Source organism: Microtus oregoni, unplaced genomic scaffold (assembly GCF_018167655.1).
Source record: "Microtus oregoni isolate MIOR12 unplaced genomic scaffold, Mior012 000052F_ref0000163, whole genome shotgun sequence".
Taxonomy (NCBI): domain Eukaryota; kingdom Metazoa; phylum Chordata; class Mammalia; order Rodentia; family Cricetidae; genus Microtus; species Microtus oregoni.
In genome coordinates, this window is record NW_024543828.1 from 7,858,696 (window position 1) to 9,012,128 (window position 1,153,433).

Here is a 1,153,433-nt window from a genome sequence, read left to right on the forward strand (position 1 = left end):
TCATTGCATCTGCCCTGGAGAGGAGGGGCATAGCGTCTTCCTAACTTCCCTTCTTCCCAGCATTCTGTTCTGTTTACTTCACCGACCTATGTTCTAACCTATCAGGCCAAGCAGTTTCTTTATTAATTAAGCAATGAAATCAACAGATTGATATATGACACTCCCACATCATTTCAAGACCTTTTTTTCAGGGATTAGAAGTAATGTTAAATACTGAACTTTCAAAAACATTGATTCTGCCACAGAGTATTGATGTGATTTATGTAAATAAAAATCATCTCTTTCTAAATATTTTGGTTTTTGATTCTTTGAAATTTTCATACATTATACACAATATCTTAATCATATCTACCCCATACCCCGAAAGCTCCCCTAGGTCCCCCAACACATCTCCAACGTAGCTTCATGTCTTTTCTGTTTTTATAACTCACTGAGTCCCATTAGTGCTGCCTATGTGTGTATGGGCATGGAGTCATTCTCTGGGGCATGGGCAGAGAACAGATTTGAAAAGGAAAAGTGACAGATTTCAACATTAGATGTAATAGGAAGGACTCTATCTCTATTTCAACAGCAGTCTCATCTCTTGGGAGCACAACTCTAAGCAAAGTCATCTTAGCAAAGGCATGAGCACAAAAGCTGTGCTGCATCCCAAGTCAGCCACTGATGCCACACAGCTGGGAGACTACCTTGATGGTCTACTCCCTGGAGCTTATATACTGCATAAGTGATAGTGACAGAAATGCAATTTGTACCAGAAATAGATCCTGGAGAAAATGGAAATATAAGCTGCACAAAGACGTAGCTTCTGTTTGTTGAGCTTACCATTATATTACTTTAATGTAGAATACGTGACTGGCAGGCACATGATGCTTGTGGGAGTCTTCCAAATGCCCAAGAAATGTTTTGTTATCCAGGTTCTGAACAACTCGAAAAACATGTAAAATCAGGGTGGATGGTAGTTAAAACAATACTTTATAACTTTTTAATAGGATGGTAGATTAGAAATCTCACCATTAAGTTGAGGCGGGACCAGGCCCCTTCCCCTCTGCATTAAGGTTGAGCATGACATCCCACCATAGGGAATGGGCTCCAAGAAGGCCAGGCTTTGTTAACTCCCCATGGAACATCTTACACTTTGGGAGGAGTGAATGGGGGTGGACTGGGAGGTGAGCAGAGATGGGAGGAAGGGTGGAAGGAAGAACTGGGGTTGGAATGTAAAATGAAATTTTTTAAAAAATTAAAAATGAAACCTCATCACTAAAACTGTAAAAGAAAACAGTTGAGAATACTTGTTATTCTCTAAGAGACAAATTCTGTAAATGGTCTTATTAAGCCAGGGGAGCTTGCTGCAGGAAAGCTAGTGGGAGAGCTGAGAATCAGAGCCCAGTTTCTAATCCTGGAACCCAGCTGCAAGGCCCCTAGAATCAGTACAACAACACAGCATAATTAAGTTGTACTCCGATAGCAGCAGCAGCAACTTCAAGGGACGTGCTGTTACTGGGGAAGTTAGGACTCCCTTTTGTCTTGTTAAATAAATAAAAATGAAGTCATTGGGAAGCTGAAGGACACTTTTATCAGAAGCAAAATAGAGGAGAGGAAGAGAAAATGACAGGGCACTTCTGAGCAACCAAGCGGCAGACAGATAGTCACGTGGCAGAAAGATGGGAGAGGTAGCATCAAAAAAAAGTGAGTGACATAATTTAGAGTGTCTGGAAAAGAATGACCAGGCCTGACTCAGTTTTCTTAAAGAAAATAAGATGACAACGATGATGACAACAATGAAGAATCTTGAGCAAAAGAATATGTTTTGGGGTAGATATCACCATACTTAATTTCAAGTTATACCACAGAGCCATAGTAATGAAAATAGCATGGCTCTGGGATGAAAACAGACATAGATATAATGTCATACAACTATAGTCACCTGATTATTGACAAAGATGACAAAAATACACATTGGAAAAGAGACAGTATCTTCATCAAATAGTTCTGAGTAAATTTGATAGATGCGTGCAGAAAAATTAAGGTTGAAACTCTGTTCTCAGCCTTAACAAACATCAATCCCAGACTAATCAATGACCAAAGCACAATGCCTTAAGCTGAAAAATTGCTGAAGGGAAAAGCAGGGAATGTATTTCAAGATCTAGACACAGTTAAGGATTTAATGAATAGGCTTCCAATAGTTTATGAAGTAAGGCCCGTAATTGTCAAATGGGATCTCATCAAAACAAAGACCTTTGAACAGCGATGGAAACTGTCGTTCAAATGAAGCTGCAGCATTCAGAGTGGAAGAAAATCTTTTATAGCTACATGTCTGAGGGAGAATTGGAATACAGAACATAAACAAAACTCAAGAAACTAAATAACAAGAAAACATCAATCAAATTAAAATTGGCCTCTGGGCTGGAGCAATGGCTCAGTTGTTAGGAACACTTATTGTTTTTTCAGAGGATCTATGTTAAGCTTTCAGTATCTACATGGTAGCTTACAGCCATCTTTAACTTCAGTTCCTGGAGATCTGTCCTCCAATTCTGACCTCCATTAATGCCAGGCATGAACGTGGTGCATATACATACATATTCACAGGCAAAACTCTCATACACATAAAATACAATTAATATTTTTTAAAGTTAAAAATGGGCTGTGGAACTGAGCAGGGGATTTTCAAAAGAGTATTCAACATCATTAGCCATCAGGAAATGCAGATCCTACTTTGAGATTTGATCTCATGGCAGACAGAATGACTATCATCAAAAATCCAGATGATGTAAGCTAGCCAGGACGTGGAGAAAGGGGAAAATTTATCCATCGTTGGTAAGAGGATGAATTGTTGTAGCTACCATGCCAGTAATTGCAGTGGTTTCTAAAAATGTTAAAAATTGAACTTCCGTATAATCCAGCAAAGCACTTCTCGGCCTATACCTAATGGACTCCATAGCCTATTACTGAAATATTTGCAAATCCACATTTATTAACACTCCACTGCCAATAGCTAAAAAATGTATCAGCCTAGATGCCCATCAGCTGATGAATGGATAATGAAACGTGGTACATAGACACAATGGAATATTACTCAGATTTGAAGAAAAATGAAACTAAAAATTTACAGGAGCCTGAATGTAACTGGAAAATACCATACCGAGTGAGTTAGGCCCAGAAAGACAATCGCTACATGCTCTCTCATATGGTGATTCTAGGTTTGACTCTTAACTGGTGTGCTTTATTAGGGGTGCCGGTAGAGCCAGGAGACTAGAAAGGGCCCATGATATCTAGGAATGGAGGATTCCCGTAAGGACAGAGGAATTAGTAGAATACATGTAATGTAAAAGTTGAAAGCAGAGGACTGAGTGTTAAAGACGTGAGAGTGGAAGCGGAGAAATGAGGGAGAGAATATAGGGCTGAGCGAAGCGAAATTAAGGATTGTGAAAAACTGTAGTTAAAAAAGTACAGTTGCTATTTATTTATTTGTTTATATAGGAAGTAATGTGGATGGGGGTACTCTGTATTGGTGAACAATACCTCCAGAAGACATGAGTTATTAAATGAAAATCTCAGTACTAGGTGTGAGACACATCCATATTTATTATGGACTAGGGAGGCAACAGAGATCCCCAAAAGAATATAGGCCATTGCTACTGCTTCTGGTTGCCCACTAGAACAAGATGGCAAGAGCCTATTGCTGCAGATCCCCAATATGGGTACTTAGAACTAAATTGGGGTACTCCGTAAGAGCACTCTGCTTTTAGCTCTGAGCCATCTCTCCAATGCCTCATTAGCTAATATAATATTCAATGGGTATAAAAGTTGCTTCATCCTGAGTAAATATTAAAGTCAAGTCACATCCATATGTGTCTAGAAGTCCTGATCGGTAGACTCCCCAAGTTTTGGTTAACAAGAAACTAACCAATCAGAGGCTAGAAGTGGTGTGAGTCCTCAAGATTCAGATAACGTAAGATTTGATCAGATTTTTTTCTTTCTTTTTCTTTCTTTCTTAAAAAATATCAATCCAAGTCCCACTCCCTCCCTTCCTTCTACTCCCCTCCCTCTCTCTCCATAGACCCCCCACCCCTCCAACCCTAAAGGAGTGCCATGCTCCCAAGGCCCTCCCTACTACATCTTGGTTGAGCAAGGTTTGCATCCAAAGAGAATAGGATCCCATGAAGCCGGTATATGCAGTAGAGACACATCCCGGTGTCACTATCAGTGGCCCCTCAGTCTGCCCCAGCTGTCAATCCCCTTCAGAGGGGCTTGGTTGTTCCCATGCTCGTTCACTCCCAGTCCAGTTGGAGTTGGTGAGCTCCCATTAGCTCAAGCAAACTGTCTCCTTGGTCAGATTTTTCTACCAAATTAAAGTATCTCCAAACACTGTTTACTTAGGACTCTCTAGCACTGCCTCTAACACCAGCTCTAGGAGATCTAACATCCTCTTTGGCCTCCATAGGCCCCCACATACTTGTAGCAAGCGTGCGCACACACACACACACACACACACACTCACACACACACACACACACACACACACACACAGAGAGAGAGAGAGAGAGAGAGAGAGAGAGAGAAACAGAGAAATAAATCTTAAAAAATACATAAACTTGAAACATAGTACAATGAATACTCACTAATTAAAAAGTACAGCAAAACCAAACAAATAGGCCTTGATAGATGATTCAGTAGATGAAGGCACTTACCAAACAAACCTGATGACCTGAATTCCTGGAATATATAGTGAGAGAGAACTGACTCCTACAAGACCAGCTCTCTGATGTCAACACACATTGTAGCATATGTGCCTCTGTAGTCTTTCCGTAATCTCTGTCTTTCTCTCTCTCTCTCTCTCTCTCTCTCTCTCTCTCTCTCTCTCTCTCTCTCACACACATATATACACACAAATAATAAAGTAGAATAAACAAATATGCAAGAAAAACTTAAAAACCAGACTTCTGAAGGTTTTACTTGTGGTCTGTTTTCATCTTAGATAATTTATGTGATATATTTCTGTGGAAAATGAGATAAATACAAGATCTAGAGAAGCCTGTTGAGAATTCACATTCCTCTAAAAGAATAAACCAAGGTTTAAATAGTATTGGGAACACAGTAGGCTTGAACCAAAGCAGTTGTCATTCTAGCAGAATCAAGAGCTATAATATATTGGTCACAAGTGATAAAAGGGCAAGAAGGCCTCTTTAGCAGGGTATTTCTATTATGGAGGATATATTACTAGATTTAGGGGTGGTGATGCTTGTGAAACTGGCTTCTTTCTCAAATAAGAAGACCTTCATGGAGTTCACTGGGTGTAAACAGGACACAGGGCAGCAAAGCTCAAGAGTGCTAAGGAGGCCAGTTGGGAAGAATGTAAACTTTCAGAAGGAATTTCTATCTGAATTAAGAGATTAGCACACATCACATTTGGTTTTCTGTACTCACAACTGTACAGCACTTTCATGCTAACCTGGGTAGATACCGCTTATTTATTCCTAGTAGATCCAAACACAGCCAGAGAGTAAGAGGGAATCATTTTACCCAAGTGTTAAGTGGTCACTAATGTCTCTGTAACCAACCTTAATAAGAAACCTCAAAGGAGATGCTAATGGACAGACTTCTACAGAGAGGTAAATCTAGTTCTCTATATTCAGAGTCTTCTTGTATAAGAAAGTAACAACTGGTTTTGAAACAGAAATTGAACTGTGATCCTGCATTTGATTTAATTAATTATGTATTTTTGTAGTTTTAAATAACTATCCACTTCTTAGTGACATCTGCATAATCATTTTTTTAAGATGAACTTTTTAAAAAATCTGATGCTTCAGTAATCTATTCTGTGCTCTAATTTCTACACACCAACCCAGAGCTGAGGAAGGTTACTGGGAGGTACCTGTAATACTAAGCAATAAGATGGTGTGCATGAAGTCTGATTTGTTCACTCACTTATTTATATAATTATCTTATGATAATAGCCTTGAAAACACATTTTATACTATGGGAGTGAAAACTACTATCATTGCTGAGCCCTTGAAAAGTAATTGTAGGAATAAATTGTAGCTAATGCACAACTATTAGCCCTTAAAAGGAAAAAACGACATGAAGCCAGAATGAGGACCAAATTAGTGATAAGTGGTAGTTATAAAAATGATGCCTGGAACACCAATCAGTTGAGAATAACCCAGAGACCTGAAAGACCAGATAAACTGTACTGGAGGAGGTTCAGTACGCTAACATCTTTCTTAAATCACACATGGGTTTGGAAAAGCTTAAAAGGCCCCACGAGGAGCTAGAAGTGGGGCCATACCGCAAAATTAATGCCCCTCACCAGAATAACGCCTCTCAGATAAAGAAGAAGACAGGGATAGCTAGGTGGGTTCTCCACCCTGCCTGGTTGATTACATGTGTGTTGCTAAGTTTAATGGACATTTTCAGTCTTTGTCTCTCATGTGCCATCTGTGCCAGAAGCCACATCCTCATGAAGCACTCTTTATGCTAGGATGCCCATTCCTGAATGAGTCTCCTCACTCTCCTGAGTTTACTCTCTCTTACCTGATTTTAACTATTGGAGTTGACTAGAGGCCTATCTTGGTTCTTCTTTTGTGTTCATGATCCATTCTGTCTTGGTGAATTCTTTTGCTCTCTGGCTTCAGTTTTCACCAGTGTGCTGAACTGACAACAGGCAGATATCTATTTCTAGGGGTTCTCTTTCCTTCCTTGAGTTACAGATCTATTTATCAAACTGCCTACTTTCATGTCTCAAATTCATTTTAGTTCAATGACTCAAACTAAACTCAACATACTTTGACCACATTGCAAATGTGATCTTTCTCGCATTTGCCATCTTACTATCTATCCATGGCACCTCCACATTCCATGATCACTATGTCATTCTAGTTACGATGATGATACTAATTTCAACTCACTTTTCTCATTCTCTCTTACTATCCCCTAGTCCAGGCATCTTGATGGATAATCCCACCTATTCTGCCTTCCTAGATCCCATTTTGTATATAATAGCCAGATCTCTCTCATGAAAATGTAATTATAATGTTTTCAGGAAATTGGGTGGATTTGGAAAGTATGATATTAAGTGAGATAACTCAAACATAGAAAGAAAACCCTGGATGTTCTCTTGTATATGTGGTTCCTAGCCTGTAATATATACATGTATATGTATAAATGGGTGCAATTGTGGGTAAAATTTAAGAAACCTAGAAAGAAGATCAAGAGAAGATAAAAAATAGGTGATTAGGAAGAATGAGAGTGGGCAAAAGGACGTGTGACATGAAAAAGGAAAAGAGATGAAGTAGGGAGAGGTTACAAGGGTAATAGGTGTAGCAGGAGGGTAGGAAAGATGACTGAAAGGAGAATTAAGTAAAAACATAGTTTTTTTTGATTGTAGTAAGGAGGCCGCTAGTTTGTTCCCGGCCGCTTAGCCCCGAAATAATCACACAAAACTGTATTAATTAAATCACTGCTTACCCCATTGGCTCTGCTTCTTATTGGCTAACTCTTACATATTAATTTAACCCATTTCTATTAATTTGTGTATCGTCACATGGCTGTGGTTTATCAGCTAATGTTCCAGCATCTGTCTCCAGTGGGGCTACATGGCATCTCTCTGACTCCTTCCTTCTTTCTCCCAGCATACAGCCTAGCTTTTCCCACCTAGTTCTGTTCTGCCCTATCAACAGGCCAAGGCAATTTCTTTATTCATTAACCAATAAAAGCAACACATAGACAGAAGGACCTCCCACATAATTTGACACTATAGTGAAGCTGTGTGCAATGGTGCACACCTTTAATCCTAGCACTAGGGATGGAGGCAGGCAAATCTCTGTAAGTTCAAGACCACCCAGGTCTACATAGTAAGTTCCAGAACATCCAAAGCTATATAGTAAGACCTTCCCAAAACAAAAGAGTAAAAATTATAGAATGGAGTCTAATTCTTTGTGGGCAGATTAAAAAACCTTAAAAATAAAAATAGTCAAATTGAGTCACTCTATTGCTTAAAATCTACTAATACTTCTTTCTACTACTATCCATAAAAATGTACAAACTGGACATTAGGTCCAGGCCACTAAGGTTATTATTTCTTTTTAGACCATTCTTCCTTTTGCTTATTACCCTCAGCTTTTTTCCCAATTCTTTAAACTTGTCTCAAGCTTTTCTTTCTTGTAGACTTCCCTCATCTTTCAGCTTGTTTTTCTCACTCAACAACTTGTCTCATGCTCTGGTTTGTATGTGGTTTCTTTCCCCAGAGGTTCTTGTACCTGAATTTTGGTCACCAACAAAATACTATGGAGATAGTATGGCCTTCTGTAGATTATCAGATTTCAGAGCACAACCCTTGGAAGAGATAAATTTCGTTATCTCAGACCCACATTTTTCTCTGTGAGAGAAGAATGTTAGAAAAGAGTAGAGCTGTCCCTTCCCTCGTCTCTTGTTTCTTTGTTCACTCTTCTGTCCCTTAACCTACATGACTGTTTCCTTGTCTACTTCTCTGTCATAAAGTGATGTAGCTGAAAGCCTTTGTCAAACCATGCAACTTGAACTTTACAGCCTTCAGAATCATGAGCCAAATAATTGCCATTTATTTATAAAGCACTTAGTCTCAAGTGTTTGATATATAGACACACAGAATTAAGATGTCCAGGTAACTTCGCATCCTTCAGAGCTCAGGCCAAATGTGATATCCTTGGAAACCTCTATGATCCTTCAGCTTGAACCAAACTCCCTATTATTTTCTCTCTTAGGAAACTACACACCTGCACCATTGCCTAGAGATCAAGAAAGCAAGCAGTTACAGTAAGTATGTGGATATATTATTCATTCCTCTTTGCTAGATTGTACGTAACATGTGGCCTGATTCAATGGGTTAATTACTTTATTTCATTGCTATGATCAGATATTTGTTAAAAAATAAATAAAGAAATAGAAAAAAGCAACTTAAAGGATAAAGGGCTTATTTTGACTGCTACTTTGAGAAACCAGTGCAACATGAGGAAGAAGACCAGGAGCAGAAATGTAAGGTGGGTGGCCACTTTGTATCTGTAATCAGGAAGCAAAGAGAAACAAATGCTGATTCTTTGCTTACTTTCAACTTCCTTTTATGTTCTGTACCACAGCTCATAGAGTGGTACCATCCACATATAAGGTGGGTCCTCTCACTTCAATTAATCTGCTCTACAAACTCCCCCAGATGCTCCCAGAAGTTTATCTTCTTGGCAACTCTAGATCCCATTCTTATGTAGAAAATGAGGTCCTCATGGTGATGGGCTTTTTGTCTCTTACGTCACACAAGCATAATTCAGTGTTTGAAACAAACCAGTGACTCTCAAAGCAACTCCAGGCAGGTGGATTCTGGGTCCTGCTTGATAACTCAATGAATTAAAATTTTGGACAACAAGAGCATGAGTTTAGAAAGGAGTCTTCTAGAGCTATAGATTGGACCTTAAGGAAAAAAAAGAGGCTGGAAAGAAGGCAGAAAGGAAGAAAGAAAAAGAAAAGAAGAGCATCTGTGTAACAGGAATGGGTCCCAAATTCAGGGTCCACTGAGATGTTACTGTGAGGCGGCATATTCAGTAATAGAGCTTGACAGGCAGCTCTATGCCAAAAAGGTAGAGAACGTTCAGAGAAAAAGCAGGAAATCACAGTGTGTCAGAAAGTATGCTAAAGCTATTGGCCATTATCTGTAAAATAGATAAATAGAGAAAAATGAAAAGTTCTGCTCTCCGTGTAGGAACTCACTGGAGTGGGCAGGCTTAGACATGTTGCATGCCAGCAGCTCTATAACCAGCTGCATCAGAGGAAGGGCTTCTGAGAAGTGTAAGTACATTATCTCATTAAGGAGATAATTATTCTTCCCATCTCCTTAATATGTCTTCAGTAGAATCAGATTTCCTGTAGGGCAATCTCCTGACCAGGTGATTGACAGGCCAGGAATTAGATTAACTCTTAAGGGGGGGGGGAGAGAAGAATATTCTATTCTTTGATGCAGATCAGAATGCAATGTCTGCACCCAGGGCTAAAGGTAAAATTAAGAATCCATTCTTTTGACCAGAAGGAAGTAACTTTCCGTTAAAGGGCCTGATAGCTCCATCCATTCATGTGCTATTTAAAACCCCAAAGACAGGCAGCTGTGATGTTTCTCTTTCTAATGTTCCTGGGAAAATAGGAGGTGGTGGACAAAATTGCATTTGAGTCAGGGGTTCTTTCTCAATGGTTAACAACCCCTTCAAATCTGTCCAGTAAAATCAGCATTAACCATGAGTGGCTTTTTATTCATCAGTGCAGTTCTAAAATGCAGCATATGGCTTGGCACAAAAATATAAACTCAGTCCACGCCAGTTAAGTAAATAAATGAATGAATCACCTTGTTTTGTTATTTGTTGTTTTAAATTAAAAGTTATTCCAGATTTTTGAGGACTAAGTCCGTATCCTTCTTGCTCACCATTATATCTTATATTTAGCTCAGTGCATAGTGAGTCTGGTCCAGAAACAGGCACTAGCTTCTCATGAGAGACAGGAGACAGTTTGTCTGAGCCTGTTACTGTTACTGAAAACCAAACTGATAAGAGTATACTTATCTGGAGAAGTCACAGTTTGCAAGGTGGGTCTGTTCTGAAGAGATCCCTGAGGCAATCCTCTAAAGCTTTTTTTTTTCTCAGAGAACCCAGATCAGAAGCACTGAGTCAGGACCTTCCCCTACCAGTGCCTTCAGAATAGATGGTATCGGTAGTGATACAGGCCCCAGGTCTAGGAGTGGTTGCCTACACAAAGCAGACTCTGGATGTGTTCTTTTTGTTTTGTTTTGATGTTTCTTTTGTCTCATTAGTTTTTGTTTGCTTTGATTTTCAATTTTTGGGTTTTTTAAGGAGGCGCCATGAAGGTGGGTTGAATAGGGAGGTGAGGAGCATATGGGGGGAGTTTCTAAAGGAGAAAGAATATGATCAAAATATGGCATGTGAAAAATTGTAGTTAGAAATATGACTGCAGCGGCAGGGGGAGAAAACAAGGGAAACCATGCAAGATGGTGTTTAGGAGCAGAAGAAGTGGGGGAAGAAGAAAACATGACTGACAGGGGATAAGGTTCTAGAGAATTCGGGAAAGCTTTTTTCTTATCACCATTCCCCTTTTAATTCCTTTTAAAGTTATAATAGAGTGGGTGTATAAAGGAAGACTAAAAACAAAGAATAATCTCAGCGTTGCAGAAAGGAACACAAGAACAAAGCGAAAGTACCTCAACAAAGCAGTTCTTATAATAAAAAGTGTGCTCCATGACCCAAACCAGTCTAGCAAGCATACTGGGACAGTATGGCTTCTGTTTTTTTTTTTCTTTTTTATCTCTAACGTAGGTGGTAACTGTCCCACATCCCATTGTTGGAGTTTGGCTAATCAGAGCAAAGGGGAAAAATTCAGGAAACATGAATTCTTTCTGGGTTAACTACCTTTAATAAAAACAAACAAACAAAGAACTTTTTCTCATAAGAATTGGATAATTTTTCCCAGGACCATGCATGTATTAAAGTGGTAGAATTATCTTGAGCTACAATAGAAAAATTCACTCCCTGGCTGTTATGAGACATACAACTAAGAAGCCTTGGTATCTTCATGTGGAAATTAAGGAGTATGTATAAAATTTCCATTAAGGATGCTTTTTAGTTTTTCATCTGTCACTGACAACTTTTTTTTTTTTTCCGGAGACACAGCTGAGGCCTGTTTTAGAGCTTGGCTGTTGCCTCTGTACTGCCAGCCTTCACCAGATGTCTTAGGGTTTCCTCTGTGTGAGCAGAAGGCATGACCATGACAACTCTTATAAAGGAAAACAGTTTAATAGGGTAGCTTACAGTTTTAGAGGTTTAATCCATTATCATCATGGCAACACATGGTGGCATGCAGACAGACATGGTGCTGAAAAGTAGTTCAGAATTTTGTGTCTTGACTCAGAGGCAAGAGGAAGTGATCTGTCTCACTGGGCAGGACTTGAACGTGTACAAGACCTCAAAGTCCACCTTTACAGTGACACACTTCCTCCAACAAGACCACTCCTCCTAACAGTGCCACTCCCTTTAGGGGCCATTTTCTTTCAAACCACCGTATTCCACTCCACACCCCCCAAAGGCTTGTAGACATATCCTAATACAAAAAAAAAATGCATTTAGTCCAACTTCAAAAGTCTCCATAGTCTATAACAGTCTCAAAGTTATTTAAAAGTATAAAGTTCAAAGCCTTCTGAAACTTACGCAATCTCTTAACTGTAATCTCCTTTAAAATCAAAATCACAAAGCAGATGATATACTTGCATCATATAATAACACAAAATATTCATTACCATATGTAACATAAAGAAGGGAGCACAGTGAAGAAATACTGGACTAAAACAAGACTGGAAATCATCTGGGCAAACTCCGAACTCTGCATCTCCATGTCTGATGTCAAAGCGCTTTTCAGATCTCCAGCTCCTTTCAGCTTTGCTGACAGCAACACTCTTCTCTCTCTTGGGCTGGCTCCACTCCCTGTTAGCAGCTCTCCTCAGCAGGTATCCCATGGCTCTGGCCTCTCCAACGTTTTGGGATCTCCACTCCCTTTGTTCCCATTTTTAATCCATTTGTCTCCTTGAACACAGGATTTAGCCCCATTCTACTTCCTGGTGCTTCTTCTCAGCTTGCTCCTTTTCATTATAAATCTTCATAATTATGAATAATAACCACTCAAAAGATTCGATACTAGGCTGTTTTGAGATTTCTTCCGTCAAAGGAATTAATCCCAGTTTCTTCACTCTGGCCTCAGGCAGACCCTTTGGACAAAGGCAAAAAGCAGCCACTTTGTTAAACAAAATATCACAAGACAAATCTCTAGCGAACATACTAAAATTATTCTCCTCCAAAATCTCTTGAGCATACTCCCAAGAGTTCAAATTATTCTCAGCAGCATTATCTTCCATGCACCTACTAATATGACCCATGAAGCGGTGCTTAAAGCATTCTACCGCTTTCCTCTCCCAAAATACCAAAGTCCAAATTCTTCTAACAAAAACATGGTCAGGCCTATCACAGCAATAGTACCTAGTACCAACTTCTGTCTTAACTAGGGTATCTAATTGCTGTGAAGAAACACTATGACCATGGCAACTCTTATAAAGGAAAACATTTAATTGGGTGGCTTATAGTTTCAGAGGTTTAGTCCATTATCATCATGGTGGGACATTGTGGTGTACAGGTAGACATGGTGCTGGAAAAAGAGCTTGCTATGCAATTAGCAGGAAAAGGTAAGTCTCTCTGAGCATTGCATGAGCACATATGAGACCTCAAACACGCCCCCACACTTTCTCCAACAAGACCACACCTACTCCATCAAGGACACACCTCCTAATTGTGCCACTCCCTTTGGAGGGCATTTTTTTCAAACCACCACATCAGGATACCAGCTTCAGTGTCCTCCAGGACTCCTCTGCCCCATTTTCTCTATGACAAGAGGCCTGTTTCCTGCTGCTACAGCCCCTCATACTAAGCACTTGCCTTTATCTCTGCAACAAGCTGATATAAGTTCCCATATTTGTCTTTGGGGGACATTTATGCCTCCTTCTTAGGGATGGAAGGAAAGTGGTTGGGGCACAAAGGTGCTGGTTTCTAAAAGATGACTGCCTAGTTTCATGGTGAATTGCTGTCCTGTATTGGGCATAGCCTTTATAATATAAATGGTTTATTTGTGTGACCTAATTTGGTCCTTCCTGCAACCCTATATCGATGGATCTATTTATGTTCATTTTATATCTGAAAAACAAAATACCAAAGATTTTCCCTTAGAAAGTGATCATAAGGGAATTCCAACACTGATTCTTTTCCTCCTGTACTAACTTCATCCCCCTTAATATTTATGTTGGACTTGACAAATAACAAGTCTCTCTAAGGCTAATCTAAGAAAGGAAAATGACAAAAGTGCCAGTTCATAGTGTTGCTATGAGACTCCCAAGGCATAATATGCATAGCTAATATATTGTGAATGTTCCATGCACTGTAGTAATGGTTGTAGTAGATGTGGTTGGTATTGATGCTATATTCTTACCACACTAAGCTGCTCAATTGAGCTCTTGCAACCAGAGATTCAAAAGAGAAAAGAAAAGGTCTCTTCTAGCAGGGGAGCATTGTGACATTTTGTCTCCTTATAGTCGCTACATACATTCTATTCTTTCTTCTCCAGGAGAAACAGTGCCAGCATGTGTCAAAGCTCTCCCCAGGTGACAATAATTGATTAGATGATGATATACATAATATAAAAGTGAAATTCTTATACCTAACCAGTCAATGCTTTTAAATAAAACTGAAAAGAAATTAAATGAAAGAAGATATCTTTACGATTGTTTAAATCTCTGCCTCTTGCACCTGTGGAAGAGATTTCGTAGCACTCACATGTTGAAATCTAATATGCAAACTCTAATCGCTTAGAACTGATTACTTTAATGAATTTTAAAGGTAGAGCTTTAATTAAAACCAGTCTCTATGGACTGAAAGCATGCTATTTTGTAAGCTCTGTAAATATTGTCTTTTAAACTAATAAGTTCAGTTACCAGAAATACTACTGTGTATAAACAGTTGGCTGTTTTCCCCTGTGCTGTGGAAACATAACAAGATATTGAAGACAGGCAAGCTGTATTTCAAAGCTTGGCATCTGGCTTTCAAAATCATAGTGACTTAAATTTGTAAGACATTTTTCTTCTCTGGAACACCAAGAATTATTGAGGCATGATCTCATCCTGTCTCTATACATCCCCCTATGAGGTTGGACTGAAGGAGCCAGTGTCACTATAGTGGTATCTCCAGATCTTTGTGACTCACATGAAACCCTCCATTAGATCCCATTATCACCCTCTACAAGACTGACAAGTCTGAGGCCAGGGAGAGACACACCATAATTTCTTCCTCCTCACCATGACCATCTCACTTTCACCTTTTCAGAAGAGGAATAACACATATCATTACAGTGATGATTGTGAGGCACCAAATCTTGGCTAAGGGTCGGCATGTATTACTTCATCTAATATTCAAATAACATTGAGGAAACAGACTCTAATGTTACTCGCCAAAAATCTTGTTCAAGTTTGGCTTCTGTTGCTGTGATGCACACCATGGCTAAAAGCAACTTAGAGGAAGAAAGGGATTGTTTGGCTTATACTTTAAGGGCACAGTCAATTATGAAGTATGCTCAGGTCACTTCTCTGCTCTTATATAGTCCAGGACCAAAATCCAGGAAATGGTATCACCCACACTAGGCTGGGTCTTCCCACATCAATTAAGGAAGGCAAGACTATCCCCACAGACATGTCTATAGGCCAATTTGCTCTAGATAATCCTTTATTTGGAAACTCTTCCCAGGAGACTTTAGATTGTGGCAAGTTGAAAATTAAAACCAACATGACAAGCTTTGCACCAGTTACTTTTATGCAATTTACATGTCTAGTAATTCTGTGATAAAGGTGTCACTATTGATGAGAAAACCCAGGATTGAAAAAAACTGAGTTGTTTTTTTCAAGGTCTTGAGCCTGGTAACTGGCAACACCAAACTGTTTATCACCAGATCTGTTTTCTTTCTTTTAAATCCAATCCTACAAAGAACAGAAATCTGTTTGAAGGCACATGGGAACTGATGTAATGTTTTATTCATCTTAATCTGTTCAACTTTTAAGTAACAGAGTCATTGTTATGGGTTGGGAGGCAGTGTGCATGGCATGGATCACCTGTCATTCACCTCCAATTATGTGACTCAGCTACTGAATACTTTACTGTGACAAAGCTGCTCTTTCTGTCAGTTAAAGTTCTGTCTTTATTCAGATAAATTCTAATTTGGTAGATTGAATCTCCATCCTAGGTTATTTGGAGGATGTATTAGTCATGCTGTGGTCAGTTTCAGGATCCCACTTGTTGAGAATTCTAACTTGGTGATTTTTCTTCCTACGTAAATGCCAAAGAATGGGGACCCTTGGGTTGAAGGGTATGGAAGACACTCTTATCACATTCATACCAACATTCATGTTTTATTCTTCTAAGACACAAACCTCAACTATAGTTACAAGATTCCTGCATGTTAAGATTATAGCTATGCAGCCATGCCACAAAATAGACATAAAAATTTATGTGCACTGAACATATTTAGACCATTGTATTCTCAGTTGATTCTCTCTTCATGGTTCTTTATATGAAAGCAATGGAGAAAATGCTGGAAACATAGTGAAATCTTGGTCCTAGATCACAGTGTGAGAGGCACTCAACCATGAAAGCTTGCACTGGAATGTGTTATAAGTTAGAATCACTGTAAGAAACACTAATTAGATTCATAATGTTGTTTTTACACATTTCTATGTATGTAAATGTATAACAATAACAATTAAAGAAATAGAAAATAACAGATGATAAATGAACATAGAAAGAGGGTCTAGAGGTAGTTGAAGGTGAACAGTGGGAGGGGATACAGGATATGATAACCAAAGAATATTGTTATGAAAGTAAGCTATAATGGTTGAAGTTTTTGTACAATTAATAAGTCCTATTAAAAGTTTTGTAAAAGCCTTTTTCTGTGAATCAGGTGATATTTGGATCATAGAACATAGTTTTATTTAATTAATTCCTGCACCTAAGATTCAGAGTACATTGCAAAAGAAGGGGATTCTAAAAGTCAGAGGACCAAGAATTCTGCTTTGAGAATGTGTCATCTAGAAACTGCATGGATGCTGCAACATGATGTTGCAATAATACGTCTACCTAGATGAGATCCAAGCTATGATAATGACAATAGAAATGCTAATGAGGAAGGGAGAAACAGTGGGTGGTTCCTCCCCTAGACCACAAGACATCTAATAACTGGAGAGAGAGAGAGAGAGAGAGAGAGAGAGAGAGAGAGAGAGAGAGAATTAGTCTTCCCCAGGGATGAACTCCTAATTAGTTGTGCAATACAAAGGATCATCCCTGAAATCATGTACATAAAACAATGAAAATAGAGGGTTGTATTTATATATTTATGCATTTATATATGTAACAATAGTAAATTTATTTAAAAGGAAGTAGGAGGAATCAGAGGATTTGGAGGGAGGAAAGTGTAGAAGTTACCATAATTTTAAAGTTTTAAAGTTCTGTGGAACAGATGATACTTGAGTCATAGAGCATAGTTTTATTTAATTAATATAGAAGAAAATAGTTTCTGAAAGCCCATAAAGTCAAGAGAGGGGGTTGAAGAAGAAAATAAAATCAGAATCAACAATGAGAAAAATGAGATATGTGATGGAAAGAAAAACTTGATCTTCTGATATGTTTCCGTTTATCCCTTTCCTCTTCTACCTGGAAAGTAAGCAACAGAAAGTTACTAGGTGTGATCTTTTTCGTTCTGTGGACAGCTGATAAAAGTTGCGTATGCCAATGGCGATTGCATCCCATGCATATGCATATGTACTGATGAACAGCAGTGTCACTCCAACTGCTGGAACATCTCAGAGATATGTTTTAAATACATTCTAATATGTCATTACCTCTACAGAAGGAAGGAGAATAGTCATCCTTATGCAACCCACCTCTTGTGTCTATCTTGGGATGAACCTTTCCTTTTAAATGTCAGCATCCACTATGACCCACAAGGGTTAATTTAAGCAGAACTAACCATTGGGAGAAAGGGAATATTTGTAATTTATACAAGAAAATCCAATCAAGATGGGACAGGAATGCACAGTTTTTTTTTTTAATATTTGGATCAAGTGACACTGAGCTCAACAGGCAAGGTGGATAGACCTACTCAGCATTCCACAGCACATTAGATCCAGAGTGAGAACTGTACCACAGCCAACTGCTCACAACCCTTTGAAAGCAAACTTGGGTTTTTATCACCTCATAAAGACAAAAAGTTATTTTAATGCAATACATCATTTTCTGTACCGCACTTAGAGACATTTTTCCCCAAATGCAAGAAACCATGGAAATACAGCGAAGTGAGTAATCTCTTTGTGTATATATTTATTTGAAGATATCAAAATGTTGTAAATGAAGTGTTTCTTTTTGAAGTATTAATTTGAAGGTTTGTCTGAAATCATGCCAATTTTTCCTCTGCTGTGTTAAGTACAAAATTTGTTCCTTAATGACTGACTAATAGCTGTGTATCTGTTTATCATTATTCAGTCATTAAACATTTATAGAACACTTATTAGGGGCACCATGCTAGATTTTGCTTGGGGGAATCTTTGGTCAGAGTAGTTTTGCTTTTGCAACTGATTCTGGAGCTCCAAGGACCTAGCTCTGCATTCCTGCATAGAGCCTTTCACCAGTATTTGCCAGAGCATGCCATTCCATCTTCCCCTGGTTGGCACCATTTACTTTGATCAGGATCCTTTTTCAACTTTGTAGTTTCGTTCTTCATTGTTACTTAGCCTCCTTTGAATCAATCAGTTTGTTTTTTTCCCACTGTTAACATTAAACTTTTAATTAGGAAGCACTGCATATTCTTTGTAGATGAGTAACGGGGGACGTAATTTATCGAACGTTTTCTATTGTAAATAGAGTCTAGATTTTTCAGTGTATGTATGTCATATGAAAGCAGAAAGTAAGCTATTTGAGAGGAAGAGGTGGGTCAATGTGAAAGGAGGAAGGGTAATGTAATGAGGAAAATGTGAACAATGTACAAACTTCTAGTTTTTCACTGCAATAATTGTTTCAATATTTCTATCTATCTATCTATCTATCATCTATTATTTATTTATTTACAATTTTCTCTTACTATCCCCAAGGAATAATCTTCTAAAACTTACTTTACACCAAAAAGATATATACTTTATAATTGTTCTTAATCCCTATATATGTGGCATTTTATCTGGTTTTTCCACATAATACTTGCTCTTAGACTGCTTCATTTTTAACTACATAAACTGCAGGTAGTGCTAGACTTGTCATGACCTCAGGTCATACAGATGCTAACCATTTTCAGGGCTGTGACTAAAACCTGTATTTCTTGACCTAGTGCCTCTGAAACATTTGAGTCACCACTAAGGGTTAACTAGATTGTGCCAGCCTTTACTTTCCTGCCAGCAGTGATCTGGATGGTGTCTGGAAGGAGAATCTGGTCTGCAATGGAGCCCTGGCTTATCTTGGCATTTTAATTTATTTCCAAGTGGAAATCACATTATTTGAAATACAAATATAATTTAATGACTAAAAAATGTAGCTGTCTCCAGTCTCACTGCCCATTAGGTAGAGAAAATGCCTTTAGAATAGTTTATAAGACGACACACAGATAAGTGTGAAGCTAAGAGAGAAAGGATGTAAGAGACAGACTGGTCTAATAGAAAAGAGCAATAGGAGCAATAGACCATGGTTCTAATTCTACTCTTCTACTACCTGTAAATGACTTTGAGCTGTTCTGCACAGTTGGACCTCAGTGTACACAGAAAGGCAGTTAGAAAGCGACCTCTATGATTTCATCTAATGTTCCAAATTAAAGCATTGGAATTTGCAATTAATTTCTACCTATTATTTTCATGCAATGGGTTTTATTGGGATGGTAGTGATTTGGGTAGGCTAATTATACCTAGGGTTGTCAGAGACCTACAGAATAAATATTATCTGTCCCCTATAAAAAAAGCTTGAGTCAGCTTGCAGTGACTTAATTGTCCTGAAAGCCTTCTGAATAGGACTGTCTTAATGTACCTCATAGACTATGTTAATTACGTAAACTGCTATCTTATAGTATATGCCACTTAGAAACATTTTAACAGTGAAAATTAAACTATGATGCAGTGCTGTTTTAATATAAATTTTATCGTGCATTCCAAAATCAGTGATGGTAAAACTCATAAATACCTACCTTGGAATTAACAGTGTTCATGCATTTTGTCATGAAAGTTTTAAATTTGAATACAGTATTTCACTAAGAAAAAAACAACCTTAAGATAATCTAGATGTTATAATTGTAGCTACCCCTATAAGGAAAAGAGCCAGAAAAGAAAGCTGAATTTCCCCAAATCGAGACAACATGCATTTAGAATCAAAAAAAGGAAAAGAAAAAATGAAAAAAAAAAGCTTTAGAAAAGGGGATGGGCTTGCAGAATAAGCAACAGCATAAAATCATTCAAAAATATATCTCCATTAGTAAACAACCACTGGTCATTAATATCACTTAATATTAATGGTCTCAATTCACCTATGAAAAGGCACGTATAAAAAGAGATTGGATACGAAAACAGCATGCAACATTCTGCTGTTTGCAAGAAACACATCTCAACCACAAAGACAGGCATCTACTCAGAGTAAAGGGTTGGGAAAAGGTTTTTCAAGCAAATGGTCCTAAGAAACAAGCATGTGTGGCCATACTAAGTTCTAACAAAACAGAATTCAAACTAAAATCAATTAGAAGAGATCGAGATGGACACTTTATACTCATAACAGGAACAATTCATCAGGATGAAGTCTCAATCCTGAATATCTATGCCCCTAATATAAAAGCACCCACGTATGTAAAAGAAATATTACTAAAACTCAAGGCAGACAGCAAACCACACACACTAATAGTAGGAGACTTCAACACTCCTCTATCACCAATGGACAGTTCAATCAGACAGAAACCTAAGAGAGAATTAAGAGAATTGTTGGAGGCAATGAAACAAATGGACTTAAGAGACATCTAAAGAACACTCCACCCAAATAGGAAAGAATATACCTTCTTCTCTGCACCTCATGGAACCTTCTCGAAAATTGACCACATACTCGGAAACAAAGGAAACCTCCACAGATACAAAAAATATCAGTGTCCACCTGTGTCATATCAGATCACCATGGATTAAAGTTAGGAGGCAACAACAATGCTACCCCCAGAAAGCCGGCAAACTCATGGAAACTGAACAGTCAACTACTGAACCACACCTGGGTCAAGGAAGAAATTAAGAAAGAAATTAAAATCTTCCTTGAATTTAATGAAAATAAAGAGACAACATACTCAAACCTATGGGACATGATGAAAGCAGTGCTAAGAGGAAAGTTCATAGCACTAAGTGCCCACTTAAAGAAAACGGAGAAAGCATACACTGGGGACTTAACAGCACACCTGAGAGCTCTAGACAAAAAAGAAGCAGACACGCCCAAGAGGATTAGAAGACAGGAAATAATCAAACTGAGGGCAGGAATCAACAAAATAGAAACACAGAAAACAGTCCAAAGAATCAATGAAACAAAAAGTTGGTTATTGGAGAAAATCAACAAGATAGACAAACCCCTATCCAAACTAATTAATCGACAGAGAGAGAACATGCAAATAAATAAGATCAGAAATGAAAAGGGGGACATAACCACAGACACAGAGGAAATTCAGAGAATCATTAGATCTTACTACAAAAGCCTGTATGCCACAAAACTGGAAAATGCAAAAGAAATGGACATTTTTTAGATAAGTACCATATACCAAAGATAAACCAAGACCAGGCGAATGATCTAAATAGAACTGTTAGTCATGAAGAATTAGAAACTGTTATCAAAAACCTCCCTTCCAAAAAAAGCCCAGGACCAGATGGTTTCAATGCGGAATTCTACCAGAACTTCCAAGAAGAGCTAATACCTATGCTCCTTAATGTATTTCACAATATAGAGACAGAAGAGTCATTGCCAAATTCCTTTAATGAAGCTACAGTTACCCTGATACCAAAACCACACAAAGACCCAACCAAGAAAGAGAATTACAGGCCTATATCACTCATGAACATCGACGCAAAATTTCTCAATAAAATACTGGCAAACCGAATCCAAGAACACATTAGAAAAATTATCCATTATGATCAAGTAGGTATCATCCCAGAGATGCAGGGCTGGTTCAATATATGCAAATCTATCAATGTAATCCACCATATAAATAAACTGAAAGAAAAAACCATATGATCATTTCATTAGATGCTGAAAAAGCATTCGACAAAATTCAACATCGCTTTATGATAAAGGTTTTGGAGAGATTAGGGATATAAGGGTCATACCTAAATATAATAAAAGCTATTTACAGCAAGCCGAGAGCTAACATTAAATTAAATGGAGAAAAACTCAAAGCCATCCCACTAAAATCTGGAACTCGACAAGGCTGTCCATTCTCTCCATACCTCTTCAACATAGTGCTTGAAGTTCTAGCAATAGCAATAAGACAACATATGGGGATCAGGGAATTCGTATTGGAAAGGAAGAAGTTAAACTTTCGTTATTTGCAGATGATATGATAGTATACATAAGCGACCCCAAAAACTCTACCAAAGAACTCCTACAACTGATAAACACCTTTGGCAATGTGGCAGGATACAAGATCAACTCACAAAAATCAGTTGCCTTCCTATACACTAAGGATAAGGAAGCAGAGAGGGAAATAAGAGAAGCATCACCTTTCACGATAGCCACAAATAGCATAAAATATCTTGGGGTAACTTTGACCAAGGAAGGGAAAGATCTATTTTACAAGAACTTTAAGTCTTTGAAGAAAGAAATTGAAGAGGACACCAGAAAATGGAAGGATCCCCCTTGCTCTTGGATTGGGAGGATCAACATAGTAAAAATGGCAATTCTACCAAAAGCAATATATAGATTCAATGCAATCCCCATCAAAATACCATCAAAATTTTTCACAGATCTGGAGAAGACAATAATCAACTTTATATGGAAAAACAAAAAACCCAAGATAGCCAAAACAATATTATACAATGAAGGATCGTCTGGAGGCATTACCATCCCTGACATCAAACTCTATTACAGAGTTACAGTATTGAAAAGAGCTTGGTATTGGCATAAAAACAGAGAAGTCGACCAATGGAATCAAATAGAAGACCCTGACTTTCACCCACAAACCTATGAACACCTGATTTTCGATAAAGGAGCTAACAGTATACAATGGAAAAAAGAGAGCATCTTCATCAAATTGTGCTGGCAAAACTGGATGTCAACCTGTAGAAGAATAAAAATAGATCCATATATATCACCATGCACAAAACTCAAGTCCAAATGGATAGAAGACCTCAATATCAGTCCAAACACAGTGAACCTGATAGAAGAGAAAGTGGGAAGTACTCTACAGCACATGGACACCGGAGACCACTTCCTACGTATAACCCCAGCAGCACAGACACTAAGGGCATCATTGAATAAATGGGACCTCCTGAGACTGAGAAGCTTCTGTAAAGCAAAGGACACTGTCACTAAGACAAAAAGGCAACCCATTGACTGGGAGAAGATCTTCACCAACCCCTCAACTGACAAAGGTCTGATCTCCAAAATACATAAATAATTCAAGAAACTAGACCATAAAAGACTAATCAACCCAATTATAAAATGGGCCCTGAGCTAAACAGAGAATTCTCAACAGAAGAAGTTCAAATGGTCAAAAGACACTTAAGATCATGCTCAACTTCCTTAGCGATCAGGGAAATGCAAATCAAGACAACTTTAAGATACCATCTTACACCTATCAGAATGGCTAAAATAAAAAACACCAATGATAGCTTTTGCTGGAGAGGTTTTGGAGAAAGGGGTACACTCATCCATTGCTGGTGGGAATGCAAACTTGTGCAACCACTTTGGAAAGCAGTGTGGCGGTTTCTCAGGAAATTCAGGATCAACCTACCCCTGGACCCAGCAATACCACACTTGGGAATATACCCAAGATATGCCCTATCATACAACAAAAGTATATGCTCAACTATGTTCATAGCAGCATTGTTTGTAATAGCCAGAACCTGGAAACAACCTAAATGCCCTTCAATGGAAGAATGGATGAAGAAAGTATGGAATATATACATATTAGAGTACTACTCAGCAGTAAAAAACAATGACTTCTTGAATTTTGCATACAAATGTTTGGAAATAGAATGAGAAAGGGATACTTTATGTAGCTTTAGCTGTCCTGAAACTCACTGTGTAGACCAAGTTGATCTCAAACTCAGAGATCTGCCTGTCTCTGCCTTCCTGAGACTTGGGATTAAAGGTGTGCACCACCGTGCCAAGTTTAAGAAGTAATTTCATAGTTACAAGTACTTACATTTAAAAACAAAGATATCTCAAGTATTTCAATTTTATACTTCAAATTCTTAACAGAACTAGAATAAGCCAAACTCAAAATTAGCATAATATACAAAAGAACAACAAAACAAAGAATTGCTTTTTTAAAACAATAAACAGGAACAATAAATTCCTAGTCAAACTAAGCATAATAAAGACAGGGAACATTCAAATTAAAATTAGAAAACAATAAAAGAATATTATAACCGATACCACTGAAATACAGAGGAAAATTGGGGAATATTTTAGAAACATATATGAATACTGTAAAAAGCAAAAAAGAAATAAATTTCTAGATTTGTATGATCTACAAAAATTAAGCTATGTTTATTAACAGACTAATAATGAGATTGAAGAAATAATTTTCTCTTAACAAATATAAGCCTAAGAAGAGATATATTAATGGAATTCCGCCAAGCGTTTTAAGAGCACCAAAGCTTTTCAAATTGCTCCATAAAATAGAAGCAAAAGGAATAATTCAAAACTAATTGCACAAAGCTATCTAGAATTACCCTGATACTATATATAACTTAACCAAAATTAATAAAATTTTTGCAATCAAGTTTAATAGCCAAATTAACAAAAAATAAACCTCTCCAGGCAGTAGTGACACATACCTTTAATCACAGCACTTGGGAGGCAGAGGCAGACTGATCCCTGTGAGTACAAGGCCAGCCTGGTCTATAGAATGAGTTCCAGGATAGGGTCCAAACAAGCTATACAGAGAATTCCAGGGATTCAAGAATGATTCAACATAGATAAATTAATAAACATAACTACATGATTCATCTCCGTGATTCATAAAAGGATTTTGACAATGTTCAACATCCTAGGCTAGAGAGATGGTTCAGTATATATAAACACTAGCTGTACAAGCATGAGGACCAGAGTTCAGATTTTACCACCCACATAAAAATCTAGGTCTGGCTATACATGTGATTATCACTCCTGCACTGTGGATTGTGGAAACAGGAAGATTAGGGATGCTAGCTAGCAGCCTAGATCCATGTTCAATAAGAAACCTATCTCAAGGGAATAAACCAAGAGTGATGCTCCAGGAAGTTTAGCATGCACATCTGGCCTCTACTTGTACCCACCACATACACATACATGCACATATACTATACACAAGTACATCATCCCTATACACGTATATACATGTGTACAAAATACACCACCTCCAGAATTCAACATCCCTGTATGATAAAATGTCTTCAGAAACTTATAATAGAAGAAACATACCTCACATAAGAAAGACTATAGCCCACGTTATCTAGAAACCATGAATGACACAACCATGTTCACATCCTCCTCAATTATCTTATGTAGTACTTTAAATCTTATCCAGAGCTTTAAGGCAAGTGAAGAAAACAGGTGTAATACAAACAGGGAAGAAAGAAGTCCAACTATATTTCTTTATAAAAAATAAAATTTTCTAAATAAAAACCCTTTAAAATTCCAGCAGAAAAATTGTAGATATGATATGACAAACACATTCAGCAAAGAAGCCATTCCCAAAATTACCCTATAAAAATCAGGAAAAGCTCTATTTACAAATAATGAACATGAGAGAGTATAAGGAAAGAGAAATGGCCACATGTGGCAAAAGGAATCTTAGGCAGAAACATTTGTTGGAGGCATCAAAATATTAGATCTCAAAGTATTTCATGAAGTCACAGTAACAAAAATATCATGGGATATGTATAAAACAGACATGCTACCAATAGGATACAATCATAATAGTGAGGGAGCTGGCCCTCCATTTTACCAGCTGCAGCACTCAGGGATGTGGGCCCTGCACCTCCTCTGCGCAGCACAGTGGAATTGATACTGCTGACTGGCACCCGTGGGCTAAGAAAGTGAGCATGGGTGATGTGGCCCGTCCTTCATTTGCTATATTGTGGTATGGACAGGTGGACAGGCACCCTCTCCCATCTCACTCTTGACCACCTATAGTGGGTGGGGAACTAGCCCTGAAGTCATAAGAGCAGAAGAGCTGGTCCTGAGCCTGACCAGCTGCAGCACAAGGGAGAGTGGCCCCTGCCTGTACCTAGCCTGGGCAATACAGTAGACCTGGCCCTGATGGTATAGGTGTGGGAGACCCTGAGGACATGAAAGCAGGAGAACCAGCTCCGCACCTTTTGCATCGCTGCATAGGGTGAGCTAGCTAGGGCAGTGCCAGAAATCTAGGGAGAACTGACAGGCTGGCCAACCCTACAACTACCCAGGCCCAGAACCAGGGCAATGAGATGACCTACCCCAAAATCCACCCCATCTATGATCTGCTAGAGCACTGGTAGGGGCATGTCCTACAGACACAAAGCTGCAGGATCTCCATGACAAAGGGCTACAGCAGGATATCCAAGAGGAGTCCCAGTGAGAGCCCAGCATCAAAAGTGTATCAGAAACCAGAGGCCTCAAACTATTCTTTGCAGTGAACACTTGCAAGTAACGTTATAGCGAAAAGTCGCTGTGTGACTCACTGTGTCATACATTATAGCTTCCATGACGAGATTTTTCTTTTTTTTTCTTACATTTTATTTTATTTGGGAGGGATGTTACAAGGGCAGAGGGCAGATATGAAAGGATGACGCATGAATGGGATCAAGATGCATGATGTGAAAAATACAAAGAATAAATAAATAAGCAAGTTCTTTTTTTGAAAAAAAAAGAAATAAAATCAAGGACCCAGAAATGAATCTATACATATGGCTATCTGATTTTTAGTCCAGTTTCTTTTTTAATTAATTACTTTTTAAAAATATTTTCTCATGTTACATGCCATCTCAGTTCCCACTCCCTCCGTCCTCCCATTCCCTCTACCTTCCTCTTCAGCTCATCCCCCATTCACTCCTCAGACATGGTATCTGAACTCGACTTCCCCTGTAGTCAGATTCATGAGTAAATGTCACCATAGAATTTTCATCCAGCAACTGTTGGAGGCAGAGGCAGAGATGACAGTGAAGCACTGGACTGAACTCCAAAGTCCAGTCAAAGAGAAAGAGAAGCAATACTATTAGCAAATGGGTCAAGACCATGATGGGGATACCCACTGAAATGGCTATCTCATTTTTGAAAAAATTAATTTTAAATAGTGGTATAGAATTTCCTTAAGCATCTTTCAGTCATTTTAGATTCCTCTGTAGAGAGTTCTCAGTTTAGGACTTTCAGTCGTTTTAGATTCCTCTGTTGAGAGTTCTCAGTTTAGGTCTACACTCCATTTTTTAATGGGTGATTTGTTCTTTTGATGACCAATTTCTGAAGTTCTTTGTATATTTTGAAGATGAGCCCTCTGTTCAATGTGGGGTTGGTGAAGCTCTTTTTCCATTCTGTAGGCTGTTTTTTTGTCTTGTTGACTGTGTCCTTTGCTTTACAGAAGCTTTTCAGTTTCAGGAGGTGCCATTTATTAATTGCTTCTCTCAGTGTCTGTGCTACTGGGGTTATGGTCATTAGAGAATGTAAACTAAAGCAACTCTAAGATTCCATCTTACACCTGTAAGAATGGCCAAGATCAAACACACTGACGACAGTTTATGCTGGAGAAGTTGTGGGAAAAGGGAACACTTCTGCTTTGCTGTCGGTAGTGGAAGTTGGTACGGCCCTTTTGGATATCAGTATGGCAATTTCTCAGAAAATTAGGAAACAACATTCCTCAAGACCCAGCAATAATACTTTTGGTATATACCCAAAGGATGCTCAATCGTATCACAAGGACACATGCCCAACTATGTTCATAGCAGCATTGTTTGTCATATTCAGAATCTGTAAACAACCTAAATGTTCCTTGATTGAAGAATGAATAAGGAAAATATGGTATATTTACACAGTGGAGTACTAAACAGCAGAAAAAAAATAATGACATCTTGAAATTTGCTGGCAAATGGATGGATCTAAAAAACAGCATACCGAGTGAGGTAACCTAAACACAGAAAGACAAATATTATATGCATTGCCTCATAAGTGGATTTTAGTCATAAAGCAAAGAAAACCAGTCTACAATTCACAATCCCAGAGAATCTATACAACAATGAGGACCCTAAGAGAGAGATACATGGATCTAATCTACATAGGAAGTAGAAAAAGACAAGATCTCCTGAGTAAACTGGGAGAATGGGGACCATGGGAGAGGGTTGAAGGGGAGGGAAGAAAAAGGGAGAGTAGCAGAGAAAATGTGTTGCCCAAAAAAAATCAATTATAAAAGAACTAGTTAAAAACAAAACAAAAGTATTAGAGAAAAGACGGTTTATGAAACATGGTGCTGGGAAAATTGAATACCCACATGTAGAAGAGTGAACTAAATCCCCGTGTCTCACCTTAAACAAAAATCAGTTCAAGATTAATCAAAGATCTGAAATATTAAAACCACTATAAGAAAATAAAACAAAAACACTTAAAGTTCTAAATGTAGGCAACAATGTTCTGAGTAGATCTCAGTGCTAGTTAGGTTTTGTCAAGTTGGCAAAACCTAACATCAGCCGAGGAAACAGAACTTCCACCAAACTGGCCTGTAGGCAAGTCCATGGACCATTTTCTTGTTTCGTGATGGACTGTGGGAGCGCTCAGCTCAGTATGGGGAGTTGGTCCTAGACTGTCTAAGGAAGCAAGCTGAGTAAGCCACAGGGAACATACCTGTAAGCAGCACTTTGCCATAGCCTCTGCTTCATTTCTTGCCCCTGGCTCCTGCCTTGAGCTCCTGCCCTGACTTCTTTTCATGATGGACAGTAAGCCATAAAATGAAATAAATCCTTCCCTCCAAAAGCTGTGTTTGCTTAGGGTTTTATAATAGCAGCAGAGAAGCTTGATTTTCCCTCACAATACAATTAAGCATATTTGATCTGTTATTTAGTAGCAGTTTGAAAACCGTTAGCCCTCATTACACTGGTGATCCAAATGATTGCTATCCAAAGTATTGCTACCTGTGAACACTTAAGGTGCTAAAAAACATGTCACCCAAACTCAGAGTTTGTACACTGAGCTTAGCAGTTAAATTTCATATAAAACAATGATCACAAATACAACTAGGTAGTATTGTAGAAACAGACCTCTCCGCCACTGATGCCTAGGTTTCTAGGCAACAAAAGTTACAGCAGGGTTCTACATCTTTACTCAGAATCTCTAGTAGCATCTGTAGACTTGAAAGGGCTATTTATATTGACTGGTTGAGTACTAATACCTTATTAAGAACTGGAGAAAACTTGGTATAGGTAAGGAATTGGACATGTTGCTCTCAGGTCATCATTTTGGTAATTTGCTTTGTTTGCTATTTCTTCGATTGCTGTCTGCAATATCTCAAGTGATTAAGATACTAAAAACACGTTCCCTGATTTTTTTCTATAAACACCAAAACAGTGGTACTCTGGAAAGCATATCAGTATAATTCTTTCTATTTCAGATTACAATAAAATATACAAACTCAAAAATATTTTGTTTTAAGTATTAATATTATCCATTATTTATAAAAAATGCCTTTTACTAAAAGCCATGATTATTTGGGAAGTTCATTAACTTAATAAAGGGAATTTCATTATATTAGTTACTTTTTGCTGCTCTTTTTAAATAAAATGACAGAATCAACTTAAGAAAGTGTATATTTTGGCTTATAGTTCCAGGAGGATAGAATCCATAGTGGTAGGAAAGGCATGGAAGCCAAGCAGGAAGCTGGTTGATCCCATTTCATCCACATACAGGAAGCAGAGAACTCAAGAACAATGGCAATGGGTTTTTGATCCTACTGCACGTACCTGCTTTGTGGGAGCCTAGGCAGTTTGGATGCTCACCTTACTAGACCTGGACGGAGATGGGTGGTCTTTGGACTTCCCACAGGGCAGGGTACCCTGATTGCTCTTTGGGCTGAAGAGGGAGTGGAACTTGATAGGTTGAGGGGGAAGGAAATGGGAGGCGGTGGCGGGGAGAAGGTAGAAATCTTTAATAAATAAATAAATTAAAAAAATATATCTCCATAAAGCAAGGGAAATATTGGCAAAGACTGAGAAGATCTAATTTATTTTGATTTGTTTATTTATTTATCTTTTTATTAAAAAAATATTTTACATGCCAACCACAGTTTTCCCTCCCTCCTATTTTCCTGCTCCCCATTTGTTCCCTATCCTGCCCTCCATCCAAACCTTAGATGGGGTAAGGCCTCACATTGGGCATCAACGAATTCCAGCATAGTAAGTTGATGCAAGCCCAAGCTCATTCCCCCCTGCATCACGGCTGAGCAAGGTATCCCACCATAGGGAATGGGTTTCAAAAAGCCAACTCATGCACCCAGGATACGTCCTGGTCCCACTTTCAGGGGCCCCACAAACAGATCAAACCATTAACTGTCACCCACATTCAGAGGGTCTAGTTTGGTCCAACGCAGGCTCCTCAGCTGTCAGTCCAGATTCCGTGAGCTCCAGGCTTGGATCAGCTGTCTCTGCAGGTTTCCTCACCATGATCTTGACCCTCTAACCTTGCTACTATGATACCTAATCCATCTCTTAACTGATACCTTTGTCAGGTATGGGGTTGGTGAAGATCTTCTCCTGTTCTGTAGGCTGGCATTTGAACCTATTGATAGTGTCTTTTGTTATACAGAAGCTTTTCAGTTTCAGCAGTTCCCATTTATAAATTGTCAATCTCAGTATCTGTTGTACTACTGGTGTTATATTCAGGAAGTGTTCTCCTGTGTCAATGCATTCAAGGCTACTTCCTTCTTAATTTCTCTTCTATCAGTTTCAGTGTAAATGGGTTTATGTTGAGGTCTTTGATCCACTCAGACTTGAGTTTTGTGCAGGACAATATCTATGGATCTATTTACCTTATTTTACATGTTACCCTTTATGTATGCCAGCACTATTTGTTGAAGATGTTTTCTTCCTTCTATTGTATATTTTTGGCTTCTTTGTCAAAAATCAGGTGTTCATAGGTATGTGAATTTATGTCCCGATTTTTCATTAGATTCCATTGATCCACATGTCTGTTTTTATTCCAATGCCAAACTGTTTTCATTGCCATAACTCTATAGTAGAACTTAAAGTCAAGGTTGGTGATACCTCCAGAAGTTCCTTTATTTGACATGATTGTTTTAGCTATCCTGGGCTTTTTATTTTTCTGTATGAAGTTGAGTATTGTTCTTTTGAGGTCTGTGAAGAATTGTGTTGGGAGTTTGATAGGGATTGCATTGAATCTGTAGATTGCTGTTTGTAAAATTGCCATTTTTACCATGTTAATCCATGAGCATGGGAGATTTTTCCATTTTCTGATTTTTTTACCAAATTACTTTCTTCAAAGTTTTAAAATTCTTGTCATATAGGTCTTTCACTTCTTTTGTTAGAGTTACCCCAAGGTATTTTATATAATTTGTGGCTATTGTGAAAAGTGATATTTCTCTGATTGATTTCTTTCTCAGACCCTTTATCATTTGTATATAGGAGGGCTATTGATTTTTTTTTTTGAGTTGATCTTGTATCCTGTCACTTCACTGAAGGTATTTATCAACTGTAGGAGTTCCCTGGTAGAGTTTTTGCAGTCACTTATATATACTATCATAACATCTTCAAATAACAAAAGTGTGACTTCTTCCTTTTCAATTTGAATCCTCTTGATTTTCTTTTGTTGTCTTATTGCTGTAGGTAGAACTTCAAGCACTATGTTGAGTAGATATGGATAGAGTGGGCAGCCTTGTCTTGTTCCTGATTTTAGTGAAATAGCTTTCAGTTTCTCTCCATTTAATTTGATGTCAGTTGTTGGCTTGCTGTATATTGCTTTTATTAAGCTTAGATAAGTTCCTAGTATCCCTGATCTCTCCATGACCTTTATCATGAAGGGATGTTGGATTTTGTCGAAGGCTTTTTCAGCATCTAAGGAGATGATCATATGTTTTTTTCTTTCAATTTATTTATATGGTGGATTACATGACAGATTTTTGTATGTTGAACCATCCCTGCATCTCTGGGATGAAGCCTACTTGATCATGGTGGTAGATATTTTTGATGTGTTTTGGTTTGTCCATATTTTATTGAGTATTTTTGCATCAATGTTCATAAGGAAGACTGATCTGCAATTCTCTTTCTTGGTTGTATCTTTGTTTGGTTTAAGTACCAGGGTAGCTGTGGCCTTATAAAAAGAATTTGGCAATATTCTTTCTGTTTCTATTGTATGGAACAATTTGAGGAGGGTTAGTATTAGCTCTTCTTTAAAATTATGGTAGAATTCTGCACTGAAACTATCTGGCTCTAGGCTTTTATTCTTGGTTGGGAGGCTTGTAATGACTGTTTCTATTTCTTTAAGGGTTATAAGTCTATTTAAATAATTTATATGGTTTTTATCTGGTCTTGATTTAATTTTGGTATGTTGTGCTTATCAAAAAGCTGTTCATTTCTTCTAGATTTTTCAATTTTGTGGAGTACAGAATTTTGAAGTATGATTTATTGCTTGTCTGGATTTTATCATTGTGTGTTGTTAATATCTTCATTTTCATTTCTGATTTTGTTAATATAGATAGTCTTTATCTGACTTTTGGTTAGATTAGATAAGGGTTTGTGTATCTTGTTGAATTTCTCGAAGGACCAACTCTTTTTTTCATTGATTATTTTTGCCGTTCTCTTTGTTTCAAATTTATTGATTTCAGCCCTGCGTTTCATTATTTCCTACCATCTACTCTTGCCTGACTGTGTTTCTTTTTGTTCTAGAACTTTCAGGTGCGCTGTAAAGTCACTGTGTGAGTTTTCTCCAAATTCTTTATGTTGGGACTCAGTGCTATGAACTTTCCTCTAAGCACTGCTTTCATTATGACCCGTAATTTTGGGTGTGTTGTACATTCATTTCCGTGGAATTCTAGGAAGTCTTTAATTTCTTTATTTCTTCCTTGACTGAGTGATGGTTCAGTTGAGAGTTGTTCAGTTTCCGTGAGTTTGTAGGATTTCTGTAGCTTGTGTTGCTGAACTCTTACTTTAACTCATGGTGGTCTGATAAGATACAAGGAGTTATTCCAATTTTCTGTATCTGTTGAGATTTGCTTTATGAGTGAGTATGTGGTCAGTTTTAGAGAAGGTCCCATGAGGTGCTGAGAAGAAGATATTTTTTTTTGTTTTGATGGAATGTTCTATATATGTCTATTGAGTCCATTTGAGTCATAACACCTGCTGATTCCATTGTTTGTAGCTTAAGTTTCTGTCTGGCAGACCAATTCATTGGTGAGAGTGGGGTGTTGAAACAACCCAATATTAATGTGTGGGGTTTGATGTGTGATTTAAGCATTAGAAACATTTTTTTTTACAAATGGGGGTGCCCTTGTATTTGGAGCATAATTGTTCAGAATTGAAATTTTATATTGATGGATTTTTCCTTTGACGAATATGTAATGTCCTTCTCCATTTCTTTTGCTTTAGCTTGAAGCCATTTTGTTAGATATTCGGACAGCTACAGCAGCTTGCTTCTTATGTCCACTTGATTGGAAAATATTTCCCAACCATTTACTCTGGGGTAATGTATGTCTTTGAAGTTGAGGTTATTTCTTATGTGCAACAAAAAATAGATCCTGTTTTCATATTTATTCTGTGAGTCTTTGTCTTTTTATTGGTGAATTGAGTCCACTGATATTAAGAAATGTTATTGACCAGTGATTGTTAATTCCTGTTATTTTTTGTTTGTTTTGATGATGGTGGTAGTGTATGTGTTTCCCTTCTCTGGTTTTTGCTGTTGTGAGATTATCTTTTGCCTTTGTTTTTATGGATGTAACTGAGTTCCTTGGGTTGGAGTTTTCCTTCGAGTACTTTCTGTAGTGCTGGATAAGCTCGTTTTCTCCCTCTATGTTGATTGAAAGTTTTTCTGGCAACAGTAATCCAGACTGGCATCCGAGGTCCCTTCGTGTCTGTCAAACATCTGTCCTTTACCTTGTCACCACACTCCCATTCTCCCAATTTTCTCAGGATATCCTCTCTATTTCCCCTTCCAAGGGGGATCTATCTATGTTTCTCTTAGGGTTCTCCTTGTTACTTAGCTTTTCTGGGGTCATGGATTATAGGCTCCTCATCCTTTGTTTTACAACTAGTATTTACCTATGGAGTGGGTACATACCATGCTCATCTTTCCCCAGAAAGATTTGGTTACCTCACTCAGGGTATTTTTTTCTAGTTCCATCCATTTGCAGTTGCATGAATTCTTACACTGGCATTTGCTCATCTTTTCTTCCAGTTGGTGTGCTGTGCCTGTGCCTATTCTTCCAATTGCTGTGGTTTGTACCTTTTCCTATTTTTCCAACTGGTATGGTTTGTACCTGGGCTTTGTGCCTGTGGTTTGTATCTGCTAGAGTTTCAGGGGAGGGCTTGCCATTGGGAGGATGGATGTTCAGGTGTGTGGGGTTGAGCCACAGAGTATGTCTTGGAGGGATAGAGTCCAGTCGGTAGCTGGGAGTGGGAGAATATCCTGGAAGCAGGTCTCTCACCTGCTTGGAGGCTGATGGGAACTCTATGTATGTTTATACAAAAGAACTAATGTTGCTCTCTGTTTTGGGCAAAGAAACTGTTTTATACACTGGAAAATAGTGACTGATGAGGACTTAGCATTCATATATCGCCTCCCAAGGCCCTGGAAACTAAAGAGGAGAGATAAAAAAGAATTTAAGAGCTAGAGGTTGGGGAAGTACGTCAATAAGTGCTACTATCCCGATATACAATTGATATTGCAACAGTGAACACACATCATCCATGTGTACCGGCACAGGAATGGACTTTCCAAGTTTCTGTCATAAACACAAAGGGTGTCCATTTTCTTTTCCCAGTCCCCAGACTCAAATAATCATACAGAAACTATATTACTTACATAACTGTTTGGCTAATGTCTTAGGCTTCTTACTGGCTAGGTCTAACTAAATTAAGCCATTTCTATTAATCTGTCTATTGCCATGAGGCTGTGGCTTACTGGTGCAGCATGTTACTCCTGTGGCAGCTGCATTGCATCTCTTTGACTCTGCCTACTCTTTCTCTCTCTATCTCTGGATTTCTCACCTGGCTTTACTCTGCTAAGTCATTGGCCAAAATAGCTTTACTCATCTATAAATAAAAGCAACTATATATACAGAAGGACATCCCACATCATCTCACATTTCCTGTCTAAGTAAAAAGGAAGGTTTTCATTTTAACGTAGTAAAATTACATGTAACAAAACAGGTATCAATCAAGAATTACAGTTACAATATTTGGTCCATTTTTTTTCTGGCAAAATTAAAGAAAATATTCTATCATCTACCATATCTTTGTGAGTCTAAAATCTCATATCTAATTTATTGTTTATCATAACTAAGGAAAGCTATAATTATAACTATCTAGTCTTCAATTCCATCAAATTCCACAGAAGGATATGATATTACCTAAGTAAACAGGAAGTGCATTGTAAGCAACCTCCAAAACTCTAGAATTGACAGAGACACCTGGTGGCCTGAAGAGTCACCCAACACTGTTTTGTAATGTTGGGGCATTCATATCCATCCTACACACCCATAGTATCTGGCAGACTTTTCCAAAAAGCAGGAAATTGAAGATCTGTTCTGCCTTAAACTGAGAGTTCATCAGTTGCTTTCTTCTGCATTCTTCAGAATGTCTGGTGTTTTTGTGGTAGAGCAGGAACCCTGAAGAACCATTTCACCTTTTGGCAAGTTTAGCAGTCTCTTTTCTGTGGGTTCTGCATGTTCAGTTCATACAATATACCACCAAGTAGTGCAAACAAGAGCTTTTTCTTGCCCCAAAAGCTAGCAAACTCCATAAGAAGCCTCTTCAATGCCCATCATCCTTTTGTGCTGCCGGAAAGCAAATATGTCTCACTGTTAAAAAAATATAAGTTCTTAATCCATTTCAAATGTTATATTCTATAGATCTTTGAAGTGTTGAAGATTATCTAATGTTTGCTGGAGGAGGAAGTATCATTTTCTCTAATGGTGTAGCCACTTGAAAAATTGGTATAAAGAAGGAAGAGGTTATGGAAAAAAGATGTGGGACACTAGAGTGCAATGGGAATATATATATATATATATATATATATATATATATATATATATATATATAATTTCTCACAAAATTAAAATCAAACAAACAAACAAAATGAGAAAAATGCCAAATAAAAACAAAACAAAATAAAAAGTTCAAAAAAACATAACCAAGTTCATTTTATATTAGCCACCTACTCCACAGCCTGGGGTCTTCCCTGGAGTGTGGTGATACTGCATTTGAGAAAACTGATTTTCCTTTTGCTAGCAGGCACAAATTGCAGATATCTTCTTGGTTAGGTGTGTGATTCTGTGTCCACTTCTCACTCTCATTTCTGGAACCATGTCTGACTTGAACCTATATAGGTTGGTGAATACAGAAAAATAAAATGTGGAAATTTCTTTTGCAGTTCTTCCAACTTTCCTGTAAGTTAAAAATTATATCAAATTTACATGTGTTTCTATCAGTGCTTGTCAGTGTTTCAAGCAAGCAGAGCACCATTTTCTTCTTTAAAGCAGTCCTATGCAAGGTACTATCTACAACTGAAGAACTGAAGACAAAGGCAATGTAATTTGTCCCTAGATCTAGAAAATGACAGAGCTGTCTAGCTAGCATCCTAGTCCATCAACCCAACCATCATAAATTCCCTAATGCTAAGCTCTAAGTATCATTCACTTTTATACTTACCTTTCACTACCATATCTACAATGATAGAAAGTGCCTTTAAAAAGAATACATGTTAATTTTTTAATTAAAGAACTGGTTTTTAATAAATGTTTACTATTACTCTGCTAGGCTTGATTAAGACCTATTTCATTAAATCATTTAAATCACTTTTACTATCACAACAATCTTCTCAGATAGGCATAATAACTCCTATCTTACAAGCAAAAAAATGAGTTCTTATTGTGTTGAATGGTGTCTTTTGATCACTCAACTGAAACAGGGAAGGAGAGCCAGGATTTGATTGCAGGTCAGCCTAATTCTGGACCTGTACATTTTCTCATCTGTCTATTATTGTGATGCTATTCATACATTCTGGGTATTATAGCTGCTCAGTTCTGGAATTATCACTGCCTCCTAACTGGTTCTTTGTAATCTATCACATTCTTCAGATTTACCTCATATATATAATCAGTGGGATGTATGTTAGCATTTTTGTGGTTATGCTACTGCCTGAAAGCTCCATAGTTTCCTGCCCTAACCCCTTCAATTATCAATTCCAATATCATAGTTACTGATCTATGGCTATGACCTTGTTCTAAAGTGTCCTTTTCACAGAGTATTTAGAATGCATTTGTGTGAGTGTTTGGTGGGTGGATAGTTGTGGAGGCTGGAAAACACATATGCACATTATTTATATCTGAGGCTTTCAAATTTAACAAACCTCCATATTATATATATTCTCTTCATTGGATCTCTCTCTCTCTCTCATATACATATATATATATATATATATATATATATATATATATACATATACATATATATCACTGTGTAGACTAAGCATGCTTGGAACTCACAGAGATCCATGTAGTTCCCTAGGACTAGGATTAAAAGTATATTCTACAACACCTGACCTTGAACTTTAAAAAGTATTTTTATTCATCCTTTGAGAATTTCATACCATGGTCCTACTATCTTTCTGCCTCCCTTTCTTTGAAGTTCCTTGAGACCCAGGTGGAGGGGTATGGTAAATCTATCCCATCAGTGCTGATCAATCCATGGTCTCTCAGTTTTCTGCATGCTGACCAGTTGAGTGTCTCCATGATCATTTCTACCTACTTCAAGAAGAGGCTTTTCTGATAAAGGCTGAGAGATGCACTGATCTATGGGTTTTTAATGGTTGGGCCAAATAGTACATTTTAAATTTCATAGTGAAATCTGAGATGTCAACACAATTGAATGCCAGGAAAAAAAAACAAATGTAATAAACAAGTGTGGCATTTACTCTGCCAGACTTGAGCAAGCTGTCCTTATTAGGTTCCATAAATCACTGCCAAGTTGAGGGTGAACTGAGTTAAATGAGATATCATATATACACAATGTATAGAGACTGCTAACATAGACCTCTCTATCTGGATACTCCAAAATAATAAATAGTAATAGTTTGCTTCCAATTTTTCATTAATTATGTTTCAGATACTTTTAGCTTTATGATAGTATAGTAAAATTTGTCTTGAGAATTGGAATGATTATACCTCTGGAAATAGACCCTATATGAACATTGGTTCATATCATCTTGTGTATTCACTATGAAAACTCATCTCCTTGAGAAGATTTTACTATGGCTGCAGGCATGTGCCACTGACAGTTTATTAAACACTAATTTAATTTAATTTAGCTTAACAAATCAAAATTGTGTCATGTAAACATAACATGGCAAATATGCATCCATTGGCTATTTTGAATTAACTTCACCTAATTTTCAAGTTCTTGCAATAATTAAGACTTCAAACCTGTTCTGTCAGCAATTTTCAGATAAACAATATATTGATTTTAGTCAGTATAATGTCCAAAATGACCTAAAATTATCCTTCTGTCTAAAATGACCTAAAACCATCCTTCTGTCTAGCTGGAATTTTGTATACTGGTCTCCACCTAAAAATTGGCGGAGAGTGGCATTTTATCCATTTAGTTGAACAGGAACTCCTGGCAAACAGCATTTTACATTCAGCTTCTATGACAACTTTATTTTAGACTCCAAACATCAGAGAGGTCTCTTAGTATTTGCCCTCCTTTCCTTTCACTGCAAATGCCCATCAGGTTCATCTATGCTGTTAAAAAGAGCAAGGTTTCCTTCTTTTTAAAAGTTGATCAATATTCCATTGTGACTATATATCACATTTTTCTTTATCCATTTTGTCTGATGATAGGCACTCTTGGTTTCATAGTTTGAGTTTTGTTAATAACTCTGTAAAGAAATGTTGAGTTCTTCAACATATGGATTTTTTATTTTAAATATATGCCCAGTAATAGGATTGCTAGATTATATGCTGGTTTAATTTTAATTATTTTTGAGGAACATCCACATGGTTTTCTATAGTATACATACCAATTGAACAGTACACAAACCCCTACTTTCTGTTATGTTTTAATATGTTGTGGCTTGTAAATAGGGAGTTCAAAAGAGGACTAGAATCATTACATGCAGATTCTTTCTAGTACTTGTTTATGTGACCAAATTTTCTCAGCTCTTATTTGTCTAAGAAAACGTAGCAGTATACTGTATCTCATCCTGTCAAAAATAGTGTTTATTCTGTTGAAAGTACTGTTCACCCTGACATATTGTCAGTGCAAAAAAACCACAGCTCTTACCTCAAAGAGAGTAAGAAATATTTTACTCTGGACCCAGATTTGAGTGACCATCACCCAGGAACATGGACTACTTTAGGTTCCATGTTCCAACATGGAAGCAGTTCAATGGAATTTTCACAGTACCAGAACAAAGAGAGTTATAAATAAAGGCATTTAAAAAGTACTTTGGTGGAAACTAATTGGGCAGTTATAACAGGCAGAGAAATCTCAACTATAGACCTCGGACACTATCTGATCGCATCCTTAGGCCTTCAACTGGTGGATCTGAGGGTTTTGTTAAGATGGTCTAAGAATTTTTATCTGTTCATCAGGATGTTGTATCTATTACAGAGGTGGTCTAGGAATGGTTTATTAATGTCTAAAAGATAACCCAGATGAAACTATAGTCAGGCTATCAGCAACTTTCCAATATTCCAAGCTCTCTATAGTCATTGAAGTTTTTATCAGCCCATCAGCCTTTGTAGGCAACTTCTTTCTAGGAATCCTCTTCTTTACAATATAGGAAATGGAAACCTACCCTCACCAATACATTAAGAAATTAATTTGTTGTGTAATATCTGGCACTTCTCTTGGTTGTGTGTCTGCCAGCAACTAATGGTAACCCTGCATCATTCTTACCCAGCATAGATATGCATTTCACTTTCAGGTCTCAGCCACTGTAACCCCGACCAGCACCTTGCGACCACACCTTGAAGGGGTCTTGCCAATGTCAATGCACCCCTATTGAATGAGTAAACGAATTAAGAGAAAGGAAGAAATTAATTTGCAACATTTTACTTTCAGGTCTCATAAGTTTTTAAAAGGTTTGTTTAAAGTTAGGTTTTAGTGTTTTCAGTCGGGGATGGGGTATGCGCACCTGAGTGCAGGTTTCCTTGGAGTTCAGGAGATCCCCTGTAGTTAGAGTTACAAATAATTCTGAGCTTTATGACATGCCTACTGGGAACCAAAGTCAGGTCTTCTACAAGAGCAATATCTGTTCTTAACCATTGAAACACCTGTCCTGCCCAGGTCTTAAAACTTTTATGTAAACTTTTTTTTAAATTTATTTATTTATTAAAGATTTCTGGCTCTTCCCCACGACCGCCTCCCAATTCCCTCCCCCTCCCCCAATTAAGTGCCCCCCCTCAGCCCGAAAAGCAATCAGGGTTCCCTGTCCTGTGGAAAGTCCAAGGAACCCCCACCTCCATCCAGGTCTAGTAAGTTGAGCATCCAAACTGCCTAGGCTCCCACAAATCCAGTGCGTGCAGTAGGATCAGAAACCCATTGCCATTGTTCTTGAGTTCTCAGTAGTCCTCATTGTCCGCTATGTTCAGAGAGTTCGGTTTTATCCCAGGCTTTTCCAGACCCAGGCCAGCTGGTCTTGGTGAGTTCCCAGTAGAACATCCCCATTGTCTCAGTGTGTGGGTGCACCCCTCGCAGTCCTGTAAACGTTTTTACTCATTTATATTGATTTCAGTTTTATAGTGGTGAATAATAAATAATTTAATCTAGAAAAAAGGTCATAACACAGACACTTGCATTCATACAAAAATGTAATTATATTTTACATCTATATTTGGGTATAGGTAAATATTCTATAATATGCTTCAATATAGAAAAATTTGAGGAGCAACTAAGATGGTGGTAGGAAGTTAACAAAATGCAAGGAACTATATGTTTGGAGTAAATGAGAATACTTAAGAAATGTTTTGCCACTTTTACAATATGTGGGAAATTTTTTCTATCCATGTAAACAGATGACAAAATGTCAACTTGAAAATGTGCAAAGTAGCACATTTTCTATAAAATTTCCTTTAGGGAATGAGAATGACAGTACTTGAAGATGACCGAAGTGAAGAGATGACAGCCTCTCTCTTCTTAGAAATTATTTCAAGTCAACCAGTGGCAAAAGAAACCAGGATTAAATATACTTTCCATCAAACAGGAAGACATCTGCTACCTAGAATGAAAATATATGAAGAAGTGCTGCCAATTGCAGTTCCTACAGGTGTGCGTGTAGGTACGGGAAAACACCAAGCAGGACATCTTGGCAGTAAATGGGAAATAAAGCTGGCAGGAAAGCTCATTCCACATGTCTGATCAAAGGAAACCACAACAGAAATCAGATAATAACATGAAATCATTGCTACTTGAAAACTTTTAAAAAGTGCTCTGAATTGTTATATAAATTCATCAAATCCCATGAGAACTCTGCAAGAGTGTTTCTTGGTTCATACTAGATTTATACATTATCTTGTGGAACACAAATGCTATGTTTTTGTTTTTTTTCTGATTTTTTTTGTTTTTGGTTTCTGTATTTCTATTTACAAGCATATCATTTTGTTTAGATTGTCTTTCAAGTTTTTCCACAACATTTTACAATACTTTTTTTATAATACTTTTTTAAAAATCAGTGCTGGACACTGAATCCAAGGCCTTAGCTATAGCCCCAGACCTAGGCATGGTTTTTTGTGTATTGAATCCAAGGCCTTAGCTATAGCCCCAGACCTAGGAATGGTTTTTTGTGTATAATTTATTCACTAGTATATTCCTTGTTTTTTAACGGACTCGTGGATACACCTATTTTTTTTGTGTGTGGAAATACACAAATTCTCAAATCTTATTGGACAATGATGTTCCTTTTGGCAATTCATATTCAGATGTTTTTGGCCAGATAACCATTATTAGTAACCCATTATTAATAAAGCAATGAAAATGTGTTTCCACTCTTTTTTTTTTGGTTTTTCGAGACAGGGTTTCTCTGTAGCTTTGGTACCTGTCCCGGAACTAGCTCTTGTAGATCAGGCTGGTCTCGAACTCACAGAGATCCGCCTGCCTCTGCCTCCCGAGTGCTGGGATTAAAGGCATGTGCCACCACCGCCCGGCCCACTCTTTTCTTTTTTCGGACAAAGTTTCAACATATAGTTTGGGCAGACCTGAAATTCACTCTGTACATCAGAATAGGCTTAAACTCACAGAAATCCTCCTGTATCTGCCTTCCAAGACCTCAGATTAAAGGCACAAAGGTCATACCTGCCCCTTTTTTGATTTTGGTTAGTTTAAGTTAGCATAAATTTCATTATAACATTTTTGCATATATTTTGTTCTTATTCATCCTTCTACCCTACTTTCCTCCTCATTCCTTGTGGCCTTGTTCTTCAGTATTCATCCGTTCTCCTAAGAGCCCTCTTCTGCTTTCATGTTATCAACATTTAGTTTTCCTTCTAATTTTCTAGTGCATGCATGCACATCTATGTGTTCATGTTTGTGCATGGCCATTTGGAGGCTAGAGGAAGGTGATGTCAGATGTCTCCCACCCACCCACTGTATGTTTTGAGACAGTCTCACTTAGCCTGGAACTCATCAATTTGGCTAAACTGGCTGAGTAACAAGCCTCAATGATTTTGTGTCCTTACCCCTCTAGTGTTGTGATTATAGGCATAGGCCACAGAAAACAACTTTTCAGTGCTTACTGGGAATCTGACAAGTCCTTTTCCCATTGAGCTGTCTTCCCAACACTTGTTATTCTTCTTCCCCTTTCTCCCTTCCTTAAGCTCTATTCCTTCTTTCTCATGGTCTCCTTCCTCATTTCATAACTTATAGTCTCTTCCCATACACATATTAAAAAATAAAATGTAGTATCTCCATGAGAGAAGATATGAGCCATTTGATTTTTAAATTCTAAAATATTTATTCTTCTACAATTTTGTGCATGTATATATATATGTTGTTTATCAAAGCTTCTTCCATTATTCTCTCTTATATCACACTGAATCCCTTCCTCCCAAGTTTCCCTCTAACTTTCATACCTTTTAGAGGGATTCATTGAATTTACTTAGGGTTGCATGTGTGAACATGGGTTGAAGGTTATTTGCTTGAGTGGAGGCTATGCCACCAAAAAACTTCTACTGTCTATAGCTTCTCTTGGTGTTGTGTAACTAAATCATGTGTAAGATAACTCATGAAACAATAATTTCACCAAATTCCTGGCATCCAGATTAGCCTCTTCAGGAGGTAAGTGTTCAGCTTTTAGGGATTGAAACTTTATCTCACATAAAAAAAATGCAGGATTGGTTGAGTGTATAGAGGCAGAAAGACCGAGAAGCAAATTGGAGCCACATGTGACTAACATAGCAATTAATTTATGGAGACAAGATTTGTTGTAGCAATGAAAAACACAGATTAACATTCCTCCAGTCTCAGAAGCAAACCATGAAATAAAGAATACTTCTAAGAATAATATTGGAAGGTGTTATCAAGAACAGTCACAGACTGCTGAGATATACATAAAGCAGGGCACAACAGCTGTTGGTTTATCAAAGGTACCAACAGACCTACCTTTAAAACGGTTAACTAACAAACCTGCGTGGGTGGAACAATGACCTTTGACATCAGAAAAAATTCAGGCATTAGAACAGCTGGTACAGGAGCAACTAAATTCTCAACATAGTAAAGAATTGACCAGTCCTTGGAATTCTCCTACTTTTGTTATTAAAAAGAAATCCGGAAAGTGGAGAATGGTAACAGATCTGAGAGATATCAATAAGGTGATTCAGCCATTGGGATCTTTACAGCCTGGAATTCCATTGCCTTCTTTATTACCTAAATGATGGTCTACTATAGTGATTGATTTAAAAGACTGCTTCTTTTACTATACCTTTAGAAAAGTAGAAGCATACATGTAGTATAACAAAAATAAATTTAAATTTGTATCAATATACAAAGATCTATATCAAGGTAAAATATTTGAGAATAGTAGTTGCTTTTTAGTTTAAAAGTAGATTCAGTAATTGACCCTTTTATGCTATCATTTCCATATCCCCCTTGGGGAGCTGAAAACCTGCTAGCTCAGAGAGGTTGAGATGCAACTAGCTGACCTTCCTTCTTTGCCAGCATCTCCAAAAGAGAGCTTCCTTCTGCTCTACCAAACCATAAAGGACTGCTACACTCAAAGTCCCTCCCTGCCACTTCCCATGAGTCTCTCTATACATCTTCCAGATGCCCTCTAACTTTCTACGATTAATTTCTGTCAACTAGTTGCTAGCTCTGCCTCCTGACTTACGGTTGATTTTATTTGATTAATGCAAATGCAAACTTGTGGTTCACAATCTTATCATATATCTTGCAACAAACTCACTTTAATAACTCCCATTCTATCACACCACCTCAGCTCCATGTTCTTATTTTTGTTAATAACTCCCTGAGTCCAATTAGTGCTGCCCATATGCATGTGGGGGTGTGCATAACCACTGGGACACAATAATTTACTAGAGGTCACATGCCCCCAAAAGAGTGACTTTCCCCCCCTCAGAAGCCATCAACTTCTATTAGCTCCTCTGGTAAGTGTGGGATCTTAGGAGCCTCTCCCTTAAATATGCTGGAATTTTTGACTTATGTCATCTTTTACAGGTATTAACAGCTACTATGAGTACCTACATACAGAAGCTTTATCATGTCCAGAAGTTAGCATTTTGCTGCTCTCCTCTCCAATCTCTAATACTTATGATCTTTCTGCCTCCCCTTTTGTGAACATTCCTGAACTTTGGATGGAGATAGGTTAATGTGGAAGATTTGTCCACAGCTGAGCACTCAGAATTACTTATATTCACCATTTTGATAAATTATAAGCCTTTGCCTAAACCACTAGCCACTGTAATATGAAACTTCTCTGATCAAAGTTGAGAGCAGCACCAATGTGTGCGTATGGACATAAATATTTAGAATGAGGTTTTACATCATGAGCATTTAACAAATAACAATGATAAGTTTTCCCCCTGCAGGTCTGTGGCCTCTGTATCCATAGACTTATGGGACTGACCTCATATCCAATCAGAAAGTGGTTGGTTGTCTCCATAACTGTCTTGCCATTATTATACTAGTAAGTACATCTTTTTAGAGGTCAGTGTAATGCTATGAAGGGTTTAATGCTAGGCGTGATCATTGACCTCTTCCAACAGCCTGCATATGTAAGCTATGTATTATGTAAGACAACCAGCCGGGAGAAATACAGAATCAATGGAGAAAAGAACAGTCATAAAGTAGAAATAAGTAAGCACAAAAAGAAAGAAATTAATGGACTAGAACATATTCTAACCACAGTCAGTATTTCTTCTAGGTTGAAATAAATGTGGTTTCTCCCTTCCCCTTTACAATCTCTTGTAGAAGTCTTTGCAGGGAGTTGTAGGTGGTTCCTGCTTATGTCACTAATTCCAAGAAGGTAAAAGCAAGCATGTCTCTCTGGTCAGAAGGGTTTCTGCATCAGGTTCCACTTGCCATCACAATTCTCAGTTCTGAGAGCCTTAGCTTGCCAGTTACAACATGGACCCTGCTGTCTTGCCACATGTAATTCTCTGTGACTGAGGGAATACGGGGTATCGAGACATTCAGTCCATTCACGTTTACCTTGGTTACTATGTGATCTCTTCTTATTTATGTCCATTAGTGATGCTAGAGCAAGTTCCTTAGCCCACTTTGAGTGTTTCTGGGCTACTGCTTACCCAAGCAGTGGTAGGGATGGTTCTTTCTCAGGGCATTCACTCCAGGTCATTGATGGAGAATCTCAGATTCTTCTGCATTACCTTCTCTATCCATCACAACAGCCTACACTACCTGCACTAGGGACCTGTCTCTACATGATGTGTGAAGACCTAGTTGCATATCTACATTTTGCTGTTTTTCCAGTGTTTACATCCCTAGATACAACCACTGACCTTCCTTGGACCCGAACTATTCATTTCTGCTGACTGGCAGTTGCTTTTGGCTCTTTATTTGCAGAGAGGATAACATTAGGACATGTTTTTTTTTCTTCCTGTTTTTTTTTCTCTCAGTTATAGGTTTTTATTTTTCTTTTCTTTACCTTTTATTAATTTTGACTATGTCTTCCACTGGGTCACACAGAGACAGCTTCTAGTTTGCAATCTTATCTGTTAATCCTTCTGTTCTGATTTTTTATCTTCATCAGCAGAGAGTGCTAATTAATAGGGAATAAATGCAAAAAATTATTAGCCATCTTTATAACTTTTACTTCACTTTCTAACATTTAATTATAAAGCATACTTTTTGTTGCATTTTTATAAATAACTCTTACTAGGTTAAAGAAAGTCTATTTTGATAAGAACATTCAGACCACACATTTATGGAGAGTTTAAATGAGTGACTTCTTTGTACTTAAGGAGTAGAATCATTTTCTTGTTTCTTCATTAATTTCTGGAATGAATCCAGTTAAGTCCTGAGACATTTTTCAAATCCCCTAAATTGATGTAGCTTATAAATATCTCATTTGGAACTTTTGAATTTATGTCCCCAAGTTTAATTTTCCTATAATTTTGCTTTTTTTTTAACCATGACTTTTTGTTTCTTTATTTCAAGATTGAGGTTTTCTAAGATCATAAAGAAAATGATAACTTTGCTCCTTCTTTTTATTTTTTTTAGTTGTACTCTACTTTTTTGCTCTGAGAAATTTTCAAAAAATTGATGCTCTGCTTATTTTTGAATACTAATTAAATTTCACATTGCTTTTGTGTCTGTATATGCATCTTTATCAAGTCAAGTAACTTTTAAAGAAATTATTCATTTTGTCTGCATTTCAGATTATCAGTCTATAAAGTTTGTAATATTTTATTATGTTTGCATTTCTATGGTATTGGTAGTAATATTCTTCTTCATTCTAGCACCTACTTATTTTTATCAGTGAGCCATTCTCTTTGATTTTTTGTGAAAATTTTATTTTCATATTGTGATCATAGCATTCTTTTATGTTGATTGGCTTTTTCCAGTTATTTTTCTTATCTCAAGTCTTATATTTATTTTTAAATTTCAAACTTTTTGGCTAACATATGTGCTTAAAATGATAAAAAAATTTCCTCTAAATATTCCCTAATAGTAGTATATTATTTGCATTTTAATAAATAAATCTTGCCTGAAGACCAGTAGCAAAGCTATAGCCACTAGAGGTCAGGTAATGGTGATACACACTTTTAATCCCAGGATTTTGGAGACAGGATCTCTGCGAGTTCAAGGCTACCCTGGGACACACAAGATCAATACAGAAACAAATCTAGGTGGTGGTGTGTCACTCCTTTAATTCCAGTCCTAGAGAATCATACACCTTTAATCACAGCACTAGAAAGACTATCAAATGAGAGGAGAGATGTACTTAGTCTGGTTAGTTTGCAGTCACCCAGTCACTCTTCTCTAGTGGCTTGGCTGCTTTCCTTTTCTGGTTTTCGGGTTGAACCCCAATTTCTGGCTCTGAATTTTTATTATTTGTGCTAAATTCCCCTTTTACTGTATTGTACAATTTTTAACATATAGCTCTTTCATAGTTGCTTATTGAAAATGTATAATACTTGAAAGTTCCACCCCAACCCTATACCATTTATAATCAACCACGAATTGATGTCCTTAACTCTGAGGACAAACTTTGTTGGTAGAGGGGAGGTCGTCTTCTAGAATTACTTTCAGCTCTCATGGGGGTGATGGTCTTTCTATGGGATCCTGTAAAAGTAAAATGATGGTTAAGTTTCAAGATTACTATCTGGTATAATTGCTAATAGTCTCTGAGTATTTGGTAGAGTTTTTCAGAGGTTCCTATTTGTAGTTCTGGCCAAAATGTTGTAAAAAGGTACACCATTTCAGCTAACCAAGTTTGAACCTCTTGACCAGCTGGTACCTAAAACTGGTCTTACAGTAGTGCTATCAGAATGATGACGTCTTAACAATCAAGTGGAGTCATTGTCGTGGGGGCCCCATCTTCCTCCTGGAAACTTCAAATATTATTGCAGGAAAATTCATTGTTTAATGTGGAAAACTGAAACATTATTTATATAGATAGACACATATTCAACGAAAGGTACAATAGAGACAAAAATAGGTATGGAGAAAAGTAAAATTTTTATTAATTTCTTTCTGTCCCATCAGAGGGTTCCTGACATGGGACAGAAACTCTGAATTTTTCTTTTAACAACATGCTTGGATTTACAGAATGATAGAGCCATTGTCCAACTCCAAAGCCAGCTTTGATTTTTAAGTGAGTCATGACTATTATTCTACTGGGCATGTGAGTGAGTGTGTGTGTGTGTGTGTATTTATGTTCAGTGATTTTTGCTCTCAAATGACCTGTCCTCATAAGTCATAATTCTTTTTGCTTGGTGATCCTATCTGGATAGTTATCTTTTCCTCTTTAGGCATCTAGATGTCCAGGGTCTCTTGAATTTTATGAGATTTTCCTGCAAAGACAAGAACAGAACCCTCCCACAACCCTTATGAGGTTTCCTTACTACCTGCATGGTTGTCACCTTGGTGTATGAGCCACCATTTTACTTTCTCAAGAGGCTTGCTTCTCTTTTTCAAACCAGACCTTTATTAATTTTGACAGTAGCTATAGCTTTTCTTCTCTTGCAGAAACAAGAGTGAAACCCTGTCCTCAACACAGCACATCTCCTTGTTTCTATTGTGAGGTCAACAATCATTGAAATACACCAGCTAAGTTAGTTCAGAAGATTTTTTTATTATCTAATGTCTCTCTGCTGTTGTTGTTTCTTTCTCATTAGCATTATGAAAATTCAGGGTTAATAAAGCATTATGTAATCTATTTCTGGGGGATTTTCCATCCCTTTCTTTTTGTTTAACATATCCTTTATAGTTCGATTTGATCTTTCTATAACTGCTTGACCTGTAGGATTGTTTGGTATACCTGTAATATGCTTTATATTGCAATAAGCAAAAAACTATTTCATTTTCTTAGAGACATATACTGTACCATTATCTGCCTTTCTTTGTGAAGATCCCCATGATGGCAATAACTTCTAATAAATGCAAGATTATTGAATCAGCCTTCTCTGAGTTCAAAGCAGTTTCCCACTGAAAACCTGAGTAAGTGTCAATGGTGATGTATACATATTTTTATTTTCCAAAATCTGCAACTTGAAACACATCCATCTTCCAGATTTCATTCCTTTGAGTACCCTTCAGGTTACTTCCTGCAGGTAGTAGTGTTTGGTTATAAAAAGAGCAAATAGGAAATCTCTTCATAATCTCCTTAGCTTTTTGCTGTGTAATAGAAAACTGTTTCTTTAAACCTTTGCTATTGACATGATGTTTCTTACGAAATTCTGAGGCCTTTAGCACACTTCCAATCAATCAGTCAATTTCTGCATTACCTTGTGACAGAGGACCTGGCAGACCCCTATGGGAGCAGATGTGTGTTATGTATGCGGGACAAAGTATATTCCTGATTATATTTGAACCTGAATGAATGATGAAGTCAATTCTGCATCATCGGTTATGAATTCAGCGTTTCAATATGTAAGACAATTCTTTCTGCATATTGTGAATTATAAGTATATGGGAAATTCTTTAAAACCCATCAATACCATAAGACTAGCACATAATTCTGCCTTTTGGACAGAATTATAGGGTTTTGTTCCGCCTTACTTAAAACTTCTGATTTGAAACCTGCCATACCTCCTAAGTATTCCAGAAGATTGAGACCTCCTGTTATTGCCATTACCAGAGGAGACATTATTTGTAGGAATTCCTTATCTACAATACCTTCTCAGATATCCTATTATACCACAATTTAAACATTTGGCATTTGATGTCTCCTTATACATTTGGAAATTCCTTCTCCTACAAAAGCCTTAGCATTATAGTCAAATACCTATAATGTAATAAACATTCATTGTATGAAGCATCCATTCATCCATTGGTGCTGATATAAACCTTTAAAGGCCCAAGTATTTTTTTGCATTCTAAGTTGGCATTTTCAAAAGCCAGAGATTCAATAAGTACTCATCTAGCTTCTGGGTCTGTTACTCCTTTTTGTACAGCCTTAGCTAATATTTGTAAAAAGTCAATAAAGTGTTCTCTTTGGTCCTTTTTAACCCTAATATATGATTCAATTTGTTTTCTTAGATCTTGAATCCTTCTCCAAGCATTTAAGGCTGTTGTGTGGCACAGGAACACTATGTGTTCATCATGAAGGGTTTGATTCTGTGGCTCAGCACAAGTGGCCTCACAAAGAATTTGATCTTGGGAAGTCTAAAAATCCTTTTGCACTTCCCTGCTGTTCTAAAATTTTTGCCTGTTCTTGCCAATAGCATTTCCACCATATTTGCAGCCCATCTTCCAGTACCGCTGAAAGTAATTGAAGCCAATCATGTAGGGTTGCCTTATTGCTGGAAACCCATCTCTTTACTATCTCCCTAACAAATGGTAAATGCAAGCCATAAGATACTGCTGCTTACTTAATTTCTTTTAGATAGTTAATACCTATAAGTATTTATTTACATTCTTTGGATCCTTTTGGGCATTTAGAACTTGATGCTTTTTACAGAGGAGATACAGGATAAAAAGATAAAACTCTGGGCAAGCCATCTCTGACTCTGACACATACTGGCATTGTTAAACCCTGTTCTTTTACCTTGTCTCCCTGTTCGTCAGCTCTGATAATTTCCTCAGTCGTTTCAAATATTTTCACTACTCTCTTTTGTAAAACCTGAATTCCTTGGCCTGTATATAATTCTAGTGATTTAATTGAGATACATAGTCTCTGGTCCTCATTCTGCACAGGTGATTCCAAAGTATGAAATTTTTTCTTTAAAGATAGCGTCTTATCCTTGAACATTATTTGGATAGCATGCAGATTGCCTTCCTGGAAAGATACTCTATCTGCTAACCTATTATAATGTTTTAACAGATTTTGATTGTCAAACTCAACAGTATAAATTCTTTCAGATAATTTTTCAGTACCCTGTGACATAAATTGAATTTTGTCCATCAAATTGATGTTATCTTTTTCAATAGTTTTAATTTTTCAACTAACTTTTGATTTTTGATAATATTAATCCTGCCAGCTAGCTGTTTATTACTAGTCTGTAAAGACTGTGTCATTTCTAAAAGTGCCTCATTCTTGGCTCTGTTATCATAGCATTTTTAAGGATATAATAATATGCAGAAGAAAACTGAGTCCCAATAAATGAAAGTATTAGAAAAACCATAAAAGCCTTGCAGAATACCATCTATAGTATAAGCACAAAGGTTATTAAATTGTTGTATGGTAATATTGTCTGCAATTACATAATTTTCAAGTTTATTGATTTATTGATTAATCAAACCTTAGTTATGGGATTTTGGTTGTAAATGTAATAATCTTTATCGACCAGCAGGTGTCATGGTTGCAACCATGTGGTGGTGAGATGTGATTAACAGCGTCCCACACAGTCCTGCACTGTTTTGTTTCCTCACATTGGTGCCTCGTTAAATACTGACAAATAGGCTTTATTCTTTTCTTAAGAGCAATTAAATCAATTCTGTACACAGAGATTTTTTTTTTTTGGAGATCAGGGAAAACAAACTTGAAGCTGTGCATGCACCGCACAAGTTACTGTGTGGCAAGGAAATTGGCAGAGGTGGAGGGAAGTGTGTGTGAGCCTGGGAAATTTTCAAGTCACCATGCTTATCTCTGCTGTGGTGGAGTTTTTTGGAAAAAAAATGCTTAGTAGGTAAAATCATGTCAGGAAGGCAGGAGTGGGAGACCTTCTGGGCCACAAATCTTTTGGGCCGTTTAAGCCAGTCCACCCAGTAGGTGTCGAGTTGGGATTCACATTGGGTGCCTGATAATGATGGAAGTTACAAAATAATCCCACACTAGCTCAGAATTAAGTATAATAAAGGGTTATTTATTTAGGAGTAGACTCATAGGTCACAGTCCTCTGCATGAACAGGGAAGAGGAACTGTGTCCAGAAGCCAAAAGAGAGAGCTAGCACATGCTTTATACTGGTATTTATAGTATTAGAGGCCATGCCCAAGTGGGCTGATATTTTAAAGGCTACTGGCTGAAGGATTTCCTACAGCAACTAAGCCATCTTGCTGGCTCTTGAAATTATTTAATTGGATCATTGATGATCTATTCACATCTTTAAATTAGTCTTCATTTATAAATTATTTGGGAAATCTAACTTTTACTTTATTTTTTAAAATATATTTCTTTTTTATTGATTTTTATTGAACTTTACATTTTTTTCTGCTTCCCTCCCTGTCTCTCCCCTCCCCTTCAACCCTCTCCCAAGATCCCTATGTTCCCAATTTACTCAGGAGATCTTATCTTCTTCTACCTCCCATGTAGATTAGATCTAAGTATGTCTTTCTTAGGGTCCTCATTGTTGTCTAGGTTCTCTGGGATTGTTATTTGTGTGCTGGTTTTCTTTGCTTTATGTTTAAAAGACCACTGATGGCAATAAATGTGCTTAAGGAAAAACAACTATATATTTTGGGGTGACAAGGCTGGAACTTAGTAAATTGTCCTTTGTAGCATATGACATGTGCACATGAAAAGAAAGTAAATTCTGTCATAGCCAGTTAGAAAACATGTATTATTCAATCTTTTGTAGATTTGCTCTTTTGTTTTTGTGAACCATTGATTTCTGCCTTCCTTCCTTGCTTCTTTTCTCCCCCCTCCTTCCTTGCTTCCTTTCTTTCTTTTACATTCTGCCCAGACCAGTTTCCTGTCTCTCCTCCCCTTCCAGTCCTTTTCCACACCTCCCCTCAGCCTCCATCCTTGCAGCTACTTCTCCTCCATTTCTTTCCAAAAAAGGGCAGGTCTCGAAAGGATGCCAAGTTGTAGTAAGACAAAGCATCTTCCCTTGTATTAAGGCCACACAAGGCAATCCACTTGGGAAGTAGGGTCCCAAAAGCCAGCAAAAGTGTCGAAGATAGCCCGTGCTCCCACTGTTAAGAGTCCCAAAAGAACACCAAGCTACACAATTGTAACATATATACAGAATGCTTAGGACCCATATAGGGTCCCTGGTCATCAATTCAGTCTCTATTCAGGAACCCTGAAAGCTCCTATGAGCCCAGGTTAGTTGTTTCTGTGGCTTTTCTTGTGATATTCTTAGTCCTTCTTGTACCTGTAATCCTTCCTCCCTTTCTATAGCAGGATTCCCCCAAGCTCCACCTAATATTTGACTGTGCTCCACCTAATGTTTGACTGTGAATCTCTGTTTCCATTAGTTACTGGATGAAGCCTCCCTGGTGATTATTGGGCTAGGCACCAATCTATGCATAATATAGAATATGGGGTCAAGTGGGGGTATGGGGGGAGGGAACTGAACAAATTGCAAATGGGGGGGGGGCATTTGAGGGTCATGTAGAAACATGATACATAGGAAACTTCCAGGAATATACAAGGATGACCCCAACTAAGTCTCCAAGCAATAGGGTATATGTAACCTGAACAGACCATTTCCTGTGATTAGGCAAGGCTTCCAGTGGAAGGATTCCATTAACCCAGGCACATAAACTTCAATTTACAATCTGTCCTGTCTATGGAATGTGCTGGGATAGGAGTGGCACAGAGATTGTAGGAGTGACTAAGCAATGATTGGTCCAGCCTGAGACCCATGCCGTGAGAGTGAGCCCACTGCTGACACTGCCTAGAGGCTGGATGGTCCTGAGACCTAGGGTAGAAGCAAATACCATTGAATAAAAAATATCAATATAATAATGCCTAAAAATATTCTGTTGTACTCATAGTTTTTTGTTTCGTTTTGTTTTTCATGATAGGGTTTCTCTGTGTAGCCCTGGCTGTCCTGGAACTCACTCTGCAGACCAGGCTGGCCTTGAACTCACAAAGATCCTCCTGTTTCTGCTTCCTGAGTGTTGGGATTAAAGGCCTGTGCTGCCACTGCCCAGCTGAACCATCCATTTCTTAGCAAAGTTAAATCTACTCTATCACTTTATCAAATTTTATAATAGTGCCAATATCTTTACTATATATTAACATATATTATAAGATAATAACTGTGTTTATTTGGGTTTTATTTTTTCCTTTCTTTTATTTTGAAAGATTTTATTATTTTTACTTTATGTGTGTGAGCGTTTTACCTGCCTATATGTAAATGTACCACATTCTCCTACTGGGGTTAAGAAAACACTTTGAATCCCCTGAAAACAGAGTTACAGATGGTGGTGAGCTGCCATGTGAGTGCTAAGAAACAAACCTGCGTCTTCTGCAAGAGCAATACATGTTGCTAACTGCTAAGCTATCTCTCCGGTGTTCTCTCTTTTCCTATTCTAAGACAGAGTCTCACTATATAGTAGCCCAGTATGACTTCAAACTCATGATCCTTGTGTATCTAACTCCAGAGTGCTGCAATTGCAGATATGTGTCATCATACCCATCTGAAGTTTTCCTTCGATTATTAGTCAGTGTGTCTCTTTCCTAATAGTATGTTCTATTTTGTCTAATATTAATATTATAAATTTAACTTCATTTTGATTAATATTTAACTGGTATAATTTTCTCCATACCTTTTTTTCCTATGTCACTGCTTTTAAGTGTACTTTTTCAAAAGTCTGTAACTGGATAATTTTTAATATTTGAGCCTCATACTTTAGACTCACTCATTTAGTAGATATAGTCTATTTTATTCATCATTTAAGTGCTTGACTTAGTTCTTTGTTTTAATTTTCATTTTCCTTCATTAATGTGTTTGTTACCTTTTATTATTGTGATAAAATGCTATAAGTAAATGCAACTTATAGAAGGAAGAGGTTCCTGGGGATGAGGGGGAGCTTTTGGTTCCAGGTAGGTAAGAGTTTATCATGTTAATGAAGCATGGTAGCAAGTGGCAGACATGGTGGCAGAAGCCAAAACCTGAGAGCTCACACGTTAAAGCACATGCATGAAGCAAAGAGAGGGAACTTGGAGTGGCACAAGGCTTTAATCTCACAGACGACCCCAGTGATGTATTTCCTTCAGCAACTCTACACCAGCCTAACCTGCCCAAATAGAGACAACAACTGGGAACCAAATGTTCAAATGCCCAGTGCATGAGTGACATGTGTCATTCGAACCACCACAATTATGCGTTCAGTATTATTTTCATTACTGACACCTAAGATTCTTCATTCCACTCTTTTCTAAACTCAGTTTGCTATGTATTTTGTTTCTCTTCTTTTCATGGATAGCTTAAGGTGTTACTCTTTCTACTTCTCATAAACTCAGATTAATATGAAATTCTATCCTCCTCAACAATGTATGTTGCTTTTCCTCTTACATGTTACTGTTATTTAAACATTTAGGTTCAACTTATATTTAGGACTTTTACTATCATTTTATAATTGGTGCTTATTGGAGATTTGATGGAGTAAAGTGGTTATGAGCAAAGGTTCTTTAGTCAGCCTCTGTACTAACTAGCTATGAATCTACAGGGGAGTTGCCTTACTTTTTCCCGTCTTAGTTCTCTCATCTATAAAGTCAATTTATATCAGTAACAGTCTCAGGGATTGGGTTAAAGTCTTATGAGAGTGTCTGGATGGTGGTAAATTCTTTATAAGTCTAATATACCACTAGTGGAAATATATTTAGATTTATTGAAGTATTTAGGAGGCTATTTGCTTACAGTGCTTTTTGTATCTAATAGTTTCTAGCCCCTACATTCTTCTTAAGCTGACAAATCACTTAGTAATTATGTTAGTCTGTGAGTAATAGACTCAGGATTTATATGTCTATAAAGTTCTTTCTTTTATGCTCCCTGTAGGATGATAGTTTAGTGGTATACAGCTTGCTTGATTGTTATTTTTCCCTTTAAACTATGAATACATTATTTCACTGTTTTCTGCTACCACTTTTTGGTGATATACTATCAACAACCAACATGATTTTGTTTTGTTTGTGGCTGCTAAAGGGTCAGGAAATTGCACTACTTTTAAATTCTCACAAAAAATAATCTGTTATACATTTCTAAAACCACTGATTGTCATCTATCCTCTACATGTTTCTGGACTTCTTGTTTATATTTTCTATCTCTTTGTTCTGCATTTGCTGTGATATTCTCAGACTTTCCTTCTAGTTTATTCAGATTTATTCATCTATATTTAATATGTGTTAGTAAACTGATATTAATTTATTTAAATCATCACATTTCTCAATTTCTGAGTTCTTTTTGTTTTTGTTTCCTTAAGATAGGATCACACAATCTAAATCACACTGGCATGAAATTGGAAATCTTCCTCACCCAGCTTCCTAAATTCTGGGATTAAATGATATAACAGCACATCCAGCAACATTATCTGTAGTAGGATACTTGGGTTTTTCAATATATATTTAGGAATAGTATAGCTTGGTTATATGACGTCTCTCTTTTTCATGTTTTGAGAAACCCCTGGGCTGACTTCCAAAGCAGCTGCAATAGTTTGCACTCCCACCAACAGTGTTTGAGTTCTCTATTGCTGTATTAATGCCAATATTTATTATCCTTTATATTCCCAACGATGGCTATTCTGACTGAGGTTTAAAAGCAGTTTTAATTTGCACTCTTCTGATGGCTAAGGATGTTGAGCCATTTTGAACATGTTTCCTATTCATTTTCACAGATACTGCCTGTACTGACTAGGGAACAAAATGGGTAGGCACCAATGCAAGAATACATTTAACAACCTAAAGAGCAATATAACACTGCCAGAACCTAATGGTTCTACAAGAACAATACCTGAAAACCCTAATGCAGAAGAAAATGAGCTTAAAAATAATTTCATGAAGATGATAAATAACTTTAAAAAAGAAATAAAAAGTTCTCTAAGAAACTGAGGAAACGACTAAGAAAAAATTGGAGGAAATCAATCAATCTACTAAAGAAATCCCTCCCCCCAAAGAAAAAGCAATCAAACAAGTGACAGAAACAATTCAAGTCTTGAAAATTGAAAGAGTCATAAAGAATACACAAGCTAAAAGAAATCTGGAAACAGAAAATATGGGTAAATAAACATGAACTACAGATGCAAGCATAACCAACAGAATGCAAGAGAGAGACGACAGAATCTCAGGCATTGAAGATGATAGAGGAAATAGATTCATTGGTCAAAGAAAACGTTAAAGTCAACAAAATCATAACACAAGATCTCCAGAAAATCTGAAACAGCATGAAACACAAAATCTAAGAATAATATGGATAGAAGAAGGAGAATAATTCCAGCCCAAAGGTGATGGAAGAGGGTCATCTTTCTATCTGTTGTTTCATTGGTTAAGTAATAAAGAACCTGCTTGGCTTCTGATAGGACATAAAATTGGTAGGCGGAGTAGACAGAACAGAGGCTGGGAAAAAGAAACTGAGTCAAGGAGTCTCCATGATTCTCCCACTCCAGACAGCCGCAGGTTAAGATCTTCCCTGGTAAGCCTCCTCGTGGGCTACACAGATTATTAGAAATGGGTTAGATCAATATGTAAGAGCTAGCCAATAAGAGGCTGGAACTAATGGGCCAGGCAGTGTTTAAAAGAATACAGTTTCCATGTAATTATTTCGAGGCATAAGCTAGCCATGCGGGCAGCTGGGTGCCAGGGATGCAGCCCCACCGCTCCAAATACTACACAAAGGCACAGAAAATATATTCAACAATCATAGAGAAAAAAGTTTTTCCAACCTATAGAAGGAAATGCCTATGATAGTACAAGAAGCTTACAGAACACCAAATAGACTGGACCAAAAAAAAGAAAAGAAAAAGAAAAAATTTGCCTAGTCATATAATAATCAAAATACTAAATATATCGAATAAAGAAAGAATATTAAGTGCTGCAAATGGAAAAGGTCAAGTAACATATAATGGCAGACCGATTAGAAAAACACCCAATTCCTTAATGAAGACATTGAAAGTTAGAAAGCCCTAGATAGAGATTATGTAGGCACCAAGAGACCATGGATACCAACCCAGACTATTATGCCCAGCAAAATTTTCAGTCACCATAGAAGGAAAAAAATAAGACACTCCACAATAAAGACATACTTAAACAATATCTATTCTAAAATTCAGCCCTACAAAAAGCCCTAGAAGGAAAACTCCAACCAAAAAAGTTATCTGCACCCATGAAAACACAAGATAGATAATTCTGCACCAGTAAATCCTAAAGAAGGGAAACACACATGCTACCACCAAAAAATAACATGAATTCATAATCACTTGTCACAAATATCCCTTAATATTAATGGACTCAATTCTCCTATAAAAAGAAACAGGCTAACAGAATGGACATGAAAACAGGATCCATCCTTCTGCATACACCTCAACTACTGTAGTTTTTGTGGACTTGTTGCTACTGCCTGTTGTGTGATCCCTGTTTCCTGGGGGTGGGGGAAGAAGAGAAGATGCAGAGGCAATGATTTAGACTCTGAGAGATTCTAATACAGAATCTCCTTATTGTAAAAACGTTTGGGGTTTTTTATGAGGTTAGGAAAATTAAGCTGCCACTAGAATGTTTCTGGTTTGTCCTTTTGAAACTGATGGTCACTGCTGGTGTGTTGTGATTACTAGGAATGTGTGTCATTAGTTACTGTGTTTTTTGTATGCTGACAGGTTGCCTTGGCCAATTTTGCTTACTCATTGTGAGTTTGCATGCACTTGCTTGTGCTTGTGTTATTGCTTGTGCTTGTGCCTTGCTGGTGTGGGAAGTCCTTCTGTATATGTGTTGCTTTTATTGGTTAATGAATAAAGAAGCTGCTTTTGACCAATGGCTTGGCAGAGTGGAGCTAGGTGGGGAAAACTAAACCAAATGCTGGGAGAAAGTGAAGTGAGGAGATGCCAAGTAGCCACCACTGAGCACAGATGAACTGGAAACTTGTTGGTAACCCACAGCCACGTGGTGATATACAGATTAATAGAAATGAATTAAATTAAGATATAAGAGCTAGCCAATAAGAAGCTAGAGCTAATAGGCCAAGCAGTAATTTAATTAATACAGTTTCTGTGTGATTATTTTTGGGTTGAGCAGCCAGGAGCAAACAAGCAGTCTCCTACAACACCCTGCCTCATCTTACCCTTTCTATTTTATTTTTATTGGGTGACCTAGTGGGAGTTATAGATTTTTATGACCTCAGGGACCCCCAACATTTTGGGCTGTACCTATCTTAGGTTGGTTGATACCTGTCTTTAACTACCAGTTCTTAATGGGTTGGGTCCCCAGAAGGTTCCAAAAAGTCAGAAGCAAGGGGGGACTTTTATGAGAGCAAGGGCTTTAAATTGCCTCCTGAATTTACATTAGGCAAGCATTGAGGTTTTGGTCTAGTGCACACCATAGCCATTAATACCTGGAGTGTTGCCTTGTTCACTCGCTGTTGTCAGGATCTCGGTGTAAGAAACACTTAAGGAGAAATATTCGAACCACAACCACCCTCCCATAAGACACCATGCAACAAGATTAGAGGGGTCCAGCAGGGATTTTATGTGATCCTATACTTGGCCTAAGAATGTGGTAGACAAAGTTGCATGTGATGTGGGAGTGTCATATATCCATTGCTTTCATTGGTTAATTAATAAATAAACTGCTTGGCCTGATAGGTTAGAACATAGGTGGGTGGAGTAAAGAGAACAGAATGCTGGGAGGAAGAGACAGTGAGGTAAGATGCCTCAGACAGACGCCATGCTGCTCCTCTCCAGGGCAGACGCGATGAAGCAAACTGCCAGGTCAGACAAGCTGAATCTTTCCCAGTAAGACTGGTGCTACACAGATTACTAAATATGGGTTAGGCAAGATAAGTCACCACCTAGTGGTGTTACACACATTAATAGAAATGGCCAAGCAGTATTTATATGAATACAGTTTGTGTGTTGTTATTTTGGGGCATAAGCTTACCAGGCAGCCGGGAGCTGGGAGGCCGGAAGCGACCCGAAGCTCCTTACTACATGCATGGGTTCTGATTGGGTCATTTCCAATACCTTAAGACTACCAATAACTCCCCTAGTTGTCCTGATCCAGGATTTGGTTAGGTATAGGCCCTTTCCTTACTATTAGCTCCCATTATTATTAACCCCAATTTTACTTTTATCGGCATCTGTAAAGGCTATAGTGGCCAAGGGGATATTATTTTTGTTGTTGTTTCATAATTTTTTATCTTCAATTCGAAAAGGGGAGGGCAGAAATTCATCTGTCCACAGGAAATGATTATCCAGCCTGTCCATACTGGACCTAGCAATTGCTTTAAAACAGACTTTCTCTCTAAGTGGTTTGTAGTTTTTTTCTAGCTTTGCTTTTGACAATGTCTCTACAGTTTATATCTATAATTGTAACTACTGGGTCAGGGAGTGCACCAAGTACCATGAGCAGCTGCTGACTGCCATGAAGGGCAGGAAACAGATTATTTTTATAATCTGTCCTAGGAAGCTGGCTGAGCACATAGAGCATGAGCAACAGAAACTCCCTGCTGCCCTCCTGTGCACTCTCTCTTGCTTCCCACTCTCTCTCTCACTCCCTGCTCTCACACCTGGATTCTGGATTCCATTCCTGTTCCCCCTTGTGATCTGTGAGTGTCCCTTTAAATAAAGAACCCTTTATTATACCCTATTCAGAGCTAGTGTGGGATTATGTAGGAGGGAGACAGCTGCTTGTTGATCTCAGCTGCCTGGCTAGCTTAGACCTGAAATAATCACATAGAAACTGTATTATTTGCAATACTGTTTGGCCAATAGCTTAAGTGTATTTCTGGCTAATTCATATTCTAAGCTAACCCATCTCTATTAATCTGTGTATTGCCACATGGCAGTGGCTTACCCGGTAATTTTCCCAGCATCTGTTTCAGGCGGAGGATCCATGGTTTCTCCCTGACTTTGCCCCTCTTTTTCCCAGCATACAGCCTATCTTTTCCCACCTAGTTCTGTTCTGCCCTTTCCCTAGGCTCAAAGCAGTTCTTTATTCATTAACCAATAAAAGCAACAAATAGACAGAGGAACCTCCCACACTAGGATTACTTCATCTTTTGCTTTCCCCTTCATCTGGTGATTTCCCATTCACCTGACACATTCCCCTTCAACTTCACACTGATCTCCCTCATGAACATTGATGGAAAAATACTCAATAAAATACTGGCAAACCAAATCCAAGAATACATCAAAAATTTATCCACCATGATCAAGTAGGCTTCATCCCAGAGATGCAGGGTTGGGTCAACATACGAAAATCTGTCAATGTATTCCACCATATAAACATATTGAAAGAAAAAAAAAACCACATGATCATCTCATTAGGTACTGAAAAAGCCTCTGATAAAATTCAACACCCCTTCATGATAAAGATCTTGGAGAGATCAAGGATACAAGGACAATATCTAAACATAATAAAAGCAATTTAGAGCAAACCATCAGCCAACATTAAATTAAATGAAGAGAAACTCAAAGATATTCCACTAAAATCAGGAACAAGACAAGGCTGTCCACTCTCTTCATATCTATTCAATATAATAATCAAAGTTATAGCTAGAGCAATAAGACAGCAAAAGGAGAACAAGGGTATACAAATAGAAAAGGAAGAAGTCAAACTTTTGCTATATGTAGATGATAAATCAGTATACATAATTGATCCCAAAAATTCTACCAGGGAACTCCTACAACTGATAAACACCTTCAGTAATATGGTAGGACACAAGATTAACTCAAGAAAAAGTAGCCTTGCTCTCGGCGCCAGGAGACCCAGCGTTGGGGTGAGTTTCTGGCCCCACAGCGCCAGCCTGGGAAGGGGAGTTCAGAGGTTCCTTGGCCCCCTATCCTTCTTGAGCTCTCTGCAGGGCCTCCACTCGCTGCATACCTCCTCTTTCTTCCTAGCCCACCCAGCTTCCATCCAGAACCCTCCCCACTTTGCCCCACCGCCCTCTTTCTACACATAACAGCACCCAGCCCAGCCTGTCTGGACACGGGGTCCGAATCCTCGGGGCACCCAAGCGGGCAGGAGTCTCTTTGTTTCTATGGCCTGCCTGCACCAAGCAGGGTAGGCGCTTTGTTTGCGACCTGCTCACCAGCACGGAGGCCTGATCTCTCGGCGCCAGGAGACCCAGCATTGGGCACGGAGGCCTGATCTCTCGGCACCAGGAGACCCAGCATTGGGGAGACCCAGCATTGGGGAGAGACAACGTTGGGGAGAGCCAGCATTGGGTAGGCAAGGAGACCTGATCCGGTAAAGAAGATCCATAAGGGAGCATTTGGAAGAAGAGATGGGAAGACGCCAAGGCAAGAATTCGCCCAACAAGCTGAAAAGCAACATGAAGCCACCAGAAACCAGCGACCTCACAACGGGAGGACATGAACACCTTAATCAAGAAGAAGTAGAAAAGATTGACTTCATGAAAGTGATTGATGCCCTTAAACAGCATGTAAAAAACACCCTTATAGAAATGGATGAGAAATATAACAGAAAGTTTGAAGAATTGAATAAATCAGTGAATGATACCCTAGAAAACCAAGGAAAAACAATCAAACAGATAATGGAAACGGTGCAAGTCTTGAAAACTGAAATGGAGGCAAAGAAGAAAACACAAACAGAGGGCCAGCTGGACATGGAAAATTTAAGTAAACAAACAGAGTCTACAGAAACAAGCATAACCAACAGAATACAAGAGTTAGAAGAAAGAATCTCAGATTCTGAAGATAACATAGAGAAAATAAATACTCTGATCAAAGAAAACAGCAAGTCCAACAAACCCTCATCACAAAATATTCAGGAAATATGGGACACAATAAAAAGACCAAACCTAAGAATAATAGGAGTAGAAGAAGGAGAAGAAGTGCAGCTCAATGGTCCAGAAAATATATTTAATAAAATTATTGAAGAAAACTTTCCCAACCTAAAGAAAGATATACCTATGAAGGTTCAAGAAGCATACAGAACACCGAATAGGCTCGATAAAAAAAGAACATCCCCTCGCCATATAATTATCAAAAGAGAAAGCATACATAATAAGGAAAGAATATTAAGAGCTGCAAAGGAAAAGGCCAAATAACTTATAAAGGTAAACCTATCAGACTTACACCTGACTTCTCCATGGAAACCATGAAAGCCAGAAGGTCCTGGATAGATGTACTTCAGAAACTAAGAGACCATGGATACAAGCCCAGATTACTATACCCAGCCAAGCTTTTGTTCACTAAAAATGGAGAAAATAAAATTTTCCAGGATAAAAACAAATTTAAACAATACACAGCCACAAATCCAGCCTTACAGAAAGTAATAGAAGGAAAATCACTAACCAAGGAGTCCAACAATGACCACAATAACTCAGACATCTAGAGACCCTTCAATAACACAAATCAAAGAAGGGAAACATACAAACTCTACGACTAAAAAATGACCGGAGTTAACAACCACTGGTCATTAATATCACTTAATGTCAATGGACTCAACTCACCTATTAAAAGGCACAGGCTAAGAGATTGGATACGAAAACAGGATCCAACATTCTGCTGTTTACAAGAAACACACCTCAACCACAAAGACAGGCACCTACTCAGAGTAAAGGGCTGGGAAAAGGCTTATCAAGCAAATGGTCCTAAGAAACAAGCAGGTGTGGCCATACTAATCTCTAACAAAGTTGACTTCAAACTTAAATCAATCAGAAGAGATGGAGAGGGGCATTTTATACTCATAACAGGAACAGTTCAGCAGGATGAAGTCTCAATCCTGAACATCTATGCCCCTAATATAAAAGCACACAGGTACATAAAAGAAACATTGCTAAAACTCAAGGCAGCCATCAAACCACACACACTAATAGTAGGAGACTTCAACACTCCTCTCTCACCAATGGACAGGTCAATCAGACAGAAACCTAACAGAGAAATAAGAGAATTAATGGAGGTAATGAATCAAATGGACTTAACAGACATCTATAGAACATTCCACCCAAATAGGAAAGAATATACCTTCTTCTCTGCAGCTCATGGAACCTTCTCAAAAATCGAACACATAGTCGGTAACAAAGCAAACATCCACAGTTACAAAAAAATATTAGTAACCACCTGTGTCTTATCAGATCACCACGGATTAAAGTTAGAATTCAACAACAATGCTACCCTCAGAACGCCTACTAATTCATGGAAACTGAACAGTCAACTACTGAACCATACCTGGATTAAGGAAGAAATTAAGAAAGAAATTAAAGTCTTCCTGGAATTCAATGAAAATAAAGAAACAACATACTTAAACTTATGGGACACTATGAAAGCAGTCCTAAGAGGAAAGTTCGTAGCACTAAGTGCCCACTTAAAGAAAACAGAGAAAGCTCACATTGGAGACTTAACAGCCCACCTGAAAGCTCTAGAAAAAAAAAAGAAGCAGACTCACCTAGGAAGAGTAGAAGACTGGAAATAATCAAACTGAGGGCTGAAATCAACAAAATAGAAACACAGTAAACAATCCAAAGAATCAATGAAACAAAAAGCTGGTTCCTGGAGAAAATCAACAAGATTGACAAACCCCTATCCAAACTAATCAAACGGCAGAGAGAGAATTTGCAAATTAATAAGATCAGAAATGAAAAGGGGGACATAACCACAGACACAGAGGCAATTCAGAGAGTCATTAGATCTTACTACAAAAGCCTATATGCCACAAAACTGGAAAATGTAAAGGAAATGGACACTTTTTTAGGTAAATACTTTATACCAAAGTTAAACCAGGACCAGGTGAACAATCTAAACAGACCTGTTAGTCGCGAAGAATTAGAAGAGGTTATCAAAAACCTCCCTACCAAAAAAAGCCCAGGACCAAATGGTTTCAATGCGGAATTCTGTGGAACTTCCAAGAAGACCTAATACCTATACTCCTTAATGTATTTCACAATATAGAAACAGAAGAGGCATTGCCAAATTCCTTTTATGAGGCTACAGTTACTCTGATACCAAAACCGTACAAAGACTCAACCAAGAAAGAAAATTATAGACCAATCTCACTCATGAACATCGATGCAAAAATCCTCAACAAAATACTGGCAAACCGAATCCAAGAACACATTAGGAAAATTATCCATTATGATCATGTAGGCTTCATCCCAGGGATGCAGGGCTGGTTCAACATACGAAAATCTATCAATGTAATCCAGCATATAAATAAACTGAAAGAAAAAAGACCATATGATCATTTCACTAGATGCTGAAAAAGCATTTGACAAAATTCAACACCCCTTTATGATAAAAGTATTGGAGAGATTAGGGATACAAGGGTCATACCTAAATATAATAAAAGCGATATACAGCAAGCCAACAGCTAACATTAAATTAAATGGAGAGAAACTTAAAGCCATCCCACTAAACTCAGGAACACGACAAGGCTGTCCACTCTCGCCATACCTCTTCAATATAGTACTTGAAGTTCTAGCAATAGCAATAAGACAACATAAGGGGATCAAAGGGATTCGAATTGGAAAGGAAGAAGTTAAACTTTCGTTATTTGCAGATGATATGATAGTGTACATAAGCGACCCCCAAAACTCCACCAAAGAACTTTTACAGCTGATAAACACCTTTAGTAATGTGGCAGGATACAAGATCAACTCCAAAAAATCAGTTACCCTCTTATACACAAAGGATATGGAAGCAGAGAGGGAAATCAGAGAAGCTTCACCTTTCACGATAGCCACAAACAGCATAAAATATCTTTGGGTAACTCTAACTAAGGAAGTGAAAGATCTATTCGACAAGAACTTTAAGGCATTGAAGAAAGAAACTGAGGAGCATACCAGAAAATGGAAGGACCTCCCTTGCTCTTGGATTGGGAGGATCAACATAGTAAAAATGGCAATTCAACCAAAGGCAATTTATAGATTCAATGCAATCCCCATCAGGTTCCCATCAAAATTCTTCACAGATCTTGAGAAGACAATAATCAACTTTATATGGAAAAACAAAAATCCCAGGATAGCCAAACCAATCCTATACAATAAAGGATCGTCTGGAGGCATTACCATCCCTGACTTCAAACTCTATTACAGAGCTACAGTGATGAAAACAGTGTGGTACTGGCATAAAAACAGAGAAGTCGACCAATGGAATCGTATAGAAGACCCGAATTTTAACCCACAAAGCTTTGAACACCTCATTTTTGATAAAGGAGCCAAAAGTATACAATGGAAGAAAGAAAGCATCTTTAACAAATGGTGCTGGCATAACTGGATGTCAACCTGTAGAAGAATGAAAATAGACCCATATCTCTCACCATGCACAAAACTCAAGTCCAAATTGATTAAAGACCTCACTATCAGTCAGAACACATTGAACCTGATAGAAGAGAAAGTGGGAAGTACCCTACAGGAGATGGGCACAGGAGATCGCTTCCTATGTGTAACCCCAACAGCACAGACATTAAGGGCAACATTGAATAAATGGGACCTACTAAAACTGAGAAGCTTCTGTAAAGCAAAGGACACTGTCACCAAGACAAAAAGGCAACCAACTGACTGGGAGAAGATCTTCACCAACCCCGCAACAGACAAAGGTCTGATCTCCAAAATATATAGAGAACTCAGGAAACTAGACTTTAAAATGTTAATTAACCCAATTAAAAAATGGGGCACTGAACTGAACAGAGAATTCTCAGCAGAGGAAGTTCAAATGGCCAAAAGACACTTAAGGTCATGCTCAACTTCCTTAGCGATCAGGGAAATGCAAATCAAAACAACTTTGAGATATCACCTTACACCTGTCAGAATGGCTAAAATAAAAAACTCCAATGATAGCCTTTGCTGGAGAGGCTGTGGAGGACGGGGAACCCTCATCCATTGCTGGTGGGAATGCAATCTTGTGCAACCACTTTGGAAATCGGTGTTTCGGTTTCTCAGGAAATTCGGGATCAACTTACCCCTGGACCCAGCAATACCACTCCTGGGAATATACCCAAGAGATGCCCTATCACATAACAAGAGCATTTGTTCAACTATGTTCATAGCAGTATTATTTGTAATAGCCAGAACCTGGAAACAACCTGGATGCCCTTCAATGGAAGAATGGATGAAGAAAGTGTGGAATATCTACACATTAGATTACTATGCTGCGGTAAAAAACAATGACTTCTCAAATTTTGCATGCAAATGGATGGAAATAGAAAACACTATCCTGAGTGAGGTATCCCAGACCCAAAAAGATGAATATGGGATGTATTCACTCATAATTGTTTTCTAGCCATAAACAAGGGTCACGGAGTCTACAATTGGTGATCCCAAAGAAGCTAAGTAAGAAGGTGAACCAAAGGAAAAGCATATAGTTGTCCTCTTGGCTATGGGAAGTAGACAAAACTGCCAGGGAGAAAACTGAGATCTTGGGGGTGGGGTGGGATGGGGGTAAGGGGAGATGGGGAGAGAAAAGTTAGAAGGGGAGAATGGGGGGAACTTGGGGTAAAAGGAGGATTGGGATAAAGGAAGGTTGGATAGGGGAGCATGGAAGCACAATTCTTAGTTAAGGGAGCCACCTTAGGCTTGGCAAGAGACTTGAACCTAGAGTGGCTCCCAGATGCCCAAGCCGAGGTCCCCAGTTAGTGCCTTGGGCAGCTGAGGATAGGGAACCTGAAATGACCCTATCCTATAGCAATACTGATGAATATCTTGCATATCATCATAGAACCTTCATCTGGTGATGGATGGAGACAGAGACAGAGACCCACACTGGAGCACTGGACTGAGCTCCCAAGGTCCCAATGAGGAGCAGAAGGAGGGAGAACATGAGCAAAGATGTCAGGACCACGAGGGGAGCACCCACCCACTGAGACAGTGGAGCTGATCTATTGGGAGCTCACCAAGGCCAGCTGGGCTTGACTGAAAAAGCATGGGATAAAACTGGACTCTCTGAGCATGGCGAACAATGAGGGCTGATGAGAACCCAAGGACAATGGCACGGGGTTGTGAACCTACGTAATGTGCTGGCTTGTGGGAGCCTAGCCAGTTTGGATGTTCACCTTCCTAGAAATGGACAGAGGTGGGAGGACCTAGGACTTACCACAGGGCAGGGAACCCTGACTGCTCTTTGGGCCGGAGAGAGAGGGGGAGAGGAGTGGGGGGAGGGGGAGAAGGGTGGGAGGAGGGGGAGAAGGGTGGGAGGAGGTGGAGGGAAATGGGAGGCTGGGAGGAGGAGGAAATTTGTTTTTTTTCCTATTCTCAATAAAAAAAATTTAAAAAAAAAGAAAAAGTAGCCTTCCTATCCACAAATGATAAATGGGCAGAGAAAGAAATCAGAGAGTCATCACACTTCACAACACTCACAAATATAAAATATCTTGGATAATGCTAACCAAGTAAGTAAAAGAGATATATCACAAGAATTTTAAGTTTGAAAGGCCCCTGACAGGGCCACAAGGAAATATCCATGGTGCATGGGCTAGCTATTTGAAGCCCATTCTGTATGGTGGGATGCCTTGCTCAACCTTGATGTAGGTGGGAGGGGCTTGCTCCTACCTCAACTTAATGTGGTAGGCTTTGTTGACTCTTGGTGGAAGCCCTTATCCTATGGGAAGAATGGATAAGTGGTGTGGTGGGGGAAAGGCAAGAGGTACAGAGGAGGGGTGGGAAGGAGAACTATGGCTATAATATAAATGAAATTAAAAAAAAACAAAACAGAATAGAATAACAAAGTTAACAGTGGAAAAAGAAAAAATAACACAATAGTATTTTTAGAGTGTTTGTTTCATATGATTTGCCTGGGCATTTTAAACCTTACTATTACTTTGTTTGTATATTATTTTTTCAAATTTTATGTTTTTGTTACCTCTGTGTGCCACTGTCTGTGTGCATATGCTTCTCATGCCTTTCTTCCTTTTAGAATTTACTCTTTCATTTCAGTTCCATAGCTTTCTTTCTTTATTTTTTTATTGAAAAGAAAAAAATTCCACCTCCTCCCAGCCTCCTATTTCCCTCCCTCTCCTCTGGCCCCTCTCCCCCTCCCCCCATTTTTCTCCTCCTCCCTCTCCAGTCCGAAGAGCAGTCAGGGTTCCCTGCCCTGTGGGAAGTCCAAGGTCCTCCCCACTCCATCCAGGTCTAGGAAGGTGAGCATCCAAACAGACTAGGTTCCCACAAAGCCAGTACATGCAGTAGAATCAAAACCCAGTGCAATTGTCCTTGGCTTCTCAGTCAGCCCTCCTTGTCAGTCATGTTTAGAGAGTCTGGTTTGATCACATGCTACATAGTCCCAGTCCAGCTTGCCTTGGCGAGTTCCCATTAGATCAGCCCCACCGTCACAGTGGGTGCGCGCACCCCTCGCAGTCCTGACTTTCTTGCTCATGTTCTCTCTCCTTCTGCTTCCCATTTGGACCTTGGGAGCTCAGTCCAGTGCTCCAATGTGGGTCTCTGTTTCTATCTCCATTCATCACCAGATGAAGGTTCTATGGTGATATGCAAGATATTCATCAGTGTGGCTATAGGATAGGGCCAGTTCAGGCGCCCTCTCCTCAGCTGCTCTAGGAACAAGCTGGGGACATCTCCTTGGACACCTGGGAACCCCTCTACCATCCAGTCTCTTGTCAACCCTAAAATGGCTCCCTTAATTAAGATATATACTTCCCTGCTCCCATATCCACTCTTCCTCCATCCAAACCGTCCCATTCCTCCCAAGGTCTCCCCATCCTCCCCTTCTCACTTCTCTCTCCCCCTCTTCCCTTACCCCCACCCTACCCCCACCCCCAAGCTCTCAATTTTTGCCTGGCAATCTTGTCTACTTCCAATATCCAGGAGGATAACTATATGTGTTACTTTGGGTTCACCTTCCTATTTAACTTCTCTAGGATCACGAATTATAGGCTCAATGTCCTTTATTTATGGCTAGAATCCACTACTGAGTGAGTACATACCATATTCATCTTTTTGGGTCTGGGTTACCTCACTCAGGATAGTGTTTTCTATTTCCATCCATTTGCATGCAAAATTCAAGATGTCATTGTTTTTTACCGCCGCGTAGTACTCTAATGTGTATTTATTCCACACTTTCTTTATCCATTCTTCCATTGAAGGGCATCTAGGTTGTATCCAGGTTCTGGCTATTATAAATAATGCTACTATGAACATAGTTGAACAACTGCTTTTGTAATATAATAGGGAATCTCTTGGGTATATTCCCAGGCGTGGTATTGCTGGATTCTTGGGTAGGTTGATCCCAAATTTCCTGAGAAACCACCACACTGATTTCCAAAGTGGTTGCACAAGTTTGCATTCCCACAGCAATGGATGAGTGTACCCCTTACTCCACATCCTCTCCAGCAAAGGCTATCATTGGTGTTTTTGATTTTAGCCATTCTGACAGGTGTAAGATGGTATCTCAAAGTTGTTTTGATTTGCATTTCCCTGATCGCTAAGGAAGTTGAGCATGACCTTAAGTGTCTTTTGGCCATTTGAACTTCTTCTGTTGAGAATTCTCTGTTCAGTTCAGTACCCCATTTTTTAATTGGGTTAATTAACATTTTAAAGTCTAGTTCCTTGAGTTCTTTATATATTTTGGAGATCAGACCTTTGTCTGTTCTTAACAAACAAAGGAAACAATTAAAATTAATATGTAGGCACAGAAGACCAAGGATAGCCTAAATAACCCCGGATAAAAAGAATGCTGTGGGGGCAGTCATCATCCCTGATTTCAAGCTGTACTGCAGAGCTATAGTAAGAAAAACAGCATGGCACTGCCAGAGAAGCAAATATGTAGATCAACAGAATAGAACCCATAACCCAGACATAAGACCTTGCAGCTACATATACCTGATTTTTCACAAAGATGCCAAAATAGAAAATAGGTGTTGGGGGTCAGACTGATAGCACAGGAAATAAGAAAATCAATCAACAAATGTAATCTCAAGAAACTAAAAATTTCCCGTACAGCTAAAGGAGCTGTGAAGCAAATGAGCAGTAAGATCACAGAATGAAGGAAAATCATATCATTGGCTGTTGTTCATATGACAAAGAGTTAGTGTCATGAATATACAAGTAACTAAAAGATAAGAACATTAAGAAAAGAAGCAAGGTTCTGGAAAGATGACTCAGTGGTTGAGAGTACTTACTGCACTTCTAGAGGACCTGGGTTCAACTCCCAGCACCTAAATGGCAGCTTACACTGTTTATCACTCCAGTTTTAGGAGACCTGGCACCCTTACATAGACATACATGTAGGCAAAACACCAAAGCACATAAAAGCAAACAAATCTTTAAAAACATAATTCAATTGAAATGAGCTGTTATTTTATTTTAAAAAATCATTCAAAGAGGCATAAATAAAATTTAAATATTAAACTATATCTAGTTGGGGAAATCCCAATTTTCTCCTCATGTAATTTTTGTTTTCTTATAAATTTTAATGTCATCTAATCTTTAAAAGGAGCTACTGTCAGGATTCCAGATCCTTACTTTGCATGTGAAATCCTATAGGACAATTGGCAATTTTATTGATGTTCCTACATAATTTGCTTTCTTAAAAAATACTTTTACATTTGCTTCATCACTTTAGGTTTTTTTGAGCACACAGTATAGTATTGTTCATTTGTATCTTACAACCTCTACCAATGCACATTTGGGAACCATTCTGTGTGTGTGTTCCATATATATATATATATATATATATATATCCAAGATAGTAAATATATAAAGTAGCTCATGAAGGCATGTGTATATATGAATCACACCATTAAAAGTATACAATAAACTATAAGCATTTGGAAGCAAGTTATAAGTAACTGGCCATTCATGTCCTATACTGGTCTTACTGGCCTCTTGGTGGTGCACATGGAAGTAGGACAAAGAAGTGGACTGTTCATAGTTTCAGCCATGCAAGAACCACAGTGGCCAAATGGGAGGTGAGACCAGATTATAAAACTTCAAAGCCCACCCTCTTTGACCTACTCCCTCCAGCAAAACTCCACCTCTAAAGGTTTTATATATAATCTTCTCCAGAATGCTACCAACTATGAACTGAATGCTCAAACACATGCACTAATGGGGGAATTTCTCATTCAAATCACCACACATCCATGTCTAATTTGCCTTTTGGAACTTTTGCTTTTTCTTTGCATTTTTGGTGTGAGATGATACATCACTAATTTCAGCAGTTTTAATCAAACAATAATATAAGTGATGGCATTTCCATTTGAATTTTGAAATATCACTAAGAATTCATATCATGCATATGCATTATTCAGATACTGCTAGGAAACATAATTTATGTTTTACTTGTACTGTCTGCTTTGGGAAAATCACTAATTTACATCTTGAAATTACTATTATGTTAAAATGTTCCTGAACAGAAATCAGATATGCCAACTAATACATTTTTTAAAGTCACCCACTCTTCTCTCTTTTTAATGATTATGGACAGCACTACCCACTGGTCAGTCACTGGCTTTGAAAGAGAAAACAGAACCAGACCGCAAACATTTGAGAACAGATTTGAGTGGAAAAACAAGAACTGACAAGTGAGTTAATTCTGACACAGCAGCAACTCTGAGTTCAAGTTACTGTAATTCCATAAGGGTGAGAAAACCTTGGAAAAGTTGTTTAATGTCTCTTGGTCTCCATTTCCCCCTCTAGAAAAGTGGGACTAATGCCAGAACCTTTGTCAGAGGATTGATATGCAGATTCAGAGGCTACATGTAAAGCACTTTGCCAGCATATAGTAAGAATTCAATAAGTATTAGTATTAGCTGACAAACTGGAAATTTGGTAATTAAATGTCTAGATAGAATAGACTCAACACTTGATTAGGTATTGTAATGATTGGACTGGACAACACTTGTTGCGCTTGCAAAGGATCCAGGTTCAGTTCCTAGCACCTACATGGTAGCTCACAACCATGTATAACTTCAGTTCCAGGGGAATCAATGTCTTCTTTAGATCTCCTCCAGCACAAAGCATACAAATGGTATACAATATATATACATTGTGTATATATATATAATAAATATAAATATATATATATTATATATTTGTAGACAAAACACTTGTTCATGTAAAATAAATGCAACTAAAAAGGTGCCTTAATAAATCTAATGACAGTAATGTGACTTGGAAAGTACCAATGTTTCTTTACTTGCATAGATACTGTGTATCCATGTTAAGTAATAACACATTGCATTATGAGTTTGATTCAGTTGTCCAATAATCTTATGGAATAAGTATTAGAATCTCCAATTCATTTACAACATAACACAATGGTTAGGAAGTCTTGTTGAGTCAGAATTTCATGTTTTGGTTTGCTTATTTTTGAGACAGGGTCTTTCTTTATAGCCCTACCTATCCTGGAACAAAGTATATAGACCATACTGGCCTCAAGCTCACAGAGATTTGTCTGCCTCTGCTTACCAAGAGCTGGGATTAAAGGTATAAGCCATCACACACAGCAGAATTCCATGTTTTAATATGAAAGAAGAGGAATTTAAAAATGAATAGCTTCTCTTCCTCCCTCCCTCCCTCCCTCCCTTCCTTCCTTCCTTCCTTCCTTTTTTGCAGGCAGGTTGAGATAGAGTTGCAGTATATAGTCCCGGAATGTCCAAAACTTGCTATATAGGCCAGACTGAACTCCAACTAAAAGAGATCCACTGGCCCCTGACTCCTCAGTGCTGAGAGAAAGTATGTCAATGCCTGGCTAACTCTCTTCTCTTTGTCTCAATAAAGATGATTATTATATGGCAAGGGGATGCTTTGTGGGAGCCTAGGCAGTTTGGATGCTCACCTTACTAGACCTGGATGGAGGTGGGTAGTCCTTGGACTTCCCACAGGGCAGGGAACACTGATTGCTCTTTGTGCTTACGAGGGAGGGGGGACTTGGTTGGGGGAGGGGGAGGGAAATGGGAGGCAGTGGCGGGGAAGAGACAGAAATCTTTAATAAATAAATAAATAATAAATAAAATAAAAAAAGATGAACATCTCTAAAATGAGTATGATCACAGTCTATGCTATGGTTCTCTTGGTACTCTAAGAAACAGTGAGTCCTGGGTGAATATCAATTGTCTAAATTGGTAATTATGTAGCAACAAGAGTGTACCCGCCTGAGAAACACATGTCAGCAAAAATATAAGGCTTGAAGTGACAGATGAGGTGATAATGGTGCTGTGGACTACAGTTCTGGTATTTTGTGAGTTTTTATTTATCCTATTGTGTTTTTCTGGTGGTTAATAATTTAGAGAAAATATGGTACACTAATCTGACAAACACTGTTGAGAAGTATACTACATAAGAATGTGAGTCTGGCTAAACCAAAGATAAACTTTGTAGTTGGCCCTCCTCTTTGGAGGGATGGAAAAATGGTATCTCAAGAAAAATGTTTCTGTAAGACAGCAAGGAGCTTCACAAAATAACAAGACTGGGATAGTATTGGATACTTCAGGTAAAAGTCTCTAAATTCACAGCTAAAACATCTTGATTTCTTTTTGTAACCCAAGAGAATATTTAGGTTCCATGGCTCCAATACCAAACCAACTTCAGATTTTTTAATTTGGACAAAATGATTAGATATTTTTGAAAACTTTATAAATGAAAATTCAGAATTTGAAAATGTTATGAGAGACATGTTATCAAAAATAGGACAGATTGTGGGAAGCATCACCACTTTCTGACTGCTGTAACAGTCACGCCTTATTTGTTTCTGAAGAATCTGCAAGAAACTTTAATACCAAATAAAAGTGCACCATATATTTAATCTTCATTTTTTCAATGGAAAGTTCTCCAGAGCAAATTAATCAAAAATATAACTTCGTATGACTAATAGTAATTTCAGGCGAAGCAGAAAAGGCATATTAAGTCATTTACATAAATTCAGTTATGTCATTAATGTGATTACCAGTATTTTAGTTGCTACAACTGTCATGCCAAAGGTTCTTCTGTTCAAAATATACTGATATTGGGACTGGAGAGGTAGCTCAATGGTTAAGAGCTCTGGCTGCTTCTCTAGAGGGCCCAGGTTTAATTCCCTACCCCACATGGCCACTCACAACAATGTATAAATGCAACTCAGGATTCGGTGCCCTCTTCTCGTCTCTGTGGTTACTATATGCACATGGTACACAGACATATATGCAGGCAAAACACTTATACACACAAAAATAAATCAATCTTCTTTAAAAAGATAAACCAAAATAAAATTGAAACCAAAAACTCCAAATACAACTAAAAGCTGCATTAAAATGGCAAGCTTTTCAAACACATGGCAATACAGTGAAGTCGAAGAAACATCTTTGTGTCAAAACCCAAGAACAACCTCAAAATCAGTGTGTTAAATGGTTACACTTATATAGCACTTCATGGAGCTACAAGAGAAAGGTATGGGAGTTTGTATTATAGTATATATACTGTCTACTCCAGAAGAGCATATAAAGATCCAAGACATGCAGAATGCTGTAAATATGTTCTGTGTATAAGGCCACATGCCACAAGAAATATGTAATAGGTAATAAGAAAACTGCTCACCAGTCAAGGTAGATTACCATCTTCTTTGCACAGTACATACTAAAAGCCAAGTCTAACTCAAAATGGCATCCAGGGGGCTAGAGAAATGTTGAGTCATTAAAGTGCTTACCATGGAAGCATCCACACACTGTATTCAGATTTACAGCATCCCTGTGAAATCCCAGGCATGGTGGCATGCACCTGTAATCCCAATGCTGGATGAGTAGAGACTAAAGAATGCCTGGAGTTCATTTATACATCAATAGGCAAGCTTTAGGTTTAGTGAGAACTATTGTCTCAAAACAATGATGTGGAAGCTACTAAAGAAGGCACCTGGCATTGACTTCTGGTCTTCAATGGATACACAAAACAGCACAAACACATGCACAGCTCTCCCTACCCTTTCCTTCCTCTCTCTGAGTTCACAGGTATCATTCTTCCCTGTGGAACACTTATCTTGTGCTTGTAACTGATCTAGTATGAGAATTCCTTTCCCCTCTCCTAGGTGATGGGGAACTTGGAGGATCCTGAGGCTGATATGAATCCCACATATCTTTCAGGAACACAAAGGTTTTGCTACCTGAGACAATGCATTTCATCTTATTTTACAGGAACAAAAGCCTTTGCTCCTATACCCTTCCAGGAACTTTCAAGAACTGGGCAAATTAGTGGGTTTTGGTTCTGGTAAGTCTGGAGGATGACTTTTACCCTTTCCTGTGATGTGGGAGTGTCATATATCAATCTGTTGATTTCATTGGCTAAGTAATAAACAAACTGCTTGGGCTCATAGCTTAGAACATAGGTGGGTGGAGTAAACAGAACAGAATGCTGGGAGGAAGAGGAAGTGAGCTCAGACTCCACAGCTCTCCTCTCGGGAGCAGACTCCTCAGAGAGATGCCATCCTCTCCTCTCCTGGGCAGACACACGCGATGAAGCTCCAACCCAGGATGGACGTAGGCTAGAATCTTCCCGGTAAGACCGGTGCTCACAGATTATTAGAGATGGGTTGATCGGGATATCAGAATTAGCCAGTAAGGGCTAGAGCTAAAAGGGCCAAGCAGTGTCTAAAAGAATACAGTTTGTGTGATGTTATTTCAGGTAAAGCTAGCCGTGCGGGCGGCTGGGGTGCTGGGGACGCAGCCCCGCCACCCGTATTACTACATTCCTGTCCATGCCTCTGTCACACAAGGAAGTTCTCTACAGTTCTTTGCTTTTCCTTTACTCTTTCTAGTGAGTTTTGTGATCATCAGTTCTAATCCACACAAGATCATTAAGAATTAATTGAAATAATGCTGATGATGTTTTTTAAAAGATGTATTTATTTTTATTTTATGTCTATGGGTATTTTGCCTGCATGCATATCTGTGCACCATATGTGTGCCTGGTGTTCATGGAGGACAGAGGGGCATTAGATTCTTTGTAAGTGGAATTTCAGACTTTTCTGAGACCCCATGTGGATGCTGAGGATCAAGCCTGAGCAGCCTGAATGAGCAGCCAATGCTCTGAACTACTGATCCAGTTCTTCAGCTACCGACAATTTCTTTTTAACTACACATGTGACACTTTCATTTCCTCCTCTGCCTTAACAAACATGAAATAGATCTGTCTCCTTTGAGGGTTTGCCTATTCTGGAATCAATTTAACTAGGTTGTTTTATGTCATCAGATCTCTGATAGGTTTAAGAAATGTTTTATAAATGGCATACCCCTTTTTCTTTGTTAGAGTAGAACTGACATTTTATTACTTCCTTTTACACCATTATCAAAAACCTCTAATCAATTCCTTCTTTGTTTGTTTATTTAATTTTTTACACCCCAATCAAAGTTTCACCTCTCTCCCCTCTTCCCGGTTCCTACCCCTTCCATGGATACCCCATCCATCCCTCCTCCACTATTTCTCTCCAGATAGAGTCAGGCTTCCCATGAATAGCAGCCTGCCATGGCATATCAAATTGCAGTGAGACTAGGCAGCTCCTTGTCTGTTAAGGCTGGATGAGGCAATCCTGTAGAAGTAATGGGTCCCCAAAATATGGAGCACAATCACAGAGAGCCCCTGCTCTCAATTAGGACTATCACAGGAAGACCAAGTTACACATTTGTAACATATGCAGAGACCTAAGTCAGTCAATGCAGCCTCTCTGATTGTTGGTTCAGTCTCTGTGAACCTCTATGAGCCCAGGTTAGCTGGTTCTGTGGGACTCCTTGTGATGCCCTTGATCCCTCCGGCTCTGACAATCCTTCATCCTCCTCTTCCATATGATTCCTGGAGCTCTGCCTAATGGTTCATTATGGGTCTCTGCATCTGTTTCCATCAATTGCTGTGTGAAGTCTCTCTGATGAGTTAGGCTAGGCATCAGTCTGTGAGCACAGCAGATTATCAATAGAAATCATGTCACTGACTTTTTTTTTACCATTTGTGCTTGATTATAGGTCTCTGAGTGTCCCACCTCTGGGTCCTGGGCCTCAGAGGTGAATTTTGTCTCAGGGTATGGGTCTCTATCTGTACCAGTCATTGGGTGCTGACAGCCACAGTTTCTCTGCCACCTTTACTGCAGTATATCTTGTAGGCAGGACAAACTGTAGGTCAATGTTTTTGTGGTGGGGTTCATGTCCCAGGCCCTCCCCTGGAAATCTTGCCTAGATACAGGAATGGCTGTTTCAGGCTCCACATTCTATATTACTAGGAGTTACCCTCAGATATTACTGGGAGTGTCCATTGCTCTAGGTTTCTAGCTCATCTCGGAGATGCCCCGGATTCCCATTGTCTCTCCCAGCTCTCTCTTCCTCCATCTTCCCTCAACCTGATCCCCCCTCTTCCCATCACCATTTCCCCTTCAAGGCCTTTCCCCACTCCACTGAGATGTCCATTCTATGTCCCCTTCACAGTGAGATTCATGCATCCCCTCGTGAACCCTCCATGTTGCTTAGCTTTTTTGGGTGAATGGATTGTAGCATGGTTTTACTTTACTTTACAGCTAACATTAACTTATGAGTGAGTATATACCATGTTTTCTTTATTGGTTTGGGTTATTTCACTTAAGATAATCTCTTCAAGTTCTATCCATTTGTCTGCAAATTTCCTGATGTCATTGTTTATAATGGTGAGTAATACTCCATTGTGTAAGCGTACCATATTTTCTTTAACCATTTTTGGTTGAGGGACACATAGGTTGTTTCCAGGTTCTGGCTATTTACAAGTAAAGCTGCTCTAAACGTAGCTGTGGAAGTGGTGGATTGTCCTTTGGGTATATGCCCGAGAGAAGTTTAGCTGGGTCTTGAAGTAGATTGATTCTCAATTTTCTGAGAAACTGCCATACTGATTTCCAAAGTGGCTGTACAAATTTGCACTCCCACCTGCAGTAGAGGCGTATTCCCCTTGTTCCACATCCTTTTCAGCATGAGCTGTCGGCAGTGTTTTTGATGGTAGCCATTGTGACAGGTTTAAGATGAAATCTCAGAGTAGCTTTTATTTGCATTTCCCTGGTGGCTAAAGATGAGGAACATTTCTGTAAGTGATTCTCATCCGTTTGAGATTTCTCTGTTGAGAATTCTCTGCTTATATCTGTACTCCATTTTTAATTGGATTGTTTGATTTGTTGATACCTAGTTTCTTGAGTTCTTTATATTTTGGGGATATTAATCCTCTGTCAGATGTGGGTTAGGTGAAGATATTTTCCCAGTCTGTGGGCTGTCATTTTGTCTTTTTGACAGTATCCTTTGCCTTACATATTTTTTTTTCAGTTTCATCAGGTCCCATTTGTTAATTGTCAAGAAGTTGTTTCCTGTTCCCATGTGTTCAAGGCTACTTCCCATTTTCTTTTCTATCAGGTTCAGTGTAACTGGATTTATGTTGAAATCTTTTATCCATTTGGACTTGAGTTTTATGCAGGGTGATAGATGTGGATCTTTTTATGTTCTTTTACATGCCAACATCCAGTTAGACCAGCACCATTTGTTGAAAATGCTTATTTACATTGTATAATTTTGGCTTCTTTGTCAAAAATCAGGTGTCCATAGGTGTATGGATTTATGTCTGGGTATTTGATTTGATTCCATTGATTAACCTGTGTGTTTTTATGCTAATACCATGTGGTTTTTATTACTATAGTTCTGAGATAGAACTTGAAATCAGAGATGATGATACCTCTGGAGGTTCTTTTATGTTACAGGATTGTTTAGCTATTCTGGCTTTTTTTATATGAAGTTGAATATTGTTCTCTCAAAGTCTGAAAAGAATTGTGATGGAATTTTGATGGAGATTACAATGAATATGTAGATTTCTTTTGGCAATATGGCCATTTTTACTATATTAATTCTGCTGATCCAAAAGCATGGGAGATCTTTCCATATTCTGATATCTTTTCAATTTCTTTTTCAAAGACTTAAAGTTTTGTTGTGCAGGTCTTTCACTTGCTTGGTTAGTGTTACACCAGGATAATTTTTATTATTTATATTATTTGTGACTCTGGTGAATGATCTTGTTTCTTTTATTTCTTTCTCAGCCTGTTTATTGTTTGTTTATAGAAGGGCTATTTTTTTTAGTTAATCTGATATCCTGTCACATTACTGAAGGTTTTTATCAGCTGTAGGAGTTCCCTGGTAGAAGTTTTTGGTTCACTGATATATATTATCATGTCATTGGTAAATAGAGATACTTTGACTTCTTCCTTTCCAAATACATCCCCTTGATCTCCTTAAGTTCCCTTATTGTTTTCCTAGAACTTTGAGTACTATATTGAATAGAAATGGACAGAGTGGATAGCCTTGTCTTGTTCCTGATTTTAGTGGAATTGCTGTTCAATTATGTTCACAGCAGCATTATTTATAATATCCAGAACCTGGAAACAACCTAGATGCCCCTCAATGGAAGAATGGATAATGAAAGTGTGGAATATATACACATTAGAGTACTACTCAGTGGTAAAAAAAACAATGACATCTTGAATTTTGCATGCAAATGGATGGTAATAGAAAACACAACCCTGAGTGAGCTAACCCAAACCCAAAAAGATGAATATGGTATGTACTTACTCATTAGTGGACTCTAGCCATAAACCAAGACATTAAGCCTATAGTTCACAAGCCTAGAGAAGCCAAATAACAACGTGAACCCAAAGAAAAACATATATAGATCTTCCTGGAAATTGGAAGCAAACAAGATTGTTGGGCAAAAGTTGGGAGCATGGGGGTTGGGGTAGGGGTGAAAGTGAGGTTGGTGGAAGGGGAGAGGGGGAGAGGGAAAGGAGAAGGGAAAGACTGGTGAGAGCTTGGGGGAGTAGGAGGGTGGAGATGGAGGAAGGGCGGATATAGGAGCAGGGAAGAAGATACCTATATTAAGGGATCAATTTTAGGGTTGGCAAGAGACTTGGCTCTAGGGGGGGGGGATCCCAGGTGTTTACGGGGATGTCCCCAGCTAGGTCCTTGGGCAGCAGAGTAGAGGGTGCCTGAACTGTCCTTGCCCCACTATCACACTGATGATTATCTCGAGTTTCTCTCCATTTAGTTTGATGTTGGCTGTCATCTTGCTGTATATTGTATTTATTATGTTTAAATATGTTCTTTGTATCCCTAATTTCTGTAAGACCTTCATCATGGATGGATGTTGGATTTTGTCAAAGACTTTTCCAGCATCTAATGAGATGATCATGTGTTCTTTTTTACTTTAATTTGTTTATGTGGTAGATTATATTGACACATTTTCATATGTTCAACCATCCCTCCATTTCTAGGATATAGTGCACTTGATCATGGTGGATGGTCTTTTTGATGTGTTCTTGGATTTATTTTATGAATATTTTATTGAGTACTTTTTGCATCTATGTTCATAAGAGTAATTGGTCTGTAATTCTCTTTCCTTTTTTAGTTTGTGTGGTTTGGGTATCAGGGTGACTGTGACCTCATAAAATGAAGTTGGAGATGTTCCTTCTATTTCTATTTTGTGAGTTTAGTTAGGTGTGAAGAGACACCATGAGCACAGCAACTCTTAGAAATAAATCATTTAATTAGGTGTTTCTTGCTTAGAGTTTCAGAAGTTCAGTCCATTATTATAATGAAGGGGCACATGGCAGCATGCGGGCAGATGTCATGCTGAATCTGAGAGAGCTCACAAGAATCCAACATCTTGCAGGCAACAGGAAGTCTACTGACTGTCATACTGTGTGAAGCTTGAGAAAAACGGAGACCTCAAAGTCTGCCCCTCACTGTGACACAATTCTTCCAACAAGGATTCACCTCCTAATAGTGTCACTCCCTTTAGAGGCCATTTTCTTTCACACCACCACATTCTACTCTCTGGCCCCAAAGGCTTGTAGCCATATCATAATGCAAAAATGCTTTCAGTCTAACTCCAAAATTCCCCATAGTCTGTAACAGTCCCAAATTTTATACAAAGACCAAAATCTCTTCTGGGAGTCATGACAATCTCTTAAGTGTAATAACCTGTAAAAATCAAGTCAAAAAGCAAATCACATGCTTTCAACATATAATGGCACGGGACATAAATCACCATTTCAAAATGCAAGGAAGGGAGCATATTGAGGAAATGCTGGAGCAAAGCTAGACTGAAAACCATCTCCATCTCCATGTCTGATTTCAAACTGCCCTCTACATCTCCAATTCCATTCAGCTTCGTTGACTGCAGCACACTGCTTTCTCTTGGGCTGGTTCCACTCCCTGTTAGCAGCTCTCTTTGGCAGGAATCCCATAACTCTGGCAACTCTAACATCTTGGGGGTATCCCAGGCAATCCAGGCTTCAATTTCACAGCTTCCTATAATGGTCTCTCGACTAGGGCTCCATGCAGGGATAGCCCTGACACATGCCTGGCCTCAGTGGCTTTCCTTGATGTGGAGGCAAATTCTATAACCCCTTTCTTCTATCCTTAACTCTGTAGCCAAGATCACATGGACAAAGTTGCCATCTTCTGTTACTTACAAATGCTGGAACAGGGTTTCTGTGTTAAATTACATCTTTATCAGCTTTTTCTTTTCTTTTGCTGCCTAAGCTTAGCTGCCCTTGAACTTTTAGTTCTGGCTGGCCTCAAACTCAGAGAGTCTCTGCCTTCCCTGTGTTTGGAATTAAAGGCGTATACCACTACACCTGCCTCTAAACTTTTCTTCAATTCCTTTCCACAAGCTTTAAACATTAGCTTGGTAGAATCATGCCCTGAGGTTACCACTCCCATTATTCTATTTATTAATCTGTTTATCTTCTTGAATAAAAAATTTAGCTCCACTCCACTTCCTGGTGCTCTTTTTCTCTTCAAAATTTCCTTTTTGCAATGTACCCCAATAAGCTTATACCTTTTTATTATGTATCTTCATTGGAGTTAACACTAATATCCACATCACAGAGTCTATACTGGACTGTTTTGAGATTTCTTCTGCCGATGAAATTAATCCAAAACTCTTCACTTTAGCCTCAGGCAGACTCTTTGGACAAGAACAAAAGGCAACCACTTCCTTCACCAAAATATCACAAGAATGATCTCTAGGCAGCATGCTAAAATTCTCCTCTGAAAACTTTTAAACCAGCTCCTAACATTTCAAATAGTTAGCAAATCATATAACTGTCCTCCATGCTCCTACTAATATACCCCATTAAGCAGTGCTTAAAACATTCCACTACTTTTCTAAGACCAAGTACCAAAGTGCACATTACTCCAAACAAAAGTATGGTCAGGCCTATCATAGCAATACCCAATCCCTAGTACCAAGTTCTGCCTTAGTTAGGGTTTACTATTGCTATAAAGAGCCACATGAACACAGCAGCTCTTAGAAATAAAAATACCTAATTGAGTGTTTCTTGCTTACAGTGTCAGAAGTTCAGTCCATTATGATAATGAAGGGGAGCATGGCAACATGCAGGCTGACATTGTGCTGGAGCTGAGAGCACCTGCAAGAGTATTGATCTTGCAGGAAACAGGAAGTGGACTAATTATCACAATGGGTAAAGCTTGAGAAAAAGAGATCTCAAGGCCTGCCCCACAGTTACACATTTCCTCCAATAAGACCACACTTCGTAATATTGCCATTTCCTTTGGGGGCTGTTTTCTTCCAAACCAACGCAGTGGGATAATTTGAGAAGTATTGGTATTAGCTCTCTTTTGAATGTCTGATAGAATTCTGCACTGAAACCATCTGGCTCTGCCCTTTTGTTGGGGTGAGAGATTTTTAATGACTAGATAGTTATAGTTACAGTTTTCCTTAGCTAAGATAGAAGATAAATTAGGTACAGGACTTAGAACTCACCAAGGTAAGATAAATAATAGAATATTTTCTCTAAAACTGTCAAATACAAATTGGCTAAACATTATAACAGTATTTTTTTCCTGGTAACTGTTCTTATTGTTTATAGTTTTATTATGTTAGAGTTAAAACCTTTTCTTTTTATTTAGGCAAAAAGGGTGAAATGTGGAATAGTCTTTTTGCACACAGTGAGAATTTATCACTAGAATTTGGTTAATAAAAAGCTGAACAGCCAATAGCTAGGCAGGATTTTCGTGGCAGACAAAACACTGGGAAGAAGGGCAGAGACATGGAGAGTTGCCAACCAAACGGAAAGGAAGCAGCACATACAGAGTACATGCGAGCAGCGTGTAAGGAGTTCAGAGTAAAGGTAACAAAGCCACAAGACAGAAAGCAGATTGATAAAAATGGGTTAATTTAAGTTCTAAGAGCTAGTTAGTAACAAGCCTATGCTATTAGCGGAGATTTTATAATTAATAAGAAGCCACCATGTGGTTATTTGTGAGCTGATAAGTGGGACAGAAAAATCCACCTACACAAAGAAGCAGAAGTGAAAACAGAGATGTTTGTATAGTCCGTGAACATCATGGAGGCAGACCTTCTGGATCCAGACTTTCGCGAATCACCTCAATTTTTTTCAAGAGAATAAGGAGTATGTAGGATTGAGAAACCTGATGACAACCCCTAATTTGCATTAACTGTGGTAGTTTTATCATAAAGTTTCTTATGTGGAGGTAGGGCAAAGCTCTTAGCACAGGTCAAATCATATGTGCAACAGGGGAGGCTTCTAGCAGTGATCTATGCCAAAGGATCAGCTTAAGATAAATCAGGTATCTGCCTTAGAGACAGATCTCAGGTAAGGTCAATCCTCTGGGCCCAGAGACCTTCTCCAGATAAAAGGCAGATAGACAGGTTTTGCTGGAGAGGGAGGGAGGCCTGTGTCTTTGGAAAAAGCTGCCAGGCCATGATAGACTGGAACCTTTGACCCGCCGGCAAGGCTTCCCAATATTCCATCTCTTGAATTCCCTCAGTTTGGGTTTTCTTTATTGTTTCCATTTCAATTTTAATGTCATGACAGTTTCCTTCACCTGTTTGTCTGGTTTTTTTCTTGGCTTTCTTGGCTTTCTTGGCGTTCTTTAAGAAATTTGTTGATTTCCTCTAATTTTTTGTTGTCTTTTCCTCAATTTCAAGAGAATTTTTTGTTTCCTCTTTAAAGATAGTTCTTTCTTTCCCTTTTTGGTTTTCTGAAACAGGTTCTCTGTAGTTTTGATGTCTCTCCTGGAACTAACTACGTAGATAGACCAGGCTGGCCTTGAACTCAGAGATCTGCCTGTCTCTGCCTCAAGAGTGCGGGAACGAAAGGCCTGCACCACCACCGATTGGCTCATAAAGTTGTTTCTGAAGTTGTTTTCTTGTGCTTCAACTGAATTGGGCCACTTTATAAACGAGTTATAACAAAAGAGAGAAAAACAGAGGGAACAGAGAAAAGCCTACACAATTATCTAGAGAGCAGCTCACAGGAAGAAAGAGGTACCTCCCATTCCACTGTAAAGACACAACTCTCTGCTCGCTTGTATGCCTCCTACCCATGTCAGACTTCTGCTTCCTCTTCCCTTCCCCATCATCTTTCTTCTTTCTCCTTATCTTCTCTCCCTTTTGGAAGACTAACAAAGATGGTAGAACTGATATTACCAGCATTTGGATTAATGATGGCTAACAGAGTATGTCTGAGGAGGATGGTAGGGGGGCAGATGACTCAGCATTTAAGAGATTGGCTGCTTTTCCAGAGGATCTGGGTTCAGTTTACAGTGCTCACATGGCAGCTCACAACTACTTGTAACTCCAGTTCCAGGGGAATCCTATGTCTTCCTTTAGCCTCGGCATACAACAGGGATGTATGAGGTGCACAGATAGACATGCAGGCAAAACTCCCATGCACATAAAAATAGAAGTAGAAATAAGATAAATTATAATAGCTCACACTGCATAAACAGTGGCATTGAACTAGAGGAACACTAAGAACTTTCTAGAGAGTAAGATGTGACAAAAGTAAGGTAAACAGGGTGGATACTAGAATGACTAGCCATCCCTATTTGCCTCTGACAGTCACTGTTTTTTTTTTGTTGTTGTTGTTTTGTTTTTGTTTTTCTTTTTCGAGACGTGGTTTCTCTGTGGCTTTGGAACCTATCCTGGAACTAGCTCTGTAGACCACGCTGGTCTCGAACTCCCAGAGATCGGCCTGCCTCTGCCTCCCGAGTGCTGGGATTAAAGGCCTGCGCCACCATCGCCCAGCCCAGTCACTGTTTTTGTACCCAGTTCCTGTATCTCTACCAGACACGTACTTGAGTAGATCAGAGTGACTGGTCACTCTACTGTTTCCTTATACTCAACCATGTCCTGGTAATTCAGCTTAGAGGGAATAATAGATAATTATCCTTTGCCAAAGACTCAGTAATAACCCTTACCAAGTAGCCCTGCCTGTAGATGTACTGCTATGTGACTGCTAGACTTTAGAAGCACTGTACACACTACACATAGTGCACAGATGGAATGTCCTCTGTGCTCGTACACAATTCCTCACAGACTCATCACAAATCCTCCCTTTCTCTCTTACTATACAGTATAAATTTAAAAAATATTTAGTTTATTGATTTCTATGTATGTGTATATATTGCTTTCTATTCAGGCTGTGTGTGGCCCATGGTACAATATAGGAACTGCTTGAGTGTTAATAATAGACTCATGGGGTTCTCCCAAATTTATTAAATTAGTATCTGTTTTATTATAGGAATGAAAGTTTGAGTTGTATCAGCATCAGTATCACCTGAGAAGTTGTAAGTCATGTAAAGGTTTAGACTTCACCATACCAAACCCCAAACACAAGAATTGAGGCCCAGCATTCTGTTTTAACTAGCCCATCCACCTGGAGATTCTGATGTCAATATAGCCATGATATTATATGTGTTCTCAATTCAGAATATTTAGCCTATGGAAAATATGGCTATTTATTTGTTGACTCTACTTCTAATTACCTGGATATAATATCAAAGTCTTTGTCTAAGCAGAATCCTACCTAGTCAGTCACTACCAGATCGGAGAGACCCTTTGTAAGTCTTGGAAAAGCAGGTATAGGATGTCTTCCACAAGAACCTCTTCAGATATTGACAAAGGAGAGATACTCTCGTGGAGGTGACACAAATTCTGTGGAGTTTTTATGAAAATATGGGAGGAGCTACAATGATAATTATGTCCTTTTATGGTAGTCGTATATAGCAATTTTATGGTAAACTTATATTGTCAAGTGCAGTGATCAAAAACCACACTTGACCCCCCTTGTTTAATATGATATATAGCCGCCCCCACTTTAAATGTTCTTGCATTCTGTATGTTTCAGTTACTTATTCATGGACAACAAGTCTGAAGACATTAAGTGAAAAATTACAGAAAAAATTTTGAAGTTTCCACTGCAACATAGTGCTGTAATTGTTCTATTTAGTATTAGTGCTGTTTATCATACTGTGCCTAACTAATGAATTGAATTTTATTATAAGCACATTTATACAGGAACAAATATAGTCCTGAGCAGAGTTCAGTTCTGCTTGTGATTTTAAGCATCCACTGGGGGTATTAGAAGGTATTCCCCATGGATAGGTGGGAAATATTATCAGCCTCTCAGAACCTGCAGAAAGCACAGAGCATAGGATAGGGCTAGGCATGAAGAAAGTAATGAAAGTGATCATTGAGTGGAATTATTGCCAGAGCCAAAGGGTACCCTATTTCCTCCAAAAAGTGCAGGCTCTCTGACTTGGTCCAAAATTGAATCTAGACTCAATTCAAGCTGGACTATAGAGAAGGATTTCTGGTTGTTAGATAAAAGCCTTTTCCACCTCCTCACTTCCAGGCTATTACATATTACTTCTCTCTTTAGAAGGGCAAGGTCATGTCATTCTCCCCTGACTTCCACCCTAGCACTATCTTCCCTTCTCATGCACAGCCCTGGCAATGGTCGGTCTGCTTCTTTTACTCTCTGCTCTAAACTCTTTCGGATGCCTCTGATATCTTCTCTCTTATCCACAATAAAAACCTTCCTCCTTAGTCACAGGGCAGCCATTTTCATGGTTTTTTAACCATACCCCTTGCATACAATTATAGCCATTCTGTCTTCTAGACACTCTTGGTTTGGTAAAAACTCCAGCAAAACTCTTATGATAACTGTGGTACTCAAGACACTGTAAAAAACGTGCTTACACAGAAGAGAAGAAATGTTCTGTGAGAATTTCAGAAGAAAGAGACATGACAATTAGTGAACCCCCGTTTGGTTTTATAAAAGTAACCATCCCTAGGTTGTGTCCTAGAGAACAGTATGCAGAGGAGGTTTGGGTAGAAGAGTTTGAATAAGGTATGGGGGTGGAGATGCTTGTCTGACATTGCTGGAATATGGGCTTAACAGAGAAAGGAAGAGAAACAAAGATTGAGTAGGCTCAAATATTAGCATATTCTACAAGCTGTGCTAATGAGTTTGTTGAGCAGACAATAGGCAATCCTCAAAAGTGGTTTAACCAGAATCTTGCATGCACATCGAGTATGTTTTAGACATAGTGTTTGGTAAAACAATGGCTTGCAAATACGGAAGGACATGAATACTACTTGGGATCCTATTCTATTATTCCAGTAAAGAGGTAAGGAAGTCCTGATCTAGGTAGGGAGGAGAGGGGCAGAAAGGAAAGTAGGGGTATAGTGCATGTTGCAGAGATGAAACCAGTAATATTCAGTAGTAAGGGCTGAGGAGGGCTCAAATATCTGGCTTGCCCACTATCACATGAAATTGCTATAAATCCTGTTAGTATTTTGGGGTACAAATACTACTGATTGAAAGTGACTAAACATGCATCTCACTTTAAGGTCAATTTTAAAAAAAGCAGATTATGTTTGTTGCCGTGATAGAGCTAGGAGAAAGAAGAGTGCAGCGAGCATGAGGACCAATGGTGTTAGAAAAGAATGCAATCAGGCATCTCTTCCCTCTCTTGCCTCTACTTTTCCTTTGTTAGCTTCCATCTTTCCCAGGGGAGGCTGATATTTTTCAGCTATTGAGGAACAGTGCAGCCTCTGCCCCTAGCTTACTTCTAATGTAAAAACAATCCCACACAAGGATGTGAACTAACTGGGCTTATAGATTACACATACTATGTACTTGAGCTTACCCTATCATAGCAGCAGCAAAGATAACAGCTTGGGTGTTTGAACTGCATGTCTCTAGAGTCATATTATCATGCCAAAGAGGACCAGGTCTCAAAAATTAGGTGGGGACCAAATGCATAACACTGGAGGAGACTTGTGGGATCATAGCCATCATTAAAATGTGAGACCCACAACAGATGAATGTGAAGAAGGTGCTAAAGTGAGCTGAAGGTTTATCTCATATCATGTTTCCAACCAGAGCAAATACTTGGCTGGCTGTGATGGAACATACCTACAATTCCAGACACTGGGGATTCTGAGGCAGGTTTACATAATACAACTGTCTCAATTAATTAGTTGTAGTTAATTAAGAAAGTGTAAGGGTGTAGCTAATGATATAGTTCTTGTTTGCTATGTGAAAGTCTCTGGGCTCCATGTTCAAAATCCTGGAGCAAAGGAAAAACAACCCACAGTAGGATACCTGATATGTTGTGGAACATAGCTGCCTAGTTGGGGCTGTGTTGTTCTTGAGCTCATGTAGGCATAGTTAGACTGTATTTTGGATAACTTTTCAGGTTGAGCAAGCACAGTAATAATATCATGGTGATAACATTTGGAAGCATGTTAATGACACTATGAAAACATCATTTCTCACTCAACTTATCCTTTTTGCTGTCTCCATCATTCATATATTGTGTCTCCCTAGATCCTTATAATGACTATGAGAGGCCTTGAGGACCACTAAGAAGGACAGTGTTGGACAAATGCAAAGACACAGGTTTATGTCCCACTGCTATCATGCATGAGCAAGTCATTGTACTGCTCTGAGGTAATCTGTCTGTAAAACAGAAAGAACCATAACAATTCCACAAATTTCCAGGACAGACTCAACCAGAAAAAAAAAGACACCAAAATGCCTGCCATCTTGTAGATGTTCAATAAACATAGTCTTATGATTTTCTTTCAGCTCTATTACCTTGGGCAAGTTACTAACCCTCTCTGTGCCTCAGATTCCTTTTCTGTGGGAAAGGAGGGACTATTAACGGGGTGCTTAACTGGCTGGTTTGTGACATTGGCTATGTCTTGGTTTGTGAAGGACACGGAAGAGTGCTTTGCCCAGGGATTGTGCTTGGCCAGCTAAGTTTGATGAATCAGGCACAGATGAGCTTGAATAACAGCTTTACCATGTATTAACTCTCATAAGCTTGGAGAAATCACAGAAACATTTTCAGCCTCATGGAGGTGGCTACGGCAGCAGCTCCTACAAAGGACGGGAAGATAAAATGAGGTCATACATGAAGCTTCTAGCCCTTTGTGTGCCATCAGTTTGTAAGTGATTTTATTTTGATTTTATTTTCTCCTTTTATTTAAATGTAGTAGTAATTTTGGAAAAGCCTGAGTGTCACACTTGAAAAGACGGACTTTTAAAAATATGTGTTTATTTGTCCTTTATATGCATGATTGGTTTTGCCTGAAAATTGTAGCTGTACCACATATGCACTTGCTACTCAGAGAAGCCAGAAGGGAGTGTCAGATCCCCTGGACCTGGACTTACTGACAGCTTTGAGTTGCCTTATGGGTGCTATGAACTAAGTCAGGGTCTTCTACAAGAATGGCAAGTGCTCCTAACTGCTGAGCCATTTCTCTAGTTCTGAAAAGTTAGACTTCTGCTTAAGAAATAATACCTATAGTGTGTTGAACAGTGGAATTCCTCTGTAAAAGAAGATTTGTTCACATCCCAATTGTTATGAATGAGATATTGTTTAGGAAATGGATACTTGTAGATGTAATAAAGTTAATGATCTTGAGAGCAGATCATTGTGGGTTATCATCTGGATGTTCCTTAAACTGCAGGATGGGGGTGTGAAGGAGAAGGGAGGAGAGGAAACAGAAAGGAAAAGAAAAAGGAAACGGGAAAGGTGAGAGAGATGAGGGAGCTGACATAGAGAACCACAGAGAAAAGCGAAAATGGCTGCATACATGGGAATAGTACATTTATAGGTGACATACACAAGGGTTGTTAGCAATCACACACACACACACACACACACACACACAATAAGCTGAGGGGGAGGTAATAGAAATGGTACTAATGTGTGATCTCTGTTATAACAGTTCATGGAAGTGGATACAGTCCCTCGTAGAGCAGGTCTTAGCAGAGAAGCTAAATTTGTAGTTTGGGAGTTCCCCTTGAGGCTTGACACAGCAACTCCAGCCCACCGCATTTCTCTTAAAATTGGAAACTGGTATACAACTATGGATTTCTAAAAGTCTGGAAAGAAAAAGGCACTGAAGTCATTTCAGGTAGAAAAGCTTTTCCCAAAGCAGAGTAGGAGCTACCTCCCGCTTTGAGCAGAGATCTGACCTCTAAGTACCCTAAGGGACTTTGAATAATCTATGGGGTTGGCTCTAAGAACCCACTTGGGAAAATGGGGCCAGACAATCTAACCTCTGTCTTAGAGAAACTGGGAAGAAACAGACTCCATCTGAAAAGAGAAAAGATCATTTCACCCTCTTGGCTATTTTGCCATTCCAATACTTTTGAAAATTTATTTCCACTTAGGAAAAGAAAACAGAACTCTGACTTATTGATTGGCAAGACTCTGCAGGTGCTTAACACACAATTTTGCATTTTCCATCATAACCACCCTAAGAGGAAGACAAGAGCTATTGTTACTCTCATTTTGCTAATTAGGTAACAAAGCCTCACAGCCAGCCAGTGATGAAGTTAGATTTTAAGCTCATCTCTGAAAAAGGCGAAATGCATACACAAGTACACTTATTATTTATCTTGAGAAATAGGACTTTTGTCCAAATTCGAAGGGCACTGTGCTGGACAGTTTTATATCAACTTGATAGAAGCTAAAGTCATCTGAGAGGAGGGAACCTCAATCAAGAAAATGCCTCCATAAGATTGGACTGAATGCAAGAATGTAGGACATTTTCTTAATCAGGGATTGATTGGTGTGGAAGCGCACAGCCTAATGTTAGTGATGTTAACTCTGGGCTGGTGCTCCTGGGTTTTATAAGAAAACAGGGTGAGGAAGCCATGGGAGCAAGCCAGTAAATATCATCCCTCTACATTAGCTCCTGCCTTAATGTCCCTGACCTCTTTGAGTTCCTGTCCTGACTTCCTTCTTTGCTGAACAGTTATGTTGAAGTGAAAGACAAATTCTTTCCTCTCCATCCTGCTTTTGGGTCATGGGGTTTCATCACAGCAATAGAAATCCTAAGACAAGTTGGTGCCATGAGTGGGGTTTTACTATGACAGACCTGATCATGTTTTCCAGAAGATTGCAGAGGAATTTTGAAACTTTAGTCTAGAAAAGCCCCTGAGTGTTGAGAGCTCAGTGGGATATTCTACGGGAGTTTGGAAGATAAGAATGTTGAAAGCAATGCAGAGGATGAAGGCCAGATTTGTAAAGTTTCAGAGGGAGGTTTAAAGACCCTATCAGATTCATTTGCTATTTTAAAGTAAGATTCTTTTGTTGTGGTTAGCTGGGGCTGAAGAGTCAGCAGTGATTAACAGGATACAACACCACTGAAGTGAAATATTCATGTTACTGGGGTGATTGATGCTGGTTAGTTAGCTGGCACTAATAAATTAGCAATTATTAAGAAGAAACCAGCATCGAGGTGAAATATTCTGGGAAGTATTTCCTCAGGGTCAGCATGCAAAAGCTGTATTCCAGAAGTGGCCAGGGTTGTGCTTGGCAACTGAACTTGTTAGTGTATGAGTCACCTAGGTGGTACTGATTTGGAAGGCATGAAGGAGTCATGGAGAGCAGCTGAGATTTGGCATTGTGTGCCAGGATGGAGTCCCCGAGGACCAGAAAAATTGATTGCTGAAACTGCAGCCCATTTGCAGCAAACCCTCCCCACCTAAGTACTTTTGGAGATGCCAGTGCCATGGGTTGACCACCAAGAACAGAAGCAGCAGTGGAATGCAGGCCCCTGGAGTCTAGAAGACAAACTATCTGCGTTGCAGAGGGTGGAGCCAGAGAAGTGACCCAAGTTCCTAGGATGAGCCCAGAAGATTGTGAATGAACCTCAAATCTTGGACATTGGGTTATATAGTGTTGGAGTTAGGTTTTGCTTTGCTTTGATTGTGACTGTGCCCTGGTACTTCCCTTTTGAAGTAAGGATATACTAAATTTACTTTTTATTGTATATGAGCCCACAGACAAAAGACTGAATTTTAAAAGAGATGTTGGGTTTCAGAAGAGGCTTTGAATTTTTAAAAAAGAAGTATTTGAATTTGTAAAGACTGTGGGACATTTTAAGTTTGTAAAATGTTTTATTTTGTGATAATTATATTAATGTGTCATCTTGGGGATGAGCAGGAAAGGAAAGGATGTGGCTTGAGAGGGATGTGTTTGTGTGTTAAGTTGAGAGGAGCTCAATTGTACTGCATAGTTTTATGCCAAATTGACTCAAACTAAACTCATTTAAGAGGAGGGAACCACAATTAAGAAAATGCCTCCATAAGATCTATCTGTAGGTAAGTCTGTAAGGCATTTTCTCAATTAGTGATTGATGGTGGAGAGCCCAGTCCATGATGGGTAATGCCTTCTCTGGGCTGGTGGTCATGGGTCCTATAATAAAGCAAGCTGAGAAAGCCATTGGGAGCAAGCCAGTAAGCAGCACCCCTCCATGACCTTTGTATCAGCTCCTGCCTCCAGGCTCTTACTCTGCTTGAGTTCATGTTCTGACTTTTTTGATGAAAAGTGATGTTTAAGTGTAAGCCTTTACTCCCAAAGATTTTGGCCATAGTATTTTATCACAGCTCTAGAAACCCTAAGACATACACTATGACTTTAGAAACTGAAGAACTCTTGCTGGACTTCTCTAAATGTCATCCTTCTTAACAATCTTTTTAAAAGCCAAAAGCTCCCTTATGTAGTTCTGGATTGCCTGAAACTAACTATGTAAATCAGACTGACCTTGAACTCATGGAGATCTACTTGCCTCTGTTCCTGAGTACTGGAATTATATGCATGTGCCTGATGCAAGGCTTCTGCTTTGTGACTGCTTATTCCTATTTAATACTCCTTTACTAAACTGTGAATAATCAAACAGTGGTGTTGTGTGTCCTTTCTGTGTTCATATCACTAGGGAACAAGTTGGTAATACACTGTAGTATGAGGTTGCTTGTTTGTTCCTAGATGCTCAGCCCAGAAATAACCACTCAGAAATTATATTAATTACAAAACTGCTTAGCCTATTAGCTTATGCATATTTCTAGATAACTCATATATCTTGAATTAACCCATTTCTATTAATCTGTGTATTGCCATGTGGCTGTGGCTTACTGGCAAGGTTCCAACATGTCTGTTCCCGGTGCCTACATGGCCTCTCTCTGACTCTGCCTTCTTTCTCCCAGCATTCAGTTTAGTTTTCCCCATCTAGCTCTGTTCTGTCCTGCTATAGGTTCAAAGTGGTTTCTTTATTCATTAACCAATAAAAGCAATACATATACAAAAAGACTTCCCACAGCAATAGACAGAGGAATGAGGGGAGGGAGGGATGAATAGGTGAATAGATACGGGAGTATGCAAGGGACAATAGATGCTGACAGGGTCTTTCCAAGTTTAATATACCAGTATTTTTCGATCAGTTGAAGCTTGTGCTATATTAAGAAAAACCGTATTGCAAAAACAGAGTTGAAACACTTGATCTGTTCAAAACATTATCATACAAATTTAATGAGCATGCACAGTGCAACATAAGTTTAATTTACTGGGATCTAATGGATTATTATTAATAAAGGCTCAGAATAGAGCCTGGTACATAACAAGTGTTCTAGGTTGGCTATCATTGTATAGTCATTTAAAGATTATGCCTATAATTTAGTTGTGTGTGTGTGTGTGTGTGTGTGTGTGTGTGTGTGTGTATGCATACCATGGTGCATGTGTGGAAGACAGAAAATAGCTGGAAGGAATAAGTTCTATTTCCCTCGCATGTGGGTTCTAGGAATTGAACACAGGTCATCAGTCTTGGTGGTACGTGTCCCTACTCACAGAATCATTTTTGGTCCTACAATTTAATTTTAAAGATTTCTACAACTATGTGCTTCAGACTCAGGAAATGACTTCCCTCACAACCTCCACAGCACAAAATTATTTCCAGTTGGATGAATATAAGAATGAGTGTTTTCTTTGCAGAGTGTTGCTCATTTAAGTTTCTTGCCCTTTTTCTTGAAAGATGTTACTGTAATGATATATTGAGACAAGCTGGTTTAGATGATGAGGTGTAAGCTTACAAGGAGCTAGCATCGATAGAAAGAGCACTGGGCTTTCAGTCTCTTACCTTTGTCCCTGAAATAGTATTTGGTCACAAGCCAACTCTTCTCTTTTTAGAATTCAGTCTTCTATAAAATATGAAAGAAAAATTAGATGAGGTGAACACCCTCCCCCCATTTAAGCCTCACAAGTTTTGGAACCTCCCAGGCACTGATTGGGAAGGATCTTCAGAATGAGGAAACTAGTAATATCCTGAGATTCCTGGGCCACATGGGACATGGACATCCTCTCTTTGTCTTCCATGACAAAGTCAGGGAAGCAGGCTATCAGACAATTTCAAGTAACATCAAGGAGTGAAAGGAGACAGGGAAAGAGTGTCTTAGTTCTCTGAGTGCTTTCTACTTGTGTTATAGCAGGGCATAGATTCCTTTTAGAAAAGGCCATGGCTTTCTGTTATCACTTTGGAGTTTACTCTCACTTTCGATGCTTTATCATGGACATGGTGGGAATGCTGTATATTTTCAAACATATTATTATTGTTATCATTCTTCAAGTAAGAAAACCAAAGCTCAAAATCGTTGTCCCCAGTAGATGGACAGATAGCTCCACCTTCATTTCTGCTTGAGTCCCCTTCTGCTTTTCTTTTTTTTCCCTTCTGCTTTTCTATTTCCTTATTGAATTGTCACGTCCTAGATTATCTTCATCACTTCCTTCCGCCGTATGCTTATGTTTTATTCAGGGGTTTATTTTCCTTAAGTTCTCTCCCTTAACTTTCATTCAGCTATTTCTTTGAGTCTTCTTTAAATTCCTTGAATTCTGTAATGAGTTTGTGATTGCGCTTTTAAATTCTATGTAGTGGTTCATGTAGGTAATTTTTAAAGAAACTTCTAAATTGTATTTGGAACAGAAAAATAAAGGCTGCTACAGAGACAAGGCCTGGTTCCATGATGGAAAGTTTATATAAACTATACAGAAGAAATCAGCAATGACTGGTCTCTGCAACTAACACAGGGAATTCCTTAGCTGATTTTTTTTTCAACATCTAGATTGAACTCAACATGACATTATTTGCTGTCTGTCTTTTACATTTAAATTATCTTAGAAAGGTAAAATCCTGGCTAATTATTTTCTGGAGCCAATATACTAACTATATTAGCTGTGAGTGCTGGAGATAATGACTCTTTTAAGATCAATTACTAAAGAAAATGTTGAGAAAACAATTAAAAACTTTCTCTGTTTCCATATTGAAAGTATAATAGCAAGTTAGCCAACAAGCCAATACTGAAAATCAGAATTTAATGTTTTCTTTCTTTAGAGATTATGCCTTGGAACAGTGTCCTTGTAGAAGCACTTGGATTTAGAGAGTGGTGGGTGCTTCTCTAACAATTTAGGTGTATAGATTAAACCCATTAAATACTGTCATTATTAGTGTGGTAACAAAACAACACCAGGACAAAAGCAAACAAAAAGCTTACAAGTCTCCAAGATGTGTGGCTAGAAAAAGTGGTAACCTTGTAACAGCCTAGTGGTTTTTCCATTTCATGGTGAACTACTACAATCTCTCATATACAGACTAGGTAGATATTGTTTTCAGGTTGCACTGTATATGTTTATTTTGAGGTGGTGAGACCTTGAGAAATTACATGATTGTATAAAGATGGAATTAATCTAATGCTGGATTCTTCTAATCAAAGTGAACTACAAGGAGGGGGAATATTAATATACATCTGTGATTTCAGCACTCTGAAAGAGCTAGGAGGATCAGGAGTTTAATGTCATCGTTGGCTACTCGTGTAGGTAACTCTCACTGGCAAACATTTCTGCAGGAGTGGTAGGTTGGGATATAGGCATCGTGAATCCTGACGGAAGTCTAGAGGTTGATTGCTGATCAGGCAGGAGTGATCAACAAGAGCCAGGACATTGGATCTGGGATCCAGGCTAGGCATGATAGGTTAGGAAGAACGCATGTATAAAGGGTTCAGGGAGCTTCACCAGAGTAGAATCTGGAGAAGTCTGTGTAGAGGTTGAATATGGTATGTGTGGGAGCTCTTAGTTTCTTTTTTTTTAATATTTATTTATTTATTATATATACAATCTTCTGTCTGTGTGGATGCCTGCAGGCCAGAAGAGGGCACCAGACCTCAATACAGATGGTTGTAAACCACCATGTGGTTGCTGGGAATTGAACTCAGGACCTTTGGAAGAGCAGACAATGCTCTTAACCTCTGACCCATCTCTCCAGCCCTCTTAGTTTCTTTTAAAGCTCTTTAAAGACTGTCTTATATTATATCTTTCCATATTATTTTATATAAATGTCTTTTATTATATATTGATTTATTAATATAATTGCATCACTTTCCCCATTCCATTTTCTTCCATCCAAACCCTCCCAATATCCCTACTATCCAATCCCTCCCATATCTTCCAGTCCCTCTTAAATTTATGGCCTCTTTCTTTGATTGTTACACACACACACACACACACACACACACACACACACACGCAAAACACATATACACTGACACACACATGTGTAAATATATAGGTATAATCCATCAAGTTCATTTCATATGCAACGACTGTTTATGATTTTAAGGATGACCACTTACTGGATCACTGATTAGGGGCTCATTTCTCAGAGAGTCCAATTCTCCCTCTCTCAGAAGCCATTGGCTGCCTGTGATTTTTTTGTCAAGGAGTGGGACCCTGAGAGGTTTCTCTCTTCCACATTGCATGTCTATTGACATTATCATTGTTCAGGTCCCCTTTAGTCAGCCACATTGTTGTGGCATCATGAGTGCAGCTTTCTTGTCATTTCATGGAGATACATTCTTACAACAGCCTTCCTGATCTTCTGACTCTTCTAATTACTCTGCCCTATCTTCTGTGACGTTCTTTGAGTCTTAGGTGTGGAAGTTGTGTCGGAGATGCATCTATCGAGGCTAGGCCCTCCATAGTCCAGATCTCTGTATTATTACCAGTTGTAGTTTTCTCTAATAGTCTTCATTGTGAATAAAGAGACGCTTCTTTGACAAGAAGGGAGAGCTACACTTACCTCTGGGTGTAAGGATATGCTTTAGAATGCAGTTAGGAATTACAGTGATCTAATAAAATGCTAGTTGGTAGTAGGTTCTCTTTTAGATCCATGCCAATCACTTTTCCAGGTAGTTGGCTACAATTTGAGTACCATATTGATTTCCTTCCTATCAAGTAGTTCTTAAGTCCAACTAGATACCTATTGGTTACCACAAAGGTATGTGTGCCACTATTGGGCCTTTAGGGATATTTTGCCATACTGGCCATCACAGCTGGGTAGGACTAACAATTGCTTCCTTTCCTTCGCAACTTACTGTATTTTCTGGTACTATGAAAGCTGGTTTGGAGGAAGAAGGCTTTCAGGTTATTTCTAGCACAAATCATCTGAGTCCTGTGTCCTAAATGTGTAGTGTCTTCAGTGATAAGGACTTGCTTTCTACCTCAGAGCGGCAACCAAGGGCAACAGCAATAGCTAATATCGGTTTAGTAGTCACTTGAATTACCTTTATGATGCACTCAAATGGAGGTTATTCATGCTTGATAATTGAAGTTTTGTTACATATTCCATGACTCTTATGGGGGACATTGTCAACCCATATTATAACTTTAATTTTGTTGTGTGTATGTTATGTAAAATTTCAGGTAAATATAAAGTAATATAACTAATTCATTGAGGCTTTATCAAATATTATTGTGATTTTTCTTCTGTCCTCCATAATTGGTGAGTGATATATATATATTTTTTCTCAATTTTCATAACTATCCCCATTCCCACTCCCTCCCCTCCTCCCACCTCAGCCTTCCCCACACCTCAAGCCCCCATCTACTCCTCAGAAAAGGTAAGGTTTCCCATGAAAGTCAACAAAGTCTGACATTTCACATTGAGGCAAGACCAAGGCCCTCTCCCCTATACCTAGGCTGAGTAAGATATTCCTCCAAAAAGAATGTGCTCCTATATGCCAGTTCAAGTGCTAAAGATAAATTCTGCTCCCATTGCCAGTGGCCCTGCAGACTGCCTGAGACTCACAACTGTTCCCCACATTCAGTGGGCCTAGTTTGGTCCTATGCAGGCTTCTCCGCTATCAGTCAAGAGTCAGTGACTTCTCACTAGCTCAGGTCAGCTGTTTCTGTGGGTATCACCATCATGGTCTTGACCCCTTTGTTCATATTATTGCTCCTCCTTCTCTTGGACTGGCCTCTGGTAGCTCAGACCAGTGTTTCACTGTAGATCTCTGTTTCTACTTCCATCAGTTGCTGGTTGAAGGTTCTATGATGAAAATTAAAGTAGTCATCAATCTGATTACAGGGGAAGGCCAGTTCAGACATCTTCTCCAATTTTGCTTAGTCTTAGCTGGGGTCATCCTTGTGGATTCCTGGGAATTTCCGTAGTGACATGGTTCTTGCTAGCCCTTTAATTGCTCCCTCAATCACAGAATGGATATATTTTTATTTTATGTGTATGACTGATTTGCCTGCATGTATGCCTGTGGGCTACATGCATGCAGTGCCTGCAGAGACCAGAAGAGGGTGTTAGATCCTTCGATACTGGAGTTACAACTCGTTGTTAGCCACCATGTTGGTGTTGGAACTGTGTCTGGGTCATGTGCGTGAGCAACAAGTGCAAGAGCTGAGCCATCTTTGTGGCACATCCATTTACTTCTGTTTCTTTTAAAACCCACTCAGTCCACTTAGTGCTGACAAGGTGTATGTGTTCTTGGGGCCATCCACTGGAAGGTGGGCATCGTCATGGGCCATATCCACAGATGCTTGTCTCTCAGTTCCTTAGCAGCCACCAGTAACCAGTAGTTCTTCAGCTATGGGCATGAACCTTGTCAGTCACTCTCCCACCCACTGTTGCTGTAGTAATTCTGGAATTTTTATTGGAATGATTGGGAGAGAGGTCTCTTCCCACTAGATATAATAATTAAATTATCAGGGCCAAGGCGAGCCTAGTAGAGGAATCTGTTGTATGGAATTCTGTTAAAGTGTTGGTTTTCTCATTTACAACCACAAGACCTACAAATACATTTTACGATCCAAAGTCCTTACTTCTTGTCCATCAACCATTAATTCTCAACAATCTGTTGGTCTCTTTAAGAAGATACCCTAAGCATAGTCAGGTTCTGGCCTAGAGGACTTCAAATGCTCCAACACTGGCTTGCTTTCTCTCCTCCTCCTCCTCTTCCTCCTTGTTCTCTTTATTCTTCATTGTATTTGTTCAACAAAACCACCACTTTCCTCTTTTCTGGATCCCCTTAACCTGATGCCCTTATCTCTAGTATTGCCAATTCTGTTGCTGACCCAGGCTTCTGGAATGAAGGTGCATTGCTTCCCTTGCAAATTTCATTTTCCCAGATGACAAACTCTTTGCCTATTCAGGGCACTTCCCTTGATTAAATTATTTTGGACTAAATATAATATGACTTATAAAAGGCTAGAGTCCATGATTTACTGTACTGGGCACTTTTGAATATATATATATATATATATATATATATATATATATATATATATATGAAGCAAATGAGAAAAAGTTATCTAGATAGCTTTGTATAGGAACATTAGTGTTTAAATAACTGTAAAAATACCTATTTCCTATGTTTAGTTATGATAAACATTATTGTATTTTTCTTTATGTTCTTTGTATGTCCTTTCTCTGTGTCAATCCATGTACTAGGTTCTCTAGTCACTGAAAAGGGAAAAGAGAGAAAGAGGAACAAATAAGTCAGTCCCTGTCATGGCCACCCTCGTCCCGCAAGGAATGACGCGACCACCGGAGCTCTTCTCACTGCAGTTTATTCCAGGACTTTTTACACTTCTCTCTCTCTTCCCCTCTCTCTTTGACCTCTCTCCTCAGGCAAACCTCTCCCTCCTGGCAAACCTCTCCCAGCCCTTAAGTAGGCATGGGCTGCCAACCCCGAACTGCCAAGTGGGCACTGCCCATAGGCCCACGCATATGCAAGCAGCTGATGTTCATTGCGTGATCAGGCATAGGTCAGGCCTTAGCCATCTCAGGAGTTGATTATACATCTCCATCAGTTGTGATTCCTCGCAGCTCGCTACAGTTCCCCCTTTTGTTTTGCAAAGCCACAGGTAAGAGTAGAGGTCTGATCTCTGTTAAAAATGAAACATGTACAAGTGTTTGTCCAGGTGTCATCCACTCAGAGAACACTAGACCTGTCCGGTGCCTTTTTACAGAGGTGGGAGTTAGACACCAACCCACATGCAATCAGACTTGCTCTTACATCTCTAGCCAAACTTGGGGAGACTGTCCTGCTTCAATGGCCGTGAAGGCCTGAATGATCATAACTGCATTGCGATGCTGTGAAACCCTTATGTGGCAAATGCACCATAGGCATACCAGGGAGGCAAGCACCATTAAGCTCGCCAGGGCTCTTATTCCGCCCCCCTACTCCTTCAGATGACCCATGGAGTGATCCAGGAAGATAGTCCTTCTGCCAGGCTGGTATCCATGCGTGTGGAATCTGCAGTCACAATCGTCACTCGCAGCTTTTCCAGTTGTTGTTCGAATTCACCAGACCAATTACCTAAAAGATAGCTAGACAAATCTTTAGATTAGTTGCATGAGTCATATTGAACACTGGTCACACACCTTAGCCATCTCAGGAGTTGATTGTACATCTCCATCAGTTGTGATTCCACGCAGCTCGCTACAAGTCCCAGATACACACAAGTGAAATTATTTGCTGAATGACTTATTATGTCATTTCTCTGGCCTTAGCCTTCTTATTTCATTTCCTATGTTCATCATATGTCATTGTAAAGAACAAATGAATTCATGCTTGGAAAGTAAAACTCACGTCTCTCCAGGGGAAAGGAGGAAATGGTAGTGACCCTGTGGTCTTTCTTGGGACTCTCAGATTGATCCCATCTTCTTGTCTTTGACTCTGCCTTTGTCACTCTTCTAGGGGTATAAACTCATTTCTCAAAGGGCAGTGATAAGAAACTCCTCAAGAAAGCTCACAGGAAACCCAGATACAAGACAAAGGCAACAGGAACAGCAGTGAAGAATGGAGGACCATGTCACCCTAGATTGCTTGGCCTAGAAATTGTAATTCTGTTCAGAAAGCACCGAGAATCTACCAGAGGGTAAACTAATCTCATTTTCTTTATCTGCTTTCTAAGTTATTTTGTCCTAATTTGCATCTCTGTGGTTAAGCTGTTGTGGCCAGAACCCTACGAATGAGTGCTGCCGTTTCCATTTTTCGTATTCATCCTAACACCTGTTATAGTTTGAATATGAAATCCTCGTCCTCCTGGCTTATGTTAGTGAGTTCTTGATGCTATTTCAGGAGGCTCCCGAAACTTCATGAGTAACTAGGGCACTAGGTGACAGGTATTTAAGGCTATCTTAATCTGTTTCCCTATTTCTGTCTCCTGCTTTGAAGTGAGAAGCTCTCCTCTGCCACATGCTCCTGATATCAGGGTGTTCTGCGCAGCTGAATATGGGTAAGCAGCCATAGACTAAACTAAACCATCTGAAACTGGGAGCCAATATAAACCTTTCTTCTCATAAGTTGTTGCTAAGGAGTATTTGTTCACAGAGATGACAAAAGTAATCAATAAATAAGCCTTTGAAGACCACTGTTGACTTTTCTACTGATTTCTTTGTGTGTGTGTGTGCGTGCATGTGCAAGTGCCCATGAAAACCAGAAAGAAGAAAGTATTAGATTCCCTGGAGCTAGAGACACAGGTCACTGTGAGCTGCCCAATGTGGGAACTGGGAAGCAAACTCCAGTCTTCTTGAAGAGTAAGAATCACTCTTAATGGAGAAACCTTCACTCCAGCCTCCCACCCCATGCTGACTTTTCTGTGATTCGCTGTAATAACTGACCCGTTAAACCCTTTCTTCTGTTCCTACATTTACCAGTCAAGTTCCATATTATTGTCAGCAGTATGTTTCAAAAATGCAAATCTTAACATTCAAACCTCTAGCTTAGAACACTTAAACGACTTGCAATTGCTTCAGGGGATAATGCCCTCATTATATAATGTGACCCATACGGCTGTGTATAGTCTGTTCCCTTTCTGTCCTCATAACATTATGTCAGGCTGTGTTCTTAGCTCTATGCATTATGATCATGTTGATTTTTTCTTAATATCTTTCCCCAATTCGGAGCCTTCTTTTTAACTTGAAAACCTTTTCTCCCAGCCTTCATTCCTCTGCTATCACATTTCTGTAACTTCTAGTCTTGATTTCCTTTCCAATCATCTCCTTTTGGAAACCTGCCTTGTAGGAATGACCAGAGTGGGGAGGCTTCTCTCTCTCATACCTTCTCTGCAGCCCCCTTTGAGCCCTTTTAAGGATTTAAAAAGTGGAATCAAATGAATGTTCATTTAGCTGATGCTTCCTACCCACAACCCCACAAGACAGTTAATTTTTCCCTTGTCTGATTTTTGGGATCTTGACTGTGGCCTAGTAGGGACTTGACACAGAGCTGGGGAGCACTGAGTTAAGTCTTATTATGTGACTAAATCATATGAGTTCTATTCCCTTTGCTTCTGTAACTCTGAAGCCGAGGGAGAGTGCCATGGAATCCACTGAATCCAAAGAATACATTCTTTGCCTCAGGGCTTCAGCCTCTATCCTACAGCTGCCTTTTGCCCGGCGCACTGTTCTCATTGGAGTCAGCTCTTTCATGCCACAAGCATACTTCTGCTTTTGCTGTTTGCTCCACCCCGAATGCCCCTTTCTGATATTGCCTTCCATTTGTACTCGTTTTTAAAGACATACATTAACTGATAACCTCTGAATTTCCTCTTCTCTACTGTTCCTTGCTTCTGTTTTCAACTCCACTGGCGCTTTATCAGTACTTTTTTAATTTTCTCAGTGCTTTCAGTTCCATATTGTGGCTATGGTAAACATGCTATCTTCGCAGCCAGCTTGTGTCAGGGTAGTGTTTACAAAAGGCTATCGTTATAGCTCTATGGTGCCCCGAAAGGTGCTTGCTGCTTCCAAGTGGCACAGTGAATATCTGTAGAATATATTCCTTCTCTAACAAGGCTCCTTTAGCTGCATTGGTTTCCCAGGGCTTCCATAGCAAACAACATGTGTAGGAACTCAATGGCTTCCTATTTTTGACTGCTGATATTGCCAGTTGTTTGCTATGGGAGGTCACTCGCATCCTCTCAGACTCAGTTTCCCTAACTTAGGGTTTAAGTCGATCAGACATTAATCACTTGGTGAGCCAATGATAGTGAGAGAAACGACACAGGGTCCCACATCTGTCAGGGCTGCTCCTATCGTGGGTTTTTTTTTTTTGTGTGCCAGCTAACATTTGTCTGCACCCACACCAATGTACTGAGATCTTAGGTTTCTTGACTGTTGCAGCTCATAACCAATGACTGTCCATAAAGTGATCCAGGGAATGCAGACTCTGGGGATTGTTTGAGGGTAAATGCAATATGATTTCTCTTCTTAAAAGCAACAATAAGGCTCAGTGGTTAAGAGCAGGTACTGCAGAGATTCTGGTTTGGTTCCTATAATCCATGTCAGTGGGCTCATAACTGCCAGTAACTCTAGCTCTGGGGGATCCGATGCTCTCTTCTGGCATCTGAGGGCAGTGCATGCATATATACAAACCCATGCTCTCTCACACATGCATGCACGTACATGAAAAATAGAAAAGAATCTTGATACTGGAGAGATACTACAGTGGTTAAGAGCACTGGTTGTTCTTCCACAGGACCTGAGCTCAATTCCTAGAACCCAAAGAACAGCTCCCAACTGTCTGTGATTCTAGTTTTGGAGTATCTGATACCCTCTTCTAGCCTCTGTAGGTACCAGGCACACACATGGTAGAGAGACATACAAGTAGGCAAAACACCCACATACATAAAATAAAAAACATGAATAAAAATTTAAAAGTCTTTTAAGCCAGGCAGTGGTGGCGCACGCCTTTAATCCCAGCACTCGGGAGGCAGAGGCAGGCGGATCTCTGTGAGTTCGAGACCAGCCTGGTCTACAAGAGCTAGTTCCAGGACAGGCTCCAAAACCACAGAGAAACCCTGTCTCGAAAAACAAAACAAAAAAAAAAACAAAAAAAAATTAAAAGTCTTTTAAAATAAATAAGCATAAAAATCTATTACAGAAAAATTCTAGTACATGCAAAATTAAAAAGTAAATGCAAAATACCTTGTGTTTATTACTTAGATGCAGCAATCATCAACTCAAGGGTCATTTCTGTTTTCATCTGTACATTTTACCCATTCCCATCAGTCTCAATAATTATACATTTTTGCTTTTTTTACCACCAGGTATGTGTTTTAAACGGTGAAATAATTTTAACCCAGTAGTTATAGTATATCTAAAAATGAATAGTCCTTTCACTATTAAATAAACAGTATTAGCCAAATTGTTTCAAATCTATGTTCTTACATTCAGTGTGGTTGATCCATGATCCAAACAGGGCCCACACACTGTGTCTGATGTATCACTCAAGTCCTTTGCAATTAAGGATTTCTCCCTTCCTGTTCTGCTTCCTTAACATTTATTTGTTAAAGACACTGGGCTCTTTAACTCATTCATCATGGAAGCTGGAGAGAATTGTGAGATTTCTATGGGGCGAATGGGAATGAATGACTGAGCAAAGGAACACAGCCTCATCATCCTAGTAGAGTGCTAATGGGATCTGCTTCCCAGCTCTTCTTGCTCATTGTTCATCTCTGAAAGAGTCCCTTTGCACTGATCCCTCAGTCTCCTGGTCTGCAAAGTGGAACTGTGAGCAGCTGCCTTCTGCTCTAGTTCTCCAGGGAGGTTGTGACAAAGGCTGGGATTTGGAAAAAATAAAGACTAAAACAGCTTTCGGCAATTGATGCTATAAATAACATAGGAGGGATTCTATTATTAAATGTCCTTTGTTCCTAGAAACTTCAGACAGAATGGGAAGGTTGAGAAGTAGAACCGTTTTGCTTTGTTCTTGCCATATTGCTTCCACGAAGGTGGCAATGGGAGCAGTTAGGGCCAGGAGCATGCCCTGGCCTGGGAAGCCCTGGGACCTGGGATCCCTTTAAACAAATCAGCCCAGCTCTGGCTGGAGCAGGCCTGTAATATATCCTATTCCAGCCAGGCAAAAATAGAATATCCAGGAGAACGCGAGGACTGAGACAACTGTTCCTGTTTTGAAAGCCTCGAAAGGATGTGGCTGCAGGTGGGGTTGACTGCCTGTCCCGCAGAGTGAAGTGAAGACAGGAAACTGTAGGTTCCATGGTAGGAAACTGAGATTTGGACTGTACTCCACAGGGTGCCCGTAGTCCTAGTGCCTGGTGAAGACTCCGGTAAAAATGGAGACCATTCTGCTGGAGAAGTTATACATGCTTGTGATTCAGTTAATTTTTGCTCCATATAGATCAGAAAAGTTCTAACAAGTGGCCAGGAACTGCTACAGAGGAGCTAACAGTTCAAATTTTAACCTTCTCAGGTTTGGAGAGAATTTCATCATGAACATCACAGCCTTTCCCTGTTGCTCCGGGTTGTGCAAGAAACCAGGAAACACAGAGGGAAACTGCCTGTGGGACCTCTTTTGCCTATTCAGAAAAAGGGCTCCACAGGATACTGTATTCAGTGTTTGTCCCTTTATTAACACCGCCACCACCTCCACACATCCCTCCTTTTCAAATGGTAGCACTAGCTGAGGCAAGTGCTTCTCTTCTAGAATACACTGGGCACACACGCAGGGTGTGTGCCGTGCAAACTACAAAAACAACAGAAACCAGGAGTTTGCAAAATGAGCAAATCACTAGGAATTTAAAAAAAAAATTAAAAGTAACGAGAACCTAGACATTCCCATATGTGAAGTGGGAAGTTTGAAAGTTTCAGCCTTCTCTGACCTTTCTGTGTACCCAAAAGAGGAGTTTATTTTGGAAATGGAATAAATATGATTTTTTTTCCCTCATCAACTCCAAAGTGGTTGAACCGATTTAGCTCAAACTATAAAAAGATTAAGACCAAATGTGCCCTGGGACAAGATTTCCCAGTGGAACTGAATGGAAGCAACTTGAGGGGCAGGATCGTGAAAACAAACCTTGAGATCACATCTTTTGACTGATCCTTTAGCTCTTCAGAGCCTTGAGGTAGGATTTGGGCCATGGGGTTGTCAGTCAACTAGGCAACACATTCAAAATGATACACTCGGTTTATGAAGAGATTACTGCAAACATCTATGAATTTGACGTTAGTTTCTAAACATTTCTATGCTCTTTTATTACAAGTTGTCTACTCTTTTAAAAAAAGATTGATTTTTAAGTGTGTGTGTGTGTGTGTGTGTGTGTGTGTGTGTGTGTGTATGCCATTTGAAGCCCTTTAAGGCCTGAGGAATTGGATATCCCTGGAGCTGAAGATACAGGTGGTTAGCAAAGCACCTCACAGGGAGGCTGAGAGGAGAAGTTGAGTCCTCTGCAAGAGAAGAACATGCTATGCTGTTAAATGCCAAGCCATCTCTGCAGCCCTTATATTTTGTATAAAACTATCAGTACAGTGAATATTTTTATAATTGCATAGCTAATGCTTTTACTTTTGTAAATGATCAATTAAAGAGAGAAGGGGTCTCAAGTTATTAAGAGCACATACTTTGGAGACAGACATAGATTAATGCACTAGCTCTCTTCTATTAATAAGTGCTTGAGCCTGGTGTGAAGTTTCAGCTAAACCCCAGCTCTTTCTCCTGTAAAATGGAAATGAACCTACCATTGTGAAAATGTCGAGGAAAAAGGAGCAGAGCAGTGTTTAATACATAATGAATGCCCCAAACTAGGGATTGTAGTTGTAGTAAAATTTACAAAACTGAAGATGGCCTGAAGATTTATATTCTTTTCTACAAAATGTTCCAGATCAACTTTTTTAAAAGTGAAATGATGCTGTGGTAAACAGTAAGAATGCCATTTTCTGTGGTGCACACGTGGAGAGAAACGGAAGTTTTACAGAAGTCACCCTTATTGCAAACACTGCACACTTATCTATTCTTGATTCAGTTTCATTGAAATCTGTTCCAGTCATTTTATTTATTTTCATTTTTTAAGTGTGGATGGCAGCCTACTAAATAGATTGTATTACTGTCTAATGGGTCACAGCCCACACTTTGTAAACCACTTACCTAGATGAATCTGAGAAGGCAATTAGCACTCTCGGGAGCCCAGAGAGCTGTCTGCTTCTGAATTAACACCTGTGGCCAAAGTCTGAAGCCAAAAGAAAATCTTCTCTGAATCTCCTTCCCCACTAAAATGACCCCTAGAACAACGTATGGCAGCTGCAAAGTGACTAGACCCAAATTCTCCTCATACTTCATCCCTGGCTTGGCACAGGGATGATGCCAGTCTTAAATCTGGTCAAAATGTGGTTATAATCTTCAGAACCTGCTCTCTCTCTCTCTCTCTCTCTCTCTCTCTGTGTGTGTGTGTGTGTGTGTAGTATGTTGTTTATAGGAGCCAGAAAAGAAAGTGAAAGGCCTGCCAGTTTTCCATTTTTTTCCTCTCATGTCATCTATGTATCATGTTTCAGCCATAACGGAGGGGAATGCCCACTACCCGGGGTGGTAACACTTTCCTTTCCAAATGATCCTCCTCCTCCTCTGGAGATAGTGAGATAGTGAGACAGGGTCAAAGCACCAAAAACTGCGAGCTTTGCTCCACCTCCCCGCTTTGGTGCCTTTGCCTTGACAGAGACTTGGTCCAGTAAGATGATCTGCCCACAGCTGGTCTCCTACACTTAGAACAAATTGGAAGCAGAAGAACTTGGGGAAGGAATTTAGTTTCACTAAAAATAGCTGCAATATAGACCCTGTGACTTACCACTCCTCAGAACAGTCGGATGTGAACCGAACAGGGTCCACTGGCCCCTGAAATTCTTCTCTGCTTGTTTTTCCTGCCTGAAGCTCTTAAAGTCAAAGGGAAATTTAAGAGTTGATGGTCCTTTGGCCCTGATGCAGACTCTTGAAAACCTCAGAAACGAATGGTGATGATATGACCAAGAATCTTTCTGGCCTCAGGAGTGCATGACTCTTGGCACTAATAAAAACCAGGCCCTTTAAGCGTTTGGTTCATGGTGGGATCTGGCTTGCTTCTCACTACCAGGTCCATTTCATCTCCACTTCTAAGGTAGGTGAACCCGAACTCACTGGGGGAAATGCTTTGGGATTTGGGATCCTGTTGGATAACACAGGCCCAAGTTTCCTCTGCCTGGGGCAGGGTGAAAAATGTCAGGGCAGGATATAGCCTACAAATCAAAAGTCTGTGCTACTAAAACACTAATAAAGCCATGATAGTATGTGGGAATTAATTAGTTTCCTTTCACCTTTCCACTACAAAGCCAAATGATTAGTCAGCAAGAAAACAGACTGTTCAGTTAAAATCTATCTCAATTTCTTTACCAAGGTTTACTTTATTTTGACAAGGTACCTTCTTATTGCTTTTCCCACTAATGTGTGGTTTTGAATTTATCTCAGGGCATCACTTATCCCTATTTGCCTTTTCTGCTATGTAGCAGGAAAGAACAATCTAGAGTTGACTAGAAATCCCTGTACTTCAGGCAATCTCTAGGAAAGTGGGATTCCAACTCAGATTGACAAAAGATTTGATGGTATTCTATTTCCCTTCTAAAATATTTCTGTTATGACTGATTTCTGGGTTTTAACCAGCTCCTAGCCATGAGCCATGAAGATGGAATGAGAACTGAAGGGGAGCTGTGTTGTAGGAAGGCTGCTTGTTTGTTTCTGGCTGCTCAGCCCCGAAATAACCACACAGAAGCTGTATTAATTAAATCACTGCTTGGCATATTAGTTCTAGCTTCTTATTGGCTAGCTCTTACATCTTAATTTAACCCATTTCTATTAATCTCTGTATTGCCACGTGACTGTGACTTACTGGCAAGGTTTCATCTGGTGCCTGTCTCTGACGGGGCTCTGTGGTTTCTCCCTGACTCTGCCTTATTTCTCCCAGTATTCAGTTTAGTTCTCCCCGCCTAGCTCTATTCTGCCATGTTATAGGTGCAAAGCAATTTCTTTATTCATTAACCAATAAAAGCAACACATATACAGAAGGACTTTTCAAACCAGAACTGGGAAGGTTTGGTTGAGAAGTTGGGAGCCACTAAGAGGAAAAGAAGCAGCTTAGCTTTTGAAAAACTCAGAGTTGGCTTTCAAACACTGTGCTAAGCAAACTCCTAGGCCAGCATCCCCACTTGTCAATAATGGTGTTTTCATAGAAATGAAGATGCCTTCTAAGAGATACACTTTCTTTAAATGAAAATGGCACTCTTAAAATATCACAATGCTTGTGGAAACAAGCCTCCTGATGCAGAATCATCTTTGTATACTTTTCAAAAATGAATTAGACCAATACTTGAACATTATATATTCCTCTCCACTTCTATTCTTTTTGTCTTCTATGCTTAAGATACATGTATCCAAATAAAAACATGAAAATTTGGAGTTATAAAAATCACCTTTAAAATTATGCAGTCCAATCCTCATTAAATCATGGGTTGCAGCATATTACTATTTGGTCTACCTACATTATTGCTTTATCTTTCCCTGCTACCTCAAAATGACAACTCGCACTTAAAGTTCTTCTCAGTATCACATCCTACTAACACTTTTTCCTTTCATTCAGCATCTTCTTGAGGCTCATTCACTGTGTTATGAGACTAGGTGAAACTTTGAACATCCACAGTAGTTTTTCCATGGTACATTTAGTGCAGCCATATGGCTTCACGAACACTAGGTGCTCAAACATGTAGCATTTTACTGAAAATTGTCAAGGGTTTTGATTTAACCTAGGTATGCATTTTAGGAAAATGATATGGAGAACATAATTTCTTTTTCTTTTGCTGAACAAAGAGATTTACTGGAGGTTGCTTCTAAATAGTGCACTTACCTAGTACTTTGAACAAGTGATTGCCATAATCCAAACTCTATGTACAAAAACAACCTTCCAGGAATGTATTCATCAGTAAAGAAGTGGTTTCCAAACCCAGTCATGAGCCACTGCGAGACTGGCTGCCCAGAAATCACTCTGAAAGATTCTTTAAAACTTAAATTTGGGCTATATTACTGGAAATTCTGATTTAGAAGGGGTTAGTGCTCCAGAAGCAGGACTTTCCTCACCTCTCTGCATACTCAAGTCTATGTACTTTCCTAAGGTCTACACAGCAATTCTGTGTGTAAGAATGATGTAGAGGGCTTTTTCAACATGCAAACTCTTGGCTCTCAATTATTGGAGTTCTAATTCAGTAAATGCGGGGTTTTTAAATACCTCAGGGAACCTGATATGGAACCCATGTTCAAAAACACTGACTCTAACTCAAATACTACCCTTTTACCAAATCAGAAAGACAAATATTGCACATTCTTCTTAGTTTTGGTTCCTAAATTAATTCAGCTATATAACATAACATATATGATATGGAAATAGAAGGAAAGCTTATGAGGGAAAAAAAAGAACCATGAGAAAAGGAGAGGGAAAATGAGAGGGTGGGAAATGAATGCAGTCGCAATATTAGATATATTTCAATGAAAATATCTTTATGAAATTTATCACTATGTAATATGAATAAACTAAAAATAATAGAAATTCAATGTGAAAAATACAAGTTTTAAATCAGACATGAAACAAACAAACAAAAACACAAAACAAAAAAACTCAAATAAATGAAAAAGGGGGCTCTTTCAAGATCCAAATCTCCATAGAAAGAGATACTGGAGCCTATTTTCCTCTGGAAACACCTTAAGCATGTGTGCCCATCACGGGCAAGATAACACTTAAGTCTCTATTCAGGGCACAGGATATGACCTAGAGGGTGAAGTATTTGTTGTGAAAGCATGAAGAAGATCTGGGTTTCCATTCCCAGAACCTATACATGTCATATTCTGGGTGTGGTGGTCCATGCCTATAATTCCAGTTCTAGGAGGTAAGGCAAGTGGATCCCAGGGGCTCACTGGTTAGCAAATCCAGTCAATTTGTTAGCCCCACACTTAATGAGAGACGTTTCTCAAAAAAGTAAGGTAAAGAACAAAATAAAAAGATACCTGGCCTCCATGTGTTGAAGCATTCACCTGCATTCACATGCGCACATGCATTCATATGTCATAAAGAGAAAGTAATGATAAATAAAAATTAAGTATTAGATCTTTCTGTTATAGATGAACGCAAGAATAAAAGATCATACAATGAAGTTTTATTTTTTCTAGGATGTAAGACTATGAGTCAGATCCTTTATTTCTCAAATCTGAGATTTATGTAGGGGTGGGACTTAGAAACCTTCTTAGGTTACACAATTTAAGATAGCAATAAATGGATTCCAGGGAGTCTCTTGGCTTCAGTAGGATGGGAAACACCTGGCATTTCTAAATACAGTTCTTCTGCCATAAGGGAGGAATGAACACAATGCCAGAGGGTACAAAGGAGGAACAAGAGGAGTTAGGCAGTGGAGTTGTGAATGGACTTGGAATAGGCTTCCTTTTCTTTAATACAGAAAAGTAACTAAATCTGCTATAAAATTGTCCATTGTTGAAATGTGGCTATTATTTAATTTCCAATTCTCTCTCTCTCTCTTTCTCTCTCTCTCTCTCTCTCTCTCTCTCTCTCTCACACACACACACACACACACACACACAAACGTATTAAGATACAATTATAAAATACATAACTATATTACTAGACTAATATGTATGCATCTATATTTCTATTCTCATAGAATTGTATTAAACATATATAGTTTACATATGTGGACAAATGCCTATGCCTTCCCTTTAAATTGTAATTCATACAGAAATTACATTATCAGTCACACTTTTCTGTATTATACTTGTGTAGCCTTTTATTAATAATGTGACTTTACATTCTCTAGGGCTTTGTTTTGTTAATCCAGAAAATGAGAGTGACAATAGTACCTACCTCATAGGGTAACGGAAATGTGAAGCAAAGCCAGGCAGCCACTTGTAATCTCAGAACTTGGACAGCTGATGCAAGAGGACTGTAATTTCAAGGACAGATATAGTTCTAGACTAGGCTAGGCTACCTGAAGTTCTCAGTATTTACATAAATCAGTATTTGTTGTTATTCTGCCATTATTCCCATTTAACAAAACCCACAAATCAACTACAATTGTTTAATTTGATTCTTTATTGCAATATAAATGGAAATAAGTTATCCAAAAAAATCTTTTACTACTAAAAAGCAAACAAATAAACCTTGACTATATACATTTGCATATTGCCATTTTTCTTGCTTTGTAATAGATTCCCAAGAATAAAATAACATTGCTTTTAGTTTCATTCAGGGGTACCTCATTCCTTTCTAAAAAGTATGCAATATATTCACAGTTACACTAGCAATGGGAGTACACTTCATTCTGCAATATCACCGTGGTGATCTTTCAGCAGGTTCTTTTGTATTTTATTATTTTTTTTATGTGTTCATGCCTTAGTGTATGTGTATGCACCATGTGTGTGTATAGATTCCCAAACTCATAAAAGGGACTATTCCCTAAAACCAGAGGCATAGACAGTCATGAGTTACTATGTGGGTGCTGGCAACTGAACCTGGGCCCTCTACATTCTGAAAAAGCAGGAAGCACTTTTAACTACTGAGCTTTCTCTCCACCCCCTTTACTAGTTCTATGGGTAAGATGATTTACTGTTCCTGGTTTCACTGGCTTCAAATCAGTGTGAATTCTTTAGGGGAGAAAAATGTTGCCTATTTAAATTCCACAGCTCTGGGAAGTGGTTCTTCTATCCCTTTTCCTCTGATCCACCTTTACCACAACACCCTCCTTCTCCTCCTTTCAGTTTCTGTTTCTTGTATTTTTGGCTGTGAGCTTAGACTTGACTTTATCACTATAAACTCTTCGTATATTCCCCAGGTATAGCTGTGTTTCCAATGTCTTGTTAATTTGTTTGAATTATGCTGAGTTTCACCTAAATTCTGAGAACTGTATGTTGTAAAATGACTTTTATATAACTTCAAAACTTTTATTTTTGTTTTATTTTTATTTTTTGTTTCATGACTTTAGGGCCTGTCCTGGAACTAGCTCTTATAGACCAGGCTGGCTTGACCTCACAGAGATCCTCCTGCCTTTGGCAGGGATTAAAGGAATGTGTCACCAGTGCCTAGCTATTATTTCAAAATTTAAGGAATTGGTTAAGAGGCTCTTTCCACGAATTGGTTAAGAAGATCTTTACACTGCACGATTATGTATATCATTTCCTAGACTATCTTAGAGAACTTTTTCTATTCTTCAAATTTGTCTTTACTGGAATATATTTTAGGCAAATAGAGGTCTGATTTGTTTCAAATTAATAGCTAATTGCACCCGTACTGCAATTCCAATCTATCTTTGGCCAACTGAAATGAAATTTTATCATGCTTTAAATTTCTTGAATTATTATATTTGTATAATTCTGCATTATTGATTTTATTCTTAATCATGCTATTAATTTGATTACAGTGACTTTAGTGTGTATGTGTATATATACTATATATACATATGTATGTATATATCTATATATATAATATTCCTTTATTTCCCCTCCCTTCTTCTCTCTCTTTTATTTTTTCATACTTATTCTAGGGCATTTATTCTTACATATAAGCATTAAAAATTTATTATATGAATATCCTGTTTTTCTACTGAAAGATCACATTGGGGATTTAAGTTGTAATTTGAAGATATAATATTGACATTGAGAAAATTGAAGTTTTTGATCAACTATTATGATTCATTCACTCATTTTGTCAGGATTTGTTTCATATCGTTCACACTAGTGTTGCAGTTTTCTTCATACTGGCTTGATGTTTTTCTAATTAAATTTATCTCAGTATTATGTGTGGTATTTTTATTACTGTGAATATAATTTTATTTCAGTGTTTATTACTTGAATAGAAAAACACTATTGTGTAAGTGTGTATGTGTGTGTGTGTGTGAACCAACTTGATATTCAGAGCAACAAAAGTCTCTGAATAAGTTGCATAGGTTCTGTTGAAGTATTTTCTTTCTCTAGCTCTACAAATGTAACATTAACAGTTAAAGATATCAGGATAGTTTGTAATGTTTACATTAGTTCCCTTTGGTGTTTTTTATTAGTTAGAAACTCCAAGTCAATGATGAATAATAACAGGGATATGAGGCATTATTGCCAGGTTCTGAGTTTTATTTGATTGAGTCAGTGCTTTGCCATTTGTGATTATTTTTGGCATCCATTTTTGGTAAACTGTACTGTTTCAAGATACTTCCTTCTAATCGTATTTAATTTTAAATGTATTTTTTAGGAGTGCAGCTAAATATTATCAAGTGAGTTTTCACACAATATTACTAACATCATTTATATAATTTTCCTCTTTAATTTATTGATGGCATAGATTATCCTGAGGGATTTGCTGATACTGATAATGAACATAATTCACATTTCCATATTTAGTAGTATACATAGAATAGTGATTTCTGTGAAGCATTACCTGCTAGGTCCTCAGTGGTCCATGGTGTTTTAATTGTGTGTGTGTATATATATATATATATATATATATATATATATATATATATATGTGTGTGTGTGTGTGTGTGTGTGTGTGTGTGTGTGTATGTATATATACAATTGTATATATATAATGTAATACATATCCATATAAATTCACACATACATATAATTTATTTACTATTTATCTTCTAGTTAGTCAGGGTTTTCTTGTTCTATTGTGATCCTAGGTAAGTGACTCTAATTGTAGGTCTGTCTGGCTCTGTTGCTTCAGGTCATGGTAGTTAGTACCACTTTTTCCTAAGAGAACTCTCATCTTCTACCAATCAAATCAAAAAGACTCATGTAGCTAGTCTCAGGGTGACTGTAGGGATGCAAGAAGAAAGAGAAAAGTGGACAAGACCTCTTGGGGCCTCCCATCGGGAAGAGTCACATTTCCACCTCCTTTTATTACTCATGTCAAACCGCTTAGCTAACCCCAAAAGTAAGGTACAGGAAATGAATACCTTGAAAATGTTTCCTGAATGAAGGGAAGGGTGAAATATATCCTATATTGGTCATATTTTTTATTGAAAGACTCCTGGGTTGTATTTTTTAGTGTTTCATTAAAAATGTCAACATATATATCCCAAAATAAGAGTACCTATAGATTTATCTGTTTATAGCCTTTTGTGTGTTTAGAGATTAAATTTACACTAGTATAACTTAAAAAAGAATTAAAGGAATTGACTGCTTTTTTCCTTTTAAAATTTTATCATCATCATCATCATCATCATCATCATCAGTTATATCCCAACCACAGCTACCCATCTGTCCCGTCCCCCAGTCTCTATTCCTTATCTCCACTCTCCTTCAGATCCATGCCTCCTCTGTCTCCCCTCAGAAAAGGGCAGGCCTCCAAGAGACATCAGCCAAGTATGGCATAATATGCCACAATAATACCAGGCACATACCATCACATCTTGGCTGGAAGAGGCAATCTAGTAGGAGAAAAAGGATCTCATAATTAGGCAAAAGAGTCAGCAACCGTCCCCACTCACACTGTTAGGAATCCCACAAGAAAACTAAGCTTCTCAGCCATGACATTAAATTAATTAAAGGACTTGCCTAATTTTTTTTGCGGCTTTAGAGAATTTAAATGATTTTGAAACATTGTTTCCCCAAAATATTTATAGTTATTTAAAAACCCATGAATTCCCTTCCTGTCATGACTTGCTCAATGATAAATATTTATTCAATATTTAATTCTCTTATTTGATAAATGATGAATTGAAAAATTCTGCTTCCTAATGAGTTGATTGAGTTTATTAAGAAAGCATTTCATTTCAGAATTCTGGCTGTGCTGCTGAAGAATTTATTGTAGAATTCTTTACATCTGTTTTTACTTCTGATTATGTCCCCTTTCACATTTCAAGACTTGGAAAGATTTGTTTTCTTTCTTTTTTTCCTTAATCAGACTTCAATGAGGGTTTTCTGTTCATCACTTTTTCTCAAAAAACAACCTTTAACTATATTATTAATTCTAGAACTTTTGTTGTTTCCTTTCCTACTTCCTTCTCATTATATTTGGGATAAGACAAGTATTAAGCTAATCTCTATTCTCTTATTTGTTTGTCAATGCTCTAAGTATACATAGTTTTTTCCCTTAGGACTGTTATCACTGTGCCATGTGTATTTTTGAATAAAATGATTGATTTTCATTACTTTTCAGATTGTTTGAAATTTCTCTTTGAATTCACTGGTATTCTAAGTATATTTCTTAAGTATTATATGCTTACTTTTGCATCATTTAAATTATTTATGTTATATAGCTGTTGTGCTCAAAGAGCTAATTTTCCTTTTTTATTTTACTGTATCCTCTTTTTTCATCCCTTTCATAGTATCCTTTCGGATTTGTCTTTGAAGTCTCATATTCTGAGTTCCCCCTCAGAATTTCCATTTTAGTATTTTAACTTTGTGCTTGTTTATTCCTGCTGTGAGTTATCTTCCTGGCCACTGTTTTGACTCTCAGCTACACTCTCCTCTTCTACAGTTCATCTACTAAACTGTTGATTTAGTAAATCAAATCTTGAAGTACCACAAAGTCTATTTAATGTGGCCATTCAACCTCTCTCAGCATTCCTCTTTTTTTTCCTTCATTATTGGCAATGGTTGTAGTTTACAAGTTATTACTTATTCCTCCTTTTACAAAAAAATAGTTAAAAATTATTTTTGATAGCTTACTGAAGATAGCTTATGGTAAAGGGAGTAGCCACGGGAAAGGAGACTTATTTCTAGGTTTATAGTGTCTCCACCTGCTCTTTTGTTTCATTTCTTCATATCCTCTTGAAGTCTTAGGGCAGCAGGAACATGGTTCTGATATTTTCACAGTCACCAATCTCTTCCATTTTGCAAGGTCTTTATAGTTCTGGAATAGTGATTTACTTTGCACTTAACAGAGTAAGAAAGACAACAGTTCCTTTTGTTAAGACTTTCACAACATGCAGGACACAACTCCTATTTAGTGGTGTTCTATAATCTTCAATAAATAGTTTGGACTGTGCCGTAAAAAACACTGCAAACTTAAGTTTTCATGCCTGGACTCTAGTTATCCTACTTCACAAGGAGTTGCATTATAATAAGACAAGGCTGGTGGTGAGGTTTAGCATAGATAATTGTAATAGTTTTGGCGCTGTTGTAAAGATAATCACTAAAATATGATGATGTTGAGCCACCAAGTTGGTCCTAACAATTAAATTCACTTGGTGTCTACCATTATGACCTAATTTTGATCCAAACCAATATAGTAGGAGAGAACAAATTCCCACAAGTTGTCTTCTGACCTCTACATGAATGCTGTGGCATGAATATCTGTGACTGTGCACATGTGTGAACATGTGCACCCACATACATGGGTACACACACTCACAGAAATGCATACATATATACACTAAATGTATGATAAAATTAAAATATATTACAATGTTAAAGAATATTATTTATTTTGAATTTAATATGTTTTAATATAACTTTAGAACTGGAGACATGCGGAGAGTGAAAATACAGACAATTCATGCTACGAAGAGATCAGACAAATATCTCTAATCACCGCAACTTGAATCCCTGCAGCAGGCAAGAAAATAAACAGTTGCTAGAATTCTGTAAAGTTTCCAATTGTTGCTCCATAAGGATAATAGGAAGCAGAAACTAACTCAGATATTGCTATCCATTTGTACTGTCTGACCATCATATCATCGTAAGAATAGTGAGTCTGTTTTACTCTGGAGTCTTTGATAGAGTTGAAGGATAGTTATAGTTTCCCTTAGTTATGATAAAAGATAAATTAGATCTAATATTGTAACTATAATTCTTTCTTGGTAACTGTTTTGTTATATGTAATTTTACTATGTTAAAATTAAAACCTTCCTTTTTATTTGAACAGAAAAGGTGAAATGGTGTGGGAAGTCCTTCTGTATATGTGTTGCTTTTATTGGTTAATGCATAAAGCTGCTTTCACCCAATGGCTTAATAAAGTCATGCGGGAAATCCAAACAGAGATGTACAAAGAGTATGTGGAGTCAGAAAGAAGCCATGTAGCCACCACAGGAGACAGACACCTCCTCCAGAGCCTGCCAAACTGTGACTGTAGTCCACGACCTTGTGGCAATGTACAGATTAATGGAGACATGTTTCTTTAGGATATAAGATATAGCTATAAATACACTTAAATGATTGGCCTAACAGTATTGTAAATAATATAGCTTCAGTGTGATTATTTTGGGAGTCTGGGCAGCCAGGAAACAAACAAGCAATCTCCCCCAGTAGATAGGTAAGTTCACAGTTATGTGTAATTGATAGTCACTCAGACTGTGTACTACTAGGCATACATCCACTCTACCAGTACAGTATCCCAGAAAGGAAAACAAAGAAGAGAGAATAGAGTTGCATGGGTGTTTAAAGAAGCCACTGGAAGGGACTCTCTGTCCTTCAAAACCATGTCATAACTGGCAAACTTTAATGTGGGATGTAGGAATATCATTTCCAGTAACAATAAATTTTGAACACCACTCATTATGGACAGAATCTTCCAGGATCTTTTAACCCATGTCAATCAGAGCCTTCTTGAAAATGTCAGCATAGGTTTTTGAAACAAAATATTCTGAGGTTAAGTCCTGATGTTGCTATTCAATATTGATGATAACATGAGCAGATATCTTGTCCAGTCTTCTTCCTTCTCCCTTCTCCCTTCTCTCTTCTCTCTTCTCCCTTCTCCCTTCTCCCCTCTCCCCTCTCCCCTCTCCCCTCTCCCCTCTCCCCTCTCCTCTCTCTCTCTCTCTCTCTCTCTCTCTCTCTCTCTCTCTCTCTCATCATTTTATATAGCCCTGACTTGCCTGGAACTTCCTATACAGGTCAACCTGGCCTGTACTTTATATTCCACAGGTCTAAAAGCAAAGAACTAACTAACCAGTACACAAGAATTCTTAGTTTAAACAAAGTTTTTCTATCTAAAAGTTGATTGCTTTGTGTAGGTTCTTGCAGTAGTGGCACACTGGCTGCCGCACAGAACAGCAAGGTGACCGTTTCAAGTGAGGGGAGCACGGACATAAGTACCTTATCATTAAGGAGTCACGATGTCATTTTTTTTCATTTTTGTTCATATTTCAATATTGGTTCATAGTTCTTCTTTCCCTAAAATTTTGTAGCTACATTTAGCACCATTTGAATAAAAACAGATCTTTAGGATAGGCATATAATCAGGTGCCTAACCTTCATACTGTAGAAAATGCTTCAAGGTACTATCTAAGATGAGCAAGGGATCTTAATCCAACTGCTCACTTAAACCAGGCATGTCCAATGTATGGCCCAAAGGACACATATATTCCCTGATAGCTATGGCCCAACAAATTTGTAGATGACAATGCCATATCACAATGTTGAAAGGTTTGACACCTCTAATAAGCTGTAAGAAAAAAGGGAAGATTTCTAGCAAAGGTTTGGGCTATATAAGACAGGGCTTGAGAGAAACAGGGAGAAATGTCAGAGGCTGAATTCCATGGAAGTATGTGACAAGCCACCATGAAGCTTGTAGTGGGAAGTTTTCCTTAAGAATCAAGAACTGGGGAAGGAAAGGGCAGAAGGCATGACTGAGCAGAATGAGTTGACCTTTGAAAGAGGACAACCACAGTCTTAGCTAAAGCCAGCATGAAGCAATGGAGTATGTACGAGTGATCTCAGGCCAGGTCTCATTTATGCAATGTGAGGTGTTGCAGGAAGGCCATGGCATCTGATGAAGCAGTTTTGCAACTGAGGCAACCCTGATGGAAGTGACAGCTGGAGGATGCCCCCTGACCACAATCCACATGCCTGTTCAGCACTCCTTTTCTGGAAGTGGAATGTGGGAAGAAACAGCTCTGTGTCAACCATAGAGGGTGAAGTCTGGCATAGACAGAGAATGAAATAGCTAGTAAGTCCTATTCTAGTTCCTGAATTTCCCTTTGTGTAACTTTCAGAGTTACTGATATTCCATAAACTGCAAAAATCTGTCAAGTTCTGGAGAAGAAGGAGTAATGAATTTTGGAAGTGAAAAGACAAACTTGAGCCCTTGTCCTGGCTTCCTACTAATTATATTTGTGTAAGTTGCTTCACCTTTCAGAATTTGTTTCCTAAACTGAAAAATGGAGCTGATAATAGTACCACAATATTGCTGTGAGAGTAAGATGGCATAATATAAATATTTAGGATAGGCAAAAAACTTAGTGATTCTGTAAGTGACATTATGAAGCTGGTATATTTGTTATGTTTTTTATGTGATAGGTGTTTTGTTAAGACTTGGTTGGAATGGAATCTGGTCATCTGTTGTGAATAGTTACATAGAGTACTTATCATCTGTGGGCATCTTTGTTAAAGAAGTGAAGACACAGTCAAATGCAAATCTGCTAACAACTAAATATTACACCAAAGAATTTCTCAAGAAAAGAAAAATATTTCACAATTGTCAGAATGATTGCTAGAGTAAAGTCAATCGGATAAACTTTGGAAAATGGACCTGGGCCAAAGCATTTTGTATGTTGTGTGCTAAGCAATGACGGCGAAGTCTGTTGTTTGACTGTATCTTTTTGAAGATTGCTTTAATTTTTTGTGTATAACAGTTTTACCTGTATGTGGTGCCCATAGAGGTCAAAGGGGAATGTGTGATACCCTATTATTGGGGATAGGATGGTTGTGATCTGCCATGTGAGTTCTGGGGATCAAACCCAGGTCCCCTGAAAGAATCGCTGATGTTCTTAACCTCTAAGCTTTTGCTCCAGGCACCCCTGAATACTGAGAAAGTTGATTGAGACAGACTTTAGAATGTAGATCATGTTGTGAGAGAAAGGCCAATATTGATGATTAACTCCTCCTTGCCATAGGCAATTCTGAGAACTGTGGAATGATAGGCAGTCTTGATAGACAGCCTAGACTTCCCAGTGGTATCTATTGTCTTGAAATAAGGAGTGATGGGCAGCCCATGCTGCCCAGTAATATGCATTGTTCGGAATTGTGATCGAATTCTTCAGTAAGTCCTATTCAATATTTTCCCCTTCCCTGGACAACCAAGTGACAAAACATTTAAAGATGTCAATTTCTCACAAGCATTCTGGTATCACATTGTAGTGGTCCAAATGCTCAGTTTTATAGAAGAAAGAAAATCACCTATCTGCTTGCTGTGGGTTGTGAAAGTCTCAATGTCAAGCAGCTAATGGATAAATTATTGACATCTCGCTGTCTTACAACTGTCATTCACTTCTAAAATCCATTTTGTTCTGTAGGAGATAGTCAAACAGGAAACAGAAAATCACGGGTCCAATATAAATCTAGGATTTTCATTTTCTTTATCAAGTGTTTGTGTAACAGAGCACCCCAGAACTGAATGTCTTAAAACAATAACCGTTTGGATCACAATCATGTGGATTAAAAAAAAAGAAAAGAAAAGAAAGTGGTCCTCTCAGATGCAATAGAGGTCCTTCAATTCAAAAAATGGCAGCCTTCACGGTGGAAAAAATAAATAAATAAATAAATAAATAAATAAGTACCATATACATATATGTAGAGAATGCTTAAAACTTCTCAAATTACAACAAAACTTATGCTTGAGAATTAACAAAAAACAAACAAACAAAAAAAAAGAAAAGACATGCTGTCCCTCTGACAACAACCCACAGTCTTTCTAAAATAAAGCCTCTTTTCTTAATTATTCCTGAAAAAAAAAAGAATCTGGATAGAGTGCAGAAAGAGATGGCTCTTTTTGCCTCATGAAATTTTGTAGATTCTAACTTTGGCAGCAGCTGAGATGGTCTGACTTGGGTCATATAGCTAGAATTTTGGTAATTGATATCACCTGTGTTCCTTATGCTCGATCACACGACATCTTCTAATGATTAGCTTCTGGTATCCTGGTTTGCTCTCTGTTGATGTGATAAAACACTTACCAAAACCAACTTGGGAGAGGGTTTATTTGGCTTACGAGGCAGGAAATCAAGGCATGATTCTGGAGACATGACCTGAAGCAGATACTTGAAAGAAATGCTGCTTACTGATTTGATTTCCTTGTCTTTCTCCTTCCTTCCTTCCTTCCATCCTTCCTCCCTTCCTTCTTGCTTGCTTTCCTTTCCCTTCCTGCTCTTTCCTTGCCTGGCGTCCCTGATCCGAATAATCACACAGAAACTGTATTAAGTACAACACTGTTCTGCCAATGACTTAGGCATATTTCTAGAAAGAGCAGTCTCTGTCTAAACCTCCCTCCCTCCCTCCCTCCCTTCCTCCCTTCTTTTCTCCCTCCTTCTCTCTCCTTTTCTCTTTCTTTCTTTCTTTCTTTCTCTTTCCTTCCCCCCTCTCTCTTTCTTACTTTCTTTTCCAAGACAAGCTTTCTCTGTGTAATAAGATTGGTGCTTGGCTGTACTGGAGTTTTCTATGTAGTTCATACTGGTCTTCAACTCACAGAGGTCTGCTTGCCTCTGCCTCTCTAGTGCTTCAGCTACCTTTCTTTTTTTATTGATTTTTTATTGAGCTCTACATTTTTCTCTGCTCTCCTCCCTGCCTCTCCCCTCCCCCTTCAACCCTCCCTCAAAGTCCTCCTGCTCCCAATTTACTCAGGAGATTTTATCTTTTTCTACTTCCCACGTAGATTAGATCTATGTAAGTCTCTTAGTGTCTTTATTGTTGTCTAAGTTCTCTTGGATTGTGATTTGCAGGCTGGTTTTCTTTGCTTTATGTTTAAAAACCAACTATGAGTACATGTGATAATTGTCTTTCTGTTTACCTCACTCAAAATGATGTTTTATAGCTCCATCCACTGGCCTGCAAAATTCAAGATGTCGTTATTTTTTTTCTGCTGTGTAGTATTCCATTTTGTAAATGTACCACATTTTCTTTATCCATTCTTCAGTCGAGGGGCATTTAGGTGGTTTCCAGGTTCTAGATATGACAAGCATTGCTGCTATGAACATAGCCTAGAATGTGTCCTTGTGGTAGGATTGAGCATCCTTTGGATATATACCCAAAATTGGTCTTCCTGGGTCTTGAGAAAGGTTTATCCCCTCTGCCTAGAGAGGACACCAAATGCAATAGGCCCTTCTACATTAATTGGCAACCAATAAAATGTTCCACAGAAATGAACACAAGCCAATCTGATCAATGCAGTTCCTGAGTAGAGATTCTTAGGTATTGTCTACATTTGTGTCATGTTGATAAAAAGTAATTGTGACATTGGGCTTCACATCATGGATTCAGGATGTCCAATGTCTTACATGCTGTCTGGATTTTCCCCAAAAGAAAATTCTTCCAGATGTTCTAAAAGCTTTACCAGGAACTGACACAGCATAACTTCTATCACATTCTATTGCTAAAAGCACAGGATATCTTGGAGTCAACAGACATTACCTGTGTATTGTGAAATGACATGAACTCACAGGTGTGCAAGAACTTGTGTGTTTCTATTACAATTACTAATACCACATGGAGTATTACCCTAAAACTTAGCATTTATATTAATCAGATATGCATTACTACAAAGAAATGCCTGAGGCATCTAACTTTATAAAGCCAAAAGGATTATTGAGCTCAGTTTTGGAAAATTGCAAGTTTAAAGCAACAAGATGCAGAACCTCTGGAAAGGTGTTCCATGGCTGAGAGGGAATGACAGTGGAAGGAGTGTGTATCAAGACAAGCAGTTACATCATGCGTGCTGTAGGGGAAACGAGAGGTGTATGCTGTATTGCACATATAGAAGCCCTTCCTGGGTGAATAGAAAGTCAGATAAGCAGACATTGCTGTCTCACAACCCCTTTCGTAGTGGGTCACACATGTATCTACAATATCCTCCTTCTCAATGGCTCTTCACCATTTAACGATATCACCCTAAAGACCAAGGATTTAGTTATAATTGACACTTGGGGGATACTCAGACTACACCTAAAGCACTGAAGTGGTGAAAATAATGACAATAAAACTACTTAACTACTTAATTTTGAACACAGTTCTTTGGGCCTGGAATTTGAACAGGATCCCATTGGCTATTTCTCCATTGAAAGGGGACTCTCACGAGAATGCAGCCAGATGTCAGAGGAGGCTGATGTCATCTGATAATTTGGACTGGTTATCTAAGATGCAGTTCTTGCTTGATTTGACAGCAATGTGGGCTGTTGTCAGGGAGATTAACATAAACCATTGGCCAGAGAACCTGGTGGTAAAAACATCAGGATGCTTTTGTCAGGGTGGGAATGCTTCCTACACAATGGTGGGCTTTCCGCAGAATGCATGTGAAATAGGCCACCAGGTGGGCCAGGCAGCTCTGTCTGATAATTTCCAATTTAGTCTAAAAGTAACAAACCATCACTTCAGCATATGCTGTAGGTTCAATGCATTAGAAACCCTATGAGGGTTCTCAGTACTTAGGATGGAGTCATAACAGGATTGTGAATTTGGGGCCAGCCTGTGACTCACAATGATACCTTGTCTCAAAACAAAATAAGACAGATTAAATCTCTTGGTGGTGGTGGGGACCACTTTCTGCTCATCCTAGCACACATACGAGAGCCTCTTTCAGCGGGTCATTTTGCATACCAAGTATCTTGGGAGTTGGACACTGGAGGCTGGAGTATGCCTTCATCAGAACCAGTGCAAACAACATTCTCATATTAAACATGTCAGAGGGCTTAAAAGAAGGGGCAGACCCAATTCCTACAAAAGAGCCTGGGTATAACCTCCCTGGCAGAGTCTTCAGGAAGTTTATTTAGATAACATTGCTTGTCTGTGCACTCGAAGAGTCATAATTCCTAGTATCTGGCACTAAAGTTCTTATGATGATCATTGATTTGTTTCAACATGGGTACACATAACTAGTGTTTTTGCATGGGTTGTCTATTATCTTTGTGTTCTGATTCTTTCCTTTGCAGGATGACTTACAGGGAGGGAACACATTTTTACTTACTTGTGTCCGTGGACAGGCACCTTTCATTCATTCTCCCAAGCAGACACTGCTCTTCCTCAGCTCAGGGTTATCAGATAAGCTAGGTTTCACCCCGTGTTTACTGTTTTATTGTCCCTTAAGGAATAGAGTGATATCTGGCTTCCAACTGGATGTTATTCCTGCTGATTATAATGCTGGGGGCAGAGCTTATCTGCAAAGACAGAGAACCCTCTAAAATCATCATGTGGAGTTTACCAGGGTATATAGACGAAGCAAATTGTATAGGTACACAGGAGGACTGTGTGTGTGTGCATGCGTGCTTGTGTGTTTTATATATATATATATATATATATGTGTGTGTGTGTGTGTGTGTGTGTGTGTGTGTGTGTGTAGGTATGTATATTTAGGGATGTTGAGAAAAACTTAGAAGTTTGTGATTTAAAGATATGTCCAGTTAAAGTGCTTCTCCCCTTTTAAGGGATGTGCTGTAAGATGGCATGATAAAGAATAATCCTGGTGTTAGAGATAAACAATTTGGATTCCTACCCAGGTTCTACCAATAACCATTTGTGTGACCTTTTTGAAAATGGCTTAGTGTGAGCTAGTTGGAATTGGTTGTTTATGTCAGTAACCTTAGCATCAGGGAGTTCAAGGCCAACCTGAGCTCCATAGTGAGACCTGATTTTTTAAAACACTGTACTTAATCACTCCAAGGCCTTGTTTCCTCATTTGTAAAATGGAAATAATAATACCAAAACTTACTAGGGATGTTGGGATGATAAGATATTGATTTAACGATTTAGCACTACGACTTGGCACAGGTTAGGCTCTAAATGCATGATAAAAATTATTTGGCATAGGTCATATAGGAACTTGTTTTTTTTTCCCCTCTAAAAACACATAAAGTTCCAACTCTTTTAAATTTCTGTCTTCTATAGAGAAATTCCTTGTTTATCAGAATACTGATAATAATTAATGGTCTAACCTTGGATTGGATAATTACGTTGTGTCATCAAGCTCTAGATTATTAGATATTATTTGCAAGAAAACCAGGCCTACAGTTCCTTCCAGACTGAACATGGAGGCTGCAAATTGAGTTTAGAGGATTACTGACCTTTAGACCCTGGCTGGCAGCAGGGGCAGCCCACACTCCCGGTCTTGAAAGCCACAGCAGGCTCTTATAATTGAGTTACTGCCTGGGATTCAGTAGGACTAATCCATCTATATGATTTCTTCGCCTGGTTTAATATCATTAAACAAAACCAAATTAAGGAGAGGGTGGGAGTGGAGTGGGATGAGGTGAATGGCTTTTCTGCTTAGGACTCTCTAGCACATCTCCATGGCCAGGATGAAGTTTATGGCTGGATGAACGGGCTGACGGCTCTGTGGACTAAATCATGCTATTAACAGTCATCCCACTCCCTAACAGCACACATTTGTCCCCACTAACAGAAAGGAGAGTAGGGGGAAAGGTTTCCTAATGGTCAGGAACTGATTGCTGACGTCCATATTTCTGCTTTCCTATTCACCGACTCCTTTCCCTTATGGCCCATGTACAACGATTTCTGTTTTTTGAGCAGGTTTTCTTGCGGTTCTAACTCTCAGGGATCTTCCATGGGTTGTCACAAGCATAATCGGGAGACAAGCTGAACCTAGTTATACTTCTGCAGCTCTAGAGGCTAGTCTCACCTCACTCCACATGAGGTTGGATAACCTGAGCAGTGGGGACTGTGCGGCCAGTTTGCCAACAAGGGCAGACAGCCCTAGGAGGAGGGGCTAGCGTGTGGGGGGTGGGAGTGGGAAGCAATCACCAGGTCAGTTTCACTCTCTGCCCTATAGATACCCAGATCACAGCGCCCTTCTCTCCTTTCTAGGAGAATCGGTCTGTCTCAACTTGGACAGCTGGCCAGAGGTGAAGAACCACAGACTCCAAGACTTGAGATTTCAGCGCAGTTGCCAACAGCGGAGTCCACAAAGTGTAGGTAGTGACCAGCGCAACCAGGAAGGCAGGCACTAGAAGTCTAGGGTGTAACAAGAGTGGAGGCTGGGGACTCCTGGCTTGGGAGAACCCCCTGTGGTAGTACAGGAGAGCCCTGCCTGTCCAAACGGAAAGGGGACACACCGCTAAAACGGGCGCTTGCTCGCCGGACTCCTTTGGGCTGCCAGGCTTTTGCTAGGCGGCAGCTGACGTTGGCGCGCCCCTGCCGAGCTCTGCTTTTACTACAGCCGGCAGGCGGCTTTGTGGGGCCCCGCCCTCGCCGCCCCCTCCCTCCCCCCGCGTGCCCACACCTTGTCGTTTATATAGAATGCACCCCAGTGCTGATTTGTGGCTCTCTGGGATCGGAGAGTTCTTTGCCGGGAGAGCGGCAGCGAGGGAGCAGGCGAGCTCCAAGGGGGTGTGGGTGTAGAGAGAGAACAGGTAAGGGTCGTCGGTTCCCGCTTATCTGCCAGCCAGCAACTGGAGCCCCTCTTTTAGCCAAAAGACAGGAACCTGAAAATGGATTAGAGAGAGGCGATCCTCCCTTTCCGAATCCCCGCAGGTGAGAAGCTGAGCGGCTCTGCGGTGTAACAGGCTCACATGTTGCTCATCACATGTTCAAACATTTCCCTTTCGGGGAGACTCGTTAATTTTAAGTGAATATTTTCGTCTTTGTTTTGATTTTTTTTTAAACCTTCCTCGGGGGTTTTATTTTGATTTAGTTGGCGGCCCGCAGCAGATTGGGAGAGGCGGGGAAAAGCAGCCCGTCAGAGCTTGGGCAGCCCACCCAGGCAACTCCCTGCGTGGCCAGTGCCCGCGGAGCGAGCGACCCGCACGGAGCCCGCGCAGGCCAGCGGCGAAGCCGGGGAGTCCCGGGCGCGCCTCCCGGGTGCCCCAAGCTAGCAGAGCGCAGCTGTCCGCGGACTGGCAGGAGCGGTGGGGCGCTGAAGCAGCGGCCGCACCGCTTTGTCTCTGCACTTCTGGAGCGCGGCGAGCGGCTCCTCCCGCGGCCAGTCGCTCGGGCTCGGGCGGCGGCTCCTCCTTCACCCCTCTCTTTTCCTCCCCACTCTCTCGCAGGCGGCAGCAGCGACAGCAGTGGGGAAGAGCGGATTCTGCCCGGAGCCACACTGAGAGCTCGCGGTCGCGACTTGCCGCCCTAAGCGCTCTCCCAAGTCCAGCCCGCTCGGCGAGGACTTCCTTCTTCTGGACGAACCTTGTCAAGCAAGCTGGGATCTATGAGTGGAAAGGTGACCAAGCCCAAAGAGGAGAAAGATGCTTCTAAGGGTAAGCCCACTGGCCAGTCCTCCCTTCCTTTGCTCGGTTGCCCTCGCCCCCCTTGTGTGCGCGCCGCCCGGTGGCTCCTAGTCTCCCTGCCAGACCCTAAGCTGCCCATGACCTCTGCGACCCGGGACAAAAACCCAGGAGGTCAGTGCCTCTGAGAGAGTGTGGGTTTGCAACACTTTCCCTCCTTCTTAGCGGAATTGTGGCCCCTCGAGTGCATCAAATCTCCTCCACTGCCACTCTGAACGCATGGTGGCGGCGCTGCGGGTAGAGGAAGCTGCTGCAGCCTGGAGCGCCAGGAACCGTGCTGCCTGCTACATACTGAATGCCTGCCTGTATGTGTGCGTGTGTGTGTGCGTGTGTGTGTGTGTGTGTGTCGGTGTGTCTGTGTATGTCTGTCTGTGCGTGTGTGTATATCTGAGTGTGTGTGTCTAAGTGTGTGTGTGTGTGTGTGTGTGTGTGTGTGTGTAGACACTCCAGAGAGTGTGTGTGCATATGTGTGCTGCGCGGGTGCAACATGGTGACATACTCAGGAATTTGTCCCACTCTCAAGGTCCAAGCTCAGACCCATGTTCAACCCCCCTCTCCCTTCCCCCAATGCAAACAAAGAGCCTGGCCCATATGCAGAACCCCTCCCCCATGCTTCTTTTCACCTCACACCCCTTACTCCCCAACTTCCTACCCATCCCATTCAAAGGAGAAAGCAGAAAAGGAATGTGCACCTTTTGACATGCCGCGTGCAAAAGTGAGCAATCTGGATACCCTGGCGCCGCCCGCGTTGCGCCTCAGTAGCGCAGCCTTGCCAAGCCCCGGGAGAACAAAGGCTCTTGTCCCCTTGCCACTAGTGCCTGGTGGTAGTGGGCCTCTGCAGGAAGGCACAGTCCCTTTTCTCAGCTGCTAGGGATACAACTACTTGGCCCAAGGCGCCTCTGGTCCCATGTCCCCTAGAGTGTACTTTTCGGCCTGGGGCCTCCCGCAGGCAGGATGGGGACGTGCAGCAGAGTAGGCTAAGGCTGGGACGAACTCAAGAAAAGGAAGGGGTGTCCTCCGCTATACCAGCTCCTAGTAATGGTCTCCTTGCTGAGGACCCAGCAAACTGGAGGAAGCAGCCTTGAGGACTAGGGCACAGAAACAGGCACAGGGAGGAGGTGTGGGCGAGCCCTAAGCTCAGATGCAAGTGTCTGGAGAGTCACAGTAGGCGCTGGGGTGGGCTAGGTACTAAGGACCACATGCACCCTCAAAGGCAAAGACTCACTGCTGTTGAGGTGGATTTTCAGCACCTGGGAGTGGGGAGAACTCCAGCTCTTGTTGATGGGAGGGCGGGAGGGGGGAGTTTAATTCTTCCCTGAACCCTAGGGTTCTTTGCCTCCCAGGCTTTCCCCATCCCCCTTTCTCTTCTCTTCAGGTTCTCTCAGAGCTTACTTTTTCAGGAGATTCTAGGGTAGCGCCAGCCCACCCCTTGGGAAATTCGTCAAAGTCTTCTTCAGTTCAGGGCCTTTATCCTTATTTCTAAGTGGAGCTGCTTCTATTCCCACTAGGCAAAGCAGTTGACTAAAGGCTCCGGAAGTTTGTGGTCGGTTAAATCTGTTGTCGGAAGGGTCAGAGGTGTCAACTTAAGGTATGGGGACCCACTCAAACGACATGGTGGTCGTTTAGGACACACATACTAACTGTAACACTAAGTTCTGAGACTAGAAGTGCAGTTTCCACGTTTCCGGCGCTCTCTTAATCGTGAGAGTTCGCAAAGATACCTTCATGATAAGGAAAAGCGACTGAAGGGTCCTGGACATTTATTTTTGACATGCTGGAGATTATATATGAGGGTCTTAAGGTGAGGATAGCACTTTATGGTTGAGCAACAGCCCAATACCTTCCCCTCAGGTGTCATTTTCCACCTAGAGCTGAGAGAGGGAAAGGCAACCTCAAGGCTTTTGCAGTCTGATTGCTCCAGGTACCTCACTCCCGTCTGAAACTGGGACTACTTCAACTTTTTTGTTGGAACTTCGTTTCCTTATTTCTAGCAGGGTTTGTTTCCCGCTACATTTGAAGGATCCTGAGCCAAATTCATTCACAGAAAACGACTTGCTGTTTTAGGTATATAATTTGCAGTTGTTCAGAATGGATAAGCACGTCTCGAAAGAGGAGCACAGGTCTCTGTAACTCAGTAATGAAATCTTCTTGCCAGGCGTATGTCATGACATTTCCTTATGTTGCCTCATCACATTTGAAAACACAGGCCTCTCTGTAGGGATCCTATAATTAGCCATTAGAATTGTGGTTGGAATTAGAAAAATTAATTTAATTGGGAAAATTGATAGAAGGGAATTTACTTTCCTGCGGAAGTGGGGATTTTCTTCTGGTTAAAATCAAGATTGCCATTTCAGCCACGCTGTTAGTTGTTGACTTCAGAGAGTGTTTTAAATAGTGGATGTCAAGTATTTGTTAGTTCCCTCCCCCTCCTTTCAAGTATTTTATATGACAAAGATAATTTTGGAGATGAATAATATCAGATCTACTCATTGTTTTAACCAATAAAATTTATTTACACAGTGAAGAGATTTGGTTATTTTCAAATTTCCTATATATAAGTCACATTTGTCATTTTCAAATCTCAGGTGTTCATTAGCATAATCTTTGTAACATAGTAAGATATGGGATCAAACATTTAATAGATATTTTAAAAATACATTTAATTTTGAATGATGCTGCGACAAATGATTGAATCAAGTCAAATAATTTAGTAGCAGCTTGAATGAACTTGGTAATATGTTTTGCAGCCTACTGCTCATTTAAATTCATCCTCCCACCCTATCATTTGGGGCTCATGCCCACAGCCTATCATCACTACATTGAAGATTATTATAGAGCACCACATTTCTAGACTTTCTCAATCACACATAGTGAGTGATCAGTAGCTTATTTTGTACGACTGAATGAAATGGGGTTTGGGCTGGGTGTAGTGATTGTCACTTGTAAGCTCACTATTCCAGAGATCGAGGCAGGTTTAACGCCAGTCTGTCTTACAAATTGAAACTATGTCTAAAAAACAAACAAAAAACTTAAAAATTAAAAACAAAAAGCACTCCCCTTCATGAAAGACAAAGCCTCACCCCAAGCAAAGAAAAAGAAGCATAGTATTTAGAGCATATAAATTATCGAATGTCTTTTTTTTTTTTGTAATGTCCTTCAACTCTTTGGGCCAAGGCTTGTGAATTTTGGTAATACTTTTAAAAATTGTAACCAGATAGGCTAGACTTTTCTTTCTGGGAGAGGGCAGGGTAGAGTACTTGATTCTATTTGAAATTTATTAAAAGGACCTCTTGAATAGCTAGTAACCTTTTGTACTAATGTATGCTTTTCATATACTTTAAAGTTTATCTAGGTGTATCGTTTAGGTCATGTAGTTCTTGAACAAGATGATGTATTTCCTTCACAAGGAAATAAAATGTCTAACATTTATTTATCCAAACAGATATTTGCATGGTTTTTGATCACCCTTTTCTGTCATATCACATCAGCTCTATCAATACTCTGGTATTAGAAAAGTACTCAGAGCTGTGTCCAATTTATGGCAGCTGTTCTGTGGCACTGAACAACTTGTAGCAGACAATAGATACCAAATGACTTCAAGAATCACGTAAAAGTACTAGGTGATACTTTATTCCAAATCGCTCATTTGAGTCATTGCAACATATTTGGACTTAGATGTGTTGATTTAACCACACTTTTCTTTGTGCTTAGTCCTACAGCTGCAGGCAAGTTTGAAAGTCACACAGACTGTGGGTTCTCTGGTGAGAGCATTTGCATCACTTGAGTTCATGGTGGCCACTATGTGACAGAGGCCAATTCCATGCTATCCACTTGCATAGCTGTTGTTATACACTAGATTGTGAGACGTATGGCCCCATCTCATTTTCCTTTCCTTGCTGGACAGTTCTAGTAGTCTTTCTACCATACCCAAAGAAGCAGAGGACTTTGTGGTTAGTCAATCAGCATAACATGGCTTGAATTCTGAATTCCATCACCAAAGGTCATCTTGGCCACTGACACCTACTGTCAGCCTTACTCTTGGGCCAAGCAAAGTAGGTGTTTAGAGCAGGTGCTCACTGGCAAGAAGTCCTGACTTAGATGACCTCTTATTTAAAAAACAGTGATCATAATCTATTGCTCATGTAGAGATTAGTTTAATTGTTTTTTCCATCATTCTATCATAGACCCAAGGTTTGTAGACAGTTACCATGAGCCCCTTAGTCTCTTCTGTGGTGAATGTGGTGATTGCAGCTTCAGGAAGATGGTATGCCAGGATTGGTCTCTAATCAAAAGTGTTTGACTGCTTTGGGGGTACAGGGTAGACATGAGCAGACACAGTTGCCAGATTTTCTTCTTTCTTATTTCTGGATATGTACAGCTTCTTTATTTACATACACAGAAGCTAGAAGGGGAAGCAAGTTAAAGCAGAGGATAAAGATGCTGTAACTTCTCCCTGTCTTACTACCGTTTTCATGAAGTCCCTTTAGAATAGCAGCCAAGTCATTAAGAGGGGCCAGGCTGCATCCTAGGGCTAGTGATAAGGGTGAATCTGGAGTGGAAATAGATATTGGGTTAAGTCATAAGTGAAGCAGGGTATGGGCTGTGACAAGAAAGAAGTCGCTGAGGACCGTGCTTATGTCAGGGATATAGATTTGTAGTAGTTGTGAAGATAGGTTAAGGGGAGAGGACATTGGAATCTGAGTTTGGATGGTAAGTCAGAAGGCTCATTTTGAAGCCGTGAGTAGGAAGCTGAAACTGTTAAGATTTCAGGTTTCTCTGCAGCTGTGCTGTTTTATGTCCAAATCAACTCCTCATTCTGGGAATTACAATCAACATAGAACAACCAGAATGTGTTGCAGCTCCTCAAATATAGCCAATAAAAAGGCTTTTTAGTGTCTACTCCATTATGGCTTATATTTTTGGAGTTGAGAAATTTGAAAGGAATGGACAATAATTGCCAAGATTAAACAATTCAAAGCAGAAGAAACACATGGATTAAAGACTGATGGGTAAAGCAGAACCTACATGTCTGCTACTGTGCCCAGCTAAACATTACCTTTTAGGTGTGATGATAAGGCACATAATATAATCTTAACAATTAGTACAGAACACAGATATCTAGGTAACTCATTTTGTATAGTCATTGTTGCACACTGTTCTATTCAGAAGACACAGTTGTCACTACAGCTTATCAGTGCAGGCTGAGGAGTAGGTTTCAGTAGGTTACATTGTTCTGTGTAGCGTCATTCATGTTTAACTTGAAAAATAGGTTATTTATTTATGGTATACAAGGCAAGGAAATTTGGTTATATCTTATATTTGTCATTTTTCCCTTCTCTTTTGTTCTTTATGAGATAAGTTTGAAAATTAATCTTGAATATTCTGTGAAATCCAGGCTGGCCTAGAATTGATGATGCTTCTGCCTCTACTTTCTAAGTGTTGTGACTAAATGTGTATGCTACCATGCCTGACTGGATGTCATATCTCGATGAAACAATTTTAGGGTGCATTCAAGTTTATATGTAGGCAAATTCACATTTTTTTAAATTATAGTAGTCCCTTATAGTACTATTCCAGTACTTACCTTTAATTTCTTTTGAGTGGATGGCCATTTATTTTTCCCAGAGAAATGTTTTCTACATTATTTACCTTGAAAATGAGGGGGTTATTTTTTTTTCTAAAGAGATATATTCCTGATCTTGAGGTATGGTCAAAAATAAGGAACTATTTTGTTAAGAAATCTTAGTTTCAATAAACATTAAGCATAAATTATAATTACTGAATGTTGAGATTACTGTAAGGGGAGGTCTCATGCCTTCCCTTGACTCTGTCTCTGTTACATTCATTTAAGCTTTCAACTTCAAATGGAAATGGTATTAGTGTCCCTGACGAATGACCTTTGGCAAAGGCTAAGGCTAGAGGCTAATGTTTTCCTTGTTGGTTCTCTTAAATCTGGCAGTACCCTTGACTTTTTGCTGAAGTATGGTTTTATTGACATTGTAGAGAGTGCAATAGGTCTGGTCTGAGTTGGGGTACTTGCTTGGCCTGTCTGCCGAGACATCAGATTTGGTTTAAAAGGATTTCTAATTATGAATGTCTGTTCTTTATGTATCCTGTCAGCAGAACCTGGGAGGAAAGAAAGAAAGAAAAAAGGAAGAAAGGAAGAGAGAGAGAGAAAGAGAGAGAGAGAGAGAGAGAGAGAAAAGAAGGAAGGAAGTAATGAAGGAAGGAAGGAAGAAGGAAAGGAAGGAAGGAAAGAAGGAAGGAAAAAAGGAAGAAAGGAAGAAACTGATGAAAGTTAGAGCTGATTAGAAGCCAAATTATGAAATAGTCAATGAAAATATAGTATGAACCCAACATCCTTTTTGGTTCTTCAGGTTTACTGTAGTAACATGCACATCTCTGAAGGATGCATGTTGATGAATTTTGAGAAATATTCACATCCATATAATCAGCACTAGTGTGATATCTGGAATGTTGTCAACCTACCCTATTCTTTCATGACTCTTTCAAGTCAAAGAATAACTGCTGTGTTGACTTCTCTTACTATCAGTACACATTTGTCAGATACCAAAGTGCGTTGTAGTGTTTGGTATATGACAAGCCACCACCTCACCTTTCAGCGTACTTCCTCCTTGTTGATACTACTCCTTGTCTTGTTCTCTTGTTTCTTGTTTCTTTGAAGACCTTACTCTGCCTCGCCCTAGGGCACTTAATAGTTTTATACTTGGTAAGACAATAAAAAGTAGTTATTGGATTACCTAGACAAGGCAGAGAAATCCTTCAGGCAGCATGTTCTAGTTCAACTACTGAAAAACACTAAACATCACAATCATTATTATTGTAGCACCTACATTATTGAGTACTTGCTACTTATTAGGCATATTTTATTTTTATTTATCTCATTAAGTCTTTTTATACATTGTGGCACTGATTATCTATCTATCTATCTATCTATCTATCTATCTATCTATCTATCATCTAACTACCTATCTGTTGATCGATTGAACTATACATTTAAAATTATTTTTATTTATATGTATGTTATATATGTGTGTGTTGAGTGTGTATATATGTATGTGAGTACATTTGCCCACATGGCCAGAAGAGGATGTCAGATGCCTTGAAACTAGAATTATAGGCAATTGTGAGCTGCCCAATGTAAATACTTGGAATCAAACACTAGTCTTCTGGAACAGTAGCAAGCACTCAGCCTCTAAGCTAGTGGTTCGCAACATGTGGGTCGGAACCCCCTTGGAGGTCAAATGACCATTTCACAGGGTTTGAATATTAGATATTTACATTACAGTTATAACAGTAGCAAAATTATAGTTATGAAATAGCAACAAAAATAATTTTATGGTTGGGAGTCAGCACAACATGAGGAGCTGTACTAAAGGGTTACAGAATTAGGAAGGTTGAGAACCATTGCTCTAAGTCATCTATCCAGTTCATTTTTAGCTTTTATGGTAGCCAAATAAATAGTGATTGGTATGCACTATATGACTGTTGAATGATGTGCCGTATAAGTCCACCAAAGGTCATTGGTTCTTCCATGTATAGTGCTACATCCTTGTAATCCTAGCACTCGGAACATAAAGTCAGAGTGTAAGGCCCTCGAGTCACACCTTTCTATCTGGGATGTAATGCTCACACAGAGGTTCTGGAATTTAATGCCAATTGAGGTTATACAGTGAAGTCATGTTTCAAGTAAACCAAATGGTAAAACAAAAGCACGATTATACGATGTTCTGTTATTTTATATTATGTTATGCTATGTCAAATTCTTGCTTTGTTGTCTTGTCAGAAGGCAGTACACTGGAGAAAGACTCTGTCGTTGCCTGTTGGTGGTTTAATATGATACACACCTGAACATATTTATATTGTAACTCAGGACCACCAGAGTCAAAGCTTTAACTTAAATGAAACACTTATCAGTGGTCGGTTAGTTTTTAATGCCTCTATACGTAGAAGGTACAATTTTCATTGAGCATCCTAAAACCAGATGCCAGGGTTTTCACATGAAATACTTGACAAAATCTTTATAATAATTTATGCAAGATAGAATATACATAGTTTCCTCACTTTTGAAAGATGGAAAAACTGAGGTAGAAGCAATCTGTGTGATGTCACTCATCAAGATGTCAGAATGATTGTCCAAAGACTGGGAACGGTTACTAAAGGGGTTCTTACTCTATACCTTTCATGTTCTATAATGCTTACCTATGAAAATGACCATGCTGTTGCCAGTCTAGTCTGATGTCATTGTCAGCCTGTACTGACTCTGTGGTTCTACTGACAAGGTCTAAGCCAGAACGCAGGTCTCTCAGGAAAACCATTCTGACTTTTATGATGTCCACACACATTAATTTAAATGTACTTGGAACTGGTTCATTACTATGAAATAAGTTCAACTTCCACTTTATAAAAGGTTTTATGTGTATGCTTTTAAAATAAAAAAGATAACGGAATGAGGATTTGAGCCAGGTTTGTCTGAGGACGCATTTACTTGCTCAGCACTATGTTATATGCTGTATCCCTAGACAGCACATCTACATCCTTTCAAGTCCTGATCTCCACAAATGTAAGTTTAGGCATATCCATCATCATAGATGTAATTAGGGGGAATGTGTTCAGACATGCATGGTTGTTATACTATTGTGGGTCTACAATGGAGCACATCTGATCTTTGTTGTTGTTGCTGCTGCTATGTAGTGTACTGTGGTGGGCCTTGGACTGCAGCAGTTGAAGAAACCAGTTGCTACGATAAAAGCTGTGCTTTCTTTCCCTACCGCCCTTGGATATTCTAAGTTCTCACTTTGCAAAGTATGTTTCACATCACTTGCCCATTTCCCTGAGCCCTTGTGGTAGAGAATTGGCCTTTTGACTATGGCTATCAACAGTTAAGCAGTTGTTAGTTTGAATACAATAGCACAATTTTCCAGCGCTGTATCTGGGAAATTTTTACCCATGTACTTGAGCACACACTTCTTAATTCAGTGTTGAATAAAACTACACTTGTTTTATTTTATTTTTCATTACACGGTATATGATTTCAGTCTGCTGATCATCAGAATCATATGTTTCATTTCCCTAGTAGGTCTTCTTCAATTCTCCCTCCCTCTCTATTTTTTCTCCTTCCTGCTCTTGTCAACAGATGTCACTGGATATATTAACTGAATGTGCTTCCTTTGTGTGCACTAGGCTAATTGAAAGAGTCTCATTTCTGGCTTTTCTCACTTGATAGCTATATTAACGGCAGTGAGTGAAATCGCCCCCACTTCCTTGAAATGGAGTTGTATTGAATAAACTTTTCACTACTTATTATATAACTAATTTTAAATGGAAGAATTAAAATGTGAGCTTTAGTTTTCATACTATTTGTGCTGCATTCAGTTAGATAATATTTCCAAAAATATACCTTGTTAACAGAGACACCCGCTTTGAACAAGCATATTAATTATAGTCCTCAAAGTTGGGAATCATGTAATGTTTTCCTCTGCGCTGCAGCAACCTATGTTTAACAGCCATAATTAACAGTGACAGGTCTATTGAGTGGTTATAGGTAAGTTTAATAACAAACACGAGACCCAGCTCTTCTGAAATCCCTCCAGATAGTGTAGGTAGCATTTCAACTGCTCTGAAACTGAGGATTAGTAAACAGCTCGAGTTCTTAAAATATTTATCTTGCTGATAAAAGTAGAAGTAAACAACCCAAAGAAGGCAGGCTGAATGCAGTTCTTGAATATGCCCATAGATATTTTCAGAATCGTTTTTTTTTTTTTTCAAACCAGACTTTGAAAGCATTGAGAATTGACCTGCTTATTTCTCCTTTGATTCTCTGTGTGTATGCTTGCCTCTCCCCTTGGGGGGTTTATCAAATGTTAAGTCTTCCAAGAGCTCTAGGATCTGCACTGGTTTTCAGAGCTCACAGAACAATGCGAGCCATTCTCTTGGAAACAGGGCAAGGCACACCTTCCATGCTCTCTTTCCAGGGAGCACTTGTTTTCCAAGTTGCTGGGAACTGGGCGGTCAGGCAGCCCTGCTGTAAGGTCTGGTCAAGCAATGTCCCGCAGTCGCCATGTATCTGGCAGGCAGTTTTATTACAAACCTCAGCGTGCTCATTAACCTCGTGATGTGGCAGGTGCCTAAAAAAGAAACACGGAAAAGTTGTGTCACCAAAGGTGAAACTTGGAGAGGAGCTGCATGGTGCCCAGCATGACAAAGCTCCTTCCAGGCAGCAGCAGACAGCAGGGGCAGCAGAGGGTTTTGACCCCTTGCTCTTCATGCCTATGATGTGACCCGTGACCCGCTGGAGTGGAAGGGTCACAAAGAGCAGTTGCTGCAGGTTCAGGCCAGGAAGCCTTTGTTTTGAACTTAGAAATCTCTGCCTGTAGCAGCGAATACTCTGGATTCCAGTGCGCTCCAGCTGACGGGAGACCTGGGACAGGCGTTAACATTTGCAGCCCCAGCCCTGGGGTGGACTGGAGGAGTTGCCTTTCTCCCTGTCTCCACCCCGGTACTTAGCTCTCTGACACACTTGCTGGGCACCTCAAAGACCAGAGACAAAAGGCCAAAACAGCAGAGAGAGCCTGGAAGTTATGGCTTGGCCAATGCTATAGCTTTTGCATTCTGTATTCTGCTTAATGCTAGCTGTTCCAAAACTGAACATGCATCTTGAGCAAAATGCTCCCAGCTCTTTTGAATTTATTTGTGATTTTATGTTGCTTATGTTTCATTGCGTTGCTTTGTTGAGATTACAAAATAACGCATGTTCGCTGAGGACAATTTGGACTATCATAAATACACAAAGAAAATATCAATCAAGGTTTCATTTGCAGATTGACTTTTAAAAATATTTTCTTTCCAGTCTTTTTTTGTGCATGTTGAACACACTCATAGACATTGATAATTTTAACTGTGTGTAGAATCACACACTATTAACCATTAACCTCCTAATTTTTCTTCCATTATATGTTTGTGTCATTAAACAGCCTGTGCCCTCAACCTTAATAAGCCAATTAAAAGACTCAATAGTAGAAAGTGGAACAAGGAGATTGATTATTTAATATGGCCACATAGTGAAAAGGGCAAAAAGATTTAGGCTCTTCAAATCTGCCTTGAGTTTAAACAGAAGGCCAAGGACTTTCACATCTAAGAGGCCTGGTCAAGGTGTAGCCCTGACTACCAAGGACCATTTGTATCTGGGCTTCAGTCTCCTCTTATAAGGTGGTCTGTCTGACAGGTTATTAGGACTGTGGCTGGTGTCTTTTCCTTCTGCCAGCATGAGTTTCTTGGGGCAGTGTTCGTTTCTTTGGGGTCTATTGTTTTAATAGTAAAACAGTCAGATTGGGAGGCACATATATCTCTTTAGGATATCTTCATTTCTGCCAGGCCCCATACATTAGGATGATATTTTGTCTTGAATCTGTCATCATTTGTAGTGTGTATTGGGTGAGGACTTGATTATGATAAAAGAGACAGATGGTAATTTTGTGACTGTGAATCAAAGGTTTTTTTCCTACACCTCCTTGAGATCCTCCTCATTGGACTCCTTATAAGTTATATACTGCATAAATTATAGTACATAAATGCACACATAAAACTACAAGTTCAAAATTAAAGACACATGGACACCTAGTCATATGCCTAAATACACAACAGAAATAATCCTAGAATAATCCTTTAGGAATATACACAAAGGAATGGAAATATAGCTCATTGGTTGAGTGTTTCTCTAGTGTGTACCATGTTCTGGATCCCATCCCCATCTGGCCCCTCTCCCAAAGGAACCTTTAGGTCAATGTTTCTCAGCCTGTGAGTTGCAACCCCTTTGTAGGTTTGAACTACCCTTTAGCAGGGGTTGCCTAAGACAATTGGAAACATATATATTTACATTATGATTCATAACATAAGCAAAATTACAATTATGAAGTAGCAAAGAAAATAATTTTATTGTTGGGGGTCACCACAATATAAGGAACTGTATTAAAAGTTAGAGCTTTAAGAAGATTGAGAACCACTGCTTTAGGTAGTTCATTTAGATATTCATAGTTTCTACTCATATTCTCAATTTTCAATGGATACATACATAAATATATAATTAATGTTGTAACGTAACATGAATAAAATATTGCTATTGATTAACTTCAAACTGGCATTTCTGCTCCAGTTCCTTGCCCTGTATTATCCGTATTCTTTCTATATTGTATGGCCCTTCAAATGCAAGCTTAACTTTTCTTCTTCAGGAAGTCTTTCATTCTCCAGAGAGTCTTTTCTCATGGAACAGGAGCTGCTTGCTCCCTGAACTAGTCTGTAGATTACCATTTGACAGTATGTGTGAATGACTCCAGATATCTAGCTCATGCTTCTATCTTTTTGACCCTATTAACTTGAGATCTCCTCACAAAACAAGTGTTCAATAAATGTGTCACCTAGTAACAATGTTCAACACCCTCCCTAGATTTCTGTAAATGGCATTGAAACTACACACTCAGGTTTGAAAAGATGATTCATCCATTAAGAGAAGGCTGTTCTTCTAGAGGATTCAGGTTCAATTCCCAGCACCCACATAACGATTCACACATGTCTGGAACTCCAGTTCCAGAACTTCTGACACCCTGACACAGACATACATGCAGGCAGAACACCAGTGAACCTATACAAAAATAAGTTACATATGACAAATAAAAGCCACTATCCACCCAAAGCCATGAGAAAGGCAGCAATCACCCGGGTAAAATATCACTAACACTTTTTGTGACAACTGCTACTTTACATCTTCTGTATAAAAATGGATGTCTCATTGAAAACATGGATTTTAGAGACTTCAGCTCGTATTTAAATTTCTCTATTATTTGTTTTCTAAACTCCAATTACTATGAGCTATAAATACTTATAATTATCTTACATGATTATTTTAAGAATATGTTATCAGGGACCCTTGCTATAAGGCCTAGATTTATGTTCAACTATTCACCAGAATAAAAATAAAATAACATAAAATTTATAAAATATGGAAAAATCACCAGAGATTTACATACATTTTGGGCCCAAACTAGGGTGAGAACCATTCCATATGTCTCTTACTTCCCTATCTATTAACAAAGCCAGGTATTGTGTATAAATATATTTAACTCTGAGACGCAGGAGGTTTAACTGGGGGATGAGTTAAACAAATTGCAATTCTGGTGTTTGTAGTTCTTATTACACTCTTTTGAATTCTTGAGTCAGGGTTTCTAGTATGTCAAGGCTGTCTCTACTCTCAGTGTAGAGTAGAAACATGGAATTTCATGGAATCCCTGCTACACATTGAGTGAACTAACACATGGAAGGGACCAAAGAGAAAAATAGTTTATTGAATTTCGTCATTAGTAATATTGGTAATGTTACTAAAATAATAGTGACTTTCATATTTATTACTCAAGTCAGAGGATTTTTATTAAAGGGCTTGTGGACAATAGAAAAAAAAATGTAAATTTGTATGTGTACCTGACAGTCAACTACCAATCTAAAGGATTTCTAATTCACTAGTTTATGTTTTAATTTATTAATTGATTGATTTACTTAATAATATTTATAGAGCCTTCAGTGTGCCAGGTGCTTCTTTAGACACTTAGAAGACAACAGTAAACACAACATATAATGGTTCCTTGCTTTCACAGAGTTCATAAATTACAAGCTTAAGTTTGGGATACAGGCTGTCTATGTAGGAGGCCTTTTGTTCCCTTTCGATTGTACCTGTCAAGCAGATTTCATTATTGTTGATTTTTGAGACAGTGTCTCACTCTGTAACACTGCCTGATCTGGAACTCTCTCCATAGAACTCACAGAGGTCTGACGGACTCTGCCACTCAGTGCTTATACTTACTGGGGCTCTGGCTAGGGTAAACTATTAAAGATGTCAGATGATATGTATGCAAGACACAGAGTGTTGATCTGCAGTTCAGGAACCACTAAAGCTGTGGTTCTGCAACCTACATGGACATGAGCATTATCTCTTATCACATGTATGCTCTTCCATGAGAATCTGATTCAGCAGACCTGAGTGGAAGCTTTATACACATATACATGTAAATCTCAATCTCTCTCTCTCTCTCTCTCTCTCTCTCTCTCTCTCTCTCTGTGTGTGTGTGTGTGTGTGTGTGTGTGTGTGTGTGTGTGCATGTATGGTTGTATGTTTGTGGATGTTTATGTACATGATATGTATGTATCTGGGTATCTGGTTGCTTTTTTTTAGTTTTTTGAGACAGGGTTTCTCCGTAGCTTGTCCTGGTGCCCTGGAACTGGCCTCAAACTCACAGAGATCCACCTGTCTCTGCCTCTCTAGTGCTGGAATTAAAGGCGTGTGCCACCTACCACTGTCTAGCTATCTGGGTGAGTCTTAATTTCAGGTAAGTTTGGAAAAAGTTGTCCCAGAAACAATCACAGGGCTCCCATAAACGGCATGAAAATGTGCACTTTTCTGGTGAACAGAGTCCTTAGTCTTGTACAGATTTTTGGAGGTTAGACACTCCAGTAATTACCAACTGTTTGGTGAAGTAGTGCCCTGTGATCTAGGCACAGTGTTATTGTCAGTTGTGAGTGCTTCAGGTCCTCAGTTCGCTCCCATGCTCACAGGTAGAATAGAATGTTTAGATGTTTTTATCTCTTTCGCTGTTTTTCCTGTTCCTCCCCTTTCTCAGACCATTTTTCTATTATTGGCCTGTTCTTTAATAAAACGTGGTGATAGAAAAAAAATTAGAAAACCTGGTTTCTTCCAAAGGACTGGGATAAAGTTTTGAAGAGGATGTTAAGAGCTGGCAAATCCCTGGACAAAGTTAGGATGGAAAATGCCAATGTCCATGTCTAGACCGTTCTGTTAACTTGATAAGGGGTGAGAGATATTCCTCTGCCAGTCTAGAACAGGAAGAGGTGGGATGAACGAGGGAATGGCTCTTCTTAAGTATTGCTGTCCTGTTCATAGTTGGTAGCTCTAAGGAGGCTGGACTGCAAGTGTGAGGAGCAGGCTCGGCCTAGGTTCACCTCTACTCTTCTCAATGTATGGTTATCAAGCAGTGTGTGCTGCAATTGGTTCATGAGCAATCAATTGCATTGACCTATTACAGCTAGTTACTTTGAGTTATAAATGGTGTCTATTTCTCTGAATCAGAAATTCAGACTGCATAGGATGACCTGGTTTATATCACATGAGAGACTTTGGGACTTTGACAGATTTCATCATTTCATAAAACACCCAGCTTCCTCCTTCTACTTCACTGGACATAAAAGCAACTTTTGAATTTATGACACAAAGAGCATACTTTGAAAGGGCACAATGCACAAAAAGGAGAAAAAGGAAGTGAGGCAGTCCACCTCCTCTTCTGAGGCCATTGTCTCCAGACATGCGACAAAGTAATACGTTGAACAATCTTGTATTGATTTTAGTGCAGATTTAGGATGTGAAAAACCTAGTGAGTCATAGGTGACTTGCTTAGTTTACCTGGATGGAAGAGATGAGTATGGCTTCTCTCCTGAGAGTAAGACTTTGTCTAGGATACATTTTTCTGAAGCAAATTATATAACCACAAAACTTAGTTTACAGAAACTCTACCAGGGACTGGATATCAATGCTGAATGGGCAGACAGTTGTAATATTGGAAGAGTTTGATGAAGTTTTTCTTTTAATAGCATTATCTCTAGTATACCAAGATGTTTCTTGAGGGATCAAGAGCAGCTTGATTAAAAATAAAGAAACAAAAGCCAAACTTAGTGATCTCTTATTGAAGTCTTTAGCAATTCTAGCTATTACTCAAATAGCTAAAAAAAAATACTGTTACTCAAAGTGCCTATTTTTCTGCTAGCTTGCTTCTGAGGTCTTTAAATTTTTTATTACTTATGATTTTAATTTCTCTTTCTCCCTCTTCCACTATTCCCTTTCTCTCCCTCTGTGTGTGTATGACTGAGTCTTAGTGCATAGCCAAGCTTGAGCTCAATCATTATCCTCTTACTTCAGCCAATGCTGAGATTACAAGCATCTACTAGCATGTCTGACTGCCCAGATTCTGAGTCATAGATTTAATGGCTAGAAGGAACACTGTATGTCATTCATTCAGTCCAACCTTCTCATTCTTGAGAAAACTCAAGCTTCAGAGAAGCAGTGACATATCCGAGGTTAGGAAACAAGGTAGTGGCCAAAGCCCAGTCCGACCATTTCCACATTAACACACGTAGAGTTTGAAAATCTGTGGTCCCCTTTACTGATGATAGCAAAATCCAGGTATGGAATAAATATTTGCGTCTTTTTTCTGATTATTTTATCAAATGAAAAATTGTGATGTAGAGCCAGAAGTCCTTTCCGATATCGTCAAATCCAGATTCCTTTGTCTCATTTTGCTATTTCCAGATTTAAATGAGGTTGTTTATATCCTTATTTCTATGATCCAAAAGATTTCTCTCTTGACCTTCCTTCCATTGACTCTGTGACATGCCATGGTTGAAACCAGGTCCTTTGAGGGTGGCTGTTATTAAAAAGCTTTCCTTGGAGTGTTTACAGTAACTTCTGTGACCTAAATAGGAAGGCTTGCATTGTTTTCCTGCATAAAAACAAGAACAGTTTCTAAAAGTATGTTTATCTCTTTTCATACCGTTATATTTATTGGTGACAAAAGAACCAAAACATTTTTTTTGTTTTTTTGTTTTGTTTTTTTTTTTTTATCTCTGTGTTAGGTGAGCACATGCTATTTCAACAAAACTTACACATTTGGGACTTTGTGTCCCGCAACCATATTTTCTTAGACAAGAGTTTTACAACAGTTCTACAAAGTGACATTATAAGAGAATATCTCTTTAAAATTTTATTTTATTTTTTTTTATTGCGAAAAGAAGAAAAAAACATAAACAAAAAACAAGTTTCCACCTCCTCCCAGCCTCCCATTTCCCTTCCCCTCCTCCCACACTTCTCCCCCTCCTCCCACCCTTCTCCCCCTCCTCCCACCCTTCTCCTCCTCCCCCCACTCCTCTCCCCCTCCCTCTCCAGTCCACAGAGCAGTCCGGGTTCCCTGCCCTGTGTTAAGTCCTAGGTCCTCTCCGTCCATATCTAGGAAGGTGAACATCCAAACTGGCTAGGCTCCCACAAAGCCAGCACATTAAGTAGGATCAAAAACCCTGCCATTGTCCTTGGTGTCTCATCAGCCCACATTGTTCGCCATGTTCAGAGAGTCCGGTTTTATCCCATGCTTTTTCGGTCACAGTCCAGCTGGCCTTGGGGAGCTCCCCATAGATCAGCTCCTCTGTCTCAGTGGGTGGATGCACGCCTCGTGGTCCCGAATTCTTTGCTCATGTTCTCCCTCCTTCTGCTCCTCCTTGGGACCTTGGGAGCTCAGTCCAGTGATCCTGTGTGGGTCACTGTCTCGATCTCTATCCATCACCAGATGAAGATTCTATGATGATATGCAAGATATTGGTCAGTATTGCTCTAGGATAGGGTCATTTCAGGTTCCCAATCCTCAGATGCCCAAGGAACTAACTGGGAACCTCATCTTGGGCACTAGGGAAGCCCCTCTAGGATCAAGTCGCTTGCCCACCCTAAAGTGGCTCCCTTAACTAAGAATTGTGGTTCCGTGCTCCCCTATCCACCTTTCCTTTATCCCAATTCTCCCGTTACCAGGTCCCCCCTCCTTCCCTTCTACCTTTTCTCTCCCCATCTCCCCTTACCCCCATCCCACCCCCCCCAAGATTCCATTTTCTCCCCGGAAATTTGGTCTACTTCCCTTAGCGAAGAGGACAACTATATGTTTTTCCTTCGGTTCACCTTCTTCCTTAGCTTCTTTAGGTTCACCTATTGTAGACTCCGTGGTCCTTATTTATGGCTAGAAACCAATTATGAGTGAGTACATCCCATATTCATCTTTTTGGGTCTGGGACACCTCACTCAGGATAGTGTTTTCTATTTCCATACATTTGCATGCAAAATTCGAGAAGTCATTGTTTTTTACCGCAGCGTAGTACTCTAGCGTGTATATATTCCATACTTTCTTCATCCATTCTTCCATTGAAGGGCATCTAGGTTGTTTCCAGGTTCTGGCTATTACAAATAATACTGCTATGAACATAGTTGAACAAATGCTTTTGTCATTTGATAGAGCATCTCTTGGGTATATTCCCAAGAGTGGTATTGCTGGGTCCAGGGGTAAGTTGATCCCGAATTTCCTGAGAAACCGAAACACTGACTTTCACAGTGGTTGCACAAGATTGCATTCCCACCAGCAATGGATGAGGGTACCCGTTCTTCCACAGCCTCTCCAGCAAAGGTTATCCTTGGTGTTTTTGAGTTTAGCCATTCTGACAGGTGTAAGATGATATCTCAAAGTTGTTTTGATTTGCATTTCTCTGATTGCTAAGGAAGTTGAGCACGACCTTAAGTGTCTTTTGGCCATTTGAACTTCTTCTGTTGAGAATTCTCTGTTCAGTTCAGTGCCCCATTTTTTAATTGGGTTAATTAGCATTTTAAAGTCTAGTTTCTTGAGTTCTCTATATATTTTGGAGATCAGACCTTTGTCTGTTGCGGGGTTGGTGAAGATCTTCACCCAGTCAGTAGGTTGCCTTTGTGTCTTAGTGACAGTGTCCTTTGTTTTACAGAATCTTCTCAGTTTAAGTAGGTCCCATTTATTCAATGTTGCCCTTAATGTCTGTGCTGCTGGGGTTATACATAGGAAGCGATCTCCTGTGCCCATCTGTTGTAGGGTATTTCCCACTTTCTTTTCTATCAGGTTCAGTGTGTTCGGACTGATATTGAGGTCTTTAATCCATTTGGACTTGAGTTTTGTGCACGGTGAGAGATATGGGTCTATTTTCATTCTTCTACAGGTTGACATCCAGTTGTGCCAGCACCATTTGTTGAAGATGCTTTCTTTCTTCCATTGTATACTTTTAGCTCCTTTATCAAAAATGAGGTGTTCATAGGTTTGTGGGTTAATGTCAGGGTCTTCTATTCGATTCCATTGGTCGACTTCTCTGTTTTTATGCCAGTACCACACTGTTTTCATTACTGTAGCTCTGTAATAGAGTTTCAAGTCAGGGATGGTAATGCCTCCAGAAGATCCTTTATTGTATAGGATTGTTTTGGCTATCCTGGGTTTTTTGTTTTTCCATATAAAGTTGATTATTGTCCTCTCAAGATCTGTGAAGAATTTTGATGGGATCTTGATGGGGATTGCATTGAATCTATAAATTGCCTTTGGTAGAATTGCCATTTTTACTATGTTGATCCTCCCAATCCAAGAGCAAGGGAGGTCCATCCATTTTTTGGTATCCTCTTCAATTTCTTTCTTCAATGCCTTAAAGTTCTTGTCAAATAGATCTTTCACCTCCTTGGTTAGATTTACCCCCAGATATTTTATGCTGTTTGTGGCTATCATGAATGGTGAAGCTTCTCTGATTTCCCTCTCTGCTTCCCTATCCTTTGTGTATAAGAGGGCAACTGATTTTTTGGAGTTGATCTTGTAACCTGCCACATTACTAAAGCTGTTTATCAGCTGTATAAGTTCTTTGGTGGAGTTTTGGGGGTCGCGTATGTACACTATCATATCATCTGCAAATAACGAAAGTTTAACTTCTTCCTTTCCAATTCGAATCCCCTTGATCCCATTATGTTGTCTTATTGCTATTGCTAGAACTTCAAGCACTATATTGAAAATGTATGGTGAGAGTGGACAGCCTTGCCGTGTTCCTGAGTTAAGCCGGATGGCTTTGAGTTTCTCTCCGTTTAATTTGATGTTAGCTGTCGGCTTGCTGTATATAGCTTTTATTATATTTAGGTATGACCCTTGTATCCCTAATCTATCCAAGACTTTTAACATAAATGGATGTTGAATTTTGTCAAATGCTTTTTCAGCATCTAATGAAATGATCATATGGTTTTTTTCTTTCAGTTTATTTATATGCTGGATTACATTGATAGATTTTCGTATGTTGAACCAGCCCTGCATCTCAGGAATGAAACCTACTTGATCATAATGGATAATTTTTCGGATGTGTTCTTGGATTCGATTTGCCAGTATTTTGTTGAGGATTTTTGCGTCGATATTCATGAGTGAGATTGGCCTGTAGTTCTCTTTCCTGGTTGAGTCTTTGAGTGGTTTTGGTATCAGAGTAATTGTGGCTTCATAAAAGGAATTTGGTAATGACCCTTCTGATTCTATATTGTGGAATACATTAAGGAGTATAGGTATTAGGTCTTCTTTGAAGTTCTGGTAGAATTCTGCATTGAAACCATCTGGTCCTGGGCTTTTTTTGGTAGGGAGGTTTTTGATAACAGCATCTAATTCTTCGCGACTTACAGGTCTGTTTAGATTGTTCACCTGGTCCTGGTTTAGTTTTGGTAAATGGTATTTATCTAAAAAAGCGTCCATTTCTTTTACATTTTCCAGTTTTGTGGCATATAGGCTTTTGTAGTAAGATCTAATGACTCTCTGAATTGCCTCTGTGTCTGTGGTTATGTCCCCCTTTTCATTTCTGATCTTATTAATTTGCGTGTTCTCTCTCTTTCATTTGATTAGTTTGGATAGGGGTTTATCTATCTTGTTGATTTTCTCCAGGAACCAGCTTTTTGTTTCATTGATTCTTTGGATTGTTTTCTGTGTTTCTATTTTGTTGATTTCAGCCCTCAATTTGATTATTTCCAGTCTTCTACTCCTCCTAGGTGAGTCTGCTTCTTTTTTTTCTAGAGCTTTCAAGTGGGCTGTTAAGTCTCCAATATGTGCTTTCTCTGTTTTCTTTAGGTGGGCACTTAGTGCTATGAACTTTCCTCTCAGGACTGCTTTCACAGTGTCCCATAAGTTCGAGTATGTTGTTTCTTTATTTTCATTGAATTCAAGGAAGACTTTAATTTCTTTCTTTATTTCTTCCTTAATCCAGGTATGGTTCAGTAGATGTCTGTTCAGTTTCCATGAGTTTGTAGGCTTTCTGGGGGTAGCATTGTTGTTGAATTCTAACTTTAATCCATGGTGATCTTATAAGACACAGGTGGTTACTAATATTTTTTTGTAACTGTGTAAGTTCGCTTTGTTACCAAGTATGTGGTCAATTTTCGAGACGGTTCCATGAGCTGCAGAGAAGAAGGTATATTCTTTCCTCTTTGGGTGGAATAATCTATAGATGTCTGTTAAGTCCATTTGCTTCATTACCTCCATTAATTCTCTAATTTCTCTGTTAGGTTTCTGTCTGATTGACCTGTCCATTGGTGAGAGAGGAGTGTTGAAGTCTCCTACTATTAGTGTGTGCAGTTTGATGGCTGCCTTGAGTTTTAGTAATGTTTCTTTTACGTACGTGGGTGCTTTTATATTAGGGGCATAGATATTCAGGATTGAGACTTCTTCCTGATGAATTGTTCCTGTTATGAGTATAAAATGTCCCTCTCCATCTCTTCTGATTGATTTAAGTTTGAAGTCAACTTTTTTAGAAATTAGTATGGCCACACCTGCTTGTTTCTTAGGTCCATTTGCTTGATAAGCCTTTTCCCAGCCCTTTACTCTGAGTAGGTGCCTGTCTTTGTGGTTGAGGTGTGTTTCTTGTAGACAGCAGAATGTTGGATCCTGTTTTCTTATCCAATCTCTTAGCCTGTGCCTTTTTATAGGTGAGTTGAGCCCATTGATATTAAGTGATATTAATGACCAGTGGTTGTTAACTCTGGTCATTTTTTTTTAGTAGTAGAGTTTGTGTGTTTCCCTTCTATGAGTTGTGCTGGTGAAGGGTCTCTAGATGTCTGAGTTATTGTGGTCATTGTTGGACTCCTTGGTTAGTGATTTTCCTTCTATTACTTTCTGTAAGGCTGGATTTGTGGCTACGTATTGTTTAAATTTGTTTTTATCCTGGAAAATTTTGTTTTCTCCATTTATAGTGAATGAAAGTTTGGCTGGATATAGTAGTCTGGGATTGCATCCGTGGTCTCTTAGTTTTTGGAGAACATCTATCCAGGACCTTCTGGCTTTCATGGTTTCCATAGAGAAGTCAGGTGTAAGTCTGATAGGTTTACCTTTATAAGTAACTTGGCCTTTTTCCTTTGCGGCTCTTAATATTCTTTCTTTATGCTGTATATTTTGTGTTTTGATTATTATATGGCGAGGGGATGTTTTCTTTTGATCCAGCCTATTCAGTGTTCTGTATGCTTCTTGAACCTTCATAGGTACATCTGTCTTCAGTTTGGGAAAGTTTTCTTCTATAATTTTATTAAGTATATTTTCTGTACCGTTGAGCTGCACTTCTTCTCCTTCTTCTACTCCAATTATTCTTAGGTTTGGTCTTTTTATTGTGTCCCATATTTCCTGATTGTTTTGTGATGAGAGTTTGTTGGACTTGCTGTTTTCTTTGATCAGAGTGTTTATTTTCTCTATGTTATCCTCAGAATCTGAGATTCTTTCTTCTATCTCTTGTATTCTGCTGGTTATACTTGATTCTGTAGTCTCTATTCGTTTACCTAGATTTTCCATGTCCAGTCGGCCCTCTGTTTGTGTTTTCTTCTTTGCCTCCATTTCAGTTTTCAAGTCATGAACTGTTTCCTTTATCTGCTTGATTGTTTTTCCTTGGTTTCCTAGGGTATCATTCACTGATTTACTCAATTCCTCGAACTTTGTATTATACTTCTCATCCATTTCTATAAGGGCGTTTTTTATATGCTGTTTAAGGGTGTCAATCACTTTCATGAAGTCAGTTTTTTCTACTTCTTCTTGATTAAGGTGTTCATATCCTCCTGTTGTGGGGTCACTGGCTTCTGGTGGTTTCGTGTTGTTTTTCAGATTGTTGGGAGAATTCCTGCATTGGCGTCTGCCCATCTCTTCCCCCCAATACTCCCCTTTGGATCTTCTTTTATAGGATCAGGTCTTCTTGCCCACTGATGTACCTTCCCAGTGATGTTACTCCCCAGAGATGTTTCTCCACAATGATGTTTCACTCGGTGCCCAGAACGAAACTCCATGCTGCTTGGTTAGCTCGTGAACAAAGGGCCCACCCAGCTCGCTGCGGGCAGGCTATGGGAACAAAGGATCTACCGGCCACCCCTATGTCCTCCCGGTTCAGATTCGTTCCCAGCGCCCTAGCAGGCTGGGCAGGGAGGCGCTATGCCCCAAAGGAGGGAGGGAGACAGGGGGTGTGGGGATCTGGATGTAAGCTGAGTGGGATAGGAAGAGAGAGGGGGTTTGGGCAGTATAGCCCCTGTAGGATGGCCAGGAAGTGTGGGCGGGCTGAGGTATGATCCCAGCTGCCGCAGCACTCACTCACCACAATGATGTTTCACTCGGTGCCCAGAACGAAACTCTGCGCTGCTTGGTTAGCTCGCGAACAAAGGGCCCACCCTGCTCGCTGCGGGCAGGCTATGGGAACAAAGGAGCTACCGGCCACCCCTATGTCCTCCTGGTTCAGATTCGGTCCCAGCGCCCTAGTAGGCTGGGCAGGGAGGCGCTATGCCCCAAAAAAGGCTTTTATTTTATTATTAATTGAGATAAAATATACTTTAAAATTTACCACCTCAAGTGTGTGAAGATTGGTAGCATCGAATGTATAACCCACATCTATAGCTTTCTTATGTGAATTTGAAACTCTAAGTCCATTAAATAACTTCCCATTGCTCCTTTCCCATTCTCTGACAATAGTCGCTCTAATTTACACTTTTATGAGTTTAATTTCATTAGATACCTCATGTAGATAGAACCACATAGTGTTTGCTGTTTAGTGACTGGTTGATTTTACTTACCATAATATCCTTGAGGGTTATTGCTGTTGTAGCATGCGTCATACTCTCTACCCCTTTGAAGGCTTAGCAAAAATTCATTGACCACATTTTGCTTATGTTCCCATCCATGGATGGGAACTAAGGAATGAAAATGTTACTTTGGCTTATGTTTTTAGGGAGACAGTTCATTGTGAAGGAAAAACCATAACAGTAGGACTGTGAGGTGACTGGTCATGTGTATCCAAGTCAGAAAACAGAAGGCTAAGTGTTGGCAGTCAGCCTACTTTCTGCTTTTTAATCATCCTGGGATCTCAGGCTATGTAGTGGTGTTGAGTTCATGCATGGTAGATTTTTTCCTCAGTTAAGTTTCTCTGGAAACACTCTTTGTTTTCATGACTAGACTTGTGTCCTCTAGGTAATCCTGAATCTAGTCAGGTTGACAATAAAGATCACCGCATGTGGTGAAGAAAATGAAACAAGATCCCCAAAGGTCAATCCCAGTGACTTTCAGCTTTGAGAATTTGAGAGCAGAGACTGGTACAATTCTCAATCCCCTTAAGAAGTCAATGTGTTTGTTTAAAACGTGTACTTCCTGTATGGTTACTTCTGTTACCCTTCATGTCTGCATTTGGGCTGGCCATGCTTTCCCATGTCTTTTGGACTATAGTACAAAATTGTTAGACACAGAACCTTTGTTACTATTCTCTTGATTCCCAATACCTGTGACAGAAACTTCCCTATAAAGAAAATAAATTAAATGATTGCATGAATAGAAATTTGATTCCTTCTGTCATTTAGGAAAAGCTTCCACCCTAGTTTTGGAATAACTACATTTTAATTTGTTTATTATCTGTTTCTTCCTTGTGTAAAACAAGGCTTATGTCCAGGAGCACGAATTAGATTCAAGTATGGGGCAAAAATTTTCCTTAAATCTTTTTGAGAGTAGCAACATTTGTTGAATGCTTGGCATCAATGGAGGAATGACTCAAACCTGTGGTTTAGTTTTGATTTGGGAAAACTCCTCCCACGGTGTCCTCAGGAATTTTCTTTCCTTCCAGCTACCACTGAGGATATGTGCAAAGGTATTACATGTGATTTTGGGGAGTGCAGCTAGAACTGTGAGTGGCATGTTTGTATTAGGCTCCTAACCCTGTTTTTCATCCCCCCCCCCCGCCCCGTCAACTTCTGAACCTACTCTAGCATCTTTATAACTTTTTAGAAATAGAAATCTCCCAAAGTAGATTCTGGTTTTTGATAAAGGTTCTGCTTGGAACACACAGATACATTTATTTTCCGGTGAAAGACAGCCATTTAAAGACACATGCCTGTGAACCTTGACTCCACTTGCTCAAAGAGCCTTGATGACATGGAAAGTTCGGCGCCATGCGCTAAGAAAGCAGGAATGTGGAAGAGAGTTTTCGCTCATCATCCTTGGGAACTGACAGTAGGGTAAATGGCAAGGAAGCTCAGCTCCAGCTGAGAGCCAGAGCACAATGCTCTAGATGCTCCAGAACTGATAGCAAAGGAAGCTTAATGTCATTGGTGAGGTAGTAGTAGGACCCAAAATCTGTCAAAGGTTTTTCAATTAATGTGGAGGAAGAAGCATGTTTTGAAAAGTGGGAACATTACTCATAAAGGCCGAAGGATGAGCAAGAACATGGCTGACTTAGAAAATGGAATAAAGTCCTTTATTACTAGAGGAGAGACTGATGCTACCTACATGGACAACCCCTGCAAATATTGAATTATAGCATTACAACTTCAAGGAACAGTGACATTGATGACACAATTTTCAAAGAGGATGTATAAAATGCCATTTTCCATGCATTCACAGGGAGGTTTTTTGAAAGGAAAAAAGTATATGAAGACACGAATAGACCCAATGTTAATACACCTTTTTAAATGCTGATTTCAAACAAAACCTCAGGCTATCTTTTTTAAAAAATGAACAAAACTCATTAGATACCAACCAGAAGTGTTGATGTACACATTTAATCCTGGCACTCAGCACAGAGGCAGATTCCTGTGGGTTTTAGGTCAGCCTGATCTATATAACAAGTTCCATGCTAACCAAGGTTGCATTAGAGAGCGTATCTCAAAATAACAAAATGTCAAAAAAAGAAAACAAACAAAACAATAAACAAACAAACAAACTTCATTAGATATCAAGTAGAAGCCTCAATTTATTTTATTTTATTTTATTTTTGCTGGAGCAAGTTTGGAGGCTTCAAGGTTTTGTCAGTTGTATGCTCCGTGATCAGAAGGCCATAGATGTATTGCAGCTGTGCTCTTTTCTTTATTGGAATCAGAATTAAAGTTCTTTAACTTGAAAAATGAACTACTTCACAACATGTAAGGTGCTAGAGACCAGAAGGCATCCTGATCCACATTATTCACACAAAGTGTAGTTAGATGGCTGCTACTAGTAGGTCATAAATTTTTATTAGGTCAACAAGACCATCGTTATTTAGCATACAGTATTATTCTTGACACTTTGTAGATAGGTAGTCAGTAGGCAGAACACAACTCATTTCTGACTTCAAGTTAATATTGCCTCTGAGTCTTGGCTTCAGTATCTACACGAGAGGCAAGCCCTCTATCAAGATATTTCCCCAAATATTTCCACAAGAAAATTTCCAGATAGTTCAGTTCATGTAATTTATCCTTTAGAAATAATCTGTTTATTTATTTATTTAGGTATTATAAATGTGTGAATGTTTTGCCTGCATCTATATATGTATACCACATGCATGTTTTAGTGCCCACAAAGGTCAGAAGAGAGCACAAACTCCCATGAATCTGAGCTTGAGGATATGGGTGCTGGGAACTGGTCCTGAGTCCTCTACAAGAGCATTTGGCCCTCACCTTTGGACCATCTCTCCACGACGCTCGTGCCATTTATGTATGATTATGTACTGGGTGTCGGATGTGTGCAAGGCTTGACTCTTGGCACAAAGTGACGGCACTATGTATGACGCCTGCCCTCTCGAGGTTCCCACTGTAGTAAAATGGGAGACACGGAGTAGTCAGGATAAGGTGTGGCCAATGATGTCATAGTAGACTTCTTGGGAGTGCTGCAAGCTCAGAGACTAGCACTTGATTCAGTCTTGATAAGTCAGGGAAAATTCTCCAAGGAAGGAATCTACTAGGATCTGAAAAGTGTGTTAGGAACTGGTCTGACAAAGAGGAGGCAAAGAGATTTGCAAGCAGAGGACAGCGCACATCAAAAGACTAAGAAGATGAAGAATGGGCCAGCGGAAAGAAGATGAAGAGAGACTGCAAATAGAATACAAACATATATAGCCATGTGTCATGCTTTCTAGATGCCGAGATATGAGGCTTTCTAGGAAGAGTAGGTACACAAAGGTCTGAGACCTTGTCTATGAGGGTGAGGAGTTGCATTTGAGAGATTTAACTCAGGTCATCAGGTATGGCAGAAAGCACCTTTACCCACTGAGCTCTCTCTCTCTCTCTCTCTCTCTCTCTCTCTCTCTCTCTCTCTCTCTCTCTGTGTGTGTGTGTGTGTATGTGCATGTGTGTGTGCATGTGTCTCAGACCCTGAAATAAGGGTGATATTATTAGGGGAAAGACAACTTTTAACCATTTAGACCTTTCCCTCTAAGAATTCACAGGCAACTGTTGAGGAGAAGGTCTGGTATGGCAGAGACAAACCCATTAAGAGCTTTGGAGAAAATCAGTATCTTTATTTGTACTCTGTTGAGAATGGAGGATAGGCATGCCCCAATAGGCTACCAGTGGTCAGAGGCTACCTTGGCTCACAGAAAGAACCCCCTGTGCACAGGTTTGTGTATATTTCGTTCTTTTGTTTTCAAGCATCAAATTCCAAAGTGAAAAACACCTATTGAGAAGAAACCATGCAGGGTGGTGGTGGCGCACACCTTTAATCCCAGAACTTGGGAGGCAGAGGCAGGCAGACCTCTGTGAGTTTGAGGTTGTCCTTGTATGCAGAGCTAGTTCCAGGACTGCTAAGGCTGTTACACAAAGAAACCCCGTCTCAAAAAAAAAATGGACAAACAAGAGGGAGAGGGGGGTAACCATTTCTAGTTAAAGGAGAGATGGACATGGATTGGTATTGTCCTCAGTGAAAGTGAATTTACAAACCAGTACTGGAAAGAAAGGCATAGTCATTTGGAAGCCTCCATCAGAGAATAGATGTCTGAACAGTAGTCTGGAACACTGGCATTATGTTATGGCTTAAAAGGGGATAGCTACTTTTATTATGTACAAGTACAAAAAAGAACCAAGACTTCCATTTAAGTAAATTTATCAATTTAATCATTTATCATAGTGAAGAAATGCATCTTTTTTTCTGGTTGTTTTTTCCTTTTTATTTTATTTTTTTAAAAAATATCAATCTTTTTCCATTTTACACACCAATCCAAGTTTCCACTCCTTCTGCTCTTCCCATTCTTCCACCTTCCCCTCATCCCACTCCCCATCCACTCCTCACAGAGGGTAAGGCACATTGCTTCGTGGAAGGTCCAAGGCCCTCCTCACTGTATCTAGGCTGAGCAAGTTATCCATACAAAGAGAATGGGTTCCCAAAAGGCCAGTACAAGCAGTAGGAAAAAAATCCTGGTGCCATTGCCAGTGGCCCCGCAGTCTGCCCCAGCCATATAACTGTCACCCACATTCAGAGGGCCTACTTTAGTCCTATGTTGGTTTCTTCCATGTCCGGCTGGAGTTGGTGAGCTCCCATGAGCTCAGGCAGACTGTTTCAGTGGGTGAACTCATCATGGTCTTGGTGACCATGATGGCCTTGGTGACCATGAGCTCAGGTAGACTGTTTCAGTGGATGAAATCATCATGGTCTTGGTCATTATAGGGCTAGGAAGAAATCTGACACTAGAGAAATCCTGGTGGCTCTTGAAGGTAATTTTTGCATCAGTAACCTTCAAAAGTAGTATGAAATACTCAGCATACAATTTCCCTATAAGTAGTTAAAGGTTGTGACCCTGTGGTATTTATGAATTCCTTATTATTGGCTCTGCTTTAATGAGTTTTTTTCCAGTACAAGACAAAGATAATACAGGTATTGCCTAGGGCTGGTTTCAACTGTGCATGTGATAGAACCAAATGGTTTTCATTTGAGGTGATCAGAATGAGTGTTTTCCTAATAAAGAGTCCTAGCGCATGCATTAATTCTTCTCTCTGAAGAACACCGTCATATATCAGGAATGTGTTAGCAAGTGAAGAAATGGAAAAGATTGTTCACTCTGAAATAACACCTAGAAATTATATGGGATATTTTATTTTGACTTTGAAAACTAGGCTTTCTCACTCAACTTTCCGTCACCAGCTGCTCGTTGTCTACTGTCTTGGTTTAGGTTTCTGTTGCTGTGGTAAAACACTATGATCAATTTATCTTGAGGGAGGACATTTCGTCTTATAGCTCTATAGTCCATCATCTGGTGAAGTCAGGGCAGGAACTCATGGCAATAAGCTGCAGGCAGGAACTCTTTGTTGTACTGGACATGAGAAGTGTGCTGCTCACTGGCTTGTTCTCTTGCTTAGTTTGGTTTCTTACATCCAGTACCACCAGCCCATGGGTGAGATTGCCTACATTTGGCTGGGCCCTCCCACCATAGCCACTAATTAAGAAAATGTACCATAGGCTTGCCCCCAAGCAAATCTTGTATGTCACTTTTCTTAATTGATTTTCCTTATTCTCAAATGGCTCTAGTGTATGTCACATTGACATGAGCTAGGCAGCACACATGCCTTTTATATGGCAGTTATTGTTCTAGATGTAACAATATAGTAGTAGGTACAAATACTTTAATTTGAGTGTGTATGTGCTTCCGTTCCCCTAGATGCACACTGTAAATTCTTACACTTTTGATTTTGGTAATCAGGGATGGATTCACTGAGAAGACAACATATGAGTAAACCCCTAAGAAGTAGCTATGATGTTATGTGTGAAGAATGGGTTGCCATATTTTTCATGTTGCCTACAGAAAAGGAAAAAAAAGCATCACCCAGAAGCCAGGTGTTTAGAATCTTTTTTATTAAGAGGAGTGAAATCCCTTCTTTTAAATACATTTCTGTAGAATTTCTGCAAGGCAGAGTTTCAAATGTAGTCTCCACTACATTTAGTTACCACATTAACACTCTTAAAAGTGTACTAACAGCTTTTTTTTTGCATTGCAGTCTTGGAAATTTCTGTATATGCATGGAGATAACATTTACAAGTACTAAATTGCTATGTATCTATGGCTATACCTGCATTCTCACAGAAACTACTTGCTGATTTACAAGTGTAAGCTTGCTGGATTTTCATTTCTAGGAAAGAAAGCATGAAATACTCTGACTTCTGAAGAATAGCCTCTCTCTGGTGCATGCTTTAGCTTGAACTGTTCTGAAACATTTGACTCTTGAAAATAGGAGGGATTATCAGCTAGAACGATCACTCTCTCCTGAGTGCCTGCAATGTACAGGTGATAACAGTTGTTCCACTTGCCTTGTGTACGGGATGAGTCAGAGTGATGGAGAGGAGTGACTCCTGCTCAGTATTTGTTGAGAGTTAAGAGTAAGGAATATTAGATACTCCCCTTCTCCTTTAACAATGTTCTGCTCAACTCCCGTCTCTTCCAAATAGGCAAGTGGGCTAATGCCCACTGCTTGGGAGGAGTACAGTTGATCTGGTAGTGGGAATATCCCAAGCCCATAGTGAAACGTGATTGCTCCAAGCTGCTTTGGAAAAGGTCTGGACATGTTATATTTAAATCTTTGTGTCTGTCTATAAAGAGCAAGGGCATAGACAAATAACTGTTATATGTGGGAAGGGGCCACAAGTTTGATTCCTTTCCTTGATATTCAGTAAAGTATTTGTCTGTTACGGGATCTGGGTAGGAAGAGTCTGAGGTAGAAGTGTTCTTATGAAAAGAGAGCAAGAACTTGGCACGTTGGCACACTTCTGTTTTATGGATCTTTATAATCAGAGTAATAATACTAAGTACTTATTAAGATTGAAGAATATATATGGGATCACCATACTTTGTTTAAATGAATATATTTAATATTTTGGAAGACCTTTATTGGTCAAAGGCTGTTCAGTCATCCAAAGAAAATTGTTTTTAAAATTTTTATTTTTATCATGACATACTCCCAAATTAGCACTAGACATGTTTGATATGTTTGATTGCACCATATAAGTGCCTGGTGCCCTCAAAGGGTCTTGGATCTCCTGGAGCTGGAATTGCAGATGGTTGTGAGTCTAACCCAGGTCCTCTGTTCCAGATAAGTTGTCATTTTTCTCACACCCTAAGGAACATGTGAACCATTTAATATTGACAAATAAAAGATAATTTATGGTGATAGTGGCAGTTTCAAGTCAGCAGGAGTCCCTTCATTTCTGCTGCCTCGCTGTCATTAAATGATGAATATTGTATAGCTCTGTAGTTCTATATGAACTAGAGGAAATTCTAATTTTAGAAGAAGCACCCTGATGATGCTTCAGTTTACTTAACAAAAAAGATCAACAATCCTGCTGAATTTTAAATGATGGAGGGTTTTTTTGGAATAAAATTTTAAATTATTTAGAAAATTCCCAGCAGCCCTAATACTTGAACTTTTTTTAACCCTTTTGAAATTTAAATCAAAACAATCCTTAGACAACTCACTGTAGTCCTTTTCCAGTGAGAACATTCCAAACCTTATATTGAAGAAGTGTTTGAGGTGGTGCATTGGATAAATACATATAGTATGTACCTCAGCTTTGCTAATCAAAATGGGAATAATAGTAGTAATAACTCATCATTGTTGCTGTATAGATTAAATTATTTAACATATGCGATATTTACAATAGTAAGCACTGTAGAAATGTTTGCTATTATTATTGGTATTTTTATTACACTCATTATGGAGATTATAAGGAAATGGTGGTCATGAAGGAGATGGGATCAACAGAAAAGCAAAAAAAAAATACTTTCCTCATAAGAGAGGCACTCATGACAATTGTTTCTTTAAAAATTATCTGAAAAAATTTTACATGTATGGGTGCTTTGTTTGTGTGTCTACATGCACCATGTGCATGCAATGTCCTTGGAGGTTGGAAGAGGTTGCCAGATCCTTTGGAACAGGAGTTGTGAGCCTCCATGTAGGTGCTGGAAACTGAAACTAGGTCCTCTGAAAGAACAGACACTGAGTGCTCTTAACTGCTTAGCCACCACTCCAAGACCGGTGATAATTATCTTTCTGAGTCAGATTTATCTTAAGGTTATATCCAGATCCATATACTTTCCTAATAATGCAATTTTTTCTTCTTTTGAATGTTTGTTTTTGATAGTTTCTCATGTAATCCAGGCTGCTCTTAAATTTATCATATAGCTAGCCAAGGATGACTTTGAACTTCTGATCCTTCTCTTACTTATATCTCTCACTCAAATGCCAGGATTGCAAGGGTGCATCACAGTGTCCTGCTTTACATTGTTTTATTCCTTTTATTGTTTATTTTTGTTTGCATGTATGTGTTTCACCTAAATGTATGTATTGTGCCATGTGTGTGTCTGGTACCTACAGAAGCTAGAAGGCATCAGATCCCCTGGGACTGGTTATAGATAGTTGGGAGATGGCATGTGGATGCTGGAAAATGAGCCTGAGTTCTCCTCAAGAGCAGAAGAACTCTTAACTATTGAGTCACTTCTCCTGTGCCATTCTATCATTCTTAATAGGCGAGTAGTGCTCCATTGTGCATATATACCATTCTTACCTTATCCCTTCATCTATTAATATTCCCACAGCTTTTTCAAGTTGCTTCCATACAGTTTTTTATAGTGACCATAATTACATTCCATTAACAGCATTTAAGAGTATAGCTGTAATTTAGTATATATAAATTATATATTATATATAAATATATATTCTGCTTAGAGCTGCTTTCACTGTATGCTATATGTTCTGGAAAAGTGTATTTTCATTTACTTCTAGGTTTTATTTTGTAATTCATCCTGATTTCTTGGATGACACACTGATTGTTCAAAGTACATTTTAATCTTGATTTTAAAAGATTTCTGTATTTTTCTTGCTGTTTATTTCTCACTTTAGTCACTATAAACTGATAAAATATAAGATATAATTGCAACTTTCTTATATTCATTTTTACTTGCTTTATGCCCTACTTTAATTCTCTCTCTCTGTGTATATGTGTGTGTGTGTGTATGTGTGTGTGTGTATGTGTGTGTGAGTATGTGTGTGTATGTGTGTATGTGTGTGTGTATGTGTGTGTGTGTGTGTGTGTGTGTTTGTGTGTGCACATGACATAGACACTGATGACATGGTGCATTGAAGTCAAGTTACCCATTATTGTTGGGGATCTGCCTTCTGGTGCTATTGTTTCTTCATGAGATTAGGAATGCTGATATTTGGTACACACACACACACACACACACATATGTTTTTCCCTTTTGAAAGACTATTCCTTTACTAATATCCACTGATGAACTTTGGTTTGAAGTATCTTTGATGTGGTTGTACTATTTGCTTTTCTTTCTTTCTTTTTTTTTAAAGCCTGTTTGCTTGGATATCTTTTTCCATTCTTTTACAATCAGACTGTATTTGTTTTTGACAGTGAGTGCATTTCTTTCATCCAGCAAACAGTTGGCTGTTTTTAAAATTTAAACTGCTGTTCTGTATTTTTTAGGTGGAAAATTGAGACCCTTATCATTCAGAATTATTGCTATGTAGGATGTATTAATTCTTGTCATTTTGTTTGTCTGTGATACTTGAGTCTTTTAGAATCATCATTTGCATCATTGTCACCATTCCAGTGACAGTCTATCTTTCCCATATTCTCTTTATAACCCTATGTGTTTTTTTTTGTTTGTAGAGTTCATTAAATATCTTGTGCAGTACTCAGTTAATGACCATGAACCCCTCTAGTTCATATTTACCATGGGTGCTCTTTAATCTCCCTTTGATTTTGAAGGATAACTTCACTGGATACAGTAATTTAGGGTATCAGCTCTTTCTTTTTGTTAGAACTCCCCTGTCTTTTAGAGGTGTGTGTGTGTGTGTGTGTGTGTGTGTGTGCGCGCGCGTGTGTGTGTGTGTGTGTGCATGCACACACATGTGTTTGCATGTATCTGTGAAAGTTGCTGTTATTCTGATAGGTTAGTTTTTCTGTGTGACCTGGCACTTCTCTCTTTCATCTTTCCCCATTTTATTGTTGATTTTATGTATTTTTAAACTATCATGCGATATGGAGTAGTTCTTTTCTGTTCAAATCTGCTAGCTAGCACTCTACAAGTCTCCTGTGCCTCTTTCTCAAGATTTAAGAAAAATTTTGGCATTATTTCATTAAGCATTTTCTTAGGCCATTTGTTTTTACCTTGTCTTCTATGCTCATGGCTTATAACCTTGGCTTTTTCGTGATATCTTAAAGGTCTTGTTATCGCATTGGTTTTAAATTGTTTTATTGAGCTATAATTTTCTCCACTGCCCTCCCTTCCTCTCCTCTTCCCTTCTTGCTATTCTATTGTTAATACCTTATTTTTCTTCATCACATGAGTGTTCAATTCATTACCCTGCCTCCCCACCCCGATCCTTCACTGTTCTACCTTCCATTTTATTCAGTGAGGCTTTCAATTGTTATTTTATTTGACTTTGGGGCTTTGTATTTCTAAAGCTTCAATTTGATTCTTTTTGAATCTTTGGTTTGTTATTGAATACTTTTTTTTCATATCCTTCGTTGTCTTCCTGTTTTATTCAGCTGCTTATTTGTATTTTTTGAATTCATCATCTAGAAGTTTTTACTTTTTGTATTTTTTTCAGTTAAAGTTGTCAGTGCTATTCAGGTTGGATAAGGTTTTGACAGAGGTGTAGTTTCTCACAGATATGGTTCAGTAGGTAAACACATATCAGCATGTTCTCACCACCAGACTTGATCCTCAGAACCTCTCAGAGATGAATACCAGTCTATAAACAAAAGTTAGGGAAATGCAATAATAATCAAATAGAACAATTGCTCCTACAATAACATTAGAAGAAAAAATGATTAAAGAGGTTACTGCTTGAATTCAGAAGATAATATTTAATAAGGATATGAATGGAAAAATAAGAAACACAATACTAGGAAAAATAGAAAAAATAAAAGAAAAAATAAATAGAAGGGAAGAATGAGAAGAGATGAGACAGAGAAATCTAGATAAGAAAATGATCAAAAGGAAAAATATAAATTAACCAGTAAACACTACACTAACAACATTTAAAATAAAAAATATTTGAAGAACAGTTATATGAAAGAAGAAACATAAAGCAGATTTCGTTGAACACAACGATAGTTTAAAAATAGAAGGATAATGTATAAAAGAGGGCAAAAATTCAAATATTAAAATCTGGAGCTGGCAGCTGATACCTGAACAGCCGCAAGCCTGAGGCCAGCCTGGTTTCTATGACAAGCGGCCATTTTGAAGAAGAAATAGTACAAGACAAATGCAGTTAAAGACACTAGATAGTAGACGTAAAGAAGAGGTGAAGGAACGATGAGAGAAGGAAAATTCTGCGTACAAAGGAGTAACATGCATATGTACATACTTAAAGCTGCTAATTTGAGTAAAAATATCATACAGAAATTTAAGAAAAATTGCAAAAATACCATACTAGAAAATAAAAAAAAAACAAAGATAACAAAAAGGAGAAACTAATAAAATAGAGTTTTAGAAAATAAGAACACAGGTTTCTAGTCATCTAAAGTCAGTCATGTGCATAGCAGTGCAAAATTAGGCCTGGTTCTCCACTCTATGCCCACTTAGGCTTGACACCACCTAGGGAGAACAGAGTCTGAATGCTGTTTGACTTCCTTTTTCCCCTGTGTTTGCCTAGCAACCAGAAAATATGGCTCGTGGCCCCAGCTTGCTGTGATTACTCCGGGATGCCCCACTTATTTTAATGAATGTGGTAGAATCAACAAGATTTCTGCAGGGTGATCCTAGTCACCTGTGCCTTTAAATGTCTGACTGTGGATGGGGAACTCTCAGGCAGCAATCTGGCTGTTTTTCATCTCATTTGCTCCACCATTTGGGTCTCCAGAATTTTGTATCTTATTTCCTTTACATAAGGAATTAAAGGATGTACCCACACAGAGGTCTGATAGTTTCTCTAATCTGCACCCCTGAACAGAGAGTACTCTGCTACTCTTCTCTGTGATTCTGAATGGTTACTCATTTCCTGAAATTCTCAGCGTCTCTGACTCCAAGTATTTTCCAGATTTCTGGACCAGCACTGGACTGGGAGCTCCTGGATATAGTATGGGAATAAGTTCTGTAGCCACAGACCCAGAACAGCTTCCTGTTGCTGCACTACTAAGGTTCCAGAAAGTAGAGAGTACTTTCCCATGTACAAAACGGCATGATGATTCTGGGATCCCTGTCAGTATAGATTGCAATTTTATCAGTGTTGAGATCAGTGCTTTCTGATGCTTTCTTTTCTTTTCTTTTTGCCTCATACTTTGGAATAATGTATCATAGAAAAATTATCACAGAGTTAAATGTTTTAAACAGTAAAATTATTGTTAAAAAGTCACTTGTATATATGATCCATATGCATGTGTCAATTTTTTATCTTGTTACTAACTTTTGATCTCACACAGTTCTTTTACTTTTAGAATTATGGAGCAAATACAAAGCCAACAGGTCAACCAAAAAATTACAAATAATAATTTAAGCGTTAGACAAGTGAACAAATCCACTTCCGGACATGGTAGAGGTTTGGGCATTATATGCCTAAGAAGTGAAGAGAAGAGATAGGCTGATACAAAGTAAACATTTTCATATGTTTTGGGAGAATTAGTAGAGATTTTTCTAGAAATTAATGCTCTGTCCATTTTTGTTCCTTAACGTCTCTTTCTAATCATTATGACATTATCAACTGTCATGAGTCTGTAATAGGTACCACTTAGCATGCATATGAAATTGTCATGAAGTTAGATGTCTGTTGATGGATTGTTACTCTGACAGCTGCCAGATATACAACCAGTTTTGGATAGTCTATCTGAAGAGGGAGGGGCTTTGTGGCCTCCTAGTGTCTTGGCCTCAAGGGAAAAAATAAGATTAGTGCAACATAGAAATCCAACTAGGTAATGGAGGAAACACAAAGGTAAAGCAGTATAAAATCATCGAGTTGCAATTTATACATTAATTTTTAAAAAGAAAGATTTTGTTAGCTAGTTTGGATAGTTGATTTCCTTTCATTGAGTCAAAGTATTTGTGGAACATGATATACAAATAATCTAGAACATAGATGGATATAGCCCAATCCCTTATTCTTCCATGAAATCAGAGGATGAGGTAGGTGGTTAATGAGAATGAAGCCGTGACAAAGAATTAAGGAAATTGACTATGATTATAGACTTCACACCCAAATTATGATTATATAGCCACGATGACGTATCCTATAGCTGGAGATCTGCACGAAACACACTGTCATGATTTTTACAGGCACAATTCTTATCATGTTGTTTTTAAAACCCTTAACTGTATGGCTGTTGTTTGGGGGTATCCTATCTCTGGTAGTTACCTTCTGGAGGTACCCCTTTCATTCCCCTAAATTTTTCATGGAAACTTTCAAACTTCACAATGATGTAAAAGTTCTTTATCTTATATGGTGGTTTACAGAGTGGGCTCTAAGTTTATGATTGGGAAAACTAAGTTAATATGATAAAACCCATAGACTTGCCAGCATTGTTTATGGTACTATAAACAGCAACAGTTGGGAGATAATGGGCAGGAAAATAATATTCTTCTGATATCATATAGGAAGTAATAGATTTCATATCCTCTACTTCCACTTCTATCATCTTACACTCAAGTTATCTTGGAGAATAAGCCACCATTGTATCTACAGTTGAAGAGGCTATAATGAGGAAGCTTTTTATAAGAATTGTCCTGGGTAGAGTTTGCCAAGCTCTTATTTCTAATTAGTCCTTGAAGATATTAAGTATTAAATAATCTCTCTTTACAACTCCAGATCCTGGAACTTCTGATGTTATTTCCAATGTCCCTCCTTAGATTTTAGTTTTCTGAACAAGAAAAAAAAAAGAAGAAAAATCAGGCATGCCTACTAAATGAGAAAGAGCCCGTTATTTTCCTGCCCATTATCTCCCTGTCCTTTGTAAAATCTCTTTGTGCCCCAAAGTGTCTCCAAAAGGCAGCAGGTTTTCCTGTCTTATCAAGACTTCAGACCCTCAACTGCCTCTGATTACTTTATATGAATTCTCCTCTTCCCAAGTTGGCCTTCAAACAGCAGGCAATCTGAATCTTTAATTCTGGGAACAGAACTGAAGCCTGGAGAGGGGAAAGGACTTGCTCAAAGGTTTGAGGATATCAAAATCTAGATTCTGGAAATTGCTTTTTATCCAACATGTTTCATGCTCTTTAAAACACCTTGATGAATAGCTGGGGCAAGTTGTTTTTGTTTCCCTGTATAGAAGATACAGTTGAGAACCAAGGAAATGAAACTACTGGTTCAGGGCACACAAAAATAGTGGCACATCTGTGAGTACAAGCCAGGTCTCTGGAATTTTGGTAGGACATCATACTATTCTGGCCCCAGGGAATCCCAATGAACAAGGCTTGGTCACTGATCCTGGAAAGACAAGAGTCATTGAGTGGTAAGGGAGTGAATGGGAATTGATTATTAACATGACCACCCTGGGAGATACAAAGGCTTAATGATCTGAAAAATGTGTCTTTGAATAGCTCACAGCACTCACTGTATGTTTTAAAGGGAAGATAAACAAAGGTAAGGATTGGGGGTTTCCATGGTAGCAGACAAGGTTATTTGGTCTGTCTGTAGTCTGGTGGGGCATTACCTCACACCATTATCTCAGGATCTGTCATGCAGAGCTATGCAAATGCAATGAGGGGCTTTCTTGCTTAGGATATCATTTTGGCCCATTGACCTAAGATTTTCATTGATTATACCTGTTGATACTTATATCTAAGGTGGCTGTAGGAGAGGCAGACTACGGAGAACTCAAAAGAAAGGAAAATGGACCAAATAGACTCAAAGTGAAGGTTAAGCAGGTCAGTGACTGGGCCTTTGTTCAAATACTCACCGTCAGGCATCATCCATTTCTATGGGAGTGGGACAGAAGGTAGGGCTCTGCTATGCTGAGTCTCACAAATCTACCTCCTGTATCATTTTTGTCATCAACATTCACTGACACTGCCTTTTGGTGATGAAGTTATAAAATCTGTAGCTATTTTGTTCTTCTATGTCATAATCGGTCTAAGGATTTGGGCCAGCCACAATTGATCTTGTTTTGGAATCTACCTGCATACTTAGCTTGAAATATATGCTTGATGAATGTTTGTTGATAATCTGGTTTGGAAGTCATCTAAGTGATAGAATATTTTTTTTTTTTGGTTTTTCGAGACAGGGTTTCTCTGTAGCTTTGGTGCCGGTCCCGGAACTAGCTCTTTTAGACCAGGCTGGCCTCGAACTCACAGAGATCCGCCTGCCTCTGCCTCCCGAGTGCTGGGATTAAAGGCGTGCGCCACCACCGCCTGGCTAGAATATTTTTGATATACATTTGGAAGTTAAAGTCTGTTTTGGTTCTTGACTCCAAGTTAAAAAATATTTTCGGTAATAAAAATTTGCAGGTCTTCTAGTGTAATCAGGTGTTATGTAAAATTTGTAGCTTGATTTGAAAAATTTCTGTGCCTGCCAGCAGATTCTAACTGGTGGAACACAAACATAAAGATTAATGTGAGGTTTCACAGTTCTGGCATAGGGTTTGTGGAATGATATCTAAATTGTCTCCAGAGATTTGTGGTGCCTGCCAATCACAAAAAACTTGGCCTTCGTTTTCCTTTGAAGATTTTTGTCTTTAGAACTTTGTATAGTCTTTCCTTGGGTAACAGTGCACTGCTGAAAGCAGACCCTTACAAACTAAGGATGGATCAAATACCAAGTGTGTGCTGAGAGCCAGGGAAGCGGAAGTCAGATTGCCTAAGGGTCGAAAATGGAGAGAGGGTGAGAGGAAGGAAGAAACAGAAGTGTAAGCAATGTGAGAAGGAGTCTGGACACAAGCCTGATGCTTGAACCAGGAAATAAGCCTGGTGTTGGCTTGACTGATGGTCATCTCCCCAGATGACATACTGTCCAGAAAGAGTTAAAGGGTCCCTCCATTAGGCAAGCCTCCTATACTGCTGCAGCATTAGCCTGAGAGCTATCAGGTTCATCTCAGGCATTTTTGCTCAACTTGAATTTCACTAATATTAATGAGCCAAGAGTCATTTCAAACTTTTCCAAGTGTCTGTAAAACCATGAGCGACTGTCATCGGATGGCAGAGAATTTAATATAAATGAAACAGAAACACAGACATATTTGAGTTTTAATGTTTGAGTCATATATTGAGGAAGGTACTCTAAAACAGTGACATTTATTGAGGACCCACTCGGGGAAAACATTCAAGAAAAGCTTGGATTTGGAATCTTTTTCAGAAAGGAAGAGGCAAACTTTTGCATTGGAGTGAGTTGAGAGTTTATGAAAGAATCTTCTGGAACAAAGCACAGTTTTCACCTGTGGAAAGTTTGCGGCAGCTACGTGTCAAAGCAATGTCATAGTCACACTTTGGCGATGATAATCCAATGATTTCCTGTGGGAACTTTATTTCTCTCCCCTCCCTTAAGTGCCTGCTTTATTATCTTTCAAACATAAATCAAACTTGTACCTTCTTCAGTGGGCTTATGTGAAGATTAAAGAAGATAATTTATATAAAGTGCTCAACGCAGTGCCTGTCATATGGTAAGTGCTTGATACATTTTGCCTATTAATATTCTTTATTTGTAATCAGAATACTGCCTACTTGTCTGCTTAATTACAACATTGGCTTCAAACTTCATATTTTGATAAATTTTTCTTTACTAAGAGCACCTCCAAGTTAACAAAGCGAGTGTCCTTTTACTGTTAGATACATCTTCTGAAAGGAATTGAAGGAATTAATCACAACATGGACTTTTAAAGTTGCTGCGAAATATTTCAGCTATGCAAACAGCATCAACAGTTATCAAGTAAGAACTCATGGATCCCTGAGCTCGTAGAGCTCACGGAATCTAGACAGACAGCTGGAGAGCCTGCACTGCACTGAACTAGGCTCTCTGCATGTGGGAGACAATTGTATATCTTAGTTTGTTTGTAGGACCCCTGGCAGTGGAGCCAGGTTCTATCCCTGCTGAATTAGCTGGCTTTTTGGAGCCCACTCCCTATGGTGGGATGCCTTGCCCAGCCTTGATGCAGGAGCTTGGTCCTGTTTCAGCTTGATGTGCCAGACTTTGTTGACTCCCCCTGCAAGCCTTACCCTTTCTGAGGAGTGGATGGGGGTGAGTTGGGGGGATGGTGGAGAGGAGTGCGAGAAAGGGAGGGAAGGAAAACTTTATTAAAAATAATAAACAATGAACTCATGGACTACCTTACCACTTAGTATAATCTAACATTTATGGATGCAGTCACTTATTTATGGCTTACTGCCTTCGTGCCTGGGGGTTAAATAGGATTATGAATTTGGTGCAAGTCACAACCATGCTTCATTATTGCTGTTACATTTGAAACTATCCAGAAAGAACATAATCCTCCCAGGATTTCTGGAAGGGATTCCCTCCTGGATGGAATGTCCAAGGATGCCCAAGCCATGTAGAGAAAATTGGCTATTTTCCTATAACCTATGCACATCCTAGCTTGTACTTTAAATGATGTCTGAATTGGTTTACTCATCCAAGAAGTTGTTAAAACCCATTGCTTATGGAAAAATGACAAGGGAAAAAGTTGTTTGTATTTAATATAAATCCCATGTTTATATTTTTAAAGATTTTTCATTTGTGGTTGGTTGAATCTGTAGATGTAGAAGCTTTGGCTATGAAGAACTGATGGCGTATCATTTATTTTATATTATTTCAGCTTCATGTAAAAGACCTCTGATTGCATTAACTCTTCTGCAGCTGCTTCCCCCTTAAGCATTATCTAATATAGATGCTAATTTAGACTTACATAGTATGGAAGGAAAATTTGCTCTTTATTATCAATAACACAGTTCCTTTCTTATTGTAAAAGCAAAATGGATTATATTTCAGATAGCAGATTTAAAACTGAATTTTGGTAACAAAATGATTTTGAAGTTTTTACTTATAATTAAAGATTCATCAAAAATATTCTGTACCTTTTCTTTGATGGTCTCCATTTGATATAAAGAAAGTCATCTTCGATGAGGAATTATCCTGATCTAAAAACATAGTAACAGTAGATACTTTTCTAAGGAACTTGACATCACTAGACCTGGGAAGCTGGCTAAATTTCTAGTATCAGGCATGATTTCCCTCCTGTTGAGTGGACCTTACGTCCAATTAGACAGTTGTTGACTGCATATCTTGTCATGGTTTATATGTGCTGCAACTAAGCAGGACTGTTTGTGTCTCTACCCCTCCCCACCCCCGTCGATGGCTCGAACGACATTTTCTGGTGTAGAGATCAACAGGTTGTAGGGATCCCTGTCCCAACAGATGCCTCTATATCACCACTCGGGGCATCAGAGGCCAAGGAATTTGTCAAGAAATGTTTGAGGATGGTTAAGAGCCAGAATATCTGGAAGTCTATAATGAAACAGCCATTTTTAGAAATGGATGCATAAGCAAGACCAGACTAATGGCAATATCAACAGGAATGTTAGTATTGATATGGGAAAATTTCATAATACCCCTCTCCTAGACAAAGAACTAATAACTGCGGAGAGACGAATTAACCAAGTCTTGGGATGCATCCCCTTACTAGTTATCCAATGATGAATGGTCAGTCCTAAAACCATATATACACAAAACAAAGACAAACTAAGCATATTTCATATATATGCATATATATGTTGCAATAATAATCAAAGAAGAACCGCATATCAACTTGAAAGTGGGGGAAATAGGAGGCGTAGGGGTTTGAGGAAAGGAAACTGGGAGGGGCTAAGGGAAGAAAAGGATGGGGGAAAGTGATGTAATTCTATTTCAATTCAATTCAAAACATATTAGAAAATGAAAATAAAAATATTGTGTACTAAACCTGCAACTTACTTACTAGACCTTTGTTGGGTGATTTTAGTGTTAGAATTTTCAAAATTCAGTATAAGTAACAGCTGTTTGGATTAAGAAACTTGGCATCTTGCCCATCAAGCATGAAATTGTCATTAAATGTAGTTCATTTCACAGAAGGTATCATATGAAGCATCTGTGAACTCATACTCTTATGTGTATGAATTTAAGTGTTTAATTATATTCTAATTTTTCACTCTCAAATCCTGTCTTATATTTGTGCAGTATGACATTTCTTCCTCTTTTGTATTTATTTTATACTTTTAAAATTCAAATGCACAGTTTCTCTTCCCTCCACTCTTCCCATTCCTCAGATCCATTGCTCCTCCATTTCCCTGCAGAAAGGAGCATCCTCCAAGCGTTAACAACCAAACACAGGATAACGAGATGCAATAAGACTGGGTGCAAACCCTCATATTATGGCTGTATGAGGCAACTCAGTAGGAGGAAAGGGATTCTACAGGCAAAAGAATCAGAAATACATCTTCTCCCATTGTTAGGAGCCCCACAGAAACACCAAGCTAAACAACCACAACATATATGCAGACCTAGTGGAGACCCGTGCAGGCTCTGTGATTCCCGCCTCAGTCTCCATGAGTCCTTATGAGCCTTGTGTAGTTGATTCTGTGTGCTGTGTATGTGTGTAGAGGACAACTTATAGGAATTGGTTCTTTCCATTATATCAGTTCCTGGAATTGAACTGAAGTAATCGAGTCAAGCTTGTCAGCAAGCTCCTCTACTCAATGTAGCTATGTCATTGGCATGCTTCTTGTGGAAGCCCAAGGATGTGAATTCGGTTCACCTCGACCAAAGGTCAGAGAGTTCAGGCCTATTCTTGCTCCTTCAGGATTATGACAGGAGGTTTCACCGAGGCTGTGGCTACTAACAGGATATTTTGACCTAGGCTATAGCTACTTGATGCTTTGGGTATTGAGGTTCCTTGTATTGTGGTAAAGAAGTCTTTTGTCTTCTCCCTCCTCTTTGGATTGGGATATATAAAGCCTATGAGAAAGAATCACAGGGCGAATTTCAGTACTTAATGGATGCCCTCCCAACTCTACCCTGTGTCTCTGGATTTTCTTTTGTATCTCTGTTTTTTCTACCTGCCATTTCTTCATCCTCATGCTTCTCTCCAAATACAGATGAATAAGCCTGGTGGGACCTGGCTGATGTTGTTGCCCAGATGTGGGATATGACAGCTATATGGAATTTTTGATAGTCTTGTGCTTCTCTTTTAGAACCAGTGTGTGGCTTAACAGCTCAGATTCTTGTTCTTAGATGTTCCGCTTGCATTGCAGAGACATTGGTGGTCAGAATCATTCACAGTAGCATTACATAACATGTGTGAGGGATTGAGGTCAGTTGAGGTTTGGACACCTGACCAGGTATTTGTTATATTGTTGTTGTTGGGTATAATTCATCTGGCATGTTATTATTACCATAGTTCTGCGTGAGATGACTTAATTTGCAGATGTTGACATCATGTGTTCCTCAGACGCTGATAATAGAAAGTTACTCAGGGAGAAGTTAGAAAATTGACATCAACTGAACTGAAGGTTGCTAATGCAATGGTGACATGTTAGTTTGGCATGTGTGTGTATGTGTGTGTGTGTGTGTGTGTGTGTGTGTGTGTATGTGTGTGTGTGTGTGTGTAGACATGTGATTTATACATTGGCTTGCATACTTTTATCTCTGTAAGTAAGTTATGTTTGAATTGATGTTTGCCTCTTACCTTCTCATAAACATTTATCAAATGTTATTATATGCTAGCTACTAACTGGCTAATGCAATGTATGTAGAAGTTATGTCATCTTAAAAGAATCCACACTCTAGTAAGGGAGACAACAGTTATGAAGTACTTCAGTGACTTTCTATATTGTGTATTAAAGGAATATTAAGAAAACAAGTATTATTTTATATAGGATAGTTGCTCAAGGGAGACAGTTCAGAGGACTTGAGTCTTGGTGCGTGAATCCAAATTTTCCACATTGAAATGTAAAAGAATATCATTTGTAAATGTTCGGGAGCAGAAAGAGAATGGTGAACATGTGTAGGGGTAAGAGGGAGGCCGGGAATATTAACGGAATCTGGGTGTACTGATTACTTTTCTGTCACTGTGTCCAGATCACCCAAGAAAAATTCAGGAAGGAAAAGTTTCCTTTGGACCACTGCTTCAGAGGGCTTCAGTCTAACATTATGGCAGGGAAGGCAGAGCACAGTGGCTAGGTCTGCAGGGACAGGAACACAGGGAATGGAGGCCCTTTATGTCACAGTGGAGCCAGAAGCACAGACTAAGGCATGAAAGACTTACCCTATTTACCCACTTGTGACAACTGAGCTCTACCTCCTATGGTTTCCAAAGGATTCCCGAATAACACCACCAGCTGAATAGCAAACATTCAATTAGCCTTTGTGGGACATTTCACGTTCAAAACCATAACACTGGGTCAGATCCGGAAGGGCTGCAGATCTCATGGCAAGAATCTTGGCCGTTATTTCTTTGGTAATGGGAAATAGGTTCAGAAATTTGCGTAGGAGGAGTTGAAAATCAGCCTCATGGGTTTTATGAAGGATTCTCCTCTCTAAAATAGTGAGCTGAAAGCAGAGCGTTGGGTCCTCTTATGATCTGGTGTAGTCCAATGAACCTGTTGAAGCAAAGCATTGTGGCTGAGGCCTAAGACCCTATTGTCAATTTCCCATTTAATCGAATCCTCGAAGACTGAGTCAAGAACGGAGAGTTCATATCTACAACTGGACACCTTGTCTAAAGCCAAAATATTCCTGGGACTGAATCAGGAAGCTAAAAGGGTGTGGATTAAGTCCTAGTTCTACTATGTAGTAGCTATGTGATCTTGACAATGATATAATTTTTCTGAGTTGCAGTTTGTTACCCATGAGATGGGAATGACAATGGGCTACTGTGGGGACCAAATAATCATAATAGTAACCCCAAGCCCACTATGTGTGCATAGGGTGTCAGCAAATGTCATATTCCTTCCCACTTTTCTCATATTGACAATCCTGTCCTTCAGATTGTACCTGGAATTATGTACTTTGTTCTTGGATTTTCCTAGTGGCTTCTGCCTATACTTTCAAGTGACTTTGTCTTTACTAGTTCTTTTAGCTTTAAACTCATGTCTGTGTGACAAAAGCCATAACATAAGATCCTAGAACTTTTTTCTCACTCTAATTTATTGTATGCTATAAAACTCAAAGGTGTTTACCTGTAAATTCTAGTGTTCTTTGTTTGACCTATGATGGGATATGGTAATATCCTCAGCTTGGAAAATTTTTGATGACTCCATTTATCCTTCAGAATGCTGAATTCATTTAGCAGTTAATATCCCATTGGATCAAATGATAGTGACTTTCCAAAAGATGCCCTAATTTATTTTTTATGTCTGTGCTGTAGGTTTTGTTTTATCTTAACATTCACTTTCTTACAAGTGACTGCTAACACTTGGGCCAAGCAAGGCACTTCGAACTGTTCAGCCACAGTCTCTGCCTCCCCAGTGCTTGCTTTGCGACAAGGCAGAAAGGCTTGTCAGTTACCATGTGAGTGGATATGCAGTTCTATGAGCAATAAACATGAACAAATAAAACAGCAAATAGCCTGTGGTAGGGGAGCATAAAGGGATACTTTCTTCACTAAGGGATCTGAGAAACAATTTAGGAGGAGGTGGCTTTCGGCATGAACCTTGAAAGATCAACAAGAAATCTAATGGTTCTGGTAATGATTTAAAAAAGGGCATCTTTCCAGACTGACTGCACTGTGATAAGGCATATGGTGCATAGGTGAGGGAAAACAAGTTTTTCACTGTGGCCAGAGGGTAGGTGTATTTGGTGACGATGCTGAGCCAAGTAACAAGAATCCTGTTCTTTCTGGACTCCAGGTTTAGTAGAGTGAACTTGACTAGAGAAGAGCTATGCATTGTTTATATAACATGATACTGTTATTTATATGCTTATATGTTATTTATATTTATATGTTATAATATGTTCTTTATTACATGTTCATTATATGAAACTTGGAAAATAAAGATATACAAAAAAGGGTAGCATAATTCACCAAAGAGGGATAAAACAATCACATTTTGGGTGAATTTCTTTTTAGTGTTTCTTCAGTGGAGAATCATGCATTCTTCTTTTCTTCCATATCTTTGTGAATGTAGTTTGATGTGACTTAATGGCCCTTAAAGCAGCATTAACAATGAATACATAATGTTCTATCATGAATATGTTTTGTCTAATTGTCCTTATATAGTTGATTTCTTTATAAATTTATTTTATATACATAAACCTGTTAAAACATTTGAATTGTCACTGAAGGTTTTTGAGGAAGAGGTGTGACCTTCTCATATAGTTTTAGAAAGATTATACTTATGTCATTTTGGAAAAAAAAAGTTGATGAAAAAGACAAAATATTTAAGATAAGGAAAATGAGAATATTCAGGTAGTACAGATGAGAAAAGATGAGAACTCAAGAGAAAGGGCTCGTAAGGGCAACACTCGGAGACAGAAAAGTGAATGGTTGCCACGATGCACTGTTAGACCAAGTTTAGCAGGAGAAGCACCATTTGGATAAACGATAGTTCCTTCCACCCGCCTTTGCCAAAGGTTTGATGCAGTCCCTGGGAGTGAATCCTGATTTGTAATAAGCTCCCCAGGTTAGCTTCATGCTTAATAAAATTTACAAAATAAGAAGATCTATCTTTGAATAAGAATGGCCACCAGAGGTTCATAATTTTTATACTTGGTCTTCAGTTGGTGGAACCGTTTGAGAAGAATTAGGAGGTATTATTTTGTTGGAGGAGGTGTGCATCTCTGGTTTTCAAATTTCAAAAGCCCACTTCATTCCCAGCTCTTTTTCTGCCTCACGTTGTGGGTCAGAAGGAATCTCTCAGCTACTGCCCCATTCCCACACCTGCCTGCTGCCCTGCTCCCTGAAATGACAACCATCAGCCCACCCTTTAAAACTGTAATCCCTAAGTAAACTCTTTTAAGTTGCCTTGGTCATAGTGTTTTATAAGCTAATCGGAAAGAGTTAAATGGAACATTCTGATAAATCATAGTTATGCATATATTTTCACACACATCTTGTTACCTTTCCAATGTGCTGTTGGTCAGAATCAAGACGTACTCAATGGCAGAGAATTGCACAGAGGTGCTAATGCTGGGAAAGGGTTGTTTGGTGCCAGTTTAGAATTGCTCAATTATAGAATGTAGGGGTAAATATGAAATGGTGAGATCATTTTTACATATGATTTTTAAGACATTGTGTGTGAAGATATATTTATCAATAGTTAACCTAATGATTTTGTGAATAGGCTCACTTCTTGACAACATTCTCTCTAAAGCTCTATGTCTAATTTTATATTCACAGTCTTGAATTCTGTCCCTAAAAGGGGATTCACAGATAGTTTGTATTTGTTCAAAACTTAGCAAATGTTGATCTTTCTTGATAGATCTTTGTTGATAGCTTCTGGATGAGGAGCTCAATGGATAGTCAATCAGTTCCAGTAGTCAAGAAACCTCTTATAGTCACGGGGAATGATTCCAAGAAGAACAGCCCCTGGACCCAATTTCCAGTGATTTCTTTGCTTTCATTGGTGAATTGTCTGTTGTCTAAGATTTACCCTAGTCAATAACAAGGCTGTGGCTTGCCTATCCATGGCCTGGCCGTTGCTTTGAAAAGATGGTTTAACAACAGTCGTAATAATGGTAGAGGAATCGCTAAGACAGTGTTTTAAGTACATTTGGAAGAGTGGAGAGAATAAATTTCAGAACACAGTTTTTTTTTTGTCTGGCCTGGTGTTCATCTGGAGTTCACGCTTAGCAAATACGACATGTTGTACCTTCAGGGCAAGCACTTGCTATGTTCTTCTCTAGCCACTGGATGTTCACCAGGGGCACACATATCCTATTATTAAGCCACCACAAGACAAAAACATTTTGAACTTCCTTTTTGTCCATAGGATATTACTAGTTCCTATTCTACTAAAGTGAATCAGCGAGTCCACAGCTTCAGACTGCTGATGGCAAATCATAGGGCCCTCCTTAGAAGTCAAAAAGTTAAGCAAGTCCTCAGCATGAGGATCTCAAGTGCAGGGCTAAGCTGGACGACATACTGAGACCCTGTCTCAAATGATAAAATTAAAATTTAGATTGCTTGGTCATTTCCTACCTGAGTATCAGAAGATTTCTTTGTCTGTGGGAGCTTGAGGGATTTTCCTTCTGGTAGTAACTTACTTACCATTGTGGGCACAGGAGAGCTCTTATAGGAAGATAGCTGGACTAGACTATATCATATCTTCTGCCTTGGGTCCTATGTTAAAACCTAAGCATGTGGTGCTGGGATACTCTTGATGCTCTACATAATGAACATTTAGTAGGTATAAACTCTAGCATATAAGCTACAAAATGTGTGATGATGCTTTGCTTCTCTGTCCTAATCTAGAATATAAATGCCATAAGGATATTTACCTCACAGTGTTGCTGGCTTACATTCGATATTTCATAATAAGAAGGCTTTCATGAGTAATTGGCACAGTGGATTAATGCTGTTGCTCTCAGACAAATGAAAAGAAAAGTATATTGTGATTCTTTGTGGTTCAATGCTTTCTACATCAAATGGCATTGCTTTTATTTTTCCTTACAAGACTGCAGATCTGTCCGAGGCCTGGCTTCCTGACTATACTTTTCTTATCCTTTTTGTTTTCATCGACTGTACATTTTGTCTCGAAGCCTTTGGTTTGTGAAAGGCAATTGAGCTTTTTGTTATTTCCAGTGTTCAGTGCCCATTGTCATTTTAGTATTGGGAACATCTTAAATTAAAACATAGTGGTTGTTTAGGCTCACTCCTCCCAATTGATATTCCCAGAAGAGCTCTTGTTCATAATTGTTTGGTTTGAGAATCATGTTATATCCCTGTCTATCCCTTTGAGATAACAGATATGTTGTCTAGGGTACAACTACATTGCTCATTTCAGCTTGATAAATGCATCATTTCATTGGTGATCTTCAAATGATGAGTTATGGTCTGCTTTGTGTTCAGCACAAAATGTTCTTAGTAGAACAGCCTCATAGTGTCTCTAAACAGGGCTATTTTTTTTTGTTCTCCTTTCTGGTTCTTACACATGTGCTTGTTTTCTGTGTCACCAGAGCCCCATCTTTCTAGACTATCTAAGAAGTTCCACTACCAAAAATGGGAAGTTGCTTATAAGGAAAATGCTAGGTATGTTAGAATATGTTAGAATATGGAATGAGAAGATCTCTTTCTGTTTGTCATTTTCTCAATATGGCATCTGTGATAGTTTCCTAGAACTGTAGTATCAAATGCTCATACATTTTGTTCCTTGGAACAACAGAAGTGTGTTCTCTGTACTTCTGAAGACTGGAAGTCTGAGCTTAAGATACTAGTAGAGTTAGGTTGTTTCGCAAGACCCTAGAGTATTTCCTTGGCGCGTTTAGCTTCTGGTAGTGGGGAGCAGTCCTTGGTGTTGCATTCTGTTTTCTCTGTCCCACCAGTGCCTTCTATCTGTGAGCATGTATCTCCCCTTCTAGGTTTCCACATTTAAGTTGAAGACATTTAAGTCTTTAAACTCTAACCCTGTCTGATCTAGTATCACCTCATCTCAACTTGATGACTCACCGGGAAATGCTGTTTTCAAAGAAAGTCCCATTCCTTGGTTCATAGGGAAGAGCTTTGAACCTTTCTCTCTTGAAGTCACAATTTAGTACATAGTAGCTCTTTTCCTATATATTTATCCTACTTCTGATACTGAGGAAAATGAAGTCTCTCCATTTTATGTGGTAGAATAGGAATAATTTGATTCATATGTCTTAAGTACCATATAACAAAAGAAATGGAAGAAAGAAGAGAGGAAATTGTGTCCTATTCATCTTAATTTCATTCACTGAGGCAAGATGCTTGGAGAGTCAAACATTTGATAAGAGACAGAGCGAGTTGATGCTCAGATTTCTTAACTCTAAGTTGAGGACCTTTAAAATGTCTTCATAAGCATGTTAGAAGTTGTGACTGAAGAGTCTCTTGTAGCAACAGACACTAAAAAATTCTGATAAAAACAAAAATAGATGGAAAAATTGAATCCATGTTGGAACTGCCCATAATTGACATTCTTCGCTGTCTATAGAGAGTAAATTAACAGTCCAAACCCTTGCCAGGTGCCAAATCTCTCTTCCATTCATTTCAGTTGAATCTGATCAATATTTGAATGAGTTGTTTACCTGGTATAGGTGCTGGGGACTCACAGATTAAAAGGGTAAGACCTAACCCTGCCTCTACTGAGCTCACAGTCCAGTGAGCTCTTCAATACTCCTGGATTAGTTTACCAGAGGTCTGAGATAGAAGGAACAGTAGGGAGACCGAGTTCAACTTCAGTTCAGAGTGAACATGGGGGAAGTTGAAGGACTGAGACTTAAATGAGAAGGAAGAAGGAGCCATACAGCAAAACGGAGTACAAGAGGATGGGAGTCCACATCCATTTCTCAACAATATGAGGCTCATATGTGAGAACCTGCTGGTGAGCGAGTAACAGAAGGATGGAGATAAATTCAATTTTTTATACGAGAAATCAAAACTATTAAAACGATCTTTCAGAGATTTAATTCTTCCTCCCACGGCAGTGGGAAGTCAGTTCAGCTTGTCTAAGCCAGGAATGATCAATCATTCAGGCTAGGGACCCCCAGTTTCCAAAACAGAAGAAGCAGAACCTAGTTTACAAAATGTCCATTCTGCGTCAAGCCATTATTCCAGAGATGCCTTCCCACCCAGGACATTGCTTCACAATTAGCCCCAGCATGTCGCCCATGCCCTAGAGGTGGATTGTTCCCATTGGTTCATCAGTTTTCAGGTTTTAGAGTATGGTTAAGGACTTCTGTGTGTGTGGCCTGTGTGCTGAACCCCACAGGAACTCTTCAGCTCAGTACACACTGACCTTGTTTTTTTAATTTAATCACCCTGCAATTGCTCCAGGGCTTCTTCCATCTTTTGTACTTGTTCATTCTGAACTTACTCATTCTCTGGGTCTGTTTTGACCTTGATGCCTATGATTTAAGTAATGATTTCCTCCTGCTGAAGTGATCCTAGTACACAAATGTGCTAGTTAACTCCAACTCTACCCATGGTGCAATTTGCTCTTGTCTGGCCAATGGAGGACTTTATCTCTACTTTTCTCCAGATTTTTAAAATTTTTCACTATTAGTCTCCAAAAATGTGTTTTTAATGCTCATGCCCAATGGCCACCCATGAAGTTTTAATAACAAAGTCATATTGGATATTTTTTTATCATATATATAGCTATGCTTTATAAAAAATAGAAATACGAAACTTCTTTTTATAGCAAACAATATCACATTTTTAAGTGAAAAACAAAATTACAATTTAATTAAAAAGTTAACACTTGTTAATGATCTTTTCATTTATGGAGTAACTAATTTACTCATAAACTATAAAATAATTATATAGATTACCAACTTATAAACATATGCCATTTTGAAGACAACACTATCCATTTTTTTCTATGCTTAAGTCTGGTCAATGACTCTCAATTAGTTCAAGCTGGCTTCCAACTCCTGATTTTCCCCGACTCAACTCTACTATGTGCAGGTTTAACACTGTGATCAAAGTTTTGCTTTAGAAACTATCTAGAGTGTGTGTGTGTGTTCCTGAGAGCGTGTGTGTGCACCATGTGAATAGACAACCCCTCAGAAGTCAGAAGACTGGGTTAGAAGGCTAGAAGTTGAGAGACAGGCAGTTATTCACCGTCATGTGAGTGCTGGGAAGCAAACTTAGATCCTCTGCAGGAGCAGCAAGCGCTCTAAACCACCAAATAATCGCTTTAGCCCCATGATCAAATTTCAAAATGTAATTTAAAACTTCTATTTTAATGAAAAATAAATATTATCTTCTTTCAAATGCGGTTACTCAACTATATTTAACTTGTTCTGAATGACTTCAAATTTAACAACTGTTAGGTAAATTTTACAAGAATTTCTCTTTCCATTTGATAAAATTAATGCTGCATTGAATAATAGTTTTATAATTAAAAATTAAACCAAGTATCAAATGTCAACAACACTTAATAACCACTGACTGTCAGGAGATAAGCAGTCACTACTTTGTTATAGATCCTCTAGATAAATGAACATTAATGGAGAAATTGGCCTACTGCACAGGCTAGATGAGTGAGGAACTCAAAAAGGAAAGAAAAAATGTATTATTCGGAGCCACCATGTCCAAAGAAAGCCTCTTTTACCCAAACCTCTGGAAGTCAGTATGGATAGTTAAAGGTGATCACTGACTAAACAACAGAATATTTGAAAAATTGGAGGGGCTTTTCCTCTAAAATGTACTAGTTACCACTTTGCTTTTTGGAAGCAAATGCTATTGTGGAATACAGCTCATCTGTTTGAGGAAGACTCAAAAATCTTCCTAATTCCAATTAGTTAGTAGGTTTGAGGATCGCTTCACCATGCGCCAAATGGTGTGAGACCAATCTTTCCAATTCCTGATCTGACCTTTCAGAGTCTTTCTGACCTTTTCTTTTAACAGGTTTAGTAACTATCATTTTGGGCTATATTTAGGGACCTGCTGGTACTATGTCAGATTATAGTTATAGTTATAGGATGTTCAAATAGATCTGCTCTCTGAGGAGATGCCTTAATGGTTAAGATATCTGGCTTCTCTTGCAGTGGACAGAGATTCAGTTCCTAGCACTCACATGGCAGCTACCAACCACCTGTTTCAGGGAATCTGATACCCTCTTCTAGCTTCCGTTGGCATTGCTTGCATGTCTTACAAGTAAAACACCGATACACATAAAATAAAATGAAATAAATCTCGACACATATCACTAGCCAACTCTGGGACTTGTGTAAAGTAAGATAAAGGAAGTTACCAGTAAAGATCTGGAATTCTTTCTTTTGAATACAAATTGTGTACCTTTGTGTATATGCGTGTGTGCTTGTGAGAAGCACAGGCATGCACCTCCTGGAGACTTGTTTTGTTCCTTTTCCTATTATCACCTGGTTTGTGGATGGATGAAGTACTTAGAGGGGACTTTTGCTGGGTAAGTCAGTGACTGATTCGTATTAGCTGTAAAGACTTTATAAAACTATACACATGAAGTTACTTCTCCTGATGAGCTGTTAATGTGCCCTTAGTGGGGATACACCTTTGAATAAAGGAGAATAGATTTTCAAGTCATATAAAAAGTAACCTGTGAAGGTACCTGCACTGCTTTCAGCATTGTGGACATGCATTTGGTCCAATAATCTAACCCTCAGTGTTTTTAAGGAGTTAGTGTTAATTAGCATTTGGTTGGGAAAATGTAATTACTTGAATGGGGATTTTGACCCAGATACTTGGCTGTTATTCTTAGCACACTCTAAACTTAAACACAGTTTTCTTTCATCACACACCCTAGACAGATACATTGAGTGGGAATCCGTTACAAATGGGAGAACTTTCAATCCTCAGCATCTGTGAAGATTAAGTCCCTGTGTCTGTTACACAAACTTTTCTTACTGTAATATGGGGTGTATGTGCCCTTTTGCTCTCAATTCCTTATTTCTATTGTAATTTTACAGGCTTAATCTCATGTACTCAGAGTACTTTCTATTGTGTAGACAGGTCTAGAAATGGAAAGTCTTTAAAATGGTGCAATGAGTGATGTGTTAAGTATTACAATTTCCAAAAAGGTGGTGCAAGCATTCTGAAAGATAGAGGGAGAGGAAAAGTTGAAAAAAGGCAGAGAAAAAAGTTCCTGAAGGGAAATAATAGGGCTTTGTAAATACATTACCAAATCATCCAAACTGACAGCCAAAAAGGTCAAGGCCATTTTAACTTCGCGGGGGACCAAGTCCAAGTTGCATTTGAAAAGTGATGCTGTTTTGAGTACCTCAAAATTGTACTTAAGATTTGATACTGGTGACAAAAATGAATCAATGCAAGACTCTGTGTCGCCTACCTGCCTGTCTGACAAATTACTTCGTTATGGGCAGGGAGCTCAGGATCCTAGTACACCCTTCCCATGATTATCCTCATAAGCCAGATACCCAGACTTCTGGGAGTACAGGACCTATTATGCATGCATGTCTCATGTTTGGAGCCTCTTCTTTAAAGTGAAATCTGCTCAAATGCAGATTTCTGAATGTGTGTTGTTAAACTTTCCTGACCTTTGACAGACACGCAATGTTTACATATTCATGTTTTTAACAAAGCCTTTTGGAGATTTATTATAATATTTTATGTCTTTATAAGGTAGTGGCCATTAACATTAGCGAGCCCACTTATACTGCAGCCTTCTGGCTCTGCAACTTTGGAAAGTATCTTTAGGGTAATGGGTTTCAGAGTTGTTCTTTCATTTTCCTCATTTGAAAAACTAGACGTTGTGATTTACTAAATAGTCAACACATAAACATACTCTCTTACCAAGGAAATATTATCCTTATTAATGAGAAATTTCAGCATGAATTATAGTGTAGAAATATAAGAAAACCAATTTCTGGGTAGCATTTGAATTTCTATTGTAAATAAATAGGTGGTATTCTAGATGGGACTGGCCATGTGGATGTGGGGTGAGAGAAGAAGAAAAAGCACAAAAAACATACACCACACTAACAAACCATAAAAAGACAAAATCAGAAACTATACGATATAAGCAAAAGAACAGTAAAATGCTTGACTCAGGTTTTATTGTAATACAATAAATACTGACAAATATAATCCACAGCAATCAAAGCTTGCCATAGTATTCGGAGGTATTTCCTTCTACCACTTCTAGCTTATTTTTAAGACCAGACCCTCAGATCAAACGATTGAGTGTCAATTCTGTGGAAGCTTTAACGCCATTCTAGCATTGGTGGAATTCTCCCCTTAACTTGTTGGCCCTTATTGAGGTTCTTCTCAGTAAGCAAGAAAATGTCAAGATTTTTCAGGGTTTGAGAAGGAAGCTCTTTATGTAGCCCTGACTGCCCTCAAACTCAAGAATACTCAACAAACTCAATACTCAAATTCAACAAACAAGGCCTTAGCCTTCTGAGAGCTGGAGTTCCAGGCATGTACCATCATGGTTGGATTGGAACCAGATATTGTATGTAGTACCAATCTGAGCTGCCCTTCCATAAAATAAGTTCTCATTTCCTCCATACCTGGCTGGGCTGCGGTAGAATTTCATCAAGATAAAAGTCAAGACTGTCCAGATCAGGACTGGACTGCAATCAGTCCCTTTGATACATAGTGTTGATCCAGACTTTCTTAGCTCATAGGCTTCCAGTAGAAATAGTTTGACTGTGGTGGTGAGATTAGTGGTACCTACTGAGAACAGAAAGGGAAGTTTGAGAGGGAGCACTGCATTCTGCATGACCCACCCATCTATCCTTTGGGCCGAATAGTTTTCAATTTGGTAGTGGATGGTTTCTAGAGCTGATCATTGGAAAGTATGGAATTAAATGGGAACTAATAGATTTGGAGCTTGCAGTTATGTAACTGGGAATCAAAGCAAGTTTGGACTTTGAACCTGATATGCACGAGAAGGTTGGGTAGATTCATACAGTCAGCCAATCTTAAGAGATACTATACTTGGAAGTTTCTTTGAAATAGTGTTTTTGTATGTGTGTGTTGAGACAAGGTCTCACTATATTGCCTAGGCTAACCTCTAACTCACAACAATTCTACTGCCTTAGCCTTCTGAGAGCTGGAACGCTAAGCATGTACAGTCATGTTTGACATGGAACCAGATACAGCATGTCATGCTTATCAGAGCCCACTGCCTGAAGACCTTGCATGAATGAGTTAGCGGTTTACATCCACTTCGGATGGAAACAGCATTCAACACCTCGACACTCATTAGGTTAGCTTGCTTTCAAGCATAGGAAACAGTTGGTTTAAGCATGTGCAAATTGGAGAGAAAGGGATTCTCTTTCTTTAGCTGAGCCTTCACTTCTGCAGAGGACTTATCTTGTGGAAAAGTCTCCTCTCATCTCAGGAAGCCAACAATAACGAAGTATATATCCTTTTGCCCTGTGTTAAAGTTCCATTCATTTGAATGTTTCGATTCCAAAATTAGTGCATATTTTAAAGGGAGCACGGGTGTAATGCCTAATTTTACAACTGTTATTATTTTGTAAGCACTTCACTTTCAGCCAGGAACATGTTATGGCTGATGTGTGGAAACCTGTTCATTTTCACAAAGCATGGCACACTTGGAAGTGTGTTAGGTACTGCAGATTGCCATGGAAGCATTGGGGATTTTCCAAACTACTGGGTCTATTAATAGAGACAAGAGTCATGTGGAAACAATAACCCAGATTACCAAATAAATATCTAGACTCCAATGTGTTAGCATGGCTCCGGGTAAGCCATTTCCCATAGGCACTGCAATCCCATGGGTTTATCAAGTTCGAAGACAGTATTTACATTGTTAAGCCCTAGGGCTGAGTGCAAAGCTCAGTGTTAGAGTGCTTTCTTAGCCTATGCAAGACTCTGGGTTCAGTTACCAGTACTGGGGGGGGGGCAACAAAAAGTACACTGCTAAGCCCTGTCTTAGTGTGCTGTTACATTTGTGGATGGCCTTAGATGATTCTGTAAGTATCCATTTTTCTTTTGATTTAAAGCTCTACCAAAACTTTCACCTACAGTTCGTGTTATGTGTGGATAATGACACCACCACTACCATGGAAGGAAATCATATTTGGCGAGTGTTCGTTATGCTCTTTTTCTATACCGAATGCCTTTATCCTTTATAGAAACCGTTGAGACTGGCATTATCTCTGCTGTTTCAAAGGTGGGGAGGAGACCAAGGCTCAAAATTATAACACCAGTCACACGATTGAAAGTGTATAGGCAGTCCTTGTTCTTAACCATTCTGCACCTGAAAGCCTAAAGCTATTTATTCCCTTAAACTATTAAGAAATAAAAATATGCTTTTTAGTAGCAAGTTTTTAAGAGCTGTGTGCTTAATTGAGGTATTCTTGGAAAGCATTTTGATAGTCTCTGAAATTTTACACTTTGTCTATTGGATTGTCTGTGATGCCATTTCTGTTTTCATATGGTGATATTTTTATCATTTTTCCCTTTCACTTGTCACTTGTGTCCACAGAACCTGTAACTGATTATCTGTGCTATTTTTCACTTGACAACTAAAATATTGACAATAAACATTTCAGTCACTGCTTGCAGCTCCGAACAAATGTGACGAAACACGTTTATTGTAACTGGGTTTTGGAAGCAGATGCGCTTCAAAAGAACCAGTGTTTCCAGCAGTGGTTTAGGTCTCACAGAGGACACAGGGTTGGCTCGCTTTGCCTCAGGGCTCCTCTGTAGAGCATTTACTTTTAATCTTGAAACGTCTCTGGTTAGCCTTGAACCCCAGTCCTGAGACTAATTGGTATGTGCATTAAAGCCATGGCTTTTTGTCTACAGGCTATCATGTTGACTGTGTTGCATTATCAGACACTTGCTTTAATATGATTACTATAGCTACTATTTGGCTTCTAGGAACCAGAAAACTGTGTAGGATTGGATAGCCATCTTTATAGTTGTGATGGTTAGTCTTTATGGTACACTAAAGTAGATTGAGAAAGACCTAGGGAGTTATTAAAATCCATCTCTGGATATGTTTTTGCGGGTAATAAATCCAGACAATAAATCATTAAATCCCCTATCAATGGAGTAATTTATCGTTGGAGTCATAACATGACAGGATGATTGGCACACAGTAATAAGAGCAGATGGAGCCTAGCTGAAGGAAGTCATTCACCAAGGACATGGCCTTAGAGGCTGTACCTTGCCTTGGCCTCATTCTGTACTCCCTTTCTCTGCTTCACATCGGCTCTGTAGTTATCAGCATGGGGACAAATATTTGGACTGAGCCCTCTGAATCCATGAGTCCAAATAAATCCTTCTTTTCTTAAGTCTTTTCTGTCACCTAGTTGGTCACAGCAACACAAAAGTAACATGTAAGATTGTTTAATACGGATAAAGAGAAATGAAGAGTTAGAGATGAATAAGTTACCAATAGAAGGGTGAAAGACAATAACAAAGATGCACATGCCACTGGGCACTGGCCTTAGTCTAGAGTTTCCAAGGCTTCCAAAAGAAATGTGACCTTTCTGCTGAGATGGAAGGGTGTGGAGAGGTTCATCTATGGCAAGAAGAGAGACAATCAGTGTGAGGAGTAGGGCCAACATGCTTGAGGGCCTATACGTAGCAGACATAAAATCTTTGTGTTAGTAGAACAGACTCCAGGAAGCCTGAAGCAGTAGGAACAAAGGTGCTGTCACAAAATCATGCTGGATTTTCATCCTTTTCTAAGAGGAAAAAAAAGTCATTAAAGGTTTTAAGCCTGGTATTACATGATCCAATTTACATTCGTATTTTGTGAAGGTCAATGTAGTTACAATTCATTGCATGAATAACGATTGAACATTTACTACACTCTAGACAGTGTCCTAGGCTCTGAGAGTAAGCCAGGGACTAATTGACAAGAAAAGTCTTGTCCTTGTGGAATTTGCATTCAAGGAAGCACAGAGACAGTAAAGTAGGAAGGGTGTGACTATGGCGTGCATGAGCCGTAAGGAATGCTGTGACAGGCAGCAGAGGTCCAGGGTGATGTATAGGTAAAGGGCACTAATTTATAGGGAGTGAAGACTTACAGGAGATGGTATTTTAACAGAGGCCTAATGGTAGTGGAAGAGGGAGCCACGCAGGAACAGATTCTTTTAGACAGAGACATGAGCAGGTTCAAAGACCCCAAGGAAGGAGGTAATTGGCATATTTAAGGCTCACTGAAAAAGTTAAGTGTCTGGGGTACTGTGAGTATCAGAGTGATGGGAGCTGAAATCCCTGACATCGTAGGAATCAGACTCTGAAAAGCCCTGGAAGTCAATGCAGAACTTTTAGTTTTCATGCTGAGTTGGATGAGAAGCCACTAGAGATGAGGTAGTATGCATGAATTTTAATTAAAGTTTTCTGATCGCTCCTTTTTTTCATACACTGTGCATATACTCAGGCATATACATGCTGCCAGGTTATGCGGCTGAAGTAGACTGGAAGACAAATGTAGAAACAGAGATGAAAAGAACCAGGGAATTAGTGTGTACTGTATATAAGATCAAAATGGCTCAAGGCAGAACACATTTGAAGCAGGGAGAGGGTAGAAGCAAGGAAACCCGTTAGTTGGTTGTTATATGAGGCCCTTTTAAAGTTACCTTTGTGTAAAAGTGACAAAAATACCTGAGAGAGAAAAACTAATGGAGGGAAGACTTATTTCGGCTCATGTTTTCAGAAGGTCCTGTCTGTGAAATCTGGGCCATGCACTCGGGCAGAACATGGTAGCAGGTGACTGAAGAGAGCTGGTTACTTTATGACTAACCAGGAAGCTGGGCTAGGATGATAGAGGGAGACAAGAATAAATAGGAGGGAGCAAGAGAGAAAAAGAGGGAGGAAGGAATGGAGTCCAGGTCAAGATGTGCCCATCTTTAGTTAGGCCTCACTTTCTAAAGTAGACAGATGTAACTAAAAGAGTAAGGTCTAAACTTCCATCTGCAGTCTGTGTTACACATAGAAGTTCCAGACTTTAGTAATAATCTTTTTTTGTACCATTTCAAGCTCTTCATATCTTTCTAATAAAGACATTGATTTGAGGTAGGACTGGTTTAGAAAGACAAACTATCCTGGTAAATCACAACACCATGCTACTCCATTCAGACAACCAAGAGTTATCTTTGACTCCCTGGTCCTCACGGAAAAATTCTACAGTTGGCTCACAGTCTACTTAGCAGCTAGTGCTGCAGGTGAGCTTCTTGTCTTTGTCAAGCAACTTAGGGAGCAAAGGGTTTGGCTCTTGCATACATCTATGTAACAGCTCAACATCAAAGGAAGTCAAGATAGGAACTCAATCAGGGCTCGAACCTGGAGGCAGGAGCTGATAAAGAGGCCATGAAGGATGATGCTGCTTACTGGCTTCTCGCTATGGCTTGCTCAGCCTGCTTTCTTAAAGAACCCAGGACCACCAGCCCAGGGATGGCATCACCCACCATGGTCTGGGCCCTCCTCCATTGATTACTAATTGAGAAAATGCCTTCAGTCTGATCTTATGGAAGCCTTTTCTCAATTGAGGCTCCCTCCTCCCCTATGATTCTAGCATGTCTCAAGTTGGCATACAAGTTGTGTTCTTACAACCCTGCAACTGTAAATCAGAATTCCGGTACCAAGCCTTGAATGTCTTTTGAGAACTTGTGGAAACTTCTTTGGCCTGTGTCTAAAAGCATTTTGGGGTTCTCTTCTCTCTATATCATGTCTGCTCCTCTGGTCTACTTGTTTGCTGCTGTTCCACTCTTCTCAAATAGCCACTTGTAGTGCTATGGAAAGACTGGCACGGTTTCTGTACTAATAAGCATCCAGGAAATCAAATTCTAGCCTTGTTGCTGGGACTCTGAATATGCTGTCTAACCTCCTGGAGACAGTTGCTGTCTGGTCACTATCATAATAAGGATGTTTTGGTTACTGGAGTATTGTGAACAGTCATGGGATAACATAAGTGATTGGTTTGTCTCATTTTCTGCCACTCATTCATTCTTCGTGCATTGATGAATGAATGCATATTCTGTATCAGGATCAGTCCTGGGAATTATAGATTGTGAAGACAAGAGTTGACATAGAAGGCCTGCTGGCTCTCCTTTGAAAGGCTAGCTTTCATGATTGTTCATTGGCTGCACCTGAGAATTTGTTTATCAGAAGATTCTCAACTGTTTTCTAAATGACAAAGTGTCTAAATTGGACAATGTGGCTCATTCTCTCATTTGGGGTGTCTAGAGCTTTGGTATGTTTGACAGAAAGTATTCACATGACCAACTTCTGACTGCCAAATCCTTGAGCACTGTGTTTAATGAGCGTTTCTGGTAGATGAAATTTCACATTTCAGTTTGCTGTAAGGATTAAGGGTGTTTTGCATGGCTTCAATGAGAGAGGACCCTTGTAAGCTTCAACCGGTTTCTTCTATAATTTGCTTTATGTGTGCTTTCCCCTGTGGTGATTTTCTTTTGTCTGTTTTCATTGGGCTAAATTGTAGATGTGATTGTGACAATTTCCTGAATCCTAGGAATCCTAGCGAATTCCCCAAACTGGGAGTGCTCTTGAGCTTTCTGACATGTGGATATAAATGTAAATGTAAACATTGCCTGTTCCTTCCTGAAGTTCACACTTTAGTTAGAAATCCTACCATATAAGCCTGCAGTTACAATATAGTGAGTAAAGTTTAGTGACCTCCGGTAGTACAGTGTAGGAACATTTACCCCAGCTCTAGTGGGGAGAGACAGGAAGAGCTTTGTGAAGGGTTGGTCATTTCCATTTAATCACAACCAATCAGAAGTTGTTTAAGGACTTTATACTCAATTGTTGTATATATAGTCTTGATAGTGAAACACAAAATACCTCTTTTTAAGACAGCCTTTGCTGTTAATAAATTGACTTATGTGCAAATCATCATACTGCTTGATAACCGTGAGTATGTGAGGAAGCTTTGCCTTTGTGCAATGTCAGGTAAAGCAGTTGTATTGGCAGTGCTTTCAACTAAGACAGGAAAACCACTAAGACGTAGTAGCATATGCAAAGCAACAATGCTAAGAGAAACTGTGATATAGCCTGTGACAATGAAGCGAGTCAGTGCAGTGAAAGAGTTGCAGGTGAAGGGGATGTAAGAAGGAAGTAAGTTTCAATAGATAGTAAATGCAAGATTGAAGAAAGATAAATGGATGAGGTGAGCTGTATTGAGAAATAGGAGAAAAGTTGTCTTGAGAAGTAGGATGGTTTCTCAGCAGGATTTGAACAACCACATGAGGCAGAGATGGAACATGTAGTGGCACCCGTCAGGATGGTTTGTCGGCATGTGTTCTGTCATGCTACCCAAGATTATTACTTCTCTGGGTGGACAAATTAGAAGGAAAATTGCACAAAAATGGTTAAGTATACAGACAAAAAATACTTATACACTCATACTTAAATGTATAAGTTGGAAGGTAAGAGGGCTCGGATACACACCGTAGAGACTTCAGAGCTCCACTCTATGTTCTATACAAATATTACACAAGTAGGAACAAAAGGCTAATAAAACTAGTAATAGAGATATGTTTTAAGAATTGGACTGTTCTGGATGAGTGTAAACTCCAAGGGAGAGTGTGCATATGTGATGGAGGAAGGTCACTGGCTAATAAAGAAACTGCTTTGGCCCATTTTGATAGGTGATCCCTTAGGTGGGTGGAGTAGGCAGAACAGAATGCTGGGAGAAAGAAGCTGAGTCAGAGAGTTGCCATGATTCTCCCACTCCAGACAGACGCAGGTTATAATCTTTCCTGGTAAGCCAGCTCCTGGTGCTACACAGAATATTAGAAATGGGTTAGATCAATATGTAAGAGCTAGCCAATAAGAGGCTGGAACTAATGGGCCAGGCAGTGTTTAAAAGAATACAGTTTCCATGTAATTATTTTGGGGCATAAGCCATGCGGGCGGCCAGATGCCGGGGACGCAACCCTGCCGCTCCCACAACACATATGCCACTTGATTTTGCAAGTCATCGGTAGGTACATAAGCTAAGTGGGTTGAGCACACGGGAAGATCTTTGCTGTAGTCATTGAACACCATCTGACATTCTTATTCCTTTGGCTGGTTGCAAACTGGAATTTTGTTAAGCTAATAGATTCCAAAAGCTTTATACCTATCTGTCAGGATGTTAGGTCCTACAGAGAGGGGGAAGGAATGATTACTTAGTAGACTAAAGATTGCCCATGTTCAATTGTAACCTGTCTTCGGAACTACATCATTCCATCCTCTCCAAACCACTGAGGTTCTAGCTAGTCAATCCAGATTTTCAGAAACATCTTACTTCCAGGAATCTTCATTCATAGTACCCAGGTGCCAAAGCCACTAGTGTATGTAAGATAGTGTCCACGAGGCCTTAGGGACCAACAAGGAGATAGAGTGAACTAACTTTTAGTACGACCTGAGATGGAAAGTCTGTCTTTGTTCCTTGAAAATGTATACAGTAGCCGCTGGATCAGTCCTTTCACAAGGAGCCCCTTCAGTCGCTGTAATTTCTTTGCTCCACTCTCCTATTAATATTTGGGTTTTGTTCATAGTCTTTTAAAAACTACCTGCAACTTGAAAAGTCTTCTGCTAGAGCAGACTTGTACAAGCCCGGAAAACTGCATACACGGGCCATAGAGCCCTGCCTCTGGAAATCGGCTCTGGCTATTGACCAGCAGTGTTTCCCAAAGCGTAACTCATAGAAGATGCAAGTTCTGCAGCATGTTGAACAACAAAGGGTTACATGGCCAAACACTGGGAACTGACAGCTCTCTTAAAGGTTTGTAATCTCCATTAGTCTCTAAGAAAGCTAAGGACATTTCCCGAGAGAACGCCTTTGTGTGATCTAGCATTATGAATATGTTTTTGTCTGCAGGCTTATTTCTTTTTGCCAAAAGTGTATGGCTTCTTCTCTAATGAGCAATTGCCATTTATTTAGAAATTTGTGCATCTCACAATTGTTGAATTTTTACTCTGCTAATAGGAGATCTTACTGTGTTAGTCACATCAAATATCATGAATTCCTGTATTTGATTAAAATTAACACATTGAAATATTTTGCTTAAACTGACTGTCATTCTTATGTTAAGTAGCAACATGAGGGAATTAAATAACAACATTTCATTTTCCTTTGGAAAAATTCCCATAATTAAGATTAGGATCTGAAAAGGAAAACATACATTTCTAGAGTCCTCTTGCTTTCATTTTAATTAAAAAAGGACAGCATAAATTTCAAACTAATCATGTTATTTACTCAGAATATGATGATAAAATTTGTTCACAAATATGTACAGTTCATTCATAAGAATTAGTGATATATGTATATTTAACTGCTTCTTTTGTAAATATGAAAAGAGAAAAGTACTAAGAAAGCATTTGATGAAGCCATCTTAAGAAGTAAATAGCAGATTAACAGCATACTCCCCCCCTCCAAAAAAAAAAAAACGAAACAAAAACAGCTAACACTTTGATTTTGAAAGAGGCATGGAACCAACCACTCATGCATTTAGTAAGGCAAATAGTGTTTTTAAGCTTTTATGAGTTAAACAGAGTGATATAATGTGGGGAGTTGCTTACATGGTGCTTAGAGGAAGATGAGTTTCATTAAATGTTTATGTTTCTAAAGAAAAAAGGGTAATATGTAATACACAATGAATTGTATTTGTATTTCCTATCTTCAAGTAGGAGCAATGCCAGAACGCAGAAATAGTGGGTGGATGAGTAATTAGCCAAAAATCTAAAATGAAACTCTGGAGAATAGGCTGATAAAGTCTATAGATGACTTTTAAAAATAAAATTTGCAACTCTGTGCCTAACTTAAAAAGTAGGAGGAAACAGAATCATTAAATTAGGGATGAGATGGAAAGTCTGACAACTAATATAAAAGATTCAGTAATTTGATGAGAAACAGTACTTTCCACTGTATGCTAATAATCAGATAAATCAGAATAAAAATGGTTTTCCTGCAAAATTACAAAATATGAAAACTTGTGCGAGATTAAGTAGGAAACATGAATAAATCAGAACCAGAGAAAAAATATAAACAGTCATCGAATTATTACCAGGTAACCAACACAACCCATGGATCTTTAGCTCCAGTAGATTAACATAGACAAATGAAGGTCAGAGCAGTGTTAAGAATCATTTTCTCCTTTGTACTATTGTTGACTAGTTGGCTGTGCCTACTGCCGCCATGGCCTCCTCTCCTTCCTTTCCCTCATCTTCTAGCTGCTCTCCATTGTTCTCCTTTTCTGTTCTCTTCCACACACTCATGCACAACCGTGTGTATATATGTTCTAATCCATTTACACATTATATATGCCTATTAGTAAAATAACATAACAACTGATACATAGACTTAAGAAAGTAACTTGAATTACACAGCAGATAAATGAAGGAGCTAGGAATTGAGTCAAGAGCTATGTACACAGTTCAGTCTTTTCATATTCTCTATTTTCTATAATAATAAAAACTCTCATAAATTATTTTTAGTTGTTTAGCTGATACTAGTTTATCTAATTTCAGATTTACACTTTGAGGAGACTTATGTCAGTAATTAAACTGGAAAAAGGATAAAGGACGAAACTTATAGGCTAACCTTACTTTTGGATGTTCATTATTTGTGGAAAAATTATGAATGAGAAATAATACCACTTAAATTTTTTATCTATATTATTCATGGTGTTACATGTCTTTTAATCTAAGGGCTTGAGAACTGGAAGAGAAAAGATCATGAGTTGAGGGCTTGTCTGATCTATATAGTGAGGTCCATTCTAGCTTGGGGAGGTCCCATCAGAAAAGAATTGAACTCAGGAGTATAAGATATGATGCTAAATTGACAATAAATATTCTAATAATATATGAAAAGATAATCAAACAATATTTTGGGGCAGTGGAAATAGCTACGAACTCTGAAGACCTGACTCCAATAAGCAAGATCCACAAAAAAGTTATACCTATAATCCCATTGCGGAACAGATCAAGACAGGAGAATATCTGGGATTTGCATGGCAGCTAGTCTAACTGAATCAGTGAACTTACCCTGCATCCATCTATCTATCTATCTATCTATCTATCTATCTATCTATCTATCTATCTTTCTATCAAGAAAGTGATTGAGTAAGGCACTCAACATCAACCCTGACTTCTATACATATGTGTGTATGTACCTCCCATGTGAGCACGCATACTCACTTGTCTCAATGGTTATTGAAATAGTTTTTGGGGTATCAACTATTTTTAAAGAATTTTCTGAAAACCTGTAAGATAATATGAACTCTATTTTTTTTAAATATAAAATCCAATACTTTATTTCATGGAAAAGAGTGCATTCTCCTAAAAATAAGAAACATTAAAGTGATGAAGACAGGACTAAGATACTATCATTGCAAAAGTAATTTTAGGAACATGAGCCATTGGCATTAGTAAGGAAAAAGAAATTAGATGAACGCCATCTGCAAACAAAGTCAAAACAATCTTCAGTAGATCTAGTAGATATTGTATATAAGGCACTGTGAAAGGTACTGACTCTACACCTTAGAAAGACTGTGTGTATCTAAGGCATACACACTCACCGTAAGATGGTATGAATAAATGAGCTCAGCAACATCATAAAATCCAAGAGAAATTATGCATGTTTTAAATTACAAACAACTGATAAATATAATGAGGAGGAAAATTTATTTGCACTGAAGAGAGAATACATTAAATACTTGGATATTAATTTAATTGGGTAAGTGAGATTTATTTGAATAAAATTATACAGTCCTTATGGGAGGAGTAAAAGACAATAAATAAATGGAGAAATACCTTGCTTCAACTGCAAAGACAAAACATGGGAACAATTAAAATATTTGCTGAGTTAATGTATAGATTCAGTACGTGGCAACTAAAGACCCAGTACAATAAAATGTAACACATTGCTATAAAATACATCAAAAAATAGGCAGGGAGGAGAACAGAGAAGAATATATAGCACAATAATAAAAATAATAATAAATAGAGGCAATATGAAAAAAAGAAAAATAGGCAGGCAAAAATTGCTAGTTTTCCAAGTGATTACTGGAAGTCCTACTGTCATACAATTGTTTCCCCTTGAGTACTTGCGTTTCTGTATCCACCCTGTTGCAAGCACTGTACTCACATAATAAAAAAGTACTCCACAAATATTTGGTTGCAAGGGATCCTCATTGCAGGGTTTTAAAAATGCCCTAGGAACAAACTAGTAGTTTTCTGAAAAGTCTTAAATAATTTATGAAATAGAAGTTCAGAGACTGATTCTCATTTTTAAGTAAGGCAGGCATGGTCATAGTTTGAAGAGAAAGGTGATCTTGATCAAGACGTCTACCTATATATGACATCTTTTAAGGAGAAGAATATTCAACCTGGATGTCCCAGTGTGGGGACGATTTGGAGAGTGCCACCGTACCATGATAGTGGCATCCCTCAATCACTATCTTATTAAAGAAGTATGAGAAGCTTAAGTGAGTATAGTAGCCTGTGATCTCCTTATTTTCTACCACAGCTTTGGGTATGGTCCCTCTCACTTTTCAGAATAACGAATTCTTTCATCTTTTGGAATCATCTCTGGGATGAAATCTTTCTTAGATTCTGATATCAGAATTGCCTTTCAATACTATTCGCTTATGCAATAGTTTACTTAGTCTATGTGGCTTACCTACAGCCATTTAGACCCAATAAATCTAGATGTATAATTAATGATAAACATATTTCATGGTATTACAAATCTTACATGTTTTGTTATACTACTTTAAATATACATCTTATAACTTACAAATGTATATAGGGGAGAGTAGAAAAGATGGATTCAGTTAATTACACACACATATATATATATGTATAGTATATATGATTATAATAGAAATTTACACATTGTCTATATCACATGCACATTTTATTTTGCCAGAGAATCAAGATTGGGAAGAATGACTACATAACATTAGACAGAGTGCCTTCCCAAAGGAGCTCCTTTTTACTTAATCTTTTCTAGCATGAGGGACTGAACACAGGGCCTTCTACTTCCGAGATGAATGTTCTAACAGCGGGCTAAATTCTCAATTAAATTAAGTGCAATGTTTTGGCTAATTATAATGTTGCCTTGCCCAAACAGCTAAGGTAGGTGCCAGGATGGATTGTTGAGTGTCTGGTAAACACTTGAAATGAAATGTTCTCTGGCCATTGTTATTATTGTTATAAGTAGCTGTTATAAAACATTTATTAGCCGGGCGGTAGTGGCACACGCCTTTAATCCCAGCACTCGGGAGGCAGAGGCAGGTGGATCTCTGTGAGTTCGAGGCCAGCCTGGTCTACAAGAGCTAGTTCCAGGACAGGAACCAAAAGCTACGGAGAAACCCTGTCTCAAAAAATCAAAAAAAAAAATAAAACATTTATTAATTTCCATGTTTGTTAGCTGCACTGAACACTTTTCTATTCCCTGGTGACTGACTAATAGAACACCTCACAAAGGAAAAAAACTAGCCATTAATATATAAATGCAATATTTTAATTCTTATAATAACACTATTTTCTCTTCTTCATCCTTATCTTCCTTTCTTCTTATCATCCTACTCTTCTTCTTCCTTATGTCTCTCTCATTTTGTTTGAAACAGGCTCTTAATACATAGCCCACACTTGTTTTGTATGTGTCATCCTCCTGCCTCAATCTCCTAAGTGATGGGATTATAGTGTGGACCACCATACTCAGCAGACAAGACAGGAACCCTTCTTATCAGCATTTCGTAAGTGAGAAACTTTAGTTAAATTATTCAAGGTCATACAGCTAATGAACAACAAAGTGGAAATTTTACTGTATGGCTTGACTGTGCCAAAACCCAAGCTTCTAACAGTTAGTACATCCACTAGAAAGGACCTTTCTACAACTTAAAGATGGCATGGATCAGGTGAGGAAGGACATTGGTGCGGAATAGTACATACTCCAGACAGGTTAGCTCAAGCTGAGGTTTACATCAAGACTTTAGAGAATATTTATAGTAGGTGATTTGGAGAGTCAGGTGGGATTGGCAACAGAGAATTGAGTAGAGATTTGGGTTATATTTAGGGCAAAGACTACAATTCACAAGCCTTCTGATATCAGGAAAAATTAATACAGTAGCATATACTTGGAAGACTTGGGTAACACACTGACTCTTGGATACAGAAAAATAAATGCCTTTTATGGTGTTTGGCGTGTCTCACTCTGAAGATGGTGAATAATGCTGGCTTATGAGAACTGGTTCCCAGGACCCAAAAAGTTCTAGTCTTTTTTTAAAATATATAACCTAATCGCAGTTTCTCTTTCCTCCTCTGCACCATTCCCTCTCCCACCTCCCCTCTGTCAGCATATCCACTCCCCATTCCTCCTCTATTTCTGTTCAGAAAAGGGCAGGCCTCCCATGGATATCAACAAAACCTGGTGTATCAAGTTACAGTGAGTCTAAGTCTCTCCCCTTGCATTAAGGCTTGACAAAGAAACCCAATATGAGGAATAGGGTCCCAAAATCCAAAATCCAAGGGAAAAACAAACATAGACAGCCCCTGCTGCCACTGTTAGGAGTCCTATAAGTACTATGCTACACAACTGTCACAGATGTGCAGAGGACCTAGGTCAGTCCCACGATGCCTCTCTGGCTGTTGTTCGAACTCTATGAACCCCTATGAGCTCAGGGTAGTTGGTTCTGTAGGACATTTCTAGGCTTGATTCTGGGACTCTTAGAAATGGATAGAACTGGAGCTGGAAGTCTAGGTTAAGGAACTTCAGACATAGATGCTGAAGTAGGTTCAGGATACACAGTTCACAATTATCTCTAAAGCACAATGAGTCCTAAAAGAAGCATCAATCCCTGTACCAAAGTAAAACTTGATTCCAAGATGGACAAACATTCCCCTGTTATATTTCCACCAAATTTCATGTTGAAACACTATATTGTATAAATCTGGCTACAATCAGAATACATATGCAATACTTTTAAAGCCATTTTGACTCCTGATGTTCCAGGGCTTGATGGGATCATGATTAATATATATATAAAATCATATATGTATGTATGTTCCAGGCTCCCACTTTATTGGCACAAGTAGCTATAGGTGTCTCCTTTACTTCTGAAAGGAAGTATCTGAAATTTGAAAGTCCTCTTGAGCACAGCTTCCCAATGATATACTAAAAATGAGTTAAGGTAGTGTGCTGGCTAGATTTCTATCAACTTGACACAAGCTAAAGTCATCTGAGAAGAGGGAACCTCAATTAAGAAACTGCCTCCATAAGGTCAGGCTGTAGGCAAACTTGTAGGATATTTTCTTACCTGACGATTGATGTGGGAAGGTTCAGCCCACCATGGATGGCACCATCCCTGGACTGGTGGTCCTGGGTTCTCTAAGAAAGAAGTTTGAGCAAGCCATGAGGAACAAGTTAGTAAGCAGCACCCCTCCATGGCCTCTACATCAGCTCCTGCCTCCAAGTTCCTGCTCTATTTGAGTTCCTGTCCTGACTTTCTCCAATGGGGAGCAATAATTTGGAAGTGTAATCCAAATAAACCCTTTCCTCATCAATTTGCTTTTGGTTGTGGTGTTTCACAGCAATAGTAACCCTTAGCTAAGCAGATGTGTTTGGCATCTTGTTCCCTCAGTCTTCATGGCTTCCAGGAGTACTGATACTGAGTTTTCCACAACTGGTTCTTCGTTCACAGCATACCATTTGAGACCAGCATTCTGTGCTAAGCATCAAAAATAAGTGAAAAGTTGAGAGATACCATTTGAACCCCATTTCTGTTGGGCCTGCTCACCTGCACCTTACAATGTTTTCTTCCATTTGTACAGCACAGGCATTTGGGGTTTCAATTTTTTTCCTATCCCAGACCTTTGAAAGACAAGAGCTACTATCATGGACACAGGTATTTAGCATACTTCTTTAAGATCTTTTATTTTGTTTGTATGGGTATTTTGCCTGCATGTATATCTATGTACCATATGCTTGCCTGGTGCTACAGAGGCTAGAAGAGGGGTCTGTGTTTGTTAAGAGTTGTGATCCACCCTCACGTGTATGATGGCAATTGAACCATCGTCCTCTGGAAGAACCACTGAGCTATCTTTCCAGCATCTAACATAGTTTGGATTTTTAGGACTGGAAGGGTGGACTCCAGATCTTTCCAGGGTAGCATATCATGCTCAGGTGACTTTGAAATTTCAACTTAGGGAAGTAGAAATTCTCCTATATCTTGAGAATTACTACTTGTAGTTAGGAAAGAATAGGTCAGATGTCAATGTCATTTACAAATTATACAAAAAGAAGCTGAGGGTTTGTGTCATCCCAGGTCCTCACAGTCAAAGAGTGCAGGTGCCAGTAGTAATACCTGGGTCTTCTGACTCCAAGTCCAGTGCTATTTTTGTGGCACTGCATCCCATCTGCTATTGAGATTAATACCAAAGAAATAGTCAGGTTGATAGTCAACACATGAACATGCTGATATATAGGGAGGGAGGCAGTACTCAAAACATGGTGGGCATGTGGTATGGTGGGCATGTGGTATGGTGGGCATGTGGTATGGTGGGCATGAGGTATGGTGGGCATGTGGTATGGTGGACATGTGGTATGGTGGGCATGAGGTATGGTGGGCATGTGGTATGGTGGGCTTATATTTGGCTGGAGCTGATTATGGAAAACTGGAATGAAGGAGGTAGGAACCCAACAGTCTGGGTTATGGCTCAGCCAGAAGACCCTGGTTAAGTTGTGCTTAAGAGCTGGTAATAGAGTGGAGCATGATTTGGGAATAGCCTTTAGGGCTCAGGGACTAGTAAAAGACATTTCCTAGTAAGTAGTAGGGTAAGTTGGCCTTTCCTGCTGACTGTCCTTGAACTTCACCTATCTAGTAGAGGAAAGCTCCCTCAAGTGGTCAATGAATGACTGCCTGTGACTTAAAATAAGTATCCGGGTATAACTGTTGAGGGTCTACTGGTATATTTTTATATGGCATAAAAAAGTATTTAGTACTTTTTTAAGACCACACCCTGTGTCTATGGTAATAGAATCCATAGATGAATGAGCCTGGGTCCAGAAAAGTTGTTGTCTTGGGTTTCATTTAAATAATACTAATCCAGTATGATTAATATTTTGATAGGGGTATAAATTGAGTACAAAGTGGGGGTTTACATACAGATACAAAATCTCTTGGCTTACTCCTTTGGAAGGGCAAAAGTTCTTGGAAAGTTTCCCAGAGGAGAGATTCTTAGCTGAAGATATTTATCCAAGTAGAAAAACAGGAGGACATTCCAAGACAGAGGTTCTTAAATTTTTATGAGACAGACACAGATGGTAAACATTGTGCATTTTGTGTGTTTATAGTCTCTTTTCCAATGGCTTAAATCTATCTCACCACAGGCACACCACGGGCTCTGTAGAAATAGACTTCATTTTGTCCCTATCATGACTGATTGCTTACATATAAGAAGTATACCCTGTTGTTGAAGATAAATGTATGCTTGCCTTTCCCACTCAACTATGAGGAAACAGAGACTCATAGGAGTGAAGTAATTTGCTTGAGGCCAACCAGTTGTCAAATCACCTCATGGGAACAGGTGAGGAATCATCAGTTGATACAATCATTTGTAGCAGGTACCTAGGGGTATGCACGCCATCTGACATGTAGGTAATTTGGAATAAGTATGCATGGATTGTGCCAGGAGAACCAGGACATATCCTAGCACCCTGCACTTATCACCTGCTATTCATTCCTAACACACTACCCAATTCCAAGTTATTGGCTCTATGGTAACCTGTGTGCCTGGCAGCCATGCATCTTCAATCATATAACCTCTCCTAAGGTCTGGCCTAGCACAGAGCCTGAACCCAGCCTACATTTGCTTAATCAGTTTACCTAGCATTCAGTTAAGGGCCAAGGAATGATGTAGTAAATGTAGGAACTCTTCCAGAATATATAAATTGGCATTTCCTAAAACGCAAAAAAAAAATTGTTTCATTCTTCACTAATTATTTTTTAAATGAATGGCAAGTGGAATGCTACAAAATCCATAATTTTACAAGTGGAAAGAAATCACAGAGCATAATTTTATTGCCAAAAAATGCTGGTACTGAAGACAATTGCTTCTTTTTTTTCTGAATCAGATTGAAGACATTTGTGAAATAATCAGTACTAAATATGGATATCCCCACAGGGAGGCTGTTTCTAGGCAGACTTAAAAATATTCCTGAAGTAAGATATGTAGCAATTTTTATTTTTGATGACACCTCCCCTTCATTCCAGTATGGATTTAACTGATGGGACCTTTTTCCATGTCATGACTATTTTGTTCTTATAATGGACAAAACATCTTATTTTTGCCTTGTAGACAGCAGCACAAAGCCTGGACCATGTGCTTCGGGTAATTGGATTCCTGTTTTGGAGTCTGATAAAATGAATGTTTGCTGTCTATTCAGCTTGGATGGGGTTAACAACAGCATCTATTCCCAGAGGAAGTATGTCAAAGAGCTCCCATTTGGTTGCTTGGGCAGTTTATGCTCAACTGTGGCCCATACTCTCTCTGCTCTTCTCTTTCCATCTATGCTTATTCCTGTATCCTATGTGACTTTTTCTGGCTTGATTATGGTCTAATAGCCTTTATTGAGTACCAACTGTAGACAGGGCATCTGTGGTGCTCTGAATGAGCACCTCCCCATAGGCTCATATGTTTGAATGCTTTGTTCCCCATTGGTGGAGCTGTTTGAGAAGGATTAGGTGTGCCTTTGCGAGAGGAAGTGTGTCACTGAGCATGGGCTTTGAGGTTTCAAAAGTCCACCCATTCCCATTTAACACTCATTAACTTCTACTTGTGGGTCAGATGTAAGTTCCCAGACACTTCTCTAGTGCAGTATCTATCTGCCTGCTGCCATACTCCCCGCACAATGATGGCTATGGCTCTAACTTTCTGGTACCATGAGCCCCCAAATTAAATGTTGTCTTTCATAAGTTGCCTTGGTCTTAGTGGTTTTTTCAAAGGACAATAGAAAAGGTCCTAAGACAAATAGACTTCCAAATTATCCTTAGAAAAGCCAACAGAGAACGTTCCCTTGTTTCATTTTCCTGATGAAGAAAGCAAGACTCCAAGATAAAAGGTCCTGTCCAGATGACTCACAGCAGGAACTACAGGGCTTTGATTGGATTCAGAATGCTTAACACTAGAGCCTTTGTGATTTTGCTTTTAGAAATTATTTTATACGTATGAATGTTTTGCTTTATGTGTCTTTGCACCATCCGCATACAGTGCCCATGGAGCCCAGAAGAGGATAGGATATATCCTTTGTAATTGGAGTTACAAATAATTGAAAGCTACCATGTAGGTGCTCAGAGTTGAACCTCGGTTCACTGGAATAAGAGCTTCTGCTCTTACTTTTCCCTTTTATTGAAAAATGGATATTTTCCCTCACATAATATATCCTGATATGGTTTTTTCCCCACTCTACTCCTTCCCCTATTTCTGCTACCATCCAGATCCACTCTTTTTATGTCTCTCATTATTAAACAAACAGGCCCCTAAGGGATAAAAATAAAAAAAATAAAAAGACAAATAAAGCAAGTTGTAAAAATATAATATAATAAGGTAAAACAAAAACAAATACACAAGAATTGGGCAAAACAAACAAACAGAAAGAAAAGGGACCAAGAGAAGGCACAGAAGCAGAAACCCACTCATTTGCACATGAAAGCCACAATATATATGCAAAGGACCAGGTGCAGACCCATGCAGGCCCTGCATTTATGCCATGGGATGATGAAGATAGCTCTAAACATGACAATTCCTAATACACAGAGAGACTGATAGAAAATTCTTAGACACATATAATCATGATTTGCCAGTGAAGGTATCAGATATAATTTAAAGATATATGGATTTCACATCTGTACACAGTGAGCCAACAGGGCTGTGGGAAGATTCTATAGTATCCACAGGATGAGATATTGTGGTTCCTTGGGAGTATGTGATTGATTAGTTTGAGTAACTCTTCAAGGTGGCATGGAATAGAAACATATTGTAAATATATAAGTAAAAAGCATTCCTGGTCATCTCAACAAGGAGGCTAGAGATCCTATGTTCTGGAATAAAGGGACAGGGACTATGTGATCAGGACATTTGAGACCCTTCTGATTTTTCTACCTGTCAAAACAGCACAAAATGGTAGGCCATGATTTAGACAGTAGATCACATTTAGTCAACACAAACTGCATGTTGAGAACTTGTCTCACTGTTGGAGATAAAGTGAGTGAGAGGCTGCCATTCTAATAGGGAAAACACACCATGAAATATTCAGGATCAGGTTGTGATCTGCCCCCCTAAAAAGACAAAAGAAGAGGTTTGTCTTATAGCTAGGGAAGGTCACTTGCAGGTGAATATGCTTAAGTTGTGATCTCAGTATTGTATGGGACCCTGTGAATTCAGGAGCAGTTCTGGATTGGTCATGCAGGGCCTACTCAGTGATAAGAACTCTGGGATTTGAAAAAAAAAAACAATGAAATATTTTAAAAGATTTTTGAAGAGGGAGATAAAGATAATGTGAATTTTGCTTTATTAAAAGACTGAATGCTTATCTTGTCTGAGAACAAGCGTTAGAAAAACACAGAGATGTTACCCAACCTCCTAGTGCTTGGATAAAGGGAGTGAGAAGTGGTTGATTTAGGGAAGCAGTTCTCAGCCAGGGTTAACTCCTCCTCCAGGGACAGCTGGTAATGTTTGGAAACTTTTGATTTCTAAAACATGAGGATACTGCTTGCCTCTCACAGGTTAGACGCACGCATGGGGCTAAACGTCACAGTGCACACAATAGACTTACATACCAAACAGTTACCTGCCTTAAAATATTAATAGAGTTAAACACAACATTAGAGTAAATTCTTTAAATTCTTGAAGATATTTCTAAAAAGATTTCAAAATTTGCTAATGGGTTGAATACTGATGTGAGAAGGAGAAAGGAAGCAAGGATGATGTCACTGATTTTTGTCTGAGGCACTGAGTAAATGACATTTCCCTTTGCTAACAACAGGAAGCCTGAGGGGAGAAGGTTTGGATGGAAGTAATCAGTTTAGCTTTGAATAGGACAAATTCGAGAAGCCTGCTATGTGGCTAAAGATTCTTTAGAGAAGCTGAGCAGTAGCCAGGGAGGGAGAGGGAGAGTCATCACTGGTCACAGTCCTGTTCAGAAAGGGTTTCAGTATCAGATTCCACAGGAAAGCTGGGCGAGATGAGAACTGAAAATTGCTTTTAGAGAAGCAGCAATGGGGAAGTGAATGGTGAACTTTGCACACACAACCCCAATGAAGTGGTATTGGTGAAAATCTGCTTGGATAAAGTTCTGCCTTCCGGTGAGATTTTAACCAGCGGCTTCATTTCTTTGTGGGTCTAAAAGATCATTGAGAGACTTGCAATTGGAGCTAATGATATTTGCTTCCAAAATAATCCACTGCCATGATTGCTATCTCCTGCTTGAGCTAATGGAATTGAGGTTTTTCATAACCCCTATCTTGTTTTTTGACACTTGGATGTCATAGGGACTTGATGGCCCTGAAAAGATATCCCCTTCCAGTGTTAGTAATTTTCTAGAGATTAAAAACAAAGTGCCTTATTTTACTTCTAGCCCAACCACATCCTTTATCGAGCTCATAGAGTCTCACCTACGTTCTCCCACCTCAGTCACCCCAGGGTTAACTTAGGGTGACAGCCCTTGGAACCAAGTGTCTGAACTGATTAAAACCACACAGCCCTCCCCCTGCTTACCTTACCTCATCTGGTTTATGGAGACCCCAGTCAAGACCCATGACTACATTTGCCTCCTGCCATTTACCTCCTGACTAGTCCAGGTTCTTCTTCACCTAGAACTATATGGTATGGAGAACACCCTGATGTTAGGGGATTGTTAGTATACAAACCCTTTCTATCTTGATTCTCACTTCCATGTCTATGTTTTCTTGCTGTTAAGTGGGATCTAACATGCTGACTCCCTTCTTCATGATCACAAAAGTGGGGCCACTTCCTGAATCCAAATTTCCCAACATAGACCCGTGCTTTTCCTCTCCTTCCTTCTCTTTCCTTCCCTCTCCTCTCCTTTCTTCTCCCTCTTTCTCTCCATCTCTGTCCCCACTTCTTTCCCTTTCTCAACCTTTCCTACTTATTTTCCACTGCGTGTGGAGATGTTAGTCTCAAAATGCCCCAAACATGTACATCTATTTTGATTATTTCATGGAAGATGAGAATTGGTAACACATTCTCTGACAGGCTCTATCTATTGATGAGGAAGAGATGAAAATGTAATCAATTACAGTGATGTCAGAATCGTTGCATTGGAGACCCTTAGGGGACATAAAAACAACAATAAATGATTATGTGCTGCTCCCAACACCATTCTTTCCTATAAAAAATGCTCCTATCACAGGCAGAGAGTCATCCTTCCTTGTCAGGAGAGTGCCACCTGAAATTATTAGTGAGTAAGGTTATAATTGTACGTTTGTGGATTTAAAATGAGTAATACACTTGTCATTTCCCCTGCCTCCTCTGCCTTCATTAGTCATCCGGGTTTCAGTTGTGAATCTGACTGTCAGTTCAGAACTGACTTCAGGCTGAGGCTAGGAAAGCAGGGGTTTAGGTCTTTGCAATGACCTATAATATACAGGAACATGCAGCTTCCCATGGCATATCCCAAGTTAAAGGAGATCAGTGGGGGTTTTAAATTCTTTTCTTTGCTTGGTACCTGATATTTCTGGTTGGTGACTAAGAAAGGATGTATCTTGGGAACTCAAGAGGAATAATAGGTTTTCAGGGACTATAGTGTTATTGAACTTGGGATCACAACCTATTCCCCAAGGCAGGTCCAGCTATCCATCCTCAAAAGTCCAATTAAAAGAGGCAAATTAAAAATAGAAAGCAGGAAAAAAGAGTTTTATTCAATGTGACTACATCAGGAAGAGAGGCAGTGAGATTCAGCAACACCGCTATGCCAGTTAGTCTCTGGGTTCTGAAGCGAGATCAAAGTTTAAGTAAAGGGCCAAAGACATACACATCTAAGCAGTCCTGGTCTAGATGTGCTGCCACCATTGACCCCCCCATTATTTGGGTTTCAGTTGCATCCTGTAAGGTGGTCTGAAATGGAAACAGAGTCCTGCTCTGGATGGCATCGCTTTCTTTTCCCAGAATGATATTCCTGAAGAAATTCCTTTCGTTTTTTTCAGTTCATTGTTTCAATACTCCAGTAGTCTGATGCAGTGACAAAACTGTATCTTTAGAATAATATAGTGTATGGACTGAAGAGGTGGTTCAGTCATGAAGGGCTTTATTGCTCTGGCAGAGGGCCCATGCTCTATTCCAACCCCTACATGGTAGCTCACAATCATCCATAATTCTAGTTACAAGGGCCTGAAGCACTATTTTGACTTCCTTGTGCATCAGGCACAAACATGGTGCATATACATACCTGCAGGCAAATTATCTGTATACATTAAATTTCTTAAAAATAAAAATTATAATATTGTGAGTACTTAGTAAATATGAACTCTGGAACCAGACTAGATTTCAATCCCAAATCTTCCTTTTTATTGGTTTTTGGATCTTGGTCAGCTTATTTAAAATCTTTGAAATTCTGGTTCCTCATTTGTAAATATAGGAGCACTTATATCTACTTGCTAGAGCTAATGTTTAGATAAAATGAGTTTGAATGCATGAGGTAGTGATTTGGAAGATGAGAGACGAAACTGCCTAAATTTAAACCTGGTTTCATGGTTTGCTAGTTGAGAGGCCCTTGGCAAGTAAGTGCCTTTAACATTTTGTGCCTCATCTACTAGGTAGGAATTAAGATAATAGGATCGTTGTCTAGAGTAAATTAATGGACCAATGTCAGCCAACTGAAAGGACACATGTTATGTGGAAAAACTATTTATTGACTTATTTGTTGGAGAGTTTGTTTACATGCCTTCACTTATTGCTACTGATTATTTAGAGCAGTAAGCAAAGGTAATATGGAGAGTAATAGTTATAAAGACCATGTGCTTCAGAATTCAGCAGAACAAGTTAGCTGTTAGAGATGGGGTTTCTGGAAGGCATCAAAAAGTGTGTATCCCTTTAGTGTGCCATGTAGCACAGTGTAAAGTAGTCATCTGTGGGCCTCCAGGAACTGAGTTTGAATCCCTGTTCAGATCCCTGTAAAGGGAATGATCTTCAGCATCGCATATCACTTTTCTCTGCCTTTTTTTCTACAATGGCAATATGGAGTTGAAAGTGTATCTTTAGGATGTGCATTTAGCCTCACAGTTTCAGAGACGTCACTGCATGGTTTGCTGAGTCCATTGCTTCTGTGATGAAATAAGGTAGCATGCCCTAGCAGACGGGTGGAACAGAGAGATCTCTTCACCTCATGTTGGCCAGAAAGCAAAGAAGAAGAAACCTGAAATTAAGTCTCCAGGAATGCAACACTTACTGATATACTTCCTTCACTGAGGTCCCATCTTGTAGTTTTAGCATCTCTTTAACTATTAAGTTATAAATCTATAATGATCAGTTTATATAAAAATCTAAATTGATCAGTTCATCAAGTCAGAGTCCTCATGGTCCAGTCTTCTCTCAATTATTTCACCAATGCTCTAGGGACAACAAGTCTTCAACACCAAAGCCTTTGCTTCAACAGTAACACCAAAACAAAACGAAAAAGAGCTGGGATTTGTAATCAGTGAGTGAAATGTTCTTTATCCCTTGCTACTTACTCATCTAGTTGTCATGAATACAATGAGTAAGTGTAATAGTCTTTGGGGGAGTGCAAGTTACCAGTGAGTATGAAATACAGCCAAAAGTTTGAATGATCTAAAGAGAGGTGTAGACACTGGCAAAAGCAGAAAGGGGAGAAATTTTCAGGCATTTCTGCTGGTGAAGTGCAGGCAGGTTGGGATCCTTGGACGGATTCATAAAACAGGAGATTAGGCTGAATGTATGAAGTGAAGAGTGCTAGATACCAAGATAAGAATATGTTGATAGTCATTATAGCGCCAGTCATTGAGTAGGGCAGGTAAAATGATTCCAGAAATATTATGTCGGTTTGACTCAATGTCCAAAACTGTTAAAGCAGAGATGATTTGCTGATCCTTCTTTGTGTTTTTGCCCCCCCCAAAGGTATATACATTTCTATAAATGTATAGTCTATTGCTTATCTCTGATCATTCAGGATCCATGTTATTGTTACTTCATGCAGAGAGCCCTGTTGCCATTTGTTCCCCATTTCCCCATTTTGGTACTTGCAGAAAACTGTGTAACCTCCAGAGACTATTATTTATATTGTTCATGCTAAATCTCCATTCTTCCATTATCTTGGGGAGTCCCTAGTTGAAGGGAACTGTCTCATTCATTAGAACATCTTATCTCCTACTCCAGTCAAAATTACTTTCTTGTACCAAGGAGTTGATCCAAACTGCATAGACCAATGAGAAAGCAGGAATGCTTTATTAGGCAAATGAATGGGGAACAAGAATAGAAAACTCATTGTCTGGGTCCTAAGCAGTAAGGAGGTATTTATGGTGTGTGTGTGTGTGTGTGTGTGTGTGTGTGTGTGTGTTGGTTGGTTGGTTTTAGCTCTGTGTGTGTTGGATTTAGCTCACAGGATTATATACCTTTCTGGATAGCAGCAGGCTTTTTGAGAAAGGGAAGAAGCACCTGCATTTCAAATCATCCACATCCCTGTAGGTTGTGAAGTATTTCTCATAACAGCATCCCATATTCAAGTAAAAATTTAAGCTAAAAACAATAGATAAAAGAATGGATGCATGAATGGATAGATGGACAGACGGGAATATAACAGATAATATGAGAGACATGATGAATGCATACTCCTTCTAAACCATAATCTCTTCTTTCATACCATAGAAAAAAGGGTTTAAATGGTATTTCTCGACCACTATTACTGTAGACTTCTTAATTTTCTTCCAGCATTGGATTACCCTATGCATTTTAAGACAAACATCATATGTGGCTTTTAGACATGAAGCAAAGAAAACCAGCCTACAATTCACAATCCCAGAGAACCTAGACAATAATGAGGGACCCTAAGAGAGACATACATGGATCACATGGGAAATAGAAAAAGACAAGATCTCCAGAGTAAATTGGAAGCATGGGGATCATGGGAGAGGTCAGAAGGGGAGGGAAGAGAAAGAGGAGGGAGCAGAAAAATGTATAGCTCAATAAAATCAATAAAAAAAGATGTTTAACATATCCCTGACCTCTACTAATTAGATACTAGTAGTATCCATTTCCCATTTGTGACAATCAAATGTGTCTCCAGATATTACTAAGTCCTACTAGAATCAGGTGCAAAATCACCTCCAGTAGAGAACATCTTCAGTTTTCTTTTAGTGGTAGTTGTTATTGTCATTACAATTCCCTTCAGAAATTCCTACAGTTTAGCAATTTCACAGCTCACATGGTGACTATTATTCTTAATATCTAAGCTGGTAGAAAATTTCTCTGATTTGCTTATTTCCTTTTTCATTTATGTTCCCGAGGGACGTCTATTCATTAGCAATAAGGTGGTTGCCATGGAAGAGACAGGAACATGTTCACTGTGAACTGTCTTCCCACCTGCTGTATGTTCTTTGGTTTAGCTATTTTGCCTCACTAGCATTCCCTCCTATGGCCTTTTCTCTCTTCTTGGTTAATGAGCCAGAATACAAAATGTAATTTTTCCTTTTTCCCTTTTCTTTTTTTTTTCACCAACTAGGAGCAACAAGGTTCAACTTCCAGAACAACTTGTAATATTGCTTTCATGAAAGTCAGTGTCTAGGCTAGCAATGGGAAGAGACACTTTTATATTAATATTTATAGCTTCTTGCAAAATTTATGAAGATGGCAAGAGTGTTTATAGAGAGAATTCAACTACCAGAGTGGACACTGCTACAATTGGATTGTTGTACTCTGTTGTATATTAATTACCTCAAACAAGTTGGTCTTTTGGGACAAATTACAAATATTGGTTTGTTCATTTTTATGGAGGAAAAACATTGATGGGAAAGCAATATTTTAAAAGTGAGAAAAGTAAATTAGGATATTAATCATAATACCATAATATGAGTTTTTCACTGTCTTGGAAATTGTGTATTTTAAAGAAAAATTAGTAATGATCACTCATTCTATATTCAATATCAAGATTTCAAAGTGGTCCACAATCAGTCTGGTTGGTTTTGTTAATCTGCAACTAGTTGATATTCAATAATAAAGTTTTGTGGAGTTATATTAGCACAACTGATAAAGTGTATTTGGTCATCTATTATTGAATGAATGTAACTCTTGTGGTTTTGTTTAAAAATGAGAGAAATATAATGTGTCCATGACATATCACACCATACTCAAGCTTGAATATTCATCTAAAAGTGCTAATTAAACTCCTGTTATGTGTCAGTCATGGGCTGTATGATTGCAAACTAAGCACTGTGGAAAGTCAAAGAGTTGCTATTCCTACTTGAGGAAACAAACAGCAAAATGTCAAAACAAAGAAATAAATACTTGTAGAAAACCGGTAGGGAGCACTATAAAGAAAACAAACATTTGAGAGGAGAATTCTTATCAGAAAAGCTATTCAATTCAAAATGACAGAAAGCTTTCAAAATAATAGGCTGACTGTGTAAGAAATCTAGAGGTGAGTGGTTCAGAGTAGAGAGTGTGCTATATACTATATACAATGTTACCAGGACACAAACACTCTCTTTGAGTGGTGGGGAAGCCCTTTTGTATATGTGTTGTTTTTACTGGTTAATGAATAAAGAATCTGCTTTCAGCCAATGGCTTAACAGCCTGGAAGATACACACACACACAGACACACAGACACACAGACACACACAGACACACACACACACACACACACACACACATATATATATATATATATATATATATATATATATATATAGAGAGAGAGAGAGAGAGAGAGAGAGAGAGAGAAGAGATTGTAGATGGAGTCAAGGAGATGCCATGAAGCTGCCAAAAGAGAAAGGAAAGATGCAAGCTGCCAGCCGGAACCTTGCCAGTAGGCCACAAGCCTCATGGTGAAATATAAAATAATGGAAATGGGTTAATTCTAGATGTAAGAGCTAGCTAGCAATATGCTTAAGTAATTGGCCAAGCAGTGATTTAATTAATACAGTTTCCTGAGTGGCCACCCACAACACTTGAGCTCCCCCAGAATTAAGCTTGCTTTGAGACCTTAAATTTGATTCTTGGTCTAACTTGTATGGTGGCTTTCTAATCAGGGAGGAGGTGGAAGAGGACAAAGTGTCTTTCTTATAGTTATAACATTTCCATTGGAAAACAATGTTTAGAACCTCACCCGGTGACTTTCACTTACTCCTTGCATACAAAGAGGGCTTGAACAGGTCTTTTATCTAGCCTCATAGTCACATTGAATAACATGGCATCTTTGCTGCTAAGAAAATTGAAGGCTATTGGGCAAATCTGAATTAGACTGAAGGGATTTGAGGAGGATGAATGAATGAAAATTTCTTGAGTGGTGGAAGGCTGTGAGAAAGAGGTTTGGTGGACATCAAAGGTTTACTTTGGGATACACTGCCTTTCAGACGGTTGGTAGACTTCCTGTGGAATTTGCAGGAAGATGTATGACTACTTGAGTTTCCATGTCCACAGAAGGAGTAGCTAGGAGAACTAATGCGAACATGTAATGTGTAATACACATTCTGTTAACTCAGATTAATTTTATAAATAAGAAAGATGCCTTCTTTCCTTCCTTTCTTCTCCCCATCCTCCCTTCTTCCCTGGCCCTTTCTAGAACTATCTAATGAGTATAAAGTACTATTCTAAATAATGCACATATATGAAGGTAGAGAAAAAACCAAAATATCTTTATCTCTATGATAAAGATATGATAAAGGTTGAGAGGAGCTGGGTATGTGAACTCAAACTCTAGAAACCTTTCTATGTAAATGTCTATTCTACCCATTATACCACACATCCTTGTTTGCAGGAGATTTTTATTGGGTCTGAGTTCCTATCTTCTGACTCTGAATTGGGAATTTCATCAGTAAATGACCATTTGGTCATCAGAAATGCCCTTACTTCTTTCTTTTCATAGGATTTAATTGTCAGGGTTAGGATTAGAGTTCCTATATCTACCTATCTCCTTTTGTTATGTGACCATTTGTCCCTGATTCATCTATTTTGTATATCTAGATTTTAGATCATCATGTTTTCCAAAGAAGAACTATTTTTCTTTTTTGCTTAGTTTGTTTACTCCAAAAAAATAATTCTGACCTGCTATGGGAAACTATTTTCTACAGAAGGCATTTTTCCGATGAATGCGAATTTTTTCTCATTTCCTTCAATAAGCTAGTTTCTAGTTCACCAGGACTTGGGGCTTTGGAAAGAGATCTCAGTTCTCTACCCTTCTCTAAGTCACTCATGATTAAGGCACTTGATGGCTTGTCATCAGAGTTGCAAGGACATTAATTATTTAAATTAAGCGGGTGTTGAGAAACTCCAGAGTCCGTTTTGTGTTGCCTAGAGACACCAAATAATCTTAGAGTAGTACAGCCGGAAGAACTCTTAGTCATCTGTAGTTCAGTCTCCCTAATTTTCTGGAAGAGGAAATGGAGATTCAGATGAGCAAAGGCAGTTGGCCAAGTCAAGCAGTTAGTGGCCTTGTATCTGCCTCCCACTCCACTGCTCTTTCTAGTCTGTTATGCTGTCACATACACACTATGTGAAACACATTATTGCCAAGTGTGAAGAATTGTGAATGGGTCTTTACTAAAGAGGAAGGAAATGATTCATTAAAATTTAAGCTTGCATTCTGAATAATAGACCAAATATAATCAACCACCACCAGGGTTAAAAGAGTAATGTTTACTATTGAATGGCGTAGCCTTTTGAGTTCTTGAAAAGAATACCAATGACTTTACCAAGGTTGGAGTATAATATAGCCAAAGGAGTGCAGTGGTCCAGGGTGTGAGATGACCTGTTTCTAAGTTGTGACTTTACAGTCTACTCACTTTGTGAATCTTTAATTAAAATTTCTCAGAGCTGTCAGAGATCCTGACTGGTATGGATTCATATACTGGAGGGAAGAGAGAAGCCTGGTAGAGGGGGACATAGTGGCTTATTTTGGAGCTATAGAATATGGCTGAATTTCACTGAGTTTCTATAAGTGACCCCCAGTCACTAATTTTGATATTTGGGCAGCAGTGTTGATAGACACAGTTCTTAGATAAAATTATCTGCACTCAGCATTAGATATCAATGTCTCTATGATTTTTTATTCAGTATTGTTACTATTATAAACACTTTTATTTTAATTTTATTTTCTGTACCAAACCTAAATAAAAAGAGAAACACAAGTGATTAATACATGACGTTCATGTTGTATTTATCACACTTGAGGTGTTGCTTTAGAGTTTGGGGATTCCTTCTACCTGACTGATACAAAGACAGGTGAGGGGGACTAGCAGAGTTCATTGGAGGGAACAGGCTGCAATACTGACAACTACCCCTTTCCTGGCACTCAGTATGGGTTAGCAGTGAGTAGGTACTATATTTCCATTTCCTCACTGCATTGGTGCAGTTGACTTATTGAACTGGTACTTTTGTTGCTTCCCTTTACCGTGGAGAAACTGAGGCTGAGTAATAGGAAGCTACAAACTGAGGGTCACACAGCTACTATATTGTAGATCTCAGATTTAAATTCAGTTTTGACTAGCTGCAGGGGAGAGAGAGAGAGAGAGAGAGAGAGAGAGAGAGAGAGAGAGAGAGGTATATACATGTGTACTTATGTGCACGATGCTCCTGTACACCCATGGAAGTCTATCAAATTTGATATTGGATATCTTCCTTGATTGCTCTTTATTTATTGAGACAGGGTCTCTTGGTGAATCTTGAGCTTGCCAATTCCTGCTGGTCTATCTAGGCAGCTTGCCAGCAGGATCCTCTGTCTCTGCCTTCTGTGTATTAGAATTATAGGAGGCCACCAAGCCTGCCCTGCCTTTATGTGTGTTCTGAGGATTCAAACTCCATTCCTCGTGCTTGGTGTGGCAAGATTTTAAGATGAGAATTGCTAAGGGCTACACATGTGGGTTTTTAAAACAAATAATCATTGAATTGCACTCGTTATAGTGAATTGTGTAGTATGAGAACTGTATCTTGAGCTGTGATTATAAGGCAGGGTAACTAAATGCTTAATACCAATAGAGAGCTTAGTACATGTGGAATGGTCTTGAGTTTTGTAAATAACTAGCTTATTTAATGTTACAACAGCCATGTGAATTAAAGCAGAACACAGGCCACAATTTACAGTTGAGACATTGAAGGCTCCAAGAAGTGAAGAAATTTGGATAATGAGAGCCAAGACTCAATTCTAATGTCTATTTGACTCTAAGGCCTGTGGGTTTTCTGTCTTCCTACAACAAGGAAATAAGCCATTTTCTCTTTCGTGTAAAAAAGAAAATAAAACAAACAGAAAAAAAACAAGCAAAAACAAAAAAACACAGGACCTCAGTTTTTGTTGATCTTAGAATTTATTTTTGTGTCTCCTCCTAAATGGTTTTAGAATAAAACTTTTCAATGTCTCTGACACATTGCAACCTGCTTACCTTTTTTTTCTAAGTATCATCTGAGAAGGAAGGTGTTCTTCACACATTAATTTGATGATTAAATTTTAATATGTCATGTAAAACCTCTAGATTGAGGAATGCTTCGTGTGTAAGGAGTTTAGAATGGGGAATGTATGAGCCATTTGTTGTGTTCATTTTGGCAATGCTGAAGTGTTTTATTTTAAATGTACTGTTCATTTTGGGTGTTCTGTTTTGTTTCTCTTATGTAAACTTCTCCCATTTATGACAAGCAGCAGTGTGCTTTTTTCCCTCTAGAAATAGATAGCATTCATAAACTGAAACAGTTTCATTGGGGACATTTTCTGTGGTGGTGCAACAGAATTTTCTTGGCAGAAATGCTGGAATCCTATAAAATAGAGTTAATATTGATATACTTTAATCAAAAATTTTGTTTAGAAGTAATAAAGCCATTCAGGGTTACGCAGCCCCAGTTCTATCCTTCTCATTGCTGCTGAAAACATCCTTGATATTTGGAGTCTGAAGACATGTATTTACAGCCTCAGATGGTCCTTCCCTCAGAAAATTCCTGAGGGTTGGAAGGCACCAAGGATATCCAAACCTTGTATCATTGGGGCACTGGGCAGAGATGAGCAGTCTTTGCTCTTATCTAATTACTCAATCATGATCTACCTTCTAGTCCCCATAGCAAACATTTGCCAGATATTCTGCAATTGTCCCCTTTCTCCTCAAGGTGACCAGAATGTGTGGTGCAGCTCTCTCCTGTTGTGCTGCTTTGCTCAGGATGTCTCCACCAGATGGGGTGCATTTGCCCTCTCCCCTCCCCTAGCTTTGCTTTTATTCCCTCTACTCTTTCCTCCCCTCCTCTCTCCTCCCCTCCCGTTGCCTCCCTTCCTCTAATTCCCTCTTCTGCTATCTAACCTCCTCTCTTCACCTCCCCTCTCCTCCTTTTCCTCTCCCATTCCTCCCCTTACCTCTTCAACTCAGTTATCACTGGACAAGGGTCTAAGTATGAAGAGAATGGAAATTACAAAGTTTATGGTGGTTCTGATACCGTTTCATCTCATTTCTTCCTTGCATTCATCATATGTCTTTCTTTTAGAAAACTCACTTATCTTATTTAAAACTGCTTGCTTTTTGTGTGTATGATTGCAACTATTTGCTTTTTTTTTACTTGCATATATTTGTATGTATGTATGTGGAGGTGAGTGTTCCTGTTTAGGCCAAAGGGATAAATCTAGTGTCTTCCTTACTATCTGCCCATTCTAATATGTGAGAGAGAATCTATCTCTGAGCCTAGAGTTGGTGACAAATTTGAGTAGACTGGTTGACCAGGATGCTTAAGAGGGCCTTTGTTTCTGGATTTCCACCTCAGTTTATACAGGATTTGTGGATCTAAACTCATGTCTTTATGCTCATTCAACCAAACCACCACTGAAGCCTGCCAAAGTCCTCTCTTTTAAAAAAGATCATTATATATCATTGTTAGTGAAGTCCATTTGCAGATGCACAGAATGAAATCTTAAAATATACACTGAAATGCATTAACCCTGGTTATCAGTAGTTGTTAGATTCATAACACTTTTTAGTTGATATGATTTATTTGCACGTATATTTTGATTATTTCTAGGATAAGTTGGTACAAGTTTTGTTAAGAAAAGAAATATAATAAAAGAAAATTCTGCTCATGATCTGATTTGGCATAATGTGAAACATCACATCTATAATATGCCTTTCTTTGTGTTCCTGCCTTTGAGGCAAGCAGATGTAGCATTCTTCTATGGGAGCTGCACAGGTATTACTGCTTTAACAGACCTTTACTTAGAACATTTGCCCAACTGCCTGTAGCTGACAACGGCAGGTAATCAGGGGGCTATAGACCTGGGATCTTTGAACCACAGGATTTATTTTTGTGCATGAATTCCTAGGCATACAATGCACATATGAAGTGAAAACATCAGCAAAACCAGGCCTTCCTCAGGTCTACAAATCTTCATGGATGTAGGAACGGGGATTCTTTGTGGTTTTCTTTTGAGTCTTCTTATGGAGTCTAAGCGGCCTTTGGAGTTGAGATCCATCTGCTGCTGCCTCCTAATTGCTGGGATTACGGATGTGGGTCACTATATCTGCCTTAAAATACACTATTTTATGGCAAAATCAGTGTTCCATCATAAGAAAAGAATTTGTGGTAAAATGAGAACTAACGTTCTTACAGGTTGTTCACTTCCATTATTTCTTTTGGTCTTCAGCCCTGACAGGTAGAATAGAGGTTATGAATTCATTTCGAAGATGGCAAAGCCCAAGTCTTATGTGGGTAGGAAGGAAGTAACAGAGCCAAGACCTGAATCCAGATTCTTCGGCGTCTGCCACTTCTCCACTGAGTATTCAGCAATTAAGGGAGGTATTACAAGGTGCCCATTGATATGATCACTATTGCTACTTCTGCTTCTCATTATCTTCCTCCTCCTTATATTAGTTTTGCTATCATTATCTTTTCTTCAATATTCAATATAAAAATATTCAATGTCAGTTAATGTTTTTATATTCAAACGGATTCCTTATCTATTTATGAGTAAGTCTTCATGATCCATGTTCACTGGACTCTTCAGAAGGTGAGCCATTGCTACCAAAAGCACACAGCCATCCCCTTCTAATTTCTCCCCTACATTTCTTACTCCTTCCATCTTCCTCCTGTTCTTTAGTTACATCTATAAATATTTATTTTAAGCTCTCCTTCCAAAGATACACCGGAGATTCAGGCTTAGCCTTGGCAGATGGCCTGAGAGGGCAACTTTCATAACCCAATCCTTTTTTCAGCAGCAAAGGAGAAATATTTCAGGGTCAGCATATTTTATTAGTGACCTAAGGCCTTTTTATTACTTTCCATATGTAAGGCCTAGGTATTTTCCCTTGTCTTTTAAAGAGTATTTTTAATAGATTTTTTTTGTTTGCAATAAATAGCTAATTGCTCTAGTTTTGGGGAACCTCATTGTACAGAAACAAGTTACAATATGCTTCTCCCCTCATTTTATGGCTTTCCATGTTAACTTACTCTGTAGATATTACCAGGGGCTGCAAGTCATTTATTATGGTACCTAGCATGTGCCTCTATCATAATTTTTTTAATCATGTCAATTTACTTTTCCACAGCCCACCTGTCCATTTTACTGAGTACCTTCAGGGAGGGACTATGTCTTAATCGCTTTTATATCCTCAGGGATTCATTCATACTAAAGGCAGAATATCAGCAGAAAACATAGCATTGTCTCTGTGCAAAGGATAATTAGAAGCTGCTGAAACCTGGCCTTTTTTAGTTGCTTGTTCATTTGTTCTTCAAGAGTAGTAGTGGCCACACAGATGCTGCGCTGGGACTGTCCCTCATGCTTTCCTCCCTCTCACTCCTTGGAGTTATCTTGGTTTCCTCCTTAGTTTTAGTGATGTTTCTTGCATAATTCAGTACAGTCTATTTGTCAGAACAGAGTTGAAAACTCATCTATAGAGAATGGTCAAATCCCAGCTGAACTATATGTATACTATCTTAGGCATATTTTCATCACTACATTTGTAATCCTAACTAATGCCTAAATGTCTCCTTCTTTACCTGTTTGGGATAGGAGGGAGACCTGTGAGAGGGAGAGAGGAAGAACTCGAGAGAGAACACAGGGAGGAAATATGAGAAAAGTTATCACTCATTTCTCATTGCATTTAGGATGATATTTAAAGTCCTGTATAGATTGTGATGTGAGAACATACAAGACATGGAGTGACTATTTCCATTGGGGGACACGTGGGAATGAAAGTATGCTTCTAGAGGCTTGAGCCCTACACTGCCTTATCTTCCCCACTGTCATTTATGGCTCCAGGTATTATTTTTCCAATTACTTCATTATTATTTTACTTTTAGTGTGTTCCTCCTGCCTGTAATTCCTCCTTGCTCTTTAGCTGTCTAAATGAGACTCCAGTCACTACCTTGACCAAAGCAACTCAGGGAGGACTGTTCATCACTGAAGGAATCCTGGAGGCAGAAGCTGATGCAGAGACCATGGATGCTTATTGACTTGCTTCTCCTGGTTTGCTCAGCCTGCTTTTTTTTTTAAAGAACATAGACCACCCACTCAGGGGTGGCACCATCCACAATGGACTGTATCCTCCCACATCAATCATTTAATAAGGCAGTGTCCTACAGGTTTCCCTACAGTCCCATCTTATGTAGGCATTTTCTTAATTGAGGTCCCCTACTCTCAGATGACTTTGTGTCAAGTTGAAATCTACTAGCCAGCACACTGCAGCTTCAGGGAGCTCTCTCTCTCCCCTTTGTCTTCAGCTCTGACTGCACTGTCTGTATGGCCAGGTTAACTGTCAACTTTTCTATTGCCTCACTGAATTATTTCCTTTACTGAAATGGTAATCCCTCAAACTCAATGATCAAATGTGACTCATGAGCAGGAGCACAATAATAATCTCAGTAATTTGTTTTAGGCATTGTCATGTACGGCCCTGCCCTCAGTCTTTTTTATCTGTTTTATCATGTACTTACTTATTTATACGTGTATATGTGTGTGAGGACCAGTGTGCATGCAAATGCTGGTGTGTAGATGTGGAAGCCAAAACTCAACCTTGGGTATTTTCCTTTGACTCTGTTCAACTTTTGGGAAGAGATTTATTTATTTTGATCTTATATGTATTAGTGATTGCATCCATGTATCTATGTATACCATGTGTATGCCTGATGTATTTAGAGGTTAGAAGGTATTGAATCTCCTAGGAGTGGACTAAAATGCAACTGTGAAATGACATGTAAGTGCTGTGAATCGAACCTGGGTCCTCTGTAAGAGCAAGTGCTAATGTAACTGCTGAACAATTTTCCAAGTACCTCAATCTTATTATATTTATTTATTCATATAGTGCTCTGTATGTGTGTGAGAGAGAAAGAGAGGGGGAAGGGAGAGGGAGAGACATGTCATACTGCTTATAGAAGTCAGAGGACAATTTGTGGGAACTGGTTTTCTCCTTCCACTCTGTGGGTCTCAGGGATTGAACTCATGCTATCAGTCCTGGTGGCAGGCTCATATACCTTTTCTCTGGCCCTCTACTGTGGTTTTTGAGACAAAGCCTCTATTTGAACCTAGAGCTCTCTGATCATGTGAAACTTGCTAGATCACGAGCCCCAAGGATCCTTCTTTCTCTGCTCCCACCTCTCATAGTGGTGGGGCAACAGTTATGAGTCACGCACTGGTACACAGAGGGTATGCTTAGCTTTTTTGATGTTGATTCTTGGGATGTGCACATCAGATCCCATGTTTGTGTGCCAGGTACATTGCTGGCTGAGCTATCTTCTCAGCCTGGCCATTTCATTAGGTAACACAAGGAGTAGTTATCAAGAGCAGCTGTTCGATTTCATAGAAGAAAAAACCGTTTTCTAGGGTTGCTGTCACTTCTGTTAAGTGTCTCAGTAAGGGTATGACAGAACATAGGTTGAATGGATGTTAGGGTTCCACCAATTTTCCATATTATAGAAAAAATATTAAAATGCAAACAAACAAGTCGACTTTCCAGAATCATGTACTTTATAAGTACAGAAACAGGGACTTTGAAATCGGAACTTCCGTCTCTACACATATTTTTATTTTCCTCTTCTGTGGTGTGGTGTTAGTGTATGTTGGGACCTCAACTTGCTGTTTGGTGATGATAATTATCATGTTATAAAACAGCGGGGGAGGAAGAGATGTGCATGCATAAACAACCCAAGTAGCTGTAATACTACAATGTATTATAAATGTCATAGATATTTTGAGAAAACTCACGACTGCTTCATCTCTCTGTTTAAGGAGGAGATAATGTAGGAGAGAGGAGGCAGACAAAGCCAGGTGCTAAGGAGAGGCTCCAGTCATCCTGAACAGTCATTCTCCTGCACTGACCCAAATTCTCAGAGAGCCTTAGTGATCTTTTCACCACTACTGGGACAACTGTTCAAGAAAAGCAGATAGTTGCATAATATGGAAGATGGCTTGAGGCTTTGTACTATGCTTATGTTTCTCAAAGGCACAGGAAAGGAAATTATGTAATGATAATGACCATCAAAATTACCTCAATTTGGAAGCTCTATCTTAAATACATTTGTATTAGCAAGTATGTCAACACCATTATTAACAGATATAATTTGCGAGAGGGTTCACAAAAACAACCCTCTGTGTATCAGTGCGTGACTCATGCACAGGCACGGTTCTTATGACGGTAGGTAACAAGTCAACTCTTCTTGAGAGGGCAGTCTAAGCAAAATCCTGCTCTTGTCAGTTGAACAGTGCTGTAGCAGGTGCGTGGTCTGCTGAAGCAGTAAACTTGATTTCCAATCTGTATTTCCCTTCTTATACCACAAGGCTGGGGCATTAATTGATTTCATCTGTGGCAGACATATTTGTTCTGAAAAGTTTATACTTCCATACATTCTCATTTACAGTCCCCAAGTTTTCAATTTTCTTAAAAGAAAGTAATACCAAGCCCTTCAAATGTTCTTTTTCAGAATTGCAAGCCCTTTCTCATGTAAAAATGTGATACCTCATTTGATTATAAGCAGACCTAATAGCGTGCGTTCTAAACAAGGACTGCAGTTGAAGTAGCAGGAAAAGAAATCACATGGGATTTTAGATATCTGTAGCTGAGTATTCAATAGCTTGGGCTTCAAGGATGATTGCAAAAATACATTTGTTGATTTCCAACCAAATCACAGTATTAATAATCTCTGTAGCAATGACACAGTATTGACTTCCTGTCACTCCGGCTCTGTGGAGAGTACAGGTTTTGATACAAAAAGCAGTTGGTCAGCAGGTCAGCATTGTGCCCTGTGTACAGTGCATGCGATACTGAGCAGCGAATTATTCCCAGGCTTGGTGGGACCGTGCAGGTGTCAGTAGACATGAATACATTTGTGTCCTGAATGAATACAGAGAAACGAGCTCCTCATTGGACTTGACTCTTCTGTTTCTTGTCTAGTGGTAATCCATAGCAACCAACCTTCCTCACTCATGGTATGTGGAAGAAGAGCCAAGGAGGAGTGGTGGCTTCACACTGGAGCCAAGCAAAATGGCTCATGTGAAAGTTGCGGGCCCTCCTTTTGTTTTCAGCACACAAGAAATCCCACGCCCTAAGCCAGGCTTTAGGAATGCTGTGATGATTTCTTCAGGGCAATGCTTGTCTATTTCTACACAGTGATACTTGCAATGAACCTCTTATGGACCTCTTCACCGCAGTCATGGAATCCTGTTCTTCTGGGTATTTGTATTTTGCAAAAGGCAATGACCTTATGTTCCTCTTCCCTGTGTTGTAGTTCTTCTTAAGAAGCCTCAGTTTTTAACAGTAAGAACCCAGGATTGGGGTAATGGTGTGCTTTCTTCTATGCTGACAATGTTTGGGTCTTCTCATAAAGTACCTTGTGCTTCTAGTTCATATTCTTGTTCTTCCTTTGTTCGCTGTTTTCTGTCTCTTGACCTTCCTCTTTTTCCATGTATCTGCCCCTGTTTCCTTCCCTGACCACTATCCCTTCTTATGTTTAGTTTTGACCCAGCCAAGGCTGTGGAGCCCAAAAGGAACATTGTGTTCTCTGCTTATACTTCAAGCAAAGCAGCTGCAATTGACCATATTGAGCTACCTAACTGGTCTATTCTCTGCACTTCTTTGCTATCCTACTAATGTCCGTGGTACATAATCCATTGCACATGGGGAATCAGTGTTCTGTGAACTGTAGGTCACTCCCAATCTTTGTTATGCCATGTTGTGATGTGAAATAACTTTGCCATCAAAGAAATTATGTATTCTTGTTGAAAATATGTGGTGTGTGTGTGTGTGTGTGTGTGGACTATGCACACTTTTTTTATTGAAGAGCAGAATGATAGATAGGGCCATTGAAATGCATTGTGTGAGTGGGGCCCAGCCACGTTTACCCATGTCTCTCAATTGCTATCAGTATTTCAAATGATCTTTCTAGGCTTTAGAACTTAATGATCTTGGACCTAGTTCTTTTTGTGACCAAAGGCTTTGTAGTAGCCAGTTTACTACCTCTTCAGTTTGTTTTGTTTTGCTTTGCTTTCTTCTAAGTAGGAATTTGCAAACTTCTCTAAGAAATCTCATGATCAATCTAGTATTTCCGACAGGTCGATTGGCACTGCTGTGCTTGAAGTATAAGTGGAGAATCCAGAGGTCCTCTTATTGTTCCACATCCTCAACTGGGCACAGAGCTGGCAGAAATGGCTTGAGGACAGAAAAGCGAAGTGCCTTTGGCTGATAGCCAGTGACTGATGTTGAAAGAACCAAAGGACAAGTCTTGCTTCTCTATTAGTGTCAGTAGCACAGCTTTAGGATGTAGACTACTTGTTTCCGAAACTGAATAATATTATCCCTGCAGTCCAGCACCCCAGGTAGAACCTGCTGCTGCAGGTAGCGGCTTGTCAGGGATTGTTGTCGTTAATAAAGATTTAAGTAACACATGTTCTTATCTTGAAATCTCCTTGTTCCTTCTCACTTGTATTCTAAAAAGCAAAGCTAGGTCAGCTAGACCTAGTGAATACCTTTGTGCTTAATCCAGTTGGTCATCGCATTCCAAGGCCAAGGCAGAGATGGTCTGTGCTAACAGGCAGGCAGTGGTCAGAGCAAAGAAATCGGGAGGCTGAGATGAGTTAGCCAGGTATAGTCATGAAAGATACTCCCTAAAGACTGGGGTGCAGGGGTTACTGTTTTTCAGGGTACTCTGGGGAAGGATCCTCACAGATGGAGATTAGAGGCTTCCCGGTGCTGATCTCCTCAGACTCTCTTGCTTTCTCCACATCTTCAGAGATGTGGAGATGGTGGGTTTCCTTTAATAACCTTCCATTAATAACCTTAATGCTCTTGTTGCTGCCTTAGGATAAACCCAACCCTCTTCCCCATGGAATAGCAGGGCAGCACAGCACCAGCTGCCTCAAAAAGTGTTAAATGCTTTAATTTTTGATTAAGCATATATATAATGAGCATATTTAACACATGCATGGAAAGATAAGAAACAATTAAAACAAAACAAAAATGAATCTCCCTTATAATTTGACAGAGTATGATCTGAATTTAGAGTCTATTATTGGCAACCCCATTGAACTCTTTTAATAAAATTCTAAAAATGACAACTGGCAGGGTAGTGTTGAATTACAATTGTTCCAGAAGATAGTTTTCTTGATTTTCAACTGAAATATCTTAGGATATCTTATTGTAGACTTATGATATTTTACAAATATTTTTAAAATGATAGCTTTTATCCGGTTGGAGAAGTCATCACTTAGTTTAAGTATGAATGAATGTTCGCTTTTACCAAATTCATTTTCTGTCTTTTGATATTATCATTTAGCATAATTCTTTTCTGTCTCTTTATCTTTGAATCCTTCAAAATAATGTAGTATTTTAGACTCACAGATTTTGAGCACTTAAGCAAATAAATTCCTGGAACAAAGTCAACTTAGTCATGATTTTATTCTTTTTATACATGGCTAGATTTCCTTTGCTAATATTTTGCTTAGCATTTTGCATTTATGCACACCAGTCATATTAGCATGAAGTTTTCATTTGTCATTTTCATATTTTTTGGTGCTAGGGTGAGAGTAGTCTCATAAACTGAGCTGAAAATGTTTTTCTTGTCTTCTCAAATAATTTACATAGAACTAAATTATCCGTGTCTTTAATAAGCAGAATAATTTATTTAGCATTTGTTTAATGAGAAAATTTTTTTAAAGTAATACTTATTAGACCATAATTGAGTCAATTTTGAAATATAGTTTCTGGTAATCTTAATATTTCTTGCAAATTTCTTTATACCATGTTGTGTATAACATTGTCAAACATTATTCCCTGCTGCATCTAGAGATATGATCCTTCCAATTATCAGTATTATTACTAGTGTCCCTGTTTCTAGTATTAAACTCCTATTTTATTTCAGACTCTGCATAATCACTAAAATAGCATGATGAAAACATGGAACTAATAGTATAATTACTTTTTACACTTATAGGTGATTGCAATATTTTCGATACCTTTTGTGATTTTTCTGTAGCCTAGCTTTCTGTTTTTCAAAACTGTCTTCCTACTTATTACTTTGAGCTCTACTTATAATGGACTGATTACTTCCCCTGATCAATCGATTAATCTACCTGTCTGTCTGCCTGTCTGTCCATCTATCTATCTATCTATCTATCTATCTATCCATCCATCTACCCACCAAACCAGCCATCCATCTATTTCATAATTTATTGTTTTGTTTATGTTATTTCTACCATTTTCACGATTGTGATGCTGCACTGCTGTTGCTGCCACTGCCAACGCCGCCAGCACCGCTGCTGCTGCTGATTATACCACTATGACAAGGCGCAAAGCAGAAACTATGTAAGGGATGAATGGTTTGTTTGGTCTCATGATGCTGAGGAGTGCAATTAATCCTGGCAGGGAAGGCATGGTGGCCAGAGCATATCTGGCCTAGTTGTGGGAACATGTGTTGACAACTTGTTCATGTGGCTTACACTAGGAGAGAAGTCCTGAACCAGAAATGGGAACAATAATCAAAGGCCCTTCCTCAGTGAGCTAAATCTGTTAATTAGTCTCCATATTCCAAAAGTTCTACAACCTCTCAACACGGCACCACCAGCTGGTGCACAAGGTATTCAAATGGAGGAGTACTTTTCTTGAGGAAATTTTTGCAATATTATTTTTAATGTTTCTTTTTCTTTGACTTATTTTTTTTAATTTATTTATTTATTAAGGATTTCTGCCTCGTCCCCACAACCGCTTCCCATTTCCCTCCCCCTCCCCCGATCAAGTCCCCCCCCTCATCTGCTCGAAGAGCAATCAGGGTTCCCTGACCTGTGGGAAGCCCAAGGACTGCCCACCTCTATCCAGGTCTCGTAAGGTGAGCATTCAAACTGCCTAGGCTCCCACAAAGCCAGTACGTGCAGTAGGATCAAAAACCCACTGCAATTGTTCTTGAATTCTCAGTATTCCTCATTGTCCGCTATGTTCAGCTAGTCCGGATTTATCTCATGCTTTTTCAGACCTAGGCCAGCTGGCCTTGGTGAGATCCCAATAGAACATCCCCATTGTCTTAGTGTGTGGGTGCACCCCTCGTGGTCCTGAGTTCCTTCAAATTCTTCCACATCTATGAATTTCATTTCTCACCAGGCACAATAAAAGATTTTTGCTTCTATTCCTTATTCTCCCAAACTTCTCCACAGGAAGTGGCTTTTAAGACTGTTTAATGGCTTGCTTATATGTTTGTAAACTCTGGCTGGCTATTAGTCTGTGGACGGAAGACTCTATACTATCTGTTCCTGTACTGTAAACACCAAGAAAGACTTTATTTATGACCTGGTACTTTCAGTGGTGCTGAATTAAACTCAGTATACTTAATTAACAGCTATGATTTTTTTAACATTGTGATGATGTCTTACCTCCTCATCAACCAACTGGATAAAGTTTGAACTTCACTATTTGCCCTTCATTCATGTGCTGTAACTGTTTTGATCTTTACTAAATGTGCTAAGTTTCCTGGGTAAATGGAGGAGGTGTCATTTGGGGGATTAACCTAATCCCACAGTTTTTCCTACTCTAGCAAATAATTTATACTGATAGACCATAAATAAAGAACATACTGAGTATCAGAGTTGGTATGGAAAAGGAGAGCTTAAGAAATTTACCTACGGTTATTCAAATAACTAATATCATAGTTGAGATTCAAAGGTTCAAAGAATTATGTTCATGTCTCAGCTAAGCTACCTCTTTTTTCACTGCCTCCTCTCAAAATCTCAGCTGTTTATTGAATTGTTATTTAAGTAGTCTGTGCCTGTTGCTGCACTACCCTATGATCAAGTTTTAAGATATCCTAATGGTCAAAAGAGACATCTTGTTTGTTGTGTTTGGAATCTCTGTATCTTGCCCCAATGTGAAGAAAGGAAGCTTCTCTTGAGAGAAATTTTCTATTGGATGCAAGCCAAAAGGCACCAGAGAGGGACTGTATGAAGAATAAATGTTATCTAAATTGTTTATCAGGCATACTAATCTTTCCATCATTCACATCCTAATTTTAGACTGAAGTTCTACCCCTAGCATTAAATACAATGGCCTCATTCAAGTAATTTCATCTTTCTTAGACTCCATATTTTCATCTGCTGATATAGATTAAAAAGCTCCACTCTGGTTTGTTACGAGAATCTAGGGTGTTAATGTCTACCAACGCACTTGGTTATGGTGTAGGCAGTTTGTGATTGAAGAACTATGAAATAATAAGTCCAGGTGTAGGAGCTGTTACCAACTTATGCTCTTTTGTCTCTTCTCTAGGCCCAGTGTTCTGAGAACTACGTAAAATGCACATCTGGATTTCATGGAAAGCTAATAGGCCAGAGTCAATCATGTCCCCACCATTCAACAGGATTAGCTATTCTGCCCTAGGAGAGTAGTTTTTAAATAGTAGATAATTTTTCCAAGGAGTGTTTTATGCTATACCTTCTAATAATATCTTCAATAACCGCAAGCCTATAAGTTTAGAGTATTTTTGGGATTTCTGGTGAAAGGTTAGGAATTATTTTCCTTTTTTTCGAGTCAGTTCCAGCTTCCAGTTGCTTCTTCACTGTCTGCTGGCTCCCCTAATAACAGCAGATGTTTAAAAGCCCAAGTGGGCAGATTCCAATCAGGGTAGTAATGTGAAATTACCAAGAACCAGATTTGATGGCAATACATCATATAGCTGTGAAAGGTAGGGTGTGACTGTGCCTAAAGTCTACTTTGAAGCAGGCCTTATACTTGGTGTGGAAGGTTGACTGGCTTAATTTTATATCTCTTTTTCCATGCGGATGAGATTCCTTACCATTGGATTGGGTCAGCAGTGTTCCACAGGTATTTATGGCAAGGCACAGTGCTTATTCTGGGAAGAGGGCTGCTTCCCTTTTATAAGCCTCGCTTCTGTTTGTTGTCCCATATTTGTGGTTGATCCCCTCTTTGTTTTTGTGGGAACTTTCTATGTGGGAAGATTTGATGTATACTTGACAGCAGCGAAAATTAATGTAGACAGATTGTAATAATATATACAGCTTTAATTGGGAAATAGACTTACAGAACCACAGGTTTCCGAGGAGAACAGGAAAGCAGAAGGGGCAGCGGGCTCACACTAGCTAGATTTATATGTAAACATTAGCCCGAGGTGAACACGCCCCCTAAGGGGGTTGGGCTATCCCTACATCTCCCCTTTTTGTCTAATAAGACAGAACTAAACCAAATACAACTACATACAATAATAACAGTTAATAAATATAATAAACAATATTGAGAACAAAAGTTTTGCTAAACATTCTATCTCAAGGAATCTAAATAATGTAGAGAGTAACTACAATTATATAATCTTTAATTCCGTCAAAGATCTGAGAAGGTAATAAATATTACTTAATAAACTAGAGATAACCAAAATGTCTAACAAATGACAGAGACAACTGATTACCTGGGCAATCACCCAAAGTCTTGTTTGTAATGTTGAGTCAACCAACTTTGGCTAAGGCCTAATATAACTGACATACCATTATTAAAGGCAAGGAACTTTCTTAGAACTATCCTACCCTGTCTTGGCATGATAAGACAATCCTATTTTTTCCACTTATGGATATTCTGTATCTTTGTCAGTAGTTGAGGTATGTGTTTTTCTTAACCCAAAGGCCAGTTCTGCCAAGAAGACAAGCTCCCAGTGGAGTGTCTTTGGTGTTCAACGTTCTCTCGGGAGTAGAGTGGTGTCACCAGGAGTGATTGTGTCTCGTTGGCACAGAGTTTTAGGTTAGATTAAGAAGATTTTAGGTTAGATTAAAGGCCATTTTTTACAGCTCTTTGAAGAGGCTGAAGATTATACTATCTACCACCAGATTTATATGTAAACATTAGCCCGAGGCGAACATGCCCCCTAAGGGGGTTGGGCTATCCCTACAACTTGACAAAGTGTACCAGTAAAATGTATTGTAAGATGAGTAACTCACCTTAGATGAGGAAACCAAAAGGACCTTATTATTTTCCAGCAGATATTGTCATTGAGTATTAGAAAAATGTGCACATAGCTCTAAGTAAGCTAAACGTAAACATGCAACCCCAAAGATTGTTTCCTTTTCTGGGCCTCTTGGGTGTCTGAGAACAGGATGGGAAACTAATCAAGGAACTTCCTCTTCTCCATGGCTAACAATTATGATTGCAGTTTCAGTGAACAAACACTAGATTTTGGGTGCATATGTATCATGTTATGGTACCATTTCCTGTTACCTTCTGTCCAGTGATTCAGATGTCCGTGTTGTTTGAAGTTCAATGCAGTGAAAATCCCTAGCTCCGGATCAAGATCTTCATTAGTCATAGAAAAAAAAAAAACAACAAAAAAAAAACGGATGTCAGAATTGATGCCCACACAGTAAGGATAGTAATTTGTACTTCCTGGATTCTACCTTCCATCTGATGCCCAAGCTGCTTTCTAAAAAAAAGAACAACAGTAGAATAGTATAGATGAGTTCATACAATTTAAGATTGGAAAAGGGGGCCCCTTATGTCAGATTTTGACTAAAGGCATCTCAGTATTGAAGTACTGAGTAATCAAATTCTTTCAGGGATCAAAGATCACTGGGTAGGGAGGGAGGCAGAATGTGGGGCTATATACGTAATGAATCATGTGGGTTTCATTTCCTGATGTTTCCCAGACCATGGAAGAGAAGAAAAAGTAAGTCTGGTCTATGTACCTCACCACTTCCTGGGCCATTCTCCTATTTCAGGAAAGCTCTCAACACCTTTTGTCTATGTATTGCAACAAACAGATTTCCAAATGTTCTCTAGTTTCCCACACCTCCATTTTCTGGTTTTTTTCTTTTCCTGCTTTTTACCATAAAGCAGTGCAAAATATGTATTTCTAAGCCCCAATTCCATCAGCTTAGTCTTATACTCAGAATCCATCAGACTATCCCTTGCTCAACAGCTTGTCAAAGGGCAGCTGTTCCAATAGCTCTGTAGTTGATTATGTCCCTGTCTTTCTTGAGATCATTCCCCAACCAAACTGACTGAAAATAAACTGAGCTTTTCGGTCTTAACCAGATTCTGCATATTGTGACTTTTTTCCTGTCATTCCTTGTTATCTCTTCTGTTTTATCCAACTTTCCTTGATGCCCTAATCCAAGTTAGGCAGAGTGTTTACCTCTGAACTCACATACCATGATGACTAAATGTCCGTGAGGCTTTTTACTCAAAGTAAAAAGTGCATGACTTCCTACCTCCTCCAGTAGACAGTGGGTACCTTGAAGGTCAGGTACAGTGCCAAATTCATCGTCTGCCTCAGGACCCTGATATAACCATGAGTAGATAGTGGAGCAGTTCCTCTCTGACTGTCTGAAGAAAGCTTGCACAAGCGTCGAGATTTTAGGGAAGGCGATGGTGAGGCATTGTTGCTTTGCTTCAGACATTAGGACTCTGGCCTCCTGCTAAGAGAGGGTATTTGCAATGTTTGCTGTCCAGTGTTCTAGCTAGCTCCAGGATTCAATGTCGCGAGTTGCCAAGAAAGGTTTGTGTATCTGGAATTACTGCTTTAAGCTCAAATTGTTTCCCTGCATCATGGACTTATATTTTCAGCATCTTTCTGATTGTGGCCTAGGATTCTATGGCCATGAGGACTGTGTTGGAAACAGCTTACCTTAGTTACTAGGCCAAGGTTGTAATAAGAACTTAATGAATATTTGCTTTTAATGTTTATACCAGTCTCTGGTACCTGCTAGGTAAGTGTTCTGCTATTGACTTATACCTCAGTCTTTGCTGTTCTACTTTTGCTATATTTATTGATAATAACTTTCAAATAAATAATATATCAGTTAAAATTCTAGTTGTGACACTACTAGTGTCTTTGTGATGTCTATTTCTTCATCTATAATGGTCTTTACTGAGCATGTCCATTGTAATTGCATTATTAATACTACACAAATTACTTCATGTTAAGATAACTACTATAATCAGGGTGACACTGGTTCAGCATGATAGTTACTCTTATTGTTCATGACCCATGGTTCAACACTGTAGTTACTCTTGTTAATGATAGCAGTATTAAATGCCTTGTTATAATACTGGAAGTGAATAATCTCATTCAATGGCCAGTTTTAACCACCTAATATACCTGAGGGATAAAAACATCGTAATTAAAATAACAAAGAAAAATATTTGGAATATATGTCATTAGCCCTTATTGAGACTTCCCCTGCCTTAGGCAACTTGAAAAACTCTACAAGTATCATTTCAGTAACTTCTTTAAAATACCTAGAATATGCATATGCTTACTCCTTTTGGTTTATAAAGAAAACAAGGATACAACATTGAGGAAATTGTGGAATGGTTTCTGAGGATACAAGTTCAAAAGAATTGAGTAACAAAGAATGCAGTGTCAGAGGCAAAGTTAAGCCCGGTAGTTTGCTTCTAAAATCTGTTAGTTACACAAGATCTCAATAAAAACAGAAGCTTAATGGTAGGAAGGTCTAGAAGACATGAACGGGACATTTAAAACCTTGTTTACACACCTTCTTAAGAGTTCTACTATGCTTTATCTGCATGTGTGCACAAAGGCATCTGGATCTTTAAAAGTCTTCTAACCGTAATGCTATATTTGATTCAATTAAGTTATTTGGATGAGCTCAAATGATCTTACTGTTTATATAGTTCAGAGACTTTCAACTTTGATCTACTTTTTGAAAGAAATTAAATTGTGCTGCCAGAGTTCATGAGCCACCTGCTGTCCTATATGCCAAGACTCCCCTGAGAGCTTCTGCCACCTGTCCTCAGCTGCTTCCTCTGGCTCCCCCTTTCTTAAACACACACACACACACAAACACACACACACACACACACAGACTTCTTTGAGGGATTTTTTTTATCATATTGCGGGTTTTTCAGGCTACTATAGCAAATACCATGAACTTTGTGAACAGCTTGCAAGCTGCAGATATTTGTTGATGATAAGTTTTCAGCTAGGAAGTTCAAGATCAGGATTTTGGCATACTTGGTATCTATTGAATGTCTACTTCCTGATACATAAATTGTGCCTTCCCACTTATTGTCACATAAACTGTGAAGGAGTACTCTGTGGGCTCTTTTAGAAGGACATTATTCCTAATAATCAAAGGTCATTGTGAACCACTAGCTTCCCAAAAGCCCTACCTGCAAACATTTTTGGAAGTTAGGATTTCAGTACATGAATTTTGAGGAGTACAAACATTCACACCTACCTGTTAACCCCCTTAGAAATATGTTTCACAAACTTTTTTTTTCACTGTAGAAAACTGTAGTTGTGAAAAATCATGCCAGCTCTTTAGTCTTCTACTTTTATCCCAAGATTGGAAACTCTAAAAGTGGTGAGATTTTTAGGAATTTTGGTGTTTGGTCTACATCTACGCATGTATTTCATTTTAGGAAAAATTGGGTGTGTTTTTTGGGGGTGAAGTTTCTGAATGATTGTAGCAGACTGTGATGAAGCTGCTTAGGCCTGTGCAGGCTTTCTCTTTGCATTAAAAGCCTTCACTATAAAATTTACCTTCATTCCAAATGATGTGCACAGATAAAGAAACATTGCGAGAAAGCATTCCCTATGTTCTCCCCTTTTCACTCAGCTGACCACTTAGAATGGCATCACTCATGCTGGATATTTGATAAGAAATACACAAACTGAGATTCTTCTTTATCTTTTTCATTCTGAAGTCTAGAAATGAGCTCAAATCAGTAGGGAGACCTTCTTTGTCATGAGTTGCAGTAGTATAAATCTTCGGAGACTGCCACCAACACTTAAGTCAGAACAGACCTTCCAAGGGTTTTCAGACTTCTCAGAAAGCCAGGGTTACCCAGTTCATTTTGAAAAACTGCCATTTTGGAAGAAAAGCATACTTCAGTTCAGAATCTAAATGATTGTGTGGAGATGAGGCAATCCTGCAAATTGGTGACATGTGACTAAACAAAATATTCCAAAGACTTCTTGCTGCCCCCTCACATTTCCTTGATTTTAAAGAGCAGATCACAGACAATTCCTCATGTTCCTTTGATTTGAAAGAGCAGATCACAGACCATTATACATTCCAACTCAAGGAGGGACACAATCAAGAGTCATTTGATCATGTCTCTTCTTAAATCGATTGATATAAAGAACAAGCACGGTATAATTTCCTTGGCTGTGAATAGCAACACACTTTTGTCCTTCATATAAACAATCTAGCTGGTTTATGGCATTGGGACAGTTTGAGCTGTGCAAGCACACACACACTGCTGTGTTAATGACAGTGTTTTGGAAACCCAGATGAAACCTTGAGCTTCCCTGGAATAGAGTGTTAGAGTCAAGCATTACTGAGTTAATCCATAACCCAGTGCCTGTTTTCACAACTGAAGTAACTCCATCATACAAGGATGAGATTGCCCAAGACAACTATCAAAGCATGCTTCTAATGGATAGTATAGCAAAAGAATTTGGGTGCACAGTACCAATTGAAGAAAATATCATGAAGGCTCATCATTTGACCTAGCTAAACATTTATTTAAAATAATTTTATTTAAAGTAATCCAGCAAGTTAGATTAATACAAAACCAACAACCAGTTATTGCAAAGAGAACATTCGACAGGGGCACTTGACTTCTAAATCTGTTCATAGCTTTTGTGTTCTCTATTCTGTAAAATGAAATATTTGAACTTTTAATCCTGACATCTTGTGATGATGATTAAAGTATGATTAAAGAATGTGTTTTTTAAGTGATACATTTATTTAAAAGGACAAGGCTTCCTTTAAAAATTTTATCTATGTGTGCAGTGTCTGCACATTGGACAGATAAAACCAAAAGAGGAGTTTTTTACACCTTTAATGAAGTTACTGTTGTGCAATGCCTGTGACTTAAATTTGTTTTTCAATTGAGGTGAAATTTATATAATATAGAACTCACTTAAGCATAGCATATAGCCCATACACTATGTTATTTATCCACCAACTCTAATTTAGTTATTTCATATCTATTTTCAACAGGGAAGGAAGCCCATACTCATTTGCACAGTCTTTCTCCACTCCTTCCCTTATCCAAATTATATATCCTTCATTTTTCAGTCTAAGAGACTGGATTTGACAGCAATAGAAAAGTGCCTATTTGTGCTTCCTGGGGGGTTCTGGGACCTCTAAAACAAGCATATCAGCCTCCCAAAATTATTTTGGCTCCTTTGAGCTACTTAGTGCTAGATTCTCTAGGTGTTGTTACTTCAAACAAGTACAAGGTCATTGCTTAATAGAAATTATTAAAATCCAGGTGTGATGGTGCATGCCTTTAATCCCATAACTCAGGATATATATATATATATATATATATATATATATATATATATATGTATATATACATATATATACTGATCTCTATGAGTTCAAACCCAGTTTCAAAAGAAAGATTACTTAAAAACATTAGAGAAAGTTTTCCTACAGTCAAAGAAAAAATAAAATCCATTTAAATTCCAAGTCTAGGGTGAATGATCATTTGGTGTCAGACCTCTGATCATTTTCCTATGCATTTTAACACACATGAAATATATTTACCAAAACAGGGTTATGTGGTACATCATTATAAACCGTGTGTGGTTAAATTAGCAAAGCAACTAGTTTGGTAACACTTTGGAAGTTGAAACAAGAGAAGGCTAAATTAAAGGCAAGCCTGGACTATATAGTAAGAAAGTTTTTCAATGAAATAAAGAAAGAAAAGAATCCAAGAGAATTTTATAAAGTACAAAGCAAGACACTTGTTTACTCATGTCTTGAGTTTGGTAGAATTCTCATGTACATTAAGAATTAGTACAAATTAGATTGTGGGGCCAAGTGTCCAAATAAATTAATCATTTAAAGACACTAAAAGTATTAGAGAACAAATTTGCTGAACTTCATTTTGTTTGCACTGAGAAACAAGTGACAACTTGTGCTATATATTTTTTATTTTCAAGACAATCTTATTTTACATACAAATCCCAGTTCCCTCTCAGGCTGGTCTTCCTACTCCTCCCACCTTCTCCCTACCCCACCCCCATCCACTCCTCAGAGAAGTTGAGGCCTCCTATGGGAATTCAGCAAAGTCTATCACATCATTTGAGGCAGGACCAAGTCCTCCCCTGTTCCCAGGTATCTAGGCTGAGCAAGATATCCCTTCATAGGGAATGGGCTCCAAAGAGGTAGTTCATACATAAGGGATAAATACTGGCTCTACTGCCAGTGGCCCCACAAACTGGACATGTCACACAACTGTCACCTACATTCAGAGGGCCTAGTTCAGTATTCAGTTCCCCAGCTGTCAGTCCAGAGTCAGTGAGCTCCCACGAGCTCGTGTCAGCTGTTTCTGTGGGTATTCCCATCATGGTCTGTTGATAGGGGTTACTGTCCTGCCTGGTCCTGTAGTCATTCAGTCTCAAAGAAATACACAGAGGTCTACATTAATTATAAACTGATTGGCCTAGTAGCTCAGGCTTCTTATTAATTCTTACATCTTACATTAACTCATTATTCTTGTCTATGATAGCCACATGGCTTGGTAATTGTTTTGGTGAAGCAGTCACATCGTGTGCCCTTTGCATCTGGGTGATGACTGCAGACTGAGTTTTTCCTCTTCTCGGAATTCTCCTGTTCTCATTGCCACACCTTTACTTCCTGCCTGGTTGCCCTGCCTATACTTCCCGCCTGGCTACTGGCCAATCAGCATTTTATTAAACAGGTACAAGAAACAAATCGTTACAGGGTAAAACCATTGTCCCACAGTACTTCCCCCTTTTTTTCAAACTAAGAACTCTGAATCGAATCTCCCTTGGTTAGCTTTCTTTCTGACCATTATACATACGACTTGCAACCAACACTCTAAAACAAGAAAAGCATTCATAACCCATTTTTTGGGAATGCAAGCATAGTTTTCTAGGCTACTTCCTACTGATTGGGGAGGCACTGATAATCTCACAGAAACCTAAAGAAAATTTTGAATTATGGTTAAGTCCTGAATGGAATATTCTGTGAGGCTTGATCACTTTAGCCAGCAGTATTGAAACTGTTTTGGATATAAAACTCAGACATCCGGGCCATCCACTCCTAACAGAAATTTCTCAGGAGGTCTTCCTTGGTCAAATCTGATTTTTCTTAACGCACAATGAATCCACAGCCTTTCATTTCCTGTGGAAACAAAAACAAAACCTCTTCTCCAAAGTAACATATCTTTTGACTTCAATTTTGAAGTCAAGGCAGTCATAAAATATTTGTTTAATTAATCTGGCAGTATTTATATTCAAATGTATTTTAGTAGCTGTTGCTCCTTCCTCAGCTGTCAAGCAATTTAAAGACAACATAATAACATACAGTATCCATACCCTCTGTGTATTCTTCCTTTAATATTTTATTTCCTTCCATTGCCACTAATGTTGTCACCGTAAAATACTTTTGGTCATTTAATGATGGTAATGATGAGGAGTAAAGACTCTCTAAGTAGTAGTGGAGGCTATATTTCATTATCTTCTTTTATCTCCCCCCTCTTCCATCATCATTATCATTATCATCATCATCATCATCAAATGACCAAAATATTCAAGTAATCCAAATGATATTAACGGGAATTCAATACAATTACTCTGAATTTTATATGAAGTTTATTAAGTTTAACAAAGATAAACATCTTCTTAGCTAGGTTTTAACTAAAGATTTTATGATTCATATACAACAGTATTTTAATATTTTTTATCTTTAATTAGTGTATTGTGGGAGTATTTGTGTGTATATGTGTGTGTATGTTTGCGCGCACATGCATGCACATGTGAATGTAAATACCTATAGATATCAGAGGTGTTGAAACCCTGGAGATGAAATTAAATGTGTTGAGAAACATCTGATATGGATTCTGAGAACTAAGCTAGGGTCCTCTGGAAGAGCAGTATGTGCTCTTAACCACCGAGCCATCTCAACATTCTTAAGCATTTTTGCATAGTCTTTCAGTTCCTACCACTTTACACTTTAAAATTAGTATGCTCACACATCTTTCTTTGCTAATTGCAGCTTCCCTTATATCTTCTTTGTGCTCAGTCAGTATGTTAAATTTGTTGATTTAGGTGAAAGTCTGAATGGAATTCTGTCCCCTATCCCTTGGATGTATAGAAATTCTAAACAGGGTAGGTAGTGGAAGAGCAGGGGAGATAGCTCAGCCAACCAAGTGTTTTCTGTATAAGCATGACAATCTGAGTTGGATCCCTAGAATCTGTTTTATTTTTTTAAGTTTTACTATTATAATTTTTTCATTGAAAAAATTTCCGACTCCTCCCCGCCTCCCATTTCCCTCCCCCTCCCCCACTCCTCTCCTCCTCCCTCTCCAGTCCAAGGAGCAGTCAGGGTTCCCTGCCCTGTGGTAAGTCCAAGGTCCTCCCCCTCCATTTTACATTTTTATTTATTTTACATATCAACCAGAGAGTTCCCTCCTTCTTCTCATCCTCCCATTTCCCCCAAATTCCCACTCCTATTCCCCATCCACTCATCAGAGAAGGTAAGGCCTCACATAGGGAGTCAACAAAGTCTGGCATATCAAGTTGGCGTCACCTGTTTATACTTCTACCACTGGGTACGCATAGACAGATGGATTTATGAATCTTGCTATGCGATCACTCTAGCTTAACTGGAAAATTCCCAAGAGAAAAATAGATGGATGACACCTGAGGAATGGCACATGGGGTTGGAGTCTGACCTACACAGCATGCATTTCCTCTCACGTGTTTGTATTTACATGCATGCAAAAGTGGAGTAAAATCTAAAAGTGGCTGTAGGGAAACTGCTCTTTCTTTACAAGGGTTTCCAGAGACATTTCTTCTCAGCCAGTGGTGCCTAATCTGATGACTAAACTCATAGAACTTTGTTTCTGCCTCATCCATCTCCATATCTAGTTATATCTTCTGTTTTTTTTTTCTGGTTCCATGTGTACTCCACTATTTAGTTCAACCTACCCTGTCCCTGTTTCCTTCTACTTAGTGTGAAATCTCTTCCTGGCTTCTACTTTACCAGAATGGGCATGACATACTTAAAAGTACCATAGTTTATGCCCATATTTTACCTACCTCTCCCATAACCATTCATAACCAAGTATCTTATTTCATTGTCATTAAACCCATAAATGCAGTGCATGGTGGAAAAAGGTTCTTCCTTTCAGAGATGATCAAAATTGGAGAATTCTGTAGATTGTATCCATCCTAAGCAGGAAATTAGCTGTGCTTGAATTCAGCTCCTACATTTTGCTTGCTGTGAGTTTTGTCCACTCTTCTATTTAATGTATTTTTTACCAGTGCAGAAGAAATTCATATGATTGATTAGAATAGGCACAATTTGTGCATATTTCTGCTGATTTTATTGTAGTTAGTTACTGCTTTAAAGGCCAAGAATGATCCTTTAGCCAAATTTGCTCTAGTATGAAGTTTCCTTGAAATCATAGCCAGTATATTTATGGGTAAATCTGATCATCTTCCAATGATAGCTCCTTATTAGTAGTAGTTTAGGGTTCTAATTGCCTGAGAAGATTGATTTGCCATTTTGAAAAACCATTTGAACTGAAAAACAAATTCTTTGAACTTTGTTCAATAATCTCATCAAAGAAAATAGAAGCATAACATGTAGATATAAAACTGCAAATTAAATTTTCCTTTCTAATTCCAATGTATTTGATCTATATTCATTATGGAACTGGGACAGTAGCTGTTTCTTGATTCTACAATAACATTTTGTTTTAGACCATTTCCCAAAGTCTTTATAAAATCATTGGGGAAAAGAACTGAACATGTTAAGTATGAAGAGATAATAGTCATTCTTTGGTATTAAATTAGTATATTATATAGATAGTGTCATTGTCTCTCTACCCTTATTTATTGAGAGTCATGTGTAGTAGCCCTGTCTCTGAAAATGGTACATGATGAGGATGGTAGACAGAAACAAATGATCCACAGTTTTGTGAAGTTCCAGCGTGGAAATAGATAATCCTCCTTCCCTTCTCCTTCTCCTCTTCCACCTCCTCCTTTCCTTCTCCTTTTCATTTTCCTTCTCCTCCTCCTCCTTCTTCTCCCCCCTCTCCCTCCTTAATTTACTCTTATTTAACCACCCATTATAATCACTATGGAAACTAAATACATAAACTGCAAACGAATCAACAAAACTGAGTGTCATGGTTATGATGCACTAAAGAAACTGATCAAGGAGACAGTGGAAAAGGAGGGAATAAGATGGACTTTGGTGAGAAAGGCTTTGGTCTGAATTTAGATCCCCTCACTTGTTAAACATGTGCCCTTGGACATACTATCCACTTTCTTCCAAAGCACCCTTAATTTCTCCATTTCAAATAGGAAATGCCTGCCTTCCCAGGGTCATTGGACAAGTGTCAAGGAGACAGTGCACAGTGGCCAGTATATTGGTGACAAATACTTTTAGTATATGAATGCTTCCTAATAGTAAATCTGAAGTGCCAATCATGCCTTTTATTTGAAAGAAACTGATGCATTATTTAGAGGCACATCCACAAACTACTCTCAAAAGTTTCTCCTCCTATTTTAGTTAGAACATATGTTAATATGTCAAGTGCAACACGTGAGCATGATAGGTTCTGATTATAACAGGAAAATTAAAGTTTCCCTCTCTGCATCATTTATTTGTTGGGAGATTTTGAGCTCCTCCAAATCTTAATAAAATACATAAAATGTAGTTTTGACCTTTAGCACCCCACTGTGCTGTGGAACATGAGGACACATACACCTCTTTCTGTTTTTTTTTAATGTCTTGTCCAATTTTCCTTCATCTCCTTCACCCCCTCCCTTACAAACAGTTAGTAATTATTAATTTACCTTTAGGCCAGCTTCTGTCCCACCCAGCCCCACAGTTGTGCAGTCCGAAAGAAATACACAGAGGTCCACATTAATTATAAACTAGTTGGCCTATTAGCTCATGCTTTTTATAACTTTTATAACTTATATTAGCATATAATTCTTGTCTATATTAGCCATGTGGTTGGGTGCACTTCATTAGCAAGGTATTCTCATCTTGCTTCTGTGGATCTTTGCATCTGTATCCATCAGTAGCTGGATTAAACATCTCTAATAACAGCTATGCTAGGCTCTGGTTATAGCAGAATATCATTAGGAATCATTTCGTTGGATTTATTTTCCCATGCCAGTCATGTTTGATTCTATCCTAGGTCTCTAGGCTATCGAGCCTCTGGTTCCTGGCCCTCCAGACAGTGTCAGGTCTGGGGTCCCTCATATGGTGATGTGAGTCTCAAGTTGGAGCAGTCATTGTTTGGCCACTCCCACAAGTTCTGGACCATTTTTACCCCAGCTAATCTTGAAGTCAGGAAAAATTATAGATTGTAGGTTTTGTGGCTTGGTTGGTGTCCCCATCATTTCGCTGGAAGCCTTGCCTGGTTACAGAAGATGGCCTATTCAGATTCAATATACCCCACTACTAGGAATTTTCACTAGGGTCACCCTTTGTAGATTCTTGGGAGTTTTCATCACACACACACAAACCTTTCCAAAGAGATTTTTCTGTAAATGAATCAGTAATAAGCACGCATTTCATAATCATTAGTAATATTCCAGAGGTTGTTTTCAAATGGAGATATGTTTTGTTAAGCTTCAACCAGCATTTATTCTCTATTTCTGATGGGTTTGGTAAGAATGTTAAGTGAAACCATCAAGAAAGCACTTGGAATTAATGCATTTTAACGAAAGCTTTGCTCCAAATGTCACTCATTCTGTCTTTTTTGCATTACAAAAAATTGATACCAAATGCAGTTCAGATGTACTGATATAAGAAAAAGCGACCTGTTGTCCAGCTAGGCTTACCTCTTCAAATCTGAACATCTCATGACATATTTTCTTCTTGCCTGTAACGTCTGTGCTAAATACTGCTTTTTCTGTGTACTATAGTGGTAGGCTAGCTGAAATACATGTGACACTAATGGGCAAACCCCTGAGAACAATTTGTCGAAAATGCCAGCAGACTCTTAACCTTCAAAGAAGTGAGTTATTTAATAAAATTCCAGGAAGATCAGAAGATGATTGAGAAAAGAAATAGAACTTTTCCCCCTTCCTCGATTTCCAGGTGACAGTCCCTTAAATGATTCTCTTTTTGTCTTTACAGTGTTCAGTTCTGCATAGACCTGGAAGGAGGGGGGAGGGCCTTGGACTTCCCACAAGGCAGAGAACCCTGACTGCTCTTTGGACTGGAGAGGGAGGGGGAGGGAAGGGAGAGGGGGAGTGAGAGGGAAACGGGAGGAGGTGGAAATTTTTAATAAATAAATAAAGAAAGAAAGATTCTGATTGCTGAGTGCAGTATCTTAGTTATAACTTTATTTAATGTTGATATTTTACCAGATGATGATATGACAGAGGAGAAAACATTAGGTCATTAAAATATAAGAGAATACATTAATGTTGAGTACATTAAAGCCAATTTATCTTTGTACATGCTAAAGGTACTGTGTGGTCCTTCCCTCTTTTGAATCTTGGTTTTTAGATCTGGTGAATATAAAAGCTATATACAGGGAAAGCAAATAGTTAAGAGCCCAGATGAGTGCATTTTGTATTTCCATTCCAGTGTATTTATTCCAATGATTGCAATGACTGTATTTGTCCATGTGATAATTAGGCCACATTCAGGTCAGAAATTTCCATTTTGTACTTTTTGAGTTTTTGAATTCAGAATTTACTAATGGCCCACAGAGTGCTTTGGCGAGTGGTGACCAGAGAAACCATTTATGTGATGTTTTTGCTAATGGCTAACTTAAATATAGGGAAGCCCATCTGCATGGATGGAGCTCTAAATGGCGAGCAGGGGGCACTAGGAAAATAATCAGTAATGTAGGTTGCTTCTTAGATTCAAGCCATATAAAAGAAAATATTTGGATAAGTACACACACATATAAACAATTTGCCACTGATGTGATATTGATAATCTCATATACAAGTGCATTTAGGTTTGAAAATAAATTACAGACTCAAAACTCATGGCAAACCGAAAAACAGGCAGGAAGGGAGGCATATGTAGTCTGTGGACAAATTGAAAGCCTTTGATTTCTCCTTTACTTCTTTAGATTTCCTTTCCTTCTCTGATTATGTGAAGCATTCATCCCATATGACCCAGAAGGGGAAAAGTGGTTTTCAAAACTTTGAGGTGTGGATAAAGCTAGTATTCCTTTCTTATAATAGGCTCTTGGACAGTTTGAAAGAGGACTTCATGGGAACAGTCACATTTACTGAAGTAACCATGCCCTGATCATAGTGTTTTAGGGGTTTTTACTGTGTCTTCTACCCATAAGGAAGTTCCTACCAGGGCAGAAAGCAGTAGCCAATGTGTATTTAGACAGAAGTAGAAATAACCCTGATGAAGTCAGTATTATTATTTTTCAATATTATCACTAATAAATGTGAGTCAGAAAATTGGAGCAAAGTAGAACAGAGGGATGAAAAGAGAGCTAGTCTGAAACAGGATGGGCTAGGGAGATGCTGAATTCTTAGGTCCAAATCCTGAATGGATTATTTACTTAGTCATGATCTTTGCATGGTTCAATGCTGTCAAGAAGGATTGGTAGTAAAGAGATCTATGTATTTGGCAGAAAGCTGCTGAATTTCACTATGTCACCACATGGTAAGTCCTGTAAAGAAAAAAAAACTACTTGTTATTAGAGACCTGACTCAAACTGGGACATTACTGGTAGAATTTCATGTTCCTAGGAAGTGAAACATGAGTTGATAAATGAAGTTGAAATATAAAAGAGGAACTTTTTAGCTAGCAGTGTGCAAGAGGAGCAATAATGAAAGAATAACTAGCTAAAAACTCCTAAGGCATGAGAAGAGAATACAACCCATTTTTTAATGGACTACTCAGCAACCAGCACAAGAGAGAACACATCAATAGCTGGGAGTGAGGCAAAAAGAAAGTAGTTGAGCCTTTCAAACCTACTTTGCCTTGATGAAGGACCTGATCAGAATGTAAGGCCAATGGGAAGCCATTGCCAGGTTTGCTGAAGGCGTCATTTTCAGTAAACGACACTGTTAATTATAAGCTGGAGAATAGATGGAACTCTGGAGGCCCAGAGACTGGGTGGCTGTTGGCAGTAATCTAGAATATACACGGTGGTGACTTGATCTAGGGCAGAATGGCAGTAAGGAGCAGGGAAAGAGATCAACTTTTTTTTTGACCCAGGGCCTAATCAGCTTTATTACTTTCCACATTTGGCTGAGCATATTTTATGAATCAACATTGACAGCAAATGTGCTCATTTTTGCTGCTACGTCTATCCTAACTTTATGTTGCAACTTTTTAACAAACATATTTTGTCCACATTTGCTTGATGCAAAGAAGATAAATCTACCTTGGAATCATTCAAATTCTTGAAAACTGTATTTAGTGCAATGTGTTGTGTTTGGTAGTCTATGTGAGTTCCTCATTTATGATTAAAAACTGGCTTTGAATTGAGTGGAAAAATACTGACATGACACTACATTCCTCTCATCCTAGAATACTAACCAAAATGACCAAAAGAAGACTTCCCAGCAGTCAACAGTAATTACACACAAATACACTTATTTAGGAAACTGATAACAGTAACAAGAAATTTCGTGCCAGCTACCAGAAAAGACAGTCCAAGGACTACATTTTGTTCTGAGTTATGAACACTTCCAAGCATAATTAAAAATAAAGTGCCTTTCAGAGTTTGAGCATCTTCCTCTAAATCTTTGAAACTTGGCAAGAATTTCGTGCCTCTCATCACACTAAAGCCTGTAATAATTTCACACAATGTCCAAGTGGAATAGGGAAGAAATAGCTGGGTGAGTGAAGATGTGAATTCAGTGTGCCCAGACAGCATTCCCAGTTAATAGGAGAATAGCACTGCCGCTAGACACTGACTTTTCTCCAAATGCTCAGTTTTGTTTGATTTCTATTATTTGAAGAATAAGTTCTTCAGGCAAAATTTTGGGTTTGATGTCTTCATGGAAAACGTGGAAGCCTTCCTCTTTCTCTTTGGTTAAGTAAGGACCCTTTCCCCCTGTTTTAAAATAAGTTTTGCATATATATACACACATATACATACACTTGTCCTTGCCTACGCATTCCACAGTATGAGTATGAATATGGTGATCAGAAGACATGTAGGTCCGGGGAACCTGTCTTAGGTCCTCAGGAATGCAAGTGCATTTACATGCTGAGCCATCTTGATGGCACCTAGACTTATCTTCCCTCTTTTTCCTTATTTCTTTAGATTGTAAAATTTATTTATATTTTTCATTCTTTGGTAAATCCAAACAAACAGGGAAATATGATTGCATATACCCCACTTACCTCCCAACTGACCCCATATCCATTCCAACATTATTTTCAACTATACGCCTTTTTTTAATATTTTGAATGATCCACTCAGTACAATTAGTGCTGCCTATATGTTCATGTGTGTGGGGCCATCCACTAGGAAAACTACCAGGGCCCAAACCCTCAATGAATAGTGATTCTCCCTAAAAAAAATATCAGTTGTTTTTTTATTTTGGTTTTCCTAATAAGGAGCCTGAAATTAGTACACAAGATTCTAGAATACAAGAAAGAGATAACTACTTTCTAACCTTAACACATGGGACTAGAGTGAGCAGAATAAAGGTGGTTGGACTAACATTTATTATTTATTATAATCTTCATGTTTGCAAGATGGCTCAGCGAGTAAAGATGCTTGCTGCCAAGCCTGATGACCTGAATTCAATTTCCAGGACCTACATCATAAAAGGAGAGAACTGACTCGAGTATTTAGGTGTCTTCTTAGACTTACCCCACCCCCACAGACACACACACACAGACACACACACACACAAGCGTGTACACACTTAAAATTTGAATCTTTCAGTATGTTATCTATCTTAAGCTAATATTCTCATTTATGCTTCATAACAGGGATTATGAGTTTATCATTCTCATTACACAAGTTGAGTCAGAGAAAACTCAAGCAACTTGTCCAAAATTGTGTTGTTAGCTATTTGACTCTAAAACATGTAGCCTCGTCTGGTGCTGGGCAGGATCAACTATATATTCTTGAGTTTTGTTTTATGAAAAACAGAGAAAGAACTCAAGTTCCAAACCTCCTGATGAAAGAGAGGGAGTAATGCAAGACAAACAAAAGAGGTTAAAATAATCCCCAAACTAGAACAAACAAAGCAAAAACAATAACAAGTTTTAAGCCTACTGATTTTGAGTTGATAAAGATGGGTTAACAAGAGTATTGTTGAAAGAGTAAAATTAATGCTTTTAAGATGAAAACATTGGGTAGATTTATTTGGTTTATAAAATAGAATATGTTGATTGCAACAAAGAATTCATGAGTTGCAGCAAACAATAGGACTAAAGTTACTGACAAACAATTATAAATAGAGGTTACCATTGGCTACATAAAACAATAGTATTACTTTCAGAGTGTTAAAAGAAGATGGGGTTGAAATTCTACCTGAGAAAGCATGGAGAATGGTGAGAGGGAATAAGATTTAAAATCTTCTATACCCTTGCATTGTATAGGAGCTTGATAGTGGTGTTGATATACAGTTAGAAGAATGAAATTAAAGCTATACAAATCAACTCAAGGTTATTTCAAAAACTGTATGTAAGAAGAAAAATTAAAAAAAAAGTGCTATGGGGAAATACACAGATGAAACTTTCATGACCTTAATCTGGTCAGTGATTTTAATTGTTTTTTATTTATATCACCCCCAAAGAACAAGAGTTATCAGGAAAACTAAATGAAGGAGAACATGCAAAATCCACCTGTATAAAAAATTCAAATGTATCTTTAAAGTGGCAGCAATACTGATTTTAACTGTTCTGTAAAATTAAAAATGACTGTTTAAACTACATTCATTTGTAAAACACATTTGAAATACATATGTTAACACAAATGTCAAATTTCCTTTTAATGTTCTCTCTCTCTCTTAAATTTTTAATTTGATATCTGTGCACCATGTACATGACTGGTGCCTGCAACAGCCAGAAGAAGCCATCAGATTTTCAGAACCACAGGTAGTTGTGAGCTGATATGTGGGTGCTGGGAATCAAACCCAGGTCTTATAGAAGAGCAGCCAGTACTTTTAACTGCCAAACAATCTCTCGAGCTCCCATTTTTTTTTCTTTTTGAGACAGGTTTACACTGTATAGTGTAGGCAGATATGGAGCATACTAGCCTCAAAATTGCCATAACCTGCCTAAATCTCTTGATTTTAGTTACAGCTACTCAGGATACTGAGGCAGGATAATTGTTTTAGCACAGTTTTAGACAAAACTGAGCAATGTGGCAAGCTCCTAGTTTAAGGATAAACTTCCTAAATTTCTATAATATGATTTATAGACTGTACCAGTTCACTACTGTAAAAAATTCAACCTCTGATCAGTCTTTTTCTAGGACTAAAAATCGGTTTTGGAACAACAAATTATGTCATCGACTCAAGGAATTACTACTTGTGAATGTTTTTGTCTATTTGGAAAAAGAACTTGTATGATTGTAGATATTATTTGAAAATGGTTATGAAACCATTTTTTAAGTTAGGAACTTCATTTCACAGTACATAAATCTCAAATATGCAGATGCATATGTTAGCAAGTTGGAAAATTTTTCTAAGTACTGAATTCCTGATAGAAACCTACATCTAAAATAGGGACTATGGCAAAGAAGATGCTGTGTCCGTAAGAAGAGCTATTCAAAGATGAAAAATTTAATGAAAAAATAAGAACAAAGTAACTAGAAATGAAGAACAAATAGCAAAGACATATTCCTAACAAATGGGATAAATAGTATTAGGAAGAACCACTTTAACAGGAAAAAAACAGCAAAAACCAAGATAATTGCTTTATGTATGTATAAGTAATACATTCTCTAAATGTAGAGAATTCTAAAGAAAAAACCTTTTTTTCCAAAAATAAATATACATTAAATGAAAACCACTGACACATCCTAAAGCGTTTAAGAAAGAACGTCCTTTGCATTTAGAAGAACCAGAAGAGGAAAATTAACTTTTAAAAAAAGCATATTAAAAAATGTTTCCGAAGTACAGTTTGAGAAAACAAGTTTATACAAACTAAGAGACACACTTCTTTAAAAACAGCCATTGCCCTAGTTTGTTTACCGATGCAACAAAATTGATAGAAAATTGTTGTGCTCAGGGTGTCATGTATAATATCATAATTCAGTTTCCTTAGGTATTTATTTTATTGTGGATCTACACTAGAATTAGAGAGTTGCAAGGTAATTACTGCATTGGAAAGGGGAAAATCCTACTCACATTATCAGTAAAATGGGAAGAAATGTTCCTTATTGTAGAAATGTCCCGATATATATGTATATGTGTACTTACAGGAATTAATTGAGATATATAACATGAAAATATTTGAAGTAAATGGGAAATGCTATTGAAGATCATGGGTATAGACAAAGAAGAGATAAGACATTTTAACTGTTTAGAAGACTAAATATTTTAACAAGGTTAAATTCTTCATAGAACAATTTGAAATTCTTCTAAAATTTACTTAAGAAGAGAAAGGAGGAATGTTAGCTAAGGTTATTTAGAAGAAAACAAGTGAGATTAAAATAAAATTTTTTGTCAAAGTTATGAATTATAATTTATCCATATTAACAGAAGTTATGATTTCAGTATTTGGAGAAACATATATGCCAATGTAACCAAAAGTACCAATGCACCAAAGGGACTGCTTGAAACAAGCTTCCAGGGGCAAAAGGACATGGTAAGCTACCTGTAGTGACACAAGACTTTCAACCTACAATTCAAGGGGCTGGAAAAGGAGAATAACCTTGAGTTTGTAAATACCTAGCTTAGGCTACAGAGTAAATTCCAGGTCAGTTTGGGCTATGGAAAGATGTTTTGTCTCCAAAAGTAGAAGTTCTTGGTGGATAACATTGAAAATATTGCAAATTAATTAAAAAAGAATGTCCACAGACAATTAGATGTACAAGTAGAAAAAAAAACAAAATATTTCAACCCACTCCACACACAAATTTGATAAGGATTTAAAAACTAGACATGAAAAATTAAAAAATATTGCTTCACAGTGTTTTAAATATTTTAGTGAATGGAGGATGAAGATTGTTTAAAACTCCAAGAGTAGACTGTGAAAATAACTTGACAAATTTCAATTCATTAAAAATAAAAATCAAAGCTGTTATTTGTTATAATAAATCACAAAAAAGTAGAAAATAATGACCCTTGGGCTGATAGAATGTATTTTTAGCTTCTATAAATAATGAAAAATTGATATGTAGAAGCTATAAAGTACTTGAATAGCCATTACAGAAAAGGCAAACAGTTCATTAAAACACATGCAAAGAATGTGGCCAGAAAATTTATTTTTTTATAATAAATATATAAGATCCCTCTTTTATTTATTTACCATTAGAACAACCTTGCATTTGAATATAGGGACACACAAATAAACATTTATTGCATATAAAAATGAATGTACAGGGGCATGGAAATGGGTAGAGAATGAAAAATTATTTGGCCATTTAATTGAATGAGCTATATGTCCACAAAGATGGAAGAAGAACAGAAGTAAAACAAAGCAATCTAGGTAAGGGGATGTATAGTCCATTTGTGTAAGGGAAAATTGCCCATGCCTATTGGAGCCCTTGGAACTTTGTATACTGAGCCATGTGAGGAGACACTTGGCAAAATCCAGTCCTATGACTGACAAGGAAGAAATAATGAAGTAGAAAGACCCTTCTGGACCTTTCCAGACTGTGTTAAACTGAGAATAGTCTTCTTCTACCTTTGAAGGAAAGACCAGCAAAGTGCTCCCTATAATTGCGGTGGTGACTCAGGTACACTATATGATGGCTTTCTGCTGAGCAGAGCGAGGGGTCAAGATGACTCAGGATTCTAGATTAAAAGCTTCAAATTGCAAGCTGAAGAATAATAGCTTAAATTGTGTATTTTTTTCCAAAAAAATCTTTTTTATTCATCACTGAAGAGATTTTGAAAGAAAATAGCCTGGTGGTTACTTTTTAAAATCATTTACCTTTGAGTTGCTTTTTGTTAAAGAATCGAAAAGGATTGCTCAAAGTTCAGCAGAGAAATTTCTCAAAGTTCAGCAGAGAATTCAAGCCTTTGACCACACTACTAATAAAAGTGATATCCAAAGGTCTTTTCTTTCTCCATTCTCCCTTACTTTCAAACATGAAAGATGAAGTTGGTTCTGAGGAGTAGCTTTTTGCTTGATTAATCCCCTTGAACTCCTATAACTTTCTAAAGAGAAGAAAATAAAGGCCAATAGAGATTATCCTAAGCAGCCACCCATGCTTCTATCACCACAGTTTAGATGGTGGGTCTGTGGGTCCTGGTATTTGATCTGAAATTCTCTCTGCACATACAAAAGAGCATGCATGAATTATATATTCTTTTGGAAGTTGTCTTCAGTTCATTCTGGAAGCTTGTAAATGTTCTATGTAATGGTTGATGTTGCTGTGAGCTTGTAAGAAGTTCTGATATTGCAGTGATTCCCTTTTGTTATTGCAACAAAATATCTACGAAAGAGCAACTTTCAAAAGGAAAGTCTTTATTGTGTCTTCTGATTTCAGAGTCTGTAATTCAGAATGGGCTGGCTCAATTGAATTTAGGAGTCTAGCGTGGGAAAATCGCCATAGTGGAGAGAACAATAGCAGTTAGGAGGCAGAGAAAGAGAGAGAAAAGGGAAGTGGAAAGGGAGAGAAAGGAAGAGATGGAGGGAGGGGCAAAGGCCAGAGAAGTGATAATTCTCTTCAGAGAGAGGCAACAGTTATTAAGTTCCACCAGCTCCACTTCCTTTAATAATATTTTTACTTATTTATCTGTATGTGCATGCACGCGTGTATGCATACATACATACATGTGCTCATGCATGTCATGTGTGCAAGAGCTCACTGAGGCCAGAAGTAGGCTTTGGGCTCCTTGGACCTGGAATTGCAGGTGATTGTTTGCTATGTGATATAGGTGTTGGGATCTGAATTCATGTCCTCAGAACAGTAAGGTCGGTTTACCACTGAGCCATCACTTCTAGTACCATCCCCGGCACCATCTGCCCCTGCCTAATTCATCTATAAATTCTAGAATGGATTTGTTTATTAATACTGTTGAAACTTTTATGATTCAATCATTTCTTAAAAGCCTGTAAGATAAACACCAGGACTTTAATACATGAGTCTTCTTGGGATACTGTTAGAATCAAACTAGAAGAGATGTAATTTTTGATAGCTTGCTTTCCCCCATCTTATTTTGATGTACTTCTCACATCTGTGTAGGGAAATTTTTAATATCATTAACTAATTGGTAAACTAAACATCTGGATAGGAGATTGGACCCAGTCAACTCTCGAAAATAAGGGAAAAATTCCTCATCTATGTAACTGTGGAGGCTTAAAGTCAGTATTTGTTAGATATACGGGTCAATGAGTGGTAGGAGAGGAAAGATGAATGGAAGAGAACAATCTGCCTGAATGAAAGCTATTATGAAGATGCTTATTCATTTTACTTGAGAATTGCTTCACATCAACTACTCAGACTGTAGGTCACAGATACTAAGTCCTGCTAGGAAGTAGAGGAATAAATTCGCATCAAAGATATACCACTCTTTACTAAAGTTTTGTTCAAAGCTTTCAAGATGACATGTGTATTTTTGATTTTATAGCATTAATATTCACCCAGAATACAGCAATATTGGAATTATAAATACCCTATTTTGACATCTTAAGTTACATTTTTAGTAGAATGTCACTCTTAGAGGAATGTCCACCAACCATAGCTATGTACTTCATTGTGTGCAATAGAGCAAATCAGAATAATTAACACCCAAATCTAAAAGATGAAGCTCCTAAACACTTTATCCTTCCCCTTGTTAGGTATGATTTTCTCTTCACAAAGTGACTACTATAACCTGGAACACTGAAGAATTTATTGATGATATATCATAGACATGAAATAATGTAGTATGTATCTTTTGTCTATTTCAAAGTCATTTCATGTAGTAGTGAGCATTGGTACTCCATCATTCTTCTTGTCAAATAATAGTACATGATATAAATACACTAATATTTGTTTATCAACTCATCAGTTTATGACTATTTGAATTGTTTCTTTGTCACAGCTTTTATGAATGATTTTGCTGCATAGGTTTTATGAAGTTGAATGACTTGAATGCACTTGATTAGCAATATACTTGGTATAATTGTTAGGGCATATGTGAAATTGTTTTTGGATGTGTCTATAATACGATATACTCATACCAGTAGAGTGTAGAAGTTTCAGTTGTTTTGCATCCTTTTTAATGCTTTTCTTTCATTTTAGCTACTCATACATTCATGTATGCATTCATGTATACATACATACTTACACACATGCATATATACATTCTTATGTCTGTACATCCTATACATATAATACTGACAAACAACTTCAAGACTAACTTCTGTAAATTAACTAATCTTAGATTATTTAAATGAACAGTTTAATTGGAACAAATATATCCCTATCTTTTCCAAAAATTCCTGTGGGCCATCAAAAGTGAGCTCAGAGGTGACTGCTACAGTAAAGCCTCCCTAACTGAGCCATCCTTGTTTAGCATGTTTACATGTGTGGCTTTGCCCTGGTGGCCTGTTTCTTTTAAGGCCCTTCAACACAGGTCAAGTTGGACCTAGTGAGCATACCTGACTTCAAGTTCTCATGTTTAAGAGTCCCTTCTAGGCACTTCCTTCACTCATCTTTTCTTCCTTGCCTTATTAATTTTCAGAGATTCAAATGAAACTTTAAAAGGGGGTAAAACTGTGTGTAGATCTTAAATTTAAAGACAAAAAGCCAGTCTCCTGCCATTGAAATTTTGCTTCCTCACTTAGGGCTATGATAATTTAAGCCAAAGAAAGAAAACATAAAATGACTTTTCAGCAGATCGTTTTTAATGACATACATATAATATCTTGTTCTGTCCTATACTCTGATCATGATTAAGAATTTCAAATAGCTTGCAAAGAATTAAGAAAATTTACACCCACATTATTACTCATAACCACTTAGAGTAGAGAAAGAAATCTTTTAAAAAGATGTTTATTGCTTTCATACCAAATGAGAATCTGAATTAAAATGATTCCCAGAACGATCTTCCATGTTGAAAGTACATTTAGCAGTTTTCAAAATCTCTTGTAATAACAACAATGCTCTGTAATTTCATGGAATTTGTTTTTTTTTCAAAGACGATTAAGAGAAATGCTATAAACACGAACTTGCTAATCTTCATCACGTGACAGCTGCCTTGAAACAATCTTGTTTTTGAGTCTCACATGGAGTTGTTAACACTCCAGTTGCTGTTCAGGTAGCAAAGTTTCACTTTGTGGTTTTCTACTAACGTACTCCACCTTAGTTCTTTGGTGATGGTTTTGATCTTTGGTGTCTAGCTTGTGAAATATGATCACACATTTTTTCATAGAAAAATCATTTGCAGAAAGCAGTTTGTGCTAGACCATCCTTATTTGGTTCTAATTCTGAGACTCACTTAAAGATAAGATTGTGGACCAGGGATACAAATAGTGTACTCTACTAGTTTTTCAAAGTCCAATACTCTTCATTTATTCATTATTAAAAAGAAATTTAAATTAATTGATTTCTCATCTTTATATATGGATTTTATTATTTTTAACTTAAGGGAATATTTTTTATAAATAATCATTATTACCAGTGCTAAGTTCTTTATACCAAAACAGTATTAACTACATTGGAAAGTGTTCTAAAGCCTAAGTTAGATGGAAATACACCAAACAAACTGATCCTTGGAGTTCTTTAGATCTCATAATTTTCTGATATCTGAATCAACAAACCAAGTATGTGAGACACTTAGTATAATATCTGCTTGTATCATGGAAGCCAATCTTAGGACTGAACTCATGACAGAACTAGAAATTTCAAGTGGTTAGTGACTTACATGCTACTTAGTTACATCTTATACATGACTTACTAATTTCAGAGTTTTTGAATTATTGACAAAAGGTCAAAGTGACTTAGTGCTATTTGACATCTGTACATTTCTACACATGATATGAATTGGGGCTCTAGAATTTGGTCAAGATACACCATCCATCACCTCCCAAAAAACAAACTGAAGGAATAGTATACATTTCATTTAAAGTACCATGAACTTCCTTTGAGACTGTTGCCACTAATTCACTTGACTTCATGACACTCATATTGCTTTTGTACATTTCTCTATTTTTTCAGATTTTTTTTTACCTATTTACCTATTTATTCACCCATTTCTGCCTTAGTATTTATTTCTGTAACCTCTGATACTTTTGAGCCCTGTGCTAATTCATAGGAAGACTCCATTATTTACTGTTGGTGATTGAGACATGTGGTGAGCTACACTTCTTGGTACCTTCCTAGACATGGACGGAGGGGGCGGACCTAGGACTTTCTACAGGCAGGGAACCCTGACTGCTCTTTGGACTGGAGAGGGAGGGGGAGAGGAGTGGGGGGAGGGGGAGAAGGGTGAGAGGAGGGGGAGAAGGGTGGGAGGAGGGGGAGGGAAATGGGAGGCTGGGAGGAGGTGGATACTTTTTTTTTTCTTTTCTCAATAAAATAAAATTTAAAAAAAAAGTCTTGAAAGATTACTGCTTCTGAAAGACCCTTAGTTAAAATCTGAGAAAGAAAATCAATTGCTGTATTAGAGATGGTTGCTAGGTGGAAGGACTTGCAAAGTGTAAATCTTATCCTTATTTCTTTTATTGTGCCATCTTTCTCTGTATCACATATCTCTTCCCTGTTAGATGTAGTGCATTTACACCATCATGTTAGTTCAGGTGGCTTGCTCAGTGCCAGTCACAATTTTGAATTTGTCTAGGCATATATTCTTTGAATAACTGAAGTGAAGCACACTTATAACTTTTAAGGAAATGGTTTAAAAAAGGAGAAAATTATGAGAGTTGTTCTAGACCTTTGTTGACATATAAGCATAGAGTTTTAATTGATGGGGCAAGTAATGTTTCCTGTTTCTCCCAAATGAGGACAATTTTATCCAAAAGGGAGTCTAGGTTCTTTTACTGACTGCATATCATGTAAATGGACAGATCCTAGAAGTCAGAAGAAATGGCTAGGGATTCTAAAATGCATTGTCATCTGTGCCAGATGTGGCTGAAGTCATCCAGTCAGCAAGATAGAAATAACATCTGCACAGGCAGACCACTTAGCAGACTCAGGCGACTTTCCTCTGTAGTCCATCTGCCTTTGTAACTCTTGGATATTGCTTGCTGAAAACTGCCAAGAACTGCAGGAACTACTCTGCCCTATTCAGAGAAGACCAGAAATGGTTGAACAGTATATAAATCAAGATTTGAACATTGCCAATTAATGTCAGTAGAACTAAGTCTATGGTTTTTCAGAGATAACTTGGAAGAGAACAGCAGAAAAATACAACATCGATGTTACGTTTATTTTAGCAAGGGACAGTTTGATTCAACAATAGGTAATTTATAAGTATGAAAACACACTTAATATTTTTGAGTTGAAATAAGAAAGCCATATGATCAATAATACAGCCAAAGAAAATATGGAGTGTAAACACCTGAAAGGAATGCTTAATGTTAAGTACAAGGGAAATAGAAACTCATTTTTGACATGGTGAAACATATTTGACATAAATCAAAACTAAACATCAAAGTAAATTGGGAAGTACAAATGACACTACTCATAAATCACAAATAAGACAAGGGTTCTCCACATTATGAACATGCATTAGCATTGTTTTGTAGACACTAATTAATACTATATGTCTATGACAATAAATGAGTTTTATAAATAGGAAATACGACAAAACTTACAATCATATGACATATTTATAAAGTCAAAATCATAATAAAAAAGAATCTAGTAGGATAGTTCAATACAAAAGAAACGGAAAATCAATTGGTTTTATGTATGCCCACATAAATTGCTTAGAAACAGGATGAAGCAACATTAGCAAATAAGGTGATAGCTTAAGAAAAGTGCAACAGAATAGAATTAATTGAAATATATAATATCTTTGAAAAGTTTTGGTTGATTTCATAGCATAAAATAAGATTTTGATTAAATGAGAGACATCTCCATATTCCTGCATGGCAGGAACTGTTACTTGACACACTCTTTTTAATTTTTAAAACTCTAAATAATATTTATATAATTCATGTGGAAGAACCAGTATGCTAGAATTGCTTGAAATTAAGGTAGAAAAAAAGAATGAGGAAAATACTCCCATGTTAGATATAAATTAAATATAAGCAAATGAATACAAACACGGGCAAGGAAATCAATACAAACATGGGCAAGAAAATCAATGGCAGCAAACGAAGAATACAGATCTAAGTATATATGGACACCTGCTGTATGAAAAAAAGGTGTTGCTGAAGTCAGTAGGTAAAGTGTGGCTTTTTCAGGATATGGTGTTAAAAGGAAATAAAAATAGGCCTGCTTATTTGCAACATAAAGTAAATTCTGTATACACTAAAGCCACAACGTAAGAGGGAAGCTATCTAAGTATTAGGAAATAACACAAAAGGATATTTGTATGACTGATTATTATTCTTTAAGCATGGCATAGATTCATATATTTAAAGAAAAAAGCCTCTGTAAATTCATGAAACCAATGGAGAGAATACTTTTGCATGTATTTCACTGTTTAAAAAGTTGATGTAGCTATTATATAAAATATTTCTACTAGTAGATAAGCAGAATTCTCTAAGAGATGAATGAACACAGAATATGAAGAGAAAACTTGTTTATTGTTTTAAATTATCTGTTTTTATTCTTTCAGAATTACAAACATTTCCCCTTCAGATTCACTTTGTCATCCTTCAAGATATCCCCATTTCAACTTCATTTTGCTTCTTTGTATTTTAATAAACCAATAGGTCCATTTTGTGCTGCATAGCTATGTACATGTGAAGAGAGAAATCTGTAAAAGCATTTTTATTATTAAAGAACTAGAAGGAACTTAAATAACCATCCATAAAAAAAACACAATGATGCCAAGTTTCTAAGTTTGAATCATTATGGAGTAACTACAAATCAAGTAAGACAACATCACATTGTCCCCAATAAAAGTAGAATAAGAGTATTTATATTTGTCAAGACTATAGAGTAAAGGTACTGACTTGTACTGTTAGTGGGAGTACAAATAACTAAATATTTTGGGAAATTATTGTTGCAGTATTTTTAATATTCTCATTACATACATTGTTTCAGTAATCCACTTCCAGAAAACATTGAATACAAAAAAATACTATTCCAAATAGATATATCCATAGAAAAAAATCTCTCAAAACATTTATTTAGAATATGAAATTGGGAGGAAATACAATGACCATCCACAAGAGAATAGCTTAATAAAATGATGATTATCCAATTTGTATTAATATGCAACTAGCAAAAATATTGTTGTTTAATCTATTTAAAGTCTTTAAAGTATGCCCACAATACTATGCAACAAGTAGATCGTACAATAATTTAGTAAAATTATAATGCACTAATCAAAATCCAGGATTAATTGAAAACGCACCCAACTCTGTGAAGTAGAAATATAATATTATACAGTGATGTCTTAAATGATGAATGACTTCACTTTCATATTGTATCAGTTCCTAAAATATTTAAAAGGCCGTGTTCCGAAGATTTCACACAATTCAGCTGAGATGAACACTGCCCAGAAGAGGATAAATTACAATGTTTCGTCTGTCTTTTAAAATAATACTTAAGTTAACAGAAGAAACAGGATTATTATGTGTACTTTAGTATTAAAATCAAATATTCCATAAACGAATGTTAATAGATAGGTAATGTTCACTGTGGTAATTATCACACGGTATTTATCCATTTCATTACAGCTGTGAGAATGTACTATCATCATATATAATGGGGAAATGTCTTCTTGAATCTGCGTGTGGCCACTACCAATGATGTGCTTCTATTTCTATGTACTCTACTCAAAGACAGTATGAGACTAGCATAGTGCACATATTTTTGGTGTAATTCCTAGATGAAACCATGTATTTCTCATGGGTTTGCCATCATGTCCTCCAAACCCATGTTTGGCATGACTATGTACCCTGTTAGTGTGAGCCAAAAAGAACACCCATCCGTTGCTAAAAATAAAAAACACTGTTTTATGGCTGGCATAATTTAGAATTTGAAGTAAATAATAGATACAAATAACGATACCTCTTTTATTGCTCTGTGGGTTTTATTTCAATTAGGTATAATCTTTTCATTAATAGACAAAATGCCCAGTATTGTTAATATTAAAATATGATATTCTGATAGACAGATTAGCAGTTTCACTCATGCGCTCCTGTTCTTATAGTCAGTTAAGCAACAAAAAGAGAATGATGTGTGTGTTGTTCATGTTTATGTAGATTCATGTAAATGTAGATGCCAGAGCCCAACTGGGTATTGTGCCATAGAATTTATATGCTTTGTTTATTTATTTGTTTATTTTTCTTTATTGGTTTTTATTGAGCTCTACATTTTTCTCTGCTCCCCTCCCTGTCTCTTCCCTCTCATTCAACCCTTCTCAAGGTCCCCATGCTTCCAATTTACTCAGGAGATCATGTCTTTTTCTACTTCCCATGTAGATTAAATCCATGTATGTCTCTCTTAGGGTCCTCATTGTTGTGTAAGTTCTCTGCGATTGTGAGTTATAGGCTGTTTTTCTTTGCTTTATGTTTAAAAACGACTTATGAGTTAATACATATGATATTTGTCTTTCTGGGTCTCAGTTACCTCACTCAAAATGATATTTTCCAGCTCTATCCATTTGCCTGTAAATTTCAATATGTCATTATTTTTTCTGCTATGTAGTACTCCGTTGTGTAAATGTACCACATTTTCCTTATCCATTCTTCTGTCAAGAGGCATTTAGGTTGTTTTCAGCTTTTGGCTATGACAAACAATGCTTCTGTGAACATAGTTGAGCACAGTTCCTTGTGGCATAATTGAGTGTCCTCTGGACATACACCAAAAAGTGTTTTTTCTGGGTCTTGAGGAAGGTTGTTTCCTAATTTTCTGAGAAATTGCCATACTGATATCCAACAGCTGTACCAGCCTACATTCCCACCAGCAATACAGGAGTGTTCCCTTTACTTCACAACCTCTTCAGCATAAGTTGTCACGAATGGTTTTGATCTTGGCTATTCTTACAGTTGTAAGATGAAATCTCAGAGTTGTTTTGATTTGCATTTCTCTGATGACCTAGGATGTTGAACATTTTCTCAAATGTCTTTTAGCCATTTTAGATTCCTCTGTTGAAAGTTCTCTGTTAGGTCTATACTCCAGTTTATATTGGATTATTTGGGTTTTTTTTTTTTTGATGACTAATTTCTTGAGTTATTTGTATATTCTGGAGATCAGACCTCTATCTGATGTGGGGTTGGTGAAGATCTTTTACCATTCTGTAGGTTGTCATTTTGTCTTGTTGACCATGTCCTTTGCTTTACAGAAGCTTTTCAGTTTTCTGAGGTCCAGTTTATTAATTGTTTCTCTCAGTGTCTGTGCTACTGGGGTTATATTTAGGAAGTAGTCTCTTGTGTCCAATGTGTTCAAGTGTACTTCCCAGTATCTCTTCTATGAGGTTCATTGTGGCTGGATTTATGTTGAGGTCTTTGATCCATTTGGAATTTAGTTTTGTGCATGACAATAGATATGGATCTATTTTCATTCTTCTACATGTTGATATCCACTTATGCCAGCACCATTTGTTAAATATGCTTTCTTTTTTCCATTTGATAATTTTTTGCTTCTTTGTCAAAAATCACATGATCGAAGGTGTGTGGATTAATATCCAGGTCTTCAATTTTGTTCCATTGCTCCTCCTGTCTGGTTTTTTTTTTCTGATGATATGGTAGTTTATATAAGTGACCCCGAAAATTCTACCAAATAACTTCTACAATTCATAAACACTTTCAGTAATGTAGCAGGATAAAAGATTAACTCAAAAAGATCAGTAACCCTCTTTTACACAGCTGATAAATGGGCTGAAAAAGAAATCAGAGAAACATCAGCCTTCAAAATAGCCACAAATAGTATAAAATATCTCGGAGTAAATCTAACCAAACAAGGGGAATACTTGTATGATAAGAACATTAAATCTTCGAAGAAAGAATTTAAAGAAGACACCAGAAAGTGGAAAGATCTCCCATGCTCTTGGGTAGGTAGAATTAACATAGTAAAAATGGCAATCTTACCAAAAGCAATCTACAGATTCAATGCAATGCCTATCAAAATACCAGCAAAATTCTTCATAGACCTTGAAGGAACAGTACTCAACTTCATACGGAAAAGTAAAAAAAATCCCAGGGTAGCCAAAACAATCCTGTACAATAAAAGAACTTCTGTAGGCATCACAATCTTTGACTTCAAACTCTAGTACAGAGTTACAGTATTTATTTATTTTTACAACAAGGTCTGTTTTTGGCCTAGAACTCACCAAGCAGGGTAGGCTGTGTGGCCAGTAAGGTTCAAAGATCTGCCTGTCTTTTTTTCCCTGGACTGGAATTGCAAGTGTTGATCTCAATGACTGGCCTTTTAAATGTGGACTCTAGGGAATGAACTCAGGTCCCTGTGCTTTCGAGGAAAGAACTTCATTGACTAAGCAATCTTCCTGTCCCCAACTTCGGACTTCTTAAGAGACTTATTATCTATTTTTGTGCTTGGGAGTTGCTGTCTGCATGTATAAAAGTGATGAATGTGTGTGCAAGTACGCATGGTGGTCAGAAGAAGGCATCTGATCCCCTGAACACAGTGATAAAGACATTGAGGAGGTTCCTTGTGGGTGCTAGTATCTGAAGGTAGGTCCTCTCTGAGAACAGAACATGCTCTGAACCACTGATCCATCTCTCCTTTCCGATAAAAAGGTATTTGTTTTTATTCTATGTGTATTAGTGCTTTGGCTACACGTATATCTCTGTGTCATGTATGCCTGGTGTCTGCAGAAGTCAGAAGAGGACTTCAAATCCCCTGGAACTGGAGTTACAGATGGTTGTCATTTGCCACATGAGTACCAGTAGCCAATTCCAGTCCCTTTGTTTAGATGAGCAAGAATCTTAACTGCTGAACCATCTCTCTAGTTCCTGAATTTTCCATAAGAGATGAGGTACCACGTTCTTTCAACAAAGTGTATGGTTTGGAGAACAAATTCTATTAGTGGGTTTTCCAAATTGTTCTACCCAGAGTCCCCAATGCCTGTAATATATTCAAATGCCTGCATTTTCATTACATCAAAATTCAATTTGGTGTGGTTAATGTAATTTAAAAATAGCTATTGTGATTACTTGAAGATAGTTAGAATCATATTTATAATTAGATCAGAATCTGCTTTACCCAAGTAGTGAGATAAACTTTATGAAACTATGTAGGTGTTTGTGGAACTGGCAGGTTAACGCTAGAGCAGGTAGAGTGCTGAGTATACATGATATGCTCAATGAATACTAGTTAAGTGCCTGATTGTCTGTAGTAAAGAAAAAGAACTCTTTTAGATCTATTTTTAGGAGCCTATAGAAAGAGTCTATCCTGTGGGTGAGAGTTCTGGGAGAAATTCTAATTATAGCATGGCTAGCCACACAGGAATGCACTGCATAATCATATCTTTGGACAACAAAAGGCAGCATTTACAATGATGTTCACATAAGATCATATCTTCCAGCTTCATCCGAGCTTTCATAGTCTAAGTACACTCTCTATGATGTTTGCACACTGATGAAATTCCTAGGGATTGAGTGGCACAACTCTATAAGCATCAGTGCCTCTTTATATGTGTTATAATCCTAGCTAATCCTCTCAAGAGTGCTATCCTATTCATTAAATGCGCTGTCATAGAAAATGGATTTGTCATTTCTATTATACATAATAGGAAATTAAAAAGAACCTTTTGCGGTGTTAGCATGCACATTTTCTTGATCAACTAAAGGTTGTCTGCACATATGTTTGTTAGGTAGTTCTAAATTCCCCTCCACCAATCCAAGGACATTGGTTCTTAAGTGTCTTTTGATGTTTTCAATCTCCTATAGATGCTATTTCTAGTTATATTGGATTTTCCCTGCCCACTCTCATAAACTCATTCCTTATGCAACCAAATTCCTCTTTTTGTGATTCTCTTCATTGACTCGTAAAACTACAGATGATCTCCTACTTCTCTGACATATTGCTGCTACCCTCATGCAATCAGGCAATGAGGTGGGCAGGCTCTAAGAGTCAGAAGAAAGCAACTTGCTCAAATTCCCTCACCTCACTCATCTGTAAAAAGTGAATATATGGCATCACTCACCTTACAAAGCTATGTGGTGATGAAAGAGAATAGGTAACTTGAAATATTTCACACAGCCACTGCAAACTTTTCTCAGATGCTACCTCGTTGACCTCTTTTTGTTCATTCAAATACATTTAAGGGTCTGGAGAGAAAGCACTCTTTTTGTCTGGGTACACTTTTTGTCTGGATGCTCTCTACAGGTGCCAGGGTACTTAATTCACTCACGACATCCTCAGAGTGTTTTTGTTGTGTGGTGATCATTGTCCTAGAGACCTATGATAAACGGATCAACATCCTTGCCATCACTGAACCCCCGTTCCATAAGTAGAAATTCCTAGGGCAGCCAGGAATGTTTTCAGCTTTCTTTGCTAGCTCCCTACCCTTCTATAATTCTTTCACAAACTACCTCGTTTCTGACGACTCTCTCCCATTCCCCCACAGTTCTGGCTACATGTCTTCTCTCAGTTCCTGGGCTTGGATTAGCAGCATGTGCTTCTGCATCCAGCTGCCTTTCTCACTCAACTTATTTCCTTTGATGGAAAACATAGAAGCAAAGCAGGCCTTGGACTTTAACTTCTCCTTTCCAGTTGCTTCTAGTGTGCTGATCTTCCCATTAACAAACATGACTTCATATTTCATCTTTTCAAGAGGATCAGGAGCACATTGTTTTTAGAAAGTCCTACCTTATTCTGAACATTGCTGTCTCTTACACCGTGGCTCTAGCACTACTTGAAAAAAGGAAGGAGATTTGGCGTAAACAACTGAACTTGCACTGAAACTTTGCCATTTACTATGTGTGTATTCCCTGGAAGTCTATAATCAGCTCATCATCCTTTTGTACTTCACTTAAAGTAGGGATTGTGGTTTCCAATCTGCAAGGTTGTCATGGGCCTTCAATCAAAGAAGGTCGATAAAGTACTTTGCTCAAGCCCAGCACAAATAAGTGCTCTATAAATATAAGCTGTTATTGGTATGAGTCACACAGCAATGGATGCCTGGATTCAAATATCCCTTCCATGCTTCTAACTGATTAACTTGCAGAGAGTTACTTACCTTCACTGAGTATTGGCTTCCTGTTTTGTAAGAAGAAATTTAATATCTATTCATCCACATAATTTTCATAAGGATTAAATGAGATTAAATATTTAATGATACTGCAGAGCACAGTTTTTCCACTGTTTCATCTGCTGTTCACTACTAAACACATTTAAGCCCATATGATCAGCCTCAGGTTTGGGGGAATCATAGTGAAGTATGAGGTATGTTGATCCTTTGCCCTTGTGGAAGCAGAAAAGCAAACAAGTTAAATGATTACAAGTGAAGAAAAAAATTACTAGAGGGGAACAACCAGTACTATTACATAGAATTCTAGTTGTATAATTTAAATCAGAGGATCCCTGAAGACTTCTGTTTAGAGATGTCCACTGCAGTCACGATGCTAAAGAGCAGTGGAAACAAATATTTAGATCCAGGGGATCACATATAAAGAAGCTTTCCTTCCCTTTCTGTCTCCCTTTCCTTCTCTCTTTCTCCTTCTTCCCTCCCACCTTCCTTCCTGCTAGTCTGTCTGTCTGTCTTATTTTGCAGTGCTAAATATTGAATCCAGGTCTTTTTAGATGCTAGGTAAACACTCTACTCTGTGATGAATCCCCAGTCTTCTTTTTTACTTACTTATTTGTAGTAATACGGGCGGCTGGCCTGCTTTTCGTCCCGCCGGGCTCCTGCACAGCTAGCTTTACACCAGAAATAACAACACACAAACTGTATTCATTTAAACACTGCTTGGCCCTTTAGCTCTAGCCCTTGCAGGCTAATTCTCACATCCCGATCAACCCATCTCTAATAATCTGTGAGCACCGGTCTTACCAGGAAAGGTTCAGCATGGCGGCTTGCTTCATCGTGTGCGTCTGCCTGGGAGAGCGGGGCATGGCATCTCTCTGCGGCGTCTTCTCCCGAGAGGAGAGCTGTGGAGTCTGAGCTCACTTCCTCTTCCTCCCAGCGTTCTGTTCTGTTTACTCCTCCCACCTATCTTCTAACCAATGAGGGCTAAGCAGTTTCTTTTTATTTAACCAAAGACCTTCCTCCATCATTTCCCCTTTTTCGGTTTAAACAAAAAAAAAAGGCTTTAACTTTAACATAGCAAAATTACATATAACGAAATGGTTATCAAGTAAAAGTTACAATAATCTTTATCATAACTAAGGAAAACTATAACTATAACTAACTATTCTTAACTCCATCAAAGACTCCAGAAAGATACAATACTACCTAAGCAAACAAGAAAAAAGCAACTTTTAAAACTCTAGAAATGACAGAGACATCTCGCTGCCTGGACAGTCACCCAAAGTTCCTCTGTACCTTTGGGGCATCCATCTTCAGCCTTCAGGCCCATGGTATCCAGCAGACATTTCTACAAAGCAGGAAATTTCAGAGGCAGTCACTATCTGCTTGTCCTGAAGAATGTCTTATAGACTCTTTCATGAATCAGGAACCCCGAAAGACTATCTCACCTTTAGGCAAGTTTAGCAGTCCTCTCTCTGTGGGTTCTCTGTGTCCAGTTTATGCAATAGTCCAGGCAAGAACAGTTTCTTGCCCAAATGGCTATCAAACTCCATAAGGATCCTCTTCGATGCCCATCTTCTTCTTGAAGTAGATTGGTGCTGCCAGGAGCAGAGTGTCGCATTGTCATGAAAAGTCCTAACTTATTAAAACATTAAATAGCATATTTTGTAGTCCTTGAAAGATATGAAGAATGCCTATCTAACCGAAATATATATCTAGAAAATCTAACTAACATAACTATAAACTTGACTATTATTAATGATTATCCATTAACAACATATATGCATTACATTTTAAGTGAACTACACAATCACAAATCCTTAATCAAGATCAGAAACACATATACATATAACAAAATTGACCTTAAATTTATATAACTAAAGCAAAATCCATATCAATGCAAATTATTCATACCTATATCATATCTCCCTTTAAATGTAAAAGGATGTTTATAAACCATATTTGGGAACATGGGCGTAGTTTTTTCTCTCCAGACTGCTTCCTGCTGAATGGGGGCATCGTTAATTAGGTCTTTCATGGTATAACCTGTGTGCTAGTTTCATCTCAGTTGGCAGTTGAGCGAAGCAATTTTTTGAAGGCATGCACAGGAACCATTCAGGAGGACGTGGTCTATCATACCACATTGGGATGGAAGCAATCAACAGACTCTCACCCTCTGTGAAAACAAAATAAGAAACTCCTTTCCAAAGTATCATATCCTTAGATCCAAATTCAAAATATCTATGTTGGATTAGTTCAGCAGCATTTATAAATAAATATCGTTTAGCAGCTATTGCTCCTTCCTCAGCATTCAAATAATTCAAAGAGAGCATAATAGCATACAGTATCAAAATTCTCTGTGTATTTTCCATCTTTGTGCAGCTTGGTTTTAACCTCTATTTTGTTTATTTTTACTTTTAACTCTTTGCTTTTTGAGACAGGTTCTCTGTATCTTTGACCTGAAGTAACTCTGCAGACCAGGCTGTCTTTGAACTCCAAAGATCCGCCTATCTCTGCCTCCCAGGCATTCGGGATTAAAGGTGTACACTACTACACCTTGAACTCACAGAGATCTGTTTGCCTCTGCCTTCTAGGCACTGGGATTAAAGGCGTGTGCTAACACACCTTGAAGTCACAGAGGTCAATCTCCCTCTGCCTTCCAATTTTTACTTTTAAGAACTTTTAACTTTTAGCTTGCATATATTTTTAACACAATGTAAACCATTTAGAAATTTTCTTTGTCTTTGAATCTCTCTTTTTCTGACCACATGAGTCTTTAATTTACCAAGCAATCTCAGTAGGACTAAAGCCGTGGCTTTGCCAGCTAGATCCAGTCCATTCCTTAGCTTTCCAGCTTCATGGCTGAGGTACTGGCTGTAGCCATGTTTACTGCCACAACTCTATGGCATTTCAAGGTCTCTGACAGCAAGCGAGCTTCAGCAGCCTGTGCTTGCAAACCACAAGAACGGCCTGCGTAAAAGAGTCAGAGTTTGCCCTGGCAGGACAGCCCAGAAAGCCGGCATTTTTAAACAGCACATCTTTTTTCCTGCTATGGCTGAAAAGCGAAAAGCATGTGTTCAGCTTTTCGTCAACACCATTTAAGTGTTTCGTGGCAGGACCTCTTAATGAGCTGCAGGATTTTGCAGCTAAAGCTGAGTCAGGAAGCCTCTATTAAATTGCAGCTATCAAGAAAACATGCTCTTCTCTTTCCCAAGCTTTCTCAGGCTTTCAGTGGATTCAGTTGCCCACATGTCTGGGCGCCAATCTGTAGTAATATGAGCGGCGGGGCTTCATCCCCAGCACCCTGGCTGCCTGGCTAGCTTATGCCCCGAAATAACAACACACAAATTGTATTCATTTAAACACTGCTTGGCCCATTTCTATCTAGCCTCTTCTAGGCTAACTCTCGCACATGGACTAGCCCATTTCTAATATTCTATGTAGAACAGCTAGGTGCGCTTACCGGGAAGATTCTAGCCCACGTCCATCCTGGGTCAGAGCTTCATCGCGTGTGTCTGCCCAGGAGCCGGGAGCATGGCATCTCTCTGAGGCATCTGCTCCCAAGAGGAGAGCTGTGGAGTCTCAGCTCACTTCCTCTTCCTCCCAGGGTTCTGTTCTGTTTACTCCTCCCACCTATCTTCTAACCAATGAGAGCCTAGCAGTTTCTTTTTATTTAACCAATGACCTTCCTCCATCACTTATTTTAAGATTAGTTTTTAGTATTTTTAATTATGTGTACAAGTGTTGTCTTCATGTGGGTACATATACATGAGCATAGGTACCCAAGGAGGCTAGAAGTCTTAGATCTTTTGAAGCTGGAGATATATAAGGATATGAGCTGATGTGGATACTGGGAACAAAACACAGGTCCTTTGGAGGAACAGGAATTACTCTTAACCACTGAACAATCTCTCCAGAACCTTATCTATTTATTTTTGAGACAAGGTATTTCAAAATTTCACAGACTGGCCTTGAACTTATCTATTAGTTAACTCGATGACCAAAAGCAACGTAAGAGAGAGTATATTTTGGTTTATAGTCCTTGGACAGAAAGGAGTTCAGAGTGGTGTGGCAAGACTCTTGGAGACAAGCAGCAGGTATGGTGGCTGGAGCAGGAAGTTTGCTGAGAGATCACATCTTGATCCCCAAACACAAAGCAGAGACATCGAGCTGGAAGTGGGTAAGATTATGTTCCCCAAAAGCTTGCCTCCAGTGACATATTTCCTCCATCAAGGCTGTGACCGTCCTCTGAAAGCTTTACTAACTGGAAACCAAGTGTTCATATACCTGAGGCTAAGGTTTTTTTTTCTCTTTTTTCTCATTCAAACCACCACATCTAGTCTGTCCTCCAACTTGAAATCCTTCTTCCTCAGCTTCCCAGGTAGCTGGGATTATAGCTCCCCCCTGTCCTGGTTTAGAAAAGTCTTGAAGTTTAGGAAATCTGACAGTCTAATTATTTTGCATGAATCTATGTAGTCTTTCTTTTTAAGAAGTAGAAACCAAGCTGTGGAATTCTCAACTAGACAGTTCAATGGTGTAAGACCAGAAAAGGTGCATGGTGACTTTTCAAAATTATTCTCATTATTTTTCTCAGTCGTATGGAGTCTCAGCAGGAAATGAGTGGCACATGAAAATGAGTGATTAGAGAATAACATAAAAGGGTCTACTTATAAAGCTCATGTAAGAGTTTAGAGTTAAGAGAAGATAGTGCAACAAGGTAGGAAAATGCACACTGTGCTGGATGGTTTTGTCAACTTGGACATTTCTGTTTTTTTGTTTGTTTGTTTGTTTGTTTTTGTTTTTTTTGAGACATGAGCTTTGGAGCCTGTCCTGGAACTGTCTCTTGTAGACCAGGCTGTCCTCAGACTCACAGAGAACCACCTACGTCTGCCCTTCGAGTGTGGGGATTAAAGGCATGAGCCACCACTGCCTAGCTAAACCTGGACATTTCTAAGAAGAGTAAATCTTCAGTGAGAAAATGTCTCCAGAAAATTGCCATGCAGCCATATTGGTAGGGAATTTTCTTGATTAATGATTGATACGGTAGAACCCATTCCACAGGGGGTAGTGCCATGCTTGAACATATGGTTCTGGATGGTATAAGGAAGTGGGCTGAACAACCATGAGGAGCAAGCCAGTATGCTGCATTCCTCTATGGTCTGCTTTGGAAGCATTCCATCTCCAAGTGCCTGCCATGACTTATTTTCTGTGAGGAACTGTAAATTCTAATGTGAAATAAACCTTTTCTTCTTCAAAGTGGTTTTTGGTTGAGGCCTTTGTTACAACAATAGACAAAGAACTAGAACATATTCTAAGGGGAACAACAAGGAGTCCTTCCCACCCCTTGGACTTATGAGAGGGTGTCAGGGAGCACTTACAGATTGGATAGCAGCTGTATGGATCAACCCTGCTCACAGCAATGGTTTATAACAGAGGACTGCAGCTTAGCCCCAGCACCTAGGAAATGAGTAGTGAGAACGTTTTCATCCTCCTTCCCTCTTTTCTTCTGTTCCTCCCTCCCCTTGACAACACTCTACTTATTGGCCAAACCCGACTTGAAGACAGAATCAAATCAGTCTTCTGGGGGCAAGTACATGTGGAGAGGCTAGATTGTAATCGAGGGATGAATCAAGGATTCATTCAGCACAGTGCTACCATATAACTGCCCTAGACTCATGCCTTCCCAAAGCACATCATGTCCTAATCCCTGAAGCATGCATGCTTTCTTACAGTGTGAAATAGAATTTTGTAGTTTTGGATAAGGATATTGTGATTGGTAGATCATTTTGTGTCATACAGGTTTATGCACTACAATTAGAAGAATCTTTTCACGGTGAAAGTAGAGAAGCTGATGTGATTATAGAAGGAGAAATGAGAGTGATGGCATGACTTGAGCCAGGATAAGCCACAGGTTTCAAGAAACTGTGCCATGCACCGCGCCCCCAAGTCTGCGCTCTGTGCGCTGGCACCCAGTTACCGAGCTTCGGGCAAGGGGCTGGAGGTTAAAATACACAGACACACACAGACAGAGAGACAGCGAAACGGGTCATCCTTGAATTCCCCAAGAATGCCCCCTTTATTGTGTTCAGGGGCAGATTATATGGAGATAGCCACGCCCCAGCCAAACCCACCTGAAACCACTCTCCTGCCATCAGGAACTCCTGAAGGTCTCGTGCTCAGAGCAGCTGTAGGCACCCAGATCAGGGGATTGCAAGAAATTTAGGATCTGGGGTCTCGCTGCTCCCAACAAAACTGAACAGGACAAATGAATGGACTCTACTCAAGATTCAAGAAAAAATACATCCATATTGATACTTTGATTCTACTCAGAAAGACATAATTTTGACTTTTGACTTCTGGAACTATATGCACGTTCACACAAGCGTGTGTGTGTGTGTGTGTGTGTGTGTGTGTGTGTTTGTGTGTGTGTGTGTGTGCTGGTTGTTTGTAACACAAACTGTGATTTTTCTATAAAAAACAATAGAAAAAGAATGTGATATCTTCCTATTTCTATACTGTTTTCAGTTATAGAGAGCAGGCTAAAGAACATTGTCTATTTAATGGTCAAACTCACCCCAGTGAGGCAGAAATTATTTCCTTTGTGTATGTATAGGGGAAATGAGAGGAAGAGATTTAAAAGCCCTGGTCGTAGCTGGAAGATTCAAAAGAGCACCCCAGCTTCCTTGGCTCTTCATGTAGTTTCTGTTAATACTATGTTTCCTACTGCAGACCAGTCTAACAGTAACAGGATAAGTGGGTAGTGATGTGAAAAGTGACATAAATGGTGGCAGCACTTTATCTTTGGAGCTTAATACATTATAATGTTGACTTTGAGGCTACCCTCAGTTTCAGGACAGAGATTCTCACCTAAAACTTGCTCACTACCAGGCAGTGTTCGGGGTGCCGTGGAGCCTTGAGGCTTTGGAGAATAGAGGTGAAATGATTAGTTCCTTAAACCATAAAACTGATTGATCATGTAGCATATACATGGAACATTTGACTCGTACGTGATACTTTCTTTGAAAAACACACTAAAGGATTATGAGGCTATAAAGGTGATTGAAAATAATGGTAAACCTCCTCCAGTAAGTACTACCCCAGCAATGATGGTCAATCAAACCTTATGTGTCTTAGGGAAAAGAGATGTGGACAGAACTGACATTTTGGAGACTCCCAGCAGTCTAGCCTTTACACTTCCAAGCAGAGGGTGGCTGTGAGAAGCAACAGACTGCCATGGGCTTGAAAGTATCTGGGTTGATTTAATTTCTAACACAATGTGGAAAAATAGGAACTCTGTCACCCAGGAGCTCCAACACATTTATGATAACACTGTGTTGTCGTCTCACTGGCAAAGGTTAAAATCAATAGACTTCTTAAATCCTGCCCAATTCCAAGTGTGCTATGATTTCATAGATCACTAATCACTTCTCTGCGATTCTTAAGTATTTTTGATGTAAAAATGACTATTTAAGTTTACTTCCTGGTCCCTTGGCCAACTAAGGATACTTCACGTTGGTACTGTCTTAAATATATCATCAGGAATTATGGCACATTGAGCTGTTTCTTTGCTGGATGCTAAGAAATATGCTTGGGTTTCCACAGAATCCTCTTGGGAATGGTTGAGAAAGGAATCACTGTTTTTCTGTTTGTTTCTTTAGAAAATGTTCTTTTGGTGTGAAGTGAGCACATTAAAGACCCGTGTCCTGGAAATTCCCTGCTATCCTCCTACTTCTACCATCTCTGAACTGTTCTTTGGCATTAGGCCATGAACTACTAATAAAGTATTCTCTATGATTCCTCATTGGGGAATCACATTTATGATAGGGATAGTATTGGATTGTATTGCATTTCCCAGTTTTTCTATACACGTTATAAAAGCCCATGGGAGTGGCTACAGAGATGGCTCAGTCTTTAAGCACATTTTCTGTTCTTGCAAAAGACCCAGGTTCAGTTCAAATTACCCACATGATGACTCATAACAGTTTGTAATTCCAGTTCCAGGGGATCTCATACTTTCTTCTGGTCTCTTCACGCTTCCGTATGCATGTGATATGATACACACACACACACACACACACACACACACACACACACACACGCATACTCACATGCCATGCACACGGATGCTTTCTCTGTCAGTATTACAGGCTTTCCTTCCTTTCCCCATACCTAGCCACCCCCATTCATTCCTTATGTTGGTCTAGATGCCACTTCCTGCTGAAATTACTCTGTCTTTTTCTGAATTCTTTTCTTGGTGGGCAACTTATTTTACTGGCTATTGATTAGTTGGGGGAACATTCTTCTTGCTAGACTATTATCTTTAGGACATGGGATTAGTTTTATCCCTATATTTCTAGCAACTGCTACAGTGCCTGGCACAGAGTCAGTTTTGGTAAATGCATTTTTGCTGCAATGAATATAATGTGTGCTCTTTCAGCATTTGAAAGGCAATTGGAAAATATCTAGAATGCTGGCAGAAGTTATTTTTGGAGAAGGACAAACTTGGTTGTTTAGTGAGTGTAGAAAGAGGGTTCAGGCACACACTTTGTACATGAACGTCACTTTTCTCTGTTTTTTATTTTCTCTGCAGATGTATTATAGATTACAGTAAGACACGGGCTAATGGAGAAAAATCAGTTCATTTCAAATTAATTTTCAGTTTTGACATTTTCTCTTTGCTTGAAAATGGCCATTATTAGTTGGTAGTCTGAATGTTTGCAAAACCATTACTGCCTTTAGCAATTTGTAACAGTTTCTGGAGCTCTGACCTGTGCAGGGGTTGTTTGGAAAGCAGAGGAGTTACTTAAGTATGACAGGTGCGGAAGCACAGAGGTGGAGGTCATGAAAGAGCACATGCATTCACATTGCATATTTCCCCCAAGGACATCTTAACTCTTTTTCCTTTAAGAAACAATCCATGAAAAACTAGGAATAGTTTTGATCCTGGATCCAAAATTTTCTCATCGTTCTATGTCCCAATAGGTCACCTGGGGGCAAGTCAGATTATCATTTCGACCTTTCTCACCTTTAGAATAGACAGCTTCATGGCCACTTGATGGAATTTTTCTCACCTAAATACCTGATTTATCCAGGTTCGTTCAATTCAAATGTCAGGGAAGGCTTGGCCTTGACGTGATGAGTAAGTGTGAATTTCTAGCTCTTTCTTCTCAAAATTTGTGATCAAATTTCCTCCTTTAACACTACTTATTTATACAGTATCCTTATATAAATAAGACATAGAAGGAAAAGTGTCAAAAGTACTTTACATTTCCAAATAAAATTTATGTATTTAATAAAGCAAGAGCTAACAGGAACCCAATTTTGCTTTGATATAATCCAAATGCAAATGGAGAGTTTTTCCCCCATACCGCTGAGGAGAAAAAGAAGATCTACAAACATAAATTAGCTGCTGAATATGCTCCACATAGCTTTTAGAGTATCAGCAGACTCTGGTCCTCTAATTATTTTATCACATCAGGAAAGAAGAGCTGGCGAATAAGCCCGTCTTCCTGCTACCACAAAACTTAAAGAACTAAACACCAACTGAAGTCCTGCTTGGTACCGTTGAAATGTTGCTGATGTTTTGGCTCAGAATGTGCAGGGTTATAAACTTGCAACAGAAAGGTGGAAGAGAACTGAATAAAGAAGCATCCATCCTTATGAGTTATCCTGGATGCTCTGTCACTGAGGCCTAGCATAGTAGAAAGCAGTGGGCACCGAATACATACATGAGCTCCCTCTGGCCTGTACTGGCATTACAGAGATCCTTAGGCTATTAAGTGTTAAGTGACTTGGCTTGTTCCTGTATTCCAACTGATTCATCCCAGTGTCTAAGCAAAGTTGTCTTTGGTCCACAGTACTAAGGATTCTGTCATTTTTATGGACTGCCATATCCTCATTAACTACCAGTCTCAAACTACCACCTTGGGTAAAAACATATTTTATACTCATTTGGGGCTTAAGTATAATATACATGTTCTGAGAGGCTTCCATATAGTTCCAATGCTAGATTTCAAACTGTACTTCAAGGAGTCCTGGAGGTATAATCTGGAAGAGTCTCAAGGGCTACATAAGTAGGAAATTAGAGATGAATTCTTTGGCACCCATGAAAGAAGTTCCATTTTAGTGTGCATTTCCAATTTGGCATCAGCAGAATATTTTATTTAGAGAAAAGGAGTCTATGACCAAAACAATTATTGGGGTAAGCATCTGCTTAGCTATGTTGCATACGCTTGGAGGGTAGAAGCCTAATCTGTTTTATTTATACTGTTTCATACCTGTTGTCATTCATAGATAGATTTTCTCACTGCCAAAGTAGAATGCAACCTCATAAAGATCACTACATCTCGTGTTTATGAAGAGATATCTGGCTAATTGCCCCTGGGCATAACTGCATTTTTCATAAATTTATTACTCCTTAACTTTTTGAAGTTCAATTTTTTGAGGGTATGACCAAAGTTGTAGACCCAAATACCTTGAAATGTATCTGTAAGCAGAATAGCTTATACATTCTTTCAAGGACTTCTGATGTCACTAAGACCCAGCTATGGCTTCTTAAGACAAGTTTCTCTAACTGGATCTATTTTCTGATGTAACGTGTATTATTGGAGATGAATCACTAAAGGAATCATGTATTTTTCCCTAATACTTGGGACTGTCAATATTATAGTTGAAATTTTTATAATTGAAGCAATACCTGAATATTTTATACAGACATATATTGGTTGTCATGAGGGGCAAGAAATGACAGTAGGGAAAAAAGCCCATTGGTTTCAACTGCCATCAGCCACAATTACCTTTTGATATCACTGCTTCCACCATGTCCACAGATCCTTGGGCAATCATTTTATTTCTTTGCATCTCACTTTGTATCTTTAAAACAAGAATTCTGTTATCGTATACTTTACCAAGACCTCACTGAGTTATTTTGAGGAATTAGTGGAATATTATGCAAATCATTTAGCAATATAGAGAAGATAAAAGCCTTGGTGAAGATGTCAATTTTCTAAAATGTGTGGCATATAGAAGGCCTGACATCCGTAGAAAATTGAATACTTTCTTGGGCTCTTTACAATTTGGGGATTGATTCCCTGGTGCTTTAGTCTGTCTTCTATGTTTAGTAGAATTAAACAGAAACTGTTGTAATCTTTCTTAGTTTTTCACTTCAAATGAATTTCATGGGTAAAATCTTGGGCAATGACTGTGTTTCTTCCCCAAAGGTCACCTTTAAAACTTTTTAAAAATATATTTGGATTCTTTGAAGAGTTTTACATCTTCACTACAAAGTGGCTCTGCATGTCCCTTAGGAAGGTGACCAGCCTTTGTCCAAAATTTCTGACAAGATGTAATCTGTAGTCACATAGCCTTGAGAAATACGTATTGAATTATGACCAGATGACTTTAGTTTGTGGTATGATTCGATTTAAGGCTTTTTACATAAGCCCATCAAGTACTGTTCAGAAAGTGAATCTTTGAAATCTGTATCTTTTACTATGTTTATTGAGAGTCCTTCTTCCCTATACTCAGGATGTCCCTTTGAATCTGGGTTGACTTTAAGCCTATGAACTGATAGGATTGAAACTGTGTGTCTTTCCATACTAGATTGTAGAAAAACTTGCAACCACAGTTTGAGTTTCTGGGAATGAATATTTTAGTAGGAGGTGAAATTCGCATAGGAAGGGTAACTACATTGTGCAGAGGAAACAATTACTAAAGGACATGTGGCTAAAACTACGCCTGCTCCTAACCGTTCCTAATGTTGCCCCACGAGGAACCACATTCACTGCGTGTATGAGCAGCAACATTTAGTGCTAATTAAAAATATCTTAGACATCCAATTGGAGTGACCCATTATAGGCTTCTAGATTCCATCTGATTATATAATCACAATATAAACATTGTTGCTTAGCCCGCTTAACCCACAAAAACTAGAGCACATTGTTTGGAGTTACTGTTTTGAGGGCATGATTTTACACAACAATGGATAAGTAAAACATGTCTCAATTTTACAAGAACACAAGCACATATAAGTGCTGATATAATGAGGATAGCTCTTTACAGGCAAGGCTTATAGTAGGACTGCTAGGGACCATGGGAATCCCTTCTAATGGGACTCACTTGGATTGCCAGTGACTCAAATTACCAAGACATATCTCCTAGGTCAATAATATTATTTATTATTCAGTGAAGTTAACCGAAATAAGAATACAGATTACACTCCCACTGGACTCCTTGGCTTCCAAATTCATAGTTTCTTTCTTATTTTTTCATGTAATTTTTGTTTTATTTGAGACAAGGTGTCATTCTGTAATCTAGTAGTCTAGATTGGCATGAAACTCACTGTACAGTCCCAACTGGCCTCAAACTCATAGGCAATCTTCTTGTCTAAGCTTAGTTAGTGCTGGAATAACAGGGATGAACCACCACATCTGATTGTGTTATTCTTAATTCTGTGGAGGAGTCTATCCAGACTACGCAGCAGATTGATTCCACGCAAAGGTCAAAACTAGAGCTGCTGTTGGCCACTTGCTTTTATAAATAAAGTTTTCTTAAAAATAAGTTAATTTGTTCATATGAAGGCCTGTAGCAGTTTGAATAAGAAACTCCCCCATACGCTCAGGTGTTCGAATAATTGGTCCTCAACTTATGGAGCTATTTCAAGAGGCTTCTGCAGTCCTATTGCAGAAAAGACATCACTGGTTGCTAGCCATGCTCACAGCTTTGTCTCCTACTTTGCTTTCTTTGCCTGTTATGTGTAATTGAGATGTAATCTCCCAGCTTCCTATGCTGGCTGCTTGTTTCCATGCTTCCCTGCTGGAATGACTCTGCTTCTGAATCCATAAGCAAAAAGAAATTCTTCCAGAAGTTGCTTTGAGTCACACTGTTTTATCACAAAAACAAAAAGTAACTAATTTATGGCCTATTGAGGCTTGTATATTATAAGAACAGAGGTGTATAGTTGTAACAAAGTTTGTACGATAGACAGAGCCAAAAAATTTCCTTCTGACATTCATTGAAAATGTTTCCCCAACCTGACCCAATCATGTACCTAATTCATTGATAATATTAAAATTTATACGATGCTATGCTTAAACCAAATATAAGAACTTCTTGATAAAGTTTTAATTTCATATTTCCTGGAGATCACCAAATAGACAGACTCAGAATTATTTAGCTCATTTAAGGGCCTATTGTGAACCAACTACCAAGATATGTGCTTTCTTTTACACTATACAGTAGTGTATTAAATAATCTTTTGAAATATTTCTGTTTCTAATTTCTAGAAGGAAATGTGAGATTTTTTAGAGAAAAAATGATGTTTTTAAGGTATCTGATATGACTGAGCTAGGATGTGAATACAATCTATAATTTTCAAGTGCTTGTTTCTTTTTTCTTCCATCAATGCTCCTCAAACTTGTGGTTTTTTTTTATCAAAGGTATATAAGTGTGTGTGTGTGTGTGTGTGTGTGCTTCTCTGTGTGTGTGTCTGTGTGCTTCTATGTGTGTGTCTGTTCTTTAGCAGACTATTTTATGTAAAGACATAACTGAGGTTTCTAATATGAATAAAACTAATTAAAGCACAGTGGTTATTTTTTTTAATCAGAGTGGACTGTAGTAATAGCACCTTTCTATCAAGCTTATTTTCCTTTTCTCTTTCTCCTCTTGACAACCTTGAACTAAACATAGAATGGACCTTCTAAGGTTTTAATTTAGTAATGTATATTTGAACCAACCATCATTTGTATTTTCTCATAATATGGGTACCTGATTTCTCTTCGGCACTGAAAAGTCAAAGTTTATCTATTAGTATAAAATGTGAATGTTTTCATTATCCCCAAATTACACATTTTCTTTTCAGACCCATGATTACCTGTTTGACTAGTTGTGTGATGTTTTTATATGTTATTTTTGCTAATATAATGTAATTTTACTGAAATATGAATTATAGAATTAGAACAATTTTCCAGGGGTTAAGAGCTCTTGTTGCTTTTGCAGAAAAATGGGGTTCAGTTCCAAGCACCCACATGGTGTTTCACAACCTGTATCTCCAATTCCATCGACTCCAAATCATTTTCTTGCCTCTGCAGGCACACCTATGTTACACATACATACATACATTCAGACAAAATGATAATATACATAGAATAAATAAATATAAAATGAATTACATATAAAAATACTCAAGCTACATTTTTAATGTTAAGTATATTAGCAATACAATTATGTGACGCTGATTAAATGGACTACATAGTCATTGTGTTTGGTACTTTGTATTGAGATGTTCATATTAGCTCATTTTCCCTATAGGCAAATAAAATAGAGCAATCTGCCCTTAAGTATTGGTGGTTATGACTGAATAGAGAGTTTTTACTTGATGCTACTTGACTTGGGTGTTTCAGTATCATTTACAGCACATGTGTAGAAGCCACTAGTTTATGAGGAATATTAGTATGAACTATATTGTGCAACTTCATGGTGTTTCACATATTTGAGAAACAGGAAAATGTTGGGCTAGAGGAACATGTGTATATTGGCACGCAAATTTCCTTACTAAGATTCTTGGCTTTATCTATCTATCTATCTATCTATCTATCTATCTATCATTCATTCTTTGTCTACCACCTGCTTTCTTGTACCTCTTTTTAAATAGTGACATTAAAGAAACAGGTAAAAATAAAGGCCCTTGGCCTTTTATTTAGCATGTTTACAGATGTATTTATACTCACCAATATTGAATGAAAAAACTGACTTCAAGGAAAACTGTGTTTTCAATAAACAAAGCACTGGTGTTAATTGATGTTGAAAATGCCATTGTCAGCATGTATATCAAGTTACAAATTAAATCCATGAAGTCAGTGAAAACTATAATGAGATTATTTTTAGGGATAAAATGGTTTGAGACATTTAAAGACTTAGAATTGAGTCTTTTAGAGTCAGGAAAGATAATATATAACATATATTTCTTTGAACTAAAAGTATACTACAGAATTTATTAACCATGTAGTCAAATTCTAAACATTTATATTTTTCAGAAATGTAGAGAAAAGGAGCTTTATCCCATTACTGGAAAGTCTTGTACATTTATGGTACCCTGAAATTCAAGGAGATCAGTGTTTCATTATGTAAACAGCTCTGTGTCACTTAGATTGCAAGTGACAGTATGTTTTATAAGGTCTACAGGAGCTTACATAAGAACAAATATTTTCCCAAACAATCAGATGCCACTTTGAATAAGGGGCACCATAGAGGAGATGCAGTGGATATGTGTAATGTGTGCTAAATTTGTGATTGCCTTGGGCACTACAAAAGCCACACTGGGTAATTTCACTTGACAGCCAAAAAAGAGGAGCTAAAGAAATGTGGCAGTTTCACCTCCTGTGTCTATTCACAAACTCCCATGGTGACCTCATTAATCTTGGGAGGAGAAACACTCAAAGACTAGCTGCATAATGCCAAAATGACTGCTTGCAAAAATCAAGACCTAGTCCATCTGCCACTGGTTTTCACTACACTGGTGTTTGGTAACTTTGTAACAGGCTATGCCAAGGTATACTAAGTTATGGCTCAGGGAGAAGGCTGAGTGTATGTTGGAGAGTGACATAGCCAATGGCCCCCATGCCTGCTGCTCCTATCAGCTGTTTGAGCACAGGCTCCAGCTCTCTCACTTTATTCAGGGCTCCCCATTGCTGGCAGGAATGCTAAGGAGGCACATGGAGGCAGACACTAGGCCTCTCCCCCCAAAGCAAAGGACTAGGGAGCAGTCATTTACATTCTGGGTAAATACACCAGAGCTGTTAATCTCTGGCCTCCCACTGAGTACTTTAGACAGCCAGTAGGCCTGCTGAGCTTTCTTTGCTCCCTCTACATTGTGTTTTCTTCAGTTGGCCAACTGTTTGAGAAGGACGCTTAGCAACTTTAGAGTTGAGTTCGACAAACGTTTTCTGTATGACTCGCTTTGTGTCAGGCAATGCTCTGGTCACTCTGAAATTTTTATCTAATTTAATTCTGAAAAAATTGGGCACTATTGATATATTTCCACGTTAAATTATGAAATCAAAATCCTTTCTAATATCCTATACTGTGGATAGCTTAAGTTTATGGAGAAATCATTAACGTTTTTACAAATAGCATTTTATTGTATAATATGACATAAAGAATTAGGGGATTGTCTTTTAAAAGGCATGTATCATTGTTGAAATCTTAATTGGGCATTGAAAATTATAATAAGACTGTTTCACTGATGAAATGGCATAAGAACAAGGCATTTGGAACAATGAGAATTTGAATTTAATTAGCAGAATTAAGCATATACATGCCAAGATTAATCCAGAATGTTTTAGCAGGCATTACAAGAGTGCCCTGAATTACAGAGATGTAACTAGAACTTGGTATGTGCATTGTTGCAGTTGTCATGTGGAAATAGAACAGTTCAAGATGTAAAAGTGGCTAACACTGTCACACATGTAAGAAAGTTCTAGAATGGTTAAGCCTAGAACTAGCCATAGGAGTTGGTAGTTGGGAGATCAATGTCATTATCTTGTCATTATGCCCTCATGTAAAACTAAAAGAACCAGAAGTCAATATATCAAATTTAATATGAAAAGGAGGTGCAGAAGGAGAGAAGACTAAACAAATAGTCTGTCCTTTCAAAGGTTTTGCTAGGGAGAAGTAAGAGTTTGGTTTATACAGAGAAGACATTCTCGGCGAATGAATACCTGCTATACATTAAAAAACAATTAAGTATATTTGTCATTTGAGAGGAAAACAGAGAATGACTTGAGCTGTAGGATGACATTTGAGAACCAGGGGCCACATACAACATGAATAACTATTTATAAGTATTTATAATTAGATGGAGAATTACTAAAGGGATAAAGGATGAAAGTCTTAGTTGTTTTGGTGAATTAGGCATGCTAGCCAAATATTAAAATTGGAATGGGTAGTTGTTGAGCAGGGGCTTCAGGCAATGCACAAATCTTTCTTAACAAAGTCATTGATAATAGAGATTGACCTGATGAAAAGTATAAAGGAGTGTTACAGAAACTTCAGAAAAGTGTACAGATCATAGATTTTTTTCAGTTATTTCTTTTATTTTGGAGATTATAATATACTTACATCATTTACCCCTTCCATTTCTCCCTCCAAACTATATCGTATACCCATGGCTTTCTTCCAAAATAAAGGCTTTTTCATTAATTGTTGTTGCATGCATATGTGTTAATGTAGGTACATATATATTTCTAAATATAGCCTTCTCGGTCTGTATAATGATATTTGTATATATGTTTTAAGGCTAACCAATGGATATTGGGTGTGTTCTGGCCTAGAGATGTCACGGATCTGGGATGAGAACCTATAACTAGCACTTTACTAAACCAAAAAAATCCCCACTACATTCCATATATTTGTTCTTATACCCACAGATAAATGTAGTCTGTACCCCTCATCAAGCAAACTTCCCTTTGCAACAGATGAAGACCATTACAGAAAACCACAGCCAATCAAAATGCAGAGTTGTGGAGCCTAGCCAAATGGATACATCTACAGATGGACTCTCACACCTAAGGCTTAAGGAGTATGGCAGAAAAGGGGCCAGAAACATTGTAAAAGCCAGAAGACCATAGAGTTCAGTGTGAGATCGTGGTCATATTTTACTTAATTTTTTCATTTTGCATACTATCCCCAATTCCTCCCTATCCCCACCTCCCACCATCCCACCATCATCTACTGCTCAGAGTGGGCAAGGTGTCCTTTGGGGAGTAAACAAAGTCTGGTATACCAAGTCAAGGCAGGACCAAGTCCCTTCACCCTGCATCAAGGCTGAGCAAGGCATTCCACTATAGGGAATTGGCTCCCGGAATGGGCTCCAAAAGTCTAATTCATGCACCCTGGATGTCCTGGTCCCACTGCCAGCCCCCCTCCCCCCACAACAGATCAAGCCACATTACTGTCACCCACATTCAGAGGGGCTTAGTATGGTCCCAGAGATAATGGGTATTTAATGATGCTAGACTTCCTAACTGGTGTGATTTTCCCTTGCTGTGTGCCTTTGAAAGGATGAACTACAGGATTAAATCAGGATTTGTGGTTTGGGGTAGGACATTGATAAAGGATACTGGGGGAGCTGAGTGAAGGGAAAGCAGTTTGCGTTGGTAGTCATTGTATACATGCAGGTAGGGAAGAAAGTGAAGATAGAGAGTGTATGGTAGTCTGGGAGGAAATGAAGACATTAGTGGATTGTTGTATTCTCTAAGGATACTGTGAAGGTGACTGGATAACACAGTAAATGATGAGCCAAAGTCATCCTGGATAGGACATGACTGTTGAAGTTATTAGGTTGTTTTTAGAAGTATACATCAGGAACACAGTTTAGGAGACCAGAAGTTTTGACATAAAGATTCTACAATTATGATAATGAGAGCCAGATAACCAGTATTTTAACATTGAAATATGAGGCATGAACGGAAAATTAACTGCTTTTATCTGAGATCCTACATGGAAGACAGACAGTGTCATCGAAGGAGAGATAAGTTGCATGAAAGGTAAAGAGTCAGAAAATCATTCTTTCAAAATTCGAAAAGCACAAGAATCATTAAAGATCCCAAACATAGCATACAAAATCTGTATGGACAAAAATGGCATTGAGAGTTTGAAGCAGAAAAGGAATAAAGGTGAGACTTCAGATAAGAAAGGGACTTGTAGTTTGAACAGATACAGTTGAGCAGAAGAGTTCAAGATAGAATGACAGGTGTGGGAAGGAAGAATATTCAGATTTCCTGGCAGAGAGGAAGCTTTATGGAGCTCCCTTTCACTACTGTGAATGATTTGAAACCAAGTTACTTGCAAGAAAGTAGTAATAAATGTGTGAGGTTCAATAAAGAAGAACCCCATCTTTTGGCAAGTAGTGCTTGCCCGTTTGACCATTTTCTTGAATAGAAATATCAAATAATAAACTTTTTTACAGTATTTTAAATGTACTCCATGGAAATTTAATGTCCCAAATTATATTTGGAGAACAATGTGTAGATTTCACTAATTCTTGCTTTCCTGTTGCTTGGTAGCTTGGCCTTATCTATCTTGACTGTCTTCTTTGTGTTCTTCATCAACACAGCCAGTCCCTTGGGGGAAAATTAAAATTTTGTTCCTGTAGACCAAATCCAGACATGCTTTAAATCAAGAAATGTAGTTAGAAAAGTTTTATAAGTTTTATCATGATGCTTAACTAGTATGTGGGCAGGACTAAATTTGACTTTTTATTATGGGTTATGTACAAGGTGTTGGAACTGGAAATTCTCTTGCCTTAGTTTTGGTATTGGGATGACAGCCACATGATACCATATGCAGTGTAGAAAAATCACTTTTCATTTCCCTATTTGTACATAGTCATAGTCTTATTTTACATATATTATTCGATAATTACATATCTATGTTCATATATGTTTTAGCAAAAGTGAGACCATAGCCACACATTGTCAACTTTTCCTCATTGCATCATGAGTATGATCACATCATGATAATCAGTGTAGTGTTCCACTGAATAACCATGCCCATTGAACTTATTTCATCATTCTATTTATCTGTGTTATTTTCCTTTTTTGAGCTATGATTCAGGCTACAATGAAGACCCTAAGGAAGAAATTAATTAAGATATTAATTATTTAAGTTCTTATAAATGTGATGAACAGTTCAAGATAGTTTATCTTACTTCCACTCTTTCTTTGTTTTCGTTTTTTTCTATTTCTGCCTTCCTAAAAAGGCACTCTGTTTGCTGATGTTTTATGAAATATAATAGATAACATGTTTATAATTGCAATTACTATGCTGTGGATGTTTCTGATATAAGACCGACCATGTGTAGGTCAATAAATTCACAGGACAGCGTACCTACTAGTTTTGTATCACCTAACAGCTAAGAATTCATTTGAACTATTAAGTAGTGAAAGAATATTTTAGATTTTTTAAATAATGATCCCCTGTAATAATGAAAATGATATGAAATTTAATTTTTGCAATCCATTAATAGTGCTTGTAGTGTAGCCAAAGCCTCTTGTTTATACAACATCAGGAACTGCTCTGCCACTGGTGGAGCAAAATGGATTAGTTCCCTTGGAGACCACATGGTCCACAATACCTGAGTTCCTTTCAGGAATTTTGTAAGAATGTATTGATGTGTTCTTATTTAAACCATAGGGGTTTAGGGAGTTATTATAGATAATGTCATCATCCATTCTACTTGATTTAAAAATAATTAGCTTATAGTGTTCTATTTGAATTGTGAATCTGAGCAGCAGTGGTAATCTTTATTCTATAAAATAAGGTTGCTAACAGGGACAACGGTATACATAAGCTGTGAGTGATTTAAGGTACTTGGATTCTACTTGCCTAGGAACTAATAATCAGCATCATAGAAAACTTCAAGCTCTTTACCTAGTATTCCAATGAAAGGATGCACTCACTGTTCATTTCAAATTTGAAAAACAAGCATGTTTCTTTTGAAAAAGCCCATAAAAGTAAAAATTGGTCTCCGTTTGAATTTCTGACCTTAATGGGGACATTTTCTAGTACATCCAGTGGTTGACTGTGGTTTATTATGTTCCCTTCCTCTACACAGTCACTTTGGCATTATTTAAGTTACAAATGTTCATGTAAGAAATTTCAGAACAAAAATGATGAGAACTGATTTAGATAAACAGTATATGAGGAAAAAAGGCATTTGATATAAAGAACAACAGTTTTTCTTAAAAAAGAAGACATAAAAATGAGATAAATATTTAAATTTAAGTAGATAAATAGTTTTCAAATATGTTGTTCATTGTATGCATTTAGTATATAAATATAAATGTTTTGGGAATCCAATTGTTGCCATGATCAAACTTTGGGGTTTGTATTGTTTTATGTAACTTGCTTGGTTCCTTTGGTACTTCCCTTTACTACCTTCCCCACCACCCTTACTGGGTTTATAAGAATCTAGTCCTTTCTTTTCTATAAAAGACTTTCCTTTACTTCATTTCTTGTGTCCCACACTTTATGTGGGTTGTCCTTCTTTGTTCTGCAAATATGTGCTGTTCTTATTGGTTGATAAGTAAAGTTGTTTTAGCCTATGAGAGGACAGAATATAACTAGGTGGAAAATCCAATCATAGATACAGAGAGAAAGAAGGTAGGGTCGAGAGATATGCAAGCAGTCACTGGAGGACTAAGATGCCAGAGCCATGGGCTCTGTGGCAATACACAAATTAATATATATGGGTTAATTTATACATAAGAGCTAGTTAGTAATAAGCCTGAGCCTTTGGCCAAATAATTATAATTAATATTAAGTCTCTGAATGATTATTTTATAAGTAGCTGTGGGACTGGGTGGGATACAGAAAAACCTCCTACCACATATCCTTACCCAGAAAGTGCCTTGCCATGCTTCATTGACAATCCTTTCCATATTCCCCACACTTTTGACATTCCCTTTTAAAGATTTCTCCAGAAAAATTTATCAGGGTTCTCTGATATTTGGAAGAACACAAAACAGAGCATTTAATGTGAGCACATGAAGCCAGGCATTTGTGTTATTTCCCAATATCCAAGGTGAAAGAACATCAAGTTGACACGATGACTGAAGTATTTGCCATTTTATGCTGTCTGAAATGTTTTCTTTGAACCATGAACTAGTTACACTACCTTTTTATTTTCTGAATACACCAGTGGCTAGAACTCTTTCCATAGTTTTTTTTTCTTCTCTTTCCATTGTTCGTATTTGTTAATGGGTGTAGGAATGTTGAAAGAGCTTGTACTGTTTACCAAAGCAATTATTGTGAATTTGCAGACATCTCTTCATGCTTAGTATGTGACTAGATTGTCTAATGTCCTATGTGTACTTGGACAGAATGTGTACTTTTTAATTATTGAGTGCAGAGTTTTATATGGTTCAATTACATCAAGCTTGTTAATTATGTATTTCAAATCACTTATTACTATTCATTTTTTGGCTGATTGAGCTGTCATTTTCTGAGTGATGTGTGCTAAAACTCCTATTGCAACTGTAAATTTATGTTTTTTCACTTAAATGTGTAAAATTTTTGTCATTTATTTTAAGGCTACATATACTTTATTTGTATATTATACTTAGTATTATACAAGTCCTATTATTACCAGTAAATTAATAAAAATAAAACTTAGAAATCCTCTTAGATACATAATACTTAAGAGATAAAGAAGTGAATATATATATATATATATATATATATATACATATATATAATTGTTTTTTGAGACAGTATTTCTCTTTAGCTTTGGGGCCTGTCCTGGAACTAACTCATGTAGACCAGGCTGGCCTTAAACTCACAGAGATCCACCTCTTTCTGCCTCCCTAGCGCTGGGGTTAAAGGCATGTGCCACCACTGCCCAGCCAGAAAAAATTGAATGACGATTGATTTTCTTCATCTAGTCCAGTGGTTCTCAACCTTCCTACTGCTGGGATGCTTTAATACAGTTCTTCATGTTATGGTGACCCCAAGCATAAAATTATTTTTGTTACTGCTTTATAACTGTAATTTTGCTACTGTTCTGAACCATAATGTAAATACCTGTGTTTTCTGATGGTTTTAGGTGACCCCTGTGAAATTTGATTCCATAGGGGTTGAAACCCATAGGTTGAGAATCATTGACCTATACAATTTAAAGTATCACAGTGAATACACTGTGTTGCCTTCACCCACACATTGTATAATATTTAAATCTGAGTAACTATCATATTCATCACCTCAAGCATTTATGATTTCTATGGTAATAGTATTAAAATCCTATTCTGGGTATGATGAAATATATATTCATTAGCTATAGTTACCATGTGATTGGATGCCAGAATTTATTCTGGCTATATTTAACTTGGTATTCGCCAATTTCTAAAAATTTCCCTTCTCTTTCTCCACCTCTTGCACTAGAGCAAAACAAACAGTATATAATCACATTAACGTAGAATACATATATCTTGGCAGTACTATGACCCAAGTTCAACAGAATTTCTCTCTGGCCTGGAGCTTGCCAAGTAGGTGAGGCTTGCAGTTCTGCAAGCTCCAAAGATAAACTAGTCTCTATATCCAAACACATCATGATATCTGACTTTTATAATGTACTTTATACTTCCTATAAACTTATGAGAAAATATAATTGACTTGTTATTAAATTGGAAGGAACAAAATCTCCAAATGATAGAGTGATTTCATGTGCCCATACTATTAGTCAGATTTTCATGTGCTTCATTTGACTGTTTTTCTTTCGTCTGGACTGTATCTCCAGGGTTCAATGTGGTAGTTTCAAATGAAGGCAACAATTACTGAATTTTTTTTGTTTCCCATGCATACAAATATATATACACCATATTTGCTTAGATACAAATCTCTTCCATGATTTTTGTTTGACTTTTGGGATACCCTTTCATCAATGTGATTAAGCATTTTTTCAGCACAAAGATTTGATGTTTTGGCTTTTAATCCTTGTCTTATAATTGTCCCTCTCCCTACTAATGTATATGATGCCCAAGTCATCTCTTCCCTTTATATTCCTTTCATTTAATCTACAAGTTCTTAAGATCTTTAGAATTTAGAATTTGGAGTAGTATTTTCTGTAGTGTTCTTTTTAGTTCTTTGTTTGATGTGTCTCTGTAGACCGACCTTTTTCTTGCTTTTTCTACTATTTCAAAAAATTGAGCCTTCTTATCTTATTATTACAAAGAAGAGGCTCTCAATGTCTGATTCCATGCAGAGGAGTTCTCAGTAAGTATTTCTCATTGAGTGTCTAAAGAATGTGTTGGATTATGCCTCTTTATGAACCAAAAGAGAGACTAATGTAGTGTTGGAGCCTAGGTCCAAAGTAATATTGGCTTTAGATCCAAGTGTTCTCCAGTTTAGCTTATAATAGTTTACATTATGCCTGCCCTCATTTTCTACCTGTGTGCTCTTGGAGAAAGAGGTTATATTTTTCAAAATCTTCCCTGGATATGTATTTTCCTTTTATAAGAACTGAACACAGTTACATTTTATAAGTTAAAAATAATTTTAATTCCATTTACCTAAAATGAATTGATTATGAGAATCTACGGTGACACAATAGATCTCTGCTTGCTAGACATAGGATGATTGGATGAGGAAGTAGTAATTTGATTTACTAAATAACATTGAGTTTTTCTTTGCAATGATGAAAACATTCTACAGTTGGTTGTAGTGTTGTTTGAATATTTGGTGAATATGATAAAATTACTTTAATTTTGAATTTGTAAAATAAATTGTAAGGTATATTAATTTTATCTCAAAGTTGTTTAATAGTTATGAAAAACATAGCATATGAAATTCCTGAAATGATCAAGAATGGAGTTATATTGATAATGAAGCCTTTCTAGCTGCTAGAGGTTGGCTTATAACAATTTGACCTTTGAAAATCCATAATGACATAGTTTTAAATTTTTTTTATTAAAGTGAAAGTAGATTTTTTTCATACAGTGTGTTCTGATTATGGTTTCCCCCCCAGAACTCCTCTTAATATGATCACTTCCCCTCCAATACAAATATACTTTCTTTTTTTCTTTCACATAGTTTTAAGCCTGAACAATGTCTCCCCAACTACATTGCAGTTCTCTTGTAGTAGGATTCTAACTCATTAGAGATTTGGAGAGTTATGTTGGGCAAATGCCAAAAGGAAATTCAATGTAAGAATAATTTACTATCTTGTGTTCTATAGAAGGTGGACCAGGCGGCCATTTAACATCCATAGATGAAGGGTTGAGACACGGTTAGATGTTTCAAAGGACTTCAGTCACTTAAGCGTAGGGATTTATATCAGTGGTTTTCATCCTTCCTAATACCCTCTACCGCAGTTCTGCTTGTTGTAGTGAACGCCAACCATAAAATTAGTTTTGTTGCTACTTCATAACTGTAATTTTGCTACTGTTATAAATTGGATGTGAACATCTGTGCTTTCCAATGGTCTTAGGTGACCCCTGTGAAATGTTTGTGTGACCTCCCCACACCTGTGCCACAACTCACAGATTGAGAAACTGCTAACTTAGGTAATATAGACATATTTGATAGAGTCTAGAAAGTCTAAGAGTTAGAGACATGACTTGGGCCTCTATTTTGCAAGAGGTCATCCTATCTATCTTCACAGCTGGCCATTCTCGCCTGTTACACTCTCTTGAGCCATGTCATCTAGGATGCTGAACAGATGTGATGCATCTCTTAAGGATTTAGACCTAGGCATCTCTTTAGGAACATATTTACTTGTAGTAGTATTGATTAGCACAAGATATTTGATGCAATCTGGAAAGCATTAATAGCATATATTGCTGATGTTCAATGTTATGGAAGTTGTTTAATATCAAATGGAACATAGAAGCCATGGTGACACACTTTTTCAAGAAGCCACATCCATTTGTTTCTAATATGATCCATTCTGAAATAATGGTACCTGAAGTACAGTTACCTGATTTATATTTACTTGACACCTTCTGTATGCTCAGGGAACGTGAAATGTGAATATATGTGATATAACTTGGAGGACATCTCAACGTCACTTGTCTCATTTGAAGGCTTAGTTTGTGTGTTAAATAAGATGGTATAAGACCTGGTACTCCATGGTTTCTTAATGAAGTTTGCTTCCTTTTCTCTGGACTCTGCTCATACCTAATCCTTTATTCATTCAACCAATGGAGCATTAGCATCGGTATGTGCATAAATGTGTCTGATATATATATATATATATATATATATATATATATGTGTGTGTGTGTGTGTGTGTGTGTGTGTGTATGTGTCTGGCTATATAATTTTTATAATGTTGATGAATATTTAAGATTATATTATTATTATATTATATAAATGATTATATATATAATATAAATAATATATTAAATTATTTGAAAAGAATAGCAAGACTCTTTAGCACAAGAGTCCATTTCTGGTTTGAAGGACATGAGTATTTTTGGAAAGATATAAAAACAAATATGGCTCTGAAAGGAATTTCTGCATTTGCATCTTTCAAAACACAGAAGCTCAAATTACGAAAGAGCATGTTTGTGTGGTAGAAAGCAGTAGCACCTTGAGTGGCCCATTTCTTCATGAAGTTCCATGCATTAAGCTCATTGGGGATGGGCTGGGAAAGGAACTGGGGGAGGGGTGGAAGTACAACCTAGATAGGACATCAGCAGGGAGGCCACGTGATTGGCCCTGAGGCACCTCACAGACTGTCATCTCAAGTACTGTTGTAGAGCCAAATGCTGAAGCTAATAAAATATGTTCTAGTTATGCATGGGAGACCTCCCAGAGCCAGCTGCCGTCCTCTACCCCCTTTCCTTTATTTCGTCAAGGTAGCGCTAAAATAGAAAGACTAGAGAAGAGTCAAAGACTGGGTCGATTCTATCACTAAACTCTACATGTTAACTTTGTTTTCACTGCGAAAAGCAGAGAATGCCTTCCCGCTCTGCATCGACATAGACATAGTAGTTTCAGTTTGGGAGAAAAACAAGACTGTCGATAGCTTTCATTTTCCCCCGACCTTGGGAAGACAGCTTCAACTTTCTGAGTAGCAATGTTTTTTAGTTGCAAAAAAGAAGAATAGAGGTGATATTTTTTTCTTTTTTCCCCTCATATTATTATTATCCAAATACACTTAATATCAGGAAGATAATATACCTGGCTTCATCCATTCGCATAATTCTCATATAAGTGGAACTAGAATGCTTGTGCCAGCTCAAGGAGGAACAAAACTATACAAGTAAAAAATTTTACACATTATAAGATCAAAGATTACGAAAAGGACAGTGTGTAAGGAGTACAGGTACTTATGTTTAGTGATGAAACGATGCTGTTTCTCTGAGGTCAACTTGGTAAACCTTGAAAATTGTGAAGCCTTTGATCTAGCAATTTCCCTGGAAGTAATTTATTTGAAATAAAGAATCAAAGATGTGCATCAAGCCATTTCTTAAAACAAGGGACATTCATTGTGAGTTTCTTTCTTCTTGTAAAATATTAGAAAATTCTCTCTAGTAATAGGAATTAAAAAGCATATTTACAGAAAGTTCATTAATGTAGGGAAATGTTCCCAGTAGTGGACATTCTTGTTTATGTTTCTTTTAGCATACTGTATCAATAACAATACAATAACAATATCATTGAGTAAACAAAACAAAAAAAATGAGTTTGTCATCTAATATATGCTCTAATGAAATATCAAGCAGTGTTAAAAAGAAAACCCACAAATTCCCAGTACTTCTTAATTAATTCTATTACAACTTTGATGCAAATACCAAGTTTAAAAAACATTATATGTTGCTTATCAATAAGTCAAGCTTTCTAGCAAGATTGACTTTAAAGACATAATAAAAATGATATGCATTTTATTTTTGTTTTCCCCCAAATTCATGTGTTGGACCTATATCACTTTAGTTTCAGGCTATTAGGAATTGGACTATGAGCAGTGATTATGTTTAGATGAGCTCATGGAGACAGAACCCAGTCATTGAATCTGTGCCCTTACAAGAAGAAAGGGAGACAGCAAAACTTCTTTCTTCTGCCAGGTGAAGACTCTACCAGAAGGCAGCCATCCGCAATGAGATTTTGTCTAAGACACCCTATTATAGCATTCTGATGGCAGACACAGAAAAATAATGACAACAAAAGTGAGCAGACTGCTTTCTACTGTAGGGTTGCAATAGTCCCTTGAGGAGTTGAATCATGACATCTCTAACTACCAGAACTAGTTCAATAAATGTAAATTTATGTGTTGGTTCCAAGAGGAAAGACTGGCTTAGTTGTAACGATTTGTTACTCATTCTCTCTATTAGGTCCCTGGTACTGTGAGAGATACTTTTTATCTCAACTCACTTCATCCTTAGGGTAACACTTGGTATCATTTCATTTTTGTCCTTTCCTTTCTGTTACTGGATATCAAACCCAGAGCCTCCAGCATGCTAGTCAAATGCTTTTCAATAGAGTTACATTCCTAATTCTTCCTAAATTTTGTTTGAGACAGTCTTTCTAAATTGCCTGTAGTGACCTGGAACTCACACTCCTCCTTCCTCAGCTTCAGGAGTAGCTGGGGATGCAAGTATATTTCACAAAGCTTGGCTTCATTCAATCTTTATTATATGTTATGGCTTAGGAACTAAACAAAGCAAATTCTCACTTTGGAGCATGACATAGCTTTATGATATTAAATGCCTTCTTTTATCACCATTTTTACAAGGTATAATGAGGGAATATTTTCTAAGGTGTTCTCATGTTTGATTATGAAATAATTTTAGGCTATGGGAAGCTAACAAAGTTAGTCTTGTCTGTTGTAGTTCCCAATCTTTTCTTCTTTATCTTTAATCTTAAATTATTATTGCTTAGGTATGTTTCAGAATGTTTTTCCATGTGAGCTAGTATCTCTCTCTCTTTTCCTCCCTTACCTTCCACCATTCCTTCTTTCCTCCCTCCCTCCCCCTCTCTCTCTTCTTTCTCTCTCTACCTTAGTGCACATTAAGCAAGTGCCTATCTATTAGCCAGACTCTCAGACCTTTACAAAATTTTGTAATGGTTAAGTTAAAATGACAGAAGTGATATGTTCTGATTTTACATATGCTCCTGATTTTGCAATGTTTCATAAGTGGTGATATTAATTTTGATGACGTTATATGATGTTAGCAGTTTACTATGTTAAGAGCTGATGGTTTTCTCTTTCTATTCGTACTATCTCTTCTAGTTTTCTATTAGTATGCTAAAACATTCTGACCAAAACTAATATGGAGAGGAATGGGTTTATTTGGCTTACCATTCCAATTCATAATCACTAATTGAGGGAGCTAGGGGCAGAAACTTGGAGGCAAGAATCATGGAAGGATATGACTTTTGGACTAGCTTGGTCTGTGGATCATTTCATGGGTTAGTTTTGAACATGTTGGAATTACCTTCCAAGGGATTGGCACTGTCCACAGTGGATAGATCCTCTTGTATCAATTAATATTCAAGACAATCTGTCTCAGACATGCCCACAGGATTCACCAATAGGTGCAATTCCCTGGTTGAGGCTTCTCCCCTCAGAAGGCACCATGTCATGTTTAGTTGACAGCACAGCTAGCCAGGGCAAGAAATAAGCTGATCTCATGTTAATAACAAGTTTCTTTACTAGTATGCTTGCTTTCTAAATTATGAGTCAGTCTTTCCCTTGCATTTATGTCTGTGTACCACGTGTATGCTGTGGTACCTGAAGAGCTCAGAAAAGGGCATCACATCTCCTGGAGCAGGAATTACAGATGGTTCTGAATTATCCTGCTGGTGCTGGGAGCTGAATTCCCATTTTCTTCAAGAACAACAAGTGTTCTTAATCACTGAGAATCTCTCCAGCATTTATCTTTTATTTTTATGCTGTTACTTGAAGCATTTTACTGTAGAAAGTAAAATCTAACTAAAACAAGGTCTGTTACAGCTCCAAATGAAGTTCTTGTTTCCTGTAGTTAAATATGTGCAAAATAAGACAAAAAAACTACAAGAAAATTTATTGCAAGGCAAAGTTCTCTACTTATCATTTAAATTCTAGATGCCTAATAATTAAATATATACAAGAGTAATAAATTTGACTACATGAAACCAAAGACTACTGTGCTCTAAAATCACCTTAAGAACAACCAATGGACTGGAAAAATATTTGTAATATAGCAAAAAAGGTTAATATCCCTGGTACACAACTCCCTGTAAAATTCAATGATTTATTTAATAATTTAATGATTAAAAACATGACAAAAACTGGGAAAATGATTTGTGAAAAGTTTAAACTCAATCATGATTAGAGTATAAATTAATATGCTAAGATGCCATTGATTTCTTATTAAACTGTTAAGAATTTAAAGTCTGTTGATATATTATGTGTACAAATAGGTATTCTCATTATTGTTTAAAGATGAAAAAAAGTAAATTTTTCAAGAAAAAGTCTGGCTATGTTGTCTATGTTTCCCAAACTTGTGTTGATCTTGTGATTCTCTTGTCTTATTCTTCACGTATCTGAAACTATAAGCACACATCATAAAGCATGAATAACAAATGCTTTTTCCAGAACCTATTCAGAGATTATACAGCAATTGAAATATAAATATTTCTCTTTTCTGGGGACATTTGGGAAAAAGTTCACTTTATGGTTTTCCTGAGGGTTACTGAGAACACATTTATATTACTTTAAAATAGGTACTTGAAATATGTCTCCAAATTTTTCCTCCTTCCTCTTTCCCTCCTTTTCTTTCTTTCTTCTTTCTTTCTTTCTTTCTTTCCTTTTCTTTCTTTCTTTTTCTTTCTTTCTCTCTATTTTCTTTCTTTCTCCTTCCCTGCCCCCTCTCTTTCTTTATTACTTTCTTTGGAAAAAGAAAATGGAACTATATACTGTTGTGGAATATTATTTTAAGAAGTGTTATATTTATTTATGCGGTGGAATATTTGTTTAATGATGGAAAAAATGTGTTTCATTCTTTTACATTGCATTTTTTAACTCTCTAAAGCTGTGTTATTGTTCCTGCCTTGAACACTTGATTGATCTAATAAAGAGCTTAATGACCAACAGCTAGGCAGGAGAAAGAATAGGTGGGGCTGGAAGGAAGTGAGAATAAATAGGAGGAGAAATCTAGGGAAGGAAGAGAGGGGCAAGAAAAAGAGGAGAGGAGGATGCCAGGGGCCATTTCCACAGCCACATAGACATGGAGCAAGTAGGAAAAAAAGATGTATAGAATAAATAAAGGTAAAAAACCCAGAGGCAAAATGTAGTTAAAGAGAAAGGGGATAATTTAAGTTAGGAAAGTTGATTGGAGACTAGCCAAGTTAAGGTTGGGAATTCATAAGTAAGAATAAGTCTCTGTTTATATATTTGGAAGTTGGGTGATGTGCCCCCTAAGAGTAAAAAAAAATAACTAGAGTATGCTTATAAAGATAAGAACAGAAAAGCCCTTCAGAGAAGACCATTTACGAATGATTTAGGGGGGATAAATTTGCTACAAAGATGGCCAGGATTATGTGCAGGTCATAGAGTTGGTCTAGATTTGCAGACAAGAGTATTGACTAGAATTGTCTAAATATCTTGCAAGGTGGGTGTATCACAAGAAACATGCACTATATCTGTGAATGTGACAAAAGCTACTTCTTTAAAAGATTGAGAGAGTTTTCATTTTAGATTAATTGTGTTGTTTTTAATTGTGTATCTCTCTGTATTTTTGAGTATTGGTATGTGCATCTGATTTAGGTGTCAGTGGAGTGTAAAAGCATTAGATTCCTTTGGAGTTGGAGTTACAGGAAGCTATGAGCTGCCAAATTTGTGTGCTGGTTCCTCTGCAAGGGTAATACATGCTCTTAACTACTGAGCCATTTCTATAGTTATAAGATCTTCCAGTTTGGTTGTTTGAATGTAATTTCTCTTCTAAGTACCAAAGCTGAGGGAAACCATGAACTCTGCTTTGTATTAATTAAATTTATTTTGACAAGTTACACGCTTTTGTATGATTCATTCTGATTACCCTTCTCCCATCTTCTCTTAGCCCCATCTCTATGGACTCTAGCACTTCAGCCTTCCCTACAAATTCTCTTTACACATTTGTTTTGTTTGGTGATCCACTGACTATAATCAGGGTTGTCTATGTGATCACAGATTAGGATCTGTTCACTGGAACAAAACTGAAGACAACCAATTTTTCTCTTCAGAATCTCTGTAGCCAATAGTCCTGAAGGGAGGGGGAGGGCCTTATGGCCTCTCTGCCATCCATTACTAACCTTGTCATGGCCAGTATTAATCAATAATACTCTATTTTTATTACCACTAGTAATATTTCTTCTAGGATCCTTAGGTGACAGCAATTCATTAGCGTTTACAACTTTCTCATGTTAGTGTGGTGTGGTCAGACTATCCTTTTTTCCTGGTGGTTTAGCGCTACGTACAATTGGGCCTGCCCTAGACTTGGAGTCTTGATTTCAGTGGAAGTTTGGGATTTATAAAATGCCCAAAGACACACAGTTGATGAGATGTTAGGGACTAGAATCCAGTCTATGTGTTCCTAAAGAAGGAAAACTTTTGCCAAAGGTTCAATTTACTTATAAATATAAGATACTGTTTCCTTTGGGGGAACATCCTTTCTCCTTACCTAAAGTTCCTTGCAGGTTGCAAGATAGGGTAGGTCCTATTGTAAATCAAACCCAAGTCTTTCTAAATCTAAAGCTTTTGTTATTTGTCTTTATTAAAACAAAACCCAATTTGTATTTTCCATTCTTTTAAACTAAGAAACCTGGATGCTTTAGAAAATATCTAAGCATAATCTTATCCTTTATAGACCACAATTTTGGATCAAGTTGCCTAATTATTTTTCATATGGCCACTAATCATTTTATAATACATACATTTATATTTAATATTTTATAACCCGATTAGTTCAATTTGTACTGCTAATGCATGCATAGCTAAAGGGTGCCATGCACAGTAACATGGCCACGTATCTAGCATAAGCCACACCACTGAAAAATATTGAGGTTTTTTTTTTTCTCCCAGTGGCCATCAGGGGCCAATAGCTCCTCAGGTAGGGGTGACGTCTTGTGAATCTCCTCCATGTCTATGCTGGAGTATTGACTGGCTTGATATTTTGCAGGTCCCATGCCAGCCACCACAGTTGCTATGAGTTATATAAAAAGAACACATAAAGTTGGGAGGGAGATATAGCAGAGAAGTCTGGTTGTATTTGGAGAAGCTTGAGATGAATATGATCTAAACACATTGTATTCATCTATTAAATAAATAAATAAATATAAAAAGCTCACTTTACAGGTAATACACATAACAGTTTTTACAAAAAAGAAAAAGGCTGAAATTTTTCAAATGTTAGCTAAAACCTTTGTGCTCAGAACTTTATTGGTTTTATAGGTTTTAAAAGCCTTTTGATAGGAATTCATGAAAAATGTTTTAATAATTTAAGACTGGTGGTTGTTTTGACTTATTTGGAGTCTCTAGCTTTTAATAGAGATAGTTTTAATGTGACAGGATTTTTAACATGATTTGATATTGGATAATTTTGACTCTTTTATGCATGTTTCATATGTTAATTCTATTATTAGATAGGTCATTTAACCTTTCTCAGATGGGTTTTTTCCCACTGAGCAGTAGATCATGAATATTTTCCCATGTCATTATACTTTTACATCATTTTTTATGTCTACACAGAGTTCACTGTGTGACTCAACTGTCAAATTTAATCAGTCTCCTATTATGGTTAGATGTCTGTGCTGTTTCCCATAGCTATGACGTTTTTCCTTGTAGCTCTGTCTCGGTTAGACCTCTAATTATGCAGACTATTTTCAGATGGGATCTGCCTACTTTTGGTGTTTGTGACAATATCAGAAAACTTGTTGCAGCTCAAAAAGGACTAAATATGAAAATAAATTACAATAGTTCCTATTTGTCTGGCATCTCAATTTACCTAAAGTTTTCTATGGAAGTACTTTAGGGTTGGAAAATTTTAATGTGCGTATCATGAGCTGTCGACTCTGTGATCCAGTCCAAAAAGATAATTGTGAAAAGATTGGACATATCAATGTTTCCTCTTGTTGTTCTGAACAGGATTTATTTGTAGTAAAATAAAGTCCAAGGGCATCAAACAAGTGGCTTAAGGAAAGTCTGTATTGATCAATTCTCTTCCAGAGTAGCCAGCTTTCACTTTGTTTAGTAAATAATAAATCCTTTATTGTAAGAGTGCAAGTACTATTTCTTTTCATTGGTAGGGATGTTTAAAACATGGCATTCGATCTGGAGAGACTGTTCAGTAGTTAAAATCACTTGCTGCTCATGCACAGGACTGAATTTGCTCCAAATCCATATGACCACAACTCCATGAGATCAGAAACTTTTTCTTGGCTTCTGCAAGCACCCACACTCACATAACACACACAGACAGACAGACACAAACACACACACACAAATAAAAAAATAAATTAAATCCTTTTTTTAAATTTAAAATGTTATGTGTTTTCCAACATTCCTTGCAGGCTGAACACAGATTGGATTCCTGTGTGTATGGTGATAGTAGATAGTCAGTGAGGCATATTAAAGAGAGAATGTATGCACCCCAGACTTTAAGTTCTAACATTTGTACAGATCATCATTAACTTCCATTCCTCTTAGTGATCACTGGAATATTTGTATAAACTGATGAACAGCCTGAGAAGGAAATGTAGACATTCCAAATCTCCAATAGGAAAGATCCCAGCAAATGTGTTCTTAATACGGCATCACTTCTTCAAGTCTGTTTCTTCTGGATACTTCTGAAAGCGCAGAGCCATTTTGAATGAAAACATTAACATTCAGAATCTGGATCATTTCTAACAAATAGTAACTAATTTTCTTATTTTTATACCCGTGTGCTTCCTAACCTTTTAATGTACATTCCTGCTGTGTGTCATATAGCTAAGGCATCTGCAATAAATAATAACTTATCATTGTACAGCATAGATCCATTTACTTACTCATCCATTCTGAAAATAGTTAGAAGGCACTTTTTATGTTTCTTCTCTCCTGTAATGAGGAACTGGAAACCTGGTTTACTGCTTTAATTGCCAAGGAAGTGTACTACAGAAAATAAGGCCATTTGAGGCTCATTAGCATATGGATAGTTGAACCAGACGGTAGATGATATTCATAGCAGGAGAGAGGAAAACTGTAGAAGAAAAAGGGGGTAATGATGCAGTCTTTGGAAAGCCCAGATTTCCACTAATGATAGTTATGTAAAAGAGCTCTCCAAAGAAACTCCAAGACAAAGGACTGTGAGTTAGGTGGAAAGAGATTCTGCTAGTTGTTGCTCACTAGGAAGTAGAAGCAGAGAGAGCTGTTATTGCACTTTATACTCAAGCTATTGTTTTGATATGTGGCTATTTAAATTGCTATAATGAAACATCTTTCATCTTTTCTAAAGTATAATAGGTTACGAATGAAATAATGCAGCGTGTATTTTTATTCACTGGTCAATATTTAAAAATTAATTATCAGGATATTTGGTTTATCACCAAATTACTTAACATATATTTTATCGCCTAACACTGAATAATTGTTCTTTGGGTAAATGTTCACGATACAGAAATCACAGGGAAGTTCTTATAAGATTTTAGGAATTCATTAATATTCTTTGATGCATGTCACTGCTAGTGCCATCAGTTAATTTAGTACTATTAAGATTTTTCGACATCATTTAGAGCAGAAAATTTTATTCATTCTTCAAGCCAAGAAGAAGTCATTTTTGCCAGTGACAAAATTATTCAATTTAATGAACACCAGCTACATCTTCACTTTTCCTGAATGTTCTCCAGTTTGGTATGTAGGTTTTTACATTTAAGCTCTGGAACTGCATATATGGACCTACTTGCTAGACTTATACTTTCCATTTTGGTTTTAATACTTATTTCAAGTTCCAGTATCTGGGCAGGGTATTTAGAATAAGCCCGATGATCATTACTGGGTTAGGACCAGAGTTTAGGGCCTAACACTGTAGGGGACAGAAAAGGATGGTGATCCAAGATAAGGCAAATACTTAAATCATTACATATATAGAAAAGAAGATAATGATTTACCTCCTTCTATATATGCTGTTGTTTTTGCAGATGAGACACACATTCCTGGTGTATCTCAGACGATTCTTAATGAGACCCTTGCTGCTTTTTCTCCATATATCCAGTTCCTTAACTACATGCTAACGGGATTCACATCTCTTGGACTGTTAAGTTAATGAGGCGTTTACTTCAGATACAGCTTCATATTCTCAATATGTTCCATTGCTCTCTCCCAAGTTTTTTTGTGATTTTATTCATTTCAAATATTTGCTGCTCAACCAATTGTAAAGCAGTATTTGAAATTTGACCTGAAGTATTGGCAAGATTATGAATAACATTTTTGTGTCCATTTTCTTTATGTTAATTTTTCATGTTTTCTTTCTCTAATTCCTTCTTTCAATATGTTGCTCACAAGTTCATGTGGTAAGGAAATTGAATCTAGCACATTTCTATTTCTAAAATAATTTCAACTAGAGACGACATTGCTTCTTAAACTCTCCAGCTAAGTTTGTTGATGTGTCAATCTTCACATAATCCTTCTGTTGGGTAGATAATGTGCCCATATCTCTTCTTTGGGAAGCTGTACATGTTCCTGATGCTAAAATGTTTAATAGTATTGCTAGCTTACTCGGGAGCAAATTCAGTTTCAAGTGCATGATATTGGCAGAGGAGACTGGGTCTATGGTTTCATTTCCATTCATTCATTGTTTGATCTTGAGTAAGGCTTTTTTTTTTCAGATTCTTCATGAGTGAATCAGGCTTGTGTATCATAGAGTGGGTCTGTCCATGGTTTTATTTTCATTCACTCGTTATTTGAATTTGAATCAGGTTTATGCATCAGTTTCCTCCTGAGTGAAAGTAGACAAATTGTATAGATGGCCACAAAGTGCTACTTTGGCTATAATTCTCATGATTAGTAATGGAATTAGGCTTCATTGCCAACATTGAACAAAATCATAAAGCATCTGTGCATATAGGCAGAAAGGCAGTGGTTATGGCTCTGCAGCTAGCTGACTTGGATTTGAATTTTATCTTTGTCATGCACAAGCAGTGTAGCATTAGGTGAGTACTTTGGCTTTCCTGTGCCTCAGTTTTCTCATTTGTCAAATAAGCTTAGTAATAGTGTTTAGACAACCAGGGAAAGTAGTCAATGAGTTGATGTAGAGTGATAGACACAATAGTTGATTGTAAACAGGGTACAGGTTTTAATAACCAAAGTATATAAATTTGAAGTTCTGTTTGTCTCAGTCTGTCCTCTTCTTTTTTTTCTTTTTTTATCTTTTTTTCATTTTTTTAAATTATTTTTTAAAAAAAGCATAAACAAAAAACAAGTTTCCACCTCCTCCCAGCCTCCCATTTCCCTCCCCCTCCTCCCACCCTTCTCCCCCTACCCCCATTCCTCTCCCCCTCCACCTCCAGTCCACAGAGCAGTCCCGGTTCCCTGCCCTGTGGTAAGTCCTAGGTCCTCCCCACTCCGTCCATATCTAGGAAGGTGAACAACCAAACTGGCTAAGCTCCCACAAAGCCAGCACATTAAGTAGGATCAAAACCCCGTGCCATTGTCCTTGGCGTCTCATCAGCCCTCATTGTTCGCCATGTTCAGAGAGTCCGGTTTTATCCCATGCTTTTTCGGTCACAGTCCAGCTGGCCTTGGTAAGCTCCCAGTAGATCAGCTCCACTGTCTCAATGGGTGGGTGCACGCCTCGTGGTCCCGACTTCTTTACTCATGTTCTCCCTCCTTCTGCTCCTCATTGGGACCTTGGGAGCTCAGTCCAGTGCTCCTGTGTGGGTCTCTGTCTCTATCTCTATCCATCACCAGATGAAGGTTCTATGATGATATGCAAGATATTCGTCAGTATTGCTCTAGGATAGGGTCATTTCAGGTTCCCAATCCTCAGCTGCCCAAGGAACTTTTCTGTCTCTTCCCCGCCTCTGCCTCCCATTTCCCTCCACCTCCCCCAATCAAGTCCCCCTCCCTCCTCAACCCAAAGAGCAATCAGGGTTCCCTGCCCTGTGGGAAGTCCAAGGACCACCCACCTTCATCCAGGTCTAGTAAGGTGAGCATCTAAACTGCCTAGGCTCCCACAAAGCCAGTTACATGCATTAGGGTCAAAAACCCATTGCCATTGTTCTTGAGTTCTCGGTAGTCCTCATTGTCTGCTATGTTCAGAGAGTCCGGTTTTATCCCAGGCTTTTTCAGATCCAGGCCAGCTGGCCTTGGTGAGTTCCCAATAGAACATCCCCATTGTCTCAGTGTGTGGGTGCACCCCTCGCGGTTCTGAGTTCCTTGCTCATGCTCTCTCTCCTTCTGCTCCTGATTTGGACCTTGAGATTTCTGTCTGGTGCTCCAATGTGGGTCTCTGTCTCTGTCTCCTTTCATCGCCTGATGAAGGTTAATATTCAGGAGGATGCCTATATGTTTTTCTTTGGGTTCTCCTTATTTAGCTTCTCTAGATCACTAATTATAGGCTCAATGTCCTTTGTTTATGGCTAGAAACCAAATATGAGTGAGGACATCCCATGTTCCTCTTTTTGGGTCTGGCTTACCCTAATCAGGATAGTGTTTTCTATTTCCATGCATTTGCATGCAAAATTCAAGAAGTCCTTGTTTTTTACTGCTGAGTAGTACTCTTTCTTTGATAATGGATAACAGGCATGCTCTGCTTTAGCACTTTGTCAAATCTCTCAAGATATCCAGTTAGAAAAGAATATTTTAAGCTTTATAACCACATGGTTTCTGTTTCAGGTGATGATAAACACCCATACAAAGATTATTTTAAAGGACTGGAGAAATAGTTTATTAGGTGAGAATGTGTACTGTTCTTTCAGAGGGCTAGGGTTCTATTCCCAGCACACACATGGGAGCTCACAACTGGCTGGATGCCTCTTCTGTACTCCTTGGGTATCAGGAGTACATATGGTACACTTATGCGCATGTAGATAAAACACACAGACACATAAAAATAAATAAATAGTAATCATTTTACAGATAAAATGTTGAATAAACAACTTCTTTCAGATATAGATAAGTTGTAAACCACATTCGGTAGCCCTTCATTTATAGATAACCATCATCCTGAAGTTTGGAGATAGGATATGTCCTTTTCAATTGCCACTGGCCAGAGGATAGGTTTGTTCTTCCCTTGAAGATAAGCTGGAAAAAGCAAATAGTCTTAGAATTCAATTGCTCCACGTATGTTCTGCTCTAGTCCCTACTTGTCTACAGTAACCTAAGGCAGGTGCTGGAAATTCTTTTCACTTCTTGTCTTTTTGTTTACAACATTTCTCATTCCTTAGGTTGTAAGGACAAAGGTCTTATGGGAAAGTTGCATAAAGAGCACTTTCCTATTTTCTATGTAATTGACAAAAGTGTGGAAATGCTTGGCTCTTTAGTTTTTTTGAATCAACTTCCAACAAGATAGGGTCATCTGAAAAAAAGGAGCATCAATTGAGAAAATCCCTCTATTAGATTGACATGTAGGTAAGTTTACAGGTATTTCCTTGATTCATATTTGGTTGGGGAAGACCCAGCTCTCTGTGGGAGATGCCATTCCTGGGCAGGTGGTCTTTGGTTGTATAATAAGAAAGCAAACAGAGCAAATCCAGAGGGGCAAGCCAGTAACCTGTGTTCCTTCCTGGCCCTTTCTTTGGTTCTTGCTCTAGGTCCCTCCCTGCCTTGGTGTTCTTTCATGATGGACTGTGTTCAAGATATATAAGTTAAATAAACTCCTTCTAACACAGTGGTGCTTGTAGTCAGCGTGTTTTATCACATGCTGAAAGTCCATGCTATTTACCAAAATATTGCTTGGGCAGAGGCATTATGGAAAACCACTCACTGAGACATCAACCCTCAGTTCCCTTTGCTTTCTTTCCTGGCACTCTTCTCTATCATCCTTTCTCTTGGTGTCTCCCTAAATTCTTGAGAGTCTGTGAATCTTAGTAATTTGGCTGTCTGAAGACCAAATGAATAAACAAAAACCATGGGATACTAGTTCCTACCTGTTAATCTGTGAAGCACTGAGTTCCTTTCCCACAACATACTTGTTCTGACTTACAAACAACCTAAACTTCCTCTTCCACATAGACCGGCCCCAGTGGAGGATATTGATGACATCTGCCCTTCCTGTATAAGTTGTCTTTAGGAGGTAGGTTCTCAACATTGGCATGTCCCTATTGGAAATCTTTGCGAAGAGAATGATGCATGATTAATAAAAACTCAGGGTCAGAAATTGGGTTCAACCTGAAGATCCAAAAACAAAACAGCCAGCCACTGGCTCTTATCTCAAACTCAGTCTGAAAATGGTGATTTTGCCTCCTGGAATCTCAGAAGGATATTAAGTGCCTGATAACTATTTCCTCCCATTTATAATCCTCTCTAGGGCTGGGATTAAAGGAGTGTACCAGCATATGAGCAGCAATAAAGTAATGTATATGAAATCACTTGCTTGCTTACGCTCGGTTTGAATTCTCTACTTTGTTCAGAAGCCCCTGCCTAGGGAATATTATTGCCTGCAGTAGACCCGGTCTTCCCATATCAACTATCTTTATTAAGACCATCCCCATAGATATATCCATGGGCTAACCCAATGTAGACAATCCCTCACTGAGACTCTGTTTTATGTGGTTTTAGGTTGTATCAAGTTGACAATTAAAACTATCATACTTTTTATGACTAGTCTTTTTCATGTAGCTTTATATCATCAAATTTAGTCATATTGGAGTCTAGAACAGGATTTCCATATTTTAAAATCCCAAACAATTTCATTCCTTTTACATAATATTTTTCATACATTTTCATTAATTAAATTTATTTTTTGACAATTTACATATGTACATAATGTTTATTCATGATGCTCACCTCACAAACTTGTGGAAAACAGAAGGTGTATCTTACTGATTTTTGTCTATTTCTCATGTTTCAACCTAAGGCCTGATATATACTTTTATTGTTTATTTACTGGATATATATAGTTGGTAATTCTACCTCAACTTCTCTGGTCTACCCTATTTGACCATGTATGGCAATTTTTCTATGGAACCAAAGGTCTTAAAGTCAATTAAATTTGCGATAATTGCTTGGTCAACCCTGTTTTTTAGTTGTTCAGGAAACAATCTGAATTTTTGTACTATGATATTTTCCTATGGCTTTCTGCTTTTAATGGTACAAAGTACATTGGGAAGCACGCATAGCGCTGACATTCATTCCAGGTCTCGAAAGATTTTTGACAGTTATCAGTCAGCAGTTACATGAGAGGCACATTAGCAGTTGTTTCCCATTTTATAGTTAATTGCAGGAACAAAGTGGGAACTGATACAAAATCTGGTTTCTAAAAAAAATCATTCTGTCCCTAATGAAGTCCGCATGGCAAAGGCAGCATGAAAGAAACCATTGGTCATCAGTGGTCACAAGCCAATACACAAATGAAGGACATGATTTTTTCCCACTTCCAGTTAAGAATTTGGGTAGTGTGATATTACAAGCTGGAAGGAATCCAGTGAGACTAATTTTAAAGATATAAAATCAAATGAGGTTTTTCTCAAGAATTAAAAAGGAATAGGTAAAAAAAATGCTTCAGATTATTTGAGAAGTCCAGATTGATAGAGATGGAAATACTTAATGCTCTTGGTTTTGTTGTTGTTGTTTTCTCTTGTATCTCAAATAAATGGCTATGGGTGTTTTCGGACGCTCTGTAATTGTTCTTGTCTTTAAGATGTTTTTGTGTATGTGTGAGTGTAAATGGAGACTGAGCTTTCATTTCCCGGCTGCCCAGACCCGAATAATCAAACAGAAACTATATTAATTACCATACTGTTTGGCCAATTGCTTAGGTGCATTCCTAATTAGGTCTTATGTCTTAAATTAACTCATTGCTATTATCTATGCATTAATCTATGCATCACTACAAGGCTGTGACTTACTGGTCATCTTCTGGCATCTTTCTCTTTCAGCAGCTACATGGTGTCTCCTTAACTCTGCCTACTCGCTCTCTTTCTCTATCTCTATTCATATTTCCTACTTGGCTTTATGCTGCTAAGCCATTAGCCAAAATGGCTTTATCTGACAACCAACAAAAGCAACACATATACAGAAGGATAAATGGTACTTGAGAGCATAGATTTCAGCATAAATATATTACATACTTTAATATATTTCTGCTTTATTTTGACATTGCTCAGTTAGTCCATTCAGTTTCTGGATTATGTGTACAATGTAACCTCAACAATGAAGCAATTTTTATTGTCAAATTACTATGCTAATTCAGATTGGCTTTTTTATAGAAAGAGTGCATTTTCATAATTCCCTGTGACTAGCACGCCACCACTGACTTCTTCAGAATAAGGCCAAAAGCATTGTCATAGTTTGTAATCTGAATGAAATAAGACACTAAGTCATCAATACTTCTTTCATAAGTACACTCTTCTCTATATCCTGTTCCAGTCCTTTGTTGTTTGGTACTCTAGAGAGACTATCCTCCTGGGAGGATGCAGATAATGTTCTACACTAAAATGCAGACTGCTTAGAAGTTTTACCTCACTCATTCATTGGGAAAACGAACGTGTGAACATGGTAGAAGAAGGAGAAAATCTATAAATGATGGCTAGCTATCCAAGGATACTCACCCTTTGACAAGTAACATACTCCAAAGTCAAAAATTCCCCTTCTTGGTTACTAATGGACTGATAAAATATTAAGCAGTTATCACAAATTTGACTGACTTTAAGACCTCTGTGTCCGTAGAAAAATTGGCGTTACCTAAGAGGACAATGCGTGTAACCCACTGCAACTTGATAGTATTCAGATATTTTGTTTTCACATTTTGTATACCTCTGCCCCATGATGTCTCAAAAATCTGTCCAATATGTCCAATATTTAAGTGACTGTAATCTCCCTACACAGTCACACAGGTTGTTTTCATGGAAAATGGAGTCTGACCCTGAGGTTTATTCACAGGTAGGTGTGTTGCTTCAAAGAACTGCAGGATGGTAGAATTTCTGCCTTGTCTGACATTGCTTTCAGGGTAAGCAGGTAGGCTGAATACTTAATAAACCTTTATTTAAAACCTGTAATTGAGAATGCTTTTCTCATATTGACTCCCTAGTGCTGTATAAAGGTACTTTATTACAGCGACAAAATATTTTAAACATCATCAATGTTTATCTTGTGGCCTTAGTTTCGAAGATTTCTTTGTAAGTTCTCAAAATACATAAACTGTGTCATCTGTTACTTATTTATTACCATATCCTCTAAAGTACCCAAATATCTTATTACTAAATGGCTACCCAATGACTCTCAGGATAAACTATCACAAGTCAAATACTGGTTTGCTTCCCATTGCTAGTTTGTCTTTGGACACCAAATCAATATCACAATGCCTCAGTTATCCCCTAAGTAAAACAGGTTGTGAATATTCTATGAGTCAAGTACTTAAACATACCTGGCCTACTCACAAGCCCTTTATAAATTCTAAGCATTGGTACTGCCATTGTTGACTGAACCACTGACTGAGTCATCTACTCTTAGGAGCAACTGGAGGTATTAATTGTGGAGACTGAGTAGGTCAGAAAGCACAGGGAGTTCTACTACTGGCTGCTTTTTGGTTTTTCAAGACAAGGTTTCTTTGTGTAACAGCCCTGGCTGTTTTGGAATTCACTGGCTGTTTTGGACTAGGCTGGCCCTGAACTCACAGAGATCCACCTGCCTCCCAAGTGCTGGTTTAAAGGCATGTTCCGTCACCAACTGGCTGAACAATGGGTTTACATAGAGGCAAAGTTTGAGTGTGGGAGAGAGTGGATGGGTGGGCAGTGTCTTTAGAGTTTCTCCAAACCACATTAGAAATAATGGCTTAGCACAATACTCTGTCAACTGGACCTTTCTATGAGGACAGAAATTCTCTTTTAAATTATTTTTTTCATTTACTGAAAATAGATTCATTTCTCATATAATATCTATTAATTATAGTTTCCCTTACTTCTAATCCTTCCAGTCACTCCCCAAGTTCCCTCCCCTCCTGATCTACTCCTTTTCAAGGACAGACATTTTTTTTTGTTTATAGTCTTTCAAATGGTATTTATAGTCACATGAGCACCTATGGACTTATACCCTGGCTCCCCAAATAATAAAATGAAGTTATTATTACATTTAATTTGAACAAACATACAGTTACATTCAAATAACAACACTTGTAAGCCAACATAAACATAGCACAACCACATTACAAAAAAAAACCAAAAACAAAAACAAAACACTCAAAGACAGAAAAGCTGTGTGGCTAGTATTGGTGCCAGAGATTTAGGAGGCCTCTTCTAAGTGGGAATTCATATGTCCCTCTTTCAACTCTGTCATTTTTACTTCCCTCTTTATGTCTCCTTTTTCCACTCACCTTTCTTGCCTTTTATCTCTTTCCTCCTTTTTCATTCCTCTTTATTTCTAATAATCAGAATCCTGAGCCAAATCTGTTCTCATATGTATGTACTTAAAGTATGTTCATATCAATTAAAGACAGTAAAATATCCTTGAATATGAATATTAAGACACATTTTATGTATACATTAATTCCTTAGGAATGAAAGGTGATTTGAGGAAGTTACAAGCACTGGCTGAAACTAGCCTTCTTCCAGTACTATATTCGTACAAAGAGTGATTCCCTCGATCTAGTGTCGACTCCATTCATCTTTTAACTAGTAGACAATGTACAAGATCATTGCAGAATTTGGGGGCTCTTGGCAAAAGCTGCCACTACTTTTCACGACTTAACACAATGGTATTTCATACAGTGAAGGGTTTGAGACTGAACTTCACTAACTACTTAGAAGGAAAAGAGGTGGGTGCTGGACCATGGGAACTGAGAAACACTCATTTTGTTGCTAAGACTACTTTTGTGGCTATTGTTTGTAGTCTGAACAAAGTTACAGACTTCCTAAAACACGTCCTTTCTCATCTATAAGTCAATTGGACATTTTAAACATACACTGAGGCATAGTTTGTACCTTAAATGACTTGAACATTTCCTGTTTAAAAAGAAGCTGTTTTATAGAGCACTGTAAAACTTTTAATTTGTGGAATCTATCCATATTCAAATGATAACTTGAGAAACCTTCTGTAGAGAAAATGGTGACTCTGACCTTTTATTCCATTTGGCCATAGATAAAAGAACTATAATTTCAGCAATCAAATCGCAAATGTGTTACTGTGCCTGTGTTCTTTAAACAAAATGCCATTCCATCTGTCAATTAATAACCCACCTAAACCCATTTTCAGCATACTGTTTTTTCTAGTAAATTCTCACATATGATTTTACTTTTGTCTAATATAAAATAGAATTGTTGAAAACTCTCAGACATGTCTTCAGAAAAAATAGTTTTATGGATTCAAGCTGGGTGTGGCAGTGCACACCTTTAATCCCAGCACTTGTGAGGCAGAGGCAGGTGTATCTCTGTTAGTTTGAAGTCATACTGGTCTTCAGAGAAGTTCCAGGGTAGCTAGGCTTGTTACATAAAGAAACCCTGTTTCAAAAGCCAAAACAACAGGAAGAAAGAAAGAAAGAAAAAAAGAAAGAAAGAAAGGAGCAAAAAAAAGAAGGAAGGAAAAAGGAATGGAAAGAAAGAAGTAAGAAAGAAAGAAAAATTTATTTCTAGTCTCTCTTTGTCCTATGCATAATGTAGACAATACCATGTCAGAATACCAACCTGAAGATAACAGTAGTTAGCACATGACTCAGAGGACAGTCCATGCTTTTAACTTTCCAATTTATTCTATAGGGTTGGTTATATAGTTCAAGGTAGAGCATTTGCTTAGAATTTTTGGGCTCTGGGTCCAATCCCCACCACTGCAAAACATATTTTTGGCTAAGAGAACAAATATATATCCCGAGAACAGAGGTTCAAAACCTGATGAGTAGGTCCCATACAACTCCATCAAACCCTGTTGCTGTGAGCCTCACCCTTCTGAAACATGCCGTAGTAAACCTTGCAGATGCATGCTTTCCCAGCCTATATATTTAAGCATTTTTTTTTGATTATTGCTTTTTTATCATTGCCAACCTCTCTTCCCCACTCTTGTATTTTCCTGCAGATTCCAAACTGCTCTTAGCTTTGTTGGTATCCCCATGCTCCTCTGCAGTCTCTGTTTATGCCACACTCCTCTGGGTTTTCTGACAAAAGAACTCTTGGGTCCTTCTCCTCCTTCTTATCCTCTTTCTGGTACTCATTGGGTAGCCAGACTAATCTCAGATGGAGAACATTTTTTTTTTTGCCCAGCCTCAAAGTGGTGAAATTGCAGGCATCTGACATCATGCCTGGATTTCCCAATCTTGTTGCAGTTCAAACATCACCTCATCCAGTGAGTCATCCGGGTGAGGAATTTTGGTACATTGCTGCAATTCTAGCATTTGGGATATAGATCATCTCGATTTGCAAGATCATCTCGATTTACACAGTGAATTTGAGCTCAGTTAAGGCTACTTGAGAATCTGTCTCAAAACAATAACCAAACAATACGAACAGTAAAACCTAGGGTACCTGTAAGTATAGCACTTGATTTCATGGTGCCTGATTATCAACATGCTAGTACTGGTCCATTGAATAGTCTATTTCCAGAGTTGTGAAAACTGTACAGAAATATCACATCATATATGGAAGTGAAGCCATAGCTGTTAGCCTCTAAAACACAGTCGCATGAATACTGTTGAATTTACAATGTGTTAGTGTCTTTATCAGGGCTGAAATTTCTTAGATTAATAAGCCTCCAAGAGTAGAAAATTCAGAATCAGAGAGGAATAATGACTCAGTGGAAATGTGGAGTGATAGGTTTGAGGACCCAGGGTTGCAAGTTATCAGACTATGTAGGCTATCAGGCTTGCTTGACCTCTTGTTCCTGAAACTATAGTATCCCAACTGGCTTTATACGATTAATAGAATACTTCCAGCCAGACAGATACTCTGTAAATCCTGCATTCATATCCTTTTCATCAGTGATCTCATGGAGCCAATACCCAGTAACCACAAGCTACAAACACTTCGGTTCTGATAACCTCATAAGTTTTCAGCTTTTTAAATTATTTCCAATTTTATACACTCTCCTCTTCTCCTATTCTTAGTTTACCTCACTTACCTTTCTGACCCCCATTTTCCATCTACCATTAAGATTACATGTTGACCTGGGCTTGCTACTGACAAAGAACTTTGAGGCTAAGCCTTTATTTTTTCCTAAGGCTCAATCTCATTTGAATTGTCCTGCCTCTGTGTCTCTTTCTCACACTTTCTCAAATTCCATTCCTTTCTTGTGACTTATTATAGGTTTAGGCAACCCCTAGAACTAATACCTTTATTTCTTGTGGCAATTTGGACAGAGTAGCATCTTTAGAGTATAAGTAATATGCCCAAAAGTAACCAGAAATTCACATCACTTTATTTTTATGGCAGTCCTTGGTGATACTCTTTTATGTCTACATAGAAAATATCCAAAATGGAGACTGTGAGGTCAGTGCTGCACTAACTTGCTTTTAGTCTTTCTTCTAATGCAGAAAACATTTCTAGAACTCCATTTATTTTTGCTAACTGCTGAGACTAAATATGGTTTTTTGAAGTTGACTCAAATTGCCAGTGAGTGTCCTATGACATGAAAGTACCATTGTGTTCTCAGTTGACTTATTTAAGTGTCTAAATGTAAGGCTTGTCTGTAATTTCTCGATACTACTACATGAAAGCATAGTATTCCTCATTATATGTAAAAATAAAATTTGATTACCAAGAAAAACATGGCTAATAGGTGAGGATTTAGGGGACAGACTCTGAAAATCTTGACGGAAAGTCCAGTAGACAAAGTCCCGTTTGGAAGTGATCTATTGACTCCCAAGTGTACTTTTCTTCGTCACTAGTCAATTTCCTGATCACCCATAGTGCTTTGCAGGAACAGAATTTCTTCTAACGGCTCTTAGGCATAACATAACTGGAAACTAGAGATGTCATGGAAATTTCTAGACCAAAGAATTTTAGAGAAGATTGCTTTTAGGAGCATCAGAATTGGCACTATTTTTGTAGCCCACCTACCCCTGAAGAGAACAAAGCATTGTTCTTCTTCTCCCCTTCCAATGTCATTGTGGAGAACAATCCAGCAGAGCAAACACAGCAAAGACTGTGGAAATGGCATCTAAATCCCCACTGTGTCCTATACTTGCTGCGTGACTCACTAGAAAATGGGGCTTGACAACTGCCTGCCATCCCTCTCTCCAGTGAATTATTGAAAAAAAATGCTTATTGACCGCTCCAATATGCCAGGCACTATGTTAAGCACCCCGAAAACAATGGCAAACTCAACAAGCACTGTTCCTTCCCCCATGAAATTTAAAATGAGCATGCTGTGAGGATTTAATAAGAGTAGTGTCCAAAACATATTTATTGCCCACAAAATGTGGATTTCTTTTTCATCTCTTAATTTTGAATCCATAGTGTTAGGTATGGTATGCATGGCATATATATGAAATGTAGCCTCAAGTGTGAGTATTTGTTGTGTGTGTGCATGTGTGCGCATGTTTTCCTGTGTGTACACACATGTCCATGGACATACTCTCAGATCTCTGTGACTTTGATTTATTTTATACTAAGGCATTTCCCTGTTCAGCCCTCGTCACAGGCTTCACTTATTTGTTTTAAGGGACTTACCTGCCAGCAAAGCAGAATGGATGAATGGCTATAGTCCTTGAGCCAGGTGCCTTTCGAGGATTCCATTGGCTTTATGATATCGCATTTAGTTTCCTGTTCCTGGTTCTCTGTGGAAGGATATAACAAGGAATGAAGTCTCGCTTTTTGTTGCAGTGATGTCCAAATTAAAATGAATTCCCGAAACATTGTGTTTTGAGTTCAAAGCCAAGAGCTCTCATGAGAATATAAGACTAGTAAAAAACATTCCACCATGTTGTCTTGGGGCTTGTTTCATATACATGACATCCCACAAGTCATGGGATTTTATTTTGAGGATGTTATGTAAACCATATTTGCATGTATGTTCTATTGAATCCTCTTATACAAGGGACTCTCCCCTGTGTGTTTCATGCATGATACTACCGGAAGAGTCAGAAATGTGCAGTAAACCTAAATGTTTTATCCTGATACTCCTTTCCCCAGATCTGTCTCATCACAAAGTTCTCTTGAGTTCCCCCTTAAACATAGCCTTGCCCCACTGTAATTACCTTATTTTATATTCTTATTGTCTCAGTCACAGTTTCTGACAGTAACCAAACAGGATCCTTACCTCCAATCCATTCTGCTTCCCATTTTCTATAATTGTTACTCCAATGTCAGTATTCTGATATACTGTTGACCTTTTCACTGTCCTGTACAGTCCTTTTTAGTGATTCCTCTTTGTCTGCACAGAATAACAGGCTAAGCTGTTGGTATGATGTACAAAGTTTTGCCTTCTCTTTTCTGCTCTGTATTTTATTTCAACTTTTGTTATCCCTGCTTTTTTTCTAACCATCTAAAACACACATGGCTTTGCAATACAGCATTTATTCATTCTCTGCACATCTGTGTGCCAAGTACTTGTCTAGACACTGAGTATATCTTAGCGACAAATAGAGACAAAATCCTTTCTATCATGGAATTTTCATCCCAATTGGAAAAACAAATAAGAAATACATATACTCTTTCATTATTACTGCCTTAATGCCGGTTCTTCTGCCTGAAGTAATTTCCTTATGCACTATTTTTCTAGAAATTGCCTATTCCTCTTTCAGGCATGCATTTGTGAGAATTTCGTCTAAGGAGTATTTCTGCTTGCTCTCTAAATTTCTATGGTTTCAGGTTGTTGTTTCTCATTAGTTGCCTGTCAGATTTGGTCCTCATGACATTCTCCCTCTAATAGGACAATATCTTTTTCAGCTTTGCCTTCTTATTACTCATCCCTGTGCTGGCACTTAGGCAGGAACCTGAAAATGTGATAGAGACCATGAAAGAATGAGGAGAAATGGAAAAAGGGAGGAAGAAGATCAGAACAGAAAAATGGAAGATAAGGCAAAAGGGGAAATACAATGTACTATAGGGAGAAGAAAGGCTCAAAGTAAAAGGTGGAAAAAAAACATTTAGTTCTACCACTTCTTAGCTTGAAAGACTTATAACTGATTTTTGATTTTTTGATAATAGATCAGTAGAAATTCAAATCAAGAAAATGCCAGAAAATTTAATAATTAATTTTTTAAAAAAAAATGAAAGGAAAAGCTATTTCCTCCTGTAATTTGGACTGTGCACCATTGTTCCCACAACTTATTAAATTAAGAAATTAAATGAAATCACCCTCACACACTTGAATTAATCTTCACCTTCACACCTTCTTGCTATGCAATAATTTTTCTTTTACTTATGTCATTGTTCTAAGCAGCATCAAGATGAAATATTACAGTGTTGGGGCATATGAGGTACAGATTCAGTGCAGTCCCCCCTTAGTAGATAAATGAATTAGGAAGAGCAAGTTCTCAGTGAGGGGCTTTGGTTTCCTCAGCTGGCGAAGGAAGGATACGGGACAATTGTTCTTTCGCTGTTCTCCTTTGCCAGTTCTGAGAACATACTAATTTTGTGGTGATTAGTTACACACGGCCTTCATTTTCATTCCATTTTCTCCAAATGAACAGCTTTGTGTTTTTCTTTGGATATAAATAAATCCCATCATAGTCTCTCCACTCAGATGCCCTTGATATTGTCTAGATGTTATAGCCCACCACACCTTAAGACTTGCCATCTTCCATAAATGTCGGCCTATCTTTGTTCTGAGACCCTTGCCCATCTCTATTTCACATCCCAAGGAATTCTATGATGATGAAGGCCTGCCACTGAAAGTCTGGTATCACACAAGTTTCTTTCCCCTTAATGGTACTTCCTCATAGAGAATCATAAAATTCCCCTCTAAGCTGTGTTGATTGACCTGGACTTGCTACTGACAAAGAAATCGAAGAAAAATGAACTGGAATATTCAAGTGATATTCAGAACGTGTTGGGTAGCTTTTAGAATATTAAAGGACAGTATCAAATCTAATTCTTACCCTGTCTTAACATAGACAAGGGAATTTTGATATGTTAAGGTATAAACTATAAGAGGAAGTGAAAGAAAGGTTATAATAAAGTTACATATTTCTTGGGGACTAGATCATTTTGTTTTGGAAATGTAAAGACAGAAACATCAAATAAAATGATTGATACATTTGATGCATGAAATTTAAAAACAAACATAAAATTGAAATCATCCATTCATCAAATGCCAAAGCATGCATAAAACCCTAGGATTGATTCCCAGCCTCCCACCCAAGTCAGTACTCAAAAAGCAGAAACAGAAATGAAGTTTTTTGTTAAATTTCCAAATGAACATTTGCTTGATTTCTTGATGTGCTTGTGAGAGCATCCATTGACCTCAAAAACTGGACTCAAGAGTGATGAACCCAGGATATCTTCAGACACTTTTATAGCTTTAGTAATGGCTAGAATCACAGTATGAGTTCCCTCACAGTTGGCTTCTCGAGAGAAAGTAAAAGGAGAACTGTATCCATCATTTAATTTTTAGGTTAAAACAAACAAACAAATGAACAAAGCACCCAAATTAAGCTCCTTGTTCAGTGCTTGATAGAGAGTTACAGCTCAAAAAGTGGTTCGTTGAGTCTGACCACAGTACATTACACATACCCTGAGAACATGGGTAAATAAAAGCAAGGGGAATAATCAGTGCTACTGTTTTGCCTGGTTCCTTATCACTTACCTTCAATCCCTCATTTCTGAGTATCCTCTTTGAATGCTTGAGGGTAATGTGGTTAACTAGAAAGGTATTTCCATTTTAGTATCTCCCAGTGAGACTCAAGAAGTTTTAAATAGGGCACCGACTATCTTGAAGTGAGGGCAGAGAGAATAGAGGCATGTGCCAAGACAAGTTAACTAAGTCATCTAGAATGTGGCAGTCCAGGGATTATGCACCTGGTCATTGTCAATGGGAAGGGAAGTGACCAAAAATCTCTGTGACAGCTATGAAGGAATACTTTTCCAGGCATTTGGTTTCCTAAACTGCCACACAGTGACACTGTCTGACAATGAGAGTGGTCGGAAAAGTATTTAGTGAGATGGGTTCTGGCATTTGTCAAGAAATTTAAAAGAGGCATATGTGGCCCATGAAAAAGGTCAAGGGCATTTAAGAGAGTTCAATTTTCCTAGCAGTGAATGATTAGGGGCAATCTCATAGACCATCAGCAAGCATTTATTGAGTGCCTACTGTGTGCCAAGAAAGTAGAATGGGGATTCTATTTCAGGCAGCTGAACTTTTAACTCCCATCTGCTTTCATTGTCTTAACCATAAATCTGATCTGAAGGAGCAAAGTAAATCTATTCTGGTACTTGTTCATTCTTCCTCCACCTTCTAAATAGCACCCAGCAGCTGTGCATAGCCTTTCTGAATACCATGGAAATCATTTATACATCTGATACTCTGTTAGGGTTGCATTAATTGTTTTTCTTCAAAACAATGCTTTCTAATTAGCTTGAACAATACCCTCTGTCTCATGTTTAAAGAGACTTTGTGGCTGGTGATGATTTCTCTAATTCTGACAAGCGAGATTAGATGGGAACTGATCTTTCTCTTGTTCGCCTTTCTTTTGCTTTTCATCTTTTTATAGATGTATACTAATATCCTAATTTATATCTGCTCTTTATTTAAGAGTGGAATGGCTTAATGAAGTCTGTCAATCCATATCTCTCTTAGCAGGAATTCTTCACTCCTTTGCAGATCTAATGAATGCTGTATACAACCTTCCCCCAGAGAAATACACTGTTCCATATGTACATATAATTCAATTTAGCCAACACAGGGAGACTTGGGCACAGTATAGAAGGAACGCTGAATTTCAATGAGCCTTTAGATAATCAAGGCCACTGCCTCCCAAAATTATTTTAATCATGGAACTCTGTGGTTGGAGAGGATAGGAGGGAGGAAGTGGTTGAATGGTACTTATTCCTACTCCTCTACAATATGTATTCTGAGGAAAACAGCAGGCAAGCTAGTGATATAGCCCAGTCTCTTCACTCTTTCATATGAGAAAGGTAAGTCACATAAAACCCAGTGACTATCATACGGTCATGGACCCCTTCATTGGCAGAACTTGGACTTCCAAATTTGCCTCCCAATGAATCTTGGCACAATGTATTTTAAAGCCCTTATTTATAAAAATACCATCATTTGAGCAATTAAATTGGGAATGCAACTTATTCCTGTGTTGTGGCTACGTCAAAGTTTTCTTTCTTTCCCCCTTATTTCTGCCACTTCTCGTGTTTTGGTGTCCTACATTAGATCATGATATGTCCTTCATTAGAGTACACACCATAGTCCAAACCAATGCCTTTGTTCTCAACAGTACACATCATGCTGATTTTACATAAATGTAACTCTAATTCTGTAACTCTTAAAGAAGTGGCCATGGCCCTGGTATGGTTCCTACTGGACTTTAAGCCACTGACTAGACAACCCAGGCTATTCTTTTGTTGCTTTCCACCCATATCTTTCAGCCTACTTTGTCATTGTCAAGAAACTTGCCTGAGATTCTTCTGCAGTGTTGACTTGTGGACCGACTTATGTGATCTTCATTTCTGCCCAAAGATCCAAGATGAGGAAACTTCCTTAGCGTACCAGAGCCAAGAGAGAAATAAAATCAAGATGGCCAAAAGGAAATTCACAGAATCCTTAGAGACAAGGTGGCCCTTAGACTTCCTGTTTTGAAAACCCATGTAACTTTGGGTGTGTTCTTTCCCTTCACTATGTTAGAAACAAAGTTAGTTCATCTGCCACACCAGAGATCTACTTAAATATAGCTTAATCTGATCCAAGAGACCAAAAAAATAAATGAAAGATTAACAGGATGGAGTTCTAAACTTGGAGAGTAGCATCTTTTGTTAGGGGTTTGGATTGAGTCAAATATGAAGGTGAACCCTGGCTTGGCCATGTCTTGTATGATCTTGGCAAGGTTAACTTGCTTGTTTTAAGCCTCCAAGACTTCATCTGTTCAAATTGAGAATGTGGTGCCCCCATAGTAGACTACTTTGAGGATTCAGAGACAGACAGGAGCAAATGTTTGTTCCCTTTACTTATCTTCCTTGAAATCTCACATCTGACTTTAGATTCTTTCTTTCTTTTTTTTTATGTGCCTGTATGTAGTAAAAAGTTGCGGCGGGCTCCATCCCGCTGCCTGGCTAGCTTAACCCCTGAAATCACCACACAGAATTTGTATTCATTTAAGCACTGCCTGGCCCATTAGCTCTAGCCTCTTATTGGCTAACTTCCACGTCTTGACTCAACCCATTTCTAATAATCTGTATGTTACCATGAGGCCGTGGCTTACCGGAAAAGATTCAGCATGTCTGACCTGGCAGCTTCATGGTGGGTGGCTCTCTCTGCCTGCCTTCTACCTCCCAGAATTCTGTTCTGTCTACTCTGCCCACCTTATTTTCTACCCTATCAAAAGGCCAAGGAAGTCTCTTTATTTAACCAATGAAAGTAACACATAGACAGAAGACCCTCCTACACCATCTGTATATATACAATCATGTGCACTGATATGCATGCCTGTGGAAACCAGAAGTAGGATTGGCTGCCTTGTTAAGTTACTCCCAACTTTCTTTTTAAATACAGTATATCACACTGAAATTGTAGCTCATCAGGTTGGCTAGTTTAGTCAGCTAATAAGCCCCAAGAATCCTCCTGTCACTGCTTCCCAGTACCAGGATTTCGGGCATGTTTCTCTGAACTGAAATTTTTTGAGTGGATCTTGGGGGTCTGAACTCAGATCCTAATGCTTGTCTGATCAGCCCTTTACCCAGTGAGCCATCATCTCCCTAGGCCCAGGCTTTGTCTTCTGCTTTCTGTATTCACTTCCAGTCATTTGTATTCCCAATAGATGAAGAGAGCATAAGAGACGTGGCTCAGAATGAATATAAAGATAGTGGTTTATCCCAGAACTCTAATATTCCAAGAAACAAGAGGCTAAAGTGAGAGAAGGAAACTAAATCAGAGTTCACAAGTTCTATCTGCTGCATTTATAATAATTTTCATTCATAGTATTCCAGGCTTACCAAGAACTTTTAATGCCACAGATTAATACAAACAACTCCTTATACCAGCTTGTAAACAGAACCATAGAGCAGAGTTGATCCATCAAAAATAGTCTGTATTTACCGACATAATTCTTTACATAGAAGTTTAAAATTCTTTCTTTATACTTTCATAAATACTAAGGAAGATATCTTGGCACAGATATGGCAGACATGGTTATACAACTCCTAGAGGTAAGGACAATTTTGTTAAAAAAACCTGTAATTATATGGACAGAATCATGAACTAGTGTTCCAGAATGTGATATTATAGTTTTATGCAAGTGAAGATTTGTTTGTTGTAATATTTGGTTGGTATCATTTCTTTGGAAATAAGCTCTCGCTTAGATTGGCCTAAACTCCTGCTTCTACCTCCCTGCTGCTACAATTACAGAAATATCATCATGCCTGCTGGTTAGTTTTAAATACTGTTGTGCAGCAAGAAAGGCATAAAGTTTGATATGAAATAAATATGGAACACTAATACATGGATACATTACTTAATTACTGTAATCCCAGTTTCTATCCACTCCAGAATGAAGTTTTAATGTGAATTAGAAATATTTTTAGTGTTTTATGGACTGTGGATATGTAATCTGGAGCATAGTAAGAACCCAAGAATGAGAATTACTGGTTATCTTTATGTTTAGAGTGACTTGTGCTATTACTTCTAAACATAAGAACAAGCTAAGGCGAGATATTGAATTTCAAATGAGTTCTATCTGGAGAGCAATGGAATGGAGGCTAGTTTAATTTTTTACATGGGTTTCCCTGTGATGTTGTAAAATTATATATATGATATGTGAGGTGATTTTTTCAGGTCACTCATTGATTCAATGCATTTTAAGATCATAGAGGAGGCTCCCTCCTCTATCATGTCTGGATGATAGAAACACACATTGGAAAGAATCTTTGTAATCGAGAAGAATGGGTCTTTCACTCCAAACACTTCCTCTTTGGATATCTTCCTGTTGTGGTTAATAGGCAGAGGGAGGACACTAGGTAATGCATATGAATTGTTCCTTGCTACTGCTTTTGTTGTTATTTTCAAGATGAATATAGGGAGCAAAGAGTGTAAAGGTATTTCTTTTGCTTTTTGAAGGCATCGAACACTTTAATCAAAGCCTTTCAGATCTGTGTGTATTTGTCCTCATGCTCTGGTCTCAGTCTACTTGTGGAAATTTACCTCTTTCTTGACACGGCAAACCATTTATTGTTTTCCCAATAATCTTCACCTTTAACTTGTTCTACATCTTTATTCATAATATGTATCTTGTAAAACCTTTCTGTATCTATTTGCTCAAGTGTGACATTTTCCCAGAGCCTTTGGCTAGATATGATTGTACTATTCTACTGTAGTGGGAAGATCACAGACTTGGTTCCATCACTTGTAAACTAGAAATACTAATGCTTACCTCATAAATTTGAAGTATCATCACATTTGAGACTTGCTACTTCTTTCAGTTTATTTGCTAATTCTCTTTCATTCAACCATCATTTTGGAATAAGAGCAATGGTTCTATTTTAACTAGTTTAGGGGCTAGATGGAACACAGTATATGGTGACATTTTTAATCTGTGAAATAGAGCATGGTCCCTGACACTACTAAGTCAAGATGGATGTGAACTGAAATTATCAGAAGGAAAGTTTTCTTCACTTGGAATTTTGGCCCCATAACCTAAGTTATAAAATACAAATGATAAATACTTTCGAATCTTTTGACTCTAGAGTTTTAATATGTCATGTGGATTTTGTTTGAATGGTTTCATGTGAATTATAATTTTGGGTAATGTCAATTGTTTTCTGCTGATTAAACGCTCCTTATGAGGTAATATAATATCCTTAGACATAGCTGCTTATTCTTACAAAGCCAAAGAATGTACCCCTTAATATTCTACTTGCTCTTCTTCTGGGATGAACTCCTAAAGGTCTAGGATCTGGAGGATTTTTTTCTATTTATTTTTTTTTACACTTAGAGGATTCTACAAGTTGGGGATCACTATATACTCCTTGTCTTTAGGTTTTTTTTTAATACACTCAGACCCAACCCTTAATGAATGTTGTTGTGAAAAGTCAATGGTTGCATTATCTCTAAGTTTTAGTTGTTTACTTTTCTAGGCATATCATGAAAATTAATTTATAGTGAATCATCATCTCATATCATAGTAGAGAGTACTCAGTTAACACAAGGAAGTAAATAAACATAATATACCCATTCCATCTATCTGGGTAAATTAACCTATGGGACTAATATGATAAGAAGAAAACACAGTAAATGGTTATAAAAAAAAAACGGACTTTGTTTTTTTCCTAGTTCTGGAGGCAGTCTGAGATTAGGAGATTGGTCACTGTGCAGTCCTCTGTTATGTAAGCGATTGAGTCCTCCCTTTGTCTTCAGATGATGTTTCCTCTGCCCACATCTGTTTCCTAATTTAATATTTTATAAGGATACCCATAAGATTATATTAGAGACCCACATATATGACCCCACTCAGCTTTAATTATCTTTTTATTGACTCTTTCCTTCAAATATAGTCACCTTCTAAAGTACTGGACATTAGTACTACAACGTGAATTTGGCAGACCACAACTGCCCTAAAGTGAATTTTTGATTATGATTAAAAGGATTTACACTTTGTGACAGATTTACTATTAGGCTTGACTATCTGCATAACATATCCTCTAAGGTAAGTGAGTCTAGACTCTTTATATAGGCATAGGTGTTACTCCAATACGATTCACAGTCACCTTCATCTCAGAAGATGCTAATAAATCAAGGAAGTTTGTATGTGAAGCATAAATAGCTTCTAGTCAGGCTTTGGGATAGGATTTCAAAGTTTAAACATTGACATCACTTGTCAAGATAAATATTTGCTTCTCATTTCGCAAATGAGAAAAATAACATTTTGACATGCCAACATGATTTGTTCAAAGGTGTAAAACTACTTAGTACTGGACTTGAGATCCAAATAAAAAATCTGATTTTAAACTCACAGTCTTGTCACATGCATCCTTTGTAGGAGAGATCACCTTGCTAGCAGGTGGCGGGGTCCCCCGAGGATATTTTTTACTTATAAAGATTGCAGGCGTGCTCCCAACCACCCCTTCTGTTTTCCTGTTCTCCGTGGGAACCTGTGGTTCTATAAGTCTATTTCCCCATTAAAGCTGTATATATTTTTACAATCTGTCTGCATTCATTTACACCGATACAATCCTTTTATCTGGATTTGAGATGATAAACTTTCTTTTCTCATTTCAATCCATTTTGTTAAGTGAAACAGATTCTATGTAAGAGTTTCTACATGTTCACAGTGATAGTTTATTCATATGTCCTTTTACCATACGCCCATGTTTAATATGAGTTGATTGTCTGGATTTGAGATGATAAACTTTCTTTTCTCATTTCAATCCATTTTGTTAAGTGAAACAAATTCTATGTAAGAGTTTCTACATGTTCACAGTGATAGTTTATTCATATGTCCTTTTACCATACGCCCATGTTTAATATGAGTTGATTGTCTTCCTACATGTGCTGTCTCTGTTTTTTTTTTTGAACTTGTCATACAGACTCAAACAAATGAAAAATCAGGAAAGGATCATAGAAAATGTTTAATTATAAATTTAAAAAAAACTTGGGGGTGAGAGTGCAGAATGCTTTTTCAGCCGCACTGATGTAATGAAGTGATTCAGATTTGTCCTATGGCCTCTGCAATCAAGATCCACACATCACTCTATAGTAGCCAAATGATTTGTTTGAATCATTTCTTAGGAAATTTTCCTTCCATATCCACAGGATAAACTAGAAAAATTCTGGCTCTCTAAACATTTTCTATGCGTGTGATAGATTTGGGGCTGCTTAGTCTTTGTGAATGGTTTCGTTCCTGAGTATTGATTCTGTGCAGAGAAATGGGGTATTAGGGGTTTTAGTGACAGATACATTTCAGTGTACTGGAGGACTATTTATAACTAATGAAGGTTGTGAAAATAACAATGTGTCCTACTGTTGAATTCATTAGAGATTACATAGCCTTCTATACATCATCTGATTTTCACAAAACATACTTAACTGATCAGTCAAAGATTGTTGTATATACTTCTAAGACTTAGAAACTGGCATTCAAAGAAGTTAAATGCAGGCAGAACAAACATCCAAGTCTTTTGATCACCCTCAACTTTCTTTCTAAATTATTCATTCTAAATTTGACATCCTGTAGTCATTCACTTTCAACTTTGGGGTAACCTTTTTTCTTTTGCAAAATTTTCTATGTAGAATTGTGTTAATTGATAGTTCCTTACTAGTTTTGAATGTCCAGGCAATTTTCTGTATTATCCCCAGACTCAATGAAGCAGAACACTTAATGGAGTCAATCCACATCTCAATTTTCCTTTCTAGTATTTTATTCTTGATATTAATTCATACAAAATATTCACCATGTATCGAACATCATTCTTGTGGCAGCTGCTGCCTTTACAATCTTTCTAAAGTTTGTAATATTTCTCTAAGGGAGGTATTGTCCTCTCTTCCTTACAGATAAGGAAAAGAAGGCTTGGAGCTATTAAGTAATGATCTTTTTCAAAATCTCACAATACAGTCAGAGCTTCAACTCTTAGACTGCACTCAGATAATTACAAGTCTTTAAATTCAGTGAACTGATTTTTTAAAAATATGAATTATTTAGAAGTTATATTTCAGAGAAAGTAATTTCTTAGAAAAGAAATGGATAAAAGTTTTTCATCTTAAAATACTATGGAATAAAATAATCTACATAATTCAATAAGATAACAGTCTTCTTATTGATTAGATAGCTTATATAAAGTTGTGAAGTTATGGGAGATTCTGTTAGAAATTTCTCTGAGTAGTAGACCCTATGAGTAGTACACAGAGAGACATTTTCTGCTCATTTCTGCATCAAATATTTCTTTGGGTTGTTATCTTTCTAACTAACCAAATCCCCCTTCCCTTGTAGCTATCACTTTTAGTTCACATAAAATCACTTAATGAAAAACATGCCATTATAGATGTCAGTGCCTGATTGCTGTCTCGATTCTGGGTGTAATTAGTATTAATTACCACATAATGTACAACCATTGGAAAGGAGGATTTATTCTACTAGGATGATCTTTATTGTTTAATTTGAGCAGGCAGAGTTGTCAAACTAAGCTGATTTACTTCACATTCACTACGTGTATGATCTGGAAACACCTAACTCCCTCTTCTGCTGCTACCTGCAATCTACTTTCATCACGAAGTATCACAGAGGTCCACATCTGGGCTGGACAAGTAATCCATACAAAACTGATCTTCATCATATTAAAGGTCCACCCTACTGAGTAGAGTGCCACCTGTTGTTGTACTCTGACTTCTTCAAAGTGTAGTCTGTTTTTGGTAAGCTGAACATGTCCCTTCTGCCCATGTACCTCCAAGAAGACCAGCAAGGGTCCTTAAAACCATGGCTACAAATGACTTTAATGGGAAATTAAAGTGGGGAAAAACCCAGTGCATAACATAGCTAGCAGACATAGGTTCAGAGGCAAGGAGAAATTCATTGTTTTAATATTAAAATAACTTTATGGTGTTAGAGTTCATGTATAATCATACAATCAATTAGTTAAAAATATATTCATGAATGACTGGCAATATTTATTTTTCCAAATTTAGACCACCTGGAGCTGGAGAAATTGCTTACAGGATAAAGTACATAAGGTCTCCAGTGACCACATGGTAGGGTACATCTCTAATTCTGATCAAAGGGTGTCAGAATTAAGATAATCCCTGAGGCATATGGAGTGGCTACTCTTATAAATCCACTACTTCTAGGTTCAATAACAGATACTGTTTCAGAAAACAAGATAGAGGGTATAAGAGGAAGGCACCTGAAAATGTTGGCCTCTTCCTTTAGCTTATATCTCCACCTACAGCTGCACACACGTGCAGAGGCTACTCATAGAATTATATTACCAGACCCAGAGAGATGATTATCACATGTACTCACTTATATGTGGTTTTTAGACATAAAGCAAAGAAAACCAGCCTACAAATCACAATCTCAGAGAACCTAGACAATAATGAGGACCCAAAGAGAGACATACATGGACATAATCTACATGGAAAGTGGGAAAAGACAAGATCTCCTGAGTAAATTGGGAGTATGGGGACCTTGGGAAAGGGTTGAAATGGAGGGGAGAAGGCAGGAATCTGTAGTGATGAGGCGAGCAGGCCTGCTTTTCATCCCGCCCAGCTCCTGCATGGCTAGCTTAGCCCCAGAAATAATAACACAGAAACTGTATTCTTTTAAACACTGCCTGGCCTGTTATCTGTAGCCTCTTGTTGGCTAACTCTCACATCTTGATTAACCCATTTCTAATAATCTGTGTACCACCACGAAGTGGTGGCTTACCTGGAAGATTCTAACCACCGTCCATCTTGGGTAGGAGAAGCATGGTGTCTGACTCACTTCCCTTCTTCCAAGCATTCTGTTCTGCTACTCCACCCACCTATGTTCTGACCTATCAGGATAAGCAGTTTCTTTATTAATTAACCAATGAAAGCAACACATAGATAGAAGACCCTCCTACATCACAGGAAAGGGTAGCAGAGAAAAATATTGAGCTCAATAAAAATCAATAAAATTTAAAAATATATATTACCCACTTTTTGAATAGAAAAACACTTATGATAAAATTGTCACTACCACTAAAACTTTACTGTATAGGCATAGATATTTAAGGTGTCATAATACAGGAACTACTTTAAAAGATTTCAGACTAAAATTAGATTTCCCAGTTTGAAGATGTAGTACATGGTCTTCATAGAAAAAGTGTGTGCTATGGGATAATGCTTTTGTACCCTGCAAAGATTTGTCACTCATATTGGTTTAATAAAACACTAATTGGCCAGTAGTCAGGCAGGAAGTATAGGAGAGGTAACCAGACTAGGAGAATTCTGGGAAGATGAAAGAACAGAGTGAGTCACTAGCCAAATCAGAGGAAGCAAGTGCGAATGAATGCTGCACTGAGAAAACTGTGGGACCAGGCAGGAAAAAAACTTCCATCTACAAGTGTGTTGGGAGATTTTGAGCTGGAAATGACAGTTTATTTCCCATAATCCGGTGTACCTTTGCTTTCAGCTGCATTCCATATTTTGAAGTATGAAATTATTTTTAAATTATTATAAAATTATTTTTCTTATCTTATAATTTCTGCTCTTACTGTTTGTTGCTCAAAGTCATTAATGACTATCCATTTTAACATATATTTAGCAGGAAATTACGATTGCAGCCTTCATACTCTACAGAATACCTTCTCAAGGCAACAGCATTTGATTGTTAACTTAGCCTGGGGCTGGTTTGATATTCTGAGGTCTTACAGTTTGTCTCCCTTAGTAACATATATCTATACATCTATGTATCTATGTATCTATATTTATCTAACACATGGACCACCATCATGGCCTACTTCAGCTATTTATGAATTTCCATTTGTTGTCTGTTCCCATCAAACAAGGCTAAAAAAACTAAGAGTTAAAAGGGAAAAGTGATTGTTCATAGATAAAAGAACATTGTAATGACAAAGGGGTACTAGGAATCACATTTCCTAAGTCTCAATCATATTTTTCCACAACCACAATTGTCCTATGTCTTATTCTAAAAGTTTAACACTAGGCTTTATTCTTTCATATCAAGAGCTTCCCAATGAGGAATCTGGAAGGAATAAAACTCATATCTGAGGATCTTTGAAGATGGCAGTTAGATGACAGAAAGGCATCATGAAAGCTGAGAAGAGCTTCTAGTCCTGTGGAAGAGACACGGGTTTAGTAGTTAGATACACATGGGTTCAGTATCTGCCATGCTACTCTAGAAGCAGAGTAAGTCTGAATTACTTCCTTTACACACTGCACTCTTTTGTCTCACATACGAAGGGCATTCACAGGTGTTTGGTGAGACAGTAGAAGGGAAAAATTACTTGCCTCATGTGGTTATATAGGGAATAAAAAAATCCATAATGGAGTAATAGATCAACTGCAAAATAATGATAACGGCTAATTTTGTCATGTACTTATAGCTAACTCCTTCTTCTTTCTGTGCTTGATTTCAAACCTCACCTAATACACTATCTTTGTGGTCATTGCTCTTGTGAAAGCTCACTTGGGCAGTTAAGTGGTATCCATGTTTTACTTTGTCCCTGAGAGGAGAAAGGGGGACTAGTTTATTCTCGGCAGTTATGAATACCTGCTAAAGTGATGCATTGTTTCTAGACTTACTATATGAAGTGATAGTGAAGGCTTTTTTTTTCAAGACAGGATTTTTTCTGTAGATTTGGAGCCTGTCCTCTTGTAAACCAGACTGGGCTTGAACTCACAGAGATCTGCCTGCCTCTGCCTCCCAAGTGCTGGTATTAAAGGTATGTGCCACCACTTCCCGGCTGTGAAGGCTTGTTTGATTTCTGAATTTCCCTTCCTTTTTAGTTTGATCTCTCTGTTTATTGCTGGTCAGATCATCTACTATGTGAATGTATTCATTTGCACACTTAATTTCAGGGATGCCTGTATATCATGCATCTTATCTCAGTTTGCTTATGACAGTTCCTCTAAGTTCTTCGTATTTTCTCTGCACAGTGTGGATGCAGATGAGATACATTCCAGGTGACCATATACTGCTGCTGGATATATAGTTTACCTCTTCTCTTGCTCTGAGTGACTTCTGAACAGCCTGAAAGACTAGGTGATGAGGCCCTACCCCTCATTTCAAACTGGCCCAGGTAGGATTCTCTGAAAGTCATCAGCCAGAGATAGTCCTAATCAAAGTCTTTTGTTTCTTTGATACCCAAACTATTACTGCACAATCCTTGTCTGTGTTACCCATGGGACAAAAAATTATATCTGTAGTGTAGTTCTTATGGGAGGTTTAACATTGATAGAAAAGAATAGGAAGATCTGGCTCCCCATTACAGTGAGCATTACAGTGGAGTCGTTATAAATTTCATGAACAAAGGAGAAGGTAGAATGGTGTAATGCTTGCAGAGATGATGTCAGGCTCAAATTAAAAAATAAAATCTTGTAAATGGCCTAGAAGAATCCCTAAGATAAAGCTTCTATGTTGAATAGCAAAGCACACAAAATCCTCGAAGAACTCAGTCAAAAAAAAAATTGTCAATAGAGTGAGAATTTCTTCAGTTACATTCTTCAGGAAATATTGAGGGGTTCTCCCCTTGTGTACTAAGAGCTAAAAGACACCTCTGAGTCTAGATAAAACTGGATTCTTAATGAACCATCTAGAGATTTGCTGTTTGAGATAAAATCTTGAGAAAGGTTCTTTTATATGTACAGGAAAATGTGCTTTGTAGCCAGCAAACAAAAGGGCACATTTCTATTCCTTAATGGCTTTTACAGGGAAGCTGGGGGAGGAGGAAAACAAAGAGGAAATTTTCTTATCATTTAAATGATCAAGTCTGTAGCTGATTCAAAGCTGAACTAAAAGGTAGTCTGTGGGTAGCCACCAATATGCTTGTTTCTTTGCTCAATTGCAGTGCAGTTCTATACGGGGTCAAAACACCTACCCTAGCTATTTTGGGAACACCTTACTTCCTAATGGAGATAACATTCTGTGCTTGTTGACTCAGAGAGATACTTTGCTCTAGAGGAGACAGTGTGTAGGAATAGGAACATGGGTTCTGGAATCTCAGCTCTTTCATTTGTTCCTCATTTACCCAGGGCAGATGATTCACCCTCTTTCAGTTTCAGTCTTCTTGATGAAGAGATGGAGAGAAGAATAGTATCAACTTCTGATTCTCTAACTCACCCAAAAAACACTTCTTTCCAGGACACACAGATCATCAATATAACTGTTCAAGGAGAGACTACTGTTGATTTTGTTGACTCTACCTCTTTGAATATGATGCTAATGGGAGTGTTTCCTATTTGGGATCAGTGAGTACCCATTAAGAAAAAGTGATACATTATATATGTTAAAGTTTTTGTCTGTTATTTTTACAAACTGTGGCATTGGTTTTGAGGAACTCTGGGTTAATGACTGGTTATGTTAAGACAATAAGAGTAGAGAGGAGCCATCAAATTTATATAGACTACTGAAAGATTCATTTTTTTGAGAACACAAGTAGACCATAGATACATCCCAATTTCACCTTGAATTTCAGGAGTATAGAGTCCCATGTAAATACCATCAGAGAAGGTTAGGGAATTTCTATATATAATGAGGGTTGCATCTCTTTCTTTTTGCCTTTAGTGTATGAGTAAGGAGAGATAACACTTGATTTGGGTCTTTCGTGGCCAGTTGATTTACGGCTTAGTTTCCACACATAGATTCTGTCTAGCAGTTTTGGTACTGTCATTATGTGATTAGAGGAAGCCCAGTTGCTTCATATCCTGGCAGTTTAAATCAAGCATGAACATCTCTAGAAAAATCCAATTTCCAACGTTTGACTGCTGTTGTTTTGGAGAATAAGTTTAAACACCATCCTCTGTTCCCCAAGCATTTGGAAGCAAAATACAATGATGATTTTTTTTAACTTTTTTTATTGAGAAAAAAAAAACAACAAATTTCCTCCTCCTCCCAGCCTCCCATTTCCCTCCCCCTCCTCCCACCCTTCTCCCTTCCCCCCACTCCTCTCCCCCTCCCTCTCCAGCCCAAAGAGCAGTCAGATTTCCCTGCCCTGTGGTAAGTCCTAGGTCCTCCCCCCTCCGTGCATTTCTAGGAAGGTGAACATCCAAACTGGCTAGGCTCCCACAAAGCCAGCACATTACGTAGGTTCAAAACCCCGTGCCGTTGTCCTTGGGTTCTCATCAGCCCTCATTGTTCGCCATGCTCAGAGAGTCCAGTTTTATCCCATGCTTTTTCAGTCACAGTTCAGCTGGCCTTGGTGAGCTCCCAATAGATCAGCTCCACTGTCTCAATGATGATTGTTTTTAAAGACAATTACCAAAACACAGAGATATTCTACCAAATATACAGTGAACAAGCCTCTCATCAGAGTCGGTCTACCCATAGCTTTGCTCCCCACTCTAATATTGCTAGAGAGAAAATAGCATATATATATATATGAAATGTACTTAAGTCTCTAGGTTTAAGACTCAATGTATAGCTGGAAAGTTTCTTGAAAGTACATCAAGCTGAGCCTTAAATCTGAGTATTTGGGGTGGGGAGATCAGTATTTAGATGGTTTTTTATTGTTGAATAACACATTTAGTTGTAATTCCTACTTGATGTATTCCAAATTATCTTTCACTTTTGATATCACAATGAGATCATTAGTTGTACATATAATTGGTGGTTGTATGATAAGAATAGGCCACACATTCCTATTACCTACAGAATCAAAGCCTGTTTCTTAGAACAATGTATATGCATGCATCCATGGCACATACATACGTGCATGCACAAACACACAGTACTTGGAATTAAACCAGGGACTCACATATGCTCAGCAGAGACTCTGCCACTGAACCATGGCCCTGTTCCCAACTTATTTTACATTCATAAACAGTATTTGAACATTACCAGGGACTTCTTGTTAGGCTTTTCTTACTATATTCATACATTAAATATGAATTTATTTATCTGTTTAGTGTGCCTCTGAGATTTCTCAAACAGCAACATTTGCCGCTGCCCTCTCTCCTTGTATAAAATCAGAGATGCACAGACCACCACAGATTAACTATGGAAGTTTATTCACTTACAGCTATATCAGGTGTGTTGGAGGCTGGGGATAATTTGGCCACATAGTTGATTTTAGGAATGAAAACTCAGTCCCCAAACTAGATAACGTGGCATGCTACATTTTTAATGAGTTTATATTTCTCTTTCAACTTAGAGCAGTTGGTTCATCATTTTGATTCCTGACAAAAGCATTCTGCTTAGATACTCAGCTCCCGGGTGGGTTGGAGTTTTAAAAAATCTGTGCTAAAGTAAAGGGGATTCATATTTTCCTAGACAGTATTCCCTTGAAGGTTTCCCACAGCATCTGTAACCAGAGGTGTCCCTGTCAATCTCATTGCTGGCTAGGGAGAAGTCCACAGTTACAAAACACAGGATTCTTTTCTGTCATATTTGTTTGGTAAAGACCCAGATGTGCTGTAGTAAATGCAATGCATCCAGTGCTTAAGCATGCTGGTAGTTCCCTCATCATTGCTCACTACTGCCAATGACTTTGGGTAACTCAGGAGTAAATGCCCTCGAAGATGGAAGTAGGATTTGAAAATGACCAGAATACAGGCTATGGTCAAAAACTCTTTTCAGTTTACAATGTAGAAGGAATTTACTCCAGAAGAGGGTTAATTTTGCAGGTTTCTCCCTCAATTCTGTACCTTCTTTTCATTTTTCATTCCCTTCACATCCCAAGTTATTATATTCAGGGGATGTGTACCTTGGTGACCCAAGTTACAAAAGATACATCAAGTCCTTCAGACAAGAGCATCCAGAAGAGGTTTGGGGTGTTTCTATAGCCCTTGACTTTTTGACTTCGATTAAAATCCATTTGGTAAAGTTGTGGTTTGAGCTGTGTGGGCTCACGATGTCAGGCTTCTGGAAAACATGTGTGGTACAAAAGTAGCTAGGACTCCTTTGTGATTATAACCACTAAGCTGTGTGGAGAAGTGCGTGGGGAAGATGATGCAGCAAGGAGAAACTGGTCTAGTTTTAGCATGCAGGCTCTTGTTCTTAGGTCAGTGTTGGAAATGACCCTTGGTTTGACTTTAAAGAAAAAAAAGAGTAAAAGATGCCAGATTTGTCTTCTTTACGTAGCTGCAAAAATATTTTGTTCTCATTCCTTTTATTTTACAATTATTCATTATGTGCATGTTTAAGTGCGCATAAATGAGGAAGGGTTACATGTGTACGCCATGAAACTTCTGCAGAACTCAGAGGATAACTTGCAGGAGTTCACTTCTTCTATAATTTGTGTGATCATGATCAAACTCGTGTTATAAGTCTTGACAACAGACTCCCCTACCAAATGAGCTTGCTCATTGTGTATCCTCATTTGTGTGTGTAGGTGTGTGTGTGTGTGTGTGTATGTGTGTGTGCATGCGTGCACATACATGCATGTGTGCATGTGTATGCACAAAGTCACATTAAACTTTTGTATGATTGCAAGCATCTGAACTCAGGCCCTCGTGCTTTTTCGAGGACCCATCTCCTCATCCTCACCCCTTATTTTTGCCTTATTTTCTGGATTCTGAAAAGCCATCTTTTGAGGGAGAACTCTGCCCCAACCAGAAAACAGTAGATCACATTTCCCCCCTCTATCTGCAGCTCAATATTCATGTACCTCGTGTTTGTGAACATTAAAGTAAACAAAACCCTCCCATCTAAATTCTGCTTTAGCTAAGGCAAAAATGAGTGAACTTAGTAGTTACTCGCTGAACTGAAGCCGCTTTCAGATGGAAACAGTGCTTCATTATGGTATAAACACAGCAGGGAAAAAAAAAACAGGCACCCTGCTGCAGCACATGTTCCACTGGGAATCTGACAAACATATTGGCCTCAATGTAAACAAGCAGTATTTGCCTGGATTTGTGAAGCTCATTAACCCTTTCAGAATCCTTACTGATAGCTACCTAATACTCTACTGCCTGGAATCCGTACTTTTGAAAATTGTTATGTTTCTGCCAGAGCGAGACTTGGGAAATAGAAGTGACAAATTAAAACTCAGGATGCATTTTTTATACAAGTTGTTATTTATTTATTTGTTTTTTTTAATTATTGTATTGCTGGAGATAGAATAGAGGAGCTTTGCCTTATCTTCTCTGTCACCGAGACATAGTCCTAGCACTAGTGATGTATTTATTGAGTACCTATTCTGGCCCAAAATATTACTTGGTACTGGAATTATTACACAGTGAGAATTGGGATTTTGGTTTCGTTAGTCTTTTGAGAAGATCAAACACACACACACACACACACACACACACACACACACTCACATACATGCACACACACTCACATACATGCACACATGCTCAAATAGAAAGCTCAGGCATTTTTTGACAGTGATCTTGGGTAAATGGTGTAGCACAGTTGTTCTAGGGAGAGGAGCTTATTAATAGGTTCTCATAGGGCCAAGGAAAAGACTCTGAAGAGGACAGGAGAAGGATTCATGGCAATGGAAGAGGACAGGAGAAGGATTCATGGCAATGTCTACCTGAACACAAATAATTTTTGAGAGCCTCTCACTAGCCAGATGGCAGAAGCACATTGAAAAAAAATGTGTCAGGCATGATCCAGACTCTCATGGTGTGTATTCATTAGTGTGGAGTCAAGCGTTGTATTGTTTTTAACTGCTTAATTCATTAAACATGTGTAAGATACTGTAATTTATTGATAATTAATGTGAAAATTTAAGTAAAAGGGATGGGAATATTGGAGGAAACTGGTTATCACCTGCTCCTGGATTCTGTGGAAGAATTTAGAAATCTGAAGATTAATTGCCCAAGAATGTTTTCCTACCATCTTCTGCTTTATAGACATTAATTACTCCTTCTATGTCTGCTTTAAATTTACCGCTCAATTTCCCCATCCTAAAACTACACAGACATTGCCATCTATGTATTCCAGAGGACTTATTTTTCTGCTTTGGCACTCCTGTGGCAGCATCAATATTAACTCTAAATCTATTTCCTAGTTTGAGAACTAACAGAGATTGACCAGATTTCCCATTTCCTGATGTCAGAGTGACCATTTTCCATTCTGACTCAATCAACCATTAAAACTTCTCTCAAAACTGTATGACTTCCTCTTGCACTTATCGAGAGAAGTGATTATCAATTTAAGTACAGACAACCATTACTGAAGGAAAGAGCAGAGACCCAAGCAGCAGCACCTTAATATCTGACAAGACATGCCTATTTGGTAAGCAAGGAGACTAGGGTTGGTGTAAAAAGGGCTCTATGTGGCAAGGGGTGGAGAAAATTCAGAATGGGATGAGTAGTAGAACGGGTGCAGATTTTAGGAGATTATTTGGGGTATGAAAGGAAGCAGTCTTCATTTTTCTTTAGCTTAGAATCATGTTCTACCCCACAAAAGAGCCAGAAAAAACAACAACAACATAAAATTACTGGGTAATTGCGGAACTAGAAGGCTTACTAAGACTGTTTATCAGCCTATATCATCCTTGATTTGGGGTGCCCACATATCCCTTTCAAAGAAACTTCTGCGTTTTCTCTCTTCCCAAGGGGAATGAACCACCTTCTCTGTAATAAGGGCTTCCTGGAACATGATCACGCTTTCCTTTGAATCTGTACTTCAACTGACTGACAATACTGTGCAAATATTTTCCTACAAGAGAACCATTTTCCACAGACAAAAATGAAACAAACCTACAAGTCTCTGCTTTCAAATGCTGGATATTATAGCAAATGCTTATAGTCATGACACCAGGAAAACAGATGCCGTAGAATCCTAAGTTCAAGAACAACCTAATTTACACAGCAAGTTCTGGTTGCATGAGATTCAGTCTCAACAAAACAAAACATCTGACCTTTTGTTCTGTAGGTGCAATAAATACACATATCACACACACATGCCTTACTCAAGGAGAATATATATATATATATATATATATATATATATATATATAGAGAGAGAGAGAGAGAGAGATAAAATTTTAAATTCAATTTCCCTATATATAAAACTATGTACATATAATTTTATAAATATATATATTTTTATAGGCATTTCTTTATAATAGTGCCTAAAATCATAAACATGTAGAGAAGATTAAGTTGGTATTATTGAATCAGTTGTAACTTTCCAATATCTTATTCATATATGCAATATAAAGTTGCAACAATAATATACCTTTGTATCCATTCTTAGTGATATGATATAGAGTGAACATTTTCCCATGTCATTAAATATTCTTGATAGATATATAACTTATACAGAAGAACATTAACTACATATTTGTATGTATTTAACTGTCATGCTTCCTCTTCTGGCATGATTCAAATAAATACCTTTGTGTGCAAATATATGTACATGTGTGTGGTGGGTTCACATGCAGCCAATTAATGGGTGGGACCATGGCATTTTTTTTTACTTATCTTGTTACCTGTTAGGCTTACTTTTTATGCTTCTTGAATAGACCATTGTCAATAGGGAAGTTAGTAATCTCCATGGAGGTGGCAAGTAATTTGTTCTTAGCTGTGATGAATTCAAGATGAAATTAACTTCAGCATATATAGGAGGAATTAGTAGAGAGGTGGAATTGAAAAGTGAAAGACTAGTAAGCAGTGCTGTTAAATGTATTGGAACTCAATATAAGCAAATAAACTGAGTAGACAAACTTGTAGCATGTCCTCATCCACAGAATACAACACAGGTATCTGAAGAATAGATCAGTGTGGTGGTGAACACTGTCAACTTGATGTGTAGAAGGCAAGTCTTTCAGTCCACTTGTGAGGGCTTGTCTAAATTGAGCTTAACCTTTGAGAATCGCTGCGAGATATTGTCTTGACTATGTTAATTGATGTGAGAAGACCCATATTAATTGTGGGTAGGACCATTCCTTTGGGTGAGTATCACACACTATAACAAAAGGTCAGTCTCAGTATTAGTATGCATGCATTACTGCATTGCTCTTTGCTCTTGCTTGGGTCTGGATGGAAAATGACTAGCTGCTTCAAGATGCTTCAGCCTTGACTTCTTGCAATGATGGACTGCAACCTGGAATGGTGAGTCAAAGAAACTCTTTCTTCCTTAAGTTGCTTTTCCTAATATACTGTATTATCATAACAGAAGAGACTAAACCAGCTAGATTGTTCCTATATAAAAGTCCTGGTTGCAAGAGATCAGACTGGGATAATAAAAGCCAGAATTTTACCTTTATTTGTTCATTCATTCATTTATCCATATAGCATTTCTAAGTCAGGATTGTGTTCATATTCATGACTCTACAACATGGGGGTGAGAGGACAAGCTTTGAATGTTGCTCCTAACATTTCCACCTTTATGAGACAGTATATTATTATCACTCTGTAAACCAGGTTAGCTTGGACAAAATTTCAAGAGCTTCTTCTGTCTCCAATCACCATTTCCATGGGTGTGAAGCAATGAGAGAGCTGTGCTACAAAGCCCATATTTTACAAGAGTTGTGAGTATCAGAACTTGGGTATCAGGCTTGAGCAGTGTTCTGAATAATTTTTTTTCTTCTCGTTAACAGAGGCTAGACTTACCTGGAAAGAGGGAAGCACAATTGAGAAAGTGTTTTTATCAAATTGGTCCATAGGCAAGTCTGTAGGGGCCTTTTCTTTATTAATGATTGGTGTAAAATGGCATGCCCATTTTGGGCAGTGCCACCTCTGAGCCACAGGTAGTGCTGTGTCCTGTATATAATAAAGCAGGATGAGCAAAACATGTGAAAAAAAGCCAGAAAACACACTCCTCCATGGCCTCTGCTTTAGCTCCTGCCTCCAGGTTCCTTGACTCTGAGCTCCTGTCCAGACTTCCCTCAATGATGGACTCTGATGTGTAGTGAAGAGTGCTGGGCCTGCTTTTCATCCCGCACAGCTAGCTTTACACTCAAAATAACAACACACAAATTGTATTCTTTTAAACACTGCCTGGCCCATTAGTTTCAGCCTCTTATTGGCTAATTCTCACATCTTGCTTTAACCCATATTTAGTAATCTGTGTAGAACCACAAGGTGGTGGCTTACCGGGAAAGATTCAGCATGTCTGACCTGGCGGCTGGCTCCATGGCAGCTCTCTTACTGCCTTCTTTCTCCCAGTAGAGAGAACTACTACACCCACCTAATTTTCTGCCCTACCAAAAGCCAAGGGTGTTTATTTATTAACCAATGAAAGTAACAAATAAACAGATGACCCTCCTCCATCACTGATGTGGAACTGTGACCTAATTTTCCTCAGTGATAGACTCTGATGCAGAACTGTAAGCTAAAATAATTCCCTTTCTCTCTATGTTACCTTTATCCATGGTGTTTTATCATATTGCTATAATCCTAACTAAGACTCACAGCAAAAGATTTTATCCCCTAGGGACACACTCTTGTTATTGTGACACCATAAGTAATAATGAAATGGACTTCCATTTTGGGTAGTTTGTTCACAGGACTTAGGTACTAATGCTAGAGAAAAGGTTTTACTCTCTCCCTAAATGCATTTGCATTGTTGTCTAAGAGTTTGACAAACAAATATTCATGCTTCTCTAGATATATAGACGTCTTCTAATATATTAGGCATATTGTCTTTGTGACACCCATTCTTTAGCCTGGAACATGTCTTTCTCAGATATCCATTGGATCTAATGTATCATCTTGTTCAAGAATTTGATATTTAATTGTTATGTCATTGAGATTCCCATTTAGCAACCTGTTTAACACTATAATATACCCACCAACACCAATTCTAGAATTCTTGTTCTTCATTCTGCTATCATTCTTTTTTCATAAAAATTTACTTTAATTTTTATTATAATGTGATATTTATTCACTTATATTTAAATTGCTTATCAATTATTGTCTGACTCTCTATTTTTTAAGAGAAGAATTTTTGTTATTTTTGTTTAGTTCATGCTATATTACTAGAGTCTAAAACAGTCTCTCTTACAGCCCCAGACCCTTATTTTGTGTGGAATGGATAACTGATCATAAGAACATCAAGAGACATTGTACATAATATTTCTAACTTTAGAAGAACCTTTGCATTATTGACTATGGATTCCCCAAACAAAACTAATGAACCACGAACCACTTCCATCTATTCCACACATTTGAGGGCGACATCAGTAGAGAAGGCAGGGCAAAATCAAGGGGAGAATTCGAGTTTACCTAGTGTCTTGAGAATTTCTATCATAGTGACAATTTAACGGACTAACATTTTCAGCTCCTAAAGAAAGGTACTCATCTAAAAATTGAGACCAGGTTTCTGTGAATATTTATACTCCTAAAATCTGAGGTTTTTTCTAAGTAAAGAGGTGTTTAGTCTCACTATCGTAGGCCATACCCCAAAGCCCAGTTCAGTTACACCCAGTTCATTTATACCAGTACAATAGATGGTTATGTGAAGAAGAACTAGCAGGAAAGACTCCTGGGATCCTGGTACAAAACTGGAAACTGGTTGGACAGAGAGCTATGTAGTGTTTTCTTAGCAAGTTTTCAAAACCTTTGTGAACTTGGAAGATGTTACTCATCCCTTTTGAGGTGTGGGTAATAGGGTGCAAAGAGAGCCACAGCTGGTTTGTGCTGAGTCATATACTTGTATTTGTACTTTGTCTTGCATGGAGGAATCCAAGGTTGCTTCACAATGACTTGGTTAAAATTAGCACTGTCAGAGTGCCTCTTAAAGAGCCTTGTGAAAAGTCTTCTAAAATAAATCAACCTTCCTGTTGGGATTTAGTCATCCTCCTTGCTTCCTTCTTCAACTGGAAATTATTTTAATGGGAACATAGGCCAACAGGATCATTGTGGTTGTCAGTTATAAAGCTATATTGTTATAAACCAGGCTAGTATTGTGGTAAGGGTCAGATCATAGTAGAAAGTCAGAGGATTGATTGCTCCATTAACCTGTGTGCTGTGTGATCATATGCGAGTTCCATTACTTTCCTGAATTTCATGTTTCCCATAAGTAAAACATGGGACTAATAATGTCTATTTTGCAAAGAGCTACTTGCTATACAATTAAAGTACTTATACTGTATATATACTTACCTTTTTTATCCAAATAGGTAGGTTCTCAACCAATGGAGACAGGAATGATAATGCTCAGTACTTTTCATCAGTCCTCCAAATTAGCATGTCTCAGCACAATATCATCATTTCTTGTCTGATTTCATGGCTAACTGCTGCTTCTTGGATTTCCTTTCAGGTCTCTCAGTGCCACCTTTCAGCTAGACTCACTGAGTGCTCATCTCTTCCTCTCAGTTACCATTCTCAGAGCTCTATATCCATGCACTACTCCTTTAGATATAGAATTTTTGACCAGATTCTTCCCATTTCTTTCACCCATTGGAAGTTCCCTGGTTAGAATGGAACATAGCTTTGTTTAGAATGCCTTCTACATTTTTCATTTTATTCTGCTTAAACTGGATGCTTAGTAAACTTATGTACTAGAGCATAACATGTCCTTCAAGGGCAGTGAGTTGGTTATTTAACTCTCTACCCCAGCCCTTTGACACAGGTAGCTGCTCTGGAAAGATGGGATAGAATAAAAATAAATATGTGGAAAGTTTTGACCAATGTGTCCTAAGGGTATATTAAGTAGTACTTGTTACAACCTGAAATTAGCCTTTTCTATTTCGGTGTTTGTACATGTCTATCTCACTATTGCTTGATTTGTTGTCAACTGTATTCTTGTATTGTGTTAGACAAGGATAAATGCCTAGGCAGCTCATCATTCACCATGCCACCTCCCAGAGAACAGACAGCATATATTTTTGTTCATTGTTCTGTTTCTAGTATTGAGCTTAGTGATTCTGTTTCCTGTCTTGGGGGATGGCTTCACAAAAGCAAAGCCAAAGACAACAATAACATCAAAAAGCTAACAAAGAGAAAAGCAAAGCCAGGTTACAGAGAAGAGGCAGACTATTTCAGATATTGTTCGAAACCTCTTATCTTGTCATGTTTAAGGCCAACATACCCTCTTGGACATTCCATTAATGAACTAATAAAGTTCCATTGTTGCTAAAGAGAATTTTAGTGGGATTTTTGCCATTTGCAACCAAAAGGGAACTGACTAATACATTCTCTCTTCACTACATTCTAGAACTCCGGGAAAATCAAAGGGAACTTTTCATCAGCAAAGGGTTAGAAATTCTAATATCAAAGTTTCCACGTGGTTATCTTTCCCTGCTGTGATCAATTTAGGAATGCAGAGATAATGATGCCACTAGAGACAGAATGTCCTGGTAATGGGCAAAAGAGCACCCAAAGCGTTAGAAAGGACTGTTCCTTTAAATAAAAGACGTGACATCTGAGCTGACATCTGAATGATAAGAAGTAACTAGATATGAACTTATCTAATTCAAAACATTTCATGTAGAGAACACAGCAAGTACAAAAATCCAGAGACAGAAAAGAGCTCAGCATTGTGTTGAGAACTGTGCTGAAGACCCATGGAGCTAGAGCCCTTGCTGAGATGAAAGAAGAAAAGGTAGTCAAGAGTCGTCTGCTTTTTTCAAAAGAAATAGGAATTGGTGAATAATGAACAGTCTGAAAAGCTAGCTCCATTTGACACAATCCAGGAGTAAAAATGGGCAACAACAAAGACAGTAGAGAATAGTCCAGCACTATTGCAGTGCACTCAGGGGGTAAACTTGTCTGCTGCCAGCATGTCACCCAGTGTAGCTGTGCAAGATGGTGTCCACAGGATTGTACCAGCTCATCAACTGATGTAGTATAACCTGGAAAAGTCAGTGAATCATCCTTCTGTTTTGATCATATAGTAAAATATATTCTGTTTGATCCTTTAGTAAGTTAGCAATACTGAAAATAAATGGATTTGGTTTTGGAAATAAATGAACCTCTCCCATTCTACTGGGGCTTAATTTATTGATTGTTTCCTTCTTGTCCTAGATGGACTAAAGGTATGCCCTCTCTCATCATGGGTACAAAGAGTGGAGTACTAAATATGAAATAATTATAAATTGATCCTAAGAGTTTATAGTACTATAATAATGTTGAAAACAAAGATGGTAAATGTGCCTGCCTCCAAGTGTGATATTTTGAGTTCCATTTCTCACATATAAACATATACACACATGTATGTATGCATATATATGTATACACATATATGCTTCTATAGTCTAGAGACTGTGCTCCTTGTATTGAGCATGAGTTGGTGGGTACAGAACACTTGACCACATATCATCTAAGCACCATTCTAGTAATAAAGTTAAGGGAAATACTATCACACATTATAAAAATCTGTGTGTGAGCACTGGATATGTGATGATTAGTGTTTTGTCAATTTATTAACACAAGCTAGGCTGGGAAGAGGGGTCAATTGACCTATAAGTCAAATCTGTGCGGTCATATTTGAATTAATGATTATGGACCATCCCATTGAAGGCAGTAGCATACCTGGACAGATAGATCTGTGTTGTGTAAGAAAGCAGGCTGAACAAGTCAGTAAGGAATATTACTCTTTATTTTTCTGCTTCGCCTTCTGACCTACTTGAGTTCCTGTTATGTGTCCCCTTCATGATGGACTCTGAGCTGAAAGATAGTCCATGATTGTTGCCTTTATGACAGCAATAGAAAGAACAGGAAACAAGATACTTGTACATATTTGGGACCTAAATTATCAGGGCTTGAGGAAAATTTACATGTTGATTATATAAATAGGGAGAGATAGGATATGGATGTTGAAGTCAACAGTATATAACTAGTTAAAAGATAGTACTCTTGTTAGAGGTGAGGGTCCAGATGGAAGTCTAGGAGATTATAGCAAGTGAATATATGGAAGCTGCTTTTAGAGATAAGCATCAAAATCCAGATGTGAAGATTAAGATGTTTTGAAGACCATGCCTCTAAGTATAAATATTGAAGACATAGAAATTGCTTTTCTATGCTCATTTATTGACATGAGGGGATGAGATACATGGAGAATAGCCTCCTTCTCAATAAGGCTTCATAGCCCTCTAAAGGCCATTGTGAAGTAGGTTATATTGCCTTCACAGTGATCAGAACCTCTGGTACTATCATAATTCGAGATGTAAAATTTAGTGTATGAAAGATTGAAACTGACAACGCTAAAAGTCTACTTGTTGTCTTGGAAATAAATCTGATATATTGAGAGTTAATCTTGTTTTCATTCTGCATACCCAGTAATCTCTAATTTAGATTTATTAGTTATGACAAAATCACTGGAATGTTTTCAGAAATAGAAGGTGATATTTTTGGAAAGTTTTATTTGGAGTGCAAGAATAGCAAAATTAGCTACTGATTCCCTTGAATATAAACTTAAGATGAAAAAAATAATAAATTGTTTTTTATCATTTTTTGAGGTCCATGAGGTTATTCTTGGCCTGTTTTTTTAGGGTTTTATCATCCCTAGTGAATTCTCAGATCTCTTGAAGTGTTCATCCTTCTATTTAGTAATTTAAAAAAATCCCCCTCTGGTGCCTAGCACAGTGCAGAACTAGGATAGAATGTAGCCAAATATCTGCTGTGGGAAAAGTGCATCATGAGTAGAATTATGAGACTTGATAGAATGATACTTGAAATACTATCAAGTGTATTCACATGTCTCTGTACAAGATTGCAATCAAGCTGACCTATAAATATAAAATCTCTTATAAATCACAAGATACAGTCCTTCATCTGAAGCCAAAAAGACACGTGGAGAAACTACAACTTCAAGGGATCTTTACTTCTGAAATTCAGAAATACCAAAGAGATTTACAATAAAGGGGATGTGAAAGTATCCGTGGATGGTTTGTTCTAAAGAACTACAAAGTAGCATCTCCTATACTACATGACCCAATAAAAATGTCACTTAAAACTAAGAATGTAAAAGGGCATAATAAATATGTTATAACAGGAAACCTTTCCATACTTGAGTCTATATTGCAGTTTTTACATAGTAGTGCCGATGTATAGATAAATATTCTTACTCATTTCATTTTTTTATAACTTCCAATTCCCTTCAGAGCACTTTGGGGTAAAATGTCATGATCAGTAGCGATTACTTCTGATGTAAGCAAAACTTTATGGTTTGGAATGCGAATATGATTTCAAGTGTTTACCTGACATCATACTGAGAATTGTATATAGATAATTTCATTTAATGTTTAACCTTCTAAAATGAGTTATGGAGGCATTTGGTAATTTGTCTAAGTGCTGAGTGTAAAGCATGTAGTTTAGGAAACCCATGAGTTTCTGGGGTTACATATAAGAATAATGGATAATTTATTGATGAATAATCCTTTACTACTTTAAATAGTTGTTGGTTGCTTATATACCATCATGTAGTGGTGGAGCCTCTTTAAGCTCCTTCCTTGTTGTCTCATTGAAGCTTTCTGCATCACCTTATAGGCCTTCTAATCCTCCCTGAATATGAGGGAATATTAATGGATCAAATCTTCTGAAGGTCTTGTGTGGTCAATCTCAGATGATTTGATTTCTGCACAACAATACTTGTGATGCCCAGAACACAGTCACACAGTTAGCATAGAACTAAAAACAGATCTGTGAGATTAACTAGGTAAAACTGTGTTTTAAATTACTTTTATTATTTATTATAATCAAAAAACAATTTAAGTCAGCAATTTACATGTCTACCAATAAGATCAAAACAAAAGTGAACATTTTGCCTGATTTCCATCCAATCTTCTCTTCCCTTTTTAACCAATAGTTACAAATTCACAGATAGTTTCAAAGAACAATACAGGGAATTCCTGTGCCCTTTTGTGCAGCTTCTTCCAATATTAACAGCTTTTATAACAAGAGTGCGATATCAAAAGCATTGAAAATTTCCAGTTATGCATCCATTCATCTGTTTATATGCATGTGGTTTTGTATAGGTATTTCATTATATGCAAGATTCTCCATTGTTACTATATTATCACCCCTCCTTTCTTCTTTAATTCCTAGAATGTTGTGTGTTCTCTATCTCAATAACATTATTTTGTAAATATTAGATAAAAGAAACCATATAAAATGAAACTTCTTATGATTATTTCCCTCCAAATAATTTCTATTAGGCCAATTCAGATTCTGTATTCTCTAATAGAGTGACATTTAGTATTAATTATGGCTTTAAAATTAAGTCATCAAGAATCAAAATGGCACTGGCAGCCACAGCGGGCCTGAGCACCATCCTCTGGGCTCATGTTGGTGGCTGTAGTGGCTTTATCCTTAGCTAGGGCCACACTGTTACCCTCTGGCCTGGAGAGAAGGGACCAAGTGAGGATATCTCCTAAGAGAAGAGGCTGTGAGCAGGAGCAAAACAGCAAGACTAGCGCCCCAAAGGACCATGATTGGGATCATCAAGAAGCAGATTCTGGGTCTGGGTTACCTCCCTCAATATAATGATCCATCCATTTGCCCACAAATTTCAAGATGTCATTTTTTTTCTTCTGTGTAGTACTCCATTGTGTAAATGCACCACATTTTCTTTATCCATTCTACGATCAAGGGGCATTTGGGTTGTTTCCAGGTTCTGGCTATGACAAATAATGCTGCTATGAACATAGGTTGGATACATGTCCTTGTAGTATCATTGAGCATGTTTTGGGTATATGCCCAAGAGTGGCATTGCTGGATCCTGAGGTAGGCTGACTCTCAATTATCTGAGAAACTGCCATACTGATTTCCAGAGGGGTTGTACAAGTCCCCCCCCCCCCACCAGCAATGGAGGAGTGTTCCCTTTACCCCACATCCTCTCCAGCATAAGTTCTCATTGGTGTTTTTGATCTTGGCCATTCTTTCAGGTGTATGATGGAATCTCAGAGTTGATTTTTGCATAATATGTACTCATAAATGGCTTTTATACATAAAGCAAAGAAAAACCAGCTTACAATTCACAATCCCAGAGAACCTAGACAACAAAGAGGACCGTAAGAGAGACACACACAGAACTAATATATATGGAAAGTAGAAAAAGATAAGATCTACTGAGTAAATTTGGAGCATGAGGATCATGGGAGAGGGTAGAAGGGGAGTGGAGAATGTATATAGCTCAAGAAAAACAATTTTAAAAATGAATAGTTACCAAGCCACATGGCTAATCATAGATAAGAATTATGGATTATTCTAAGTTGTAAGAGTACTAGAAGGAAAACCCCAACCAAAGAAAGCTAACTTCACCCACAAAATCTCAAGCAATAGATAATCTCACATCAGCAAAAAACAAGGAAGGGAAACACACAACCACTCCCACTGAAAAATAACAGAAATTATCAACCACTGGTCATTAATATCTCTTAATATCAATGGACTCAATCCTCCTATAAAAAGACACAGGCTAAGAGAATGGATAGGAAAACAAGATGCAGCCTTCTGTTATATACAAGAAACACACCTCAACCTCAAAGACAGACACTACTTCAGAATAAAGGGTTGGGAAAAGGATCTAAGAAACAAGCAGGTGTGGCTGTTCTAATATCTAACATTAGATTTCAAACTAAAATAAATCAGAAGAGATGTTATACTAATAACAAGATCAGTCTATCAAGATGAAGTCTCAATCCTTAACATCTATGCCCCTAATACAAGAGCACTCACATATGTAAAAGAAACATTACTAGAACTCAAATCGCATATCAAACCCTACAAACTAATAGTAAGGGATTTCAGCACTCCTCTCTAGACAATGGACAGGTCAACCGGACAAAAATTTAACAGAGAAATAAGAGAACTAACAGATGTAATGAATGAAATGGACTTAACAGACATCTATAGAATATTTCTCCCAAACAGGAGAGAATATACCTGGTGTGGGTGACTGAGAGATACCCTTCCCCGTAATCCCTTCCTAGAACATGTCCTACTCTCATCTGGAGAGCACGATAGAGCTGACCTTGTTTGCAGGCTGCACACCCCTGCTCTTGCTAGGGAGCTGGCTCTGAGGGTGAGGACGTGGGAGCAGGAGTACAGGTCCTGTCTCTTTTGCCTGTGTCATTAGGTGAGTTAGCAGGGGCAGTAGTGGAAAACACACACCAGTGGTGAGGATGTAGGAGAGCTGGCAGGCTGACCAGCTCACCTACCACCAAGGTCCAGATTCAGGGCTATGAGTTGGTCCACCCCAGCACCCATACCTTCTATGAGCTTCTGGAGCATTTGAAGGGGTCAGGCCTGCAGATTCAAAAATGCAGGACCTCCAGAACACAGGGCAGCAACAGCATATTGAAGAGGAGTTCCAGCGAGGATCCAGTATTCATAATGTAACATAAGCTAGAGCCCTTGAACCAAACCAAACTCATTGCAAGGAACATTTGCAAGTAAAGATTTATAGACTAAGGGTATATACTGTGTGACTCACTGTGACACACTATAGCTTCCAAGATGACATTTTTCTTTAATTTTATTTTACTAGGGGGAGGTTGCAGGGGTGGGAAATGAGTAAGATTGAAGTATATGATATGAAATCCACATAGAATCAATAAAAATTAAAAATCAACAGTTCATTTTTCTGGGGTAAATCTCCAAGAGTCCAGTTTTGGGGTTGTATAGCAAATATACCTTTATTGTTAGAAGGTCCTACAAAAGCTATCTTCCTGTTTCGTTGTACCTCTTCTATTTTTAAGATTATTAAGATTATGTGTGTGAAGGCCCTAATTTCCTGAAAACTGTTTCTCATTTGATTTGTTCAGTTTCCCAAACTTAGGAAACTATTTTGAATACTGATTCCTTAGAGCTATGTATTTACTGTTAGTACTTGTTTGCTTAACTAATACGTGCTAATTAAAGTCACCTCTTCATGTCTTTCTAATGGACATAATTTTATTTTTTACATATTTTCAATTTAATTGTGTTAGATTTACCTTTATAGATTGTCGAGATTCAATAGCTCTATGAAAATAATAGAAAGAATGTGCAGATATGGAGAGGGAAGAAGTGAAGTGTGTCGATATTTTTTTACCGTTTTGATCTCAAATGTGTTGGTATTATGATTCTGCTCTCTTACCACACAGACACGTGTTCAATCCAGGGTGAGGGTTTATAAAATTACCTACAGTGTCTTTTTCCAGATGAAGATGAAGCAATCATCTTTATTACTTACAGTCTCATCATAACTCAGAAAAATGGTTCACACACTGAATGAGAGGACAGGGGGGCTCCCTTTCTAGTCAGTCCCTGCTGCTCCCAGACTTTGATTGCCATCACAAAATAAGAAGTCTATTTTTAATTAAAGAGCTGAAAACCTGCTCCTATGTCATGGGGACCTGTGGATCTGACACACACACTTTCATGCTGCCTGAACCCAAATACGCTCAGATCAAAGCAACTTGAAAAAGGAAACTAAAAATCAAATTCCAGAAAAGCACGAAACATAATTAATATACTGGAAGCAACTGTTCAGAAATGAACCACTTTCTTGGATTTACTGTAAGTAATAAAAGCGTAAGTTCTATTGGCTGATATTTCATATTCTCAGTGTAAAATCTGAGTGTTTAGTTGGTTTGGGACAGTATAAAAATGCCATATATGACATGGCTTAAGTAATGAACATGTTTTTATTTGTCATATTTTTGGAGGATAACAACCCAAGAATTGCATGAGAGCATGTTCTAGAAACAGCAATGACACTTTTCCTCATCACAGATGTGTATTTCCTTGCTTATCCACCTTCACAAACTAGAGAAAAGAAATCCAGTGTCTCTTCTCTCCTTGTGAAGACACCCATCGTTTCCTGGGATCCCCAGTCCCTTGAAATTATCTAATCCTAATCACCTCTCACAGGTACCACCTCCTAATACCATTACACTGTCAGGGGGATAATACAATACAACATAATGGCTCTTTTTAGGGACATGGATATTCAGTCTGTAACAACAACAGGTAGTGTCAAGACATACCTGTGTTCGCATAGCAGTTTATTTAGTTTTCAAGATAATACTGCTCTCACAATTGCTTTTTATAATTAACAGTGTTATTGACAAGTCATTATATGAAGTTAACTTTCTAATAAAACAGTATTTCCTACCTCTGAATTTAAAAATATTCTCATATATTAGAAGGAACTTCAGTATAGAAGTTAGGATTTAAAAAAAAAAAAAAAAAGAAGTTAGGATTTTACCTGTGCTCCAGTCTTGGCTACTAATCTACTATGTGAACTTGTGCATATTCTTTTATTTTCATGTAAATAAGTGTTCCTGTCTATAAAAGAAATTGGTGTAGCTCTTTTTTGAAAACACATTCAATTTATTGGAAAAATGATTTTTTCTGCCTCTTTTGTTTTTATGTTTCTCTTAGTGGTATATTTGTCAAGATCAGAAAAAGGAATTTATCAATATGATTCACTAGATAGTAGATTTTTTCTCACTTGTTGCTGTGCACTTCTGATGGTATTCTATCAGAATGGAGACGTTTCCTTTACATCATCATCCAGAACTGTGTCAGAACAGCAGTGCCTTAATATGTCTATGGGAATTGTTAAACATAACAGACAGAAGTTTATGGACTAGTTAGCTTAAAGTCTTGAGTATTTGGGGTTCCTCACTCGTAGGGTACTTCTAACAATGGATGGCAATCAGAAGAACTGGTAATGAGGCTTTAATGCGTCAGTAAGTACCACCACTTTGCTCCCCCTGTTAGTCATGAAAAAAAATGATAGATACCATTGAGATACATTGAAAGGAAAATATCACTGTATTTCTGGCTTCTGATACTGTAATGTGGAGCATACAGCTGAGCTCTGTACCTAATATATTCAAATATATTTACTTCAAGGAAAAATTTCAAGCGTGGAAAAAGAGCTGAGATGAACATAACCAGTTTCTACTAAATATATTTTGTCTGATAATGATGATGGCAGAAAGAGTGATAAGACTTTAATTTGGCTTCTCCTTGAAGTAGACTTGAAGTCAAGATTTGAGTCCAAGTGGTTTATTGGTAAGATTGCTTCAGAAGGACCATTCTAGAAATTTGAATGAAAATCATAGATATATGTTCATATCTTTGAACACTTGGTCCCTAGCTTATCAGACTATTTGGGGGAAGGATCAGGAGGCATGGCCTTGATGGAGTTGGTGTGACACTGTGTCACTGGTGGGGGGGGGTGGCTCTGAGGTTTCAAAAGCCCAGGGCATGAACAGTGTCTCAGTCTCTCTCTCTCCCTTTCTCTCCCCCTTACTCCTCTCTGTCTTCCAACTTGTAGATGAGATGTAATCTCTCAGATACTATTCTAACATTTTTCTTGTTTGCTTGCTACCATGATCCTTAACATGAATGTCATGGAGTCACCCTTTGAAACTGTAAGCAAGTCCCCAATTAAATGCTTTTTTAAATAAATTGCTTTGGTCACGGTGTCTCTTCAAAAATAGAGGAAGTTCCAGAACAGCAGGAAATGTTACATAGAGAAACCCTGCCTTGAAAAATCAAAATAAATTAAATAGAAAAGATAATGTTCTTTGCTTTAGTTTTTCTGTTGATAAGGGGAAAGTGAGGATCCAAGAGGAAATGAGAACCAGTAGTAAGTACCTGGCTTCTGCAAACCTTTGGAATTCAATCCTGGCCTTGAGAGCGCTCACTGTGTTTGCCTGCCACTCATAGATAGAAGGGTATCTTGCCCCATGGATGCTCCAGTCTTGCTGCCTCCAGGTTTTAGCCATGGAGCGAGTAGGATAGATCCAGGGAGCTAAGTGTACACGCTGGGGTAGCTGTAAAATGATGGTGACTGGAATATTCATCGAATAGGATGGAGCTGAAAGGCATATATGAGAAACGATGGCTGCTCCGAGGCAGAAGTAGATAGAAACATCTGGGCAGTGTCCCTTTTTTCTAGATCTTAGTGCTTGACTGATTGGTGTACAAAGGAGCAGTAGGAGGGGAAGGTGGAGAGCTCTCCCAGTGGGAGTCGGGAAGGTACCTTTTCTAAAGGGAGCTGTGATTGACTTCTAATTAGTGAAGGAATAGAGGATTTTTCTGTGGCGTTTTGTATTTTCTTTATTTTTGAGACTTAGAAAAAGAGAAATTATCTCAGTGGTGGCCCTGCTCTCATTAACGAGGCATTAGCTCACCTGGCTGAAGCACAGTACAAATAAAACTAACAGCCTAGCAGTGAGAGCTCTTCCTTGGGCTTGGTCTGGATTTAGTCCTGCAGTGAAGACATGTTGTTTCCATTAAGTTATTTCTTCCTGGATTCTTATCTTTGCACTAGACCAAAAACAAGCTGCTGAATTCTCCCAATCATTAAGAGATGGCAAAATTGGTCAAATAATGTCATTTGTTAATGTTGATTTTTAAATGTTTCCTGTTCAATGTATAATTTTTTTCTTTTCTCTTTTTACCTCATTTGTTGTAATGCTAGGTAACTTAATTCATCAGATTTTCACAGGTCTAACAGTATCCCAACTATAATTGGGGTGTCTAAATAGGAGAATCCTTTTTCTTACGAGGTGCAAGAGAAGAAAATCATCAAAAAGGGCCTGTTCCTAAGAGAGGAATGATGCTGTCTGGTTGCAGATGTCTCTGAGACATAATGGAGCTGTGTTTTCTGTTTATTGCTATGGGTTCGAATGAGCTGCCTTCGTTAGGGACTTGTTTTCTCTTTGTACAAGAACAACACAAGAGCAAGAAGCTGACTTTGATGAAATGTCAAGGACGGGTACTGGGTGCAGCCAGAGGGAGAATGAGACTGTCCTCTTTCGGATTTATGTGCAGAGCTCTTGTTGGAGTTGTTGTTCTGGAAGCTGTTGAAGAGCTGTATACACACATCCCATGGGGACTTCAGTGGAAAGCTCGAGACAACCTAAAAGTGAGACTTCAAATATGAGATCTCTGTTAGACAAATATGTGACATTAAACTTGCCTGCCTAAAAGAATATCTTAAAGTACAGTAAGTGAAGAATACATGTTCCGAGAAGCTTCTTACTTTACTTTGCACACCATTTTATTTCTTTGGTATGGGTAGCTGGCTTGCTGATTAATACGTCTTCAGAGGCCAAGTCTCTAAAGTCAGTGTTCTGTTCTCAAATCAGCCTCTCATTTGAAGAGTGACCTTTAACATCTCCATGGTTCATTCTTTTTCTGTCTCCCATGTGAATCCAGCTCTTGTTTAGCATGCTAAATTCAAAAGGAAAATGATCGTGAAAAGTTCAAAATGTAAATTGCCATGGAAACATTATGGCATCGGTAAATTATGTATCCTCAGCAGAGGACGAAGAAGACAGATTAGAGAGATAAAACTACCCATTCATCAACCTTGAATTAATCAATCTCTGTTTGTCATCATAAATAGAATGGTTTAAAAAGAATTATAGGTTTGTGGTCACAAGTTGTCTGGGCTAGTATTTTTTTTTATGTAAGCTGCAAACATTTTTACGAAATGCTCCTTCTCCTGGGATATATGAAAAGACTAGTCTCCAAGAGTCGGAAGCTATTTGCTCAAGAATCTAGGATGCCATCAGTCTTTCTTCCTTTTTCTCCCTGGAAGATGGAAGAAGATGTTCTGTCAGGCTGTGCTTGGGACATTTATGTATCCATTAAAATATAACAATCATTTCCAAGTAGCTCCTGGGACAAGGTTTTATTCTGGATGTCGGAGCAGATAGATCTTAGGAAAATGCAATTCTTGGACTGACAAGTTTACAGTAACGATTACTGGATGAAGCATACAGGTCAGTGGTTAGGTTTTTTTTTTGTGATGCAAGAGAAAATATATGCTATGGAGACTCAACAAAAAATGTCCCCACATGTTGAAAGAATGAGAAAGAATTAGAAACACCGGGGATTTGGTTTGACACAGGCACACCTGTTATACAGTATTTCTGGAACAAGGGCCTGACAGTGTATACTGTGAAGTGATATTTGAAATTGTTTTCAAAATCTCTTGAAAGACTTTCAGATAAATCTAGGTCATGTGTGTAGAGGCTAAGCTTAAAAAAATGAGAGTAGATATTCACTTGTAATTCCATGGAGCGAAAGTCTATTTCTCTAGCTGTATTTATTATAGCATGATGTGTTGTCTTCAACTTGACGTTAGCTGAGATTAAGAAATTTCATAGTTTTCTGGACCAAAGAAAGATAAACTCAGAATTTACAGTGACTTCTTCTGTAGAAGGGACAGTCATTTTGGGGTTCTTTTAAACTGCAGATCCCATTGTTTAGTTTGTTGTTTGTTGTTTGTTTGTTTTGAGTTAGGATCTTGAAATGTAGCCTAGATTCAGGTTTGACTAGAATCTACCACCCACCTGAGTTATCCCCTAGATTGCCAGTGTGCATGCATTAGTGCACCTGGCTGTGATGCATCTGTGTTTTATTTACTCATTCATTCATTCACTCATTATATGTGAAATATATATTGTTTGGTACAAGAACATGAGTATGTGGGTATGCACTTCTGTGCACATGCACTTGGAGAGCAGATAGAACAACAGGTGTCTTCCATGATTGCTAGCCATCTCATTGCCCCTGGAAAGATTTATTGAACTGGAGTCTTGCCATTTAGGTTATTCTAGTCTTTCCAGGAGGTTTCTTGAACCTACTGCCTCTTTCTCCAGTGTTGGAGCTCCAGGAATGCATAGCAGTGCCTGAATTTTTGTATGGGTACTGGGGACTCAAGTCCAGTTTCTTGTGCTTTTAATAGCAAATGCTCCTCCCATGGATTCACCTCCCAGCACCCTGATTTGTTTTATTCATGTAGTAGGGGGTCTTGTTACATATTCTGAGAATTTGGTTTCCTTCATACCTTCTTAAATGTACGATTTTATTTTTAGCGGCAGGTCTTGTCAGACAGTTTTGCAGGGTACTGCTGGTAGTAAAATAAATCACCTACCTGATCATGACTGAGAGCCATGGGCAGTAGTTCGCTTGGGGCCATTCTGACCTTGACTCTGACTCCTAAACCTTAAAGAAGATTCATGACACACCCTTAGGCAACTTCAGCCAGATGTGTGGTTTGTAGATGGATCTTGTCTCTATGCACTCAGAATGAATGAGCTACTAGTCTAGAATAACTCCTTTGGGCAACCTGGCGACCTTAACCTGCCCTGAGCTGTCTATAGGGCATCTTAAACATCTTTGAGAGTTCATGGTAAGACAGAAAGCTAATGGCATAAGAGTTTTGTATGTGGTAAACTGAATTTTAAAACCCAGTCTTCCTGGATGCTAATTCACATACTCGTTTACCAAATACCCATTAATATGTTAAAATAATATTTTCTTTCACTTTAGCAAGTGCTAATTTAACTCTCAGGGACATAGTATGAAAATACTAATTTTTCTTTGTTTTATTGATGCAAAGAATAGAGTTCAAAACACTTCTAGTACCTATCTAACACCTCCTTGCTAGCAAGTTATACTAACTACCACACCAATAATTTGCTGTTCTAATAACTTGCTAGCCCTGTAGGCACAAGACTTGTCATTGGCTCTGCCACATTAGTACAAAGTTCCAAAACAATGTCTTTCTATTTGACATCTCTGATAATCAGAACCTGTGTTTAACTCCCTGAGTCTTACAGCATGAATAAATTTGACTTTTGGGTGGAGTGATACTGAATCAATTCAGGGATGCGAGGAAGTGTCCATTGATTTGTCTTTCGGTCTCATGGCCAGGAGAATGCTGTGGTTCAGCTGCCATATTATCCTCTCCCTGGATTTGTTTTTTTTTTAAATTTATTTATTTATTAAGGATTTCTGCCTCGTCCCCACAACCGCTTCCCATTTCCCTCCCCCTCCCCCGATCAAGTCCCCCCCCCTCATCTGCTCGAAGAGCAATCAGGGTTCCCTGACCTGTGGGAAGCCCAAGGACTGCCCACCTCTATCCAGGTCTCATAAGGTGAGCATTCAAACTGCCTAGGCTCCCACAAAGCCAGTACGTGCAGTAGGATCAAAAACCCACTGCAATTGTTCTTGAATTCTCAGTATTCCTCATTGTCCGCTATGTTCAGTTAGTCCGGATTTATCCCATGCTTTTTCAGACCTAGGCCAGCTGGCCTTGGTGAGATCCCAATAGAACATCCCCATTGTCTTAGTGTGTGGGTGCACCCCTCGTGGTCCTGAGTTCCTTGCTCGTGCTCCGTCTCCTTCTGCTCCTGATTTGGACCTTGAGATTTCTGTCCGGTGCTCCCGTGTGGGTCTCTGTCTCTGTCTCCTTTCATCGCCTGATGAAGGTTAATATTCCTGAGGATGCCTATGTGTTTGTCTTTGGATTTGGAATAGTTCTCAAATAGGAGGGGCACAGACCCTAAGGTAATTAGTACTTGCTCCACTCTGGGCCTGTTTCTTTCTCTTCCACACCTACTCACAAGCCTCCTGCTCTGGCTGAGCGCTGTGGTAGAAGCTCTGGCAGTACTATTGTTATCTCTAGGCTCCAGGGATCAGGAAATCAAGACAGCAAAATTCTTCTTATTCAAGGATATTGCATCTTTACGTTACAGAAGAAATCCAATTTAAGACAATTAGAAACTCAGAAACGCCATCAAACCAACCTATTCATTTTTTCCTGCAGTAATATTCCTGGAATAGCATTCAGCATGGCTTAGATGATACATGCTCAAATTCCAGTGCCTTCTATGTATTTCATCCTTTATAAAATGGGGATAATTAACGGATTATAATACTTGGTCCTGATTCTTAGTATGGTTGTAAACATTAAATGAAATAACTGATGTAGCATGTAGCATGTTACATATTTTTTTTTTACAATGAACACTCCATCACAGAATTTGAAATAAAACAATTTCTTCCACCAAGGGCAGATGTTATGAACACTTTGTTACTACACTTCAGCAGCAATAGCACTTCAAGATCCAGCACCAGGCCAAATGTGACTCACCAGCAAAGCAAAATAATACCTGTGCGGTTTGAGTTGGAGAAGTCAGAACTCTGCTGATAGAATTAGCTCCTGCAGCACACAGTGACTCTGGTCATGGTGACTTGAAGTAGTAATAACGCCCAGGTTTTCAAATTGCAGGTCTCCCTTTACCTGTTATGGAAAGAAAAGCTTAAGCGTCCACAGAAAAGGCCTACACTGCCTTCAAAGTGATACAAATAACAAATGATAAAAAATGAGATTGCAACTAAGATCTTTTATGTGGAAAGCACCTTCCTTATTTGAAATGCTCATTGGATGACATATATGTGTCTATTTGTCTATCTGTCTATCTATCTATCTATCTATCTATCTATCTATCTATCTATCTATCTGTCAATATGAAGATCAGGAAATCCATACTACCATTCGACAGGATTGCTGTTATTGCCATTTTGCCCAATGTTTTTTTTTCTGTATCTTCTATATGCACTTTATTTGAATCCCAAGACTCTGACAAGACATTTAGTGTTTTGGCTAGAATACCAGGATGACTTTCTATCAACGTTTGACATTTGACATTTGATAAACGTTTAGGTTTTAAATTCTACAAGGGAAAGATTCCAATAAGCTTCTAACCACACATGATTCATTAATAAGATGAATTCCATAATGAAATCACAAAAAAACATAGTTCAGTGGAATGGCCTAAATCAGAGAATAAAGCACAACCCCATCCTTACTCTCTAGAAGCATGCTCAGGGGTATGCCCTCTATCCAAAAATAGCGTTCAGGTTCATGCTCATTCAAGCACAGGGATGGGGCAGCAAATGAGAAGACCACATGATCTTCGTACACTCAGTCCTTTTGGTGTCAGAAATGCAGAGCCTAGGCACTAGGTATTTGGAATCAACTTCTGTTCTCCCTGAATTATTTCAACTCCAGCTGCAGCCTGCATTTCAAACTCCCTGTTCTCTTTCCAGCCCACAGTCTTATTAACAGCTTATGTCGCCTTTGTTTATTAGTGACAAGGGAGGGGGTGTTTGCAGAAAAGTGCCTGAGGTAGGTCATAATGTCCTTCTATTAGAGTCTATCTTAATAGAGGATGTGCTGTACCATCTTGGGAAGTGGAGGGAGTTGAGGAAACTCCTTGTTATCCCCAATCCCTTAACTAAGATGAGCTAAGTTGTTTTCCCAGGGCTCATCCTGTGCTTACTGACTGGCTGGCATTCCTTAGGGGAAGCAGGAACTAACTCTATTGTCTTATCCAACTTGAATGATAAATAAATGAAATGAGGAGCCAAGCAGCCCTTGTTAGATATCACCTCTGTGAAGCAGGTGTCTATGTTTAGAGAAGAAGGGGCAGGGAAAAGGCAAGGGTTTATTCTTCAGGGATGGGCAGGTAGAATAACGATCTGCCAAACGTTAACATTCAAGATTTTTAGCTAGGCTGCAAATGAGACTTTTGCCTGCCTTGGTGCAATGCTGTCAGCTTAATTGCACATCCCTGGGCAATGAGCACATGAACATCAGGAAAAAAAAGATGTATGACCTGTGCCTTAGAATTGAGAGTTATGGGATCATGGTACACCAATTGCCTAGATGATTGAATTAGGAGGAAAATAACTGGCCTAATAGCCAGACATATTGAATCCTCAGGTCTCAGCTCAAATATCATCTTCAGTGAGCTAGCTCCACTTTGGCATGCCATTTCATGAAACTTTTGACTGACATAGTGTTCTTGCATTGGTGATGCTGAAGGGCTTGTGCCTCTCCTATTTGGCCACTGGCTTTGGGGATGCCTTTCCCCTGCTCTTGGCAGAACCACACAAGGCTTGACCTGTGTACAGTGGCTGTCTCCTTTCACTGCCTCTGATGAAGATGGTTGAAGGTGTTGGTGATTACCACTTCTCTGGCTTCATTGTGCTGCACGTCCAGCTCTCCTATTCCTGGGTCATCTCTCACCTCAGTGGATGTGTCCTGAAGCTATTGAAGCTCTTTGGGTGGCCGTGAACACTGTTACTTCCTGCCACTTGGTCTTTTCTGTATTTTTTGAATTGTAAAATTCCCGAGCCCCTTCTTTTCTTTCTGAGCCTCCCAAGTGTTAGTTTCAAGTTTTCTTTTAGGTTTCAAGTTTTCCTTTTCATTTTCTTTTGCGTGTTCAAAAACCATTGCTATATATTTTTCCAGACACCTAGGCTTCCCAGTTATCTGACCACATGCTTGTTTGCTTTTAGTGTATGTGGTACTATATCCTTAAAAATGAATGAATGAATAAATGAATAAGCAAGCAAGATTTTATTACACTCTACCCCTTTAGCTACTATTTTTGGGTTTTCCTGAACATGTAATAACCTGGTTTAAAAAATCTGTTTATCAGTTCTTTCCATTGCCATTCTTACTAGAACATAAAGCTCTATTCACTTCTGTGTTGCAATATCCTATAGGATCAGAGACTCGAGAAATGTTTCAAACCAGTGAATGAATGTATAAATGAAGAGATCTGATATAATGAAGACAATGGAAATTATATTAGCAGTTAATAGTTGCTGAATACTGCACTTTCGCCCTTTAATCCCCACAGCAGATCTACATGAGCTGTCTTTATCCTTTTATTTTGCACTTAAGGGAAATTGGACTTGGTTTAGTGAATTAATTCTGTGGTCATGGGATCACACCTTAGAAACAATGACAGAGTCAATGTTTGATTCCAAGCCAGGAAACAATGATTTAGATACACCAGTCTAAAGGAGTCACTTGGTAATACTTTGAATTAAGTTGTGCTTTTGAGTGCTTTTCCATTTTTCTACTCAGCTTTGCAAAACTATGTCATTAAAATGGCCACATGAGGCGAATATTCCTTTTTCATCACTTAAACTATAGACCACATTATCATATCATGTCATAGCTCATTATCATAAGCTCAGAATAGCAAAGCAGAACACGTCCCATTGTTTGATGATTGAAAGAGTCTTGTATATTCCTTGGGTTTCACTGTCAGTTCACGCAGAGGCTACATCAGATGGTGGATAAAAATTCCCTTCTTTCTATGTGTAGGAGGGAATATTGAAGGCCATTGTAAGGAATTACATGGATCTAGACTTGTTGGAGGTGAGTGTTTTTTAATGCCAGAGAATGTGATGACTTCTTACTCATTGTTTGAGTTGCTTCCATTTTTGACATTTCAATTGTTGTGTAAAGCTAGTCCCCCAAATAAAAGGCAACAAAAATCAATCAGGACACAAAACTACACAGACTCAAAGATGCCTACAAAGGTCCTCAAAGATAGTACACATTTTGTGTGTTTTATATGCAGTCTAAAGTTAGCAGTGTTCCTTCAACGGATGACTTCTTCATGGGAACTCCCAGGCACTACCAACAAGCTGGCTGGAAAAATTGATTAAGTTGCATTTTCATCCCGATTCCTAGCACCTGATTCAATTCATTGTCAGAGCATCCACATCATTATCTTCTGTTTATAAAAATTCAAGTTTCCATTGTGATTTTGTATTATAATTAACCAATAAAAGTTGTGATGCTCCTTTTAGAGGAGACCTACATTTGAGCGGGAGACCACGTATCTGTGACAGGCTCAGGAGGTCACTCTCGTCTTTCAAAAATTGACAGACTGAGCAGCAATGGTGCATACCTTTAATCCCAGCACTTGGGAGGCAGAGGCAGGCAGATCTCTATGAGTTCGAGTTGAGTTCCGGGACAGTTTCAGTTCCAGAATAGTTCCAGTTCCAGGACAGGCTTGAAAAAGTACAGAGAAATTCTGTCTTGAAAAACAAAACAAAACAAAATAAATAAATATAAAGAAAAAAATCGACAGGCTCTGGCACCTTCTACTTCTTTCAACGTCTCCTTTCTCCAAGAACCTCAGACTGTAAAATGTTTCTATTCTACACAATGAAGGTGGAACTAACTGGGTCCCCTCTTAGTGTTGAAGTGCCTAGCAGTCTCCCTGAGTCATTCTTCTCTGTTTCTGTTTAGATGGGTCAAGATTATACTTACATCTTTTACAAATTCACTGAGATTTTGAAGTTCTCTTCAATAATCTGTACTGAAGCACATCTAATGACTAAATCACCGAAGGACATATAGGATCCTGTCACTTCAATTTCTCTCATGTTAGGAAAAAGCACTTATTTTTCTTTTACCATATCTTAACTCCAAATATATTTTATCAGTTTACTGAGCCCTACTACTGAATATATTCTATCAATTTCAGTTATAAATTGTCCAGCAAGAAAAGTACCCCGAGTGATTCATTCCCATATTTCTTTGACCAAATACTTCAGGGCTTCTCACACTATTTGCGTAATTTCATTTAAGAGCAAGAAGCAGAGGCTTTTGAGTTTGCAGGCAGCTTGGACACTTAGAAAGCTCTTGTCTTTAGAAAAGTGCTGGGCCTGTACTCAGTGGTAAAATGCTTGCCTAGCACACAAAAGTTACTAGGTGAGCCTCTAGCATGACTAAAGCAACAGTAAGCACTTGAGAGGGTGTGTGGAAATGACCAATGCTCAGGAGCCGCTGTAGGCCTTGCAAATCAAAGTGGTAGAAGTTAATGTGTATCCAAGATCAGAGACCACAGAATTGTTTAACCTCCACTGTGCCCTAGGTCCACAGTTGTATTGTTTATGATCGATACCGATTAAGAATTTCTAATCAAGAAAGAATTTGAATGTTGCTTTTTTTTCCTTCTCTAGTGCCCAGTAAAAGGGCTGAATTCTTGTAGGTCCTCCACATATGATCAAAGAGTTAGAGATGCTCCAAAATTTTCATTTTCATTAATTACTATCTGTCCTTGCCAGAAATACCAATGCAATTTCAATTGTGTTTCATTCAGAACTTCCAACTCCAGGGACCAAAACATTAAGTAATATCTTTTTGGAAATTACAAAGGACCCTTTGGAAATCTTTGAGTTTCTTCTGTGTACTCATATTTAAGCATACCAAAACAAGCTAATGTATTTTTGATCTACTAGGTTGGAGTTTGACAGATTCTTATTTGAAAAGAGTCATGATTGTGACTCAGCCTGGGCCCCACTTGGCAGGAACCATTCTGTCTTATGACGTGAACCCAAACTGTAACTAAGGTATTTTAAATACTCAATGAAAAAAAAAACACCCCCCTCAATCTCAGCCTAAGCTGCAAAGAGATTGAGATACAATAGAAGCCTCTAAGCAACATTTTGGATAGTTCAGAGTTCTGCATAGCACCCTGGTAAACAACTGTCGACTTGACTACACTGGGAGGAATCATTTCCCTGGACCAGACTGATTGCTTTGTAGCCGATGAGATATAGTTTTATTGATCCCTACTTGTTTTGCTGTTTTAAATTTTTATAGACTTGTCAGATTCCTGTCTTCTTTTCTGCAGTAACATTTTCCAGCAGTGTATCAACCTTCAAATTGGACTGCTTGTGTATTTTGTAATGGGAATTTGAAGAGCTGATTTTTATTGTTCTCCTAGAAGTAATATGTAAGGGGCAGTCATTAAGTGTGTCTCTTGATGAATGACAGTATCTGCTAATCAATGTTTTTGTTTTGTCAAGCAGCTTTAAAATGTTAAATTGCTAGGGACTAGGGACTAGATGCTTTTCAGAAAAACAGGTCTTTCCCTTCCTACTTATCACTCTTTACTATATCCAGAAACCAGAGCAAGTCTAGGTTTCTCTGAAATTGATCTTTGTTTAAATGTTTTTAAATATAGCAGATAATGAAAACTTGACCCCACTTATCTATGAATTTAATATTAATAATCAGAAGCTGTCCTTTCTCATATAAAACTCATAACATTCTTGTCAGTTGATTAGTTTTTGATATTTTATTAAGTCTATCTCAGAAAGTAAAATTCTTTAGTTGAATGTGGCAATGGACCAATTATAGTGACTTAGAAGTGATCTGATTGTGTTATTTTGATATTTAGCTTATGTTGTATATAATTCTAGTTTTTCAATATAAAGTATATTAGCAAATATATTCAGAATTTCTTCATATATTTAAAACTTTCACTCAGGAAGCATAATTTTCTTATTTAAGTGTTTCTCAATAGCTAATTCATAAGCAAGGTTTTAACTAATATGATGTTTCTCTTTGTGATACCTACATATATGTAAACATACATACATACACACTCATGCATGCATACACACACAGAAGTAAATAAATAAGTGTAATAAGTATAATTTCAAAGATTTTTTCCAAAGAATCTTTATAATCCAGGTGAGGTAGCTCACTCCTATATTTCTAGCACATTGGAGCCTAAGGCAAGTGATGGAGGTGGGTCATTTGCAAATCCTGTCTCAAAATAAAGACTTTGTTTATGCCACAAAACGAGTGCCATGTTTATCCTGTTATGGTATGACCATCCAAATAACCACTTCTATTATGTGTGTTCCTTAACCATGGTAACAGGTATTTAATATCATCAACTCTGCAACTCAGAAGCCTGTGAGTTCAAACAACAGATTTTAACATTCCCCCATGGAACACTCACAACCAAGAACAAAACCCTTCTTGATGTGTTTTTGCTGGTTTCCCTTAAAATATTGCTTCGCGAATCTAAAATTATTCAGTTTTTCTACTCTCTCCCTGAGAATTGTGGGGAATATTGAGTGTATTAAATCTGATTCCCCCAATCAACACACACAAAATCCTTCTATCGATGTGTTCACGTCCATCCTGTTGTCACACACTCTGCATTAACTATTCCTTTCCTTTATTGTCTCCAGTTAAGTTGTTATTTAGGTTGACTGTCCCCTTTCTTACTTGCCAAGCTCTCATACACACTGCTCTTTGTATCTGAATTTAGTTGTCTTCTGCTCAAACTGTAGTATATAACTTTGGTTAAAGTTCTTAACACAGTTACTTCTTTCAGTTCTCTTTTGAAAATGGTAATTGAGATTTTCCTTTTCCTCTTTTAATGGCATGTTAACATGGCAAAGCTGTCTCGGTTTCTACCAACAGTATCAGTGCTTTAAGGAAACCACCCCCTTTAGTTCAGATAAGAAGTCTGTTACATTAAAATCTGTCTCCATAAACAATCTTGTTTTTTTTTCATTTCCTTGAAATACTTTTACTCTTTAGACTCCTACAGTTTCATTATAATGACTCGAGACATGCATGGTACTGTTAATCTTTCCAGGAATTTAATATGTTTATAAAATCTCAAGATTTGTGCCTTTTCCTTCATTCTTGAAAAAATATTCTTATTATATCTTTGAAGGTTTTAATGCATCCATTCAATTTTTAAATCTCTGTTCAAAAAAATCTTGTTACGCTGTCATTTGAATTTTCATGTATATGAACATTATTTTTATAATTCCCATATGTTTACATGTCTGTACTGCAGTCTGTTTATTTATTCTCAGAAATCTTCCAGTTTATTGCCTCTTCAGATCTGCATGGATTCAAAATAGCAAGAAGCTTTAATAATTCAATTTCCATGAATCTTAACATCTTCAGACTAACTGGAAATTCACTTTGAGTTCACTTATTATGTCACCATTGTGTGTAATAGAAAGAGCCTTTGATATTTTTCCTGATACTAAGTGCCTAATAAATATTGAAAGAATGAGCCCATTCCCCTGGATAACAGACCTGTGTCAAGTGAAGAAATGTACATAAAATTTATATTTTTAAAAATAAACCTGATCTTTTCCTTTATGGAACATGAGTTTGTATGGTACTTACTGAAAATACAGTGCACAAGAGGATGCCATGTACGAAAAGATCATTGGAAGTTTCTGGGGGGGGGGGCTGAGGTATAGAAGATGGAAGGGACACACTGTGTTTCCACAAGCTCAGAAAGTCACAACTGCCTTGTCTGCACACTCTAGCGCTATGCAAAGGCAGGTCAGTTGTGCTCTTGTCACAGTGAGATCTCCCCTCTTCTGTGCAGGTTTTCTGGTGACAGGATATGAAGAGTTATAGTATAGCATGAAGGTCACTGCAAACAGTCCTCCCCTCAGTATTGTAATTAAATCAAGGAGTGTCAGTCCAGTGTTAAATACTAAAAATGGGGAGGGAGGAGGAGTCATCATTTTAACAGAAACACAAACTGGTCTAACATACCTCTTTCCACTTATTTACTGATTTTTTATAGGAAACATGCTGTGTAAATCACAGTGTCCAAGACAGACTTTGTATGTGCTGATATCTGGGAGGCTGTGTTGTCAGACATTTGGATTTTATCCTTAGTGATCTAGGAAACTGCACAGAATTGAGCATAGGTAATCCAGTAGAGTTTAGTTCTAAATGGCTACTCTAATGATTGTGCTAAGTGGAAAAAATGAAGAGAAAAAAATCCAAGGCTAAAGCCAAACTAGAGGAGTCCAGCAGAGTAAGTGTAGTAGTTTGGGCAGGTAAAGGTGGTGAACATAGATTATTATTCAAAGTAGTAGGATTTGGAACTAAATTTGGAAGCACATAGAAACTGCAGATGGAGTCTAGTAGTTCAGCATATGGAGAAAAGAAAACAACCAGCTGCATTCCTAGGTGTTCTTTTCTTTAGGATGGGGAAAGAAACAGAAGGAACAGATGTGAAGAAACGAGGAGCAAGAGTTGTAGTTTCTTGTACAGACATCGTGGAAATCAGTATAGCAGTTTCTCAGAAAATTGGGAATCAATCTACCTCAAGACCCAGCAATAGAACTCTTGGGAATATACCCAAAGGATGCTCAATCATCCCACAAAGACATTTGCTCAACTATGCTCCCAGAAGCATTATTTGTAATAGCTAGAACCTGGAAACAACCTAGATGCCCCTTAACTGAAGAACGAATAAAAAAAAATGTGGTAATTTATACAATGGAGTACCACTCAGTGATAAAACAAAACAAAACAAAAAAAAATGTTTTCAAATTTGCAGGCAAATGGATGGAACTACAAAATAACCATCCTGAGTGAAGTAACCCAGACCTAGTAAGACAAACCCGGTATGTACTTATTCATAAGTGGACATTAGATATAAAACAAAGGAAAAGCAGCCAACAGTTCACAATCCCAGATAAGGCAGGAAACGGGGAGGACCCTAAGAGAGACATACATGGATCTTTTTTGGAAGGGGAAATAAACAAAATCTCCTGAGCAATTTACGAGCATGGGAGTGTGGAAGGAGAGTGGAGTGGAGAGAAAATGATAGGGGAGGAGAATATGAAGGAATGGGAAAATGGAGTTGTGGGAAAGTCAGAGAAGGAGAACAAGGAAATAGATACCTTGATTGAGGAAGCCATTATAGGGTTAGCAAGAAATCTGGCACTAGAAAAATTCCTAGGAATCCACAAGGATGACCCAGCTAAGAATCTAACCAATAGTGGAGACAATTCCTTAACTACCCATCCCCTGCAGGCAGATTGATGTGTACCTTAATTGTCATCATAGAACCTTCATCCAGCAACTGATGGAAGCAGATGCAGAGATCCACAGCTAAAGAGTGGGTCAAGCTCCCGGAGCTCAGTTGTAGAGAGGGAGGAGAGATAATATAAGCAAATGGATCCAGACCATGATGATGATACCCACAGAAACAGCTCGCCAGAGCTAGTGGGAGCTCACTGTCTCTGGACTGACAGTTGGGGAACCTGCATAGGACCAATCTAGGCCCTCTGAATGTGGGGGACAGTTGTGTGGCTGGGGCAGTTTGTGGGGTCACTGGAAAAGGACCCGGTATTTATCACTAGTGCATAAACTGACTTTTTGGAGCCCATTTCCTATGGAGGGATACCTTATTCAGCCTAGATACTGGAGGGAGGGCCTTATTCCTGCCTCAAGAGATATGCCAGTTTTTGCTGACTCACCCTCTTTGAAGAGTAGATGTGGAGTGGCATGGGGAGAAGGCTGATAGAGCAGGAGGAGGGCAGGGAGAGGAAACTGGGATTGGTATGTAAAATAAAAGAGTTTGTTTTAATAAAATAAAATTTAAGAAAATGCTTGTAGTTTCCACATACAGTATTGTTAACTTTTCCATTGATGTGATGATGTGGCATGTGAATATATTTTATTACCATTGGTTAACATAGAAGCTGTTTGGGGCCAATGGAAGGGCAGAATAAAGCCAGGTGGGAAATCCAAACAGAGATAAAGAGAGAAAGTAGGTCGAGTAAGAGAGATGCCATGTAGCTGCCAAAGGAGACAGACACAGGACAGAGTCTTACCCAGTAGGTCATAGTCTCGTGGCAATACACAGATTAATGGAAATAGGTAAATTTAAGATATAAGAGTTACTTAGAAATATGCCTGAGTCATTGGTCAAGCAGTGTTATAATTAATACAATTTTGTGTCATTATTTGGGTAAGGGCGGCGAGGAAACGAATGAGCAGTCTCTGCCTACAATATGATAAGATACCAGGACAAGGCAACTCATAGAAAAAAAAAGAGTTTATTTGAGCTTAAAATTCCAGAAATGTAAAAGTCTGTCATGGCAGAGAATCACAGGAGCAAGCAACAGGCATACTGAGAGCTCACATTTTAATCCACAAAGGGGAAGCAGAGAATGAACTGGGAATGGCACATAGTTACTCCAGCAAGTTCACACTTCCTAAGCCTACCTAAACAATGCCACCAAATGGAGACCAAATATTTAAGTATCTGAGCCTGTTGGTGACATTCTCATTCAAACAACCATACCTACTAACTGATAGAGGCCATACATAGGGAATATTGTGTAAGGACTGTTTGTTAAGAAGTTTGAATACAGTCCTGTATGCAAACCATACAGTTGGTGGAGATTTGGACACTAGTATATAGAGTGATCTGCTTGTGGCATTAAAAATGCTGTTCAGCTTCCACTGGCAGTCCACCTCAATTAGATAGATTCTAGGCATTGTGGTGCTAATTCAAATGTATTCTCAATGAATTAAAAGAACATCATGACATCCCAGGTCTTTTCCATTTAAATTTGTGTACTTGTTCCAAGCTCCCATTTTCTCTAACTAAAACGTAGATCATTCTCTGGTCATAAACCCAGAGTGTATGGAAAGATGATCACCCACATGTGGATACTGACACATTCATATGTGCAATCAAGTCAGAAAGTCTTTTAGGGATCTTTCCCACCTTCCTGGTTCATACTTCGGAGTTACAGACAGTATTCTGAGAGAAGAACGTACCAGTTACTTTTGGATACATGGATTGCATGGAAGTTTCTTTGGTGATATCCAAGTATTAGCAAGCCAATTCGTTTTTGTCCTAGCTTGACATGTTTGCCATTTAGAAATTTCTTTCTCGTTGTGGCTGCTTTATAGCTTAAGATTCAGAAGGCTTTTCTGAGTATACACCACTTGGGACATGCAGTGTCAATTTTTCTTGAAATCGCCCCAGGTTTTTCTAGTTTGCCACCCTTGACAACCACTTCCACCCAACTGAGAGAATCTGCACGATGTCCCCGGCTTGTCTACTGAAGAAAAAGATGATAATATGACGTTCCCCATCCTTGGAAGGATGTTCCATGGGATGTGTGCATAGGGGAGAGCTTGAGAAAGGTACTCTAATGAAAACAGCAGTGGCATTATAATCTGCTTAAGAATCGCGACATTTGGAAATTATATTTAAACATGGGGTTCTATAACCTCATGTTTCTCCTACTCACATATATCACCTGTAGTCTATAGTCAGTAAATGCTCAGTTTTTTTCAGAGTCTGATAACACCCACCACACCCTCATAAGTTTCTGCTTTTATTTCACCTCTTCTATATCCTTCTAATATTCAAGATCCAGAAACACCCAACTTAGGATTGAATAGAGAACTAAATAATGGTTAAAGAACCCAAGAAAAAAAGACAGCGTGTTGACCCTAAGTTTCACATCTGCCAACATGACAAGTGGAATTAGAGCAGAGGGAAGGCTAGTTACACCAGCAGAGAAATAAATGCTAAAATAAACTTCCTCAAGGAGAGGAATATCTGCAACAGTTTTAATGCAAGCATATCTTTCTGAACACTTGTGAGAAGCCCGAGAGAGAGAGAATAGGTGAGAAGGTTGGAGACAATAACTGCTCGCCTGATTCTCTTCCCTCACACAGAGTAGCAAAGAGATAATCGGCATCTACAAAATTGCTCTGCTATCTTATGAAGATGTTAAGAGAAATGATTTCATTCTTTGCTTCTTACAAATTCCCCCTTCTTCAGAAGATGTGAGGGGTTTAATCATATCGTAGTTCTTTCTGAATCATCTACAAAAAGAGAAGCTCGGCATGCTTCAGCATGATGAGGAAAGACACCAGCAAACAGGATTTTAGAAGTACTGACTAAAAGGAAAATATTCCCTCTGTTTCTCCCTCAAAGACATGAAGTGGGTGCTCAGCCTGTCACAGTTCTTCAGTGCCTGAGAAGAAGTAAACCACCTCCACCTACGGTGTACTCAGTAGCGCGTTCCTGCCTTGGTCCCTAGTAGATTTTTGCCAAAGTTTTTCTCCTCTCTTTGACCTCATGCTAGTTTTTGGTAACAAATAAGTGAGTCATGTAAGAGGTACTTGTTCTCAGACAACTTACAGCTTTTAGACAGTTACCTAGTAGGTGTGCATGGAATCTATACTCCTCTGCTTTCCTTTTGCTAATTTCCACCTCTCCTAGGGATCTCTCTTTGGGTTGTTATTGTTAATGGAGGGAGGGTATTTAACCACAAGAGCAAATATGCCACTTGGATTGTTATTGTTAATGGAGGGAGGGTATTTAACCACAAGAGCAAATATGCCACATGGGTGGTTATTGTTAATGGAAGGAGGGTATCTAAACACAAGAGCAAATATGCCACTTGGGGTGTTATTGTTAATGGAGGGAGGGTATATAACCACAAGAGCAAATATGCCACTTGGGTTGTTATTGTTAATGGAGGGAGGGTATTTAACCCCAAGAGCAAATATGCCACTTTGGTTGTTATTGTTAATGGAGGTAGGGTATCTAAACACAAGAGCAAATATGCCACTTGGGTTGTTATTGTTAATGGAGGGAGGGTATTTAACCCCAAGAGCAAATATGCCACTTTGGTTGTTATTGTTAATGGAGGTAGGGTATCTAAACACAAGAGCAAATATGCCACTTGGGTTGTTATTGTTAATGGAGGGAGGGTATTTAACCCCAAGAGCAAATATGCCACTTGGGTTGTTATTGTTAATGGAGGGAGGGTATTTAACCCCAAGAGCAAATATGCCACTTTGGTTGTTATTGTTAATGGAGGGAGGGTTTGTAAACACAAGAGCAAATATGCCACTTGGGTTGTTATTGTTAATGGAAGGAGGGTATTTAAACACTTGCTGAATGAGAGAGACCTGCTGTTCCCCTGATATTTCTTCAGGCACGTGCAGTTTGATTTCAGAGTCAGTTGGTGATTTTTTGGCAGCATTTCGGAAACCCTGACTTGGGTTACCTAACCTGCCCCGTGAGTTTGGAAAGGTCCTCATCTAGGCCAAAGAAAGACAGGGACTATGGGTCATTTGTCATAGAGAAAGTATTCCTATAATCCTAAACCTAGGCCAGTGCCCTGATACTGAAATGCCTTTTGGGATAAATTGCCATGGCTGATCTTATGACACGGTGTGAAAGTTGATATCCTTCTCTAGCAGCTTGGTATAAATGAGAGAGAACTCTTTGGGTCCAAGTCTGCTTAATGAGCAGGTGTTTCCAGCCTCAGGTGGCCCCCTCACAGTCTCCTGAGCTTTGGACATCATATATAGTTCTGGAACAGCAAAGATGTAGCAGCTGTAAAACATCTGTTGTAACTCCCTGCTGCTCAGCTGTTTCACCGGTGACATTCTTTTGTACATTCCCAACAACTGCCCAATGTTACGTGGCTGGAGGGTCTTCTCTCACATCATTCACTATAGTTACTGATCTTTAGAGTATGAACAAGTCTAAGCCTTGAGATCTATGTGCATTAGTCAACCCAGGCAGACTGGAACACCTTCCTGCAACTTTACACTGGATGATGGGTAGTATAAATTCTCATTGCCGAATGTATTATCACCTTAGTCTAATATTCACAGATGCTGCTACAGCAGGTGGCATCCTAGAATGTAAGGGTATATGGAGCACCATCCAGAAAGTGATATCAGAGGAAGATCTGGGAAGGCATGCCAGGCAGGGCAAATCAAACGTAAAAGTCCCAAAGAATGGCAGTTGATTTAGCAAAATTAGGTATCCTGGTTACATTCCAGTAGCTGGTGAGTAGCCAGGTCAATCCACTTATCTGTGTAACTCCAAAGTCTCTGTTTTTGCCCAAATTTAACCTGATGAAGGCAAAACTAGGAACGTCTTATTAAGAATCAGGAAACCATTTAAAATATATGGAGGAAACGTATTTGGTGAAAGCAGTATTTTAGGAAGATTGCTTTGGGGACTATGTGCAAGTTGACTAACATAGTGAGAGACTAGAAATAGAGAATACTTGGGGTGTACTCTGAAAGAATAATTTAGAACTCACTGTTGTGTGCTTAGACATTGATATTTAATTCTCCTACCATAATATTTATCACATATGCTTTTTAAGCTGACATAATATTTATACATTTATATGCTCTAAAGTGGTGCTTTGATGTATGTATACATTGCAGAATGATTAATAATCAAGCTGATTAACAAGGCTCTCATTTCACATAATTATTTTCAAGATGAGAATATTTGAAGATTATTTTCTTAGTTATTTTAAATATAAGCTACATCATTGACCATAGTCACAACATTATACAGTAGAACACTCTCCTCTGGTCCACCTGAAACTTTATACACTACCATTGTCTTCTCTTCTGCCCTACTTCTGGAAACACTGTGATTTCTCCTTACTTCTATATTTGATGATTATAGGTTCTCTCTGCAAGTGAGATCATTTAGTATTTATCTTTCTATAGTTCACTTACTTTGAATGGCAGAATATTCTCCAAGCTAATCTGTGTGGAGGTCACAAATGATAAGATTTCCTTATTTTTTAAAAGACTGAATCATATTCTAGTTTTTTATATGTGCCACAGCTTATTTATTCATCTGTTAATAAAATATAGGTTGAGAAAATAGGTTGATTCAATGTCTTCACTGTTGTAAGTCACACTGCAGTAAACACATGAGTATGAATATCAATGTATCAATTTTGTTTGCTTTGTATATATACCTGTCATGGCATTGCTAGATTATATATACTTTCCCATTCAATTTTATAATGAGTCTCCATAGTGTTTCCTACAATAGCTCAACTAGTTCATATTCTTGTATACAATAAAGATTTCCATTTTCTCCACATATATGCCATCACTATGCTCTTCTATTTTTGGTAATTTCCATGACAACAAGTGTCCAGTGATACCTCAATTTGGCTTTGATTTGCTTGTCTTTGGTGTGGCTCGATTGTCTTAATTTACTCTGTTGAAAATAAAACAAATAAGGGGAGTATACTTAGAGTGCAGGTCGCATTCCATGGTCTTGAGGAGCCAAGTCAAGGACTGATGCAGACACCATGGAGTCATGTTGCCTATTGGCTTGCTCCTCCTGACTTTCTTACTTTTCTTTTTTTTTATTTTAATGAAATGTTTCATTTTTCATCTTTTTAAAATTTATTTTACACACCAACCACAGTTTCCAAATCCCCGTGTCCTCCAGCTTCATGCCCCCTCATCCCCCTATCCCCAAATCCACTCCTTCATCTCTACTTAGATGGGGTAAGGCCTCCTATGGGAATCAACAAAGCATGGTACATCAAGCTGAGGCAGGACCAAGCTCTTCTCCCATGCCTCAAGGCCGAACATCCCACGATAGAGAATGGGTCCTGCCACTACTAGAGGATGCACAAAAGAACAAGCTACAATATTGTCACCCAGATGCAAAGAGCCTAGGTCGGTCCCATGCAGGTTCTCTAGCTGTCATCCAGAATCTGTGAGCTCCCAGGTCAGCTGTCTCTGCAGGATTCTTCATCATGATCTTGACCCCCTCCCCCACTTTGTTCATACAATTCCTCCACCCTCTCTTCAACTAGATACTCGAGTTTGACCCAGTGTTTGGATGCGGGACTCTGCATCTGCTTTCATCAGGTACAGAATGAAGGTTCTATGATGACAACTGGGGTAGTTACCAATCTGATTACAAGGGAAGGCCAGTTCAGGCACCAACCCCACTATTGCTAGGAGTCTTAGCTGGGGTCATCCTTGTGGGTTCCTGGGGGCTTCCCTGGCACCAGGTTTCTCCATAACCCCACAGTGGTCCTCTCCCCCATTACTCTCCCACTCCATCCAGCCCACAACTCGACCATCCTGATCTCTCATGTTCTCATCCTCTGCCCCCCTCCCTTTTACCCTCCCCTGCCCCCAGTTTACCCTGGACATCTCATCAATTTCCTCTTCCCAGAGGTATCCATGCATCCCTCTTAGGGTCTTCCTTGTTGCCTAGCTTCTCTGCAGCTGAAGATTGCTGCCTGATTATCCTTTGCTTTACATCTAATATCCACATATGAATGAGTTCATACTGTGTTTGTCTTTCCGTCATTTGGTCTTATTGACAATGTCCTTTGCCATACAGAAGCTCATCCGTGTCAGGAGTTCCCATTTATTAATTGCCAATCCCAGTGTTTGTACTACTGGTGTTATATTCAGGAAGTAGTTTTCTGTGCCATTGCATTCAAGGCTACTTCCCACTTTCTTTTTCATCAGTTCAACTACTTTTGTTATGCAGTCTATGCTCACCTGCCCAAGGGATAACATCGCCCACAGTGGGTTAGGGTCTCTGATATAAATTAAGAAAATGACAAGCATAAATGACCACAGGTCAGTTTGATGGAGACAATTTTTCAGTTGAGTTACACACTTCCTAGGTGTTTCTAGTCTAGCTCAAGTTGAGAAAAATTAAGCAGTACACTGACACTTGCCAACTTTTGGTATGCATGTTGTTCACTTGTATATTTTCTTCAGAAAAATATGTTCATTAATTTATCTATTTTATTTCATATTATTATTGGCTTGGGTTCTTTGAGTTCCTTGTGTTTTTTTCTTAATTTATTAGATTTTTTTTTAAAAAATACCAATCCAAATCCCTACTCTTTCCCCTCCTCCCATTCCCTCCACACACTCTCCCACCCCACCCCCATCTAATCCTGAGAGGGTAAGGCACTTTGCTTTGTGGAAGGTCCAAGGCCCTCCTACTATATCTAGGCTGAGCTAGGTATACATCCAAAGACAATGGGTTCCCAAAAAGCCAGTATATGCAGTAGAGATAAATCCTGATGCCACTGCCAGTGAACCCTCAGACTTCCCCAGCCATACAACTGTCACCCACATTCAGAGGGATTTGGTCTTATGCTTATTCCTTTCCAGTCCGGCTGGAGTTGATAAGCTCCCATTAGCTCAAGTAAACTGTTTCAGTGGATGAACCCATCCCAGTCTTGACCTGTTCTATCATTCCTTCCACTCTTCAACTAGACCTTGGGAACTCAGTCCAGTGTTCCGATGTGGGTCTCTGCCTTTGTTTCCATCTGATGCTGTATGAAGGTTCAATGGTGACATTAAAGACAATCATCAGTCTGACTACAGGGCAAATCAAGATCCTTGTATGTTTTATACATTGATTTCTCATTATATATGAGTATCCTCACTCCATATTCATAGATGTTAACTACTTAACAATGACTGATATGTAAATTTGATTGTAGAAATCACTATATAACATATATTAAGTCATCAAACTGTTTCTTGCATATGTTCAATTTTATTTGCCAATTATACTTTAATAGAGTTATAAAAAATAAGTTTCAGAGTAAGAGAGGTCCAAGAGAAGTATCAAATATATGTACAAATTACCTGTGTTTTCCTAGTGCAAGAGTGCAAACACGGATATATTGGGGCCATTTCAATGCCAAGACACAAACTACAGCCTTGGGAATTCAGGGTGTAGAGACATGGAAGAAAGAACAAAGGGTTATTACTTTCTTCTTCTTGCTTACAAGGGGTCAGGTTGCAGTAAAGGGTACATGTAAAAGCCCTGGAGACAGGGACTTATTAATTGTTCTTGCCAGCAGCAAACATGGATGAATGTTCTGGTGATGTTGCTGTTGCCCAGAGAATTTTATTGAGTTCTTATTGCTCTGTGGTCTAGTCTCTGGAACTCTCAAAATTATCTTGCCATCTCCTAGAGGCTGTGCTGTTTGACTTAGGCTACCTATCAGAGGATAGCTATGACAGAGCAGTTGTCTAAGTAATGGGAGCAGTATTGATGCCTGCTTTACCCTACCTGCTGAATGATTTGGTTTAGCATGCTCGCTTTCACAAGAGAGTTTTGTTTTCTTTGTTTAGTGTCTTGTTTTTTGAGCACCACAGCCCTCAGATGTCAATGTGATATAGTTACTGGTTAGTTATTGTCTTAGGGTTACTATTGCTGAGATGAAACACCATTTCCAAAAGGGTTTATTTGGCTTCCATGTCTGTATTATAGTCCATCATTGAAGGAAGTCAGGGCAGCCACTCAAACAGGACAGGAACCTGGAGTCAGGAGCTGATGCAGAGGACATGGAGGGGTGCTGCTTACTGGCTTGCACCCCATAGCTTACTCAACTTGCTTTCTTATAGACCCTAGGACCACTTGCCCAGAAATGGCCCCACACACAATGGACTGGGCCCACCCCCATCAATCACTAATTAAGAAAATAGCCTACAGGCTTGCCTACAGCTTGATCTTATAAAGGAATTTTGTTAATTGAGACTTCCTTCTCTCTAGTGACTCTAAATTGTGTCAGCTTGACATAAAACTAGTTAGTACAGGTATTATCAAGAAACTTTTAGTTAGCTTTATATTACTGAAAATAACACCTAGGATAGTTAGCTTATAGGAAGAAATGTCTTATTTTAGCATATAGTTATAGAGTTTTCATTTCGTGATCTCTTGAACCTATTTGATCTTTGCTTATAGCATGCCATTGAGTGTATGTAGGGGAGAAGTCCCGCTTAACTCATAAGAAAGAATTGATGAGAAGAGGCCAGGATCCCACAATTCTTTTTGAGGTTATGGTCCTAAGAACCTAATCTTTCCACTAGGTTAAATCTCTTAAAGCGTCCACAACTTCCTAATAGTTCCAATCAGGCAACCAAGCCTTTAACAGATGTGCCCCTGGGAGATATTCCAAACTGAAATCATGCAATACTCCCAGTGGGATCATTTCTTAGCTCATACAATCCTCTTAAGATAAGAAATGAATTGAATGTGAGAGGTTAACAGTCATGCTGTCTGTCATATTCCATTCCATACACAGAGGTAGAAACTTTTTTATCGTAATCTTTGATGATTAATTATTAATGCAGTTTTTTTCAAAGAAGCCATTCTCCTTGCCCTTTCACTGCCAGGATGGAAAAGAAAGATAGCTCAGAGAACATTGAAATTCAATGTGTTTTTACACAAAGAGTCCATTGGCTGCCCATATCTACCCAATGTATATCACCTTATCTTGTTCTACCCATCTTTCCCTGCATACTAGAGGATTCAAAGAATGCATACTCCATATATGTTAGCCTAAATATCACAAACTAACTACTTAAAATCACAGTCAGCCTTGACATAAGAATGTTCCTTTATTTTCTTTCATGACACAGAGTGTTGCTATTTAACACTGACTAGTCTGCTATTCACCATATTAGCTTGGTGAGGACACCATAGAAGCCCTTGTACAGCAACCTCCAAATGAGATTATATTCATGCACCAACACTCCTTACTAAGATTATAGTTTTGATAAACAATATAGCAAGGTTTTGTTAACTGATAAACATATCAACTATCATCACTATATGTGGAAACTCATTTTTTTAAATTTCTTTTTTTTATTTTTTTTAAATTATTTTTTTATTGCGAAAAGAAGAAAAAAAACATAAACAAAAAAACAAGTTTCCACCTCCTCCCAGCCTCCCATTTCCCTTCCCCTCCTCCCACCCTTCTCCCCCTCCTCCCACCCTTCTCCCCCTCCTCCCACCCTTCTCCCCCTCCCCCCACTCCTCTCCCCCTCCTTCTCCAGTCCACAGAGCACTCCGGGTTCCCTGCCCTCTGTTAAGTCCTAGGTCCTCTCCGTCCATATCTAGGAAGGTGAACATCCAAACTGGCTAGGCTCCCACAAAGCCAGCACATTAAGTAGGATCAAAACCCCCTGCCATTGTCCTTGGTGTCTCATCAGCCCTCATTGTTCGCCATGTTCAGAGAGTCCGGTTTTATCCCATGCTTTTTCGGTCACAGTCCAGCTGGCCTTGGTGAGCTCCCCGTAGATCAGCTCCTCTGTCTCAGTGGGTGGATGCACGCCTCGTGGTCCCGAATTCTTTGCTCATGTTCTCCCTCCTTCTGCTCCTCCTTGGGACCTTGGGAGCTCAGTCCAGTGCTCCCGTGTGGGTCACTGTCTCGATCTCCATCCATCACCAGATGAAGATTCTATGATGATATGCAAGATATTCGTCAGTATTGCTCCAGGATAGGGTCATTTCAGGTTCCCAATCCTCAGCTGACCAAGGAACCAACTGGGAACCTCATCTTGGGCACTAGGGAGCCCCTCTAGGGTCAAGTCGCCTGCCCACCCCAAAGTGGCTCCCTTAACTAATAATTGTGGTTCCGTGCTCCCCTATCCACCTTTCCTTTATCCCAATTCTCCCGTCTCCCAGGTCCCCCCTCCTTCCCTTCTACCTTTTCTCTCCCCATCTCCCCTTACCCCCATCCCACCCCCCCCCACCAAGATCCCATTTTCTCCCCGGAAATTTGGTCTACTTCCCTTAGCGAAGAGGACAACTATATGTTTTTCCTTCGGTTCACCTTCTTCCTTAGCTTCTTTAGGTTCAGCTATTGTAGACTCCTTGGTCCTTATTTATGACTAGAAACCAATTATGAGTGAGTACATCCCATATTCATCTTTTTGGGTCTGGGACACCTCACTCAGGATAGTGTTTTCTATTTCCATCCATTTGCATGCAAAATTCGAGAAGTCTTGTTTTTTACCGCAGCGTAGTACTCTAGCGTGTATATATTCCATACTTTCTTCATCCATTCTTCCATTGAAGGGCATCTAGGTTGTTTCCAGGTTCTGGCTATTACAAATAATACTGCTATGAACATAGTTGAACAAATGCTTTTGTCATTTGATAGAGCATCTCTTGGGTATATTCCCAAGAGTGGTATTGCTGGGTCCAGGGGTAAGTTGATCCCGAATTTCCTGAGAAACCGAAACACTGACTTCCACAGTGGTTGCACAAGATTGCATTCCCACCAGCAATGGATGAGGGTACCCGTTCTTCCACAGCCTCTCCAGCAAAGGTTATCCTTGGTGTTTTTGAGTTTAGCCATTCTGACAGGTGTAAGATGATATCTCAACGTTGTTTTGATTTGCATTTCCCTGATTGCTAAGGAAGTTGAGCACGACCTTAAGTGTCTTTTGGCCATTTGAACTTCTTCTGTTGAGAATTCTCTGTTCAGTTCAGTGCCCCATTTTTTAATTGGGTTAATTAGCATTTTAAAGTCTAGTTTCTTGAGTTCTCTATATATTTTGGAGATCAGACCTTTGTCTGTTGCGGGGTTGGTGAAGATCTTCTCCCAGTCAGTAGGTTGCCTTTGTGTCTTAGTGACAGTGTCCTTTGCTTTACAGAAGCTTCTCAGTTTAAGTAGGTCCCATTTATTCAATGTTGCCCTTAATGTCTGTGCTTCTGGGGTTATACATAGGAAGCGATCTCCTGTGCCCATCTGTTGTAGGGTATTTCCCACTTTCTCTTCTATCAGGTTCAGTGTGTTCGGACTGATATTGAGGTCTTTAATCCATTTGGACTTGAGTTTTGTGCACGGTGAGAGATATGGGTCTATTTTCATTCTTCTACATGTTGACATCCAGTTGTGCCAGCACCATTTGTTGAAGATGCTTTCTTTCTTCCATTGCATACTTTTAGCTCCTTTATTGAAAATGAGGTGTTCATAGGTTTGTGGGATCAAATCCGGGTCTTCTATACGATTCCATTGGTCGACTTCTCTGTTTTTATGCCAGTACCACACTGTTTTCATTACTGTAGCTCTGTAATAGAGTTTGAAGTCAGGGATGGTAATGCCTCCAGAAGATCCTTTATTGTATAGGATTGTTTTGGCTATCCTGGGTTTTTTGTTTTTCCATATAAAGTTCATTATTGTCTTCTCCAGATCTGTGAAGAATTTTGATGGGATCTTGATGGGGATTGCATTGAATCTATAAATTGCCTTTGGTAGAATTGCCATTTTTACTATGTTGATCCTCCCAATCCAAGAGCAAGGGAGGTCCATCCATTTTTTGGTATCCTCTTCAATTTCTTTCTTCAATGCCTTAAAGTTCTTGTCAAATAGATCTTTCACTTCCTTGGTTAGATTTACCCCCAGATATTTTATGCTGTTTGTGGCTATCGTGAATGGTGAAGCTTCTCTGATTTCCCTCTCTGCTTCCCTATCCTTTGTGTCTAAGAGGGAAATTGATTTTTTGGAGTTGATCTTGTATCCTGCCACATTACTAAAGCTGTTTATCAGCTGTATAAGTTCTTTGGTGGAGTTTTGGGGGTCGCTTATGTACACTATCATATCATCTGCAAATAACGAAAGTTTCACTTCTTCCTTTCCAATTCGAATCCCCTTGATCCCATTATGTTGTCTTATTGCTATTGCTAGAATTTCAAGCACTATATTGAAGAGGTATGGTGAGAGTGGACAGCCTTGCCGTGTTCCTGAGTTAAGCGGGATGGCTTTGTGTTTCTCTCCGTTTAATTTGATGTTAGCTGTCGGCTTGCTGTATATAGCTTTTATTATATTTAGGTATGACCCTTGTATCCCTAATCTCTCCAAGACTTTTAACATAAATGGATGTTGAATTTTGTCAAATGCTTTTTCAGCATCTAATGAAATGATCATATGGTTTTTTTCTTTCAGTTTATTTATATGCTCGATTACATTGATAGATTTTCGTATGTTGAACCAGCCCTGCATCTGAGGAATGAAGCCTACATGATCATAATGGATAATTTTTCAGATGTGTTCTTGGATTCGATTTGCCAGTATTTTGTTGAGGATTTTTGCGTCGATATTCATGAGTGAGATTGGCCTGTAGTTCTCTTTCCTGGTTGAGTCTTTGAGTGGTTTTGGTATCAGAGTAATTGTGGCTTCATAAAAGGAATTTGGTAATGACCCTTCTGATTCTATATTGTGGAATACATTAAGGAGTATAGGTATTAGGTCTTCTTGAAAGTTCTGGTAGAATTCTGCATTGAAACCATCTGGTCCTGGGCTTTTTTTGGTAGGGAGGTTTTTGATAACAGCTTCTAATTCTTCGCGACTTACAGGTCTGTTTAGATTGTTCAGCTGGTCCTGGTTTAATATTGGTAAATGTTATTTATCTAAAAAAGCGTCCATTTCTTTTACATTTTCCAGTTTTGTGGCATATAGGCTTTTGTAGTAAGATCTAATGACTCTCTGAATTTCCTCTGTGTCTGTGGTTATGTCCCCGTTTTCATTTCTGATCTTATTAATTTGCATGTTCTCTCTCTTTCGTTTGATTAGTTTGGATAGGGGTTTATCTATCTTGTTGATTTTCTCCAGGAACCAGCTTTTTGTTTCATTGATTCTTTGGATTGTTTTCTGTGTTTCTATTTTGTTGATTTCAGCCCTCAATTTGATTATTTCCAGTCTTCTACTCCTAGGTGAGTCTGCTTCTTTTTTTTCTAGAGCTTTCAAGTGGGCTGTTAAGTCTCCAATATGTGCTTTCTCTGTTTTCTTTAGGTAGGCACTTAGGGCTATGAACTTTCCTCTCAGGACTGCTTTCATAGTTTCATAGTGTCCCATAAGTTCGAGTATGTTGTTTCTTTATTTTCATTGAATTCAAGGAAGACTTTAATTTCTTTCTTTATTTCTTCCTTAATCCAGGTATGGTTCAGTAGATGACTGTTCAGTTTCCATGAGTTTGTAGGCTTTCTGGGGGTAGCATTGTTGTTGAATTCTAACTTTAATCCATGGTGATCTGATAAGACACAGGTGGTTACTAATATTTTTTTGTAACTGTGTAAGTTCGCTTTGTTACCAAGTATGTGGTCAATTTTCGAGACGGTTCCATGAGCTGCAGAGAAGAAGGTATATTCTTTCCTCTTTGGGTGGAATAATCTATAGATGTCTGTTAAGTCCATTTGCTTCATTACCTCCATTAATTCTCTAATTTCTCTGTTAGGTTTCTGTCTGATTGACCTGTCCATTGGTGAGAGAGGAGTGTTGAAGTCTCCTACTATTACTGTGTGCGGTTTGATGGCTGCCTTGAGTTTTAGTAATGTTTCTTTTACGTACGTGGGTGCTTTTATATTAGGGGCATAGATATTCAGGATTGAGACTTCTTCCTGATGAATTGTTCCTGTAATGAGTATAAAATGTCCATCTCAATCTCTTCTGATTGATTTAAGTTTGAAGTCAACTTTGTTAGAAATTAGTATGGCCACACCTGCTTGTTTCTTAGGTCCATTTGCTTGATAAGCCTTTTCCCAGCCCTTTACTCTGAGTAGGTGCCTGTCTTTGTGGTTGAGGTGTGTTTCTTGTAGACAGCAGAATGTTGGATCCTGTTTTCTTATCCAATCTCTTAGCCTGTGCATTTTTATAGGTGAGTTGAGCCCATTGATGTTAAGTGATATTAATGACCAGTGGTTGTTAACTCCGGTCACTTTTTAGGTAGTAGGGTTTGTGTGTTTTCCTTCTTGGATTTGCGCTGGTGAAGAGTCTCTAGATGTCTGAGTTATTGTGATCATTGTTGGACTCCTTGGTTAGTGATTTTCCTTCTATTATTTTCTGTAAGGCTGGATTTGTGGCTACGTATTGTTTAAATTTGTTTTTATCCTGGAAAATTTTGTTTTCTCCATTTATAGTGAATGAAAGTTTGGCTGGATATAGTAGTCTGGGATTGCATCCGTGGTCTCTTAGTTTTTGGAGAACATCTATCCAGGACCTTCTGGCTTTCATGGTTTCCATAGAGAAGTCAGGTGTAAGTCTGATAGGTTTACCTTTATAATTAACTTGGCCTTTTTCCTTTGCGGCTCTTAATATTCTTTCTTTATTCTGTATATTTTGTGTTTTGATTATTATATGGCGAGGGGATGTTTTCTTTTGATCCAGCCTATTTGGTGTTCTGTATGCTTCTTGAAACTTCATAGGTACATCTGTCTTCAGGTTGGGAAAGTTTTCTTCTATAATTTTATTAAGTATATTTTCTGTACCGTTGAGCTGCACTTCTTCTCCTTCTTCTACTCCAATTATTCTTAGGTTTGGTCTTTTTATTGTGTCCCATATTTCCTGAATGTTTTGTGATGAGAGTTTGTTGGACTTGCTGTTTTCTTTGATCAGAGTGTTTATTTTCTCTATGTTATCCTCAGAATCTGAGATTCTTTCTTCTATCTCTTGTATTCTGCTGGTTATACTTGATTCTGTAGTCTCTATTCGTTTACCTAGATTTTCCATGTCCAGTCGGCCCTCTGTTTGTGTTTTCTTCTTTGCCTCCATTTCAGTTTTCAAGTCATGAACTGTTTCCTTTATCTGCTTGATTGTTTTTCCTTGGTTTCCTAGGGTATCATTCACTGATTTACTCAATTCCTCGAACTTTCTATTATACTTCTCATCCATTTATATAAGGGTGTTTTTTATATGCTGTTTAAGGGTGTCAATCACTTTCATGAAGTCAGTTTTTTCTACTTCTTCTTGATTAAGGTGTTCATGTCCTCCTGTTGTGGGGTCACTGGCTTCTGGTGGTTTCGTGTTGTTTTTCAGATTGTTGGGAGAATTCCTGCATTGGCGTCTGCCCTTCTCTTCCTCCCAATACTCCCCTTTGGATCTTCTTTTATAGGATCAGGTCTTCTTGCCCACTGATGTACCTTCCCAGTGATGTCACTCCCCAGAGATGTTTCTCCACAATGATGTTTCACTAGGTGCCCAGAAAGAAACTCCACGCTGCTTGGTTAGCTCGCGAACAAAGGGCCCACCCTGCTCGCTGCAGGCAGGCTATGGGAACAAAGGAGCTACAGGCCACCCCTATGTCCTCCCGGTTCAGATTCGGTCCCAGCGCCCTAGCAGGCTGGGAAGGGAGGCGCTATGCCCCAAAGGAGGGAGGGAGACAGGGGGTGTGGGGATCTGGATGTAAGCTGAGTGGGATAGGAAGAGAGAGGGGGTTTGGGCAGTATAGCCCCTGTAGGATGGCCAGGAAGTTTGGGCGGGCTGAGGTATGATCCCAGCTGCCGCAGCACTCACTCACCACAATGATGTTTCACCCGGTGCCCAGATCGAAACTCTGCGCTGCTTGGTTAGCTCGCGAACAAAGGGCCCACCCCGCTCGCTGCGGGCAGGCTATGGGAACAAAGGAGCTACCGGCCACCCCTATGTCCTCCCGGTTCAGATTCGGTCCCAGCGCCCTAGCAGGCTGGGCAGGGAGGCGCTATGCCCCAAAGGAGGGAGGGAGACAGGGGTGTGGGGATCTGGATGTAAGCTGAGTGGGATAGGAAGAGAGAGGGGGTTTGGGCATTATAGCCCCTGTAGGATGGCCAGGAAGTGTGGGCGGTCTGAGGTATGATCCCAGCTGCCGCAGCACTCACTCACCACAATCATGTTTCACTTGGTGCCCAGATCGAAACTCTGCGCTGCTTGGTTAGCTCGCGAACAAAGGGCCCCTTAAATTTCTTTTTGAGATTATATTTATAACATTTCCCCTACCTTTCATTCCCTCAAAACCCTCCCATATATTGCTCCCTGATCTTCAAATTCATGGCCTCATTTTTCACTAATTGTTATTGTGTGCATATAGTGTATACTCTATATTTCTAAATATAATCTTTTCAGTCTGTATAATGTTACTTTTATGTAAATTTTTAGAACTGATTGGTTCACACTGGACAATCAATTGGTATGCTCTCTCCTAGGGAAGACCACCTCTCCTGCTCCTGGCTTTTCTCAGTTGCCTATAGTTCTTTGTGTAGTGTTAAGGCTTTATGGGGTTTTCCCAATCCATGATGGCATGTCAATTGTGACATCCTTGTTCAGGTCACATTTGGGCAGTCACATGGCTGAGACATCATGGGTGTAATTTCTGATAGTCTTCTTCAAGTGTGTTTAAGTAATATACATATTAGATGAGGTCAAAAGAGACAGACATGAGCTGTTCATTCCTTTCCCTGTCTGCTCCACTTCTAACAGTTGTTGTGTGTGTTATGTGTCTTCATCTTCAATGAGGGGCAACATATATGTTGGGGTCATCCAGCAGCAAATGTGATGGCTTCAACATAAATGAGACACTGAATCACGAGCATGTTGCACACCAAATGTGTATGTCTCAAGAGTCTTGGTACTAGATAGGTGTTCCCTAACTCTGTAAGCCAAAGGAACTCCTGCTATCTTTAGGGGCATTTGTCAAAATTCTAGGAGCGCTTAGCATTATTATACTGATTGCAAGAAATTATTAGCATGTTATGGGATGATACCAGAGTTGTAAAATTCTCTGCATTGAGTGTAATTCTTCCCTTAGCAAGGAATTATCTGAATCAAATACCAATGTGTCACTATACAGAAACACTGGAAAGGAAACTCTCTATGAAATTTCAAGGATTATCAAAGGCTATAAGAAACAGTTAAAGTGTTTCAGCTTTACAAACTGGTGGTTGTATCACCAACATAAAAATTATTGGGTTGTTTATTAAAATTTATGTTTTCCTCCATACATACTCTCTCGTGGATAAAAGAACTTACGTTTTGAAGTATGCTGAATGTTTATTATGTGCACTAAAAATAAGAGTCATTGGAGTTATCACTGGACACTTAAAAGATACATTTTAAAATACATATTTTAAATAGCAAGAGGAATACAATGAGACATATTTTTGAAAAGATTAAAAAATTAAAAATATGGTGCTGGATAGATGGCTCAGAGGTTAAGAGCACTGACTGCTCTTCCAGAGGTATTGAGTTCAAGTCCCAGCAATCACATGGTGGCTCACAGCCATCTCTCCTGAGATCTGCTGCCCTCTTCTGGCATGCAAGCATACATGGAAGGAATGTTGTATACAAAATAAATAAGTAAATCTTTAAAATAAATTAAAAATATGGTCTCAGTCTCAGATGAGTTAGTATGTAAAATATAATCTCTGCATCGCCAATAAACTTATGAGGAGTTCAGTTTCTTTCTGTAGTAAATCAAAGAAATCCAAATTAATAAAATATTTGTTTTAAATGATTTATTTTTTGAGAATTTCATACATGAATACAGTGGATTTTATCATGTTTAGCCCTTCGCAAACTCCTCTCTCTCTCTCTCTCTCTCTCTCTTTCTCTCTCTCTCTCTCTCTCTCTCTCTCTCTCTTTCTCACTCACACACACACACTCACATACACAAATTTATTATTAGGTACAATTATTGTTGCCATAGAGCTATAGGGCTGATAGAAGTTATTTTCTTATATGTATTTGTGTTTTAGTAGCAACTATTGTTAATGAGCATAAAATTTATTCTGACATTGAAGCACACTACTGTTTAAAGGGTTAATTCAAATAATGTAAAGATCATACAGACAGATAGATCATAAGTCCTTAAGTGTGGTGCATACTTGTAATTATACACCTAGAACACAAACTGATATTTTCTTTGTCATTCTTTTGCCTGAAAATCTGTTATAGATGTACATTTCTGCTTTGAGTACTGATGTTTAATATTAACATATTATGTGGCTGCTTACAATTTCAGTTGAACACATGTTTTATTAACAAAGATAATGTGGAAAGCCTGTTAAATGGCATTAGGTAGAAGATCAGAGAAAAAAAAAAGTTTAACTCCAAGTGTGTGGGAGGAAAAAAATCCACATTATCTTGGGAGAGGTTTAATAATGAAATTATTGCCAAGATATTAGTAGAGTATTAGATATATTTGGTGGGTCTATGTTTACTTGTTAGCCTGATTGGAGTTTCAAAGCTTTCCTGCAAGAACTTACTCAACCACAAAAAGCAGAAATAAGTTCATTGAAACATCTACAGAAGAGAAGAGAGGTGGGAAAGATACTAAACATTTTTCAGCTAAATTTCAGTAATTGGAGGCAGTGTGGAGAATCATAGATTCCATTTATGTCTTGATCACGCCTTTGTCTCCTTGCTCTTTTAAACATAGCATTATTAATAAGAGAAATTTGTCCTCTGCAATTTGATACACTGTAGTACACGTCTCATATTATTCTGATGTATAGCAAGCAATGGGAAGGTGGCTAGAACTGAGTAGCTGTTTGGGTGACAGCAACAGATTGAGGTTTTTCATTTTAATTTACATTTCATAAATATCAAATAAACTGGATGTGTCATATAGTTTCAATAACACATCAAAAACTTTTAGAAATAAATGATTTTTTGTTTCAATTCCTCCTGAATGTTCCATCTGCATTCCACTGCACTCCCATGAGTTACTTATTATTTGTTGTCTTCATAGATACTAAATTGAATCTCAGAGGTTGTATTATGAATACAGTGCACATACAGTAATATCCTCATGGGGTCATTTTTGACAGGATAACTCGTTTTCCCCATGAATAAGAAACAGCTAAACTATTGTTAAATTCAAAGCCACTCAAGGTCATACTAATTGTATTTGGAGATTGAGCCTGGGAATGTAAGCCATCATTATAAAGTGTATGCAAACATATTGATTATGACTATATGCAGTACAACTTTGCAGATTACTAAGAAAATTAGGAAGAGTTTCTATAAGCTAAGGGATTTTGTTTATCAGAGATTTAGGCTGATGATAATATGTCATATGTCACACTTGGCTCAGTTATTCAGATAAGAGGAGTTTGGTTTTAGTTATTTGTGCAGGTGTGATTACATTCTTGCAAACAATAAAATGCTCATCATAATCAGATACCTCTTTGACTCTGTAGTGTCACAGAGCTGATAAATAGAATTAGGTACCTCCAATGCTGGTTTCCTTTCTTTGTAAGGAAGGAAGGAAGAAAGAGAGAGAGAAAGAAAGACAGTAAGAAAGATTGACTCAGGGGATTAGTTAGAAGGCCCGGAAGAAGTTTCTTCTAAATCAAATATGGGAAAATAAGAAACATCTAATATCATATGACAAAAGCATTTGTTCAACTATGTTCATAGCAGCATTATTTGTAATAGCCAGAACCTGGAAACAACCTAGATGCCCTTCAATGGAAGAATGGATGAAGAAAGTGTGGAATACATACACATTAGAGTACTACTCTGCAGTAAAAAACAATGACTTCTCGAATTTTGCATGCTAATGGATGGAAATAGAAAACACTATCCTGAGGGAGGTAACCCAGACCCAAAAAGATGAACATGGGATGTACTCACTCATAATTGGTTTCTAGCCATAAATAAAGGTCACCGAGTCTATAATTTGTGATCCTAAAGAAGCTAAATAAGAAGGTGAAACCAAAGAAAATCATATAGTTATCCTCCTGGCTATGGGAAGTAGACAAGATTGCCGGGCAAAAAATTGGGATCTTGGGGGTGGGGTGGGATGCGGGTAAGGGGAGATGGGGAGAGAAATGTGAAAAGGGGAGGATGGGAGGAACTTGGGGAAACAGGATGATTGGGATAAAGGAAGGTTGGATAGGGGAGCAGAGAAGCACATATCTTTTTTTGGGGGGGTGGGGGCTTAGATACGTTTATTAAAAATGTGTTTCAGCATAACAGGTCCCAAAGAGGTCTTTTATTTTTTGTGTGTGTGTGTTTTTTTTATTGAGAAAAGGAGAAAAAATAAAACAAGTTTCCACCTCCTCCCAGCCTCCCATTTCCCTCCCCCTCCTCCCACCCTACGCCCCCTCCTCCCACCCTTCTCCCTCTCCCCCCACTCCTTTCCCCCTCCCTCTCCAGTCCAAAGAGCAGTCAGGGTTTTCTGCCCTGTGGTAAGACCTAGGACCTCCCACCTCCGTCCATATCTAGGAAGGTGAACATCCAAACTGGCTAGGCTCCCACAAAGCCATCACATTACATGGGATCAAACCCCCGTGCCATTGTCCTTTGCGTCTCATCAGCCCTCATTGTTCGCCATGTTCAGAGAGTCCAGTTTTATCCCATGCTTTTTCTGTCACAGTCCAGCTGGTCTTGGTGAGCTCTCAATAGATCAGCTCTACTGTCTCAGTGGGTGGGTGCATCCCTCGTGGTCCCTACTTCTTTGCTCATGTTCTCCCTCCTTCTGCTCCTCATTGGGACCTTTGGAGCTCAATCCAGTGCTCCAGTGTGGGTCTCTGTCTCTATCTCCATCCATCACCAGATGAAGGTTCTATGATGATATGCAAGGTATTCGTCAGTATTGCTCTAGGATAGGGTCATTTCAGGTTCCCAATCCTCAACTGCCCAAGGAACTAACTGGGGACCTCAGCTTGGGCACCTGGGAGCCCCTCTAGGGTCAGGTCTCTTGCCAACCCTAAAGTGGCTCCCCTAACTAAGAATTGTGGTTCCGTGCTCCCCTGTCCAACCTTCCTTTATCCCAATCCTCCTGTTTTCCCAAGGCCCGACCTCCTTCCCTTCTAACTTTTCTCTACCCATCTCCCCTTACCCCCATCCCACCCCACCCCCAAGATCCCAATTTTCTCCCTGGCGATTTTGTCTACTTCCCTTAGCCAAGAGGATAACTATATGTTTTTCCTTGGGTTCCCCTTCTTACTTAGCTTCTTTAGATTCACCTATTGTAGACTCCGTGACCCTCATTTATGGCTAGAAACCAATTATGAGTGAGTACATCCCATGTTCATCTTTTTGGGTCTGGGATACCTCACTCAGGATAGTGTTTTCTATTTCCATACATTTGCATGCAAAATTCGAGAAGTCATTGTTTTTTACGGCAGCGTAGTACTCTAATGTGTAGATATTCCATACTTTCTTCATCCATTCTTCCATTGAAGGGCATCTAGGCTGTTTCCAGGTTCTGGCTATTACAAATAATACTGCTATGAACATAGTTGAACAAATGCTTTTGTCATATGATAGGGCATCTCTTGGGTATATTCCCAAGAGTGGTATTGCTGGGTCCAGGGGTAGGTTGATCCCGAATTTCCTGAGAAACCGAAACACTGACTTCCATAGTGGTTGCCCAAGATTGCATTCCCACCAGCAATGGATGAGGGTACCCCTTCCTCCACAGCCTCTACAGCAAAGGTTATCGTTGGTGTTTTTGACTTTAGCCATTCTGACAGGTGTAAGATGACCCCCAAAACTCCACCAAAGAACTTTTACAGCTGATAAACAGCTTTTGTAATGTGGCAGGATACAAGATCAACTCCAGAAAATCAGTCGCCATTTTATACACAAAGGATAGGGAAGCAGAGAGGGAAATCAGAGAAGCCTCACCATTCACGATAGCCACAAACAGCATAAAATATCTGGGGGTAAATCTAAACAAGGAAGTGAAAGATCTATTTGACAAGAACTTTAAGGCATTGAAGAAAGAAATGGAAGAGGATACCAAAAAAAAATGGATGGATCTACCCTGCTCTTGGATTGGGAAGATCAACATAGTAAAAATGGCAATTCTACCTAAGGCAATTTATAGATTCAATGCAATCCCCATCAAGATCCCATCAAAATTCTTCACAGATCTGGAGAGGACAATAATCAACTTTATATGGAAAGACAAAAAACCCAGGATAGCCAAAACAATCCTATACAATAAAGGATCTTCTGGAGGCATTACCATCCCTGATTTCAAACTCTATTACAGAGCTACAGTAATGAAAACAGTGTGGTACTGGCATAAAAACAGAGAAGTCGACCAATGGAATCATATAGAAGACCCGGATTTTAACCCACAAACCTATGAACACCTCATTTTTGATAAAGGAGCTAAAAGTATACAATGGAAGAAAGAAAGCATCTTCAACAAATGGTGCTGGCACAACTGGATGTCAACCTGTAGAGGAATGAAAATAGACCCACATTTTTCACCGTGCACAAAACTCAAGTCCAAATGGATTAAAGACCTCAATATCAGCCCGAACACACTGAACCTGATAGAAGAGAAAGTGGGAAATACCCTACAACAGATGGGCACAGGAGATCGCTTCCTATGTATAACCCCAGAAGCACAGACATTAAGGGCAACATTGAATAAATGGGACCTACTAAAACTGAGAAGCTTCTGCAAAGCAAAGGACACTGTCACTAAGACACAAAGGCAACCTACTGACTGGGAGAAGATCTTCACCAACCCCGCAACAGACAAAGGTCTGATCTCCAAAATATATAGAGAACTCAAGAAACTAGACTTTAAAATGCTAATTAACCCAATTAAAAAATGGGGCACTGATCTGAACAGAGAATTCTCAACAGAAGAAGTTCAAATGGCCAAAAGACACTTAAGGTCATGCTCAACTTCCTTAGCAATCAGGGAAATGCAAATCATAACAACTTTGAGAAGCACATATCTTAATTAAGGGAGCCACCTTAAGTCTGACAAGAGACTTGAACCTAGATTGGCTCCCAGATGCCCACGGCGATGTCCCCAGTTAGTTTCTTGGGCAGCTTAGGATAGGGAACCTGAAATGACCCTATACTATAGCCATACTGATGAATATCTTGCATATCACCATAGAACCTTCATCTGGTGATGGATAGAGATAGAGACAGAGACCCACACTGGAGCACCAGACTGAGCTCCCAAGGTCCCAATGAGGAGCAGAAGGAGGGAGAACATGTGCAAGGAAGTCAGGACCACGAGGGGTGCACCCACCCACTGAGACAGTGGGGCTGATCTATTGGGAGCTCACCAAGGCCAGCTGGACTGTGACTGAAAAAGCATGGGATAAAACCAGACTCTCTGAACATGGTGGATAATGAGGGCTGATGAGATGCCAAGGACAATGGCACTGGGTTTTGATCCTACTTCATGTTCTGGCTTTGTGGGAGCTTAGCCAGTTTGGATGTTCACCTTCCTCAACCTGGATGGAGTTGGGAGGATCTTGGACTTACCACAGGGCAGGGAACCCTAACTGCTCTTCGGACTGGAGAGGGAGGGGGAGAGGAGTGGGAATAGGGGGAGAGGGTTGGGAGGAGGGGGGAAATGTGAGGCTGGGAGGAGGCGGAAATTTTTTCAATAAAAAATAAATAAAAAAATTCAACATCTATAAAAATAAAAAGAAACATCTATTCTACAGGAAATCAAATTTCCAGGCCAAGGGTCACATGGGAGACAACCTTCAACACACATCCATCCCCTGGCTCTAGTACAGAATTGGTAAAAGTCACTGGAATTCTTTTATGGAGAAATAAAACCAGAGTTCAGGTAAATCTACTGGATCACTTTCATTGAATCCTTGGTATATCATCTTTCTGGGAAGAGGAAACTCTGATCTTTTGTTTTTCAGTGATCCTCAAATCATTGCAGTCAATTAAATTGTTGTTTATAACAACACAAGTTTATCCTTCTAACTCCAATTAGGAAAATGTGGGATAACCAATTTGATTTGTTTTTGAGACAAGGACTTAATATTGACTTGGTTGGTCTGGAACTTGTTATGTTGACCAAGGTTGGCATCAAATTCATAGATAGCCTGCCTCTGCCTTCAAAATGCTGGGATTAAAAACATGTGGTACCATACCCAACTCAATCGTTTTGACTGACACCAAGCCTTTCTATCTTGTGGTCTCCCATGATAGTCACACTGATTTAAAATTTCTGCTCTGAACCACTGAATCTCATCAGCAGGAAAGGAGTTGGAAGTTCTTTAGTCTCAGTTCCATGTTCCCCGGGACTCAGCATGCTATAGAATATGAAAGAGTTTTGGTATAGTAGTATGGTATATTACATTTGTCGTAAGAGTTCAAATGGCAGTTCATGTCAAAATTTGCAGCCAAACAAGTTCAATTCAAATAGTATAATACCACAAAATATATATCTTACAGTTGATTTCTGAAGTTTGAAATTTCTGATGGTAGTAAAGTGTAGTGGACCCTTTATCTTAATAATTGTAAATAGAAGTGAAAGGGGAGAATAAATGTCCTGTTATGCCCTTTGCTCGACTCACTGGACTATGACTTTATTGGAGTAGAGTGTTGAGGTACATTCTGTGGACAGGCTAGAGGCAGGTTTATTATCATCACTGCTATTTTTGTGGGAACATATGGACACCAAAGTTGGTTCTTATGCCAAGTGCCTAAATGTAGGTTAGGTAACTTACTCACACATACTTAAAGTTACTCACCTTGCAAGGCATCAAACGAGAGAGCTCTCAGGTAAAGCTTTACTCTAAAGTCTACTTTTTTTTGTTCCCACTCCATGGTGACCAATAACTTTAAATCACCCTTATTGGGAATCTCATCTCACTCCAAGTATGTCTATACAGTTGGGTGAAGAGAGGATAGGGATAGGCATACCTGATCTGTCATTTATTGGCTGCCTAATGTGAGAGTCATTTCAACTCTAGAGGAGGCAGCTTTGTAATCTGTAAAATGGTGTGATAATTGCTTTCCAAACCACCTAACCAATAGGCTTATGGTACTGTGCCAGTTACAAAATCAGTGTGAGAGCACTTTGTAATGTTCATGGAGGGGTGGAAGTGGAGGGGCAGAATGTCTTGTGTATCAATTGCTGACAGTCCTCTGTCCTGAAATGAGAAGTTTACCTCAATAGTAAGTGCGACTCACGGTTTGGAGTAGAAAAGTCAGTAGGTAGTTACCCAGGCTACCTGACTGGACAGGTCCTTCCTGTTGTTGCTGATGTTCCTCATCCTTTGTTGAGTCACCTGGTTTCTCCTTTTCCCACCTTTCACTGGGGTTTCAAGCCTTGCATGCCTTTATTCAGCTGCCATAGTCATGCTAAGTCTGTGTCCTCTTTCAGATATCTGCCCCAATCTCATTTCCTTCCTTTTATCTCACTCACCCTTATTTTTTCCTTTGCTTCATTCTCACATTCATCTATAAATCCTTGGATCCCAAGGGAAAACCTTTTGAATGAGTGAGTCTTTGGGCACTGTGATTCTTAAGTGAGATGCACAGACTCAGGGCTTGGTGTATTTACTGCCCAGATGTCTGCCTAAATTCTAAGCCCAGGTCTCTTGAACCACCTGATATCTGAGCTCTGCTTCCCCTTTCTGGCATTCAAGGGCTCAGCAAAAACAATCAAGCTTATAACTAGAGGCTTCCAGAAAGCACAAGCTATTCTTGGAAGTCCAGTCTTCTGGTCAGCCAATGCAGACTTCTGCTTATTTCCAGCCCTATAGCACAATAGCTCCAGCTGTTCCCTCCCTCTGAAATATTCTTTCTCTACTCCACTTGTTCATAAGTATCCCTCATCTCTATCTTCTCCACATAGCTGTCTCTCTGACCTGCAGTTTATTCAGATCCAACCCTTGCTGCCCCTCTGAAGCACTTATTCCCATAACCATTGGTATCTTAATTTATTCTTCTGTTGTATATGTGTTGCACATTTTTGCTTAGTCAGGTGCAATACTTACAATGTCGTGATTTTACATAATTCTAGTGATTTAGTACTTTCACTTTGCTCATTTCACCACATTCAGAATAATCAAATAACTTGCCTGTGGTCACATTTCTTGTAGGTATAAAATAGTGATTTAAACCCAGTTTGTATATATTTTCAGAATCTGCTAACCAATTGCTCTACTAACCAGTTGTTACTAATTACTAACCAATCGTTCTACTACATGATACAATACTATCTGTGCCTTAAAAAATGGCTCACGCTAAATCTGCAAAAGAAGCATTGAATATTTTCTGGTTATTAAATGAATGCCCATCCCTCCTCAAATTTAGATCCTGAAGCCCTAACTTCCAAAGTAATAGCATTAGAATGTTAGAATTTGAGACCTTTAGTAGGTAAATTATATTTAGATGAGGTAGTGGGCTGAATAAAGTCCTTAAATAAGAAAATGGATGCAAAATGTAGAGCTCAATAAAAAAAAGAAAAGAAAATGGAAGCATCTTATATCTCTATATAGCTACTGCCTCTATATCTTAGGCAACATTGAAGAAGAGGGGACTGTAGTGACAGTTCAACTGTATTTTAATGAATGAAGACTGCCTGAAGATCTGGAAGTAAAATAGTCCCTCTGCTTAGCCTTACAGAGGCTTCCCACAGGTCAGGGAACCCTGATTGCTCTTCGAGCAGATGAGGGAGGGGGACTTGATCGGGGGGGGGAGGGAAATGGGAAGCGGTTGTGGGGACGAGGCAGAAATCCTTAATAAATAAATAAATTTAAAAAAAAATAAAAGTATAAAAAAAGAAAGTAAAAAAAACATTCAGTGACTAAAATGGCACAGGATTTGACCCCTAATTAATGAAATAAAGGCAACTAATGGGTACTAGGAGAAGGAGAATAGTGTCTCCCAGGGATAAGGCCCTTACTAGTGCTCGAATGGAGAGTGATGGAGAGTGTACAGTCCTGAACCACACAAACAGCAAAATGAACTCAGATGAATGTATATATATATATATATATATATATATATATATATGTGTGTGTGTGTGTGTGTGTGTGTGTGTGTGTGTGTTTATACACAAACAGGTAAACACACATGTGAAGCAATAATAGTCAAAAACTAAAAGAGGCTGTCAATTTGAGAATAAGGGCATAGAAGAAGTTGGAGGGAGGTTAGTAAGTAGGGGCTGGAGGAGGAAAAGGGAGGAAAAAGTGATGTACTTCTATTTCAATTGAAAATATATTAAAAATATGAAGACAACCAAGACTTTCCTTTGTCCACTATGTGAGGTTATAGGGAAGCAGTCATGTACATAAGGGCAAAGAACAGTCCCAAGAAGCCAGGTCCTTAGCATCAGACATTGCATTTTTATCTTCTTTAACACTTAGGGGTAAATTCTGCTTTTTAATGCAATCTTAGGTATTGTGTTGTAGCAATATCTTCTAGCACATTGGAATAAGCCCTAGGACTTCTCTGAAGGTCCATATTTGTAGGTTATTTGATTACTTAATAATTGAGAGGCAACTAAACATTGGCAAAGGGTAGCACAACATATCTCAGTTTAAAACATGAGAGATATATTTAAAAGATTTTCAAGATGATCAACACTCAATTGAGTAAGAAAAAGAATGTCACAACTCAGTCAAGTTCCTTTATATTTATGTGTCTTTCTGTACTTGCCACTAAAATGGGAATCATAATAAACCTTCCTCATATTTTTGCTCTTTTTGTCATTACTACCAGCATTGCTGTTAGTTTCTACAACTTGAGACAAAGCAGAGATGTTACAGATGGTGACGCCCACTATCCATATCTTTTAGGGAAACAAGCCCTTTCAGTCTTCCATACAGTTAAGCAAGTACTGCAACTATGTTTATATTATGAGCAACTTGATAAGTAATATCAAATCCCCATGGGCCCATTGTACTTACATAGAGAAAGTTGAAAAGGTACAGTTTGGATAACATCTTATCACTTTCGAATGAATGGATTTTCACTGCACATTTACATCCAGCCATTCTGACAACCCTGGAGGGCAGTTTCTGTCTCACTATACAAGCTCCTGTTTAGAGAATAGACCTTTCTTTGTTTGTCACTTGGTTCACAGTTCTCAGAAATGGTGCCCCAGTAACAACTCCTCTCTGTCATATGAATATGAAGGATTTTTCTTTGATCACTCCCCTATGCCTGCTGCTTTGGATAATTTGTTATTTCCTTTAGGGGCTTGTTCAAGAGAGCCAGGCTAAGCGATGTTCTAGGAAAATCACCCATATTGTCTTCTCTTTGACACTAGAGAAATTAGATGGGTTTCCTTTTTGTTTTTTTTTTTTTTGATTCTAAGGAGATATCCTAATCTTGAACAGAGTGCCTGTTGTCGCCTGGGGATTATCAAGGGAGCATAAAACCAGAGGACTTTTGTACTACAGGGAAGAAAGAAAGAAAACCAATAAAAATTTCTCATTGAGGGCTCCTTGAGTGCATCTGGTTCAAAGATCCAGCTATTGGCGGAGACTCTACTTTCCTTGTTTCTCTTTACATTGCCAAGTGTGTACCTCTGTACTTGGCACGGAGTAGGCATACAATAAGCATCCGTTGACTAAATGAACATCTAGAAGGAATACCAGAAATGTTTGGTTTTAGCCTGTTGAGATTCGGACAGCATTATCAGTACTGTAGCATAGAAAGTGTTTTCTCTCTGCTTTTCCTAGCATTTGGATTATTCAGATAATCTCTGTACTTCTGCAGTACCCTGCTCCATTCATGTACTTACTGGACTGTAATGTCTATTGACCTCTGTATTTTTTCTCTCCACTCCCATTCCTGAAATTCCACATCTGTTTCCACAAGATGTTTCACTGCTAGGACATAGCAGTGCTGGGCCTATAGTTTCTGTTCAAAAAAATATTAGTTGGGCAATGTTTATCATAGCTATCCTAGAAATCAAAAGTAACAATTACAGTGCTATTCCCACATTTATATTACGCAAGTATGTGATCCTGAGCAAAGCCTTTTTAAACTAATGATTGATGTATAAAGAAGAACTGAAGTCGAAATCTCTGCAAGGAGGAGAAAAAGTTTGAGACGTTTTACTCAATGCAGAAATCAAACATAAAATTATAATTACATAAATGCTGGATGAAAAGAGAGATGCCTGTTTGAGTCCTTTTTCAGTCTCCAAAGAACTTAGACAGATAGACAGGCACCCTTTGGTGCCTAAAAAAAATCAAGACCCAGATATGTTCATGTTTTTAATTCATGAAATGAATCTGTTTTTGAGTAAATCTAGGTTGAAATTACTGGCCACTCCTCATCAGAATATTATAATAGGCTAGTGGCAAAGTTGAGAGAATTAATGTGTATCGTTTGACTTGATGTCCAGAGGTCTTAACATGGTGTCACATTGTGGTTCAACAAGAACGAGGTCCAGTTAGTCACATTCACAACACCTTTGCAAATTGAGACAGTTGTGCTTTTGTTCTAACAGTTGTTCAGAGCTTTCTTCTTGTTCATTGAGCACAGTGGGAACCTGAGATTAAAAAAGGTGAGGCCGATACAACAACGGAATTGGGGAGCAGCATGTCGGTACGACAATCATAACTGGCTGTTTCCGCGTTATTGTGGGCTAGGCATTTTACACACTAAATATATTCAACAAGTCTCACAATAGCCTCCCATGTGAGGTCAATATTCATTTTCGTACTCATTGATTTGCTTTCCAAATGAGGACGTCTAGGCTCAGGGAGTGTGTTGGAGTCTGCTTAATTTCTGATTCAGCACTGTAGTATGCAAAACATGCACTCCAACTGTAGGCTGGCTCCTAATCACCGTGTTCCACTGAATTATACATACAAGGTGCAGATGAAGTCAGTAGTACTAGACCGGAGACAAAGGAGTAGTCTGGGACATGGGCCAAAGATTGCTCTTTCTGGCAGGGCTCCCAGCACGAGTTATTTAACAGGGACAGAAACGCAAGATTAGACTAAGATGAGCAGACTGACCACATCTGCTAATTTCTGATGTAAAAGTAGCTGCTGAATTCTACATTCCTACCATCATGTTCAAAACACTTGGAGAGAGAATTCACAAAGTCTTTCTAATTCCTCTACTATCATCCCCCCAAGTGATGAAAATTAGAAAGAATAACTCTTATCCAAGCTGTGGTAAGAGGGTGATAAGCAGCCCAGTTTTCTCACACCTTCTGTGTGTCTCATGTTTTACAGACTTCTTTGCTTCCAATATCTCATGGGATCCTCGCAAAGATGCCATTAATACTTATTCCCACTTTCTCCTTGAAAAACTTCAAGGCTGAAAGTAGTATGTTCTGAAACTACCGGCATTGAAATCTGCTAGAATCTTTTCCTATTGACCATGGGTGAAAGCAAACATGGGCATGTGATAGATAGATGTCTTATCAGTTATGAGTGCTTACTGCTTTTTAGGTTATGAGAATTAGGTTCCCAGTACTTACCTCCAATTGCTCATAACTGCTTCTAACTTCAGCAGAAGGAAACTTAACACCCTCTTATGGATTCCGTGGGCATGCCCCTAATCCCCAGATAATTATAAATAAAATTTAAAAAAATAAAGCAAACAAAATGATTTAGAAAGACACACACATTGACTTCTAGCCTCAACATGTATGCACATGTACATACCTGCACAACACAAATACATACAAAGTATATTTGAGAAAGAATAAAATGCATCCTTCCAGAGTTTGCAATTGTTTTTGTGCCTGCCCTGAGATGGACCAGCAAGTGAACTACTCGGTTTTGAAATACTATATATAAAGAAGCACAATGGCACCTTTATCCTTTCAGATCCCACATTGTATTGATTGTCTTCCTAAATACTGGATTGTACCTCATAACATGACTATAAAAGTACCATGCATTTATGATTCTTAAAAGAAGAAATATATGACGAATATTTTTGGTGGATGTGTGCTGCATGAATTTCTCTTCCCATCTAGCTTTTAGGGCTTGAAGTGGGGGAGTTATTTCCCTTCTAGTATATACAACATACATCCATTCCCTTTTCATTTTATTTGTGCACTTGGTAAATGACAATGGATTCGTTCTTAGAATCTTTTGTCCCTCGTGACTGGCAAAATTGGTAGCTTTGAGCATTTTCTATTTCCAAACAAACATGAGTCATAACCCATGTGGATGCAGTGACTGTAGTTGATTTGCTGAACATTTGAAAATACAAAGTAGGCATAAACAAGACCATTACTGTAAGTGATTTTTAAAATGAACCTAATGCACTGGAAATAGTGTAGATGAAATTGAGGGAGAAAGTGTGAACATTGGAAAACATTCTAATCAGCTCAGGCATAGAGGAAAGTTGGGTGATTTGCTTATTTATTCAACCAATAGCTAATGACTCTGGCATAGTTATAGGCATTGGGGCTACATTAGTGAATTTCTAAGAAGTGACCTTCCCTCTTAGAACTGACATGTGGAAAGGAAAAAGAATAATAGACACAAAGGAAACCCATTTTGCTAGATGGTGATTAGTAGTGGTGGGGAAGAGTCAAGCAAGGCTGGTTGGGGACCAGTATTTACAGTCTTTAAAGAAGGCAACCTCGAGAAGAAGACATCCCAGTAAAAACCTGAAGGAGAAGAGAGCAAATGAGGCAGACACTTACATGAAGAAAGCTCCAGGGAAACGGAGCAGCAGCTACAGAGAATTTCTGATGATGGTGTACTCCAGTATGACTGCAAGAGAGTGAGCCAAAAATGTGATGTGAGAGGGAGAAACATCATTGGTAAGCCTCTAGTAAGAAGTTTGACTTATACAGAATCCAACAATGTTCAATTAGATAAATGTGTGGTGTTCATCCTCTGTCTAAATTCCTTTTCTGGAGGGCATGGACCTATACAATAGCAATGAGCATGATTAATCACAAAGGCTTACATCTCCTTTTTGTTATCAGGAACTCTCAAACCCAGGAGACTTTTGTCTATCTAGACCTCAGGCAGTACAAGCAAGATGCTCAAGCCCTTTGACTGTAGATAAGAATAATCGCCTGGCACAGTTCAAGCCGTAGAGCACTCCATAGGATCAAGTTAAAGCCATATGTCAGGGACCACAGCCTTGCTTTGTTGACTCTGCACCCATCTCTCCTGCTGACTGCAGTTTTCTGCAACAATTCTCTGAGTCAGCATCTGATTCTAGAGACCCTGGCCCAAGAGAACTGTTAGCAAAATCATTTTCGAAAGCTAATGCGCTCTGTTTTTCTCTTCCTGTACCAAATTTGAGTTACATTTTATTTTGCCAGTTGCCCCAAACTGAGACAGATTGCTCATGCCCGTGTCCACCACTTCCATTGTCTAAAGGAGCTAGGAAAGGTCACTTTGAAGCTAGAGATCACTGAAGATCATTGTGGACACCTGTGAATGTCTTTCTAATTTGCTGCTCAATAGAGGAGAGCATTTTAAGGAGGGTCTTGACAGCACTGGGTTACAACGATTGATTCAGTTTTCCACTGGTAGGTGAATGCATGGGGATGGGGCACTTTGACACTTCATTTTTGTTATTTGGGATCTTAGTCAATACATATCGACCTTCTACCTCACAGCTGTGTGTAAATGAATATCATGTCTGGCTTCTGAAAACCAACAACAATTTACAGACCTCTTGTCAAACTACAGGTTTTTATTCCCGATTCTCTACTTTAGCAAGAGAAAGTAAGTTGGGACTAGAAAAATCTCAACTTATCTTCATAATATGAAATAATAAATTTACCTTTCTCCTACTCCTCATGAATGTAGGAAAATCAATGTTATTAACAGGGAAATGTTTAGAGAGCAAATCTCTCAGGTAATAAATACCTGCTTATAAATAAAGACTTCAGCAAAGAGTGTAAGGAAGTTCCTACTGAAAATGTCTTATGTCATATAATGAGCAAATCCAGGATCCTAAAGTATCCCCCTGCCCAGACTACCCACTGGTGACATCAGATTTGAATATGGTCCTTGGGACATTTGATCCCCCTTCCTAGTGCTTGCTACTAAGATGTAAAGTCAGAGCAACTCACATGAGTTCCTCATTGTCCTGCATTCTTCCCCTAACATACTTCTGCAGAACAGTCCTAATATTGGACGTTACCCTACCTCCCACTTTAAATGATATTGCTCTCTGAAGTACACAGGGAAGTGGAGTTGTCCTCACTTGCAGATGTAGAAATGCCTATTCCAAAATACAAGCGATTCACCCAAGATCGTTAAGCTAGTAAGTTGCAGAGATAGAAATATTTCCAGGTATTATGACTACTATGCTATCCCTGAGATCAGTGGTAAGGGAGGGCAATGATTTATTATTAGTTGATGTACCATTTTTCATAATGCAGTTGGTCCATTTCCACTTGCTGTGGAGATAGATTCCATTTGTTCCAGCCAAATCCTCATTTTGTTTGAGTGATTTGCTGAGGTAGCAGCACTCCTCTCAATAAGGCTTCCTGATGGCTGGCTGTGCGTCCTGTGGCATGGTGCTCTGAGACATGTGATGATGGACTCGGGATGTATTATTATTTGGCATAATTTTGTATTTTTTCTCTCATTTGTTGCACAGCCATGTGTTTCCTTGTCTGTCTTTATATCCTTATAGCATATGAGAACCTCTTTTGTTTTTTGGTTTCTGGACTTCTGGTTGGTTATTAGGGAAATGATGATATGCCATGCTGAATTGGTCTTAGTACTGTCAGAACCTGTGTCCTGAAGTTCTTTTTCCTCCTGTGACATTTGCTGATAGCAAACATGCAATGAAAAAAAGCAAACAAACATACCAGTCTACCTCAGATTGTTGAGGCTGGCTTGCTTCCAGTTCTATTGGATGATCAAGGCTTTGGAGAGCAGATGGCAGGTGACGAAGTGGCCAGGGGATGGGTGAATAAATACCTTGCACCCTGTAGAGAAGCTGGTGGATATGTATGTTAGTTTTCTTTTATTAACTAAAGTAGGGTTCTCCCAATGACTTTGTGCTGTGAGGATGGTAGGAGCTCCCCTTGCCTACTATTATGTTTTGGTAGTAGACTTGCTAACAAGGTTATTGTAAATCTTGCTGTGGAATGAGATCAAAGAGTTGCAACTCAAAAATATTGTCTGAACTCCTACTCTGTCTATTGTGGGAAAGTTTCTTTATCTATAAGAGTCTGATGTGTTATTGTTGTAGTCTATCATACTTAAGCTTTCTGAAATTTGATGGTATGGATAATTGCAACACTTTCACTGATGCTTATGAACTTTAATTTTAGGTTGACTCATAACTTACTCATTCTCCTGTGCCCAAAACCTGAATCCTCATGATTGGTCAGGCATAGGGCACAAGCCTGAATCTGCCATCAGAAATTCATTTATTATATAAAGAATGCCCAAATGAATTCACTTCATGGTAAAACTAGGGGAATGAGGAAAGCCCACCACTCCTCTGTATGGATGCCAGGACACATGCTAGGCTGGTACTTTACCCTATTTTGCAGGAAGGAATAAGTCTGATCAGGCATAAGATGCTATGAAACATCACTGCCTGGCATTGGGAAGTTACTATGAGGCATTTGGCAAATATGGTACTTCCATTTTTCCATCTCTTAAGTGTTGAGCGTGAACATGCATCTAACTGGCAGCATTCACAAATTGGACTTTATATACCTGCCTATATTTAGATTCATGCCAAACCCAGGGGGCACAGCTACTTATAATTTTCTTGCAAAAACATGGGAAAATTAGAGGTTGTTTACCTTTAATTCAATGGGGAAAATGCATTAGCATCTACGCCAGCAGCTCACTATGTGGGGATACTGATTAAATATTTGTGTTCCACTCTGAAAACAGTTTCTTAGCCTGTTTTGGGAGTACTTTTCGATTCTTGTTGTTGTTGTTGCTGTTACTCAACTTAAGTTAAAAAACAAAAACAAAATAAAATAGTCAGGAGCAATTTGCTCTCAAGAGGCAACAATGTTGACAGACCTTAATTGAATAATCCTTGTCTAATCAGGTTTTGCTTCTCAGGGTTGCTTCTCAGTTAGCCAGCAGGCTCCCAATCGCCTTGCTCAGAAGGTGGTCAGGGTGTGTACACATTTGTTCTTAGTGTCTAGCCTGGTGCCCTGGAGAAAGAAAAGGCTATGTGCTCATGTCAATGTACCTGTCATGCATATACCTTCCCTCTCTGAACTGATATGTAAAGCAACACTTGAAGAAGTCAAGACTGATGTAACATTCATTGTTTTGCCCAGTCCTGTATGCTCAAGACAGAGTATAGAACAGCATCTGGTATGTAATAGTTGCTTACCCAGTCCATATGATAATTAATTTTTTTCATCTCACCAGGAGCAATGTCAAAGTGCATTTCTCTTTGTTCTATACATTTTTGTAAGGAAACTTAAGGCAAATAACTCTCTCAGCCTCAGCTTCCCTCAGTGTTACAATCACTGTCCTTCTTTATTTTATTTGCTAAGAAGACCAAAATAAAGTAAATTGGGAAAGGATTTTTCACTTGGAATGCTAAGTATCCCAATTGGTTAGTAGTCCAGTGGTGAGACCACAATATTTTTGCATCTTCTATATTTTTCATTCACTTTATCAGAACGTTTTGATAGTATCTGTTTTAAGTTTTCAGTTATGTTATTTACTGACTAATTCCATTGAAAATAACAACCTTACATGTAGGAGAACATAGTATGTTGATTTTAACTTTTACAGGACATAATATAAAATACATTTGCTATAACTAAATGTTAACTGTGCCACAACACCAAAGGAATCTGTGGAAAATCTGCTTATATCGTATACTTCCCAGGAAATTGGGATTCATACACAGTGATAAAAAAGAAATATTGAGACTCACAGTTATGAGATTGTTATTATTATTATTATTATTATTGTTGTTGTTGTTGTTGTTGTTGTTATTGAACTACATGAGTTTCAAATCTGGAAAAAGTAATACATGAAATGATAAGAGTGACTGGGAGGTCAAGATGGGAGACTCATATCCTGTAACCTTTGACTGATCTTTCTGTTACTTTCCAATTGGTAAAATATCTATGCATTTTTCTTATCTTAGCACTTTAAGAGTTACTTGAGAATATTTTGAAAAATAGCAATTGGAATAGAACTTATAAGCAAACAATAAGCACTAGCTGCTATCATCATTGATGGTATTAGTATAATCATAATCTTCATCACAATATAAGAGAGGTTGGATTTCACAGTTTGTCCTTAGGTGTTGTGTCAGCCAGATTAGTGTCAGCCCTCCAGACTATCTTGTCTGTTTTAAGCAAATATAGCCTTGATGTCTTCCAACAGCATCTTTCCAGACAAAGAAAATGATAACAGGATCCCAATAGGGTCCCAAATTGCCATAGATCCCACAGAAATGAGTGACAGAAACAGTAGCAGAACCTAGGACTCACTATCCCTGAGACTTCTTTGTCATTGACTATCCTTTCTCTCTTTCATTAGTACCGGAGGAATGGGCATTCTGCATCATGAAGGGTGATGATTCACTGTCGGGTGATCCTGTCTTTTCCACTAATTCTTCTGAAAGACATGGGCATTTCTATACTGAGTCTTTGTCTTCCTATACAACAACAAATTCAATACATTTTTTTTTTATTTTGAAAATGATATGGCCGAAATAACTGATTTCATTGCCTTGTTTATTATACTTTTGGTGGCTATAGCTGCATACTCCAGAAGCCTGGTCACATGCCCTCTACCCAGTTAAAAAGACTGATTATTATTTCCTTTCAGCCATGCATGCTTTGATAACTGTGGGCCCTGGTTTTCTGTTTTAGAGATGAACTGTCATTTATGACAACAGTTGACACATCCTGGTCTGGATTCCTCTGTCCCTACCAACTACTGTTGGAGTCATACAAATTCTGGCTCATGAAGATGCAATTGGGTTTCAACCTACAGACCAGATGAGATTACTTTTACTATCACTATAAATTTTATATTGAAATGGAAGCAGTTGCAGCAGCTGGCTTTGTTTACTTGGGACCTAGAGTAGTGGTTTGCGATGGGTGCTGACACTGCAGTAGAATACCTCTTTGTTTGAGCTCGTGAAAATCTTGAAAAACTGGTTATCAAAATAAAAATGCTGTCCATTTACCCAAGTCTATGGCTTGTCTCTCCATTTGTGCCTTATTTGGCAGTTCAGAAGAAGGTGCTGGCTGCCACTGACCTGGAGGTAGAGGAAATGGCAGTGTGTTTGGAACCAGGTCTCCATCCTTTTTTTTTCTAGTCTTAAATCCTGTTTAATAGGGCAATACTTTTCAAACATGTCAGCAGGAGGAAGGTTTAGGAGATGGGAGGTGGAGTAGCACAGCTAGGATCCTTCTGTACCACATAAACCATAAACCAGATTAGCATATTATGTTTCTGTGCAAGATTTGCTTAAACAAAGGGTTCAGCTATTGAGTGCTGAGATTATAGGCATGCACTACCATGCCTAAATATCATGGTAATCTTTAGAGAACACAACCATTTAAAAAACTTTTTGATAACAAGACAGCTTGTTTCTTTTCAAATCATAATTATTAATAAGCATTAATTGCAGATTAGTGGATTTCTTTATGATGTTTTTCCATGTATATATTGTGCTTTGATTCTACATACCCACTTGGAAACCACTCTGCCCTTTCTGCCTTTTCTTGTCAGTCTCCCTCTACTTCCTCCTTGCTCTCATTTCTTTTTTTGTGTATGGGAGCATATATGATGTTTCTTTGTCTGGATTCTTTGGCTTTATAAGGAAAAATGTTCAACATCTTTAGCCATAATGTAAGTGTAAATTCAAACTGCACTGATTTTCCATTTCACCTCAGTCAGAATGATAGTTTCAAGAAAACTAAAAGCATCATACGCTAGCAAGTATATGGGAGTGGAAAGAGAAACCTTTTTACATTGTTATTTGGAATTGAAATTAGGATAGACACCTTGGAAATCAGTATGGAAGTACCAGAAATATTAAAATAGAGCAAAAGTATAACCCAGTCTATTTCTTAAGTATTCACAATCAAGACTTCAAAACCAAGAGTGTTGGCAGAGGCTGTTTGTTCATTCCGACCATTCTAAGTTGAAATAATCGCACAGAAACTGTACTATTTAAATCACTGCATGGCCAATAACTTAAGCATGTTCTTAGATAGTTCCTATATCTTTGGTTAACTCATTTCTATTAATATGTGTATTACCATGTGGCTATGGCTTACCGTCAAGGTTCCAGCACGTCTGTCCCTGTCAGCAGCTACATGGCTTCTCCCAACTCCACCTTCTTTCTCCCAGAATTCAGTTTAATTTTCCCCTCCTAGCTCTGTTCTGCTAAGCCACTGGCCAAAACAGATTTATTCATTAACCAGTAAAAGCAACACATATGCAAAAGTACTTCCCATACCACAAGAGCATTTATAGCTAGCAAAATCTATGCGACTAGATACTGGTTGACATGGCAAAATGCATGACATATTGCTCTACTCGGGACCACACAAGATCTGCTATAGGTATGGACTATACTGTATTACTTTATGAAACACAGGCTTGTCAGTTCCTTTGATTGTTGACAGAATTTAGTGCTTATAAGATCAGCATCCCTGTTGATTAATGAATGTCATCCCATGGGTCATTCTCAGATCCTTGACTGCCCAGATTCTCTTGGACCCAACACTTTGCCACCCTTACCACATGACACCTCACTTTTCAAGGTCTGTGGGTAACTTTTCTGTTTTAGTGCCTTCAAACAATTTTGCCAAGCTCATCAAAATTAATGTTCCTTTATTTATTGTATATGAGTACTTTACCTGCATGTACCTATACTTATTTTATATATATATATATATATATATATATATATATATATATATATATTTACCTCATGTGTACAGTGCCTGTGGAGGTCAGAAGGGGGACTCAAATCCTTATAACAGGAGTAAATGATGGTTATGAACAACAATATGTGTGCTGGGAACTGAACCCAGGTTCTCTACCAGAATAGCAAGTACTAATAATGGATGAGCCATCTACCCGTCAATTTAATGTTCCCTTTGAGGAATTTAAAATCAACTGATAAGGAATATAAACTGGGCTTTTAAAATCTTTTACTTTTGCTTCATTTTATTGGCCAAAAATTTATTTGAGATTTTGCTTGACATTGTGAATGTATGTGATGGTGGTTGTGTGTGTGTGTGTGTGTGTGTGTGTGTGTGTGTGTGTGTGTGTCTACTAGAACTGCAAAGCTTTTATGTGGAGTCTGGTAATCCAAACTCTGGTCCTCATGTTTACATAGCAAGTGTTTATCAACTGACCCACCTTCCCATGTAGGAGGGAGCCACTTGTTTGTCCTGGCCACCCAGAACTGAAATAATCACACAGAAACTGTATTAATTAAATCAATGCATGGCCCATTAGCTCTAGCTTCTTATTGGGTAGCTCTTACATTAATTTAACCCATTTCTATTACTCTGTGTATCACCATGAAGTCGTGGTTTACCAACAAAGTTTCAGCACGTTTATCTCTGGCGGCTCCATGGCGTCTCTCCCACTCTGGGCCCTTCTTTCTCCCAGAATTCCATTGAGTTTTCCCTCCCTACCTAAATTCTGCCCTATCAACAGGCCAAGACAGTTTCTTTATTCATTAATGGTAATCACAGCACACAAAGGGGACTCCCACATCATCCCCAGGCCCACTCGTCACATTGTAATGGAAGAGACTACTTAACATTATAACCCATTGGGAAGCTTAAAGGATATGTCTACCACAATACTGAATCATGAATCACCACCACCAGGTTGAAGTGGGAAGGAAAAGGATGTGTTTTACAATAAAAATCAGTGTAGTTAAGTCAAACTTTGATTGAAGAAATGGGAAAATTCTTCCTCCATATCCTTAAACATACATCTTAGATGTTTGCTGTAGTTGGGGTTCTACAGAGCTGCATGCTTGATAGTGTGGTGATCGTGGTAGTGGTGGTGGTAATGGTGGTGTGTTTGTGTGTATGTATGTGTAGACAGACTATAATTAACTGCATCTCTCAGGATTATAGAGATAGGAATGTTTTAAGATGCAAGTTTTATCTACTAGGAAACTAGAGAACGAGGAGAATTGATATATTAGTTCAAGTTCTTAGGCCAAACAAAAGCTAATGATGTAATTCCAAATATACATTATATATTGAGACAGGGTTTCTCTGTGAAACAAACCTAGCTGTCCTAGAACTCACTCTGTAGACCAGGCTGACTTCAAACTCACAGAGATCTGCCCGTCTCTGCCTCCTGTGTACTGGGATTAAAGGCATGCATCACCATTGCCTGGCTAATTTTTTCTTTCTCAGATTTGGTCAGCCTTCAGTTGTTATTTAGACATTCAACTGATGATCGGATGAATGTCATTCCTATTGGGAATGACACTTTGGTTTACTTAGTTCAGTGATTTGGAAACCACCCCCACACACATGGTAGACAAACCCTCAAGTAATATTTAAACACATATCTTATTATCCCATCTCATAGGCATATTCACACATAATTAACTAGCAACCCACTCTTCACTAATTTTATGACTCTACTCCAAGGAACTGGACTTGTCCCATAATCATACCAGGTTTCTTTAAATCCCTACCATTCTCAGTATGTATGTGAACCTAAATCATGGGTAAGATACTTTTCTCAAGATATGGCATCAGTTGGCCAACAACACTTTACAGTGGGTCGTTGTGATTTAGAATTTGAGCTACCAGTGAGCCGCTAAGTAGAGATAAGCAAACCCCAGTCCAAACAAAAGTGATAAGCAAAGATGAAGCAATCAAGAGTCTTCTGCTTCCTGAAGTCTACCTTGCAGGCTTTCCTGCATGTCTATTTTTTTCTGTTTCTTCTCTTCACTGTAGTTATTATAAATATGTATATCTAAAATGAGATTCACATTCATTTTATGCTTCCCACAAATGTATTAAGGGACTTCTATAGTTTCTTAAAGAATAGGAAGCAATTACATGCAATGGCTTTCCTGAAAAAAATATTGAGAATATAATGTTGCCTGAGGATGGATCCACGTTTTTTATTACTTCCTAGATATGAGTGTGACCCATCTTGCTTTCAGACCAAATGTTTTTTCTTGGTTGCCATAGCTTCACCTAGAGATGTCTCTGACAGATAAGAATTTGAGTCAAGTGATGTCTTGAGAAGCTGAGAATATCTCATGTATATTATGCTCTTCTCTGAGTGCCTGTCAGTTAAACAGGTGTTACACAAAGCCACAGGAGAAAAAAGAACAGAATGAATCCTCTCTAGACAATTCTGAAAGTATTGTGTTTCTTCTGTCATTTATAGCAACTTAAAAAATATCTCTTCAACTACCCACAAAATAAATATTTCATTGTCTAGGACAGAATTTGTAGAGTCCAATTTCCATGGCTTTCCTGCCAAAAATCTTGAACTTCAGTTACCTATCCTTAAGAAGAAAGCAGAGGGTATTCTACTGTATCAGAACTGGGGAATGCTTTTACTCCTTCAAATAACACTTTTGAGCATTGTAAAGACTAGCATATTCCAGCCAGGTGGTGGTGGCGCATGCCTTTAATCCCAGCACTTGGGAGACAGGCAGGCGGATCTCTGTGAGTTTGAGGCCAGGCTGGTCTACAAGAGTTAGTTCCAGGATAGGCTCCAAAGCTACAGAGAAACCCTGTTTCCAAGAAAAAAAAAGACAGCATACTCCAATTTCTAGATGACACTTTCTGTACTTCAGTATGCATTTTATTATTATAAAATTTCATGCATATCAGTGGGTTTCAACTGGAAAGGCCATCAGAAAAAGAGATAGACACAACATTCAGGACATTCATTCTTCTCTGCAACCTGTTGTAGACACTTGGCTCTAGTGCAGTCCAAGAGGAATAACTTCAAGTTAACATTTGTTCCTTGTTTTTGTGAATCCATGCAGATATATGTCCTACATTACTGCATTATGTTTTCCTGGCCCTTACTTGTGTTTTTGTCAGCCCGAGACTCCTCTGGCACTACATGAATATCAGACAATAACCGGTGATTTCCCAAAGCAGGATTTTAAATTAATATGTTGCCTGCTTATTCACATCTGTGAAGGAGCAAGGCACAACTCACCATTTCAGTCACAACAGAACTCCGTTTTTCCTTCTCCCTGTTCACCTGCTTGAAGCTCTTTTCCCCTTCGTAGCTCTCTGGTAACTCGTTCACACCTCCAGGCTTCTACTCACCTATCTCCTTCTTAGGGAGTCTTTCCATTATTTCTCCATTATAGAAGATTATACTGCAGCAAAAGCTGTATCTGGAGTTTAAGTCATAAAGATTGTGTCTTGCCTACATGGATCAAGGGGACAGTCCAATGAAGCTCTCTTCTAAACAGTGACCTAGAGACTCTTGGCATTCTCATCTTACCACAGCTTGGTTCACAGCACCCACATGGCACCTCACAACAGTACGTAACTCCTGTTCCAGGGAATCTGTCTCTGTCTTCCAGCCTCCATGAACACTAGCTACACATGTGGCACACATACATAGATGCAGACCAGTCACTCATACACATAAAAAAAATACATTCTTAAAAAGAACTTAATGAATATGATAATTTTACACACAGGATTTGACAACTGATATTAAAATTACTTTAGAAACCTTTCAAAGCCACCTGGGTTTTAAGGACATTTGTATTCTATTGCTACTATAACAAATACCATAAATTTAATAGATCAAACTCCACCAACAATCTTACATTTCTGTAGGTCATAAATCATGCATATATTTTCCCATACTACATTTCCCATATATTTTCCCAGCTACATTTCTTTATGGAGAATGTAGGTCTGTTCTCATGCTAATTGTCCTCATTAGCATAATTAAGTTCCTTAGAGATCAGCTATCTCTGTTTCCCAGTTGGCTGCCAAAATATGATCATTCTTAGAATCCAGATTCTTTGGCTTATTAATCTCTTCTTCTATCTTCAGAGGCAGTAATATCAGAGCAAACCCCCTCTTATTGTTAGTCTTTCCTGCATGTCTTGTTTGCATCTTTTAGATCCACTCTTCTATCTCCCTCATCTGATTTTATGATTCTGTCTCATTTGTAGGAAAATAGATGGAACTAGAAATTATCACAGTAAGACCAAAAGTCAGACTCAAAACAAAAAGTAACCCATGTTTTTTCTTACAAGTGGTTTTCTAGTTTTATTTCTGTTGCTGCGATAACATATCGTGACAAAAATTAACCTATGAGGGAAAGGGCAATTTTTGTAAGTGAAGATAGCTTTTTCATTTACAGACCATACAGACCCAAATGATCACACAGAAACTATATTAGTTACAACACTGTTTGGCTGATGGCTCAAGCATATTTCTCAATAGCTCTTACTTCTTAAATTAATCTATTTCTATTCATCTATGTATCACCACAAGGCTGTAGTCTACCTGTAAGGTTCCAGCATTTTTTTCTCCTTCGGCTGCTGCATGGCATCTCTTTGATTCTACCTACTCTCTCTCTCTCTCTCTCTATATATATATATATATATATATATATATATATATATATGTTCATATTTCCCACCTGGCTTTATTCTGCTCTGCCATACATCAAAGCAGTTTCTTCATTAACCAATGGTAATAAAACATATTCACATTATACAAAGGGGAATCCCACATGACTTTTTCTACTTACAATGCCAGGTTATAGTTCTTTCTTGAAAGGAAGTCTAGGTGTAAATGTCAATTAGTTAGTGACATCACATTCAAAGTCAAAAGGAAAGAGAAATCCATCAGCTCATACATGTGCTCAGCTTCTTCTTTGTACTTACATAGTCTAAACTCCTGTGCCTGGCGATAATGGTGCACACAATGTTCTGGCTCTAATTCTGATGTGTCATTTTTGTCTTTTTTTATCATATTTTTATTACCATCTCTTAGAAGTCTATGTTCTAATGAAAAACAGAAAGGGGTGGATCTGGATGGAATGGGAAGTGGGGAAGAGCTAACAGGAGTAGACTGAGGAGAAATCATAATAAGGTTACATTATATGAGACAAAATAACTACTTTCAATAAAAGGAAAAAACAAAACAACAACTAAAATCTAAGTGTTTATGATTCATTTATACTTAAATCATTAAATGCTATTTAAGGATATTTGATGGCTTTGAGCTTTTAAAATAACCATAAGCCTTTTTCTTAAACAGAAATGCTGGCAAGAGTAAGCAAACTCAAATACCATTTGCTTTAAAATCCTTCCCAAACAAACTTGGAATGGATTCTAACCTGGCACAATCTATTCTTCCATCCGACTCCCCTGCAGTGACGGCCTTCTTAAGAAGAATAGCTAACTCTATTTACTGAATAGGGAGTAAGAAACTGTGGCAGGCAAGGGTACAAAGGAAAGCACCCATTTAATTGGAATGCTTCTTTATTACAATTATTTTGTGGATTTCAATTATGTTAATTGAGAGTTATGTTCCATTAGCTAAAACTGTGCCACATTTAACTATATAAGGAGGATGAATCCTTCCACGGCACATAAGTTAAGAAAAGAAAAACCTTTATTTCCTGGAGGTATAGGAGACCGTTTGAGCACACAAGTTGATGAATATGATGCTGAAGCCAAATTATACTAACTGCCTTCTGATGAGCTTGAGTACAGTTCATTACTAACTAAAGAGGGAAGGATTTAATGAGTGCATATTTTAAATGAAACAAGAGGACTGGGTGCATTGTCTTGATCAACGGAATACACCTTCTTGAGTAGATCACGGCATTCTTGATCCTTTTATTACTACTCTAATCAGCATAGCCAAAGACCATGGCAAGTCAGGGCATACAAAACCATGCTGACAGCTGTGTATTTCAAGTTTCTGAAAGATAATTGTTAGAAGAACAACCTATATATTGGTGCATGCTTCATGGTTTCTGTCAAAGATCAGTTAAGAGGGGTCACTAATGTACTAGGAGTGTTTTTAATAATGTCACCGGGGGTGGAAAAAGGCAAGAATGGCTCAAAGAAACACACACGAGAACAGAATAGTGGGTAGAATCAGAATGAAAAGAAAATTGCTTGCTTGAAAATGAAAGTATTGCTTGATTAATACAAAGGTAAATGAGTGTGCTAATTATATAAATTGTGAGGCTATAAAGAATTGGAAGTAAGGTTGATGGCATCTGTCTTTCTTCCAGTCATAAATGTTTTAGATCAATATTTCATTCTGATTTTCCAACCACCAACACATAGCAGTTGGCAGAATCCATGGCATGGGGTTTTCTTAGCTACCGAGGCAGGTCAGGAAAATTGGAACAACTACCAGGACCAAACATCTCTCTAGGCTCTTGAGAGCTGGGTGAGCTTTCAAACCCTTGAATGCAATGTTGAAGGCAGTACTGGGGAGAAGTAGTACAAGGTCCTTGTAGCCTGCACTCTGGGGAAGAATGGCATGGAGACATGACTTCTTGGAAGGTGGGGTTGGAGGACTTGCAAGTTTATTCCAGAGTGTTATTGGCACAGAAATTACACTCCTTCCTATGAGATGCAGTATTTTCAAAATGGGTAAGACATGGGGGATAAAATAGGCTTTCCTTAGCAAGTTAGTCTGTGATATTGCATGAGATAGGTCTGAAGATCAAAGGCTTTGAAGACTTCAGGCAAAACTATTTCTGTGAATAGATATGACACCACTCTGTGAGCCTAACTGGGAATTCTGTACTAATAGTTGTTAAAAAGAAAGACATGTGTCTAGTATCCACACGACCACTGCCACACTCTACATAGCTGGATGCAAGAGCATGCATGGGCCAATGAGTCTGGGAATTTTATATTGAAGGACATCCTTGTACATAGAGTATGATGGGAAAATGTGTGTAAGTAGAATAACAGGGGCCAATCTGTAAGTGATTTTAAAATGAGTCACATGTTTCTTTCCCTAGAACAATGCAACCAGAAACAGCTTGCATTGTCTGACAAACAAGTAAGTTCAAACAAAACTTTTCAAGGTAGTCAGTAACAGTGGAATATTTTCAAGCAATTTCAGATGACATCTTGAAAGATATGGCCGATGGGTCAATTTGATAACCCATGAGTGCTATAGACACATCCCTTGGGCCCTTCCTCCGTCTTCTACTACAACATTGCACTGACGATCATGGAACAGCCTTGCTACACCACCACCGGTAGTCTAAGTGGTAGAAGTTGGTTCCTGCTCCCCCCAGGAAGGACACCATCACTGTACCCTCAAATTTAGCATCAGTTTAACATATTTCAGATGTACTTAATATGTATGAGATGGATATCAATCATAGGCGTATTTCCACCAATACCACTATTTTTCTAATCATTAAAACAAACTGTCTTGGGATTTATTTGGTTATCTATAAAAGGTAGAAATTTTTTCATGGGGTAACACTGTAGGTGACTTCCTTCACTCACCAGTTGTGCTTCCATGACTATATTTTAATATCTTCCAAAATAAATATTCAGTCTCAAAAGAGAAGGGGATAAAACCATATCCAATACCAACTATATTGACAGTGTGCCAACTAATGTAGGAGGTTTACCTCAAATCTTAATGTGTATAGCAGTCAGCTTTGAATCTTGAGGAAATGTCAGCTCTCATTCTGGTTATGTGGTCATGACAGGATTGACAATCTTCACGTCTGTCTTTGTCCTTGGAGAAGCTATGCAACTGGACTAGAACATACACATAAAAGTCGCCACCATATGGGGCTAGAGACATGGCTCAGCTGGTAAGGGTACTTGTTGCTCTTGTAAACCGCCCAGCATCACTTCTCAAAACCTACTTGGTGGTTCACAAACTTTCAAAACCCCAGCTCCAGGGAATCTGACACAGTCTTCTGACCTCTCTGGACACATACATAGATGTAGGAAAACAGTCATATAAATAAAGTAAAATTAATAAGTCTTAAATTTGGGGAGGAATAAAAGAACTGGCATTTTATTTTAGGGCTGAAGAAACTAAACTTCAAAGTGATCTCTGCCATTCCAAGGGTCACATTGATGGTACATGATACAGGAGCTATAACTGAAAAGCACAGATTCATTGGAAGATGTTGGTCAGTGACCCTACTCTACTACTGAGGGCTTTTGAAAATTTTCCTGTGCGTAAGACATTCATAGTTCACACATGACCAATGATCCTGGCACTTTAAAACCTTGCTTCTTTTCAAATTCTTTTCTTATTCAGGAAAACATTGTTTTTTGCAGTTCATTGTGCTTATATTTCTGTTTTATTTTCTTTTTCCCCTTCAGTTAGACTCCTTGTCAGCCCCCACTGCACTCTGGAACCTGCATGAAGACTGCTTCGACTATCAAGGCCCAAACTACACTTATAAGCCAATTAAATCCAAATCTCTAGACATGCATCCTAGGCAGGGACACTTTGTTAAAAGCTCCCAAGGTGCAGTGTTAGAATACTGAATTAGAAGACTTGAAGCAACAGTTTATGCAGAATGTACTCACAATCTCCTTTCTTATGATGTTAAAAGAGAAAATCTAGTACCCAACAAGGTTGCCTGTGAGATTTTAGAATCATTTTGTTCTCATGATCTTGGACTGCCCTGACCTTACAATGGCATCCATAATTGGATCATATAGAGTAGAGACCAGAGTGAGGAGATGCAGCTTTGTGGAATGGCTTTAGCAAGCGTTCCGTAACCCAATTTCCTCAAGGGCATTAATAAGGACAGAGTTTAGATCTGTTCAGTTAAAGAAAACTGACTAGTAAAGAGACAATCATTTTAAAATCTATAATGCAGGCAAGGGTTGAAATTAGCTGTAGTGAACACTGAGAAATCCACTATGGTTGTTCAGGCTGGAGCAGAATTCCTTCATAGAGATGTGTGCCTTGGCTTAATGTGGTCCAGTGCAAAGGAGAGTGCCACTGCACAAGGATACATGGCATCTCTGCCCTGAGGTGTGGGAAGAATGGAAAGACAGACAGAGAGCTGAAGCTGCCCAAGGAAAGGAATAGCAGGATTTTCATTGTACAAGGGGAGACAGAGGTTTACTTAGAATGCTAATTCTCCACACTGGCAATACACTCAAGTCACCTGAGGAACTTTGAAAGCCAGGAATGCTCAGAGATCAACCAGAAGAGTATTTTAATTAGTCTGGCATACAACCATGGGTATTTTAGTTTTAACCCCCTAGATGGTTCAAATGCTCAGTTGCACCTAAAGAACCCCTAGTTTATAGTGTTTGTACTATACTACAAGTATAGACTACATGTAGAAAGAGATTCCGAGAGAGAAAAACCCAAACCTTCGGGATAGTGTCTCTTTGAGTTGGAAAATTTACCAGCATCAGCACCATCTACTCAAGACCTTAGGGGAAAAATGCCAGTTGTGGGCTTCATTCTAAACCTTCATTGTTTGAAACAATGGATAAGGCTCCAGCATAAAGGCCTTCACTATGTGAGTGTGTAGGGACACTTGCTATGACCTTAGGCTTCATAGGTGTTTGTAGGAGGGGAATGCAAGCAGATATGAGCAGAAAATATGAAGGTAGAGTAGTGTGGTGTCCATCCCTGTGATGGTACAATGCTCAATGTTCTAAAAGGGAATCTACTTTGCTTATCTTGCCATATTTTCTTAAAGGCGTTATTAAAACAGTGTCAAGAATAAAGTATATGCCATTCATACAGTACAGAGGACCATTAGAACTGCACTGCCTGTTAAGTGAAATCGTACTGTCATAATGCATCCCTTTCTGTCTGTCAGCAGGTAGATGCATGCTCCCTGGACATTTGGGCCCTTGCATAAAATGGCAGGTTCAGTTTTGAGAAAGATGCTTACATGAAGCTAGACAAGAAGCTATGCATATATCTCTGTGGCTAGAATGCTTGCTGAGCAGGCGTGTAGCCCAAGTTTGATCCCCAGATGTGGTGGCAGAGCCCTCTAACCCAGAAACAATGAGGTGGTAACCAGTGGATCGCGTTCCAGGTTATCCTCAGCCAAATAGAAAGTTCAAGGCCAAAATGAGGCCATGTCTCAAAAACAAGAAAACCAAAAGCATAGAGTCAAAATGAGTTTCCACAGCCTCCATTTTTTATTTCTTCCCTATACGCAAATCAGTATTTTGATTGACTGGGACTTGTCTTCTATTTATCAGAGACCCCTAGAAGTTATCAGCAAGTGTTAAGTAGTGTCAGTCTGTGGAGAAAGCTTTTGCTCTAGACTGAGAAAAGCCCCCACTGATGTGTAACATTGGGTGTTTCAACTGTACCAGTTCAGTAGAAGCTTTCTGTCCCCTGGTTGACAGGCATGGTCACCAATGCATCCTCTTTATATGAGCACCTCCAGGATGCAGATGATGTCCCATGGTCACAAATGGGTTTCAGGGATTCATTATAGTTCCTCATGAAGGAACTTGTAGGCCAGAAAGCTTTTATGCATCCCCAATTACAGTGATTCTCGAGTATGGTAATTTTGGCTTCATTAGGTGAGGGCATGTTGTTGACTTGGCAATATTTGGAGATATTTTTGGTTGTTACACTGTGGAGAGTGCTCACAGCATTTGGTAGGTAATGATCAGAGCTACTACCCAGAATCCTTCAGTGCACAGAACAGCTCCATTCAACAGCAAATCATTGGGCCTCAAGTGTTTAAAAAAAAGAGTAGAGACATCTCTCCAGCTTTAAATGAGAAAACACAGAGAGAGAAATTAAGTGGCAGTTTAGATGTCACACAGAAAGTTGTATTGTCCCTGGTTCTCAAACCACCAACTATATTATTCTGCAGTTCTTTCTACTGCAGATAACACTTCCTCTCATGCAACTCCCATTGACTCTGTGTCTTGTGGATACCAGGTTTATGTGCTGTACTCTCGGCCATTTTCTATACTGTCTAAGGTGTGGAAAGGTAGGCATGACTATCCCTAGGCATAGTCTTTGTATGTAGAAAACTGTGTAAAGTGGTATAGTCCATAAGTAATATAAAGATGATCCCTGTGGGGTTTGACTGAGAATGGCCCCAGTAGACTTATGTGTTTCAGTTCTTTTTTTTTTTTTTGTAGCTGTTTGGGAAGTATTAGAACATTGTGTTCTTTTTGGATAGGTATGTGTTGGTAACAGTGGGCTTTGAAGAAAAAAAAACCCATGCCATCATCAGTTAGTTCTCTTTCAGCATCATAATTGTGGCTCAGATGTAAACTCTCAGTTACTCCTCCCATGCCATGCCTGGCTGCAGGCTTCTGTGCTACCCACCATGATGGTCATAGACTCTAACCCTCTGGAACTAACTGAACCTTCAAATTAACTTGTTTCATTTATAAGTTTCTTTGGTCATGCTCTTTTGTCATGGCAATAGAAATATAACAAAGACAACCCCAAAAGAGATGAAGACGCAATTATTGTCCCCCGCTGAGAGCTTCTATTAAGTTATAAAGCAAAGGCAGATATCTTTATGTAAGTATCCAGCTCACATTTCAGCAAAGTCCTATGATACGACAAAAGCTGTCCTCAAAATATCACAAGATTTCTCCAAAGTCACATGGAAATTAGAAGTTGGAAGAGTGACTTGACCATTTGCCTTAGTATTGATGGATGGCTAAAGGAAAAAGAATCCTTCATTTGATTAATAAGAAATGTTTAAGTATGTTGTGACTAGAGCCACGTTCTGGAATCCTCATGAGACACAATGTCTTTTATCCATGGAGCTTGTGTTCTGTGAGTAAAACCCAGAAAAAAAATCAATCAATATATAGATAAAATAATTACAGTTCTTTTCAGACTTACCTAAGGTTGCTAAAAAATGAATGAATGAATGAAAGAAAGAAAGAAAGATTTCTGAGGTATTGCATTTTGGTAGGTCCCTGGGGTACACAGAAAGGCAATCAGAAAGAACAGAAAGAATAGGGCCTAAGGCCGCAAAACCCAGTATAGTCCAGGGACTAGTGGAATGTCCTGTTAGTACACAGGTATGCATGTGTTGTAAATGAGAAGATAGGGACCAAGTATGGTAGTAGTGGGTTTGCATTTCATTTCATCATGAAGAAAGCAAAATAACCTGAAGATGGGAGAGAGCGAAACACACTAGTTTTTGGCTGGGAAATGGAGAAAATCAGAAAGGGAACTATTACTGAAAATTTCAAAATAACAAAAAGGTTGTTTCTACCTTCATCAAATAAAATAAGTGTTAGCACTAAGCCCTTTCACTCACTAAATCTTCTCATCTCCTAAACATTTGAATCTACCACCTTGACAGTATCTGCTGCGGCAATAAAGCTAAGAATCATGTCCAGATAGATAGTTAGCTGGGAGGCAAACTGGAGGTGTCGAGCTAAAGCATCGTGTGGCTATTTGTGCTTTTCAACATGACAGGTGTTCAGAGACATGGAAGACTAATTGTGGTAATTAGTCCATTTTCTCCTCCCTGTCTTTCTGATTATGTGAGAATATTTGGTACTCTCTGGATTTTGCCTTATTTTTGAGTTTCATAAGGGCTTGAAATCCTTTGCTTCTTGGATTCACTAATAAATATCCGCTAACTTTGATTGGAAGTCCCTTTGGCGGGTTCATTCCCCTTGCCCCAGTGATTTCCAATTTGCTAGGCTTTAACATTGTGTATCGTTAATTGTGTTGAGTCGTGTTTGGGAAGATTCAAAAGCAGAGAAGACTCATGCTTGTGTACATTCAAAAGCAGAAAAATCACATCACTAAATAATCAAGGGATTATTGACTGATTCTTTTTGATGGCAGAAAATACTGAGAATTATAGGGGTCTGGTAAGGGGGCAAGTCCCTTGTATGGTATTGTCTAGTCTCTTAGGCTCTTTCTGTTTTTTTTTATGTATTTAATAAAGACAGAAAATTTCATGGAGCCAGTCGGATTCTTTGGAAGTAAGAAGCATGATGGTCCTCAGTGTTGGATAAGGATGATTTTATGAAGGACTTACTGTTTGGGCCTGGAGGCTGACACTTGTGGATCCTGGCTTTTAAGCTAGATTTTTTTCCAGTCCTTGATCGTGTGGATTTTATTGTAGTGTTTGTCGTCTTGCTGATACTTGGGCAGCTGTTCTTTGAGGTCAATGCTGTAGCAATCGGTGCCATTTTCATAAGCTAAGAAATTGACTTCCCTATCCATGTGGAAGATACATTATTAACTTCTTTTATTAAAATACATTTAAAGGTTAAATCCATTGGAAGTTTTACCAGATATGATTACATTTTATTAAAGATTGGTACTTTAGCTCTAGTTTGAAATGAGAGTATTTCTGAAAGGTTATCTTGACTTAGTCTCTATAAGTAGTTTTTCTCTTACTGTGACTGACTGCTCCTTGCCCTTTGTGCCTGTCCTTGATCTTGGTAATAGCTGAGATGGCTAGAGAAGAGTAGGGATTTTATAGTGTTAGTTAGCCCACTGCTGCTACTGAGAAAACAAAGCTAGGTCTAGTCTGGCCCACTCAAGAGTTGTCAATCGCTTTATGTCTTGCAAGGGTAACTAACTCTTCTATAGTGTGCTCATAACAACCAATCATTTTCATTACTACAATCACTTATTCTTGTTTCACTCTTCTTACATCTGTGTCCGAGTATGCCACCAGTCAGTGTCTGTCTGGGAATGTGTGGATTTGTGTGTGTGCACTTCTCTTCTCCAACTCTGGACTGCTCCTGAGGGAATGTGAACTCTTGCATGGAGGGTTTTTTTTATCAAGGCTGGGGCACCAGCTATATCGTTTGCATTTTTGCACAGGAACTTATTCTTTGGTAACCGTTCCAAAAAAAAAAAAAAGAAAGAAAGAAAACAGAGATCAAGCTAAACCTTTGAAATGATGGAAAACTTTGTCTAAATCAAATTGTAATATAACTCCATGTTTGGATGGATCTATTGTTGGATATGCAACAGTTAGTTCTTAGTCCTGTGGGAAGTCTTAATCTTCTGCTCCTGTCAACGGCACAGCCACTCTCCCATTTGAGGAAGTAAACAAATGAAATCTGTATTACAATTCTATTTTTTTATTGAAAATATCTCCAAGTTCCAGGGTTTTATAGACTCAACTGAAGTATTGCTTTTCCAATGATATCTGATAAGAAAAATCCAGATTATTTCTAACTCCTGGTCAACAGAGCACCAAGATACTGTTAGAGTAACTATCTTTTTTTTTTCTATTTTGCCTAAGTTGAGTGATGTTTGAGGCGCTGAGTAAAGACAGCCTGAGACCCAGAAAAAAGCCATTAAGTCCCAGATGTTCAGGATTTCCAAGGAAATGTTCTGTGCCTTTGGTTATTACTCAGATGGCTCCTTAAATGCTCTCATCTTGGCACCTTTTGCACTTGCTAAATCCAATTTGAGGAAAGAACTGGAGAGAGGGGGAATTTTGTGGAAAGCAATTAGCCTGCACTTTGGTGACCTTCTTGCTTTCCGCACCATGATGAAGGGCTGGTTCGCTCTTGGATCAGTCAGCAGGTTGATTCTTCTAGAATTGTGTGACATGTTATAGATAATCAGTTTTATCTAATTAAACAATAATGATGACAGTGTATGACATTTTCTGGGAATTAATGAGCAGCTGGGAAAAACTGATGGCTGGAGAGTCAGCCAAACACTGTTAGCTTCAGTCCACCATTAATCTCCAGAAATGCCCACTTGTGACATCATTGTTGGTATCGAACAATGAAAATGGAAGACAATTTACTGATATTCAGTGTGCAGTCCCTAGTAACACACTCTCCTTATGCATTATCTGAAAGTTATAGCTTTCCTTTTTTAGCCCCAATTACCCCTTAATCTTAAAAAAAATGTTTTCTATATAGCAGATCCTAAAAATGGGTTTCTTGGTTTCTAGACAATGGCAGTGTATTTTTAAGAGTTCAGATTTGGAGAATTTTATTTTAATATTTTGCAGGGTAAAACCAGAATGTTTCTTCAGCTGTGATACTGGAATTTGAGATGTGTATCTATTATCATGACTATCTCCTCATGGCAGGAAATGGTTGCAAATGTGTTGAATAGTAGCTGTTGCTAGCAAGCATGTGAACTCACCAACAAGATTCTTAGAAGTCATAGTAACACTGCTAGTAGATGATGGGAACTCCCTGCCAGGAAAAGCTGAGATGGTGTGTCTATACAATGTTTTTGATTACTGCTGCTGAATGCTAGAGGAAAATTGGACTAAAATATTCACTAGCTTCTTACATAATTTAATAATATTTCTATATACAGGTTCGGGTGTGCTATCTATCAAGAACTTTTTCTAAATCCTAAATGGGAATTTTTTTCTTGTGTTGTTTTCCATACCATTTGCCTCCTACAAGAAAGAAAGTTCTTTAAGGCCACTGAGACCCCAGCCAATGAATTTTGAATTCTTTGCCAAAAACAACCTTTGGATATCATCTAAATTCAGCCATAAGTTGTTTATTTTGCACACCACAGGCTTTATTCCCTGTAAGAAATGGGCTGGTGGTAGCCATCAGTCCTTCTAAATGCATGTTAAGTATCTGCATTTGGGGGAGTAAAATGAGTCAGCATGCCATTAATCACAGCTTCGGAGGCACTGACTCACTCCCAGAGAAATGTAATGGCCTCATTGGGGAAGGGTGTGAAAGAAAAACTCCATTCTTGGGTCAGTTCCCTGTTTCTGCAAATGCAAATCAAATTTGCACCCACTTCAGTGGGTGGTTTTCAAACTAAAGAAAGTAGCTGTGGACCTTATAAAGGCACACATCCAGCTTTTCCAGGAAAATACAGTAAGGAGACAGAACCCTGCTTAAACACACAGTGAGCCTAAGAAGAAAAACAGAGCTCACAAGAGCCTAGTGGGCATCTAAGCCCCAAATTTGTAAACCTGGCCCTATTCTTGTACAATTCAGTCAGGTAGGTCTTTGATCCACTGTTAATTTGGGGGCACTCAGTAGAAAGCTCTCATCTTCAGTAAATGGCTTTGAACTTCTGAAGGACATTTACAAGGACTTGGGTCCTTTTTGGAAGTCAAAGCATAGAGAGCAACTTGGAAGTCAAACTCTTGTTAGGTTCAGATTGAGAAGCGAAACATAACTGATTGTTGGTGTGCCTTGTGACATTTCATCTTTAAATGGTTATATAGCCTCTTAAGTTGAAATGTGGGGTCTCTGTGGTGTTTCTTTAAATACAACATGCTTGTCAACATAAAAATATTATACTATGGGTACAATTTGATGCTATTAAATTTTATTGTATTCACAAAGCAGGTATAGATTATCTAGTAGTTAGCTTTTCTCAGGATTTTTTCAGACTCCTTAAAATAAAATTGCCAAGTTGTTAAAACTTTGTATAAAAATGTTGCTTTGTTAGTCTTCCCTGGGAGGAGGTTTGATTGAAGATGTTCGCTGCTTTCATGAAACTCTAACTTGAGTTCATTTTGTTATGTGGTGACCACAGTTCTGGATGACGCCCCCCCTGGCACACAGGAATACATAATGTTACGGCAAGATTCCATCCAATCCGCGGAATTAAAGAAAAAAGAGTCCCCCTTTCGTGCTAAGTGTCACGAAATCTTCTGCTGCCCGCTGAAGCAAGTGCACCACAAAGAAAACACAGAACCCGAAGGTTTGTGCAAGACAGACACATGTTTTACTTGTTTTATCCTCTCTCTCTCTCTCTCTCTCTCTCTCTCTTTCTCTCTCTCTTCCTCGTTTTGGATTGTGCATTGCCGTGTGGTGTGCTGTGTGTTGTTCAGTCCCTATGACAGCTGTAGGAGACCCTGGCTCACTGGTGACTGTGTTATGCAGTGTCAGTTGGGACACTGTAGAACACAGTCATCTCCGCACAGCGTGCAGCATCCTGCTTCTTGCAGCTAAAACATTTTCCGTTGATGTCATGACACTATATCATTTTGGCTGCCAAAGTTGCTTGCTCCTGTAACCAACACCTGCCCAAATCTGTTCCCATTGCCTTGCATTCCTGAAGCAGCAGCCAGCTGAGGAATGACACTTCTAAAAGGAAATAATGAGAAGACTGTTTCAAAATTTTCTTTCTCTTCTCCACCCCATAAAGCTTCTGCATTGCTTTGGAAGAATGTTCATGATCAACTTAGTTTGCTAAAGCAGTACCAGACTCCCTAATTAATGCACGTCCACTTGCGCTTTGCCACAGTAAGATGCATGTCTTGCGGAAACAATGAGGTGTTTTTATCCTTTTTTTTTCCAGCTCAATACAGGTTTGGAGAACTCAACTTGTTACTTACTTAAACTCAGATTGATATGGTGTTCTTTCCACTCCATGTCACAAATCTATCTCTAACGTAACTATTCTGGCTAGAATGCATATTTATCCACTTTCCAACATTTTTGCATGTATCAAACAGGACGATTTTACACAATACAAATGCAATGAGGTGATTTTATTGTTGTCAAATGTGAATTTCCACTTTTAAAATGACTTTCGCATATTGCATATTCATGTGAGGGGTTCTTTTACAGTAAGAAATTATCTTCTGGTCATTCATGATTGATGGAGCTTTCTAGTGTACAACATTGGATGTGACAGCAGTCATCTCAATGGCAGTTGGAGTATACTTTTTGCATAATGTCTTCATATATCCTGTAAGTGACTTTGTTCCTATATCAAGTTACTCTTTTGCAGCTTCATAAGAAACCTCGTTACACCCATGTTTCTCATGTGGAAAACAAGGACACCTGGTTTCGTTTAAAGTTTGGTATGTAAGAGGATGACATACAGTGAGCTCCAGTTCGTAGTTTTCAAAGTGAAATGTGTCACCTCAAAATGTCCCTTTCTCTTTCTTCCAAACAGGATTTTAAGTGCTCATAGGCAGAAAATTAGAAGTCTCTATCTAGGCTCAGGTCTATTTTGGTAGTGGAATAAAACACTTGCACTTATTTCCTACCAATAGTTTTGCTAATCTAAACCATCGACTGTGGCTGAGACCTAATGTCGATAAGTAATCTCCTACAAGTATTAATGGTGACCTTTTACAATGGGTAAGATCCATCTCAGCGTGCTTTAGTTGAGAAAAATTTAGCTTGATTTTTAATGTTGCCGAAACAAGAATTTTCATCAATGATAATTATTTTATTATATACAGTACAATCCAGTATGTTCTGCTTTCTTTTCTCTCATACTCTTTATGTATCTATGTATATATATATATATATATGTACACACACATAAATATACATATATATATATATATATATATATATATATTATGCTGGTAAGCAAACTGAATATTTTGGTTTGCATAATAAAAATGTTGTTTAAAAATTACTGGTTAAGTTCAGTAAAGCCTTTGGTTAGAAACTTTAAATTTTTCTTGACAAGTTTAGATTTTAGATTAAGTAAACAGTCTAGTAAATGTAAGGCCATTATTGCATAACTTTGGCAGAATTTGTTCATTTTCAAGCACTGTCTGGAGTGCATTGTGAATACTGTCATAAATGTTTTTAGATATAAATTATTAAAAATGAGTAGCCATCAGACTCTCTACAATGGATGCACAGTTTTCAATCTTTCATTTCAAATCCATAAATTCAATGGTTGGCAATATGTTGAATATTACTGTTATCTTCATGCCTGTAATTTTTTGAAGAGAGACGTCGTCTTCTTTCAGATGATTGGTTGTCCTCCTGGCAGATACTTTGACATACCAGAACTAAAACTTCCTTTCTTATTCCTAATAATCATTTAGAAATAGCATTAGATTCATCAGAAGCTTTCTTTGGAGATATTGTAACACTATTTTCAGTCATACTTTATCCATTCAAACAAGGAAGGATTCCTGTGCTATTGGTGAACATAGACAAATTAATTAAAACCTTTTGTCCCTATACAGATCCATAGCAGGCCAAGTATCTTAGATGGCGGCATACCAAATGTGTTGTGTACAGACCTTGGAATAACATGCTTATTTTCATGTAGGAAATGGGAGTTTGTCATTTCCAGGAGGTGAAATGTCTATTGATTTGGAAGGGTTCAGTGGCCAGTTTGGCAACCTGGAAGATTTTTGCAAGACTGATTTTTCAATGGTATCGTTTCTAGTTCTGTCTCAAAGCTGTAACATTTTGCAATATTTACTAGAAATAAAATGCTGCTTCCATATTTTAAACGGATATTGGTGATAAGTTATATGGCTACATGGAAATATTTTACTGTCATATGATTCATCGTAATGATGTGTTCCCTTTCATAGTCACTGTATTGTAGTATCGGACTATAACTGACATTAGATGTGGATTCCTATAATTTCAAAGTAGGAACAAATAATAATCAATCTTTCCATTGTTTGGATATTCATATAATATTGGAAACCATCAATTGAAAAATGAAAAAAAATCACTAAGACTTGAAAAAACAAAAGTTTGAATAATAGCAAAACATCTGTGTATATTATGTAAAAGCTGCTTTTCTTTTAATTAATTGACAAAGTCAACTTGTTTATATTTTTGTGTTTTTTCTTTTATAAAGTTTTGGTGCTTCTTTTGGCTGTCAATGGTTATGAAGAGCCAGGCTATTTCCATTGTTTATGACCACTTGAGATGATTAAAATAGCATAGTTAATATTGTTCACAGTCATCTATCTTTCAAAGACATTTTTGGATTATGTTCAAGACCTTCAGAATCAATGCAAAAAGTTCTTAGAAATATCTCACTATTTTGTTGCTTTTTTGACACACTAAAGCCAATTATAGTTTGCTAAAAGTAAGTTTATATTAATGAACAGCCAATTTCAAAACAAAATTTTAAATCTCATCCAAATTCTTCTGAATTTATATGATGTGATCATTTCTATATCATCCACTTATGATATAATTGAGCACTTATACATAAACTGGAATTTGGCTGAAGAAGACCATATGAATATCTGAGAGTCTGATTTGGCTCAATACCAGCAATGTTCTTTGTTAGAAGAAAGCTGTTGCATGGAGAGTGGAGATCATTACCAACATATTTTTCTTGTGGTTCCAGGAGCCTTTGGCAAGAGAAAGCATAATCTTCAGAGCTTTGTTCCTTTATTCACTTTCTTTTCCTATACCATGGGTGCCAAAATGAAACCACTGATTTAGTACAACTTCTGGAAGCCAATCTATTTTCAGCATAGCTTCTATTTCCTAAATGCTACTCATTGGGCTTTTCTTAATGTTTAAAGATTGCTAAAAAGAGAGTCACAGCCAAGATATCCAAGCTTGAAAGTAGGTAGGTAGTCTTTAAGATCCAGAGAGATAGCTAGTAAATTTCTAGTGTTTGGTTTTACAAGTGAAAATTTTTATTATAATAGTAATTTTTGAAGTTAATGTGATATAAAAATAGCATCAACCTCAGTGATCTATGAACATCTTGTAATCTGAAACTTGAATTCTGGCCTGTATACTGTTTTGTATTCATGGTGAATGTGGGTATGTATACACACACATTTTTATCCCTGGGCACATCTCTAATGCTTTTATTCCTGCAAGTATCATTTGGGGAATAAAATATGTCCTAGAACTGGGTGATAATATACAATACCTTGCACCAGCAAAGTTCAAACAAAGTTTTCTGCTAAGTGCTTAGGAGATTGTGTTTATAACCACAACAATGGTGTTATTCTGACTTCAATCCTTGCTGTCTTCACCTCATAGCAAGCACATGGGACCATGAGCATCAGTCTTACTTAGCTAATATGAGAGAGGAAAAGATAGGAGACTATAAAGCAGTATGGCTAGGAAAATGTAGGGTTTTCTTTTTCTCATTTTTTAAAAAGCAATTTTACTATTTGCTCTTGTGACTTTTTCATTTTAATACCAATTTAACTTTTGGGAAACAAGTTCAGTGTTGATTTGAATTACTACACAATTTGATAAAACTAAGCCACTGTTATTAAACCTCTTTGTTGCTAAATTACTTGAGTAACCACCTCTGATACTGGATACCTGAAAAGGTCATAAAGGTCTTTTAGGAATGATAGATATATCTGTGTGTTCCCTTGAGGATGACAATTGAGAAGAAATTCCTTTTCTATTAAAAAAAACTAGAAGGGTATGTTTAGATGATATGAATATAAAGAGTTCATGCTTAATCTTTTTATTGCAGAGCAAATATGACTTAGGTCTTCCTGTCTTTGCTTTATGATCTCAAGAATAAGTAGAGGACACCAGAAAATCTTCTACACTCATTGACGCAAATGGCAGCTTAATTGTTGTCTGTCAGAAATGATAAAGATATTGGTTAGCATAAAATTCAGAAATAAGAAGACCATGCTGATCAGCAATGATTAACCATAACATTTCCCCACCATGTATCCAGGTGTGTTTCTTTTGGTTGCATGTCAAGTATTTCCTAGAAGAGAGCTTGTTTCCTAATAACAGTAGGAAACAATCTATGGACTTGAAACATAGTCTCCATTCCTGCCTATTTCTTCACCCTATATAAAATTAAGTCAGAATTTGGGCATCACTTTTCTCTTTGAAAAAACTCATGATCTAATCAAGGAAGTATACTTAGCAACTAATAATTCAATTTCAGCACACAATGGGAATTTATTATTATTCTCTTATTGAACATATACATCCCAGTTCCATCTCCAGGCTAACTTGTACAGTATAAACCAATAAACATTATTTTCTTTGAAAATATGATACTCTTCTTAAAGCACAAGACCTCCTAACACATTTAGTTTTATGTGTTTCCATTGTAGTGGCAATTTTTTCTCTTGTTGAGGTTTTCTTAGTTAATATTAGGATTAGAGATTTCTGCTAGATAAATCTAACTCTGATGATCCATTTAATATATTTATGTTTAATATGGCTGTTATGGGAAAGTGCACTGAAGTTTTATTGGGTGAATGATGGTGTATGGTAGTGATTTTGACTAAAATAAAATGGCCAAAGTCAAAATCAAATTATCATATATGAAAAAAAGTAAACCATTCAATCATATTGATACTATCCCATTCAAAACCATCATATCAGGGATTGTGATGCCAATATTCTCTTGGCTATGGTATGTCAGCAACTCTTTTTCTTCATAGTCAGTTGATAAGCCACTTAAGAAAATATGTCCTTCTGACCCAGCTTGTTAGGCCCAGCTCAATCATGTCCCATGCCCATAAAATCCTGAATGACATTTTGCTGATGTCCCCAATTAAAGTAAACTATAATGTGCAGAAGTTTTCCTTTATTGAAGAAATATTACTAAAATGTGCTGCTGCTTCTGATCTGATGCCTCTGATCTGATGCTTACCCTGTATTTTATTACTTGCAATGCTAGGGCATGGCATCCTGGGCCATGTGCATAATAGGCAGATCATCCTAACAATGAAGCATCATCCAAGCACTCATTATTTTGTTTTAGATGACCACATGCTTATTTTGTTAATCAGATCAATGCTTTCCAATTATGTTTCTTAAGCCATTGATTGTGTCAGATACTATCATATAAAGATGAATTCTATAGCAAAATATGTTTGATAAATTACCTACCACTACTAGAGAGTGATGATTATACTAGCTCCATTCAAGGTTTGGACAAGTGTTGCTGATTATGAATCTTACTTAATTCAATTATATATTGAAAGTCATCTTGTAGCTACTGCAACTGTCTTATTCCTTATCTCTATTAACATCCCACAAAACTCACCCTGAGAAAAGTTCCACTTGTTCCACTAAGCAGTGCTTTCCCATCAGACCAAGACTTTGATAAGAAGCCCATTTGAAAAATAATTGTTGCTGACCCTTTCCTCTTAGGCTCCCACCTACCAGACACAACTCCAAGTGCTGTCTATGGATCAGTTCTTGAATGTAACTGCTTGTTTCTGTGCAGGACTAGATAAGCAGATTGTATAAGACAAGAAATAATCCCTTAGTCAAGAAAGTATTTCTGTCTTTCTATGCAAAAGGCTATCAACTGAATGAGATAAAAATGTGTTTGGTGTCATAGTTCACAGGCCATCCTTAGAGCTGAGGAATGTCTTGGCATAATGACCGCATTAGCATAGCAGATCTCCATGTTATCTTCACAGTGGAGTCATCTGAGGACCTTTTAGGTAATATTGATGCTTGGTTTTAGCATCAGACTCAAACCAACCTACCAGCAACAATGATGCAGGAATTCTTGTGGTGGACCTGCTTAAGAGGATGGCTCCCAAGGTGACTGCAATGTTCTAACAGAGTTGGAATCAGTGTACTAGAAAAAATAGGAAAAAAAATCACCTTGTCAGAAAACCTGGTGTTTAGCAGCAGCCACCAATGCAGAAATTTTATCATGTCATGTTGTAGGAGAGGCCACTTGTTTGTTCCCAGCTGATCAGCCCAAAAATAATCACATAGAAATTATATTATTTAAAACACTGCTTGTCCCATTAACCATAGCTTCTTATTGGCTAACTCTTACATATTAATTTAACCCATCTCCATTAATTGTGTTGTGTATTGTAACATGACAGTGGCTTACCAGGTAAAGTTGACTCTGGTGGGGCTCCATGGCTTCTCCTGATTCTGCCTCTTTTCTCCCAGCATGCCATTTAGTTTTTCCTGCCTATCTAAGTTCTGCTCTATCAACATGCCAAAGCAGTTTCTTTATTAACCAATGGTATTCACAGCATACAGAGGGTGAATCCCACATCACCTCCCCTTTTCTGTTTAAATAAGAAGGAAGGTTTTAACATTAACATAGTAAAATTACATATAACAAAACAGGTATCAAGCAAGAATTACAGTTACAATATTTATATCTACTATATATTTTAGTATAACTAAGAAAAACTATAACTATAAATTCTTCTACTCCATAAAAGAATCCAGAAGCATATAATATTGCCTAAGTAAACAGGAAGTGCATTGTAAGAAACTTCTAAAACTCTAGAAATGACAGAGACATCACTCTACCTGGACAGTCACCCAAAGTTCCTTTGTACCATTGGGAAATCCATCTTCATCCTACTAGCCCATAGTATCTGGCAGATTTTTCCATGAAGCAGGAAATTTCAAAGACAGTTTCACCTATATTAACAGTTTGTCAGTCACTATCTTCTGTGCCCTGCAGAATGTCTGGCAGACTCTTTCACACAGCAGGAACCCAAAAGGATCATCTCACCTTTAGACAATTTCAGCAGTCATTTCTCTGCAGGTCCTGCATGTCCAGTTCATCAAGAAGTCCAGGCAAGAGCAATTTCTTACCCAAATGGCTAACGAACTCCATAAGGAGCCTCTTTGATGCACATCTTTCTCTTGAAGTAAATTGGTACTGCCAGATCAGATGTGTCTCATTGTCTTGATAAGTCCTAAGTTCTTAAAACATTTTAAATGCCATATTTTGAAGGTCTCTGGAAAATTTGAAGAATACCTATTTAACTGAAAGACACACACACACACACACACACACACACACACACATATATATATATATATATATATATCTGGAAAACCTAATTAACATGACTACACACTTGACTATTATAGATGATTATCTATTAACCTATATTTCTTACAAATACAATACCTTAATCAAGAGCAAAAATATATAACAAATTTGACCTTAAATTTTTATCAGTTAACAAAGATCCATACCAATGCAAATATCTATAGCATATTCTGCTTTAAATGTAAACAAACATTTATAGACAATATTTGGGAATATATGTGTAGTTCTCTCTAGACTGCTTCCTGCTATTTGTTGGGCAAAGTAATTTTGGGGGGTATTCAAGGTGACCTTTGGGGAGCCTTTGTTCATCAAGCCACATTAATCCACACAGGTCCTCATATTCTGTGGAAACAAAAGAAAAACCTTTTTTTCCAAAGCAACATATTGAAGACACATTTTGATGACAAAATACCGTTTAATATATATGTTAGTTACTTAGCTCCTTCACAGTCAAAAACTTCAAAGAAAACATAATAATATACATAATCCAGACTCTCTGTGAATTGTCCACCTTTACATGACTTATTTTTACTCTATTACTTTTTAATATTTATTATCTTTACTCCTTTAATCTATGACTATCTGTATTCTGTCTTTTTAAAGACTTTGAGATATATATATATATATATATATATGTGTATATATATATAACCATTTTCTTCTTTTCCGACTCTCTATACTCCTGTTCTTCTCTATCCAAAGCCTAAGTACCTTTAACCAACACTGTTACCCATTTAGTGATCTTTTCCATCAGAATTTGTCTTTATGTGTATCTGCAATTATTTTCTGACCAGAAGTGCTTCTTAAAATGCTAAGCACTTAAGACTCTAAGCTGTGGCATTGCTAGAGTATATGTGGAACGTGCTGCTTGCCTTACCAAGTCCAACATGGTGGAGCTGTTTGCTGCCTCTGATAGTCATGTACATTGCCCCATTTTTAGATACATGGCAGGTCTAAGTTGCCATGATGCAAGTTGCAGCACGTTGCTCACAAACTCCATATAAATGCTAGGCCTTCTGAAAGAGCCAGGGGTTGCACTGGCAGCTACAGCCCAGAAAGCTGGCATTTCAAAAATGGCGCAGCTTTTTTTTCTGGTAACACTGAGTCAGGAAAACCTCCCTTACAGGAGCCATGTCACTTCTTCCTTCTAGCAAACAGAGCCCACCGAAGAAAATGCTGCTACCAGATCATGCTTAACTCTGTTCTTTTGTGTCTAGGATTCCTTTGTAAGCATTCTCAGGTTTTAAGTGAATTTTATTCAACCATATTGGCACCAATTTGTTGGAGGAGGCCACTTGTTGGTTCCTGGCTGCTCGGCCCTGAAATAACCACACAGAAACTGCATTAATTAAATCATTGCTTGGCCCATTAGCTCTAGCTTCTATTACATATTAATTTAACCTATCTCCATTATTTTATATTTTACCACAAGGCTCATGGCCTCCCGGCAAGGTTCTGGTATGTCTGCCTCTGCCGGCGGCTCCATGGTTTCTCCTGACTCTGCCTCTTTTCTCTCAGCATGCTGTTTAGTTTTCCTCATCTAGCTAAGTTTTGCTCTATCAACAGACCAAGGCAGTTTCTTTATTAACCAATGGTATTCACAGTATACAGAGAGGAATCCCACATCAATGTCATTTACATGAGCCTATTCAGGAAGTGCCCTGTGATTAGAGGTCACAGTTGGACAGGCAGCTTTTATGTTGATCTTTAGAAGATGAAGACATGGAAGAAATCCATAGTTTCTAACACACACACACTTTCAAAGTTTAAATGTTTTCTTGTGTTTTTCCTCTATTATCCGTGTGTTTTTATAAAACTAACCAGGCTTTTCCATAGGAGTGTAGAAATCTGCCACCTTGTGACCATCATTCTTTCTTACAAGCAATTGTAGCACATTCTTTTTTTCAAAGTGTAGTTAATGGAGCTCCTAGATGTGGGCAGAAGAGTTTTTTCCTGACCCATGTGTGAATGTACTTAGAGTATAAGATGGAGAAGTGACAAAGGATGTTTGGAGATGCAGTAAAATTACTTCTAGTTCTTTACTATAACTCTGGAACAAAATGGTAAATTAAGCTCAACTCAAGCTACTTGTAACCCCAGGTGTCAGTCCCTGAGCTATTCCAGAGGCTGTCATCATTGAGCCATTGCCTTCTTAACACAAGACATAATCAGCCACTGTGGCCTAAAATTATCACAGCAGCATGTATTTGAAAACTGATTCTGATGGGATTGGGAGGCTTTAATTGCATCCTTGTTTACAAGTCATTCTGAGTATTCTAAATGGTATGAATTCTGGAATTCATTCGTTATATGTCACAGCATTTCTTAGTGTTCTTAAGAATAAGCAGCTTAAATAATGCCTAGGAGAATGTGTTGAACAAGAGACCTTACATTCTGTATTTTATCAGCACTTACCCTTGTCTTGCCTCACAGCCAAAATCCACACTCACTTCAACACATGAAAGTCACATGTTCACTTCCACCCAGGTGTTAGCAGATATCTGTTTATGCGACCTGCTATTTTAAGATATATATTCTCCGAACAGTTCCAAGTTTAACTTGGTCAACGTGTTTTTTATTCTACTGTGTTCAGAGTTATTGTTTAGTGACTGTGCTGGGATAAACTGCTCAGGTACTTACCACTTAGTGATTACCTTAAGTCAGTGGACATTCTACCTCAAAATCCTGTTTCGTACAAAATCATCTGGTGACCTAAGACCTGGTGTGATGAAATAGTGAGGAGAGACTTAAGCCCTGCCAAACTGCTTCTATCACAGTCCACTTAGAGGTCTTTGTGATTTTCAAAATGACTGAAATTATACAAAATAGTCCATTTTATGAAACATGAGAAAAGAGGGACCAAATATTTCTTTGATGTGTTCTTGACAGGATGTTCTATATTATAATTCAGTTAGGGATAGATGGTCACCTATCATTTCTGTGGCAGTAACTTCAGGTTGAATTCTGCTAGTCTTCTCAGTCACCCAAAAGATAGGCTTCATTAGTCTTGGAGGGCAGGATGTGGAAGCTGAATTGTAGATATGTATAACAACTTCTTTACATTGTCACACAGCTAATCAGCGTCCAAAGGGGGATGTGGAGTAAAGCATGCATGATGTCCACATCTAGACTTTCTTCTGCACTGTGCAGTCTCAGCTCCTCTGATACCTTTACTCCTCTTTTTAATCCCAGGACAAGAGAAAGAGCTAAGCAGCATCTTATCCACTGCTGGAGAGTTAGTATTCACAAGAAAGCTATAGAACTATCTAGAATCTCTGAGTAGATTACTGACTTAGTTCAATGGAGTACATTCTTTAGGTATTCTCAACACTGAATATTATCATACAAAGAAGGCAGGGATTATGTGCAAACCCACCCTTCTGATATTGTGTTACACGTTTTTTTTCTCCATTGTTCCGTGTTTGAACACCTGTTGGCTACACATCATTTGTCCTACAATACTTGTTTAAGTGGAGGAATACTCCAAACTCATAGTTTATCTCATGAAAACACTGGGCCTTTACATAGGCTTTGCTCATTATTCCGTAGGCCACATCACCATGCAACAGACCCACAGAAAACTGTCTTTCTACACTTGGACACTTCTAGTGGGAAAATTCACATGTTTAAGTATTTCTGTAAAAGTCTAGGCTCTTATACATATTTTGCATCAAAGAAATTCTGTGCACTAAGGGGAGCACTATCCTTTTTGTTTACTCTATATATTGGCACAGGGATATTGGGGTGATCAACATGTGCATATTAGAGTTGTTCTGTTTATTTTCCTCTCTTTATCTTTCTTCATCTTTCCCTTTCTCCCTAATTTCTATCCTCTATAAACACAAGCATCATTCTCTGGCCTAGGTACAGACCACTCACTGCAGACTTCCACAGGCAGGAAATGTCTTAGGCAAAGTCTACTAGAGACTTGTCATTGTTTCTGTGGTGACACAATTGATTAAAACACACATACCTACATATATATATACACACATGCACATACACACAGAAACTAGGAAGTTGTTCACTTTGTGGTCATTGGATACAATTCAAGGTGAATTTGGATGTACGCATAGACCATTACACATGTGGATATAATCACTATTTAAAATTGTTCATTAGAGGAAAACACAGCAGAGCAGTGGAGCTCACAGGGTTGTTCTACTGGAGCCTTTTCTGGGATACATCCAGCACAGCAAAGCTCAAAATAATCATAGCCCTCAACGGGATAATGTGGGTTCAAAAAAGCCATTCATACAGGGAGGACATTTGTCTAGCAGACTGCCTCAGGCTGGGAATAAACTCTGGCTCTTTTCATGTAACAAGAGTGGAACAAAGGGTATTTCAAAAAGTGGGGATTATAGAAGCTGGCAGCCAAAAACTTTGCTTTCTTCTTTCTTCTTCGGCTATTATTTCCTCTGTACTCATTTGATTTTCCGCTAAGAAGGTAGCATTTTGGATCCATGTTAGAAGATGCATGAATTGATTCAGTAAATCTTTAATTGGCATGCATGGCTAGCTGTTCACTTAGGGGGTAATTGGTTAAATATACCCGGCATATTTGCTGAGGAAGGAAAAAAACGTTCCCAAAGTGAAGGAGAATAGTTTGAGAACCTTTTCCTACAGTGGCGTTTTTGCTTTGGGAAAAGCGATGGATATGTTAGCTAGCCTCCTCCTCTATGAGGACTACATTAAACCATGCAGCCTTTATTTCCTTCCTGTCAGTAGAGCTGTACTGAAGAGATACCACAAGCATAGCATAATGTCTGGCAAAAAGAAGCACTCAATAAATATTTATCATCACAAACAGCTTATTCATCTAACAAATTTGGATATTTTGAGTTCAATGGGCCATTTGCCCTAATTCCAGGCAACAAGTGACTGAGTGTTTCTAATCACCATTAACAGAATGGATGTATTTGTCAATAGATATTTATTGAGTGTTTTGCAAAGTGAGACATTATGCTGTGTAGTAGGCACAGCATGACAAGAGAGATACTAAATCTGCCCTAAGGAACTAAGGAATGACAGGAAGACACGAATTGGGGCTAGTCTGTTAGTTATATCCTATTTCATTTTTAATCATTCTAGAACATGGCAGCTAAAACAATGCCATATACTTATGTTTGTGCTCAGTAGAGAAGCCAGGGTAGCAATACTGTGATGTGTTTGGTCCTCCATGCTTTTCGCATTCATACCCTATGAGTTATTTCTGTATCTTTCATTCATTCCTGCCTTAATTCATGGGTTCATGCAACACTCTTTGAGATGCCTTTCTTTGTGTCAGATACCATATGATGTGATCCTCAAATTTCTCAGGAATGAGTTCTAGGATGTTGATACTCACCTACCAGTGCCTAATATTCAAAACTAAAAAGAAAGCATCTCTTTGATGATATATGATTGTGATTCTTTCAGGTAAATACCAGTAAGTAGATTGCTGAATCATATAATAATGCTATTAGTTTGTTTTCAGGAGACGCTTAACAGTTTCCCATGATGATTGCACTAATTTATATTTTATTTTTCACTTATTTAAATTTGAAAAATGATTTTTATTTGAGTTTAAAATAAAGATCCCAGTGTGAGTAAGCTGTAGAGCTTGGCAACTGCAAGGAAAAGGAAAATGAAGAAGATAAAAAGCCATGCTCTTTGAGTGACACAGGAATGGAGGTGAACCACGTGATAGGCAAGAGGCATGCAGTAAAAGAGTGGAAAAAAAACCCATAGTACCATCAAAAACAAACTTATGCTCTGGCTAACATCTTTTAGAAAAACTGAGATAAGAAAAAGGAAAGGATATATCTTTCTGAGCCATGGGCAGACCGAACAGAACTTCATGATGACTCTATAATGACTGCACAGAGCTTGGGATTCCGGGAAGGAAATGTGTGTTGTCTCATTAAAAGAAAGAATATGTCTCCCTTCTCTTTAATAAGGCATTCTGGGAATCACCCTTCCTGAAGGTAATCCCTTAGCCATGTCTTTGATTTGTCCAACAGGATTTACTCTTAAGTGTTTCGTAATCTGGAATGTTAGATCCACTCAGGCCAGAGATTTCATTCTCTTGACCCGAAAAAAATAGCTTCAATTGGTGTGTCTTTAATGCTTGTTACTCCATCATTCCTTCCTCTGAAGAGGTAACGCTCAATTCATCTAAGAGATGGGCTGAAATCGGAGAATGGGTAGAATCCATTTTTACCCTGAATATCTCTCGAACGAATAATTCTACAGCCATTCATCATAAGGGATTATTATCTGACCTAGGGACTCAGTCCCAACCTCACAAGTAGCCTTTTAGGAAGATAAAGAGCTGGAAGTCTTCTGGCATTTCTGATCAGAAAACCAAGAACATTTCTGCGTTGTTGTTTCCAGGGACTCCTGTCCTAAGTCTGTTCCACCTTTTGACAAGGTTTCTCCTAATCTACATCTTGATCAATACTTGCTGTCTTTTTATTGTTAAAAATAGTTTTTCTAGCGTATGTATGAGTTTATCTCATTATATCTCATTTAATTTACATCTTCATACTGATCAGTGATACTGAGATGTTTTTAATGTATCCATTAGCCATTTTATCTGCCTTTTTTTGAGAAGGGTTTATTTAGATACTATACCCATTTATTAATAAGATTATTCATTTTCTCCCTGAAGAGTTCTTTGAGTTCCTCATAGTTTTTATTATCTATCCTTTATAAGGTGTATAGATTAAAAATATTCTACTAGTCTGTAAGTTGTCTTTTTAACCTCTTACTTATTTTTTGTTTGGGAGAGTCTTCATTTTTATTTAACCCTAATGCGTGAAACAATCCCATGCCAGTTTGGATTCAAAGGGGGTATTTATTTTAGGGGAAAAACTTACAAAACACTGACAGCCAGGAAAGGAGTCTAATTGCTGGAGCAAGAGCCTGAAGCAAGTGAAGGAGCAGAGGGTTGCTGCTCTTTTTTAAAGAGCAATAGACCACACCCAGTGGGCTGCTATTTCTTTGGCTATTGGCTGAAGGAGTGGTAAGTGCTCCAGCAGCATAACCCTGTCTGTATATTTTTGCCTACCTTTCTTCATTTTTTCCCGAAAGATTTGAAGACAGTATGACAAAGTGATATTTATAGTGCAGCGTTATTCACAGTAGCCAAGCTAAGGAATCAAAACTAAAGGACTATCTCCAGAGAGTAGAATAATGAAAATGTTTCTTGTTAAACATATGCTTGCATACATACATACATATATGAAAGAAGAAATTAATACATTTACAATAACTTGAATGTAATTAAACAACATGGTGCTGAATAAAATAAGCTAAACATAGAAACATAGATACTACATATTTCTTCTCTTCATGTGGAGTCAAAACAATTGAATTAATAGAAATACAGAGTGGACTAGTAGCTTATACAAACTGAAATAGGGGTATGGACAAAAGCTAATCAAAGGATATGAATTCTTCTCTATTCTATAGAAAAAACCAATTTGAATCTCCTTTTCCTTCTTTCCTTCCCTCTTTCCTTACTTTCTTCCTCTTCTTTCTTTATTTTCCTTTTTTACTATTCCATGAGTAGAGCTAATGTTGAGTGTTCCTGGGAGAGTGGATCTCAAAATGTTCTTATCAGTGAGGAAATCCAGTTTTTGATCTGAAGGATGGCTTTGTGGATTTTGACTTCCACACCATATTAAAAGCTGTCATGTCATTTCATACCTCATAAATATGTAAAACTTTTATTTATATGTATATAATAATATAATCCAAGAATAAATCATGACAGCAGTGGACGCAGCTAAAGAGACTGGGTTGGCAGTGAAGTCCTCAGGAGTGAAATAAGTAAAGTAGGAGAATGAGGTGCTAACAAAGCTAAGTGGAGACTTGGGTTCTAGCAAGGAAGTGTAAAAATAGAGGGAAGTGTTAGTTAATGTATGCCTCTTGTGTATTTCTTTTAACATCTGGGCAGTGTAGTTCAATTCCCTTCAGTGTGTCACTGAATTCTCTCTCTACATATTACACTTTGGGGACTAATTGTAAGAGTCATTGAAGTGGTTTGGTTAAATGACTCTTTGTAGATGAACATGAGGAATCATATACAGTCATAATCCTGTCATATCCAATGGTGATCCCTTGCCAGAACTGTTTTTTTTTTCATTTATTATGCTAGTATGTAAGTATGTACATTATGTAAGTATGTACACCACATACATGCCTGTTTCCCAAGGAGACCAGAAGAAGACACAGAACTACCTAGAATTGGAGTTACAAACAGTTTTGAGTTGCCAAGTTGATGCTGGGATTTGAAAACATGTCCCCTGGAAAAGTAGCCATTGCTTTTTACCAAGCAACCATCTTTGCAGCCCTAGCGGTTAGCTGGGGAAGCTGCATGGGACCGAACTTGGCACTCTGAATATGTGTAACAGCTATGTGTCTTGATCTGTTGGAGGAGCTCCTGGCAGCGGGACCAGGACTTATCCTGGGTGCATGAACTGGCATTTTGGAACCCATTCCCTATGGTGGGATACCTTGCTTAGCCTTGATATAGCGGTGGGGGGCAGGCGGTGCTTTGTCCTGCCTCTAATTGGTATACCAGACTTTGTTGACTCCTCATAGGAGGCCTTAACCCTTTCTGAGGAGTGGAAAGGGGGTTGGGTCAGTAAGAAGGTGGGGAGCTAGTAGGAGGAGGGGAGGGAGGGGGAACTATTGTTGGTATGTAAAATGAACATTTTTTAAATAAAAGAACTTAAACCTGACATACCTTCAAGCTGTATTAATACACTGTAATCAAGGATGGTTTGGGGGCTTTAAAGTTTTCTGCCAACTTGACAATGACATGCACTCAGTCCTCTGTGAAAATTGATTCCTTATCTAGTGGTGAAGATATCTTGCTGAATCAAAGTGTTTGCAAAAAAACAAGTTTGATGGTGAAGAAATGTTGAGTTAACAATATGTTATGAGCTGAGTGTTCATCTCAGATTTGAGAATGTAGATCCCAAGAAAATGTTTACTCACCATGAAAAATTGGATATAAGTTTTCTGAGTAGACCATGCTTTTGAACAAAGTGAAATAATTCTTTCTAAGTGGCCTCATGAGGGAGAAAATGCTTGTGTCATCTGGATGAGAAACTTAAGAAATTCAGCTAATTCTTTTTTCATTGGTCAAGGTTGATTATTTCTTTATGATAGAAATCTTATAGTTGAACTATTCATTATTATTGAATTATGCTCAGCTATAGTTACTTGCTACACTAATAGCAGGTGGTGGAGTCCCTAGATACTTTTTGGTGAATGACCTTTTTCTCAAGAAAATGAAAATGTCATAGTACTATAAATATAGATTAGGTCTCAGTAGTGGACCATGGAATTTTACTTTTGAAAATATATATTCCTGTTACATGTGAAACCCTCTGATATCTAGGTTTTTTTTCCTCCTCCATACCTTAACTTTGAACAAGGCTTTGAATAGGAAAAAGATATCAATGGTAGAAGAGAGAAAGTTAGTTTTTAACTATAACTTAACTTTATCTTCTCTTCTGCTGGGAGGAGGTTCAATGAGTAGACACAGAAGACTAGAAGCTGGAATTGTCTCCATAATTCTGTAGGACTTTGGTATTTTTCCTCTTTTTACAACATACCTAAAATTTCCATATGTATTTGGATACATCAACTAATGCATTTTAATAATTAAAAGCAGTTAAGATTGGATAAAAGCAATAATAATTTAATATGGTATATGTGAGATGCAAAGTTCAGTGGAAATGTTTGCTACTGCTTCTTTCTTGTAAAAGCAGTTGATAGATTTATCTTCTCTTCAATCATTTATCCCAGGGTCCCTGGTAGATGTGAGTAGGATATAACCCTATTGATATTGATATTGGGAGACAGATACAGTGACTGTCTTGTCAATCACAGATGCTTGAGAAACATCCCTTGACTCTTCCCTGTAGGTAATGACATCTCAATATCAAAACAAAAATGTATGTAGAGTCTGCCAGATGTCACAAAAGAGAAAAACGTTTTAAGATAAGTCTTGTAAACTCAGGAGATATGTTTAGAAGATTGTTTAGAGCAAATCAAAACATTTCTATTTACTCTTAACCAAAACTTCTTTTTGGTACTATGAAATAATAGTTTTGACTTAATTCAAATTTTGTGCTTGTCCTCCCAATCCTCCCTTGACTCCTTGAAGACTGTCCTGTTGAGCTAAGGTAATGGTTCCGTGTAAGAAAAGTGAGACAGGGCACTAAATTAATCATTCCACAGTCATTTGATGAGTATCAGATTGGTTTCCCCATATGCCTACAATAAAAGAAAAGGAGAAGTGGAACAGAGTCTCTTCTCAGAGCTAAGAGTGGAGGCTCTTGCCTATGGAAGTGGGTTGAAGTAACTCTATGCTTTACCCTTGACTCGAACGAAACCTCATTCAGCAGAGTGCTGTAGGCCCTTTGGAAAGTTTCTGTGTAGCCTATTATTTCTTTCCAGGGTTGATTAAAAGTAGATAAACTGTATCTTTTGGTTATTTTTTCATGTTTTCATAATATAAGTCAATATTCTAAAGCTTAGAATATTCAACTTAGCCATTCAGATCCAATGAACATGGCTTAACTATAACTGTGTTCAGTACCAGACTTGCTGTTTCACTTGTTGAGTCCAGAGCCTGAGACAATCCAAAAAAATTAAAAGAGTCTTGATTTTTCTCCTGTATCTGCTAGCTCGTTTACTCGGCCATTAACCATGATATCAGGAGCGAAAAGAATTCTGTGATATGTCAAATATTTTTTGTGGGATATGCAGGAATTGAACACATCAAGGTTCAGAGAAATTAATACTCCAAAGTATTATCAAAGAACAAAATTCAATTTGGCTCTTTGATAATTTCATATGTTTTGCTTGATTTTCTTTTCAAAAGCAATTGTAATCTAGCGTGTTCTTGTTTTTTAGCTTTGCTTTTATTCCTCTGAGTGAAGCGTTCTCAGTGATGTGGGTTACAATGAGTAAGATATTTCTTCCTCGGGTCTCTAAATCCTTACCTGTAAACTGAAAACAAACAGGCAAACAAGGTGCAAACAGACTGAGTGAATACTAAAATCCCTTCTTGATGTTTTGTGTAATTTGAATGGTACAACCAAATACTCAAGGTGTTGTTCTTTTTCCTAACAATGTTATGGTCAGCCAGTATGGAAATAATTAGACTAAGAGGAACTGTTTAAGCCTGATCTCATAAACATTTAATTTTTTTTTTTGGTCCTGTAGTAAATCAGGGAGAGGGATTGTGGCTATGGAGTAACAGTTACTGGCTTTTTTCAGAACCCATATTCTTAGTTGGGACTCTTTTACTGGGATAAAACACCAAACCAAAAGCAATTTTGGGGAAAAAAAGGGTTTATTTAACCTCTCAGATTACACTCAATCACTGAGTTAAGTCAAGGTAGAAACACAAGGCAGGAACCTGGAAAAGGAACAAAAGCAGAAACTTGATCGCCAGACTCATTCTGCTGTTTTACATAACTCAGGTCCACCAAACCAGGAATGGCACCGCACAGAGAGCACTGAGCCCTCCTACAGCAATTATTCATCAAGACTGTATTCCACAGACTTGTCCACAGGCCGATTTCATGGAGGCGTTTCTCAGTTAACATTCCCTTTACCCAGATTTGTCTAGGCTTGTGTCAAGTTATCAGAACCATTCCATAACCCTCATGATTTTGATTGTTGGATATCTTTGAGAAAATTAAGGCCACACACGGTAAAGAAAAATAACCACAATAATACTTTTGGAGCATTTTGCTCTTTAATGTGGTTAAATTGGACAAGAAAATTGCTTAATACCACAGGATTATAAAGTGGAAAGATTGAGATAAAAAACTGCATTTCCTAAGCTATTCTCAGCTTTCTCCAGAAGGGAGACTCTCAGGACTCTACTTGAGAGGAATAGTAACTAAGCATGCTTTACCATTTTGACCCTTTGACTATTTTATTTTGAAGTACCTCTGGCCTTTACACCATGAACCTCCATATTGTCTTGTGATCCTGATGGGATTAATGCCTCTTTTGTGGTCTTTTACAGAAAAAAATATTATAAAGAAAGGCAAATACTTTCACCATGGGCAGAAAGTCAGCAGCTCAGAGTTATAAACTCTGATTGTTTAGTAGAACAACAACACCTCAGCCAGTATACCTCATATTTATTTCTGAGTGAGGAGAGACCAATAGAAACCATATTTTATGTCATTCTTCATTAGCCAATCCCCACAATCTGTCTTTCCTAGGATATTTCCCCTCATGCTCACCTGTAGCCCCTTCTTTTCCTGCCAGATACACAGGTAGATTGGAATGGCAATGGGAGGAGAGGCTCTATTTAAAAGAAATTAGAAATTCATTCTTATTTACCATATTCATTAGAGATGTGTAGTAAGAGGTTGCTTGTTTCGCAGCTGCCCAGCAGCTCAGACCTGAAATAATCACAGAGAAACTATATTATTTAAATCAGTGCTTGGCCCATTAGTTCTAGCCTCTTATTTGCTAACTCTTACATTTTAATTTTCCCATCTCCATTAATCTGTGCATCACCACGAGGTTGTGGCCTAGGAGCAAAATTTCAGCACATCTGTCTCCAGCAGCAGCTCCATGCTCCTCCCTGACTCTGCTTTCTCCCTCCCAGCATTCAGTTTAGTTTTCCCTGCCTAGCTAAGTTCTGCCTGCTATAGTTCCAAAGCAGTTTCTTTATTCATTAATGGTAATCACAGCATACAGAGGGGAATCCCACATCAGAGATGTGCTGCTTTTATTGTTGGAAAGTACACGATGGCAGAAGGACTTGTGAATATCAAATTTAGCCATCCACCTACTCCCTAGTTTTCCTGTCTCTATTGGAAAGTTAATGATAGCCAACATTCTTTCTGTGTAGAAACTGTTAGATGAGAATTAGATACAAATTTGAGGTAGTTTTCCAGGTTACTCAGATAATTATCTGTTAGGTAATAGTCTGTCTTCTCACAATAAATTTTGTACCATTATTCTATGAACATCTCAGCTGCTACTTAAACTTCTAATATTCCTATAACTAGTCCAAATCTGTATTGTTTTCAAGGTGTCCCACTTACTGAGCCTGTGATCTACAGATGTGTTGGTTACATTCATATCTAATATGATCTCTGTTATAAACATTGGACATGCCTGGTATGGAGGAGTTAAAAATGAGTAGTTAGGATATCTGAGAGATGTTTCAGTTTGTGGGAATCTTTCATGAAATAGTGCTTTCATGCATATAGCTACTTCGTATCCCTTGACCCTTGACCTGAGGCTTAATTAAGATTTTAGGTTAGACAAAAGGAGGGTGTAAATAGATTAGAAGAACAATGTGGTTAGAAGTTGAGACTTTAGGTACTCTAAACTAGATAGCTATTCTAACTGCAGTGTTACCTTTGTTGGTAATACTGACAGGTTCTAAGAATTGATTAAATTCATATTTTATTCACAAAATATTATAGAGTAATCACTATACTAAACATATAAAACAACACATTTGTGAATCTCCTGTTAACTATAAAAATAGTATCTAAATATATAGGCTTCAAATTTTATCTATTAATAGGAAACCTGGTATATTTAGTATCTATATAATCTATATATTAATGTACTTTTTCTTTTTTACAATTTCTTTTTCTTGTTCTCTTTTATTGTAGATAAAACAATGCATCAAACCTTGGTCAAATACGAACATTGCTCAAATTCAACCTCATCATCTTCTTTCCCAGATCTAGTCTTATCTCTCACATCCTGATACCCTGGGAATCAACCCCTTGGTCTCTACTTCATAGCACTTTATGGAACTTTAGTACATTGATTCTTATTACTACCTGCCTGAAACTGAATGGTCTTGTTTTCCTATAGAGGATGCCCTATGTTATCCTGACATTATATATGACCAATACAATTAAGACCGTATGGTTCCACTTTAGAAAGTGGAGGATGGAACGACTCTGTTTACCTATTAATGGCTACAATAATAGTTTTTTTTTTCCTTTTTATATTTGAAAACACTGAGCGTTTACATTGGTTTTAGGATATGTTTGTCTTACCACCAAATGACGTTCATAGACTTGTCACACAATAAGATCTGTCTCTTGAGTGCTGTTACTCCTTAATGAAAATTTAAAACGCAGAGTGAACAAAAGATTTATTACTTTCCCAAGGCAATTAACCTCCATATGGGATTTTCTTGAAGGTTACTACCTTGGATTAGAAAAAAATAACCCTTCTGATAAGTGATATTCTGCATTCTTTTATTATGAGCTATAAAAATCCACTCAAACATACCATTTGCTGCTAGGATCTTCTCTTGTCCATGATACCATGAAAGTGCTTCAGAATTTATTTTCAGTGGTGTGTGTTCATGACAGCCAGCTCAAGCTGAATGGGAAGAACACAAAATTGGTTACAATACGTAACTACTTCTTCCACTTGATAACTTTGCAATTAGGAGCAAAAAGGGTAAAGTCGACAATGCCATGGGATCTATTTCATGTGGTAATTTTTAGTGTTGATAGAAAACAAAAAAAATGATAAAGGATAATTTTTATTGTTAAGAACTATTATTACTGGGGCTGGAGAGATGGCTCAGTGGTTAAGAGCATTGCCTGCTCTTCCAGAGGTCCTGAGTTCAGTTCCCAGCAACCGCATGGTGGTTCACAACCATCTGTAAAGAGGTCTGGCACCCTCTTCTGGCCTTCAGGCATACACACAGACAGAATATTATACATAATAAATAAATATTTTTAAAAAAGAAAGACTAGGGACAGAGGTAAAGTTAAACAGTGTAGAAAAAATTTAAAAAAGAACTATTTTTACTTGTGTCTAAATGAATCTTTTAAAATTTTTGAGAACTTTATACATGTATATAGTTTTTTTTCTCATTTTAATTTCCCCATTACCCTCTCCTATGCCCCTCACACTCTTACTGAATTTCTGTTTCTTCAACAAGTTCCCATTTAGTTTAATTATAGTTGTTTGCATGAGTGTATGTGTGGGCTTATTTTCTGGAACATGGACTGCTTCTCAGTGGGTACACTTGGACAAATTGATACTCCTAACTCTAGCAAAATTTATCTACCTATACTCCCTCAGTGGAGTGTGGGGCCTCATGAACCCCCTCCTAATACATGACACAATGATGGCGGGCCCAATCTCATGTAGATAGCCAAAACTGCAATGAACTCTGGGGTGCGGGGCTATGCCATATTCAGAATTTCTGGGTGCAGGGGCTATATCCTATCCAGAAAATATTGTTTCTGAGCATTTGTCACAATCTTCTGGTTCTCACATTTTTTAAATCCCGTATTATCTGAAGCTATTGTAAGCCTTGGAGGAGTTGATATAAATGTCTCATGTGGGCTGAATTCTGTGTTTAGTAAAAGTTTACACCAACATTATCCTCTTTGTCTAGAGATTATTCCAGTATTTCAGCATGCTTTAGTAGCTAGCATATTTTTTAATACGAGCTGAACTTTTAAATGTGGTTAATGTAATGGGAAGTATAATATCATATATAGAGGCTGTGTGCCAAATATGCACCTCCACATGATTCCCCATGTGACAGATAGACTTTGACTTCTCTTTTCAATACCATGCATCAATATACCAGTGTACCAGTATAATGTTATAAGGTCCATCTTACAATAAAACTTGCTTAAATTATATAGCAATCAGGAAGGATTGCTTGGACCATAAGTAAATCAGATTTTAAGCATTACTCTTTGAACATTTGACTTAAGAGAAGAGGTAAAAGGGAGTAATTATTCATTTACTAATGGATCTACTGCAAGATTGCTTTGTAAAGGCATTCCAAAGTGTATTTAAATAAGCATTGATTTATGTGCAACTTTCTAAGATCAAACCACTTTATTAAATAAAGTAAGGGGTAGCTGCCTCAGGCTAGTGCCTTGATTTTATCCCTTAGAAACAGTCTTTTAATCTGATGTTTTTGTTTCTGCCTAGTGGGCAGATTCTGAAGGAAATTTTATGAATGGAATATTTTTGAGAAACAGCAACTAAGTCTTTTTGAGAAATGTATATTAGATCTGCACTTCTTTGTTTCTTATTCCCAAGAAAAACATCATTGTTTTGTTTTGTTCTGTATTGATTTTCTTTGAACAATATAAATGACTTGCTGGAAATGACTTAGGCATTTAAGGGGTGTGCCAACTCTTGGGCCACATGGGTGCTATTAGTACATTGTAGACACGTGTTATCTAATGTTATTTATTTAGCCTAAAAAGAGTTAAAAGATTTCCAGAAATAAACTCTTTCTCAAGGGTACTTAAGGCATTGAACAAAGCATTGTGAAACTGAAAAGTTATAACACTAAGTTCCCTTGGGAAATAACACAGTGAAACATTTGAGAAAGAATGTTTAATGTTTTTTCTAGAATGGATCTTTATGATAATAAAGCCAAGCTAGAATTATTGATAACTTATTAAAAGTGGAAAGTTAAAATATGGATCATTTTTAACCAATAGCTTTTTATTAAAATATAACATATTTATTCATTATTTGAAAACTTTATGCATATATACAATATCTGCTAATCATGTCCACTACACATTCCCTCTTCCAAATCCTCCAACAAGTCCCACCAACTTCATTCCAACACCATGTCCTTTTATATGCCTTACTAAGTTCAGTTAGTGCTGGACTTAGTTGTAGGGTCCTGCACTGGAGTATGGGCAAAATATTAGGGGTCAGACCCATGAAGAAAACTGACTCTCCCTCTCCCAGCAACCATCAACTGTCAATAGCTCCTCATGTAGTAGTAGGGAATTATGAGATCCCCCACCATCTCTCTTGGAATGTCGACAGCCTAGGTATTGAAGAAGGTTTGTGTAGGTAGTCACTGCTGCTGTAAGTTCATGAGAGCAATGGTATTGCCATGTTCACAAGTCACTGTTTTTTTTAGTGCAGTTCTCAGCCCTCATCAGAGAAGTTTCTTTTAGCAATGAACAACATGTTAACACAAGGACTCATGACTATAAAAGTACAGCGAATAAATGTATATGGAATGGACCATCTATAACATACCCCTCCTTACACGACACAGAGAAGATTAACAATTAGAATGAGAAAGAATCTAAGAAGAAAAAGATTAGCTATCATAGCTAACTTTTATTACCAGTGCATCTAGAGGTGTGTTCTTGATGACATTTCCTTAGGGGACTTCTTCATATCAAAGGCTTTTTATTAATTGCATTTCCCACAAATCCCCATGCGATTATTGTGACAGCCATAATTGGGCATGGTGTTGTCTTCATCATTTGACCCCGTCTAACCACACAATTTCTTCATTGCCAAAGGAGTTGGGAAATGCTAGTTTAAGAAATCAAACATTAAACCATCCTGATGTGAATTTGGCTACCACTTTGAAAGCAGTATGGAAAAAGTCATTGTACAATAGTAAGAAAACTAGATGTCATTATAGTAAGAATCCTAGATGTCATTGTTTCCATAAGTCTGCCTCTAGAAAATCTCAGCTGACTTTTGTAAGGTAGCAGTGCACTTATGCTAGAATATCATGTGTATATGTGTGTATGCATATAATTTATTTCATATTGTAAAGATGAGAAAAAGGAATCATAGATAGCCTCCCTCAGATCAAACAGTTTAGAAGAAATAGAAGAAGAATTCAAATCTTGTCAGAGATTCCAGAGGCCATGTTCTTTAACCACATAGTCTATTTAGAGAGGGAACACTTACCACAGGGATTTTGAAAGGTAAGGGACCAGGATGTTATTTTTCCCACTGAAGCAAAAGCAAGAGAAAGTGTTTGGTGATTATCACTGATCCAGTTTAATGTTAAGGTTTCTACATTTAAATCCATAGTTTCCAGCCTTCAAAGCCTATGTTGTTGTTCGCATAACTATTTTTTATGTTAACTGGACCAGTATATTCTTAATTATATGCAATAAGGAGTCAAATGATGACATTTTATGCCTAAATATAATAAACTTTGATTATATTCATCCTCTCTTTTTCATTTCTTGCCTTCTCATGTCCTCCATATTTCTATATTTGCTTTATGGCTATTATATATGTATTACCATTATATGCAACTTAACGAACCTTTAGACAGTCACAATCTGCTTCTGCTTTACTCAAAATAAAGGCATTACAGTTAATGGCAAGGTAAGAGAAGATGAATGAAATGATGATCCAGCTTTCTTGTGGTCTTATTCAGTGAGCCTAGAAGCATGCTATTTGGAGAAAAGCTTTCTTCAGGTCTCTGGACCAGTGATTCTATATGCATAAAAATGAATTGTGAACCACCTAATAAGAAAATGCCCACAGGAAAAAATGACTGAGCAAGAGTATCATTCTTAAGCACAAATGGAGTAGGGCATATAATGGCCCTACAGCAAAAAGCAACAGTCTGCTTACTGAAGCAGTGACATTGCTCCCAGTCCTAGGGGATCATAAATCTAAGTGAAGGGAAGGATGTACATTAGATACTTTTTAACATAGAAATATCTAACCACACAGTATCCTTTCTCTTTCGAAGAATACATGTGAATATAACATGGTTTCTGAGAAACTGCTTCAAAGAATATAAGACAACTTTCAGTAGAACTTACCCTTTGTAGCTGAGGTCACTGACACAGCTCCACCTAAGATATACTCTTAACTGTTATGATAGCTAATATTCATTACCAATGCACCCACAGCTGTGTCCTTGAGGATGTTTCCATAGAAATTTAACTGAGAAGGGAAGACCCACCCTGAATACTGAAGTCAGAAGATCAGTCAAATCATTGTCACGGTTATCACCCTCTGTTCTGTCTGGGAACTAGCAGCAAGTTGATCTTATAACCTTACAGAAAAAAAAAAGTGAGGGCCATGTTCTTCATCTTTCCTCATCTGTCCCTTCAAACTTACCAATATCTTTTACCCCATATCTCACACCAAGAGAATTGCACATAATTTCCACATGTTCAATCACTCATTCTATCCATATGCAATGAAGCTTGCATCCTTTCTGACTCCTTCAGTGACTTTGAACTAGAACACTCTTCCTTACGTTACATTTCTAGCTTGTCCATACTGGGTTTCATGCTCTAAGTGGATGAGGATGACTGACTAGGTCTCTTCCTCAATCCTTTGTTATAGTCTTTTATATTTTATAATATAACAAAATAACAAAATAAAATAATCTCATTTTTCTCCTCATGTTGTTTCTTCTCCTCAATATTCCCCCTTTCTCGATCACATTATGCCATTTCCTGTCCCCAGTCATGGAATTTCATGCCTATCTGTTCATGCCTATCTGTCCCCTTGCCTTTCACTTTTTCCCCATAAGACTTTCCCTCGCACATGTGCTTCTACAATAGTGCTCAAATTCCCACCCTACTCTGGTACATTTGTTTTGCCACAGCCTCTGTGTCCTCCACACTGCAATTTTGTACATATTTCATTGTATTGCTCTCTCTAAATCCTGAAGGACTAACCTTTAGTTCATTTGAATGTATGACTGAATCTGTACTCAAATCATGATTATTATGACAATGTAAAACAACTGTGACTTCATAAAATAGCTCTCCGAGTAGAAGGATCTACATGGCTATAATAAAATTCTGATGACATACACTTTCTTCATTTTTTTTCAAATTTTAGACAATGAAAATAAAATCATCATTTATTGGATGTTCTATATTTGGGAGAAAAAACACCATCTTTAGTTTCTTTCTGTTCTAACTGATGGTCAGAAATGGATTTGTTTAGCTTTTTGACTACAAAGGGCAGAAGCATTTTAAAAATAATTGGCTTCATTTACCTTTCAATGATGTGCAAGTTATGTTTTTTACCACTGATTCACATGTGTTATATTAATATCTTAATTCTTGTGATTATAATGCTGTTGCTGTGAACATGGAAATTCAAAGATTCCATCAGTATTATGGCACCATTTCTTTGTTTATCTACACAGAAGTAATATTTCTGAATAATGTAGTACTATAGCTGTATTTGATTCTTTTGGGAATTAGTACAGTGTCTTCCCCATGGCTATTCTAAGGTACATCCTCATTAACATTGTTCTCTGCATTCTTTTGAATTTTTTGAGCTATATATTTTTCCCACTCCCCTTACTTTCTCCCTTCTCCCCTTTCTACTTACCCTTCACCCTTCATGCTCTCAATTCTCTGGAGCTGTAGTCTGATTATCCTTCGTTTTGCTTTATGAGTCTGGGTTACCTCACTTAGGATAATTTTTGTCTAGTTCCATTCATTTGCCTGCAAACTTTATGTCATTATTTTTTGTAGCTGAGTGATATTCTATTGTGTAAATGTACCACATTTTCTTTATCCATTCTTCTTCATTTGAGGAACATCAAGGTTGTTTCCAAGTACTAGCTATTACAAATAATGCTGCTATGAATATTGTTGAGCAAGTGTCCTTGCGGTATGATTGAGCATCCTTTTGGGTATATACCCAAGAGTGGTATCACTGGAGATTGAGGTAGGTTGATTCCTAATTTTGTGGAATTTATTTACTGTGCCTTTGATCTGGACTTCTCCTTCTTCGATCCCTGTTATTCATAAGTTTGGTCTTTTCATGGTGTTCATGATTTTTTGGATATTTTGTGCTAAAAATTTGTTGGATTTAATATTTTCTCTGACTGATGAATCTATTTCCTCTGTCATATCTTCAATGCCTAAGATTCTCTCTTCCATCTCTTGTATTCTATTCTTTATGCTCACACCTGTAGTTCCTACTGGTTTTCTTGGCTTTTCAATTTCCAGAATTCCCTTAGTTTTTATTTTCTTTATTGCTTCTATTTAAGTTTTGAGGTCTTTAACCTTCCCTTCACCTGTTTAATTGCTTTTTCTTGGTTTTCTTTAAGAAATTTGTTGATTTCTTCCCATTTTTTATTTGTCTTTTCCTACAATTTTTAGAGAATTTTTCATTTCCCCTTTAAAGACCTCAATTATCATTATAAAGTTACTTTTAAGGCTGTTTTCTTCTGCTATATCTGCATTGGGATGTTCAGGTCTTGCTGTTATAGAACCACTAGTTTCTGGTGGTGTCATGTTGCTCGTTATGATGTTGAGTGTATTATTGCATGTTGTCTACCCATCTCTTTCTCCAACTAGTGCAGTCAGAGCCTGTGCTTCAAGGAGTCCCTCTTCCTCCAATTGATGACATTGGTGGCTGTGACTCTGTTGATCTCTCCTCCAGAAGCAGGCAGGTCAGAGAGCCTCAGGTGTCCACTCCTCCAGGTTCAAGTCTACCCAAGGCTCAGATGGTCAAAGATGCCGATGGAGTAATAGTTCTGATGTTAGCGCCTCTTGGTGCAGGCAGGTCTGTGGCTCTGGTGCTTGCTGATGCAGCAAGGTATCTCATACAGAGGATGGCACTGGATGCTGGCTGGGACACAGGTACTCTTTCTCAGAGGTACTTCTTAATATAAGTTAATATACTGTCTAGAAGCTGCTGCTCTTGATGCTACCAGGACACCACAGCAGGAGCTACACTCTATCTCTGATGCTTCTAAGTGATTTCCTAGCAAATTGAATGACAGATCTCTTATATTCCTTGTTCAATGTGTTTAAAACCACGTAACATATCTGGGGTTATCAGTTATCATCGACTCATTCGAGATGCAAAGTTCAGCTTCAGCATTTAACAAAAGTTTTCAAAGAAGAGAATGCAGTTGGTTGGCAAGGTCTGGAATACCTAGCTGGTAGAGAAGAAATGGATTGAAGAGTAATCAAAATGTAGGGTTATTCTGGATAGGAGAAAGAGGATATTGCTTGCTTTTGAGCTTAGCAACCTTGTGACAGCTAAAGGGTAAGTTTTCTTTTAGTCATTAGGTAGAGATAACTTAATGATCTTTTTTAATTCGTCTGTTTATTTTATATTCTGGTCACAGAATTGCCTCCCCTCCATCCTCCCCTCCAAAGTCCCTTCCCCACCCCTTCCTAGCTCCCCAATCCCCTCTCTTCCATCTCCACCCAGAAAAATGTGACTCACCCATGAATATCAACAAAACATGGTATATAAAGTTGCAGGAAGATTAAGCACTTCCCCTATATTAAGGCTGGACTAGGTGATCCAGTATGAGGAGTAAGGACCCAAAAAGGAACAAAAGAGTTAGAGACAGCCCTTGTTCCTGTTGTTAGGAGTTTCACAAAACACCAAGCTACACAACTGTGATATATATGCATAATGCCTAGGTCAGTCCCAGATAGGCTCCCTGGTTGTCAGTTCAATGTCTGTTAGCCCCTATGAGTCCAGGTTAGTTGATTCTGTGGGTTTTCTTGTGGTGTCCTTGACCCCAATGGCTCCTATATTCCTGTCTCCTTCTAAGCAGGATTCCCCATGTTCTGCCTAAGGTTTGGCTGTGAGTCTCTGCATCTATCTCCATCAGTTGCTGGATGATGCATCTCTAATGGCAATTGGGCTGGGAACTAATCTGTTCGGAGGAGACTGCCAGTTTAGAAGATGCCTTAATGATCTTGATTAGCTTTTCCTACAAGGAGAACAACAGAGCCTGCCTATTTTTTAAATGTGAATTTTCTACAGTTGTTTCGAAATGTCCTTTTTAAACCTTTCTTGAACCCTTTCAACACTTTCTGCAACTTTATCTTGAGCATAGAAGTTAAAATTCTGAATTCTGCCATTGACCAGATATATGATGATGAGAAAACCACCTAAACTCTCTCAGCCACTACAAGTGCAAAATTATTACATCAATACCTGTCATTTAGTATCATTATAGATATTCATTAAGAGAAAACAGTAAAAAAGTTCAAGTTTACTTTAATTAAATGACTTTAATATTGTATTCCCATCTACCCGCACCACTCTTATTATGAGACTATGAAGAATAAGGTCAATTACTTTTAATATTTGAAAGTATATATTCATTTCCAGAAGCTTCAGAAGATTTATTATGTGCTAGGACCTCCTGTTGGCCATTTTCTCCTTTAAGAATTTGAAAGCAAATGGCAATTGAGAACAGATAAAATTAAGAATATTATATATTGTTATCAGATGTTGGAAATTTTTCATTCCATGAGTAGTTTGGAAGACTGAGGCCTGGCTATACAGTAATCAGAATATTGTAAGAAAGCCACTATAATTTCAGGCCCTACATTGTTTTGTTGTTACACAATATTTTGTATCATGAATAATATATTTTGCAATGTAAGTCTACACTGTATTTTTGGTTTTTACAGACAAAATCTTTGGGGGTTTTAATTCTATTATTTTAGCATTTTATTGTCTCACATTTTTAAATCAATTGGAATGTTTGCATTTGAAATAAGATTTATTCCCTCGGCATTATTTATACTTAGAGTCAGAGAACTGTTATGGAGGGGTATCCTATGCATTGTGTGCTGTTTTGTACTATCTACCTATAGTCTCTCATTCTCTGACATGGGAGCAGCTTGCTACCATTCTCTTAGGTTCAGAAATAGAAATGTCTCCTACATTGCCTAAACATCTCCTAAATACATTTTAATTTTAGAATCACTGATTTAAAAATACTTTCTCCACTTTGAAGTCTTTGTATCAGAACATGGAAGAAATTCTTCTGAAAGAGAAACACATTTTGAAAGATGGACAGAGAAGGTTTTTTCACCAACAAACAGCAACAAAGCAATTGTTCATCTGCTCCCATATAATTTACTGAGTTTGTGTCACCATACAGGCTTGTATATACATTTTTAGTCCTGTTAGCTGATTTGCCATTTTAGGGTTCTTCATGATCTGTGTGCATCAGTTTAACCTATGATTTAGTTTCTACTTTAGGCTTAAGGCTGAAATACATGAGCTGAAGTAAAATGTCAGATAAACTTCCCTATTTGCCCCTCTAGCTCTGTACTAGTTTCTATGTGTTATTTATTTTAAACATCTTTTATAATATTTTATCCCTGCTCTGGTCAAAAGGTATGGGATTGGTGAATTACCCTGAAAATCTTGTTGTCTAGTTTCATGTTATTTCAGTTAAAAAAAAGCTGCTAATGGAAAGTCTTAGCACAAGCTTAGAGGATACTGTCAGTGGTGCTTCTGGGCAGCAGCTGTTAGAGATTTACGTGAGATAACAACTTTCTGTTCTTGCCCATCCAGGTGAGTTTCACCATCTCTTCAAGTACCCTTATAGCTTTATTAAGCAATCACTTTCCAGTTACTCCTTTTAATCTACCATCTGTTTCTGTTCATATGTTCATATGTTCCTTCTCATATGAAATGCTCATTGTCTTTCAATGAACACAGGTAGCTCTTGGTTGTAATGGTTTAAGTAAAAAAGCACCACCATACCTGTGGGCCATGAGGAGCAGCATGTCCCAGGCAGAAAGCCACGTGGCTGGTGAGAGACTGAGAGTAGAAAGTTCTGAAGGCAGCCAGTCACAGGCAGGGAGTCCCTGAATGGCCTGTGGGTCATGAGGATAAATGGGTCCTAGGCAGGGAGTCTCATAGTGGGAAAGAGACCTTGGTGGGGCAGCCAGTCCCATGAGGAGCTGCAGTCACGGCAAGTGAGACACAGACAGATAGGCATGCCATGCAGAGTGAGGTTGAATATTTATTTAATGGGTTACAGAAGGGAAGGGAAAAGATGGAAGGGGAGAAGGGAGAACAGAGAGAGAAGCATACGAGGGAAAGGGGAGAAGTGGGGAGAAGGGAGCAAGGAAGAAGCTGCATCCTTGGAAGAGAGATGGAAAAGAGGAAAGCTCAGGACAGAAGGAAAAGGAAGATCTGCCTGCCTGAGCAGTGGATGGAGAGAGAGTGGGAAGGGCTTGTCTCTTAATGGGACAGGACAGACAATTACACTGATGTCTTGTTTTCACTGAGTTACCAACTGCCATTGAAGTATCCCGAAAAGTTCCCAACTGTAACTCTCATTCAGAATAATTTAGACTTATTGTGTAACTATTGCCTGTTGCAGCAGAGAAGGTATGATCTAAAAGTCTAAAATCCCTGTTTTCTGACCTTTTATGGGAAAAAAAAATTAGCCTATATCAGTTCTAGGGGATTATTTCTACATTTTATGCATTCTCATTGTTAAATACAATACAGACACATGACAAATTCTCAATAAATGTTTTGAGAATTGAATGGTAGACAAAGTGAAGGAAATGGAATTGTTCAACTTTCAATTGAATTGAATTTATGGGATCTTTGAATGGATAGTGTTTTGAGGACAGAAATATTTTCAGATATCTTTTTATAATTCTTTATGATTTTTGCCTTACTATCACTGAATAACTTAGGACTTGAAAGAAAAAATATTTCATTTTACTACCATCATTCATTTTATTGCACCACATATCATTTTAACAACATTTTTGCATTTTACTTTACTTGGTTCTCAAAAATTGATTATGTCCTGAAATGCTGAGCACTTCTGCCATAAATTTAATGGGCAGAATTTGTGAATTCAAGTCTAGACTTTATCTTTGACCTTATCGATTATTTTGCTTAAAACACTTAAGCTAGTTGATTTATATGATTCTCTAACTTGTTAATGAAAAGAATAATACCCCACCTCAAGTTGCTGCTTAAAGTGAATGTGAACACAATATGCTGTTTTATATGTATTATGAACAGAATATTGATTTTTTTCTAAAATAAGCCATTTTCTCCCCTAGAGAATGATAAATAAGCACTGTACATACAATTTAAATGTTGCTTTTAGTGAGTCCTCATTATTGAAATTTTCCTATTTGGAATTAAAAATTTATAATATATACATGAAAATTGAATAACAACACTAAAAGTATGTTTGCCACTACATTTTAAAGTCAGAGTTTAAAACAGAGCTATAATACTATGAATGAAGAATTTGAAGGGCAAAGACAAGGTCTAGGGCATAAAAAAAGGTAGAATATCATTAAGGAATACCATATGTAGGAGGATTTTCAAGTTGCTACCCTATCCATAATACTATACTTTTAATTTTTAGCTTGCTTCTTCTCCATACACCTAGGTAATACCAGATTGGTTTAATGAGAATAGCTGTGTGTCTGCATATATTTATATAGTGCAGTTATAGCTTTGGAAGTTAGGAACTAATAATGTATTTGTGTGTGTGTGTGCATGTGTGCATGCACGTGTATGTGTGTGTGTGTGTGTGTGTGTGTGTGTGTGTGTGTGAGAGAGAGAGAGAGAGAGAGAGAGAGAGAGAGAGAGAGATGAATGAACCAAAGTGTCTCCAAGGAATATAACTAGAAAGTACCATATCTGGGATTTGAACTCAGTGTGAGGAATCTGAGGAATCTATGCTGTTAGCTAGTATAGATTAGGGACAAGAAATCTAATTTATCCCAAAATACTCAAAATGCTTGTGTAAGTTAACCAGCTAAGTTAGTGGGACATTTAGTCTTTCATCTCCCAAATCCCAATCTTCTGAAATTTATAATACATCCCAGTTCACAATAACTGAGTATATACCCATCTCATTTTAAAATTAGTTTTTAGAAAAATACTATGCTTAAAGGAAGAAAAACCTGGACTCCAAAGCACTATATATGGCCTTAGTCTTCCTATTTGTCCTTCGGGCCCTATGCATTCAACCCATCTTGTGCTTTGTTTTACACGAGATAGGGTTCCAATTCCCAGGAACTGAACATCTACCTCTTGAAGAGGCCAATTCGGATGCCAAGATTCTGGGGTAATGATACTTACATCCGCACCTGTGTCTAATAAGCCTTCAATAAAAGTGCCATTTATACAGAAAAAAAAAGAAATCTTTTTACCAAATATGCAGGAAACCCAATAAACCAGGATGTCAGCATATTCTGCTTGCCTAGTGAAGATATGTGTTGGGCCAGTCTTTTAATTTGAATGTGAGTAAAATAAGTCATAAGTATGCAAATTGTGACTCAAGACCAAACAGCACATATCATTTATCTTTTGAACAAGACATTTTTAGATTTATTTTATAATTATATATGTATGAATGGTTTACCTGAAGGTATGTGAACCATATTTATGTCTGGTACCCATGTAGGCCAGACAAAGACATCAGATATCCTAAACTGGAGTTATGGATAGTTGTGAGCCATGATACGTGTGCTAGAAATTAAATTTTGGTCTCTGCAAGTACAAAAAGTGCTCTAAACCGCTGCACCACTTTTCCAGCTCCCTGAAAATAAGTAAATTAAAACTTTTAAGAAATGTTATCACACCCATTCATTTTCATCTTGTCTTTGGTGCTTATGTGCTATAATAACAGAAGGAAGAAGATGCATGTATTGGGGGACAATAAGCCACTCACAAAGGCTAAAATATATTCTGTTTGATTCTGTGTAACAAGTTATAAACATTCATCACAGACAAACATGTATATTTATAATTTCAGTTCAGCATCCTAAGCATGAAAAATGGGGAAACCACAAAGACATCATACAATTATATCTGTTAAAGGATCAGAAATTTTTTTTACAGAACTTAAGACATATAAGAGACTTTAGAGGCCACAAATCTCCTGATTTCATGTCTGTTCTCTACACATTTTGTGTCCAAAATGGAATAAGTCATTGCAGCATTTCTACCCCTTTTCTTGGTATCATGAAGCCTTTAGATTTCCCTATGTGAGTCTAACCTCTTGTCCTTTGTCTCCAGGATACATCACTGACATTTCTTTCAAAAGAACAGCATACACGCTCCCTACAGAGAAGTAAAAAAAATGTATAAAATATATTCAGAATGACGGGAAGAGCCATAGGTGACCTTTGCATTGTAAAAAAGATTAAGAATCACGAATCTTCATGTTACTATTTGACTTTCAAATCAAATGCATACAAACTCTTTATGTGTACCATGCTGAGAATATCAGTCAATATGAACTCCTTAAGGAGACAAGGACCTATGGCCTGTCCTCCTCCACATCTGTAGAGAGTAACACCTGTCTTTGGTCCATCTTTTACTACTCCGGTCCAATACCCAAGTTCTGATAAGTATGATTTATAGACATTCATAACATGTTTAGAAAGAACATGGAAACTAGCCAGAACCACCACTATAACTTCTGCTGTAATATTCTGCATCAGGATATAATGAAACATTGACATCATGAAAATAATGTGGAGGCAATAGGTCAAGAGGGCAAGAAAACATCTGTTGTAAGTGAAAGTTAAAAGATCTAGGGATGTTGAAAGTAAAGAAAAGGCAACTTAGGGTACATATCTGTCTTCCTGAGTGGGTGTCTGGAACTCATCAATACTTTATGAATTAGAACACAAAGTAATGAGAAACAGGACAGCTATCACATCATTTGACCAAAGTGATGGGGAGGAGAGAAGATAGAGAAAGAATCAACTAAAGGACTATTTTTTTTTGTTAGTCTGATCATATTTCCACATTACAGAGTCAAACACTGCCATTATTGATAACCCTCCACTGGTATCTTCATTGTGATACATATTCTTTTTTTTTTTTGAATATTTTTTTATTGAGAAAAGGAGAAGAAAAAAAACAAGTTTCCACCTCCTCCCAGCCTCCCATTTTCCTCCCCCTCCTCCCACCCTTCTCCCCCTTCTCCCACCCTTCTCCCCCCTCCCCCCACTCCTTTCCCCCTCCCGGATCAACAGTAAAGACAAAGTTTATCCGGCTAATGATGGAGAAAGAGATGGAAGATGTGGTTTGGCCTAAAGCACAACAACTCTAGACACAATGAAAAGGTTTATGGTTTAGGTATTGGCCATCTGGCTGCTAAACAATATTTATGGAGATGGAGAATTTGAGAACAAAACCAGGATAGAGTAGAGGTAGAATGAAATATCAAGCACTCTTTGATTAGTGAGATTTTAGAATGTCTGTGAAACACTGAAACAGAAGTACTTCATATAAACAAAGACTTCTGAATGTAGAAATAGAGGAAAAGGTCACTAATGAAGCTGTTGATTATTTGCAACCTTCTCATATTTAGCTATTTTCAGAAATTTGACCAAAAGTTGAGCACCTCATTCCAATATGTTACATGGCATGTGTCTTTACATTTGTTTGGCAGGCAATAAAACAATATAAAAAGAATTCATGAAACATAACTGAGTGGTTTCAAAGTGCTATGCTACACTGGAAATTAAAGTCCTGCAATGTAAAGATCACTTTTGGGGCTTGAAGGCTATTGCTGTGCTCAGGGAAAGAGGAAGGTTCTAAGCAATTAGAGCTGAGGAATAACCATACTAAGTTCTCTGTGAGAATGCGCTTTATTGGGGCCAATCTCGACTTCGACATTTCCCAAAAGTGCAAATTGCACTTCCCTCTACTTTGCTTTCAAATGGAAATGTCCTAGTTTCGCTGCTGTGTAAACTCAGGGTTGAAGGATATGGGTGGCAAAATGACTTTCAAAGAATGTTGAGAATTTATGACCTGTGTGTCCTGTCTCTAGCACCAGAGATAATCGCTGCCTCCTGGAATGATATGCTGTGCCCGAACCAGGATACAAGGCCTTAGAGTCACGTCTACTCAGATTCCCAAAGAGAGACGTCGTAGGAGAATGATACAGATACATCAATGGCAAACTACATGGAGAGAAAAGTTCATGGCACACTTGGAAGTGTTGACAGATGCAGTTGCCAATGTACCCTGGCTGTCATCAGCAACTTCTGTGGGTCTGCGAAGCAGCTGCCACCAAGAGCCCAGTCTGTGCTATTCTAGGAAATTCCCATAATCTAGTTGTCTCTTTTGCCTGTTTTACTTTGTGATATAGTCTTTCAAGTTACACAGTGTGGTTTAGCTCCAAACATATGTCCTTAGAGCCTGATTATGCGATAGAACTTGGCATTTATCTATCCTTGCTGAAGATGTATTCAAGATCCACCATTTTCACTTTACCTTTGAGAGTCCTTTAGATCTCTATGCTTCAAAGTTCTGACAGGAGAGATGATGTCGGGGGAGAGTATGAGGGTCAGGAACAGGTATTTAAAACATGGTGAAATGCCACTCCCCTATGCATACTGACACTATATTTGATTGTTTTACACTTTGTGCATAGTTCCTGCTGTGTAGTATTTGAAATACACTGTTCTAAAAACTACACCTAATAGGTTCAAAATCCTAATGCTACTAACCTTCTACCTTTTGTTAAATTGGAATAGTTTCTATCAGAATTTTTCTGTTTATGGCTGCCAGTAAAATATCAGAACATTTTTATTATTTTGATTTAGGACATTATATAACAGTAAAAAAATATGGTATTTTGTGACAAAGTAACCCTTTAAAATTAACAATAAAATGATTACAAAAAGTTGGATATCTAAAGCTGCGTATGCCATATTCATCACTAAATTAAGTAGTATTCCTCTATCTTCTTGTCTATTAACATCTATTTGTGGAACAAAATCATACTTCATCCAGGTGCCATGGACTGACATTCACTCAACATTTGGAGCCAATCGTCTTTCAGAAAATAGGCAACACAGGCTTTTAGAAGTGCTCAATTATTTTTTCTCTTTCTCTAAGATTAAAAACAGGAAGGAGTAATAGATATTTTGAAATGAAAAGGCATAAACTTTTAGTTAAGCTAGATGAGTACATGCCAGTATTTTTTATCATCTGTTTTCTTGATGTTAGTAATTGTGACTGGATAAAATGAAAGCTGAATAGTTTTAACATGCATTTTTCTTATTGGCAAATTTGGTGAATATATAAAAAGCATATCTTTTAGACATTTCTATTTATTATTTTGATAATTGTGTTCATTTCCAGAGTCCAGTTTTCATTGGACTGTTTGTTTTCTTGATCTTTAGTTTTCTAAAAAATATTATTGTAGATATTAATCTTATGTAAAGTTCGTGTCTTAGTTACTGTTCTATTCTTAGTTACTGTGAAGAAACACCATGACCAAAGTAACTTATAAAAGAAAACAATCTCTGGGCTAGTTTATAGTTTCAGGTGATTAGTCAGTTACCATCATGACTGGGAGCATAGAGGCATGCAGGCAGGTATGTTGCTGGAGAAGTAGCTGAGAGTTTTTTATACCTTGATTCTCAGGAGAGAGAGAGAGAGAGAGAGAGAGAGAGAGAGAGAGAGAGAGAGAGAGAGAAAGAAGTTTGGAGCATGGCATGAGCTTTTGAACCCTCAAATTCCATCCCCAATGGTACACCTCTTCCAACAAGGCTATACCTACTCCAAAAAAGCCACCATCTATCTACTAACCCTTCCTAAAGAGTGCATCAACTGGGGACCAAATATCTAAAACAATGTGCCTCTGGAGGCCATTCTTATTCTTATTCCCATAACAGCTAGTGAATATCATTTTCCTTATTCTAACACTTCATTTAATTGAGAGTATACTTTTCTCTTAAGAAGCTCTTTGGTTTTATGAGTCCCATGTGTCAGTTGTTGGTCTTGAATGTCCACTCCACCAAAGTAGCCATTTAGAAAGTTCTTCTCTGTGTCTGCATGTTGAAGCTTGATTTCTATTTTCTTCTCTAGAACATTCAGTTATCAGGTCTTAAGTTGAAACCCTTCATTTATTTGTAGTTGAGTCTTGTTCAGGGCGAGAGATAAAAATCTAGTTTCATTCCTCAAGGAGTAGCTATTCAGTTTGACAAGTACCTTTATTGAAGATGCTCTCTTTTCTCCAATATGTATATCTGTTGTCTTGTCAACAGGTAGCTGTGGGAACATGGCATATATCTACATTGTCAATTGACATCAAATGATACTACACATGTGGAAAGGAAAAGAGAATTCATTCACTATTGTTAGGGATGCAAACTAGTGCAACCATTATGGGAATCAATATGGCAGTTCCTCAAAAAACTAGAAATACATTTATAGTATGGCCCAGCTATATCATTCCTGGGCACTCCAAATGACTTTATATGTCCCATAACAAAAATAATACTTATTCATGTTCATTGCTACACTATTGAAATGGAAACTCTAGATATCCAGCAAAGGATGAATGGATGATAAAAAAGTTTAAAAGTTAAACTTACATTGATCTTGAAACTTGATCCGTTACTGACTAGCTTTCAGAGTAACTTGGGTAGAAAACTAATTAGTAGTCTTATGCAACTTTTAATCCTGTGAAATACAATAATTACCAGCCTGGAAAGATATGCTCATTGATGTAATTGTGGCAGAAATACTTTTCTGTAACCAACTTCTTTCTTATTTGATTTAAAGCCTCCTCCACAAGCTGGAATTTGTGCATAGTACTGATAACTGGGTCAAGAACCAGTCATTTGTTATGTCAAAGGTCCAATGGCAGAGAAACCACTATATTTTGCTAATGTACAGAGTATTAAACTGCCTCTAAATACTTTTCTGTATACCCATAATTTAGTTTATATTCCAACCCTCAACAAAGGGTCTACTTTTTGCAGTGGGTTATGATTGACACAGAATCATACAACTAGTCTATTTCCAGAAAGAACCTGTGGAATGCTCAGCCATAAATGGAACATTGGTATCACACCCCTTTCTCTAAAGCTCAGAGATTATTGTAGAAGGTGAAGAAAGATTGTGAGAGCAAGAGGTAATGGGATTTGTCTTTCTGTGTCTTATTTCACTCAATATAATGATCTCCAGCTACATCCAGATTCCAGAAAACAGTATAATTTGATGCATTTATGATTTAATTAAACACTATTCTGTGTATATATACTTTCCATCCATTCATCTATTCATGGACACCTAAACTAATTCCATGACTTGACCATTATAATTAACAATTCAAAAGAAACATGGCTGTGCTGGGACACTTGATCATTCTATTTCTAGATTTTTGAAAAATGATGATATTAATTTCAATATTGGAAATAAATCTAAACATATGACAAAATATTCAAAAAGGGTTTAAGAGCAATAAACAATGATGTTTTCTTAGATAACTTATCTGAAAAAAACAAAGCATATGACATTTCTTTGTATATTTATCTGCCTCATATCTATTGCATGTTGATGGCCTGTAAATCTATATTTCAGATTCTTTTCATAAGCTTAAATATGAAAGAAGTATACATCTACACACTTCTGCTTTGTAGCATGCTTAAAATAATGTCAATTTAACATCACACATTAACTTCACAACTGGTTGAAGTGCAGGCTCTTTCACTTTCCTTGGTAAAAACCAAATAATTATTGTGATTTCTTAAAAATATCAAATGAGCCATAATATTGCCAAATACTAAATAATAATTGCCTTGTTCTTAAGCTAGTATTAGGATCTACATTCAAAAATAAATCGTGAAGTTATACTGAATGTTGTAAACAATTCATTATGTAAGTTATAATTGTGCAAAATTGTTTAAAAATTTAAAACATGATACAAAGTAAGACTGAAGGTGAACTGATTCTCTGACAGACACTAATGTTTTGAATTCCAGGAGGCCTTTTTAAAATAGGGTGTGCATATTTGAATGAAAAGATTCTAAGTTAATTAACAAAACAGAATGGTGCAAGCAGTGGATGACTTAATCATGATTGTAGTTTTATCATTCAGGAGAATAGCAGTAAGATAAGTGACTTCAAGTATATATGGTGTGCTCATGCATTCTACATATATACACTGATGTGCATATGAAGTGATATAATTATTGATAAAGAATTTTGGTGAAAACAGGCCACTTATAGAAGAAATGCTTGTTGAGAATAGTGATTGTGTCTCTTTTTCCTGGAAAACTGATGTCGGCTGAATTTGAAAATATCACATTCAGGTGGCACATGACAGGTAGCAGGATGTTGGCACATGACAGGTAGCCCTGATGGCAGGATGCATGATGACAAAACTAGAGTATGTTTAATGAGACCGCATAATGCTAACATTTAAGCAATTTGACTGTCTACAAGAGAAATGTGAATGGTAGTAAGAAGCTCAGAAAGGGATCTGAGTTGATATAAATTCTAAGCAGAGTACTTTCTGCTTAGCATCAACATTTTCTCCTCAATTAGGAGGCAAGGATGTCTTAAGTAAATTGAAAAGAACATTGGAATTACGTGCGTGCATATTAAGTCTAAATGCGGTAATATGTGCCTCTCTTCGGAGCAGTCACCTAGATAACTGACATTTTACTAGGACTCAAGTGGAAATTACACACACTACACCAAAGTGAGATCTATAGTTTATCGTAGAGACTTCAATCTTAGTGCTTTGAATTTTCTTTTCAGTCTCAGACCACAAATGATGCCTCATCAAGCATTGTATCAAGAGCCATCTCTGTGTCATAGGAAGCAAATGTAGCTGCAAAGGTCTCCTTTTGCAAAAGCTATGCCTTTGCTGATTTCTGAATCTGAAGTTTTGTGAATGAGAAGAAGGCTCAACCATATCTCTGGGCCCAAACAACAGCAGCCTGTAAGGAAGAACACATAAATAGATGACTCTGGTAACCAAGAGATCCTTTACAGTGACATTCGTCAGGAACTCGGGCACTGTCTTACTTATCTGGGACTCAGATGCCATGCATAGCTTGTTCTCTAAAATAGTTCCTGTAGGTCACACTCACTTAAGTCCCACTGAGGCAAGATGTTGGCGTGGAAATTCAAATGGTCCTGTCTCAACTATCAAGATTCAATGATGATAATACAGAATGACCATCCAAAGTCGAGCTGTATGGCACAGAATGGACCCCACCAAACATGAAGCAAATAGCCCTCTGAAGTCTGGGTACTCCTTTTGGTTCCATGAACTATACATCACATGAACAATACATGTGACAAGCACAATTGTGTGGCTAACCCCAAATTTCTTCAGTCCAGAAATGAGCCCTAAACAATTTAAGCAGGTTGTTAAAGAGTTAAGTGTTTTAGCTTCAGGCATTTGAAAATCCAGTCTGTGCTTATTTCTCAGGTTTATAAATAACTGAAACCTACGTAGGAGTTAATTAATTTGGCTCTATTCCACCCATAGTTTAGCTTCTTGAGAGAATAACTTGACCCTTCACATACTCTGTTTGTAGTTGTAAGGAGAACTCCCAATAGAATACAGAAAAACTCCTTCATATTGTCTGCATTTGACTTCTTGTGTACTTCCAGGGACAAGCTCTGTGATATCAGGCATAGTGCAGAATGTCAAAATACCTCTCTAGTTAAGGACAAACACACACTGCACTATTCCTCGTTTTCCGTATTTAGGGCTGTCTTCTCGCTCAGTTGCTTTCCCTCTTTGTTTTTCCTTCTTTTCCTTTCCTCCCTCCCCTTCCCCACATACTCCCTTCCTTCTCCTAAACTTCCATTCAGAACAGTTAACCAATGACATGAGGAGAGTAAAGGAGACTGCTAAAAGCACATAGACTCTTACTCCATCCTGACCTCCTCTTTCCTGAGAAGATATTTAAAATAAAAATATTGCCTTTGGGACATAAGGTCAATTTCTTCTCCTCTGAGGTTGCCAGTGATTAAATAAGAAGTTACATGAGTTTTCTCAGTTGTCAGATTCCCAACACGCAGGGACAAGGAACAATAAAATTAAAAAGACCAGTTTTCATGTTGACAGATCTTCCCTGTAACACCCTTAACTGGATCTGACAATCCAGACCACAGGTAAGAGCTGTGAACCCAGCATAACAGATGAAAATTAATTGAGTCATTTGATGTCAAAATGCAAGTCAAGTGTGACTTCATAGAAAGCAGTCTTTCCTAATGCTATGTCCCCTGAATCGTTCAATCACCCTAGCTCAAGTACATACCATCACCCAGTAGCATACCAGAGCTCAGCCCAATAGCTGTCCTTGCGAATTATGTACTTTTGTAGGCTTCATCATATTGTGAGACAGGAGCTTGCTATGTTGTAAAGGATACTCTTAAACTCCTAGGTACTGGTGAGTGGGTGTGTGCAACCGCACTTGGCTCTGTTGATCTTTTTATTTTTGTTGGAGGAAGGAGTCACTTGTTGGTTCCCAGCTGCTTAGTCCCGAAATAATCACACAGAAACTGTATTATTTAAAACATTGGTTAGCCAATTACTTAAGCGCATTGCTAGCTAGCTTTTAAATCTAGAATTAACCCATCTCTATTATTTTATATTTTATCAGAAGGTTCCTAGCCTACCAGCAAGGTTCAAGCATCTGTCTCCAGCAGGGCTACATGGCTTCTCTCTGCCATGGCTTTTCCCTATGCAGGTCCAAGACAGTTTCTTTATTAACCAATGGTAATCACAGCATACAGAGGGAAGTCCTACATCATGTATTTAGTTTTATGTGTATGTATGTGTGTTTTGCTTACTTGCATATATGTCTGTGTATCACAAGAGTACAATGCCCTCAGAGGCCAGAAGACATTGTATATCCCTGGAGTAGGAGTTACAGATGGTTTTGGACCACCATCTGGGTGACAGGAATTGAACCCAGCTCCTCTGGAAGAGCATTCAGTGTTCTTCATTGGTGAGCCATAGCTACACCCTTAAAAAATCTATCTTTTTTAACCATTAGTTTCCCACATGTGACCAAATTTTATCTTAATTTCAAAAAATGATTGGTTGCAATCATTATAAAAACAGCAAAGTTAATTTACTCATGACCTTAGAACCAGTTACCAATAAAGAGAGAAGTCATCATCTCTTTTCAAAAATCCATAACATACTGTACTTCACCACCTCTCTGTTTTAAAACCTGCAGAATGCAAAGTCATCTTTCACATAGGTTGCAACATTAGGTTTGAGAATTGGGCCCCTGCACCTCATTACTGGGTGAATTCAGAAGAAGAAAATGATACAGTCCTCATCTGAGGTTTCATGATGGTTAGACTACAACTACAATTTAGTAAGTACTTGTGTCAATTGCATATTTATGTGAAATATTTCATATCAGCAGAGTAAGGCAATAGTTACAATATTTTTAATCTTTTTTTTCTTTTTGGTTTTTTTCGAGACAAGGTTTCTCTGTGGTTTTGGAGCCTGTCCTGGAACTAGCTCTGTAGACCAGGCTGGTCTCGAACTCACAGAGATCCGCCTGCCTCTGCCTCCCAAGTGCTGGGATTACAGGCGTGCGCCACCACCGCCCGGCCAATAGTTACAATATTTATCCTATTTTACATAAAAGGAAATTTCTTGCCATGTCAGCTCCATGAAGTGTAACCTTACACAGGGCCAGAATTCTAATCCCGGTTCTCAAGCCAAAGCCTATGGTTCATTTCAACATGTCATGAAATTTTAAGTGAAGTTTACGGTAAGTTGCTCTGTCTAAAATCTAAGAGAATTGTTCATGGTTTGAGACTAATACATTTAATGTGGTATTGATTCCTCCTTGCTAATATCCTAGCTTTTGTATGCATCAAAAACTTTCGGCAATGCTTGTTATACCTGGAGGTTGCTGAAGTCACAAGGCCATTAAGGAGTCCCGACTGTCACCATAAATTGACTTTTTTTTTTTTTTTTTTTTTGGTTTTTCGAGACAGGGTTTCTCTGTGGCTTTGGAGCCTGTCCTGGAACTAGCTCTGTAGACCAGGCTGGTCTCGAACTCACAGAGATCCGCCTGCCTCTGCCTCCCGAGTGCTTTTAATGTATGAAGGTGAACCTTTGTTCTGTATGTGAAATAAACAGTTCCCCACATGGGGATTGAACGGAATTAAATACTTAAATTGGGGCATAGATTGAACTGTCCTCTTGTATGAGTAGAAATGGAAGTACCTCAAGTCAAGCTCGGAGCATAGGTTAATTATCTGTGGTTGTTCCAAGAAATTCCCACATACTTGATAGTTTAGGACAACACCATTTTATTTTCTTATCCCTTTGAGAGCTACAAGTCCAAACTCTGCCTGTAGCATCCGGAGGTGAAACCTTGTTTCTCCTAGGGCTAAAAGATTCTGGATGCTCCTTGGCTATTAGGTATGATATACTAGTCTCTCTTTCTGTCTTCAAATCTTTTCATCTTCATTCTCTTCCATCCTGTCTTAAAAGTTTCTCTGTCTTTCTTTTTAAAGGCCATTTACCAGTAAATTTAATGACACTCAGATAACCTATGATAATCTCATTTTAAAACCCTTAGTATTATCTACAAAGCCTGATTTTCCAAACATCAGAATACTCAAAGGTTCTGTGGACTGTTCTGGGAATATATACTTGTGGAGCTCATCATTTCACACATTACAGGGAGCTCAACATTCTACAACTTTACTCTGACTGACAGGAAATCTAGTTGTTCAGGGACAAATTGGGACAATAGGAATACGAAGATAGGATCACGGTTTCTCTCATTTTAAAATGGCATCCCTCTTCTAGAATGCTCCTTAGCCCCCAGGCTCTCCTACTACTTGATGGAATTAGCCTCAAACCATCCTAGATCCATTTGCTCACTGAAGCAGTGTAGTACTAAGCAGAGTAGAGATTCAGGAATGTGACAGAACTGGGTTAAATGTTTCTTTTGTATGTACTGGCGATTTGACCATAGGCAAGTTACCTGAATCTCATGTTGAAATGAGGGAGAATCCAGTTTTATTGGAAGGTTTTTGGATATGGGGAGAAAGACCTCCAAAAGACATGGGTTTAGTGTCTAGTTTTGTCACATGCTAACCATGATAATTTGCAACAAGGCGAGAAAAACTCAAATCCTGTTTTGTGAGCAGAGGAATATACACAACAGCTTGTAACACTGTAACTCATAAGCATGTTAAAATTTAATATATATATGCATATATATATATATATGGTAGTAATGTAGTACTTATTAAATTTATTGTTGCTAGGCACAATTTATGGAGTGTTTAACCTGAGGTGGATATACTTTTATGTATGATGGCACAATGCAGAAATGTACCTTAGTTCTCCTATAACTAAGTTTGGCCTCTAAAGGTGAAAGAATATTATTCTGAGAAACTAGAAGCACTGGTGCGATAACGCCACATATAACACCATTCAAATAATGCCCACTTAACACACCTTTCAAACTGTTTCCATGGGATAAAAGTTAAGTCATCTGCAGTTTGGGAAAAGACTGTATAAGATGTAGGAATTTTGAGATATAAAGAAGCTGGTGCTGAGTTAAATTTTAAAGAACCAACATGTAAAACATGGTAAACATTTCAACATCACAGCCACATGTCAAAGCTAATGCCTTCTCTTTCAAAATTCACAAGTCTTTTTTTTTTTTTGATTTTCGAGACAGGGTTTCTCCGTAGCTTTTTGATTCCTGTCCTGGAACTAGATCTTGTAGACCAGGCTGGCCTCGAACTCACAGAGATCCACCTGCCTCTGCCTCCCGAGTGCTGGGATTAAAGGCGTGCGCCACCACCGCCCAGCCCAAAATTCACAAGTCTTAAATATGTCTTGGAGACAACAAGTGCTCTTAGATGGCTAACAAATTAGCCTTTTATTTGCTTTTCATATTTCTGACCAAATGCTTAGGAACGTCTTTCCCTACATATATATGAAACATTTTGACCATTTATACATCTATGTTAAACATAGAGATTTTTTTCTTGTATAGCTTTCGCCATTTATTAAAAATTATAAGTACTCTATAAAGGACTTAAAGTAGGTGAGTAAATGTTTGTAGATCATGTACAAACACCACAACTTATCCATGATATTTGAACTAAAAAGTCTCACAGTTATGAGTCGCCTTGGAACTAAAACCCTGCAAATTCTGAAGAATAGCTGTACTTTGAATACATCAGTCGCACCCCATAGTCCCACGATAAAGAGATGGAGAAGAGTCTGCTTTCGTAGGAAAAACTGATAATGTTATAATAATAGTCCACAGCTCATTTTACTCACTGAGCCATCTTGCCAGTCCCTTGGTTACATTTTAAAGGATGAGAAATAATCATGGGGTTATATATACGTGTAGATTTTACTAATGTCAGAGAACAAAGTCATAAAATAGACAAACATCAAAAATACAAACTGAGGATAAAAATGTTTTATAATTAAGTTCTGGACCTTTTTGGGTATTGGCTCTAAGGCCATAGATATCATTGTGGAACAACAGAGCATTCTGGCCTTAGGGTTGTGAAGCCTTTTCTTCAGTTAGTCACTAATCAAACAATTCAAGTTTCCCCTAGAGCCCTGGATGTAAAATTTTCATACTCTACAAATCACATCTTGAAATCCCAGTCTCGATGCAGTTGTATTACTAGTTTCCCTCCCTCCAGTCCTCCCAGCTCCCCAGTCCCCTACCTCCTATTTTCTCCAGGTCTACCCCACCCTCATGTTTCCCTTGAGAAAAGAGTAGCCCTCCAAGAGACAACAACAAAACACAACAAAAAAAGATGCAATAATACAAGGCAAAATCCCTCATATCGAGGCTGGACAAGACGATCCAGTAAGAGGGAAAGAATCCTAAGAGCAGGTCTGAGAGTCAGACAGAGTCCCACAAAACACCAAGCTGCATAACATATACGCAGAGGACCTGGTATAGACCCGTGTAGGCCCCATGCTTGCCACTTCAGTCTCTGTGAGCCCACGTGAGCTCTGCTTAGTTGATTCAGTGGGCTGTGTTCTTCCAGTGTGCTCCAAACCAACCCCTTTACTCATAAAATCTTTCCTCCTCTTATGTTAGGCTCCCTGAGGTGAATGACCCAATGCGCTCTCTCTCTCTCTCTCTCTCTCTCTCTCTCTCTCTCTCTCTCTCTCTCTCTGCTTAATGTCTGGCTGTGAGACTCTGCACCTGCTCCCATCTGCTGCAAGAGGAATTATTTCATTGACTCTTTTTTTCTTGCCAGTTGTGTTTTGTTCTACCCTAGGTCTCTGAGCTATCTAGTGTCCTGTTCCTGAACATCCAGGCAGTGTAGGGCATGGGCTCCCTGCTGTGGCAGGTACCTCAAGATAAACCAGGCATGGGTTGGCCACTCCCACAGGTTCTCTGGCACCATTGCCTCTGCACATCTTGCAGGCAGGAAACATTGTAGATTAGGGGTTCTGTGACTGGACTGGTGTCCCAAGTTTCTCTTTCCGTAGCCTGCAGAGTACCTTCCTGGGCCACAGAGAATAGAATGCCGGGGTGAAAGTAACATGCAGGCACTCGTTCAACCTCTCTATGTCCCATGAGATAGCTGGATGATTTCCTAATCAATGGATTCCTATTGACAGGTTTCAGAGAATGGACCTCTGCCCTAAAATAAACCTGAGTGGTTTAAGGATCTCCCCAGGAGACCCTTGGGCAACAACTCAACTGAATGCAACTCAATCCCACCACCAGATTGCCTGGCTACAAAAGATGACCTGACCTGCACAGACTCCATTACTAGGATTCCCCGCTAAGGTCATTCTCATAAATTTAAGAAACTTGCCACTGCACTAGGTTTCTACACCAAATTCCCATATGAATGGTCCCAAATTCCACCGATCTCTCCCCTCATTCTCTCCATCCTTCCTTCCCCTGATACCTGATCCCTTCCACTCTCATCCGCACCTTCCCCCAAAACACCCATAAAATCTATTCTATTTCCCCCTTCCAGGAAGATCCATGAATCCTATGTAAGTCCTCCTCTTTACCTAGCCTTTCTGCGTCTGTAGATTGTAACTTAACAGCTAATATCCACTCACAATTGAATACATACCCTGTTTGTCTTTGTGGATCTTGGTTACCTCACTCAAGATGACTCTTCATAGTTGCATTTACCTGCCTGCAAATTTAATGATATGAGTCCCTTTTTCCTTGCCCCTCCAATTTTCCCTCCCAGATCTTTCCTCCTATGTATTCTCTCTTCCTGCCAGTCCTGCCTATCCTTCCTCCTGCCCTGCTATTGACCATTCAGCTCTTTATTAGGCCAATCGGGTGTTTTAGACAGGCAAAATAACACAGCTTCACAGAGTTAAACAAATGCAACCTAAAAGAATGCAACACATCTTTGCATCATTAAACAAATGTTCCATACATTTAAAAAATGTAACACTTATTAAAATAATATTCTACAACACGTTGGCTTTTAGAGTCTCCATTGAGAAGTCATGTGTTTTAGGTCTGCCTTTATATGTTAGTCTTTTTCCTTTGAAGCTTTTAAATATTCTTTATTTTTTCTGTATGGTTAGTGTTTTGATTAGTAAATGGTGAGGGAACTTCTTTTTCTTGTCCAATTTATTTGGTGTTCTGTATGTTTCTTGTAACTCTAAAGGCACCTCCTTCTTTATGTTAGGAAAATTTTATTCTATGATTTTATTGAAAATTATTTCTTGCCCATTGAGTAGGGATTCTTCTTTTCCCTGTATTGCTATTAGTCTTAGGTTTGGTCATTTCATAGTGTTCATTCATAGTTTTGCCTTTTCAGATTGTCTGAATGTTTTGTGTCAGGATATTTTTATTTTATCATTTTATATATTTTAACATTTCTTTGGCTGATGTATCTATTTCTTCTACCATATCTTCAGTTTCTGAGATTCTGTTTTCCATCTCTTATATTCTCTTAGTGAAGCTTGCCTCTGTTATTCCTATTCACATTCCAAAATTTTTTATTTCCCAGATGTCCTCAGTTTGTGATTTCTTTATTGCTTCTGTTTCCATTTTCAGGTCTTGAACAGTGTTATTCTTTTTCTTCAACTGTTTGTTTTTCTTGAATTTCTTTAAAAGATTTATTCATTTTCTCCAACTGTTTGTGTTTTCCTTGATTTCTGTAAGGAATTTATTCATTTCCTCCTTATGGACCTCTATCATCTTTATATAATTGGTTTCAAGGTCTTTTTTCTGTGCTTCAGCTATATTGTAATATTCATAATCTGCTGTGGAAAGATAGATGTGCTCTGGTGGAGTCATATTTCCCTGACTGTTACTGATTGTATTCTTATGCTGGTGTCTAGGCATCTGGGTTTGTAGTGATTATAGGTCTAGGTTCTGATTTCTGGGTTTGTCTTTGTTGGTTGGATGTTTTGTTCCTTGGTTTCTGTTTCCTCTCTGGATTTTCAGAGTGGGTTGACAGTGTGATTCCTGTTTTACTTGCCTGCTTGGCAGATGTATTCATGGGGGATTTGTTGCTGGCATTGGGGGAAGGAGAGGTCAGTGAGAACTGATCTGTGAGATCCACAGAAGGCATGCTTCAGGAGACTGCAGCTAGGATTCTGTTGCAGTGTTAGCGGTGACCCTGAGGGTTTGCTCCCGAGAAAACAGACATATTGGAAAAGGTCCACGGGCAGCCTCTCAAGTAGTTCTCTTTCTTCCCTGTGAAAATATATAAATAAAGTTGGCCTTCTGCAACCTGAAAGAACTTAAGCATGTAGACACCGTGGTCTTGAACTTCTAGCATCTAGACTATGAAAAATAAATTTCTATTGCTTTATCCAGCCAACCTATGCTAAGCTGTAGTAGAATTCCTAACAGACTAAGATGCTCTGTGTCTCTTTTGTGAATCTGTATCCTTTCTCTGTACAATAAGATCTGGCCACAAAAGCCAATGCCTCCATGAAAGTTTCACAGCCCCATCTGACTGATTAAGGGATAATTCTAATATCAATTAATTGTTCCTCATTTATTTCTTTTCAAACAGTTTTACAGTGTAAATAACGAGGAGAAATCTCCTTTGAAAAGCCAGGCAGCAACAACCATGGTAGAGAAATTATCTAAAACGGTTGCAAGTGTAAACTATTAAGTGGGCCTATATTGACAATTTCATTTGGAAGCTTAAGATTTCTCTGCTTCTCAAGAGACAGATGAAAGCATTGGCTAACTAGACAGACTTTGCAAGGGAAGAAAAGAAAATTAACTATCATATTTTGTGTCTTCGATGTAGTGCCTGTAGAACTCATGTTTTACCGTTAAAAACTAGAAGTAGATTGTGTAACGTTAGTGTTGATAGAGACTATTTTGGCCATTTTAACAGAGGAGTTATATGGCTTGCATTAGTTCACACAGTTCCTAAGAGATAGATTTAGTTGGATTTAGCTGGACTAAATCCTTGAAAGATTTCAGATGTGTTCTGTTTGGTCAGTGCTGTTCCCTGGCCTTGGTGGACATTGACGTTTGGCTTTGGGTAAGTGTAAGACATCAAGAGGTCAACAGCAGGGATAGGTAGCAGAATCTTACCAAAGTCTTAGAGGCACATTTTCTTTCAATCATCGTTGAAGCAGGTACTGTAGATTAGATAAGTCTGGAAATTCAACTCTGAGGGAGAGTCCTGGAAGTATCGGGCTGAGTAACTCTTGGAGAGAGCAACTGTGCCTCATTTATTCTTTACTTTTTGAAATAGAATATATTATTACACATTCCATGCTAGTCTGGAACTTTCTTTGTAGACCAAGCTAACCTCAAACTTGACAACATCCTCTTGCCATATATTCTGAGTTCTGGAATTGTGTACCACCACCCACAGATTCAGTGACCTTCTCATTCCCTACAAATAAGGCTTTATTTTTATAAGAGCAAGTGAGAAATGGTGAGGAATTTATGGATTTTGTTCTTTTCGTATAGCATTTGAATTGTCAATTGGCTATTTATGTGGCGCTGTCAGGTAGTCAACAGAACCTGTAAATGGAAGTTTGAACTTGAGAAAGAACAAACATAGAATTTGGAAATTATTGGCTTGAATGAGGTTATATAAGATGAAGAAAGAGGTCCTGGAAAACACTGAAACAAAAAAGTCAAGAAGATAGAAATAGATGTAAATCTGTAAACTTTTTCAGAAACTGAGGGAAGAGTGTATCTTATCAAAGATGAGCTAATTTTTCATAGTATGTTCTACTGTGAACTCAAGGAAATGAAGTTTAGAGAAATAAGTATGTAGTTATTTGACTGTATGAGGATTGTTAATGATTTTGACAGTGTTTGCATCCCTAGAGCATAGAGACAGAAACTAAACCAGAGTAAGTTTAACTTAGAAACAGGGAGATGGAAAATAGTGACTACTGACTAATAAGAGATGTTGGCATATAAGAGGATGCTAAGCAGGGGTAGCAGCTGGAAAACAGAGGTGGCACAAGATTGTTTATACACTGCCCATTCCTATTTGTGGGTGAGGATGATTCTACAGAGAAGAAAATGATATAAGACCCAAGAACAAAAGGATACTTGAGAAAGCTGGATGGAATGCAATGCATATGGAGGAAAGGAAAGGGTAAAAACAGATTCAGAGACATGTTACCAGTGTTGGTACTTGATCCATTAAAGCAAAGACAACATCTGCAAGTGAATGGCTGATTGTTGGGTGGGTTTTTAGGTTTGTAAATATGCAAAACATTTAGTGTCAAGGTGGATAAAAAAGTCATAGTAGTAGGAAGCGCAGAGATAATAGAAGCATCACTTAAAATTTATTGTTATCATCAAAGAAAGAAGTAGTGGTGAGTATGTTGGGGACAAACTGATGCACTCACTATGGAAATCTGTATGAAAGTCCCTTTTTGTGTTTGTTTGTTTGTTTAAGACAGAGCTTCTCTGTGTAACAGCCCTGACTATCCTGGAACTCACTTTGTAGACCAGGCTGACCTCAAACTCCCAGGGATCTGCTTGCTTCCACCTAATATTGGGATTAAAGGCATGCACCACCACTGCCAGCGAAAGCTCCTTTTTTAAAAAGGCTGGGAACCATAGTATTTTCCAGCTTTGCCACTTGTGGATATATACCTGAAGGAGTGTGCTTCATCATACCACAGAGATATTTGTGCTTACATATTTATTGAAGCACTACTTACAATAGTCAAGATATGGGACCAGACTAGATGCCCATCTACAGGTGAATGCATAAAAAATATGATATACAGTAGGATTTTATTTAGCCATAAAGAAGAGTAAATTTACTCTATTTCCAGTAAAAATGATGGAACTGAGTTAAGCAAAATAGACTCAGAATGAGAATAATGTTTACTCACACATGGATCTAGATAGAAATATATATGTGTGTTCATGTATTTATGATTTATGACATGAATAAGGGGGATAATATGAGAGGAGAATGATAAACACAAAGAAGAACAAGAGATAAAATGGATGGATTAATTAAGAGCAATAAACTATGTATATATTAAAGGATAAAAATAACAGTACAAAGTATCATAATAGCAAAGCTATTATGGTTAAAATGAATATTCACTAATAACTTTAATAACTCTTGCCATGACCTCAAAATGGATCCTGCCAATGTAATGGAGGGTTGAAGAAGCTGATAAGTTAAGCTTGTTTGGAAGAAAATGAATATCCAGCATTATCAAGCCTAAGTTCTGGATGGTTAGATATGGTCAGATGACGTGGGACAATAGCTAAAATGATGTTGTGGTAGGAAGGGGGGAAAAGTAGACAAGTAGAGCAATAAAGGCCCAAGCATGGAATTAAAGAATGTCGAGTGACATAGGAAAGAGAGGTTGCCCTAAGTAAAATAATGGTAGTAAATGCAATATTGGATGGAGTATATAAGCTCACTACTGATGTTTGCAAGTTGGAGAAATGATTATATCATGACAAAATCAAGATGGGAAAGTTTGAAGACTTTTTAAGTGGTTTGGCTGCATTGGGAATTTTTAAAAGGCGATGGTGGTAGCTATATAGGAACACGAGGCTCCACATGGAGGGCTTTTACTTTATTTTAGTTGAGTGACAAGGATGTTTCTAAATTGCAGTTGATATTAAAATAATTATCTGAAAGAGTACCCAGAGTCCCACTGAACAGCATCCCTAGATTTTCTCAGTTGGAACATCCTACAATTATATGACACAGTTTGGATATTGACACTTACAGAAAAGAGCAATTCTACCTGGAGTTCTGCAGCCTCACCTGCACTTGCCTGTGAGTATGTGTTCATTTCAGTGGGGTGTCCTTGTTTTACCCCATTGATAAGGCGCAGCACAACTTCTATGCCTCAGGGCTCTACTCTGATGCCCTGTTATAAATATGCCTGCCACCCTTGGTTATCGCATATGTTAGCTGTCTTGATAGTTTTGTAGTGCTATCTTATTGTGATTCTTTTTTATTGTTATTATTCTTCCCATGATAGCTAATGTAACTTTTTTCAAATTTTTATTTGCCATCCATATAGCCTCTTAGACATAATATTTTTGTGTATTTTTTGAGCTGGACAATGTGATTTTTTGTATCTGAGCTTTAACAATTCTCTACCAGTTATTTGCTCTTGTTCTCTTTTTAAATGTTCTTTGTCAATTCCTCAAAATTTCTGTACAAGGTATTTTGGTCATATCCACTCTCCCCAGCTCCTCTCAGATCCCCTCCCACATCTATACCCATCCAAAATCATGACATCCTTTTCTGTTTTTTAAATCCACCCAGTGCAGTTTGAATTCATCAAATACCCATGTATGTAGAACTTGCCCTGCAATGTGGTCAACACGCCCGGGGTCACACCAGTGAAGAAAACTTTCCCTCCTTCCAGCAGCTAATGGCCTTAGATCCTCATCTATGGTTGTAAATATGTGCCCAGCTCCCCCTTCTCCATGCTGAGATTTTGTCTGGCTTGAGCCTGTGCATTTCCTCTGCATGTTGTCACAATCCCTGTGAGCTCATGTGTGCAGCCCCATTGCATCTGGAAAGCACTGTCTCCTTGAATTTACCTATCTTACAATCTTTTCATGACTTCTTTGACAAAGATCCCCGAGCTTAAGAAGGACTGAGGGGGTTGCTAAAGATGTCCGATTTAAGGCTGAGTATTCTGCAGTGTCTTACTGCTTGCAATGTAGCCCATTGTAGTTCGCTGTGTTAATTACTGTCAACTGCAAGAAGGAAATTCTCTCACAAGGCACCACATGCCAGCACTATGCAAGCTAACCAGTAGGGGTCAAGTATAGTTGAACACCAGCCTGATCTCTCCATGCTCTAGACTCTAGTATGTGTTGTTCTCAGCAATCAGGCCTAACTGCCCAGTTTTCTAGTATAACCAGGAGCAATGGCAATCACCTGCAGTGTTCTAACTGCCCGGTTCTCTAGTATAACCAAGAGCAATGTTCTAACTCTTTCCATTTTATATGGAAACCCACTATTAAATCAGCTTCTCTAAAGGGTTTAAAATTCCTGGGGAAAAAATGACAGATGCCTGGTTTGCAAGAGTTTTTTTCAAGTCTGTAGTCATTCTCTGCATACGGTCTTTCACAAGAAACAAACAAAAGAACACCTTTTAAAATTCTGTATTTGGGAAATATTTTTTTGCTTCCTCCTCGTCTCCATGGTTTCGGATGAGTAATCTACTGTCATTCAAATTGATGCTCCTTTATGAGTAATGCGTGGTATCTCTCTAGCTCCTTGTAAAATTTAGTACTTGTTTATTTTTTTCAGAATTTTAATTATTGTATGTGTCACCAGTGATTTCTTTGGGCTTATCCCATTCAGAGTTAGCTTCCAGAACCCTGAGGAGGTATATAATTTTAACCAAATTTGAAGAGTGTGCACTTATTTCCATTCGCATTCTTTCAGCACTGTTTTCTTTATCTTCTTAGGACTCTTATGATGTGCAAGTCGGTGCTTACATTGTTGCTTATTCATTTTCCTACTTTCTGTTCAGGTTCTTGCATTTTATTAATCTTTTCTCATGATTATTGCTGCTATCCAACGTAATCTCCTGTGTACTATTAAAATTCTATTTACAATATTGCATTTTGCATTTCTATATTTCCCTTTGGGTTCTGTCTTTTAGCTTCTAATTCTTCCCTAAAAATTTGCTTTATTTTCATTGTGTCAAAAGGATAAATAAATGCTGCTAATTGTTTTCATAATGGGTGCTTTAAAAATCTTATAGATAACGCTAAATTAACTCAGTTTCAACTTGACCTAAATACCCATTACCTCATCTTAAAAATTTTTCTAGTTCTTTGTATGAGCCTGAGCATTTTGAAAAAAAAATGCTCTTTATATTTTTGTTAATGTGTTCAGAGGGTATGGTTCTAATTATGTTCTTTTTTGAGTAGGCATTTACTACACAAAGATTTAGTGTGATGGCCATGCCCTAGTTAGTGGATTGCAATGTTAATAACACCTTATTTGCCCTTCCTTGCTTCCATCTTTAAAATATACTAAACATAACCATATCATTTCCCCCATTTTCTTTCCCCCCTCCCGCCCCTCCCATGCTCTCCCATCTCCTCAAATGAATGACCATCTTGTATTTGATTCTTTTTGTTACACATCTGTATTGAGATGCACAAATATATGCAAACAGTCTGCCGAGTCCATTTTTGATGTTTGTGTATATAAGATTTTAGGGTTGATTACATTGTATTGAATAATGAATCAGGGGCTTATCCCTAATCTAGGCTAATTATCCCTTTCTCTTCACTCATTAGTTGCCTTTAGTTCTTTGTCTATGGCTGGAACTCAATGAATTGTTCCCCATGGCTGCCTAAATAACACCTGAAAAATCAAAACTTAGTTTTTGAATTAGAGCTGTTTTTATCAGCCTGGAACATGAGATATTTCAGGCTCTCCTAGTAGTATCTGTGAAAGAAGGAGAAACTTGTGAAAACAATAGGAAACAAGAACTTTCTTGGGGCGGTCCTTCTCATCATTTCTTCCCACTTACTCTATCATTACCTGGCAAGAAGAAGAATGCAACCTCAGGTCTCTTTGTCCCCTTTGTGGGAACAAATCTTTATTAGGCAGAGGGTAGGATCTTCTTGTTTGGTTTATCCTGGGATTCTGATGTCTCTTAAATAAGAAGTATATGAGAACTATGGAGATGAATATTGTAGATCTGCGTTTTAGAGTGGATGGTCCTTGCCAGTGCTATGAGAGCACTTGGAGTTTCTAAGGGATCGGAGTGCTGGTAGGATGGACAGAGTGTATCCTTAGACTGCTTATTGTGACCAAGACTCGTAACCAATCTCCCTTCCTTTGCTATTGGTGTCATGATCACCTGATATTGTCAAGGGGTTTATCATATCCTGCAACAAATTAGCCTGTCAGTTGTTCAGGAAGGGATCAGGAACTGTTGAGCCTACATTCCTTATTTGTTGGTAACAAGAGGTCATAAGATACCATGCCTCTTCTCGACTCCTTTATAACTACAGCAGTGAGCAGCTCTTTAGGTTGTTGCTTGACTTATTCCCATGGTATATGGTGGTATCTTGTGCAAAGGAGCAAATAGAGATGCATCTGTACTTTCTTATCTGCAATGGAGGCCTGGCATATATTAATTGTACAGAAACAATGTTTTCATTGTGACATTTTCATATATTTACACAATATGGATTAGTTCTATTCACTGTCCTACCCCTTCTTGTCCCTTTCTTCCTGATTCTGGTCCCTATTATCTCCCCAAATAGCCACATTTGTATTTCCATGCATTTTTATTTTATCTTGATTCTGTATTTGAGAGGACACTTGCATCATTTGACTTTCTAAGTCTGGCTCATTTAGTTTATCATGATGATTCCCAGTTCTGCCTGTTTTCCTGCACATGATATAATTTCAGTCTTTATTATGGCAGAATGATTTGTTGGGTGTACTTCATTTTAATTATACTTCATATATTGACGGACAACTAAGTTGATTCTGTGCCTTAGCTATTGCATTATATCAGTGAATGTGGGCATCATTAATGTATACTAACATGGATAAATTTGGATATACCCCAAAGTGATATAACTGGGTTTAATGGTGATTCTAGTTTTAGTCTATTTTATAGAAGCTATAATAATTTATATTCCCACCGGTATAGTTTGAGAATTCCTTTTCCCCTAATTCTAGCCAGGATTATTGTTAATTGATTTTTAATGTTTTTGGCCTGAATATTTCTTTTTTCCTGTGGATTTAGGATTTGACTTATTCTTGCTTTTATGACACTGAAATACCTCTGTGAGTTATTTATTTGCATTCTGTCAGATATTTTTAATCTAAATCCTCCCAGCTATGAAATATGATATTACAATTGTCATTGCTGTACCTCAATGTTTCTAATAAGGTGTGTTTTGGTTTTCATTTGATTCCAGGGATGTTTATATTTTCTTCCTGGTTTCTTCAATGGTGTACTGATCATTCAAAAGCAGATTTTCCATTCTCCATATGTTTGTATAGGTTTTTTTGCTATTTATGTCTAACTTTATTCTATTATGATTTGATAATACACAAAAAGTTATTTGTGTTTTTTTCTAGTCAGTAACACTTAATTTATGGCCTAAAATGTGGTCTATTTTTGTAGAGCTTACATTTGCTTTGGCTGCTAAGAAGAAAACACATTCTGCAGGGGTTGGATGCAATCATCTATATTAGTCTATTTAGGTGCTGTCTGGTGTGTGTGTGTGTGTGTGTGTGTGATGGCTTCTGTCACTACGCTGGAACTCATTATTGCAGACTAGGTTAGTTTGTCAGGTGGTCACAGCCATCACATCCAGCTTTATGTTTGGGTTCTGAGAGTAAACCCAAGTACTCATGTTTGCCAGAAAAGAACTTTCCAATGGAGCCATCTTTCCAGCCTTAATCCTTATATAATATTATGGGTTTCTTTTATTAAGACATGCTGACCTTTTGAAATAAAAGATTTCTTTTATTTTGGGCTATATAGTTGTGTTCCTGTGAGCGCATATGTGATTGTGTGTTCAGAGACTCATGGAGGCCAGCTATTGGATACCTCTGGAATTACAAGTGATTGTGAGCATCCTGATTTAGGTACTGGGAACTGAACGAATAATGCAGGACCTCTGGAAGAGAAGTACCTGCTCTTAATCTCTGAGTGGTCTCTCCAGCCCCTCAGGTGATCGACTTTATCTCAACTAATTTTGTATACAATATTCTGTCTGCGTGTATGCCTGCAGGCCAGAACAGGGCACCAGACCTCATTACAGATGGTTGTGAGCCACCATGTGGTTGCCGGGAATTGAACTCAGGACCTTTGGAAGGGCAGGCAATGCTCTTAACCGCTGAGCCATCTCTCCAGCCCCTCTCTGGACTAATTTTGTGTGGGAGTCTACTTTATCAGTGATGAGTGCCCCCACACCTGCTTACCTTGAGTTTCCATTACTTGGTATATTCTTTTACATTTGGGATGGATTCCTTTGTGACCCTTGTTTCTTTCAAACATCAACAAAATAAAACTGGTTGGATCTTGTTTTCAGCGCATCTTGCCAGTCTGCAGCATTTAATTAGACATTGGAGACTGTTTACGTTTCAGATTATTGACAAGAAGAAGCTGCTGAATCTTAGACTTTTGCCAGACGGTCTCAAGCATTGTTCATTATCTTCCTTCCCCCTTTTTCATCTCTAACCTTCCTAGTTTATTAGTTGAACATGCTTGATTCTTTCCAGGTTTTTATTTGGTAATCTATTTCATATATTCTTTTTTTGCAAATGAAATTTAATTTTATTAGCAAATTAATTGTTTGTCAACCATTAAAATATCCAGAGCCAGTGAGATGGCTCCTCAGTGTGAAAAAGCACTTGCCTCCAAACCTGCCAACCTGAGTTCAACCTCTGGGGACCCACAAAATAGACCCACACACACACACATCACAAGTATAATTTTTAAAAATGTTAATTCATCCTGACTATTCATGTTTGTGACTCTCCCTTATCTGTGTAAGATTTCTTCTAGTGTCTTCTACAATGCTGTAGTTAGTGCTCATCTTGAAGGGTCTTTATTCTTCTATTAATTATAAAGTATAAATTCTCTATTTAGTAATATTGGTTGACTATTCTTTACTCATTATTCCCAGAATATGTCTTTCCTGTTCTCTTTTACTCCAGCTCCATTGTGACAGAGGTTTCTCCCATTTTGCCATCATTTTGCTCTCTGAACAATTTTTAGTATAAAATGTACTATTTCAGAATTTCTTGTGGTTTCTGCCCACTGCTTATTGTTATTCATTATTGTCTTTTTAAAAAACTCATCCCTTTCTCCAGCCACATGCTTGGTGATTTATTTCAAATTATTAGTTGGAAGTACAATTGCTGAGTGTCTCTGAGCTCCAAATTCCCCTGTCTCTATCTCAATTATGTTTTAAATGCAAAAGACAAAGCTGAAAGTGGGATGACAGATGAGTAAGGTTTTAAATGTGGCCAAAAGAAAACAGCCTAAAACAGAGAAGTGAATATAAGCATGAGGCAGGGAGGAAAAAAGATGTCAACTCAGGAACATTTCCAGGCTTAGTAGTAGAAACTTAGGGAACGTTCTTGTCTTCTGTCCCTAATTTATTTTGCGTTCATTAAATGGAGTTGGAGTATTGGATTTTAGACCCTAGAGTTCTATATCCATGTGTATGATGAACTGTACTTGTATTATTTTCCGGTAAAGAGAATTTTTACAAATCCTCTTCTCTGTGTACATATAGCTTCAAAATAGCTTCATGGTGATTAAGTGAAATTATTTAATATTTGAGAATTGCCTAGATGATTAATAAGTACCTGTTATATACATAGACTATCTCATAAGAGTCTTCTTATAATTTATTTTGTATTTAAAAGTGATTTTCATGCAATATATTTTAATCTTATTCTTTTCCCTCTCCCAATTCCTCCCAGACACTTCCAACCTCTTGACCCCCTCCCAATGTCTTTTTATTTCTCAAACAGAAAACATCTAAACTGAAAACAATAAGACAAAAAATATCATCACAAAACAAAAACTCAAAAAAGAACAGGGTCCACTTGTATTGGCTAGCTGCTTTCAAAATGTTAAATGAAAATAAACTTTCCAAACCGCTTAGCAATCTTCACGGTGTATAGCATACAGTAAATGTCACTATAATTTCATGGTTATTCTGTTCTTCCTCAAGATGCTTGATAAATTCAGCTTGATCCTTTATGTTTGACATGCATGGTTTAGTGTGAAGGTTGACATAGGCACACAGAACCAGTGTGGGTAGGCAACGTGGGTATAACTTATATGGGTATGAGGATCTCAAAACGCAGTTAAAATATCCCTGGGAAGAATAAGGTGATAGATATGTCTAGGCCTCCTACCCTGCACCAACCTAGTATACATGCTACTGGAACTCTGCTTGCCTGCAGTGTTCTGGGCAGATTTTTACTTTTTGCAACTTAAAACTTGAGTGTTTTTCTAGCATAGTGGCTCACAGTAGAAAAGAAGTAGTCCAACTCACTGACAGCACGGCATGTATCCATGCTCAAACACATACCTGTATCAAAAAAAAAAAAAAAAAAAAACACTTGGAAACCTGAAAGAAAACCAGATGTTTTCAAGTGGCTGATACATGTCAATATGATCACTCAGCGAAATGAATTTAGGAGTACCAATTATGGTTCTAGTTTTTCGGCAGCTATTATAAAGAGTAGAGATAGATGCTTTTATCACGATGGTGAAACAAATGCAAAGAATTAGGAGTGCCATCTTGTGGAATGATCTGTCATTGCCACTCAGGAGTCAAAACCAAAATGAAACTCTAGTGGAAACTGGAAGTTTTCTGTGCATTAAGACCCAATCTGAAAGGAATTCCTGATAGTCACCTGTAGAAGTAATGAATTAAAGGTTGGATACTCTTCAGAAGAAAATTTAGTTAAGGTAAATGTCACCTTCATAGTACATCTGATTCATTGCCCATTGTTAATTGGAAAATAAAGAATAAAATAGTGAAAATGTTCAAGATTGCCTAGTTCCTTCCTGTTTGGGTCTTGTCAGCTGTAATGAGTATATCAGGTGGAATTTTTTAGTTTATCCAGTTATTAGATTATTAAAAATTAATAAATCATTTAAAGATCATAAAGAACATTGGCAGCTCCAGAGCTAGTGGGAGTTGTCTATTTTCTATTAAACTAGATTAAATGAAATTTCTTATTTTAAATTAAAATAATGTGTGTGTATTTCATCTCACTTAACTTAAAACTATGACTCCAGAGCCAAATACGATAATTGCTTTCTAGCCCTAGCACTCAGGGAGTAAAAGTGGAATGGCCCTGAGGTCAAATGAACCTGCGCTCCACAGAAACTTCCTGACTACGTGGAGCTACATAGTGAGATGCAGTGTCAAAAAGTGAAGGGATGAAGTGTGGCTCAGTCATAGAGTGCTTGGCCAGCAAGTTCACAGTCCACGTTTGATCCCCAGCACCCAAGACCAATTCTCCTCATTCCTTGTGTAGCCAAGGAGACAAATAAGAAAGTCCCTGACTTCCAGGATTTCAGTATTCATTTTCTTGCCTTTCAACTTAAAATGTGGACACTTAACATGTGTTCTGTTCTGCTCAATGCTGTTGGGTTTCTAGAGTATGCCACATTTTGTGGAGGTACTTGTGGGGGCTTTAGGAAGGCATGAAGAGTTTGTTTGGATGGCTAGCGGCAAGGAGTCTGACACCAAACTGTTTTGTCTGACTGTGAATTTTGTCACTTGCCAGCTGCATGGCTTTGGGCACAGAGCTCTGACATTCTGTGCCCCACTTCCCTCATCTGTACATGGGAATCATATCCTGTGGGTGCCACATGAAGATTAAATGAGGTAGTGTGTACAGAAGAGTCAGAAGTGCTCCTCCTCCATTAGCAATACTGTACAAGTTCTGCATCTTCATTAGCATGACCATCCTCACCTGCCATCATCATCTCTGACACTACAAAGGAAGGACTTGACTTGGCTTTGCAGTGTAAATCAAATCGCATGCTCTATTCTGTCTTTTCAACATTTTGGCCAACTTAGTTAAGTTTCTGCTTTTCTCAGTTACTGTGTGGAATGTGTAGGACCACCCTTATCTACTTCTTTCCACTAGATTCTCTCCTCTGGAAAGTCAGGACCAGAGGCATGGGGAAATGAAACGCTAGAAGATATGGAGACTGATGTCTCTTGCATGCCAGCTCTGTGTAAGAGTAAGGCAAAGCCTGGATAATCCCAATCTGTTAGTGTGCATGCTTGTGTAAAGCTGAGGGAACCAAGCAGAAGCCAAAAGAACTATGGTCACCAACGTGCAGTTGCGGGCATGGAGTACTTTCAGCGTGCTGTGTTAAGTATTTGGTCATTGCTAAATGCTATGTGTGTTCAAGCTGTGATATCACCCCTCTGTGACATATATTTTCCAATAAATTGCTTAATCAGATTTAATTGCTTTGCCATTTCCAATGTGTTTAGAGCAAAGAACTGAGACCATAAAAGTTAACTGCTCTCAAAGAAGTGCAGATAAAATTCATTTTGGCTGCAATGCCCAACTCTCCTAACAATCTTCTCTACCCCAGCTTCATGAAATGTGGTTAATATTCACCATCTGAGTCTTGAGATCCAACTTCAGTGTTTCAGAGGTCTGGAGCTACAGGGCTCTTATTATTGGTGGGTGATGTTTTAGAATATGTGCTTGATTGAACTGTAGGAAACATAGCAATTTCATGCACGGTCAAGACCACACTTGCTTTCTTGGATTTTAGGGATCAAGTGAGAGCGGGTTTCTCAGCAAGGCCTGCATGTGGCCAAGTGGGAAGAGCACCACTGTGCATCAGGACAGATTTTAGGCCCACTATACACTGGATAACAGGCTGTATGATGACCTTAGTGATTTCATGGCTCTGTGTCACAGTGTCGGTGCCTCAAATGATTTCTTTCATTATTTTTCAGAAACTTGTTTGTTTGGGTTTTTTTCTTTACCAAAATATAGACAAGTCATCAGCTTGAAATTAAAACAGCGTAGCAGTTATCTGAGGTGGTGATGTGGAAATATTCTTCTCTGCCGCTATGACTGGGACCCACTAAAGATACTTTTACATTTAGTTTTGCCACAAAGCCCCAAAGAATAATGTGTTTCTAGATTCACTTGGGAACTAATAATTGGAGTGGTTACACCAGCTTAGCGTAAAATATATGTGAAGCTGGAGTAGTTTATGCATTCTAAAGTATTTCAAAGTAATGATCCATTAAATAGGTCACAGAGACTACAAGTGGCTTGGCTAAAATTGTAGTTAGTCAATTGGTGTGAGGCATCAAGTTTCTGACTCACAATGTAGTAATTGGGATCTGCTTTTAAACAGCAAGTAAAAGAAAAAATCTGCTCTCATTTATAACTCAACTTATTTATAACTGAACTTGGCCAAGTCTGTCCAATGTCATTTTAAAGAATTCTTTCTGGTCTATTGTACTGTTATTGTGTGTGCATGCACGTGCATAATATCTAGGCATCAGCAATCAATGTGTCAGGGCAGACACGGGGAGGCCAAAAGACAGCTATAGAGTGACTTCCTTTCTTTGAAGTTACATGGAATCTTGGGGTTTAGCCCAGGATGTTAGATTTGAGTCTCTGCATTATCTTCTGGCCCCGAATGTTAATTTTTAAAGAATAGTTAATGGTGACATAACTGGTAAAATACTTATTAGGGAAGCTGATTCAGGAGGATTCCAAGTTTGACATCAGGATAAGACATAAGATAGAAGGAGATAAAAGAAAACAGAAAGAAAGGAAATGAAGGTAAAGGAAAAATGAGAAAAAGGAACAAGTATGACAAGGGGGGGAGAAGAGTATAAAAGGGGAAAGAGAGGAAATAGAAAAATGAAGAAGAAAAATAAGGGTGAGCCTAATGTTAGGAGGCTGATAATACAATATAAGGAAGGAAGGGAAACAGCAGAAAGTTTGTTTGCCTAAAAGACTAGCTGGAGTTGAGGGTGTCTAAAGAAGAGAGCAAAAATCCAGTCTTGAACGTGAAGTTCAATGTCTGAATTTTCTTTTACAGCAGATGCTTTCTCCTTTTTGTGCATGACATAAAGAAACTTGTGTTAGGTAAATTGCTCCAGATGTAAAAATAACAATAGACAAGATCATATAATCAATATTCATGTCTACAGTATTTATTCTTTTGATGGTATTACATCAATTCTTGCTTTTATAAAATATGGAATGCATAAAGAATTTACACAGGGGCCATGCTAATCTTTCCTGTATCATTCCAGTTTTAGTATACATGCTGCCAAAACAAGCACCAATTCTTGCTTTGATAAAACCCTCATGCACAGATAGTTATATGTTCCTCAGGGTAGTATTTTAAACACTTCATTTTAAAGGATTCATAAAATGCCTTTGCTATATGGATGCTTGCACAGAGAAACCTAACCAGTCAGCAGCAAACACAAAAGCATTGTCTACTTCTCACATTAACAATGAAATGCATGTGTTACAACAGCCTCCGCAGAGGCAACACAACCTTGATGTTCTATTATAAACCTTTCCAGAGTTATTTTCATCTCCTCCTTTGGGGACAAAAAGACTGCTTTCTGGAGACTGGAGGGAAGGTTAAGCAGTTAAAAGTCCTCATTACTCATGCACCAGACCCAGCCTTTGTTCCCAGTACCCAAGTAGTGGTTCGTAACCATCTGTAACTCCAGTTCCAGGGACTCTGACACCCTCTTTTGACTTCCACCTATGCTTCACTGGTGATACACACTCATTTACACAGACAAACACTCATACATACAAACTAAAAATATGTAAATCTTTTAAAAATAAGAGAAAGAATGTTGTAATAGGAGCGGCGGGACTGTGTCCCCAGCACCCGGCCGCCCACATGGCCAGCTCTAGCTTATGCCCCGGAATAATTACACGGAAACTGTATTCTTTTAAACACTGCTCGGCCCATTAATCCCAGCCTTTTCTCGGCTAACTCTCACACCTGGACTAGCCCATTTCTAATAATCTGTGTAGCCCACGAGCTGGCTTACCAGGAATGATCTTAACCTGCGTCTGCCTGGAGTGGAAGAATCATGGCGACTCCCTGACTCAGCTTCTTTCTCCCAGCCTTCCGTTCTGTTTACTCCTCCCACCTATGTTTTAACCTATGAGGGCCAAGCAGTTTCTTTATTGCTTAACCAATGAAATCAACAGATTGATATATGACACTCCATGTGCCTTTTTGTTTATATCATCTGGCAATCAAAGGTGAAACAGATTATTCTCAATTGACTCCCTAATTCCTGACCCAAACGTGCCTTTTATCTGGAAGGGTAGCAGCAATATCTATGCTAATTTAACTGGTCATATGCAAAAGCATCACATGTAAGATTTCCAGATTTAGCAAACAAAAATCAAGGCTTCTCACTTAAATTTGAATTTCAGAAAAACCACCATGAAATAATAATTAGCATGATTTGTTCTAAACATTGAATAGGACAGACAAGTATTAAGATCCATAGTACATTTAAAATTCAAATTTAACTGGGCATCTTTATTTTATCTGGCAACCCTTAATGTGATTTATAAATAATGTCCAGATTACATAAACAAGAGACAGCAATAAGACCAATTTTTATCTATAGGATGGGAATCCTGCCTACTGATCACCGCTTTCCTTGAGACAAAGGAGCAGCAGATGTGGCATTTGGTGAATGGCTATCAGCTGAGTGTAACCAACGTATAGAACAATTTCAGTAACAGAAAGGAAAGTTGCTAACTCTGTTGATTTGCATAAAGTATGCTTGTGTTTACTTATTTTATACTTACTTAATTCAGACAAAAGGAGCAACTGAGATCAATTTGTGTCTTAAAATATCCTACTCCAGTCCAGGACCTGCTTCCTTCCAGAACTGCAGACACAGAGCTAACTGCCAAGCAGAAAGGTCAGTTGGCTTCATGTTTTGCAGCCTCACATTCGAAGATCAAGGAAAGGGAACCCCAACTTCCCAGTGTCTACACTTTTCATGCATGTGCCTTATTCGTGTCAGTTCGTTCTCTCCCACAGTGTGCCTGCTTATAGCAGACAGTCTCTTATAATTTCCATAAAGGCACTAAGCTATTTGCTTAGACACACACAATCATTAGCACACATTAGCAAAGACACGACTGTCATTTTTTTCTGAGAATGAAGAATGGATAAGCCCCTTGCTTCTACACAATGTGATGAGGGATAGACAAGAATCCTTAATAGTTGTGTCATGACAAAGTATCTTACAAAGGACCAAATGAGTACTGGAATCATTAATGACTTTTTAGGATTTGATGTTGCTGTTGTTGCTTTTGGGTTAAGACATGGCCTCGTGTGGACCAGGCTGGACTTAAACTTGTTATATAGTTGAGGCTGCCCTTATACTCCTGCTCCTCATTCTTCTGCCTCTAAAGTGCTGGGCCACAGACTTCAATCAACTAAAGTCACTTCATTTTTACAGAAGTGAAAATTGGTATTTCAGAATGGGTGAATTCCACATTATAGCTCCTATGGTTAGTAAATTGTTGTGTCAGAACCTAAAACCACATCTGGTTGACCACAGCTCCCGTTGTCATCATTGTAAGTTAAGCCTGAAATATTGCAAAGCTTCCCAAGGAGTTATTTCTTTAGAGAAACCTAAGCTGTGACTTTCAGAAATTTATTGTGGTGGTTTGGATTTCTGCTCCTTGCAGATTTTTGAGAAGAAATTTTCAGGTCCCCAAATGATCATTATCACATCAATTATTACTGATCATGTTAGTGAAAGACTGACATATTGCATAGGACCTTGCTTCTCAAAGTGTGGTCCATGGACCAATAGCCCTAAATGAACGATCTCAGGCCTTATCGCAGAATTCCTGAGAGAAAATCTGAATTTTAACAAGTAGCCATTGGGCTTTGTGTTCACATTAAACTTAAAAAAACCATTAAATGCTGACATAGGGTTATATATTGGAAGATAGGAATAGTGAAATTATTGTTTTGCTCATTTTAAGAAGGAAAAGAAGCCACTGCTGCAGGCTTACTGAGGCAATGAGAACCTGTGAGGAGATGATAATAGAAACAACCTCCCTCATTCACTTTGCTTTTTTTGTACACACTTGCATCATTAGCATGAACTGGATTTACAATATTCACACACCTGCTGAAGAAAATAGACACCTTAATTTGCTAGAGTGTAAGGAAACATCAGCCATCTCAGCTATGCCTTTGTAGACATTAAAAATTATGTGCAATTTCAAAAAGATATTTAAACACCCTAAATATGCGCTGCATTATCTGGCTTGTAATAGCAGTGTGATTAGCAACAGCAACGGGAAACTGCATTGAAACTGTGTTATCAGGGAAATGGCAACTGCTCCTCAGAAGGTTCCCTCTTGCTCTCCAAGGTGTTTTCTCAACAGGGAAGTGACAGCGCTGAAATTCTCAGCCTCTGGGCTCTCTGCAATAGTGTGGTAGTTACCTTTCATGTTGCTGTGTCCAAAGAAGTGACAGGATGAAACTCATGGAAGAGTTTATCTTGGTTTTCAGTTTGAATTGATACAGTCCATCATGGTAGGTAAGGCTATTACACGATGGCAAAGCTGTGTAGCTGGGACTCTCAGCTAAATGTAAAATGCGCATATTTTTTGATCACATTAATTTATAAGCAATCAACATGTTACAATAATTGTGGAAAGGGAGTTTTTTTAATTGCTTTATAAATAATACCGTTCAAAATTTCCACCTTCTCCCTTCCTCCCATTTCCCTTCCACTCCCCCACTCACCCTCCCCACTTCCTCTCCAGTTCAAAGAGAGGACAGGGTACCCTGCCATGTGGGAAGTCCAAGGCCCTCCCCCCTCCATTCAGGCTTAGGAATAGGATCCCAAAAAGTCAGTACATGCAGTAGAGACAAATCCCAGTGCCATTATCATTGGCTTCCCAGTCTGGCCCCAATTGTCAGCCACATTCAGAGGTTCCAGTTTGATCCCATGCTCACTCAGTCCCAGGCCAGTGGGCTTTGGTGAGCTCCCCTTAGATCAGGCACACTGTCTCAGTGGGTTGACCAACCCCTCGCGGTCCTGACTTGCTTGCTCATATTCTCCCTCCTTCTTCTCTTCAAATGGACCTTGGGTGCTCTAAAATGTGCATCTTCGTTGCCTTTCAAGTACCCTAAGAAGTACAGGTGAGATACATGATAGATAGATAGATAGATAGATAGATAGATAGATAGATAGATAGATATTCTAATTCAAATTTCTATAGAACTCTAAACACACAGATTTGGTTAATAACTGTATTTCATAAAAGAACATTGAAAGAGATTCATACATCATTTCAGTGAACATCTAGATAATACATTTTTTGGCTCTGCATTTTAGTTTTAGCTGCCAAGTTTACTACTGTACTTAGAAAACAGTCATCCAAAAACAAAGGGATAAGTCTGTGTTATCATAAAACTGTAGTTAGGTACTCTGACGTTTGAAGTTCATCTGATTTCCATACGCCATGAAATAGGTATCTTTGAGCTGTTTTCGGCCATTTAAAAATGTAAGAGTTGGCTTGGTACGTGAAGTGCTTCTTGTGCGAACATGAAGACCTAAGTTCAATATGTCAGCATTAAGTTCAATATGTCAGCGCCTACCCAAAAGCCAATTGCAGCGGCACATGTCTTTTCACTCCTGTGTTTGGATGTAGGGGCAGATGAATGCCAATGCCTCACTGGACAGCTCATGTAGCTGCAATGGCAAGCTCCAAGCTCAGCAAGATTCTATTGCAAAAATATAGGATGGAAAAGTTATTGAGGAAGATTATTTTGATGTTAACTTCTAGTCTCCACATGTACACATGATCAAGCACACTGAAACGTGCACACACACACACACACACACACACACAGAGAGAGAGAGAGAGAGAGAGAGAGAGAGAGAGAAATAGAGAGAGACTACACATACACATCACATCACTTCACACAAAAATACACACACCACACATACATACCACATACATCTCACACACACACACACACACACACACCACATACACCACCACCACACACACAGAGACCACACACATACACCATACATGCAACAACAACAACGTGCATATACCACACACATACAGATGGATAAATAAATGAAAGTAATTCGTGCGGCTGTTCTACAGCAGAAGTCAGTGGACCAGGTTTGAAGAGTACAGCCCCTGGAATTTAACAGCTCCTGCCAGAAGCAGATTCATTCCTGTTAACTGCCCTGTTGTTTGTAAAAGTTTCATGTGTAATTAGAAATTTGCTCATCATCAACTTTACTTTCAAGTGGAATAACTGAACTTGATTTTATTCAGCCAGTGTTTCTGAGGGTTAATTACACATGTTTTCATCAGGAAGAGCTGCAAAGAGTTCATTGACCCTGTCTTAGAGCTAGTATGTTGTCTAGGCTGCTACTCTGTTATCCTGGGCCCTGATCCAGGACTCTCCACTGATAGAAAGAGTTTCTTAAGTGCTCAACAGAAACCAGACAGAGTCAACAAGGGGTCTTTATATGGAGAGAAGAGAAGGTCATTTGGAACAACTCAGCTGTAGCACTAACAGTCTTTCCCCTTTGCTTGTCGGTGCCATGTCGCCACTCACCGCCACTCCCTATGCTGGAAGCATAGCTTCAGGACTAGTCCTTTCTCGAGTTCTGCTACCTAATGGCTCTGGAGCTGCGGACTTCTTTAAGAATTCCTCATTTAAAATCTCAACCCCCAAAGTCCCTAGACTTTACATCAGGTGACATGTCCAAACCAGATTTATCGAACTTGGATCAACTTAGCTGTAGTTATTATTATATGCCAGATGTTGAACATTTTAAGGCATGCTTTCATTTCATCTGCACAAAAGCCTGTCAGGTAAATAGTACCATCATCCTCATTTTATAGTGGGGGAAACCAAGACATAAGGAGAGTCTGCACATGTCCATGTTGAATAGCTTATCAAATGGTAGAGCTAAGATTGAGATCTAAGGTGATTGACCACTGATACAAATATCTAAGCCCAAACACTCTGTAGCCTTTCCAAAGGCCAGAATCCAATCTCTCTACATCCTAAGTTTAGTAATGGGATAGAATCAGTGTTGAGAAAAGCATAGATTTTACTCTCAACTGCTAGTCAATTGCTTAGACATTTTTTTCCTTATCCAACAAATTCTCTCTCTCACACACACAAAAATAATGAAATTAAAACTCATCTGTCTTTTGATAAGTATTTATTTTAACAACTTTTTCTTCTGTAGATTAGGATTCTAAATAGAGATATTATAAAGTATGGAATTATACACTCCTTCCACATGTATTGAATATCAGTTAATAAAAAAAAAACCCTTGGGGATTTAGTACCAAACCAAAGACACTGAGGAGTCATATTGATGGAGGAGATGTTCAAATCTCTAGGGTGAGGTAAGACTGCCACATGCAGATATCTGTAGTGATATTTCATTTTTATGTTAATGAATAAAGCTTACCTGAAGTTCAGAGAGTAAAACAGTCCCACTTGTCAGCCTTACAGAGCAGACAACAATGACACACAACTTTAATCCCAGTAGCCATAGAAACCAAGCAGTAGTGGTGCATGTCTTTAATCCCAACCCTGGAAAAGAATGTAAATCAGGAGGTGATAGGTCCCAGTCCCAGTCTCATTCTGAGATTCCTGGAGGGGGCAAGATTGCCATTTCAGACTGAGGTAGAGTTAAGAACCTGTGGCTGGCTGTTTGGCTTTTCTGACCTTCAGGATGAACCCCAATATATGTCTCTGGGTCTTTATTAATCATGCTACAGATATCTATCCAAAGGCTGTACTATCCAAAATGATAGGAACCTGCTCAATACGGCTAATGAAATTTAAATTAAGTATAATTAAATCAATTTGAAAATGCAGTTCTTCAGCTGCACTACCCACGCTTAATTACTCGATTGCCACGTATAACAAGTAGTTAGCATATTATATAGCAAAAGTAGAACATTCCTGGAATCCCAGATAGCTCTACTGGACAGCACTGATTACTGACCTGGAGAAAAAAGAATGGAAAGGACAAAAAGAGAGATACTAACAGACCTTGGATACCATTTACCAAAAGAAGTGAGAGAATGGAAAATGTTGGGATAACAGAGATGATAATGATGATAGCTAGCAAGATTGCTAGGAGAATATATAGTTGGGAAAGTCAGTGACAGAAGTGTGACAAAGATAAAGAATGAAGTGTGGATCTCAATGTCAAGTGCCACCAAGAAGACTTGAAGTTCAGGATTGAAAAATGTATTCTTGATTTTGGTAAATAAGTGGTCATTTGGTGCCACCTTGGAGGGCACTGTTGATGGAGCTAATTTCTCCCTGGTACAGCACTAGATAGGGCTAATCCCAAGGCTCAGCCAGTGTTCTCAAAGCCTGTGTGCAGATGTGGTACATAGACACATCCTTCAATTTGGTCTTTGAGAATTTGATTGTGCCAATCGTTATAATACTATGGATGGCTGTGTAGAGCACGCCTCCTAATTTGCCTGCAACTCTATGTCCTACTTAAGGCTTTTGGTCTTAGCCATTTCCAGAACAATTCGGAAGTGGGAAAGTGCTCAGAGCCCTAGAAGGGAAGTACTAACCTATTCAATGATGGAATGATGGTGATTGAGTTTGGTAATGAAACCTTTTAAAAATTCCCCAGCTTGGTGTGGTAGCAAGCCAAGGCAAGAAGATAACTGTGTGTTTAAGAGATTGGCTTAGTCTACACAGAAAAATCTAGTCTCATAAAATTAAAAATTGTGACCTTTGTCAAAATCCTTCATGAGTAACCATTAAGTTTTGAGTCACACATGTGAGAGACCAGACAGTACTGTGGAGACTTTTAAATCTCAAGCGCTGTCAGCAGTATTGGCGCACGCCTTTTTAATTGACTGAAATTTGCTCCCTGGGTTCCTCCTAGGCACACTTAACCTGCTGCTTCTGCTAGATCAGGCCAGAGAGATATTTAAATCTGTGTATTCAGGAGTCAGAGTCAAGGGTTAGTGAAGAGAGGAAAACTGGGGTTCCTAAAGTATTTGGTAAAGTCCCCAGGGAATGGAGGTAGGCTGAGTAGCCAGCCTCTGCAAGTGATCAGCCTACAGGGCTGGGCATGAGATTGGAGAAACTGTGAGAGAGGACAGGAAGGAGAGTGAAGATCACTTACTTGATGCTCAGAGTGGTGTGGCCGCTGGCCTTCCAGGTGGAGAAGGTTTCTGAATACAGGCAGTTGACAGGAAAGTGAGAGTCCTAACTGACAGATGTTTTTAGAAGTTGGGAGAAGCTTTCATTTTTGTTTAGATTGGCCCTCACTTGATTGTTCTGGGGCTTCTTCTGCCCTCCCTCCCTCCCTCCCCTTTCTTTCTTTCTTTCTTTCTTTCTTTCTTTATTTTCTAAGTACTTCTCTTATGATAGAGTGTTAGAAATTCTGTGTAAATTTAAACATGCATCCTCGTTCAACTCTGCCATTGACTCAGTAACTTGCGGATAAAGTCCCTGTAGAGCACTGTGATCTAGAAGGATACTTGGCAGCCCACACTGAGACATCCTACTAGCTCTGTGGTCTTGGACAAGGTAGCTGAGCACTCTCAGCCTCAAGGTGCTGTGAGGGGAAACCCGCTAGTCCTCTCTGTCTTCTAGCCTCCGATGAATGCTGGGAGTTTTTTTTTTCTTTAATCTCTATCACTCTGCTCCATCCATATGGGAAAGCTCCAGAAGCTTGGTTTTCCTTTTGGTTGGTTTTGAGATAGAGACTTCCATAAGATCTGAGATTCTTCTGTCTCGGTCTTCCAAGTTCCAAGATTCCAAGCATGTGCCACCACATTGAGTTTCAGAATTGCAGTTCAGTATGGGAGGTCAACACCTAGGGATTTGCCTTAGCTGCCTGCTGCTTTGTCCATGGATCAACACTGGAAGGAAGGGCTTGATGTAGAGAAACAGCTTTTTACACGCTTGCAAAGAGCTTTGATTTCCCATCTTTCCCTTTAGAAGTAGTGTACATATGAGTACGTAGGCACACAAAGACATTCTAAGTGCCTGGTGTCACATGTTTGCTTATTCCATTTATAGGGAATGCAATGGATTGATGGAAGACAGGATAAATGTGCTTAGTAATCTTCAGTGAAATGACTTTGTATCTGGATGCATTGACTGTGCCTAATTCAGAGACTCTCATATGAACATCTCTAAAATTAATAATAGTTGCTAAGGGCAACAAGTTCAAGAGCCAGAAAACTTATTTAGCTTTAGCAGTCATCTGCCCATATACCCTGACTGCACCCTCACACAACGCACTGACATGCATGACACTTTGTAGAGTTTTCAGTACATAGCAAGAGTCTGTCAAAACCTTTCATTTATACAGTCACCTGGTTAGACATTATTCAGAACAGAAGGGATGATAAGATTTTGGACTTCAGAAGTAGCAAGAAAATTGAAAATTATTGAATGTCTCAGATCTTTTTCACTCTTAGACCTACCACACAGCCCTAAATTATAGGTGAAGAATTAATACTCTAAGCAGTGACATAATTCCTCAAATTCACCAGGCTTCTGAGTAGCAGAGTTAATATGGGTCTGACTTATAAGTTTGTGTACTTTCTATTTATTCATACTGGGATTGGGAAGTAAAATAGCAGGATGTCTGACCCCTAAGCCAGTAGCTATAAGCAATCAACAGTTGTTGTGAGAGGGATAAAATTTTCCCCAGTGGTGTAGTCATTAGAAAGTTGCCCATGATCCAGAAAATAACCCTGTATCTATGCACATGCAAGTAAGCAACTTATTGAGCTAGAGAGAAAGAGAGAAAGAGAGAGGAAATATGAAAGTAGGATAAGGTGTTTGGGGAAGAAGCGCTCCAGAGGATCAACAGGAAACAAGAAAGGGTAATGGTGGTAAATATGATCAAAACATATTATGCATATTAGATTATCAAAACTTGCATTGTACTTATTTATTTGTTTTGTGGGGCCTGGAACACATGTGGACGTCAGTGGACAACTTGCAGAAGCTGGTTTCCTCTTTCAACTGTGGGGGTCTTAGGGATCTAACTCAGGTCCTCAGGTTTGGTAGTAAGTTCGTTTACCCACTGATCCATCTCACCAGGCCCCCAAAGTATATATATTTTTAAAAAGAAGGTGGCAATAGTAATAATATAGTCTCCAGAACTTGACCTTGGAGAGAGACAAGCAGCGGCACTGCCAGACAGGGCTAAAGATATCCCTCTTTTCTGTCCCCATGTCTCTTAACAGTGAGCAGGATCCTTGGAGTTGATTCTCCATATTTTCTTTCTTCTCAGCCTATATTCACACGTCATTCTTCTCTTGTTTGCTTGTCCAAGGAAACAGGTGATGAGAAAAGCACACAGGAGGTGTCTGCCGGAGCAGTGCCCTGCTTTGCTTGCTATAAATATCTCCCTCTCTCAGGCAGTTGCCAAAAATGGCATTTTATAGGGAAGGTAACCAGTTGGAAATGATGCCTAAGGAGATGTTAGGATACAATAGCTTCTTGGTGAACACAGTGCTCCTACTGTAGAAGGTTAGGGATGCGGATATCGTGAAACAGAAGTGGGTTTATTATTGGTTTCATGATGTCATCTATAGCCCATGACCAGAGGATGTACAATTAATCAGAAAGTTGCTGCTTTATTTATGAACAAAGGAGCCAGTGACTCAGACCAACTTGTATTGAAACTGAGCGCAGGCTGTATGCAAATAAAATGTTAACCCTTCCAGCTTGCACTGATTCCAAAAGCACTGTAGCCTGCCTGTTACTGCCATGTCAATCCTGAAGAGTACATGTGTAATGAAGGAACCTGCCTGCTCTTTGGGCCTGCCTGCTAGTCAGATGCATTTACATTAAGGTATATGCATACTTTCCTGAAGTGACTAATAAAGGAAATGGATGGGCATGAATTCATTCACACAACCCCATATCCGTATTTTCCATTAGCAAATAGACAAAACATTGATTGTGGATCTATCATTTCATTAGCATAAGTGATATGACCATTATATGAGATAGAACACATATATTGATTCTGGCTGTATTCTCTTAACAAAGATGAATATTTTTATTTATGAGAGCCTTATAATAAAAATGATTATTTTTTGCTGAAAAGCAACCAAGAATTAAGGGTCTGTTGTGCTGTCTCTCACACTAAGATACCTGAGGCAAGAAAACTTGGTCGAAGGTCAAGACCAGCCTGGGGTACACATTGAATTCCAGGCCAGTCTAGGCTAGAATATAGTCCTCTATTTCAAAAATATAACAGTGAATGAAAAGAAATGAAAATAAAGAAACAAAAGAAAAGGGGACAGAAGCAAAAAGAACAGAGGGCTGTGGGACTAAGATGTTTCCGGAAGAGTATCAGGAATAGAACATCAAGAAGAGACAAATGACCTGGCTGGTACCTTCTGGATGAGAGGAGGAATTTAAGATTCTTTTCTGTCATTGCTTGTTCTCGGAGAATAGACTGTTGAGGGGGCTGGGAGGGGGCAGAGAAAGGAAAAGAGAAGAGGAAAGAGGAGTGTAGACTGAAAAGGAGGGGGGAGGGGCGGGGCAGGGCGGGGCCAGACAGTCAAGGCCAGGAGAAGAGAAAATGTGAGTGAATAAACGCTGGTCCCTAAGACTAAGAGTTTTTGTATCACGTGTCAAGTCAGGCCGAACTTGAGTTTTCAGTGTTTATATCCTCCCCTATTTAGACCGTGCCTGGAAAGACTGTGTACAAAGGTTGATGGTCACTAGGAGAAAGTATAACTTCCACATACAGGGGCAGTATCTTGAGTCAGTGGATGTGCCTTGTAACACGGCAATACATGCCAGGCTCCTTTCTCTTCTGTGGGGTATATGGAGGGAGGGACACTAAGCCCTGGAGGTGTGATGGCAGAAGGGTACTAGGTGACGTCTATGGGGTTTAGGAATTGCTCACTGACTCTGTTACTTAGTTCCTACTAAGGAAAAGTCTAGTCACCATGAGATCCTAGCTGATCGGGCACATGAGACCCTGCCAGTTTAGCACAGCTGCTAACAGCAGTCGGACCTCTGCAGAACAACTGACCTGGGTTCTCAGATCTCTGTTTTCTTTGTCGTGGAGCAAGTCAAGTATCTTTGCTTCAATCCCTTTAGGAATGAGTGTAGCAACAGTCCTTCTGTCTCGACGGTGTGAAAGGAACTGAATTGGGCACTCCATGATGTCCCCCTTGTCACACGGTATATATGGTAGAAACTCAGCAAATGATCCTCCCCCGCCCCACTCACTTGGTGTTTTCATCCTACTCCCCATGTCCTTGTCCACTTCTCACTGTAATCCTCAGTCTGCCGTGCCCCTTATTAATCTAAATGCTTCCATGATGAAAGTCCTGTGTGAGACATTTTTATTTTGCTGTATTTCTTCCTGCACTTGAGCCAAGTCTGGTATACTCATTGCTAAGTCTTCTTCTACCTTATACCTATTTCTAGGCACAGTGAGTACAACTCCCAGAAAAGTTCTAGCCTTTCTTTTAAGCCTCAAAATGACATTTTGCTAATAATTGAAAATGAGAAAATACTGATTTATAGGTTTTCTCAGAAATGTACTAAGGTAAACCAGATATGGTGGTTTATATTGTAATTCAGCACTCAGTAGGTAGGAGTATTGCTGTGAATTTGAGTCAGCCTGAGTACAAAGTGAATTACAGGTCAACCTGGACTACAGAGTAATAACTTGCCTTTAAAAGATGAAGAAGGACAGGGATGGAGAGATGGCTCAGCAGTTAAGAGTGCTGGCTGCTCTTCCTGAGATCCTGAGCTCAATTCCCAGCAACCACCTGGTGGCTCACAATTATCTACAGTGGGATCTGATGCCCTCTTCTGGCGTAAAGGTGCAAATACAGACAGAGCATGCATACATAACATAAATAAACCATTAAAAAAAGGAGGAGGGAAGTAGAAAAAAGGAAGGAGGAAGGGAGGGAGAGAGGGAGAGAGACAGAGAGAGAGGGGAACAGAGGGAGAGAGGGGGAGAGAGGGAGAGAGGGAGAGGAAGAGAGAGAGAGAGAGAGAGAGAGAGAGAGAGAGAGAGAGAATAAATTTACTGAGGTATCACACTGGATTTAATTCCCCTGGAGGATGTATATTCAATATCTACTAAATTCAAAGCCTTGTAAGCATCTTTCAAGGAAACTTAGTGGCAGACATTGCACAGAAAGTGCAAGTGATGAGGGAGGGATGGAAATGGGATAAAGTTGGCAGAAGGAGCACTGAGAAAGCAGTGACCAACATAATAACATATGTGCTACAACCCAAGAGGCAAAGACTCCAGATGTTGTCCTCCAGCAACATGTGGTTAGATGCCAGGTTTGTGCAGTCAGTGTCACAATAGGCATGCAGAAAGCATTGCACCCATTGCCTGTACCTCCTTCTGTGTCTCTGCAGCAGCAGTTTGCCTACAGCTCTACTATGTCTCGGGGATACACTCAGGAAAAGACCTTATTGTATATTATAGTCCTCAAGAAAGACTTCAAGGGACATAGTCCAGCCTGGAAGTGGGCAAAGAAGATGAATGAGACAAAGAAAAGGAGGCGATTACAAAGGGCTATGTGGAGTAGACAACCGGATCACAAGGCTAGAGCTAGAAATAGGCATGGTTGGTCATTAGAGCAGGGGGGCACAAAGGGAACAAGGCACATAGGGAAGAGGGCAAGAGGGACTTCCGCAGTGCAGCAGAAAGGAGGAACTTGCAAGCCAGACTGAGCAGTGCAATGATGTTACTGTACCCCAGGCAGCCTGGCTTGCAGAAAGGCTTCACTTGCCAAAACGCGGAAGCAAGAGGATTATGATTAACTAAGAGAAAGTGATTCTTTTTCAAAGCTTTCCTCGTCCTTGTTAGAAGCGTATGACCCTGGCTTCCTGCTTTTCTTTTTCTTTTTCTTTTCTTTTCTTTTTCTTTTGTTTTTGTAGCCTGCGAATTCTCTTTGCTGCAAATTGTTTAGAAAGAAGTGAAAATGGCTGTTAGACTGCTTGGAGGAATAATCATTAGCAAATGCTGCCATCTCCAGGAAGCTGCCTGTTAATACCGGGCAGACTGCACTAGGCCAGCCTCAAACAGGCTGCCCAGTAACGCTTGCTTCTGCTTTCCACACAGCAGCTCTGGCTCAATTGGCTTATCCAGCTTGAAATTTGACTGCACAGCTGGAGGAGAGGAGAAGCTGCCCAGGGCTTCTAACGTCTGCGACTTTCAACTGCCTTCTCTTTTCTCTGGTCTGCCAGGAATGTGTAGCAAAAGTCAAAAGTTACATAAAGGACCAAAAGGCCCTTGTGATTGTTTGCTGGTGCTACCATAATATAATACTAGATGTCTTTAGCACTTCTAGAGGCTAAACATTGAAGATCAGAATGTCAGGTTTGGATTCCTCTGGGATTTCCAGGGTTTATCGAACTCAGTTGTAAAGTTTGATGAGTTTTCCTTTATGTGCATACATCCCCAGTCTTGACATGTGCTGATCTCTTCTTAGAACTGCAGTCAGATTGGCTTTAGGCCCACCCGAGTGACCCCATTTTAGTCCAGTCACCTGAAAAATACCTGTTTTCAAACACAATGACATTCTGAGCTGTTAGGGCTTCATCAACATGTAAATAGGGGTAGCACAATTAAGCACAAACTTCCATAGTGCTAACTGAATACTCTTATTCTTTCTTTGTCTGGAGATTTGTTTCCCCATTGTTCCCAGAAGAAACTAGAGTTGATCATATAGATATGGTGGACCTGGTATAGCAAAAAGTCTAGCTGCCCAGAAGAAAAACTCATAGGTGTTTAGCACAAAGAAATTGTGCAAAACTTGAAATACAGTGAGCCAATTTAATGTTGAGACAATGCTTCATTTATTTTTCTTTAATTTCACAGAATTTATTATTTAAAAAGCTTGCAAATAAACAAAAACATCACACAGCAAAATAAATGACTATACAACTTGGTGAACTTATATACAGTTGGAACAGGCATTTGGAACCAAAGCTGTGGAGCTTTACATTGAATTGTAAACTTTCAGCAGTAAATTTATTTTGTGCACTTATCAGACACAAAAAAAGATCTATTACAGAATTAAAACTAGAAAAGCAATTAGCTTTATGTCCTCTTTCATAACTCCTTCCCTTTACCTGCATTGAGTACTTCTTATCCCCATATACTTAGTCTTTCTTCTCCTCTTTTCTTCATGTTATACTGTGCTTACATATACACTTGTTCAGATATTTCATATATATATATATATATATACATATTTCTATACACTATTGACTAGATTCTACATAAACCATCTAGCAGAAACTTCATTTTAATCAGTGTAGGAAGGGTTTTACTAGTGAAAGGCAATCTGTGCCATCACATTTTTCTATGACAGCAGTCTGAGGTCAGTTATCATGATAGAGCTATAGCAGGAGGCATTCCTATATACACTGCAAATAATCAATCCAAATATCAACATTAGAAGAATGCAAAAGCTGAGGAGAAGATGAAGGAAGGATGTGGCAGCCTTCGTGCTCCTTAGAGGGCAGGAAGACATGAGAAGTCCAGAAAACAGATTAAGCAGCCTATTCCAACACTAAAGCACCATCTGGGATGAGTAGAATACGAGAGAGTCTATGTGTGTAAGACTGCTACTGTAGGTTTGGTTGTATTTTCATTGGTTTTATGTGTGTGTGCATGTGCGTGCCATGTGGAGGCCAGAGGAGTCAGATCCACCCTTGGAGCTGGAGCTACTGGCACTTGTGAGCCCCCTGAATTGGGAGCAAGGAACAAAAGTCTGGTCTTCTACAAAGAACAGCACATGCTCTTATGCACTGAGCCATCTTTCCAGCCCTGGCTGCTGTTATTCAATAGACTAAACTAGTCTTGATAACTTGGTAGTATTGGCAGCCAGGTCACATCTCAAGGCTAGCTCCATATACATCACCTCGACTGGCTATCATCAGCTTAATTCGAGTCATTTCATGAAGGAAAAATTTGTACTAACAGATGTTAGACCTAAATTCCAACATCGCCCAGATTTGGCCACGGAAATAGAAAGGTTGAGATGATTGTAGAATTCATATGCTCAACTCAAACGCTCCAGGAGTCTTACGGTTTGGTATTGTTTATTTTCAGCCGAATTCAGTTCTTAAAACTCATGCATTCCAAGTAGGCAGAGTCTTGATAAATCAGCTATGTCCTGATGGCTGCACTCTACAAATCCAAAGTATCAAAATGGAAAAGGGCTCCCACAACTGCGCCATCATTTCCACAACAAAATAATTCCTCACATATTTACTACAGCTATATTCTTATCTGATAATTGAAACTAAGTCATTGACAGTGCCTCCCCTCCTCTGCAAGTGGCGCTGCAGCTTTCATGGGTCTGACAAATGCCTGAAAGAACACACTTAGAGGAGGAGGAATTTAGACTCCTGATTTCAGGGGCATGCTTGGCTGCTTTTATTCCTCTCAGCCTGAGGTGAGGCAGAGAGGGCATGGTAGGGCAATACTGCTCACCCCATGCTAATCAGAAGGCAGGAATGGTGAGGCAGGGAGGGGACTACAACAATGGATTTTCTCCAGGCTACCTCCCTGTTACCTCCTTCTTTTAAGTAGCCTTCAACCACTGCCTTTCACTTCCTATTATTAATCCGTCAGTTCAGAGGCCCCCTTACCCAATCACAGCTAGAAATGCCCTCAGCAACACATACAGAGGCTTGCTTTTTCCAATCCAATCAAGTTAGTAATCAAGATAAACCATCATAGGGACTAAGTCACAGTAAGGGAAAAAAAAAGAGAAAACCTTCTAGCATTCAGTCTTTGAAAATGACAAAATTTCAAGACAATGTAAAAATTGAATAACTATTTCAATTTCTTAGTGCCTAGAACTATGCCTGGGATCCACTGCGCTCTCAGTAAATATCCAATGTATGAGTAACAGGATTAAACTCATAAACACAATATGAAAATGAAAATCCTGTAATACAGTCAGTTACCTAGGTACATATTCCACATTTCAAGATTATTTTCATGTTGCAGCTATAAAACAATCATCAATAAGGATGAGTTATGGGAGGTGCTGATTCAAACATAGATACCTCTGACTTTCCTGACAGTGAGAAATAGCCTCAGAGGATAAATATCTGTAAAATAAATTGCTCACAAAAATACACTTGGGATTAAATCCGTGGTCCATGCTTTGACCACAACAATGCGAAGGATTTGTGCACTTCAATGCAGTGTTAGGTGGAAGAGCTCAGCTGCAGGGGTTTGGGGGTTAGACAGCCCTATGTATGATCTCACTGATAAAAAGGTCACAGATGGGTGGTCTTGTTTCATTGGTTCTGGGTGTGCCATCTTCAGACTGCTTGTTAACACTTGAACTCCTCTACCTGCCCATGCATGCTTATGTACAAATTACAAACATCTGTATCTAATGTCTTACATTTGAATTATTTGTCAGTATACACACACATCATATTTAAATTGAGTGATGGAACTAAATATACATGACCTTGCAATATGCTCTCCTTACATCTAATTGTCCCATGGCTCATGGAAGAGTGGACAAATCTCTTATCTAATATAGACCATCATAGGTGATCAGTAATATGCTGGGCACTGCCATGCCTTATATCTGGTGCTAAATTGTGTGTATACATCTGTGTGTGTGTGTGCCTGGTACACACCCTGGCCCAAAGTAATTAGTTTTTAGTATCAGAGCTTTGTGTAGTGGTACACACCTTTAATGTCAGAGAGGCAGAGGCAGTCAGATCTGTGTGAGTGTGAGGACGGCCTGATCTACATAGTGAGTTTTCAGACAACCAGGGCTGCATAGTGAGACTGTATCCAAACATTCAGAAAGCTTTGGCCTATAGTGGTTACTTGCTACTCACTTTTAAAATAATGTTCAGCAAGTGTATTTTCCTTACCTGTACTAATGAAAAAAAAAAAGTGGGGGAATGAACACTGCGGTTCACTGTTGCAATGGATGATAACACCAGCACGCATCTTAGACTACTTTCTGACACCTCCTTCTGTCTCATGGTTCCATCCCAAGTTCTTAACTAACTTCTTCAGATTCTACATCCACATTGGATATGTTGCCCCTTATATTTTCTTAGTCACTGTATGTATGTCTTCATTAAGGTTGTCGTCATTGTTCTTTGATCAGATGACAGTTTCAAAAGTCTTTCTTCCTCTAGTTTTAAGATCTGTTACCACTCACTACATCAGACTTCATGCTGCAGCCAGTGAGATCTTTCTAAACTGTTCATCAAATCAGATGTATCCCTTGCTCCAAGCCATAGCTTCATTCCACTCTGGCATTTGGTACTCTCAAGTGTCTTTGTTGACCAGGAATTCAAAGAAGAGATGACCACTAACAACTTCCACAGCTTAATCATACATGTCATCCCTAGCATTCTGTGTTCCAGCCATCCCTAACAGCTTTGTCTTATGTCTTTGAACTTGGTCCCCATACCTTCAATCTCTAAGATTTTATAGTCTAAGGAAAACAAGCTTTCAAAATTAATCTCCAAACCCCTGCTCTAAAAATGGCTTCTCTGATCACCCTGGGGCTACGTTTGATAGCCTTCATCTGTAACTAATGCCTTGTGGTTCATTTCTGTCACTACACTTACTACCTTGTATACACAGGCATGTGTGTTGATCTCTGTCTCCTGGGAGCTAAGAGCCCATTGGGGCAGAGGCTCTTTATGATTCCTTTAGATTCTGCATGTTTATAGAACAATTACTTTCCTCCATGACTACCTCCTGCTCTTCTGTCATGTCTCAGCCTCTGGAACACTTTCTCTAACTCCAGCTTCCCAACTCAGTTAATGAGTTAGATGCCCATCCATGAAACAGAGATCTCCTTCGTATATTTGGGTTTCTTTTCCTCCCCTCCCCTCACACCCCCTTTCCTTCCCTCTCTTCTCCTCTCGTTTCTTTTCTTTCCACATTTCCCAAAGCCCAGAACTACAATGAAGGCCCTGAATCTCCATTTCTGGGTCAAAAGACTTCTTTATAGGAGGGAGGGCCTTGGTCTTGCCTGGAAGTGAAGTGTCAGACTTTGTTGACTCCTCATGGGAAGACTTACCCTTTTTGAGGTGTGGATGGGGAGGTGGGGTGCAGAAAGGTAGAAAAAGCAGGAGGAGGGGAAGGGGTGGGAATGGGGATAGCTATATAAAATTAGAAAAAATTATGTTAATTTTTTTTTTCGAGACAGGGTTTCTCTGTGGCTTTGGAGCCTGTCCTGGAACTAGCTCTGTAGACCAGGCTGGTCTCGAACTCACAGAGATCCGCCTGCCTCTGCCTCCCGAGTGCTGGGATTAAAGGCGTGCGCCACCATCGCCCGGCTAAAATTTTTCTTAATATGAAAAAGAAGAAAAAGACTTGAGTTTTGTCAATTTTTAAATACCAAGTATCCAAATCCCTGCCATTGTGAGCTGCAGATTGACTCAGGAACTTGCTCCTTGGCTAGCCCCGCAGTTCCACTCCCTGCACCACCTGGACAGTGGTTTCCCATAACGCCAAAAGCATTTGCCTTTCATCTTGACTGGGCCACCTTCACCTATTCGCTTGACCTTTTATTGCCCACCTTGTTCCCAGGTTCCTTGCTTTCTGGTGAGTGCTGGCAGTTTCCCAGACTAGGCCTTGAGAACCTGGTTTATTGCCAATGGCATGGTCTCTGCTGTTATTAAGAGGAAAGCACACAGGTGAAACCACCAGATCCTTTGAGATAGAAGCTGCTGCCTCTGCCCAGGCTACAGGAGTCTGGGGGAGACCCTGAGGGAGTGTGCTAGCCATCTCACAAAACTGCTTTACTTGGGTACGCTGGCCAAGAAGAGGAAAATGGAAGGAACTAGGCCTTGTCAAGTGCTTATATGTAAAACACTATAGTAGTTATGCAACAACACTTTTACAACTACACTGGGAGATGGGATCTCTATACTCATTTCACAGGGGAGGAAACTGAAGTAGAAATAGATGAGGAAATAGTTCATGGAGAGCACAGCTTCTAACGACAAGCAGACTCCAGAGCTTTTCTGTGTAGTTGCAGAGACCACACTTTTTATTACTTTGCCTCTTGCTTCTTGGTCAACCTAAATGGTGAATCCCACCTTCATTATGTTTCCACACAAATTGCCATATATATCAATAAAAAATACTTACTGCTTGCCCTTTCCCTAACTCCAGAGCCAAACATGCATGGAAATTTCTTTATAGGTAGCAGAACTAGGTACCTAGGCTGTGTTCCAGGTTTTGGTAGGGTCCTTTCTTTTAGAGACAGGGTTTTACTGTGTAGCTCTAGCTGTCCTAAAACTTACTATGTGAACCAGACCAGCCTTGAACTCACAAAGATCACCTGCCTCTGCCTCCAGAGTTCTGGAATTAAAGGTGTGTGCACCACACCTGCCCTATCTGTATCTCTCTCTCTCTCTTTCTTTTCATTTGTTCTATGTGTCTTTTACATCATGTATCTTGGTCCTATTCATTTCCTTGTCCCTTTGCATCCACTCTCTGCCCCTTCACCCATGCAATAAAACAAAATTTGAGAGAAAAAAGGAAAATTTAAACATCTCATCATGGACGCTGCAGTGGGACATAGTGAGTCTCATTGTAAACCCATTTGCAAATGTTCGTTGCAAAGAGCCATTGGTCTGGTTCTAGGTCTCTGGTTTCTGCTACACATCAGTAGATGCTGAGTTCTCAGTGCGACTCTTCTTGCTTATCCTGTTGTTGTCCTGGGTTGTGGAGTTCCTGCAGCTTTGTGTCTGAGGGTCAGGTCCTTCACGTGGTCCAGCAGTTCAGAGAAGGGGTGGATGTTGGGACGGGCCAAGTCATAACCCTGGATCTCTTATAGAGTTTCCTTTCTCCCTTCTTACCTTTACCTTAGCATATTCTCTGTACTGCTGTCCAAGTGACCTTTCTGGAAACAGTTGATCCTTTTACAGAGTAAAATTCAATTGTCTTTAGTAGAAAGTCCAAACTCATTGATCTATCTTGCTAAATTCCATACCATCTAGTTCTTCAGTGTTCACCAACATAATCTTATCTTCTGTGCTCACTCTTACTGCTATAGTATTACAGGGTCAGTTTATATATGACTATATATATATATGATTAGAGGTTCAGAGACTGCCTAGTGCATTCTCACACAGAAAGAGGCTCTTGGCCAAACGACAAATCTTTTTTATATTGCCGTATTCAGGGCATGCTTCTTATGTTTACAAATTTAAACTATAGAGACAATTATTTCACTGGGCAATTGTCATCAATAGTTTGCTTGTGTGGAATTCTTTTTTTTTTTTTTTTTTGGTTTTTCGAGACAGGGTTTCTCTGTGGTTTTGGAGCCTGTCCTGGAACTAGCTCTTGTAGACCAGGCTGGTCTCGAACTCACAGAGATCCGCCTGCCTCTGCCTCCCGAGTGCTGGGATTAAAGGCATGCGCCACCACCGCCCGGCTTGTGTGGAATTCTTAAACATTGTTGGATGGGATTCAGCCTCCAATTGAAATATAGTTTTCGTCCACTAGGGGATGCTATAAACACAGAAAGAATTGGTTCTTTCCAGAAGAATGAGGAACTGAAGAAACCAAGTTAAACTCTTCTGTCTTTCCTGAATTGCATGCTACTGTGGAAGGAATGAACTCTTTCATCCTGCTTGCAAAATACATATATTTCAGAACAATCCTTACTGCTAAGGCTAGTACACACACACACACACACACACACACACGTAGCACCTTTAAAAGGTCTAGGCATCAGGGACAAAGGCATATTATTGGGATGTGTCTTGAATTGATCTTATTACAAATTTTGGCATTATATTCTGTCACAGGAAGAATCAAGAGGGATAAAAGCATCAAGAGGGATAAAAGCATTCACTATATTGCTGCTTTCTCTGAGAGAATATGAGAAGACTATGCGGGGCACCAGGGGTGAGACACTAGTCAGCTCTTTTCACATAGAGGCACTGGTACCAGTTCTCTAGACACTACCTCCTACTGGTTTCTTAAAGCTGAAGCAGGAGCAGTCAACCAAACCAGTGTTTATGGATGCTGAAGTTGGTGAAAGCACAGATTTAGATAAAATCCAGTCATGTCTGCAACATCTTTGATCCTGTTTCTTTCCTCAGCATAAATCCCTTGTTTTCTTGGGTTCTAGGTATTTTAAAACTATATTCATGTCTATCTTTCCATATGGAGACCACAGGCTCTGTAAGATTATATATTTTCCATATCTATAATTCTTGCAGCATGAAAAAAGTCCTAGTATAAAGACTGCTAATATCTGTGGATTACTTGCTTATTGATCTGTTTTCAAAAAAAAAAGAATGTTGCCAAAATGTCAGAAAGGATAGTGGCGACAGTGCACAGGAGACAAGAGAATGTGCAACGCCTGACTAACGGTAGGGGCAAGGGCTACCCTTCATTGACTGCTCACAAGGTGCGGGTACTGCACTAAAGACTTTATATGAATATCTGACTTAATTGCATAAGTGTTCAATGAAGATATGATTGTTACACAAATTTTACCACTTTTTCTTTAAACCAAATTGTTGGGTTGTGTGTGTGTGTGTGTCCCCGTGTATGTAACTCTGTGTGTGTAATATATGCTGTTCTTAGATATGTCCAAGACAGCACCTGTGGCTTCTTTATCTCTGAATGTCAGTGGTGCTAACTGGACCTCGGGTGGAGGGCAGAAAAGCCAGTGGGATGTTGTCGAAGCCAGCCCCTGTGTTCACCGAGAAGAGGGTATCTACCTGCTTACTATCTTACTATCATGAGCAAAATTGGAGGGAGTTGCAGCTCCTGGGAGCAAGAGAGTGTCTGATGTGACCAGGCAGGGGTTCTGAACTTCATGACTCTTTTCCCCAGGACACCTTTGCAATGTGGAAAATAAGGGTCTTGTTCAGTCCTGATGGACTTCAAATTCAACACCCTGGGGAATGCTTTATGGAAGAGGAGAAAAAGTCATTGAAGCACTGGCCTGGAAGAAGCTTCACTACAAAGCAAGCTTCCAACCCCTTGTCTGCTTTGCACTCACTTGCTAGCCTGTGGCCCCGGACATGATCTTCACATTTGTCAGCTCTTAGCTAAATCTTTCTCACCTGAAAAGAAAGGAGGCAAGCAAGCAAGCAAAAAACAATTTTTTTTTTTGGTTTTTCGAGACAGGGTTTCTCTGTGGCTTTGGAGCCTGTCCTGGAACTAGCTTTGGAGACCAGGCTGGTCTCACAGAACTCACAGAGATCCGCCTGCCTCTGCCTCCCGAGTGCTGGGATTAAAGGTGTGAGCCACCATCGCCCGGCTCGCAAAGAACAATTTTAACTGAAATCTTATTTAATTATTATGAGGCCAAAATGAGAAAACATGTACTCCTGAAATGTGCTAGACTTTGTATTTTTTTTAAAATAAGCTGCACTTTAAAAAAAAAAAACAAAACACTATACTTGTATTATAGCTGGGCACAAGCCTTTAATCCCAGCACTCGGGAGACAGAAGCAGGTGGATCTCTGTGAGTTTGAGGCCACCCTGATCTATAAGAGCTAGTTCCAGGACAGGCTCCAAAGCCACAGAGAAACTGTTTCAAAAAATAAATAAATAAATAACAAAACAAAACAAAAAAACACCACAACTACCCTTGTATTTTTTTTCTTTCATTTTTTTGTTTATTTTGTTTTAGTTGTTGAAAAAAATTTCCTCCTCCTCCCCGTTTCCCATTTCCCTCCCCCTCCTCCCACACATTGCCCCCTCCCTCTACTTCCCTTCCCCTCTCCCTATGCTTCTCCCCCTCCCCTCACTCCAATCCCTCTCCCTCTGAGACTGAAGAGCAGTCCAAATTCCCTGCCCTGCAGGAAGTCCAAGGTCTTACAACTTCTATCCAAGTCCAGGAAGGTGAGCATCCAAACAGGCTAGGCTCCCACAAAGCCAGTTCATGTATTAGGATCAAAACCTAGTGCTATTGTCCTTGGCTTCTCATCAGCCTTCATTGTCTGCCATGTTCTGAGAGTCCGGTTTCATCCCATGCTTATTGAGTCACAGTCCAGCTGGCCTTGGTGAGCTCCCAATAGATCAGTTCCACTGTCACAGTGAGTGGGTGCACCCCTTGTGGACCTGACTTCCTTGCTAATGTTCTCCCTCCTTCTGCTCCTCATTTGGACCTTGTTTTTCAAATTATAACAACTTAAAAGGGTGGATGGCTTTGGCTATCCACCAGGACTGAGATCCCAAGTTTAATTCTCTCTGTCCTAAGGTGTAACACCCGATTTGGTGTTACACCCTCGGTACAGTTCGCGTGCCACTGTACCAAATGCAAGTCAGGCAAGGGCCTGGAGATTGAAAAGAAGACACAGAGAGACAGGGTCATTCGAAAGGAGATCAGCAGCAAGCCACTCTATTCAGCATTGGGGGAGTCCTTATCTACCTGACTGCAGCACAAGGATCTCCACCCAGGCAGGTGGGAAATTACCATATTAACAATGGAGTAAATGCCCTGCAGCTAACCACCAGGTGGGGCAGGCATAGCACAGAAACATACAGGAAGCTTAGTTAGTTGATCATAAACTGTCCCCGTGAATGCACCACAGGAATAAGGGAGACCAGGGCCCTACAGGTCCCCTTTTGTATAAATTATGAATAGGCCTGTCTTGGGTGGCATTGGATGTCAGGCAATACACCTTACCCATCATTGGAAAGTATCCAGGTCAAAACATATTTCCTGTCTTAGGTTGAGGCAGCCCCCCAAAAGCCTTTCCCTTCTTTGGCTCACTAGTCATCCATCACCGAGTTCAGCCAGATTCGTGCTGAAAGATTCTCTGGGGCAATAGCTAAGAGGACTTGCCACGTGGCAATATTGGCCTGAGCTTGCCTTTGGCTCTGGCATAATAACCATGAAGATGATGCTCTAGCACATGTAAGCATCCCTTAAGGAGACTGTGCTTGCTCAATCCTTAATAATTCTGCCCAAATTGGAGCCCTATAAGTAAGGTCTCAGCGCTGGTGAAAATAACCCTGGTATAGCTAACTAGAATAATTTTAAGAGCCAATTTGTAAATTGTCCGTGAATAACAGCAATAAGCTTATTACTGTAACATCTAGCAGTGGTCTTTAACCACAACCAAGAGCAAAATTAACTGCAATATTCATTTGTAAATTTAGCTCAATTTGAATGGCTACGGCATTTGCAACCTGCCCTGAGAAGGTATCCTTTGTGCTAGCAGGAAGCAACTGACTGACTAATGAAAAATCCAGCAGCTTTAGCTGCTGTGGCAGCAACAGCTGTGGCTGCAGATATCATGGGATGGGTAGATGGGTAGACAGGCGAGGAACAATCCTTGGCACTCGGACCACCGCAGCCAGCTCCTCAGGAATCCTGCAACTCTTCAGTTGACAAGCCAGAATCTCTTTGATCTCTCGGCTCTGTCCTGTCTTCAGGTTTCTGGACAGGAAAATCCACAGCACGCACCAGCCGCTCAGGTACCCATATTGGATTGTCAGCATCCTGCTGGCCAGCCTTCCCGAGGGCGACCTCTCAGGGATCCCTACTTCCCGATCTCGCAGATGGGTCTAGTTGCCAGTGATCATCCCAGCGGGGCCTCCAATTGTAACACCCGATTTGGTGTTACACCCTCGGTACAGTTAGTGTGCCACTGTACCGAACGCGAGTCGGGCAAGGGCCTGGAGATTGAAAAGAAGACACAGAGAGACCAGGGTCATTCGAAAGGAGATCAGCCGAATGCCACTACTTTTGTATTTTTAAATTGACTTCTTTCTCAAGTGATTTTGGGCACACAGCAAAAAGTTCACAGAGGTCACATAGACACTCTGTGTCATGCACGTACACCCCCAAACAGTATATCATGTTGAGTGACAGCTTTTTCTTATAATAATGAGCCTACATGGATACTGCACTATCATTCAAAGTCCCACATGATGTTAGGCTTTCACTCTTGGCTATGTGTTCTGAGGGCTTTAACAGATGCATATGAGTGTAGCTACCTTTATAACATTATACAGAATGGTTCTGCTGTCTTCAAACAGTCCTCTGTGCTCCACCTCATCATCCTTGCCCATTCCCAGCTCTGGCAGCCACTCACTTCTTCAAATTCTCTTCATAGTATTGCCTTTTCTAGAATCACACAGCATGCAGTCTGGAAAGACTGGCACTTCTTTACCTAGTTGAAAGTGTCTGTTTCTTCTTGTTAGCTCATTCCTTGTTAACATTGGATAGTGTTTCATTTTCTGGTAGGCCACAGTTTGTTTATATGTTCACCTCTTGAAGGACATCCGGTTCACCACCAAAGGTAGCAATAATAAGAATAGTGTAAACATCCGTGAGTGTGGTTATGTAGATATTAGGTTTCAGTTTCTTGATACCCAGCACTTCTAATTGAAAATTGCATCTGAGCATACTCATAAAACTCCCCCGGCAGTTAACTCTTTCTCCTTTGAAGGATTTTTGCAACCAGGATGCTCAGTTTGCAGCAAGATGTTCTTATTAATCAGCTTAGAAATGGTGGAGGCAAGGCAAGTAAACATTGTTCTACAAATTTATTTACACCCGCTTCTGAAGACATTTCCAAACAATTAAACAATCAGGGGGACCTGGAGACACAGCTTTACACTTTAATGCCAAATGATTAAATCTCAGGCAATATTGCCTTTGATGTGTCTGGGCTGGAAGAAGAGGGCAGAGTATTGATTGGGGCCTCCAGGAAGGCAGGAAGCTTACTTAGGCTGCCTGACCACAGACCAATGAAAGCCTGGAGATCTGCAACCTTTTGGATTTAGATTAAAGGCCACTTGCCAGAGAGATAACTAGATTTGCCAGCTTCTGTTTAGTTGGACTGTGCCTGAAGGGACTGATGATGGATTGTGACTTTGGAGGGGTTTTATTGGTTGATTGGGAGGGAGGAGAAACTGAGGAGAGGAATGGGAACAAGATAGGGAGGGCAAGATGGAGGGAGGGAGAGAATATCCATTAGAACAGGAGGAGTGACATAGCATTGAGTCCTGACCCTATCAGTGACTGTTGGAATTAAAATTGTCATATGCATTCAACTGGGTAGCCTATAAGTGTGTATATCCCTTGGGTATAATAGCCACACATCTCCCAAATTCCAGTACCCTCACCATTGAGAATACCACTATTCTCTGTTGATTTGATGTATTCAGGGTGCTTATCTTATTGTACATTATCCTTGCCCTCTGACTGATCCCTCCACTAAAATGAGGGATCATGAAAGCAGCTGAATGGAACCAAGTTTCAGGGAGGAGGGATTGAACCTTATGTTGGGTACACTGTGGTAAAGAGGCCATAATCAACAATCAAAAGTGCAAAGAGGCTCCCAGAAAAGTCTTCCTAGAGAAGGCTGAGATATTCATATACAGAAAAGAGAAAAATTTGCTTGAACTAGTGGATGTATGGCAGAAGGTACAAAAGCAGCAAACAGGCAGGTATAGTAGCATTGATGGTGGTCTCCTGCACCAGGAGCTAGTTCAACTTCAACCTGCTTTCCAGGAACTTTCTAAAGGATAAGTTTATAAAATAAAATTAATAAAGAAATGTGGGAAGAATAAAAAAGACACCCTTACAAAGATAAAGAATACTAAGTGGGCCCTTTGTTGTTTAGAATCCCTTCCATTTCTCATGGTACCCGAGTGTGTGCCTATCGGAGAGCAAGAACGGTGTGTCCGTGACAAAATAACCTTTGCAAAAATTGACAAGTTTTGTAAATCTTTGTGACCTCATTACTTTCCTCCATAATACTCACAGAGAGTAGCTATACAAACAGTTAGAAGAACATGTTGATGCAGAAGGCAAGTGAAAGGCAAAAGCACATGTGAAGCAACCAGGAGTGAGCCTTGGCATTGGGTTGGAGGTGTCTAGAGAGGACAAAAGTGCACTGGTGACTAGGAATTGGTTCATGGGGAAGGAACAATAGCAGGCAATGAAGAAACCAATTTCCCCTTCCTTGCCACTTGGCTCTGGGTCAGCCCTCATTTTCTTCATTTCAGTGTTGTCTAGACATCAAATGACTGAGCTGCTCCCATCCCCGAGGACCCCTTCCTACTGCACTGACCAATACTGCCCCCCCAGGGCCACTCAAAGGAGTACAGCTCAAAGACTGGACCTCTTGTTTAGACCTGATACGACCACTCAGCTGGAGATGACTCAATCTTCTCCCATGGGAAGTGCCTTTTTAAAAGAGCTCTCAAATTGGCCAAGAGACGCTGCCTCCATATTAGGATTTTCTATTTTTATTTGAAGGAAGTTGGCATCTCTCCTGTGTAAAGAGTTCACTGAAGACTAAATTCTTCCATTAGCCCATTTGCTTTGCAAACAGAGATCCGAGGACATAGGACTATGCTCCTGGTGGTCTGAGCATGAGCTCAGCTGCCCAGAGAAAGAGCAATCAATGGGTAAGATCCCATGGCCCCTTCTGAGGCTCATCGTCTCTCTATCCTTTCAAGCACAACTGCTTATTTAACAACCACTTCTCATAAGGAATACAGTTGCCTGCAAACCATGTAGAATCTGCTGTAAAACAAAAATATAGGGTTCCTTGTTCAAAAACTATTAGTGGATTTCCAAACAATGGCAGCAAAGGAGGAAACTAAGTGTGGGATCCTTTCTAGATCAGTGCCCTACGTAGCCACATAGGTCAGGCATCCAGGAAATTAATGCTGCCTCCCAAAGAATAGGTCTCCTGCCCATTTAGATTCTAAGAGATCCTGATGCTCAGGTCCTCATGCTATGGATAGTTACTGGGGGTGGGGGAGGATGTTTGATGTCAGAGCAGAACGAATTGGCTCCATCCTTTGCCTCCTGCTGAAATCCCATCCATACAGCTAACCCAATTCTGCTCCAGGCTGGCTCCCTCTGGGAGGGGCTCCTGTTTGCAGTTGTTGCTGCTGCACTCTTAGTGTTGGATGGAGAGTGGAGGGAGCGAGTGCTCAAGGCAATTTTGATTAAGCAGTGAAGCTTAAGGAAAAATCTGTAAGTTCATGGAATGCTTTTGAATATACATCATCTTTCCATAAAGCTGTGAATATGGGTGATGGCGTTCCATAAATATAGCTCCCTGTGGGTGTCAGTAATTCTTCAATATTCATTGATAGTGACAATATTCAGAACTTGAGACAGATTTCCTTTCTTTCTGACTCAAGGGAAGTTTTCCCAGAGCCACACAGAAGGAGAATCCAATCTGCTCAGTAGAAAAGACTCATTTGCTCCCAGAATAACTTCAATTTCCATTCACATTTGCATTTTTAACCAAAATAGTGGATTTTCCATCATGCAAAAATTTCAAAAAGGATGGAGACTTAGTTTATGGTTTTGCTTTTCCTTAAAATTTTGATTTTTTTATTACGAGCTTCCGTACTTTCTATGATACAATGCTGTCTGCTCGCTGCTTTTGTTGCACTTCATTGAAAGTTTTCTCTTGGCTGCTAATTGTTTCTGTAAATATTTCACAAAGGATTTTGATAGAAAAATGTATTTTGAGGGCAAAAATCTTAAAGTTGAAATGGAATTTCAATCTTTTCCACATAATGTTCAAAAGCCTGAGCAACTGTAATTCCTGCAAATGTCTGTTTTGCTTGCAGCATTTTCTATTCATCAATAATTCAATTTCAAAATAAAAGACCCATTTCTATGTCCCAAAAGCTATTGGGGAGCCTTTCAGACTACAATATTTCTGACCTTAGGAGAAAGCAGCTACCAAATGAGGCAGCTTAGCTCCAAAAGCTCCTCTGCTATGCTAAAGGATCCTGTTACAGACCATTTTTTCGTAATTCTAGAAGGCAAAAAAAAAAAAACATTTTATGCTTGGAAATAATAAGTTTAAGCAAATAGTATGGGCCAAGCTTATATTTGCATCCAAGCAATGGTCTGATTACTGCCAGAATGATACTGCTACACGATGAATCATTAATGATCTGTGAGAGTCATAATGGTCTGTCACTAATGCCCATTAATGATCTCTCTATACCGCGAGTACGAGCTTGATGTTTCTGGCCAGTACCTTGGAGAATACTTTAGATATGCCTTAAACTTTCTCTGATCTCTCTCTCTCTTTCCCTGCGCGTGTCTGATCCAAATGTAGACAGCAATTGTCTGGGTAGCACCATCTTATAAAGAAGCATGGCTTTGTTAAGGAAGTCGTATTCAGGTAAGATTGATTTAAACAATGTTTTTGAAGAATGTAGATTTGAAAGATAATCCTGGGAATTGATGTCTTTGTAGAAAATAACAAATTAATGCTGGGGGAAATCTTTCTGTCTAGGTCTTTTTTTTTTCCTTTTTTTTCTGGATGGGATAGGGATTCTGCATTCCATGCTGTTTGGTTGTTTAGCTTGACTCAGAGAAAAATGAAACCTCTGTTTTGTTTTTTCTAGGAAGAATTTAAGTTTCTGTTATTAAAAACGAGTGTGTACCTTTGACGGTTGAGAGCCGTTTATAATTAGAAAAAGCTGCTGCGCTGATTCAAAAGAGTTCCTACTTGTAAACTTGCATCAGCTCTACTCACATATCACAACCGTTAACTTGATTTGATGTAGGAAGAAAGAGAACAAGTCATCATTAGCTTTAATGGTATTTTTCTCTTGTCTTAGTGACAGGAAATTAAGAGAAGATGACACACGGCTAGGGAAAGGTGAGCATGCTCTAGTTCTGTGAATCCTATTAGGTGTATCTTCAGGGAAATCACAGATGATAGGCAGTCCATAATGCCACAAGGAAAGTGGGAGAGGATGTTTTCCTCCATGGCGGCCAGAGACATGCTGCAGGCAGCCAATGGAACCAACGCCCAAGAACCTCCAGCTTGCGGAAAAACAAGTGCGGGAGAGAAGGTCGCCAGAGCCAGTGGCCACTTTCAAGCCTCTGAAAACAGCAAAAGAGTGATGCTTTTAGAGGGTTGAAATTGCTCCAGTGGCGACTTTTTGCTGGGAAATTATAACACGTAACTAAATGAAAAACATGACATCATTTCTCGGAATACTTTTTTCCCAGTCTTCTTATATTTTAAATAAATCAACCTCATCAAACAAAGATTGTCATTGAAACCTTTTCACTTTCTTTATCACTAAACTTGAAAGGATTCCGGCAAGTGTAAAGCTCTCTAAATGTTTTATTTTGCTAGAACATTTTCTCCAGATGAGTGATGGCTCATTGTGATATTTTTGTTTCTTCAAAATAAGTCCCTGTCCCAAACTTCTGGGTAGAAATCCTGTGTTCATGTGAGTAGTTGGGATTGGCATAGTTTCTTTTCAAATGTCTTTTATGGTTGACTACATTACTTGGGGTGATTCTATAGCAACCCCAAATGAAAATTTGGATTGATTTGCCATGTTACGTGGGCATCATTTGTTTGATTATTTTGAGTTGAGCTTCCCATGCAAAAGAGAAAAAGGACTTACATGAAAGGTTACATCAGCCAAAACAATAGATCATCAAATAATTTGTGAAATTTGTTTAGTGTTTAAAAGTTTATGTTTTTACAGTCTATGCCTCTGATAGATGCATGAGAGTTTATACCTGATGGATAGGGACAGACCATGATTCCTAAAGGACTGCAGACTCTATTTCCCCTGATTTAGAACAGAGCATACGTGGCTGAAGAGTTTCTGTTTATCACTCTGTTTGTAAAATATAGTCTCTGCTGAGTAAGATCTGTGACACAGGTAATTCTTACTAATCAATTATTGCACTGACATGTTCATCTATTCATTGGAAATGGCCATGTTGCCCAAACCGATTTTATGCTTACAAAGGACTTTGAGATTGACTGACAGAATGTTACAAGTAGGCGTGCTCATTTTAATAGGTGTATATACATGGGAAACCTAGATCCTATGCAGAAAGGACCACAAGCCAGCATTCACATCAGCCATGGGGCAGTTGCTTCAGTTGTTCTTTTTAGAAACGAATATGAAAATACCTGATGTGACCAAAAAAAAAATGTTGCTGAGTTCCTGGTAGAACAGTGCAAATGGGAGCATGAGAAAGAATTATGCAATGAAAGAATAGCAAATCCCAAGAAAGGTGAGGCAGTTTGTTTTGTTGCCTTCAGGTAGGAAAACATTTCACTCCTCATGTACAGGGAAGACTGGCTCAGATGGCAGATCTACAAGCTCTCTAAGGAACTCACTTGAACAGCTCTCAATGCATGAAGATTCAGCTTAAATCCCTGAACTCCCTTTTAGTTCACTCCGATGCCTGTTGGTAGGCCCTTATGGATGCTAAAGAACAGAGCTTAGATGTTCTTTGAGGAACCTTTCACAGTCTGAAAGCCTGCATGATCTTATATAAGGAACCCGAGTTTTGTTAGCTTACTCCTTGAGGTTTGTTTGTTTATGGTTTATAGATAGGCTCTTTTATAACACTGGCCACTGGCAGCTGCTGGCTTTTGATGCCTTATCCCCCTTTCCTTACCTCCGAAGTGCTGCAATTACAGGCATGTGCCACCAGACTCTGGGATTACAGGCATGTTCCACCACACACTGGGATTACAGGCGTGTGCCACCACACACTGGGATTACAGGTGTGTGCCACCACACACTGGGATTACAGGCGTGTGCCACCACACTCTGGGATTACAGGCATGTGCCACCAGACCCTGGGATTACAGGCACATGCCACCACACAGAGCCCTTAGTCTTACCCTTATTTCTAGCATACTATATTTCATCAGAGCCATTTTCTACTCTCGGGGCTGTTCTCCTGGCCCTGCTGCCCTTTGCTTCTCTATCTGGTCTCAGTTTCTCAAGGGTCCTTCATGTTGTTCTCTATTTGGTACTCTATTCACTGACCATTCTTATACCTACCCATTAATTCAAATATATAGACTTAGAGTTTTCAAATTACTGAGCAGATGAAGACAGATTTTATTCTCTTGGGTAACTTTAAGAAACATCACATAAAAATCGTCTTACTATAGTTACTTGTGAAATAATGACGTTATTGAGTTGTTTGTTGCTTTGATTATTATTGTGTGAGTGTATGTATAGGATATGTACATGTATGTGCCACAGAACTTGCACAGAGGCCAGAGAACAACTTTGTAGAGTAGATTCTCTTTTTCCACCTTTACATGAGTTCTGGAGTTGAATTCAAGTCATCAAACTTTTACAAGAAGCTTCCAAAAAAAAAAACCTTTTTACATTTACCTGCCAAGCTCTCTTACTGACCTAAGTTATAATGTTTTAGGCAACAATTCTTTAGTATATTTTACATGGGATGCAAAACTGAACTGTAAGATATTCACTCACTCCAAACATTAAAGCATTGCTGCCTGGGCACTACTTGAAAATGCCATCTTGTAATATTGCAGTTCTTATTGCCTGGTTTGTAGATAGTCAACTTGAATAGATAGTCAGTGTTTGTTTATTGCTTATTTTTGAGTTATTATATAACAAAAATGGCTACAAAGAGCACTGAAGACATCAATATATTTCTCTCTGAAATTATTAAGTAATGTGTGTTGATCATATTCAGGAAAAACCCAAATACTCTCCTTACTTCCTATCTTTAGAACACACAGTGATAGCCTGTATTTGTCATTCATAAGAAAGGTAGCCTACTGTGTGGAAAGTGCTGAGAAGTCTCCAGGGATTCTGGTTTTAGGAAAGAAAGATGAATATGCTATACTTTTTCCTACCAGCTGTGCTATTGCTTGACAAGTGTTGCATATAATAGAATAGTTTCCCAAAAGTTATGTGCAAATTGAGTTGCATTTGAAATTAACCTGGGGTTTGTAGTAAGAATATGAAATTGCTTTATGAATTTGTCTAAAGTTGAGATACCTTGTTTAATGGACATATTTGATGGATCACTCTTTAATATATCCATTAAAAGTATGTTTTTAATACTAGAATGAAAACATGGTATCTATATCCTGTTCAAAAGGACACAATTGACCAGTGCTTGTCAAGGTCATAAATACTATATTTTAACATAAGAATGCTTCATTTTGTGGAATGGATGTTAAAAATATTTATATTTAAAATTGCTTATCATTTTAGCAAGTATGGGCATGAGTTAGCATACAGGACCTTCTCATTGCATGAGAGAGTGACTGTTACTTAGACATATACAAATCCTCTAGAGGACCCAGAGCTGAGAAAGCATACTGAGATTCTTTCTTTGGTCATGAGCATACATTTTCATTGTAAAAACTAAATATAGTAATACTCTTTATAAGAAGCACAATTTAATATACTTAAAAACATTTGTCATTTGGGATCTGAAGAGATGGTTCAGTGGTAAAGAGTGCATACTGCTCTTCTAGAAAACCCGATTTTGATTCCCAGTAACCATATTGGACTCTTGCTCCAGTGGATCTGAAGTCCTCTTTTGGCCTCCATGAATATCTGAACAAATATGCTCATATCAATATACAGACATATGTATATATAATTTAAAAATGAAATAAATACTTAAAATCAGGTTTTTAGTTCTATTGAAGCAAACTTATAGATGGAGACTGCCTGTTCATTTCCCTGCCACCATGCTGCAAATCATCACACAGAAACTATATTAATTACAACACTGGTCAATAGCTTAGGCATATTTCTAGCTAACTTTTACATCTTAAATTAATCCATTTCTATTTATCTGTGAATCACCATGAGGCTGTGCCCTACCGGTAAGTTTCTGACTGGCAGCTGATGCCTTTCTCCTTCAGCAGCTACATGGCATCTCTCTGACTTTGCCTACTTTCTCTGTTTGGATTTCCTGCCTGGCTTTACTCTACTAAGCCACTGGCCAAAACAGCTTCTTTAATAAACAATGGTAATAAAACAGATTCATAGCATACAGAGGGGAATCCCATATCAACAAGTACATTGATGAGGAAGAATAATTCCCAATCACCCCCTAATGTAAATCAAATACGATCTTTAAATGTCATGTTCCCCACACCCTTTCTCATAGAAAAACCCTTTCTGTTTTCATATTGAATGCCAAGTTAGAGTCAGAGAGAACTGACTTCCTTTTTGGTAAGCAAATCCCAGAGCACTGTGACAACACAATCTAGTGTTACCTTCTTCCTTTTCATGAATTACTGTTTCAGCCGCTTAGTCTTGTTGATTGAATCCAGAGGAAGCTTTCCATTTCATTACTGTGTACTCCATGTAGTATCTTGTAGTATACCAGAAATACTAAAGAAGATAACCACAACGAAAGGGCCATAACCCCAATTTCTAGAAAGCCACAGTCTGGTTGCCAGGCTATCTTACATCAAATACACCTTGAGAAGGGTTGTAATGACAATAAAAACCCCACTAGAAATCAAGATTAAGGCACATGCCTTTTGTTAGCTAGATTTGGGGTAGCTTCACTGAGATACTAATTATTTATGTGTTACATTTTCATTTTGAGACAGAGTGTTACTATGTTAAAAAAAAGTATATTTGAGTAAAGAACTTAAATACTTGTGACTTCAGTACATGTCCTTTTAGTTGCTGGTCTCTTCTTCACAACTAAGTGGGGTTTCTTCCCTGCCTAGAACTTCCACAATACTTTCTGATCGAGCCACTCATATGCCATTAGTCCTAAACTCACCTGTATTGTGTTATTTGTATGTTTGCTTTCCCCACTGGATTATAAGGTCTAGGGAATCAGGGCCTAGAGTCAACATCTTTAAAATATTTTATTATATGTATTTATTTCTGTGTATGTTTGTGAGTGCATATGTGAGGGCACACATGCGATAGCAAGCCTGTGGAGATCAGAGGGCAGCTTTTAGGGGTTGGCCCTTTCCTTCTGCCATGTCACTTCTGGGGACTGAACTCATGTCATTAGGTTTGATGGCAAGCACCTTTATTCTCCGAGTCACCTTGCTTGCCCAGTGCTTCTTGTTATCTCACTAATAAATAGCACTAATGATGATAATAGCTGGAAATATTACATGTCAGCTAACATTGATTGGGTCCTGATAATTGCTTGCCTTCTGAAGTAAACAATGATGTATAGAGGTTTACTAACATAATCAGGAGAGAAATCTTGTTGCGGTTACTATTACTAGTCACGAGAACAATACAAAGCTTAACAGGATGGCCTAACAAGCTTAGCAAAATACACAAAAGTTGTGAAGAATTCTTTTGCCCTCTTTGATAAACTCACCAATTATTTACTAAGAACTTATTATGTTCCAGGCAGAGAGTTCATGCCTAGGGATAAAATACAGAAGAAAATATAGGTTTTATAGACCAGAAGTGACAAAAGAAGGCTTTTGGCCTCATTCTCCAGGTTGCACCATAACCTGCTACAAACACGAAGAAAAGTAGATGTAAGAACAGGAAGTCACTTTCTGATTTTTCTCCTCTCTACGACATTTCCTTTTCTTAGTATGTGAGTCACTTTCTCTTAGCCGTAGCATTTTCTTTGCTTTTCTTCTTAAAAAAAAAAGAAGCCTGAATAAGTACCCTAATGGTTTGACTGGATGACCAAGAATGACAGCTACTATTAATTAATCTTCAACTCTGTGTCCACCTTAAATATTCCACAGATGTAACTAATTCTCCCAAAACATCTACAGTGTAGGTGAATAATCCATATAGAGAGAGCTGGGGCTCAGAGAGGTTTAATACATGGACAAAGCTGTTTATAAATGAACCCTAAAATCAGTCTTTCAGATACAGTAGATTTGGAACATGTTGATTTATTAATTAATTGTTGCAATTCTGATGGACAGATCTTTGCATATTCAAAATGTCACTGTAGGATGTTCATAGTATTTGATGACATTCAATGTTGTCTAAGTACAGGATTTCTATAGGACAAACATCTATATTCTGGCCTGAAAATGCTACACCACATCTGTTGCCAAACTATAATATGTACCATTGTCATCTTCTGTCAAACTGGTTAAAGCTGGAGACTTCAAACTGAATTTTTGGAACACAATGATCTATGTTTGATAATGCTCCATTGGCCACTAACACAGGAAGGCCAAATCCATTTAGTTTTGTATCTTCCTGTAAATAGTCCTCTCCACTAATGTCTTGCTTATTGGTGCTTATCGTTCTTCCATACCAACTCACTTGGCCCACAAAAGTGAAGCATGAAATACTCTTTAAAGTTGTTTTGCTATTTGTGCATAATAGATTTACTTAGATGTAGTATGCATTTTATCTGTTTAAAAAGTGCACACAAGTAACCTCTTCCATTTTCAAGAGGTAGAAGATTTCTATCACTCTAGAAAGGTTACTTTTGTAGTAAAGCACCTCTTTCAGTCAACAACCACTACAACCAGAAATAACTACTGAACTTATTTCTATGAGATAGGTTACTTTTCCCTATTACAGAAATCTATGTGCATGGGGCATTCAGTCTGAGGACTTGCAGGGACAGGATTCCATGAAGATTTCAGAGGTAAGAACTAGTGGCTGGCTGCTCTGCTTTGTTGCAAGGGAGATGGTGGCCCTTTGTTTGTCCCTGCCGCCCAGCTAGCTTACACTGGAATAATCACACAGAAACTGTATTAATTTAAACACTGTCTGGCCCATTTGCTCTAATTTCTTATTGGCTAACTCTTACATCTTAGTTTAATCCATTTCTATCAATCTGTGTATCACCACGAGGTCATGGCCTGCCAGAACAGTTTCGGTACATCTACCACAGATCCATGGCATCTCCCTGACTCTTCTTTCTTCCTTCCAGAATTCAGTTCTGTCTTCTCTGCCTACCTAAGTTCTGCCCTATCAGGCCAAGCAGTTTCTTCATTGATTAAGCAATGAAAGCAACATATAAACAGAAAGACCTCCTATACCACTGCTTCTCTGATCTTTCAGCTTTCATCTCATTATATCTGACTCAGGTTTTTATTATTAAGATCAATTAGAACTGATGCTACATCATGGAAACGTTACACTATATGCTATTTGCTTCTGTCTGAACTTGTCTATTCATGATACTTTTGAAATTCATTCATGTTTTTATGTATGTTAGTTGTAACACAACATTTTTTAATGAAAATTACAAACATATTTATTTAGTGTACCTAACTTGGAACACTGACTAAAGTATAATGTAACTAATCCATCCAAGGGTTCCTAAAAGGTTTATATACAAGGCAAAATATATGAAAAACTAAGTAATCTAATGTAGACATATAACCAGCTACCCTTTCCAAGATACACTTAATTGAAAATAATACACATTGCCTTATATGTAAATGAACAATGAGCTACTGAGATGATGGTTTCCCATTCTACACCTTGCAGTAGAAAATGTCTTTAAGGTAACATAACATTTTATTGCAGAGTACTAGTTTATTGCAGGATCATGACAGTTTGCATATTTATGCAGTCAGGACCGTCTAGATTATTTTGCAGACTGGACTTTAATGAGCAAATCTTCTGCAAATACCTTTAGAGTGAAGTTTCTTTGAACAAATCTTTTCATTTGTTTTGGACCGACAGACACCTCCAGTGAAATCATTGGTTCGGAATGTTGCTATAAATTAAACTTAAGCTGCTGCCCAACATCTTCTACAAATGGTTGCACAATTTTTCACCCCCACCAGAAGTGCAGAAGAGAACTTGTTGCTCACATAATCATCAACACATTTTATGTCTTTCAGTTATTTTCATTGTTCTTCTCTTGTGGGTGTATTGTGGTCTTGCATTGTGGTTTAAATTTGCATCTTTCCAGTAACTAATGCTATTGAGACTTCCATGTCTAATTGTACATCTTTTAAGAGAATTATCTGTTTAAGATTTTTCTATTTTTGTTATTTAATTGCTTCAGCACTCCTCATTATCTTTTAGATGTCTTTGGTATCACTTTTATTTTTCATAATAATGGTGCAGTGGGAATTTGTATTAATAGCTTTTGGTTTCTTTATAGTGATTTAAAATTTTATTAGTGTTTTCTTGCCTTATTCTACTAGTGGTTTAAAATTTTACTGATATTTTCAAACAACCACATGATTACATGGGTAATCATTTCTATTCCATTCCCTTATCATTGAATTCTTTTCTAAATCTTATTACTTTCTCTTACTTATTCAGAGTTCAATTTATTCTTCTTTTTCTAAATTTTTGAGGTTGTAACCTATGTCACTTCTTCTATTACTTTGCTTTTGTTTTTATAAAAGATATTTATAGCTATAAATTTCTTTTTAAGGGTTGCTTTAAATTTATTTCATTTTTACAATATATTGTAGATTGAATATCATTATAATTAAAGCATTTATCAACTTACTCTTTGAAGATTTCTTTTACTCCTGATTTATTTACATATAGATTGCTTGATTTCCAATTTTGAAGCCTATAGTTTATCCCTGATTGAGACGCTATGCTTAGTATTTTTATAGTTAAGTCACATATTTTATTTGTCTTAAGCCATGGAAACATGTTTATATTTATGTCATATTTCAGTGTATGGTTTACTTACTAAACATTCCATTTGCATTTTTGAAGTGTTTTGTTTAGCTTCTTTTGTCCTGAAAATGTATTTTATATCTCTTTTTGAAGAATTATTTTTTGCTAGCTATGTAATAGATGTTTGACAGATTTTGACTTTCTTCCAGAATTTTAAAGACAATACGTTTTCCATTATCTTCTGTTAATATATATATATGTATATATATATATTATATGTATAGGAAGTTATACAACTCTCTGATAGCTATTGTACTGTACATGGTATTTTGTGTTGTCTCTAGACTTCAGTTTTGTAGTGTAGCAGTTTGGTTATAAATTCCTACTTCTTGCACATTGTTGCTTGTTTTCTTCATCCTTCTTGGTATTCCCTGAGATCCTTAGATACGTAAGGTATTGCCCTTCTTTAATCTTTGACGCATTGTAGGATATTTTCTGCTATTTTATTCTCTTGCTTGTCTCTTCCCAGGACTGTATTTTGACCTTGCTAAATGTTTTGCTGTTGCCTCAGAGATATACAGTATTATGGACTTAAATATTTTGTTTCATTTTGTTGCTTTTTGGATACTTTTAGACTGCACACAACAACTAAAACATTTCTTTTCCTGCCATATTCAGTCATCTGACTACTCCTTAAAAGCACTCAATATCTCTGGTGGTCTTTGTTTCTTTTCTTGCCTTTTCACTTTTATTCTATTTATAGCTTTCTTCTCATTGCTGGAATTATTTCTTTCCAACCAAACCTGTTAAAATAGTTATTATGCTATTTTATTTCTTCTGATACCAATTCTATAGACTCTATCTTTTAAAATGTGTTGTATTTTCTTATCTTTTAGCAACTTTCCCCCTGGTTATTGTTATTTATCTTTTCTGGATGGTACCATAAGGAAAAAGCCCCTAGCAAGTAAATGGTTTCAGTGTCTCTAAATGTGAATACATTTTTTCTTTACCTTAAAGCAAGATGGAGTTGAGCTTTGTTGTTGCTTTAGTTATTTTCAATTTACCACAGGCTTTGCATCACTTACCAGCAATATCAACAAACCTGATTTTCCCAGGCTTTTATATCTGGCAGCTTGGTAGGTTTCTTTCTATTCTCTTCTTCCCTTAACCTCTTTCTTCTGCAGACTGTTGACAAAAGTGGCTTTTCTTTGTTGTATCACCTGTCCCTCCAGGAAATAAAGGGTCACTGGACAGTTTTTTAGTGTGCTAGTGCATTTTCCCTGTGGTATTATCTTAGCTCTTCTCATACTGTGTACTTAGAATTTTATCCAGCTCTCTTTCCAGTTCTCCAAGTTAGACAACCACTAATTCCCACTCATCCAAAGTCTAGAATGTAGAAGCATTCTGTTTCATAATTTCTTAATATTAAAGTAAAACCTTTTTAATATTAGAATAATATACACCAATCATATCCCTCAATTATGTGCATGTTTGACTACGGAATAACTACATATCAGGGTCATTCATCTCAGACCCGAGTCCAAATGTCAAAATTTGGTTATAGTATATTTTGAATGAAATACTACTGATAATTCTAGGGCCTGTGCATCATCAGATAAGAGTATTTGGAAATAAGATAAAGAGAAAACTTGGCCTTTGTCTGTCTATGTTTAAATACTAATTGGAGATAAACTGTAATCTGAAACTTTAGTGAACCAGGAGTTATATATAACCCATTTAGCCAGCATAGGAAAGCTGTGAAGAATGTATAAGGTTAGAGTGGAATGTAAGTAAATAATCCATTCTATGATAGATTTTTGATAAAATGCTTTGATTTCATCTAAATTTGTTCATATTTTAATTCCTATAAGTGATGGAGGAAGGTCATTGGCTAATAAAGGCACTGCCCTGGCCCATTTTATTGGTTAGAGGATAGGTGGGAGGAGAAAACAGGACAGAACACTGGGAGGAAGAGGAAGTGAGGTCAGAGACGCGACAGCTCTCCTCTCAGGAGCAGACGCCTGAGAGAGATGCCATGCCCCGCTCCTGGCATGAAGCTCCGACCCAGGATAGACTAGGCTAGAATCTTCCCGGTAAGACCGGTTCTCACAGATTATTAGAGATGGGTTGATCGGGATGTGAGAATTAGCCTGTACGTGCTAGAGCTAAAGGGCCAAGCAGTGCTTAAAAGAATACAGTGTCTGTGTAATTATTTTGGGTAAAGCTAGCCGGGTGGCGGGACACAGCCCGCCGCTCCGTATTTCAACAGAGTGGCGGCGCCAAATGTAGTAATATGGGGCGGCAGGGCTGCGTCCCCCACACCCGGCCGCCCACATGGCTAGCTTATGCTCCGAAATAACAACACACAAACTGTATTCTTTTAATCACTGCTTGGCCCATTCTCTTCTAGGCTAATTCTCACATATTAATTTAGCCCATTCCTAATCATCTGTGTGTAGCACCTCAAGGTGCGCTTACCGGGGAGATTCTAGCCTAGTCCATCCTGGGTCCGAGCTTCATCACGTGTGTCTGCCAGGGAGCAGGGCATGACGTCTCTGCTGAGGCGTCTGCTCCCGAGAGAGCTGTGGAGTCTCTGACCTCACTTCCTCTTCCTCCCAGCGTTCTGTTCTGTCTACTCCTCCCACCTATCCTCTAACCAATAAAATGGGCCAGGGCAGTTCCTTTATTAGCCAATGACCTTCCTCCATCATATAAGAATACCGAGCAAAGAAAGAATTCACACATTTTTCAGTTTTTGCTAACTGTAGCTTCAAAAGGCTCATATAATATTAGAATACTGGGGAAGGAAAAGTCACTGTTAAAGCACAAGTTTTCCCATCTGTCTTCATTTTCATATTTAGAATTATGACCTTGTTGAACTTAGAAGACATTTTTACAGAAAATTGAATAAGGACTCTTATGAAAGTAATACCCAATGAGAAAAAAACTTCTAAAATCAATACCAGTATTCATATGTATTTAAGCGCCTTATTGTTCATAATAGTATATTTTGGAGCAGTCTTTTATATTAGTGGGCTATACTTTGCTATCTAATTTGAAGATAAGGAAAGAGTAATCATTATCCTAATTCTACATTTTGTTGGACATTTAAAATAGATCTTAAGAATGTATTCATCTCATCGGTGTCTTAAGCATTTCTAAAGCAGGTCTAAGAAAGTCATTCTCTAGAAGAAATAGGGTGTATTCATTCCACAGTTTTTTCCCCGTTTTCTCTCATAGTACTTCATCATGTTCAAAGGTGATGTGATCATGGATCTTTGGCAATGTTACTTTGAGCATTTACGACACATTCTCAGGAAGCTTGAACTAACTTGAAGATCCTGTGATAGATTTCTTTAGGTGCTTCAGTTATTTTCTCAGTTCTGTTGAAGATCTGTGGATTTCCACAGGGCCACAAGCCTTGACTGTGGAAGTTTCCACTATCATTTTCTATGCTCCTTTAATACAGGTGATTGCATATTTCTCAGAAACACTATTGGCATTGTAATTATCTAACCCATTTATACATTTGACACTGATAATATTTGCCTTGATTGTAGAGGTAAAAAAAATAGAGTTTTACAAATAAATGAATCTCCAGTAGTAACAATGCCCCATTAGGTATCTTTCACCACCAAGTGAAACCTCCAGCACCAGGAATGGGTTATGTCCAGTGAACTCATTGGCCAAAGAAGCCCCATGGACGCTTACACACAAGAAAAGGAATGGATCTCATTCTTGCTAAGAGACCATGTAATAGAGTAGACAGGACATGGGTTATTGAAACAGAATCTAAGACTCCCTAGGTCTTTGATGTTCAACAAGCTACTTAATCTTTTTAAAAAGATATATTTATTTATTTTACTTTATGGGTATTCTACCCATATACATGTATGTGTAGCATATGCATGCCTAGTACCCACAGAAGGTGGTATGGAACTGGAAATATGAATAGCAATGGGTACTGGGAACTGAACCCAGGTCTTCTGCAATAGCAGCAAGTGCTCTTTACCTCTCAGCCATCTCTCCAGCCCTAATTACTCTTTTTAGTTTTATTTAACATATAATATCTATACTTATTTATGTGGAAATATTTTAATTTAAAAATGTTATACAATATAAAAAGATGAACTAATTAGCATTTATCACTGCTCAAACTATCATTTTTATGTTAGGAAACTTGTCTCACGACATTGAGGTATATGGTTACATCTTGTACATTGTAATCAATATCTTTCTGCACTATAGATCTTCAGAACTATTAATATTTTCCCATATTCTAATAGCTGTTTGTAACTGTTGTCCTCTCTCTTCTACTATCTCCCTTCCCTAGGCTCTAGTGAATTTTCTTCTGCTCACTCCTCTGAAATTTATTTTCTCAGCTTTCACAAATGAGTGAGAACATATAGTACTTGCCTTCCCATGCCTGAGTTACACATTTTAACATAATGTCTGTAGTAATAGGAGCAGCGGGGCTGCGTCCCCAGCACCCCAGCTGCCTGGCTAGCTTATGCTCCGAAATAACAACACACAAACTGTATTCTTTTAATCACTGCTTGGCCCATTTCTATCTAGCCTCTTCTAGGCTAATTCTCACATATTAATTTAGCCCATTTCTAATCATCTGTGTAGCACCAGTCTTACAGGGAAGATTCTAGCCTACGTCCATCCTGGGTCGGAGTTTCATCGCGTGCGTCTGCCTGGGAGAGGGGAGCATGGCGTCTCTGCTCCAGAGCAGAGCTGTCGAGTCTGAGCTCACTTCCTCTTCCTCCCAGCATTCTGTTGTGTTTACTCCTCCCACCTACATTTTAATCTATGAGGGCCAAACAGTTTATTTATTACTTAACTAATGACCTTCCTCCATTAGACCATTGTCCTACAGCAGTTTTTCCTTCCTCCCCTCTTTCCTTTCTACCCTCTCCCAGGACCCCCTTGCTCCAAATTTACTCAGATCTTGTCTCTTTCTTCTTCCTATGTAGATCCATGTATGTCTCTTTTATGGTCCTCTTTGTTTTCTAGGAACTCTGGGGTTATTGACTGTAGGCTTGTTTTTCTTTGCGTTATGTTTAAAAGTGACTTATAAGTGAGTACATACTATACTTGTCTTTCTTGGCCTGGGTTACTCATTCTATATGGTTTCTTTCTAGATTCATCAATTTTCCTGCAAATTTCAAGATGCCATGATTTTTTTACCTCTGAGTAGTACTCCATTATGTAAATGTACCATTTCCTTTACCCATTCTTCAGTTGAGGGGCATCTAGGTTGTTTCTAGGTTCTGGCTATTATGAATAATGCTGCTATGAACATAGTTGAGCATATGTACTTGTTGTATGATTGAACATCTTTTGGGTATATTCCCAAAAATGGCACTACTGGATCTTGAGGTAGATTGTTTCCTAACTATCTGAGAAATTGCCATACTTATTTCCAACGTGGCTGTACAAGATTGCCCTCCCACCAACAATGGAGGAGTATTTTCCTTATCCCACATCCTTTCCAGCATAAACTGTCATTAGTGTTTTTGATCTTGGCAATTCTGATAGGTGTAAGATGAAATCTCAGAGTTGTTTTGAATTGCATTTCTCTGTTGGCTAAGGCTGTTGAGCATTTCCTTGAGTGTCTTTCAGCCATTTTAGATTCCTCTGTTGAGAGTTCTCTGTTTAAGTTTGTACTCCATTTTTATTGAATAATTTTATCTTTTGATGTTAAGTTTCTTGAGTTCTTTGTATATTTTGGAGATCAATCCTCTGTCCGATGTGGACTTAGTGAAGATATTTTCCCATTCTGTTTGCGTTGACACAGGAGGTCAGCTACGTATATTCAAGGCAGGACCAGGTATCCAGGCATGGAACCTCCCACAGTGGGTTGGGCCTTCCCACATCAGTAATTTTTGCCCTCACTATGTCCACACAGGCCAATCTGGTGGAGGGCATTCCTTAGTAGAAGTTTCTTCTTCCCACATGACTCTAGTTTATGTCAAGTTGACAAAAATTAACCAGCATCCACATTTAGCAAGTGTATTTTATGTATTTCTTACTTAACTTTTCCATTTCAGAAAGCCAAGACTAGGGCAAGCTGGGTAGGTAGGAGACCACTGGAGGACCTCATCTGAGTATTTCCTCACTGAGTTGAAAATAATACTTAGATCTTTACATATATTAAAGGTTATTTGCTACATGCCAAATGATACTTTGGTCTTTACATATATTAAAAGCTATTTGCTATGAATACTCTGGGAGGTATACACTATTATTATTATCAATACAATTTTACAATACAATAAGTTGAGAAATATAAATTAAAAAGCACTCTGTGGTCATATATCTAATATGTTATTAATGATTCCATTTCATGTTTCTTCATTCCAATATCTATATTCATAACCCTCTGTCACCTTCTTCATTAAGTTGTGTCCTTGACCTGGGACATCACAATTCATGATCTTTTCCAATAGGATGGAATAGCTATTATGATTTATAAATAATTTGTGACTATATAATCACATCCCACAACTACTATCTTACTGATTAGTGGCAGGTTTATTCAATTCAAAGAAGTTACAGATCTATATGTTTTGGAAGTCATCTGTGTACTTTTGCCAATTTAGGCCATGCCTGTCCACAAGCTTTGTGCCAATTCAATTATTATTTTTCATTATCATATGGATTTTTTGCATGCAGTTTAGGAAAGTCAAGTTTCCTGAGCACAAAAGGACATGCCAATTACTCTCAGTTAGGAAAGAAGCCATTCTGCTATCAATACTGTTTGCCCTAAAAAAGTAATTTATCTACTAAAATCGTGAACATCATCTGTGTCTGGCTCCTCTGAAGATGTGTTGATTTGAAATTCATAATGTGTGCTGTCAGTCTTAATGTTGAGAAATCTCATGGCATTGCTTAGAAAAAATAAGAGTGATGTTTCCCCTGGCGACATGAAGAAGCCATTCTTAGCTTTGTTTGACTTCTTGTGCACTGACTGTCATCTCCAGATAGTTGTGGCCCCTAGTACATAACGGTATCATGAGTATAGTGTACCATCCTCTAGAAAGAAGATGTGAGCAAACGGTGATTCAACTCATAGGTAGGGGCATCTATGAGTGGCCAAAGAAACTATTCCACATGTATCTACCTTAGTTAAACAAATGAAGTTAAGTAGGATTTCTTACAGAAATATGGACAACTTGTACCTCCACTGTAACAAGTCCATCACCCCAGGCCAACTCTGAGCAATTGCTAACTCATTTCATGCCCTTGAGAAGACTCTATATTTTGCTCTAGAATGTGCCCTGTAAACTTGTGAAGGTTTCTTGAGGGTAATCATATCTGTTCTGATTTCAAGATGCTAATGGCCATGACTGCTTAAAAGACAGATACCAATCTTGACTTGCTGCTTTAAGAAGTAAGTGACCAAAGCAGGTAAGTCTTCTCCCTATAATCATGATGGGACTATAGGAAGTAAGTGATCAAATGGTAAGTCTTCTTCTTCCTATAGTCATGATGGGACTATATTATTTGTATGCTGAAAGGAGTCCCTTCACCTTGAAAAATCATAAAAGTAGCCAAAAATGGTCTTATCTTAGGCCATCTGCTGCAATACCATAAAATAGTATTAGTTATTTCTTTGTAGATAGTGTTAAGTGGAAACACTTTATACTAGGTAACCTGTGAGGTGGCTTCCATGTGAAGATTAAAACAAAACAAAGGCAGAACAACAAAAAAGTCAGTCTGTGAATATGATCCAGTGGTAGAGTGCTGGCAGGCAAGCGTAGGACCTGGAAGTTTGATTCCCAGGACCCACATAAGACCGGGCGCTGTACCAGTTGTCTGTAACCTAAGTGCCCCTACAACAATAGAAGAGGTAGAGACCAGAGACCTCTGGGAAGCATATGGCCCAGCTAGCCTGACATATTAATTGGAATAAAAAGGTAGAGGTCACAGACTGGCACCAGAGATTGTCATATGACCTCCACATGTAGCTATACACATACATGCAAATATACACATTTATAATACACATGTCAGAGAGATTAAACAAATAAGAAATCAAAAAGCATATTGATCTATCACATAATAGATGTGAAGCAAGCCATGAAGTACAGGAACATTGGTATAATAAAATGATTTTTATTAAACTGAGTATGTTTAATAATTTAATATTTAAAAGTTGTATAAATCATACAGCATGTTCCAAACACACCCTTCATTAGTTTACTCCCAAAGTTAATATCTTGTATACTACAATACATATAGCAATACTAATATATTAATATTAATATACCAGGCATGGTGGTATTAATATACCAGGCATGGTGATACATGCCTTTAATCCCAACACTCAGGAGGCATAGATGGATATATCTCTGTGAGTTCAGGGCCAGCCTGGTCTAAAAAGCTAGTAACAGGATAGCCAGGACTGTTACACAGAGAAACCCTGTCTCAAAAAAAGAAATTAATATTGCTATAAGTTAAGCCATACTTTGTTCAGACTTCTCAGTTTTGCAACTATTGCTTTGGTGCCATCCCGGGGTCTATATAGGATAACACAATAAATTTAGTCATCTTGTCTTCGTACTCTTTTCTCTGATCTCTAAAAATATTTTAATCTTCATTTTTGTAACCTTACAGTATTTTAACAGTCAGTCCACATGGGTGAAGTATCTTAATGACAGTATCACTGACTTCCAACAACTTAACCTTATTCACAAATTTGGCAAAGAATTGGTGAGAGCTTACTTACAAATGCTGTACTGAAAGTATCATTTGACCAAATTCAGTCTCTAAAACCCTGTAAGTACCCTGCTAATTCCTCTCTTTTGAGCTTCTGCTGAGACAATTACATGATTTGGTCATTCAATAAATGTAATAATCCCTTCTATGACACCTAGTAAGCACTGGCACAAGTGTGTGTAACACCTTCCACCTGCCTCTCTGCACAAATGCACTGATTACCTCTTAAGATAAGACTGTGTCATCTACTTTTGAATACTTTGTACTGTTTATAAAAGGCTTTATTAAAATGAACATTAATCTGGTACTTCCAAAGTCTTCTTTATCTTATTCATTTCCTGTAGAGAATCAAGATACTAGAATATAGTATAATCTAGTATAATATAATCCCAACCCAGACATATTGGATTTCCCAGAAATACTGGGTTGTAGGTACATTCAATTGGTTCTAGATTTCCTCACTAGGACTGTTTGTTAAATATCTCAGTTTGAATATATGATTCAGTCTTTAGGCCTTAAATTCCTAATTCTGTAAAAAAAATATTTATAAGATTATTACAAAAAATAGATGAGCTAACACAAGTAGAAGCACTTAGCCTAGTAATGGGAACAGGTATAGAGAAGATGCTTGATAAGTGATGATATATATATAACATATATATGATATATATATATATATATATATATATATATATATATATATATTGTGTGTGTGTGTTTTCCAGAATAATCAACTCATGAAAACCAAGGGTTAAATACACCAATTACCAATTCTGTTGCATTTTATTATTCTTTCTTCTGTCTGTCATGGGTGATTTTTATCTTCCTATTCTTTTTATTTACTTCCTTTTGAGGTCACATTTTATATTTGTGTTGACCTTTCTCCTTCAGGTTTTAATTAAGTTGTTACTGAGCAGAACTGAAGTATTCCATGACTTGAGAGGGTTGCTTGCTTGCTTACTTTCCTGAATCTAGCATATGATTTATTGAAGGGATTAGTCATGACAGCCAATGGAAGGGTTTGGGAGGGATTAATAAATTCTTTTTACAATAAAAAAAGTAAAAAGTAGACCCTGGTTCAGAATATTGATCTAAATTGCATATCAATAATAAGATTAACTATTTCCATATGAAGAACAAATTTCAAAACTGTCAAAGATGATGGAAAGTTTTAGAACTCACTTGGCCTTATTTTCTTCATCTATGGCATGGAGGTAATAATAGTTCCTATTTCATAGGGTTGGTATAAGCCTTGAATAAGTTAGTGTGTATCTAAAACAGTCTTTCATTTAATGTAAATACTTGAACAACGTCAGCTGCTAACGTTATAACTGTCACTTTTGCCATTATCATCATCACCATCATAGTCATTATCATTATCATCATTGCTGCATTATTGTCATGATTCTCAAACAGACACTGTCTTTTCTTTTTTAGGCCATGTGAAAGAGCTACAGGGCTAGAAAGGTTATATTTTCCAATTTCTAATTTTGTTTGTGATAGAAAAAAGATTTGGAAATGTCAGCACTAGAGAGGTTTTATAGGTATTATAATTTTCAATTTCAGTGCTGCCCTTAAGAAAATGGTAACTGTAATTCTAGAGGCAGAGGATCTAAGTAAAGCACATTATTGTTTAATTTCTAATCAAAATATAGGAAGATGTGAATATCTGTAAAATGTTATGGGGTCATAAGTTTACCTCAAAAACAGAGTTGCCTCATATATACGTATATATCTGCAAAGAAAAACCAGGCCCCCGCCAGAGCAATTTTCTCTGTAATAACTGCTTCTTTCAACTTGCCTCTTTGAGCTTGTTAGGTATGTAGTCAAAATAGTGTAATTACAGTAATTCACGGTTGAATTATGTTTTTGGTGTGTACATCTGATGGGAGATTTTTCTTTTCAAATGGATGCTGGGCTATAGGCTTTCTGAAGTAAACTTGTTAGTGCGGCTTATTTTATTATTTATTTTTTGTGAATGCCAACGAAATTGCCAGTTATCATCCTTAGCATCACTGAGTTCTGGTGACAGTCTTAGGAGATGGAAAGTGGGTGTGATTGGAGGAGTCATAAACCTTAGTTTGGAACTGCTCAGATTCCTGTATTGACTCTTAGCTCTTAACTTTCACTTCAGTATCACTTTTTATTTCAGATTAAGTTTCTTGTTTCCCATTTTGTAAGTCAGTTTACTTCTTTGGATTGAGATGAGCCCTATATCAGTTCATAAATAAATGCACTGTATGATATGTTAAACAAGTTGTTGAGAGTTTTCTGGTATCTAAAATGGAGCCACTTCAAATCTACTCTGGCTTTATCACCAGTTCCCACGCTTATAAAACAAGGACAGGATTGTTAAAGGGTTTAATCAAAGCTTAACAAGTTGTGTACTTCCAAATGATAATTTTCAACATAACAGAGCTATAATATGGACCAGTGGTAACCTTGTTCCATATTCCCTTTTACATGGAGCTGGCTGTCCTAGTTCTATAGTTCAATACCTGAACACTACTTTCATCCACTTGTAATTATACCATGGTAAAAAGTCTTATATGGTCTTATTTGTATTATACATGAGCCCACTTCTTTAAAATGTACCTGTATTGCATTCTTTTGTTCCAGTGGCTTCTGTCTGCTTTCCAAAGGATCAGTTAGCTAATTAACTTACACATGGCAATATTATTTACTGAGTTCCTACTCTAGAAATGGAGACACAGGAAGGAGGTTTCAGGGCTTGTTTTTCGAATCATTGCTTAGTGGGAACACCCAAAGAAATAGATTAATGTATTTTATGAGTATCATAGCCAGTATTGTAAAAACAGGGCACTTTGGAAAAACAAGAAGAAGCTGGAACTTTGCATATGTGTTGTTGCGGAAGGTTTCCCAGAGGACACAATGTCTAAAGAAAATTATGTGGACTTTTATGTTTTATGGATGGGGGAAAAATAATTTACAAGAAGACTGCAATTGGGTTGCTGAAGGATTGGATGGCTATACTTTAGGGAAAGGAAGTACCCTGGTATAGAATACTTCCTCTGAGGAGAAAGGTCAGGAAACAGGCATAACAACAAATCTAGGGTCAGATAATGAATGACTATACACAATGGAGAGCCACTCAAGACATTTTAGTGTAAGGCTTGATCAGATTAGAAGGGAATATTTGAAACTCTTTGATCACTGACAAAAGAAGAGCCATAAGAGGCCTTTATGAGGTTATGATAAATTTCATACAAGGACAGGAAAGTCTTAAAAATTGGAATTTTGAAGAGATATTAAGAAGGTAAAAATCTGCAGTCCTTGGTTACTCCTTAATTACAAGGAAAGGGAAAGGCTCATGGGAGTTCAGGCTAATTTTTGCTGAGTTGAGATAGCAGATGCATCCTGAAAGTACTATACAAATGAAATGCATCAGTGTAGAGACATTACTTCAGTTTTGAATTTACTTAGTTTTCTACCCTAGGAGCTGAGTAGAAATATCCATATATGGCACTCAGAGGAGCCAAATGACCTAATGAAAAAAACTGGAGAATTTTGGTTGTACCATGTATTTGTAGTTCTTTCCTGAATTATTTATATATCTGTGTCATTATCAAAATTTGAGTCAGAAAAAATATTCATTCCTTTTTGAGGCTTCTGTTAGACACTCCAATCCCTGAACTACTCCTGAGTATAGTTTCATCCTTCTGTTTTACAATAATGATCACATTTTATAGCTACAGGAGGACACAATGTATTTTATTGTATAAAATAATTAAACTTCAATTTCCATATAAACAGGATCACTTCTGACTATATCGTTCCTAAATATCAAAAACTCATCCTTACACAGGGGAGATGTTTAATGAATAGACACATGAAATCAAGAAAATCAGAAATGTTAGGGCATAATCATAAAGGACTTAGATTATGCAAAGGACTATGTAAAAGATGCAGTCATTAAATACAACTATAAGGGAAAACAATGTTATACAATGGTAGAAAAACCAGAAAAAGAACTCATAATCAAGAATATGTAATTATATGCTTTAAAATAACATGTGTTTTTTACTTTTTAAAACTGTTTTGTGTTTTGAAATTATAATATAATTACATTACTTCCTCTTGTTCTTTCCTACCTCAAAAGTCCTCCAAATATGCTGTCTCACTCTATTTTAAATTCAGTACCTCTTATTTTAAAAAAAATCTGTGTGCATGAACATATGCATGCACGTGCATACCCACACAACCACAACACAACCTGCCAAATCCATATAATGTTACTTTCATGGATATGTTTTCAGGACTGACCGTTTGATATTGGATAACAATTGAAGTGATATACCTGTCTATTTTAAGAAAAACTGTTTAATAACAACAAGTGTTGATAATAATTTGTGAATTATTGGAGAACCAATCACAGGATTAAAGGATCTATTTTAGTTTTATAGATATGAATGTTGGCTTGCATGTACGTAATTTTATTATGTGAGAGTCTGGTGCCCATGGGTGCTAGAAATGAATGCAGGTCCCTCTGCGAGAGCAACAAGTTTTCTTAATGACTGAGCAATGTCTCCAGATCAGTTATAAGATTTAATCACATAAAAGTTATATGCGATCATAATTAGAGCATATTTAGTGCCACAGAAGCAGTAAAGAATGAATAGTGACATCTAGTCAGTAAGTTCAACTTTTGCTTACCTATTTCTAAACATCACAGAAACATTAGATCAAATATTACCTTAGGACTTTAACAATACAAAGAGAATTCAAAAGCCAAAATCAAAAGCTGTGGGTGACAGAAAGAAGGAATTGGAAACTAATGGATGTGCCAAGAGTAGCAGAAACTAAAAGAAGCATGGGTAGACAGACAGACAGATAAATAAATGAAACCTGTGTTTATTTCCGCTGAAGCCATCACCTTACTTTGGAACTCTGAGCTTTCACCATATGAGCAGGATGAAATAAGAAGTATCTGGTTAATGAAAAAAATCAACATTCGAGGTCCAGGGATACAAAATATAGGTGGACTGAGCGTTTAAGAAATTAGACCCCACACTTGAATTTAAATTATCACGTTTAGAAATTATACTAAAAATGTATACAGAGCACTGAGAGATAAAACCTCTAAATTACAGAGATCAATGGCTAACCAGTGTTTACTTGGGAGTCTTGCAGATAAAGACCTTTCTCCAGCCAAACCCATGCTCAAATTTATGCAGCAAGAAGAAAAATAAAAGCCTATCTAGGTGAGTTAGTAGTATTCTGGAAATAAGGCAACACAAAATATATTGAAAGAGAAGTAACTGGATGTGGATGTGCATGCCTAGAAGTCCACCACTTTGAAAGCACAAGCAAGATGTACTGTTTTAAAACTGTCCTATTGCATACACCATAACCAAAGCAACTTATAAAAGAAAACATTTAATTGGGAGCTTGCTTATAGTTTCAGAGAGTTGGTTCATGACCATCAAGGCAGGGAGCATGGCAGCAGGCAGGCTGGATCAGTAGCTTAGAACTTACAGCTAGTCCACAAATAGCAGACAGAGAGCTAACTGGGAATAGAATGGACGTTTGAAATCTCAACCCCCCCGCCACTGACACACCTCCTCTAACAAGGTCACATATCCTAATAGTTCCACCAACTGTGGACCAAGCATTCAAATATATGAGCCTACGGAGACCATTCTCATTCAAACTACCATAGCTATGTGGAAGGAAAAGTAGTCTTAAATGTGTTTAAGATATATTAGCCAAGACAAACTATAAATTGTAAAATATAAACAAATATACTTTTAAGTCATATACAATTTTAGTGTATAATATTCAGTATAGTATATGTATGTGTGTATTCTACTGAAATAAAACTTGACTGATAGACTCAACTCTCTTAAAAGAATTAGTGATGCATTCTTTTATTCATAAAAAGATGAAGAGATGTAATGAAGGAAGAGGACTAAGAGAGCATGAAGGACAGAGGAAGTTTAATATACATAAAATAGAAGTTGTGGAAGAATAACATGAGGTTAAAAAGTAAATAGAAAGGCAACAATTCATGGGTAACTTTCCAAAAATGAAAAAATGATTGAATGTCCCAAGACATATAGGAAAAAAATAAAAACTGTTGTCAAGATATTCTAATATCAACTATATCCTAGTTGTCCTCTCTCTAGTAACTTTTAAATTTTCAAGGAAGAATTGCTCAAGATATAGAATAATATTACACTAAATACTAAATACAAAATAAGGGCCTCAAGGATAGTGGGTATCTGAACTAAGGTGTTGGCTTGACAGTTGCCTGAGACTTGCAGGGAATGTGCATACATGCAACAGATAAACACACATAGACACATACACACACACATCCCAATACTATATTTTCTTTATTCAATCAAATGGGACATTACTGCTTACTTTAAGGATTCTTTTTCAAATCAAATAACAACAGTATTCTGTAAATGAAAGTAGGTAATATCGTAAAGAAGAGAAATGCAATGAATATGGAGATTTTAATGTTTTCAATATTTTTATTTTGTAAGTTATGCTTATTTTTATGTGTTTGGCTGCTTCCCTGCATGTATGTCTATGCACCATGTGCATGCCTTTTTCCAAGGAGGCCAGAAGATGGTGTTCAGTCTCAAGGGACTAGAGCTACAATGAGCTGCCATATGGCTGCTAAGAATGAAACCCAGGTCCTCTGGCAAAACAGTCAATCCTCCTGACTAATGAGCCATTTATCAAGCTCCTCAATGCTTAAATACCAATCAAATCCAAGTTGTCTTTCTGCAATAAGAGTAGTGAATCTTCATAGAGACATCGCCAGACTTAGACAATTATTTTATGACAATTTCAATTTAATCATTAGGTTAAATTTTTATTATAATAAATGATGCTCCTGTGCAAATATCGGTCACCATGGTCAACTGTTTCTTAAGGAAGGCTTAGTTACCGTGGTATACAAGACAGTGTAATTTTATTTTTGATTAGCATGTTTCTAAAGAGATTATTGATACTAAACCGTGTATTGATGACAGTAACAAATTGATAACAAGCATATATTTTTTATTTGCTGATATTCTCTATTATTATTTAAAAGGTTTTTTCATTTTACACACCAATCACAGTTCCGCCTCCTTCCCCTCCTCCTTCTGCCTCCCACCTTCCTCCCCACCCAACCCCCTCCAGTCCTCAGAAAGGATAACTGTTGAGAATATGAACTGAGCTGAGTTCTGTAGAAAAAACAATGGGTTTACAAGAAAGATAAAGAAAATTCACAAATGGACACTAGAATGTCCACATAACAAATCAATTTCCCACAATCCTTAGGCTGCTTCCTGGCCATAATCATAATCAACATTTCAGAGAAGTACACTACTGGAGAAGGTTACACAATAATCTCAGCTTACTGTCATGTGTTTCAATTATAAGAACATAAAAACCCAAAGTTTCTTACGTTGCTTCAGCAGAGAGAAATATGTATGACCTGGAAAACAGAATCCAGACAGTTTGGGAACAGAATTAAAATTACTTAGCTAGGTAGTTTTCTCATTCTCTAAACATCATTTGTCCTGAGCTGTGTTTTCTGAAGCTGAACACATTTTCTGCCCTCTTACCCAGTGTTCACTGTGTATTTTTGGGAGGAGTTTCTTCCCGCAACACACTGGTCATTAAGTATAGTTTTGCTTGTAACTATTAGTATCTATGACGCTCGTGCTTCTTATGTTTGCATTTAATTACTTTTGAACTTCTATTTGGCCTTCACTTGATTGATCCGAACCATTTGTTCACTCTTTCATTTATTTATCCATTCAATATTTACTTATAATTCTTTGCCAAGTACCTAAGGAATGTTAAGATACTAGTATCTATAACCCATATATCCCTGTATGAAAAGAACTGAGAGAATTGGGAGTGCTTTAACTTCTTGTCTCTGCTAAGTGGTGATGGAGATAAAGACTGAGAAATTTCCTTTGGGTCTTATAGTGTTCAAAAGCCCTGGATTACCAGGGACAGATCCATCCTAATATCTAATTATTTCCTGGACTGCTAATCCCCAGAATGACATTAAGCAGTGATTTATAATAACCAAATTTTCATGAAAAAGTGATTTCTACCCTGCCTTCCTCAAGTCATGGGTTTAGGTCTTCTTCTACCAGTAACCTTAGTTACAGGAATAGCTTAGATGAAGATAAATTAGATGGTCTTCTTTTTCTTCAAACCTTCCCACTATTTTTCTATAACTTTTCATTGGATAACCTAGCTCCTTGAGCCAGGAATGAATGTAGTGTTATGAATATTTTATGCCCACCTCAATGGAAGAAGAGTTTATTATGTCATACAAGCCTCCATAGAAGGAAAATCAGTCATCAATTACACTATCTGACTGCAGAAAAGTATACTGGCCTCCTAGAAAATGTAAATCTATACATACTTACACCTAAGGCTCATTCCCTATGGTCTCTTTGGATGATCAAGGAGGAATCTGCATCTCAGCAATCTGCTATTTATCTTCATATTCTCTTGATTAAATGGCCAAGCAGGTAACTAGAGGCCTTGAACTTTCAGCTTTTCAGCTTGCATGGTTAATTAAATGGCAAGGTGCTGGATTCATAGCTATGATTAATACCATCAGGGTTTTTATGGCCTTAGTGTTCATAAATTGTGACTGAACAATGAAATTTTATGAGGGTTATAGGATTTTTCTTTTTTAAGGATCAGAATTAATCAGTGTTTTCTCAATTGATTTTAAGTATAAATCAGAGGTGGCTTGAATAAATTCTATGGCTTAAGTATTAAGAGAACACTCTCAGAGAAAGGATATAATGAAAACCAAGCCAACTTCCCAGTGCGGTGCAGGCAGAGGGTCCTATGACTTTTCATTCTGCATGCAAATAAAGACAGCCAATTGATTTCTTTAAAAATTCGTTCTGGATTCTTTTGTGCCTGAAGTAGAAGTCGTCCAAGTGATATGAGTAGGAGAGACTCTTTGGTAGCTAGTAAATTGTCAAGTCATGTTATAGAATATAATTGTCACTTTTTTGTACCTAGATTTCCAGCATGACATTGATAATATCTTCTTAAATTGTGTTTTTTTTCCTGCTTAGTGTTAAGTGGCAAGAACCTATGCTAAAGGCTCTTCTCCACTTCTTACCTGTATTTCTATCCAGTTGGTTTGGGGGGAGGCTTTTTGACAAAATTAGACAGAACATACAATGTGTTTCTTGCCGTTGTGTCTTCTAACTACCACCCATACCTTATTTGATGAATGAGGCGATCCCAGTTTTGCTTGACCCTAATACACTTAAATCTGACCCCCTTCCCTCTTGTAGAGCTCATTAGCAGTTCTTGACCTGTAGCTGACTAAGCAGTGGTTTGGATGAACTGTTAAGGGAGGGAGAGAGGAAAAGAGGGCGAGCACGAGAGGGAGAGGGAACTGGCAAGTGGCTGTCATCGTGTTTATCTTTACAAAGGAAGGGTGTTTGAAATCTCTCATTTTCAGAGTTGAAGAAAGACAGCCAATTCCTTCCTGCTCAAAAGGTTCTGAGACTGTTCCTGATTAGGCTGTCTCAACTCTCCCGTTTTTGTTCATCACAGTCACATCTGTTTGGGTTTCTGTCTGTTTCCTGGAGAAGCCTCTGGAGAGCAGGTCCCCGCAGCTTCTTACCGCTCATCCGAGGCCTGCCAAAAACACTGGCAGAGAACAATCAGTGTTCTACGCTCTGATAACTCCCATAAATTTTGAAAAACAGTACCACAAACCTGCTTCTCAAATAAACTTACAGAGAGAGGAACCAAAGGGCTTAAAACATTTTCTTTGGAATTCCAATGATACTTTATATTTTGGTAAGGTAAAGAAGGGAAGGGAAAAAAGATGAGGCAGTTGGAGGAGCAGCGGTATACACAGACTCGCAGACCTAAAAAGCCTTTTAAGGAGCAGCTCACCCAGGCATTTTCCAACATTCTGTTTTTAGTAGCTGAATTTTTATGTTTATTTTTAAAAGAAATCACACAATGAGCCACCGTGCACAGAATAGATGAAAAGTAGTAGTGCTATGTTTAAAACATTGTCAAGGGAACTCATTTTATGATCATGTACTTTGAGGGAGCTGAAGAATACAACTTGAAAGTGACTGATGCTGAGTATACTCCTCACCATGAGAAGAACAGCACAGCCACCAAAGGCACATGGCCAGATAGTCTCCTGACTAGCAGGGTGCAGAAAAGAATTTTGTGGGGTTGGAAACGGAGAAAAGTGCTAAGAACACATTTGTCTGTACATGGTCAAGGAGTGAGCTTGGTGGCTGCAACAGGGAATAGGAGACTGGTTGGGGAACAAAGGAAAGTAGACCCACATAGCCTAGAAGAGTTCAAACTTTGAATCTGGAGGGAATCCAAGAATCCCAGAGGAGAGCTGCTGCGGATAAAGCAAGTCAGGAGAAAGGGTGGTTCAGAAGGCAGGTGTCAAAAGAGAGTTCTTGTTCTGCCTCCCACTCAAATGCCATCTACGATGGCAGTGGAGAGCAAAGAAAAGACAAATGGACTTTTCTAGGACGGGCTGCAATTCTGTCTTTCATTTTACCCTTCTGAGATGGATAGGACTTTTGTAAAATTCCTCTTTGAGAATTTGAAGCTGATATTAATGCTCTTCTTTGAGTTATTAAGCACCCGGGAAATAGAAATGCATGTTAAGAGAGCATAAAGAAAGCCTGCTGTATTTATAGTTAATTGGATAATATGAGTTAGGCGGACCCAGTTTTTATGTGTATATGCACATGTGCACATGCACACAGTGCGTGTGCATGTGTGTGTGTGTGTGTGCGTGCTTGTCTGTGTGTCTACCACATGTTGGTGATGGTTCCCATAGAGAAAAGAAGACTGGGTGAGACCTCCATGAGCAGTTTGGCATGAGTACCTGGAACCAAACTTGAGTCCTATGCAATAACAGTAAATACTATTACCCACTAAGCCAACTGTCCATCTCCAAGGCTATTTATATTTTTCTTTATGTTCCAAATTGAACCGACCATCCAGTCACAGACATCTTAGTGGAAGAGAGAGGGGATTGCATATGGTCAGGAGGAAGACAGAATACAGAAAATTAGAGACACCCTATTCCAGTCTTATCACCAACACATCAGATATTTTCCTGTGGAAATGAAAGAATGAGGTAGAGGATATAAAGAAGTAGAAGTAACTTTTGGGAGCCGACAAGAAATATGTCTTATTCATTCATACTCCTCTTGTGTAGGAATTAGCAAGATTAAGCGGGGGGGGGGGAGTTGTTCAATGCATTAAGTAGCAGTTAGGTGGGAGAAAAGATTTCTGTTGTGCCGCTGCACAGTAGGACGACTATACACAATAATGTGCTATATATTTCAGAAAGCTAGAAGAAACAATTTTGCATATCTTGACTTGATTTAAACATTCCACAGTGCATATATGTATTAAAACATTGTGATACTGCAGTAATGGTTTTAATTTTTATATTTTATGCAATGGTTAAAAATAAAGTTTATAAGCTAGGTGGTGGTGGTACACACTTTTATCCCAGCACTCAGGGGGCAGAGGCAGGTGTATCTCTGAGCTCAAAACTTGCCTGGTCTACAGAATGAGTTCCAAAACTGTTGTGGCTACACCGAGAAACCCTGTGTCAGAAAACCAACCAACCAACCAACCAACCAACCAATAATTAAATAAAATTTATAGAAATAGTTGAGAAGAAAATGATTGGGGCAGAAAAAGCATTTGCACATACCTATGGGCTCAACTTGTCAGCTTTGGCCTAGTGGATCCGAGTACGCATGTCCTAGAGTTCAACTATCAATCAAAAAATGAAGTTGGTGGTAGATAGGGACTAGAAAGGAAGCAGATGATGTTTGCATGTTTGTGCTCACTCCTTTATAACAATAATTGTGCCTCCTGGTTATATATGCTGAAGTCTACCATGGGGTCTGTTTACTGCCAATATCCAGCATAGACCGGCCAATAAATCTACAGGCACTCTGAAGATATTTTGTGGATATTTGAGCAAATGGTAATAATTTTCCTGGAGAAATGAGGGGGGGAAGGAGTGTAGGAAAGCTTTTCTCATTTCCCTGTAATATCCTTCAATTCTTTCCATTTTAACATTTCCTAATTCTATCACTTTCCTAAATAAGAACTTTGTCCTTGTTTAGCCTTTTTATACACTGGAAAAAGGATCCCCAAAGAGATAGAAGTTGCAAAACAGGGGTCCTTGGATATGGTACTAGAGAGAGTCCATCCCAAATCCCAACTATCTCAACCTTGTCAAGGTTTCTTCTGATCTAGATTTGGTGAAATTATTCCCCTTCATAGTTCCTGAAATTAAGCCAGTACCTCTTTTTGAGCTGAGACCCCTTTCTTTCCTCTTGGAATCAATACCAACCAGGCACTCATCAATTATTTTCAATGAAGTTTTACTTACTGTAGACTATTCATGGGGTTTGAGTCAGGAAATGGGATTATAGTAAACAAGAGAAGTACCAATTGTGGAGGCATTTCAGGCACAATGGTGCAAAACAGGGTTTCTTCCCACCTGTGAGTTAGTCTCATGTGTCCTTTCCTTTCTTGGAGCCTTGGGTACAAGCTGAGCATTGGTTTTGCGGTAAAGTAAATTCTGAAAAGATATAGGAAGGTCTAGTGCCAAAAGTGCAAAGCAGCCCTCCTATTAGGAGCTTTCTATTTATTCTCAGAGATCAAGTAAAATAATAAGATAACAATGTCTGAAGGTATAGAGGTGGATAGACTATTAGTTTTGTTCCTGCATTTCCAAGGATTAAGGAAAGAATTTGTGAATACGAATACAGCCAGCAAAAGGCAAAGTTAATTCCAGATTTGGGGGTGGGGGATAGATGAACCTTTTTGGTTTTGAGGCTCAGTTAAGAGAAGAAATCAGGACACAGAAGATAAAACGGAGCTTTCTTTTTCCAGTACTGCCTATATGGTACATGTCCAGGCTCGCTGCGTGTCTCGCAAATGGCCAGATGAGGGGGCAACGAGGAAAACCGGGTTTTGAAGAGCACACATTGGCATGGAATGAAAAGTCAGCAAAAACCACTGGGTGGCAGCGTGGTGTGCGGGAGCAGCTCTGCAGTGCCTGCGGCTGCCACAGTGGTGGGGGCTGAACCCCTCTGGGAGCCCTGGCCTCTCCCGAAGGGCTACAAGTGTCGCCATGCAAAATACCTCCGCAGGTCTCTGTTTGGATGCGGGCTATACCTGAGCCAGGTGCAGAAGTTTGGCCAACTTCCCGAAGCTCAGGCTAACTCTGAGATCTGCACTCAAGTTACACTCCTGTCCCTCTTCTCCCAACCCCAAAACCCAGTAAAGCTCTGCTCCTGCAAATCAACTATCTCATATTTCAGTACTTCCTCCATCACTCTTTCTCCCTGAGATTCTTTTAGGGAAAAGAGGGGTTTGGGCACTGGGGCAGTGTCTAGATCCCCTACAGGTGTTAGTGGGAACTGGGACTCTGCACCTGGGGGGTGGAGGGTGGGGCGTTTGGGGGAGGCAGGCGGGCAGGAGCCAGTAGCTGGGTTCCAGGAGGGAGGGGCCGCCGAGGCAGGGAGGGGGCCGCCGCCAGGCTGTCGCGCTCTTCTGGAGGGTGCCTGCAGCGACTGAATTCCTGTGCTGCGACTGTGCCGCGCCCAGAGCAGCAGCCACAGCGACGATGCCAGGCCATTACCTGTTTGATCCCTGCGGGAAAGCTGGCACGGGCCAACTTTTGCCAATCCTTGGGCCGAGAAGTTGCAAGGACTAGTGGAAGCGCTGGAGGGGCCAGGGCAAGGGCGCGCTCCCCCGTGCACTGCCTCCTCCCTCCTCTCGCCAGCCACCCGCGCCCGCGCGGCCTCTCTCCCGCCCGCGCGCTCTCCCTCCGCCCGCCTCCCTCCTCCAGCCCCCTCCACGCGGCATAGGGCTGGGGGTGCTGCGAAACTCCGACCCGAACGCTTGGACTTGCACAGTGTCCTCAGGGCTCAGTGGCCAAGCGCACGCAGTCACAAGCGCAGCTCTCTGCCTCCTCCTGCCAGTCTCGCCTGCGATCCCGGCCCGGGGCTGTGGCGTCGGTTCGGACCCAGGCAGCCAGAGCCCGCGCGGGAGCCGGACCACCGTCAGAGGAGCTCGGACGGCATGCTGAGCCCCCTCCTCGACTAAAGCCTGAGTGCCTAGAAGCCCGGGCCAAGCAAGTGCAGGCTAAGGAGACCCAGGAGGCGAAGGCGCGAGCCGGCAGCAGCGCAGCAGCGGAGGAGCAAGAGGAGGCAAAGGCAGAGAGGGGCCCCCAAAGAAGTGGTGGTGGTGGGCGTCGTGGCCATGGCGGCGGCTATCGCCAGCTCGCTCATCCGGCAAAAGAGACAAGCCCGTGAGCGCGAGAAATCCAACGCCTGCAAGTGTGTCAGCAGCCCCAGCAAAGGCAAGACCAGCTGCGACAAAAACAAGTTAAATGTCTTTTCCCGGGTCAAACTCTTTGGCTCCAAGAAGAGGCGCAGAAGGAGACCAGGTCGGAAGGGGCTTTCGCCTTTCTCTTTTCCCCTCTCTTACTTTACGACTGTGGAGGGGGTTGGGGGTAGCATGGCAGCGTAGGTGAGTTGGGAGCCCAGCTTGTGCAAAGAGGCCCCCTAGCTGGTGTGCGTGCGTGAGGAGGAGATTGCTTTTTTGCCTCCTTAACAGTTAACAGGCTTGCTGCATTGCAACTGCCCTGGGACAGGCACAGAGCCCAGGAGCATAGCTTGCCCTGGAGGGGCGCCCTCAGCTTCAGACATGTCACATGCGTGCATGAGTGTGCATGCCCCTGGGCTCAGGGAAGGCATAACTCAGACAAGCTGTCCTGTGGTATGGAAATTACAAGAGAGTGGCATTGCCCACCCCTCCTGGAAAACGCAGGGAATCCCTCCCTGTCTGGCTTTCACCTCTGCCTCCCAGACCCTTCCCCTTTTCATACCACCCCCAAGGGACATGAGTTTTCCACTGTTTAGGCATTTCATTTCTTTTCGGGACAAACTTGACTTGTGGGGGAGCTTTGAAACGTTTGCTGGGGGATGGGACGAGGGGAGAAATATTTCTAGGACCTTGCTCCAAAGATCTTAGTAATCTGGTCAGACTACTAAAACTGATTACTTGACATTAAATGCAAGAGGAAAGAAGGGACTTAAATCATCTCTAGGTTGCGGGTCCTTTTTAATGATTTCAGTGCAAAGAGTGGCAAGACATTCCCAAGTTAGGAGAAATTCAGAGCCTTAGGTGTCTGTCAGGTTGCGTCAAGGTAGACCTTCAGCGGGAGCACGCAGCTTATTTCTCATTCTTAACCAAAGGAATTGTTCGCACCATTTTCTTATCTTTTACTTGACAAGTATTACAGCAATGCAGACCTACTCATAGATCAGTTATTTCTCTGTGTGCTCTACTCACCCTGGAAGGGAAAAGCAGGCATACGTCTTCAGTTTACACGAAGTTTGTAATGCATTAGCTGTCAAACAGGCTTGTTTTAAAAAGACGTAAGCAGTCAAAATGGGTGCTTATGTGACTCCAATAAATATTATTTCAGCGCAGGTGTCTGTATTCAATAAAAGCAAATTGTGGATATCATGGCTGTTACAAATAAATTAAGTGCTTGATTAATCTACAGTGATTCATAATTGAAGATCATTTTAATCAAGAACCTATGTTTCGGGTAATCATGTTTTGATATTAAATTTGAAAATAAGTATAATTTAATTTTCCTTTCTCCTTATCAACAGAAACTGTTCTTTTCACGTCCATTTTCCATAAGCAAAAACCGATCTGATAGGGATGGCAATGGCTGTTTCTTCTGCCCCCTTCTCATTGTCTTGTATTGGAAGCCTCAGTTTTATAGATACAGGTCCTTTGATGAGATTCTAGGTTAGATACATAACCTTCTTAGAGTGGTGGGGATTATTTATACAAATTGTGCTGATTTTTTAAGGAAATCTTTGCTGGTAGGTTTTGGCACCTGGTTGGTAGGTTACTCTAAATTATTTTTCTATGTATTTTCTTCCTTATGGAAAGTAACACATCATTAAGATGATAGACGGTGCCGTTTACCAACCCATTCAGAGTGTCTAATGAGGTGGGTAGGACTAAGCCGAAGGACCAGCTATCGCAAATAATGGGCTTTGTCCAAAGCTCTAGTGCATGGCCAGTGTTTTGAAATAGAAACAAAATGTTTCTTCAGATACTATAAGGTTTATTCTGAAACTTTTTATTTGTTTGCTTCTTTTTTTTTTCTTCCAGAGGACTCTTTGAAAATATAGTTTGATTTTTTTCCCACTAAAACTTGTAGACGAACTTAGAATTTTGAACCTGAGTCTCATGAATTGACCTAAACCATTGTTCTCTTTGCAGAACCTCAGCTTAAGGGTATCGTTACCAAACTATACAGCCGCCAAGGCTACCACTTGCAGCTGCAGGCAGATGGCACCATCGATGGCACCAAAGACGAGGACAGCACTTACAGTAAGTGTCTGCTCGATAAAGAGCATGTTGTTGACACTAGGTTCTTTTTATTTAGTTTTTCATCCAAACAAACCTTGCTAAATCCTTAGGTGAATGCAAAATCTGGTCATGTGATATAACCCTGTTTACACAGGCTCCCCTACAGGAAGCTGAACACAGACACGTCTAAAATAAAAAGTAGAGCAAATAATGTTGACACCATCTGAAGGTTGATCCAAATGTCATCTCCATGGTAATCTCGATAGATTTATGGCTGTCCTTTGGATTTTATTACTTTTTCCCCCAGAAAAATTTCTCACCCACACAACAATCCTGAAATATCATGATATCTCCACTCTTAAAAATGAGTCTCATCCCAAGAGGCAGAAGTGGTTTCACACCATGGTATTTTCTTGTTACAAGCTTTTGCTCCTGCCCTCCCCTTGTCACATATACCAGTAACTCTAAGGCTAATTGATACTTTAACACTGAGTTACTTACACGGATCTGCAAGGGGATTTCTCTTAGACTAACCTGGAGACTGTAATGCTGAATCGAGAAGGAAAGGCATCAAATGGGAGTTTTATTTCTAATTACCAAAACCCAGTGATCTGAAGGGATTTGTTACGTAACCTTTGCCTAAAATATTTATTTAGAGTAATTAAAATAAAGACACAAAGAATGCCCCCTTCAATATTAATTGCGGTCTTCTTGCAATTTACCGATGTCTGCAGACTTACTCATTTGTTTCTGAGACCTAAAGTTCCTGGTTCTCATAATTCATTCTTTGTTTTCTAAAATTTGGATTCGTTTCTCTCAGATTTGTTAATTCCTAGAAATATTCCCATTGTTGGCTGAGAAAACAGCTGAGAAAAGTAGGTCTGGCTGCTAAGGAGTTCTCTGTAGTTCGTTCTTTTGGAACTGCATTACTGAAGACAGTAAAGCCATGGATAAGTGTCCCAGTATTAAGGATTAAAGAATTTCACACCTTTAAAGAATGCTTCCTGGACTGGGGGTTGAAATTTTACCTCAATAGAAAGTTACCTTCAATTACCCTTGAAGAAACATCTCTTGGCTCCTAGGATGAGGCCCTGTATACTGAAAGGCTCTTCAGTATTGTGCCAAATGCTCTGTTACAGTGATGACATTAAAGTTTTATAACAAATCCTAGTTACTCCTTCATGCATACTATTCTATTTAAAACAACTACCCAAATGAAGCAGAGCACTTTCCTGCCATCAAGTAACACACATTAATACATAGTGATCCGTAATACAATTTCCACCAAATTATGTATACAGATTGATGTTTGGGAAAGGAATTAAGGTTTGCATGCTACTCTATTCTATAGTGTCTCAAGAAAATAAACATTGTTAAAGGGAAGTTTGTGATGAGCTCCGAGTCAGGATTGCTCTCACATGCTTTAAATATCCAGGTTCAAATCGAGGAGAAATATTTGTTTCCAGTGTTTATGCAGTTACTCAAAAGGAACAGTTTTATTTTGTTTTGTTTTAAATAGATGATTCAGTGTGCTGTGTCTTAGTGATATGTCAAACTCATAAAGATCATGCTGTACATATTCATTTTAGGAAATAAACAGTGCACGCATGCATGCGCGCGCGCACACACATACACAAAGAGATCCATTTCTTATTATGGATCTTTATATTGTATATTAGGTTATTCTCCTCCATTCCTACAATTCCATTGTTTCTTTGGTTGCCTTAAAACTCTGTCTGACATGCCATTTCTAAATACTAATGGCATTTGAAGACCTTTAAAGAACGTAGCCAGATAACAAGAATCCATGTCTACTCTGATTAAAACATATAGCCTTAAGTCAATCAAAGGAAAGTATTACCCTAATATGCACCCTGCAAATGGAAAGTATCCCAAAAGTAAAAGCAAGCTTGTCTACTCTGGGTTGAAGAGCAACCAGAAGTCTAGGGAACTAACTTCACTTCCCTGTTGCTATTATGCCATATAAGCCATCATAAAACACAGATGCCTGTGGATTATACTGGTCTATCAAATTGCAAGTGTGGCCATTAAGATTGATACTCACCCAAAACCAAACAATTTTTTGATATTAAGTTAAAGTAATTATTTAAATGAATGGAACTACGATACATGTGTTTTTCTACCTGTGACTCATTGTAACAGTATTTCCTTAGCATGTATTCCCAGTATTATGTTTATATTTTTCTTTTTATCATAGTTTTTCATATAGTTCAACTTAATTGATTTTATGTTATTTTAGCTTTGATATGGTAAACAAGATCATATGATAAAGCAAATAATTTCATGCTTTATGCATGTCTATTTCTAAAACCGAGTTTGATACTATGTATTTAAGGTTATCTTATGTAAATTTATTATAATGGTAAATGTCAATCCAATGAAATCTCGTCATGGGCAAGTAAGACATTATAAATTATGTATTTTTTCTTGAAAAGCAAAGATGATAGACATTTCATGAAGGCAGTTTTATTATCAGCCTTGGGTATAAAGAATGGATTTTTAAAAGATAGCTCCCCCCTTTTCTTCAAAACTACAATGGTTTTGCCACTTCAGTGTATCATGGTTCTCCAAGTACATTAAAATAATACCTTTGTTAATTATTAGTCTCTTAGAGAAATTGACCTTACCTTGAGCACTGTGAAGCAGGGCTTCAGTATAGAGGTCAGTGGAGAGCTCAACTGTGAATGCCAAGGAGGGAGCATAGCCTTGAGAAAGTGACCCCTTTAAGGTATAAGTTTTTGTTTTTTTTTTATTTATTTTTTATTTTTTTTAAGTTTTTGTTTTTATATAGGAACACTAGCAAACAAATAAGAAGCAGCATGGAGGTTATTAATGAGAATTTTTTTAAATGCACAAAATGAATGAATGAGTGAATGAATGAATAAATAAATAATATAAATAAATAATGCCACTACATTTCCCCTTTTTGTCTAAAATAAAAAAGAAGGCTATAACTAATATAAGGAAAACTATGTATAATAAGTACAATGACTATATACTATATACAGGCAATAAATATGTTGACAATGTCTAGTCCATTTGCATTTGACAAATTCAGAGAATTTACTCCTTATCTATCCAATCTTGGTGAATCCAAAGTCATAACTTTCATTACCTTCCAAAACTATCTTTTGATATCTCAGCCTTATATACTTTACATTTCTTTAGTGCTTTTCTTCTCTGAGTCTCATAAATAAGGGAGACTATAACTATCTAGTCTTCAACTTCCTCAGAGACCTGAGAAGGAAATAACATTAGCTGAGTAAACAGGAAGTGCAAGCAAGCGAATTAAAAAATATGTGAGAAATGACAGAAACAGCTGGCTACTTGGACAGTCACCCAAAGACCCTCTGCAACGTTGGAGCATCTGCCTTTGTCCTATAGGTCTAGCATATATATATATATATATATAAGTAAGAAAGTAAGTAAGTAGGTAAATAAAATGGGCAGGAACGGTAGTGCACATATTAATTCCAGTACTTGGTAAGCAGAGGCAGGCAGATCTCTGTGAGTTTGAGGCCAGCCTGTTCTACAAAGTGAAGTCCTGGGCAGTCAGGGCTCCACTGAGAAACCCTGGCTCAAAAAGCCAAACCAAACAAAGAAAAACAAACAAACAGATCTCTTAAAATCAAGCTAAAAGAGAATAAAAGATTTTAGGTATTTAATTGAATATGTTTTAGAAACACAAATGAAATCTATTACTTATAATATTGAGAAATTTTTCAGCTTGATCAAAATATTCTTTTTCTTTTGTTACTGTTGTCTAGCTCTATTAACTGTGAGTATAGTTTTCTGGCAAAAAGTAGCAAGCCATAACAAATGCAGTGCACATGACTCAAAGGTGTATTGTAGAGGAAGTTTTGGGTTACTATTGAGATTATTCATGACAAAATCCATTGCTCCTAAAATTGGTGTTACCCTAGGTTTCATTTATCATTGTTTACGTTCTGAAGTCTAGCCTCTGACTAAAATAAGCCTGAATTTAAATTCTTCTTGCCATATCTTAAGTCCATAAAGAATTACTCCAAGTTTAGAGAAGACAGTGCAAAGCTATGAGTGGTAGTGCATGCCTGCAATCCTAATACTAAGGAGGCTGAGGCAGGAGAATTGCTCACAGGTCCTGATCAGTCTGCATTGCATAGCAAGCATCAGAACTGCTAGAGGAAGCAAGATTCTGTCTTAGAAACAGGAAAGAGAGCAAGAGCACAGTGATTCTATCCAAGCATACTTCTGGTTTAGCTTTTTGCATTTTAATCTGGGAAGACTGCCTCTTTGGAAAAATTCAAAGACAACTCAGTGTGTACTTCACCTTGAATATCTAAAGAAAATATTGGACTGGTATGTGATATATATGATCAACTACTTCACATTTTTCTACTCTCTTCAGTTTTGGCATACATCTATCTGTCTGTCTCTGTTTCTAACTTAATAAATACTTAGATTACATAATGAATGGCTTCCTACAAATGCAATGCCATTATTCAGGAATAGGTAATATAGATTGATGTTCTTTGCTGCTCTTTCTCCTTTAACTGTCTACTGTTTGAAATTTAAACATTTCATCTCACACTAAAACACAAAGATAAGAGCAATGAAAAGCAACACAAAACTCAAGCCATTATCAATCTCTTCATTCTCTACCTCCCTCCATGCTCATCCCTGACATGAAAAGCTATAGTCATAAAACTAATAATGTTCAGAATGTTGGTTTATAAATAAAGATTCTAGAAATCATTTTCAATTTCATTTACATTTTTCTCTCTTATATGTTACTATCACCCAATTAGGTTTCAGGCACGTTTTTATATTGACTTTAAACAAACTCATACGGAGCTTTTTGTTTAGTTTATCATAGGCTTGAGATTTTTTTAAGTATGAAGTCTTATATAACATGATTGTCAACTATTATTATATCCCCCAGACACATGGTCATGTTTTCATGATGCAGTTTGGTATCAGTCTACAAATGTGCTGTGAGTACCTGCTGTTAGCAGGGTATCCTCAACAAAAAGAAACATGACTTATATATGATATGCTCAAAGATCTGAGGCTCATTTTCTGTATATTACATTGTCAATTATAGCACATGATCCTGACTTTCAAACTGTGCAATTAGTTTTCTTTCCTTCACATAACAGAAGGGCGCAGCTTTTTATATGGTGAGTATTGAATGAAGTGCCATCAGTGGCATGTGGTAGAAACACTTGTATTTTGAACTGTACAATATGTCCTAGCTCCTCTTTTATAGCACCCAAATTTTAAGGGAAAGATGTATTGTAGGCTTCACAAGGAATATTTTGTTCCTTATTAATATTTTTACCCATATTACCCTATCTAGTGCAACAGAGTGCTCAAAGATAAGTGATTCTAGAAAAAAAATCTTTTATATGGGAGTGACACCTTCAAATTATTGTTCATGGAAGTAACAGGCCAGTTTATCATCCCCAACAAACTTATGAAACAGGGCAAAAATCATCAACATTGGTTTGTGGCTCTCAGGAGCAAGGTGCACAGGCTATTTTCAAAAGATGTGTGTGGCAAACTCTATGTTTTAAAAATGTACTGTTTTATTTTTGTTCGTGGTGTGGGAGGGCGGAGACAGCTGGCAGTGGGAGAACACCCACTGGTTGTCTCCAGTGAGTGGTGTGTGCTTGTGAGGAGCCCTTGGGTGTAAGTTTGATGCTGTAAGACCTTCAGATGGAAAGATGAAGACCTCATTAGCCCACTTGCAACGATTTTGCAGAAAACATTAGAATAACAAATAGTGCTTTTCTTCCATGCCTTATTTTATTACTATAGCTATTGTCTTTGAGACTAAATGCCAAGAGCCTGCTCAACTCTATCATCCTGTGAAATGCCACTTCTTTATGGAATATAAGAATACAAAATAACCGGGGTTTTTTTTTTTGCAAGGCCCAGATTTATTTTAGAGGTTTTTGCATTGGAAATAATACAGATAATTTAGATGAAAATGTTGGTGTAGTATGTCTGGGGAGAGTACAGGAATTTGTCCTCAGCTAACAGTCTCATCTAACAGTGCTTATGAAAAGTTCAGAAGCTGTCTAGAAGAGCAGGCTAAGAACTTAGATTGAGAAGGATGATATTTTGGTGGGCAGAGTGATTCCTAATACTTTGCCGCCCCCCCCCCCCGCCCCCAAGTAAACATTCCCCTCCTCCAGTACTCTAAAAATCAGGATGTTTGAACCAAAGTCTTCTCTTCTTCCTGGAGTATTTGAGAATATGTTGTTATAGATCCAATTAAGCAAATACAATCAATAGTCAGATACACGAGAAAGTAGAACAAGACTACAATAGTATATTTCTAGACTCACTGAGTCTCCACTGATTTGAGGAAGCCAGGTGTTCCTGTTGATTACATTGAAGAGCTATCAAATTGGAATTGTAACATTTTTATATTCTTTGAAATTTCAGCTCTGTTCAACCTTATCCCTGTGGGTCTTCGGGTGGTGGCTATTCAAGGAGTCCAAACCAAGCTGTACTTGGCAATGAACAGCGAGGGATACCTGTACACCTCGGTGAGTCTTTGTGTCCATGTGTTCATGTATCTTGTTTTCATCTGACAGGGAAAAAAATGTATGATGTATATTCTTTTGTCATAAATTTTGGTTTGGATTGGAATATATCAGTTGTAAGGGCAAATTATTTTCTGGTGAAAATGATAGCTCTTCCTAATTGAAAACCAGCATGGTCAATATAAAATTAATAGTATTCCTAAAAATTTTCTATATAGTGCTATTGGACTATTATGTACCATTAAATAGGGAATTGGGCTTTGCAGCTGTGGGAAGCAAAGTTGTTACTTAACTACATAACTATATCTGCCCCATTTATTCCTGAAAAATTAATGAGATCTCTCTCTTAGATCAAGTCCAGGACACAAAAACTGGTTTGTAAAGTGCTCCACAGTTGTCATTGCCAATTTGTTCAGTTAGTACAATTGCCATCTGTTTCCATTTTTAATTTTTTGTCAGAAATTTATGGTTACAGTGTGATAATTTAATAATTGCATACAGTATTATAATGACCAAACCTGGGAAATAAACATTTCCATCCTTTAAAACACTTACAAAATTTTTTGATTATCAGTCATATTTCTGGTGCATAGTGTGCTATTTTATTACAGTTGTAAAATATTTCCCAATCAGGATCATTATGATTCACTCTTTATCATAATTTTGTATGTAGAAATATAAAGGTCATCTCTATTCATTCATATTGCATTGTTATATGAATTATAATATAAAAATGAACATGTTATATCATATTTTATTATACTACTAATGCCATTTTTGTCAAGTACAACTTAACCTCTTCCTACACACAAATTTTGCTGGTGTGTAAGAAGAATGAGGACAGTCATATCTATAAGTTTGTTTGTGTATTATTGATAAATAATATAGGCTACAGATTACTGAGTAATTTGGGACCAAGTGTACTTGGTTAAGCAAATGTTTTAAATTTATATATAACTTTAAATTGCCACAGTACTAGAGTTAGGATTTTATTTCTATAAATAGATCTACCTACCAGTTATAAAAGATCCTTGCTATTTTTATTGTTTATTTTGAATTCCTGAATTTTAGGAAAGGTACAGGATATTTAAAATGAAGAAACTAGACTGGTAAAATTGCTTTGTGTTAAAAGGCGTTTGCTATCAACTTTGATTGTCTTAGTTTAATCCTCCAACCGTTCGTCATTCAATCAATGTAGACAATCTTTAGGCTTTCAAAAAAGGAAAACATTGCTTATCAAACTGCCTACTAGCCTTAAGAATGAGGTGATTACCGACTATCAAAACCCATTGTAGATTGGATGGAAGTGGTTAGATGGACAGACTTGATTTCCTTGTCCTGAACGGAGTGGCCAGTCGTCAGGCTAGTCATAGAGCTCAATAAATACGCAGAATCCACCACTCTCTGTAGTGTCACAAAGAAGCACTAACAATGACGGTGACCTGTGCAAATGGATGTGAGCTGCAAGTAAGAAACTGACTGGAAGCCACAGGAGTGCACGAGAATGTGAAGGGAGGCGGGCGCCCGCGATCTCCCAGGTGTGCTTGTTGACAAAGCCCACGTGCTCAGGATGTGTAGGCCTGTCTACTTTGGCTTGGTTTGGATGATTCTTAAGTTTATTAGCCTAGTAATGGCCAAAAGTACTTGACTAAGCTTCCACTAATTAGTTACAAAACTGAAAAGCCTCAATTTTTAAGAGAAACAACATATAAAATGTATTTGTCTGTAAAAATTGTATATATTTTTACAGAAAGTCTATTTCTTTGAATATAAAAGAGGGAAGGCTCTGATTTAGTTTCTCCATACCCTTTTGAAAAGATTTGCAACTTGTAGTTAAAATCTATTTCTTACAGCTTTTTAGAACTTTGTCATGACCAGTACTAGAGACAGAACCAGCTGTGCATGCACTGGCTGTAGTAAGGCAAATCAGATTCACAACTATGCAGGCTTAATTTTCCAGTCTGATTTTGTATTGCAGGTAGCTCTAAGGCATTTGACCCCCCCAGTGACTTACTAAATTGTAAAGTGGTTTGGGAATTCAGGCTAGAGTCATAACCATGGTGCTATTCACAGGCTTACTTCTTTAATACAAATTTAAGCCTGGTGTTGTCAATAAAACAAGTATGTATTTCTTTTCTACAAAAAAAAAACCATTCTTCAAACTGCAAATTAAAAAATTAATCTGTTTTTGCTCTTGGTCTCTCTTGTTAGCTGAATTTCATTCAAAGTCAGATATCTAAAGACTTTACATACACTGTAAAAATCCTGCATTCACCTTGGTTTTAAGTGACCAAGAGGGAAAGAGATGTGAGAGACAAACAAGCCCACAATGGCTCACTCACAGCTAGGCACCTCAAACTCTGAGCACCTGTCAGCATTTTGTCTTGTTGGCCATGACATACAGATTTACCTTGTTTGATAAACTAAAACTTTGAATTCATTGCAAGCTTTATGAAATCTATTATCTATCAATACAGTGCTAGTATTATAGGAAAAGCAACGGAATACTTTTAGGTTTGTTAGTACTATAGCACAATTTCATTTCAGGTAACTTTTTTTAGATCAGCAGGGTCAAATGCAAAAGTAAGCGTTTAATCTGAAAAATGACTCCTTGAACTAATATGCAGATATGGAAAGGAAATAAAATAATGAATATACTTAAGAAGATAAATGTAGAAAATTCTATATTGTTTTAGATAGGGTTTCTATTGCTGTGATAAGACACCATGACCAAGGCAACTTAGAAAAGGAAGAGGTTATTTAGGCTTTTGGTTCCAGAGGTTTAGAGTCTATGATGGTGGAGTCAAGGCAAGGCGACATGTGCACAGAGTAGCATCTGAGAGCTTACATCTCATTCCCCAAGCAGGAAACTGAGACACATTGGGAATGGCATGAGTCTTCTGAAACCTCAAAGCTTACCCTAGTGACACATATCCTCCAACAAGGCTACACCTCCTAATCTTTCTCAAACAATTCTACTACTGGGAGACCAAGTATCCAAACATGAGCCTACAGAGGTCATTTGCATTCTAAACACCACATTTCATTCCCTGGTCCCCATGAGCTCATGCCCATATCATAATGTGAAATGTACTGATTCCAATATCAAAATTCCCTATAGTCTTTCAGTCTAAACACTTTTAAAAGCCCAAAGTTTCTTCTGAGACTCAAGGCTTTAATCTTACTTGTAAACCCCTGTAAGATTAAAAAAAATTCTAACATGCAATGTCATAGAATATATATTATAAAAGGAACAAATCAGGCATAGGGAAGGAATATTGAACCAAAACCTAGCAGGTGAAAACCGAGAATCCCATCACTTCACATCCGTTGTTGAAGGATCATATGACTCTACCCTTCTAACTTTGCTGCCCTCAAGATAAATCTTGCTCTTAGGATGATTCAACTGCCCATGCACAGCTCGCCTTGGCAGATATCCCTCATCTCTAGCATGTCCAGCATCTTGGGGTTTCCAACACAACCAGATTTCACTCTACACAATTGCTTCTCAGGGCCTTCATTCAGGAGCTGCCCTGTCATACATTGCCTGGCCTCAGTGGCTCTCTTTAACCATGAAAGATTTCACAACCATTTTACCTATGATTCTTGAACCAGAATCAAATGGAAGGTGCTGCTAAGGTTGGCTGTTTGTTTGGAATGCAGCCTGGCCCCATTGATCACATTTGCTGTGGCTTTCCTTGGTTTCTCTTTTGAAAAGCAGAAAGTTACTTAGGCATTTTCCTCACAAGTTGGAAACCTAGATGGGTAAGGCCTTGCCCTAAAGGCAATCTTCCTTTATTCTTTTGTGGATCAAGCTTCTCCTCAATCTCCTTAGCTCTTTCAGCACAAGCCTTGACTCCAATATTAATTTTTTCTCTTTTCAGATGGCATTTTTTTATTTCTTTTTGCCCCACTTGGGTTTTTTTTTTTTAATCATTGTAGAGCTGCATAATAGTGGTTACTGATAACCCCGTGACAGGTCAATATCGGGCTACCTTGAAATCTCTTCTACCGAAGAAATTGGTTTATTTTAAATTTAGCCTCAGAAAATTCTTAAGACAAGGGAAGAAATCAACAATAACCTTCGCCAAAACATCCTAAAATGATTTCTAACCTAGTTGCAAATATTGTTCTCCTCTGAAATCTTTTGAGTCGGGTGCCCATTGTCTGTGTAACTGTCAGCATTACTATCTCCCAGTGTCCTACTAAGATGACCCATTCATTTCTGCTTACTGCATTCAATCCCTTTTCTTGTCCAAAATCCCAAACTCTGCCACATTCCTTCAAGAATCAGTACAGTCAGTTCTGTCAAACCATAGCACCATTTCAGCACTAACTTCTCTTAGTTACTTTTCTAGTGCCATGATAAAACACCATGAAGAAGGCAACTTAGGAAAGAAAGCATTGAATTGGACATAGGGTTCCCAACAGTTAAAGTCAGTCCATGATGGTAGAGGGAAGACATTGCAGTTGGAGCAGCCGCTGAGAACTCATATTTCAAGCCACAAGTAAGGTGCAGAGAGCCACACTGGGGATAAAGTGAATCTTTTGAAACCTCAAAGCTGCCCCCAGTGACACACCTCCTCCCACAAGGCCATACCTCTTAATCCTTCCCAAACAGATCCACCAACTGGGAACAATATTCAAATATATAAGCCAATGACTGCTTTTCTTATTCAAAACCCTACAAATATGTATTTCCTATTAAGGGAAAATAACCTTAAATAAGCAATTGAAAACTATGGAAAGTAATTACATTCTTATTGAAATATTTCAGATATACCAAAGCAAAATGTAGGTGTAAAATATTCAAACTGTCTTGTTCTAGCACTGAAAACTGAGTCCTCTCCAGATAAATGTTCCAATTCTTTCCATTAGTCTGTATCCATTATGACTTTAGGTTCCTTCAACAAATTTATCACCATTCCCTCTGGAGCCCTATTTTATTTTCATCTCATTTAAAATGTTATCTCTGGACCCTAATAGGATAGAATTCTATCCTAATGACTTCATAGTCAACTTACTTGGTAATCAATTTAGGCTCTATAAGTTGGCCATAAAGTGTCTGTCATACCCATTCAGCTTTGCTCTTATAGCACAAAAGCAATCACAGGCAATAAAATAAATGAATGAATCACTATATTCCAGTAACAGTTTATTCACTAAAACATATAGTGATGTGCATTTTGCTTATGGCTACAGTTTTCCACAAATAGTTGCTCTTTGCCTCCTCCATCCCTGTGTTTGGGATTTTCACTGATGACCTTTCATTGTATGTTAATGGGATAAAGAAGTAATCTGGCAGAATATCCATTTTACTCTATCACATGCAAACATGCTGCACTAACATCTGCCCCTGTCATCTCATTATCCTTACCTCCTTGTAGAGGGTTTCTTCCTCTCCTACCCCTTATCTTCCATTTCAATCACCTGCCCTGTTACCTTGGGACTTCCCCTCATTTATCTTTACTCCCTGTCTACTAGCTCCTGTTATTTAGTTAACATTCACCAAAAAAAAAAGGAAAAGGAAAGAAACCAGACCAAACAAACAAGCAAAGAGGCCCACCTGAAAGGCATCATTAAGCTCTACCTCACCTCCCCCACCCCAGATAGTCACTGGTGTCTTCAGGGTATTCAGAGAACTGAACTTTCCTATCCCTCTTCTATCCACTGTCGTGTAGCTTCATCTCCACTGGAAGGCTTTAGCAAGACCACACTTCTTACTTTACCTTGTTTTTTTCAAGCTGTTGATGTTTTTGACCCTGCTTAAAACTCTCTCCCTCTCTAGTGTTGGCCATGCCATTAGATACGCTAAAATTTCTTTTTTCTTTGCTAGTCACTTCCAAATAATATTTGGAAAACTCCTTCCCCTTTGCATGCTACATATTTCTTCTATGCTTGCCATAGTAATAAGTACCATTCATAGTCACTGAACAGATAGAAATGATGTGTCTGCATATAGTGCATTTTAACGGATGTGTGCAATAAGGCTCAGAGGAGGGCCTTGACAGGTCATGAATGAAAACAAGAATTTGACCTTTGGTATTTCAGTTGATGGAAAAACCATTATCCAAATGTAAATAAAAGAAAATAGGCAGATTTTATGATTGATATACCAGGGTGCAGGTTTTCTATTTCTACAGGTTGTCTTTACATTTCTGAAGGAATGTTCTGAGGCAATGAAAACTGCTGATTCTTGGGACACCTTTTTAATATAATCTATTTTCTTCTTTTGATTTCTGCTTGATAATTCCATTTCAGTTCAGTTTTCTTCCTTACCTTTATCCATCAAATAAAATCACCTACATGTTGTTATTGTCATAGATAACAATTTATGTCTCATGGTTAATCTTAGGATACTTGTACTGTACTCTGTTTCCCCATTTTTATTTCTTTTTTTTAAAATTTATTTATTTATTTATTTTATTTATTTATTAAGGATTTCTGCCTCGTCCCCGCAACCGCTTCCCATTTCCCTCCCCCTCCCCCGATCAAGTCCCCCTCCCTCATCTGCTCGAAGAGCAATCAGGGTTCCCTGACCTGTGGAAGCCCAAGGACTGCCCACCTCTATCCAGGTCTCGTAAGGTGAGCATCCAAACTGCCTAGGCTCCCACAAAGCCAGTATGTGCAGTAGGATCAAAAACCCACTGCGATAGTTCTTGAATTCTCAGTATTCCTCATTGTCCGCTATGTTCAGCTAGTCCGGATTTATCCCATGCTTTTTCAGACCTAGGCCAGCTGGCCTTGGTGAGTTCCCAATAGAACATCCCCATTGTCTTAGTGTGTGGGTGCACCCCTCGTGGTCCTGAGTTCCTTGCTCGTGCTCCGTCTCCTTCTGCTCCTGATTTGGACCTTGAGATTTCTGTCCGGTGCTCCCATGTGGGTCTCTGTCTCTGTCTCCTTTCATCACCTGATGAAGGATAATATTCATGAGGATGCCTATGTGTTTGTCTTTGGATTCACCTTCTTATTTAGCTTCTCTAGGAACATGAATTATAAGCTCAATGTCCTTTATTTATGGCTAGAAACCAAATATGAGTGAGTACATCCCATGTTCCTCTTTTTGGGTCTGGCTTACCTCACTCAGGATAGTGTTTTCTATTTCCATCCATTTGCATGCAAAATTCAAGAAGTCCTTGTTTTTTACTGCTGAGTAATACTCTAATATGTATATATTCCATACTTTCTTCATCCATTCTTCCGTTGAAGGACATCTAGGTTGTTTCCAGGTTCTGGCTATTACAAACAATGCTGCCATGAACATAGTTGAGCATATACTTTTGTTGTATGATAGGGCCTCTCTTGGGTATATTCCCAAGAGTGGTATTGCTGGATCCAGGGGTAGGTTGATCCCGAATTTCCTGAGAAACCGAAACACTGCTTTCCAGAGTGGTTGCACAAGTTTGCATTCCCACCAGCAATGGGTGAGTGTACCCCTTTCTCCACAACCTCTCCAGCAAAGGCTATCATTGGTGTTTTTATTTTAGCCATTCTGACAGGTGTAAGGTGGTATCTTAAAGTTGTCTTGATTTGCATTTCCCTGATCGCTAAGGAAGTTGAGCATGACCTTAAGTGTCTTTTGGCCATTTGAACTTCTTCTGTTGAGAATTCTCTGTTCAGCTCAGTGCCCCATTTTATAATTGGGTTGATTAGCCTTTTGCAGTCTAGTTTCTTGAGTTCTTTATATATTTTGGAGATCAGACCTTTGTCAGTTGCGGGGTTGGTGAAGATCTTCTCCCAGTCAGTGGGTTGCCTTTTTGTCTTAGTGACAGTGTCCTTTGCTTTACAGAAGCTTCTCAGCCTCAGGAGGTCCCATTTATTCAATGATGCCCTTAGTGTCTGTGCTACTGGGGTTATACGTAGGAAGTGGTCTCCTGTGCCCATGTGCTGTAGAGTACTTCCCACTTTCTCTTCTATCAGGTTCAGTGTGTTCGGACTGATATTGAGGTCTTTAATCCATTTGGACTTGAGTTTTGTGCATGGTGATAGATATGGATCTACTTTCATTCTTCTACAGATTGACATCCAGTTTTGCCAGCACAATTTGTTGAAGATGCTCTCTTTTTTCCATTGTATACTTTTAGCTCCTTTATCGAAAATCAGGTGTTCATAGGTTTGTGGGTTAAAGTCAGGGTCTTCTATTCGATTCCATTGGTCGACTTCTCTGTTTTTATGCCAATACCAAGCTGTTTTCAATACTGTAGCTCTGTAATAGAGTTTGAAGTCAGGGATGGTAATGCCTCCAGACAATCCTTTATTGTATAAGATTGTTTTGGCTATCCTGGTTTTTTTGTTTTTCCATATAAAGTTGATTATTGTCTTCTCCAGATCTGTGAAGAATTTTGATGGGATTTTGATGGGGATTGCATTGAATCTATAGATTGCTTTTGGTAGAATTGCCATTTTTACTATGTTGATCCTTCCAATCCAAGAGCAAGGGAGGTCTTTCCATTTTCTGGTATCTTCTTCAATTTCTTTCTTCAAAGACTTATAGTTCTCTTGTTGCCACAGGGGACAGACTTGGTGTCGGCTCAAGTGGCAGTGACAAACCATGTGTGGCACCGATGATCGTAACTAACCATTATTTCATAACGTGTTTACTTTTAACCATGCTATAACTATCTTTCTCGAACAACAAGAAATTACCGTTCACTGTGCATAAAAAATTTCTTACCTTTGAGTTTTTTTAAACTAATAATAAGGAGTTCCATATAAGGGTTTGAGAGTTCTCAAAACTTCATAGCGTAAATATTTTATAACATGAAGCTTTTGTAATAAATTTTTAAGTGTTCTTGAAATATATATTAGCTATAAACTCTCAAGAGTTTTAAATATGGAAATATTGGTAATGTTTTAGTATTTATTTAATAGAATAGTAATATATACTAGGCACAGTTGATAACAATGCATAGATAAACAAAAAGTATTTCTTTTTTCTTTTAGAATATTCTAGAACTCATGGCACCATGTTTATCTAATTTCTTATATTTTGTCAAAAGCAGTTGACTATTTCTGGGATACACAGTGTCAGTTCTAGCAAAAATGTGTAGATAATAGAGATTTTGAAAGAAGAAAGGCTTTCCAATGCATACATCACCAATAATTTGTGAGAATAATATAACCAACATGATTTGTGGTTTTGGAACTGCCAAAGCAAGCCATATGAAGGAAACAAGTTTCTACAAATTATCTAGTTTCATACCTTAACCATAAGGCAGCCTTTGTTACTGACTCAGGAGCTCCACTCAGTTGTTCTAAATTAAGGGTATAGGTTTTCTTTTTTTTCTTTCTCTAATAGATAGTTTATACATACTTTAAATTTATCACTTTTTTTTCTCACATCACATGAAGATAGACTAATATATTATTCTCAACATCCTATGATGTGTTTTCCATTCAGGGGAATCACTATCAGAAATACAGAGAATTCAGGTCATAACAGTCCTCTAGTAGCTATAACACAGAAACATTATTTTTCCTTTTTTGATAACCTAGATTTGCTTCTAATTAAGCAGTAATTACATACAGTAATTGTTCTTAATTACTGTATGTAAGGCTCAGGGAAAATTGTGGAAGAAGGGTGCAGGATAGTTGGAGATCGAAGAACCAGTGGAACAGGAAATCTGCTATGAAAGTATGTATACTAGAAATGATAGGGGAACTGTACTCATGAAATCTCACCAACATGGCTGCTTAGAAAAGACCTGGACAAATACAGTACCAATAAACTTATTGATATCAAAAGGGGAAATTTCATAAGGCCCCAACCTTTGGCAAAGAAACAAAGGAATAATGAGACAAAGATAAATAGTCTTCCTCAGGGATAAATGGATTGAGTAGATTGTTTTTATGTATTTAGGCATATATAGCGATGTATGCATATGACATTCAAATATGTAACAACTAAAGAAAATATGCCCATGGTTTTGTAGGAGCAAGACGGAATGCCTGGGAAGGGTTGGCGGGAAGAAAGGAAAGGGCAAAATGATAAATTTTAGGGTTTTTTTTATAAGCATGTCATATGGATCAATAGAATCTTTAGTTTAAGTCCAGATGCATTAGTTGTTTATGATTTTGTATCACCTTTCACAAGATTTTAGCCATTGTGAAATTGTTAAACCTTGCTATTTAAAACAATGCAAGTGTCCCAAAATATTTAAGGTGATAGAAATGCTAACTAGTACAATGTGATCAATGTATATCAACTGTCACACTGACTTGGTAGAACTAACATGAAGAAAATAAATATAAATGTCAAGTGGAGTATGTTCCCCCCAAACATTACCTTTCCATGTTCATTTGCTTACTCAAGTGTATACATGGGTATGAATGTTGCAGTATATCATGTGCTTTGCATTCTCTAGCCCCATCACCCTCTCCTGTTCCCCCTGTTCCCACGAGTCGACTTCCCTTTTTCCTTTCCCCAAATAGTCTCCCTTCTACATTCATGTCATATATGTCATTGGCAACATTCCCAGGAGTGATATAATAGTATAACTATAGTTTTATTTTTAGCTTTGTAAAGAAATTCCACATTAATTCCTGTGGTGGCGAGAGTAGTTTATAATCTTGACAACTTAGAATCCTTGCAGATTATACACTGAACAATTCTGACTCTGAGCTCTTTGGCCCTTTTAGATATAGGTATTCTCTATTCCTTGGCCTTCCTAATCTTTTGGCTACACCATTGGACTTTTTTTTAATATTTCAAGCCATTGACTATATTAACTGTATTATTTCCTCCTTTTTCTCTTTTGTTCTTTATTTTTTGTATGTATATATGTGTGTGTTCATGTGTGTGAAGATGCATGTTCACACAGAGATCAAAGGTGAACATTGCGTATCTTTGTCAGTCATTTTGGAGACAGAGTTTCTAACTGAACATTACATGCACTGACTCAGCTAGCGTGGTTGATCACTGGTCCAGGGATCTACCAACTTGTCCCTGCATCCTAGAGCTGGGATGACAGATGTCTACTGGGAGCCTGTCTTTTGACATGGGTGGTGAATATTTGAACTCAAGTTCTCATGCTTTCACAGCAAACAATTTACCAACTAATCAATGCCCTCATCCTCAGCCTTCTTCTTCCCTTTTCTTCATAAAAAGCTGCCTTGTTATCCTTGTTCAGGGGCCATGCTAATCTTCTCTGTGTAGTTCCAGTTTTAGTATATGTGCTGCGAAAGAGAGCATAGCCAGGCAGTGGTGGCACACACCTTTAATTCCAGCACTCAGAAGGCAGAAGTAGGCAGGTCTCTGTGAGTTCAAAGCCAGCCTGATCTACAGAAGATAGTTCCAGGACAGGCACCAAAGCTATATAGAGAGAGCCTGTATTGAGAAAAAGGAAAAAAAAAGCTGTGTTGTTGAGATACAACTTCTAGATCATAAAATTATTCATTATTGTGTATGTAATTCAATAGTTTTCACATATTAACACATTTTAGCAAACATCATTGCTATTAAGTTCTAGAACTTATTATTACCATGAATGATAAAATTATACCAACTAGCAGGCATACCCCATCCCTCCTCTCACTTCTTGGTAACTGCTAACCTATTTTTTCTCAGTGCATTTACCTATTTTAGGTAATTCATATAAATGGTATTATACACCATATAATCCTTTGTGGTTGGTATCTTATCACTTAGAATAAAGGGCTTTGATTAAAGTATCTGACTTACTTCTCAATACATAATTGACTGACTCTAAGAAAATTGGAGATTAGCACATGTGCAAAGAACAACACATGCCTTTTGCTCAGATTCAACTTACCCTAATTGCTTTGGCATTCATTCTATTTATGTAGCTATCTATCATGTATCTGTATCAAACAATCATTGTTTTCTGCGTGGGAGCCACTTAAGAATACATTAAATTTTGAGCATAAGGTGGCTGAGGAGATTGCTCGGTGAGTAAAGTAGTTGCTGTGGTGAGGACTTGTTTAGAGACCCAGCACCCACTTAAATCTCAGTGTAAACAAGCACAGGATTGGGATGGAGGGCAGGCCAAGGAGGAGCCTCCTGTTTAGTCACTGGCCAGGCAGTCGAGTTGCAAAGCCAAACTCCAGCTTCAGTGAGAGAGCCTGTCTCAAAAAATAAAGTGGAGAGTGATAGAAAAAAAAAACTGCTCAAAGTCAACCTTTGGCTTCTACATGTATACTTATGGGCAGGCAGACCCCACTCCATTTACAGATATCTTCACTAGACGGACAGAGTAGATACATAAAAATGCTTCATATCTTATCCTTTATTTACTAGCAATAGGTGCAATTCTTAGATTGCCACAACAAAGTATGTTCTTCAAGTTCAGTAGACTTAACATAAATATATTGAAAAATTTTAGCTCATCTACTGTCCATTTTCTCGTTTTGTGAGTTGACAGATATGTTTGTTATAACATTTTCTCTACAGTATAGGATCAAGTCTAGAGTAAGAGAGTATATGAAGCTACATAGTCATATTCCTGTAATATCCTCTGAACTAGATCATTTCTTGTACTTTTATTTTACAATATTGGCAGATTTTTTTCTGAGGTAGAGTGTCATCATGTAGCCTCTGACCTAATTTTTTTATAGAAATTGACATCTCTAGTGCAAATGCTAATGTAGAAGTATTAAAATCTGCACAAATTTATTGACCACTTCAGAGCAATTAATGCACTCCAAGAAGTTTTATGTAACATGGAAAATGTTTGGGTTATGTCAAATCTGTGTAACACCAACTAGACATAACTTAAGGTCTAGAGTTATTATCATAGAGGATTACAAATTTAATAAAAATGCAATGTAGAACAATGTTTTAGTCATTAGAACTCATTGAGGAACTGGTGTTATCTCAATCATAAAAGAAAGGAAACTGAAAATTAACGTGAGCAGTATCATATCCAAAGTAGAAGAAGTTTTCATCAAGCTAAAGTGCTAAACCAAAGAGAGTGGGTGCAAAGAAATATTAACTTCTGTCTGTAAGTTTTTCGTGGGTCATTAAGGTAGTGTGCTGGGGAAAGGTGCTTGTTGCCGAGCCTAATGTCCTGAATCTGACCGCCTGAACCCACATGGTGAAAAGAGAGAACAAACCACTTGTTCTCTGACCTCCGTATGTGCACTGCGGTTCATGGCCCTTCCTCTTCGCACAATTACAAGTAAATATAAAAATCTAGAACTTTTTCTCATTGGTATACTTTAATGAACAGTTGTTGCATGTTTATATAGTATAAAATTGCAGAAGTTCTAACTGTCCAAATTTCCAGTTTCATTGCATATGTTTTTTTGAAAACTATAATCATATAATCTATATATGCACTCATACATTGTGATGGTGCTTTTTGTTCAGACAAAAGTATTATAACATTATAAGGGTTATTATATAGACACATTTCGGAGTCATATCTTTTGGAATTTAAATTGTAAAACCTGAGATTTGAGAGGAAGCAAAGCTTCATTTTCAAGACCAAGATAATTTCCCAGACCACATTTGTTTCACCGGTTTACTATTTTCTGTACTACTAAGATTTTCATGAAAATATAGACAATACAGCTTGGTATTTAAATATCCTCTTTTCATAGGCTCTATTAAAAATTAGCCGAAGCTAGTAAGTTATTCAGGGTGATATATCATATGACTGAGGATTTTACTTTCTCAGAAATCAGAAAGACAATAGTGGTGGTAGCTAAAGACAGATACCGACTCAGTGATCGATTTCCGAGGCCAAGTTGGAAAATTAATCTAAATTAGAAGTCATGGGGTCCATATTTAGCAGAGTGTCTCATGCTTTAACTGGGAGTTAAAGTCATGTTTATAGAAAAACATAATTTATATTTGAACAAAAATATAAAATAATGGTCAAGACAGACAAAGAAGAATTTTAACAGTTAAAGTAACATGTGAAGAGATTGCTTTTTCTCCTCTCTTTTCCCCCTACTTCTCTGTCTCTCTCACACACAAAGACAAATGGAGAAATCAAACTCATACTCTGTTGCTATGATGACACTAGTTTATTTTGGAATTCCTAAAATAATGCTAAGCTTCTAATATATAACCTACCCTGGCCATCAGAAGATTGCTCTAACAGTATACTCAGTAAAATTTAGTAGATATATGGAAGAGAACCAATGGCCTTTTAGCATTATTTTATGTTAGTATACCATGAATAGCATGAAGACATTATTCAATGAAGGTGCTAATTTTAGTCCTTACCTTCTTGTTTATTTTAATCCACAGTGAGATAGGGAAGAAAAAGTTGTTCACTAATATGTTTTTCCATGTTGTTCTTATTTCTATGAAACTTGTGCTTTGAAATAGTTCATTTCTAAATTCCAGGATCATTAATTAATAACTCATTTCCCCCATTCTACCCTTAGCCTTATGTAAGTGTCTAGCAAAAGTACATTTTTATATTTATTCATTGGCATAATTAATATATGTGCATAATAAAATATAAAGGCCAATCACGATTTCTGTCAGTCCTATTCAAATATTTAAAATATGTTAAAAGACTCAATGATTGCCAATTGCTGATCTATTAAGGGTTAACATTTCAGAATTATGTAAGTCAGTACACTGCTAAGACACAGGAAAAAAACTGAAGGGTTTCAATGACCACCAGTCTTCAAGGGAATTTTGAGTTCTGAAGAAACTTTAAATGAAAATATTTCTCTGATTATTATAATAGCTGTAACCAAGGTTAATAACTGGCAATCCCATGACTAATACATTAAATATGTTTTGCTTGAGTTGAGTATGTCTAGAGATGGCATGTCTGTGCAAAAATTATGATTAAGTTATTCATCAGCTAGTCTGATGCTAACTACTTTTGACAACCCTGGAAGTAGAACTACAGGGAAAACCTCAATTGATTTCTTGGATGGATTTTTGCATATAGCCAGTAGCAATAATACATAATGCCTCCTTTCATAGGGCATCAGATATTCATAGGAATTCTGGCATAGCACATAGCATGAAGAGTCAAAATTAGAAATGGCATTCAATTTTACTCAGGAAAATATTTTCATAAAGATTTGGAAAAGTCAAGTGCACATAGCAATTCTAAATATTACTATTTATACTGCAAAAGTAGAGAGGATTAAAAACGTTTGGCAGAGTTTATGAACTGTTCCACAAAACTTTTATAATTGGCAATGAAACACTAGACAATGAAAATGATAACTTAGGAAGAAATTCAAACAGGTAGAACTACATTATTTATGGCAAATACTATAACCCATAACAAACAAGCAAAAACTCTGTGTACAAGAAGGTCTACCCCGCTCATAGAATCAGGAGTAGTGCAGCAGTCCTTCTTAGGCGATTGGTAGGTAGTCTCATAAAAGATTTCTTTTAAAGTTCTATATAAAGTATTCCCTTTTTCCTGCCCATATAATAGTGTAGATCGCTGTAATGAAAGTTTCCATGCAAAACCCTCTTTTCAGGTGATTTGCACTGAAGAAAATAGAGCCTAGGGGAGTCTAGAAGCTTAGCTCTTCTGTGTTCTGTCATAACCTTTGAAACAGAGATTCCTAAAAAGGATTTTCATTTCCCTACTTTCAGAGAACTCAAGTCACATATCTAAGATCCCAGGGGACCTAAAGCATGGAACAAAGGTTCAGGAGTTTTCTGTTGCTATTTTTTTTTGTATTTTTCATGGAACATTTCATTAATGTTTGAAGGATTTCGGACATTGTTTTAATCACATTCACCCTCCCATCCCAACCCTCCCTAGAGTCCCCCTCCCTTTCCAGCTCATCACCTTCATGTTTGGTGTTGTTTTACCCCATCAAAGCTAGTATGTACTGCCCAAATACTCTTGGATGTGTGCCTAACAACTACTGGCAATACTCTTAGAGAAAACTGATGCTTCTCAGCTAAGGGATGGGGTTATATGCCCCATTCCCCTCCCCATGCTGGGACTTGGTCTTCCTAGAAGTTTTTATGATCAATTAGTAAATACCAATTAAGACTCTATAAGTATTTAGTACCCCAAAATGCTATGAGATTGGTCCATGCCGATAATATCTGGAGTTTATAATGTACATAATGAGGTTTATGCTAAGTTCTGAGCTCTAATTGCTAATAGATAATCTGCTGTGGGAAGAATTGACATGAAGTATTTCATTCCCAACCTGACTTATAACTTTGGCAATGCTATTTGTAGTATAAGACTCAATGTAAAAAAATGAAAAAAAGATTCCTTGAAGGGAAAAAGTTTGAATGCCCTTGAGTTTGGGAATAGCTAAGTGTGTCTGATTATGGAAATTTACCAGTCACACCAAACAACACTCTCCAGTAGATCACATTAATTCCACATCCGTATGTTATGGGGCAGTATGGTTGAATATGACAGAGACACATTCTTCAGATAAATCAAGAAATGGCGTTGCTTTAAGTTTGAAAATCTCTGTAAATCTGTGATTCCTATACACCTGCTTCCCTGACTCCTGTTTGGAATCAAAGAAATTACAGCCTCTTGCTGGGAAACCCCACTCCTTGGAGAACTAAAAGAGAAGACCTGACACTCCATTGACTGTTTTCTTTATGTACCTGTCCATGGCAGACTGCTCTAATTAAACTTCTTACCTCCAATGCTCTGACTCAGTATCCTTGAATCTCTCATATGTGACCATTCACACACTACATCTATAATCAACAAATAACAACGAGAAAAATCACAAGTGTTGGTTTTGTCCTTGGTTTTCACTCCTTGATCTAAAATGCTATATAATTTCTGGTCATGATGATGCAGGGATATTGAGGTGTCTTCGATAACAATGGCAACTTCTTGGGGGCTTTGAGTCCTGGAAAACCCCACAGCCACAAAAGCCCCTCCCAGCCAGTGGCTTTCAGGTTCTTGTTGATGGTGGGTGTGGTAGCTTGAATAGGAATGTCCCCGTAGGCTCATATATTTGAATGCTTAGTGCGTGGCTTTTGGAGGTGAGGCCTGTTGGAGAAAATATATCACTGGTGATGGGCTTTGGGGTTTCAGAAGATCAAGCCAGGCCCAGAGGCTCTCTCTCTTCCTGCTACCTGGCAATCTGGATGTAGAACTCTCAGCTATCCTTCCAGTACCACGTCCATCTTCAGGTTGCCTTACTTCCTGCTATGGTATCAATGGACTGAAGCTCTGAACTGTAAGCAAGTTGCAATTAAATGTTTTTCTTTATAAAAAATAAAATCATGTCCCACCTGAACAACACAAGTAGATTATAGTAGTTTCTAGTGACTGTATCTATTAGGTATAGCAGAGTCCACTTCACCTTCGGACAGTGACATTGAGCTAGCATTCCCACTATTTTTCTGTGAATTGTTTGCTTCAGAAGTAGGCAAAGAGAACAGTGTGGACCCACAGGTACAACTTTATGAAGCTACAATAATCAAGGTGCATTAACACAGTGCATTTTTTTTTGTCATAGCAGAGTTACCATTGACTGATGGGTGATTAGACAACACAGCAGAATTTTGCCCGTTCCATTTTCTCTTGCTTCTTTAGAATTCTGATGTATATTTGACTTTTGCAGAGCTCTAAGACTAATTTACCACTGCCCTTTCAGTAGATGAGTGGCTAGTTCTAGAGTAGGTAGATGCAAACCATAATTATTAAAGCTATTTATTACATTTATGGTCCTAAAATTCTTCTCAGCAGGGAAAATCACCAGTTACTTCATGTTTCTTTTATACTTTTCCATTGCCAGATCTAAGTATTAACTCATAAAAAGTTCTGCTTCCAATTTGGCTATCATTAAAGCATTTAAATGTCACCAGGGGTTCAGTCTAACAGATTTAATGTGTATGTAACAGGCTCAGCCAACACGGCTAGTATTTCTGATACAGACATGCAACTTTTCAAACAGATGAATAGTTGTAAGAATATGGAAGTGCAGAACCATGACGCATGGTTTCGTTCAGCCTCTTGCTTTGCCACAGTCCTAGGTGGTACTTCTGTTGACACAGAGCACTTTGATATGAAGCCAGGCATTTTTCCTCTCCATAATTTATACTTCAATTCACCATTCCTACCAAGTAACACCTGTTTTTAACCTCTGAACTTACTTACTTTCTTTCTTTCTTTCTTTCTTTCTTTCTTTCTTTCTATTTATTTATTTTATGTATATATGTATGTGCTCGAGTGTATGTATGTGCACCATATACATGCAGTGCCAACTGAGGTCAAAAGAAATTATTAGATTCCCTAGAACTGGAATTACACCATGTGGGTGATGGGAACCAAAGCTGGGTCTTCTGCAGAATCAGCAAACACTGTTATTAACCATCTTTCCAGTCCCAAATGTCTGAACTGTCAACTTTGTTAGTAAAGCTTCCATGTGCTTCAGGGATGTATTGTTTAGTCTGTCTTTCGTAAATATTCTTCTGATGTTCCTGTGTTTGCATGAGCTACTCATGATTATTGCTGTCAGGGAAGCTACCATTCTGTTTTTCAGAGCTTGCATATGGGTATGGATCCAGAAAGTAGTCACTTGACAAAATACTGCCTATATAGTATATTGCTGGTTATAATATGTATAAAATCAATACATGGAAAAATGCAAGCAAACAAATGGAGAATAAGAGGAATCTCAGATGTGCTGAGACAATTCTAGATGTGTTTAGTTTTAGACCTAGTTGATGTTATTGACAATCAGGACCCTTTAATCCTAACAGTTTTAGGACGCCAAGATAAAAGTGAAACAGTTTCTTCCATAAGTTTTCAGTAGTCTATGAGATTCCGGTCCAGTTGCACTGTTGTTTCTGTCCACTTTTGAAATTCAAACTACAGGAAGTTAGTAAGTATGCATAGGAAATAATATGGTGGCAGGAATTTTCAAATATGCTCAGTGTATTTCTCAAAACTGTGATAATAATTATGTCCATGCCTGCGAAAATATGTTTTAAATGATTTGGTTACGTACATAAGATCAAACTGTCCTGTTTATGTGGCATGTTTGCTGAATGGAGACTATAGAAACATTTGTACACAGTCTTTTTATCGGGTCAATTTTCCATTTGGAAAAATAAGCACTTGTGATCTTTGTCAGAGTTATTATAAACTCCTTTTTTAAAAAAATTGGAAATGAAATGGGATCTGGTCGTTGCTGTGGTAGGTTGTAGGTTATTGGACAGGAGCACTGACCATAAAAGCACTCAGAGAGAAGGTGGACGGCCAGTTTGCATTTCTCCTTTGCTTGCCATGCTCATGTGTGATTATTTTTATTAATATCCCCTGAAATGTTGCTGTGCATCAGTGAGTAATGATTTAAGCGTCACTTAGAACACATTCTAGTCTTTTTCTAAGCATAGCTAATTCTAGCATAGTTATAGTTTACACAGATTGTCATTCTTTAACACGATATAATTTTCTTTGCTAATAGTATATATTGATTAAAATCCAAAATTCATTATTCTGAAAAACTCTACCAATATGCAAAGTCATAGGTATAATGGTAAAACTACATTAAATGCTTTCTATATGTGAGATGTAATGAGAAGATGCAATTTTAAAGCATTGATATATATGTGTATAAATATACATATATATGCATGTATATCCCTATATATTTGTATTTCAAAACAGGGTTTCTCTGTAGCTTTGGAGCCTGTCCTGGAACTAGCTCCTGTAAATCAGGGCTGGCTTTGAACTCACAGAGATCTGCCTGCCTCTGCCTCCCAAGTGCTGGGATTAAAGGCATGCACCACCACCGCCCAGTGTACTGGTATATTTTTAATACATACCAATTGACAGTTAACCATAAATTTTTCAAAATGTCATAGCTGCTTTCATTTTGACAGCCCCCAAAATTCTTAGTGTGTTTTTTATGTCAGAGGCAATGAAAATAGAGCCCACTGACAGACCTGGAAAGTATCAACAAAGAATCTGCTCATTTCTGGCATGGTAGTTAATTACTTCCCAAATTTGTTCATTATGTTCCTTTATCATTTTATAACGACAATCACACTTCTTAAATGTTACTAATATTTAGGTTCTCAGTGAATCTGTGACTAAATTACACATGCTATAAATTAGAATATGAGTGTGTCCAACCAAATAACTACATTGTGTTCTCAAACATTTGTTGGCACCTCAGAAAAAAAAATTGAAACCAATTATAGTCACTTTTGCATTACCCATTTTCCTCTCTTAGATGCTACAGCTAATCTTTGCTACTAAACAGTAGCAGTAAAACATAAAATAACTTTTTATAGGAATTTTTTCTGAGTACAAATAGAGTGCCGAGTTTGCATTTTTATGAGATTTTAGGGAACCTTTATTTGCTGTTATTGTGGCCACCTAACCTATTACCATCTCATCAGGGAGGAGTGTCTAACTCTGTATAATTGAGGAAATTGCTCTTTTGAGAAGCCCCATGCAGAACTGCTATAAGCAGAATTCATGGTGGGTTAAAAGTTCACTGCAGACCCTTGATATAAATGTTTTCTTATATGGGAAGATCTCATTTCAGAGTTAGTTTGTGGTATGACACAGAAATTTTATGACTATAAACAGCTCCCTTTCTAACTTTGTCCTGCCTTAAGAATTAGTAAAGGATTTTAGACACAGTCCAGTGTTGCTGTATGAAGATGCAATATTTGGCTTAATAGTTTATTCACTGAAAGGAATCTTGCTTACACTATATCACATGGCAGTATCCCCATTTGCATGTCATGTGATCACAAAATACTGCTGCATTTTTATATGAAACATTGTATTGTTGAGTTAAATGCGCAGTTCAAAAAATGTCTAAATGTTGTGGGAACAAAGAAAAAGGATAGTTTGAAGTTAATTTTGCATTCTTGTTTGGCACTTTCATCATTGTGCTGTTAGAGATGTCGTGAGTAAAGAGCCTTAACTGTTTTAGTCTCTTCTGGCTAGAAAAACATTTCTAGGTAGTATTCTTGAAAGATACATGAGCTTACCTTTAGTTGTTGCTAACTCTCAATCATGTACACATTCCGTAGGCTATTAAAAGAGTTTGTATAATTTCCATAGGTCTTCAGAACAGGAACACCAAGACAATTAGATACATTCTTTGTCATCTCACAGAATTCAAGGGAAAGGTCCTGTTATACAGGTTTGGTTGGTTTGAATTAGTTTTCTAAGACAGGGTTTCTCTATGACAGGCTCCAAACGCATGGCGATCCTTCCCCCTCTGCCTCCCAGCTGCTAGAATTGCAGGTGTTTACCTTCATGATTAACTATAGACAGTTTTTATATGTGTGCACGCTAAATGGGTTTCCATACATACTAACTCAACTGAAAGTCTTGCTTTTAACCAGCACTTTCTTCGATATGAATACCTCTAAAATCATTTTCCCTTCAAAGAAACATGGCATTCTGAATTCCAATGAGATAGGACTTCTTTTGGGTTTTTCTTTATTAGTTGTTTGCTTCTGCATTCATTTTGTGTGTTTCTAAACTGCTAATTGGAGAACTTGACTGCCGAGTTTATTCAGTGAGGTTGGATTGTGTGTCCTTAAATTTCTAATTTATTTGTATTTAATTAATTCTTTATGAATTTAGAAATTGGAAGAAGCTACCTGGTAATGATCAGACTAGCCTCCCATTGTGCTGTGTGTTCAGAAAAGCCTTCAGAATGTCTCGTGACACCTTATCTTGTTGAGGCTCTTGGAGTACTATGTATATCCCATTTGCACACATCTCTTATTTCTAAATGTTTCTTATATGTAGAACTATCATTTCATAAGCTATACTTTAAGATATTTGAAGGTAAGAATGGCTCCTTTTTTATTTTCTTCTGCATCAATTTCACTTTCAAATGGCCAGTACACAATCTATAAATGTATAACAAATAAGAGAACAAAACTTGAGTGTGTAATAGGTCAATAATTGAGAGGAAATGAATGATTTCTCTAATGTAGTAAGAAAAGGTTGACTGAAGATGTGACTGTTTAGTAAAGAGCTATTTGGAAGTTCAAATGAGATCCGTTTCAGCGTGCCTTCATGTACTTATGCCTCTCTCCCTTTTCATTATGAGTGCTGCGTACACCAAGACTTTATCACCTGTTCCAAAATACTGATGAATACAATGCTGTTTCATTAAGCAAGTCTTTTTTCTGTACACGAGAATCACTAGCTGAATGCAGTTGTATTGGCAGTTACAAAGTGGGTACAATGAGATCCAGGAATGCAGCTTTCAATGTGCGAATGTGTATAGGAATTCGAGCAGCTTTCTTCCTTTGTCGCCATCACTTTTGCCTTGAATATTAAACAATGCTGTTGGTTTGTTTCCTGTAGTTCCTTGTCTCGTTTTTCTTAAGGTCATAATGACTCAACTGTGCATTCATGATGGATTTTTAAATAAGATCCACACACTGAGGATAAGGAAAGCAGAGATGTGATGTGCTTTTTATACCTGCGAGCCAGGTTTTCATCTTAAAAATAGATGAGGTAAACCTAGAAGAAATGAACTTCCATTTTTATCTACTCTCAATCAGAACAGTGGGGTAGATTTCTGTGAAATCTTTCACAATAGTATTCTTTACTTTTCTGCCTGCAATTATCTAGTTTATTTATATAAAAGTAGCATTAGGGTTCTACTAGAGACATAATTATTTTAAGCCAATAAAAGATTATTGTGCCTTCTAATTGCCTGCAGTTAATGGTCCTGCTCTTCATCCCACAGAATAATGTGGAAAATGTCACATTTGAGTTTTCTATGACTCATACAAGAAATGAATGTGTGTGAATGGTGTCAAAACACAGCAACTCGCTGTATGCAAATGATATGATATATAACCAGATATTGTTAAACTGAAAATATTTGCTCATGTGGGCTTATAAATACCCTTTCTGGGCCCTAAGTTTTTACCAACATGTAATGAGCACTAAATCTGTATTCTTGACCCAGAATAATGGTCCAGGAAGCAGACCAAGTGACCTCCAATCTGAGCTATCATTATCCCACATAAGAGAAAAATTCATGCTTTCCCCCTGTGTTAATATCAGGTTTTTGTTTCTTTGAGCCTGTTTGTTTAGTTGCCCCCATAGTGCAGTCTTCCAAACATTTGTTATTTTTCCTTTCATGCAATTTGAATTAATGTGGGTGATTGTGGTAGTTAGAGGGTTTTCTCTCCCAGTTAGTAATTATCCAATCTATAGTTTTCATGCCAAACTTAGTGCAACGGAAATAGGGAAGTTGAGACTTCTCAGAAGAAATCTTGGTATAATTGACTACATGTGATATGTAGGCATTGATAGGATTAAAATAAATTTACCCCCAAACGTGCTGTAGTTCTGTGTTAGGAGGTTTTAGGAACACACCTACCAAATGTCAGGAATCCTCTGGTATATTCATGGGAATCTTGTCTCTTCTATGAATTTGTCAAGTTGTAATTGCTGAGAATTTCTGTTATTTTTGTTGCCAAGAAAGTCTGCTTGGGAGTTCTTCGGAGGAATTGTTAGCAGCTGAAACACTAAGCTTTGGTCACCTAAGATGAGAAGAAGTGTGAAAGCACTGGATTTGCCTTAGTTTTGCTTATTATTTCTTTACATTTTATTTCATTGGGTATCAAAAATGCTGATCTTTGCAATTTTTACAAAGCTAAACTCAAATAGTTCCATGCTGTTCTCTTACAGATGAGCTAGAAAAAAAATCATATCAGAATGCATGCATTTATTTTATAAGTCTCTTAAAGGCAATGAACTTAAAGAACACTTTTAAACAACAAAATCTTTCATGAAATTTCTATTTATGCATAAATGTATCTTAGAGAAATAGTAAAGTTGAGATTAATATTCCCAGGTTCATCCTGTAAAATGAAGATGGGGGATTTGTGTAATTCTTCCAGTAACTATGAGAATTTTGTATCCATTTAATTATAGAATGATGTGTAGGGATTCAGCAATGGTACTCTCAACCATTTGTACTCGTTGCTTGACTGTGCATGAAATTTTCCATCTCATAATCTAGAGGTGCTTAGAGGAAATAATTCCCGTGGTAGCCACTTACAGCCTTGATTTTCAAATATTTAGGTTTACAGAAAATAGAAATATAGAGCCATCCAGACCTGAAACCAAACACAAGCTTCATAAGCTTCGATAGGCTATGACATGCCAATTTTGCCCTTGAACAAACCACCTTAACTTTTGAACTTCAATAAGAATAACATTATTGGGGGCTGGAGAGATGGCTCAGAGGTTAAGGATACTGACTGTCTTCCAGAGGTCCTGAGTTCAATTCCCAGCAACTACATGGTGGCTCACAACCATCTACAATGAGATCTGGTGCTGTCTTCTGGCATGCAGTCATACATGGAGGCAGCCCACTGTATTGTATACATAATAAATAAAATCTTTAAAAAAGAGAATGGCATCATTTAGTTCTAAAATTCACTGAGATTACTTTTTTGAATTATCTGTCAAGTGTATATGTTCAATAATACCTGCGTCCCCATCATTCAAATGAACATTGAACTAAGGATATTTTTTAGATAACAAATGTTCTAAATACATTTATAAACTTTACTATTAACTAAGAAGTATGACTTATGGAAAGGTACTATTTGTAGACCTTTTGAAGTGAAACATTTTAAAATGAGATGCATCTCTTGTAGGTGCTTTGTTCCCTAGTTGTATTTGGTTGAGAGTATTTCTCTGTTCATTATTGACTGAAAACTCTTCTTATATAAGCTGAAAATACCATTATGAAAATCGAAGTACTGTACTTATTTAAGTTCAAGTTTTGTAGTATAAATCTGAGATCCTTTCAGAGCTCAGAATTTCCATGGTTCACCTGCTTAACATTAAAAACATGATCCAAAATCTTAGCACGGAGAGGGGAGTTGGACATGAACTTCCACCCCTAGCTAAGGAGCCATTGGCAATTGCTAGTTGCTGGGAATGGAATAGTCAGGATTTCCTAAGAGTATAACCCCTTATAAGTCAGCCATACTCCAGTGGAAGGACACTTATCAGAAAATGTTTGGGCAGCACAAATTGGCACTGGTGGGAAAACATATACGTACATACACACTCACACACAATAGGTTGAGAATGAAAGGAGCCACCAGGAAAGGCTGGGAAACTAGGGTGGATATTATCAAACATGTGCAAAATTCTCGAAGAACTAATAAAATATTAAAAAATAAAAAGTGTAATCCTGTGAAAATATATAAAATAGAGCATTATGATATGCCCAGAATTTTAGTCTTCTTTTTCTCTTTTTGCATGGACCTAAGAGCACTGTAAATGGTATTTGATAAGTATCTGCAGGTGATTAAGAATGCACAAAACCTACCAACAGATTGCTATACACATCAAGAGATAATTCATTTGGAATTCTAAACATTGTTGCATATTTTCATCAGTAGTCCATTATTCTATTTAGGATTTTTATTGCTGTGAAGAGACACCGTGACCAAGGCAAAAAAAAAAATTAAATGCTTTCTTTACAGTTTCAGAGATTCAGTCTATTATCATTATGGCAGGGAGCATGGCTGTGTGCAAGCAGAAGTGCTGGAGTAGTAGCTGAGAGTCCTACATCTTGTAAGCCACAGGAAGTTGACTAAGACACTGGGCAGTATCCTCAGCATAGGAAACCTTAAATCCCACCCCTACAGTGGCACATTTCCTCCACCAAGGCCACACCTACTCCAACAAAGCCTCACCTTCTAGTAGTGCTACTCCCTATGAGATTATAGGGGCCAATTACGTTCAAACTATCAGAGTATTTAAATACTTATTTAAATTTATGATTGATTTATTTTTGAGAACTCACAATCTTGGGAATTCTTTATAAATAAATGATGACACTCTCCACAATGGTGATCTATTTTTGTATTTAGAAAGTGCTGTCACGTACTCTTTGTAGCCTCCTTTCTTTATAAATTGGAAGACTGGACACCTAATTAAGGGCCTTCACTAGACATCGCAATGGGCTTTCTAAGAAAACTAATATCACCCAGTTTTTTAAAAAATACCTCTGAACCTTGAATGATCTCATAAACTTACCCTATACCTTAGTCCCAATCACGTCAGTCTTAGGATTCTAGGCTAACAGATTGTGTGGAATTGGTAATAGAAGGATTAGGTAGGTGAGAATTTAAGGTATCATAAAAAGGTTCATATAAGAAAGTGTTGTTTAGCCTTTCCTTCTTTATGTTTTGGTCTGCTGTCCAATGTTTAGTCAAACCCCTGTCCGTCTACACTCAGTCATTTAACTGCTGAATGAAAAGGTTTCTATTAATCCAGAATAGTTATTTTTCATCTGGAATAAACACCTTAATTAATAGTACTGGTGCCTTTTAGCAGATATCATCTCTTTTCTGTATGAGCCTGGAGAAACATGAATTGCAAAAATGCCGGGCGGTGGTGGTGCACGCCTTTAATCCCAGCACTCGGGAGGCAGAGGCAGGCGGATCTCTGTGAGTTCGAGGCCAGCCTGATCTACAGAGCTAGTTCCAGGACAGGCTCCAAAAGCCACAGAGAAACCCTGTCTCGAAAAAACAAAAAAAAATGAAGGTGAGGCACAACCTCTTGTAGGTGGCACTCAGGACTCATCTTTAGGCTCTCATTTTCTATAAAAGTCATACATACTGCAAAATTATTAATAATAGTTATCTTCATAGGGGTGGATCATAAGGCATTCTTATTTTCATGTCTCTATTAGTTCCATATCCTCACTGTTCTTCCATATCTTAGATGGCCCAGAACTCAGAATATCACTCTTTCCAACATCGTTGATTCCATTTTGCCTGTTTACTCCACATTTGTGTCAACTCTGAATCTATGCTGTTGTTGCTGTAAGACAATGTGCAGTGCTGTTTTACTCCAAATTCATGACTGTTGATGACCATCTATGGGGGACATAGAGGAAACTGTAGATTTGAGAGATTTATACATGGTATCGTATGGAAAGAACCTTAGAACAGTGCCTGGCACCTAGTAAATTCAGTGTAAACTTTTCTTTTCGACTCTAATTTCTCCTTTTTCCTGCTCCTTTTGCTATTATTGTGCTAAATTCTCTAGGTAAATTATTGTTTCTTATTTCATGCTTGATTTCTCTTGAAGTACTGAGCATTTCCTTGCTTTTCTTATGGGTAATTGTGTTTTCCGGAGGCAGCCTTATAGATGTTGAGTTCACCCAGATGTGGATTTAACGAAGGCCTGGAGAAGTTGCCTGTTGGGTCATAATGGCGGGAGATACAGAAAGTGAAATCAACTATGCATGAGAGAGTGGTTACCATAAGGTATAGTAACCTAGGCCACAGCAAAATTTCTTTATACTCTCATCTCCATACCTACTTGCCCACTTATATCTCTCTTCATTCTCTGTCTTGTTTGCATTATTCTTCAGTGTCCTTCTTCCTACATAAGGGCATCCTATACATTGCTGCCCAGAATTCAGCTCTGTCTTACCAGTTCCGAAACTGTTCAGATTGTCTTTGTCTCTCTCATCCAATTTCTCATTCTGTCATGCCATCCCCATTAGCAAACACAAATATTAATCATTCCTGTTTACAAAAGAAAAATCATCCTTTTTATTGCATACTTCACCAGCTGTCCTCCATTTATCTAGGAAAACCTTTCAGAGACTTATATACCCCTTGTCTTCACCTCATCTCATGCCACTCTCTTCCATTTAGGGTTTTATGTCTGCCCTTGTCAGGTGCTGTTTTGAATGTCACATATGAGCTCCACTTTTCTAAACTGAGTATCTGGTCCTCAGTCCTGTTCTCATCGACAACCTGACAGTCCACCACTCCTTTCTCCTAAAATCTCTGTTCTCACTTGGCGTCCAGAACACCACATTCTCCTGCTTTTCCTCCCACCACACAGGCTGCTCCTTGCAAGTCTCCCTTTTCCTCTTCATCTGATCTCTTTCAGCTTTAGCCTTTGGTGAGTCCCAGTTCTTTAACTTTCTTCTTGCTACATCTGTACTCTAAATCTATCACTCTCATGCTTTCAAATATTGGTGACCCCAGCCTAATAGACCTTTTGTGTAATATGCAATTATATTTCTAGCTGCTTCCCTAACATCTCCACTTGGAGGTTTAAGTAGTGTTCTTCAGTTAATACATCTAAAAGATCACTGTTTTTAGCCTGTCCCTAAGTAGTCAATACCCTCCCAGTATCTTAGATGTTATCAATTTTTCTTTCTCTTTTAATACGCCAACCACCAACATATCTTGATTTTCTTTTAAAATACATACAGTCCAGAAGCAAACAAGTTCTCATCTCCTGCCATTTTAGTCTACTCCAGTGGTTCTCAACCTATGGCTCACGACCCCCTTTGGGGAGGTAAGTCATGGTAGGAAGAGTCAAGGCCAAATACAAAGTGAGAACAAAGGCTCCAAGGCAGGGGCAGGATCATCAGGGTGTAATGAAAGACATCAAGATGTCCTATATGGCCAGAGCATAGTGTGGAGGAAGTGGAAGATAGTAGGTGTTAGGAGGGTGTAGTCGCACAGTTGATAGACTTCCTCATTGCCTTCTTGTCTCTGGTCACGCATCCATTTATCAGAAAGGTTTCCCTGATGGATTAATTCAAAATAGCACTTTGGCACTGTCATTTTTCTTTCTTTTTTTAAGATTGATTTTTTTGTATCTATATTATATTTACACAAATTATGTATTAAAGTGGGTCAAGGCTTGTTGAATTTGTTGAATATATCTGTTAAATCAAATGTTTATGTATATACAGTCAACCTGTATCTGTGTGGGTTCTGCATTCTTGGATTCAACTAAATATAAATTGAAAACACTAAAATTGTACCTGCTCTGAACCTGTAGAAACATTTTGTCCTCAATATTCCTTGCATAGTGTATGGCAACTGTTTACACAGCATTGGCACTGCATCAATTATCATAAAAATACAGTGGTAGAAGAAAATGTGGGGAGGGGCTGTACATCATTCATATGTGAATACCATGTCATTCTGCATAGGAGACTTGAGCATATGTAAAGTTCAATATGGAAGGAAGGCACGAAGAAACAGATACCGTGAGACAACTGTGCTGCTTGTGTCTGTACTCTAGAATATAAATTCTTTGTAGGTGAACTTTTGGTTTTATTGAATGAATATGTTTATATCTACATATTGCCGCCCCCAAAAGAATGACAGCTTCTTTAAGGCAGGCTTTTTTTATTTCAGGATCTATCCCAGTGCCTGAAACAGCATCTGGCATATAGTGGGTGCTTAAAAATGTTTTTTGAAGTATTTCATTAATTAGTTAGTTTGGAGATTGAAACAACTTCTAAGGGTAATAATTACATTCAATCATAATGATGAATAAATAACCAAATATTTAGATGAGGACAGTCTATTGTTAATATTATTTGTGTTTTCTAAATTCATGATCTTATTTCATCTTTTCCTGTGGTGATAATAATTTTTCAAAGATAATTTTATATAAACAAAAACTGGAGGCTCTATGTGAATTAAACCTGTTATCTAATTTATCTTAAACATCTAAAGCACAGACAACTATTCATCAGATATACTGCTAGGGAGCCCTCTAAGTATAAAGTATACATTTATAAGTAAGTTATTCATTATAAGTCAGGTATACCTGTATAATACTCTGTCTGATGGTGTTATTGATATTACATGTGTCATAACTAGTTAACTGGAAATTTGGATTCAGTTTGTGTATATGTACCACACGCAGCCTACCTATCACTAAAATAAGAATGTTGAAATGGCTGTCGTATAAAGTATTTTTAAATATGCAATCACATCTGTTTCCCAGAGAAGTTCAATCTATGTTAGTCCTTGCTTTGTACAGGTCTTGGAGGTAATTGGCTATAGTGTTAATAAGGAAAGTTAGGTTATTTGAGGATTCTAGGAACCTTTGTGTACCGGTACTTTGTTCGCTTGCATATGTCTTTTTTGTTTCTGTGTTGGTTTGTTTGATTATTTTTCTTGTGATAATTACAGGTTGCCCTGTAACCACTAGTGCTATCTCAGATTCCCTCATGCTAAGGTTACAGTTGTGTACAGAGGTACTTTTTCCCCTTTACACCCCGGCTTTTAGTTTATAGTAGAATGAAGGCAAACACTGCTCCAAATCTGCCATCCAGAGATTTTAGTTGCTGCTATCCGTATGAGCATATATGGATATGGATGTGTATACATATGTACCTCTGCACTACTATGATAATTCTCTATAGGGCCTCCTTGCTTAAGTTTTTATTTTCTTTAATTTCATTTATATTCAACTGAAGTCTAAATTTAAAAGAGAGTTTCTGAAAAAAAAATCCATAGTTTTGAAGTAACAGTTATTGGGGGTTATGATTTTAATTGTTCATTATTGTTAATAATTTGTGCTTGATTTATAAATTAAAATTTATCATAGTAATGTACATATAGAGACAAAACAATATATAATGGAACCTAAGCATTCATGGTACAAAGTAATGTTCAGGTACTTGCTCTTTTCCTCTACATCTTATATATATTTTATATGTCAACAAGTTTACAGTTATGTTGTAATGTTTTTAAAGCTTAAAAGTATTCTGTAGTCTGTTTAGACTGAAATTTGCTAATCCAGTCCTCTGTTGATGAATGGTTGCCTTTGTATTTGTTACTATAAACCAGTCTGAAGCCAATATCTTTATGCATGTATCTTTTACATTTGATATGAAAACCATTTCAAGATTTCTTCCTTACTATCATTATGTTGTGCTCCTGTATATAAAGGAATCACTAAAGAAGTTTCTCCCTATACTATTTTTAAATGATTATAAAATTTAAAGTAATGAAATTGAATAAATGAGATTTTACTCTGTACTTTATACCCAGGAGAAAAAAAATATGCTCAGAGGCAATGAAATAATAAAATAGCTCATTAACAGAGACAGAGAGACAGGTAGACCGATGAGAGAGAGAGGGGGAGAAAATAAGAGAGACAGAGAGAGCTATTTAAGTGAACTATCAAAATCACTTGAACATTTTCACCTACAAATACCAAAATTATCTTCTTGACATTTTTGTTAGATTTGATGCTGACAATAAAAACTTGGGAATAAGCTATAATTTCTGCATCCATGCATATTCAGGTCTGAAAATGAAAGAAGGGTATGACAACTTTGCATGTAGAGCTTCCCACCCACACATTTCTTTCCTTTCTGATTCTGACACTTCAGCCTTTGAAACAGTTCCCATGAGCAACACTGAGATTCAGACTATTCAGATCTGAAGGAAAAACACAAGCTCTTCGGCTTATATCTAGCACCTGGAAACCTCCTTGAAAATGTGCCGAAATGCAAATGGTGCTGTTATTTTTTCTACATACAGGAGAAATCCTAAAGTATTTTAGGAAGAAAGAGGGGAATTTAGAGATAATAAGGACAGGAGTGAGGGAGAAAGCTCAAATTCATATTGCTAAAAAGGCCGGTTTCCACTGTGCGCTTACCAAGTTAGCAGGCAAATTGCATGCCATTTTCATGCAAAAGGTTTTATGCTTTATTCCTCGTCTTTGCAAGTGGACAGGCAAACGAGGGAAGGAAATGTTTGTTGAATAAGAAGCATGTGTGGGCTGGGGCGATAGCTCAGTCAGTGAAGTACTTGCCTTGTAAGCATGAGAACCAAGTTGAATCCCTAGAACTTACCTTCAAAAGGCCAGGCACTGGCGTTGGGGGTGGGCATTTAAAGTCCTAGCACTGGGAATGTAGAGACAAGTGGATCCCTGGCGATTGCTGCATAGCTAGTCTAGCCTATCTGATGAGTTCCAGGCCAGTGAGAGACCCCAAAACACATGGCAGATGGGTCCTTGGGTCCTAAGGAACATCTGTGATTGTGGCCTGGGTGCACACATAAACACACACACACACACACACACACACACATACACACACTATAAATAAATAAATTTATAAAAGGAAAATGGTGTGATAGTACTGTATGGTTATAATCACAGCACTCAGAAGTCACGTGGAGACAGGAGGCAGAGTTTCAAGACCAGTTTGGTCTACATTATAAATTCAAGGACAGCCTGAGCTACAGGCAACCCAGCCTCAAGCAAACAAAAGGATAGTCAGATAGAGTGGATTAGTATTATAATGGCTGGAGTGTTACCAGGAGTTTGATGCAAGCTTGGGATACACATTAAGTTCCAGGCCAGCCTATATACAGAAAGAATAAGAGAGGGAGAGAGAGAGAGGGGGAGGGAGGGAGGGAGGGAGAGAGAGAGAGAGAGAATAGAGAACAGAGACAGGAGACAGAGAGAAATAGAGTTTACTTGAGGCAAAGAGCTTAGTATTTGTAGGTAACGGACTAGTGTTCTATTCCATTCCTTTGTTTGTTTTGTACATCAAATCAGCTCAAGCCCACAGCAGTGCACTCCGTTACTTGATTTTGAAGCCTTTTACAGTAGCTCCTAATTTTTTTTCATCCTTTATTGATGAATATTAGTACTGTGAGAAGCCTTATTGGCAACCATCTCTTTCAAGTAAAAGAGCCTGCATCTTTTCTGGGGAAACCTTCTGTATCTCCACTGATTCTGGTTCTCTTCAGCGTTCTGTGAACATAGCTACATTGCCCTTCTTACTGCACTTGCACTAACCGCTTGTATGTGGATCATTTCAGGACTCTGTTCGAAAACAACCCACCTGGGATTCTCTTCTCCCTCCCAACTGTTTACCTGTCTGTTTTCCTTTGACAGACAAACCAATGTTGCCTTTACTTCCTTCAGTTTTCATCCATTTCTTAATTCTTCTCCCTTTACTTTTTTATTATATCCTCAGCCCTTATAAACAAACTTACTTTCCTCTTGCTAAGGGCTTCAGTGATTGCCAGTTAAAATCCAGCTCCTTTAGATCCTTACCTCCTCTTACTTTCCTCTTGCTAAGGGCTTCAGTGATTGCCAGTTAAAATCCAGCTCCTTTAGATCCTTACCAGTTTTTTTCTTTACTTACTAGTCATTCTTTTATAGATTTTAAAAACATTTGATGTTTTCTCCACCCCAAGTTTCCTGTTTCAGTATTTGTTTTTTTTTATTTTCTTTTTTTTTTTAATTTATTTATTTATTAAGGATTTCTGCCTCGTCCCCACAACCGCTTCCCATTTCCCTCCCCCTCCCCCGATCAATTCCCCCTCCCTCATCTGCTCGAAGAGCAATCAGGGTTCCCTGACCTGTGGGAAGCCCAAGGACTGCCCACCTCTATCCAGGTCTCGTAAGGTGAGCATCCAACCTGCCTAGGCTCCCACAAAGCCAGTACGTGCAGTAGGATCAAAAACCCACTGCAATTGTTCTTGAATTCTCAGTATTCCTCATTGTCCGCTATGTTCAGCTAGTCCGGATTTATCCCATGTTTTTTCAGGCCTAGGCCAGCTGGCCATGGTGAAATCCCAATAGAACATCCCCATTGTCTTAGTGTGTGGGTGCACCCCTCGTGGTCCTGAGTTCCTTGCTCGTGCTCCGTCTCCTTCTGCTCCTGATTTGGACCTTGAGATTTCTGTCCGGTGCTCCCGTGTGGGTCTCTGTCTCTGTCTCCTTTCATCGCCTGATGAAGGTTAATATTCCTGAGGATGCCTATGTGTTTGTCTTTGGATTCACCTTCTTATTTAGCTTCTCTAGGAACATGAATTATAAGCTCAATGTCCTTTATTTATGGCTAGAAACCAAATATGAGTGAGTACATCCCATGTTCCTCTTTTTGGGTCTGGCTTACCTCACTCAGGATAGTGTTTTCTATTTCCATCCATTTGTATGCAAAATTCAAGAAGTCCTTGTATTTTACTGCTGAGTAATACTCTAATATGTATATATTCCATACTTTCTTCATCCATTCTTCCGTTGAAGGGCATCTAGGTTGTTTCCAGGTTCTGGCTATTACAAACAATGCTGCCATGAACATAGTTGAGCATATACTTTTGTTGTATGATAGGGCCTCTCTTGGGTATATTCCCAAGAGTGGTATTGCTGGATCCAGGGGTAGGTTGATCCCGAATTTCCTGAGAAACCGAAACACTGCTTTCCAGAGTGGTTGCACAAGTTTGCATTCCCACCAGCAATGGGTGAGTGTACCCCTTTCTCCACAACCTCTCCAGCAAAGGCTATCAATGGTGTTTTTTATTTTCGCCATTCTGACAGGTGTAAGGTGGTATCTTAAAGTTGTCTTGATTTGCATTTCCCTGATCGCTAAGGAAGTTGAGCATGACCTTAAGTGTCTTTTGGCCATTTGAAGTTCTTCTGTTGAGAATTCTCTGTTCAGATCAGTGCCCCACTTTATAATTGGGTTGATTAGCCTTTTACGGTCTAGTTTCTTGAGTTCTTTATATATTTTGGAGATCAAACCTTTGTCAGTAGCAGGGTTGGTGAAGATCTTCTCCCAGTCAGTGGGTTGTCTTTTTGTCTTAGTGACAGTGTCCTTTGCTTTACAGAAGCTTCTCAGCCTCAGGGAGTCCCATTTATTCAATGATGCCCTTAGTGTCTGTGCTGCTGGGGTTATACATAGGAAGTGGTCTCCTGTGCCCATGTGCTGTAGAGTACTTCCCACTTTCTCTTCTATCAGGTTCAGTGTGTTCGGACTGATATTGAGGTCTTTAATCCATTTGGATTTGAGTTTTGTGCATGGTGATAGATATGGATCTATTTTCATTCTTCTACAGATTGACATCCAGTTTTGCCAGCACCATTTGTTGAAGATGCTCTCTTTTTTCCATTGTATACTTTTAGCTCCTTTATCGAAGATCAGGTGTTCATAGGTTTGTGGGTTAATGTCAGGGTCTTCTATTCGATTCCATTGGTCGACTTCTCTGTTTTTATGCCAATACCAAGCTGTTTTCAATACTGTAGCTCTGTAATAGAGTTTGAAGTCAGGGATGGTAATGCCTCCAGACAATCCTTTATTGTATAAGATTGTTTTGGATATCCTGGGTTTTTTGTTTTTCCATATAAAGTTGATTATTGTCTTCTCCAGATCTGTGAAGAATTTTGATGGGATTTTGATGGGGATTGCATTGAATCTATAGATTGCTTTTCGTAGAATTGCCATTTTTACTATGTTGATCCTCCCAATCCAAGAGCAAGGGAGGTCTTTCCATTTTCTGGTGTCTTCTTCAATTTCTTTCTTCAAAGACTTATAGTTCTTGTCAAGTAGATCTTTCACTTCCTTGGTCAGGGTTACCCCAAGGTATTTTATGCTATTTGTGGCTATCGTGAAAGGTGATGCTTCTCTGATTTCCCTCTCTGCTTCCTTATCCTTAGTGTATAGGAAGGCAACTGATTTTTTGGAGTTGATCTTGTATCCTGCCACATTACTAAAGCTGTTTATCAGCTGTAGGAGTTCTTTGGTAGAATTTTTGGGGTCGCTTATGTACACTATCATATCATCTGCAAATAACGAAAGCTTAACTTCTTCCTTTCCAATACGAATCCCCTTGATCTCCTTATGTTGTCTTATTGCTATTGCTAGAATTTCAAGCACTATATTGAAGAGGTATGGAGAGAGTGGACATCCTTGTCGTGTTCCTGATTTAAGTGGGATGGCTTTGAGTTTTTCTCCGTTTAATTTAATGTTAGCTGTTGGCTTGCTGTAAATAGCTTTTATTATATTTAGGTAGGACCCTTGTATCCCTATTCTCTCCAAGACCTTTATCATAAAGGGGTGTTGAATTTTGTCGAATGCTTTTTCAGCATCTAGTGAAATGATCATATGGTTTTTTTCTTTCAGTTTATTTATATGGTGGATTACATTGATAGATTTGCGTATGTTGAACCAGCCCTGCATCTCTGGGATGAAGCCTACTTGATCATAATGGATAATTTTTCTTATGTGTTCTTGGATTCGGTTTGCCAGTATTTTATTGAAAATTTTTGCGTCGATGTTCATGAGTGAGATCGGTCTGTAATTCTCTTTCTTGGTTGGGTCTTTTTGTGGTTTTGGTATCAGGGTAACTGTAGCTTCATAAAAGGAATTTGGCAATGACTCTTCTGATTCTATATTGTGAAATACATTAAGGAGTATAGGTATTAGTTCTTCTTGGAAGTTCTGGTAGAATTCTGCATTGAAACCATCTGGTCCTGGGCTTTTTTTCGAAGGGAGATTTTTGATAACCATTTCTAACTCTTCGCGAGAAACCGGTCTATTTAGATCATTCACCTGGTCTTGGTTTAGCTTTGGTATGTGGTACTTATTTAAAAAAAATGTCCATTTCTTTTGTATTTTCCAGTTTTGTGGCATACAGGCTTTTGTAGTAAGATCTAATGATTCTCTGAATTTCCTCTGTGTCTGTGGTTATGTCCCCCTTTTCATTTCTGATCTTATTTATTTGCGTGTTCTCTCTCTGTCGTTTAATTAGTTTGGATAGGGGTTTGTCGATCTTGTTGATTTTCTCCAAGAACCAGCTTTTTGTTTCATTGATTCTTTGGACTGTTTTCTGTGTTTCTATTTTGTTGATTTCAGCCCTCAGTTTTATTATTTCCAGTCTTCTACTTCTCCTGGGCGCGTCTGATTCTTTTTTTTTTTTGAGCTTTCAGGTGTGTTGTTAATTCCCCAATGTATGCATTCTCCGTTTTCTTTAAGTGGGCACTTAGTGCTATGAACTTTCCTCTTAGCACTGCTTTCATTGTGTCCCATAGGTTTGAGTATGTTGTCCCTTTATTTTCATTAAATTCAAGGAAGACTTTAATTTCTTTCTTGATTTCTTCCTTGACCCAGGTGTGGTTCAGTAGTTGACTGTTCAGTTTCCATGAGTTTGTCGGTTTTTTGGGGGCAGCGTGGTTGTTGCCTTCTAATTTTAATCCGTGATGATCTGATAAGACACAGGTGGACACTGATATTTTTTTGTATCTGTGGAGGTTTCCTTTGTTTCCGAGTATGTGGTCAATTTTTGAGAAGGTTCCATGAGCTGCAGAGAAGAAGGTATATTCTTTCCTATTTGGGTGGAATGTTCTATAGATGTCTGTTAAGTCCATTTGCTTCATTACCTCCAATAATTCTCTTAATTCTCTATTAGGTTTCTGTCTGATTGACCTGTCCTTGGAGAGAGAGGTGTGTTGAAGTCTCCTACTACTAGTGTGTGTGGTTTGATGTCTGCCTTGAGTTCTAGTAATATTTCTTTTACATAAGTAGGTGCTTTTATATTGGGGGCGTATATATTCAGGATTGAGACGTCCTCCTGATGAATTGTTCCTGTTATGAGTATAAAGTGACCGTCTCGGTCTCTTCTGATTGATTTTAGTTTGAAGTCAGTTTTGTTAGAAATTAGTATGGCCACACCTGCTTTTTTCTTAGGACCATTTGCTTGAAACACCTTTTCCCAACCCTTTACTCTGAGTAGGTGCCTGTCTTTGTGGTTGAGATGTGTTTCTTGCAAACAGCAGAATGTTGGATCCTGTTTTCGTATCCAATCTTTTAGCCTGTGCCTTTTTATAGGTGAATTGAGCCCATTAATATTAAGTGATATTAATGACCAGTGGTTGTTTACTCCGGTTATTCTTATTGCTTTTGGTAGTAGAGATTGTCTCCCTTCTTTGAGATGTGCTCGTGAAGGGTCATTAGATGCCTGGGTTATTGTAGGCAGTGTTGGCAGTGTTGGATTCCTTGGGTTGCGATTTTCCTTCTATTACTTTCTGTAGGGCTGGATTTGTGGCTACGTATTGTTTAAATTTGTTCTTATCCTGGAATGTTTTGTTTTCTCCATTGATAATGAATGATAGCTTGGCTGGGTATAGTAGTTTGGGTTTGCATCCATGGTCTCTTAGCTTCTGCAGAACCTCTATCCAGGACCTTCTGGCTTTCATAGTTTCCATCGAGAAGTCAGGTGTAAGTCTGATCGGTTTACCTTTATAAGTTACTTGCCCTTTTTCTTTTGCAGCTCTTAATATTTTTTCTTTAACCTGTATATTTTGTGTTTTGATTATTATATGGCGAGGAGATGTTTTTCTTTGATCCAGTCTGTTTGGTGTTCTGTATGCTTCTTGAATATTTAAGTGAATATCTTTCTTTAAGTTGGGAAAGTTTTCTTCCATAATTTTGTTGAAAATATTTTCTGGGCCTTTGAGCTGTGACTCTTCTCCTTCTTCTATTCCTATTATTCTTAGGTTTGGTTTTTTTATTGTGTCCCATAGTTCCTGAATGTTTTGTGTTGAGAATTTGTTGGCTTTGCTGTTTTCTTTGATCTGTTCGTTTATTTTCTCTATGGTGTCCTCAGCATCTGAGAGTCTTTCTTCTAGCTCTTGTATTCTATTGATTATGCTTGTTTCTGTAGACTCTGCTCGTTGGCCTAGATTTTCCATATCCAGCTGGTCCTCAGTTTGTATTTTCTTCTTTGCCTTCATTTCAGTTTTCAATTCTTGAACTGTTTCCATTACCTGTTTGATGTTTTTTTCTTGGTTTCCCAGGGTATCATGTACGTATTTACTCATTTCTTCAAACTTTTTGTTATACTTCTCATCCATTTCTATAAGGGTATTTTTTACATGTTGTTTAAGGGACTCTATTATCTTCATAAAGTCGATTTTTTCCATTTCTTCTGTGTTAGGTTGTTCAAATACTTCTGTTGTAAGATCATTGGGTTCTGATGTTTTCATGTTGTTTTTCGGATTATTGGGAGAATTCTTGCCTTGGCGCCTGCCCATCTCCTCCTATTGATCCTATCCAATGGGTCCTTTAAAAACCGGATCAGGTTTCCCTGCTGGCCAAGGGCTCCGCTTACAAAATGCCCTCACTCTCTTTCGTGGTTCCTGCTGCAGGCCAAGAACCCTCTCACCCCTCTGAAGGATCTTCAGGACAGGACCAGGCTCCCCTTGTGCCAGTGACCTGGCCAACCAAAGGCCTACCTCTTTGATTCGATTGTAGTAGGGCGATCTGCTCTCCTTATTGCACGCCTGTTCCCGCCGCTTGGGTCTGCCTCTGCGCTGGTCCCCGAAAGCCTCTTCCTGTATGCGGTGTTGCTCCGCCGCGTCTGGCCGCCGCCGCTCCGCCGCGTCTGGCCGCCGCCGCTCTGCCTCTGTGCGTCTGGCCGCCGCCGCTCCGCCTCTGTGCGTCTGGCCGCCGCCGCTCCGCCTCTGTGCGTCTGGCCGCCGCCGCTCCGCCTCTGTGCGTCTCTTTTTTTTTATTTTCTGTGTCCTATCTCCATTAGTAAATCTACTTACTCCTGTGACTTAAATTACTGCCTATAAACATACAGGCAACTTCCTTTCTGAAAGCCAGATATGTATAGACAACTTGGCACTGCACATTTGCCTACCAAAATAAAAATAGTCACCAGTGAAGCCACTGTCTTTATGTTTGCAACAGAATACAGTATCCTTTTAGCTTACTCTAGGGCAATAATCTTTTGATGCTCTGAGGTTTAGTGGGTACCAGCATCATTAATAAATGATACATACTATTTACTTTCAAAATGCCTGCAGTAGGTAAGAGTATTCTTCTAGATTATATGAGTTTGAACCCTCACTGAAATGCTTATAAACTTCATGATTTCTAGCAAGGAGTTGACCTTCCTTTCCTTTCTTTATATATGTAATATAATCATAGTGCATATCTTATTGGATTGTTAAGAGGATCCAAGGAGCTAATACAAACACAGCATTTTGCAACATTATACACATCAAGTTAGTAAATGTTTGAAGTTACTCTTTACTCTTGCAGTCCATAGGAAAGCATGTTGACCTCAGGCCACTGTGTAGCAATTATATGTATGTATGTATAATCTGAGAAAACTATGGGAAACACATCTGGTAAATAGTTCCAGTTTGTTTCAAGGCTGAATTAGGTAGATTTATATAAAGTCTCACAGTCAAGTTATTTACAGACACAACGTGATCCATATTGCCCCAGTGTCCTCCCATCTGCCAGAGTCCCTCACTGAGACAGAATGATTTGAAAGGAAAAGGACACAAGTGTCATCGCTTTCCCACATAAAATCACAGCCGAAGACAGAAAATCTGGATTGGAATGTTGAAACTGCTGCTGTTGGGAGACCCTGGTCTGCACTCTTTCTGTAAGCTTACTGAAGGGAGAGCAGGGCAGGGTTTCCCATACAGAGGGCACAGGCTACCATCGCATGGCCAGAAGGTTGATGAATACTAAGTTTCAAAGCTGGGATCTACACCAGCAATCCAGTGCTTCAGGAACTTCAAGTGATTTGCTGTGAAGAAGACAATCATTCTCGATAATTCTCTCTAGTTATTTGAAATGTCCTTGTTGTTGATGTTGAAAAAATTATTTTGAACGAGTCTCCCTCCCTGTTTGCTCTTTCTCTCCTACCTATACACACTCCCTCACCAGTATTGTATAGTATGCATAGTTTTATATTTGCATGTAGATTTTTGATTACTCTATATGTATCATGTTTAAAAACAGTATTCAAATTATATTGCTTCACATTGTAAAATGTTTTAAGTTATCATTTTAATGGCTGAGTAGTTAGAGTTTATGTAAGTTTTCATTGATTTCATTTTGGTTTTGTGAAAAAGCAAATGTTAATGTCAAAACGTGAATGCTATCCTTGTCTAGATCAAGCACTTGAATCATCTAGTAAACTTTTAGAAAACCGATTTGTTAACAATCATCTTTTCTTGCAAGCTATGTATGCTTCTGTATCTTGTCCATGTACAATAGAAACATATATGGCTAAGAGTCATAATATTTCCATATTGATTTCCGTATTTGATTGCTGGAACTACCTTGTGATATTAAAGAGAGAAGTGATTATTACTGTGTCCTTACCAGAGTGTAAACTCATATTCTCAACATTGTTTCCTAGAGGATAAAAGGAATAGATTGGAGGATGAAAAGTTAGATTTTGGAATTTGGAACCAAATCTTCTGATGCCAGCAGTATTTTTGGCATATTTCCCTGTATTCTACCTACTTCACTTTATTTCAGTGTTTCCTTTTTAAAACCCTTGTTCAGATATTTTCTTATTATACGTTTTTCAAATCATACTTTGGGAGAATGTATGGTTTTCATCAATTTCTCTATTAACAGAAAACTGAATATGTCTAGATTTTAACAAAAAATACATCTTTCCTTTCAGGAATGTAGATGTGGCAGCCACTAATTTTATGGGAAAGCACTCTTAGACGTTGGATCCTTATTAATTACACTTCTATGGTAATAGAGCAATCCAGGCTTCTCTTATGGACAAGGGAATCCACTGTTTGGTTGACCAGTTATGAAAAACATCATAATTTCAAAATGTGAATAGTTAAGAAAGACAATAATTACATCCATATCATCGGACCAAAATTCTATTGCAGCAACTGAAAAATAGGGACACATGTAAAAATAAGAACCTAGGCATGTGGACCCCTTTATCCCAATTTCCTGAGAAACAGATGCTCATGTAACTTCTGCCCCTGCACCAGGACAAATTCAGTTCATAGTATTATTGTGAAAGCTCTTGATTTCACAGCAGAGTGCTGTTCCTTAAGAGTTTTAGAGTGCCACGTCCATCCTCTCTTATCTCGTTGTCTATTTAGAATGTACCCAGGCATATTTTTTTTCTGTTATCTTATATGAGGGTATAAACAAGGCCTTCTGTTTTCATACTCCAACCCAGCTGAACTGCCTTCATTTACTGAACATTCAGGGAATACTGAAGCACAATCCAGTGCAAAGTGTCTGCTGCAGATTCTTCATAAATAGGAAGCTTAACCAGTCCCTCTGTTTAGAATCTGTTTGGGAATTTACTACAGTATGTTCTGTGTTTATATATTTGCAATAGCAAACTAAGAGACTACATGGCTTTGAAGTGTTGATGATGTCTTCCTAATTAGTTTTCCCCGTTTCTGTTGAAAAGATGCAGGTGTCCTCTCTCTGGTTATCCCTACAAACCACAGAGGAATGATTGCAGGAATTTACAAAGGTTGAGGGAGAGTGCATAGGATGTAACGAGCTTAATTACATAGTAGATCAAGAATAGCTTGGGATCATAAGAAGCAGAACATTATTGGCTATCTCTATGTCTGTTTCTTTCTCTCTCTGTCTCTCTTCATAGTCTTGGACTTTCTGCCACTATTTCTTTTAAAAGAAGGTAATGTTTCTTGGCCCAATGTGGGAAACCCTACTGGCATTAGTGCCAAATATTCTATAACTTGCCATCTGCGGATACTTTTATTTCAAGTTATTTTTTATCAGTTCCCCCCCCACACACACACACACAAACACTAGTATTTGAAGATCAATGACCTACTGGTCTCTCTTAAAAACTTCCTGTTCTTCAGCTGAACTTTGTTGTTTTCTTTTCTCAACAGTTTCTCTTAGAATCACATAAGGAACTTAATTGCAGTGGAGCAAATGATGTGGCTTTGGGAGACGTGCAGATGTCAAATATATAACCTTTCTGGTCTTACAAGTAATTTGGAATATCAGTGAGCTTTTGAGGGCACTGAGCAACAAAAAAAGTTAAAACAAGCTTTGGCATTACTGTCATAAAGGATCCGTGCTCACCAATGTTCTGTCTCATTCTCTCCAGAGGTCTTCATGCCACAGCAGTCTCCGTATTTCTGTGCATAAATTCCACGATTTTTCTAATTGCTAGTTCCTGGGGTATTTACCAACTGAAAGATTGTACTCTTGAGCCAAAATGGACTACTGAGCAGCCCTACCATTTCATTTATTTCAATAGAGCTATTTGAGAAGATGCTATAGTCTTGGGGGTTGTGCTAAGTAAAACCTTAATTAGACCAGGAGATGAACAAATGAGACAAAAGTATCCTATGAGTAAGGTGCTGTGGGACTTTCTAGAGGGGTTTCCCACTGTGACTCTGGAATGACATTAAGTGAAGACTGCAAAGGACAGACCGCATTGACCACAGTTTATTATAAAAATTGGATTTGGACTTTGTATAGGTGACTAAAAGTAATTGTTTACATTGTAATTAAAGAAATATCTCCCTGTTCATTGGAATGTCCACTGGTGAGATTCTCTGCCCCACGTGTCTATATATTTATTATGTGCTTTCGTAGGAAAGAGTGAGGGAGAGTCATTGGAGATGACTCATTTGGTATTTATTATATTTCCATTCTCAAAACTTGAGTGGATATCTGTATGCAAAATTTGAATTTAGAAATAGTCATTCTAAGTTTGTGGTGAAGACATACTGTGCACTTTATTATGGTTTGGCTGTCTTGTAGATTTTTCATTCCTTGAAATTTAGTATACACATTATAATGATATGTGCAGAAATAAACTAGATAATGTTACCTGCTTTATGAATTTTGTTGAACCATTGAGCTCAGGATTGATTAGAGGCAATTGGTGGGAAAATGCAATTTGTATCTGTAGAAAATTTTAATTCCAGCCTGGCTTAGCCTTACCACATCTCCAAATTACTCTTCCCTGGCTGAGGAAATCAGAAAGTATTTGATCATCTTAATATTTACCTAAACCAAATATAATTTGTAAGATTAATTCCTGCCCAAAATACCATGTTGCACAACACAAAACTCCAAGAGCAATCCAATTGAGGTAGTTTGTTTTCTTGAACAGCTTATGCTGCTGTTTTCCTCTCCGTTAGCCCAGAGTCTAGACTTTGGGGATGGAAGGAGACTCATCTTATCCAAGCTGCTACTCCTTTCAAAGCACAGGTAATTTACAAACTCTGAGTAAAGCTTTAGGCTAGATAATAAAAATGGAAATACCAAAGTTCACAGCCTTCTAGAGCACAGGCCCATTCCAACTCTTATGTTTTCTGCTTGCTGGTGAATAGTACCCAACAGCTACCCAGTACAAATCCATCTTCGAACCACAGCTGATGCCTCTTTGGACCTAGAGAGGATGAAAGCTCGCTGAAAGCCTTTCCGTACTTCTTAATGATGCTCCATTAGCACACCAAGATTTTTATTGCAGAACAGATGAGAAACAGTTAACAATGGAGAGGCTCTTGATGCTTTTAGTGTGTACATGCATCTTTTGAACAGAATCAAAATGCCCCTCCCCAATTCAGATGTGTCATTGCACCTGAATTTCATGCTATTCCTCTCTTGTGGATAATGATTCTATATATATATATATCGTTAATGTCTGTGTTTAATTTAAGATGCTTTTTAAAATGCATGTTTAGTGAGCTAATTTTCTCATGCTGAACTACGTGTATTAAAATGATGGTGGAAGCGTGGTCCATACTCATCTTTTCACTCACTCAGTAAGAATATGGAATTATATTGACTGCTCCTGAAACAGTAGTCATCTATTGTTAACTACGGACGTTTTAATCTGCCTGTCATTACCTATTCGTATTCGTGTCCGAAAAGGATCCATTTTATAGAAAAAATTAAAGGACCAATGGAGCTAATTTTCTAAATGATCAGGGTGATTCATTCAATGCTAGGCCCATAAAATACAGGGAAATGCCATTAGGAATTCATTCGTTTCAACTTTCCTAATATGGAGAGAGATTTATTTATTTTTTATTCATTTTATATACCAGCCACAATTCCCCTTCCCACCCCTCCTCACAATCCCTGCTTGCCTTTCCATGCCCCCACTATCCACTCCTCCAAAAGCTTAAGGCTTTCCTGCCATGGGGAATCTACAAAGCCTGGTACATTCAATTGAGTCAGGACCAAGCCCATAACCCCTGCATTAAGGCTGAGCAAGGCATCCCACCACAGGGAATGGGCTTCAACAAGGTAGCTCATGCACCAGGAATAGATCCTGATCCCACTGCCAGAAGCCTCTCAAACAGATCAAGCTACAAAACTCTCATCCACCTGCAGATGACCTAGTTGGGTCCCATACATGCTCCACAGCTCTCTGTCTAAGAGTTCATGAGTTCCAACGAGTTTTCCTATTCTGTTTCTCATCTACACTTAGATAAGGCTTCATGAAAATGAAAATTTAATTATTTATTATATTAAGACATTTGATTGTTTTTCTGCAGTCTCATGCCAGCTCCTCTAAAGAGAAGCAAAGTTTGGTAAATATGCAAATGAGAATTTCATTGAGAATTGTGCTTTATTCTTCCCAGGGACTAAGGTGATAAAGGTTAGACTCCACTGGTAAACTTCGCATCACATTTAAATAAATAGTCTCAGGGAATTTTCCTCCATGAGCATTTTCACAGCTTGATGCTGCTTCTCATTATAATCCAATTATTGAATCAAATAAAACAGAAACATTCTAACAAAATGAAGCACATGAAAATGACCAACTTCCTTGGCAAAGGAACAAAGAAATGCTGATATGAAAGTACTCCTATAGTTTCACATTTTTGCATGATGTAGGAACTCACACTATGATTTTTTAACCAAAGTAATATGAGAAATATAAGTTAAATGACTATCTAAAATTATTCATCAGGACAAACGACTATAAGTAAGGAAAGCTCCAAATAGCTGCAGATACCTGTTGGACTTCCTAATATCGTATGCACATAATCCAAACTTTTAACACAGGTCCATCAAGATGTCTCAGTAGTTAAAGAAGCTGGCCTTCAAGCCTGACACCCTGAGGGAAATCTCTGAAATTCCCGTGGTAGAAATCGAGAACCAATTGCTACAAGTTGGCCTTTGGATTTCACATGCATACCCAGCATGTGTCTTTAAGCCACATAAATAAATAAAGACAGAGAAATCGATGTTAAGTAGAAATGAAGTGATATGACATCAATAGCACCTTCAGAGTTCACAATGGAGGATTGCCATTTCCACTGGAACTGCAAAAGCCAGGAGTGGACCCAGTGTCACAGCTTGGAAAATGAGGTCCTTCCTTAGTTACAGCTTTCTCTATAAACAAATAGAAACACATTTCACAGCTATAGAAAGGACTCAAAAGGAGAAAACATTCCATTACCCTGTATCTGTGAATACCAATGATAAAAAATTTCAAGCGTTTGAAAGCATGTAATTTGAATGTTACATGTTTCTAGTAAATTTACCCAGTTCTTATTTAGTGTTCAATGAAAGGAGACCTGTGATCGTGCATGGCAAGGGACAGCATGAACATTAGGCCAGTAACCACTATCAGGTCACCGAATTTCTGATTATTAGACAAGATTGTTCTAGTAAATTATTTACAACAGCAGCAAACTTCTGAAAAAATAAGGCCATGTATTTAACATTAAAGCAGCAGAGTTAATGTTGCTGCAGAATATGAACAATGAAGACTGGTGTTTGGAGAAGAAGTGATTCTCCTTACTTTCTTAGATTGTTCTTCTGAGGTTTACAAGAGACCATCTAAAGTAGTTCAGGCTTTTCTCCAACCAATTTCCTATATAGCTGAAGTTGACCTTAAATTCCTGATCCTCTTGCCTACGCTTCTCCAAGTGCTGGGATTACAAACATACCTTTATATTCTTATAAGGTGAACAGGAAACAACAGGATATTCACTACCTGTGCAATCTCCCACATATAGTATATTTCAAATAAAATGTATTACCAAGTACCTCTAGAAAGTCCTGGCCAAATTATTGATCTCTCTTGCATAGACAAGGTACAAATTATTTAAACAAATGAAGTAAAATGATTGGTGTCACCCTTATTAGTTTGTAAGGTTGTCAAGGAAGGCTATAGAATTTCACTTTTAAATGAGTGAGTTCCTTTTACAAATGTTGCTGGAAACAAACTTGTTGTAGTGCCTCCCTCCTTTAACTCAAGTTCTCAGAAGGCACAGGCAGGTGGGCTTCTGTGAGTCTAAGGCCAGCTTGGTCCACATACTCAGTAGGGCTGTATAATGAGTCGGTCTTAAAAATCCTAGTTAGAGATGCAGTTAGTTGTCAGTTCTGGTGACCAGTTTCTGGTACCTTGATTTAGATATAAACATTCAACACATGTATAAAATTAATAAAAATGCATGACTTATGAAAATGAGAATATGGGTAAGTTCATAATGGCCATTTTACACCAAGTTTTTAAAATCTCTTTACAGAACGTTTTTGGCTCACTTCTTTGGAAAATAATGTGCTAGTAAATATATGTCATTCAAAATTTCAAGTTGTTACTCATGGCCTTCATTTTTCAGAGGATTAGAGCCATAAGAAGACCAACTTTCCAAATTACATAAGGTTGCTAGGAAATTCAAACCAGTATTCCCCCCATCAGCTTGAGTTAAGATCCTATATTTTGACTTATATCATTGAGGTGTGATGTGGGTGGTTTTCGTTCAACTTAAAGTATCTGTCAGAATAAGCAGAAGATGAGGGTTTACGCACATGTTAAAAAATAACTTCTCTTTTAACCACAATTTTGAAAAATAAGTCAAGCTGTGATCATGTAGCCTTATAAAAATAATGCTCACCATGACTCAACTTGTAAATGAGAAAGGTCAATGTCATTATTCCATTATATAAGCTAGGAAGCCCAATGCTCAACATATTATGTGAGATGCAATGGTGTTTGTTAAACCAGTGATATATCCAAGGGCCTCTTCCTAGAACTCCTGAATCTAATGGACTCCAAACAGATGAATACTCAGTTTCAGACTAACTGAAAACCTTATGTCCTGCATTGCCATATGAGCGATTATTCTTCTGTGTTCATAAACTGAATTCATATTTGTCATAATTAAAATTTTCTAGTTATCTGCCCTAGCCTAAGTAAAACAAAAAAGGTTTAATTTAAAAAGTCTAATTAGAACAATTAGATTAGCTTCTCAGTTTCATTTAAGTATCTATACAAGAGGAAATGAGGTTTTAAGGATTAGTTTCTTATATGTGCTGCGCAGCCTAGCTGATAACTGTTGTAGTGAACGCAGTTTCTGGCTGTAATTGCTCATTGTGTTTGCTAACACCTTCCTTTAAAGGAACCTTGTTTGTTTTGACGAGTTCACATTTTTGCTTCTTCAGAAAATCGCTTGAAAATTACTTGAGTGTAGAAAACTTATTTTTCCTTCTACCTTAAAAAATATGTCTCTCATCTGAGCACAGATATTGTCCTATTGAAATCTAACTGTTCTGCTAGTTGACTTCGCTTTCCTTACAGTTTTTCTGTTGAAAATTGGAGCCTAGATACATTTCCACATTTCATGATTGTTTCTCAAGGAAAGAAAAGAAATGCATACTAGTGATTGAGAAAAAAGCAGAATTATCAAAGAGCTGCTTTAATGTGATGTTTCTGGTTGTGATTTCTGCAATGTATAGAGTAATCAGATGAGGGCTTTTGTTGTTATTATGCTGTTTTGTTTTCTATAAGGCACAATTCTAAGAAATAAACTGAATTTAGGTGTTGGTTACTACAGAATACCTCTTTATAAAGCTGATTCAAAAGAAGGTACTTGCTCTTTGGAGCAAAGAGGCAAATATCCCTCTTGACCTTCTCATGCTTATATGAGGTCAATGTTGGTGATTCTAATGAGATAATTAAATATGAAATGATGGGTGTTATTTTAATAGTAGATTCAGTCACTTGTGCCCAGTTTGTGTTTTGTTTATTCATGATGCATGAGACCTCAGATGATAAAACTTAAAAGGATCCAACTAAATGTTTTCATCTATTACTAAGAATCTGGTATCATAGTACTTTGCCTACAGGCAACATGTAGGTACATGACAGCTAATTAGCTTTGTTCTTGTTAAAATTGATTCCCCATAATTCTTAAAGAACTAGGCTTCATTCGAGAAGCATAGTGTAGGAATTGAATTTAGAGTGCGCAGGAGTAAGCTATGCAGGTCTTGCGGTCATTTTTGAAAAGCTCCAGTGGGATTATTAAATGCAAGAAATTAAAAACATGATTAATAAATACAAGATTATTGCATTCATTGCTTGTTCTAATTGAGGATGTTACCTGAGCAATGGATGTAGCTGGCGGTTGGCTCTTTTCACTTCTCTCATTATTAAGATGCTTCATGGTGCCCTGACATCAGCCTACTATCTTCCCCAGACACTGCAGGACCATTGATGGATCCCTATTGCTCAACACAACTCAGCATTTTATGCATGCAGTATGTGCTCAGTGTTTAGTGAATGAATGCACTATTCTGCTGTCACAGTGACTGAATGACCCCCACAGAGAAGTCCTGATGAGCAACATACATTCTCAGTTAAGAAGTGACTGGGGCTGAAGGGAGATGGCTCAGCTACTCTCCCAAAAGATCCAAACTCAATTTCCAGCACTCACATAGTAGCACATAAGTGTCTATATCTTCTGTCCCTAAGAATCTGATACTTGCTTCTGGCTTCCATGTATACCAGGCAGGCCCGTGGCACACAGACTTACGTGCAGACAAAATACTGATGCACATGAAAATAAAAGAAAGAATATTTTCATTATCAAAAGAAATAGTTATGATTTCGGCAACGTTGTTTCTAAAATCTGCTTATGGCAACAGCGTCTAAAACTTACTTTCCTTCTCCAGCAACTAATAGCCACAGCTACACCACTCTTGGGCATGTACCCAAAGGATTTTCAATCATGCGCTCAACTCTATTCACAGTGGAATGAAAATGTTTTGATTCTTAAAAACAAAGGACCTTAGCCTGTGCTCTGAGAATGACTGATTAAGGACACAAAGAAAAATATACTATTCCCTCCTCAAAAGGTTCACACAATTTTAATGCCTGCTACCACCCCACTCTGGGAACCCCAGAAGCTTAAATCTGTACTGAAGTAGACTTGATGCAGCATGCAAAGGCCACTCTTGCCATGGTTTATACACAGGGATGAAATGATTCTGTTAGCAGCATTAACTGTGCTGACAATTTAATTTCAATATATTGTTCTTGTTAATGGGACTAATGGTCCTTTTGTACATGTGTGTGTCCTGTTCTCTATTATCTACTGCCCTCCCAACCTCCAGTTATCACTAAGTCTTAGTAGAAGTGTATATTAGTGCAACCATTGTAGAAAACAGCATGCAGGTTCTTTATTAAACTGCAAATATGTCTACCATAAAATCCATGTGACTGAATAATCTGGGTTTATATGCAATGAGAATATGTTGCTATTATATTCAGTTGTAAAGTAATTATATTTTATGTGGCAGTGAACATGGTACAATACTGCCCTCTGTTTTTAATATACAAGCATTTAATTAAGAAACTCAAATTTGCTGGACATGGTGTGACTCTGCCCTTTACTGCTGGCATTTGAGAAAAAGAGACAGATCTGTGTAAGTTTGATGCCAGCCTGGTCTACAAAGGCAGTTCTAGAACTACATAGTGAGACCTTGTCTCAAAAAAAAGAGGGTTAGGGAAGAGGAAGAAGAAACCTATCTTATTGTGAACTATCTGACTTTTTGTAAATTTTAACCTACTTTATCTCCTCAACAACTGTATAGTGAGAACACTTTTCTTTTCTCCCCATTAAAAGATAGGGAACAGAGGCACAGTCTATATATAGCCCTTGCCCAAACACAAGGAGATTTAGATTATTATTGCCGCTTTTCTGCTTATTTAATCTACAACCTGTTCCCAAACACTGTAATCCAAACCATAAAATGAATAACATAGGAGTGTAAAGTACAACAGTTTGGGGTGGCATTTGCCATCGCTACTTCATTAGGAATGCTAGAAGGGAATTATCTTGTGTGCCTTTTCTCAGAATGTGAGAATCAACAAGGAAAGACAAAGAACGTAAGAGGTCTGCCATCAAAATAACCTGGCTGTGGAAAGAATAAGCACAGAGCCCAAAACGCTTTCTGCCTTCCCCTGCTACAAGTCCAGTATCCAGTCCATCACTTCTTTCCTAGAAGAATTACATTACATCACATAAGGAACACAGCCAACCTTCATTACGTTCCATCATAATGAATCTCTACTTTTGTCAGAGGCATGGAAAACATTTGGTTCATTTGATTCCTTCTGAGTCCAGTTATCAACAAGACAGGGATTTCGTTCTCATATCCACTGACCTCACCATGCCTGTCAGTGATTGCAATAACATATCCTGTCACCCATTTTTGGGACTTGTCCTAGTTGACTTCCCATTGCTGTGATAAAAGTCATGATGAAAGCAACTTGGAGAGGAAAGAGTTGATTTGTCCTACACATCACAACTACACTCCATCGTTGATGGAATTCAAGGCAAGAATTTAATGGAAGAAACTGAAGCAGAGGCCACAAAGGGTTGCTGCCTACTGGTTTGCTCCAGGGCTTGCTCAGCTCATTTATTATACACCCCAGGACCGCCATCCCAGAAGTGACACCACCTATAGTGTTTGGGGCCCTCCCACATGAATGTCAGTCAAGAAAATTCCCCACAATCTGGCAAACAGGACAGTCAGGTGAGGCCATTTTCTTAACTGAGGTTCTCTCTTCCCCGGTGACTCCAGCTTGTGTCTAGTTGAAAACAACGAACCTAAACAGTACAAAAGGGACAAATATTTATTTTTCTTTTTTTTTACATTCTATTTTTTTTAATTTATTTATTTATTAAAGATTTCTGTCTCTTCCCAGCCACCGCCTCCCAATTCCCTCCCCCTCCCCCAATTAAGTCCCCCCCCTCAGCCCGAAAAGCAATCAGGGTTCCCTGTCCTGTGGAAAGTCCAAGGAACCCCCACCTCCATCCAGGTCTAGTAAGTTGAGCATCCAAACTGCCTAGGCTCCCACAAAGTCAGTGCGTGCAGTAGGATCAAAAACCCATTGCCATTGTTCTTGAGTTCTCAGTAGTCCTCATTGTCCGCTATGTTCAGAGAGTCCGGTTTTATCCCAGGCTTTTCCAGACCCAGGCCAGCTGGTCTTGGTGAGTTCCCAGTAGAACATCCCCATTGTCTCAGTGTGTGGGTGCACCCCTCGCGGTCCTGAGTTCCTTGCTCGTGCTCTCTCTCCTTCTGCTCCTGATTTGGACCTTGAGATTTCAGTCCTGTGCTCCAATGTGGGTTTCTGTCTCTGTCTCCTTTCATCGCTTGCTGAAATATTTATTTTTCTATAAGGCTTAATTTCCAAATCAAACTGAGTCAGTCTGATGCTGTGAGCTGAACTCTAGGGCCTCACGACTTCTACCTAAATGCTCCACCATAGGTAGCAGTACACTTCCAGCTAAAATACCTTTTCTCCTTTGTTCTCCATTCTCATCTCAAATTAGTACTCTCTCTGAAGAAGAGGGTGATTGTGGTCATGGAGTGATTGCTTTAATATTCTGTTCTATTTAATTAGTAAGTTAGGATATTTATCACTTATTTGACATCATTCCTTCTAATATTTTTGTTTTGGTAAAGTGTGATTTGTGGCAAATGAAAATGTGCTGTAAGTCCTTCTATAATATCTCACCCAATTGTCCACAGAACAATTGTGAGCTATTTAAGCCATAATGCTCTTAGCTTCCCAGTCCAGTGATACACCCATCAAAATTTGATGCTAAATCCATAGCTCACCTCTTCTCAAATGCTTAATGCCTTAATCTTTAACAAATCTTAATTAGCTCATGAGAACTCTAGCATTTCATTGGAAATATATAGTCTTTTGTCCAACACAATAAATGGACATTTCCAGTGTCTTCTGGGGATAATTTACTTTCATATATTACTGAGATAATTAATTGAAGTTGGTTATCCTTCACTGCTCTTAGTGATTAATTACTTGCTGACACTCTTTTCAAAGGGGTTTAGCTATTTGCCTTCATCTTCTGCTATTTTTATGAAAACTCTTTCATGCTTAGCTCGAAAGAATATTACTAAGTTTATTTGGAGATGGAATTAGTTATTTATAATGGTAATCCAGTCAGAAAGCACACTAAAAATAAGGGACCCAAAAGTACCTAAATGGAATAAATATTTTATGAGAAATATAATTTTAAAACATCCAGAGATCTTAATAATATTATAATGATCAGACCTTTGCATCTACCAATAAGTATTCACCCATCTTTTTCTCCAGTAAAAAAAAAATTGACAGAAATACAAAGTACCAGTCACTATTCTGCATACTAAACAGCAGTAATTTACAAAATAATGCCCAGGTGTGTATGGAACCCATATTATAAAGGAATAAACAGATATTGAGCAAATGACTGCTTGTATCATTTACCATAGAAAAATGTATCAGCAGGATTAGGTGAGTAGTTTGTACTGAGAGATCTAGCATAGTTTGAGAATGTCACTGTGTTAAAATGCCGTTAGACAGATCAGGGTGAAAAGGTCATATGGGTATCTAAACCATAAAGAATCTTCCAAACAGAGGCAGCAAGTTCAAAGACCCTGAGATGGGCATATACTTAACATGTTCAGGGGAAAAGCTAGGAAACCAGTAAGATTACTGTAACATGAAAAAAGGCAAGTAGTGTCTGAGAGTAGAGAAGTCCTAGTGGTTGCATCCCATCTTATTAAATCGATGAAGGCAAGAACTCATCTTTGACTCTAAGTAAGACCGAAATCTGTTGAACAGTATCAAGTAAATTGCTAACATCTATGTATGTTATACTGTGGTATTTTACCGCAGTCATAGCTTATCTGATGTTAATGCCCAACTAGGATAGTGAAAACAGGTGCTTTCAAAGAGCCTGGAAATCCCCACACACCCCCACCCCCGCCGTGTAGCTTCATTGGTGTTGCCTTGTTCCATAGCGGCAGAGTGTACTTGTATCTTTAACCAAGTACCACAGACCTTTTTTTTCTATAGGTCACAGTGGAATTGGCAAGACCATCCCATCCATATTGCTAGAAGGACAAAAAAACAAATACATTCATTTAACTCAGCAGTACAGAAAAACCAACTCCCACTGAAGTGAGTCAGAAACATATTCAGAAACTACCGTAAGCATCTTATGCCTTAAATGATGGTACAGTGGCCTGAAGGAAGTAGAGCACCTTCTAAGCATCTAATTTACTACTAGGCTATGACTCAGACTTGAAGAAAATCGAACCTATCATTGCTTATTCAAAACATAACAAGTGACTGTGGCTAAATATTGACACTTTTCTAAATGGAGTTAATGAGCCGGGCAGTGGTGGTGGACACCTTTAATCCCAGCACTTGGGAGGCAGAGGCAGGCATGTCTCTGTGAGTTCAAGGCCAGCCTGGAGCCTGGTCTAAAAGAGCTAGTTCCAGGACAGGCACCAAAGCCACAGAGAAACCTTGCCTCGAAAAAACCAAAAACAAAAAAAAATGGAGTTAATGTCACTAAGATATATATATCATGCAACCCTGATAATACCCCATGTGTGTAGACGTCTGTCCTCAACCAGCTGCTCCTTTGACATCTATCTCTTTGTCTTTTCATTTGAGTCATACATGCTTCTTTGGAACTAAATATCCTAACTCTAATAGCTTGATAGGTGTTTGATTTATAGGGTCTATTTTCAGTTTTCAAAATGAGTAAGTCTTCACTGGACATAACATGTAGATCTCCCACAAAACTGTGAAGTCTGAAGGTCTGTCAGTGTTTCCTTGAAGTCTTCATTCAGCCCTTATTTAGCTCACTTGGTTTATAGTCCCTCTGTTACTTCTTTCTTTGCTTTGTTAATTTTTTACAGATATGCAGTTTCTAATAAGTATTCTTGCAATTGCAGAATTGTAGCTTCAGTGTTATCATAGTGTCTGTTTTGTACATCATGGAACTAATGCTGAGAAGCCACATGCTTATCTTCAAAGTACTAAGTGCCATGATTGTCAGAATGTGGTTTAGGAAAGCCAATGCATATATTTGGCGCTTTATTATTTTGACGAAATAACTCCCTCATAAAATGGTATATATAATTGCCAAACTCCATAAGACAGACTGGTGATGTCGTACATTCTAAAACAATACACATGATACACTACAGGTGTTCATAGAAGCCCTGGCCCTCTACACAAATTACACACTGCAATTCTTCATAACAATTCCTTTTGGAGTCAAGAACCTTTAGCTGTTGTTCATGGAAATGGGAAGGGTAAGATCATCTGAAAATCTTTGCTTCGATTGGAATGAGCACATACATGTACACTTTTATACACCATTGGCATTCGAGTGTAGAGGAAAAACTCTGTGTTTCTTTTCCCTTCTAGTAGACTTCAGAGGATGAGGAGATGCAGAGTGATAGGACAGGGTGGAGAAATCTTGGTGCTAATCCCACTCTGCTCCGCTGCTGCTGCTGCAGTTCTAACTTGGTCAGGAAAGGAACAGGCTCAACATTAACGATTTCCTTTATGATGCTTATTTCCTTTATGATGTTTACTTTTCTTCTCATCAACCCTATTTATTTTCATTGGAAGACAAACTTTAGCAAGGTCTGCCAGAAACTAAGTGGGAAGAAACTGTTCTTGAAAAGGTCACATCTTTCACTTATTCTTTGGGAAAAGTATTCTCTGTCTCCTCCTGATATTGAGAAATGTCATAAAGATGATAGTCCAACAACCTCACTGATTTAGGGTTTCTGCAAAATTAAAACAAGATAAGCAATCCAAATGCTGGTATGATTGAGGAGTGGAGGTGGCACACCCATGCTTGAGGCTATGTTCTCTCATATATTAGACATAGACACTTAGAAGAAACTTGGTGTGGAATTAGTGTGAACAATAAGCCCAGACATAGTGTCACATTCCTGAAATAACCAATATTGGCATTAATGTTCATGAAACCAAAGCCAGTCAGTGTTTCACAGTAAAACCCTGTCTCAATTTTTTGAGAGCCAAAATATTAAATTCAAATGTATTGTGAGCACTTAATGTTTTAGTCTCCCTGATGATCTTTAAGGTATACTATATATGTATAGTGTACTTGCTGGGAAAGGTTTTTCATCACCAGACAGCTGGTAAAAATTAGCCTTAGATGAATAATTTATCTTCCTTCTGTTCAGATACAGTTTCACTACCCTCTTCCTTGATGCTGTGAAAAGTCTTCAGAAATAATCAATTGTAAAGTGCTTTTGCATCACAGCCAAAGTTGAGCCTGAAAGTTTCTGACATGCTGACGTCTGACTCTTTTTTTTTTCTATGCTCTGTGAAAAGAAGAGATGCCAATTATTAGCAAGGGGCCTCCAAAAAATCACATGCCTGTTGGCAGTCTCAGCACAAGCACACTGCCTGAAAAAAATCCACAGAATGGAGAACCATGACACAAGACAGCATAGTTGTTCAAGAGCTGCAAATCATTTTGGGGAGTTAAAATAATAATTCAGATCATAAAAATAAATTTAGTAGTGATTAACTACATGTTCCTTGTGACCCAGTGAGTCTGCAATCTCAGTGACTATCCCAGACTTGGTCAATAGGAGAATTTCTTTCCATTCATAAAAAGAAAAAATATCTCTGCTACTTTTTGCTCTGGCTTGTCTTGCTAGAGCTGTCAGAGAGCAGATACCATATTGACCAGGGTCCTGTATGCCAGGCCAGGGAGTTGAGATTTTATCTTGTGGGCAGCAGGGAGCCATAAAGATTTTGAGCAAGAGAGATGTAAAAAAAAAATAGAACTTGATTTGGTACATGTTTGGTATAAAAGTACAATGATAAGCTATATTAAGGGAGTGTAGCAGTTCTGTTCTCAGCATGAATATTACTGGAAGATTCATCTCCCCTGGCTGTCTTTTTCAGCCTTTCTAGCATGCAGCTTTTCAGAGCCAGCTGTAAGAGTTCCACAGTAAAAGAACAAAGTAAGAACTGATCACATGGGTGTAATTACGAAGAAAGGGCATTTTCATGATGAAGATCAGAATACTGGTGGCCCAGGAAATCATTTTAAAGGGTGTCTGTAAAATTATTTGTTATTTGGAGCTTTGTGAAACCATTTCTGTTATATAATTGCCTTAAGGTTTAAGTGCTCCTCGCAAAAGATAATTTATGCATCTTGAATTCACATGCAAATGCTTTAACAGCCTATACTGTTGGAAATGAATGCTAAAATTACTCCAAATAAGTAATAATTGTCCAAAGCTTATAAAGCACTAATTATTTTTATATATTCTCAAAGTGCCTATTATTTTATTCGATTCAACTACAGTTTTACTTAGCTAACAAATATTTGAAATTTGACTTGCTTGTTTTGATAAAGAACATCATTTGCCTACTTTGAAAATTTAATGTCACCAAGCACATTTTTTTACATTTTTATTTAAAGTTTTTTTTTCGTTTTACATATAAACCACAGTATTCCTTGCTCCTTCCCCCCTCCTCCTTCTCCCACCTCTCCCACTTCCTCCTACCCACCCCCCATCCACTCCTCAGAAAGGGTCAGGCCTCCCATATTGAGTCAACAAAATCTGGCTTATGCAGTTGGGGCAGGACCAAGTCCCTCCCTGCTGCATCAGGGCTGAAAAAGGTATCCCTCCATTATAGGGAATGGGCTGCAAAAAGCCAGTTCATGTGTTCGCTAGGGATAAATCTTGGTTCCACTGGCAGTGGGACCACAGACTTCCCCAGCCACACAATTGTCACCCACATTCTGAGGGCCTAGTTTGGTCCTATGTAGGTTCCCTAGTTGTCAGTATAGAGTCAATGAGCTCCCACTAGCTCAGTTCAGCTGTTTCTGTGTGTTCCCCGTCATGACCTTTACCTCTTTGCTCATAATAACGCTTTTCCCTCTCTTTTACTGTACTTTGGGAACTCCGCCCATTGCTTAGCTGTGGAGCTCTGAATCTGTTTCCATCAGTTACTGGATGAAGGTTCTATTATGATGATTAGGGTAGTCATCAATCTGATTACAGGGGATGTGCAGTTCAGGCACCCTCTCCACTATTGCTTAGATTCTTAGCTGTGGTCATCCTTGTGCATTCCTGGGAGTTTCTCTAGCTCCACTTTTTCTCCCTAACCCTATAATGGCTCCCTCTATCAAGATATCTCTTTCCTTGATCTCCTCTGTCTGTCCCCAAAATCATCCATCCAGTTATGTCATGTTTTCTTCCCTAACCCCTTCAGCTCTTCCTCCTCCCCTTCTGCCCCCCTATCCCTGAAGGTTCTCAATTTTCTCAGGAGATATTTTCTATTTCCCCTTCCCAAGGGATCTATGTATGTCTCTCATAAGGTTCTCCTTATTACCTAGCTTTTCTGGAGTTGCAGACTGTAGCCTGGTTATCCTTTTCTTTACATCTAATATCCACTTATGAATGAGTACATACTGTGTTTGTCTTCCTGGGTGTGGTTTTTTTTTCTAGTTTCATTCATTTGTCTTCAAATTTCAAGATGTTTTGATTTTTGCCATTTTGACAGGTATAAGATGTTATTTCAGGGTTGTTTTGATTTGCATTTCCCTGAGGGGTGAGGATGTTGAACAATTCCTTAAATATCAATTCGGCCATTTGATTTTGTTGTTCTTGTTGTTGTTGAGAATTCTCTATTTAGATCTGTACCCCCATTTTTTAATTGGATTATTTGGTAGTTTGATGCCTAGTTCCTTGAGTTCTTTTGTTTTTTTATCACATTTTTTGTTTTTTATTGTGCTATATTTTTTCTTCTATCCTCTCCAGTGACCCCCATGCTCCCAATTTACTCAAAAGATCTTTTGTTTTTCTCCTTCCTAATTAGATCCATGTATGTGTCCAATTCTTGAGTTCGTTGTATATTTTGGAGGTCAGCCCTCTGTCAGATGTAGGGTTAGTGAAGTTCTTTTCCCATTATATAGGCTTCCATTTTGTCTTATTTCCTGTGTTCTTTGACTTACAAAAGCTTCTCACTTTCAGAGGTACCATATATTAATTGTTGGTCTTAGTGTCTGTGCTACTGGTGCTATATTTAGGAAGTGGTTTCCTGTGCCAACATATTCAAGGCTGCTTCTCACTTTCTCTTCTGTCAGGTTCAGCTTAACTGGATTTATGTTGAGGTTTTTGATGCACTTAGACTTGAGTTTTGTGTGTGGTGATACATATGGATTATTTTCATTCTTCTACATGTTGGCATCCAGTTATGCCAGCACCATTTATTGGAGATGCTTTCTTTTTTCCATTATACAATTTTGGCTTCATTGTCAAAAATCATGTATTTATAGGTGTGTGGATTAATGTCAGGGTCTTTGATTCAATTCAATTGATCCACATGTATGTTTGTATACCAATACCGAACTTTTTATTACTATAGCTCTGTAATATAGCTTGAAGTCAGGAATAGGGATCCCTGCAGAGGTTTCCTTTATTTTACAGGATTGTTTTGGCTATCCTGGGTTTTTTTTATTTTTCCATATAAAGTTGAGTATTATAACAGGTAAAAAAAAACCTATATGACAAGAACTTTAATTCTCTGAAGAAAGAAATTTAAGAAAATATCATAAAATGGAAAGATTCCCCAAGCACTTGAATAGGTAGGATCAACATAATATAAAAATTACAATGCTACCAAAAATCAATCTACATATTCAATGCAATTCCCATCAAAATTCCATCACAGTCCTTCACAGAACTCGAAAGAATAATATTCACCAAGCACATTTTAAAGAATTCATATTAAGTAAAATTTTGCAGTATTTCAGGAAATAAAATTTTTAAAACTGAGCAACTAGGAATTCTAGCATGAATATTGCATACTTAATCTCTACAAACAGAGAGAAAACTGAGGTTTCGCTGTAGTAGTTTCTACATAACCATGGTATTAGGTGTTCTAAGAACCAAGAGCATTGTGGTGATGGCAGTTTGCACATAAATAGAGAGCTGTCATCTTGCTTACTGCAACATAGTGACACATTTATATGGACCTTGTGAAAGTATGATTCATTTTGTGATAGTGACATTCATATTTCAACATGCCTTGTTTTAATTTCACAAGACTTTACACAAATACATACTCTTTAAATGACCTGGCTTTTTTGTTCCGTTTTAGAGAGGGATGGAACTTACGTATAGGGATATCTCCCAGAAGAAATGGAGTTTCTTTTGTGTCTGGTTGATCTGCAGATAACCAGATCTGATCTCTGAGCACACCTAATTTTTGTACAAGAATTAGACATCTTTGGCAACAGAGAGGAGAAAACTTATTTTTCTACCTTTTCTTTAAAATCTTTGTCTCACGGGATCATGAATTGAGAGAAACAAATCAATACACTCTTGACTTTTTCATTCAACTTTTTCTGGGTGCTGTTTTGCTTGCTGAGTTCCTTAGACATGCCCATATGGATTTGCCTACATTCAATTTCCCTTTGTCATCTACACCTGAACCTATACAAATTAAAAGCCAAGTTTTATTTGGTAATGCTCCTGTGGAGTCGCTCTTTAAAATTTCTAGGGTATGGGAGAAGTCACTGGAGAAGAAAAACCCCAAATCAGCTGAAATATTTGGTTAGTATTTTTCAAAAGAAGAATCCAAGCAATAGTAGCTTGCTTGGGTTAGGAGAATGTTAAGTGGACAGATTTGCATGAGGAAAATGCAAAGCTGCTTCCTTTTGTGGAGAGAGAAGCAGCAGGCTAAAAGGCAATTTTCCTTGTTTGCAAATCTGTATGAAAACTGCTCTTTCCTTTGGGACTCAGGTCCAAGTTTACAGCTGAAGTTGCCTTAGCATGTGGACCTGTCGCTGGTCAGCTCCAGCTGCCTTACACTGAGTCCAGCTTTCTCTAGCAGGAGCTGTTTCCTTGCTCTGAATTCCTGGCACAGCTGAATGTTTCAGTGCCAAAGCTACATTCTAATGTGTGAGCATTTCTCGTTTCATTTCTTCAACACACACTGTGGGGTGAGGGGAGGTAAAGAGCTCTTGAGAGAATAATTTTCTTTTGCAGATCTCCCCAAAATTCATTGTAATCATTACCTTTGTTATCATTATCATTATTAAACTGTCCATACCTGTCGCCAAAATGCCGGAACTGTTCAGTTGTAGGAAACTTTAAATGTAGGCACCGATTAAAGATAGGTATTGTTAGACTTTTTCCTTATTATTTTTATTATCCGGCTACTTTATGAAAGCAGAACTAATGAAATGGTGGCTTAGAGCAAAACAAGTAAGATGATGATGTTGTACTTCTTTGAGCATAATTAGCACAATACATGAAAATGTCATTGGCCCATTAGTACTGCATTATTTCAGAAATACCTTTAGTATCATATGTGCTTACTGATTCACATTATAGTAATTCTTGTTTTATAATCTTAAGGTTTTTTAAGACCTAAATGACAGCCTTTCATATTGTTACCTTTGCCATGGAATCAGCACTGAGAAACTGCTTGTCTTGTCTGTATGTTATTAACCCCTTAGTGGAATGGAAAAATGACTCCTCTAATGCATTTGTCTTTATTGATTGCCATTACTTTTTTCAGCCATTTAAGGAGGACAGTGGGATGGACTGGATGGTGCCTTTTGTGAATTATTCTGCAAACTAAAAATGAAGGCAGGAAAGGGATTCTGTGGTCACTGAGCCTTTGTGTGTGTGCTAACCAACTGCCATGCCCTTTCCATCCTCATGGTGAGACACGTGGTTTAGTTCCCATATTGTAGATGCTAGGCAATCACATTAATTACTCAAACAAAATGAGTGATTTGGTAAGATTTTATTTTCTGTGTTGAAAGGACATAAAACACTTAGAAAGGAAGGTAAACTTTCAGCAATTGTTAAACTCATATATTAATCATCTGATTTGATTTAGTTTAATTTTTCTGAGGCAGTGTCTCCCTATGTAGTCTTGGCTGTCCTGAAACTCACACTGTTAACCAGGTTGGCTTCAAACTCACAGAGATCTGCATGTCTCTGTCCCCTGAATGCAACACTATCATTTTTTGACTTTTTTTTACATTTTATTTACTTATCGTGTGTGTGTACACATGTATGTGCTGCCAGTAACTACAACTTGGATGAAGTGTTTTTAGAAATAAGTTGACGAAGAAATTATTTGAACTGACAAGATCTCTCAGTGAATAAAGGTGGTCACTAAACAAGCCTGATGACCTGTGGGTCAATCCCTAGAACCCACTTTAAAATCGCAAGAAAGAACGGACTCCTGAGAAGTTGTCCTCTGACCTCCACAGATGCACCATGACATCTATACTTTCTTCTAACAATAATAATAATTTAAAAAAGAAAATTGCTCATTAAAGCCTGCATTCCTGTTTCTTTTATTGTTCTTTTCCACACCTTTAAAGTGGGAAATTTTCTTAGATTAGAGAAATGAGCATCAAATTTATATGGTATTAAGATTAAATCAAAGTACAGCAAGTGAAGGAATTTGCCACCAGTCTAATAACCTGAGTTTGATCTCCAGAAACACATAATAAAAGGATAGACCTGAATTGCCCAAGCTGTCCTATGACTTCCCAATGTATACACACCTGTGCACACACAATAAATAAGTAAAAGAAATAAATGGAGATGTTATGCAAAGTAGCAGTAGTCCAGTATCTCTTTGCAAGTGTGCTTTCTCCCTCATTTACAGGAGAGGTCTTTGTGCTCTGCCCTCCCATAGCAGATTCAGTGTTTGCAATAGTCTACATATTGTAGGAATTTACATTCCAGCCATCTGGTGTTCTTAGTTAACACCACTTTTGTACATGTGCAAGTGGGACTGAAAGAAATCTTGGTAAAACGTTGAAGAAGCTGATTCCTGGTTATTCTAAGCTATACTCTTCCGCAGAGACAGACTCCATGCTATTTGATTTAATGCAATTCCTATCCAGCACAAATCAAAACAGTGACTCCAAAAGTTCCTGAAGCATTCAAACATTCTGTGACCCACCTCGGTTTGCTTTTTATTTAATAGACTATTGTCATTACTCATCCGTTTCAGTTCATATTGGAACAAAGAGCCTTCCTCATTTCCCTGCAGGGTTGTGGGATCTTTGGGAAAATTTTCAGAACTCCTAGGCTTTCATTTTTAGCCAGGAGCTTACAGGAACTATTTTAAAAGATTCGACCTACTAAGCTTGCTCTCCTGCTGACTACAGGTCCCTCGGAGGTCATTATTTTGCAAATGGATTTAGATGACATTATGAAGTTATTACAAAGAGGAGCACTCCACAAATAAGAAAGCACCAGAGTAATGGAGTGCTTAGACAACACTGTACTTTTAGAGAGCATATCTGATCGTTTTTTGTCTTTTTTTTTAAAGACAGTGTCTTGCTATTCAGCCTTTGCTGGCTTAATACTCACTATGCAGCCCAAGGTGGCTTTGAAGCCATGACAACCTTCCTTCTTCAGTCTTCCAAGTGTTCAATCTACAAGCATATTCCAGTATACCCAATGCATCCCTGGTACTTGTTATTCACCTTGCAAACATGTAAGTTAGAGACTGAACAGATGGCTCAGCTGTTAGTGGGTGTACTGCTCTTTCAGAGGACCCAAGTTTGTTTACCAGCACCTGTGAAAGACAGCTCAAACTGCCTCCAACTTCAGCTCCAGGGAACCCAATGCCCTCTTTTGACTCCCAGGGTACTGCACTTATGAACAAATACCCACAGAAACACACACACACACACACACACACACACACACTTTAAAATAAAATATATCTTTCACAAAATCATGCAAGTCAACACTGCCTTTAAAAACCCAGTGCATGAAGTAAAAATACACAGAAAGGAGATATTTAGGGCTTTATTTCTCTAATCCAGTGGTTCTAAACCTTCATAATGCTGTAACCCTTTAATATAGCTCCTCATGTTGTGCTAACCCCAATCATAAAACTATTTTTATTGCTTCTAAATAACTCTAATTTCGCTGCTGTTTTGGAACATAAATATCTGATATGCAGATGGACTTCGGTGACCCCCATGAAAGGGTCACTCGACCCTCAAAGAAATCAGAACCTACAAGTTGAGAACCATGGCTCTAATAGATGAATGCAATTTACTTAGGAAAAAAAACCAATCTTTCTGCTGATTTCTCTGCAATAATGATGTCCCTTATTAGGATTAAACTATACTTTACTTATCTCAAATCTTTCTGAACAGTAATCTGTTCATTGTGAAAATTCAGTTAAACAGCTCTCACCTCAGATTTCATTCGTTTATGGTAGCATTCAGGATCCATGCTATTTGATTTAATGCAATTCCTATCCAGCACAAATCAAAACAGTGACTCTTTCTTCAGACCTTTCAAAATGTACAGTACATTATTGCTCTCTGCAGCTATCCTGCTATGTGGGAGCACTTCAGAGTTCTCTTCCCATTCTCCTCATCTTCTGTGAGACTGTGCAATACCTCTCTTTCTGTGCCTGGCTAATTTAACTTAACATAATGATCTCCATTTCCACTCATGGTTTCACAAAGGGCTGAATTTTATCTTTTTGATCACTGAATACTATTCCAAAGTGAGTATTTTCCACAATTTCTTCATCTAGTCTTAAGCTGATAAACACTAAAGTTATACCTCTGTCTTCACAATTGTGAACTAAGTTGCAATAAACATTGTAATGCAGATGTTACTTAAATTACATTGCAGGTTTCATTTCCTTTTGATGAGCATTTGGTAGTGAAATTGCTAGACCATAATTATAATTCTATGTTAAAGTTGTAGTTATTTTTATGTGTATAAAGTGTGTGTTTATGACATGGGGGAGTTGCTAAGGTGCATATTTGAAGGTCAGAGAACAACTTTCAGGAGGCAGTTCTTGCCTTCCAGCACAAGTCCCAAGAATGGAAATTTTTGTCATCAAGTTTTCACTTCCAGAACTTCTGCTAGGAGAACCATCTTGATGGCCTCTTTAAAAAAATTGAGGAACATCCATGGTGCTTTCTGTAATAACTGTATTGATTTATATTTACCAATTGTGTGTTGGAGTTCTCCATTCTTCACATCCTCAGTGTTTCTTCTTATCTTATATCTTTGTGATAATCATTCTTACTAAAAGGGATATCTCAATGTGCTTTAAATCTTCATGTGCCTTGTAACTAGTGATGTTAAGCATTTTAATATACTTATTTAACAGTTCTTTGTCTTCTGAGGAATGCCTTTAGTTACAGATTGAGTATTTGGGTGTAGCAATTGGAAATTATATAGTTTCCTTTCTCTCTCTCTGTCTCTCTCTCTGTCTCTCTCTCTCTCTGTCTCTGTCTCTCTCTGTCTCTCTCTCTCTGTCTCTCTCTGTCTCTCTCTCTCTCTCTCTCTGTGTGTGTGTGTGTGTGTGTGTGTGTGTGTGTGTGTGCATTGCTTGTTGGTTCCCGACTGCCCAGCTAGCTTAGACCTGAAATAATCACACGGAAACTGTATTGATTAAATCACTGCTTGGCCCATTAGTTCTAGCTTCTTATTGGATAAATCTTACATATTAATTTAACCCATCTCCATTAATCTGTGTATTGCCATGTGGCAGTGATTTATCAGCAAATTTTGACATATCTGACTCCGGCAGTGGCTCAATGGCATCTCTCTGACTCCACCTCCTTTCTTCAAAATTCCATTTAGTTTTCCTTGCCTAGCTCTGTTCCCCTATAGCTCTGCTATAGGCCCAAAGCAGTTCTTTTATTAATCAGTGATATTCATAGCATACAGAGGGGAATCCACTCACCTCCCTTTTTCTGTTTAAATGAAAAGGAAATTTAACATAGTAAAATTACATGTAACAAAACAGGTATCAAGCAAGAATTACAGTTACACTATTTATATCTACTTTATCTCTTATCATAATGTAGGAAAACTGTATTATTACTATCTATTTTTGAACTCCATCAAAGACACCAGAAGGATATAATATTACCTAAGTAAATAGGAAGTGCATTGTAAGCAACTTCTAAACTCTAGAAATTACAAAGACATCTTGATGCCTGGACAGTAATCCATAGTTCTTCTGTACTGTTGGGACATCTATCTTCAGCCTATAGGCCCATAGTACCTGGGAGACTTTTCCATGAAGCAGGAAATTTCAAAGGCAATTTCACCTATGTTGGCAGTTTGTCAGTCACTTTCTTCTGTGTCCTGCAGAATGTCTGGCAGACTCTTTCATGAAGCAGGAAGCCCGAAGGATCATCTCACCTTTAGACAAGTTCATCAGTGATTTCTCTGTGGATACTGAATATACAGTTCATCAAGCAGCCTATACAAGAGCAGTTTCTTGCCCAAATGGCTAACTAACTCCATAAGGAGCCTCATTGATGCCCATCTTCCTCTTAGAGTAGCTTTGTGATGCCAAGAGCAGATGTGTCTCACTGCCATGAAAGAAAAATACATATAACAAAATTGACCTAAAACTTGTATAAATAAACCAAGATCCATACCAACGCAAAGTATCTATCCCTATAGCATATCTCCCCTTTAAATGTAAAGAAACATTTACAACAATATGGGTATAGTTCTGGTCTAAACTTCTTCCTGCTGTTTATTGGGCAAAGTAATTTTTGAGGGTGTTCACAGCAACCTCTCAGGAGGGTCATGATCTATCAAATCATATTAGCCTAGAATGAATCCAAAGGTTCTCATCTTCTGTGGAAACAAAAGAATAACCTCTTTTCCAAAGCAACATATCCTTAGACCCAAATTCTGAAGTCAAGATACCTTTATAATATACATGCTGGTTTAGCTTAGCAGCCCATGCAATGAAATGTCTCTCTTTACTTAGCTCCTTCACAGTCAAAAATTTCAAAGATAACACAATAAAATACATAATCCAGAATTTTTGAATTTTCCATATCTATGTGGAATTATTTTTCTTTACTCCATTTAATCTATGACTGTCTGTGTGCTGTCTCTTTAAAGACTTTGTTTTTTAAACAATTTATTTATTTTAACTCTTTATATTCTTTTTCTTCTCTCTCCCAAGCCTATGTACATTTTCCCAACACTGTGACTCATTTAGAGTTTCTATGTCTGAATCTGTCCTTATTACATTATCTGTAATTCTTTACTGTCTTGAAGAGCTTTTAAAATGGTAAGCAGCTTGGGTGAAACTGCTCTGGATGCTGGCTCCACCTGTCTCCCCTTTCAAAATGGTGTAATTACCATTACTGCCAGCTCTGGGGCTGCCAGGTAAGAGCCATGATCAGCACTTTAACTCTGAAAGTGACCGTGCAGCATAAAAACCCTTTTTATCTGAATAATGGCTAAATATGCCTTGCAGCGCACTGCTTGGCCTCGAAATATCTCTGTGTATGGTGGCAGGAATCTGCCATGCTCTCCTGCTTGTGCATGCCTAGCAGTCCTGATCCTAGCTGCCTCCCCAGGTGGGAGGAGTGCTGAGATGTTCTCAGCAACTTTCCTCTGAACTCTGAGTGGGGACACAAACACCTGGGCTCACAAATGCCATTCAAATGCTCCATAGCCAGAGTTTGTGCTGGTAGCAATATATGTAATATGAAAATCATCAATCCCTTTTCAGATACATAGTTTTTACAAATTTTATCCTATTCTGCAGGTTGTCTCATTTTCATTTCCCCATTCATTGTACAGAGCTTCTTCGCTGAATAGAATCTCCTTTGTCTGTTTCTGCTTTTGTTTCTTCTACTTTTCGGCTGTTATCCATAAAGCTAAAATTCTGTGTTTACGCCAGTATCCTGAACATTACCCCTATGGGTGACTATAGTCATTTCACAATTCCAGATATTATACTTAGTCATTAATCGGGTTTTAGTTATTTGTGTTTCTTTTGTTTATGAAAGTAATGAGTGATAGAGGTCTGGTTTCTTTCTTTTACATATGCATACAAAATTTTCTCAGCACTATTTATTGAAAACACTGTTCTCCAATGTTAGTTTATAAAATTTCTGTAGAAAGAAATTATCTTTTGGTATATAGATTTACTTCTAGGTTTTCTCTTGTGTTTCATGGACCTTGTGTCTCTTTTCATACTTAGCTTTATTTTAAGGTCTGACAAAATAGTACCTTTAACTATTTTTTTCTCATTTGCTTTGGATTATGGAGAGGGACAGGCATGTTTGTATGGTTCAATACAAAATTCTACCACTTTTTTTCTAGTTCTGGAAAGAATATTATTGATATTTGAGGGATATTTCACTCAAAGGACAGATCATTTTTGGTACTACAAAATATTTTTTTAAATTATGTATGTGTGTTTCATCTTTTCATATGTATCTGTACCATGTATATGTCTGATGCCCATGACATTTAGAAGAGGGCTCAATATTTCAGCTGTCAGTCACTATGGCACATGCTATAAGTCAAACTCAGATCCTCTACCGGAGTAGTAAGCGTTCTTAACTACTGAGCCATTGCTCCAGCCCCCAAATTGGACATTTAACAATATTTGTTCTTTCAATCTGTGAATATAGGAGGCCATTCCATTTTTATATAGATAGATCTCTTTGATTTTTTCATCCATGTCTTCTACTTCTAATTGTAGATGAGTTACCATTGTCTTGGTTAGTGTATTGCTGTGATGAAACACCATGACCAAAACAACTTGGGAAGGAAGAAATGAAGGAGGGAAGGAGTTTGTCTTATATTTCCACAGCACCGTTTATCATCAATAAGTCAGGACATGAGCTTAAATAGAGTAGGAATCCATAGGCAGGAGCTGATGCTGAAACTATGAAGGGGTACTGATTACTGACTTGCTCACCATGGCTTGCTCAGCCTTCTTTCTTATAGAAGCCAGGACCAGCAGCCCAGAGATAGCACTACCAAACATTGGCTGGGGCATCCCATATCAGTCACTAATTAAGAAATACCCTACAAACCTCCTATAGCCTGATCTTATGAGGCATTTTTAAATTGGGGTTTCTTCCTCTCAGATGAATATAGCTTATAACAAGTTGACAAAAAATAAATAAAATGAAATCACATCCTTTTTGGTTAATTGGATTGCCTTCATTTTTTTTAGATAAGATTCTACTATGTAGCTGAGGCTGATCTCAAACTCATTATATAGCATAGACTGGATTTGAATACCTGCCTCAACCTACCACATTGTCACTTCTAATAGATATTTTTTGACACAGCCTCTGGGGATTTTTTATGTAAGAGTGTATCTACAGATAGTGAAACTTTTGATTTCCTCTTTCCAGTCTCTTGCCTATTTGTTTTCTAGTATTGAAGGGGGCTAATGAAAATGGGTCTCCTTATATTTTTAGAAGCTGTAGGAGTTTTCCAATTCAAGATAATGTTAGCTCTTGCCTATAATATATGGTCTTTATGTTGTTGAACCTGTTCTTCCTTTGCCTAATAGTCAGTGTTGTTATTATGGAGGAATGGTAACTTTTCTCACATGTCTTTTCTGCAATCATTGGGATGATCCTATGCTTTGTATTGTTTTGTCTTTCATTCCATGGTGGTTGTGATTCCTGGTTGTATCTTTGTGAAGAGTCCCATTTGATCATGGTCAATGATCAATGACCTTGTTTAATATACTGCTACATTTATTCAGTTTGTTGAGATTTGTTCCTTATATGTGTTTGCAGGTTTACTATTTCTTCTTCACAATTCTGTTTTGGTAACTTACATGTCCCCAGGAATTCATCCTCCCTTCTAGTTCTTCAACTCTATTAGAATATATAATTATTCACAATGCATTTCAAAGATATTTATATTTCTAGAATGTCTATAACAGTATTTCCCTTTTCATCTGAGTTCATTGATTTTCTTCTTTCCTCTTATTTTAGTGAAAGGTTAATCACTTCTGTTTCATTTAGAAAACTAGCTCCTAAAAAAAAAAAAAAGAAAACTAGCTCCTTATTCTATTGATCTAGTATGCATTCATGCATATATATTTATCTTGCTTTGTCACAAATCTTAACAATTTGCTTTCATTTTAAACTTTGTTGACCAATGTTAGTGAGGAATGAGACCTTTGAATCAGTTATTTTTATATACTGACAAAAATAACCCATTAGCCTCTGTAAAGGGGGGGTGTTTGTTTTCCTTTATTTATAGCTTATTTTTAATATACTTTGCCTTAATTCTTTGTTTTTTTTTGTTTTGTTTTGTTGAGATGACATCTCTCGAAATAGCCCGGACTGTCCAGGAACTTACTATATTGAACATGCTGGCCTCAAATTCAGAGGCCTCTTCCTCCTGAGTGCTGGGATTAAAGGTGTGCACCAACAGGCCCAGCTGTGGGTTTTGTTTCGTTTTTTGTTTTTTAGAAATTCTCAATAGTTTTTGATCATTTTTTATTTTACATTATATAGATTGCCAATGCTTTAGAGCCAACAGCCATCCAACAAACCTCCAATACTCAGCTTTGTTTGTAAATTTGAATAGAGTGAATAATCCATTGTATGGCACATCTTCATGGTACTGGAAGATACAGGATGACCAGTACAAAGCTGTAAGAGAACTATGGAACTAAAACATAGTACCTGGTCCCTCACTGAGAGGCCTAGTATTGTTCTAATTCTTATTGATGATTAACTGTGGGGAAAGGGCAATATGTTGCCATGTTTGTGACGTTAACCTAAGGTAAATTAAAATGCCATAAACTATCCTGGACTATAAAAATGACATCAAGAATTTTTAACAATATGAGGCAATAAAAAATAGACACAGTTAAGCATAATTTGCATTTATTTTCAAATGGTTGATAATTACCATGTGTATTTTTTTAATTTTTCAAGACAAGGTTTCTCTATGTATCCATGGTTGTCTTCAAACTCACACTGTAAGACCAGGCTGGACTCAAAACTCAGAGATCTGCCTGCTTCTGCCCCCCCCCCCCAAGTGCTGGCATTAAAGGCATGCATCACCATGTCTAGCCCTATGTATTTTTAAGTAATTTTGTGTCATGGAATTTTACAAGATCTATTTTAAATATTCCTCTATCTCTCTTTTTTTATTTTTACTGCCATGGTTTACAGCACTTGCAGCCATTTCATCCTGCTGCCGACAGAAATAAAAAAAGGAAAGAAGAAAAAAAAAGGTTTCCTAATAACCAAACTTTGAGGAGAACATTAAAATTCATCTGTAGGTACAATTTGGGGTACAATTTATATTCTTCTATATAAGTAAAATACACATAGGCTAATCTTATTCTTAGAAATTGATTCCAGATGAAAAAGAACTCTGAAAATGAAAGAATGTATTTTGACCTGATTTTCTGGTTACTTATTATCAGAAGAAAGCCTTCAGTGAAGCTTCAGTCATATACAGTTTCTCATTGGATCTTCAAGCAAGAGCATAATTAAGTTAACAGAACTGGTAGACTATTACATCATTTTACAAAAATAAAGCCAAAGGATTCAATTGAAATGTTTAGTTATTTGGACACACAAAGATCAGGACATAATTATGTGCCTATGTCTTTCTTATAAGGATCTCTCTTTAGTCTTACTTCAGCTTAAGAACTGTTTTGTATTTCTTTTTTCCCAGATTTTTTATTTTATTTAATTTTTTTCAAAAAAGAAAACAAACTATATTTTTTTTTATCTTACATACCAATCCGAGTTGCAACCCCTCCCTTCCTCACATCCCCTCCACCTTACCCCACCACCACCCCCTATCCAATCAGAGATTGTAAGGCATATTATTTTGGAGGAAGGTCAAGGCCCTCCCTACTACATTTAGGCTGGGCAAGGTATCCATCCAAAGAGAAAGGGTTCTCAAAAAGTCAGTACATATAGTAGGGATGAATCCTGGTCTCACTGTCAGTGAGGCCCCTCAGTCTGGTCGAGCCACACAACTGTCACCCACATCCTGCTGGTCTAGTTTGGTCCTTCCTATGCTGGGTCCTTCCCAGTCCAGCTGGAGTTGGTAAGCTCTCATTAGCTCAGGTAGACTGTTTCAGTGGTGTGCCCATCATGGCCTTGACCTCTGTGCTCATATTCTCACTCCTTCAATTCTTCAACTGGTCTTTGGGAGCTCGCTCAGCCCCCAAGCTCTGCTGTGGGTCTCTGCCTCTATTTCCATCAGTTGCTGGATGAAGGTTCTATGGTATTATTTAAGATATTTATCAATCTGATTACAGGGCAAGGCCAGTTTGAGCACCCTCTCCTCTATTGCTTAGGGTCTTAGCTGGGGTCATCCTTGTGGATTCCTAGGAGTTTCCTTAGAACCAGATTTCTCCCTTACCCCATAATGGCTCCCTCAATCAAAATATCTCTTTCCTTGCTCTCATCTCTGTCCTTCCTCCATCTTGACTATCCTGTTCCCTCAAGTTCTCCTCCCCCTCCCCTTCTCTCCTCTTCCACTTTTACCTTCCCTTCTCCTTCCTCCCCCATGCTCCCAATTGTCTTCCTTAAATTGATTTTTTTAAGATTTTTAAAATTTTATGTGTGTGTATTTTTCCTTTGTTAATGTATGTATACCACATTTATGTGTTGTGCCCACAAAGGTCAGAAGAATGTGTTGGATCTCGTGGAACTGAAGTTACATATAGTTGTAAACTACCATGTGAGTGCTGGGAACTGAGCATGGACCATCTGCAGAGGCAGCCAGAGCTTTTAACTGAAGAACCATCTCCCCAGCTACACTATTTTGTCTTTTTTTTTAAACCCTCTTTTGTCTTCTTCCCCCCCCCCTTCTCTTCCATGTCTTGAAGATTGGGTTTATCACGCTAGCGAGATGGCTTACTTGGTAAACTGCCTGCTATATAAGCATGAGGCCCCCATGTAAAACCCTAGCACTGGAATTTGATTGTCAGAGATAAGTAGATCCCTGGAGCTCAGTGGTCAGCAGCCTGATTAGCTACAGGTACAATACGAGAACCTGTTTCAAAATAATTGCATAGAAAACGAGCATGGAAGACACGTAACATCAATTTCTACCTTCCACCAGAATCACCTGCACATGCACCCAAAGGCACATGTGCACACACCCACATGAACATGCAATATAATACACACACTCACACATATACACTGGAGTTATCTCTAGGCTCCTTTCCTCATTTTATCACTTACCGTTTCTCCCCTAGGAGGCAAGTGCTGACCGCTTATGTCTCTCCTCTGGAAGAGCCTTCTATTTATTAGGTAGATGCAGTGCCAGAATTAACTCTTTATTTGAATTTGTACAAGGCAGTTTCAAAGGTCTCATCATATGACATTGCACTTCACAGATATTTTCATCATATATGTATAGGTCAATCCTGTAACCCATGCCTTAGACCACGAACTGTCCTTAATTATCTTAGTCCAATGGGATTTTTTTTGTATAAAATATTCCCCTTATCATGAATTAACACATTTGCTTGGCTACAGAGCACAATTTGTTGATTCCCTTTTCCTCAGCTTCTTCCTTACCATTCTTTGAACTCAGGAATAATGAAGTTTATTTGCCTCAAATATACCATTGGAAAGAATATCAAAGCTCTGAATATAATAATTAGTCCTAGATTTTGAGATCACTGATGTAAGAGAAGCCAATATGGGGAATATACGTAGTTACCTTGTCACCCCATGGGTATAATTTATATTTTAAAATTTCATTTACTTATCTTATAAAAGAGCTGAGACTCTGATTTTAATCTAGTCACGATTTTCAATACGCAGGAGAATAATTGACATACACAAATCAGACCTGCTTAAATAACCTGCACATTTTAAATCCATAAAATTAATTCTCATTAGAACATGGCTCAAGATGAGATGAATGACCCTTGCTAGTGACAGTAATTGCTAAACTAATTGGAGGATTACTCTGCTGAAAATGTGCTGGAAGATAGAAGGGGAAAAGAGGTCACTGAGAGCACTGAAGAGAAAGGAAACCTGTTAAAATATGATTATTGAACTTGCTGAAAAAATCATGGTTCAGGACTGTTAGTGATGCTTTTGTTCTTGTTCACATATAAATCTATAAACTGTTTTTATTTTCTGCTTTTTATTTTTTATTTCCTACTTTAAAAATGTCATAGGTGCCGTAAGCAAAATCTATTGAGAACAATAGCTTATACCAGGATCTGTGATGACAGTCCTTGCTACCCAGGTTTAACATTACCAGTTTTTGTAGGAACCACTTCAGTAGACAATTTTGCTCTCCCTAGGTCCAAAAGAATCTATGCTGCCTACCTAAAAATATGTTGTGGGGGCTAAATGTGTAAAAAGGACATTTACAGTCTACATAGTAGTCCTGAAAGTTTCTCATCCTGCCTAGATACAAATACAAATGTAACACTGTCACCTTGTAGTGACATCATAGCTTAACCTACAAGAGAATGGGGGTGGGGTGGGTGGATGAGAGCCCTGTTATTATGGCCTCTGTTTGCTAAATTACTTTTTTTAATTATGAGGGTATTTAATCTTGGTGCATCTGTTCTAATGCTGGAGATGTGCTTATAGAGCCTGACTGACAAATATACACAGAAACCTTAAGCTCTGTTGTTTGAGGTCATGGTTCCTGGTTGCACAGCAATAAACCATGGCCCTACTGGCATCATTCTAGATCAGCTGCTCTTCTAACCCAAGTCTCCTTTAACCAAGCCTTAGCTCCAGCAAGCCAAAAAGACTAAGCTGTCTCCACACTTTACCACTGTGATTGAAGCAACACAGGGCAGAGCTACATCTGTAGACTCTAAAAGAGAATAACAATTTATACTAGTCTCAAGTTCTGTGTTTTGGGACAATGTTTCTGGCACACCATTAAATCTTGTGCTTATTTGTATATGAATCCAGTATTACCCATTGTGACTTAAAATGTCTATATTGAGACCTTATCTGCCATGATAGGAGCAACTGACCCTTAGTATCCTTGGCTGAAAGAATTCTCTAGTATGTTCTATTGATGTATTAGGGTTTTAAAATGATTTATTCATATTTGCTATTTTAACCTCCAAATAATTATTTACTTCTGAATAATATGAGTAAAGTGGGTTTGGAAAAAGAACTGTTAGATATTACTCTTGGATCTGTGTATTCTCTAAACTTCAATCCCTCATTTGTTGGCCAAAATATGATAATAACTAGCTAGTATGAGCTACATATAGATAAGAAGTTTAATAGTCACCAAAAAGAAACAAATCTTGAACTTGTAAAGGAATAAAATACAAATCAACAACAGAGAAGGTCTTTGAGACAGATTATTTCATGAACTAAATATTATTTTCTGGAAAATGTGTATGAGCCATGAGAGGTGAACAACATTTAAGAGAAATTAATGCATTAAAAGTTATTAGTGGGCAATCATGGTGCACACCTTTAATCCCAGCACTCAGAAGATAGAGGCAGGCAGATCTCCGTGAGTTCAAGGCAATTTGGTCTTAAGAGCTAGTTCCAGGATGGACCCCAAAACTACAGAGAAACCATGTCTTGAAAAAAAAAGTTATAAGTTTATTAAGTAATTTCATAGGAACTATGCAAGGAATTTGTGACTCATATGCCCCTTCTGATAGGAGATATTTATTTATCTACTGCCTTTTAAATATAGGGCACAGCTATTGCTGCCTTCATTCAGTGCCTCTTTTGTGTTCACTTTGGTACCTTCTCTCAGGGAACCAGTGTGGAGGCATCTACAACCAATCAAAGTAAATTTGTTCCTTGATGTCCTTTTCAAAATAGGACTTTCTTGGCTTGGGCCAAATACAATTTCCATTATTGATATTGCTTATATGTACTGAAGAGATGCAATTGCACCCATAGCTTCTTTGTTGGACTCTTCTGCATAAAATGGGATGCTAAATGTTTCCACATTTTAATAGAATCAAGCCTCTTCTGGATACTCATTCAAACACAGGATAAAAATGACAGTGTCACACACAGAGAACAGAACACTCCTTTGGTTGCTTCAACGTGTTTTTTTTTTCCTTCTCGTTTTTGGCCTCATTTTCTTCTCTGCTGAGCTTTTGAGTCCAAATTTAGTAGGGATGACTAAGAAATTGTCAGGATGTGACAGAGCATTCAGTTCATTGAGTCCTTCCTTGCCATTTTCCGATAGTTGTAACAATTGCCAAGACTTCCTCTTAACGTTGTAGGTGCCACATTATTCTTAACAGCTGTTAAATCACTCATGCAAGATCTGTCCATGCAATGACAACGTCCTTATAAATATAACTGAATTTATTCTATGATATAAAGGAAATTCCCTGGAGACGTTTTGGAAGCTGATACTCTAATAAGTCATGTAATTTTCAGTATTTAGTCTCCATCACTGCAATCCAACATTCATACTATTCAACTGGTCTACCCTGAGCTTGGGGGATACAGAAGGATAGATTCTGAAATACAAGTGCTTATCTCCCATGCATGGGTACCATGCCAGTGATCTAGGTAGAGCCTCTGTGTGTCGATATAGATTTAATCAGTTCTGATTAGAAGAAATCACATGTGATCCAAAGAGGAATTATATTTAAAGTAGATCTTGAGGGATCAGGAGAAAACTAGGAGACAGAAAAAAGAAGGATGAATTACTAAAAAAGTAAATGGCATTTGGAAAGCCATGGAGGACCAAGAATGGTGGCGACTGAATAGGAAACAACCAGTCATTTGTTGCTTTTATTATATGCGAGGTGAAATCATCCAGAGTTTATGAGGAAGGGGACCTTACTTTAAGTAAACAAATACATAAGGAGAATAAGGTAGACCAATTATGAGATCCTGTTGAAGAGGTCCTAAAGTCATCTACTTGCCATAAGTATGCAAGCTGATGGCTATGGGAACATGAAGTAGAAAGCATATGAATGCACATATTCCCTGGATTTAAGTGTGAGAAGCTGCAACTTGGTAGATTCCAGATAATAAAAGAAGAGTGGAAGGGTAAGTTGAGGATGGGATAAGTGTTGACCTGTGCTTCAACCATTATTCTTTATTTCTGAGTTAAATTCTTTCCCATGCTTCAAGACTCAAATATAATGATCTCTTCTGTCTATGAAACTGTCCTTAGTGTCCCTGTCAGAATTAGGTCTTACTTTTTCCTCTCTTCTCAGACAATATATATTTTTTCTGAACATTCTTTCTGTATTTCTGGCAGTACATACATCTTGTGTGCTAGTCATTTGCCTGATCTCTTCAGATATGGAGAAGAGTATGTATTAATTATCACTGAATTTTTTAGTGTCATTCAGATATGTAATAGTCCATCTGAAAATGTATATGAAATTAATGAATAATTACTGATATCACACATAATCGCACGGCACGGTATGTTTGGGAGACTTAGGACACATTTTGGTCCCATCTACTCATTCTGTAGTCAGGAATATTTTCCCATGTGGTTTGCTGTGGGACAATGGTCTTGTACTGTGTCACTTATATTGTTCTAATAAAATACTTATTGTCCAGTAGCCAGGCAGGAAGTATAGGTGGGGTGACCAGGCAGGAAGTAGAGGCAACCAGAATAGGAGAATTCTAGGAAGAGGAAAGGTTCAGTCTTCAGTTGTAACCCAGATACAGAGGAAGCAAGATGATAAGGCTTCACTGATGAAAGCTACCAAGCCACGTGACAAACACAGACAAGAATTATTTAAGATGTAAGAATTAGTTAATAAGAAGCTTGAGCTAATAGGTCAACCAGTTTATAATCAATGTAGGCTTCTGTGTGTTTCTTTGGGACTGAATAACTGCAGGACTGGGTAGGCATTTCAGAGGGCCTCTGTTGGAGTTTCCTCTGAGTAGTGGGATCCTCTGGGCCAGTGGTTGAAGAGTGTCAACTAACTTGATCATCTGTAGCACTCAACAGATTTACCAGCAAATTATTTCTGACATTTTATGAAAGGAAAATCTACTTTCCAAGGAAGAATATTTTATCCAAGTGATGATTTAATTCCCAAGAACTCCAGATATTTTCCTCATCACTAGAGAAACTTCGACTTTCGCTGTGTTGAAAAATCCCACAAAACAGAAATTTTCAGAACCCACAAATAGAACTCCTTTAAGTTTCTCCCATGTGACAGTTGCCCCAGAAGTACATTTCTGCTTTAGTAGGTTGAATTTGTGTGAATCCTGGAAGATCTATGGTGTATTCCTAGACTGAATGGAATAACCCCCAAATATACTTGACCAAGTACATTGTGCAGAGCAAATAGGGACATCAGACATAGTACTGAATGAGGTAGGGTTTAATAAAAAAGAAAAGAAAATTGGTTGCAAGCTTCCCTTTCAGAAAAATGCTGAGAAATGTGTTCCCCTTCACTAAAGTAATTTTTAGAACATTTCAAATCTTGTTGCTCAGCTGGTGTATATACTGAGCATGATATTAAATGTGAAAATGAAGGAAAGAAGAAACACAGAGACATTGCTTTAAAAAGACCAGTATCCTAGAAGGCATGCACAACAAGGCTTTGTAAACACTGGACAAAATTATCAACTGTTGTTCCTGCTAACATCTCAGCAAATTAGGGGAAAGATCTGATAACATCGTTAGTATCTACTTTATTTTCCTTGTTATTTTCCACTCCAATGACCATTCTGCTACTCTATAAATTTTCTTATAGGTTAAAATATACTGTTTTATTTAGCTTAGAAATAAAAAAATATATATATATATATGTGTGTGTGTGTGTGTGTGTGTGTGTGTGTGTGTATTCCATGTATATGTGCATATATACACCAAATCTAAAAAGAAGGCTGATTTTTGTCCTTCAAACAATCTACTATGGTTATAAACCCATTCTAAAGAAAATATGGCACAGTCCAATACAGAAAACCAGAACTCCAGGGTTAAAGTCCTCTGCGTTATTTGCTTGCGTTTATTTACAGAATTTCTGTAAAGTATTTACTACCATATTGATTTGCTTGTGACTGTTAATTTATGAAAATAATGAGGTTAGAGGTAAATTCTATTTTGAATTAAGATCCAATAAACTAAAAAATATCAATTCTATTTACCTTATGGTGAAAACTAAGCTTTTTTGTACAACTATTTTAGAAAACTAGGCAACCAGCATCCTAATATTGCTTTAATATTCAGGCAACTGATAACCATACTATATGATAACCTGAGAATTTATGAAAATCATTACTCGGGTGGGATGGCTCAGCAGGCAAAGACACTTGGCACACAAAGCCTAAGTTCAATCCCCAAATTGTAAATGAAAGTGAAAGGAATGAACATATTTGTTTTCTGACCGCCACATGTGAGCCATACACATCACACACACCACTCACATACACAAGAGTAATAACATAAAAATAAATGCAAGCTAAATCTTATTTTCCTTTTACTTATTGTTAAGGGAAACAAGACTCCTATAACAGCTTTATGCTTGTCTTCCAATCCCTTTACTCTTGAATTAGTCCAGCATACATTTTTGTGGCTTGTCCAAATCTTCAAATTGCTTACTACAGGGTGCCAATCACTGATCAGCCACATTTTCACTTTGGGTGCTCTCTTAGAAAATAACATAAATTGCTACATGTTGTCTTGTGTTTTCCAGTGGTAATAATTTGTCCTATTCTAATAGAATACCCTTCATACAAGTTTTAACAAAGTATTATCTAAATTCCTAAAATGTATTTTTCTATCTATTCTACCTGAAATTCACACCCTTATAAATACTGACTTTTTTTGTTTATTTACTTTTGTTGCAGGAACATTTCACACCTGAATGCAAATTCAAAGAATCAGTGTTTGAAAATTATTATGTGACATACTCATCGATGATGTACCGTCAGCAGCAGTCGGGCCGAGGGTGGTATCTGGGTCTGAACAAAGAAGGAGAGATCATGAAAGGCAACCACGTGAAGAAGAACAAGCCCGCAGCACATTTTCTGCCCAAGCCACTGAAAGGTAAGTTTGATCATCTATGGATTCTGCTATGAATATTACTAGTTTAAATAATTCCTTTTCATCCTTTTGTACGTGACACATAATTCTTCCATATTAGGACATCTATACATACATTTTCAAGCATTTTACAGCACTAAAAACCATCAAGTCCAAAATGTAAAAGCCATGCCAACATTCAGACATTGACAGTGGCATCTACTCTCATTTTACCTTAACCATAGTAACACCTTTATTAGAAGTAAGTACCTAAATTACAAACTAAAGGCAACTAAGAACCCTATATTATACCAAAATGGCTTGTAGAGATTAACCATGGAGTTTAAAATGTATACATATTTAAACTTTCTAGGAAAAGCCCTTGGTCAATATAGTCTTAAGAATTTTCTTTCACAGTTTTTTTTTTCAGATTAAGAGAAATAAAAGAGTGATCTCAGGGTTTCTATTGCAATGGTAAAACAATATAACCTAAGACAACTTGGGAAAACATATGGAAGTCAAGACAGGAACTCACACAGGACAGGACCTGGAGGCAGAACCTGATGCAGAGGACATGAAAAGATGTTGTTTACTGACTTGCTCCTTATGTCTTGCCCAGCCTGCTTTCTTATAACACCAAGGTCCTCCAGCTCGGCCTGATTTCTTATACCACTTAGACCGTCAGCCAAGTGTGGTACTGTCAAAAGTGGTCTAGACCCTCCCTTGTCAATTGTCAATCAATGAAACGCCCCCACAGGCTTACCGGTCCAGTCTGGTGGGAGAATTTTCTTCCCTGAGGTCTTTTCTTCCTAAATAGTTCTAACTTGTATCAAATTGACATAAAATTAGCCAGCACAATTGACTACTTATCAATTTGATACACAAATACACAAAAACTAGAACCTTCCCTTGTTTATTTGTCCCCATGATGGCATGTCAATATTAGTATTACAGGGTATTTTTTAAAGTCCTATGGCCTTTAAATTTTCAAACATTTTAAAAGTTCAGTCTCTTCAAAACATCCACCATCTCTTTCAAGTTCAAAGTATTTCTGAACTATCTAAAGTCTCTGTAAATTCCCAAACTCTTTCTAAAATACCTAAAGTCATTTAACGGTGAGCTTCTGTAAAATCAAAAACAAATTACGTACTTTCTTACTATAAGAAGTAATAAACATAGGACAGTCACAATCAAATCAAAGCAAAACAAATATTCAACAACGTAAAAAGTTTAGTGTTTGATGTTTGGGACCAATTTATGATGCTCTTTGTTCAAAAACTGCCTTGGGAGCAGCCCTTCTTGAAGCTTTGCTATTCACAGCATACACAATTTCTCTTCTAGATTCAAGCCAGCTCTGCTCCACAGCTGGTGCTCTCCTTGATGGTTATGCCATGTTACTAGCATCTCAAAAATGTTCACATTTCTACTCCACCTGGGCTGTACCTTCACCAATAGGTTCTTTTGAGCTCTTCTCATCAGGGACTCTTACCCTGCACATGGGGTCAGTCCTCAATGTTTCTCAACTTACCCCTTCAATCCTGGAACTTCTACATCAACTGAAATTTACCAATGGCCTCTCCTGACCTCTCAAAGTGCAAAATCTTATCTGCTCTCTATTAACCCTTCAAAACTAGTAACACCTGGTAAACACACATCATCTATTTTGGCTACCAGCAAAAGTACAGCCTTGGCCACCTTTGAACTGTGGCTCTGTGTGCTGCCCCTAAGCCAACACTTCCCAGATGCTGGTATCTTCTTAATTACTTCATATTCATTAACCCATCTGACAGGTATCAATTGCCCCAACAAAGCAAAAGTTTTACATTGGTGGGTCTTCATTTAACATATCAAGTAGGTACATAGAATCTTTAACGTACACTCAAAAATCCCTCTGAAACTTAATAAGCCAGGCTTCCATTATCTGCACTGTTCTATATTCTTTGTTTTCACAACAGCTCCCTACATTTTGAACAATCAATGGCTTTTCCAGTCCAACATCCCAAAGTTCACGGTCTTCCCTAACACATGCTCGGGTCTGTCACAGCAATACCTCATGATCTGATATCAATTTCTTTTTTAGTTAGGGTTACTATTTGCTGAGATAAAACACTATTACCAAAAGCAACTTGGGCAAGAAAGGGTTTATTTCACTTCCACTCCACACCACAGGACATCATAAAAGGCGGGAACATAGAGGCAAGGACTAAAGCGAAGGTCATAGAGAAATGCTGTTTCGTGACTTGTTCAGCCTGCTTCCTTACAGCACCCAGTATTGTCAGCTCAGTGGTGGAACCACCCACACATAGGCCCTCTTGCATCAATCAAGAATGTCATAAGCAAGCTTATTGTTCAGTCTCCTGGGGGCATTTTCTTAATTAAGGTTCTCTCTTCCCAAATAACTCTAGCTTGTGTCAGGATAAGACAAACCTAGCCAAAACAGATATAAAGATAAAATTGGTAATAGCAATATCAGAGGGGAAGTCATAGACACGAGACAGAAAATACAAACAAAATAGAAGAAATTACCCACATGAGATTACAGTAGAGGCTTAAAGTAGTAGTGATCCCCTTACCCCCACACATATTCACACTTATTGAAATAAGTATTACATTGTGTTTTACAACTCATATGCTGGGCCAGAATATCCAAGTTCAGGTTTTAGCTTCATTTTCAATATCAGGGAGATGGGACTGTATTTGTGTTTGTTTGTTTGTTTGTTTGAAATGAAGTCTCACCTATATAACTGGGCTTTCTTTCTCCTCCCAATTGGCCTCAAATTCATGATCTTCCTTCCTAAACCTCCAAAGTGCAAAAATATCAGCATTTGTAACTATGCCCCAATATTAACTGAATGATTTTGAAATAGTCCTTTTCTACATGTGCCTCATGATTATCGGTAAAATGTAAGTAAGAGAATTCACTGGGCTACTTAGTGATACCAGAGCATCCTAGGCTACAATCAGAATCTATCTCTAATAAAAAAATGAGTTTCTATATCATAGTATTCTTACAAGGTGATGCATGTACTTCACAGGTATACACTAGTACTGTGATGTATAGCCCAGCAATAATAATTGTTATCATTTATTTTTCTAAGAATTATACTAATACTTTTAATCTTAGAGAGTTTCATTTAAAGTATAATAGAAATCAATGTTTTAAAATCGTAAAATTTTACTATTACACTTTCTCAGTGTGTTATAGATTATATTTAAATATCTGAGAGCTTTATTAAATGTGTTTTCATTATTCCCTGCATATAAAACTGTAAGTGATAGAAATTAGGTATTAAAATCCTTTATGTATGACTATATGCGGATTAGAATTCATTTAATTTAATCTCATCCACACTGCTAAGTACTTGTATGTTTAAGTTAAGACATAGAAACTTAGTAACAAAATAAAATATTTGTGTTTGTTCCTTTTCGATGATCAAAATTAAATCTTTTGATAATACAAAGTTGTTTATTGTTTTTGATATATATATATATACATATACATATTGCAGAATATATATATATTGCAGAATGACTAAGTTGAGATGATGAACATGAGCTTTGCCCCTGTACTTAGAAGTTTTAAAATGTAAACTACAGATCTATTTTAGAAATTTGGAACAGTGAAATACATAAAAGGCCTTTTCCACCATCTCTGTGCTTTTCAGTGGCCATGTATAAGGAGCCGTCTCTGCACGATCTCACGGAGTTCTCCCGATCTGGAAGTGGGACCCCAACCAAGAGCAGAAGCGTCTCCGGTGTGCTGAATGGAGGCAAATCCATGAGCCACAATGAATCAACGTAGTCAGTGAGGGTAAAACGAGGGCTCCATAACAGAACCTTATGTCCAGGTGCTGTTGAATTCTTCTAGCAGTCCTTCATCCAAAAGTTCAATCTTCTCATTAAGTTTTAACAAACACACAGGCAGAGTTCCCTATTCTATCTGCCATTAGACCTTGTTATCATCCATACTAAAGCCCCATAATTTAGAGTCCGCTTGTGCAAAAGAATGCCAAGCATTATCAATGAACTAAATCTGGAAGAAGGACTGCCAAATATGATCTCACCTATACTTTGGAGATAACAGCAAAAATATTTCACAGCACCAGTGCCGGTCAATTTGCTTCCCAACTAAGAAAATTTGAAAGACCACAACTATTCTTTAAAAAAATAAAATAAAATTAACTTCTTAAATGTTTTGTAGGAGCAAACGAATTCTGTGAACTGTGTTGTTTTCTTGGCTTCATGTTTTCTATCTATGATTGATTCAAGTGTACTCTTTAATATAGTGAAACTGTATGATTTCTGAAATTCTGTGGTTCTATCCACTCTTTCACTTAATCCAAAACAACCAAATTCAAGGTTAAATCTGAATTGGCATAGCAGGCTTAAGGTAGCAGTATTATCATGGGTTGTTTTCTCTCTCCCTCTCCACCTTTATCCCTACCCCCTTCTCCCTTTATCTCTCTTTTTCTCTATTTTTGCTGTTAATTAGAACTGTAGTATTCTGGTCAAGTTCTTGTGCTGTAGTTTGTGCGTAGAAATTGAGTTGTATCGTCAATCCCAGTCAGTATAGATAAATTGAAACGGGATTATCCTCAAGTGTAGATTACTCTTAATTCCATTCGTGTATCATGTTTATCTATCGTTGTGGCTTCTTGTGTAAAGACAGGAACTGTGGAACAGTGGTGTTGTCTCTTGTGTTGTTCAAATAAGAACTGTATCATCTGTACAGGTACAAGTCCTTCTGTTCTCGTACTTGGCACGTGACCATTGTATTATGTACAAGGTAATGTTGAGACTGGTTCCCCCTAAACAACATATATTATACTTGCTACTGGAAAAGTGTTTAAGACGTAGCTAGGTTTCCATTTAGATCTTCATATCTGTTGCATGGAAGAAAGTTGGAATCTTGGCATAGAGTTGCATGATATGTAAGATTTGTGCATCAATAATTGTTTAAAATCTGTGTTCCAAAAGTGGACATAGCATGTACAGGCAGTTTTCTGCCCTGTGCACAAAAAGTTTAAAAAGTTGTTTAATATTTGTTGTTGTATACCCAAATACGCACCGAATAAACTCTTTATATTCATTCAAAGAAAAAAATCAGTGTGTGTTTATTATCCATTTAATGCTATCAAGTATATTAGAAGCTGGATTTAAAAACTAAATTTCGTAGGTAAGGCCACTAGCTTCAGATAAGCTACAATATAAGCATCTGTTTTCACATGAACACTCTTCACAGTGTGTCTCTTAATCTTAAACTTTCAGATTGGGCATTCAGAAATCAAAGTGTACAAGGATCTATGGTTTGCCATCCCTTTTGCATTCACAGCGTCATCACTGTCCCTTTGCCTCACTCCTTTCTTCACAAGACTGGATAGCTAACTTCTTCTCTACCTGGGAGAGTAGAAGGAAAATACAAGCCTTCCTTTCTGTGGATGCCTTTTTATCTAGCTCTCTAGAGCTGCTGATGTCTGACAATAAAGGCTTTGGGAGTTGTCAACATGGAAAGAATGGTGGCATAAAACAAACAAAGGGGTGTGTTTCAAAGCATATATAACATAGTTACCATGGCACCAAGAGTTTTTACAGAGAAATAAAGGTGATGATTCCCAAGATGTTTGGGCCGGATTCAGCAGAAGCTCCTCACCAATCTCATCTGTAGACAGAAGTTTCTGTCCATCCCAGTCCCATAGACATATAATCCCCAGTAAAGACACAAAAACATATATTAATTATAATCTCTTTGGCCTATTATCTCAGGCTTATTATTAACTAGCTCTTACAACTTAATTTGACCCAAAATTCTTATTTATGTTTAGTCATGTGGCTTGGTACATTTTGTCAGTGGCGTTCTCATCTTGCTTCCTCTGCATCTGGCTGGTGACTGCATCTCTGCCTTTTCTCTTCCCAATATTCTCTTAGTCTGTTTGCCCGGCCTATACTTCCTGCCTGGCTACAGGTCAATCAGTGTTTTATTAAACCAATATTAGTGACAAATCTTTACAGTTACAAGAGCATTATCCCACAACAGATAGCCCAGTTACTTTGTGGCTTCATTTTAAGGCCTGTTCCTCTTGCTTCATCCTGTCAAAGCTCAGAAGCATACCTGCAGGGGGTAAGGCGCCTGTCTGTCTTGAATTCAAAGACTCTTGTATAAGCACCAGTACATTCACTTTACTCCCTATGCTGATCTCCCTTTGGCCATGCAACTTAATTTGGTTTTTTGGCTGTTTGGGTTGCTGATCTTATTTTTCTATTGTTCAGGAAAATGGTAAGTCACTGGTCGTGAACATATCAGCACTTTTTTGTGTCAGGGAAGCCCTTCAAGTACAAAAAGAGTCAAAATGGTCAGTAACAAAGAAGAGTTCTCTTTAAGCTACCTTGCTTTTCATTTTATTTTGTTTTGTTCGAGCAAAGTCTCACTACGTAGCCATATCTGGCATAGACCAGGATGGCCAGGAATTCACTGTAATTCACCTGTGTCTGCTTGAAATTCTTTGAACAGTTTTCATTTATTAAAACAAGTCAACAAAGAATTCAAAGAATTCAGAACCCTCTATAAGTAGCTGCGATTGTCCATGCTTTACTGCATGTGTGTGTGTTTATGTACATATTCTTTATGGCAAAAATATTGGTCCTACCACATCCTTTATGAAAGTAAAAACATAAAATGACTCTATCATGAAACAAAAGACTGAAAATACTGTTGCTTCTAGGATTTTCACACTAATCAGGTTCATCTGGGAGGATCAGAAGTACTAGATTGCTGGGGCTTACTTCCAGTGGTCCTAATTTATAGTGGGGCCAAGAGTTTGAAATTCTATCTAGTCCTTTTGTTGTACTGAAGCTGCTGCACTCTTCCTTTTCTTTGAATTAAAGGTATGTTTGAGTCCATTGCATGCTGCAGAATCACCAATATAAGGAGTTCTGTGTAACTTTAAAAATTTAGAATATTCAAGGCAGACAATCAAGCCTTATTTTCACAGAGCACCTTAAGAACCACAGTGGAGAAGTGGCCCTCAAACTTTTTGTCAGTTCTAGAATCCCACTGTAGTATACACTTGCTTGGTTTTAAACTGGCTCTGAGAAATGTCCTGAAGTGGGTGGTGGCTGTAGTTTGGAAAAACAATGTTCTATGGCATAGCAACTGACTTCACATTACCACAGGGAGTATGTATAGCTAACCCATACACTGTGTAGAGCCTAGAATCAAATGTGGAAAATCTTAGTTTCTTCATGATAAATGCAATTCTGTGAAAGAAAAACAAGTTCTCTTCCAACAGTGTACCTCAAGAGGGCTCAGGTACATGTTTTCAAGCATTCATTTCTCAAGTGAATATGTGGAGAGGGTGAATATTTAATGAGAGCATCTTTCCATCTATGGAGGCTGATTATAATCATTCTGTGCATGAGTGGTGGTAGACTCAGAACAGATAATCACTTCGAATAAATTTCATCCTAAAGTGCCTTAAAAGCCTCATAAGTTGAAGTGCACTATTTGTTGGTTAAATTGATAGGTGCTCTCATTACGATGTTTCAGAAATATCCAGCTTTCTACCAACAATCTCATCAAGAAATTAATACATTGTCTATCATATTTTCAAAATTTTTTCAACCTCTATTCAATGTCAGCTCCATCTTTTAAGTATTGATTACAGCAGAATCTCACTAGCTAGTATCAAAACCTAGACTGGGTCATCGTAGTGCCATAAGATAAAATGATTTATAGTTACAAAAAGAATTGTTGATTTGTAGCCAAGACAGGGCACTATAACCCCAAATTCATAATCATATTTATAAGTATAATTTGTCATGACTCTATACATGAAATATTGTACCATGGCATGGCCTGCTACATTAGCTATTCTGGAATGAATGATGTCTAGGTATCCTGCCATGAAATTACCTGGTTACTATTCAAGATTTCTCTATTGCCTCAGGTGTACTTCACTTCTTAATTGTTAAGAATCCTATAGACAGTAATGCACTCAAAGAGTTGCCTGTATATTGATGACAGAGAAAGATTACATAGTACTACTGGGTCAAATGGTCCATCAGCCCCCTGCCACCTAGTAGCTATGACTAAAAGCATATGCCACGGTATTTGTTTTCTACAAGGGCATTATTTTGCTATGCTGAGGATTAGATCTCAATTCTAGGCAAATACTCTACTACCGAGCTGAATCCACAGTCCTCTGTATAGAAACATTCAGTTGTTTTTTGTTGTTGTTTTGCTTTTATTGCGATTTTCATACACTGTATTTTCATCAGATTAACTGTAGCTCTTCTCTGATACAACCTCATCCTTCTCAATTTTCTGTCTATTTTTTAACCCATGCAGTCCAGTCTATACTACTCAAAAGCTCATAAGTGAGGGGCCAGCCATGTGAGCACTTTTCTAACCATGCTAGAATATTGACTGGCTTTATCTTGTACAAGTATAACACAGGTAACCCCAGCTGCTGAGACTTAATATGTGTGGAGCTATTGTCATATTCAAAAGGCATTGTTTCAGTATGATTCTCCCTGACCTTACTATCTTTCCATCAACTCTACCATAATGCTCCCTGAACCTTAAGATGAAGATGTATGATATAGATGCCCCATTTACGGTTGACACGTTATCACTGACGCTTTATTCTCTGCACACTCACCAGTTGTGAGTTGCAGAATTAATTGCTGTCAAATGCACAAACAAACTAAAAGCTGTGCTAAACTATGTGTCTAAAGATGAATTTATAAATCTGTCTGATACCATGTCTATTCAACTGAACAATCAGAGTAGGTTCATTAATGAGATGTATGAACTTCCTCACCATAGATTTTTGACCAGATTCACAGTACTTTGAACTTCTGCTGATGTTGTCGACCTTCAATCCAATCGTATAGAGATTGGTTATACCCAAAACATTCATACGACTATTGCATCCATGGGTAAATCTTGCCATGATAGTCACTGTAGCACAAATTCTAATTGGTTTAATAATAAAAACCCAGAGTCAGATATAGGGGTTAATGCTAAAGATCAGAGAAGCAGAGTGGCTAGCCACTAGAGTTCTTAGCTCTATCAATGCTTAGACCAACAGAGCAATCCTGTTTCTGTGAATCCACTCTATAAAACCTCAAACTAACTACCAGACGGCATCTGTCTCTATGATTCTTCAGACTGCATCTGAGCTCCTGCCTCTTCCTGCCTTATAATCCACTCTCTGCCCAACCATATCACTCCTGTCTCTACCTCCCTAGTGCTGGGATTAAAGATATGTGATATCAAGTGCTGGGATCAACTTCATATGAGCTCTATTTCTATTTTAGACCAGTTCAATCTCGTGTATCTCAAGGTGGCCTTGAATTTACAGAAATCTGTCTGCCTGTTTCCCAAGTACTGGGATTAAAGGTGTGTGCCACCGCTACCTGACCTCTATGGCTCACTCTTGGCTTAGCTCTGCACTCTGATCTTCAGGCAAGCTTTATTTGTTAGATTACAAACAAAATATCACTACAAGTTGATGTGGGATTCCCCTCTGCATGTTGTGAATACCATTGGTTAATAAAGTTGTCCTGGGCCTGTGTAGGGAATAGAGCTAGGTGGGGAAAACTAAACTGAATGCTGAAAGAAAGGCAGAATCAAGTTGAAGCCATGTAGCCCTACCAGAGACAGATACTGGAACTTTAGCCGGTAAGCCACAGCCATGTGGTGATACACATATTAATAGAAATGGGTTAAATTAATATGTAAGAACTAGCCAATAAGAAGCTAGAGCTAATGGGCCAAGCAGTGATTTAATTAATACAGTTTCTGTGTGAGTATTTAGGGGCTTAGCAGCCTGGAACAAACAAGCAGTCTCCTCCTACAACAAATCACAGTTACACAAGAAACTAATTTATTTTTCACCAGTAGCCTGCGTAGTACTTTCCAGTTTTATGAAAACTAGCCAACCAGGTAAAAGCTTTATGTGGACATTCTTGAAGAGGTTTATAACTGCTGTAATTCTGCACAAGTGTTTCTAGAGCATGTAATATTAATGATGTTCAGCTTTAGAATTCTAAATTAACCCTACATCAGCCTGATTTCTCAGTGTTTTTTTGTTTCAAATATTTTCCCCCTGTGTATAAATGTCACAAATGCATAAGCACAAACCCTTAGGTTGGAGATTGCTCATAGGGAGACTAAAACAACCAAACTTAGAAATCCATGATTTTCTGTCTTCAGAAGCAGTCCTGAACTTCCTTAAACTAAGGATTTACCCAGGTTTTCCCTACAATGTGTTAACATGGATGCATACACTTTGGATTCTAAATAATTATGTATATTCTTAAAAGGCTTTGTTTCTACTTCTACATGAGACTAACCATTGGAGTAAAAACATTGGCTAATGAGTGAATGAAAATCCAGCATCTTTGAGTCAATTGCTCAGCTTGTTGTGCTGTGGATATTTATTAACTTATAAACTGTCACTGCTGCACAGCATGTTACTGTGGCTTGGATAAATCATCCACACAAAGAAAAATGGATGAAAACAGAATCAGTCATAGATAAAAAGACTTTCTGAAGTTTAGTGACAAGGAAATGTTTTTCTTTTCTGGAATTAATAAAGTAGAACTCCAGCACTTCATATATAGAAAACTCTGTCATAGTCACCTTTGTACAGAATTGATATTTACAGGCAATACTGTCTTTCATTCTTTGAAAATTTGAAAACAGGAATGGACTAGTCCTCAAAGGAACAGTATGCAAGCTCTGTCCTCCCTTTTAATGTAAAATAGTGACCAGAACACTTTGACCAATATTTGAGCTTTAAATATTTTGTTTTGGTTCGGTTTTTGGTTTTTTGAGACAGGGTTTCTCTGTAGCTTTGGAGCCTATCCTGGAACTAGCTCTGTAGACCAGACTGGCCTGGAACTCACAGACATCAGCCTGCCTCTGCCTACTGTGTGCTGGGATTAAGGCATTCGCCACCACCACCTGGTTGAGCTTCACATATTTAAGGGCTTTCCAAATATATGGCCATTAAATTCACCAACATACTAGCATTCAAGACACTGTTTTGTGTGTGTGTGTGTGTGTGTGTGTGTGTGTGTGTGTGTGTTGGATCAGAAGATGAAATAAATCTTTCAGGAAGGTTTAGCTAGAGAGAACTCAATGTTCTTTAAGTCATAGTAAATAGCATATCATATGAATAAACTGTGCAGAGGTTTAGTTTTCTATAAACTCTAGATTTCTAAAATGATAGACAGGCATACAGCTACCAAATTTAAGAGTGTGATGAATTCTGTGTGACTGTAGTACACATTAGAGATTCCATATGTATGTGAATATTATAAAGGAAGTTGGAAATATAAACAATTTTCTGTGCAACTATGTTTATGATTTATTAATATGAAATGCACTATTATAAATTTAACATACATTGGGAATCTGAAGACAACGACCTTTGTGGAAAGTTGTATACCAAGAGATTACAATTAAATTATGGTAAAACAATATAAAATAGCTTGTTCAGAATCCCCAAAAAGAGACAGTGAAAAGGTGAAGATAAACAACATAGAATTTAAAACAAATAGAAAATAAATTTAAGGATTAATAATACGGTTCCATGTTTTAATAAAGATATTTGCCACTGAGATTGCCAGTCTGAGTTTGATTCCTAAATCTTATTTGGTGGGGAAAACTGACTCTCCAAGTTTGTCCTATGACCTCCATACACATTCCACGCATGCACATGTCGGCAAACATGGAAAAGAAAGGTTGTTATAGAGAGAAGAAAATGTCAAAATACAACAGGAGAAATTAATTTTTTTCTGTAGAAAAAGAAATAGTGTGAAAAGAATTCAAGACAATTTATTACATGTTTGATAAGTAATTAGAAATTATAAGTTTGAAGCTTCCCCATAGAAAGAAATAATAATTGAATGATATTACAATGTTAATTTATTTTATTTGGTTATTACATATTGAATTGAATTTTCACACTGTTCCCATAAAATTCACAAGCTTCATAATTTTATTAACTGAAAAATTTACTGGATTTTCCATGGCACAAAATTCACAGGTAAAAAGCAGCTTTGTTGAATTCATAACAATAAATTATTTGATCTAATTCACTGGACACTATTTCACATTCTATTAATGGATAATTCAAAAGAAAATTAAAAACAATTCCACTCATTTCTTTTATACTTATTTATATGATCTATTTAATTTTGCCATTCATAGTCTACATATATTAACTCACTCACTCTTTATTACCTAACAAGTTTTAGAGCAGAAGGGTAACAGGAGAGTATAATTGGTGTGACTATACTAAAATAATACACTGCATATATGTATGAAAATGCCATGATATAACCTATTTATATTCTATTTTGCATAATCATCAAACACTAATCAAGTTTCTTTTAAGATGATTTCACTCACAGTCCCTTCAAAAACAGGTTTTCTACTTGTGGTCGCGACCCCTTTGGAAGTCAAATGACCTTTTAATAGGGATCATATATCAGATATCCTGTATATCAGATATTTATATTACAATATATAACAGTAGTAAAAATGCAGTTATAAAGTAACAATGATAATAATTTCAGGGTTGTGGTCACCATAGCATGAAGAACTGTTTTAAAAGTCACAGCTTTAGGAATGTTGGGAATCAATGATCAAAAAAAAAATTAAAGTCTTAAAATTAAAGAAGTAAAAGAGTTACAGACTGAAAACTGTAAATCACTTTTGAAAAAATGAAAAATATAATAAAATATTAAGTTAGTCCATGCTTCTTTATTAGAAGGCCTCATATTCTTTAAAGTTAACATGCATTCCTGATGTGGGATTTCCCTCTGTATGCTGTGATTACCATTGGTTAATAAAGAAACTATCATGGGCCTATGTAGGGAACAGAGCTAGGTGAGAAAAACTAAACAGAAAGCTGGAAGAAGACAAAGTCAAAGAGAAGCCAGGGAGACACTGGAAACAGATGCTGGAGAACTTTACCCAGTAAGTAAGTGACAGCCAAGTGGTGATATACAAATTAATAGAAATGGGTAAAATTAATATAAGAGTTAGCTAAGAAAGAGTTAGAACTAATGGGCTAAGCAATAATTTTATTAATACAATTTCCATGTGATTATTTTGGGTCTAAGATAGCCGGGCAACCAGGAATCAACAAGAGATCCTCTTCCAACAGATTGACATGCTAACATGGGTAACTACATCCACATAAACGCCTGAGAATGCTTAAAAATTAATTCTAGACATAAAAGAACAGAGTTAAGAATGGTTTGCTAGTGGTGTTTTCTTGGATGGGCTCTGTTTGCTAGAAGCAAAAAGAGGCATGGCTCCATTAAGAGATATTTTCCTGACTCAGCAGTAGCAGAAAAGCTGCACCATTTTGAAATGCCAACTTTCCGGACCATGCTTCCAGTGTGACCTTTTGGCTCTTTCGGGAGTTGGAGAATTTGGATGGGGTTTGTGAGCATCATGCTGTGGCTTGCTTGATGGCAATATGGACTGGCTTTGTGCCTATAAGTGGGGTGGTATGCATGGCTCTTGGAAGTGGCAAGCAGCTCTGCCATGTTAGAATGTGCAAGGCAAGCAGAGAGTACCATATTTTCGTGAACAATAGTGCAGCTTAGATTCTTAAGTGCTAAGCATTTTAAAAAGTGCTTCTGGTAGTCCGGATTAGCTGAACATAGCGGACAATGAGGAATACTGAGAATTCAAGAACAATTGCAGTGGGTTTTTGATCCTACTGCACGTACTGGCTTTGTGGGAGCCTAGGCAGTTTGGATGCTCACCTTACGAGACCTGGATAGAGGTGGGCAGTCCTTGGGCTTCCCACAGGTCAGGGAACCCTGATTGCTCTTCGAGCAGATGAGGGAGGGGGAATTGATCGGGGGAGGGGGAGGGAAATGGGAAGCGGTTGTGGGGACGAGGCAGAAATCCTTAATAAATAAATAAATTAAAAAAAAAAAAAGAAATATGCTTGTGAATAACAACACTGAATAAAACTCCCAGTTGTGTTTAAAAAAAAAAACAAAAAGTGCTTCTGGTCAAAACATGATTACAGATATATAATAAAGACAAATCCAGATTTAAAAAAAAAAAGATCTATGAATGGGTCACAGTATTAGATAAATTTACATATGCTTGGGAGAGAGAAGAAAAAGAATATAGACAGTTATAAAAGAAGTAAATGATTAAAAAATGGTAAAGTCTTTAAAGAGACAGAGTACAGACAACCATAGATTAAAAGGAGTAAAGAGAAATAAACCATGTAAAGATGGAAAATTGACAAAGAGTCTGGAATATGTATATTATATTTTCTTTTGAATTTTTCGATTGTGAAGGAGCTAAATACAGAGAGGCATTTTATTGTATTGGCTGCTAAGCTAAACCAACATATATATATTAAAGGTATCTTGATTTCAAAAGACAGATCTAAGGATATGTTGCTTTGGAAAAGAGGTTCTTCTTTTGTTTCCACAAAGGATGAGAACCTATGGAATCATTCCAGACTTATGTGGTTTTAGGGACCAATACCCCTGAAAGGTTGCCTTGAACACTCTCAAAAAAATACTTCACCCAATAAACAGCAAGAAACAGTTTGGAGAGAACTATGTCCATTTTTCTAAGCATTTTTTATAAATGTTTATTTACATTTAAAGGGGGATATGCTATAGAGATTTGCAATGGCATGGAGCTTGGTTTGTTGATACAAATTTAAAGTCAAGTCTGCTATATATATATTTCTGATCTTGATTACAGTATTGTTTTTGTGCAGCACTTTTAAAAATTAATGTATAATTAAGAAATATAGGTTAATAGATAATTATCTATGATAATAAAGCTTGTAGTCATGTTAGTTTGGTTTTCTAGATGTATAGAGATGTATTTCAGATAGATAAGCATTCTTCAAATCTTTCAGAGACCTTCAGAATATGGCTTTTAAAAATGTTTTAAGAGCTTAAGACTTTTTCACGACAATGAGACACATTTGCTCCTGGCAGGACCAATCTACTTCAAGAGGAAGATGGGGATTGAAGAGGCTTCTTATAGAGTTGGTTAGTCATTTGGGCAAGAAACTGCTCTTGTCTTGACTGCTGAACTTGCCTAAAGCTGAGATGATCCTTAGGGGTTTCTGCTTCATGAAAGAATCTGCTAGACATACTCTAGGACACAGAAGAAAGTGACTGACAAACTGCCAATATAGGTGGAACTGTCTTTAATTTTTTCTGCTTTTTGGAAAAGTCTGCTGGATATTATGGGCATATAGGCTGAAGATGGATGCCCCAACAGTACTGAAGAACTTTGGTTGACTGTCCAGGTAGCAAGATGTCTTTGTCAATTCTAGAGTTTTGAATGTTGCTTACAATGAACTCATTGTTTACTTAGGTAATATTATATATTTCTGGAGCCTTTGATGGTGTTGAAGAATTTATGGTTATAGTTTTCCTTAGTTATGATAAGAAATAACATAGATATAAATACTTTAACTGTAATTCTTGCTTGATACCTGATTGTTATATGTAATTTCACTATTTTAAAGTTAAAAACCTTCTTTTTTATTTGAACGGAAAAGGGGATGTGATGTGGGATCTCCCTTTGTATGCTGTGATTACCATTAGTTAATTAAGAAACTGTCTTGGGCCTGTTCAGGGAACAGAGCTAGGTAGGGAAAACTAAACAGAATACTGGGAGGATGAAGGGAGAGTCAGAGAGAAATCAAGGAGCCCTGCCAGAGACAAATGTTGAAAATTTTACCCAGTAAGCCACAGCCACATGGTGATATAGAGATAAATAGAAATGGGTTAAATTAATATGTAAGAGTTAGCCAATAAGAAGTCAGAACTAATTGGCAAAGCAGTGATTTAATTAATACAGTTTTTGTGTTATTATTCAGGTCTAAGCTAGCCAGGTGGCCAGGAACCAACAAGCATCCCTCCTCCAACACATCCCCTTTATGAGTGGGGATTTTACAGAACCAATAGGGAGCATAAGAGGAAGAAGGAAAAAAGATAGAATTTTTGTTAGGAAGACTATTTTATTTCCTTATTTATTACATGTAATCAGCTCCATTGGCTATGAAAGCAGGCTAGAAACTCAAACTCCAGGGATTCACACCAAATCCCTGAAAACTTGCCTTACTCTAGAGGTCCACCACCTCATCCCATAAGTCCCACCCACATTGTCAAAGGCAACTTTTACTTAACATAATTGTGCATGTTAATCCCATGTACAATACTAACAGAGATATTCATGCTTGACTGAATAAGAATAATACCAGCTATCACATACTTGAAATTGGCCCATAACCTGATGCAATGTCTATGAAAATCCAACTGTTGATTTTGTATTAAAATGCAAAAGTTTATCCTGATAATCATTTGGAAAGAAAATACATGAGCATAGCCAAAATGAATACAAAATGCCAGGAAATTTGTTTGTATCACACATAGAAATGACCTCAAATGCATATTATTTATGCATGCACTTAAATATCAAACTCCAAAACTCTAAAATTCTTGAAAGAAACCTAGGTATAAACTATGTATTATCTATTTATTTGAGAACATAATACATTGTTTTGACCCAATAAACTTATTTCCTCACCGCTGACTTTTTCCATAACCCATGCCACCTTTCCCTCCCAACTTCCTGTACCTAAAAAGAAAGAAAGGAAAGAAGGAGAGAAGGAAGAAGGGAAGGAAAAAAGAAAGTTACTGAGTCCACTTAATATTGTAAGTGTGGCATGGATGTAGGACAACTAAGGGACCATGAGCAGCCTCTCTGGATCTATAGCACAGAAAGAAACTGACTTTTCCTCCTGCGGCAGCCATAATTTACCAATAGTGCCTATTTTTCCCTCTCCATCCATGCTGGGATTTTGTGACTGGATCATGAACAAGTCTTGAGTTGCTGTCAAAACTACTGTGCATTAAAGTATGTAACTGCCCTGTCAAGTCCAATATATTGCCTGTTTTCCCACAGAATCTTTAAAATTCTATCCTGAGCCTTCTGTAATAGAGCTTAAATATGAAAGTGAATAAAGTTGACTGCATCAAAATTGAAAAAAAATTGCTTTTATGCTCCAAAATTAATAAAAGGGAAATGGAAAAAACCTACACAATAAAAGAAAATGTTTGCAAACCATATGTATATGGTACCAAACTTGTATCCAGAATTAATAATTATTAGTTACTACTCAACAAAAAAAGTCAATGACCCATATAGATGCAATCAAATTATTTGAATAGACACTTCTCCCTGGTCTATAGAAGAATAGTCAATAAGCTCAAGAAAAGATATCCAGCATCAATAATCATTTGAATAAAGCAAATAACAATCACAATCAGACATTCATGAACACATTCCCTGAAATGACTAGATTAAAAAAAAATCTTATATTTCCAAGGATATGAAAACTACAAAATCCTTGTACACTCCTGGTGGGAATGTAAACTATTGTACCTCCCTTGAAAAATAGGCTTGGTTTCTCAAAAAGTTAAATGTGAAATTATGATATAGTTATTTCACTATTGCCTATGTAGGAAAGAGAAACAAAAAACATTGGCTCTTAAAAATTTATACTTTGAGGTGGCTAGAGACTTAACTCAGTGCTCTACTGTTGCAGAGGACCCAAGTTTAGGTCCAGTCCTCACATAAGGTGGCTCTCAAATATGTGTAACTTCAGCTCAAAAGGGATATGACGCTTTTGGCCTCTGCAAACACTCATGTACATATTCACACATAAACACATTATTAAAATCTAAAATTAAAACTTGTACAATGAGCTTAGTATGATTACACATACTTGTAATCCCAGCATTTAGGAGTATGAACGAAGTAGATGGAAGTTACAGGTCACCCTGCATAATATTATTATTCATAACAATACCCTGTCTCAGAAACAAATAACAGTAACAACAACAAAAATCTAAAATCAAACAATCATTGGGAGTATAGCAAAGTCATGGTACTGATACCCTTCAGTAATGGGACATTAATTTTAATTGTACGTCAGCCAGTTGCATGATGATGGTTTACGTTTGAGTTTTATCTACTGGAACTCTATTAATACTGGAGAGAAGATTCTCTTCAAGGACCCAGTTAAAACCCTTTAGATTGTCTTGTGCTTCTGAGGCCAGTTAATTTTAACACTGAACACTTTCCTTTCCTTTGTCATTTTATCCAGAGATGATACAAACAACCAGCCAGCATCATTGTTTTTCTTTTCTTAATTTTTGTAAAATTAAGATTCCTTTTTTTCTCACAAAATGTGAATCAGCATCATCAAATGCAATTGATTAGCTAGATAAGTTTTTTTTTAATAGTTCATACCCTGGACTTTCAGTGATCTTCATGCTACCAGAGAAGTCTTTAGTAGCTGTAGCTTTCATTGAGTTGGAAAGCCAGCCAAAAATACCACCAATCCCACTAAGAAAATTTGTCCAAGTCTTATTACTAAGTAGCTCTTACAACTTAAATTAACCTGTAATTCTTATCTATGGTTAGCCACATGAATCAGTACCTTTTCTCAGTAAAGCATTCTCATCTTGCTTCCTCTGCTTCTGAATGGCAACTGCCTCTCTGCCTTTCCTCTTCTCAGAATTCACCAAGTCTGGTTGCCTCACCTATATTTCCTGTCTGTCTACTGGCCAATCAGTGTTTTATTAAACCAATTCAAATGACAAATCTTTACAGTACACAAAAACATAATTCCACAGCATTTCCCCTTTTTTCTTTTCAAAAAAAAACCCTGAATCTAATCTCTTTGTTTAGCTTTTTCCTGACCACTATCCATAAAAACTTGTAATCAACATTGTAAACAAAGAAAGACATCCATAATCTATTTTTTTGGGAATGTGGGTACAGTTTTCTAGGTTACTTCGTGATGATTGGGGGTACTGATAATCTTATGGGGACCAAAAGAAAATTTAGGATTACGGTCAAATCCTAACTGGAATACCCTGTGAGGCTGAATCAATGCAACCAGTCATTTTGAAGCTGTTCTGGATGTAGAACTCAGAGGAAACTGCAACAAAGGTGCTCTGAGACATTGGATCATCTGGACCAATGCTCCTATTGAATAGTTTCAGTTGTCTTCCTCAATCAAACCTGATTTTTCTTGACCCAGAATGAATTCAAGCCTCTCATTTTCTGTGGAAATAAAAGCAGAACCTCTTTCACAAATTAACATATTTTTTGACTTAAATTTTGAAGTCAAGATATTTTTAAATATATATGTTGGATTAATCTAGCAGCATTTATAATCAACTGTCTTTTAGCAGCTGTTGCTCTTTCCTCAGAAGTAAAACAATTCAAAGACAACATAGTAACATACAATATCCATACTCTGTACATTTTCCATTCTTATATGGCTTTTTTATTACTCTATTTCCTTTTTAAGGACTTTATCTAACATTTTCCTTTTTTCTCCAAGCGTGCATATATATATTTAAAAACACTGTAAGCAATTTAGAGGTTTATTTGACTGAATCTCTCTTTACTATATATCTCTATCTTTTCTCTGACCACATGAGTCTTTAATATGCTAAACAGAATGACTAGGATTAAAGAAGTGGCTTTGGTGGTTGACTCTGCCCCATTTCTTAACTTTCTGAGAGTCTAACATCATGGCAGAGGTACTGGTGGAAGTCACATTTATTTCTACAACTCTGCAGAATTTCTAGGTTCATGCTGCCATCAAGGAGCATGCTGCTGGCTGCTCATAAACCACATTGAAGTTTTTGATGGCAGAGTCTCTTAAAAGAGCCACATGCTTTTTGCTGCTTATTCTGGGTCAGGAAGCCTCTCTTAAAGGAGCCACACCTGTGCTTGTGTCTAGCAAACAAAGCCCACCTGAGAAGATGCTACTACTAAGAAGCTGTTCTTTTGTGTCTAAAATCCTTTCCCAAGTTCTCTCAGGATTTATGTAGATGTATATTTCACAGGTTCTAATAGGTTTTAATAATAAAAGCCTGGATTCAGACATAGGGGAAAATGCTAAGAGATCAGAGAGATGAAGTAGTAAAACCATAGCAACCTTACCTACTCAACTTTCCAACCAAAAAGAGACTGAGATTCTTTCTCCTCCCATTTTACCACTTCCTCTCTCCATCCAGTCATATCATTTCATGATTGTCTGTACAGACCTCCAGACCTCTGTGGTTAGCTAGTGTCTCGCTCCACCCTCTGATCTTCAGGTAAGTTTCATTTGTACAAATAAGATATCGCCACATAGTAGCTTTCTTCTACGTTCCATAAGATTGAATTAAAGAGGTTATAGTAGGGCCTGTATCGTGGTGAATGAGATCTATGAGTTATATTTCACAGTGTAAAATAAAGGTATAAGAACAAAAATGAGACTCAAAAGACACTTAATATTTTCTCCTTGCTATTGTTGCTACTACTATTTCTCTTCTATTATTACATAATATCAACTGGAAAGTGATATCAGTATATTACGCAAATCATTGATCTTTGTTAGGCAAACCTTTACCTGAAATGAGTATTTCGTTATGGGGTGAAGAAAATAATTTTTATATGAATTAAGCATACAATATATGACTGTAGAAATTTATAAACTGCAGGAAGGCAATGATTTTAAAATGTAAAATAATAAGATCAAACCTAACTACCCTGTTCAAATGCATATAAATCTGTATATCTTTTCCTTTCACTCATCTATGTACATATCATTTGTCCATATAGTCATTACAATGTGAGACCCTTTGATAGGACAGTGTGGTATTTACAATAAATGTCTTATCCCACATGTAAACAGATTATATAGTATACTATTAGGGCTAGAAGAACTCTTAGTACATTGTCTAATATTCCATTCCTGCCATGCAAACATATACTCTCTGCTAGTTTCATTTATTCCTGATGTTCACATCATAAATACTAGATAGTTAAGTATTCTTCAGTACAATTTTGCATGAAAAATATAATCTAAATATTTTTCAAGATGTGAAAATAGAGGCTAGAGAGATATCTCAGTGAATAAGAGTACTTGTTACTCTTCCAAGGACCCAGGTTTTTTTCCCAGCGTTCACATGATGGTCCACAATTACCCATAACTCCAGTTCCAGGATCATGGTGCTCTCTTTTGGCCTCCATGGGCACCAGGTACACAAGCATTTAGACATGCAGGTAAACATTCATTTATACATTCATACATGTAGTGGCATTTCATTTGTATTTTAATAATAAAGCTTGCCTGAGGATCAGAAAAGTAATACAGCCACACTGGCCAGCCGTACAGACCAAGCAGCAATGATGCACATTTTTAATCCCAGTAGCCACACTCGTTGCCATAGAAACCAGGTAGTAGTGTTGCACACCCTTAATACAAGAACTAGACATGATTATAAAATGAGATGAGACAGCTCTCAGACATAGTCTCTTTCTGATATTTGTGGAGGCAGAATCATTATTTCAGACTGAGATAGAGGCAAGAGACAGTGACTGTTTTGTTTTTCTGACATTCAGTTTGAACCCCAGTTTCTGTCTCTGAGTTTTTATTAATTGTGCTTAACAAACACATAAAATGAAAATAAATATTATATTAAAAGATGAAGAAATTAATTTTTTGAGCTTGTCACATTAAACTGTACCATAATATTTGGACTTAAGTATACTACATTCAATGACATATGACATGCAGCAATGCAGCAAGACATTTGCATCACACACAGGCATGCTTAATTTTCCTTCTGAATGTCCATGCATCTTCATGTTTAACACAAACTTCAAGAAATCTGTATAAGACCATACTTAAATAGAAGTAGTTTTTTCTTCACAAATATGAAAAACAAACAAAGTAATTATGATTTACCTGGAACTCAGTATGTAGAATAGGCTGACCTGAAACACACAAAGATTTGTCTGCCCTGCCTCTAGTGTGCCACTATGCTTAGCCCAAGCAAAGCAAGTAAAAAACCAACAAAGAATATGTTTCATTTCTAGAAATCAGATTAAGGTACCCATACACTAGGTACTTTGGAGTCTTTCTTGTAAATTTTACATGTCAGCATATTAAAGAAAAGACACACCTAGAACACCAGGTCCCCTAAATAAACATTAGCAAAGTTTATATAAACTCATAGAAACTAAAGAAGCATGCACAGGGCCTACATGGATCTGCACTATGGCCTCAATGTATATACTATGCCTTCCAGTTTAATGTTCTTATGGGACCCCTGAGTGTGCAAACCAGCGATGTGGGAGTGTCATATATCAATCTGTTGATTTCATTGGTTAAGCAATAAAGAAACTGCTTGGCCCTCATAGGTTAAAACATAGGTGGGAGGAGTAAACAGAACAGAATGCTGGGAGAAAGAAGCTGAGTCAAGGAGTCACCATGATTCTCCCACTCCAGGCAGACGCAGGTTAAGATCACTCCTGGTAAGTCAGCTCGTGGGGTACACAGATTATTAGAAATGGGCTAGTCCAGGTGCGAGAGTTAGCCGAGAAAAGGCTGGAACTAATGGGCCAAGCGGTGTTTAAAAGAATACAGTTTCCGTGTAATTATTTCGGGAAAAGCTAGCCGTGCGGGCAGCCAGGTGCCAGGGACGCAGCCCGCAGCTCCCTACTTCAACAAACCAGGGGGTCTCTGATTCTTGTGCCTTCTCTTGCACTCTTTTCTGATTTGTCTTGTCTAACTTCAGTGTGATGGTTTTGTTTTATCTCGATATATTCTATTTTGTTTATTTAAAAATGAATGAGTAAATGAATACCTGGTCACTACAGTAAAGGCTAAGAACTGAGTTTAAATCTATTGAGAGAGGGAAAATTGCTTCTCTGATATAACAACACTGGGTATATCAACCATTTCAGGGCAGGTCTTGTGTTCAGAAGTAGTTGATCAGCACAAAATGAACCTCACAATTTTTTGTGTATTTTTATTTGGTTATAGTTTCGTGGTTTGGATTGGGAGGCATTTTTATTTTGTTTTCTTGGTTTGGGAAGGTTTTATCGTTGTATTGGTAACATGTGCTTATTGATGCAATAGTGTTTTATTTGGTGAGGAATAACCAACTACTTTTTCTTTGGATATGAGGCCTGATCAAAAAGAGGGGTTCCATGTCTGGTACCTTAAACCTAGTCAAAACCCCACTGCTGGAGGACATCATAGACCCTTAAGGTAAACTTGCTGGTGTTATTTCAGCAAATAGTTTTGTTGTTAAACTACCTTATTAATGCTTCTATTCATAGATTTGTGCTGCTCTCAACTTTTGTCAGAGAAAATTTTTCATTCCTCTAGTGGTCGTTAACTGCCCTAAACGCTAAAAATAAATAACTGTTAACTTTCAGCCATACAGGGTTCATTCATATCAATCTCCCCCATCCAAGGCTTAGAGAATATTGCAGAAAGGTGGGTGGAAAGAATGCGAAAAACAGAGAAGAGCAAAACTGTGAAATATTGTATTCTGGACATGACATAGTTGATTCAAATATCAACTCACAGCAGCTGTGGATACCTACAAAGGATTTGTACAAGATCAAGTCAATAAAAATTCACAACACAAATGAGGGCAGGGCCCCAGAGAACCCAGTAATAGCTGAGGAGCTATTGATAGTTGATGGTTACTAATGGAAGAAAACACACTTTCTTTGGGGTTGGGTCTGCCAGTAGGTTTCCCAATGGATGACCCCATACCCATTTGCACATGGTCAACACTAACTGAGAACAATGTAAATAATAATAATAGTCAAAGGGGCATGAAATTGGGAGGGAGGCAGGTTGGCATGTTCTGGGTGGTATTGGAGGGTAACAGTAGGAATGTAAAGAGAATAATACATTGTATATATGCATGAAATTTTCAAATAAATAAATAATTTTTCAAGAATCATGATCAAAACTACAGCAATAGGTTGTCCCTTTCAAGAACCTATGACTTCCATAGTCATGAATTTTTAAGGAAAGTTATAGTATCTGAATATAGTACATAAACTTATAGTACCTGAATATAGAACATGAAATTATAGTATCTGAATATAATATATGAATTCCCTTCTTTAGAGCACATCTCAATTCCAGGCAGAAAGCACTTAGTGGCCCCTATAGCAATTGGGCCAATATTGCATTAGTAAATTCAGCTTGCCTAGCAAATTGATATTGTAGCATGCATGGTTCAAAGTTGGTTGAGACCACAAATGTTTTGTTTCCTCCAGCAGTCTACATAACAATACCATCATGAAATCACAGGAGCTGTTTACCTTCCACCACAGAAGGGGGAAAGATTGGGAGGCCCCACCCCTACTTGAAGACCCAGTATCAATCAATAGACAGAAAAGGAGAGATATTTGTTCAGCAACATATGTATTCACAAGTTTTATTGCCCATGCAAATAATCCTTGACTCATATTTATTCATCTGGCACTAATTAATCTTGAAACAAACTTCAAGAACACTGTATGAAACATCAATAAAATTTTGTACCTTTTTAAAATATGCAAAAATCAAATAGGCAATAATCAATTTAAAATATGTCAAGGAATCTTTTTCACTTCTAGAAATCAATTAGTGTACTATTGTATACTAGATGTATAGAATATATCCAAGAAATAGCCAATATCATAGCTCCATTTGAGAAGGGAGACTGTTTCAAGCTAAAATGAATCTTAAAGAAAATGTGACATAGGTCTCTCCAAGTTTCTTTTGTCAGTGGAGAACCATAATACCAAGAAAACTACACCAAAAAAAGAAGAGCTGGGCGATGGTGGTGCACGCCTTTAGTCCCAGCACTCGGAAGGCAGAGGCAGGCTGATCTCTGTGAGTTCGAGACCAACCTGGTCTACAGAGGTAGTTCCAGGACAGGCTCCAAAGCCAAAGAGAAACCATGCCTCAAAAAAACAAAAAAAGAAAAAAAGAAAAGAAAACTACAGTAGAAAGTGCCAGGATACACACAACAACTAACAGCTAGCTAGATATACAGATGGCTGCATTTCTGACATCTGTCCCAGAAAGGAGTCCAGACAGAGCCATCAAATAAGTAGAATAGAGGCTAAGCTGAAAAGACATATGAATACAAAATGCTGTCCCATGGCTCAGTGAATTTCCTAAATGGAGGGACAATATCACAGAAATAAGAAAAATTCTGTCTGATGCTTCTCTAAGCATGACTCCTTGCTTTTTATCTATATTATCACTAATGGTTCTTTTGAGTAGCTATCAACCTGCTGTCTAGTTTACAATCTGCTATGATAACATCAACAGTCACTTAGTATAGAATGTATACAAGGAAAAGCCTTTACACTGCTGCGCATGGATGAGAAAACCTGATTGACAGAGACTAAGAAGGTGACTAATGAGCAGAGCAGAGGTGGACAATCCAGAGCTGGTGCAAGTATTCAAGATGGCAACAGAGATGAATTTACAAAACACTTCTGCTGCTAGCCTATTTTTTATGGCTTTTCATTTCATGATTACCTATTTTATCCATAAATTTTATGTTTGCATTTGCATTTTACACAGGACTGCAAAACCATGTCAAAAAGACATACTAACTTATTTTGCTCACAAAATTGCATACATTGTTAGTATGTTTAATAAAAAAATTTGTAGAAAGACTGACATATGATCATTTGTGAGTACACCCAAGATAGTTTAACATAGTGCCCATGAGCTGTAAGAATGTATAGCAAGGTAGTTTAGACAGCCTGGTTTCATAATGAAGGAAAGCAAAGGTAAAGAATATTCTGAAGGTTTTAAGAGTATCAAATCCATATGTTAAAATAAGCAAAATAACAACATACATAATTTCAACTATTTTAAAAAAGAACTTACTTTTAAAAATGATTTTAAGAAAATAAAAATGATCTTTTCCACAGTCTGTTTTTAATGATTAAATCTTTCAGATAGCCATCATAAAGATTAAATATGAGCATAAGAACATATTGCAGCCTGTAGCAGCGGGCCACTTGTTGGTTTTCAGCTGCTTAACCCCAAAATAATCACACAGAAACTGTATTATTTAAATCACTGCTTGGCCTATTAGCTCTAGCTTCTTATTGGCTTATTTACATATTAATTTAACCCATTAATCTGTGAATCACCTCTTGACAGTATCTTACCAGCAAAGTTTTAGTATGTCTGACTCTGGCGGCTGCTCCATGCCATCTCTCTGACTCCACTCTTCTTTTTCCCAGGATTCAGAGCAGTCCTCCCCACCTAGCTCTGCTCTGCCCTGCTCTGCTATAGGCTCAAAGCATTTCTTTATTCATTAATGGTAATCTCAGCACACAGACGGAAATCCCACATCACTTCCCTTTTCTGTTTAAATAAAAGGAAGGTTTTAACTTTAACATAGTAAAATTACATATAACAAAACATATATCAACCAAAAATTAGAGTTACAATATTTATATCTACTTTATCTCTTATAACTAAGGAAAACTATATTGTTACTATTTACCCTTTAACTCCATCAAAGACTCCAGAAGGATATATTACCTAAGCAAATAGTAGGTGCATTATAAGCAACTTCCAAAACTCTATAATTAACAGAGACATCTCCCTGCCTGGACAGTCACCCAAAGTTCTTCTATACCATTGGAGCATTTCCTCTTTAGCCCACAGGTCTATAGTATCCAGCAGACTTTTTCATGACAGGAAATTTAAAAGACAATGTCGCCTATATTGGCAGTTTGTCAGTCACTTTCTTCTGTGTCCTGCAGAATGTCTGGCAGACTCTTTCATGTAGCAGGAACCCTGAAAGACCATCTCACATTTAGGCAAGTTTAGCAGTCATTTTTCTGTGGGTCCTGCATGTCCAGTTTATCAAACAGCCCAGGCAAGAGTAGTTTCTTGCCCAGATGGCTAATCAACTACATAGGGAGCCTCTTCAATGCCCATTTTTTTTTTCTTGAAGTAGCTTGTGCTGCCAGGAGCAGATGTGTCTCATTGTCATGAAAAGTCCTAAGTTATTAAAAAACATTTTAAATATATTCTGAATGTCTCTGAAAGATTTGAAGAACACATATCTAATTGAAACATATCTCTATACATCTAGTAAATCTAACTAACATGAGTACGAGCTTGATTATTATAGATGAGTATCTATTAACTTATATTTCTTAATTATATATTACATTTTTTTTTCTTTTTTTTTTTTTGGTTTTTCAAGTCAGGGTTTCTCTATGGTTTTGGAGCCTGTCCTGGAACTAGCTCTTGACATTTTTAAATGAGCCACACAAGCATAATACCTTAATCAAGATCAGAAATACATATACATACAACAAAATTGACTTTAAATTTGTATCAATAAACCAAGATCCATACCAATGCAAATCATTCATATCTCTGTCAGCAGCTTTGGCTGTGTGTATGTATCTCTGCATATATATGTATATTTCTCTGTGTATACGCTACGCTATATATCAGGCAAAAATAACATGCAGCAGAACAAACAATTCCAAAATGTTATATTAAAATCATGTTTACAGCAGTGGGGATTTCTGAAATAGGTTAAGCACAGATTTAATTCTAAAAAGCTGGAATTTTATGTACCTTATCATTTAATGAGCTATTTCCTCGTGCATATGAGCATCTGTAGAATAAAAATTATGAAAACATGTCATTTTAATGTAGATGCTAAGTACTCCTGTATATGATTTTCAAAGAAACTGCGATCATGATTCTCACCACTCATCTGTAAGTAGTATAACTTTGAAAGGTTGACGACTGAGAGACTTAGAAACAGTTTATATACTGTTCTTCAAAATCACTGATAAGTGTCAAGCCTAAATTATTTTCCTTTGGCCCTGTGGTCATAAGGGCGGGAGATCTGCCTCTGCATGCCACCAGATGCAACACTCGGGAGAGAAAGCCCTGCACTTCACATGAGCAGTACAATAGAGCTAACCCCATTGATGGAGGTGTGGGTGGGGCAGCGCTGAACTTGTGAGCATGGGAGAACTGTTTCCATTATTAATGTGTCGTGTAGTAGCAGAGATGGTGGAGAGCTTTTCTCCTACCCTCTTCTTCCCCAGTCCCTGCTCAACAATGCCTCAGGCAGGTAGGAGAGCTGACACTAAGGTCTTAAGTGCACTGTGGTCCTAAGTGCAGGAGAGCTATCCCAGCCCCTCATCAGTTGCAGCATTCGGAATAGTAGTCCCTACACCACAGCTGGGCAACACAACAGAGCTGGTCCTGAAGGTGTGGGTGTTAGAGATCCAACCCTGAAGACATGAAAGCAGGAGAACTGGCTCTGCCCCTTGTTCATGGCTGCTGGGGGTGATCTCACCAGGGCAATGTAGGAGAGCTCACCCTGATGGTGAGGACAAGGGAGAATTGGCAAGCTGGCCAATTATACCCAGGACCACTCCAACATCTATTCCATCTGTGATCTTCTGGAGCATGTGAAGGGACTGGTTCTTCAGACTCAAAGCTGCAGAATCTCAACAGCAGGTTAACCAAGAGGAATGCCAGTGAAGGCCCAACATCAATAGTGTAGTAGAACCCAGAGACCTCAATACAGATCATTGATTCTTTACAATGAACATCTGAAAGTAGAGCTATATGGATTAAAAAATCATTTCCCTCCACCTTACAGAAGTGAGGGTCCTTCACGAGAATGATTTGGTGAGCTTGACATGTGTCCACTAAGGTCTGTATGACACAGGGTGATGTTTTTCTCTTTCCTGAAAATTATAAAAGTGAAAGGCTATGGCTAGCCAACTGATCTGTTGACAGTATGTTGAGAAGTGGCTTTGCATTTAAACTTTGACGAATTGGATAAAAGATTGTTCTATGGTTCTTCATTATATGTTTCAGGAAATGTTATTTGTCAAGTAGAATTATTTTATACTTTTTTTTACCTCTTACCTTCGTTGTCATTATCACAATAGTTCCACCCAATAGCACCTAGGAGAAAGAAAGAAATTGAAACCAGCACCAGCATCCCCTTCCTTCCTCCTCAAGAGATTTACCAGGCTGTATTTACTTGTAGTTAAGGAAGCACATGATAATTTGAAAAAGGTTTGAGGCCTTAATTTTACACTGAACTGAACTTTTCATTAACTAAAAGTCACTGGGGATTTGTTTCTTACCTGAGAATGGCTAAGAGAGCTGTGCAACATGCTGAGTATTTTCTTTAAGCAGCAGAAGGTGTGCACTGAAATAGTCAGATGTCCCCAGTGCCCTTCTGTGTCCAGTTCACTTAATAAACAAGTTACATAAGTCATAAGACATACTTTAAATTGTAAGACATCCTTGGAAAAGATGCACAAAAATATAAGAGCAATCAGTTTGATCTAAATTTCCATGGACTAAAGGGATAAGCAGTGTGACTGTACTTGTAGTGTGCAATTGACCCAGATGCTGATTGCCTAATATCATTCCCATTTCCATCTTATCTGTTTCCAAATTCAGTTTCCTTGGGAACCTGTTTGATGGGCTTCTAATAGGAACCTCCTTTGGAGTACTTAACTGAGTGACCATCTGGCCTGGACTGATCACACATATCATTTGCTAACTCAATATAGTTGGTTCAGAAATAGCACATGTCCCAATCTGGGCCTATTACAGTCCTGTCAGAAACTTTGGCTGAAGATGGGTTTAAACAGGTACTTTACCATCTTAACTCCCAAAAGAAACAGGAAATCTATCTAAGATGAATGAATAGAAAATGAAGCAGACCTAAGAGACAGCAATATAACATTGATAAGATCATTACTGTGTTAGTTAGGTCTTTAGTGTTGTGGTAAAGCATCAGGGACAAACAGATCTGGAGAGGAAGATGTTTACTTCACCTTACATCCTACAGTCTTTTTAAAAGGTTGTTAGCATAGGAATTTAAGGCAGGGATCTGGAGGCAGTGAGACCTCCCACATGAATTTGTAATCAAGAAAATTTTTTTCATCTGTACAATTTTAACTGTTTTCTTATTGTTAGGCATTGGCGTTCTCTTTCATAACTTGTAAATCTGTATTGAATATTTTGTAGAATTTCTTTTTAGTTTTTATAGCTGTTTATTTATATGTAAATTCAGTATATGAAGTTTATAGGTCACAGACTTCCAAGTGCTTCCAAGTGTGATTGCACCTAGAAACAACTTTCTGTGACCTTGGGCATCATGGAAGTGAGTTAAGACTCCAGACACTCAAGAACATTCAGGTAGCACCAGACAGCTGAAATGTTTCTGGGTCGCAGACTACACAAAGCATTGAATTGCTCTTATTTTTCTTATATATAATACAGAATTCCCCTTCCTGTCTGATTTTATTGATTTTAACACATATCAACAGAGTTGGAAATGTCCTGTATTGAATAACTTTTCATTTTATCAGCTCACGTTCCAATTGCGTACAGTGTCTTTTTGTTTTGTTTCTGAGCAAGGATCTGTCCTATAACCTAAACTGGCCTGGAACCCTGTGGTTCTACCTCTGTCTCCCAACACCTGCATAAGAGGTATGCACCTTCGCACCTGCTTTGCTGCCTTCTACTAAATGTGTCCTAATGTCAAAATAAAGAATTCTCCCCTCACCCTCTCTCCATCTCAGTACCTCAAGAAATATGAGCGTGCTACTCAGAACATTCTGCAAAATGGGAAAAATGTAGACAAAAGAAAGGAAAAATGAGGAAATTGGTGAATTTTACTGTATCAAGTATTGCTGTTTAAAGCATACAGCTAAGAAAATGAAGTGGAGCTATTAAGACAGCTCAGTGGGAAAAGGCATATGCCATCAGCCTGACAAACTGCATTTTACTCCCAGAACACACAGGGTGGATAAAGAGAGCCTACTCCTGAAAGTTGTCCTCTGACTGTTTTAAGAACACTGTGGTATTCACATGCCTGAGCACCGACATACATACATAAATAAAATAATTTTTGGATTCTGAGGTAGGTTGACTCCCAGTTTCCTGAGAAACCACCACACTGATTTCCAAAGTGGTTGCACAAGTTTGCATTCCCATCAACAATGAATGAGTGTTCCCCTTACTCCACAACCTCTCCAGCATAGGCTTTCATTGGTGTTTTTGAATTTAGCCATTCTGACAGGTGTAAGATAGTATCTCAAAGTTGTTTTGATTCACATTTTCCTGATTGCTAAGGAGGTTGAGCATGACTTTAAGTGTCTTTTGGCCATTTGAACTTCTGTTGAGAATTCTCTGTTCAGTTCAGTACCTTCATCCGGCAATGGATAGAGATAGAGACAGAGACTTACATTGGAGCACTGGACTAAGTTCCCCAGGTCCAATTGAGGAGCAGAAGGACAGAGAACATGAGCAAGAAAGTCAGGACCACGAGGGGTGCGTCCACCCACTGAGACAGTGGTGTTGATCTAATGGGAGCTCACCAAGGTCAGCTGGACTGGGACTAATGGAGCATGTGATCAAACTGGAATCTCTGAATGTGGCTGACAATGAATGCTGACTGAGAAGCCAAGGACAATGGCAATGAGTTTTGATTCTACTGTATGGACTGGCCTTGTGGGAGACTAGTCTGTTTGGATGCTCACCTTCCTAGACCTGAATGGAGGGGGGAGGACCTTGGACTTCACACAAGGCAGGGAACCCTGACTTCTCTTAGGACTGGAGAGTAAGGGGGAGTGGGAGTGGGGGGGAGTGGGAGGGAAATGGGAGGAGGTGGAATTTTATAATAAATAAATAAAATAATTTTTAAGTAGTTAGTAATTTAATGACATGGACAAATGTTACTGTCAGCCAAAACCAGAGAAGTCTCTTTCTGTACTGAATGACAACTTCTTAATGTGTAGAGAATGAATAAGTGATAGTTGAATGCTCAACCTGAAATCAGATATTTATGCCATTCCCCCATCTTACTTGCTTTTCTATTGTTGTGACAAGGCAACTTATTGAAGAAATAGTTTATTTGGGGCTTCTTGTTTCAGAGTGTTGGAGTTCATGATCATCATGGTGGGGAGCTGGAGAGCAGGCAGGCAGGCAGGCAGGCAGGCAGGCAGGCAGGCATGGTGCTGGAGCAGCTGCTAGCTTAGATCTTGATCCACAAGCAGAAAACTCAGAGACACACAAACACAGAGAGAGACAGAGATAGAGAAACTGACCCAAAAACCTCAGAGTTCACCCTCACTGACACACTTCCTTCAACAAAGTCACATTTTCTAGTTTTTCCCAAATAATTCTACTAGCTGGGTATTAACTACTCAAACATAGGAACCTATGGGGCCATTCTTATTCAGACCACCACACCCTCTAAGACCCAAGGAACATTATGGAAAAAAGGATAAGAAAAATGTAGGAACTCTGAGAGAGGGAGAAGGGTGGCAGAATGTCATGTTCTGCCTATTAAATAGTGTTTGTAAGCATAAAGATCACAGCAGCTGTGGTTGCCTGCACTGGGTGGGCACAAGACTGAGACTTATCAACTATTAGATGAGGGGTCACAAAACAAAACAAAAAAAAGACATGGATATGAAAAAGTGATTTGTATAGGAGAGGAGGAATGGTGGACAGCGATGAGAGGTAGATAAAGTAGGATGGGTATTAAAAATAAAATAATCAGAGTGAATTACATTTATACACACATGTGTGTATATATATATATATATATGAAATTGTCAAAGGAAAATTTGATTAATAAGAATAAAATGAACAATAGAAAAAAGAAGAAAATGTAACATATTGAATTTTCTGGAAAGTTGTCTAGGCAATTGAGCATGTAATTGGGCATATAGGAAATCAATTGTGTGTGTTGAAATCAAGGATTTTATTTAGGTTACTTTAATATTTACAAAATTATGTGATGTGAATACATACAATATAATCAAAGGAAGAAAATAAAACCAAGTAGTAAAATCTTATGGATTCCAATGTGTAGATATTTTCTAGAAGAGGTGGGAAAAGCAAAACATGAGGTAGATGTGGAAAACCACCCAGTTGGATACCAGAAACCCCAAGTGGCTAGGCAATTATCAAAACAAGGCAAAGGGAATACTTTAAGGTGGATCGAATTTCTCAAGGCAAATGTCTCTTAAAAAATAGATTATTTGATTTGGTTAGATGAAATTGTCTCAGATAAAGAGAGGAAACATTAATGATTTTTGGCATGTTGCTTGGTAGAATGCTTGTCCAGCATGCCTGGGGTCCTGGGTTAAGTCCCTACAACCACATAAACTGGAAATGGTGGCACACATTTTCAATCCTAGCATTTGAGAAGTGAAAGCATTAAGATTAGGAGCTCATCTGGAGTATGTGAAACCCTTTCTTTAAAAAAAAGGAAAACAAAGAAGCAATTGAAACTTATCAATGTGTAAGATGAAAAAATGACATAAGTATATACTATTGCTGTGGGATAATGTTCTTGTGCACTGTAAAGATTTGTCACTCAGGGGGCCAGGCGGTGGTGGCGCACGCCTTTAATCCCAGCACTAGGGAGGCAGAGGCAGGCGGATCTCTGTGAGTTCGAGACCAGCCTGGTCTACAAGAGCTAGTTCCAGGACAGGCTCCAAATCCACAGAGAAACCATGTCTCGAAAAAAACCAAAAACAAACAAAAAGATTTGTCACTCATATTGGTTTAATAAAAAAAAAAACCCTGATTGACCAGTAAGCAGACGGGAAGCATAGGCAGGGCAAACAGACTGGGAGAAGTCTGGGAAGAGGTAAGGCTCAATCTGCAGTCACCACCACTCAGACACAGAGGAAGCAAGATAAAAATTCTGCACTGAAAATAGGTACCAAACCACATGGCTAAACATAGACAAGAATTGTGGGTTAACTTAAGTTGTAGGAACTAGTTAATAATAAGCCTGGGCTAGTAGGCCAAACAGTTTATAATTAATATAAGCCTTTGTGTGTTTCTTTGGGACTGGATGACTGTGGAACTGGGTGGGACAGTAACTTGTGTCTACATAGTATACATTTAAAGTACGTAGCTCACAGTAATATAGAACACACTAAACCAAGTTTGCATCTCATTGATAAATTATTCTCAGCTATGTTGTATAGTTCTAACAATATGCTGCTGAATTCAGTTACCTGGAAACTGCCTGGAGAATTTTCATATTTATTTCTATCAGTTATTAACTCACAGGTTTTGATGCATCAAGAGCAAACAAGGGTTCTATGCTGCCTCACCTTTATCAATACCTACTTCGTGTGTTGTTTCTCACCATAGCCAGACCCTGTGTTCGAGTGTTTGTACCTCGCCTTCAAAATTCAGGCTGACGCATACTCCTCACCATAAGGGCATTGAGAGGTGGGCTGCTGCGAATGTGATTCAGTCCAGAGGACTTTGATCACATGAATGTTATGAATTAGTGCCCTGTAAACGAAGTTCCTATGAGATCAGAGTTCCTTTTTGTTATTCCACCATTCTGCTATGTGAACACATGCCATTAGTTCCTCCACATACAACAAATAAAAATCTCAGAAACCAATAATGAGCCCTTAAATCTCATTACGCCTGATGGTGCCTAATCTTAGATTTCCCAGCCTCCAGAAATGTGAAAATAAATTTCAGTTAGTATGGTCTTAACTTTTCATCTATCTATCTATCTATCTATCTATCTATCTATCTATCTACCTATCTATCATCTATCTATCTATCTGGGGAATATCCATGTCACAGTGTTTGTGTGGAGGTTGAACACAACTTGCAGGAGTTAGCTCTGTCTTTCCAACATGTGGATCTTGAAAATCCAACACAGGTCTTCAGATATAATGCACTCATTCTATGAAATTTTGTTGTGTCAGCGTAGACAGTTTATGATACCATTCCAATGGTATGGAGTTGTATAGAAAGACAGGCTGATGGCTGTGATTTTCACTAGGAGAGTATGGTTGGCAGGGTAAATGACTGTAGAGTGAGTCTCCATTCCCTAGTAGTCACAAACCTGTGTAATCTTTTCTTCTTCCTCTATGGATGTATTTAGTAACACTCCTAATCTTAGAATTTGGCAAACTGGAAGCATGAGTCATTTATGATTTGAATTTACAAAAACCCAAAACTGTGTATCTTCTTTCGTAACCTCTCTCGCTCTCTTTTCTGTCTTCATACACTGGCATGGGAGAAGAAAGCTGCCATCTAGTGAGCAACTTTGTAGAGGCTCAAGTAAAAGACTAAGTTCCTCCATCCAATAACCAAAACCTGCCAGTGAAATGAATGACTGTGGATGGGAATGTAGTTCTAATCGAAGAATCAGAGTGCCGGCTTCTAGCCTGATGATGGCCTCATGTGGCTGACAACTGGGGCCAACTGAGAAGCCAATGATAATGCCACTGGGATTTGTTTCTACTGCATTTACTGGCTTTTTGGGATCCTTGTCTGTTCGGATGCACCCATTCTTAGGCTTGGATGGAGGGGGGAGAGCCTTGGACTTCCCACAGGGCAGGGTACCCTGCCATCTCTTAGGACTGGAGGGGAAGAAGGGAGGGTGAGTGGGAAAGTGGGAGGGAAATGGGAGGAGGGGAGGAAGTAGAAATTGTGAATGGTATTATTTATAAAGCAATAAAAATTAAAAAATAGAAAATCTGAGCTTTCTCAAACTTCTATGCTACAGCTACATCTGGATCCACAGAAACTGAAAGATAATCACACTGCTTTTAGCTGAAAGTTTTTGGGGGATTGTTACCCAGTATTAAATAATTAAAATGAGCCTATAAAATGAGAGGAATAAGTACAGACTTGAAAACAAATTTATTTTACTTTTAAAATTGAAGGATCTTTTCAGGTCATTCACATTTCACATCAGCATATAAGAATTCAGTGGAAAATAGTGGCAGTTTTAATGCTTGTGTAGGGAAGGAAGATCTGGCATTAATACTATTGCTTCAATAGTTCTGCACACAATGTAGTCTGCTGAGCAAATGCAGTGGCAGAAGAATACTGCAATTCTCTAATTGCTTTCATATCCTTAGTGAAAGAAGAGAGACAATATGACCTAAGAATGAGGATAAACAGTGAAAATGCATTAGTAATATGTAATTTTGGAAAAAAACAATATTTATTCATATAAATAAGATACAGAGTGACTTGATATTTGCATATATTATGGAATGTTATAATCAGGATGTATTATAATGTAGAATAATCTATTCGGGCCATTTTTAATGCCTTAAAAGTGATTATTTCTGTATATTGGAAACCTTAGGCTCTGTTTCCCAAGTTACATTAATATGTATTTTTAGTAAAAATTAACTTAAAGACAGTTTATAGATTTTGAAAGTGAAATCTGTGATGTGTGCCAAATGTAACAAAATACTCATTTCAGCATTTAAATATCCCTGTTCCTAAATTATGAATGATCTGATAAATATAAACTTTGTCCCAGTCAAGTAGAATATCCACAAAAATTCCTGGACAATTTTCTTTGCAGCAAGTATCTATAAGAAACATATACACAGGTGAATAGTGTCAAGGAGACCATGTATTATGGAGAACAGCATATAGGAACTTCCATTGTAAAAGCTCATAATAATCTAAGTAAATGCCAAGAGTAGGATTGAGATTCCACAAGCTATTGAAACCTGGCTCAAATCATTTTCACTCAGGGTTATTGAATCTTAGGCATGGTGATGGTTAAAATTGTCACCTTGATGACATTTCAACTCACCACGGAAACAAACTTCTAGGTTTGGGTATAAGAGAGGTTAATAGAGGTTGGAAGGCATAATCTAAAAGGGTTGGGCAATCCCATTGGCTGGAGTCACAGACTAAATAAAAACGAGAAAGTGAGCTGAGCACAAGATTTTCTCTCTCCATGCTTTTTCATCATGGATACAATTGTGACCAGATGCCCCATGTTCCTGCCACTATGCTTTTTCTGCCAGGATAAAGTATATGTTCTTCTACTGTGAGCGGAAATAAAGCCTTTCTTCATTAAATCGCTTTGGCTACGTGTTTGGTCACATCAGCGAGAAGACGAGCTAACACAAGTGTCAAAAGCTGGCAACCAGAGAATAGTATTGACTGAAATCTTATCTAAGCAGAAAATGCTTTAAAATAACAAGAGAATTAGAAAGCCAAGAATAAAGGAAAATGATCTAAGAAGCTAGATCTATACTGAGGCTTGGAATTAACATTCTAATAGCCCCATCATTTCAAAATGAACAAATAAAATGTGCTTTAAATTCAAATCCATTGAGTTCTCAAAGCATGATTAAAAAGCTTTGAACAGTCGTTCAGTGAACAGTGTACCGCATGGACAACTTCACTGTGTAATCCCTTGATGCCTGATGTCTAGCTACTATTCTAAAGCACTTTACTGTAAGGTTCTCTCTCACTTTGCCAGTATTTACAGGAAACATTTCTGATATGACGCCACACATTCATAAAGAAGTCTTAATGGCTTGATGCTCCAGTGTACTCATAATAAAAAAAGTGAAGAGGATTATTTGGCCAACAGGATATGAAAGCTATGATATTTAGAGATCAGGCCCACAAAATATCCCTCTGAAAAATCCTGTCAATACCTAATCTTTTATGTAAGAAGGTAATAGTCTCAAAATGCATGAAGCTCATTTCCATCTTTTTATTACTGCGGCATACAACTCTGAAAATGTGTCTTTATCACTCTATTATTGAACCCGTGTAAAACATTAGCTATTTGAGAACAATAAAAGTTAAAGCATGGCATTCTTAAACCTGCAGTGGAAAAATTACTTGAAAAAAATCAATATTGTTCACTGGATAATAGAATAGAAGAAACACTAACGAATTTTAAAACTACACAATTTGAGTCAATCTGTAAAAGATATAGAACGTCTAAATTGGCATAATAACTTGCTGCTTCTTAGTTTGCAGAATACAAAGAAAAAAACCATATAAAACAAAAGAGCAAAGCAAAAAAATAAAAACAAAAATCAAACAGCTTCACTTCAATATTTATTAGACTAAATTATCTTAATTTTTATTATTCATTACCATATAATGAGTTAGATATCATTTTTATATTTTCAAACAAAGCATGGTAGAGTGATTATTCTTATTTCCCATTGTCCCATCCCTTGACACCACATCACCTCCCACCTTTTCTTTTTCTTTTTCTTTTTTCTTTTTTTGGAAGGATGGAGGGTTGACAGAAAAACACATGGGACTTGAAAAAAACAGACCCAATTTTCGTGATTTATTTTATCAAGTTGAAAGAATAATTAACTCCTATTTTATACAAATTTCTTTTGGCTTTTTGAGACACGGCTTCTCTGTTTATCCTTGACCACTTGGAACTCACTCGATAGACCAGGGTGGTCTTGAACTCACAGAGATCTGCCTGCTTTTGTTTTCCAAGTGCTGGGATTAAAGGTGTGTACCACCATCACATGGCTAATCATAATTTTTAATAAATAATTTTACTTATTATTTACTCATGTGTATTCTACCTTTGTGTATGAGGGGGTAGGGCAGTAGTTGCAAGAAGAATATTTTCTATATTGTGAAGCAGGAGTTACAGGCAGTTGTATGCAAGTGGGCATGCTGCAATCTGAATAGTTAAGTTTTCTTAATTTATGAAGTATCTCTCCATTCCTTATATAAAGTTTTGACAGAAAATTTATATTATAGTGATTCTAAAGACTTGACATCAAAATTAAGTATATTCCAAGAAAAAGATCCGAAAATTTCAAAAAATATTCATTTAGATATACAACACAATATTAGTTATTTGAATTCAACTTAAGACAAGCCCAGGAAAAAATAATACGTTTTAAATACAGTGTACCATAAGGAATAAAGAAAATATCCTATATTTTCTAATTAAATAAGCATAAAATGGGTACTTTTGTTGTAAAGGTATTTGTGAAACTGAGAATGGAATGAAACTTCTTTAACTTCATAAAGATTATCTACAAAAAATTAAAGCAAATACATCTTAATGGAGAAAATATGTGCATGATTTTTATAAACTCAGAAACTAAATACACATACTGACTGCTACCATAACTTTGGTTCTGACATAATGCTAATTTTGAAAATGCAATTTGTTACAACATGATAAATATACTGAGAAAATATTAATTTACCTTTGACATTTTTATGTGGTTTGCTATGCAATTTGAGGTGGTAACAATGAAGTAAAAATTATTATAATATTAAAATAAAGGATATAAGAAAATGCCATATGGTAACAAAGATGCCAGGAACATAGTGGAGAAAAGAAAGCATCTTCAACAAATGATGATAAGAAACAGGATTTCCACATTTAGAAGAATGAAATTAGATCCAAGTTTATCACCTGGCACAAAAATGAACTCCAAATGGATCAAAGACCTAAATATGAAACTTGAAACACTAAAACTGTTAGAAGAAAACACTGGTAGTACTATACATGATGCAGTCCCGAATAGGATTTTATTTGCCCAAGAATTGAGGCCAACAATTAACATGTGGAATTCATAAAACAAATAAACATCAACTACAAAAATTTCTGCCCAGGAAAAGTAAACAACCAAATTAAGAGGAAACCCACAGTATCAGAGAGAATCATCATCAAAGTACATCTGACAAAGGATTAATATCCAGAATATTTAAAGAATCCAAAAACCAAAAAATAAAAGAAAATAACCCATTCAAAATGTCTCTGAGATGAACAGAGATTCCTCAAAAGAAGAAAAATGACTAAGAAATTGCTATGGGAGCTTCTTCAGCCAATAGCCTTTAAGATACCAGCCCATTTGGGCATAGCCTCTTATACTATAAATGCAATTATAAAGCATGTGCTAGCTCTCTCTCTTCTGACTGCTAGATTCAGTTTCATTTCCCCATTTGTGCAGAGGACTGTGATCTGTGAGTCTAACCCTAAATGAATAACCCTTTATTATATGTAATTCTGAACTAGTGTGGCACATTGGACACTGAATTTGCCACCCACGGTTCTCCCAGCACTCAGAGGCCACAGACTGCTGCTCAGCACTCCTCAGCTCGGTGTTACATGACTGCCCACAGGCTGCTGACTGTAGTCCCTGGGGCACACACCGTCCACAACTCACACTGACAGAAAACTTTGGGTTTTCTGTTTATCTTGGGCCCCAACTCTTGAAATTGTTTCATTGCCTTAATAACTGCTCTTAATTTGTTAAACAAAGCATATTTTTCAATACCTAAGTAAGCAAAATGTTTTGTTTACTGCTGCTAGTGTGTCTTGGTAATGTGGCCGCAACAGCAACACCTGCTGGCCGATAATGATTATTATACCTACTTCAATTCATTGTAATTGCCTTATGACAGGTAAGATCTGAAAAACTACAGAAATTATTGATAGCATAACTATCCAGGAGTCTGATAATTATTTTGCTTATATTATGTATGGTATTCTACAAGGCTTATATGATTTTCCTTTTACATCACTTTATTTGATTCTAGGAATTAGAGTTGTTTTCATATTAACTCATTAAAATGGTTTGATAACAGGGCCAATAATAAGGCACTTATAGAAATAATACAGTCTTTATAAACAATAATGACAGCTAGTTGAGAAGATCAATATGAAAAGGGATAGCATCAATTTGACAGGATTATCTGAAAGAATTTATGCTGTTAAATTTAACAATTGGAATCTGTTGAAAAGTTATTATAGATTAACAGGTAAGGTATCTCTCCAGGAAGGTAATATGAACACCATCAAAATTATGTCCAAGGATGAGACTTTATCTTTACTAGAAAAGTTTCATACCTTGGAATCCCAGTGTGAGCATTAGAACAGAACACTGGACAGGAGATTCAGACTTTACAAAAGGCAGCATTAAAAATAATTGCAAAGATTGAGGAATTTACTGAAGTTGATGAGGAGGGACAGAAAGTACAAGGACAGGATTTAGTCTCATCACTATGTGCCAGAGCCTGGGATGACTTACACAAAGTCTTAACTGCATATCCAGTAATTTCCTTGAAAAGACCATCTGGCATAAAGTAACCTAAGGTAGTCAAAGAATATACATGGGAACCAATATATATGAGTGATCTAAAAGAAATTAAACAAGCAAGAGTTTTTTATGGACTACATTCTCATTTTGTCAGGAAATGGTGAAAACTTGGGCTTCAAGCAATAACGCAACCCCACATGACTGCTCAGCAGTACTATTAGAGAGAAGAAAGAAAATTTTTAGAACAGGGAAAAGCAAAAAGATTTGAGACTTCCCAAGATCAAATTCTTGGTAAGGGTCATTACTCGGATGCTCAGGAACAGGCTCACTTTGCTGAACACATCATACCCCTATGTAGCATGTCAGCTTTTAATGCTTGGGACAGGATTCAGGAATAGGAAATATATTTGAATCATACATTCTTTCTTTTTTTTGTTGAAAATATTTCTGCCTCCTCACTGCCTCCCATTTCCCTCCCCCTCCTCCCACTCTTCTCCCCCTCTCTACACTCCTCTCCCCCTCCCCCCACTCCATTCACTTTCCTCGAGTCTGAAGAGCAGTCCAGATTCCCTGCCCTGTGGGAAGTCCAAGCCCCCCCTCCATCCAGGTCTAGGAAGGTAAACATCCAAACAGGCTAGGCTCCCACAAAGCCAGTTCATGTATTAGCATCGAAACCTAGTGCCATTGTCCTTGGCTTCTCATCAGCCCTCATTGTCCGCCATGTTCAGAGAGTCCAGTTTTATCCCATGCTTATTGAGTCCCAGTCCAGCTGGCCTTGGTGAACTCCCAATAGATCAGCCCCACTGTCCTAGTGGGTGGGTGCACCCCTCGTGGTCCTGACTTCCTTGCTCATGTTCTCCCTCCTTCTGCTCCTCATTTGGACCTTGGGAGCTCAGTCCAGTGCTCCAGTGTGGGTCTCTGTCTCTATCCCCATCCATCTCCAGATGAAGGTTCTATGGTGATATGCAAGATATTCGTCAGTATGGCTATAGGATAGGGTCAAGTGTTAAACACGGCAAAAGAGAACTCTTTACTTACTTCTTACAAAGATTAACTAAGGCTGTACAAGTAGGAGTGAGAGACCCTAAAGCTAGAGGTGTACTTATTGCATCTTTGGCTTTGAAAGAATGCTTGAAATGGTAAAGAAAGTTTTTCCTAAATGGGGATTACACATTGCTCTTGAAAAATTACAAGAGATTCTGTCCATTACTTAGGTTACAAAATAGGTTTACAGAAATTTAGAACACAAAAGGCACAAATTAAGAAAGACTGATTGTGGACTCTTAATGACTTTCAATATAATATTACCTAAGTAAACAAGAAGTAATCAACTTCAAAAACTCTAGAACTGACAGAGACATTTGGCTGCCCAGACAGTCACCCAAAGTTATTTTGTATCGTTGGGGTATCCATCTTCAGCCTACAGACCCATAGTATCCAGTAGACAGTTTTACGAAGTAGGAAATTTTAAAGACAGTTTAGTCACCTTTTTTGTATCCTGTAGAATGTCTCACAGATCCTTTCATGAAGCAGGAATGCCGAAGGACCATCTCACCTTTAGGCAAGCTCAACAGTCATCTCTCTGTGTGTCCTGCATGTCCAGTTTATGCATCAGTCCAGGCAAGAGCAGTTTCTTGCCCAAATGACTATCAAATTCCATAAGGGGCCTCTTCAATGCCCATCTTCCTCATGAAGTAGATTGATATTGCCAGGAGCAGACATGTCTCATTGTCATTAAAAGCCCTATGTTATTAAAACATTTTAAATGCCATTTTCTGTAGTCTTTGAAAGATATGAAGAATTTCTATCTAACTGAAATATGGCTCTATATATCTAGAAAATCTAACTAACATGACTACAAGCTTGACTATTATCAATGATTATCCATTAACAACCTATATTTTCTAATTATATATTACATTTTTAAATGAACTTCACAATACCTTAATCAAGAGTATATAAATATGTGTGTATATAAAACAAGATTGATATTAAATTTATATAAATAAAACAAGATTTATACCAATATAAATTATTCACATCTATATCATATTCAGCTTTAAATGTAAAAGAACATTTATGAACAATATTTGAGAATATGGGTACTGTTACCAGAGAATTAACAGTTGAAGCAGAAAAAGAATGGACAGTCATTGAAGAGAAATTATAGGAGGCACATGTAAATAGAGTGAATCCAAATGCATATTTGAAAACACTGAATTTATACCAGATGATACAGAATTGACTTCATTATTCATTCAGGTTCAAGAAATAATCAGGAATAGGCTTTGTCCTATATACATATCACACATCTGATCCCATAGGGTCTGCCAGGTCCTCTAGCTCAAGGTAATGCAGAAATTGACTGATTAGTGATTGGAAGTGTGCTGAAGGCCTCAGAATTTCTTAAGAACCACTATGTCAATAGCAAAGGTCAACTGCCTTGAGCTCAGAAAAGTCTGGTTCAGTAATCACACATTTATTAGAAGTTATGGCCATCATGGGTATTCCTGCACAAATAAAGACAGATAATGGTCCAGCATATGTGTCTAAGAAAATAAAACTGGTTTTTTGCTTATTATAATTTAAAGCATATTACAGGTATATCAAACAATCCTACAGGTTAGGCAGTTATAGAGAAATGTAATTAAACTAATAAGGATGTGCTAAATAAACAAAAAGGGATGGAAAACTACCTCCAGATATAGATTGCATTATGCTTTATTAACCTTGAATTTTCTTAACACTAATCAGAATGGAACAATGGCAGTGGAGAAACATTGGATAATAAAGAAAAATAACTTCTGAATTAAATCAGCTGGTATATTTCAAGGATGTTTTGACCTCACAATGGACACCAGGAGATATGCTATGCTGGGGAAGGGGTTTCACTCTTGTTTCCACAGGAGAAGAAAATCTATGGATGTCATCAATATTAGTAAAGTTATGTAAGAAGTCAAAGTTCTATTTGTTGGAAGATACCATAGACAAAAGAACTTATTGGTTAAGGTACTGAGCATCAAGTCTCGAGTGTAGTACACAAAATGTTACCTCTTGTTATTAAAATGTAGTCATCCTACTTTATCTGCTGACAATATATATGCACCACACTATAACAAAACATATAAACAGTAATAACTTCAATCCCCTGTTATAGCAAGAAAAATGGGAAGGAATTAGTGTACAATGCTGAAAATAATGCATGTGTTCAGAATGCTAATATTAGAGCTGATTGCACTCATCATAAGACAAAGGAAACAAAAAGAAGCGTATGAAAGTATTCACCACCACCTACAAAGAATGGGAAAAAGAAAAATTCAGGTTTTTTGTGTAAAATCATAGCCTCTGGATTAAGTGATGAATATATTTTTCTATATCTCTTGTGGTTAACTCATATATAAAAGTGGGTAGATTCTTGAAAATGCACTAGTGAACTCATAAAATATGATATTTTTACAGAAACATTCATTGTTTTCATAAATATCTGAACCAGTACTGGAAGTTAGGAGTCATAAAATATTTGTATATGTAGGATATATAACATTTTTGGCTTTTACCACTCAAGTCTATTAATATACTCCAATCAACCAGAGAACTAAGCTCCCCAATTTTCCCTTGTGAAGAGTTCTAACTTCATTGAGAATAATTAGTTTAGATGTACATGAAATTCATTCAAATCAGGAAGAGAAAAACAGGATGTCCTTAATAAAAAAAAGAACTATATACACATGAAAAGACTAAAGATACATATACAAATAGCGGTATAAGACTAAACAGGTTGTATGTACGTAATTAGGAAAATATACACATATATGAAATGACATTGAAACAGAGGCTATAAACTTGAAAAGGCACAAAAATGCTATAAGAGTAAATTTAGAGGTTAAAAAACAGAAGGAAGTGAGATTTTAATCTCAAAAATAAAAGAAATTAAAAGAAAAGTTCTGAAAGGAACAACCTGAATGGATAATATATATAAGCAAAAATGATCAACTGTATTAGTAATTAGAAATCTGGTTGGTGGAACAGCACAAAATTGTTTCATTATATATATCAAATAACCCAAACCTTGAAACCTGAATGTTATATAGTGCTATAAAGAATATGCAAAATATGGAAGCCTCATTTATATTTACAGAGTATGTAAAGTAATGGAGTCATTTTGCAAAGCCATTTGAAAAGTATTAAAATAAATAGAAATAGGCATCTTCCTGAAACCATTTCTTAGTAATAAGTCTAGTGAAATTATTACATATCCACTCAAATACACACAGAAGCACTATTAAGAAAGTAAGAGAAACAGCCTAAACATTTGCAAATAGAGAACTATATAAATACAATATTGGATATTTAATGATAAAATATTTTATAGTAGTAAAACAAAATTTATTAGAATACAGTTCAGCCACATTTATTTTATACATAAAGAGAAAAATATAGAATACTACATTTTTTTCTCAATATAAAATACAAAATAAATATTATGGATAGTTAAATATCTTTAAAGTTGATCGGCGTGATCCTCACAATGTAGATCATTTTAGTTCCTTGTATGTTATATTATTTCCAAAAGCTCTTTTTCTGTATAGTATAACCCAGATATAAAATGATCATGCCATGTTTTTTTAATACTGCCTATAATTTTAAAATAAGAAGATAAGTAATAAGTTTCCATTTATCTTCTTTTTACCTTCCTTCTTCACATGTTCACAAGGTAACCAGAGCTTTTTGTCCGGTTCATCTGTTTTTTTTTTTTCCTGGCGCATGTTAATCATTGAGAGATCATGAATTTTACTTTGTGGATGTCGATGTAAAGTTTTATGTGCAGAGGATTATATAACGAGAATATTTAAATCATATCACATTATCATTCGATCATTCATGAACTCTTACAAGAAATTATTTTTACTTTTACTTTCCCAGATCCTATCCACTTTAATTTTTGTATTTTTTTAAATTATTTAATGCATATGGGTGTTTTGCTTGCAAGTATGCCTGTACACCACAAGTGTACATGTCTGGTGCCCATAAAGGCCTAAAGAGGACATCAGATCAGTTACTGGAATGACAGACAGTTGTGAGCTGCCATGTGGGTATTGGGAATTGAACTCCAGTTCTCTGGAAGAGAAGACAGTGCTCTTAACTGCTGAACCATCTCTCCAGTCACCGCCCCCAATTTACTTTAAATGTATGTAAAATAGTAGCCACAAAAATATTTACAATTAGATCCATATTTAACCTTGCTGATAATCAAGGAAAGACCTTCGATAGAAGGCAGCATAAAGTCATTTTTACCTATTATGTTGTAAATGTTAAATCATAACCATATTGTTTCATTCTGGCAATAGTATGGCTGGATCAGTATCCTCAAATGTAGAATATTTTATTGAAAATTTTACAGACCTCTTGGAAAGTAATCTAAAATATGCAGTAAAATATTCATGTTGTCTCACTAATTAATTCCACTTCTGGGACTTATGCTTGGGAAATTATTCAAAATATAGTAAATGTAATATAGATGAAAATATTCAATGCAGTATTACTTTAAAAAACTATCTTAAATTCCTAATGAAAGAGGAATTGTATTAAAAAGTATGTTACATCTTTAATTGAAATGCCATACACATTAATTAAAATGATAGTTATAATAAATAGAAATTACAGAAATATTTTTGTTATTCTTTCGGTCCCTGCCCTAGCCACGCCCACTCCTTTTTTACCTCTGACCTCCGCTCGCCATCACTCTCTTCTTTGTTCTCTCCCGGTGTACACATGGCTTTGCCTCCCCCACCCCCACCCCCCACCCCCCACCCCCCTGCCGCGCATTGGGAATTCTGCTGCATAGCTTCCCGCTGATGGGAACTTTGCCACTGCTCTGGTGCCGGACTCTGGAGCTGGCGCCCAGCACAGCTGGGGACCCGCCAGAGCTTGCTGCTGCTCCGTGAGCCCGCCGGGCGGGGGGAACCCCCATATTTTTAGGAATAAGAATTTTGACTCAAAATAAATATAATCAGACTATTTAAAGAGAGAACAAATAAGTAGAATAATGTAAAATATAAAATTATTGACAAGTTTTATTAATTTTACATAAATTTATATCCAAAATAGATGTGAAATTGAAAAAGACATTTGAACGTGAGAGAAACTTCTGTCTTCTATGATAGCAGAAAGTCATTTTAAAGTAACAGGAATATTTAAAATACCCAGAGCTTCCAGCCTTTTGTTGATACAGAGTGTTTATCTTCAATCTTGGGTACCTGTAAGAATAGGCTGGAGAATTCGAAAACACTAATCATGGTCAAGGTTAACCTATAGAGGTTCTCATGTAAAGAAATTTGGAATTCCTCTTCCCTACAGAAACTCATCAGGTACATTGCTTAAAAGTCAAGGGTGTAACATATTCAAAGAAGTCATTTTCTCTTCCCAGCATAGAAGACATGTGACATATAAAAGGAAGTAGGAGCTGGTGGGAGCTAAGCTGAAGGGGACCAGCAGGAGAGGCAGCCAGGTCCTGAGGTGGGGGCAGAACTAGTGGTTGGAAGAGAGATAACAAGAACAAAGTCTGCATGAGAATCCCATGGTGAAATTCATTAATTTCTATACTCATCTTTAAAAAAAATCAAACCCTAGTTAAAACATAATATATTCATTTTAATTTAATGTTGTATATTAAAAAAATCAAGTTACGATCCTTTTCTCAAACGTGAACATTTCCCTACTGATCCCACAGAGAAAAAGTACTTCTAGAATCTGGCTGAGAGCTCAATGTCAGCATATGCAAAACAAAAAGACTTACATGGACTCACGTACAAACTCAGTATGAGTTGTAGAAGCATTGTCACATCACACTGAGGCAGGACCAAGGTACTCTCCTCTGTATCTAGGCTGCGCAAGGTATCCCTCCATAGGCAATGGGCTCCAAAAAGCCAGTTTATGCACTAGAGATAAATATTCCAGGGTCTGCTGATGCGGTGGGGGGTGGTTGGGGTTGTTTGATGTTACTGCCTGATCTCAGGGGCTTCAGTGCATGGGATATGCTCCAGGCAGTCTTGGGTTTAGAGAGCAGGGCTGTCCTGCTGGGAGCCCAGACACCCACCTCCTCCAGGTGCAGCCATGGCTCCAGTATTTGCTGATGTGGCTCGGGGTGGGGGTGGATGGTTAGGGGTGTGGAGAGGCTGCTGCCAGGTTTCTGGGGCTTCAGGAAGGTAGGGAAGGGGCTTGGAATGTGCCACTGGAGGCTAGGACCTAGAGAGCAGAAATGTGTGGCTGGGAGCCCAGACACTCAACTATTTTATGATGGTTTATACACTGTGCAACCTGTGAACGAATATGCCCAGAAAGAAGCAACAACAGAACTTTTTGCAAGGCTGACTCATCAGAAGTTGAGTTATTCTGTGGAATGTTTAGACTGTTGCAGGTCCAGAGCCTAATTATAATTTGGGAGTGGTCTCTTTAGTCCCCAAATAGCAAGTACTTATGCATCTGTGTGAGCCAAACCTGTCACTAACAGATGCAAATAGATGAGGTCAGCAGACGTTGAAATTCCTAGTAGAGATACTCAAAGAAGCAGGGCCCTGTTCTTTGAGCTACTGAAGTATTGGAGAAGTAGTGTTTTTTTACATGACTGTTGTATTACAAACTAAATAATAGATAGAAGATTCTGCAAAGAGAACGTAGATACTTCCTAATATTCTTTCCAAACTCTAATAACTTCAAATCATTAACAGTCTCAATTACCCTCTATTGAATGACTTTATTGAGCACATTGATACCAAATGTCCCAAGCTAAGTTACAGTGTCCTCAATAAGTGAATTAAAAGAGCCAGATTGATAAAGTAGGAACAGATGATTTTGGTGCGTTTCAGGAAATTTCTGAGACTTTTACAGAGTGTGTTCATTTCAAGGAAACAGCTGTATAACACTGCCCTCAACTTCAGTTCAATCCTATGTAAATGGATCTGGACATAAAATTGCACTTCTGAGGTAACGTGCAGTCTGAAACTTTGGTTCAGATTAGTTTTCTGAGATGATCTCTTGTTACTTTATTATTTGTTCTGCCACGGAGTTTAGAGAATTCCCCTTTAGTCCCTTTACTTCTGCTTTTACTGAACTCTCATCATCTGCTTTGGATCGACTCATGTTCTCACACTCTTTTTTTTATTATTTATTTATTTATTTATTAAGGGTTTCTGCCTCCTCCCCGCAACCGCTTCCCATTTCCCTCCCCTTCCCTGATCAAGTCCCCCTCCCTCATCTGCTCCAAGAGCAATCAGGGTTTCCTGACCTGTGGGAAGCCCAAGGACTGCCCACCTCTATCCAGGTCTCATAAGGTGAGCATCCAAACTGCCTAGGCTCCCCCAAAGCCAGTACGTGCAGTAGGATCAAAAACCCACTGCGATTGTTCTTGAGTTCTCAGTATTCCTCATTGTCCGCTATGTTCAGCTAGTCTGGATTTATCCCATGCTTTTTCAGACCCAGGCCAGCTGGCCTTGGTGAGTTCTTGATAGAACATCCCCATTCTCTCAGTGTGTGGGTGCACCCCTCGTGTTCCTGAGTTCCTTGCTCGTGCTCCGTCTCCTTCTGCTCCTGACCTCATGTGAGGCCTAATCCCCAAGATGATTATAGCTAGCAATAGTGGTTATCCAGTGGTAATTAAGATCAAATTAGGTGAGATTCTGAGATGATGAGACTATTGTCTTTAGGAGACAATCTGAAGAGGGAGCTCTTTTATTTTTTTTCTCCATTCATAGGAGGAAGAGGTGATGTGAGCAAATAATGAGATGCTAAGTGTTCATAATGAAAGATGGAAGCCTTCACCAAAACTCACTATGCCCTCACCCTGACCTTAGACTTTCAGTCTTCAGAAGGAATAGATGTCTGCTGCTTACAATTATTTTTTACATCTATATAAACAAAAGAAAAAAACAAATTTCCCATAATCCGTATTCTTTAGCAATATCCGTATTCTTTTAAAGTTTGAGATCAAGTGAAAGGGTGGTCTTTCTTTATATTGGCTTACATCACCAAAAGAATTGCTGTGCCATCTTCGTGCAGCCCCATGGTGATCACTGCTAGATTCTTCTTCTTCTACAGGCAGAACAGACCCTCTTGTTACCTTGTTAACAGTACTACTTTGGCCCAAACACTAAGGAGTTCAGTGAAGATGGTTAGCTTTCCAGTCATGGATGTCTTGAAAGCTCTTTATTTATGAGAAAGGATGAAGTAAGCTCTCATCTACAAAGTTATGAAATAAATTCATTCATAGGAGGTCAATGGCACAGGTTCCAGGATTTATTCCCTTTTGTTAAGGGGCAGAGGATGAGTAGAATAAAGTTCTTTCTTCTCCTTGACAATTTATTTACTGAATTATCGCAGATATCTTGAAATCATTAAGTGGAAAAAAGGCTATTATAAAGACACCAACTCAGAGTCCTGCCATTATAGGCCCCAGGAATGTCTAACTATAAAGTTTATTTTTATCAAAGTCAGGTAAATAAATAACCATAATAAATAAATAAATGAACAATAAATCCCTATAACGTTGATATCTTTTAGCTGTTTATTCTGTTACCAGGCACTCAGTACTCGAGCAAAAAGTATCTCAGAAGTATTTAGGTTGCCTGCATTACAGTCATTATGTAACATACAGGTTACATACTTGCATAATTGAGTTATAGAATAACTAACTAGGTCTGTAGAAATCAGTCTCAGAGCTTCTATTGTTGTGAAAAGACACTATGACCATAACAACTTTTATAAAGAAAAATATTTAATTGGGGTTGTCTTACAGTTTCAGAGGTTTAGTCCATTATCATCATGGCGAGAAGCTTAGCAACATGCAGTCAGACATGGTGCTGCAGAAGGAGCTGAGAATTCTACATCTTGATCTGTAAGTAACAGGAGGAAGTGAGCTGTATGCCATACTGGGAGTATCTAGAGCATATATGAGACCTTAACGCCTGCCTCCACAGTGATACACTTTCTCCAAATGGACCACACCTATTCAAACAAGGTCATACCTCCTAATAGTACCACTCCCTATAGGCCAAACACTCAAACACAAGAGTCTATGGGATCCATACCTCTTCATACCATTGCAGAATCCAAATTTATCATTTTTATATGCATATGATTATCTACCACATATATTATATATACATATAATTTTAAGTATCTATTTAAGTGTCATATGTTCCTCAAACCAACAGTCTAGACTATAAGTTCAACCATCAAGAAGGGGCCTAAAGGATCATGCAATAAGATCAAACTGCAATCTGACATGTGTAAGGACATTGTACTACTCCCTATATTGAAAGATAATATAATACTTGGACAAGTAAGAGACTCTCTGATTACTAAGAGGTTATAGAAGCTGAGTGCCAGCAGCAGTGCACAAGATTTGTTTTCTTGGAGTTCAAAGTCAAAAAGAAAAGCTTCTTATGGGGAGTGAGGGAAGGTAAATAGTGTGTGTGTGTGTGTGTGTGTGTGTGTGTGTGTGTGTGTGTGGCAGGGAATGGGAGGAGATGTCACATTTTCTTTCATTTGCAGGTTCTAGATTTAAACACATACATGAACACACGCGTGCACACACAGAGAATGTGCATACGTGCATACTTACAAAAACAGAAGAGGACTATCTGAACAAAGAGAACTGAACAAAGTAATAGCAAAGTAAAATGGAAAGACTTAGCAAATACAGCTAATACAGAAATCTGCACAGCTATTGGAAGATCCGCAAAATGGACTGCCTCTAGTGAAATCCCGCTTCCCAACATAAAGCCATGGAGCTTCAATGGGAAGCAAATGATGTAGGTCATGTCTGAGATTAATGCTTTGGGAAACAAAACCCTCCCCGCATTCCTATCTCTGGTATCCCTCAACAAACGTTACATTGTTTCAGGGGTTGAGTCCCTTTGTGTGTCCCTCCAGAGTCTTTGAGAGAAGTGCTGTGGAAACTGTATGTAGAGGGTAACTAAGCGGTGACATGAAAAGCTGTGTAATTTACACACCACACATACTCTTTTGAGACGGGGTCTCACCATGTAGCCCTACTGTACTGAAAGTCACTGTGGAGATCAGGCTAGACTTGAGGTTACAGAGACTGTCTTCTTTTGCTTCTTGTTTACTGGAGTTAAAGGTGGGCACCACCACTCCTAGCCACTTCCTTTTTAAGACTTGTAGCTCAAAGACTAGCTGAAGAATATCAAGGAAATGAGCGGGCATGCCTGGTAAGTAAAAGAACTGGGTATTAAAACACCATATCTTTGCAGCTGTGTTATTTCAAAAAGTCTTCCACATCCATAGTCTTCAGGGGAATACGAATCAAGAATCTATTAGGATTATATCTGTCTTGAAAGACTGTCCCTGGAGCCAAGAACTGCCATCTTAGAAAGTTCAGGTGCACTTGCAAAAGATAATATCAGCTGTGCTTGTTGATGGTTTATGTTCCTCCATTCCCCACTCCACACGCATAGTAGGGCATGGGATTCTTTCAGCTGCTCCATACCACGGGGTAACTCTTCATATGACCTAGGGGTCAGGCTGGAGTATATAGAACACTGAGAAGACTGGAGTGGGGCTCCATATATACAACTACAGAGAAACTTTCATTCCTGGTGCGTAAAGATTTTCGGGTGTTGACCTTGGAGTGCCCACACTCCTATAAGTAACCCTTCATGCATTCTCTCTATGGAAATCAAATAAACTCATTGGTTTCCAAGTGAACCTTGGTGGAATTGTGCCTCCATTTGTTGTTGGGACCTTGGGAAAAGAGGTAGATGTTGCTTTTTGTCTCCCCTGCTAAAGAATTTTGGGAACAACATCTGAACTTAGTAATGAGAATGACTATATAAGAAAATATGTCAAGAATGCAGAGGATGGAAATTAGTGCGTCCACTATGTAAAGAAGTAGGACCATAGAATCTATCCAGAGCACTTGTATACATACTTTGATGGATTGTCCAATTGATTGAATCAGGAATCAACTATCAGAAATGTTTCTGGACAGGTCTGTGATTTAATGAAGTTGAAAGACATAACTTAAATGTGAGTAGCACTTACCACTGGCAGCCAGATGAAGGGGGTCCAAAGGGAAACCTTTGGTTTTTGCCTCATTGCTTTCATGTGTCACTGGGAAATTCATCTATCCTGTTGTTGCCGCTGTTCTCACCATTGTTACATTCTTTCACTCTTATTGGAACTCAGCTTCTTCAGTCTTCCCATATGGAACAAAGACCAGTGGCTCCCAGGGATCCTCCAAGCCTTCATTTACAGGTTTTAAGTGCTGGGTATCCAGACTCATGAACTGAGCAGCTATTGGGTTTTCAGCCTTTTTAATGGGAAGACAGTCATTTTTAGACTGCCCAATTCATATTGCTTAAGCTATTTTAATATCCACCTCTTTACCATGCATTCATCCTATTAGTTCTGTTCCTCTAGAGAACCTTGACGATTATAATAGTCAAAGGAAATGAAGTCAGCATATGAAAAAATAGTTTCAGGGCCTTTTTATTGTAAGACTATTCTTAGTAGTCAAGGATCATCCTAGAGTGTCCATCAACAGATGAATGAATTTAAAATATAGACTTTTATGTATCTATATGGGAAAATCATGCTATTTTCAGTAACAAGAATGGAGTTGGAAGATTACAGAAACTGGACTGACAGAGAAATAAAAGTAGTGTATTTTTCTCTCATGTGAGAAAACTTAAAATAAAATAATGGCCTAAAAATAATGATTGCACTTTTAGGGAAGGAGAAAGCTACAGAAGAGAGGTAGGGAGAGATAGCAGAAAGGAGTAGTGCAGTGTTATACTCAAAGTATAGTGTATGCACATGTGGAATTGTTACATTAAACTTGCATATTTCTACATTTAATATAAGTGAATAGCAATTTAAAAATAGCGCTCATGATAGCAGCTTAAACAGTAAACCATCTCTCTTTTGTATAGGCAAAAATTGTCTAGCGAGGAGTCTTGGCGTGTAGGTACCAATCCCCAATGCTTCATGAGTAACCTAAGGGAAATAATCCAATACCTTTGACTCACAGTACCTCCAGGTATAACATAACTTCTGGCAATACTCAAAGAATTAGGGAACACTAACACAACCCACATTCTGCAAAGCAGAGATTATATGGTAAACTGAATGATTAAGCAGCCATCACATTCCCAAAGAAATCTATTAGTAGCTGTTCTTGCAAAGACCACAAAGTAACCGCTAGAGGGGTCTGTACTTGGATGACAATAATATATTCACATCAATTTGCAGCGTATCATGACGGTGTCAGAGATTGATGGACTTTTTCCCCTAGTTTTATCTCCATTACAGGCAGAGACAAATAGTCAGATTTCATGAAGCTGGAATTTGTCTGCAGCTTAGGTGCCTGAATAGACACTAAATGCCAGGAAGAGTTTTTGTGAAAGAATCCTGAATTCATTTTTGGTTTTGGCTAGCTACTGTCAAACTGTAGCAAGTATAGGCCTTAGGGATTGTGATGGATTGACAGGTCTATATCTGCATCTCAGGGGTGGAAGAGGTCTTTTCATTACAAACTGGCTGATTCCAAAGAACACCTCATTCTTAGAACTCATCCTCATATCTTTAAATTATCTGATACCATCACTCATGGTCCAGCCCATTTCCCTTGAGTAGCATCAGTTAATTTCAATAAAAATGTTACTTGAATGTAACTGTGATTTTAAGTAAAATATAAAATGTGATTTTTCACAGAAAAGGCTGACCTGCATTTAAGGAGCTGAAGAGAAGACTGAAACTGAAAGGAAGGAATTACTCGGAATAATTGCAGGACTTTGTTAGTGTAGGACATCTGCATTTGTGCCTTCTATAGAATACATATTATATAGGTGACTAACTCATACAGAATACAGCAAATGTGGGTTTGAATTCTCACTTATATGACTCCAGGTTATATATTTATTTTAATTGCTATATAACCTTTATTCTTATTTATGGTGTATGATATCATTTATATATATATAATTATATATATATATTTATATATAATTAATATTTATGTTTAGCTGCTTTTTTCTTCAAGGTGAAAGTAAATACTAACATTCAGGATTTTTCAGATTAATTCATTTTACTGAGAATAATTCAAATACTACTACTAATAAAACTTTCTTAAGATAGTGAAAATCTCAAATAAGTCCCCTCTGTGTCTGCTCATTCAGTTGAATACCACCTTAGTAAAAAAGTGTAGAAAACCATTTTACCTGCACACATATTAGAAGTGGGCTACAACAATGGCACAAGAATCTAGGGTTGATTCCTACAACTCACTCTCAATAGCTAAATGTAGTAACATTGGAACTTGCTTGGAATCTCTCCACTAGGGAAGTGAAGATAGGCTGATCTTTTGGGATTGCTGGATTGCCAGCTGAGCCGACTTAGGTGAGCCCCAGGTCCCAGTAAAAGACTCTTTCTCAAAAAAAGTACTTCAATTTTCTAACTATTGTGAATAAAGCAGCAATTAAAGTGGATGAGCAAGTACATTTGCACTAGAATATTATTTTGGGAATATGCCCAGGAGTGGTATACCTGGACATATAGTAGATTTATCTCTAGCCTTTTGAAGACTCTCCATACTGATTTTCATAGTGACTGCACAGTTTGCACTACCACCATTAGTAAATAAATATTATCCTTTTTCCACATCCATGCCAACACATGTTGCCTAGATAATAAAAATTATATTCTATATATGCACATATACATAATAGAATATTATTCAACTGTAATCAAAAATAAAATTTGAAGATAAGAGATGGAGTTGGAAATAATCTTTAAAAGTGAGGTAAACCATGCACAGAAAAACAATGCTATGTGTTCTCTCTCACATATATTTAAATATGTGAAAGAAATGCTATATTTAAATCTTTAGATATATGTGTTTAAATATATATGTCATATAAATCAGGAAACTGTAAGGGTCCATTGTGGGAGATATTAAGGGAAAGGTATAGAACATAGACAGTGTAAATTAGAAAGGTGGAATACTAGATTAGGAAGACTTAAGTGGGGTTAGGCATGGGAAAGCAGGGATTATGGGACATATGACTAATGCTTAATACCTTTGACATTCCATATGAAAGCCTACTAATATATCAGCTTTCTAAAAGATATACAAATGAATATTTAAAATGAATGTAAACTGAATTACCCTATAACAAGAAGACAAAAATCTCTCTCAGATACCATAAGCCAGCATATAAAATCCCATGGCAGATGTGGGTTACCTATTTTAGAGTTATTGCACAGTAAGGTTCCATAGACATCTCAAAAATTACAATTATTATCCTTGTTTCTTAGTTGTTCTACAAAAATTGATGTTAGGGCTCTGTTGCTGAAGACTCTTGAAAAAATCAAGCTGGAATTGACCTGAAAGCTTCATCCCTCCTGGATAACTTTCAGAGGACAGGAATGTGTTATGCGTTGTATCAGAGGAGAAATGTGATGAACTGTCTTATTCATCTGTGAAACCTTAGAATTATAATAATGTTTTGTCTAACTAAATATATTTACTATTGCTTGCAATAGTGCCATGGATGTTGTAGCAGTAACCAACTATATTCTTTTTTTTTTGTTGTTGTTGGTTTTTCGAGACAGGGTTTCTCTGTGGTTTTGGAGCCTGTCCTGGAACTAGCTCTTGTAGACCAGGCTGGTCTCGAACTCACAGAGATCCGCCTGCCTCTGCCTCCTGAGTGCTGGGATTAAAGGCGTGCGCCACCACCGCCCGGCCAACCAACTATATTCTAATTGTATTTAAAAACTGCTCCACCAGATAGAACTCACATCTGAAACAATTAATTGGGCCAGAAATTCATTCCTGGATAGGTCATTGCCTCTCGGTCCTCAGAGAAACTTTTATCATTGATATTGTTGTTTGAGTATATGGTGAATAATACAGAGATTCACAAATGGTCAGCATACAGAGAATGGAGTATATCACAATTCTTTGACTCCAAGTCTTGGGTATCATCATGGAAGAAGGTGCAGAAAGAGTGTAAAAATCAGGGGTAGTGGTAATTTGCAAAGACACAGTGTTTGCTGGACATAACCAGGATATTGCATAAATGAAGTCATAGCAGCTATTATTGTATGAACAAGTACTAAAAAATATCAAACCAGCCAAAATTCTAGCACAGATATGGGAGAGCCTATGAAGTCTCACACCTAGCTGAAAAGCTACTGGCAATTAATTGTTGCTAGGGGAGGGAAAGTCAATTTTATTTAGGGATGTAGCCACTGAGAGATCATCCATATTCCAGTGGATGGTCCTACACTCATGTATATATATAGGTAGCGGAAAAAACATATTTTTAAGGAGGACATGAAATTTTAAAGGAGAAGTGGTTGGTAAAGAGGAGAGAAGGGAATGGGTAATAGATTTGTTCAAAACACATTATATTCATGCATGAAATTCTCAAACAATAAAAAATTAAAAAGTGCAGATTTTATCTGAAGTTTTACTCTGGCCTCAACACACATACACTTACAACATGCATACACATCCTCACGCAAAAATCTCAAAGTTATAAAAGTGGGATCTGTGAGTGCTATTTTCCTCATGTTAGCCTTTAAAATTATGTAAGTGCCATAAAAGTTGTGGGGTGATTTCATAAGTTTTAGCAACTGCAAAGAATTTAATGTATGTATAGATGTGGCAACTGGTTACATTCCTGCCATTTAGCATCCTAATAAAATTCTCTTTAGCAAAAGTCTCAAAAACACAACTCAGAAAACCAAAAACCAAAACAGCCTCTGGCTCCAGAGTAATGTTTGGAAACAAAAACCATTGTTCTTCCCAGAGCCCCATCAAAACCTGACATATTCTTTCCTTTTTGGTCTCAGAGAGAATCACATATACTCTGCCTCGGAGAACTTCAGTAAACAAACAAAAGCCAGCAAACCAAAGTTTTCCCCATATGTCAGGAACCATGCTCAAATGATTCGAGTGCCCACAGAGCAAGAGAAATAACTAGTCTGTTAGGCCACAATACAAAATAAAAATTCCTGTTTTCAATACAATCACAAAAATGGTTGTCAACTGAGTCAAGTATCAACAAAAATAATTTTTCCTTTACAACTTCAGGGTAATACAGGCTATGCAACATTGTACATCTTCCCCTAAAACATCAATTAGGGTACAGAAAATGCAAACAAAATGACGGTGCTGACAAGGACTGACAGAGAACGTGATGCTGGGACTAATTTCCAATTAATTGACTCTGGAAGAATGATTGGTTCTATTTGAATGACCCACAATATGAAATTAAGTGACAACAAAATAGGGAATCTTTCATTTAGTATCTGCCCCACAACACAGAAATCCAAGAACTAATATAGGCCTGAAAATTAGGAATGCTTTTCTCTATTTCAAGGGCCTTGTACTTTGAAGTAAACTATGCATTATCCCACAACACCACATATCTTTATTCAGCAAATTATCTACTTTTCATATTTATAAAATGGATATATGTTTACTGTAGAACTTTACAAAATTTATCAACAAAATATTTCCTTATATACTCACTATTAACATGAAATCATATATCCTTTTTCATGGAGTATTCTAATATTTCAAAACAAGAACATGTTATATATGCCTATGTAAATTTATATTTAGTTTTAAATTTTAAATGATCCATTTTTTTGCTTTGTACAAATCCATTGTGCTAATTTTGTTTTATCTTATTATATTATATTGTATAGAGTATATATTATACTATATATTATAATGACATAATCTATGCCATTTAACGTATCTTGTGTGTAAATATTCACATATATAGAAACAAATACATGTGTTCTACTCTTCCATTTGCACATGCGTCATACAAATTTGTTCAGCTTTAAGATTGCTACCTGAAGGTGTTATGCAAGTACCCAACAGAGAAGAGTAATAAATAGTCCTACCCAGCTGTAAAGACTGCAAATCAAAATGAATGGGGGCCTGACAAAATATTCCCAAGGCTCCAATAGTGGCACTTAGATTTTGAGGGTAATCAACAGATGCTTCTTGGACAGACGGCCCTTTCAGTAGTGAGGTTCTCATTCCTGGTACTGCAAACCTGGGTAGTGACACCATGGAATCTAGAGGACTGGTGATTGCCATTTTTCTAAACCAGAATGATTTCTAAATGTCTTAATGTCTTCTATGTAGTTATTTTTCCTTATACCCTCAAATAAGATTATCTCTCATCCCTCATCATAGAGGCTTCCTTTTGAAGTGGAAAAAGGCTTCTACAGAGATTTACATCTGATCTGGTCAAAATGCAGAAAATATGTGATAGTTGAGATCTCTACCTGCAACCAGTGCATCTACAATTTAACAGCTACACAAAAGGTTCAGAAAACATCACTGCAGAGAAAGTGGAGTGTTTAAGAGGCAGAAAACCTGGATGCTTGCTGTGATATAGTGTCTTCTAGACATGACAAACAGTGCACTCGAAAAATCTAAATAGCATGGTGGTCTAAACTAGATCTGCCTAACCATCATTCAGTCAACAAGCGAGCATGGATGGAGAAAGTGTCACAAGTCAATGGCTACTGAAGAAGGGAGAATCCATTATTTCCAGGTATCTATTTCCAAGTCCTCAGTTGAAGACACATAAACATATGAGCAACACTAAACACTAGATGGAATCAGAATGTTTCTCTCTCTCTCTCTCTCTCTCTCTCTCTCTCTCTCTCACACACACACACACACACACACACACACACACACACACACTCAAAAAATACAATTATTAGAGAAATGGTCAGGAATTCTAAGGGGTTTATGGAATATTGAAGGAGTTGTAGGGAAGATGGAAGGATGTAAATGTTGTAAATACAAGATATTCATGTGTGAAACTCTAAACTCTAAAATACTTAAATAAAAACCCATATATAGTTTTTCATCCGGGTTTTGGACAGGGACAAGCATGGCACCACCTGTGAAGTACTGTATCCCTAGTGAACGCCTGTGTAACTTGGAGGAAGGCAGCCCCAGGAGCAGCACCTACACCCAGCATGGCTACATCTTTTCGTCACTGGCGGGCTGCCTGACAAAGACCAGTGAGAATGGCGTGCTTCCTGTGGTGTCTGTGATGAGAGAAACAGAGTCCCAGCTACTTCGAGATGTAGGAGCTGTTATCACCTGTAAGGTCTTTAGCATCAACTCACATTTTGCCAAAGTACACATCTTGTATGTGGGTTCCACACCACTAAAAAATGCTTTTCGACGGCACTGGGACCCAACCCGAATCGGAAGGGCAAAAGGGAGGGCGGTAGTTCCTTTGTCTCCATAGCCTGCCTGCAGCAAGCAGGGTGGGCCCTTTGTGTGCGAGGTACCCAAGCAGCAAGGAGTTTCGATCTGGGCACCGAGAGAGACATCATTGCCGTGAGTGAGTGTGGCGACAGTGGGGACCAGGGAACTCAGACGTTCCTCATCCCCCCTCAACTTCCTGTTCATCCTGCAGGGGCTATACTGCCCAATACCTCCTCTCTCTTGCTATCAGACCCAGCTTACATCCAGAAGCCCCTAACCCCTGTCTTTCTCCCTCACTCCCTCCCTCCCCTCTTTGGTGGCATAGCACCTCCCAGCTCAGCCTGCTAGGGCGCTGGGACCGAACCCAAATCAGGAGGGCAAAAGGGAGGGCGGTAGTTCCTTTGTCTCCATAGCCTGCCTGCAGCAAGCGGGGTGGGCCGTTTGTGTGCAAGCTAACCAAGCAGCAAGGAGATCCGATCAGGACACCAGGAGAACCATCACTGGGGAGTGACATCACTGGGAAGGTACATCAGTGTGCAAGAAGACCTGACCCTGTAAAAGAAGATCCATAGGGGAGTATTGGGAGGAAGAGATGGGCAGACACCAATGCAAGAATTCACCCAACAATCTGAAAAACAACATGAAACCACCAGAAGCCAGCGACATCACAACAGGAGGACATGAACACCTTAATCAAGAAGAAGTAGAAAAAATTGACTTCATGAAAGTGATTGACACCCTTAAACAGCATGTAAAAAACGCCCTTATAGAAATGGATGAGAAGTATAACAGAAAGTTCGAGGAATTGAATAAATCAGTGAATGATACCCTAGGAAACCAAGGAAAAACAATCAAGCAGATAATGGAAACAGTTCAAGACCTGAAAACTGAAATGGAGGCAAAGAAGAAAACACAAACAGAGGGCCGGCTGGACATGGAAAATCTAGGTAAACGAATAGAGACTACAGAAACAAGCATAACCAGCAGAATACAAGAGATAGAAGAAAGAATCTCAGATTCTGAAGATAACATAGAGAAAATAAACACACTGATCAAAGAAAACAGCAAGTCTAACAAACTCTCATCAAAAAACATTCAGGAAATATGGGACACAATAAAAAGACCAAACCTAAGAATAATTGGAGTAGAAGAAGGAGAAGAAGTGCAGCTCAACGGTCCAGAAAATATACTTAATAAAATTATAGAAGAAAACTTTCCCAACCTGAAGAAAGATGTACCTATGAAGGTTCAAGAAGCTTACAGAACACCGAATAGGCTGGATCAAAAAAAAAAATCCCCTCGCCATATAATAATCAAAACACAAAGCATACAGAATAAAAAATTAATATTAAGAGCCACAAAGGAAAAAGGCCAAATTACTTATAAAGGTAAACCTATCAGAATTACACCTGACTTCTCTATGGAAACCATTTAAGCCAGAAGGTCCTGGATAGATGTACTGCAAAAACTAAGAGACCATGGATGCAAGCCCAGACTACTATACCCAGCCTAGCTTTCGTTCACTATAAATGGAGAAAACAAAATTTTCCAGGATAAAAACAAATTTAAACAATATGTAGCCACAAATCCAGCCTTACAGAAAATAATAGAAGGAAAATCACTAACCAAGGAGTCCAACAATGACCACAATAACTCAGACATCTGGAGACCCTTCACGAGCGCAACTCAAAGAAGGGAAACACACAAACCCTACTACTAAAAGAGAAGCTAAATAAGAAGGTGAATCCAAAGACAAACACATAGGCATCCTCATGAATATTAACCTTCATCAGGCGATGAAAGGAGACAGAGACAGAGACCCACATGGGAGCACCTGACAGAAATCTCAAGGTCCAAATCAGGAGCAGAAGGAGACAGAGCACGAGCAAGGAACTCAGGAACACGAGGGATGCACCCACACACTGAGACAATGAGGATGTTCTATCAAGAACTCACCAAGGCCAGCTGGCCTACATCTAAAAAAGTGTGGGATAAATCCGGACTAGCTGAACATAGCGGACAATGAGGAATACTGAGAACTCAAGAACAATCGCAGTGGGTTTTTGATCCTACTGCACATACTGGCTTTGGGGGAGCCTAGGCAGTTTGGATGCTCACCTTATGAGACCTGGATAGAGGTGGGGAGTCCTTGGGCTTCCCACAGGTCAGGGAACCCTGATTACACTTCGAGCAGATGAGGGAGGGGGACTTGGTCGGGGGAGGGGGAGGAAAATGGGAAGCGGTTGTGGGGAGGAGGCAGAAATCCTTAATAAATAAATTTTTTTAAAAAGTGTCCGGAGTTAACAACCACTGGTCATTAATATCACTTAATGTCAATGGGCTCAACTCACCTATAAAAAGGCACAGGCTAAGAGATTGGATACGAAAACAGGAAGCAACATTCTGCTGTTTACAAGAAACACACCTCAACCACAAAGACAGGCACCTACTCAGAGTAAAGGGCAGGGAAAAGGATTATCATGCAAATGGACCTAAGAAACAAGCAGGTGTGGCCATACTAATTTCTAACAAAGTTGACTTCAAACTTAAATCAATCAGAAGAGATGGAGAGGGACATTTTATACTCATAACAGGAACAATTCATCAGGATGAAGTGTCAATCCTGAATATCTATGCCCCTAATATAAAAACACCCACGTACATAAAAGAAACATTACTAAAACTCAAGGCAGCCATCAAACCGCACACACTAATAGTAGGAGACTTCAACACTCCACTCTCACCCATGGACAGGTCAATCAGACAGAAACCTAACAGAGAAATTAGAGAATTAATGGAGGTAATGAATCAAATGGACTTAACAAACATCTATAGATTATTCCACCCAAAGTGGAAAGAATATACCTTCTTCTCTGAAGCTCATGGAACCTTCTTGAAAATTGACCACATACTCGGTAACAAACTAACTTACACAGTTACAAAAAAAAATATTAGTAACCACCTGTGTCTTATCAGATCACCATGGATTAAAGTTAGAATTCAACAACAATGCTAAACCCAGAAAGCCTACAAACTCATGGAAACTGAACAGTCATCTACTGAACCATACCTGGATTAAGGAAGAAATAAAGAAAGAAATTAAAGTCTTCCTTGAATTCAATGAAATAAAGAAACAACATACTCGAACTTATGGGACACTATGAAAGCAGTCCTGAGAGGAAAGTTCATAGCACTAAGTGCCCACTTAAAGAAAACAGAGAAAGCACATATTGGAGACTTAACAGCCCACCTGAAAGCTCTAGAAAAAAAAGAAGAAGACTCACCAAGGAGGAGTAGAAGACTGGAAATAATCAAACTGAGGGCTGAAATCAACAAAATAGGAACACAGAAAACAATCCAAAGAATCAATGAAACAAAAAGCTGGTTCCTGGAGAAAATCAACAAGATTGATAAACCCCTATCCAAACTAATCAAACGACAGAGAGAGAACACGCAAATTAATAAGATCAGAAATGAAAAGGGGGACATAACCACAGACACAGAGGAAATTCAGAGAGTCATTAGATCTTACTACAAAAGCCTGTATGCCACAAAACTGGAAAATGTTAAAGAAATGGACACTTTTTTAGATAAATACCATATACCAAAATTAAACCAGGACCAGGTGAGCAATCTAAACAGACCTGTCAGTCGCAAAGAATTAGAAGCTGTTATCAAAAACCTCCCTACCAAAAAAAAAAAAGCCCAGGACCAGATGGTTTCAATGTGGAATTCTACCAGAACTTCCAAGAAGACCTAATACCTATACTCCTTAATGTATTCCACAATATAGAAACAGAAGGGTCATTACCAAATACCTTTTATGAAGCTACAGTTACTCTGATACCAAAACCACACAAAGACTCAACCAGGAAAGAGAATTACAGGCCAATCTCACTCATGAACATCGACGCAAAAATCCTCAACAAAATACTGGCAAACCGAATCCAAGAACACATTAGAAAAATTATCCATTATGATCAAGTAGGCTTCATCCCAGAGATGCAGGGCTGGTTCAACATACTTAAATCTATCAATGTAATCAGGCATATAAATAAACTGAAAGAAAAAAACCATATGATCATTTCATTAGATGCTGAAAAAGCATTTGACAAAATTCAACATCCCTTTATGATAAAAGATGGAAGCGATTAGGGATACAAGGGTCATACATAAATATAATAAAAGCTATATACAGCAAGCCGACAGCTAACATCAAATTAAATGGAGAGAAACTCAAAGCCATCCTGCTAAACTCAGGAACACGACAAGGCTGTCCACTCTCGCCATACCTCTTCAATATAGTGCTTGAAGTTCTAGCAATAGCAATAAGACAACATAATGGGATCAAGGGGATTCGGATTGGAAAGGAAGAAGTTAAAATTTCGTTATTTGCAGATGATATGATAGTGTACATAAGCGACCCCCAAAACTCCACCAAAGAACTTATACAGCTGATAAACAGCTTTAGTAATGTGGCAGGATACAAGATCAACTCCAAAAAAACAGTCGCCCTCTTATAGACAAAGGATATGGAAGCAGAGAGGGAAATCAGAGAAGGTTCACCTTTCACGATAGCCACAAACAGCATACAATATCTTGGGGTAAATCTAACCAAGGAAGTGAAAGATTTATTTGACAAGAACTATAAGGCATTGAAGAAAGAAATTGAAGAGGATACCAGAAAATGGATGGACCTCCCTTGCTCTTGGATTGGGAGGATCAACATAGTAAAAATGGGCAATTCTACCAAAGGCAGTTTATAGATTCAATGCAATCCCCATCAAGATCCCATCAAAATTCTTCACAGATCAGGAGAGGACAATAATCAACTTTATATGGAAAAATAAAAAAAACAGAATAGCCAAAACAATCCTATACAATAAAGGATCTTCTGGAGGCATTACCATCCCTGACTTCAAACTCTATTACAGAGCTACAGTAATGAAAACAGTGTGGTACTGGCATAAAAACAGAGAAGTCGACCAATGGAATCGTATAGAAGACCCGGATTTTAACCCACAAACCTATGAACACCTCATTTTTGATAAAGGAGCTAAAAGTATACAATGGAAGAAAGAAAGCATCTTCAACAAATGGTGCTGGCACAACTGGATGTCAACCTGTAGAAGAATGAAAATAGACCCATATCTCTCACCGTGCACAAAACTCAAGTCCAAATGGATTAAAGACCTCAATATCAGCCCGAACACACTGAACCTGATAGCAGAGAAAGTGGGAAATACCCTACAACATATGGGCACAGGCGATCGCTTCCTAGGTATAACCGCAGCAGCACAGACATTAAGGGCAACATTGAATAAATGGGACCTACATAAACTGAGAAGCTTCTGTAAAGCAAAGGACACTGTCACTAAGACAAAAAGGCAACCTACTGACTGGGAGAAGATCTTCACCAACCCCGCAACAGACAAAGGTCTGATCTCCAAAATATATAGAGAACTCAAGAAACTAGACATTAAAATGCTAATTAACCCAATTAAAAAATGGGGCACTGAACTGAACAGAGAATTTTCAACAGAAGAAGTTCAAATGGCCAAAAGACACTTAAGGTCATGCTCAACCTCCTTAGCAATCAGGGAAATGCAAATCAAAACAACTTTGAGATATCATCATACAACTGTCAGAATGGCTAAAGTCAAAAACACCAACGATAGCCTTTGCTGGAGAGGCTGTGGAAGAAGGGGTACCCTCATCCATTGCTGGTGGGAATGAAATCTTGTGCAACCACTGTGGAAATCAGTGTTTCGGTTTCTCAGGAAATTCGGGATCAACCTACCCCTGGACCCAGCAATACCACTCTTGGGAATATACCCAAGAGTTGCCTGATCATATGACAAAAGCATTTGTTCATCTATGTTCGCAGCAGTATTATTTGTAATAGAAAGAACATGGAAACAACCTAGATGTCCTTCAATGGAAGAATGGATGAAGAAAGTATGAAATATATACACATTAGAGTACTACGCTGCTGTAAAAAAACAATGACTTCTCGAATTTTCATGCAAATGGATGGAAATAGAAAACACTATCCTGAGTGAGGTAACCCAGACCCAAAAAGTTGAACATGGGATGTACTCACTCATAATTGGTTCCTAGCCATAAATATGGGTCACGGAGACTACAATTGGTGAACCTAAAGAAGCTAAGTATGAAGGTGAACCCAAGGAAAAACATATAGTTATCCTCTTGTCTGTGGGAAGTAGACAAAATAGCAGGGGAGAAAATTGGGATCTTGGGGGTGGGTTGGGATGAGGGTAAGGGGAGATGGGGAGAGAAAAGTGAGAAGGGAAGGAGGGGGGAACTTGGGGAAACAGGAGGATTGGGATAAAGGAAGGTTGGACAGGGGAGCACAGAAACACAATTCTTAGTTAAGGGATCCACCTTAGGGTTGGCAAGAGTCTTGACCGTAGAGTGGCTCCCAGGAGGCCAGGGTGATGTCCCCAGATAGTCCCTTGGGCAGCTGAGGATAGGGAACTTGAAATGACCCTATCCTATAGCAATACTGATGAATATCTTGCATATCACCATAGAACCTTCACCTGGTGATGGATGGAGATAGAGACAGAGACCCACACTGGAGCACTGGACTGAGCTCCCTAGGTCCCAATGAGGAGCGGAAGGAGGGAGAAGATGAGCAAGGAAGTCAGGACCACGAGGGGTGCACCCACCCACTGAGACATTGGGGCTGATCTAATGGGAGCTCACCAAGGCCAGCTGGACTGTGACTGAAAAAGCATGGGATAAAACCGGACTCTCTGAACATGGCGAACAATGAGGACTGATGAGAAACCAGGGACAATGGCACGGGGTTTTGATCCTACTTCATGTACCGGCTTTGTGGGAGCCTAACCAGTTTGGATGTTCGCCTTCCTAGACATGGACGGAGGGGGGCGGACCTAGGACTTTCCACAGGCAGGGAACCATGACTGCTCTTTGGACTGGAGAGGGAGGGGGAGAGGAGTTTTGGGAGAGTGGGAGAAGGGTGGGAGGAGGGGGAGTGAAATGGGAGGTTGGGAGGAGGCGGAATTTTTTTTTCCTTTTCTCAATAAAAAAATAAAAATAAAAAAAAAATGTTTTTCGAGGAACTATCCGCAAGGAAGGTATCCGAGCAACTGAAAAAGACAAGGTTGAAATTTACAAGAGTTTCCTGCGCAGGTGACATAGTTTTGGCCAAAGTTATCTCCCTAGGTGACACACAGTCCAATTACTTGCTGAGCACTGCTGAAAATGAGTTAGGGTTAGTGGTAGCCCACAGTGAATCGGGTGTCCAGATGGTTCCCATCAGCTGGTGTGAGATGCAGTGACCCAAGACACACACAAAAGAATTCCGGAAAGTGGCCAGGGTATAGCCTGAGTTCTTACAAACCTAAATACACTTCCCCTCAAAGACGGAGCCACCTTTTTCCAAGAGTACCAGTATGAAAAGAACATCAAGATGCCACAGTCTTCATTAAGGAGTCTACAGTTACCTAGCAACCACCTCTTGAAATATCTGCCAGAAATAAGTATGTGTTGTAATGAGCACCCAAGGCCTATGCAGCTGAGACTGGAAGATTTTTAGTTCCCACGTGTGAGTGTGGCCTAGGCTACATAGTAAGACTCTTTCAACCAAAATATAAAACACTGTTCTTGGGAAACTGATTTTTATTCTCTTGGCTGGTGTTTGCATTCAGCAAACAAAACCATGTAATATTGGAAATAGCTTATGCCTTCTTTATAAATATGTATATATGTATTTTGCTATGACTGGTGAAAAAATGCTTTTCACATTTTAAATATATATATATATATATATATATATATATTCAATGAAACTTGAATATGAATGTTGGGTTGTTGTGTTTCTTTTTAACAGTAAAATGTCAGTTGGCCATCTTGAATTTATATGCTCCTGACTATAAAACTGGAATGTGTATTTATATGTAACTGATTGCACACAATTTTTATACAAAACAAATTGAATTTCAAAAAAATAAATAAAAGATGATTGCTTCCTGGGGTTAGAGAGATGGTGCAATATTTAAGAGTGGTTGCTCTTTGCCTTACAGAATGAGAAAAGATCTTCACCAACCTTATATCAGACTGAGGGCTGATCTCCAAAATATACAAAGAACTCAAGAAATTGGTCATCAAAAGAACAAATAATCCAATAAAAAAGATGGAGTACAGACCTAAACAGAGAACTCTCAACAGAGGAATCCAAACTTAAGGAAATGCTCAACATCCTTAGTCATCAGAGAAGTGCAAATCAAAACAACTCTGAGATTCCATCTTACACCTGTAAGAATGGCCACGATCAAAAACACGGATGACAGCTTATGCTGGAGAGGATTGGGGTAAAGGGAACACTCCTGCATTGCTGGTAGGAGTGCAAACTGGTACAGCAGCTTTGGATATCAGTATGTCGATTTCTCAGAAAATTAAGAAACAACCTTCCTCAAGACCCAGCAATACCACTTTGGGGTATATACCCAAAGGATGTTCATGTATACCACAAGGACATGTGCTCAACTATGTTCATAGCAGAATTGTTTGTCATAGCTAGAGGCTGGAAACAACATAAATGACCCTTCACCAAAGAATGGAAAAGGGAAATGTGGTATATTTGCACAATGGAATACTAAACAGCAGAAAAAAATAATGAAATTTGCAGGCAAATAGATAGAGCTAGAAAACATCATATTGAATGAGGTAACACGGACTCAGAAAGACAAATATTGCATGTACTCATTCATAAATGGTTTTTGGACATAAATCAGAGAAAAATCAGCCTACAATTCACAATCCCAGAGAACCTAGACAACAAAAAAGACCCTAAGAGAGATATACATGGATCTAATCTACATGGGGAATAAAAAAAGACAAGATCTCCTGAGTAAATTTGGAGCATGGGGACCATGGGAGAGGGTAGAAGGCGAGGGGAGAGGAAGGGAGGGGAGAAGAGAAAAATTTATAGATTAATAAAATCAATATTTTTTTTTTAAAAAAAGAGAGTGCATGTCCTTCTGGCACAATTGAACATCCTTTGGATATATACACAAAAATGGTATTATTGAGTCTTGAGGAAGGTTGTTTCCTAATTTTCAGACAAATCGCCACGCTGACATCCAAAGGGGTTGTACCAGCTTGCATTCCCACCAGCAACTGCAGAAGTGCTCCCTTTTCCCCACAACCTCTCCAGCATAAATTGTCATCAGTGTTTTTGATCTTGGCCATTCTTACAGGTATAAGATGGAATCTCAGAGTTGTTTTGATTTGCATTTCTCTGATGACTAAGGATGTTGAACATTTCCTTAAGTGTCTTTCAGCCATATTAGATTTCTCTGTTGAGAGTTCTCTGTTTAAGCCTGTACTCCATTTTTTATTGGATTATGTGATCTTTTGGTGTCCAACTATGTTCATAACAGCTTTGTTTGTCATTGCCAGAACCTGGAAACAACCTAAATGTCCCTCGATTGAAGAATGGATAAGAAAAATGTGGTACATTTATACAATAGAGTACTACACAACAGAAAAAAATAATGACAGCTTAAATTTTGCAGGAAAATGGATGAAACTAGAAAATATTATTTTGAGTGAGGTAACCCAGACACGGAAAGACAATTATCACATGTACTCACTTATAGGTGGTTTTTAAACATAAAGCAAAAAAGCCAGCCTACAAACCACAATCCCAGAGAATTTAGACAACAATGTGGACACCAAGAGATACTTACATAGATATAATCTACATGGGAAGTAGAAAGTATAAAAGGACAAGATCTCGTGAGTAAATTGGAAGCATGGGAACCTTGAGGGAGGATTGAAGGGGGAGGGGAGAGACAGGGAGGGGAGTAGAGAAAAATGTAAAGCTCAATAAATATCAATAAAAAAAAGAGTGGCTGCTGTTCTTAGAGAGGACCCACGCTGGGTTTCCAGCACATATGGAGGAAGCCTCACAGCCATTTGTAATGCCAACTCCAGGAGAACCAATGCCTTCTTCTGCCTTCCACTGTCAACTCCCTGTGTTCAAGTTCATGGACACTAACAGAAATATACATACATACACATAAACAAAAATAAAAATAAATATTAAAAACAGATTACTTTCTCAGCTTTCTGTTGTTAATAATGCTCTATTGAATTACTGTGCATTTTTATTTATATTCATTTTTAATTTTAATTTTTTTGTTTTAAAAATTCCAAACAATATTTTGATCATATGTTCTTCCCTCCTGCCCCCAATTCCTCCCAAGTCTTTCCCATCCAACTTAATGTTCTTTCTTTCTTCCAGAAAAACAACCCAAATTAAAACAAATAAAACACTCCAAGAGAGGAAAAAAACAAACAAAAAACATACACACACATACACAAACACATACATACCTGCTTGCCTGTACATACACACACACACACATACACACACACACACAACATGATCTAATCTCTGCACTTATTCAGTTTGAAATAAACATATTTAAAGCTTAACAGCTAACATTCACATCTGTTCGAAAACAGGGAATGTGTGTCTGGATCTGGATAAACCCACTCAAGATATTGTTTCTAGCTCTATCCATTTACCTGACAATTTCATGACTTTAATTTCCTAGACAGATTAATTCCCAGCACTTACATTGTAGCAGCTCACAGCCATCCATAACTCTAGTTCCAAAGGATTTGATGCCCTCTTCTGATCTCCCTGAACACCAGGCACATAATTATATGCAGGGAAAAATATCCACACCCATAATATTTTCACAAAATCTAATTTAAAAAAGTATAAAATATATTTCATTTAAATCATCAACTGTAAAGTTTATATTGTTCTTAATTTTATAAGCAAATAAATTTCAAATCTTCTAACACTTGTCAAAATGATTGCACTGTAGATCAAAGGCATTAATTTCTTCTTGAAAATGTTCTCCTTTTTAATGCTCATTTTGTTTCTTTCTGAGAATGGCTAATGAAAATACCACTAGTGTCATAGGTAACTCACTAAGCCGTTATGTGTCAGCCCTGTTTATCATCATCCCAAGCACCCTCAAAAATCTTGAGGTTTCCTTTTTATTTCCATGTTTTCCTTTAATTCTGTCATTCAGTGCACATTCCATGAAAATTAGCTTGTCTTTTTTTTTCCTAAGGCATCATTGACATTTTCTCTCGTAATATGAAAGAAACAGCTCCAGAAATAGCTTATATTTTTGTCAATATCTTGAGGTAATAGGGGAAAAGGTCACATCTCAGAGCCTTAACAGGATGAATAGATTGGATCAATTACTACCTACTCTAAGGATGGACTCCAAAGGGCTATATCCTCAGTATAAATGGCACCAAGGGTAAACAAGCCACAAGTAGTCTTGGGTGTCTAGACAAATGCAACATTTAAAGCTGCTCTTGAAATAGTCTACCCACAGGTACTTATTATAAACAGAAGGTTCTTTCTGGGGAAGGAAAATCCTATTATAGGTCTCATATCATTTCAATTAGTAAAATTTCAAATACAACACCAAGGAAACAGGCAGCTATAACTTTGCACAAAAAGAAATGAGCAACAGAGACCCAAGTCAATTAAAACACGGTAGTATGTAATCCCTTGCAGCCCTATAATTCTCTTTACAGTGACTGAAGCAAGGATGCTTTAAAAGGATTTTCAGGATGCATTTAAGACAGTTTGCTTAAGTAATGAAAAACTTATAACTAATCCAAGAACTGAGAATAAATGACTATTAAATGTCGGCTCTTCAAGAATCATTGTATTACACTTTCCAAGGCTCAGGGAACACTGTGAAAGACAGGAAGAATGTAAAAGACAGAGAAACTGGTGGATCTGTGTGGTGTATGTAATACTAACTCCTGAGAATGGCATGGCTGCCAGATTCTTGAATGTATAATACCTGAGATTACCTACAGAGTTTCGTCACAAGATTGGGTTTCTCAACACCATGTCCTAGAATGTGGAAAGTCTCACAGGGCCCCACTTCCCACTGAGGATTTAAACCCAATTAATGGTTGACAGGGGAGAGAGGGTCATTTTCTTTTGTTTTTCAAAGATTTGTTTTCATGTGTGTAGTGTGTTTCTGCCTGTGGTTATCTGTATACATGAATGCAAATACTTGGGAATTCCAGAAAAAAGAATCAGAACTCCTCAATCTTGAGTTACAGGAGGTTGTGAGCCACCCAACTGGGGTAGTGGGAACAGAACTTGGGTCCTCTATAACAGAACTATGTGGTTCCTAGCTGTTGCATAAACACATGAAATCATGTATGTATAATAAGGCAAAATTATCCATGGGAACAAAGGCAACTAAGAGAAGGGGAAAGGGAGAAATTGTGTTCCCAGCATCATGATGAGGGGGGCTTGGAGGGAATATACCCCAAATATAATATATACTTTTATGGAATTAGAAATACCTTCATGTAACACAGCCCTGTGTACAATGAAGGTTTTTAAAAATTAAACAGTCAAAACATTAGGCTTCTTTTTAAGAGAAATTTTTAACTGAGAAGTGTTTGACACATAGGTTTTTGTGGATGGCTTTGAAGATGGGTGGGGTCAATTGGTAAAGGAAGCAGAAATCTGGGACCCGAATGCACACCCACCCTTGCAGCCCAGCTGATGATCACCTAGGCAGCAGAGCATTCAGGCCACACCTGCAAAAGTTTGCACTTGAAAGAATACGAAATTGCAGACGAAACTTCAGCCTGGTGAAAGCCCTTGGCTCTAGCAGAGAACTCCACCTGAAACTCCAGGGAGCATTACTGTGAGCTACTATAATACTGTTTGCAGATATTGGTTGCAAATAAATTTGTAATAATGTATGAAAAAAAAACAGAACAATGACAACCAACAGAGGCCAGAGAATTTGGAGCAATTTTTAAACAAACAACTAAGTTTACACAGAATAAATAAAAGGCAAGCTTTATGATGTCAGAAGTAAAAGGGAAATTTCTCACAACTGTCTGCATCCATCTATGCTATAGTAATGTAGATTTCACACAAAACATCACAAACATCAAAACACCACAACTGTATAATCTGAATACATATATATTTCTTACTTGTCAATTGTATCTCACTAAAGCTGAAGAAAAATGAAAAGGAGTGGTCTATTGTTTCCTGAGTATATACTTCCTATAGTAGTCTATTACTTCCTTAGTTTAAACCACTAGTAAGTTGGATAGCACCCATGAATCAGCAGTTTTCCGACTGGACAACAGGCAGCACAAAACCATTTTCACAAAGAGTAGGGAAACATGTGAGATATTGCCTTGAAATGTTCCAATTTATCACCTAAAAATCATATTCACTGTAAAGCACCAGGCTGATAAGTTCGCAAAGGACTGAGACCATTGTGTTGCCACCAGCTAGAATTGAGAAACAAAGTGAAAACCACACTCTGTAATATAAGCCATAGGGTAGAGCTCAGCAAAGGGCAGTATCATAGTTGAAGAAATAAATATATTAGGCTGTGACTCACACAATTTAAGAAAATAGCAAGGAGAAAAGTATACCAAATTTATCCCAACTAATTTAACTTTATGAAGTAACTAGGTCCACATTTAATTAAAGGGATAAAACAAGTAAAGACTTCAAGTATAAAAATGCAGTGTTTATTAGCTAACCTCCACAATGCACCCATTGAAAAGCAAAAAACAAAACAACAACAACAATAAAAACAAACCAGGAAAATACTGTTTTCTTTTTAACAATGCGTTTCAGCTTCCTCTTCTGCAGTGGTCCTTGAGCGTTGAGGGTCAGTGTCTTGTAGATGTGCCCTTTGTGGAAGTGCGTTCCATAGGCTCTTCCTCTCTGCACATTGAGCAGCTGCGAGTTTCTGCACTAACCACCCTCCACTCCCATAGAAACCTCTCTGACCTGGTCTGACAGTGGCACTCCTATGGGCATAAAAGTAGGAATTTAGAGGAAGTTCTCTACTACGTCTACTTAGCAAAATGGTAGTAGGTTTAGTTCTAGAAGAGATGAGTTCCCCAAAGTAGCAAACATCTGTTTCCTCCTATGGAGCAGGCCCTAAATACAACCAGAAAATAGTAGGTTATCTCCATAACATTTGTGCCACTTTTGTACCTACTGATACTTCTTGCCATGCTGGTCGTATTTGTTGTTCACACGGTTCACAACTGTAAGAAGCCTTCAAAGTACTTTCTGGGCCTATGAATGCTACCCAGAAGGAAAAAGTCACTATGAACCTTATTTCTCCATGTATTGTATTTAGTGTTTGTATTGTCTTTAGTAATAGGGATACACTATCAAGTTTGGTGGGCAAGCAATAACAATAGTAATAGCCTATATTATTTTAACCATCTCTGAGACACCTCTGACTTACAGCTTGGAGGAGATAGCTTCTATGCAAGACTATATAGAGAGCATAAATTGGGCTCAATGGATGATTTTTTTAAAAGAAAGAAGGACTGGAGGGCATGGAGAGTTGGGAGTAGATTTTAGAGGATTTAGGAAGAAGAGTGGGGGTTAATATCAAAGTACATTGTATGTGTGAATAAAATTATCAAAGATTTTATGCAAATATTATATACATTTTATATATTTAAATCTGTTTTGGAGTTGTGAGTCAAAAGATTTCTTCCTTTAGAATTTTGAAGGGGCCGGGCGGTGGTGGCGCACGCCTTTAATCCCAGCACTCGGGAGGCAGAGGCAGGTGGATCTCTGTGAGTTCGAGGCCAGCCTGGTCTACAAGAGCTAGTTCCAGGACAGGAACCAAAAGCTATGGAGAAACCCTGTCTCGAAAAATCAAAAAAAAATAGAATTTTGAAGGGTCACTGGCATTGTTTTCTACCATTCAGATTTTTATATAAGAAGCCTGACGCTACTCTACTATCTGTTTGTAAATAGATGTTACTCTACTATCTGTTCGTAGATAGATGCTACTCTACTATGTGTTCGTAGATAGATGCTACTCTACTATCTGTTTGTAGATAAGCTGTCATTCCTCCCTAATGAAACTTTTAGAATCTTTTGCTCATATGTCATTTTAGGAAGATATATCGAGATATAAGAAATTTTATTTTCTATTAATTTTAAGTTATCATATAAAATAAAATAATGGGTATCATTTTTATATATTTATACATGAAGATCCTAACACTCATAAAACTTTTATATTAATTTTCATCAACTAGGTATAGGCTAAATATTAAAATATTTTATTTATTCATATAAGATAAAAAAGAATTTTAAAAAAGGCCCTGGCTCTGTATCTGCTTCCATCAGTTGCTGGGTGAAGCTCTCTGATGACACTTGGATTATTTACCAATCTGGTCATAGAAGATAGCCAGTTCAGGCTACATATCCACTATTGTTAGGAGTGGGAAAAGGAAATGTCTTCAACTCTTTTACTGGCATTTGGGAGTCTACTCCCCATACTAGTTCGCCTTGCCCAACCTTATAAATGAGTAGATGCTTACTTAGTCTTACTGCAACTTGATATACCATGTTTTGTTTATAACCATGGGAAACCTCCCTTTTCCTAAACAGAAACAGTGGAGGAATGGATTGAGAAGTGAGAACATAGTGGGGTATGGGGAAGGGACTGGGAAGAGAGGAAGGAGGGAAAACTGTGGATAAGAAATAAAACAAGTAATAATTAAGTAAATAAATAATAGTTTAAATAAAAATAAATAAATAAATTTGAAAAAAGAAAAAAGAAACAAAAAGGAAAGACACAATTTTATAAGGAAATTAATAATAAATGGGTAATTCCAAGTGTAACTATGTTAATACTTGCATTAAATATAAAGATACAAGGTATCTCTGAAGGTGTAATAGTAGCATTTATATCTTGATGGTAACAAGTGGCCACCCAATTAGACTTAAGGCTCACTCAATAGAAAAGAACTCATGCCTGCTACTTTAAACATAATTACCCACCCAGGGCTGGTGAATCTATGAACCCTAGATAATGCTTTTTCCTTTCTAACCCCTCACATAACCTCCCCACATCCCTAACCAGTCAACACCATGAACTTCCTTTTTCTCTCTTAAAAAACACACTTGAAAAAACACACATACATACAAAAGACAAGAGCCATTCCCCACACAAACCCTATAAAAACGTAATCAGAAAACAAAATATGCAAGCAAAAGACCAATGAGACAAAATATATACAAACAAAACTATGAGGCAAAAGTTGTACAAAAATACTATTCAATTCATTTTGTGTTGGACAACTATTCCTGGGTATTGGTCTTACCATGAAGTATGAGTAGTATACCCAATGAGATCCCACTATAGAAAACAAGCTTTCCTTAGAAAGTGAATTACCAATTTCATAGAGATTCTCAGCTAGGAATAATTTATTCTCTATAACAAACTGTGCTGTGGGACAATGGTTTTTTATCCTGTCACTTGTCATTACTTTTAATAAAATGCTGATTGACCAGTAGCCAGGCAGGAATTATAAGTGGGGCAACTAGAACAAGAGATTTCTGGAAAGAGGAAAGAGTCAGTTTGCAGTCGTCACCCAGATACAGAGGAAGCAAGATAAAAATGCCTCCTTGAAAAAGGTACCAAGCCACGTGGCTAACATAGACAAGAATAATGGACTAATAAAAGATGTAAGAAAGAGTTAATAAGAAGCCTGAGCTAATAGGCCAATGAGTTTATGATTAACGTAGACCTCTGTGTATTTCTTTTGTGACTGAATGGCTGCAGGACCAGGCAGGACAGAAAACTCTACCAACAAAATTGAACCCAGGGCAGCATAATTAAAGAAAGTGATAGAGAATATATAATCCATAAACAATACATGCACTGTAAAAATAAAGTAGACAAAATGTTTCTCTTTAGAGATGATAGTACAATTCATAAAAGCATGAAAGATGAAGAAAATAATGGATAAAAATCACAAATATTTGCTTTCAAGAATGAATGAACATGTTCCTTCACATTTTATAATTTTACATGACTTATATAATGGCAACAAATTAGAAAAAAATTAAAAACACAACTTATCAAAATAGACACTAGATGAAAGAAAAAAAATTAACTGTCTTGTATCTGTCAAGATAATTGAAGTCAGAAGTAGAAATATCTATATAAATAAAACCTGAAGCTCAGATGATTTCATTGGTGAGTTCTGACAAACATTTCAGTAACAAATCATGTTATACCAACTTAGAAAAAAGAGAAAATAATTTTATGGTCTAGAAGAAAACTGAAAATAAAACTTTCTGCTTTCTCTTGGGGCTCGTTGCCATCTGTGTGTTTGCCTTGTCCAACTTCAATAGGATGGTTTTGCAGGTAATTCAAAGAAGAGCAAAAAGAGTGCCATGTCTGGAACACACAACTCTAAAATGATCATTCCAACAATCATGAAATTGTACTCATTAATATGTTAAAACAGAGAACACAAGTAGAGAACCAAGTAGATTTATTTCAGTCATGTAAGACAAAATCTTTCTATATCATCTGTAATATAACAGAAAATATTATGTACTAAAAATTAAACTTGATAAAAATTGATATTTCTCCTTTTTGGAAAGCCCTCAAAAAGATGAAAATGTAGTGATTATCATGGCACCTACATGTCATAAAAATTCCATAAGCACAGTTTAAATCATACTTCTATCATAGCATGGTACCCCTGCTCTGCTTCATTCCCCAACTCCCAGGTGTTTCTGTAAATGGGACTTGACAATATGGATTCCTCAGTCTTGGTTTCTAGATATCATCTCAGATATCAAGTGGAATATTTGAAAATGCTGGAGATTCACTCTCCTTCCAAACTTTAAAAGTGGCCATTAATTTTTGGGTAATTCTTGAGTTTGTGACCCCAAACACATGCTAACCTTACATTATTTTTCCCCATCCAAATATGGCTTCATTCTAGCCTTAATGATTTTCTGTGCTGTACAAGTGAAATATTCATGATGCTATATTCTGTACTATAAGAGGTAGCTATAAGCCAAAATGAACCCATTTAACAAACATATCTTGTCTGACTATAATTATTCATCAGCTATAGGCTAACAGATACTAGAATATTAAAGTTAATGTCTTATATAAGCTTATTTGGGGCATTATGTGATGATGGCATTTTATATGTTATATTGTCATTGGCAAAAAGCAGTTCTTCACTGCTGATTGACTAGGTAAGTTCTCCAACAATTCCATCAAAAGGTTTAAGTTCTGCTTGACTAATGTTAGAAAGGCTTAATGCTCTCTTCAACAAATTACAACCTTGTATCAAGATAACTTGTTTAATCAAAGTTCTTTAAATAGTTGCGATAAGCATTGTGTGGTAAAGAAAACTTGGAACATTAAATAAGGACATATCCCACTCCCAGTAAAATGATGCTACTGCTGATAAAGATGGGAGTAAGAGAAGTTTTTGTCAACCTATGAGTGCTCACAGCAGCTTTTTTCCTCCTTAAAGATAAAAAAAGGCAATCCTGCACAGGAGATCTGCTTATTAGATATTAAACCCACGCTTGGCAGAAGCAAAATAACGCTTCAGGAATTTCCTGCCAAATTCACAGCTAAACTGTTATGCAAATGTAACTCCATCTAAATTAAAAGTGCTGAGAGGGCACAGTGGACAGACTCAGAAGTACGTAGCATTGTTTTTGGTGCTCTTGGTCAAAAAGTTTGGGGATGCTTTAAAGTTAGCTTGAGAGATGGAGCCGGAAGCCAGAGCGAGAGACTGGAGGGAAGTGGCAGCTTTTTTAAAGAGAGACCACGCCCCAATGGGCTGGTATCTCAGCGGCTATTGGCTTAAGGAGCTCCCGCAACAAATAACATGGATCACACTTTGTTTTGTTTCCTGTTTGCTTTTGGATTTATAATATACAGGAAAGAAAATCCTGAAAAGTGATAATAAAATAGCCGAGGGAGAACAGAATTCAATGCTTAAATGTTGCAGTTAAGGACAGCTGCAAAGCTTTCACAAAACTAAACTGAAAAATCAACTTGATGAAATTTTAAGTAGACTCTATAGCTCATATGAACTATGCATACAAGAAGGAAAGGTACACTTTATATCTTATAGGATAATTTCTGCTGTGATGATGAAATACATCTGTAACCCTAATGCTTGGGAGGTGAAGGTAGGAAAGTAATGAGGGAGAGCAGCCTTGGCTACAGAGTGTGCTGGAGGCCATCCAGGGTTCTGTCATGAGAGCCTGTCTCAAACTAATAAGTAAATAAACAAGATATAATAAAATAAGGCCTCATTTAGATTTTTATGTGTTCATGCCTTGTTCCCAACTAGATTCTAAAGTAACTAATTATCATGAATAGAGAATCTATCTTTTACATTTGACCACTTACTGAACTATAAATTATAAGAAGGCATAGTCTATTTTCTGTATAATTACCACTTGTTCAAAACCTAATGTATACTAGGTCCTCAATATAAATTCAGAATAAAAAAAATTGGCTATATGAATATGAATCCTTACATATAGGAATTTTGTGGCTAAATCTTAATTCTCTATTAATTTATTGATATTATGAATATTAAGCATGTGCTTTGTTGTAGGACTTATGTCATTGCTGGGGACATAGTTGTTATCAAGACACTTCTATTCTAATGAAAAGATTGCTATCCAGGCAGCATAACTGAACGAAACTTTGAATTTTCACTGATACGAAGTTTCAAAAAGAAAGTCCTCAGTACACTGGGGGATATTTTACTCCCATGGTACTTTGCTTTTGTAAGTGACTGTGATTAAAAGTGGTTTGAAATGACTATTGTAAGCACATGTCATTATTGCAATTGAATAACTTCCTAAGATAACACATAAAAATTACTACAAAATTATACCATTTGTAATGACCACATCCTAAGAGTCAGGAAAAGAGATAGTTTCCAATAGAAACACAAATTTCTTTTATTGACAAAGATGCATTTTTGTACTATGGCTCTCTTTCTAATTTCCTGGGTAATGGAGATCAATCAATACTCTTTAGACGGCACCCATTTTATGCTGTGACAAGTGTTCTTTTTTGGAGGCCATTCTTGAAGATTTTTCGTTAATGAAAAGCAGTATTGTAGCATCTTCAGCTCCTTCCACTGTTGTCTGGCCTTGCTCCTTCTGGTTCTGCTATTGCAAACAGCTGAAATTAGTACACTGTAATATTATGCAAATGCTCTGACAGACTGAGCTAAGAATAGTGTATATTGACTGTTTCACTTCGTCACATAAATAATTTTGTATTTTAAATTAAAGAATTGTATGGACACCAAAATATGTGTCTCCATTAGCAATGCCTTTTCTTGTGGAATTGAGATGAACACGTGTCTGAGGAATCACCTTACCAGTATAGAGTTTGAAATGATAAATTGAGAACACAGAGCTGAGTATTTCTCAAAATACTCTTTTGGAGGAGAAGTACAGGTGGACAGCCCAGTAGAGCTTGCTGTATTCAGCTTTTTTCCCACTCACTACAACTAGAAAGTTTCTGAATATTCTTCACTGCAATTATAGAGCAAACTGGCTAGCAGCACACTGTAGCATGTGGGCTGCCCTGTTCTGTAAGTTTTTAATAACTTGGATAAGGACATTTATAACATGTATAAAAAATTTGCGCCTGACAAGAATTTAACAGTAGAAACAATGAATGCATTAATAAGCATAATCAGGAGCCTTAGAAATGTCTCTAAGCAAGACACTTGTTCTGAATCTAAAATTATCAAAATTGAGGGACATAGGTAATATCACTGTGTTGAATAAGACCTAATCTGCAAGTGGCCTTTTGGGAAATTTTTAGCTTATATTAGAATAGCTGTTAGCAAAAGATCAGGGGACATACTTTCTTTCCAGGCACTAAATTGATTAGCTGATTATTTCATAAGATTGTTTAGCAATTCCAGAGGACAAAGTAAGTCTCCACTGTCAAAGATACTTTACACTCCAGAAACAGAGCTTAGAAGCCTCTGAATTGGAATTGAGCCAAATGCCTCATCCCTAAGGAGTAAATCACATGGTACCATGCAAGATTCCAATGGAAGGAAGCAAACAACAGTCCTACCCAGTCATGATGCGTATGAAGCACAACAATGACCATCAGGGCATGTTAACCCTAAGGATGCACTGGTGGCATCATACCTTTGTGGTAACCAAAAACTCTCTAATAGACTCAATATAAGTAAACCATCCCTGGTACTAGAACCTAGCAAACAACTCAATGAACTACTACCAAATAAGGAATGCTGGGAGGTAGAAAATCATCTTTTTCAGGGAACAGCATACAAACTGATTATCCAATATCAAATGGTCAACCCTGAAAGTTGTATACGAGTGACATTATACAGATTAAATAAGTTATGTTTAGAAATATGTGGATATACATACCAACAATTAATAAAAGAGAGACTATGAATTTGAAAGAGAGGAAGGAAGGATATGTGGGAAGTGTGGTATGAATGAAATGTTTGAATGATTGAATGAAAATGACCCCAAAGGCTTATAGGAACTGACACTATCGGGAAGAGTGGCCTTGTTGAAGTAGGTGAAGCTTTGTTGGAGGAGGTGTGTCACTGAATGCAGGCTTTGAGGTCTCAAAATTTCAAGCCAGAGTTAGCAATGTAGAGTCTCTTCCTGAAGCCTACTGATCCAGTAGCTCCTTCTCCAGCACCATGACTGCCTGCATGACACCACGCGTCCTGCCACAACAATAATGAATTAAACCTCTGAAACCGTAAGCCAGTTAAATGTTTTATTTTATAAGAGTTGCCATGGTCAGGTGTCTCTTTACAACAATAGGACCCTAAAACAGAAGTGTTTAGAGCATCGGTTCTCAAGTTTTCTAATGCTGTGACACTTTAATACAGTTCTTCATATTGTCATGACCTCCAACCATAAAATTATTTTTGTTGCTAGTTTATAACTGTAATTTTGCTACTGTTATGAACCATAATGTAAGTATTTTTAGAGACAGAAGTTTGTGGAAGGAGTTGTGACCCACAGGTTGAGAACCATTGCTTTAGAAGGACAAAAAGAAAGGGGAAATGATGTTATTATATTATATACTCAGAAATAAAAGAAAATGGAAAAAACAGATAAATTTCCTACAAGCCATCTTTATCATAATAGATTACTATTGAAGGAAATTTCCAGAAAGGGCATACATGTGGATAATTTTGTCTGGGATTTGTCTGAGTTTTGCTACTTACATTTTTTTTTCTGCTCAAGCAAATAACTTTGTGTTATATTTTTCTAGCACTTTAAGGAAAAATACTTCATAAGAGCTCTGCCATTAACTATAAAAGTAGTGAAATGATGTCATTTGGATGATGATAGAAATGATGATGGAGGTAAGCATTAGATGGAGCACAGGTTTTTTTTTTTTCATTTTGCACAACTTGCCTTCAGTATCTATTGCTCTGTTAATTTTTGCTCTCTGACACAAAGGAAGTTATTTAACATTTCAAGCTTCTATTTTCCCCTGTGTCAATGTGATTAGTAATACTGACACTGTTGGCATGATAAAAATGATAAAGCAGTACAGTACTTGGTACAGTAGCTGCTCTCAAAAATAGAAAAGACTGGCAAATACTTCGAACAAAGATAGTTTCCACTAAAGACAATATTAAGGTGCAATTACATTTCACTCACAATAGTTTTTTAATACATATGAATTTTGTCTTATGTTTTAAACATTTGCAAGTCACAACTTTCTCAGGAGAATCAAACTCCCTTATTACTTCTCTTGGCACTGTAAGTATATATGATTTCTTAAATATTATCTTCTTATACTGTTATACTAGTATGGTAGTCTTAATGCCTAATTTCAAGTTTTACTTTCATATTTAGGACACTGAAAATTGGGCGTCCTCTACATTTAGAAAAGGTAAGATGCAAGCAACACTTCAGTTTCTGCCTGGCCCATTGCTCTCTTAGTATAGAGTCAGGAAACTATTCGTCCTAAAATTATGAAGTAATCAAAGATGTATCAGGATATAAAACAAGGTGCAGCAATTTTGGAGGGCATCTTGTATTTTATTCTGTTCTATTACAGTGCATAAATTATTATTTAGTAATCCAATAGCCCAATATTTATGATAATACTCTCTACGAGGATGAACAACAGTCCACTAAGCTCAATTTTACAGATGAACAATTACACAATGAGAGTGATATAAAGATCTTGGTTTGGAAGGTCAGAATTTTTAGAGCACTACTAGCACGGCATTAGGAGAGGCACATGAAAGTATTGTTTGGACGCAGTGGCAAATACCTTTAATTCCAGCATTGTGAGGCAGCAGGAGAAGAATGCTACAAGTTTGAGAGCAGCCCAATCTACATAAAGAGTTCCAGGCATACTAGGACTATATAGTCATCACACACTGCCTCAAAACACAATAAACAAGCTAAGAAAATAAGTTGAGACAATGTATTATGTTTAATATTTGATTGGGGGTTAAATAGAAATAGATAAACTACAAAACTAGTTTCTCAAAAAGCCAATATACTCTTGGTTGGCATTACTCAAAACTAAACGACTAAGATAAAGCAATAACAGAACAGATTCTCTTTGCTATATACCAATCATACCTGCGTTGTGTACTGTGTTACATTCTATATTTTCACATAGTATATTTTGAAGGGAAAATTGTCCAACAAGCGCATTTCTATTTCTAGTTCTTTATAGAGATGATAGATGCGATGAAAGGGTTGTGAAAAGGGAAAAATGGTGAAGGTCCTGGAATGTTTCATCTACTGAAGAAAGGCTAAGGAAGAACATGGCAATCAACTTTAATGGTTCAGTGTCTTATCGCAAAGGCTTGGACCATTCTACACATTGAAGTATGACTGCCTGCAGAGGTGATGTTTTAGGGATAAAAAGTGTTGCTCTGCTAAGGAACATCCATGTAGCTGTCCTCTCCAAAAATGAAATGGACAACCATAGGGGAAAAGATAATCATATTATTAGTGGTGATCAAACCTCTTAGGCCTGTTAATAAAGGGAACATGTGGATCGGGAGGGCTTCAGGCAAAGAAGCTTCTCCTATGCACAAGTCTAAATACGGGCAATGGGGACTAATTGTGAACACTGAAAGAATATTTATGTATTGTCAATTGCTCTGTCGTGAGTCATTTAACACATTCCTTAGGCTCCACCTTTACATATCTCCCATCATTCTTATTTGTACTTTATACAAATACATTCTTATTTATTCTTGCATGTATTGTTCTGAGTGTTGCAATATTCTCACAGTAGGAACAATCTACCAAAATAAAAGAGGGTCACATATTTGGTGAAAATTTGTTTTGAAAGATAATAATTTCTGTAATATTCTCTCATTCTGTGCATGTCTTTGCAATGCCACTTTGTGCCACCTTCCATCAAAGAGTGGCTTACTTGAATTGGCACTGTATCTTTTCTATGTCTTAAGAGGTTTTGCAGCCTCTGGACTTCACTCACTTGGGTCTGAAGAGCTTTGTGAGCAAATGTGACCTAACGTCTTTGGCAATGAGAAAACAAAGGAAAAGGACCACGTAGAAAGAAAAGGTCATTTTATGGAAACATTCATACCAAGGCCTCACGTGGTGAGAAAGGTTATCTGAGACCAGTTCAGCCCCAGCCAATCCAAAAAAACCGCAAAATGCATAAATACTTCCAAGCAGCATCTGGTGCAACAGAGATAAGCCAAGCTACATGAGCCCTGTCCAAATTGCCAATCTACAAATTATGCATAAGTAAATGAGTGTTCTATATGGAGTTCATTCTGCAATATTGTAATCTGACATATACTTTCACCTAGAAAATTTTGCTTTTGAAAACTAAATGAATGCTGTGGGATGTATATACACACTGTATATTACAGTATTCCTAACAAGGATAGAAAATTATATGCATTATAGATGATTGAAAAATCCATAGGGAGACAATTTGTGCTTACTTAAAATGCATATATAATATTCATAAGTATGTGTGTATACATATATAAGTAATTTAATTGAAGTTAGGCTAGTTGGGATGCTAATGCTCCACCATGAGCCATAGACTTTCTAACAAAAACCTCAGTGCAAGGCAAGATAATCTCTCCTTCAAATTGTTCATTAGGTGAATCCAAGAGAATATAGGCTACTGCCATTATTCTTGGTTGACTCCCAGGACTTGGAGGTAAGAGCATATTGATGAAGACACCACACTTCAGATGCAAGACTCAAAAGAGTCAAGCTGGATCTGACCTGACAGTATCCTCCCTGCAAAATATCTCTGTGCATCTGAAAATGTGATGTAAGCTGCCAAGGAAGCAAAGCAATTAAAATTTCTACTCAGCCTCAATGTCTAGGAACTATAACAATGACCAGCATGGCAAAAGACACACAAGGATGCAACAACAGTGCTAACATCTTGGGAGTGTGTTCCCAGAACCATCTAATTTTTCTTAAATATGTCTCAGTAGGAGGGAGTTCATGTCTGGTATTGGAAATGTAGCCAACTGCCTGTATCTGGTTAGACCCTGGACTCTAGAGAAGTACCAACTATAGCTACTTTGTCAAGCCAACATAATTTCCAACTGCATTCTAAGTATCTATTCTTAGAGCCGCAGATAAGAGTAATTCTTATCTCTCATCAAACGAGTTTCTTTTTGTAGTAAACAGAGACTACCAAAGAGTCCAGAACTGGTCACAATACAGAGAATGATGATGGGGCTTCATCTCCATCTGCAACACAACATCTAAGGTTCAGGGAACATCCTAGAAAAGGGACAAAAGGATTGTAAAAGGACTTTTGCTGTAAGATAGTATCTTCTACATATGCCAGAGAGCTGCACGTGTAAAATCTTAACTATACGGCTGCCTAAACAAGACCTGCACAATGACCCCACCTGTTAACATTCTCACATGCACAGAGGGAATCTCACAAGGCCTAGCTCCTAAATGAAGTTCTATGGAACATTAAGAACTGCTAAAAGAGGGAGAATCAGTCTTCTCTGGCAACAAGTCCCCAATAGGTTGTCCAATCCCAAGTGATCTGCCCTAGACACAACACTAAGTGGACTTAGCATACATTATAGTTATATAGTTATATGGTTGGGTAATTATATATATATATATATATAGTAATGCAATATATATTGTAATATATAATATGGATTATATTATTATATATTACATAACCTGCTGTTACCATACCAATCGCTCTGCAGAGAGGAGAAAACTGGAGCCAGATGGAGCAGTTCTTTATGTTCTTTTTGGCTTGGGGATATTTGCACGTATATAGGTGTGTGTGTGTGTGTGTGTGTGTGTATCAACCTCACTAAATGTGTTCAACCTTCATCCCTCGGAGAGACTGGGGCATCTTGCTGTTCCAATAAAGCACATATATACATATATACTTTCTATATTTAGATAGAGATAATAATAATGAATTTGAGTGGGAGTTGGGCAGGAAACAAGAAGACTATGAGGAGGGACAAGATAGTAATAGAATGATGTGAATATGGTATTCATATATAAACTTCTCAAAAAATAAAATACATGTTTTTAATTGTATTTTAATAAAATAAAAAAATAAAAGGCTTAATTTGACTAGAGAAAAAAATATACATATACAATACTATTCAGAAGGATGGACAATAAATTGTCAACATTTGTTAGCTGTAAGAAATTCATTTGAAAGTTGAGGAAGGGAGGAGGAATTTATGCACATTATTATTTACAAGGCTTTCTGTAAGTGCATAGCACTTTAAATGTCAATTAAAATATGGAAATAAAAACAAACATAACCTTTAACTGCTCTCTCTGCCTCCAGTTTTCTCCTTGCTGCAAAGCAATCTGTATGTATCACCAGGTTAATGTAATTACAACACATTTTTATTTGGGTCAATTCTCTGCTCATGACATCCAACAATTTTACTCTCTAGCAAAGGTTTCCAAAATTGGATAGGTTCTATTTATATATTTGGGTTAAAAAAAATGTCAAGAAAATCCACTTCGTGTAATAGTGAATATGTTGGAATGTGTTTTACTTCTACCTGGTGCCTGTAATATACTAATAGAGGAGAAGTTATGTGAGTTATCCTGAGGAGGGATTTACTGAAGTAGTCTTGTTCAGTCACTCACTTGCCATTGGCTGCACTACTTAGAGTGGCTGTGAACCCAGTTAATTTAAGTTGATTATTTTTATTTACTTATTTTTATTTTTTATTGTTTTGATTTTTTTGAGACAGGATCTCTCTGTAGCTTTGGAGCATGCCCTGGAACTAGCTCTTGTAGACCAGGTTGGCCTCGAACACACGGAAATCTGCCTGCCTCTGCCTCCTGAGTGCTGGCATTAAAGGTGTGTGCCATCACTGCCCGGCAACTATTTTTATTTTTAAGCCTTAGTTTGAAATAAACTTTTACATATTTGATGGGTGACTTGAAATGTTCATTAAAAGACACGCTCTGTTGATACTAATATAAATAACAGAACCCCAAATCAACGACAAGGAAATGACTATGACACATCTCCTGCCTTCTACTGTGTCTTCTTCTTCTTAGTCATCGATATTGTAAGATAAAAGCAATGACTGTCTAGTAGAGTTGACAACGAAAAAGCCAAAAGGTAAAAGAAAAAGAAAATTTACTCCATAATTATAATTTCTAAGTAATAAAATATTTGGATAATTTATTCAAGTTCATTTCACAATGATCAAGGGCTTGAGGTTTCTCTTGAGGTTTATTGCCAAGCAACACATTACAGGTGATCACACTTTGTCACTACTTATTCATTTATCATGATAAAATGATTAAATAATATATGGAAAAATATTATAATCAATTGAAAATTTCATTGAGAGATATATAAAAATTATTGTGGTTATATGATATGATAATATGAAGGATTCTCCAAATCAGCAAGTGAAAAAATATAGACATAAGCATACATAATTTTATTCCATGTATACTAAATTTTAGAAAAATCAGGTTAAAGTATAGTAACAAAAGTAGTAGCAGTTTTTTGGTCTAGGATCAGGGTAAGGACAGATGGGAGAGGGACTGGAGTAGCCTACTGAAGGTGAGACCCACATTGGAGCACCGGACCGAAATCCCAATGTCCAAATCAGGAGCAGAAGGAGAGAGAGCACAAGGAAGGAACTCAGGACCGCGAGGGGTGCACCCACACACTGAGACAATGGGGATGTTCTATCGGGAACTCACCAAGGCCAGATGGACTGGGCCTGAATAAGCATGGGATCAAACCGGACTTGCTGAACATAGCGGACAATGAGGACTGCTGAGAAGTCAAGAACAATGGCACTGGGTTTTGATCCTACTGCATGTACTGGCTTTGTGGGAGCCTAGGCAGTTTGGGTGCTCACCTTACTAGACCTGGAAGGAGGTGGGACATCCTTGGACTTCCCACAGGGCAGGGAACCCTGATTGCTCTTTGGGCTGACGAGGGAGGGGGACTTGATTGGGGGAGGGAGAGGGAAATGGGAGGCGGTGGCGGGGAGGAGGCAGAAATCTTTAATAAATAAATAAATTAATTAAAAAAATAAATAAAAGAAAATATCCTAGTTTTTGTATGTGGTATTTATGTTATGGCTGTTACATCTATTAAATCTTGAGATCTTCTTCATTTTACATGAGTAATATCAAAATAGTATAATGTAACTACTACGAAAAACATTAAATTGAGTACAAAAAAAGGAAACTGGCCCTAGGCTTTGTGCTAGAGGTTTTGTAATCACAATAATAAAATTAACTTTCATTTTTCCTTTGATTACAGGTCATATGGGGAAGTGTGACCAGAAATAGAATAATCACGAGTCTCCAATTAGGAAAACAAAAGAGTTAGGAAGAAGAGTGGAAGTTCCTGGAGGTTCTAGAAGGCATAAAATAAAGAATGTGCTCCACCTTGTGGGGTTAGGGAAGGAAGATGGAGACTGGTGCAGAGGTAACTAACTACAAATTCTCATACTTTTCATTTATAAGCTCTCCCTCTGGCTTGGCATCCAGCACACACAGCATAGGATGGATACACACAGCTCTTGCCACTCCCCAAACAGACTGGAAAGAATTGGGGAGATTTCTCATTTTTACATCTTTTTCTCTCACAGCATCTAAAAGGAGAGTACACAGAGAAAGTTACTTTTGATTAATTCACCAATTTGCCTGCATTTAAAAAAACAGAAAAACAAAAACAAAGACAAGCAACAACAAAATCCAGGCATGTGGTTGTCCTTCCAAAATTAAACAGAGGCTGAGAGAGGCAACAATGATATTTGAGGTCTGTTCTCCTTTGCCGGTTTTCTTCCTAGGCCTTATATACTGGGGCTCTTTCTGACTCTTGTTGCCTTTCAGAATCACCACAGAAATTTTAACCACAGACTCCAGTACAGTTTTAACTTCACAATTTTGATCTCTACCTTAAAACTCTGTTTTTGCCTTCTACCTCCATCAAACAATTTAGTCACTTTCACAGCCTTAGACACCTAGCGAAACTGGAGAAATATGTGTCAATCAGTTGAAATGTCAACAGTAGCACTTATACGTGCTTGATTCAATGTCCCAGAGCATAAATTCAACATCTATTTGAAACTGAGATAAAGACAATTTTCCTAAAGTTGTGCTCTGGGTACCACCTTCAACCAGCCTCAGATCTCCCTGGCATCTCAAATAACCTAAATTCCAACATTTTGAACTGCGGTGGCAGGTCTGCATGCCATCAGTCTTAACATGCTGGTTTAGGTCAATGTTTGGTCAGGTTGCTCTATTGTGAGAAAACTACTTGTTAGAACAGGTAAAATAGTCCTGATTCTTCCATAGATTTGTGACTTAATGTATAAGGATACAAAAAGTATTAGTTTTGCAGAACAAAGAGTATGTCTTTCAGCTCCGAAGAAAGACTCTCCCAGGAAATTCTCGGGGAGGGAGTTTAAAATTAGAAGTAGAAAAGCTGTGATTAGGATTGCCCTCAGCAACACCATTGATGATAGTCTTTTAATTTACTTAAAACAGTAGCTCTTTAAAAAAAGAAAAGAAAAAAAGGAAGGAAGAAAATGTAATCGAATACTTTGTAAAACAAATTCTGTGTAAATTGTAGGATGTCCATTATTCCTGATGTATATAAGGGCAGGAACACAAAGAAGGATTAAATTAGAGGGAAAACCAAAGCTCTATGTTGAATTATCGAGTTCTTGTTCTTCAGAATAAGATCATTCTTCAGTCCAAAGGCACTGTACATTAGAATACTGACAGAGCATGTTTAAAGTCAATATTGAAGAAAACCATAGACCTCCAAACTTCAAATCAAGAGGCATTGCACTACCCAAAACTGTATCAATGAATCATGCTATGAGGTGCAGTGCATGCAATGCCAGATTGGCTATTATTCATGTCACTATGCTGTATTAGTCTGGATATTGGAAAGAAGACATGAAATATAAAGGCAGCTATTTTTGCATTTGTAAGAAATCAGAATGATGGTGTGATAGGCAAGATTGTAAGTGAAAAATGGCAACAGTCAGCATAGGCAACGAGCTGTGATGAGCCATTCCAAGTCCTGCAGGAAATTAAGAAATTAGTCATTCTGTAAATTGTCAGATTTATTTTTTTTAAAAATAATCTTATTATTTACCTTCATGATGTCAATGAAGATAATTTTCCTTGCTTGACAGGTGCTTTTATTTCTTTATATTTACTCCTTACAACATCCCTAATAATTTGACAAAAAATCATAAATATAAGCGATATAACTTCCCCACTGTCATCATCCCCATCTTGTTAAATTTCTCTTTGTGAAACCTTTGCTTAACACATCATTAATATAATTATTACAATTTCTTGTATTGGTTTCTGATTTTTGAAAAATTTTGGCACTGGAATTTGGTTTTGAGGCTACAAAATATTCATTCAATCAGTCTGACTATTAGAACTCTGTCCTTCATCAAGTTGAAGGTGTTGTACCTGACCTGTAATTCCAAGAATACATGGATCTGGACTTTGCTCTTCATGGTACTGAATAACACCATCCGGGGCAGGGGAGTGACAACATGATGGAAAACATAAATATACAAATTCAACTAAGCATTCTGTATAGGAGTTAGGGTGATGGGTAGAATTTACCATTGTCAAAGTAGAACCATGATCTGAAATATAAGACTAGAGCAAGATGGATTGTAAGCAGAGGTTTCTCTCTCTCATCAAGTAATGCAGCCACTTCTAAATAATCACTCAGAGGCCTAATATTGATTACAGAATGTTTGGCCTTAATATTGTTTACAGAATGTTCAGGCATACTAATTACTAGTCTTACATTTAAATGAACCCATTTCTATTAATCTATGTATTGTCACATGGCCATGGCTTTTACTTGTCTGGTAGCATCTTGTTTCTTGGGCAGTTGTTTGTGTCTGTCTTGATTATGCCCTTCTTTCTTCCTGTATTCAGTTTGACTTTCCTGCTTAGCGATATTCTGCCTTGCTATAGGCCAAAACAGCTTTTGTTGTTAACCAGTGAAAGCAACAAATATTCACAGCATACGGAAGGGTTATCCCAAAGCATTTTCCTCTTTCTGTCTAATCAAAAAGAAAGGTTTTAGCTTAAACATAGTAAAATTACAGACAATAGAAAACAGTTATCAAGTAGGAATTACAATTACAATATCTAGTCTATTTGTATTTGACAAAATTAAAGAAAATATTTAATTTCCTATTCTATCTTGGTGAGCTTAAAGTTTTATATCTAATTTACCTTTTTATCAAAACTAAAATAACTATAATTATATCTAGTCTTCAACTCCATCAAATACCCAAGAAGGAAGTATTATTATACCTGAGTAAGCAGTCAGTACAAGCAACGGGTTTCCAAAAGATATGAGAAATGCCAAAAACAGCTTCCTGCCTAGACAACCACCCAAGATTTCTCTGTAATGGTGCAGCATTTCACTAGACTATCTGACAGATTTTCCAGTAAAACATAGAATTTTGGAAGAATTTTCTACTTTCTCTTGGCAAAGCTCAGCAGTTACCTTTCTTGTGTCCTGTTGGTCAAGTTTGGGCAGTATACTAGCAGCAACTGAGGCAAAGGCATTTTCATTACCCAGATGGCTAGCTTTTGCTATAAACAGAACAAACTCCATTCAGAGTCTCTTTGTTGCCCAACCATTTTTCTTCTTTCTCACAAGCTTGATGCCCCTATCATTAGGTAACATTTCTCCCTTCTGGAGTTTTTCATTGAGTTGAAGACTAGATAGTTATAATTATATTTTCCCTTAATTATGATAAAGTGGTAAATTAGATGTAAAACTTGATAGTTGCAAAGATAAAATTGATAATAGAATATTTTTCATAATTTTGTCAAATACAAGTAGATTAGATATTGTAACTATAATTCTTATTGGTAATTGTTTTTGTTGTATATATACTTACTATATTGAAGTTAAAACCTTCCTTTAAATTAGACATAAAGGGGTAAATTCTGTAAAAGAATCCTCTTGTACACTGTAAAGATTTGCCACTCAAATTGGTTTAATAAAACTCTGACTGGCCAGTAGCCAGGCATAAAGTATAGGTGGGGTGACTAAATTAAGGATGACGGGAAGGATCAGGGTGGGGTCAGAAGTTGCCAGAAGGTGATCAGGGAGTAGGAAATGAATGTGCAGTGCTAATAAAGGTACTGTCATGTGGCAGAGCATAAATAAGGAATATAGGTTAACTCAAATGTAAGAGCTAGTTAGTAATAAGTATGTGACGTAGGAGGGTCTTCTATCTATCTGTTGCTTTCAGTGGTTAATTAATAAAGAAAACTGCTTGGCCTGATAGGTCAGAATATAGGTAGGTGAGGAAGACAGAGCAGAATTCTGGGAAGAAGAAAGCAGAGTCAGGTAGATGCCATGCTTCTCCTACCCAAGACAGACAGTGGTTAGACTCATGCCAGTAAGCCATAGTCAAGTGGTGATACACATTAATAGAAATGGATTAATCAAGATGTAAGAGTTAGCCAGTAAGAGGGTAGAGCTAATGGGACATGCAGTGTTTAAATGAATACAATTTGTGTGTTGTTATTGCGGATGTAAAACTAGCCATGAAGGAGCCAGACAGGACGAAAAGCAGGCCTGCTCGCCTCATCACTACAAGTATGCATTGTTGACTGAGCATTTATAAGTAATATTAAGTCTCAGTGTGTTTATTTGGGAGTTGTTGGTGGGATAGAAACTTCTACTTACAATATATATAAAGAGTTAGATGAATGATGAAGGCAGATCTGAAGAAAACTTACTGAGCTTCTTTGGGGCCTCAATTCATCTTTGGCAATTTGTGTAGAAACAAAGATTTTAAGCCATTTCACATGCACTCAGATACATAGTTTGAGCATAAACAGAAGTTTAGAATGCGAGCTCTCCATGTATCCATTTATTTGTTTTCAAGATATAAAGTAGAAATGAATGGATGCTGAATTGTGAACTTGTCAAAAGATCTGTTATCTCTCCCCATCTACTTCCCTTAGCCAAGAGGATAACTATATGTTTTTCCTTGGGTTCACCTTCTTACTTAGCTTCTTTAGGTTCACCTATTGTAGACTCCGTGGCGCTAATTTATGGCTAGAAACCAATTATGAGCGAGTACATCCCATGTTCATCTTTTTGGGTCTGGGACACCTCACTCAGGATAGTGTTTTCTATTTCCATCCATTTGCCTGCAAAATTCGAGAAGTCATTGTTTTTTACCGCAGCGTAGTACTCTAGCGTGTATATATTCCATACTTTCTTCATCCATTCTTCCATTGAAGGGCATCTAGGTTGTTTCCAGGTTCTGGCTATTACAAATAATACAGCTATGAACATAGTTGAACAAATGCTTTTGTCATATGATAGAGCATCTCTTGGGTATATTCCCAGGAGTGGTATTGCTGGGTCCAGGGGTAAGTTGATCCCGAATTTCCTGAGAAACCGAAACACTGACTTCCACAGTGGTTGCACAAGATGGCATTCCCACCAGCAATGGATGAGGGTACCCGTTCCTCCACAGCCTCTCCAGCAAAGGTTATCCTTGGTGTTTTTGACTTTAGCCATTCTGACATGTGTAAGATGATATCTCAAAGTTGTTTTGATTTGCATTTCCCTGATTGCTAAGGAAGTTGAGCACGACTTTAAGTGTCTTTTGGCCATTTGAACTTCCTCTGCTGAGAATTCTCTGTTCAGTTCAGTGCCCCATTTTTTAATTGGGTTAATTAGCATTTTAAAGTCTAGTTTCTTGAGTTCCTTATATATTTTGGAGATCAGACCTTTGTCTGTTGTGGGGTTGGTGAAGATCTTCTCCCAATCAGTAGGTTGCCTTTGTGTCTTATTGACTATGTCCTTTGCTTTACAGAAGCTTCTCAGTTTAAGTAGGTCCCAATTATTCAATGTTGCCCTTAATGTCTGTGCTTCTGGGGTTATACATAGGAAGCGATCTCCTGTGCCCAGCTCCTGTAGGGTACTTCCCACTTTCTCTTCTATCAGGTTCAGTGTGTTCGGGCTGATATTGAGGTCTTTAATCCATTTGGACTTGAGTTTTGTGCACGGTGATAGATAAGGGTCTATTTTCATTCTTCTACAAGATGACATCCAGTTGTGCCAGCACCATTTGTTGAAGATGCTTTCTTTCTTCCATTTTATACTTTTAGCTCCTTTATCGAAAATCAGGTGTTCATAGGTTTGTGGGATAAAATCCGGGTCTTCTATACGATTCCATTGGTCGACTTCTCTGTTTTTATGCCTGTACCACACTGTTTTCATTACTGTAGCAAGGAGGGGGGATTTGGGGAATCAGGAGAATTGGGATAAAGGAAAGGTGGATAGGGGAGCACGGAACCACAATTCTTAGTTAAGGGAACCACTTTAGGGTGAGCAAGAGATTTGACCCTAGAGGGGCTCCCAAGTGCCCAACATGAGGTTCCCAGTTAGTTCCTTGGGTAGCTGAGGATTGGGAACCTGAAATGACCCTATCCGAGAGCAATACTGACGAATATCTTGCATATCATCATAGAACCTTCATCTGGTGATGGATGGAGACAGAGACAGACCCACACTGGAGCACTGGACTGAGCTCCCAAGGTCCCAATGAGGAGCAGAAGGAGGGAGAACATGAGCAAAGAAGTCGGGACCACGAGGCGTGCACCCACCCACTGAGACAGTGGAGCTGATCTACTGGGAGCTCACCAAGGCCAGCTGGACTGTGACCGAAAAAGCATGGGATAAAACCGGACTCTCTGAACATGGCGAACAATGAGGGCTGATGAGACGCCAAGGACAATGGCACGGGGTTTTGATCCTACTTAATGTGCTGGCTTTGTGGAAGCCTAGCCAGTTTGGATGTTCACCTTCCTAGATATGGACGGAGGGGGGAGGACCTAGGACTTACCACAGGGCAGGGAACCTGGACTGCTCTGTGGACTGGAGAGGGAGGGGGAGAGGAGTGGGGGGAGGGGTAGAAGGGTGGGAGGAGGGGGAGAAGGGTGGGAGGAGGGGGAGGGAAATGGGAGGCTGGGAGGAGGTGGAAACTTGTTTTTTGTTTATGTTTTTTTTTCTTCTTTTCTTAATAAAAAAAAATTATTTAAAAAAAAAAAAGAAAAAAAAAAAAAAAAGATCTGTTATCAAAATAAAACTTCACAATGTTTTAGTAAATTATTACTTACCAAACACTGAACATTCGCATAGAATTATTTGTTAATTACCCTCAATGTTTAAATAATCATTCTACTTAGCTTACAGTATTTCATATGTTAAATTGCCAGAAAAATAAATATAACAATAGGGTAGAAGGAGGAATACAAACTATAATAAAATATAAGTCTGAAAATGCCACAATAAAATCTATTGTTTTGTTTGACAACTAAATCGATTTAAAGGTATTCATGGAGGAACTGAAATTTAAAAACTCATAAGGTCATTAAATTTTGATAGAAATGAAAAGAAGACTGTAGTTAATTGAGATAAATATTACAAAGATGAGAAGATACAGTTTTGTTCTGTGGATTAAGAAAAAGTGTTGAAGCTGGTGCTTGATATTAGAATTCTAAACTCAGAGATCACTTTAAATATAGCCACTGATAACTGGCCCATGCCCCAGTGGATGGCATCACTGCTATGTTCATACAGGAAGCACTAATTTGACTCGGTGAGATATTGAAGAAAGGCCATGAAGTGGGGAGAATGATGTGTTGTAACTGAAAGTCAGAGCAAATATAATAAAGATGTATTGTATACACACATGTAATTTTCAAAGAATGACTTACATATTATTCAAATAACTAAAAATGGAAACATAAAAAGGAGGTAACAGAAAGATAAACAGAAATACACAGACATACACAGGAGACAGAGAAATACAGAGGGAGATCACCTTGGGACTAGCAAGATTTCTCAGCAGTTAAGGGTTCTTTCTGCCAAGTCTGATGACCCAAGTTTGACAATGCCCTTAGGGTTCCACTTGATGGAAGGATAGAATTGACTCCCACGAATTTTACTCTGACCTCTATGTGTGTTGTCATAGAAACATGCACAAGCAGACACACAAAAGTAAATAAATATAATTTTTAATAATATCACCTAAGTGGTAGTATGAAGAATGAACTGGAGATAAAGAGAATGGAATGAAAAGAGATGAGTTATGCGGCTTTTGCTCCAATATTAGCAAAGGAAGAATGCAGGCCTGGATTAAAATAATGTGAACACAAACAGAGGGCATATACCACTATTATATCAATATAGGAGGGGAATGATTCAAACTGTGCTGTCAATAATGGTTCAACAGCTAGTGAAAACTGATTTTTAAAAGTAGTAAATAGTTCTACCAAATGCAATGCAGGAATTGGGACACATTAAATTTTAGATATGAATTTTAAAATTCCTTAATGATTCCCACTGGAAAACACTTTGAGTTTAAAGAATCTGAAACATTTACCTCTAAATATCCATGCAGTAGTTGTTAAAGCATGATCTGGAGCTTAAATTAAAATATAAAATTGGATTAAACAATGCTTGAAAGAAAGATACTGAAGAGAATTTCTTCATCAAAGTTACATTGGGGTGAATTAGATTCAATATTATAGGAGAATAATTCTTTCCTAGAAATAAAAACAATGAGGGAATGACCAGAAGTAAAACAGGAGGACTTTGTGGTAATACAACCCATTAAAAAATGGTTTTAATCTTAAGTCTTCATGGTAAAAGTGGAGTTGAAAGTGAGAGTAGCTAAGGACAGTTAGTAACTTGACTTTTATTTCTATTGTTCATAATTTGTCATACTGAGGAAGCAAACAAAAGTGTTCAACACTAAGCCTGGGAAGCAATCTAATACACTTACACACATTGTCAGAACAAAATTGTAGTGTAATACAAGTTGCTATAATGCAAGTATAAGTTAAAATTTAAAAATGGACCAGTTCAAATGTAAATCACTCTGTTTTAAAACCACAGTGATTTCTAGAAGTGGTTCTATTTTTTAAAACTCAAAGTGATTCCACTAAAGCCAGGAACAACAAAAGGCTCTCTCCATATCTATGCAACATAGTTCTTGAAATTCTGGCTAGAGCAATAAGACAACAAAAGGAGATCAAGGGAATTCAAATTGGCAAGGAAGAAGTCAATTTTTTGCTATTTGCAGATGATATGATAGTATACATAAGTGACCCCCAAAACTACCAGGGAACTCCTACAGCTGACAAATACCTTCAGTAATATGGCAGAAAACACAATCAACTCAAAATGTCAGTAGTCCTACTATTTAAAAACATTAAAGAAGCTGAGAAAGAAATCAGAGAATCATTTTACATACCATCTCCCTCTCCCCCAACTTCCCCTCACCTCCACTCACCCCTCATCCATTCCTCAGAAAGTTAGGTAAGGCCTCCCATGGGAAGTCAACTAAGCCTGGCATGCCAAGTTGAGGTAGAACCAAGTCCTGTCCCCCTGCATCAAAGCTGAGTAAAGGAAATGGGCTCCAAAAAGCCAGTTCATGCACTGGGGATAAATCCTGTTACCCCTGTTCAGGGCCTCACAAACATACCAAGCCACACAACTGTCTCCCACATTCAGAGGGACTAGTTTGGCTTCATGCAGGCTCCCTAGCTGTCAGCAAAGTGTCCCTGATCTCCCACTGTGGTCAGCTAGGGTCCACTGCCTTTGTGGGTTTCTCCATCATGATCTTGACTCCGGTTTCTCATATGATTCCTCCTTCCTCTCCTCAACCGAACTTCAAGAGCTCATCCCAGTGCTTGGCTGTGGATCTACTTCCATCAGTTTCTGGATGAAGGTTCCATGATGACAATTAGGCTAGTCACCAATCTTCTTACAGTAGAAGGCTGGTTCCGGGGTTGTCTCCACTATTGCTAGGAGTCTTATCTGGGGTCATTCTTGTGGATTCCTGGGAATTTCACTAGCACCACACTTCTCCCTAACCCCATAATGGCTCCCTCTATCAAGATATCTCATTGCTCTCCTGCTCTTTCCATCCCCCAGCTTGGCCATCTTACTCCCTCCTGTTCTCATCCCCCATCACCTTCCCTCTTTCTCCCCAACCCCCAGTTTACTTAGGAGACTTTATCTATTTCCCCATTCCTAGGATGATCCATACATGATACTCTTAGGTTCTCTTTGTTGTCGTTTCTTTGGGGCTGTGGATTGTAGCCTGATTATCCTTTATTTTATATCTAATATCCACTTACATGTGATTACATATTGTGTTTGTCTTTCTGGGTCTGATTACGTCACTCAGAGTGGATTTTTTTCTAATTCCATTCATTTGCCTGCAAATTTCATGATGTCATTGTTTTTAAAAGCTGAATCTATTTTTTAAATACTCCAATGTAAAGATGTACCACATTTTCTTTATCCATTCTTTGGTTGAGAGGCATCTAGGCTGTTTCCAGGTTCTGAATAATGCTGCTATGCACATAGTCGAGCAAGTGTCCTTGTGGTAATGACTGTTTCTATTTCTTAGGGGTTATAGGTCTATTTAAATTGTCTATCTGATCTCGATTTAATTTTGGTATGTGCTACCTATCCAGAAAGTTTTACATTTCTTTAAATTTTCCAGTTTTGTGGAGTACAGTATGATCTAATGATTCTCTGAATTTTCTCAGTGTCTGTATTCTGATTTTGTTAATGTGGATATTCTTTCTCTGGCTTTTGGTTAGATTTAGTAAGGGTTTGACTATCTTGTTGAATTTCTCAAAGAACCAACGCATTGTTTCATTCTTTGTATTATTCTCTTTGTTTGAATTTTATCTAATTTAGCTCTGAGTTTGCTCTATCCTGCCCTCTACTCCTTGGTGAGTCTGCTTCTTTTTCTTCTAGAGCTTTCAGGTGGTTGTGCTTATTAAGTTGTTAGTGTGAGATTTCTCTCGATTCTTTATGTAGAAATTTAGTCCTATGAACTTTCTTCTGAGCACTGCTTTCATAGTGTTCCATAAGTTTGGGTATGATCTATATTCATTTTCATTGAATTCTAGGAAGTATTTAATTTCTTTTTCTATTTCTTCCTTGATCCAGTGGTAATTCTGTTGAGCATTATTCAGTTTCTATAAGTGGTTCCATGTTTTTATTTATTATTCATCTTACATCCCAACCATAGTTCCACCTCCTTACCCTCCTCCAACTTCCCTCCACTTTCCCTTACTCCTATCCATTCCTCAGAAATGATAAGGCCTCCCAGTCAATGAAGCCTGGCATATCAAGTTGAGTCAGGATAGAGTCCCAACCCCCTGCATCAAGGCTGAGCAAGGGAATGGTTCCATGAAGTGCTGAAAAGAAAGTATATTCTTTTGTATTTGGTTGAAATGTTCTATAGATGTTTGTTAAAACTGTTTGAGTCATTAACATCTGTTAGTCCCTTTATATCTCTGTTAAATTTCTGTCTGGCAGACCTGTCTATTGGGGAGAGTGGGGTGATGATGTCTTCTACTATTAGCGTGTGTGGTTTGATATGTGATTTAAGCTTTAGTAATTTTTTTTTTATAAATTTGGCCACCCTTGTATTTGGGGCATAAATTTTAAGAATTGAGACTTCATCTTGATGGATTTTTCCTGTAATGAATATGAAATGTCTTCTCCATCTATTTTGATTAATTTTAGTTTGAAGTCTATTTTGTTAGATAATAGGCTAGCTATACTAGCTTGTTTCTTGAGCTCATTTGGTTGGAAAACCTTTTCCTCCCCCTTTATCCTAGAGTGCTGTCCCTCTTCAAATTTGAAGTGTATTTCCTTTTACGGCAGAAGGACTGATCCGATTTTTGTATCCATTCTGTTAACCTGTACCTTTTTATAGGTGAATTAAGTCAATTGATATTAAGTGATATTAATAGCCTGTTACATTTCGGGTTTGGTGGTGGTGTTGGTAAAGTGTGTGTGTTTTACTTCTTTGGTTTTGCTGGTGTGAGATTATCAATTGCCTGTAGTTTTGTTGCTGCAACTAACTTCCCTTGAGTTAGAGTTTTCCTTCTAGTACTTTGTGTAGGGCTGGATTTGTGGATAGATATTTTTTAAACCTTGTTTTGTTGTGGAATATCTTATTTTCTCTATCTATGTTCATTTACTCAAATTTTCTGGTATTCTCTGGGTTTGTGGGATTTTTTATTGCCTCTATTTCAATTTTCAAGTCTTGAAGTGTTTCATTCACTTGTCTGATTTTTTTTTCTCTTGACTTTCTTGACTTTCTTAAAGAATTTAATGATCTCTTTCCATTTCTTGTCTTTTCCTTCATTTCTTTAAGGGGATTTTATATTTCCTCCTAAAGAGTCTCTATCATTTTCTTAAAGTTATTTTAAGGTCATTTTTCCCTGCTTCATCTACATTGGCGTGTTCAGATCTTGCTGTTGTAGAATCGTAGGTTCTAGTGGTGCTATATTGCTCTTTTTGTTGTTTAATGTACTCTTACATTGCTTTCTACCCATCTGTGTTTGGGATATCTATAGGTACAGGTGTTGATTATTCGTTCAATCAATGTAGGCCTGTGACTGTGGGGCCTCTGCTGACCTGTGGCTGGAGCTGCAATGGGTGGGGGAGAGGAGCCTGATATGCCTGAATGTCTAGGGCCTAGAACACAGGGCTTTCCACCTGGGAGACCAGTTGCTCACCTCTTAGAAGTAGTTTATTTAAATTATTTTTATACTGGCTATTCGTCATTTTTCCCACATACTGTGCATCATTCCACCCAAAACTTTTAATAATGTTAATGTTAGAATTTAAGAAAATATGTCTTGACTTTAATCACTTGAGAAATTGGCCAGATTTCACTTTTAGTTATAATAAACTTTTACAATACAAATCCATTCTTGAATATCAATCACATTTTGCAGAATCTCAAACCATTTAATTTAAGTAATGTAGACAAAGTGGCACATAGAAATTGTAATCTGGTTTTGCTGAGAGTTACATTCAGCTGCAACCCTTATACAATCTGTAACAGAATTTTTGACTAGTCCATTCAAATTACCTAACTTACTGTATTTATTTTAACTGAGAAATCAATCACAGCTTTCTTACTTCAATATCATTGCTACAGTAAAGAAATTTGTAAAGACTTGACACTTTACTATAGAGCAATAGTCAAGTCAACCTATGTTGCCATGGTTACTCTTCACTTACTTGAGAAAATACGCAGACATCACAATTTTTGCCAGTGAATAATATTATCGAACACTAACAAAATAAAAGCTTTCTTAGTGCTCCTATTTTGTCTTTTGAAGTAGAGTTTTTATACATGTAAATAGATATTGGATGGCGAAGACAATTAAGAAAATTGGTTCCATCAATTAAAGTGTACATTATAATAGATCATGGGCATGAGAACCTGAAGAGGAATTCTGAGATCTGCATCTGTGTCTTCTCATTTTAACAATAACAAGTTAGGAAGGAATTGTTTAAAGGCACACATGTACAGAAAAGCCTATAACAGAATGAGACAATAATTTTATTTTACATGATGATAATGGAGATATATGAAATACTCTTGGGATAGAGGAAAAGGAGAAATTAATATGGTCAGGTGTATTGTCTTATGTTTATATTCAAAGTAACACTCAGGAGAGAAGGATAGAAAGATCACTGTAAACTCCTGGCCAGCCTATTCAATACAGTGAGTATCAGGCTGGCTGGGGCTACCGATAAAGACCCTGTCAGAAGAACAACAAGAAATCAGTATATTCTAGCTATATCCACAAGGAACTATACTTTCAACACCTAAGAAGAACAAGGAGTAATCCTGTAAGGAGAGTGTTACAAAGTAGCCACATCCTAGAGGTTTGGTATATATTCTAAAGAAATCCGGACATGTTTATGTAATGGAAGTATGTTGTATCCATTACTATTTTAACTTTTATTAATTTTGGTTCTACAGTTCCTTTCTGGAAGAATTCACACTCAAATAATAAATGTGTATCTTGTTCAAGATATGAATTTCCTTGGTTAACTTATGGCCATCACTCTTTAACTGTGTGTCATGCTCTGTCACTTATACATCATGTACATCCTCACAGACCTGATAGAAAGGTGCATAGACAACATTATAGGAAGGAAGTCAAAGGCTTAGAAATAGGTGCAATGATTGTGTCAAGGTCGCCCGGATAATAATCAGTATAACTACGTGAAGAAATAATTCTTCAAATTGTAAGTTCTGAATTCATTTCAAACCCAGTAAGATGGCTCTATGAGGAAAGCACTTGCCAAATCGAATGACTCATGTTTGATTTCCAAGATCGTAATGGTAAAATGAGAGGCATGCATGTATGGATGCACACAAATAAATAAATAAAAATAAATGTAAAACAAAAAGATAAAAGAAAGGAAAGGGGAAGAGACCTTTTAAAGGACAATTTGTTCTATTATTTTTACCCTAAAATTATATGGTTTTACATTAAAGTCAGGTCAACACTCATAATATTCTTACAAAAGCACAAATTAACTGAAGAGCTACAAAAAATATTTGAATGAAATAGGAATGTTCATAGGAACATTACAAATAACTTATTTGTACAAGACAATGATTTACTGTAGTAGATTAAACTGTTTAATCTCTTCAGAAGGGTGTGTGGCTAGAAATTGAGATATCTCAATATGCATAACCTCTAACAAAGTATACCACCTAATTAAAAGCATTTTTCTTATGAAATAAATCATTCAAAGGTTACATTTATTTTATTAGGCAAGAAATTCAATAATGAATCAATGAAATAAAAGCTGATAAAAACGGGTCTCAATAGAGATATCCTTCATGTGTAAATCAAGTTGTTCCTAACGTTCACAGGTTATTAAAATTCCAGTGCCAGGTATAGGACACCTTTTACTAGTTGTTCATCAGCGAGAACCCTGAGACTCTCAAAACAATGAGGGTCTTGCCATTTCTCTTGGGTTCCCACCAGAACTACTTGATAAGATTCCACTGCTTACCACATCAGATGTTTTTTTTTTTTTGATGTTTTTTTTTTTCGAGACAAGATTTCTCTGTAGCTTTGGTGCCTGTCCTGGAACTAACTCTTTTAGATCACGCTGGCCTCACACTCACAGAGATCTGCCTGCCTCTGCCTCCCGAGTGCTGGGATTAAAGGTGTGTGCCACCACTGCCTGACTAACATCAGATACTTTTGTTGCAAGATAAATTGAGCTGCAACTGAGATTATAGTTTCCTCCTTACTGTTTGCTTTCATAGTGCCAGGAGATGCTTTGCAGGCTGCTCGAGGAGAAAAGCCATTTCATCGTTTAATTCACCTATGAACTTTATGAACTATGATACTAACCTTCTAGGCAAGATGTGCACACTAGTGCAATAATGGCATATCTGTTAGATGGGTAATCAACTGCATTCTGTTTGAATTTTAAACCCTGTCCAGAGAAGAGAATTCATGCCTAGTTCTGTTGTTAGACCCTGAAGTCCAACTACCAGGAGGAGTCGCCCCAGGAGACTATCTCTCACACCACAGATGAAATAAAAGCGTGAGGATTTTATAAATTCTGTCGCGACAGGGTCTTTCAGCATTCAAGAAGCCAGAAAGACCCCGAATGGCTGGTACAGGCTACTTTTAAAGCAAAAAGTCACAGAAACAAGTGGGGAGTCTGGGGGTTTTTATTTAACTATTATGATTGGCTTATTCAAAGGGATATTACTAATAATTGTCTGAAGAGCAGTTGCCAGATCAGGTGAGGTAAGAGGGTTACTTTGCCCTTTTCCCAGGGACTGAGTCAAAACATCAGGAACTGAGTCAACATCTTAAGGGTTATCTTACCCCTATTCAATAACTGAGTTCTATTTGGAGAACATTCACAAGGACTCAGGGAGATGGAAAGTTCCCAACATTTCAGTACGTGCATGTATAGTTGTTAGGTCCTTGGTTCCCAGGGGAGAGGGGAGCATTACTGCTGATAGGCCTCAGCTTAAAGTTCTGTCTACACTGTAAACCTAGTTAAAAACACATGGCTAAGGAGGGTTGTGCCTGGAGTAGGGAGATCACTACTCTTTTATAGGTAAGTTAATATAGAATTAAATTGTATTCTAAATATTTCAATTTATACCTATAGACAAATGTTACTCTCCACCTTAGATAGAAATGTCTCTTTTCCATGTACAGCAGTAAATGCAGAGACTCATAGCTGGCAAAAGTAAGGACAATAAATGATAGGTGAGCATTCATCCCTAAAATGGACATTTAAGCATTTAAACCATCCTCTCTACGGAGGGTGCAGAAAGAGTGTAAGACTAGAAGACTGGGAAGAGGGCTGTAAAATTCTATCTTCTGAGGAAGATGCACTCATTGCAAGCATGATCTCATAGAAGCTGTGGCTGCCTGTGTATGACCGGATGTTTCAATGGTCAATCATGGATCAGTAAGAGACTCACAGGTCCCTACCCTTCAATACTGAACTATTTATTGACTACCAATTGATTCTAGGGAAGAGGCAGTCCTCATCTACATTTGCATAGATACTGATGAAACAATCAGGTTTCTATGGCCCTGGTTAAACTCAGCCTGTTGTAAAATGAACATGGGTGTGGAAAAGGAAATTGGATGGAGGAGCAGGGCACTCACAGGGGTAGAAAGGGGATAAGAGGGAATGGGAGAGTGAGGGCAATTAGAATATACAAGTATATTGTATAGTATTATCAAGAACAAATTTAATAAGAATTGCTTCTTGAGACAGTGTTTCTCTATGTATCCCCGACTATACTGGACATCTCTTTGTAGACCAGACTGGCCTGAATATTAGAGAACCACCTGCCCCTTGCTTGCCAAATCCTGGGATGAAAGTTATGTGCCTGGCAACAAAAAATACTTGTAATAAACTGCTGATGAGTTCTATTAATAAAGTGGTCTTAATAATTGCACTTTGACCATTAGGGTATGGAACTTTTAAGCAAGCCTAGGAAAATGGCTACAAATATGTCTGTTCTACATTCCTACTATCAGACAATTCATCAGCCCATTGGAGAGCCCACATTGTAGCAAAAGAATGGTTTCTGTGAAGTTTTAGATTAACTATTAAATTTTAAGTTTCCTTTTTAAATTAATTTTGTACTCAAGGCTGTTCAAATAGCACAAAAGTAGCCAGTGCATTGAGGAGAGAATGGTACTGGAATATACTAGTCCTTTGACACTGGAATACTACTCTTACCCTAGATTTTTGTTTCATATTATGAGGTAATTAATGGTGTAAGTTTTCTTCCATCAAGCAGTTAGTTTATGGTTAGCAAGTTATTGTGGTTAAGTCATATAATGCCAACACATTGGAGGAGAAGGCTGTAGGATCATGAGTTCAAGGACAGCTTGAGATACATACAATAACTTTGGAATAATGATACAAAGATGACAAAGAAGGGGAAGAGAAAGAGGGGGAGAAAGAATATAGGGAGGAAGAGATAGCAAAGAAAGAAAGGAGGGAGAGGGAAGAGAACGAAAAAGAAAATAAGTTATTTATACTTAATAGTTGCAAATTATGAACTATAAAAGCTTACAATAGAGCAAACTATGGGGTATAGATTGTAAGTGCAGTGTGAAATACACTAATTACAATAATATCAATTACTTGTTACTTAATAAAAGGTGATATCCTGGGAAAATATAGCTGTGATTGGGTTCTTTATAAAATATTTCACAAACAAGGTGAAATCACCAAGTTCCTTAGGTAGATTGAGTCATATAGTATAAAAGTCAGGAAGGGCAAAATAGCTCTTGGATTGATTAATCAGCAAAGGAGATTAGTTTCAAAGCTATTTGTTTGCAAAGAAGATACAATCTCTTTTAAATTGCATGTTGTACCCTGTACTGATAATAGTTTAAAGAGATAAAAATGATTTGTTTAAAAAATTAAAAACACTATTTTGCAACTTCTATTATTTTGCAAATAGTAGACAATGCTTTAACTGCGCTTTTAATAAGTGCCACAAAACAAAGCTTTTAGGCACGATTTAGAAACACAACCGGAAATTCTTTATAATAGGATGAGATCTAAGATCCTAAAGAAAAAAATGGAAGCAATTTTCAGGGCCAAGAAAATGAAATCAGTGCACAGTAATTGGATGAGCCCTCAAAAAAAAAGAACAAAGAATAAACAATAACATATTCAATTAATGTTAATTGGAAAAGTCAAGACGTTCCTCCAGGCAGAAATCAGTAATTAGAATGTAGTGAAGCTCATTACCATCATCTGAGTTGGAAATAGAAGCGGATTGTATCACTTTGCTACCTGTTTCCTCAGCCAACAATATGTAGGTTCTTCTATTGATCGGTTGGAGCAATTCATAAGGTAAAACTTAACATTGACAACCTCCCTTTCTGTAAAGACACAGCACATCTACAGGCTTTTGAAATCCTTTTGCCAATCATAACCTATGAGTTCAGCTCCACCCGCACACAGCAGAGAGTAGGAAGCAAAGCAGAGATAGCTGACTGTATTTGAAACCATCAACATTTACAGAACTCACTGATTTCTCCTAATTGGGAAGTTGTCTGACTAAACCTGTGACTTACACTTCCTTACCTTATTTGATCTCTATATCCACCCTGCACTCCTTCAACCTTGATTGGCATTACTTCCAATTGACCTGCCTACTCCATTGTCACACATGCCTCTAAGCTTGGAGATTTCTTAAAGCCCTTGTCCTTCACCGAATGATTGGCTTCCCCAGCTAGTCTTTGGCACCACTGTTTGAAAATTCACTTTCCCTGAGATGAAACCTAAGTCTGATTGGGCACGATGCATGTTCAAATCCATATGTGGGTCTTCAAATGCATATCAACCGAATGAGAACAGCTGGAGTTGGATCCCAGAAATTGTAATTTAATTCATTACATAGTGTAAATTCAAATTTTTAGAAAAATAAAAACATATCTATGTTAAAGCTTCTGTAAGACTGATTGACAGATTAGAACTTGTGTGGGTTTTGGAGAGCTGGAAATCTGCAGGTTCAGAACTAAGCTATCTTGGTAATCTTTATCCCAATGCACACCTCTGTGTGAGTTCTAATTTTTTGTAACTATCAGGTAAAAATTCTTTGCCTATGAAATGTACAGAAAGATCCCTAGTTTTCAACAACCCCAAAGCTAAGGATGCCATTTTGATAGCATCTAAAGAAGATCCAGGCATTATTGCAACCCAAGAAACTTCTCATCAGCATGTTTTAAAAAGTAGCATTATTCCTGATTTTCTTTATCATTCCTTTCAAACTTTCATGAAAATATTGCCATATTGGAACATGGTATTCCTGAAATGTGAAATGGAGGTTCTTGGACTACAGTCACTCAAATTTATCTCTAAATTATCTCTTATTCCTTTTGAACTGAATTTCACGTTTTTGCACTAATAATGAATATTTAAGAACTGTTGCTTATTTTTCACATCCTTCATGTTCCTTCACTTGTGTTTTCCATTAGTGATTCTCAACTTGTAGGACACAACCTCTTTGGCTGTTGAACAACCCTTTGTCAGGGGTTGCCTAATGCCAGTGGAAAACACCAATATTTACATTATACATCATGATAGTTGTAAAATCAAAGTTATGAAGTAGTTATGTTCCTAGCAGTATTATTTGTAATAACCAGAACCTGGAAACAACCTAGATGCCCTTCAATGGAAGAATGGATGAAGAAAGTGTGGAATATATACACATTAGAGTACTACGCTGCAGTAAAAAACAATGACTTCTCGAATTTTGCATGCAAATGGATGGAAATAGAAAACACTATCCTGAGTGAGGTAACCCAGACCCAAAAAGATGAACATGGGATGTACTCACTCATAATTGGTTTCTAGCCATAAATAAGGGTCACGGAGTCTACAATTGGTGAACCTAAAGAAGCTAAGTAAGAAGATGAACCCAAGGAAAAACATATAGTTATCCTCTTGGCTATGGGAAATAGACAAAATTGCCAGGGAGAAAATTGGGATCTTGGGGGTGGGGTGGGGTGAGGGTAAGGGGAGAGGGGGAGAGAAAAGGGAGAAGGGGAGGATAGGGGGAACATGGGGAAAAAGGATGATTGGGATAAAGGAAGGTTGGATAGGGGAGCACAGAAACACAATTTTTAGTAAAGGGAGCCACCTTAGGGTTGGCAAGAGACTTGAACCTAGAGTGGCTCCTAGGAGCCCAAGACGATGTCCCCAGTTAGTTCCCTGGGCAGCTGAGGATAGGGAACCTGAAAAGACCCTATCCTATAACAATACTGATGAATATCTTGCATATCACCATAGAACCTTCATCTGGTGATGGATGTAGATAGAGACAGAGACCCACACTGGAGTACTGGACTGAGCTTCCAAGGTCCCAATGAGGAGCAGAAGGAGGGAGAACATGAGCAAGGAAGTCAGGGCCACAAGGGGTGCACCCACCCACTGAGACAGTGGGGATGATCTATTGGGAGCTCACCAAGGCCAGCTGGACTGTGACTGAAAAAGCATGGGATAAAACCGGACTCTCTGAACATGGCGAACAATGAGGGCTGATGAGAAGCCAAGGATGATGGCACAGGGTTTTGATCCTACTTCATGTACTGGCTTTGTGGGAGCCTAGCCAGTTTGGATGCTCACCTTCCTAGATATGGACGGAGGGGGGAGTACCTTGGACTTTCCACAGGGCAGGGAACCCTGACTGCTTTTTGGATTGGAGAAGGAGGGGAAGAGGAGTGGGGGAGGGGGAGAAAAGTGGGAGGAGGGGGAGGGAAATGGGAGGCTGGGAGGAGGCGGAAACTTTTTTTTCCTTTTTCTCAATAATAAATAAATAAGTAAAATAAATAAATAAATAAATAAATAAATAAAATAATTTTATGGCTGGGAGTCTCAACAACATGAGAAACTGTATAAAAGTGTTGAAATGTTAGAAAAGTTGAGAACCACTGCTTTGGATTCAGAGGATTACTCTAGCCTCAGCTCACACATGACCCAAAGGATTGCCAGGGCTCCTCTACAGAAACATGCTTTAGCCTCACTCAGGTGTGCCATGTATCCACAGCCTCCCAAAACTGGAATAAACTTTATAAATCTGCAATTGTTATGAAAAAAGGATAAACAAGGGTTACAACAATAAAGATTTATCCTTAAGTGAAAACCTATGTTAACAATTTGATGGAATTGCTTTCATAATTTATTTTGTATTTCTTTGGATTATAAATTATTAAGCACAAGAAGATGACTTATGCTCTCCTGAGCAAAAATGTCCATGTATTCAGACATCAGGGACTCATTCAGGATTGCCTGAAGCGCCTTCCTTTATCAGAATGTGTAAGATGTAACAGTCCTTCAAGTACACAAATTTATTCTGTTAGTTTAACAATGGTTTCCTGAACATTTGAATTCTATAGTCACTCTTTTGAAGAAGGTACGTTATTTAATAAAATGCCAGAAAGTCAAGTGTTCTACAATCAGTGTTATTTTCTGTTCTATTTTTAGGTTCAGTATCATGGGAATTAAGATCATCAAGGAAAACTCATTCTACTCAAATGTCTACATATGATATATATCTGTATGTATCTATGTATGTATATATACATATATTTATATATGTACATACATGAATATATACATATAATAAAAAGTTGCAATCTTTTATTGTTATTTTTACCTTACAGATGAATAACAAAGGCTCAGAAAACAAGAAACTTGCCTAATGTTCACATGAAAGCACAGGTAAAAGTACTTCCAGAAAGGAATTGCTTGTTTACTTGTATTACTTGCACAGCTAAGACCTGACTGCATTACAAATCTACATCTTTCCTTGATATAAAAGACTTGATTATTTTAGTTTTTCATGTATATGAGCATTTACCTATGTGTATATATGTGTATCCTGTTACAGAAGCTTGATAATTGGCATGAGTTTCTGGGAAGCAAATCTGGGTCTTCTGAAAGAGAAACAAGTGTTCTTAGTCCCCAACAAATAGCCACCATTAACAAAGTGTTGCTTTTCTAAAATATTTTATGAAATTAATTAAGAAAAACTGCATATAAATATATAAATGTATTCCTTTTGGCTATTTGAATTTATCTCATTTTATTGGAAATACATGTTTTTAATAAGATACATTTTTATTACAGTTTTCTGTCTCCCAACTCCGCCCAGATTCTGCCTATTCCTCCACCCACCCAAATCAGCACATGTTTTTTTTCTCTCTCTCTCCCTTTAGAATGCAAAGAGGCACTTAAAACAATAACAAGAGTAGAGTAGGGCAAACAAACAGACAATGAAATACTTAAAGCATTCGAGTTAGAAAAGTTACCAGTGAGCAGCAGAGCACATGCTAATTTAATTTTAGAATTAACTGTTACAATTCCTACTTTGTCATCTATCTATCCTTCTCTTCCCTAATTTATCTCATTTTCTTTAAAGAATTTCAAAACAAATAGTAGACATCCATTTAATTTTGTTGAAAATACTTCAAGGTGAAATTTATATAACAAGGCATGAGAAATCTCAAGTGTAACATTCAGCGAACGCTGACTAATGATTACAGCATGTAACTCAAATCTCTATCAAAATATGGGAACATTACCATGACTTCCTGAAGCTCCTTAATGCCTCATTCTCAGTCACATCCCACCCACATCCTCACAGAGGCAATGCACTGATTGTTTTCTACAGCAGATTAGTTTTGCTTGTTACAGAATTTCATGTCGGTGGAATCATACCGTCTGACTTTAGTTTGTACATGAATTTAGAAGTATGTAATCTTTTGTGTAAGGTTTCTTTCATTGGGCATGAGTTTTATATTTTCCATATTGTCTCATGAATCCAGAGTTTGTTCTTTATATTACCAAGTTCTTTTTTTTTCTTTTTTTTAAATTTATTTATTAAGGATTTCTGCCTCGTCCCCACAACCGCTTCCCATTTCCCTCCCCCTCCCCCGATCAAGTCCCCCTCCCTCATCTGCTCGAAGAGCAATCAGGGTTCCCTGACCTGTGGGAAGCCCAAGGACTGCCCACCTCTATCCAGGTCTAGTAAGGTGAGCATTCAAACTGCTTAGGCTCCCACAAAGCCAGTACGTGCAGTAGGATCAAAAACCCACTGCAATTGTTCTTGAATTCTCAGTATTCCTCATTGTCCGCTATGTTCAGCTGGTCCGGATTTATCCCATGCTTTTTCAGACCTAGGCCAGCTGGCCTTGGTGAGATCCCAATAGAACATCCCCAATTGTTTGTAATAGCCAGAACCTGGAAACAACCTAGATGCCCTTCAACGGAAGAATGGATGAAGAAAGTATGGAATATATACATATTAGAGTATTACTCAGCAGTAAAAAACAAGGACTTCTTGAATTTTGCATACAAATGAATGGAAATAGAAAACACTATCCTGAGTGAGGTAAGCCAGACCCAAAAAGAGGAACATGGGATGTACTCACTCATATTTGGTTTCTAGCCATAAATAAAGGACATTGAGCTTATAATTCATGTTCCTAGAGAAGCTAAATAAGGTGAATCCAAAGACAAACACATAGGCATCCTCAGGAATATTAACCTTCATCAGGCGATGAAAGGAGACAGAGACAGAGACCCACACGGGAGCACCGGACAGAAATCTCAAGGTCCAAATCAGGAGCAGAAGGAGACGGAGCACGAGCAAGGAACTCAGGACCACAAGGGGTACCAAGTTCTTTTTAATTGAACAAATGTGTACTTTATATCCATGCCAATGACACATTGTTAATCTTTGGTTATGATGTCAGTGACTGAGCTTCATCATTCTCCAAGATGGATAGCCAAATCTTCGGTTGCAGTTTGTTTAAAATACATTTCTTTCATCAAAAGAATGCCTGAAAAACATTTAAGTATGAAGAGTGTTTTCTGAACTATTTTTCAATTCTTCTGACAATTACCACAAAGTCTACAGTTTTAGATTTACAGTAATCCTTAAAATACAGTACTGTGTCACTCTCTGTCTCTGTCTCTGTCTCTGTTTCTCTGTCTCTGTCTCTCTCTCTGTCTCTCTCTCTCTCTCTCTCTCTCTCTCTCTCTCTCTCTCTCTCTCTCTCCTGGAAGCAACAATCTACTCCTGAGAAAATGATTGCACTGAACATACTCGGTATGGAACTTGTTTTCTTCTTGGCAAAATAGCTGGTCTAACAAAAAACTGTCCTTGCCTTGACTGCTGACAGTCAATACACTGTCCAATCTGTACAACCAAGATGCAAGGGAAAGTGACTGCTGCATCTTGCCAAGACAGAGTAGTACAGTCTTTCAAATTTTTCTGCTGCTTAAAATGGTCTGTCAGATATTCTAGCCCTACAGCCAAAGTTGGTTGCCCCAATGTTGTAGAGGGACTTTGGGTGACTGTCTGAGTAGCCAGTTGTTTCTGTCATTTCTTATTTTATTTTGCAGGTCTTTGATGGGGTTGAAGGCTTGATATCAGTTACTAACCTCTCATATCTTAGCTAAAGCATTTTAGGTAGAAAACTTAGACTCTTCAGGATGGGACAGCTATTGGAATAATCTCTGTTCTTGACCAATTACCTATAGCCTGGACATTTAGTATTTATTTCTTGCTTGACATTATTTTTGTCTGTTGTAGTTCTGATTTTGTATATGTTATTACCATTTCTTTCTCCTAGAAGAACTTGATAATTGTTGTTATTTTACATAGTTTTGTATTTGGAATAGAACCCTATTATTTAGACAAAAGGGGATGTGCAGTGGATATTCACTCTGCCCATGACATGGGGCTATCTGGTCTGATAGTTTTTGTCTGTCTACATGACCTCTTTAAAGGAAGGGACTTTTTCATGTGATGGTCAGAGATTGGACTTCTGCTTCCATTCACCCCCAGACAGAATGGAAGACCACAGTAGCTATTCTACCTTACTCTGCATCCATGATTGTTTTAAAATAAATCCTTAATGCCCATTTGATTTGGTTCTCACGAATTTACCTACAGGCCTCTATATTATTTATTCTACTAATTCTCCCTGGGTTAATTGATATTTCTTCTTACAAATTTTATTTTTCTTTTGGGACTGTTTTGGGGACATGGTTTTTGCTCTTATTTTTGTATGTATTTAGTATTTGGTATTTACTCTAGAGGTTATATTATGCTTCTTTAAAGTAAATATTTTTATTAGGTTTAAAATTTTGTTACTTTCTATAAAATACAGAAAAAAGTCTTGGAACTGTATAAGTCCACTTCCATTCCATTCCTTAATGTTATCTTTGTCACATTCAGTGTACACTTAGAACCAAAAATATTTGTTGGCTTCAAGAAAAGTAGAAATTTCTCATCATATTCAAATGCAATTATTTGAGGAAGATGCTCTTATTGGTTCCAACTTTTAGTGATTTATACATTAATATAGTGACTCCAAGGGAAGTAACAGACATCAGAGATTGGCGAAATCATAAAAATCACCCAGGCTAGTGTTTAGTCAAAGAAATTTGACTGGCTTATAAAGAAGACAATTTTTTTTTATAGAACTGGCAAGACCATTTTAGTAGTATCATTCTTGTCTACCTGCTAAATGCCAAATGCCAGCATGTTTTGAAAATCTTCCCTCAGGGTCAAGCGTTATAAGCATTGGAATCCATTCTTGTCATTACAGAAAGAAAGAGTCTAAGACCCAGAACATGCAGGTAAGGTATAAATAACAAAATTCTTATTGTATAACACCAAGTAGCCTTGGTCCTTATTCTAGTTCTCTTACAAATGTGTCATGCTCCATCTTAGTTATGAAATTATATCACCTATAACCAAAGCATAAGCTAAACTAGAAAATAATTTTAATTTTTGTCTCCTAAGTTAATGTTATATGGCTGAAAAAAAGTAATTCTAAAGAATCTAACAGCATGGGGTTTTGAACACAATTTTATTCTAAGTGTCATGGACCTCCCCTAGCCATTTAACTACTGTGAGATACTTGCATTTACTATTATTCTCCTTGCAGAACTGATATAATTAGATTTTTTTAAAGTTCCATACAAAACCTTCATAGAAAAGCCCATATAATTACTGCAGAATAATTAGTATTTTATTTCATTTCTTCTTTAAAGACTAAAATATACTAATATTTTTATTTTTTTGCTGATACATAGAAAAAGATGTCTATTTTATTATTTTTTATTTTTTTTAATTTTTTTGTTGAGAAAAAAATTTCCGCCTCCTCCCATCCTCCCACTCCTCCCCCCTCCCCACACTCATCTCCCCCTCCCCCCACTCCTCTCCCCCTCCCCCCACTCCTCTCCCCCTCCCTCTCCAGTCCACAGAGCAGTCAGGGTTCCCTGCCCTGTGGAAAGTCCAAAGTCCTCCCTCCTCCGTCCTGGTCTAGGAAGGTGAACATCCAAACTGGCTAGGCTCCCACAAAGTCAGAACATGTAGTAGGATCAAGACCCAGTGCCATTGTCCTTGGCTTCTCATCAGCCCTCATTGTTCGCCATATTCAGAGAGTCCGGTTTTATCCCATGCTTTTTCAGTCACTGTCCAGCTGGCATTGGTGAGCTACCAATAGACCAGCCCCACTGTCTCCGTGGGTTGGTGCACCCCTCGTGGTCCTGACTTCCTTGCTCATCTTCTCCCTCCTTCTGTTCCTCATTGGGACTTTGGGAGCTCAGTCCAGTGCTCCAGTGTGGATCTCTGTCTCTATCTCCATCCATCACCAGATGAAGGTTCTATGGTGATATGCAAAATATTCATCAGTATGGCTATAGGATAGGATCATTTCAGGTTCCCTATCTTCAGCTGCCCCAGGAACTAACTGGGGACCTTGCCTTGGGCACCTGGAAGCCCCTCTAGGTCCAAGTCTCTTCCAAACCCTAAGATGGCTCCCTTAATTAAGATATGTGCTTTCCAGCTCCCCTATCCAACCTTCCTTTATCCCAATCATCCCGTTGCCCCAAGTTCTCCCCATCCTACCCTTCTCACTTTTCTCTCCCCATCTCCCCTTACCCCCCTCCCACCCCACCCTTAAGATCCCAATTTTTTGCCTGGCAATCTTGTCTACTTCCCCTACCCAGGTGGATAGCTATATGTTTTTCTTTGGGTTCACCTTCTTATTTAGCTTCTTTAGGATATCAAATTATAGACTCACTGACCTTTATTTATGGCTAGAAACCAATTATGAGTGAGTACATCCCATGTTCATCATCTTTTTGGGTCTGGGTTACCTCACTGAAGATAGTATTTTCTATTTCCATCCATTTGCATGCAAAATTTGAGAAGTCATTGTTTTTTACCGCAGCGTAGTACTCTAATGTGTAGATATTCCACACTTTCTTCATCCATTCTTCCATTGAAGGACATCTAGATTGTTTCCAGGTTCTGGCTATTACAAATAATGCTGCTATGAACATAGTTGAACAAATGCCCCTGTCATATGATCAGGCATACTAATATTTTTAAATACTGAAAAACTCAGTTTTTAGCTTTGCCTCCCTACAATTTTCTGACCATGCAAACAACCTTATTCTTCTTTTTGTCATGGGCACAGCTACTCAAGCAGCTTGAAAACTAGTGTCTACAATTGTACCGTCCACACACAACTTAGTCAGCATGTCTGTATACTCCAATTATGAAACAATTGCTTATCTCAGTCCATTAAATACCTGAACTTGTATTTGGATCAGCAATATGGTGAACACGGTTGGTAGTTAGGCCGTATGTTAACCATTAAGGAGATGAGTCTGTAGGGTCAGAATACCTAAGCAAAGACATAGCACTAAATCTTGAAAAAGAAAAGGCTAAATATGTACTACACATTGAGATTATGCATTTTCCTTTGGGCAAGAAAAAAGTTTAGATGGGACTGAAAACAAAGCTGCCAGCCAAATACATGATTAGAAACAGTTAACAGATGGATGGGGTAATGGGGAATCTAAGTGGGTGTTGGCAGAAATTGTCATAGTTCTTGGATTCTCTTCTGCCAGATTGATATTGCTTAAGCAAGCATGGTTGTTGTTAGCATTTGTTAGTAATTATTAGGAAGAATTGCCATTTCAATTTATTTATTTTTATTGGCATATATCCACCACAAATAGTATTGGGTTTCATAAAGTTTATTGCTTTTAAGTATAGCATTCCAGAATTCTCATTGGAATTTTAATAGGAAGGTTTCATCAGAATATGTGTTGAGTTTTCACAAATCAGTATTTATTGAACATTTTTTAAATGACTATTATTGTTTTCAAAATCATGTGGCTGTCATAGAAAAACAAATAAAAGATTAAGAATTCATTCTGGTGTGGCTAACATTTTAAGGGGTTCATAATGTGGTTGGTAATCAGAAGGGGAAGAAGTCAAGGAAGGACCTACATGATGAAATATTATGTGAGTTGTGACCTGGAGAAAGTGAGGAAGAAGGCAGTGAGAACATCTGGGAGAAGATGGGATAAGGCAGAGACAAGTGTACGTTTTTTTTTTTAAAGTCTGGTAAATTGCAGTACTAGTAAAAGGTAGTACTGAGGCACAGCTCAGTGGCATGTGGGGGAAAAACAAAACACCAGCTCAGTACAGGGATGGGATGGAAAAAGGGTAGAATGGATATGAAGTTGGTAAAAGATGAAGCACACTATAGTTTCCCTGGAAATTAGACCTATATGCTGCTGAGACTGATTTTGTGATTTAGGCAAAAGGATAAGTGGTAGCATCTGGTGAAAATTTCTTCACCGTTTAGTGCAAATTTATTTATGTCTTTTTCAAGAATAGCATTCCTATCCCTTATTGTCTGTCTTCATACACCTCTTTTTGTTGCCTGTTTTGTGCTTGTCAATCAAACCAGGAGCCAATACAGACTCGGTAGAAAACAAACTAACATCAGGTGCCATTTTATTGCATTGATACTAAGTATCACCCTTAGTAGCAGGTTTAAGATCATCATGACCATGAACAAGCTAACTTCTCCCTGTGAAATAAGTACAAAGTTCTCAGCTCCTGCATACTATTACACTATGTGGATATTTTCTCACCACCCACAATTCTAGAATACTCCACAGACGAAGATGTATCTTTCATATTACTCTGCTTACTGATTCGTATCCATTCTTCTGTAAATCTAGAAATTAACATACTATCCCAATCACCTGTTGTGGCTTCTCTTCAGTGGCACGAGAACTGTTGAGCTGAGCCTTTGAGTTTGCAATATGCTGCAAGCCTACAGTGCAAACAAGGCAAAGTAGAATAATGGTGGCGCTGAGGGGGATGTTGTGATTGTTCCAGAAAGGGAGAAATTCAGAGAGAAGCTAATCATATTTAGCTGGATATTTGAGTAGGACTTTGTGAAACAGATATTGTTAGCTACAGATATAGAAAACCTCGTGAGTTTGTAGTGATGTCCAGAATTACAAGCTACAAACTAGAGTAAATGTAAAACTATTCACTAAGGCGTGAGATCTCCTGGTAAGACTACACACAGAAAAGCTTAGTTTGAAATGCTCTTAAAATCAAAATTCAAAAAAACCCTATCAAGTAGACAGTGAAACAGGTGCATTTCTGGAGAAAAAAAAAACGAACTTTGCTTTGAAAATAATTTTTAGACTCATGGGCATATCATATAGATATTAAATCTATCTTTAGCTACCTAGGGTATCCATATCAAAAGAGAAGAAATATCCCCAGGATTGAATTACTTACAAGGTTGCCCTGTTTTGAAGTGGCGTCAAAAAAGGACCAACAAAAAACAGCTAATGTGATTAAAGAAAAAAGAGGCTCTTGCTGTTTGGTTGACTTATTTATTAAGGTTAAAAGGTTTCATGAGTACTGTAATGGGACTTTTTCAGATGAGTAGATTAAATGTCTGCAGTTTCCATGCCATATGCCATTGGGCAACCATTTTAGAATTGCAACACTGGGTCGTGATGTCTGTTAAGTTATAGTAGCCAACTAAATATTAAGTGTTTTATAAGATCTGTTTAACACAATCTTCTAAGACAATTGCTCAAATACTGGAAACCTTTTATTCAAGTTAAACATATATAATTCTATTGAGTTGTTTGGTATTATGTGTAAAATTTAAAACACTAGTCTGAGTTTTACTGTGACACTCAAATTCATAAAATTTTTAAATAATTGAAATAGTCTGACCCATGAAGCATAATTATTCTAGAGTTTAATACCATCCGTGGCCGGTTAATATATGTCATGACAGGTCTGATGGCAACAGCATACTGAGACGACATTAATATTCAGCCAAAAAAAGTGGGAACACTGGAGACAATGAAGATACATTTGTAGATCATTCTCAATGGCCACTAATGAGGTACTATTACTAAACATACTGAGGTCATTCCTCTTGTGATTTTGGCATCTAATTACTTGCACAACCATAGTTTTTTTTTATTAAAATCCACTCTTTTTCCATAATAGTTGATAGTAGAGATACTTTTTAATGAAAAAGACTAATTATTCCTGTTCCAAAGGAGACAAAAGCTCCAAATATAGATGTTTTGTATTGCTTCCAAAACGGAGGGTGGGATTTGGGGTAAAGTGGGAGAGGAAAAATTTTGTTTACAAATCACAGCTAAAAAAAGTTCAGTATTAACACACAGAGAAATTGCCTAAGATAATGGGTAGCATGGATGAATGCTCAATAAATATCTGAGGTGGTCTTCTGTTTATTTCCTTCACCATGGAATAATTGTAGTTAACTCATCCTAATCAACCCTGCATGCTGATATTATGTCATAAACAGAGCCTGAAAGAGCTTAGGTATTGACATTTGATTCAAGTGTTTAGCTCTATATTGTATGCTTGTGGTTTATTTATACCAATAGTCCAGTTCCTCACAACACTTCTGACAATTTTTCAATACTTCTTAGTGACAATTGAGTAGGAATGTTCTGTAAGTAGAGGGATATTGACCTGTTTGCTTTAAGCAGCAATTTACTCTTACTGAGACAAGGACAAGAGGGAATGGATTTCCATTGTATAAATTACACACCTCCTATGACATCACATAGAATTTGTGTACATGGAATGTTTGAAACTGACCATAGGGCAAGATTAATCTTCCCAAATCATAGTGTTAATCTTCTGACTCCACACACACACACACACACACACACACACACACACACACACATCTTTTAAGATGGATCTCTATAGACTCCAGAATAAAATTGACCTCTTAAACCGGCTCTGTCTTTAAAGGTCAAAGCATGCTCCTTCCCTTTTCTGACCCTAAAAGTTGATCCAAATTGTTCTTGATGTTTCCCTGTTTCTATATCCAGTGTACTGTCCTCATGCTGTACCTTGCAGCAGGTGTGTCCATCCTCACATTCAAGTTCATTCACATCCTCATCATCCTTTAAAGTAGACTGCATTCAAAATTTTACCTTCTTCATTAAGTTGCCTTTCATTCCTTCAGAATAATTTTGTAGTTAATTACTGAAAAATATTTGCACTATTGTGCTTAGCATCCATAAACTGACCATATCTTTCTTACACTCCTTAACATCTCAATGCCATGGAAATAGAAAAACATTAACAGTTTCTTAAAATAACTGCCCTGACCCACATTTATTGCTACTAAATATTAACCAAGAAGTGATGTGGGACTCTGATTTTATTATTTATCCTTCATTTAGTGTTAACAATCATGTTTCAGTTCAGACATATGAATGCATCAATTTCAATTTGTCTCAACATTACTCTTTTTTGCTGGTTTATTATTATTTTTTATTTTACATACAAACCACAGTTTCCTCTCCCTATTCTCCTCCCACTACTTCCACCAACCTCCCAACCTTCTTTCTTACCCCCTGTCCATTCCTCCTCCATCTCCATTCAGTAAAAGTAAGGCCTCCCACGGGAGTCAACAAAGCTTGGTATATCAAGTTGAGGCAAGACCAAGCTCCTCCCCTCCCCTCCTACATAAAGACTAAGCAAGGAATCCACTCGCAGGGAATGGGTTCCAAAAGGCCAGCTCATGTACCAGGGACAAGTCTGGTTCCCACTGCCAGAGGTCTGACAAATAGACCTAGCTACACAACTGTCACCCACTTGCAGAGGGTCTAGCTCGGTCCCATACAGACTCCCTAGTTGCTGGTCTAGAGTCCGTGAGCCCCCACAAGCTCAGGTCAGCTTTCTTTTTGAATTTCCCCATCATGATCTTGACCCTCATTGCTCATATAATCCCTCTTCTCTCTCTTCAACTGGACATATTACTGTTCCAAATATAAAAAAAAAAACTGTAATAAGAAGTAAAGCTGGTTCTTCCATTTTGAAATTAAAGAAATATAAGCATGCTATATTTTTATACTATTTTGTCTTTTGAGAGGACACCTAACTTCTAAACTCTTCTACTCTGTTTTAGTCATGCTAAGGCTATGTTACAAATCATGAAGTATCTAGGCACTCTCTCAAGGATTCATTCTAGACATAACTACTTAAATGAACTGCTCAGGTATTTTAAATTTTGTGATACTGTGAATGGAAAAGTGGATTTCAAACATTCTAAGAAAACCATCTATCACTAAAATACATGCCCAGTACCTTGGTATTTAAGTTATGAGGGAGTAATGTAAAGAAAAATAGACAGTGATTATTTCTCGATTTGATAGTTATGTGGCCAGAGTCGGTGATACCATTATTAACTGTCCCAGAAGAATTAAGGGGGATACATTTCTTGTGACTTAGCTAACTTTAGTATTTTATCATCTTCTGAACTTATTTTTCTAGACATCTTACTGCTTTATAAACTATCCGATGTTTTGTCAATAATTTTATTTTGCTTTAGTTACTTACAATCAGATACTGTGTTCATATTTAAAACACATAGCTAATTATACACAATCTTTGTTCTCCATCTCCATTCAAGATCCTTAAAAATACAAATTATTTACTTCTTTTCTCTAATGGCAAATTGTTGATGCTTTAGTATGGCAATTATAAGTATTTTAGATATATAACTCTAAAATATGAAAAATGCAGGAAATGGAAATATCAAAATAATACAGTAGGACATGAGAATGTCATGATTAGTGTAGTGTAAGCAGACAGAGAGAGAAATTCTATGAATTAAAAAGAAGTTTGATGAAGTAGATTGAACAAGATTTGGTTGTTAACTGATCCTGCTTCGTGATAAGGAGGAGAAGAAATGACTACCAAATAAAACCGTCTATGCATCCTTACACGACATGAAAGGTCAATGAGATCTTTTGGGTCACGTGCATAAAGGTACTAGGCCCATTAATTATTGATCTTCCCCTCATCACATAATCACCTACCCTAACGACCCATTTCCTAATATCATCACTTTGGGTTGAGACTTCAGAACGTGAATTTCGGAGAAAGTTGTTCAATCCGCAGCAGATGGTACAGCTATGCAATTGAGCATTGGACATCAACACATGAATCTAAGAGAACACAAACATTCAGACCAATGCATAAACATAAGGCTTGCTTTTTTTAACCTTCTGTAAAATTCAGAAAAGTAGAAAATGAGAGAGCTAGGAGCCTAAAATGCCTTTGGTGGCAGTCTTTGTAAGAGATTAGATATTTTCCCCCTTTGGAGCAGCTTCCATTTTTCCTTGAAATGATCTCCAAAAACATCTCAAAATTCAATGCTATAGCCAAGTCATCAGCTCTACTGCAAACCACATTTTGATATTAAGGCTAAAAGCTAAATTCATGCTTCCAAACCTCTGTGAATACATAAGTACCTGTTTTTTTCTAATTAATTTCTACCTTTTGGTTTCCCATTGCATTCCTCTTTTTATTCTATTCATAGCTCCTTAATTTTTAGTGCATATTATTCTCTAATGGATGTAAGAAATTTAGAGTGGTTTAAGTTACTATTTACCTGGGCCTTTGTGGATTGTATACACACCAACAGGGATTAGTGCAAAACTGTGCAATTTACCCTTAAGAGACACGAATGATAAATGCTGTAGTATACAACAGAGATGAAAAAGTATAGGCAGTACAATGGTAATCTTGATTGGCAACTTGATTAGAATGAGAGATTCCCAAGAGATTTATAAAGTATACTTCTAAGAATATCTAGGAAAACTTTTCCACAGAGGATTAACTAAGAGGGAAAGCCTGCCCTTGAATGTGTTTATTACCATCCTACAGGCTAGGAACTTGTATGGAATAAATGGGCTAAAGAGAGAAAATGGTAGGATATGCCCAGATGAGTCCTATCTCTTTGCTTGCTGAATGCCCTAATGGGAGCTACTCCACCATACCCTTTAAAGCCATGAGCTATATATGGTTCATGTTTAATATTACTTCTTACAAGTGTTTGGTGTCATCTATGAAAAAGAAAGACACAAGAGGTTATATTAGGTTAGGAGGAATGGGGAACCTGAGAGCTTGACAAGGAGCCTCTTCAGTAATAAAGGACAAAAAGTAAATACGTGGGAATAGACAGAGAAAGAAGGAAGACTTTGAAAGAAATCTGTCTTATTAAAATGAAATAGTCTCTGATAAACTAAAGTGAGAGATACTACCCAAATAGAGATTTCTAGGCATGACCCCAAGTTTTACGGATGACTATCCTAAGAGAATAAAAGTGTTATTATCAGGAACAAAGTTATTTTGAAGTGAAGTGACTGTGATGTGAATAGTAGCTGTAGAAAAGGGAGTTCACTTGTGGACAAAATTGCATTTGGGGAAAGTGCCCACAGTTTAGAAAGATGCATCCAGTAACCAGCACCAGCTATTAGTCCTGACACTCAAATCAAGGCTTCAAACTGGAAACAAGTGACACCTGAAGCCACAATAGAATGCATCAGTTAAAATGCATTCTTGAAAATAAGAGTTACAGTTTCAGTGTCCCGATTACAAATTTGAGGTAGGTTCTAGTTGAAATATGAAGTCTCTTTAGACATTAACAAAATGATTGTGTAGCAGGGATAAAGCTTATTAATTCTTTTGGCAGAATGATAATAGAAATATAATAAGCCAGGGTATAATCACAAAGCTCAACATTAAGGAAGTACAGTTTTGACCTAGCAAATTGCCATGCTTGTCTGAGTAATTTATCAAAGTTTTTGCATTGCAAATTTTTTTACAACTAAATTCATAGCCTTATTGTAACTGTCTTTAGATTCCGTGGACTTCTGTTACTGAGGAATAGTGGTTCAGTATGTCCTTGGGGTTGATTGATCACAGTAGGTGTGGAAGTACATCTGTCCAATGTCTGTGTCATAATCCACCTAACTGAGATTCCAGGAGTCAAAAAAGCAGATTAGAAGTTTTAGTTTACTAAGTTCCATTTAAAACAATTAAGTTAACTGAACTGAACACAGATGGCATAAAGATTGGTTGTCTCCAAGATGAAGTTCCTAGGTTAGCACTGTGGCCATATTGTAGGCAATGGGGTTTATTTTAGGTGTGCTTATTGCTAAGTAAAGATTAAGTCCTTTCTCAAAACCTTGTAGGAAGCAAATATTTTCTATATATTGAAGACATTTTATAGGTAAGGATGGGAGCAGAAAATTCCAGAATGCATCCACTAATTCAGTGATTGTATTTATGATAAAAGCATGAAACTCCTTGGATATTTGCAGTGATAAAACTTGACTCCTTATTTTAATAGCTTCATATGTTGATTTTTCCAACCGGTTTTGAAACAGTATGTGTTAAATGCCAGTATTTAATTTACTTACGCATAATGCAGAGTTTGCATAGAAAAGAAGGTTTAGCACATTCAGTAACTGAAACTAACAGAAACCTAGTATCCCTGTACTTATGAAATATTTCCAGGTCTGAGGAGAAGCTTTGTGCCTGAACAAAATAAATCCTGTTTCCTAAGCTATAGTGTGCACAAGGCTTTCCCACACATCTCCCGTTGCTACGGAAACCTCTTTAGTATCTGGGCTCTACACGGCTGACACATTTCAAAGTCAGCTCTCAACCCTCTCTGCTCACAGCTTAGAGTGATAAACGGAAACAAAGAAAAACACGGGAACAATGAAATATCAATACATACTGCTTAATTAAAAATTAATGCAATGCCGCATATAGGGGGAAGTTTGAGGTAAGGCAAATCCTCAGCTGCTACAGACTCCAGCGGCAACAAAAGATACGGAAACATCAGCCGAGTTCGCAGCCTCTAAGAAAGATTTCTCTCCTTTGGACCTAGTGACACAGAATAAAATGGAAGCTTAAGGGGAGATTCTCAGGAACTCTGCCATGTTAAAGCAGTCCCTGCTCATCAAAGCAGTGTGCATGAACTAAGAGAGGCAGAAAAAGAAGTGATGTCTGCAGGCAATTTAGAAAACCCCAAAGCAGTCTTAGGATGTGTTCAAATATTGAAAGCCTACCTTCTAAGAATGTCCTAGAGGGGCCTTCCTACTTTAATCTCTTTCCTTAGCACCACTCAGCCAATGTATTTGATGAATAGTTTGAAGACATGTTTGTTAAAGGGGAAGATTCCAGAAACCAAGTAGATACTGCTAATAATTTCCACGTGTACTAGTTTCAGACTGAAGGGGTAAATACTCCAGCTCTTGTTGTCATTGGTTAGTCCAGAAGTTATAATAGAATTTTCACACTTTTTAAATATTATTAATTTAATAATTGCCACAGATTCCAATGGAATATTGACATTGAACTCCTCAGAAATTATATTTCTTTTTATTTATTAAAAATCCATTTTAGTTCAACAATTACCCAGTTTTGAGCCCCAGCATGATAAGGAATAGAAAAATCCTCCTATTTCAATGTGCTTTCCCATTTTAAGTGAGAATGTATATTTCATATACATGTAGATATACACATTGATGCCTTTTGTATCCTACATGCTGGTGAAGAAGAGACCTACCCAGTTGTAGACCCCACTAGCTACATGATGAGCTCTACATTTTTTTCAGTTTTAAGATGGTTTTCCTCCTATTGGCTTGCCTTGTCCATCCTTGATATGAGAGATTGTGCCTAGTCTTGTTGTTACTTGATATGCTGTGTTTGGTTGATATCCCTGGAAGGCTTGCTCTTTTCTGAAGGAAAACAGTGAAGGAGTGGATCTGGGGGAGAAGAAGGATGGAAGATTGGAAAGAGAAGAGTGAGGGAAACTGCAGTAAGGATGCTATGTATGAGAAATGATAATTTAATGTCAAAGTAGGAGAAAGATTCTTTGGAAGAAGAGTTTTATCAAGAGAGGGAGAGATGAGAAAGAAGGCTCATGGGGCTGAAAATGACCAAAATCCATTAAATATGCATGAAATTTTCAAATAATTACAAAAGAACAGGCTGTTTTCAGATTAGATTGTTTCTATTTTCTTCTGTTTCTTGAGAATATTTAGCAATAGAAGTTGATTGAATACATAAGTATGGGTTTGTTCTATTTAGAACACAAATCATCATTGTGCTTTTAATATTTAAAAGTGCAAATCAGTATTATAAGCACCAAAGCAATATTTTGTGAACAATCATACAAAAATTAATCTGTATATATTAAACTTGCAAAATATCACAATATTGGCTCCAAATAGCAGGAAATGTGAATGACCATAAGGAAGAATTATGCCTCTAGCACAAATTTAATTAATGGGACTGGAGAAATGACTCAACGGTTAAGAACACTGGCTTTTCTTCCAGGGTACCTAGGTACAACTGGTCTAAGTAAGAAAAATCCAAAGTCAGGAATCGGGATAAATGCTGAAAGGTCAGAGAGGCAGAGCAGTCAGCCACTAGTTCTTACTTGTATAAAAATCCTCAGAACGAATAGGATATCCTGTCCCTACAAGTCTTCAGACTGAATGCCTTGAGCTCCTGTCTTCACGCTTTATATTTCTCTCTCCACACAGCCATATCCCTTCCTGTCTCCACGTCCCTAGTGTTTGGATTAAAGGTGTGAGCCACCACCACTTATTTCTGTTTCTCTTTTAGACTGGATCAATTTCGTGTAGCCCAGATTTGTCTTGAACTCACAGAGGTCTGTTTGCCTCTGCCTCTGAGTGCTGGGATTAAAGGTGCGTGCCACCTCTGCCTGGCCTCTATGGCTAACTAATGACTTAGCTCATCATTCTGATCTTCAGATAAGTTTTATTTGTTACAGCACAAACAAAATTTCACCACACATTGCTTTGTAAAGACACATCTAGAGAAGTCAATCTATACATATTCAGACTTTGTACAGCTGGCAGATTGACTTAACTGCAGTTATTTCGTCCTCTTTAATTCAATATACTGAAATTAAATTAACAGATATCCTTGATAATCTAAAAAACAATTGAATTGATTAGTAAACTGCTAAATCAAGGAGTTGCTTTTAAATGGAAATGTCTGGATTTCAGTGAAAAGTAAAACCATCATGATAGATTAACTAATGCCCCCTCAAGTATGTTCACATCATAATTCTCAGCACCTACAAACATGTTAATTTTCATGGCCAAAGATAATTTTCAGATGTGCCTTAAACATGTGCCTTGAAATTGGAATACTCTTCTGAAAAATCGACCTGATTTTAATGCATTCAATCTTATAAAAGGTGACAGGAGAAGAATAATTTCCAGAGAGAGCGCTAACCTGAGGGAAGGGATGCTTGTAGTGATAGTAATGGAAGATGGAGGGCCACTAGACAAGGGGAGCTAATGGCACTAAAACCTGGCAGTGTCAAGGACAAATATTTTTCTTTGGAATCTCTAAGAGGAGCACAGCCCTGCTGACACCTTCATCTGAGAAAAAGCCTGTTTTACATTTATGAGTTTCAGAACTGAAAGACAATAAATTCCTGTGATCTTTAAGTTTTTAAATGTATGGTAATTTATTATAGAAGTAATTTAACAATTTAATAAATAATTTTACTACAGCCTTAAATACAAGAGGGAAAAAGCAGACAGAATGGCAAGACAGGTGATTGGCATTCATTTAATATTTTCCTGAGAATTTCTTATGTGACTATTGTATTTACATCATTTTCTCATTATGTCCCCTCCTTCCTCTTCCTCCCAGTGCCTCACATACTCCCTCTCAAATTTATGAACTTTATTCTTTAATTATTATTATCATCTATGAATCCATTTAGTGTTATTCACATATGTATGTGCTTTGGACTGACTGGCTGAAATTAGATCACAGATTAGGGAGTTTATCTTCTGAAGAAGACTGATTTTCCCTCTCAATGGATATTAATTGCCTGTGGTTGTTGATCTAGGGGTGGGGCCTTGTGAGAATCTCTCACCCATGTTCTTTGAACTACACTCCTCCCCCCACAGTAAATAAAGAGATATGTTTTAATTTAAATTCTATTAATAAAATATAAATGATTAATCAGGGCCACAGCAAATAGCACAAAGCAGTAACTAAGTCTCACCATAAAGAACATCTTTTCTATTTCTGTTTTTCCCTTTTATAAAAAATAGATTCTTGTCTCATACAATACATCCCCAGCACAGTTTTCCTTCCTCCGCTCCTTCTCAATTCCCACACATCCCCTCTCCCCCAGATCTACTCCACCATTTACTCTTCAGAAAGGAGCAGGGCATCAATAAATGATAGCCAGACAGGGCAAAACAAGATGTACTAATAAAAGGCAACCACCCTAATATTGAGGCTGGACAAGGTAACACAATAGGAAGAAGAGAGTCCCAAGAGCAGGCAACAGAGTCAGAGACAGTTCCTGCTCCCACGGATAGGAGTCTCACAAAACACCAAGCTAACAGCCATAATATAAATGCAGAGAACCTAAGTCAACCTATACATGCTTCCTGATTGTCAGTTCAGTCTTTGTGATCCTCTATGAGCTCTGGTTATTTGATTCTGTGGGCAGTGTTCTCATGGTGTCCTTCATCCCTTCTAACTACTGGCATTTTCTATGAGGTACCCAACATCATTTAAGGAGTGACCTCCACATAGTCACTTGTCCAGACTTCAGAAATGTGAACTAGGCAAAACAAAAGACTTTGCATAAGTCTTTTCTAAAACTGCCAAAGAGTAGCCTAGGGGATGGAGAGATGAATAGTGGTTAAAAACACTTGTATACTTAGGTTTGATTCCAAGCACCCTCATGGTAGTTCACTGAAGTGATTTGTGACTCCAGTTTAAAGATTAGGGATCTGGCACACTTGTATGGTCTGTCTCCATGGACACTACACACACATGGGGTAAAGGAACATCCATGTAGGCAAAACACACACACACACACACACACACACACACACACACACATATATATATATATATATTAAAAATTTGAAAGACTAGTCCAGCCACTATGGAAATCAGTATGGGAGATACTCAAAATTGAAAATTGATCTACCATGTGACACTTTTGTAGTATTTACATTTTGGTATTTAATCAAAGGACTCAAAGTTATATATCATATATGTTTTGACATCAGTTCTTATTGCCAGCACTAGTCACGATAGGTAAAAACAGCACTTAAGGAATGGATAAAGGTTTTTTTTCAGCCGCAAACAATGAAATTGCATCATATTCAAGATGGTATAAATGGAGATAATAATATTAAGTAAAATAAACCACTCTTAGAAGGGCAGATATCATGCTTAATTTTATTTTGTTGTGAATTGACTCACTATGGTTCCTAGATTTTTTTACAGCTAGAGAAAATCCTGTATGTTTAAGTGACCTGAAAGTGAAAGTCGGGGGGAACAAATAACACTAATTGGAGAAATAGGGACAGAAGCTGAGGGTAGCATGAGGATGAAAGTAAAATGCTCCAAGTGTAATACAGCCTTATTTGAAAACATCATTATATAACATATTACCAGGGACAATGAATATACATGGTGAAAATCAAAACAAAATAATTAAAATTAATGAAAATTGAGACAAAATTAATTAAAAATGATGCTTTGAGTATTAGATCTCTCCTATTCCCTTCATAAAGCACAAAACAATCCCACATTAGTTTGGATTCTAAGGGTTATTTATTTGAGGGGAAAAAACTTACAGAACACCATCCTACATGACAGCCAGGAAAGGAGTCTAGTCGCTGGAGCAAGAGAGAGAGCAGAGGGCTGCTGCTGCTTTTTAAAGAAAAAGAGACCACGCCCCCGTGGGCTGGTATCTCAGAGGCTGTTGGCTAAAGGAGCAGAAGGAGCTCCAGCAGCACCTTCAGAATGAGAAAGCAGACCTCCATACGGATAATGTAAGCTGCAATCTTCTAAACAACGTTGAGGCCAGCAAGGTGGACCGAGGGAGATGAAGATAACAATGATGGAGAAGTAAAGACAGGTTGAACCTTTCCTACTAGTTTGAAGTGTTTTCTTTATTCCTTGATTTCTTGGTTGATTTGATTTCTGTGAACATTCATATTCTAGAGTTAATATAAAGTTGATGTTTATGCATAGAAATGACCTCTTTTAGTTAGTTAACATGTCAGTCCTTATCAGCGGAAGGATCAGTGATTACCAAGAAGCAGAGATGTCATGGTTTGATATGATTAGAAAAGTTCAGTGCAAGGAGTTTCTATGTTTTCTACCTATTCAGTATCTCACTATCATCATAGATATAAACATTTATATTTGCTGAAAGCTTAAACATAGAGGAAGAAGTTGGGCACCAATTTTAATGTAAATGAGGATTCAGTTCACAATTGAATATATTTTTACTTTTTAAAATAGTGCAGTTTGAGAAATACACCCGAGTGTTGAAGCATGCACTACTCTTGCAGAGGATCTGAGTTTGAGGCCCAGAACCCATGTTGTATGGTTTACAATACCTTCAACTCAGTTTCAGAGGATCCAGTACCTTCTTTTTTGTTTCCATGAGCACCTGATTTCATTTAGATATGCCATTGTACAGACACATGTGTGTGTGTCTATGTGTGTACCACTACAAATTTATGTGGGAGTATATGTGCACATGTGTATGAAGGCCAGAAATCAATCTTATATGTAATTCTTCCAGAGAACTCCATGGTGAATTTTTTTTACAGAAGTTTTCTCATGGGGACATGGAGCTCACCAAGTTGGTCAAGCCACATGGATCCACGTGTTTTTAATATCCAAGAGTTTCGTAATAAATTCAGACTATCATGTTTTTAAGGTAAGATTTTTTTTTAAAAAGTGGTTAATTTCACCACACTCCATTAGTCAGTGTATCTTACAATGAGTAGAGTGGCCATAATCAGCTTGAATTTGATTAATGATTGCATTACGTATTATGTCAAGCTGATTAATAAACTATAATGTGTCCAGAAGAGGTCAGTATGTGAAAACATCTAGAAACCATATCAGTTGTTATGAAAAAGTAAACTTCAAAATTTAAGGAAATCATAATAATATACATTTTTCTTCTCAGAGTTTCCATTGGACATTAAATTAAGAGAAGTTTATCAGATTGGTTTTGATTCAGTGTCCATTTTTTGGTGAGACTGTGTAACTCACGCTGACGTTGAACTTGCTATGTAACCCAGGTTGATCTGAATCTTGTGGCAATCCTCTTGCCTCAGCTTCCCAAGTTCTGTGACTATGATGGGTGTGAGTCATCACACCCCATATTGTTTCTAAGGCTGCAATCAAGATGCCACAACCCATAGGTCATTTGACAGGAGCACCAAAAATCCATTTTCAAGGTGACTTTTTCATATGGTTCTTGGTATAAGAAAGTTCTTTGATGGATGTGGCATATAGCTTTACTGCCTCACTACATAGAGTTATCTTTAGGGTTGATTACATGGCTTTAAAACATGACACCAACCATTCCCTAGAGTAAATAATATTCAGAATAAGTAGAAGCAATACGTTTTAGTGATTTTAGTGACATAGTTATACATGAGCACTTCTGCCTTAACTATTTGTTAAGCCAAACTACTCTGGACTGAGAGCTGGGGAGCCTGCATGGGACCTAATTAGGCCTTCCAATGTGGATGACAGTTGTGTGGCTTGATCTGTTTGTAGGGGCCCTGGTAGTAGGACCAAGACTTATACCAGGAGCATGAACTGGCTTTTTGGAGTCTATTCCCTATGGTGGGATACCTTTCTCAGCTTTGATGCAGCGGGGAGGGGCCTGGTCCTGCCTCAACTTGGTATACAAGACTTTGTTGACTCCTCAAGGGAGGGCTTGTCCCTTCTAAGGAGAAGATGAAGGGTGAGGTGGGGTGATGTGAGGGGAGGTAGGTGGGGCAGGAGAAGGGGAGGGAGCATGGACTGGAGTTGGTATATAAAATGAAAATGAAGAAATAAACAAAAGAACTAGAAGAACAAGAGGGGCAATAAACAGTGTGCCTGAGCAACCACACACACACACACACACACACACACACACACACACACACACACACACAAAGGAGAAAACCAGCACTACATCTTGCATCTTGAAAGAATCATATCAATGAACACGTATGTGAAGATATTTAAAAACTTCCACCCAAATCTTGCAAAGAAAAACTGAAGGAATTTCATGAAGAGGAATGCTTGGTAAAAATAAAGGAATTATCTCAAAATGGTCTTTGAAAAGCAAAATGTTTGGTTCTGTTCTCAGAAGACACATGCTGTCAAATAAAAATCTCAGCGGTAAGCACAAGTTGCCATCCTATGAGTTATTGATCAGAGAGGTTCCGGGGAAACTAAAACAATAGAGGATATTGTCATTCCTCTTGTTTGTTCATTGTAACTTGATGGTTAGACATTATTGCTGAAGACATCACAGCCATTGGTTACAGGACATAAAGATGTCAGTCTTGAACTGGCTAGAAAAATTCTTTCCCTGCTAGCTAGTTTTCATAGTGCTGGAGGGTGCTATGCAAGATGCTGAGGGAGAAAAGGCATCAGTGGGCTTACACAGCACTGGATCCTGAATGTTACAGTACTAGCCAACCAGGCAAGACATGGCTACTAGTCCAATAGAGGCCAGAGTGTTTATGCAGATAATCAACTACTATCTTCAATCAGGAGAAAATTTATGCCTGATACTGTAAACATGGGCAAAATTCATGGCCAGGGAAGTCATTGGTCCTAGAGAAGGAACTATTGATGTTTTTCTAAATGGTCACATTATCAAACTGCCTTCTTGGTTAGTGGTTCTCAATGTGTGGATCAAGACTCTTTTGTGGGTGAAAGGACCTTTTCACAGGGGTCATATTTCAGATATCCTGAATATTAGATACTTAGATTACAATTCATAACAGTAGCAAAATTAATTATAAAGTAGCAACAACATAATTTTATGGTTGGGTATCACCATAACATAAGGAACTTTATGAAAGGATCAGTGTTAGAAAGGTTGAAAAATACTGTTCTAGATATTTACGTTTCTATCCACAGATTTGTGCCACTCCCAACTTTGTCAGAGATGCTTCTTATTGCATTGGGTAGTGATAAATTAAGAGACACATTTCTGTGCAAAGTGTTGAGAACAGGTAACGGTCAGTGCTCAGTCAAAGACAGAATGAATATGGATACCAATATGCCCTTCACCCCATCCCGCCCTCCAAAAGGGTTAGGAAATATCTCAAAAATGGAGATGGTAAAAACGTAAGAGTCAGATTCTGGACACCACACAGCATAGCTGCTGTATGTACAGACTGATAAGCAGTAGTGGTTATCTGTATAAGACCTAGCCAGTTACAGATCTAGTATTGGAGGAGACCTTCCAGAGGCCTCAATCCTATTAGCAATTGATGGTTGCTGGAGGAAGGAGGCACTTTTCTTTATGAATGTCGCTACTGGAAAGTTGCCTATATCCCAGTGGATGGCTTCATGCCATGAACATATCAGCAGCACTACTTGGGTTCAGTAGGTTTTTTTTTTTAAAGAAACAATTACAAATGAAAAAATCATGAAAGGAGAGGTGATGGTGGTGGGTCAGAGGGGGAAGTTAAAGGAGGCAGTGAGGGGAGGATAAGATAAAGCTATATTGTGATTAAGATATATGTAGGAAAATTTCAGGAATATATTTAAAAAATAAAAGTAACAAAAATATTTTTAAAATAAAATACTGGAACAAGCAAAATACTATACAAACTTTGGTTCAGTATAGACATATTCTATCTCGCCAGCAACAGAATAAATAAATGTTCTTTGTCCTGATATTTGCTACAGAGATTTTGGCAGACACCAAAAAGTAGATTTCAGGACTATTGGAGGAATTCTTACATAGACAAGGTTAGCTTATCCTTGAAACAGTTTTCAACTCTGCATTCTACGTCTCAAATCTAGGAAGATAAATTGACATATGGCAAAACAAAATGTTGGGTACTTAAGTGCATAGTTGTTCAGAAAAGGAATGATTTATGCTCTGCTAATCCTCTGACAAATTATATGAATCAAAAACTAAGCAATAAAATCAGCAATAGTTATTTTGACAATGATAAAATGTAATTAAGCTATGTATCAGAATCTGCATTTCTTGTATGTATAATTGCACATATATCCCTAATTTTGTATATAACTATCTTTACATATATGATGGCACATATTCATACATATTGTTACATTCTTAGTATGTGTGATATTTTGTAATACATAGCATATTATCCTTTAAGAATGCTTTTGAAATTACTGTTTCTCAGTAAATATAAAATACATTCTCTGATTTTCAATTTTCTCAGTGAAAAAGAAATGGAAAAACCCATATATCTGTTCATGAGTTTTCTTTAAGATATTTATTAAGTAACAAATTGTTTAGTTCCATCCACCCACAATGGTTTATGAATGTACATAGGTGAGGACTTCATAAGTCATGACTCTGTTTTATTATATAAATGTCTATCTTTCCAAGTTAATTTGTTCATCTGAAGTCCAACTTCTCACCCACATCATTCCATTCTTTGATATTTATCTAGAAAAACTCATTTCTATCTAAAGCTACAATCAATATTAGAGAATAGAAATTTTAAGTTACAATGAAATAAGTCCCTTTTACAGATGTTCACACAAGTGCACATCAGTCATCTTAGTGTTTACATAGGCTATGCTCTGTGATGAAAGTGGCATGTGAATTTTTAAATAGATACTATTTCTTAGCTTTTTTCCCTGCATTTTGGCCTCTTAGTTATAGGCCCTTACATTATATTCAAGTGTATTAAATATGAAATAATTCAACAAATAAGGTAAGCTAGAAATTTATCACTGGGTCTTTGACCAGAACAGTACATTAATCTTACAAAATCTTGTTTTTACTGTATTGATGTGTCAATATTAGAAGAATCTTGACGGACAGTTTCCCTTTAGAATGATTTTAATTCTTCCAACTCCAGTTTAAGTGTTATTGGCTTTCTAGATTTTATAATTTTAACATTATCCTAATGAGTCCCAGAATATATTGTCAACATAAACTGGCAATTTCCAGATGGCTGGCCCATGAGAACTAAACGGTTTATTTATTACTTAATATATTTTTTCAAAGAAAATTCAAGAATTAGGTATTTCCATTTTGTCACTGAGAAAAATGAAACTCAAGAGAATTTATTACATATTTATAGAGAAACAAATTTTCAATATCAAAATAAAAACCAGTAGCAATTTAACATGTCCAAATATAACACCATAACAAATAAACAACAGTCACCTCCAACTAGTCATAAGAATAAGCTTGTTAGGATAATCCTAAACCACTTCTTTTTAATTACACCAATTATTTAGTCACTAAAACTTCTAGATTTTGCTTCTAAAAGTTTCTTCTACCCCTTTTTTTTATTCCTACCAGTCATTTTCTACTACCATTAGCTCTGCTAGATTCATCCAACCTTAGACAATTTTAATATTTTCTCTGTCTCCCTTTTACCCATTTTAGTGAATTTACCCTGGGTTGTTAAAAAAAAATCTACTTAAGCTACTGCTCTACTAAGAACATGTTAGAAGTGAGTATAAGAGTCTCATTGGGCAAAACTACATTTTCATGATCTGATAAATACCCAGTACTATCTCACAATGTATGTCTTTTTTCTTGCATTATTTATTGAAACTATTTTAGACACAATATATTCTAATCGTGATTTTCTCCTCTCACATCACCTCCCAGATCCTTTCCACCTCTTCACTCATACAACATCCCCCATTCTTTCTTTCTTTCTTTTTGGAAAACAAACAGGAAAAAAAATCAACAAATTAAGAAGCAAAACACACACACAGAGTATTTCTTACACTTGATGTTTCCCACAATGTAGAAATACATTCCATTATCCACATATAAAATTGACAAGTTTAGAAAATATAAGACATTTAGTTAGATTTTAATTTCAGATTAACAGTAAACACTTTTTAACTGTACATATAATATATACTTCTTATATGTAGTTAGTTCATCCAAATTATGTTCTTAGAATTTAATTACCATTTTAAAGATTGAGCTTTGTTCCTATAGGACAACAATCCTCCATCCTGAATGATTCAGATAACTTTTATTGTCATTATGTACCAAAATGTTCATTTCGTGCCTTTTCTTTTTCATACTTTATTTTTATATTTATTTTACATACCAACCACAGTTCCCCCTACCTTCTCTCTTCTCCCTCCCCCACTTCCCCCAATCCACTCCTCAGAAAGGGTAAGATCTCCCATGGGGAGTCAACAAAGCCTGACACCTTTAATTGAGGCAGGACCTAGCCATCCCCCACCCCCAATTCAAAGCTGAGCAAGGAATCCCACCAAATGGAATGGGCTTCAAAAAGCCAGCTGGAGCACTAGGGATAAATCCTTGTCCCAATGCCAGGGGTCCCTGAAACAGACTAGGCTGTGTATCTTCTTATAGCAGCAAAATTCCTTGAGAATTGGAACCATACACAATTTGTCTCTCATCGTCATTGTGTGTGTATCTATGAAGGCCAGAAGAGGGCCAGAGAGATCCCCTGGAGGGTTATGAGCTGCTGTCCAACACTGGCTCCAGGAACCAAACTCTAGATACCTGCCAGAACAGCAAGCCGTTTTAATGGCTGATTCAGCTCTACAGTCCCTCATTAAAACTTTGATGAGTGAATTATTCCCTGATATCCATATTCATTTTTCTTTCTCTTTCAAAATAAAAAGGCCATGTTCATCATTGCTCCAGATAAAGATATAAGCGAATGTTTCACAAAAGCAAGAGGGGTGGGGAATCTTCTAGAAGAGATCGCCAATCTCACAATATTTCCACGTAGAATGAAAAGGAAAACACATTTAATGGAAGCAACTATTTATCTTTTAGGTAGGAAAAGTTGCCATGGAGGTCTTACTATTAAGTCCAGGCTGACTTACAACTCACTATATAGCTACAGCTGCTTTTGAACACATAACAACCTTCCTGCCTGAGCCTCTGAGATCTGGGATTGCAGGAAAGCTATGATTGCTTCTTTTACCTTTCTTTCTTTCTTCCTTCCTTCCTTCCTTCCTTCCTTCCTGTCTTTCTTTCTTCCTTCCTTCCTTCCTTCCTTCCTTCCTGTCTTTCTTTCTTTCTTTCTTTCCTTCTTTGACAGTCTCACTATGTAGGTCATACTGGTCTCAAACTGGTTATCTTCATTCCCCAATCTCCCATATGCTACGTTCTTATATATTTGCTCTCTATTCCTCCTCCCCCTCCTCCTTTAGGCAACTTTGTGAAATCTGTTCTATAATGAATTTAAAGCAACTCTTTTGACCTCAAAACAACTTGATTTACTGCTCTATAATGTTTGAATTTGGACTTATTAAATCATACATCTTCAAACTCATGTGTTTTTCAAATTTAAAAGATTTACATGTAGAGGAGACCAGGTATATATCCTGATTAACACACACGGAAAATATTCATTCTTTCTAATTCATATTTGTCAACTTGAAACAAACTAGGGCCATGTGGCAAGAGGGAACTTCAACTGAAAAATTGAATCTAAGACATTTTCTTAATTTCTATTTGGTGTGGAAGGGCCCAGTGGCCAGTGCCATCCCTAGCCAGCTGGATCTGGGCTGTGTAACAAAAGCAGCTGAATAAGCCAGAGAAGCAAACCAGTAAGCAGTGTTCCTCTGTAGTGTCTTTGCTAGGTTCTCTCTTGAGTTACTGTCCTGACTTCTTTCAGTGATGGATTGGTACTTGGAAGTGTAAGCCAAATGATCCCTTTTGTCCCCAAGTTGCCTTTGGTTATGGTGTTTATTACAGCAATAGTAAGCAAGCTAGGACATCCTTCAAGCAGTTCCATAGGTAAAAATTTATTTCGGATCATTTCCTACAGTTTATGTTACCAAGTTTTTCCAACCTGGCATTTTTGAAAAGGGTGTATTGAACTATCCATTATATAGTGAGTCAGCTGCAAATTTGATATTCAACCCTATGCTCATGGAAAGCACAAACACATTTTTCAATGAGTAAGCAAAGGTTAGTGTGATGGAAAATCAGAATGAAGTGTCTGCTCCCAGGTTTTCTTATTTTCAAAGCACGTTCTTCTGTAATTCACTAAACTATGTGAGGATCCTAAAAGATATACTATCACTCACCTTTAGTTGCACAAGTTGGAGCAAAATACAGTTTATATTATATTCAAGGCACCTTGCGTCTAGCCATTGAAAAGATTCTAGATTTCATAGATACTAAGAGAGACTTACATAGATCTAATCTACAAGGGAAGTAGAAAAAGACAAGATCTCCTGAGCAAATTGGGAGCATGGGGATTTTGGGGGAGAGTTGAAGGGGGAAGGGAGGGGCAGGGAGGGGAGCCGAGAAAAATGTAGAGCTCAATAAAAATCAATAAAAAATGCAGGTGGAATCTTAAAGGCAAATTCATTGGGTATTTTAATGGATAATGAAACAAAGGACCATAGAATGGGCAACATAGAACAATAGAAATAGAAATTTATTTTTGCAGTTCTATATAGAAGTTCAAACCCATGATATCTCCAGTGTTTGTTCCATTTGAGTTCTCTTAGAATAAACTTCTCTTTCTCTCTCTCTGTTTTTCTCCCTTCCACCCTCCCTACCTCATTCCCTCCTTTCTTCTTGGTGACCATTCCTTGTTTTGTAACTGCATTATTCCATTACCTGATGCCATCTGCACATGACATGGTCAATGTCTTCCTAAGGACACCTGCAATAGTGAATGAGAGCTTAACCTAAAATTCTGAATTTATCTGAAAAGAATGTATTTCTAAATAGGCTCCCTTTCATAGGTACTAGGAGATAGAATGTAACCATATCTTTTAGAGGGATACAATTTATCTACGAATAGTTCTCTTTCTGACTTCCCAAAATCCAGGTCTCTTTCATGACCCAAATATATTAACTCTGCCCTAATATCTCCAAAAGTCTCATCTTATTCTAGCAGCAGCTTTAAATTAAAATATCAACTAGATAATTTATAAATAAAACCTCAGATCTCATCATCAAAAATATTTAAGTAAGTTACTGGTAAGACTTTTGGTATGATCAAAAAGTCCATCTATGGAACTGTGAAGCCTAGGAGACACTGTCAGTGTTAGGACACACATAGGCTATTTCACAACATAGAAATCAGAAGGCAGTAAGAAGATTGCTAGTCTAAAGCAAATACACAACAGAATAAGATAAATTCTGTGCCTCCAAGTAGGGAAACATAGGAGGAATATGCCATATGGATACTACACTCTTTGCCTTCATCTTCATGTAGCAATCTTCTTTTGTCTCTGTTTCAAATGTTTACTTCTTTTTTGTTTTTGTTTTTTGTTTGTTTGTTTTTTAGACAGGATTCTATGTTTATCTCTGGATCTCCTGAAACTCATTCTATAGACCAGACTGGCCTTGAACTCCCAAAGATCTGCCTGGCTCTATCTCCCTGAGTACTGGGATTAAAGGTATATGCCACCATTGCCCAGTTTTATTTCCCTCATTTTATAAACGTGCCAGTAATGCTGAAATAGGGTTTCCTTTAGTGCCTTCCATATATTTTCAAAAAGCACAATCACAGGTGCTAAGGGTTAGGATGTAATCACTTTTATGGGGATACAGTTCAGTCTATAACAGACAAAAATCTACTAACACTTTGAAGTTATAGCCAAACATATGAGTTGTGTGCACATATTAGGAGGATTATCTTGACATATTATCATTTCTGAACCTTTCTTCACATTATGAAAAGAGATTACAAGGAAAAATATTAAGAGGTGCCACTGAAAAAGTTCTCAAGTGTCTCTTGACAGCTACCTTGTGATTTCCCGATGACAGTGTTATATATCAAGTCATAATTCAGAAAACAAAGCAAAGCAAAACCCCAAGAAATAGAAAGTGAAAATTCCATTGCATACTTTAATTATATGGGTAACTATGGCTTGTCCTGTCTTCTATCCACAGCAAGAAATTATTCCTTTGTTTTGATATACCAAATTATGAGACTGTCCTAACTCCATAATTATGTAACATGACTTTTGTGCTAGTTCTTTTGGAAAACAGACATAGAGAAAACCACTTTAGAATTGCAGAATCATTTCTGAATTGAATATAAAATTATTGTGTGAACCCTCCAAGTTAATTTTACTTACATTTTAAATCACACATCTGATAACAACTGGGTTACTTCCATACTATTTATGTGCTCTAAGAGATTTGTTAAAATTTTTAATTCAATTGAACATGAAACCATTTAACTATTATCTGTCTATCTATCTATCTATCTATCTATCTATCTATCTACCTACTTACTCATCTATTATATATTTATATATCTTGATTAGGGATCAATGGTTCATAAACCTGTAAGACGAATTTTAAGCCTTACATAATTTCCTTTTCACTTCACTTATATACAGTTGAGAAACAAATTACTTACTATTTGGAAGCAGATAATAAATATAAATTTATCTCTGCTACTAGCAGTTTTACTCAATTTGAGTGATTTAAGTGGCTTGACAAGCATACTAGGTAAGCTACTTGATTCATATAGCTAATCTGTATGCTAATTGCATTACAGATGACACTATCACCAGTAACTTTGCTAATACATTCACACTGGACTTTAAATCGAACTGACCCCAATGCTTAGAAAAATGATCCCTCTTTCATAGTTTACCCTTATAAGGATAGGCTAGAAGAAGGAACAGGGTCCCATCATTTCCTGCCTCCAATCTATTCTATCCCTCCAGATTCACCCCTTCATTCTTCAAAATAGCTGTTATCATGTCAATATATTTCTCAGGAATTATCAGTGACTTTCATTGTTCAACATATTAGGTGTGAATGCCTCCCTCATCAGTATTAGTTTTTATCATAGAAGGTCCACACCCAGACATCTGAAAAGTACATTATATATATAGTCATACTAACACATACTTAAAATACAGTGCGGAAAATTATATACTATTTTGTATTGAATGGCACTCTGTCAGAACTAGTGGGACTCAAATAAGACTATTTAACAAGAAATTTATGTCACTAAGTGTGCATATTAAGATGGAAGAAATATCTTATTTTAATGATATCAGCTTTAATCCTAAGAAACTTTTTTTTTTGGATTTTTCGAGGCAGGGTTTTTCCATAGCTTTTGGTTCCTGTCCTGGAACTAGCTCTTGTTGACCAGGCTGGCCTCGAACTCACAGAGATCCGCCTGCCTCTGCCTCCTGAGTGCTGGGATTAAAGGCGTGTGCCACCACCGCCCGGTTAGAAACTTTACCCATAAGTAAATTAAACTTAAAGAAAGAAGAAACATAGTAATAACAGAGATAAAAGTATGAATTAATGTAATTGAAATTAGAAATAGAATAAATAATATCAATTGAACAAAAATGTTTTTTTAAAAAAACAATAAACCTCTTTGGGTCATACACAAGGCCCTAGCAATATATAGTACCACTAATAAATATACAAATAAATAAGCAAATATGAGAAATCTAAAGTTGTTGAAAATTTTAAAAACTATACAAAATGTGCATATATAAAAGACAACAGAAATATGCAAAAAGGGCAAAAATTGATGAGAATTTAAAGTTATCACAGAAATGATCAAATACCTTAGGATTATTCTTAGTTTGCAATTATTTAAGAAAATGGAAAGGTAGCTAAAAGTTATATGTACAGGAAATGAATACAAAATGAAACAAGATACAGAAGGGAGCACCACATAACAGCAAGGAAATATTGCTGTGAAATGCAAAATATTGGTGGCAAAAATTGTATTGGGAAAGATATTTGTGGTTATAAATTCACTTAATTGTTTTTTTTTGAAAAACAATGAACTTGTATTTCAAAACAGCAAGATCTAAACCAAGTAGAGTGGCACATGCCCATAATCCCAGCACGTAGGAGCCATTAAAGTCCAGCTTTGTTTACGTATTGACTTCCAAGATGGTCTCATCTGCACAGTGAGTCCCATCTGATAAAACCAAAACCCCCAAATAAAAGCAACCACAAGAAAAAAATCTAAATATTTTAATGAAATTCTATTGCAAATAATGTGTACCTAGTTTATATCTGAAAAGCAGTAGCAATATCTTGAAGTCAAAATAATTTGCTGAAACGTGGGTATTGATATGTTCCAGCACAAGAGGCCTTATCCAAAGAAGAAAGACAAAATGTTCACCTGGATCAATAGATTGTCTGTTTCTTCTAAAAGGAAGAATAAAGAAATAAATCATGCTGTGGTGGAAGCATGTTAAATCATCGGGAATCATTTAAGTGAGCATTTGTAGCTTCATCAGTACAATGTTTGAATGAAAATATTAAAATTGTGCAGCACTAAGTGTAGAAAATAAGTGTGTGGCACAAATATGTGCGGCTGAAAAGCACTAATAAAGTCATATGAATCACAGCCTTTTTATATTTCCTTGTGAACAATAATAATGCATCAACTTAAGAAACCATGCTTACTCTTATGCAATAAAGCTAGATTTATGTATGCATGAGTGTATGGAAGTTATCAAAGTAGGAAGGGATAGCAATGAGAGGTGAAGAACAATATAAAGAGGTTAGAGAGGACAATGGAATACAGCAACCTGAAAGCAGAAAGAATGCTCATTTAATGTAAGGAATTGAACTACAAAGATGTGGAGAAGAGACAACAGAGAATGAGTAAGAACAAAGTAATAGAATATATATGGATGAAAAATGTCACATTGAGACATATTAATTTGTGTGATAACTGAAAAATTAAAATAAAATATTCAAGTTATCAAAAAGAAAATATGGGTTGAGTGAAAGTTTATGAAAGAAAATGCCAATGTAACATTATGTAAATGTTATATTGTTTATAGAAAATTAAGGAGTAATAAATATATTTTTAGCACAATTTGGAATTAATGGTATCACTCACTGATAAAAATATATTTGTAATGTAACTTATGTGTTATGAGATTTTACAAAACATGTATAGCAACATATGTAATTACAAAAGTGAGCCTTTAAATCCTTTTTTCAGTATGGACTCTATATTGTCCTTCAAATAAATAAAAAGATGCAACCATGTCTTTGAGAGTACAGTCAAGGAGTAAACATAATATCCATTTTGAAATGGAACTTGACAATTATTTTTAATTGAGGGCATTAAAAACCAGGCAGTTTCTTCTCTGTGCGGCATTGCATTTGAAGCTGTGGGGGAAGATGGATGACTAATCATGGCTTACTAATTGGATTGCATCTTTTTCTTAGTAGTTAAACAAGCAGGAGGCTTGCCAAAAGCTGGGTAGAATCCAGCAAGAGGTTGGTCAGAACTGTAAACAAACAATCCAGAGAACATGTGTTTATTTTTGGTATTCCAAAGCATATTTTTAAGTATTTGTAACATTTTCTAATTATAAAAACAATGCAAGGCATATGTGTTTCATAAATGATAGAAAAATTCCAAACTATAAAGAAAGAAACAAGGAAATTTCTTATATATTAACTAACAAGAAGAAATTATTTTTTGGAATTTTGCTCAGTACTCTCAGGTGTACTGAAGTAGTCTATATAAACATAAATGTATGTCCTGCAGTCCTTTAGTCTTGATTCTAACTTGAATAAGATTGAAATTTGGGGACATTTGTCTTGCCTAGGCAACTTTGATCTTATATTTTGGGTTATAGAACTTCTATTCTATGTCACAGCACAACAATAGGAACTGAATTTCTACTCTACTATAAGAAAAAATCTGTATGAATTCTGTTGAACAACAACTTTCAATTTATTGGACATTAGGACATGGAAGGCAGTGGTTTTACAGAAATAGAAAGCAAATAACATGAAGCCTTTAATCGCTGCTGCTTATTACCCGGGAAATAATGCAGGCTATAATGCATGGCTAGGCACAATCTCCTTGAATTGAGTATATAGATTTGGGAGTACAGATGGGCATATGTAAGCTGGAATCTGTAGCATGGAATATTAGAAGTAAAGAGTTCCATAGGAACTCCAGAGCCCACACGAAGCTAGGCATACTTTTTCCTATGAGTCAGAGTAAACATCCTCATGATTTATGAGGCAGAAGGTAGCGTGTTCTGAGGAGTTCTGCTTTAGAAATGAGGCAATATTAGCCAACACTAAGCACTGCTTTCCCCCAAAAAAATTCAAAGCAATACCCAAAAAATCATACTGTTTCCAAATAGCTTAACTATGTCCCAGCATAAAGGTCAAGGATATTTATTTATAGAATTACAAATATCTAGAACCTAACAAGGTAAATTCACAATTCAATATGTGACAACCACTCAAAACTTATCAGGCATGTTAAGAAGCATGAAATTAAGACTGATACTGAGGAGGAAAAATCAATTGATTAAAACTGACCTAAATAATAGAGTTAATAGGCCAAGTTTTTGAAAGAGTTACTATAACTATTTCATATGTAAATTAAAAAGAAGTCAAACATGTTGAATACAGACATGGAAGGCACAATAAAATCATAAATGAACTTGAAGATACAGGAGTGTGTGCTTTTCAAATTAAATAAGAAAAATGGTCAAATTATTAAAAAACTAAAAATGATAGAGTTGTAATAATCTATGGGGCAACTTGAAACCAAATCATATTCAGTTGGAGACCTCAAGAAAAAGACTCAAGGAGAAACTGAAAATTTATTTTGAAGAAATGATAAATGAAAATTGTACCAATTTGATGTGACATATAACACATTATTCCACCATTCCTCGCCAAAACTTAAAGATTTGGTTTCTAGCAGTTAGAATACAGAGTTAGTATAGCAAGCTTCTTGTCAGACTATCTTTGTACTGCCAGTATAAAAATAATAACAAGGAGGCTTATTATTAACTATGAATGTTTAGCCTTAACTTAGGTTTGTCCCCAACTAGCTCTTAAAACATAAATGAACAAATTTATATTAGTCTGTGTTCTACCACGTGTCTTGGTTACCTCTCTTCCATCTTGCTCCTCCTGTTTCCTCTCTGTGTCTGGCTAGCAACTCTGCCTTTTGTATTCCCAGAGTTCTCGCTTGGCCTGGAAGTCTTGCCTATCCCTCCTCTGTAGCTATTGGCCATTCAGCTTTCTATTACAGCAATCACAGCAATACATCTTTACACAGTGTATAAATAGCCCACACCAAGTTACAGTAATCTGGCTTTTATTAAGCAATCTCATTGCCACTTGAGATAAGTTTCATGCACTGATGTAGGTGGGTTTTCTGTGTATGTGTTACTTTCATTGGTCAAATAAAGAGACTGCCTTGGCCTTTGATAGGACAGCAGCTTAGATAGGTAGAGTAGACAGAACAGAGTGCTGGGAGAAAGAAGCAGAGTCAGGCAGACACCATAATTCTCCATCCTAAGACTGACACAGGTTAGGATCTTTCCTGGTAAGCCACCACTTCGTGGTGGTACACAGATGATTAGAAATGGGTTAATCAAGATGTGAGAGTTAGCCAATAAGAGGCTAGAACTAATGGGCCAGGCAGTGTTTAAATAAATACAGTTTGTGTGTTATTATTTCTGTGGCTAAGCTAGCCATACGGGAGCTGGGCAGGACAAAAAGCAGGCCTGCTCGCCTCATCACTACAATACACCTTCATGGACATGAGTTATTTGGACATATATTCCTTTTTTTGGATTCTAAACTCTACTTTCTACATGTGAGGCCCTATAGTTGCTTCTCCCTACTTAAGGATAATGGATGAGGATTTAATCCCTCCAAATGCAGCAATACTATGTGTCATGAAAATCATAGCAAGGGATGGTCTTGCCATGAGAAGTGGCTCACACACCTGTAATCCCAGCACTGGAGAGACTAAGGCAGAAGGATAGTCAAGAATCTGAGGTTAACATGAGCTACAGAGTAAGACTCTGTCTCAATAGAAATGACCAAATGGAAGAGATGGGAGAGAAGAAGAAAGGGGAAAGAGGGAGGAGAAGGGGGAGAGGGGGATTATGACAAAGGTTGGGAACAGTGAGATAAACAGCTTCTCCAGAATTTTAGAATGTCATTTGAGAATTGGAGAGATGCTCCAAGAATTAAATGGATGTGTGGTGCGAGTTATTATTTGAGGGAGAAGAGGGTAGTATAAAAATTATTTTAAGGACAGTCAACAATTTCAGAAACAACAAACATGAACCAAACTATGTATATGCATATCATATAAAACTGTGCTAAGAGAACATCTTTATAAAAGCTAAATATTTCCTTTTAAGAAGAAAAAATAGATACTATATAGAAAGGATAAACAAGAGAATGATAAATACAATGAAAGCTTTCAAATCAAAAATAATGAAAACAAAGGAGAATAGGATAGCATCTTTAAAATATTTAAAGGTAAAATGGCAACCAGTGTTTCTAAACCACAAGAAAAAACATTATTAAAAAGGAATGAAACATGTATACGTTTCAGATAGAATACAAACAAGAATACACAAAAGAGTTCACCAAAACAACTTTGTGATATAATAAGTGTTCAAGAAATTGTTCAGATAAAAGGAATATGGTACCAGGTAGAAATATGTATACTTCACAAAAGTGACAGAGAACAAGAGAAACTGCAACTATGAAATAAATAAAACATATGTTTACTTTGTTAAATACATGCCTTTAAGAGATAATTTGTAGTTAAAAATAGAAATATCACCACTATACAGAGGGAAATATAACATGTGTGGTCATAAAATAGCTAATGACCACATATCAAAGGCCATAGAGGAGGGAGAGTGAAAGACACACACACACACACACACACACACACACAGAGGAGTATGCTTGTCTAGTTTTGTTGTTTGTTTGTTTCTGACTAGAGTGTGCTCCAATGAGTAAGTTGAGATGTTTACATTTTTATAAGCAAGGCCTTTTCACCGCAGTGAACAGATAATCTTATACATGCTAGGGAATCTAAAACTAGGCTGCTCATGCTCCACTGGACGTCGCCACACCCGTGCATATACAGGTAGTACTAAGTGGACTCCCTGAGTAAAAATAAAAACAGAACATAAAGTTGGGAGGCAGGGTTGGTGGTATAAGAATGGCTAGTGAAAGGTGTATATGATCCAAACACATTGTATAGATGTACAAAATTCTCAACGAATAAATGAAATAGATTTTAAATAAAAATATCATTTAAGTTTGGAGAACATGGTTATTAGAGTATGTGCCATAAAACCCAAATTAGTTTTCTCAGCTCCCCATATGGAATGCTTGTAAGAATAAATTTGCCTTATGTTCTGGAAAGGAGTTAAGACACATATATTAAGAGATTTGAGTTGAGATTAGGCAATTTGAACATCAATCCAGGTGAATAGGAAGCATGTGAAAGAGGTAGGCTATCAGATTGAAGTAAAATGATCTATGTTCTCTGTAGGATGAATAATAAAAACCCAGAGTCAGATATTGGGGTTCAACTAGAAAACAAGAAAAGCAAAGCAGCCAAGCTACTTGAGAAATCTTACCTCTACCATGGCTGGTGAACGCAGACTAAGTAGCACAAGCTTCTTTCTCCTTACATTCTGTATTCCCTCTAGGGCTGGAATGAAAGGCATGACTTCCTAGTGCTTGGATTAGAGGTGTCAACTACCACCACCTGGAATTGTTCCAGCACTGATCTTGTGTAGCCAGCGTGGCCTTGAAGTCGCAGGGATCCATCTGCCTCTGTCTCCCAAATTCTGGGATGAAAGGTGTGTGCCACCACTGTTTGACCTCCAGGGGCTTAGCTTTGCCCTTCTAATATTCAGGCAAGCCTTATTCAACAAAACATAAATAAAATATTACTATAGCTTTCTACTCTTGTTAATAGAGGTAGAATATGACCTGACAGTAAGTTAAAAATAAGAAAACTTACTGTGGAAGTCAGAGAGATGTCTTTATTGCTCGGCAAAAGAAATAGCAGGGACCTTTGACCTGTACAAGAACTGAAAGGTCAGATAGAAAGTGGGGAGAGGATAAGAAGAGTTCCTGTAAAATCATAAGGGAAGATGATGCATCAGAAGGAATTCAGTGAGGTTGTTGCGAATGACACAGATGAGTATCTGGGGGTTAGGGTGTATGTATGTACGACTAGCTTTTAGGGCAAAGGAGTTGGAAAAAATAGAGTGCTGGAGATACAGAGATTGATGTGCCACAGGATGCTGACAGTACCAGAAATTCTGACAACAAAATTGGAATTCTAAATATTGGGTAAAATGAACTGCACATGGAAGATTGTGATAACGTCTGGGTCTGATAAAGGGTCTTTCTGATTCACAGGTTCTTTCTGATTCCTTAGTTGTACTTAAAGGAAGCCTGGAGTTTTTCAGTGAATGTCAGAACCCACTGAACCCAAGCAAGAAGAAACTTTAGAGAGTGGGCAGAACTCTAATTGTATTATTCTCACAATAATATGATAGAGTTGCTTTGGCTTTCTCATGTTCATTAACTGGATTTCTTTTTTTTTTAATTTATTTATTTATTAAGGATTTCTGCCTCGTCCCCGCAACCGCTTCCCATTTCCCTCCCCCTCCCCCGATCAAGTCCCCTTCCCTCATCTGCTCGAAGAGCAATCAGGGTTCCCTGACCTGTGGGAAGCCCAAGGACTGCCCACCTCTATCCAGGTCTCTTAAGGTGAGCATCCAAACTTCCTAGGCTCCCACAAAGCCAGTACGTGCAGTAGGATCAAAAACCCACTGCAATTGTTCTTGAATTCTCAGTATTCCTCATTGTCCACTATGTTCAGCTAGTCTGGATTTATCCCATGCTTTTTCAGACCTAGGCCAGGTGGCCTTGGTGAGTTCCCAATAGAACATCCCCATTGTCTTAGTGTGTGGGTGCACCCCTCGTGGTCCTGAGTTCCTTGCTCGTGCTCCGTCTCCTTCTGCTCCTGATTTGGACCTTGAGATTTCTGTCCGGTGCTCCCATGTGGGTCTCTGTCTCTGTCTCCTTTCATCGCCTGATGAAGGTTAATATTCATGAGGATGCCTATGTGTTTGTCTTTGTATTCACCTTCTTATTTAGCTTCTCTAGGAACATGAATTATAAGCTCAATGTCCTTTATTTAAGGCTAGAAACCAAATATGAGTGAGTACATCCCATGTTCCTCTTTTTGGGTCTGGCTTACCTCACTGGATTTCTATGGGAAACTTCATTTTAAATGATGAGTCCCTCACACAAAACTTGGACAATCACTGCCCAACAATTACCTAGGATCCATGAGGGAATCCTGGCCTCTAGGTACTTGGATAAAATATTATTTGCAACGATTTTGTTTGCTAAAAGGAACTGTAGTTATTGCAGGGCTGCTAGATATCTGGGTGTTAGCATTTACAGGAACAGAGACTTATTGAATGTTAACAATCCACACATTAGGGTCCATCCACAAATACACATACACATGCACAAACATGTAAATGTGTATTGAGAGAGATGGGGAAGGAACGAGGAAAGGAAGAAGATTTCTCTGTGTATTTTCTCACTTTCCATTGTTCCCTGGATTTATTAGGCTTCATGTGGCTGTGTTTGAAAACTGCCATGCTTTCAGAAGAGAGACTGTTATATGCATATGTATTTTCTTTTCCCCTAGATCTTTATTATCAAAATGACCTCTTTTGATGCAGAACAACCTAATCTGTAGGTTAAATTAATTTTCTCAACCAATATGCATTCAATAAATGTTTGCCAGATGAATGAACCAAGCAAAGTATCAGAGGGTCACATTTACAGGTCCAAAATACTGAACATATCAACACCATGCAAGTTTTCAAACTTTAGGGAGTGAATCAAAAGTGCCACCATTGGTCAAATAACTTCAGAATTTCTATGGGAAAGTACTACAGGATGTCAATATGGGTGTGTCATCCTCAGTCCTAAACCACACTTCTAAACCTGGAGATATTTTCAACAGGATGCCTTCTCGTACTTTCTGCCTTGAAACACGTAGATTTCTGCTGACACAATGACTAACTAGTCCATTCCTGGTGTAGAAGGTCATTCTGTCTATGTGTTGTTTTTACTGGTTAATGAATAAAGAAGCTGCTTTGGCCTATAGCAAGGCAGACCTTGGCTAGGCAGGGAAAACTAAACTGAATGGTGAGAGAAATAAGGCAGAGTCAGGAAAAGCCATGTAGCCTCACCAGAGACAGACTCCAGAATTTTAACAGGTAAGTCACATCCTCGTGGTGATACACAGATTAATGGAGCTGAGTTAATTTAAGATATGAGTTAGCCAGAAATACACTTAAGCTATCGGCCAAAGAGTATTGTAAATAATATGGTTTCTGTGTGATTATTTCATTGCTGAGCAGCCGGGAACAAACAAGTGGCCTCCTACTACACATTCCCACTCATTTCCCACTTATCTTGAAAATGCCTGTACCTTGGAGCCCTCTTCTACTCCCAATAATATATGGTGGCAGTGAAGGCCAATAATAAGAGCCCTAGGACAGCTATCCTCCAGAGTCTTGTGGTCTCAGAATTCAAGGAAGAAAGTAAAAGCTGAAGATACTATCTGAAACATATTTTCAAGGCATGTTCAACTGAGTCATTTCTTCAGTGTTACTAAATTTTCACTTCAGTTCCCCTTCTTGGACAGCTTACTTCTTTTACTTCTTATTGGATTTCCTGCCTGTCCCATCTGCAGCATCTATCACTCATGCTACTCAATTACACAGCCCCAGCTTTTAAGGATGAATCACATGAAGGAGGAGAAACATATGCCCTCCTGTAGGAATCAAGACAGCTCTTGGTTCCTGCACATCAGCCACAGTGCATTTCACCAATGATCCACTGAGACAGGAAGTGGTGTCTGCAATGCCACTGAGCAAGGTATCCATCCAAAGAGACTTGGTTCCCAAAAAGCCAGTTCAAACAATAGAGATAAACCTTGGTGCCACTGCCAGTGTTCCTGCAATCTGCCTCAACCATGCAACTGTCACCCACATTCAGAGGATCTAGTCGGAATCCATACTGGTTCCTTCCTTGTCCAGCTAGAGGTGGTGGGCTCCCATTAGCTCAGGTAAACTGTTTCAGTGGGTGTCCCCATCATGGTCTTGACCTCTTTGCTCATATTCTTACTCCTCCCACGCTTCATCTGGACTTTGAGAGCTCAGCCCTCCACTTGACCATTTCTTAGATCTGCCTCCTTACATAGCCTTGAAATATCTGACTGGTACTGATTCAAACATTTTCCAAGTCTATTCATGTACAGTATCCTGTATTACAACCAGATTGATTAGCAGATTCCCACCTTCTCTCCTCCTAGACCCTTCTCCAGGCTATACTGAACTCTGGATTCAGGGCTGAATAGCAGCAATTATTCCTGGTCTCTGGATTGAGTTTACATACAGTGTTACATACATAAGAAGTTTTTCCTCTGCTTCCATTACTAGATGAGAGGCTAAGGAAGAGATGTTGCCCTACACTGGCTCATAACCATTTGAACAAGTCTGTAGGTCTCTTCTTGTAAAGGAGAAGAGTTCTGTCGGCATATTAGATTTATAAAACCCTCCCACAGGAAGTCCATTCGTCTTGATATCATTGCCTAAATCTAACACTTATTGGTGAGGAGTATTTTTCTGAATGTGCAAGTGATAAAACACCTCTAGGAGAAGTCCATGGAAGGCCTGATCAGAGATGGGGGAGGAGTGGATTGGAGGAAGTTAAGTGGGAAGCAGGAGCGGGAGGAGAGGGGGAAGGGAAATAAATGTAAAATAAATGAAAAAAAATAAAAACACACCTCTGGGGCCAATAAATTCAAGATTAAGTGTCAAGTATATAGATATCTGATGAAAGTTGCTGTCTGCTTCTAAGGCGGCATTCTGTGAGGGCATCTCCCAGTCAGAAGGCTTGATGCTTCATTGCATGGCAGAAGGGATAAAAGAAAAATGATCTCCCTCTGCAAACTCCACACCTTTTATAAGAGTGCTAAACTTATTCATGAGTGCTTGACTTGCACGACCGAACCATAATCCAAGGGACCATACCTCTTCCTTTTATTGTACTGAGGGTTAAGGTTTGCATTTTACCATGAATTATATACATGATACCATCATTAAACCAACACAGGAGATTCAGAAGGAGGCATGTTATGTTATGTTATGTTATGTAAGGTTAGATGAATCTGGGCCTTTTTATGAGATATAGAAAGTTGCCTTTGAAGGCAACTACAGTGATTAGCTTGTAAGAAAGGCGGGTTATTGAGTTGGATGAGAATGTATGAGGACTAACAGCAGGGGAGGGCACGATGATGCAGGAAAATGCTGGGACAGGACTGAGATGCCACAACGAGAACATAGCCAGGGATGAAAATTCCTCGTTATAAGAGCAAGAGTACCCAAGCAGTAAGTAAAAACAAATCACACATTGTCCTAAGTGCATTTCTGCTTTGAGTATTGGACAGTGTCCTTTTGTCAGCTGAGATATTTTCTAATAGTCAGAAATAAAATCAGAAACAAAAGCCTGACTTCAGATGGGAGGAAGGGAACAATATGTACGCTAGATAAACACTTGTCCAGTCTTGAAATGTTTCAGCTATGTGATTCTAGACTAATTCCCAAGGACTAGAAATCTTTGATTGTTCTCTTAGAAGCAGGAGACAAACTGGCAGCCGAGTGAGAATGTATTGATAGTAAACACCTGGTACCATGCCCAAAGATATTGGACATGAATGGAAGTTAGTTTGAATATCATTAATGTGACCCAGATCCTGCCATCCACTTTTCTTGATTTTGTTGCTCTTATCCAGAGTATACCAGAAGATGCAACTCAATGAGAAATAAAACACTGAATCCGAAAATATGCACACATGTGTGCGTGTGTCTGCTTGCACACACAGAGACACACACTAAAGAAACAAAAACAAGCTATGCTTTTCAAATATCAACTATAACATTTTCCCTCATAGATGATGTATTATTTTGGGGCTAAGTCTGTTATGCTTAGATGATAAAGTTGAAAATTATCCTAGTGGTGAGTAAATTAGCTCTTCGCTTCTCTTTCTGCTCATTCTCTGTGTACACTGTGTACAGTAACTTCACTGTCATTAGTTTCTTGACCTTGCTTGGATTTGAACAGCTGGCAGTCAAGAACACCTACTTTAATGAATTGTAAGAGAGAAGGCTCTGACTCACAGGGCAGGGGAAAGAATGATGCATTGGAAGGTTTAGGCAGCAACCCAAAGGATCTGTGCTCTTCTGAGTGGAAAATCCAGAGCACGCACTGGGTCCAGGTGGGCCAGGACAAGGCTCAAGCTCACACTCCACACAGGAAGGAGCTAGGGATTCCTCCCTGGTTTTGCCAGAATCTCAAGGGAACTTCTAAGAGCAATTTTCATTTATGACTTTTCTCTTTCCTCTAATACCAAAATTGTGACCTGTGATACCTTTTATGGCTGAATGGAAAGTTCACCCCCATGACACTTTTCATGGCTTAATGTAAAATTTAACCCCAAAGTTTTACGGGTTTCTAAGGCCTCAAAATGCATTGGCTCTGGGAGTTTCTCACACAACTTCTGATAACTAGAACCCCTCCTCATTTGTTCCTTCTTTCCACTTGTTCTTTGTGTCTTGACACACACCTCACCACTCCCTTCCATTGTCTCAGCAAGGACATGTCTTCCTTTTCCATGTACCCACCCCAGTGTCATAGCGTTTTCCAAAGAGAAAATAGTCAGCCCACATTTGGTGAATCAGTGAGCATATTAAGTAAGATTTATTAATATTTTGTTGTTTTCTTTAATGATCCTGGAAAATATGGGCATTTAATATAACAGACTAGCCAAAAGGGGTTTAAAGAACTCCAACATTAACTATGGGATATTTTCCTCCATATAGTCTGAAAACTTTATAAACAGCAATGTATTGCCAACATCAGCCACAATTTATTTATTTTTTTAAATATTTATTTATTATGTATACAATATTCTGTCTGTGTGTATATGTGCAGGCCAGAAGAGGGCACCAGACCTCATTACAGATGGTTGTGAGCCACCATGTGGTTGCTGGGAATTGAACTCAGGACCTTTGGAAGAGCAGGCAATGCTCTTAACCACTGAGCCATCTCTCCAGCCTCCCAGCCACAATTTATAAAGCTCTAGTATATATCTACCTTCTATTGCAAGAACTAGGGTATGGAAATCTCCCCAAAAGACAAAGATCAAACCACCAATCACTATTAAGCACAGGACCAGAAAATTGTCCTACATAGTTATCTACCCTGACTAATCTTACTCTCTCTTACATGGGTTTTGGAAACCTGATTCAGAGTACAGAGATGTTTTTATTTTTGACAGAAGCAGCTGATACACACTCTGAAATTAATACAACTGCCCTCCTACCTGTGGAACTCATTATGCCAGGCCCTTTCTTCTCACTTCTCAAACCCTCCTCATACCAGAATAAGAAAAAAAGAAGAGCTAATTGCCTTGACCTTCGCCAAGAATTCTAGAACGTTTATTTCAGTAGTTTCAGCCTGGGCTCTTGAACCCCAAAGTCACGCCGAGTACTGAGGATGACTGTTAGGCATCGTTACATCTCTAAGTAACCTGCATGTGTGTGGGCAGAGGTAAAGGTGTATATGTATATATGCATATACACATGTATGCAGCTGTGCTGGCCTGTGTATGCACGTGTGAAGGTCAGAAGTTGATGTCCGACATCTTCCTATTCCTCTCTCAATTTTCTGATATAAGGTCTCTCACTGAACATAGAACTCAGTTTCAACCTGACTGGATATTGATGAGTTCTTAGGATTCATCTGTCTCCAGTTCCTCGGGGGAAGTTACAGGCATGCCTCCCTAAGCCCAGATGTTATCCAGCTGTTGACAGTCCACACTCAGATTCTCACTCCTCAACAGCAGGCACTTCGCCCACTGACCCACTTCCACCGCCCCAACTTCAAGGAATTCTGCTCAACAAAAGCTCTGAAAAAGCCCCCTCTCCCCCTGGCCCTGCAGCCCGGGGCTGCCGAGAGACACCCAAGCACTCACCCCAGCCCCGTGACTCCATTATGATGAACAAATATGTGCCACGAAAAGGTAGAGTGGAGAGAAGACCGAGAGAGAGAGAAGAGAAGTTCCAGCTGTGGAGAGAGGGGAAACTGAAGTAACAATAGCGATGAGGAACAGGCTGGTATGAGGTGCTTGTGCAGCCACCTGAAGCCATGGTGATGTCCAGGCCTGGATTGCCTTGCCACTGAGGGAGTTATCTGGGCCCAGACTGCCACCAAGAGCCATGTCCAGGTTCGTGACCCTACCACAGCAGGGATCTGTGGCCTGTGCTACCACTAAATGTCATGTGGATCTTTGTGGTATAGGATGCCACCCAAAGCAATGATGATGTCTAAGGGTGATTTGAGTGTTCTGTGCTGCCACCTGAGGCCATGGTGACATTTGTGCTATTTTCAGGGCCCATGTCTGGGTCCATGGTCTTACTGCAACTGGGAGCAACTGGGATCTGTGTTGATGTCCTGGGTCTGTGTTGATTTTGGAAGCCCATGTTACCACCAAAGGTAATTTACCATCAAAGTCCACGTGGATAGCAGCAATCTGGGCTGCTACCTGAAGCCATGTTGATGTTCAAGTACCATGCTGACCCAGCCCACCAGTATATGACCACGAGAGAGCTGGCCTCTCCCCTCACTGGCCACCTTGTTGAGGAGAGCTCGTCCCATGCCTTGCTGACCTGCAGCACCAACATTTATGTGGGTACAGGAAAGATGATCCCACCTCTGGTGGCTGACCCTATCCCTTGATACACGTGATGGTGGGAGAGTTAGCCCCAGTGGCGTGAGGGAGGGAAAGCTGGCCCAGGTTGACCAACTCAGCTACCACTCAGGCCCAATTCCAGAGCCTTGAGTTGGCCCACCCCAACATTTACACCATCTATGACCTGCAAGAGTACCTGTAGGAGCTGGTCCTACAGAACCAAAGACACAGGATCCCCATGACTTTGGTAACAGCAGGATATCCAAGAGTCTTGGTGAGGGTCCAGTATCATTGGTGTGGCAGACGTCAGATGCCTTGACCCTGACCAACAACTCATTGAAATGAACATTTTGCAAGTAAAGGTGTTTGGACAAAAGGGTCTCCAGCATGATGCACCGGAGCTCCCAGTGCCACTACAGCAACTGAATATGTGATTCAGAGGTGGGAAAGACAGAGGAGTGAAGTGGTGCAAAAACAGTAGAACTGGAGACAGCTGTGACAGATGTGAGAGAAGGCTGTGATTGATAGAGTAGCAGGGTGTTTGCCCAGAAAGCTTGACAACATGTTTTTTTTTTAATTTTCTTTGGGGGAGTTATAAGGGTGGAGGGTGAATATGGAAGGACTCAGCAATGAATGGGACTGAGGTGCATGATGTGTAATTCCCAAAGAACCAATAAAGAATTATGCTTAAAAATATCTGATTAGGAGCTTGCTAGGCTCCCTATAGATGAAGTGCTCTCCTCTTCATATGCTTTTACTATCCACAGGAATTTTTAGATGCTTTTTCAGAGGCATGGTCCCTTGCATGCCATCAAATCCAGCATACATTTCAGGAAAGCATTTTTAGGCAATCTTTGGTCACCACTCAGTATGTCTTCATAACTAAGGGCCAGTGAGTTGTTTGCTGATACCTTTTTCTTTTCATCAATACTAAAAGCCATCTCTAAACACTTAGAGGCACCCAAGAAGATAACAGAGAATTGATTCTCATACTCTTCTGTGACAGCTTTGAGTACTTCTGCTCTCATGACGGGCTTCCTCACAGGCTATGTGATAATCAAGAGAAACACCAACTCAGGAATCCTTTCATCTAGTATTCTTGGGATAGGAGCAAAGATTCATCATCTACTGAAGATTCCATGATGCCTGTGCTTACTCCTTTTTGATTCATGGATATTATTTGTCTAACTTACACCATGAACAGGAGAGTTAGCAAGAGTTCTGAGCACCCAGAATCACAAAAGAGGAGGAAGAGGAAGGTAGAAAGAAGGTAACAGGTTTAGGTGGTATCTATTGTGAAGAAACACCCTGAAAAATCTTATGAAAGAAAGCATTTAAAAGGGGCTGGCTTATAGTTTCAGAAGTTTAGTGTATTACCACTACAGCAAGAAGCACAGCAGTGTGGAAGTAGACGTGGAACTGGAGAAGAAGTTCAGAGTTCTATACCTGGATCCATAGGCAGCAGGAAAAGAAAGATACAGGCCTACTTTGGGCTTTTGAAACCCCAAGGCCCATCCCTAGATGCACACTTCCTCCAACAAGACCACGCCTACTTCAACAAGGTGACACTGCCTAATCCTTTCCAAGTAGTGCCACTCCCTGATGACTAAGCATCCATATATATGAGCCTATGGGGGCCGTTCTTATTCAGATGACCACTGTAACAAAATTTTAAGAGACAGATGACAACAAGATCTTATCATTATAGCTCTCTTCCTCCTCTCTCTTCCCAACATGTTCTTCCTCTTCCTTGTTAACTGTGGGGACCTGTACAGTCACCAAGTGTTGTAGTCTAGTTAGTTTCCATAAGTCTTGCTCGAGGTTAAGGTGCAGACACCTTTGCTAGCAAGGCGTGGTGACTCTTATTGGTGGTGGCAAGAAGCAAAAAGTGTGAGCAGGACTATCTGTCAGTGATTGAATAGACAGTGTATGTGACTGCAGCTGAAGAATTCAATCCTGATGCCTAGGACAAAACTGTTTTTGTCTATGTTGGTGAGCCCTAGAGCCTCACAGGTCTAGTATAATGCCTGTCCTCTGGGAAGCATGTAGAAGGACATGAGAAAGAGTTTCATGATACCGCCAACTGGCAAAGCAGGAGAATTCAGGGCCCATACTGGAATGTGTGAACACTGATGTCTTGGAATTATCTGTTATATAAGGGGGTTTACTTGGCAGTAGGGACATGCATACGATGATAATTCCTGATTCATGGGCCTCTTCTATTATGTGATCTGAGGGTATGTAACTGAGACCAAAGTGCTTACTCTGTTTCTACTACCTCTGTGCAAAAGGAACTGAGGGACATCACAAGCTGAAGCCTACAAACACAGACCTGGCCTCTCAGAACTGACAAGTGGGGGTTTCAGTCCTCCCTCAGCATTCTCCCTTCATTATTATGACTTTTCCTTCTCTGGGTCTGAGTATAGCCCTCTCACAAATGGCCTCATATTCTTCAAATTCCCAAGATGGAACTTTGGAAACTGCATAAGCCATGCCCTAGGCTGAAGTCTTCCTGAGAAGGACTTCAAAGGCAGGTAGGTTGGCACTCCCTCTACCTACAGGGTAGACAGGGAGGAGAAGGCATCAAGTCTTCCTACACAGTTCTGCCTTGATGGATTCCAAGAATAGGACTCTTCTCTGGTGACTGAAGTCTAGTCTTTTTGAAAATATGTCATTTACTTTCTAGTCCTGAGAAGGGACATAATGAGGGAAATACTGGGTCTGCCCTGGGCCTCAGACTGGTCTATGATGTGTACAGATTTTAGGTGTGCCTAACATTGAATGACTGCATTTTATAAAGCAACAGTTTGGAGCAACTAAGTTATTTAATTTGGAGTCTTAAGTACCAGACAAGGACGACTTTACACAATGTTTACACAGGAATTTGTTTACAATCACCATCTGTCAGCACACCAGAAAGCATAAACTGATAAATAATTGACTTGCGTTTATAATTAATGATACCTGTGAATATACAAAAATCATATAAAAAACATGATACATGAGTTTCTCAGTAAACAGATGGAATCTTTTTACCTGGGACTCAGAGACTATTAAAGGACCACCCTGAGACTAAAATGCAGAATGCATACCAAACTGTTATCCAGTTACCCATTCTGAGTTTTGTCCAGGCAAACTGCCACAGTGAAGGGCCTCTTACTCTGTCACCAGGCTCCAACTTAAAGGCACTGTTTCTTGCCTGTGACATTCATATCACTTCAAACTGATCTTTGAAACTGTCTGCCAACTGGGTTTGCCTTTGAGAATTTTGCACCTATGGAAAACTTCCTTGCCTGGTCCCCTTTTGAGAACATTTTTTCTTGTATCTGTTTCAGTTTTGTCTTCAAGACTGCCTCTCTGAATTTGTAGCTCTTTTTTTTCCATTTTTTATTGAGAAAAGGAAAAAAAAACAAGTTTCCACCTCCTCCCAGCCTCCCATTTCCCTCCCCCTCCTCCCACCCTTCTCCCCCTCCTCCCACCCTTCTCCCCCTCCCCCCACTCCTCTCCCCATCCCTCTCCAGTCCAAAGAGCAGTCAGGGTTCCCTGCCTTGTGGTAAATCCTAGGTCCTCCCCTCTCCATCCATTTCTAGGAAGGTGAACATCCAAACTGGCTAGGCTCCCACAAAGCCAGCACATTACGTAGGTTCAAAACCCCGGTCCCCAGTTAGTTCCTTGGGCAGCTAAGGATAGGGAACCTGAAATGACCCTATCCTATAGCAATACTGATGAATATTTTGCATATCATCATAGAACCTTCATCTGGTGATGGATGGAGATAGAGACAGAGACCCATACTGGAGCACTGGACTGAGCTCCCAAGGTCCCAATGAGGAGCAGATGGAGGGAGAACATGAGCAAAGAAGTCGGGACCACGAGGGGTGCACCCACCCACTGAGACAGTGGAGCTGATCTATTGGGAGCTCACCAAGGCCAGCTGGACTGTGACTGAAAAAGCATGGGATAAAAACGGGACTCTCTGAGCTTGTAGCTCTTTCTTAGTCATTCAGTGAAACTCCGTGTGTATGTGTGTCTTACCAGGTTATGATGTAATGAAACTGGAGATTGATAGCAAGAAAACAATACAGAAACTACACATACATCTAAATCATACTTTTGAATAAACAATAATTCATACAGAAAGATTTAAAAGACATTAAATTTCCAAAGAAATCTAAGCAGAATGAGTAATGCTGGAAGCACTTTAGTACCTGATTGGAGATTATAAAGCCACAATAACAAAATCAACATGGCACAAGCACATAGATACTTAAATAGGATGTAATAGAGGCCTCAGAAATAAATGCATGAGGCTACAGACTTGTAACTTTTGACAACTGTGAGACCCATATATAGAAGAATGATATACAACCATAGATTTCACTCTGTAAAAGATTCATTCAAATGGATCAAAAACTTTAATATAAGACCCAATAAGTTGAAACTACTGGAGAAAAATAGCCGAAACACTCCAAGATATAGGCATAGACATGAACATCCTGTCAAGGACTACGATAACGGTTAGTAGTAAGACCAAGAGTCAAGAATTGGGATTGCATGGTATTAAAAGATATATACAGTGACAGAAAGAACTAATAGAATAAAAAAATAGCTTTCAGAATATGAAAGAATTTTCATATTTTTTTATATTTGATGAAGAATTAATATCTATACTACATAAAGAAATAAGAAAATTAAACACCAAAATAGTAAAAGATGTAATTACTAAATAGGCAAATTACTTGAACATATAATCTCCATTGAACAAATACAAATAGCAAAATTAAAAAAAGCATGTTTATTCTTTTAGACATCTAGAAATAAAAGCAAGATTGTAGTGATGTCCCATCCCACACTTTTCTGAATGGCAATTATCAAAAAACAAATAATAATAAATTCTGGTGAAAGCAACAAGGAGACCATATATACTTTTTGATGGGAATGTAAATTAGTCCAACTACAATGGAAGGAACTATGGACCTTCTTCAAAATAATGGTATTGTAATATGACCCAGCTATTAAAAACTCCTTGGTATATATTTCAAGAAATTTAAGTCAATATGTTACAAAGATACTTGCAGAGCAATTTTTATCACAGTACAAGAGCCAATACTGAAACCACTCTAGATGCTCAGCAACAAATGGATAGGGAAAGAAAAGTTCAGAATATACACAATAATCTTTTATTCAACCCTACTTAAAGATGAGTGAAATTATGTTATTTGAAAGAAAATGGAAAATGGATGTAATTAGAGAAAGATATATCAAGAAAAACAAGACAAACATGGGATGGCAACTTTAATTGTTTTACACACACACACACACACACACACATACACACACACACATGTTTCAGGAGGCAGAGACATACAGAGAAAGAGAAAATTAGAAATTGGACTCTGTGAGGAGAGGAAAGAATTAAAAGGTTAGGGAAGAGGAAAACCAAAAAGGAGAGAAAATGTTACTAAGAAATACACTAGAATACTTAAAAGGTTTATTAATGATTGCACTAGCCAACTCCAATACCATATATTATATATGACCAACTTTTTTTTTAATTTTTTTATTGCGAAAAGAAGAAAAAAAAACATAAACAAAAAACAAGTTTCCACCTCCTCCCAGCCTCCCATTTCCCTTCCCCTCCTCCCACCCTTCTCCCCCTCCTCCCACCCTTCTCCCCCTCCTCCCACCCTTCTCCCCCTCCTCCCACACTTCTCCCCCTCCCCCCACTCCTCTCCCCCTCCCTCTCCAGTCCACAGAGCAGTCCGGGTTCCCTGCCCTGTGTTAAGTCCTAGGTCCTCCCCCCTAGGTCCATATCTAGGAAGGTGAACATCCAAACTGGCTAGGCTCCCACAAAGCCAGCACATTAAGTAGGATCAAAACCCCCTGCCATTGTCCTTGGTGTCTCATCAGCCCTCATTGTTCGCCATGTTCAGAGAGTCCGGTTTTATCCCATGCTTTTTTGGTGACAGTCCAGCTGGCCTTGGTGAGCTCCCCGTAGATCAGCTCCTCTGTCTCAGTGGGTGGATGCACGCCTCGTGGTCCCGAATTCTTTGCTCATGTTCTCCCTCCTTCTGCTCCTCCTTGGGACCTTGGGAGCTCAGTCCAAGGCTCCTGTGTGGGTCTCTGTCTCTATCTCTATCCATCACCAGATGAAGATTCTATGATGATATGCAAGATATTCGTCAGTATTGCTCTAGGATAGGGTCATTTCAGGTTCCCAATCCTCAGCTGCCCAAGGAACTAACTGGGAACCTCATCTTGGGCACTAGGGAGCCCCTCTAGGGTCAAGTCTCTTGCCCACCCTAAAGTGGCTCCCTTAACTAAGAATTGTGGTTCCGTGCTCCCTTATCCACCTTTCCTTTATCCCAATTCTGTTTCCCAGGTCCCCCCTCCTTCCCTTCTACCTTTTCTCTCCCCACCTCCCCTTACCCCCATCCCACCCCACCCCCAAGATCCCATTTTCTCCCCAGAAATTTGGTCTATTTCCCTTAGCCAAGAGGATAACTATATGTTTTTCCTTGGGTTCACCTTCTTACTTAGCTTCTTTAGGTTCACCTATTGTAGACTCCGTGGTCCTTATTTATGGCTAGAAACCAATTATGAGTGAGTACATCCCATATTCATCTTTTTGGGTCTGGGACACCTCACTCAGGATAGTGCTTTCTATTTCCATCCATTTGCATGCAAAATTTGAGAAGTCATTGTTTTTTACCGCAGCGTAGTACTCTAGCGTGTATATATTCCATACTTTCTTCATCCATTCTTCCATTGAAGGGCATCTAGATTGTTTCCAGGTTCTGGCTATTACAAATAATACTGCTATGAACATAGTTGAACAATGACAAATGCTTTTGACAAATGCTTTTGTCATTTGATAGAGCATCTCTTGGGTATATTCCCAAAAGTGGTATTGCTGGGTCCAGGGGTAAGTTGATCCCGAATTTCCTGAGAAACCGAAACACTGACTTCCACAGTGGTTGCACAAGATTGCATTCCCACCAGCAATGGATGAGGGTACCCATTCCTCCACAGCCTCTCCAGCAAAGGTTATCCTTGGTGTTTTTGAGTTTAGCCATTCTGACAGGTGTAAGATGATATCTCAAAGTTGTTTTGATTTACATTTCCCTGATTGCTAAGGAAGTTGAGCATGACCTTAAGTGTCTTTTGGCCATTTGAACTTCTTCTGTTGAGAATTCTCTGTTCAGTTCAGTGCCCCATTTTTTAATTGGGTTAATTAGCATTGTAAAGTCTAGTTTCTTGAGTTCTCTATATATTTTGGAGATCAGACTTTTGTCTGTTGCGGGGTTGGTGAAGATCTTCTCCCAGTCAGTAGGTTGCCTTTGTGTCTTAGTGACCATGTCCTTTACTTTACAGAAGCTTCTCAGTTTAAGTAGGTCCCATTTATTCAATGTTGCCCTTAATGTCTGTGCTTCTGGGATCATACATAGGAAGCGATCTCCTGTGCCCATCTGTTGTAGGGTATTTCCCACTTTCTCTTCTATCAGGTTCAGTGCGTTCGGGCTGATATTGAGGTCTTTAATCCATTTGGACTTGAGTTTTGTGCACGGTGAGAGATATGGGTCTATTTTCATTCTTCTACAGGTTGACATCCAGTTGTGCCAGCACCATTTGTTGAAGATGCTTTCTTTCTTCCATTGTATACTTTTAGCTCCTTTATCGAAAATGAGGTGTTCATAGGTTTGTGGGATAAAATCCGGGTCTTCTATACGATTCCATTGGTCGACTTCTCTGTTTTTATGCCAGTACCACACTGTTTTCATTACTGTAGCTCTGTAATAGAGTTTGAAGTCAGGGATGGTAATGCCTCCAGAAGATCCTTTATTGTATAGGATTGTTTTGGCTATCCTGGGTTTTTTGTTTTTCCATATAAAGTTGATTATTGTCTTCTCCAGATCTGTGAAGAATTTTGATGGGATCTTGATGGGGATTGCATTGAATCTATAAACTGCCTTTGGTAGAATTGCCATTTTTACTATGTTGATCCTCCCAATCCAAGAGCAAGGGAGGTCCATCCATTTTTTGGTATCCTCTTCAATTTCTTTCTTCAATGCCTTAAAGTTCTTGTCCAATAGATCTTTCACTTCCTTGGTTAGATTTACCCCAAGATATTTTATGCTGTTGTGGCTATCGTGAAAGGTGAACCTTCTCTGATTTCCCTCTCTGCTTCCATATCCTTTGTGTATAAGAGGGCGACTGATTTTTTGGAGTTGATCTTGTATCCTGCCACATTACTAAAGCTGTTTATCAGCTATATAAGTTCTTTGGTGGAGTTTTGGGGGTCGCTTATGTACACTATCATATCATTTGCAAATAACGAAAATTTAACTTCTTCCTTTCCAATTCGAATCCCCTTGATCCCATTATGTTGTCTTATTGCTATTGCTAGAACTTCAAGCACTATATTGAAGAGGTATGGCGAGAGTGGACAGCCTTGCCGTGTTCCTGAGTTAAGTGGGATGGCTTTGAGTTTCTCTCCGTTTAATTTGATGTTAGCTGTCGGCTTGCTGTATATAGCTTTTATTATATTTAGGTATGACCCTTGTATCCCTAATCTCTCCAAGACTTTTAACATAAATGGATGTTGAATTTTGTCAAATGCTTTTTCAGCATCTAATGAAATGATCATATGGTTTATTTCTTTCAGTTTATTTATATGCTGGATTACATTGATAGATTTTCGTATGTTGAACCAGCCCTGCATCTCAGGAATGAAGCCTACTTGATCATAATGGATAATTTTTCTAATGTGTTCTTGGATTCGATTTGCAAGTATTTTGTTGAGGATTTTTGCATCGATATTCATGAGTGAGATTGGCCTGTAGTTCTCTTTCCTGGTTGAGTCTTTGAGTGGTTTTGGTATCAGAGTAATTGTGGCTTCATAAAAGGAATTTGGTAATGACCCTTCTGTTTCTATATTGTGGAATACATTAAGGAGTATAGGTATTAGTCTTCTTGGAAGTTCTTGTAGAATTCTGCATTGAAACCATCTGGTCCTGGGCTTTTTTTGGTAGGGAGGTTTTTGATAACAGCTTCTAATTCTTCGTGACTTACAGGTCTGTTTAGATTGTTCACCTGGTGCTGGTTTAGTTTTGGTACATGGTATTTATCTAAAAAAGCGTCCATTTCTTTTACCTTTTCCAGTTTTGTGGCATACAGGCTTTTGTAGTAAGATCTAATGACTCTCTGAATTTCCTCTGTGTCTGTGGTTATGTCCCCCTTTTCATTTCTGATCTTATTAAATTGCGTGTTCTCTCTCTGTCGTTTGATTAGTTTGGATAGGGGTTTATCAATCTTGTTGATTTTCTCCAGGAACCAGCTTTTTGTTTCATTGATTCTTTGGATTGTTTTCTGTGTTTCTATTTTGTTGATTTCAGCCCTCAATTTGATTATTTCCAGTCTTCTACTCCTCCTAGGTGTGTCTGCTTCTTTTTGTTCTAGAGCTTTCAGGTGGGCTGTTAAGTCTCCAATATGTGCTATCTCTGTTTTCTTTAGGTGGGCACTTAGTGCTATGAACTTTCCTCTCAGGACTGCTTTCATTGTGTCCCATAAGTTCGAGTATGTTGTTTCTTTATTTTCATTGAATTCAAGGAAGACTTTAATTTCTTTCTTTATTTCTTCCTTAATCAAGGTATGGTTCAGTAGTTGACTGTTCAGTTTCCATGAGTTTGTCGGCTTTCTGGGGGTTGCATTGTTGTTGAATTCTAACTTTAATCCATGGTGATCTGATAAGACACAGGTGGTTACTAATATTTTTTTTGTAACTGTGTAATTTAGCTTTGTTACCAAGTATGTGGTCAATTTTCGAGAAGGTTCCATGAGCTGTGGAGAAGAAGGTATATTCTTTCCTCTTTGGGTGGAATAATCTATAGATGTCTGTTAAGTCCATTTGCTTCATTACCTCCATTAATTCTCAAATTTCTCTGTTAGGTTTCTGTCTGATTGACCTGTCCATTGGTGAGAGAGGAGTGTTGAAGTCTCCTACTATTAGTGTGTGCGTTTTGATGGCAGGCTTGAGTTTTAGTAATGTTTCTTTTACGTACGTGGGTGCTTTTATATTAGGGGCATAGATATTCAGGATTGAGACTTCTTCCTGATGAATTGTTCCTGTTATGAGTATAAAATGTCCCTCTCCATCTCTTCTGATTGATTTAAGTTTGAAGTCAACTTTGTTAGAAATTAGTATGGCCACACCTGCTTGTTTCTTAGGTCCATTTGCTTGATAAGCCTTTTCCCAGCCCTTTACTCTGAGTAGGTGCCTGTCTTTGTGGTTGAGGTGTGTTTCTTGTAGACAGCAGAATGTTGGATCCTGTTTTCTTATCCAATCTCTTAGCCTGTGCCTTTTTATAGGTGAGTTGAGCCCATTGATATTAAGTGATATTAATGACCAGTGGTTGTTAACTCCGGTCACTTTTTTAGTAGTAGGGTTTGTGTATTTTCCTTCTTTGATTTGCGCTGGTGAAGATTCTCTAGATGTCTGAGTTATTGTGGTCATTGTTGGACTCCTTGGTTAGTGATTTTCCTTCTATTATTTTCTGTAAGGCTGGATTTGTGGCTACGTATTGTTTAAATTTGTTTTTATCCTGGAAAATTTTGTTTTCTCCATTTATAGTGAATGAAAGTTTGGCTGGATATAGTAGTCTGGGCTTGCATCTGTGGTCTCTTAGTTTTTGGAGAACATCTATCCAGGACCTTCTGGCTTTCATGGTTTCCATAGAGAAGTCACGTGTAAGTCTGCTAGGTTTACCTTTATAAGTAACTTGGCCTTTTTCCTTTGCGGCTCTTAATATTCTTTCTTTATTCTGTATATTTTGTGTTTTGATTATTATATGGTGAGGGGATGTTTTCTTTTGATCCAGCCTCTTTGGTGTTCTGTATGCTTCTTGAACCTTCATAGGTACATCTGTCTTCAGGTTGGGAAAGTTTTCTTCTATAATTTTATTAAGTATATTTTCTGTACCGTTGAGCTGCACTTCTTCTCCTTCTTCTACTCCAATTATTCTTAGGTTTGATCTTTTTATTGTGTCCCATATTTCCTGAATGTTTTGTGATGAGAGTTTGTTGGACTTGCTGTTTTCTTTGATCAGAGTGTTTATTTTCTCTATGTTATCCTCAGAATCTGAGATTCTTTCTTCTATCTCTTGTATTCTGCTGGTTATCCTTGATTCTGTAGTCTCTATTCGTTTACCTAGATTTTCCATGTCCAGCTGGCCCTCTGTTTGTGTTTTCTTCTTTGCCTCCATTTCAGTTTTCAAGTCATGAACTGTTTCCTTTATCTGCTTGATTGTTTTTCCTTGGTTTCCTAGGGTATCATTCACTGATTTACTCAATTCCTCGAACTTTCTATTATACTTCTCATCCATTTCTATAAGGGCGTTTTTTATATGCTGTTTAAGGGTGTCAATCACTTTCATGAAGTCAGTTTTTTCTACTTCTTCTTGATTAAGGTGTTCATGTCCTCCTGTTGTGGGGTCACTGGCTTCTGGTGGTTTCGTGTTGTTTTTCAGATTGTTGGGAGAATTCCTGCATTGTCGTCTGCCCATCTCTTCCTCCCAATACTCCCCTTTGGATCTTCTTTTACAGGATCAGGTCTTCTTGCCCACTGATGTACCTTCCCAGTGATGTCACTCCCCAGAGATGTTTCTCCACAATGATGTTTCACTCGGTGCCCAGATCGAAACTCCGCGCTGCTTGGTTAGCTCGCGAACAAAGGGCCCACCTGATCGTTGCGGGCAGGCTATGGGAACAAAGGAGCTACCAGCCACCCCTTTGTCCTCCTGGTTCAGATTCGGTCCCAGTGTCCTAGCAGGCTGGGCAGGGAGGCGCTATGCCCCAAAGGAGGGAGGGAGGGAGGGAGACAGGGGGTGTGGGGATCTGGATGTGGGCTGAATGGGATAGGAAGAGAGAGGCGGTTTGGGCAGTATAGCCCCTGTAGGATGGCCAGGAAGTGTGGGCGGGCTGAGGTATGTTCCCAGCTGACGCAGCACTCACTCACCACAATGATGTTTCACTAGGTGCCCAGATCGAAACTCAGTGCTGCTTGGTTAGCTCGCGAACAAAGGGCCCACCCCGCTTGCTGCGGGCAGGCTATGGGAACAAAGGAGCTACCAGCCACCCCTTTGTCCTCCCGGTTCGGATTCGGTCTCAGCGCCCTAGCAGGCTGGGCAGGGAGGCGCTATGCCCCAAAGGAGGGAGGGAGGGAGGGAGACAGGGGGTGTGGGGATCTGGATGTGGGCTGAATGGGATAGGAAGAGAGAGGCGGTTTGGGCCGTATAGCCCCTGTAGGATGGCCAGGAAGTCTATATGACCAACTTTTAAACTGTCATGATGTAGGAGGCTGCTTGTTCTTTTCCTGGCCACCAAGACTCCTGAAATAACCACACAGAAACTGTATTAATTAAATCACTGCTTGGCCAATCACTATATAAAATTCCTAGCAAGCTCTTACATACTAAATTAACCCATTCTATTATTTTATATTTTACCACGAGGCTCATGGCCTATCGGTAAGGTTTCAGCTGCACTTCACATCTTTCCCCTCTGGCAGCTACATGGTGTCTCATGACTCCACCTTCTTTCTCTCAGCATTCAACTGTCATATGTTTTATTTGGATCATACTAGATAGCATTCAGGATCAAGTAAAGCACTTCTCAGTCAGGATGCCACACACAACAGAAACCTATTCACATGGAATAAGGAACAGAGCAATATGCCTGACACAAACTACTCACCTGACTAATCAATAAATACACCAATTCCATAAAATGGAAGGACTGGGTGGCAAATCACTACTCACATGAGTCAGAAAGCAAGTCATGGATGTGACACCTGTCATTCATAAAAACTGCTGAACGATAAAAAGCTTTCAAACTATGAGATGTAGATTAGTAAAGATACAGAAAAATAACTGTTCATTCTACCTACATTGCACATACCAAATATTAACTGTTAACCATCAGTCATAAGTAAATTATAGGAAAGATTATTAATTACTCAAAAAAATAATAAATACCTGCCTTGCTTAATGACTTTAATACCTGACCATGGCCAGCTTTATAATCTAATGAGTTATAGGTTAATAGATTACAGGAACTTGAAACAGATATACTTGATAAGTGCATTATCAGACGTGTGGAGGGGATTTATAAGATTAATGATTGCACTAGCCAACTCTAATACCGTATATTATATATGACTAACATGTAGTAAGAGGAAATATAACAAGATAAACCTCAGATATGTTCTTTGTAATATAATATCTATATATAAAAGGATCATCTCAGTCAGCAGTCTTGAAGCTGTTCTAGATATAGAACTCAGAGGAAACTGCAACAGAGGTGCTCTGAAATGTTGGATCATCTGGGCTATCTGTTCCCGTTAAGGATTTATCAGAGTGTCAAACATTATTTTTCCATCATCATTATTATTATTACTTTTTAAAATACCAATCTAAATTCCCACTCCCTCCTCTCCTCCCACTACCTCCACACACCCTCCCACTCTACCCCCTCCAATCCTAAGAGAGGGCAAGGCACCCTGCTCTGTGGAAAGTCCAATGCCCTCCCTACAACATCTAGGTTGAGCAAGGTATACATCCAAAGAGAATAGGATCACAAAAAGCCAGTACCTGCAGTAGAGACAAATCCCAGTGCCACTGTTAATTGCCCCTCAGTCTGCCCCAACTGTCAACCACATTCAGAGGAACTAGTTTGATCCCATACTTGTTCACACCCAGTCCAGTTGGAGTTAATGAGCTCCCATTAGCTCAGGCAAACTGTCTTAGTGAGTGAACCCATCATGGTTTTGATCACTATGCTCATACTCTCACTCCTTCCACTCTTTAACTGAACCTTGGGAGCTCAGTCCAGTGTTCTCATGTGGGTTTCTGCCTCTGTTTCCATCTTTTGTTGGACAAAGGTTCTATGGAGATATTTAAGATAATCATCAGTCTGACTACAGGGCAAGGCCAGTTCAGGCACCTTCACCTATGTTGGTTAGGGTCTTAGCTGGGGTCATCCTTGTGGAATCCTGGGAATTTTTCTAGAGTCTGGTTTTTTGCTAACCTCATATGGCTCCCTCAATCAAGATATCTCTTTCCTTGTTCTCATATCTGTTCTTCCTTCCTCTCGATTACCCCATTTTCACAAGTTCTCCTCAACCCTCCCCTTCTCCCCTTCCTTCTATCCCCTGCCCCCATGCTCCCAATTTGGTCAGGTGATCTTGTCTGTTTCCAATATCCAGGTGGGTCTATATATGTTTTTCTTTGGGTTCATCTTTTTTTTAGGTCCAAATTAAATTATTATATATTAAAGTAGTAGAAATGTTTCACCTTTTTAATCTTTTTACAGAATTTTCTTTCTTTTATTTTTATTGAGAAAAGGAAAAAAACAAGTTTCCGCTTCCTCCCAGCCTCCCATTTCCCTCCCCCTCCTCCCATCCTTCTCCCCCTCCTCCCACCCTTCCCCCCTCCCCCTACTCCTCTCCCCCTCCCTCTCCAGTCCAAAAAGCAGTCAGGGTTCCCTGCCCTGTGGTAAGTCCAAGGTCCTCCCTCCTCCGTCCATATCTAGGAAGGTGAACATCCAAACTGGCTAGGCTCCCACAAAGCCAGAACATTAAGTAGGATCAAAACCCCGTGCCATCGTCCTTGGCTTCTCATCAGCCCTCATTGTTCGCCATGTTCAGAGATTCCGGTTTTATCCCATGCTTTTTCAGTCACAGTCCAGCTGGCCTTGGTGAGCTCCTAATAGATCAGCTCCACTCTCTCAGTGGATGGGTGCACCCCTCGTGGTCCCGACTTCTTTGCTCATATTCTCCCTCCTTCTGCTCCTCATTGGGACCTTGGGAGCTCAGTCCAGTGCTCCAGTGTGGGTCTCTGTTTCTATCTCCATCCATCACCAGATTAAGGTTCTGTGGTGATATGCAAGTGATTCTACAGTATTGCTATAGGATAGGGTCATTTCAAGTTCCCTATCCTCAGCTGCCCAAGGAACTAACTGGGGACATTGCCTTGTGCTCTGGGAGCCACTCTAGGTTCAAGTCTCTTGCCAACCCTAAGGTGGCTCCCTTAACTAAGAATTGTGCTTCCGTGCTCCCCTATCCAACCTTCATCTTATTACTTAGCTTCACTAGGATCATGAACTATAGGCTCAATGCCCTCTGTTTATGGCTAGTGTCCACATATGAATGAGTACATACTATATTCATTCTGGGGGGGTTTAGGTTACCTCACTCAGGATAGTGTTTTCTAATTCCATCCATTTGCATGCAAAATTCAAGATGTCATTGGGTTTTTTGTTGTTGTTGTTTTGTTTTGTTTGTTTGTTTTTAAACTGCTGCATAGTACTCTAATGTGTAAATGAGCCACACTTTCTTTATCCATTCTTCAGTTGAGGGGCATCTAGGTTGTTTCCAGGTTCTGGCTATTATAAATAATGCTGATATGAACATAGTTGAACAAATGCTTTTGTAGTATGATTGAGCATCTTTTAGGTATATTCCCAAGAGTGATATTGCTGGATCCTGAGGTAGGTTGATTCCCAATTATCTGAGAAAAAACCCAGAATAGCCAAAATAATCCTATATAATAAAGGAACTTCAGGAGGCATTACCATCCCTGACATCAAGCTCTATTACAGAGATACAGTAATCAAAACAGCTTGGTATTGGCATAAAAACAGAGATGTTGATCAATGGAATCAAATTGAAGACCTGGCTATTAAACCTTATTTTTCTTAAGCCAGAATGAATGCATATCCTCTCATGTCCTATGAAATCAAAAGCAAAACCTTTTCTCCAAAGTAACATGTATTTTACTTAAATTTTGAAGTCAAGGCATTTTCAAAATAAATATATTGGATTAGTCTAGCAGCATTTATAATCAAATTCTTTTAGCAGCCATTGCTCCTTCCTCAATGGACAACCATGCAGAGACAACACAATAACATACAGTATCCAGATTCTCTGGGTATTTTCCATCTTTACATGGCATTTTTAAAACTATAGTTCTTTTATTTTTATTTTTTGGTTTTTTAATACAGGGTTTCTCTGTGTTTCTTTGGCTATTCAGGAACTCACTCTATAGACCAGACTGGCCTTTACCTCATAGAAATCTGCCTGTCTCTGCCTCCCAAGAGGTGGAATTAAAGGCATGTACCACCACACCTGACTATATTTCTTTTTAAGGACTTTATCATTTTTCTTTTCTCTCCCAAGCCTACGTATATTTTTAAACACACTGTAAATCATCTAGAGGGTTTTTTTGTCTGAATCTATCTTTATTGTGTCTCTTTATCTTTTTTTGACTACATAAGCCTTTAGTTTGCTAATTGATATGGCTAGGATTAAAGCTGCTGCTTTGGAGACTGGAATTTCCCCACTCCTTTGTTTCCTGGGAGTCTAGCTTCTAATGGTGAAGGTATTGGTGGGAGTCGCATTTATTGTCTCAACTCTGTAGTTTCAAGGTCCATGCCATCACCAAGAAGCATGCTGCTGGCTGCTTATTAACACCATTTATGTGTTTGGGGGCAGGCCTCTTAAAAGTGTTGCCATGCAGGGTTTTTTTTTTGGTGCTAACACTGAGTCAAGAAGCTGCTCTTGAAGAATCCATGCCTCTGCTTGCCACCAACAAACAGAGCCTACTGGAGTAAAGAAGGTTACCATGAAGCTGCACTCAATTCTGTTCTTATATATCCAGAATCCATTTTTTAAGCTCTCAGTCTTTACATAAAAATCATTGCCAAACGTTTTGGTGTCATTTGTACATGGAAGTTTCTGTCCCACTTGGCTCCTCAGCCATTTAGTCCCAAAGAAACTCACAGAGCCTTACCACATTTATAAACTGTTTGGCCTATTATCTTAGGTTTATTATTCACTAGTTCTTACAACTTAAAATAACCCATAATTCTTGTCTCTATTAGCCACGTGGTTTTGTACTTTTTCTCAGTGGAGCATTCTTATCTTACTTCCCCTGCATCTGGTTGACAACTGACTTTGCCTTTCCTCTTCCCAGAATTCTCTTCGTCTGGTTGTCCTGTCTATACTTTTTGCCTGGCTACTGGCCAGTCAGCATTTATTAAAACAATAGGAATGGCAAATGTTTACAGTGTACAAGATCATTTCCCACAGCAGGGAAACCCTGTCTCAAGAAACAAGAAAACAAACAATTATCTGGTTTGTTTAAATTTTTTATACTAGAAAATGCAGACAGTGTTTTCACAAAAGTAACTGTATAGAGATTTCAAATACAATAAATGAAGGTGGTTGCATGGCTTTCTAATAACAGATATGTGAAGACTGAAAAACAATGTTACCCGGAAATGGCATATAAAATGCTCTTCAAGGGCCAACGAGGTGTCTTTACAGAGGAGACATGCAAGGTGGAGACAGACTAACCATAACTTTTTCAGAGAAGAGAACATACCATTCCAACATTTAAAAATGGGGTCCGATGTGATCAAATAACCTGCATTTTATGGTTGCATTATAGATGAACAGGCCTCATATCTCTAGGGAAGGTGAAATTGAAGGTAGCAGCCCTCAGATTCTGGGAAAACATGGTATTTATCAAAGTGCCTTACCATCTGCACTACAGTTAAAAGGCAAGTTCTGTATTTCTAGTCATAGACAATCACAAATGACATAGCCCTATATTCATACAAATGGCCACAGAATGAGCATAAAATATGTGCCAAACACCTGTGAATATGCCAATTGTGCAAATAAGCATAAGAAGCCTCACCAAAAAAGCTAGAATCTGGGTCACACAGATATTCAGCATGTAAAAAGGATGATTCTCAGGCAACTATGTATGATGACCAGTTAGACACAGCAACAAGAAGCATAAACTTAGAAAACAAAACACACAAGTTAAAAGAAATCTGAAGTGTCTGATTACTGCAGAGATCTACTTCCACCTATAATACTAAAATGGACGAAATTTCCAAGGGGCCGAACATTAAAATCAAAAGTAAAAAACTATGATGTGGAGACATGAGTATATTAGAATCTAAGAAATCCTGAGGTTAAATGTGACTTATGGACACTGTTATTGAAACCAACTTGGAGGAACTCAAAGCTGCATTTGATGCATTTACATAGGCAAATGCTAAAAATAAATCATTCAGTTGAAAACATAAAGAATATAGCTGTGATACTAAATACAAGCTCATTTGCATTGAGCAAAAATATTGAACTATAGGAACAGTGAGATGGCTCAACAGAACCCGAAAATCCTACATATGCACACGTACACATGTACACACACACAGCTACACCCACATGCCGCATGGGCATACAGGTACACAAACATGCCCAAACACAAATAATGAGCCTTAAAAAAAAAACAGCTACAGAGCTGTTTCCTGCTCTCAGGAATCCTGAAGTGGGTGGAGTGAGAAAGACTGGGCCTGCTCTGAGTTATTCCATGTAGTACAAAACTCCAGGTATCAGGCTGTACCTATCTTTGAATTATTTAATTTAAAAGCAACAGTTAGACCTGAGTTGCTCCTTTTAGAAGATAACTGCAGACACAATGACCCTACTTTGTACTCACACGAGTAAACAGCTACTATCTGTCAGCACACTGGGAGGCACACATTGATAAAACATGAATAAAACACCTGTAAATATACAAATCTCATAAGCACATGAGCTCATCTGGTACACCAGATTGAACCCTTTCACCTGGGACTATACATGAAGGGTAACCTTAAGACTGAGATGCTATAGGCTCATGGAACTATCACCTCATCCCAAGTGGCATTCAGAAAAATTGCCACAGGCAACATCCTTTGCCTCTGTCGCTAAGCTCCAGGTCCACAGCAGGACCTACCTGTGGGACACAATCCTCTTAAAACTGACACTCAAAAATTCCTGCTAAGAAGTCCTGCATTTAAACTCTGAACTTTGACTAACTCTGGAGCAGAAGTTAGCAGAATGGAGCAGGTTCCCTACAGAGACTTTCTGCCTCTGTTTTTATGACAGCCTCTCTGAACTCTGCAGCCCCTTTAACCTTTTCTTAGGAATTCTTTTCTTAGCCATTCTACTACACACATGCACACAGAATCATTACAGCATGATATGTAATGTGAAAACTGTGACTTTGAAGTTCATATGGTAATTGAGATTGGAATAAAAGAACCTGTAATTGTGGTCACTTTTGTTACATCAAAACAGGAATATTTACTGATTTGCAGCCAACAAATCTGACCTATCTTGTGTATTAACTGTGGTTCAATAAATTCAGACATGTTGAGGAGGCACAAATTTCTCCACCACTGTAACTGACACAGTGCTCTCACAACACTGAAAAGTCAGTGTAAGTTTATCAGGGGTAACTGCCAAAGCAGAGAGCACTTCAGTGCTATCCGGGGAACGGTGGGAGTACTCCCCTGAACTTCTATCTTTGACAGTTACCAAACTATGTGTCCTCCACTACTGACTCGAGTCCAGCCTCCACCCCAAAAGCTTCACTTCACTCAACTGATGGGGAACCTCTGTCAGCCAATAATCTTTAAGAGGCTGGATCAGGTTATGGCATAACCTTTTCATTACCCAGAGAAAACCGCCAACCTGTCCAGGGCGCGCGCTCTCTCTCTCTCTCTCTCTCTCTCTCTCTCTCTCTGTCTCTCGTTCCCACACTACAAAGCTGAGGTTGGACTTCTTACTCCTGTTTCATGAGCAAGAATAATAATAACAAAAATATAATTAAAATATTTTGGAGTTAGCCTGTTAGCCTGGGATTATTTGACCTGTGTCCTCACCCCATCAACAATCAACCTCTCCAAAGGAAGCCTTGAAACAGCATACCACTCATGCTATCCGGAGCTTCCTATGGATGACTGTGTGGGAATGGAAACATCTCAATCTTCCCTCTTTCTTCAATTCCTTTCTGGCATACTGGCCTTGCTTCCATATATCTCTAGACTAGAAATACTCCATGCTGACCCAGTCCACCTCCCTCACAAAAAGCTTCCATTACAATGGGTTTTAGACACCATATAGAAGGGGAAATGGTACAAAGTTGGGCCTAACTTGGGGCCTCGCACAGCATCTCCATGGACATGCTGGAATAGGGCCCCATATTACTGTGTGGTAAGGAAACTTCCAACTTCTTTTCCAAATTGTTGCCCTCAAGACTGGGTATACCAACACCACCCCAATACCAAAGTAACTCTTGAACAGAAAGCCTCCCTTATTCTTCTGAGACAATACAAAATGGAAGGAAACAAAAATTGGGAGTAAAGATTTGGTCTGAAGTCTACCTGTGTCTCTTCTGGGGCAACCTGGACTACCCCTATTTCTATGTGTGAGCGGGACCCTCCCATTCCTCCTTCTAAGTCTTCTTAGTAAAGACTAAGACTCCTCCACTGCTTGTGCAAGTCCAGCTTCTCACTAAAAGCCTTGACATGATACTCAAGCAATGACAGAAGTCCCAGAGTCTTGGATCTTTGGTTCACTACTACTAGGGCAGATGGAATGAGAGCTTCCTGTGTCTATGGATACATAGAACTCAGTTTCATATTTCTCAATGCTGAGACAAGTCTCTTCTTTGGAAAAGCCTCATGAGATTGAAACTAGAGAAATAAACAGTACATTTCTTGCAACAAGTGCCTCCCAGTGCCAGCAGCTACCGGTGTCCAGACCAGAACCACTCTCTTCATAGAGAAACCCCTCATCTTTCCCTCAATATTTTCTCAATCCTTTCTCGGGACTTTTCCTTACTCCTGACACTAACACAGGCTGTGATTCCCTCTTCAGTGATCCCAGTCACTTCACAAAATGCCTCTGTTCCATAGGACTCTCCACATGGCAATTGGAAAACAAACGATAGGCAATATATCCTGGGGTGTAAAGAATTCTGTCTTGGAAATATGCTAGTACACTGTATTTCTCTGGGTGAAAGGACACTTTTTGCTCTTCCTTCAGAGTTATTTCCGCAGATACAAGTCTGCCACTCATCCATTCTATATCCAAGGCTATCCACCTCAAAACAAACATCACCCCTTAACATAGAAGACAAGGCACAAGCGGGAAACTCTATAACTTCCCGTCTGCTATTGCAGAGTCAGGAGGAATTGTGGTACCTATTTCTGTATAGGAAAGTTACCATTGCTCCACCTGGAATTTCTCCTGCTATTTTCCAAGGATGAGACTCCTCATCTCCTACCTATCTTATTCTAGTTGGTTCACAAAAGCCTCCTCTCTCTCAAACTCTGCACGACGAACTTAGGAAATAGTGAGAGCTATGATTCTGCCTGGAACCTACTGGGGAGAACCCACTGGAGTGGCTATACTACCAGCCATATGGTCGTGTGTAGAGGGAGAGATTCCAATCAGCCTCCGTTGAACTCCTGCTTATGTTTTCCAAGACTGAGACTGCTTCTTTGATGACAGGAACTGAAAGTCTTAGTTCCCTAAGATAAAGCTTAGCAAATTACAGAGATGGGGTACCAGGTTTGGAGCTTCAAAGAAAAACACTGCCCAGAAAGAATGGTTTATCTGCAATGGTATGGTCTCTCAATCATGAGTTCCTTCTTGATGTTTATCTAGGCTAAGGGGACTTTTATCTGTTGATCTGAAACCACATCCCTCACAATATTCAGTTAGAAGTCTGAGTAAATCAAATCTGACACAGTGAAACTTCTAGGGCCTGGCAACCAGAACTTGTATTTCAGGTATGGTATTTCTTCTCATGTGAGACGATGCTTTACTCTTCCTTCCATTTAATTACACGATGCCTAAGAGTCACCCTTCTGCCAGCAAATGCTCAGCCTTCTCATATGAAATGTCACCTCACTAAGACCCCCAACATGAAAGGCAGGATATACAATATTCAAGTCTCTTCTTGAAACATTAAAAGATTGCCTGTTAGGAAAAAGCATAGCTAGGAATTTTCCCTTTTTGTGTGGCATAGAAACAATCTCAGATTATAACCCTGGCTTTGTTCCTGGAACTTCCTGAACTTTCTCTTCCTAGACCTGAAAACAATGGATTCTTGGATGATCAGTGTATCCAACTTATATTATTTATAAGAGCATAGGTAAGGGTTTACCTACAAGAATGTGGACAACTTAGGGAACACTATAACATTAAAGAAAAATCTGCCCTTAGACAACAACTACTCAATTCTATATCTTTGAAGAGGAGACGGCCCTACACACTCTCTTGAATCACTTACAAATTATGTCATAAAGTATTTGTGAGCCCCTTCCCCTTTGTCATGGAATGTTACTGGATCCAATCTTTTGAGAACCTCATCCCCTTCATTCTAATGGCTCTGATTTCAAGACAGAGGTTAAGGGTCACATCTTGCTAGAAGGACAGGGGTCTGCAAAATTCTATCCTTTCACAGACAGGGAAAGGAGTAATTGGGGGGCTAAGAGCATGGAAAACATGCAGTCCTTTAAATAGATGCATTCTGGTACACTAAAAATAGAATCTGCTAATTTCACCCTTCTGGTTTTTAGTCTTCTGTTTATCTTCCTGTTCCCTGAACCAACATGGCCATAAAATACTGGCAAGGCTAGAAATTGATACATTCAAGCTGCATGTGTTATCAGATGAAGCAGTGTAAAGGGGATGGCTCTAAGGACAAAGAAGAATTTCCAAGGAATGTATACAGATGTTTATATATTTAGTATAAAATTCTTATCTAAGTTGATACATAACTGTGTTTAATAATCCACTTTCTTCCCCTCTCAACCCAGGTGCTTTATGCACCATTCTCTGTGCTTCCATGAACCTCATGAGTTCTCTTCTCAGCATGCTTTTCATCTCTGAGCTGTCACTGAGAATTTACCTGTTCATCTATTCCATTTAACTATGTGGTTTGTGGATGCAAAGGCCATGCTGTGTCTCCCATGATAGCCACAGTTTCTGCAAGGTACTCGCAGCATAGTGTGCACTGTCAATATTTGGCCGCTAAATCACTTGACATCTTGTTGCCTTTGAATTGTTAAATAAATGACATAATTATTTTAACCATATTTTTCTGAATTCAAAGGTCACATAAAACATAATGATTTCAGTGTTATAAACACAGAAAGTAATTATGGCAACCTCTTCCATCAAGTCATATAATATTTTTACTAGGAATAATTAGCATCAACTATTATCTGACCCAGGAATCCCATTTTTCACTATATTTATCTAGAAGTACGTAGGGAAATAACTTTACAAACCCAGTAAAGCTGTGGGATGAAGAGCATATGAGTGAAAACTGTTGATAGCCTGAAGGAAATAAAAACCCTTACATTTAGTTTTCTTGTTTCCCATAAATTACTTTAGTAGTAAAATTTTTAAGAATGTGAGTAGAAAATAGAACTCTAAATCTCAAAGACTGATAGGGTATATTTCTATTCAGGACTTAATAGAAACAGACATGACCACATAGCCTAGATGCCCACATGACTTCAGTATTGCACAGCTGTCTAGCTGGAAACAAATTCTCTTGATAGTCTAGCATTTCCAACACCAGATTATACAACCACAGATCTACAGTACATGAAAAAGCTTGAAAATTCATCTTGTCTTGTCACCTGTCCCACCGTAGACGTGCTATATCTTATAAAATTCTTCATAGAACGTACAATGTTTCCCCATGAAGCTATTTACTCTGTTTTATTTCTGTCATGGGACCACAATGAGTTTATCAAACAACTGTCTGTAAATCCTTTATTTTTAATATTAAAAATAGTATATATGTATATCTATGTCACTGATGTAAAGGCACTCAGAGAGGCCAAAAGAGGCTCTTGAGGCCCCTGAAGCTGGAGATACGGACAGTTGTGAAAGGTCCGTTTTACAGACTAGGGAGCAATTCCAGATCCTCTGGTAGGGGAGTGGGTGCTCTTAACTGCTAAGATATCTCTCCAGCCCCCACATCTTCTTTATTGGTTTTCTTGTAAGGTAATATACACACACATGCACACACACACAAACACACACACACACACACACACACAAAGCATACATGCAGAAACCGGAACACAACCTGTTAAAGTGGGTCCTCTGTCTCTACGACGTGAGTCCCAGGGATCAAATTCAGATCAACAGTCTTGATAACAAGTGCCTCTATCCACTGAACCATCTCTCAAGCCCCAACCCTTGATTTGTGACTTTCACAAATAATCTGCCACATTATTCTCAAATTTTTCTCAACCAAAATAAATATCAGAATCTTTTAAGGTTTTCTTCAAAAATCAGTTTCTAAATCTTTGCTCTCCATTATATTAGTCACTTGCCTCATGCAACTATTTATATTAAAAGCAAATATTCTCCTCTTTGGTTAAACTAGCATAATTTGATGTCCCAATAGCCTCTGGTAGTGAATACTTAATTATTGCAAAAATGTGCTATTGGCCAATGCTGGTCTAGACCTTTCTTCATTCTGGTCTTTCCCTGTATAAACAATGGTTTAAAAAGAATGGTTATAAAGAATGGTTAAAAAAAAAAAACCTCCGAGAAACAGACAACACTAAAAGCTAACATGAGATTGGAGCAACAGGAACTCCATTCCTTGCTGGTAAAACTGCGAATGGTAGGGCCACTCTGAAAGAAATGTGGTGGTCATCTCACCATAGAGTTCGGCAACTGTCCTACATGTATTTATCCAAATGCATTGAAAACTGTGTCTAGGGGCTGGAGGGGTGGCTTAGCTACTAAGAACAGATACTGCCTTTCTGGAGGTGTCAAGCCCCAGCTCCAAGAGGATCTGATACCCTCTTCTGACCTCTTCAGGCACTATAGGCTCATGCACAAACCAGTATGCACACACGTACACACACACCCATCCATCCATGCACATATACACATAATTACAATTAAAAGTTTTGAAAAGTTTGCTTCTAAACAAAAAAATATTCACAGGAATGTTATAGCAGCATTTTTCATTATTTCTCAGAGCTAGGAACAACTAAGATGCTATTCCACAGGCAAATGGATAAATAAGACACAATCGTATATTTAAATGTTATTCAGCAATAAAAGGAAATGAATTATCAAGCAACAGAAAGATAGGAAAAATCTTTAATTGTATACTGCTAAGTGAACGAAGCCACTCTGAACAGAGTGTTTTTCTTTGAAATTTTGTTAGAGATGATAATGTCTATTTCAAGCAGAGAAGTTAAAGCACTCGCTCCCAAGGCTTCATATAAGAAGCCAGGTGTCCTGTGCAATACGATCATCTAGAAATTCGATTCCTGATTCTAGGCCTGAGATGCTTGTTTTGCTTGTTGTCGCAGAGTCCAAAACCACAGATTCTACAGTCTGAAATATTCTAAAAACTTTGAGATACATATCACATATTACTATGATATTCATTCTCTCCTAATCTTTCCCTTCCTGTCTCCCCCCTTCTTTTATTAGACAGTAATTTACTAAAATGTTTTTTTCCTTGAATACAGGCAGATTCTATCCTGACATTAAACACACAGTTTAATATTTTTGAAAAGGCTGCAGCATCAGACTCTGGGAACAAACAGACATGTAAACTTCTTTGTTTTCTAGTCCAGTAGCCTGCATCTACAAACCACAGCTACATCACCACATCCCCTGATATGGATCCAGGTACTAGCCTTGATACTACACCGGGGTCTCTTGCTGTCCCTCAGTGCTCTAGACCTCTGGGGACTCATGTCAACACAGAATGTTCTACATCAGTATATGTGCCCTGGATGGTCACACAATCTACTCAGCATGCACAGCACCTGCAGCCCTCATTCAATGCCTAGCACATCTCCCCTCTTTATGCTTCATGGCTCCATCAGACGCAACCTGTAGAAGACAGAGTCAGAGAAGGAAATTCAATTTGGCAAGAACAAAGCATTAAACAATCACTCGGCCCTTTTAAAAGCAGAGCCACCATTTGAAATTCTCCTGTTGAGAATTCTCTGTTCAGTTCACTACACCATTTTTTAATTGGGTTATTTAGAATTTTAATGTCTAGTTTCTTGAGTTCTTTATATATTTTGTCTGATGTGGGGTTGGTAAAGATCTTCTCCCATTCAGTAGGCTGCCTTTTTGTCTTAATGACTGCGTCCTTTGCTTTATAGAAGCATCTCAGTTTCAGGAGGTCCCATTTATTCATTGTTGCTCTTATTGTCTGTGCTACTGGGGTTATATGTAGGAAGTGGTCTCCCATGCCCATGTATTGCAGGCTACTTCCCACTTTCTCTTTTATGAGGTTCAGTGTGGTCGGATGGCTTTTTGGGATCCTATTCTATTTGGATGCATACCTTCCTAAGCCTGGATGTAGCTGGAGGACCTTGGACTTCCCACAGGGCAGGGTACCTTGCCCTCTCCTAGGACTGGAGGGAGAGGGGATGAGGATTGTGGGGGAGCGGGAGGGAAGTGGGAGGAGAGGAGGAAGTGGAAATTTTGATTGTTATTATTTATAAAGTAATAAAAAATTTTTAAAAAAACAGGGCCACACCCCCCACTGGAAATCTGGCCTGGTCACAGGAGATGGCCAATTCAGGCTACCTAATCACTATTGTTAGGAGTTTTAGCTGATGGTATCCTTGTAGATTCTGGGAGTTTCCCTTGCGCCATGTTTCTATCTGACCCCTAAATGTCCCCCCCCCATATCAAGACATCTCTTTCAGTACTCTTCGTCTCCACCCACATACAAATCTCATCCTCATGTGCCCATCCTCACCTGTCCCTGGTCCACTCAGGAGACCTCTTCTATTTCCCCTTCCCAGAGAGATCCATATATGCCCCCTTGGGCCCTCCTTGTTATCTAGCCTCTCTGGTGCTATGGGTTATAACATGGTTACCTTTTACTTTACAGCACATATTCACTCATAAATTAGTACATACCATGTTTGTCTTTCTAGGTCTGGGTTAGTTCACGCAGATTGATTTTTTTCTAGATCCATTCATTGGTCTGCAAATTTCCTGATTTCACTGCTTTTAGCACTAAGCAATACTCTATTGTGCAGATGTACCTCATTTTCATTTTTTTTTTTTTTGGTTTTTCGAGACAGGGTTTCTCTGTGGCTTTGGAGCCTGCCCTGGAACTAGCTCTGTAGACCAGGCTGGTCTCGAACTCACAGAGATCCGCCTACCTCTGCCTCCCGAGTGCTGGGATTAAAGGTGTGCGCCACCATCGCCTGGCACACATTTTCATTTTCTTTATCCATTCTTTGGTAGAAGGACACCTGGTTTGTTTTCAGATTCTGGTTAGTGTGAATAAAGCTGCTATGACCATAGTTCAATCAGTGTCCTTGTGATATGACTGAACATCCTTTGGGTATATGCCCAAGAGTGGTATTGCTGGGGTCTTGGGGTAGATTGATTCCCAATTTTCTGAGAAACTGCCATATTAATTTCCAAAGTGGCTGTACAATTTTGCACACCCACCAGAAGTGTTCCCCTTGCCATGCATCCTCTCTGGCATAAGCTGTTATTTGTGTTTTTGAGCTTAGCTTTCAGGTGTAAAATTAAATCTCAGAATTGTTTTAATTTGCATTTCCTTGATGGCTAAGGATGTTGAGCATTTCGTTTCTCTACCATCTAAAATTCTTCTGTTGAGAATTCTCTATTAAGATCTGTACCTCATTTTTTAAGTTGGATTATTTGGTTTTTGATGTCTAGTTTCTTGTGTTTTTTATGTATTTTGGAGCTCAGTCCTCTGTCATATGTGGAGTTGATAAAGATCTTCTAGCAGAGGAATATGGGACGCCAGCTCAGTCACACTTTGTGACGTACAGTCTGTCCTGCCTGTGAAAGGTGGTAATGGTGGCACAGAAATTGTGGGAGTGGTCAACCAATGACTAGTCCAGTCTCAGACCCATGCCACAGGAGTGATCCCACTCTTTACACTTTCTGTGGTGCCAGGACCTAGAGACTAGATGGTCCAGAGACTTAGGGTCGAACTGAAAATGTTTGGAGAAAAAAATGTCAATGTTATCATTACTGACAATATTCTGCTTTATTCATAGACTGGTGACTACACTAATTGTCATCAGCAAGTCTTTGTCTAGTAATAAAAATATGTGAAGAAACACAGCCAACATTAGTCCAAGTTTGGGGAATCCTGCTGAAGAGAAGGAGAAAGGATTGTAGGAGTGACAGAGTTCAAGGGCATCATAACAAAACCCACAGAAACAACTAACCTGAGCTCATAGGAGCTCATGGAGTCTTAACTGACAACTAGGGAGGCTGCGAGGAACTGACTTAGGCCCCCTACCTGTTTGTGACAGTTAAATAGCTTGGTGTACTCATGTGACTCCTAACAATGGGAGCAGGGGCTTACTGTAACATTTTGCCTGGCTTTTGGGAACCCATTCTTCATACTGAATTGCCTTGCCCAGCCTCAATGCACGGGGAGGAGCTTAGTCTTACCACAACTAGAAGTTCGTTCCTACTCTTGGGCAGCCTGATCCTTTCTAAACAGAAACAGAGGAGGTGTACATCAGGACGGGAGGGTAGTGCGGGAGGGAATAGGGGGATAGGAGGGAGGGAAAACTGTGGTGGGGATGTAAAATAGAAACATTTAGTTAAAAAACAAAGAAAAGAAAACAGTAAGTCACATATATCTGTTCAGGTTAAATTTATATTGATCTAGTCCTACAATAAGTTCAACTTCTCAGCAAGTGAGTAGCATGTTACAAAACTAATAGCGAACACAAGGAAGAATATCAAAGAAGGTAACTGTTGTAGGAATGGATGAGTAGATGAATTAACAAGAGTTTTCCTTAGACCTTTTAAGGATAGGTAATTTTTTTTTTAAAAAAAAAAAGCAAGTCTAACCTCGTATAAAAAAGGAGAAATTAATGGCTCATTTAACCAAATCAAAGGAGGGGTCTGAACCCAGAACAGTTGTAACCAAACTTCAAATAGCAGCTGCTTGCTTACTGTGATGTTCTCATTCACCCTAAGCTCTGTCTCATTCTCTCTTGCTCTTGATCCCTCTCACTCTCCTGTTCTCTCTGTCCCTCACCTCCCTCTCTTGACCTCCTACATCAGAGACCAAGAGCCCTTTGCTGATCTTTTGGCCTATCCTGGTTTGACTAAAAATAAACACTTTCTTAACAAGGAGACAGACATGTCCCTGAGATAAATGAAATGAAGGAACAATAAATCAAGTAATATAAACCATAGACATAGTTTATAAACAAACATCAGACCCTTGTCAACATTTTCAAAACAGATAAATGCTGCAAGAACATGGATCTTTTTCCTTTGGAATGGAAGGAAGTTTTTCTATCCTTAGGGCATTCTTTTGGGATTAATAGGGTATATGTAAAAAATACCCACAGAGCCAAAGGGAAGCTTTTAATTCTTTATGTTCTTGGGGTTTTCCACTCTGTTGTTCATCTATATTAACAGTAATAAGTCCCAAATGCCAGAATCTATCCCAATAAAACAAACACTAAGCAGTCTGTCTTTATACTCAGGAAATCCACATATGCTACACTCCTACCTGTATAGGTCGGTACCTTTTGTGTAAACTGGGAGCCAAGATTTTTCCTATCGTCTTCTTTTGTAGTACTTATGGGACATTGACCCTTAAGCCTTGGGCTTGCATATCACTAAGCTGCACCTCCAGAAACAGACAAGATACTGTGGATAGATTACTAAACTTCGTTTTCTTTTCCCATTAGAGATAGAATGTCCGCTAAGGAACAACTATTTATCTTCCAGGGTTTTAGGAATTTAGCTTCCTATATGCGTTTCTCATCTGTCTCTTGTGCAGGAGACTTTAGTTTTTACCCATCCAAGTAAGCTCATTCATCTATATATTTGTTCAATGGCCTGCTTCAAATCATATATCTTCCCCCTTTTATAAAACTTAGATTCTTTTCTCAAAAATATATCCTGATTATAGTTTCCCCTCCCTCAACTTCTCCCAGTCCTTCCCCACTTCCCTTCCCTTCCAGATTTACTCCCTGTCTCTTATTAGAAAAGGTTTCTAGTAGATAACAATCATACATGACAAAATAAAAACTAAGATGAAACAAAAATTAGCATTTTCAAGTTGGACACAGCAACTCAATAGGAAGAGGAGTCGCAAGAGCAGGCACAACGGTCAGAGATCTGCTTGTTCTCACACTCAGGAGTGCCGTAAAAATTCTAAAATAACAGCTCTATTACATGCAAAGGACCTGCTGCAAACTTACATAGACTCTGTATTTGCAGCTTTAGTCTCTGTGAGTTCATCTGTGCCTTGTTTAATTTATTCAGGTGGCCCTATTCTTCATCCCCTCTGGATCTTACACTACTGTTGCCCCTTCCTCTACAGGGCTCACCTGAGCTCTGAGGGGAGGGCAAATAATATATATTAATAAAACCCTAATGCTGCTTGTTAATTTCAAAATCTCTCATTTTCCACTTCTTTCCTCCACATTAAACTTTGGTCACATCTCATTTACAAAGCAATTTGAGAGTATATTAAAGGTTTTCAGTGGGTATGACCAGGAATCAAAGCATTTTTCACAGTCTATCGCATATTGAAGCAATGATTGGATCCGAGGGATTCCCAACGAGGGCTGGGACATCCGGAACTTCTCTGCAGAGAATAGAACTGCTCTGTCAGGGAACTGATATGGGATTGTCCCATTGGGAGCAGGATATAGCCTTCAAAAGAGGTTCTGCTAGTTTCAGCAGACCAGTTTCCAGAGTTAGACCTGAGGGACAGGGGCTTGCAAGAAGGGTGCTGTAATTTGACAAAGTACTGGGGTGAAACAAAATGGTAGCACGTGGATGGGTAGACCTTTTGAATTCTGGAGCCCAGGTTAGAGGACCCCAGTAAATGTCAGCAATGAATCTCAGATTGTGTTCTTTTTTTTATTTCATCTTCCTTATTCAATTCTGTTTTCCATGATTTGCTTAAAAGTTCTGTTTTATTTTGCCAAAAACATTATTGAGAAATGAACTATGAGAACAGGAATAGTATAGGCCTTGGTGAACTCAGATGAGGAATTAATTCTCAGACATGCCATTTTCTAGTCATATATTTCAGGCAAAGTGCCAGGTGCTATTAGTCTCAGAGTTCTTTGCTGTAAAAGATTTAAGTAGGATTTGGGGTGTTTATGGGATATATACAAAGTACTAGACACATTTGTGTGATGTATATTGTATTTCTAATATATGTCAAGTTTTCAAACAAAACTCGCTAAAATTTCCTTATTAATAATATACATATTATTTAAACCTATTTAGGTTGCAATTTCCCCATGCTGTATACAGTTCACAGTATGTTTGTCATTTATAGTTTCTCTTTTATCTAAATCATTTTTTTCATTCATTTAACTGCCACTAATTTTCTAACCATCGCTTAAAGTTGACAAAACAAATGTCAGACTCACCTAATTATTAACGATCTCACAGTCTAACTGCGGGAGAGCTGTTCCTGCCTGGCACCAGATGCGGCACTCAGGAGAGAGGCCATGCACCTTCCTGGGCAGCATAGTAGAGCTGACCCTGGGGGGAGGGCAGCTAGCCCTAAAGCTGAAAATGTGGGACAGCTGTCCCCACTACTATCTGTCATGCAGTGGTGTGGGTGGGGGAGAGATGTCCCCCCACAGCCCTCACCTACTGCAACAGACAAGAGTGATGACTCGCCTCCTAACCAGCTGCAGCACTTGGGAAAGTGGGCCCTGCACCTTGCCTGGACAGCACAGTAGAGCTGACCCTATTGACTAGGTGCAGGCCCATCTGAGAACATGAGCATGGGAGATCTGGCCTCACCCCTCATCTGCCATATGGTGGTGTGGGTGGGGGAGAGAGGCCCTTGCCCCTCACTGCCTGTGGTAGGTGGGAGAGCTGTCCCTGCCCCTCACCAGCTGAAGCATTCAGGAGAGTGTCCCCTGCACATGCCTGGGCAACACAGTAGAGCTGGCTTTGAAGGTGTAGGAGCAGGAGAGCCATCTCTGAGAATGTGAAAGCAGAATCGGCCCCACCTCTTGCAAGGGGAAAACTAGCTGGGCAATGCTGGAGAGCTTGCCCTAGAGGTGAAGACAGGGGAGAGCTGGTGGGCTGACCAGCCCTGCAACTACCCAGGCCCAGAACCAGGGCTATGTGTTAGCCCACCCCAACATCCACCCCATCTGTGATCTGCTGGAGCACAGGAAGGCCAGCCCTGCAGACCCAAAGCTGCAGGATCTCCATGACCCAGGGCAACTGCAGGATAACCAAGAGGAGTCCCAGTGAGGGCCCAGCACCAATAGTGTAGTAGAAACCAGAGGCCTTGGACCAGATCAATGACTCTCTGCAATGAACACTTGCAAGTAAAGATAATGTGGATAAAAGGGTCTACTGCGTGACTCACTGTGTCATGCTACTGCTTCCTTTTCCCTTCTCTTAAATTTCGTTTTATTTTGGGGAGGCTTTGTAATGGCAGAGGTTGGATACAAAGGGATGGGAAATGAATGGGATCGAGATGTATGATGTGTAAGACTCAAAGAATATAAAAAGGAAGTTAAAAAATTAAAAAAAAATGACCTTACAGAGGAGTGGGTTCTCTGAAACCAGGGTTAAGACCTAGAGAATTCTATCCACCACGTGAAGGCGGTATTGTCAGAGTTCCCAGAAATGTTTTGTACACAAGGCTTAGGTAAGACAGTATGTTTGATAGCACTCAGAAAGAGTTCACGTCACCTTCTATAATGGCCCCTGTCCCCAGTGGAGATTTATTTCTTGTTTAGCATACTTCAAAGAGAAGTTCTCTGAGCACTTTTTTTCCTTCTAAGTTTTTCTCTCATGTATTAGACACATTGCCTGAGAATCTGGTCCCTACCACCATCTACCTTAACAGAGGATTTGTGATTTCCCAAAGCCCCCAAATGACTTAGCTCAAAGCACTGATACTTTATAGCTGTTATTTGGTATCCCACCTCCTCAGGCCTTTAACTTAAGTCTTTGTTTTTCACACTATTTCATCATCTTCCTCATTGACATATGAATTTCCCCTGATATAAACATGTCTTGCAAAGAACAGACACTGTTTGCTGGGAAAACAGGGCAGTGCACTTTATTAACCTTTAACTGCACATGCATTGTTCACTAAGTCAACCAAGTAAGAGGTGCATATGTTTAGCTTCACAAAACAGACTACAAGAACAATAGAATCTGTCATTTTTTTTAGATCTTTCACGTGTCCAAGGAAAGCTCTGTTGCACCGCTATTTGATCTTCCTCTAGACCTCAAAGCTGAGAATGTTCTCAACACGCTTTTCACAGCAGCAAACTTCTTCTTCTGAAACAAACGTGGGAGCCACAGTTAATGAATGGAGACTCTAAAGCTAATAAACCCTTTAAGACGGAACAAAAAGAAAAAGAACCCAAACTCTCTTCTACTCGAAAATCTGGCTGCTGTCTTTAATCAGTGTGAAGAAGCAGCCTCAATTTACTCAGGGCGGGAGAAGCTGCTGGGCTTGTCCTCGGAACCTGAGTCTTCCGGGGCAACAGGAAAGGCCACGGAGGCAAGGGCGGCCTGGGCTCTCTCCTCTTCATCCTTCAAGGCTTCCCTATACAGAGCTGTGAAGGCCGTGGGGCTGCTCCGGACAACCTTGGAGAAAAACTGCAGGACTTTCATCTTGGTGGTTTCAGCACGGGCCCTTGGGCCCCACAGGAACTCATAGCATGGAGGATCACTGTCGGGTACCAGCTGGTATTCCAGGTACTTCTCAGCAACCAATTCTTCAGTGATGAACTTTCTGGGATTCCCACAGATGAAATCATGCTGGTCAGGAAATACGCCAACCGTATTCAGCATGTCCCAGATCTTCTTCTCAGGAGCACGGTTGCCCTCCATGAAGATGGCACCAAGGATGAGCACCAGGAGGCCTAACTTGGGGATGCCCTCCTCGTCATCACCACTCGAGCACCCATCATAGGTGAGATCAAGAACTTTAAAGAGCTCATAGGAGTGGTTGATAGCATCCACTTCCTTCACTTCTATGCCAAAAACCATTTCCATGCATTCACAGGCATGCTTGAAGATCACTTGATAGTAGTGCTTGTACTCTTTGACAATACTCAGAATTTCTGCCTCAGTGACGGGCTGCTTTGTTGTATACTTGAAACTCAGAAACTTCACCAATTCGGTCACCTTATACTGTAGCTGACTGTTGAGCAAGAACCTGGAGAAGAGGTAGGCCTTTGAGACGCTCTGACGTCTCCCTGCTTGACGAGCAGAACCTTCATTTGGTAGAGTGGCTTGGGCAGGAGCAGAGGAGGAACAGGGAACCTGAGCAGCAGATTCTCCCTCTGAGGTGCCCACCTCCTTAGCTACAGGCACCTCCTCGCTGACCTGACCCTCATTCTCTTCTTGGGCCTCACGGCCTTGCTCATGCCTGTGGGACATTATAATTTGTTTTGCAGGTAAGTGGCAGGAGAAAGTTGATGAAGAGTGGCCTGAGGGTGAGAGAAAAAATGTGAGGGTTTGCTAAGCTGTCAGCAGTGACGAAGGTTTTCTCAGTATTTATCTTAGGTAGTTCTCTTGGGTCTCATGGGCCTGCCTCCTACCAACTCCATTCTACTCTATGGTCTCTGGCTATGACTCAGTACAGTAACTATGTCCTTTGTTCCTGGAACCTCCATATGAGCAATTTAGGAGAGGGGCTCAGGTCCCAGACAACAAGCACAGACTGGGACTAACTGCTATATAGAAGTACACTCTGCCAGGTCCACACAGTTATGGAGTGAATGGGTCCTCTTAATAGCAGTATATGAGACTAGGTTCACCTAGTGAAAGTGTCTTCTTTCCACCCTCCAACTGACTATGGCAAGGCCTGAGACACCTCTCTCTGATAAACTGATTCTAGTCTCTTGACACTATGGGGGCAGGGGGATACTGGCACAACAAATCAATATACCAGAAAGTAGGGTCTCTCAGGGTAAGAACAGCAAATCTCTAAGGGCTCAAGCATTCCCTCCATCTTTGTTCAGGGTCCACATATTGTTTGCTAACAGAACTTGTCTCATTCTTTGGTTGGGCAGATAGAGCCAACTCTGCTCACTTAGAACAGTGCCTTCCCCTAACTAAGACCAATAAGACTAAGGATAGTGACCTCTGCTCACTATCCTTTAGACCTTGGCAGTGGCAGAAGAATCTAGTATGTACTTAAAAGGAGGTCCATTAGTCTTCCCTCAGAGTCCTCCCCTCTGGCAACCTGAATTTCCCCATCTCAGATTCCACCCACGTTAAAAATATCTAAAACAAAATAGTCAACATATAAACAGCCCCACCTTTGTAAAATGGTGGACTGCCTGGAAATGAGAGGGGTCTCATACAGACATGTTTGTCTGGGGCCTTCTTGGGCTAATATTAGAAGAGAAGTTTCCTATTTTTATTTTTTATTGAAATTATTTTCATAGAATATATTATGACCATTGTTTCCCCTCCCTATTTCTTCCTAGATCCTACCTTCTAATCCCAAGCTTTCTTTCTCTCTCTTTTAAGAAAACAAACAGGCAATAAGACAAACAAGGATAAAACAAAATGAACAAAGAGCAAAAAGAAACAAAATGGGAAATAAACTGACACACAGGTGTATGTGCACACACATTCATGGACACACAAGTGTGTGCACACACACTTACCCAGCATGTACACATACGCAGTATGCAAGTGTATGCACGCACACTTACAGGCATGTACAAAAGCAAACACACATAAGCAAAACCCATAAAAACTTAAAAATCTGGCTGGGCCAGTAGTGGTATAAGCCTTTAATCTCAGCACTTAGGAGGCAGAGGCAGGCAGATCTCTGCATTTATTTGAGGCCAGCCTGGTCTACAGAGTGAGTTTGAGGGCAGCCAAAGTTACACAGAGAAACCTTGCCTTTGAAAAGAAAACCCTCAAAGTTGGAAACCATAAATAATATAGAAACAAAAGACTAGTGGGGGGAGGGGCGGAACAGGGGGTGGGGGTGGGGAGAAAGGGGAAATGGGGAGGAGCGGGATGGGGTGGAGGAGGGGTCTGGGCAGTCAGTCAGGGCATGCATGGGGGCGGGGGATATGGGTTGGCAGAACAGAGGATGGGGGAGGGGCAGGAAGGGGTCCAAATAAAACATTAGGAGGGAAAAACCTCCACAATACCTCTGAGTTTATTTTGTGTTGGCTATTTACTGCAGGGTGGTGCCATGGGACCCGCCCGTAAGCGTAGTTTGGATATCCAGGAAAATTCCCTTGGAGAAACTAATTTTTCATTTGCAAGAAGCTGTTAATTTAGAGAAAGTACTTGTTGTTGGAGACAGGAGCTCGTGCCTACTTCCCCATCTCACAGTGGGACCCAGTTTGGTTTGGAATTGTACAGGCATTGGAATTGATACGCGCCTTCCATGAGACAGGGCCATGTAACTCTAGCAGTTTGAGGGCCATGACACAGCAGTTTCTGTGGGCTCATGGCTGGGTGTGTTTCCGTAAGCTATGTTCTGTTTGAAAAAGGTCCCCAAGACTCTACAATATATTCCCGTACTTTGGTGTCCGTCCGGAATTGTCTGGAAGCTTCCCTCTACGGACTAGAGTTAAACTCTGTCAGAGAAATCACCCCTCAGGATTCCAAAATGGAGGACACCACCATAAACCAGATCCCTGTAACAGGCCTTCCCCACCAGCGCCGGCAGTAGAGGCATGGTAAGGAGCAGAGGCCATTCTATTTGTGAGGAAAGGTTTATACACCAATGTACCTAAAACTTTTCGCATATCCTTACCTCCAAAACCACCACAGGGCCTGCAATCCCTCCGGCAGCTGAAGAGCAACGGCTGCGCGTCCTTCGCCTGCCCGTCGTCGCTGCTTCTGATAGCCGAAGCGGAAGTGGAAGTCAGTGTACGTCACCTACACTCGTTAACGGAAGCTGTAAAACAAAGACCTCTTACCTCACATCCGTTTTCACTAGGGGTAGGATGGGCTATAGAACAAGCTAATGGCACAGGAAAGGTTTTAGGAAACAGAACTAGAACTTGTGATAGCGATAAGTTCATACAAAGGAAAATACTGGGAGCAAAGCATGGAAGCCTGCCAGCGGCAAAGAGGCAAAGTGCAAGAAGTCCTTCAACATAAAATGTGAAAGCATTAAAGGAACCACATTATTTTGTATCTTAATTTTTTTATGAAATAGCACTTTTATAAATCAAAACTTTTTTTTTTTTTGGTTTTTCAAGACAGGGTTTCTCTGTAGCTTTGGTGCCTGTCCCTGGCAGAGGCAGGCAGATCTCTGGGAGTTCGAGGCCAGCCTGGTCTACAAGAGCTAGTTCCAGGACAGGCACCAAAACTCTTTTTTTTTTTTTTGGTTTTTTCGAGACAGGGTTTCTCTGTGGTTTTGGAGCCTGTCCTGGAACTAGCTCTTGTAGACCAGGCTGGTCTCGAACTCACAGAGATCCGCCTGCCTCTGCCTCCCGAGTGCTGGGATTAAAGGCCTGTGCCACCACCGCCAGGCTACTAAAACTGGTTTTATCCCAGGCTTTTTCAGACCCAGGCCAGCTGGCCTTGGTGAGTTCCCGATTGAACATCCCCATTGTCTCAGTGTGTGGGTGCACCCCTCAGGGTCCTGAGTTCCTTGCTCGTGCTCTCTCTCCTTCTGCTCCTGATTTTGAACATAGCGGACAATGAGGACTACTGAGAACTCAAGAACAATGACAATGTGTTTTTGATCCTAATGCACGTACTGGCTTTGTGGGAGCCTAGGCAGTTTGGATGCTCACCTTACTAGACCTGGATGAAGGTGGATGGTCCTTGGACTTCCCACAAGGCAGGGAACCCTGATAGCTCTTTGGGCTGACGAGGGAGGGGGACTTGATTGGGGAAGGGGGAGGGAAATGGGAGGCGGCGGCGGGGAACAGACAGAAATCTTTAATAAATAAATAAATGGAAAAAATAAATCAAAACTGTTAACTATCTCCTTAGAGCAAGCCTTTAATCCTTCATTAATATGTCATTTTTAACAAACATAGTGACTATTTTTTAAAAATAGGCTTTATTCTTAGTCTGTGTCTACAATTCCCGGCACCTTTTTATCTCTTCCTCTTCCAGAGGCCACAACCCCTCAAACTAATATCTTTACTATACCAATATACAATAGCAATAGCAATATGGGGTGGAGGGGGCAGCCCTTGTTTGACAAATTTATAGGAGATTCAGGAATAGCTATATAGGTTTGGGTGGGATTTTTCTATCATTCAGATTGGAGACTCAAAGCATTTGTATTCTTCTTACTATAGTCTGTATTCCTTGCTTCCACAAGGTCTTCTATTTCCCTGAAACACTTTCCACAAGACTATGGAGTGTGGTGATGGAAATACCTGTCCCAGAAACCCCTGCCCTAACATTCACAGACAAAGAAGGTGATGTTTCTATGTGAGACCCTCTCAAGGGATTCTCTTACCTTGGTTCATGGGCCAGAGTGCCTCTGTACAGACTGAGTCTTATTCTTTGTAATCAGACTCTCACTTCCCTGAGAACAAAAAAAAAAACTCTTATATATCTGGCATCCAGTTACTGATGTCAATGTGAGTCTTTATTCAATATTTTTGTTGGTGACATTCAGAAGAACAGTTGATTGTTGTTTAAAGCTATGGTTTGCAATAATGTTGCTATCCTCTTGAAAAATGTGCCTGTATATTCCCTTGGTTTCTATGGAGATAAACTTCTGCAATTAATATCAGTACTGTTCATTTCTTTTATTTTTAAATTTATTTATTTATTAAGGATTTCTGCCTCGTCCCCACAACCGCTTCCCATTTCCCTCCCCCTCCCCCGATCAAGTCCCCCCCCTCATCTGCTAGAAGAGCAATCAGGTTTCCCTGACCTGTGGGAAGCCCAAGGACTGCCCACCTCTATCGAGGTCTCGTAAGGTGAGCATTCAAACTAGTACTGTTCATTTCTAAAGCAAACTTTTTTCTTGCTTTACAACTAGGTAAGAATTCTGGTACAATACTCAATAGTATTGGTGGAAAGTCCATCTCTTAGCTAGATTCTAAGAGATTCACAAACATAACAATATAGGCTTGATATATCCTGAAGTTAATCTGCCAATAACCACATAATACTACTTTATTTCAGAGGTGTACATGAGGTGGTATTCTCTCTCTCACGCTCTCTCTCATTCTCTCTCTCTCTCTCTCTCTCTCTCTCTCTCTCTCTGTGTGTGTGTGTGTGTGTATTAATTAAACTCATTAAACTCAATATTTCTTTAGATAAAGATTAGTATTATTTAATATTTTATGGCACTGGGAATTGAATTTAGGGCCTCATAGTTACAAAGTAAGCACTATACCACTGAGCTACCAAGTTATAGTCTCAGCACTAAATGTTTTATTGCATTTATTTATTTATTTATATTTATTGTGAGTGTCCATTAGCACATGCATCATAGTACACATGAAGATATCAGAAAAGAGCATGTCTCCAGACTTGATAGTAATTGCTCTTATCCACTGAGCTATCTCACTGGCTCTTTATTTTACACTATAGTAGAGGTAAATAAATATCAGATAGAATGTGTTACTTGTTCCATGTCACTCACATCATTAGTATGGGGCAGAGTTCTTAAGGAGTGTATCCAGAGTCTATATTTCTACATACTATGTCAAATTTAAATATAATTTTATTATGATATGCATATTTAAAATAACATCTCATGGATAGAGAGGTTATTAAGCCATTAAGACTGTTTCCCGTATATGTATGAGGATTGGGGTGTGGATCTCAGCACCCACAAAATAAGCTATGTATGTTCTTGTGAATGGCTATAGCTCAAGCACTGAGGATGTCAGAGGCTAGAAGATTCTTGAAGCTTGCTGGCTGCTATCCTAGGGAAAATAAAAGAAGCTCCAGTTCCAGCAAGAGATACTTCCTTAGAAGAATAAGGTGGAGAGTGATGCAGGACACCTGATTACCCTCTTTGGCCTCTGTGCAACTCACATACATGCATGTGCATACTACACAGACACTCTCTCATATGTATAAATAAATGATATGAAATGAAATCATACTGACACATATATGACAGACAGTATATATTAGTTATTTTGAAGTTATAATGGGAGTGAAAGCCACCTGAATTCATAACTAAATGGAAATATAAAGAGACATTCCAGTAGCTACTTTGTAATTTCTCTTATCTTTTATGATCATACACAGAAAATGTGGATCATGTTCTTCAACAAAATAAACAATTAAAATCCAACTGAATACCTAAAGTAAAGCAGTGATCAAACACCAATAAACTACCTGGCCTTATACCATAATGACTCATTAAAAAGTTTATAATCAGAACTTGTCACACAAAGCCTTTTTTACTTCAAGAAGACTCATGCTGGAACTTCCAAAATCAACATACAATCAAACTGGATTAGCAGAAATCTGAGCCATATGATTCATTTGCTTATAACTTCTGAATGAATAAATGGGTGGAAATCATTCCAGTTTTGTTTTGGTTACTCTCCCTTTGTAAACAAAATGAAACTTTGCGAGAAGTAATATTTGCTATCAGGGTAGAAGGCAGTATTTCTCAGCTCTGACCTAATGCTAATCTCATGAGCTATAGCAGTGGATAACCTATGAATGAAATGATTCTATAATAAAATTAATTTACAAAATGCTTATACTATGCTTTTCTTGCTATTGATTAATGAGAAAACAGAATATTTAGAGATCTAAACAATTCTGTGATACATATACATGATCAACTTATTTCAGTGTTCTCAATTTATTTGACTATAAAACATTTTATTGTGGCATACTAATTTAATGCATCATTGTCTGTCATTCCCTTACTAACTATATATTAGGCATAGACTTGTTTTCTGGTGTATCAGAAAAATCATTAGAAAACATGCAGGCTTCAGATACTATTCCACTATCCCTTTTTATTATCATTGTGTATGTAATCATATTAACTCATGTCTCTAATTCTTATTCTTACAATAATATCTATTTTGCAGTCACTCTTTAACATTAAATGAAACAATAAACAACAAATGCCTCATATAGATGCACAGCACTATATGTAGCCATTTTTGCTCACTCACCTAAAGCGTCTTGTCTCCATCAACCTATGTGTATCCTCTCCGAATGCTTCAAAATTGTATCACAAGGCATACAAGAATGCTCCTTTGCTCCTCTAGATTATACCACAATTTTGTCATACATTTCCCTCTGCATGAAACTGCTCTGGGTATGAATCTGCTCACAATTGCCCTATTATGAGACCAATTTCAGACACTTCTCATTTTGTATCAAATACAATTATAATAAATTCTAAGTCACAGAAATATAAAGCAAAGAACCATGCTATGTGTATTTTATTTATTTATTTTTTGCTCTAGAAGAAAAAGAATACAACATGTAGACTAATAGTTGTGGTGATATTTTGTTTGTGCTATAACACACAAAGCTTCCCTGAAGATCAGAGCGTGAATCTAGCTAGTAGTTAGCCATAGAAGCCAGGCAGTAGTGGCACACACCTTTAATTCCAGCACTTCGGAGACAGGCAGACAGATCTCTGTGAGTTCAAGGCCACCTTGGGCTCCACAAGATTGACTCAGTCTAAAAGAGAAACAGGACCATGCTGGCTCATAACTTTAATCACAGCACTAGAGAGGTAGAGATGGGAAGTGATATGGCTGGGCAGAGGGAGAAATCTAAGGTGGGAGGAGACAGGAGCTCAGGATTCAGTCTGAGGTTTTGTAGATATATTCAGTCTGAAAAAAATGTAGAAAAAGGATATCCCATCCAGTCTGAGGATTTCATTGAGGTAAGAACTATTGGCTGGCTGCTTTGCTTCTCTGATCTTCAGGCAAGCTTTATTTGTTAAAGCAAAAATAAAATATTACCACAAATAATACTGTATAATAAGTGATAGACGGAAATAAGGAATGGTGTAACTATGTCTTAGGAAAGGGGAATCTAATTCTACTTGAAAATTTGACAATTCTTAGAAGTCATGCTGGTTATTAGGTTAAGGGCACATGCAAGGGTAATTAGGTAATGACCATTAACTGCTTTTCATTATTTCATTAAAGTATGTATCTGTTTTTTACTTTTATGGGTAAGAGCAAGTGTTTTGTCTGCATGTATATTTGTGTATCATGTGCATGTCTGGTGCCTGTAAAGGCCAGAAGAAGGCATTGGCTATTGTAGAACTAGAGTTACAGAGGTTGTGAGCAACCAAGTGGGTACTGGGAATTGAACTGAAGGCGGATCCTCTAAAAGATCAAAAGTGCGCTTAACCACTGAGTCATGTTTTTAGAGCTCCACAGATAACAATGTGAAAAATTAGAAGTTGGAGCCCAGCCTTTGGTGCTTTATATTAAATCTTCTACTGACTTCTTTTCTGGCCTGTTTTCTTTAATTTTGGGAAGCCTTATTTCCTGGTTAAAATTCTCCTAAATCTAGAACTTTTACACAGAATATTCTTCTATCAAGACACAGAGATACTAGAAAGGATGTGAAACTATTTCCAAATTTTATTATGTAAAATTTAAATATATATATATATATATATATATATATATATATATATATATATATATATATATAACAAAATATTGGGTCTCAGTACTTGGATGTCCTAAAAAATTCCAAACTAGACATATTCAAAATTGAACTATCTTGGAAACATCATTGTGGTGAGTGAGTGCTGCGGCAGCTGGGAACATACCTCAGCCCGCCCACACTTCCTGGCCATCCTACAGGGGCTATACTGCCCAAACCGCCTCTCTCTTCCTATCCCGTTCAGCTTACATCCAGATCCCCACACCCCCTGTCTCCCTCCCTCCCTCCCTCCCTCCCTCCTTTGGGGCATAGCGCCTCCCTGCCCAGCCTGCTAGGGCGCTGGGACCAAATCCGAACCAGGAGGACAAAGGGGTGGCCGGTAGCTCCTTTGTTCCCATAGCCTGCCCGCAACGATCAGGTGGGCCCTTTGTTCGCGAGCTAACCAAGCAGCGCGGAGTTTCGATCTGGGCACCGAGTGAAACATCATTGTGGAGAAACATCTCTGGGGAGTGACATCACTGGGAAGGTACATCAGTGGGCAAGAAGACCTGATCCTGTAAAAGAAGATCCAAAGGGGAGTGTATTGGGAGGAAGAGATGGGCAGACGACAATGCAGGAATTCTCCCAACAATCTGAAAAACAACACGAAACCACCAGAAGCCAGTGACCCCACAACAGGAGGACATGAACACCTTAATCAAGAAGAAGTAGAAAAAACTGACTTCATGAAAGTGATTGACACCCTTAAACAGCATATAAAAAACGCCCTTATAGAAATGGATGAGAAGTATAATAGAAAGTTCGAGGAATTGAGTAAATCAGTGAATGATACCCTAGGAAACCAAGGAAAAACAATCAAGCAGATAAAGGAAACAGTTCATGACTTGAAAACTGAAATGGAGGCAAAGAAGAAAACACAAACAGAGGGCCAGCTGGACATGGAAAATCTAGGTAAACGAATAGAGACTACAGAATCAAGGATAACCAGCAGAATACAAGAGATAGAAGAAAGAATCTCAGATTCTGAGGATAACATAGAGAAAATAAACACTCTGATCAAAGAAAACAGCAAGTCCAACAAACTCTCATCACAAAACATTCAGGAAATATGGGACACAATAAAAAGATCAAACCTAAGAATAATTGGAGTAGAAGAAGGAGAAGAAGTGCAGCTCAACGGTACAGAAAATATACTTAATAAAATTATAGAAGAAAACTTTCCCAACCTGAAGACAGATGTACCTATGAAGGTTCAAGAAGCATACAGAACACCAAAGAGGCTGGATCAAAAGAAAACATCCCCTCGCCATATAATAATCAAAACACAAAATATACAGAATAAAGAAAGAATATTAAGAGCCACAAAGGAAAAAGGCCAAGTTACTTATAAAGGTAAACCTATCAGACTTACACGGGACTTCTCTATGGAAACCATGAAAGCCAGAAGGTCCTGGATAGATGTTCTCCAAAAACTAAGAGACCACGGATACAAGCCCAGACTACTATATCCAGCCAAACTTTCATTCACTATAAATGGAGAAAACAAAATTTTCCAGGATAAAAACAAATTTAAACAATACGTAGCCACAAATCCAGCCTTACAGAAAATAATAGAAGGAAAATCACTAACCAAGGAGTCCAACAATGACCACAATAACTCAGACATCTAGAGAATCTTCACCAGCGCAAATCAAAGAAGGAAAACACACAAACCCTACTACTAAAAAAGTGACCGGAGTTAACAACCACTGGTCATTAATATCACTTAATATCAATGGGCTCAACTCACCTATAAAAAGGCACAGGCTAAGAGATTGGATAAGAAAACAGGATCCAACATTCTGCTGTCTACAAGAAACACACCTCAACCACAAAGACAGGCACCTACTCAGAGTAAAGGGCTGGGAAAAGGCTTATCAAGCAAATGGACCTAAGAAACTAGCAGGTGTGGCCATACTAATTTCTAACAAAGTTGACTTCAAACTTAAATCAATCAGAAGAGATGGAGAGGGACATTTTATACTCATAACAGTAACAATTCATCAGGAAGAAGTCTCAATCCTGAATATCTATGCCCCTAATATAAAAGCACCCACGTACGTAAAAGAAACATTACTAAAACTCAAGCCTGCCATCAAAACGCACACACTAATAGTAGGAGACTTCAACACTCCTCTCTCACCAATGGACAGGTCAATCAGACAGAAACCTAACAGAGAAATTTGAGAATTAATGGAGGTAATGAAGCAAATGGACTTAACAGACATCTATAGATTATTCCACCCAAAGAGGAAAGAATATACCTTCTTCTCTGCAGCTCATGGAACCTTCTCGAAAATTGACCACATACTTGGTAACAAAGCTAAATTACACAGTTACAAAAAAAATATTAGTAACCACCTGTGTCTTATCAGATCACCATGGATTAAAGTTAGAATTCAACAACAATGCTACCCCCAGAAAGCCGACAAACTCATGGAAACTGAACAGTCAACTACTGAACCATACCTGGATTAAGGAAGAAATAAAGAAAGAAATTAAAGTCTTCCTTGAATTCAATGAAAATAAAGAAACAACATACTCGAACTTATGGGACACTATGAAAGCAGTCCTGAGAGGAAAGTTCATAGCACTAAGTGCCCACCTAAAGAAAACAGAGATAGCACATATTGGAGACTTAACAGCCCACTTGAAAGCTCTAGAAAAAAAAGAAGCAGACTCACCTAGGAGGAGTAGAAGACTGGAAATAATCAAATTGAGGGCTGAAATCAACAAAATAGAAACACAGAAAACAATCCAAAGAATCAATGAAACAAAAAGCTGGTTCCTGGAGAAAATCAACAAGATTGATAAACCCCTATCCAAACTAATCAAACGACAGAGAGAGAACACGCAAATTAATAAGATCAGAAATGAAAAGGGGGACATAACCACAGACACAGAGGAAATTCAGAGAGTCATTAGATCTTACTACAAAAGCCTGTATGCCACAAATCTGGAAAATGTAAAAGAAATGGACGCTTTTTTAGATAAATACCATTTACCAAAACTAAACCAGGACCAGGTGAACAATCTAAACAGACCTGTAAGTCGCGAAGAATTAGAAGCTGTTATCAAAAACCTCCCTACCAAAAAAAGCCCAGGACCAGATGGTTTCAATGCAGAATTCTACAAGAACTTCCAAGAAGACTAATACCTATACTCCTTAATGTATTCCACAATATAGAAACAGAAGGGTCATTACCAAATTCCTTTTATGAAGCCACAATTACTCTGATACCAAAACCACTCAAAGACTCAACCAGGAAAGAGAACTACAGGCCAATCTCACTCATGAATATTGACGCAAAAATCCTCAACAAAATACTGGCAAATCGAATCCAAGAACACATCCGAAAAATCATCCATTACGATCAAGTAGGCTTCATTCCTGAGATGCAGGGCTGGTTCAACATACGAAAATCTATCAATGTAATCCAGCATATAAATAAACTGAAAGAAAAAAACCATATGATCATTTCATTAGATGCTGAAAAAGCATTTGACAAAATTCAACATCCAATTATGTTAAAAGTCTTGGAGAGATTAGGGATACAAGGGTCATACCTAAATATAATAAAAGCTATATACAGCAAGCCGACAGCTAACATCAAATTAAATGGAGAGAAACTCAAAGCCATCCCACTTAACTCAAGAACACGGCAAGGCTGTCCACTCTCGCCATACCTCTTCAATATAGTGCTTGAAGTTCTAGCAATAGCAATAAGACAACATAATGGGTTCAAGGGGATTCGAATTGGAAAGGAAGAAGTTAAACTTTCGTTATTTGCAGATGATATGATAGTGTACATAAGCGACCCCCAAAACTCCACCAAAGAACTTTTACAGCTGATAAACAGCTTTAGTAATGTGGCAGGATACAAGCTCAACTCCAAAAAATCAGTCGCCCTGTTATACACAAAGGATATGGAAGCAGAGAGGGAAATCAGAGAAGGTTCACCATTCACGATAGCCACAAACAGCATAAAATATCTTGGGGTAAATCTAACCAAGGAAGTGAAAGATCTATTGGACAAGAACTTTAAGGCATTGAAGAAAGAAATTGAAGAGGATACCAAAAAATGGATGGACCTCCCTTGCTCTTGGATTGGGAGGATCAACATAGTAAAAATGGCAATTCTACCAAAGGCAATTTATAGATTCAATGCAATCCCCATCAAGATCCCATCAAAATTCTTCACAGATCTGGAGAAGACAATAATCAACTTTATATGGAAAAACAAAAAACCCAGGATAACCAAAACAATCCTATACAATAAAGGATCTTCTGGAGGCATTACCATCCCTGACTTCAAACTCTATTACAGAGCTACAGTAATGAAAACAGTGTGGTACTGGCATAAAAACAGAGAAGTCGACCAATGGAATCATATAGAAGACCCGGATTTTATCCCACAAACCTATGAACACCTCATTTTCGATAAAGGAGCTAAAAGTATACAATGGAAGAAAGAAAGCATCTTCAACAAATGGTGCTGGCACAACTGGATGTCAACCTGTAGAAGAATGAAAATAGACCCATATCTCTCACCGTGCACAAAACTCAAGTCCAAATGGATTAAAGACCTCAATATCAGCCCGAACACACTGAATCTGATAGAAGAGAAAGTGGGAAATACCCTACAACAGATGGGCACAGGAGATCGCTTCCTATGTATAACCCCAGAAGCACAGACATTAAGGGCAACATTGAATAAATGGGACCTACTTAAACTGAGAAGTTTCTGTAAAGCAAAGGACATGGTCATTAAGACACAAAGGCAACCTACTGACTGGGAGAAGATCTTCACCAACCCCGCAACAGACAAAGGTCTGATCTCCAAAATATATAGAGAACTCAAGAAACTAGACTTTACAATGCTAATTAACCCAATTAAAAAATGGGGCACTGAACTGAACAGAGAATTCTCAACAGAAGAAGTTCAAATGGCCAAAAGACACTTAAGGTCGTGCTCAACTTCCTTAGCAATCAGGGAAATGCAAATCAAAACAACTTTGAGATATCATCTTACACCTGTCAGAATGGCTAAAGTCAAAAACACCAAGGATAACCTTTGCTGGAGAGGCTGTGGAGAAATGGGTACCCTCATCCATTGCTGGTGGGAATGCTATCTTATGCAACCACTGTGGAAGTCAGTGTTTCGGTTTCTCAGGAAATTCGGGATCAACTTACCCCTGGACCCAGCAATACCACTCTTGGGAATATACCCAAGAGATGCTCTATCAAATGACAAAAGCATTTGTTCAACTATGTTCATAGCAGTATTATTTGTAATAGCCAGAACCTGGAAACAACCTAGATGCCCTTCAATGGAAGAATGGATGAAGAAAGTATGGAATATATACACGCTAGAGTACTATGCTGCGGTAAAAAACAATGACTTCTCAAATTTTGCATGCAAATGGATAGAAATAGAAAACACTATCCTGAGTGAGGTGTCCCAGACCCAAAAAGATGAATATGGGATGCACTCACTCATAATTGGTTTCTAGCCATAAATAAGGACCACGGAGTCCTTACTTATAGCGAAGTAAGAAGTTGAACCCAAGGAAAAACATATAGTTATCCTCTTGGCTAAGGGAAGTAGACCAAATTTCCGGGGAGAAAATGGGATCTTGGGGGTGGGGTGGGATGGGGGTAAGGGGAGATGGGGAGAGAAAGGTAGAAGGGAAGGAGGGGGGACCTGGGGAAACAGGAGAATTGGGATAAAGGAAAGGTGGATAGGGGAGCACGGAACCACAATTCTTAGTTAAGGGAGCCACTTTAGGGTGGGCAAGAGACTTGACCCTAGAGGGGCTCCCTAGTGCCCAAGATGAGGTTCCCAGTTAGTTCCTTGGGCAGCTGAGGATTGGGAACCTGAAATGACCCTATCCTAGAGCAATACTGACGAATATCTTGCATATCATCATAGAATCTTCATCTGGTGATGGATAGAGATAGAGACAGAGACCCACACTGGAGCACTGGACTGAGCTCCCAAGGTCCCAAGGAGGAGCAGAAGGAGGGAGAACATGAGCAAAGAATTCGGGACCACGAGGCGTGCATCCACCCACTGAGACAGTGGAGCTGATCTAAGGGGAGCTCACCAAGGCCAGCTGGACTGTGACCGAAAAAGCATGGGATAAAACCGGACTCTCTGAACATGGCGAACAATGAGGGCTGATGAGACACCAAGGACAATGGCAGGGGGTTTTGATCCTACTTAATGTGCTGGCTTTGTGGGAGCCTAGCCAGTTTGGATGTTCACCTTTCTAGATATGGACGGAGGGGGAGGACCTAGGACTTAACACAGGGCAGGGAACCCGGACTGCTCTGTGGACTGGAGAGGGAGGGGGAGAGGAGTGGAGGTAGGGGGAGAAGTGTGGGAGGAGGGGGAGAAGGGTGGGAGGAGGGGGAGAAGGGTGGGAGGAGGGGAAGGGAATTGGGAGGCTGGGAGGAGGTGGAAACTTGTTTTTTGTTTATGAACTATCTTTTCACCACAAAGGTTTCCAAAATCTAGCCCAATTATTGAAGTCAGACCTAGGGGTCACGCAGATAGCCGAATAGAAATGATGAATTTGCTAACTCTGCTTCTGGTGGCTTAAACGTGATGAGGAAAGCTTTACAAAAAAATTCCACAGAATAAGTAATACTAGAAAAAACCTTCTATGACCAGCATGCTATTAAGACATATGCTCCTTCTATATATAATAGATAAGATATGTATATATATTCAAGCTAAGTGCTCATCAATGGATGAGTGGATATAGAAATGTAGTCTTTATCTATTGTGGAATGTTTTAAACCTTAAATTTTTTTCATTCCCAACAATATGGATGGACCTCAAAGACATTGTGCTAAGTGAAATCAGTTAGCACAGAAAAGCACATACCACATACTCTTATTTGTGTGTGAAATCTCAAACAGTCAAAGTCCTAGCAGTTGAAAGTGAAAACAGTTGTTATTAGCGACTAGGAATGGCAATATGAGATGATGCTAAATCAAAAGGTAGAATGCTTTCAGTTGTACTGAAGTAATAAATGGTAAGTAATTAAGGTGATAAATCCATTAATTTTCTTTATATATAGTCATTAACACTATTTAAATCATTGCTAAGTACCTCAAATTACATATAATTATAATTTGTCAAAAAGGAAGGATCCATAAGGTAGATAAAACAAGGTAGGCAAACATTATGTGTTTAAAAATGTAGGACATTGCTGCTCTATTCACAATAGCCAGGAATTGGAAACAACTTAAATGCCCCTTAACAGAAGAACAAACAAAGAGAATGGGGTACACTTGCAGGGTGGATTATTATACTTGACTATTAAAAATGACCTCATGAAATGTGTAAGCAAATAGATAGAACTAGAAAAAATTACCCTGAGTGAGGTGATTCAGACCCACAAAGATAAATATGGTATGTACTTATTAGTAAGTCAGTAATAGCTGTTATGTAGAAGATAACCAAGCTAGAATCCACAAACCCAGAAAAATCAGGTAACTAGGAGGGTTCCGTGAGGGAGACACAGGGTTCCTCCTGTGAGAAAGAAATAGAATATATTTTATTGGTGAACTGAGGGGAGAAGGGGATGGGAAGATCATGTGGTGAGGGGAGGGAACATAGGGAGAAAGAGCTAAAACTGGAGGGGGGCATTTGAGTGGTGGCTTGGAGACCTAGTGTAGTGGGAACTCCCCCAAAATATAAAGGCAATCCTAAGAAAGCCTCTAAATGATGGGGAAGACAGAGGAGTTCTAAGTACCCATCTCTTGTCACCAAATGAACTTTAGGACTATATTATATCCAAATTAGTTGTTGTCTAAGAGGGTCTCATGGAAATACCCAAACAACTCAGGATGTTGGCAAAATAATAGCTTGCTCTTCACAAACTGACTGCAAAGCCCCCATGCTAACAATAACACCCATACAGCTCACTGAACATAGAGAGGACTAGATGGTGCCTACGTAGAACTTTCACCCCCATGCTGTCTTTCATAAGAGAAAGTATCTGCAGGGTACCAAAAGGGAATATTTATACAAACCCAGCCACAAAACCTTTGATCTGTAATACTGCCTTGTGTGCAAAATATGATAGGACTTGGGTGATGAAGAACAAGAGATTCAATAACCCAGATACCTTGGGTAAAATCAAGTACTATTGGTATTTTTTAAAGGCAGTGATGAAATTATTCTTAATGACATTCTGATACACACATGTAAGTGCCTTATTCATATTCAGCCCTCATCAGAGGTGTTTTCTCCTGCAGCAGATGGGAACCAATACAGAGATCCACAGCCAGACATTACATAGAATTAGAAAGACTGTGGAATATAAAACTCTAAGTGTTGTGTCTCCATAAACTCCCTCCCTTGAGAGCTCAGGGAACCTCACTGAAGGGGAGACGGAAAGAGTGTAAGGGTCAGAAGGGATAGAGGAAACCAGGAGAACAAGGCTGCCTACATCAGCCTAGCTAAGCTCATACGAACTCACAGAGACTGAAATAGCAAGCACAAGGCCTAAATGGGTCTATACCAGGTTTTCTGCATATATATGTGTGTGTTTGTGTGTGTGTGTGTGTGTCTGTGTGTGTGTCTGTGTGTGTGTGTGTCTGTGTGTATGTATGTATATTGGATTTCAGTTTAGTGTTTTTATAGAATTCCTGAGTGTGTGAAGCAGTGGTCTCTGATTCTTATGTCTTCTCTTGGAGCTGTTTTTCTTCAATTTGTTTGCCTTGTTTAACTTGAATGTGGTGTTTTGTTTGTTTTATCTTGTATTTTATTTTGTTATATTTTGCCATTTCTTAGAAGCCTGCTCTTTTCAAATGACAGAAAGGGAGCATATCTGGAGGCAAGGGGAGGTGGCCAGGAACTAGGAAGCATAGATGGAGAGAAAACTATAACAAGGATATATATTATGAGAAAATAATCTATTTTCTTTTTCTTTTTTTTATTTTATTTTATTTTTTTTTAATTAATTTATTTATTAAGGATTTCTGCCTCGTCCCCACAACCGCTTCCCATTTCCCTCCCCCTCCCCCGATCAAGTCCCCCCCCCCTCATCTGCTCGAAGAGCAATCAGGGTTCCCTGACCTGTGGGAAGCCCAAGGACTGCCCACCTCTATCCAGGTCTCGTAAGGTGAGCATTCAAACTGCCTAGGCTCCCACAAAGCCAGTACGTGCAGTAGGATCAAAAACCCACTGCAATTGTTCTTGAATTCTCAGTATTCCTCATTGTCCGCTATGTTCAGCTAGTCCGGATTTATCCCATGCTTTTTCAGACCTAGGCCAGCTGGCCTTGGTGAGATCCCAATAGAACATCCCCATTGTCTTAGTGTGTGGGTGCACCCCTCGTGGTCCTGAGTTCCTTGCTCGTGCTCCGTCTCCTTCTGCTCCTGATTTGGACCTTGAGATTTCTGTCCGGTGCTCCCGTGTGGGTCTCTGTCTCTGTCTCCCATTCATGTTCCTAGAGAAGCTAAATAAGGTGAATCCAAAGACAAACACATAGGCATCCTCAGGAAAATAATCTATTTTCAATTAATGGAGAAAAAGAATCTATGGCATGGGGCTTCAGCTTCCTGAGTCTTTCCCACTCTTCTTTGCTTTTTATCTGTGTGCTTGCTCTATGTGTGTGTTTCTCCACCCATCCCTAATAAAAGCCTTTCTTCAAAAAAGAAAAATAATCTATAGCATATTGAAAGCTTACAAATATAATACTAACCAGATAAAATAGTTTGGGCCAGAACCTAGTTCAGGAAATTCTATTACCAATAGCTACATAGTTTGTCAATCTATAATTTTATGTACATTCTTTTGTTTTATATTAAATGATCCTAATTTCCATATTTCTATTTATGACTCATCACATAATAGGCAATATAGAAAGTACATGTTGTTTCTCTGAAGTACTCAATATCATAAAGAGATTTTAAAAATATGTTCCTAATGGTGTCATAGTCTCATTCGTGAATGGTTCTTGTAACATATAGGCTTGTTGCATGTTCCAGCTACAGTTGTCTCAACCAAATCTAAAGCTAGTCAAAGAGCAGTCATGTAAATTCAGCAGTGAAGTCAACAGCTATCTGTTTGATATTAGAAATTTAATCTAGTGGCTAAATTTTAAATGTTTTACTATGTTTCCTAAGAAATTGTCAGAAATTAGAAACTGTATAGGATAAATTAATGTCAGAAATCCGTCACCTGGGACATAAAGAGGAACAATATTGTATCATCAGGCAATCCATTTCTTATACACACAATTAAAATTGGCTGAAGAAGTATTTAAAGAACATTGACTTGAGAGGTATCAAATTATTCAGCATCCTGGGAACATCACTTTTGTAAATTTTGACTCTGAATGTGGAGAAGTAATGAGATACAAGGCAAAGGATATCACCAGGGGACAAATAACTATCAGGTTACATATGCAATGCAAAATATAAAGTTTCTCTTGTGTGTCTTTGGGAACTATGGTAAGGAGTTAGCAATGATATTGGCATAATCCCATTTAAATTTCTGACACATCATTCTGCCTGTCATATATAGAAGATTCTCAATACAGGAAGAGGAGAGAGAATGATTAAAAGTAGGAAGGAAATCACCCAGAAGGCTGTTGACACAATGTAGCTATGAAATGATGAGACATTAATCTAGTTTCGGCTGCAAGTATAAAGAACCTCGAAGAGACAGACTCCCTTCCCGGAGTTATGCCACATGTCCACTCTTGTTGTGAAGGATGACACAAAGTTACAAGTCCCGCGTGGTTTACTTACACGTTTGCATTAAGATGCATGGTGATGCTTAAATGGTTGTTGACTTTTTTTACACTGAGAGATAGCTGGGGATTCATAGAACATGGTTTTGGATGTGTCTGTCAGAGAATTTCCAGAGAAGAGTGACATATGGGAGAGGAGCTGAAAGAAAAAGACCTACTCTGACAATGGCCACATCACCTTCCTGTAAGCCGAGAGCATCTGTAGAATGAAAATGAAAGAAAACAAAGCTAGTCAGTATGCACAGGCTGTGTTCTTCCTGACCAAGTGTGTTTATTGCTACTGTCTTCTGTGGATATTAAACTCCTGATCCTTCAGCCTTTCAATATAGACATATCAGCATTTCCCTGGAGTTCTTCCAGGCCTTTACCACTGTTATCGAGAACAGAAATTGTTTCTACCTCTGTGCTTCTAGGGCTTAGCACAATGCATGAACACTGTGATATGGTATTCAGATGTTCTTCAGTCATTGCCCTAGCTATGGGGAATATTGACAGCGGACCATCTGCAGTAATTAGAACAGAGATCATTTTCTCTGCAGAGAGATGCCTTACTAAATACCATAACTCATGCCAAAATGGCCTAGACACAATAAATAATTGATTGAGGCATACGTAAGACTGGCCATATCCACACTCTGTGGAGTGGGCCACCTCTGAATTGCAACAATAGTTAGAGATCCCTGTGCCTGCGATTGGACTGCTTCACAAATTAACTTGTCTCACAGGATATTTATGCTTATTTCCTTTTCCTCTCCATTGCTTTCTATCTCAAGGGTACTTATTAGAAAATATATGCCACCGTGAATCCATCTCAGAAGGACTTTCTGGGTAATATAACCAATAGAAGGACTTCCTGGGTAATATAACTAACAATTAGGAGATTTGGAATAAACAAAGTTTAGTTAGATGAATGCTCATCCGATTTTGGCTGAAAAGGGTGAAAATCATGGGCTTTTTGTGCTATTTAATTTTATCCCAGTCATCTCAAAGAGAATATAGTAAACAATAAGCTCTGAGATGAAAATATATTCTTTCTTCTCTGTATATTCTTAAGTGCACAAAAATAAACTATACTCTGACAGCGTGCAAACTTCTGTGCCAAAACTATTTCTTTTGGTTTCTTTCCGTGTAATTAAATCATGTACTTTCTTGCTGATATTTTTAAAAGAAATGCTTAAATTTTAAGATAACACTAATAAAATGTGAAAAGAAGCTGTGTTGATAATGTATTCCTGGAGAGATTTCAAATTCAAGACATTTTTACAATGTGACTTGAAGTAACTCAAATCTCTCTCTCTCTCTCTCTCTCTCTCTCTATATATATATATATATATATATATATATATATATATATGAAAATTCAGTTTCTCATCATTAAAGTTTTAATATGTGTAAAAAGAGCCTTTGATCTTGTTTTCACTTGTTTGCCATGCTCATCTGTTACTAATGTGTAAGTTCTTGAGCGAGAAATAAAAAACCTTCATAGCCCGATCAAATCTACTGAATTGAGATGAGAAAGGGGTTCAAAATGCTGAAAAATTAGGAAGCTCCTTTTGCAATTTTCCCCACATACATAGAGGCATAAGTCTAACAATAATAACTATGCCTGTAGCTGTTCTATTGAGAATTTCAACCCTTGCAGAATGCAGTCAAATGTGCAGAGAGGTTCATAGTAGAAAATATATTAAATAGGGCTCCCAAATCATACACATGGATAAAATTCTGAACTGTTTTAAGTGATGGCTGACTCAATCAGTGATAATGATTGTAATAAAGTTTGAATGGCTATCTAAATTCTGATTTCCCTGAGAAGTAATCATACAAATGTGTGATAGACACATTTGGAAAATAAAACATATTAAGCCAGACTGTCAATTCAATAATGATGATGGTGCTGGACTTCTTGGAATAAATAACTACCAGGTTATCTACCCCTGCAGCCAGTGTACACATACAACATACACACACACACACACACACACACACACACTCTACATATATACACATACATATATACATAGTTTTGTGTATGCAGGGAGACCTCTTAAAGTCTATACCTTCCAAGAATGTCCTACAATTCAGCACTGTAAATGAAGGCATTACCCATTTGCTGGATGGGAATCTTGAGTCTCAGATTCCTCCATGAGAGAAAATTACACTTATAATAAGTAATTTATGCTGCAGGTAAGAAATAACGTGCCACAAAAAGAACTCTGTATTGGATATATTCTTTGCATACTAGGTAAGTCCAAAGGGTACTAGAAAAATAAGTTTATCAGTAGACATCTGTATATGAATTCAGGAAAAGTTACTGAATCTTCCTTCATATTGTGAAAAAGAAAGAACTGGGATTTATTTGGATTCATAGTATTGAAATTCAGTAGACCTAAGTGTTCATATTAGAAAAGGAGCCAAGTACCCATTTGCACTTGTATGATATCTCTTCTGATTTCATGACATCACTTTGATATTAATATGAAAAGAGCAATTCAAACATTTACCGAGGATTTCTGTCAATCATTTGAAATTAGGAAATGGATCCTATATCTTACTATAAACACGGAGGATATACAAAGTTTAATAATAAAGAAAATTGGAACCATCTGAAGAGAAAAAGGGAAAAGACAAGCAGAGTCAACTGTGTCTGAAATATGATGTGATGAGGACACAGTACTTCATATTGGTCTTAAAGTCAATTATTTCATGTGTACTTTTGTGGGTCGTGGTATTTATTCTTGAGCAAGGATAGTTGAACTAGTTCGGTTTTGTGTAGCTATTTAGTTCAAACATTTGTTACTCTTTGAAAGTAAATAACCCATTAAGTTAAAAGTAAGCATTGATTGTAAGGATAATCTATTTCATCTCATTTTACAGCATTTAGGATTAACATCATGAATCATAAGAAATTAAATCACTTTGCAAATATATTAGCTACCCGATTACATGTGGGTTCATTGAGTCAGCAAATGTGCCTTTGCACATAAATGGTGCAAAATCTGAGGGCTCACATATGAATAAGCCTGTCCTTGAACTCATAGACCTCTGAGTTATTTTGTCTGTTTGCTTCTATAGATTGAAAGAAGGGGTAGAGTTGGTGGGTGGGGAAGATCTAGGAAGAGTTGGGATAAAAGAGACTGATTAGAATATATTGTATGAAAAGAATTGGCTTTCAATAAAATTATTTAAACAAACTGGATACTGCAATGTAGTATAAGAACAACCAACAGTAAAAGAAGCAAGAAGCAGATATAGGACACCAAGTACACAACGAATTAAGATGTACACAGGAATGTATGCTAAGATAGCTTTGGAGAAGGTGATAAGGCCCAAGTGAAGTGTCATGTGATTATTAGGAGCAAATTCAGGACAGACAGGAGGTGAGCCAAATGCATCAGCTATCACCAACTTCTTTGTCCTTACCTGAACATATTCTGTCAGGTTTGCACTTTGCTTGTCAATCCCATTTACTAAAACTCTCTTTCTCACTGTAGATACATATTTCAGATTCACATCCTTAAGAGAAAATAAATCTCTTCTCATGGAGATTATTGCACTCCTTTTCTACAAAGATCACTTACCTCTAATTGAACAATGAAATGCCAAGTCCAAAAGAACTGTCTTTACATCAGGCTGTGAGTTTCACTAGCTATGGAGCCATGCACCTATTATCTGGCCATTCTAGGACTTCATTATCTCATTTGTCAAATGAGCATACTGATGATACTTAAGACTAGAATTCTGAGATTATATAGCATAATGACCATCCAACTCTTAACATGATGACTAGCAAGGAAAAATCACTCAGAAACATTTCTTGTGGCCATTAGTATCAGTCTCCTTTCTTAGACTGAAATCTTCTTGAACAATGTCTAGAAATATACAGCATTTGCCTCAGGGTTTATAAATAATGAGGATGCAGGAATCAGCTGTTAAAATGAATAGATTCCAAAGGAGTTATTACAAGTTTCCTAATGGAACAATGGAATAGCAAGTAACTGAGGGCTTGTACTGAACCAATGAATTGTTTCAGACATATATTTACCTATAACCAAAATGTATGATTCATTTAAGTTTCAGGGAATTCTGAGGACACAGTACCATCTGGATGGTATGAGGCTTTTTAATGTGTTTAGTACAAAGTCTGTTGTTTTTTTTATCAAATTAAATACATTAGCTGTGATATTTCAGAGCAGTGTTGAGCTGTCTTTAGCTTTGGTATAGTGTGTAGGCTCACACACCCAATATAAGCTTTTTTTAGATTTGCATTCATGTACTTAAGTCCCAGACTGTGGAAGAAAGACTCATATAAAACAGTTTCATTATTGCCTCACTCTGACAATGGATTGGCTTCGTTTTCCAGACAATGTCTCACTATGTAGCCATGCAGTTATGATCTTCCTATTTACAAAGTGCTCCCATACCAAGATAAATAGCCATTATTGAAAGTCATTAAAAAAAGGAAGAGACTCTCAAATGTGGGGTTGAATAATCATAACTGAATGCACTCTGTCTTCAGAATTTTAATATTTAGCTATTCTGAGGCTTAGATACATACTTTTGTTTCAGATTTCTCATTCTCTCTCTGAGCCATATTGCTGCCTCCATGTTGTCCCAGGTTCACATTTGAATAGGACTGGGTGGTTTGCCATACATCAAAGAGAAATACAGAAGTAAAAGTGAACTAGTTTTGGCTTTAGATCTCAAAGGGGCTTTTCTGTTTCTATGTGCTCATGGACCTTTACAATTTCTAGAGAAATAACCCAACTTAGATGATAAATAAATAAATATATATAAATAGTTATATATTAATAATTAATATATTATCATTATTAATAATCAAATAATTAAATGTTGTATAATATATAATTATATAAATATAAAATATATAATTATTATAATTAGTGATGGTTTAATTCAAATATTGTATATTTATATGTATTATATATTTATATATTATATATTTTATATCTTTATATATTATATATTATATAATATACCATATACAATTAATATAATAGCATATAATTAAGTATATTATTAATTAATTAATATATTATTTGCTTTTATAAACTGTTTGTTTGCAGTTTTATCTTAAGTATTTTCCTCTAAATTGACAAAGCAGTATTTGTTCACACTTTAAATCACATTTATGGGTACCTAGCTATTTTTAACAGCATACAAATAATTCTTAAACTTTGACAATTTTGGCATTCTTAGAAAGGGTGATTTTTTTCAAATCATCTTAGAAATCACATTTATGAAAGTTTTCATATATAATCATGTAATTAATATTTTAAATGAAAAAGTTACAGTGACCGTTATAGGGTTATTTTGAAGATTACACATTATAGCTGAGAATTGGATAAAACATGGCAATATGAGTAGATATTGTATTGAAAAGTGGATTTACTTTTGCACAAATTGACATGTTCTTCCCAATATCTATATGGAAGAAAAAGGATCCAAAATAGTAAAAAACAATAATGAAAGAGAACGAAGTCACAAAAAATTATTTTCTAATTTCAACATACACTAAAAATTAAAAACTAAAGATAGTATAATATTAGGAAGCAGATTGGCATATGTCTTAGTAGAAATGAGCTAAAATCCTCAAAATACATCCTTATATTTATGATCAACTAACTGGTATTTATCACAGTTGTACGATGACTATAGTAGAGTGATAATTCCTTTTAACAAATGGTTTTGTGGTTTTAATTTTAATTTTTTTACTTTTGGCTTTTCAAGACAGGGTTTCTCTGTAGTTTTTGAGTGTCTCCTAGAACTAGCTTTTGTAGACCCGGCTGGTCACAAACTCACAGAGATCTGTTTGCCTTTGCCTCCTGAGTGCTGGGAATAAAAGGCATACAGCACCACTGCCCAGCTTCGGTTCTGTGGTATTTTAATAGCATATGCAAATGATGAATTTACACTACTGAGAACATACTCAACAACATCAAAATTAATTCTAAAATTAAAATTTATCCTCTCCACATGTCAGAGGTAAAATTTAAAACTTTAAGAAAAAAAATTTGACTTTGGGATTAGGTAAATTATTAAGTGCAATATCAAAGGTATGGTTGATAAAAGAAGATATTGACAAATAAAATTTTAAGTAAATATAAAGTTCTTGAGTTGTAGAAGATAAATCTTGATGTTAAGTAAAATAAGCGAGAAGCACAAAGATAAATGCATGCACAAAGACAATTGCATGTTTTGTCTCATATGTGAAATCCAGATTTAATATGTGTGTGTATGTAGGTCATGAAACTGGAAAGAGGATCATGAGTAGAAAGGAAGAGATCCTAATGGAGGGGGAATTGAGAGAGTAATAAAAACTATAGGGTATGAAAGCTGGAGTGAGACCTATTGGAGAAAGAGTGAACCAATCAGTGGGGTAGGCAGTGGAGCTTAGGGAAGACAAAGAAGGGAACTAATCAGAATAAAATATGATGGCACAATATGTATGAAAATTCTTTATTGAAACCCCTTTATTAAGTGTGAAAAAAGCTAAAATTAGATCTATCATATGGACCAGCCATAACACTTTTTAGTATACACCCAAAAGACTCTAAGTTCTACTGCAAAGACAGTTGCACGCTATATTTATTGTTCCGTATTTACCATCATTAGGAGATGCACCCAGGCTAGGTAGCTATCAATATATATACAAGGGAATTTCATTCAGGTGTCATAAAATTAAACCATGGCATTTTAAGGAAAGTGGGTAGAAATAGAAATCATCACAATAAGTGAAATAAGTCAGACTATGAAGGAAAAATATCACATGTTTTCTGTTATATAGAGAATTTATATGTAAACCAGTGTATTTGTATAAAAGTAGTGCATGTTTGTAGATCATAAAAATGGAACCGTAAAAAGAAAAAAGATCTTAAAAGAGAGAAGAGAAGCTAATGGGATGCATTTAACTTGAAATTATTAGGCAGCAGTATTGGGGGATATATGGGGAACAACAATAGAACGAGTGACAAGGTAAGAAGGATCAACAGAATTTTATATCTATATCTATATCATACATATGCAAATAATTATGTGTATATTAACTTTAAAAGTCAATAAGAACAACAGGCATGAGATTCAAATAAAGACTTCATCAGAAATGCATTGGTGTAGTAAATAAGCACATAAAAAGTTTCAACATTTGTTATTATGAAAACATAAATGGAAATTACAAGATCTGGGGAAAGGACTATGTAAGCACACACATAATGACCAGAGTTCATATTTCAAGTACACACGGAAAAGCAAAATACAGGCAGCATACACCTGTAATCTCAGTGCTGTGACTGTGGAGACAAGAGGATCCCTGGGACTTTTGTCTCCACCAGCTGAGCTGGTGATCTCTGGGTTCATTGAGAAACTAACTCAAAATATAAGGTGTACAACAACTGAGGAAGATTTCCAACATAGACCTCTGGACTCCACATGTACGTATGTGTGCATGCATGAACAATTACATACATACACACAGAGAAAGACAAAACATAAACACATAATAGCATACAACCAATAGAATGACTACAAAGAAAGAGAATATAGCAAGTGTTAAAAAGGAATATGGAAAAAAAGAACCCTTGTACATTAATGATGAAAATGCAAAATGTCTCAAGCCATAATATATGATATACCATATAATCTGGAGACCGTTAACTTTAACCTGCACCCTCCCTCTTTATTCCATTCTTCCTCTCATTACTCTCCTGAATTACACATTTATTCTCCTTATACTTTCATAAAAATTTTTGACAATTTCTTTAATTAAGCACAAACATACCACATGACAGTTATCTGTCCAAATGGCTGAAAAAGATGTTCTCTCAAAGACTTGTGAAGTAATGTTCCTCAAAACTTTTTCATGTGAAAAAAAAAAAAGCTACAGAAGCTGGAGAGATGGCTCAGTAAAGTGCTTTGTTGTTCTTGGCAGAGGACCAGGGTTCAATTCCCAGCACCTGTATGATGGCTCACAATTATCTGCAACTCCAGACCCAGGGGATCCAACGCCCTCTTCTGGCCTGTACAGGCACTACATACATGTGGTACACATAACCCACATACATAAAATAAAAATATTTTTTTTAAATAATGGGGGTTAATCTGCAGTTCATCAACTGGCGAAAGAATAAGCAATATGCTTATCCATCCAATGGAATATTACTCATTTTTTTAAAAGAGAAAGACTAGTAATAGATTCAACAGATTCAACAGGATTGAATTTCAAAAATATAATGCTAAGGGAAGAAATAAAGAAGTAAAATATTGTATATTGTTTTATTTTCTTTATATAAGTACATTTAATGGAGAAATTTATGATTACAGAAAATATCACTGGTCCCCTGGGCCTGGGTGTGTGTGTTGCCAACACATGTCCATAAAACTTTTCTGAAATGATATAAATGTTCTAAAACTGTACTGTGGAGGCAGATGAACAACACTAAAAATATTAAAATTCAAGAAATGTATAATTAGACTGAATAAATTATATGTAATATACATCACACAACAAGGAAGCTATGAAATGTCACATGAAAACATATACTTCTTTGTGGTACCATTCTAAATTCCATTAAAGGTTCACAAAGAAATATCACACATCTAAAGTCAAACTGCAAAGGAAAAGAGAGATGATAGCAGAAGAGAAAATAAACACAAAATTGAAAGATAAACAGCAGAGAGAGGTAGTAAACGATTTACCAAACAAAATAACGCTGAAGCCTAGGCAAATACAGAAAGAAATAATTGGTTGTTATTTATTTGTTGGGGTATATAAGCTGTAGGGGGAAAGTAGAGAACCAAGAAAAGAATACAGGAGACAACTAAAGAAGGAAATTATAAAGAGAGTGTAAGTATTTTTTCCTAACTCCCACAGAAAATACGCTGCAGTACATTGACTCTGGAATTCCCTTTGAGTCCTGCACTGCTGGAGGCTGCCCACCCCCGCACCGGCAGCGGTTCTTCAAATGTTCGAGTGCCCTCTCACCATTTCTCATCTTACAGCATTAATGATGCAGATGTTTTACGGCCATTCACATTGTAGTGGATTAGATTTTAAAAAGTGAATTCACTTGAGTCTTCTCATTTCTCTGAGCCTGAAATCCCTCTACGAACCCTAAACTAGGGGATACCAGGTATCTCCAGCTTCTTCTCAGTAGGCCATTTTTTGACAAACACTTTAGCCAGCCAATCAAATAAACTCTTGACATCTTTTTAAACCATGCGAGCTTTATCACTAAACCTAGAATCTCCACTCAGTGTGTCCATAGTAATAAACTCAGCCTGATCCAGTTTTATCTTCTTTCCACCATTATCCCACAACTTTAAAGCCCACTCCCACACATATTCCCCAGACTTCTATTGAATAAATTAACAAACTCACTAAGCTTTTCATGGTTACATAACACCTCCTTCTGGGACACACTTTCTATACCATCTCTAAGGGCCTGGTTAGTGTAGAGTTTGGTTCTAGGTTCAGAAGCAATGATGGGTGGTTCCTGGGGGACATCAGCATTGTCTTGCCTGGTACCTTTCAGGGAAGGTCACTGTGGATTGATTCTACAGACAATGGAGTATCAAGTCTCCCAGCAAAAAAAGTGAATAGGGCAATACTGCACAGACTGAAGGAGATAATGTATCCTATGATAAGGATAGGTAGACTATTTTTAGGTGAAAAACTTCAAAGTCTTAGGGTTCAAATCCTAAGCCTTATTAAGGTCCTGTTATATAGTTTTACCCTGAAGTGTTAGGATCCTATAATTTTTCAATAAGTTCTCTTTGTTTGAACATCTGATATTCTTCAAGACTAGGATTTGAAACTACACTGTAAGTTAGCCAGTTGTATAATGAAGATTCAAGGTTGATTTTGGCAATTTGCTCTCTGTGGCTGCAGGAGAAAAAAATTCCCTTCTAGAGAAAACTTAGAAACCATGTGTATGCTAATCTAGAGCAGGTTAATATTATCACTGCACTCCTTGCTGTCACAGAGGCGAATCAGGATCACCAAACGCACTTATTTTGACAAGTTCTTTAAATGGTCACCACAGGTTTTCAGTCCTGTCCATGCTATCAGAGGAGACTTTAGTAACTGTAGTTTGTCTAGTTGGAAAATCAGCACCAGGTAATGCCAAATTAACTAGAGAAATTCATTCCTATTATTCTGCTTGTTCAGAAACACTCCTGGTTCCACAATATGTATTAGGGTTCTCTAAAGGAACAGAACTGATAGAATGAGTTATCACCATATATGTTGATAACACATATATAGATATTGATAAACATTTAAGGAGTTTTTATTAGAGTAGCCTACATAAAATGGCCTAACCATGGACATCTCACAATGGGGAGGTCAAGAATACAATAGTTGGTCAGGCCACAGGGCTAGATGTCTCAGCAGTCCCAACCTGGTGGCGAAGGCTTGGAGGAGTCCTGGAGAACTGTTGCTCTTTGGTCTATGTTGGTAGCCTGAAGAGGTTCATTCTAATATCCCTGAAGGGATTCAACAGCAACAGCATAGATGGACTTGCCAGTGAAAGTGTGGACAAGCAGGCAGTAAGGCAAAGTTTTTTCATGTCATTTTATTTGGGCTACCACCAGTAGGCTCCTTCCACATGTAGGCTGCATCTTCCTGCTTTGTCTGACAAGGAAATCTCTAAAAAAAGCCCCCAGCAGCTTATGTTTTAAGTTTTAAGATTCAAGGTGCATTCAAGTTTGACAACCAAGATAAGATTGACCACAACATACAAGAATAATTTTGAAATCTCAATAAAATGCTATTAGATTAGATTTGGTGATTCTCCACACCACCTCATGTGGTCACATGTTTAAGTCAGTAAAGAAACACACCAGGACCAGCAGAGGCAATGACAGTAGCACGAGGTGGCAGATAATTAATTAGAGAGGGGATGTGGGAACAGCATCGACAACAAAATACGTATGTATGACAATCCTGTGCTGAAACTTGTTATTTTGAATGCCGATCAGAGAGAAGTGAGGTGAGATTTACATTCTGAAAAAAAAAAGAAGCTCAAGGGTAGCTGATGGATACCTTCTCATTAATAATATTAGAATGTTTTCCATTAACCTACATTTTAAAAACATAGTTAAGTTGTTCAAATGTTATGAAAAGTCACTTTTAATGCAAACTTTCCCTCCATTACTAAAGAAACAACAAACCAAGCCTGGTAGCATAGGCATATAAATTTCAGGTACTCAGGAAGCTGGGGTTTTTAGGATATATAGCCTTTAATCGATTGAGGAAATTATTTTCTATTAGATTTCTTGAACTTTTTCCTTTTATCATAATACTAAATTTTCTGAAAAGCATCTTCCATATCTATTGAAATGATTGTATGGTTTTCTTCTCTCACACATGATTATGTTGACCTACTCTAACTGACATGAAACCCTACTTATTCTAAATGCATTCTCCTTTTTTATGCACTGTGAGCTTATATTTGGAAGTATTTTATTGGAGATTTTTGAATCAATTTTATGAAGGACTTTAATGTGTGGTTTTCTTTGTTAGAATGTCTTTATCTGATTTCCTTAGGAATATAATGCTGGCCTCATAAGTTGAGTTATGAAATAGTCCTTTTTATTATGTATAGTGGAAGAATTTTTGCAGAATTGCCATTATTTCTTCCTTAAGCACTTGATAAAAATCTATCAGTGAAACTTTCTGCAGTATGATTCTTTCTAGTTGGAAATACTTCAACTCAAAATTCAATTTCTTAGAGTTACACAACACAATTCAGTGTCATCCCATGAGCTTTGAAATCTTTTAAGGAATCCACATGCTTCGCTTAAATTATACAATTTGCCATTGTGCTGTCTTTAATAGTTGGTTATTATGATTCTAATACTAGCATTGCTTATAGTGTCTCCCTGCCCTCTTTCTCAATTTCTTCTTTTGAGACAGGCTCTAGTTGTATAATATGGCCTGAGAATCTGCATGCAGACCAGGTTGACTAAATTTCTGGTCTCCATTTCTTTAGTGCTGGGATTTAAATGGGCACACCACCATACACAGATAAACTCTTGGATCTATGCTTGAGGATCCCTTTGTCTTGGCTAGTCTGGTGGCATTCTGTTCAAATTTTTAGACTTTTTAGGTGTAAGAGGTCCTTCTTTCTATGTGTTGTTTGTATTGGTTAATGAATATAGAAACTGCCTTGGCCTGATAGGGGCAGAACTTAGGTAGGTGGGGAAGACAGAACTGAATTCTGGGAGAAAAAAAAGCAGAGAGGGAGACACAATGGAGCTGCCAGAATCAGACATGCTGAATCTTTTCTGGTAAGCTGCTGTCATTAATAGAAATGGACTAAATCAAGATGAAAGAGTTAGCCAATAAGAAGTTAGAGCAGTGATTTAATGAACACAGTTTCCGTGTGGTAATTTTGATGCTAACCTAGCTGGGCAGCCTGGACGAACAAGAAGCTTTTCTCTACAATGCTTTTTTTTTTCAATTTTTTCCAAGATATGGTTTCTCTTTGTAGCCCCAGTTGTCCTGCTACTCACTCTATAGACTAGGCTGGTCTTAAACTCGGAGCTCCGCCTGCCTCTGCCTCCCAAGTGCTGAGATTAAAGGCGTGCACCACCACCACCCAGAAAATTTGATGACTTTGGAAGAAATCTGTTTTCTCTTTGTTTCTCAAGTTCAGAGCTTTTATCTTTTAAATAAATATGTGGGGGGGTGTGCTTGCCCAAGCATGCATGTGCACCACATGTGAGCAGGAACATATGGAGGTCAGAGGAGGCATCAGAACCTCTGGGACTTAAATTAAAGATATTTTTGAACCACGTTGTAGGTACTAGGAACCAAACACAGGTCCTTTACAGAGAAAAATGTGCTTTTAACCGAGAAGCCATCTTTCCAATCCCACTGCTCTTATCTTTACATTTTCTCTCTTCATTGTTAAGTGTTCTTTACTTTGCCTAGTTTTGTTTGTTAAATATTAGAGACTGGGTGCTATTTCTTTCTTTTATAGTCTAGAATTCAATGTCAATTTTCCCTAGTGTTACTTTAGTTGTAATTCATAGAATTTCTGATATGTTACGTTTTTGTTACATATTCAAAATGTTGTCAAATTTCCCTTGTTAATTTATTTTTATTTATTTCTACATTTTTTTTGCCAAGCTTAATTTTATTGTAGTCAGAATACAATCTGTATAATCTAACTTATTTTAAGCATATTAATATTTGTTCTCTAGCCTTGAACATGTTTGGTCTTGGTGGCAGTTGTAGGCTTTTGTTTAGAATGTCTTGTGTGGTTGTTTGAAAGAAAATGTCCCCCAAATAGAGTAGCACTATTGAGGTGCAACTTTGTTGGAGTGGGTATGACCTCCTTAGTGGAGAACACGTGTCACTGTAAAGGCAGGCTTTGTGGTCTCATAAGTACTGAGAGGCCGGTATCTCAGACTACTTCCTCCTGCATGCAAGTCACGATGTAGGACTCCCAGCTATTTCTCCAGCACCATGTCTACCTGCACACCAGCCTGTTGTTCCATGAAGAAAATGGACTGAACCTCTGAAAATGTAAACCACCCTAATTAAATATTTTCCTTTATAAAAGTTGAATGTTGTCTCTTCACAGCAATAGAAATCATAACTAAGTCAGAAGTTGGTACCAGGGACTTGGGTATTGCTGTGATAAGCCTGACCATGCTTTTATTTAAAGGAATATGGTCCTTGGTACCATGGATTATAAAAGCACTTGAATGCTTTAAGTGCTATGTAATGAGCCATCCTATCAGAACATGGAAAATGTTGGTGCTGAGTATCATTTTAACTGTGCATGCCTGGATCAAGAGGTTTCAGAGAAGAATAATGTTAGTATATGGGCTAGATACTGTCTTGTGATATTTTGGTGAAGAATGTGGCTGATTTTTTGCCACATTCAGAAGAGTTCGCCTAAGTCTAAAGAGTTTTAGATTAATTTCGTTGGCATAGAAAATCTCAAAACAGCCTAGAATAGACTCTGTTTTGTGGTTACTAGTGTTACCTTTAATGCAGATATATAATGAAAAGGAGCAAGCAGAGCAAGGAAAACTATTTGAGGAGAAAGGGAGCACCAGAAAGTATGATGGAGCTAATTTCTATATTCAAGGAGGTAAAGAGATTAAAAAATGGAATAAAGGGAGTGGTGACCTCAGGGTAAGATTCTACCCAGCTAAGTTTCCAACTTGTGAAAAAGAATTAAGAAAAGTTAGAGCCAGGTGTAGTGGTGCACACCGTTGATCTTAGCACCCCAAGGGCAGAGACTGGTGGATATCTGAGCTTGAGGCCAGCCCGTCTATAGATCCAGTTTCAGGAGAGCCAAGCAATGAAGGAAACCATGGAAAACAGAAAGTTGATGAAGATGTAATTGAACTAGGCAGTTATGTTCTAGACCCAGTAAGGAGCAGAACTTGGCAGCTTTGGCCACATGGTTCAGGTTTTAAGGCTAGAGAAAGGGGCTACAGAATTTGTCTCCATGACTAAAGAAAACCACCGAGGCTACGTAAGTGTCAGGGGTGCTCTTGAATGGAGGCCCAGAAAGCCCATTACATGAAACTGTGAAGTTGAAGCCTGGACTGCCTTGGAGACCCCAAGATGTTGGAGATGCCAGATCCATGGACATCTGCCCAGGAAAAGTGCTAATGGGTGGGACCAGCCCAAGAGAGACAAGTGTATTGCAGTCAACAAAACTGAAAGGATCTGAAGATCCTTTTAATGTCAGAGATGGAGATGCAGATTTTGGAGTTTGCCCACCTGGTTTTCAGTCTTTCTTTGGTCCAGTATTCCTCACTATGCTCTCTTTTCTACATTTTGAAATAATAATGTATATCCTGTGTTTACATATATATATATATGTGTGTGTGTGTGTGTGTGTGTGTGTGTGTGTCTTATATATATTATCTGCTTTTGTATTTTGATTTTCATAGGGGATTGCAGTTAAGAGATTACATGAATCTCAGAAAATACTTTGAACTTTTAAATAAGCTTGAGACTGTTGTAGACTATGGGTGTTTTTGAAGTTGTACTGAATGTATTTTTGCATTCTATGGCTGTAAGCCTTTGGGGGTCAAGAAGTGGACTGTGATGGTTTGAAAAAAAAATGACCCTCAAAAGGAATAGCAATATTGGGAGGAGTGGCTTTGTTGAAGGAGGTATGGTCTTGCTGGAAGAAGAGTATCACTGTGGAGGCAGGCTTTGAGTTATCACATATGCTTAAGCCATGCCCAGTGTCTTAGATCACTTCCTGTGGCCTATGGGTGAAACCGTGGCTTCCTTCTTCAGTACCATGTCAGTCTACACACTGTCATGTCCCGACATGAAGATCATAAACTAAACCTCTGAAACTGTAAGTGATTCAATTAATTTTTCCTTAGAAGAGTTGCCATTGTCATAGTGTCTCTTTACAGTAGTAGACACCTAACTAAGATACCTTGTGAAAAACAAATGTTTAAAATTTTGATGTAGTCTAGGAACTACAACTGCCAGTTGTTGACTAAGTTGCAATGATACCCTCTAATGTATTTTGATAGCGTACCAAGGGACATCAAAGTAACAGAACAGGCAGCGCTAAAGAGGATGAAGGCTCTATAGGAATTTAGGGAATTTGTTTTTGTTTTTGTTATTTTGTCCAGAAGCTGAACACCATTGTGGATTTAAAAATCAATGGCTCTTCAATGATGGAAGAAACTGTAGAGGCCTACCCAGTGCGAGACAACTGGTGCCTTCTATCTGCTGAGATGTCGTATCCTGTTTCCTGGTATCTAAACCAATAGCTAAGAGTAAGTTCCTGTAGGACCTGACATTGTAGGTCATGATTCTGAGGAGAGGATCAACATTATACATCAAATGAGTGCAACCCTTTGAACCCCTAACCTTCCTGCCTCTACCTCCCTAGTGCTGGCTTTGCAGATGTATACCACCATGCCTGCTTTTATGTGTTTCTGTGGACTGAAGTCGGGGTTTTGTGCATGTTGGGTAATCACTGTATTAACTGTACTACATATCCAGCTCAATTGTAATCATTTTGGAGTATTTCTATAGATGGCATAGTTTCCCATTGGAATAAATTCTAGGCATGCCTCTACAGGGTAGCTGGAGTTCAATGATGAATTATCAATAATCCATTAACTTAGGACACTTCGTAAGGGCACAGTATTTAATACTCTGGCAAGGACTCTGATGGGAAAAACTCACTGCACACATGTGTCTTGAAAGCCTAGAGAACATGAAACATACCTCATTCTGTGGGACATGGAAATACCAGAATTGTTCTAGTCAATGGTAAAAGAAGCAAAAGAAAGTGTCAGGGAAGTGAATGTACAGAATTGGATATATTCTGTATACAAAATTTGATATATTCTGTAAAACCCATTAGACAATTAGGTTCCATGGTGGAATCCAAAGAAATCACATTCTTTTGGATCCTCAGGAATGTGCTAAGGAGAACCAGTAAGAATTTAAGTGGTAACTTTCTTCTGTGGGCCAGGAATGATGGTAAGAGAGATGTTCATAGTCTTTGGCTTGTTAATATGAGAAAATGATACAGCATTAGAGGCCAGAAATGACATAGTCTCCAAAAATTACCATTTAAAAAAGCTATTATGTATGTTATGTTATAGGGTACTCCTAGGTTTGAGATCTCATCTCTAATATATTTTCTTCTAAGTTGATGGCTTCTTCATTTAACTTTAATGATAAGCAATTTATACCTTCTTTCTTACAACAAAATTCTATATTGTAGAAATGTAGGGGGAAATTAAGGAATAACTTGGAGCATAATGTATCATATTAAAGGGGCATTCCTTCATCTCAAACTCGGATTTCCATGATATTTCCTCCAGATCAATTCCTAGAAGCAGAAACGTTGTCTCGCAGCGGCTGAGTGTTTTCAGAGTTTTTGGCTCATGTTGCTAGATTGCCATCAGAAATTCACTAGATTGCTCTCTCAGTTGCAACCCACCAGCATTCATAGTCTATATTCTATTGCCAATGCCAGCTTTTAGAATTTTACATGAATTTGCCAGTATAATAAGTAAAAAGTCATCTCTGTTTTTGATGCTGAATTTTCCCATATTTTATCTTATTTTCTATTTATTATCATCTCCTTTTATTTATTTCTTAAATTCATATAAATGACAACTTATGACAATTGTTTCTAATTTTGAATTGATAATAAAATATTAGGTGGTAACTATGTCTAAAATAAATCATTTGAGTTCAGCTTTTCTATGGTAGTTTTTTCTTTTATATGGTTAAACTGGATTTGGTTTCATCATATGTGATATATCTTTTCCCATCAAATTAACACAGAATTTTAATTATGTATTTATATATGCTCTGTATGTGATGTTTATCAAAAGGTTTTTTCTGTTTCATTTAGTTTAGTATTATAATATTTTTATTCTTTCAAAATTGTTTTGTTATAGAACTGCCTTATTTCTTCTTTTACAAAATTTTCTTAATAAATTGTATACACTTCTTCCTCTTTTTAAATATAAGATTAATTTAACTTCAATAATAAATTTTAGTTTGTAAAATAAGCATGCGTGTGTCTATAGTATATATAGTAATTTGGAAAAAAGGAACATTTGTGTGCTATGGGCTTTTGAGATATTTTTGATAGTTTTAATTCTTTAAAAAGTTATTATTATGATAAGAGAGAGAGCCTTAAAAGTTTTTTCCTTTAATACTCTCTCAAGGCTTAATTTAAGAGGCCATGGATAGCTAAGGGGGGGGGGGGGGCTAAAGATGTGAGGGTAAAGATGTGAGGGGTAAGAAATCTACTCACAACAGGAATTATCTGTCCATGTTTCTTTATTCTTCCCTCTCCAATCCATCATTTCTCATTGTTCAACCTGTTTTCCGTTCTCCTAGTTCTACATTGTTCTTAATTCTACATTGTTTCTTAATTCTACATCGTTCTTCCTTGTCCTCCTCATTACAGATGTTACCAGTCATGTATGCCCTTAAAACCACTAATTCCCCAGCCCTAGCAGGTTGTTGTGCTTCATAGAAAATCAAATAAGAGTTTTCACACACACACACACACAGAGAGAGAGAGAGAGAGAGAGAGAGAGAGAGAGAGAGAGAAGCTAGTACACATCTGGTCAACTCCTTTTTTTTTTTTTTTTTTTTTGGTTTTTCGAGACAGGGTTTCTCTGTGGTTTTGGAGCCTGTCCTGGAACTAGCTCTTGTAGACCAGGCTGGTCTCGAACTCACAGAGATCCGCCTGCCTCTGCCTCCCCAGTGCTGGGATTAAAGGCGTGCGCCACCACCGCCCGGCCCTGGTCAACTCCTTAATGGAGAAAGTTAGTTAAGAAGGGACTAAATCACCAGGAAATTCTAGAGGGCAAGGTTAGTGTGCTATGCTACATTTTTAGGTGGTTAGTAAGAGCTAAAAAGGTTTATTTTCAGTAAAATTATGAAGAGGGCATGAATTGTTTAAATCAGCACACCATTTCTTTTCTTCCAGTATACATAGAGGATTTCAGGTAACTAGGCAACCTATGTAAACAACCAGGAAAAAGCTGATGGCTCTTCATCAGATCCCACATACACCAGATGCTGTTGTTTCTATGGGCCTAAGTCTGGAGTTAGACTTACCGCTCTAAACAAAGCAAAGACCCAGGCCTCTAAATTATGAGTTCTGGGCTATGCTGTTATCAGCTGCTCTGATCGTGGGTGTTGTCGGTCTTTCTCTGGGCTGCAGTTAATTATCCCTTCTGCTGTCCTGGAGAGTCCTGATCTAAAATCATCCGCAAACTGAGGTTGAAAGTGAGTGTAAGGAGTTAAGAATCTTTTGAGTGGGGGTAAAACCACAACAGCAGCTTTGGGCAGGCAGTAATTCTATGTCCTTGGGGATCTGTGAATATCTTAGATGGGCTGCTCTCTGCCTGGACCCTAAGCATTGACCAAATGCCTTCTGATAAAGATAATTGCAGGAAGGCAGATGTTTGGCTTACTTAGGAGAGAGGAATGGAGGCCTGGCAGTGAGAATCTGTCCTCACGAAACAGTTCTATACTGTGGGAATTAATTCCCAAATATGTGACAGAAAGGGATTTAGCTATAGCAAAAATTTACAGCAGAGGACATCCACTTTATTCACAAGCAATAATGACCCAAAGCCATGCCTTTTGGTTTAGCCTTTACCAGATCCCTTTGTTCTGATAAGTTGCTTGTGAAAAGATGGCTGCGTATTTGCTGTATAATGTTGCGGCTTGTAGCAATAATAAAAACTAATATTTATTCTTCTTCATACTTTTACCAACTTCATTATAATTGCTATTAGGTAGTGTTACAGTAACATTAATTTCTTCAGCCTACTACGTATAGCATGCATTTTTTTTTGCCAAAATAGAAAATGAACAGATAGATGAAAGAATTCAAAAGAAGGAAAAATACTGAGATAATGGATATATACAGGAGGAATGGTTGTCCTTTAGGGCCTTGGAGACGATGCATGATGAAAGTTTGAGTCATTGATTCAATAAAGCAGTTTAATTGATTCTCAGGGTTTGGTGTAATAAATTGTTAGCTTCTAACTCCAGGCGGTGGCTATTATAAGGCTGGCATTTCACACTGATGATGAGGGAAAACTCCCTACAGCAACTGGAAAAAGCCATTTGGGCTGATAGAATAGATATAGTGTCAATCAGTATGGATGTGTTAGTAGAAAGCAATCGCTGTTCCCATCAGAGGTATCCTTCCAGGTAATGAGCATCAGATCTTAATGGTATTGTACACCATTACGTATGTATGAATGTTTACACATTCCTAAGTATTAAAAACAAAAAATAAATGATGTGAATACTCTGCAGGTATTCCAATTACTGAGTTTTGACAGAAAAAGTTTTGTCAAAGCATTGTCCTGAAAGAAAGAAAATAAGTCCTATGGAACATCTTATGATGAATCCTGGTCATGTTTTATAATCAGTCTATCAGTTTCTATTATGTTTAATTTTCTTTAGGGGCATGTATGTTGACAATGTTAATTCAGTCTCCCCAGTAAACCTTTGACTATTAAAAACACACATGCAGAGATATACTACATGATATTGCATGGTTGAAGCTCACACATAATACTGGATTCTCTAGTGAACAAAAGTATTGTTGATAAGTTACTTCTACATACCTTTAAATTTCAATATAAAGTAATGCACATAATCAATCTGAGTAAAGGAATACAGACATAGGAAAACAAACTATATTTTTCTCTCATATGTAAAATGTAGATTTTATATATAATTATTACAATTAGATCTATATTCACTTTTTAACTATATTTTGAAAGAGAAATGAGAAGGCCAGTGAAAGGGGAAAAGATGACAAGGAAAGGTAATACGGATAAACAGGAGCCAAGTATGTGATACACACATACCAAAATGTCATCAAAAAACATGTCACTTTGAAGATACACCCTAATAATTTTTAAAAGTTTAAAAAATAAACCACAAGAATTTAGTTATTTTTGACATTATTTGAAAGTATGGAAGTAAAATTTCCGTGATATCCATTGTAACAAATGTATATGTTCAATCCTGAGTTATATTTAAATGGCACATTGTCTGTTGCATCTGTTCTTGTTAACATTTTTTAGGGAGACTATACTGAAGATGAGGGAAGATGTTGATTAAGTTGAACATATAATGAAGTTTTAACAACTCAAGAACTATAAATTATAGATGATACAATTTACTAAAATACTATATTTTAAGGGGATATTTGTATACATGTCAATTCACAACATCAATTAATATCTGTATTTCTTTTGTGAGAAAATTGAAAAGAAAATAATTACAAATTATTTTAAATATTCTATTAACTTGCTTTTCTGCTTCCAAAAAAAATGCTACAATATACTTATAAAAGAGCCAGAATTAGTTCAAAGTATAGATCCTCAGTTTGTTGTTGGAAAAGTCATATTCTATCACTTGATCTCTTTTTCTCATGTGCAAAAACGAGGTTGTATACAAAGTTCCTTTTACTTCCACCACTAAATAGTTACTAACTTTCAACTCCCACTATTTCTCTCTATCCCCCTCATAAGAGCTAATAAGATTAGTTCCAATTCTTGCCAACCTAATGAAAATGATAATCTTCCCAATGGAGAAAGTAACTTTCCTGAACTTTCATAGGAAATATTGAGTAGCGACTTTTTCCTTGTCCTTCCTAGAAGACAGTCTGTGCCTTCTATTGCAGAGGATGAGGTATTTTAAAGTGAGTGTTAGATGCTGTTTTCTATAGTATGGATTTCCTATAGCATGGCCAAAACCATTCCTCTCCCTACTTGCCACTCCTTTGCTAAACATAAGGCATCTTAACCCTTTAAGGCTACCTCAAGTACTATCCTTCTCTCCAAGAGTCCCTCCTTTCTGCAATATATGCTGGTCTCTAAAAACTTGGGGGTGGGGGAGAAATCCCAGTCAACCACTTGCTTAGCAACTAAACAACATTGTTCTTTTAAAGACTGTTATTTGTCATGTATAAGGGGGACGAGGGAGATGGACTTGACCGGGGGAGGGGGGGGGGAAATGGGAGGAGGTGGCAGGGAGGAGGCAGAAATCTTTAATAAATAATTAATAAAAAAATTTAGAAAAAAGAACTAGCTCTGAGCATGGCGAACAATGAGGGCTGATGAGAAGCCAAGGACAATGGCACAGGGTTTTGAACCTATGTAATGTGGGAGCCTAGCCAGTTTGGATGTTCACCTTCCTAGAAATGGATGGAGAGGGGAGGACCTAGGACTTACCACAGGGCAGGGAACCCTGACTGCTCTTTGGACTGGAGAGGGATGGGGAGAGGAGTGGGGGGAGGGGGAGAAGGGTGGGAGGAGGGGGAGAAGGGTGGGAGGAGGGGGAGGGAAATGGGAGGCTGGGAGGAGGTGGAAACTTGTTTTTTTTTTCTCCTTTTCTCAATAAAAAAATGGAAAGAAAAGAACTAGCTGTTATTTGTCACATACAATAAGAATTAGCTTTTGAAGTAGGTTACGCTCAGTATTTTAACATGGAATTTCTTGACCTTCAGGAACACAAGACTCCTCTCCTTGCTTTTGCAGATTAGATCTGCAGCCGAACCTAAGCTTTTGGTGAAAACAGGATTAAGTCTAAGGTAACAGCTTAAGAACATCTCGGCCCTTTTTCAAACATAATGTCTGGCAATGCATATGCATATGACTCCCTAAATTACCTGTATCCATTGCTACTTATAACCCCCCACCCACCCACACGCACAAAGAGTTCCTCTGCCCACATGCCTTATGTGATGTTTTGAGTCTCAAGTGTTGCTGTAAATTGTTAATAAAGTTTTCTTTTTAACAGTGTTTAGCTTTGGTTCCATAGTTTCTGAGACTTGGAAATATAAAAGCATGGTACGATAATCTGTTTATCTTTTGGCGAGGGCTTCATGTTGTATCATCACATAGTGAGAGAGGAAGCCCCCAAAGCGAATTCCATCTTCTTTGCTTTCTTACTTACCTCCTGAAACCAATTGAGTCCTGTAATATCTTCATTAATCCCTTTGTGACATTAGAGCCTGACCAGATTCAAACACCTTCTAATGAACCACCAAGGGTCAATATTGAGAAATATGTTGTTAAAGTTTTAGAAGGGATGAACCACAACTAGTTCATAAAAGTATTTGACTAAAGGTTTCAACTGTGATTTTTGACCCTGATATACTAGGATTAGCAGTTAGGCTTGGCCAATTTTCAACAAAATCTACCTCTTCTCTTACTTGAGTCCTGACTTTTGTAAAATGGGTTTGTGTGCTTTTAGTTAGGGTTTCAAGATGCTTCTGTGCAGGTGAAACCAGATACACTTAGTCACGGCTTCACCAAGGATCAAGTTTCTAACAGCAAAGCTTTAGAGTCCATTTAAACTATAGCATTTGTTTATTTATTGACTGAATTACTTCAGAAGATACAATACTCTACCCTGGAAGATGATCTCCACCTCACCAAACATACTCTTGAAGTTTTATTTTATCATGATTTACCATATATGAAGTGGATCTAAATGAAATTGGCAAATGATGGAGACAGAGCTCCAACTGGACATCTCTACTCACTAAATAAGGCTAGCCACAAGTGCTGGGAATGGGTTATATCTAAACAAGTTCTTGTCTGAAGGATTCCATGGGAACCCTCAAACAACCCAGGATATTTCCAAGACTCTATAAACTGATGCTATAAACTGACAGCCAGGCTCTATTTTCCAAAGGAAATACCTATACAACTCATTGAACATGGAGAAGTCAAACACTGGTGCCTACCTATAGCCTTTGAACTTTTATGAACAAATAAATATCCATAGTATTGGAAGGTTCTCTGCACAAAATCAAAGGAGAATGGCAAACACCAACCCAGGTATAACTCTTTAATTTACAATGCTGTCCTGCCTGCAAGATACACGGGTGCAATAGTGGCATAAAGCTTGCGGGAGTAACCACCAATATCTTATTTAAGTTAAGGCCCATTCTATGAGATGTAGTGCATACCCAGCACGGCTTAAGTGGGTGAAGACCTGAGACTATACAGACCAGGGACATAAAATAAAGGCAAATAGTGCAGTTCTACTAAATGAATTTAGCAATAAAATGACTCCCACATTCTGGCATACTCTTATATTTGTGCCTTGCTTGGCCATCATCAGAGACATTTTCTCCTGCACTATATGGGAATACAGGGATCCACAGCTAGACAATATGCAGAAAGTGAAAGACTTCGGATCACTCAGCCTTAAAGAGAGATCTCCATCAAGTCTTCCCCCTTGGGGCTCAGAGAACTCTGTGGAAGAAGAGGCAAAAGGAGTATTAGAGCTAGAGGGTGGGAAGGACACCAAAGAATCAAGGCCGTCTAGACCCAGAAGGGCTGGCACACATATGAACTCCTGGAGACCGAGACAACATGCACAAGTCCTGCATGGGTCTGCGACACATAGGATTCTAAAGCCAACAGAGGAAGCAGACATAGACTCCCATCCCTAAGCCAGAAGCTATCTCCAATTGATAGACCACTTGCAAATGGAAAATTACTTTTCTCCAAGGTAATCTCATTGGAGAAACAAGCTACTCTTGAGGCTAGACTACATGTCCATCAGTAGATGCCCAACATCAAACAAACTTAATAGCATCTTTGAGGTTCCATGTCTCATAATATTAAGTTGGGGCATTTTTGTTAACTTACAGCTTGTTGTGTATTTGACTTCTGTTTTTGTGTCTTTTATGGGATTTCTTTGTCTGTGAATGTGTCTCTGCCTATATGTGTTTCTTATGGTTTTTGCTTGGTTCTTTTTCTTGTGTGTTAGCTTTTCCTGCCCTGTCTATGTCTTTGTCAAAGTGGTCTGTATGTTAACCCACAGTCATGTATCCTACATGGGCACGTCATCTTTGTCTTACTGGGACTCTGATACAGCAGTGTTTAAGAAATGTAAGTGATTACTTCCTTTGAAATTTAACGGGATAACACAGACTGGTTTGCCAAGGACTAAAAACATGAATAACCTTCTAGTAAGTATCTTACAATATAGGTTAATTTTAGCCTCTTATGTAAAGTTCTAAAACTCTAGGAAAGGGAAATGAGAGAATGAATTATGTTACTGGCAGGATTTTGAAGTAATACTGGATAAATTTAGAACAGAAATAGAGTCCATACTTACTGCTCTATCTGTGAGCTTCATTATTTGGGATATGTAATTTCATTTCCTAATGGCTCTGACTTGGCTTAATGAAGTCAGCTAATGCTTCCCTTTAATTTTAATGGAAACTAATTTTATTTCTTTCTTTGCCTTTCTAAATTACAATATCTCCTTCATCACAAAAAAGAACTATAGCAGACACACATGGATTGCCTGGGTGCTCAGAATCAGAACTTAATAGATTTTAGCTATAGCTAATGGAGACACGAACTTGGTGTCAGTGTTTTGACCCCAGATACACAATTGAGAAGCCAAACATAACTTCTGCTGTTTGATGACGTTTTCAGCTGATTCTGCTAATTGGTCATCAGCACAGTATAACCAATGAGAAAGCAGTTGCCCAAATGCTGGCAGTTGTGTTCCTTTGTGCTTGCTTCATAATGAATCATAACTTCTTTCCTTTATGGCCAAAAAAGACCCTATTGAAAGAAAATCTGGACTTAAAAAATGGTTTCTAATGCTAATTTTCAAGCAAATTGAGCAAACGGAGTTCTAATTTTCTGTATACAATTTGTGGTGGATTTGTTAATGCATTTGATTTTTCTCGGCCATTCTTAAAGCACCTGCAGAGTTTAGCAATGGAAATAATTTGACTCCTAACTACTTGCATCTTTCTGCTATTTTATGATTTTTAGCTCTTTGTATTTCTGGGCTTTGGGCCACTACTCCATGAAGGCTTATCCTAGGTGAGGTTACTATGGCAGCTTGTTTGGCACTCGCTCTTGTTTATATCCTTTCCAGCAAAAAAGATGGTTTTCTTGGTCGGCAATCTCACAAAATGCTGCCCACAATGTTAATGAATTTTAGCTTATCCCTTCAAATTCAAGACTTCTGTGATGAATCTATGTGGGGTTTAATGAATGGGGACCATTATCAGGCATTTGCAGTGAAAATCCCAGTCTTCCAAGTGAGCAAACTGAACCTTTCCAAGCCTGTCCCCTAGCAAGCTCATCTTGCAGCTGAAAATCTTCAGAGCGAAGATGCACAAAGCAGACCAAAGAGGCCTTAAAATACAGCTATTTTCCTCCTGCCTCTTGTCATACCCATTAAATGTTAAAACTTCATGAACTGTTTATTTTAGTTGCCTCTCTTCGTGCCCCAGATTGCTATAGAGAAGCCTTTCAGAGCCCAGACGGCAGAAGTAGTTTGTCATTAGCTCTAGTCTGGAGATGTACTGTGTTTAGTCATCTTTCACTTCTTAGCTTTCCTAACCTGTGTCTGGGTCTCAAGCTCCTGTAATCCATGAGGATGAAACAAGGGACAAAATGGGGCAAAAGTGAGAATTATGTATAATATGCCTATGGTATACAATGTATACTATATACCATTAAGTAAATTTGCATTAAATATTGATAAATTGGTGCCATTAGTAGGTCCATTTGAGAAATTAGAACACTTAAATCAAGGTGATTGAATGCACAAAATGTACATTTAATGAAACATCTGGGATTGAAACTGGTTTCTTTGGCCTGCAAATCTGTTTACTTCTTAGACCAAGATAACTCCTACTTTGTAAAGCAAACAGCTCTCTGGGTTCTCTATATATTTTGCTTTGGGTTCTCATGGATGAAGAATATGTTTGATAGAATTTTATAAAACTATGAAAGATTACTTACCATTTCAGCTAATTCTTCTGTCTCTTGGGTAGACTATACACACACTCCAAAATGACAAGTAGGCATCTTGAACCTTAAGTCATTTCTAAGACCCCCATGTGCTGCTTATGAGGGAGTGTTAATCTTCTATATAGGAATAATTGTTCTGGAGCTGTCAGGTATGCTCTTAAGTTGCTAGTATGAGATCTTCCCAATTTCTTTATGTAGGCACTTAGTGCTATAGACTTTCCTCTTGGCATGGCTTTCTTTGTGTCCCTAAGTTTGAGTATGATGTGTATTCATTTTCATTGAATTCTTCAAAGCCTTTCATTTCTTTATGTCTACCTTGACCCAGGATTCACTCATTAGAGAGTTGTTCAGTTTCCATGAGTTTGTAGGCTTTCTATTATTTCTGTTGCTATTAAAATCTAGCTTTAATCCATAGTGATGTACTAGGATGCAGGGGGTTATTCCAATTTTTCTTGTACCTGTTGAGACTTGCTTTGTGACCAAGCGACCAAGTATGTGGCTAGTTTTGGAGAAGGCTCCATGAGGTGCTGTGAAGTTATGTACTTTTGTGTTTGTGTGAAATGCCCTGTAGGTATCTGTTAGGACCATTTCCTTTATAGCATCTTTTAGCTCTAGTATTTTCCTGCTTATTTTTGTCTGGCTGCCAAGTCTGTTGGTGAGAGTGGGGTATTGAAGTCTCCCACTATCAATGTGTGGGGTTCAATGTGTGATTTAAGCTGTAGTAGTATTTCTTTTACAAACTTGAGTGTTCTTGTGTTTAGAGAACAGATGAGCTTAGTTTTGTTAGGCTATGTTTGGTGGATATTCCTGGGGCCCTGCTCGTTTCTGAAGGGAAACTGATGAGGAGGAATGAATCTGCTGGGGAGAGGGGACATGGGGTAGAGAGGGTCAGGATGGGAAAATGGATGTATTGAAAACAAAAAATAAAAATATATGAATAATTAGTTTCTAATGCTCCTTTTCTCACATTCAAAGCCTCACTCAAATCTACACCTCAGATAGGCCTGCTGTTGGCATTGTTCTATTGTTTTCCCTCCCCACTCAATAACCAAGAGCTAGACTGAAAAGACAGCAGGGAACTAGAGCCATGAGACCAAAGACACTAAGGCTTCCAAATCTCAAGAACCACTTAGTCTTGGGATCATATTCTGGAATCTGTTAATCTCATGCCATATTTAAACCATGTTCTTCTGTGGATTCAGCTCTTTTACATATTTCAGGTGCCATTTGGGAGAACTCCTAGAAGAATGATCCTGCAGTGTCTCAAAGTGTGCTCACGTCCTGTTAGCTCCATGACTTTTAGAATAGAAAATATAGATTCTGTATGTTCCCGCTTGAGTAAGTGGGGCAGTCAAGAGAATCCCCTGCAGGCAGCAAAAGAAGAAAACAGAGCTGATAAGGGACTGCCTAATTGGCTCTTCCTGGGGTCCCTAAGCTATAAGCTACCTCTCTGTTATTTTAACTTGTATGCACTCCTTAATCAAGTCTTCTCCGGTTTATTGACATCATTGGCCTGTTAAATAGAATCCCACTGTCAAATGTAAGAATTTGGAAATTTTGCTTCATGTGCAATCCCCAGATCCCTATGGATCATGTCAAGAAAGCTCAAGGTTAAATTTCGTGTCCAGAATCCTGTCAGGAAACGCATAGTTTAATTGATCACTAACCACTTATAATGTATACAAACAGCATATTAGCATACTAGTTGCATATCAGTTATGTTGACTTAACAGTAGAGTTAAGCCTTTCCTTTCTGCTATTAAGAAGACATTTGAGTTTTTCTGTCTCCCAGGATCTACAAAGAGCTATATTGAGGACTCCTTCACAGCTGTCTGCATAATGGTTCATAAATGTTGCGACTTCTGGCTGCTTCTCTAGATGCCTTTCTTTCTTATTATTCTTTCATTTCCAGATGCTATTATCTGGCCACTTATCATATGCAAAGTTCTCAGTCCCATGTTAATTTTCATAATGTCCTCATCGAGGAATTATGGCTAAGCTGCTGGAAATCAGTTGTTCCACCATCAGTGGGGAAAGTTTATGCATTATTAAATTTGTTTCCTTGGGGTGAGGTAGTGTTGCTTTCACACTTTAGTTTGCATATGATAGCGATTTGTTGTTTTTTTAATATTTCCCCATATATTTCAGAGAGCAGACCCCATAGATAACTGCAAGGGAAAAGGGAATATTTGATCTTTCTTTCTTTCTTTCTTTCTTTCTTTTTTTTTTTTTTGTTTTTTTCAAGACCGGGTTTCTCTGTGGCTTTTGAGCCTGTCCTGGAACTAGCTCTGTAGACGAGGCTGGTCTCGAACTCACAGAGATCCGCCTGCCTCTGCCTCCCAAGTGCGGGGATTAAAGGCGTGCGCCACCATCGCCCTGCTTACTTGATGTTTCTTATCCTTCACTTTTTTCCTTTGTTCTTCAATACCCACTTTCCCTGTTTTCTGTGTCTGGAAACAGGCAGTGACGAGGCAAAATATTGAAGTTTCCCAGAGTTTTACAGTCTCCCTCCATCCTTAGCGGTATTTTGCTGACTTTGAATGAATAGAAAATGAATAATCTATAATGAAAGCCAGCATGGAAGTTATACAGAAAATAGTAGGTGGTTTGAAAAGTGAGGTTTCTTTTCCAGCTTCATGAAGGGTGGTTATGATTAGTAGAACCATACCAACTTCATGACCGATTTTGAGATTCATAGTTTTTGCCTGTCTCAGGCCCTGGCACTTTGTCACCTGTCAAAGCTTTGCTCTTTGTCTCATTCATTAACTGCTCTGTCAGCTGTAAGGTCTTCAAATGTCACATAGATAAGAAGATTCTCTTACACTGAGTCATGTAAGAGGTTGAGCAGGACTGAGCCAAGAGAATGAAAACAAAATCTCATTAGTAAAATTTACAAATACGTGTGTGCAATTGTTTTCCTTGTACATTTGAAGGGGAAGTACAGGCAGAAGAATTTAAGGAAAGATTAACTGTTTTAATAAGAGTCTATTATTCTTCCTGGTAATTTATTTCCAAACATTAGTGTAATAAACTACTCAGCCTGGTGTTTACCTCATATCCATGCCATTCAAATGCTCTAATAAATATAATTAATAAAATATGGACACAGTAAAGAAATTTTTATGATAGGAAGGAAGAAAAGGGATGTGGATGCCCAGATTCCAAACTCAGCAAGTAAATGTCTTAGCATTATTATAATGCTGTTTTCAACTCTTATATAAAGGAGACATTTCATTGTATTTTGGGGGAAAATCATTTTAGGCAATTTCCTGTTTGCTCTTTGCTGTCTTCCCAGCTCTCATTAATGTAATCTCACTGTTTTGACAGCTTACCTTTTCTGAATTCCAGGTGCTGTCCAACCATTCAATATCTTATGGCTCATAGAGCAATCATCTGCATCTTCTGTTTAGACCAGGTATGCTTTCAGAGCACTTAAAACATCCCCTCTGCAAACTCCCTTCAAATTCCATATGTAGTGAAATAAACAAAGTTGAGTATCAACTTAGTGGAAGGCCAGAATGAGAACTTAGGTATTGTGATTTCTAAAGAAGCAGTCTTGACAATGGCCAATAGTTCCTACCAGAGTGTTCTCTAAAAGGAACACATTAGCTGTCCCTGGAAAGGGCCACTTTAACATCCACTAGAGTGGTCCACATTTCAATGGGCATCATTATAACTTCAATTAGGCCTTTTGAAAGCATTTTCGAACAGCTATCAAAATTGCTTACATAAGCATCAGACACCCATTTCGGTTATATATATGTTCGTATAATACTGGTTAAAAATGTAACAATGATTAAAGTTGAGGGTTTTAATACTTTTGGTTGAGAATGTCAGAGACCATAGTGGTAGTCTACTATTATTGCTATTTTGCTAAATGGTCATGTTGTCAGACTGTTATCTAAATATTTGTGTTTCTATTGACATATCTGTGTTGTTTTCAGTGTCGCTCAGAGAAACACTTACAGCAGAGGTTAGTGGTTAACACCAAGCCTCATAACTGGCCAATGTACTGAGCATAAGGGACTGTGAAAGACTGGCTCTAAATGGGGCATCTATATCAGCCTCCTCCTCCCAGAGCTCAGGGAATGTCACAAAAGAAGAAAGCTGAAAGAACCTAAGAACAAGAGTATAGGGAGAATTTCTGTGAAACTGTCTTCTAAATATGATATGATACCATAGTAACTGGCACTACCTGCATAAGGCCTGCCAGTCACCTTTCCAGCTTAGATGAAGGAGGGCCAAGTTGAGTTTATTGGCAATTGGTGGCTACTGCTGGAGGGAGAATAATCATTTGAAGGGGAGAAGTCAGCCACCATGACGTTGCCCATGCTCCAGTGGTTGCTCCTTCACTCGTGTGTGCATATGGGCAACTCTAATTGAATTTAGTGGGTTACAAAGAAATAAAAGAGGACACAAAGTTGAGAGGGTACATATTGGGGAGGCTTTGGGGGAGGTGCAGGGGGAAGTAGAGCATAGATATACCAAAATACATTGTATTCATGTAAAAATATTATAAAGAGGAATAGATATGTGGATATCCATCAAGTAGTTCCAGTGATGGAGTAAAGTAATCTTTACTGTAGAAAATACTTTTTTCAAATTATGCATACTAAAATGCTTACTAATAACATATGCATTTTTAAAATATATAATTTCATCAAATGGTAACATTGGTAATAGCCAACCCATCAGATTCCTGATGAATTTCATTTTACTTCTGTGTTTTTTCCAAATCTCTAAAATGATGGTGGATTAGTCTATTGACTAACAGTTATTTCTCTTTTGAGAGATGAGATTCTCATATTTCATACACATAATCAAACCAAAGTCCCCATTAGCAAGTGTTACTCCTATAGAGTAACTATTCTTACTTTTTATGTCAAATAAATGAGGTATATTTGTTCACTATTACTTCATATTGAAAGGGATGCAATTTAATCTCCACTATTCTAGTGCATTTATATTATGACATTAGGCCATCTCTTGTCACTTGTGTCTAAGTCTTACGGTCAAAGAAGTTAGGTCAACTATAAATATTAGCTCGTTGTAGGAACTGTCTGGCTGGATGTCTGTCCACACAAGAAGCCACTTAATCATTTTGTTCTCCATGAATCTATTAAATGAGCGCTGTGGTCCAAATAGAAAACATTTTGCTATGCTTCAGTGTTATCTGGTTTTAATGAATCCCTAGAGGTTTCCAGATGCAGTTTTCTGCTAAATGTGATTCAGTCTAACACTGGAAGAGAAGCACTGAACTCGGTGCACCTTGTCTGCAAATAGATTTCCACTTGAAGTAGCAGCCTATACTTTTCATCACAAGGCTGTTCCAATGAATTTGATGTAGTTTGTCGCACTTGAGACAAAATGTGCATATATCTGTCTTCAGATAAGTGCTATGAAAACATGACATACTTACATTTAATAATGAAACCATTGGATGGGTTCCAGCTGAGGTGCTGTGACAAAGTAATTGTGCAATATTTGTATAAGTAATAGGGAAATCAGGAGGCAGCTGTTTTATTATAGGGAGATAAATGCAAGTATCAAGAATTTTTGCAGATTGACAGATGATAAAAGGAATTCTTTAAAAAATGGTGAAACTACCTTTCTGCAGGGCATTTTACAATATCTTTCTTGGTATCCTATATGTAAATAATTTGGAACCAAACAATTGTATGTATGTATGTATTTATGTACGTATGTTTAGCTAAATAATCTTAGAGAGAAAAGATGACAAGCACTGTGAACTGCTTCACAAAATACCCTTTTAATTCTTCTCTACCATTCCTCCCTTACTCAGAATCTTGCAGTCATACTTCCTACATCCCAAGATAACTTACATCTAAGCTTCTGAATATGGTGTCCACGTCACCAAGTCAGAAGTCTTTGCCTACTAAATTTTAGAGGAAAATGACTGGGAATAAGAGTCAGAATCTTCAGGAGAAGCCAGAGCAGAGATTTTATTCTTTGTTGTTAGAAACCACATGGAGTGGTGGGAACTTATATTCGTGAAAGTTTTACTACATAAGCCCTATGGCTTGGTTGGGAATTCCACACTGCTGGCTTAGAATGGCCAACCTAAGGTCCTTCATACTCTCACACACGTGCTGAGATATTTACCAAGCAACCCTTGGTAAATCTTAGATTTAACTAGAATAGAGTCTATCATAACGACATATTATTAATAACCCTGACATATAAACTGGTATAGGCATCAGACAAATGGCTGAGTGGCACATGTAGGGGCATGGAAAATATGCTATTTATACAAATTTCATTATAAAAATGATAACTGTCTTTGAGGAAAAAGCATGTTCCTCCAAAATATATTTTCTGAATGTTCTGTGCCTACCCATCCCCTTTCTTCACAGTTTCCAAGAGAGGAGGCTAACACCAGCAGATATTTTATAATGTCTTGAATCACTCATTGTGCAAAGGGGGAAAGACATATAAACAATTAAATAAAATGTCACAATGTATTTAGAATCATCTGAGTCAAATTAATATAAAACTACATAAATACATAGACAGATGCTCCTCAAATTAGAGTGTGGTTACATCTTGATGCAAGCATTGGGAACTGAAATTTTCCTCTTCCCTAACCTTTTGCAACACAGTACTTTATAGGTCTCTATCTTGCTGGCATTCACTGTTTGGACTTGCCAGTTTTCATAAATGCAAGTGCAAAGTCCTTATGACACTTTTATGACTACTTTCATCCATTTTGTCAGGAATTCTTGTTTTCCTATTTAAGCCTTAGAGTAGGTTTTTCTAAGAGATGAGAAGAGAAAGAGGATGGAGGGAAGGAGAAATGGAGGTGGGAGATGAAAGATAAAAGAGAGAAGGAGGAAGAGAGAAAGATTGAGTGAAAGATTGAGAGGGCATGATTTGAGGGAAGCTTTTTAAAATAGAATTTAATTAACTATTGGCTATAACTTAGTCTGCAGAAATGGTTTCAGATGTTCCGTTCCTTACATCTGAAACTTTTAAAAAAGAAACAATTTCATCATTTGGACCTAGTCACAGTAAATACTTACACTAATTGAGAAAACCATTACTGCTGCTTACTTCCCAGAATGCTATAGTCTTTGCACCCCTGAGAAAAGCATAATGATATCCAGGGGAAAGTCTTAGATCATTAGAGATCGAATATTTATCATGTTTTCAGAGCATACTAGCCTGGCTAGGACTCACAATAGGCATGCTCTGCTTATATACAGCTTTATTTGAAAGGAAAATGGAGCCACTTGCTTTTTAAAGAAGTCAAGGGAAAAGTACACGTGGTAATTCAGAATTCAGTGGTTTGGGGAGTAGGTTTGTAGAAGGTTTTGAAGGATAAAAGAGGGAGAGACCTTTATGATCATAAAAGTTGGTTCTTGGATTTTCATCTTCACGCTTCCTAGTCTTTCGATCCTTTGACTGTAATAAGCAGGATGGCTTCATTGGTCTCTTAGTATTCTGAAACATTAAATATATGCTCCTCCAAATCTAGAGGTCTTTGACATGTCCAAGACTTCCATATGTGGCAATGAACTTGAATGGTCAGAGAGCTAACCAATGTTCTTCCTCTCCTTCCGTCACCATTTGACCCTTCTTGCACATTTCCTCTCACCGTATACTTGACAGTTAAAAATATCCATTTCTTTTGGTTTACAGTTGAAACGAGTTTTTCCCCAGCAGAGAACCTTATCTCTCAGCCACATTTCATGTACCTAGTTCATTCAGTTCTCGCTAATGGGGCTAATGGGCCTACCTGCTTTCAGCGTTAAGCCTGTATTTTCTTAAAAACAAGCCAGCCAGAAACATCCATTTTAAAATTAAAGTAGACCATGAAAAAAATAAGAAGTCCAAGATTTTCCATATCGCTTTGAAAATAATCCAAATCTCATGATACCAGATCTCCCTGACTTTCCCGGCTTGCTATTCCCCTACTCACCCTTCACTCTCTATGCTGTGCACACGTTAACCTCGTCCCCATTTTTTTAGTCATTCCATCACAGAGCAGCTGTTCTTCATCATGATACATGCTTCTCTATAAGCTAGAGAACATTTCACTTTTTTGCATCTTACCTTCAACATCTTCTCCCCAGAATGTTGTTACCACATCCTGAATCAAAGTAGCCTAATCTCATGCATGTCCGATGTTTCAGTGATTATTTTTCCTGTGTCTGGTTTCCTTAAGTTACCACAATTTTCTTTAGGTTGATCCATGTTATCACAAGCAGCAGGATTTCCATTTGTGGCAGAGTGATAGGCCATTACTCATAAACAACACATTCTATTTGTTAGGCTTATATTGTGCCCATACGTATATTGCTCCCATACTGTGACTATTGGGAATAATGGAAGGATGAGAGGAGAATCTGACACAATGTTTGGACAGTTGGTACAAAGTTTAAATTATGACTAATGAAGACGTTCTAGAACAAGAATAAAAATGTGACAATATTTAACTCTGAGTTATGTATCTGAAATAAATTAGAAAGTAGACAGAAAGCTTCCCCATCGCCAACAACAAAAAAGATGGAGAAGAAATCAGTAACTATGAGAGGCGAGGGATATCTTAGACTACATGCTTGTCTCAGAATGTATACACATAGCAGAACACCAAGGACTGGGACTGTAGCTCAGTGGTAGGATATTTATCTAGCCTGTAAAAGACTTGGAATATATCATCAGCATTAAACACACACATATTATCATCATCATCATCGTCATCACCATCATCACCAACATCCTCTTTTATATGTTAACTATATGCATCTTTCAACTGTCAATTATATTATAATACAACTAGAAATAGATTACTCTAAACTATTTACCTCCTTTTATATAATGTATTTTATTTTCTTTCTCTAAAACGTCTAACTAAAGTTTTCCTTTCTACATATTGTGGTTTTTTCCCTTCTAGAATAAAAGGTAAGTTTTAGGAGAGAAGAAAATATAAGCACTGCTCTATTTGCAAAGCTTGGAGGAATATCTGGCATGTGATGTGTACACAGTAAATTGTAAGTAAGCGGACTAATAGACAATCTAGGGCAAATGGTAAAGAGTATAGACCATAAGAAGCAGACTGCCAGAATCTGAATTTTGACCCCCTAATTACCAGTCTTGGGCAAGGTGCTCAATCATAATCATCCTCTGCCTAAGATTCATTACTTTCAGAACAGTAATAAATAAGATACACTTTATGATGATGGTGTAGTCAAATTAATTCATATTCTTAAAATTGTGCCTAACACACAGTATGTGTTAAGCGGATGTTCAATCATCACGCCTGCAGAAATTCCTCCTACTGCTATCACTACTGCTCCTGGAACCACCAAGTGATAAGGTCCTGATACAGACCAAAGAAGTTAGAGAAATGTAAAAATTAACTTCCCAGGGCATACTTAGAATTTATAAAATACAAAATGTTGTACATGGGTTAGACACTTTTATTTGGATCCACTATAAATCAATGTGATAATTCTTATCTTTGCTCTCCCTTTTATCCCCAGCAGTTGCTAATCTGGGTCCAATGTGCTGATGCATGAACTGTAATCTCAGGACATGGACAGCCGAGACTGGTTATAAACTAATTGACTATGGGATGAGTCTCTACCTCAGGAACAAACAAAACAGAGAGATTATCAATCCAGTCAGATAAAAGATAATAAGGCAGAAATGTTTCTGGGAAGAAGTGCTTACCTTGGGTTTCTATACCATTAATGATATATGTGTAATCAAAGGATACTTTTTGATGTTGATGCATTTTTCATTTCCAACTAAAAATCCATACCAGTGCAGTCATGAATATATGAAACAATTTTAACAGAAAGTGCTTGAATAATAAACTATATGAAATTTGGTTTAAGACATCTTAATAGTGGTTTTTAGTATTATTTGTGATTAAAAAACATTTAATTCCATGGTTCTGTTGTTTACAGACATAGGTTAGCATGGTGTGAGAACACAGTTTTCTGATTGTTACATCAAAGAGGATTGTTGCACTGTTACTTATAAAAAACCTATTGGTTCTCTTCACATGGAGGAATTCTAATTGACTACAGATGTTTAAGTGTTTAAAAATGACTCAAAACAGTAGTCTTCCCTTCAGTGTTCTTTCACAAAGGATGATTTATGAATATATTCTAAGGGGAAAACTAGTGCAGAAAGAGCTGTAATTTTGGAATCATGTTTGCTACCATTTTTCATAGTAAAGAACACCTGTTGTATATGATGGAAACATAATACACTGTTTGACTGCTCGCACCTAACCACATTTGAGAGACACTGGGAACACAAAAGGAGGTTGGCTGTTCCATGCTATCATTTTCTTTTTCAAATTTATGCACTCATTTTGCCATGGGACCATATCTGAGAGAAGGCACAGTCTTTTTGATTTATTCATTAGTGATTTTCTTAATATTTTGAATGTTGGAATCCATAGACTGTCATGGTCTGAAGCAACTGGCAATAGATTCATACATAAATGTGAAGTCTGAAAGAAATGTTTGCTGACGCTTCTGTTTCCATTTCCTGGCTATTTTAAATAGTGCAGTGCTAACATCTGTGTGATTTGTTCCTTACCCAGGAGTAATATAGCAGAGCCATGTGGTTGGTAGTCTTATCTCTATCTCAAGGACCCTCAATATGTATTTCCATAATGGATGGAGCAGTTGATACCCCACAATCACTGAATAAGGGCTCCTCTTTCCCCACATCCTCACCAGCATTTGTCATCATTTTTGATGGCAGTCTTTCTGACTGGAATGAGAGAATGTCAGAGCAGTTTTGAAATTCCTTAACATCTACAGACGTGAATCTTCTTAAAAATATTTAGTATTCTATATTCTATATAGTCGGTATTCTCTCCTTCCAGAACTCTCTATTTAGTACATTGCATCAATTATTGGTGGATTTTTTTAAGACTTGAATTTTGCAGTTCTTTGTCTTTTCTATATATGAATCTCCTCTCTAAAGTATAGGTGGGAGAGATTTCTTTCCCTTTCTATAGGCTGTCTTTATTCTGGTGATACTTTTGCAGCAGAGAAACATTAAACTTCCTTATAACCTCATCTGTCAATTTGTGGGATTATTTATTTTCTTGTTTGAGACTTTTTGAGAAAGTCTTTTTCAAAGTGAAAAATCTATAAAACAAACACTTAAAAACACCAACGGAAGAAATCAAAGAAGACACCAAAACATGGAGAGACTTCCCAGGTACATGGATTGCTAGTTTTAATACTGTGAAAAATGGCTATTTTACCAAACACTGTTTCACTATCTTGGTCAGTTATTCCAAGATACATTTTTGAGGCTACTTATGAATGAAAGGTATTACTTCCTTTTCAGTATGCTTATCATTTGGATAGAGAAAGGCATAAAGACCTCCAACCCTGTGTGCACACATCGCTGAAGACACCACATGCTTTGGTCACAGGACATAGAGGAATCAAGTTGGTACTGACCTGGAAGCATTCTCCTGCAGACTACCTCTCTAGGGTTATGTAAGCTGCTGGGGAGAGAGAGTCATCAACATCCTTACCAAGCTGCGAACCATTCAAGTTACCAACCTACAGTAATAAACAGCATGTCAATATATGCTCATGGGCACAATAGTGGTACAAATGCCTTGGCTCACAGTGATGAGAAAATTCTAAGTATGTCTTTTATGGGATGAGTTCATTGCTTCTACCAATATTTGCTTCATATATATATATATATATATATATATATATATATATATATGAATATATATATTCATGTAGTAGCATAGTTAAAAAATGAGCAAGAAATATAAAAATAAAGGATAAAGACTGCACAGAATTACCTGTGTGCTTTTTTTTTACCTGTGTGCTTTTTTAAAATAATTAGATTCTTCAAAATTAAGGGGCATATGCTCATTACGAGGAATTCAAGGTTTTTAATGGTCACAATGCTATGCAGCATTTTTCTGGACAGTCTGTGCTCATGTTTACCTCCAATAAATGTGTGACTCATGCTGGTTGTTTAGTACACTTAATAATAAATTCTATAAAAGAAATTGCTTAATGTAATTGCTACTTAACTTCCTCTTCACAACCTATGTTTTTCAGGTAATCAGTCTATAATTTAGAAAGACCATGGTCCACAGGCACCATGCTGGACCTTGAAGGCCCATAATCAAGGTTAATGAAGTTGCCATCTCTGAGAAATTCACAGTTTAAGTCAGGAGGTATCTCTTTGTCATCGGATAATTGGGAGTAAAATCTACTAGCTATCTAGCACATGAAATAAATAAAAAATTTGCACATGACCTGGCAAAAACTGGTTACCAATTTTAATATTGGCATTTGAAAAATCTCCATTCTCGGTAAATCTGGGCAAATGGCTATTAGTATGGCATTTATGTTTACAATGACATAACAAAGTGGAAAGCTAGGGAAAGTGGCTTCAAATGTTAATTCTAAAATATGCATCTGAGAAATCAAGACAGCTGAATAGATAAATATGTCTTTATGCTAATGATGTTAATAAAACACCTGCAGAAGTCTGTGAATACCAAATCAGTTCACACATATCTCAGAAACACCATTCACATGGCACAGGGTTTGAGATACATACATATTAAGTCAATATTAATAATGATTCAAAAAGGAATTATGATATGGAAAAATAATATCTGGTGAGATTATGCTATAAAAATATTTGCATTTCTACTCTTTGAATTATCAGTCAAATCAAATGGAAAGCTAGCTTCTAGCTATGCATTATGAAAAGACTGGTTTAGGAAAATGTGATCAAGGCAGGACCATCTGTGGAAACTTAGCGACTTCTAGCATGTATCATAAGCACACTTAATAAGAAATGAAGAACTAAAAGGAAGACCATTTCAAACAGTGAAAAAAAGAATTATAGTATGGATATAATTGTCTGATGATTGGATTTTAATTCTCTTGCAATAGGATATCATCATTAGAATTAGAAACCAGAAGAGAAAAAACAAACTCCCTGAAGGCCTTTATTTGCTCATTTTGCAGAATTTAAAAATCATACTAATCCTTCTGTTCCTGATTTGGACCTTGGGGTTGTAGTCCAGTGCTCCAATGTGGAACTCTGTCTCTGTCTCCTTTCATCGCCTGATGAAGGTTAATATCCAGGAGGATGACTATATGTTTGTCTTTGGGTTCACCTTATTTAGCTTCTCTAGGATCATGAATTATAGGCTCAATGTCCTTTATGTATGGCTAGAAACCAATTATGAGTGAGTACATTCCATGTTCCTCTTTTTGGGTCTGGCTTACCTCACTCAGGATAGTGTTTTCTATTTTCGTCCATTTGCATGCAAAATTCAAGAAGTCATTGTTTTTTACTGCTGAGGACCGTGAGGGGTGCACCCACACACTGAGACAATGGGGATGTTCTATCGGGAACTCACCAAGGCCAGATGGACTGGGTCTGAAAAAGCATGGGATAAAACTGGACTCGCTGAACATAGCGGACAGTGAGGGCTGCTGAGAAGTCAAGAACAATGGCACTGGGTTTTGATCCTACTGCACGTACTGGCTTTGTGGGAGCCTAGGCAGTATGGATGTTCACCTTACTAGACCTGGATGGAGGTGGATGGTCCTTGGACTTCCCACAGGGCAGGGAACCATGACTGCCCTTTGGGCTGACGAGGGAGGGGGACTTTATTGGGGGAGGGGGAGGGATATGGGAGGCTGGGGCGGGGAAGAGACAGAAATCTTAAATAAATAAATAAATAAATAAATAAATAAATAAATATATAAAATCATACTAATCTCCCTGTGTCTTATTTGATATTTCAATTGCATAGAGAGGCTCAGTTGGAAAAATGGGAGGTTCTAGAGATTTTTACTTTAGTTCTAATAAATCACTCATCGAAAGGGTTTAGCTTGTTTCCTTGGTGGAAAAGACAGTTTTCTCTCCACTATTTGGATAGTTAGGATTTATTTCATGAGATACATTTCCCAGAATCACATAGACGTATTACCCAGCAGTAAAGACAATCAGCTAGACAAGGTAAGGAACTCTGTTACCAAGTTTATGGTTTTAGCCTACTTATAGAATTAGATAAAAACGTTTAATACAGCAATGGCCTAGTGGATATAGAGAATGACTTTTCTATTGTCAACTGAAGTAAATGGAGCAGCAAACTTAGACAAAGAAAGGAGATAAAAATCTCTTTGTAGTCCACTAATAAATTCATCAAAATAATTTCCCTGTATTGAAATGTCATTCCATGAGTAATAGCAATAATAATAGTAAGGTCAGGAAGTCCAAATGATGTTTGCTAATTTAATATAGTTCACATGTTGTAAATACAATAAAATCAAAATTCATTCTGATTTGGCTCACAGCTGTTCACTGGAGAACTTTTCAAACCTTATTGGTTTTCAATCAGCCTTCATTTGTCTTTTTATTAACTGCCTCTGGATCATAGCTATTATCGTTTTTATAAGATAACGACAATAATATAGAACTAATAGGCAAATTGTTTCTTCACCTCTCAGACCAGATTTTCCTAATAATTTATCATCCAGCTGATTTTAAGGAATATTAAACAGTGTTGTCCTTTGGCAGCACGTTCCCTTAGATGATACTAAGGAATAAAGGGTGCATGTGTTTCCATTAAAAGTACCTACATGATGAGTACAAAGGACAGGAAGGGTTTGGAGCTTCAGGATGAAAATCTACAAAGTTATATCTATTAATTGTTAGGGTTTAATCTCATTTATGCTTTCCAGAAGGTTGTTTCAAAAACATCTAGCATGGAATGATAGCACCTTATATTCTCAGGGTTAAAGAGTAGCCTGCACCCTGCTTGCATCTGTGAATGGTGACGAGAGAAAAAAAGCCATTTCTAAAACACATCAAACATCCATTCTTTCCCTCCCTTGGGTGAAGGCATTACAACGTCAGCCTATCTTCCTTGAGGAAATGCTTTCTGCATTTAATGGAGACGGGTGAGAGCATAGTTAGTTCTCAGTTGTATAAGGTTTTATGTTTTACCCATGTTTTCCTCTACAATATCTGAGTAGTCACAAAAATAGTTTCTGATGATCAAGGGAGGTTGGAGGAAAACAATCACTAAAATAAATGGCAGGCAGTATAAATAGAAGGGATCAGTAACTAAATCCACCTCGATTCAAATATGAGCTGGCTGGGTGCTTAAAATGTCCGCTCTGCTGCACAACAGGAAATTTAACAACATCAGACTAATTTTGCACCTGAAGCTCTAGCAGCATGAGAATCCTTTAGTGAATAAACGCTAATAGAGTTTCATGAGCACAAGAACACCGAAGGCTACAGCACTGATAGACTCCAAATAAGGAAGAGAATAAGTGAGGCCCCTGTGGTGGTGGCGCTATATATACTTCACATAAGTCCAGATTAGCAAAGAAAATTCTTAAATTAATGACATTTTCATGAACATAAGAACTTTGCAATGATAAAATTCTCCAAAATGAAATCATTCAAATAGCATGACTATTCCGGTTTGGAAAAACTACCAACTGAGGACTAGCAAGATAGCTCAGTAGGTAGCCTAGCAACATGAGTTTAATAAACAGGACCCACACAGTGAAAGGAGGGGAGCAAATTCTAACAAACTGTCCTCTGACTTCCACATATATGCTGTTGTTAGCATATACACATATTCACATGCCTGTGCATACACACACACTGCACAAACACATGCAGACATACACACGAGCCCATGCAAATGTAACAAAAAGGTACAGTTTCAAGTTTAAGCCACTCAATTTGAAGGCTATTTGTTCTGCTGTCATAGATGACTAACAAAGAATACTACAGTATGTCAGTGTCTGTCAAAAGTTAAGCATATAAGATTGAGGTAGTCTAGTTTCAGCCCAGTAACAAGTAACAGCTTTTTCAAAGTAACATTTTTTTTCAAAGTAACAATTTATTCATAGTAACAATTTTTAGTAACTATTTTCTTCAAACAACCATAGCAAGGATGCTAAGATCAGCCCATATCTGAAATCATAGTAACACCCCCAGTGAGACCAGGGGAAGTTGTTCTGACACCATACACAATAGCTCTTACATCAAGGGACCACTGATTTTCAGCACATGAGCAAACAGACCTCTAAGGAAGAAACACGGAATCAGTGTTCAACATATTTGTGTCATCAGGACAACATAAGCACAGAGAATTGTCAAGATCTTATCCTAGAGGATCCTTTGATAAACTGCAATAATACAAAAGGCAAACTGAATCATTTTGTTTAAATAGTGCTGTTACGCCAATCTTTTTTAAACTTGAGATACTTCTTTTCTCAAAGAAAATGATGAACCAGTTTTAAGAGTTTTATTTGTTGAGCAATCATAAACAAAAAAATACAATCAGCTCTAATTTTTCCAGCTAATGAATCAATGATTTCCTCCCCACTTTTCTAGTATTTATCTATATTTATATAATAATTAATCAGTTTTAAATGTAGGATAGACTAAATTATATATTAGAGTAAGGATTTTTGAAGAAAACGACTAGAACTTTCCATTTCCTATATAAAGCTTGAAATTCTTACCAAGAAATTTGATTATTAACTCCAGATTGAAGAACTTCTAGAATTCTTTGCTACCAAAGAACACTTACATTTCAGACATAACTACACAAAGAATATTTATGCTTTTCTCTGAAAGTCAAAAAAGATTATGAATTTCACATAAAGGAAATTGAATATCCAAGAAACAGGATGCACGAGTGTAGTTTTGTTTCTCTGAAATGCAGGAGGATGTAAACACTAAATAAAAATCTGAGAGTGTAAAGCAGAAGCTGACAGTGTGCCCCACCAACTGGAGACTGAACAGCTGCTTCGTGAGGACAGTTTGGCTGGGGCACTGCCATTGCACTTTGGCCATGTCACAGTACATTAGCAGAGCTTAGTTAAAAGGGGGTCTTACAATTTTTGATAATATTTACAGAAGAAATTGGCTAATTCCTGACGTAAAAACATGTTTTTTGTTTGGCAGGAAATTTTTAGCAATTTCAAAGGATGGATTTTAATGGTATGTTATAGATACATATTATTTGAATTTGCTTATTTTTTCCAATAAATTACTCTCCCATTTTCCTACCCCTTTTTCCTTTGACTGCTTCTTTTTTCATGCATGTGTATGTATCCATTGATAGATACACAAGTGTAAGTATATATAAATATGTATATATATGTGTGTGTGTTTCTGTGTGTTTACATACATATATGTGTACATACATAAATATGTTTTTATTCACCGTGTACATATGCATATATGTGCATACATAAATATAGTATTGTGCATCCACACATATGTGCGTGTTTGCACATGTGTGCATACATATATGTACATATGCACATATGTGTGCACATGTGCTTATATGTACGTATGCATGCATGTGTTTTGTGAGCATGTGTATACATGTATGTTTGTGTGTGTATGTGAGCACATACGTGTGTGCATACATATGTGTATATGTGTGTGATTGCATACATATGTGTGTTTGTATATATTTGTGTGGATTCCACATAAGAGAGAAAGCATACAATTTTTTTCATGTTTAATATTTGGATATGATATGACAAAACTGAAGTAGAACAATAAAACTAAATGAAAATAACAAAATAAATAAGATGGACAAATGGAGTTATAGCTAAGAACCTTGAAACGCCCCATAGGTTAGAGATATTAGATATGTTAAAAAAATAAAGGTATGATCTTGCATATAGAAAAACTGTCTTGGATTTAATACTTTTAGTGTGATGATGCCATGATAAGCCTCTTTTTCACACCCTTGGCAGCTTTCAGTATTCACTTGGATGGAGCCAGTAGATGAATCCAGTGAACTGGAAAGCATTTTCCTCTGCAAGTGGCATGATTGTTCTCCAGTCAGCCCTATGTAATTCTAAGTGATAAAACCTTATGTGAGAAAGACTAGCACCCATAACAGTCAATTACAGGTGATGCATGTGAAAACAGAATCCAAGAAAATAACAATTACAAAACATAGACCAGAAGTTTTATGGAACAATCTATATATATATTTTTAATATATATGAGCTTTGAAATTTAAGAGCACATTCCTGTTTAGATACAAACAACTTCTACATAACTGTTAAAAGTTACCACTTCACCGACTCCCAACTATACAGGAATATACTAAGGCAGCATATTTATAGACTACTGTTTCAACTTATAGAAAGAAAAATCTGTATGGGCTTATTTGAAATAGGGTCCAGGTTCCCCAAGCTGGCCTCAAAATTATTATGCAGCTAAGGATGGCCCTGATCTGATGATCATTCCACTCCACCTCTCAGGTGTTGGGATTCTATGCATGCACTGTCACAGAGCTATTTTGTAAAAAATTGTTTTTCTTACAATGCAAATCATTTAGGATTAAGTAGATAAAGTCTAACTTGTCAAATGTGACACTTCTTTCTATCAGTTATTTTTGCTTTATAAAAAATTGCTATATAGATAACAAGTTAATCCAAGAAAAACATTTGAGGTAACATGCTTTAATTTACAGAAGCCAAACTGCATTGGGAACAGTATTCAAATTTCATCTTTAAAACTATTTTAAAATATTTTTTTTTCCTCTTTAAGGATTTCAAGCACTAAAGCCAGCAGGAGAGTTCCCTGCAGGTAGGCTGCTCTAATACCCCCATTCCATCAGTTGGATCCTGCAAGCTACAAGTCTCACCCTACCTCCAATCTTGCCTATCCCCCACAACCTCAGAAGAACTCTGAAATAGCCTGCTACTACACAGATAGGATCAAGAGCTGAGTGACTAGCCACCTGGTAGGACACCCCGCTCTCTAGGCCCTTCCATACTGGGGCACAACCCTAGGCCGCTCCTCCACCTGTCTGGGCATCGATAGCCAGACAGTAGGTGAGCTTCCTGCAGGTAGGCTGTTCCAAAAAACACATCCCATCCATTGGACCTGGAAAGTTCCAAGTCCCACTTCATCCCTAAACCCTCCAACACCCTACGACAACCTCAGAGGAATACTGAAACACAAGCTGCAACTACAGAGAGAGGACTAAGAGAGGAACTCTGAAGTACAGGCTGTGACTACACAGAGTGAGCCAACAGAGCAAACGAAAGAGAGCAAACCAAAGAGAGTGGACCAAGTGAGCAGTGCAAGAAGGCCAAGAAAGACATCAGTGGTTCCCTGAGACACAGGCATTGACAGTACAGAGCAGACCAAGAACAGTTTCCAAGACACAGACAGCCACTGCAAGGATTAGACCATGATGGAAAGACACTGCCTGTATTAATTGAAGGAAAAGATGGGTAGGTACCAATGCAAAAATTCATCCAGCAACCTATTAAAAAAAGACATGGTAACACCAGAAGCCAGTGATCATACAACAGACTTGATCACCCTAACCCAGATGAAGCAGAAGAGAAACGATTTTAGATGTAACTTTATGAGGATGATGGAGACTTTTAAAGAGGAAATGAAAAATTCCCTTAAAGAAGTGGGGGGAAATACAAACAAAAAAAAATGGAAGAAATCAATAAATATCTTAAAGAAAGTTGAGAAAACCAAAAAAAAAAAATCAAACAGGTGAAGTAAACAGCTCAAGACCTGAAGACAGAAATAGAGGCAATAAGGAAATCACAAACCGAGAGAATTATGGATATGGAAAATCTGGATAAACAAACAGGAACTACAGAGGTAAGGATAACCAACAAGAAATGGAAGACAGAATCTCACGTGTTGAAGATGCTATAGATGAAATAGATTCATTGGTCAAAGAAAACATTAAATCCAACAAATTCTTAACACAAAACATCCAGCAAATCTGGAAAATCATGAAAATTCCAAAACTAAGGGTAATAGAGATAGAAGAAAGAGAAGAATTCCAGCTCAAAGGCACAGAAAATATATTCAACGAAACCATAGGAAAAAAAAAAACTTTTCCAACCTAAAGGATATCCCTGTGAAGGTACAAGAAGCTTACAGAACACCAAAGAGACTGGATCAAAAAAAAATTACCCTCACCAAATAATAGTCAAAACGCAAAACACAAAGAATAAAGAAAGAATAATAAGAGTTGCAAAGGAAAAAGGTCAAGTAACATATAAATGTAGACCCATGAGGATTACAGCCAAATTCTAAATGAAAACTATGATAGTCAAAAGGTCCTGGGTAGATGTGCTGCAGACACTAAGAGACCATGGATGCAAGTCCAGAATACTATACACAACAAAACTTTCATTCACCATTGATGGAAAAAGCAAGATATTCCATGACAAAACCAGATTTAAACAATACCTAGCCACAAATCTAGCCCTACAGAAAGTACTAGAAGAAAAACTCCAACCCAAGGAAGCTGACCACACCCACAAAAACATAGGCAAAGCATAACAATCACTGGTCATTAATATCTCCTAATATCTCTTAATATCAATGGACTTAATTCACCCATAAAAAGACACAGGCTAAGGGAATGGATATGAAAGCAGGATCCAGCGTTCTGCTGTATACAAGAAACAGTTCAACCTCAAAAACAGACATTACCTCAGAGTAAAGTATTGGGAAAAGATTTTCCAATTAAATGGACCTAAGAAAAAAGTGGGTGCAGCTATCCAAATATCTAACAAAATAGACTTCAAACTAAAATCAATCCAAGGAGATAGAGAACACTTTATACTCATAACAGGAACAATGCATCAAGATGCAGTCTCAATCCTGAATATCTATGCTCCAAATACAAGATCACCCATATATAAAAGGAACTTTACTAAAGTTTAAATCACACATCAAACCCCACTCTCCCCAATGGACACAACTAGACAGAAACTTAACAGAGAAATAAGAAAACTAACATGACTCAAATGGACTTAACAGATATCTACAGAACATTCCACCCAAACACAAAAGAATATACCTTCTTCTCAGCACATCATGGAACCTTCTCTAAGATTGACCATATACTCGGGAACAAAGCAAGGCTCAACATATACAAAAAAATTGGTGTAGCCCCCTGTATCTTATCAGATCACCATGGTTTAAAATTGAAATGCAACAGCAAAACTAATTTCAGAAAGTCCACAAGCACATGGAAATTAAACATTGCTCTGTTGAACCACTCCTGGGTCAAGGACAAAATAAAGAAAGGAATTAAAATTTCCTAGAATTCAATGAAAATGACACAATGTACCCAAACCTATGAAAGCAGGGCTAAGAGGAAAGTTCATAGCACTAAGTGCCTACATAAAGAAAGTAGAGAGAGCTCACAGTAATGACTTAACGGCACACTTGAAAGCTCTAGAAAAAAAAAAAGAAGCAGACTCACCCAGGAGGAGTAGAAGACAGGAAATAATCAAACTGAGAACTGAAATCAATAAAACAGAAAAAAAGAATAAACAGAATCAATGAAACAAAGATCTGGTACTTTGAGAAAATCAATAAGATAGACAAACCCTTATCCAAACTAATCAAAAGGAAAGGAGAGAACATCCAAATTATGAAAATCAGTAATGAAAAGGGGGGCATAACAACAGACACTGAGTAAGTCCAGAGAATCATTAGGCCATATTACAAAAACCTGTATTCCACAAAATTGGAAAATGTAAAAGAAATGGATATTTTTCTGGATAGGTACCACATACCAAAATTAAATCAAAATCAGATGGATAGATTAAATGACCTACAACCTGCAAGGAAATAGAAGCTTACGGACAAAAAAAAAAGGACAGATAGTTTTAGTGCAGAGTTTTACCAGAATTTCAAAGAAGAACTAATACCTATGCTCCTCAAAGTGTTCCACATATTAGAAACAGAAGGAACATCATCAAACTCTTTTTATGAGGTTATAGTTACTCTGATACTGAAACCACACAAAGACTCAACCAAGAATGAGAATTACAGACCAATCTCCCTCATGAATGTAGATGTAAAAATACTCAATAAAATACTGGCAAACCAAATCCAAGAACACATCAAAAAAATTATTCACCATAATTAAGTTGGCTTCAACCTGGAAATGCAAGGTTGTTTATCTTACGAAAACCTATCAATGCAATCCAACATATAAATAAACTGAAAGGAAAAAAAACACATATGATTATCTCATTAGATGTTGAAAATGCATTCAACAAAATCCAACAGCCCTTCATAATAAAGGTCTTGGAGAGACAAGGGATAAAAAGAAACATATCTAAACATAATAAAACAATATAAAACAAGCTAGTAGCCAACATCAAATTAAATGGAGAGAAATTCAAAGAGATTCCACTAAAATCAGGAATAAAACAAGGCTGTCTGTTTCTCCATATGTATTCAACACAGTTCTTGAAGTTCTGTATATAGCACTAAGACAACAAAAGTAGATCAAAGGGATTCACATTGGAAAAGAAGAAGTCAAGCTTAAACTATTTGCAGATGATGTGATAGTAAATATAAGTGACCCCAAAAACTTTACAAAGGAAATTTCTGAAGCTGATAAATCTCTTTAGTAACATGGCAGGATACAAAATAAACTCAAAAAAACAGTAGCCTTCCTATATACAAATGATAAAGAAGTTGAGAAAGATATCAGAGAAACATCAACCATCACAATAGTCACAAATAACATAAAATATATTAGGGTAACACTAATCAAAGTGAGAGACCTGTTCAACAAGAACTTTAAGTCTTTAAAGAAAGAAATTGAAGAAGATATAAGAAAACGGAAAGGTCTCCCATGCTCTTGGATAGTTAGGATCAGCATAATAAAAATGGCAATCCTACCAAAAACCAATCTATAGATTCAATGCAATCCCCAACAAAATCCCAACACAGTTCTTTGCAGACCTTAAAATAACAATAATCAACTTCATATGGAAAAATCAAAACAAAAAGAACAGGATAACCAAAATAATCCTGTAAAATAAAGGAACTACTGGAGGCATCACTATCCCTGACTTCAAGCTCTATTATAGAGCTACAGTAATGAAAAAAGTTTGGAATTGGCAAATATTAAGACCCAGTTACTAATCCACAACCTATGAATGTTGGAAAAGTTGCCATTTGTTCATCTCAGTCACCCAAAACCAAAATAACCACACAGAAACAATATTAATTAAAACACTGTTTTGCCCCTTAGCTTCTTATTGGCTAACTCTTATATTAATTTAACCCATTTCTATTAATCTGTATATCACGACATGGTTGTGGCTTACCAGATAAAGTTCACAATGTCTATCTCCGGTGGCTCCATGGCTTCTCTCTAACTCCGCCTTCCTCCTCCCATGCTATAGTCCAAGTCAGTTCTTTATTCATTAACCAATAAAAGCAACACATAGGCAGAAAGCCTCCTACACCATATGAACACCTGATTTGGGGCAAAGAAGCTAAAATTATACAACGGAAAAAAAAGGAAAACTTCTTCAACAAATGGTGCTGGAATAACTGGATGTCAACATGTAGAAGAGTGAAAATAGATCCATATTTATCCCCATGAACAAAACTCAAGTCCAAATAGATTAAAAACCTCAAAATAAGTCTGATCACACTAAACCTGATAAAAGAGAAAGTAGGAAGCAGCCTTCAATGCATGGGCACAGGAGACCACTTCCTATATATAACCCCAGGAGTGCAGACACTGAAAACAACAATAAATCAATGAGATGTCCTGAAACTGAGAAGTATCTGTAAAGCAAATGGCACAGTCAATAAGACAATAAGGCAGCCTACTGGATGGCAAAAGATCTTCACCAACCTCACATAAGACAGAGAACTGATCTCCAAAATATATAAAGAACTAAAGAAATTAGACATCAAAATTCCAAATAACTCAATTAAAAAATGTGGTAGAGAACTAAACAGAATTCTCAACAGAAGAATCTCAAATGGCCAAGACACTTAAGTAAATCATCAACATCCTTAGCCATCAGGCAGATGCAAATCAAAACAACTCTAATATACCATCTTACACCAGTCAGAATGGCTAAGATCAAAAACATCAATGATAGCTTATGCTAGAAAGGATGAAAATAGTAAGGGGAACACTCCTCCATTGCTGGTGGGAATGAAAACTTGTACAACTACTTTGAAAATCAGTATGATGGTTTCTCAGAAAATTGGGAATCAACCTACTTCAGTACCCAGCAATACCACTCTTGGGCATATACCCAAAAATGCTCAATCATACTACAAGGACACTTGTTCAACTATGTTCATAGTAGCATTATTTGTAATAGCCAGAACCTGGAAACAACCTAGATGCCCCTCAACTGAAGAATGGATAAAGAAAATGTGGCACATTTACACATTAGAGTACTACTCAGTGGCAAAAAACAATGACATCTTGAGATTTGCATGCAAATGGATAGAAATAGAAAAAAAAGTCATCCTCAGTGAGGTAACCCAGACCCAGATAGATGAACATGGTATGTACTCACTCATAGGTAAATTTACTAGCAGTAAATCAAAAGATATTGAATCTTATAGTATATGATCCTAGAGAAGCTAACTAACAAGATGAACCCTAAGAAAAACATACATATATATCCACCTGGAAAGGGGAAATTAGACCACCTGACAACATTGGGAGCACACAAGTGGGGGGAGTAGAGAGGGCAGAAGAGGAAGAGAAGGGGAGAAGGGGAGGCGCAAGGAGAACTTGAGGAAATGGGATAGTTGAGATGGAGGAAGGACAGAGATGAGAGTAAGGAAAGAGATATTTTGATTGAGTGAGCCGTTGTGGGGCTAGCGAGAAACCTGTCATGAGGGAAATTCCCAGGGAATCCACAAGCAATAGACCCTAAGCAACAGAGGAGAGGGTGCCTGAACTTGCCTTGCCCTGTAGTCAGACTGATGAATATTTTAAATATCACCATAGAACCTTCATCCAGCAACTGTTGGGAGCAGAAGCAGAGATCTGCATCAGAGCATTGGATTGAGCTCTCAGAGTCCAGCTGAAGAGTAGGAGGAGTGAAAATATGAGCAGAGGGGTCCAGACCATCATGGAGATGCCCACTGAAACAGTCTACCTGAGCTAATGGGAGCTCACTAAATCCAGCCTGACAAGGAAGGAATCAGAATAGGATCAAGCTAGATACTCTGAATGTGGGTGACAGTTGCATGGCTGAGGCAGACTGCAGAGACACTGGCAGTGGCATCAGGATTTATTCCTACTGCTTGTACTGGCTTTTTCGGAACCGATTCTCTTTGGATAGATACTTTGCTCAGCATGGACATAGTAGGGAGGGCCTTGGACCTTCCCCAGAGCAATGTGCCTTGCCCTCTCTGAGGAGTGGATGTGGGTAGGGTAAGAGGGATAGGTGGAGGGGATGGGTCGAGGGGAGGGAGTGGGAGCTAGGATTCATGTGTAAAATGAAAAATATAGTTTGTTTTCTTTTTAAAAAATAATAAAGTAAAAAATTATTTCATGCACTGTATCTTGATCATATTAACCACCATCCCCCAACCTCCCCCAATTCCATCACCCTTCCCTACTGGCCCATTTATTTGAATGAATCTAGTCTAATAACTGCTGGGCATACTCTTGGATGTGTGTCAACCTACAAGGGGCTTGCCTCTTCAAATGGGCTCTCCCTTTCCCAAGAGCTATCAATAATGAGTTTCTAAATTAGGGGTGGGACTTCATGCCAATAACCCTGCTCCATGTTGCAATTTTGTCTGCTTTGAGTTTGTGAAGGTCTTGTGCATGCTGTCACAACTGCTATTAGATCGCTTGCTACATTTGGAAACACTCTTGTTACAATTTTCTCCTATCTGTGGCTCTTGTGGTCTTTCTACTCCTTCCCTGATAATCCATGCTTTGGGAGATAAGTGTAAAATGGGTTTCCCACTTAGAACTGAATCCCTCCAGGTTTTATTCTCTTTACTTTGACCACTTATAGGTATCTGTTAATTTCTATTTACAGCAATAAGTAGTTGGGTTGAGAGATGCTCTAACCTTTAGATATAGCTCTAAGTCAATAGGAGTAATTTTAATAGTATGCCCATTTAGCAGATTAACATTAACAGGTTTTCTCTTTGGACCTATGAGCAATCTAGATATAGGTATTTGGCCCAAATAATGGTGCCAGGTATGGATTTCATTTTATAGAGCAGGCCTTAAATCCAACCTGAATTGTGAGCTATTCCTATAACACTCATTCCACTATTATATCAGTGAACATGTCTTGCTAGGCCACTTGTTATTGTAGCATGCTGGGTTCACAGCTGGGTAAGATTGGTGGTTGCTTTTATCCTCCAGTACTTTGTATAGCACTTTCCAGAACTAGGAAAGCTAGCCAGTATGGCTGAAGCCTCCAGTTAAATACTAACTGGATTTGTTTCCTCTATGACTGAAGTATGTGGTGCTTTCAGCAACCAGGTCTTCCCATCAACTTCTGGAGGAGAGCCAAGAACACCAGCAACATCCTGTAATGCTTTGAGGGTATATGAGACTCCCACTAGCCAATATCTGCAAAAAATAAGCCTTTCCTAGCACTGGGGTTTTCAGCTGTTAACATACAGTGCGTAGTAAGGCATTGCTGCCCCACGGTAGGATAACTAACTCCTTTGAAACCTTTGACATATGGATATATCTTAAGAGTTTGAAGAGCATAGCTTTGGAAGTTATAGCCAAACTTACAGTGACAAAAGATAATGAGATGCAGCCATGATCACATTATGTCTTCTTTCCTTTAGAAGACTGGGGGTTCTTTAAAGGTAGATCTAGTCACCAGTTTATCTCAGGATCTTGAATTTATTTTTATGGCACACTGCATTGAAATGTTGAACTGAATTGAACTCGTCTCCCTATTCTTAGGATAGGCTTTATTGTAGATTAACCTAGCCCAAACATAAATGTAAAATAGCTTCCTGGCCTGATTCAATAAATGCAATCAAAATCAAATCTTGAATGTCTGCAATAAATCTTAGAATTTAATGTGCCAGATTAGACTTTTCTGCCTTAATTAGTTTAGCTTTCTTTGACTTGTACATGGGCCATTAATTTAAATTAAATAAGTAATTCAAAGCATTCAAAGCCTGTGGACAATAAATTAGATAAATGTAATTGTCAAGGACTAAAATCCTCTGGTTATATTTTATAGATAGTAAATATGGAAGACATCAGAAGCAGATATTTCTTTTGATGATGGTAATGAGATGTTCCAAATTAGGAATAATACTGGGACTTATTTTAAAACTCACAGACACTAAAATCATCCCAGCAGTAACATCTTCTTGTTTCTGCTGTAGATGTTGTCTCGGTTCTCATATAATTATGCAAGTCCCCACTAAATCATTTGTATCAAGAGCCAGGTGATAGTGAGTTATGACTAATGTTGCATTCTCTACCACATATGCTATTCTCGTAAACAACTGTGAATGTTCATCATAAAGTTCACTACTTTTCTGTCTGCAATCCACTGTTTGTCAGAATTCCACCTCTTCTATCTATCCACCTCTTCTGCAGGAAAGCACACCAATGAAGAGTTTGGTCAAATTAGTCACCAATAACTGTAAAACATACAAGTGACGTGAATCAACTAAAAGTTCGTAGCATTTAAAGTATCAACAAATCCAACAAATTAGCCTGATGACATTTTCTTCTAATGCCAAATTAGTGTGTGTGTGTGTGTGTGTGTGTATCTCAGGCTTTCCCAAAGCTGCTAGGGTGGGGATTTGAAAAACATTTTCAGTGTCAACGTGGTACTGCAAAACCTTCCTCTTCAAATGTTTGTGCTAATTGGAGCTGCTTGATGAGACTGAGGTGCAGGACCTAACTGCCAACACAATAACCCATTTTCAGGAGATCTCTATTTTGAGAGGAAAAATATAGCCATAGATGAGTCAATTTGTGTTTAAAATATTTGCATATAAAGAAATAGCTCCTAGAACATTGAAAATATTCTTTCCATAAAAATTTACTTCTTTTATTTACAGTAAAATAGTGTTAAGGAAGTCACTGTACTAAAGTTCTACTGCCTGCATTATTATTAATTGAAGACTGGGTCTCAGATTTACTGGTACACTCTTGACTGCATGTCAAACCCTAAACATTTCAAACAAATCCTACCCGTCTAATCAAACTGTGGTATTTGTGTGTATCCTGTGTTTATGATAGGATTTTTATTCATTTACTATACTTAGACTTTAAGGATAAGGTCTGTGGCTCTTCAGTGTTGTATCTTTAACTACGATACTCATGCAACAAAGTCATTGACAACTTTTAAGACCAAAACCCAGCAACGGAACATGAAGATTTGGAAAAGAGTATGAATGAGTATACCCAACTCAATACGGCAATCTTTAGTGAGCCAGGTATTTATGCGAGAATATTATTAGAAATGGATATAAAAAAACAGTGGAAGTATGAAGGCTTTCACCAGAATCTGAGCCAAAAACAGATGTCTTTGAACTTGAGGAGAATTTAAGACATAGGACAGAATTTAGGAATAGTCGTAAGCAATGATGATGAAACCCATGACTGAAAACAGCAGTGTAGGATTACTACTGCAAAGCTTGAAACAAAAAAGGAATGATTCTTAGAACCCAGGCAAGCTAGATAGCTGGGAAGAGACATATGACATAAGATACCATTTTAAGTAAAGAGATATTGATATGTCACTGAAGGTTAATATGACAGATGTCATGGAATATACACTCCAAGCTAACTTTCTCCTTTCTTCTCTCATTTGACAGTGGTACATACTGACCAAGAAGTTGAAGGCAGGTGAGGTCCTACAAATTAGCAACATGGAGTAAAGAGCAAAGTGGAGAAGGATACAATATTCGATGCTGTACAGATCCCTGGGTAAAACCTTCCCACATGCCTAACTCTGTCCCACAATGGATAGAATTGCTAGTTGGGTTTACTAAGAAGTGAATTAATTCAATTGAACAGAAATGAAGATTACCTTTGATCAACTTAACAAAACTCAGAATTTCGTGGTATAATTTTCTTTGTAAATATATTACAGACTTTAGTAAATAAAATGTGTAGTTTATTAAAGAACTAAGGATTGTACCCCTTTCTCCACAACCTCTCCAGCAAAGGCTATCATTGGTGTTTTTTATTTTAGCCATTCTGACAGGTAAGGTGGTATCTTAAAGTTGTCTTGATTTGCATTTCCCTGATCGCTAAGGAAGTTGAGCATGACCTTAAGTGTCTTTTGGCCATTTGAACTTCTTCTGTTGAGAATTCTCTGTTCAGCTCAGTGCCCCATTTTATAATTGGGTTGATTAGCCTTTTACGGTCTAGTTTCTTGAGTTCTTTATATATTTTGGAGATCAAACCTTTGTCAGTTGCAGGGTTGGTGAAGATCTTCTCCCAGTCAGTGGGTTGTCTTTTTGTCTTAGTGACAGTGTCCTTTGCTTTACAGAAGCTTCTCAGCCTCAGGAAGTCCCATTTATTCAATGACGCCCTTAGTGTCTGTGCTGCTGGGGTTATACATAGGAAGTGGTCTCCTGTGCCCATGTGCTGTAGAGTACTTCCCACTTTCTCTTCTATCAGGTTCAGTGTGTTCGGACTGATATTGAGGTCTTTAATCCATTTGGATTTGAGTTTTGTGCATGGTGATAGATATGGATCTATTTTCATTCTTCTACAGATTGACATCCAGTTTTGCCAGCACCATTTGTTGAAGATGCTCTCTTTTTTCCATTGTATACTTTTAGCTCCTTTATCGAAGATCAGGTGTTCATAGGTTTGTGGGTTAATGTCAGGGTCTTCTATTCGATTCCATTGGTCGACTTCTCTGTTTTTATGCCAATACCAAGCTGTTTTCAATACTGTAGCTCTGTAATAGAGTTTGAAGTCAGGGATGGTAATGCCTCCAGACAATCCTTTATTGTATAAGATTGTTTTGGCTATCCTGGGTTTTTTGTTTTTCCATATAAAGTTGATTATTGTCTTCTCCAGATCTGTGAAGAATTTTGATGGGATTTTGATGGGGATTGCATTGAATCTATAGATTGCTTTTGGTAGAATTGCCATTTTTACTATGTTGATCCTCCCAATCCAAGAGCAAGGGAGGTCTTTCCATTTTCTGGTGTCATTGCTGGTGGGAATGCAAACTTGTGCAACCACTCTGGAAAGCAGTGTTTCGGTTTCTCAGGAAATTCGGGATCAACCTACCCCTTGATCCAGCAATACCACTCTTGGGAATATACCCAAGAGAGGCCCTATCATACAACAAAAGTATATGCTCAACTATCATGGCAGCATTGTTTGTAATAGCCAGAACCTGGAAACAACCTAGATGCTCTTCAACGGAAGAATGGATGAAGAAAGTATGGAATATATACATATTAGAGTATTACTCAGCAGTAAAAAACAAGGACTTCTTGAATTTTACATACAAATGGATGGAAATAGAAAACACTATCCTGAGTGAGGTAAGCCAGACCCAAAAAGAGGAACATGGGATGTACTCACTCATATTTGGTTTCTAGCCATAAATAAAGGACATTGAGCTTATAATTCATGTTCCTAGAGAAGCTAAATAAGGTGAATCCAAAGACAAACACATAGGCATCCTCAGGAATATTAACCTTCATCAGGCGATCAAAGGAGACAGAGACAGAGACCCACACGGGAGCACCGGACAGAAATCTCATGGTCCAAATCAGGAGCAGAAGGAGACGGAGCACGAGCAAGGAACTCAGGACCACGAGGGGTGCACCCACACACTAAGACAATGGGGATGTTCTATTGGGATCTCACCACGGCCAGCTGGCCTAGGTCTGAAAAAGCATGGGATAAATCCGGACTAGCTGAACATAGCAGACAATGAGGAATACTGAGAATTCAAGAACAATTGCAGTGGGTTTTTGACCCTACTGCACGTACTGGCTTTGTGGGAGCCTAGGCAGTTTGAATGCACACCTTATGAGACCTGGATAGAGGTGGGCAGTCCTTGGGCTTCCCACAGGTCAGGGAACCCTGATTGCTCTTCGAGCAGATGAGGGGGGGGGACTTGATCGGGGGAGGGGGAGGGAAATGGGAAGAGGTTGTGGGGACGAGGCAGAAATCCTTAATAAATAAATAAATTAAAAAAAAAGAGCACAGCTCCTGTTGGATGGCCACGCTTCAGTGAATATCCCTTTAGTCAGTGTGCAAACATCACAAATTGGATTTCATAGGTCATTTTTTAAGAACAAAGAATTGGGGAATGGATGGTGGTAGTGCTTCAGGAGGAATCAGGGAAGAGTAGGAGATAACTGTTATCAAAATATATTATGTGACATTCCCAAAAATTAACAAATACATTTTAATTATTTCTTCTAAAAAAAGAACTAAGGATTGAGTATCAAAGGGTCTTTGTTTTTACTCTAACTGTGCTTAGTGGCATTGGACAAGTTACTGTACTTCTCTGTGCTTATACATGGGCAAGATGGACAATAACTCATCCCATTTTTGTCCCTACTCAAAAAGTTGTTTAAGGGTCAAATGAAAACATGTCTGAAAAAATTTTATAAATGGGAATGTCTCTTTCTATGGATATGTGTCTTCTTCCAGTATTGGAAGATAGAGTTGAAGTAGAAGTGCTAGATTCGGGGAAGAATAAGCTGACTTTCTACTGTTTCTTTTCAGAGATATATCTGTCTCCTTCCACTCAGACAGGCCTCTGCCAGCTTCCCACCAGACTTAATTAGGTTTTAAATGAGATTCAAGAAGACATAATAGCTTATTCTGATTGTTCTTTTTATATCATACAGTCTCTAAATATTCCTTGAGCTCATATTATTAAGCTGTAAATCAATAGAAAAAGTCAGTGGGCTTCTTTGAATTTTTTTTGCTTTTCCTCATATTTGTTAATATAGGAGTCATCGCAATTTCATATGGGTTTTTAATCTTTCTCATGTGGTGTCCACCCACCTGCCTCATCAGAATGGCTCCTGGGAATTTCTCAAGATTCAGAGTAAATACCCCTACCCTAAGAAACCTGTCTGGACTCTCATCTAAGATGGCCTTCCTTTCTCTAGTGCATCCTATGTTTTGCTATTAGTGTAGGCATCATACCACATTGCATTAGAATTATTGGTTTTCATCTCTTTATCTTCCACTAGACTGGAAAGGCATATTGTGTAAAAGTGTTTCCGATCTATGCTGCTATTCCTCACCAGACAGCAAAGGGTCTAGGACTTTGTGGAGGCTCAGTTAACTGGAATTCAAATTCTGGGCCTATAATATAAAAAGAAATGCTGAGTCCTAATTTTTCTGGTGTTCAGAATTTAACTAGTATTTTTTTTCCCTTGCAGAATATATCAAGAATCAAAAGAAACTTTGCACAAGTCAGCATATCTAAGTTGGAGAACTGTTTGAAGAGGGTTTTTTCTTCATAATGAAGTTAATGCAGCTAAATCAATAGTGTTACATTTACCTCTATTTTGCCATACAATAGAAATATTATGATTTGAATATGAAATGTCCTTCAAGGGCTTATGTTCTGAGGGCTCAGTAGCCAGCGTTTGGCACTATTGTGAAGGCTGTAGAGTCCATGAGTTGGAGCCTGGTTGGATGAAGCAGTTCACAAAGACTGGCTAGGCCTTACAATGTGATATTGGCCACTGTTTCCGTACTAAACTCTCTGCCTTGTGGTCTGTCATCACATAAATAAGGCTCTTGATTCATTTTCCCAAGACCATACACGGAATTCCTTCTACTGGCATGCCTCCCCTCACATGGTGGATAGAAACGCTGATGGAACAGGAGGCCAAACCGTTCTTTGAGCCCTTATGCTATGCCTGTGAGGTATTTTAGCACAACAATGAGAAAAAATACTAATACAAAATTAGTATCAGAGACATGGGCTTGTTGCTGAGCTTAAACCTGATCATATGATTTGTACACTTACTGCGTTTAAGAGAGAATTTGGGAGAGGGGCTAATGCTGTGGGCTTCGTTTAATGGCCAAACTGGGTAGGGAGTTTGGAAGACCTAAATTTCCATATGAATGTAAGCATAAAGACTGTGCTCATGTAGTTTCAGTTGGTCACAAAGATTCTCCTGGGAATTTGTCTAGTGATCACTACATTCTGGCAAAAAAAAGGGAATTCTATTTGATCTGTACTTAGTAGAACTGAATTGAAAATAAATGGGATAGTTTCTTGGGTGATAGGAAAACTTAAGACAGCATAAGTATCCAGGTTGTTGTATAGTTACTGTTTGCTGCTTTTAGGCAGGGTTATAGTCCAAATAGGAAGCAAAAAACACAGAAACATTTGAAAACTTATGCATCTTGAGAATACAAGGGCATTTAATGTTGCTTGAGATGCCAAGTATGGATAAAGAGGCTAAGTTGCTAAAGAGAAATGCCATTAAAAAGAAGCTGCCTTTGTTTGCACTAGAACAGAGGGAAAGGTTTCCTGAGCAAAACAACTCTTCCATTGAAGGCTTCAGGGTGCAAAATGCAAATTAATTTAGAGACTTTGACTTAAGAAGCCAGAGCGTGAACAGGGAGAGCTCCCAGGGTCCCCAGCTAGAAGATTCAGGTACAGCAGCATTTTCCCAAGTTCAGACACCTAAGCGCTCAGAGTTTCTATGGTTGTGGTAAAAGAGGGCCCTGTGGCTTCTTGTGGTGGCAGCAGAACTCCGGGTATCTACCTGGTGTTGGTTTTGCAATTATACAAAATGAGAGAGTTACAGGGATGGGGGTGCTTGCACCAAGGTTAGAGAAAACACCCGGAAGCTAGGCAGTGTGTCCCAGGGTCAGAGTCCTTGCATGCTGTAGAGTCCAGCATGCTGGATATTCCAGAAATGTGAGAGAACACTAGAAAAGCTATAAGTACCAATACAGCTGGCCCAAGAGAGAAGGCTCATGTGCTATATACGATAAGATCAATAGGGAGAGGGACACCCGAACACAATGAAACTCACATCCTGTCAACATGTGCCGCAGATTCTGGGCATAGAGCTACAGGATGTAATGTTTTCCCTCTGGGTTTCATCTTCCTTTGATCAATTCTTTCCACGCTAAAATTTTCCTCCTTTTTGTAATGGGAATGTTAACTCTGTGCCATTGTATATTGGAAACACATAACTTTCTTTTTGATTTTGTAAGTATCTGGGGCTAAGAAATTGACACGAGTCTCAGAACAGAGTTTGGACTTCTCAACAGAATGAAGACTTTCAACGTGATCATGATTTTTGAAGTTGTACTGTATGCACCTTTTTTATGATGAAATAGTCATGAGCATTCAGTCGCTGGGAGAAATTATGATTTGAACTTGAAATTTTCCCAAAAGGCTCATGCTTCAAATACTTGAGATCCAGCTTTGAGTGCCATTTTGAGGGCTCTGGAGTCTTCAGAAAGTATGGTGGTTTGATTAGAAATGACCTGCATAGGCTCATATATTTAATAGTGTGGTTATTAGGGATTGGCACTACTTAAAGGGATTAGGGGGTGTTGCATTGTTGGAGTTCATGTGGTCTTGTTAAAGGAAGTGTGTTATTAGGGGTGAGCTTTGGGGTTTTTTTTGAATTTATTTATTTATTAAGGATTTCTGCCTCATCCCCGCAACCGCTTCCCATTTCCCTCCCCCTCCCCCGATCAAGTCCCCCTCCCTCATCTGCTCCAAGAGCAATCAGGGTTCCCTGACCTGTGGGAAGCCCAAGGACTGCCCACCTCTATCCAGGTCTCGTAAGGTGAGCATCCAAACTGCCTAGGCTCCCACAAAGCCAGTACGTGCAGTAGGATCAAAAGCCCACTGCGATTGTTCTTGAATTCTCAGTATTCATCATTGTCCGCAAAGTTCAATCCAGGACCAATGTCTCTCTCTTTCTTCTCCCTATGGATTAGTCTGCCTGTATGCTGCCATGCTTTCAGCCATGCTGCTGATAATAGACCAAATCTCTGAAACTATAAGCCAGCCCCAGTTAAATGTGTTCCTTTATAAGAGCTGCTATGGGCATGGTGTCTCTTCACAGCAATAGAACACTAACTTAGAAGGAAAGGGGCACTTGATTGGTAGACGTCAGTCATTAAAGATGGCTTCTAAAGCTTATACTAATTCTTGATTCTCTTCGGCCATCTATGTTTCCTGGTTGGCTACCATATAAAGCAACATTGTCGTATGATCCTTCCATAAATGGAACCATTTCCGGTGTATGTCCCCATTATCAGGCTAAACTGAAATCCCACAGAAATTATGAGTCAAAACAATGCTTTCATCTTCGAAGTTGTGTGTGCTTTGTATCATGTCAGAGCAGTGGGTAAAGCAACAAAGGATGCAACAAATCAGTGAAGTGTAAGTCCTTCCCCAATCATGACAGTCTAAGTTTGGGAGAGAGGGACCAGTGCAAAGCTAATTCTACCTTCATGGGTAGATGATACCCTAAGATCCAGACTTCTGGAATTCTTGGAATGGGAAAAGCTTCGGGGTGGGAGATAACAAAGCCCCCATGTAACAGAGTCCAGTGGTATACTAGGTGGCAATAACCCTGGACCCTAAAACTACCATCCATGCTTAACCCATGAAAATAGATTGTAGTTCTCTGAGTTAATGACATATCTGGTTTCCATGACAAATTAGCTAACAGAAGCAGTTATGAGGAAGAATTCATTTGGTTTTGTGGCTTAAAAGCAAAGCAGCCCATCATGGCAGAAATACAGACTGGTGGGTCCATGATATGGCTGGTCACATTGCGTCAGTAGTGAGGAAGCAGACAGAGATGGATGCTGGTGCTCAGCTCCCTTTGCCTTTTCATTTTGCCTGGTTCCCCAGCCCATGAAACGGTGCTGCTCACATTCAGGGTGTCTTCCCTTCTCACATACTTCTCTATGGAAACACCTTCAGAGACATACCCAGAAGGGCGTCTTCTAGATTATTCTAAATCCAGTCAAGCTGATAATGGAAGTAAATCATAAGAGCTCCCACATTCTCTTCAGATTCAATGCTAGTTGTCTCCGTGCATTTGCAGTGATTAACGAGTTTATGATAAATTCTTTATGGGAATTCAAAAGATACAGAAAAAAATGTAATCTTGAATGTAAATTTGAACAACTTACTACAATGTATAATTTCAAAACATAGTATATGGTATTGGTCTCATGGTATGCATAAACATTGATACAACAGAATTGACAGCCTACAGATAAAGTTATAGCTATAAGTTTTCGTAAAGGTACCAAAACACTCAATAAGAAAAAAAAAGGTTTTTAGAAGCTATTTTTATTTCATATGCATGAGTGTTTTGCTTGCATATATGTATTCATTGCATGCATGCCTGATGCCCATGAAAATAAGAAGACACTGGATTCCTCTGAAACTGAAGAACTATTGATAGCTGGAAACTGCTGTGTGTTCTTCAACCTGAGCCTTAGTCCCGTTCAAGAAGAGCAGGTCCTCTTAACCACTGGGCCATCTCTCTAGCCCCAGCAGTCTTTTAGAACAAATAGTGTCAAGATATCTGTATAAAATAATGTAATTATATACCTATCTTACACCATAAGTATTCTCAAAATGAATCATTAATCTAAACATAAGAGTGAAAATTGTATAATAATTACTAGAAAACAGAGGAGTAAATCATGTGACCTTGGCTCTGTAACAATCTTAGATATAACACCAAAGATCACAGTAACAAAAGAGTAGATAAATCAGACTTTATCAAATATTGCATAATTATGATCCAAAAGGTACCAGCTATACATAAAAATACAAATGAATAACTCAATCCCAGTATATTTGTACAATACTATTTCGCAATAGAAAAGAATAGTGTACAGATGTATGACTAAGCATGAATGACCCCTGAAATCATTGTGCCAACCTAAAGAAAACACACATAAAAGCTACATATATATGATTCCATTTATATGAAATATCCGAAAGGAGCAAATTCATAGAGACAGAAAGCAGTTTATGATCTTCAGCATTCCTAGGAGAGAGTAATTAAGTACACATTAAGTATAGGGTTTTACTTGTCGTGTCAAAATGTTGATTGGAAGAGGGCTGCCTAACTCTGAATATACAAAAGTCATTGGAGTTCTCACCTTACATTGGCAAATATTTGCTATGAATATTATACCTCAATAAAACTGATTCAAAATATAATATCTTCAAATAATTGTACTTCTAAAATATTGAATGATTTGTACCACTTGTACATCTACAAGTGGATAGTAGTACATCTTCTAGTCATTAAAAAAACCTTGTCAGTTTCTGCCTTTTTCTCAATTTAAACTCATTTATACATAATAGTTTCATATTTTCCAGCTTCTTCTATTGTATTAGCTGTGCCAGGAGGCTTGGATTACTGATTGATAGGTATCTGTGTGCCTATCTAAATGAGCTTAGTCATTCCAGTTCCTTTACACACAAGACTGCACAGCTCTCAAAGACAGGGCAAAGTCGGAGCCACCCAAATTCTAATGTAAAATAAGACAGTAGTCATTATTCAAACCAAGTGACACAGCTGGCTTCTTTAGCTCACTGAAAGTTACTTGAGCATATTACTTATATCGGACTTGGAAAAAAATTCTCATCGTGTGGGCAATTTTTTGTATGCAGTATAACTGTTGATCATTTTCTGAAATACGGAGACAGTGTTCTGGACATTCTCCACTATTCTCTAAGCACCTCAATTACATACTGATATGTGATTAATTATATCACCTAGCAATGAATAAAAAAATATATGTATCCAAAGCTCAAGAATATCTGATACCTTTTGATCTGAAGCCTGTCTCTTAGGTTATTAATAGATTGAACTATAAAAAGAAGAGTTACCACTTAAGACCACACCTTAAAGTTGCATTATTTTATTCCAATTTCCAGATGAAGAAATAAGACACACACACACACACAGAGGGGTGATGGCTAGCGCAGCAGGTATAATGTAAGCAATATGGATTTGAATTCTATATCTTTCTTGTTTGAACACTCATCTTCTATCCACTATGATATTATCCTCTTAATAGACTGGAGTTCATTTCATAATATGAAAACTAACTACGAATTGCCACTAGTAATTTACAGGTAGTAAAAAATAATAGCATAACTATTTTATTGTTGTAGGGTATGATCATACTGGAAAAGGAACCCCTTTCATAACTCTAGTTAGAATGCCAGAAAAATAAAATATCCACATGCAATCTCCAAGGTAATCATCAATGTTCAGGGATGGCTGGCTCTCCGAGCTATTGCAAGGATGAAATTCACTTTTTAATTTAATGTGCATATGTTGGAAGGTTGTTGATCTTCTCGGGGGTGGGGGGCAGTGTGACGCTTTTAGCTACAGTTTTACACAATGGGAATTTACTGCCACCTCACATTGAACCCCCTTTTCCTTTAATTTTGTTGTTTCTTTGACTTCTCATAAATTATGAATTTTTATTCTCATTAGTATTCTTACAGATGAGTTATTTCAACAAAGGTAGAGGCTAGAAAGCAAAACAAAGCAGAAAAGAGATCAAAGGAAGTGGGTTAAGGAAAATAGAGAGTATATGACCAAAATAGATTAAGAACATGCACAAAATCTGTAGTGACAGCCGATTTCCTTCCCGATTTGGTCTCAATTCCATGGATTTCTCAATCCCATTGATCTCTTGTCACTGGCCGTCTTCACTCTTTTGCCACCTTGAGTGAAGCACTGAATTCATTTCTGAGATGGCTTATTTTCTAAACTTCTGGCTATATTGTCTTGACCGTCAGGTGATGTTATTGCTTTTATTTCAATAATTAGATATGATCTATAATGTTGCTTTATCTTCCCTCTGCTTCAAATTCTTTTCTGTGTGGTTCGTTTTTTAAAGACTTCAAACATCCATTAATCTCAGGACTGCCTGTGACAGATTTTGCAGTCATTTAAAGAATAACAAGGATGTATTACGAGCAACCTTACTGTAAGAAATTTCACAACTCAGAATAAACTAGTTGCTCAAAACCCACAAATCGGAAAGGGTATGTTGTAACCCAATCGGTAAAGTGGTTACTGGAATTGCAAACATGGGAGCAAGAGCTTCCCCAGCACGATGTAAGAAGCTGGGCACGGTGGACACATGCCCATAACCCCAGGGCTGGCCCGGTACACAGGTGGATTGCTGAGGCATGCTGGCCATCCAACCTAACCTAATCAGAAAGCCTTCAGGAACAGGAAAACCCTCAAAAACAAAGGGAGATGGCTTCTAAGGAACAGCAGCAAAAATATAGTAATTTCCTGATACCGTCTTACAATAAGTAAACCGCAATGTATTAAAGCATGATTTGTAGTGCCATTTTCCATGTAATAAGATTTTCCTTCAAATATTAAGAGATTTATCAATAAAGATGAACCATATAAAAAAAGAATATGCACAAAATGTCACAATGAAACTGATTATTATGTATTATGAAAGACACCAATAAAAGCATCTTGAAAATGAAACTTGATAAACTTCGATGGCTGCATTTGCTGGTTCTTTGTAGTTGAACCAATGAGAATGAACTGAAAATAACCTCAGCATTCTTGTTGTACCAAATAGTTTTGAACAATACTAATTAAATCATGATATTGTGGAAGAATCTTCCTAGAAATGCATATTGTTTGGGGTCGTTATTGTATATCACTGATACGATGGAATAGTTAAAAGAAGAAATACCAGAATACCCAAATCAAAACTGTATGTTCTTCACTTACTCAACCCGCTTGCTAGGAAGACAGTCTTTCTGCCCTCTAGTGGTAAGGTAAAGTAATTTGACTATTTTCGTCACAAAAGAGCAGAGCCTAAATTTCTGTTTTCGGACCTGGGAATTTGTTGTTTGACTCCTTGGATTGTTTTCTATAAGAATCTTCCAACAATGCTCTTTTTTATCTTTTTATGACTTTATCTGAATAATTTGTATAAAGGGGTATCTGGTGCTCATTTATTTATCATATGTATATTGTGTGTCTGGCACTAAAAATGTACTTAATGTGTAATTTTAAGTGGGGCACATTATATTGTATTGAGTTTCCATGTGGGGAATGACATTACTTCCATCTATTGAACATTTTCTAATGTATAATGTTCATATATATATATATATATATATATATATATATATTAAATACTTAATTTTACTAAATTCTCATAACACCAAAAGGAATATATATTATTTATCCAACTAAAATTTCAGTAAAATAAGGCAGCTAGAGATTCAATCAGTAAACAGAGGTGTGAATCCAAGGATAATAGTGCTACAGATTACAATTTCTCATATTGAATCAAACATAAAACAAAACCACTGGAACATTGGCTTAAACTGTCATTCAAACATGTCTAAAATTGTTTATAGCTTTGTGATAAATATATTAGCAATATTAGTCTTTTTATATTGAAATTTAGTAATCATCATATGAAGGACATTAAATTCCTTGCTTTTTGGTTCCCACCAAAGACCGAGAAAACATGAATTATTCTTTTCTTTCACTGATGGTAAATACTTGCTTCCGATCTAATACATTTTTTCTCTTTAATGCATTTGGAGTCTAAATAACTCCAGCTGGAAGTTCAGAGAAACTAAATATGTATTGTATCTCAGATTTTAGTCTTACAACCTTCTTAAGCATTTGGATATCTTACACACATTTTCTATTCATTTTTAAAATCCCACATTTTACTCATCTAACATTCAATTTTTCTATTTCCTCTGAAAGAAAGTTTTTGATGGATGAATCCCAATGGTACTAAATATAGCACCCTGAAAGGTCCATCACCTGAACTGCTTAATACTTCATCAATGTGCAGTTATTTTTAAGCCCGTTACTTGTTATTCCGCATGCCTCCCACTTCCTTTCACATTAATGAGCTAAGACATTATCATGTAGGGTTGTCATTTACTGGTTGATTTGGAAGGGTGTGTGAGAGAGCAGCACAGAGAAAAGCCGAGGCAGAGTTTTTTTTTTTTTTAACAAGCTCTGCCTTCTCTTCACGAAACCAATAAAGCTCCTGATGCTGAAATAAAAATCCAGGAACGGTCTCCAGGAAACCCAGTCACCAGTTAAGCGACATCACTGCATAGTTTTTATGAGAAGGTTCTGAAGCTTCTTTTTCTAGCACATGAAAGAACCCTGTTGGCCTTCTTCTCTGTGATCAACCTAGGAGTTGTATAATTCTAAAGCAATTACACGTCAAGTTCTTTCCAGCAGGCTTACCTCTTCTGCCGTGACCTATTTTCTCTGCTTTTGTAGGTCAATACTTAACCTATCAAATGGAGACATTCTGACCCCTTGCCTGCCATGGAAGGAAGAATGGGTGTTTATGCACTTTTCCTCCATCCCTATGGCACCAGACATTTAAAGAAGACAGAGCAGACCTAACTGCAGATTAATCAGAAAATTGGTGCCTACTGAAGAAGTATTTTTATTCTATTCTCTACACAGATAAAGAAACAGAAAAACTATATTTTCCCACTAATGTCAGTACATGTTTATAAGCTGTGATCAAAACAACCTATCAAAAATTCTCTGAATTTGTGTTTGTGAACAACATGCTTTCTGAAAAAGCTTGTTTTAGTAGATGATGTGGCAAGAATTAAAGGGACTGTCTGTGTGGGTGTTAAAGAAATATCAAGGAAGTTTTTAGGAGACAAAAGTTTGAGTATATAGATTAAAAGAAAAATATTAAGGAATAATCAAGATAATACAGAATTTATAACAGGCCAGTGAGAGAGGTAGCAATACTTCCCTCTATATCAACTCCCCATATCTTGTAGTTTAAAAACATAGATATATTGTCCATAATGTTTCCTGTGTGCTTCCATCACTAGATACTGGTAATTGCATGATAATTGCAAACAACAATTAGGGAGGATTTTTAAAAGCTAATAAGGTTTCTAATCAAAATAGACAGTTGGGTTGCCTTCCAATTAGAAGCAGCCGTACTATGGGACAAGGCATCTATGGCAATAGTTTTCAGACTTTGGACAACAGAGAGGTTTCTGTTTGAAGGCAACTAACTCCCTAAACACAATACAGAGATCTGGAAAGTAAACACAGTGAATTCAAGCACAAGTTAAACTACAATGAATGTTCTAGGAAGCGGAAATGGCTGGGACCTGAACAGAACAAAACTGAAAAGGAAGGAGCTGAACAGATGGAAGCTTTGGGATCTGATGAAGGCTGTTGCATGACTTCAAGAATAGTCTGCAGGCACTGAGGGTTGGGGAGTATACAGTGTATATGTTCTAGACAGAAGCAGTGATAAGCTTGTCAGCTGCTGTGGTCAACCAGTGCTAGCAAACATGATCTAGCCAGAGTATATTTCTCCCTAACTCTTCTGTATCATCCTTAGTATATGAGACATGAGAAAGGCTTTCCCCAAAGAGTAAGAACTACTGTGAGGCTGACTCTAGATCTATCCGCAATAAAGAAGAAAAAAGACACGGTGCACATTTAAAATTTTTCACTGGACATATTCATTGTATAACGTACTGTGTTACTTAAGGATACTGTCTTATGTGAATATGCTGGAAGTCAAGCATAGGCTTCCCATGCTACCTTCCCTTCTTCTTCCCTTCCCTCCCTCCCTTGGTAGTCCTCTTTGTTCTATTAGACAGCCCCACTGCCACTTTTATGCCATATATACATACTTGAGTTTATGTGTCTATAAAATCTAAGAATCACAAATGAGAGAAAATAAATCATAGCTTTCTTTATGAGCTTAGATGCATAGTTTGGTTAAGGTCCAGTTTGTTTAATATGGTTGTCTCCAGTTGCATCCATTTCCCTACAAACGACATAACTGCACTCTTTTGGGGGGATATTAAATTTGAAACTCAAGGCCCAGAAATTTGGAGAAACTTGGAAATACTATGCTATTTTGAGAGTGGTTACTTACCAACATACGATGCCACAAGAGAATAGACGAATACTTAAAATTAAACACGTTTCAAATTTAATGTGATTAATATGTGCCACAAACAGTATCCAGTCCAGAAGTAAGTGTGAAGACATACAAAGAAATAAGAAAATGTGATAACTAGTCAAAGGTTAAAAAAAAAGTCAATAAAAATTGATCCACTGATGACTCATGTTTTGGATGTAGCAGATAAAGAGATTAAATGAACTACTATAAAAATAGAAGGCGCTGTTGGGAGAGTAAGAAAATTGGAAAGTGATAATGAAAATTTCCCAAACATGATAGAAATTATTGAATTATGACTGCAATTTGCTAAAAAATAGAAACTCAAGCCAAAACTTAAAGTAAGTTAAACTAGGTCATGTTTACAATCCCATTGTGGGACTGAAAATAAAGACAAAATATTGAAGACAACTACACTACCAAACAAAATTATACTCATGAAACAGGTGTTAAGAATGAATGCTGGCTTTTCATCAGGCAGAGTATAGCACAGAAAACAATGATATTTTAATGAAAAGAAAAGAAAGAATCCCAGTCTGTATATATCCCACAAAAATATTTTTTCAAGACAAATGATAAAAGTTATCTTCCAAATAAATGAAACTGACACTGTTATTAACAGAATTGAAATAAAATAAATGCTAAAGCACTCTCAAGACAATAGAAGGAAATTATGTTTGTTATATGGGAAACAAGATCTACAAAAAGAAGTTCAAAAAGAATAAGTAAATGGATGCATATAAGACACTACGTTGTATTTTATATTCATGAAATTAACAGACAATTTAGTAAAAACAACAAAGCTGTTAAATGTGTGTGGGAGATATAAATATTCCCACAATGACACAGATGATAAGAGGTGAACTCTGGAGAGTACTATGGAGTGGAGAGTGAGGTGTATCATGCGCTAACTGGGAAATATGAGGCAGTATTATGAAGAGGCAGGTATGGAGAGATGCAATGTTGACTAGAAATGAACTTTCATAAATTAAGGATGCAGTTTGCTATTTCTAGAACAAGCATACAAAAGCAAGAATAATAATCTTGTTTTCAAAAAGTTAAAAAAATATGCTTCTCAAAAGACACAACTGGAAAAAATAAGCAGAGAAGCCATATATTAGAAATATCAAATTGTATACATCTGGCTATAAACTTCTATTCAGAATACCCAAGCAAGTTCTGCAGATGAGAAAACAAATAATCCAATTAATAATGGGCAAGTATTTGAGCGCACATTTTATTAAGGTCAAATAAGCTGTTGAAAATACTCTAAGCATTATATGTCACCCAGAAGAAGCAAATCAGGAATATATGCCTTTGGGATGCCACTTCTTACTCAATAAATTGGCAAATTGGAAGCTAATTATTAACAATGACATATATTGTACTGTATCATACATATACACTGCACAGCAAAAACATGGGACAGTTTGTTATAATCATATTAATTTGGATGTTTTCAGTAGTTTGCTCCTATGAATAAATCTGAAGGAAATAAATTGTATATCCACACAATAATTTTTTATATGAATGTTTATAACAGTTTTGTACTTGGAAGCTGAATGTCTGTCAGAGAGTGAATGAATGAACTAGTTGCACAATTTTATGATATAATGTTATTATATATGATATAATATTATTTGGTGATAAGAAGCAACATAAGCAATATAGTAGTTTGTCCTAATTTTATACTCTTTAAAACTCAAAACCTAATATACATTTTGGTAGAAAGTAGTCACGTGTAGTAGTAGCACATGCCTTTAATCCCAGCACTGAAGAGCCCTCTGCAGGCTGATCTCTGTGAGTTTGAAGCCAGTCTGATCTACAGAGAAAGTTGCAGGACAACAAGGGCTACATAGTGAAACACTGTCTTGAAAAAAACAAAAGGAATGGAAGAAGAAAGGGAGGGTGGGAGGGAGGGAAGGAAGGAGGAAGGAAAAGAAACTAGTACTTAAATAATAGGGCTGAGCTCGGTAATTGACAGAAAAGTGCATAAGGGAAATGGAGTAAGGGAAATGCTCTAACTAGACTTTTGTCTTCTATGTGGTAGTACACTTGTCTAGACTTAACAAACCACACATTTATGATTCCAAATGAATTATACATTGACAAGTATAACAGAAAAGTTTCTGTATAATGTTAGGTGATTGCAGAGGAGGAAAGAAAATAAGGGGAGAAAAAGAAACCATGGTAAATATTGTGGCTACACTTTTCCTTATAGTGAATGTCACAGACATGGCAGAGAAAGCGGGAACTTGTGATACATAGAAAAGGTCAAAGACTCTCTTTTAAAATAAATCCTTGAAAGAATTCACAATGTAGATGAGAAATAGTGATCATCAAACATGGATACAAATACTCCAAGAATGTCATGCCCACAGTGCAAGTAGCTAGATTATATATCTCCCATAGCTAAGCACCAAAATGTGAGAAGAAAACAAGGGGCCACAAATTATGAATGTATATCGGAGACAGACAGACAGATAGAAGAACCATTATGATCCAGTAAAAAGAAAGGAAGGTTAAAATGTGGGGAATGAATAGCTTTGGAGAAAATTCTCTCTGCTTCTGTTTTATAGCGTCAATTTTACTTTAGTTTTGGTTTTGAAATGACATTGTGGAGCACTGACAAATTAGTATCCTGAACAAGGTCTGGGAGCCCAGTTCCTAGTTGAAGTGAATGCTGTCTTTGGACTTCCTAAGCTTTTGTTTCTGATTTATTCTTCAACTAGGCATTGGTATAGACTCATCTTTGAGTCTCTAAACAATTTTTTGTGAACAGCCTATCAATGGTTCTTTCTTACTCATCCACATCAGCATTGCTCAAGTGCTTAGACTATGACGATAGCCCCGCAATAAGGACCACTTCCTAATTGCACCAATGTTTTACCCCAATCTTCCAAGATGCTACAATAAGGACCAGTTTCACAGTCATGTGATTGGTACAGTTGCAAAAGCTCACACACTTGGAAAGGCTTGGCATTTCAAGCTTGATATGTTTCATTCATTTTGTCTTCAAAATTGTGACACTGTTAATGTCAGAAGGAGCAGGTGGCATGCAATGAAGTCTGTGAGTCTTGGCCCCTATGCAGTCTTAAATCCTGTCAGGTTACCAGGATGAGATTCTTAGTCATTAATCCGCTTATCAATCAACATCCCTGCTGTCCTTTACTCCCCTTGTGCTGATGCTCTGTACCAGGCAAGAGTCATGTTGAAATATGGAGAACTGAATTCTGGTGAAAATACCAATGACACCTCATGGTAGGGCATGGTAGCAGCCATTCACAACCTTTCAGCACCATAAAATATCTCAACATTAGCCGGTGTCTTGGTGAAAGTGATTCTCTTGCTTGCCCACTTCAATACTAAGTACCACACACATTCCAGTTCAGAGATTTTTAAATCTTTGGGAGTTATTTGCATGCCTTGGGTGTATAAGATGTACATTACCAGGATCCTTCATTCTTAAGTATCCATTGCATAGGACAAATGGATAATGGTAAAAATGACATGACAGTACATGGGTCTAAAACCATGTGTCTAGGATGAGACTGTATGCAATTACCTTGCTAGTGTCCTGGGGTCAAAGAGCAGACCTCAGATAGTGTCACGTTCTCATTCTTTCAATTTTCCCAAATCTGGATTGTACTTTTTTAAATTATCCCAGGCATATTCCTGGGATAATTCAGAAACTATTAATTTTATAACTTCAGTGATTTTGTATAAAAGTTAAAGTATTTGAGAGTCATATCAAGTTGGGAGACCATAAAAGAAAGACAAACTTATATGTATTTTTAATAACACATTTTCGGCTCTGAGTCACTTTAAAAACAAGGGAACCCACTACACCAGCATGAAAACACAAAATCAAATCCCCAGAACAGACATGAAAAGATGGATGGGCATGATCAAACATGCCTGTAACTATGACAAGTTAACAAGTGGAATGGGAATCTGGAGATTGCCAATCATCAGCTTAGCTCTTGGTTCAGTGAGAGACACTGTGTCAGGGAAACAAGACAGCTTGTAACAGGGCAGGATACCGCAGGCACACATATTCACACCCTCAACCACAAAAAGAGAGGATAGAAACTACATTCCAAGCAAACAGTATCCAAAAGTAAGCTAAAATAGCTCTAATTGTAGCAGGCAAGGCATAATTCAAGATGAAATTAGTTTCAAAAGACAAAGAAAATCATTGCATATTAATAAAGGAAAAAATAAATTAAATGATACAGCAATTGTAAATATACACTGAAAATTGGTATACCAATTTCATAAATATATTATTGGAAACAAAAGAAAGATAGAAGGCAATATAACAATGGTGAACCAAAAATCCTAATTGTACTCATTAAAAATTCAACAAAGTAGATTGGCTACAAAATACCAAATTGCCAGTCCTAAAATACACACCTATGAGCAATACTAAATGTGTTACTGTTCCACCCCTTTGTGTGTTGGCTGTGAGTGTGGTGTGTGCTTGTAGAGTGAGACTATGTAACGTCAAAATTAATGGTAAAAAGGATAACATTTTTCTCCATTAAGATGCAATTCTTTAAAACAAAGAAATAGATCTACATAGTAAGGAGAAAAAGACAAGGTCTTCCGAGTAAATTGGGAACATGCAGGACAAATGAGAGGGTAGAAAGGGAGAGAGGAGTAAGGGAGGGTAGTGGAAAAATATATAGCTCAATAAAAAATATAAATAAATAAATAGATGCATTTTTTCTAGGCCTTTAATCTAGGTTGACCACACAACTTAAATTACCAATATGACATTAGCGAATATGATCCCAACAGATTTGCAGAAGTACATTGTTTTGAGCCATCTCTTTTCCTTGGGATGGCCACCATGTAAATGAATGTCACCACAATGTAGGATACATTCTGTATTCCTGTGAGCCCAGTCACTCATGCTAACTACATGTCAAATATCAGAGATGGGAAATGGAGTTACGCAGGCTATCTGACCCTTCACCAATGAAATAATATATTGTTCACACAGGAGTGAAGTCAGAAGAGACATGCTGTGCTAATGTAGATGAGAAATACTTCTCAGCCAGATGGTGCTGGTGCATGCCTTTAATCCCATCATTTGGGAGGCAGAGGCAGGAGGATTTCTGTGAGTCTGAGGCCAGCCTGATCTACAAGAGCTAGTTCCATGACAGGCTCCAAACCTACAGAGAAAACCTGTCTTGAAAATCAAGAGAGCCAGGCAGTGGTGGCACACGCCTTTAGTCCCAGCACTGGAGAGGCAGAAGCAGGTGGATCTCTGTGAGTTCAAGGCCAGCCTGGTCTACAAGAGCTAGTTCCAGGACAGGCTCCAAAGCTACAGAGAAAAACAATCAAACAAACAAACAAAAACAAAAAAAATAAAGAAAAAGAAAAACAGAGAAAGAATGTGTGTATGTGTTAGTGTGTGTATGTGTTTATGTATGTGTGTGTGTCCAAATTGACAGTGTAGTCACACAAGACCTTAAACTTTGGGGTTCAGGATATGTTTCCTAAATTTTGTTGGAAGTCTAAATTTATTCATGAGTTTGTGTCTAAAAAGTGAAGTCGTAGTGAATGTGGGCTAATGAGATATGAAGCAGGCAGGGACTTGGAATCTTAGCTGATGGATTTGTCCTACTATTCTATTATGGCAGAAAAGATTCCTAACCATACATCACAGTCTTAAATAATGATGCAGCAGCGTGGGTCTCTGTCTCTATCTCCATCCATCACCAGATGAAGGTTCTATGATGATATGCAAGATATTCGTCAGTATTGCTATAGGATAGGGTCATTTCAGGTTCCCTATCCTCAGCTGCCCACAGAACTAACTGGGGACCTTGGCTTGGGCACCTGGGAGCCACTCTAGGTTCAAGTCTCTTGCCAATCCTAAGGTGGCTCCCTTAACTAAGAATTGTGCTTCCATGCTCCCCTATCCAACCTTCCTTTATCCCAATCCTCCTTTTTCCCCAAGTTCCCCCCATCCTCCCCTTCTCCCTTTTCTCTCCCCAGAATGAGCTCCCAAGGTCCCAATGAGGAGCAGAAGGAGGGAGAACATGAGCAAAGAAGTCGGGACCACGAGGGGTGCACCCACCCACTGAGACAGTGGAGCTGATCTATTGGGAGCTCACCAAGGCCAGCTGGACTGTGACTGAAAAAGCATGGGAAAAAACTGGACTCTCTGAGCATGGCGAACAATGAGGGCTGATGAGAAGCCAAGGACAATGGCACGGGGTTTTGTTCCTACATAATGTGCTGGCTTTGTGGGAGCCTAGCCAGTTTGGATGTTCACCTTCTTAGAAATGGACGGAGGGGGGAGGGCCTAGGACTTACCACAGGGCAGGGAACCCTGACTGCTCTTTGGACTGGAGAGGGAGGGGGAGAGGAGTGGGGGGAGGGGGAGAAGAGTGGGAGGAGGGAGAGAAGGGTGGGAAGAGGGGGAGGGAAATGGGAGGCTGGGAGGAGGTGGAAACTTGTTTTTTTTTTCTCCTTTTCTCAATAAAAAAAAGAAAAAAATAATGATGCAGCTAGCTATAAATAAATTCCATTAGAAAGGTACTGCATGCCGAAGAAATGCTGTTTCAATTCTAAAACACCATGTCATTGTGTTAAATAGTAGCATCGTTGTCTCTCTGTGATCAACAGGATTCTAGCCCAGTATGCTATAAATGAGCATGAGAAGTATAACAAAATATTTCATAGATTTAACAATTCATCTTGTTACCAGTTTTTCTTTCTTTTTATTAAAAATTTCCGCTTCCTCCCCACCTCCCTTTTCCCTCCCCCTCCCCCCACTCCGCACCCCCCACTCCCCTCCTTCTCCCTCTCCAGTCCAAAGAGCAGTCAGGGTTTCCTGCTCTGTGGGAAGTCCAAGGTCCTCCCCACTCCACCCAGGTATAGGAAGGTGAGCATCCAAACAGGCTAGCCTCCCACAAAGCCAGTACATGCAGTAGGATCAAAACCCAGTGCCATTGTCCTTGGCTTCTCATCAGCCCTCATTGTCCGCCATGTTCAGAGAGTCCGGTTTTATCCCATGCTTTTTCAGTCCCAGTCCAGCTGGCCTTGGTGAGCTCCCAATAGATCAGCCCCACCGTCTCAGTGGGTGGGTGCACCCCTCGTGGTCCTTACTTTCTTGCTCATGTTCTCTCTCCTTCTGTTCCTTCTTGATTCTCTCTACAATTATTTTCCATTGTTAATATTTCTATCATCTGTGTATTATTTTATTAGTTTGTTTTTCTCCTTTCTATTAATTTTTTTTCTTTTATTTTCATTGTGTTCTCTTGTTCTTAATATTTACATCAAAATTTTGCTGTATACACAAGTTGGTACCTTCTGAATAAGATTAGCTCTAAACATTGCCGACTCTGACACTTTCCTTTTTCTGAAAAGAATGTAGAGTTCTATAGCTATGGTTACATCATTTAAGTTTCCAACACAACTCAAAATATGATTACATTTTTCATCCAAATCAAAGCCGTTGAGACACACTGTTCTGTGAATCAATGACCTCCTACAGCCTTCATGCTAAGTCTTATTATCTCTTTGTTTCTTGGAACCACGTTGTGCTGCCTGATCACTGTCAGGTGGCAAAGTGTTCCTGGTTGTTAGAGAAATAGAGATTGCCTGCAACAAAAATAAGCCTTAGCAAGAAGCTCAGAGAATATCATACATGTCTGCTCCTCACACTGATATTCAGTATAGAGAAGCAGGCAAAATCATAGGGCACTATTAACAAGGAGACTTGTATCACTTTCTCAGACAGGGTATTCTGCAGTTCAGGGTGACTAAGAAATATGAAGCTCAGGGTGGCCTAAAACTCCTGAGTATTCTTCTGTTGCACAACTATAAAAACCCAGAGACAGACATTGGGGTTCAAGCTGAAAAATGAGAGAAGCAAAACAGGCGAGCCTCTAGAAAGCTCTTACCTCTATGAAAACTTCAGACCGAAAAGGGAGTTCCTGTCTCATCCCACCTTATATTCCTCTCTTGTGCTGGTATTAAAGGCATGTACCACTTCTGCCTGGCCTCCATGGCTACCTAGTGTGGCTGCTGGGGTTAAAGATGTGTGCCACCACTGTCTGATCTGTATGGCTGACTAGGTGTGGCTAGCTTTGTACTCTGATCTTTAGGAAAGCTTTATTTATTAATTACAATTAAAATATGGCTATATTCTTCCTGCCTTAGTCTCCTGAGAGCTTAGATTATAGAGTCCAGCACCACACTCAACATTCAAGCATACTTGGGTGGAGTCTACTTTTTTGTATGACTACATGACTTAACTGCTGGCAGTCACTTGAAAATTCCCAAACTTTGTGAAGTGTAAAAGAAGTACCTCTTTACCTACAGCTGTGCAAATAGAAATATATAGATGTGTGTATATGCATCTATACATACTTGTGCACTTGTACTGTGTGCCAGGGATCAAATGGGGAACTTTACACACACTGAGCTACAGGCCAAATCTATCATTTTGAGTTTCCAATAAATCAAGTTACTTTTTCTGGGAAATCTTCCCTAACACATAATCAACTTTAAGTGTTCCTACTTTTCCTCCATGCATAATATTTTCTTTCTGAGTATTTATCTCAATATGTCTGTATATAATCAATAATACATATATTTATTAGTTTGTTTAATATTTGCATATCCTTACTAAAATGTTATACTGATGAGTCCAGGGGCAAGATCTTTAGGGCTACACTGGGCAATGTTTATTAACATAGGCTATGTATGTCAATATAGTTGCAAATAGGTATGTGTATATATGTGTGGGTATAGAATAAATGAAAAATCCTCAGCACAATATTATGTATTTCAAATAACAACATACTCAAGTCAAGAGCCAATTTCAATACAAGTAAGTAATGTTAATCTTTTCTAACTTACTTGACATAAATTGGTTTTGACACCTCCCCAGGCAGATTCTGCATCAATTGATGTAATCTCTCTGCAGGGCTCAATGTTGAGGGCTTACTGTATTCATTGCTCATACATTATAAAATGTCTCTTTTCTATCACTGGTAGAAGTATAGCTTCATGTTTTTGGAGGTAATTTCCCCTATGAAGGAAGACTGGCCTTTTAGTAGCCGATTTTGTGGCCATTCATTTTTGTACTGAAGGGTTATCTTCCTTACAGTGTTTAATACTTATTGTTTTGGGAAAAAATCTAAAGTGCAAAATAGTCAGCACACATGAACTATATACTTTTACCACAACCTACACACATACCTGATACAAATGTTAGTGTAACCAAGGGTGCCGAGTCCAGATTCTGGTTTATGTACTTTAAGCTCAATTAGATGCTTGTACAAGAGCGCTGACTATAAATCTTAACCAATGGTGAGGACCCTTTATTTTTTATGTCCGTGTTTAATTAATTAAGTGAAGGCTTGTAAGGACAGGATCTCAGTGTGTAGCTCAGATGAGCCTAGAATGTGCTATGTACCCCATGTTGTCCTCAGACTCATAATCCTGTTTGCACAGTCTAGAGTTAGGAGATTACATACAGTCCTGTGACACTACCACTTTGCTGAAAATGTCTTTTATATTATCAACAATACCTGTGACATTAATAGATGTCTCATTTATATTTGTTTTGTCCTAATAGCTCAGTGTCAAAATAATATCAGTACCTTCTTTATGCTTTGCAAGTCTGATATCTCATTTCTCTCTGAAGAAAATAAATCAATGAAAAGAACTCTTTAAATTTCCCTCCACATACTTGACATTTCCCTTATGTTCTCTTTGTCCCTTATCATTTATCTGAATCAGAATAGATGGAACATACTAATTTACCATGTTGTCTACGCTAATGATCTAGTTTATAAGATCTTCTAAAAGAAAATAAATGGAGCTACTGGTATAGCTATTATGCACAGCAAGTATGCACTCACTAATGTGATCTGTTACATATTACGAACTCACTATTCTAACATTTTATTTTATCTAACACTTTCTCACATATAAACTTTCACTTATTGATATCTTGGAAAATGAAAGTTGACAAGGAGTTCTGCATATAAATCTCAGTATCTGCCTGTAGACACACTTCTTTCAGGGCCCTGTGAAAGTGACAAGATAGTGACGGAAATATGGGGCAGACAATCATACCATTACTTTTCCACTTAGTTTTCAAACTTCTCTACAAGGACATCTTTGTTTGCTGCACACATTTCGGGGCCATTCTTTTTTTTTTTCTAGCTCTCAGCTATAGAATATTTTCCTGGGCTCTGAATAATGACTGGCAGTGTGCTTTGTCATATAGCATCACTTTAGAAAGTATGATCTCTACATGACAATAAGGAGAACCTACCTAGATGCCAGACAGTTATTTCCTTTTGGAAAAGATTTCAAGGTGAAAGGAATGTGCTCTAGAGAGTGGGGCCTGCGAATCTGCGTGAGTACTGGAGACATGTTCAGACAGGAAATGCTCTGAAGCTTTACAGCAACACTGCTCACTGGGCCCTGAGCACAGCACTTGATCATGACAGTTGCAAACCCAGGTTCAGGTGACTTTAGCCCCTCACCAGCATGTCTTTTTCTTACATATTTTGTTGTTTCCCTTATCAATATTCAATAGTTGACATTTTCTAGGATTTGTGCCACGATATACTTAACACTCTACTTCTCATCCTTGCAGAAATGTTCCAGGGGACCAATTATGCCACTCATCTTATTTAAATGATATGACATTAACTGATAATAATTGTTTGAGACAGGGTTTCATGTAGCCCAGGTTGCACCTGAATTCACATTGCAACCAAGGATGCCTCTGAACTTCTGATCCTCCTGTCTCTGCTTCCTAAGTCCTAAGATCACAGATGTGTAGCAACACACCCAATTTATTCAGTGTTGGGGGTTGAAATCAAGGCTTTGCTAATATTAGGCATAGTTTGAATGTGAACTCTCAGAGACTCGGGTGTTGGAAAAGTTGGTCTCCAGCTGGAAATTCTATTCAAGAAGATTGTAGAACCTCCAAGAAGTAGAAAGTTGCGGAAAGACATGTGTCACTGGTAGCAGGCCTAATGGTTTTATAACCTGGCCCCATTTCTGCTTACTCTTTGTTTCCTGGGTATGTATCCACCATGACTAGTCAGACACCTGCTAGTCTGCTTGCTCTCCTGTCCTCTCCATCAAGATATACCCCTGGAACTATAACCTTAAACAAGCCCTTACTCCTTTAAGTTCTTTATATAATGACATAATTGACTCCTATGTTCTAATAATGCAAGCACCACAAGAACGGAAATGTTTCTATTGTATTAACTACTGAATTTCCAGCAACTAATGCCTAGGAGGCATTTTTTAAATATTTCCTTAAGTAATAAAAATTATGATATATGATTATATAATGATAGTTTACTAATCATTTCAGAAGGTGTACATGTATTTAAACATCACAATCTACCCCAAGTGTGTGTGTCTGTGTATATATGTAATTGGTCAAATAAAAATAAGGTAGAACTTTACTAAAGAGTAATGAGTCGAGAAACTTATAATTTGTTTTTCTTCTTTGATTTTGTGTTTGGAGGTGGCTCAATACTAAATTTCATAGTTGTCAGATTAATTTATAGTCCCATAGAATTTACACTAACAGTAAAATATGAGTTCTTTTTTCTTTGTTCCTCATTAGTATTTTCATTCTGATTTGGATGAGATAAAATTTCAATATAGTTTTAATTGTGGTATTTAACCAGAATCATCTGAGTGAACATGAAACAAAGATACTTAGAAATCCATTGAAGCACTATTCACAACATCTGAATTACGGAATCAAACTATTTGTCTACAAACAGATGGATATGTAAGGAAAATGTAATTCACAATGGCATTTTATTCAGCAAGAAAGAACCATAAAATTTTGTCATTTGAAGGAAAATGGATCCAACCCCAATTATCCTCTCATGTAAATCAAGTCAGCTTCAAAAAGAGAACTACCCACATTTATGTTCATTTGTGTATCCTTGATTGTACAGGACATAGAAAATCATGTGTGAGCACATGACATAAAATCAAAAACAAAACTGACAAAGAACATTGGGAATAGAAAGAAGAAAGGGAGGGAATGTGGGAATGTGGTCAAAGAACAATATATACCTTTATGAAAATTCCCTTATTAATCACAGTACTGTGTATAACTAATATATATTAAGAAGAAAGAAAGAAAGAAAGAAAGAAGACTACTAATAAAATGCACAGTGACCACTACAAGTACTTGAGAAATTTCCATTGTACTCGGCTTCCATTGCCTCTACTTTCATTTCCCTAGAAAAAGTGTCCTTCAGAACTGTGTTTAAATTGTTGTTCATATTCATAGTTTATCTTGTAATTATGTACCTGTATACATATCAAGCCCACATAAAGTTGCTATCATATATGCAAAGCAAACAATATGTCAAACTGAACATTGTACCATTTCAGCATGTTCCTTTCCCCATTCTCCCCAGACTCTGATAGACAGAATTCTTCAATGAGTTTAACAGTTTTAGATTCCGTATGTATAAAAGATGATTGTCTTTTTCTTTTTTCTCTGAGCCTGACTTATGGCAGGTTTAATTAGTTTAATCATTCTAAAACACAAACATAAATGTAAACATGACACCATAGCCTGTAAATATATGCAATTATTATTTTTCAATTAAAATTTAAAATTAAAACAAGTCACAGAAGAGAAAAACACTGAAAAATTCAAAAGGTCTTCATTTCATTGTCCTCAGTAATAATAATTAGACAAAAGAAAAAGTGGGAATGTGGTTATGTATATGTGTTGCTTTTATTGGAAAATGAATAAGCAAACTATTTAGGCATATGGCAGGGCAAAATAGAGCAAGGCAGGATTCCAAGCAGAGATAGAGTAGAAAAGAAGGAAGAGCCTGGGAGATGCCATGTAGCTGCCAAAGGAAACAAAAAGCCCAGAAACTTACCAGTAAACCATGAGCCTTGTGGTAAATGCAAAATAATAGGAATGGGTTAATTTAAGATGTGATAGTTAGTAAGAATCCAGAGCTAATAGGTCAAGCAGTGTTTTAATTAATATAGTTTCTGTGTGATTATTTCTGGTCTGGGTGGCCAAGAACAAACAAGCAGCCTCTGCCTACAGGAATGTAATTCTGATGTATTTCTGATGAGTAGATAGAAGACGATCCGCTCATGAATAGACTAGAGGACAAAGGAGGAGTAAAGGATTTACTGACTTGTAGACCACAGGAAAGTCCTTAATTAAGTAGAATTCATTAGAGAAAAATGTTATATCAAAGAAGCTGGATTTGTAAGTAGTTTGCACCAAAATATGCTTGTAATGATCACCAGGTGGAGGGAAACAAGTATTCACATCATAAGGCATTTCCATAAACATTAATGGTGTTTGTAGAGATATTGGGACAGCATGTGCAACTATTAGCACCTGTAGAGTGAGTTGGCTTCTGTGGATCACTTTGCGAAAGTTTGCTCTTCTAAAAACAAGATTTCTGTGTAAACATGTTTCTATTCTATAGACAAGGATGCCTTGAACTACTGATTCTCTTGTCTCGACCTCCCAAATGCTGGCATTTCAGGTATGCTTCATGGTCTGCTTGATGGGGTGCTGGGGAACAAGTCCCGGATTTCATGTGTACAAATGCTGTGCTGGCTGAGCAGTAGCTCCAGTGAGTGATGTTTTATTTTCAAAGAAGAAACATAAGTAGTTGCATTTTTTGCACATAAAACTTAAGAGGGAGGCATAGGAAATTTAAAATTTAGATATGACTGCTAGTATGGGAATACTATGAATCTATCCTTAGGTCCTATCTTATTTACAAAATAAATTTATTATTTTAAAGTATTTATTAAATACTTCTTTTCTCTTTCGAATTGTGAACCTAATTTGTCTAAACGTTACAATTATGTTTACAATGACAGAAAAAATTTGGATTAACTATATTTGTTTTTCTGAGTTTCAGTTGTTTTTCTTAACACAACTATCTTCAGTCCAATAATGGCATAATTTTATTCTTCTTTGTGGCTGAATAAAACTCTACTATGCATTTCTACCATATTTTCCTTATCCACACATCTATTGTGCATCCACAGTGGTTCCATATGTTGGCTATTTTGAATAGGTCAACTATAAAGACAAATAGGTAATTATGTCTGCCTATGTTGACTGTGATGCCTTTGGCTATACTGCCAGAAGTGGTAAAGTTAGATCACATGGCAATTCTATTTTCAGTTTGTTGTGAAAAGCCATAGGGATGTTAATAGTGGTTACAGCAGTATAATTTTCACCAGGAATGTTCTTCTATCAGCACACCCACAATGGCATTTGTAGTCATTTGTTTTCTTGATGAGAGTCATTCTCACTAGGGTGGGATGAAATCTCAAGATAGTTTAATGTCACTTCTCTAATGCCTTACAATGTTCAAAATATTTTTGGCCATATTTGTTTGTTCCTTAGAGAATTATCTATTCACTTATTTTGCTCATTTATTGAACAGGTATTTTGGTGATATGATGTTTAATACTCTAAATATTTTTTTGCTTATTCTAGCTATCAATTCCCAGTAACACATATAGTTGTTAATTTTTCCACGTTCTGTTCTTTTTCTTCTCACTCTGCTGATTGCTTCCTTTGCTGTGCCCAAGTCTTTTAATTTCATGTAAGTCTATTTGTTCATTTTGGGAATTATTGCTTGTGCTATTAGATAAAGTTTTTATCAGAAAATTCATGCGTATGCCTATATCTTGGAGAGGTATATCCATATTCTACTAGCATTTTAGTGTTTCATATCTTAGATTAAATTCTTTTGATGCACTTTTAATTGAATTTTGTAAAAAGTGTGGAGATACAAATCAATTTCAATATTTCTATGTATGGATAGATTTCACAGAACTATTTGCTGAACTGGTTGTATTTTTCTGATGTAGTTTTTGATAACTTTGTCAAAGATTAGACATGTGCAGTTGGATGGGTATACTTCTGTGTCTTCTATTCTCTTTCATTGGTCTATTTGGTAGACTAGTTTTTTTGTAGGATATCTTTGTAACCAACTTTTCACAAATTGGTTTGAATTGATTGCTCTGAGGTCTTGCTAAGATTCAATTTTTATACCTCATTATATTCTCCAATGTAAGCTAGATATGAGGCTATAATAGGCAGATTCAAACTCTTAGTGCAAAGATGCTCCTATAAATAACCTTAATCTCATTGATCTGCCAAAAGAAAAGAAATCAATTTTTAAAATAAAAAGGCTAGTGACATCGAACAACACAGATTTCTTTCTCAGTTGTAGTATGTATTCAATCTGGATATTCTTTGGATTTTGAGTATTCATTTCCCTCTTGCACTATGCTTTAGACCTGGCTAGTTACACTGATTTAGAGAAAGTAATATAGCAAGCATAGACTAGCTCTAATATTTCACTGAAAAATGAAACATATGCTCATATTTTTATGGGTGCAAACAAGATTTATGACAACACCTAACTCACAATAGCAGAGAAGAACATTTTTTCACATGCCATGGAGATAGAATTTGACCATTGGAGATCAGGTTTAACAACTGTCATGCTCATGTCCCTTCACAAGAGAGTAGGACATATCAAAAGAGGCAATGAATAACAGCAGAACTTCATAACTTTGAAAGGAGCACAGGATGTCTTAAATACATAGAATATGTCCACCACAGCCTAACATATGACTAGAGTTCATCATAATTAGCAAACTTCAAATGTCAATTTGAGACAGTGATATAGAACTAATTGGATACATAAATTTTCATTGTTCCTGAAAAAAAAGTCCACCCAAGGTAAAATATGTAAGCTGTTCCTTGGTTCTGTATTTTCACTCTGAAAAAGAACTAAAGCTTTTCTTTCCATACTAGTGCTGAGTGAAATTTTTAGGAGTAATTTGAGGTCTCTAATGAGCTGTTACTCTGTCTTGATAAAACTTTGCTTGCTTGCCCTCATCTACTGTTCTCAGTCATTATTTTTATTTGTGTGATTATGAGGCAACAAAGTCAAAAGTCTTTGGCTTGGGGTGACTTAAGAGGCTGCTTACTTCCAAGACCAGAATCATCTGAGATAATAAGATCAAGGGTTAAGAAAGACTCTTCTGTCACACTAAATGTCTATTACATTACTATTATCTTCATATTATAAAACAGATTATTTTATCACAAAAAGAAAGGCATAGTCTTAGACTGACGGTATACAGCTTTCTTGCTCCCTTAAAGAGAACACAAAAAATTAAAGTTTTGTTATTACTCTTTCTTCTTGCTTCTCCTCTTCTTCCTACTTCTCTTCTTCCTTTTCCTCTTCTTCTTCCTCCTTCTACTTACTCTTCTTTCCTCCTCTTCCTATTCCTTCTTCCACGTCCTCTTTTTTCTACTTTCTCTTTGTTTTCCTTCTTTGTCTTCCTCTTTGTTTTCCTTCTTCTACTTCATTCTTCTTCTTCCTTCTTCTTCCTCCTCCTTCTCTTCTTGGTTTATTGAGACATGTTTCTCTGTGCATATTTCTGGCAGCCTGGACCTAGCTCTGTAGACCAGGCTGGCTTTGAAGCCACAGAGATTCACCTGCCTCTATCTCCCAAGTCCTAGGATAAAGGCATATGCCGCCACAGCTTGGTGTTGTTTCTTCTTTTAATGAAAGGTCTTTGGGGGCATGAAGATTGCACAGTTCATGAAGTACCTACCTGCCACATGAGCTTGAGGACTTGAGTTTGGGTAACCAGCACTCAAGTAAAAGTTGTGTGTGAAATGTAATCCTTTATTAGACTCTAAATGTTTGCTGTTATACATACAGATAAGTGGAGTCCTCACCCCTCATCAAGGAAACTTCTCTTTGTTTTTTTTTTTAATTTTTTTTAAAAAAATAATTTATTTTTAAAACAATATTTCTCATTTTACATACCTATCCCAGTTCACACTCCACCCCTCTTTTTGCTCTCCCCCAACCCCCATCCACTCCTCAGAGAGGGTGAGGCTTCCCATGGGGGAATGAAGTCTGACACATCAGTTTGAGGCAGGACTGAGACCCCCCCATATTTAGGCTAAAAAGCCATCACTCCAAAAAGAACTGGCTCTAAAAGGCCAGTTCAAGCACCAAAGATACCTTATTTGTCATCACAGAAGTTTCATCCAGCAACTGATGGAAGTAGATGCAGAGATACACAGCTGAGCACTGGGCTGAGCTCCTGGACACCAGTAGAAGAGAGGTGGGAGCAATCATATGAGCAAAGGGGCCAAGACCATGATGGGGATGCCCACAGGAACAGCTGAACTGAGCTAGTGGGAGCTCACTGACTCTTGACTGTCAGTGAGGGAACCTGCATAGGACTAAACTAGGCCCTCTGAATGTAGGTGACAGATGTGTGGCTGGGACAGTCTTTGTGACCACTAGCAGTGGGACCAGGATTTATTTCTAGCACTTAAATTTCTCTTTGTACTAGACAGAGACCATTACAGAAAAACACAACCAGTCATAATGCAGAGTTGTGGAGCACAGTCCAGTGGATACATTTACAAAACACTTCCACCCCTAAAGCTCAGGGAACATCACAGAAAAGGAGGCAGGCAGATTGTTAGGACAGAGGATCAGGTCATTTGCTCTGAGACTGAGTCTCCTAGTAATGTCAGGATCTACACTCATTGTCTCAACAACATGACTGCCTATACGTGAGCTGATCAAGGACAAAAACAGTGGACATGACAATGTTGATGGCAGAAAGCACACAAAGCCTAACACTGCACAAAGAGCTACAGGCAACAAAGCATGCTAAGAACTGGAGAAATGAAGACTTCCCTAGAGAAGAGCTCACCACTCCTTTCCAACACAAAATGGACAGACCAGAACACATACTCATCCGAGTAATATTACACAGATCTGACAGGTTGTACTTACGTATTTAGGAACATGCAAACATGCAGAAGTAACAATAAAAATAAAAGAACCCATGAATTTGAAAGGGAGCAGCAATGAGGAGTGTGTGGGAGAATATGGACGGACGAGATGAAAGGAGGAAATATAATCTCAAGAAATAAAAGAAGTGAGTACATCCCATGTTCATCTCTTTGGGTCTGGGTTACCTCAATCAGGATAGTATTTTCTATTTCGATCCATTTGCATGCAAAATTCGAGAAGTCATTGTTTTTTACCGCAGCGTAGTACTCTAATGTGTATATATTCCACACTTTCTTCATCTATTCTTCCATTGAAGGGCATGGGATGTACTCACTCATAATTGGTTTCTAGCCATAAATAGGGGTCACGGAGTCTACAATTGGTGAACCTAAAGAAGCTAAGTAAGAAGGTGAACCCAAGGAAAAACATATAGTTATCCTCTTGGCTATGGGAAGTAGACAAAATTGCCGGGGAGAAAATTGGGATCTTTGGGGTGGGGTGAGATGGGGGTAAGGGGAGATGGGGAAAGAAAAGGGAGAAGGGGAGGATGGGGGGAACTTGGGGAAAAAGGAGGATTGGGATAAAGGAAGGTTGGATAGGGGAGCACGGAAGCACAATTCTTAGTTAAGGGAGCCACCTTAGTGTTGGCAAGAGACTTGACCCTAGAGTGGCTCCCAGGAGCCCAAGGTGATGTCCCCAGTTAGTGCCTTGGGCAGCTGAGGATAGGGAACTTGAAATGACCCTATCCTATAGCAAGACTGACGAATATCTTGCATATCACCATAGAACCTTCATCTGATGATGGATGGAGATAGAGACAGAGACCCACACTGGAGCACTGGACTGAGCTCCCAAGGTCCCAATGAGGAGCAGAAGGAGGGAGAACGTGAGCAAAGAAGTCTGGACCACGAGGGGTGCACCCACCCACTGAGACAGTGGAGCTGATCTATTGGGAGCTCACCAAGGCCAGCTGGACTGTGACTGAAAAAGCATGGGATAAAACCAGACTCTCTGAACATGGCGAACAATGAGGGCTGATGAGAACCCAAGGACAATGGCACGGGGTTTTGATCCTACTTAATGTGCTGGCTTTGTGGGAGCCTAGCCAGTTTGGATGTTCACCTTCCTAGATATGGACGGAGGGTGGAGGACCTAGGACTTACCACAGGGCAGGGAACCCTGACTGCTCTTTGGACTGGAGAAGGAGGGGGAGAGGAGTGGGGGGAGGGGGGGAAGGGTGGGAGGAGGGGGAGAAGGCTGGGAGGAGGGGGAGAAGGGTGGGAGGAGGGGGAGGGAAATGGGAGGCTGGGAGGAGGCAGAAACTTGTTTTTTTTTCCTTTTCTCAATAAAAAAACAAGAAATAAAAGAAGTCATTTTTTAAAAATAAAACAGATAGTAGGGGTAGCACACACCTGCACTGGGAGGCAGGACAGGCGGATGAGGTAGGGTCCTGGAGATCACTGATGGCTCAGTCAATCCAATCTTTCAGCTCCAGGCTCAGTGAGGAAGTCTGTCTTAAAAACCAAGATAGAGGAACTAAAGTCGGGATAGTGGTTAAGAGTGCTGTCTGCTCTTCCAGAAGACAGGGTTTCTATACCCAGGACAAATATTTAGGTTCCCAACTATCTATGCCTCCAGTTTCAAGGATCCAATGCTCTCTTCTGGCCTTTGAGATCATCAGGTACATACGCACATGGAGCAGAGACATACAGCAAAAAATTCATACACATTTAAATAATAACAAATACAAGTAGAGATTTATAAAGGAAAGGTACCTGATGATAATCTCTGAACTCCATATATACTATACACGTATTGACTTACATTTGCACATACGCATGTGTGCACATGTGCACACACACAGGCAACCTATATACACAAAGAGAGTATGCCTACATTATACAAAGCAATGGCCTTAAGAGTGATTTTCAAATGATTTCATGTATGCATACACGTGTGTCTCTTTGTGGGTATGTGTATGTGAATGCCGCTGCCTGCGGAGGTCAGCAGTTGGAGATGAAGTCGCAGACAGTTGTGAGCTATCTAATATGGGTTAGAAATGGAACTCAGGTCCTCTGCAAGAACAGTATACTCTCGGCTGCCATAGATTCTCTGATAGTTAAAACTGACTGTAGATTTGACAGAATCTAAGATCACCTAGAAGAAAAAAAAAACTCTGGATGTATCTGTAAGAGACTATCTTTATTTAAGAAAAGGTAAAAAAGCAGGAAGAGGAGATTTATCTAGGGCAGACACATTGGTAAAAAGGGCAAAGAGACTCAATGAACCCCCAAGCCCATCTTCCTGTGATACCTCCTAAAAGTGGGCTATATTATTCCTGTGGTTGATGTCTTAGACCAAATAAAAAGGAGAACGTGAGTTGAGAGCTGGCACTCACTTTTTTTTTTTGCTTCCTGACTATGGATTCAATCAGACCATGCTTTTCCTACCACAATAGACTGTTACTTCCCTACCACCACCGACGGTATCTTCAACCTGTGAGCTAATACAAACCTTTCCTCCTTTAAGTATATGTAAGCAATAAAAGGGTAACTAATACAGAGACCTTTGGGCATATAACCAAGAGTGGTACAGCTGGATTTTATGAACATTCTATTTTTAGTGATTAAAGAACAGACACACTGATTTTCCTAGTGTCTGTACCTGCTTATACTTTCACCAGCAGTGGATAAGCATTCTCTTTCCCAAGCATTTGTTGTCATTTATTTTCATACGACAGTCATTCTAACTAGGATGATGGAATTTCAAGAGAGTTTTGACTTCTATGTTGCAGAAGGTTAAAGATGTTGAACACTTCCTCGCATACGTATTGGTCATTAGTATTTATTCTGTTGAGAACTGTTCCTTCAGTTCATTAGCCCCTTTATTGATTGATTGGCTAATTTGTTCTATGAGGTGTTTAATTTTTCAGTTCTTTATATATTTTTTAGATATTAACCCTGTGCCCGATGGATGAGTGACAAAGGTTTCCTTCCATTCTGTAGGCTGTCTCTTCATTTGATTTATGCTTTCCTTTGCTCTGAAGAAGCTTTTAAAATTCATGGAATCTCATTTGTCACTGTTGGGTTATTTCCTGTGCTGTTGGAACCCTTTTAAAAAGTTCTCATCTATGCCTATACCTGGAAACTTCTTACTATGTTTCTCCTACAGCACCTTCAAAGGTTCAGATCTTATATTAAGGTCTTTGGTCCATTTTGACTTGATTTTACATGTGGGGTGAGAAATATGAATCTAACATCATTCCTCTAGATCTGGATATCCAGTTTTCCTAGCACCATTTTTGAATGTACTTTTTTCCAATGTACATTTTTTTTGACACAACTTTTTTACAAAGTTCAATGACTATAGCCAAGCAAGTCTATTTCTAGGTCTTCTCGCAACTTTCAATGCACTTCCTCCAACTCACAATTCTCCTACTTCTAACTTTTGAATGCTGATATCACAGGCATGTGTAATGATCTGAAAGAAAATGGCCCCCAATGGGAATTGAACTTTTAAGAGATGTGGCCTAATTGGAGTAGGTGTTACCTTGATGGAAGAAGTTTCTTACTGTGGGGGAGAGCTTTAAGATCACTTGAGCTCAAGTTATGCCTAGTGTCACAGACCACTTCCTATTTCCTGTAGATCAAGATGTAGAACTCTCAGCTCCTTCTCTAGCACCATGTTTGCCTGCATGCTGCCATGCCTCCCACCATGGTGAATCATGATGATAATGGACTGAACTTCTGAAATGGTAAGCCACCCCAATCAAGTATTTTCCTTTCTAAGAGTTTTGTGGTCGTGGTGTCTCTTCACAGCAACAGAAACCCTAACTAACACAACATGTGTTACAGCATAAAACATTCACATTTATTCAAATGATTTTTTCTGGAATGTTAGAGAATTTGAGACAGAATATTCAGCATCACATGGGTGTTGATTTTAAGGATTTGGACAAGAGACTTTACTATTTGCAAACATTACTTCAAATGAAATAATGTTGACAGTTGCTGTGATTTTTCTCACTGGTTATATGGCATATGGGGCTGGAGAGCTGGCTCAGTTGTTAAGAGCACTGGCTTCTCATCCAGAGGGCCCAGGTTAAATTATGAGCATCATATAGGATCTAATGTCCTCATCTGGCCTCTATGCACATGTGGTGCACATGGAAAATAACCATATACATAAAGTATTTTTAAGGTTACATATCAAACAAAAATTAAACACCACGGTTCTGGCAGGCTTGCTATTGCAAAACTGAGCAATTATCTATTCATCCTGTACTTTCTACGGTCTCCTTACAGAATTCAGATTGCAAAGTTGGATTTTGTTCAGATGCACATACTATTAAAACATTTTCCTAGGGTCTTTTCTAGCTACATGCTGCTATGTGAACTGGTTCTGGGTTATGGAATTTAAGTAAATCTCCTAACTACTCATTTCAGATAGATAAATATGTGTAGGCAAAGAGCAAATAGAGACCTAGTCAAGATATATTCTGGTTTAAGAAATTCCTGAACCTACGCTACAGTCCTTTCTCTTCTCCAAGATGTTCAGCTAACATACTTCACATTTTAAGTCTTTAGCCTCCAGTATAAGCATCAGACCCATGAACTGAGTCTAGTGGCACACACCTTTAATTACAGAAGCCAGGAGGCAAGGGTAGCTGTTTGCTTTCTGTTTCCTGAGTATGGTGCAAGGAGACAAGATGAGCAGCCAAGCCCTTGCTCCTGTCACCATGCCATCTCTGCCTGGTGCCATGTTTTCTGCACCATGATTGACTGTATTATTCAGAAATTGCAAGCCAAAATAAATCCTTCCTCCCATAAATTGTTTTGTCAGGGTATTTTATCACAGTCACAGAAAAGTAACTAAGACACCAAGTTGTCTCCATTTAATTAATGATCTGTTCCCTGAAGAGATTGAATTAGATGGTGTTTACCTTAATGCCCAGTTGAAAGTGCCAAATAGCATAAGCTCATTTGAGAATAATATGATCACAAGAAATGTGGCCATGATTGGGCAAATTCTTTCATTTCTATTATAATGAAAATGAATTAAATAAAACAGTTCTCAAGGATAAACAACATACATTTACAGGTTATTTTCTGGCTTCTGTGTCTATATCAAATTTCTCATCCTTTGCTTTAAAGCAGTCTGAAAAGACCTAAATGGTCTGCACATCCTGCAGAATAGTATATTGTCAAGTTTGATGCTTTAAATCAATGACTTCACATAAATTGGGCCACATGAGTAACAGAAAGTTACTGGATATGAGGCATAAGATAAATCCTAAAAGATTCATTGTTTTTCTTTTTTTTTTAATTTATTTATTTATTAAGGATTTCTGCCTCGTCCCCACAACCGCTTCCCATTTCCCTCCCCCTCCCCCGATCAAGTCCCCCCCCCCCCTCATCTGCTCGAAGAGCAATCAGGGTTCCCTGACCTGTGGGAAGCCCAAGGATGCCCACCTCTGTCCAGGTCTCGTAAGGTGAGCATTCAAACTGCCTAGGCTCCCACAAAGCCAGTACGTGCAGTAGGATCAAAAACCCACTGCAATTGTTCTTGAATTCTCAGTATTCCTCATTGTCCGCTATGTTCAGCTAGTCCGGATTTATCCCATGCTTTTTCAGACCTAGCCAGCTGGCCTTGGTGAGATCCCAATAGAACATCCCCATTGTCTTAGTGTGTGGGTGCACCGCTCATGGTCCTGAGTTCCTTGCTCGTGCTCCGTCTCCTTCTGCTCCTGATTTGTACCTTGAGATTTCTGTCCGGTGCTCCCGTGTGGGTCTCTGTCTCTGTCTCCTTTCATCGCCTGATGAAGGTTAATATTCAGGAGGATGCCTATGTGTTTGTCTTTGGATTCACCTTATTTAGCTTCTCTAGGAACATGAATTATAGGCTCAATGTCCTTTATTTATGGCTAGAAACCAAATATGAGTGAGTACATCACATGTTCCTCTCTTTGGGTCTGGCTTACCTCACTCAGGATAGTGTTTTCTATTTCCATCCATTTGTATGCAAAATTCAAGAAGTCCATGCTTTTTACTGCTGAGTAATACTCTAATATGTATATATTTCATACTTTCTTCATCCATTCTTCCGTTGAAGGGCATCTAGGTTGTTTCCAGGTTCTGGCTATTACAAACAATGCTGCCATGAACATAGTTGAGCATATACTTTTGTTGTATGATAGGGCCTCTCTTGGGTATATTCCCAAGAGTGGTATTGTTGGATCCAGGGGTAGGTTGATCCCGAATTTCCTGAGAAACCGAAACACTGCTTGCCAGAGTGGTTGCACAAGTTTGCATTCCCACCAGCAATGGGTGAGTGTACCCCTTTCTCCACAACCTCTCCAGCAAAGGCTATCATTGGTGTTTTTTATTTTAGCCATTCTGACAGGTGTAAGGTGGTATCTTAAAGTTGTCTTGATTTGCATTTCCCTGATCGCTAAGGAAGTTGAGCATGACCTTAAGTGTCTTTTGGGCATTTGAAGTTCTTCTGTTGAGAATTCTCTGTTCAGATCAGTGCCCCATTTTATAATTGGGTTGATTAGCCTTTTACGGTCTAGTTTCTTGAGTTCTTTATATATTTTGGAGATCAAACCTTTGTCAGTTGCAGGGTTGGTGAAGATCTTCTCCCAGTCAGTGGGTTCCCTTTTTGTCTTAGTGACAGTGTCCTTTGCTTTACAGAAGCTTCTCAGCCTCAGGAAGTCCCATTTATTTAATGATGCCCTTAGTGTCTGTGCTGCTGGGGTTATACATAGGAAGTGGTCTCCTGTGCCCATGTGCTGTAGAGTACTTCCCACTTTCTCTTCTATCAGGTTCAGTGTGTTCGGACTGATATTGAGGTCTTTAATCCATTTGGATTTGAGTTTTGTGCATGGTGATAGATATGGATCTATTTTCATTCTTCTACAGATTGACATCCAGTTTTGCCAGCACCATTTGTTGAAGATGCTCTCTTTTTTCCATTGTATACTTTTAGCTCCTTTATCGAAGATCAGGTGTTCATAGGTTTGTGGGTTGATGTCAGGGTCTTCTATTCGATTCCATTGGTCGACTTCTCTGTTTTTATGCCAATACCAAGCTGTTTTCAATACTGTAGCTCTGTAATAGAGTTTGAAGTCAGGGATGATAATGCCTCCAGACAAACCTTTATTGTATAAGATTGTTTTGGCTATCCTGGGTTTTTTTGTTTTTCCATATAAAGTTGATTATTGTCTTCTCCAGATCTGTGAAGAATTTTGATGGGATTTTGATGGGGATTGCATTGAATCTATCGATTGCTTTTGGTAGAATTGCCATTTTTACTATGTTGGTCCTCCCAATCCAAGAGCAAGGGAGGTCTTTCCGTTTTCTGGTGTCTTCTTCAATTTCTTTCTTCAAAGACTTATAGTTCTTGTCAAGTAGATCTTTCACTTCCTTGGTCAGGGTTACCCCAAGGTATTTTATGCTATTTGTGGCTATCGTGAAAGGTGATGCTTCTCTGATTTCCCTCTCTGCTTCCTTATCCTTGGTGTATAGGAAGGCAACTTATTTTTTGGAGTTGATCTTGTATCCTGCCACGTTACTAAAGCTGTTTATCAGCTGTAGGAGTTCTTTGGTAGAATTTTTGGGGTCGCTTATGTACACTATCATATCATCTGCAAATAACGAAAGCTTAACTTCTTCCTTTCCAATACGAATCCCCTTGATCTCCTTATGTTGTCTTATTGCTATTGCTAGAATTTCAAGCACTATATTGAAGAGGTATGGCGAGAGTGGACATCCTTGTCGTGTTCCTGATTTTAGTGGGATGGCTTTGAGTTTTTCTCCGTTTAATTTAATGTTAGCTGTTGGCTTGCTGTAAATAGCTTTTATTATATTTAGGTAGGACCCTTGTATCCCTATTCTCTCCAAGACCTTTATCATAAAGGGGTGTTGAATTTTGTCGAATGCTTTTTCCGCATCTAGTGAAATGATCATATGTTTTTTTTCTTTCAGTTTATTTATATGGTGGATTACATTGATAGATTTGCGTATGTTGAACCAGCCCTGCATCTCTGGGATGAAGCCTACTTGATCATAATGGATAATTTTTCTTATGTGTTCTTGGATTCGGTTTGCCAGTATTTTATTGAAGATTTTTGCGTCGAGGTTCATGAGTGAGATCGGTCTGTAATTCTCTTTCTTGGTTGGGTCTTTTTGTGGTTTTGGTATCAGGGTAACTGTAGCTTCATAAAAGGAATTTGGCAATGACTCTTCTGATTCTATATTGTGAAATACCTTAAGGAGTATAGGTATTAATTCTTCTTGGAAGTTCTGGTAGAATTCTGCATTGCAACCATCTGGACCTGGGCTTTTTTTCGAAGGGAGATTTTTTATAACCATTTCTAATTCTTCACGAGAAACCGGTCTATTTAGATCATTCACCTGGTCTTGGTTTAGCTTTGGTATATGATACTTATTTTTAAAAAATGTCCATTTCTTTTGTATTTTCCAGTTTTGTGGCATACAGGCTTTTATAGTAAGATCTAATGATTCTCTGAATTTCCTCTGTGTCTGTGGTTATGTCCCCCTTTTCATTTCTGATCTTATTTATTTGCGTGTTCTCTCTCTGTCGTTTAATTAGTTTGGATATGGGTTTGTCGATCTTGTTGATTTTCTCCAAGAACCAGCTTTTTGTTTCATTGATTCTTTGGACTGTTTTCTGTGTTTCTATTTTGTTGATTTCAGCCCACAGTTTTATTATTTCCAGTCTTCTACTTCTCCTGGGCGCGTCTGCTTCTTTATTTTCTAGAGCTTTCAGGTGTGTTTTTAAGTCCCCAATGTATGCATTCTCCGTTTTCTTTAAGTGGGCACTTAGTGCTATGAACTTTCCTCTTAGCACTGCTTTCATTGTGTCCCATAGGTTTGAGTATGTTGTCCCTTTATTTTCATTAAATTCAAGGAAGACTTTAATTTCTTTCTTGATTTCTTTCTTGACCCAGGTGTGGTTCAGTAGTTGACTGTTCAGTTTCCATGAGTTTGTCGGTTTTTTGGGGCAGCGTGGTTGTTGCCTTCTAACTTTAATCCGTGATGATCTGATAAGACACAGGTGGACACTGATATTTTTTTGTATCTGTGGAGGTTTCCTTTGTTTCCGAGTATGTGGTCAATTTTTGAGAAGGTTCCATGAGCTGCAGAGAAGAAGGTATATTCTTTCCTATTTGGGTGGAATGTTCTATAGATGTCTGTTAAGTCCATTTGCTTCATTACCTCCAATAATTCTCTTAATTCTCTATTAGGTTTCTGTCTGATTGACCTGTCCCTTGGAGAGAGAGGTGTGTTGAAGTCTCCTACTACTAGTGTGTGTGGTTTGATGTCTGCCTTGAGTTCTAGTAATATTTCTTTTACATAAGTAGGTGCTTTTATATTGGGGGCGTATATATTCAGGATTGAGACGTCCTCCTGATGAATTGTTCCTGTTATGAGTATAAAGTGACCGTCTCGGTCTCTTCTGATTGATTTTAGTTTGAAGTCAGTTTTGTTAGAAATTAGTATGGCCACACCTGCTTTTTTCTTAGGACCATTTGCTTGAAACACCTTTTCCCAACCCTTTACTCTGAGTAGGTGCCTGTCTTTGTGGTTGAGATGTGTTTCTTGCAAACAGCAGAATGTTGGATCCTGTTTTCGTATCCAATCTTTTAGCCTGTGCCTTTTTATAGGTGAATTGAGCCCATTAATATTAAGTGATATTAATGACCAGTGGTTGTTTACTCTGGTTATTCTTATTGCTTTTGGTAGTAGAGATTGTGTGTCTCCTTTCTTTGAGATGTGCTCGTGAAGGGTCATTAGATGCCTGGGTTATTGTAGGCAGTGTTGGCAGTGTTGGATTCCTTGGTTTGCGATTTTCCTTCTATTACTTTCTGTAGGGCTGGATTTGTGGCTACGTATTGTTTAAATTTGTTCTTATCCTGGAATGTCTTGTTTTCTCCGTTGATAGTGAACGATAGCTTGGCTGGGTATAGTAGTTTGGGTTTGCATCCATGGTCTCTTAGCTTCTGCAGAACCTCTATCCAGGACCTTCTGGCTTTCATAGTTTCCATCGAGAAGTCAGGTGTAAGTCTGATTGGTTTACCTTTATAAGTTACTTGCCCTTTTTCTTTTGCAGCTCTTAATATTCTTTCTTTAACCTGTATATTTTGTGTTTTGATTATTATATGGCGAGGAGATGTTTTTCTTTGATCCAGTCTGTTTGGTGTTCTGTATGCTTCTTGAATATTTAAATGAATATCTTTCTTTAAGTTGGGAAAGTTTTCTTCCATAATTTTGTTGAAAATATTTTCTGAGCCTTTGAGCTGTGACTCTTCTCCTTCTTCTATTCCTATTATTCTTAGGTTTGGTTTTTTTTTATTGTGTCCCATAGTTCCTGAATGTTTTGTGTTGAGAATTTGTTGGCTTTGCTGTTTTCTTTGATCTGTTCGTTTATTTTCTCTATGGTGTCCTCAGCATCTGAGAGTCTTTCTTCTAGCTCTTGTATTCTATTGATTGTGCTTGTTTCTGTAGACTCTGCTCGTTGGCCTAGATTTTCCATATCCAGCTGGTCCTCAGTTTGTATTTTCTTCTTTGCCTTCATTTCAGTTTTCAATTCTTGAACTGTTTCCATTACCTGTTTGATGGTTTTTTCTTGGTTTCCCAGGGTATCATGTACGTATTTACTCATTTCTTCAAACTTTTTGTTATACTTCTCATCCATTTCTATAAGGGCATTTTTTACATGTTGTTTAAGGGACTCTATTATCTTCATAAAGTCGATTTTTTCCACTTCTTCTGTGTTAGGTTGTTCAAATACTTCTGTTGTAAGATCATTGGGTTCTGATGTTTTCATGTTGTTTTTCGGATTATTGGGTGAGTTCTTGCCTTGGCGCCTGCCCATCTCCTCCTATTGATCCTATCCAATGGATCCTTTAGAAACCGGATCAGGTTTCCCTGCTGGCCAAGGGCTCCGCTTACAAAATGCCCTCACTCTCTTTCGTGGTTCCTGCTGCAGGCCAAGAACCCTCTCACCCCTCCGAAGGATCTCCAGGACAGGACCAGGCTCCCCTTGTGCCAGTGACCTGGCCAACCAAAGGCCTACCTCTTTGATTCAATTGTAGTAGGGCGATCCTTATTGCACGCCTGCCCCAGCCGCTTGGGTCTGGCCGCTGCTCCACCGCGTCTGGCTCCACTGCGCCGCTGCACCGCGTCTGGCGCCGCCGCCGCTGCGCCTCCGTGCGTCTGGCGCCACCACCGCTGCGCCTCCGTGTGTCTGGCGCCGCCGCCGCTGCGCCTCCGTGTCAGATTCATTGTTTTTCAATCAGCATAACTTTTCATGTCCAGATGTCAAAAGTGTGCTAGGACCCTTCCACTGGAGAAAAGACTTTGTTATACTTTCCCCTCAGCACAGTGAAGAAGGAACTCTTCTGAAGGTCCCTTTAGGATCAATAGTCTTAAACTTCCTGGTTATAGTCCATCAGTATAGGGAAACTGGAAAGCAAGGAATTTGGAATAGCTGGCCCTATCCTATCTAAAGTTAGTGACAGAGAGAAAGGAATGCACCCAGGCTGCCTTGTTCCTTGTTCCTTGTTCTCACTGGCTTTCTCCTGCCTTGCACTGTTAGTAGACCAGTTTATAAAATAATGCTGCCCATATTCAGTACAGAAAGGGCTCTTTTGGGAAGTCAAGGCAGACAAGTTTATATTGCCATGAAAGTATTTTTTAAAAATCTAGAATAATGGTATCTTCAATCAGGTCAACAAGAAGAGATAAAGGATGCAAAAGGGAAGATAAAGAGCTATAAAGTGTACAATGATGCCATACAAATTAAAGGTTTCTCCATGTGGTGCTAAGGGAATACTATGTTTTTACCAGAAGACTGAACAGATTTGCCTTTTAACCAGCGATCCTCAAAATGAAACCCAAGAACAAAAGCATCATCTGAGAGCTGGCAGGTGTACAAGTGACTTGCTAATTCAGAACGTTGGGAGATTTGATAACTGCTCCTGGCAACTCAAATGTCCTCTAAACGTTGAGACTCATTGACCTAGGATTGACTGACACAAAGAAGAAGGAAAAAAGGGATTGGGGAAGATAGAAGTAAATACAGCTTGTCTCGGTCGGAACAATTAAACTCTTGGGAAGGTTCAGTTGAGAGATGATGTGAACACTTGAGAAGCCACACTTGAAAAATCAAATCAGGTAATCCTTTTCACTAATATCAGTTTTATCAGTCCCCGTAACTCCTACTGACTCTAGCCTCGTTTTCTAACTAGCTTCTCTTGTAAATTTCTCATAAAACATAATAATTATCACTGAAGAGAACACAAACCAGACCTCATCCTGCCTGCCAACTGTGCAAAGAACTTTAGGATGACATGTACATCGTCTGCAATCTACTCTTACCACCTAGGACTGCAAACCTTTATTTATGGCACTTAACCTTTATATAGGCTACTGCCTCTGCTTAGAGGCCAGGTTACTCAGGTCAGGCTGCCAAAACAAAAATGTTATAAGCTGGAGGGTTTAATAATAGATACTTATTTTTTAACAGCTGTAGAGAATAAAAGTTCAAGATCAGGGTACCAGCATGATTGGGCTTCGGGCTTTGTAGATGGACATTTTCTCCCTGTGTATTAATTCCAGGTGAAAAAATGCTGATCCTTACTCTTCCTCTTGGAGAGTTGCCAGTTCTGCTAGATTATAGCTCCATCTTTATGAGTTCATTCCACGTAATCCTTTGCTCAATATCTAAACATGAATATATAGGGATTAGGGCTAAGGCAGATAAATTGGGGAAGAGATGAAACAATATTTCACAGATGTCATCCCTTTACTCCTCAATTTGGCTCTTTTCTATTCTCTTTTCAAAATGTAGACTTCCCTATCTCCTCTCTTTCTGTACTAGATGTTGGCATCATGCCCTTGAGAGTAGGAAAGAATTAGACTTCAGCTCTGTGGGAGATGCTGCTAATGAGAACTATTATTCCCTAATGGGTTGATATATAAACAAATCTATGGCATGGCAAAGTTCATTAGCAAGAACTTTACTGAGTATTGAAGAGCTAATTCTTAAAAAAACAATTTGGTATCCTTAAATTTAATTTAAAAATATAATACAAATAGAGCTTAGAAATTGGCAAGGAGCTTTATTTCACAGTAAAGATTTAAGCTTTTCCCAAGAAATGACCCAAATATAAACTATGGACTTAGAGTGATAATTATATGTCAACATAGGCTTATTGATTATAATAAATGTACCTACCATTTTGGTGAGGGATGTAGAGAGCAGGGGGTATATGGGTAATATCCTGGGGAAACAGGTTATGTGAGAACTCCATACTTGTCATTCATTGTTGTTTGAGCTTTCTTTGTTAAAAAAGTTTTTTAATTAATTCAAAAACAGTTCTCAACTATGTTCATAACAGCTTTGTTTGTCATAGCCAGAACCCAGAAACAACCTAAATGCCCCTTGACTGAATAATAGATTAGAAAAATGTACATTTACACAATGGAGTACTATACAGCAGAAAAAAATAATGACATCTTGAATTTTGCAGGAAAATGGATGGAGCTAGAAAACATTATTTTGAGTGAGGTAACCCAGACCCAGAAAGACAATTATCACATGTACTCACTCATAGGTGGTTTTTAAACACAAAGCAAAGAAAACCAGCCTACAAACCACAATCCCAGAGAACTTAGACAACAATGAGGACACCAAGAGAGACTTACATAGATCTAATGTACATGGAAAATAGAAAGTAGAAAAAGACAAGATCTCCTGAGTAAATTGGGAGCATGGGGACCTTGTGGGAGGGCTGAAGGTTGGAGGAGAGTGGTAGAGAGGGAAGCAGAGAAAAATGTAGAGCTCAATAAAAATCAATAAAAAAAAAAACAGTTCAAGCCAGTGTTCTCAAACAAACAAAATGGTTAACATGTTATAGACAACTTGTACCTTAAAAAGAACATGGGTCTAAGAAATAGTCCAACTGCTGATATTCCACTAAACCACTTTTTAGAAAGGTGTAGGTAGTTTAGGCACATAAACAGGAAGGGAGACTCCTAACGTGGTTACTGCAAAACTCTAGTTGAGAAATACAAGGTCCTTCTTGGGGCAGGAGTAAAATGGTAAATTCTGGAATTTAGTCCAATACAGGGATTTTGGAACCCATTAAAGTTTCATTCCTCAGTGTGCTTGCCATTGTACAGTCCCAGAAGGCAACCCCAGGGAAGATTTCAGAGAAGGTCCTCTGTGTATTAAAATGGATAGCTGTGTGTGGCATGACTTGGCATAATCTCCTGTGAACCATTTTCACATAGAAGTAAGTGGGATGCTCAGGTCCTGTTGTCCACTTCTATAAGCTGTGCTTATTGTGTTTCTATGGTGACAACACCTCTGCAGCTGCTGCTATTTCAAAGTAATTGGTTGAGACATAGCATTGTAATTGCAGGGTGTTTGAAATCTGTCCTATACTTGCTTCCTAAAGGTGATTACTGCTCTTTTACCATTCATTCTAGCTATAAAGGATCCTAGAAAAAAATTTCCTTAAGAAAATAGAAGGAACATACTTCATTTCCAAGAAGAAAGTTGTTTTGGATGTTTTAGGACCTTTCGGTCAATTGGCTAATTATCCTCAAATTGCAGTCAATCCTGTAAATATTTTTAACTTCAATTTTTTTGTATCAATTTTTTGCTGAATTGAGTCTTGCTCAAAATCTTGTCTTTTTGCTCTGACTTTGTTGCCCTAATAGACTGTGTTAGAGTCAAGCTGATAAAAGGCTCAGTAGTGAGACTTAGAAACTATCAGCCACTTTTCACACTGTATAATATTCCTTCAACAACGAGCAAGCAAGCAAGCAAAAAGAAGTCTTGGGTCACAAGGCTCATTAGTTCACCATCACACATGCTCCAGGGTAAGAAATTCTAAAACTCCTACAAATAGAATTAGCAATGTTGACAAGAGAACTCCATGAAGGCTATTACAATAAGGAATTAAGAACACAAGAAGTCAGTGCATAGTAAGAGCACCCCCTTTCCCCACCACTAGCTTGTTGTGTCCCTGAGGACAACATGCTGTACTACGCTAAATCTATTACTCCCTTGCCTGAGTATGCAAATGTAGTGTCTGCCCCACTGGGAAATTTTCTAATCCCTTTTAATAGTCATTTGTAGTTAGTTGCAGAGCAATTTTACAATCCCTACCCCCACAAATCATATCTTCATTCTTTCAACTACCTAGCATGTGCCTGGATTTCTGGAAGGTTCTGAGGATGCTGGCATGCCTACCATCACAAAACTGTGGCTCGCGTGTAAGAGGCACACCAGAAATCAAACCGTTAAAAGCACACTGTAGTAAGTATTATGGGTGTCTCAAGTATAGAATACTGTGAAATCTTTACAAAGTCTCAACAAGGTTGAGAGAGAAGCAATGATCACCTCAACGTCATACATAAGGGAAATAAAGTTCAGTTCATAAAGTAACTTTTTCAAGGTCCCACAGCTAGTTGATGGTAATCTGAGAACTTAAAACACAATTCCCCCGATGCCCTGATGCCTTGATTTAATATCCTTTCCAATTCAGAACCTTGTCTCAAGGGCTCTCCAAGGCAATCAAAATGAATAATATATCTTGGCAATATGTTGTCAATGTCAAACACATTCTTAAACAGTCAATAATTCTAGTGCAGGGTTTACAAAAGAGCTGGTAATGTTGAAAGCCTGAGGAGAAGCTGTGCATATATTGAAATAAATCGCAAAAATCCCATAATAAAACATTACACTGGGTAGAGATTTGGTTGTCTTAGGTGACTGTAGCATGACTGGCTGAAAAGAATTAAGCATGCTCAGTGATACTCGAGAATAGACCTACAACCAATGTGCTTCCTGCTCCCAAAAATCTTAGATAAAAGGTTGAGGTTACTGACTCAACCAAAGACACACACTTTAGACAGGATATAGTTTACATGCAGGTGTACATAGGAAAACATTAAACAAAAGATGGGGAAAAGAGAAAGATATTAAGGCATGGATCCACAATTATTTCTTCTACAATGACAAACTCCTGCTTGCAGAAGTGGGTGGTGCTTTAGAGTAGAAAAGCAGAGGCTTGGCAGGGGAAGGAAAGTTATTGTGTTCAGGTGGAGAGAATGACCCTGAAATGACTGGTGCTTTTACATGAAATAGCACTGGTTTTGGAGTATAGTGGCAGGTAGACAAGATAACACTCTAACTTTTCCTTAGACAAAGAACAGAGATCCAGTAACAGCCACACTTAAGAGGAAAATATACTGCAATTCTCCATTTTTTAAAATCGCCAATGTCCATCCATATTTTTTCTCACTATCCCCATCATCATCAACACTGTTATCAATATCAACATCATCAAACCATCATTTTAAGGACTTTATAATTTACATAACACCTCACAAAGAATGTTCTCAGATAACACATCCACTGAATCCGGTGTGTATAAACCTCTTCTGTGCAGCACACAAAATATGCAAGTCCCATAAAGGTCAACCAATTTCAAAAGTGGTATTCCATCTCTTAAAATACCCAAGCCTGAGACTGCAGCAGATCCTAAACACATGGCATTTTGATTGGCATCTTCTTGAGGAAACTTTAGAGGCTTGCTTTCATTTCATTTCATTAGCAACACATTTCTCCATCATCTCTTAGGGCTGGCTGCTTCTGAAAAGATTTCCACAGATGGCTAACCCCATCTATTTTATTTTCAATTCTTATCCCAATCAGAATGACACTGCCTCTCCTTGTCCCCTGCCTTTTGAGACACCCTGTAAGGAAGCTGGTAGCCTTCTATTCCTAACTAACTTGCCAACAAATATAAGGTAGTGAAATTATTTTAATGAAGAGGCCGGAGAGTGACCCCGTTTTACCTTTTCTGTCACATGTTGCTTTCTTTAACAATGTAGCCCTCCTGGTGACCCAACAAGAACAATTTAAGCTCTCTAATCTTTTTCCCTGCCCCACTGACCGCAATGAATAATTTCTAGCTCTTTCTCTTTTGATTTATCTTCAAATATTCACAAACAAATACCTTGGTCACTTACCAACTGTCTTCTCAGCTGCACAGTTTAAATCGAAGTCCTGGTGGTGGGGGGGACTGGTTTGCTAGAAATGCTCAATTAGTCCTGATTACAGGACCTCTAGCTTGACTGCATGAGGTCAGGCCATATCATTTTTATAGATTGCCACGATATGTTCTTGTTATGTGATGTCAGCTTATAGGCTATTCTGCCAGAGCCTGACCTGAAGGCTTATGTTCTGATTTATTTGTAGCAGCCAGAGCAGGCAGAGGGCTGGATGCAGACAAAGCCGAGCAGCTCCCAAAGCTCTGTGCTTTTAGATTGCAGCTCCCCGGAAGTCAAGGAACAGGCAGAACTAATGATTACATTTCAGTCAGGCCTTTCAGGAAATGATCAATTCACATGTGCAGGGACTTTTCCTTATTGGGATTCTGCCTGATGAGTAGTAAAGTTTTACTCTCTCTGCATTCAATAAACAGACACGAAAACTTGTGTCGCCTGTGCCAGAAAGCAGTGTGGCTCCCCAGGAATCAAATACAAGGGACTTCACCCACTTCACTCAAGTGTGCTGTGGGAACATGGGCGGATGTATTGGCAAGAAAGCTACAGGATGGTTTGAAGAGAGCGAAGTAAATACAAGAAAGAAGTTGATTTGGTTGGCCTTTTACATATGGTCACATGTTCAAACTTTTTTGATCCAATTGGAGCCGAGCAGTAAACATGACTTGAAAAAATAAAAGGAGAAAAAGTTGCAAGCCAGAGGGCATGGGGGCTGGGTGAAATCAGATATGAATTACTTTCACATTTCAGAGGGAGTAGGGCAGCAGCAGGTATTGACTGCAAACTAGACAAGAACTTGAACGCACAGAGGGAGGAAGCTGAATATGGAGTGTGTGTGTGTGTGTGTGTGTGTGTGTGTGTGTGTGTGTGTCGGGAACCGTCAGAACAGGTGTCGTTCTTGAGCAGCCCCAGTGGACCAGGTACCACATTAGGGGCACGATGTTTATAATTTCATCAAAACCACCTGTTAGGTTAACACGTTGATCACCATTTCGTGGATGAACAAACTAAAGCTAGGCAAGGTTATACAAGTTATTTCTTGACAAAAAAAGTGTGATGTAGAAAGGAAGGAGCCCGATGGAAGTCTGAGGAGCTCCACAGCCTCCTCTGCTACATGTCCAGAGAACCTTCACATTGCTCCCCAGATGGAGGAGTCTCTTTTATTCTGGATGTTCTAAGACTAAGTTATTTTAAGTGTACATTTTTTCTAGCTGTTTATTACTTGGGCATAGACAAACATACACACACACACTCACACACAAGTATGGAGTTTCATACAGCTTCGCCTTTAGAAACTTTAATCTTTTTAGCCAGAAACTGAAATTGATGGTTCCTACCAAAAACAATAAGTGAGAATTAGAGATATTCTAAAACTTTGGCTTCTCCTCTCGAAGTGGTGCCAAACAGAATGAAAATACATGTCAGAAACCCTGAGATAAAGACAATCCTTCCTTAAAGCATGAAATGGCTTATTGAAGCATTCCCACTAGAGGAATAGCCTAACCCTAGTTTCTGCTACTCTTTTGATCCTTGCTGACTATGGTATAATTGCAAACTTCTCATCTCAGAGGAGACCCTACGACCCTTATGTTCCATGACGGTGTAGCCGCTGCTTTCTGGTGCTCTGCTTGAAGCCTGTTTTCCACCTTCAAGGCCATGCTTCTGGAGACCTAGTTAGATGCTTTGTTTCTGCTTGTCCATTCAACAACACCCTTCATTAGCTGTAGCAGTTCTGCTCATAAATTTGGCTGCAACTGTTTTAACTGGTACCCCAGTGAAGATGGTGAAAACAGTCCACTGGATCCAAATTCCTCTGGCTTTCGAAGGCTCACCTGGACCTATTAGGCTCTTCGTTTACCAGTGATGTGAATCTTCCATGGCCATATTCCTGCTCATCTAATTACTTCGCCAGACATTAATCTAGGACCTAGTATGTGTTTGATTTTGGCACTGCATTCAACACTGGCTACATAAATGTAATATATCATTTCTTCAAGAATTATTTTTTTTCCATTTTCATGTGAGTATGCATGTGTGTTGTGTGTGTGGGTATATGGGTGAATGCATGCCTACAGGTGCCCATATACATGTGTGCCCATGCTTGTCAAGGCTCAAGGATGGTGTTAGAAGTCACCCTCGATTATTCTTCCGCCTTTAATCATTGAGGCAGTGTTCCTAGTCAACCCCAGAACTCACTGATATGTCTAGTTTTCCTAGGCCAGCTTGTTCCAGGGATCCCCTTTCTCTGATTTCCAGGGCTGGAATTACAGGCAAGACACCACAGCCACCCAGAATTTACATGAGTTCTGGGGAACACAAAATCTGTTCTTCACACTTCTTGCATGGCAAGCACATAAGCCATTGATCCTTCTCCCCAGCCCGAGGACTGAAAATTTAATAATAAAAAAAAAAAGATAGGCACATGCCCAAGAACCTAATAAAATGTCATGAGTGAAACCAAAAGGCCACGGTAGCCAAACTTATGAGTAGCTTCTTATGAGTAACATTTGGAAATGAAGGTAAGAAAATAAATTGAAACAGTATTGGAATATAATTTGAAGTATAAAATAAAAACATGTGGGCCCATAACGATATAAGCAATCAAGTAAAAAATGAGGAGAAAAGACAAATTATCTTCATTATAAATAAGAAATCCATGGGGGAGATAGAAAATCACTACTGAAACACTAAGATGATAAATGCTTCATATAAGATTTGAAGGAGGGATTGAATGTAGCCTAAGATTCACCTAGACATTTATTAGTTCCCCTGGTGGCTTAGCAAACACCTAGGAATTCTTGTTTATTCCACCTTAGAAAGAAGTAGAACATCATTCTTTTCTTCAGTGTGGGCTGGATGTAGTATCTCCTAAAATATGATATTGAAGAGGAAAAGCAATAACCTTTCAGTAGAAAAATTATGGCGTTCTTAGAAACACCTGACCAATATTCCTCAAAAACATCAAAGTTAAATGGCCAAGGGAAAATCAAAAACTGCTGCAAATTGGAGGAGACATGCCAGCCAAATGAGATGATGGAGTGTCTTGGATTAGGGCCAAGAACAAAAGAGGATATCAGTGAAAAAACTGGAGAAATCCAAACAAGTCTGGTGCTCATGTTCTAGGATTCAGACTTTTGGTACATTCTTCATCTTTAGAAACTTCCAGCGATTTAAAAATAACATTTGATGAAGCATTGTTCTTAAATGATATCTGTTATTGCCCTTGCAACCCTTCGATAAATGATAAAAGTAGTGTGCATGTTTAAAGATGCCTAAGTGGGAACTGCAGAGATCGCTGAGTAGATAAGTGCCTTTTGTAATCCCCAGAATCCATGGGAAAGCCAGGCATGGTGCTGCATGCTTGTAATGACCATGCTGGAGAGGTGAGGGCAGGAAGATCCCTTAGAATGACCGTCACCCAACCTTGCCTCCTCTATAAGTGCCGGATCCCTGTGAGGGATCCTCTTTCAAAAACAACGTAGAAATCTTTTCTTAGGAACACAAGAGCTGACTTCTTGCCCCTCCATAGGTGCACATGGAAGTGCATGCACACACACATACACGTGAACATACATGCACAAACACTCAGAAATAAATGGATCAATAAATCTTTTAAATGAGGAATTTAAAGTTGTCAAGGGTGTGGTCCAATGGAAGAGGACAGGCTTAGCATACACAAAGACCTAACTCCACATTTCTAGCAATAAAGTCAAATTTAAAGTTCTAAAATGTTATAGACTTGTGGAAAATAAAAATAGTCTTTGTCTGTTCCTGGAGAACTTTTCAAAGGGGGTAGACATGTGTGGAGTCTGAAAAACAAAGCAGATCAATCAGGGGAACTAGGAGAGGGAAACCACTCGAGAGAGGACTTCAGTTACAGTGATCCCCTTGGGGGAAACTCTAGGGAGACAGAATAACTAGACAGTGTGGAACCAACAAACTGTGTGTAGGATTTGAAATTTCTGTCTGCTGGAATCCTTTTCCTGGATTTGTAATACTGATTGTGGTTTTTCTTCCAAACTAAGTTTCATCCTCAGGGGAGGTATATTGACTTTCTCATCTAGTTCCTATTTCTCTGTGGAGTGTTTTCCTTTCTACCTGTGTTTGCTCATGGAGAAGAAGCTATCATCTGGCAAGCAAGATACTTTACATTTGTGGCAAATTAAAACAGAAAGAGCTTGTGATGAAGCTTTAGTTACAATGTGAATAGTCTGCTGGGTATCATAGCCAAGTTATTAAGCTTAGCTCCTAAGGCCTTCAAATGATAAAGCACTCCTCAGTGTGTTTGCTGGACTGACATTTCTGGGGCAATTGCAGCGTTGGGGATACGATGGATACAGAGACCATAAAAACATGAAGCCTAAAGAAAATAACATGTCCTACGATCTGATCGCTTGTCCCTTGGCCTGCACCCTCCAGTCTCCTATCCTTGCTTAGATCCTTTTTCTTTTCCGTGGACAACTATATGAGCTGTTGGCAAGTAACATAAGCATCATATAAACAAAAGAATCACATTCTATAGCAGTTGAGCATAGAACATTTACCTCCAAGGAGGCACGCAGGAAATACAACATAGTCTCCCGGGATGGAGAGCTGAGATGCTGCCTTTTGCGCACCCTGAAATGGCTTCTGAGCCAGGACACTACCCATCACTCTGCAGATTTTTATCCTCTCTATAAAGAGTAGTCATTGTCTTACTCTCCATAAAAGAGTTGAAAATGAAGAAAAACATGATCATCACAGTGAGAGGATAAAATGTTAGGCCTGTAAGTAAAGGAACATAGAAAATAAGGCATTGTAGGATTGGGCCCATGTCGGTGATAATGATTTCTAGTCCACAAGGCCAATCACAACTCCTCTTCCAACGGATAATGGGAAAACTTTAGGTCTGGAAGTAAAGGAACATAGATAATAAGGCATTGTAGGATTGGGCCCATGTAAGTGATAATGATTTCTAGTTCACAAGGCCAAATCACAACTTCTCTTCCAACTGATAACTGGAAGAGAAAACTTGGAGCTAGGGGCATAAATTGAAGCATAGCATTTTAACATGAGAAAGAGCGGTCAGAAAGTGTCAGTATTGTAGTGTTAGAAAAAGCCAATAGCATTGGATTTGGGTAGGGGATTTTGGTGGAACTAGGCTACATCTACACAGCCCCATTCCTATCATGCTATAGTGTACTAGACTTGGAGGTATCCTAAAACTTTTATAAGCATGGACATAATATAAAATAACACAAAACCCTTATAGTTTTGGCTATGAGCCAAAAAAATAACACAAAACCAGATGAGTGGTGGTATGTTTTACCTCACTTTCAATATGCATAAAGACAACACTCATAATTTCTTTCAAGCTTCCTTTTCCTCCACTTTTGCCAATCTCAGTGAGGGTAATCTGTATCTACTTTTCCACTAAGGTTTTGGGTTGGTTAGTTAGTTGGTTGGTTAGTTAGTTAGTTAGTTAGTTAGTTACATAGCTTTGGCCACTAACATGGGGACTGAAAGTGAAGCCACTCAATTCAGATAGCTTCATTGCTCCAAAAGGATTCACAGAATCTCTTTTGGTTAATCCAACTGGGTTTAGTAGTGAACTCTAAGATTCAATGTAACATTTGCAAAATAATTAATGAAGATTAAGAGACATTTTTATTTGCAGTATCTCTACTCTCACCTGGTAATGAGAGCATATTCGGCAAGCTCATCACAGAAGTCAATAGATGTTTTTTAAAAAAGTGATCATTGGCCTGGAAGGATGGGAATCTGGAGACTCACCTTCTGTCTATGTTTGTAAATGATGCTAGGCCCTTATGCTTTCTAACAAGTACTCTCTTTACTTATAGATAGAGAATCAGGGCATTGCATCTTCCTTTCTGAATAGGTTTGCGTGTAAATGAGAAGAAACAAAGAAATTGAATGTATTAGAGGCCATGAGCATAAAGGCCCTAGTACCTCTTTGCTGTCTTTCATAGCTCACTCCACACCAAGGCAGTTATATACCACACACAGTGTATGAAATGCTCAAATTAGAAATTGCTGTTAACTATATTGTTTTTCTTTTTAAAAATAAGCTTAATTTTTATAAAATTCAGAATTATGCATATGAAAATTCGCTGAGATAAAAAATTAGTACCACACAATATAGATATTTTGTAAATACCATATAGTTTGATTTTTTTCTTGAAAATAGATTCTTCCAACCTACCTCAGGATCCAGCAATACCGTAACTCTTGGGCAATATATCCAAAAGATGCTAAATCATACTACAAAGACATTTGTTCAACTATGTTCATAGTAGCATTATTTGTAATAGCCAGAACCTGAAAACAACCTAGATGCCCCTCAAACAAAGAATGGATAAAGAAAATGTGGCACATTTACATATTAGAGTACTACTCAGCGGTAAAAAGCAATGACATCTTTAAATATGAATGCAAATGAATGGAACTAGAAAACACCATCCTGAATGAGACCCAAATAGATGAATATGGTATGTACTCACTCATAAGTGAATACTAACTATAAACAAAGGATATGGAGCCCATAGTTCATGATCCAGGAGAAGCTAGGTAACAAGGTGAAGCCTAAGAAAAACATATATAGATCCTCTGGGAAGGAGAAATAGACAAGATTGCCTGACAAAACTGGGAACATAGCGGTGGGGGCAAGAAGGGAGGCTGGAAGAGGAAGAGGAGTGGAGAAGAGGAGGGGTGAAGAAAACTTGAGGGTTCTGGATAGTTGAGATAGGGACGGACAGAGATGAGAGCAAGGAAAGAGATATCTTGATTGAGGAAGCTATTATGGGCTAACAAGAGACCTGGCTCTAGAAAAATTCCCAGGAATCCACAAGGATGACCCCAGCTAAGACAAGCAACAGAGGAGAGGGTGCCTAAATTGGCCTTGCTGTATAGTCAGACTGATGAATATCTTAAATATCACCATAGAACCTTCATCCAGCAACTGATGGTAACAGAAGCAGAGACCCACATCAGAGCACTGGACTGAGCTCTCAAAGTCCACTTAAAGAGTGGGAGGAGTGAGAAAAGGAGCAAAGAGGTCAAGACCATGATGGGTTCACCCACTGAAACAGTCTACCTGGGCTAATGGGAGCTCACCAACTCCAGCTGGACTGGGAAGGAACAAGCATAGGACCAAACTAGTCTCTCTAAATGTGATTGGCAGTTGCATGGCTGGGGCAGACTAAGGGGCCACTGTCAGTGGCACCAGTTTTATCCCTACTGCTTGTACTGGCTTTTTGGGATCCTATTTTCTTTGGATTAATGCCTTGCTCAGCCTAGATATAGTAAGGAGGACCTTGGACCTTCCCCAAAGCAAAGTGCCTTACCCTCTCAGAGGATTGGATGGGGGTGGGGTGGGGTAAGTGGAGGGAATGGGATGAGGGGAGGGAATGAGAATTTGGATTGGTATGTATAATGAAAAAGACTGATTTCTTTTTATGCTCACCTTACGAGACCTGGATAGAGGTGGGCAGTCCTTGGGCTTCCCACCGGTCAGGGAACCCTGATTGCTCTTCGAGCAGATGAGGGAGGGGGACTTGATTGGGAGAGGGGGAGGGAAATGGGAAGCGGTTGCGGGGACGAGGCAGAAATCCTTAATAAATAAATAAATTTAAAAAAAATAAAAAAATAAAAATTAAAAAATAAAATAAAATTTAAAGAGAAAATAAATTCTTCTCTTATATAATATATCCTGACCACACATTCCCCTTCCTCCACTCCCCCAAATCCAGCCCCTACGTCCACTCTTTCCCAGATCTATTCCGCTCCCTTTTGTCTTCAGAAAATAAGAGGACTGCAAGTGACAAAAGCCAAATAGGACAAAACAAGATACAATAACGCAAAGGAAAATCCTTCATATTGAGGCTGGATAAGGCAAGTCAATAGCAGGAAAAGAATCCCAAGAGCAGACAAAGGAGTCAGAGAAACATGCACTCTCACTCTTAGGAGTCCCACAGAAACACCAAGCTAACAACCATAACATACACACAAGACTGCTAGAAACCAATAATTTTTCAACACAAATTATTGTTTATTTCTCCATGCATGTCCATTCATATCTTCAGGACTAGAACCAGCCCTGTGACCTCTTAAGACACAGTGTCTCTTTCCAGGATAACAACTCTTACTAATAGACATAGTGGTTGAATCAAGGAGTGGATTTCAATTTCATTCCAGACCTTTCAGGTTTGTAATGCTTGACCACATGCATCCATGATCATTGCTGATTTAAGCCTTTGGAACTGCAAATAGTTCAGGACAGCATATTTTCAGCACATTAACTCATCTTACCTTCTCTTGCATTCTGCCAAAATATAAATGCGGCCATGGTACTGTCATATCTAAAATCTTAGTGCGGTTTATAGTTTCTTCAAGGGTAATTCCCAGATTCAGTAGGCCAAAACAAGGGGGCCCCAATGAGCTGAGCCCCTATCTCTTTACTTTATACAAATTTCTTTATTCTTTTTCACACTAAAGCCAATGAATTAAGTATGGTGTTTCATATGCTTCCTGTTGTAGCCTTTTCTCCTGCTGAGTCCTCTGCGTGACTTCTACTTCCTTTCTCCTTTATCTATATCCTATTTATTGCTAAGCTTCAATTTGTTGACATTTGTCTTTTGATTCTCACTACTGATATGATGATGGAGGAAGGTCATTGGCTAATAAAGGCACTGCCCTGGCCCATTTTATTGGTTAGAGGATAGGTGGGAGGAGTAAACAGAACAGAACGATGGGAGGAAGAGGAAGTGATCTCAGAGACTCGACAGCTCTCCTCTGGGGAGCAGACGCCTGAGAGAGACGCCATGCCCCGCTCCCGGGATGAAGCTCTGACCCATGATGGACATAGGCTAGAATCTCCCTGGTAAGCGCACCTTGGGGTGCTACACACAGATGATTAGAAATGGGCTGAATTAATATGTGAGAATTAGCCTAGAAGAGAATGGGCCAAGCAGTGATTAAAAGAATACAGTGTCCGTGTAATTATTTTGGGGCATAAGCTAGCCGGTCAGGCGGCCGGGGTGCTGGGGATGCAGCCCCACCGCTCCTATTACTACAGTTGGCGCCCAGACGTGTGGACAACTAAACCCACTTAAAAAACCTGAGAAGGCTTAAAAATAAGGGAGTGAGAGTTTAACACAGATTTTTGCTGTTTGTTGGTGGCGTGCTGTAGAGAGATTTCCTGATTCGGCAACAGTAGCAGAAAAAACGCTGTGTCATTTTAAAGCGCAACTTCCTGGGGCTGTGCCGCCATTGTGATCTCTGTCTGGCTCCTGCGGGAGACAGAGCTTTTGAATAGAGCATTTGGAGTAAAGTGCTACGATTTGTTTGATGGCAACTAGACTAGCTGTGTTCTCGGGTCTGCTCTGCTTGTTAGAGGCAAGCATGCGCTTTCTTCTAAGAGAAGCTTCCTGACTCAGCTTTAGCTGCAAAGCCTGCAGCTCATTAAGAGGTCCTGCCACGAAACACTTAAATGGTGTTGACGAAAAGCTGAACGCATGCTTTTTGGTTTTCAGCTGTAGCAGAAAAAAAGCTCCACTGTTTAAAAACACCAGCTTTCTGGGCTGTCCTGCCAGGGCAAACTCTGACTCTTTTATGCAGGGAGTTTGTGCGGTTTGTAAGCACAGGCTGCTGAAGCTCGCTTGCTGGCTACAGCCAGTACCTCAGCCATGAGGCTGGAAAGCTAAGAAATGGGCTGGATCCAGCCGACAAAGCCACGCCTTTAATCCTACTGATATTGCTTGGTAAATTAAAGACTCCTGTGGTCAGATAAAGAGAGATATAGAGTAAAGAGAGATTCAAAGACAAAGAAAATTTCTAAATGGTTTGAAGTGTGTTAAAAATATATGCAGACTAAAAGTTGAAGTTCTTAAAGTAAAAAACATAAAAGAAAAGGAAGAGAGTTGTTGTGTGTGGTAGCACACGCCTTTAATCCCAGTGCCTAGAAGGCAGAGGCAAACAGATCTCTGTGAGTTCAAGGTGTAGTAGCTTACACCTTTAATCCCAATGCCTGGGAGGCAGAGACAGGTGGATCTCTGAGAGTTCAAAGACAGCCTGGTCTACAGAGTTACTTCAGGTCAAAGATACAGAGAACCTGTCTCAAAAAGCAAAGAGTTAAAAGTAAAAATAAATGAAATAGAGGTTAAAACAAAGCTGTACAAAGATGGAAAATACACAGAGAATCTTGATACTGTATGCTATTATGCTCTTTTTAAATTATTTAAACGCTGAGGAAGGAGCAACAGATGCTAAAAGATATTTATTTATAAATGCTGCTGAACTAATCCAACATAGATATTTTGAAAATGCCTTGAATTTGAAATTTGGATCTAAGGACATGATGCTTTGGAAAGGAGTTTCTTATTTTGTTTTCACAGAGGATGAGACGCTGTTCATTTCTTCTATTCCGATTTGGTATGATGGACCACGCCCTCCTGAAGGGTTGCAGTGAACATCTTCAGAAAATTGCTTCACTCAACTGCCAACTGAGCACACAGGTTATACCATGAAAGACCTAATTAACGACGCCCCCATTCAGCAGGAAGCAGTTTGGAGAGAAAAAACTGCGCCCATGTTCCCAAATATGGTTTATAAACGTTCTTTTACATTTAAAGGGGGATATGATATAGATATGAATAATTTACATTAGTATAGATTTTGCTTTATTGATAGAGATTTAAGGTCAATTTTGTTATATATATATAAGTGTTTCTGATTTTTATTAAGGTATTGTGATTGTGTACTTCATTATTAAAATGTAATGTATAATTAGCAAATATAGGTTGTTGATAGATAATCATAATAGTCAAGTTTGTAGTCATGTTAGTTAATATTTTCTAGATATACATTTTAGATAGACAGTCTTCATGTCTTTCAAAGATTACAAAATAGGACATTTAATGTTTTAATAACTGAGGACTTTTCATGACAATGAGACACTCTGCTCCTGGCAGCACCAATCTACTTCAAGAGGAAGATGGGCATCGAAGAGGATCCTTATGGAGTTTGATAGCCATTTGGGCAAGAAACTGCTCTTGCCTGGACTATTGCATAAACTGGACACAGAGAACCCGCAGAGAGAGGACTACTGAACTTGCCTAAGGTGAGATGATCTTTCGGGGTTCCTGATTCATTTTGAAAGAGTCTGCGAGACATTCTGCAGGACACAACAGATAGTGACTGAACTGACTTTGAATTTTCCTGCCTTACGGAAATGTCTGCTGGATACCATGGGCCTGAAGGCTGAAGATGGATGCCCCAACGGTACAGAGGAACTTTGGGTGATTGTCCAGGCAGCGAGATGTCTTTGTCATTTCTAGAGTTTGAAGTTTCTTAGTTCTTGTTTACTTAGGTAATATTATATCTTTCTGGAGTCTTTGATGGAGTTAAGAATAGTTAGTTATAGTTTTCCTTAGTTATGATAAAGATTATTGTAACTTTTACTTGATAACTGTTTTGTTATATGTAATTTTGCTATGTTAAAGTTAAAGCCTTTTTTTTTGTTTAGACTGAAAAAGGGGAAATGATGGAGGAAGGTCATTGGCTAATAAAGGCACTGCCCTGGCCCATTTTATTGGTTAGAGGATAGGTGGGAGGAGTAAACAGAACAGAACGCTGGGAGGAAGAGGAAGTGAGCTCAGAGACTCGACAGCTCTCCTCTGGGGAGCAGACGCCTGAGAGAGACGCCATGCCCCGCTCCCGGGATGAAGCTCCGACCCATGATGGACATAGGCTAGAATCTCCCTGGTAAGCGCACCTTGGGGTGCTACACACAGATGATTAGAAATGGGCTGAATTAATATGTGAGAATTAGCCTAGAAGAGAATGGGCCAAGCAGTGATTAAAAGAATACAGTGTCCGTGTAATTATTTTGGGGCATAAGCTAGCCGAGCAGGTGGCCGGGGTGCTGGGAATGCAGCCCCGCCACCCCAATTACTACAATATGATTCATCGTCTGAAATTTTTGTTTTGTTTGTTTTTCACGACAGCGTTTCTCTGTAACTTTGGAGCCTGTCCTGGAACTAGCTCTTGCAGACCAGGCTGGCCTCACACTCACAGAGATCTGTCTGCCTCTGCCTCCCGAGTGCTGGGATTAAAGGCGTGCGTCACCAGTGCCTAACTCATAATATGACAATTTCAATGTGTTACATATTATATAATGCATCATATTACAAACATATTCATTAATAAATATAAATAAAATAGTATATATTTAGCAGTACATTTGCAGATCTAACAGTGTGTCTGCCATGGATTAGTATATCAAGAAATAATTAATGAATAAATGAATGAGTAGAATGGACAGATGGAAAATCAGAATAGTAGTGTCAAAGCGTACTTCATAAACTGTCTTACAAAGTTATGTTATTAAAATGTTAAGGAAATTTAGGCCCAAAGTTACAAATAATCAATGAAATGAAAGTAACATGGTTAACTTAAAAATTGATACAGGTTTAAGAACAAAATTTCTATGTTCCCATCTGTTGTTGGATGAAAGGTCTATGGTGATATTTAAGATAATCATCAGTCTGACTACAGGGTAAGGTCAGTTCAGACACCCTCTCCTCTATTGCTTAGAGTCTTAGCTGGGTTCATCCCTGTGTGTTCTTGGGCATTTTTCTAGAGCCTGGTTTCTTGCTAACTCCATAATGGCTCCCTCAATCAAGATATCTCTTTCCTTGCTCTCATATCTGTCCTTGCTCCATCTTGACTATCCAGTTCCCTCAAGTTCTCTTCAACACCCCCTTCTCCCCTCCTTCCTACTCCCTGTCCTCCTGCTCTCAATTTTTATCTGATTCTAGTTTCCAGGTGGGTCTATATATGTTTTTCTTTGGGTTCACCTTATTACTTAGTATCTCTAGGATTCTGAACTATAGGCTTGTTGCCCTTTGTTTATGATTAGTATCTACTTATGAGTGAGTATATACTATATTCATTTTTTTTTGAGGTCTGGGTTACCTCAATCATGAAAATGTTTTCTAATTCCATACATTTGCATGCAAAATTCCAACAACAGATGGGAATGGAGGCAATGACCCACATCAGAGCACTGGACTGAGCTCCCAAGATCCAGTTGAAGAGTGGAAGGAGTTAGAGTATGAGCAAGGAATTCAACACCATGAGGGGTTCATCCTCTGAGAGAGTTTGATTGAGCTAATGGGAGCTCACCAATTCCAACTGGACTGGGAGTGAAAAAGTGTGGCAACAGCCAAGCCCCTCTAATGGGGGTTGACAGCAGGGACAGACTGAGGGGCCACTGATAGTGACACTGGGATGTGTCTCTACTGCATATACCAGCTTCATGGGATCCTATTCTGTTTGTATGTAAACCTTGCTCAACCTAGATGTATTAGGGAGGGCCTTGGAATTTCCACACAGCCAGGGCAGGGTGCATGGCACTCCCTTAGGGTTGGAAGGGTGGAGGAAGGGTCTGTGCAGGGATAGGGAGGGGACTGGAGGGAGGGGAGGATGTGGGAATTTGGATTGGTATTTTTTAAGTTATAATAAAAAAGAAAGAAAAGAACGAAATTTCTTTCTCCTGTTGGATTTTCTGGTTTTTTTTACACTACTGTTGGACTTCTTATCTCTTAACTATCCAACCACATATACAGGTACTTCTCTTGAGAGAATTTCACTTTAGAATTCTCTACATGAATGCCTTTCTTCCCTATTTTCTGGCAAGTGCCATCTGTCAACTGGTATTTTATGTGAATGGAATAACAGAAGGTTTGTGCTCTTTGGAAAGTGTTAGAAGTTAGTACTTCCCACTGTGATCCATATTTACTTGCTTAAAGAGAATTTTTCAGTATGAATAAGGAAGGGAAAGATCAAATTGGAGCTTAACTAATCTGCTTACAAACTATCGGTTAGCTCAAGACTGCTCTGATTCTCATGAAACCATTTTGAACATGTGACAAGATTTTCAAAAATAACTCTATTTTCCCAATAATATTGTAATAAGTGTTTGAAAGCATTTTTAATTTTGATTCTATTCAAAAATTTAAAACAGAAAAAAGATAAAGCAAACTAAATTCCTATCAGCACAAAAATACACAAAATAATAACACATGAAAAAATATAAATGTATCAAAGATTTTTATGGAAATAAATAAAGAAAAATGTGACATGTGTGTGATATATAACACACATATGTATATGTATATATATATATACATATGAATTTTATTCAGCTATGAAGAATGAAACTATACCCTCTTCAACAAAAATACGACTACAGATTATCATATTAAGTGAATTAAATTAGATTCAGGAAGACAAACAGTACATGTTTTCTCTCATTTGTGGGTTATATATTTTTATAACTACAAAAAATCATGCAAATACATGACATAAAAGTAGAAGTGAAATTGTCTAGATGCACAATGGGGACTGACAAAATCAGGAGCGGAGGCAAAGGAAAAGGTAGCCATAAAAGGAGCATGGTCAAAGTGCATTGTTTATTTGTATAAAAATGGGTTCATGAAGTCCATTAGATGTACAAAGATTATATGCCAATAATAAAGAAGAGGAAAAGAGACCACATTTAAGAGACAATATTAACATATTCAATAGATAAGTAAAAATGGAATTGGACAATATATCAAAAGAAAATGCTGGTGGGGTAGATGGCTCGATGGGTGAGATTGCTTGGTCTGCAAGCATGGGGACCTGAGTCTAAACTGCAAACAGCATGAGAGCCGGGCAGTGGTGGTGCAGGCCTTTAATCCCAGAACTCAGGAGGCAGAGACTCTGTGAGTTCAAGGCCAGCCTGGTCTACAAGAGCTAGTTAAAGGAGAGGCTCCAAAGCTACAGCAAAACCCTATCTCAAAAAAAAAAAAAGCCAGACATGGCTCCACATGCCTGTAGCCCCAGCACTGGGGGTGGAAGTGAGGGGCAGAAACATGCAGCTTCTGAAAGCATGCTGGACAGAGAATGTACAGAAAATGATGAACTCCTGTCTCAGTGCGAGATAAATAGTGATAGATGAATGTGATGCTTCTCACAGTCATTATAGCCAAAATCTTATTAAAGACAATGCTAACAAAAATATAGTGCATTTCAGTTTGTGGCATATTTTCTGTCCCATTTACATCATCTTCCAAATTCAAATATAATGAGTGTATAATATCTCATCATTAAATCACTGATACCTTAGTAGTTAATTTTTCCTTATTAAATATTTAGGTGGCTTAATTTTCTATTCTACACAATATTTAAGAAAGAAAAAATGCTATAATCCTGGATATGAGAAATAAATTTTGCAGGAGAATGCATTCTGTTTCTCTGTCCTCTTTTTCCAGGAGAGAGCGTTTGTTTTATCCCCAAGAGAAAGTGGCATCAGAAAGACATTTAAAGGTCCTGCCTTTATTTCTTGCTTTCCCTCTCCTAGGGAAAAGCATGACTTATCTGATGGGTAAGATACAGCAAGTTGTCACTAGGTACATGCATACATCTCTTTCTCACTTTCTTGATTTTGAAAGCACTTTTTTCAACCCCTGCTTTCCTACAGGGTTTTTACAGATGGGTTGGAGCCAGCTTTCTATAGGTAAGACTAGGAGTCTCTATTTCTGTCCCTGTAACTTCCAAGTGCTTAGATGAATAACTGCCTAGTCTATATACATACATTTTTTTTTACAATGTAGCTCTCCTGTTCCTAATGTATACTTACGGGGAACTAATATGAAACCCTCAGTTTGGAAATGAGAGGTATGCAGTAACTACCTCTCTTACGCTGACTCCAGGCCACAACATGTGGCTGCTATACAAATAGAAATTACTTCTCCAGGATATAGGTAATCTTTACATAGGGCATAGGGAGTCTTACTATTCAAGGATCATCTGTTTATCTAAATGAGAGGAGGCTAATTCAAAGTGAAACATAAAGATCTTCACCCTAGTATTTTAAAATCAAATCTTGAAGAATAAACTTGACAGATATTTAGAAGCAGACTGGCAATTAGGAAAGTATGTTCTGTTCAGGGAGTAGTTAAATTCTCTATTCCAGTCATTGTCAATTACCAGGAGACTCCTTTTACTTTTGGCAATATGAACCTGTAGATAGAGACTTTTCATTTGTTCCCAGCCACCCAGACCTGAATAATCACACAGAAACTATATTAATTACAATACTGCTTGGTCTATTAGCTCAGGTTTCTTATTAAGTATTTCTTACATTTTAAATTAAAACATTTTTATTGATCTGTGTATTGCCATGAGGCTTTGGCTTACTGGGTAATGTTCTGTGTTCTGTTCTGGCATCTTTCTCCTTTTGGAGCTACATGTTGTCTCTTTTACTCCTCCTACTCTCTCTCTCTCTCTCTCTCTCTCTCTCTATATATATATATATATATATATATATATATATATATACACATATGTATATATGTGTGTGTATGTATGTATGTATGTATGTTCAGATTGCCCACCTGGCTTTATTCTGCAAAGCCATTGGCCAAAACAGCTTCATTCATCAACCAATAAAAGCAGCACATATACAGAAAACACCCCACATCATCTTCCCTTTTCTATATTATTAAAAAGGAAGGTTTTAAATTTAACATAGTAAAATTACATATACAAAACAGTTATCAAGCAAGAATTATAGTTACAATATTTAGTCCACTTACACTTGACAACAATAGAACACTCTATCATCTATCCTATGTTTGTGAGTCTAAAGTTTTATATCTAATTTATCTTTTATCATAGAGTAAAACTGTAACTATAACTATCTGTCTTCAACTCTTCAAAGATTCCAGAAGGCATAGTATTACCTAAGTAAATAGGAAGTCCATTGTAAGCAACTTCCAAAGTTCTAGAATTGACAGGGAAACTGCTTGGACAGTCACCCAAAATTCTTCTTTAACATTGGGACATCCATCTTCAGCCTACAGGCCCATACTATCCAGCAGACTCTTCCATGAAGCAGGAAATTTGAGGATCTGTTTTGCCTTATAATGGAAAAGTTCATCAGTTGCTTTCTTCTGAGTCCTACAGAATGTTTGGCAGTTTCTTCTGTGAAACAGGAACACTGAAGAACCATCTATTTTTGGAAAGTTCAGCAATCACTTTCCTGTAGCTCCTTCATGACCAGTTCTTACAACCATAAAACAATCCAGGCAAGAGCAGTTTCTTGCCCAAATGACCAGCCTTTTTACATTGAAGGCAAGTTCCAAAATGAGTTTCTTCAATGCTCATCAACCTCTCTGAATTATTTGGTACCATATAAAGAACATGTCTCACTGTTTAGGATTCTGGAGATATTTGGAAGGTTTAAAGAATACCTATCTATCTGAAATATATCTCTATACATCTAGAAAACTTAACTAACATGACTAAAAGTTTGATTATTATAGATGACTATCTATTAATCTGTATTTTTTATTATACCTTACATTTTTTATACCTTAAATTTTAAATGAGATATATAAACATAATTTCTTAAAAAGAGCAGAAATACATATACAATGTAACAAAATTGACCTTAAATTTGTATCAATAGACCAAGATTCATATCAATGCAAAGTATTCATTTTTATATCATATCCCTTTTTAAATGAAAACAAACATTTATAAACAATCATTTGGAGAATTTGGGCATAGTTTTCTCCAAAATGCTTCATGCTGTTTGTTGGGTGAAATATTTTTAGGGTTTAGGAAGATCTTTCAGGGGACATTATTTCAGCAAACCACATTAGTCTGGAAATAATCTACAGGTTCTCATATTCTGTGGAAACAAAAGCTGAACCACTTTACTTAGACCCAAATTTTGAAGTCCAGATACATTTAAAATATATATGTTGGTTTAGCTTAGCAACCCCCCAAATTAAATATCTCTCTGCAGTCAAAAAATTCAAAGAAAGCACAATAGTATACATAATCCATACTCTCTGTGTATTTTACATCTTTATGATATTTCATTTTAATATTTATTATCTTTACTCTTTTAATCTATGACTATCTATACTCCTCTTTATTACTTTTATGGTTCTATAACTGTTTATATTTTTCCTCTCTCTCCAAAGCCTTTGTACATTTTTAAACACATTGTGTCTTGTTTGATGTGGTTTATGTCTGAATCTGTTCTATCTGTATCTGGAATACTTTTTTGACAAAAAAACATTTTAAAATGGTAAGCAGTGTGGTGACAGCATCCCTGGATGCTGGCTCCAACTCTCTTGGCCTTTCAGTGAAGTGGAGTTACATTTACAGAAGGCTCTGGGACTGTTGGTTGGGAGCCGTGCTCACAATCTCAACTCTGGGATGCACTGTGCAGCCCATAAACACATTTTGTCTGATTAAATGCTAAATCTACAATACAGAATGCTATGTGGCCTGGAATTGTCACCATGTATGGCAGCAAAACTCCACCATGCTTTCCCACTTGCACATGACTAGCAGACCCGATCCAGCTTCTTTCTTAGGCAGGTGAGCTGAATGGCAGGCATGCCTAACCAAGACACCAATTCAGAATACTCTCTTATTGGGAATTAAGGATTCAATTGATAGTAGAGTGTTCATTTGAATGTAATAATACTTCTGTGATTCTCATTTGAAGTTTGAACCAAATTATATCCTCAAATTTAAATCTCTGTGAAAGGGTAAACTGTTCTGAAGATATGCCATACAAAGAAGCCATATTTTAAATAATCTTGATGCCAAGTATTTTTAAGAAGATTAAACAAAATTGTTCAACATCACTCACTATTGTGTTTCACGCACTCTGCTAGATTCACAGCAGGTATGAATGAGCAACAGATTCATGAATTTTGCATTAGTTAATATCTTTTCCCCAAGGCTGTTTGTTTGCTTTATTTTTTTCTTTTATTGGAGCTGTCAGAACACAGTGATATCTGATAAGTCCTGCATCTTGATAATACACAAAAGAATCATTTGATTTTGTGTAATTATACAATATCATGAAGTATGTTTCTTTTTCTCCCCACAAGCTCTTATCATGGCAAAAAGCTGGGGAAATTAGCACAATAAGCTCTAGGAATAAATATGTCAACAGAGTGTATGTGGCTGTTGACTTTATTCTCCATGAAGAATATTGTGCAGAGTTAGTGTTTAGTTATTAAGTGGTACAATGTATGTATTATGTGTGTATAGACATGAATAAACATATGTATCGCTACAATACACATTGTAAATGCTTGCTCTTTGCTAACTTAGGAGTTTCATTTTTAGCTCTAAGGAACTAGGGGTGATGATTACAGGAGCTCTCCCTTGAGACAGGTCATCTTTCTGTCTTTGGCACACTGAGAATTCTTTACTTTTATCAAGACTGTCAGGTAAACTTCATATGTCATTCAGCATTGAATTTCCTTTAAGTCAAAATCAGTTTCATTTTTGCTGTGAGTGCCATATGTGAATATAGAGACAGCTGGTGATAGGCAGAAGCTCCATAGCAGGTGGATGCTAGAAGTCAATGTTAGCAGAATCCCCTCTAACAGCCTTCATCTTCAAATGAATAGGATCAACTCATCAAAAAATATGCCATAGACACCTTATAGTGAAAAAAAATTGACAACTTCAGGTCAACTTCTCAATGCTTGTTTGAGAGTTGTATTCCAAAGCAATTTTGATTTTCCTCTGCTTCAATGAGTATCTCACAAAACAAGAAACAGAAATCAATATGTTTTGTCTTCTAATCTGCAGCACTTTTCTTAATCATGAAGCTGACCTCGAGCTACCTCTCTAAAACTTTGACTCATCCTATTTTATATTTTCGCATTCTACTAAAGACTCATGTCAAGGTATTATCCCTCTGGTTTGTATATGTGTCGTGGAATATAGGCTGAGAGAGAAGTGTAATCTCTTTGATGCTGATTGAGAAAATGGTGTGGGCAATGACAAAAAGCTTGTGGAAAAATCCTTGTGTTCTGTATAAAGAAGTCCCTGAGGACTAAAAATTATAATAGGCTTAAAGCACAGATGAATAGTGCTCAACAAAGAATATTAATAAACTTTAGACAGTATGAATATATAGAAAAAGCATAAAGTGAGTTTATCAACTTTGAGAAATAGAAAGTCATTAATTTTTATAACAATCTAATTATTTGTTTATAAACTTAAAAATTTGTAAAATGCTTTCATTGCATTCCAGTAATCAGCATTGTTATTACATAATTTCTCATTTCATATTTATAATAAAACTCCTAGAACTACCTCATAGTCTCTCCACCCATGGTTTCTGTTGTCTTCTTAAACAGCTTTTCTCAACTGGCTTTCTCTTTTACTTTCTCAGAAACTTTTATGTAGCTAATTTGGTAAACCAATTCTCAAGTTGTATGTGACTTATGGCCTCTCTAACCTCATCTTACACTTCCTTCACAAACACGATTTTCTGCTATATCTCTTGTCTCCTCTCTCACTAACTGTTTTTTTTCTTATATCATTGAAATCTGTTTAACATCTTAGTCTTGCAGGTACCCAGGTTCAGTCTTTGACCTTCTCTTTATCTACACCTCCCCCTTTAAGAATGGATCTTAGAAAACAACCTTCCTCAAAACCCAGTAATACCACTTTTGGGTATATATCCAAAGGATGCTCAGTCGTGCCACAAGGACATGTGCTCAGCTATGTTCATAGCAGCATTGTTTGTCATAGCCAGAGCATAGAAACAACTTAAATATCCCTTGACTGAAGAATAGATAAGGAAAATGTGATACATTTACACAATGGAGTACTATACAGCAGAAAAAAATGACATCTTGAATTTTGCAGGAAAATGGATGGAGCTAGAAAACATTATTTTGAGTGAGGTAACCCAGACCCAGAAAGATAATTATCACATGTATTCTCTCATAAGTGGGTTTTAAATATAAAGCAAAGAAAACCAGCCCACAAATCACAAACCCAGAGAACCTAGATAACAATGAGTACCCTAAGAGAGACATGCATAAATCTAATCTACATGCGAAGTAGAAAAAGACAAGATCTCCTGAGTAAATTGCGAGCATGGGGACCTTGGGAGAGGGTTGAAAAGGAGGGCAGAGACAGGGAGGAGAGCAGAGAAAAATGTAGAGCTCAGTAAAAATCAATAATGAAAATGGATCTTTTCCATCTCTATGGCTTAAAAATCATCTCTTCACAGAAAATCCCCAAACTTATCTTTTTATAGTTTATCGTGTTCTATTTAAATTCTAAGTATATATTTCCAACTGCTGCTTCAACATTTTAACTTAAATACCTAACAAGAATGTCAGCCTTTGCATACCTGGAAGAGCTCACAACCCTCCCAGTCTGGAAAGTGCACACCTGTAGCTTAATTACTCTGCAGGCAGAAACTGGGAAAACCACAAATTTGAAGCCAACTTGGCTACATTTGTTAGTTCCAGGGTATCCTGGACTACAATGATAACCCTAGTTTTAAAAAGTATCAAAAACAAACAGGTAAGCAAAACCGAATTTAGAATTCTTGACAACTACCCTGACTCAATCGGTGCCACATCAAACCTTATGCTGCCTCCTCATAAAAACTGTAAAATCCCTTTCAACTCCCTAAGTGCACAGTGTATTCAATTCATCCAGAAACCACTTAAGCTTTACCTCAAACTTCTATATCAAATCTGAGCACATCTCACCACCATTCTGATAGCAACCATGGTCTAAGGCAACATCATTTCATGACAGAATAAGTGTAAATGCTTCATAACTGTTGTGTTTCTACTGTTGTCCACCTTACTACCAATTCTCTGTACAACGAACAGATGCTTTAAATATACATTGAAATTATATTTAAACATTAAATATATATGTAAATATATTTAAAGCACACACACACACACACACACACACACACACACACACATATATGCCCTTTACCACCACCTCACTTAAAACACCAATATCTTCCCTCTAAGTTTGATAAAGACCCCAAAAGCAATTTGGGCAGGAAATAGTTTATTTGGTTTACACATTCCAATCACAGTTCATCGTTGGGGAAGTCAGACCAGGGACTAAAGCAGATTCCATGGAGGAATGCTGTTTACTGGCTTGCTCTTCCAGACTTGCTTGGCCTACTTGCTTATACAACTCAGAACCATCTGTGCAAAGGTGGCAAAATCCACAGTGGACTGGACCCTCACACACAAATAATTAATAAATAAAATATTCCGCAGATTTATCTACAGGCCAATCAGATGAAGACATTCTCTCAAATGAAGTTTTCTCTTTCCAGATAAGCCTGACTAGTTTGTGTCAAGTTGACACAAAACTAATGAGAACACTTTCACATCATATTTAGAATAAAACTGACACTTATCATGGTTTACAATGTCTTCTAATTTTTTATTGTACCTCTAATTGCTCTTAATTTTCTCTATTTATACTTCTATTCTCACTCTACCTACAATAGATGAAGGGTATTTGCTTTAGACTCTGTATTTTCTGTCCCCTTCTGCCTAAGAATGCTGTCCCTCTGAACCCTTAGATATCGGCATTCCTTCTCTTTTTTTTTGTGAGTTTAAACTAAAATTTTCCTCCTCAACAAAGTCTTCATAGGACCTTCTAACAAAACTTTACATGGCCATCCTCTTTATTTGTCTCTATTGTCCCCTTTGCCCATACAATATAGGCTTCTCAAATTATAGTTTATGACTTGTTTGCATATGTACTGTGAACAGTCACTTCATTTAGACTATAAGTTCCATGAAGTAAAGGACTTTTTCTCATGCAATGCGACTACTTTGATACTTAGCATTTAGCAGGTATGTGATAAATACAAACAGGATGAATGATAAGCATCTGTTTTACATAGTGGAAAGTGGGAGAGGCCAAAGTTAATTAATGTGTCCAAAGTCAAAGACAAAGCTGTAAACTGAAGTCAGTTTTTAAATTCATTTACTCTGGCTGAAACTGCCGATACTTACATTCATCATCTGAACAGAAATCTCTGAGGTAGAGGCACCAGTTTATTTTATTATATCCACCAGCACTATATAGCACAAGGCAAAGCCCAGTAGAGCAGCTTGTAATAAATTTCTATCATATTACTGATAGATGAAAGTTAATATTTTGCTTTCCAAAGAAAACATGATGCTGATCTCAAGCTTGAGCTGCTAATGACAGACTTTTCTCCTTAGAAACAAGGGGGTTTCTATTTACAGATGGATTGTCTGCAACTCATCTCTTCAGATTGCTCATTACTTAACAAAGGAGCAGTGAAACGAAGTCGTCACCCAGGCTTCCTTCTCCGAATGGAAATAAGGCTCAGATATCCAGCACAGCACACTAAGCTGACTTTTTAAAAATAGGGACTGACAACATTAATTACTCAAGGCATAGATGTCTTTATAGTTGCACATGGGTCTCTCAGTCTTTGGGGACTAGGTTATAAATCATATCTTTGGTACAAGGTAAAAAGAAGGTTGTTTTAATTGTCATCTTTCATAGACAGCTCTGCCTTACAGGAGTGGCTCATTCCTTTTTCTTATGAGAATAATGCTCTGTCACCCTGGAGACAGTAGGAGAGTTCATGAAATGAAAAACATCTGCAAATAATTTACTTCTCTCTCCATCTCTATAGACTGCTGCTATTTCTGACTGTTTTATCTTCTTAGACTTTAACAACTTTCTCCATTGGTTTCAAATACACAAAGTCAGGATTTTCTAGTCCTGGAACAAAAATCACTCTTTGAAGTGTCTCAGAAACCTAAAGACATTGGTGCATTTGGCATACCTTGGCACTGTGGGTGAGAGCACGGAATCATTTATATGTGTCAGGGGGAACTATGTAGGCAAAACCTTTAATTCTCTGATTAAAAGAGGTTAGTTAACAAATTTCTAAATCAGAAGATTGGCATTTGTGTATTTCCTTCTGGATTAGCCATGATTTATAATACGGAGCTATTTTTTTATTTAATAGAGTAGAAACACTGGAGAGTCTTGACCATTATATTTTTAAAGGAAATATCAGCCAGAAGGATAAAATTAAATTTTATACCTTTAGACAACCCCAGGATTATTTGTTGAGTGTGCTTTTACATATTGAGTCATCCTTAGAACTTATTTGCATTTATATATTCTATTTTAATGAAAAAAATTTAAGGGATTTAGAGGAAAAAGAGACTTTGTTTCAGTCAAAAGAATTCTATTCCTGTAACAAAATACCTGAAGTAATCAGTTTTAAAATGGTGCAGGATTTATTTTGACACATCAGTTGAGAAGTTTCAGTCCATAGTTGGCTAACTTTGTTGTTCAGGAGCCCATGATGAAGCAATTATCATTGTGAAAGGACATAGGAGAGTAAAGCATTGTGGTGGCTTGAAGAAGAATGGTCATCATAGTACCATATTTCTGAATGCTTTGTCCCTAGTTGATGAACTATTAAGGAAGGATTGGGAGATATGGCCTTATTGGAGGAGGTATGGCCTTCTTAGAGGAGGTGTGTCACTAGGGGTGGGCTTAGAGCTTTCAAAAGGCCACAGCAGGTCCATTCTCTCTCTCTCTCTCTCTCTCTCTCTCTCTCTCTCTCTCTCTCTCTCTCATCTCTGCCTGTGGATCAAGTCATATCTCACAGGTACTGCTTCAGTGCCATGCCTGCCTGCCTGCTGCCATGCTCCCTGTCATCTTGATGCTCATAGACTCTAACCCTCCGATACTGAAAGCCCCAAATAAACTCTTTCTTCTATAACTTGCCTTTATCATATATATATATATGTATATATATATATTGATAAATGGAAATATTTGGTTTGTGTAAGATCTAAGTGCTTTAACAACGTTTTGGATAACCTTAAAACTTATACAAGACACACTTATATAGTGTGCAATGATTCTATAAATAGCATCAGCATCTACATGACGATAAATTATTTCCAAACATTCACGTGGCTGAGTTTGGGGCACAGTGATTCTTTAGAAAAGTGTATAGTGCAGTTCATGGCTTAGTATTACATGGCATTTTCCAAATAAGAAAGAAATTTTGATCAACATTTAAGATACAGAGTCACATGTACTCAATTTTTATTTAAACTGCATTTTAAATCATTTCTATTTGAATACATCCCTGACTGCTCACGTGCACTTATGATATTAATTTTATACTAAGAGAAGTTTTATAGGACACAGGTAATCCAACACATTTCATTTTTAGCTGGCTTTTTACTTCTACTACTATATTTTCATATCTAAGTCTGGTTATAGACAGAAAAACAGAAATAAAACAAAGGAGATTCAGGTAGCTTAGGTATACTATAATTGGACCATATCTCAACTCACGGATTACATGCTATAGCTACCAGATGGGAGGTAACCACAATGGTCTTGATTTAAAATAATTGTCCCAATGGCCTTAAACAGTTCTTACAATCACTGATGTTAAATTCTTAGCTGTTTTCTAAATTCTGAGAATCTAGAAAGAAAATTGTTTTTTTTTTTTTTTTTTTTTTTTTTTTTTTTTTTTTTTTTGGTTTTTCGAGACAGGGTTTCTCTGTGGCTTTGGAGCCTGTCCTGGAACTAGCTCTGTAGACCAGGCTGGTCTCGAACTCACAGAGATCCGCCTACCTCTGCCTCCCGAGTGCTGGGATTAAAGGCGTGCGCCACCATCGACTGTGAAGCATCCCAGCTCTTCACAGTCTTTGAAATTTTAATCAGTCAATTAGCCTTTTAGATGCTTAATATAGCTGTAGCTTTTCTTCTTTTCTCGGAACTTCAGTTAACAATTTTCAGGTTCCAAGCCAAATTATCATATGCTATCTTACTTCCCTACATCACCATTTTTGTCCACTTCTGTGTATGATATAATATCCTGGTTATTAGGTAAATAGTTTTAGAATGCACAAAAAGAGTCCTAGCTTTCAACAACCCAAAAGCTTAAAATGTCATTAATGGCACATGGGTCTTATAGAAAAGATTTCTCCACTTTGCTGTTGAAATTGCATTAGTGCATTTAAAAAATATCTTGATTTATGACTTTCTTTATTCTATTACTATTTGAAAAATCTTTATGAAACTCTTACTACATTGGAACTTAGCATTTGAAGGAACCTCTATCTGTGTTCCTAGGCCATGGTCACTCATATTTGGTTTCAGAATAAATTTCATATTCCCTTTAAGGGGAAAGAGAGCTGTGTGTTATTTTTGATTGCTTGTTTGGTTGGTTTTGGGTTTTTTGTCTGTCTGTTTGTTTGTTTTTTGCATTGAAAAAGTGTCTTCCTCAGAGACATCTGGTGAATTTTAGAATTTATTTTCACATATATTTTGAAAAGTTGAGAATATTTTCTCAGAAAGCAAGTGATAACCAAAGTAGATATTTGTGAATTCCAATAATCAGCTCAGTAGTTGTAACAAATCATGACTCTTAGCTTTGCGAGGTTTTATTTGGGGGGGGGGAGTGGCTATTGTTTACAAGGAGGAATCATAACTCAGTGGATTCCTTTGGTTGGCTACCATTGTGGTCACCATTTTGAAGTAAGAGAAATATATTTCATCTATTTTATACACACTTTTTATTTTTAATCTTGTGTGATACATGGCACGGAGAACATATAATGAATGTATTACTGCTACTTCTTGGTTATGTAAACAAAAGGCTTTGAGATCATAAACCTCTGTGTTCAAATTGGAAAATGCCAGTGCTTCAGAATCTACTAAACCTTTTTTATTTGTGTTTATCAAAGACACTAGAAAATAAATATGTAAGTGCTTATACTTTAAAAGCCTCTATAAAGCACATTATCTATGTGTTGCAAAATATCTGTGCTTATAAAACAAAAGTGACAGTGATGACTTCGTGCTATGGTATCCCAGAAAACACAGTTTAGACTTTGAATAAGTTTAAAATTGTTTAGAGTGTCCTTTCCTTTAACCAATCAAGATCAAGTGAATTTATTCTTTGTTGAAAGATAATCTAAAACCTACAAATCCAATAATTTTCCTCTTCCTTTAAAAAACATTGCTTCTTCATTTTAATCAATTTTAATCACTTTAGCAAGGCACTAGGTAACCAGATTACAGTTTTTAAAAATACCATTTTTAAAAAGGAAAGTCTAAAAAAGAATGAAACCAAATTAAATGTTCCTGGAATAAAAGGCTAGATAACCAATTATTTTCTCTTAGGCAGGAAGGAGATTATAAATACAATGTGCTGGGTAATCATCCTATGGTTAGATGATTGCTATGATTGATTACTATTTCAAGAGAAAATCACAAGAACCAAGCACAGTGCTTCATTAGGACTGTGGCCTGATAAGTGTTTTGCTATTTTAACAACTGTTCTTGTTTCTATCGTGCCTTCTATTTTACCTAGCCCTCTATACCTATGAGCTCATGAGATCACACTACTCCCTTTAGAGTGGTAGCATACAATGCAGCCATGAAGAACCCACATCTTTTTAGATTTTTAAGATTGTCAATGGTATTCTTATTCAAATAGAGCAATATTACAACTATGCTATCATCTAGACACAAAGGCGACCCTGCTGACAATAATAATCTCTAAGTGACTGGTAAGAGCAGAGAAGACTGCCACATCCTTCTATTTACCCGTTCCCTCTAGTAAGCACACACTGGTCTAAGAAAACAGTGTGTGTCTCTAATGAGTTACATTGTATCTGAAGTCCCCATGGATAACAACAAAATACCCAAACTAGAAGACCTTGGAAGATACTTAGTCAAACATTTGCTTTTAAAACATGGTAAAAAGGAAGATCCTGAGAGGAGATATGGTTTGGCCATCTAGACAATCAATAGCAGAGCAGGCCTAGAGAGCAGATTCTCCAACTGCAAGGTCATTGTCCTCTATAGTTTGCCATGCCATCTTAGGGATCACAGCCATGACTTCACTTCAGTTGTCTTCAGTTGCAGAAGGTTACATCTGATTTCATGAGTGCATCTTGTCCTCTACTTAATGCGCTGGTCCATGAAATCCTGTTCGTTTTAGGGACAGAGATTTTTCCCATGTCATGGATGTCTTTTTAGACCTAAAAGATAGCATCTTGTGTTTTATCAGTAAGTGAGTATATAATAAATGATTATCTCAGCTACTCTATTGAAGAAGACATTCAAAAGTGGTCTATCATTGTACATTTCTAAGAGAAACTAATGTTCAGACAGGAAAGAAGGGCTGACTTGCATCAGGATTCACAATAGGATTTTAGCTAAGTCAAGGGTGATCCTAAGGAGGAAGAGTTTTCAAAATGTGAAGGAATATTCAAGATTAAAAGATGCTCAACGACCTTCAAAGTATAGCCATTATGTGAACTGGCAAATGAAAATGAAGAGATGGTACTCATGTTCTTCAACTGAATTTGCAGCGAGTAATAGGCCTGTTTTCTATTGTTTTCAGTCAATGCCCAGAGCCCTGCACCAACGTTACAGTGAATTTAAGATATTCAGATAAATTTGAGCTCTTAATATAGTCTCGTTCTCTGTACAGTGAATCAGTACCCAGACTCAAACTATGTGGAAAAATTTCCATTTGTTAGGATAACTCACATTTTTACACAGGCACCCAAATGAACTGAGCAGCTCAGGCAGATGCATTCCTATCACTCATGTTGCAATACTGGAATATTACACTGACCTCTGAGGCAGAAATTATTGCAGTGGCTGTCATGTAGGAAAGGGACTCTTTCTGTGATTTGGCACCCATACAGAGCAGAAAGAGAAGGGCTTTGAATTGCTGGTAATGGATGTCTCACTCAGTCAGTGAAAGCCAACCATACTCACTGTTCGGCAGCTAGTAGGAGAGGGACATGCAAGACCAGCCAGAGCACAATATTCTATTGTGGGGGAAAAGGTGGCCTGTTTGGACACAAGGTGGACCTGAGAAGCTGCTCTAATCCTATATATTGCCAATGCCATTATTATGTTCAGTGCTCCTGGAACAAGCAAGAGGAAAAGTACTTGTGCACCTGTGGGAGCTGGGGATAGAGGGTGCAGTTTAAATGATGAATAGCTCTGCTACGTAGTGCTGTGCAGCTGTGGCTATATCTTGTGGATTAGGTAAAATACTGTGAAAAAGATAGGAGCTGAGGAAGGGGTGGGGTATAAGATGAGGAGCAAGGAGGGAATAGTCCGTTCATTAGCGGTCCAGTCAGATAAAGCAGATAGTGACTCAGTCGTGAAATGGTTAAGGGACTAATAATACATGGGGTTTTCTGCAGAGCCTCAGGACTGAGTAGTGCCCTAATTGCAAATGCTGGACTTGACTTTTTATCACTTATGTACCACAATATGAACAGTAACTGTAACGAATTAAGCATGTCTAGTGACACACACTAGTAAAATTTGTATTGTATGTGTTCATTTTACTTTTATAATGCTGTGATGTTGGTACTAACACTGGCCCTTTTCCACAAATGAGAAAATCAAAGCAAAATATTTAAGGAACTTTTTCAAGGACAACCAACCAAAAAAAATAAGTCAGAATGTCATCCCAGGATATCTGTGTATACAGTCTATACACTACCACTATTCTTTCTAGTGCTATGTCTGTCATCCCCACTCCAAAGCCTATTTACTTTTCGATGAGGAAGCCAATTCTTTTTCTGTAATCAGAGGTTTCTCTCCCACCTGCCAGTTCCAGAATAACCACTCAGTTGCTTAATATCACTTATAAGTGTTTGGCCAATGGCTTATGCTTATTATTAACTAGCTCTTATATTTAAATTAAACCATAGCTTCTCTATGCTTTGCTACAAGGTTTGTGGGTTGTTAACTCATTTTTTTACCTGTCTTGCTTCCTTGGAGGCTGGTGGGCATCTCCCAGACTCTGCCTTTCTTCTCCTGTATTTCTGCTGGGATTGACTGCCTGGGTCTATCCTGCTTTGCCTTAGGACAAAGTAGTTTTCTTTATGCACAATGAAAGCAACACATATTCAACCCATACAGAAAGATCATCCCACAGCATCTTTCTTTGCAGATAGGGAAATAGAAACTTGCCTTCTCACCATATCATCATTGGTAGATCCTTACATTCAGATATACTCTGCGCTTTTCTTGCTCTTAAGGAACCACCTCCCTGTGATGCTCCTGTGTCAAGAGCCTTGCAGACTTCTGACCTTGTTGCCATTAGCAGCCTTCATTCATGTACATTAGGAATAGCTAGTCAAGAATAGAGTAGTTGGAAAATAAATGGAATAATTCCAATTTATTTCCTATTTGTCACTAATATTGTGAAGGAGGTACATGATGTTACTGAAGGCTATGCACACACGTACCTTTTAAAATGCTTCCATCTATTAGCCTTAGAGTGCCTGGATAAATTAGCCTTAGAGCAGTTTGACAAATCTAGTGAAACCTTTCAGAGGACATTAATCCAGGTGGACTATTGCCTTTTAAAAAATTGCCAAACTGCTCAGGCAGGGTCTGGGATGAGAGCAGAGGTTAAGCCACAGGAATGTGAAGATATGAAAGACGTTTGTGATATGATGAAATGAAATGAAGTATAAGGAACTGATAAATAAATTTTTAGCTTTAAATTTTACGCTCCATAACCATATGCACATGGTGAATGAAATACAACCATCAATGGTGGAGCACTGTTTCTAAGCACATTCATGATCAAACCGCATGGGATTCCTTCAATGCTGGGATCATCCGTGTGGGGATTAGGCCAAGTTGCTAACCTCAAAGTGGGCATCATGGAGATAAGATAGCCCTAGCCAGGATTTTGAGAAATTTCTTACCTCTAAACTTGTGAAACAGTATATAATCCATCTAGATATCTATTAAATTACATATATGAAGTTTTTACTTATGGCGTAAATTCTAGAGTTGAAAGAAATAGATCTAAATCCCAGCTCATATATCAGGAAATTTTCAAGACAGAGAAACCCTACTTTGAAAAAATAAAAAGAAAAAGAAAGAAAATATGGGTATATTGTTCAACAATCATTAAAAATTTGAAGAGAGGCTTCAGAGATGGCTCAAAGGTTAAGAGCATTGGCTACTCTTTTTTTTTTTTTTTTTGGTTTTTCGAGACAGGGTTTCTCTGTGGTTTTGGAGCCTGTCCTGGCACTAGCTCTTGTAGACCAGGCTGGTCTCGAACTCACAGAGATCCGCCTGCCTCTGCCTCCCGAGTGCTGGGATTAAAGGCGTGCGCCACCACCGCCCGGCTAGCATTGGCTACTCTTATGGAGGTCCTGAGTTCAATTCCCAGCACCACACAAGGTGACACACTAACATGTATAATGAGATCTGGTGTCCTCTCCTAGCATGAAGGCATACATGAAGACAGAATACTGTATGCATAATTAATAAATTTCTAAAATAAGAATTTGAAGAGAGAAACTGAAGAACATCTAAGAACGTGATAGATACCTCCTAAAGTCAGGCGTTTTGTGTGACTGATTACCCACCTCCATGTTCTACCCCAAAAGCTATTATAACACTGAAAAAAAGGGGGGAAACATGCATTATGCAAGCATTTTCTACACACTGGGAGCCTACGGTGCATATCAGAGGAGGAATAAGTAATTTCTTATTTTATAGACTCTTCCAAAGGTTTGGCCACAGGAGTTTCCCAGTGGAACTTATTCCCTTAGGAGTCATACATTTAGTGTCAACCATGGGCTTGTTTGTCCCCCCATTGATTCCTCCCATTAAGAATTCTGAAGTTCTAATACCACTGCTAAAACAAAATGTATATGGGAGTTGAAAGGAGCAATATTAAAATAGCAAGCAGAGCATCGGTTATTGGTTCAGGCACAAGAATGAGGTTGATCTTAATTCCAGATCACAGTTTGAAACTTTATGATCTTCATTTAAAGCTTTATTTAACTTTATTTTTTATGTATTGGTGTTTTACTGCATATATGAATATATACCAGATGTATGTTTGGTGCTCACAAAGGCCAGAATGGGGTGTGGTTCCCCAAGAACTGGAGTTACAGGTGGTTCTAAGATGTGATGCTGGGAATAAAACCCAGATCCTCTGGGAAAGCATCCAGTGCCCTTAACTGTGGAGTCATTTCTCCAGCCCCAATTTTATGATCTTAATTACTTAATTAATAATCTTTTCCAACAATTTCTAAAGTGAAAAGTGAGGACCATCCCTATTCCATCTGCATGCTACATTGAAATCTTACTGCATGTAAATTGCTTAGCATGGTACCTGATATTTAGTAATCACAGAATAAAAGCAACAGTGGTTACTAGTAAAGATTAAATAAGTATTACAACATTTAAGGAACAGACTATAAAGCCCATTTTATATACTTATGATAAGTGCATTGTTACTAACATGCTTAACAGTATATACTCACAGGATGTCAAATCACAGGCTTTTAATACACGAGGGCATGAAGAATGCTTGCATGACTTCAGACATGTCTAAGGAAAGTTGGAGAAGTAAGAGCAAATTGTTACAATAGCTTCCTTTTTTATTGATGAAATTTGTTGCTTGATAAATTCCTAGGTGGACTCGGTGATTTTGTTTACTCCTCCCTCTCACCCTAGTCATCAGGTGATGACTCATATCATCAGGTCCCTTTCCCATATCTGTGCCTTGTTTTGTTCTGTGTTCTACAGATTTTCCAGGACAATCTGTGTGGTCACTGGTTTGAAGGCTTTGGATGACGCACTAGAACCTGGTGGGCTCACTGTGATACAACTGAAGACAAACACCATCCCTCCCTAGGGAAGGCTGGATTCTTCTGAGCTCCTCCCCACTCCATGATGAGCTGCTGGCAAGGCAGGCCCAGTGCACCTAACTGCAGCTGCTGTGAAATTTGTAGCAGCTTTGTCGTGCCCTGAGGATAACATTTCACATCTTTCCTCCTTAGATCCTGGCTCTTACATCATTTTCACTCCCTTTTCTGCAATATTCTCTAAGTCTTATAAGGGTTGGTATAAATGTCCTGACTAGAGCTGAGCAATCATTCAACTGTAATATAGCCTTAGTATCTTCAGCAGCAAGGAGTCCCTGCATTTACCATGTTCACTGTCTGCTCTGGGTGCTGGGAGTAATTTTTTTCATTGTATGGAGCTCTGGTTAGCTTTAGACATGGCTAGTGTGGTGATTTGAATAAGAGTGGCCCCCATAGTTCATATGTTTGAATGCTTAGTTATCACGTAGTGACACTACTTGGGAGGTATTAGGAGATGTGGTCTTGCTGGACAAGTATATCCTTGTTCAAAGAAGTATGTCACTTGGGGGGGGGAGGTTTTAAAGCCTCAAGCCAGGTCCAGGGGCGCTCTCTCTCTCTCTTTCTCTCTCTCTCTCTCTCTCTCTCTCCCTGCTGCATGCACATCCCAGATATAGAACTCCCAATTATTTCAAAAGCACCATGTCTGCCTATGTCCTGCAATGTTTCTCTCCATGACGACAATGAACTAAACCTCTTAAACTGTAATCCAGCCCCAGTTACATGTTTTCTTTTCTTTTTTTTTTAATTTATTTATTTATTAAGGATTTCTGCCTCGTCCCCACAACCGCTTCCCATTTCCCTCCCCCTCCCCCGATCAAGTCCCCCCCCCTCATCTGCTCGAAGAGCAATCAGGGTTCCCTGACCTGTGGGAAGCCCAAGGACTGCCCACCTCTATCCAGGTCTCGTAAGGTGAGCATCCAAACTGCCTAGGCTCCCACAAAGCCAGTACGTGCAGTAGGATCAAAAACCCACTGCAATTGTTCTTGAATTCTCAGTATTCCTCATTGTCCGCTATGTTCAGCTAGTCCGGATTTATCCCATGCTTTTTCAGACCTAGGCTTTTTCAGCTGGCCTTGGTGAGATCCCAATAGAACATCCCAGAACCTGGAAACAACCTAGATGCCCTTCAACGGAAGAATGGATGAAGAAAGTATGGAACATGTTTTCTTTTCTGAGAGTTGTCGTGATCACAGTGTCTCTTCACAGCAATCGACTAAGACACTAAGCACTAACAAGGACAGCTGAGTAAGCAGCAACCTCAGCCTGCATGTTTTACTAATTAAGATTTTTTTATTTGTATATAGTTATTTATTTCTTTTAGAAAGACTTTAGTGATATAGTATGTTATGGGGCGGGGGGGGGGACGGATGGCATGACTACTTTCAGGTAGCCAGGAAGTCACGAAAGAAAAAAATGGGATCAGAGCTGCAATATTCCCTCTCAAGGGAAATTTGCCTGGGGCCTAACGTTCTATCTTTAACCCCTCCCTTCTAAAGGTCCAGGAACACTTCCCCAGGAGCACTTCATGCCAAATCTTAGTCTTGGATCTGTGGTTGCCATTGAAGACTCAAAGTATAGCACTACATTTCATTAGGAAGGAGAGGAATCAGGTAGGCAAAACTGGTTCATTCATCTGAATTAGACACTCCTGTATCAAAACTCTAGCCTCACTCCACGTTTCCAAAATGAAATAATCTTCAGAAGAATCTAGCATTTACAAATAGGACATTGGGTCCTCATGTCATATTTGCATCAGAGGGAGATGAAAGCTCATGGCTCTGGGTTCAGATCCCTGCCTCCATCTACTTCCTGTAAAAGGAAGCAAGTTCAGCCTGGGTAGAAAATGACCTAGGAAGGAGTGGGTGGAAGACGGCTGGTAAGAAGGTACAAACTCTGCTCAGCTTGGGAATATTTTTATTTTTAACTGCATATTTCAACACCTTTGTTTCATTTTATGTGCCTTGGTTTTCTGCTAAAGCATATTTATTTCACACATAAGTTTAATGACAGTTGCACAAATGGCTATGCAGCAGTGTACAACAAATTTTATGTAAGAATTCAGTCTGGAAGGGGGCGTGAAAAGGAACAAACTAGGGACAGTGCTTTATGTGATTATTTGTTTGTTTGTTTGTTTGTTGTTGTTCTTAGGTGAAAGCTTCCAGTCTGATATCTCATACAATACATTTAGACTATGGTTTTCCCTTCCCCAACTCCCCCCAGTTCCCTTCCCATTCAGATCCACACCCTTTTTATCTTTCCTTAGAAAATAAATAGGCATCTAAGGAATGATAACAAAGCAAAATAAGCTAAAACAAAAACAGCTAAGGCAAAACAAACAGAAGGAAAAGAACCAAAGAAAAAGCACAAGAAACACACATTCATACAGAGACACAAACATTCACACAAACAGGATTCTGAATTCATTTCAGAATTGTTAACTTGCAGAATTGCTCATTCGACAGTGAGTACTATTTTACTTTATTTATGTTGAAAGAAGGAAAGATGGTCACTGGCATATAAGATCTTTATACTCATGCATAATTAAAAGATGGAATCAATGTTCACCTTGTTCTTGTAGTTCCTTTCAAATGTGAAACTGACCAAATACTTCAAATCTCTAAAGACCGGTCAATTGATTTTACATCAATAACACCCTCTGGTTTCTGCTTTTAAAATGTAGTGCATTGTTTTCCCTAAATAACCATGTCACAAAGAAGGGCTCCAGTTTTATCCATTTCTTCTCACATCTCTAGGCACTGGCTCCATACATAAACACATACATATAACCATTCTTCTACAATCACTACTACCAAAAATTTACACATGGATGTTAAGTGAATACTGCTAAAAATAAATGCTCCTTATCAAGTTTATCCCTCTCCTTTGCTTTTGAGAAATTCTCAGTAGCACCCGGCAGCTGTAGGATGAAGTACAAACCCCTTATACCATCTGTTGTCTTCTACAGCTAGGTCCTTCTTTCTTCAATGTTATTCTCATATAGCCTCCCAGTAAACTGAACTTTCTTTCTCTATTGTTTCTGTAGTCTGATATACTTTGCTTTCTCTGCTTCCTACTATAGCTATTCCTCATAGAACATGTTGGGGCTCTTCCTTTAGGCATAGGAATCTCTTTTGCCTCCTTTTACACACAAAAACACATCTGAGAATTCTTGGTCCCTAATCCTCACTGCCTGATCCACCATCTCAATTGGTACCCTTACATGCCTTTTATCAGCCAGACAAGAACATTGCTCAGCAGTGTTCTTTTACCAGTAATAATGATGAAAGAACAAGTGTAATAAAACAAATGGTAGATCTGGCCAGTGAGATGACTCAGCCTATAAAACTGCTTGTCACCAAGCCTGATGGCCTGATTTTGATTCCCAGAAGGAAAAATCAGAACACTTCCAAATTGTTCTCTGAACTACACAAGCATGCCATGCCATGTGCGTGTGGCATGCATACATGTGCACATATACAAACTCTATATAAATAAACAAATATTATAATTTTTAAAATTAAAAGAAAGTGGGCATAAATGGCACTGATGAAAGGGAGAGGCTGTTAGCAAAATCCTTGAGATAGTTCCTCCTAACTTTTGTCAGTTTCATTTGCATTCAGGCTAGCAGAAACACATTTCGTCCTAAAAATTGCAATGTTCCTCCTTATAGGGTATGAGTGGTACTTTGGATTTGTAGAAGAGCAGTGTTATATTGGGAGCAAAGCAGGTCACAGTCAGAAATCCACTTATTCAAGGAGAATTTTCCAGAGACAGTGGGTTTGAAGGTGTGTTCAGAGAGCCTATATGAATAGTGAAGAAAGCCCTGGCCGAGGAATCAGGAACTCTGTCATGGTACTATGTCCTCAAATTCCTAGCCTTGGTTTTTCCATAGGTAAGATTCAAGGGTTGGTATAACGTGAGGGCCGGCTTGTTGGGGTTTATGTCCTGCCCAGTTCCCACAGCCGGTAAGCTCCCAAAGAAAATCACACAGAGAGTCTACATTAGGTTATAAAATGATTGGCCCATTTGCTCAGCCTTGTATTAGCTCTTATAACTTATATTAACCCATTATTCTTATCTTTGTTAGCCACATGGCTTGGTACCTTTTTCAGTGAGGCAGGTCACATCTTGCTTCTTCCAAGATCCGGGCAGGACTGGGAGGAATGGCCTTCCTCCTTCCTAGAATTCTTCTGTTCGCATCGCCCTGCCTCTTCTTCCTGCCTGGCCAATCAGCATTTATTTAAAACATGATTGACAGAATACAGACAATTCTCCTGCACCATATACTGCTAAGATCAGAGGATCTCAGAACTCCTCAGGGACCCCCGCTAAACACTGAAAACACTCTCTCCAACATCTTAATCAGAGGCCCATTGAATTTGAACTTTTGCTTTTATACCTCCTGTGACTGGAAACTGAAGACCTATCAGAGAGCCTATTGTCTTTTTATACAGTTATACATCTTAAAATATTTCATTTATTTTCAAGTGAAGTCCTTTCTTCCTGTAAACCTTTTCAATTGGATGACTGTAGTAGCCTAACATCAAACTGTGCAGTAGACAGGAAGAAATCAACCACCTTGGAAGACAGCAGGCAGGAAAATTAAGGGGAAAAACAAGGACAATAAAGGCAAAAATATGAGCTATGACGTCCACAGAGGCAAGAGCAACATGAGGAAGAAGCATGTTACTGAAACTGTGAAGGCCCATAGGATCAGACCGAAAATGATACCCCATTTCAATAGCGTAAGTTGCACTATCAAGTCTCAGTGTCAACAACAACTGTTCAACATCTCCCTTGTTTTCTTAGGTCACAGAGCATGTACCAGCAACCTAGGTTGTGACCTATGGTGAATAAATGACTGGGCTTGCTTTCTGTTGAGCTTTCCCTCATTTACCAAAGTACTTAAATGTGTAAAAAACCTTAAATTGGTCTAACAAATTCAGATTCAGTGAAGCCTCCCAGCTCTTGAGCTGCACCTTTTCCTGTTGATCAATGGGCACTCAGTAGTCAGTTCTGCCTTCAGACTCCCCTTCTCTTCTGTGGTGATTTCCATCACCACATTGACACTGTCCCTGAGTCACTTGCCATCTGAATGCGCACCAGCTGTGTGGGAGGAAGTCTCTAGAGGTGCTGAGGGAAGACAGCCTGAAATGAAGTATTTGCTACAGCATTTTGAACAGGACTCCCTGGGAGAGGGTAGAGCTGTGTGGATGCAGGGAAAAGAGCAGAAAAGACACAGGGAGTTCACATTTATTGATAGCCTTTCTGCTGTGGGTCAGGCACAGTGGTAAAGAGCTGTATCTTCTCCTGTGATCTCTACACATCTGCTTTAAGCTGAGTGTGAGTCCTGTGACCATGCTGCATTCAGTTAACACCTACCATTGCAAAGCTTCTCTGGCATGCATACTGAACCCAAGCGGTAGTAAGACTTCTTGGGGGAAGGGCACATAACAAAGCTAGTGCCTGTCTTATTTGCCCCATTCTCCTGAGATGTGATTATAAAATAGCTCACTGATGACAAAACGGGTAAAAGCAGCTTTATTTCTTATCTCCTAAGATTGATAAGAAAACATAGTAATGCAAAATAAAACAAATGATTGCAAGAAGGGCATTCTATTAAAATACTGAATTAAAAATAAAGGATCTCAGATTTACGGACCCACCACTGCATTGGGTTTCATACTCCACACAGGGAAGACCCATGTGTTTTCTAATGTAGTCTTCTGCTTTATGAAGCTATATGATATATGAACCTATTGTTTTTGCAAATGTGCCTCTAAAGAATTTCTTCCAGTCCCTGCATAAACAATCTAGTAGGCCTTAAGAGGGGATGGTTTGACTGTTGAATTTTTGGGTATTTTTTTTTTGCCTTTTTTCCCCTTTCTACCACTTTAAATTTATATACATGCAACTAAGGAATTTGGTGAAGTGAAGTGGGTTTTGCACTCTCTGAGCTCTGTAAAGGGAAGGATTTTAGCTGCTTGTGCATAAGAAGCCTATGAGTTGAAGCAGAAAAATTGAGCGACTGCAGCTCAGAAGTCTGCTTTTCCTTTCAGAGGGCCCCATGGGGTTGTCGTAATCAAGCTACCTTAGCAGAGCCACTTAACCAAACTCAAACTCATGAATCTGTGTGGTGAGGGAAATCAAAACCAATGTCCTATGTACTTTGCAGCTGGGTCTTGGCCATAGCCTGTTCTTCTCGTGGTTTTGTTGGTTCAGTGTCTAAGTCCCAGTGCCTCTCCTCCCTTTCCCAGTACATCTTGAGCCACGTGTCTATGAATGTGAGAACTCAAGACTTAAAACAGTTGCCAAGATACCAAAAGCAGCAGTGCCACTGAGCAATCTTCTCAGTGTTAAAGACATTAAACAAGGATGCTTCAGGACAAGGATACTTACTGATTATGAAAACAAGGCTTGCTTTCTCTTTCTCTACTTGGCGGTACTGATAAGGAGGGATGAATAGGAGTAAAGGGCACTGTGAAGAGGTTTCTGAGCAAGGACAAGGAAAGCTTGTACAGTTACTACTGCCCTTGAGTGAGTTAGGAGGCAGAAAGGATTTGAGAGACTCTGGAGTGGGATAGAGATTGCTTTGCTTCACAGATGGAAAAATAACAACTATAGTTCAGTATTTGTAAAGTGGCCACTAGATTCTTGGCATTATGCTGAATATAAGACACATTCTTGTTCATTTATGTTTTCTTTAACAGAGACCATTCCTTTATTTTGGACATATTCTTTTTTTTAATTTTTCTGTCAACTCTATGAGTGAACTTTTTGTTTTCTAATTATTTAAGTCAGAGAAAAATCAATTCAGATATGAAGTCACTAGTCAAAGGGCTCATAGCTAGTAAGTCAGGATTACAATTTGTATGCCTACCTTCCCAGAACCATAAGAAGAGGAAGAATTGGGACATGATTGGTTTGGGTCACTAGGAAAGGTCTTTCATGAATGGAGCAGTATCCTTGTAACTTCAGAATCTTGGGAGAATTCAGACTGACAACCATCTCCTCACTTTACAGTGAAATGAGGATTCCAAGTAAAAACCCAAGAAGATGCCAAAAAGACTTTGTATTTGACAGTGGAGAATCAGAAGTGAGATCATGACATCATAGTTTCTCAAATTTCCTGCTGCTGAAAGAGAGAGTTCTTCACATCTCAAGTGCCGGTCTAATGAGAGTATGTACCAAAATGCAGCAAAGGGTTCTCCAATCAATAGTGTTTGCTGGCACACCCCTCCCTCATAAGCACTTTTCCAAGGTAGACATAAAATGATTGTGCAATGTAATATTTAAGAGTAACCTTTAGCTATTAAGCTGATTTCCTACCAAGTAGTTGCCTTCACAGTAAAGGCTCACTAATTTATACTCCAATAAAATCCCAACAGTCAGGTATATTGTGCAATCCACCCTACACAGGCTGCCAGGGGATAGATAGGGAAGGTTTGCAGCTTCTTAAAAAAGATGCCACAAAGAACTTGAGTATCTGACTTTTTTGTTGTCCTAATTAAACCACAGTTAAAAAGTCAGCTGCCCTTCTGAGTGCCTACATTGATGTGCTTGCCAGATGATTACATGATCTGACCCACTAGACACTCTCATCCCCCCAAAATCTCTCCCTAACAAGGGGGAACATCCTTCACAAGCTTAATTATCGTCATCTAGCCTTATGTCCAGAGATCCTTCAAGATTTCTGACAGGGTACATTTTAAAAATTGACATTGTTTTCTTTCTGTAGGCAGAGGTGACAAGTTCTCAAAGGGTCCTTAGACCATCAGCTGACTTAATGAGCAAACGTATTTGAAGCAGCTTTCTGATCTCTAAGCACATCTCTCAAGTCTCAGACACACAAAACAAAACAAAACAAAACAAAAAATTAAATGAGCATTGGTTAAGAAGCAGTTTGCAGCCTGTGTTTATCCACACCAATTATCTGTGGTTGTTCTAGTCTTTTGTTCATTTGTTAGTTTTTGAGGTTAAAGTATAATTACATCATTTCCCTCTTTTCCTTCTTATTTTTCCTCCCTTCAACCCTTCCCATGCACCTTCCCTTGTTCTCAAGTAAACTGTTATCACATATATACACATTTGCACATATGATGAGTATATATGATAAATATATATATATATATTACTAAGTATATAAATTTAACTTGCTCAATCTGTATAACATTACTCATATGTATGTGCTCTTGAGGCTGACCATTTGATGTTGGTTAGACAATTGATGTCTTCTTCCCTAAGGAAGACCATTTCCCTCACTTTCAGCATTCTTTAGTTGCCTTTGGTTCTTTTTCTAGGGCTGAGGCCTCATAAGTTTTTTGCCTTCCACATTACCATGTCTATTGGTATTTAGGTAGTGAGATTTCATGGGTATAGCTTCTCTGACATTTCTAGAAGACACAGTCTCATAGCATATTTGCTGTTCCTCTGCCTCATTCATCTTTCTGCCCCCTCTTCTGTAACAATCCTTCAGCCTTCTGAAGTGCAGAAGTTGTGTTACAGATGCATCAGTTAGGATTATTGGTGCTTTCTTGTAGTCTTTGTCTACTGTAAAGAGAAGTTTCCTTATGAGCTACACTTACCTGTGGGCATAAGGATAGATATTTAGAACGTATTTAGGGATTATGCTGGTTTAGTAAAGTGGTGGTTTTGCTTCTCCTCCAAGACCCATGACTTCACTAGCCCTGAGTTGTTGACTCGCTTCCAGGACCTGACACAAGTTCCCTCATTCTAAGAGGGTCTTGATTCCAACTAGAGACCTATTGGTTACCAGCAAGGTATGCAGGCCACTACTGTACCGTAGGACTGTCATGCCATGCTAATAGTTGTTGGGGTTCATAGGCATCATAGCTGGATAGGTCTATTGATGGCTTATTTCCTTTGGAAGCTTACATGGTGCCTTTTGGTACCATTAAAGGTAATCATTAGGAGGAAGCTTTCAGGTAAATTCTCCTTCAGGGCCTCTGGGTCTGGTTTCTGAATTGCATGAGGTCTTTAGCAATAGAAAACTTACTTTTCACCTCTGAGGGCATAAAAGTAAGGGAGACAGCAATAGCCTATAATGTTTTATGAGTCTCTTAGACTTCCCAAACAAACAACACGCCAGAAGGCCTGCCATGCCCTGTATTGGTTTTTTTTCCTTAGGATTATATGGGAAAGATTATCAATATGAATCTGAAATTTTCATTTAACTGTGTATTGTGTGTGTGTATGCACGCACATGCACAGGCTTAAATAAATTATAATTATTTTTCCATAAAAGGTTAATAGTATGATTTCTTATGATTTTGCAAGTATTTTTATTATTATTTTTATCGACTTCCCACCTTTTGTATTGATTTCACATCCTCTTCCCTAATTAAAGCCTCCCCATTTTTCTCTTTTCCCCTTAGATCACCTGTACCCTGCTATTCCAACCTTTCTATTGCTCCCGCACACACTCTCTCAATGGGCCCTTTTTACTTTCTTGGTTTCTGTAGTTTACTCCATTTTATGTAGTCACATCTGAAGATTTGTAGAAAGGAGCCTCAGATGAGAGAAAAAATGAGACATTTGTCCTTCTGGGTCTGGGTTTTGTCACTCAACATGATCTTTTTCTAGCTCCATTCATTTACCTGCAAAGTTCATGATCTCGTATTTCTCTACAATTGAATGGTATTTCACTGTGTATAATGCATCACATTTTCATTATCTATCTGTCAGTTGAAGGATATTAAGGCTGTTTATGTTTCATAGTTATTGTGAATCGAGCAGCAAGGAGCATTGATGAGCAAGTATCTGTGGAGTAGGATGCTGAGTTCTTTGGGCCAATGTCAAGGAGATGGGTCATAGGGTAGACTTATTTTTAGCTTTTTGAGGGTTTTTTAACCTAATTTCAAGTATGGCCACACCAGTTTGCAATCCCACCAACAATGAATTTTCCCCAGAACTCCTACAGCACTTCCTGCCTGCTTTTTTGTTGATTTTTGGCATTCTGACTGGGCCAAGATGAAATCTCAAAGTCATTTTGATTTGCATTCCAGAATTTCAAGGGACAATTAACATTTTTGATATATTTCTTAACTATGTTTGTTTCTTCTTTTGCACACTCTGTTCAGATTCCAAGGCCACTTTCTATGCCCAAATTCCAAATATTATGCATGTATGCATACATATACATTGTGGTGGTTTGAATAGGAATAGCACCTATAGACTTGTTTGTGTATTTGAATGCTTGGTCCGCAGGGAGTGGCACTATTAAGAGGTGTGGCCTTGTTGGAGGAAATTCATCACTGTAGAAGTAGGTTTTGAGGTCTTATATGCTCAAGCTATGCCCAGTGTAGCATATAGTCTCTTTTTACCACCTGCAAACCAAGATGTAGAACTCTAAGCTCCTACTCCAACATCATGTCTGTTTGCACAATGCCATGTTTCTTGTCATGATGAATTGTAAGCCACACCCAATTAAATATTTTCTTTTATAGGTTTCCATGGCATGGTGTCCCTTCACAACAATAAAACTTAAACTAAGACAGAAGTATTCATGTATAGAAACTAACTTTCAGTTTTAGGATATACAAAGTTATGGGGTTTAGGAATTAGGCTAGGATACAATGTAAAATAATTATAGATCATGGTGTACTTTATTGACCAGTTACTATGAACCAAGTAATCCACCAAAGTATTCTACAGGTTTTGAATTTGATCTTCATATGGTATTTTGTTACGTAAGTGAAGGAAATTGACATTCAAATTCATACAGCTAGAAAGTGGGAGAATTTTACACATGGCGTAGGTTTTCTTGACCTACTGATTACAGTACTTAGTCAATTATTTCTTTTCAGTGAGAGAATAAAAGAGCTCAACTCAGAACTTGAAAGAACATTTGAGCACTCATTTTGGTGGTACAAAAGAAGAATTCTTATAAATGCAGGTCTAATGCAGTGATTGGCAAACACTGTATTAGAACAGCTGCCTGCCATAGCTCTAGCCTATCAAATGCCATTAAGATCAGATGTCAATGTAATACAATTACAATTATTTTCTATACAATCTATGGTGTTGCATAAATTAGTTGTTTTCCAGCAGGAACATTTCTTAAAGAGAGCTGAGAAATTTTATTTTTCTTTTTGTTTGTTTGTTTTTGAGACAAGGTTTCTCTGTGTAACTTTTTGGAGCTTATCCTGGAACTCCCTCTGTAGACAACCAGGCTGGCCACAAACTCACAGATCTGTGTGCCTCTGCCTCTCAATTGCTGGAATTAAAGGTATGAACCACCACTGCCCAGCGAGCTGAGAAAAGTAATGGGGAACAGGAATATTTTCTACTAAAGCCCTGATGTGGGAGTGATTTCTTTCTAATCTGTTGCTTTCATTGGTTAATTAATAAAGAAACTGCCTTGGCCCATTTGATAGACAAACCCTTAGGTAGGTGGAGTAAACAGAACAGAATGCTGGGAGAAAGAAAGCCAAGTCAATGAGTGGTCATGATTCTCCCACTCCAGACAGATGCAGGTTAAGATCTTCCCTGGTAAGCCACTTCGTGTGCTACACAGATTATTAGAAATGGGTTAGATCAATATGTAAGAGCTAGCCAATAAGACGCTGGAACTAATGGGCCAGGCAGTGTTTAAAAGAATACAGTTTCCATGTAATTATTTCGGATAAAGCTAGCCGTGCAGGCAGCCGGGCGCCAGGAACGTAGCCTGCCTCTCCCACTACAACAGCCCCGCTGCTCCAATTACTACAAAGCCCTGTAGCAATAAGCAAGAACACAGAAGGGAAGAAAGTAATTGTTCAACTAGATTATGAGTTTTAAATAGAGCTGCTTATAGGGCAGGGGCACATTGAATTTGAACAGGAGCTAGCCAGATGACAGGGAAAAGGCATTGCTTGATGCATCCATGCCTCAGGAGAGACCAGGAAACAGGTATATGTATGTATATATTCAAAACTATATAGCTGCTTTCCCAAGGCTCCCTGGCAACAGTAGAGAATCTAGAATCAAACTAATTATTGATGGTTAACAACAATGAATGTGAAAATCTATCTGTTCACATGTGACATCAGATCTTAGTGTTAGCAACAGTGGAGTAATCCACCAAAGGTAAAAAGGATTTGCTCCTCAGGCCGTTCATTACCTGGAATGAACCCAGAATGCATTATTAGTGTTGTTGGGTCAAATAATATTAGGAGTGAGGCCGATGACAATCAAGCACAATAATGCTTCTATGTACTGTTCTGTACATTACCTGGTTGTCCTGTTGCAAGTTCCATTTATCTTCTAGACAAGATGTCCATGTTCTGTTTGCAATTTGCTCTTTTTGATGTACAAACCTCTTTAAAAAAAAACTCTATCTAACCCAACATTGATGATCTCTGGGTTTCATTTTCAGTTGATGTTTTTTGTAACATATAACATATTAAGAATTTACTCTAGGGGTCAGAGAGATTGCTAAAAGGTTACGGGCTTCTGCTCCTCTTTCCAAGTACCCAGGTTTGGTTCTTAGTGCCCACATGGTAGCTCACAACTGTCTGTAACTATAAGTTGCAGGGGATCCAGTATCTGATGTAGGATCCTCCTGTATATGTGTTGCTTTTATTGGTTAATAAATAAAGAAGCTGTCTTGGGACTGTGGAGAGCAGAATAGAGGTAGGCAGGGAAAACTAAATTCAATGCTAGGAAAAAGAAGGTGGAGTCAGTAAGATGCTAAGTAGCCCTGACAGAGACAGATGCTGGGGATGGAACTTTAACTGGTAAGCCACAGTCACATGGCAATACACAGATTAAGGGAGATGGGCTAGTTTAGGATGTAAGACCTAGCCAATAAGAAGCTAGAGCTAATAGGCCAAGGAGTGATTTAGTTAATCCAGCTTCTGTGTGGTTATTTCGTGAGTCTGGGCAGCCAGGAAATGAACAAGCAGCCTCATATTACAAGTAGCCCTTTCTGGACTCTGAGAGCAGTACATGCATATGGTGCACAGACATGCAGTTAAAACATTAAGCCACATAAAATAAAAATAAACAAATGCTTAAAAATTGATTCACTGTAGACGTGCCAAACAATGAGTAAGAAAAATTATGAACTAAATAGTATCCAGAAAATAATGCCACTTTTAAATAGAAAATCAGTAGTATTAAACAGTTCCTTCATACCCATGTTGATAAAATGAAACAGGTAAATGAAAGCTCATCATATGTTCACCATACGTGCCCTTAATAGGTGATAACAAAGGTCCCCTTCCTTCCCTATCATGAGGCTGATTTCCTGACAGTGGATGAAGCCCTCCATCCAATTATTTCATTCTTGATGAGTGAATTTCTTAAATTTTGTTTTTGAGATGGGTCTTTTATAGGTCATGATGTACCGTCTGGAGCCCATGATCCTCTTTTGGTAGCCTCATGAGCAGAAGAATAGCCACAGCCAGTTAAAATTCATGGTTTTTTTTTTGTAGCACTGCAACTCAAACTCCAAACATTAATATCTAGGTAAGAGCTCAGCCACTGAACTATATCCCTAGCCTGGGGCTTAAAAATGATCAAATACCACTATTTCTGGAAACCCAATTATTTCTTGTTAACAACAGACATCTAGCTAATTATCTTAAAATGCTAACGTCATCTAGATGGACAGGGTTCTTAGATTTATTAGAGTGACCTAATTCTCAAATCAATAATAGTTTTGAACATTTGTTCTTCTGTGGAGCATGTTCTCTAAAAGGCAGTCTCTTTCTTCCTTGCTCTGGTAGGAACATTTGTGTAATGACTCTCTTCTTTTGAACTCAGAAGGAACATAAGGAACTAGTTTCTGTAGCAGTCTGTCCACCAAAGAGGCAGAGGCAGGCGGATCTCTGTGAGTTCGAGACCAGCCTGGTCTACAGAGCTAGTTCCAGGACAGGCTCCAAAGCCACAGAGAAACCCTGTCTCGAAAAACCAAAAAAAAAAAAAAAAAAAAAGAAGAAACAGATTCTGAATGAAGGTGACAAGGGGGACAGAAGATATTGTTTAGGGGGTGAGGCCAATTTCATTGCAACTTGAAACTACATAATGAATGAATTATATTAGAATGTAACATGCTTGCTAGAGTTGGCTGAAGGATTTTAACATTTATCCTATTTGGTAGTGAACACTTTAATATTCAGATATATCACATTTTGATGAAGAGGTCAGCTGAAATCTTATATAGACACACAGGTACATTTGTGTATATATTTTAATAACTAATGACATAAATACGTACTCAGTCCATTACAGAAAAATATTTGCTCAGTTATATCATCAGAACATGTGGAACTAACTGTACCAGCCTGACAATTAGTTGTTACAGTTTAAAGAAGTTTTGGAGCCAGCTTTTGTCACAGCCATTAGTAAGTTATGAAAAATGGAGAATGCTTATTTTCTTAGAGTTTATACAAAGAAAGGAAACAATAGCCCTATTGCAATTAGCAGATACAAACAGAAAAGAAGTTTTAGTTTAATAACATAATTTGCATGATTGTATGAGAGAGTTTAAAATTTACTACATGTCATATTTAAGAACATAGTGTCCTGAGTCGTAATTCCAACTCCATTTGTGAACCCACGATTAAATTATGACAAAGGGATTACTCATATGTACAGGAATTTAGCAAAAAGAAACTTGTTAAGAAACCAAATCCAAGTCAACATTTCAAGTGAACAAAGGTGCACTTCCCAACTGAACCGAGATCAGATGATTCTGCCGCACTGTAAAACATTCCCCTTGCATGGCCAAGGTTCTGGCATGGGTAATCTCCATAATCAATTTGGACTAGATTTAGACAAACCTTTGGGTGTGTCTGTGAGGGTGTTCCCAGAGAGGTTTAACTGAGTGCAGTAGACCTGCCCTGCATGTAAGTAAAATCGTTTCATGGACTGAGGCCTTAGACTATAGGTGAAAGACATAAAAACAGCAAAAAGAGACTCAGTATATCTTTCTGTATGTACTAACTATAGGTGCAATGAGACCCGAAGTCTCAAGCTCCCAGATCATGCTTTTCTTCCAATTATGGACTGTGCCCCCTCAAACCACGAGTCAAAATGAGCATTTTTCTCATTTGTTTTTATTTTGAGACATGGTCTTATGTATTTCAGGCTGGTCTCAAACTCAGCTTCAAGCTAAGACTGGCCTCGTACCTTTTTAAAAACGTGTGTTTGAGTAGGCCTTGGAAAAAATGGAGGGGTAAATATAAGCAAAAGTTATTCTATGAAATTCTCAAAAGAACTAATAAAAAGTTTGTGTGTGTGTGTGTGTTTGTGAATATCTCTCTCTCTGTGTGTGTGTAGGCCTATGTGTCTGTGTGTGTGTGTCCTTGTATGTGTATATCTGTTTGTGTACTTGTATGTGTGGTGGGGTGGGTAAGCCAGAGGCACACATTAAATCTTCTGCCTGTAAGTCTTCATCTTATCCCAGTGGTCCTCAACCTTCCTATTGCTGCAACACTTTACTGTAGCTCCTCATGTGGTGACCCCAACCATAACATTATTTTCATTGTTACTTCATAACTGTAACTTTGCTACTATTATGAATTGTAATGTAGATATCTGATATGTAGGATATTGGATATGTGACCCCTGTGAAAGGGTCAATTGACCTCCAAGGGGGTTGCAGCTCACTGGTTGAGAACCACTGCCTTATTCCCTGCAGGTAAAATTTCTTTCTGGTCTTTCCACACCTGTTGCTAAGCTGGCTGTGAACAAGCCCCATACAACTAAAAGGTCTATACGCAAACCCTACCACTGAATTACATTCTCGACCCTCTTTTCACTTAGCATATTCAGATAGCTGAAGGCGTAAGTCACTAACAATCCCACACCAGTTTGGAATTATGATTAATAGGGTGGTATTTATTTAAAGGGGAAAAAACTTACAGATCACCGTCCCAGACAACAGCCCTCTGCGCAACCAGGAAGGGAGTCTAGTCGCCAGCGGAGCAGGAAGTGAAGAGAGAGGAGAGGGAAGTGGCCGCTTTTTTGAAGGAAGAGAGACCACGCCCCAATGGGCTGGTATCTCAGCCGCTATAGGCTGGAGCGGAAGGACCTCCCGCAAACTGTTTAGTCTGGCCTTGAACTCCCTTGAATTTTCCCTTTTCCTGCCTCAGCCTGCCAAATAGCTAGATTAGCTGGACCACTATGCTTGGCTCATCTTTTTACTGTTCTTCTTTGTTGGTATATTTTAAATGCATCTCTTACAGAGAACATATGGTTGTCTGCCTTTTTTATTAGTTCCTCAGACTTTGCAATTTAATTGGCGTGTTTAGATGATTTACATTTGATGCAACTATCTGTATATGTGGTTGAATTTAAATTAACCATATAACTTCTATTTGTTCCATCTGTTCATTTTTCCATTTTTTCCTTCTTTATCTTCCCTTATTTAGTTGGGAGCTTCATTTTCTGTTCACTGTTTAGCATTATTTTGCTTTGTTTTAAGACACATTTTCCCCTTGTTGGCTTATTAATTTTATTTCTATTTCTTTTTTTAACTGTTGCTCTGGGTTTTTTTTCCAAATTAGTATACAACGTATTGAGTTTCATTATAACATTTTCTTTTTTCATAAAGCAGAATCAGAGTGCCTAAAAGGAGATTTAATATAGACATTATACAGAAGGCTTAGAGGAGAGGCTCTATAGCTTAAGCACGGGTATGGGCTTCTTAGAGATTGCTGTCTTACAGGACGTTCATAAATGCTTTCTTCTTGATCCCCTTCCCCCTCTCCGCTAGTGTCCATCCCCTGTAGCTATTTTCAACAGTTCCCCTCCCCCCAGTAATGTTCCTCTGCGTTAGGGCACATGTATTCTGTTATTACTTTTTGCTCTCCCCTTTTAAGATCTTCTCCCCTTTTCTGATGTCCTTTCTAGTTTCATGACCTGTACCCAAAAACAATATATAATATTGTCAATATATAATATAAGTCAAGAGAGTTTACTTTGAATAGCATTTCATGTATAGTATAGGAGACAAACTATTATCACATTTTAAGTTATTTTTTCCATTCATTTTATTTTTGCACATGCTATTTACCCCATAATTTTGGCTTTGCTTTTAAGTCTTTAAGAATTTGATTGTTTTGTAATGAGAAAAATTCTTAGGTCTCTTTCTTCTTTGCTGGAGATTCAAATTTTCACAGGTACTAGCTTTCTTCAGCATTTTTGTCATAAATTCTGACAGTTTATGTTTGAAAACAATGTCAAGATTGGTAAGTGTGTACATTTTCCTACTTTAGCATTACTTCTGATGCATAACTGGTATATTTTATGTTATTTTAATTTGTGTGTATATTTAGTATATATGTAATGTAAATTAAAAAAAATAAATATACAGTTTAAATGAAGAACTTTCCGAACTCTTGACCACTTCTGAGATAATGATCATATATTGCTTCATCTATTGACATTGTTCCACAGGTCATTAAAGTTCTGCTTATTTTTTGGTTGTTTTTCTTTTTGTACATCAATTTGTATCTTTTTCTACTGCCAAGTACATAAATTCAACAGTCTTTTCTGGAGAATATTTTAATACACTACTATGATTATCCAGTAAATATTTCATGGCAAATATTGTATTTTTCAGCTCTAAAAGTTCTATTCATATTTTTATCTATGATATTTCTTTTATTATGTACATTTTTCTTTAAATTCCTTGATATAATTATCATATATTACAAAACCATTTCATGAGAATTTTGTCTGTTATTTCCATGTCTGATTTTTCTACTAACTTGTCATCTAGTTATGACTTACATTTTCCTGGTTTCCTTATTATTTTTTTCTCCTCCATACCCTCCTCCCAGTGCTTCCTGCCTCTTCTCTCCTGGACCCACTGTTTCTCTGTTTCCATTCAAAAGAGCAGGCATCGCACTGATATCAACTGAATATGGCATAACAAAATGCAATAAGACTAGGCATAAACCCTTATATCAAGGCTGGACAAGGCAACCTAGTAGGAGGGAAAGGGACCCATAAACAGGCAAAAGAGTCAAAGACACCCCAATTCCCACTGTTTAAAGTTAAACAAAAAACCCCAAGCTAAAGAATCACAATGTATATGGAGAGGACCTAGCACAAACTCATGCAGGCTCCTTGGTTGTCACTTCAGTCTCTGTGGGCCCCTGTGATCCCTGCCTAGTTGATTATGTGGGTCATGGTCTCCTGGTGTTCTCAATCCCTCTGGATCCTATAATACTTCCTGCCCCTCTTCTGTTGGGTTTTCCAAGTTCTGTCTAATGTTTGATTAACTCCCATTAATTTTTCTGAACTTATGAATGAACATCATTTCTCCAGTTTTTGAGCATTTATGTTTTATTGTTTTCTTCTTTAAACTAGGATTTCTTTTGCTGATCAATTATTTGACCTGTGTTCAAGCATGAACACTATATAGTTTTTGGTTTTCATTTTGTCATATCTAATGTTTATTTTAGCTTACTTGCTTTAAATTAATAGGCAAGAATTCTATATGTTTATGACATATGATGTAATGTTTAATATTCATATAATAGGTATTGTCAATGCGGGGTAATTTACTGATAAGATAATAATTTCACAAAGTTATTTTTGTCTTCTTATGATTTATAATTGAAGCATTTGAGTTTTAAACTTTTAATTTTAAGACCACTTCAATTTTGATATATTTTACTAGTTGGACTTGACAGGACTCTCCTTTATTCCCAGCACTTCAAAGGCAGAGACAGGTGGATCTCTGAGTTCAAGGTCAATACAAAGCCAGTTCCAGTATATCCAGAGGTACACAAAGAAACCCAGTCTTGGAAAAAAAAAGAAGTGATTTATCTTAGAAATGAATGTTTTGGAATATTCCTTTACACTGTGTGAAGATATGTCACTGGGATTGGTTTAATAAAAAGCTAAAAGGCCAATAGCTAAGTAGGAATTTTGGAACAGAGAGAATGCTGGAAAGAAGAAGGGCAGAGAAGCCAGACAGATGTGGAACAAGTCAGACACATAAAATAAGATAGAGGTCAAATCCACATGGGAAATCATAGATTAATTTTAAAATGAGTTAATTTAAGTCATATAAGCTAATTAAGAACAAACTTAAGCTATCAGCTGAGCTTTCATAATTAATAATAAATCTCTGTATCATTATTGGCGAGCCAATAGTCGTGATGAAAAATCTGCTTACAAATGAAGTCACCTTCTTAAAGTCAGACAACCAGAAAATATAGATCCAAGATTGAATGTTGGGTATCTCTTTAGAGCCTGTGTCCCAACTCAATATGTTCCTTATAGAGAAAGCTACTAACAAACTTGATAACATAGGTACCACTAGTTTAATCTCCAGTGGTTAAAGACATCTTGCTGGTCATTATGTATGAATTCTAGCCCTAGTGAATGGCTAGAATTCAAAGAGGCAAAGAAAAAAAATCAAAGAAATTTCTATTCAGGAAGTTTCCAAATGTACAGCTGTAGACACAACAATGTTGACGATGGGATTGTTTCAATAACAGCGAATCATACAGCAGAGCCAGGCTGGCTAAGATGGAAATAAGGCAGAAAAGTAGCAATGAAGGCCAATTGTTTCACTCCCCAGCAAAGAAAACCAGGACAAAACTGGTTTCTAGGGGCATCATTCTACATCACAATATACCTGAATCCACCTAGTGGCTTCACAACGTTTTACCACCCAAAGCTGAGCAAAGCACAGCTACCCATTATGTTACCTGTACTGCAATCACATTAAAGAACTAATGGGAAACACATAATGTACCATTTCTAGTCCAGCCTTTTGTGAAGCAATAAATTGCTTTGAAACTACAGTACTTATGCAAATGTGATATCTGATAGTAATATCACATTTGCATACCATCTGTTAGGGTTTCAGAGCTGAGCTCAGAAATCTTTCCACTCTAAGATTCTAGATAACATCTTGCAATAGCTATCAGGTAATATATCAACAGGCTTGAAATGTCTTAGGATCCATCCTGCGGACATTAACCCAAAAACCATATGGATATGATGATTAAATAATGTTTTAAAAATAGGCTTGCAATTAATTAATGCAAGCCAGTGATTGGATTTTATACACAAATTCTATTCAGCCTTGTGCTGAATATGCACCTTCATAGCCCAGGAATTCCCTCTGGCTGTCCCTGTATACTCAGAGCCTAGCAAGAAGGAAACATAGACTCGTTCATTTAACCAATAATAAACACATGCTGAGCCTCTATTATTAGCTAGACACACCTCTAGGAGATGATGTAGCTATGGACAAAGCCAAAAAAAATCTTTGTTTCCATATATTCCAGTGAGGAGAATATAGAAACAAACTGATCTAAGATAGAATGCCTGGCAATGACAGTAAATCAATTAAAATTATAACAAAACTGATAGTGGTATTATTATTATTGTACAAAGCATAGGAATTCTTTCTGAAGGTAGGACTTCTAAGCAGAGACTTGAAAGTAGGGTAGAAGTGAACGCTGCATGAGTCAGGGAGATGGTACCCCAGGCAACAGGAAAATAAGTACAATGCATGCAAAGTAGAAGTTTGCTTGGCATAATTAAAAAAAAGAGCAAGTCAGACAGTGTGTCTGGAGCATAATGAGAATGGAGAAAGGAGAAAGGTGGTAGGAGGTAAAGTCAATAAGACAGGCAACTTGCCTAGCTGGACAGATCCAGTGGCACTTATCTTTTCCTGTGAGTGAGTGTAGGAGAAGAGTAAAGGACTTGAACAGTGGAATAAATTGTCAGTGCTTAGGAAGAAGATGCCTTTAAAAGTTTCTCACAACAAACTGCTCTGTGTGGCTGGATCAGAATCATTGCTTAGTAGAATTCCTGTGTCTACCCTGAGCATAGATTTTTGGACAGAGAACAAATGTGAAAGCAGGAACACAGTGATGTTCAGAAGACACTGCAGAAATCCAGGCAATGGTAGAGGAGAGCTTGGGTCAGCTTGGTTTCAGAATGGGAGGTCTGAGTGAGGCTAGAGGCCAGGCAACACTTTGGCTGTAGTTGCAAAGAGTGTGAAGTATCTATCATTTTGACCTCTTGGTCTTCCTTTCTACACAGTTGGACCAACTGACAACTTCTTCCCTGACTCCACAGGCAAAGAGAATCACTCACAAAAATTAAGGGTATTTTGACAGTCTTGGTTAAATATTTCAGCTATCTTAACATAAAAATCCTGCTCTCATAGACTCGAAAGTGAGTGAAAGCTCTATGATCAACAATCTGCCTGGTTTGTACAGCTCCACACTTCTTCCAGCTCTGAATCCATTTTCCTGCACACACTCTTCACAGAGTCTCATTTTCCCAGTGGTGATTTGCCTCTCACTTTGGCCCATGCACTTTTCAAGCAGTTTATCACCATAACTATAGATGATGGCTATTGCAATGATGCAACTTCTAAGAAAACAAAATTTGCTCAAACCCCCACTCTTGAGGATGTAGGCAAGGCTCTAAACCTAAGTCTGTGAGAACACAGAGACTATGATATGGTATATACTGAACCACAGGTCTCCATTCATGATTTAAGCTCTCCAGGAGCTGAGAAAGTGCCAACAAATACCTTAATCTGATTATCTCCTCAAATCCCTTTGCCCTATCCGTCCTTCTACATCTATGCTTTTCTCATACTTCAGATGCCCTCAACACTAGGCCGGCTCTGTTGTCATAGGATGCCTACTTTGCTGTGGTTTCACACATGTGGCTGTTTCTGTTTTCTGGGTGCTTCCCATTTGAGGAGGGGTGCACCTGACAACCACCATAAACTATAAACAGAGATTGCACTTTAGTTTCCATGCTGCCCAGACAAGAATAATCACACAGAAACCATATTGATTACAACACCATTTGGCCAATGTCTCAGGCAGATTACTAGCTAGCTCTTCCATCTTAAATTAACACATTAACACATTTCTATTAATCTATATATAGTCACAAAGCTGTGGCTTACAGGTAACTACCAGCATCTTTCTCCTTCGGAAGCGACATGGCTGCTGCTTGACGTCACCTACTCTCTCTCTGTTTGGATTTCTCCCACCTGGCTTTACTCTGCTAAGCCATTGGCTGAAAGAATTTCATTCATTGACCAATAAAAGCAGCACATACACAGAAGACCATCCCACATCAAAAAGCCATCTTTTGTTCTTCCTTAAAAGCTTGAGCGATTCTCAGCTGACTGCTCTAATTCCCTGTAGTTATCTATTTACGGCTTTCACCTTTGAGAAGTAAAAAGCAAGCAAGCAAGAAAACAAACAAACAAAACACTTAGAAATGATAGTCCTTCCTCTTTCTCCATTTTATCCCGTGTTTAACCAAAGTTTCGAAAGGCCTTCATAAACAAAACCCTATCAACACCTGCTTCCAGAATTCTGGAAAACAGAAGCAAATCTTTTCCTCCAAGTCCCACACTTTGATTCTTACAGTGTGATCACACACACACACACACACACACACACACACACACCTATTCAACGTCTGTGCACATACATCTTCATATATTAGCCATGTCTTACAGGCAATTTCCTGGTTTGCAGCTGATAATGTGTATTTTAAGACAGACCTCTCTGCAGGCTTATACATGCTTGGAATTGAAGAATGATTTTGGGTGGTTCCAGAACTGACTGAGTGCATGAACATATGGAATGCTGAAGCGTACAAAATGAGTCTCATCAAGTGATTTATTACAGACCACTCTAATGACAAATTCAAAATTGTTAACATAAAGTTTATGACCAAAGTGATTAGTGTAGACTCATAAGAGTTCATTGAGATATGCAGACTTGAGTTTGCATGAGTGTTTGAGTGGCTATGTTGATCTAGCTGATTTTTGTGGGGATTCTTTACAAGAAAATGATTGTAAAAAAAGAAACAAAAAATAGGAAAGGATTTTGTTTGTTGTTGTCATGCTGATTTGGAGCATTAAAATTATGATTTATAAGTGGTTTCTCAAAGCTCTGAGCTTACTGCTAATGGCTGTAAACAGAGAGAAATTAATTTTCTGTATAAAAAAGATGGAAGGATCACTGTGACATCTGCTATAAAAACTATCTTTACTTATTAAAAATAATGGTAGATTTCCTTTTTAATGTTTTCCACTTTCTACTAAAAGCAATTGTCTATGCATAATAGCCCAATTTACCTGTGTGTCACAGGGCACTTAGGTGCCCCTCTCCATGGATGAGCTGGGGTTGCTTTTCAAAAGACCCTGCTGGAGTTAACAGGGGTACATTTGGCTGGGTTAGGGGAGCTGGACAGTTTTGGTCTCCTCTTTGTACTCAAGGAAACTGAGCATATTGGGGAAGCATTTTCCCTTTGCAGCTCATCCATGAAAATAATCTCTAAGCAAGCTCTTGGCAAGCCCAAGTCTGTGATTGGGCCAACTGTAATCACTTAGTCTCTGATTGAGTTTCATCTCTCACCTCAAGATTTGTTTTCGTCAGAATCCCAGGGGCTCTCTGGAAACTCTGTAGGATCATTTTTACCTATATAGTTACTCTGTTATAACACGCTTTGAGGGTGATTTCTCTTTCCCTCCCACTTCCATCCCCAAGCCAGTAGTTGACATGGATTTAAATTCCTCCACTAATGGCTGGAACAGAATGAAGCTGGGAAGAAGTAACTTAGAGTTGCAAGTACATTTATAGGAACCATAGAAGGATAGTAGGCCATTAATGGATGTTCCAGTGGTAGATTAGCATGATGTCTTCTTAACAGTTTTGAGAATCAGGTAGTTGTGATAAAGTCCAACTCGACTAGAGACTGACTGTAAAATTGAAGCAGAACAACACTTACAGTGCTCAGCACTGTAACAGTGGCAGTAATGAGAGTGATTTTATCTCTGAGTTATGCCAATAGGGACAGCCTTGGGAAGACTTTCCGCCCTGAGCAGATACCTGGGTCATAAGCACAACACACAAGTTTCTTAAGTTTCACACAGACTACAGAAAGAGACAAAAAATGCTCTGTGCTCAAACTATATGAAGCATAATACAGGGAGCTTCAGAGAGTCTAAGGGAAAAATTATGAGGAAATGGTGGGAATGATGGCTGTAGTTTAGACTATATCTTATGCATTTTATGCTGTACAGTGGATGCCTGACACATGATTGTCTTTTTTTATTGATTTTATTGAACTCTACATTTTTCTCTGCTCCCCTTCTTTCTTCTCTCTTCCCCTTCAGCCTTCTCCCATGGTCCCCACGCTCTCGATTTACTCAAGAGATCTTGTCTTTTTCTACTTCCCATGTAGATTAGATGCATGTATGTCTCTCTTAGGGTCCTCATTGTTGCCTAGCTTCTCTGGGATTGTGTTTTGTGAGTTGGTTTTTTTGCTTTGCAAAAACCACTTATGTGTGAGTATATGTGATAATTGTCTTTCTGGGTCTGGGTTACCTCACTCAATGTGATGTTTTCTAGCTCTATCCATTTGCCTGCAAATTTCAAGATGTTGTTATTTTTTTCTGCTGTGTAGTACTCCATTGTGTAAATGTACCACATTTTCCTTATCCATCCTTTAATCGAGGGGCATCTAGGTTGTTTCCAGGTTCTGTCTGTGACAAACAATACTTCTATGAACATAGCTGAGCACATGTCCTTGTGGCACAATTGAGCATCCTTTGGATATATACCCAAAAGTGGTATTGCTGGGTCTTGAGGAAGGTTGTTTCCTATTTTTCTGAGAAATCACCACACTGACATCCAAAGGGCCTGTACCAGCTTGCAATCCCACCAACAGTGCAGGAGTGTTCCCTTTATCCCACAACCTCTCCAGCATAAGTTGTCATCTGTGTTTTTCATCTTGGCCATTCTTACAGGTGTAAGATGAAATCTCAGAGTGGTTTTGCTTTGCACTTCTCTGATGACTAAGGATGTGAGCATTTCCTTAAGTGTTTTTCAGTCATTTTAGATTCCTCTGTTGAGAGTTCTCTGTATGCCACCTTTTTATTGGATTATTTGTTCTTTTGATGACCAATTTCTTGAGTTCTTTATATATTTTGGAGATTAGACCTCTGTCTGATGTGGGGTTAGTGAAGATCTTTTCCCATTCTATGGTCTGCCATTTTGTTTTGTTGACCATGTCCCTTGTTATACAGAAGTTTTAAAGTTTCAGGAGGTCCCATTTATTAATTGTTTCTCTCAGTGTCTGTGCTACTGGGGTTATATTTAGAAAAAGGTTTCCTGTGCCAATGCATTCAAGTGTTCTTCCTACTTTCTCTTCTATGAGGTTCAGTGTGGCTGGCTTTATGTTGAGGTCTTTGATCCATTTGGACTTGAGTTTTGTGCAATACATGGTAGTTATATAAGTATTCTTTATACAGAGTAAAAGCATGTTCTAGGACTTTATGGGTAGATGACAGGAAAATGTAGGATGTAAATTGGTACTTAGAGTAGGATGAGTAATGACAGGGAGACATTCTGGTATGCACAATACCTTTTCATGTCCAAAGCATTCAGGGCCTCCTTTGGGCTTCCTTGCTGGAGATGGCAAAACATAGCCCCCCTCCACATGCAGTTCCTGAGATGCAAGAAGCAATTCCCTCCAGGCAACCCAGTGGCAGGTAAATGAGCATATTACTGGAGGGCCAAGGAGAAAACAACTACGTGCCCCAAGGACCATTTCTATGGCATCTGCATATGCATTTGGCAATGTTACAGATGATTCTGGTTAATGGCAGTTCTACTAGTGTACTTGTTCTTCATGTTCTTTTTCTCCTTCCACACCAGTGGCTTCTGAAAATATGGATGTGCTGTATGATAATATGAGTCTTCCTGATCCGATAGAGCAGGCAGGCATTGACGCTGTAAAGCAGGATATGGGGGGAAAAACCTGACCAATGAAAGAATTGGGGAAATTTGGGAAAAGTGCAGAAATTGTTCTTTGCCTGATTATAAACCTTGGCAAAGAAACAGAAAAGAACTTGGCTATGATGAATAAAATTTCTGAAGAACATAAGGCTTTTAGGGCTGACTGCCTATGGCCTTATAAATCAAAATTGGAATTGTGAGGAACAACAATGGGAAGGGTATGACAATGGAGTAAAACCCACTGAACTATGCTTCTGTAACTGCAAGTAGTTAGCCTCTGAGATATAACTATCAAATTCATCCACTCAAATATAATTTGATGTTATTTATCAGCACTCCGGTGTGAAAATATTAATTCCAAAGTTTGGCTACTATGGATATGGCTGATAATTTCGGGTCCTTCACTTGTCAAGAAGGAATTAGAATGTGATTCTTTGGTGACAGTGGGTCTAGGGAACAACTTTCCACATACCTCAATTCAAGTTTGCACCATGAAACCTATGATAGACAAATAACTTTACAATGTTTCAGTCCCCCACATATAAAATGAATACAATGACAATGAAGTTCTACAGGATAATCATGTGAATTAAATATAAAAATTTTATGTAAGAATATCAAGGGATAGAGAATTTTTTCATTTGGTTGATGAGATTTAGTTGCCATGAGCTGACAAAAATTTTAATTTACATGAAGAGAGCTTGAATTGATGCTATGATGAAATGAGACTCTTGGGAATGTATTTTACACTTAAGAGGAATGCAAGTAATTGGAAAACAGAGGGCATATTGAGGTATTAACATCCTAAAATGGCCTCTAAAATTCTTACTTCCTTGTATAGAATCCCTACTATTTGCATTTGGACAGAAATATAACATCTAGGATTAGATTATGTCATATGGTAATGACAAGGTGAGTGTAGATATTATCAGTGTGACTTTGAATTGAATGAAAGAAAGAATGTTCTAGGTGGGTTTAATCTAATCAAATGAGCCTTTTGAAGGAGACTCTATAGACATCAGAATTACTAAGTCTGTCTCCTGATAATCTTAAAAAAGCAGGTTCCAAGGAAATGAATTCTGGCAACAACCACATGAACTTGAATGACTCCAAGTCTCAGAGGAGACCTCAGTCCTGGTGATTTCCTGATTATCGTCTATCAGACCCTGATAAAGGGACTCATCTAAGGATCCCTAAACTCACAACATGCAGAGCGGAGAGAAATTGGCCATTATTTGAAAGGCATTAGGTTTGTGATAATTCATGTAGTCCATTACTGACCTCTATCTCTTATTTGGATATTGAATCTATAGTTTTTAATTTTATACTTATTGGTTATGGCTTTTATGAATTTATTTATTCTTATTTCCCATATTTACAACCAGACATTGCCTCTTCTAACCTCCTCGGTTTCTCTGGTATCTTAAGTACTAAATCGTTTACCTAGAGGCTACACCATCCCACAAGAAGTCCTGGCCCATTAGGAATAGCAATTTAAGCGATTTAAGGCCTATTGTTTAACCTTCTTGTTTCCTGCTCTGGGTGGCTACACTAGGTAAAGTCCTGAAAATCCCTCTGGTTTTTCTTGTAGCATTCTGTGAGTGCCACATGCCTTGGAGACAAGCTATCCTCCTCCACTGTGTGACTTTTCCTTCTGCAATTCCGTAATGGGCCTCTCATGGAGAAATGACACTTCCAAGGGTTGCTTCCTATCACTTCAGAATCTACTGCTTGGTATCTTACAATATATAAATAATCTTCCAGATTGGCCTTATGTTTATGTTGCAGAAGCACAGGAATACTCTGCTTGACCCCAAGTCTATGGGCAAAATCAGAGGCACAGCTATGAGTGTGCCAAGCTAGTGATTGCAGGATGTGCCAACTAATAGCACGATTTAGGCAACACCATAGCCTTTAGAGGATGTCACTTTTTTTACAGCAAACATCATTTATTCCAGGAACTGCAGCATTCAGTGAGAAAAGAACAACAATAAAAACATGTCTTATTTATAGGGAGGCCACTCTGACCCTCCCCCATTCAAATTCAGTGCCTTGGAAACTCCAATTCTATACTGGTAATATCAAAACACAGGACTTTTTGGACTAGGAAGATGGCAATAATCCTCATCTTATCCCAATATTCTAATTTAATGGGTGACTTTCAACGAATGGCTCCCTCACACTCTTAGGACTTCTCTTCCAGATCTCATTCACTCCTAAGGCTGAAGAAGGCTGGCCAAGGGCTGGAGATTTTTGTCTGCATTCACAGACCGATCTGGGTTGTGTGGCTATCACTAATAAGAGCAGACATAGCTCCCCAAACAAGCACATTACAGTGAATGAAAAAGGTGAGCCTTGCTAAGGTTAATTAGCTTATTCAAGTGGCAGAGCCAGGTCACTCTGACGGCAAACTCCATCTGCTCAAGGGTGCCTATTCCTTTGAATCTCAGAAAGCAGTGGTTCAGAAATTTGAAGACGTGATTTTGACTACCATTGATATTCTCTGTATATTTTATGACACTGTCAATCTCAATTTTCCCATTACTAAAAACAGGAGAAGTTAGGGTGAATGCCCTGTGCCTTCAATGGCGATAAAATGTTGCTTTTTTTTTGTTTGTTTATATTAAGGCTTCAAGTTTATGTGCCTATGTGAGAATAGAGTGATTTGTTATTGTAAATGTTTAGGGAGCAAAGGCCACTTAATTGATGGAATACTATAACAAGACAGTGGAAACTGATATTTTATGTTTGGTTATGATAGATCATCTTTTGTTTAACCAATATTTATTTTCTTAGTGTCTGTTCTTTCCAAATAATAGGTTAGGTTATAGAAAATTCAGAGAAATGTATGATAAATATCACCTGCCATTTGGGAACTCATTAATAATTAGGGTTGTGGAAAACAGCAGTATATCTATACTGCAAGTCAGGAATTTATAGAAACTACAGGGCAAGTAGGTTGACCAAGAGTCAATGGTCTGGCTTGAGATTCTAGAGTTCTGTGCTTTAGATATGTCCATGAGTCATCTATTCACTGCGTGACTATTAAAGGACATTTCCAGGTTGCATCAGGGGTGGGATTACTCTCCCAGCATGAGTTTTAGACTAGACCTGTCATTAGTTGGCCACTCTCAATCTCTAGGCTACCCTTACCCCCAGCATATCCCATAGGGAGGAAAGACTATAGGCAAAAGGTTATGTGGCTGGATTGGTTTCCTTCTCCCTCCACTTGAAGTCTTGCCTGGTCACAGGAGATGGCCAGTTCAGGTTGTATATCTGATATTGCCAGGAGTCTTAGCTGTGGTCATCCATGTAGATTCTTAGGTTTTTACCTGACCCTGAAATGTCCCCCTTTCCAGTAGTCTCTTTCAGTATTCTCTCCATTCATCCCCCAGCCCTGATCATTCATGTTCCCAGCCCTCGTCTACCAAGGAGATCTATTTCCCCTTCGCAGGGAAACCAGGAATTCTGTTTTGGGCCCTCCTTGTTACCTAGCCTCTCTTATGCTGTGGATTGTAGCATGGCTATCCTTTACTTTACAGCTAAAACCTACTTTGAGTGAGTACATACCATGTTTGTCTTTCTGAATCTGGGTTCCCTCACTGAGGATGATCTTTTCAAGTTCCATCCATTTGCCTTCAAATCTCCTTATATTTTTGGTAATGAGCCTAGCCTTTAATGACAGAGCCATGTCTCCAGCCCTGTCTTCAAATTTCCTGATATCATTGTTTTGCACAGCTTAGTAATATTCCACTGTGTAAATGTACCACATTTTCTTTATCGAGTCCTAAGTTGAGAGATATCTAACCTGTTTCCAGATTCTGGTTGGTATAAATAAAGCTGCTATGAATAAAATCAAGTGTCCTTATGGCATAATTAAGCATTCTCTGCGTATGTGCCTAAGAGTGGTATAGCTGGGTCTTGTGGTAGATTAATTTTCAGTTTTCTGAGGAAATGCCACACTGATTTCCAAAGTGACTGCACAAGTTTGCACTCCTACCAACAATGGAGGAGTGGTCCTCTTATGCCACATCTTCTCCAGCATAAGTTGCTACTTGTTTTTCTGAACTTAGTCATTCTGACAGGTGAAAGATGGTATCTCAGAGTAATTTTGATTTGCATTTCCTCGATAATTAAGGATGTTGAACATCTCCTTAAGTGTTTCTTGACCATTTGAGAGTCTTGTTTTGAGAATTCTGTTAGGATCTGTACCTAAGTTTTATTTGGATTATTTGATTTGTTGAGATCTAGTTCCTTGAGTTCTTTATGTATTTTGGAATTCAGTGCTCTGTCAGATGTGGGGTTAGTGAATATCTTTTCCTAACCTGTAAGCTGTTGTTTTTTTTTTATTCTTTGCCTTAATGGAATGTTTCAGTTTCAGGAGGTTCCACTTATTGAGTGTTTATCTTAGTGTCTTCACTATTGGTGTCCTGTTCAAGAAGTTGTCTCCTATGCCAATGTGCTCCAGGCTGTTTCCCACATTTCCTTCTATCAGGTTAAGTGTAAATGAATTTATGTTGGACTTGAGTCTTGTGCAGGGCGATAGATATGTATCTATTTGCATTCTTCTACATGCTGATATTCAGTTAGACCAGAACCATTTGTTGAAGATGCTTTCTTTTCTTCATTGTGTAATTTGGGCTTCTCTGTTGGAAACCAAGTGTCCATAGGTATGTGGATTTAGGCTGAGTCTTCTATTTAATTTTATTGATTCATCTTCCTATTTTTATGCCAGTACCATGAAGATTTATTACTATAGCTATATAGTAGATCTTGAAACCAGGAATGGCGATACCTCTGGAAGTTCTTTTATTGTATAGGATTGTTTTAGCTGTCTTGGTTCTTTGTTTTGTTTTATTTTTACATATGAAGTTGAATATTGTTCTTTTAAGGTCAGTAAAAAATTGTGTTGAGATTTTAATGTGGATTTCATTGAATCTGTAGATTGTCTTTGGTAAGATATTTTCACTATATTAATCCTACAAATATATGAGTATGGAGATCTTTCCATCTTCTGATATCTCCTCTAACTTCTTTCTTTAAAGAGTTGAAGTTCTTTCCATACAGGTCTTTCACTTGTTTGGTTATAGTTACAGTAGCACAGTAGTCTGAAACCCATGCCAAGAGAATAAGTCCACCCTGACACTGCCTGAAGCACTAGGTCCCACAGGCTGGTTGATCCAGAGACCTAGGAAAGAACCAAGACTGAAGGGGGAACTATCAGTGTAATGATACCTAACAATATTCTGCTATACTCATAGATTGGTGCCTAGTCCAATCATCACCAGAGGGGCTTCATCTAGCAACTGATGGAAACAGATGCAGACCCACAGCCAAATTTTGGGTGAAACTGGGGGAATCCTGCAGAAGAAGAGGAGAAAGGATTGTAGGACCCAGCGGTATCAAGGACACCGCAAGAAAACTCACAGAATCAACTAACCTGGGCTTGTAGGCACTACAAAGAGACTGTGCCGACAACTATTAAGCCTGCATGGGACTGGCCTAGGCCCTCTACATATATGTTACAGTTTTATAGCTTGATCTTCTTGTGGTACTCCTAACAGTGGGGGCAGGGGCTAACTCTAACTCCCTTACTGGCTCTTGGAACCCTACTCCTCAAATTGGGTTGCCTTGACCAGCCTTAATGCATGTGGAGGTACTTAGAATTATTGCAAATTAATAGGCCATATTTTATTGATAATTATGGGAGACCTGCCCTTTCATAAACAGAAATGAAGGAGGAGTGAATTGGAGGGTGGGAATGGGGTAGAGGAACTGGGAAAAGAAGAGGTAGGAGAAAGAGTGGCCGTGATGTAATATATGTATTTATATTTCTTACAAGGCTGTATTTCTAACATAGTTGATCTAATCTAGATAATATTTTAGGTGATTTTCAATGTTATCATTGTGGGTTTTTTTAAAGTAAACATTATGCATTAAATCACAGCTTTAATTTGAGCTATTGTAAAACAGCATTATAGAGTAGGTGACTTATAAAATGACAGGAATGTATTTCACAAGTTTAGGGGGCTAGAAGTCTGAGTATAAGGAGCCAGTTGATCAAGTTCTGTTATGGGTCCTTATCCAGATAACAGACAGATAACTGAAAATTGTTACCCTACATTGTGGAAAGAGATCAAACTTACATTACTCCCATGACCCCCATTAAAATAGCAACATTGGGGACTAGGATTTGCCTTACGGTTTTCATTGCTATGAATAGATATAAAGACCATGGCAACTCTTTTAAAGAAAACATTTAGTAGAGGGAGCTTGCTTACAGTTTTAGAGGTTTATCATAGAGGAGCATGGCGGTATGCAGGCAAATGTGGTGTTGGCACTGAGAGTCCTACATCTTGCCGTCAACAAGAAGTTGATGGAGACACTGGGCAGTATCATGAGCATAGGAAACCTCAAAGTCCTCCCCAACAGTGACACACTTCCTCCAACAATGCCATAACCCCTGCAAAAAAACCACACCTCCTAATAGTGCCACTCCCAATGAAATTGGAATGACCCCATGTATCTTAGCAGGTCACCATGGTTTAAACTTAGAATTCAACAGCAACAGTAATTTCAGAAAACACACAAACACATGGAAATTAAACAATGCTCACCGGAATATTCAATGGGTCAGGAAATAAAGTAAGAAATTAAACACTTGCAAAAATTTAATGAAAATGACCATACATCATACCCAAATTTATGGGACACAATGAAAGCAGTGTCAAGAAGAAAGTTCATAGCACTAAATGCCTACATAAAGAAACTGAAAAAAATCCCACACTAGTGAGTTAACAGAACATTTGGAAACTCTAGAACCAAAAGAACAAACTCACCCAGGAAGACTAGACAGCAGGAAATAATCAAGTTGAGAGCTGAAATCAACAAAATAGAAACAAATAAAACAATACAAAGAATCAATGAGACAAAGAGTTGGTTCTTGAGAAAATCAACAAAATAGACAAACATTATCCAAATTAACCAAAAAACAGAGAAAGAATCTCCAAATTAACAAAATCAGAAATGAAAAGGAGGACATAACAACAACAGATATGGAGGAAATCCAGGGAACCATCAGATCATATTTCGAAAACCTATACTCCAAAGAATTGAAAAACTTAAAGGAAATGGATGACTTTTTTGATAAATATCACTTACCAAAATTAAATCAAGCCCAGATAAGCAAATTAAATAGATCTAGACCTATAACTGCTAAAGAAATAGAAAGTCATCAAAAGTCTCCCAACCAAAAGAAATCCAGGACCAGATGGTTTCAAAGCAAAATTCTACAAGATTTTCACAAAACTAATACCAATACGGCTTAAACTGTCCCATACATTAGAAACAGAAGGAACATTGTCAAACTCTTTTTAAGAGGCAAAAATTACCCTGATACCCAAACCACACAAAGGCATTACTAAGAAAGAGAATTAGAGACCAATCTCTCTCGTGAACATTGATTTAAAAATACGCAATAAAATACTGGCAAACCAAATCCAAGAACACATCAGAAAAATCATCCACCATGATCAAGTCAGCTTCATTACAGAGATGCTGGGATGGTTCAACATATGAAAATCTATCAATGTAATCTACCATATAAACAAACTGAAAAAAAAACCCACATGATCATCTCACTAGATGCTGAAAAATCCTTCAAAAAAATACAACATCCCTTCATGATAAAGGACTTGGAGAGAGCAGGGATACAAGGACCATACCTAAACATGATAAAGGCAACATACAGCAAGCCAACAGCCAACATCAAACTAAATGGAGAGAAACTCACAGCAATCCCACTGAAATCAGGAACAAGACAAAGCTGTAACCTCTCTCCATATCTATTCAAAATAGTTCTTGAGGTCCTGTCTAGAGCAACAAGACAACAAAAGGAGAACAAGTGGATACAAATCAAAAAATAAGAAGTTAAACTCTCACTATTTGCTGATAATATGATAGTTTACATAAGGGACCCCCAAAATTCTCCCATGGAAATTCTATAACTCATAAACACCTTCAGTAATGGAGGAGGATACAAGATTAACTCAAAAGAAAATCAGTAATCCTCCTTTACACAGATGATAAATGGGCTGAGAAAGAAATCAAAGAAATATCACCCTTCACAATAGCAACAAATAGAATAAAATATCTCCGAGAGTAACTCTAACCAAACAAGTGGAAGACCCGTATGACAACAACTTTAAATCTTTGAAGAAAGAAATTGAAGACACCAGAAAATGGAAAGATCTCCCATGCTTTCGGGTAGGTAGAAATAACATAATAAAAATGGAAATCTTACCAAAAGCAATCTATAGATTCTATGTAATACCCAGCAAAATCCCCAAAAAAATTCTTCATAGACCAAAAAAAAAAAAACCAAAAACAAAAACAAAAAAAAGAAAAATACTCAACTTCATATGAAAAAGGAAAAAGACCCAGGAGAACCAATAAAGGAAATTCTGGAGGCATTATAATCCCTGCCTTCAAATTCTACTACAGAGTTACAGTACTGAAAACAGCCTGATATTAGCATAAAAATATGCAGAAGGACCAATGGATCCAAATCGAAGAGCTAGAAAGAGATGTTTTTTTATCTTCTTCAGTCTTCCTAATATTCTTTGTTATATGGTCCCTCTCTCTACTAACTTTTATTCCCTGTTCTTAAAACTACAGCAGCCCCACTTTGGAGGTAGCATTCTTGAATATGCCCTCCTTCCATTTCTGTCTTATTCCCCCTACTTATTTTTTCCAATTTCTCTGTTGTTGACTTCATGTTTGGCACTGTAACCTGGCCTTCTTTGTTGAAGAGACTGCAAAATTTTCTCTGAGATTCATAGCTCCTAATTCAATGTTAATTTTCCTTGGTACCACAACACCAGTCTCTGAATGATTCAGGACTGATCAATTACCAGTGTTTCCTGAGAAAAATCTCCCCTTTCATCTTGATCTGTTCTATTATTTTAAATGTTAATTCAAAGATTTCCGCATTTTAAGGAAGTGAGTTGGGGATGAGAGATGCAAAGTATGGTCATGAGAAGAAACTGCAAGTCTGAGACAAAGGATCAAAACTGGAGCAGAAGGTTTTACTTCTAGTTGTTTTTTTTTGACTTTTGATATTTAAAACTTGCTTTTAATGATTAATTAATTTTAAGCATGGACATATCACAGTGGTATTTGTATATGACTGAATCTGGAAGTATTCAACCCCATCAGTCACAGGCATCAACTTTATTTTGTTGTTTGTTTCTTAGTTTGTTTCCTTAAACCTTAATAAATCCTAAACAATTCCCTCAAGATTTCTTCTCCCATCGTTCTACTTAGCCCATGAAAAGACTTGAAATCTCCGAGAAAAGGCAAGAACACTGTCAGAATAGAGCTGTTTCCCTCAGAAACACTTATAGTTGATCTGCTAGAAATTGTGTCATTTAGTGAGCATGCAGTTCTCTTAACTTTTGTGCTTTTTTTTTGTCCTTAGCATGTTTCTTTTTTTTTTTCTGTTGGGTAGATATGCTAAAGGAGAGAGTTATCCAGCACTAACATTCTCATAAAAAACACAGTAAGTTATGGGAGGTATAAGACTACTGTTAGACAAATAAGAAATAGCTGCCCTTTAAGAGAAGTGGTGAACAGGGGTGGGGATGAGAATGTAGAAGTATGAGAGGAAATCAAGCTCATAAAGACAGAAATTCTCTCCTTATTCAGGGAAGGAAAACTGGAGACCATATGTTAAGAGGGATTAGGCTAGAGAAGAGATTTTGGTTGAATTCAGTAAGCTAGCCATCTGGAAATCTCATGAAAATGTTAATAAAGCATGAAATATGTATGAATATTCAACAAGGGGGCTAGCAAAAGGACCATCACCCCTTAATGAGAATCAGCAACACATTCTGAAAAGGAGAAAACAGATAGGCTATGAAAGCAGCAGTGTAGCCCTCCTGGCAAAAGCAAACACAATCTAAAGAGAAGCAGGTTTGGTTATAAGATTATTGAAACAATAGTCTCTAAGATATTAGACTTCTCCCTAGGAACACCATGCTAAAAGGAAGAAAAACCTGGATCCAGGAAGATGTCCAGAAGAATTCACACAGTTCTGAGATCTTGTCAGGCCACCTTGCAATAGAGACTGAAGCTGAGGCGACAATGTACCAACGATGAGGGGAACAAAAAAAGAAAAAGCAAAAGACACTGGCTTTTGTCTCCTACAGAAAAAAATACTAGTTTAGTTTCCCTGTTACACTCTACCCTATAAAACATGTAGACCTGAGTTAATTAGAAATAAACTTTAATAACTATAATTGTGCATTACCTGAATTTAGCATAAGAGATTTTTTATTTTATATTTTTTTACTGATTTTTTTTTGAGCTCTACATTTTTTCTGCTCCCCTTTCTGCATCTCCCCTCCCCATTCAATCCTCTCCCATGTTCTCTTTGCTCCCAATTTACTCAGGAGATTGTGTCCTTTTCTATTTCCCATGTAGATTAGATCCATATATGTCTTTCTTAGGGTCCTCATTGTTGTCTAGGTTTTCAAGGATTGTGATTTGTAGGCTGGTTTTCTTTGCTTTATGTGTTGGGGAGAAGGGAGGGTAGAAGAACTGAAGAGGAGGGGAAAAGAGGAGGGGAGAGGAGAACTTGAGGGAATGGGATAGTCGAGATGGAGGAAGGACAAGGATAAGAGCAAGGAAAGAGATATCTTGATCGAGGGAGCCATTATGGGGTTAACAAAAAACCTAGCTCTAGAGAAATTCCCAGGAATGACCTCAGCTAAGACCCTAACTATAGAGAAGAGGGTGCCTGAACTGGCCTTGCCCTGTAGTCAGACTGATGTTTATCTTAAATATCACCACAGAACCTTCACCCAGCAACTGATGAAAACAAAGGCAGAGAATCCCATCCAACGCTGGACTGAGCTCCCAAGGTCCAGGTGAAGAGTGGGAGGAGCGAGAATATGAGCATAGTGATCAAGACCATGATGGGTTCACCCACTGAAACAGTTTACCTGAGCTAATGGGAGCTCACCAACTCTAGCAGGACAGGGAAGGAATAAGCATTAGAAGAAACTAGTCCCTCTGAATGTGGTTAACAGTTGCATAGCTGGGGCAGACTGAGGGGCCACTGGCAGTAGCACCAAAATTTATCCCTACTGCTTGTACTAGGTTTTGGGGAACTTTGGATGGATACCTTGCTCACCCTCAATATAGCAGAGAGGACCTTGGACCTTCCCCAAAGCAATGTGCCTTACCCTCTCTGAGGAGTGGATGTGTGGTGGGTTGGGGGGATGTGAAGGGGATGGGAGGACTATGGGAGGAAGTAGGAATTTGAATTGGGTATGTATAATTTAAAAAGATAGTTTGTTTTCTTCAAAATAAATAAATAAATAAACAAACAAACAAACCAAGTGGGATTTTACAAAACTGAAGCAGGTGTGTACAGCAAAGGAAACTGGAGAATTGATGGCAATCCACAGGATGGGAGAAAGTCTTTGTCAGCTATTCACCCAACAAAGGATTAGTGTTTAGAATAACAAAGAACTCCGAGAACTAAACACTAAGTAAGCAAACTAAGTAAAAAAAGTAGGATACAGAACCAGTGAGTTCTCAAAACACTCATATAAATGGCTAGAAACATTTAAAAAGAAAATGTGTAACATCCTTAGCTATCAGAGAATTGCAGCTGAAAACATTAAGATTCCATTTTACAGCCTGGCTGTGAAATAGTGGTGGGGAATGCCTTTAATCCCAGCACTCAGGAGGCAGAGGCAAGTAGATCTCTAAATTTGAGGCCATCCTGATCTACAAAGAGAGTTCCAGGATACCCAAGACTACACAGAGAAACTCTGTCTTGAAAAAACAAAAGATCCCATCTCACCTAAGTTACAATGGTCATCATCAAGAATCAAAAAGACAATGAATGCCAGTGTGGATGCAGGGAAAGAGGAACCCATATACCACATCGCTGCGGATGTAAAGTAGTGGAACCATGGTGAAATTCAGTCCAGATATTTTTCAAAATATGAGAAATAAAAGTACCATGTGAACAAGGTATACCATTCCTGCACAAACACACAAAAGATTCTATAATGCTACAGAGATATTTCTACATCTATGTCCATTGTTATTCTATTCACAATAGCTAAAATACAGGGAAGAGTTTACATACCTATCAACTAATTTATGGAAAATGAATATATGACACCATATACACAATAGAATGTCATTCAGATGTAAAGAAATAAAAATACTTCATGTTCTCCCTCATTGTTTTTTAGTTTTGTTTTTTAAACTGGAATACTACTGGAAGCCAAGAAACTAGGATAGGACTATTGTGGGGGAAGTGAATGGAAGCGAAATAGTATAACACGTAAAACGAAAGTAGAGAAGAAATACTTGAAATAGAAAGGTTTAAGCAAGGATGGCAGTGGAAGACTGGAGGAAAGGATTAATCAAAATGAAAGCTAAAAGGAAAAACCATGTAGAAAATGGCAACCTTGTAATCCAATTGAAAATACAAGAGAGACTAGGGATAGCTACCCTGTGAGGTTAGACCATGTTACTCTTAGTAACAACAGGGTAATCAGTGCCTTGTGCCTGGCATGGGATCCCAACACAGGAGCTGTTAGTCAAAGAGGTCCCAAAAGCCCTCAAAGGAAGCTCCTTTCAGCCCTCTTGGATGTCCATTAGAAGGACAGGATAAGACCCTATTGCGAAGACACCATACACTTCCGTCAAGATAGAGAAAAAGTAAGCTGAACTGAAAACTTCCTCCATGCCAACTAACTTTCAAAGTGTCAGGGAATATAATGCAGGCATCTTGGGGACAAAAGGCTCTCACAGTCTTATGTATCTATGATCACTATGAGATACAGAAACAATCTGTCCAGCAAAAAGAGATCAACTGTGTCGTCATAGCATGAACCGTTATGAAGGCAAACCAGTGCTTCGGATTGGATAGAGGCTTGTTCTATGACAGGGAATCCATGCCCGATACTAAAGAGCCAATCCAGGACCCATATTCAAATCAGAGTTTCAACGTGGAACTCAATACTGTTGTTTCATTAAACAGACAAAGCATCTGTCTTAAGAATATCTGTGCTTATATATAAAGATAAATGTATTCTACACTTTAATCAACAAAGCCTGCCTATGCATTCATGAATGTAGAAACTCATGGTTGCCCAAGACTAAGAGATTAAGTGACAAGGCATGCTTATCAGCCTCTCTAAGGTCAGAAAACATTGTGAAAGAGGGGTTAAAATAATATAATAGTTGAAAGATAGGAAGAGGCCATCGCAAAGTCATAACTCATAATACTGAGCCTATACAAGTTTGGCCCTACCAACAATCAGTCGTGGATGGGGGAAGGGCTCATGGAGCCCGACAACATCCTGCTGAACTATTGGATGTTGACAAACTGAAAGAAGGGAAATCATTGTCATCAGCTGAGCATCCACTGCTGTACCCATCAGGCTCCAATGGACAGTTCAACAACCACATCTATACAGATGAGTCACTGTTAAATTCAGTGGGTCGCAAAATAAAACAAATAGTATGTGAAAGAGATTTGTGGGAGTGGGGGAGATGGTGACAGAGAAGGGTGGGTGTGTGCTCAGAGGTAGCACTGGATGGCAGTAATCAGTCTATATTATATACATGTATGTCAAAGAACAAAGTTAACTAATACAAAACACAGTGCCAGAAAAAAAATGCAGTATGGGAAGGTGATTGGCTCTGGCTACAATAAAGGATTATTTTCTATAATTAAAGAGCATAAATATTCAGATGGAATAGGCCTATTTTGTGTTCAAAAGGAATTAAAAATCCACTCACTCTTTCATATCCACATAATATTGCAAATTTCAAAATATCAAAGAGAAAGAGGAAATGCAAAATGTTTCCAGAAATATATAATTATTCCTTATAAAAGGATGTAAGAACTGGAGCGCCATCAGCCTTCCCATCAACACCATTGGAAACTGGAGTATAATGAAGACACATGAAATTCCAAGAAAAACTGGCTTTTCATCTCACTGACATTAATATTCAGACTTCATATTTGAATAAGGACAGTTTCCAGACCTGCAAGAACTCAGAAAGCTTACTTTTCTAAATCCTTTTCTTAGGATATTTTCATGGTTATACTCTGTTTAAACAAGAGAATAAATCATGAGAGAGGCAAAGGGTCTCTCTTAAAATGGCTTTGTATCTCAAATGACCATGATGAAGGCTTGATCCCTAGCCTGAGGTGCTGCCAAGTAGTAGTGGAAGAAAGTTAGAATGAGCTCCTGAAGGAGATGCTGACCATGCTCCCATCTCTTCTTCCTGATCATTGGCAGCCACCAGGCGAGCAGCCTCTTCTTTCACATGTTCCCATAGTCCTATATGCCACCAGCAGCCCAAAACAAGCCACCATGCAGCCAAACCTCTGGAAGCATGAACCAAAAGAAGCTGTCCTTGTTTAAATACTGTTTAAGTATTTGTCACAGTTTTTAAAAGCTGACAAGCATATTCCTAGAGTAACAACCCTGAGCTCTCCCAACTTCGAAGATTGAGTCAGAGTGGGTAAAAGGAAAGCTGTCCACAGAAAAAGGAAAAGAACTGGAAGGACAAAAGAACAGTTTAGTCCCAAACACATACCGGGCTTCATTTAAGTCTCACTCTGAAAATACATTAATGGTAAATGACTCTGTGATGAGCAAGAGAAAGACAACAGGGGCACTGCACTAAACATCATAAATATTAATTTAATAAAAATGAACAAATGCAATTTATTAAGGCCAAATCTCACACAAAATCATAAGAAGCAAAAACAAGCTATAAAACTCCCCATAGACATTTTTATTTACTTCTCTATTTAGATATATGGTCTTGCTATGTATTGGCCCAGACCCTACTGTGCAGCCCAGGCTGAACTTAGATTCACAGCAATCTTCCTGCCTAAGTCTTCTGAAGTGTTGAGATTGCAGATGAATATCATGGGGTCTGCCATAACTTTGGATTTCAATAATTTCAAAATGCTAAGGTTACTTTAAAATTAACCTTACCATACTGGTAACATTCAGCTGCTTTGCTTTTTTTCTTTAGGAAAATGTGGTAATATTTTGTTTGTGTTTTATCAAATAAAGCTTCCATGAAGATCAGAGTATGGAGTTAGCCACCAGTTAGCCATAAAGGCCAGGTAGCAGTGTTACACACTTTTAATCCCAGGACTTGGGAGACAGAGGCAGATGGATCTCTGTGAGTTCAAGGCCACCCTGAGCTACACTAGATTGATCCAGTCTAAAAGAGAAACAGAGACATTTGGTGGCTAACACCTTTTATCTTGGGAGTCACATGCCTTTTATCCCAGCACTAGGGAGGTGGAAACAGGAAGGGACATGGCTGGGCCGAGAGAGGAATATAAGGTGGGAAGAGCCAAGAACTCAAGGCATTCAGTCAGGGGACTTGTAGAGACAGGATACCCCAACCCATCTGAGGATTTTGTAGAGGTAAGAACTAGTTGAAGAAGGGCGCTTAAATGAAATTCCACACTAGCTCAGAATAGAGGGTTATTTATTTAGGGGTAGACTCACAGATCATAATCCTCTGATGGAACGGGGAACAGCAACCAAATCCCAGAGCCAGAAAAGAGGCCAGACACATGCTTTACATGATGCATTAAGATGCTTTACATCAGCATAGTTTAAGAGGCCACGCCCAACTGGGCAGGTAACTTAAAGGCTACTGGCTGTAGGAATTCCTACAGCAACTAGTGACTGGTTGCTCTGCTTCTCTGATCTTTCAGCTTTCACCCCTTAATATCTGACTCTGGGTTTCTATTATTAAGACCAATTAGAATTTGTGCAATAGGAAAAGTAAAATTCAGACACACAAAGGACCCAGACTGCTCTCAACATGCTATCAACAATAAGTAGCTATTATTTTTATGAGCACTTTTTTGGGACATCTGCTAGAGAATTACCCACTGTATCAATATATAAACAAAGCCTTTTAGAAATGTTAAACATTTTCCTGAAAGTTAAAAAATAACATTTAAAACTCAATTGCTAGAAAAAATATTGAAAACTTAAGCATGGGTTTAAAAAAACAGAAACTTATATACCTTGACAATATAAGAAGGAACAAGCCAAGCTGACCTCAGTGGAAGAAGATAGAAGGGAAGGTTGGAAGTCATCTTAGGCAACAAATGAGAAAAACGATGTTGTAATTTACAAAACCACCGTGAAGAGAAGTTATGTCATGCAACAAGGCCCACATGGGAGGTTTATTGAAATAGGAGAGCAGAGGCAGAGAAGGAGACAACGAGGGTGTCAGAGACTGGTCCCTCGGGTAAGAGTGGCAAAAGAGAAAGAGAGAGAGGGGGAGAGACAGAGAGAAAAAGAAAGAGAAGCACAAAGAGAAGAAAACGAGAGAGAGAGAGAGAGAGAGAGAGAGAGAGAGAGAGAGAGAAAGGAGAGAGATGGGAGATGAGCAGGGCCCTTTTAAAAGGGAACATAGCGAATGTGCACATGAGATGCTTTTAGTGACTGCAGCTGAGCACGAATCCTGTCAGAACCCCAAGCGCAGGCCAGTATAGATGCCTGAATACTAAAGACCAAGAGATTTGGGATCTGTTAATGGAGCAGTAGATGAAAGAGTTTGAGCATGCTAATTGAAGTTGCTGGGGCTGTTAAGGAGGCCTACTACAGTCTCACTGCACTTCCAGAGGATGCTTCTGTCCTAGTCTACCTGCAAATGCCCCAGGTATCAGAGGTGCATATAGTTGGACTCTAAATTTCTATTCTTCAGTCATAGGAGAGTAATGTAAGGAGCAGGCATACCTGGCAGGGATTTATGGATGTCATCAGCTGCATTCAGAATCCCAGGAAGTTTTTTTTTTTTTAATTCCAGCTCCTGTCTATTTCCTAGCTGAATTCTCTAGCCTCTCATCAAATCTCCAAACCCACTTGAGCTCAGCCAATGAAATTCATTGTTGCTGTTGTTTAAGCTACCTAGAAAAGGGATGTGTGTGTATGTGTGTGTATGTGTGTGTTGCTGGTGGTATGTGTGGGTGAAAATTATCATAAAATTTAAATCTAGTAGATTCAACGGTTCTATTTGGCTCTTTTTAACTTAGAAGAGTGAGACGAAGGAAACAAAATAAACTTTTTTCAAATCGCATGCTAAATCATCTCCAGATAGGCCACTTTAATAGATGACAAAAAAAGTAGACTAGAGAAATATGGTCACAGCAAAATGTTTGGGGACCACAGGCTTAGAAGTTATAAGAGCAAGGCCACTACCATGAATGGTAGAAGTGCTGAGGATTTGCCTTCTTTTCTAAATCATTTCTTACAGCCTAGAAAGACGCCCGAACTCCCCAAAGACTGACTGAGGCCTTGGAGTGCTGCCAATCTCTGACCCAAGCAGTTCAGCCAACCTGCCAGAACACACTGATGACAAGAGGATGCTAATTACCACAGATTTGTTTTCATATGGAACATGAAACTCTCTCATTATCAGAGGATTTGCATCAGCTAAATTATACAGATTCTCAATGATGACAGAATGTGCTCATTTTGATCTGGTTGTACCAATAGTGCATGGCTGCCTAATCTCCTAATTGGGAGGAAAATGAAGACCAAAAAGAGCAGTAAATACCCCAAGGAAGGTCAAGAGGAATTTTGGAATATTTTAATTACATTAAAGGGCTCGAGTAAAAAGGAATCTAGGTAAAAACAGAGGTATAATTTCTGAGAAGTATTCTGATGTCAGACCTATCAGTCGTCTTTAAGACAGACAGAAGACAGAGTAGGTATGGATACCCATCAGGTGAGTATCTGCCATAAAGCAGACAGATATCTGATAAATACGATCTCATTGAATAGTCCTAATCCATTCAGTAGGGGAAAGGAGAGTTAGTTAACGCCAGTATCAAGGTCAGGAAATTAAGGTTCAGAAAAGAACGTGACGTCCTAAGGTCAACAACAGTTCAGTGCTATGTCCAAACCTCAAACAGTGCCACTTCCGATATACTGCTTCTGAATATAGTAGATGATTAGTACTACAGGAGTAGGAGGAGACAGCCGGAAGACAAGTCCCAGTTTGAACTTCGAACCCCATGGATGATTCTCAACTTAGTCTCTGACTCGCTAAGCAACTGAAGAACAACTGAGTGAGGCTGTGTTTTTCATACACACTTTGATGCTGTGGGGATAAAAGGCTATGGAAAGCCCTTGGGAAAAAATGTGGCTGTATTATCTACTTAGTCAGAACCTCTCTGAACATCAAAACTGCATTTCAGGGAAGAGGATGGCAGAAAGCAAGTGCAGACTCTCTCTAAATTGTTCTCGTGTCTTTAATATTCAGAGAAGATTGCTTATTATTGGTTGGGCTAGGGAAGACAAATGGCCATCACTGCATCCTCTGACTGCCTTGCTTCCTGGCTGATGAGATTGCATGTCTGAATATTTTTCTCCTCAAAGCATTAGGCTTCGAATAATTGAAAATACAACAATCTTTTCCCAGTCACAATGTTATTTCCCTAAGAAATGGAGTAAATTCGGAATCTGAAAAGGAACCACAATCCATTGATACAAAAGAGGAAAATTTAAGGAGACTGGTGATGGAAGAATGGCCCTTCCTCTCTTTCCCTATCCTGGCGATTTTTGAAGTTCTTTATTTTATGTATTTGGGTGCTCTACCTGTATGTATGCCTATGGACCACTGAAATGCTCACAGAGGCTAGGGGAGATGGTCAAGTCTCCTGGAACTACAATTACAGATGATTTGAAGCCACCATTTTGCTGCTGGGAATCGAACCCAGGTCCTCTGCAAAAGCAGCAACTGCTTTTAACTTCCCAGGCATCTCTCTAGCTTCTTTCTGTCATCACAATTTTGAAAGCAGGTATGATGCGCCAGTAGACTAGGAGCCTTTTTAGGGCTGGGAGCATAGAGGGCATGGATTTATTTACTACTCTTGTATCCAGAACTCCCTATAAGCCTGGCTACTAGTTGTCAACAAGTGTTTGTCTCATCCATAAAAGAGCCCACTGTCATGTTGCAATCCAAACTAGGTTCTGAGCTCCTCATCGTGTCTTCATGTTTTCCATGCCTGGCACAATGCTGTATAGTATGTAATGCTATGTTCTTAATAAATGTATGACAAAAGTAACATCTTTCCGAAAATCTGAGAGTAATCCAGCTATTTATCTAATGTGCTATGCTCCCCCTCTCTGTGCTCCAGGATCCTGCTGTGCTCGCTAGAATCCTGTGGTGAAATCCTTTTCCATATTGAAGTGTTCATCGCTGGAGAAAAATGGAGTTTGCTGGGGTCTATCTTTACTATGCAGAACAGGCTTTCAAATCTGAGCGATGCAAGTAGAAAGGCAAAGAACTTTTGTGAACTGAAGTACAGTACCATTTTGATGGCTCTATTTGCAATCAGCAGCCTAATATATCTGCCTGTATTTGTCTACCATGCCCTTTAAGGGGAATTCAGACTATGCCCAGATGCTGATACAAGCTAAAGCAGAAACCACAGGAAAAAATTCTAAAGTACTAGTAACATTTTTTTTTCTTTGAAGATTGGAAGTTTGAAGAGATATCTTGCTTGACTCAGTCTGAGGAAGGGGAAATACAAAGGCTCATTTTGTGATTTTAGCCAAATTACGGAATCTGTACCTCACTGTTTGTCTGTAAAATATAGACAATATTTTAAATTTTCAGAACTTTAAAAAACATTTAATAAAGTATATTGACAGTATTATCGTTCCCAAAATATATGCCTTCCACTGTGCCCCCCTGAACACACCAAATCTCATCTGATCTCTCATTATTCATTTACTCTGTGTATCCTAAGGTTGGAGGCTATTGCTATTATTGTTTCCATTTTGCAAATAAGAAAACCAAGGTACGAGAAACTTAGTAACCTGTCCTTCCTGACATCACACAGAATAGTGACTGCCCAAACCTGGCTATAAACTTAATATGGTATTGGATTCCAGAACCCTGTTCAAATTTATTTTGCCTTCCTCAAAGAAGGTAAGAGAGGCCCCTGTTTTTCAGAGGCCAGGTCTGACTTGATGCACCTGCTCTGTCCCTCACCTCGCAGGCGTTTCTCTCTGTCAACATACTCATGACACGCGGCAGCCGTTTCCCATCTCCGGCACTGACAGCAGAGACAGTGTTCTGACCCTCTGAAATTCTGAGAAAATGTGAAATAAATGGATGGATCCAAGCAAAACAGAAAGTATCGCTGGAAGTGTCTCCCCCTAAAAGATCCTGCCATGTTCTCGGTCTTCTATGGCTGTGTATCATTCTAATGGACAAACCGCACACCAGCCATACAGAGAGCTCAATGAATACCTGGTCATTCCTTGCCTGTATTTTATGGGTGCTCTGCTCTAACAAGCTCCTTTCGCATCCAAAAGATCCTTTTTATCAAGTAAAAGTGTTTCTAAAGCAAGCTAAAGCCATTTTCCTTTGGTCAGCATTGCCTCCTTCTGTCTCCCCTCCTGTAATTGTTATTTGCCCCCTGGAACTCATTTAAACAATTAGGCTCCATGCTCCTTGTTAGCCATTCAGCTTGGTATGCTAGCTTGATCCTGGTTTGCTCTGAAAAACATTCCATATTGATTTTAAAATGTGGGGCCTACGTTTGTCACATTTATCAACTCTGTCAGGTACAAAACTGTTTTCTTCCTGTCAGGGCAGATTAATAAGCAGCAAGTTTTCTAACGGGTGTAAAATGGCCCCTCCTTATTGACGGCGCATTGTCTGCTGGCCTTTATTTTGAGCTTTTTAAAGTGCTCAATAAATTAATTACCAGTAATTAAATCTTCACATCAAACTGTTGGCTGGCGGACATATGCAGACTCCAACATTTATTCTGAGCAGAAATTGAGGCCTTCAGCCCCAGACTAGAAACATGACTTCACCACTAACGTCTTCTCTGCCAGATGAAAGCCGTGGAGAGGAATACACATTGTTACTTTTCTTTTTTTAGTGTGATGGGAGCGACATGTTGATAATTTTAACTTTATTTAGAAGTACCTCTCCCTGTATTCCGCTGGAGAGGGGTTATACTCCAGATTGGCAAACGAGTGTATGCTCAGGAGTTGATTTCTTCCATTTATTCTCTCCCTAGAGCCTGTGATTCCCTGAAGAACTGGGGTGCACATGCTTTGCATTATTTAAAAAGGGTGATTACTGATGGCCTGTCTGTTGGAAGGTCATCTACAATGCCAGCTAATAAATCTCCAAAGCTTCCCCGGAACACACACTTGCATGTCTCCCACAAGAATAAAAGCAATCTGGTTGACACTTTATTTATTCATTTATTTCTAAGCCAAATGAGCTACCTTCTTCAATCTAGCATAAAGTGAACTGGTGTCTGCCTTTGGGGCTTTGAATATGGATGGATGCCTTCAACTTTCACTTGGTGGGGAGAACAGCTAAAAAGCCTATGAGCCAAACCCAGGGGAGCTATCAATTCTTTCTATGTGTATTTCATACAACATGCCACCTTTGGCCATCGTAGTGGAATGAATATGTGGACACTGGAGTGGTACTGGGAATGGATACAGACTTCAGAGGCTAAATGGCAGAAAGTGACTGGTTGGCAGTGACTGGAACATGTGGCCTGTGCTTGCAGCTCTGACACAGGCAGCTGCTTGAGAAGACCACTATAAGAGCGGCCTGACCCTTCTAAGTAACCAGAGAAGACTTGAAGTATTGAAAAGTCACATGGCTACCTCTAAGACCCTCTAGGTCCACCATCACCAAACCCTCAGCAGATTCTGGCCCCTTGTATGTACACAAGCCTGAACAATCTGACCTAATGCCCCACACGGGATCTTGCAGGCAGTGCCAGGGCATCCTTGGGGAGAGGCCTCCTATTATATGAATGCTTGTTGAGTTCTGAAATTAAAGTAGAAACCACTTCCTTACAGTTCACCCATTTGGAATATCCAAACCAAGGTTGATATTTTGTGCCCCAGAATCATTGTGAGGGTGTGGGATTGGCCATGAATAGAGATCCCAGTTATTCTAACAGGGATAATGAGCACAGACGGGCCCGTTTTCTCCGAAACTCTGACTTAGAAGATCTGTGCCAGGGTTCAGAAACCGTATTTAATGAGCTGCTGACCAGGTACTCCAATGACATGAAAGAACAGGACTCAAAATGTTTAATTGGCTTAGTTTCTGATAAGTACCACAGCTTAACTGCCCTTTCACTGACTCAGTAACTTGAGGACAAGTGAGCCAGTTTATATAACATCATACAAGAATGCAATGCCAGAAGTAAGGTCTGTCATCTTCCTTCCCTGCCATCCTGCTTTCTCATAGCAAGAACAAGATGAAATGAAGCCACAACCACACAGATTTCTAAACAGACACAGCCTGGTGTGCATCTGAAAGGCCCTAAGTGATCGGTGTTGTCATTTTCTAAGCACACGACTGTCCGCTGCAATGAAGCCCCTTGAGAAATTATGCCAGCAACACCTGAAGGATCTTGACAGGTTAAAAAGTCTTTGCACATCTCCCAAAGCCCGCTGTATGTGTAGAGGTCAGAGGGCTGAGAAAGAGAGTAGTGTTATCATCAGTTGAGAAGCATTCATAAGGAAATGACCTCTGGTTAACTGTTGCACAAAGGAGGTCTGACTTTGAGATTTAGTTTTGCCACGAATATACTGTAGCCTGAAATATATCCCAGGCCCAAGATCTAATGTGTCTCTACCAGATCTCTTAAGATCCCTTCTTTGGATTTTTTTCTAGAAAAGAGTTTGTTGGTCCTGAAACTCAAGAAGAAACAGTACCCAGAACACTCATGCCCTAACACTCAAGGGCTCTAGTCACTATAAGCCATGAATCACATTGTCGTGAAATATGTCCCCTCTGAAAAGAAGACCTGAAAAGGGGAAATTCTGGGGCATAAGTCACACATCTGGAATCCTTCATTGCTCACTTTATATTTTACCATCCTACTTATATATCTTTGTGTTTGACTGTGTTAATTTTTTTTTGCACTTGTTTGGCCGTGACAGAGATGCTCAGAGTGTAGAGATTAAGTGAACTCTCACTAAGGTCTTAGTGGAGGCAATTAACTTCCACACTGCCTAGCCAAACTGCAGAGGCGTTGCCTATGTCAGCTTCTTCTTTTAAGAAACTGAAAAGGCTGTTCTTGCTATTTGAGAAGTAGCCCCAGTACTCCAAGTCTTTATGGGTATATTTCTCTTTATTTGCAGCAAATGGCAATGATAACTTGAGATAGTACTATGGATTTCCACAGATCTCACTTAACTCTCTACATAGCAAGTTTTGATTACCTTCATCTTGGTCTACAGCTACCTTCTTTGCTTAGCAGAGTCCTCTAAGCCAGCACTCTTGTGCTAACCTAAAGCCAATTGGTTTTTTCTTAAAAGAACATAGAGTTTCTATCTATCTGCTTCTTGGAACAGCCACTCTGCCCCTTAGTTCAGTTCCTTTGGGTGACAAAAGCACTGAACCAATTCCTAGGATAGACTCATAATTAGTGAAAATAATCTGTTATAATTATCCTTTCATCTACCAGTTACTGCCTCTTCAAAGAATTCTGCATGGCAGCTGTTGACCAGTCAATGTTTACTTTCAGTCCATTTCAGTGTAGTTCATAGCAGTTATAACAGAGAAATTCTTCCCTGCATGTATTTTTTCTAGAACTGTGGGACTGACAAAAATGGAATTAATATTACCCCAAGTTATCATTTTACAGCTAGAGAGACAGTTCTATTTAGAGTCAGCTGGCAACTAAACAATAAAGAGAAAATTAAAATAGGTGTCTGCTGCCTCCTAATCCAGCCCTCCTTCTGTACTTATTCCATCATAATAAAGCCTCAAACTTACAGCCCTAAAGAAACCATGAAGACAAGATTCTAGACAAAAGTACTTGTCACTTTCCATCTTGATGCCTGATAAAATGTTTGGAGATGTGGCCTCATTCTGTCTAAATTTAATTGCCACAATGGTGTTCAAAAGGACTCCTTAAGAGAATGACAATCTTAGATTTTCAAGTAGGCATGGATGAAACAAAACTTTATAGACAAGGGTTGACTTTAGTTGAATTATTCCCTCATCAATGTTTTTTTTTTTGATGTTGTCACTTCAGATCCCTAAGCATGTTAGTCAAGCATTGGAATTCCTAAGGATGGAAAAACTAGACTGTAATTAGTATACACTGATCTTATTTAACATTCTGGATGTCAGACTACAGACCATTTACCCAAAAAGAATTACATTCTTCTCTTTAAGATATGTTTGAGAAACAACCTATTCAAAGAGCAAAAATGAAGTTGAAAACAGAAGAATTGGTGCCACAAACACCTCCACTGGCTATTTCTAGAGGTGTACACCATGTTGTATCTTCCCAGCTCCAGACCTTACTCAATATTTTCCATACTTAGTTAATATTCCGGGTTGTCCCACTCTATGAATGACATCGCCATTCACTTAGCTTCCCAATCAAAAGTCTGAATGACATCTCTATCCATCCCTGTATCCTCTCATCCATGTTCTAGTACTCATCCTTAATATCCAATCATTCCCTTTCATTCTCTGAATCACTGTCAGCCTTCTTTTAGGCTACAACAAAAGCTTTTTGTCTCAGGTCACATTCTAGACTGGGTTAAGAGACTAGAACACTGTCTTCAACCATGACTTAATAGTGGTCCTGTAAGTTCCCACTGTATAGCCCAATTTGGCCTCAGACTCACTGTTTATAACAGGTTAGCCTCAAAATTCATCCTACCTCAGCCTCCACAGTGCTGGGATTGTGCTGGCCAGCATGGATGACTCAAACAGCTTTTCTAATTAGCCTCTTATGTAAATAGTATATTCACACTGAACTATAAACTCTGAAGAGTGAAGGCCAGATCTAAATCATCTCTGTACCTCCAGAATCTAAACAAAATAACTGGTGCAAATTAGACATTTACGTAAAGAGATGCTTACTGTTCACAATGTTATAGTAGCCCTGAATAGCTTAGCACATCTATTATGGTAATCTAGTCTCTAAATCTCGTTTTCCCATACCCTAGCAACTTTTCCCAGCCCTCACACCTTTCGAACACTTCTGTGATATTATACACATTTCTTTTACGTTCTGTGTTGTCTAGAGCCCAGGCTTCTTTCTCTTTTTCTGAAGAGCCTGGACAAGTCCTTTTCTTTTCTGTCAAATTGGCTGGTAACTCTCTCTTTCCAAATTCAGCCTATAAGCAGAGCCAATCTGGACTTAAGTCTCTAATTAGACTCCAAGGTTAGGTGGGACTGGTTTAAAGATTACCTCCAGTAATCTGTCAGTAAAAACTATGTTCTACATGCATTCTTCAATTTTAGGCTCCCCCTTCCATGGCAAAATTTATTTCTAGGCCAAGTCAATATTTTCTTAAGATATGATAATTTAAAAAATTGAGTTGGAATAGCAATTGAACAGAAATGGCACTGAAGGCCCTTTTGCTCTAATTCCAGAGATGAAGGAGAGAAATTTTGCCAGCTACCATCCTTTTCTGGAGCTGAGGACTGAACCCAGGTCCTTGCACTTGCCTGGCAAGTGCTCTACCATAGAGCTAAAGCCCCAATCCCAGAGGACAGAAATTGTGCACATGCTGTGGAATACAAGATGTCAATGCCTAGAAATTTCCTTTGTCTACGTTTCTCTCTTAATTCCTCTCTCATTGCAACATCCTAATAAGTGTTGTCTAAGCAGATGAATGCTGAGCTCCACAGTAGACTCTACTAGTTTATGTGCCAGGTCACTAAATTCTCATTTTGTATAAAGTGAGTTGGTGAGAATACTTAGAGCATACCATGTTAAATATCACTTTATTTTCAAGAGAAAACAAAACGCAAGAGTAAATATTTACCTTAACTAGCATTATCCAACAACTTGTTGGCAAATCCTATAACCAAATCAGCCCTAATGCATGATTGCACTACACTTACTACTGAGCAAAATAGACCTCATATTCCAGACTCAAACCCAAAGATTTCCCTATGAGGTGTTAGGAAGTCTAGCCCCTTAGTTCAAAGCCTGACGCTGTATATTTCCGTGTGTTTTTTAAAAAGCACTGTCATTTCGACTTTTCAATCAGAGAATTGTTCTCTTCCTGTCATATCCCAGTTTCCCTAGTAGCTGCTTCTTGTCATTTTTACAGTAAAAATAAAGCTTTTAAATTTCACAGGAATTTTAACACATAAAGATGAAGCCTATTACACAAAATTCAATAGATAACTATAGAGAAATGAATCACTTACTTTAGTGTCCAAGAATTCTGGCTGCTTGGTACTGACTCAATAGCTCTACGAGAAAATAAACAAAGAGAATTCAATAATGAGCACCTGCTATTTCCAATAAACTTGCCAGGAAACAACTAAGAGGGAAAGAAATCAATTCAGATTGAAATGACACAACCACCAGGCAGTCTAAGGGGAATTCTCAGAATGGCCCCTGCTTTCTCTGGAGTTCATTGCCCTCTCTTGCCCCGCTTCTTCATCATCAAGAGGATTCTGTGTCCTGTACCAGTTGTAATGTCTCCAGCTATGCAGAAACTATCCCTCTCTCCTTCATAGCTTCCTTAGAAGAAAAGAGATTTGTAACAATAATAATGACCCCTCTTCCATAATGCTGAATTTAGCTTTAATTCAAGTTTTGGCCAAATGCCTTCATGTTTCTTATCATGATCCTTCTAGTTTCTTCTCACAGCAGTCACATAAAGTAGTCATGGAAGGAGTCTCAAACAAGAAAGGTGAAATGGCTGTGAGTGGATGCTGAGCCTGTGAAGGACAGAGACGGGGATAAGAAGCAAGGACGCCAGAGACAGTTTAGATCTGTTCTTTCAACACCATTTCTTCACTGAGGAAAAACTCTGTAGCAATCTCTTCTTTGTTCTTCATGATGAAATTTATGTGCTGATATATTCTAAGAGAAGCGATGAAAGGGTCACAGGTTGGCATTAATTTAGTCTAGTGTTGGCAATATGGAGCTCTAAAAAGGAATCATGAGACAGATTTATTCAATTCTCTCTTCTGTTTGATGATGCAGTGAGAAAGAATGTGGGCCCTAAAGTGACATTTCCCAGGAAAAATCTGGACACCAAAGCTTTGAAATTAGGAAGATGTCTTCAAAGGCAAGGCAGCCAAATATTAGCCTTTTTATGCTATATACCAGCACTCTACAAATGGTGATCCATCAGCTAAACTGGCGAATCCATAATCGGGACATATATGAAAAAAAAATCCATTTCAATAAAGAAAGAAGAGCAAACAAATTTTCATTGGTGCAAGTATAGTTGACTACTAATGTATAATATACAGTCACTTTTGCACTTTAATGGCATAAATAACAGGAACTAAAATATTTACTTCCTCAGCTCCACTCATTAGGAAAGGTTCATTCTTTCATGACTCAAGAGTCACATTCAGAACACAAATTGCTAGAACCTAAAAGAAGACTACACACTGCTGAAAGTCTCCAAGTAAGTCTGTACAGGGGGGAGGGGGAGCAGATAGGACCCAGAGTTAGGATAAACACATTTCTTGCCTTGTTACTCTTTAAATAATTGTTTTTTTAACCTTCATTATTTTTACTTCAGCGATTAGGAATGTGTCTTGCCTCTAAATCTCCTGCTCCTATTTTATTCTTTCAATGGAAACTACCAACAGATGATGTGGATCTATCTTTGAGGGATTTTATGAGGTATGGCTATATAGAAACATACAGGATAGTACAAACATAGAGGCCAGGAGCAGTGCCCTCTAAGTAGCTATTCCCTACACAATAATTCAAATAGTTGGCATATATATAATAATTAAAAAGAAGAATTAAGTATCTACTGTCTATTTCGACTTTCCAGGTGGATGGATCCATATATATATATATATATATATGGTTCACCTTGTTAACTTCTCTAGGATCATGAACTCTAGGCTCAATGTCCTTTGTTTATAGCTAGTATCTACTTATGAGTGAGTATATACCATATTCATCTTTTCAGGTCTGGATTACCTCACTTAGGATAGTGTTTCCTAGTTCTATCCATTTGCATACAAAATTCAAGATATCATTGTTTTTACCACTGAGTAGTACTCTAATGTGTAAATGTACCACATTTTCTTTACCTATTTTTTTGGTTGAGGTGCATCTAGGTTGATTTAATGTTATGGCTATTACAAATAATGCTGGTATGAACATAGTTGAACAAATGTCTTTGAAGTATGATTGCGCATCTTTTGGGTATATTCCCAAGAGTGTTATTGCTGGAATCTGAGGTAGGTTGATTCCCAATATTCTGAGAAACCACCATAATGATTTCCAAAGTGGTTGTGCAATTTTGCATTCCCACCAGCAATGGATCAGTGTTCCCCTTATTCCACATCCTGTCCAGCATAGGCTATCACTGGTGTTTTTCATTTTAAACATTTTAACTGGTATAAGATGGTATCTTAAAGTTGTTTTGATTTGCTAAAGATGCTGAATATTTCCTTAAGTGTCTAGACAAGATATCCTGACAAAATTGGGATCATGGGGATTGGGGGAGAAGGGAGGGGAGAAGGGGAAGAGGAGGGGAGAAAGGGAGAGGTGAGGAGAACTTGAGGGAATGGGATAGTAGAGATGGAGGAAGGACAGAGATGAGAGCAAGAAAAGAGATATCATGATTGAGGGATTTATGGGTCTAACAAGAAACCCGGCTCTAGAGAAATTCCCAGGAATCCACAAGGATGACACCAGCTAAGATCCTAAAAGCAGTCGAGGAGAGGGTGCCCTAACTGGCCTTGCCCTGTAGTCAGACCAATGAATATCTTAAATATCACCATAGAACCTTCATCCAGCAACTTATGAAGACAGGGGCAAGACCTACAGTGTAGCACTGGACTGAGCTCCCAAAGTACAGGTGAAGAGTGAGAGGAGTGAGAATATGACCAAAGAGGTCAAGACCATGATAAAGACACCCACTAAATCAGTCTATCTGAGCTAACGGGAGCTTACCAATTCTAGCTGGACAGGAAAGGAACAAAAATAGGTCCAAACTAGTCCCTCTGAATGTGGTTGACAGTTTCATGACTGGGGTAGACTGAGGGGCCACTGGCAGTGGCACCAGGATTTATCCCTACTGGCTTTTAGGGAACCTATTCACTTTGGTTGGATACCTTGCTAAGCCTAGATATAGTATGGAAACCTTGGAACTTCCTCAAAGCAATGTGCCTAACCCTCTTTGAGGAGTGGATAGGGGTGGGGGGTAGGTGGAGGGAGTGGGAGAAAGGGAGGGAGTGGGAATTTGGATTGGGTATGTATAATAAAAAAGATAGACTTTTTTATAAATAAAATAAAAGAGTCTACTGTCTTCTTCTAAGAATTTAGTGGTGCCTTAGAAATGCCTGATAACTTATGTATTGATAATTTCTAACCATTGAAGCAGAATCAAAAGCAGATATATGTATCTTTAACTTAGATTTATGGAGTGATTCATTTATTGAAGGAATTATTTAACATGGTTATACATGCTGAGAAGTCTCATAATTTGCCATCTGCAAAGTTGAGGTTCAAGAATAAATAGTAATACAACTCATTCTAAGTCCAGTGATTCAAGAATTTAGGGACAAGATGTGGGAAATTCATGGTGTAAGTACTGCTATAGGTCTGAAAGTCAAAAAACCAGAAGTTCAGGTGACTAAATTCACTAGAAGCCAAATGTCTCAACTTAAACCGAGTAAATTGTCTCTTCTTCCACTTTGTTCTATTAAAGACTGTCAATGGATTAGATGATAACCTTCAGCATTGGCAATGACCATCTGCTTTACTCAGTTCACAGATTCAAATGTTATTCTGTTCCAGGAGCACTCACACAGATATATACTATAAACAGAAGTGGTGTTTTAATATGTAACTAGCATCTTGTGTCCCCCTGTCAAGTTGAGGAATAACATTAGTTAAACATTATAACTGGATCTTGTCTGAAAGATGAGCCTTGGCTATACGGGGAGGAGACGAGGATAAGATACCAATAGGAATGTCTCCTAGGAACTCTAATGCTCTGCTTTCCCTACTGTAATACCTATTTCCTGGTTCTTTAGTAGCAAACAACCTCAATGGGTGATTTAAACAATAGGCATGTTTACCTGCTAGTTCTGGGTGTTAAATAGCAAAGATCAAAGCCTTACCATTGATAGCTTCTGAGAACTTATAGGGATAAATCTGCTCCAGCCTTGTCTCCCAGAACCTAGCATGTTAGTGGCTATTATTGCAGTCATTACATTCACTTGCATATAAATTCATATTTATGTGGACATCAGTCTTTCTATATAAGGAAATCATACCAGATTTAGGCCTCACTTTATTTCAGCAGAACTTTACCTTCACTAGTCATATGTGTAACTATTTATATGAGACCAACTTCTGGGGTTAGGATATTAACACATGAATTTGAGGGAGGGGCACAATTCAATATATATCATCTTTATCTCTTCTATACTTTTGTCATCTCCACCCCTTCAAGGATCTACTCCTGTGACTCAGGCCCCAAATACTACACTCTGTCTGTAGTACTTGGCTACTGTCTCAGTAAGACAAGAATACTGTACATCACATGGTGATTATGTGCACATTAACTGGTCTAGTCTATAGCATGGTTCAGTCAAAGCAACCATTGCTATCATTTGCTCATCAGTGCCTCAACACTAAGGCACTCCTGGTCATTAAACAAAAAAAAAAGTACTGTGGTACAGATAGATTTCTTTGTCAAATGCTCAGCATCTGTGGGTTGTATGCAGTCTTTGGGGTAGTGTTGTAGACCCAGACGCTAAGATAATAAATTTTCCATCATGGAGGACAATTTCAGGAATAGTGGTAGATACTGAGAAGATACAAAATTGAGACTCATAAGGAAACAGGAATTCAATTCAAGAAGAGATGAGAACTGTTGGAGAAAAAAGAAAAAGAAGGTGAGTACAGCGACAAAAATGCTGAGAGGAACTGACTAGGAAACAATGCTGTAAAGTAATGTTAGAAGCATGAGGGACATGCTAGGTGACATTTTCCCCAGTGCTTACCATGCTATACTTATTCTTACTTCAGCTAGCATTCAAGTAGTCAACTCTATTCCATGCTTTAAGAATATATATTTTCATAAATTGGCTCAAATGTGAATTCTAATTTCCCTCTTGCATACCTGCCTAGCTCTATGCTTCTTCAGGTAAAGAGTATAGTACTGAATACTCGATTATGTGCTGCTCAGTACTTGCCATTGCTATTTTTCTTGACTGAACACTTGTCTTCTCAAATGAAAGGTAACTATCTCATAGTTTTTTGTTTGTTTGTTTAATGTTCTCATTTTTAGTATAATGCTAAAACAGATAGTATCTTATCCATAAAGTCTATAAATTTACCAAAAAAATGAGTTGCTCAAGCTTTGTAGGAGACTATCCATGATTATGTTACTAGTAAGTTTATTGTACTGGCCCTGAGAACAAGAAATAATTTCTGTATAATGGGATAATCATGGTATGATAAATATTATAAGCTGGGACCATTTCAAAAGGTAGAGTATTCTCTACTGTACACTCAAATTCATGTAACATTAGTATTCATGTTCTTAGGATTTATCATGTGCTATGTGCTATGCTAAATGTTTTTCATACATAAATTCATCTCATCTATGATCCCCATGAATTAGGCAATGCTATCCCATTTTACAGACAAGGACATTAAAGATAAGGGAATTGAAGTAATTTGACCTTAATCTCATTAAGAGGTGACAGTCTGACTCTAAAGTTAAACTAAGCAGTTTGGACCTATATATAATTTAGTTGATAAGATGAAATGGTTTTGGAAATAATAGAGTGGCGAACAGCTTAATGTAGGAGTCAAACTAATACATTTTCTTATCTCAGATCTCCAGCTCAAGAGATGCAAGACATTACACAAGTAAATTCTCTATCCTCACTTGTATGATAAAGTGCCAACCACACAATAGGATTTATGGCAATCAAATAAATACAGCTAAGGAACACAATAAAGTACCTGGCATAAAATCAAAAGACACAAACTTTTTAGTATTTTAGTGGGAATTACATGTGCTAAACAGACAATTGCCTGAGAGATGTAATAACACATACTACATACCAGGAAGTAGCACACCTTTTGTTTTTGTTTTTAAGATGATGTTACCCTATTGCTGGGGGGACAATGGTTTTACCCTGTAAACATTTGTTTCTTGTACTTGTTTAATGAAATGCTGATTGGCCGGTAGCCAGACAGAAAGTATAGGTGGGGCAATGAGAACAGGAGAATTCTGGGAAGAGGATTCTGTAGTCCACAGTTGTGACCCAGCTGCAGAGGAAGCAAGATGTGACTGCCTCGCCAAAAAAGGTACCAAGCCCATGGCTAATGTAGATAAAAATAATGTGCTAGTTTTGATACAAAAATTAATTAATAAAAAAGCCTAATCTACTAGGCCAATCAGTTTATAATTGATGTAGACCTCTGTGTTATTTCTTTGGGACTTAGTGACTGTGGGAACCAGGCAGGACAGAAAACTTAGCCAACACCCTATAATGGGGCAATGATGTCCCTACTAACGGCTAACAATAAGAAACCAAATTTCAGGAATAAGCTACTTCTTTCTGATTTGTCCAATAGGGTCCTGTTGGCTGCCAAATATCACAGATTTTTGCCATTGTTCTTGGTTATGTTCCACAACTTGAAGGTAAGACCGTATTGTTGAAGACACTACATATTTAAATCATAGAACAAGATGAAATCAAGTTGGCATGGACCTGAAAGCTTCATCTCTGTTAGCTAGGTTTTATAAAGCTGAAAGGTGCTATGCAAGCTACCAGAGGATAAAGGTAATCATCATTCTTCCCCAGATGCAATCCCTGTGAGTTATAGTACTGACATGCTTGGAAAAATGGTCCACTGGTACAATAGTGGCACAAACATCACAGGAGCAAGCAACCACTTTCTGATGAAAGTTAAGGTCTACTCCACAAGATGAAATACATAACTTGTACCATTACCATGCCAAAACCTATGTCTAGACCATATATCCTGGAAGCAGAATCTACTGCTAACATCGAGTTAATTAAACATAGAATTAAACAAACTACTAATGAATAATCATTATAGCCATTGATCAACTCACCTCTCAACCCTCATCAGAGAAGCTTCTTTTTGCAGTGGCTGGTTAACACAGCACCCTTATATGGTCAATGTTCAGAGAATGAAAGTGTGGAGTGGTCAGCACATGATATAGGACAGCTATATCATGCTCACTCCTTTCAAGACTCTGAAATCACTGTAGAGGATGGGGAAGAAAGATCATAAAAGCCAGAGGCAGTGGATGGCAATGAAAAAGTATTTTCCAGAAACAACAGGACTGCTGCATATATGAACTCAGAATTTGTGACAGCATGCATAAGACCTGTACACATTAGAGCCAGACCAAATACCCATATGGAGGGGGTATGGTCACAAAATCCTACTATCTGAAGTGCTACTTGTAATGAATAGCTGGTAGAAGAAGGAGAGTATAATTCATGTTCCTAGAGAAGCTAAATAAGGTGAATCCAAAGACAAACACATAGGCATCCTCAGGAATATTAACCTTCATCAGGCGATGAAAGGAGACAGAGACAGAGACCCACACGGGAGCACCGGACAGAAATCTCAAGGTCCAAATCAGGAGCAGAAGGAGACGGAGCACGAGCAAGGAACTCAGGACCACGAGGGGTGCACCCACACACTAAGTCAATGGGGATGTTCTATTGGGATCTCACCAAGGCCAGCTGGCCTAGGTCTGAAAAAGCATGGGATAAATCCAGACTAGCTGAACATAGCGGACAATGAGGAATACTGAGAACTCAAGAACAATTGCAGTGGGTTTTTGATCCTACTGCACGTACTGGCTTTGTGGGAGCCTAGGCAGTTTGAATGCTCACCTTAGGAGACCTGGATAGAGGTGGGCAGTCCTTGGGCTTCCCACAGGTCAGGGAACCCTGATTGCTCTTCGAGCAGATGAGGGGGGGGGGACTTGATTGGGGGAGGGGGAGGGAAATGGGAAGCGGTTGTGGGGACGAGGCAGAAATTCTTAATAAATAAATAAATTAAAATTAAAAAAAAAAAAAAAGAAGAAGGAGAGTGATGATTATTTTGTGTTTATTTTTTGTTTTCAGGTGTTTTTCATATTCCACTAAAAGGTGAAATATGCTCCAGTAGTTACACTTATACCCAAAAGTACATAACTGGTTCTAATTGGACTGGATGCATTTATATTATTATTGTTGTTGTTATCATCATTATCATTATTACAAATGACAACATAGAGTTGGGTGATAAAGAATGGGATATCTGTGAGGAGGTATAGGTGAGGTTAATATGACCAAAAAATATATATAAAACACTCTCATAGAATTAACAAAATATGTGCTAAAGTTAAAAAGATGCCGCCCCATTTTGAGAGTTAGGGCATAGTGGTTGTGCTAGTGTTGATATTGACAATGCAGTGATTGAGCTGTGGGATATGTTTTATACTCCTAAACTTTATTTTTATTATGATAGATTTAGAACAGATGAACAATTTCTAATATTACCAAAGGAGTAATTAACTTACTAAAACCTTAAAGCAGGTGATCCTTTCAAATTTCGACTATTGATCTTGAGCTTATTTCTGATTCTCTTGTATAAAGAAACAAAACCAATTATTTCCTAGGATAGGATTTAGCAAAACAGGCAATAGAACACAAATACATTTCCGACTGTTTCTTCCAAGCAGGGAAGAATTAGTTTTGTACTTAGTGTATTGTTATTGCAGTACAGTTTTGTTTCTTTCTACCCCTTACTTCTTAAAGCAAGGAGAGGGGAAGAGATAAAAATTTACAATGTAGGATTGAACCAGTAGAGTACTTCTGATGATGTTCCTTCCTTGTGACATAGTCCCTCAGAACATACAACAAAGCTGGCATTGATGGATCAGGCCTATACCCTCAATGCCTGAGAGAATGAGGCAGGAGAATCACCGTTGGCTTGATGCTAGCCTGGGCTACACCCTGAGTTGCAAAACAACCTGAATTACAAAGTGTGACTGTATCAAAAGAACAAAATCTACCACAATATCAAAAACACAGCAGCCTATAAACCAAGTACATGGAGCTTCATCTAACAACCTATGGTCTCTCCAGGAAACAGACAGTCAGACAACCAGACACTAGCATTTTTTATTGATTTTTATTGATCTCTACATTTTTCTCTGCTTCCCTCCCTGCCTCTCTCCTCCTCTTCAACACTTTCCTAAGGTCCCCATGCTCCCTATTTACCTAGGCGATCTTGTGTTTTTCTACTACCCATGTAAATTAGATCTATGCATGTCTCTCTTAGGGTCCTCATTGTTGTCTAGGTTCTCTGTGATTGGAATTTGTGGGTTCGTTTTCTTTGCTCTATGTTTAAAAACCATGTATGAGTGAATATATGTGATAATTGCCTTGCTGGCTCTGGGTTACCTCACTTAAAATAATCTTTTCTAGCTCCATCCATTTTCCTGCAAAATTCAAGATGTCATTTTTACTGCTGTGTAGTACTCTATTGTGTAAATGTACCACATTTTCCTTATCTATTCTTGGGTACTGAAAACAGCCTGGTATTGGCATAAAAACAGACAGGAGGACCAATGGAACTGAATCGAAGACCCGGATATTAATCCATACAACTTTGAACACCTGATTTTTGACAAAGAATTAAAAAAATATCAAATGGAGAAAAGGAAGCATATTTAACAAATAGTGCTGGCATAACTGGATATCAGCATGTAGAAGAATGAAAATAGATATATATCTATCACCATGCACAAAACTAAAGTCCAAATGGATCAAAGACTTCAACATAAAGCAAGCCATACTGTACCTAATAGAAGAGAAAGTGGGAAATATACATGAACACATTGGCACTGGAGAACACTTTCTAAATATAACCCCAGGAGCACAAACAATGAGAGAAACAATTAATAAATAGGACCTCCTGAACCTTAAAAGCCTCTGTAATGCAAAAGACACAGTCAACAAAGCAAAACGACAGCCTACAGAATGAGAAAAGATCTTCACTAACCCCACATCAGACAGAGGTCTGATCTCCAAAATATACAAAGAACTCAAGAAATAATTGGTCATTAAAAGAACAAATAATCCAATAAAAAATGGAATATAGACCTAAACAGAGATCTCTCAACAGAGAAATCTAAAATGACTGAAAGACACTTAAGAAAATGTTTAACATTTTTTAAAAGATAATGTTGCTTTATCTTTGTTTTAATTGTATTTGGGTAGTTGCTATGGACACTTATTTATATGTATATATGCATGTATGTATGCACATATATATGTCGTATGTTTATATATGTTTATCATCTCATAGTCAAATAAAAATTTCAAATACAATGCAAGTTAGATTTTCAATGTTCTCTTGAATCACTCAGTCAGTCATCATCTTGATGCCTTAGTGTCTATAGAAGATTTCCTACAAACAAAAGTACTCTTTTATAATCACAATGAATCATCAGTATCAAGAAAAGCACACTGATATATAACTGCATTCTAATCCTTAGATACCAACCAAACTTCAGAAACCGTCTCAACAATGTCCTTTATAATAAAAGGGTCCAGCTTAGAACTATGTGCTATACTTACATGGCAAGTTTGTCTTTGTGTACAGTTCCTCAGCTTTTATTTGGCTTTCAAAATCTCTACCTTTTTGAATAATTCAGGCAAGTGCAGTTGCTTTAGAAACTGCCCCTTAGTTTGGACAATCAGATGTTTCATCATTGTAAGATTTTGGTTGCGCATCCTTGGCAGAAAAGCAACAGAAGTCATATTGTGTTCTCAGTGCACATATCACAAGTTGTGAATTAATTTCATCACCAGTTCTGACTAATGTTACACACAGCATCTCATAATGGTATCACTACACTCAAATTTATGTGAAAAGAGACTTACTTGTTGTGTCTTCACACTATAAGTCTGGTTCTGAGTCTACCTTTCCAATCTTTCCCTCTGATATTCCTACTTGCACACTATATCAATGTGACTTTCCTCTAGTGTCCAGAGTAGCATCCCACTACTGTGCCTTTACCTGTACAGCTCCCTTGGTGCTACAGAGCTATCCCATACCTGGCAATCCCTCATGTCATAACCTGACTTGCATTTTAGTGGCAAATTCAAATATCATATTCTCCAGGAAGTTTTTCCCTACTGTGCCATTCCTAACTTGGAATTTAATAATTTCTTTAGCACATTATGCTTTCTACTTTAATAATAACATTATGCTTTAAACAAAATTTAGGTGATAAATTGTGAGGTCTTATCCAGCCAACACTATAGTGAGGAGCTGCAGTCTGTGTTCCTGCCACCCAGCTCCCAGCTGCCTGGCTAGCTTATGCCCCAAAACAACAACACACAAACTGTATTCATATAAACACTGCTTAGCCCATTTCTATTAATGTGTGTAGCACCACGAGGTGGTGACTTACCAGGGAAATTCTAGCCTACGTCCATCTTGGGTCGAAGCTTTTTCGCATCTGCCTCTGAGAGCAGAGGCATGGCATCTGAGCTCACGTCCTCTTCCTCCCAGCATTTTGTTCTGTTTACTCCACCCACCTATATTCTAACCTATCAGGCCAAGCAGTTTCTTTATTGATTAACCAATGAAATCAACAGATTGATATATGACACTCCCACATCACAACACCATCCATCTCTATTTTTCCCTAGTCTATCCAAACTACTATCATAGATACACGTAATGTGATGCCATGTTGATTATAATTATATTTAACATTGTTTCCTAGTGTGAACTAGATATCATTCTACATTGCTTAGCTCATTTTAATATTTATACCCGTGACATGCATTGGATGTTTCATTATGCTCCTTTTATAGAAAATAATGCAAAATGGTGATTAAATAAACTTTATTAATGCAAATAATCATTGAATAAATTCATAAAATATTAAAAAATTCTGATGCCTTATAACCCCTACTTTTGAGAGTACTGTTTCTACTTAGGGCTATTTGAGTGGGTAAACTTAATAAAAAAATCATTAGAAGAGGAAAGTCAGAAACCAATGATGTTTGCTTGGAAGTAGAGAAAATACAACTGATTGCAGAAACCAAAGCACAAAAAGATAAGTGGAGGCAAACATGTGGAACTCAGACAAATTCAAAGCATTTGAGACTTGATCAGTAAAGTACCCTATGTTAACAAGGAAAATAGGAGTGCTCTTTGGTGCTTTGCTCTAGATTTATTTCTCTTGTTAGGATAAAATACCATGACAAAAAAAACTTAAGATAGAAGGAGCTTTATTCAGCTTACACTTACAGGTTCATTACTATGAAGCGTGAAGTCGAGGCAGGAACCTCAAATGGCTAGTTGTATTATATCTACTGACAAGAGAATAGAAAAATTTTTGGACTAGAAGTCCAATCATCAGGGAGGAGTTGCTCCAGACACCACTCACACAGGCACAATTGATGCAAAAGCAAGAGGATTTTTATTCTGTCATGACAGGGTCCTTCAGGTTCAAGATATAAAGGACATCCAATAGCTGTTACAGCCCATCTTTTAAAGCAAAAAGCCACAGACATAAGGGGGAACTGTAGGTTGTTTTCCAACTTATTGGATTGGCTTATTCAAAGGATTACTAGCAATGATTCGTCTATTCCAGGGCAGGAGAATAGTTGTGTGGTCAGGTGATAAGGGAGAGCATCTCTGTGGTCTTTCTGACCTTGTTCTAGTGACTAAATCAATACATCAGGAACTGAGTCAACATCTGTGGGTTGTCTTTGCCTCGATTCCCAGAATGGAGTTATGTTTGAAGATTATTCACAAGGACACAGGAGGATAAGCAGTCCAGCATGTGGGTGTGTGGGTGACTGTCCCTTTTCCAAGACAGAGTGAGTGTAAAGCTTTAGAAAAATGTCTTAGGGTTGAGGGGGCTTAGAAATGCATTTAGAGTCTTTCAAATGAATGCATATATACTTGCCCATTTGGTTATATTTGGCTTGATTTCCCTACCCTTCCACAGTTCCGGACCTCCTGCCTTGGGAATGGTACTAGCTACTTTTAGGCTAGCTCTTCCCATATCAAAACTAAATTAAGACAACCTTCCTCCCACAGACATGCTCACAGGCAAAGAGCACAAACTAGACAAGCCCTAATTGAGATGATTTTCCCTGGTGTTTCTAGGTAGTATCAAGTTCAGAATTAAGGCTAACCATTACAGGTCACCAGATTCGAAGACTTGCCTCGGTATCAGGAGCTACAAGGATCACAAGAAATGTGGAAAGTGTAGGGAACAATGCTCCTTATTTCCAACTTTAGATAAGTTGTCTCTGCAGTATTATGTAGACTAGACAAGCCAGACAACTGGTGGCTAAGGCTTGAAAATGCCAAAGGAAGAATTCTATAGCAAATTACCTCATCTTTGTTAGCTTCAGCTTTCTTGTCTACAAAATGGTATTTATACTTGTAGTGGCTGCATAGATATGCAAAATATGTACACAAAAACATATGCATGTAATTGTTAGCTGATATTATATTAAGCTGTTGTCAATATTTCCTCTTTTTATCAATACAGAAACATAGATGCATATGATTTAATAAACATGACTCCTGATGGGGAATACTGTCTCGTCACTCAAAACATCAAGTACAGTGTTGATTTACAGTAGGCACACAATAAACTGTACTGGCTTCAAGTATGCAGTCTGTTGAGTTTTTGCGTGTCTACATCTGTGAAACCATCTTCATAATCTAGATGGAGTGGATATACCCATTAATTTTTATCACCAGTGCATATTTGTTGGAATGATTTTTTTTAAGTACATAACTATTATACTGTTCTAGAGAATACAAAACACCAACAAGGGATCATTTTGAAGTTCAGCTAGAAACATGTGTTCCTTACCCAATTTTCCAGGGATTCAGAAGACTACAAGAAGAAGGCAAAGGGAGCCCCATGCATGAAGGGTGCAGAGATATTAAAGACAATAGCAAGCAGGAGAGTAAACACCCCTGTCTGCTTGGAGGGATTAATATAGGAGTGCAGCTCCCGATCCAGCTCCCTCTGTGCTGACTTCTAATGTTATGTGGTTTTTGTTTCTCTAATTTCTTTTTGCAAACAATCCTTATTTATCAGGAAAACATCTCATTACAGACTGGAAAACTTTAAATCTCTTTAATTTATAGAATTTTCTTATTAAAGAGGAAGAAACTTGGACAGAGATGGGTGACAAAATAAAAGGATAAATGGAGTTTAGCGACAATGTTTAGTGATTTCGCAGCCAAGACAGGGTGCTGTATTCATTTAACAGTGTGCAGCATTGGACGGCTCCACAGGGAAGTAGGGGCTGCCTAATTACCTGGGGAGCTGGAGACCGCCCAGGCTCATCTAAGGCAGACAAGCCTACTAGCTCATCTCTGCCTCAAGTCCTGACTTCACCCTGAACTTTTGCTTTGCTTTATGCGCGATAATAAAGTCCAAGATTGAAATTCTTTTAGACTTCCCAAATGTACATTTCTCCCATGCCCTTTCCATTATGTTCTTGGATTTTTGTTTAGAAGTCAAAACACCATGCATCAGGGAAAACTCAGAATGTCTGCCTGTGTAGTCAGAGCAATGTGGAGTATCTAAAGCTCATGCAAGGAACTTAAGATCTGTTACGAGAGGGTCTGACTAAGAGCTACGTTTTAGTATTTTCTTCTGATGAGTGACTAGTATGTGGTATATTGGTAACAGATTCTCTATGATTACTAAAAAATTATCAAATATCTAATGACATTTGAAGTAAAAAATATATAGATTAATATATTTAAAGTTTAAAAGTGTGGCAGGTGTAATGAATACCAGTGCTTCTATTACTTCCTTTTCTGTTACAGTGATAAGATACCATGACCAAGGCAACTTCCAGAGAAAGAGTTTATTTTGGTTTTAGTTACAGAGCAAGAGTCCATGATGGTAGAGACAACAAAACAGCCGACTTCAGGCATGGTGACCAAACCAGCAAGCTGGGAGCTCACATACTAATCAACAAACACTCGGCAGAGAGAGCTAATTTGGAGTAGTTGAGTTTTTGAAACCTCAGAGCCTGCCTGCAATGACATACTTCTAGCAAGTTCGTACTTCATAAACCTTTCCAGACAGCACCGTCAACTGGAGACCAAGGATTCAAACATCTAAACCTATGGGGGGAGCTTCTCATTCAAAACACTACATTGGCTATGCTCCCACAAAGCCAGCACATTAAGCAGGATCAAAACCCCGTGCCATTGTCCTTTGCGTCTCATCAGCCATGTTGAGAGAGTCCAGTTTTATCCCATGCTTTTTCAGTCACAGTCCAGCTGGCCTTGGTGAGCTCCCATTAGATCAGCTCCACTGTCTCAGTGGGTGGGTGCACCCCTCGTGGTCCCGACTTCTTTGCTCATGTTCTCCCTCCTTCTGCTGCTGGCTTTGTGGGAGCATAGCCAGTTTGGATGTTCACCTTCCTAGATATGGATGAAGGGCGGAGGACCTAGGACTTACCACAGGGCAGAAAACCCTGATGGCTCTTTGGACTGGAGAGGGAGGGGGAAAGGAGTGGGGGGAGGGGGAGAAGGGTGGAGGAGGGGGAGAAGGGTGGGAGGAGGGGGAGGGAAATGGGAGGCTGGGAGGAGGTGGAAACTTTTTTTTTCTTTCTTCTCCTTTTCTCAATAAAAAATAAATAAATAAAAATAAAAGAAAATACAAAAAAAAATGAAAAAAAAACACTACATTGATGAAACCATTCAGCCTTTCACCAAGAGGTAGAGATACCTTTGGACTCCTGGGGCTATACTTATCACTATTTGAAACTTCTCATTTATTTGTGTGTGGGGATATATAGTCACAAGTGTGCAGGCATATGCATGGAGAAGCCAGAGATTAAGGTTGGGTGTTTTTAATCAAGTTTTTCTTCTCTTCCTTGTTTTTTGAAACTAAAGTATCCCACTGAATCTGGACATCAAAGATTTGACTAGACTCCTAGGTAGTAACTCCTAAAGATACCTCTGTGTCCACCTCTCTAGTCCTGGCCTTTTATGTGGGTTGCTGGGGAACTAAACTCAGGTACTAACATTGACTTTAGTTCATGCTTACACAGCAAGCACTTAGAGCTTTGGCCATCCCCCACTCCTTTAAATTTTTCATTTCTTTTAAGCATCAATTTCTTCTTCTGTCAAATGGGGAAAACTCAAGAATATATTCTTTAGAGAAGTTCTAAAGCCCAAGTGAAACCACATAATAAAGTATGTGCCTAATACCTAGAAAGTTTTCAATAACAGAGTACCTCTTTCATTTCCCATACATCAGGACCTAACACATTGCAAGTCAGAAAATTTCATAAAGGATAACTAGCCTTTGAAGCTCTTAGGACTGAAAGTGTTTCAAATTTCTTTTACTAGATTTTGACATCTTTGTTGTTGGGTAATGAGATATCTTGGGGTTGCAACTCAAGTCTAACCATGACATTTATGTTTTTATAAATACTTTACACATAAAAACTGAACATAAGTTTATATAAAAATTTAATTCACCTGCTTTGTGACCTTAATTCATTATGTCAAGTCAAGTGTGGAATTTTCCATTTTTACAATGTGGATACTTTGGATTTTGAAGTATTTCAACCTTTTGTGAGCACAGTTCTGTTAGCTGCAAGTCATCCTAAATTTACATATTACAAAAGTCATAGAAACTAAACAATTGGGATGATCTCCAAAACAGCTAAAACACCAACAGAGGCACTGCTTAAAAAACAAAGTATTCTGCTCCACCTCTGCCTAGGAACAAAACCATTAATCAGACACAGCATTAACGTCAAGTGACTTCCGAAATGTCATCTGACTACACTGGTCTTTGAACAAAGCTTTGGATACATTTCTAGACCATTGGTATCTGGTGTAGGAAGGAAAAGGTAGTCACAGGAATAAAAAAAAATACTGTTCTATTTTAAATCTGTCCAGGTTTTATCACTTTAGCCAGGTCTTCAGTGGGGCTTTTGAAGTGGCTCAGCAAGTATAGGTGCATGCTTCCAATTCTGACAAGCTGGCTTCAGGGTCCAGAACCTATGCAGTAGAAGAAAACCAATTCTTCAAGGTTTTCCTCTGACCGCCACCTGGCCTCGCATATGCAAACACACACACACACACACAGAGAGAGATTAATATATAAATAAATGTAAAAATGAAAAGAAGTATTCAATTTAGCCCAGGAAGTTCTTCCACAATCTCTCAGTACTCCACAGTCATTCCTCAAAAGAGAATAATGAACATCACATTAGTTCAATGGCACATTCTCACTCCCTACTTCCACCAAAATGAAGTGGTATTTAAAATAAAAATGAGATTTTAAGTTTCAGACTCTCAGGGTGAGATTTGTAGAATCTCTGTGAGACAGCTTAAAGAGAAGCCTTTGTTGTAGAATTATCTTCTTGTACACTGTGAAGATGTATCTTTCCCAAGGAGCCTTCTGATAGATTTATTGAAGAGCTGAATGGCCAAGAGTTGGCATGAAGAGGTTAGGCAGGACTTCCAGGCAGGGGGTGGGGGGAAGAAGATGAATCTAGGTACAAGAGAGATGCCAGCAAAGTTGGAGAGGACGCAGGACATGGAGGAGAGGTGTAAGCCATGAGTCATGCGGCAGCACAGAGATGAATAGAAATGGGTTAATTTAAGTTATAAGAGCTAGTTAGAAATAAGACTAAGCTAAGGCCATGCTTTCATAATTAATAATAATAAGTCTCTGTATCATCAATTGGGGGCTGGTGTTTCCAAGAAAGTCTGCTACAAGCCTTGACTTTGCACTGTGCAAGGTCTCTCTGCTATTTTTCGACAAGATCATCTTATTGGAAAACGAATGCATTTCACGTATTAGTTGGGAACTCCTGAGGCATGTCATTATGTTTCACCAGTGCTGCCAATAAGCACTGATGATCTAGCCCATCACTGTCCAGTTAGGTCAGGCCCACGTGGTATTCAAGTCAGTACAAAGTATATGTTGAATCTGATGGATGACATGACATTCTTTTTCCAGTGATGAAGCAAGCGGGTTTTGGTTGGAATTTATATAACGTGTTTAATTCTACATGCAAAACAGTAGCTTTATTGACAGGATTCACACATCAGGTGTCAGCTATGGTGCTTGAATAAAGAGTCTCCAGCTTTTAGGATATTGTAGATTACAAATGTAGGTTCTAAAATAGATTGGAGTTTTTTGTGACTTTATTGATACCAGCTATCTTGTAGATACTTGACCTTTTTAAAGCTTATTTTTACTTTGTGTGCCTGTGTGCATGTGAGCATATATGCATGCATGTGTGTGCCACGTACATCATGAAGATGCCAGAGGAAAGCTTTCTGGGGGCAGTTGTCTCCTTCCACCCTGGGAACCAAATTCATCATGCAGTTTGGACACAAGCACTCAGACCTGCTGAGCTGCCTCAGCATTCTTGTAAATTCTTTTTCATTTTTACTTCTTGCTAAACAATTTAAGATTTAGGCTAAGTTTTTTGATAAAACTGATCAACAGGAAATTCCTTCTGAGATCTCTGAAGGTTCAGAATCGGATGTGACTTTTTAATGATCGAACAAAATCGCTAAACAGAAATGTAATTTGAGAGATTGTATAAAACACAAGCTACGAGGCCTGGTTGGCTCTACCGGTATCCAGTCCATAGCTTGGGGGTTTCTTTGGTTCTCTAAGCCTGGAGTAAGCTATCTGGAATTCTTTCCCTTTGTAATGCCTTGTGTTTCAAAATAAAGCTCCTCAGAATGGGGAAGAGCACCAACTGTCTCTGACTCTGTGGAGGAGCTTGACAAGTTTCCTGTCTTCCATCGACTGCCTCACATTCAACGGGAGCTCTAACCAGCTGATATCTCTCTGTTTAAACACAGAAATGGAAGAAGATACTTAATAACAAGAGTTTGTGTGATGTGTTTGGGATTACAAAGCATGGAGTCTATGGTTGACGATAGAGATTTTCTAAATGAACTGCCATTTTAAATGTACCATTTCAGAGGGAATACTAAGATTACTTTTGATCAGCCTATAGAATGGTATTTTAGGAAACTGAGCTTCTATGTTGCCCAGGCTGGCCTCAAACATCCAGACATAGGCAATCCACCCACCTCACAGTGTTTCAAGTGTCAAGGACCACAGTTTCGTGTCACAACTCCGACCACAGTGACTTTCTTAGAGAGCAACTTTGTGAAGCATGAGAAGTTACTGAACTTGTCGAAAAGCCCTTGTTTTATATATAACCAATTTTATTTTTGATAACTGAATAATATTCCATGTTGTAAACATACTACATTTTCTTTATCTATTAGTTATTTATTATCTGTTTTCTTTTTCTATTCATCAGTTTATCATCATTGACATCTAGGCGATTTCCATTTGCTGGCTATTGTGAGTAGAGCTGCAGTGAACATGAATGAGCAGGTATCTTTGTGGAAGGATGCAGAGTCCTTTATGTCCTATAGCAGTACCATATTTTTGAAAAACATTACACTGATTTGCATAGTGGCTGCACCAGTCTGCACTCCTACCAGCAGTGAATAAATGTCCACCTTTTCCTACATCCATGTCAAGATTTGTTGTCATTTGTTTTTTCTTTTGTTGTTTATCTTAGCAATTCTGACTAGGAGAAGAGGAAATCTCAAAGTACTTTTAATTTGTGTTTCCCTGAATGCTAAGGATGTTGAACATTTCATAAGTATTTCTTAACATATTTTTATTTCTTTTCTTGAGCCTTTCTGTATAGTAATAGACAACAATTTTCAACTGGGTTGCTATTTTCTTAGTGTTTAGGTTGTTTGTTGTTGTTGCCTGTATATTCTAGATAATAGTCTCGCTTAGATGAATAGCTGGTAACGATTTATCCCACTCAAAGGCTGCTTTGGTGTCCTTTGCTAGACAGAAGCTTTCTAGTTTCATGAAGTCCCATTTGCCAGTTACTGCCTGTGTTAATAGAGTTATATTTAAGAAATCCTTTCCTGTACCTATAAGCTCAAACATATCCAAGGATTTCTTTTCTATCAGATTCATGATATCAGGTTTTATGCTGATGTGCTTGATCCACTTCAATAGCATGGAGTTAGTATCTCTTCAGGTTGGGAAATAAGGATCCAGTTTAATTATTCTACAGACAGCCATCCAATGTGATAAACACCATTTCTTGAAGAAGTCATCCTTTCTCCATCATTAACTGATGGCCTCTATGTCAAAAATCAGTTGGCTGTAGGAGTGTTGGCTTACATATTGGTCATTGGTTCTATTCCATTGTTCATTAAGTCCATTTTTGTGCCAGTACCATGCTGTTTTTTGTTGCAAGGAGGGAGCCACTTGTTCATCCTGGCCACCCAGAACTGAAATAATCACACAGAAACTGTATTAATCAAATCACTGCTTAGCCCATTAGCTCTAGCTTCTTATTGGCTAACTCTTTACATCTTAATTTAACCCATTTCTATTAATCTGTATAACACCACGAGGTCATGACCTACCAGCAAAGATTCAGCATATCTATCTCTGGTACAGATCCAAACCGAATTCTCTATAAAGGAAACTCAAATGGCTGAGAAGTACAAAAGTGCTCAAAATGCTCATCAAAGGGGAAATACAAATCAAATTAGTTTGAGATTCTATCTCTCACCTGACAGAATATCTAAGATAAATTACACAAGTGATAATTTAGGCTTGCAAGGATGTGTAGCAACAGAACCACCCCTCCATTACTGGCCTGAGTGCAAAGTTGTCCAGCCACTATGGAAATCAATACAGTGATCCCTCAGAAAACTGACAATTGATCTACCTCAAAACCCAGTTGTACCACTTTTTGGGCATATACCCAAAGGATATTCCACCTTACTGCAAGGACACTTGCTCAACCATGTTCATAGCAGGCTTTATTCATAATAACCAGAAACTGCAAATAACCTTGATGTCCCTCAACCAAGTAAATAGATAAAGAAAATGTGGTACATTTACACAATGGAATATTATTCATCTGTTTAAAAATAACATCATAAAATTTACAGGCAAATGGATGGAAGTAGAAGGAATCATTCTGAGTGAGATAACACTCAGAAAGAAAAATATGATCAGAGCTTTGTCCCATCATCATCATAGAGGCTTCCTCCAGCAGCAGATGAGAGCCAGTGCAGAGACCTACACTGTAGAGACCTACAGTGCAGAGACTTACAGCCAGCCATTATTCAGAAAGCATTTAAACTGGAGGTCTACATCAAGTCTCTCCCTTTGGAGTTCAGGGAATCCCATGGAAGAAGGGGAGGAAAGGTTGTAGGGGTTAGAGGATATGGTAGACACCAGTAGAACATGGCCCACTGAATCACCTAGGCAGGGCTCATATGGGCTTAGAGACTGAAACTGCAAGAACAGGGCCTGCGTGAGTCTATGTCAGGTCCTCGGCTTATTTGTTTTGGTTGTTAGCTTGGTGTTTTGTGGGTCTCCTAACAGTGGGATTGGATGTATCTCTGACTCTTGCCTTGGGTTGCCTTGTCCAACCCTGATAGGAGGGTTTTGCCTTGTCTTATTGCATGTTTTCTTGTGCTTGACTGTTGTCTCTCAGAGGCCTGCTCTTTTCTGAAGGGAAAATGCAGGTGGGGTGGACCTGAAGGGGAGGGGAGGTGGTGGAGAAGCTGAGAGGAGTAGAGGGAGAAGAAGCTGTGGTTGGGATGTACTGTATGAGAGAAGAATCTATTTACAATAAAAAGATTTAGACAAAGACTTAGTCCACCTTTCAATTCTCATCAGAGAAAGACCATTTGCTTTTGATAGATAGTGATTAACATAGAGACCCATAACTTGTCATTGTGTAGGGAATAAGAGAATGTGCAGTGCTCATCCATACATGTGACAACTATATCACTTCTTTCTTCCCAAGGATCGGGGATCACTGTGATGGGGAGATTGTATGATCCAGGGACAGTAGATTATTAAAGCAAAGCAGTGTTTCCAAGACACAATAAGACATTTGCACATGTACACTAACACTAACTGTGACTTCAATACACAAGATCTAAATGAGATAAATCCAGAAAAAATATCAATGGAGAGGAGAGGAAATTGAGAAATCCCACTTGGATGAGGAGCTATTGGTAATTATTGACTGCTGAAAAAGAACTGTCTCCTTTTTTTCATGAAAGCAGACCATATCGAGATGCCCATGCTGATGTAGATGGCCTTACACCCATGCACATGCTGGTAGTTGTAAGTGGACTCCATGGGTCAAGAAAGAAAAGAAAAAGGAAGGAGGGAGGGAGGGAGGGAGGGAGGGAGGAAGGGAGGGAGGGAGAGAGGGAGGGAAGGAAGGAAAATGAAAGAAGAGAGGAATGAATGGAGGAAGAAAGGAAAGAAAAGAGAAGAAAGAATAGAAGAAAACTAGGAAGGAATAGTGGTAATGGAGAATTGGAGAGGAGGCATCAGGGAGTAGAAAAGATTAAAATATGCATTTATGGAAATTCTCAATCAATAAAAAACATAAGAAAGCAGAATTAAATTATAAAACTGAAGCACAAAACACTCTCTGGCAATTTCGTGTGTGTGTGTGTGTGTGTGTGTGTGTGTGTGTGTAAAAGGGAGAAAGAGAGAGAGAGCATTTAAGTATTAATCAAAATTTCTATCTTGGCACTTACACCAATACATAGCCTGACTTTCTGAAAAAAAATTACCTTTTACCTAAGAAATCACTCTACTAGGGAAATAACTTACCAAAACATGTGTCAAATATCTTCACCCGGTATTTGTAAGTTCCTGAGTCTGATTTTATTCAATTTTGTTTGCTATTTTCACCAATGCTGGACTGATTAGTCAGTTCAGTTAAACAGTCAGGTGGCAATTTCGTTTCCCCCAATTGTAAAATATAAATAGATCAGAAACTGTCTCTCTGCTGGAACCATCTTAGCAACTCCAAAGGCTGAATGTGCTATACCAGGAGCATGCATTTCACCACCATTCCAGAAGAAGTATTCACCTCCATTGAGCTCTTCTGCTGTCCAGCTACATCTGTACTTTGCCCTCCTCTCTTGGACCAACACCACCGAGAAACAAATTTTGAGCTGGCAAATGAAAACAGATGTTTTCATGGGTAGTACTTTAATAACACTGTAAGCAGATGTGTCAGCGATAAATTTTATTAAAATAGAGTTGACATATGCAGGCCTTCACAAGTTCTACAGGTGGAATTTCAAGAACAAAGATGAACTTGAGTCATCTTGAAGAAAACTAGGTGGAGTGCCTAGGTTCTCTATACCACATTAGACATGGCCTGCCTTGGAACAGCACATCTAACTTCTGTCTGATAGTAACTCCCACATAAGAAGGCAGCCTGGAGCCAACACTGTGTAGCTGGTGGGATGAAGCACTTGTCAACTATACCTTTTTAGCCTTAAGCATCGGCTCTGCATACCTTCTCCGTAAACAATGTCTCCTCTGCATCCTTCCTATATAAAATAAGAAGAGTCTTGAAAGCAAATCTATAATTTTCTCTCTTCTGCATAAAACTTCTTTTTACCTCTTAGAACACTGGGGAGTGGTTGGCTATAATCACTGTGGCGGGTATGGTTGATAGACAGGGAAAATGAATAGTCCCTCAGTGTGTTTGAAGTTTCTTTTCATTGTTCAAGGAACACTCCTCTGTCACTCAGTTATATAAGGATGAGAAGACAAAGGGGAGTCAACAAAGGAAATGAATCATTTGAATAGCATGATTGCCATCCTGCAGTGATCTGAAAAAACATCCAATATTGCCGCTTAAATCAGATTTGCTTTCTTCTCAAAAAAAAAGAAGACTTGACCTTTACCAGTGGCCACCTAAGTAGAAGGTCAGACAAACCACAAAAATGTCTCATCTTATTTTGTTTCCATTTGTACTTAGTGTCCCCTTTCTTTCCATCAGTTCTGGATTTAACATTACTTTCACCGAGAATGTGTTTATGATGCCATGTCTATGTTAAACCCAAAATAAGTATATAAAAATAAAAATCACATTAATTCAGCTTGCTATAGTGGTGTATATTTTCTTCATGGCTGCAAAAATTGTGAGTGTTTAGACAGGCTTAAGTTTAGAGGCGTGAACATTTAAGTTATGCAGAAGTTTTGACAAACCGAATTTTATAAAGGTCTTTAAATATGCTTTTACTTCTTAAGTTGCAAGTTATAGCTTATAAAACTAACACAAGAAATGTTCAAGTATTCTTAGTCTTCCCCTCTGTGTTTTAAGTACAGGAGATCACAGATATTTGCCTAAATTAAAACTTATTTGTCTAAGCTGAATAAGTTAGAAATAATCTGCTCAAATTTCCTGGTCTTCAAAAGCCCAAATGTTCTATCAGACAGTTACAAGAGAATAAAGGCAAGTTAGGGGTTAATTCATCGCAGATTTAGACTATCAAGAGAGATCTTGAAGAAGAAAAAGCACGCAGTCATAGCCTCAGCTCCTGGGTCACGATCCTGGCAGAAGTAGTTAACCAGCAGTTCAGCACTTCCACAGTCGCCTTTAACTGTAGCACTGTGCACCTGAGCCATTAGACTGCGGTCCTCTCCTAAAGAAGAGCAGTTCTAGTGAAATAAAACAATTTCATGTTCAAAACCTCATATTTTGCAATGAAATTGATTGGTAAATACTCTAAAAAGTCTGATGGCTGGAGAAATGATAACTTTTGAACGAGATCTGACTATGGAGAGTTGTCTTCAAGAACTGTCAATGCATTGTTTGTACACTTTCCGTTTTCATATATTTCAGAAAAAGTATCTATAGTTACTTCATTATACAGTACCACTGAGGGATGAATAAGAAGAAAAGGCAAAGTTGTGACGTTGGAGGTCGTGGTACCGCAAGTCCACTCTCCTTGGTTTTTGTTTTGTTTTGTTTTTATTATTTATTTATTTATTAAAGATTTCTGCCTCCTCCCCGCCACCGCCTCCCATTTCCCTCCCCCTCCCCCAATCAAGTCCTCCTCCCTGTCAGCCCGAAGAGCAATCAGGGTTCCCTGCCCTGTGGGAAGTCCAAGGTCCTCCCCCCTCCATCCAGGTCTAGTAAGGTGAGCATCCAAACTGCCTAGGCTCCCACAAAGCCAGTACGTGCAGTAGGATCAAAAACCCACTGCCATTGTTCTTGAGATTTCCGTAGTCCTCATTGTCCGCTATGTTCAGCGAGTCCGGTTTTATCCCAGGCTTTTTCAGACCCAGGCCAGCTGGCCTTGGTGAGTTCCCAATAGAACATCCCCATTGTCTCAGTGTGTGGGTGCACCCCTCGCGGTCCTGAGTTCCTTGCTCGTGCTCTCTCTCCTTCTGCTCCTGATTTGGACCTTGAGACTTCAGTCCGGTGCTCCAATGTGGGTCTCTGTCTCTGTCTCCTTTCATCGCCTGAGGAAGGTTAATATTCAGGAGGATGCCTATATGTTTTTCTTTGGGTTCACCTTCTTATTTAGCTTCTCTAGGATCACGAATTATAGGCTCAATGTCCTTTATTTATGATCTCCTTGGGCTCAGAAACTCAGCAGGGCCTGTTTGTTCAGGATCTTTCTGGCCTTTCTGTAGCATGTCCACCTACCAGGTGTGGGGCAATGAGAGCCTCTGGGCAATGCTAGCCTACGAAGGAGAGAAGACAGTGGAGTTTTAGGCTTGCCTTGGGGAAGAGGAGTGCCACACTCTATGATGCCAATTGAAGAAAGGGAATTCTGCTTCCCATGACTCGCTGAGGTGCTTGCATTTGGTGGTCTCTCACTTTCACTCCAATAACCACAAGCATCTTCTGAGGTTGCATCATTGGCTTCTTTTTTTTGTTAAATCGTCACTCATGGAGGGACAGAATATATGGATGCCCATAGGTACTATCAAATCACAACTCTGATTTCCTCTTTGCAACCCTGATCTGAGCTGTGGGATATTTTGATCACACCCTGACACTCCCAAGACTTCCCCATAAAGTTATACCTTGAATGCGAAGGTGGAGCCAGTGACTAGCTGGCCTGAATTAGCCATAGCAACTTGGAGCGAGAAGATGGACAGGACGGAAAGAGTGGAGACTAGAGTTTGAGCTCTCTTGGTTCTGGGATGAGGGAAGAGACACGTCTCTTGCTGTGTCACAGGCCAAAAAGCAAGGTCAGTTAATTGCTGCTTAGCCTCTCTCTTCTAGCAGGTTTTTACCCCCAGACTTTGATTTCTGAGTCTTATTTATAAATAGAATGATAAAGATTTCATCCCTGTCAGGCTGCAGCCTGGGTGGCCTGGTGGGGCACTGACTGAGGGGCCGTGGGATGGCAGATGATAATGAAACTATCAGTACATTCATGTGAAACCACTAAGCAGACAGAGAAGCATCATGTCTGCATCTTCCTCTTAAGGTCTGCTGTCTCGTCTCAGCACTCACATCTTGTGGCATTCATTACTTACTGTCTGCAGCTCCCACTTTTCAGTAGTTTTCTCATATTTAGAACTGGGACAAGGTAATGGTACTACTTACTTCCCAGAGCTAAGTGCTCAGTATTGTAAATGGAGACTGTGCTTTCGTTTCCCAGTCGCCCAGGCCCAAATAATCACACAAAAACTATATTAATTACAGCACTGTTTGGACAACAGCTCAGGCATATTCCTAGCCTGATTTTACATCTGAAATTAACCAATCTCTCTTATTTTATATTTCACCATGAGGCTCATGGCTTGTTGCCTCTCATCTTGTTTCTTGGATAGTTACATGGCATTCTGCCCGGCTTAGCCTGCCACAGGCCAAAGCAGCTTCCTTATTAACCAATGGTAATAAAACATATTCAGAGCGTAGAGAGAAGAATTCTACATCACAGTCTGCATTTGACACAACCGTTTTTAAAGTCTGTAATACCAGAGTGCCCAGTACAGAGCTCCACATTGGGAGGATTTTACAAGCAACATATATGTAAATATATCTACACACCGCATGAGGCTAAGGTCCCCCACGTCTTCAGGAACCACCCACTGCGTTGCATGCTATGCTCTGTCTGTGCACGGCTTCTTTTATTTCTTTTATCGAGCAAATCCGTTTTTGCTTTATAACGCTCAGTATGCTTTCTGTAGAACATTTCTGCCATTGAACAAGCATCTTGCTCTCTCTTACATCTCAATTTCTTTAAGTCTTAGCTTATATGTAATTTCCTCTAAAAAAGTTTTTCGTTGCCCATCATGTCCCAGTAAGATACCCTTCCTAGGCACTCACACAGGACCCATCTTTATACAGTGGCTAGTCGCTTGTGTATGCTTTTTTTTTTTAATTTCTCATCAGACCACTGATTTGTCGAGATTTAGGACCCTTTCTTTCTTATTTAGTATTTAATCCCATGGTCTGTCCCAGCAGCATTGATTTATCACAGCAAGCAGAAAACATAGCTTCTCTTGTAAGCGATCCTTGAACACTTGAAACCTGACCCTGTCATAGGACGTCTATCTAACATAGAGGTATGTGCCAGTCTATACATCTCTAGGAAAGGCATTTATTCATCCAAGGGGGATTTAAAAAAAATAAACTGTGCAAGGTCTTCAAGCCTCTTGCAGCTCTAATTTATTTGTAACTATTACAAATCTCACTCTCACTCTCCCAAAATGTTCCATTTTTATCAGTTCAAGGCAGAGCCAGCTCCAGATGACAGGACCTTTCTCAAAGACAGCAATCAAAAAGGAGTGACAAGTAAAAAATACAAAGGAATGAAGCCAAATCTTTGCATTTGTCATAAAACTTTCTGCAGCCAGGGTTGGTCGATAGCTTAGAACTTCAGATGGCCTTGTATTCCCTGATACCTTGTTGGAACATGAGCTAAATAATGACTATGGGAAAAGTGCCAGACACTAAGTTGCCAAGACACAATTATTGTCAAACATGGTGCTTTGGATAAAGCAGATCCAATTCTGCCCAATTCTATTGTATTTGCCATCATATATATATATATATATATATATATATATATATATGCATATATATATAAATGCAACTTAATAAATAGGTTGTCTTTCCAGTAACTGACTTATCTTGCCAGAGTATTGACATCTTAGAGTAAGAACTCTTGGCTATGAAAGCTTTGGAAAATTATATCCAACTTATTTACAAGCTCCTAGAGGTTGGGCTCCTAATAAAATTAGAAAGCCCTAGAAAATGATGTCACCAAGGCCAGCTGGACTGTAACTGCAAAAGCATGGGATAAAACTGGACTCTCTGAGCATGGCGAACAATGAGGGCTGATGAGAAGCCAAGGACAATGGCACAGGGTTTTGAACCTACGTAATGTACTGGCTTTGTGGGAGCCTAGCCAGTTTGGATGTTCACCTTCCTAGGAATGGACGGAGAGGGGAGGACCTAGGACTTACCACAGGGCAGGGAACCCTGACTGCTCTTTGGACTGGAGAGGGAGGGGGAGAGGAGTGGGGGGAGGGGGAGAAGGGTGGGAGGAGGGGGAGGGAAATGGGAGGCTGGGAGGAGGTGGAAACTTGTTTTTTTTTCTCCTTTTCTCAATAAAAAAAATGGAAAAAAAAGAGAAAATGATGTCACTAAAACTAATAAAATAAAAAAGCACTAGGAAAAGGTGTCACTGATATATCTTGTTTGTAAAATTGTAATGAAGTTTAAGTATCAAGAAAGAAGTATGTTTTTGTTGTTGTTTACCACCACAACAAAATTGCCTAATCAGATGCTCTTGCTTGAGACTAACTCCTTATTTGGGGCTGAGCTGATATAAATTGTGGGTCCTCTAATGAACTGACACTCTGTACTGTATCAAAGATCATCTCTGCAGACAGAGATTTTCTGTTGGGTTGCGTGTGACCTCATTGTGAAGAAATCACACTCATGGATTGATGTGTTTTGTTGGACTTGGCACCAAGAAAAATTTATGTACTCTATTTACATTGGAATCATATGCATGCTAGATGCTTAGCAGAAAGTTGGCATGGATAAATGCTTATTTATATTTCTGTTCGCTTACCCTTTTAATTAGAGCCTAATTGACTTGACCTTTAGTTTCTCTAGTAGTGTCATCTGGACTGGGGCTACAGCAAATTCCAACCACCCCCCCAGTGGGGAGCAAATTTGAAAAGATTGACTTTCCCTCAGAAATCCTCTTATTCTTTCTTTCTATGTTTTTCAATTTTCCCTGGATGGCTTGGAATTTACCAAGTAAACCAAACTGGTTTTGATCTCACAGATATGTCCCTGCTTCTGTCTCCCCTAAGTAGGAGTATAAAAGGTGTGTGCCACCAAGCCTGGAATTTTTCCTTGACAAATATAGAAATATACTATGTTGTATAAGAGTCGTGATTTCCGTTAGAAAGAGAGAGGCAGATGCTGAAATAGAATTCCGAGTGCAAAGGTTTACTGCAAGTAATACATGCAAAAGTTACATAGATGAAGGAGCAGAAATTTGTATGGCAAACCTTTCCGACTATGATGCCCACGAAAGGAAAAGGAAACAAACATCACACTGTGTTTCAGATTTCAAAAGTCCCTCTAAACCTGTTAGAGAGATGCTGAGCAAAATTCTTCCATGGTGGAATCCAGTAATGAAAGGAAATGGCGAGGCCCTAATACTCTTGCCTAGTTATCACTGGCTGAAAGATGCCCATAAAAATATGCCCAGAGTAGAAGGTGAAAGTAATACTAGATGGAGAGTACAGGCAGCATACCCCAAAGAATACAATACTATATTCTATTCTTCTTTGAACTTACAACAACCTGCTGTTTCCAACAAACTCAGCCTAATCTTATTTATGTTACTTCCCAGGTTGAACCCCTATGAAAGAAATGGATAACTTAGAAAAGTCTCATATTGAACAAAAAGAACCGATGCTTAGTCACTGGCTTGAGGCTGTTTGAACAGGGAATTATTTCTGCAAAGAAAATAAATGAGTCATATCTCTAGCTAAAGTTGACTAGGAGAGCTTAAATTTCAATAGGAATTTTTTTATGAGAGACAGCTTAACTGGTTCTCATTAGATATAGCAAGCTATGTCTTCAATATTTTAGATCATTCTAACAAAAATCCTGCTCCTTTGTGAGAGCAATTAAAACTGGCAGAATCAACAGTTTAAGAACTCAGGAAACAGGACTAGAGAGATGGCTTATTGGTTAAGAGCACTGGCTGTACTTTCAGTGGTCCCAGATTCAATTCCCAGCATCCACATGGTGGTTCACTACCATCTGTAACTCCAGTTACAGGGGATTCAATGCCATCTTCTGATCTTTGTTGGTACATGCACATATGGTACAGTGACTAACATGCAGGCAAAATACCTATATGCATAAATTAAAAGGATAAAGTAGAGATAAAAATAACACAGAATACCTGAGGCAGGAGAGATGGCTCAGGAGTTAAGAGCACTTGGTTCTCTGAGGAGGTCTGCATTCAGTTCCTAGCATCTACAATGGTCACAATTGCCTATAATTCCTATTCCAAGGAACTCAATGTTCTTTTCTAACCCATGGCACCTGGATATACTCCAGCCCACACACATACACATAAAAAAGAAAAACAAATATAATAGTTAAGGAAAGATCTCTAGAAACTGACTAAAAGCTTTGTAGAAATTCAGAGAGTTTATTTAAGAAAAATAACTGAATCTCATCAAAAATGGTCGTGTTTGTGGTACTTATTGCTACATGCCCTGCGCCTTCGTATACTTGTGACACTAACAGTTGACATTTCTGATGTTATTCCCATTATTGAAAATGATTTGATTTCTGAAGCCTTGGAAAATACTTTGAAATTAGGAACTTGATGTCTTCAGCTTCATTATTTGTTTTCTGGTTCTATATAAATTGTTAAATTGTTCTATCCTTGTGAGAAATGCCACGGGTTTATTAGGTATTGAATCTTGTGATTAGAATAAGAAGGCTCCCCCATAGACTCATATATTTGAATGCTTAGTTACAAGGGAGAGGATACTCCTTGAAAGGATAAGAAGGATAAGGAGGTGCGGCCTTGTTGGAGAAAGTGTGTCACTGAGGGATGGGCTTTGAGATTTCAAGGGCCAGTCTCTCTGTCTCTGTCTCTCTGTCTGTCTCTCCCTTTCCTGCCTCTCTTCCTGTAGATATATATTCCAGGATATAGCTCTCAGACATTGATCTGGTGCCATGTGTGCCTTCATGTTCCCTGTCATGATGATACCATGATGATACTAAACCTCTGAAACTATAGGCAAGCTCCAAATTAAATGCTTTGGACTTAAGAATTGTGTTGCTGAGCTGGAGAGATGGCTCAGCCGATAAGAGCACTGACTGTTCTTCCAGAGGACCCGAGTTCAATTCTGAGCCACCACGTGGTGGCTCACAACCATCTGCAATAAGGTCTGGTGCCCTCTTCTGGCCTGCAGGGATACATGCAGGCAGAACACTGTATACAAAATTATTAAATAAATCTTTTTAAAAAATCGAATTGCATTGGTAATAACATCTCTTCACAGCAATTGAACACTGACCAGGACATATCTATAGATCCCTCTGAGTGCTGTGAACATGTTAATATTATCTTCTAATCTATGAACATCAAATATGTTTCCAACTATTTATATCTTCTTTGATTTCTTTCTTTAATGTTTTGTAGTTTTTGACGTAGAAGTACTTCAAGACAATTAGCCATTGGGAGTTTTCAGCCTTAGATTTGACATCCATGCCACCATTACCACCCCCACGACGTAAGGAATACCGTGGAAGTGGGTGTCTACAGAAGGTAAGCTGTGGAGAATGGTAGTAGAAGGGCTGAGAAATCCTGTCCCCTGGACATGACAGTGAGATTAGACTCATCAGTGCACAGCAGCTGCAGTGACTTGCCCATGATCATTCCAGTCATGAGGCTCTGGGAGTGGCACAGTCAGTTTTCTTCAGGGATGTGTCCCTTGTCAGTTGCCAATGATTCAGTAAATGGCCCTAAACCCATGCACATAGAGAAAGCACTAAATAAAACAAAAAGGGAAAATGAGGGCATGAGGTTTGGAGAGCGGAGGTTGGTAGGGGTCTGGAAGGAGCTTTGGAAGAGGACATGGGAGATATGATCACCATACAGTGCATAAAAATGTATACAGTCCTCAAAATGAAATACCCAATGACTAATCATAGTATTGGAAATATTTAAAAATATGTCATAAATACTGTGTTCTTGTTAAAAAATTGCCTAAGAATAGGTGTGTGTGCACATGTATGTAAACGCAACAGAAACACAAATTATTTCTGAAAACATAACGATCATTTGTCATCAGGAAAATGCAAATCGAGAGCACAAAAGCCAAAGCTTCTCCTGATAATCTCTAGAGTGGTGCTCCTTCTCTGATCTCAGTAAGTTGGCAATAATAAGAATAAATGGAAAATAACAGGTATCGAGGAGGATGTGGAGAAGTTGACCTGCACTGCTAGTGAGAATGTCAAATGCCAGTTCCGTCACTGTGGGGAGTACTTTGACAGTTCTTCAAAAGTTGAAATATACAGCTACCATATGATCCAGCAATTCCAGTACCCCATATCTAAGAAAATCATAAACATCTATTCACCCCCAAACATGAACAAGTATATGCATAACAATTTTATATAAATAAAGTACAAGGTACTTTTAAAATTATTTGCCATGTTTCCTCCCTTCAGGAACATGACTTTACTAAACACCTATTTGTCTATTTTCTTCAGTTTATTATTCTCTTTTGGCATTAGGCAGCTTGATTTTTTTTCAGGCACAGTGACTCCATTTAACACAGAACTAATGGCAAATGTCAATTATCAGAGTCTCACAGTGGCCATAAAGACACTGAGATTGGCATTCTCCAAAGCAACCATGGCTCTTGACATTTGCTGTGATCGTCTCTTCTGATGCCCTAGTTTTTGTGTCCCCACACACACTGTGATGTTCCCTTCCTGTGGGGATTGCACTGACGCCACTTGTAGCCTTCTATGCCCTCCCTCGCTTATTCAAGAGGACACAGTAAATAGTCCAGCCTTGAGGTTTTGAAATAATGGCTTATGCTTATGTCATTTAAGCTAAGACATGAATAGGAACAGAAAACAAAGAAGTAATCTGCATAAGATGGAACCAGAATGGAAATAAACAGCACTGGATGTACCTTAATCAAGGATCCTCTTTTCTCATGGTACAAAGTTAAAATGAGGTTGCCTAAATAGAATATTGTGTGTTTGACATGAAAGACAGGCTCCTGAGTGCTGCATAATTTAAAAACTGAAGTAATAATTTCATGTTTATGATATGAACTTAGGGAGCATTTCTTGGCATCGGTTTTCAGCCCTGACTTGGTCAGTAGACAGAAAAGAATTATCACTATTGGCTGTTTTCTGTTTCCATTTAACTTTCTAAAGAGCCCATTTTCTTAGTCTTCATGCCAAATGGGGCAAGTTGTTTTCCTCCTCTTTTCAACGTCTGCATACTGAAAGCCTCAAGGTACCTGATGTTACCCCTAGCATTTCCTCTCCATTTAACATGATCTTTAAAGGTGAGGTCATCCAATTAAATGCTCTCATGACACCTATGTATGAATTATTCCTGGAGTTATAGCTTTAGACAGTACATTATCCATTACTTAATAACTTGCAAAGTTAACTCTTTAGATAGAACTAACTATGCTAAATATCTTCAATATCCTTTCTGCATATTTCAATAAGTATCTAAATTTTCATTTTTCATGAAAATATATTTTAGTTTCCATCCAACCCAAATCCTGCCTCTGTCCTCATCTCAGTGAAAGACATCATCATCTAACTGGTGCCTGAATCAAATTCCCTTGCTGTGTCTATCATTCCTAATGAGCCTACCTCCCAAACACAGCTGAATCTCTCCTCTAGCGCCTAAATCCTGCTACTTGCCTATTCTAAGCTGCCATCATCACTCACTTGGACTATCTAGCAATCAGTCTTCTCTCCGCACATGGCACTCTTTACCCAATAGACACAGTCTACCTTTGAAAATGCACATTAAATTATGTGTTCATTTGCTAATGATTCATCAGAACTATCCCTACAGACTTAGACTATGTTAAAATGCCTTACTACTCCTTATAAAGTGACGTCACCACTAATTTATCTTTGCGACACATTGCTGCAATTTAAAGTTGAAATGTCCCCCCGGGCTCATGATTTGAGCACTTGGTGCCCAGCTGTAGTTGCTATTTATTTATTTACTTACTTACTTACTTATTATTTGTTTATTTGCGTTTGTCTATGGGTATGGGTATGCCAGTGCCACAGCAAACATATAAACATCAGAAAACAACTCGCCAGGGTCAAGTCTCTCTCCTTATACCTTTACATGTGTTCTAGGAGTTTAACTCAGTTGATCATGCTTGGCAGTAAGTGACTTGACCCCCGGAGCTGTCTTGTTTGCCCTGGAACACTGTTTCATAGCTTATAGAGCACTCTGGTGGTTGGCCTAACTGATGGAAGTAGTCTTTGGAGATAAAATCCCCTTTGGGTTCTATCCTTAGTTCTCTTCTTGCTGATCATACACCATGGGGCTGAAATGCATCTGAAACCAAAATCTAAAATAAACCATCATTTCTCAAGCTGTTTCTGATGGGTATCTTGGTTATGATGATGCAAAAGTAGCATTTACTATTTTCTGGCCAAACTGAACTTGTATTCCCATAAAGTGCCAAGCTCGCCCTGATCTAGGCTTTGGATTTTGCTCTTTGCTTTTGCCCAGAGGGCGCTCCAGGTATGGATCTGTTTCTGTAAATAAGATTTAATTATTTACAGTTATGGCCTTTTCTTTGCTGCTGACTGTGGCTACTTTCGTTTTCTAATGGAAGAGCCAAGATGCTGAGATTGCTAGCATATTACCCACCAGACTTTTAAGGAAAATGTTTCCCAAACCTGGTCTGTTGCATAGTCATCTCCCTTTTCGGGTTTCTGGTCTAACTGCTGTAGTCAGACATACTTCCTGCCCCCTTAATTTCTTCATTAGCTTTCTCTATAATTAGTTCCATGATTAGTTATTGCCTCTTAGTTTGACTCTCATATTCCCCAGCATATTTTTATGTGATCTGATATATCATAGTTCCCCAATAAATTTATGGTGGACAAAGGAATACGTAAAGCCACTGTCTTTGTTCATTAAACCTGTTATAAGAAAATCAATCTCTTCAACTGAATCATTTACAAATTCAAGCTTATCTTTCAGAATTCTACAGGCCGAGAAGGCCAACATGGTCAGTTGTGTTGCTGTCGGGAAGAGCTCTTGGTTATAGATCCTATTCAAACAAGTTCCTCTGGGCTGATTATTTTGTTTAATAAGCACACTAATCCCATCCACAAGGGTGGAGTCCTTATGACCCTGAAAGGTTAACAACGAATAGAACAACTACTGCATTGGGATTCCAGTCAACAGCACAGTCAGCATAGCAAACACTAAGCTATAAGCAAATACTAGCCACTTAGACCTGGTATTTGTTTAAATCAAGCTCCATGAGGAAGGGGAAAGAATACCTTAAAAAATAAAGGCAAATGAGCTCCCAGAGAAGAATGGCAAATCATTGTGTGATAAAGCCAATGTTATATTAATCTATGCTTAATTAGTTAGATCATGTACAAGCAAATATTTAAAGAACATTTTAACATAATGATTACAAAAATCAAACAGAACATTTTCAAAATTGCCTTTCCTTTCCATTCATTTGGATAACAATGTTAAGGTTAACTTGTTGGATTAATTTTAATCAGCAGATGGAATGAAGTGTGAGAGATAAAAGCGTGAGTTGAAAAAGAATGACCTTTTAATAGATTCTCAAACTTGGCTACATTTATGTCATCTTTGTTCTTTTGGGGGTCAAGTAATTTTTTTTGCTACTGCGTTTCTATTGATTTACATTTTCTCCAACTCCCTCCCTATCCACAGTCCTCATTCTCCTGGAAGGCCAGGAGTTGGGATCTTGTCCTTGCGCTCCCTCTGCTGGCAGCAAAACAAGTTGCAGAGTTAGTCACTAATAAAAACTGTAAAGTGGATGAAAACAACTTTTTAAAATTTCTTTCAACTTGAAAAACAAAAGTGGATGTTGATTTATATATTTTGGTAAAATTGTAAATTGTAATTTTATCAGGTCAACTTTTAATTAAGTCTATCAAAATTCACCGTACCAAAACATTTTTATATACATGGTTCCACATTTAATTTCTTTTGAAATATTGTTTCTGTGTTAAATAAAGTCTATGCAGCCTGTACAGATGCTCTTAGTTTCTCATTCACCTATAGGTTTGTGTATTTGTATGTGGTTCCAAAGCAATAATGTGTCATATATATGATGAATATGCTACCGCATCTACTTTTCTCACTTTCTTTTAGACTTTTTAAAAATGAGATTTTTGACAACAACCACAGGCAAGGATTCTGGGGAGAAGCATTCTACACTGTTGATGGGAGTGTAAATTAGTATAGACATTATGTAAGTCAACACTGAAATTCCTCAAAAAATCTAAATAGTATACTTCTATATTATCTAACTATGCCCCTCCTGGATATAGACACAAAGGAATTCAAGTCAGCATTTCCCTGTTTGAGGGATGCTCTTCCCAACAGGCAAGTTGTGCAATCAGTTTAGGTGCCTATTAGCAAATGGATGAATAAAGAACATATGCTGTCTATACATAACGGGGTTTGATTGGCCATAAAGAAGGAGAAATAACATTATTTTATGAAATGCATTATCACATCAAGCTAAGTAAATCAGATGCACAAAGATAAATATTGTTTTACTCTAATATGAAAAACTTCCATTAAAATACAGGGGATTATTCTGGAAGATGATGGAGACCAACAGAAGGGCGAGGGGATTTTAAAAAAGCATAACAAAGCTATATGGGGAAAGTGCATGAAATAAATGCATGAAAGTATAATGAAAATCATTATTTGCTACAATGAATATGTTAATTAAAAATATTAAGTAAAATGGAAGACTAATATCAAAAGTGAATCTGAGTATGTTAAGAATTAGCACGTATACTATAATGTATGTTTGTCCCAAATTATTGAATGTTCATAAGAAATTATTTACCAAACATTATTTCCAGATACATTTTTTGACAACACGTATGGGAGGGGTGTGAAACATAACAGTTCCTGCACACTAGATCTAATTGCCCTAAATATTGTATTGTTTATCATGGTATGCAACTGATCTCACTGGACGACCTTTGAAAAGGAACTTATTGATTACAGATTCATTTGATTGATCAAAGAAGTAAGCATTTGTATGAGGTCCGCTCTCATTCAATAATTAGGTGTTAATTGATATATGAAGCAGAAAAGTTTGGTGTAATACTTGTCTGGTAAAAATTCACATAGTCAAAAGGGGAGGACATGAAGTGGGGAGGGGGACTTGTTGAATGTGCTCGGGGAGCAAGAGGGGGTAATTGGGAGTGGATATGATCAAGGGACAGCATTTACATACATGAAATTGTCTGTCAAAGAATAAATATAGTATCAATATTGCTTAAAGCAGTCACTTAAACATCTGAGTTTCCCTATTTTAGAATTCATAACTTAGATATTTTCTGAGTTGGCATTTGAAAATATATAAACTACCTTGGCAGATAGTTGTACATTATGAGAGATATAAGCGTTAGTTGCAGACACTTTGTTTATAAACAGTCCCCAGGAGGTTAGAAGTATACAAGATAATTTGCAGCCAAGGTAGAGATGAAGAAATACAAGTGTTGGCATAATTCAAGGCCCTAAGATGAATCTTTCCTACTTATGACTTGTACCTATGAGTGGAAGCAGCTGGTGACTGCAATCCTTCCCTTCACTCCTCCAAGATGATATATGACCAATAAGACCAAAAGGTCTTCCAGGAAACCAGACAACCTTACATCCAAAGAGTATCAACTAAGTTGTCAACTGGGAAGTTATAACTGGTTCTAAAAGTCTAGGAAATGGGAAGGGTGGTGCCCTTACACACACCAGTGCTGGGAAGTGGTGTTAGAATATTTGGGGAGGGGGGGGAGACTTGGACTTTTGTCCTTTTCAGTATTTGTAGTCATATTCAGGGAGGCAGTGTATTGTTAATTGAACACCTAGTTTGGAAGCACACGGAATGGAAGCGGCATTCATTTGCCACCACACATTATAATCTTCACATACCCCACAATCCTGGCAGGAACATTTCAGATTCATATGATTTTATTTATTGGTTTAGACTTATATAGTCCATATTTTATTTATCAATAAATATAATAATAATTTTGAAATAACATGAACCAGAATATTCCTTCAATAGATAATGGTTGCTACGCTAGAAAAATAGGATCCCGATGATCTTCTGTGAAAAAGATATCCACTAATATGAAAACAAAATTCAAGACAAAGGGAGAAAAGTGTATACCTTGGTTCTAGGAGATTTAATTTGGACTAGCTCCAATCACAGCCCCTCTTTGCCAACTTCTCTCCCTGGACTCCTCTTTTCAAGCATGCTCTTCCCCTGACCATTGAACTCTCGCAGGCAATCTTTAATTACTACCATCTGAGTAACTTGGATAGACAATAATAAGATTATGCAAAAATATTTTAAATACTCTTACAAAAAATAATTGGATTCATTGGACCTAATCATGAATTAGCACTGTGACAGTTGTATATAATATATTTTTGATTCATGACCTCCTGTGAGAAGTCAGTGTAATTTTACCATTATCTTTAGACACATTGTTCTCAGTAATTCTCGTATAAGCAATACAGAGGTTTGTCTCATGCTTGAACTCTAACTAGCATGTAGCCATATAACGGAGATATGAAAGCTATTTAGGCATTTAGGAATTGCAAGTTTTACTGTCAAGGCAAAACTATTCCTTTCTGCCAATTACTTGTAAAAGATCAAACATTACAGTTTTTAATTTCTAAGATGAATCCCATCTCTTAGGTCTCATTTCTTAAATCTCAAAATCCTGGGCTCATGATCCAAAGACAGTTCCTGGATTTTTTTTCCTTGTGGTTCTTACCTTTGCTTCATGCATTTTGATGACGAGGAAACTAGAAACAACGTCCTAACTCATCTAGCTTATGTTGCATGAATCATTTTAGGTAACTTGCTGTAGCATGTGCTCCAAAGGAGGAGCTGGGGGGACAAGGAAACTAGTCAGAGTCAGGAGCCTTCGGAGAAGTCCAGCTGAGAGATGACAAAAGCTTGGAAGTGTGTAGCCACAGGCAGCTCTCACATTTGGTCACATTTTAAATGTGTTGAAAGGATAGCCAACAATATGATCCAATATAAGATTTGGGGGATGAAGGAAGAGTTATGGATGATTCTTGGTTTAGAATTCAGCAATTGGAGAGGTGGAATCCCTCACAGCCATGGCTCCGAGTATCTCAAATTACCTTCCTGTAAAAGAAATCAGTCCTTCTCACTCTGTTTTGTGACCCTTTATTCAGGTTCACTTACTCAGTCTAGAAGGTTCTGTGTCTACTAATATGGTTCTAAAGCTCATTGACTGTTAGTCCTGTGCACTCTACCTCCTGTATTATACCCATAGTGAATTCCTCCAACCAAAAATAAGTCTTGTATCACCCCCATCACCGACAAACAACAACTATGCATCCAGGAAGTTTGCATTGGCTGCTCTTTCTGTGGATAATGACCTTTCTCTTCAGAGTCATAGAGGAAGCCTTCCTCAAACTCCAATCTTCAGAGTTTAGTGCATGTAACAAGCAAGCAGAAAGTAGCCATGCTGCTGCTTGGCATTGTACTGGCACAGCCTTAGTAGGCCCGCAAGTCGCTTGAAGCTTCTTAGGTCATAATTCACAGGACAGAAACATCGCCTTTGATCAGTCAACATCATTTCGAATAATCCATCAAAATCTGGATACTGCTTTAAACGTAAATACTTTGGGTTAAGCATTGTAGAGTTGAAGCTTTGGTGTCTCCTTGGATTTTTCCTTGTCATTTTACATCAATTATAAACTATCATACTTATGACAGGTATCAGAATGCGCAGTTGTAAACACAGCGTTTGGAAGGCTGTAGGAAGAACGCTGAAAGTTCTAGGACAGCTTGAGCCCCACAGGGAGGTCCAGGCCTGCAGGCTACGTAGAAAGAACTTAAAATCTCACAAAAGGGTCAAACATTTATCTTGTAATTTAGAGAACTTATTATTCTAAGGAGAGCACAGGAAAAGATTTTGAAAAGTAAAATGATAAGGTGTCATTTTGTTATTATGACTGGAATTGCCTTCAAATGAAAAAGGTTATCAAAGACAGAATGTGAAAATTAATGATTGATTTCCTATTTGTCATCGGAGTCAATTTGCAATAAACAGGATAAGCTGGGTGATTCATGTAAGTTCTCAGCTTGAAGATCCTGTCTTTAAATGAGGCACTAAATGTGTGACATTTCCTTTTCCCCTGGCCACCACTCACTTGGTTTTGGGTTACTAACTGAGCACCAATTTACCTTCCAGGAAGCCAGTGACGCAGAGAAATAGCATTTTTATCAGAATAAATATTTTTTTCTTTCATAGCTGGAACACTTTGGAAGGTTGAAGGTTTATCCTCCTGTGATCAAGAAAAGCACCATGACTGTTGCTGGTTTGTGGAAAATTGTAACAATCGTCTGGGAGTTTACAACTGGATTTTTCTTGTGGTCTTTTCTGATGCTCAAAGGGTCCAGACTAATGATCTCTTCCCGGGAAGTTACATAAGAAGCACCTGTAAGAACAACCACCTGTTTCTTCTTATTGCTTCTTTCTCAAAAGAGAATAAAGTGTTGTTAAAAAGAAAAAAATGGGCTAGGAATATCTCTCAAATGTTAAAGGACTTGCCTAGGACTCATGGAGCTCATGTTCACATGGCCAGCATCTTCTAAACCAACTGTGGATGTATACGAACATAATCCTAGGACCTTGAGGGCAGAGGCATGGAGATCTAACATTCAAATTCATCCTCAGCTACACAATACTTTGTAGGCCAGTACTGGATACATGAAACCCTGTTTTTAAAACGAACTAAAAGATATTTCAATGTGTAGTTACGTATATTTTTCTTATTACGTAGAATAATGTTATCTCTCTCCATTCTCTGGAAAACATCATAAAGAAAATTAAACTTGATGGATAAAATCAAAAGCAGGCCTTAGAGCTCGGAAGATAGTGTGTAAAATATTTTGCTAAGCAAGCATGAGAATATTATTTTGATCCCCGATACCCACATAGAAAGTCAGGCATGACATCTTATATCTCTAACTCCAGTGATAGAGGTGGAGGCAGGAGGATTCCTGGAGCTTGCTGACCAGGCTAGCTTTATCCATGAGCTCCAGGTTCACAGAGAGCAAGAGTCATTATCTCAGAAAATAGGTCAAGAGTAATGGAAAAAAGACACTGAACATTGATCTCTGGCATTTACATGAAACACTAGCATACACACATATTCCCCACAAACACATATACGCACATGCACTCATATAGATCATACACACAGGCACCCAAATAACATGGATTGCTTTGCTTCAGGAAATATCTGCACACGTAATCTTCAGTATTTGGATAAGAAAATAATGATTCTGTAGTAAACAAAATAAAATGTAATAAAGCATTTCTGGGCCCAAGCAATTTCTTGGTTAATACAAAATATGGAAGTATTGTGTGTATTTTGTAGATAGCAAACCCCAGAAACTTTAAGGCTCTGATTTTCTACCATATAGTCTGACCAAAATGATTTTCTGTTTGGAATAGATTAGAACAACTGAAAGAACCAGAAGACATATGGCTGGTGCAAAGAAAACCTCTAGTGAAGATGTTAACCTTTGGTGAGGATGTTCATTGGCCAATATATGAAAACAACCTAAGTGTCCATTGACTAATGAATCAACAAAGAAAATTATACATATACATAATGACATTCTACTATCCTATGATTAAAAACAAAAGAAAATCCTGTCATTTACAGCAACCTGAATGGACTGTAGACCACTAAATTAGTTTAAACAAACCAGGCAGATAAAAAAGAAGTATCTTAATTATCTCATGCATAGGTAATATTCTAGTTTCCTTTCTGTTGCTGTGATTAAAACACTCTGAACAGCTGGACAGTGGTGGTGCACGCCTTTACACAGGCGGATCTTTGTGAGTTTGAGGCCAGCCTGATCTACAAGATCTAGTTCTAGGACAGACCCCAAAGCTACAAAGAAGCCCTATCTCAAAGGAAAACAAGCACACTCTAAACAAAAGCAACTTGAGTAAAGAATACATTAATTTCAGCTTACAGTTACAGACCATCATTGAGGGAAGCCGATGCAGGCACTCGGGCAGAAATTGAAACAGAAACCATGGAGGAATGCTCCTGCTGCCTCACTCTCGTGCCCACGCTTGGTTCACTGTTTTATACATCTCAGGACCAGCTGTCCAGAGGATGATACCACACACACGCGCGTGCGCACACACACACACACACACACACACACACACACACACACACACGGGCATTGGCTAGACCCCCCTACATCAATGCACAATCACTACCCCCATAGATATGCCTCTTCTCAAGTGACTCTAGAGTGCGTCAATTGAACAATTAAAGCTACTAGGACACTCTGCCCTGTTAACTTGACATGAAAACATACCACTTTAAGCTATAACTCTTCATGCTTTGTCCTTTGAAGTCTTGCAATAATATCATAAACACATAAAAAACACACTTTTCAGAGTTCTAAAATCCTTTAAAATTCCAATGTTTTAAAGTTTAATGCCTCCTTGAAAGTACAGTCTCTGAACAACGGTCTCTTGTATATTGAAAACCACTTAAATGCTTCTTACTCCAAAAAGGGAGAGGGAAGTCATCAAAACAAGCAGATCAGAGAAAATGAAAACCCAGCAATAGAAATCCAAATCTTGCAGCTCAATGTCCATCATCTCTCGGGCTCATTCACTGTGCATTCTTCTGCCTCCAAAAGACTTAGGCAGTCTCACTTCTTCCGGTCTGCAATCTGCAGGACACATAGCTTGTCTTGTAAGCTTAGACCAGCTCTACTCCACTATTACAGGAGATTTCATCACACTGTGTGAAGATGTCAGTTTTATCTCACCTGCCTAAGGCACCTTCTGATTGGTTTAATAAAGAGCTAAATGATCACTAGCTTGGCAGGAGAGGGTCGGAAGGACTTCCTGGGAGAGAGAGGAACTTAGGGGAAGAATTTGTGAGGTGGCGGGTTGCCAGTAAGATAAGGAGGAAGTCGGACATGCAGTATGGAGGACAGGTAATGAGTCACATGGCAGAACATAGATTACTATCAATGGATAAATTTCAGTTATAAGCGCTACTTGGGAGCTAAGGCCAAGCCTTCATACTTAAAAAGTCTCTGTGTCATTATTTGGGAGCTGGCAGTCCAAAGAAAGTCTGGCTATACTTTACACTTGCTGCAGATAGTCCAGAAACTCTGGGATTTTGTGATCTCCACTGCAACTAAAGCTTCAGCAATGACATCTGAGGATCTCTCTGATACCCTGTTCCAAGACTCTCTACACACACTCCATAACCCCATATTTCATATTTTATACCCCATAAACCAGCACCACAGGGAGAACTCCTAGATTGCCAAGGTCACTTTACAGCTTGTATTGTAGCCTTGATCCCCTTACACTACAGCATCTGTGTGTTGACTATAATGAAAAAAAACTTTATTGTCTCAATGAAGAATAGAATAGTCGACATCAAGACTTCTGATCTCTTATTAATCATTGCTAGTTCTTCAACCCCAGTTTGACCAGCACTCCATTGTCTTAATAAAACAAATCACTTCAGTGGTAATGATGTGGTATTAACCACAGTTGATTATTGACCCAGTTATTCAGCACACAGATTCTTAACCAAAATATCATAGAAATGGCCCCTGTCCCAGTTCTGATCGTTTGTTTCCCTCTGAAACCTCACAGGCCAGGCCTCTATTGTCTACATTTTTCTTCAACATTCATTTCATCCATATTCCACATATTAATTTCTACCTTCAGTACTCAAGAGGACTCTCTAACACAAAATATCTAGTGTTTCCATGTTCCTTACACAAAACCCTTTCAAGGTTTAACTAAAGACTGTGGGAGGCCTGACTCATTCTGAATGGGGATGAAGGAGGAACGGATGGGGAGGCAGGTATATGGGAAGCAGAGAGGGGAGGTGGTAGGAGAGAAGGTAGGGGAAACTGTGGTTGGTATGTAAAATAAATGAAAAATGGTATTTAAATGAAACCAAATATAATTAAAAAAGAAACCACAGAAGAGCACTGCTTGTTTGGTTGTGCTCAGGTCCATACTTAGCCAGCCTACCTATGCAGTCAAGGACACCTGCTCAGAATGTTATCACATACAGTGCACTAAGCACGCCTATATCGATTAACAACTAAGACAATCTTCCACAGACGTGCCCACAAGCCAAACTGTTTTGGGCAGTTCCTCTATTGAGAATCTCTTTTTAGATGACGTTAGGCCAGTAGTTCACAGCCTGTGGGTTGTGAACCCGATGGGAGTCATATAGTAGATATCCTGCGTATCAGATACTTACATTGTGATTCTTAACAGTAGAAAAATTAGAGTTAGGAAGTAGCAAAAAAATAATTTTATGGTTGGGGTCGCCACAACATGAGGAACTCTACTTAAGGGTTGCAGCATTCGGAAGGTTGAGGACCCTGCTCTAGGCTATGTAAGTTGAGCTCCAGATCTAAGTAGGACAGGTGTAACCTAAAATGTTAATTTCATAGAAGGAAAGAGGGTAACTATGATTACCAGACGCTAGGATAAAGTCGGTGGTAAACAAGGACCGGGGACATGTACGCAGAAAGTTAGTTAGAAGGGAACCCAATGCTTTATTGAACAACATAACTAGTTAATAATGTCTTTTGTATTTCAACACAGCTGAGACTATTTAAAACGTTCTCACCATAAATACCTGACAAATGTTGGAGGTGATGGGACAAGGACACCAGAAGTAGTCCATATCTACAGCAGCCAGCTGCCTCCAGTCAGAGCGCTTGCACTTTTAAATAAATGCTTGTTTTCAGACATTTTGAAAACAGGCAGCCAGCTAATTGAGGGAATGCAACTGGTGCTTAGCAAATAAGCTTGGTTTTGGGAAAAAATTCAACTTTTTCTCTTTTCCTTCATGTAGTTTGCTTAACAGACTTTAAGGTACATGCATGTGCGTACACACACACACACACACACACCGAGAGAGAGAGAGAGAGAGAGAGAGAGAGAGAGAGAGAGAGAGAGAGAGAGAAATACTGCATTTGGGGTCTTATAAATAGCAAATACTCAATAAAGCAGGATGACCGGGTAACCTAGTCCTCAGACATCTGTTCTGGTTGTAATATTTATTTATTCTATTTCTAATTTCAAAGTTATTCACTATTTTAATTAATCTAAAACAATTATAATTAACTGCTCCCTTTCAATTTTGGTTTTGAATTTTAACTTCAGTTGGACCAATGAATTATAAAATTAAAAGGTGTTGTTTACGATAATTGGTTTTTATCAGAGAACTTCTGTGTTGCTCCTACAATAAACAAGAAGGTATAATGAAGACTGAGGATTTTTGTCAAGTTAAGTCATTAACAACAAACTAATAATAGAACCCAATTTCCTCCTCTATTCATGATACATTAGGCATCTGTATCATCCTTTCACTAAAAAGAAGAGTGTTACACTTTGTTTCATTCCTTTGTAACACTAAGACCTAAAAATAAAAAATAGATATTTCTGTATATAATGAAAGTTAAATTTTGCATTACAAGATTTATAGCATTATGACAAGGTGTTGTCAATCACAAAGTTCACAGTCAGTAACCCATAAGTGAGTTACAAAAAATGCTAAACAATTCTCATGATAGGGACTAAAGAACCATTTCAGTGACTAAGCGTATGTACTCCTCTTGCAGAGGGCTCAAGTGTAGTTCCCAGAACCCATATTGGGCAGTTCACAACCTCATGCAACTCCAAGTCTATACACACACACACACACACACACACACACACACACACACACACGCACGTGCGCACACACACACACACACACACAGTGGGGAAAGGAGAGAGATATTTAAAATAATTCTTAAAAAATATCTCTTGTTTTCAGGCTGGAGAATTGGCTCAGTGGTTAAAATCACTGGCTGCTCTTCCAGAAGACCTGGGCTCATTTAACAGCACCCACATGGCAGCTCACTACTGTGTGGAACTTCAGTCCCAGGAAATCTTATGGCTATTGTGGTATACTATTTGTAGTTTAATAAATAAAGCTTGGCTGAAGATCAGGGGGCAAAGCAGCCATACAGGTCAGGGAGTGGTGCACACATCTTTAATCCCAGGACTCGGGAGACAGAAGCAGAGGGATCTCTATTAGTTCAAGATTACACTGGGCTACATAAGATTGAATCTGTCTAAAAGAGAAACAGCTCACACAAAGGTGATCCCAGTACTAGGGAGATGGAGTCAGGAGCAATGTGGCTGGGTAGAGAGAGAATCTTGCCCCTTCAGTCTGAAAATTTGATAGAGGCAAAGGGTCTCTTTAGTGGTTGGCTGTTTTGCTTTTCTGATCTTCAGCTTGAACATCAGTCTCTGGGCTTTATTATCTGTGCTACACATGGCTTCTTCCGGCTTATATGTGCACCATGAATGAACACTGTGCACAGATGTGTATTCAGTCAAAACACCTATATGCATAAAAACAAAATAAATAAAATTTTAAAATTAAATCTCATGTTTTATATCTGATCACATGAATAGCTCTCCTGACACACAGACCAGAGGTTGGACTCATGAACACAAGTTTGTCTAAGAAGTAAAAGGCTCCTTATCTGTCAATGGCATGAATCAAGATGGACTATGCAGACATCCCAAAGTTTCAAGGGTGTCCTTTCTCCTTTCCCAATTGTGAACTAATGTTGGTCAAAAGGTTTATATTCCATGAGAGGAGGAATAATCTCAAAAGTTCTATAGTAAAGTATAGTCACTGTAATTGATAACAATATATTGTTTTCTTCAAAAATATGCATGGCTTCAAATCATTTTACCATGATATCCAAGTAAGATTGCAAGTTAAATGTTGTCTATGTGACCCAGTGAAAGAGAAGAGTCAGGGAAAGAAAGAAAGAAAGAAAGAAAGAAAGAAAGAAAGAAAGAAAGAAACCAATAGACTCTATTCCTATAAGAGAAAGAGATAAGGAAACAAACCCCAGATGAGATTGCCTCAATAGAAAAATAGCCATCAGCAGTTGTTAACTGGCTTCCATCCATAACACACTGCTTGCACTGAGTTGGAACAAGAGACAGCTTGCTAAAGAGGAGCTCCATTCCTGAAAACCAGTGCCATAAAAACTATGATATGGAAAGAGACTGACTGGGCTAGGTATACCATGGGTGGCAAGAAATCTAGAGTACCAGTAACCCAGACTGTTTAGATGGAGTGAGAAGGATGATCCAGGAGCCTAAAATAAAGTTTCTTCATCAGCACCTTGTAGACATCAACCAGTAAGGAACCATTCCCAATCACTGTCTTGGTAAAAAAAAAAATGTAAAAAGTGGGCTAGTCTCCCCCATGTACATGAATATTCCCAGGTGGGAAAAACCACAACCAAACCAGCAACAACAGTTTAAAAAGCCAAAACTTGAAAGAAAAGGAGGAGGAATGGATCTGAAGGAGAAAGAAAGTGGAGGGAGGGAGCTTAGTGGAGAGGAGGAAAGAAAAACTATGATCTGGATGTAATATATAAGGGTCCAATAAATAAAAAGGATTAAATTAAAAACGAAAACAAAAAAGCCCAAATTCATCATACAATACCAGAAGGCAAGGTCCATGGGTAGGCCTTCCCGAATATCTCAGCGCTTCAGTCTCGGAAAGCCCTGCTTAGAAATGATGATCCCCAAACACCAGAGAAGCTGCAACTGGCAGGTGATGGTAGTGGGATCTCAAGCTGGGAAGTGCAGGCAGGATTTAGTGTCCCACAGAAAATCATTTTTCACTTGGCACAGTAAAAGACCTAAATTGCTTAAATTACTTTGCCAGCAGAACTTCCCAGCCCAGGCCCACCCATATGTGACCTGTACAGGCCACTACAAAAGACAACCAGTCTAGAAGGTGGGCAAAGGCACAATTCATCTGTGGAAGTAACACTCATTGATGTTCTAATGCCTTCTGTTTATTGTAGTTAGTTGTTATTTGCATTTTTGTACTTCCCTTGTTTTAACTAGTATCACACCTAAATAGGCATCTCTGAGTGTCCTTCCGCTACTTCTGGTCTCTCAGATCATCTTTAATGAATGAATTCTACCCAGTACACATTCCCTCTTACTCGCGTTCCATCCCTTCTGTTCCCCCCCTCCCATTTGTTTCTGATGGCCCTTTTCCCAACTCATATTCTAGTATCACCATGCTATCCTCAAGGACACAAATGATGTACTTCAGTGACTTCTGCTGTAGATTGACACTGGGATTGACATCATACCGTGTATAGAATACCATAGCCGACTTCCACAGACCCCAAAAAAGCAATGGGAAATATGCAACAGAAGAAGCAACAAGGATAGGAAAGAGGGGCGCATAGCATGGAGGACATTGAACTCAGCAGAGGCACAGAGCATAATGAAGAAACATCAAAAGATTAGCTTGCAGTATGCTAACACCAGGGAAGAAGGTAATGAGATAGCCCAAATACCAGTAAACAACTTTGGCATTGACCTTTTTTAAGATTATAATATAATTACATTGTTTTCCATTTCCTTCTACTCCTCCAAACTCTCATATACTCCCCCTTGCTCTCTTTCAAATCCATGACCTCATTTTTAACATGGACTGTTGTCACATGCATATAGTCATAAGTATATACATATATATTACTAAATATGACTTGCTCAATCTATGTCCTTCCCGGGGAAAGGCTATTTCTTCCACTCGCAGTATTCCTTGTCTGTAGTTCTTTGTATAGGACTGAGGTTAAGAGCTTTCCCCTGTCCACTTCAGCATGCCTATTGCTCTCCTAGTTCAGCTCATATTCAGCTCATGTTCAGCTCATGTTGGTGAGACTCTATGGGTGTAAATTCTCATATAACCAGGAGGCCTAGAGTATTTTTAAAAGATAAAAAAACTACATGGAAGACTCAAACAGAAGAATGGAGTAAGAGTATCAATTCAGACCTAGACAAGGCAGTCAGAAAAGTGAATGAAATGGTTAAAAACTTGGACAAGAATTTTTTTTAATGTCAGCAAAAATATTTAGACTGTTAAAATGGACTGCTAGAAATGAAAGAGTGAATCAGTAAAATAAACAAAAGCATACTGGCAAGTATTGTCAAAAGGCAGACCAGTCAGAAGATGGGAAGGGGACAAGGTCAAGACAATAATACCCCCAGATGTAGATTAAACTGATCGTGAAAGAATTTTTAATATTCTATATGTTTGACAAATCAAACCTAAGAAGTTCTGCACTAGAAAATGAACTAAGATACAGTCTAAAACCATATAGTTTAGAAGTGTTTAGAATCCCAAATAGTCATAACCAGAAAATAATTTCTCCAGGACATATCAAGGCAATATGTTAAAAATACAAAGCAAAGAAACCATGTTAAATGATAGAAGATAGAATATATAACCTCTCATACAAAGGCAAATACATCAGAACAGCATCAGGCTTTTTCAATAACTTTTGTTTAAAAAAAAGAAAGAAAAGAAAACTATGAAATTCTATTGTTCAAAAAGTGAAAGTAAATAACTACCAACCAATATTGCCATATGAAGCAAATTTAATTCTTCAAATAAATAGAGGAGTAATAGTATGTCAAGACAAGCATAAAGTAAGGCAGTCTGTAAAAACCAAGCCTTTACTTTAGAAAATAAAGCAAGAGTGTGCACAGAGGAAGAAGAAAGAGAATTCAAGTCACAAAATAAGAGAAAAAAAATAAATGACATGAGAAAGAAAGATGAAGAAATAAAAACTGGGAGTGAATCCATTGTCTCTAATATGGTAAATCAGCAACTCTAATGCTAACAGGGGAGAAAGTAAATAAGTAACCACAATCCAACCAACCAGAACAATTAAGAAATCACAGGAATTAGCAAACCCTTTTTATCATAACCTTGCACACAAATAGTGTCAACTAACCATGTATAGGATTCAGGTTTACTGATGTACCATTACCACTGATTGCTGTTTTATTTTTTAACTTACAAATCTCCTTATGAAGTCTCCTTATGAAGATAGAGACTGAAGAAGACCTAGAAGATGAGAGTTTTCCCATGCATGTGGAATGGAAGAATAAATATTGAGAAATAGCTACCTTACAAAAAAAGAAATCTATTGATTCAATAAACTCTCAATCAAAATTCCAATAACAGTCTTCACTAAAATAAAAAATAAATCTTAAAATTAATATGCACAAAAGGCCCTTAATAATTAATGCAACCCTACCCCAAGCAAAAAGAATAATAGTATAGGTATTAACATAGCCAATTTCAAGTTAATAGATACAGCCATAAAAACAAAACTGCATGTTGCTAGGACAAAAAATCAAACAAAAAACAAAAAAAAAACAGATATAAAAGCCATTGTAATAAATAGTATATAATTGTAGCCATTTAATCTCTGAGAAAGGTGCCAAAATCACACATAAGTGAAACGATAACCTCTTCAACATATGGCAATGGGAGAACTGGATATCCACATACAGAAGATATGATACAATACCTTTATCTCTCACCACGATAAAAAAAAAATCAAGACAAAGCCATTGAAAGATTGCAATGTAAGACCTGAACTTAGAAAGTGATATTGGAAAACACTTTAAGATATATGTGTAGGCAAGGATTTTCTGGAAAAGACTCCAGTGTTCCAGGAAATGAACCCCCCATATTAATAAATCGGTATAATTGGTCACCAAAAGAACACGAAATCCAATAAAAAATGGAGTACAAATCTAAACATAAAACTCTCAACAGAGGAGTCTAAAATGGCTGAAAGACACTTAAGGAAATGTTCAACATCCTTAGTCATCAGATAAATGCAAATCAAAACAACTCTGAGATTCCATCTTACACCTGTAAGAATGGCCAAAATCAAAAACACTGATGACAACTTATACTGGAGAGGTTGTGGGGAAAAGGGAACACTTCTGCATTGCTGGTGGGAATGCAAGCTGGTACAACCCCTTTGGATCTCAGTGTGGTGATTTCTCAGAAAATTTGCAAACAACCTTCTTCAAGACCCAGTAATATCACTTTTGGGTATATATCCAATGGATGCTCAATTGTGCCACAGCGACATGTGCTCAGCTATGTTCATAGCAGCTTTTTTTGTCATAGCCAGAACCTGGGGACAACCTAAATGCCCCTTGACTGAATAATGGATTAGAAAAATGTACATTTACACAATGGAATACTATACAGCAGAAAAAAATAACATCTTGAATTTTGCAGGAACATGGATGGAGCTAGAAAACATTATTTTGAGTAAGATAAACCAGACACAAAAAGACAATTATCACATGTATTCACTCATAGGTGGTTTTTAAACATAAAACAAAGAAAACCAGCCTACAAACCACAATCCTAGAGAACTTAGACAACAATGAGGACCCTAAGAGAGACTTACATGCATCTAATCTACATGGGAAGTAGAAACTAGAAAAAGACAAGATCTCCTGAGTAAATTGGGAACATGGGGACCTTGGAAGAAGTTTAAAGGGGGAAGGGAGGAGGCAGGGAGGGGAGCAGGAAAAATGTAGAGATCAATAAAAAATAATAAAGTTCTCACAAAAGAAAAAAAATGGTATATGTAATTTTAACTCTATTTTGTAAAGAGACACTCTAAAGAATGGGGTAAATAATTGTAACCTATGCTTCAGACAGGTGTTGATATCCAGAACAAATAAATGATGGCAAAGTCAAACACCAAGAAAAAAAATATAACTTCCAATTGATAGTTTAGTTAATGAATTGAATGGCCAGTTCTTCTTGCTTCAAAGAAAACCAAACAACCAGCAAGTTCTACAAAACATGTCTCATATCCTTAGTCAGCCCTCAGAGAAATGCAAATAAGAAGTACTGTGACATTCCACCACGCTCCAGTTAATCAAGAAAACAAATGGCAACCAATTCCGGGAAGGATGCTAGGAAAGGGGGAGCCTTATTCACTATTGGTGGGAATGTAAACTGGTGCAGCAACTGTGAGAGCCGGTATATGAAGGTTTCGCATAAAAACTAAACCAGCCACAGGTATATTACTCCTGAATATACCTGTGATGCTTAGTGTTGGCTATCAACTTAACAGAGCTTGCAAACAAGCCTCCTGCACACCTGTGAGAAAATAGTTCAATTTGGTTAGCCTCTGGGCAAGCCTGTGAAGGATTACCCTCATATGTTAATGTAGGTAGAGAAAGACACCCTTAATGTGGGCTACATCCTTCCATGCATTCCTGTTTTTGACTGCACACAAAAAGAGAAAGATACCTGAGCACTGGCACTCATGGTTCTCTTATTACTAACGCAGATGCAATGTTACTAGCTGCTTCAAGGACCTGATGTCTTGTCTTCTCTGCCACCATGGACTGTACTCTCCAACAATGAGCCAAAGTGAACCCTTCTTTCCTCAATTGCTTTATTCAAGGTATTTTTCCCAGCAACAGGAAAAGTAACTAAGACAGTACTCAAAAGACTCTACCTCCTACAAGAGATACTTGCACATCCATTTTTATTAATTTTTGTTAATTATTAATTCACAACAGAAAGAAATGGAAACATTCTAGATGCATTTTAACAAATGAGTGGATTTTTAAAAATCCATGTTTATAATGCAGTTTTATTCAGCCACAAAGAAAAATGAGATCAAGACATTTTTAGGAAAATTAATGGAATTGGAAACTATTATGATAAGAATTTAAACACAGATATTTTTTTCATATGTTGAATGTAGACTTTTTGTATTCTCTGTGTGTGTGTGTGTGTGTGTGTGTGTGTGTGTAGAAAAGAGAAAAAAGTTTTAAAAAGGAGGAGTGTTTCAGTTACTTTTTCCATTCCCATGTTAAAATACCTTTAAAAATGCACATAAGGGTTCATTTTGGTTCACAATTGGAGAGTATAATCCATCATGGTGGGTAAGAAAGTACCAGCAGCAGAAAAGCAATCTGGTCATGTTGTATTCATAGTCTAGGAGCAAAGCAAAGCTTGTGCTCAGCTCACTTTATCCTTAATGTGAATCCCAGCATCCTAGTGCTGGGAGTGCTCAAGAGACTTCACAAAGACACAGCCAGAGGCCCATTTCCCAAGTGATTCTAGGTCCTGGAAAGTTGACAATTGAGATTAACCACTATGTAATGGAAACAAAAGGAAAGCCACTGACAAGATAGTGACAAAGGTCTTCTGAGAAGTAGGGGAGGAAAACTTGTATTAAAATACCAGAATGATACACATACTTAACAAGTAATGAAATAAATAATAAAAAAAGCAATGGTTCACACCATGAAAGCTAAAACCAAGGTCATATGTTAATTAGCAAGATTTAGCTATTCTACATTGTGTGTGTATATATATATTTATATATATAGTTCAAAACATATTTTATGTGATCAATATATATATAATTGTATTTGTTAAAAGATAAAACAGAATGCATAAAAATGAGATAGAGAAAAAGCATATCAATCAGGATACAATGAACTCTCACACTTTAGTCAATAAACTTACTTTCTACTGTGTCTATCAGTTATATTTCAAAAATATTTGTGTTGGTACATTCAATGGCAGTTCTTTTGATTGGGAACTAAATACCAAGCAGCATTGTGCTCTCTACCCAGTTTTCCTGTGCTACTTGATAAGGACTGAAAAAGCACTAATCCTAGGTTTATGTTCCAGCTTCAGGGAAACTGTCTTCCCTGGCAACAACAGATGATGCTCTGTAATACTTGGAACCAGAGAGACCTCTTGCCATAAGCTGGAAGCCTCACTCTCTGGCTTTTTATACTCCAGTGGGAATTCATATTGAAATGCAAATATGGAAAGAATTTTAAAGGAAAAAATCAGCACCTTTTGAAAAATGTTCACCATTCCTTCAAAAGAATTTTATGTGGCATTGTGTTTCCTTACTAGCTAAACCATACCCGTACCAAAACCGAAATGGTCACCGTAGGAAAACATGCATTCTTTGTAAGGACTCTTGCTAAATTACATTAAAATATGCAAAACATGTGCAATCTCTAGATAAGTGTATATGATTCCTGCATCCTTCTTGCTTCAAATATTCAGAAGATAGCATGACAAGGAAAATGAGAAACTTTTCATTTGGAATGGCATTCAGGAATTGGCTTGATATTTTATAATGAAGTAAAGGTCGGAAAAATATATTCCAAAAATAATGTCAAAGAGGACAGCAAATGTGTTCCCTATGATGGATTTCAAGTCTATGCAGTTTGGGGAAATGATTGATTGTGAAGGGGTCTTTTAAAATGAGGGAAATAAAGATGCATCTAACACACATCTAAATTACCTAATGAATCTGAGTCAAAATGTGTACATTAAATATGTTTTTCCTCCCCCTTACCTGAACCAATGTGGTTTCATAAGAAATGAGGAACCAAACAAAGGTGCTTTTTTCTACATCCTGTTTATGTATAAGCAAGTACTTTAACTTCTTAATTTGTGCTATGCTTAAGCCATTGAATACATGTGACAGCAAATTAAAGTCCAATCAAAAGTATAAAGAGTTTGTAAACTGTGGAAAGCTGCATACACAAAGTAATAACTAAGAATCTTGTAAACTTTAAAATACTGTGGTATGGGAAGTCCTTCTGTCTATGTGTTGATTTTATTAGTTAATGAATAAAGAAACTGCGTTGGCCTGTTGATAGTGCAGAACATAGGCAGGCAGGGAAGATGAATTTAATGCTGGGAGAAAGAAGGGCAGAGTCAGAGAGACACCATGGAGCCGTCAGAGTCAAACATGTCGGTAAGCCATTGCCACGTGGTGATATACAGATTAATAGAAATGGGTTAAACTAGTATAATAGTTAGCCAATAAGAAGATAGAGCTAATGGGCCAAGCAGTGTTTTAATTAATATAGTTTCTGTGTGATTATTTTTCTGGGTGGCCAGGACAAACAAGCGGCCTCCTCCTATAGTACTTTGTTCACAATAATTTAATATACTTTTTTTACATTTCTGACCATGCTGTCTTCTGAATAATTGAAGTAAGAAAGATGCAGGAATCAAATATTCTTATCTAGAGAATGCAGCTGTTTTTCATATCTTTATGTCCCTTATCAGGAGTCCTTACAAAGAATTCAAGGAAACCTCACCAATAGCATGGATATTTTCCTGGAGTGAAAGAGAAATCACATTCTGGTATTCTTTAATATCGCTGATCAAGGTCTTAAAGAAATGTAAATAAATAGTTCTCTACTTGTTTCTGTTTTTTGAAACTATGTATATTATGTTATTAAATACAGAAGCACATTTACAAACTTTATAACATACAACATACATGTATGTATTATTTGTGAGTTTCAGAGCTTCACCCAGTAGCTATTGTTGTCCTATATAGTAATAGGTACTGCCTCCGATTATTATGTAGGTGTCCTTGCCCAATGCCTTTCAACTAATTACTAATTTGGTCATTTGGAGCTTCTGTGCAAGTATCAGAATATGACCTCTCTCTCTCCACCATAATTCGGGGGTGGGGGAGAAGTGATCATACTCGTCACTTTGAGGAAGCCCAGATCTGAAGAGGAAAGAGAATCATGTTCATAATTGTGATTCAGTTTCAAAATGGTGTCAAATTCAAAGAAACATAGTTGAGCAACTATACCACCTCCAGAAATATCAGGATAACACTGCCTCATCACTTTTTTTAGTTTCTTCTTTCTCTGTGACAAATTCATTATGGTGTGAGCTGAAATGTAGGGTATAGAGCATGGCTGCCATTTCAGATACATGATTATTTGGGACAGTACATGCACATCACAGTCAATACTTCAAACAAATACTGAAATCCTATTTGCCATTTACCTTACATCATAATCTAACTGAGCACCTGTGTTCTAACGTGATAATCTGACAAGTGTAATATCTGTACTCCTGAATAACTGCCAGCATTGTGTTCCTACCTTCTGGTTTATCTCCACTAACAAATGTACAAACCAGAAAACCTAAAGGCTCCAGGCTACCTGGTTTTGGTTTTGTTCTCAGTAGAAGTAAACATATAAAGCCTCTCTGTGTCTTTGTCTTTGTCTCTCTTGCTTCCCCTTTAAAAGCCTATTTTCAAACAATTTTTATTTGCAAGCAAAGTTGAGCGGAAGATGCAGAGTTTTCCCATCTCTTCCCTGCTCCTCATTCCAAGCTTCCTTGCTATTTACATCTCTAGCAAAGGGTCACACTTGTTGCAGTGAATGAGCCTGCATTGCCACATCGTTATCTCTTAAAATTCAGTTTATATGACCTTTCCTTCTTCTACTATAGAACATAATCTATGGGACTGGACCCCCTGGCATGGATCCACAATCATATTATTATACAGTCACCTATTGTCTAAAACCCTCTGGGATCCACTCTCAATCTTGGTGTGATGTTATAGAGGTGATAATTTATATTTAACTAATGTTTTTCATAGCATAGAATCCACACATAAAATTTCTGGTGAATGAAATTCTTACCTCAATAGATATCATTGGAGTTGAAATCCTATATGAAGCTATGTGCAAGAGAACTGAAATTAAGAAAATTCTGCAGCAAAGAAACTTCTCTGCAACAGGCTGAGACTATTACAGAAAACCACAACTGATCAAAATGCAGAGAACAAGTGACCTTGTGCTGTCCAGCCCCGTGAGACACATTTACATCACAATTCTTTCACCAGAGGCTCAGAGAACAGTCCCCAGACTGCTTATCCAGAGCCATGTTGTCAGCCCTGGAATCATATACGACTAAAGAAAAGGATGCCAAAGGCGATGAATTTTAGAGAGAACAAGGGGGAGGGCATACATTGGAACATTTGGAAGGAGAAAAGGAAAAGGGGTAATGATGTGACATACCTCTAATCCTTCCCAAACCGTTCCACCAACTAATGACAAAGTATTCAAATATATGAGCCTCTGGTTGGAATTCTCATCGAAAGCACCACAAGAAGTAATGACAGGAATAAATACCAGTTTCCTAATGCATTATACAGTTAGCTGCTTCTTCTGTCAAATGAGAATCAGACTCAAATGCCAAAACTGGAACACAACTATAGTCTACATTCTATAATGTTCTTTTCCTTTAAGTGATACTTAACTGTTTGTAGAGACCATCTTATCTTAGCTATCTATGATATCTCAATAAAATTACATCTCAAAGACAGAAACCCAGCATGGATTAGGAAGAGCCTTACAATGCACCACCCATACATGACGAGCTATTGGTAACTGATGGCTGCTTAAAGAAGAATAATCAGTTTTCTTTAGGGATACGGGACCCTCATATAGACTGTCCATGCTCCAGTGGACGACTCTCCACTAATATACATATTGCTAGCACTAACTGGACCCAGTGAGTTAAAAAAATATATAAAAAGAGTACATAAAATTAAGAGAGGAAAGTAGACATGCAGGTATGGGAGGCACTGAGGGAAGTGGGCATAAACTTGATGCAAACAAATTATATGTGCACATGAAAGTCCCAAACAATAAAATACAAGTGGAAAAGCCATTGCAGCCTCCATCCATTGCTTTTTTCACTGTGGAAAAATACATGTAACAAAAAAATTACTATTGTAACTAATTTTAACAGTTCCATAGCCATAAGCACACTCATATTGTCATGTAATCATCACCATGATCCATCTCCAAAACTATTCTACTTCCAACTGACACTTTATGCCCATAAAAGTCCACTTTACCTTATACATTTCATTCAGCTTATCTTGTTCATGTAAGTACCTCATATAAATGAAATCATGTACTGTACCTATATGACTGTATTTTTAGAATAACAATATTATGTCCCCAAGGCTTATCCAAATGATATTATGTGTTAGAATTGTATTACTTTTTAAGGATGAATGTATTTCATTTCATGTATAGGATATTGTAATTATTATGAGTACCTGGGCTATCTCCATCCTTTGCTTACCCATTGATAAATGTTATCTCTTTTCTTCATTGATAAATGTCATCCCTTTTCTTCATTGAGTGCATTTTTTTTTGCATATTATCCTATAAAATCCTGTGAAGTCTCTATCTTATTACATAGCAGGTTATATTGAGGATTTTCATACTCATTTCTCTTCTCCATTCCATTACTAGCTCTGCCAAGATGAAGTTTTTGCCTACCTACTATTAGACCTTTCTTAACTTCGAGTATATCATTTAACAGCTGCTGGGTCATTAGGGATTGGTAAGTTGATTTATACATACCTAAACATTCGTCTAACATGAATGATCTGGTTGCTTTCTCCAAATATTGCCTAGAAATATTCCCTTTAAGAGATTTTTACAATATCAATATCTTCCTGCCCTCACATCCTTCCCCGAATGTCAAGAAACATTTTGGGCACAATCTGTCCCAATTAGTGAAGGCTATGCCTAGACATTTTTAAAAACTGATCAATTTGTGGCTTAGTCAAATAACAAACTTGGGCACATGAATACAATATATTTTCAGCTCCTAATTACAAAGACCACAATATACCCAATTTTAATGAGACCCCAATTTCATCTCATCTGCCTCACAAGCTGTTAGCTTTATAGGTACAAGATTAGACTCATTTTATTATTTGGTGAAAATGAAAGTTGACAGCTCTGTCCATATTAATCAGATTAATGAAAAATTTTGGAACAAGCAATAATGAGACACCTCATTCTCAATATCATGTTGGTATAATGGGCACAAAGAGGCCTTTCCTATTCACCCCATGTTCCCCTAGCAGTGTCTAATTAGGGAGCCAGCAATCAGAAGAAGAAGGGGATGGTTTGGTATCATTCCTAAGTTTCAGTATAAAATTCAAAGTGAGCTAGTTTTTAATTAGACAAGTTTCTTGAGAAACAATAGTTGTCTTTCATCCTTCAGTCGGCTCTCTTTGACAGAGAGCACTTCCTCTCAACACTCCAAAGAGAAACCCAGATGCATCTGAAGCACAAAGCCCTCTATAGCAGGACCAAGTCAACAGAGATGCTAGAGTCAGAGCAAAGTGACAGACAGCAGAGCAGATCACAGAACACAGAAGACAGCATAGAACTCCAATCACCCTAGCCAATATCCTCCAGGAGCTTTGAAAACTTTCATGTTACCTCAGATCTCCTTTAGGAACCTGTAAGTGTAGGGACGTTCTAGTCAGTAGTATTTGTATTTTTTTTAACTTTTTAGATATCTTTTCTTCCTAAATCCTCAGTGAAAACTAGTGTCACTGCTGATGCAAACAATAATTTGAGACTAGTCACTAATTTTTAGTGGTCTCTATATTGCAGCCACAGTTTCAGTATTTTTATTGGATTTAACAATACTTAGAGTGCTCTCAAGTATCTTCAGGGGACATATTCTATTCTGAGATGGACTGTGCGGTGGGAATAAAACTGTACTAAATCAGCAGTCTAGGTATCAAATGAACATCTTTCTCAGTGACCTTTATGAACATTAAATTCTGCTTCTGAAAACAAAGGCAGGAGGATGGATATTTTGAAGGTTCCTTTAAAACTAATGTTTTTCTTTCACTTCAAAGCTTTAGAATTATTTATTGATAATGGAAACTATATGATTTCTCCATTGTATCTTCTAATTTTTAATGAAGAAAGCTGATGGCTTTTATTGCTCTTAAAATAATAATTAAGATCTCTTCTCAAATAGGACTATAGACCAGAGGTCAGCAAACATTATCTATAAAGGGCTAGATAGTAAATATTTTAGATTTTGTAACCCTGCCACAACTTTACTCTGCCAGTAAAGCACAAAAATATCTATATGCAATGTGTAAAGGGATGGACATGTCTATATGCCAGGAAAGATTTTATTTCAGCCAATGTGTTCTGATCTGTGTGGATCTCTGCTGTAGAAAAAGATTTGTGCAGAAGTAAGCCACGTACTTGGCCAGATTAGAGGAATCAAGACACTGAGCTACTTCTTATGCTGTCTAGCACTGCATTAAGGAGACAGGTTGTGGTGTTAATTTATTTTATATTATTTTAGTTCAAAGAGATTGATGATTTGAGTATGGAAGGTAACCTTGAATCTGTACACAGAGATACTGAACTACTATAACAAAGGTTCTGATGAGAGAGCCACAGCCTATGAATTCTTAGTGTGCATGTAGCATTGCAGAGGCATTCCATTTACAAGTCCGTACTCCAAAGAGACCTAGAGCAAATATTTCTTACATTTTTCTTTTTAAAAAAAAACATTTGTATGATTTTATTCCTTTTCTAAACTTGTCTCTTTTATTGGAAATATTTTTCTCACATCATAAATCCTGATTATGGTTCCCTCTCCTTCTACTTTTCCCAGTTCCTCCTCCACCTCTCCTCCCATTTGGATTCCACTCCCTTTATATATCTCATTACAAAACAAACATGCTTCTAGTGGATTATTATATTATATATTTTAGAACAAAAACTAACACATTGCAATAGTACAAAAGACCAAGGCAACAGGCAAAGTGTCTACACATGTCTGCTCAAGAGGAGGTCCTAGAGTTGAAAAGAGAAGTGGACATAGGCTCCAATCCCTAACCCAGAAGCAGTCTCCAATTGATGATCAATTGTATATGAAAATTTAGTTTTCTCCAACAGAGTCACTGAGGAAACTAACTACTATTAAAGGCAGGTTGGTAAGGGCAGCAATTAACCAACAGGAAATAAACTCAATAGCATCTTTGGAAGTTCCTGTTCTCGTGATGCTGTTAGGGCATTTTTAACTCTTATTTTGATATATATATATATATATATATATATATATATGTGTGTGTGTGTGTGTGTGTGTGTGTGTGTGTGTATTGTATTACTCTCTTTTACCTTCAGGTCCTTGGTATACATATTACAGCTTCTGACTTAGTGTTTCTGTGGGATTTCTTAAGGTGCAAACAAGTGCCTATATCTCCTGTACCTTTCCTTAAGTAAATACTTCTAAATGTGTTTTCTGAGTGATAACTGACAGAAATAGGAATTTCTGCAACGGTATTGGGAGGATTCATTAACAGAGGAGTATTATGCAAAACATGATAAGGGTAAGTTTGTATATGTTTCATTATTAATTGAATGAACATGGTATCAAAGTACATCAAAGATGCCATTATAAGCTGAGAGCTAGCCTCATCTGGTCCACAGCCCCTCTTCAAAATTCAGAGCCTAAACAAAGTCTGACTAGAAGTTGTCTGTTTTGGTTTTAGAACATCATTCGCTCGCCTTGGGAAAACTCTTTTACATGGGGAAATTAAGTGTCTGAAGTTTTACTCCAAGGACAGAATATGCACAAGTAATTTGAACATACATAATTGTTACTTTGTGCTTAAGGATAATGCATATTTTCTACCCATTCATTCACCAACGGCCACTTGGAGGGCTTCTACATTCTGAGTATTGCTGCAACAAACATGGAGGTGGAGATATTGCTAACATCATAGTTCTAGATTAGAAAGTCTACAGTGAATAGTATCAACAGGAAGAAATGACAATGCATCCGTGACATCTTCCCAAGCCCAGGTGAGTTGCTGCATGGTACTAATTGTTCCTTAGTTAGCTCTTGACCTGCTTGTTATAGCATCATTCAAGGAGAATAGGGCAGGCAATATGACTAAGGTCTCATGTGGAAGAGAAAAGAGAACAAACAATACTTCTTCAGCTGATATCTCCTGTTCAAGATGTCTTGTTTTCTTCCCCAAATTTGTTGTTAACATTACACCTAAGGATCCAAAAACTGGGCTTCTAAAATTCACTTTTCCTCTTGCTTTAACATCCTTCCAAGAGTGGATTACAGTATTCCTTCTTTCTTCATTGTTTTCCTTCCTCCACTATCCATACAAATGCTATGCTTACTAAAGGGTACAACATTTTTCTAAACTAGACACAAAATTACCTACCAGCTACTAGCTGTTTCTTCTGTGACTTTCTAAAGTGCAACTGTAATTATAATCTTAGAAACCTCCAAGCAGCACCAAGGAATCACTGGCAATTAAAAACTAACTCTAAGATGGATTTTAAAATACAGTTATCTGGCTCTTGAACCTGCTCTCTAAATCTTACTAAATACTGTGTCTGCAGCCAGTGAGAACCACAGAATACTGCATCAGAAGCCATGTTAGCAGGTTCTTCTAATCTACTTAGGAAATTCAGTTGATAACACTAACGTGGAGCTCTCTTTCTCAAGGGAATATGTTGGTGACATGCAGAACTAAGTGATGGGTATATAAGCCACTAGGTCTCTCAGGAAGCAAGAAGACGTGAAAGAAGATAAATTCAAGTTTTTCAAAATGCATTATTTTCTCACAAGCAAGACAGCTAATCATTTGTGCTATATTCTCTAAATCCAAAAAAAGTACGCTGTTAGATATGGAATGAAATGAAGCAGTAGTTGAAATGGGGACATTCTGAGAGCCTGCTGGATTTTATACATTTTTAAAATGTTTTTTAACATGTATATTATAAGAGCCATGCTAGGTGACTGAAAAAATCTATAAGTCCATGGTCAGGATCCATTCAATGTGGTGCTTATATAATGCTTTTAATTAAACTTCATCTGAAATGCCTTCTCATCAACTTCTTGCATATATTCCTATGACCTTATGGAGTCTTGATTATGTAATAGGTAAGGAGAATATTTTTCATTGTTGCACTTTATTTGTATAATCTGATTATTCAAAATCAGTTAACTGTATATTCCATTTTTTTGTTGTTTTTTGAGACATGGTTTTATTCTATAGCCCAGGCTGTCCCAGAACTCACGGTATAGCCTACATTGGTCTCAAACTTAGAGCAATCCCCCCTACTTAAGCCTCCCAAGTGCTATGACCAGACACCACACCTAGTTAACTGTGCATCTTCATGGTTCTCTTTCAAAATATATTTATACCACTATTGATTGTCTCACTACTTTATTTCTTTGAAAACAAATTACACCATTATTATTTGATTGTTTTGTTTGGTAATGAAATTTACAATTCTAAATAGCTCTTCTTGTAAAATAAATCACCCACCTCCTTGTCAATGAACTCATATGTTCAGCCCCTACAATGCCAGATAGTTTCATTGCTAAGATAGCCCTTATTTAAGCTAAAATGTAGCCTGAATAGAGAGTGCTGTCTGATGAGCCATTTAATGCTGGTCATCATCGAGCTAGAATCATGACTAGGGTGTTGACCTATAAACCTTAGAAGAAATGATTAATTTAAAAAATAGTACACACCAAATCTAAATAATCTATTTGAGTAATACAATGAGATCCCTTACCTTAATGATGTACCTGTTTCTAATATGTGGTACAGCATGAACCTCCACATCAACACCAACTTTAAAGAGCCTTTGTGAAATATCAGTTTTCTCTGAAATAAACACACTACAATCATTTTGGGATTGAATGTGGCTGTAGGCAAGAGTAAGGCAAATTGTTCATGAAAAGTCTGTGCCTAAATATCTACCTGTACTAAGCAGCCATGTAGTAGACACTTCTTGGAAATGAAAGTAGCTCTTTGCATTGGTTTAGGAACAGTTTGGTGTGACCATATTTTATGCATATTTGGGAATGGGTTGTGGGAAGGGGATTAATAATTATTGTTAAATCTTTCCTTGTATTTAATAAGTGAAACAAATGCTCATCTTGATTTATCTGATAGAGGACTTCTTTTTAAAGGTATATGAAAATAAAATTTCTTATATTTCACATACATTAAGAACTTGGTGATTTTAAAGGAACTCTGTGAAGAACCTCTCAGTAAAGCACAGTTCTCAGTGGTGGTCATGCTTGGATACATATCAGGTGCCAATGTCTTATTCTTTGTAAACAACTTTAGCCCTGCCTATGCGTGGTTCCCTGCCTTCTTAACCCAGCCATTCTATTTTATTTAAAAGACTTCCTTCCTTTACCCAGAACATAAATTCCCCCTCCATTCAGAACCTCTGCTCATTTCCTTACAACTTCTTCAACTGTTTCTGATCAGAAAACCATCATATCTTTGTTCAATGGAGAAAGTGGAACAAAGCCTGTCTGTGGTGGCAAAAGCCTTTAACTCCAGCACTCGAGAGGCAGAGGTAGACAGATCTCTGTGAATTTGAGGCCAGTCTGGTCTACAGAGTGAATTTCAGGACAGTTAAGGATACACAGAAAAATAGTATTGAGAGAGAGAGAGAGAGAGAGAGAGAGAGAGAGAGAGAGAGAGAAAGGAAAAAAGATAAAAAGATAGTGGAACAAAAGAAGCAAAGGAAGAAAGGGAGAGGAGGGAAGAAAGATGTGTACAGGCCAGTGTGTTATATATAATCAGATCCATCTATACAGATACTTCAGCATGCAAGAGGTCAGGATTATTACAATGTGCCCAGTGTAGATGAGGCCTGAACTCAGAGTACTTACGTGCTTGTTTTGGAATTTTTCATGTCTGACTTAATCATTGGGTACAATAGTATAGAAATCCAACTGTCCCCATGCTCCTTCTTCTCTGATTTCATCACATCCCATAGGTTATACACATAAAAATTCCCCACTTATTCACTGAACTCAGCCATTCTGGTTTCTTCTTCCCTCTAATCCTACCAAAGTCGTCTTTATTTGCATATTTGACTTTCTTTTGAGACATTCCCTCTCCTTATGTAGACTTCTCACCAATGTCTTCCCTTCGTTGTCCCTGTATAACTTCCTACTATTCGTTTCAACAAAGGACAATTGCACTACTTTTATTATCTTTCTTGTTCAACAACTCTACAGAAACAAGCTCAGAGCCCAAACATGGCAAACTTATAACATGGGGCATACCAATGTTCTTAATGTTATATCACCACATCCAATGGACAATTTTACTCATAGGGCAAAGTGTTTGACACAATCAAGGACTTCTTGGAATATCTCCCCTATAATGGACATCTTTTCCTTATTTCATTTATCCTTCTATCCACTCCCTTTTGGTTTTCCTCAGTACCTTGCTTCTATGTATCTTTTATATATTTGTGTCAAGAGTCAATGTTGTACCTACAGCTCATTCATTCATTCATTCATTTATTCAATCAAGGTCTGTCTATGTAGCTCAGATCTATCTGGAAGTCATTACACATACTATTCCTGTCTTGGATTTGTGGTGATCCTCTTTCCTCAGATTTCTAAATGCTTTAGATTATAGACATACAATACTACACCAGGATAGCCCCCTTAATTTCATCACAGGGTTCATAAAGAGTAATATGCTGTGCACTCTTATGATTTGAATTCTTGTAAGCATGTCTATTATAAAAAATTAATCTCAGCCACAACTCTCTTAAGGTATAAACCAATATGTATCTATATGTACATATATACACACATGCATACAATATATTTGTATACATATGTATGTGTACATATATGTGCATATATATACACACATGGCTGTTCATGACATGCATTAACAGTAACAGAAGAGCCACAGGAGTCTGTAATTTCTCATGACCATCAATTCTCTACCACTCCAACCTCAAATCTTGTCCTCTTTCTGTACTGTTCATTCCCAAGTCTAACCTTCCGTAATTCTTTCCATCCCCACTACACCATTTCAAACCTGTCGTGTTTCTTAACTAGATCACAATATTGCTTCCATTCCTGGCCATTGCACCTGAGATGTTTACAGCCTGAGATGATACTTCAGTACTCACAAAATGAAGCCTAGCTTCTCCAAAATGGCACTCAGATTCTTCATCAGGAAATATGACTATCTCTTCTCCCAGTGCTGCACTCATTTTCCAGGCATGATGCACTGGTCCATTCTTGGGATTTTCTTATTAAAGTTTTTTTCTCCTTTTCTTCACTTGCTTGTCTTTACTAAGTTTTCAATGGTTGTTTCAGGAATTAGCTCTTCTACTGTGCATTTGAAAAATACCTTCACTTGTTAAGTATCTCTTATGAATTATAGCTGACAATTCTGTCAGAGCACAGTATACTATACTTAGCATATAACACAACTTGCCTCCCTTGCCTTGGGAATGAATATTCTTAAGGACAGAACTTGGTTAATGAAATCCATATAACTTAGTGCCTGGCAATGAGCGTGGTTATAGCAGATTTCTGCATATACTGTATGGTGGCTTGGTACATGGCTCAAGGCTAAGTTCACCTGCAGGGGAGTTTTACATGAAACACAGAAGGCAGAGATGAAGCAGTCACCATTATTCTGTACTTTTGCAGTTCAGTCATATTCTCACTGAGCTGGCTTGCTATATTGGTGTAGGGAGGCAGTAAGGACCCAAGCTCTAACAAGTTTTTATTTTCATCTCCATTAGACTGTGAGCCAACTTTATCTTTATGTGTTCATTCCCTTCTGATAAAAGACATCAATTGAGACCTGGAGAGATGACTCAGCTGTTGTGGTTGTTTGAATAAGAACAGTCCCCATAGGATCATGCATTTGAGAACTTTGTCCCCAATTGCTGAAATGAACTCTCTATTTAGAAAGAATAGGAGGGTTTCGAAGTTTCAGAATCCCACACCGTTCCCACCCAGTTGTCTTGATCTGCCTCCTGCTTGTGTCTCAAGATGTGATCTCTCAGATACCGCTCCAGCACCATGTCTTCCTGCCTGCCTCCACATTCCCTACCAAAATGACTTTGAACTCACCCTCTGAAACTGAAATCCCCAAAACAATTTCCTACTTCTATAAGTTGCCTTACTCATAGTATCTTAGCACAGCAATAAAATATAGGTTACTAAGTCAGAGGCTAAGAGCACTTGCTGCTCTTTCTGAGAACCTGGGTTAGGTTCACAGCACCTAAATCATGTGGCTTACAATACCTGTAACTAGAGTTTCGGCTGATCTGGCACCTTATTCTGGCTCCGCACAGGAACCTGCACACATATTCTGTACATACAGACAAGCAAGCATACATACACACACATAAATTTAAGGGAAAATCTTTTTTTAAAGCATTACTTCATCTTGCAGTTCTGCAGAATTTGATGATGTGAACTATGACATAGATTTGAGTTTGTTTTCACAGTCTCCAATTTAGCTGTGGTTTCCCTCAGACCATACTGATCCAGAATAAGGTGCCAGATCACCCGAAACTCTAGTTACAGGTATTGTAAGCCACATGATGTAGGTGCTGTGAACCTAACCCATTTCTCTTTCTGATTGCACTGCTGACTTCAAACCCTCACTAGATATATAAGCAATAGTCTAACATAAATTTTGTGGAAGAGAAGGAAATAATCAGACCTTGGAGTCTGGACAATATGCTTTGCAATATTAAGAAAAGCAAAAGGCCATTGTGATCCATCAGTTCAGGATTATACAGCTTACATAACAAGTAGAAGTTCAGCTCAGGTCTATACTCCACCTTGTTTTATGTTCTATTGATGATGACTAATCGCATTAGCAACAAAGGGAATGTAAGCCATTAAAACTGCTTCTATCAACCACATTTCTTCCAGAACATTTAGCAGAACTAGAAAGGTAACTGAATGATATCAGGTTATTATAAACTTAATCAAGTGATAATAGTATTGCAGTTTCTCTACCAGATGTGGTCTAATTAATGATGCAAAGTAATATATTCTTTGATGGTGGTAACATAAAACATTGGGATTCTTCAGATTCTGTGAGTCTTTAGATCTTTATTTTTGTCCTTATTTTGGCCTAATCTATGCCTGGAGTGAGTCATATAGTTGACAAATTTGATGTCTCCGATCAAGTCAAGGCTATGCATAACGTCTTGACACCTAAGCAAGCTTCCCGGATCACTTTGGCTTCATGACCTATCATAGCTGACCAGATAGAGATGCTATACTTTAGACTTTTCAGTATCCTATTGGGAATCACATCATGAACAATAACCTGTTCTGTAGAAATCATGTAGTTAGTCTGTTTCTCCAGTTACCTCTGCTTTTGTCCAATATGAATATTGTAGTTATCCTTGTGGAAATGGAGGCAGAAATACATGGTTACATAATGTGGACTTTAGCCCAGAAAGGCTTATCTGACTACAGTTACTGCTGGGTGTGCAACATACCAAAGGTAGAAGTGAACCATAGCTTTCTACTATGTCTTAATTCCCCAATGGCATCCTTTAGTTTCCAGGTGATCTGTTTATCTCATTGAAGTACCTGTAGTAATGGAAAAGTCAGCACAAGTTAACCGTGGGATAGGCATTCCACTTGGGTATGAGTTTATTTTCTGTCTCTAAGAATTCTACCATACCTACTATCTCTTCCCTCTAAAATCATGATGTTTCCCATGGAATTTGCTGATGAGGGATCTTATTTGACAGATGATGAGATATAAAAGTTTGTTTTTCTTTGCACTTTATTTGCTTACATTTAGAAAGAAAACAAAGTCAGTTCTGTTTGTGGCGACCTTCTTTCATCTTTGTTCCGGTAATGAACCACTTTTGAGTATCATTTAGAATTTCAGATTCTAATTAAAATTGTAATGAAACTGAAATTGAAAATAGAACAAACACATAGGTTGTGCTTTTGGCCTAAGCCTTTATATGTGTCAGGTAATTTCACTATTCTCTCTTCACATAATTTGCCGCCTCTCTGTGTCTGTGTGGGGTTGCAGTGAATTTCTCCTTATAAAGACTAGCAAGATGACTATCAAAGTGAGCACATTTGACTCGATTTAAATTCAATTATATGTAATTAGGGGTTGCAAATATACGATTATTGAATGTAAAATTCATTTGGCTAAATCTTTTTGTGTGGGTTCTGTCTTCTTCCTGGACTCAGCCCAACAATCCCTTCGAGGTTATAATTGGGTGAAGGAGCCACAGAAATTTCACAGATCAGTTGGTTTTCCTGCCATGATGGTAAAGAACCTCAGAGGATTCTTGAGATCTCTCCTCTGATAGTGTAGAACTATGAAACTACCTGATCATCAGGCATCCATTCATCTTCACACTCCATGAAAGCACAGACATTACTGGGAACAGTATTCTGTCAAGTAATCTACTTTATCTAGTACCTAAGAAATATTTGGGGCACAGGAGCAAACAATGTTAAGCAGAGGCATGATCAGCTTTCAGAAAAATGAAATAGACCCTCTCAATTATCTCTCCATAATTATAGTTCATCTTCATATCCTGGAGCTACCTTAAGTACTCCAGGTGTGGTAAATCAAATAACAGACTTTCTTCCCAAAGATGTGACTGTGTCTTAACTCCCTGAACTTGTAAATACTGGGGTTATATAGAAAATAGGGATGAAGCTTGCAGAATGAATTTAGCTTGGTATTCAATAGGTGAGAGTACTCCGGATCAACCCAGTGGATGTATGCATGTCCTTAAAGATGAAGAAAGGCAGAGCGCATACAGAGACTAGTGACATGTCAGCCCAAAAAGGACTTGACTGACTGCTGTTGGCTTTGAAAGTGACAGCAAAGGCCACAAGCCAAGAAATGACAAGAAAACAGATTCTTCCCTAAAGCTTGAAAGGACAACATAGCCCAGCCAAGAGAAACACATTTGGACATCTGACATCGCACACTGTAGAAATAATAAATGTCTGATATTTTAAGGAGCTTTTTTGTGGTATTTTGTTATGACAGTGATGGAAAGCAAATATACAGGACAACAATGCTTGTTTCAATATTCAACTATTTATATTTTTACCACCTAAGCATTTTGGGAAGGGCATCTGTTTTCTGATTTTTCTTGTTTTTTCTGTTTTGTTTAAATTGTGATTTTGGAAGGCCTTTTGTTTTATTTGAACCATTTAAAAACATGTTTGTAAGTCTGCCTATTAGTTCTTTTCTTATACTCCCAGATCCCCTTTGTCTACTTTCATGCAATCCATTCTGTTCCTTTATAAGCCTTTGCCCAGACTAATGACCACTGAGATTTGCCCATGTCTACTTCCTATGCTAATATACAATTCAAAACTCCAGTTATGCCCCACTATTTTCTCAGTGCAGCTTGCTGAATAAATATTAGAAAAGCAAGTTGATAAATCTAGTTCTCCTGAGTCTCTTTATATCAACCATCTGAGGGGTGCTTCTCACAGCAGAAGAAGGGTGTGAGAAATACGTTTGTGGTACTGAAGCATGTCATTAGAACATAAAAGTTGTTTCACTGAAATTTCCTAGTGTGTGCCAACTAAGAGAAGCAGATCATTTGTCTGATTTGAGGACTATCACTTCACCTTGGTTCCCATGAAGCTGAAAGTTTTCACTTATTTCAGAAACCTGATAACTCCAGTTTTCTTAAGAGCGTGGGTAAAGAGAACATGAGGGAATGAGATGGTTGAGATGGGGGAAGGACAGAGAGGGAGAACAAGGAAAGAGATATTTTGATCGAGGGAGCCATTATGGGGCTAGCAAGAAACCTAGCACTAGGAAAATTCCCAGGAATCCACAAGGATGACCCCGGCTAAGAATCTAAGCAATAGTGGAGAGGGTGCCTGAATTGGCCTTGCCCTGCAGTCACATTGATAAATATCTTAAATATCACAACAGAACCTTCATCCAGCAACTGATGGAAGCAGATGCAGTGAAGCACTGTGCTGAGCTCCCAAAGTCCAGCTGAGGAGAGGGAGGAGTGAGAATATGAATAAAGAGGGAAAAACCATGATGGGGACACCCACTGAAACAGCTGGCCTGAGCTAATGGAAGCAAAGGACCAAACTAGACCCTCTGAGTGTGGGTGATAATTGTATGGCCGAGACAGTCTTAGAGGCCACTGGCAGTGGGGCTAGTATTTATCCCTACTGCTTGAAATGGCTTTTTGGAACCCATTCTCTTTGGAGGGAAACCTTGCTCAGCCTAGATATAGTAGGGAGGGCCTTGGTTCTGCCTCAAAGTGGTGTACTGGACTTTGTTGACTCCCATGGAAAGCCTTAAGCCTTACCCTCTCTGAGTGGATAGGGAGTGTGGGGGAGGGGGTAAGGTGGAGGAAGCAGGAGAAGGAGAGTGGAAACTGGGGTTGGTATGTAAAATTTCAGTTAAATAATAAAATTATCCAGCTTTATTATTCCTTTAAGTTATTTCTTCTCTTATCTTTATATGACATATAAACAAAACCATCACCCTTGTAGATTTGTGTATTAGTTCACTAAGCAACACTAAGTGAGCACCTGCCCTATGCCAGGAATTGTTGTGGTTATGGGAATGAAAAGACTCTATCAGCATTGAATCACTGAAAGGAGTATATCCTTTCCAGGTGATGGGGTTAAGCATTGAGAAAAGGTGCTCTAAGCAGAGATAATTACAGTGTAAAAGCCACAGTGTCTTAAAGTATATATTTGTAGTTCTAAAGAACATAAGCACAACTCTAATGTGGATGAAGAATAAACATATGAGTTAAAATGGATAGCAAGAGATAAATATGGACTATCAGGATAGCAGCATCCCTAAAGCCAAGCTAATATGGCTGTTCGTCATTATATGTACAAGGGGAAGCTGGAAAATAACAATAAGAAAAAGAAAAATTTGGTTAAAATTATAAAAGTAGTTAATCTAGCTACAATATGGCAAGTATATTGGGTGGAATTCTATTGGCAAGCTATCATCATTATACAGGCATTTTACAAAGTTCAGAAATGCAAGACTGACAATAACAGCAATGAAGGAGAAAAATAAACATGCTGAAAAATTCTGGAGTCGGGCAATGCTGACATACACCATTAATCCGAGCACTTGGGAGGCAAAGGTAGGTGGATTTCTATGAGGAGTTCGAGGCCAAGCTGGTTTACAAGAGCTAGCTCCAGGACAGTTAGGGCAGTTACACAGAGAAACCCTGTCATTTGCTTATAAGTGTAACATTATATAAACTGTATATATTTATATATGTATGTATATTTATGAATATATATTTATGAATCAATATACATAAAACAACAATTAAAAAGGGGCCAGCAGCCATGGATTTGAGAGAGATGAAGAGGGAGGGGTATGTAAGAAAAGTTGGAGGAAAAAGTGGAATGAGAAAATTATATAATCATATTTTAATTTCAAAAATATTATAAAAGAAATTTTTAAAAGAATAATAACAATGAAAATGATGTTTAAAAAGAAAATTTGAAAGCATATGGGAAGATAACTTGAATATTGCAAGGGAATACTCATTCAAGGAGTTTTTTCTTCTTTTTCAAGGAAAATATTTGAATATTCACACACACACACATATATATATATGTATGTGTGTATATATATGTATATATATGTATATATAAGCGAAGAGAAACGTGAGGCCAGAAAGCATGACAGAGAGATAGACATGGTATGGATGGGAGTAGCTGACTCTAGGGTAGACCAAAAATCAGGGTAAGGAACATCCTTTTCTTGAGATTTGTTTTATTTTTGATTATATGGTTTTTTGTGCCTGGGGGGTGGGTATGTGCACCTAAGTGAAGATACACATGGAGGCTAGAGGTATCAAATTCTCCTGGAGCTAGACTTGTTGTAAATTGATGGACATGGAGTTGAGTACCAAACTCCAACTCTCTACAAGTGCAGTATATGCTCTAACCACTGAGAATTCACTCCTTTACAGGAAATAGTCTTGGTTAGAAAGATATGTTTTCCACATGCAATTGAAAGGGAACGGACTGAGGACAGAGGAAGTAGAGAACAGGCTATAGGAACTCGTGTGAGAACTCAGCCCACCAAGGAAACAAGGCTACATCAGTTTAGAGATGGGGTGGTAAGGTGCATAACAAGAAGAGGAAATTTTTGGTAGAATTAGTAAAAGAAATGACAGAGTGTTTTTTGACAAATATTAAAAATTCAGCTGAGATTAGCTTATCTCCTAAGGAAACACTGGACAATAAGTTGAGGAACTCATCCCAGGTGGTATTTGGTCTGGAATCAATGAAGCATGGTGAGTGTTGGTGCCACTCTCTGAGGTGAGTGCTACAGCACCTAGCTGTACCGGTGGAGACTCTGAGAAAGAGAAAACAATGGACTAAAATATCATAGAAAGTTCCTAGTCCTGAGACTTTGGGGAAAGCCGTTCCCTTCTGTGGGTCTCAGGTTCTTCATTTGATCATGAGAAGTTTAGCTAATTCATAAAGTCCTTCCCATCTCTAGCACGTTATGACATTGGATATATGTTGATGCCCAGAAGCAAGGTCAAAGAAGCATGAAAAGCATGCAAGTGTGTGTGTGTGTGTGTGAAAGTTCCCAAAGCACTTCCTTTTATTCCACAACCAGGGCCAACTTTTCCATCTCTGTCCAAATGCAGAGCATCAGTGCGGCTCCTGGGCTCCTAATCCTATGGCTTCACAGGTACTAAATTCACCCCAAAAGTTAACTTCATAAGGATAACACTGTCAACATTTAGGTTATGAAAACAGAATGTTTTTCAGGCTTTCTGGCCTCCATGGAATTTATCAAGGCGTTTTAAATTTAACTTGACTTGAAATTCGAAGCCAAGTGCATAAGGATTAGCTCTGAGGTCATATATCTCTTAAATCACATAAGCCCTCAGACAGATTTGAAATATGAAATAGATCTTCCCCAAATGTCTGAAAGACTAGACATTTTCTTTCGACTTGAAGTGCTAAGGAAAACTTCTGGAAGCACGTGCGTTATTGTAGCAAGCTTCATGACATTGACTGGATTTTAGTCTTTGATGTAGTGGTTCCTGATGGGATTCGCACTGAGCCTTTCCACACAGGCTAGTCCTCTGTAATCCACCTCAGCCAATACTCATATCTGCACCATTACATACCTCTGTCTGCTCTACACATTCATTCACTTACGGAGTCAAACAATATGCAGAATGTCAGACTACCTACTATGTGTCAGATAATGGGATAGATACTGAACTCGCTTCAGTGAATAGGGTATTGTCTTCAAAGCAGTAAGTTCAAGCAGGGCCATACACCTTTATGTTAGAGAGGATAGTGATATCAATATTAATAATGGCATATACTTAAGAATCAGACCAAGGCATTGAAACCCTAGCAAGCACAGGGCCCTGGATTCAGTCCTCAGATCCTGGGACAGAAATAGGAAGCAGAGCAATCTAGGTTTGATTTCCAGCTCAGCTGTGTTAGCCATGTTGATCTTATGCAAGTTATTTTTCTTCATTTAGTCAGAAAGTTCTCCATATGCTAATAATTTAATATTGAGTTAGTATTTATGTTTTAGAGACTTTTAATGAGGAATAGGGGTCAATATGTAACAGCAATAATAAGTGGTAGCTACTGCAATTCTTATTAATTATAATAATATTGTTGAAAATAATTTAAAAATCATGGATTCTTCTTTCAGACATGACTGAGGGAAGACGTCCTTTCATTTGAGTAATAACCTGAAGAATAAGTAAGGTTTCCACAGAGATATTAAGAGCAGTTTGAACAAAGAAGCAGAAATGTGCAGAAAGCTTTAGCAAGTATAGGAAAGAGTTAACAATTGTGTTGTGAAAGAATCAGAGAGAAATATGAAAACCTGAAATCTGAAAGGTTGCTCTCAAGTGTGAGGTCATTTGAAACAGCATTTATGTATGTCACGGCAATTAGTGAAAAAATGGCAATGAATTTTAAAGAGATCAGGAGAGGATTGTAGGGAGGAAAATGGGGGATGATGTAATTACATTATAATCTCAAAAATAATAGCAATAAATTATTGATACTGGTAAGAACGTACAGAAAAGCCACTATTACACATTGCAGTGGGAATATAAATTAATGTATCCACCATGGAGAATAGTAGAGGTTCCTCAAAAAACTAAAAATAGAACTGCCATAGGATTCACTTTTGTATAAACCCTGGATGTATACCCAAAGGAAATGAAGACAGCATATCAAAAAGACACCTGTGCATGTGTTCTTTGTAGAAATAGTCATGATAACAAAGATAGGGAACCAGACGACATGCACAACAACATGTAAAGAATAAAAATGTGGTTTGTATATAAAATGGTGTTTTATCAGTCATAAAAAAATAAATTTTTCATCTGAAGAGAAACAGAGTGAAATAATACAGACATACAGCAAATGATGCACCACATTCTCTCCTATATACACGAACTAAAAATGTCCACCTGAAAGTAGAATGGTAATGACTTGTGATTAGGAAGAGCATAGGAAGGGAGGAAATGGGGTGGTTGTAAGTGAAAACCGTGTAAAGCATGTATGCACAGAAAGAGCACACAAATCTCATGAATACAGAAAACATGTTTCAAAAAAATAGTAAATAAGGCTATTAGGACATATTTAATTGTATCCCACATACTCAAACATTTAAGTATAAACATGAAACAACTTAAAAACAGACTAACATAATTTATGGTGACAAAAATGACAATATTTCAGACAAAAATAGACTGGGTGGGATTAACAATAGAAAAAAAATAGCAAATTCAAACACATGGCAATACAACTAGGCAAAATGAAACATACAGGATTTCAAAATGAAAATATGTATCAGTGAGTGTGTGTATCTCAGACGCCTGATATATAGACTCCCAGAAGACGAGGAAAAGAAAATAAAGATAACTAATGAAAAGTATGTAAAAGAATGAGATTGAGCCTTATCTTATAACAAATACAAAAATTAATTCCCAATGAATTAAAGAATAAAATAGTTAACTTGAATACATGAAACCTCTAGAAAATCTAGAGGGAAAAGTGTTGGTATTGGTTTCACAAACAAAAAAAGCACAAACTATGAAAACAAAAGAAAAATCAGCAAGTAGGATTAAGTAAAGTTGAAATCTTCTTCACTAAAGAGAACATAATCAACAAAACTAGAAAACGAGCTACTGAATAGAAGAAACAAATCAAAACAATATATCCAGTGATGGGTTAATGCACAAAATTTATTTAAAAACTCAATTCCAAAAAGCCAAATAATCTTATGAAATAATGAGTCAATTACCTAAACAGATATTCCTCTAAAGAAGACATATAAGCAGCCAGCAGGTATATGATAAAAAACGTAGTATGTCATTAATGCGCTGGCTTGTTTTTATGTCAACTTGGCACAAGCTCTTGTCAACTGGGAAGGAAGAACCTTAGTTGAGAAAATGCCCCCCCCCAGGACTGGCCTGTAGGCAGGTCTGTGGAGCATTGTTGTGAGTGCTGATTGATGTAAGAGGACCCAGACCATTGCAGGTGGAGCCCCCAGGGCTTGTGGTCTTGGGTACTATAAGGAAGCAGCCTGAGCAAGCCATGACTAAATTTCATAGTGCTGGAAACTGCTACGTGTGCCACCAGCAGAGGAAAGGGATCATCAGGTTCATCCATGTGCAAACCATGTGAACTACAATAATGACAAGCCTGGCAGTTTCTGCTCCCTGGGGCAACTGTGGCACCAATATGGCAATAACAGACTACTCTGTGATTGACTATAGGGCCTGGTCTATGGGATGGAATCCATGCATGGCACTGTTAAAGAAGTCAAGGACCTGAGGATAGATGGGCCACAGGCCCAGCGGGAGTGCCTACTACTAGTATTCCGCTAAATAGATATAGTATTAAAATGCCTCCTGATGCCTTGTTGCTATGTACATATATCGGTTCTCATCCACTCTCATCAGAGAAGCTTCTTCTTGTAGCAGATGGCAGTTACTCTGTAGACCCTCAACTTGCCAATGTGCAGAGAATAAGAGACTGTGGACTTCTCAATTCTAAATAGGGTGCAGATATCACACACCTCCCCTCAAGTCTCAGGGAGAAGAGGGGACAGAAATATTGGAAGTGGACTAGGTGATGTATAACTTGAAGGAAGCACATTTATTTTCCTGGATATAATGGGGAAGTTCCATATCAGAACAGCAATTGTATACCCAAGGCCGCTACGAGCTCAATCCAGAAACAATTCCAGCATGAAGGGAGAGAGATGGATGTGAAATCCCACAATTAGCTAACTTGCTGAAGAGCTATTAACATTTTTTTTTAGTTTCTAAAAGAGGAAGAGTGAGTTATTTTTAATGTTGTGATACCTGCTAGGTGGGTCACACTCCAGTGCAGACCCCACTCTTCAGAGTAGTTGGCAATACAAACTTGACTCAGTGAGTTTGAGAAAAAAGAAAATTCAAGGTTTGGTGGATAGAAAGTGAGAGTAAATACAGGAAGAGTTGGGGGACAACTATGATGTAAGGAAGCAGTACGAAATTCTCAAATACTTAGCAAATGTATTTTTAATGTTGCTTAAAAATAACAGATAATAATTGAACAGGATGCAGAGAAAGGGAGCTTCGCTACAATGGTGTGCATGGAAATTGGTACAACCACTGTAGAGAGCCGTTTGGAGGACACGCAAAATCTTAAAAGACAGCTGACATTAATCCAGCATTCTTCTAGATGTTGTCCCCGAACAACTGAATTCAGAATCTCACAAAAATACTGTTATCTCTACTCATTGGAGCCTTGTTCACAGCAAACAAGCAATGAAAACAACCAAAGGAAAACACCCAAATGCCCATCAATGAACAGGAAGAAACTGCAAATGATAATGATTTGAATGAGTGTTTGCTATGGCTTTGATGATAACATTCTTCATGAGGTTATAAATATTGCCAAATTCATCAAATTGTACATATGATTCTTATGGGAAGTCTATATGGAGAAGCTAAAACTTGTGCGTGATAAAAAGTGGAGCAACCATAGTAATGAGAACCTGATAGAAGAGAAAGTGGGAAGTACCCTACATCAGATGGGCACAGGTGATCGCTTCCTATGTGTAACCCCAACAGCTCAGACATTAAGGGCAACATTGAATAAATGGGACCTACTAAAACTGAGAAGCTTCTGTAAAGCAAAGGACATTGTCACCAAGACAAAAAGGCAACCTACAGACTGGGAGAAGATCTTCACCAACCCCACAAAAGACAAAGGTCTGATCTCCAAAATATATAGAGAACTCAGGAAACTAGACTTTAAAATGCTAATTAACCCAATTAAAAATGGGGCACGGAACTGAACAGAGAATTCTCAGCAGAGGAAGTTCAAATGGCCAAAAGACACTTAAGGTCATGCTCAACCTCCTTAGCGATCAGGGAAATGCAAATCAAAACAACTTTGAGATATCATCTTACACCTGTCAGAATGGCTAAAATAAAAAACTCCAATGATAGCCTTTGCTGGAGAGGCTGTGGAGGAAGGGGTACCCTCATCCATTGCTGGTGGGAATGCAATCTTGTGCAACCACTTTGGAAATCAGTGTTTCGGTTTCTCAGGAAATTCGGGATCAACCTACCCCTGGACCCAGCAATACCACTCCTGGGAATATACCCAAGAGATGCCCTATCATATGACAAGAGCATTTGTTCAACTATGTTCATAGCAGCATTATTTGTAATAACCAGAACCTGGAAACAACCTGGATGCCCTTCAATGGAAGAATGGATGAAGAAAGTGTGGAATATTTACACTTTAGAGTACTATGCTGCGGTAAAAAACAATGACTTCTCAAATTTTGCATGCAAATGGATGGAAATAGAAAACACTCTCCTGAGTAAGGTAACCCAGACCCAAAAAGATGAATATGGGATGTACTCACTCATAATTGGTTTCTAGCCATAAATAAGGGACACGGAGCCTACAATTGGTGACCCTAAAGAAGCTAAGTAAGAAGGTGAACCAAAGGAAAAACATATAGTTATCCTCTTGGCTATGGGAAGTAGACAAAGTTGCCAGGGAGAAAATTGAGATCTTGGGGGTGGGGTGGGATGGGGGTAAGGGGAGATGGGGAGAGAAACGGGAGAAGGGGAGGAAGGGGGGAACTTGGGAAAAAGGAGGATTGGGATAAAGGAAGGTTGGATAGGGGAGCACGGAAGCACAATTCTTAGTTAAGGGAGCCACCTTAGGGTTGGCAAGAGACTTGAACCTAGAGTGGCTCCCAGGTGCCCAAGCCGAGGTCCCCAGTTAATTCCTTGGGCAGCTGGGGATAGGGAACCTGAAATGACCCTATCCTATAGCAATACTGACGAATATCTTGCACATCATCATAGAACCTTCATCTGGTGATGGATGGAGATAGAGACAGAGATCCACACTGGAGCACTGGACTGAGCTCCCAAGGTCCTAATGAGGAGCAGAAGGAGGGAGAACATGAGCAAAGAAGTCGGGACCACGAGGGGTGCACCCAACCACTGAGACAGTGGAGCTGATCTATTGGGAGCTCACCAAGGCCAGCTGGACTGGGACTGAAAAAGCATGGGATAAAACTGGACTTTCTGAACATGGCAAACAATGAGAGCTGATGAGACGCCAAGGACAATGGCACGGGGTTTTGATCCTACGTAATGTGCTTGCTTTACGGGAGCCTAGCCAGTTTGATTATTCACCTTCCTAGATATGGTCGGAGGAGGGAGGACCTAGGACTTACCACAGGGCAGGGAACCCTGACTGCTCTTTGGAGTGGAGAGGGAGGGGGAATGGAGTGGGGGGAGGCGGAGAAGGGTGGGAGGAGGGGGAGGGAAATGGGAGGCTGGGAGGAGGTGGAAACTTGTTTTTTTTTTCTCATTTTCTCAGTAAAAAAAATATTTAAACAAAAAAAAAATAAAAAGAAACGGTCGCATCCATACCCAGTTTTTAAAAGTCTGTAAAAAAAAGTTTGTTCATATTTATTGGAAGACAATGTACAAAATGATAATAGGTCTATGAAAAGGGAAGGATAAATAACATTTTCCCCTTGCTCAAGACATTTAGTGTTGGCACTATTACTTTATAAGGAAGATTAATGTTTCTTAAAACAGATTAAATAGCAAAAGCATTTTAAAAGGTTTGGTGGCCCTCATACTTCAACACATATTTCAACACATGGCTTGTATGGGCCCCATGTGGCAATGGACATGAACATAGAACCCAGATGCAGCAGGGCCATGAGCCCAGACAGGGCCAACAGCAGCAGCTTGGGCCCAGATGTCACCATGATCCTGGGTGGCAAGCACAGGCCTCCGGGATGGACCTAGCAGCAGCATGGTCCCTGAACTCCAACAGGGCTCCAGGTGGTGGCCCAGACTCCAGGGAGTCACACAGCCTTTGATGGTTAATAAAAGCCATGGACAACAGTAGACCCTGGCTGTGGTAGGGTCACGGACACAGACACAGCCCTTGGCTACAGCTCTGGCTGGATGCACTATGGATCTTGGTGGCAAGTGCAGGCCACCCCAATCTGTTTGGCCCGGGTGGCAGCATGACCCTTGGGCACCAACACAGCCTCAGGTGTCAGCCCAGGCACCAGGCATCTGCACAGCCTTCAGTTGTATCAGGAGCCATGAACATCTACACAGACACTGGCTGCCGTAGGATCATAGACACAGACATAGCCCTCGGCAGCAGCCCGGGCATGGACATGGCCCCAAGTGGCAGTAGTATGAGGGCCTTATTAAATTGACCCTGCCCTTCTCTGGCTCAGAGAGCAACCTTACTCACCAAAGAGCACACCCTGCCCTTCATAGGAGAGCTGGCCCCAGCAAGTTGGAAAGCCAACCCACCCCTCGCAAAGGGTATGGGAGAACTGGTTCCACCCCTCCTCACCTGAGGCTGGTGGGCCTCACAGCCTAGACTGACTGAGCTATCAGCTATCACCCAGGCACACATCCAGGGATTTGAGTTGGTACTCCCCAACATCTACCCCATCTATGACCTTCTGGAATGTGTGAAGGGATGCAGGATCTCCATGACTCAGGGCAACAGCAGGATATCCAAGAGGAGTTTTGACGAAGGTCCAAGATTGTTGGTGTTCCAGAAACCAGAGGTTTTGTTCCTGACCAACGACACATTATACAATGAACATTTGCAAGTACAGCTGATTGGACAATAGAGACTACTGCACAATACACAGCAGCTCCCAATGCCACCAAGATGAAAGAAGGGATGATGGAAAGGTGGGAACAATGGAGCAAAGTGGGGCTTTTGTTTGCTGTTTATTTTTGTTTTTTTTTCTTTGTTTTCTTTTTTTTAATTAATATCATTATTCCTAGTTTTATTTTTTAATTCTTATTTTTATTTTATTTTTATATTTTCCTTTAAATTTTCCTTGGTGGGAGAATGCTACAAAAGTGAAGGATGGATATGGGGACTAGGAAATGGGTGAGATTGAGGTGCATGATGTGAAATTCTGGAAGAATCAAAAGGCTGTTTTTAAAAAAGGATTGGTGGCTTGAGAGAATTGTACTGAAACCTTTCTGCTTAAGCTATTTTAAGGAGCAATAATCTGTTTCTAAAGCATTCAGATCTGTTAGATAGCCACAGAAATAGAAAAGAACCATGTCTGTGCCTCTGTGTGCCTATGCATGTGCACATGTGTTATGTGTGTACATGTGTGTTTGCATATATGTATAGATATGTTTGTGCATGCGCATATGCACACACATGTGTGAGCAGGCACATGCCTGCACGTTGAGGCTTAAGGTGGACATCTGGTATTGTCATTGGTCACTTCTCTACCTTACTTTTGGGGACAAGGTCTCTCATTGAATACAGAACTCAGCAATTCAACTAGACTGTCTGGACAGGGAGTCCCAAGAATCCTGTTGATGTGGGATTTCCCTCTGTATGCTGTGAATACCATTGGTTAATAAAGAACTGTCTTGGGCCTGTGCAGGGCATAATAGAGGTAACTAAACTAAATGCTGAGAGAAAGGAGGCAGAGTCAGGAGACGCCTCCGGGAACAGACATGCCAAAACTGTGGAACCGTGACAGTAAACTACAGCCACGTGGCAATACACAGATTAATGGAGATGGGTTCACTTAACAGTAGTTCTCAATGGGGTTCCCAACTGTAGTATTAGGAGCGTCAGGGCTGCATCCTCAGCACCCCAGCCGCCTGGCTAGCTAATGCCCGAAATAACAACATACAAACTGTATTCATTTAAACACTGCTTGGCCCATTTCTATCTAGCCTCTTCTAGGCTAACTCTCGCACCTGGACTAGCCCATTTCTAATATTCTATGTAGCACAGCTAGGTGCACTTACCAGGAAGATTCTAGCCTACGTCCATCCTGGGTGGGAGCTTCATTGCATGTGTCTGCCCGGGAGCGGGGCATGCCGTCTCTCCTCCAGAGAGCAGAGCTGTTGAGTCTGAGCTCACTTCCTCATCCGCCCAGCATTCTGTTCTGTTTACTCCTCCCACCTATGTTTCAACCTATGAGGGCCAGCCAAGCAGTTTCTTTATTTTTTTAACCAATGACCTTCCTCCATCACCCAACAGAGGAGCTGTTCATGTCTAGAGAAAATGGCAGCCTGACTGAAACCCACGGAATCTATGGTTGCTAGACAAATACGAAGCAAGCATACCCAAAGTCTATATTTTATTTTGTAGCCAATTTTGAATGATAGTAATTAATACTAAATGACCTCTTCTACAGCAAAATATGAAGAATAATTCCAAGGGTGTGATGACTATTTTAGGTTGTCATCTTGACTACATCTGGAAATCTGGAACTAATTAAAACTCAGATAGTACACACACACACACACACACACACACACACACACACACACACATTCTGCTCCTGCAGAGAACCCTAACTAATTAACACAAATGGTTACCTGGGCTTCATATAACAATGAATGGTCAAGGAGGCCCTATGCTGGCAGCCACCTGGTGAATTTATACCTCACAGTCCATACCCTTACACAGAGTTTGACTGTCTGGAAAAACTGTTAATTCTCCTCCAATTTTATCAATGGTTGAATTTATTTTGTATCTCTAATTAAGACAGTGTATTTTCTACAAACAATTTGATTTTCCATCAGAGACCAAGCTTTCTTTTACCTCTCTTCCAGGGGAGAAATATCCAAACAATATTTTTGAAGATGTACTTTGATAAAATACACAGTAGCAAGGCAATTATACTTGCATTGTATCTTCAGGAAAAAGACGACAATGGAGTTGGGAAATGAAAGAATCTTAGTTTTTGTTTGTATTTTTGTTTTGTTTTGTTTTCCATACCAGAACCTGGCAATCAAATTTCCAAAGTCCATAGACTTACAAGACTCAGACTTAGAACAGAATTTATATCTCATTTAATTAGATATTCTGAAACTTGTCTGACAAAATAGTCGTTCTCCAACTGGAATGTTTCTTATCTAAAGTATTTATCTTGCCTATTGCCCACTATCAAACAATAAAAACAACAGGCTTTGACTGAATTCAGAGGCTCAAATCACTACTATCTTCACAGGAACTTGTCCAATAAGACTTTGTCACCTCTTCTATTTACTCAACAAAGGGTTAAACAAAGCATGGTATATGTTCATATAGGGAAACTGAGTCCCAGAGAAGAGCCCTGGTGACTCTCAACTAGTTTGTGGGTGACAAAGTTGTGGCTGGAAACCAGATATTTTTTCAGAGCATTTCTGCTATTCAATATTATTAGAAAGTATACAATTTTTCAGTAAGTAATCATTAATTTATAGCCCCCTACATTCATTTTATTCAGGGATGGCCTCTGGGTTAGTGTCTTCATTCCTAGTGGGATTTTCTCTTACTTCCCTTGCTCATCTGTAATTGAGCTTCTTAACTTGTCTGGGTAGGATTCAGGGATTGGACATCCAAATGATTTTAGGGAATCACACATCCTAGTTAAAAAGCTTGCCTGAGAGTGAAGGATTTATCATTGTTAGGCTGCTACTTAGTTTGATGAAAACGTCTACTAGGATCGCGTCTGGCACGTAGTGAATGTTAAGTAAACATCAGTGCCCTTTCTTTCTCCTCTTCCTTTGGCAAATGATCAATAGGAAGCCATTTTCCCAGGTGTCGCCATAAGAAAAGCAATAGCAAAGCAATCAGATGCTAATTGTGTAGATGAACACCTTCACCGAGTCCCTCAAAGACCCAGAAGGACTGGAACACTCTGCTAAAAGAAATACAAGCAAAGAGTCTCGCATTACTTCTCTCTCCATCTGCCATCTAAGCTGCTTCTCTTGCTGCAATCATTCCATCTGCCAGGAGGACTTCAGCTCTCAAAGTGAAAGAAACAGAGAATTACTCTTTCCTAAGGGCATAGCTGTGCTAAAGAAATTAATCAATTAATCAATGACAGTCTTAGAGCAGCAGGGAAGCTTACGAAGTGGTTGCTGGAGAGGGAGAGAGAAAAGCAATCAAGAACAAAATAAAGCAACAGAGATTTAAAAAAAAAACACCCAGCAATTGTCAACAGGGTCTTGAAATGAAGGGAGTACTATTTGAAATCTAATGGAGAAAAAGATTTCAGAGCTAGCTTTAGCTTCTCTAAATCTAACAAATAGAAAGGGTCCTCATCATTAAATCATATTACTATATGTCTATAATGAGATTTGCTGCCCTCTTCTGGTGTGACAGATATTCAGGCCGAGCACTGTATACATAATAAATAAATAAATCTTAATTTTTTTAAAAAAAGAAAGGAAATCAGAGTACAAGGTCTAAGGTTTGGTTCTGACATTTGTATCTTTTCCACTGGGTTTCTTTCCTTTCCTAGGCCTCAGTTTCCCCATCTAAGAAATACAAGGAGTAGTTTTGACTTTGTTATTTTAATTATTTGAAACTTTCAGACAGTATATTTTTATCGCATTACTTCCCAGTCCCACCTCCCATATCCTATGTAACTACCCAGTCAACTTTATGGCTTTTCCTCTCTCTGAAAAAGAAAAAAAATCACTTAAAACTCTGGATTCAGATTTGTGTTGGCCAGCTGTTCCTCAACATGAGGGCAGCCCTGGAGTGCAGTTGAGATGACCAGTATTAAGCCACTGAAGGAAAATGATTTTCCTTCGCTGAGCAGATAGCATTTGCAAATAGCTTTTGGACTAGAGGTGGGGCTCTGAACCCACTTCCTCTTCTCTGTCCTGGGATTTTCTACAACTTGAGCTTACACAGGTTTTATGTATGTTGATGTATGCTGTCACAGTCTCTGTGAGGTCATATGTGCATACGCCCTGTTATGTCTGGAAGATGCTGTTTCCTTGAAGCAACCTACAGTCTTTCTGCCCCTTCCTCTGCATGCTCTAGATCCCTGAGTCTTAAGCAGAGCAGTGTGATAAAGCCCAGTCAAGGCTAAGCACTCTCAAGCCTCTCTCTCACTCTCTGAACCAATATTGTCCAGTTCTGGACATCTGTGATAATTAGCATCTACTGCAAGAAGCTTCTCTATTGAAGGTTGAACAATGAACTGATCTATAGATATTGTAATAAGTCACAAGGAGTCATTTCATGTCACTGTTATTTTCCTATAGCAGACTAATAGTAGCACTTTTCCTCTGGGCCCATGACCTATCTAGTTCAGGTTCTTGGCCTCATAAACAACATCAGGTATGTGCTCCATTTCATTGAATGGGCCTTAAATTCAACTAAATGTGGCTGGTTCCTCCCTTAGTATCCGTATCACTATTGCCCTTCTGGAAATAACTTGCAGGGAAGTTGTTATTATAGCTTTAAGGATTTGCAGCCTAGTGGCATTGATTACTGTTTTCATTTTGTATTGTTTTTTATATGTTTTCATTGTTTTTATTAAACGATATATTTTTCTCCACTCCCTTCCCTTCCTCCCGCCTCCACTTCAACCCTCTCCCATGGTGCCCATGCTCCCAATTTACTCAGGAGAGCTTGTCTTTTTCTACTTCCCGTGTAGATTAGATCCATGTATGTCACTCTTAGGGTCCTCTTTGTTGTCTAGGTTCTCTGGGATTGCAATTGCAAATTGTAGGCTGGTTTTTCATTGCTTTATATCTAAAAGCCACTTATCAGTAAAGACATATTATATTTGTCTTTCTGGGTCTGGGTTACCTCACTCAGAATGATGTTTTCTACATCTATCTATTTGCTCAAAAATTTCAAGATGTCATTTTTTCTGCAGTGTAGTACTCCATTGTGTAAATATACCACATTTTCCTTATCCATTCCTCAGTCAAGGGGCATTTAGGTTGTTTCCAGGTACTGGATACGACAAACAATGCTGCTATGAACATAGTTGAGCACATGTCCTTGTGGTACAATTGAGCGTCCTTTGGGTATATACCCAAAAGTGGCATTCCTGGGTCTTGAAATAGGTTGTTTCCTAATTTTCTGGGAAATCATCATACTGAAATCCAAAGAAGCTGTACCAGTTTGCATTCCCACTAGAAATGGAGGAGTGTTCCCTTTCACCCACATCCTCTCCAGTATAAGCTGTCATAAGTATTTTTTATCTTAGCCATTCTTTCAGGTGTAAGATGGAATCTCAGAGTTGTTTTGTTTTGCATTTCTCTGATGGCTAAGGATGTTGAACATTTCCTTAAGTGTCTTTCAGCCATTTTATATTCCTCTGTGTAAATTTCTCTGCTTAGGTCTGCACCCCATTTTTATTGGATTATTTGTTCTTTTGATGACAATTTTCTTGAGTTCTTTGTATATTTTGGAGATCAGCCTTCTGACTGATGTGGGGTCAGTGAAGATCTTTTCCCATTCTGTAGGCTGTCATTTTGTCTTGTTGACCATGTCCGTTGCTTTACAGAAGTTTTACAGTTTCAGGAGGTCCTGTTTATTATATTTCTCAGTGTCTGTGCTGGTGGGGTTATATTTAGGAAGTGGTCTCTCATTCCATATTGTGTATAACACTTTCTAGCACTATGACTGCTTGCCAGTAGGGGTGAGGTTTCAGTGAGTACCAGCTTGATTTTACCATGTTCTATGCCATAACTATGCATTGAGAGTTGGCATTCTTAGATAGCTCCTTTTGGTTGTAATATTTCCAAATCCTGGGGGCTCTTCAGAGAAGTATTAATATACAATTTACTTTCGGTGCATCATGTGTACTCTTGGCAAGATGGATCACTTGAGCTCTCAGCACTATGCTCAATTTTTTGATGGTGTTCTGGAATATTCATCCATCTGACATCAAAATGCCTCGTGCAGCAAATGGGTTAATGGCTATCTAAATGGGTTTGTTTGGAGCCTTACTCTCATCTTGTTTTTCATGCTCAGACCTCAGCCACTATCTCGAGGGAAAGTGCATCCACCATTTTCCAATTCCACAGCTAATAGACCTCACTGCCAGGAAGCTTTGTGTGGTGCTTATCGTAAATTTTCTCTCCTGCAATTTCAGCCATTTTCCCCTTCCCACAGCATCAACCCTTCCCCTCTTAACATCAGCAGAAGAATGGATTGTTCTTCTTTTTTGAAAACTGCCATTTAGTAGACCAGGAAAGTATAGGAGGAAATGTTGGCATTGCATGAAATGTGAGGTTTGGTGAGATTAGACAGGTAGCAAGGGTCAAGGCAAGTTATAAAGCATTCTCTGAGTTCCCATTACACTGAAAATGCACTGTTTGGGTTATAGCCACCATATATGTGAATAAAGGAGCATGCTTCCAAGAACAAGACAGACAATAACTGCTTGTGGATTATTTTATATGTGTGGAGGCATGTTTAAGTAAATGTCTTTTCCATATAGGAAAGGTGTCCCTCAAAACTTTTCTTTCCCATGGTATATACACAGGATATTCAGTTTGAAGAAAATGAGGAAACAAAGTCTGGAACAAGATTTCATCTGGAGAAACTCAAAATTGGACACTTCCTTGTGTGCTTGCCAGAAATGGGAGAAATAAAATAGTGTATACAGAATGAAAGATTTCTGTAGTAGTAGGGGGAGTGGGCCTTGTCCCGCCATCCAGCTACCTTATCCCCCTGAAATAACCATATGGAAATTGTATTAATTAACTGCCTGGCCCATTATTTCTAGCCTATTATTGGCTAACTCTCACATCTTAATTAACCCATTTCTATTAAATCTGTGTATCACCACGTGACTGTGGCTTACCAGGAAAGATCCTAATTTACATCCATCTTGGACATTTGCCATGACATCTGTCAGGACATCTGCCACACTTCCCTTCTTCCCAGCATTCTGTTCTGTCTACTCTGCACACCTAAGGGCTGCCCTATCAAAAGGCCAAGGCAGTTTTCTTTATTCAACACATAGAAAGAAGACTCTCCTACACCAGATTTCCAGAGCTTCTTTGGAAGGGAGCTTATAAGAGAGAAATATTCTCACCACTCAGATCAGGCCAAAATGAGATCTTGTCTCCTCCCAAATCAATTATCCAGACACTGCAAGGCCCCAAGGATTCTAATCTCTTGCAAATCCCAATGTAGGAAAGCAGTTCTCCTGGCCTTCTCAATGGTCCACATTATGTATATTCTCTACTCTCAGAATTTTATTATATAGATAAATGATGTCTCTTTCAGCCAGAAATAGTTGTTTGATTTGAGGATATGGTAAGGAGAGAGACTGGGTTCCGGAGTTCTCTTCAGAGAGCTGGTGAATGAGAAAGTCTGGAAACTATCACATTTGTGTGGTATCACATAGAGTCCTCGAGCTCAGGAAATGAATTTGTCACTGTGCACTTCGGCGAAAGTTTGCATACAGGTGCACAATGATATTGTATGAACGCATTTAGTTAGAAAGTGCATGTGGAACAATTGGGAGACAAAGATGGAAGCTGAAGCATTGACATAGTGATACAGCAGCTAACACTAACTTCATTAGCCAATTAGGACATGGAAACAGAGAAATCAAAGGAGGAACTTGAAGCTTTAAATCAGTGCAAGCAAGAGAAAACAATAGTTTAGAACCAAGGAAGCAGAGTTTCAAATGGATGATCAATAGATTCGAGCACAGAAGAAAGATCAAGTAAAACATGGTCTCAATGTAGCTATTGGATCTTGCAAGAGAATGTGCAGTGGAAATTTTGTGTAGAGCATCTTCAGTGAAGTTATGAACTCCAAAGTTTTTAATGAGCTGTTGGATATCTGGCAACTGCAAAGGAAGAGTAGAAAAAACTGAATAGATGGTGATGTATTCGATTGTTTCTTTTCACAACAATGCCCTATTTTCTCTATCTTCTAACTTACTATTTGTATTATTAGCTATTGTCATTTAGCAACTTAATTAAAATGTAAATGATATTTGTATTATAAGTATATTACTTAAAACAATGAGTACATATATCTGAAAAGGCATAGATTAAACAGTTGATTGCACTAGAAAATGAAAAATAGCTACTATCAGGGAATAGGAAATTTCAACCTGAGCTTCCTAGTGTTCAAGGTAAAACTTTAATTCCAATTAGTTGCATCTCTTTTACTTGCTTAGTGAGTATATATTCATCAAAAAGTAACATTAAGGCCACAAAACTCTTGCAAGTTTGAAAGTTTGTTACCGAACTCAACTGCTTTTTTTCCTCTTGCTCTTCTTAAAATGTTTTATCTGTCTAGATACACATTTGGGTTTTTTGTTTTGTTTTTCAGGCACATTTTCAAATGAATTAAATTGAGAAGCCCCCTGCGCATTTTTCCCTTTATACTTCTATGTAGACAAGATGACTACATGATGTTCTAACCATTGTTCTGAGGATGAATTTCAATTAGAGCAAAGCAATGTGGGTTTTTTCACTAACTACCCCGAAAAAAAATTCTTTTAAAAGTTAATCCTAATTTTGATCTGAAAATGGTAGTCATAAACTGCATCTTGACCACATTTAATTATAAAGTAAACACTATTTTACTATTTACTATTGCCAAACTATGGAACCTGCATAAGCGTTTGTCAAGAGATGAATACAAAGCTAACTGTGATGGCTATGCACAATGAGTTTTATTCAGCCATAAAGTAGAATAAATATATGACACTTTCAGGAAAAAACTAGTGGAATTATAGACGATCATATCGAATGAAATAAGTCAAACTCAGAAAGACAAGTATCACAACTTTTATTTCCTATGTTGTATACTAATACATTTTAAAAGAAAAATATCACTTCATAAAACTAAAATTAAAGTGAAATCATGGATTTCCAATCATAACAGAATAATTGCAATGAGCCTTATCCTTCTATTGCAACCACGTCGAAAAAGAAATGCATAAAAGACAATAGGAAACTTAGAACCTGAAATAAAGCCCTATATACTGCATCAAGGTTTCCACATTTTTCTGGCCTGTGCCACAAAGATAAAGATCCCTAGTAGAATGTAGAGAAATAAATTGAGTTTAAGGATGCCCAAATGACTAGAACTTGAAGGTTCAACCTTACAAACTCATTAGTTTTTAACTTTTCAACTTGTAAAAGCACTTAGCTTGAAACAACAACATATTATAAGCTGTATAAAGACATCTTTTTTCTTTATATTTTTCTTCTATAATCTTTTTGTTGTTGTGCATTGTAAACAAAGACACAAATGCACACATTGAGATTGGCCTACACAGGGCTGGAGGGATGAATCTCACCGTGTTTCTCTTCTCCATTTCCTTACACAAGAAAGTCTTCAGAGAGAACACACATGGGACAGTCATACCCTGTAATGACAAGGCCTCCGTCTGGATCATTCCTGGGGAGCAGCCTGAGGCTCTTGCTGAGTAGGCACACTCTTGATAGAGTGAAGGGGTTTCTTTAAATACCAGGTTTTTGGTAATGCTCACAGAGACTTCCAAGTACAGCAGTAGGTCAAAATATTACAAGAGTAAAGGACATTCTAGATCCTTCTAATAAAGCCTAAAACAAACCCAGAGTTTCACTTCTGGATATGATAGACATCAGGAGGCCCAATTATTTTCTCATTATAAAAACTAGCAACTGGAAAAAAATCAAGAAATAGAATCTTTTAGATTTTGAGCAAAAGACTGTGATATTGAGCTGAGAACTGTGGTATGTGAGGGAAGGAAAACCAGTGAGCTGAGCTCTACAACCTCCCTCAATTTCTTGCTGGTGAAATAGTCTGAATCACAGACTAGGAGAGCGGTCAACAATAGAACGCAGCTGATTTGGTGAATTGAGAAAATGAAGCTGGAGTTCAGATGGCCAAAGTAATTGTGAGTGTCAGACCAGAGTTTAGAAGTTAGCTACACAAAAATAAAGAACTTCAGAAATTTTCACCAGAGGTTCCCTTCACTACGAGTTTAATACAAATATTTACAGGATACAATGAAACTTTTTAGGACAAATTAAGTACAGTAAAAACATGTGAGTCGATCTGTTAACAGGAGTCACTTATTAGGCTCCTAAGCGCCATAAGGTAAAGGAGATGAAGGGACGCTAGCCCAGTGGAGTATGTGTCTCTGGCAGGCCTTGTCCTTCTATTCCCTCTGTCTTGCTAAAACTCCTAAGATTACATACTTTCCAGGGCTCCATTCTTAACCCCATTCTATTTCATCTTCTTTGCTCTTATACTAAATGCTGTTTATTTTCACAATTCAGTTACTACATAAGGGTTAAGAAACCCAACATATTTATTTTGAGTTTCAGGTCCCTCCCATCCCAATTAAAGCTCTGGACAGTCTAGATTGCCATTTGGCTAATTTTTTTTAACCTTTCCACTGATCCCCCAAATGCAGCATTTCCAGAAATGAACTGATATTTCCTTGACGCCAAGATCTAGACCCATCTCATTAATGTATTCGTACTATCTAAACTTCCAATGCTGGATCTAGACCCATCTCATTAATGTATTCGTACTATCTAAACATCCAATGCTGAGACAACAATGAGAAGCAAATTGCTTCTAAAACTCTAATGCAGATCATGGACCAACCCTAGCGCTAAAGTAGTCTCTACTGTTGGTGCTTTGTTGAAAAAGAAGAAACAAATGCGTTAGAGAAAGCCTAGTGATAGAATGAAGAAAGTTTTCTGTTTCACTTTGTTTTTATTTTCAATAGCTCAGACTGAACTCAAAATCGCTACATAGGTGAGTACGACCTTGGCCATCCGATTCTCCTGCCTCTACCTATGAGTGCTCTAGTATTATGGGCTTGTACCACCGTGCCTGGTTTATGCACTATGGACTGAACTCAGAGCTTCCTGCCTACTAGACAAGTACTCACACAATCATGGACTGAGCTACGCTCTTAAAGATTGCTTTCTTTTCTTTTTTCAGTTTTTAAAAAGTTCTTTGGTTTTCTTTCTTGTCTTTTATTCCAGCTGCATTTCTGATGGAAACAGATGCAGACCCACAGCTGAACACTAGGCGGAGCTCGGGGAATCCTGGAGACTTGGGGAGAAAGGATTATAGGAGGGGTCAAGGAAACTACAAAAAATTCACAGATTCAACTAACCTGGGCACATAGAGCTTGCAAGGGACCGACCTAGGCCCTCGGCATATGTCTGACAGTTGTGTGGCTTGGTCTTCTTATGGGACTCCTAGCAGTAGGAGCAGGTGACTGTCTCTGACTCTTTTGCTGGCTTTTGGGACCCTATTCCTCATACTGGCTCAACTTACCCAGCCTTAAAGCATGGGGATATGCTTGGTTTTTCTGCAACTTGACATGCCATGTTTTGTTGATGTCCATGGGACCTGCCCATTCCTGAACTAAGACAGAGGAGGAGTCAGGGTAGGTGGTTTTTTTTTGTTGTTGTTGTTGTTTTTGTTTTTGTTTTTATGAAGACAGATAGATAGGAAGAAATCCTTGCATAGCAAGTCTTGTGCGGTCGGAACATGACAGTTGGAATATTGGAATAGTTCTTATGTACCTGGCTTACTCCAAGCCCTCATTACCCTTAAGGAAAGGACTCCTGTGGCTGGAAAGATGGCACAGTACTTACAGACACACATTGTTCTTGCAGAGGTCCTGGCTTTGTTTTCCAATACACATATAGGGCATTTACAACTCTGGTATGAACAGATCAGGAAGCAATTGGAAAGACTGCCCGAGTCAACAGATTCGACTGTAAGAGGAGGCAGCTGAACTCAGCGAAACTTATTGAAACATAGGCTTAGCAATGTTTCAGATCTCAAAAGATAAATACGTGATTTATGAACTTGTAATACAGAAGATCTGTAGTGAAATGAATGGTACAGACATATGACACATAAGGTCAGTGAAAAATGTATTTCTAATATTCCTCAGTTTTGATGTGCCACTATATTCCTATTATACCTCCCATTTATTCAGGCGCCAAGTAGTTCTTTTACACAATGACTATATGTAGGTCATGCTACAGTGGAAATTTAAGGTGTCATTCACCTCAGTAAAGGTGAAGGAGCCATTCACCCAAGAATTTTTTTCGAAGACAAAAAAAAAAATAAAAAATAAAAGAGGCTTTGATCTTTTCATTTTGCAGAAGCAGAAAAAATAGCCAGCCAAGTTATTCACAAGCCAGTCAGGCACTGCCACAGTGGGAATGTTTACTCAACCATTTGGTTTTAAGTACATTTTTATTGCAAGGGATGGCATAAAATCTTTAAAGAGATTTGGGGAGCTAATGAGTTAAAGCTGCTAAGAAGAAAAAAAAACTAGAAAAAAATACATGCCATTAAAAGTCACCCTCTGCTTCATTTGCCTTGCGTGCCGCTGCTGGCTTCTGTGTTTGTGAAGACACCAGCAACCTCAGGCTGTGCTGTCCCTGCAGGGAGAAGGAGCTGCTATGCAAATGAGCTTCACTCTCTGCAGATTCACTTGATTTCAGCCGAGACCTTTATTCTTCTCGAATCATTTTGAGCGCTGCGGGATAAAAGAATCCTAATCAACAACAATAATAATTACAAAGCAAAAAAGACTGGGAAATTATTATATACAAGGTTCCAGGTACGCAAGAGGTTGATTCATTTACTTCTGTAACTGTTAATATGGAGGACATGAGGGCTTCCCTGAATAGACATAGCAACATGCTTTAGAATGACCAGGGAGGGATTCACTCAAGTGCAGACATTTCATGTGGGAAAGCAGTATGCAAAGTGAGTCCACAGGGCTTCCAGGCTTATCACAGCAGAATGCCTCCTGAGCCCATCTGCACCCTAGGCAGAAGACTCTCAGCGTGCAGCAGCATCCTAGGACCCGAATGCAATTAGCCCTAAGACAGGAGGGAAATCAGTGGATATTCCCAAGAATCTTTTTGGAGATTTGGAAAAGGAAGGACCTCCTAGTTTGCCTTGTGTTTAATCTGTGAGCATGCATGTGTGTGTGTGTGCACATGTGTGTGTGTATGTATATGTAGACACCAGGATTGATGTTTGACTTTATCAAATGTTGCACATCTTATTTTACAGAACAGTGCCTCTCGGTGGCCCTGAACCTGCTTATTTGGCTACAATGGCAGGACAGTGATCCCCTGGGATTCTCCTGTCTCTGACCCCCACCCCCAGTCTTGGATTACAAACATGCTGCTGCACTCACCTTTTACGTGGGTGCTGTAGGGTCAAATTCAGGTCCTCATACTTGAGTGGCAAACACTTTAACCACTGAGTCACCTCCCCAACTGTGTGTGATCTCTTAAAAAGCACAACTTTGTCTCTCCCCAGAACCAACCATTCTCTGCCTCCAAAAAGACGTCTATTCCCACTTCTCAGAACCATTGATTGAATCATCAAAGGAACAACTCGTGGGCCTATCTGTATCAAAGATGGACCTTTTCATCAAATTCTCAAAACAATAGTTCCAAGTCCAGAAGTAAGAATTATTATTATGTCTAGGTTACAGAAGAGAACACAAGGCTAAAAGACTTGCATTGATTTGCCTAAAGCATGCAGCTGGCATAAGCAAAGGCAAGAATTTAACTTAAGTATTCTGATTTCAGTGGCTATAGTCTTTCTGCTTGACCAAGCTGCCTTGAAGATAAGACTTTCATTTGACAGAAGCTATTGGAGAACAAAGTCTAAGCTTGAGTATGCCCATGTAAAAGAAAGCAAAAACAAATTTTCCCACAGGACCTTGTGGATGCTGCCAGGCAAATCCAAATGCCCAACCACAGGTCTTCTGGAATAAGAACCACATAGCTCCTTTGTGCTACCAAGTAGGAACGTGGAATTCTGTGTGTGCAGGTGTAGTTTCGGGATACAGAGAATCACTGGTAGGCAACTGCAGAGGGCACCGTGGTTTCTCACTACACCGTCGCAGTACGCTCTCCCACCATACATTCCTTTTGGTTGTTGTGAATTATCAAAGAGATTCTAGAGTTCTACAAAACCCTGAATTTTGCAACTTTTGATTTTGAATTTTCCAAGTCTATGAGATGCTTACATCTCCTGTGCTTTCTGCATTTGGCTTTACTAATGATAATGCCTTCAAATGTGTATTTTAACCCCATCCTTGGTTCACTTAGTGCTTTCTTACTGAACAAAGAGAACCTTGGCTTTGTCTGGGGAACTAACACCCAGTAGTTCTCACAACCAAGGTAATTTTATGATATAAACCTTCCCTTTCCTTCACCATATAAAAACTTACCCATATTATAGTTCATGCTCTTGGTGCCTAAGTCGATGGTTGGGTCTAGTTAAATATCCTGGTTTGGTTCTCTTTGTCTTTCAGTTCCATTGATTTTCTTCAAGTTAACTGATTCTTCACCTATTACTGCTAGTCTTTTGCTAATATCACTCAGTAAAATTTTTATCCCAGAAATTGTATTTTTTTTCCTTCTTTCTTCTTTTTGTCTTTTGAGGGTCTGTTTGCTTGCTTGCTTGTTTTTGTTTTGTTTTGGCAGGTTCTTTTTTTTTAATTCTTTTCTTATATTTATTTATTTATAATGTATACAATATTTTGTCTGTGTGTATGTCTGCAGGCCAGAAGAGGGCACCAGACCTCATTACAGATAGATGGTTGTGAGCCACTATGTGGTTGCCGGGAATTGAACTCAGGACCTTTGGAAGAACAGGCAATGCTCTTAACCACTGAGCCATCTCTCCAGCCCTGGCAGGTTCTTACTATCTTGAGTTATACATTGTATACTAGGCTAGCCCCAAAATTTTGGTAATTTTTCTTCCTCTGCTTCCCTAGGGCTAAGATTATAGGCACATGCTACTCCACCTATCTAGATATTTTATTTTCTAAATATTATGGAAGAAAGATCTGAAAGAATGTAGGGGACAGAAGATGGGAAGATAAATGTGAAATGCTATGTTCTAAGTCTTGGCACAGCCATTGCAAATGTGATCTTACATCAGCTGTGGGTTACCTATACTTGGTCTACACAGGCTGGTCCTATCAGTAGCTAATCATGTATCAAGGAAGGGCTCGTGGAATTCTCCTTCTACTGGAAAAACTTTAGTCCACAGGAAGATTCTGGGGGAAAGACAGACATTGCCTTCAGCTGTGTATTGTACAAAAATGCCCTTCCAGTAGGCATCAATGGATAATTGCAATCCTGCCGCCATACAGACCATCCTGGTTAAAACCAGAGGGATGAAAAATAAAGCAAAAGGCATAAATGTGGTGATATATGTGTTAAATGTGGAGGATAGATGGATTAAAGTGGTTAAAGATAAAAGAACATGAGGGTTGAGAGTAAACAGAACATACTATATATACATATGAAATTGTTAAAGATGAAATTTGACTAATAGAAAATAAATTTCCACTTGGTTTTAAAGTTTTGTTTTTCTACCTAGGTTTTATGTATGTATTTATTTATATGTGCTATGGAGATGTTTCTTTTTAGGTTCTTGAACCTCTATAGTTCTCTCAAAGCTCTGTCTCTTAATAGCAACATATAGGTAGGCCAAGCCTTTTCTATACAGATTAACTTCTAAGTACCAGTAAAACTTTCTTGCTTCATAGCTTTAATTCCTTCTAATTAATGAGTTGTAGATACATTATAGATGTCAAGAATTCCATGATGCTCTCTGTCTTAGTTAGGTTTTGTTGTTGTGAAGTGATACCATGACAATGGCAACTCTTATAAAAAAAAAAACATTTAATGAAGTGGCTTACCGTGTCAAAAGTTTAGTCCATTATCATCATGATGGGAAGCATGGCAAAGTGCAGACAGACATGGTGATGGAGCTGAGAGTCCTAGTCTTGATCCCTCAGGCAATAGAACATGAACTAAGATACTGGGTATGACTTAAGATATATAAGACCTCAAAGATTGCCTCCACAGTGACACACTTAGTCCAACAAGGCCACACACACTCCTCCTAATAGTGCCACTTTGGGAGACATTTTTCTTTGAAACTACCACACTCTCTTAAGTAACACTGTCTTTCTTGCTTTTACAAACAATTTATTTGGATGAATTCAAATGGAATATTCTTGGCACTTTGCAATGGGATATAGTTAGACATCTCAGACTACTCCACATTTACTGAGATTATCTGGAATGTTCCTTGCACATTTGTATTTTCACAACTCACTCAGATTTTGGACACCCATGTCTGGCTCATTTCTCAGTCCTTCCCTTGCTTTTGGGTTATTCCAGGTAGTTCAACCTCTGTTCTTTAATTGAAGAGGCATTGGGTTAAGGATACTGGCCCAAATCTAATCCATGGCATGTTTTTTTAATAAAATGCATGAAAGGGTAGTATTTTTAAAAATACTTTTGAGGGATTTATACACACACAAGATAATATATGTCCTAAAGTATTTATTCTCTACTTTTCTACAGAATGAATAAAAAGTTTTCTGAACACTGTTTTTATTCTTTAACGTAGAAAGACTGTGGCTTTTACTCTACCTGAGACTTTGGTCCCTATAGAGTCAACTAGTCCTGCTACCAGATGAAGGGTGACATCATGCCATTATAGTTCTCTGACACTATCCCTTCTACACAATAACTGCCTATTTTTAGTCAAGCATTAGTGTTTTCAAATAGATTTCTATAGTTTACTTGGATTCTGTTCTTGTTATCGTTGGGAAGACTGTTCTAGCAAATGCTGCTCTATCGTTATTTATTTCAGACAATGTGAATCTATAAAAATCAACTCAAAGAATGCTTCCTGGAATATACTCTGGATCATGTGCTCTCCTAGTTCTGTGGAAAACACACATGGCAATGGCTAGTCTACTTTCTGCTTGCTTCTGCTGCCATAGACTATACAAATAACTCAGAGAAAGTAAAGGATGACTGGAACAAAAATCAAACTGGATTAGTGCCTAAGGATAAGTTTGGAAATGAAACCACCAGTAGCAGCTTTAAAATCTTTGAAATCAAGAAGGCTCTTCTCATGTCCATGGTTATGTAATTTTCTCAGTCGTTACTTCAGAATATTCTAAATTCTCAGTCTAAACAAACAATGTTTTTTACACTCCAGAAGTAAAAAGAAGGCAGATTTGTAAATTCTATGTGTCAGTTTTTTAAATGTTATGGTCCAACACATGACCAAAGCCTCACAACAAAACAACGTTTTCTGTATTCCACATTAAGGAAATTACCGGAGAATCCTTAGACAACCAATACATGAAACACACGTTAACACATTAAGTTAAACGTGATGAGCACAGAGCTTAGGGATTCAGGACCAGAAAATTCAACAACCTCAAATTTTGGGGAGATGGAATATTAAGAGTTGTCACACTGTCACTTTAAAATATCGTTTCCCATAATATAGAAAAATGAAAGCAAGGAAGTGCATCCCATAGGTGGATAAGAACAGAGAATCAAAGTCGACCCTTAGAAAATCAAGGCCTTCAACTTATGTTAGCTTTTTTAAGTCAATTCAATGAGCAGCTAGAAAGATAAAAGAAAGTAGGAAAATGATGGCTCTCCAAATCTGCCCTATCAATGAAGACAAAGAAAATACTGTAAAAGTAATTATACAGAAATTTGGGAGTAGTAAAGTACAGAGAATGAAATTAAAAAAGAGGCTCATTGTATTTGAAATGACAAAGAAGGCAGGAATGAAACTGAACATAGCTCAATTGAAATGATCTAATCTGAGGAACATGATTTTTATTCGTTATGTAAACATTTTTATTTTTATAAATAATTTCTTTTATATTTATTTTATAAATAAATAAATTTTAATAAATAATAAGCATAACTATAAAGATATGATTTATTTAAAAGGTGACTCAGACACTGTAAGCCTGAGCATACTAGTATGACCACAAGAGGAGAGGCAAGGAAGAAAGGAAAAATAATACACAAATAATAATATTCAAAATAGTTCCATATTTAATTTAAAATAATGTATTCATCCAGGAACTTCAACAAACTCTAAGGGAGTCAAGCACAAAGAAATTTATAACTGAAAAACATCATTATCAAACTGTTAATACCCAAGGCAAAATAAAAAATCTTTGAAAACAGCTTGAGAAGCAAATCACCACTCCAGGGATTCTGAATGACGTTACTAGTAGATTGTTCATCATAAGCCAAGAGCCCTGGGAGACATGGATGCAGCATATTTAAAATGCTGGGAGATAATACCCAATTGCCTTGGGCTGAAGCTCAGAGAATTTGCTTAGTAGATGTGAGGCCCTGGGTTCCATTTCCAAAGAAAAAGGAGACAACCAAGCAATAAGAACAAAAGCAACAACAAAACCTGTATTTTGCAAACTCATCCTTAGAGGATTAATGATAAATTAAAACATTCCTAGATAAACAAAAATTAATTTTACTGCTAGCAGACCTACTCTTTAGGCTGAAATTAAAGAACACTGGACAGAAATTTCAATTCAATTCTTGTCAGTTTGGCTAGGTTGTATTATAGCTCAGTGTCAGATTACTGTAAAGCATGCACAAGGCCTTCGGTTTCATCTTTAGTACCACAATAATTAAAAAAGAAGCATAGAAAATAAGAAATAATGAGTACCAACTAAGTAGTTATATGCCCCGATCCACAGGTTAGTCAACAGAGACCCTAAGGGGGGGGGATGAGAAAAGGGACAACAGACACAAAAGATGGAGATAAGACAGGATTCTGATCAAGTCTTGTTAATTAGGGGAATAAACAAGGTAGATATAGGGCAATGGGTTAGAGGAAGTGGGTTCTCACGTCAATGGGTAACTAGGCAGCTATCACGAAAAATGTTTCAGAGGAGATTATAGCTAAAGTCACTAATTGCAAGGAAACATATGTTTTTAGCAATTAGTCATAAAAAGGGACTGCTAGTAAATATCAGAAGCTTAATAAATCAGAATAATCAGTTCTTAGGCTGGTAACTTAGAAGATAATAAAATGTTTCCCACAGTTATATAGTTGCATTATACATGTATATTGTATTATGCAAGATATTATCCTTTTAGATATTTTAAAAAAATATTACAGAAGGAAATAAGCTAAAAAATACTTTTATGTCACACATGTATAAATATGTGACCTGTATATCCATAGCATCCCAAAAGATGGGGAGAAGACAGAGTGATAACAAAAGTTTTGAATAGTGCTAAAATTATATCTATGGTTATCCAAATAAGATTTTTTTTTTGGATTTTTCAAGACAGGGTTTTTCCGTAGCTTTTTGGTTCCTGTCCTGGAACTAGCTTTTGTAGACCAGGCTGTCCTAGAACTCAGAGGTCCGCCTGCCTCTGCCTCCCGAGTGCTGGGATTAAAGCCATGTGCCACCACCGCCCGGCCAAATAAGATTTTTATATGTAAGCACATTAATTAGAATTCCAAAGGCAATCACTGGTTATTAATGCAGAGTATGTAAAATTGAAATCAGTCTTACATAATATTTCTGCATTAATGTTCATAACAGCATTTATGACCACAGTAAAATGCTTGAATCAATACATATGATAGAAACAGCTAAGTGTCATATAGAATATGTATTCAATGGAATATTATTCAATCTTAAAAAATAATGGCATTCCAGGTGTGGTGTGGAAGGTTCTTCTGTCTATGTGTTGCTTTTATTGGTTAATGAATAAAGAACTGCTTTGGACCTATAGCAAGGCAAAACTTAGGTAGGCTGGGAAAGCTAGGTTGAATGCTGGGAGAAAGAAGGGAGGAGTCAGAGCCACAGAGCCACCACAAGAGACAGACATGCCAAAACTTTGCCAGTAAGCCATGTGGCAATACACAGATTAATAGAAATGGTTTAAATTAATATGCAAGAGTTAGTCAATAAGAAGCCAGAGCTAAGGGGCCAAGCAGTGATTTAAGTAACATTTTCTGTGTGATTATTTCAGGGCTAAGCTGCTGGGAACTAACTAGTGCCCTCCTCCAACACAGATGGTGGTGGCACACATCTTAAATCCCAGCACTCAGGAATCAGAGGCAGATGAACCTCTGAGTTCAAGGTCAGCCTGGTCTATAGAATAAGTTCCAAAACAGCCAAGGCTACACGAAGAAACTATGTCTCAAAACCCACCCCCCCAAAAAAAATAATAATGATGAAGTACTGGTACATGTCAAAATGCAGCTGGACCTTAAAGACCTATTCTAAGTTAAATACACCAAACAGAAACAAATATTGTTTGACTCTACTTATATGAATTACATGAGGCAATAAATTCATAGAATCATGCAATAGTGGTTGGCATGGCCGTGGAGACATTGTCGAATGATTTGTCTGTACAGCAAATCACATATCTATAGTATAAAAATTACAATGCCAATCTCTATTTTAGGGAATTTCACCTCCTTATCAGTCTTGTTTTAAAAAACAAAAGCAAAAACATAGCCATCTCTTACTTTTAATACCAGCTTCCCTTGGAGCTTTGCTGTGAGGTGGTTATTTGTACATCCATATTAAATACTTTCACCTCCAAGTTATGGAGCAATGAGGAATACTATCCCTGGAGATCATGACAGAAACAAGAAGCTCAACTTCCAGGGAAAAGAGTGGCAATCTCCACCCCACTCAGTGGTCGTGGTAACAGTATTCTTACTTGATCACTTTCAACAGCTACATATTAATCACTATTCCTGAATATAGAAGCCAAAACTTGTTTCTGTGGTACTCTCTGATCTTTGTACTTAACCTCAAACTTCCTGATTTTTTTCTGCATAATCAAAGAAAGTATAATCGGGTTTCTTTGCTTGTGAATGAAAATTCTGTTGGAGAAAATGGAGAGAAGCAAGGACTAAGGACAAACAGAGAAGATGTGCCTGGAAAGGGAAGAAAAGAAATTTATCAAAAGCAGTCATTGTTAGGAACTGAATTGAATTTTAACAAATATCTAAACTAATTCTATTTAATGCTTAAAACTATGTTGTTAGATAGATATTATTATTTCTCTTTTACACATGAGAATATCAAGATTATTTAAATTACTGAATATCATATGATTTATAGGCTAAGATTTGAACCCAGTGGTTCTAACTCTCAAAACTCATATTATCCTCTGTCCGCATATTTAAAATGTGTTCCAGGTAGACCTGGGATGTAGTGTAGTGATATAGCACTTGCTTAGAATGTGCCAGATCCTGGGCTTTACCCTCAGCACCACATATCAAATCAAATCAAATATGTTCTAGGGCGTTACCACAGGGGTTAAGGAAATGGTAGGCAGGGTGAACAAAGAAGATGCAGGCCCAAGACCTCACTTCAGCATTAGCTGCAACAGCTCTGACTTGCCTATTTTGTAGGTATTCTCATCTTATCTGCAGTTTCATTTCCACAGTCTTTACTATGTGTGGTCAACTTGGTCTGAAAATATTACATGGACAATTTCAGAAATAAATAATTCAGAAACTTTAAACCACACACCATTCTCTGTAGCCTGATTTTTTGGAAGAACAATCTCATGTTCTCCCACTTAGGATGATAATCATTCCTTTGGCTTATGCATACTCATTGTGCTGCCTGCAAGTTAGTGAGTTGCTTACTTCCTACCCGTCTAGGTTATGTGATTGACTGCTGTGCTATTGCAGTTCTTGTGTACAAGTAACCCTTCTGTTGCCTGACAGTGGACCCATAATGCAAAGGTAGTGTTCCTTCCAATTATATTATACTAAGTTTGTTATTATTTTAATATAAACTTGTTAGTGTTTATTTCTTACTACCTTAGTAGGTGTTGCTATAGGTACATATGTATAGGAAAAAAACACAGGATTTGATAATATTTGTGTTTCAGGTACCCATTCACAGTGTTGTTATATATCTCTGAGGACAAAAGAGAACTATTAAAGTTTAAATTAAGCTTTCTATTTTAAAAATTAAAAATTATTTTTATATTTTATTAGAATGTTTTCATAATTCTATGGATCAAATACATGGCCCCACATACTAGACTAGATAGAACCTTACCATTGGTCTATATCTCCTTAAAAGTATGCTTTAATAAAAGATTGATTGATTATGTATACTGTGTTCTGCCTGCTGCATGTATGCCTACAGGCCAGAAAAAGGGTACCAGGTCTCATTACAGATGGTTGTGAGCCACCATGTGGTTGCTGGCCATTGAACTCAGGACCTGTAGAAGAGCAGCTTGTGCTCTTAACCTGTGAGCCATCTCTCCAGCCCCTAAATGCATGCTTTTTCTAAGACATCCCTCATCATCATCGCACATGATACCCTCTGTTTCTCGGCATCGATACTTCTCCGTACTCCTCTCTTTGGCTGACATCATCTTAGGTCTCTGTTGCCTCATCACTTTCTTATAGATACTCATCATTGGTCAGATTTCTCCATGGGTGATTACTCTTTGTAGTAGTTTAGATGCGAAATGTCTCCCACAGTCTCAGACATTGGAATACTTAGTCTCAGTTAATTTGATGGTGCTGTTTGGGTAGGTTAAGGAGGAATAGGCTTGCTGGAGGATAAATGTCACTGAGAGAGGGCTCTGAAAGTCAGAAACCTCATGCAACTTCCAGTCTCCCTGTGCTTCTGACTTGCCGTTCAGGATGTGACTACTAAGCTTCCCACTCCTGTTGCCTTATCTGCTGTTTGTTTTCACACCTTCCTGCCATGATGGATTCTATTCTCTCCAGAACCATAAGCCAAAATAAACTTTTTCTTCCATTAGTTGCTTTTAATCACAGTGTTTTATCACAGTGACACACGGAAAGGTAACTTATATACGTTCACTGCAGCTCTTTGACTAGTAGAAATACTGTAGTTATTTTCCCCAACTGTTTTGTGAGCATCTGCCTTGCCTACTAGATTGAGAATCACCAAAGAATAGTAATTATGCATGTGTTCCTATCCGCTCTGGCCCTAGCATACTTCCCGACTCCATATTATATGGAGTCTGACAGTCTCGGCCAAGTCAATATTATGATCCGGGCAAAGCCAGCTGTGACTCTGAGATGCTGCTTTCTTCCAGTAGCTCATATGGGACTATCCATGAAGAAGGAAAGTAGGGAGAAGGACTAATTTTAGGGCTCCTGGCTATGGATGTTTCCATGTGGAGTGCCCAGCTTTACAGCCTTTACTCCACTTTGATCATCTTACCTATGAAGAGGAAGGATAGCTGAAGAAATAGCGTATGTCAGGTGTTAGACCTGGGCTCCACTTTCAACTCTGCTATTTTTAAGGATATACCTATTAACTGTTTTCTCACTCACATCATGGGTCTATATTCTAGGAAGCACAAAATAAAATAATTGTGAAGTGCCCAATAAGATGCTTGGTTTATACAAAGAACTCAACAAGTGCTAGTTTTGATTTCATCACAGGGATGCAAATTATAAAGAAAGTGAAATCATTAGCAGAAGCAAATAAAGAGATATCTTGATTGAGAGAGCCACTATAGGTTTTACAGAAACCTGGCTTTAGAGAAATTTTCAGGAATCCACAAGGCTGACTCCAGCCAAGATCTTAAGCAATAGAGAAGAGGGGGCCCGATCTTGATTTGCTCTGTAGTTAAACTGATAAATATCTTACATATCATCACAGAACCTTCATCCAGCAACTGATGGAAACAGAGGCAGAGACCCACATCGAGCACTGAACTGAGCTCCCAAAGTCCAGTTGAAGAGTGGAAAGAATGAGAATATGAGCAAGGAAGTCAAGACCATGATGGGTTCACCCACTGAAACAATTTACCTGAGCTAATGGGAGCTCACCAACTTCAGCTGGACTGGGAAGGAACAAGCATAGGACCAAAGTAGTCCCTCTGAATGTGGATGACAGGTGCATGGCTGGGGAAGATCAAGGGGCCACTGCAGAATTTATCCCTACTGAATGTACTGGCTTTTTGGGAACCTATTCTCTTTGGATGTATACCTTGCTCAACCTAGATATAGTAGGGAGGGCCTTGGACCTTCCACAAGGCAAAGTGCCTTACCCTCTCTGAGGATTGGATAGGGGTAGGGTGGGAGGGTGTGTGAAGGAAATGAGAGGAAGGGAGGGAATGGAAACTTGGATTGGTATTTTTTAAACTCTAATAAAAGAAAATAGAGAAACAAAAAATAAAAAATGAATAAAGGACTTATAATCCTTCCCTGAAAGCAGTTGTGCAAACAGATGCTACAAGTGCACCAGAATTTTATAACTCCCACTTTCCCCTACTGTCTTCACAATTCCCAAGTGCTCAAAGGCAAACAATTTTAGTGTATCTCTAAAGGGGAAAAATCCTGAAAGGAAAACATAGAAAACGATTTTAATATTCCTGCAATCAGTTTCACATTCCATGTGGGAATCACTTCCTTTGGTTTAAAGGTCCCTGGTAATGGAAAGTTTATTGCCAGTTCTTGGAATAGCTGTGGTTATTGTGTATTCCTTCTAAGGAAGAAGCCTAAATATCAGCAGATGTAACCGACCTGCTCATGATCCCTTGTGACTAACCTTTCTCTGGATGGATTCGCATGGACTGATGATGAAGCCCAAACCTTGAAACTTGAAGAGTCAGAAAAAAAAATCAGAAAATGGTTAATATGAACTTGGAAAAACTAACTGGGATGTAACAATTTTAGACAATAAGAATGTATATTTAAATGACTGAAAAGTAAAATGGCAGGACACCAGTTGGGGCTCTGGTAGCTTCAACTGAAAGAGAAGACTGGGAGCAGAAAAAAGTGTATGAATGTGTGTGCACATGATTAGCCAATAGCAGCTACAGGAAAGCAGCAACAGAAGTTGTCAGTGGATGGTTAGACTCTAACTTCTAGGCTACCTCACTGTATCGCTCCTGGAAGACTTGCTAGCCTACCAATACTGATCATGTCCAGACACACTGGCATCTGATCATGAAGCCCACTAGATTCTGCCTGACCCCAGCAGCAAGAGTATGGCACTTGGAACACTTAAATAATTTGGGCTGGAAATGGAAGCTCAGCCATATCTACTCTTGGAGAGCAGTTAAAGAACATGTCTGGGCTGGGGATAGAGCCCAGTTGTCAGAGTTCCTGCCTGGCATAAACAAAGGCTGCATTCTCACACCACACAAACTGAGTGTGGTACGTGCCTGTAATCTCAGAACTAGAGAAGTCATAGGAAAAGTGTCAAAGTCACCCTTGACTGCACAGCAAGCTCAAAGCCAGTCTGAGTCATATAAGACCATGTCTGAAAAAAAAAAAAGATGACATCTTGGTATGATAACACCCAGACATTGAGATAGGAAGACTGCCATGAGTTGAAGGCTAGTCTGGGCTATATGGTGAGTTCTCAACCAACTTGGATGAAACCTTATCACTAATGAATAAATGTTAATTAATTTAAAAACCTCATATCTGACCTAAACATGATGCATGTATCCAAGGATTTATCCATCTCTATGTATAGTTACTTGATTCTGTCAAAAGAAGTGAGCTGTGTAAAATGATCAATCTGTGGGCATGTGTTCCCTGATCCAACCCTTAACTCTTCCCCATGCACGTAAGGGCTTTAGGATCCATAGCCACTGTTACCTCTGAGGGAACTGTTTCTGTCTTTCCTTGGTGACAGCCATGCTAGTGTTGAAGTTTGATTTCCTGCCTGCTCCTTTGCCATATCCAAACAGTTCTCAAAGAGCTGTTTGTTGGAGCAGCCCGAGCTGTTCTATAGAAATACTCCATGTGACCACATGTTGTTTGAAAGTGGTTATGATAGCATTCTCCAGTTAAAAAAATCAATAAAGAAACATTAAATATTGATGCCAGCCTCTTTTCTGTTATTCTGTGTACAACTGAGCTCCTGAACTGTATTCGTATTATCTGTTCTTGATTTTGAAGCTTAGATAGCAAGCAAACATGAGATCAAAGTTCACCCAGACATGTGCATAGTACAGAACTAACTGGGTGTCCAATACCACCAGGTTGACTGGTTCAGGAAAGTGGTATGATCTGCAAGGCCATTACTCATCTGCTGTGCATATCGCTTTCTCAAATTCAGTCCTGAAATGAGCTCCAGCAGTGTTCCATTCTCAGTTGAGACTTTAGGACATGTTTTTGTATGGACTGATAAGAGAGGATGCTGATTGCTTGCCACTTTAAATCAACCCCCCCCCCCTTGCAGCATCCTGGGTCACATCTATAATTGCAGCATTCGGGAGGGCGAGGCAACAGGAGTCAGAGGCCAGTGTGTGCTAGAGCTACTGGGCAGGCAGGCTACATATGCATGGCCCAGAGCAGTGGCCACCAGCCACATGGAGCTATGAGAACTTTGCATGTATCTAATCCTCACCGAGACGGGCTCTAGATGTGCAACACACACACCAGATTTCATGAGAAAATAATACAACACATGTACTGTCCATGTGACTAGCTCTTTAAAGTGTTGAAATATTAAAATGTACCATTGAATTGATTTTACCTATGCCTTACACTTTTTTGATGTGACTACAGAACATGCAGATTGATATTGTGGTTCACGTTCTATTTCTATTGGATTACACTGGACAGAACTTAAGTGGAGGGTGGAGGCTATGAAGGAAGAACCAGAATCATAGAGAAATCTCGCCTATTATCAGTACCCTCTCTCAGCTACCAGCACCTATTTGTAACAGAGAGAAATGTCACTTTTTTCTACCCTTCTTTTCCAGACTCCCATTGGTAATTCACTACCAAAATCAGGGGACAACCTGTTGGCATAGGTGGCTGAGTAATACAGCTTATAGAAACAGTGAGCTTGGGAAACAGGCAGAAGAGGGGGAAAGTGAGGGGAGAAAGCAAACACCAAACACATAAATGAATGAGACACATGAGTAGGACTCTTCCACCTTTATGCCAATACCTCTATTTATACATCCAGAGAAAACAGATACAGCAAGCAACTGTCGAGTATTGGGTATCACATAGCTGGTAAGTAGAGAAGTCGGGAGAATTTGCACCCATTCAGGTATCCTGTCTTTGAAGACTATAGGTTTTAACTTTTTTAAAAAACATATATGGGTCATATATGAAGCCTATGAAGGCCAGAAGAGGGCATCAGATTCCTGAAATTATAGTAACAGATGGTTATGAGCCACCATATGGGCTCTGGGAATCGAACCTAGCTCTTTTTGAAGAGCAACCAGTGTTGGAATCCACTGAGCAATCTCTCCAGGACTGGAGATGATGTTTTTAATCACTGTTTCTACGGTCTCTTTGTCTTCCTAGTTTCACCTTCTGACCTCTTGATGAAAGTCTTCTCCATCACCTTCTACTCAGCTATTGCCACGTGGGTGAAAGTAGCCCTTACCATCCCGGGAAGTGATGCTTTGTTTCTGTGAAGATACATTCTGTGCCAGCTTACCCTCCAATCTAACCCAACCTTGACTTTCTGGCTTCTCTTGCTGCAGTCCACGTAGTTTGTCTACTGCTCAACACTTCCTGTTTCCTACTGACCCAGATCACTGCTCAGAAATTGATGAAAAGACAGGTGAAAAGCAAAGCATTAAACCAGCCGACACAACAGGGCTTTGGAACAAAACTGACACCGTGACAAAGTGACTCCTAAACCTTTCTTTTCCCAGGAGAAACATTAGCATAGCCTCTTTCAAAATCTCTCAGTGGAAAAAGCTCCGAGTATGTTCATGTCCCCATCACTATTTAGTAGTCCTGCTATGACCAGACAAGTCTCTGCTGTGGAAAGAAGTTAGTCTTTCAAGGGGTGCCAGTTCTTAATAACCTGCTTTCAGGAGTGCTGGAGAATGGTCTGCACTAAAGGGTGCTCCGGAAGACTAGCAGCAAGCTCTAATCTCCCTGGTTAGGACATCATCTTTGCTTAGCCTTTCCAGAGCCCCTGAAAGCTCAATGTTTGGAGTAAGTTTTGCAGAACAGAGACGGGATTGCTAATTATTTCTTGGACTTTCTCTTGCCCGGGACAATAGGTCAGGCTGGATGTTTTTTGAGTGATGCGGAGAAAGGGGGTAAGTGGGCAGCAATGGCTTCAGGATAGCCTGTGGGTCACAAGGTCAGGTTTTGAAAAGTTATTGTACAGACCACTGTTGGTAGCTCTGCTTATTAGAGAGAATTAGATCCTTTGTGTTGTTTGTAAAAGCAAGAAAGTCCCAGCCAGACTCTGGCTTAAGTAAAACTTTTATTGCTGCCAGTCACATGACCCCTCTAGCTTGAGCACTCTGTGGGAGTCCTTCTTGAAAGGCCAACTACCTTGCCTCATTCCCAGAGCTGTCTGGGTAGACCCAAAACACTTCAGAGAGCAGAGAAACCCCTGCCATGGCTATACAGGTGGTTTCCATGAGATGGCATGTTTAGACAGTTCTGAAACCTGTGGGTTGCAGGAATTCTTCACTCTCATCACCCATGATAATAATTACTCACTTGCTGCGTGCTTTCCTTCTCTCTCTCTATCTATCTATCTATCTATATATATATATATATATATGTAAATATATATATATATATACTCTGTAAGAACAAGGACCACGGTTCTTTTGTTCTCCGTCCTACCCCAGCACTGAGCCTAATGCTTGGTACATAGAAGAAAACAAACATTTGTTTGGTAAAAAAATATATTTGTACAGTACCTAACATATGTATATATGCCTAATACCTGGAGATCATCAGCATCAATGAATTACAACTGGCTCACCGAAGATTTGTGAGATGGCATCTCTTTATCTACTTAGCATATGATGTATTTATGTAGCTCAGAAAACTTCTATAGGCTAGTTGTAGTTCATCTAGTTTACGATAAAGATGTGAATGCCCACAGATTTTAAATAATAGTATTCCAAAGAAGACAGAGCTAGTTAAGTGCCAAACCTAGGAGTCCATCATTCTTTTCCATGTTATTGCCCACCATGCTACCCTCCAAGGATGACATGACATTAGGGAAGGGCATCAGAGGGGCATTGCTCTGTAGATAGCAGTAAGAAGACAGGAAGGGGGCTTAAATTGTGGCAGAGCACATACTTCGTAGGCAATTGACAGCATACTGGGAAGAAGACAGATTAGTTGAAGATCTTCCAAGATCAGCTGTATTTTAGAGAAACAAGTGACTTCATTCTGATGAGTCAGCTGATAAAAGGAGTAGCAGTTAGTAAATGTCAAAAGAGCTAGGACAGGGCCGAAGAAGTCTTTGGACATCACAGATTCAAAGAGAAATGTTGTAGTAATCCCTTCAGCCAATTAGCTTTTGGGGAACCGGCCCTTTGGCTGTGGTCTGAGGTGCTACCTGTCCGCTGATAAGCTGCAAAAGAAAGCGTGCTCACTCTATTGCTCTGGCTCTCCCTTAGTGTGAGGGAAGTCCTAGGACAGTGCGGGATCAGTTATGGCTTCTGCCTTTTCCTTGGATTTGTGAGTCTGTCCCTTTCCATTGCAAACCCTTAATGCATCAGTCTTATTTACCACAGTATGACTATGCAATAGAGAGAGGAGCAAGACTTTCAAGAGTAAAGAGAGAAGATGGAGGTGGGCTTTGTAACTGGAAGCTGCAGCCTCTTCAATTTCTTTAGGAAGAAGTTGATGTCTCGAAGAACTAGCTATATCAAGAAGGTAGCAGAGCCTTCAGCGTTCCGCAGGGTCCCCTATTTGTAAAGATGGAGGCAACCATTCCCCAGGGAGCTCTTTACCATTTCCAGCAGGACTTCGGGGAAGCACCACCATCAGTCCCATCTCCCCAGACACCTTAACGACTAAAGTGTTCATCTTCTTAATAGCAACTTCACAGAATTCCACCCTGCTGTAGGGGAAGAGGAAAAAACAAACAAAGAACATAAGAAGAGGCTGCCATTCTAGGGAGCTGCAGAGAGCTAATAAAATTGCTCATATTACTTAGATGATTCTCCATATTACACTTACAGCGTTCGTTAGTTTCCAAGTGTCCCATAGGATATACACTCAAAACTGTTTTAAAATGTTCATTTGCTTTAAATCCAGTTACCTATATTTCCATCTTGATGTGCCATATATTCACAGATGCATTTAAATATTCTATTAAAATGGATTCATTGTCAAATAATATAGATTCCGCCAAAGTAATAGCTAACATTTCAGCACTAAGCCTTCATCGCGGCTACATCAAACCCTTGATACCCCCTTCATTTCTTTCCAATTCTGGCACTTGTAACCATAGCAACGTACATGGAAACCTTTCAAGCAGAACAGAACTGACAATCACACTAACAGCACAAATACCTGAGCTGAGAAAAGAGAGGGGCAGCCCAAGTAGGTAGCTGTTGAAATTAAAAGCTAATGACAAGAAAACAGCTGGAAACAAGCACCCACACACACCGCTGCCTCCTTCAAAAGTAGGAACAGTACGTAGAGCACGGTTTGATTTAGGTTTTATTAGTGACGAGGCTGTCATCAATGAATACTTCATTAGGCATCATCTCAACAAGCAAGTGGGGTGGAAACTTAAGGAAAAGAAGTGCTGTGGAGGAAAATTCAAGTGCTGCATCCGCTTTCCAAGTGCCTGAGCCGTGTTTTCTGCTCACCCGTGTAGGGAGAGACAGAAAAGTGACCCACACTCACCAAATCCTTTCAAAACATAAACACACGTCCGTAAACTTTGAGGAACTGTCTGCTATTGAGAAGAGACTCCCATTAGCCAATTAGAGTAATTACATGGATTAAGATTTCTTGGTTTGGGTGATTTTTTTTAAATCCCTAATCCTTTCTTAGCCAGCGAGGGAAGGGATAAACAGCTGATATCGCCAGAGAATTAAACAAGGGCAAAGTAGGGCATTCTCATTTTCAGATCCCAAAATGTAATTGAAATTTTATGCTTACCTCAACATAACAACATGTGATAATTTCTGCTCAAGGGAAGGCATAAGGGTCACGTTTCCCCCAAGACTTCAATTACAGTAGCTTCTATCTTCCCGAAAATTGCCTTTAATGGGGCAGGTGTTTGTTGAGCGTATCCATCATATTTGGTCCTGAATAATCCATATTAATTCGCCACCTTCATTAGCGGCAGCCTTTCTTTCCAGATGACAATGGAGAGCAAATGTAATTTCAGACAGACATGCTGATTCTCTGTGCAGCAGAAAGATGAAAAAGAAGTTAACACCGGCTGGACACGAGGGAGATAAGACTCCGGCCCTAAAACACACAGCACGTGGATTTGGGGAATATATTCTGAACGGGACCCACATTTGTGGTCACCTCCTTTGCATTTGGAAGACATCTGTCCATGCCCACGCAACTGCTTATGAGTACGGCTGATGCCTACCAAGCAGACTCTGTTCTCAAGCCCATGTCGATGACAGGCGTTATTACTATTAAGAAAAGTGAACTGCAGTGGTACTGAAAAGAACTTAACCATATGCCGTTTAACCAATTTCAGCATGTAAAGTTCCCCTGCCCTTCAATGGATCGAAGTGATAAGTAGCTAAATGTCTTGGTAGGTATCTCTATGTGCATGTACATACAGTGCTACATTTTGAGGTCACATCTCTGGAAGCTTCACCCATGATATGACCTAGAAGTGGCAAGTCTGGAAATTAAGGCATATTCGCTAACAATTATTTCAAGTAAAGTTTTGACAAGCAGTACTCAATTCAATTTAACACATATCTGTATTGGACTCTTGACCGATTCTTGTAAGGGCAGGACTGGGTCTGGACTTAGATTTCCACTCCTGTTTCCAAAGCAAGGAAAGCCCTTTCAGTAGCTTTGGCCTCCTAGGTTTTGCCTGCCAATCAATGGGTCCTCTGTTTCACTGAGGTCAATACCTCAGTGAGGCAGAAGCTGACTGTCAGCAGCTATCCCTTCGAAAAGTCCCCTAAGAGAACATGTTCTCTAAAAGGATGATTATATTCGTCAAAGGCCTCTATTTAGGTGAAGATAGAGTTGGATAGCCATTAGTTCAAGAGCTTCTATGGGAGAAGTCATGACTCTGCCAACATTTTTTTCTATAATGAAAAAGGATATTGAAAAACACCTACTCACTCTACTTACCACATTGAATGGATGAGTAAAATAAAATTCAGAAGTAACTTTAATTTTTTGATTGCATTGTGCTAGTTCTTGACTAAATCTCTATTTGATTCTCAGCCTCTAGGACAGAGGTCACACTCCTTGACATGGATTAGAAGAGCCTGCTAGAGGCTTATCAATGTTTGTAGTCTTTTCTCCTTGCAATCACTACTAACCCTTACCTTCTATACTCTAACCACCTTGCACTTTGACAACATGCCTATCAATCTTGCCTCCAAGGCATATGGAAACATTCTGATGTTCATAACGTCCCTCTAACATGGAGATTTTTACTTTAGGGACTTTATCTGAGAATTCAGACTTGTGCATTTTCTATCAACTCTCCTGTGTGGTTTTAAAATGTTGCAATGTTGCAAAGGCTGAAAACCACGGAGTTATGAAATCTGAGTTCCTTTCTAGAACTGAAATCCCCTTTACTACTGATTATTGACAGGGTTTATTGCTACAATTAACTTTAAGGACAGTTAGAATATCAATAGATACAAGTGAATACTAATAGACAAAAGAGCTCAATACTGGTGGACCAACTGTGCAGAATATATTATACAGGTATTCTTCATTCTCTAGTGCAGAATGATTTGGATAAAAAATGCTTATGGTAGAAATCATTCTTGAGTGGAATGATTTGTATAGAAAACAAAGGCGGTAGTGCTGTATACCTTTAAACCCAGCACTTGGGAGATGGAGAATGGAGGCAGGCCCTATGAGTTCAAGGCCAGCCTGGTCTACAAAGTAAGTACCAGGACAACCATGGATATAAAAAAAAACCCTGTCTTTAAAACCAAAACCAGAAAGGGAGAGAGAGAGAGAGAGAGAGAGAGAGAGAGAGAGAGAGAATAAATATTTATAAGGTTCAGAACTTATAATTTGTTTTCCTTTTAACTTACATTTCATTTAACTAATACTACACATTATTCCCATATGTATGAGCACAAATATACCAAAGGATGATTTATTCTTATTTTATGTGCATTGGTGTTTTGCCTGAATGTAGGTCTGTGTGAGGGTGTCAGTTCTTGGAGTTACAGACAGCTGTTAGCTGCCATGTGGGTGCTGGTAATTGAACCCAGGTCCTCTGGAAGAGCAATCAGTGCTCTTAACTGCTGAGACATCACTCCAGCCCACCAAAGGGTAATATATATTCCTGTGATCGGGGGATATGTTATATGCACCTTCATTCTAGAAAGGTTCAAAGCAATGAAACCAATAACCAATATGCTTCAATCTGCATATAACTACAAACATCTTTATATTTATCTAGGAGCATGAAGGGGGCATAGCAGTAAAGTGGAGACTCTGTTAATGTTCTTATCTACTGCTTCTATAGGGACATGGATTTAGCAGTTAATTTCTATGCATTTCCTGGCAAGATAGCTGGAATTTATACTGCATACATGACCACTTATGGTCATTTCAGTTACCTTGATGGATCTCTGAGATATAAAAATGATAATAATTTCAGTAATGCGATTGATGGTACACACCTGTAATATCAGCACTGAAGAGACTAAGATAAAAGCACCACAAATTTGAGGCTAGCCTGGACTCAAAGTGAGACGCTATCTGAAACAAATTTAAAAATAGTCAAAGTCTTTTTACTGCACATTCTTGATGGGATAAGCCCACATTTTTACTTTCTGAGTGTTTGTCAAACAGAAAATGTAGTAATAAGGGCGGTGGGGCTGCATCCCCAACACCCCAGCCGCCTGGCTAGCTTATGCCCCGAAATAATTACACGAACACTGTATTCTTTTAATCACTGCTTGGCCCATTTCTATCTAGCCTCTTCTAGGCGAACTCTCGCACCTGGACTAGCCCATTTCTAATATTCTATGTAGCACAGCTAGGTGCGCTTACCGGGAAGATTCTAGCCTATGTCCATCCTGGGTCGGAGCTTCATAGCGCCAATCTGTAGTAATATGGGCGGCGGGGCTGCTTTCCCAGCACCCCAGCTGCCTGCTTAGCTTATGCCTCGAAATAACAACAAACAAATTGTATTCATTTAAACACTGCTTGGCCCTTTAGCTCTAGCCCTTACAGGCTAATTCTCACATCCTGATCAACCCATCTGTAATAATCTGTGAGCACCGGTCTTACTGGGAAAGGTTCAGCATTTCTAACCTGGCGGCTTGCTTCATCGCGTGCGTCTGCCCGGGAGAGCAGGGCATGGCATCTCTCTGAGGTGTCTGCTCCCGAGAGGAGAGCTGTGGAGTCTGAGCTCACTTCCTCTTCCTCCCAGCGTTCTGTTTACTCCTCCCACCTATCTTCTAACCAATGAGGGCCAAGCAGTTTCTTTTTATTTAACCAATGACCTTCCTCCATCAAGAAAAGGCAACAATAGAATTTCATTATAGCAGTGTGATAACAACTGTTTGAGGAAAGAGCTGGGCAGGGTGAAGGCACACAAAGTTAAGTTGCATTATTGGAACCAAGTCACGAGGCTTTTACAAGAATTCAGTTACTGCACTAGTTTCCTTGGTGTTGCTGTGACAAACACAATAAACAACAGCACCTTGGGGACAAAAGGGTTTATTTTATCTTCTACTTTCAGGTCACAATTCATCCTTAAGGGAACTCAGAAAAAGAACTCATGTCAGGAACTGGAAGGAAGAAACTACGAACATAGACCATGAAAGAATGCTACTTATTGGATTGCTCCCTAGCTACGGGTCAGATGTTTTAATACAGTCCATGTTCACATGCCTAAGTATGGTACTCCCCACAGTGGGATGGACCCTGCTTTATCAGCCAGAAATCATGTCCCCCAAAGACATGACTACAGGCCATTCTGATCTAACAATTCCTCATTAAGGTTGTTTTTTCCAAGGTGACTCCAGTTTGAGTCACTTCAACAATAAAAACGCATAAATATAATCTAGCCTTTATCATCTTGACACACAAAGACATCACTCTTAAACCATAATACTTTGCTTGTCCCCAAGATTTCATGTTAATATTACATAAAACAGCATATAACCTTAAAAGTCCTGAAATCTTTAAAGATTTTAATGTTTTATAAGTTCAGTGTCTCTTTAAAACTCCAAGTTTAAATTTTGGGATCCTGTACAAAACAAGTAAAATGCTATCTTATTCCAAAGAGGAAAATCCAGTGTACAGTTATAATCAGATTAAAGTAAAACCAAAATCCAATAATATACAAAGCTCTGTATCTGATATATTCAACTAACATTATTTTCTGGGATCCAAAAGGCTTGTGTAGCTTCACCTCTTCAACTCTGCAGTCCTCAATACACTCAGCTTGTCTTGCAGAATCACATCAGCTCCACTTCCCATCTGCTGCTGTCCTTGGTAGATATTCAATGGTACTGGCATGTCCAGTATCCTGGAGCATCCACATCAACGGAGGCTTACAACTTTCCTAATGGTCTCTCTTGATCTCGCTTCAGAAATCCCAACAACTCTGTCACACAGCACCAAATCTGAGTTTATTTCCATTAACTCTTCAGTTCTAGAGTCTACACTGGAACTGAGGCTTTGCCTTCACTAAGACCCATTCAGGGCCTTTTTGTGGGGACTCCAACCCTACCACATGGTGCCAAGTCTCAGCTTCTCTCCATGGCCCTCTCAAGTCTTCAGAACCAGTAGTATGTGGGAGAATCTCATACATCATTCACCAAATTGAAAGGCAACATGAGATTCAGCCTTGACCCTTTCTGGAGCACACTTTCAAGAACATTGTGCCTCAGTGATTCTTATCTTGATTTACCCACAATTACTTTCTCAGCCCCCATTGACCACCATCCATTTTTCCAGTCCAGCAGAGTAGATTTCACCTCTGTAGATTCTTAATCCAGAATATCATGCAAATAGCCCACACAGAGTCCTTGCTTCCCTCTGGAAGATCACAAGCTAGTCTTCCACTATCTGCATTTATTTAAACATTTATATCTTCCAAAATCTCACAAAATAAAATATTAAACTCTGAAAAATCAAGTTTTTTTTTCAGTCCAGAGTTCCACCCACCTCCATAATCTTTCTAATAAAAATGATCAAGTCCATTACAGCAATACCCTACCTGTGGTACCAGCTTCTCTCCTAGCTCACTTTCTGTTGCTGTGAACCAACACTCTGACCAAGAGGAAGTCAAAGATGTAAAGGATTTATTTAATCATGTAGTCCATTATCGGGAGAAGCCATTGCAAGAACTCAGGTCAGAAGTAGGAAGCAGAAACCAAAGAATGTTGTTTGCTGACTTGCTTCCTTGCTTGCTCTCTGGCTTATGCTCAGTTAGCTTTTTCACACAACCCTGAACTACCTGACTGGAAATGATACTCCCCACAAGGGGCTAGATCGTACTATGTCAACCAACCATCACGACAACGTCCCACAGACATGTCTGCAGGTCAACCTGATGGAAGCAGTTCTTCACTTGAGGGTCTTTCTTCCCAAGTGACTCTACTCTCTGTCAAGCTGATAATTAAAAATTAGCCAGTACAGTCACAAAATCATAGTAAAATTATTGACTAGAATGAAAACAAACTAAAATTTAATTTAGTCAAACTGAAAGTATGCTCAAGATGCAGACTGGTGATAGCCTATTTTAAACTTCAATGGTCCTTGTGCATCTGTAGTTTCACTTTCTATGTTGTCAATTACTTGTCGTGAACTTATGTCCAAAAACATATTGCCTAGAAAATTCTAAAAATGGCAAATCATAAGATTTGAGTTAATTCTGAGTCATTGTATTAGTTACTTATAACTTGAACTAAATAATCAACAAGTAGGAATTTGAAGAGAAAGAATTTATTTTGACTCACAGTTTGCAATATTTATATATAGTCTGTCACATCAGGGAAGGCATGGTAGAATTCATGGTAGCAGGAGTATGTGACTGGGACTCATCCTATATTGGCCATTGAAAACACAGAGAGACACACACACAGACAGACAGACAGACACACACAGAGAGGGGGGAGAAGAAGAAAGAGGAGGAGGAGGACCACCCAGCAATCTACTCCTCTAACTAGTCTCTAACTCCTAAAATTTCTACAGCCTCCCAAAATAGCACCAGAATCAGGGGACCAAATGTTCAAACACATAAACCTGTGGGGAACATTTTTTAATCAAACCATAATAGCAGTATGATGAGATCTCACTATTGTAGCCCATCCCATCTAGGATGTAAGCAATCTCTTCATCCAACATGTTCACAGTGTGCTTACTAGGCCACCTATCAGTTAGTTTTCTCAGTTTCTCAGACCAACTGTCACAGTCTGGTAATACCTGTGTGTGAGTAACTGTCATGTATTAGCCTAATGCTAAGTCTCAAAGACCTTATCGTTCACCTCACTTCATTTAATCCCACACAGATGGTGTCATACCATATTATAATAGGAAGGGTAAATAAAAGTTCAATGAAATATTTTGAAAGAGATCATATCCATTTATTAGCATGAATTATTTAAATTGTTCTAGTTTAATAGTAGTAGTTTCTTGGAGCCTAGGCAGTTTGGATGCTCACCTTACGAGACCTGGATAGAGGTGGGCAGTCCTTGGGCTTCCCACAGGTCAGGGAACCCTGATTGCTCTTCGAGCAGATGAGGGAGGGGGACTTGATCGGGGGAGGGGGAGGGAAATGGGAAGCGGTTGCGGGGAGGAGGCAAAAATCCTTAATAAATAAATAAAATAAATAAATAAATAAATGTCGGAAGAGCTAAAAAAAAAAAAAGAAAGAAAGAAAGCAGGAGGAAGCCAACCTGCTTGGTCCAGGAGCCTCTCTACAGGAGTCTTATCATAGCTGATAAGTCTGTCAACCCCACACATTAATCATGTACATTAAGCAGCCTCAGTTCTGTGCGCCTCCCTGTAAATACAGTATATGCTAAAAAAAAATAGTAGTAGTTTCTTAAGCTTTTACAATGTTTAATTTAGAAAGCATACTTTATTGTAGGTATACATGCTACTGTAGTTTAAGTCTGAAATGCCCCCGAAAAGCTTGTGTGCTTGAATAACTGACCTTTAGTTCGTGATTCTTTTGAGAGGTTATGGAACTTTTAAGGAGGTGGGGCCTATCTAGTGGAGGTGTTGCCTTTGATAGTGATAACCCAGAGCCATTTTTTGGTCTTGTTCTCTACTTCCTTTTCTGCTGCCATGAAGTGTCCAGCCAACATCACACTCCTTTTGATAAAGAATGAGATGCCATATTTAAATTGGAAAAAAAAAAAGAATGAGATGCCTTGTCTTCCTCACTGGGATGGATTGGAATCTCCTTAAATCATGGGCCAAAATGAATCCTTCTTGCCTTCAGCTGCTCTGCTAGGGATTTTGTTACAATAGCGACAACAGGAACAAAGGCATACGTATAGGAAAGAAAGCAGTTTATACAGGGTTTAATTTGCCCAGGATTTCAGCATCCACTGAAGCTCTTGAAGCAGGGAAGGGGAGACTATTGCAGTATTTTTTGAGAACTCCTCTAGCATAACCACTCAGTTGCTTTTTTTCCCCACTGTGAAGCTGCCTGGATAATACCATAAAGAGGTGATCTTTATACGTTGAAATTTGAAAGTCTGGTTAAAAAATTCCCAAGGGGGTTTCACAGATCTCATTCTGCTCTTGTTTCGTGCTTGCTGCAGAAAAAGCCAACTAAAGACCAGCTCACTTTTACCCTGAAAAAATACAGAGACACAGCCAGGGGAATGTCATGTTTGAGATCACTAACGTATGAGAGCCTTTGCCTCCGACATCATGAAAATGCAAACAGCATTAAGGAGCACTGGCAGCAGAGATAAGGGGGATAAGGACGTGAGCCTCTATCGATAGGAGAATGTGGTGGTTAATTTGACTCATGTCTGACATTATGCTGCTTTGCAGAGAAATAACTGAAATTGTGTGTGTGATTTGATGATGCCTTTAAGGAGTTTGAAGTGCTTGTGTTCAAGGTAGCTTCATAATGAGCACTTCAAATGCTTCAGAGACTATCACAGGGTTAACAAGTTCACAGAAATTTTGAACAGTAATGGCAAGATGCTTGATCTTTCCTTTTTTTTATTTCAGCGTCTTTGCTAGGGAAAAAAAGAAGCATAACTGAATAAACCCTAGAATTAAGATCTCTTTTGAGTGACAATCTCTTTAGTTCTACATAGTTAAGAGAACCCCTATGGGGTTAATAGAAGACTTTGCCTCCTCAGCAGTTACATATTCCATTTAAAACTCTGGGTAACAAATCATTACAAGACCTTCAGGGACATCTCTTTTACAGTCTTTGGAACCTCTTTTTGGAAGCACAGCATTATCTTGATTCTGCACAGGAAGTAAGGTACTTCTAGACCCTGCGGGACATCCACAGTAACTGTCATGCCCAAGAGCTCACACAATCATTCCAAGTGGCTAAGTCAACCATAGACTGCTAGCAGTGAAAGGAATATTGAACATTGTGGAGGCAATTGTCATTACTGTTCAGGTGAAAGTGTGGGCTCTAGCAGTTGAAGCAAAATTGTGGGGCGAGTTTCGTAGCCAGGACTAGAACCTGGGTATTATCATTTGCATGTTTTCTTTTGTGCCTTGAGCACAGACTCTCTATTTGTATTAGTCAGTTTAAATTTCAAGATATTCATGGGAATTAAGGGTTTTATTTCTTATTTTTAGAAAAAATGTAAATTAAATAATTTCTTCATGGCCACACACTACCAAGAATTAGAGTCAGAATTTTAACTACAAAACCCATTGTTTCTACTATGAAGCAAAAAAGAGAGCCCAAGTCAATAAAGTATCTTGGTAGGATGTTGTCTCAAATTTAACTAACAGAGAGGACCTTGCAGAATTTGGAGTCTGGCTTCAATCAAATACTCTTTCCATATGTGAGAATTGTAATCAAATTTTGTGGTAAAGATTATTGTATTACTAATAAAAAATGACATTCAACACCTAACCACTTTGCTATGTAGCTATGACTCTTGCAAAGACATACACTGTCCATGCTAGGTGTTCTGACTTATGCAACATTAGTAAATGTGTGACCCCTCTCAACATCCATTAAAAGGTAACCAACTAATATCCCTAGAACAAATGGTAGGCCAACAAAAGAAAAGGCATGATGCATTGGTTGATTTAAAGTTCTACATGACGTGGGAATTTTCAGAAATGAAGAAACAGTGGCTGGTAAGATAGTTAAGTTGATCAAATGTTTACCATTCAAGCCTAAGGCCCTAAGTTTGGATTTCCAGCACCCATGTAAAAATCCCGATATAGGGCACATGACTATAGTCCCACACACGAGAACGGTGGTGACTGGTGGATCCAAGGAGGTTACTGGCCAGCTAATGTAACTGAATTGGTGAACTGTGGGTTCAGTGAGAGAAGTTGTCTCAAAAAAGGAAGGTGGGGAATGATTAAGAAAGACACAGAGTGCTACTTTTCTGGGCTCTGTGCATATACATAGACACATATAGGGTACTCCTTCACATACATCCACACACATATGCTGTAAGTGTACATACATACAAGTCCCCAAAGAAATGAAGACATAAAT

General features: G+C 38.2%; 3 protein-coding genes and 2 pseudogenes across 6 annotated transcripts; 2 read left to right on the forward strand and 3 right to left on the reverse strand.

Annotated features, from left to right (window-relative positions):
- The first annotated feature begins 129,167 nt into the window (after positions 1-129,167).
- Positions 129,168-638,897, forward strand: LOC121437524 (fibroblast growth factor 13). Of its 2 annotated transcripts, XM_041637389.1 has the most exons (6): positions 129,168-129,316; positions 419,605-419,772; positions 549,297-549,407; positions 555,840-555,943; positions 634,867-635,065; positions 638,707-638,897. In XM_041637389.1, the coding sequence occupies exons 1-6, from the start codon at positions 129,268-129,270 to the stop codon at positions 638,841-638,843; spliced, it is 768 nt and encodes a 255-aa protein (XP_041493323.1). In that variant the 5' UTR covers positions 129,168-129,267; the 3' UTR covers positions 638,844-638,897. The 2 variants fall into 2 exon arrangements, with proteins under 2 accessions (XP_041493323.1, XP_041493324.1); XM_041637390.1 differs by lacking the exons at positions 129,168-129,316; positions 419,605-419,772 and adding an exon at positions 547,173-547,434.
- Positions 485,087-485,180, reverse strand: LOC121437574 (annotated as a pseudogene).
- LOC121437573 lies at positions 567,042-567,131 on the reverse strand (annotated as a pseudogene).
- A 55,877-nt stretch (positions 638,898-694,774) lies between the features above and the next one.
- Positions 694,775-702,546, forward strand: LOC121437553 (exosome complex component CSL4-like). Of its 3 annotated transcripts, none has more exons than XM_041637417.1 (3): positions 694,775-695,067; positions 702,199-702,250; positions 702,373-702,546. In XM_041637417.1, the coding sequence occupies exons 1-3, from the start codon at positions 694,775-694,777 to the stop codon at positions 702,544-702,546; spliced, it is 519 nt and encodes a 172-aa protein (XP_041493351.1). The 3 variants fall into 3 exon arrangements, with proteins under 3 accessions (XP_041493351.1, XP_041493352.1, XP_041493353.1); XM_041637418.1 differs by having other exon boundaries at positions 702,199-702,266; positions 702,301-702,428; XM_041637419.1 differs by having other exon boundaries at positions 702,199-702,254; positions 702,385-702,428.
- A 121,113-nt stretch (positions 702,547-823,659) lies between these two features.
- LOC121437473 (putative MAGE domain-containing protein MAGEA13P) lies at positions 823,660-824,619 on the reverse strand. Its single transcript, XM_041637343.1, has one exon. The coding sequence runs from the start codon at positions 824,617-824,619 to the stop codon at positions 823,660-823,662; it is 960 nt and encodes a 319-aa protein (XP_041493277.1).
- Between the last annotated feature and the right edge of the window lie 328,814 nt (positions 824,620-1,153,433).

Bases quoted from the DNA above. Each gene is read 5' to 3' on its own strand.
- LOC121437524 (XM_041637389.1), top strand. From the start codon at position 129,268: ATGAGTGGAAAGGTGACCAAGCCCAAAGAGGAGAAAGATGCTTCTAAG. The intron at 419,773-549,296 runs GTTTGTGCAAGA...TTCTCTTTGCAG, and splicing joins AGAAAACACAGAACCCGAAG to AACCTCAGCTTAAGGGTATC. The intron at 555,944-634,866 runs GTGAGTCTTTGT...CTTTTGTTGCAG, and splicing joins AGGGATACCTGTACACCTCG to GAACATTTCACACCTGAATG.
- LOC121437553 (XM_041637417.1), top strand. From the start codon at position 694,775: ATGGCACCACCTGTGAAGTACTGTATCCCTAGTGAACGCCTGTGTAAC. The intron at 695,068-702,198 runs TTTTCGACGGCA...AAAAAAAAATGT, and splicing joins TCCACACCACTAAAAAATGC to TTTTCGAGGAACTATCCGCA. The intron at 702,251-702,372 runs GTTGAAATTTAC...GGTTAGTGGTAG, and splicing joins GAGCAACTGAAAAAGACAAG to CCCACAGTGAATCGGGTGTC.
- LOC121437473 (XM_041637343.1), bottom strand. From the start codon at position 824,619: ATGTCCCACAGGCATGAGCAAGGCCGTGAGGCCCAAGAAGAGAATGAG.